The 1153433-nt window shown below is 38.6% G+C and overlaps 15 protein-coding genes and 2 long non-coding RNA genes across 54 annotated transcripts; 9 read left to right on the plus strand and 8 right to left on the minus strand.

The window, feature by feature from the left end:
• Positions 1 to 31386: 31386 nt before the first annotated feature.
• On the minus strand, positions 31387 to 33074 carry LOC146434598 (uncharacterized). Its single transcript, XM_085066337.1, has 2 exons — positions 32341 to 33074; positions 31387 to 31821 (listed from the first exon to the last, which is right to left on the minus strand). The coding sequence occupies exon 1, from the start codon at positions 32887 to 32889 to the stop codon at positions 32482 to 32484; it is 408 nt and encodes a 135-aa protein (XP_084922463.1). The 5' UTR covers positions 32890 to 33074; the 3' UTR covers positions 31387 to 31821; positions 32341 to 32481.
• On the plus strand, positions 32753 to 83025 carry SESTD1 (SEC14 and spectrin domain containing 1). Of its 5 annotated transcripts, none has more exons than XM_085066331.1 (20): positions 32753 to 32892; positions 35990 to 36052; positions 36733 to 36835; positions 45093 to 45172; positions 48445 to 48553; positions 52026 to 52116; positions 54115 to 54228; positions 61358 to 61471; positions 62920 to 63017; positions 63392 to 63447; positions 65786 to 65997; positions 69618 to 69740; positions 72930 to 73124; positions 73733 to 73847; positions 74996 to 75155; positions 77729 to 77810; positions 78359 to 78481; positions 79151 to 79342; positions 80210 to 80331; positions 82275 to 83025. In XM_085066331.1, the coding sequence occupies exons 4-20, from the start codon at positions 45118 to 45120 to the stop codon at positions 82402 to 82404; spliced, it is 2091 nt and encodes a 696-aa protein (XP_084922457.1). In that variant the 5' UTR covers positions 32753 to 32892; positions 35990 to 36052; positions 36733 to 36835; positions 45093 to 45117; the 3' UTR covers positions 82405 to 83025. The 5 variants fall into 5 exon arrangements, with proteins under 5 accessions (XP_084922457.1, XP_084922462.1, XP_084922459.1 ...); XM_085066336.1 differs by having other exon boundaries at positions 65786 to 65988; XM_085066332.1 differs by lacking the exon at positions 32753 to 32892 and adding an exon at positions 33054 to 33170.
• Positions 83026 to 93064: 10039 nt separating this feature from the next.
• On the plus strand, positions 93065 to 152914 carry CCDC141 (coiled-coil domain containing 141). 4 transcript variants are annotated; one of them, XM_085066340.1, is made up of 31 exons: positions 93072 to 93304; positions 98802 to 99034; positions 100461 to 100583; positions 107197 to 107388; positions 108261 to 108369; positions 110057 to 110310; positions 112519 to 112638; positions 117298 to 117492; positions 118142 to 118314; positions 119723 to 119864; positions 122009 to 122128; positions 123297 to 123488; positions 124350 to 124526; positions 125481 to 125660; positions 126443 to 126568; positions 127167 to 127355; positions 127646 to 127825; positions 128629 to 128778; positions 134196 to 134336; positions 135113 to 135307; positions 136220 to 136403; positions 137615 to 137724; positions 138503 to 138601; positions 139225 to 139308; positions 142121 to 142271; positions 142812 to 143007; positions 144886 to 145058; positions 150891 to 151045; positions 151144 to 151273; positions 151367 to 151532; positions 152627 to 152914. In XM_085066340.1, exons 2-31 carry the CDS (start codon positions 98933 to 98935, stop codon positions 152748 to 152750), a joined length of 4632 nt encoding a protein of 1543 aa, XP_084922466.1. In that variant the 5' UTR covers positions 93072 to 93304; positions 98802 to 98932; the 3' UTR covers positions 152751 to 152914. The 4 variants fall into 4 exon arrangements, 3 of the variants coding, with proteins under 3 accessions (XP_084922465.1, XP_084922464.1, XP_084922466.1); XM_085066338.1 differs by having other exon boundaries at positions 93069 to 93304; positions 142121 to 143007; XR_014853450.1 differs by lacking the exons at positions 151144 to 151273; positions 151367 to 151532; positions 152627 to 152914 and adding an exon at positions 147744 to 149161 and having other exon boundaries at positions 93065 to 93304; positions 142121 to 143007; positions 150891 to 150977.
• A 5997-nt stretch (positions 152915 to 158911) lies between these two features.
• TTN (titin) lies at positions 158912 to 400586 on the plus strand. Its single transcript, XM_085065641.1, has 311 exons — positions 158912 to 159121; positions 161090 to 161193; positions 165424 to 165627; positions 166307 to 166594; positions 167349 to 167437; positions 167535 to 167779; positions 169489 to 169771; positions 170015 to 170167; positions 170643 to 170762; positions 171781 to 171918; positions 172654 to 172791; positions 174976 to 175245; positions 175359 to 175478; positions 176559 to 176804; positions 177085 to 177150; positions 177648 to 177906; positions 178488 to 178548; positions 178663 to 178875; positions 179596 to 179738; positions 180394 to 180599; positions 180713 to 180943; positions 181527 to 181771; positions 182468 to 182691; positions 182793 to 182957; positions 183061 to 183229; positions 183723 to 185413; positions 185508 to 185789; positions 186051 to 186317; positions 186461 to 186733; positions 186840 to 187103; positions 187203 to 187463; positions 187655 to 187915; positions 188334 to 188597; positions 188690 to 188950; positions 189110 to 189370; positions 189828 to 190088; positions 190175 to 190316; positions 190406 to 190571; positions 190775 to 191006; positions 191563 to 191847; positions 191935 to 192060; positions 194164 to 194352; positions 198609 to 198665; positions 210273 to 212807; positions 213480 to 213758; positions 214828 to 215391; positions 215852 to 216133; positions 216241 to 216519; positions 216888 to 217166; positions 217260 to 217538; positions 217662 to 217949; positions 218068 to 218346; positions 218447 to 218728; positions 218836 to 219114; positions 219225 to 219503; positions 219598 to 219876; positions 219995 to 220282; positions 220382 to 220660; positions 220819 to 221100; positions 221222 to 221500; positions 221643 to 221921; positions 222016 to 222294; positions 222414 to 222701; positions 222889 to 223167; positions 223378 to 223659; positions 224252 to 224530; positions 224639 to 224920; positions 225407 to 225685; positions 225811 to 226098; positions 226306 to 226584; positions 226678 to 226956; positions 227059 to 227337; positions 227440 to 227727; positions 227860 to 228147; positions 229005 to 229286; positions 229985 to 230263; positions 230379 to 230660; positions 230829 to 231107; positions 231232 to 231519; positions 231739 to 232017; positions 232122 to 232400; positions 232477 to 232755; positions 232899 to 233186; positions 233348 to 233635; positions 236369 to 236650; positions 236914 to 237192; positions 237303 to 237584; positions 237697 to 237975; positions 238459 to 238746; positions 238894 to 239172; positions 239258 to 239536; positions 239635 to 239913; positions 240435 to 240722; positions 240877 to 241164; positions 241678 to 241968; positions 242662 to 242949; positions 243961 to 244053; positions 244173 to 244458; positions 244714 to 244894; positions 245251 to 245340; positions 245423 to 245690; positions 245788 to 246048; positions 246613 to 246822; positions 246928 to 247005; positions 247120 to 247146; positions 247832 to 247879; positions 248729 to 248785; positions 248918 to 248995; positions 249308 to 249559; positions 250187 to 250279; positions 250813 to 250890; positions 251591 to 251659; positions 252283 to 252366; positions 252616 to 252678; positions 252929 to 253000; positions 253356 to 253436; positions 253994 to 254071; positions 254744 to 254821; positions 255034 to 255111; positions 255304 to 255387; positions 255701 to 255799; positions 256951 to 257028; positions 257873 to 257947; positions 258105 to 258179; positions 258436 to 258519; positions 258812 to 258874; positions 259172 to 259249; positions 259480 to 259557; positions 260310 to 260436; positions 260621 to 260853; positions 262865 to 262948; positions 263147 to 263488; positions 265378 to 265455; positions 265662 to 265736; positions 265950 to 266033; positions 266241 to 266327; positions 266845 to 266925; positions 267102 to 267191; positions 267412 to 267495; positions 268455 to 268546; positions 268776 to 268857; positions 269483 to 269566; positions 269798 to 269881; positions 270106 to 270444; positions 271071 to 271139; positions 272082 to 272165; positions 272615 to 272695; positions 274084 to 274167; positions 275346 to 275426; positions 276211 to 276324; positions 277694 to 277774; positions 279209 to 279292; positions 279631 to 279753; positions 280548 to 282434; positions 282789 to 282935; positions 284243 to 284479; positions 285743 to 285826; positions 286070 to 286171; positions 286535 to 286660; positions 286912 to 286995; positions 287936 to 288046; positions 289415 to 289566; positions 289656 to 289947; positions 290157 to 290255; positions 290504 to 290587; positions 291193 to 291276; positions 291775 to 291870; positions 292430 to 292504; positions 293384 to 293464; positions 294615 to 294719; positions 295238 to 295315; positions 295702 to 295755; positions 296083 to 296163; positions 299922 to 299972; positions 300566 to 300961; positions 301152 to 301427; positions 301648 to 301923; positions 302066 to 302205; positions 302674 to 302800; positions 302886 to 303149; positions 303248 to 303514; positions 303652 to 303915; positions 304468 to 304607; positions 304734 to 304860; positions 304973 to 305239; positions 305338 to 305604; positions 306065 to 306331; positions 306418 to 306557; positions 307507 to 307633; positions 308386 to 308528; positions 310462 to 310585; positions 311443 to 311709; positions 311858 to 311955; positions 312088 to 312256; positions 312358 to 312624; positions 312771 to 313037; positions 313129 to 313407; positions 313499 to 313907; positions 314002 to 314126; positions 314222 to 314488; positions 315166 to 315435; positions 315631 to 315933; positions 316057 to 316359; positions 316720 to 316907; positions 317003 to 317117; positions 317660 to 317944; positions 318227 to 318378; positions 318515 to 318662; positions 318770 to 318947; positions 319042 to 319163; positions 319262 to 319549; positions 319643 to 319939; positions 320055 to 320241; positions 320804 to 320919; positions 321012 to 321311; positions 321552 to 321851; positions 321941 to 322046; positions 323014 to 323210; positions 323320 to 323625; positions 323731 to 324009; positions 324444 to 324743; positions 324848 to 325150; positions 325248 to 325619; positions 325717 to 326019; positions 326485 to 326784; positions 326877 to 327173; positions 327273 to 327557; positions 327643 to 327936; positions 328326 to 328625; positions 328724 to 329032; positions 329124 to 329314; positions 329802 to 330231; positions 330757 to 331065; positions 331475 to 331623; positions 331748 to 331780; positions 331880 to 332009; positions 332110 to 332409; positions 332497 to 332814; positions 332900 to 333196; positions 333287 to 333586; positions 334335 to 334649; positions 334741 to 334889; positions 335744 to 335894; positions 335983 to 336264; positions 336356 to 336658; positions 336764 to 337066; positions 337191 to 337472; positions 337932 to 338231; positions 338321 to 338623; positions 338743 to 339051; positions 339137 to 339418; positions 339662 to 339961; positions 340102 to 340395; positions 340492 to 343458; positions 343561 to 343881; positions 343996 to 344280; positions 344482 to 344781; positions 345131 to 345433; positions 346495 to 346770; positions 346886 to 347185; positions 347276 to 347578; positions 347818 to 348117; positions 348254 to 348541; positions 348632 to 348928; positions 349018 to 349320; positions 349414 to 349719; positions 350497 to 350784; positions 350888 to 351178; positions 351274 to 351561; positions 351764 to 352354; positions 352447 to 352551; positions 353052 to 353249; positions 353334 to 353630; positions 353747 to 354334; positions 354428 to 354730; positions 354833 to 371938; positions 372263 to 372559; positions 372662 to 373249; positions 373346 to 373648; positions 373776 to 374072; positions 374533 to 374820; positions 374908 to 375207; positions 375306 to 375608; positions 375769 to 376074; positions 376181 to 377947; positions 378043 to 378339; positions 378898 to 379185; positions 379279 to 379578; positions 379659 to 381725; positions 381820 to 382122; positions 382206 to 382511; positions 382598 to 382888; positions 383007 to 383306; positions 383409 to 383714; positions 383964 to 384269; positions 384368 to 384649; positions 384935 to 385528; positions 385627 to 385914; positions 386031 to 386330; positions 386776 to 387078; positions 387356 to 387658; positions 387776 to 388360; positions 388489 to 388794; positions 388887 to 389186; positions 389426 to 390001; positions 390094 to 390399; positions 391083 to 391676; positions 391785 to 397732; positions 397821 to 397974; positions 398901 to 399191; positions 399316 to 400586. The coding sequence occupies exons 2-311, from the start codon at positions 161103 to 161105 to the stop codon at positions 399612 to 399614; spliced, it is 104307 nt and encodes a 34768-aa protein (XP_084921767.1). The 5' UTR covers positions 158912 to 159121; positions 161090 to 161102; the 3' UTR covers positions 399615 to 400586.
• A 2255-nt stretch (positions 400587 to 402841) lies between these two features.
• PLEKHA3 (pleckstrin homology domain containing A3) lies at positions 402842 to 413670 on the minus strand. Of its 2 annotated transcripts, none has more exons than XM_085066342.1 (8): positions 413380 to 413670; positions 410318 to 410434; positions 409155 to 409310; positions 408393 to 408529; positions 407275 to 407439; positions 406088 to 406131; positions 405453 to 405568; positions 402842 to 404706 (listed from the first exon to the last, which is right to left on the minus strand). In XM_085066342.1, exons 1-8 carry the CDS (start codon positions 413417 to 413419, stop codon positions 404579 to 404581), a joined length of 903 nt encoding a protein of 300 aa, XP_084922468.1. In that variant the 5' UTR covers positions 413420 to 413670; the 3' UTR covers positions 402842 to 404578. The 2 variants fall into 2 exon arrangements, with proteins under 2 accessions (XP_084922468.1, XP_084922469.1); XM_085066343.1 differs by lacking the exon at positions 413380 to 413670 and adding an exon at positions 410760 to 410861.
• A 37-nt stretch (positions 413671 to 413707) lies between these two features.
• On the plus strand, positions 413708 to 418486 carry FKBP7 (FKBP prolyl isomerase 7). Its single transcript, XM_085066344.1, has 4 exons — positions 413708 to 414047; positions 415399 to 415550; positions 417667 to 417800; positions 418116 to 418486. Exons 1-4 carry the CDS (start codon positions 413839 to 413841, stop codon positions 418275 to 418277), a joined length of 657 nt encoding a protein of 218 aa, XP_084922470.1. The 5' UTR covers positions 413708 to 413838; the 3' UTR covers positions 418278 to 418486.
• A 119-nt stretch (positions 418487 to 418605) lies between these two features.
• On the minus strand, positions 418606 to 428336 carry PJVK (pejvakin). The gene is made up of 6 exons (XM_085066341.1): positions 427294 to 428336; positions 425085 to 425280; positions 423656 to 423797; positions 422834 to 422951; positions 421784 to 421888; positions 418606 to 420453 (listed from the first exon to the last, which is right to left on the minus strand). Exons 1-6 carry the CDS (start codon positions 427502 to 427504, stop codon positions 420152 to 420154), a joined length of 1074 nt encoding a protein of 357 aa, XP_084922467.1. The 5' UTR covers positions 427505 to 428336; the 3' UTR covers positions 418606 to 420151.
• A 7574-nt stretch (positions 428337 to 435910) lies between these two features.
• On the minus strand, positions 435911 to 533802 carry OSBPL6 (oxysterol binding protein like 6). Of its 8 annotated transcripts, none has more exons than XM_085066349.1 (25): positions 533673 to 533802; positions 490026 to 490263; positions 478130 to 478225; positions 475796 to 475918; positions 473456 to 473509; positions 472699 to 472812; positions 472418 to 472582; positions 471770 to 471902; positions 471235 to 471338; positions 470300 to 470392; positions 465479 to 465553; positions 461156 to 461321; positions 460067 to 460197; positions 457941 to 458048; positions 455782 to 455919; positions 454827 to 454914; positions 454373 to 454626; positions 453017 to 453154; positions 452612 to 452675; positions 451896 to 451974; positions 450485 to 450629; positions 449206 to 449350; positions 448077 to 448203; positions 447411 to 447533; positions 435911 to 446492 (listed from the first exon to the last, which is right to left on the minus strand). In XM_085066349.1, exons 2-25 carry the CDS (start codon positions 490125 to 490127, stop codon positions 446384 to 446386), a joined length of 2874 nt encoding a protein of 957 aa, XP_084922475.1. In that variant the 5' UTR covers positions 490128 to 490263; positions 533673 to 533802; the 3' UTR covers positions 435911 to 446383. The 8 variants fall into 8 exon arrangements, with proteins under 8 accessions (XP_084922475.1, XP_084922471.1, XP_084922474.1 ...); XM_085066345.1 differs by lacking the exon at positions 533673 to 533802 and adding an exon at positions 533472 to 533575; XM_085066348.1 differs by lacking the exon at positions 533673 to 533802 and adding an exon at positions 517158 to 517262.
• Positions 533803 to 543761: 9959 nt separating this feature from the next.
• On the minus strand, positions 543762 to 555363 carry RBM45 (RNA binding motif protein 45). Its single transcript, XM_085066355.1, has 10 exons — positions 554998 to 555363; positions 553671 to 553793; positions 553439 to 553565; positions 551638 to 551748; positions 551118 to 551297; positions 550102 to 550231; positions 548814 to 548910; positions 548492 to 548658; positions 547722 to 547918; positions 543762 to 544118 (listed from the first exon to the last, which is right to left on the minus strand). Exons 1-9 carry the CDS (start codon positions 555331 to 555333, stop codon positions 547726 to 547728), a joined length of 1464 nt encoding a protein of 487 aa, XP_084922481.1. The 5' UTR covers positions 555334 to 555363; the 3' UTR covers positions 543762 to 544118; positions 547722 to 547725.
• A 5032-nt stretch (positions 555364 to 560395) lies between these two features.
• Positions 560396 to 677227, plus strand: PDE11A (phosphodiesterase 11A). The gene is made up of 20 exons (XM_085066356.1): positions 560396 to 561623; positions 573671 to 573829; positions 603255 to 603344; positions 605103 to 605243; positions 607367 to 607431; positions 611304 to 611439; positions 613818 to 613893; positions 615288 to 615355; positions 615725 to 615817; positions 618486 to 618536; positions 636291 to 636437; positions 636541 to 636648; positions 641327 to 641436; positions 643993 to 644083; positions 647123 to 647223; positions 652015 to 652092; positions 653460 to 653527; positions 656471 to 656541; positions 658311 to 658394; positions 671991 to 677227. The coding sequence occupies exons 1-20, from the start codon at positions 560826 to 560828 to the stop codon at positions 672150 to 672152; spliced, it is 2697 nt and encodes an 898-aa protein (XP_084922482.1). The 5' UTR covers positions 560396 to 560825; the 3' UTR covers positions 672153 to 677227.
• Positions 677228 to 678160: 933 nt separating this feature from the next.
• LOC146434608 (intraflagellar transport protein 70B-like) lies at positions 678161 to 680744 on the plus strand. The gene has a single exon (XM_085066357.1). The coding sequence runs from the start codon at positions 678192 to 678194 to the stop codon at positions 680232 to 680234; it is 2043 nt and encodes a 680-aa protein (XP_084922483.1). The 5' UTR covers positions 678161 to 678191; the 3' UTR covers positions 680235 to 680744.
• Positions 680745 to 720758: 40014 nt separating this feature from the next.
• AGPS (alkylglycerone phosphate synthase) lies at positions 720759 to 770287 on the minus strand. 2 transcript variants are annotated; one of them, XM_085066359.1, is made up of 20 exons: positions 770049 to 770287; positions 758055 to 758144; positions 754280 to 754370; positions 749934 to 750054; positions 749778 to 749852; positions 748003 to 748074; positions 746356 to 746435; positions 744675 to 744755; positions 743501 to 743626; positions 741395 to 741503; positions 740838 to 740965; positions 738203 to 738254; positions 735920 to 735996; positions 734651 to 734763; positions 733047 to 733116; positions 732056 to 732117; positions 730156 to 730245; positions 729670 to 729769; positions 727906 to 727963; positions 720759 to 721050 (listed from the first exon to the last, which is right to left on the minus strand). In XM_085066359.1, exons 1-20 carry the CDS (start codon positions 770240 to 770242, stop codon positions 720932 to 720934), a joined length of 1908 nt encoding a protein of 635 aa, XP_084922485.1. In that variant the 5' UTR covers positions 770243 to 770287; the 3' UTR covers positions 720759 to 720931. The 2 variants fall into 2 exon arrangements, with proteins under 2 accessions (XP_084922485.1, XP_084922484.1); XM_085066358.1 differs by having other exon boundaries at positions 720759 to 721053; positions 770049 to 770286.
• A 12469-nt stretch (positions 770288 to 782756) lies between these two features.
• On the plus strand, positions 782757 to 787179 carry LOC146434610 (uncharacterized). The gene is made up of 3 exons (XR_014853281.1): positions 782757 to 783001; positions 785222 to 785366; positions 786231 to 787179. It is a non-coding gene; the product is annotated as an uncharacterized LOC146434610 (long non-coding RNA).
• Positions 787180 to 793418: 6239 nt separating this feature from the next.
• LOC146434611 (uncharacterized) lies at positions 793419 to 798577 on the minus strand. Its single transcript, XM_085065642.1, has 4 exons — positions 797916 to 798577; positions 796385 to 797861; positions 795373 to 795798; positions 793419 to 793513 (listed from the first exon to the last, which is right to left on the minus strand). The coding sequence occupies exons 1-2, from the start codon at positions 798575 to 798577 to the stop codon at positions 797141 to 797143; spliced, it is 1383 nt and encodes a 460-aa protein (XP_084921768.1). The 3' UTR covers positions 793419 to 793513; positions 795373 to 795798; positions 796385 to 797140.
• NFE2L2 (NFE2 like bZIP transcription factor 2) lies at positions 797978 to 820081 on the plus strand. Its single transcript, XM_085066360.1, has 5 exons — positions 797978 to 798196; positions 814466 to 814735; positions 814891 to 814986; positions 815495 to 815674; positions 817671 to 820081. The coding sequence occupies exons 2-5, from the start codon at positions 814469 to 814471 to the stop codon at positions 818877 to 818879; spliced, it is 1752 nt and encodes a 583-aa protein (XP_084922486.1). The 5' UTR covers positions 797978 to 798196; positions 814466 to 814468; the 3' UTR covers positions 818880 to 820081.
• HNRNPA3 (heterogeneous nuclear ribonucleoprotein A3) lies at positions 808009 to 839795 on the minus strand. 18 transcript variants are annotated; one of them, XR_014853456.1, is made up of 14 exons: positions 839656 to 839795; positions 835764 to 835875; positions 835262 to 835285; positions 831420 to 831542; positions 831183 to 831329; positions 830890 to 831100; positions 830562 to 830651; positions 830394 to 830501; positions 830182 to 830262; positions 829374 to 829520; positions 828543 to 828668; positions 828389 to 828460; positions 825266 to 825340; positions 808009 to 811763 (listed from the first exon to the last, which is right to left on the minus strand). XR_014853456.1 is itself a non-coding variant. In XM_085066365.1 (13 exons), the coding sequence occupies exons 2-12, from the start codon at positions 835827 to 835829 to the stop codon at positions 828408 to 828410; spliced, it is 1173 nt and encodes a 390-aa protein (XP_084922491.1). In that variant the 5' UTR covers positions 835830 to 835875; positions 839656 to 839795; the 3' UTR covers positions 827926 to 828302; positions 828389 to 828407. The 18 variants fall into 18 exon arrangements, 12 of the variants coding, with proteins under 12 accessions (XP_084922491.1, XP_084922493.1, XP_084922488.1 ...); XR_014853455.1 differs by lacking the exon at positions 808009 to 811763 and adding an exon at positions 822424 to 822671; XR_014853454.1 differs by lacking the exon at positions 808009 to 811763 and adding an exon at positions 822424 to 823034.
• Positions 839796 to 843948: 4153 nt separating this feature from the next.
• Positions 843949 to 1109639, plus strand: LOC146434614 (uncharacterized). 5 transcript variants are annotated; one of them, XR_014853459.1, is made up of 5 exons: positions 843949 to 844005; positions 864099 to 864225; positions 935710 to 935756; positions 994519 to 994692; positions 994844 to 995436. It is a non-coding gene; the product is annotated as an uncharacterized LOC146434614 (long non-coding RNA). The 5 variants fall into 5 exon arrangements; XR_014853460.1 differs by lacking the exons at positions 994519 to 994692; positions 994844 to 995436 and adding an exon at positions 1107559 to 1109639; XR_014853461.1 differs by lacking the exons at positions 994519 to 994692; positions 994844 to 995436 and adding an exon at positions 1103697 to 1103826.
• The last annotated feature ends 43794 nt before the right edge of the window (positions 1109640 to 1153433 follow it).

The following is a 1153433-nucleotide window of genomic DNA, read 5'->3' on the forward strand; positions in this document are numbered from 1 at the left end:
TAAATATTTTCCCAAGGCTGAATAACATATCAGTCCTGCTTATGTGGATTTTTTTAAAATAAGTATATGATTTAAATAGGTCAAACAAAAAAAATGGTGAAGAAGAAATAAAAAACTAGTATTCTCACAATACGCAAGTGAAGTCTGTGTCCAAGCTCTGGCTAAAACAAGAATTAGTTATTTCTGCTTACAAATAAGGAGAAGTAAATGAGAGTCCTTGTCTTGGCTTAGATAGCAGAGACTGGATATGCAGAGCTCCATTTGCCCTCGGGGTTGAACTGGATATTTACACCCCTGGAGGTGGTGCAGCCCCCATCCAGCCCTGCTGCTGAAGGGACAGGAGCTGCAAGAGCAGTGATTTGCACAGGATGGGGTCAGGGAAGGCTGCAGCCCTGCTCTATGCCAAGTCTGTGAAAGGCTCCAGCAGAAAATAATCAAACAACCTGTTCTTTATGCTAACTGAGGCCAGCAGAAGATGCAATGAGCTTAAATTCAAGGGAGATTTAAATGAGATATTAGGAAAAAATTCTCATGGTTCGGGTGACTAAGCATTGGCATAGACTGTCAAGGCTTTGTTGTTAAAACCTACAACAGAGGAGATTTCACAATCCCTCAGCAAACTTTTGCCAAAAATGACTCACTGCAGTGGAATGTGTTGACTGATACCTTGAGATCCCTCACCACTCTCAGTTTTAATAATCTTTATAAGCACAGTTCATTGATTTGCTGGTTTGTTCAATCATTTGACACCTAAGCCACAGGAATTATATCAAACATCCTGTATCAGCTGCTTGTATGGTTGCATTGCACAGTACTTGGATGCGTGTTTGCTAATTGGCTGCTTCTGCTTTATTATTTAATGTGTATTAACTTTTAGCCTGACTCATAGAGAACACATCAAGTACAAGAGCCAAACAATAATTAATGCTGTTAAAAATACATTACAGCAAAAAGTAGAAACCAAGAGAGTGATGAGTGGTATACTTGCTGGTTTTTGTCCCAGAAGCCCCCAATGTGAAAGATTATATGGTGTCAACTGCTCAAATAACAATGGGAGCTTGCAGCCTTGTTAGATAAATGTATTTCCATCAAGGACTCACTATTTGTTTTTCTGGAATACCAGTAATTCAAGAGTTAATGGTAACTGTGAAGTGCTTTCCCCAGACTAGCAGTCTGGCAGGAACACCAACTTCTTACAGCCTTTCTGCTCCTTTTCCTGCCAGATACATGGTAGCACAGAAATGCTGCCTACAGACAGTGACCATTGAGGGCAGCTCTTGACTTAGAGGGACAGCTTGTTAACTGAAAAGTAAGTTGCACTGATATGAAAAGTCATCTTTATTTTGTCTACAGGAAAGATGAGAACAGCTGTCTGGCTCATGTTGTGAAATGTGTCAGGAAAGCTGCTGGGGCACAGTTTCAAGAAACTCTTTCTCACTTTCCTGCTACCTCTAAATTAATAAAGACCCCAAGATCTCCCCATTGCTCATTTACAGCTGCTGGAAGGCTTTGTCACAAATACATTTTTCAGCATCAGTCCCAGCTCTGTCTGATAGATGGGGAAACATTATTTGGGAAATAAATATTTATAATGCATAGTCACTTGGATTATTTTATTTATGCATTGCTCAGTACAGATGCCCATCATAACAGTAAAACTAAAACTGTGCTAGGTTTCAGCATTTATGATTCATCCACTGTGGAAGACTTAAATTATCAGCCCATTAAATGGCATGGTTCTGAACTAAAAAATGAAGTCTTTTTAAGTGTCAGCCTTTCAAAGAAAAAAAAATAGTTACACAGTTTTTGCGATGACCAAAAAGGCTGTCTTGAACACAGGACTTAAGAACTCTCCTTCAAATACCAACAGCAAAGCCTAGAATACCCAACACCAGCAGAGTAGCTACTGGAGGTAACATATTTCTAAGTGAACCATGGGTTTCAGCAGTGACCTCCACCCAGCTGTATGCCAAAGGGTTTCCAAAAGTCACAAGCTCTTTGCCAAAAAGCGTGTCTGTCACACATACTGTGAAAATTGTTGTGCTGGCCATGAGGAGTTGATCGAAAACATCTTCTACCTTGCACTTTTCTTTTGCAAAACCCCAGGTGCATATTTTTCATGCAATTGAACTTTTAAGAGAAATAGTTGTATCTGGCCATCAAAAACTAACCTTATGAGTCTCTAGCTCTGCACATCTCCTCTTCATGGGAAATGATTGCAGGTAAAATACCTTCAGGTAAGAAGATGTCTTTGTGTGCCTGCAACAAAGAATTTCAGCCACTCCTCCAAGGTCAAAAGACACTTCTTCAAATCTACTGACATGAACCAACCTTAATAGACAAGAAATCTATCTTACATCAAACACAAAGAACATAAGAAAATGGTTGTAAGTAGTTTAGATGACAACCTATCAAGTTCCTTGCTTTTAATGCACAGTGTTGGGAAAGCAAAACTTCTGTGTGAGGCTGAAGCATCAGCTTTTCTGTGATAGACTGAATTACTCCTCAGTCTCCCCCACAGTATTTCTTACCAGTACTTTTATTTCAAGTGGTCTGAGTCAGCAGTCAGGCCCTCGTCGTGCTCATTATTGCTTGCACACAGAAAAGATGATCTTGTCCCAGAAAACATAAAGCTCAGGCATATGACAAATCAATTGATGTAAGAAACAACTTTGGGGCCTCTGGAGGGCAATGAACTGGACAAAAGAATAGAGGATAATAAGTAATAATAGAAATGGCACTCAGTGTAACTAGTGTATCATGATCTCATGTTTCTTCCAGAAAGACCTGCCTCATTTTGCCCATCCAGTTTTTGGGATTCTTCCTACTGCTTCTGGAGTCATCAAATCTTACCATCCTTTTCCCTTGGTTGAAATTGGTGCCATCTGCTTCTAGTTGTCATTCACCCTTGGTCTGGTCCCCAGTTGTTTGGGTCTTCTACCTGTGTAGATTTTTAGTCTGACCCAGCACTTCACTTTCACTTGCTTACAAAGCCTGCTCACCAAGCTTTCTAGCACTGTGCTTTTATAAAATACAAAATAGGAAAGAACTGTGCCTCCAACATCATGCCCTCCATCTGAATCCTCATTCACTTGTCCAAAGATTTGCCTTCCTCACTCTGAAACTGTGAACCATTTTTATCGACTATTTTCTTTTTTTCTTTTTTTTTTTTTAATTTTATTCAGTTCTGAAGAGGTGTTTTTACCTTTCAAGACTGGGATTAGGCTTCAAAGTCAGACTGATCTCAACAAGTGGTTTTATGAAGACCAGATCTGCTCTTCCCCTGCCATCTCTCCCAAATGCCCTTCACTTATAGGTAGGAGCCTTCATTTACAGGTACTGGAGTGAAATAGTTTTCCATCAAGAAAATTATACCTCTAGAGATGGATTTTTAATAAGCAAGGTAGGGCTTCCCCTTTGTATAATATATATTTGATGAATAGTGGAACGAGTTCTGCTTCTCTGCACTTAGCTGACATGAGCACTCTAACACTGGAGCCAGGCACACAGCCTGCAGCAGAATAATGGTTTGATCACTGTTGTGTCTTTCACAGACTGTAGTGGTATGTTGTCAGTCTGCTTTTTTGTGTTTTACCTTATGGTACTGCTGCAGAAAAGCAGGAAAGTTGCCACTCAGGCCTGAGAAGGAAAAATAATCCTTTTATCTTTGAGAGTATTTACTCTGACCATGATCAGACTGAAAATGCACAGAAGTAGCAATATTATTTACTATATGGATCATTTGAATAGAGGGATAAAGAGCTGGACTTTATCGACTTGTCATTTCTTTATAAGTATTGACCTGTCTGGTTTGGTTTCAACTGGACAGAAAGGGGGAAAGTGATTAATTGCCTGAAGAATTTTTGCAAGAAAAACTGAAATGGTAATTAAAACTTAAAATGGGCATCTCTGTGGGTAGAACCCTTCCTGAGCCTCTGTGTCATAGGAAAAGTCCTTTCCTGTAGGATCTTCTGGCTTGAAGTATAGCCAGGGCTGCCTAGAAATAAAACAAGACATCTGATAATGTTGCTTCTGTGTCCTTATGCAGGTTCTTTGGGAAGCAGTCTCACATCAGTTATTGTCTGGGTTTTGGTCCAAGTCAGGCTGTTTGGACACATCTCTCATTTTGATAATTGGCATACAATTTACCTTTTCTTGGTTTAATGAAGCTGAAATCACACCCTTATTGTTGAATATATATAATTCCTGGGTGGAAAAGGTCTGTGGAATTTTTATACTTTTAGTTAGTAACTAACACTTACCAGCATGTAATATTATTTGCTTTTCATACTTTTTTATTTTAGAAGGAAATAGCACAAATATAGCTGGGCATGACTGAGGGAGACTGTTTTGCTGCAAGTCTAGAAATTACCTTTGTCTGCTATTGCCTACAGATGTTTCTCTGGGTGATAAGCTTGAAGCTCAGCTGGCCAGAGCATGGTGCTGATAACAGCAAGGTTGTGGGTTCAATCCCCATTTGGGCCATTCCTTTAAGAGTTGGGCTGGATGATCCTTGTGGGTCCCTTCAGCTCAGAAGGTCTGTGTTCCTCCTGAGGCCCCACAGGGACCTTTTGGCAGAGGAGCCTGAACAAGTCAGTAGAGGTTTCCCTGTTCAGTCTGCTTTCTTGCCCTCCTGCAATCCTGAGTGCCATCAGAGACTGACAAGTTCACAGGCAACAGATTTCCTACCAAGCAGGAGTTTGTACAGGCAGTTCTTCCCCCTGCTCTGAGCAAAGGAGGACCTTCACTTTGAGATATTGCACTATGAGCAAGCCTCACTCACATGATGAATCTCTGAAGAGGAAAGGCAAGCCTAAAGTAGGAAAGTTTAACAGTCTATTGCATCCTTCTCTTAATTAAAGGTTTGGAGTGAGGCATGGAGGTGTTAGTAAGAGATGATGAACTCTCTTTAAAGAGTGTGAGGAAAATCAGCTGTGGGTAGTCTTGGCTTTAAATATGACTGGCAGAATACCAGCCCAGAATTCAAACCATTCTCTCTGCTTCAGTAGTCCAGGGAGAGCACCTGTTTCCCACTAGAATGCTTGTACTTTATTTACCTGCTTATATGGAGGTCTATTTCTGTTTTCTTGGAATTAAATACAATTGAATTTCAGGCCTTTCAGAGTTAATCCAGCTGCAACTAACAAAAGAGAAAATAGATATTCTGAGAAAAAGCTTCACATGATTATGTAGCAAATGTGTGATTTAAATAAAGATGCAATCATGAGAAAGATCTCTCTCTCAAGTGGCTAGAGATTTATGGGACTGAGATGATCACTGAAAGTCCATCTGTCAGCTGCTTGTGCCTCTTGTGAAGGACTTGACCTGCCCTGTTCAGTCTCACAGTAATACTTTCACGTTTGCCATTGCTGTAGAGGATATGCAAGTCAGCCTTTCACACCTACACTGCCTCAGTGACAATTCTTGCAGTGTTCAAAAGACTGAATGAAGAGATGGTTATGCACTGATGTTCCTCATCTGAACCTCTTAAAATGCTCCTATTTCCAATCAAGCTTTTGCAGTCCTGTTCTGCTCCTCTGCTTACTGTAAACCACAGCTTTCCACTTCATTGAAACTCTGTATGGCATTCCTTGCTCTCCAGGACAAACTGTGGGGGGAAACTGCCATTTTTAAAATCCAAAGGTAATGAGAGTTCCTTCTGGCAGCAACAGTCTGGGCTAAGAGCAGCAAGCAGACACTGATGCTTGGTAATTGTTAGCATCAGCTTCTTAGTGGAGAGGGTTTATTCTGCCAAGTGCAAACAAGAGTACATTCCCTTTAACATGCTTGATGCTTCACTGAAATTTAAGACCAGGAGAAACCCATCTCAGAATCCCTTTTTGACATTACTTTTCTCTCTCTCTTTGATACTTGAGAAAGACCCTTTAATTCCTCTCTTGCATTTGACAAGAAAAAGCTTGTTTTATGGAAATGTAGAATATGATAGTGGCAGACCTGGACCACATCAAACACTGCGGGAGAGCACTCTGGATTTTTGTTCCAAAGTTTTGAAAAAAATAAAAGAGAGTTTTTGAGGAATGTTTTTATTTTGAACTGCTTTTACCTGCAAACAAATTTGAAAGCAAAGGCCACTAAGTATATGGGATTTACTGGCAAAAGAGTATTTCAGTGGAAAACATGAACTGAAATACTATTTTTTAAATTTTTATGCACTTGATTCCACAGAAGATTATGAATGAATTGTAACTCCCAGTACTTTTGCTGAAATGTAACATAAGAAATAATGTAATAATTAAGTACAGAAACCAATTTTGGTCACTGATATTTTATACTTAAGACATTTCTTGCACTGGAAGATAATGTAATATGGCCTCCTGATGAAACACTGCTGACTTATACAGAAAATTGCAGTGCTAAATTTTTCAAATTACCATAAACATAATTACCTCCTGCTGAAAATCTGAGTGATAATTCATGGCATCATTACTTTCAGTAGTTAAGACTGTAATTTCTTTCAAAATATGATTAATTCCTTCCTAAATTATAGAAGTCAAGACAAAAAGTTATGTTAGATTGGCAAACATACAGAAGTTTTATAATGTACACTTCATGCCACAACGTACATGAAATCTTCACCTTTTAAAGTAAATCAAAGAAAGCTTTAAATCCTGCCTGAGCTGGTAGGGAGCTGTGAGGAGGAAGAGGCATCAGTCAAGCTAGAAGGGGTTGATGTGTCTGTCCATGTGAGATTTTAACAGTGTGCATGAAACTCACTGGCCAGCAGAGGTGTCTCTGTACTTCCTTCTGCAGCAGCCAAGTTTCCTATCCTCCAGAAAGCCCATGAATGTCTGTGGTTATTCTTACTCAACAGAGGGAGCATACTTTCACTCCCTGTAAATTATTGCTGTTGAGGTTGCTTTCTCTTCTCAGGGACAGGGATGGTACTTACCTCCAAAAGCTTCTGGTCGACACAGAATTCTTTGTTTTGTTGTGTCTTTCTGCCCCAACATGAAACAGAGAAGACAATATAGTCATAAGATTCGAAATAACACATATTCAAATCTAAGTTAGACTGATCTTTGATTTTAATAGTAGAAGCTGATTTAACACTGTTCAACAGTTGGTGGTGCATGCAGCAAAGACAGCGCTATGTATTTATGCACACTGAATGTTAATACGGTGTTTGCTTTCTTTTTATTCAGCTCAATTTGCTTCTAATTTTTCTCTTCCTTTACATAATTTCTTTTTTTAATTCTCACTGGTTGCTAAGTAACTGTAGCAGTATTGCTGCAGATGTGCAATAGGCATATCTGATTACTGCAGTGGTCTTTCTTTTCAGGGAAAAGAAATCTTTCAGTAAAATAAAAACAGTACTGAAAGTAATGATGGCCTGGTAAAAGATGTTTTATCTTAGCCCAAATTTTTGCAGCTATGCATACATCGTGTCAGCCAATAGTAGAAAGTATTTGGGATGAGTGATTATTCTCAAATGAATCAATCACCACAGGTATACCTCTCCCAGAGATTTAAACCGCATTGAATATGACATACAAGCAGTCTTGTCACACCTGGCTGCACCTGTGGTGGGACTTCATAGCACACTCATGCTAAAACAAGGTAGGCCAGAAGCTGCAAGATCATGGACCCTCATTTTAGCCAGTTTCTGTAAATATTTCTGTGTAGCTCATGAATCTTATCAGTGGCCAAGTTCTAATATTTCTGCCCATGGAGGCTGGCAGTTTCTCTTGCTTTTGTCAGTACAGCAGTCCAGAGCTTTAGCCAAAGTTTTATGGGAATGTAATGCAGGTGGCTCTCATGGCCAAATGAAATCTCTCAGCTCATTTTCATGGCTCTTCACAGCTACTGTGAATGTTATTCAAGTGTCACAGTTGTCCTTTCTGAATTAATTTCATTGAGCACTGCAGCCCTCACCTTGGGCTTCTAGTAGCCAGAAATCTCCACAGCAAGCCCTTGCCTGTTCCCTGTCCCCCCTTAGCAGACAATGTGCCATGCTGTTGTTTACTGACTGCTCCATGCGAGGGTCAACAACCATCTCTGTTATCAGTTGTTTTGTGTAAGGGAACTGTGTAGGAAGTGCAAGAGATAAAACCCTATTGATCATTAGTTTGGGAGGAAAACAGCAGAATGCATATGTGACAGTGAATGATTGCTCTACGGATAGATTTCATTTGAGCATTTACTAATTTGGGTGTGTTTGACATTGTTTCTGCTGCAGGATTTTAATGCAGATTTTTAGCAGCAATTATATCTAGATATATTGTCATCTTAATGTAAGAAGAAGAGAAGAATTGTAATTGTTGAGATTATTCGAAACTAATGAATGGCATTTTAAAGATATGGCTACTGTGTTAATTCTTATTGTAGCTAGGTTAGGATGGTTCTATTTATTTTGTCTTTTTTTTATTCAGTTTAATCAAATGTGTCCATTACGTGTAGGATGTGGCATTTGAATTCTTTCAGGGAATGCTTGCAGGAGATTGATTTTTGCCTGTGTTTGCAGACAGTGAAGGAGTTTGTCCATGTAATCTCCAAAAAGGTCAAATCTTGACTTAATAAATGTATGATTCAGGAATATAAACCTCATTCTTCAGGACATCATATTAATATTTATTGGGGTCTAAATACTACAAAGACCTACTGATTAGCTACAGAATCTTTTGTGTTGGTTAAACTGGCTCAAGAGGGATTAAAATTGCTTCCATTACAATAAATCTGCTAAGCAGTGGACTCATATTCCCATTAATTCCTATGGTTCAGACTAGTGTGTAGGTACATCTTTCTACCATGACTAACAGTGGTTATGACATTTTTAATAAATTCAGTGAAGAATATTTCTAAGAGGAATAGTCTCCTATTGCTGATGGTAAAGCAAGAAGCAGGCAGCAGCCAGGAAGCCCAGGAGGAGCTACACAGCTGCATCTGGAAGAGATGCTGGCTGTCCCAGTCCATGCAGTGCTCACTCTGTGCAGGAAGGGAGCAGAGATCAGGAACCTGGGCTAAGAGCTGCTTAAAGAAAATGACCCAGATATGCCAATGAAATGCTAGCAGTCGGGCCAAGTTTCAAAAGTATGGAAAAATAAAGATGGCCACTGTATTGAGACAGTGGCAGAAAAGCAGCTCTGAACGTGATGCAGGGAGAAGAGGACACTGCCCAAGAGCTGCTATGCACAGCTATAGTTGCAGTACTGCCTAGGTGAGGGAGGATATGCCTATATACCATGGAAGACAATATGGTGCAAACATCACCAGGCTGAACTAAGCCTGTAAATTCACAAGACTCAGTCTGGATCTGGCCCAGAATGAGTACAGCTATATTTGCATAGTGCCAGCCCTAATCAAATATGCCTTCCTTCTGGTCTCTGTTCAGCTGTTTTTCAAATACCTTTGATTACAAAGCTGTGGGTTGGAAAAGATAAGATTAGATAAAGCAACTAGTAATCTCGGTATTTTTATAAAGCAGGAAAGAGAATGTATGCAGTGTAACAGTTGAAAAAAGCCTTGGTGCCCTGCTAAAAAATTCCTGGAATGAGTGGGCTTAAGACACACTTGCAACTGAAAGCTCATGCCTTAAGGGAAGAAGCCACCGAGTCAAAACTGAACTGAAAAAATAAGTGGGCAGGAAAACCTAAAAAAGAATCATATGGCTCAGAGGACACCAAGCAAAATCACCGAAATCACTTTTTTTTCCCCCAAAGAAATGTGGCAACTGCTGTTCACAGGCATGTCACTAAAAGGTGCAGAGCCATGTGGGGATAAGAGTATGTTCTGTCAGCCCAGAATGCTACAGCTGATCCTGCTTCTTGACACTGCAAGTGGTGATACAGACCAAGGTGGGAGGATACTGAGGAGGCAGGCTTATGTCTCCCGAGGATGCTGAAGTGGAGAAAGGGAAGTAAGCACTATATATGTTTGAGGAAATTAAGAGAATGCACTCAAATGTACCTATGGTTGACCAGTTTAAACCACAAGGTAGTTTAAACTAGAGGTTTAGTTAGAGGTACTTTCTGGATGAGTCAGAAAGAGATAAATATTGAGGGAACTTGCCTGACCTTGAATCAACAGAAACTTTGTTTTCATAGAGCCCACGGCATCTGATAACAGTGGGATTCAGCCAAAAACTTTGCACCTCTGTATAGTATTGACAGCATTGTGGTAACTCTGGAGGGATAATGACATTTTAAAAAACACTTGGATGCAGCTGTGGGAATCTTAACTCCTGTAAATTTTTTTTGTTTCTTTTTCTTTCTGACAGGTTTTATTCTAAATGAGAAAAATATAATTTCATAAAACTTCATTTAAGTCCCTTGTGCCGAATCTTCATGACTCTCATCTTTCACTGAAAGGGAGAATAATAGGAAGGGAGCTAACCCATCTGCATAAACTATTTACCCAGAACTCCTGGCGGGGTAAAACCACAGAGAAGTGCTCTCTGCTCTTAGTTATTGGCACACAGAGAAAATCAGCCCTCAAAAAGCTTCATATGCATCAACTTCCAGCTCAACACTTCCCTACTGATGTCTTTGAGCCATTGTAACAGGAAGAACCAGAAGGACTCCAAACAAAGTGAAGGTTCTTCCGGAAGCTGAAGAGCATGAGAGCAATTTTGGATTAGCTCCAAGAGAGGCTCTTTTGTCACAGAACTAAACAGAGCTGAAACAGTCATCGTTGGCTGAACAGAAGGACAGGGTTGGGCAGCGTTCCCAAGAGGCTGAAGCCTCTCTGCAAGCCCTCTTGGATGGTGCTACACAATGGAAACCATGCACCAAACAGAGAAGTGGTAGCCAAGAGCAAACATGCCTCCTGCATGTTCCTTTTGGTGAGTGAGGAATAAAACAATGAACGATTTCTAACACTAGCTTAAGGGAATATGTTATGTATCATCATAAACAAACTGTTGGGGGCAGGGTTGGTTTGAAGCTGTATTTCTCTATTAATGGTAATCTTTCTTCCCAGCCCCAAGAATACACTGCTTGGAAGTGGGGAACAATTTAAGAATTCTCTCCAGGTTCAGTGGTTCCAGGAATCCTGAGTGGGGGCAGGGAACTAATGGTATATGAGAACCCTGAAATACATTGAACTGGGGTTTTTTTTCTGACTATTCCAATCAACTAGGAGGGAGCTTATATGGTTTGAAGCTTTTATTTCTTGCTAACACATGTTCACACATATAATGTCATTTGTTGAATGGTTTCCAGAAAATTAATTATTCTTTAGAAAGATTTTGGCTTTCTCTGAGGACAGTTGCCACTTTTCTGCATTAGAGAAATCCTTTGTCTTTGTTTTACAAATAAGTGCAGTGGGAAAATACTTGCCTGGGAAATTACTGGAGGGAATAAGATGTACAAAGATCTTGATGCTGCAGTCCAAGATAAACAGGACATTGTAATACATTGAGCAAATGAAAATGCAAATCACAGAAAAGTGAAGGAGGAAAAAATATATTCCTTTGCCTGAACATTCAGAGAAAGGGAGCAGGACTGGAAGGTGTTTGACAAGCACATTATTTTCAGTCTCCTACTAATTTAGTGTTATCAGAATTGCTTGCGGCTGTCATTCCATGAGCAAATATATTTGTAGAAATGCCAGTAGTTTCAGAGAGATGATGCACTTATCAGAAAAAAACGTGAGTGCTGTGAGGAGACTTCAAGCAAATGATAACTGAGGAAGAGATGTCCTGGAAGACTTCTTGTGCTTATCAGGAGTCTGTTCTTAAAACCTAATCAGTGTGGTGTTAAATTATTAGTTACAGCTAAAGAATCTAATTGGAGTTTTCTTTGTTTGTATATATGAGTTTGACTCATCAGTGTGCTTGGCTTCTCTACAACCCAACACTGAATTAGCATCTAAGCAATGAGATGTAGGTGAGGCCAATGCAGAGACACAGCTGGCAAAGAAGGAATTTTCTTTAAAGGGGCTCAAGAAGTAGCCATACAACTCACTGAGACTTAAGAAGCCCAAAAAAGGAAAAAAACCAAAAAATCAAGGATAAAAACCACAAGATGTGAGGGAAGAAGAAATGTAGAAACTATAAAGGAAGAAATTTGAGAAAATATGTAGAAGGAAAGAGGAATAGGAGTGAAGAAAAGAAAGATTGTGGGAAACTTTGGAACACAGATGGATAGAAATAGCTTTGCAGAGGACAAACAGAGAATGGTATGAGGAAAGAGACTAAAATAAGAGAAAATGGGAAAATGAGAAAATTTTTAAAAACCCACTAGAATTATGGAATGCATAAACCCCATACCTAACCCTGGGGTCACTGAGTTTCATACTACTTGTCTAATGCTTTCTGCTGAAATGATGCTATCAAAATCCATGAAGCCTTGATGTGGCATTGATGCACAGTGATGGGTGTCTCTGTAGGATGAGGCTGCATGTAACCAAACTGAAAAGTGCCATGCCTACAAACAGGTGTGTTGCCATATTATGATCCCAAATGCAGCTCAAGGGTTCAAAGCCACCTTTAGGTGCCCCCAAAGTAAGTCTCTCTTCCATCTCTCTTTGGCTGTTACTAAATTACAGATTTGTGACAAACAGATGAGTCTGAAGGATTCTTATAAAATAACTACATCTCTGTAATTCATACTTTCATTTAGCAGATACATTTAACAAGTCTTCTGACACATACGATTTTACTCCTGTAGGAGTAAAAGGCTGTGTGAAAATCTTATGCATATTTTTAATCCTTTTAATGGCAAAATTTATATTCACGTTAATTTTCAAGCAAATTTTTTCTTTTGGGAAAACCACAATTTTATGGAGATGGAGCAATCCAAATTAACGCACCCAACAAATTCTCTTTCAAGTGTCTACCGTGTGGATACCAAGTGGGTGCTTGGAAAAACAAAACTCCGAATATTCCAAATTCTCCAAAGCTGGATTTGCATTGAGGGATCCCACTGCTAGCAATACCACTGTCAGCCCCTGTGGCATATTGTATAGCTTGTGATGCTTCTGCCATGGATTATTGATTGGGCACTGCGGTCAGCAGAGCTTTAGTGATTCTGCTCCTGCCTTCGGTTACAGCTGTCTGCAGACATGTGGATATTTGCTCCAGCCATCCCAGGGCAACCGTGCTTTCCAAAGCATTAATCATTGCAGAAGAGCAAGGAGAATAATTGAAGTCCTGTGGGCATTTGAAATAGTTCAGCCCCACTCTATAGTGTGAAGGCAGCCAAGCTTTATGTGTTAGGAGACAAACAGAAAATGTTTGGATGGAGTGTGTGGGGAGAGAAAAATAGATTAAAAGCCACCCACAGCACCTTTTCCAGAGCCCTAACTAGCAGTTTGTGTTTAGACAGTAATTTGGGGCTGAGAGGATACTTTAGATCTGCTCCAACCTAGCTGTGAGGAATGTGGGGAGGATTTCATTACTGACTACATCAATGGCTCTCCTGCTTTCCAGCAGTGCTAATTTGAGAGGCCTGGAGACCTTCAGAGACATATGGATACCAAGCTTAAGGTAATAGAGGTCTGGGCTTATTTTTCCTTGAAATAGAGGTTTGTTCATCTCCATGCTCCTACAAATGGGGGTCATTTAACTATGTTGCCTCACGCTTGAAGCCTGTCAGCAGGTACTGCTAGTTTGTTGTTTGGAAGATGATTTCTAACACAAGTTTACACAGATAAATTCAATAATGTAAAAATCTCACCTGAAACTGCTACTTGCTACTGTGTGCTTTAGATGACCTCAGAACAAGGCTACTTACAAGGGACTGATGTCTAACATCTCAGAGATAATGGTTGACTCTTTTGATTTTAAAGATGTTGTATGTCAAAAAAACCCAAGCAAACCATGCTACAAAAAAAACCCCAAACCCACAAAAACATGAACCTCAAGTGGAAATGGTTTCTAAAGTGAAAATGGGTGAGAGTTTTTGAGCATTAGTAAGAATGAGCAATGTTCTCAGTTTACTAATGTGAGAAGAAGCAGAGAAAAACTTAAAAGAATATCTATCAGAACTTCGAGGAACTTTGGGTTGTCTAATAAATTAGGAAAAAAAATCAAAATCAAACCAAGGCCAAACAGAAAAGGAAGGGATGCAGTTGAGATATATTTACCCTGAAACTGAACGTTAGAAATCACAGAGGAATGCAGACAGACACAGCTCAGCTTAAAAGAAATGACCCCATTCATATAAAAGCAGCAGAAAGTTTTCATTAAAAGAAATGAAATACACCGATAATTCTGTCTACTGTTTTGACCAAAATGACTTCTTAATCTGCACAACAGTTTATGTTCACATAAGGTTTCAGTCAATCCATTTATTTTTATCTGCTCTTGCTGTTTCAAGAAAGAACCAGGAAGATTGGCTACAGTTTTCTCTCATTTTAGACAAATGCAGTCCTGATGGCTGTGTCCTGAAGGGAAGAGCTGGCTTCCTGCCAGAAGTGGAGAAGAACTGTTAATATCTGGCAACAGGAGAGGGACAAAGGGACAGCTCTGAGACACAATTTGCTGCTGGTGTCCAAGGTGAGATATTTCTCTTTGTAATAAGCAGATTCATCATAGCATGAGTGCAATTGTGTAGCTGCAGTCCTGAGTGTACACCAGGGCAAATCAGCTCAGGTAAGTGTGATTTAGGGTGCAAATGCTGGAGACTGACAGGGCAGGATAGGAAGTCTATTTAGTAAGCCTCCTTTGAACAGCAAAGACCCCTGTGCAGCCCTGTGTGTTCCAGGCAAACTGCTGGAGAGCAGAGGGAGTTGAGGAGCAGCTGCCTGTAGCAGAGCAGCAGAGATTGCTCAGGTGAGCTTGGGCCTGCAAAGGCCAATTAGAGGAACAGGGCAGCCAAGCAGGTGGCTAAAGCCACCAGCAGAGATGGCCAATGATGATCAGCTTTGGACCCACAGAGCTTCAGAAGCAGTGAGCTTTGTTCCTCAGCAGTGTAGGGAACACATCCCCCCTGCCCAACAGCCATAACTGCATGACCAAGGTGTTACCATAGGATGAGCAAACTGCCACAGGGCCCAGCACCAGAGATGAAAGCAATGCTTGCACTTCTGGAAAGAAATGGTTCTGTATTAAATACCTCCCTTCTGCCTCACCACGTCTTCCACCCTGCTTCAGTGAAATATTTTTCTAATATTTAAGTTCATCTGCCATTTTCAAATGGAAATAATTAGCTCACTTAGTTTTATGTTTTCAAGTTCCAGGGTATAAATTTAAGCTGGTGTTTATTAGAAACTTGTGAACTTAGAACTCATATATTTTTGCTGTCAGTAAAACCCTGACAGAAAGGTTTTATTTCCCCATCTTCATAAACATGGTATTTCTTAAAATATGTTGCAGTTAACTTTTGATAGGAAGCTCTAAAAATACTCAAAAATGTTTGAGAAATTTCAGATGCTGCCATGTACTTCCATATACTGCAGGGCATCATTGAATCTTCAAATTTGATCTTAAATTATATGTGCTGATACCTCTCCCCTTACTACAGCTTGAACACATGCTCTAGCTATTTCTAACACATACAAGGTCGTCAATTGCCTCACAGTTGTTTACAGCACACAGCTTTATGTTAAATGCCTCTGTCATACTCAAAAGACCATCGATCTCTCTGTGAAGATTTTATAATGTCTGAAATGAGGCACTAGAAGTGATTGGCAACCTGAGATCAATTTCTGTGAGCAGGCTACCTTCCTCCCTGCTACTTCCCTCTGGGGTCAGGGATGCAATTGGTAAAGCTGTTTAAAATACGCCTTCCTCATTCTAAGTGTGGGTGCTTGGCAGGATATTCTTCACAGGGATCCCTGATGGTTTTGAGATGCTTTCTTGCTCTGAAATGTTCTGGAGTTAATAATTTTGAGCCATAAGGCTCGGCTCATTTGTTCTGACTTTCCTTTAAAGAGGGGAAGAAGTAATGAAATATAGGCTTCTCTCTCTATCCTGGATACCAGCTATTGTTTGTGGGAGAAATTAAATAGATTTCATTTTCATTTTTGCAGTCTGAAATGGCTGATAGGATGTCGCAGTTACACTCCTTAAACTAAGCTAAGTTTTAAACAGTAGAAGAAAATCTGCAATTTAACAGAAGTCACTGGTAGTTCAGGTATGATTTTTAAAAGACACTACACCCACTATTGACTGAACTTACTTTTATTTTTAATTTAAATATGCATGACTTACTGCGCTAGTAATGCATGTTCTTTCTTAGAAAGGTAGTTTCTCTTAACACTCCTATCTGTAGTCTCTGCCTACTTAACAATTGAATCCCAACATATAAACCTGTTGTGGTTTTTCAGTGGTTATCAAGATATTTATTTCTAAATTGTATTTCTGTAGACCTCTAGTATGTGCTAATCTCTCTTTGGAAATGCTTGTCTGTTATTTAGCTCACCATCCTTTTCTAGACCACTTTCCAATGTGGAAGTTTCTAACTAATCAACTGTTACTTCCAGTAATACAAAAATAGCATGTCATTACCATTAAGCACCAACTGCAAGGATTTAATTTTAAACCATTTCTCCTTCCCCTGACTGAAGAAATGCCTCTGCAATAATTTTTAACCTTTCATCAGCATAATTGCTAAATAATTAACAATGGTTAAATTATGAGAACCTGAGAGATTTGAAAATTATTACTGAAGTATGTATTTCACCGAAGCAATGACCTATATGCATCTGCTTCAAAATAAAAGCAACTATAATTACTTGCAGCAGCAGCATAAAGTCTTTTTATGTGCCAGATCTTCTGATATATGTACTTAGCTAAGTCACAGCTGCCTTTGGTCCTATGTTAGGGCATAAAGACACTTCTCACTGCAAAGAATTACTTGTGTGCTGAGGCTGAGCTCTCCTTCTCCAAGGTTATCTCATAATGCTTTGCAGTGTCTTCATTTCCATTAATACAAATTAATTATTCCACAGAATAAGCCACGGAAAACAATGTAAAGGCTCTATAATACCTTTCTATTTTTATAGCTGATATTATTTCCTTTCTTCTGTTAGCTGAGCTGATTTGCATTTGCATGCTGAGCTTTTCTTCAATTTCTCAAATCTTCTCAATGAGCTCCATGTGCTGATTTTGGATATGCCTTTTATACACCATTTAGGAGCTGAGAGCAGTCAGTCTCTCCATCCTGTTCCATCTCTGTGAGTCATCGGGATTTACTCTCTCTCCTTTGCCTCCTAACTTGGGTATGTTTAAAAACTGCACACAGTCTGCTGGCATCCTGATGACCCACTAGTCTGGGTTCCAGCAGGATGTGGGCCCTTATGTCCTCTCCTGCCCTTTGTTCAAGGCACTCCCATTCATTCTCCACTCACCACAATTTTAACGTTTCTGCTACAACTCTGCATAACACGGGGAGGAACAAGGAGGTATTTATTGGTGGGGGTAGGAGAAACCATGGGAGCATGACAGGTACAGCAGAGATCTGTCAGAAGCCTGGCTGATCCCTAAATTATATATTTTTTCAGGTCCTTCTCAAGTTCATCCTTTTGGTAAATGTTTGTCTTCCAAGTAGTTTTTGGTGAAATTGTGGAAAGTTCTCAGTGACTGTCACTCCCCATTTTGAGAGTGTGGAGATATATCTAATCACATGCTTGCATCTCCCCAGTCCACAACATTCTTCTTTTCATGTGCCTTTGGTGGTGGATGTGATTCTGCAGCCAGAGGCTGATGCAACTACCCTTTAAATTGCAATTCCCAATAACAGTTTGTCTTGGATTGATGATATGATAATCCTTTATCCCCTATCGTTGGCTTATATGCCCAAGAAAGAAAAAAATGTGTAAAAATGTGTGGTCCTGTCTCTTTAACTGCACCCAGCCGCAGAGAGAAACGCGGGTTGTTTTGAAAACATTTTCCCCAAGCCTCGCTCCGGGGGAGGATTCGTCGCCCGGCAGAGACTGCGTGCTGGACGGGGGTCGGAGTGAGCTCTGTTCCCGTTTTTTCCATTCTTCTTCTTTTTCCTCGTTCGGACCCCTTCTCTTCGATCTGCTTTGCCACCCGGAGACCCAGGAGGGCCAGAGGACAGCAGAGCTCTCCGGGGAGCTCCACCCGGCCCCGGGTGGGGGGCGAGGAGGAGAGGGACTGCGTCTGAGAAAAGGACTTTTTAATCAGGTTGAATAACTGCCTTTCACCTTGTTTTTTCCCCTTCCCCTGTGCCTTGCAGGGCACTCTGCGTGGTTTTGTTAAATAAATAGTTTTTTCTTCACTTCCATCTAAGAGGTTCTGTTGTGGGTGGGGGAGGGGGTGTCGGGGCCCTTCGCTCTCGGAGGAGAGAGAGTTGTATCATTAACCCGGGACATATTTGGCGCCCAACTTACGGGGCCTTGATTACTTGTTCTACACCTTTTGTGGGGTTAGAGAAAGTGAAGAAAAACCCTAATAATTGCATTCTGGTTTTAAACGCTTGGTATTGAATTACAGCCATCAGTAGTCACTATGCTGTTTGATGGGAGGTTGTTTGATGTAATACTGTCTGTTTGGCACATAGGTTTGTTTCCCTACCAACAGGTAGGGGCAATCCTGTCCCTAATGTATAATTTCCACCAATCAGGGACACGACTCCGGCTTGTTATAGTAATATGTGTGATACTGACGATCTGTAAGAAGGTATGGGAAACAGTTAAAGATGTACATGCTCTGTTAGTTTCCTCCTCTAGTTTTAGTAACCTGTTTTGGAGTTTTGTTAGTAATATTACCCAACCTGTTAGAGAAGTAGAGGGTGAAGCTTCCTGGCTCCTCACCCATCTCTTTCCCTTTAAATCTGGTATATCAGCTTTTGAGAATATTCAGTTTCCCCTGGATGTTAAAGAGACCATTTTCCTGGTAGTACTGGTGCTTTACCTAGGAGTTTCCGTGTATATGATGTTCAGTGTTACCAGAATGAGGGCTGAGAAGTCCAGAGGGGCTGAGCAGGAGCAGGCACCTAATCCAGATGTGAGGAAATTTGAATGGTGTGGAGTATGGGAGGACATAGGTAAAACTTTAAAGAAATTCTCTGATCCAATAGACTGGGAATTTCCCCCTGGACAAATCCCGAGACCAGCTGAGGTGGGGAAGTATCTGAAAGAGAAGTGCAGAGACAACTGCAGTGCAATATGTTGGGCCCTGGCATATGCTTATCGTACACTGTCAGATATTATAGAACAGGAAGTAAGGGAGCCTAAGCCAATGGAAGTTGCTCCTATTACAAGGAGCAGGAAAGCCCAATTTAAGACTGATCGCCCAGATGACAGTGGGGAGGGACCCTCAAGGCCAGCAACTGAGTCAGAGGTCATTGTTGAATCCATGAATGTGAGAGACCTTCACAGCCTAAGAAAAGATTATGTCCAACGAGATGATGAATCTGTGATTAGTTGGTTAGTCCGTCTTTGGGATGCTGCAGGCGATGTTACACTTCTAGATGCTACTGAGGCAAGGCATTTAGGGACTGTGTCACGTGACCCAGATATCAACCAAACTATACGAGATGGGCCTGACTGCAGCAGCCTCTGGAGACGAGCCATCAGAGCTGCGAGGGAAAGATACCTACATCCCGACGATCTCTATTCGCAACAAACCCAGTGGAGAACCATAGAACAAGGGATTCAACGCTTGAGAGAAATGGCAGTGGTAGAAATTGTCTTCCCAGAGGACATAGCAAACCCAGATCCGATTATAGACCCAGATAGGATAGAATGTACACCTGTGATGTGGCGGAAACTCCTAAAGCTTGGGCCATCAGGGTATGCTTCTGCTTTAGCCATTATGAAGCAAGATGACGGGCATGAGACTGTGCGTGATATGACAAGGAAACTCCGAGCGTATGCAGATGTCATGCATAGCCCAATGAATGCAAGAATCTCAGCTGTGGAAACAAATCTGCAGAAACTAGAAAATAAGATAGAGAAGAATCATGAGAAACTCAGTAAAGAGATTAAAGACAGCCTTCTCCAAATCTCAGCAGTACAGACCAGAGGTTCTGTTACCCCACGCCGACGCTCCTCAGCTATGAGAACTGGATATATCCCTCGACATGAGTTGTGGTATTTCCTGTGTGACAGTGGAGAAAACATGAACAGGTGGGATGGACAACCCACTGCTGTCCTGGCACGACGAGTGCGTGAATTGAAGGAGGGCAAGACTCAGAGAAGGAACTCCACCAGAAGGGAATTAGCTCTACTCAATATGTCTGATTCCGTTGAAGGAACCTCTAACACAAATACCCACCATGGTTAGAGGGGCCCTGCCTCTAGCCAGGTAGAGGCCAGGGAAAACCGAAATTTTTGGACAGTGTGGATTCGGTGGCCTGGCACATCAGAGCCACAAGAATACGAGGCTTTAGTTGACACTGGTGCACAATGCACGATAATCCCATCGCGACATGTGGGGACAGAACCTATTTCTATTTCCGGCGTTACAGGAGGATCACAAGACTTGACCCTGGTGAAAGCTGAGGTGAGCCTGACTGGAAGAGAGTGGAAAGAACATTCCATTGTGACTGGCCCAGAGGCTCCATGTATTTTTGGTATAGACTTCCTCCGAAATGGATATTTCAAAGACCCAAAGGGACTCAAGTGGGCATTTGGGATAGCTGCTGTGGAGACAGATGGCATAAAACAATTGAACACCTTGCCTGGACTGTCAGAGAACCCATCTGCAGTAGGACTCCTGAAAGGGGAAGAGCAACAAGTACCAATTGCAACCTCGATTGTGCACCGCCGACAGTACCGGACAACTCGTGATGCCGTGATTCCCATCCACAAGATGATCCGTGAGCTGGAGAGCCAAGGGGTGGTCAGCAGGACCCATTCATCCTTTAACAGCCCCATCTGGCCTGTGCGAAAATCTGAAGGAGAATGGAGATTGACTGTGGACTATCGTGCCTTGAATGAGGTGACTCCACCTCTGAGTGCTGCTGTGCCAGACATGCTGGAGCTCCAGTATGAGCTAGAGTCCAAGGCAGCAAAGTGGTATGCTACTATTGACATTGCAAATGCATTTTTCTCCATTCCTCTGGCAGCATAAAGGAGATTTATTCCTAGCTCGATGGGCCCATGATGCCTCAGGCCATCAGGGCAGAGATGCCACCTATAAGTGGGCACGAGACCGAGGGGTGGATCTAACCATGGACTGCATCTCTCAAGTTATCCATGACTGTGAAACATGTGCTGCCATCAAGCAAGCCAAGCGGGTGAAACCCCTGTGGTATGGTGGAAGGTGGTCAAAATATAAGTATGGAGAGGCCTGGCAGATTGATTACATCACACTGCCTCAAACCCGCCATGGCAAGCGCTATGTGCTCACAATGGTAGAAGCCACCACTGGGTGGCTGGAAACCTACCCTGTGCCTCATGCCACTGCTCGTAACACCATCCTGGGCCTTGAGAACCAAGTCCTGTGGAGGCATGGTACCCCTGAGAGAATTGAGTCAGATAACGGAACTCATTTTAAAAATAGCCTCATAAACAACTGGGCTAGAGACCATGGCATTGAGTGGGTGTACCACATTCCCTATCATGCACCAGCCGCTGGCAAAGTGGAACGGTATAATGGATTGTTAAAAACCACCCTAAAGGCATTGGGTGGGGGAACTTACAAGAATTGGGAGCGACATTTAGCAGAGGCCACCTGGTTAGTCAATACCCGAGGCTCCATCAACCGAGCAGGTCCTGCCCAATCTGAGCTTCTACATACAGTGGATGGAGATAAGGTCCCAGCAGTACATGCCAGAGGCTTGTTAGGGAAAACTGTCTGGATTGATTCTGCCTCACATAAAGACAAACCCATCCGTGGGGTTGTCTTTGCCCAGGGACCAGGGTGTACTTGGTGGATAATGCAGGAAGATGGAAAAACACAATGTGTCCCTCAGGGAAATTTAATTTTGGGTGAAGGCCACATGTAAGGTTGGGATGGCAACATACCACCGTTCACCGTTCGTGACATTATTTGTACATAGTTATGTGTATATATGTATATATGTATATATGTATGTGTGTATGTATGTATATAGGTGTGTATATATATGTGTGTGTTTGAAGTTGGAAGATGTTAAGGTGGGCCTTAAGCCAACGCTATGGAATAAGGGGTGGAATGTCTTGGATTGATGATATGATAATCCTTTATCCCCTATCGTTGGCTTATATGCCCAAGAAAGAAAAAATGTGTAAAATGTGTGGTCCTGTCTCTTTAACTGCACCCAGCCGCAGAGAGAAACGCGGGTTGTTTTGAAAACATTTTCTCCAAGCCTCGCTCCGGGGGAGGATTCGTCGCCCGGCAGAGACTGCGTGCTGGACGGGGGTCGGAGTGAGCTCTGTTCCCGTTTTTTCCATTCTTCTTCTTTTTCCTCGTTCGGACCCCTTCTCTTCGATCTGCTTTGCCACCCGGAGACCCAGGAGGGCCAGAGGACAGCAGAGCTCTCCGGGAGCTCCACCCGGCCCCGGGTGGGGGCGAGGAGGAGAGGGACTGCGTCTGAGAAAAGGACTTTTTAATCAGGTTGAATAACTGCCTTTCACCTTGTTTTTCCCCTTCCCCTGTGCCTTGCAGGGCACTCTGCGTGGTTTTGTTAAATAAATAGTTTTTTCTTCACTTCCATCTAAGAGGTTCTGTTGTGGGTGGGGGAGGGGGTGTCGGGGCCCTTCGCTCTCGGAGGAGAGAGAGTTGTATCATTAACCCGGGACACAGTTTCATCCAAGCATCTCTATAGCCACTTCTTTCTTTCTGCATTCTTTCACCTCTTGTGGTGCCATTCATATTCAGTCTTTTTTTTTTTCCTGAGGTTTTAGGGGAAGTAGTGGCAGAGCGCTTGTTTTGTTTTTCTGTTAGAGGTTCCAAAGTACTCAGTCTGCTGAACTATCCGTAGTGTCTATACAAACCTAATGACCCTTCACTCCTGTCATTTTATTTATGCCTTTGAACTGTTTAAATCAGAGGCACCTGGCTGGAAACAAAGTGAAGAGGCTGCCTGAGTGTTTTTACAAATAAAAGTAATGTGTCTGGTGCTTCAGCTAAATCCCCACCACTTCCTCCCAGAGTATTTAGCACAAGGGTGTTCAGCAGGCTTTGGCTTTGTTAAACACCTGCTCAGAAAATCTGCTGACTACCGGAGGCCACAGCAGCACAGCAGCCCCTTCATGCTTGCTTTTGAAAATGTTGGTCTAACACCAGCACAGCACTGTGATCCTCTGCTACAAAGTCCTCTAAATGCAAATTTTAATCAATGCCATTTCCTCATAAATCAGTCCCTCTAGCTTCCTAATTATGAGCACCAGCTCCAAGTTGTCATTACACTTCTCATATTGATGTCCAGATTGAAAGTGGTATCTTCCTGTGCTGCACAGGAAAAGATTATGACTTTGCTGCTCTTATCAGGGATCTGAGCGTAGGACATGAAGCTGATTAACACGCCTTCTTCTCTTCTGTGCACAGCCTTCCACCACTGCAGCTATAAAGCTACTTATTTTTTATTCTTCATTTGCAACAACCCAAATAAACAAAATCTTCATTATGCTTGTGCAGTGCTCTCATTTATAGCTATTTTTAAGAAATGCCAAAATGAAAGTTGAGTGAACATCAGCCTTACTTTATTGTGCAGTTCATAAACAATGTAGCCATAACTGCTGTTTCCCTTTCCTCAAGTCCTAACATTTTTGCAGCGTCTTACCTTCTCTGAGCAACTGAAAACCTTTAGATCAGTAAAAAGAAAGTGAATTTTTGCTGGAATGGCGTACAGATGCCTAAGTTTTCAAAATCACTATGAAATAATTTCCCCTCTCCAATAAAAAATATGTGAAATCTGTTGGCAAGCAAGTGCATTAACTGTTTTATGTATAGTTAGAATTTAAAATGTATGATTTCTCTATTAGAATTATTTGGAAGATAACTGTGTGCATCTTGTTTTCATTACCAATACACAGAGCTGCTTTATTGATTTAATAATGTAAAAATCATCTGATGCTTTTATTAGGTTGCTTAGTTTCCTTATGATTGGATGTAACCTGGTTGTACCAGTTATATATGTCTATATAAATATTATTGCCTGTGTTTATTGTTACTATAATAATAAAAATGAGAATATGATCTTATTAAAAAGTACAATCCTTTTACTCCATCAAATGGTAAACATTTTGCACATTATTAGAAAATTTCTTTTTGGTTCTTTTAATGGAGAGTCTTCAATATATTTTTGTAAAGCAGTGAGAGCAATCTATCCTTTTGCATTTAAACCTGAAATTAAAAATGGAGATTATATTTTTTAAAGATTGTATAGTGACTCAGCACTCAGGATACTGTAGTTTATTAACTACTTTGGGAGTCATGCTCCGCCAGGGAAGCCTAAAAATGTAATTGAAAAAAATGCATGGCAGCCACTGATAAAAATAGAGATATTCATTAATACACAGAATAGAAAAACTTGACATTTTTTTCAAAAGGGAAATTTTGAGGCATAATCCAGATTAGACCTGAATACAATGTTTTGTTTACCAAGTACAACACAAAAATACAGTTTTATTTGTTTTCTATTTTGCTTTACTGCAGATTAACTGCTGCGAATGTTCAAAACTGCATATCTGTGTCCTGCTCCCTGCGAGAAGCAGAGAAATGCCATTTATTTTCAGTTCTGATCTGAGATGGATACCATACTCTGGCTCTGGAAAGGAAACTGCCTTTGGTAAGAGCAGCTTGGGTCTGGACTTAAATGGACACTTTATAGCACAGAGATATCCAAAGATAGGTTTGTTGGTTTGACTGATCTTTCATCCAGCTCATTGTGCTGTTCCAAAAGACTTCTGGTAAATGGAAATCCTCTTTTAAATCTTTTATATCGTTCACATACCTATATGGTTTATTGGTGATCTAAAGTTCAGACCTGCCAGTGGAGCTGCAGAAATATTTGAAAAGAGCAGGGCTCCTTGTCAGTAGAAGCAACCTGTACAGATCTGATTACAAGATTTGCACTCTGGTGCAGAAAGTATGTCTAATTCTGCAGATATTATAGTGAAACAAGCAACTTAAGTACATGAGTAGTCAGCTTGAAACAAGAGCACTAATTGTACTGATGAGGCTTAGCAGGACTGACACAAGAATTATGAAAAGACTTTTCTTCCTGTTTTGTCAAAAATGGTTTAATTTCTTAGAATAGGTTGAAAATTAAAAAGAATGAAGGAAGGAGTTGTACATAACTGCCAGGGAAATGTCTGTGCATCTTAGAAATTCTGGTTGATGTCAAAACATTTCTGTGTCACTAAATATGATAGTATAGGTGTAACCTGCTGCCAGAGGTTGACACACTCAAAGATTGGAATATTGGAGGATCCCTGAACTTTGCTGTTGCATCAAGGGGAAGCCACTTGAAGAATGGCCCAGAAGCAGCTTAGAAAGCCTTGGCTAATCAAATATGTCAGACAGCAGGAAAATGTTTGAAGAGAAGGATTGATACCAGGAATGGCTGGTTGAGTACTGTGAGGGAAGGGCATGTATGACTTAAGATGAAGGATTTACTTTCTAACTTGGACTAGGGTTTGATGAATATTTTCTTTGATGGAAGTGCTGGATAAATCAACTTTGCAGGGAGGGAAAGAAACTGGTTTTGATCTTAGTTATTTCTCCAGCCTGGCTCACTGTGTAAGAGCACAAATCAAAATGCACAACAGAAAGGCAGGAGCAAGAAAGGCAGGTAAAGTGATGTTAGGGCTTATCAAAGCCTGTCTGAGATGCCCTGCCATGGAGGAGAGCCTGTCTGGAGAGACATGCACCAGCAGAGCCATGGGTAGGCAGAATGGGTGCAGTGAGAGCACTTTGAGCTAGACCCAGAGCATGCTTGGTAGGAGGGAAAGGTAGGGAGGAAAGCTAAACAGAGCCATGCATAACAAAGTTTCTGCTGTTAGCAGGAGGCAAAGCTGAGCAGGCTGTTTGCTTCCCTTAGGGCACAACACTGAAGTGGAGTCTCCAGGCAGGAAACAGACCAGCAAGTCTGAGCTCAGAAAAGGGCTTCACCTGAGCTGGAGAGGATGCTGAGGAGTTCAGGGCAGAAGAGCTGGCACCAGCACTGGTGACAACAACCAACAGGCATAAAGACCTCCTTCTGTCAGGGCTTGTAGGTGGCCAACCAGTGAAAACATCTGGGGCCCATTTATCCTAAGGAAGGTTTAAAAATGTGCTGGTTTTGACTGCACATGCTTAGCATGCTCATGAATTTTAAGAAGGAAGGTTCATTAGAAGAATTTGCTGCCATGTCAAGAGAGAAAACGGAAGGTTTAATTCATAGTACATTGCATTTTCAATCTACTCACTGTTACATAGGAAGAATATGAGGGATTTTAACTATCTTTTCTTTAGAAAGGATCATTTGCTGAGAAAAATTCGCTACAAGTCTCTAAGGGAAGGTTTTTTTATCTTTTTATTACATATAGAAATGTAAATTTTCACATTTTGTAAAATTTTATGTAGAGTAACTTAACATATGATACTAGTCTTCAACAATATTTGTTTTTATGAAAGGTTTTCAGTATTACCTTATTAAGTAAAAATTGTTGCATGATTTTGCTAATCTCTGCCCTATTTTTTCTCTCTCTCAGTATGAGCTGTTCTGAAATTATGTTCATGTACTATAAGACAAAGTGCCAAGTACCTAATTTAGTACTCAGCAGTTACATCCAAATTTCAGTTGTTGTATAACACCAAATACTGTAAAGATGACAAGCTCAAGAAATACTTACCCCAGACTGGAAAACTATCAGCACTTTGGATTAGACAGTATTATTTAAATTCCATTTAAATGGTACTTTATTCTCAAGGTGTCCTGAATTACTTTAACAACCTATTTGTAATGTGTATGACCTGCTTAACTAGGATAACTATTGCAGTCTGATTACCCACAATTTCCGATGTATTTGTGCAGAAAAAAAGATGTAGGAAGAGGTTTACAAACTACTTGTGAACTGTGCAAAACAACAATAAAACAAGGACCAATGAGTGGGATTTTAAAACACTTCTGTGGATTAGAAACATGTACTGTGATTAGGATCACAGGGCTTTTGGATGTGTTTGAAAGTTCTTGCCATTCTGACAAAGACTTCAGAAATAATTTACGTTAAGGATGAAGGTGCTTGATTATATTTGAAATGACCCTTTCAAAATGCATTAAAGTAAATATCTTACACAACAGTTTCAGTAAAGCAGTGAGGAATATATTCCAGACATTCCAAGATGTTTTACTTTTAAATTATAGTTACATATGTAATTACTTGCTTTGGAAAAATGGTTGGATTTTTAGCCATGACATTCTCTCTGTCTTGAAGAGAATTTCTGACTCTGGGTGAACACTGGATACTGAGTAATTGAACATCAAATAACACTGAATCTCTATAAAATAAGCTCTTTTTGACACAAAGGGTTACAATTGAAAGCTTCTACATGAACATAATAAACTATGAAGTCAGGGAGCTCTAAGGACATCTATGCACATACAGAGAAGAATTTTAACCAGCTCAGCCACTCACTCCTAAAAATGGCTTTTCTCTGAGAGTGAAGAGCTCTGCCTCTTATTGCCTCTAAAATAACTCATATTTCTTATCCTCTTTCAATTCACTTTTGCTAACAATGATTCTGATTGATGTTAGTGTGTTACCTAACCTTGAAGCATGCTGCTGTTTGTAATGTTAGAAATTTAAGCCATATGAAGAGGAACCTATACAGAGAATCTGTAAAAGACTAGTTCTTGTCAACAGAGAAAGATAACCTATTTAGACTTAGAAAAAAAAATATTATTTGGAAACCCCTTTCAATTTATTCTCTTTTGAAACATCCCCTTTATGACCCTCAGAAGAAACTCAGAGTTTTTTCCTCAAGAAAATGCTTGGTAACACCACCATGTCAGAACTGTGAGAGAATCTAGAATCACACAATGATGGGAAATGCACACAAGAATTGTAAAGCTGTCTTTGTCTTCCCCTTTTTTAAGACTCCACAAAGTAACAGCTACAGTAGAGGACACCCATTTTTCGATCCCTGATGTACTTTGCCATCTAACCTCTTTCACGTTGTGAACATTTTGCTAATAGTTTTGAAGCTGGAAGTGAAATGTAAATCTAATGTAAGCAAAAATAGTGGTGATACTGAGTGTAGCTGCTTCTGCAGGCTAATCCTAAAAAACTCTTACGGCTGAAGAGCAAACAAGTTGTGGGGAGATGGTAATCAAGTCTCATTAGAAAAATCCCTGTTCTTTCCTTTTTTGTGGTGCAAGCAGAAGAAAACATCATGGAGCTGCAAATATGGTTCCAGCAGAACATTAGGTGCTTTGTACAGGAATCGTTCAAAATGTCATTGACTATCAGCTCTCTCTCCATGTTACTTCTATAGTTAGCATTTCAGAGTCATGTCTTTTCAGAGCTGTTACGCCTCATGTGGTAACTAGTATGGTAAGTACAGTTCCTTTTCTCCAGCAAACACCATGGCAGTAATCCCTGATCAGACTGAGCCATCAGGAGACAGTAAGCTGCAGACATCCCACCAAACCTGCTCAGTGGTAAGGCACAAGCACCTAACGTAACAAGAAAGTTGGTTCTCATGTCCTTCCCCTGCAGCCACAGCCATGACCTGAGACATGCCCATCTCCATTCTGCTGTCATGTACCTTCTGACTGAAGCTGTAGGATCCACATCCATGCCTGAGTTATTGCAGGTAAGTCTCAGGCCAGACTCCATGTATCAACCATGTGTCTCAGGTCATTTGTGGCTGCAGGGGGAGGACATGAGAACCAATTTACCTGTCATTTTAGGTGCTGTGCAGAAAGGAAGGCATTCCCCTTTGTATCATAAATGCTCGGGGTCTACTGCCAGCCAGAAACCATTTTCCCTTCAGAAGATGAAACAAATTTGTGAGGAAATCATGTTCATATTTAAGAAATCTGAGCAGCAAAATAGTGACAACAAACATTGATACAAAGATAGCTTTGCTTCCTTTTAAATATTTCTCAGGGTGTGCAGCCTTTAGGCATCTATTTTATTTTATTTTATTTTAGTCAAGAAAGACCAAGCTATGAATACTGTATTTCAGGGAAAATAAAAAGTAATTAAAGTAATAAAAGTCACTGTTGAATTTGCTGCAGGAAACACAATTCAACAGCCTCCAGTACTTGGAAGGATATGATGAGATCAGGGGATGCTTTATTGTTTCTACCTAAGCGCTATGAAGCACATGAAAACACTCACAGAACACACCAGATTCTTCAGAGTCTTGTGAAGTTTGATACTGCTCTGCCTCATTACAGGCATGTCACTCATACCTTTATAAAATGAAGACTTTCTCTTTTTTTATATATTACTTGACGGAAGAACTTCAAAATTATGGCCAAGATATTTACAATATTGTTTTACATACTCTTTGCTAGGAGTACAATAAAAGAGATCTTTCAAAACCTGCTAGGTGCTGCTTACACTGAGTGCCAGGATTTCAGCCTGTGCTAGTCAGTAAACAAAATCTCATGGGTTTGGGCTATTTGGGACTCGAGTTTCAGATTCTATTAAGAGCACAATTTAAGGCTTTGTTGTAATTGTTTCAGAAGAAACAATCACTCCTCAGTTCAGAACTAAAACCTAGTATTTGTGTTTAAAGAGGCATTTCAAATCTCGATGCTAATAGGTGAATGTGGCTTACCTTCAGAAGCCAGTAAATGGTAGCTCATGTACTGAATTTTGTAGCAGATCTTTTGTTAGTCTCTGTGATGTTTTGAATGCGCACTGAATGCTTATATTTTTCTGTCACTTTCACTTCCCAAACCTCCTGATGCTGTTTATCTACATAGAAGGGGCTTTTCCCACTGTTTTTCCAACATCAATCTGGCTGTATGACAAATACATAAGGTTTTAAAGTAGTAGATGCCTCTGCTGCTTACTGGTAAATATGATGATACCATCTTGTTATGATCAGAAAGCTCCATATAGAAAACATTCTACACTTTTTATTTACAATTCATTGCTGCCAGCCTACACTAATCCCTAACTAATCTGCATATAGTTATTTGCTTATTTTCTGAGCATACCTTTTAGGAATTGGACTGTTCTGTAAGTTACATCTCCAGCCAATACACTGGATACTGCTGGCTTACATTAACTTAACTGTTCTCATTCATTTTTGTGCTACAGGTAAAAACAATTGCCTATCTGTTGCAGGGAGATGTGGAAGCAAATAATGAGCAAGATAGCAAAGTAAATCACTCCAGGTGGAGGGTTTCCAGCCCACCAGGTGCAAGGCTGTACCTGGCAACACCTCCCTGTGCCCAGTGGCAAGTGGAGCAAGAGGAAAGGTGTGTTACAGGCCTGTGGGGTGCTGCACAGGATGGCCACTGTCATGTCTGGTGGCACGTGAGATCAGTGTCACCAGTGCCACCACGAGTTGGTGTCCAGTAGAAGTGCATGGGGGTTTTGTTTGTTTTTCTTTGAAGGCTGATTTTTCTGGAAGTGCAGCAGCTGAAGCTGGAAGCAGTAACTCTGTTGTGAGAGCACTGCTCTGCCTTGTAACAAAGGCTCTGTTGTGCTGGCACACAGCACAGTGCCCAAAGCTCAGGATGTTTTCAGCCTATTTACTTTCATTTGTATTTGAGTTAATCTGGCACAGCTGCTGCAGAATAACACCATGTATTAAGGCCCGTTTAATCGAACGAATCCTTGATACTGTGATTTCTTCCTACTGGCAGTTTGCATGGAAAAAGCAATTAACTACAACTCCAAACTGATGGTATGACCTTAAACAAAATTAATTATGTCAGATTCTGTCCTGGCAACTAATTCAGCAGAGTATGCGTGGAAAATAAAAAAGTCAGAAAACCTGCTGCAACATCTTTATACTTAAACTAGCATTTCTCCAGCCAGAGTACAAATGAGAGTGACTTTTGAGTAACTCTCTCTCATGGAAGGCACTGCAAGGATTCTGTTCCTCCTCTGCAGAAAAAGCCTTGTTCTTTCCTTGAGAAGAGATTCCAGATGTCACCAGAAAAATGGAGAAATAGGGTCTATGGTCTTTTGGCCTGAATTTGTTTCCCTCTTCCTCTTCTCTCTCTCCCATTCCTCTCCTCTCCCAAAAGTAACCATAAGAAAATTTATTAGGTACACAGAATGTAATATCTGCACTATGGAGGATCTTATATGTGTGAAATAAGAAAGAGAAACTCATGTATGACAATCAGCTGCAGTTTTCTCTTTGCTGATTTTAGTCGTGCTCCGTTTAAAGGTGTGTCAGCCAGTCCCACTGAGTTTTCACTCGTGTTGGGCATCAGATCACTTATCTAGTGTTCTGAAATACTATTTATCCTACAGAGCTTACAAAGATACAGCCTGAGGGATCAAGTAAACATTGATGAGCAGTGAAAGCCTCTTTCTATTATCTTACCTTTTGCCCACAAATATGCAATATGCGTAAATGTAGAAGAAGAGTGATCTCTGGCACATTCTAAAATCATCAGTGAACACACAATATTGCTAACATTTTCCTCTTTTAATAAAGTAAAAATTAATTTATTTGGTTCTCTAGAGCAATTATTTTGTTGGGAAGATGATGAAAATCGTTTATCTCTGTTTATCTCTACAGGTTGTTAAGGAAGTAATTTTGCTCTTCCTTTGCTGCTGCTGTTTTAAGTATTCTTCCAGGAAAGAAAGGGCCAACAAAGAAGGTATGAGGCTGGCAGGCCTTGGCTGACATGCCTCAACTGAAAATTTGAACGACAGTATCTTTAGTCTCACATGTCCAGTGGGTGGTGTGGCTGAGAAGGACAGCTTTCTGAGTTACCAGAGGCCAAGGATGAGGTCAGTACCACAGGCGTGCCCCGACAGTGACAGTGAGGGCGATGCTGCAGCAGATGTTGACTGGGCAGCAATCCGGAAAGGCGGCGAACAGAGGCGGTTCTGCAGAATCTGTTTTGACAGAAGAAATGAAGCAGTTGCACCCTGTGTGATACAGTTTTCGTATTTAGAATGAGATTCAGTAAATTATATTCAATCACTGTGGTAATAACAAGAGCAAAACTATGGTTAAGGTAGAGTTTGCAAAAGTCAGTTTTTTAAGAGCCATTATGTAGTCTCATGATGTGTTCAGCAAGGAGATTTAAGACGGCAACCCCTCCTGGAGTGGTCAGGGCTGAATGCAAGTGTCCCAGCCAGCTTTCTTCACGGCTTTCTTCCTTTGTTTTTGCTTGTATTATTTCAGTCTTGGCAAGATGGAGTTTTAGGGTGTTTGTCCAGGAGCTAAGACAGACACTGGGTTATTATCTGCCATCGGAGGGGAAACAAAATACGCATCAGTGCAGAACTGGACTTAGCGATCCTCGCGGGTCCCTTCCATCTCAGGATATTCTGCGATACCACGAGTGCTGACACGCTAGTGCGAGCGGCCCCAGGGCATCCCCACCTGCCCAGGGCGCTCTGAGCGCTCACCTGGCAGCGCTGGGCTCGCATTCAGCACGCGCAGCGCGTCCGACCGAAGAGCAAAGCGAGAGCACTGTTATCGCAACGCGGCTGCCAGCGCTAAAACTCCGCAGTGGAACAGAGTCCCGCTCGTCCCACGCTGGGTGTTTATCACGACACTCCGTGGCTGCGGGGGCCGGGGTCGGGCGGGCCGCGGCCCGCGGGCACAGCTCGGCCCCGCCGCATTGTCTCCCGCCGGGCGGGGCGGGGCGGGGCGGGGCGAGCGGCCGCGGCGGCTCCGCGAGGCGCGGGCGGGCGGTACCGCGGCTGCCTCCGCGCCCGCGGGCGGGGGCGGCGCCGAGCGAGGGCAGCGGGGCGGGGGCGGGCCCGCCAGCGCCGGGCGCTCGCCGTCTCCTTGCCGACGGAGGAGGGCTCGGAGCCGCCCCCGTCCCCAGGGGCTGCTGCCGGGCGAACGAGGCGGCGCGAGGCGGCGGAGGTTAGCCGCCGCAGCCCGGCCGGAGCGGGTGGGTCCAGGCTCCGCCCCGCGTCCTCCCAGCCCGGGCACCCGCAGCGCCGCATCGGGTGAGTACCCGCGCTCCGAGCGGCTCTGCCCCGGCCCCAGCCCCGCGGAGGGCAGCGCAGGCCCTGCGGCCTGGCCGCGCTTTGTTCCCGGGCGGCGGCGGCGTTGGCGCCGCGGGGCGCCCCGCTCTGCCGTGCGGCGGCAGCTCCCGGCTCCCCGGCGGCGCGGCCGTGCGGCAGGGAACCCCGGCTGCGAGCTTGCCCCTCGCCCCGCTCGCTGCCCCGCGGTGGGTGCCGGGGGCACGGCGGGTCGGCGCGGCCCAGGGGAACCCGCGCAACAGGTTCGGGTATTGTTCGTGCCGCCGCTACCTACGTGGCTGCGGTGGCGGCGGGGGGGTTTCCCGGGGGTTTTCCCGGGGGTGCTCCCGAGCGGCCGCCGCCGGCCGAGCTTCTGCCTTTGTGCGGGGGGGAGGGCGGCGGCCCTCCCGGCGGGCCCCGCTCGGTGTCACGGCAGGCTCGGGAAGGAAGGAGAAGGCTTCGGGCGAGGGGAGCGAGCCGCAGGGAGGCGGGGGCGGGAGTCGCTCCCGGCCCGCGGATCCGCTCGGCTGCTGGCGGGGCTTTTCGCGGTGCGTGGCCGCCGGTCAGTCCGGCGGCGGGCTGGGGACGAGTCACGGCCGTGTCACTGCCGCGGCGTCGGGCGCTCCGGGCTTTCTGGAAGCGCTGCCTGCTCGGGAAGCTGATTCACTGCTGAAGACGTGCTTGCTCAAAGCTGTGGTTACCCTTCCTTTGATTTTTGACAAGTCTATTGTCCAGCACTTTTGCCTTTCCCCCCATTATTGTAGTCTCCATTGCTACCCCCTAGCAGAGCTTTTTAGCCAGGCAGTTGTATGAAAACGATGCTCTAAAGCACTGTTTCTGTTAAAGGATTTAAACGAGTGTGTGGAAGCGAGAGTGGAGACAATTAGGGGAGAGTGGTTTTTATTTTTTGACTTTTTGTAATTTTTTTAATAAGCAAAATTGGTGAGGCTTATTTGGATATGTATTAGTAGATGCTTTTGTCTGTTGCCCTCTCATCTGTCTACATCCCAAAGGAAATACTGGTCCTCTCCATTTTTAGTATTGCAGTGTCTGCAGTGTCCTAACAATTGGATCTTGACTTTGTTCACACATTAAAATTCACCGTGACGAGGAAGTCCTGTTTTTTTCCCATTTTTCCCCATTCTGTGACATTGCTTGCGAAGATTCAGTGTATAGTAAATAATGAATACTGTTACTACATCATAGGATTGCTAATGAGGGTTCTCCTTTTTCCGAATGTGAGCACTTATAGTCCTAATGCCATTGTCTGTACTAAGCAGAAACTTAAGGGAGAAAAGGGGAAGGGTGGACTACAGAATGGAATTCAAGCTTGCTCAGGTAGGCCTACTGCTTGGTGAGGTGCTGGTCATGCTTCTCTCTGTCAGGAGAAGAGAACAAGGCAGAGCACTGGAACAGGCTGCTCAGGGAGGTTGTGGGGTCTCCCTCTCTGGAGGCATCAAACCCCCTGCCAAGGCTGGGTCACCAGCAGCAGATTACACAGGAATGCATCCAAATGGGGCTCCATTAGAACCATCCAAATGGATGATCTCCAGAGGTCCCTTCCAGTCTTAACAATTCTGTGAAAATCTCCCACCATAATTAGGAACAATTAGGGGTGAATTTTAGGATTTTGCACAATTCTTTACGTTATAGATTGCTGCTTGAAGAATCCTGTAAAATCATCTCAGCCAACTGTTTTTCCTGGAATAGTATGCTAACAGATGATATTTTGTTTGAAGTTTAATTGTTCGGTCACATCAGTTTTCCTAGAAATATAACTTAAGAGAAGGAAATAGATGTATTTTTAAATTTCTTATAAGAATATTTAGTATAAGAAAAACTGGTGTGATATATTGTTGAGTTGTAGTCTATAATTCTAAACTGGCTGTGGATTCCAGTTTCTCAGTAAAGCTTATGTGAGCAGGTGGAATTCACATAGTTTTGTTATTTTCTGCCAACAGAATAAAAGAATCAGGTGAGGTTCGGCTCAGTTTCAGTTGGCTACTACTTGAGAGTGGTAGTAAGAGGGGAAACCAGAGGAATTTCTGTAAGAACTTTAATACAATGCTACCTGTCAAGAGTCTTTAGGAATAGATTATAAAGAGGAACACTGGTATTCTGCAGTGACTATGATTGGGTGGGAAAATACAGAACATCTTCAATAGGCAGCTTCTGATAAAGTAGGCAGAGCCTACCCTGGAAGTGATGTTGCAGGATTTCCAGTGTGTCTCTACTTAAGCTGTCTCGCACACTTGCTGTTTGTATTTTTGTTCCTAGTCTATAGCTGTGTGCTCTTGCCTTTTCTCCCATCTTTTTGAGGCTGACTAGAAAACTTCCATTAATAGGATATTTTTCAATTTAAAACTTACTGTGAGTTAGATTACTGTAATAACTGATCGATCAGAATTACTGTAAAACCAGTGCAGTATGTTATCCTGACTTTGCCTTTTACACAATATACACTAATTTGAACTTTTTAGAGTTTGTTTTTGCATTTCGTTTCATGGGTGGAATTTGATCAAGTTACAAAGTTTCATGCAAGTCCTAATTTGATGAGGTTTAATGTTTGATGCTTATATGTTAATTCTGTATCTTCTAATACAAATAGGAACTATTTATATTTTTTTATTAAAGTTATAACTTTCCTTTTTAAATTTTATAACAGTGAGTAACTTTGTAGGAGTATCTTCTTCCTCTTCACAAAAAAATTACTAACACTGTTGTATTTTCAGTTTAGCCTAAAACTCTGTGTAGGTTACCTCTGATTGAAAACATACTACAGGGATTCTGGTTCTTGTTACTTTCCCGCTGCTTCCGGTGCTGCCTCAGGAGCATTGCCTGCTAACTGTAAACAATGTTGATGTCTACCATATGTTTTGGTAGAAAGTACGGGATTCCTGCTGTCCCACTAAACTGAAATGCTTAGCTTACTAGTATTTGTGAATATACAATGGAAATGTTGACTCCCCTATCATGTAGCTCTGTAAGAACCCCTTGTTTTCAACCTCCAAGGAAATAAAGTTTTAGATTGAGTAGGAGAATCAAAAAATATGGTCAAATACCTTTTCATTTAAATTTGCAGAATCCAGGATCTGGAGCTCAGACTTGCAACTCGTGCAGACAGTGTTGCTTTCCAGTACCAATGGTAAGTAAGATAGGTCTCTTCCAAAAATAAATCTTTATAATTTTCATGCATTATATTTGGTTCTTGTGAAGCCTTGATACTGATGAATGTACTGCATTGAACAATATCTTTGCAGTTGGTTTTGTAAAAACTCACTTAAGCTTTAACTCATGCCTTCTTTGACTCACCTGCTTTACTTTGTTTTCATTTTGTGGCTTTTAGAATAGTCTTTAAAAGGCACTGTAACGTAAACAAAGCTGATATTAAAGTTGTGTTACATAGTTTGGCTGTGCAGCCCACAGTGCAGCTTGTGTTACTGCATCTCATGCAGTGGTAGTATCTCACAAGGAGTGGAGTGTCTGTGAATGTACTGGAGGGTGTTTAAGCACAAGACTGGAGATAAGTGAATACTAATTTTAAGAGGGTTCTGTGGTAGTAGGTAAGAGTAAGGAAAGAAGTTTTAAGAGCATTGAGGTAATTGTCACTGCTGTGATTGTGTTGATAAGCTTGTGCTGGAAGATAAATGCGAGACTTGAGAACCTTGATTGAGCAAGTAGAAAAATGTGTTGGCAAAGCTTTTTGCTCTTCAGACTAAATGAGAGTGAGAGATTTTTTGAAGTGAGGATAACCTCACAGCAGATGCTAAACTCCACAAGGAAGCAAGTGAAAATCAATCTGGAGTGTTGTTTTCCTGTTTCTAGGTGAGAAGATGAACTGCTGCATTTTGGACAAGCTGAAGTTTGGAATGCTGGGACATAAAGAACCCATTATGAAGGAAATTACAATAGTTAAGAGGAGATGAAGGTATGACTTAGGGCTTTGCAGAAATGATGATTCAAGGGAGATAGATGTAGTAGGCACATGAGTATTCAGAACTAAGATAAATTCCTATGCTGTTTGGCTGAGTTATATTTGAGATGTGTTCTTAGTGTGGTATCCTGAAGGATAAGTGTTGACCACACCAAGTAAGGCCAAAAAAAAAAGTATTCGAAGAATAAGATAAATGGATTTGACATTAGCTTGATGTTTTGGTTACTAAATGATATCTGTGGCTGAACTTGAGAAACTAAATGCCTATTCTTGAGGGAAAGGATCAGGGTGGATACATAATGCATAGATGAAAGTTACCAAGGATTATCTACATTTTGGTGTTGGAAAAAGTGATGTTTTTTCTCTAATCAGTATACTCTCAATGCAGGTGGTCTGTTTTCTCTCTTCTGGTGTTCTGTTTGCTAACTCTTTGATTTTGCATTCTCACTTGACCCTAGAAAATAGTATAATTGGGAAATGTATGAGTATTGCGTCTATGCAGGATGCTCCTGGGAGCAGCTTAGAGAGCTTGATTTTATGTTCTCTGAAGCATGTTATTTATTTATTTGTTTGTTGGTAGTGGAAGGCTACGTGTTTTATTTTGAGGGGGTAGGAGAGAGGGAGAGGTGCTCAGATGACTGCAGGTGGTTTCTGTGGCTGATTTAAATTGTGACTTGCAGTTAAAATGTTCAGAATTTTTCATCTGAGTACAAAAACTGAAGACATCCATAAAAGTTAAGGAAATATTTATTTTTCCTGCACCCACTAATTCAAGGACAGCTTAGATAATTAATTTTACTTCGTGGAGCAGTGAATTCATGGATTTCTGAAATAGGTGAACAAGGTATTTATTTACCAGATCTGGTATATTTAAATATCTTGTACTTTCATGTTTGGTTAACATTAGCAAAATTTTCAAGTTATTTATTTCTTAGTGAAGGGATTTTTATTATTACCCTTATCTTGGTTTTCTTGTGTATTGTACAGTGAGGATCAGGGAAACACAACTAATTTTTTCTTTTTTTTGATGCAAAGGAAATTGTTCAGGATGTTTCAAGGTCCACACAAAATCTTACTCTTGAGCTGCTAACTTTTTGGTCAGGTATCAAACCCAGAGTGTTTTAGGGATTTGTAAATAGTCTTTTTATTAGCCCCTTCTTGTTTTGGTCAGTTTTCTGCACTCCAAAAGAATGACTCCTTTTGTGTCTGCTGCACTTTTGCCTACACACCCTACCTGACTTACCCTCTCAAACAGTACCTTTCCCTTTTATATCACTGCTACTCAAGATGGCTTTTAGTCTAGGGGGACGTTTCTTTTTGCTTCCACTCAGTCAAGTGTCACTATACTGAGCTGCAAAGTGATTCCTGAGGCCCTGAGCCGCATGCACTTGTAACCAATGCCAAATATGTGTATTGTTATGAAGTGGTGGATTGTTTTCTTATATAAGTGTTGTAAAGAGAACAAGAAGTTCTAATCTTGCACTCCAGAGAAAAGTGGTTTTCATTTGTTCCAGACTGCCAACAGTTGCAGTCATCAGTACAGCTGTTTGTCTTTTGACTTGGTCTTTTGACTTGGCTGCTAATGGCCTGGATTGTCCAGTCTCATTCCTCCCACTGTCCTAGTTCATTTTATGACATGCTGAAGGCATAGGAGCTTTCAGATCTTTCATCACAAACTGATTTTGCACAACTCCTTGAAGAACTAGTGATAAGGTGTTCATTTTTCCAAGTACTGGGGGCTTGTATATTGGTTTTGGTTTTGTTTTGCTTGATGAGGTTTTTTTGTGGTTTTCGTGTTGGTTTGTGGTGTTCTTTTTTTTTTTTTTTTTTAAGAGGGAGCTAGGAGAGGAGTATGTAATTTTATTTTACTATTTGTTGGTTATTTTCCTTCCCCCTAATCTGTGATTCAAAAAGTATTTCTGCAGGACACTTTAAAATCCGTGTGATTCTCCACTATTTCCATGTGACTTCTGACTAAGGAAAATTTTAAGACCTAAAAAAGAGAATTTTCTTTGAATGAGTTTTAGGGAAGTGTGGTGAGGAAGAGAAAATGCTTTGAACATAGCATTTCCATTGACCATTGCTATGTAGAAGGTGGTGGAAGAAGCAGCCTCTCAACTTGCATCATTTTATGTATTCTGTAGCTACTTGATAGTGTGGAGTGAGCTGAGACTGCACCAGATGACTGCAACTTCTGCTGTGTTGGCTGCCTGTTGCAAGGGAAGGAGGGTGTGAGGTAGATGGGTCTGCTGTTACTAATGGTAACATCCTGCAAGGGGAGACTGTGGGGTTCTGCAGGAAGGTAAATGGTGTCTCTCACTGTAAAAATGTGGCAGAAAAGGGAATGTGGAGATGCGTCCAAAACCTGTGGCTAATTTTCTCTGCTATTCTAGATTAAAGGGGCTTGAAAACTGCTATTACTTAACATAGACCATGTGTTTGGCTTGGACTGAGGCTGGAAAGGGTAGAAAACCCTAGCAAGCTGTCATCTTTGATGTCACGTATTGTAGCATCGTTATGAATGTCTCCATGTGTTGCTTTGGGTTGGGCAAGTTTGCTCTCTGAACACGGCCAGTGAGTCCAAGGAGTGCTGTTCTTTGGGAGTGTGCTCATTGCTGCCCAGCATCCTGTGGCTGACCTTGTTGTGTGGAAAGATTGAGGTGTTGGTATTGTTTCACAGCTGTACCTGCAGGTGTTATTGTGCATCCCTGGTTATATTGTTTCTGTGCTTCCTCCTCTTCCTTCTTTTCTTCCCCTCTGTTGCTTGCTTGAAGTCTGAGGAAGGGCTCTGCCCTCTGTGCAGTGAATAGTTGACTGTGATCAAAGTTAGAACTCAAGCACACAATGTCTTTTTCTTCTCAAATGGCATAACCTCTTACTCGACCTGTTCTCCGTTTGCTGGTTTGCTGTTCATTATGTTGCTCATCGCTTTCTTTTGTTGCTCAGCTTTTGATTTCACTCTTCACAGAATGCTGGGGGATTGAAAAAGGGTGGGAAATGAATATGGAAGATGGGTTAAATGGAGGGCATAGTTAACAGACAGTTCTTCTGAATTCTATTATTAACTTTAGTTAGAAGACAAGATTTGAACCTTCAGGTGAAAATGGAGTGGAATTTGAATTTTTTCAAGCTTAAATTTGTTGTGGCTGTGACAATGTGCTTTTGGATCATGGCCTAGCACACTGTTAACCTCAGCTTTAACCCCAATCAGAGCACATTTTCAGTCTGTCTATAGAACTGCCATGGCAAGTTGCTGAGTTAGGGTATTAACAGTGCATGTGTAATGGAAATGACACTGTATGGTTGCATCTTGCTTTAAAATTAAAGAAGCTTACATACTCATGAAATTACTCAGTCTGTGTTTCATATTTTCTGACTTCTAGAGTGTGAATTAGCAGGTTACAGAAGGTCAGGAATATTTTTGTTGTCTGCAACTTCAGACATAGTATAAAACTTTTGTGGCTTTTTTCTGGATAGCTTTTACAGATAGTAAAAAAAATTAAAAATACAAAAGTGGTTGAAAAAGCAAATAATTTGATTTGATCTTCCTTAAATATCTGGAGTTACCTTTTCTCCTGAGGACTCTAATGTTAAATATTTATTAGTGTTGCTCATAATACCTTAAAGAGTAAAAACCAAACATTGCATTTGCGTAAGTAAGCTGGTGTTCATCTGTAAGATTTTATTGTTACTTTGAAACTGTCCAGCTGAGTAGCAGAGTTCCAGGTGCTTCTTAATTGAAGACAGCATTAACTAATAAATATTTACAGCCTTTCTCTATTTTTGGGGCAGGTTTGTGCTCCTCAAATTGCCCTGGGGCATCAGCCCTGGAGACACCTTCATTTGTGTCATATGCTGTGGTAGAGATGACATCCTTTAATGTAGCTTTAAAGGAAGGTGGAATAATAATCTACATGGATAATTGTGATACTCAGCTTTCTCCTTGTCTTTTACACATGGATTTTATTTCTGTGTGGAACAGATGAACTTGTTTTAAGCTGATTCAGGAAAAAAGAGGGGTAATGCTTTGTGGGTTGAAGTTAGCATCTGAAAAAGCCTGCAAGCTGGCTTCAGAGAATGAAGATGTTAATTTTGAAGGTCTGTAATTCAAAAGTTGATCTAAAAGAAAAAGTGTTTTCATTCTATATGATTTGAGGCTTTTTGCTTTGGTACTTCAGAATGCCTATTGTTATTTGTGCTATTGTTTCTGCCTGGACTTGCAAGCTGCTACAGTTTTGAATGCAGCTGCCCATCTGCTCCTTGGTTATTTATAGGCAGATTTGTGGAGCTCCTTCTAATCTCTCAAGTCTTCAAAAACATTAATGAATTAAACATCACAATACTCTTGTAAAAAGAGAATTAGATGGAGGAATGAATGGAGACTAAAAAGGATAAATGACTTGCTGAAAGCCATATGTATATTTCATAGTAGAACAGGGAATAGAAACCAGATTCTTTTTTTATACTTTTAGTCCTATGCTTAACAGACCAGCTACATGCTCTTGGGTGATACATGCTAAAGGAATGAAGAAAGTACTCATTCTTTGAAAATTGCAACAGATGCTCATGAGCAGGCTAACCCATTTCAAGACCTTGCACCATGGACTGAGACTATTAAAGGTTTCAGGTCTAACGAATGACCATGTTAATATTAATTCTCATTGAGCCTGAATTTGTTTTGATTGTTCACGTGGTTTCCTCTGGGTTGCTTAGAAAGAAAACACCTATTACTTGCAGGACAGCTTCTCTCTGACATCTTACTTCCAGTTGTCTAGTCAATTTGTCCCTCTTTTGCCTGTCTTTAATAGACTTTTACAATGGTTTTAAACAATGTCTGAACATTGGTTCTTATTTAATTTTTTTAACTTTATGACACTGAAAATGGGTAGCAAAAAATGCAGGTGATATTTTCCATTCATCAGAAACTTTGCACTTTGATGAATTACACATAGTATTTATTCTGTGTGAGTTTTTTTTATTTTTGGCTGGGTTGTTTTGTTTGGGATTTTTTGTTTGTTTGTTTTTTGGTTGGGTGTTTTTTTGTGGGTGGTTTTTGGGTTTTTTTTTGTTTGGGGGAGTTGTTTCTTTTTGGTTTTTGTTTTTGGACGAACTTCTGAAATTTTAGATGTGTGGAGTAAAATAATGTAATTTACAGTCGTTCCAGAGTCTAGAAATGATAGAGGATGCAGCTTACCAAGTTGTGATTTGATTTCACATTGGAGTGCAACCTGAAATATTGTCTGGATTTTTACCTGTTCTGTAATTTTTTCAAACTATTTGCTTGCTATTCCCCCAACTTCTCGTCCTCTCCTTAATGTGTACGTATTTCTTCCAAGTTTGTATGTCAGAGAATTTTCTCCACAAATAGTATTAGCTTCTGCTTGTCAAAGGGATTGGAAGTGTTTTCTATTTCGCTGAAGTGCCTTTCAAATATTTAGGTTTTAAATACAAATGTTACGTGAATTTAGAGTTGTCACCTTCCTGTGGAAATTTTCAAAAGATTGAATACGTTGTTGGAGACTGACATTGCTATATTGATTTAATAACCCGAAAGCCTATGTCATTATGAATGAGTTCAGTGAGGTTTTTCAATGTGTATTGAATGTGTCCAGGCAACATGTGAGGTAAAAGAACCACAAGTTTTACAGTTTGGTATATGGTGTTTTATGGTATTATGGCAAAGTAGATTGCAGGTGGGCATGCAGCACTCTAGGTTGTTTCTGAAATTCAACAAACAAATTTAACCTCTTTAATTTGTTTCATATCTGTAGCATTTCAGCATATGAAAGTTATGTCTTTTGATTTGAAAGTGATAAAATGCAGCTTCCTGAAGTATTTGACTTTCCTCATGTGAAATCTGTTCTCTTCAGTGCTCTTGTTTTTCTTTTCTAGCTTGTCTGTATTTAATGAATCCAAACGGGTTTTTTTATTGATGAACAGACACTGCATCTGTTTCGCTCAGCTCAATAGTGGTACAATATTGAGCAACAAATCATTCTTTCCTCATGCTAGATTGAGGGATTGATGGACAATTTGAAGAGCCTGTCATTTTTTTCTTCCTCCAATAAATTGAAGACTTTACATGTATTTTGTAGGTCTAAATACACTTACATCTGCTTTTAAGCAGTGTACCTTTTCAAAACACCTTTAGTAGCTCCCATTGGAAAGTAGCCAGCTGTTTTGAAATTGTTTCATGTTTCAATATTTTAAGAAAGACATTTGATTTAATTCATCCTGAGATTCTCTGGATGTCAAAAATGCAGAAAGATGCTAACCCTGTTTTTTAAACATGAAGATTTTTTTTCTGGTATATTCTAATAACCTCCTCTGGTGAGAGTTTTCTTCCAGATGAAACCTATCAAAGCTCTCACAGAAGAGAGGTAATTGTAAACTTGAGGAGTTGTGGAACAAAGGCTAGGTGTTTGGAATTATCAGCAATTGTTCTAATTGGTCTGACTCACCTCCCTCCACTCTGAACAGAATGCTTTCTTTGGTTCCAGGAAATACTGAATAAAAGAACTATTTTGATCCATGGACAGTGCCACCACTGTGGCAGAAAGCCAAGCGATGCTTTCATATTAAATAAATAGGTCTTTTCAGAACAGCAGAGAAACATGTTCCCTAGAGTCAGTAAGCTGATGCAGACTTTTGTTCCTATGTGAAAGTACGAAGATGATGAAGTGTGTGTAGGTTTGAACTTCGTTCATTGATTATAATAAAGAGGCATTTGTAATCATTTTGAAATATATCTTGGGGAGGAGAGGGAAAAAAAGCGTTCAGGTATGTGTTCCATGTCTTGAAAAACAGAAAAGAAAGAGAACTGCCAAAGTTAAATAGCTTATACAGAGTGGTTTGAGAGACAAAAATGACTGCTTGAGTAATTCTCAAATTTTGTGTTTTATGCCAAAAACAACTACAAATTTTTGTCTAAAACATATAGGAAGCTTTAGTAGGATGCTTTTTTGAGTAATTGTTCAAAATGCAGGCTGTCATGAGACTCAGTTTCCTGAGACAACTGAAAGTTGTTTCTTTCCTTCTGTAATATGTGGAGTGTGATTTTTACATAATTAGCAAAATTTACACTTAAATGTGGAGATTTTGGAATAAGAAATGGAATTAACATTTTGACATGTTACACACTGGAACAGGAAGAGACAGTAAAAAGCCATTGAAATTTTTATTATAATATGATAATTCTTTTTTGTTGTTGTTTATGAAGCTCATTGCTTTAATATGAAAAGGAGTAACTATTTTACCTCAGGCTATTTGGATTTCTCTGGGTTTGTTGTTTTGTTTTTATCCTAGATAATTTATAGTTTTTATTCAGTTAACTTGCCCCATGCCAGGGAAAAAGTTTTCTTTGTGTGCATACTGAAGTATCCAGATGGAGAATTCCAGGTAGACTGAAATCCTGTGCCTGGAATGAAAAAAAAAATTTCGGTCTGTTTTTATTTTGACTGGATACTGGTACATATCTTGAATTGTGTATTTCCGTGCAGAATTAGGTTTTTCAATGGTATGGTTTGATTTGTGGAAGTATGACCTCAGAAAGTTACAAGCAGATGCCACTTGGTACTTTCAGTAGTCTGGAAGAGGAGGTTGCAGTTGAGGCATCCTGTGGATTTGTCAATGAAACTCAAAAGCTTCATCATGGTGAATTGCAGTTCACAGTGCAATAAAAATTGCATGAGGGTAAGGAGGAGGCAAAAGAAGCAGAAGCATTTGCAGTTATGGATTAGATATAGTTACTCAGGCTGTTGGATGTTTTTCTCTGATTGAAGCCCTAATTGCAGGGGAATAGCAGTGTCCTGATATAAATGTAGCATAACGCATTTAGATAATTATTATAGTTTTGATGATACAAGACAAACTGTGCAAAAATGCAGTCTTGTTTGCACTTACTTTAAATCTGAATGAGCGAACAGATGACCTACCTTTAAATTAATTGTAGTTGATTAGGGTTGGGAAATGGGATTTTATATAAATCATCTTACTGTCCTTGGTTGAGATTCTGCTTTGGTTTTTCTGGTTGAACTGTTTGTTCCCTCCCACCCCCCAGTGAGAGGAAAAAAATCTATGATTAAATATTTGCATGGATAAATACCTGAGATGATGATTTTTCTGAGGTTTTTACGTTTCGGATTTTGGTTACAGTGTTCTGTGCTTCCTTCAGAAGAGTACAAAAGTGTAACACTGTAAAACACTGTAATTGATTTCCCATGTTTGACAATTTCAACTTCTTGTGTTTTAGAGCTGAGAAAATTATCTGAAGTAGGATGGAAGCATCAGTAATATTACCCATTCTGAAGAAAAAACTGGCTTTTCTTTCAGGTATGATTTCAGTTTTTCTCAACTGGTTCCTCCCTGCATAATTTGGATGGGCTGTTTAAGTTGGTTTTTTTGTATTTGCGTTGTGTATTTAGCAAAAATATATTGTTTGTTAGTGATTTGTCATATTTCAAAAGAATCTCTGGAACTTTTTATCTAATATCCAAGCTTTTGGTTTTGATGGTTAGGACTTGATTTTGCTGTAGCTTGTAGCTCAACCTGCAAAGTTGTTAAGAAGTTTCAGTCTCTGTGTCAGAGAATGATGATTTAGCAGACATCCAAAAATAATCCTTGCTGGTTTGTTTTTTTCTTTTTGGTTTTAGAAATACACAGTGAGTATTTTCAGGATTTTCTAAGAAAAGGTTTTCATTCCTTTTCACCTGTCTTTTCTCCAGCATAGAAACATGTGGAAACAGAATTAGCCATGCATTGCAACAGTTTGATTATTGCCAAGTAGTTAATTCAGGGAAGGCTGTAATTATCCTTGTATTTATTAAAACTTCTTGAATCTTATGTTGAAGGTAACTTTTTCTCCTCCCTATGCCAGAAAAAAAAAAGGGAATTCTTCAAATGGTGAATGACATTCTCTTGCTGATTTCACTGCTGTCATAGATAGCTGTCTTAGTTCTTGGTGTTTGATTGTCTGATCTAGTGTAGGTAGGTGACTTACAGAACATTTGTCGACTTCAAAAATTGACAAGTGTTGCTATAAGTATTCTTCTGGTGTAGTTTATTTTAGTTTATTTTTTCAGCTAGTGTAGTTTAGCCTGCTCCAGTCACCTGAGAAGTGAAACCTCTTCTTTTGGTTAGTAGAATTTATTTTGCTTTGAGTTTGCCCATTTGCCCAGCAATTCCAAGCCAAACAATTCCTGTTTAAAAACAATCAAACCCCTAAAACTCAACTCACATTAAAACCTGGCACAGTGGGGAGTTTTTCTGTAGTAACAGCAGATGTGCAGTAAGTTGGTTATTCAGCATTATATTGCAAGGGGATATTCTCATTAACTAGAGTGCATTTTCAAATTGCTATTAAAGCTGCCTGATCCATTTCAAAATACAGACGTTCTCAGTGGAAAGTAATTTACTGAGTGGCATTTTAAATGCTAGGAACCTTTTTGGACCTATATATTTCTAAGTAGGTTTGATCTTTTTAGAATTGATTATTATTAATGGATGTTTTAATTTAATGGTAAAGCTTGATGCAGCAGGTTTTTTTTAGTGTTCTTCAGTGTAAGTAAAGGAACTTGACAGACACAAATCAGTTTACCATGTCTCTTTACATCAATTTGACTCCATATAGTTTCATAAATAAAAATATATTAATGATTAAAAAACATATACTCAGAAAAATAATGTTTTGGGAAAGTGTTTTGCAGTGTTTATATGCTGAAGTCTCTTGTCATTTTTGAGTAAAATTGGTATAAATAATGTTGATCCTGTATTTTTCTGGAAGCAAACAATGGTTTCTAATGGAAATCCATGGCTGTGTAGCTTTCATGTTGATAGGTCATTACACATAGCACAGAAGAAAAAGCAAGGTCCTAAGCCAACAAAAAGCCTTGAACATCCACTTTGGTGCAAAATGGACTAAAAAACTGCTTCTTTTTTGGTTTTTTTTTTCTTTTTTTTTCCTTTTGTGATGCTCTCAGTTGCTTTCCTTAGCAATGTTTACAAGATGGGGAAAAACCTGTCAGTTGTTACACAAGATGACTTGTCATGAAATAATAATCTAGATAATTATTGTGGTCTTTTTCTGAAATGTCAAGAGATTATATTTCTGGGATTTGGATTGTGTTTTGTTTAGTCAGTTCAGCAAATACTGTTGAAATCCAAGTATTTTTCTTTTTTCTCTTCTTCCTCACTCCAATTTTCAGGCTTTTTGCTGTTCAGAAACAGAAGGACAGTCTGTAAATAACTGTTGCTTTAGATTGTTTCTGCAGGAAGCATCTGTCCATTTGTCCTTTCTCACACAGCTCCACTCTTCAATTCTTCAGCTAAGAAATACAGTTATTAAAATGCCTATTGCTGTTTTCCAGCAACAATTCTCTCCCAAAAAAGAGGAAGGGAGGGGAGCACAACTACTGCAGTGGACCACTTTATGAAAATGTGGAAAATATCTATGTATCAGTGTATCTTTAAAACTCCAAATTTAGAGAGTTTGCACAGCTTTGGAAACAAGGAAATAAAACCTGTTGCAATTAAGATTCCAGCATGTGCTGTGTAAACAGTGTTTGTTCATTATCTTGCCTGCACCTCATGGATGGGGAGATTTCTTATCAAATTATGTCAACATATCTGTATGAGTCTGCAAGCATTAGTGTGGCTCATGTGCTTTTCTTTTTTCTGCACAGCTGTGATTATTCTGTAAAAAGTTGTTCTTACCGATTAGATGGAATTTCAGTTCTACTGAAGTTTATGAAGCAAAAGCATGATTTAATTTCTTTAGCCATGTGAATAACACATTTTGAGAATAAAGACGCTCTTTCTTAGGTTTCATAAGTTTACTTTGCTTCATTTTCACCTAAATAAACCTGTGATTGTAGCTGTCTTCGTACAATTTTTCTAAAATATGGAGAAGATATTTTAGTAATGGACTCCTACATGTGCTTAGGTGTGTTGCAGTTGTGTTTTTCTCATTAATAAAATAGATAATCTATTAAAATTCTCTGTCTTATATTGTTTGTATAACTTTTACCAGAAAGGTTTGAAAATGCATGTGAAGATGAAGGCAAGTGGTTGGAAATATTTATCTTAATCGTGAGGTGACTGTTACCTGTTTGTAAGTAGGTCTAGAAATTCTGTGTTTGAATGAACTGCCAATTTGGAGTACATTCTGTGGACAGCCTGTGTGGTGCAAGATCCTCCTTTAGTAGTCAGTGGTTCTGGGAGCTCCAGTTGGAGCATCTGGGTTACATGCTCACCTTGGGAGCTGACTGGGTTTCTCATAGGTTGGTAGTGTAGAATGTCTAGGAGATGCTTTTTAATAATATAATCTAGAAATGCAAAAATAATGCTTTTGGAACACTTGATTTGTTTGTAGTGAAATATTAGATGAAAAATTGTGACAGCTGTGGATGTGGGCTATGCTCTGATGCTCTGGTGATGTTTTAAATATCCATGTGGTGAATGAACCTTCACAACCAAGAGGTGAAATGTCAGTTAAGATTTTCACAGCAACTTTTAGGATGAAATTTGAGACCACTTAACTGCAAAGTATGTCTTCTGCTTAAATGTCATTGCATTAACTTTGTAATTACTTTGTCTTTCTGAAACAGGCGGGAAGGACAGAAGAAGTGGCCTCATTCTGACAATTCCATTATGCCTTGAACAGACGAGTATGGATGAGCTGAGTGTCACACTGGACTATCTTCTAAGTATACCCAGGTGATTTGGAAGGCATTCTGTTCAGAGTTGTTTGGTTTTTTTCCCCCAGTTGCAGAAGGGATCTTTCTATTGTTTTTAATTGTATTTGCTCTTCTATACCAAATTAATGTTACATAAATGTTTGTTTAGAATGTGATACTGACTGAATTAGAAGCACACATCCCACTAAGCTAAGGAATATGTACTAAGGCTTGTCTATGTCCTTTTATTTTTTGTATCTGGCTTTTTTTGTTTTTTTAATCTTGTGTATTTCCTCCCTCCTTTCTAGGGATAGCTTTTTTCATCATTTCTTTTTAATGACAATGCACTTAAATTGCTGGAGTAAATTAATGGGCCATTCCAATGAAATTCCTAAGCTTGCAAAGGCAGCATTGCCCATTGCTTCCCCTTTCTGTGCTACTTGCCTAAACTTTGTAGCCTGTAGGGCTCCAGTGTGCACTAATTTTAAAAATACACAGTGTTACTGAAGTTAATGACAAACTCATGTGTTTAAAGTTCAGGTATTACTTATATGTGCTGAATGACAACTTGAGTATTCCGTCATGCATAGCTTGCTGTAAAATCATTGCTGTTGAAATTCTGTGCATGTGCCACTGCAAGCTTGTAGTTACAGTTTTTGGTACTGGCTTAGTTACCTGCATTTCTATTTTCTTAAGATCCAGGGACTCATCTTTATAATATATTTTTTTTTGTCTTCTGCCACTGCTTTATAAAGAAAAGAAGCCTCTCAGATAAATGCTTGCTTTTGTATCTTTTCAAATTTCTCTTCTGGAAACAGAGCAACAAAGGCGTAGCTAAAGATACCCAGTATACATTGCATATTATAATCTATAAATGTTTATAAAACACAATTAAAGGATCCAATGCTGAGTTTTTTTGGTAGATAAGACTTAAAAAAATTTGGATTGGTGAAAGAGAAGCAAAGAATAACTTCAAATTGCTTAAAAGTAAAAACATCAGTAGGTATATGAGTGTACTGCACAACATTTTAATTGTGTAAGGTTTAGGGTTTTTCAAACAGCTTGTTGTCTTTTGTGAAGTGATGAAATACCAAATGGTCATCCACACAAGCCATGTCATTGACTTAAGGACTTGGCAGTATTTATGGAACAGATGCAGGCATTCTTGTTCTAGTAAGCATTAATTATTCCACAGTCTCATCCTGATGTATGTCTTTACATATATTAGTGTAACAATAGCTGTCTAAAAGCTGAACCAAAGTGCTCTTTGTACTCAGTAGAAACTGGGAAATCTGTTTGAAAGTGAAGTCAGTGTTCCCACATTTAATTTTCTGTTTGTCAGTTGTGGAAAAAATGACCTCTCTTCTATGGTGGCAGTATGGAAAAATCATTGTCGTTTTGGTTTGCATGTTGTTTTGCAGTGGGAAATGCAAACTTTGTGGCCTAAGTGCTTCTCTTTTTTGTTCTGGAAAGCCTTGCTGAAGAGTGTTTGGTAAAAAGAGGGCTGAGAGGGGCGATATTGTCACAAACCCAGATAGCTGTCCAAACAACATTAATATTACTTTTTTCTCCAAGCTCTATGTGTAAGGTAGCCTAATCAGTTTAACTTTTAATTCAATTGTGCACAGTATACGATGTAACTACACCTAGGGTTTGAGATTTGCACTCTGGTGTTGATGGCTGGTTGTGTCCAAAATTTGAGAGACAAAATCACTTAGTGTCTTTAGGTAGAATTTCTTTGGATTATGTGTGCAAAGCCATCCTAAAACTTCAGACAACTTATTCCTAGTGTTTAGGTCTACTATTACACCCTTCCTTGATGGAATTTAAAATTCTCAGTTTCTGAAGAGGTTTGTTCAGAACTGAAGAATAAAAGTGGCAATGCTATGCTGTTGTCTGTTCATTCCAAAGTTTGCTTCCTTTGTCATATTCTCTCTATTGTGGTTCAAATCACCAAGCTTTTATTTTTTACTTTCATACAAGCATTTGCATTGGCTGAACTTTTTAGAAGTGCTAGGTCACTTCTGAATTTGATTGGTTGTGTGTTTTGTTGGGTTTTGGGGTTTCTAATAGGTTTAGTGGTGGAGGAGCAGATGCTGATACTAATAGATTCCAGTGAGCCTAAGGATATCTGAAGATGCTGTAGAAACACTCATCTTGTTCTTAAAAGTAGTAGTAGTGTGCCTTTTGACTTTGATTAGACATTGCACTCGTGAAGCCGGAATCTTTCCCCCCCCTTTTTTAACTTTTTTTTGCCTTAATCCACACTGAATTTGTCATCCATGCATACCTGATGAAGCTCAGCTTAAACATGAAATAAATAGCAGTTAATTTCTTGTTGTGAAACATAATGCTTACTGTTACCTTTTTTTTTTTTTTCCTAAGATAAGGAGATCACAGAAATAGCTTTGTTTTGTAATTGCAGATTTAGGAAAGATTGCATAATGCTTTCCTACCTCATGAAAATGTCAAAAATTTTATTTACTTATAACTTTGCCAACACAAAAATTTCAACCTGATACATGATATCTAGTGTGGTACCTAAATATTAAAACATGGGTTCACTTGCAAGTCCTCTTCTGGATGCTCCTATGCTGCTCTTGAGAAGCTAACACTTGCCAGCTGTTGGCGATACCCAGAGGTTGCTGCCAGCACTGCACATTGTCCAGCTGTTCTTGGGAGCACCTTGATGCCAGCTTCACTTTGAAATGAGCTGGAGAGGTTTGTGGACATGCACAGAGAGTGAGGAAAGTTTTTACTATTTTCTCCCATTTTTTGTTTGAGCAGAAGTACATTTGAACTTCTGGCTTTGCAGCTAATTGTTTTCAGAAGGTTTTTGTGGGGATTTTTGGGGTGTATTTTTTGTTTGGGTTTTTTGGGGGTGTGTGGGTTTTTGTTTTGGTTTTTTTTGTTAGTTTTTAGTATACACAGACTCAAACCTTAGAAGAAAAAGAGGTGATGTCAGTCTAAAATATTCTTTCCTGTAGATCTGTACACAAAGCCTGTGTCCTGTAGAGGTGTTTTGTTCACTGCAATTCCTGGGTTTTTTTTCAGGATAGAAATTTAAGCATGTTTAGATGGTTTCCTGTTTGGACATGCATCGAGTGATATGTAGCTGTATCCTCAAATCTGTGCCAGTTTGGAAGTAACTTCGTGAAAAGTGATATCCCTTTGTCTTCCTTATGACACTATAAATTGTTCTCTTTTCTGAGGGTTTTGTGAAGTTGATGGTTATGAGACCTTTCCAGAGTTGCTGCAGTTTAAAGAAATACTTGTGTTATGAAGTATATTCCAGTGCTACTGAGAAATTGTAATTTAGAATATCTAATAATATGCTGGAGCATTAAAATGGGAAGTTTTTTTATAAATGAATAAACGAGGTTTATAAGACCGTGTTTCTATAAGGCAAAAAGTATGTAGGTGTATTTTACAGGAGGCTTGAAATACCAAATTGTGATATGACACTCGTTAGAGTGAATTTTATGTTTTTCTAAGTGTTTTTCTTCTTCTAGTGAAAAGTGTAAAGCTCGAGGATTCACTGTGATAGTGGATGGCAGAAAATCTCAGTGGAACGTGGTAAAGACAGTTGTGTTAATGCTACAGGTAAATAAATATCCATACATTCATAGTTGGCTGATCAGTTTTATGGATGTGAACCCCGTGGCTGTGTTATTGTAGAGACAGTAATTTCCTTTTTGAGATACAGATTACTTATGGTCTTCTAAAATAAAATGTGATTCTGTGACAGAGTTCTGTGCAGGAAGAAATTCTGAAAAACAGGTGATACAGCTCACTCAAGTGAGACAAATTCTTTATATGCTGAGAACACAACAGTTGTAGACCTTTTTCTAAAATGGAGTTTAAGTTAAAAAAAACTACAGAAATATATTCCTGGCATCATCAACTATAAGCAGTAGGAATGTGTGCAGGGCTGCAGTTCACCCAGGTATTGCAGCTGAGCAGGTTTTGATGCAATATATACTGTATCACCTGGTTTCTTTTGAAATAGGATGTAGTTAATTTTGTTATGGATAGTAGTTCCAATCACAAATTATGTTCTGAATACTATAAAAGGTAGGAGAAGAAGAAAAGTGATGATTTCCAGTAAAAATAAATTTAAAAATTAATATTTCAACTCTTCAGAACTGTGGGCTTACAATGAAGCCTTACTTCTGCTGCACAGTATAGATTATTTTCTGGTCTCAGTGGTCAAAGTAAACGCAAGATACAGCATTTCTAATGCATTAGAACACTTGGATGTCTGCCTTTCCTACTGCACAGATGATTTCTCTTTATCAGAGCAGTTTTCCTCTCAGACTTAGGTGAAGTGTCAGAAAGTGTGTCAAATATTTTATTTTTTTTTGTCCTGCTGGGTCGTTGTTCCTTGTGGGTTTTGAAGTCTGTGTCAAGGTGTCTTTCACCTATTCTTGACTAAGATGGTTTTCCTATTAATAGAGTATTTGAATCCCTTGTGTTCAGATTATGATCTTGACAGGGTTTTGCTTCAGCCACTGTGTGGTTGTGAGGTTCAGTGGGAACTGCAGCTAGTGGGGAAGGTCACCTGTTTGCCCACATTCTTTATTTCGCTGGCTTTGTGGCAGCACTCATCCTGCCTGTGCAAAGCTTGCAGAAACATGAGTTGCACATCTGTATCTTGAGTTTGAGAAGAAAGTAATAAAGAAGATTTTCCTATGTGAATTGATCTCTTATGCAGATCACGTGAGATTAATCTACTTCATTGTACGTAGCTCTAAAGAACACCTCTGTTTTCCAAATATTGTATACTTGTGAATAGTTTTTGCATATTCATTAACAATGATGTAAGAATGAATTGGGGTTTTTTTTGCTGATTTCTTTTGAATTAAATTTTTATAAGTAAAATGAGGTATTTAACTATAAATCCTATGGATTGTGTCACCTATATATCACTACCCTGATTATTTAACTTTTACTTGTTGCTATAGCTGTTGAGTTTAGAGTAATGAAGAGTCTTTGTTCCTTCATCTACATTCAATGTGACAACATAAAATCAACTTAGTAGATGAAATTACTGATTTAGGCTGAGAAATGTCTTCCTGGTGGTATTTTAATGAATTAATATGTTGAAATGTCAATATTCAGCTTTTTCATTTAGTCTAAGCAATATGTACTAAAGAAATACAGGATATAATCTTGACATGTGATCTGGTAAGACACAATTTTTTTCTAACTTTACGATTACTGTTTCCTTCTACATAGAAGGTAACACTTGGTTTTTAATATTTCCTTTTCTTTTTAATAAAATACCATAAATAAAATTAAGTCTAGCCACAATTCATTTTTCTATACTAATCCAGCATAGATTAATGGATTTTTAGGACTGGGAGTAAACAGATTATATTTTCTTTTCAGTTCTGACACAATTTTGCAATGAAATCTAGTGCAATCTCTTAGAAATTAGGATGGAGCAAATATATGATGTAGGTGAAGTAGCCTTACTTCAATTTCTGTCTGCAATTTTTAAGTTCTTATGTAGATGATGAAATCTAAGTGGAATTCAGTTCTGTGGTAAATGAAGGTTTAATCTTGAATGTTTTACTTACTTTTGCATTTGTTTTACAGAACGTTGTTCCAGCTGAGGTGTCACTTGTTTGTGTAGTAAAGCCAGATGAATTCTGGGATAAGAAGGTTACACATTTCTGCTTTTGGAAAGAGAAAGATAGACTTGGCTTTGAGGTATGTTGAGCTTTTGTCTACTATAGTCAAAAATAGTGTTTCTGAAATACTGGTATAATTGGATGACAACTAAAGTGTCTTTAAAATAGTTATATTCCAGATGATTTGTGGATAACCTTAACAAATCACTGTGATTTTTAAGCTTTTTCCATTTTTAATGAGACCTCCTTCATTTAATATTCTAAACTTAGAATGTGTGGCGTTTAATTTTTTGCTTAGCAAGAAAATAAAGCTATTTGATATGTATTGTGGGTGTTTTGAAGAAATTGTTGTACAGGGTTTAGTCTGAAATTTTGCATGACTTCCCTAATAGACTGTGTAATACACTTCTCTAATAGGGATACATGGTGTATGATGGCATTCTATCAGCTGTAACCATTCTGACAAACACCTTGTTGCTATTGTGTGCATCTTCTCTCAGTTTTGAGTTCTTTGACATTAGTAACAGGTTATAGATCCCTTGCCAAATACAAGCTGATACTGTTCTTAGCTGTGAGGCAGAGTGTCCCATTGTTATATCTGTCCAGGAGGTTAATGGAAACCTCAATTTTCCCTGTTTTTTTAGAACATTCTGTATCATCAAACTTTCTGCTCATTTTTTAACCTAATCTTGTTTGACCTACAACAGGCATGTAGCATGCAGCCCAGTTATGGTGTCTTTAATCAAAAACATGAGTGTGATGGTGCCCACTTTTATAAACCAGCCTATTGTTTGGAGCCACATCCAAGATGAGAATTTAAAAAGCCTTTAAACTAACCATCTGTACTCAAAAATATGATTTAACAGCTGCTGTTTAGAAAACGACTTAAGTTGGCAATATTCAGTTTCACACGGATCTTTCACAACTTCAGGTAAATGTCAGAGTCCAGAGAGCAGCAGTAATAAAGGCAAGGCCCGTCTTTACAAGTCCCTACTGTGTGATTTTGGCTCTCTTTCCCCCTCTACACACCTGTAAATAAAGTGCTTGAATAAGTTCAGGAAGTCTTTGATGTTGTGATATCAAAGTATGTTATGTAACAGTTGTTAGTGTATGGCTTGGAAGTTAGTCCTTCTAGAAGATTCTTTATGGGTTTTTATTTAACGTGACTCAGCTAGAATGTATTTTTAGACAAATAAGCAGAAAGCATACAGAAAATACATCAACAAAGCAAGGATAATTTTTCGTGGCTACGATAATAAAAGAATTTTTTGTTTAGCCTAAAGTTTGGCTAAGTGTCATTAAATAATAATCCTTTAATTTAGTAATCTTAGTAATTTTATGAAGCATGTTCTGTGCCACAATGTTGGCATTGTTGGCATAGACCACTGGAATTATGTAATAAACCTTTTGGTTTCTGTTACTTGGTTGCAGTCAGGAAAAACTATTTCAGTAAAAATGACCCACCTTCTCTGGGCTCCAAATAATATTTGTGTTAGAGACAGTACTATGTCTTTCCTCTATTCCAGCTACGAGTGCAGAGCACTGATAAGGCTGTGGAAGGCTTCCACTCATGCACAAATATACAGCTGCATCATTTTGCATTACTGGCAGTAAAAACAAACACCCAACTCGTGTTTTGGATCATGGGTTAGATTTGTGTAACTATTAGGAAAATCCAGGATTGGTTTCGCACTGATGAAATAATTACAAACTAAAATTTTAAACGAAAATATGAAATCTTTTTTATTCATTGGGGCATAATCTCATTTTATTTGAAGTAAATGCTGTGTAACTGTGATTCCTAATGGGGCATCACATCTACCTCCTATTTCCTGCTACTCAATCTGTTCTGAATACATTGCTTAATATTACCATATGAAGCAGTTAATCACAATATCTTCCTTTCTGTTCAAAGGCAGAGATCCTCTGCTTCAGAGTGAGATGTGGTGATGAGTTGCAAAGCACTGGAAGTAAATGTGGGAACTGAGATCAAACAGTACTGGGTGGATAAGTACAAAGAGGTGGGCTGATTCAGCTGAGTGAAAGTTCATATCTTTATTTCTGGTTAGTAGTAGTGTTGGTTTTGGACCTGCCTCAGGACAATTCCCATTTATCCTCCAGCAGAACTTTCCTCTGTGACTTTATTCCTCTCTTATTAGCGACCAGTTCATGTGTTAATGAAGCGGTTTTATCTGGTCCTGTGCCATGCTTCATAAGAGGAGAGTTGAGTTAATTGTTACAAAAATGTCTTTCAGCTGAAATGTTGCATATATTACACTAATACTTAATAGTGTTAATATTTTAAAAGATTGAAGAACAGGATTTGGGTATAAAAATGTCTGTGTTTTAGAGAGTTGGGAGGTGTTGCCTTTTGCTTTTTTATTATTATACTCTTCATAGTGATGTGAAATCACTCTTCTAGTAAATGTAGTGTGTTGTATTTGAGCGTGGGCTTTTCATATGAGGATTACTAGTATAAATGGAAGAAAAAATGTACCATAAAAATAGAAGAAATGTACAAGTTTGTACACAATGCAAAGTTGCCTCTTTGACAATAATAACCCCTACATGGTGGGGTAATTTTGCAAATGCTATTCATTTAAGGAACTTGGAGGAAAAAATAATCTCCAAATCTGATTTAGATATTAGTTTAGTACTTTGAAAATCAGTTTGTTGGGAGCAAGAAAGAAGAGGATGTGCTTGCTGTTCTTATCCTTGTGTAAATCAGGGAACAAAACTGTAAAACTTAGGGTTTGGAGATAAGAAATCAAGTGCATTTAAAAAAAAATAAAGGAAAAAGAGGAAAATCCAGATGGTAAACTTCCAGGAATTAGCTGAAAAAATTGGAGTGTGTAGCAAAAGGATGCTTATAATCCTGAAGTCCAAAGTCTGAGTAGTTCTAAATGCTTCACACTTCTGCTGTAGCAGCTGACAGCTCTAACTCTCTAGTAAATAGTGTCAGAAATTTCTTATGGTAATTTATCTGCAGCATCTGCTCTGGAAAATCTCAAGTCTCTAATATACCTTTTAAGAATGATGTTCATAAGCGGAGTATCACTTCACAGAATAAAAAATGAATAACATTTTGTAGGAAGTATGTAATTTTTGTCCATTTTCAGTTCAGTGTTTTAAGATTGAGGCACCAAAATTTGTAGCATTCATGGACTTTCCTAAAAAGGCATATAGGAGTTCCAATTAGAATTTTTTTATTTAACTGCATCTGTCTTTTCACCTGCATGTGTCTCTGTTGCTGTTGTAACATGGGAGGCAATGGTTCTTGGGCAAATCAGGGAATTGTCTATGTGGAGCTGGAGCATGTAAGCCTGCATTTAGGTCATGTTCTGAATTCTGTCCAGACAAAAAAAAGTGTGTTGAAAAATACCAGATTCTTTGCCTATTTTCTCTTCTCTGGGATGTAAAAATTATGGTGTGCTACTTATTTTGAGCCCTGGTGGGTAAGGTGAGTAAGTGAATAAAACCTCAAGTGACTGAGGCAGTTCCTGGGAGTGGAGCCGACAGTTTGTCATGTGTTTATCTAGGTTCTGCTAGCTGCTCTTGGGTTTCTAGTATGACAGATTTCTATGGCAGTGGTCAGATAAATATTTAACTTGTGTTTCGTGGTGTAATGTTAAAGAAAATGATCTTTGTTTGGATTAATGTTCCATATTGACAAATAACACCTTTTGCTACTCAGTGTTTAATCAAATAGTGTTTCAAAAAATTAATTGAAATAGTATTTAGCATAAAAAAATAAGATTATTTTCCTCAGGAAGAAGAAGTCTTTGCTTTACAGTTCTGTGGTGAAGATCACATTTAGATTATGCTCGTTTAAGTTTGGTATTCTTGAGGGACATGTGTGTTGTTCTCTCTTGGAAAATAACTACTCCTTTTCAGATTCAGTAGTGTGGCTGCTCTGATATTATACACTTCAGAAAAAAGCTTCTTGTCACTGAAATTTTACACCATCTGGTTTTCAAGTAGCTCCTGGGTTGACTCTGTGACATTTGTATTAAAGAGCTTTTTCATTTCTTCCCTCAAGAAAGAAAGTAAGTTCAGATGATGTATTTAACATTTTGGGGGCACTTTTACATGTCCTATTGAATATCTAGAATTCCTCTCCTGTCTTGACATCTACCTCTGTCTCCTTGTAGATGATCAATGAAAATTGCAGAAAACAGCAAATGACATAGAGGTCAGCTTACTGCAAACAGTCTTTAAAGCTTTTTTTATTACAAGAGATACATGTTGCATGGCTCAAAATCATGTATTTTCACTCCTGAGAAATGGAATTTTGCAGTTAAGGCACAAAACTTGGCAGTCCATGTTTTTGTCTTTGTCTTTTTTCTTTTGTTTGACAGTTCTTATAAAGGTTGTTTTATTTGATTACAAAATACAGCACTTCTGCTTTTCCCAAAGCACTGTTCTGAAGTATTTCTCTCAAGGCTTTCACAATGTTTTTGTAGGCCAGTATTGTACAGAGCAATTTTACTGACTAGAGTAGAGCAAGGATGAGAGCTACTAGCACTCTTCCAGGTTCTAAAAAGGGCTGAGTGCAAATGATGATTCCATGACTCTGGTCAGTAGCAAACAGGGCATGTTTGAATCGTACTACCACTGCCAGCTTATTAGCTGCCCCTGTAGTCAGAGCTGGGTGGATCAAATAGGAAGGGAAGCAAAGATTAAAGGATTCAATAATTTATACCTTTTTTTTTTCTTGTTTTACCATCTGTCCAGGTCTATTTGTTTCTCCCTTGGGAAATTTAAGCTCTTTATTTTAACATCCAACTGTAATCTGCTGTCCAAAGGCTTTTACTTTTGATTAAGAAAGCCTTTTTTTTTTTTAATTTTCCTTTTTCTGGAGTCTGTGTAGTCAAATGACGGGGAAAAAAAAAAGGAAAACAAAAAATATTTTCAGTTGCAATCACATGGGGTTATTTCCATTTTTACAGCTGTAAATTACCTTATCTGTACCTGTGGTAATACTTTAAAGGGTGAAATTCAAAGGCAAAGGTGGAATGCAAATTCATAAGAGACAACTTTTTTTAGGATGTGGTAGTTCAACATTTCTTTTCACAAAAGGTCAAAGAAAATTACTGTGATTGGATTTTGAAACATTTTGGGAATCTGACAGCAGAAGTTTGAACTTAAATTCATATCTGTAAAAAAGAAGTGTCTTCTCACTGTGCACATTGCATTTTTCAGCATTTTTTTCTTCTTTGGCTCTTGGTCTGTGTACTTATGGACTATTAATCTGTAGTAGCTCATTAAAACATTATTTGTGAAGCTTCAGGGAGGCAAATTGCACTTTTGACACCTAGAAAATATCAAAGCTAATTTACTAATTTAAAGCATATGGAGGATGTTAGGTTAGCACTGCCACTAGTCCAGGTCTCGAGCAAGAGCTAAATTCTGTTTGGGAACCTTCATTTCTGCCACAACCTTGTCAAAAATCCAAATGTTTGTTTATATTTTGAAAAGTTCAGACAGGATTTTAGCAGCTAGCCCAGTGAACAGTCAATAAACAGTTTAAGAGAGAACTGTTTTTAAATCAGAAACCTAGAGAATGGATGGGTTTGGGAGTAATGCCTTAAGTTACAACAAGGCTTATCAATGAGGTGGGAGTCTTTGTCTTTCAAAATATTTCTATTAAGATGTAAAAAATTCAGGGTTTGACCAAATCTCTTTTGTGTGTGTTTATTTTTTGTCAGATTATTCTCTCATATGGCTAAAATATTTTTTTGTGCAGGCTTTGCCCTTTCAGGAGAATTTTTTTTTTTATTTTAAAAAACATCTCCCTAGTACGAGTATAAAAGGGCTATCCCTTGCCCACTCTGCTTCCTGAAGAATCTCAGTGAAGAAAAAATCTAAAATAAGAGGTCTCAATGCAGTCCATCCATTTTGTCAGGCTATTTGGGTCTTTTTAGAACTTCTATTTCAGTAATGAGAACCAGCTGCCCTGTTTCCTTTAGTTCCCATACCAAAATTAATTTTCTCTTTTTCTTTATGAACTCATAGAGATGAATGTTAAAAATTACCTTAATTACCTAAAGTGGGCCAAAAGAAGGAAGAACAAAGGCCTTTTTTTTTTTTTTTTCCCCTTTCTTGGACCTAGAATCCTCTGGGATTTGGGCTGGTTACTGGCATTACTTAAAGAAACTCCTAGCCAATTCCATTTACAGCAGCTATGTGCCATTAGGAGTACAGGACAATAGTGTATATTTGGATGTTGCTGAAAGATTTTCCTCTGCAATAATAGACCGTTTGTTTGGAGCTACTCTGAATTCTTTAGTTTCAGTATCTGCAGGAAAATGGAGCTGGAATAGAATGCTCTTTCCACATATTCTTGTGCCCTGCAAGAGTATGTGAATGATTTGATGGGATATGGAATTTTCATTCCTTTTTTTTTTTTTTTGTTTCTGGCTATATATTGTATGTCTGCTTCCATAGAGAAGTTGGGGTTTTTTCCCACAGGAGTTATTCCAGGCTTAGCATATCATGTATCAAAGCAACCTGTGCTGCCAACTTTTGGTTTAGGCTTGCATGAGTAAGGCTCATTCAGGAGCCTCTAGAATGCAGAAATGAAAGCAAGAATTCAGTTTTCCACCTAGCAGTGGACCTGTGTTTTCCTGTATTCCCTGATGTAGCTAGATTTGTCTCCTGGGTGAATGACTTGGGCTTTTAAGCATACTAAGGTTTGAATTTTTGACTACTCATGGAAGGAATATGGTTGATCCAACTTTTGCTGAGCATATTTACACAGTCAATGCAGGCACTTAAATTTTATGGCACAAACTCACCTCTGGGACTGAAAGTATTGCCAGAGAGTGGTAAAAATACTAAGTGCTTTGCAGTGTGATAGCCTGCTACTATATTCACTAGAAGTAGATTGTGTGGTATGTGACTTAATCACAAAGCATCAGTTCCCAGCAGGAAAACATATCCAGGAAACACATTTCTTTTTCCCGTTGTGAATAGATGAGGTGCCAGAGATGATGCTCTTACAGGATTGTGCGTGAGATACACACTGCATGTCAGAATTGCCTGTCTGGTTTAGGTGCACATTAATTGCAAACAGTCCTATTTCATTTAAACATTTAGTGGTAAAATCTGAATCACAGAAAAATCTGCTCAGTATCTCTGGGCACGCTTCTCAGGTACTTAAGGAAAATATAAGCTTTACCTACAAGTTACTTATGTTATTTTTGCAGGTTATTTTAGTGTCTGCTAACAAGCTGACGCGATATATAGAACCATGCCAACTAACAGAAGATTTTGGAGGAACTCTCACCTATGATCACATGGATTGGTTGAATAAGAGACTGGTTAGTTATCTGTGTTTTGAGGTTTGGGGGTTATTTAATGTCTCATTTGATCCCTGAAATTTTTATTTGTAGGAACTACAAAGCATGTAGGAAATGGTCACATGTGTAGTGGTGCAGTTCATTTACATGAATAGTGATAAGTAACACTGCATTTATTCAAGGGATGATAAAGCTAATGTAATCAATTTGTTGAACCAGCAAGTTCCTTAAGGAAGCTCTTTTAGTAATACTAACTCTAGAAGACCCTGAGTGTATGGTATAGTCACTATAAAGGGAAATTGTTTGACTGCTGTAGGAAAAGACAAAAACAAGGAAGAAGCTCTTGGACTCTGCAGATCCTCCTGGGATATCTCTTAGGTCTTGGTTCCTGTGAACTAGGAGCTAGGTTTTGAACTGTCCTACAGCAAAACCTCTGTCAGTCCTGTTTTCCCCAGCAGACCAAGAAGCAGTAAATGTCTAGGAGTGACTACATCCTTTAATTATTAATCAGCACAAATTGTTTAGGCAACTGTTGGTATGCATAGTTCTCCAAAATGTACTTAATCTTTTCTTCACTGATACTTGTTTTCCAGTTATTTAAATACAATTTTCAAAACAATATTTTATCTTTATTGAAACTGCGTGTTCCCTCCCTGTGTAATCTGTTCTTAAAATATGTTTCCATCTAGGATCTCCAGGTGTGTTGCAACTGCACCTGCTTTCCCTTGAAATTTTAAGTAGTTCTAGATAAGTTCAGGAAGACTCGTTGCCATCTATTGATTAATAATTTATTAACACCAAAAAGACCTGAAAGTTACTGTGCATGTCATGTAAGGTACCCAGTTGTACTCAGTTCTGTTAAAAAGCAAAACCAACCCTCAGAAGTCAGGTACAGAGGAATTGTCTGAACAGTGCAGTGTCTTGACTGTACAGGCCTTGTTATCTGACATCATAGGTCCCTGAGTTCAAAGAAACTGATGAGACTATTTCTTTCTATATAATATAATACATTTTTCTTTTATTTTAGTTATTCATTACAATATAGTCCATTTTAATAGTGATTAGAAGCTGGAATCTTCACAAAATTGATTATTTTAATCCTTCCAAGTAAGCTGTCAAGTAATTTTGTATGCCTTGATTCTCTAGCATTATTAAAGGCTTAAATGAAGATGTGAAATAAATAGGTCCATAAGAACTTAGGGTTTGGAAGAAATCTGAATTTTTTCCAGTATTCATTATATTCAGTACAATATTTACTATCTCCCTAAGGAATCTTAGTGCTCTTAAGTGTTCCCTGAACAAAACTTTGTATTTTCTGTTGTTTCCTCCCTTCCATTTGAATTTTGGGAAATAATCCAATGTAGAGACTGAAGTATACTAAAGGAACTAGTGGATAAATTTGCACTGATGCCTTCAATACAGCTATGTTAAATTTTCCTTTCTTGAATTAAAACCTGCTTCTTATTTAGGTATTTGAAAAGTTCACGAAAGAATCAACATCTTTACTGGATGAGCTTGCTCTAATTAACAATGGAAGTGATAAAGGAACTCAGCAAGAGCGAGAGAGGTGTGTGATTCACTTTTTGAAATCAGTGCTTTTGGATTATAAAATTTCATTTAAATTCCAAGAAAATGTGAAATATTTTTCATAAAAAATATGAAAAATGCTACACCTTAAATACTTAGAAATGTGCAAAAGAATTCTAAACATTTATAATATAGACTACAAAATACATGACCCTGTGTGTAGATAGATTCTCATTTAACTGATCCAATGCAACTCCACTTGTGTTTTGATTCAATGAGTTGAAAAAGTGATGACTTTACTCATTGAGGAAAAAACTTAGTCTCTTAACACTATCAGGTAGTTCTAGCCGTATTAGAAGTTTTTAGTGCTACTGTAATACAAATTTTAATAATGTGTTTGTTACTTTTTTCAAGATCAATAGATTTGAACTTCCTTCCATCAGTTGATCCTGAGACGGTATTGCAGACAGGTATAGTAAGTCAAAAAAATAGAATGTTGGTCTGTAAAGTGACATAATTCCTTCTAGGCACCAAGTGAAAGCACAGAGGACACAATTATTATCTTAGCCATCTTCACTATGTAACAAGCTTATCAACTACTGTAATTTTTGGGTTTAATAAAAGTGATGATAAGATATGGAAGAACTCCAAACATGTTTTTTTAAATATATATTTTCATAATCCTACTAACATCTTTACAATATTGCCATAACTATTAGGTTTAATTTTGAGAATGCTTTGTTTCTAGCTGATGTCAATCTTTTTGCCTTATAGAATGAATTTATTTCAGTAGCCACCAAGTGGTTACAATACCAAAAGCATTTTCCTGCACAATGCTGGCCATCTGCATCAGTCTAGTTCTGAGCTGATCATCTGTCTGAAAATCGAAGCATACTTTGCTTCTTGGAATTTCCATTCAGCATTGAATGATTTGGGATTCTTTAAAATGCTGGATTTAGAGTAAATTTCCTATTGACAAAAAGTATATGAGTGTAGTGATTTGGGCTGGAATTTTTTTTTTTAATTAGTGCCTTTGTGGAATCAGAAGTAATGCATAGCATTAGGTGCTGATCAGGGTCTGAGTGCTCTGAATTTTTACCTTAGAGCCTCCTATAAACTAATGTGTGTATCACATGTAATACTTGTCACAGAGAGCTGGTTTTACATGCCCCCTGTGTAAAACTTTAGCTTATCTAGATGTGGGATTGGTTTGAGTTAAAATGTGAAACAATAGTTTCTTACTCTGGACTTTGAAATTTTTAAAGTATGAAGTGTCTGTAGATAATGTCACTAGAATTTAGCCTATTTGTGTGTCCATGTCTTGCAGTAAGATATTTGGGCAAAACAACACTTCAATTTTGTGTAAGCAGCTGGCTCCTCAGCCCATTAGGTTATATGCATTCTCTGTTTTCTTAATTATGGTGTAATGAGGTTTTTTTGGCTCTATCAAGTTTCATAACTTCTATGGGACTGGATGATCCTTCTGGCTCCTTTCCAACTCAGCATATTCTGTGATTAAATCATTGGAGTTTTAAGAGGCAACCTTTCCCTGTTAATCATTGTATTGAAAGCTTGAGGAAAAAAAGAAATTAAACTTTTCCCAATTAAATTTTCATCTTGTAAGGATAGATATGAACAAACTGAGGGTTTAGATAAAAGGATTTATCTTCCATAACTACAAGTACTGTTCTTTTCACAAGCTCCTAAGAACTTAGTTTGAAACAACACTTTCACCTTGAAAAACGGTAATCATTAGTTGCTGAAACAATACAATAAAATTTAAAAATTATCCCAGTAGAACAAGCTTGTAAAAGTCTTTGTTTCCTCTGCAACCATCTGAGCCTATCTGTATAACACATGAAATCCAAGATGTTTGTGCTATAGTATGGCAAAATGTATTTGAACTCTTAAGACATTTTTATTTCACAGTAGTGTGTGCTGAGTAATTTAAACTTGTTTGCTGCAATCTTCAAAGCCCTTGGCATTTTGAATGTCTCAATAACACCAGTTGAACTTAGTCTTTTGTTTCTGCATTTTCATTGAGATATTACAATTACTCAAGTAGTAGTTTGGTTTTTTTCCTTTTGGTGAACTGTCATGTTCCTATTTTAAGACGTGCAGAACTAATGATTTCCAATGGGCACATTTTCAATTTCGTGCAAACATCTTTTTAGTTACGAAACACTGTTTTATTTTACCTTTTTCAGTGAGCTTTTGAGGAACAAATTGATGATCTGGATTTACTTGTAGTATGGTGTTTACATCCTGAGAATTTTAACACAACAATAACATTCTTCAAACAGTTTAAGCAGAAGATTAAATAGTCAAAACATACTATTTTTGTGTATATGAAAGTCACTGCACTCTAGAGAGACTGTACCCTGATAGGATGCTTAAGAGCACAAAGAAAAAGACAAGGCAAGTGAGAAAAAAATACTGAAAAAAATAGTATTCAGCTTCATACTCTGTGAAAACATTGTACTTGCTATAAAAATCCTGAAAGGCAACAGAGAAATTAGTCAAGTTTTTAGTGCCTTTATTGTCAATTTCAATGTTAGTCACAGTATCTCTTTTATGTATCTGAAATATACCACATTTCTTTTCTTCTGTTGTATGTTCTTCTGATCCAGCCCCACAAACTGTGACCAGAGCTCTGCATGAAATTGTATAATTAAATGTGCCCAGTGCATGAAAGATCATTAGCTGCAAAAATGTACCATTGATGGTTTAAATGGCAACCTTACTGCTAATTCTTGCGGTTTCTTTCTTTGCATCTAAATTAACCACATGATATATGTATTCTTGAAGGCCACGAGTTACTGTCTGAGTTGCAGCAGCGCCGATTCAACGGGTCAGATGGAGGAGTGTCCTGGTCCCCCATGGATGACGAGCTGCTGGCTCAGCCGCAGGTGATGAAGCTGCTGGACTCGCTCCGGGAGCAGTACACTCGCTACCAGGAGGTGTGCAGACAGCGGAGCAAACGCACCCAGCTGGAGGAGATTCAGCAGAAGGTAATGCAGGTAAGCTCGGGGTTGTTCTGGAGTGCTGGGAGGCAGAGCGTTGAGCTTGAGTCCCAGACTATGCTTTCTGCAAACTGAAGATCAGAGGTGAGACCTTCATGCCTCCTGTCACTCCCCAAGTGAGGGCGTGCTGGTTTTACTCGGTGCTTTACATCGTGCCTGCCACTGTGACTTTCCAAAGGCTATTCTGCTATCTGGAGGTTATCATGTGCTCTCTTGCTTTGGGGCTGTGCCTTTGCTGCACACTGTGGCAGTGCATGGCTGTGTTGATGGAGGGCAAATGCCTGCCCTGCTGGCAAAGAGAGGAACATTCGCCTTTGACTGAGAGTCAGCTTTGCTTGAGGGTTGAAAACCTGCCCCTACCCCTGCCCATGCCATTTGAAGTTCCTGTTACTGAAGATAAGCCATTATTTATTCCTTTGTTTGTCTAATGCTTGGTGGTTTAACCGAAGCTAAAGTGCTTAGAATCTCTGTATTTCAAGGATACTCTGACAAGAATGAATATAAACTTCCCATCAATTGCATGTTAAAGGTCATACTGAACTGGTTTTGTCCTTTGGAAACAGGCATGTAATTGGCACTTTCAACATTTTCTCAGCAGAGTCTCAGTAGAGAAAATCAAGGAAATGAAATTAATTTATTCTTCCGGTGTTTATCACTTGAAATTAGATTTATATATTTTTAAGATTCTGTATAGTTTGAATATGCAGAAAATTGAATAGATAATTGCTATTAACCTTTCAACATTGGTATTTCTAATGCATGAGGAGTGCAAGTCGAGTACTTGCACTTTACTGAACTGTAGATATGTGTAAAAATAAAAACTAATCAATTTTGTGATGTCTAGCAGTGAAAATACAAATCTACTGAGGAGATAATTTTAATTTCTGTACTAATTCGTTTACTATAAAAAAAATCTTAAAAGCAAATGTCATCTGTTGGTATATTGAGCTGGAAGTATTAAAAAATGAGCGATTAATATAGTCCTGTATAGAACATATCGGTACAGCTGGGGGTATAATCAGGTGAGATTTCTTTTTCATGTATTAAAGTTTTAGTGGTTGAACAAGATATGATTTATATCATACTTTGGCAAACTGACATTGTTAATGCATTTAAATAGAATTGTTTACCATTACTGAGCCTCATTTTGCACTATTTTTAGAAGAAATAGTTACTTATTTGTGTACATTACAGATGTTACCTGGCAAGTGAACTGAGTCTAAGTACACAGGAAGAAGGTGTTTTGCTCTTTTACCAAACTAATCAGTTTTATAAAGTGCATTTAAAAGATTTGTAAATGGCGTAAAATATTTGGGAAAAACTTACTAAATCTAGAAAATTATTTAGTTTCCTTTGGATTAACAGGAGAAAACTAGGCTAACAGAGTTAAAGGCTAAAAGCAAGAAGTTAATGATGTACAGAAGGAAACCAACAGAGGCAAAGTGCCATGGAATTTATTTTGACAAAACAAACAAAAGTTGCCATATAACATGCTTGCAGTACTTTTAGTTGGAAGGGTTTTTTTCGCTTGTGTTGCTGTTATTTTTTTTCTTCTGTGTTTTGGTCTTCTGCTAGCTCTCTTTACAGTTACATTCCTATTTCCTTCTTTGTGTACCATCTTATATTGCTAACCATTCCTGGCTTGCTTTTGTGTTCCTATTTCAATTTCACTATTTCCTGTTTCTGCTTACTGTGACCTGCTTAGTTCTTACTCCTCTCTCAAAGCCCTCTTGTCCATAACCAACTTTTCCCCTTATGCCTTTGATATCCTACCCTCTCTTTTGAATTACCCCTTTTGGTTCTGCTCCATGGTTTTGTTTCCCTCTCCTTTGTCTTTCATTCTGTAATGTAAAGGCTGCAATGATTTTCAGATGTTTTCTGATAAGCAGTTTTCTAAACACTGTTTATGAGTGGAACTCTGTATGCTAGGATAAACTCTAACTTTGTCCCTCCTTAGGCAGGGGTGTTAATTACTATTTTTCTAATCTTAATTCACAAAAATGAATGTGAGGTCTTGCAGTAGTCTTGTCATCAATGATTTTACAGTTAATTTTATGAAAATTACATCACTTCTTTCTGCATGTCCCCAGTAACTCTTCCCTCCTCAGTTCAAGCGTGTTTAAAAAGAACAGCCACGTGCTGGCCTAAGCAGTTGCAGCGTCAGTGCAGTAGTTGCTGGAAACCTGTAATGGGGTTGGCCTCTGGTCTTGGCCAGAGAGGGCAACTGCGAAGCAGTAGCCTTGTACACTGTTTCAGACTTGCATGAGAACTGTCATTTCCATGTGGAAGTTTTCCAGGCCACTCTGACCTTACAGGGGGACATCTGGGTCCCTTCACTTCTAGGTCAGTTCCATATTTAACCAGTAACAGCTGTGCAGAGGTGCTGAGCACAACAGGAAGTTTCTGTTTAAACACAAAGAACGTAGATTTGTAGTCGTAGTTTGTCCTAGAAGTGATAAAAGCAAGGAAGACTCAGAATGCTTTTGGAGCAACAAATGTGCTCTGAAACAGTGCTTTGGTATGGGGCAAAAAAGGGCAATGGGAAGGCAGATCCATAATGACTGAAAGATGGAGTGAATTGAGTAGCCTTCTGTAACGATGATTATTCTCGATTACTGTTGCAGTGCAGTCTAGCAGCACTAGGAAAATGGTCCAATTAGTCCCTGTTTCATTTGTCTTCATGGTTATGGGGTTACATTGTGTATTGTATTATGTTTCCTGAAAATCTGTGTGAAGCTGTTTTGTGATCAATGTTTAAACAAAAGTCACATTAAAGAGAGGAAGCTGGCTTCCTATGCCTTTTTATTAAGGATCAGAATTTGGAGCTATTCCTGCATTTCCATACTTCAGGACTCCAATAGTGACTTCTGCATGAGATTTCATTGCGGCTCTCTCTGTTTTCCAGATATTTAAAAATTTATCAGGAAATTTTTCCATAGATATCATCTGGTAATTCATGTGTGTGTAAGGAACCCAAAATTTGAGGTACTCTGCTTTGCTTTGAGTAATATTCACATTAAATAAAAAAAACAAAAAAAAAAGCCAATGCTGTAGTCCAAAGTTGTATTGCTGTGACCCTGCAAAGACAAATTCTCTGAGAGGTGGCCACTAAAACTCTAGCAGGTTTCTGTTAATTGAATCGAGCAAGTTGGTGTGTAACTTTAATTTTGAGATAAGTATGTATCCTGTACTTGAGTGTTAGTATATTCAGCAAAAAAAGGAGAAAGCTCTCAGGTGTGAGGTTGAATACAGCTGTGCATTGTAATCACTTAGAAAAAAACCCTCTGGTTTGAACACAAGAGGTCCATTATCACTGTGTTTTGAGCTCTTTCATTGACAAGAGATAGGAAATAAGTGTCTACATAAAAAATCTCTTTGTAGCTGCCACCTGTTTTCATGGAGCTGACATGGTAAGGTTAATGAAAAGTAGTTTCTACTTCAAATGTTGAAGAATGTGAATGGTTTCAACAACAAGATTTCTTCAGAGCTGAAAAATATGTTTTTTTCATAAACATATGCTTATTTTTGTTTCTGCTTATGTTACAAAATTCTGTGTATACCAGTTTTTGTATAATTGATTAGCTACTTTGTTTTTATCATCTTTATCTTACTGACAGGTAGTCAATTGGCTTGAAGGACCTGGATCAGAACAGCTAAGAACCCAGTGGGGAATAGGAGATTCCATTAGAGCTTCACAAGCTTTGCAACAGAAACATGAAGAGATTGAGAGTCAGCACAGTGTGAGATTTCCTATACCCTTTTCAAGTATCGAAATAATTCTAAATACATGTAGTTATGAGCAATGTATTTTGATTATCAGTATCTAGGAATTTTGCATGATGTTACGAGTTACAGAGGAAATACATCTTTTTAATGTAGAAAAATACTGATTTCTATTTTTTAATTTTCTTGAGTTTACGATGTTACAGCAGTTTTTAAATTTTCATGTTGAGTAGAAGGAATAAATTTTTCTTTCTCCCTGCCAAAATGTCTGAGAAGTCCTGCACATCTCAGCTGAATAACTTGATATTTTTGTCTTTATTAGATTACACTTACCAGTAGCTGAAACTGGTTTATGACTTCCATTGATCAAGACTTCGGATATATTTTATCTTCATAATGAAATCACGAGGATGCTGTTTTTTAACTACACTAACTTAATGCCTTTGCTTCTAATTTTGAATACTTCCTAAACTTCATCAGAATTTTGTCTTTCCACCAGACGATTAACTATAATTAGGTTATGAATATTCAGTGCTCCCAGAGGGAGTTTTGTTCACAGTGCTGTGTTCACCTTTTCTGACTTTCCTTGATCTAGACACTGGCAATTCTGTCCACATTTCCTAAGTTCCCTTTACAGCCATGGCAACAAAAATAGTCTGAAAAACTGGGTTATAGTTTTTCAGACATAATTTAGGGGAAAAACAAACCTCAAACCTTTAGCCTGAGAAACACAGCACCCTAGATAACACTGTTTCTCTTGACTCTGCCTTCAGTGAGTATGGTTTCCTTGCTTAGATGCAGCAGTGTAGGTGTCTGTGTTTGGTTAAGTAAATCCCATCTCCTCTGTCTTGTTGCTTCAAGCTCTTCAAGCAGTGTGGAAACCAGTCCCTTCTGAAGTGTGAAAACATCTTCCAGCTGAAATCCTAATTGGAAAGAAAAAAAAACAATGAAACACCCTAGACTACCTACTTCATTGACAAAAATAAACTTGAATGCCTTTTAGTTATATTCAGTTTTGTTTTCTCTTTTCAGTTTGAAATATACTTTGTTTTCACTTGGATATCTGTAACAGAGAATTGTGATTTAGCTGGGGCTAAATGCAGTCCTTGAAATCGTTGAAATCCCACTGTAGTTTGCAGGCTGCCTTACAGTGTGCTGCTCACTGGCAGCATGGAGCACAGCCTGGTTCTCAGGTGCTGGCAGGAGTTTGAGGAAATAACAATCAGAAAAGACATCTTTTATACTGAAAGAAGTAATTGAAAGGCCACTGCCCTACCTTAAATTAGGTGCCTCTTTAGAGATTAAAACCATTTTTTGCCAACAGCACTAGAAAAACGTGCGTTATCTTTTTCTTTGATTTTTAGTGTATGCTTCCTCTTTTATTGTTTTCCTATTTTTTGTCTCCTAATAATTGAATTGACAGTTTGTTTGCTTGCCATCTTTTATCACCGTCTGTTTAATGTTGATTATAGTATTTTAAAGAGACTTGCAAAGAATGTTTGATTTGTTTTGAAGATACTTTTTTACTTCAATTTACTCTGAAGTGAAAAAATTATTTCTATAGGGTGGGGTTTTGTTTGGTTTGTTTTTTTGTGGGGAGAAGGTGGTTAGGTTTTTTGGGGATTTCATTTTCTGATAGTTTTATTCATGAGCAATACAGTGGAACTGTTGTTTTTGTGCAGATCTGTACTTCATGGGTTAGCTGTGCCTAAGTTCTCCCATGGAAAGATCAGAAACACACTTTTTATAACTTGTTTGCTGGTATCTTAATTTTACTGATAGCTTGATCAAAATCAATTATTGCAACTCTTACTTAGTTTAATTATAAAAATAAAAGCTAAAAAATAAGCCCAAACTCCCTAAATATTATTAATCTAAAATCTTCCTGACTTTTTGTATTATAGTTGACTTGTCACTCTCAGCTGGATTTGTATGTTCAGTGTCAAAGTGTTGTGTTCTGTAAGCTGATTGTGCTGAATCTATATCTCTAGTACATGTGTCACAATGGAAAATGTTTTCACATTATGTCATCGTAGTTGCCCCTTTCAGGACAGATGAGAGATTTATTCTGCTCCTAAATATTTGACTGATTGCTAATTTAACTTTTTCATTGCTTTCTCTTTTTTCCCCTCCTTGCTCTTTTCATACTCCCTTTTTTTCTGTGAGCAGATGGTAGAGGCAGCTTTGGGTAAAAAAAAAAAAAAAAATCAGAATATGGATATTTATACTCCGTTTTGCATGATTTGTAAATAAATGATGCAAAAGCTGAAGACATAATTTACAAAATTGTAAACATCCCAACAGGAGCAAGACAAGAATACAAATTAAATCAAATGTTGTAAGCCAATAGATGGTGCTGTTCCATAGAAATGCATAGGACACTTCAAGGTCAAAATTAGAGCTGTGAAGCAAACACATTTTGCTTTACTGGCATCTCAGTCATGCAAGATATGAATGTGATCTGGATGTATCAAGCTGTTTTTAAGTCTCCCCAAATTGTTAAATATTTGAACTATTTTCCTCCACAAATATACCACCAGGACAATATAGCTAACTCCTATGTATGTAGTCAGTAATCAAGACAGAGAAAAACAAATCTGCTCATTTTGAATTGAATAGGATAAAGCTTTCCTTAAATAAGAAACAAGGATCATTTTGAAGTTTCTGTGCATGGTCACTCTTTTATTCAGAAGACAGAGATTATTTCCACTTTGTCAACAGCAGTATTTTTTCTAAATATTTTAAGGAAATTATTGCTAGTTTTAGTAATGTAACTGCAAGTAACACCTGGATAGTCCTGTGAACAGCTTTTTATAATAGCTGATCACTTGGCAAAAGGCCTTTTGTTTCACTAAATCACTACAGACATTTAAGCACTAGAAATTTGTTTAAAAATGGTGGAATTCCTCTTCTGATGGAAATTTGTGCTGGGACTAGGAGCCATGCCTTGTACTCTTCCCATCTTTCTGCACTAATATTTTTATACTACAATGCATATATTAACATGTACTAAGCACTTCAGTGAGAATTTATTTGAAATCAGGAATATTTTTTCTTTCTCTGTGAATTGTCATAATTATAGCACAATCTGTGATAACCTCCTTTTTTAATCTGGTTACTTAATAGCCTGCAGTTGGATGTATGCCGTTTAAGAGAAATAAAATTGTATTTGATATTGTTAATTCTTCGTTCTCTTGTGTTTCTAGGAGTGGTTTGCTGTTTATGTTGAGCTTAATCAGCAGATAGCAGCTCTTCTAAATGCAGGGGATGAGGAGGACCTTGTGGAATTGAAAGCATTGCAGCAACAGCTGAGTGATGTGTGTTACAGGCAGGCCAGTCAGCTGGAATTCAGGCAGAACCTATTACAAGCAGCACTTGAATTCCATAGTGTTGCCCAGGATGTAAGTGTTTCTCTTTAATTTTTCACAGGCTCACCTGTCAATAATTAATGCCTTAGTATAGTAAATGTTGAATATGTTGGAAGACAATTCAGGGAGATACGGGGAAATAAAATGTCACTTGGAAAATGCTGTCAGGCATCATTTGCTGTAATTGAAACACTAAGAAGATTGCTTCCACCATTTTTAGGAGCAAAGTACTTTGTAATATGTCTTACATTTTAGTAATGTTTGAAATAAAAAATATGCTAATTGAAAAGTTACTTTTTCAGCCCTTTTTTTTTTTAATTACAGGCATGTATTAATTGAACTGAAATTTGGTGTACTTTTCATAGGGTTTTTTTTTTTAATGGCATATTCCTTTCCTATGCTTTTCTTAAAAACAAGTAGAATCTTGGCTTCCTACTCTCCCACTATGTAGTGATGCATGCTCTTGGAAATCTGCAACACAGATGGGTTGATTATCTTTCATCTTGACTTTCATTTCCTGTAGCTGCAAGGAGAAATTCAAAAATGACAAATTTCCAAACATTTAGAAGATTGTAGACCCAACCATCTGAAGCTCAAACTACTTTTTAAATATCAGAATTTATGTTGTTCTTACATTTTAGTTGTCTCAGCAATTGGATGGTTTACTAGGAATGTTGTGTGTGGATGTAGCACCAGCAGATGGAGCATCAATTCAACAAACATTAAAATTACTGGAAGAGAAATTGAAAAGTGTTGGTAAGCAAGATATTTCTGCATTTCAGATACACACATTCTAATGAATGCATTACAGGGGGAAGAAACAATAATCCCTTTAAAAAAGTCACCAAAAAAACCAGGGAGAAAAAAAACTTATCACTTCTGATTTCTCATTATATAATGACCTCCACTGAACTGCTTTGGGTGGCTTATGCCATCTACTGTATGGTAGTTCTGTCTGGGGAAATGATCTGGAACTGTTTTCTTTTAAATATTTTACATCTAATATATATACTTGTTATATGCCATTATTATACATTTCATCTGTAAACAAACTTCTTTCCCCCATTAATCTTCCTTGGTGTCTTGGGATTATAGTGCTTAGATGATAATTTTGTTTCCAGAACTGACCCCTTGATGATTAAGGTTTTATCCACTCAGTTTTAGAATGCTTATACTGAGTGTTTTGCAGTAGCTATGGATGCATGCATTAATAAAATGGCACATTGAAGGTTGTCACACTGTCAAGCATATGGAATTTATTATTTTAGTTGGAAGGGATCTACAGAGATCAGCTTGTTCAATAAGTTGTGGAAAAAAGAGCTGCAAAGCAAAATCATTTATGGTAGAAGTAGTTATGATTGGAATATAACAGTTTGATGCATAAATGAGATATTCCTTTAGGAAAACATATAGCAGAGCTGCCAAGTAATAGATGTAACAGCAGATTTCAAGAGTTGGCAAATTTCAGTGTAGAAAATTCTATCAGTCATATCAGATGTATTGTAAAGTAGTAACTTCTGTCAGCAATGGAAGAACACTTAGGCTACAACTGCTTAGCAGTGATAAATATTTTAGTAATTGTGTAACTGTGTGGATGAAAGACATTAATTAGCTATGTATGTGCTGAGAAGCTGACTCATCATCAACTTTTATTCCTTTACTTGTTATCTGCTAGGTCATAAAATAGCCAAGCCTTAGTTCTTTGCTAATGTAGACAAATGCTCACTCAGACTTGAGTTAGAAAGGGCAGTGAAAGACATTGTAGTGTCCTTTTCATCTTCCAGGTTCCAGTCTTCATTCGTGTATTACTCTGTTGCATAATATCTCTCCACTGAGGTAAAAAAACCCACCAAATTTATGAGTGACCACTGACCCTTTTTTTTTCTTTTTGTTTTTTTTTTTAGACTTAGGCTTGCAAGGCTTGCGTGAGAAAGGTCAAAGTCTTCTTGATCAGATCTCTAACCAGGCATCATGGGCCTATGGGAAAGATGTGACCATTGAAAACAAAGAAAATGTGGACCATATCCAAGGAGTAATGGAAGATATGCAGCTTAGAAAACAAAGGTAAGAACAGCAATTCTAGTCATTAAGGTTTTTGTGTTAAAGAGGGACCATTTTGTTTTATCTTCAGTTAAGGGATGTAATACAACTGTAATTTTTGTTTGCAGTATATTTGAATGGGAAAGAAACTTCCCTGAGTAATCTGTTGTGGTGTATTCATGAAAACAAACACCTTTTGTTTTTTTGGTACTGGGTGGAGTGTTTGAATGCTTTCCTGTACTTGTAAATGCTCAAAAATGATACATTCCTTTTATATGGAGTTATGAAAATATGCAAGAGGCATCTTTTATATGTTAGCAGTTTGAGATGGAAATATAATACAACTACAGTAGTGGTGATGGCTGTAAAATTACATATTAAACAGTTATGTTTATCCTCTCTTTTCACAAGCTCTATCCTTTGAGTATGGTATTTTCATTGCTGAAGATAGTAAGACAAATGAGATGGTGTTGGAGGGCACAGGGTACAAAATGGAGGCACAGAGTTCAGTTTTCAAAATGTAGGGGTTTGTGAGTTTTGGAAAATTTTAGAGTGGGGGATGAAGTTGCAGTTGAGAAAAATGTTGGAGAGAGTTGAATTTGTAAGAAGGATGGATTTTGCCATCATCCTCTTCCTCCAAAACTTCTTTGGTTATTTTAAATTAGAGATGTAGTAGAACTGGATTGTCTGCAGTTCTGCCTTTTTTTGTTCTACTCAGCAGTGTGAAAGAATTAGATGCTGTTGCCAGTATTACTGCTGGAACCCCTGAGACAGTGTAATACTGTCCATAGAAAGGGCCTGAAGTTCGAGGGCATTGGCTGAGCAGAAAGTTGCCTCTAGGCAACAGCAAGGTCCAGTGAGCATCAAATTGCCCATTTTACAAATTAATTCTACTATTCATAAATTGTTTTCTTAGGGAGCTTAGTGTAAGAAACCATGTATTTTGCTAATGCTTAGAGAAAATATTGTTTTAAGTATGCCCTCTGAATCCTATTAAGTTAAACAACGCTTGCATTTAGAGGGCCAGCTGCAAAAAGCTACAGAGGATGTCTCGTGCAATAAAATGGCAGTTGGAATTCCATACTGAGAAGAAAGATGTACATGGGAGAAGGAAAGACTTTATATACACAGTAATGGACTCTGAATCAGCTGTGAACTCAAAAACAAACATTGGAAAACTTGCAAAAACTGCTTTAGTGTTCAGTCAGACAGGGAAAAGCAAGTAGTATGCTAAGAATTGTTAGGAAAGGAATAAAAAACTGAAAGAATGTCTTTGTGTCACTGTATAGATTGGTAGTCCATTTCTGGTTTGTGTTACACAATTCTGGTCCCTATTCTCAGAAGGGTTATAGAATTGTGGGAAGTCAATTGGAGGATTAAACCATCAGTAAAATTTCCAGACAAAGGTATGAAGCAGCTTTTAGATGGTGAATGGTTGAAGGAGGTTCTTTATCCTGGATGAGAGACAAAAAAGTATAACGACTAAGTATCTCTCAGCAGTATGTAATAATATTTTTTCCAACATTTAATTTTTTTTCCAAGTTCTGTTGAGCGTTTCTTGTTATTTACATACACGTGTTGTAATGTTTATTTTAGGGACATTTTGCTGCTTTAGTTCTGCTATTGGAACCCATAAACTGCTTTGCTGCATTATTAGAGCAGCCGATTTCCTTTCTGTAAGCATTACAGGACATGGAGCAAAACACAGCACACTAACAAACTGTTCCTTGGAAGTGCTTATGTTTGTAACCAGTTTGGAAAACATCATGCACACAGTCTTTTTCATTTGCTTATAGAGCTGACTGTTGTTGACATTAATAATTCCATTTGCACTCAACAGGAGCTTGAGTCTTGCTGTCTACTTAGTAGGCTCTGAAATGGAAGTGGAAAGCATTCTGCAAAATGTACTAGCTTAGCGCTTACTGTGGAAAGATGAGAACATTCAATACTTTTTTTTGAATTCTGGAGAAAGAATCACAAACTGTGCTCGATTCAGAACAAGATAATTATGTTAGTTTTTATATCAATTAGATTTTTAAATGCTTCCTGACAAGTACAGCAAAGGACATCATTCAGATATTACCATCTTTATTTAACTAAAAAGAAAAATGGGAAAACGTATTATCTTTTAAACAGTCCTCATTATATTCATCAAGAAAACATTGCCCCCAACAAACAGTACAATTCAGAATTATGCTACGTTGAAGCCAACCTTCATCTGAATTTCAGTAGGATAAAGACTGTCTTAGCCACATAAGCCTCTGTGTGGTAGAGCTTTCCAGTGCAGCAAGGTAAGGAACGTGCAATGCTGCTGCAGGATCTTATAGCTGTCTCTGGTGTCACTGCCTCCAGCTTTTCCATATCAGGAATCTTGAGGATCGTGATTTTGGTAACTTGTAGCGCTCAGTTCTATTTATGGCAAGTTTCTTATTGTTCCATGAGGCATTATGTATTTTGGCCAAGCTAAGCAGCTTTAATCACCTTTTCATGAACACGTGCATCTTAATGTTTCTCACTTGAAAATATTGTTGTCAAATTCAAGAGTTTTGTGTCTGCTGTACCTGTGTTGGTGAGTCTTTCTGTGCTGCTCTTTTAAGGTGTGAGGATATGGTGGATGTGCGGCGACTGAAGATGCTTCAGATGGTGCAGTTATTTAAATGTGAGGAGGATGCTGCTCAGGTATGGCAATCTAGAATTTCATCATTCTGGTCTTTGTAGTCCACTCATTAAATTTATATGGGCTGGTAGTTTTACAGTATTTTTATTAAGGGAGTATATACAGTGAAAATAACAGATTTAGCAATGTCTGAAAATAGTATATTTAGTGATTGCATGCGTGATCTACCAGCTTGTGATAGCTCATTTAATTTTTTTTCTGTATCAAAAAAATATGTTAGCACTGAAGTTATGTGGCTAGCACAGGTCTTTCCCATGAGAACTTTCTCCTGTGTTTTATAAACAAAGATAAAGTTTGGATGTTATTGAAACAGTGTCTCGAGATTTGGACAGTTCAGGCCTGGCCAATCAGGCCTAGGGGGAGGTTTCTGGGTGACCTCTGAAAAGTCTATATAGGTTGGAATCAAAATAATAAAGCTCTCTTTTCTTGCCACACTGAGAACCCGGGTCTTTTTCTCTGCTAGCGGCTCAACAGTGACAAAGTTACATCACCCTTCTGGAATAATTTCTTTTTAATGTATTTGTTTTTATTCTTTTGGCTTGTTTTTAAGGCAGTAGAATGGTTAAGTGAACTGTTGGATGCTCTGCTGAAGACACACATCCGATTGGGAGATGATGCTCAAGAAACAAAAGTTTTACTGGAGAAACATCGAAAATTTGTTGATGTTGCACAGGTGAAATGTGTTATTTTCTTTAGCAGTATAGGGTTTGTGCAGCTTCAGATCATCTCCTAAATAGAATCAATATCTGTATGGACAGTCATTGAACAGCTGTCACTGGCCTTACTGGTTTGCCTCAATGCCTGAATGAAGAAATTGATTGCTGAAATTGGTGATGGGCCTAATGAGATATTGCAGTTCCATCAAGAGCAGCAATGCTGCATTTTACTACCTTAGTTAACCTTCACATAGGCAATGCATAGGCAGGATCATCATTATTTGCTGTTAGAGTAGATGTACCTCAGTGCACCTGGATGCTAGGGGACCACAGACATGGTGACAGTGAAGTCAGTGAGACAGTCATCTCAGCAGTGGATATTAAATATCCCTTGTAAGATCCAAACAGCTATCCAGAATTTGCAGGAAGCTCTTTCCTTTTGCCAGTGTGAATGCTAGACAGCAGGGGATATTGGATTTTTTAATAAGAGTGAATGCGCTGTTTGGTCATTACAATTTTATTCATACTTCATCAGCATTTTCTAGTAGACCAGATTAGTTCAATGCACTTTGTGAACCTAAAACTTCCATAAACTTGTCTGCTGTTGCTTTAAGATGCTATTTTTCCCCCAGGTTAAGTGTAAAGTTGTTAAATGCACTTTCTTTTCCATCCCCTCCAATTTTTAGAGTACCTATGATTATGGGAGACAGTTACTGCAGGCGACCGTTGTGCTATGCCAGTCCTTGCGATGCACTTCCAGGTCCTCAGGAGACACACTCCCAAGGCTGAACAGAGTGTGGAAACAGTTTACAGTGACTTCTGAAGAAAGAGTACACCGGCTGGAAACAGCTGTTGCATTTCATTCAACTGCTGAAAAGGTGAGTGTTGTGTTTTTGAAGAATAATTTCTTACCTGAGTTTAAGCAAACAAAAAAAGATACTTTGTATTTGCAAACATTGGGAGTTGATGTATTTCTGCTTTTGTGAACCTCCGTCATCTGTGCTTCCAGAGATTTCCTTGATACCAAATTAAATTTCAGTGGTTTACAAACTTCTAAAAAAGTAGAGTATCTCAATCCGTATTGTGAGCATTCTTTCATTATTGCAGTAGTTAATTGCTGGGTTTAGGCAATCTTAAGTTTAAAGAAAGTTGAATTAATGGCTGAGAAAACAATGCTCTTGTTCAAAAACATCATTCTCCTTTCACTGTCAGACATATATTAATGAGTGTGTGTGGAAAATAGACTGTTAATATCCACACTGCTTTGGAAAACAGTAAGTGGCAGAGGGAGAGGTGGAAGAAAATGCCATACTGGGTAATAGTATTGAGTCACAATCTCATCTGGAAAGACTTGTGTTCACGCTTTTCTAGTCCTACCTGTTCTGTGCCAGATGTGGATTTTAGTTTTGAAACATCTTGTAAGGGGCTCTTCAGTAACCATGTTTTTTTCCAGTTTATGTGACTGTCTTATATGTCTAATGACGTAGGTTACTATTTTTATACATTTTATATTTGTTGCAGGAATATTGTCTAGGAAGACTACAGTGGTGGCCCTGAACTATCTTCTTAATGGACCTTAATCAATATTTTCTTTTCTTGAATTGTATGAATATGTCAGTTGATGTCATGCAAATGTGGCAGTGAAAATGCAAAAAGAACATTCATTCTGCCAGTTAATGGCTCTTAAAAAACTACATGCTATCACTTGTGTACTTAATTCTGTATTTTCTTACTTTTTTAAACAGATTTTGCAGGAATGTCCAGAGCAGCCTGAAGCCTTTAATGAAATGGAGCAATTTGATGAAATTGAAGCAGTTGGGAAATCACTGTTGGACAGACTAACAGTGCCTGTAGTTTATCCTGATGGGTATGTAGAATGTTTTTTTTAATGCCTTTGGAGTAATGCTCTTGGTAAAGTTTTATAATAGTCTCATGTGCAGAAGAATCCTGAAGGCTTACTGCTGAAATTGAAAAAGTGAGCACATTTTTTATATAAAGTTTGAAAGTGGACCTGCCTGCTTTCTGCAAAAAGATGGGAAAGAATTTTTAATGAGTATTAGAGAGTTGCCTTTTTTAAACAGTGTCTTTTTCCCACTGAACGGTTATTAGATTTATTAGTCTTTGCACACCAGCACAATGCGCAGAAGTAACAGAAAAATGACCAGTCGCAATCTCTTCTCTCTGAAAAAAGATACCAGATGAGAATTATGGGATTGTGACTTATTTATTTGTGGTTCTAGCTATCTGAAGTCTTAAGCCAGTATATTGAAGCTAAATTTACCTTTGATTAATTTGGTAAACAAAACAGTACTTCCTTTGAGAACTATTCATACTAATTTTAAATTGGTAGTTTTCTTGAGCTACAAAGGCAAATTGAATTTGGAATCTCAGCCATAATAAAACTCAGTTCTCTGTGTTTATTAAAACAGAGATGTCTATTGTTATGCTGAGCTTGTAGTTAAGTTCTACCTGAGTTACAGCCAAGCCATGGAGCAAGTCTCTGGTGTGTAGGATGCCAGACCATAATGTAAAAAACTTCTGTATAGCAGATTTTAGTGACCTGGTAGAAGTAGCAACTGTTGAATCCTGGACATTATTTCTAACACCTTCGGCATTTCAGTAGATTTGCATATCCCCCTTCACAGAATTGATATTATAATTGTCCTATATCTCAGGACCCCCTGCTCATCATCCTAGGCATTCTGGTTTTGAAGTGTTTAACAAACAATCTGCAAAAGGTTTGCTCGTTGTTAGAAATAGTCTTAGAAATTTAAGAACATGCAAAATGTCATAAATATGTGGGGGTATTTTCATCAGTCTGTTCACCTCCTCAGACTTTTGCCAGTACCTTTTTGGAAGTTTAGGTCACTGTTCCCTGTCCTGCTCATGGCTTCTACTCTGTATCAGGACGTGCTGGGAATCCATCTGCAGTTATTCAGTCTGAGCAGTTAACTCCTCAAATGAGTCTATTCCTGAGTAGAGTAACTTTTCTGTGCACTTACACCTGTCTGAAAGTCCTTTGTCCTATTGCCATTTCCAAAGTTTGCAGCTTCTCTGCTTTGTAACTAGATTTAATAACTGTTCTTCTGAAGCACGTATTCTGTTCAAATCCTTCCTTTGCTGACAACTTGGTTAGTGGTTTCCCTAAAATTTCAGCTGTTCTTTGTTGTATTTGAATTACACAGCCAGGCGTTCCTTTCAGATTAAGAGGCAGATGGCATTTGACAGCATGTGGCTGACTCAACATGTAAAGAGTCCTTTAATAATGCAGCATTTTATAGCCTCAGAGTTCATGTACAGACAGGTATCACAGATTGTCACAGTATGCAAAATTGTCAGACTGACTTGGGGGAAAGCCAGAGAAGGGAGGTAGAAGGTAGTGTTGGGAAGTATCTAGTTGCACTTGTAGAACAGTGCCTTGCTGTTCAAGTCACACAATGGTTTGGGTTGGGTCAGAAGGGACATGGAAGATCATCCAGTACCATCCAACCTGGCCTTGAACACTTCTGGGGATGGGGCAGCCACAGCTTCTCTGGGCAACCTGTGCCAGTGTCTCACCACCCTCAAACTTCTGTTTAGTATCTTTTGGATATGAAAGGCTCACTGGGTATTTGTAATAATTTCATCAAAATTTGCTGTCAAATCTCATGCCTAAGTCTCCAAAGATTTTTGAAGGTGGCTTTTAAATGAAAAGAGGAAAAGGTGGCTGTTTTTCTTATCTCCTTTGTGTTATCTACTGCAATTAACTGGTATATTCATGTGTTGTCTTGCTTTTCACTGATAATTTCTTGTGGTTTGGGTCTTTTTTAGGTCTGAGCAGTACTTTGGAAGCCCAAGTGATATGGCTTCTGCAGCAGAACACATTAGAGAGAAGATGAAGTTAGTTAGCCTGAAAAAGCAGCAGCTGAAACAACCAGAAGCCACTACCCCAGAGAGCTAATACTGACCTTGTCTATGAATTCATAACAGGACTTCCGTTTGTAATCCAGCATGTTGTTTGCATATTACAGAATTTGGCATAATATATTAAAATGTATTTCACAGCCGTTACGAGTCTCATCTCTTTTTCAAAGTAAATGTTCTCAGCATCTTAATACTGTACATCTATCAAGCCATAATTATTTAACATGCTATGAAACCATAGACTCCAAGTATCTTATGAAAAGGAACTGTAAACATTGCACTGAAATTTGCTGTAAAGCTTTACCTGACCTGTCAGCTGCTTCTTAGTTAGACAGCTGATGCAAGCTTTGAGTGGTGCTAATTAAAGTGTTAGAAGTTCCATATTATGAAACTCTAGTTCTTCGCTTCCCCCATGCCGAGGTGATGTAGTGATTTTAGGCTGTATGGAAAGTTCCTGCAGTGTAGACTGTGGTAAACCTTAAATTTTAATTTGAAAGACTTTTAAAAAAAAATCATTTTTATTGTGCCAGTATGCAACCTGCCCATCAAATCTTTGATATATCAAATTCATTAAACAGATGTTTTCCTATTTGTATTGATAATGTATTAAAAGCTGTTTGTGCTTAATAAAAATCATCTTTTTAAAATCTAAGATAAATTTGTTCTGGTCTGTATTTCCAAATATTTTTTATGTTCTGGTTTTGTGATAAATGGTAGAAAAAGTAAATACACCCCCAATACATTTAGAAAGTCTGTATAATTTTTCTTATGAAATGCATTGTAACTATAAGGGAACTGCTCTTGAACTATTATTGATAGGTGCAAAAGTCCATGCTATCTTTTTCTTTCTTTCTGGTAGCAGTACTTGCTCAAAAGTAAGATGGTATTTGCATAAGTCAGTGTTATATCAACAGTAGTTTTGTTGCTGTGTAAGACTGGCATATGTCTCTTGTGCTTTATTTCTAAGTCTTTAGTTGCCCTTTGAATGGAGAATCCTGAATAATGTGAATATCCCTGTTGGTACCTTTGCAGTTCAAGGTTCTCATGTAATGAAAGAAGAATTTACATGAGGTTCATAAACAACTTAAAACCATGAGATTAGTAATAAAATGAAATTTATTCAGAGAAGGGAATTGGATTGAAACAAAATCAGCTGTGTGCATAGCTTGGTTAACGTATTAATCTTCAGGATGAAGTCTGGATAAATATTATATTTTTGCAAGATGGTGTGGTATCTGAGCATTTTACAATATTGTGTGTGAAGCAAACAACTGTAGGTCTAAGAATTTAGATTTTGTTCACACTCTGCTTGTAGTAAAGGATAATATTGTCTGCCTACAGGCATTGTTATTATTCTGCAGATTTTCCTGATGGATCTGTCATTGAAATATTGTATTTACTTGTCTCAGTTTTCTGCATTTTCTCTAGAGGAAAGAGAGGTTTCAAATAAAGCCATTTCTCTATTAAAAAGCAGTAATTCCAAGTTAATGGCTTACCTGTAAATTCAGTGATAATTCATCTTGGGGTATTTTGGCAGAGGAAATACATTTTTTTTTAATGCACTTAATACAGTGGTAGAATATTACATTAGTACTAGTTTTAAACCAACTGAAGTTTTACAGACCTCATTTATAAAGAGACTTTCTATATAATCTCACATGTAATTTAGTTGCTCAGTTGCATTTGAGAAAGCTGATGTTATTATGGCTAATATTTGGAGGATATAAATTCTTTTGGAAAGAACCCAAACATGAAAGTATGCATATATTTAATATAAAGTGCAAACACAAAGTAAATTAATAGAGTCATTAATAAGCACCATGTCTCCAGTGCTGCAGCATTTGTAAATTGAATCTACTTACAGTAAATAATGGTCTACATTATAAAATTTCATTAAAATATTAGAGTAAGCAAGTGTTACAAACACTTAAGATTATTTACAGGTTTTCATTTTATTTCATTTGGGTTTTTTAAAATTTTATTTTGGGTGATTTATTATTTATTTTTTACTTTGTTTAGGGGCTCAATACTGTATGTAAACCCAGGTCAGTATCAGAAGCTCCTTGCTCATTCCTGTGACAGCTGCATGCACAACTTGGACCTGATGACTGCTCACCCCAGTAACCCTGATGTTAATTTTGGCTCTGTGTGTGTAGTCCAATCTTGACGCTGCTCTTATCTGTCGTTTGACATTCCTAGGGGCCACTGGATCCTGACTTTCACCCTTTTGACTCTGAGTCTCCAGTAGGGCGTCTTGGGCTGTGCCAGCTTTGGCTCTGTCTCTGCTCTCTTCCTTCCCCCTCCTCTGGAATTCCTTGCCTTAGGGAAATTGAATGTCTGGCAAAGTGCTGTGTGCCATCACTTTGCCATTTGCCCATCTATGTATCAGGGATGAGGGCAAGTAGTTTTCTAATTTGTGTTAAATGAGAGTCTGCCAGATACTTCAAATCCTATGAACTCTGAGGCTTCCTATCTTCCTGAAACAATGGAATAAACCTTGTCTGTTAATACTGCTATTGAATGTAATTGATTGAGTGAGGGATTTTTGTTCTGGTCTTTACTCTTAATCTCTTCTCTGTGGTTGTACTTTGCTACTGAAGCTTTAGAAATAAACAGTGTTTAATAGCACACACAATGAGATATAGACTTGCTAAAAAGCAAAAAACCCTGTGCTCAAGTAAACCATTGTTACTCATTTGTGCATTTACTGCCATGAACAGTAGCAGTGGCTCTACTTGTGGCTCTTGCTCTGCATTTCTTGGTTGCAAAAACAGTCCAAACAATGGAGTTCCAAAAGATGCAAATATGTTTGGGGTTTTTTAAACAGAAATCAGCTGCTGAGCTGCTAGGTGTGAGATGGGGAGATACCCACAGAAATGGAGGGATAGATTGAAAGGATTTAATTATTACACCCCTTCGTACATTACAACTAATAGCTTGGAAGTGATGGAGTCAATTCTGTTCATGGTAATGAACTGAATGCCAAGATTTTCTGTGTTCCTGCTAGCCACGTTTGGGTGTATTTGAAATATTTCAAAATACGGTAAGTATTTTGTTACTCTTGCTGGTAATGTAATCCTGAGTGTGCTTTTTGTGACAGGAAAGGTGAGCAATTTGGTAAATGCCATCCCTTTTTCCCAGGGCGTCAGTTTCACAGGCTGACAGCCATAGAAAATGCCTATACCTTCAAGCTCTTTTATAGCAAAAGGTGTGTGGACTGTTGTATTAGTTCCCATAAAAATGTTTGGTGGTTTTGACTGCTGAACTTTATATTTTTTTTTTTAGTAAGAATTATGGGGTTACATTTTTCTCAGAACAAAACAGATTTGGACCATGAAGGCTTCTATGGCTTTGTGAGAGTGGCTGATTTAGTGTTTAAATAAAGCTACTCTGGAGGTGCAGCAGTGGGTGGAGAAGGGCTGTCTGTAGAGCAGGATCATATGGCACTTCTTATTCCATCATGCTAGCCAAGGATATCAGTGCCAGCTGACAAAAAGATAAGAGGCAGATTCTTTTCCATCACAGTAAAAAAATAAAAGTGTCAGTAGGTCACAATCACAAAGCAAGGTTTTCATGAGCTTTCCGCAACAGTGATGACGTGTAACGGTGTTGCAATAACCTCTAGTTTCCTTAATGTTTTCTACAGGACAATTCTAATCTGTTTAATGAGATTATTAAGAGGAGAAGTGAAAATCCCCATTATTAATTTAAGTTCACTTGGAAAAGTTCAGCTAATTTTCCAGATACTAGTGATATTTACAGTTTATAGGTCAGAGAGCAAAGAGCAGGACTAACATTTCTGACTTTTGAAGCATGAAGAAAAGCAAAGAAAACTTTATTTGGTATAATTTTGGAATACATTGAGAGAAGGTTGAGTGGAAACAATTGGTTGTGTTAACAGATAATTTACATTCTTTTTATTGCAGATAAACCACAGATTTTTAAATAATAATGCTGTTTCCTTGGCAGTTTAATGACAGCACTGAAACATCAAATGTGTTGTGACTACTGAACGCAAAGGAGAAACTGTCTTTTTGTGCACAGGTAACTAACAGACAACTTGTGCTTAAAAGTAAGTGTGCTTAAAAGCTTAATTTAAAATTGTTATGCTTTTTTTTTATAATTCTGAAATTTTAAATAGATATTTTTTACATATTAGGAAGCCTTTTAGCTTTTCCACCAACAGCTAGCTGATAATTGCTATCAGACACCACTGATGCAATCTCCTGTTGGGAAACCTCTTAATGCACATTGAATTTATATGTAAAGCAGGGGAATACTACAAGCTATGTGAAATAGCCTATTGATTTACTAAGCTCATACATCTGTGCTTAAAATGTTTGAGTGCACCTAATGTAACCATTCCTACCATCTAATACTGAGCATGTAAAACCCTGTCTTTGAGAAGGCTGATCGAGCCACAGATTTTGTGTCAAACTTCTGTAGCAAACCGTACCACTGCCTGTTCATGGCCCAGATGATTCTGAGTGCTTTGCACATCCTGCTAAAACGTGGTGTCCACTTATGATATAGAAATACACTTGGCTCTTCTGAGGATCCCAATGTTACAAATCCCAGTCTTGTTCTGTCTGCTCTGCTACAACCAGAAGGCAACATATGTTAAGTGGATTAGAAAATACTGAAAATGAGGTTTCCTGGAAGCTGAAGGTCCTAGAACACACACAGCAAGTTGCCTGGGCAGCTCTGTGTAGATGTGTATTTGTGCTTGGAATAGGGCTGTGACAGCTCATGGTAGAACAGCCTTGAGAATTTGGTGAAGTCCTGAGAATCGCTGGTTCCATTTGAATGGATATAAATGCTCACAGCTTGGGCCTTAAAAACTTATTGAGCCCTTTCCTAGATCTTACACCAAATATTAATTCTAATAATCGAGAAAATGATGAAAATAAAGTGGAGAGGGAAGCTTGTCTTAGCTGTAAGTATAGGCTTTTGGTGGAACTGATAGAAGACCTCTTACTTGAGGCATTCTATATCAGAATGAAGTATCAACAAATACCAATCAAAACCCTGATTTGTATTTGTTAATTTTCTCCATTTTGGCAGGAGCAGTCAATGTGCTAATTTCAGAGGTGTAATTTTCAGACACGGTTCACTGTTACGCTTGGTTTGCAGTGAACGAGTTGCCTTCTCAGTTTTGGAGTTTCTGCTTCCCATGTTCATTTTCCCAGCCTGAGCTGCAGATGTTGGGTGACAACACATTCCCACTGTCATTGCTAAATTTCCCGGCAAGTCTGGATTGCTTGTGATTCTCACAGGATGAGAGGCTGCAGAGTTCCAGTGGGCTGTTGAGCTCCAGTAGGACATTTCTCTCAAATACTATGCCAAGATTCATGTTTGATAGGTGTTTTTTAACATTCCATTCTTCTCTTAAGGCTTTTAGACTACTAGGAAAGAGAGTAGCTTTCATGGAGTCTCAGCCACATTCCCAGGCAAGCCTTACAGCATAGTTACCTGATATTTTAATATTATTGTGTGATATGAATCTGACTTTTAGAGACTTGGGAACAAGCCATATTCTAAACTGGTACTAAGAGCAGCCTGTTCTTTTTTCAACCCCTGAATACAGCACTGTGTGCCTCTGTTGGATGTAGATAACAGCAAGCTGGGCTCAGCAGGGTGAGGATTGTGCAATGTATTCAGCACATTCGAGTGCCACTCCACATATCTGTAGTGCTGATGTGAACCTGATGCCCACTGTCTGCTTTGTATCACTCAGTGCCTCTCAGAGTATGGCCTTCCTCCTCTCCAAGGCTAATGTATCCAAAGGAACAAAGTAATGCAGTTAGATGTGAGCCAGGGTTTGTGTTAGTGCTTCGCTCAAAACAGCATCAAAAGGCTGCAGTGAGCCACATGTTCAATGAGCCCTGTTGGCTTTTTATTTCCACTCGTTGCATGTGGCCAATTTGTTAGGTAGCTGCTGTTTGCAGGCATCATTTCACAGTGCATTGCCTCTGCAGAACCAGCCATACATGAAGAAGCCAGGGCATTTGCTGCTGCAGGTGGCAGAAATGTGATCTCTTTGAGTGCTTTTTGCTATTCACTGTTAGCTCTTACCTCTTCTCTAGGTACTGCTCTGTCTTCTGGATTTTATCAGAGGTATGTCTATACCACTAAACTCTCTTCTGCAGCAGCAGCTTCATCAAAGACTTCACAAGTGATCCAGCAGACATTTTAAAGAGTTTCTTCATTGTTTCCAAAGAAGGATTTACTTCTGGGATGAAATGGTTGGTGCTGCCAGTGTGTGTTGGGAGGGGGTGACAGCTGCATTCCCTGCTTCACAGGGCTGCTAGAAAGGAAACCTCATCAATATTCAGGAGTGGTGAGATCTTATAGTCATGAAAATCATGCATGCACATGGAGAATATAAAAAGCACAGCTGAAAAAATTTTCATCTTCGAACACTGGGATTATTGGTTTTTTTCTGTATCTATAGTACTGAGACCTAAAGAGTAGTTGTAAGCAAAAAAGAAAGGAGGGAAAACCATTTGGTGGATGGTGTAAGTGTTTCACATACAATGACAATAATTATAAAAATATTGCGGTTTCAATAGGTGGCCTTTAATATTTTGGAAGATCAAGCTCAGATTTTGAAGTCAGCCAATCAAATACCCTGCAAAAAGAAATATTCACACAGTGAGAAAGACTAACTTAGAGAAAGGAATTTAATTACAGGGTATTTACCACATATCAGATCAAGTGGAAAAAAAAGAAGGTAGGCAGCCCATGAAGTACTCTTGCATGGTATTTTTATCCCAGGAAAGCAAGGTTCTGAAACACAGTTACTGCAGATCCTGCTGCATTGACAAGGGATGACTTACGGTATCTCATCTGCCTCAGCTTCTGGAAAGACTTGCCTGCAATGACAGGAAGACAGAGGACTCCTCAAAAGTTTCTGTTAATTTAGGCCCAGTTCTGGGATTCCTCATTAAAATGTGGATTTCAGTCTTTCAGCTCCCTCCTGGAATTCCTTATGTTGGATTCAAGCTCTGTGGGTTAAAAGATTGAGGCAGTGAAATGGTTAAAATATATTTTTTTCTCTTGATTTAGCTAAAGAAATAGCCCACAGTAGTTGTATAAATGTAAACAAAACTAAACCTAATATTCCACCTTGCAACTTGAGAGGATATCTTAAGATTCTTTTTTTAAATCTGCAGAGTACTGTAAAACATATTACATGATTTTAAACAACCAGTGCAAAAATAGACAAATACTAAGCAGCAAAGATTGGCAATTACATTAGCATTGTTATTATTTTAGCTTGGTATACACCTCTTTTACCTCAGGGCCTCAGAGTAACCCTCTGCTTATGATCAGTTGCAGATCAGGAACAGACTGGAGCAAAACCTACAGCACAGCAGTGACTTAATGATTCTCCTGTAAGCCTTCTGTAAAATGTCAGTGCATTTTCAATACAGCCAGTCAAAACCTCAGTCTGGAATTTATTTTGCATTATGAGAGTTTTACCTCAGCACCCCAGCAATATTATTATTGTCAGTGAGTACACAGTACTGCTCTCAGGCAAGTGATGCCTGAGGATGTATCCCACAGGACTCTGCCTCCTGAATTCTAATACTGAAATTCTGCTAAGGTCAAAAACAAAGCAAGAACCTCTGTGCAATTTGAAAAATGTAAGAAGTTTACAGTTGTACTTGATTTGGTATTTCCTCTCTTCCCCAATCCCATTATGAGGGCCCCAAGTGCAGTTTTGTTTCTGACTGCAAATTTCAGCTATAATGCTTATTTGCCTTTTGTCTCCACGATGAGAAATCATCACATCTTGTATCCACCACATCATTAAACTACAATTTTTGTCCTTTTTTCAAACAAAGATGGTGATTATTGTCCCAGGCAAGCCTATGTTCAAGTGTGACATTTAAGGTAATTAAGCAATGGGGATCCTTAATCAAGGAGCTGACTGCAGAGTTCTAGAGGACTGATACTTTGGAAGAAGCCAGTTTCAGAAGTCAGAAAAAGTGGTGAAAACAAAATTATTCTGCAATTCACCGGAAAATCCTTTTGTCCTGACCGAAGGATTCTGGACATGTGGTGAAGAAAGGGAATGCATATTTGCAGCCACATAAACTGTGTAAGGAGGCTGAAGAGACTGCCAGATGGGAATGCACTGCCAAGATGGGCTTTCAGATCCTGGGATCACTGTAAGGGAGATTCCAAAGGAGCGTGCACCTTCCAGAGCTGATCCATGGTCCTTGTCCCTGGAATCTGCAGACAAATCCAACAAGGACATGCTGTTGGACAGACTGCTACTACAGCCAGGTAAAGGTAGTGATATCCCATGCATATCTCTGGGGAAGAGGCTGCTGGGGATACTACAGCACTGGGTGCAGTGGTGTGGAAAAGTGACACCTATCTCTGGCTTGACAGTATGGGCTGCTATGCTTTTGAAATCAATTCCTTCAGGACCTTGATCTGGGACAGAAATCTTCCTGTAGCAACTCCCTCTGAGCCAAATGTGCCCAGGTCCTGCTCTGTGCAGGATACCCAGTCCTGGTGCCCCAGTGAGCCAAACGTGCAGAGCACCAAGTTAACACAGCTCTCTGTTACTTGTGGTCCTAGTCCATAGACTATTCAGCCCTCTCACAGGAAAAGACATGAGAACACCTTGGATTCTCATATATTTATGTATGGGGAAGGAATAATTCATGGAGCTGCAGAGGTCCAGCTGTGAGGATGCTCTCTAGAAGCAAGCATGGGCAAAGATGACTGATGGCCATCATGAGGTTGAAGGACATTGCCACTCCCTGAGTAGCATTTCAAATAAAAGCTGAAGCTTGCATGATAAAAGTGAGAGCTTTTTATCTCTCTTTTTTGCTGTCACTTCTTCCCCAAGACAAGAGCACCAGCTATGACAGAGGAAAGGTGATGCTGATGATATGACATGTCATCAGCCTGCATTCAATTTCCCATGCCCAGAGCTTTCTTGCACAGTAGACCACAAGAAAAGCCACTCCAGGAGTACCAGAAAAACCATTTTGGGGCTATATTTTCTTTGTTTTCCACTAGGAGAAGCATGCATTCATTCCAGCTGATCTCCCCACAGGACTACGTGATGGTGTCCTGTAGTACCCACTGTCCTGCAGGCAGCTCTCTCAGCATGGTGTCACTTGGAAGCCGCAGGGGGAACACTGATGTGTGTAACTTCTTGGTCTCTGTCCATTGAACCTCTCCTATTGCAGGCATCCATCTGCTACTGCAGGCAGCAGCACTCAGATCCAGGGCAGTTTGAACTCCCTGAACAAGGAACAAATCACCTGCTCTGGTGATTGTACAGCAGCAGGAGGTTTTGCTATGGGTGGCAAACGATGGTTCTGAAACATGCAAATCCATCTTCACTGCTCTTCAGTGTCTAAACAGTACTGGAGGGGAGGGAGGTTTTGCTTTGTTTTTAATTGTGGGCAATACTTCCTGGATTTATGTGGGACTTGAATTCTGAAGTGTTGTTTGCTAACCTTTATAGAGTGAAGGGTCACTTAAACTCAGAGCAGGGAGGGAGTATCCTCGTACCCTGTAGTCACACTCCTGGTCCTTTGGTTTAACAGAGCTCCGGGCAAATTAGCTGGGGTGGGTGGGGCTGGAATTCCAAGATTTCCTCTCCTAAATATGTGACAGAATTCAGCGCTTACCTGAAAGGGACAGGTACAGCCTGGGATGTGCTCTGTGTTTGAAGTATCATGATCTGAAAGAGGGAAATGTGTGACCAGAATGTACAGAGGAATCCTCAGCGCTATCAACCTTCAAGCAGCAGTTATACAGGATGCACTTATCTTTTTAAAAGAAAACAAAGCATGCTATTTATAACCCCCACTGATAAATTGCTTTTTAAAAAGTATTCTATAACCTCATCGTTCTCTAAGACCTAAAATTCAATTCCCCTGCTGAATATTTCTTTTCTGGATAAGTATCAAGAGATGTAAAGTAATATTCTATGAGAAGTGTGGCTGTGTAACGTATTTGTGTACTCATTCTAAATTTAGCTTTCTGAAAGTTGTGTTCATGTAATTCGACTTTACCAAACAATAGCAACAATATGGCCTTTGTGTTTTGGTGTGGTTGGTATGATTTTATTTATTTAATTAGTCCCCTGTTGACTGAATGACTCATACTGATCTTGCATCACTGCTGGCTGATTGCGTTTCATGCCTCTGAACAGAGACTTCCCACTCTTAAAAGATGGTCCTAAGAACCCAGTTACACTGTTGGAACTCTCTTTGAACAGTCTGTGTGATTTTAGCTGATGTTTCTATTTCACAAATTTACTATATACATTTCTATTTATGTACAAACATTTGAAAAAATTGAAGTGAAACAGTCTTTCAATACAGCTGAATTGTAAATATAAGTTAAAGACAGAAATTAGAGGCATGGGGCAAAAGTACCACTGTAATAAGTTACCTTATTAATGGTATTTTGTAGCTGCCCTGAGAGTTAGATATAGATTAAAATCTGCATCCTAATCTTCCTTTACAGAGAGAAAGAGTAGCCTGTCTCACATCTATATTTGGTGCAGAGTGCATACTCCACTGTGCTAACACACCACATCAGGAAGGAATTCCAAATGCTCCCAAGGAATTTAGTAACAAAAGTCCTGCTGGCTTTCCTTACATGCATGGGCAAGGGAACATAGTAATCCTGTGTAATAAACTGTTCTCTTTCTGCTGCTGCCGGAGCTGAGCAAGGGACTGATGGACTCTCTAATGTCTCTTCGCCCCCCTGACAGAGTTGAATACCCGGGGCCACCGTCTTTGCGGACAACCTGTCAATTGAGCTGACTCGAGCATGTGGCACCTGTGAGCTGCTAAAACGGCTTCACTTTTGCCTTCACCAGAGCAGAGCTCCACAGGCTGTGCAGCATCTCTTTTGGACAACACCCAGCGAGCTTCGCCAGGGGTGCTGATGGGGTAAGTTTGCTCTCCGGCTGACTCTGTGGAAGCTGGAGAGCCTCCCTGCCATTTCTGCAGTAACCTGAAGAAGATGTGCTGATGTCTTCACCTGGGACTTGAGAGAGAATAAGACATGATCCCTTTGCAATTCACACTTGTGAATTGTTTTCTGTTTTGTTTGTTTTTATTTTTACATTCAACAGTTAAAATTTTCAGTGTTTATATTTTGCCATTATATTTACACACAAATAGTCATCAAGTCACTTATGTCTTTTTTGTAGCTGTCACTAAGGAAAGGTGTAAATCCAACTTGTATTTTTTGTTGTCTGTGACAGCAAAATCAAATTAAACTTGCTAAAACGTATGACAGCAATTAAATAAAGTGTTTGGATTTGGAAGAGTGTTCAGATGACCTGACTTCGAGGTACAGCTGTTAATCACTCAGAGCTGTCAATGGCTTCAGAATTATTGCAGGGGCCTGTGTTCCCCTCTCCTTCTCTTCCTTTCCTCAAAGTGCTTTTTATCGTCTCCCTCCACTTTTTTGTTGTGTGAAACCACCTCCAGCTTATCTGCAAGTAAAGAATCTAAAGAAATGTTTTTGGGGTATTTTTTTGCATAGAGTTATGTTTAAAAAGGAAAGGAACTTCTTTCTGAAAGCAATAATGTATTAACCCATTCTCAGAACAAGAAATATGTTTTGCTACAGGGTTTCTTAAGCAGAGAATCCAATACCTCAGTTTTTTATGCTGCCCATTTTGATTCCTGCTCTAAGATGATAAGATATGAAGAAAGCAGATTAGATGATCACATTACTACCAAGCTTAGTTTATTAGTTCTGTATTTCTGAAAACAGGGCGATTGTACCCTTCTAGAATTCAATCCTAGCGAATAAAAATGTAAGCAGTCCCTATGTACTGCATACCTCTTTATCTTGTATATAAGACTAGTAAAGAACAGGAAGACAATTTTTTAAATAACAGATGCTAGAAAGAATGGTGTTTGTTTATCTAACACTTAGAATCTGGAGTTCTAAATTTAATGGCTATATGAGTTTTCTTAAAATTAATCTGGAGGCTGAAGTGACATAACATTTGGTTGGTAACCCTATTTAAATCTGGTAGATATTTTCTATCATTTAATAAATGGTACAGATTTAGGTACTATTTTTACGGGTTCTAGGTGCAAACAGCATGTATACTTTGTGGAAATCCTCTATGATCCATAAAGAAGAATACAGGGAAGAGAATGCTTCAGGATGAAAGAGTGGGACATGACAAATTGGTGACCAGTGGACTGAAATGTTTCAGCTGTCATTGCTCCCCACGTCTGTTTACTGTATGGGGTTTTTTAAATGTTGTTGTCCTTGGAAGCAAACAAATAGTGATTTTTGCTGTTACCATTGCACTGAATTAGCAGTGTGAAGCTATTTGCTGGTTTCTTGATCCCTGATACTCTGCTGGTTTTACAGTTAGCAGTGTTTTATTTTCTTTCACAGAGATGTGTTCAGTGTGACAGGGATAAACCAGGATAGCTTTGCTTTTGGTATTTTCTCTGCTTTGTGTGATGTTTTTTAGGTAGCTTTTCCTTTTCATGCTGATTTCTTAGAGTGGTATGAAGTGTCTTCAGGGCTGGTGATGAATGAGAAAGTGCAGACAGGATTTTGGTAGGGTGATGCAGGGGAGGAATGGGAATATACAAGCTGTAATTCTTCACTAGACTTTGAGGTTTTAAAATGAAATTAATCTGGAATTATTGTTTCTGGAATTGAAACAATATTCCAGGCAACACGGACTATAGTTTGCTCTTGAAACTTTTTGTTGGAGGGAAGCAGGGTGTCTTTTACCCCTTGGGTACTTTTTCAAAGCCATTTCCTAGCCCTTTATTGGGACTTTTGTGCTCTTTCCAAGGTGGCAATGACAGGACAACCTCCTCTTGGGGCCAGCAGGGTCCTGGGCTATGTTGGAGCCACCTTTTCTTAAGTTCCTGGGCTCTCAAGGGCTCTCATTTCCTGACAGGGAAATGCCTTCTGCCTTTGCTGCAGCTCATACCTCCCTGAAGTTAATGTCATTTACCCTGGCTGGCCCTTCCCCTCCCTCTTGCTCTGGTTTGTGCTCAGCCTCTGTTAGTGCTCTGTGTCCTCTGGCCCTCAGTAAAAGAGGAATGTCTGCAAGGGCCACGGTTCCCTTCTGTTTTCTGTCAGCCTTCCCTCCAGGGCAACTCTCTACAAGAAAACTTCTTTCAATCTCAACACTAAGCAAGAGATGATGTTCCAAGTTACTCTTCCCCACAGGCCATCGGTGCACTGTCTGTCCTCTGGGAGGAGGCACCTCTGTTTCCTGCCTTTCTCCCCTGATTGCTGCCAGAATGGTTTTTATCACTCTTGGTTTGGGGTTTTAGGAATACTTGGTTAGAATTTCAACCCTAGAAACTTAGTTAACCAGTGTAGGGTAAAGAGGAGCCTCTTCCAGGAGAAATACCTACCTCCTGCTCAGCCCTCACCCTTGATGTGATCTCCACGGCTGTTTTATGAACCTTGGGGGACCTGCAAGACTGCTTGCTTTCATGCCCTCATTGCTGATTTTACCTGTAAATGGTCCCAGCTCAAAAGGTAAGCTGCAGGAACCAGTAAAAAGCAACAAGCAGAGCCTTGGAGAGGAGTGGTGTCTTTGTCCCTCTTTCAGGTGGGGCTGTGGAATCAGTGTTTAAACACCTTTTTGCAAGCTCCATGAAGCCCATCAGTTTGAGGGATGCTTTCTTCCCTTCTTTTCTATGTAAACCTGTTCTCCCAGGCATGAGACAAGGAAGAAAGAGGAGACCCACTAGATTTACAAACTGCCCCAAGTGAAGGACCTTGCATCTTTGAGGCTGCAGAGAGTGAACTTTGTCTCTCCCAGAGGCATTTTCATAGTGCTCCAGTAGCTCCAAATCTCTTAATAGAAAAAAAACTTATCTCCAAGAAAGACAGACTCTTTTTCTATGTATCCCTATCAGAACTGTGATTAGCACACTTTGCTTGCTAAACATGAGAAAAACCTGTGGATAAAACACCTTACATGTTGAAAATGAAGTGAATTTTTTCACATTTACCTCTCAAATCCTTTTTACATCCAGTTGTTTCAGATAATACATGACATTATTTACACTAGAGAGACTTGATATATTTTTCTTTTCCTGAGGTTGTTTCCTTTGTTCCTTTGTTCAGTTTCATTGTTTCCTGTGGACAGCTGGTGAATGCTCCTCTCTTCTCATTCTTACTCTCTTCTTTCACACAGCACTAACAAAGGGAAAATATTTCTATCTCCTGGCACAAATAGCCTGCCTTTTTCTGGCTGCTACCGGGATTTTTGTTTGTTTTAGACAGAGGAACAGACAGGAAAGTAAACAAGACCGAGAAAGGCATGCTTGTTAAATTTGACTCCATTGGACACTGCTGAAATGGCTCATCATGCAATGCCAAAATCCTCATTTTTTTCTCCCAGGGTTGTGCTCTAAGCTATGTTTTGATTCCTTGATACCTTTTCTCTGCCTGCTACTCCAATGTTTCCCTGTCTCTATCTTATATGCTTAGCATAAGACAAATAAATACAATATGCATACATTTGTTATCAGATGTTCTGAATCACTTGTCTCAGTTGTTGCCAAATTTGCTTATAGTCAACTTCTTGAGAGTGGCATTTTCCCCTTATTTCCAGCTGTCAGCACTGTGAAAAATGATATCTCATTTAACTTGAGTGAAAAACAGCTCTTATGTCTGGCTACTCTAGGGAAATGATGGATTGGCCCAACTTGTGCCATGAAAAAATACACTTAGAATGTGCTTCTGAGAGAACAAAAACTCAAGGACATAATACCAAAATTGGTTTGTAACTCCTTTGTAAGAGTAAAAAGAGGTCTGGCTGGTTCTTTCTAATTAGTTTTTCCAGCAGCCAAGTGCTGATTGTCCTCAGTCCTGTCTGCAGTGTGAAAAATCCAAAATTGCCTGTCTTCTGGAATGGTTTTTTTGAAACTCGAGTATTTAGCAAGTTTTGTAGAATAGATCTATCTTCCATTCAAACCAAAATAGGACTCTCTTATGTTTCAGTTTTGAAGTTTACTTTAGGACTTCTGTCTCCTAGGTTTTGTGTTGGGATCAAATATCAAATATTTTGTTCTCCCATACCTATTGCAGAGCAAGTCTCAAGAAGATCCATCCAATGTTTCAGTGGCAGGGTCCCTTAGCCTTTTACAGGTGTTACAAAGAGTTTCAGAAAACTATGGGATATTTGTTCTTTTATTGGCAGCTTGAGGGTTTATGGTTTTGTTTTGGCAAAAGGGGTGGATTTTGCTTTGCTAAACCCATTTTGTTCACCACAAACCTCTATAAAGATAATCTTCATATCCCATTCGAAAATCATGGTTTGAAGGAGGTGCTCAGATTAAGATTATAATCTGCCAATAATTGGAGGGGGGGACACATGAACAAACAAAAAAGAAAAATCCCACCTTGACACATCAGTTGAAGTTCCTTGTAATTAACTTAAGTTTCTTCTAGGGCAGACTACTTCAGCGTTTGGTTTCAGATCATGGTTCCATTGCAGGTGTGCATGCTCTTGTTTGTAATTAGCAAATCCAGTTTATATAAAAATGTATTTAAATGGTACACATATTTAAACAAACCAAACAAGCAGATGCTTAGGGGAGACTTATGCATGTAGTTTCTTGGGTGGACTTGTTTTTCCAGAGTGACCTGCAAGCCTAAACAGCAGTGTCACTTTCTCAGCTGTTCTGTGGAAGGAAACCCAGCAGCTGCAGTCCCATAGTGTGGGCTACTTGTGGCATGCTCTGGACTAACGGCAATACAATTAATATGCCAAACCAATACTGTAACCTAAACGTGTCTAATAATTCCCCACACTGAACTTAAACAACTATTAGAGAGGTCTTCCTTATGCTCATTTAGAACAAAATGAAAACTGTAGAAACAATATAAGATTAAATTGAAAAGCAGGCAAATTATCTTCATCTTAGGCAGGAATAAAATATTCCTTAAGAATTCAAAGTACTTGGTTTCCTTCTCCGATTGTTATGGTCACTGTACCTTTACTTATTTTTGGATGAAAAAGCCCCTGTTTTGCTTTAGCATTTGATTTATATATGCATGTTCATCCTGTTTAAATACTTTGTTTCAGCGGAAGAATCACTTTGAATACACATATTCAGTAACTAATAAGCGAGAAAGTATTTTAGTTGTATAATATGAAAATGTAGATTTGGTGGTTGAAACCTCAAACTGGGTTTGTCTGTATAGAATCAATGGTCATTCTTCTTCTAGCTGTTTTAATTTGAGAACCCTTTTTTCATTGGGTTTGCTGGTGTCAGGTGATGTGCATGGGAGAAGCCCTTCACACTTCTGATGGTGACAAAAAAGAACAGGCAGCTTAACGCTACCAAACTAGGGGTGTGTCAAATCTCTCTCAAGAATGATAAACTCAATGGAGTTGTCTATTTTTAACCTCCTGTTCTTTCCTTTTGGCAGACTAATCAGAGCTAGCTGAGCAGTTTCACTGAATGAATCCAAGCGGCTCTGGTGCTCCCTGAAATGAGCAGTGGACCCTGCAGCAGCGTCTCCAGCCTGCTCTGATGTGTGCAGTGCCACTGTGAAACACAATGTCAGATGAAGGCAGCTCGGAGCAGAAGCCTTCTACAACCACAGTCAGCTCGGTTGCTGTGCAGGCTGGGGATGCCAGCATTGTTATAGCTGTGCTGAAGGTAAGGCAGCAACTGCTGCCATGTCTGTTCTTGTCGTTCTGCTACTCCGTGATTAACACTGCTTTTAAATATTCTGGGCAAATGAGCAGTTAGCATAAAATGATGCGGCAAGGTCATTTAATTAGTCAATATCTAATAGAGCTTTCCTGGAAGTTAAAACTTGTTTCTGTTCATGATTACTGTTTGTGGCTTTTGGATTGTTGGGGATTTTTTTTCAAATAGGATAAATAATTTGGTCAAAATATGTAGGCTCTGAGAGGGAAGGAATTCCTCTTACTCCTTAAAAAGAAGTAAATGAAGAGCACTGCAAAAATGTGATAATAAGCATGATGATTTTAGTTGGGAGTCCTTGAGTTATTTTAACCTGTACTTCGGAAATAGCTTTACAAAGTGGTTCTACAAACCCAACAGATGAGGTATTTTCAGAGGGGAAAAAAAAGTCTAAACCTGATAATGAGTAATTATTTTTGAAAGCTGTGAATTTATAACACCACGTGTTTCACTAAAGCCTTTGTGTGGATATAGCTGTGCTTATAAGCACCTAAAGGCCTGTTTTGTGAACTGGAATCCACACTTTCCGTTTGCACAAAATTCGGCATTGGGAGTAAAGCTGGATGCTAGTAATGAATCCCAGCTGGAATTTATTGGCAGTTTGGTTTTTCATTCTCCAGGCAACTTGGAAAACGTGCTATCCTCAGCCACTAGAGTTTGTCTGTATGCAGAATAAGGTGATAATGAGCCGAGTTGTCACCTAATTCAGGTGATTATTCAGGATGTTTCACCTCAGTTGTGGGAAGGCTTTTTTCAGATCAGTTTTCACCCTTCCTGTGAGGTGGTCTGTTGCTACAGGGGAGTAATTTCATTGCAAGGAGACTCAAGTTTAGAGTCAAGTAATTTATTTTTCCTCTCTGTGCTGTGGAACCATGCTGGCTTCCACTGACATAATGGCTTCAGTCCTTATGACTATCCTTGGACTCCTGTTCCAGAGGATTTTAAGTGTCCCTGCTGCTCCTTGGGCAATCTCTTGCTTTGTATATTCAGTACAGAGGTACATTGGACCTATGTGGTAGAAATAAGATTGGGGGTTATGGTTTGTGCATCTGCTGTAATATATTTGTAACTTCTGCCAGCCCCACCCACCCATCAAGTTTACTTAACTATCAGTGTCATCTTCAGCTGAAAGGGGAGAGATATCGGAGAAAAATTTTTGGCTCATTGTGAGAATTTTACTCTTCACAGGCAAACCCAATAGTGTAGCACCTTCTGGATAACACTAGTCTGGGATTTTGTTAGCTGTTTCAAATGAAGTTTCTACTTCATTGTGTGTATGGTCCCTGTTCTCCTATGACCATGGAAAGGATGTGTGAGCAAATAAATTAAGGAAAGTTTGTGTTTTCTGAAGGCTGCAATTGTTGATTTATTGCAGTGTGGAAAATGGGTGAAGCTTCAGCTGGCGGAATCAACACCAAATATATTAGAAATCGGCAGCAACCAAGATGAGACTAAAAAACTACTTCAAGATCATGAATTCCTCCTATCTAAGCTGAAGGTAAGGTGTGATAAGGACAGGAAAAATTCCTCAAGTCATTACAGCTCAGGTACAACAGCTGATGTAGCTGCCCCTGCCTCCTATTGCAGTGTGGTGGTTAAACTCCACACAGACAAAAATACTTTCAGCCTTTGTCAGTGTAGCAGATCTTCAGTGGTCCTTGTGGGTTCCTTCCTATTTAGGATATTCTATAATTCTCTGCAAGGTAGGCACTGGAAAAATATGCTTCTGACAGCAGCAATAAAGACACTTTTTTCCACTTTATACATCACTGTCGTCAGGTGAAAAAATCCTATAGTCTTCAGTTAACTGCTGAATATAATGGAATGGCAATTCATATTTTTAATTCTCCAGTGATGTGAAAAATTTGATTATTTTATAACAGCTGTGAACACAAGCAAGCTCCTGTAAGTCTGAAGTAGACATTCCACGAATGTTTTTATTTTTATTGAATGTTAGTTGAAGTAAGTTGCAGTAGGAGTGATATTGCAAGAGTAAAGCAGCATGTCTTGATCTAGAAAGATTTTAGCTAAGAAACAGTCCTAAAATCAGATTTTGGCATTATTCAGGGCAGATTATAACAATAGTGGCATTTTTGGTCACTGAAAGACAGGCTTGCATGAAAGAACTGAATTATTTTAAATGTGGGTGTTTGACACTGAGAGAAGTCTGAAGGCATTTAAAAAGAAAGTTTGTTTTAATAGGACAGGTTAACTTTAAATATATAGAAAAATAAACTGCTCTAATGTCTTTGAAGCTATGCATGGTAACTTAACTATTTGATTTTTGGGGAGATTACATGAACTTTATTTGGATAGGATCAAGTATTTGATTTAATGTTTGATTTAATGACTAATGACTATGTGCTTCCCCAGCCATTAAAAATCTCCCATATGTGTGAGGTAATTTAATACAGTATATAGAGAATGTAGTTAGTAACATGCATAGTGTGGATTTTGAAGAGTATGAGGAATAGAATTACTGAAAAAACCCACCAAAATACTCACCCAAATATTAGAGAGAGGTGGTTTTGCTCTCTTTATTTATGCATCTCACCTTTATTGCCACCTGGGCACTCTTGGAACAAACCTGCTGTGTCCTGTTTGAGCAATTCAGAATTAGCTGACTTTTTACTCAATGATGACAGGAAGAAGCTGATTTTTTTTCTCCTAATATTCAAAAATAAATGTTAAAGAGTGGAAAAAGGAAACAGTAATTCCCATCTTTTGAAGAAAATGTTTCAAATAACATTTCACTATCGAGTCAAATCAGAGCAGAAAATGTATTATGCATAAGCTGTTAAAGAATGCTTTCCATCCAGAATTATTGGGAACAAATACTCATTATTTCATGTTTTATACCTGTGGTCCTTGCAAAATTTGGCATTGATTAATGAATATTGTATAAAAGGATTAAGTTCAAAATGACTACTTTTTCCTCAGTAATATAAGAGCTTTGGTAATAAGGGACTGCAATGTCCTTATAGTTTTTCCTGGCTGTGCATTTTTCAGCCATGGCCCTTTGTGGTTTACAGTAAGCTATTAACACTTGTCAGTAATCATATAGTCTTAAGTCACTAAATCCACTCCTCGAAAGTTTTTCCAAGATTGATTCTCAGTTTTTGAAATATTGTTTATAGTAATTTTTTTCCACTTAGCCTTTGATAATGAATTATGCATTAGCTGTGTGAAGATGGGAAGAGGCAGCTTTGTTTTCCTGTTTCTTTTTTTGCTGTTGTATTAAAAAAAAAAGAAATATAAATCCTGAGCAATACTAATACTTGATACACATATGCTTAACTTCTTGATTAGTCTAATACAAATCAAAATTCAGCTTTTGTGCAGGTCAGGCAAAAATTCTTGAATAGGTAATGATTTTATCACGAAACTAGTCATGCTCTATGGACAAGTTAGATGATTAATACTAAATACATCTTTGGAATCAGTAGAAATTAACCTATTGACTTTTAGAAGATGATTTATGGAATAGTTGGCCATTCTGGCATTATCCCATGTTATTCTATAAACTTGTTCTAGGTTTTGATCACAATTTTGCTTTTTAGCTTCATTATTTTCATCAGGCCAAATTCTTTTGTGAGCTTAATATGCTGAAGATTCACAAGTGTAAGTGAGGACAAATTTTGGCACAGTGATCAATTTACAGTGGTTTTGATGCTAGAGGAAAAGGAATGTCTCATTCTTCACAATTAAAAAAAAAAAAAGTGAGAATAATTAAAACCATGAAACATGAGACAAAACTTCCCAGAGCTGATATAGATTGCATTTTCATAGACATTTCCCTGCCTTTGTTCTGTTGTTTCCAACAGAAACCCTACCTGCAGATAACATGAAGTCTTGCGTTTGAATCTCCCAGTATTGCAATTCACTGGATCATCTGGTGGGGAGGAGAAAAAAAACCAAAAACCCAAAAACCCACCAAGACTTTGTGGGTGTGGCCATAACAATGTTAAATTTCCCAATAAGGCATTCTTAGTTTGTTTCCAGTGTTCTGTTTTTTATCATGAGAGAGACAGTGGCAGAACTGCTACAAAATAGAAACAAATCTAGCCCATAAAGTTGTTAAATCATTGTTTTTAATTTGGCTCATGAACCTGAAGATTGCTCCTAATTATTTTATTGACTTTATTTCATAGAGCATAAATTGCAAAATAGTAATTTATATGCTAATAGCCAAGAAAACAAATTAGAAAATGACGTTCTTTAAAAAGCTGTAATATAACACACCCATTTTTTGCATTTGATATTTTTAAATAATCCTGTCATTTCAAGTGGAAAAATACTTTCAAAATGCTTATTTTTCAGTAATTTTGTTATGGAAGAAAATATTTTTTTAATATCTTCTGAATTATTGGCAATTAACTGTGGAGGTGCCCAACAGCAAATTAGCAGCAAAGTTCAGCTGCATTTTTATCGAAGCAGAACTGATTTTTCCAAGTGATTTGAACAAACAAAAAAAGGAAAAGGTAAAATGTAATAATACTTTATTCCAATGTTAGTTCAGCTCACTCATCAATTTCAATATTTGAATGAACAAAATTCCCACCAAAACAGTATTTCTCTCGAAGTAGCTTTATGACTATTTTCTGGGCTTCAAGGCAGCAACTGTTGTATAATTTCAGCACTACCTTTTAGCACTAACTAAGGGTTAATTTTAGCAGCATCTCGATGCTAAGAGAATGGGAGGGTAGTCTATACCTCTGAAAATTCCAAGTTACTGAGTCAGTGTGCAACAGTCAGGAAAGGCAAAAGATTATTTCCCTCTCTCGTTCCTTGCTATTTTAGCAGAAGGAAAAGTAGTATCCAAATAATGGACTGTGAACAGCTTAATAGGAAAGCCATGCTATGCAACACAGCTTACATGAAAGACTTTTTTAGACCTTCAGTTATTTGCATTCTGTCTTTGCTGTAATATCAGAGGCAAATGTGCCTGGGAAGGAGTGGGGGGAGAGGTGTGGCTGCACAACAGCTGCATTGCCAGGCAGGGAGCATTCCTGCTCCCTGCCCGGGATTGCATCCACCCAGGATCCTTGCAGTCCATCTGAACCAGAGCACTGCTCCCTTTAATTAATTTAATTATACTTATTATATATATATAAATTACACATATTATATATTATATATTATATATATAATGTGTATCTATATATATAATATATATTTTCTAGATATATAATTATACACCTTATATATCTAGATAATATATATATATAATGTATATATTTCATAGAAATTGAAATTGGCCAGTTGTTTTCAAAACAATATTTTTCTGATGTGGTTTTACTGACAGAAACAGAATTTGCAGGTTTCTACAAGCTCCTTTTTATATTTTTTTAATGTGTTATTTGAGAAATCAATAGAAAAGTGAAACATGAGATTCCAAAAATGTTTGAAATCATTTTAAGTCATTGCTGGAAAGCTCTATTAAGTCAACTCTATTAAGTTCATAAAACACCTCATTAAAATTCAGGTTTTCCATAAGTCATCATTTTTTGATGAAAGTATAAATCTATTTTATATACATATGCATAGATATAAATATCGATATATATACATATATGCCTCTTATTAAGTTTACTTCTAGATCAAGAGATACAAGTTCGAAAAAAGGAAATACCAACTGGATATTAGGAGAAAAAGTGTTTGACCATGGAAATGATTACATTCTGGAACAGGTTGTGCAGAAAAGTTGTGGAATTTCCATTGTTAGGGATATTTACAACTTCATGGGTTAAGTCCTTGAGCACCTAGAGCAAGGGGTTACCTAGCTGACCTGAAGAGTCCTGTCCAGATTATTCCATGACCCTCTGTTGCTAAAAAGTTTGTATTTCAAAGATAAAAAGTAGAAAACCAGTAATATCAGTCTACTTCATTTAAAAATAAACTACTCCCATATGCAGTATATAGAAACTGAAATGGTTGAGGACAATTATTTGAAAAGTTCACAGTAACTAGTGGCTTTGACAGTTGTGGGAGACATAATTTTAAACTCATGGCAATAAAACCTAAATATCACTCTGAAGACCATCTTAGGTATTTGAACTCTTTCTCAATAAAATAGTAGTTTCCTGTAAAATATTTATTTTTTTTTATTTTATTAGTCTGTCTTCTCAAAATGCAACTTTTTCTGTTGCTGGGGAAACAGACAACATGACAACTCTTTTCTTACTCTATTATTTTTTTTTGTAGTATTACAGGAACTATTATTTGAATACAATAAAATACACATCTGTTTTAAATGAGTGAACCATATTCAATACATGCTAAAGAAAAAATCAACTCAGTATTTGAAAATTTCCATTAATCATTTCTGCATACTAAAAAGCTGTTACACATGAGTAGTTTCCTAATTCTTCTTTTTTATAACTTTATGCACACTAGTTTTGCATTTCATTAAATGCAGCCGTTTAGTTTGTTTTAAGTGTCTAATTTTCTTTGGTTGGGTTTGAATTCATCTCAGAGCAACCGAATTTTAAAAAGTGCATGAAGCATGACTGATAGTTTTCAAAAGTGATTCCAGTTTTCTCTGTGTCTTAGGGATTGTGTGCCTCACAGCTAATCAATTACTAGAAAAGAGCCTACTTGTCAGGGACAAATGTTAATTAACAACCTGTTCAGAAAAAAAGCCTTCCAATAGAAGAAGATCTTCTTCTGGGTCCTATACCATTTATGTAGCATTCATCTTGCATAGTTAGGAAAGATTTAGCATTTGAAATATCTTTTAAATATAAAAAATAAAAGCATTCTTAGTTTTATTTCGACATATAAAATAGTCAGCTTGGTAAAAAGCTAGTCTTTGCCAAGAAATTCCAAGTGGAACTACCTCAGATATCACCTGGTTTTCTACGGTGTATTCAGAACAGCTGTGAAAGTGGTCAGATCATTTTGTTAAAATTAACCTTCTAATGACAAGCAGTTTGTGTGTAAAGTTCTGAAAATATTTGATCTCTTTTTTTTTTTTTTAACGTGAGCATTGTCATGACTACTACTGCTTCTCATTAATTAATATTAAGATGTTGAGTTAGAAAAGAGGCTAACAGTATCTCATATACTCATTTAATTTCTGTTAAATTAGTTACAGAGCTACTCTAGAATGTTAATAAAATCTAATGTTGGATAATTAATGAATGCCACTACTTTCACAGAGTTGTTGTGCATGTAACAATTTTATGCCTCATCAAGAAAGAAACGTCATTAAGGCTTCTCTTAGTGCTTTAGTTTATCAACTTTTTACCCAGTAGTATAAAAATAGCTGTTTAATTTGCCTAATAGAAATTTCTTTCCACATTGTATATTCATGTGCTAGCACCTCTAATAACAAAAATAAGTGACACTTTATTAATTCATACTCATGATAAAACCCAAGATGGGGGTTGGGAAGAAAACAGAACAAATGCTAACCAATTCTTCTAACACACTAAAGATCTGTAACATAGGCTGGAAATGGGCCAGCAGTTATATTGCTTGTGATGAGATTAATAAAGGGAATGAAACACAGAAAAATTCTTTTGAAAATAGAGCATTATTATTGGGTGGCCAGCTTGAGCAATGCAGCAAGCTGAACTTGAAACATTGCACAGCTTATGTGGGGCTTTTTTGAGAATACATGCTTATGTTCAAGCCACTCTTGTCTGGATTGCATTGTAGTCATTAGAAACTTATGAGTAAATTACCTTACAAACTTCTAAAACTTCTAATGTCCATTAATGTATTATGATGACTTATGAAAGAGGATTTAAAATATCTGCATTGCTGCCACTTTCAGAAAGACAGAGCTGTGTTAATGGAGACATAAACACATTGGAATCTAAATATTAAAGATAAAATGATAAATTGTATTAACTATTGTTTTTACATGAATTTTATAAAAATATTGCCTCTTAAGTGCAGATGAAATTCAGAAGCTTGCTATGAAGCATGCAGAAATAGCTACACTCCTATCACTAGGAACTGTAAATAAAGCGGCAATAGGATGCTTGTGGCTAGTTTCTGAGACCCACTGTAAAAGTATCCTGGTGCCAGCATCAGCACAGTGTTTTGGACTTTAAGGATTTCTAATATTTGTTTTTGTTTTGTTTGGTATTTTTCCTTCTCAGGCTTTGGAAGACAAGGTATGGGACCTGCTGCACGAAGCAGATAAGGTTGCAGAGGAGAACAATGATAAGAGTCAGGTTTATGATGCCATGGCAGAGACTCTTGGGGATGCATGGGCAGCCCTCATCATCATGTTGGAGAAGCGACAGGCACTTCTGGAACTTACTTCAGTCTTCTTTGAAAATGCTCTGGAGGTCTGTATTTAAATCAAATCACTTAATTTGAAGCTACCCTCATTTTACAAGTACTCTGTCCACTGTAATTTTACTGTGTTTTAGATCATTCACTGTATTCCTAAAGGTGGAGGCAAACAAGAAAATTAAAATCTTGGGATGCATCCTTCCTTTGCCACTTTTCAGATAGTACAGCATGAAGCTGAACAAAAAACCATGTAGACTTTAGGAAGTTTAAGTCATAATATCTCCAAACTTTGTACTTGACAGAAAATGTCAGCAGAAAGTGAAACTGGACCAAACCCTAAAATATGTATTTCAGTGCCTATGGACATTGTGCAGCATATCTTTCATTCCTTAAAATTAAAATAATTTGCCATCTAAAGAACTGAATTCTCATGTACCTTCACTAATGCACACTGATGATTAGCCCCTGAAGGTTTTACTCCAGAATATCCATAAAGCTATTGTAATTGCATAAAGCAAACTTTAGTCTAATTTGACAGTCTTTTGCCTGAAACTTTGATGCACAGATGGACACAAAAGAACATCTGTGTGATCCCTGTTTGCCCATTTCTCTGTCTCTCTTATCCTAATATCACTGATTTACACAGGGAGCTCAAGAAAAGAGGGATTCCGTACCCTGCAGGTGTGTGCCCACTCTGTGTTGCCTCATGATCAACTGTCCCTGCATCCTGGAACTTGAAGAGTTTCATAATTCTCCCTGATAATTTTGTTTCTGTAGTATCCCAGTGCCACCTATAAGTTACACAAGCATCCATGGGACTACTAACTGTGCTAAGAAGTCCAAGATTACTAATTATTGTGTTCTGATATGTGTATTATGCAAAATTATACTGTGCTTCTCCCTATCCTATGTTTTCTTGATGCAGTTTGCTGTTAAAATTGACCAAGTTGAAGATTTCCTGAAAAATGCTCAAGAGTTTGACACTATTGACTCTTTGAGAGAACTTCTTCTGCAACAAGAGCATCATACAAAAGGTACCAACAGTATTCCACTCCTGAGAGCATGTGGTGGTGCACTGACTTCTTGAAAGAGTAATTTTACTGTTTCTGTGCATTCCTGGGAAGATGAATAGAGAATTGAATTCAGGTGACTCTAATATGGGGTTTGGGTCTTCCAAATTGGTCTTCATGGGAGCAAAGTGCTCACTGCACACCAATTTCATCTTGAATTATCTGGCAGCAATTTACTGCTGAAAAGAGGGTCTGTAACTGTAAGGCTCAGATAAAATGGTTTGCCAGAGAAAGACTGCTTAGATGGCAATAAGCCTTTCCTCACATGGAGGAAAGTGGCTGCAACTGATTGACTTTTATTCTACCTTAACCATATCAAATTTAGAAAGCTGATATTGAGTTATTTGATAAAAAACAGTGTTTATATTGCTTTCTGCAAGAAGGATACTATCTACCCACTCCAAAGTAAGGTGGCTGGAAATACAGCTCTCAAAAAGTTTTGACTCTACCAGTGTGTGGTAGAAAAAAAAAGTGTGTGGAAAAAAAAGATTTTGACACTAACAGATTTCAAAATAGAATAAAAAAGGTGAAAACATATGAAATGTTCTTCTTTACCCATTTCTGTGTGTATTCAGTTCTGGATGGAATGAAATTAAACATTTCTGATTTATGCCACCTTTCTGGAAGGCAAGAAGCAAAATGGACAAGCTTGCTGCAGGGAGCTTATGGAAACTAAACTCTCTTGTTAGCCCTTGGTGACTGAAGAATTAGAGGCCTCCCACTCTGCATCTTCCCTAGGTGTTCTATATGAAAGGTGGGGATTTAAGGCGATTTGCCATTAATTGCCAGTACAGGTACTCAGCTAGGAAGATAAAAGTTTCAGTGGGGTTGCTTCTTGTTGTTTTACTTGAAGCTCTTGGCAAACATTCCTTTCTTTATACTTTTCTTCATGTGTATCTTGCCACCTTGCCACTTGTCTCTTCTTCTTCCTCATTCTGTACCTAAAAAAATTCCCTTTCCATTTGGAAGATTTAGAAATACCGATCATCATCTATGCAACAAATTTTGAACTACGTGACTTTAAGGAGCTGGAACAAAGACAGGCATGTGACTAGTAGGTCATTAAAGTGGACTAGTCCACTGAATTTTAACCCTGAATGTGTGTAGGTAAATATTATGGAAAGAAGGTAAGAGTTCCTGATACTCCTGACTCATTCATGACAGCCCCCAGGCAGGAGAACGCTTTTTTTCCCCAACACCTGTGGAGGACAGAAAGACCTAAACTTAGCTTGCATCACTAGTGAAAAACTAGAGGCTACTGACCCACGCAGGAAGTGGGGTAGCAAATTCCACTTCAGCTTGCCCAAGGATTGGGAAACCATCAAAAAGAACTCAATTCTTAAAAAACAGTAATACTTCTGGATTTTGTCTTGCTATCTCTCAGTGCACCATTGTATGTGTGTGTATATGTATGTTTGTATATACACCATTATATCTTTGTAAGTTTATATGAGAGTTGTCCAAATTGAAATATCTTAGTATATATGCACCTTCTAAAGTAAGCATTTATGTTCACGCAATGCATGAATATACATTGTGCTCATGTATGCAAATAGATAATTTGAAAAATACTTGAGTAATATTTGAAATGTGTTACTAGAATCACAAAGCACCCTGGAGTTTTTTTGCTGATGAAATTCTGTTCTTTCAGAACTTCTGGAGAAATCATTCGCCCTTTTAAACAAAAGCCAAGACCTAACTCAATTCATAGAAGAATTCAAATGTGAGGGGCCAAATGCAAATCCGGAGCTGATTCAAGGAGCCCACAGCAGCTGCTTGAAAATTGACAATCTCCTTGAAATGCTCCAGGACAGGAGACGGCAACTGGACAAATTCCTCAGACATCAGCGCCAAGGACTGGAGCAGGTTCTGCAAATTTGTTTGTGGCACCAACAAGAGAACCAGGTAAGACATGTAATATCAAGAAAAACCACAGTAAAAAAAAAAAAACCAAAACACCTCGCAACTGTTTTACAGTACAAACAGAAAAGGAGCTTAAATATATTTATTAGACCAATATTTCTGGGCCATTTCTATTTGAGGAAATCATAACTTTTGAATGTTTGATTGAGGTTAATGGGAGCTCAGGGGATGCAGAGAAAGCAGAGCACTGCAGACAAGCTCTGCCATATAAGGTCTAAGAGTGGGTTTTTGCTTTTTTGTTGTTTCTGTTTTGCTAGGCGCAGTGGTGTAGTCTAGAAGTATGCACAATCTGTGCAATGTTTATCTCTTACTGCCGGTTTATGAAACTCTAAAAATGCAACATCTCCCTTTGATCTCTAACTGGAATGTGATGATCTGATAGTCATGATTGTAACATGTTTCTTTTTCAGAATTTTCAATGTGTGAAAGCGTGTTTGTTTTACATACTTTACTTTATGGAAGTGTCAGCATCATATTTTCTGATATCTCTGTCATTAAAGAAAATCAAAGGCAGAGTGGCCTATTTCACGCATAATTAGTTATCTTTGGAAGAAGAAAGTAATTAATCCAGTCAATAATTATTTTAAATGAAAGGTAAAATCTGATTCTTGAAAAACAGGAGTGATTTTAGAGTTCAGCCAGTCAAGGAAAACCATTGTGTTTTTCAAATGGCTGTACTAACCTTGTCTCCTTTCCCATCCTTTTAGCAAAATCCCTGAAAGTAAGATTCTGTGAGTTTCTTGCTTAAAATGCAGTTAAGTGTTCTCAGCTATTCCTTTAGAGCTAAGGTAGCACAATGAAATCACTCAGAGGTATTAGCTGTAATGAAAGCCAGCAGATTAAACCCATTGTAATGGAAAGGAATATTGCCAAATGGTAAAGCAGTGAACACTTTTCTATAACAGGGTTCAAAAATTACTTTTTCCTCTGCCTAACATTACAGAAATACCGGTTTATTTTGCCAAACAGATACATGATTTAAAAAACCCCAGCCCTAATTTACAGAGAAATTTTTATTTCCCTTTTAGCACAGCTTTTTATTGTCCACTCCATTTATTTGTATTTTGTTGAACCCATAGTAAATGTTCTGTGAAAATGTGCTTCCAGGAAAAATGTTTCAGCCAGTAAGTACACATCTGGAGGATATGCTCAAGAAATGAAACCTCAGAAGTAAAATAATTTCCTTACTTTCCTAGCTCTGTTGGACTCATGAGATAATGTGAACATTTTTTTTATCTGTAACTGAAAATATTTCCAAGGTATTTTAAAAGTTCTTTCATTTTTAAAATTTGTTTACATTTATTAAAAATAGCATGATTCTACATGAGCAGATAAGACAGAAGAAATTGTCTGAGTGGGCTATTAAAATCTGTAGTACCTTGAACACAGAAATTCTTTGTAAGCTGCATATGATCTAAGTATAGTGGTGATTTTCCAGACTGGAAAGATTGGAGGAAATCCTCTTGATACCAATAACTAATTTTGGATACTATTTTAAAATGCAAAGTTTCACTCAGGAATTCATATCATGTGTTGTTTACAAAGAAAGTGAGAGGTACCTGCTATGAATCAAGCTGATATACATGCAAGTAATTCTGTGGAATTTAGAAGATGTACTGGTCCACTGCATATGTTTGCTGCATATACTTGCTGAAGAAGTCTATAAGATATAATAAATATTTTAAGCTACATAAGATGATTCCACACAATAGTATCCCAATAGCTTAACTGGGTTTTTCAAGCCAGGGTTGGAGAGGTTCAATCAGTTCAGATGTATTCCAATTTGTAGTCTTTTACTGTATGAAAAGGGATTTTTTAAAATTAATGTATTTCAAGGGAAAATGTGCAATGTCTTTATTGTGTAAAAAACCATGCATTTATTCTATACATGCCTATAACTTCATTTTTCTTTTACTGTATTAATTTACAAGCTGGTCATACTTGATGAATATATTTTTGTCTATTCTGTCATAGACACTCCACTATGTGTTTGTTTTGGCATTAGTCCTTTCCTTCTGCATTTGTTATAACACAAATGCAAACAATTAAATAAAAGCATGAACATTAGGAATGAAAAATGAAAGGAATGAAAATGAGAGCTTTTTTTAAATGAAACTGCCTTGACCATATTTTAAAAATGGACAATAGCTTCTCAAAATTTTCACCAAGTTCTTTTTATTATTTAATTAGGTAACATCTTGGTATATGAAAAACATCAGAGATTACTTTCAGAAGCAAAACTTAGGCTCATCGCTACTGGAAAATGAAGAGTTACTTCAGGAGCTTGAAGAAATGGAAGTCAAAGTGAGAGTAAGAAATCCAAAATTGGTTGGTGAAACAACTTTAAAAATGAGCAGCAGAACATGAACTTGGGCAGTGAACAAGCATACATAGGAGTAGATATTTTTGATACATACATAAGATATATATCTCTATATGTCTAAATGATACTAGTAATTTTACATCTTTTAATGCAAAGCCTTCATGTTTCTTAGATTTTTTTTTTTCCATTTAAAAATTTTCAAGCAATCCATAAGTTAAAAGAAGAATAATCCTTGATGTTGTTTAGTTCATTTTTCAATTTAGTTATCAAACTCCATACTGGTAATTTACATGTTAAACCCTGCAGTGAAAAATAAAGAAAAGCAATTTTATTCTAATATTACCAAATTTAATGTTCATAAAGGATAAAACTCCAGCCATTTCTACCATAATCAATTGTCAGTCAACTGAGTACATGATTGGAAGTGTTATTTGCTGGTTTATTTCTTGTGACTAAAGGTAATTGAAAATGCTATTTTCATTGTTAATATCAGTTTTCTGGAGAATAAATCGGTTACTGCCACTCATAAAAGCAAGATGAGATTAAAGAAAATGGTTCTATAGGAAGAAAGGAACTTTGTATGAAATAAATTCCCTATATTTAGAACTTTTTTTAGGTATCTCAATTGCCCTATCATCAGGTAAGTGCTGCTGCTGGGTCAGGACCATTCCTAATGATACCATTTTCATGCAATTGAATTTGGATAACCCAGATGACCAAGGAGGCCTTTTTCTTCCAAAAACTATTCCAGTAGAACTAAGTGCCTTTTAAAAGGTTATTCTGTTGATAGTAACAGGCTTGTGATTTTTTCGCAGATCTCTTTCCTTGTAAGCTTTGTTGTTAAATGTCACACGTTTGCCTGTTTGCATAATTAACAGTTAACTGCTTCAAGGCTGTCATGTAAACAGAATACAATAATATTCCTAATACTTCTCCAAGTAGCATGTCAGAAAACACTTTTTTTTTTTTTTTTGTTTAGGAAAGATGAGTATGTAAAGATAAATTCTTCTGAAGAGACCTTTGGCACAAGAAAAACAGATAAACCAGTAAATAAGTAAGCTGTGGGGTGTTTTCAGAGAGAGACACCCACAAAAATAGAGGTGCCCTAAGGCATTGCTGAATTTTAGCCAAATAATCATTAATCTTCCACACATTTCATTTTCACAGGCTATTCTTGTAATTTGCTGTCTGAATTAGAAATTAGAGTCTAAGTGCAGAAATGAGAAAAAAATGAATTTTCATTTTGTATAATAATCCCTTTCATGGTTGAGTATCTAAAAACTAACTTATAATAATAACACTTATTATTACAGTTTCACCTTACAATTCTTCTCCCATACATTATGTAATGGATCATTCATATCTTTTTACTTCATTGCCATTTTTTTAATGAGGTAATTTTAAAATGTTTAGCATTAAACATTTTTTTTATGCATCCACGTGAATTGTGATTTAGACTATCTTATCTTTAGCCTTCTGCTGTTCTTACTAGCAGCATGTTTTAGCAGAGGGAAATGAAATTCTTGAAGGAGACATACTGAGCCTGTTGGTTTTGCTTATGATGTGCAGAGCAGTGGCCTGGTTGAAACTGCACACTGCAAATATAACTGAGAAAGCTGTGAGTTATGGGGCTTTGTGTATTAGTTTTTGCAGCACCGAACTGCGGATGTTGAAAACAGAATGAAGGAGGAACTGCTCTAAAGTAGCGTAAAGAAATCTTTTCAAGTAACATTTCACATGTGTACTGCAGCTCTGAGCAACATGTTTGTGTGCAGTAGCCATGCAGAGCAAGTTTGTGTGTTCTCAGAGGGAGAAAGAGAGTGGAAAGTTCCAGTGCCTGAACTGCTCCACACAATGTGTTAGATTACATGTATTGTTGCATTAAGCTGGCCAGGAGAAAGGGTTTCTGAAATCGTTCAGAGGCCAGCCTAAGAAGGATTTACAGGCTTAGCATCTTATTTTGGGGCTGGGCTGAGAGGAGAAAGGAGAATGATTTAATATTGTTGTGTTCTCAAGCTGAACTTCACCTAGCCAGGTGGTAAAACCCCTGAAAACATTATCACTAGCTTGTAAAATTATCTAGACCAAAAATCAGCCCAAGATATCACAACTGGGGGCAAAAACCCTCAACGCTCACAGATTTTAAAAGGATCCTCCTGCCCCCCACTCCTGCAAGGACTTTCTCAGCTCCCCCTACCTCCCTGCCACCAAGATTTGAGAGAAGAGGCGTATTTAGGAACTCATGTTTCAAAAAGGGTATCTGCTGGCACTGATTACCTGTTTGCTGTTACATTGCTATGTGCATTGGAAGTGCTTGACATGGTAAAAAAGAACTGCTAGCACCACTTTGTGGCCAAATAATTTTTAACAGATCTTGGCAATTTTCTGGGGGGTGACAGACTTTGAATGACTTTTTCCTCTTTCTGAGTGTTGATTTTTTGAGCTCACTGTTGAATACACTGCTACAGCCATTCACTGAACTCCTCAAAAGACACATCACATGGTAATTGCCACAGCAGCTCACAACCCCTTGTGGTTATATTAATGCCCACTATTTCCTTTGTAATTTGAGGGAATAATATTAAATTAGTGGTTATAGTGCAATGTAGTTCCTGAAGGAGAAAGCCTGTCGAGTATTCCCAAGGAGTAAATTGTCAATGTACCAGTGTATGCAATGAATCAATGGCAGGCAGATTTGGGGCTCAGAAAAAGTTCAGTAGTGAATGTTTTTGCATATGAGAGAATGAGCTAATTCATCACACATTCTGAAAAATACATACTTTTTTATTTAATTGACCTATGGTTTAAATGCTGCTTTATCTAATATATGGACCATAATCTGAAGTCAAATATATGTGCTTCAAAGTTTTCTAAGCTTAAACCTAGAATATTCCAGTGAAAGAACTTTTATACAACTTGTCCGGTTTTAAGTCAAAGTTAGAATTTTTATGTAAGTTTTATTGTATAGGCAAAAGAAGTCCATTTATCAAACAATAATTGTTTAATAACAAGATAAATTTTTAGGTATTTCTGCATTTTTTTCCCTCAGACTTGTGCTGAATATTTTAGAAGGCAGAGAATTTTCAAGTCTTTTACTTGAAACTACAATATTTTTAATTCATCAATTTTAACGCTCTTGAAAAATACTGTTTAATCAAGGAACCTAGAAAGAACTTATTTTCTTTGCCAAATGGAATAGTGAAAGCAAGTTTTTAAAAGACTTACTAGTGTGAGGAAAACAATAGTGTCAGGAGTTAAGGAGACACATTCAACCTGTCTTTAATATGTCAGAGCAATTTACAAGCATCTCCTGATAAATTGAAAAGTCGATGTAATAGTAGGTTGTGTGCTCCTTTCAAGGAAAATGAGTAAGAAATATGTTAGTGTTGACAAGCAGACTGTTGTGAATTTAGCATGGTGAAGTCTGAAGAGCAGAAGAAACTGACAAAAAAATTCTACTGAGCTTTTACATCCTGTTGATGGAAAGCCTAGGCTTTTTATGTGTAGAAACATTTCCTTGTAAATAGAGAGCTGAAAATGAAGTTGTCACTAGCTGCTTTATAGAAAATTTAACCAAGTTTGAGGACTGTTTAGACAGGATAGCAAATGAGTCTAATGAAATTTAATACCTTCAGAGAGTTTGTAAGGTTGTAATGTTTGTGGAATGTTTTAAAACATAAATTGCTATAATAAATTGGGGTTTTGACCTCATGTGGAAATTTAGAGAAGAGCCTTGCCACAATATAATCAAGGCAGAGTTTAACATCTGCTTTAAGATCCCCTAAAAGCTGCTGTTGGGCATCTTGTACCAAACAAATTTATGAATTTTGTTACAATTAAATACTCTTACAGGGAATAATTTCGTTGTAAGTTGAGTAATTTTCTTATAATTAGTCTTGCCTGCAGTAATTATGATTTAAACATTGTAACACACTGGAGCAATTCAGAACTTTTGTCTTTCTGTATAAGCTTCTAAGCTAATTATGGTCAGTTTTTCCATTCCTGCGTAAAATATTATTTTTAAATTATGATACAAATAGAACATAATAGCAAAATGAGGATTCACATATTCAACTGCACTTTCTTTGCCTATTTTGTGGTGAATTATTATTAGTTCCAGTTAAAAGCTCCCAAATTCAGGGTTGTTTTCTAATTATCATTAACATCTATATGTTTAAATGTAAGTAAAATTTCTATTAAAATCTGACCATACAATTCATACCAGTAATTCCAACTGCAAGTATTGGAAGATGACAATGTTATGGCGCTGATATAATTGGTAATCAGGTCATATGTAGGGAATACAAGTTTTCTAGATGAAGGTTTAGTCCCTGTTTGCCATGAGAGTGTTGTCTTACCAGGAAGTTTCTTGTCTTTTTGTTATCCAGACCATTTTTCCCAGCAGACACCTCAGTAACTGCTGCTTCTGCCTGTGAAACTGTGTCAGAGAATGTAGAATGCCACTGCTGAAAACTCTTGTCGTTAAACCATGATTTGCTGAGAAGCCCTTCCTGGTAGAAATACTGTTTTAAATCATGATAGCTTTCAGGCTTATTACAATATACATTGTCCAATGCATATATTATTACTATGCAGTATATTACTTTTCTATGTGTAATTGATTAAAGTGGAATTTTTCCCATTAGGAATGGAACTCCACTGTGGAACAACTGGAAGGTGAAGCATTTAGGATCTTGCTTTCAGATGACTATACAGAAAAAGAGCATCTAAAGCTTTCAAATCAGAAAATCTGTCTGTTGCAAGAAGAAGTGTGCTTCCATATGGAAGAAAGGAAAGCCCTGCTGCAAGAGGCCAATGAGTTTTTTCATGCTGCTGGCAAGGTTGGTAAGAAGCCAAATCCGTAATAATAACCTGATAATAAAATTATTAGTGTGCTCTTGAAGGCTGGTGTATGTGGGATTAAGCAAAGAGTTGGCTAAACAATTTGAAGTGGAAAATTAAAAAACCCAGTTACCCTTTTTATATGACCTTTTACCTGAAACTTCTGTCCAAAATGGCAAATCCATTCAAAAACTATTTTTTTTTCCCCTATAAGTATATTGAGTAGAGTGCTTGGTTTCCAAAATAAGGTATTTGGGAAATATTTATTTGCCAAAAATTGGGCTGTAATATAATGGTCTTTGCCATGATGGCTTTAAGCTGTATGATGGTACAGGAACTGCTGTGAAATACTCAAACTGTTAAAAACTATTATAGATAACAGAAACAATGTTGATATTTGCAGTCGTCTCCACAGACGACTAATTACAATCAGTATTATTAGTAATGCAACATTTTTTCCAAAATCTTTCAGGTAGAAGACTATTTAGAAAAGTTTCTATTTTAAGTGTCCAAAGAACACATGGTGTTTTTATATTTTTTCCAAGTGTATTTTTTTAGATTGTTTATAGAGGTTTTAAAATCAGATAATTTCCAATGATAGTTCCAACAACAGAAATGTTGATAACATATGGGGTTTTTTTTTTTCAGGTACTTGATGGTCTTGAAAGTATTGAGAATTACCATAAAATCTCTATTGCAGAAGGCTTACATATGCCTTTATTGACACTGAAGTACAAGGAATTGCAGGAGGCAATTAAACATTGCACAGCAACTACCATGGAAAAGGGACGAACTTTAGTTAATAAAGCAGATTCTCACAGGTATTTCCTCCATTGTTGCATGTCATGGGGATATTAAGATATCTATAGTACACATTAAAAAGAATGAGTTGAATTTTTCAAAACAACCCTATTAGTAATTTCTTATAAAACACGATAAAACCAAGTAATGCTACAGGCATAGTTCCTGTATGCCAAAGTGTTGCTCAGGATTTTCTATAAATAAATAGAGGTTGGATTTCTGCTTAGAAGATATTATAATTAAAAAAAAAAAAAAGCACAGCTTTACATCTGAAGCAGCAGTGATTTAGAGAGGGAAGGTGAAACTTGTAGGCAACCTAACTAGAAGTGTGTTTTGCTGCTTCTAAAGAACAGTGAAAAAATCCAGGCTTTTAAACATCTACTTGCATCATAAAAATAAGTCCCTTTATAAGAAAGCAAACACAGAAAAGGACTTAAAATTTGAGTTCTCTTTGTGTCCAATTCTTGGATCAAATTCAAACAAATGGATATATTAACACCATACTTCATATTAGTAGTGCAGACTAACATTTTTCTTAGAGGTTGCAGAATTTAACTCTCTGCGTCTTATCTGAAGAAAGAGAAAAATTCCTTTAATACTAGAGGACAAAGTGGGAAACCTGGAATAAGCACCTGTATTAACATAAGTTTCTGATGAAACTAAAGTAATGAAAAAACTTATTTTGAACATGTTTGTTCTATAAAAATTCCTATGATGAATAAGTTTAAATAGCAAATAACTAAGTATGTGTGTTGGAGGGGTTAATACCAAAATTTTAGTTCTTAATTTCATGAGGTAACTTCTTTGCAATCTAAAGTGGGCTGCCTCAGGTATTCACATTCAGAATTGCTTCCCTGCTATTATGCTTTAAGTTATAAGGCAAGCCATTGTTTTGTAAATTGGTGGGTTTTTTCTCCCATTAAAACAACACCTTTAAGGAAAGGTTGACTTGGATTGTGTATGACATTCTTTTTTCAGCTACTGTAAAATCACTGAAATATTTGAGAGTCCAAAGAAAGCATTCTTTTTAAAGTAGAACTGGTATGCTCTATATTTTCTCTATTTTTAAGCTCTTCCATTTGTCATTTTAGTTTTTAGATAGTATAGCTAAAGTGAGAAGTGAAATGAGCTATTTCTCAGTGAAGAAGGCTTGCGAGAATTAATGGGTATGTCTTGTGAATCTACCTTAGGCACTGGTGACAAATGATTTATTTGGAGATTTTATTCCTGTGTTTTAGTAATTATCCATTTTATTTAGATTAATTTTAATATTTCTCTGGGTTATTTTTCTTTTAAGGGTGGCAGTTTGAAATTCTAAAGTTACTCATCATACAAATTAACAGAAAAATGTATTTTAAAAAATCATAATCATCCTCTATGTTGAGCAAAAAACGAGAAATAAACAAGAATTCTACTTTTCCATTTTAGCTCTTGGGTGGCAGGAATTCAGAAAATGATGGAATATGTTAAAAAAAAAGTAGATGAATTTAACAGCCAGTGTCCAGATTATAAAGAACTTACTTTGAAGAAACAACAGTGGGCTGCCTCACTTGAAGATCACCTGAATAAGGTACATCATAGAAGGTTTTGGGTTGAAAGGGACCTTAAAGTACATCTCATTCCAAGCCCCTGTGCCATGGGCAGGGACAGCTTCCACTAGACCAGGCTGCTCAAAGCCCCATCCAGCCTGGCCTTGAACACTTTCTGGGATGGGGCATCCACAGCTTCTCTGGGAAGCTGTTCCAGTACCTCACCACCCTCATAGTGAGAAATTTCTTCCTTGTATCTAATCTAGACCTACCTTGTTTCAGTTTGAAGCCATTACCCCTTGTCTGTCACCCAAGTCACTCTCCAGCTTTCTTATATGCCTCTTTACAGAGTGGAAGGGTCTCCTGTATAAAGCCTTCCAAAAGTCTTCTCTTCTCCAGGCTGAGCAACCCCAGCTCTCTCAGCCCATGTCATCACAGCAGAGATGCTCCAGCACTTTGTGATGATTATTATCACCATCACAACACGTCTTCTTAATGCATTCAATTACCTTCTTAATGCACTCATGAACAGTGCATTATGTTTCCATAATTCAGCTATAGTGAATATTAAAGTTGAATCAAATAATAATAAGTTTGTTAGAGAGACCACAGTTGTAGTTAGAGTGCTGAATGCTCTCATCAACACTTGGGAATCTAAAGCTGTTCTGAAAAATTCAGCTGTTTCCATGAGAACATTTTAACAGTGATGTTCAATTAAGCATGGATTTGCTTGGATAATGAACTATTATAATTTGTTCTTTTGGAAAGGAAGTGAGCAATCAGTCCTGTGACCTGTAGGCAGGTTTCCTCTGCTGCTTCTGTCTTCTGTTTCATTTGGCTGGAGATAAAAATAGAAGTGTGGCAGAATTGAGGGTTAATAAGCATGGTAACTGAACCACAGCAAATTTCAGTACATCTGGAGGAGACTAGATTCTGTTCACTACAAAAATTCCTTTTGTTAATTAAGGTATTGATGCATCAAGGACATGACAACCTTCTTTAAATGGTTTAATGTCATCTAGTGCTACAAACCTTTTCAATGGCTTGTCAGAGACGAAATAAACAAATGGTTCCTAAATAAGTTTCCCATGTGTAAATTCAAATAAAAAAAGTATAGTCTTTTAGCAAGGTTCAAATGAAGGAACCAAGAGTGTAGACCAGAAAAATAACTTTAATGAGTGAATAATTAAGTCTGCAATCTGATATTTTGTATTTCCATGATGTTTATAATGAACTATTCTCCATCAAATGTGAATTCAGTTTGCTACAAATTGATCCCTTTCTATACCATTTATGTGTGTAGAAATGATGCCACTATCATGTTGTGAATCTTAAGCTAAAAGTTAAATTATGAAGGTAATTTTCACTAAAATGTAGATCTCAAGTTGAACATAAGCTTTCAATCTGCAGTTTGTTCCAGTCGCTTTGTTCCCAGCCTTGCATTAGAGAATATCTTGGAGATTTGTGTCATATCCTGATTATTCATTGCAGTGAAGAGTGCTTATTGTTTGAACCCCAATTAGCAGCCACTTCCTAAGAAGAATGTTACATGTGAATTCACATGTCTAATAATAACTGTGATGTAGGACATAATCTGCCTATGCTCCTCATAATCTATTTTGTTATCATAGTGCATATATAATGTCTTACTGACAGTGGAAGGGAATTCTGTACATTTATCTGCACAAAAATAGGTCTCTTGCCTTGTCAGAGAAGCTTTAAATGTACTTTCTGCCAGGGCTATAATATCTAGATTATAATGCAGTTGTGCCATATTGAAATCAGAAGCCTCAGATATTTAGAGTAAAGGAAAGCACTGCCAACAAAATGAGAGCAAACAGGAAGGGGGTTTGATCACACCTGTTGAAGAAATAGTAGTTTTCTTCCTTTCTATTTTAATTCCTCACTTTTTCTGACTATATATGATATTAAAGCACAAGTTTTACTTTTTCTTCAATTCTTCTCTCCATTTGGGGTTGAGGGCGGTGTGGGGGGTGTGTGAGTGAGCAGCTGTGTGGTATAGTTGCCAGTTGGGTTTAAATCATGGGTTTATGCACAGAAACATAATTTAAGCACCGACAGACAAGTGTTACCTCATTTTTTTCTATACAAAGGGGTATTTTATACTGGTTTTATAATGTCTACTTATATAAACTAACAGTGTGAATAATACTTTCAAATAAAGGTGTCCCAATCAATTAGAAAACTCACCCCGATGCTTGCAGTTGGGATGGAGATTGGCTCGTACTTGTGTGAGTCAGAAAGAGTTTTGAACAAACACCTGGAACTGGCTAAACAAACAGAGGTAAAAAAAACTTGTAGTAATCTTAAATGCTTTTAGAAACAAATGTATGTAATTCTAAATAATGTGAAAGGCTGGGAGTTTCTTGTAAAGAAAAGGTCAATGGTTGGTTTTAAAACTGTGGTTAATGAACAAAACCCCTGATAACATTATAAGTCAGTCCTTATATCATTGTTTTCCCCCATTGTCTCTATCTCAAGATCCTCTGATAGGAAGACTCTTCAAATGTGGATTGCTGCTCCTACGTGAGGCACCAGGTTTAGTAGCTGTCTAGACAGCCACAGTCAGAGAAAAACCTTCTGTAGTTTATTATGCCAAAGAACAGGGATGAACTGGCCAAAAAGAAAAAAAGTAGTTCCCATTTAGAGAAACTGTGAAAGAGGCTGTAAAGATCTCCATGGGTCATGTTGGGAGTGCAGCTGTTTTATGAGAGCCCCACAGCACTGAGCTCTGTAGCACACAGAGCTGTTTTTATGCACATCCAGAGCCTTTCCAGCTCCCTTAGCAGCACTGCAGGATCTAAAGTGGGTTAAAACCACTTGAATCCCTTCCGTAGCCTTGCCATGGGTGCACATTTCAGCCTCAGCTGAACAACATGGCAGTGTGTATTTTAGGAGTATCCTATGTATTTTCAGTACTTAAAACTCCATTGCTCCTGCAGAGTTCTTTTTTGTTGCAGGCCACAGCTTATGGGGCCTAAGGGATGGATCTGTACTGTGCCTGTGGAAATAAAATTCACTTTAAAACAACTCTGGAGAGCACATAGTAGCAATATAAAAAGCTCAGCAGATGAGCAAGAACACATTTTTGTTCCTTAAGCCTTTACAATAGTTTTAAGTGTCTTTTCTGCCAATTTTTTGCATGCCAGGATGTTACTTTTGTTTTCTGTAGTGTTAGCTTTGCCCTGACAGATTATAGACCTCTTCTAACTGTTCTTTCTGGGGATTGTGATATGCTGCTTTCAAAATAGCTATTTTAATAACTACATCTATGATTTTTTAGGAAAGAAATGGATATTTCTGTGATATAATGTCCATTATAAGCTTCTCTTCAAAAAAGTAATTGAATTATGCATAAGAAAGCAAACCTAATGAAAATTAACAATGTGATATCAATATTCACAAGTCATTTCTGGTCATGATGCTATTTTTCTATGCTTCTACCCTCAAAGGAGATTTCGTGTGAACTGAAAGCAGCTGAGGGAATCATCAAAGATATGGAAGAGTTGGAACCTGAGCAGGCAGCAGCTTTTTCTAGCAGAGCTGACTTTCTGAATAAAGAACTGAAAAAAATGGAAAAAAATATTACTTCAAAGCTAGAAATTCTAGAAACTTATGTGGCCTTTTTAAAGTCAGCCATAGAGGTATGGATTACTTATTTATTCTCTGAACAGACTGTAAAAATATTATAATTGAAAAATGTGCTTCCATTGTAGGAAATATTGTAATTGATTTTAATTTTTCTCCTCTGCAAATGTGCACTCATTATATAGATTATAAAAGTGCTTCTGTATATGTACTCTGAATATTAATTACTGATTTGCTTCATGTAACTTTTAAAATTGTCACATGATATGTTCAGAGAGACCTTTATTGCCATCTTGCATGACTTTCATTGACATGCTAATTCATATGATTGGATTTAAAAATGAAATAAAAACCGGCTCTAGCTCAAATCATGATCAATTCAATACCAACATAATTTTGGTAGCTGTGCTAATGGTGTCCAGGACAATTAATTTTCATTTTGATTTGGATTCCATTTTAAGGTTCTGTAACATGGTAGCTGTTCTTTATTATTTAGAAAGAAATCGAGGATGCAATGGAACCTCTCAGATAAAATTAGCCATAGGATTTATTTATTGCATGAGAAACTACAAAAAAATGTGTTACATCTACTTCTGATTATTAACTTCAGTTACTTCATATTAAGCAGATCAGTGAAAAGCAGTGCATTGGTATACTGGTACATAAAATCCATGAAATGATATGTGACAGAAATTGAGCAAATTGCTGCCACCTGTCTGCTTGCCATCTACAGGTTCACAAGTTATTTAAAACTATTTTATTATTTGGTTTTTGCAAAGATTTTAGGGACTCATAGGTCTTAAAATCAGGAGACTGTTCAGAGGGTGCTATTCAAATTTATCATATCTGTACAACTTCTGATTATAGAAGCTCAAGTTTTGATTTGTTTTTTAATATTTTTTAATGTCTTTCTATAGGTGAATGATGATATTAAAAATCTGAAGGAATTCTATAATTCAAAACAATTATCAACAAACAGGGAGGCTGAAAATAAAATTGCAGTGGAGTCAGCTAATACTCAGTGGCAAATGACTATAAAAAAGACTTTTTCCACCCAAAATATGGGTTGCTATTTTCTTGATTTAGTAAACGTGGTGAGTATAATCTGCTAAACCATATTGAATGTCCATGCATACAAATATTATACATCATCATATCTGTTTTGTTCACGTTGGAAAGCAGCAAATATTCAAATACAATATTAAATTTATTTTCCTTCCATTAGAAGGCAGGCTATCTTTACTGACTGTACAAATTCTTCTAAAGAAGTGGATGTTAGAGCTACTTCCTTGCAGATAATTTTTCCAGGTGTCTCTGCATTCCATCCTGGGTTCAGCTCCACTGCCTAGACATCACTGTCTAGTTTTCCAACAACACTTCATGAGATGATAATTTCAGATGTGCAACCATTCCCTAAGCTGATGCCTTAAGAATTTTTTCCCAGGTCGTAGCTTTGAAGTTTCCAGAAGATATGGATCATACTAATAATTTACAAAAACAACTTCTCTTAGGGAAAAAAAAGGGAAAACCAGAAACAGCATTACCCAGTTTTCAGGTATTTCTCATAGAGGATCAGTTGAAAAGAGGTAAAAATGCCAAATATTCAAATACTAAACACTTTAGCCCTCCCATGGTTTGGTGCTGCTGCTTTTATCAGCACAAAGGGGTGGCCTTTTCTTCCCCTACTTTGTTTTCCAAGTACAGTTGCTATTTATTCTCCAAAAGGTCATTTTGGGTAGTTCTGTTTATTCAGAAAATATTCTATTTTGTCTTGAGTGCAAAACAGCCATCAGATGGCAATAATTCAGTCATTACTGACCTGTTCTATGTTTTAAACTCCAACTTTAGCTATGTCCTCAGTTTACAAGTTCTGTCAATCTGTGCCTATTTCTAGACAATATTAAGAGAAAAGTGTATTTTAAAAATTAGGATTTTTTAAAAATTACACTAGAATAGTTGAAGTTTTATTAGGCTTTGTTTAATATTATGAGGTATTAATTGTATTTTATAAAAACGTGTGAAAAAAGAATTGTCTGTTTATTTGCCAGGTAAATGAGAGTCTAATATTAGAAGTAGAAAAATCTATAAAAGTAACAGAAGATATCATTATTAATCTGAATAAAGAAAGGAAAGAGCTGACCAATCTTTGGGCAATCTGGAATTTTAAAATTACTCAAGTAAAACCCATCATGCAACAGCACCAGATATTTAAAGAACAACTAAAAATCGTAAGTAAAATATCTAGGAACATAACAACTGTGGCAAATATTTCTAGATTGTTTTTAGTTTGTCTGTGACTCTCTCATCAACTATTACAGGTATTATTTAAGAAGGGGTGATGATCACTAAGGTACAATACTTGTCCATAGTCTGTTTTCTATTCTGCCAGTCAGTCATCGGGAATCATGAAATGTTTTTGATCCTTTTTGCCCTTACTCAAATGCATACAAGTCCAAATCGCCACTTCAAATTCCAAGTCTTAATGAAGTTTAATCAATGCTTTAACAGCAGTGATTTGTTTTTTATGTTTTTTTCTATTTAGGAGCCCTGGTTTTTGGTGACTAAATAGTTGCTAAACTAAACTGTGTCCTGATATTTACTAAACTCAAGACCAACCAGGTTCATACAGAAAGAGGATTGAAACCTTCTTACAACAGGGAGAGTGTGCAGTGTTCCTTAAAATAAACACTAGTTAGGCTAGCAGAAGACCCAGAGGTTTGTAGCTGCTGTTTCTGTAGTGCAGCTTATCAGTACAGCACCACATCTGTTATCACATAAACTGTGTGTGTGGATCCCACAGTCTTGGTGTCTGAACCTTTTTTTCATGCTGTCTTATAGATATCTTATCACCCTTGCCACTCAGAAGGTTTGTGATGGAGAGGCTTTACTGTCAGCATTTGGGTGTCTGGTTTGAGGGGAGTTCTTGTTGCCAATTTAGATTTGACTTTAAATTTGGGGTTTTTTTTATTTATTGAAGTTAGAAATGCTGAAGCTTTTGATTATCTTTTAGACTACCCATGGATTAGAGATTCTTCAAGAGGCCCTCCAGCTTGCAGCACCAGTTGACCTTGGAAGTGACCTTTTAATTGTTTTGGAACTGCAGAAAAAGCTTAACCAAATGAAACCACACTATCAGGTGAGAAACCAAGCTGGTGGAATGAAGGCTGAGTCAAAAGCTCTTTTTGGTCTTGTAAAGATTCACATCCACACTGACGCCAGGTACTGTCTGGGTTGAAGTGTTTTATGTTTTACATGAGTTTTCCAGGAGGAAGTGTTTGTGTGTGTTTATAAGGTAGGGGAGAAGACATTTTGCCTTCAGTGTCCCAGGAATGTCTCATGCAGTGTTAGCTGTGTATTGAAGTGAAACACAAGCATTGGGGTGGTGGAAGGACACAGAGACCACCAGCTTCATGCTTTGGAATTTGGAGCTGGTCAGAGCCTGAGGTACATCATACTGGATTTTCTACCTCCTGTGCATATTGTCTCTTGAGTTTTAGCAGTTCATTCTGCCATTTTCCCTTAATTATGTTTGACTCATTTTCATGCAAGGCAGTTGTTGGGTTATGGCTGAGATTTGTGCCTAGCAAAAAGCACAGAATGTAGTGTTTTGAAGTGCATGGCATTCACTTTTTCCCAAGGCAATTTAGCATTATTAGGTGGTTATTTCATCAAATGTAAAGGAAAAATTTCAATTATGTTTGTGAAAATGGAGTAATTTCTTTTATTTTTGTTAGCAACTGAATGCTGAGCTTGAGTACCTGATAAAATTATTGGAATTGCCAAGCCAGAAAGGATTTCCTGTGAAAGAGAATTCTGAGAGAATAAGTGAGCTTATTCATTTCCATCAAACAGTAAAGGAAACAATGATAGAATATGATGAGATTTTCAGCAAGACAGTCAAATTCCATCACATTAAAAAAGAAGTGAGTATAATATTTTAAAATATACATTCTTCCCCTTATAGTTAAACTCTCTTTGGTTTTGGTTCCTGTTGTCTTTCTTTTCTTTCTTTTTCTGCAAAGAAATAGCGTTAATTAGCCTGGTCATCAGAATTAAAATCTTGGATCTAAAAATGCATGAATTCGTAGAACTTAAAACTCAGATCTGACCCAATTTTAATTACTTAAACCCACCTCAAGAAAGTTTGGGTGGGTGAGAAAGAAATTGTAAGTTATTTTAAACACACAGAGATTTTCGTCTTTGTATATTTCAGCTGGAATGTCTATCAAAATCAGGAGAACTGGATTTTCCTGAAATATGTGGGGACCCTGAAAATGTGCACCAGGCTAAAGCCTACCTTGTGAATTCTCAGGAAAAACATGCACATATTAGACAGCTATACAATCTGCTCATCACCCAGGGAGTAGATATCTTGTCTGCAGTGCAGCAACCTGTGAGTATAAGTGGAATGGTTTGTGAAATCAAGAATAAATATTAAAGATTAATGGAATTATCTGGCTGCATTTTAGATGTAGAAAAATGTATTACTACTCTGAGAAAGATAAAGAGAGAGCTTTAAGGAAATTCATCTTAAAATATCAGTACTTAAAAACAAAAAGCCATAACTTTCTTCAGTATTTTTGTGAAGGTCAAGGCCCAGATGGTGATTTCTTGAATCTCTGCATTACAGTCCTGCTACTTTGTAAAGGTTGCTTTGCAGAATTATTCTCCTGTAAAGAAAGGATAACAGAAGAACAAAAAAGGAAATATAATAACAGCATTACCTTATTAGTGGATACAAGACAGACTTGCATGACAAGATGGATATCGTTTTAGAAAGAAATTATTTATTCAGGGAAGAATTTTCATTGCCCTGTATTCATTCACTTCCCAAGAAAGTAAGACTTTCCTTTTGACTTTGGCTAAATTATTCATATTGGCAGTCTGCTCTTCAGACTCTATAAATTAAATGATGGCAGAAAGAAGCTATTCTCCTGGTGGCAGAGGACTAGAGTAGGTCACTTCCTCTTTGTTTGGAGAAAACACCATGTTTAGGTTGTGACTTTGACCCAAAACTGCTCCAAAGGCTACTCATGAGAGAAACTGCTATGCACTTTCTGTCCTTCCAGGGGAGGTTTAATAGCTCACTAGCCCATTGTGGCTGACTGTGCACATTCTGCCTCAGTGATTTTCAATTTGGATTGGTTAAATCAATGCATTTCTCAGGACTGATAAATTTGTCTCTTTCCTCATTAGAATTGCTTGAATGTTTCTGTAAAGACTCTGAAGCAGGAACTTGGTAGATTTGAGTGTGATAGCATAAACTGGAGCTCCAGAGCTGAGAAGTATGAGGAAGAAGTGTCACAATATTTCCAACACTGCACCACTCAAGAGGATATAAATGAGGTAAATGGGGTAAAATCCCAACACACTGAATGAGTGTTAAAAGAGCTGTTGTGTTCTATAATATACATTACTGTTTACCATTCCCCCAAATGCTTCATATGTATACAGAAAACAGACTTTTGTTTTAGCAGCAGCCTTGGATCCATGCAACAGCAACAGTAATCTGTGGTCTGTGGCTCTGCTGTTCAGGACTCTATCAAACTGTTGGGCTGGCAATAAAATGCCTTCACTGTACCAAGAGGACTGGAAATAGAGCAGTTATGTTTTCTTTGGCTTTTAGCTCAGTCAGCTTCATCTGAAACATGAGTCTTCATGTGTTTTTATTATGAAGTTAAAGTTTCAAACAAAAGTAGAATTTATCCATATTGCGGTTGTTGGGCTGTTGGAAAGAACTTTCACTATTTTAATGAAAAGTTCAGAATAATCTGGTACTAACATTTTTTCAGAAACACAAGATATAGTACTTAAAACTGCTAGGAGGAAAGGAAATGTTCATTGGCACAAGAGATTAGAATTTAGCATTATGGAATTTAGGAATAATTACTCAATATGATTATCAACTTAACATCTTGGTAGGTCAAATACAAATTCATTCACAAATTAGAAGGTTGCATTCATTAGATGTCTCTACAAAAAATTAATTTAGAAAAAACTTTTCAAAGTTACCTTTCCCAGAGTGATGCATTGGAGGCCGATGGGCTCTGTACTTGATGTTTTGCAGATTCTACTTCTCTGCATCAGTGAAGTACAGAAACTGGCTTTTGAGCTGGAAGGATTTCACATTAATGTTCCCTGTAGCGTGAAGCATGGGTAGTTAAAATACAGGACATTGAAAGTTTAATTTTCTTATTTTTATCTTTGGCTAAGTAAATCCACATGTAAGTAAAGACAGACTGTATTTTCGGAAAATCTCCAAAGAAGAGGTGACTGAGATTTTTGTCCCAACTATTTTTAATGAGAAAATTTTTGTGTGGGTTTTCTTTCATTTTAAAAATTATTTTGTGTGTTTATGAAAAGTATCTATTTTCACAAAAAGATAATTTAAAATTAAAAAAAAAAGCATTTGCATAAGAGCTACACTTCTGATTATAAGGTGAATGTGTTTCACATTGTTTTTCTGTAACTCCTTGCCTGATGGTAAGAGGTAATAGGAAGAACAGGTGGTTAGGAGAAGCACTCTGGCAGAGGAACCATGCTGTAGAAGAGAAAGTAAGCATGAAGTATCTAAACAAAAGTCCCATTATAATTCACAGTGGCATGGCAGAATCAGAATATTTGACATTTGAAATGTAAAATGTTCTAGGTTTTTGCTGAAAAACCTCTCAATCTGGCTGAATAAAAGAAGCCTGTATGTAAGGCTGGCCATGTTCAAAGACACACTGTTAAATAAATGAATCTCATTTCTATCCTTCAGTTCTAGGATTACATAATGAGAGCAAAAGAATATGACTCCCTTCTAAGAAGAATTATTTTTCTATTTTTATTGCTTGTTAGATTAGGAGGTAAAGCAGGAAGTAGAGGGAAAAGCCAATCTAATGTCTTTCAAATTTAACATAAAAGGTCACATAAGCAGTGGGTTACTCACCACATGCCCTATACAGCCAAATGTATCTTTTGTCATCTGATAGTTATTGGATACTCTCTGTAAAATAATTACATAACAATTACAGTGTTAACTATTCAGGTTTTTTATTTTGTTTTTCAGTTTCAGTTGGAAAGCCATGTTGATTGGTTAAGTTAAAACCTGTCATCCCCAAACCTAATTAAATCTTGAACATAAACTAACAGAAATATACTAATTTGGCATGTGGATACCTTTTTCTTTAGATTCCTTTTCTATTACAGATTCCCGTAGAAGATGAAGATATTACCTAAACAAATATTTGGCCAAAGTACCTATATCAACTTTAATATACTGGCATTTTCTTCTTTCTTTTTTTTTTTTTTTTTCATTAAGTATCTATAACTAATTCTGTTCAGGGATCAAGAAACCAGACACCAGACTACTTCAAGAATATTATTTATGAGTACTTCCTTCAGTATTTTAAATTCTGTCAATTTTATCATGAGGAATTGAATATTGCTTGTATGTAGCAGACTTGTCTGAACCAGCAATTTATTTGCTATCTACTGTGTCCAAGCAAATAAATATTTCATGTGCCAGCAGCAAGCAGCAGCTGTTCGTGGCTGTCACACAGTAAACAGCCAACCAGATAATTTAGTAGTGGTTTACCAGTTTACAGAGCAAACTTTAAGTTGACTGAAAATATTTGGGATTCTGCTGTAAATACTTACATTAATTTCTGTTTGATGTGATTAATTAAAGTGTGTAAATACAGCATGTGAAATAGGGCTTTGGTGTTTAGGACTCAGTGGTGTTTGAAGAGATACCTACAGGACATAGCTAGTTCCCTCTGTTTGTAATACATTGGTGCTTCTTTAAGAAACAAGGAAACAAATCCTGAGATTTATAGCCAAGAATCTATAGCAAGAGTTTTGAAGCAGTCTTGGAGGAGTGAAGAGTAAAATGCATGTGTTTTCCGTGCCTTCTCTAATTTAAAGAGAATTTGAAAAGGCAAAAATAAGTATTGATGTCCTCTACATCTTTGAAAAGTATAAGGAAAGCTCATATCATCTTGAGATCTGTATTTGCCAGTTTGGGGTTCTTGCTCTGTGAGTTAGTTTGGGCAGCAGGCTCTGAAGAGCTGCAGCTGAGTTACACTGCAGTCACTGGTGAGCTCAGCCCCAGGTACACTGACCCACTGCATGGAGCAACCTGGACCTGTTCATGGGGTTAGCAGTGACACAGTTCATTACATGCAATAGCTTTTGCAATGGGGAAGCCTTTTCCTTGGGTGGTGACTTTAAAAATAGCATTTATGCATGTCTGCATAAAACTTGCAACAGAAGAGCAACAGATCCTCAAGCAGGTTCACAGCTCTTCCCAGTCATCTCATCTCATCTCATCTCTTCTTTACCATGTCATTATTTATACACTTATGGAAAGATATGACTGGAAACAGAGATTTTACCCATAAATGATAATAAGCTATCTTTATACAGAAGTCAGTGGGAACCAATATGTAGCCACACTTCTCAACTTTAGTTGACTTTGGTTGTTGTCCCAGGAGCAAAGTAGTCATTAATCACATGAGCAACACCTTTTATTTCTTTCCACATAGTGTTTGACTGTTTCTTAATCCTTGTAACTTTGAAAATCTGTTTTCAGCAACCTGCTTTCATGGGGTATTTCGATTATTGATGCTACTAAAAGTTTTGTCTATGACTCTCGTCCACTATCATTCTCCACCCATGACAGGGCAACTATAGTTAGGAGCAGCTGCCTGATTAAAGACTGTGACAGAATAGACAAGGTACAAAGTTCCATTGAAGCAATGGGCTGATGTCACTGAAGCATATTTGGATGCATTTTTCCTTTATTATTTCTCATTTAATCTTGCTAAACTGAGGTATATTTAGGTTTCTAAAAATTGGAAACTGTGCATTGTCCTTGGTACAATTGCTGATGATAACAGAAGATGTGCACATGCAGTCTGATGGACAAGTCAGAGCTGAATCTGGTTTTTCCACTGAGGCTGAAAGAGAAGAATGACAGCAGCTGCAGACCTTTGACACATGAGCTATCATATCTGAAACAAGGAGATCTGATTTCACATACTGCTGTGAGGAGAGCCTCTGGCCTTATAAATTATCACTACTAGTCCGTGTGTACCCAAGCCAGTGAGATAAACTAAAATAAACTCCTGTTCATCTTTTCTTTCCCACAAAATTGAAGCAAGCAAATAAGGCTCTTGTGTTCTGAATAAAAAAAATATTGTTTTACAGAAGTGATTATATTAACAGAGGGCTTTTAGGTAGACTGTATTATTCTGTGTACTTGGGTGGGATAAAGAGCTTAAACTAATTGGAGATCACAGGGCCAGTGATAGGATTCCCTTCCTTTCCATTACACTGAGTGAGCACCATCTGTTTATTCACTGCTGAAATAATGTGGCAACATCCCACTAGATGAAATGAAAATGAAAAATATATCCCTTGATGGATTAACATTAGTATGTAATAATAATAATAATGATTGATTGTGAGCTGTTCCAATAACAGGAGCTGCAAAATAAACCTTCATTACTCCCTGGATTCCTTGGCAGAAAGGAGGAGGGGGGCAGAGCAAAATCTGTAGGACCTTTTAATATTAAAAAAGCCTCAAATGCATATTTAGATATCAAATTGTGGATGTGACCTGAATTTGTTAACACTAATTAAGCTTTTTTCATTTGTGTGTCTGGAGTAACAGATCCTAAAGCATTAGAACTTCTGCATTTCTTTACATTGGTGTCTTTAAATAAATATAACTTCACATAATTTATTGTACATTATCCTAAAAGCAAAATATTATTAACCTAAAGGGTCTGAAATTCTTAAAATCAATATTTTGGTCATTTTTTTATTTATCCATTTCAAATTTTTTTAATTAATTAAAAATAACTTGAAAATGTGATCATGGAGTTGCAAGGTAGTTAAAATAGTGCTGATTTCAAGTGGGTTTTTTACTTGTCTGATTCTTGCATTTCTTGCTTAAAGAAATTAAAAAGTATTGGTAATACCTGAAAGGATTTTTTAGAGTTGTAAATAAAATTGGAGGTTGCATAGCTTTCAGAGAAAAAATATAAAGAAAACTATGGATGAAAATTTCATAACCCTTTAACAGTAATTTATCTGAGTGGTTTTGATATGCTTATTTATATAAAACTAAATGAAAAAATAACATGGGTTTTTGGTTTTGTTTTTGGGTTTTTTTGGACTAGCACAGTGTATAAAATTAAGCCCATGTGTAACTTCAGAAGCAGGAGTTTTGAAAAAGGAATGGGAAATGGGATGATACACCAACAAAAAACCAACCTGACATAAAGTAAATGAATTGTAGGAGAAAGGTACTATGAATAAAAAGAAATCCACTTGCCCAAGCCCAGTAAAACTAGGTTTTTTGGAAATTAATTATGGGCATACATTTACGTGGCTACCATTTCTACTGAATGGGCTGAAGTATGTGAAGGGCATCTGCCTCTAGTTAAAATCAGTGGAAGCTCCTGGACAGGACTTTTTCATAGATTGAGCAATGATCTCATTCTTTGTCGCAACCCTTTTTTAGCCCTCCAGTCATTCTGGAAACAGTACTCTGCATTGGGAATGCAAAAATGTTGATTTAGCAAGATTACAAGTTTCCATTACTGTAAAGAAATTTTGAGGAACTAAGGATGCTTTATGAGATGGCATAGTATTATTAATTTCAGTATTAAATTTTCAGCATTCAAATTGTCCATTAAACAGCTCTTCAAAAATCCTAAATCGATGTGTGCTGATTTCATTTTTTACTAACAGATATGCTTACTCTGTTGCAGCTCAGAGAATCATTTAAGGATCTCAAAAAGAAGTTCAACAATTTGAAGTTTAACTACATGAAGAAAACAGAAAAAGCTCGAAATATGAAAGTACTTAAAATACAGATTCAGCAAGTTGATACATATGCAGAGAAAATACAGGTAGTAGAAATTCAAGGCTTTGCAGAAACTTCAATAGTTGAATTACTCAGCCAATGCCAAGCACATCACAGGAGATTGACACATCAAAAAAATTATTGTGCACTTCCCTCTCACTCAGCATTATATCTTTCCTGTCTGTCATTGAGACATTTTTCATTGTTCTATTCCTGTTATTCTTCCACTTACTTCAGTAAGATAATCTCAACTCAATTCCTGACTTCACTCATTTTATCCTCCATTATTTTTCTTTTCAATCTTTTATTCTTCTTGCCTCTATTACTTCACAATATGTGTGACCTAGTCCTTCTTAAAAAAAACCCTAAAATAATTATCTCTTGCATCAAGCTACTTCCCTGTCTTTCTCATTTCTTCATGTAAGATGAACCTTTTTCTTCAGAACCTCTGGCTGTGTTCATTGGCTGGAATTGATCATGCTCATTTGCACCTTTGGAACCCTGCTAGCCTCACCCATGTTTTGCATTCACCAGAAACCCTTCCTTTATAGCTGCAAGTCATGCATGACTGTTTTATTACTACAGGTATTTGTTTATTTTTAAGCTGAAAAAAGTAGATCAATTATACCTTCTATAAACATAATTTATATCAATTTTAATCAGCACTGCAGTGGCCCAACAGTTTTGAAAGAGCAAATTGTAATTTTTAAAACATAGGGCAATTAATGTGTTTGTAGGATTTTCCCCTGCTTTTTTATATTTAATTTCTAAAACTAGAAGCGTTTTGTTGCTGTATTTACCATTGCTATGTCTTTTAAACAGATTCTTAAAAAGAAGATGGATAATTTGGAGAAGAAAGTAATTGACCCTTTTGCAAATGAACCTAATGCTAAAGTTAGAGTTCTCTTGGGTTCAATCAGTGACTTACAAAAACAGCTGAATGATTTTAACGTGGTTGTGGAAGATTACAAGCAAAATCTGGATCTCACGGAGCATCTGCAGCAGATGATGAAAGAGGTACTAGTAAACCTGAGATCCCCACTGTGGCTGTAATAAAGATCCAGGACAGGGAGAGATAAAAGTGCTTTAACTGCCTCAAGGTTAATCTGTACCTTCTGAAAGTAGCAAATTGGTAATTTTTTTTTTTTATTATTGTTTCTTTCTAAATTTTGTGGTGGAAGGGGGAAATAAATGTGCAGGTGACCATATTCATGCAGCTGGGGTCTCCACCTCCAGATGACTTTCCTAGTAATTCAGTCATATAATTTTTTTTTTTTTTACTCAGTGTAAAGTATCACCTTGTACTCATAACTTTTCTTTCAGCAAATAGGCACAGTCTTAAATGCTGATTTCAGCAGTGGCTAGAAATGGTGATTATTAGCTACTTTTTGTAATGATGCAATACTGATGATTTTGAGTGAACCCAGATTCTGTCCTGTTCTGAGCATTGTTAACCAAAGATATTTATTATGGGTAAGTTCTAAAGCCCATTCTTGTCAGTAGAAAGATTCCTGGCAACTTTAGTGATTGCTGAGACCAAAAACTGTTTGACAGTATGTTAAATTTATAGAACCCTTCTGCCCTTACACAGCTATTACAGGCCATAATATGAAATTTTTGAAATCAGTCAACTGAACTACAAGGTAGAAAGAACTCAGAAATAAAACATGTCTTTGCAGAACCATTAAATAATAACCTTACCATGCTTGTAAGATGAGCATGGGCCTAGTGTTTAATGAAAATTTAACAGCTATTAATACTTGAGGCACCATTAGTAGTGAACAAATGTTTTTCCAGTTAAATTAGTCAAAATATTTAAGACACTGTATGCCATTGGTTATGGAAAGTCTAAGAATAATCCAGTCTATTCTACAAGAGCTTGAGCTGCTGATAGTAATTCATTATAATGCAGACTTTTTTATCACTCAGTGTCAATTTTGGTTTGAAGATGTGAGTGCAACAGTGATTAGAGTTGGCAACTATTCTGCAGAATGCAAAACAAGAGAAGCAATTGAGACTCTCTACAAGCAATTCAATAAGTTTATTGAACCTACAGTGCCTGAACAAGAAGGAAAACTTCAGCAGATTATGGACCTTGCTACACGGTTATACGGTGAGGAGATACCTGGTAATGTACTGTGGGGACAAAATACAGGAAGTTGGGAAGCAGATTCCTAGATTTGTTCATTTAAGAAGAAAACCCCATGAATTTTAAAAAAGAAATGTTGTTTTAAAATATTGATTGGAAGAGGTGAAGGATTTCAGAACAAATATTTACAAAAAATAAAAATATGAAAGTATTCAGAAGTCTGGTATTTACTCAGTTTTTGTGTATACAGCCTGAGTTGACCTTGAAATCAAAATGTCCTTGTAATATACATGAGCTTGGAGTTAAGACTTCATGGCTTAAGCTCTCTCATAACAGACAACCTTTGAAGTCAGAGTATAGCATAACGATATATCGCAGTGCTGAATTAATTTTTTACATTAATACTGTGAATAACTGGTAGGATTTGATTGCCAATTTTTTTTAGCATATAATGTAGATTGCTATTTAGATACTGTATTTGAAATTATATTGATCTGGAACACTGTTGACCAAAAAAAACAAAAGTCAAAAAACCTCATATTTTACTTTTTTCCCCCTCTTGTAATTTTTTATATACTTATTAAAGTTATCTTGTCCAAACATAAGGTGGCCATCCAAATGTGAAGGGATTTTGTGTAGCCTGTCAATTCAGGTAGTAAAGCTGAAAAAACTTCTAGAGTCAAACTGGGCTTTTAAATTTAGGGCGCACAGATCACTTCTTTTTTCTTCTCTGACTTCTAAAAATTTTTTTTAAGCCTTCTCAGTATTTTAAACATTCCTATCTGCAGGAAAGGAGATGATAGAATGGATTTTTCAGAACTGATTTTTTTCACTCCAGGATTAAGAGCTCCAGGAGAAAGAAGTTGCTTGGTGTTCTTTAAGTCATTACATGGGAGAAAGCTCATCCATCCTGCCTTTGTTTTGTACTTCTTATAACAGGGATCTAAGTGCCTCCTACTTGCATAATATGGCAACTAGTGTAGGAGACACTTTGAGGTCAGCATCTTTTAAAGTAGTATTACTAACCAGAGAGTAGACTTGCAGAAACTGTGAGGATTCATTTCAAGTAAGCCAGTAAGAGGTAGGAAAGCACATTGCTATGAATCACAGAATTCCTCCAGCAAAGAAAAACATGGAAAAATGTAATTGTAGTATGTTGGGGTTACAAAGTGCACTGATTTTTCATGTCTGATTGAAGCATTCTGCTCTACTTTTATGCTGTTTTGCCTTTGTAGGTATTGAAGAAGGAAAGAAGTATGTTGAAAAAATTGTATTTAAGTACAAAGAAATAATGAATTCTGTTGATGAGTTGTGCAGATCTCTGAGAGAATTGAAGGAGATAAAGGTATTTTTCTTGAACTGGAGAATGTATTGCATCTGCATTGATTTGTCAGGCTTAGTGTCTGAATCGGTGCTTTTAACTGAGAATCATCTATGGCAATATGAAATACTTCTTAATTGTTCACTTTTCTATTATCTTAGGTAATGATTGTCATGAATCAATGAAGTGCTACTTGTTTGGGCACTTAATATTTCTTCTACGTTTCTTTTTCTTTCCTTCTTTCAGACCTGTTACTCCTTCAAGAAACCTTTAGGTGAAAATGTCAATTTTTCTTTAAATATCTAGGCAAATAGTTTTGGTTTTTTCTTCATATTTCTTCTTTTTTTGGTATTGCAATATAGGGAACTGCTAGATCTACAAAATGCCAAACAACCTACCTTGGCTCCCTCTTGGAAAGGAGTTGTGTTAAAGCCAAAGTAATTTGAGTTAGAAAAGCCTTGCTTTTATATCAATATAAAAGAGAACAACAACATTTTTGGCTTCATGTTCTGATAAACTGCTTTAGGTGTAGCTAATTATAATATATTAGTTGAGGAGGAATTATGGAAGACAACAGATTGGGGTAGATAATGAAGACTCTGTCTTTTATTGTCCAAGAATGAATTAATGGGCTTTTGCTGCATATTATTTTGGCCATAAGCAATTTATACCTGTGCTGATGACAGATTTTTGATAGGATTTCACTTTGTCTTTACTCTGTTGTACAGAGCATAAGTCAGCATATAGCTAACAATTACTACCTTCTATGGTGTATAAACTTAATTTTCTCTGCACATGGCAGAAAGCTGAGTTTTCTGAAGAGCTGATTACTCTTAAAATAGAAGAAAGTAATGGTCAAGAAGCATGTGAGACTGTTGAAGAAGTGGAGCAAAAGCATCAGGTTAGTTTGATTATTTGGAGTTTTTTCTAACTAGAACTCTGTTTCTTAAAAGGCTTTGTGTATTGCTAGAAAGTTTCTTGCTTTTCAGTTTTGAAGCCTCCATTTGGGTGAGTGTTACCAGTGTAGTCTTGGCCAATTGCTTTTCAATTATTTTCAGTTACCCCTTTCCTTCTATCTAAGAATACACATATTCTTCCCAATGAATTTTTATTTTTTAGTATTTTTTACATGCCTGTATATCTCCTTTTCTTTTCTAAAATAATATTCCTTTCTTAACCTTTTACCAGTTTTCCTTTGGTTATATTGCCACAGTAGATGGTAGATGTCCTCTTTGTGACCATTCTTCCTTGAAAAAAGGGTACATTCTGCTCTCTCCTTTAAAAGTGAAATTTAAGGGAATATAGGACATAACAGTGGAGAGTGCTGTTAGTATTCACAGAGCCCTGGAGCTCCTATGATACCTAGATACAAGTTATGAAAGGATTTGATTTATTAGTAATATTCTATGAGAGAAACCTCGTAGCTTAGAACTTGAACTAAATAGAGGTGGAAATAATGATTATTTGTTGAATCATTAAGGTCTTAATTAGGTAAAGTGGGGTTTTAAAATATTTTTCTTTCAGATGGTATCAGGGGAATTCCTTGCAAATTCAGAAAGCATTTCTGAGAAGAGAAGCAATACTCTGTCTCCTACAAGCACTAAACAGGTATGTGGTGTTCATACTAATTTACTTTTAATCAGATTGATGGGCATCATTGTGTACTCTCAAGGGAATTCCACTCTTTAATATGCTGTGCCTCAAAAGTGAGGACTGTTGTTATAGATTGGTAAACTTCGATTATATTCTCATTTACAGTATTATCAAAAACCTGAAAAAACAAGCATATTGATTCAGTTTAACAACAGTGTGAATAACAGGAAACAAAATAACAATGATGGAATACAACTACGGCTGTGAGCAGTTCAGTAGGACATCATGTCAAAGATAATTTGCTGTCATGTTGGTATGACACTGTAGAAGAAATAGCAGAACTCACCATCGAATAATTGTCTTAAGTTCACCTCAAAATGCTTAAGTTCCATTTCAGTTGCCAAAATCCTCTGCATCAGAGATCATAAATAATACAAAATAGGGATTGCATGCATGCTGATAACAATGCACAAAAGGAGATTAGATAAGGGAAGACTGAATATGCATTTAGAGTGATAAAAATCCAAATAGACAAACATGTTTTATTCATAGATATACAATAGAAGAATATGAAAGTCTCCAAATCATTAATGAATAAATGAAATCTTAAAAATATTGGCAAAGCAAAGCCAGACCTATATTTTATGAGATTAATTACTTTAGTTTAAAGAATATTTTGAAGGCTTGGGATCCTGGGCTTAAATTTAAATAATTTTCTATGTAAAATAGTCTGGTAAATTGAAGTGGCTGGTAATATATTTAAGTCCTCAGAAAGGTAGGATATATTGGTAACTGTTTTAGAGATCTAAAAATTCCATTTTGCAAACTGATGACACAGACAAATACTACAAGATATTAACCTGTGTTGTTTTGTGGAAATTCAACTAATAATACCACTCCCTTCAGTTCAACACAAAACGTCCTGTAATCTGCTGATGAGACAAAATGAAACCTAATTAATTTTCTTACCTCCATTCCAAGTCAGTGGGAGTTTCAGCATTGACTTGGAGCCCAGATTTCGCTCCAAATTGTGTGACTGTTCCAAAGAGAGTCCCTCAGGAGGATCACCTCAGCAGATGTCCATAGCTGTCTTTTGCTAAGCCACAGCTTTGGCAGTCCTCATCAGAGTCTCAGCTGCCAAGGAGAGAAGTCAAGGGTATGCGAAACAGCAAATACCAAATGAGAATGGTGGCAGCTCTGATGCCTCTACCCTTTTCATCACTCCATACTTCATTAAAGAAGTAGCAGGTTCTTCTCACTAGGGCTTTGTATCAGGGGCCAGCAATCTCTAACTTGGTCTGTGCTTCTGCAAGCTACTTTTGCAGTATTAATTTCCTTCAAATGCAACCTCCTTAAAAGTGCTCTAGACCTTCTTATGGCACATTGATCCTCCTGCTTTTTAGATCCCCTGCTGCCAAAGCCTATCTGGCAGCTTGCTCATTCACAGCTCCCCTGTCATTCTGTTCCACAGCATTTTCCCCAGGGTCATTTTCCATCTCTTCAGGGGTCAGAGTTCATCAGAGGATGCTTGTGGGAAACATTTTTACTTGAACTTCATCTCACAACTGAACTGAATTGTTTAGTAAAATAGACACAGTAAAATCCCAACCTTCTTCCAGTCATTTTTTCATTGATCTAGCATGAATCACTTTGCTTTGAAATAACAAATGTAATAACTTGGAAAAGCATCTATAGGAAACTAACATATCTAAAGGACCAGGACGCATATTAGGTTCTATTACTTAGATATATCTATTTATTTTTTTTAATTTTGTGCACTAATTGTTAGGTTGTATTTAGAGCAGTAGAGCAAAATGAAAACCAAAACAAACATACCACCATGCTTTTGTACTGCATACTGCCAAAGAGACCTATTTTGGAAAGCAATGACATTCAGCGTCTCACCCAATTTATTTGAGTGGGCAGTTTACAGGTCATAGAAACATTGCTTAGTAGATTACATGTTTTTGTATAGAATTCAGCAATGAGAGAGTAGCTTCAGAAAACATTATGAGCACCTTTGCTGAGAGCCTTTGCACAAATGAAATCAATCTGAATATGAGATTACATTCATATAAAAATCAAGAGGCAGAGAAGTAATTAACAAATCAGGTAATGTCTTTGGTGTGTTGTGATTAAAATTAATGCACTTATGCCTCACCCAGTTCTCTTTGGAACATGATGAAAGGGATTTTTTTTTTTTCCTGGATCCAAGTTAATATAAAAATAATTTTAACATTGCTTTTTTAAAAGTTTTTCTCAGGATCTTGGGACAGCTGGCAAAATTTTAAAAATTGAGGAAATATTAAATGCTTGGAAAATGTTGTAGAAATGTTGGTTTGATTATTCAGTCCTTGAGCATGACTGACAACTCTTTTTCTCAAAGAAACAAGTCCAGCAACTTGGTTCTTAATATATTTTTATTGCTGTGTAACTGTTTCCCATTTAGATGTAATTAGGCCACCTCCTCCTCCTCCTCCTTCTTCCCGTTGCAAATGCTCGTATAAACAGAACCTACAGGAAATGCACAGATTGCCCTTTGTTTATAGAAATGAAACTTTTGTTTCATTTTTACTGTTATAATAAATGCTTATACATAGGTATAATAATATCTTCTAGAATCTATTGGAAAAGTTTGAAATTCTAGTAAGCTGCTGCAACATTTTCTGACAAATTACCTTTTCCCCCATTTCTTTCTGCTTCTCAGAATGCATCAAGTTTAATTAGAAGAGACATTGTTGCTAGATTCTGCATGACAAGGGATGTATGATAACTCTTTCTTTGTTTTTCTTTTTCTTCTTTCTCTTCTTTCCCCTCCTAATTTGAGGAGAGGAATAGATTGGCTGATATTTCAGTTATCTGTCCAGCTGGTGAGGATCTTGTTTCACAGGATACAGAGCTGTCATCTTCGGCCAAAGAGGATAGTTTACAGACTGAATTCCTGGCAGAAGAAACACCCTCCGGAGATGAATATGAGTGTATATCACCTGATGATATCTCTTTGCCACCGCTTTCTGAGACACCAGAGTCCAACCTCTTACATTCTGAAACTGAGCTAGACGAGCAGTGCTGCTGTAGTTCTCATAGTCTGCATGTCAGTTCCTACAGCTTGCAAATGCAGAAAACCACTAGTACAATAAAACTGATGGAAGCATCTGACCTCTTAACAAATTCTGCTTTTGCTGGTGCTGCGAATAATAGAACGGAAAGCCAGTCGGATCACTTTGAAAAGTTCTGTATCTCTTTAACAGATGCTGGTCCAAAAGTCAGAGAAGCATCTCCTTTGACTTGCAGCTCACAAGGAGTATCCGAAACTAGCACTGCTTCCTGCCCTATAAAAGCCAAACCAGTACATAGCATGATGAGTGAAGTGTGCAAAACACATTTGCAACACCTTGAACTTCATAAAAGCATGGCAGAAACACAAGAACAATTGCATGCCCTGAATAACTGTACTAAACCCCAGGACAGGCTGCATGCTTTGCCTGATGCATTCTCAGGTTTCGTGTTTCAATCAGACACCACCAGAAGCTGTCAGAGGCAGATGGTTACCCGAGAAGAGATTAAAAGTTCTTCAGAAAAGAACAGCATGGCCAGCCTAACTGGACAGGCGCCTAACTTCTCCCAGCTTCTGTCTAACAAAACCGTCATGGAAGGTTCTCCGGTAACTTTGGAAGTAGAAGTAACAGGATTCCCAGAGCCTACACTGACATGGTGGGTAGCTTGTGATGAGAAGTAGTAACTATACCTAGTAGGGAGCCACCATGAGCCTCTTACAACCAAATCAATTAATCTACAGACTAGAATAAAGGGCTTGTCTCCTTTCTATTCCACACCTCTGCATGATTTCCACCTTCAAAATTGTTTTTGACAATTAACCAAATGGAAATAATCTCTCTGTACCAAATTTCATGAATGACAGTATCAAACTACTGCCAACATGCCCAATGTTTTTTAAGCAAAAGCATATAGTTTTCATATTCTGGAATATGGCATTCTACTTGTTCAGTGCCTTCTTAAAATAATTGCACACTTCAGATTTACCATGAATAAATTCACCTGCATTTTCCCAGGCTCTGGGCACTACCTGTGGACAGACACATAGATGTGCATGCACACTGAAATATTTATATAGTCACTACATATATATAGAGACACGTTTACACATATGCGAAAATCAGTTATCAAAACCAAGACAGGATATAGGTTAAAAAACTCTACCTAAATACCTACATTAACAGAATCAGTTTGATATCATATATTGGTGTGCATGGTCTATCTCTGTCTTAATTGCTATGTGTCTGTTTTGATTACTTTATACTGGATTTGTGAGAAATACAGATGATGTAATATGAAGATCTAAACTCTAAAAAGTCCCTGCCAAAAGGAATAGGGACTGAAAGAGAGGCAGGATTTCAAGATTTTCATTGTAGTTCTATATGTTGTGGTGTGTATTCCTCCAATTTTACCTCATTTATCTTTTCTCCACTTATTCCATTAGTCTTTCACAATGGAGGCCTTTCTTTTACTGTATTAAAATTAAATGTGCATCTTACTGGAAAAATTGATGTTAATATTATTATTACACATTTAAAGAATTAAACCATAAGTTTTTGTTAAACTGAATTTTTTTCAGTGGCACTGAGAAAAATACTGGACAATGCAACCTTGGTGCTATCCTTTGTTGGTATCAATAAAGTTACCTTGTTTTAAATACCAGTACTGTACAGATTGAGGAGTATTATTGGTGAAACAAGATGCTCATTTTATTGTAAGAAAGCATTAATTTAGCTTGAAAAGATAACACACTGTTGATATATTGTCTTTCAAAAAGATAACATTCAACTGGAATAATTTTGCAAATTAGAAATTCACAAAACCAAAAAAATGGGAATTTTAATTAAAAATTCATCAATAACATGTGTTTTGAATATACATGTGGAAAAATATATATTTTTGTTAGGTTAAATGTAGCCTGTGCTGAAACATCATGAGGCAAGGAGAGCCATAATTTTCTCTAATTTCCATTTTTAAATCAGGAGTCAATACCAATACACAGTGAGAGATCCTCAAGTGTTAGAATATGTCACCAGCTCCCTGAAGTAACTCCTGGGGCATTGTTCTATCCTCTTTGATGACATGAGCTAAGTAAATGTTAAGTGGGCTGAGATGGAGGAAGGCTTTTGACTGTCTTTTATACTGAAGATAAAAGTTTAGAAAGTTTGTTTGTTGAGTCTTTAGAGCCTGTTTGTGAATTGCATGTGGATTGACTCAAGACCTTATTAGCAAAAGTATTTCAGTGCAAAACCAAGGCCCAGGCTGTCATGTTGCCTCTAATACTGCAGTAAGATAGTTGTGACTTGTCCATTGAAAACCATTTTCAGAACCACATTTTCTACTGTAAAGAATATATTATCCAGTAATTTGCATTTTTTAACTGTTCATACATACCAACAGATTAAATCTGAGGAATGAGAGCACAGCAGTGCTCTCTATCTCTTGCTGTTAGAGTTACCAAGATTGTCTGAATTTGCAAAGTTCTGTGTGGCGTACAGTGATATGACTGACTTGAAAACTGACTCTCTGCTTCAGGTACAAGAAGGGCCAGAAACTGACTGCAGATGAGCACTTAAAGCTCTTACAAAAGGAGACAAAGCATGTTTTGTTCATTCAGAAGGTGTGTGATAAAGATGCTGGCCTCTATGTTGTTCGGGCTAAAAACTTGAACGGCACTATCTCATCAAGTGCCATTCTTCACGTGAAAGGTAACAGGCCACCTATTGCAAGATTAGACTGGATAACGCTGTGTGTCATCTATATTAGCATATCACTAATGTACTGGCTATTCACAAAATAAGTACAATATTGACTGCACTGGACTTAATAATCACATGTTAAATTTATTTTCTTACACTGCATTTTCACATTATGTACCAAACCCCTTTTATGGCAAAATGGATATATTGCTTGTTTCTTCATTGCCAGTATTATGTGCTTATTTTACTTTCTCACTGTGATGTTGAGATAAAAACTTATGAAGATTTTTCTAGAATCTGAGGATGAGTTTGTTTTCTGAAAATGTAGGCATTGCAAAGCGTTGGAAACAGTTTCAATGGTTGTAGGATTTGAATGTCAATATAGACCTAGGTATAGTGCTCAGATCAATGTATATTTCACGATATGTCTTTTCTTGAGATATGTGGTGAGAAGGTTTGGAGGGTGTTGGAATTTTTTTTAAACATAGAATGTATTTTTTCCAGCCACAGGTTTTGTTGTATGCTTACCAAAAAAATTATTTTTAGGACAAAGCTTAGTAAAGGTATCGTGCCACTCATGATGGAATTAAAATAGATCAGATTTAAATCTGTCTCAGCCCAGCAAATAGTCTCCACAAAGTAAAGCTGCAGTAGTTCCAACAGAGTTGTGATTGCATTACAGAATTGACTGAGAGCCATCAGGATTTGTGTGAGTGGCATCGAGCACACAATAGAACAATTGTTTACAAAATTTAACATTCCAACATACCAGTCTGCTTAGCTGCCCATGATACTTTCTCTGCCTTCATATAAAATTGAAGATACAAATATTTCTAATGAGCCTCCAAATTTTTTAGAATAAGACAAGAGAGTTAATAATTTGTGAAGTGAGCATTTCCACATGTTTAAAATTTTTAACACACTGGTTTCAAACAGAATCAACCAAATTGGGGAAATATTCAAAAGTGTATTCAAATTAAAAAAAAAAAAAATCAGCCAAACAGAATTATCCTTTAACTTCAAAACAGTAAATCCAAACCAGTATTTTGTTCCTGTAGAGTTTGCATTTTCTTCTTGACATGGACAGCCACAATTTTTTTTTAATTATAGTTCTAATTTATTTAAATATTTTGTAACAATGATGAAACTGTGCCAGCGGAAGAATCAATTTATAAATCCTCAAATATAATTTCATTCTTTAGCCTCAGTATTTGTTGTATTCTTATAGTAAAAAGTGTTGACAAACAGTTACATGATTTTTCCTGCATATTTTGATTACCAGCTTTCATGTTACAATTGCATTGCTGTGTAAAATTTTTAGAAAGGAAATATTTACCCTCTCTTGCATAATTTGCTGGAATGAAGTAAACCTTTTATTGTGTCGCATGATGTGAAAAGAATATATATTTCCATTACTGAGGGTCAGATATTTTGGGCCAGTGACTGCAACTTTTTAAAAATTCTTGTAACCTTGAAAAAGGAGAAGTTCTCAGGATGAAATAACCTCACAGCAATATGAGAGGGAGCAGGAGGAAGAAGTGGTGAGCAGATGGGGGAACAAAGTAAGTTCTAACCAACTTGGTATTACCCTTAATGAACCACTTTCTAAGCTCAGTCACCTCTCAAAAATGTAGATTCATAAGAATTTTCTCAGGTATCAATTGCGCCTGCTTTCCTACAGTGTATTTTCCATTTCACAATAAAGGTAACGTAGATCTTAATAAACCATTGTAGAAGTATTTATACCTTTGTTCGTTTGTTTGTTAAAACTTACCTCTGAGAATCTGAACATTTCTATGAATTTTACATAAACAAAAGTTGATTTTGTGAATGTGGTATTGCATCTACTTTCAACCAGGAATAGTTTTAAATGCACAGTTTTTAATGGGTGTGTGGATATCAGCCACAATTTTAATTGCTGCAAGAAATAAGATTTCACAAAGAGTGATTAGAGATACTGGATGCACAGCAGGAAACTGAAAGTCTCCTGGTTTTAATGTTTTGCTTTGTAAACAAAGACATAATCAACACTGATTACTGCTGTGCTGGCAGTCTGGGTTTAAATACGCTTTATTTAAGGAGTCAAATGAATATTCAAAAACAATTTGCTGTAAAATTCCTGCTGTTTTCTGTTTAGATAATCTAAAAAAATAAAAGAGAAAAAGGGAGTGACAGTGATCTAAGTCTCATGATGCACTAATAATCCTTGGAAGGAAAAAAACATTCATTCTGTTGCAGCAATATTGTTAATATAATGCTTCCCCGTCTCAGTATTTTTTTAATAGTTTATAATATGCATGCTTTACTTCCTCCTTCTTTTAGCCTTACTGGAGAGCAGGGATTACATATAGGTGTTTTGTATTGTTCTGGTTTTCTTGGTTTACAATGTTAATTTCCCCTCATCACAGTCACAGTTTTGAGCCTATAATTACTCAAGATCCCAAAATGTTTCCATTTTCCCGATGGCTCCCTTAGAGGGAAGATTTGACCCTCAGTCCCACCATCCTTACAAGAAAGACATAAGGCATAATAACCAACCTACACTCCCTTCCTCCTTCCCCATATCCATTCACCCATTAAGAAAATGGTGAAAGATACTGCGTGACTACAAGAGTGGAGTGGTGGGAAGGGGTACCTTAGGGAAGGTACCTAAATTTGGAGGGGGAAAGGGATTAATAATTTTCATTTTTCAAGGGAAGCAGCCTGTCTGAGGTTGCAGGTTTGAGTCAGTAGGCAGAGGGAGGATGAGTCATTGCCCAGATTGGAGCAGAGTGGCTGGAGCTGCAATGGAGATGGTGACTTCCTCTCAAATGACTGGTAAGGTATGCCTACTTCTGCATCTTTCTCTGGAGACTTTTCTAGTGCAAAAGAATAATTTTTGTGGTGTGTTATCTTCTGTGGTCCAGAGGAACTGTGTCTTGAAAAATTGCTGCCAAGACTTTAAAGAGGTTCCAATTGGTATCCGAGGAGACTGGAGCTCTGGATTATGGATATTTCAGATCAATTGGGTAATTAGACCTGCTTAATATTCCTAGTAAAGGAATCCTTCTGTTTGTGTCAGGAGCTTGACTGGGACAAAATCTCTAAAAACTGAAGTACAGTGTTAATGCAGAATAATGCTGAGCAAATCCAAAGTCTCCAAGTGGCACAGGGGGAATCTGCCTGGCCTAAATTTACAGAGAAGACAGGGGAAGTTCATACAATTGCTAATAGCACATTTCAAGACACCAGATATTGGAAATTACATGCCTAGAGTAAATAGATTAAGAATAATTGTGAGGCAATTTAGTTTAAAATACGGCTGTTAAAACCAATTTGGCTTGACCTGTACTAGCTGTGTGTGAGAGATCTGAGGCAGGGGTGAAAGCTGTGAGATGGACAGCTGCAGGTGTTCTTTCCTCCTGCAGTTTTTGCACTGCTCCAGGCTGATGAATTTTCTGTGCTTATTCCCCAGTTTGCAGCATAACTTTACTGGTTCCTACAAATAACTCATGGGATATTTAATACTTGACTAAATTATTGTCTGAAGCCATAAGAGTGGTATTTCAGAACCACTGACTGCCTGATTATTTTTTCCCACAATGGAGGAATGGATCTCTTCTTTCAAACCTTTGTGGTTCATAGGATGTCCAGCCAAGAAATTATTTGCAATTAACAAGTTGTCTTCTGAGTTTTTGTTATGATATCATGGGAAAACCATTGGTGAAGTATTATCATCCATTTTATTTTGAAGGTTGCTGTCAGATGAAATATTTTATGGCAGACTTTGTTGCCTGTTGAGGTCAAGCCTGTGACTGAGGGGGCTGTAGGAACTGTCACTTCATAGTTTTATTTGCACATATTTTTGCCTTTGCTCTCTGGAAACTGGTCATTTTAGTTTTTATGTTTTGCTGCCTTACCGATTCAAAGTCAAGATGAGGTCTGATCATCATCACTATCACCATTCCACTCTGATTTTTCTTTTCCTTTTTTTTTTTTTTAACGGTAAAATCTGTTCTGGTATGAGATGCATGACTTCACAAGGTAATCCAAACTGCACAAGTAATGGAATCCAGCCAAAATCATCACAAGTAGTGGCTGAAGCCCACTTAATGTTTTCCACTGGAATACAGGTTAATCATGTTCTTTTTGTGACCTATTGCTAACTGCCTGCGAAGAGTAGGCAGGGCTGTAAACTTGGTTCTCTTGCTTGAAGTGAACTGGAGAGCTCAAATTTCTGGGCTTCAGGTGCATGCAGTGCAATGGGGCTGGCAGCTTGCACATGCTAACTTTCAACAGCTAAGAACTGGGTTGTTTGAGCTGCTCTGGCTGGCTAATGCAGAGGTCACACAAGGTTAGCACAAGTATGGGAGAGTAAAACTTATATTCTTCTGTTTTCCATTGTGGCCTCAGTCCCACAGCATATGAAGAGTAGAAAAGCAGCTAAGCTTGGAAGCTTATTGCAACGCAGAGCTCACCTAAGAAGTGAATTTATTAATACAGGGGTCAAAATGTCTGCCTCATGATGCCAGCACACCAACATCTGGGAAAAATAGCCTTTGTCTCAATATAATTGTGTTCAGAAGTTGATGGGCACCGGTGTGAGATAAGCTGGGTTTTGTTTCATAATAGCATAAAGAAAAGATTTTCATCCTTAAACAGTGAAGTAATGATGGCATGGCAGTTAAACTCTGTCATTTAACACACATTTTAGTAACTTTCTGTTTCTGAGAAGGCCAGTGATAACTTTTGTTAAATATTATGGAAGCATGGTACAATTTATATTAAAGAGGAAGAAGGACACATTCTTTGTGTAATAAGGATGCAAAAGGCTTATTTCTGTTGTAGTGTATGTCTTTGTGCGTTTTTCTCCGTGTTAACATCTTCTGCTTTGTATTCCCTGTGACAAGAATACTTGAAATTCTGAATTCTGATGTGGTCTTCTCTTTTGTACTGTAGCTCTGTAGGTGGAATGAGTGGAACCTCAGGTAGTAGTGCAGTGATTCAGTAAATCCAGTTTTAAAACTCATTAAGATACAAGTCAGAGAAAGCAATGCTTTTATCCAGTACAAACGGATACTGATGATTAAAATTTCTTCAATTTTGATGAGTTAAATTGTATTGATCAGTCCTTGTAGTGGCTCAGGTGTCATCTGTCCTTCCACAGTTGGTGTGAAGCTAGCACAAAATCAATCTCATGTGCTTTGGGTGTTTACAATAGAAAAGCAATTACTTGCCCGTCCTTCATCTGAACCAAATCTGTACTGGATGATGTGGTAGTACATGGTTTCAGTATTAATGATGGCCAAAATAATGATGTGGTTGAAGTGGCAGAGAGGCCTCATTCCGTCCTTCATTTTTGTTGCAGATATAGATCAATTTTCTTTTATCTTTTCAAAACCTGTCTTTTTCTTACTAAAATAACTGGGGGGGGGGAAAGTGAAGAAAGCATGATGCACAACAATGCACTAAATGACAAAATTTGCTCTCGTGGCTTTGTCACTTTAAATTTGTGTGGAATATTTACTCTTCCGCCTTCACTGAAACAATAATTCACATAGACTTGCCTAATACCTTACCAAACAACATGGTTCTTTAGAATTTCCATGGAACTAAAATCATTATGCTGATGCATGAAATTCTTGGGTGCTTAATATCCATGGTTTTAAACAAACTTTATATTAGATAAATGATATATGCCAACTAACTGTCCTGCAAACAAGTTATCCTGAGGTCCAAGCATCAGTAAAAGCTTTCTTTGTCTTTCAATACGATGAACTTTATGAGAACAGGTCTTTTTCTTCAGTTGCTTTAGTTGTGTCTTTTAAAACACAATGAATATTGATTTTATTTTTTTTTCAGTACAAGGAAAACAACCAAACTTCATACAAAAGTTTGGACATAGAACTCTACAAGAAGGAGAAGATTTAATCCTGCATTGCACTATACATGGAAAGCCCAAGCCACATGTCTGCTGGACAAAAGACAATATTCAAGTGGTATCTGGAGATATCAGTGTATGTTCTAATGTTCTTGAATTTTTTCTTGGGAGAAAGGTAATTTATCTTGCTTTACACTACTAATTATCTCCTATGTGCATTCTCTTGTTTTACAGATTGAGAAATTAGGAGATACCTATTACCTTTTAAAAAGAAATGTAGTCCCTGCTGATACTGGGAAGTACATCTGTGTTGCCAGCAATGAAATGGGACAGGCACACTGTTCTGCTTTTGTAACAGTGATAGGTGATTCCTCCTGCCAGCTGCAAGCTACTTGGCACCTTTTTGCCATATTACACGAGCAACTTGTTTCCACTAATGTACTGTTTTATTTTTCAGGGAAAAATAAACCCCCCAGAACTTTGAGTATAACTCAGGCTAAGCCAGAATGGGAAGAGGGATACTTTTCAGAAGAACTGAGTGTCACCACCAGTGAGCTGGTACAAGCCCAGGACACACCACTTGAGAGAGATGAAAGGAGAGAGGCTGAACATATTCCAGTGAGGTAACTTGCATCTTACTCCATGCTACCACTTGTATTGCTGCAATGACTGTAAGGATCTTAATTTACGAAGCACACATCACTCTTCCTAATCTATGATTTTGGGGTAATGTACATTATGTGCACAATATGTGGTCGCCTTTTTCGCTTAATTCTTCATCAAAAGATGTGTAACTTTGAGACGAAAGACCTTGTAATACATTAGACAAATGAGTCTGTGCAAGATATTTATGTTTAGTGAAATATTTTTTTAAAATCTCAGCATCTTAATGTAGATATTCATATAAGATTGAAGAGCCAAAGATACAAAGTATTCCAGAGGTTCAAATTGATGGAGCAACATAAAGTTTCAATAACAGTATATATAACAAACTTTTCTAGTAGGCAAGTCTTATTCAGAAGAATAAGTAGCAGTCCTAATAAGACAGTAACAGTCATTGTTCATTAATTGACTAAAGATAGCAATACTTCCCACTGTGCAATTTCAGATTAAATAAATGAGATACATGAGGTCACTAGTCCTGTGGTGACTTAGCACAAGAAGAAATCATGCCTCACAAATTTAGGCTCTGATTAAAAAGAAAGAGCAGTTTTGTCTTTCAGTTCCTGAGGTTTATCTATCTAGAGGTAGAGCAACATGTAAACATAAAGGAAAATTGTTGCATATGTTGATTCAAAATCTTTGTTGTTTTCCATGTGAGCTGCTTGCACACTTTCCTTCATGTCCAGCTGACAAAGCACTGATCCTACATATTTTGTTCAGGTTTTTTTTCCATATTGTTGAGATATGGCAGATATTCCTCAGTAAAAAAGTTACATGAAAGATCATAATAATTTTACTTAAGGCACAGAGAGAATTCAGTATGACTAAAACATGTAGGCTGTACAGAAAGGTCAGAATTATCCTAATTTTTTTCTCTTATTTTCTGTTATATATAGCTAAAGTGTATTATGGTAAGTAAGATGAGATTTAGAATATTTTATGTTCTCTCTTTAATCACTGTTTATTTGACCTCTAATCTTTTCTCAAGACTATGAAGAATTGTCTATGCCACCATTAAAAATATGGGTAATATAAACTGACCTTTTTTAAACAGGTTTAAAGAGAAACTCTGGTTTCAAGGAGTGTATCTTGAAGTTGAGAGGCCACAAGAGATTAACTTCAATTTGAGACATGATCCCATTCTTCTGCCTGATGCAGTCAAACAGAAGATGGAATGAACTGCAAGATGCCTAATTCCTGAGCATGTTTGTGTTGTTTGCTGTGTCCATTAGTAGATATTGGCCATGGGTGAGGAGCAGAAGAATTTTGGGTCCTATCTAATACATATCTAGATTAAAATTTGTATTTTGTGTCATTAAAAATAAATCATTATTAAAATTCACCTGTGCACAGCCTTTATTAGATTTATATCTATAAATGATTTATAGACTTAGAAATAATTTGCAGTGATTTATAATTTCTTGTGGGTTTGCTCTGGATTGTTGGACAAATGTAACAGAAGATGATGATGGAGAAAAGAAATATTCGCCTTCAAAATTACAGATCTCCTTGGTGATTCACTAGTATCCACTACTGTATTCTTCTACAAATTCCAGCCCTGGCATTAATTCCATCGATAGGTCTTCCCACTAGCTATTAGGATTTAATAAGGATTTAAACCAAAATAGACTTATAACTAGAGAATTCTTCAGTTTATTAAATAGAGTGTTAATTGTCATATTTCTAACAGCTTTGAGACGTTTTTCAGAAGCCAGGCAGCAAAAGGAGGGGTTACTAGTATTAGCAAACCTTGTCTAATGCTTGCTTAGTAGCAAGAATATCTTCAGGGAAGAGAAGTCTCTCTCTAAGGCAGCATAATGGAGAGCTATTCCATTACAGTGCTTCTGCTTTCAGGGCTGGATTAGTGTGACAATGCAGTCCATTTCCAGCTGGTGAAGTCATTGCAGATCAGAGGAGTGGACTATGAAATGATACTAATGCTAGGTTCAAAGCAAGTTTTTAGCTTAGCCAAGGACTCTTCAGTAAGAGAATTCCTCAAGAACCACAGGATCTGTTCAGGTATTAAAAAACCCTGAACTGAAACTGAATCTTTTGAATTGTAGGGCAGTCATTAGCAGGATGAAATTTTGTCTCCATCTCTTGAATTCAGAGTTTAGATGTCTTTTTCAATTCACTGCAAAGATTCTTCTAGAGAAAGATGAGGACTTTTGCAGTGTCATCCATTTTCAGCATTGGAAAAGATAGTTCAGAAAGAGCTCCAATTTGGGTGACAGCTTGACTGCCACAACAGTGAACAAAACAGTCACACTTTCAAACAACAGTTCTTCAGCTTGGTCTGTCTGATTCAGATTTTCAAAGCCCTACCTTGCAAATGATTCCTGTTACTCAGATTCCTGCTTCAGAGCACTCTCAATGGCTTGGCCAACACCACAGATACACATGGATCCACATGTACTGTGCAATTCCCTGTTGTCCAACATTCTGTCATTCTTTACAGGCACATTGATTAGCCCTACTCTGGTTTTGCATGCCACAGCAGTGCACTCACCCTTCTCACAGGGAGCAGATAGGGATTTAACCAGCACAGCATTTTTAACAGCACAGCTTCATCCAAGTCAATGTCATCTGTGCAAAATTGGCACTGGAATACCATATTTAAGGAGTGCTTAAATTGCAATATCAAAACATTAGACATTTTTCTCCATCAAGATGCAGGTTGGGTAGCAGAAACTTAAATTTATCTCTGAGTTTAAGTACAGGCAGAGAGAGGAAACGAGCTGAAAAAAAATATCATGTACATGTCTTCACCTGATCACATAAATCACTTGCTTGACGTGATGGAAAAGTCAGTGGCATGCTGCCTGCAGAGGAGTCACAAGGCTATGTATATGTGCACATAAATATAGTAGCTGCAGACTGAGGGACTTGCTCTGCATATTTACCCCTGTATCACTCATTAACAGTTTTTCCAAAATGGGATGAGGACAAGTGTCAGACATCTTATGGATTCTATGCAATTACCTTTCCCAATTAAGCCACTCACTTGCATGTATTATTTCAACTGAAAAATGTCACAGAAAATATAGTTTCTAACTGTACTCACATGCAGAGGACTGACAAAGTACATAGCAAATGTCCATCCCCTCCTTCCCCCCAAAATTATGAATCTCCTAAAATTGATGTTCTCAGTTGGAATCTGTTAGTATGGCCTGCATGATGGCCTATTTAGAAATTCATTCTGTAAAAATCAAAATGTAGAATGCAGCACTTGTCGATCTTGGATGCTCAAAAAATTTAAAGTTCTGGGTTCTTTTTTGCTTTTTCTCACTTGTTAGACTGTGAGAAAATCTTTAATATTTGAGGCTTTTTTCCTCTTGATCACAAAAAAAATCAGGAAAAACAAGTGTCAGTGCTTTTCTAAATAATATATGGGGCAAACCAGAAATCTGTATATCTGTTCTTACTCACAGTTTTCTTACCAATAGTAGACAGTGTTTTTTATAAATAAATAAAAAATCCATCAACCTTCTTTTGTCAATGAGGCACACAGCTATTTCTCCAAGTGTTCCCAGAGAATGGATCCCTTGTGAAAAATGGTGTTTGTTTATTTTCATTTTACAAATCATAGATGTCTACAGATTTATCAAAAGGTTTCCAGAATTTACAAAATATATGTATCTATTAAACGCTAAGGACTGTCTCACTGTTAGATAAAAGTTGTCCCCAGTACAGTGATGTTAATTACTATTTGGTGGAAGGAAATGGGACACTTAATGAATATATTCTTTACTCAGGGACTGGGTTTTGTCAGTAGGGCCTGCCTTCTAAGGTGAAATGCTGGGAAGGTAAATGCTTTTCTTTCTTCTTTGTTCCACGTATGTAAATGTGTGAAGATGATACATAAATAATATACAAGGAAAAATTGTCAAAAATGACATCTGTAAATCTCCTTAGGTATTTCTAAGGAGATGATATGAGTGTCTCCTATCAACATGAAGTTAGGAGCAGCAACCCTGATGATGTGCAGTTTCCAGTAGGTTGTTCCCATATGAAACAGATAAGGTCATTTCAAAACTTGCTTAGTGCCTTAGTTATGTTTTCTGCTTTGGAAGCAACTGACAGCTCCTTCTTCAGTAACAATTTTTTGTAAGCAAGTTTTAGTTTGTCTGTAAAAAGGTTAATGTATTTTGCAGATTCAATTACAGTGGCTCAGATGAGAATCATAAGCACCTGAAAATGCAGCAGCCTTTCAGAAGGCAGCTGCAGCAGACAAACATGGATATTCTTGTGAATATAATTCAATTTATAGCCTGTATTTAAGGGTCTAAAGGTTTTGTCACAAAGTACTGTTTGTATTATCAGCAGGGAAAGGGGAGTTGATAAAAATGATGGAAATATGTTTTGATTTCAAGCCAGGATTTAGTGGTTTAACAGTCAAGAATTTTTTAGTTATTTCTAAGTTTAAAGAAAGAGTATAGGAGAAGGGAAAGTATTTTTTTTCCTAAAGTATACTTGGAAAACTAGAAATTCAGCAAGAATATAATATATAAATATATTTTGGGTTCTGTGTTGTCAGTTCTATAGGGATTTACGACAGCATTTTATCGGTGAGAAATTTTATGTAAAGTGACAAAATTATTTATTTCATTACTCCCTTGGTTTGCATAGTTGATTGGAGGACAGAATAAAATGAAAATAGTAAATTAATGGAGATATAATAGATATTGTCTAGGAAAGAATGGGACTAAGAAGTAAGGGAGAGAGCAAAAATGGAAGTAGAGAAGGAAATGGGAAATAATTCTTTTTACACGGTTTGCAAATTAATATGTGATAGACTAAGGGACCAGGAAAGAAAGCAGAATTTATGCTATGTTGGTTTTGCAGCTACAGCAGAGTACAATGGTAGTACAACTCCACTACTGCTTGACAAATAATGAAGAAAAGCAAAGATTGTGAATTTTTTTAGAGAACTATAAAGAAATTCCACTCAAAAAAGCAAAGTAAAGACTTGCTTAGGTGGCACTTTGAAATTTTAAGTGCTCAAGAAACAATGAATTTTATCTTTAAGCTCTGCCTAGTCTTCAGCTTTCAAGGCATCTTCATGTGGGCCTATTAAAGCAGCTCCAACAATCAAGTCAGCTACACAATAAGACTGAAGTAGTTCTGATTTTTCTTGTGGGTACACACTATGTGGCACTGAACATGTAGAAGTCATGTGATAGAAATGTGACAGAAGGCATGCAGGACAATTAATTCATATTTCCTTGAGGACGGAAGATAAAAATTCCACTGTTTAATTTAATTTCTGTATTCAAAGTAAAAAATTGAGACGGTATAAAGTTTTGTTGGAATGGAAACAGATGATTAAAAGCAAATGTAAAAGTTAAAAAGAAAAAAGAACTTGTTTTTAAAAATATAATATATTTGATTTAAGTATTTGAGTGCAGGAGATTTTTTTCTTTTTAACCATTATTGTTATCAGTAATTTTTGACTTGATATAATTAGAAACCTATGAACTTCTGAACATCTCATAACTTCAAAAGTGACAGGTTTTATATTTCTGTCATTTAAAAATTATCACATACTCATAAACTTTTAAATGGTTTCTTTCATTTAGACATCATCATTAAGCTGGCTGCATTTATTAAGTTTGCAAATACGAGCTTGTGTTCATCTTCCAGTTTGATTTTTCTCTGACTATTTAAGTGTTTAACTACAGAGGAAAACAACTGTCTGCTAATTTAGCAGGTCTCTATTTGGAAATAGAGATTTTATACCCTTTACACAAGTTTCTTTGGACATTTTATATCTTTTAGTACAAGCTACCTTGACCTCCCCCTCATTGCATTGAGTTGCATTTGCTGTAAGTCTTGTACAGAGTGATTAGGCTCTCTGAAATCTATTTGCAGCATGAAATTAAAAATGATCCCTAGTGCTCTGACCATCACTGTGTGAGAGTTCAGGTGGTACCAGTGTAGGTAGAGACTGCCCCTCCAGGCTGTGCTGATGGTGCTGCTGCATGCCAAGAGCAGCCATGAAGTTGCCACCTTATGGGATACATAAAGTAAAGGGTAGATCAAATTTCTGAAGTTATTTCATGAGATCACAGCAATGTATCATTTCTTACTTCTTTCAGATCTGCAGGCTATAGCATTAAGACTCCCTTGCAGAAATCATTGCAGTGAAACTCTCCTTGGCATATTCTGCCTCTCTTGCTGGATGTTTCCTGCAGGTTGTTTTCAAACCAAGTGAAGCTGGTAGTACAAAATTCCAATCCGTGTTTACTGATCTAGCTGTTCTCAGGGAGGTCCTTTTCCATGTGGAACTTGGTAACCTGAAGTTCTTCATTTACCAAACCAGCTAAGCGCATGCTCGATTTTAAGGAAGCAATTTTAAGTAAGGACTCTTTGAGCCAGTTATGTGCTTAAAGAATTTGCTAGATAGGCAGGAATAGAAACAGGCAGATGAGGTGGTGTTGTAAAACACCTCCCATTGCAGCCCCAAACAAGAGCAGTCTGCTAACTCTGATGCCTGTTTCAGAAGCAGCCACTCTAATGGCACAATTAGCTGTCTAGTGACAAAGCTGGGCTAATGGAAGTTCACAAACCAATATGCTCTTCCATGGTCTGTGATCTGCACAAAGCCCACACATGTCTAGAAAAAAGCTGCTCGACTTAAAATCTTCTTTTTTATAAAGGATAGGACTGGTCCATATCAATTTACTTTTACAAAATTTGTATTTCTGCACACTGTATGAAACTGTTTGTTGTTAAACTTAACTGCCTGGAAAATCCAACAGAAAAACTGTGAAGGAAACAAAAACAACCCTAGAGCACCAAATCTGTGTATTACCAAACACAATTTTGGAATTCAAAGTTGTGGAAAAAGAATAGTTTAAGCAGTGTATTCTAATAGCGTGCAGCCACTTGCCTGAGCTCAGCTTACTTATTTAGTCTGGTGATTGACATATGCATTTGGTGTGGCTTCTTGGATGTTTTATAATGAAAGTAAGTAAGACTGAATCTCACTGATATGATGACTCCTGACTTGTCCATATGCTCTGCTAAAATGCTTCTTTATTGCTTCCTTTGACTTAGGAAATTTGCAATGGCTTGTAAACTGCACTTTATAAACTAAATCGAATTATAAATCCAAAGCTTTGGAAGGGCTGAGGTTTCCTCAGTGAATGCCTTTTGTGCCTCCAAAATTAGCATTGTCAATCAGAACCAACAGGTGGTGTATGGTTACAGACAGTGAACCCCCTCTCTCAAGATACTTTCTTTCAGGAAACCAATCAGAACTGGCACTGACATGATGAGGCAGAGCTGTCAGCAGAGCTGGGGTATATAAGGCGAAACAACTATGTTAGCACTTCTGAGCAGTCGTGCATTCCCCGCCTCGCCTCGGGTGTAGGGATTGCAAAAAACAAAACTACACTGTCAAGACTGTGTAGTTTTGTTTTTAGGATTAGAGGCTCTACAATTCTCATGCTGGGATTGTCTAAAAAAATCTTACTCTGGATAAGGACGTCGTTCAAGAAGATTTCGTTGGGCTTCGCCCACTCTTGCAGGCACTTTGAGAGATCAGGTTAGTAGCATGTTTCTGCTGGTGTAACAAGTGTTTTATCAGTCATTAATAATCCTGGTATGATCTATTATTTATAAATTTGCTCACTGGGGGGTATAGGTTTCAGAGGATAGACATGAAACACTTAAACTCTCCATCAAGATTATATGCTTAATTTCTGGAGCAAGCTTTAATAACTTTCAGCAAAGAGGTTTTTTCCAGTGTATTTTATTGCTAAAGACTACATAATTTGAGATTTTGAAAGTGCATGGAAACATGTGCTTAACTTAAAAACTCCTTTCTGTTGGGAGTGTTCAAGGTTATGCTACTGAGAGATAAACTGAGAAGCTCCAAGAATAGCTCTGATAAAATGCATATGGTATCAGCTAGGCGCTGATGACTTTTTAAGGGAAACAACTGCTAAGGTATCAGTTACATGGCAGCTCTGGAACACTTGTCTGCTGTCATTCATGGCTGAAAGGGTTATTTCTGGAACATGACATTTTAGATGCATACTTTCAATTCTAATTATACAAGCAGCCTTATAAGATCAGATCTTCATCACCAGAATTTGCTTGGACAATGAAATATATAAAATTTGTGGGGACTCAATGACAATTCTACTTAATTATTTCTGGTTTATTCTGCAGTCAGGAAACTACATATATATATATAGGCTTTCATAATGTTTAATTGTATTGTAAAATTATTTCCATTTATTTTAGCTGACCTTCAAAGCATAGTCATAACTGAAGCTGAAAATCCCAATAAAATATCCAGTTCTGCCCTTATGCACTTATTGCATGCATACATTAGGCCCTGATTTCTGCGAAAGAACTCATGTAATGAAGAATTTTCACCCTGTGAGAGGCAGAATAAATATGACTCATAGTGAAAGAAATTTCACTTTCTCATTTTTAATTTAAGCTTGGGACTGTCCCAAAATCAGGCACAGAAGGCAAAGTAAACTGAAGTAAATATGTGAGTAAGATTACCTTGAAAAATTGTGGGGTTAACCCTTGTTTGTTGAGATCTGATATGCTCTCAGTGGAATTTTTCAATGAGAAAAAATGTAACTTTAATAGATGTATGATAATATTAAGAACATAATATCTACATTTAAAAAAAGCTGCACAATTCAACATAAGTAAATAAATAGGTCATGCAAATACAAAATATAGACACAGAAGCTTTTCTAGTGGCAGTGTGTTATTTCAAAGTAGGATCTTGTGGCATAGCAAGAGAAAGCAAACTTTCTTTCAGATTTCACATGGCTTTGCAGTTGTTCAAGCCATCAGTGTCAGTGGCTACCTTATATCCTAGCTCACATTTCGAAGGTGGCTGTCTTACCATATTCAAAATTCCACTGAGATACTGTCTAAGAAAGAGGAGAATTTTATCTGCATCTTTAATGACAATATACTTCTGTAAAATGAAATTATTCATTACTTACATAGTGCTTTTGAAATAGAACCTCTTGGCATTTTGTTAATTATTAAGCTAAATACATTGTAGACCTTCACTTTTTTTTTCAGTTGCTGCTTAGTGAGCTAGCTGTCTTCTCATTGCAGAATGAAAATATTTTGCACCAAAAAAATATTTTCAAAAATTATACCGGGAAATTATTTTCTTGTCAGATAGAAAAGTTAATAGACAAAGAGAGGCTGAATGACCTGTGGAAGGTCACACAGTGAGTCAAGCTGAATTTTGTCTGCTGCTGCATACCTGCAATGCCAAAGCACAGCTCCACTAAATATAATGGTTTCCCACCCAACTCAGCCAAGCATGCCTCCAGGAGTAATTTTCTATACAATTTTGTCAAAACCCACAGTCTTTACATTTCACCAGGTCATTCTGATTTAAAACTGAGAAGAATAAATTGCTCAGAGAATAATTATAGATATTCTTAAAATCTTGCAAGAAGTGCGTGCATATAACAACATTTTCACCATTGATATCTAATTATGGGTTTTTGTTTTTTGCTTGCAGAGTGCCTGTAAAGATGACGACAAAAGCACCAACATTCACACAGCCGTTACAAAGTGTTGTGGCACTGGAGGGTAGTGCCGCAACCTTTGAGGCTCATATTAGTGGTAAGTTTTGATTCATTATTCCAAGATTCACTGTTTTTTATCATTAACTTCTTTTCTAATGGTTATGCTAAGACAAATGATAAGACTTCTCGTAGATCATAATCTGATGTGAGTGGGTGAAATATGTATCCATATTTCAAATATCTACAAAATACTGCATGAATTTACGTGGCTGCCAAGCAGCAGCCAATTGTCCTGCCATGCCACTGGTGTCTGACTCTCATGTATGTCAGAACCATGAAAACTGGAGGAAAATACCTTTAAATGCATATATCCAAAAATAAAGACTGTGCTAATAAGGGAACTTCATGTGGCTGCAGAAAGGAATAATCTCATTTGGATGATGATTGGACAGAATTAGAAGTCATGATGCAAAAAGCAGGGTTTAAGTTCTTCCAAGACCTTCTACTAAGATTTACTTTAGCTAAGCTGTCTTTCTACTTTCTGTGCCATTATGTTTCCTTAATTCCACAGTTCTAGGACGAGGATCAAAAGCAAAAATTCTAGGCCCACCTGGCCACTGAAGAGGGTATAAAACCCTAGTGTGCTAAATAATAGAGTTGTATGGTGATCATGATGGTAGCACAAGGCTGAATTAATATAATTTGTCTATGGGATTTAAAGATGTCACACAATTTAAAGAATAGTTTATTTCTCCAGTCTACATACTACTAGAACAGCAAAACCCCATGCAAACCCCTGGGGTAACATTACCAGAGAACCAACACCCTGTTCTAAGAGTGTCTCTGACCTGGGCAGTGACTAAGGAGAAATGACATGTGTTCCTGCTGGTGGAATTATATTGTCTTACAGGCATTAGCAGTGTGATGATCCACATACCATAAAGCACTGCTCAGATGCTCTGTGACAGGTGCAAACACATGATCTGTGCTACCATAAAGATCTCTGACGTCTATGGTCCATGTATTTCATCCCTTGGCCCCTTTGCCTAGCCCTAGCTCACACAAGGTGTTTGAACGTGTCCTGCAGTCTGCATCCATATTTTTTCATGTCATATTCTATTATTTGGCTCTTACTCTTCAGTTAATTGCCCTGATTTTCTTTTCTTGATTCTACACTGTAAATTTTCTGTGAAAAGTTTTTTCCACTGATTCTTACAATACTTATTATGAATGTATAAATATATAATAAAAAAAAGTTAGGATGTTAATATTGCGACTCAGTGTGTGATTTTGGCTAATGTCATTTGCGTGATGTTATGGAGTACTTGGGAGGGGAACTTGATTTCTCATTAAGTGAAGATAAAGCAGTTTTTCTAATAGCATGTGCCATATTTGTATGTTAGCCTCAAACATCTTGTGAGTCAACCTCTTGTTAGTTTTTTTCACATTGTGAGATTCTGGTATATCTTTCCTGCCCTTAAAACATCCACCAAGCTTGAATGATTTGACAGGTAGCTTGGCATTTAGTTTTTCTACAGGATAAAAAGTAGGAAAGATTTTTTTACTATAACTAATTGCACAAATAAAGGACTACACAGCTTTATCTTGCTGTAATGTCTGCCCTTTCCACCTGTCATGAATTACTGGGTGTTTGAAATTCAGAATTTTTCACTATCTCTAACAACACTGCTCTTTTATATACAAGTCAAGTATGAATACAGAGCTACAATTCAAATGTGAAGAGCTGAGTTAATCTAGGGGTATCAAGAAGAGCTGAGCAACCACCTGAGATGCAATTTTGCTGTGTGTAAATTAGAACAAATGAATTGTGCTGTTGTATTAGACTGTGAATTAAGTGTCATAATACAAAGGGTTGATATCAGATGAATGTGCTCAGCATGTAAGAAAAAGCACAGAACACACAAACCCTGTTATTAAAAGCAGCAAATGCCAGAGCAGCCAGGACATCATCACAGGGGGAGTCCTTGTGGCTCACCAGGGACTGAGGAGTCATGAGACAAGAAAGTCAGAAGTGCTGCTGTTATTAGAACTGCTCCAATTCTCATGTCTCCACAGTACTGATCAAGTTTGAATTTTTTCATAAAGAACTGACCTGTACCCTGCTTACCTTTTTTTGAACTGATATTTTCAGGTGTTAGCCAGTGCAAGACAGGCTTTACATAGTGCTTTTTGTTGAAAGCAGCACACAGATCACACACAACTTGGCAGCCCCTCTCACATCATTTTCAGGAGAATCTTACTGGATTCAATTACTTAAGCTGTGAATTTGAGGCACTTTGGGTTGATTTTCTTCTTTTGGCACTAAAGTTCAAAAAACCTCAAAGACAGTTTTAAAATAAAGACAAGATTGTCCTAATAATTAATAGTCAAATCACAGTGTCATTTTGAACATGTAGAAGTAAACCCCTACTCCATTTTATATATATATAGAGAGAGAGAGCAGGCACATACATTTATAACCTAAGATGGATCTTGGCTAGATCTATGACATGGGACTAGCAGAGTGCTAGTAAATTCGTGGAGTTGAGTTTTTAATATAAACTTGGGCTGAGATTTCCAAAATGGCTTCTAACTTTGGATCCCTTATATATAGCAGTTTGGGACATCAAGATGGACTCCATTTTAAAAATGCAGACTTTTTTCAACCTGCCACAGAAACTCCCATGTTTGCTAATCATCATACAGTACCACCACAAGAAAATAGAACTTTTGACAATGTTTCAAGAAAGTCCAGATTGAGGACTTGCTTTCGGGGGGTTGTGTAGCTTAAGACGTTTTAAAAATAATTTTCACAAATAATGAAGAAAAATAGTTCTGAATGAAATCACTGGGGTCTTCTGTATACTCTGTTTATGATAATAATGCCCAAGTGGCCCTACAAAAATAGCACAACTTTGAATTATACCATCCCATTGGGACTGTTTGATAACTTTCATCTGTGAAATTAACAATGCTTAAATGTACTTTTACCCTTTTGATTTCTAATCCTCCCTAAAACTGTCCACATTCTCTTTCTGTGTATGAGTTTGTTTTACATTTATCTAAATATCAGTACTTTACTGTAAGATTTTAAACTTTCCTAACCAAGCCTGAAGGGACTGCAGTCAACCACTAAAATCTTCAATCTACATATCTCAGCTTCTCTTTCATTTTATTCTCACAGTCATTTCCCTGGCACATTAAAATCCCTAATAATTTATTCCATTTATAGGCAGGATACTCTAGAAAGGAAGCAGAATTCTGTGCACCTGGGGCTTTCCAAACCACAGAGATTAGAACTGGGAAAATTAATTCATCTGTAAATGCAGTCTCAGATCTCATTCCTGAGCCCCCATGCAGTGCAACTGGTGATTTGTGTTGAGAGAATTTACATGAAGTGAATGTGCAGGGATTTTAATTTTGAAGAAATTATGTTCTAGGACTACAAAAAAGATTTTGAGCTGGAACCGCCTCCTTAAATTACCTGTTCTCCTTATGTGGCTCATATAAAAATGTTACTTGTTCATCAAATGGATTTAAGTTGCTTGATGAATTTGGCTGAGTAGAACACTGGGAAGAGAATTTCCACAGGGAATCTAAAATCACCATTTAAAAGCAAAACTCAGCTGTAGGTATAATTGACATTTTTCTGATCAGAAGACTCTTGCTAACAACTGATGAGCCTGACAAGAAAAGAATAATATATTTGAACAACATCTCATTCCAGATGACTGCTGTTGATCAAACTCAAAAAATTCCAGAAAAAGAAATCAAAACCCCCAAAACTTTGATAGCATTTGATTTTAATGTCTACAGCAGTCACTTTTTCTGTCACTTCATTTTCCAAAGCCATATTAGTGTTAAAACAAATGTTTAACTTAATTGGAAGTACTGATCTTTGCATTGTCTCCAAATTATTGGACTAGATAAATATGTTCACAATAAGCAATCCTACTTATATCCTAGCAAATACATTTTAAAAATATCTCACATTAATTAATTCATCCCCCCTCATGATATTTATGAACTTCTATTCCCTTATAGGATTGCCAGACATGACAGTCCTCTCATCATTCAAGTGATTTCCTCAACACAGGAGCTATTGATATTAATATTGATATTAATAGTGCAGCTGCCCTATTGCTCTGTGTATTTTAGAGACCTTTCCAAAAATAAATTCCTTTGCCACACTGCCACTGGACATATATCCATACCTATGGCATTATGCTTCACTGTAACTGTGTTTACCTGAGTGTGTATCCTGGTTATTTTTTATATCTGGCATTTCGTAATGTCTTAATCTCCATTTGTCTCCCTTTTTCTGCAGGTTTCCCAGTTCCTGAGGTGAACTGGTATCGGGATGGCCAGGTTCTCTCTGCTGCAACTCTGCCCGGCGTGCAGATCTCGTTTAGTGATGGCCGCGCTAAACTGGTGATCCCCGCCGTGACGGAAGCCAACAGCGGAAGATACACTGTCCAAGCCACCAATGGATCTGGGCAAGCGACTAGTACTGCTGAGCTGCTTGTCACAGGTACAAAGCAGCTAAACCAAGGCACCTCTGCCTGCTAGAGTGACAGAGGAGCCACACAGAATGAAAATAGTTCAGGTTTCAAGTACATGATCAGGAAAAAATAGCAGACCACATTGCTTTTCCTAAAGCAGTCTAGAATTCAGCATGGGTTCTCACCGGTAATGTCTAACAGTGCCCTTTGCATTCTGACTGTATAAAGTTCACTCTTGATCTTTCAAACTCTTATTCATAATTACAAGCTTCTGGTTTAGCCCTGTGTATCTCTGCTCCTGTGGTCTGTCATACTGGCTACATTGAAATTGCCCATAAGAAGAAGGATAAAATTCTGCAGGATGGAGCCATTAATGATATCTAATGGTATCAATGATATTTAACAGAATAAGTCACATGGAGGGCCATACCAAGAGACCATCCTTAATGTCTATGGCTATAAATAACTTAGCTGTAATTCTAGACACATTTGCAATTATGAGAATAATCAGAAATTTTAAATGCTTGAATAAAGTTAAGGGTGTTTGCATTTTGGCATACCAACTCCTAATGTGTTGAATGTTTCAGAAGGTACTATCTGAGGAATACATAGACCTCATGCACTTCTAATAATGAAAGTTTCTAGTGCTTACAGGTATTTTTAACAGATACTACTGTTTTTCTCTTTATTTCTTCAATAAAAATGCAGCTGGAACAGCACCACCAAACTTCTCCCAACGACTACAGAGCATGACTGCAAGACAAGGAAGTCAAGTTCGACTTGACGTGAGAGTGACTGGAATCCCTACACCTGTGGTGAAGTTCTATCGGGATGGAGTAGAAATCAAAAGCTCCCCCGATTTTAAAATTTTACAAGAAGGAGACCTTTACAGCTTAATAATTGCAGAAGCATACCCTGAAGACTCCGGCACCTATTCAGTAAATGCCACAAATAATGTGGGACGTGCTACCTCAACAGCTGAATTGCTAATTCAAGGTAACACAGCTGAAGTTGCAGGTCACAAAAATGAGAGCATTAATTCTAGTGGTGCAATAAGCACCACTTCATTGCAGTTGTATCAACAAGTTAATTTATAACTTCTTTATCCAGAGTTATTTACTTGCTGTGAAAAAAGCAGTGTATTTGGTGAAATTTGCCAAAGATTTTTGCCTGAGATTTAAAAGGACATTTTCTCCAGAAGGGGTCTTCTTTAAGTGGAGGATACAGTAAATAGAAAAAAAGTGTGGAGTACCTTGAGTTGTTCTCATTTGGGTCTGTAGATCTCTCAAAGTTTTATTTGAAAGCTGTCTTGGATAGTATAGACATATTAGACTACATAACTGTACCTGGTCTTGTAAATGAGGCTGGTAAGGATGAAGAGAGTTTTAAAGAATTGTAGCAGGGAATCACAGTACCCACAGCAGTCTTGCTTGGATTTCACCTCAGTCAGGCTTAGAGGCTCTGTAATTATTTCAGATCCAGGACTGATATGAAGAATTTACAATTAATATATTTTGTTTTGCTTTGTTCCAGTTTTTTTAATGACTTGGTAATGCAGTAATATTGTTTCAATTGTTTTCACAATTTTCTAGCTATAGATATTGAAGGCAAAACAGATGGTTTCTTAATTATTTTTCTGTTGTATATATAAATTTTTATAAAATTGGAGTTGACCACTCATTTATTTCTCCAACTGTTTACTGATTGTTGCCATATGCAATTCTTCTGACCACGTTTTCTCTTTCAAAAGGCGAGGAAGAAGCCGTTCCTGCTAAAAAGACAAAGACAATTGTTTCGACTGCTCAGATTTCACAAACAAGACAAGCCAGAATTGAAAAGGTATAATTTTCAAAAACAAAGCAGGTATAGCTAAAATGTGGAAGATTATTTCTGCAGTACCTCACCCTAGTGTTCATTTTCTTGTTTTTCATTGCAGAAGACTGAAACCCACTTTGACGCCAGATCACTTACAAGTGTTGAAATGATTATAGAAGGTGCAACTGCCCAGCAACAGCTCCCACACAAGGCACCTCCACGAATGCCTCCTAGACCTACATCAAAATCACCAACCCCAACCACTGCTGCAAAAGCACAAATGGCACGACAGCAATCACCATCACCTGTTAGACAATCACCATCACCTGTAAGACATGTCAGAGCACCAACTCCCTCACCAGTCAGGTAAAATTACCATTCTTTCAAAAAATATTGCTTTTGGAATCACTTTCACATATAGCAGTAATACTACAGAGTGAGAGCATAGTATAAAATGAAAAAATGCACTGACATTACTGACTGAGTTTATTCTGATGGTGAGCTATAATGTGCTATATTTGCCACTGCTATAGAAATGTTTCAGAAGTGCCTTCTATGTAGACTTCTATCCCCTATTGTAGAAAATCCCATTTGATTGCTCTACACAGAGCCAAAGTAGCACTCGCACATCCATTTAATGATGAAAGAGAAAAAAACAGTAGAGCAGTTGGCCCTTGAATATTTTAGATGAACAGAGAAAAAAGCAGTGGCACTGAGAAGTGGCAAAGAGAATGAAAGGATATGTAAAAATTTTGAGTTGCTATTCCATGTGTGTGCTGGTAATGACTACCGAAATAAGGTTTTGAAGGTAGGCAAGCTAAATGTGGTTATGGAAAATGAAGTTTAGCTCTGCTGTGTAGAGGATGTAGAGAGGGAAAGTGAGTGATATGAAGAGCAGGGCTCGTGGCTGGGAAGATCCCACGGGGTCTGTGCTGAGAGGCAGGTAAAGAGAAGAGTGTTTTAAAAGTCCTGCAGTTTCAGTATCCTGAAGCATCATGGACAGAATGTCTCCAAGCTGAGCGTTCAGAAGAGCCCCATTGAAGCTGCCAGAGCTGGGTGTGCTGGTGAACTTTGCCCCACTGAGAATAACTTGAAAGGACAGGAAGAAATGGATCGATAGCAACAAGCAGTAACTAACAAACAGCATACATGAAAAAAGAATTAAATAGTGCCATCTAGAGCACACATGGAAGCAGAGCTTGTCCTCCCTCGCTAGTCAGACCCCTTTTAGACATACAGCACATTAGAAAAACTAAATGTAAAAATTGATATGATGGTGCTGCCCCCTACTGCTGATATTTGTCAACGTTCTCTGGGAAATGCAGCAAAAAAATTCCACTGAAAGAAATTCTGAGTTAGAAAGACTGTTTAAGAATTTTGGAAAACACTTTAAAGCTGTCTGCAAGGATTAGGATAGAATTTTTGAAATATCAAAATTCAGAAACTAGCACTTTCCAAGTGGATACCAATTATTGTGTCTGACATTTTGAAATGAAAGTGTGGGGAAAAATATAGGCACTGATAAGAAACTTGCCTGGTTATGAGTACATACATGGATGACACATAAAAATAAAATGTAGTACAGGAGTACATACAGTTGTTTTAGAAGGTGGTTGCCACATGATACTTTTATAAAGCTTGGTTACATTAATCATTTTGTCTCTCTACAGAGACTGAATCATGAATGAATTATGTAGTATTTACAGGCACTGCACCTTTTTAATTATTCCTTTTATGAGAATCAGGACAGAGCAAATGCAAAGTCATGATGTATTTATATATTTCAAATATATTGGAAATTTCTTTTACCACTTGCTCTTTTTTTTTAAATTAAGCTACTACAAAGACATGTTACAGTTATGAGAATGACAAAAACACACACTAGGCATAATGTGAAAAACAAGTTAGTGTAATTTACAAGTAGAACCTCTCAAAAACTTTTCTTAAAACCAAATTATGTGTTACTGAAGATACCTTAAAAGGAGATTGAGTTCAAGTTCAGGCTTGAGTTGTTTATATACTTATCACTCTGTGGCAGTAGACTAATGATATTAATACTCTATTTTTTTCAATAGGTCAGTTTCCCCTGCTGGGAGAATCTCCACCTCACCTATCAGACCAGTGAAATCTCCATCTCCAATCCGTAAACCACACGTGGTAACAGCTGGGCCTGACGTGCTTCCTCCTTGGAAGCAGGAAGGATATACTGCAACCACAGAAACTCAGATGAGGGAAACAAGAGTATCCACAAGCACTACCCAAGTGACTGAAGAAAGATGGGAGGGCAGATATGGGGTCCAAGAACAAGTCACCGTCACTGGCGCTGCTGCTGGCGAGGTGGCCGCTGGCGCTAGAGAGGTAAAGTCTACTTTTGGAAAAATACTGGGCTTGTTTTATGTGGGGTCTCACCACTGCTGTATAGATCTGCTAAATGGAATCTGAGAGGCTGTGTGTAAAAACTTGTGTGTGTCTGCTGTTGAGAGAGTTCTTCTGCAGATATGGAAATGCTTCTTGGTGACATTCTGTCTCTGTACTTGTTTTGTGCTTTTTCTGAATGGATGCAAAACATGAAAAAAATGTCTTTTGATGTAACTAATATAGGTGAGAAAGGACAGTGACAAAACAGCAGCTATTGCTACGGTTGTTGCTGCTGTGGATCAAGCCATGGTGAGAGAACCAGCTCCAGGTGTTGTAGAGCAAACTGCTCAAAGGACAGCAATGACTGCAGTCCACGTTCAGCCTGTTCATGAGCAGGTAGAAACAGAGCACAGACATTCTATGATTTCCCTTTTATCCCTTCATCCAACATGCAAACAAGGCATGATTCACTGTGAGGAATTAACAAGATATTACCCAGAGCACTGCAAAAGCATGCATACTCATCTAGAACATCAAGACTGTAAAGGAATGTTCAGGTTCACTTACGTCATTGCATTCCATCATAACAGGATTGAACTAATTATTCTTTTTAAGTTTAAGAATGCTTTCTCTAAAAGTGATCCTCTATTCTCTCTTCTCATTTATTCTCTAACATTATTCTTACAATGATGAAATTTTTTCTCTAATACCTCATTCATCATTTCCCCACTAGGATTGAAATAATTCTCCCTTAGTATTTTTCCTTCACTTGCATTCCTCTTTCATTTTTCCTTTTCCTCTTATTTTGATGATGAGTTTTTTAAAGTGAATTTTAAGGCTTTGGTTTTTTGTTTGTTGCTATAAAAATCAGATGAAAAAGGAGGCAATGGTAGTAGTTACCAGTGATAAAGCCACAAAACAAACAGTGATATCGAGAACTAGAGAAGGAATTGTCACTTCACAAGAGCAAAGGCACATCTCTCCTGAAAAGGTGAATACAGATTTTACCTATGATTCTCATGCCCTACCTTGTTGAAAAATCTGATCTCTCATCCAAAAGACGAGCCTATGAACAATAAAAATGAGCTGCTGTTATTTTTCCCTTTTATATATGTTCACTCTTCTGATTTACAGTGCTATCATTTTCCTGTCTCTTCTCTATGATGACTGTCTTTCCTTTTTAATTTCACTTTCATTATTTATACCTAAGAATGTGATAGATAAAGTTGCAAAACATTAACCTAGAGAAACCTCTTTTTTTTCACATATTATATAGTAATTTACTAGAGAGTATCATTTGATCATTTAAAAAATTGACATGTAGAAACTAGCTCTTAAATTTTGTTGGGGTGGGGGGTGATTCTGATTTTGTCTCTAAGCTTGCCATTTGTAGCCTGCTTTGCTTGTTGGCAGCACAGTGGGTCAGAAAAAAGGAGGAAAAACTCATTCTGCATTGAAATAAATTTTGTAAATACCAATGAGTGATTTGAATTCAGATTATTTTAGCATTTGTTTTATCAGACAAATGTGATTTAATGTAAGACCAGATTTAATGGAGAAATTTGCATTTTAGTTGAAATGTGAGAGGAAGAAAGTGTAACCTATATTTAAAGCACTGAGAACAGAAGTCCACCTGGGCATTATATCTGAATTTGGCATTTGAAGTCTTGTCAAACTGAAAGTTTCCTAAAACTTATTTTTAATATCCTACACTTTCCCAAAGTTATTATAATGCAGGACAGTTTTTCTCTGAGCCATATTTTTAGTACTGCTTTCAGTAGCAAAGCGAGCATTTGTGGAATGTTTTATTCTTTTTATGTTAAATGTTTCGTACAAAGTCCATGTTCATGTTGTTATTGTTGTTTCCTGACTAAATTATTTCAAAATACAGAGTTTTACATCTTTGCTCCCTTTAATTTCTATGCTCTTTTCCAATCCTATAGAAAATCACACACCTTATTTTTTTAAAATAATACATGATTTTAAGTTCTTTATTTGTAAATGTCCAGGTGAGAAAAGAACCAGAGAAAACTCCAGCACCCACAGTAATAATTGCCACAGACAAAGCCAAAGAACAAGAAAGAATAACAAGAGCCAGAGAAGAAATGTCTACCAGACACGAGCAAGTGCACGTAGCTCATGAACAGGTAAATAAATGTTACAATGTTTAGTTCATTCTGATACTCTGATTTATAAAAATTCATGCTTCATCAAATGTGTCACATAACTTTACTATCCTTCTTCACAAAGAGAAGATTGCTAAACAAAAACTTTATAAAACAAGGTGTTCCTGAGAAAAGCCCCAAATTGCAAGTGCAGTTCCACTGACCTCAATGCAGCTCAGCCCAGCTGATCCTTTGAGCATTAGGGCTTTTATTGCCATGGTGCACAGAATTTCATCTGATATTTAATGACCATCTTATCTCTGAAGGAAGATTTCTGAATATAAATTTTAAAGGTTATTTTTCATTATATGATATGTAGTGCGGTGTTTGATTGAATGAAGTTCATATTCTTGTGAGGATTGAATATATCTGTTAGACCATATTGTCAAACCACTCGACAGATGGGAATAACTAATAAATTGATAATACAACTTTCTATGCAAAGAGTTTCTACAAAACATAATGATGTATCACAAACTGGGAAGTATAAAAATTTTCTCATTCACATAAAAATTAATGCATTATGTTAATGACTTTACATGAACTTCTCTCAGCTAGTATATAAGATGGGTTTTAACTTGGTTACAAAGGTATTACTCCAATACTGAAGTCACATTTGTCTCTTTTACATTTAGAAATATTATCCTGCTTTCCAAAAAAGTTTTGTAATCTTGACAACAGGCATAATCAATTATTTTTCTTTACCATAAAAACCAGATAAGGAGGGAAGAAATGAAACCTTCTGTACCTAAGGTAGTAATTACTACTGATAAACCTAAAGCACCGGTCATAATATCGAAAAGTAAAGAAAGAGTTGCCACCAGACAAGAACAAGTGAGCATAACACGTGGAAAGGTGAATAGCACTGTTGTGACCATATTTGGGCTTTATCCTTTCTTCTTTACAAGCCTCATGTTTTCCTCAAAAAATACTAACTATACATTTCCAGCTCATTTTTTCTAAGATTATTCCGCTTACAAACTTTTAGACCTACTGCTAATTAGACTAAATAATTTCATCTTGATCTTCCTCTCCTGTTTTCATTAACAGGATGCTCGTAATTATCTTCTGACTGACCTTTGCAATGGACTGACTGACTCCTGCAATGCATTTTAACTTTTTTTTTAAAATAATTTCTTTTTTTTTTAAATAGGTGCAAGGTTATATGTATACTTATCAGCATACATATAACACAGAAACGTGTGCAGTGCACAAGGATCTAACCTTTCAATTCTCCTTCCCTGTTCCCATTTCAAAATGTTTTCTCATTGTTCAAATCTCTTTCAAGACTGAATGTAATGGATTTTTTTTTTTTGCTATAAAAACTAGATTAAAAAGGAAGCTCAGAAAACTACTGTAGTTCCAAAAATAATTGCCATTGCTAAAACAAAAGCACCAGCCACAGTGTCCAGAACTGGAGAAGAAATTACAGCCAATGCACTGTTACAATTTGGTTTATCTGCACACCTCACCTTTAAGAGCTACCTTGGTAGAACAGAATGCTCTCAAATTAATTCCTGAAAACATACCCGTTAAGTGGGATGATTGTCAAGTAACAGAGTCAGTGTGATTAGAGGTTTATATCCCACTCTGCTAGGAAATGTCACACTTTAGGCTATAGTCTGGTTTCTCTGTGACAGTCTTCTCTCTGTCAACAGCTTTTAAGTAATGTTTACTTCAAATTTCTGACTCTGCAATCTTGTTTTCTACCTGATGATACCTAGTAACTTTATGGCTGTCAGATGAAACAACTTCTCTTTATTGAGGTTTGAATTGCTCTTTTACAATACAAACTTTAACATCCATTCAGGTCTGTCCAGTTTGTTACTTATGCAATCAGACACTTGCTGGCACTGCTTTATTCCCATAGGACTCCCACAGTAGGAAAGATCTACAATAAAGCCAGGAACTCTTAGATGTGGAAGAGTAGCAGAGTTGCCAACAGCTGTTGTTTAAAATCCATCTACCTACAGTGTAGTACATTCATAAAAAAATTTATAAAATATAAGTAAATGAGAGAAGCATATGAAACTCACTTAGAGGAGTCAGAGTGCTAAATGATTTCAGTCTCTTGTTAGATGATGCAAATTTAGGGACAAATACAAGTCAGCATAAACCAATTATTTTGAAATTGACAGTGATACTGAATAAGAGGTCCCTGCTACCTAAACACTACTTTAATAGGAAACAAAGTCTCAGTGAAGGATCATATTTTGGCCTCATCTAAGTAATTTTGGTTTAAGCTGATAATGGTTTAAAATCAGTATGAAATTATCTATTAGGGTTCTTTTTCCCATTTACAAGGCATACATATCATATGCTCTGTTGCTACTTCCAGATCAGTTACGACAGTAATAGTAAACACTAGTAGTAGCCACCCTATTATCTACTGTTGGCTGACTGGACCCAAACAGAAGTTTGGGTCCTGAAAAAACACAGAAGCTGACAGTATTTATGAGTTATTAGAAACAAATAGAAGTCCTGATACAAAAAGATTATTTCCATATTATCAGACATCTCAGCCTCCCTTCATTTGTAAAATCCTTTAAAATAGATCAGCACTGAATAAACAGATATACCTGCTGTAAAAATTTTTATAGGTCTGTTTCTTAATAAATACATTCACATCAGATGTTAGATGCATTTTTTACATTTACAAGAGTTATATGGAGCTGATGAGTATATTTTAAATGTACTATGTGTACATTTACATACCTGCATATTCTGAGACAAGTGGCCACAGATGTGGCTGTGAAGTATTAAAATTTGGCTTGCAGACAAATATTTATATGTATAAAACACAGAAGCATAGATACATTCTGGATGTGCAGAGAGAACACTTAGAGAACATACATGCATTTGAATCTACTGGTTCTTAAGTGTATTTACAGGTGCATACTTTGATCTTTTCATCATTACTTTTGCGTAACTATACACCCTCCCTCTGGAATGTACTGAGGGTTACAGCTGTTTGTCATATAGGCAAGTTTTCAACAGAATGATGAATATGTGTATAAATTCTGCTGATGTTACCTGCAGACTGAAGCTGGGAAAAAGGCTGAAGCTGTAGCTACAGTCGTCGCAGCAGTTGATCAGGCACGTGTTCGATCACCCTGGCAACCTGAACAAGCAGATGACACTTATGTGAAGCAGAAAACTTTGGAATATAAAGAGCACACTGTAACGGACCATGTTTCTGCGGCCCCAGCTGAACGTCATGTTGTCACCAAAGAAGTTAAAACAGTCTATGTTCCTCCTGAGAAACATATCTCAGCTCCTGAAAAGCAGGAAGTTCATATATCAAAAGAGGTTAGACTCAGTTTACATTACATTCCTTTCCAGAAACTATGTCCCAGTGAAATCTGTTTCACTGTTTAAAGAACAGCATAACTTTCAAAAACTCTTTGCATTACTTTGTGTAGATAAAAAGAACAACAGAATTTGAGAAGACGTTTCATGTTGAACCCCCACGACCTCGCACACCAAGTCCTCACTTCACAGTCTCCAAAATTGCTGTTCCTAAACCAGATCACACATATGAGGTAAGCTGAAGTTATATCCAAGAGGAACAGCATGCTCATTTTCAATAGCCAGTGGGTCACCCATTCCACTTGGCTTTTCCTCCCACACTCCAGTGTGGTGCTTCCTCAGGAGGAAGAGTTTTATGTTCCTTACAGTTATTTTTGTTGGCTTGTTTGACTAATAAAGAGCACTGATGTAAACAGACAAATGAATTGTTAAAATATAATTTGTTGTTATTATTAGTTAATTAATCTTATAAACTGTTTGAGGATGCGGCTTCAGTATTTAATGACATATAGTGAAACAATAGATATTTTTCATGCAAGTTATGTTTTCTAAAGAGCAGAAGTATCCCGCTATAATCTTATTATGTGCTTCAGTTCACTCGCACATTGCTTTTTTCTTCCTTGCTGATTAATACATACTGACCTTTTTTTTTAAATAGAAAAAATCCAGACTAACTGCATAATGTGTTACCATCCATTTTTAATGTTATTCTTTCCATTCTTCTGTTTGACTCCTTTACATAATATCAAAATTTCCCAGTTAATTAATGTTCTCATTCAAGCATACTTTCTCTCTTCACCTGGAATTTAAAAATTATTTTCCCCTCAAACATAATTAAACATTGTCATAAATATTTTCATTAAATATTTATGTATTTTTTGAAAGTTATTTCACCTATAACAAGATTGTGAAATCTCTTCAACTATTTTAATCACTGAAAGTTATATAATTAATGCTATTCTTTATTGCAGTATTAGAACTGCTTAAATGGAAATCTAAGGCATCAAGTGAAGAAATGGAGAGAACATTCCTTGTGCTGCACTTAAGAGCTTCTTGACCATTTAAATATTAAATTCTAAAGTGAAAAAGAAAGCATTTAAGTGCTTAGATCAAAAATAAAACAAGGATATTATATCTCTGGTATTCCACTACTCCAATCTAAAACTAATACTCTTTTTCTATATACAGCTTTTGCAGTGTGAAAACCAAGTAGTAAGGAAGCAACTTCTGCTTAGGCAATCTGCTCAAGAAATATACTCTCTCCTTTGAAAATAAAATAACAAAGCTGTAACTCTTTCCCTTCTGCTCCCTAGGTTTCGATAGCTGGATCTGCCATGGCTACTCTGGAGAAAGAGCTCTCAGCTACCTCTGCTGCACAAAAGATCACCAAGCCTGTGAAACCACCTCAGCTAAAGCCTCATGAAGTCAGGGTAAAAGCAGAGCCAGTTGCACCTCCACAGTTTCCCTTTGCAGAGGCTGTTGAGACTAAAAAGGAGACAAGCATTAGAAGTGAAGCAGTGAGGACAGAACACTTGCTGCATAAAGAAGCTGAAGCAAAGGTATGTTTTTAAGCAAATTTCTGTCACTTTGACAGACTTCCACTTTAAAAATATAAAATAGCCTCACTTTTTTTCTGTTTTCTTGTCTCAATTTTCCACTTTTAAAGTATTTTGCAGCCTTTAATCTTTTAATTGTTTTACACAAATCCTTGTAAGGACCTAATATTTACCTATGACATGCAAAAAGTTCATATTACCTGATTTATTTTCATATTTAAATTATGATGTTTATGTCCTTGATTTTGTAAGGTGTTCATAAATTGTCCTCTAAACTACCTAGGTGACAGAAACTGCCAGAGTTCCAGTGCCTGCAGAAGTCCCTGCTACTCCACCCACCTTAGTCTCAGTAAGTATTTTTGTGTAGTTCAGGGTAGTGTCACTAGATTTTCACCCATTCTATTTTTTAATTATTGAATAAGAATTTATAACATTCTATTCTTATTTATTGCTGAAAACCTAGCCATGAAAAGTTGGCTTTATTTAATCTTTTGAACTTTGTATTAGATTTAATCAGCCATTTAATTTATCTCTGATACAAATTCTTCTTGATGTCTTTTATGGTACCAATTCTTCAAAATTATGTCACACAGTAGGCTGGCCTATCTGCATAAATGTGAACCTACCTTTTCATTTTATTAATAATGGTAATGTTCAGAGATCCTAAAGTCTAGTTTCAAATACTTCTCTTTGGAAAATGCCCCTTTTTTTGTGCATACATTACTTTATGGAACACTGTTTTTAAGTAGATGTTAAATTTTCCATTCAAATAGGGTTTAGATATTCAAGCATCTGTTTAGCACTGAAAATGTATACTGACCATGATACTTATTTTTTGTCATATAGGGCCTCAAAAATAAGACTGTGACTGAAGGTGAGTCTGTCACTCTGGAGTGCCATATATCCGGTCATCCTCAGCCTACAGTGACATGGTACAGGGAAGACTACAAAATCGAGAGCTCAATGGACTTCCAGATCACTTTCAAGGCAGGACTTGCTCGCCTTGTGATTCGTGAAGCCTTTGCGGAGGACAGTGGAAGATTTACCTGCACTGCTACCAATCAGGCTGGGAGTGTCAGCACTTCTTGCCACTTACATGTGAAAGGTAAGTATATTTATAAAATCATAGAATTGTTTAAGTTGGAAAAGACCTTTAAGAGCATTGATTTCAACTATTAACCCAAAACTGCCAAGTCCACTGCTAAACCATGTTCCTAAGTGCCACATCTACATGTCTTTCAAATACCTCCAGGGTGGAGGTGGTGTTTAAAAGTCAGCCCCAGTGACTCCTGGGGAAACCTGTTCCAATGCTTGATTACCCTTGATAATGCTTTTGCTGACAGCTTTCCTAATATTCAAACTAAACCTCCCTTGGTGCAAATTAAGGACAGGCCCTCTTGTCACTGTAGGAAGTTAATAATTTTATGAAATATATATTGCTCATAATGGACCTTAGACATTTGAAACATATGGCTTGACTTGTATTCCAGGGTTATTAGGTAAACGGGCTGTAAGAATATGGGGAAAAGGCCAATCATGGGCCAGAAATGGGAGACTCTTAATTTGATTCCTCAGTGGAATTACCTAGCCCCTCCGAGCCAACTAATTCTTTTTATGTCAACTGAACTCATTGCTTAAAGCTTAATAAGGTATTTTAAAATCCACTGTATCAATTTTGCCTTGTAGTTACTGAAGAAATTGAGACTCGAGAAACCATTTCTGAGAAGACTGTTACAGAAGAGAAACGGTAAAGTTACTTTTCTAAACAGACTGCTCCTACTGCAGTCATCATGTTCTTGCATTCTGTTTTATGAGAGCTTCAGACATCAGCTCACTTTCCTGCACTGAAATCTTATTTCAGCTATGTGGAGACAAAGGACATAGTAATGGAAGATGTCTCTGCTGCAGCAGAGGAAGTATCAGGAGAACCCATGCCTCCTTTCTTCATAAGAAAACCCATGGTGCATAAATTAATTGAAGGTGGGAGCATTATTTTTGAATGCCAAGTAGGGGGCAATCCAAAGCCACATGTGTTCTGGAAAAAAGGCGGAATTCCTCTAACGACTGGCTACAGGTACTTTGAATACAATGCACAAAACCAAATATTTTATATGAATATTTTATTGACAATATCATATTTTGGTTCCCTTACTTATGCTGAGGCACATAACATACCCTGATTTCTGTGAGATTTTCATTTTTTTAATGTAAAAATTATAGGATCCTGTTTTAATGTGTGACTTTAAAAGGTTGCTAGGTTTTAAAATACAAATATTCAAATGACTGTAAAATAAGATATCCTAATTATCTTTATAAACAAATCAGGAAGAAGTTTTGAATTTTTTTTATTCTGTCTGTGCAGTACTTGCATTCTATGCAAATGTCTATGCAAGTGCTGTGTGCAGAAAGCAACACACTTCCTAGCTGAGAAAAAAAAATTACATTTGTAGCACTCTTGAAATAATCACACTATGATTATCCATACTAGGACAAACTGTGTGCACACAGAATATACCATGATATTGTGTCTGATAATTAGACCTCCAATATTTCAGTACTGGTGTTTGGATCCTATTTATTTAGTGACAACAAAAGGAAAGCAGACCAGTACTCTAGTTTCAGCATGGTTATTTTTCATACTCTGCTATACAGATTCATTCAGTGAGAATTGCCTGCAAAAGTTTCTCTTCTTGTGCCTTGTACAAGTTAGGAGTGTTTCTCATTAACTAAAAGCAAATTCACTGAAAAGTCTACCCAGAATTATAGAGACTTTGCACTTTTATGTTTCCTATAGATACAAAGTAAGTTACAAAAAAGAAACCGGGGAATGCAAACTTGAAATTTCCATGACTTTTGCCGATGATGCCGGAGAATACACCATCGTTGTTCGTAATAAACTTGGAGAAGCTTCTGCAACGGTCTCCTTACTAGAAGAAGGTACATTTTAGATTAAGGAAATGGGAAGACTACTTCTTAAAATTGACTTCAAAATGGGGAAAATATTTTAAATTGCTCTGCAAGTTCTTTGCAGCTTAGTTTATTCAGTTTGAGAGACATAAAAGAAGATCTGGTGGCTCTGTTTCTGCAATACAGAGTATCCAACATCAGGTCCTCAAAGGACTTTATTCTTTGCTAGAATGTGTAGCTATAGGAACCTTCCTCTGTTGACAGGCATGTTCATGACAAGATAAGACATTCAAAGAGTGATGTGGGAAAAGAAGGTTAATCAATTAGTAGGTTGTTATCTTAAAGGGAAAGAAGCTAGTTTAATTTTTATTATTTGTCCTGTAAAAATATGCAAAAATTTTCAGGAGACAGAGTAATGGTAAAGAAATTGTAAAATAATCTCTACAGATGCTTCCACTTTGAAAACTAGGGCACCTAAAATAGTACAGGAAGACTTCTACCCATTTATAAAGTTCATCTTAATACATCAGTCCTTGCATTATATTGCTGTTTGTACTTATTGGCTAAACAGATAGAAAATCTGCTTGAATCAGGAAAACCAGTAAAATAAATTTGTACTTGTTTTCTCCATTCAATCCAGTGAAAACAAAAAATTTATTAAAATTAATATGTTCTCAATTCTTAGCTGATTACGAAGCCTACATAAAATCACAACAAGAAATGATGTACCAAACTCAAATGACTGCATACGTACAGGAACCTAAAGTGGCTGAGGTAGCCCCACCTATTTCCTATGGTGACTTTGAAAAAGAGTATGAAAAAGAACAAGCTCTAATTAGGAAGAAAATGGCAAAAGATACTGTGATGGTCAGAACTTTTGCAGAAGATGAGGTATGTCTACCACTCCATGCTAATTTTGTGTACTGACATTTTACAATAAAAATAATTTATTTGCAAGGTCATTATTTGACACAGAAAACTAATGGTCTTGTTTTTCTCTATAGGAATTACATATTTCATCTTTCGAAGAAAGACTTATCAAGGAAATTGAACTCAGAATTATTAAGACTACCTTACATGAACTTCTCGAAGAAGATGGAGAGGAGATGATGGTTGATATTTCTGAATCTGAAGCTGTAGAAGCAGGATTCGATTTAAGATTAAAGAATTACAGAACCTTTGAAGGGACAGGAGTTACCTTCCATTGCAAGACATCTGGGTATCCACTGCCAAAGGTACTCCAAATCTTTATAACTTTTTTTTGTAACTCATTTGATGCTGTACTTGAAAAAAATCCCTTAACATCTCATTGTCAGACATTCTACATTCTGCATAGAAAACAAAAACTCTCAAAGGAAATCCAGTCTTCCGTTTTGATATCAAGCTGAATTTTCCTTTTGTCCCTTAATAGAATATAGTTAGGTTGGTTAGCCAGTTCAGAGGTAGGTTGGATTTACCAGTAAAGTTGGTCTTGCTTCTGAATATCTCTGAGGTGGCCCATGCCACCATGCCAGTAGCAGTCCAGTCTAAGTTACTTTGCTCTTCATCAAAATGGGCTTTATATCTGTTTCTAGCTCCAAGACATGTTTCAGGTTGCTATGTAAACATGTAACTTTGGTCTTACCCATTTCAAGTGAAAATGTTAATGTTAAACACATATGCACGGGCTGCAATATTTTTCCGATGAAAAATAAGAAGTTGTAAGTTCATACATATGAGTATGTTCATACATACAAGTTGTCTTGTATGTATGAGTCATTACTGGATCTTTGTCTTTAGGAGAGTTCACATAGCAGTCTTCTGTTTCTTTCCATGCAGGTTGCATGGTACAAAGATGGCAAACGTATAAGGCACGGAGAGCGCTACCACATGGAACTTCTGCAAGATGGCAGCGCCACGCTGCGTTTGCCTGTTGTTTTACCTGAAGATGAAGGAATTTATACTGTCTTTGCCAGCAATATGAAAGGAAATGCCATTTGCTCAGCAAAACTTTATGTTGAGCCAGTTGCACCTACAGCAACTCCAGGTTATATGCCAGGACCTGAAGTTATGAGAAGATACAGGTAGGTACACAATGATACAATTTTTCAATCTGCTGTGATAGACAGTCCAAAAACTCATTACACAGCAGTTAAACAGATTAAGCTGTTGGAGTCTGCATACTTCTAGAAAAGTTCTAAATGCTATTTTCATGACTCTTATTGATTTATGTGCTCTTTGTCTGATTTTCCTTTTAAATGAGCAATGCAGTTCCCAGAGTACAATCATTCACTTGCATTTCCAGCCACACTATCAGATTTACAACCTCAATAATCATATTTCTTTGTTAAAGTACTCATGTTTTGGAAAAAATATCTTCTGCACTTGGAGTTTTAGTGTGGTATGCAAATATTGTTTCCTACCCCTGAAATATCTGTATTTCTGTGACAGAAAAAATTAAGCATTGTCATATCCTGAGTTCAGTCTCCACACACATACACACCCATGCACAAATGTACACAAGTTTGTGCACTATCCAAACCCCAAAAATTTCCTCGGCTATAGTGTATCCTAACACTATTCAGGTCTACAAACTCCTGTCCAAAAACTAAAGAAAACTGGCTACAAATAAAAACAAATTTTTTCCTAATTTCTCATATAAATAAATTGGCCAACCTCAAATGAGTTATGAGAAAGGCAAAGGTTGAAATCTGTTTATCATGTCAGTCCACTGCTACAAGACATTGTCATACACATCTGTCTTATCTTTTTCCTTCCAGGTCTATCTCTCCACGGTCTCCAAGCCGCTCTCCTGCCCGCAGTTCTCCTTCTCGTTCTCCTGCCCGGAGATTAGAAGAAACTGATGAAGGGCAGCTAGAGAGACTCTATAAGCCAGTTTTTGTGCTGAAACCTACATCATTTAAATGTTCACAGGGGCAGACAGCAAGATTTGACTTAAAAGTTGTTGGCAGACCTATGCCAGAGACATACTGGTTCCATAATGGTACATCAGCCTCATTTTCATCAACAATCTTTAAAAAAGTTTTTTATATCTCGTTGAGACTGCTTTGATTGCAACTGTTTTCTTTTCATGTGTATCTGCAGGTCAACAAGTGATTAATGACTTCACTCATAAAATCACTATTAAAGAAGATGGCACCCAGTCATTGATCATTGTTCCTGCAATGCCTGATGATTCTGGAGAATGGGCTGTCATTGCTCAGAACAGGGCAGGCAAAGCTTCAGTCTCAATGACACTGACTGTTGAAGGTATCTTCTGTGCATGTTATTTTTAGCAGTCTGATGAGTTTTTCTTGTTAAAAACCACGGCTGTATCATTTCCTCTTGTGATAACTTACCCTTGCTCTTTCAGCTAAGGAAGACCTAGTCAGACCCCACTTTGTGGAAAGGTTGAGAAATGTCAGTGTGAAGGAGGGTTCTAGACTGGAGATGTCAGTGAAAGCTACTGGTAACCCTAATCCTGACATTGTATGGCTCAAGAACAGTGACATCATTGTGCCTCATAAATACCCCAAAATAAAGTAAGAGTTTTATCATATTTAAATTTAAAGTTTATTTTATTTTATTTTAAATATTTTATTTAAGTAGTTAATCACGATCCTGCAAAATGCCACCTACATTTTCACAGAAGGGATTCACCAAGAGCTTTTGCATTGCAGCAAGGATTACAGATATGAAAGATCTTGTAGGATTCATTCAATTTTTTCCCAGCTTGTGTTATGATATAGTTTCTATTCTGCAAAGCCAATGCTTTTACAACAGAGATTTAGTGAACTTTTCTCTGTCTCTGATTTTGAAGACCTCTGCAGGCAAAACTGCCATTGAATTTAAGACCGTTCTCTATTATTCTTATCTATTTGATTCTTAGGCACTGCACTCCCAAACATGAATAAACATAAACAACGTCTATTACCTCTAGAGATTTGTCTTTGGAGGCTTTGACCTAATTTGGAAGAAGGGCAAAAATGAATGACAAAGAACGGAAAAATAGTTAATTTTTTTTCCATATTTCAGGATTGAGGGAACCAAGGGGGCAGCTGCCCTAAAAATTGAATCTACTGCCAGGCAAGATGCTGCCTGGTATACTGCTACTGCTATCAATAAAGCTGGGCGGGACACGACCCGCTGCAAAGTAAACGTAGAAGTTGAACATACAGAACCTGAACCAGAAAGAAAATTAATTATTCCAAAAGGAACTTACAAAGCCAAGGAAATTGCAGCACCAGAGTTAGAACCTCTCCATCTGCGTTATGGTCAAGAGCAATGGGAGGAAGGAGATCTCTATGACAAAGAAAAGCAACAGAAACCATTTTTTAAGAAGAAGCTCACATCTTTAAGGCTCAAACAGTTTGGACCAGCACACTTTGAATGCAGACTAACACCAATTGGTGACCCAACCATGGTGGTGGAGTGGTTGCATGATGGCAAACCCTTGGAAGCAGCTAACAGACTCCGCATGATCAATGAGTTTGGGTACTGTAGCCTGGACTATGGGGTAGCCTATTCCAGAGACAGTGGAGTGATCACTTGCAGAGCAACTAACAAATATGGCACAGACCATACATCTGCTACTCTGATCGTGAAGGATGAGAAAAGCCTTGTGGAAGAATCCCAGTTGCCAGAAGGCAAAAGGGGACTCCAGCGAATTGAAGAGTTAGAAAGGATGGCCCATGAGGGTGCTCTACCTGCAGTTGCACTGGACCAAAAGGAAAAACAAAAACCAGAAATTGTTTTGGTTCCTGAACCTGCAAGAGTCCTTGAAGGAGAAACAGCACGATTCCGCTGCCGTGTGACTGGCTATCCTATGCCCAAGGTCAACTGGTACCTCAATGGACAGCTCATCCGTAAAAGCAAAAGGTTTAGACTCCGTTATGATGGCATCTACTACCTGGACATTGTGGACTGCAAATCATATGACACAGGAGAGGTGAGAGTCACTGCGGAGAATCCAGAAGGTTTTATTGAACATAAGGTGAAACTTGAGATCCAGCAGAGGGAAGACTTCAGATCTGTTCTTCGTCGTGCTCCTGAACCCAAACATGAGCCTGTAGTTACAGAACCTGGAAAACTTCTCTTTGAGGTACAGAAGGTAGACAAACCTGCAGAGGCAACAACCAAGGAAGTGGTGAAGCTAAAAAGGGCTGAAAGAATCACTCACGAAAAGCTTTCAGAGGAATCTGAAGAGCTGCGTAGCAAATTCAAGCGTAGGACAGAAGAGGGCTACTATGAAGCCATTACAGCTGTGGAACTTAAATCTCGTAAAAAAGATGAATCCTATGAAGAACTGTTAAAAAAGACAAAAGAAGAGCTTCTTCACTGGACCAAAGAGATCCCAGAGGAAGAGAAGAAAGCACTTCCTCCTGAAGGCAAAATCACCATTCCAACGTTCAAACCAGAGAAGGTGGAGCTTAGTCCAAGCATGGAGGCTCCCAAGATACTTGAACGAATTCAAAGCCAGACTGTAGCCCAAGGAACAGATGTACACTTCCGTGTTAGAGTGGTGGGAAAACCAGATCCTGAATGCCAGTGGTTCAAAAACGGTGTTCAGATTGAAAGAACTGATCGCGTGTATTGGTACTGGCCTGAAGATAATGTTTGTGAATTAGTTATCAGAGATGTGACTGCTGATGACTCTGCCAGCATCATGGTGAAAGCAGTCAATATAGCTGGTGAAACTTCTAGCCACGCTTTCCTGTTGGTACAAGGTAATTTCAATTCTCTTACTCATCCTACTGCTCATCATAGTGTGTTAAGTCTGTTTGGTCAGTGCACTGTTTATCATTATATATTGTTTTGCAGCCAAGCAGTCAATCACCTTCACCCAGAAATTACAAGATGTTGCTGCTCAAGCAAAAGACTCCATGGCAACCTTTGAATGTGAAACATCGGAACCCTTTGTCAAAGTGAAATGGTTTAAGGATGGAATTGAGATTCATTCTGGAGACAAGTACAGGATGCACTCAGACAGAAAGGCTCACTTTCTTTCTGTATTAACAATTGATATGTCTGATGCTGATGATTACAGCTGTGCACTGGTAGAAGATGAATCCATAAAAACTACTGCAAAGCTCACTGTTGAAGGTAAGAAGCATAGAGCTCAGTACCATGCAGTACTGCTAGCTTCAGAATGAAATAAAACTATTTAAACAGACTTCCAACACCCTAAGAAATGTCAAGCTGCTTTCATATTTTTGGAATCTGGTATGAAAGTCTCGAGAGGTATTTATGTAAAATGATTACACTATATATATATATATTCCCTTAGGCTCATTTAATAACAAATCTTTTCTTCAGTAGTATCTATTCAAGTTTATTCACAAATGTAATTATTTTTGCCTTTAGGTGCTGCAGTTGAGTTTATTAAAGAACTTGAGGATGTTGAAGTGCCAGAGTCCTTCTCAGGTGAACTTGAATGTGAGGTTTTCCCAGAAGACGTGGAGGGGAAATGGTATCATGGCGATGTTGAACTCACTTCTAATCATAAATATGTGATTGCATCCCGCCGTGGTCGTCAAATACTCACTATTAAAGATGTTAATAAAGATGATCAAGGAGAATATAGTTTTGTTGTTGATGGCAAAAGGACCCACTGCAAACTGAAGATGAAGCGTAAGCATTTCTAATACTGTCTTTTTATTATAGATTTTCTATATTATGACATGTATTATATCATTATCATTGTATCCCATAATGCTTTAATGTTCAATATTCCACCCCTTATAAGTATTAATTAGCTTCATTTGATTCCACAGCTCGTCCCATGGCAATTCTTCAAGGACTTGCTGATCAAAGAGTCTGTGAGGGAGATATCGTGCAACTTGAAGTTAAAGTCTCCCTAGAAAATGCAGAAGGTGTCTGGATGAAAGATGGCCAAGAAATTCAATCAAGTGACCGAATTCACATAGTGCTGGATAAACAGTCGCATATGTTGCTCATAGAAGATGCCACAAAGGAAGATAGTGGAACTTACTCTTTCAGTGTTCCTGATCTTGAACTGTCAACCACTGGGCAGATCACGGTGTACAGTAAGTCACTATGATGATTTTAAAGTTGTGTTTGATTTTTGGCTCCTTTAGGATTAATTTTCAAAGGCATGGTTTTTCTCATGATGAATATTTTTTAACTTGGCAGGCGTGGAAATAGTGGTGCCTCTAAAAGATATTCATGTGGTTGAAGGAACAAAAGCCATCCTCGAATGCAAAGTTTCAGCACCTGATGTGTCTTCCTCCAAATGGTACCTGAATGATAATCAAATAAAGCCTGATGAACGTGTGCAAGCTGTATGTAAAGGCAATAAACAGAGGCTAGTGCTCACCAGAACCCATGCATCAGATCAAGGACGCTATAAGCTAATGGTTGGCAAAGTTGAAACAAGCTGCAATGTCACTGTTGAAGGCAGGTGTCTTTTAAGGTGTACAGTTCTTTGTGAAATAATCTATTCAAAAACAAAACTGTGGAAACAACTAATAAATTTATAATTTATTGTTTTTATAGAAATCGAGATTATTAGAGGTCTTCATGACATCACCTGCACTGAAACACAGAATGTGTCCTTTGAGGTCGAGCTCTCCCACTCAGGGATTGATGTAATCTGGCATTTCAAAGGCCAGGACATAAAGGCTGGTCCTAAATATAAAATTGAAGCACATGGCAAAATATATAAATTGACAGTGGTGAAGATGATGAAAGATGATGAAGGAGAATATGTATTTTATGCTGGAGAGAAGAAAACATCTGGGAAGCTTATAGTAGCAGGTGAGTAGGGTTAAAGTCCAAGGCTTTTATTTCACTATGATGTAAAAACTGTCCAATGCACTATATTTCATACTTGTAGCAATTGTGCTGTTTTGGTGGGGGTTTTTTTTGTATTTAATTTATGTTTCTTTTTCATGTTCTCTTTACCCTTCCCCCGCCACACAACAAAACATGCTTTTTCTTCCCAACAGGCGGTGCCATTTCAAAGCCTCTCAGTGACCTGACTGTGGCTGAGTCCCAAAAAGCTATTTTTGAATGTGAGGTGGCAAATCCTGAATCAGAGGGCCGGTGGCTAAAAAGTGGTAGACCATTAGATACGACAGATCAGTGCCGTGCTGAATCTGATGGTGTAAAGAGAAGGCTTATTATCCCTGCAACGAGACTGGAGGATATGGGTGAATATAGCTATGAAATTGCAAGCTCAAAGACTTCTGCCAAGCTGAAGGTCGAAGGTCAGTATTTTTTATAACTGACTGATGTGTTTGAGAATTATTCCAGCATCACTCTCTGTGTCTTGGACCAGGCCTTAGATACAAGCCAAATAAAACAAATTAATCAAATAAAAAACTGAAACAAACCAAATTCCAAGCCTAACCCACAACAACAACAAAAACCCAAGCAAACAAATCCCCAACCAACCCACAAAACAGAGAAACAAAAGAAACCAAACATTTCTCATGTATGTTACAAGTAAAGGTTCCTTGTTGTGTTCCCAGTGCACCACTTTGCTGGAAACTCTATAAATTAATATATGCATAAAGTGAAACACCATTATTCAGTTTAATTAAAATTATTATATTTACTACAGGCTTTAATTTTGATCTGTTTGTCAAGTATTTTTTTTTCTTTTTTTCCCTTTTTTCCCCCTAGCTGTTAAGATAAAGAAAACACTAAAGAACTTGACTGTGACAGAATCACAGGAGGCAGTTTTCAGTGTAGAACTGACCCACCCTGATGTGAAAGGAGCTCTATGGATTAAAAATGGTGTTGAACTTCAATCAAGTGACAAATATGAAATTACAGTGAAAGGAACAGTTCACACACTGAGAATCAAAAACTGTGTGGTCACAGATGAGTCTGTTTACAGCTTTAAACTTGGAAAAATAGGAGCAAATGCCAGACTTCATGTGGAAAGTAAGTCAGTCTGGTTTGAATATTTGCTGTAATGTGTGTTTTGAAATTCAAACCATTCACAGTGCTGAATATTGCTAACTTTTTCCCTCAAGCTGTCAAGATCATCAAAAAGCCAAAGGATGTGACTGCTTTGGAAAATGCTGTTGTTTCATTTGAACTGAGTGTTTCCCATGATACTGTACCAGTCCGGTGGTTCCATAAAAATATTGAGCTTAAGCAAAGTGATAAATACAAGATGATCTCTCAAAGGAAAGTTCACAAGCTTATGCTGCATAATATTTCTCCTGATGATGCTGGGGAATACACAGCTCTTGTTGGGCAAATTGAGTGCAAAGCGAAACTGTTTGTGGAAAGTAAGTATTCTGTTTGTGGGAAAGTAATTATATTAATTGTTACACCAATACTGAGCAACTTGACCTGACACTTTATAGCCTGTTACCCTTGGTTTTTGCAGTCTTCCAAACCTACTAACTTTTACAAAATTCTCTCTTTCCTTTTTCCCCTCCTTTTAGGTATACATATCACAAAGACCATGAAAAATATTGAGATCCCTGAGACCAAAACTGCCTCTTTTGAATGTGAAGTTTCTCATTTCAATGTGCCTGCTGTCTGGTTGAAAAATGGTGTGGAGATTGAAATGAGTGAAAAGTTCAAAATAGTTGTCCAGGGGAAACTCCATCAGCTCAATATCATGAACACAAGCAGTGAAGATTCTGCAGAATACACATTTGTCTGTGGAAATGATAGAGTCAGCGCAACCCTGACTGTAAAACGTATGTAAAAATCATATTTACCAGAATATTTTACAGTTACCAATAATAAGTTTGTGTTAACAAATGGACTTAAATTCTGGCAAAACCAGCACAGTTGTAGAGGTGTTTTTTAATAACATTTAAGAGTCTCAATTGCATTCTTTAAAGAGATTTAGAAGCAGTGAACTTGAACATCAGATCCTGCATTCTTCTCTTTAGGCCAGCATGCCTAAATGCTAAGTCACCATAGGAGACAGAATTTGGATTCCTATGTCATTCAGTAGTTGGAGATTTAATTGTAATACTGATTCTGGACACAAAACCTACCTTTTAATATTTCCAAACTGCCTTAACGAAGTTGAAGAATCTCTAATCTGGTTAACATATAAGAGTTAACATATTAGGTTAACATATTAGAGTTAAAATAAAGTAAAACAGAATGGAAAAAAGCAAACCATGTCCATTTCTTTCCTTTTAGCCATCCTAATTACCTCTATGCTAAAAGACATCAATGCTGAAGAGAAAGATACAATAACATTTGAAGTTACTGTTAATTATGAAGGTATCTCATACAAATGGCTAAAGAATGGCGTGGAAATAAAATCAACTGATAAATGCCAGATACGAACAAAGAAGCTTACCCACTCCCTCTCCATAAGGAATGTGCATTTTGGTGATGCTGCAGAATATACCTTTGTTGCTGGAAAAGCAGCTTCATCAGCCACTTTATATGTGGAAGGTATTTGCTCTCTTGATTTGTATATTTAGTGACTTCTAGTGGATTAAATAACATCATGGCACTCACTCTACTTTTTTCTGCCCTAGCTCGTCACATTGAATTTAGGAAGCATATTAAAGATATCAAAGTTGTGGAGAAGAAGAGGGCTATTTTTGAATGTGAAGTTTCAGAACCTGACATTCAGGTCCAGTGGATGAAGGATGGGCAAGAACTCCAGATTGGTGATAGGTAAATGATTGCTTCTACACCACATTTACTCTTCCTGTGTGTTTTCCCCCAGGAAATAACTAGCTCATTTTCTTTTCTGATATGCTTAGGATGAAAGTTCAGAGAGAGAAATATGTCCATCGCCTCATCATTCCTTCCACAAGGATGTCTGATGCTGGTCAGTACACTGTAGTAGCAGGTGGAAACACATCCAGTGCCAATTTGATAGTGGAAGGTCGTGACATTCGTATCAGAACTGCCCATAAAGATATTCAGGTAAGACCTATACAGATGAATAAATATCTTATACCTTTGACACTCAAAGAATAATGCAAGGGAAGTGCAACAATATCTAACCAGCAAGAGTCATAGCACAAAAATCTGTAATCATAAGGTCAGAACCTTCACCTACGAAACTGGAAAGTGAGAAAATAGGAAAAAACAATATTCTTTCTATTGTTTATTCTACTTGTTCAAAGGTCATTGAGAGACAAAGAGCTGAAATTGAATTTGAAGTCAATGAAGATGACATCGAACCACAGTGGTACAAGGATGGTATTGAGATCAACTTCCAGTATGAGGAAAGATACAATTATGTGGTGGAAAGGAGAGTTCATCGAATGAGCATCTTTGAAACTACATACTCTGACGCTGGAGAATATACTTTTGTTGCAGGACGGAACAGGAGTTCTGTTATGCTTTATGTGAATGGTATGTGGCCCCATAACCAATGTTTTGACTGTGTTTATTACTCAGTGGTTTTCTGATTTGTATATAGCTTCTCTAGGATTCTAACTCTTGAAAGAAAAAAAAATTCAAAGAAATCTGAAATACTACCAAATTCCTCATGTACATGGATGTTTCTTGCTCTGCTGAAGTTGCTGGCTAATGGATGAAAATACTATAGCAGTTCTTTTCCCACTGTATTTACTTAGACCAGAAAATTCTAGAGTCTAAATAAAACTAATTTGTCCATTTGGACAAATATGCCTTTCCAGAGTGATCAACCTAACAATTCTTGGACACATTTTGCTGGAAAACACACCAACACAGCTAATTATGTAAAGGTACTTGCTGCTAGATCATTCCCCCTGTATCAAGGAAAAGGGCAGATTTTCATGGGCACACAAGAATAGGAATAATAAGGGGAATTTTTTTGTCTAATCCTTTGCAAATAGCTTTGAATCACTAATAATATCAATGATGAGATTCTCTCTCCTTCTTTCTCCTCTCTCTCTTTGCCACCTGGCTTCCCTCCAATTTTCAGCTCCAGAGCCACCTCAGATAATTCGGGAGCTAGAGCCAACTACTGTGGAGTCTGGCAAACCTGCCCGCTTCTGTGCTATTGTATCAGGCAAACCCCAGCCCAAAATTTCCTGGTACAAAGATGATCAACAGCTCTCTCCAGGTTTCAAGTGCAAATTTCTTCATGATGCACAAGAATATACTCTCTTGCTGATTGAAACTTTCCCTGAAGATGAAGCAGTGTACACCTGTGAAGCAAAAAATGACTACGGAGTAGCTACAACTTCAGCTTCACTTTCAGTGGAGAGTGAGTTTCCTATGCTCATTACAATGTTCACAAAATGAAATTTCTGTTCTTCATCTTTAATAATTACTTCTTTCTCTTATTCTTTAGTCCCAGAAGTTGTTTCTCCCGAGCTAGAAATGCCAGTGTATCCACCTGCTGTGGTAATACCTCTACGTGACACTGTGACATCTGAGGGACACTCTGCTTGTTTTCAGTGCAGAGTTACTGGGACAGGTGGGTTTAATGGAATCATGTACATCTTTCCATCTCTCAGAACTTTTAGTCTTTAACTTGGAAAAAAATTCAGCAATATAGTGCTCATATCAGTACAGTTATTTGATGTACACACAGAGCCAAGTGTTACTGGCAACTTTCAGTTAAGCAAGTCAGAAGTGTCAACAAGCATGGAAGTTTTAAACTGCCATAAACATACTAAGTATTTCTGAAAATAAGATCTGCTTCACAAAATATGTCTTTGGAAACTTCTCTGCATTTCGAATGCTAACTGATGTTGGAAAACTGTGTCAGTGAATAAAATGTAGAGTTTCATGAGGGAAAAGAATTACCATGTTAAATGAACATGATGAAGTTTCTGAAGACACACTGCCATGTGCATTAATTGCACTGACTGATTGAAACTGAGTCAACCTTTCTCCTAATATTTCTATCACTCTACAAACACTAAACTGTGGTTACTTTCTTTTTCCTAGCATAAAAAGTGTTTGCTCATTATCTTTTTAAGTGTAGATTTTACTTAAATAAGTTTTCTTGGTTTAGTTACATAGAATGTCACCCTACAATTATAATATTTTTTCCTTAACACACAGTTAAAAAACTGCCTTTCTTCACTTAGCAAATGGCCTTGAGTATGACTACTAATAAAATATTCACATAGTAAACTGCAGAGTAAGATCCAGTTCACAACCCAAGGAATTTAGAATTATTTAAAGATAAACAAAACTCTAAATTTAAAAATAATCCTGAGTGACAGCTGTGTAAAAAATCATCTAAAATTGATTATATACACATATATGCCAATATAATTTGCCTTTCCATCACTTGAAATAAAACTCCAGTTGTTTTGGGGTTTTTTTTAAAGCTTTACAAGAAATCTGATTCTGCTTTAGAAGTGCTGCTAAAAGTCAGAAAATATGTCAGAAAGACTAGCCCACTCTGTGTGCAATGCATGCTAGTGTAACTTCTTTTTAATAGAACTGCATTTATGTAAATGTGGAAGCTGCATTTACAGGAGAGAATATAAGGATCCTTTCATCTAGATCACCCTTCATCGAATCATTTAGGCTGGAAAAGACCTCAAAGATCATCAGGTCCGACTGTTAACCCAGAACTGCCAAGTCCAGAGATAAACCATGTCCCTGAGTGCCACATCTACCTGGCTTTTAAATACCTCCAGGGACTGTGACTCTACCTCTTTGCTGGGCAGCCTGTTCCAAGGCTTCACAACCCCTGTAATGAAGAAATTTTCCTATTGAAAATTTCCTTTATGGAATATTCTATCCAAATAGATTTGCATGCCTCTCACTTGTGTTGTAAAAACCTTTTTTATTAGGTTATGTAGCACATGATTGCAAATACAATTGTTTAAAGGTACACATCGTGCAACAGGCTATTGAAAACACTCCTGATAACAGTAATTGCACACTGTTTGAGTAACAACATATGATTCATGATGTAGTGCAGTGGCAGGTGGAGAGAAAAGGCTGAAGTCTGCTTCAGTTCTCTCCTAAGTCTGCAAGAATCTATATAAGTAATACAACATTTTCTATATGTATAAATATAAATATTTTGTGAGAAATATGACATGTAATATTTGCAACAAAAAGAGGCAAGGTGCTGTGCTTAGCAAAAGAACATTCTGTTTTAATTTCTTAACCTGACTAGCTCAAGCTAGAGATTTTAAAGCCTGTTTAATCATACAATTGTAGCAAAATCGTGTTTTAAAAAAGATACTTACTCTGATTTTAGTAGCAGCAAAATTTTTAGACTAAGAGAGGTAAGGAAGAATTATTTTTGCTCAGTAATACAGCAGCACATGAATCAGTTTTCCCATACAAATATTTCCAAGGCACAAATAAAAATCTAAAGCAACAAGTAGGTCACTTTCCACTCATCATACTTTACCAGAATAATACAAGGCACACTTAAAGTTAATAACTGAGTTAAAGATATATGACAGATATAAATACAAAAATAGTGTTTACTTGCTAATATAATAATAATATATAATAAAAATAATAATAAAAATTTATTTTTTAAAAATAAAAATAAAAATAATATAACATTAACTTTTTTTTTCCCTTTCTTTTGCCTGAGCAGATCTGAAAGTCTCTTGGTACAGCAAAGAGAAGGAGATCAAGCCATCACGCTTTTTTAGAATGACTCAGTTTGAAGACACTTACCAGCTGGAGATTGCTGAAGCTTATCCAGAGGATGAAGGAATCTATACCTTTGTGGCGAGTAATTCTGTAGGCCAAGTGACAAGCACTGCTACATTGAAGTTAGAAGGTACACTGAGCAATTAAAGTTGTACTGTTTAGGTCAAGTTCCAATAATCATCTTAATACACACTGATACTTATATGTGAGTTGTTGTCTGTCATGTTGTCTTTTAACTCAATTAATTGCTACCATTTACAATGTCCACAGCATACATTTATGTCTGTAAAATATATGTCATGAACAGAAAAACGTATTTTACAATTTTTTAATGTTCCATGCCCCCTCCCTCTTTTCATTTACTCCAGTCCTAGAATCTGTCATGCACCAAAGATGGTAAAAACCTTCTTTTTAATGGAAGTTTTTTGCTTATGAATTCTTTGATTTGCCTGTGAAGACAACCTAGTAGGAGGTTTTGTATAAAATAAATTACTTTCAAAGTGTTGAAAATCATCTTAAATAGAGGTATGTAGCAGGTACTCAGGCAACTGAAAAGAAATAGTTTACATTCATATGAATTGATGAAACATCTATCAAAGTTTTAAAGCAGAAATATTGTTTGCAGAATTTGCTGTTCTATATTGTCCTTGATATTATTTAACCATAAATATTTTGTTTTCTTTTTGCAATAGATTTTGCAAATGATGAATGAAAGTAATTCATGCTGTTAAGTTGCAAGTTAGAAAAAAAAATCTTGAATGAGAGAGAAAATTTATTGTAGTGTAGGGTAAGAAATTAAAAGTTGGCATGCTTCTTTTCAGGATTTAAAAATGTTGAAGAAGTTACATCAGAGTCCCCTTGGCATGTTTCTTCATCTGTTTCACTTAAGGAGGAGTCTATTGGCCAAAGGCCCACCTTTATCCAGCCTATTTCAAGCTGCAGGGTATGCAGCGGGGAATCAGTCAGATTTCAAGCTAGAGTCTTTGGCAGGCCCAAACCAAAAATCCAGTGGTTTCATAACCAACAACTCATGTTGCCAAAAAAAGACTTAGTGTTCCACTTTGATGAGTCTACAGGCACAGCTATATTGATAATAGTAGATGCTTTCTTAGAGCATGCTGGCCAATACTCTTGCAAGGCAAGAAATAGTGCTGGAGAAACAACTTGTACAGCTACACTTACAGTGACTGCAGAAGGTAAAGCCCCATTTTTACTTCAAAGGGATTAAATTTGTTGTATACCACACTTTTATGCTGTTACTAATTTTTCCCTTGTTTCACACCTTTTCTTTCCCAGCTAACGTTAATAGCACCCTTGGTAACCCAGCCACTCTCATTTCTTGTCCTTAAGCTGTAACATTTGGAAATTTTCAAATTCCTATCTCAATGTAGGTCCAAGAATAGAAATGCTTTAATCAAGGCATTCAGATCTTTTAAACAAGTGATTTAGTGATCATTATAGCAGTGACTGAGGTATTTTGCATTATTCTGTAGAAAAAAAAAAGATAAAAAAGAAAATACCTCATTTAAAAGTGCCATAAGTTTCCAATACTAAAACGGACCACGTTAGTGAAAGAAGAAACAAGCACCGAGTATCAACTGCATGACTAGCTAAGGCATCACTTGTCATTCATACATCTGAATGGATAACCTCTGGCATGCTGTGTTTTCAAATGAAGATCATTCATTTTCATCCTCCATGCTGTTTGATTTTGTTCAGAGCATAGTCCAGTAAAGTTCTTTAGATACTAATGTTGATGTTTTTGTTACTTGATTACACAGTGCAAGCCCTAGATAGGCAAAGTTCTGGGAAAGCTGTAAAAGAGTCTATCCGGTCACAGGCTATATCAGAACTTCATGTTTCTCCTCTCACAAAGAAGAACATTGAAACTTACCAAAACGAATTTAAATCAGTGCAACAACCATCACAGGAATTGCACGTGCAGGTTTTTGAAAGTGTATCAGAAAGTTTGACCATGAAGGCTACATCAATTGAAGAAATGAAAGCCATGCACACAACAGTCCTTTCACAAACATCTCAGAGCACCAAAATCTCTATGACCACCTCTCAGGAAAAGAGACATGTCCCTCCAAAGATTCTCTTACAACTCAGAGACCTAACTGTGAAATGTGGTGACACTGCTCAATTCATGTGTGCCTTAGAAAATGAATTCTATGAGTTTCTTTGGGCCCACGAAGGTGAAAAGATAGAATTGTCTGAAAAACTGAAGATATCACAAAATGGAAATGTTCTTCTGCTCACAATCCTAAATGCTCAGCTGACAGATCAAGGACTGTACAGTTGTACTGTGTATAATGACTATGGAGGGACAACAACTTCTGCAATACTAACAGTCAAAGGTGGTTATCTGACTTTTAACATTATTACTTACCTTTTGCAGCTTCATTATAACTGCCTAGAGCTCCCTTATATTTCCTTTATTATCAGTATTTAATTGAGAAAGCTCTTGTAATAATGCTCTGGGGTTTTTCCTCCACATTTACAGCTCTATTCATAAGGGATGTGCAGTACTGGGAAGTTGGTATTATAACTTTGTGCCTCTTCTCATACAGTCACAGTAGATATCTCAGGCTTTTTATTCCTCATATCCTCCATGATATGCAGTGAGAGGTAAAGTAAGACAGGCTTGTAGGATTTTTAATATTTTGATGATTCCTGAAGCTGGAGTTTAAGGAAGAAAAGAATGTCAGATGCAATGTTGAATTAGATACCAGGTAATTTCAAACTCCAGCATGTTTCCAATAAATCCGAGATTCCATTTCCAAAGTTCACAATATAAGTTAATGTAATTGAAAGGATTAAATGGGTGCCAGTATTGTACTACTGCAATAATGAACTGTCTTCTACCTTTCACTCTTCCTAATACATAAGTACTTGGTTTTTGCTTGAACTCTTCTCATCTCTTCCTGACATCAATGTATTGAAATGTTAGTAGTGTTACCACTAGTGAAGAGCCAAAAATGCACTATCACCAAATGTGGTAGTATTTCTGAAGAGTTCAAAGGAATCAAGACCAGAAAATTAAGATGAATAAATGAGAAAGGCATTGACCCTGTAGATTTGGCACTTAGTTATTGAAATTTCTTTCTTCACTATAGAGCTGTGAAAAGCACTTTATGTAATCTTCTGCTGCTACTTTCCAAATTAAGGCTCTAAATTAGAAGCAAAGATGTGCTTTTTTTCATCATTGTGGATCACGCCTTAGTCCCATGAACATCCCACAAGCTTAATTGGTACCTAGAATTAGCCAAATAGGAATAGAGCTCTTAAATGTGCAATCACTCATGTTTAATAGCATTATTTTAGCACTAATATATGATATAGTCTATCAATACTAATTACTGGGGTTTTCCCCCTAAGTATATTTTTTATTCCTGCAAAATATCTGACCTAACCCTTTTCCTAACTTTATTCTTACCTAGCAAAAGAAGCACAAGCCAAAGCAGTAGCAAAAATTACTCTTGAATCAGATACTAAAAGCTTTAAAGCAGCCAAAGATTATCAGTTTAAAGCACCTGAAGTTAAGCAAGAACCTTCAAAGAAAACCTCGAGCTTGTTTATATCTACATCCCAAAGACCATATGAAACTGAGAAGCAAAGAAGCAGAGTATACTATCCTGATGTTGTGCCATGTGAAGACATCACAGAAACTGACGCCAAAGCACCAGAGTTTCTTGAAACTCTGCCTTCAGAAACCACTGTAAAAGAAGGAGATGATGTGTTTCTCTTTTGCATAATGAAAGGTGTGCCTACACCTTGCGTAGTCTGGCTGTGCAACCAGCTAATAGTTGAGGAGTCTGCACTGTGTTCCATAAAACATGATGGGCCACTGTGCAGTTTAAGATTGTTGAAAGTTGGTCAGAATCACAAGGGTATATACAAGTGCAGAATAGTTAATCCTGCAGGACAAGCCGAGTGCAGCACCCATCTGAAAGTGACAGGTTGGCAACTGCATGTTCCTTCCAAGTATCAATTCCTCATGCATAGCATCATTGCATTCCAGTATATTCATTCTCTAGAAGTTGATAAAGGACGAGAAGTATTTCATTAGTCTGCGGATTGTTGAATGTTTTCTTCAGGGATTTATGGCATGATAAAGGCATGTTGCTTTAGAAACTTTCCCCCACCCTGCGAAAAGAAAGCAAATCATAGAAAAATGTACATTGCAAACAAGTTTGAAAATATTTGATTACTCTGTTCCCAAAATTTATCAAGTGTTTGAATTGTTTGGCATGCATTTATGTGTGTGTATGTACATGTGAATTTACGTGTATTTGCAAAACAGATTGGATGTTTTTACTCTATGAAGTGTGACTGGCACATTTAGCAACCATAGCTCAAGAATCTTTGTCTTTTTTATTCTAGCTCCTGAGAAAATCGTTCATGAGAAGCTAGAGGAAGAGGTTGAAATGGAAGTGAAAGGTACAATCACCAATGAAAATAATTAGTACAAGTAATTAGAAATGTTGTGAAAAGCTTTTATCAGCTTCCATGGAGTGTCTGATGGGGAAAGACACACTTTAAAGCATATTGGAACATGTTGCATGTTTGTTTTGATATGCAAAGGGTTACCTGCATTATAAGGTTATTTAAGTTTTAAAATATGTTTAAAACTTCAAATTTATAATTGTGCAACCATATTTTAAACTTCTACTTCATGCTTTGCAGCTGTTCACAGAGCTCTTATTTGTTCAATTTCCTTTTGAATGCATGGAATAGTTTACTTCAGAAGGAAGTTATACAAATCTTAATTGTATTACTTTTAAATAAGTTAGCAGCCTAACATTAATCAGTTCAATGGACACTGTTGGATGGATAGATGAAGTATACTAGAGAGCATTTGTTGTTTAGGTTATGTGAAAGCTACACATTCCCATTGATTCCTTGCACTTTCTTTTACATACATTAATTCATCATTATACATCTCTTACCCTGGCTTGCAGATAGCATACGTGGTTCATGTTGCTTGCTTTTTTCCCCCGTGCATAACACTGTGAAGTTAGTGGCTGTATTAGTTCGAATAAACGCCTTCTCATTTCATGTTACTTACTTTAAAAAAATATATATTTCAAAATTTTTTCAATTGTTTGAACATATCTACAAACAGAGGGGTCAGAAAGGGCGTTTATTCTACTGTCTGCAAGTCAGGTAAGATTTTCTTCTTTGCCACCCAAAGACACACAGCTTTTCCAGGCAACAAAAACATACACGCAGAAGAACATGTTATTTTGAAATTCTTTTTTTGCTTGTTCAAGAAGAAATTTCCACAGTCTGAAGAAAGAACAGACAACGAACGATTTTCGTGTCAATCTTTAAAACAGAGCAAGGCGTTGCGTTTATTCGAACAAATATGGTGAGTGAATTACTTTTTTTTCCTGGGTGTGTGATGAAATCTGTTGCATGCCCATTTTTTATTTCAATATATTGCTACTTTTTTACAACTAGACGGTAGGCAGAGCGTGACACGTGGTAACCCAGTCTCTTTCTCTCGCAGGGCGGCGCAGCACGGTGGATTTCGAGGGACGCGGCAGGGCGGCGGTGCTGGCCTGTCCCCAGAACCGCAAACCCATCTTCACACAGGGCCTGAAGTGTAGCTCTGTCTTCGAGGGGGACCCCGCGTTCTTCCAGTGCAAGCTGGTGGCACGGCCAGCCCCGCACATGGCCTGGTTCCACAACAACCGGCCCGTCCGGCAGGACTGCCGCAAGGTGATCCGCACCGAGAGCGCGGAGCACACGCACTGCGCCAGCCTGGAGCTGCGGGACGTGCGGGAGCGCGATGCCGGCAGCTACCGGGTGTTTGCCATTAACACGGAGGGCTCGGCCGAGTCCGCTGCCTCCCTGCTGGTGGCTCGCCGTGGGGAGCAGCGCGGCTGGGGCTCGGCCGGGAGCGCGGAGCGGATGCGGCAGAGCTGGCAGTGCCTGCTGCAGCAGCGGCGGGAGGACAGGCTGCGGGTGGTGCTGCGCTGCACTGGCTCGCCCTTCGACAAGGGGCAGGAGGCCGAGCTTGGGGACCTCTCTCTTGCCCGGGGCAGGGTACGAACCATCTGCTTCAAGAGCCTGCCGCTGGCGGCGCCTCGCTACCCGGAGCTGGGGCGCAGTAGGGAGTACAGGGGCACTGTGGTTGATGGTGAGGAGCTGCTGGAGGAGGAGATACGTTGGAAGCTGCAGAAGCTGCGGGAGGCAAAGAGGGCGGCACTGAAAAAGAAGCAGGAATCCCTCGTGTCCGTGCCCCGGGAGGGCCCTCCTGGGAAGCCCAGCCCTCCTGGGAAGCCCAGCCCTCCTGGGAAGCCCAGCCCTCCTAAGGTGGCTGCCACAGTGGTTGCCTCAAAGCCTCTCACAGTGCAGGTAGTGAAGCAATACTCCATCCCCAAGGCCGTGGGGAAGAGATGGCAGATGCCAGGTGGGTTCCTGGAGCCCTGCCCACCTCTCTTTCTCCATGAGGTCAAGTCCCAGGAAACTGTTGAGGGACAAAAGTGTACTTTCTCCTGCCTCTTCCACGGCCGCCCACAGCCCACGGTCACTTGGTACAACAATTCCAAGCCTGTGGGGCGCGTCCAGGGCACTGCTGTTTACACCACGGAGTGCCGCTCCGTGCTGACCTTCCCATCCGTGCTCCCACAACATGGTGGCACCGTCACCTGTGTGATCTTCAACCCACTGGGCACAGTCAGCACCTCAGCTGTACTCCATGTGAGGCGGCAAATGCCAGCCTATAAGTACGCAAGGAAGGAAAAGGAGGAGATGAAAAAGGAGAAGAAGGAAGAGGAGGAGAAAGTGAAAGAGGAAATAAGGGAGAACGAAAAGAAGGAAGAGGAGAAAGTGAAGGAAGAGGAGGAGAAAGAAGTTAGTCTGGCCTTTGTAGCAGAGAAGAGACTGCCAAGTGCAGTTCCAGTCTCAGACATGCTGTCATTGCCTGTAGAAATCAAAGTCACTGCCCCCACTCCAACACCAGAGCAAGACACAGAGATGAGGGAGACCCCACGACTCTCTCCAGAGCAGGCTGCTTCCACCATAAAGCACAAATTTAAGTTTTCATTCGATACAGGAAATGAACCACCCCAAATTGTGAGAGAAGCCCCAGCATTTATTCACTGCCATGAAGGAGAGGAAGTGGTGTTGGAGTGTGCTGTGTCTGGGCAGCCCCCACCAGCTGTGACCTGGTCCTTGAATGGCCAGAGCCTCTCTGCCAGTGAGAGGCTGAGGTTTGAAGAAGGCAAGAATGGCACATACTGCTTACACCTTCAGGGGGTCTCTGTTACAGATGCTGGGCGATACTGTTGTGTGGCCACAAACGTGGCTGGAACAGCACAGACTGCCTCTGAGCTCACAGTGCAGCCCCGTGCACCCATGTTGGATAGCAAGGATGGAGGCACTGAGGAACTGCCTGCCATGGACCATGGTCTGCACCTCCAAGGCCTCAGCACACTTGGGAAGGATGAAGAGGAACAAATTGCATACCCCAAGGAGGAGGAAGTCCACCTGCCCTGGTCCCTGAGGTTGTCTCCACCTCCTGCTGAGCAGTTGGAAGAGTGTGAGGAAACTCCTCCCTTCAGGGAGAGTGAAATGAAGGAAACAATGCTGCTGGATATCACAGAAGTTTATGCAAGGCAAGAAATGGGCAATACAGGAGAAAGTGTGAGTTATTCAGATACTATTTCTGAGATAAGGCAGCACAGGGGAAAAGCTGTCTCTGAGGAACACAGCTTTGGAATTGATACCACTGAATTTCATGCTACCATATCCAGGGAAGGATGTGAACTGGTGGCCAAGGACTCAGGTCACTTTTCTGAGGAGCTGGAGCCTGAAGGAGGCAAGGTGCTACCACATACAGATACACTGTCCTGGGATGTCTTGAAGTCACCATTTATGGAAGTGCAACAGCACATACCTGCCTCTGAGCAGTCTGCTCCAGCAAAGGAGGGTCAGGATTTATCATTTATGGAAATACAAAGGCAGACACATGTCTCTGAGCAGTCTGTTCTGCCAAAGGAGGGTCAGGATTTATCATTTATAGAAGTGCAAGGGCCAGTGCATGCCCCTGAGCAGTCTATTCTGGCAAAGGAGGGTCAGGATTTATCGTTTATGGAAGTGCAAGGACAAACACATGTCTCTGAGCAGTCTGTTCTGGCAAGGGAGGGTCAGGATTTATCATTTATGGAAGTGCAAGGGCAAACACATGCCCCTGAGCAGTCTGTTCTGGCAAGGGAGGGTCAGGATTTATCATTTATGGAAATGCAAGGGCAAACATATGCCCCTGAGCTGTCTGTTCTGGCAAGAGAGGGTAAGGATTCACAGTTTTTCATTCCTGTATCACCTGTGGTTCGAGAGGGAAGTGATGTCTGCATGGAGAGTGATGCCTCTGCCTGGGAGGCAATGACTCCTGATGTGCCTCCTGTGGAAGAGCCAAGCATGCCCCACGTGCAGGACCATATTGCAATCACCCCCACAAAAGAGGAGTTTGGCTTTTCTGAATTCTATGCAGGAGAGCAGCAGGAGGAACAGGATAAGGAGCAAGAGAGTTCAGTTGATATTGAATGGGACATTAAAGCTGATGATCATCTTTGTAAAGAAGAAGTCATTGGTTATGGTGATGCCACACACTGGGAAATGCAAAGGCAAATACTTCAAGAAATGCAGTGTGATGAATGCAAGCCTTCTTTGGATTTAATCCTCACTCCTCCCAGCATAGAAAACTCAGGTCAGGTTTTTACTGAGGCAGCTGAGGTTCATCAGGAAGAAGTGCATTTCAGAGAGCAGCTGTTGCCATCTGAGGCTGAGACCGAGATCACATTTGATCTGAAGAAGCTTGTGGAGGCTTTCCCAGCTGCAGAGACTGTGAACACAGAGCAGGCACAAGCCCCCACAGCTCTGGAAAGTGTGGAGGTAAGAGTCACTGGGTTTATCTCCCCTGTGCACCAACAGCATGTGCTTGAGGAAGAGATGTCTCTGAGTGAGGAGCTGCGTCAGAGCTACAGGATGCAGCAGGAGGAGGTTAATGCCCAGGAAGAGGAACAGCCAAGAGAAATCACAATGGCTGATTTGCAATTTCCTAATGGGGACCTTGGCAGCATCATATCTGCTGAAGAGGAACCTTCTGCTGAAGAAATTCACAAGTCAGAGGTGAGTGTCTGTGGAGAGGATTTGCTTGAGGAAAAAATCCCTCACTTTCTGGTGGAGTCCACTGCAGGTTTCCAAAGAGGAGTTCAGGAAACACATGTGTGGGAGAGTGGGGAACGACTGGAGACCACAGACTCCCAGAGTGACAGCTTCATTTTGGACTTGAAAAAAGCTGCACGTGAAAAGAAAGCCCAGGCTGGGCATCAGGCTGAGGAAGACAGTGGGTCTGGGATGGAAAAAGTCTTTGAGCCAGGAATGAGCAGCTTCACCTGTGAGACAGAAAGCATAGATTCCCCCGAGGAGATGCTCAGAGACAGCCAACAGGAACCAAAAATAACCAAGGGCTTCTCTTTTGGGCAAATCATACTTGGGTTAGTAATGGATGATCCTGTGACACAGAAGGAGCAAAGGAAGGAGTCTTGGGACAAGAAGAGGACTCTCAGTGAGGAAGCCTCTGAGAACAGCCTGGATGGAGAAGAAATGTGGGAGGATACTTCTGCAGGTCTGGAGCCCAGTGCTGTTCAAACCTCAGAGCTGGAGCCTGATTTGTCCCTGGCCAATTATTTAAGATCCACTGGGATATATGAAACTCCAGCTCTCAAAGGGACAGTTCAGAAGGAGCAGCAAGAAACCATCACTTCACTGGAAGTGGAGGAGGTTACCTTCAGCATGGTGTATGATTATTACAACAACCATCAGGAATTTGCCCGGCCCTTCTCTCCTGAGTCAGAAATGTCCATAGAGCTGGAGACTGGGAGCAGAGAGGAGTCACCTGATTCAGACCGCTTCTACACACCTCCCTCCTCAGTGGAAATCTTTGAAACGGCCTCATCATCATCCTACCACACGCCACTCAGCACGCCCGAGCGCTACTCCACACCATCTGAGGGCTCAGGGTACAGCACGCCGCCCGAGCGCTACTCCACACCATCTGAGGGCTCAGGGTACAGCACGCCGCCCGAGCACTACTCCACACCCTCCGAGGGCTCGGTGTACAGCATGGCCCCCGAGCGCTACTCCACACCCTCAGAGGGCTCAAAATGCAACACACCCTCAGAGCTGTATTTCACACCCTTTGAGGGAACCTACTCTCCATCAGGGGACAGCACGCCTCCAGAGCGCTACCGGACACCCACTGGGGAGTATAAGGATGCCCTGACCATGCTCCCCCTCTGTGAGAGGAGGCATCAGCCTCCAGACCAGAGCCAGGCAAATGGGTTTATGACCCCCTGTGAAGCCCTGGAGCCGTCAGGCAGGGACATGCCGCCTGCGTTCCTCAAGGCATTGAGCACGAGGAGGTTGTATGAGGGCAGCACATTGACGTTTGTGGCTGAGGTGGTGGGTGTGCCCCAGCCAGGAGTGAAGTGGTATCATAATAAGTCCCTGTTGGAGCTGGATGAGAGAGTGCGAATAGAGAAGGATGGGGACACATGTGTTCTGGAAATCGCTAATGTCCAGAAATCTGATGAAGGACAGTATCTGTGCCATGCAGTGAACATCGTTGGGGAAGCTAAAAGTATTGCAGAGGTGGAAGTTTTGCCTGAAGATGGAAGGTCACTGGCACTGCCACCCCCTGTCACCCACCAGCATGTTATACACTTCGACCTGGAGCCAAACACATCTTCAAGGTCCCCTTCACCACAGGAAATCCTCCTGGAAGTGGAGCTGGATGAAAATGAAGTGAAAGAGTTTGAAAAGCAGGTCAAAATCATAACCAGCCCTGAGTTTAGCCCAGACAAGAAGAGCATGGTGGTTTCCCTAGACGTCCTTCCACTTGCCTTGTTAGAACAAGCAGCAGGCTTGGCAGCAGGGGGGAATGAGGATGTAAAAATTGATTTCCAAGTAACTGAAATGCCTCCACGCTTTGCCGTGCCCATTACAGATATTAAGGTGACAAAAGGCTTGGATGCAGTTTTTGAGTGTGTTGTAACAGGTACTCCTGTCCCAGTAGTTCAGTGGTTCAGAGGTGACAGCAGTGTGACACCTGGCACAGGGAAGTATGTTGTGAGTCAGAAGGAGGGATTTCACAGTCTGAAGGTCCAAACTGTAGAACCTTCTGATAGTGGCTGGTATCACTGCCGGGCAAGGAATAGGCTGGGAGAAACAACGTGCAAAGGCTCCCTTGTGGTCATGGCTCAGCAGGAAGGAAATGCAGTGAGCAGTGAGACACACACAGACTGTGAACCACACAGGTCCCAGAAGTGTGACTTGCTTTTGAGTAAAACTGTGAGTCCAGGTGATCAGTCAGAAATAGAGCTGGAGTTTGAGTTTGAGCCACAGGGAGATGACTCAGAAAAAGCGATCCGACTGCTTGCAGTGACTCAAAAAGAGCAGGAAGTGGAAGGGGAGAAGTGTGTCAACATTAGTTTTGATGTGTTTGCAGAGCCATCCCAAGAGGAACGGGTTGAGTTTAGGGCAGAGGACTCTGAGAGCTGCAGCTTTGAGTTCCAGGTCACAGAAGCTCCTCCAAGATTTGTGCGGCTCCTTTCTGACTACAGCACATTTGTAGGTGCCTCAGTGTGCTTCCAGTGTCTTGTGACTGGTTCCCCCCGTCCAAGTGTATGCTGGTACAAGGACGGGGTGTTGTTGCAAGGGGATAGGTACTGTGCACAGGAAGAGCAGAACGGCTTGCACAGTCTTACTATTGAAAACCTGGTGCAAAGTGACAGTGGGCAGTACAAATGTGTAGCTACTAACAGGGCAGGAGCTGCTGAGACTTGTGCTATGTTAACGTTGTACTAAATTTCTGTAATTTATTTCAGCGTCTGTCTTGAAATACTAAGTATTTTTATGATGCTGTTCACTGCAGGTAAAAACGCAGCACTGATTTTAGGGGCATTGTTTTTCATCTCTTTAAGGATGAAGACCACTCTGTGGGCATATTTGTGTCTCACTTAGATTTGCCTTCTTTGGGGAATATAAGTGAGATTTAATCCATGCATAGATTTTGTGCACACTTTCTGCACTGAGGGATATTTCAGGCTCCTTCTACGCTCCTTATTCATTCTTGTAAAGATATTTTAATTGACACTCATTTGCGTAGGACTGATTTTTTGTATAATGTACATATACATGTGTGTCTGTAACAGTGCAATCACTCTTGTTTTATGTAGGCTAGAAATCACCTGAAAATGTAAACACCACTTTCTTTCTTGTAACCTAAAGGTATGGAACACTAACTTATGCTTGCTGTTTAGTTTGGGTATAGTTCTGTTACAGAACTCCTTTAATTGGTATTCCCCTTTTCACAATGTTGTGCCAGAACATGATTCAAATCCTGTTTGTGGTTTCTATCACTGCAAAATTCTGACATCCATGGGCCTCATTCTACTGACTCATGGAATTAAATGCCTTTTTTAAGTAAATGAAATTATGCTGTTGCAAAGAAAAGCAGGAAAATGGGAAGAAAAATGAAAATTTTGCATTGGTAGAGACTGGACAGGATTTTTTTCTCTATTACCAAGTAATAAATATGAAAACATATTTTGTACTGTATTTTTAGGAGTTAAAGGGAAAGGAGAGAGGGAGCATAATAATAAAAAATCAATGATGTTACTGTAAATTCATTAAAATAATTTTGGTTGTCCCTGTATTCCGGTGTCATTCGTAAAAAATGCATAGTAGTAAAAAAGTAAGATATTTTTATGCAGTATTCTTGTTTCACATTAGAACTACATCTCTACATATTCCTTTTTTCTTTCTTTTTTTAAAATTTTATTTATTAATAACAGTTAAGTGTGCTATGTGTCAAGATGACCAGAAATAAGTGGAATACATTCAGTTGTTATCTGTGGCATTTTCTCAGCACAGGAGATTTTTTACATTAATGTTCTCAATGTGAATATATATTTTTATATTTAAAGTAATGCTAATATTTGGGAGGAATAAGCAGTAGCTGACATAATTAAATCAGAATTAAATCTGTGTTACATAAACAATGATAAATTGATTAAGAAAATCAGTTCAAAGGAGTAAAGTTATTAATTAATGTTTATCAGAAACTAAATAACTCTCTAATGCATGTACCAGCTTTTCAGTCACCTATATATCAAGGTGAGATCTTGAGTTCAAGATCCCTAAGCAAAAATTAGTTTTACTTTGTTTATCTGTTCATGAGATTCTTTGAGTTATTTACCAATTGCTGTCACTTGCCTTGCAAACAGCTTTAAGCAGAGTGGTGATTTTAAGCATAAAAACTATTCCTATAGTATGTTGAGTTCTGTTCATACAATTTCTTATTTCTGAGTTTGATGTGTCCTCACACTGAGAGCAGCATGCCTCAAAATATCTATAATCTTCTAAGACTATCCCATCACTCACCTGGGATAGTAATTTTTGATTAAAAGATTCATCTTGCCCAATCACATTGCCTGAAATAAACTTAAAGTCAGGAGTGGCAAGTTCTAATGACCCAGCACCCAGGCAAAATGGCTCAAGTGTTTAGGCTAATACAAATGTGTCTGTTCAGTTTCTTCTCAGTCATGACCCCTTGATAAATATTTAACATTTGTATGTTAAAAGGCAGAGCTAATTGTGATTTCTCATAGGCAATGGTGGTATAAAAGAGAAGCATGACTGTCTGATCCAATGTTGTGCTGGGAAAGAATTACTCCATCATGTGTCCTTAATCCATTCCTTGTGTAGATGTGTAGCACTAACTGATTCATTAGACAGCAGATGTCCTTAGGGAAGTTGGCATGACTTGTCTGATGTTCTATGTCGGCTGTGACAGGAGGGGTCTTTTAGTTCCAAAGTCAGAGAGGTCAGAGGCCCATTGATTAGGTCCTGTGCAATTGTGACGTGTGTTAATTTTGCATGCAAATATGAAATTTTTTTGGCAGAAAGAGGCCCATAACTTGGTTTTGAAGCCATAAGCCAAGCAGGTCCAAGTTCATGTTCACATCTGAAAGATAGGGTTAAGCAGCTTTATCTGTACCCATGTAGTGGTGTTTGTGGTTTATGTACATTTATAAGTCTTGATTTAAGTTTCGTACATTAGCCAGAAGTATCTGGTTCACCTAAGCTACAATTATTAAATCTGGAGTAATCCTAGGTTTGAATGAACTTAGTCTCGGACAATTGGTATACCTTGACTATCTCTTTTCAAAATTTTGTGTTTTCATAGGAATCAAAAAGTTCATAATTTTATTTTCAGATTTAATGTTGTCTTCATTTCTATGAAACAAGTACCTTATAAAAAGAATTAATTATGTCTGTCATCAATGTGTATTGAATGTTAACATGTATGGTTAATTTGTGAAATAAATATGAAATTGTTTAAGTCCATCGCTTCATGTACTTTGTTCATTTTACAAGCTTACCTAAAATATGAAGAAGTATCTGTATAGTTCTTTCGTAAATATCCAGGAACACACAAAAGTTCATTAATTTTTGCCACACTCCTGTGTGTAAAGCATTCTCCTGTGTAAGCATGTGTTTCACTCTGCAATTTTTATATTTTTTATTTTTATATTTTATTGACCTAATTCTGCTACCCCTTCTGAAATTTACTTGCACAATTTATTACTGTTTTAACAAGGTTGGTAAGTAATACTGAAGCACTGCTGTAATCCTTTTTTTTTACTTAAGCATCTCGTCTCTGCAGTTAATCATTGCATGCACTGTGCTATGTCATGTATATTATGGTATTTGTGGCAAGACTAATAATTACTAAAACCAATTAGAAAGAATTGGGTGATAGAGTCTGTTCTTTTTTATATTTGTTGTTGGAGTGCAGCAAAAATTAATATCTCTCAATCAGCTTTAAAACTGAAGGCACTGTAACTGAGAAGCTTATCAAGCCTCATCATTAGAGTTCCTGGAGACATTAATCCACTCACACTTTTATTCTTTTAAAAAAATTCTTATATCTTTCCAGGATCAAATACTGTGGGCCTTGACTGAGCAAACTTGACTCAGTGAGGTCGACAGTATCTGATTTCCAAAGGTTTTCCTTGCATCGTGCTGTTTGTGAATGGTTCTATTCCTGGAAGTCCGAGATTTCACTGATGTTTCTATTGTCAAACATATGCAGAGAATGGCATGTTCTTGACCTCTGCTTCCTCTCATTTTTAAACTATTACTGTAACTAGAGTGGTCCAATGGATATAAGTTCACAAAGCAAGAAAAAGAAAAATCTTAAGTGTTCTGCTCTCTTTTTCTTTGATGTTGTGGGAGTTTTAATATGCAGCATCTTGACAGGGAGGAGTTCAAAAGCAGAGATTTAAATCAATTATATTAAATCAAGGGTTTAGACTTGTAATGTTCATAATAATGATGCTGTAAACCTAAGGGTCTAATGACAAAACCAGGGCAAAATTGGTAGAGTAGAGATAATCTTTTGGTGTGTTAGACAAAAGGTAGGGTTAAAGGAGATGGACTATGCATCAGAAGAAAGGTTAGTGTGCTGAAATGATTGTGGGTCTTTTGATGGTTTGGGGTTTTTTTTCAATCCTAATTGTGGCATTCTGCCTTTTTTTGTTTGGGTTTTGAATTAAATCAGGGCCTTAGCACTATTCTGCTGTATTTTTTTGCATAGGTGTACATTCAAATATGTATGTCACATACCACTTTAATGATATCTGTGAAATGCATCGGTGTTGCTTGATTGTTACTTGCACAGCGCACCCTGAAGGGATATGCCTAACCCATGCTGTGATGTCAGGTTTAAAGACACATCCACCCTCATCCAGATAGGAAATTCTTAAGGAACTTGACAACACAGCATGTCGTGCTGGTTTTGGCAGGTGTGACAGCAAGGGGACAACATGGACCTCATGTTCATTGCTAGCTGCTGTATAGTATTGAGAAAGCCTCCAGCTATAGAAAAATAGTTGCCCTAACACTGTGTATTGCTATCTATGAGTGTTCTCATAAAATCCTAGTAAAACTAAACAATTTTTTTCCATACAGACATCGCTAGGTCTCTTATTGCCTCTTCTGAGGAAGGAAGACATGAAGGCTACAGCAGCGGCCTTCAGTTGCCTGATAGAGAGAAAACACTTGAATTTGAGCCTGAAAAACCAGTTTATTTCAGCAAAGCAAAGATGAAAATGGAGGAAGAGGGAAAAGCCCCTGTTTTCCTCAAACAGGTCTCAGATGTTGATGTCTGGCAGGGAGATGTAGCTAAGCTCTCTGTTACTGTTACTGGCAGCCCCACACCCAAAATCCAGTGGTTTATCAACAGTATGAAGCTAACCCCATCCACAGACTGTAAATTAGTATTTGCTGGCAATGACCACAGCCTGATCCTGCCGTATGCAGGTCTGCAGGATGAGGGTGAGTACATGTGTGTGGCCAGCAATGCGCACGGCGAGGCCACCTGCAGCGCCCAGCTCCGTGTGCGCCAGAGGAAGCCAGGATTCCCTTGCTTTGCCAGGGCGCCAGACAGCATGCAGGGCTCACCGGGCTTCACAGCAGTCTTTGAGTACACCGTGGTGGGGAGGCCGTGCCCCAGTGTGCTGTGGTTCAAGGGCAGCGAGCAGCTCTGCTCTGACGCACGTCACTCCATTGCTCACGGCCCTGACGGCTCGGGCTCTCTGACAGTGTGGGACTGCACGGAGGAGGACACTGGGTTCTACACCTGCAGGGCCGTGAACGCCCTGGGTGAGGCCACATGCTCTGCTGAGCTCCTTGTGCTGCCCGAGGAGCATGTTGTGTGCAGGCAGAGCCTGGCCTTGCAACACTCGGCAGTGGCAGAGGACCAAAGCCCCCTTGTCTATGAGGAGGCTGCTGAGCTTCCTGCAATGGAAGAAGCACTCAGTCTTGAGGCTGTGAGGGAGCCTTCAGCCCTCTTTCAGCTCCAGATGAGCCAGGCAGTGTACATGCTGCCCAGGGAGGATGTCTTGCCTGGCCTGCCACCAAAATGTCTGGCAGTGCAGAGTGTTGAAGAGATGCTCACCCAGGTGGCCACGACACAAGAGAGCAGCAGGCTTCTGGCAGAGCCTCTGGAAACCCTCCCAACCCAGGGTGTGGTGCCTGCAGCAGTGATGGAGACACAGCTGCCAGGCTGCCTTGGGACTGTAGCTGCACAGGTATTCGTAGCCAAAGAGAAAATCATCCCCAAGACAGCAGAGCAACTGGCTGCTTTGAAGACAGAGGCTTCACAAACCCTTCTACAGGTGTCAAGCACCACTGAGAGTCATGCCATGGATGGTGACCAAATCCAGATCCTTGAGGGCTTTCAGATAGCACAAGGTGAGCTGAAGGCTGAACCCAGATTTCTCTCTGAATTGGCCTTCACTGAGGGCCAAGCTGTCTCACTGGAGAACATTTCTTTCCTGGAAACAGCACAGGAAGATTTTGCTGTAAGAATACAGGAGGGACAGGCTGTGAGATTTCCCTTGCTGCTGGAAGAAAACCTGTCCATGGAGGAAGAACATGTTGATCTTTCCAAGCCACTTAAGCAGTGGCAAAGCGCAGAGAGACAATCCCATGAAACAATGTACTCTGACCATCTCCAGATGAGCCAAGTCCTCAACAAAGACAGTGAGCTCACTGCTCTGGCTCCCCAGAGCTGCAACTTAGACATAAAATCTCAATTCATAAATGCACTGAAAGCTGCAGTGGTAAGTGAGAAAAACCTCTTGTTTTCAGAATGGTTGGCTGATAAAGAAAATGTTGAAGTACAGGCAGTAAACATTACCAAGGAGAATAAACATACCTTGTGCACCTCTGTTGTGACGGCAGGAGGATGCAGTCCCATAGAAATCCAAGTCTCCTTGGGAGAAGTCAGCATTCAGACAGCTGACCAGGAAACAGTCATTAAGGACGTTTTCTGTTCTCTTCTTTGTGAAGATAAATGTCTCCTGACAGGTGAAAAATCCAAAGCATTGCCATTCTGTGCCAGTCCACTTCTCTCAGGAAAACCCTGTGATGAAACCTTTGAGCTGGAGCCCCAGCAAGCTGAGGGGACTATGGAGTCAGAAATACCACTGGAGCAACTTTTGTCTTCACAAGTAATCAATACTGTGACTGAGCATGGTCAAATCAAGGATGTGGGTGCAGCTAAAGCCACTGCTGATGTGTCCTCTGCAGGTGATCTTAGTGAGACACCTACAGAAATATTGAAAAGAAAAGAGAAAAGGGAAGAAATGGATGAGGAAGAGGGCACACAGGGTCTGGAAATTAGAGCTGGAAAGCTAGAGGATGATCTGGACAAAGAAAGTTATCCCATCATACACAGCAAACTGCTGGACACTGTTGTGGAGGAAGACGAGAGTGTCAGGCTGGTGTCTGTCATAACAAATGTCAGAGAGGTGAATTGGTACTTTGAGGGTAAACTGGTCTCTTCAGGCGACAAATTCAAGTGTTTGCAAGATCAGGACACGTACACACTAGTAATAAGCAAAGTGTGCGGGGAGATTCACCAAGGAGAGTACACCTGTGAGGCGCTGAATCAAGGTGGAAAAAGAGCAACAGCAGCAAAACTCACAGTTGTTAAAAGAGGTTGGATTATGGGGATAAAATAATTATTTTAATGCACTGCTCTACTAATGAACCTCCCCTACTAAGTGTATCTTTGGATAGAGATACAATATTAAAACCATCATGCCACTAATCAGAGGGCCCCCTTTCTCTCTGTATTGATGGTCTCCTTTTACCACATTGCAAGGCCTCTCACTTCCATTATCCCAGTCTTTGGTCAGGAACTTCGTTGTTTCATTGCACTAGCATGGTCAGGACAAAGCTGTACCTCAATCCCGATCACTTCTCCTATTGTTGCCTAGGAAGTGGACCTGCTTTTCCCATTTTCCTCACTGCTGCACCCTCTCTCACTCCTTAGAGTCATTGCACAGATTCACCACAATTTCTCATTCACACCATAATTTCTCACAACTCCAGGATAGTTTACTATATGTTTATGTCCTATTGCTATTGTGCATCGCTATTTCACTTCGTTTTTCCAGAATCACCACTGTTTCCAGATGTCATTATGCACTGTAGGACTGTCTGTCCACTGAGTCTAGTACTGCTTTCAATTCTTACAGATATTTTTTCTTTTACAGTCACTTTATGTGAATTGCAAGTATGTCACCTTTTTATTTGCAGTCAGTCAATCACTTAATTTCAGAATGTCAGCAGGCAGAGTTTTGAATTATTCTCTGCTTCTAATTGCAGTTGCACCGATCCTGAGGAGAAGGCTCGAACCCCTGGAGGTGGCTGTAAATCACGTGGCCAAGTTTACCTGTGAGGTAGAGATGGCTCCCAATGTCAAGTTCCAGTGGTACAAAGCCGGACGAGAGATATATGATGGGGACAAATACTCCATTCGCACCTCCAACTACCTCTCCACACTGGAGATCCCGAGGCCTCAAGTTGTTGACTGTGGAGAATATAGCTGTAAGGCTTCCAACCAGCATGGCAGTGTAAGCTCCACAGCTGTTTTAACAGTAACTGGTAAGTACAGACTTCAGGCACTTCTGCTTTTCCATAAAATATCTTGGTTTACTGTAATGCCTTCACTGCTATACTTACACATGTTTATGGTAGAGCTCTTGGTTGCCATCATAATACATAATTCATACCTAATTTTGGCAGGCACAAGCATAGAAAAGGAGTAACTTTTGTGAATGCTGCTTTTTAGATGCTTTCTGTATGAAGAAAAGGGAATCAGTGTGAAAAGTTTTAGAGGGAAAGAGAGAAGGGGAAAAGAGGGCAGTAAGAAACAGCATGGGATTGCTTTGTGAATGCATTCTTGAAGAAGGTTTATTTAATTTCCAGACAACAAGAAACACTTCTAAATCTGATTTCTTGGTGTAAATCACTGTGTGATTATCCTAGCACCCTAAATTTATCCTGCGACTATACTTGCGACGCAGGTTATGCAGCTCTGCATACCTGAACATCTTTGTGCCGTGGCCAAAGGGGAAATCTGTGACTGGGGAAATAGATCTTCTTAAACAAAAAAAAAAAGAAGGTTTAAAGGGTTTCAATTTGCAAACTTTTTGTCTATTGAGAGCTATACAATGCTTTTTTTTTTCTCTTAAAAGAAAAAAACAAACAAAACCCCTCCATATTTTGGGTGTTTCTTGTGTGATGACTTTTTTACTCTGACTTTTCTCTTTGTGGGAGGAGTCCTAATGTGGTCTTTGGTAATTGCTAGATGGTACAGACTAGAAAAAGACGCATGAACTGTGAAATGCATGCAAAACTTGCCCATCTTGAGAGAACAGTATGCAAACATGTCAGTCTTGGGGGATGAAGTTCTGGCTTTTGATTTATTTTCCTTTAGTTCATACATTGCTCCAGAGGTTCAAAATGCCTTCAAGCTCTAGTGCAATACGTAGACCAAAGTACAAAACCAAAAGCCAAAATTTATCATCTTTAACTCCTCTTATCTCCTTCACTGCTGTTTTCTTTTGCTTAAGAGCGCCCAGTGAAAAGCTGGCCTCTCTTACTCTCTGTCCCTGGCAAATGTGGCTCTGTTCCTCACCTCTTGATAACATTGAACCCCTTTGTTTTGCAGAGGCATTTCCACCAACGTTTCTTACCAGACCTGAATCTATCACTACTTTTGTTGGCAAAAGTGCCAAGTTCCTGTGTACTGTTTCGGGCACTCCAATCATCGACATCACCTGGCAGAAAGATGGAACAACTATTTCACCTTCAGACCACCATAAGATCTCCAAAGTGGAAAATAAACATATTTTAGAAATTTCCCTTCTTACCACTAGTGACAGAGGGGTTTACACTTGCAAAGCTTCCAACAAGTTTGGGGCTGATATTTGCCAGGCTGAAATGGTCATTATAGACAAGCCTCACTTCATTAAAGATTTGCAGTCAGTACAGTCAGCAGTTAATAAAAAAATACGCCTTGAATGTCAGGTAGATGAAGACAGGAAAGTAACTGTAGGGTGGACAAAAGATGGAAATAAAATCCCTCCAGGCCAAGATTATAAGATTTACTTTGAAGACAAAATAGCCTCACTTGAGATTCCTCTGGCTAAGCTGAAGGATTCAGGCCACTATGTGTGCACTGCTTCAAATGAGGCAGGAAGCAGCTCCTCCTCTGCCAGCGTCACAGTCAGAGGTAAGACAGTTCTATGCCCCCTTTATCTTTCATGTTCTTGGGTCCCCCATTTCTTCTTTCACAGGCAAAAGCCTTCTTTGGGCTGAAATTACACTGTGAGTTCTTCTCAGACCTGCCACCTGGTCCATTAGCCTTGAATTCTTTTCCCCTGCTGCCTTAAAGTGCACCATGTATTGCTTCAGTATTTCTTTCACCAGAGCAAATCAAGACTTGCTCCTGCATGCAGGGGAGAGATGGACGAAGAGTGCAAGCAAAACCACAGAAGCTGCAGTTCAGCAAAGATTATGCTGATGTCTTATGAAGTCTTATTTTGTTCTTGCTGTAGGAAGCAATCTTTCAAAACTTTGTATTTCAGCTTTTATTTCCTTTCTCCCTTTCCCCTTTCCTTTCCCTTTCCTCTTCCCCTTTTCCCCCTTTTTTCCATCTCTTCCCCTCTCTTCCCTTTTCTTCCCATTTTCAGAACCACCATCCTTTGTGAAGAAGGTCGATCCATCTTACTTACTGACCCCAGGTGACTCTGCACGCCTTCAATGCAAAATCAAAGGGTCTCCTGAAATCCAGGTTACTTGGTTCAAGAACAACAAGGAAATCCATGAAAGTAACACACACAGGATGTCCTTTGTCAATTCTGTGGCTGTGTTAGATATTTTGGAAATGAAAGTTGATGACACTGGAACCTACTCATGTGAAGCTGTCAACGAGGTTGGAAGTGACAGCTGCACCACCGAAGTGGTTGTCAAAGGTCTGTCCTTCTTGTTGCTGCAAGTCATATTCTTGAGAAGAATCTTCCTTCCTTTTTTTTTTTTTTTTTTGGCATCGTTGACTAATTCTTTCTTACTGCTTTTATAGAGCCTCCATCTTTCATCCGAACACTTGAACCTGCAGAGCTAGTGAAGGGAACAAACCCCATTCTTCAGTGTGAGGTTGCTGGCACTGGACCCTTTGAGATTAGCTGGTACAAAGACAAGAAGCAGATTCGCAGTAGTAAAAAATACAGGCTGACCTCTCAGAAGGCTGTTATTTCTTTGGAGGTGTCTTCATTTAATAGTGCAGATGTCGGTGAATACGAGTGTGTGATAGCTAATGAAGTTGGGAAGTGCATGTGCAGTGCCACATACATCTTGAAAGGTCAGTAGGAGAGATAAAACTACACTTACTGAAGAGATTGGCAAAAACCTCTTATTTCATAAAATGTCTTTTCTTTGGATTTGTGGGAGGCTGGGGAGACTGGGGAGGGGGCATACCTTCTTCTTATAAAATTCTGTGTGTGTCTTGAGTCTTATCTGGCATCAAACCTGTGAATTTGAAGAACGCTGGGCTTAAAGGGCCATTAGATCCCCGCTGGAGAATGCAGTTCTCCGACTTGCCTGCTTTTTTGCTGAATTATGATGTGTACTGTACATACTGTCTTACAAAACTGTCTTTAAGTAGCAGATTTTATGTGATGACGAAGTAGCAGATGAGTATATTTTTCTTGTCTCTCTTCTTTGAACTAGAACCACCATCTTTTGTTAAGAAAATCGAAAATGTGACAGCTCTGGCTGGAGATAGTGTTACGTTACAAGCCGTGGTGAGAGGGTCAGAGCCTATTTCTGTGATGTGGATGAAGGGCAAAGACATTATTAAAGATGATAACAATGTGAGAGTGACATTTGATCATGGTCTTGCAACACTGCAAATTACTGGTGTCCAGCTGAGCTCTGGTGGCAAATACACCTGTGTGGCTGAGAATGATGCAGGAAGTCAGTCCTGCTTTGGTGAACTAGCAGTGAAAGGTCAGTGAAAGGCTGTGGTCCCTGCAGTCTCCCACCTGAGAGGAGAAGCAATTTTCTTTTGTCCTTAACACCCGTTGTTTAATTCTGTTGTAGAACCTGCCAAAATAATTGAAAAAGCAGAAATTATCCAGGTAACAGCAGGGGAACCAGCTATTTTGGAGTACACTGTCACAGGCACTCCAGAGCTGAAAACCAAATGGTTCAAAGATGGAAAGCCACTACCTGCCAGCAAAAAATATAGGATCAGCTTCAAAAATAACGTTGCCCAGCTCAAGTTTTATGCCACTGAAATGCAAGACAGTGGTGAATACACCTTTGAGATATCCAATGATGTGGGCATCAGCTCTTGTACTACCAGCTTCACTGTGCTAGGTTGGTACTGCCTCTTTGCAAAGAGCCCTGTTGCTCTGCTCTGTGCCCAATGGAGCCAGAAGCAGAACAGCACACCTGTTTTGCTCATGTGTTCCTTTCTGTCATTTCTTTGATTCCCAACAGATCGCACTCTCCCTCCATTCTTTACTAAACCACTGAAGAATATTGACAGCATCATTAACACCTCGTGCCGCCTAGACTGCAAAATTTCAGGCTCTCTTCCAATGACTGTCTCATGGTTTAAGCAGGACACTGAGATCACTTCAAGTGCCAAGTACACAGTACACTTTGCAGAAGGCTCAGCATCTTTGGAAATAAAACACCTAGATGCAAGTGACGCTGGGGTCTACATTTGCAGAGCCACAAACTCTGCTGGTAGCAAAGAGAGCAGTAGCACTTTGTTTATAAAAGGTTTGGCAATTTGTTTCACTTTTCTTGGAATTTTGCGTATCTTCTGATCATATTTTTCCTTCCCAAAATGCAGGCCTTCTCTTATGCTTGACAATTTTTTCCTTTCAACACTATCTAGAGCCACCCAGCTTCATTGTAGAACCACAGTCTCAAGATGTACTGCCTGCATCAACTGTACATTTCAAAGGCACCTTTAAAGGCACAACACCACTGACAGTGAAATGGTTTAAAGGTGATACTGAGCTGGTGACAGGAGGAGCCTGCTACATTATGACAGAAGCATTAGCAAGTTACTTGGAGCTTTACGCAGTCAAACCAACAGACTCTGGAAAATACACCTGCAAAGTCTCCAATGTAGCTGGTTCAGTAACATGCAGTGCAAACTTGTTTGTGAAAGGTTTGCGTTCTTACTCTTATTTAAAATTCTAGCTGCTGGATTAATCCAGCGGCACTCTTTCCTGTGTTCTTTGTCCTGAACACTCTTCTTAAATCCACAGAACCTGCTGCCTTCAAGGAGAAGCTAGAGCCGACCCATCTAGTAAAGAAAGGTGGATATGCTGAGCTGACCTGTGAAGTCACTGGTACTCCTGAGATCAAAATCACGTGGTTCAAGGATGATAGAGAGCTAAAAGACAGTGATAAATACAGGATCTCTTTTACAAAATCTTTGGCAGTACTCCATGTATTGGAGGTTGATACTGAAGACAGTGGGGAATACATTTGCGAAGCCAAAAATGATGCTGGAAAAGACATTTGTAGTAGTGTTGTTACAGTCAAAGGTGTGTGTGACATCCAGCCACACAGTTTATATCTTTAAGCTCCGTACAGTTACCGGCTTCAAAAGTATGATTAATGCAAATTGCACTTTCTTTTTTTTGCGCTGTAGAGTCACCATATTTTAGCAAGGAGTTTCAATCCATGGAAGTCTTGAAGGATTCTGATGTGGTTTTGGAGTGTGAGGTGCTTGGCACACCTCCCTTTGAAGTGTTTTGGGTGAAAGACGATAAACCCGTGCGGAGCAGTAAGAAGCACAGAATAAGCATTGAGAAATCTTTGATTAGCCTGCATGTTTTCAGGTTTGATGCTTCTGATGTTGGCGAGTATGAGTGTAGAGTAACAAACGATGTTGGGAGCTGCCTCTGCCGTTCAGAGGTCACGCTGAAAGGTTAGTGCAAGGTGCAGAACACCAATAGCATGCTCTTATCCCAGTGTGGTTTCCATGCCACACTGTTATGCACCAGACCTGAACTTACATAACCGCTTTCTTCCTGCCAGAGCCTCCGCAGTTTTTGAAGAAGATAGAAAACATTAGCTCGCTTCGAGGGGGCACAGTTGTGTTTCAGGCTGCTGTTAAAGGTTCCTTGCCCATCACTGTGTCCTGGTTAAAAGACAATGATGAAGTGATTGAAGACAGCAATATCAAAATGACCTTTGTGAACAATGTTGCCACCCTTATGGTGAGATCTATTGAGCTGAAACATGATGGGAAATATTTCTGTCAGGCTAAAAATGAGGCAGGAATTCAGAGGTGTTCTGCTCTGCTGACTGTCAAAGGTTGGTCTTACCCTGAAGGCTTGTAATGATCTCAGATGGTTCCCTTGTGATTTTTAGAGATGCCCTTAACACCCTGTCTCCTTGTTTACAACAGAACCTGCTACAATTGTGGACAAGGCTGTGTCAATAGATGTGACTGAGGGAGACCCAGCAACCTTGCAGTGTAAATTTTCAGGAACAAAACCTATTACAGCCAAATGGTTCAAGGATGGCAAGGAACTGACATTGGGCCCAAAATATAAGATCAGTGTTACAGATACTGTCTCAGTCTTAAAGGTGCTTCATGCAGAAAAGAAAGATAGTGGAGAATACATTTTTGAGGTTCAAAATGACGTTGGGAGCAGTAGCTGTTCTGCCAGCATTAACGTCCTGGGTGTGTATGAGCTCTCTCTTATTATTGCTTTTAGATACAAAATCTTTGCTCCTGAGCTCACATCTGCCACAATCCCAGCTGAATTTCATATTTTGTTTTTTTACTCTGTCTTGGATAGATCTCATTATACCACCTAAATTCACCAAGAAACTCAAGAAAATGGACAGCATTAAGGGGTCTTTTGTCCACCTGGAGTGCATAGTGTCTGGTTCGCATCCTATCAGTATCCAGTGGTACAAGGATGGCCAAGAAATAACAGCAAGTGAAAAGCACAAATACTCTTTCCATGATAATACCGCATTTCTGGAAATAAATAATCTGGAAGGCACAGACAGTGGCTCTTACACTTGTGAAGCAACAAATAAAGCAGGAAGCAACCAATGCAGCGGGTTCTTAACAGTCAAAGGTTTGAGTTCCTTCTTTGTCTTGTGTTAGGTCTCTCATTCATAATTTTGGATTCTCCCATCTCAGAGTAATCCCCTTTCTTCCTTTTTGCATGTTATAGAACCGCCATATTTTGTGGAAAAACCCCAGTCTCAAGAGGTTGTGCCCAATGCTAGGGTTCAGTTCAAAGCCCTGGTGAAAGGGTCTACTCCTCTGCAGATAAAGTGGTTTAAAGACAGCCAGGAGCTCCTGTCTGGAGCCAGTCGATCTGTCTGGAAGGATGACACTTCTAGTGTTCTGGAGCTCTTCTCAGCTAGGACATCTGATTCTGGGAACTACACTTGCCAGATAAGCAATGATGTGGGGACTGCAACCTGCAAAGCAACTCTGTTTGTAAAAGGTGTGCAACCCAATTTTCTAATTTTTTTGGTTCTGATTTTTCTATGCAATTTTGGTGGGAGGGGGAGCAAACTTTTTGGCCTTTTTTTTTTCTTTAAATTCTGTGGGTTTTTATTCCTTGAATATTATAAAACCTCAACTTCTCTGTCCATCTTCTAGAGCCCCCCAGATTTATTCAGATGCCAACTTCTGTGGTAGCTTTACGTGAAGGACAGTCCACCACTTTTGAGTGCCAGGTAGTGGGCACACCAGAGATCCACATTACATGGTACCTGGATGGGAATGAGGTGACTGACCAAGCTAAATACGGCATCTCCTTCATAGATGGTTTAGCCACCTTGAAGGTCACTCAAGCCAGAGTGGCAGATAGTGGGATTTATGTTTGTGAAGCCCGCAATGATGCGGGTAGTGAGAGCTGCAGCATCGAGCTAAGAGTAAAAGGTTAGTTTTGAACATCTTGTCATCTCTGAGACATATCTGGGGTGAGGAAGTAAGAGATACTTCTTCTCCCCTCAAAACTGTTTAAGGTTACTATCTACTTTCCCCTCATTCTTCTTTATAGAGCCTCCAACCTTTGTTCGGGAGTTGAGGCCCACCGAGGTAGTGAAGGGTTCAGAGGCCACACTAGAGTGTGAGGTGACTGGTACCCCTCCATTTGAGGTGAAGTGGCTGAAGAACAATAAGGAGATGTTCAGCAGCAAGAAATATGCCATCTCCACCAAAGAATCAGTATTTACTCTTAATGTGACTAACTGTGACGTCTCAGATGTTGGTGAATATCAGTGTATTATATCAAATGAAGGTGGGAGCTGTTCTTGCAGCACAAGACTTGGCTTAAAAGGTCAGTCCTCTAGGAAGCATACCTCAAACCTTTTATGCCCCAGATAAAGTGTAGTGACCGGGATTACTTTATATGATCTCTCTTTCTCCTGTTTCCTTTCCACAACTTCTTTTCTGAACAACAAACAAAACTCTCAACACAGCACCACCATCCTTCATCAAGAAGCTGGAGAACGTCACTAGCATCTTGAAAGGTGATGCATTCTTTCAGTGTGTCGTAGCAGGTGCTCAACCCTTATCTGTGTCATGGATAAAAGATGAGAAAATACTAGAAGAGGATGAGCACCACCATATTACCTTTGAGAAGAATGTGGCCACACTGAAGCTTGCTAATGTTGACCTCAGCCACAGAGGGAGATATACCTGTCAGGCAAAGAATGAATCTGGTGTGGAGAAGTGCTTTGCTTTGCTTTTTGTACAAGGTGTGTACAAGGTGTAACCTTCATGAGTACTTGGAAAGTCAGTTCCCTATCTATATAGCTAACTGCTATAATTTTTATACTCTTTATATCTCAGAGCCTGCACAGATCATAGAAAAGGCTAAATCACTTAAAGTCACTGAAAAGGACCCCGTGACTTTGGAGTGTACTGTGGCTGGGACACCAGAGCTCCGAATAAGATGGTACAAAGACGGCAAGCAGCTCCTGCCCAGTAGATACTATACAATGAGCTTTGAAAACAATGTGGCCAGTTTCAGGATCGAACCTGTATCCAAGGAGGATAGTGGTACATACAGTTTTAAGGTTGAAAATGACTTTGGAAGTAGCACCTGTGAAGCTGTTCTGACTGTCCTAGGTTTGTATTGACATATGGCAAATTTGCCAACCCATCAGGGAGGGAATGAAAAAATAATCTCCATGAAAGATAAGCAAGATGTTAACCAGTGTGTTTTTGCTATTTTTTGTGTTGGGCAGATCAATCAATTCCTCCAGTTTTTATCAAAAAGCTAACCAAAAAGGACACCATTCTGGGATCTTCTATCCAAATGGAGTGCAAAGTCTCTGGGTCACTCCCCATTACTGCAAAATGGTTTAAGGATGGAAAAGAGATAACTGACAGTGCAAAATATAGAAGCCTGTGCCATGAGAACACCATGTCACTCGAGATTGCTAATCTAGAGCTGGCAGACAGTGCAAATTACACATGCAGTGTCTCTAATGTTGCTGGAAATGATTCTTGCAGTGCTGTCATGACTGTGAAAGGTTTGAAACTCTTTTACTACTTCTGATCTGTGATAAATGCTGGGAACATATCTTAAATCTTATGCTAACATAACACTCTTATACATCTTAATACCGAAAACTTAGTCTCCATGCTTGCCTCACTGATTTTCTTCATTCTTAGACATTTCTGATGTAACTGAGTATGTCTTTTTCTTAACAACTGCAGAGCCACCAAGCTTCTTAGTAAAACCTGAAAGCCAGCAAGCCATACCAGATTCCACAGTGGAGTTTAAGGCCACACTAAAAGGAACACCACCCTTCACAGTAAAGTGGTTCAAAGAAGACTTAGAACTTGTATCTGGTCCAACTTGTTTCATTGGGATTGAAGGTTCAACTGGGTTCTTAACCCTCTATTCAGTGGATTCTTCTAGGAGTGGGCACTACACTTGCCACGTTTCAAATGACGTTGGCAGTGACTCTTGCACTACAACACTGATGGTAACAGGTGTGCACTTTTTCTTGTTGTGTTGCTGTCTTTTTGTCTCTTTCTTCTCTTTCCTTTTTGCCAAGCCCACCTTGGTGATCTTCGATACACTGCCAAGTGGATTCCCTACCCTGTATTTGCAAGCCACAGTTTTTTGGCTCTTTTCCCTCTTTTTTCCCCTCCAGTATTAATTCAGACCTTCCTGACCCCACTTTTTTTTTTGTTTTTTAGAACCACCCAAGTTTGCTAAGAAGCTAGAGGCAGCAAAAGTAGTCAAGCAGGGTGACTCAGCCCGGCTTGAGTGCAAAGTAAGTGGATCTCCAGAGATGAAAGTAGTGTGGTTCAGAAATGACCACGAAATTGTTGCCAGTGAAAAATTCCGGACATCATTCATTGACTCTGTGGCCGTGCTTGAAATGAATCATCTCAGTACTGATGAGAGTGGTGACTACATCTGTGAAGCTCACAACCCTGCCGGCAAGGCCAGCTGTAGTACCAAAGTCACAGTGAAAGGTTAGCTGTCCTCTTGTTCTCCAACTGCATCTTTTTTCCCTGGTGGTTGTATCCCTTAGAAATACACAGAAGCATGAGGTTAATTTATTATTTCAGGACTGCCCTGTTCTTCATGTTATGTTTGTTTCTTGATGCTCCATCATGCTCTCTGCCACTGTCTAAACAAGAGAGAGATGATGTTCTTAATGCAGATCAGTCCTAAGCTCGTTGCTCCCCAGCTCTATATTTTTTATTATCCGAGACAGTTCACAGTTAGAATTGCTGTATCAAGGATCTGAAATATGAAGAGAAAGAACAGACACAAACTGGCTAGTGTCACCCTGTAAGGGAGATTACTACCAATAAAACAAGACCTGTACCCTCTTTGCCAAAGGTCACCCCTCTGTTTACCTTTTCTACAGGGGACCTAAGGGCTCTGAATGCTCACCATTGTGCAAGCTAATTTCATATTGTGCCCAGAAAATGAGGGAAGTCTTACCTGTTTTGTAGATATTCTCAGCAGTCTCATTTTTCAGAAGCTGGTATCGGTAGACTGTTTGTTGATCAAACGGCTTCAGACTACTTTCTAAATATTCCTTTCTTCCCTTGTTAGAACCTCCTGTCTTTAGCAGGAAGCCTTCTCCAGTAGACATTGTCAAAGGATCTGAGGTTAGCCTGGAATGTGAGATTTCAGGAACACCTCCATTTGACGTTGCCTGGTACAAAGACAGGAGACAAATCCGCAGTAGTAAGAAATACAAAGTTACAGCCAAAAACTACCATACAAGCGTTCGCATTCTTAATGTCGAAGCTGCAGATGTTGGTGAATATCAGTGCAAAGCACAGAACGACGTTGGAAGTGACACTTGTGTTTGCACTGTGAAGCTGAAAGGTAAAGTACTGGTACATGTGTCTTCTGCAGTGCACCAAATGGCACTGCGTTGCTCTTCTTTGCGAAAACACTGTGAGTATTTACTATAACTGCATATTTCTTCTTCAGAACCACCAAAATTCTTGACTAAAATAAACAGCATGACTGTTGTGGTTGGTGAACCAGTAGAGTTACAAGCAAGAGTGGAGGGCTCCCAGCCAATTTCTGTGCAGTGGCTTAAAGACAGAGAGGAAATTATCAGAGAAAGTGAGAACACGAAGATCACATTTATGGAAAATATTGCAACTTTACAATTTGTGCGCACAGAGACAAGCAGTGCTGGAAAATACACCTGCCAGATCAGAAATGATGCTGGAAGTCGCGAGTGTATGGCTACCTTAACTATTCTAGGTTGGTAAAAAGCACAAGTTCATGGAAGTGGGGTTTTTTTTAAAGTTAGTTGGCTATTTAGTGAAGTCTGTATACTTTGCTTGTGCCCCTGACTTCAAAACAGTCAAAACAGAGAATCCTTCTCTCCCCAAGCAGAAGTCAGGTTCCATATTTCCAGTTGTCCAGAGATAGGGGTGAAAGGAACCACTCTATTTCTGTCATATCTTCTGCTCATGCTTGCTTGAAGAGGGAGATTAAAATATTTTGTATTTTAAATTAAAATATATATTAAAATATTTTTTACTTAATTATGGAAAGCATCTGAAATTTACAGCTTAAGGTTACAGAAAGGATGGAAAAAACAGCTGTAAAAATCTCCACACTCCAACAAATCAAAGTTTCCTTAGTATCAAATGTTTAAACCCCATATCATAGTGCTATTATATTTGTAGCTAGTGTTAATCAAATCCTGTTTTAACTGTATATGTTACCCATCTCTCCTTCCAGAGCCTGCAGTCATTGTAGAGAAAGCAGAGCCAATGAAAGTTACTATAGGAGATGCCTGTACTTTGGAATGCAAAGTAGCAGGCACACCACAGCTTTCTACTGGGTGGTTCAAGGATGGCAAAGAATTGACCAGCAGCCAAAAATACAAAATCACTTTCCTCAATAATGTATCTACACTTAAAATTATGGATGCAGAAAAGGAAGATGGTGGATTGTACACTTTTGCAGTGCAAAACGACGTGGGGAAAAGCAGTTGCACAGCATCGGTTGATGTTTTAGGTTGGTTGGGTAGCTTGTCTTTTATCTTTTATAAAAGCTTTTGTTTGGTCATGTTCTCAGTCCTTTCTTCCATTACTTTCCTCATTTTCTCTCTAACCGTGGATTTATTATGTTTTCTTATGCAGATCGAATAATTCCTCCTTCTTTCACAAGAAAACTAAAGGAAACCCCTGGTGTTCTGGGTTCCTCAGCACTGCTGGAATGTAAAGTGTCAGGTTCACCTCCTATTTCTGTTGCCTGGTTCCAAAACGGACTTAAGCTAGTCAGTGGAGAAAAACATCAAATCTCCTTTTCAGATAACCTATGTGTTTTAGAAGTTAATTCACTGAGCCACTCAGATACTGGCACTTACACCTGCAAAGCCACCAACATGGCCGGCTCAGATGAATGCAGTGCTGTGTTGACTGTACAAGGTGGGTATATGGTGGTCAGGAAGCTCTGTGAGCTATTCTTTTCTCTTTCACTCTTGAAATTATCTGCGGTCTTTCATAAATATTCTTGGGGACAATTATTGACAGAAAAGTAAAGATTTTGCTCTTTTTTGTCAGTAGGTTTGTAGAAATACCAGCGCTATGTTGCAGCAACCTGTTTTTATCTATATTTTTCTTTTGTGTATTTAGAGCCGCCTTCTTTTGAGAGGACACCAGAGCCTCTGGATGTATTGCCAGGCACAAGCATCACTTTCACATGTGTTGTCAGAGGAACCCCTCCTTTTAAGGTCAACTGGTTTAGAGGGGCCAATGAACTTGTGCCAGGGGACAAATGCAATATCTACTTGGAGGAGTCTGTTGTGGAGCTTGAGTTATATGATGTAACTCCTCCCCAAAGTGGAGAGTACACTTGTCTAGTGACTAATGATGCTGGCAGGGCAAATTGTACAACACATCTTACAGTAAAAGGTTTGTAAAGATGATGTCTCTCTATTTATCTTATGGTTTCCTTCTCTCCATTTGGCATGTTGTGCTCAACCTTTGTGACTTACCTTTCATTAGAGCCAGCTGTCTTTGTGAAGAAACTGAGTGATCAGTTTGTGGAGCCTGGTAAGCCGATCATCCTAGAGGGCACTTACACAGGCAGCCTGCCCATCTCTGTGACATGGAAGAAGAATGGCCACACCATCACACAGTCTCAGAAGTGCAGCATCACCACCACAGAGAAATCCTGCATCCTGGAAATACTTGACAGCACTAAAGATGATGCAGGAGAATACACTTGCCATGTTGAAAATGAGGCAGGAAGAGATGTTTGTGAGGCTGTAGTCTCCACCCTAGGTGTGTGTTCCCTTTGCTTCTTTTCCTTGCCTTTTTTTCAAGTGTATGCTTTCCAAAACCTGGCACTACAATAAGCCTTTCTAATCGCTTCTCTTTTTTTAGAACCTCCCTACTTTGTTACACACTTGGAACCTCTTGAGGTGTCAGTTGGGTCTTACACAACATTGCAATGCCACGTTGCTGGAACACCAGAAATTACTGTGTCTTGGTACAAAGGTGATACAAAACTCAGGTCTACTCCTGAGTATAAAGTGTTCTTTAAAGACAATGTTGCTACACTTATTTTCAACAGAGTGGCTAGCAACGACACAGGAGAATATATCTGCAAGGCAGAAAACAGTGTAGGAACTGCATCTACAAAAGCTTTCTTAACAGTTCAAGGTGATGATTTTATATTATCTTGCTAAAACTCTTTTTCTCTTACAAAACTATAAAAAAAAATGCTTCCTGGGGTGTATTTATCCTTTACTTGCTTTCTTCCAGAGCGCAAACAACCACCTTCCTTTGCAAGAAAATTAAAGGACCTCGAGCATCCTGCTGGTTTACCCCTTAAGCTTATGTGTCGGCTCAATGGCTCAGAGCCCATTACTGTCACTTGGCACAAAGATGGTGTGCCCCTAAAGGATGACCAAAATGTGCACACATCCTTTGTAGATAACGTTGCAGTGCTGCAACTGGTGCGAACCGAGATGAACCATACTGGGCAGTACTCCTGCACAGCCACCAATTCCGTGGGCACTGCCACCTCAAGTGCCAGGCTCACAGTGGCAGGTGTGTTGGCTTACAAAACTTTTGCTTGAATCACAGGCTCCTCCCTCTTATTTCATGCATGCAATGGTATCTCTATGTTGGGTTAGCTATTTTGTGAGATATGAGTATTACATGATTTTCTTGTGTTTCTAGAACCCAAGCAAGCACCTGTCTTTGACATCAAACCAGAATCCATTGATGTGCCTTTTGGAGAAAGTGCTGACTTTGAATGTCACGTTACGGGAGCCCAGCCAATACACATAACGTGGTCCAAGGATGGTCGGGAGATCCGAACTGGAGGAAATTTCAACATTACATTCACAGCCAACACAGCTCACCTTCGAGTGCTCAGAGTGGGTAAAGGAGACTCTGGCCAGTATACTTGCCAAGCTAGCAATGAAGCTGGGAAAGATTTTTGCTCAGCCCAACTCAGTGTCAAAGGTATTAAGATTAAATCACCTTTGTTTGTGTGTTTTCTTTTTCTTGGGTAAAGAAATCTCTTTGTCTTTGATCTTCTACCATTTCTAGTTTAGAAATATATAGAAAGTAGCTTTCCACACTGCAGACAAAACTCATGTAATGACCTTCCATCATACTGCATAGCAGCAGAAGTCTTGTGTACCTACAAAATCTCCGAGGACAAAGGTCCCTGTGTGAACCTGTTTGTATGGAGAGTTGCACTCACACTGCTTTTTAGTTAGATTACAGTCACTGTGGTTGTCACTCATAGCAATTGCTATATAGCAAATTATGATTAGTAGATACAGCTCTACCTTGCATTTTTTGGCCTGCACTGGTGACTCTCAAATTTGCTAAAGATTTCAATTGGAGTTCTGAATTGTTGATTTAATCTAGACTGTGAATCAATTATTTTCTTCCTACAGAAATGTACTTTAAAGGTGTGTAAGCAAGTGAAACAATCCCTACCGTGTTTCTGTTGCTCCCAGGGTTGAAGGGCTTGTCAAATCTTTCATGGTGGTCTGGGAACCCTGTTACTTGTTACCACTCAAAGGTAACAGCAAAATTTCACTTGGGTGGAGCAATCATCCTTTGTGTGCTTTTTACAGCTTCAACTCTCTGATGCAGCAGGGTCCAAAGTTGGCAGAATCTAGTTTTAGTTGTTGTCTTTGCCTTCTTTTCTTCATCTTGTGTATTTCCTTGATGCAGCCAACTTCTGTAACAACTTTTCTTTTTTGCTGTAGTACTCTTGTGCCTCCCATAATTCTCACTCAGCACTGTAGATTTCACATGGCAAACAGGTATGCTGTCATTCTCTACATACTTATTCTGTTCTGCAGAACCTCCCAAGTTCGTCAAGAAGCCTGAAGCTTTGCGGTTCGTGAAGCAGGGGGACACAGTTCAGCTTGAATGTACAATCAGTGGCACACCAGAGATCAGAATCGTGTGGTACAAAAATGATCAGGCACTCCAGGCAAGCGACAGGCTGCACATGTCCTTTGTAAACTCCGTGGCGATGCTAACCATCGCGGGTGCCACCGCTGAAGATGCAGGGGATTACATCTGTGAAGCCCACAACTCTGCGGGCACAGCCAGCTGCAGCACTTCAGTCGCGGTGAAAGGTTAGCACATGGCTCTGCGCTCCAGAATCCCTGCCTGCCAGGCCTGCTCCCAGCACATCCCACTGCTGCTGCAGCAGCTGGCGACTGCTGGGCCAGGGTCTCTCCAGCTGCTCTTGCATTTAAATGCTGCTGTGCTTAAGCGGCAGAGATCAGGCAGGAAATAGTGGTGGGTGTTGAGCACTGTGCAGTCATTCCCTTGTCTCCCCATTTAAGTCAATCTCAGGCTGAAAAAGGCAAGCTATTCAGATCACAAAGGAAGCATGAACACCAGCCGGGGTGAGGGAGCTGGGAATACTTTTCAGCCATCCCTCTGCCTCCTCTTTATACACAGGGATCCTGACAGGAATGAAATTTAAGACGGAAGAGGAGGCTGTGTAGCTGAGCTTCGCTGATTGTAGCTTTCATGACTAGAAAGAGCAGGGGGGAAGCTGGAATATGACCCTGGAGTGCAGGGAGAGTGGCTTTTGGGGAAGGACACTGAGCACTGACTCCAAACAGGTGCAGAAGTATCACATTTTCTGCCCTTTGGACTCTTAAGTGCTGGGATTTTTTAGAGATGAGGCCACATACTTAAAAGCTAAATATGTGTTTACAATAGAAGCATAGGCTCCCTTCCTGAATATGTTGCCTCCTGCTACTATGCAGAAAGCCACCCAGAGAAGTAGGCTCACACATTATGATGTGATTCTTTTTTATAGAACCACCTGTTTTTAGCAAGGTGCCAAGCCCTGTGGACACTCTTAAAGGCTCAGACGTTATCCTTCAGTGTGAGATAGCAGGGACCCCACCCTTTGAGGTGGCTTGGTTCAAGGACCGGAGGCAGGTCAGGAGCAGCAAGAAATTCAAGGTGACAGCAAAGCACTCCATTGCCAGTCTTCATATTCTCAATCTGGAATCTCAAGATACTGGAGAATATCAATGCAAAGCTATGAATGAGGTGGGAAGTGACACTTGCACCTGCCCAGTGAAATTCAAAGGTTTGTATGCTAGAGGATCAATATCACTGCTCTCTTTTCTTGATCTCCTGGCTGTCGCTCTTCCAAGCAAGCATGTATGATTAACTGTCCTCTGCCTCCTTGTTTTTGCCATCAGAACCTCCACGGTTTGCCAAGAAGCTGAGTGACACTGCAATCTTCATCGGGGAGCCAACAGCCCTGCAGGCAGTAGTGGAAGGATCCCCACCAATTTCTGTTGTCTGGCTTAAGGATAAGGGTGAAGTTATTAGGGAGAGTGAAAATGTTCAAATGTGGTTTATGGACAACATTGCAACTCTTGAGATTGCCAGTGCAGAGGGAACTGACGTTGGAAAGTACATCTGTCAGATCAAAAACGATGCTGGCATGCGGGAGTGTTCTGCCTTTTTACAGGTCCTAGGTGGGTATAGCCTGCTCCACTATAGTTACTGTTACAGCCACAGCCGTGCTGTAACTCACAGCTAGCACAATTGGCTATACCAGCCTTTGTCTTCTGCTTACACCCTGTGTTCACAAGGTTGTGGGTAGATTTCCCTGTGACACACAGACCCCTCCCTTCCTATTTCAGAACCAGCAGTCATCTTAGAGAAGACCGAGCCGATCACAGTAATGGCTGGCAATCCTTTTACCTTGGAGTGCAAAGTAGGAGGAACACCTGAGCTTATCACCAAGTGGTACAAAGACGGCAGAGAACTAAAGAGTGACCGCAAATACCAAATTACCTTTTTCAACAATATATCCACTTTGAAAGTATTTTCTGCAGACAGGGGAGACAGGGGTTTGTATACTTTTGAGGTGCACAATGAAGTGGGGGACAGCAGCTGCACTTCTTCAGTTGATGTCTCAGGTCAGCTCTATGTCTTTGTTGTTCACACTTGTCTTTAAAGAAAGCTTTTATTTTTCCCCCTTTTCTTCCCCTTGAAATAAACCTCAGCACTTCTCTTCTTGTTCTTCTGCCCTGTCCTACTTAGATCGCCTTGTTCCTCCTTCATTCTCAAGAAAACTAAAGGAAACAAATGGGGTGCTGGGATCCTCCGTGCTGCTGGAGTGCAAAGTGTCTGGCACAGCCCCCATATCTGTGTCCTGGTTTCAAGATGGGAATGAGATTGTTAGTGGAGAAAAATATGAAATCTCATTCTTGGATAATGTTTGTGCTTTGAAGTTGAATGCCCTGGATGTCACAGATACAGGGTCATATACATGTGTGGCAGCCAACGTGGCTGGATCTGATGAATGCAGTGCCTTCTTGACTGTACAAGGTCAGTGGAAGGGTACTGCCACACCTTCAACAAAATTCTTCTTCCCTCTTCTCTTTCTTTCCTCTGGTTTCCCATGGTTTCTTTTTCATGTTTTGTTTGATTTGGGGTTTTTTCCCATGGTTTCTTCTTTTTTTGACTCAAATCTGCTCATTTTCCTCCCCATGGAGTCCTTCCTATTAACATCTTTCTCCCTCTTTCATTTCCTTGCATGACCCTTAGAACCACCTTCTTTTGTGAAGACACCTGATCCCCAGGAAGTTTTGCCTGGATCAAATGTGACATTCACCAGCCACATCAAGGGCAGTACTCCCTTCAAAGTGACCTGGTTCCGAGGCATCAGGGAGCTGGTGCCAGACAGCAGCTGCTCCATCTCTCTCAGTGAGTCTGTGGCACAGCTGCAGCTGTACAACGTGGAGCCAGGCCACAGCGGGGACTATGCCTGTGTGGTCACAAATGATGCTGGCAGTGCCTCGTGTACAACACAGCTCTTTGTGAAAGGTGTGTTTGGGTGCGTGCATGAACGCACAGTTATCTTCATTCACTCTCTGCCTGCAGCTCTTCCACCTATGTCCCTCTTACTATTGATTTATACCTCCCCACAGAGCCTGCAGTCTTTGTGAAGAAATTAAGTGATTTCAGTGTGGAGCAGGGGAAGTCCATTGTGCTGGAAAGCAGCTACAGTGGCACCCCTCCCATCTCTGTCACCTGGAAAAGGAATGGCACACCCATTACTCAGTCTCCACGCTGCACTGTTACAGCTACTGAGAAATCTGGCATTCTTGAAATCTTCAACAGCACAAAGGACGATGAAGGCGAATATACCTGTGAGGTGGCAAATGAGGCGGGTGGGGATATTTGCCACAGCCTTGTATCCATCTTAGGTATTCATCACCCCTGATCCCCCTAATGCACCCAGTGATGCTCTGCCTCTTCTCACCTTGCTCTCTCCTTCCCTAGAACCTCCCTATTTTGTCACACACCTGGACCGTGTGGAGGTGAAGGTTGGCGAGCCCTTGGTCTTAAAATGCCAGATTGGCGGTTCACCAGAAATCAAGGTGTCCTGGTACAAAGATGACACCAAGCTCAGATCAACACAGGCTTACAAAATGCACTTCAAGAACAATGTGGCAACACTGGCATTCTCTGCAATAGAGGATAGCAACATTGGAGAATATATCTGCAAAGCAGAAAATAGCATCGGCTTTGCCACTTCCACAGCTTTGCTTGTTGTTAAAGGTGATGGGCCAAGGGCCACTCTTTTCTGGGGTAGATTGTAGGAGCTCTTTGTTGTCTATAGAAACGGGGGTTTTATTAATTTCAAAGGTAATTAATTCTAGGTTGGCTTCCTACTGATAGTGGTGATTATTATTGTTTTGCAGAACGTCAACTTCCCCCTACATTCACCAGAAAACTAAAAGATATTCAGGAGGTGGTTGGTGCCCCAGTGACATTTGACTGCCGCATAACTGGCTCAGAGCCCATCCAGGTGTCTTGGTACAAGGATGGGGTTCTCTTAAGCGACACTGATAACATGCAATCAGCCTTCTTTAATAACGTTGCGACTTTACAGATCTTGGAAACTAGCATGGATTACTGTGGCCAATATACTTGCTCAGCCCAAAATGCTCTGGGGACTGCCTCTTCCAGTGCCAAACTTCTCCTCACAGGTTTGTAGCTCACACTTTACAGGAAATCTTTTGTATGTCTTTGCCCTTTTATTTCTCCACCCTTTTTCCCACTCTCCCCATTGTGTGGTGGCCAGGGACAATGGGCATGGTGTGGTGAGGCAGGCTTGGTGGTGAGCTCTGCCGTGCTTTCCTCTTTGCAGAACACCTCCGACCTCCCTTCTTTGACATCAAGCCAGTATCTATTGATGCGGCACTAGGGGCAAGTGCAACCTTTAAGTGCCACGTGACTGGTTCTGCTCCCATGAGGATTACTTGGACCAGAGACAACAGAGAGATTCGTCCAGGTGGCAACTACAAAATGACACTGGTGGAAAACACAGCCAGCTTGACAGTCCTGAAAGTTGGTAAAGGGGATGCTGGACTCTACACATGTACTGCCAGCAACAGTGTTGGAAAGGATGCATGCGCAGCTCAGCTGGCTGTACAAGGTATTGCTGCAGGCTTTGGTGTTTCTGGGGTTTTCTTTGCAGGGCAGACACCTGGAAATCACAGTCCTGAATGCAGACATGTGTGCAACTAACAATCTTTACAAGAGGTTACACTGAGATATCTTATTTCACTTAAATATTATTGTAATACTTAAATACTGACTTATATTTCTTCTGATCTGGTGGAGTATATGATTTTTCTTATCTAAGGGATTCTTCCATTTATATTAAGACTCTCGCTTATTACTCTGTTGCGCCTTTATGAACGGTCCCCATTGGTCAGCAAAACCTCTTCCTGAAGTCTTTCTCCAGCAGTGACAGTCACTAAGTTGCCCAGTTCAATGAAAGGAAACTCAAAGAAATTCACTTTACTTATGAGTAAACTGCATGTGCAACTCCTGCAAATGGTTTTGCTCTTTCACAGATTGAAAACATTGAAAATTGCTCTTTTAAACAGCAAAATTGAAGAATCTGGGAGCAGACTTGGTGTCAAATATCCATTCCACCCAACACTTCTCCACTTCTTCACACAGTGTGTGGATCTAAAAGTGAAATCTAAATTTATGAATGTCTCTAACTGTCTTGGTACAAGTGACACATGTGTAAAAGTGCAATTTCCTCAATGTAGGTGGGAACATATTTATAGCTGTTCTGGGTATTTCAATCTTACTGATTGTATAAAAGCAGAAATGTAAGATCCACTGCTTAGATTAAGCCTAAGTTAAAAGGTACCTGTTGCTTTAGCACTTTCTTTCCTCATTTTTTAATCTCTTTCCTCTGTACAAATCTGGGGGCAGGGGGTGGGGGAGACATTTCAAGAATAAATCCTTCTGCTCTAAGACAACACAGGAAGCTGAGCTACCAGTAGTGAGATCTTGTATTAAGTACTTGCCAAATGTTTTATATATATCAAGTATATTCCAGCCATAAGCATTTTTCTTGGTGGGGGTGGGTAGAGTGTGAAAGACTGAATTACCTGGATTCAGTAATAAGTAGGGGTGCTGTATTATGTAGCTTGCTGTATTATGTAGCTAACTAATACAGCAACAATTATGTTGCTGTATTAGTTAGCTTGACTAACAAAATGCATTGAAAGATTGTGGCAAGAAATCAAGTCTCTAAAAGATCTGAAGCTTCTTTCCACCACAATCATAGTTCTGTTTATTATTAACTATATCATTGCTAATAGCTTTATTTGAACAGTTACCATTCATAATTGGTCCCAGCTGACCTTATTTATTTTCTTACTCTTTACTCGTAAAATCCTGAGGAGTTTTTTCAGTATTATTATTTTCTTTTTTGATCCTGAATTTACTGACACTCTCTTGAGTTCTTTAGAATTTGTACAGTTTCCCCTGGACTGTAAAATTAGTGGTGTTCATTGTTTTCAGCCAATTCCTATAGAATGTGAAAGGGCAATTGCTTTGGGTGCATTGATTTGCATGTGTTTAATTTGAGCATATACCGTCTCACTTCTACGACATGCACACTTTTGTTTGTAGAATTAAGACCTTTCATTTAATTGACATTGAAAACCTCACAGCTTTTTATTAACTTTCTCATTCTAACATCTAGAATCTTCCCAATCTGTAGTTTTAATAATTGCTCTATGTCCTAGAACTGCTTTACATTCTAAATATATGTTACTAATGTGTATGTCCTCATTTTTTGAAAGGAGTGGAATCAGAGTGTGACTACTCAGCAGCTGTTAGTATGCAGAGATAACCAATTCTTTCTAAAGTGAAATCTAATAGTAAATCCCTAAGGTTCCAGAAGTCCTGATGTTAACAAACCATCATTTCTATTTTCAGAAACCCAGGAAGTTTTGTTTCTAACAACACAGGATGTTCTGCAACTGTCCCACAGGTTGAAATAATTCACGATCAATTAGATACTCTGCCTACGCTTTACAGACAGTCACACAAAGAGGCACTTCATCCTGTTTTGCAGAGAGATTTTTTTGTTGTGCCCACATGACCACCTCTTGGTTTTACTGGTTATATCTTTGATCTATGAGCACTCAGTCTTGTGACTCTAATCATCCAGATGGTACTTTTGATGGAAAGTATTAAACTTCCACTCCTTTCCCCTCCTTATGGAACAAAATGTAACCACCTGTTTTACTTTTCAGTCAGAGGACATTGAACACCAATTTCTGTAATACCAGCCATCTCATAATTCTCAGCATGTTTATTTCTAAGCCCTTTTGTTTGCTACCTAATCTCCTTAACTTTTATTCCTTATGTGTAACTTAATATTTGTTTCTGCATTAAGTGTGTGAGGGGTTATAATGCAGATATTTATTGACTATATTAATTATTAATCATAGGATATAAAGAAGTTGCTATAATACTCAACATAAGTGCTTTTAATAACATTCCTTGGCTTAACAGTTGGATTCTAGAATTTTCATCAGGCATTTTGATTACTCATGTATTACAAGAGGATATTTCATAAAGAAAACCACACGTTAACTAATCTGTAGTGAATACATAAAAGGAGAGGTACAGTAGATCAGTAAAGTAAGGAAAAACTCAGTGAATGCATATGGAAAACATGTTCGCTTCTTAATCTGGATTTTGGACCAACTGAAGATCATCTAAAAAAATTAATGGCAATTGCAAAATCAGCATTTTTGTTTTAATCCCTAAAGTTTACAGTTTCAGTTACGTATCTCCCTGCCTATTCATTTAGTGGAATTTAAAGCATCACCTCCCCTTTTTGGCTTTCCAGAACCACCAAGGTTTATTAAGAAACTAGACTCCTCAAAACTTGTGAAAGAGCACGATTCCACAACGTATGAGTGCAAAATAGGTGGATCTCCAGAAATCAAAGTCACCTGGTACAAAGGTGAAACTGAAATCTATCCCAGCGAAAAATACAGAATGTCCTTTGTGGATTCAGTGGCAGTCATTGAAATGCATAACCTCAGTGTTGAAGACAGCGGTGACTACACTTGTGAAGCTCAGAACACAGCGGGCAGTGCCAGCACCAGCACTACACTGAGAGTGAAAGGTCAGAACCACAGCGTTTACCTTCCCTTTCTAACTGTAAGACTCCTCCTTTGGGAAAAGCTCTTAAACCATACTTTGTTTTGTCAGAGAGGCCAAAACCTGTCTGACTAGCTGGAAACCCTCTTGTCTGTTTCTGGTCTCTGTGGCAGATCTTTCTTATCTTTTGTCTTTACTATTTAACATCAGATTCAAGTGAATCTTCTGTCCTCTTTAATCTCTTTTGCTCAAATAACACAAATGATGACTCTTTTTTCTTTCTTCCAGCACCCCCCAGTTTTACCAAGAAGCCCCACCCAGTGGAGACCTTGAAAGGGTCTGATATTCACCTGGAGTGTGAGCTTCAGGGCACTCCTCCATTCCAGATTTCGTGGTATAAAGACAAACGAGAAATTCGGAGCAGCAAGAAGTATAAGGTCATGTCTGAGAACTACATAACTAGTCTTCACATTCTTAGTGTGGATACTGCAGATGTTGGTGAATATCACTGTAAGGCTGTAAATGATGTGGGAAGTGACTCATGTATTGGCTCTGTAACACTAAGAGGTTTGTACAAAGATTGGCATCTTCCTGGCATTTCTTTGTTCTTGCCATTCTTCTCCTACTTTTCCGCTCCTGGTGGGTTTCTTTACTCTTAAATATCTTCTCTTAAATAGCACCACCAACCTTTGTGAAGAAGCTGAGCGATCTCACTGTCGTCGTTGGGGAGTCGATTGAACTGCAGGCTGCAGTACAAGGATCACAGCCCATTTCTGTTCTGTGGTTAAAAGACAAAGGGGAAATCATCAGAGAAAGTGATAATCTTTGGATTTCCTATTCAGAAAACATTGCAACTATGCAGATTGGAAATGCAGAACCAACCCATGCTGGGAAATACATTTGCCAGATAAAAAATGATGCTGGAGTTCAGGAATGCTTTGCCATGCTGAAAGTGCTAGGTCGGTAGCACAAGATAAAAAACACAACATGCTTTAACATTTAAATTTTAATCATAATAGTAACTATTGCATTGTTGTTTTAAAAAATTTTCTGACTTGCATTTCATTGCAGAACCTGCAGTCATTGTAGAGAAGCCAGGCCCAGTCAAAGTTACAGCTGGAGACTCTTGTACTCTGGAATGCACAGTAGATGGCACACCAGAGCTCACTGCTAGGTGGTTGAAGGATGGTAATGAACTGTCCACTGACCATAAATATAAAATCAGTTTCTTCAACAAAGTATCTGGGCTTAAGATCCTCAATGCAACACTAGAAGACAGTGGAGAATATACTTTTGAGGTGAAAAACAGTGTTGGTAAAAGCAGCTGCACAGCTTCAGTGCACGTTTCAGGTTAGTTGGCTACTCTTTTTGAGTCACATCTGATCCTTTAGTTCCTTTACAAAGCCTTCAGATAGCAAAGTTGTTGTGCCTGGCAAACTAAGAGACCTGTATAATCTTAGGAGTACTTGGCATGCCACTTTGACATGCATCAAGAATAGATGTCTACCTAAATTCCGAGGGGCAGGAATTATTGAAAGGACTTGATTTCTTCATCTTTAATCTATATGTCATCTTGGACAGCTGGTGTAATATTGTTGCTTATGAAAAAGAACAGCAAAAATAAAGGGTGTTCCCCAAAGACTGTGAGTGAAAGTTCCAGGATATCCTTAACTATTAACTATTTTTCAAATACTTACATGTGTTAGAATAGATTGCCAAAGCAGATACAACAAAAGAAAGGTCATTAATTTTATTATGCATGGAGAACTTCCTGCATTTTAAGAAATCTGTATGGTAATTTTCATTTTTATTTTTATTTTGAAACAAATGCAGATCGTATTATACCTCCTTCTTTCACAAGAAAACTGAAAGAAACATATGGTCAACTGGGTTCTTCTGCTGTATTGGAGTGCAAAGTTTATGGGTCACCACCTATTCAGGTTTCCTGGTTTCATGATGGACAAGAGATTACCAGTGGAGAGAAGTATCAGGCTACTCTTACAGACAATACCTGTTCTCTGAAAGTGAATGGACTTGAGGAGTCTGATATGGGAACTTACTCGTGCACAGCTACTAATGTAGCTGGGTCTGATGAATGCAGCACATTTTTGAGTGTTAGAGGTCAGTATCAGTAAGAAGCCAGACTCAGAGGGCCAAAATTTATTTTCAGAAAGATTTAATTCCTCCTTTTTTGCATATTTCTGGTTACTGTGATCTTCAAAAGAAGTTCAAATGTACTTCTTCTCTGTCTTTTATTTGTGTGCTTAGAACCACCATCTTTTGTGAAGAAACCTGAGCCACTGGATGTTTTATCTGGGGCAAACATAACCTTTACTAGTATCGTAAAAGGTTCTCCTCCACTGGAAGTTAAATGGTTCAGAGGCAGTGTTGAGCTAGTACCAGGACCCAGATGCAACATCACCTTGCAAGATTCAGTTGCAGAACTGGAGCTGTTTGATGTACATCCACTTGAGAGTGGAGACTACACCTGCCAGGTCTCTAACGAGGCAGGGAAAATTTCTTGCACCACACATCTTTTTGTCAAAGGTTTGTCCAGACTACTGCTTCTTGTGCTTCTAAAGACGATCTCTTGGCTTTTGTTAATTTGTTTTCTCCCTGTTGTTCATTGTAGAACCAGCCAAATTTGTGAAGAAGGTGAATGATTTAAGTGTAGAGAAAGGGAAAAATTTAATCTTGGAATGCACATATACGGGTACTCCACCAATTTCAGTGACATGGAAGAAAAACGGAGTGAAAATAACACACTCTGAGAAGTGTAGCATCACCACTACAGATACATCTGCCATACTGGAAATACCTAGCAGCAAACTAGAAGATCAGGGGCAATATTCTTGCCATATTGAAAATGATTCTGGGAAAGATAATTGTCATGGTACAATCAAAATACTAGGTGCGTCAAGCCAGCATCACTTCGACAAGTGTTATTTGAACTACTAATGGTCATCACACAATATCTTTTTATGCTAATGGTGTATTTTTGTCCTTCAGAACCACCTTACTTCATTACTCCCTTGGAGCCAGTGCAGGTGACTGTTGGGGATTCTGCATCCTTACAGTGCCAGGTTGCTGGAACACCAGAAATGATTGTATCATGGTACAAAGGCGATACAAAGCTGAGAGGAACTGCTACTGTGAAAATGCACTTTAAGAACCAAATTGCTACTCTGGTTTTCAGCCAGGTAGACAGTGGTGACAGTGGGGAGTATATCTGCAAAGTAGAAAACACTGTTGGGGAGGCCTCTTCATCATCTTTGCTTACAGTTCAAGGTGAATATTTCAATTTTAAATATAGGGAAATGGCTTATTTTTCTTAAATATGCTCTGCTACTTCAGAAAACAACAATTACCTCTTCCTTGTAAAACACTTCACTCTTTCTTTTTGTGTAAGATACCCTCTTCTACCCTCTTCTACTGTGGCACTCTCTTCTACTAACAAAGGCCTGCAAGTAAAGCTAATTGAAATGTGGCACTTATTGACCACAGCTCTTCTGTACTGTTATAAGCTTCTGTATCTTCCTTCCCTGTCCAGGATATTGCATTGATTGTTTCCAGTATTAGCAGTCCTGAAGCTCACTGGGTCTCACCTCTTTTCCTGCAACCACATGCACAGGGCTCTTTACATCAAGTTCAAAAAAAAATATGTGCTAAATAATATTTTTAATTGGAAGTTATGAGCAAAACCACACAATACTCTACAGAATATTAGGCAGTGATTATTGTTGAGTACAGCAATAGGTGCTTGCTTATCTTTTGAAAGACCTCACCGTGCAATACTTGCTTTCTTACAGAGCGTAAACTTCCTCCCTCTTTTACACGGAAATTAAGAGACGTTCATGAAACTGTTGGCTTACCAGTTGTGTTTGATTGCGGCATTGCTGGCTCAGAACCCATTGAAGTATCTTGGTTTAAAGACGGCGTGCGTCTGAAAGAGGACTACAATGTCCACACATCTTTCGTAGATAATGTAGCAACTCTCCAGATTTTGAAGACAGATAGGAGCCTTATTGGGCAATACACCTGCACAGCTGTCAATGCTATTGGGACTGCTTCTTCTAGTGGCAGGCTTGTCCTTACAGGTCGGTGGGCTGTGAAGTATTTAATGGAAATGTCTTAAGACTAAGTTTTGCTTTATGTGTGGATTTAATATTGTACAAGAGATTCTTGTTTCTCAGAGTTTTAAAGTACACTGAGATTTTTAAGTGATGTTTTCTTACTTCTTTCGCTCTTCAGAAGGGAAAACTCCTCCATTCTTTGACATCCCACTTACACCTGTGGATGGCATTATTGGAGAAAGTGCTGATTTTGAGTGTCACGTTTCTGGAACACAGCCTATTAGAGTCACTTGGGCAAAAGATAACCAAGAAATTAAAACAGGAAGAAACTATCAGATCAGTTATGTAGACAACACAGCCCATTTGACCATCTTGAGAGTTGACAGGGGAGATTCTGGAACATATACATGCTATGCTAGCAATGAAGTTGGAAAGGATTCTTGCACAGCTCAACTGGCTGTTAAAGGTATTGAATAGATAATACATTGCGTTTACATTTTCCTTTCTTCAATTATAAAGGAAGTTGCCTCATTACTGCAAGATAACTTTGAAAAAACTTTTGAGATGTGGCTTGAGAGTATCTATCTGGAGATACCTATGAGTCTTTTAAGGGAATTAGGAAGGCTCACTAACAAAAATGGGAGGAGAAATAGAACATTTTCGTTGGCCTACTTTCTTAATAGGCTCTGGCCTATTTCTTTCTTAAGAACTTGACCAAACTCTTGGGATTTTTTAAATGGCGTATGACTTAAATCAATGTAAGAGAATTTATTTTCAAACAGGGAAATCCACTGTGACAGTGACTGTAAGAGCAAGACTCCTGCTGTTTATCTTAGCGTAACTTCACTTTAAAAATATATCCAGTTTAAATGAGAGTAAATATCAATTCCCCAATGTTCAAATTTTTCTTGAAACATTGTCTTTAGAATTTTTCATCTCAAGATAGATTCATGGAATTTATGTTCTTTTTTTTTTACAGAAAGGAAAACTCCACCTACTTTTACTAAGAAACTGTCTGAAGCAGTAGAAGAAACAGAAGGGAATGAACTTAAACTTGAGGGTCGTGTTTCCGGCTCTCAGCCTCTGACTGTTGCTTGGTACAAAAACAATCAGGAAATCCATTCAAGTGCTCACTGCGAAATATCTTTCAAAAACAATGCCTTGCTTTTGCATATAAAGACCGTAGAGCAATCAGACGCTGGTTTATATACCTGTAAAGTGTCCAATGAAGCAGGAAGCGTGTTGAGTACATCTTCCGTTGTTATCAGAGGTTGGTCAAAGTCTTTCTTTTCTTTGCTTCTTGCTTTTCTTTGTTTTATTTAGCTGCAGGTACATAGCTTCTCTCTTAGGAGCTGGTTTTACTTACCGTAAGAGTAGTGATTTGTCCAGAGATGGACAAAAAATCAAGAAATTATTTTATTTTTCTGATTAGAAAAAAAACATTATTTCAAGGAGAAGCTTCTTTTTCGCTATTTGTTATGACTAATTTAAAGTGAACATTGAAATCTTTGGGACATTTCTGTTGAATTTTTAACCATTCTCTTTCCGTGGAGTAAGAGGGGCTTTGTGCAATGAAATCTAAGCTTAGGCACTATTGATACTGTGTTATGGTAGCATGACACTTCATCATAATAGTCTGCAGGAAACTGCAGGTTTATTTCTTTAAAGATTTTTATATAGTTTCGCAACCTAATAGTGCTTTAGTTCTCATACTGGTTTTCTGCATGTAAAGGTCCTTGCTGAGAGGATAAAGATATTTCTTGCATGTTCATATAGGAAATATGCTGTCATGCTGTCTTGGTATTTATTCCACTTTCTAAAATTATAACTGACATTCTCAGACTTCTGTTTATCCTCCTCCATTCCTTGCCATGGCCTTCTTGTGAATCACATGCATCTCCCTTTCTCTTATATTCTTGATCATACTTTCCTGAGTATTCACACAAGCATTTTCATATTCCAGAACCTAAAAAGCCTCCAGTTTTTGACCAGCCTCTTCAGCCAGCAGCAGCCGAGGAAGGTGATACCATACAGCTTAGCTGTCATGTCCAGGGATCGGAGCCAATCTGGATTCAGTGGCTGAAGGCAGGAAGAGAAATAAGAGCTTCAGACAGATGCAACTTCAGCTTTGTTAACGGAGTAGCTCTTCTAGAGCTTGCTGCACTTACCAAATCAGATTCAGGAGAATATGTATGCAAAGCTTCCAATGCAGCCGGCACTGATACTTGCAAATCTAAAGTGACAGTTAAAGGTACAGCAACATGAACAAAATAAGGCATATGGTGAAAATGTCAACCAAAACTCTATCCCACTTTCTTTCCTGGGGAACAAAAAAGTTAACAATCTAATAACAAACAATTATTTACTTTTAGTTCTTTGTAAAACTGTAGAATCTGGTAAAACAGAGTACATAACAATAATTTATATATCAATAGTGAGATATATGGTGAGAGATCAGTGTCAAATCAATAATATATTCTTACCAAAGAGATTAAGAATTTATTTTTTAAATGTAAACACCCCATTTAAGAAAAATGCAAGCTAAATGGGTGAAATTACTTGGACATGTATGTTTTATGGAAAGCATCTGAAAAGTGGTGTTTATTAAAGGAAAATACAGAAGGAATTTGATAGAGAATATGGCCTTAAAGGCTAATTTTTTCAATACTGTTACAGCGCTAAGACATTTTGACCTTTTAGCTGAAAGTAAATAGAATCTAAACATGAGTCCTTTCATGTAGATCTTGCTTTACCATTCCATAAAGAACACACAAGAGTCCCACAGAGTGTAGAAACAATCTTTTTCACTACATGGGTAGCCACTAGGCTAAGGACTCTGTAAAAGAAAAACAAGGGAATTTAACAGATCACTGATTTAAAAAATGCAAGTAATTCTCAGGGCATAATATCCAGAAATAGACTGAAAAGAGAGTATCTCACTGAAAACTGATGCATTTTAAAAATGAGGCTTTTTATTTGCATATCCATAGATGAATTTGCATCCATGGAGAGTATAAATGGCCTGACTGAAGTAAATGAACAGCACAATATGGCCCATTGTGGACTGGTTCGTCTGGAAAGTAAACTACAAGTTGGTTAATACAATATTAAAGTATTTTGCATTTCCTCCTCTTGCATAGTATTTTGTTCCATCTCAGGAATTAATTGCTTTTTTACAATTCCTTCAGAAGCACCATTCATGCACAAACATAAGCTATTACATGAAGCCATCTGTTATAACTGTCTGACTCTATTTTTTTAGAAAAACCAGCAGCTGCTCCAGCAGCTAAGAAAGCAGAAGTGGAAGGCAAACTTTATTTTGTGTCAGAGCCTCAGAGTATCAAAGTCATGGAAAGTAAGAACTCTTTTCAAAACAATACGTTGTCTATTTGCCTTCACCTTTTCTTTGAGGTGATGTCCCACTGTCATAAACAACTGGAAAGACTTAGCTTCCTCATTTGCATCTTTCTGCAGAGACTGTTGCAACATTTATTGCAAAAGTTGGAGGAGATCCAATTCCAAATGTTAAGTGGATGAAAGGAAAATGGAGGCAACTCAACCAGGGAGGCCGCATTATAATCCAGCAGAGAGGAGATGAAGCCAAACTAGAAATAAAGGACACAGTAAAAACTGATTCTGGCATGTACAAATGTGTAGCTTTTAACCAACATGGTGAAATTGAGAGAAGTGTAAACCTGCAAGTTGAAGAAAGACAGAAAGAAGAAGTTGTTGAAGGGGATCTCAGGGCTAAACTAAAAAGGTATATTGGAAGTTTTTGTAGATTAATTTGGTATAAGCATGGAAGGAACTTTTTTTATTATACATCTTAGAACAAGATATAATTTTAAAATATTCATTAAATATGAAACTGTGCTAAAAATAGAAGCACCTGACTAGAAGACTAAGCTAAAGGATTCCACTGCACAGGGCAGGTCTAAGCTGATTTGATATTTCATTAAGCAGCTTTCTGGGAATGAAATGCTGTAGAGTTAACTTCTGTTATTGATTTGAATAGCACTCCAACAAAAAGAAAAGAAGAGGAAGAGCAACCTATTGATATCTTGGAACTTCTCAAAAATGTAGATCCCAAAGAATATGAGAAATATGCTCGCATGTATGGAATTACAGATTTCCGTGGCCTTCTGCAAGCCTTTGAGTTACTAAAGCAAACCCAAGCAGAAGAAAGCCATAGATTGGTAAGATACCGTGTGACTGCAGCATTGGCTCTCTTAGGAGGAATATGTTTTGCTTCAACAGACGTGATGTCCACACTCTGAAATTATGATGTGTGCAGGAATTTTTGGTTCCTCTTTAGATCTTTTACTGACAGTTCTCAATTTCTTGCATGCTCAAATGCAAGAACAATAAACGAGCCTTCTGGCTAAGTGGGTTCTGTCTTCATAACTTGACTGCAATTGTTAGAACGGGAAGATATGCTAGTTACAGTACAGTTACATAAAATTTGATGTCGGAATGAATTCTGTGTTGGATAAACATGGCAGCTTGACATTTAGCATCCTTTAATCTTTGAGTATATTCTGCATTTTTATAGGAAATTGAACTCACAGAAAAAGCTCAAAGGGAAGATCAGGAGTTTGATGAACTTGTAGCTTTCATTCAGCAACGACTCACACAAACAGAGGTAAAATATTTTTGGACTAATTTATGAAATATTCAAATGCATAACAGGGAACTTGAAATTAATTTAAACTAATATTTTCCAGCCTATTACTCTGATCAGAGACATTGAAAATCAGACGGTTTTAGCAGATGAGGACGCTATCTTTGAATGTGAGATTAAAATTAACTATCCAGAAATTAAACTTTCATGGTACAAGGGAACCCAGAAACTGGACTCCAATGACAAATATGACATTAGAATTGAAGGTGATCGCCACATACTGAGAATTAGAAACTGCCAGCCTGAGGATCAGGGAAATTTCAGAATAGTGTGTGGACCACATATTGCCAGTGCCAAGCTAACTGTGATTGGTAAGTGTACTTCTGAAGTATATATTTGAATTAGTTTACACTTTATTTATTCAACTCTCTGATCTCTGCTAAAATGTATGCTTTAACATGCTGATAGAACCTGCAGTTGAGCGGCATCTTCATGACACTACTTTCAAGGAAGGAAAAACATGCACACTGACTTGTCAGTTCTCTATCCCAAATGCCAAGTCACAGTGGTATAGAAATGGGAGACCCATTAAGATAGGAGGGAGATATTCAACACAAGTCTCTGACAAAGTGCACAAGCTCATCATCAAGGATGTTAGAACAGAAGACGAAGGACAGTACACCTGCAAGCTTGACAGTCTAGAAACATCAGCAGATCTGGCCATTGAAGGTTCGTAAAGATACAGAATCTCTTTGTTACTATAGTAATAGAAAATTTCTGGATGGCTCATTACCAGAACAAATGAACATAAAAAGAATTTCTGAAAGACAGATTCCCAAACTTGGACTAAATAAGAAATTTTGCTGTCCTTTCTCTTTGAACAATATGTGACATACTTGTGTAACTAAGTATTCTTGACTAAACCATGATTAATAATGTGCCTTAGCCCACAAACAATCTGAGTCATACTAGCTTCTATTTTCTTTGGGACTCTTATATTTTCCTTGGACTTTTTCTTAATTATTCTTTATCTTTAGTTTCTTTACTGGCTTCTCTTACAAAATGCATCTGCACAACAATCTTGTTATAGCTGTACTCTTACATCTTCTAATCTTCATTCTTATGCATAAAACTTCATAAAAGATGGAATCCCTTTTTCTTACTCTACTTTTTCAAGATCTGTTGCTATTATCTCCTTAAAATTTAGCTGTTATGATGACAACAATGAGAAGGAATTAAAGTAAATGCCATGTTGGTGCATAACCATTGATATATTTTTTGTTTCTAAAACAGCGGAACCAATTCAGTTCACGAAGAGCATACAGAATATTGTTGTGAGTGAGCACCAGTCTGCAACCTTCGAGTGCGAGGTGTCTTTTGATGATGCAGTTGTGACATGGTACAAAGGCCCCACTGAACTGAGAGAGAGTCCCAAGTACAGCTTCAGAAGTGAAGGGCGTTGTCATTACATGACTATTCACAATGTTAATGCAGAAGATGAAGGTAAAAATGCATGGAACATTTGTGCTAGTGACATTTCTTGTCTGATTTTTTGTCTGGTTTTAAGTGATAAAAGCATATAAATATCAACATTCTTGACTTCTGCAGGTGTGTATTCTGTAATTGCTCGTCTTGAACCAAGAGGAGAAGCAAGAAGCACTGCAGAGCTCTATCTGGTAACCAAAGGTTAGCAAATTTTCTAAATGAATTTGTGATCATAGCCATGTGCAAATTTCTTTTTCTGAAACACGATTCTGGAAAAATCAATAGTTCTAAAAGAAATCTAATATTCCTTTGCAGAAATGAAACTGGAGTTGAAACCACCAGGTAAAGTTCTCAAGCAAGATTGGCACAAGATCATGTCTATATTCTGTCATAGAATTAAAGCATTGCTCTGCTTTTTTATTATTTGCCAACATTTGATTCCTGGTTATAGTAAGTAAAACATACATCCTGAAAAAATATTGCTCATCTACAGACATGTGGAACTATTATTCTCAGAAATAGTAGCAATGAATACTGAGATAAATCCATAATCAGTGACATTAATGGGGATCCTATTTTGTACAACATGGAATGCCACATTCTCCAAAACACAGAAGTTTATTTTTGTTTGAATTACTAAGGAATAGAACAATGAAGATGTACCAATTAACAGAGAGGTTCTCCTCTGTGCAACTGAAAAAAATAACTAAGGAGGCACAATAGGTAACGATCACCTCCTTATGATATGTAGTGATCTTGTTTTTTGAGTCTTCTTGAGAGCCTACTCCAAATGTTGCAAGAATTATTTAGAAATAAAACATAACACTGTATGGTCTGGCTGGCCTGAAAGGTTAATACAATTAGTTATCTATTGGTTGGCTAGCTTATACTTGAGGATTAAACTACAGTCCTTGTATATTACAAAAAGGAAGATTAAAGCACCATCAACTACTGTTCTTGAGGAGAGCACATTGAATGTTTTTATTAGCAGGATTTATTAAGTGACTGAAACATTTTGATTTTCTAGACGTTCCTGATGCCAAGGTTGCAGTTCCGCCTCAAAAACCAGCTGAAGGTAGGGTAACAAACCATACTTGTTCCACATCTTTACTGAAACAGAAAGCCAGTGGAAACCTCAGAAAAATCTTAGCCCCAAGATCTAGTTAATTGTCCCGTGAGCAAGCCTTGACTTGGACAGGCTTCTTTGCTGTGTGGAAGGTGAAAACTCTACACAGGTAGTGGTAGGAACTAATTTAATTATCTTTTTAAGAGTCCTTTCCGTCATGTTTTCCTAGCAGTCCATTAATTTGATCTTCCTTTTATTTCCATCTTCTTCTTTGCTATTTCTTTTTTTTAATTTTCACCTTTTCTTTTTGCCATGCAAATATCTTTTAAACATGGTGTCTGAATTACCACCTTTTAAAAAAATATTCTTTTAAGGCCATACATTGGATTTCATGTTTATTGCAAACAGTCTCTCCCCAAGCTCTGGTTTTGGACTACAGACTACAACCATTATTTATACTTCTGTTACACCCAGTAGCTTACTATAAGCCTCAGCAGTTTAAACTTCTTGAGTTTATTTCCAGGATAATTTGGTAAATTCTTGCAGTGGAAGCAGGAGGGGAAAGACTTGATCTTTAGATGAATTACCATCAGCAAAGATAGGAGAGTGATGGCAGCAATGAAAATAAAGCTAAGGATATTCAGGGTTCAAATAAATGTAGACTGGGGATTCCCACTCAAAATATATTTATCCAGCTCTGTACACTGGCAGAATGAGCACCATGTTTACTTTTATTCGGCAGCTGCAGTAAAATTGTATAATCTATTTTCCCAAACCAGGGAAAACCAGGATTTTTCTTCATTTACAAGGGAATATCAAACTTAAATTTTGTTCTAAATATTTCATTTTTCCCACAAGCTGTCCCTATTCCCATTCTTCTGCCTCTTGTTCCACCTCCAGAAGAGAAAAAGCCAGGTAAAAGTCCTTTTAGTATTTGACCAGTGTGTTCATGCTTTGTTATGATGGCTTTTTGATTTTTCTTTTTTTTGGCTTTTTAGAGATTCTTAAGTTTTTTTAATTTAAAATTTTAAATATATTATTTTTAAGCCGAGAGAATGGTTCCATTAAAGAAAGTCCCCAAAAAGGTGGTTAAAAAAGGTCCTGAAGAAGTCCCACCACCTAAAGGTAACTTTTTTGGGTTTTTTTGCTTTCTTTCTTTCTTCTTTTTTTGTAAAACTTTTTTTTTTTTTAAGAATAAAATTACCTTGTGGAAACAAGGAGTTTTGTTTTGAGCTAACTTGAATCGATCACAATTGTTTGATTTCTGTCTTTATCTTAAAAACACACATTTCAAATCCAAGCTGATAGTGACTGCTTAAAAAATAGTTCCTTCTTTAAACCATCAGTAAGGGTGAAATAATTTCATTAATTGTAAACATCTAATATGCCTTGCAAATTCCAGGCTATGAGATGAATAATCAATTTATTTATTTTAAGTTCCTGAGGTGCTCCCAGAGAAGCCCAAAGAGATCAAAATAACATCCATGGCAAGGAGAGAAGAGATACGTGAAGAAAAGAAAATTCATGAAATGCCCAAAGAAATTTATGAGGAATGGGAAGATGATTATGGTGAAGACCATGACTATTATGTCAAGGAAGAAGGCTATGATGAAGGGGAAGAGGAATGGGAAGAAGCTTATGAGAAAAGAGAAGTGACTTATGAAGAAAAAAGAATAATTCATGAAGAAGGTATTTGAATCATCATGTCATTTTATTTCTTCTCTTTTCTCATATTTATTATTAAGGCCCCAACATTTTGAATGAGGCAACTTTTTTTTTTTTTGGCTTTGTTTTTGTTAAAATAACTGGAATGGTACAAATGAAAAATTTTAAGTGACACGATGTTAAGACAAGGTATCACAGGGGGTGAATGCAGATAGGAATGGATACATTTTACCTTCATTGCCAATGGATTTTGCAGGTCTTTAAGACCTACCATGAGTTAGCAGTTAGTAGTAAGGGTATGTGTCATTTTTAGTTGTTTGGATATTACTTCTGTAGTTTTTGTCTGATCTAGATAAACTTGATTTACTTAAATATTTCACACATTTATGGATTGATGTTAATGTCTGTAATTTCTTGTATGCTGTAACTTGGGGATTAGTCACATGTATGCCTCTATGAACAATATTTGGCTCTTATGAAAAACCATCAAACTTGGAAATAAGCAAAACACTTTACTACAACAATTGGATCTCCAAAAATCTGTGTGTTTCTAAAATTCATAAAATTATAATGGCATAACTAATACGTTTCTGTCTACAGAGCTTTTAAACAACTTTTTTTCATCATTAAGTGATGTTATTATTTTTTCAGTGACTGAAGTTCCCAAGAAACCTGTGCCTGAGCGAAAACCACCAGCAATTACAGCTGAAAAGAAGGAAAAGAAGGAAGTAACTGTTCAAAAAGGTATGCCTTTCCCACAAAACTAACAGGAACATGCAGATTAAGATGTCTTCATACATCTCCTTCAAACTGAATGGTGTTGGTTATGCACATTTCCTTGGAAAGAAAAATTTCTTTATGTAGGACAGTGAGATGAGCAAGGGTCAGGGCAGCCCTTTCTCTTCTCCCACCTCATATTTCTGAGCTCTCTGCTCAATGGTGGTTGAATCAAAACCAGAATTGATGGCAAAATCAAACTGAACTTCAGTTATCCTTCCTTCTCCCTGTAGATCAGCCTTGGGTGTGGGTGTAACTTTTAAGCCAGTAAATGCTGCCCTTCTGGGAGGTGTTCTCCATTTAGATCACTGCATATCTCTCAGGGAGGGTGGCCCTCATTGCCACCACCATCCACTACCAGTAAACAATGCACTGGAGAGTGACCAGGATGCACAAGGTTTATAAATCCTAAACAAAAAAAGGGCCAGTTCTATCTGGTTTGTGTCTGAAAATTATTTTCAAGATTACTGAAACAATAAATCTATCTGAATTACTTCCAGTTGTCAAGAAACCTGTTGATGAAAAAGTGGCGATAACCACTCAGAGGGTTGCCGAAGAAAAAGTCAAACGGGCTGAGGGTAACTACTGTTTAGTTATCTTAATGTCATCTTCCCATGAAAGTTGTGGTGTTTGTTACTTAGCTGATCTACATATGTTTTGTCTTTACTTAACATGGTCTGATCAATTTTTCAGTCTTTGAAATATCTAATAAAAGCTTCTGCTGAATTCTTTAAAAAGAAGATGAAAAGCTTTTTAGGGGAAAATACTAAATGCAAATATTAACTACCAATGCTTTAAGAAAGGAAGTGAGTATAAAACTGCACTGGGTGAAATAGTGTGTTTCACTCTAAGCTGAAGATGTGAAATCCCCATCTTGCTTAGATTTACATCTTGACCCATCTACCAAGATGCCTTGGTTAATTCTTTCATTATAAAACAAAGATGCAGCCTTATTCTCTTAGCAGTTACTTCCTTTTGTATAGCATTTCCCATTCTGCAGCAGGATTCTTTCACCTGCAATTCAGTGTCAGGAAATTACCTGTGTGCTAAATACCCTGAGCTACTCAGCACCTTTAGTCATAAAGGTTCTTTAATAGTAATAAAAAGAAACACATTCCTTATGTTGCTTTGTGTGATTTCAAGAATCCTGACGTAGCCGCTGAGTTGGATTATTTGTCTTCTTTGTTGTATTTTCAATATCACTGATAGATAACTGTAGACTTGTTTTGATCTCTTTGCTAAATACTTGACTGACTAACAAAATTCTAATGCCAACAGTTACCAAGAAAGTTCTGCCACCAAAACCTACACCAATGGTCGTTGAGGAAAAGGTTATGAAAAAGGAAGGTACACATCAGCATCTTTGAATTGCAGCTTACATTTTTTTTGGCACCCTACGTGTTTCTCTGCTTCTCTTGAATATGTGGGCCTGTGTGTATGTATCTGGATCTACAGTAGTAGTCATGCTGTGACTATTCTCAGTGTTTAATTAGTATGTCTATGTCGCTTTTGTTTTTATAGTCTGTTTTTAACATATTTGTGGATAGCCTTTTGCTTCTTGTTTAAAGAGCCTAAAAGTTACTGCAGTGTGACTTAGCTTTTTCTTCATCTATTCTGCGTGCTGGCCTACCCTTACATAAAAAGCATAATTGTGTCCCTGTGCCAAAAAATATCTTTGAAGAACAACTTTCCGAATTCTTCTGATGTACTATTTCCAAAAGCCAGTGCATGTGTTTGTTTCAAATGTTTGGATTAAAGGTGTCTGTGTCTTTAGTCTTTAACAAATACTAAATAATATCTTTGTCTGCTTGTTTTGTGTTCAGTATTTTAGAATATGAATACTGACTGTCTAAATATGTCTAAGACTTTATTGTGCAATACAGATAAAGATTTGATAAAAACTCACATGCTGACTACCACTAATGTGGATCTAGAATATTAAATACTAAAACAAAATCCTATCTTTAAAGTACCAACAGTAGAAACATGGACTGTTTCAGAAGAAAAGATGTCAGTTTCTGTCCAAAGAGAAGAAGAGTATTCATATGCTACAGGTATGTACAAAACCAAAAGTCTGTGCACCCAAATCAAAACAATCTATCAATCCTACTAGACTTTCTTTTGATCTATTTTTATGTATGGCAAGTTACATATTTAGACACATTGTATATTTGTCTTCCAGTATGCCTTGCTTTTTTTGTTCATTGTGTTATGTAGCTTTAGTTGTTGTTTTTTTTTAGCTTAATAGGTGAAAACATCTCAACTATTTTATCTTAATATTGTTTAAATACTTTTCTTTGAAGAACCAACAGAGCATGAAAGAACAGTTGAAGAAAGATTCTTTGAAGCTGTTTACCAAATTGAAGGTAGTTTGATTAAGGATGGGAGTCTAATCAATATTTGTTTGTTTGTTTGTTTTAATTTGGATCAAAATTCATTGTGAGATTTCCATATATGGTTCATTTTCTGGATTAAATTTTTTACTTATTAACATATGGGTTTCGGTGATGATTGTGTACTGGACACATATAACATCTTCTCAAAGTTTTTCAGATTTAGTGTGAACCCTGGTATTTCCTATCTCAACATTTAATATCTTTAAAATTCCTATTGTAGCACATGAGGAAGTTGAGGAGGAGGAGGAGGAGGAAGTCGTCTCTACAGAACTGGAGATCTCTCACGTAGAAGGTGAACAAAGTCTTTGCATCAATATGTGCTCTGTTTTTCTGAACTTTTACATTATCTGTCTTTAACACTGTTTGCCAAAGTGCAGCATATCAGAGCTGAGACCTTTCAATTTCTCTATGGCTCTGCTATCAAAGGTCCAAGCCCTACTGCATTTCTAAATCCTTTTGTTCTTCATCACTGCTTTAAAGAATTCTTTTAATAGCTTTTTGTGACATGGGTTTGTTGTATCTGTTTGACAAAACAGAATAGTTTTTGACATATAGTGTTCACTTATCCATCATGTTAAGAGTAGCCTACTGTGGTTTACCAATTATTTTAACTGTCTCCTAAATGATCACCACCTATCTCTTTAAAGTGCCTGAGATACCAAAGAGGCGTGTTCCAGAAGAAAGAAAGCCTGTTCCCATCCCTAAAAAAGAAGCTCCACCAGCTAAAGGTATTTCTACTCTCTAGCAAAAAAAGAAAGAAGCAAAACCCAAACAAATTTTCTTTCTTTGTATTCTTTTTCATGTTTTCTTGAATATATTTAGAAATTTACTCTCTATGTGTCTTTGGTTTTGCACTATCTCCATATGCATTATTTAATTTTGCATTGTCTCCGTTGCAAAATATCACTTTTTCAATTGTGTTATAACTTAGCTAACAGCTTGAATTTGTCTCAGCTTTTACCCTTCTCTTTCTTAACAATCTTGTGCTTATTTGTATTTAAGTTGTGTGGCTTTTGCAGACAAGTGTAAGGTGTTTTTACTTCAAGAGAGTCTCATGAAAGGTGCTCGTGCAGTGATTTAACATAAGAGTTTTATACTGTATCATAGTGTCTTCCCCATATAGTTCACGTTTGTCCAAAAGGCTGTGCATTGTATTGTGTTGGTTGCAGTGCTCAGCTCCCCATCCAGGCCCTGTGTTGGTTGTATAAAACAATCTTGGATTACTCAAATCTGGATAGGTGTTCCAAAAACTAAAGATCTCTTACTTTAACAATGTTTTCCAAAGTGCCCGAAGTCCCTAAGAAACCTGTTCCAGAAAAGAAAGTTGCTGTTGCTAAAAAGGAGGTGGCACCCCCAGCAAAAGGTACAGCATCTTTTGAATGTGGGCTTTAATCAGTTCTGTGTTATTGTCCTCTTTTACTAACTTCTCTTATGTTCTCAACACAAACATATGATAAATGTAATCTTTGTGTGTTACATTGGATGTCTGTTCTCATCTAAGACATTGAAAGCCTTAGAAAGATTACTTACATGAATTTTAATACCCATAAAGTTTTTGAAGGGTAGAGAAAGGCTAGAGAAACTGTGCCTGAAGAAAAAGCACATGTTCCTGTTCCCAAAGGAGAATATCTGCATGCCAAAGATATACTTACTGATGCAGTGTACATTACCTGTTCAGTTTTATTTTCCTGTTAGTCTGTATGTAAGCACGTTTGTGTTAGAATTAATATTTTATGTATAATTCTCTGTGCATCCATGAGAGTTTTTAAGACCAGGTAATATATTTGAGCAGCTCTTTCTTCAGTTAAGAAATAAATCTTAAAGCATTTGATAGTCTTCCAGCAATGGGAAGATTTTATTTTGGTTTGTATCAAACATATTTTGCTCTTGTCATATACCTTGCTATGTTAAGTGTATGAATGTGTTACGTGGCGTGTCTCGATATTCTTATAAATGGATTGATGAAATCTTTAATACTCCAATAAATCTTTGAAATTTAGAATTCAGTTACCTAATATTTCATGTTTTTTTTAAGTGCCAGAGGTTCCTAAGAAAGCTCCTCCAGAGAAAAAAGTTGCTGTTCCAAAAAGAGAGGAAGCTCCAACACCTAAAGGTACACTTAAAAATAAAATGTTCTTATGATCTTAAGCATGTTGTTTATGTCAAATTTTGTGTTTGATTGCTAAGTCAATCCAGTTTTACTTGTACTTCAGCTACATTAGATATGTATCTTTTTTGTCAGTTTTGTGTATAGGTGTGCTATATATTTATTCTTAAAACACTTGTTGATTTTAGCTAATGATATTATAATTAATATCTTTGAAGTGCCAGAAGTACCTAAGAAACCGGCTCCAGAAGAAAAAATGCCATATGTTCCTAAAGTAGAACCTCCCCCTGCAAAAGGTACAATATAACTCATTTTAATATCATTTATTGTAGTCTTTAGAACATTGCATTTATCTCAACTTGGTCAACTGTCATGTTTGATAAGCAAAACATGTCCATGTGTAATCTTCTTTAATAGCACATTTCTCTTACATGATGCTTTTGCCAGTTTTTACTTCAGAGAGTTCTAAAACAAATACTTTTTTTAAGTGCCTGCAGTTCCTAAGAAACCTACCCCTAAAGAAAAAGTAACTCCTGCTGTTCCTAAAAAAATTGAGGCTCCTCCAGCTAAAGGTATGCTTTCCAACAGAATACAAGAAAATGCTATTTCTCAGCTTCTGTTTATATGTTCTGTACTGTTATTAGTCGTTGATTTGTGCTTCCCCTGTGAGTTCTGCTGTTCTGATTTAGACAATGAATCATTGCAGTATGTTGAATCTCTTATGCAATACTTATCTATTATTCTTTCTAAATATTGAGTCTCTGTTATATGTTATGTGCTCAGTACCCTTAAGCAATTCTTTGGAAACTTAGACTTAGCATTTTCAAGCTATGTTTTCACAATGGAATTGGAAAAACATACATTTAATGTCATTATCTTTCGAAGTGCCTGAAGTGCAGAAGAAAGCCACTTTTGAAGAAAGAGTACGTATCACAGAAGAAAGAATATCTGTTGCCATTCCAGAGGAAATCCCATCACCCGAAGGTACATTATAAACAGACAATAGTGAGAAACTTGTGCTATGTCTACAAGTTTGTTGTTCTAATATCAAGACCAAAATACACTAAACAATTTTGACAGTTGTCTTGTATGAGTTTTGTGTTGACTTGCAGGCAGTTAAAAGCCTCCTAAATGCCATTTAAAATTTCAGTCTTGAGTGTCAGGATCCCACCACACTGACAGGAATGGAAACTCTACTACTGAATACAAAGATCTTCAGATCAGGGTCTTATAAAATTGCAGTAGCAAGTATGGATGCATTATTTGGTTTAGACTCCTCAAACTAGGGCTGTAACCATCCATTTGTCATACTCTCTACAAATCTCTCTGTAGCTCTGAAGATAAAATACTTCTTCCCTCTACAGTGTTAGCTTCTCACCAGCTTTCAATTCACATTCTCATGTTCAGGGAAGAAGGAGATAAATTCTTTTAAGTTAGTATAATTCAACATAATATCTGCTTCAAGATAACTGAAATCAGATTTTTGTCTGTTATATCCCATTAATAAATACCCAGTCAAGACAATTTACACTTTCCTTTAAAAAACATAAATGAATTTTTAGAAGCAAATTTGGAACATATCTATCTAAAGTACAAACTTCCAAAAGCATAATAGTATGGATACATGCAGTGTTAATTTCTATTTGTCTCCTGCAAATTAACCTTGTCTCCAGAATAAGCTGATGTATTCCCTGATACAGTCACATTTGTAGATGTGCACATGCCAGGCTTTCCTTTCAGTTCTTGACCTATCCATCTCATCTTGCTCCTTTCCTCTCTTTCATATGGTTGGATCAAGGAGCAACCTCTAATTCTTTGACTCTTGTTTCCTCCACCTGAGTTGTTATGATGAGGGAATTTGGGGAGCTGAGGCATTCCAATGAACTGACAGTTGACCACTGGATGGTATTAGACACAACAGCACACAGTAGGGTACATAGGACATGGACAAATCACATAATTTAGAGCAAATCATATATATGTATGTGCACAGTACTTTCTGTATTGTATACATATCTGTCATTGTCACAGAGAACTTCTAAGAATTGGTCTTCATCTTCTCTGTCCATCAATCCCTCCCTCACTCCCTCTATCCATCCACCAAAAAATACTAAAGCTAAAAATTTTCCTTAAAGAACCAACAGTTGAAGAATGGTCTGAAGAAGAAAGAGAAGAAGTATCTGTTTCCATTCACAGAGAAGAGATCTCTGAAGGTATGACAATTCAGGAATACTAGGCAAAAGCAAAAAGTAATTTTTGATCTATACCAGTTAGACAGTTTGGATCAATATCTGCTTCATTCATAAGGAAAAAATTACTACTATGTTACATTTTTGTAACTTACAAATTTTAATTTTAATGTCTACGACTTCTATTACTTACTTTTGAAAAGTGTAGTGGCTAATCCTGTTTCAATACAGTGAAAATAATAAGTTACCTCTTTGATTGTGAGATCTATCAGGCCTTCTTTTTGTTTACAAAAATCCTCTGTTGAAAGTTCCTCTTCCACCAGGTTGCTTGGATGAAGTAAATGTTCTTCAGAATACCATGGTGCACTTGGGTTTCTCAGACAATTTAATTGTAAAATGATTATATTGTTTCCACCTGTAAATGGTGGTAACATAATACTGGGAAGGACAGTAATATTGAATGGCTCAATTCCTATGAGAAGTGGCACCACAGAAAGATTTTTCCAGGGACATCCTTAGTCAAGGAATTTTCTCGGTATTCGGGAAATAAGATTTCCTAAAATGGGCAAATTTCAACATTAGTGAGAAGTGGACAGAGGAATGGACTGAGCATTTTCAAATTCCACACAAATACAAGATGAGAGCTCAGTCCCTTAGTTCCATTTATGTTGCTTGGAGTGTTTCCATTGGCCTCAGAGGAAGCAGGATGGCTTGGATTTAGATTTTGTCATCCCAGAATTGTCTATTAATAAAGCACACTGTTTATTCTTGTCTTACAAATATTTTGTTGCTTATCGGGGCCATAAAGACAGTAATATATGTCAAATACTTACACTTAGGTATCTTTATATTTTACTCTTTTTAAAAGTGACTGAAGAAGAGTCTTACTACATAGAGGAGACAGTAACTGTTCCAAAAAGAGAGGAAGCACCACCCGCTAAAGGTATACATTCATTTCCCTACAAGAGATGAGTTGTTTCTTTATTCTTAACATTATATTTCCACTATATGTTTATGTCCAATTTTGGCTCTTTTGTATGTGTTTGTGCTATAGTGATACTACTGCTCTGTGTAAAACTATGTATTGTAATCTTTTAAAGTGCCTGAGAAGCACAGGAGAGTTGCCCCTGAGCCAAAAGTACCAGCTGCTCATAAGGAAGCTCCAGGAGTGAAAGGTATAAATCTCTGAGAATTCCCCAACTGGTTGATTTATCTTCAAAGGGTTAACGTTTGTCTTACTGTCTTGTTTGTACATGTTGACATGAATGGTGTCTTCTCACAGTGATGGGTGCTGTCTCAAATTCCATCTTGTACTTTGAAAGTTATTGTTTGTGTTAATTCAGTAAGACACATTGTGTTGTAGGTAATTGCAAGTATTACACTTTCATATTCTTTCTCATCTTCCTTCTCATCTTACTCATTTTTCTAAAGTTCCTGAAGTTCATAAGAAAGCAGTTCCTAAAGAGAAAGTACCTGTTCCTGTGCCTAAAAAAATGGTGGCTCCACCAGCAAAAGGTATATCAATGTTTCTTTCCTGTTGCAAAAAAAAAATGCATTTTGTCTGCGTTTCATCTTTCACATATGTCTCTGTTGGGGATTGTATTGTTGATACAATATATATCTCCCATATCAAGTTTCTTCAACATTAAACATGTATTTATGTCTGTCTACAATGACACCTGTGACCTGTGCTGTCTTGATGAGATTTATATGTTATTATATGTTATTTATATGTTATTTCATCTTTTATCTTATACCTGTTGATGAAGTCAAACAAATTTTCTAAAGTTGCACAATCTTTTTTAAGAACCTGCAGAAGAACTGGTGCCCACTTTTGAGGCAGAATTTGAAGAACCTCCAACAACCAAAGGTAAATAGAATATTATTATCATGGAGGTTTTTTAGTTTGGTCTTGCAGTATTCATGTTTAGGCATTAATAAAGTTTTTTTTGTTAGTATATGTAACCTTTGTAGGGATCTCCTCTTTCTTTTGAATCTTTACTCATTTTTGTACTGTGGCTGTAAAATATGCTCTTCTGCAGAGTCTTATTTTTGTTACTGTTGAAGTTCACTTAGCACTTTATTTTAAACAATCAGAATAAGTAAAAGAAACATACATCTGCATTTCAAATATTGCAATTAAATATTCTTGCACATTATTTTAAAGTGACTGAAGTGCACAGGAAAATTATCACAGAAGAAAAAGTTGCAGTTGCTAAAAAAGAAGTGGCTCCACCAAAGAAAGGTATAAAATTTTTCAGTTACACAAGAGAAGTCTTGTTTCAGAATAGTGGTTTGTATTTATGTCTAGTTATCTAACACAAACTGTAATGTTCAGTGTTTGCTGTATTTTTTTCTTTTTTTTTCTTGAAAAAATGTCAAGTCTCTGATTTGTGTTTTGTCATCTGGTTATGTCCATGTACTGTGATTAATTTAACATCTTTTACAATAAACTTTTTTTTTAAAAAATGCTAGCAGTGCCCAAGAAGCCTGTGCCAGAAGACAAAGTACCTGTTCCAATTCCACAGAAAGTGGCAGCTCCACCAGCTAAAGGTATACAAGTTCTTTTCAAAGCAGAGATGGCTTCTAAGTATCAGACATCCATGTGCATCATACTCACAGTCTGCCTGGTTAATCAAATCTGTTTCTCCTGATTTGATTATAAATGAATTATAAATGTCTTCTTCCCTGCAAAATAATGCAGTGTGGCAGAAAATAGCCATACACCTTCATTCCTTACAATTTTTAGCTACTATTTAACTTCACTGATCACTCTGGATGCTTAAATGCTTTGCAAAGCTGAGTGACGACATTTACTCAGTGAAAAAAAAAATTGAGCACATTTAGAAAAAAATTATCAATGTTTTATAATATTGTCAATATTCAGTGAAGTGTTTCAAACTTACAAATATGTCCTCTGTTTCTGTGCTTTTCTTGTGCTTGAAAAGTGATTTTGCGTACCCTGTATGTGTGGTGTTCTGTGGTTTAATTGTGTTTCTGAAGAGTCTAGAGACAAAGTATTTACCTCTTACTTTCATCTCAATCATTCCATCTTACTTCAAAATATGTGAATATTCTGTTCAGTTTTGATTTGTTTTGGTCTATATATCTATTCCTCTAATGTTGGATATATTATTTTAGTATGTATTATTTGTATGTCTCATGTGATTGTTGTGTTTAGTATATTTCCTTTAAACAGTGTGCTGTTTGCACCTAATTGTTCGTCCAAAATTCTTTCATATGAACTTCGGAATGTGTGTGATTTCTTTTAAAAGCTAGTATTCTTACAATTACTATCTTTAAAGTGCCAGAAGCACAGAGGAAAACTGCCAGAGAAGAAAGAGTATCCATTGCTGTTCAAAAGAGAAAAGTGTCTCCACCACCAGAAGGTAGTCCTGGCCATGGGTTAATCTATGAACAGATTGTTCTCATGTAATACAATCAGAGCTTCAGGCCTATTGGTCTTGCACATCTCCTGAGGTTCAAATTTAGAATTATAGAATCATTTAAGTTGGACAAGATGCTTAAGATCGTTGAGCCTAACCTTTAACCTTACATGACCAAGTTAATCACTGTGATCCACTGTGGTCCCAGGAGAACTTTTACAGAGTCTTTGAGAAACACTAGAGACCTTTTCCCAATTATTCTGGGTATGGGTGGTGTCAGGAAATAATAGCCATTTTTCTAAGAAACTCCAAGTGGGATATTTATTATTGTACATTATATCACAACAGAAAAAAATATTAATGTTAGACTCTGTCTTTGAAGTACCAACAGAAGAAGAACACTGGGCTATGTCAGAGGAAGTATCCATTTCTCTCCACACAGAAAAGGAGATTTCATACACAGGTATGAAGATTGAAAAGATTCTGTGTCCAAATTTACATCTTGTCAGCTAGTAAAAAAAGGAAAAAAAGAGAGAGAACAAAACAAAATTTCATATCCTTTTCTATTGCCAGTTAACCATGAAAGTGAAGCTTGTAGAATAACACAGGACAGTATTTCATTCTCACAAAATGTTTAATTCTTTCTTCCTGGCTTACTGCTATTCTCATAGTGGAAGCCAAATAATTTCATTAGGTCCTCCGTTTCAAACCTTGCCACCTGTCTGACCTTTGAGGGAAACAGGAGACAGTCTTTGCTTTCATTTAAATTAACATGCTGTCCTATTCTGAAAAGAAAGACGGTCCTTTCCTGTTCTGTAAAAGCAACTCCTCACCTAAATCTGAAGGTTAAAGAAAACATCTTTAGCTCTACTGTTGCCTACATGGCTGAGGCACTTAGCACAATCCAATGTATTGGATTTACCTGCTCAACAGTCTACAGCCTTCAAAGAAAATTCATTGCTCTTTCACTTTTGAAGACTATCAATTGATTTGTGAAAAATGACCCATGTGATGCCTCACTACTTTTAGACCTGATACTGTTGATAAACAGCATTATCATATTCATACCATGAAAGATTAACACAATCAAACCAGTGTGAAGTTAAATAATCTATTTAGTCTCTAAAGCTGGGGGGACAAGCGTACCATGAGTACTAAGAGCATGATGAAAGATGATCTTTGTAAGGCAGGTGTAATACACCATGTGGTCTGGAAAGAAAAGGGTCAAAGCAGAAGGACATTCAATGCAACAGTTCTCTGATGAAGCACCAAACAGAGGTGTTTTAGCTGGAAAAAAGAATCCAAAGGATCCTGAGCTTTCTGAAAAGGGCAGTCATGCACAATGCAGTTTTTATTATCCACCAAAGCACCAGTCCCAATCAGTTTTAGTTTAAGATTCCAAACATAGATGTACCTGAAATTTATAATCCAATATCAAAGAAGACTCTGCCAGAAAATATTTGAAGAGCTAAAGAGTCTTCTCATTGCCCCAAAAACAAGACCAAGCATCATGACTTGTGGCAGCAAATCATCTGTGCTCAGTGTTGCTTTTCATGAGTAAAGCTTCTAGAAATTCTCAAATCAGTCACTGACAGAATGGATTCCATCTCTTAAGGTCAGAAAAGATCTCAAATCTGTTAAGAAAATGCCATAGTTATTCCCTAGCTCAGCAAGTCTGCCAGATCTTAAAATGCCAAGGAAATTTTCTATGCAGTTTACAGTTACACTGGTCAAAAATTTTCCAGGATACCTGCCTCAGAAGACAATACCCATGTACTTCTGTAAATGAGAATATGCTAGTTAAACACAGCAAGCATTCTTTCCTAAATAAATCTTAAAACCTGAACATATCCTCATCCTAATATTTTGGAAATGCTCCTGCTTTTACAAGGAATGGCTCCTTGCCATGTCAGAGCAAACAAGTCACTACATAAAACAACTGACAGAGGAGGACAAATACCTTCCTCACTGAGCAAGTCATTCTTTTGCTTTTAATTAGACCAGAGCACTTTTCTCCATGTGTTCTCTCATCTTCACTTAGATTTTCCTATGCAAATCTTTTGTTGTCAGTGAATGAGGACTCTTGATCTCTTCCTGAGGTAGTGCAAAGTGCCACTGCTGTGGAGATGAGCTGTTACAGAGAACAGTGAGATTTATTGATTTTGTAATTGGATGGCTTTGGATTTTGAGTACTGCCCATCAGCAAGCTTAACTTCACTGTTGGCAGCAGTGGATGAAGCAGGAATCATATTAGCTCCTTGTATCGGGATCTTGAAAAGTTTGTTGTTTCTTAATTGAAAAGCAGCCTAATGACTTCCCTAGCTACATGTCCAGTGACAATAAGCATGTGTGTCTTTTACATGTCAGCCATGTGTTTGTAAGATACCTCTTTCTGTTTCTTGACAAGAATATTTTTGCTTTTGAACTATATACATCTAAAAATTCTTAAATGTAATTGTACTGTATCTTTTAAGTGCCTGATGTACCAGAGAGGGCTATCATTGAAGAAAGAGTACCAATTTATCCTCCTAAAAAAATGGCAAGACCACCAGCCAAAGGTATACTGGATAGAGTGTTACAATATGGTATAAATGTTTTTTGTGTCTTATATGTTCCGTGTACAGTGAGTCCTGATTTGTTTTCTCTGGAATGTTCTTCCTTTGGTTAATTCTTAGTTGACAGTGCCTTTTGATCCTTGTTATTAGTAAGATCTATGTGCTAAATTTTAAGATTCTTTTAATTGGTATCTTTTTAAGTGCCTGAAGTACGCAAGACAGTTGTCCGGAAAGAAAAAGCGTACGTTGAAGTTCCTCAGTATGAAGAGGAAGAAGAGATTCCAAAACACGAGGAGGAAGATACCACCAGGTATGAGAAGGAGGTAATCCACTACAAGGAAGAAGTTCGCCATTATGAAGAAGTTAGTCACTATGAGGAAGAAGTTCCTCAGTATGAAGAGGAAGAAGTTCCTCAGTATGAAGAGGAAGAAGTCGTCCATTATGAAGAAGAAGCTGCTTATTATGGAGAGGAAGTTGCTGAATATGAGGAGGAAGAGCCACAGGTTCCTCAGTATGAAGAGAAGCCTCCCCCACCAGCTAGAGGTATACTTTAACTTTAGGGTTTGTTTGAGAAAAAGTAGTATCTTTTCATTCTGGGAAAAAACCAAAGTCTCGTTTTAAAATGTTGCAGTGTGCTTTACAGTGTGCAGTTTTTTTAAGATGCGTATTTATTATATAGTGCAGAAAACATGTGATGGCTGTATGTCTACTCTTTACAACTACCTCCATAAATTCAGATGTTCCATGTCATACATGTTCATTCCTCTTTCATATGAACTCTGTATCTGTATAACCCACTAAGAAAATTTAACTGAGCTTAATTTTATGCTCATCGGGGGAACAATTTTGCTGTCAGACTGTTCTTGAAATATTTAGAAAATGCTTATGTAAATTCTGCAATCATAGCCAAAAATTATATTCATTTAGAAAATAGTTAGGGTACTTGAAAATAAGTGATTTAGGAACACAATTCACACTGAATTCTTCTCAGAGATCTTAGAAAGTCCTATGGTTGATGTTCATTTATGTCTTGAAGGGAAAAATACATTTTCATGAAAAAGAAAGATACAAAAGTTTTATTCACTATCCATATTTAAATATCCTTAGTTTCATGTGTTTTCCTTACGACTAATTTTTATGGTATAGGTATAAATTGTCTTCATTGTTAGTACAGGGTAAACAAAATACTCACTACTAAGGAAAACTAGGTCATCCCTAAGTCTTGGCAATAAAGCCTTTCTACATCATAATATAATGGTATAGATCATGTATATCCAATTTTCCAACAATCATCTAAGAGCATACTTTCCAATCCTGATCCAAATAATTTCATAGCGTCTTTTTCCATCAAAGAAGTTTATAATTTCTTTTGACTACTTAACAAATGCCAAAACTATATCTAATATTGTTTGCAGTAGAAATTTAAATATGCTCATAAACAAAAGCATATTTTTCTTACTTGAGAAAAGATGAGGCTGTACACTGCAAAACCCAGGTTAACACTGAGCAGGAAGATTAGTTTTGGCTGAAACTTCCTTTGACTCTATCATAGTAGCTAAGTTTAATTCACATGTGATCCAAACTTTCTCCAGTATGCTCAGAGCCAGTGGCATTACTCTCCTGTCACTGTAAAATTTATATGGACATTTCTGGGGTTTGGAGTACAAAGAAAGTTTAGATACGTTTTAGCTGAAATCTTTGCCTTACTGCAGTTAAAGGAAAAATGCTGATTTCAGAAGAGTAAAGAGATTTTTTAAAAACATTTAATTTGCCAAAAAAATTGTGGTATTAACTGCTGGGTACTTATAATGTGCCCACAGTTCTGTGCTTGAAGTAAGTCAGTTGATAAACTAGACGTGTTTGGGTTTTTTGCTTGTAGAAAATTTGGACATTTTTGAGAAAGGAAATGCAGTGAGCAATTTATATTTAATACATATAAAACAATATGATCAGCTGCAACTTATTACATGCCTGACAGCATTGGGAACATAGTTCTAGTGGAAAATATGGGAAAGTAGTAATAGCATTGAATATCTAACACAGCAATTCAAAAATTGTTTATTACAATGTTTGTAATAAACATCCAGAAATCGGAGGGAAAAAAATTGTATTTTTGCAAATTTCTCACCATGCATTTTTATGATTGTTTTTAATAGCTGGTTCAAAAAAGTCAAACTGTGTCCTAATCTTCTGATCATCAAAAAATCCCTTGAAGTTAAAAATATTTTTATAGATGGACCTAATGGCTGAGCAGAGAGAATGGACATATTAGCAGCTAATAGGATGTGTTTCCTATTTTACTTTGTCTTAATGATGAAACTCTTGTTAGATCACAGCTCTGTGTTTTCACTATGTATTTGTGATGTTTGCTTGCACTTTATGTTCCTGTTGTTATGGAAGTAAATCCTAAAACATTAATGGTATCTTTCAAGTGCCTGAGGTTCCCAAGAAGCCTGTTCCAGAGGAAAAAACACCTATTCTGAAGAAAAAAGAACCTCCTCCAGCAAAAGGTATACATCATCTCTTTATGTTAGAAGACATCCTCTGAATATCTAATTCATATTATTTTTCAGATGCCTTAATTGCTTATTACTTTTTTCTGTTCTTTTTGGGGAGGGGTCTTCATATAAAACATTTGTGTTTTTGTCTTTTTTGTTTCATTTCTGTTTTGGGTAGCTTGTGGTTTATTTTTTTAACCAAAATGATGTTTTTAAAGTGCCCGAGGTGCCAAAGAAACCTGTACCTGAAAAGAAAGTTCCAGTGCCAAAGAAGGAAGCCCCACCAGCTCAAGGTATATGCACTTGTAATTATCTGTGATCAGAAAGATCTTCTAGCATTCCTTTATCTTCTTGCTTGTGTTAAAAACTAGAATAGAAAAAGAATCATTGCTCTTAAGAACTGTAGTTCTTTTTGTTTGTGTTTAATTGTTTCATGTGATTGGTTTGTATGCCATGTGGTTTTAGATTCCCATTCCAAGCTCAATTTTTAATAATATCTTGCTAAGTTCCAGAAGTGCCAAAGAAACCTGTGCCAGAAGAAAAGGTTCCTGTTCCTGTACCAAAAAAGAAGGAGGTTCCACCAGCCAAAGGTATATGACTTGATATAGCTCTTAACTGAATATTTTATAAAACAAATATTTTAAAAGTCAGTCTTTGTTTGTATGTAATGTAGAGTGAAGAAAGTTTTCTGTTCTTGACAGTTCTTCTTTGTCATCAAAATTGATTGATTCATATCAATGTTCTTTACCTTATGGTTCAAAAATTAAATTCTTAAGCTACAATAATATGTTTTCAAGTGCCTGAAGTACCAAAGAAACCTGTGCCAGAAGAGAAGGTACATGTCCCAGTGCCTAAAAAAGTGGAAGAGCCTCCACCAGCCAAAGGTACACAATTTTCTGGTTCAGCTGTGTGATAACACTTTTGTTTCTTCATCTTTGGAAGAAGATTGTTACTGCCAGTAACAATCCCATTCTTCAGCCTAATGTGTTTGAATCACTCCCTGAGCTGCTGCATCAGGACACTGTTGTGTTTGTGTCTGCCAGTCGTGGCTGCTGTGCTTATTCTACGCTTTAAAAATGCCTTACTGTTTCGTATTGTCTCTGTCTTTTGGATCTTATACATCTAAATAATTTTAAAGGTCTTGCTGTTTCAAAAACAGATGCTCCAAAAGATAAAAAAGTCAGACTTCCCCCTTAGCCTTACTACACCAGTTTGTAGTTCTGTAGTCTCTGTATGTTTGTAAGTTTACATCTGTGCATAAATCTGTGGATAAAAGCAACTTTCACACACAACTAGATTTTACCATATTTGTGTAGTTATCTTATATCAGACATAGATATCCTTTTACCATGTTGTATGTTACATTGAAAATTAATTCCCTGAAAAAAAATTTCTTTAAAGTGCCTGAAGTGCCCAAGAAGGTTCCAGAAAAGGCAGTACCCATCCCTGTACATAAAAAGCCAGAACCTCCACCAGCCAAAGGTATTGCTTCCTATAACTGAATATGTGGGTGATTCTTGTTCTTGTTTCTGTGTGTTAGTTATTGAATTTAACCAAAGTATCATAGCCGTGTGTGACAAATGCACTTGCTAATTCACACTCTTTAGCTTGTGTGAAAGTTGTGTCTAAGTTTTCTACAATTAAAAAATATCTTTAAGTGCCAGAAATACCCAGACGTCCCAGTGAAGAGGTTCCTATCTTTGTTCCTGAAGAAGAAGAGGAAAAGGTTCCAGAAATGCCAGCAAGAGGTACACCATTCCTTCTTGAAGATTATGAGAGCTTTGTTCAATTCATTAATAGATCTTCATCTCCAGTGATTGTTTTAAGATTGATGTAAACCTCAATTAACCTTCTGAGAAGAGTTTTCTTCTTGTTCTCTTTGGTCTTTGTGACTTTGTTCTGTAGCTTTAATAGTTCTGTTGCTCTAAAAGCAATTACAAATTTCTTATCAAAAAAATATCTTTAAAGTGCCAGAGGTGCCCAAGAGAGCTGTCCCAGAAGAAAAAGTACCTGTTGCAGTTCCTAAAGTAAAGAAAACTCCACCAGCTAAAGGTATATCAAATTGTGGTTTATGCAGATAGTTCCCCTCTCTGGTTTTTTCATATTTCAGTGGTACCTAATTTTTTCATTTGATTTATGCTCACATAAAGTCAGATCCTTGGCTCTAGCACCCTGCTGCCTCCCCGTAGTGAGCAGTTCTAGGGCTCAGACAGGGCTCAGACAGGGCTTGGCTACTTTGTTATTGACTGCAGCAGGCTAAGAATCTGACCTTGAATTATCTGCTTTTTTTCAACTTGAAGTGATTACTGTGAATGAAACAGTTCTTTGTGATATTATCAACCAGAAATAAATTTTAAATTAATTTAAATTTTGTTTAAACAAAACAGATGAAATAAAATTTTATGGGCCTTTACCTGGAAATTCTTAAATTCAGAGAGAGATCACTCTTATATGTACCTTAAAAATAAACTAGATTCTCAAGGGTTTTAGCTAAACTTATACAAAAATAATATCAATTTACAACTGATCATACTAATAACCAGAGTCTATACCCTAAATGTGAAATTCAGAGTGTACACAGATAACTGCAAAAGCCACTGTTGGATGCCAAGCAGATTTGACCTGAGGAGCTGAATATTTAACAGAAAAGAAAAAAAAAAAAAAAAAAAGGAAAAGGAAAAGAAAAAGAAAAAAAAAAAAGAGAGAAAAGCAGAAAAAGCAGACACCGAAATGCTAATAATCTTCTTTAACCTCCAGTTTGTAGCATATCTTGCTAATATTTTCTGTTTTCAATGACACTGTGAAATTAAACTGAGGGCAACAGAGGTAGTCCTCATATAATCCTTGTAACCCAATTGCATATTGCTGTTTTCAGGGAATGAAAAGTACCCAATAGTTTCCCCAATTTTTATTTCTATTATCACTTTAAAGTTGGTGTCCTTGTGTTTTATGTTGTGGATTTTCCTTCGTGGTGTTGTGAAAGTAAAGTTCTTAAAATAATATCTTCAAAGTGCCTGAGGTTGCAAAGAAAGTTGTGTCTGAAGAAAAGGTTCCTATTTTTGTTCCTGAAGAAGAAGAAGAGGAATTTATTCCAGAAGAAACTGTACCAGAGAAAGGTACATGATCTTTTCTTGCAAGTCACTCGTGACATCTTTTGTGTTCATTAAAATTCATCTTTGTTTCTTGTTCTGAGTTTTATGTAAATCTTAAATATGTCTGGGGGGAGTTTGTGGTCTTGTTCTATGTTTTTATCTTGTTTCCATGTTTTTTCTTGTTTTTCCTGCTCTGAAAACAATTTTAACATGTGTTTGCAAAATAATATCTTTAAAGAGCCAGAGATTCCCAAGAAACCTGTCCCAAAAGAAAAAATACCTGCACCCGCTCCTGAGAAACTGGAGCTTCCTCCAGCAAAAGGTGCATAAATTAACAATGTGTTGTTATTCTCACTCAGTGTCTCTGTCTAGTTTATTTTGTTTGTTATTTATGTTAGCTTTGTGTCCCTGCTGCATTTCTGTATTGATATCTCAGAGTACCTGTCGAACTCCTAGCACAAAATAAGTTCTAAAATTATTTAACTTGCTTAGGAAGTCTGCTTATGTGTGTAAAGTGTCTTTTGTTTTAATTTCTGTTTCATCTTTAGAAATATATTCTGCAGATCAGTTCTTATTATGTCTCTTTGTATACGTTTTCTGTTCTCTTTCTCATACTACTGGTGGATGACATTCTTAAACTAAAATGTCTTTAAAGTGCCTGAGATGCCTAAGAAACCCATTCCTGAAGTGAAAGAACCCGTTCCTAAAAAGGTGCCAACTCCATCAGCCAAAGGTATTGCAGATTGTAAATGCTGTTGTCCTTAACTGATAATATTCTTGATACAATTTGAGCTTAGCAAGGGACACTTTGGTATTTCTGTCCTGTATTATATTTGTCACTATACTGTTTGTTTGCAAGTCTCTGCTCTGTTGTTCGTAAACTTCTGGCTTTGTGTCCATTTAAAAATTGTGCAAAAGTGCACTGAAGTTAGGTCTTATCTTTAAAGTACCCAAGATGCCTAAGAAGCCTGTTCCTGAAGAGAAGGTGCTGGTTGCTCCCGCTGAAAAAGTGGAGGTTCCAGCTGCAAAAGGTATATGTACTCCTTGTAACTAATATTTATGCTAGAAATTCTCTTGAACAACTTCTTTCTAGCTTTTGTCTCAGTTGTACCAGATTTTTGTTTGAATTTATGTCAAAACTCTTCACTTTAAATGTTTGCATTGTTGAACCATAAAGCTCTGTTTCATGTGCTTTTTCACTTACGCTGCTCTAAGGTGATTTGGTGTTTCTAAATTCCTAAATAAAATCTGTATCTTTAAAGTCCCAGAGGTGCGTAAAAGAGCTGTTGCTGAAGAGAAGGTGCCAGCTGCTGTGCCCAAACCCAAAGAACCAACACCAGCTAAAGGTACAGATATATTTCTTTTTATTTCTTCCAAAGATTTGCTTTTTCTCCTCATTCTAAAATCTTTTACAATATATATATTTTTTCAGAAGCATAGTTCTATAATTTAACTTAACTTATGCTTGTGGTTATCATTCAGATTCTCTGTGCTTTGTCAATTATCTTGACTAACTAAAAAAAAAAAAATAAATAATTGTCAGGTAGTAACAATAATACTGTTTCTAAAGTGCCTGAAGTATCCAAGAAACTTGTGCGGAAAGAAAAAGTCCCTGCTCCTGCTCCTGCACCTGTGGTGGAGAAGTATGAGTATGCATATGAAGAGTATGAGAAGTATGAAGCATATGAAACCATTGAAGAGTTTGAGAAGGTTCAGGAAGCTGAAGAAATTGAGGCATACGAGGAACCTGAAGAACCTGAGGGATATAGGGAAATTCTGAAACAGGAATATGAAGCAGAGGCCGAGGAGGAAGATGTCTATGAAAAATATGAATTTAAGGAGAAGGAAGAGATCTATGAGAAATATGAGGAGGTATATGAGGAGGCTTATGAAACCAAACCAGCTATAGGTAAATCAAGCCATGATTTCTTTGTTCTTCTAGTGTGTTGAGTTTTCAGTTACTGCCTAAACCTCCTATGGGTGTTTATTTATATTTTGCCTTGTTTGTAGTCCTATGTGTGTCTGTTGCTGGTAATGTTAGATCAATTCAAAGATTCGCTCCATCCTAGTCCTTCCCAAGGAATTCCCTTCAGCATGAAATGGGAGGGTTCCCTACCTGACTGCCCAAAAGTGGGCTAATGTAGATACAACACAAGCAGAGAAAATGTTAATCTTCTGGTGTAGTTTCGCTTCAACCTGAATTAATTGTTTTTTGCATTATTACATGATTGTTCTGTCCAGTTTAGCTCCTTTGAGTTACAAAGATGTTAGAACACATGTAGAACCTTCCTTCCCATCATTTAATTTCATGATCATAGGATCCCTCATACCGATCAGAAAGTGCATCTACAATGTACCAAAAAGGTGTACGTTGATATTTCATTACTCAAGAATTCTGAGGTGACTGCTCACTTTCTTCTGCCTAAATGATGAGATAGTTCCTCTACAAATGAGTAATTGCTCTGCTTGCTGTCTTTATATCCGTTGTAATTCATCACAAATAACTTACAATCCTTAATGACATGTTTTTTAAAGTGCCTGAGTTGCCCAAAAGACCTCTGCCAGAAGTACCTGCTCTTAAAAAAGAAGCTCCACCAGCTAAAGGTACATCAACCATCAGATAAATTTAAAAACACAGCCTTCTGCATGAATCTCTGACTCCCCAAATCCAGTAATTTACCTATCCTGATTTGACTGCTAGACTCTTTGCTTTCTTTCACAGTACTGTTAAAAACAAATTACTAAAAAAATAGTATTTCTTTACCAAAACAAAACTCAAATTAATAAAATTGCTCCCTGGAGACAAAGGGAGGGAAGTTAGTATCTTAATTTAATTTTTGCCATCACAACAGAAGTGATATCTTAAAGCTAATCATTGAAACTCTAGTTTTCTGCAGAATCCCAAAAACCTAGAACTTTCTTTAACCTAATGATGTGCTGGAGTGAGTGCAATCTTACTAAGTATTCTCTGTATCAGGCTTTAAAAAATGTAAGTGTCATGAACAGCAATTGTTAGCAGGTGCTAGAGAAGTTATTGTACTAGTCCAGAGTCCTGTAGTTTTCTGCTCATAGCACTCAATTTGCCAGAAATTCATTCTGTGCTAGCTTTTATAGTTGTTCCTCATAGGAATTGTCAGAATGAAGTCAATGGGAAAAGGTGGATTAGTTTGCTTGTTTGTTTTTACACAAAAGCTTGGAGTTAGTTGAGAGGAAATTGGAACCTTACCATATTCCCAGCTGCCATTAATTAAAGCTGATAGTACATGAAACCTAATTGCTAAGGCTTATCCTCATCCCTATCCAAAATTTATCCAACAACAGCAATGTTTTTATTTCACTGAATACTGAAACTTTAGCTATGTTAATCCAAACAAAATAGTCCAGATAGGTGGCCTCTTTTCTATCATATATGTATGTGTGTTAGAGAAATATTTTTGTGTTTTGCTAAGTTTTCTCTTTGCCTTGTTTGCTTTTTGTTTAACTTCTATTCTTACATAACACTTATAATGCAAATGTTCTTAAAAAACACTACCACTGTCTTTAAAGTGCCAGCGGTGCCGAAGAAACCTGTTCCAAAAGAAAAAGCACCACCTGCTATTCCTAAAAAGGAAACGATTCCACCACCTAAAGGTATACTTCATCTTCATTGTCCTTGTGAAACATGAATTCTAATTTCAGTCTTTCATCCTTGTGATTTGTTGAGAAACATGTGCATATGTTTTGTGTGCCCACAGTGGTTTTTTTTCATCTGTTTGTCATTGAGTCCTTTTTGCCTGTTGGTCTCAAGTCATTTGTCGAAAACAAATGTTAGAGTCACTTTAAAAAATGTGTGTTCTGTCATTAACCTGAACATGAAAATAGTTCAGAAAGAATGAATATTTTTATTTCTTCTTCAATCTTTCAAGATTTTTTTGTAATACGTTATTCTTCTGTCTAATCTTCAAAATTAACATAAATGGTCTTTCAGGAAGGATTTAATTATTTGATGTTTCAAGAATCCTCCTTGTTAGATTTGCCCTTCTTCTTTCTAACCATTTCAAGTAGCTCTGAAAGCCCTAAAAATAAATTATATCTTAAAGGGCCAGATGTTCTCAAAAGAACAGTCCCTGAAGAAAAGAAACCTACTCGTACACCTGAAATAGAAGTTCCACCAAAGAAAGGTAAAGGAGACTTTGATATGAGATTTTATGGAAAGGAAATATTTGTGCCATTTTCCCCAGCTAACATCATTAAAAATTGTCATGTTCTTTACACCATTGCAAGAGTACCCAGTCTCTAAGTGGAGATTCAACTCTCAGTGATAAATCCAAAACTCAAGCATTTCAGATATGTGCTAGACAGCAAATCATTGAATTATGAATGAAAACATGCTGAGGAGGTATTGCTCCTCACACCATCAGTATGTAAAACTTCAGTGCTTTCATATTTATAATTTAGTTGTGAATGGTTTTGATACCAATACACAGGTCATGATATTGGTGAAGAAGTAATAGGGCAAGAACCAGTAAATTAAAGCTGTTACACCAAAAAAAAGGAAGAGCATGGCAATGCAGTAAGGAAAGCAAATGGCTTATGTTCTTTGAGAGCAGCAACCATTAATTTCTTCACATAATTCATTGTTCCAGCAAGACAATTCTAGAACTGTATCATATTTCATACTCGAAAAGTTTCCAAAACCTCAAAAGGACTTCGTTTTCTGGGTTTATTTCTCTTTGGGATATTAAAAGTTGAAAATTACTTTGAAGTTACTAAAATAAAGCTAATATCTTTGAAGTTCCTGAGATTCATAAGAGAGCTGTCCTTGAGGAGAAAGTACCCACCATTATCCCTAGAGAAGAGGAGCCTCCTTTTTATGAAGGTACATCAATGACAAATCTACCAAATAGTAAATTGCAGAGAATATATCATCATGCTCCAGATTGTTAAGTAAAAGATGAGATATTCTCAATTCATTTTTAAAATTGTTTAAAAGAAGTTTATACCCATATCTTTTACAGCATCTATGTCCCCAAATTTAGATGTAATTCATCATTTTTCAAAATTTTAATTTAAAATGTTAAACTAAACTTAAAAATTGAGTTTAGCATTTTAAAAATGCCACACTTTTTTCCTTTAAAAATGTGGAAAAGATACATAAATAAGAGAGAAACTAACTTAGTGATTCAGTAAGCACTTTAGTCACACTGAAGCAAAGAAATAAACGTAAGTAGGCAGTGGTTGCCATCCTGAGCAAGACCTAATTTTTGAGCTGCTACAGAGATATCAAATCCAAATGAAGACATGAAATTCAGTTATAAATTCTATCTAATACACAAAACAAAGAAACTAGAAAATAAAATTAAGTATTTCTGGAAACTTGTATTTTACTAATTGGGAATGGTGACTTCTAGCAGTACTAAGTAAATGATCAGGCTGAAATGAGATATTTAAATACTTATGTTCAAACAGCTCTTTTTCCATATGCATGCCTGCATGTTTTTATTTAGTCTTTCTGCTCCTGTCTTGTAATTAATATTAAAACATGTAAAACAAACTAATATCTTTAAAGAACCTGAAGTGTATGAAGAAGTTGCAACAGAAGAAAAGATGCCTTTTATTACTCCTAGTGAACCAGAAGCTCCAGGAGCTAAAGGTAAATCAACTCTTCAAGCAATCTGTAAAGCAACACATTCCTACAAATTATTTGTCTTCATCATTCCATCTGTGTGTTAATGTGTAATTTAATGTTTTCATTCTGATGTTTCCTTGGATGTTATGTGTCTGCCATTGCTTCTTTGTAACCTACACTGTGTGTATTATAAACCCCTTTAAAACATGTAATATCTTTGAAGTACCTGCAGTGACAAAGAAAACTGTCCCACTTAAGAAAATACCTGCTGCTGTACCTGCAGAAGAAGCTCCTCCAGCTAAAGGTACATTACCTCCAAATTAACTTAATCTAACCTCTTTTAAAAGTGAAATACCAAGAGAAACCCAGCTTGTTTGTTTTTCTTAAACAGCACAACCAAATGCTATAGACACTTCATAGTTCTTATTTTTGTTTTCTACAAGCAGCTGCTTAAACAGATTGATACATTCTGCATTAAAAATTAAAAATTTAGAAAGACTAAGTTAGGCACATGAATTTAGTAGACAGGAGATTCAGGGATTATCCAGGGATTAGCTTTTGATTTTTGACTTCATGTCTCGTGTTCTGTTTCTCAAAATACTTTCTCTGACAATATATTAGAAAAACATCTAAAAGGTTGTGACAGAAGCTTATTTGCAACAGGACTCTTTGCAGTCAAGGGCTTAAAGAAAGTCAAGGTTAAGGTATGGCTTTAAATCAGGACAAAATACAAAACCACAAAAATTTTTAATAGAAACATAATTTTGTAATACAATTCCAGTACTGAAGAACTCTACAGATGTTGGCAGCACAATAATTAGTTAATTGAAATGGATTTTTGCCTTGCTTTTACAGGTAATTTTTAAATTTAAAAATATAAAGCCCTTTACAGTGCCAAAAGTCCTTAAACACACACATGCATGCACACAAAAAAACCCCCACAAATAAACAAACAAAAGCAGGAAAAACAAACAAACCCCCCCCAAACATATAAAAATCCTACTATCTTTTCAGAGAAGAGCATATTCAGACCTGTAAGTGCTAGGACTTAGAAAAATAAGACTCCAGAAGGTGAAGTTGTTGAGTTATATTCACATCTTAATATCATATATTTTTCCTATTTTTCTAGTAGAATTTTTTTTAAGAAAACTGTATTACTTATTTCATAGTGCAACTTTCTAAAATAAACCAATATTTTTAAGTTCCTGAAGTACGAAAGAAAGCTGTCCACAAAGAAAAAATACCTCCTGCTGTACCTAAAGAAGAACCTTCACACATTACAGGTATAAGAAATTTTTAGTGTGATTTGAAGGATAAAAAATATGTTTTCATATATAAATTATTTTAAGAGCATTCTATTTATCATGAACTAGAGTTTACTTAACAGCTTTGGTTACTTGCAACAGTAAAAAAATAATTTTAAAAAACCATCACCTGTAGTTGTTCTTAAAATTAAGTGCTGCTTGAGATCAGTCCAAAGGGGAAAAAATAAAGAAAAAGTGAGAGAACTTAGATAGACAGGGCCAATCTCTGCTCTCAAGGTAGTAGCTCACTTTAGGACATATCCCACATTTTTCTTCTGACACTGCAGAGGGCAGGTCAGGGTAGAATATGAGGTTTTTTCATCCCTTATTTGAAAGCACCCTAATTTTGCACATGGATATAAAATAGACCTATATATCTAAAGAGGAGCTTGAATATTTTATTTGTTCTTTTTCTAATATGTTGTCATCTTTTCTGAAGATATCCTAAGTTAATTTAAGTGTTTAAACTAATATCTTTCAAGTACATGAAGTTTATGAGGAGATTCACATAGAAGAAGAAATTTCTACTGTTCACAGAAAAGAGGAGGCTCCAGCACCTAGAGGTATATGATCTCTTCATGACCTCTTCCTGCAATTTGCTAAGTCTTGAACACCAGGAAAATTAAATTATTCATGTTTGTATTTTAGTCCTTGTTCAGCATTATTAATATTTGTATTCATTTGTTCAGCACCTTACTTATAAGAAAAACTTGAGATTTTTCATGACTTGTCTTTCTCTCATTAAAATGAACTAATATCTTTAAAATGCCTGCAGTCATTAAGAAAGCTGTTCCAGAAGAAAAAGTACCTATTGCTAAGCCTAAAAAACCAGAACCTACTCCTGTGCCTAAAAGACCAGAACCTCCACCATCTAAAGGTATTTTGAGAGCCTGGTAGAACTGAGGTCTTTTGCTGATAAACATCTTTACTTTTTACTGTTTCTTACGTAGTTTCTGATTTAATATGTCATGGTCCACGTGTCAGATTTGTGGCATTTGTGTTATGTATGTCCTTTTCTGTTTTCTGTTTTCTGTTTCTCAAGTTGTGTTTAAGTCATAAAACTGAAATCAAAATCAGTAAATATCCTTCAAGTGTCTGAATTGGCTAAGTATACCTGAAGAAAAACTCTGCCTAAAAGGCCAGAAGCTGCCAAAGGTATAGGTCAGCATATCCTTTCATTCTTTTTCTACAAGTTTCTTCTGTCCCTTGTACTGTTGCTGTCAAAGCATTAGAAATTAGTGGAGTTTATCTATTTCTTCTACCCAAGAGTAATCCAGAAATTTTATCATAAGCTAGTAAAAAGGACTAGAAATAAGGAAAGCTCTAGCTGAGTTAACACATAGTGAGATTTATAGAACAAACACTTTCAATTCTTGGGTACAGCCTGAGAAATTCAATCAATACTCTAGCAAGAAGTACATACCCTTGTGTTTCACATTGCTCATGTTAGACTCAGGGGTCAATTGATTTCATTTTGAATGGAAACAGAATTTGCACAGAAGCCAGCTGTTACAATTCATTCAGGCATTTTAAAAGTCTGTCTGAACTAGCAGTTTGTGTGGCATTAAAAACTGTCAAACCAATTGCAGCACAGCTTATCCCACCCTAGTCATCATCACAGGGTACTGCCAAGCACCAGTGAAGAACTGAGTTATGTGTGACATTTAAAATGCATTTCATTGGAGTTCAACTTTTGCCATGACTTCTTTAGCTTGTTTTCAACTTCACGACAAAAGATCCCAAGTAAATTCATTCCAAACTTATTCTTTGCCAGAGGAGTAGAACCATGAAGACTCCTCAAAAATCTAACTGTTGTCAAAGCATCTTAATACATCTACTTGTTTTGTCACATCCTTACACATCTATTGTTTTGTCTTATGTCTCTGGATTGAATGTTTCGTTTTTGTAATTTTTAAAACTACACTAATATCTTTAAAGTTTACAAGGTACCTAAGAAATCAGTAAATGTTGTTGTACCTAAAAAACCAAGAGTAACACCAGCTAGAGCTTACATGTCATTAATTGTGTCTTTCTGAGGAGATTTTCTCTTGAGTATTAGAGTTTATAGGAAAACTCATTTATCAAAATCCTAATAGTATGTAATATTATACATCTTGTGCATGACATCTCTCTCTTTTTATCTTTCATTTCTTTCTGATATGCTTCTTGTGATACTCTTTCACCTTTATAATACATGTATTTTAAATGCTTTTAATATTAAAAAATGAATGCTGTTTTCTTTAAAGTGCCAGAGGTGCCCAAGAAAATTCCAGAAGAGAAAGTGCCCACTGCTGTCCCTAAAAAACCAGAACCACCACCAGCAAAAGGTATGTTGCACTACAGAAAACTAAAATTTGGAAGAGGGAAAAAAAAACCTCTATTGATTTGCAGATTAGTTATTTGATTGTTTGTTTGTGTTTTCCTGTTACTTTTGCTTTCTGTGCCCATAGTGCTATATAGGTTACTGTTTTAAAAATTCTTCTCTTTTGAATCACAGCTGTAATCTTTACCAATGTGTTAGAAATACTGATGTGGCAGAAAAGAGATTGACACTTGAGAACAGCAGCAGAAATCTTAAGAGAAGAGGAGAAAAGAGGGCCTCTGTGATATGAAATAGACCTGACTGACAATGAAAAATTGGGCCCAAAAGAGAGTATAGAATGAGTGATACAAAAAGAGAGCCCAAAAAGAGAGTATAGAATGAGATGTCTAAAACAGGAGAAAATCTTCTGTGCATAGACAAAAAATCGATACCAAGAAGTCATCACCCACAGAAGAATGTGCCAAGGAATACAAAATGGACAATATCAGTCTCAGTCAGAGATTCAGGAGATGGTTGAATAAAATGGAAAAATAATCTAATGTAGAAGAAGGAACTCCAGAAGACTCTGAGGTGTTTTCTCAGACTTTACAGAGACAAAAAAACAAACTTAAGAAAATAAACAAGTCAAATCAAAGGCTTTATTAAGAACCTTTGCAATTTCTGTTGAAAAGTTTTGAATATTACTGTAAAATTCTGTAAAATAACTGAAAATAATGTCTTTCCTAAAGGGCCTGAAGCACCCAAGGAAGTAGATGTAGAACAAAACCTCAAAGTTGCTGTGCCTAAAAACCCAGAAGTTATACCAGCTAAAGATACCTGACATTATGACAAAGGCATAGAATTTAAAAAAAAAAAGAAATTCTCATTTTAACAATACGGAAGACAGTAATCAAGACTTCTGTTAGCATTTTCTTCTGTTTTCAAAGGTTTTTCAAGTGAGAAAATATTTTGAGTGAAAAAAATACATCTTTGTAGTTGGTGTTTTCACTAAGAGTGATCTGCTGTTATGCTTTACTGTTGTTTCTGAAATTCTGGTAAAATTACTGATATTTTTCAAGTGCTGGAGGTACCAAAGGAACTGCTACCAGAAGAACTTTCAGTTAAAGTATCAAAGAAATCAGAACATCCAGGGACTAAAAGTAATTGTATGCAAGGAAAGAAAACCCCTTAATTTTCTAGGGTACCATCTTAACATCATGGCAATTTACTTTTCTAGTAATATCTTATAAAATATTCCTGTTGTTTAAATTGTAGTTTTTGCATCTGTAACTCAGTGAGGCGGAACAGAGAATTTTCTGTATGGAAAGGAGAAATTATATATTCGCATCCAAAACCACTGATTCTTTTGATGTCCCTGAGATTTACTTTCCTTAGTGTCTGAACACTGCAGAAGTATCTTCAAAATGTACATAAATAAAATTAATTGCTTTTTTTAAAGTGCCTGAGGTGCCCAAGAAAGTGGTTACAGAAGAAAAAATACACATTGAAGCTCCTAAAAAACCAGAACCTCCACCACCCAAAGGTACATTTTCAATAGCAATAAGACTGCACACAAATTTTAATCTGTTTATCTAAATATTATCTTTCTTATGTTTGTATTAGCAGCTTTTTTATATACTGTAATATTTGTAAGTGTTACAGATTGTGTTGTCTTCTTCATTTGTGAATAGCTCTCAGTAAGTAATGTGACTACTGATTGTGTGCATAAAGCAGTATGGGGGGGAAAAACCCAAACAAATGGTTTGTAAGGGTGGGCTTTTTTCTGGTGCTGTGAGGTATTTTTTACCTTGGTGCTATTGATGCCTATTTAATTCCTATTCTTCAAATTCCTGATATTAAAACAAACAAATATCTTTAAAGAACCTGAGGTGCCGAAGAAAGTTGTTGCAGAAAAGAAAATACCTGTGCAAAAAATACCAGAACCTGCGGTTGTCCCAGAACCAGAGGCTGCACCTGAGGAACCAGAACTTCCACCAAAAGAAGGTAAATCTCAACACTAATAAAATAACAATAGCAATGTTTTTCCTCTTTTCTTTAACATTGTAATTATCTAAGTCTTCTGTTTTCTGAAATTCCTAGTTATGCTTTTTCTATTTATTTGCATATATGTGTGAAACATATATGGTTGTTTTTGAAAAATAGTGGTAAATCTTGGATGTCTGAATTGCTTGTATGTTATACTTCAGTTCTTCTTACTATTTTCACATATGACTATTCTACTTTCTTGGGTTCATGAAAACAACCTCAGGTAATAACTTAAAAGTTATAATAGGAGAAGAAAAGAAAGTACCTATTCTACTAGGTAAGAGAAGAAAATATCAATGTAACTGAAAAACCAGGAGCTCCACCAAGAAAAATCAGATGCCATCACTGCTATTTCTTGAAAGAATCTTCAGCTTCTTTGCAGTGCAATTAATATCTTTTGCAGTGCAATTGCCTGCAGTGCTATTAATATCTTTTGTCCTGTCCACTCTGTTGACAATTATCATGGTTTTTACTTATATCTTAAGCTATACTATTAGTATGTGTGTGTACTTCCATATGGGAGCATGAGTTTTGTGAGGGGGAGTGTGTGTGTGTACTCTTGAGAAAAAAGAGAGAAAAGCCAAAATATCATATATTCATCATTTAAAAGGCCAGCATAAATTAACAATACCTGATATGTTTTTAATATCTTCATTACAATTGTCTTTTTATGTTTTATGGTTGACTTAATTTTGGTATGATTGCCAGTGCAGTTGTTAAATTTAGAACTAATATCTTTTGTGTACATAAAGTGGCCAAGACAACTTTGCCAGAAAAGAAAGTTCCTGTTCCAGTTTCTCGAGAACCAAAGTCCATTGCAGGACACCCAAAACCAAGGCCTCAAGAGGTGAAAATGCAAGAACCAGAAGTGGCTGGAGTGGCCCGAAAACTAAAGCCTGCAGCAGCAGTTCAAAAACTAGAGCATGTTATGACATCTGAGGAGCCCGAGACTGTTCTGACTCGCCAAAAAGCAAAATCTCTTGTGGCATCCCAAAAAACAGAGGATATTGTGGTGCCTGAGAAACCAGAGTTTACTGTGGTACCTGAGGTACCCAAGCCCAGTGTGCCATCCCAAAAACTAGAATATGGTGTGATGCCCCCAAAACAGAAGCCTGCTGTGGAATTCCAAGAACTCGAACATGTTGTCATGCTTGAGAAACAGGAGGTTTTTGAGGTAGCTGAGGAATCCATGCCTGATGTAGAACCCCAAAAACTAAAATATGGTGTGATGCCCCCAAAACAGAAGCCTATTGTGGAGCCTCAAAAACCAAAGCATGTTGTAGTGCCTGAGAAACAAGAATTTGTTGTGGTACCTGAGGAACCCAAGCCTGATGAGTCATCCCAAAAACTAAAACATGGTGTGAAGCCCCCAAAACAGAAGCCTGTTGTGGAATCCCTAGAACTAGGACACGTGGAGCTTAAGAAACAGGAGGTTTTTGTGATAGCTGAGGAAGCCATGCCTGATGTAGAGCCCCAAAAACTAAAATTTGGTGTGATGCCCCCAAAACAGAAGCCTGCTGTGGAATCCCAAGAACTAGAACACATTGTAGTGCTTGAGAAACGAGAGTTTGTTGTGGTGCCTGAGGAACCCATGCCTGATGTAGAACCCCAAAAACCAAAATATGGTGTGATGCCCCCAAAACAGAAGCCTGCTGTAGAGCCTCAAAAACCAAAGCGTGTTGTAGTGCCTGAGAAACAGGAGTTTGGTGAGGTCCCTGAAGAGCCCAAGCCCGACGAGGCATCCCAAAAACTAAAATTTGGTGTGATGCCCCCAAAACAGAAGCCTGTTGTGGAATCCCTAGAACTAGGACAGGTAGAGCTTAAGAAACAAGAGGTTTTTGTGATAGCTGAGGAACCCATGCCTGAAGCAGAACCCCAAAAACTAAAATTTGGTGTGATGCCCCCAAAACAGAAGCACATTGTGGAATCCCTAGAACTAGGACATGTAGAACTTAAGAAACAAGAGGTTTTTGTGATAGCTGAGGAAGCCACACCTGATGTAGAACCCCAAAAAATAAAATTTGGTGTGATGCCCTCAAAACAGAAGTCCATTGTGGAATCCCGAGAACTAGAACACACTGTAGTGCTTGAGAAACTAGAGTTTGTTGTGGTGCCTGAGGAGCCCATCCCTGATGTGCCACCCCAAAAGTTAAAGCATGGTGTGATGTCCTCAAAACAAAAGCCTATTCTGGAATCCCAGAAACCAGAACCACATATAGCCCCTGAAGAATTTGAGCTTATAGTGCTGTCTGAGGAGTCAGAGACAGTTGAATTAACCCAAAAATCAAAGCGAGTTGTGGTTCCCACCAAAACAAAACCGTCTGCGCTGCCTCAAAAAACAGAGCTTGTATCAGCTGAAGAAACAGACTTTGCTGCAGATTTCCAGAAGTCAGTGTCTATTGCAGTGTCCAGAAAATCAAAGCCTTTTGTGCCAGAACCTGACATGGTGTCTGAGGAATCAGAAACAGTTTTAGCACCCCAGAAACCAGAGCCTTCTACAGCACTTCGAAAACCAAAGCCTGAAGTGGCACCCAAAGAGGCAGAGCTTGTTTTGGCCCCAGAGGAACCACCACCAGCCAAGCTGGCTGAAAAGGAAGAGCACATTGCTGCTAAAAAGCGAGTGGCTGCACAGCCTAAAGGTACCTCTTATGCATAGGATCTCTTTTCCTTCCCTTGAGTATGTTGTTTCACTGCTCAGTAGTTGCTCACATAACTAATAGATACTAATATCTTCAAAGAATATGCAATGCCTGAAAAGCTGTCCCAGACAAGAAAATTTCTCTAGCTGCTCCTGAAAAATCAAAACCTTCATCAGTCAAAGCTACATGTTATCATGAATACATGACAATCACAGTGAATCTTCTCGTATTATTTTAACCTCTTTTGTTCTGTCTTTTTTGATCTGTTTTAAATGATGCTTGCCTAACAAATCACACTGAGTATGAGTGCTAAATTGCTGCTTCAAAATGTGTCTGTTGTCTTCTGTGTTTCAGTCTCTGTATTTAATAATGAGTTTTATTGTAACTGTAAAATGAAATGCACTAATATCTTTGAAGTGCCTGAGATGGCTGAGAGGACTGTTCCAGAGAAGAAAGTGCCCCCTGCTCTATCTAAAAAAACAGAAGCTTCACTTCCTAAAGGTACATGTCACCACTATTATCATCCTAAGGAAGGGTGTTTTTTGCTTTTTAGGGTTTTTTTAAAATGAATCTCAGTTTAAATTGATCTTTCACTGTGTGCTCTAAATATACATATATATTTACAATATATACAACAAATTGCTGTGCAGGGGTGTGAAATATTTCCTCAACTAAAACATCTAAACTTCTGTTGTACTGGGTTTCTCATATTAAGGCGGTATGATAAACTCCTGTTTAGAAAAAAAAATGCTAAAACCTTATAGATGCAAGAAAATGAGTTCATAAGCAGTTGTTCACGTTATTAGCAGGGATGGCTTAATACATGGTTTAGTGGGACTGGGCAGTATTATATCTACAGTTAGATTTGATGATCCTAACGTTTTTTTCCAACCTAGATGATTCTATGAGGAAAGACAAAATAAACAGAAACTAAAGGTTTCAGCAAAGAGTAGCAGTTTTAGTACATAGAGCAAAATAATCAGAAATATCTCTATGTATCTGTATCATGGAGCGGAATTTTTTTTAAAACTGTTATTTATAATTTGTCTATATTTTGGTCATACATCAACATTCTTGACTATGGGATTTGCAAAGTTGTTACTTTGTATAAATAGCATTAAAGAGCTGTGAAGTTACTGTGAGCACATAATACAGTGAGCCTTTAAAAACGCATTTTGTAATTGCAATACAAAAAAAATTACTTAAGACACACTAAAACTGAAGACATTAAACATTGATGCAGTGATGCATAATTTAATTTCCTTCAGAAGTCCCAAGCACTGGCCAGGAAAATATTCCCTTTACCACCAGATTCTCTCCACCCAAAATACAATGACATTTCTCAAGTAAAGTATCATCTCAAAGTGATGATATAATAATTTAAATAATTGAAATTAATATAACAGGAAAAAGTTGTAAGAAATATCTAGTGATTAGAAAGAAAGCCAGGAGATGATAGAGGCACAATATAAGAGGTTAAAGAAGAGAGGGAACATGCAAAGACAGAAAAAGAAAGGTGAAGTCAACCTGAAGAACAAAAAAATAGTGGTAGTATCCAAGTGACAAGTAAAAAGATGACAATGACTGGCTAAACCAGCACAGAGCACAGTCATTTATGAAACATGGCTGGTACAAAAATGCACTAGGATTCCATAAATAAATCTCTGATCATCTGTTATTAAGAAGCCAGATATATTTTCTACATTTCCACCCTGACTGAGAAACAAACACTACACACAGAGTTCCCACCCCCTGTGGGATGCTTTGGACACCCTGGTCACTCCACAGGTTTGAAGCAAAGCAGAGCTGATGGCTGAATGCAACCACAGCACTTCCTCAAAAAACACTGTGTGCATGTACTACTGGTTGTCTTATTGTTACACAGACATCTGCAGTGCCCACAAAACTAAAATACACTAATATCTTTGAAGTTCCCAAGGTGCCCAAGAAAGGTGTTGTGGAAGAGGCTATACCTGTAACTGTGCCCAAAAAGCCAGAACCAGCAGCAGTTCGAGGTACCTGTCACTTTGTGCCTCAGTCTGAATGAGACTGTTCTTCCTGTCTTACATGTTATTTCTGATGTCTGTTGTTGTTCTGTTCATTTGTGATTTCCTGAAATTTCTACATTCCATGCTGTGTAGAAATTCTAGCATTAGAATAGAAAAGAACTTTCTAATTTGTAGTTTTAATGTAAATTTCTCTCATTATCATTTTGCCAAGAATCTCAAGTAATACATTTTTCTTATCAAAAACGTTTTTGTGTAACCACTGTGAACCTGTCTTACTGTGCAGTGGTAAACAACCAGACACAGTTGTGACACAGCAATATTAAAACCAGACACACAGAAAAAAAGAAGAAACCACCAAACAAAACACCAAAAAACCTGATCACTTCAGTTAAAATAAGCAGGAAAGACAGATTCAATGGACTGTGAAGGAAATTAAGTGACTATGGGAAAAGACAGCCCAAATTAAAAAGAGGAACATACCTAGACAGGACAGTAGTATTTTAAGACTTAGGCATACAGACCTAGATCCCAAACAAGAAATACTCCAAACTTTTTACTAAATGCAGTACTTAATCAAATGTGTGGTCGATCAGGATGGTCTGACATAATTCTCTTCTGACCAAAAGCGCATGGGCACCCAAGAAATTTGGTTCCTCAAACCTACAATTGCATTGCACATAATTATTACATGCAAGATGCACATGTATTTGCGCATCAAAATTCTGCATCACACTTGCTCACTATGTAGGTGGCTCCTTTACCCTCGCCAAATGCAATGTCTAAATACAGGATTATAGAAACCCTGAAACCTAACTCAAAAGCCCCCACATACACTGCAGAAGAATTGAAAAAACAGAAGAGAAATAGAGGACAGAGATATGTAATAAGGATGGGATTTTTGTTCCCCACCCTGTCTGTGCCCAAACTGCTGAATGAAAAACAGCAGCAGATTCATGGGGAATGGATGGCAACAGATAAGACATGGGCTGAGGTTGCTCCCAGAGAAAAGCCAGATACCAGCAGGGCTGATAATGAAAGTCTCTTCTCCAGGGGAGGAAAGGCTGCTAAGTATCCTAATTCCCACCTCCCCATCAAGAGTTCTCTCACAGACAATACCTGCATCACTGCTCTGTACCTGTGCTGTGTGTGCTTTGTGTTTGTGAGTGAGTGCGACATGAGTAAAAGCTGTGAGACTACTTTGGTTCCTTTCATGAATGTATGTCCAGTTTATGTTTCACTGTTTCACTGTGCATCCTCCTGCTGGGTGTATAAAACTGACTGCTACTAATATCTTTGAAGTACCCGAGGTGCCCAAGAAGGCCACTCGTGAGGAAAAGATACCTGTGCCCACTGCCAAAGCCCCAGAGCTTCCAGCACCCACAGGTACCTGTCTTCATGGATAACTAAACAATGGGGATACTTAACCTTCTTCTCCTAAGCCTTGTCCTAGCCTCCCCTGTCTGTGTTTCCTGGCTGAGAGTGTGTGTGCTGGGAAGAGGGAGCTGAATGCTCTGTGAGGGTTGGAGCTGCTGTGCTGATGTTCTGTGCCTGTGTCACCCTGGTTGTTGCTCCTGCTTGGCACATGTTCTCAGCCATGTCAAATGAAATGCACTAATATCTTTGAAGTGCCCGAGATGCCGGAGGCTGAGGTTCTGGAGGAGGAAGAAGAGGTGGCAGCCTCAGAAGAGGTGGCAGCAGTTGCTGAGCCAGAAGTGTCTCCAGTTGAAGGTATAGGGTTGTGCTCTGGAAAAGACTGCCATGCCCTCCACATTGGTGCAGTACTGAGTGTTCTTTGCCCCTCTGCACTCTGTGGGGAGGCTGAGAGCAGCATTTCATCATGTTGTGTCTGTGTGCCTGTACACTCCCCGGCAGGAGAGGGTGGGGTTTTCCAGGGACGCCCCTCTCAAAAGCCCAGGCTTGGGCTCTTCCCAGTGAGTCCGTCTCAACAGGAGCGATTAGGTGGAGAGGACTCTCTGGTGGTCTGTTAGTTGTTTACTTTCCTGTTTTCCTGCCTTACTACTTTCCTGCTTGCCGTTTGCCTGTTTGCTGACCTTAAGCTCAGTCAAGTGAAAGGATCTTGTATCTTTAAAGTGCCTGAGGTGACAGAGGAGGAGGAGGCAGAAGAGGAGGTGCCAGCGGTCATTCCCCCGAAGCCTGTGGCTGTGCCCAAGAAACCTGTGGCTGTGCCCAAGAAACCAGAACCTCCACAAGATAAAGGTATATCTTCCGAAAAGAGGTGCTTTTTCTTTTACTGTACTGATGAATATTTTCATTCGTTATCCCTTCTTTTGTGGAAGATTGTTCTTTGTCCTCCACCCTTAGCCTGTGCTGTACCTGTCTTTGAGTGTGACTAACCAACCAGTCACTGGAGGAATGTTGCAGTGCTTGGAAGTATCTAAACTCTTTGACTGTTACAATCTTTCTTATTAATTTAACTGTGAAATTAAGAGGAAATAATATCTTTAAAGTGCTCAAGGTGCCCAAGAAAGCTGTCCCTCAAGAAAAGACGCCTGTTGCAGTACCCAAAAAGCCAGAACCACCACCAGCCAAAGGTACAGGTCACTCTTAGTATCATCATTAGAAAAAAAATCATGCTCTTCTGGACATCAGTTAAACTAATTTTTTATGAATACCTGTCAGAGATAGGTGCCTGAGAAATATGAAATGCAATGTGGAGTGTCCAAAACATGGCAGAAAAACTAGATTTCATTCCCTGAAAGATATCTCTAGCTTACTGAGCTTTTTGTGAAGAATTAACATTTACTGAATGTCTAGTTTAAACAGAATAACATGCCTTTCTGAAGAAGATCCTGAAAGTAAGTCTTAAGCATAAGGAACAAAGCATTGCATTGGTGAAATTTTCAATAGATGACAGCAGCAGAATAACTTCTCTGCCTCTTTAAAAGTAAGGTAGTGCCAATGTACATAAGGAATTTTTGCTAGCAAATGACTGGATATATCTAGTGATTATCTTATTAACATATTAATATAACCAAAGAGAGAAGTATAAGTAGTATGTATATTTTTACAGCAGTATTTAAATTACAGGAGCTGTGGAACACAGATAATTAAGAGGAGGTGCAAAGAATGGAAATAATTGATATAAAGAAAAGATTATAATGATAAATCAGATGCTACTTTGCTAAAAAAATGTTGTAATGACAAAGTAGTCATGAATTATATATGGGTGATACACAGATGGACTAGGATTCCATAAATAAATCTCTGATCATCTGTTATTAAGAAGCCAGATATATTTTCTACATTTCCACCCTGACTGAGAAACAAACACTACACACAGAGTTCCCACCCCCTGTGGGATGCTTTGGACACCCTGGTCACTCCACAGGTTTGAAGCAAAGCAGAGCTGATGGCTGAATGCAACCACAGCACTTTCTCAAAAAACACTGTGTGCATGTACTACTGGTTGTCTTATTGTTACACAGACATCTGCAGTGCCCACAAAACTAAAATACACTAATATCTTTGAAGTTCCCAAGGTACCCAAGAAAGGTGTGGAAGAGGCTATACCTGTAACTGTGCCCAAAAAGCCAGAACCAGCAGCAGTTCGAGGTACCTGTCACTTTGTGCCTCAGTCTGAATGAGACTGTTCTTCCTGTCTTACATATTATTTCTGATGTCTGTTGTTGTTCTGTTCATTTGTGATTTCCTGAAATTTCTACATTCCATGCTCTGTATCACTTAGGAATTTGATAATGTAGTATTTTGTATAAACAACTCAAATTATATTTTGAGTTTACTATATCGATTTCTTATTCTGAATCAGTAGATACTAAAATGTTGTTTTTTAACAATTGATTATAAGTTTTTCATATGGCTGCCCAAATTTGTTATCTTAAATCGATAAGAGTCTACATGACTCTTCTGGCAGACCCAGGTAGTGTATATAATAGACATAAATCTTTTGAAATGAAAACCCAGTTTTTACTTAGCGATGCACAAGTGCAGTAAGAAGTCACAGTATAGAAAGTTTTTAAAGAAATTGCTTACACTTCCAGGGTTTATAATAAAGAATCATTATAAAATCCATTCCACCATACAGGCTCTGGTAGTTGCCACAATGAAATGAAAATTGAAGTAAGAGAGTTACTTAGGATAAGGAAATAAGCAAAAAAAAAAAAAGGGAAAAATAGCGTAAGCAAAGAATGGACATATAGAATGACAAAAATAAGGAAAAATTAGAAAAACTGTGTTCCTCATCCTATCACTACCCAAACTGCTGAATGAAAAACAGCAGCAGATTCATGGGGAATGGATGGCAACAGATAAGATATAGGCTGAGGTTGCTCCCAGAGAAAAGCCAAATCCCAGCAGTGCTGACTATGAAAGTCGCTCCTCCAAGGGAGGAAAGGCTGCTAAGTATCCTAATTCCCACCTCCCCCTCAAGCCTGTGCATAGCCAAGAGTTCTCTCACAGACAATACCTGGCATCACTGCTCTGTGCCTGTGCTGTGTGTGCTTTGTGTTTGTGAGTCAGTGAGTGAGTGAGTGAGTGAGATATGGGTTAATGCTGTGAGACCACTTTGGTTCCTTTCATGAATGTATGTCCAGTTTATGTTTCACTGTTTCACTGTGCATCCTCCTGCTGGGTGTATAAAACTGACTGCTACTAATATCTTTGAAGTACCCGAGGTGCCCAAGAAGGCCACTCGTGAGGAAAAGATACCTGTGCCCACTGCCAAAGCCCCAGAGCTTCCAGCACCCACAGGTACCTGTCTTCATGGATAACTAAACAATGGGGATACTTAACCTTCTTCTCCTAAGCCTTGTCCTAGCCTCCCCTGTCTGTGTTTCCTGGCTGAGAGTGTGTGTGCTGGGAAGAGGGAGCTGAATGCTCTGTGAGGGTTGGAGCTGCTGTGCTGATGTTCTGTGCCTGTGTCACCCTGGTTGTTGCTCCTGCTTGGCACATGTTCTCAGCCATGTCAAATGAAATGCACTAATATCTTTGAAGTGCCCGAGATGCCGGAGGCTGAGGTTCTGGAGGAGGAAGAAGAGGTGGCAGCCCCAGAAGAGGTGGCAGCAGTTGCTGAGCCAGAAGTGTCTCCAGCTGAAGGTATAGGGTTGTGCTCTGGAAAAGCCTGCCATGCCCTCCACATGGGTGCAGTACTGAGTGTTCTTTGCCCCTCTGCACTCTGTGGGGAGGCTGAGAGCAGCATTTCATCATGTTGAGTCTCTGTGTGCATGACCTTTAGCTCTTTCAAGTAAAAACAACTAATATCTTTAAAGTGCCTGAGGTGACAGAGGAGGAAGAGGCAGAAGAGGAGGTGCCAATTGCCGTTCCTCAAAAGCCTGTGGCTGTGCCCAAGAAACCTGTGGCTGTGCCCAAGAAGCCAGAGCCTGTGGCTGTGCCCAAGAAACCTCTGGCTGTACCTAAGAAACCTGTGCCCAAGAAGCCAGAGCCTGTTGCTGTGCCAGAAGTACCAGAGCCTGTGCCTGTCCTTAGAAAACACACCATTCCTTCAGTTAAAGGTACCTATATCAGGGACTGAGCATCTCCTTATCTCTATTCTCTGAATTCTTTTTCCCTTGTTTCACTGGGGTGTGCAGTGCCAAATGAATAATCTGCCACTTCAAATTTATTATTCTTCATGTTTTGTGTGCCCTGCTCTTTTTAGTCATTGCACTTTTCATTATTGTGTGTATATATGTGTCTTAATATTCTCAAAAATGAAAATGTACTAATATCTTTAAAGCACCTGAAGTGCCAGAGAAAACTGTCCCAGAAGAGAAAGTGCCTCTTACAACACCTAAAAAGTCACAGTTAGAAAAACCAGAGCTTCCTCCAACCAAAGGTATATATTGCCAGGAGGCATCTCCTGAGAAGAAATGTTTTCTATATCCTCTCTTTACTTTGTTCATAACTGAGTCTATAAAATTTGTCAGTTGAATGTAGCCTACCTTGAGATAGACTGGAGCACAGTCTTTCATGGTTATGGCCACTATTACTGTGATTTTGTGTGTGCTAAGTGTCTTTGTTCTTCTTTGTTTCATATGTACATTTATATACACATAATTAAAAGAAACTTAATATTTTTTTAAGTGCCTGAGGTACCCAAGAAACCTGTCTCAGAGGAGAAAGCACCTGTTGCTATTCCTAAAATACCTGAATCACTACCAAGTGAAGGTTTGTGCCACCATAGATTTTACTCTAAGAACAATCCTTTGTCCTGTTCTTCAAATTATTAGCTTTAAAGTAGACATTTTCCTTTTTCTCCCATTGTCGTGTTTGTAAGTTGTTCACTTCATATTTTAGATTATACTAGTCAATATTTCATGTATCTGCTATTATATTTTCATATTTGGAAGCAAAATATATGCTCCTGTACAGGATATGTCTCTTTTTAAAATTAATATTAAATTCCCACTGAATTGGAATCTCTCAAAAGCTAGTATTTATATTGCTGTTATAATCTTAAATTAATTGAGAGCACTGGCATTTTTATTCTTTCCTGTTACAATGACTCATCTACAAATTTAATGTTCAGTTTATATTGTATACATAAAAAAATTCTATCCTTCACGCAATCCTGACTCATGCTTAGAAAAAAAGTAGTTTTGCAAAATCTTGCATTAACTGCGAAGGTAACAAATACTGAGTGATTACTTACCCTAGTGTGTATATGTCTGTGTCTATTGGAGTAGATTTCTTTTTTGTTATATCTGTATAATTGTTCACGTGAAATGGTCTTATAATTGAAAACTTACACCAGTTGTCAATATTCTTTAAAGAATATGAAATCATAAAGGAGATTGAGCCTGAAGAAGCAGAAGAAATTCCAGTTGTAGAGGTCGAAGAAGCTTTACCAGTTGAAGGTATACAAAGTACTTCCCTAGAGGCTGCCAGACACATTTCTTCCATTATCATCATGTGCAGTTTTTCCTTGCTCTTTCATTTTCCACACATGTGCCTGTATGTTGTAGGTCACCTCTGTGTTGTAGGTCTTCTTGTGATTCTTCCTTTGTTGTCTTCTGGAAATTATTTCTGATCATTTAATTCTAAGTACAACCTGAAGATTTTTTAAAATGCTTTCATTTTGTTTCTTGTCCGCAAGAGTCTTCCCATCATTTGGCTTTCTACCTTTGTTCTCATGTTATTAACATGCTTTTTAAAGTCATCTTGGATATTTGTACTGTGTGCATGCTGTGAAGCAATAACCTAGGACTCTTTCATGCTCCCACTTAATTCAATGACATTTTTTTCCACTGGCTTCACTGGAAATGAACAATGGTGGTCTTTAGGTTTGTACATTACTCTTCACATAACAACAATCATGGTAAATTTATTCTAAATGTACCTAATGTTATTTAAAGTGCCACCACCTGAAAAGAAGATCCCTGAAAAGCGAAAACCACTACCACCACCTGCTCCAACAGAAGATATTAAACTGGCAAAAGATCTACTTAAAGGTATAATCATCCGAAGCCACAAATAATGGTGGAAACTCAAACATAATCTTTTAAAATTATACTGATGAATCTTGAAAAGCATGCTTTTAAACCATCATTTTTTGTCTTTTTCCTTTTCTAATGTACTATACTTTAATGGTGCGCCTCACTAATGCTCAGTCCCTCATGATTTTTTTCAGCATTTTGCCAAGGCAGTTTACATGGGTTCTTTTCAATAGTTACATGAAAAAAAAAAACAATTTAATAAAATAATCCTAATCAAGTTAACACGTTCTTTTATCCTTAATATAATTCTTCTCTTTAACATGTTCTTACAAATGAAAAGAATCCCCAGCAATAATTTGCTGGTGTTACTATATGAACATGGGTTTCAGATCACTTGTGCTTCCTACAGGCTGTTTGACTTTTTCTAAACAGTTAATCAGCAAGAATCTTAGCTTTGCAGCTTTTGTCCTTCCATTACATCAATACTATTAATGAGGTGTTTGGATTTTTTAGAAAACTCCTTTCCTTTTTGAGTCTAATGTGTGTTGTAAAATGCAAATAATTTTCTTTAAAGCTCCTGAAGCAAGGAAGAAAGTTGTAGCTGCAAAACCTGCTGAGCCTCCGAAATTGGAACCTCCACCTGCCAAAGGTACCTACCTAATATAAGGATCTTAAAATAAACCTCTCATGAGTCCAAAGTTGTAGTTCTCAATATCTTCTTCTTTAATTTGCTCAAATATATTAAAAAAATGTTGATGTTAGATTATGCTCAGCAGTGCACCCCCATCTTGGATCTATATGTTGCGTTACATTTATGTCCAATTTAATTGCCAGTCATGCAATCCATGAGATGCAAGGCATAGAAACACAGAAGAGTGAGAGAGTTATTATGAGGTTTTTATCACTTGTGTAGATGCTCACTTTGGTTTTCTGCTTAGCTAGAAATAAAAAAAAAATACTGTTTAAATGTATACACCATTGTTCCAACATACTTAGTTTATTATTTTTCTGAAACGTAACTTATTTTTGTGAGAGGACACTTTCTAGAGATGGGAATGAATAATGTATTGAGCAAGCCCATCACAATTATGCCTTTATATTATTCATATGTACTGGAATTTAAGATAAACTAAGCACCTAAGCAGTGGACATTCCTTCTTAATGCTGTTCCAAGTTTAGAAATTAAAGTGGATCCTTATTAATATCACAGACAGACAACTTATAGGAACAGACATGTAACATAACCTGAAGTGAAAGAGGACAAGGAAATAAAAATGTTACTACATGACTCTTCTTGAGTACGTAACCTTTATAGTTTTCCCAAACAATACTTCTCTTCTGTTGATTTGTATGAAAACTTTCTTTTACATATAAGCTTAAATGACTTCAATATCAACAGTTTTATCTTTGATTTTAATATTCAGTAGTGGACTAGCATTTGATTTGTGTGTTTGGACAGGCTAGTCGTTGGTTAGCTCTTACTGCTGTCATGAACCTGTAATAAAATCTGGAATTATATTCTTTTAAGTGCCTGGACTTGTAAAGAAACCTCGCAGAGTAATTCCCGAGGCTACTCCTCCACCAAAAGAAGAAGTTGTTTTGAAAAGAGGTACAGTAACTTTGCTCTGTTTTAAAAACAACAGCATATTAACATTGTTCAGCATATACCCCTAAGCAAAATTGTTTTATGTATGTGGTATGGGGAATTGCATGATCAAATGCTATCTGATGTCTGTTTCTTGGACAAAGCAGTTTTAGTTGCAGGGAAGAAGTGGGGGTAGTCTGAAAGTCTCTCAGATCCAAAGGATCTGTAATGAAAATAGAGCAGAACATTGAAAATCTAGTTCCCTGTGTCTCTCCCTCTCTTCCGTTTTCCCAATCTCTTGGTACTGGAGTTAAGAGTTTTCCACTGTCTTCAGCTTCTGGAATGCTGTCTAGTGGCAGTGTAAATGTCATTAAAGTTACATGTGCAGTCTATGTATTCTCTTTTATGGTTTTCTTAGAAGAACCACACAGATCACAGAACCCTGCGGCGCTATTGGACATCAGCCCCCTTTCCTGCAAAGTCTGCGTCATTCTGAATCATTTTGTGCTCAACTTTTGCTTGGAAAAATGAAGCACTCATTACAATTCTCTTTGAAATAACATAGAGGGATGAATCATGCTTGTGCACCTTGCAGCCAACCACAGATTGCAGACACCATAATAAAATATAGATACTCCATTTCTCAGATGACAGTGTCATCACATATTCAAGATGGAGAGCTGAGAGGACAAAAATAAGGGAAATAAATAAAATGGAAAACAGACATTATATAAATTTGAGTGCTGCAAATATAATACTTGAGAATTTAGCCTTATTCTCTCACTGAAGTCAGTAGGAGTTTAATATATAATCTTGCATTTTTTTCCTAAAAATCATCTGTAACTGCAGTTAATAATTCAAAATTACATATAGCAAGTCCTGATTTAAATAAGAGAATAAGTATATTATAAGATATTAGATGAAATTTTATTCTATCATAGTCAGAGGGACTGTTCTTAATAAAAATGTCTTTTTTCCGTAGATGACTTGAATTTTAAGACTTTCAGAGTAGTATCTTGAATAGCTACACAAATCTTCCATTTCTATTGAGCTATATATTTTATTTTCCTGTTTCCTTGTGATTGATGAGGTATTTTTAATCTTTGTGTTATTCACTGTCTTATGCTTTTGTTTGCCTGTGCTTTTAAAAACTGAGATTTCTTTTCTTTTGAAGTTCTTAAAAAGAAACCTGAAGAGGAAGAAGCTAAACCAGAAAAAGAGCCTAAACCAGAAGTTAAACCAGTACCTACACCAATAGAAAAAACTAAGAAACCTGAAGGTACTAGATTACATTCAAATCTATTTGGAAATTATAATATTTTTAAGAATCCCACTATTAAGTAGTATTCTCTTAAATTAAGGAATGAAACGGAGATCTTAAAAGATGGCATTCATTGACCTAATTGTGCAATTTAAATCTTAGCTGAAAGCGCAACCAAGTTTGACATTCACATTTGGGTCTGAATTCTGCATTTTGGGACTATTTCTCAATCTTCATTGTGTATAGAAAAGAACTTCACAAATATTTTATAATACTGATAAAAATATAAATATAGCAAAACAGTTAATTCAAGCATTTTTTAGGTAATATTTTACAAATATTTGTCCTTTTACCCATTTATAGTTTCTAATTTATTCAAGTTTTACTCTGAGAAATACATTTTCCTAAACCTTATGAATATCTGAAACTCTTTATATGTAAAAACAATGAAAACCTTTTAAAAAAGTTTGAGGGTATTCTATTTAGGGATTACGGTGTTTCAATATACCTTACAAAATAAAAATATTATTTTAAAGTCCCAGAAATTCCTACGAAGAAAACTGAGATACCTACCATAAAAAAAGAGGAGAAACCTGTGCTTGAACCACCAAAAGGTACAGATGTGTGGTGCTCTTTTTCCTTATTGCAGCAACTAAAGGATATTCAGTGCTGAATATCATGCTATATTAACATAATGCATTACTGTCCTCCAGCCTGTCATGAATACTGTGTCCTCATTAACCATTTTGCATTCTTCTGGAGTTCTTGTCTTTATTCTTCAATGCTTGAAAAATTCATCTTTTTTCCCATTGTTTCCAATCTTGCTTTACAAGAGTTAATCTCAAGTTAATTTCTTGCTTTTTGGGCAAATAAAATAGAAACCAATGAATTCTGTCTTCATTTAGCTCTCTCTGTGTTGTTACTCCTAACTTCTAATGCTCAATGTGATTGCAAAAAATGTAAACTAACCTACGTGTAATTTCTGTGTTTGCAATGGCAGAAACTAAGCAAGCATCTGTCCCAGTTCCTGGGCCTGAACCTAAACCTGAATTAGGTAAGAATTCTTTCGTTGTGAATACTGCTGAAGCTTTTCTTGTGTGTCTAGTCCTTTCCATTCAGGGATTTCTTGCTAAAAGGGCATTCATAGAATCATGGAACACCCAGTTGGAAGGTGACTTCAAGGGTGACCTGGTCTAACCTTTCTTGGCAAAAGCACAGTCTAACAAGATGACTCAGCACCCTGTGCAGCTGAATCTTGAAAGTGACCACACATTAAACAAAGACCTTTCATATTAATAAGACTAGAACTTTCATACCATCTACAAAACATTTTAAAGAATATCATACTGAAAGTAATTTATTAAAATTTTTTTCTATACAGCTGTAAAATCTCCAAAACCAGCTGCAGAACCAGCACCCACTGCTGCTCCAGTGACAACTCCAGTTGTTGGAAAGAAAGCAGGTATTTACATGTATTCTATGCTATTTATAAGGTTTTTCTCTCTGACATACCTGAATGCCTTCAGTATAAAAACAGTGAAGAGCTGTACAGTAACTCACTCATTACAGGAAGATTTGAGGTCATGTTGAAGGATCTTGTTATTCTAGGTACTGTCACCTAATTTAACACAAAAACATCTCTGATGTACTATGGAGACCAGTCTGTGCTCTTTTGTCTGGATGGTAATGTGTGTGTCTTTATTTGTTGTCCTACTATGAAATTTGTGTGTTCTGTTGTTTTCTTGATGTTCCTTATGTCCTGATACATGTTTCGTGAATTGCATCTTGTATTGTCTGTGTAGAAGAAGAGAAGTTGCACATGTTTCTAAACAATTGTTGCATTGTTGGTTTCTGCTTTTGACTGGTCATTGAATCCCTGAGGAAAAGTGGCAGTGATGTTGAAGAACCAGAGTATTGCTGCTTTCATCTGCTATGCTTAGGACCCTGGAACAAAGCCTGCTGTGAAAAAAAAGAGCTGTGAAGGCTCCAGTTCCTCAGAAACACTCTGAGCCTGTGGTCCACCAGCAGAGCTGATGTACATTCTGCTCACCCATTATTCAAAGGGTCTCATGTTCCAGTAGAGCTCAGATCCTGGGATTTGAGAAGCCAAACCATGAATGTCTCTTGGTCATTATCTGGTGATGTAGCCTGCAGTGGCACAATTAACCTGCTCTGTGTTAGGGACCAGATAGCTGCCATTTTCTGCTACTTTTAACCTGGATTGGATTTAAATTGGTGATTTAATGAGACAATACTAACAGTGATTTACTTAGGTTTTCTGTTCATGTGTGCCATTCTTACCTTCCTTTTGTGATTATGTTGTAAGTTTTCTGTTGTGTAGAGAAAAAGTGTTCTATGTTCATTTTATTTCAGGTGTATCTGCAAAATTTGTCTTTAAATATATTGTTCCTGGTTCTTATTCTTATGGATTTTAACTCTCTAAATTACCTATGAAACCTTTGTAGCTGCAGAAAAGCCTGACACACCATCTGTACTAAAGCATAGAGATAAAATACCCCCAGTGGAAGAAGAAAAGCCTGAGTCAATTGTATTAAAGAAGATTTCGGTTGAGAAAAAGTTGCATGTAAAAGAGAAAGTAAGTCCTAAGGAAACAGTTCTTACCATAGAGCCACTTGAGTATAAAATCTCACTGGAAACAGCTGATGGAACATTGAATTCAGAGCGAGATGAACAGGAGAAGGTATCTCTTAAATATTTCATCCTGGCTTCTGAAGAGGAGGAAGCAGAAATGACACCTGTAGTTTCAGGAAAGACTGCCCTTACAGGTGAGAAATTAGAAGTTGAAATTGATCACATTACTTACACAAAGGATGAACTATCACTATCTGATGAGGAGCTGAAATTGGTTTCTATAACATCTGAACATGTGGAAAGAGATTCTGGAGAAGAAAAGGAGGATGAAGTTAAATTGCCTGTTCATAGGGAAGATGCCATGAAGAAAGTCTCTGAAAAGTTTAGTGTTGTACATGAAGGAAAGATTCCTGACCATGAAAAGGAAGAAAAAACTGAATCAATTTGTGAACCTAAACCCAGAAAGCTATGTCAGCCCAGGGACCAGAAAAGACTTCTAGGAAAAGAGACGAAATCAAAAATAAGTTTGCAACCTGAAAAATCTCACATGAAAGATAAAACTTCATTTGTACAGGATGTTGTAGAGGCAGACATAGCTGAAACTCCTCAGCTTAGAAATGAAAATGAGAGAGTAGGTTTTACTCCAGAGAAATCTGAAGTTCCTCTTGGAGAATCCGTGAAGAAGGATGGCATACAAAGTAAAATTCAGTGGACGAAGCAATCTGGTGGCACAGTAGCTGAAACTCCTATTGATAAGATTCTTAAAAAAGAAGCAAAGAAAATCAAAGATATTCAAGATTATGAGAAAGATAAGAATGTGGATTTTACATCAGCAGATTTCTTAGACCTGTCTGAGGAGGCTGAGCCGGGACTGAGAAAAGATGTTGACCTAGAACAGCCCACTGAAGACAAGGAGAGTCCTGGAGAAAAACTGTCTGTTCTTAAGTCAGAAGCTGTAGGAAAAAAAGCAAGAGAAAAGTACTCTACAGAGAAAGAAGTTCATGATGAAGAGGGTTTAGGACCATTGTTGACTGAAAAAGCACTCCTAAGTGATAAAAAAACAGGCAAGAAGATTATACCAGAGAAGGAAGAAAAAACTATCTTCAGCACCCACTTTAAAAAAGGCAAAATTCGACAGTCAAATGCCTCTGAAATGCTGCCTGTAGAAAAGGAATTTGATACAGTGATTACAGAAGGAATGGAAAGTGAAGTTTCCATAGGAGAATATGAAAAGGGAGCTATAGATGAGTCAGTAAAGAAAGTTGCTATTCAGCCACCACAAAGTCAAGATGAGAAACAATTTCAAGTTCATACCATTCTGGATGAACAGAAAGAAACTCCAGCTCACAAAAGCAGAAAAGATAAAATTGAAGAAAAGCAATCTACAGAAAGTGTATCAGGTGAAAAACCATCACCTGAACATGGCATTGGAAAAAGCACACCTGGTACCATGAAAAAAGAGAAGGCAAAGCTTTCAGACAAATTACCATCAAGCAAAGGTGTCCTTGCAAATGAGGAAGATACTTACTCCTCAAGCATAGGTAAGATAAAAACTTCCAAGAAAGAAGGAGAGAAAGAATACCAGAAATCAGAACCTGCTCACCTGCCTGAGCAGGCCACTAGACTTCCAAGTGAAAGTAAGAATTTGGGTGCACCTGGAGAATCACGTGAAGTTCCAGCAAAGTCTCATGCAAAGCGAGGTGAGGAAGAGTGATGCCAAATTCTTCCACGAAATGCTTGTACCATTTGCTTCAGGAGACTGCCACCTACCATTGTGTTTTGGTAACACCATTCACAATTCCATCAAGTCTGTCAGCTGGCTTTCTTGGCATTCAGCCACTCTTGACATGTTTGTCTTACCTGTCTGTACATACATCTGTGTCATCACTGTTCATTTTCTCAGTCAACTTCATCAATTGTTCTGTGTGCCATTATCTTCTCAGGAATACTCACACATTTTTTCTAGTATTCATTTTTCCACCCACTGCAATAAAATCCATGCTGCATTTCATTCATATCATTCTCCCATTAAAAGTATATTTTATATTTCCTTTCACAAAAAGAAAATGAGAAGCATCATAGTATGGGTAACATTTTCAAAAGTCTGAGATGATTGATCACAAATTAGGTTACTAACAGAACATCCCTCACTTGTAAAAGTACCACATTGTCCTGAAACATATATTTAATTTACACAACTTTTATTTTTTTGGCCTTCATGAGTGAAAGTGTGTGCTTTAAACCTCATATAATGTTAATAGGTACTTAAACTGTTTTGACAGATAGGTGGGTCTTGATCAAGGGTTTAATCTTAAATCAAATGTCAAGGAATGCAAAAAAATTACAAATTAATGGGCAGGACAACACATTAAGGAACTAGGAGCTTCTAAGCTGCCTGTTAGTCCCTACTGCTGAATATGTCTTTCCCATTCTTCAATATATTAAACTTATCATTGAGATATAGACAGTATAAATTCTATAAACATATAGATATATCCTTTCTTCCCATTTTACATGTAGGTAACTAAAGGAAGTAAAAAATCTGATATGTAAAATAAATGGTTGTCTTAGTTTTAGTAAGTATGTTTATTTAACTACATTCCTAATAATATTGCTGTTCTACTTCAGAGGCCAAGCCGCCAAAGGAAGAAACTCCGAAGGGTATCAGTCCAGTCAAAGGTAGGATAATACAAGCAATACCTTGTTGTGGTTTAACTCCACACAGCAACTCACTCCCCTATGGTGGGAGGGGGGAAAGAATAAGAAGGGTAAAAGTGAGAAAACTCATGGGTTGAGCTAAAGCAGAGCACACAAACAAAGCAAAATAAAGAATTCATTCACCACTTCCCATATGCAGGACATCAGGGTTCCATCACTTGAAGGGCAAATGTTGTAACTCTGAATGCCCCAGCTTTCTTCTTCTTTCCCCTGCTTTATATACTGAGCATGACACCATATGGTATGGGATATCACTTTGGTCAGTTGGGATCAGCTTTCATTGCTGTATCTCCTCCCAGTTTCTTGTGGACTCCCAGCCTACTCAGTGGTGGGGCAGCATTAGAAGCAGAAAAGGCCTTTACTCTGCAAGCACTTCTCAGAAATCACAAAAGCATCTCTGTATTATTAAAACTGCCTTAAACACAAATCCAAAACATAGCCCCACACTAGCTACTTAGGAGACTGTTAAATCTACCCCATCCAAAATCAGCACAGCCAATAATCTAAAGCAATTAATCAGGATTAGTTTATTCATTTCTGAATCTGAATTACAGCCAAGAAGACACCTTCACCAGCAGATGCAGAAAGAAGGAAACTCAGACCAGGCAGTGGTGGTGAAAAACCTCCTGAAGAACCTCCATTTACTTACCAGCTCAAGGCTGTACCACTGAAGTTTGTCAAGGAGATGAAAGATATAGTGCTAAAAGAAGCTGAGTCTGTTGGGTCTTCTGCAATCTTTGAAGTCCTTATTTCACCATCCACTGCAATTACCAGCTGGATGAAAGATGGAAGTAACATCCGAGAGAGTCCAAAACACAAGTTTATTGCTGATGGCAAAGATAGGAAGCTGCATATTATTGATGTCCAGCTGTCTGATGCTGGTGAATATACTTGTGTGTTACGACTGGGGAACAAAGAGAAGACCTCTACAGCCAAACTTATTGTTGAAGGTATTCCCTGTTTCAAATTTATCAATAATTTAGGCTAGCTACTCCTCAAACTAGAGCTGGTGCTTCATAATTTTACAGTAGTTGGTAGATACATCCTTTTGTTTCCCTCAATCACTACTCATATTAAATATTTCTGCATCACATATTCTTTGTATAAAGATGACAAATCAAAATAATGTGTTTCCCACAGAACTCCCTGTGAAGTTTGTGAAAACACTTGAAGAAGAAGTCACTGTCGTTAAAACCCAGCCACTGTACTTGACGTGTGAGCTTAACAAAGAAAGAAATGTGGTCTGGAGAAAGGATGGTAAAATCATCACACCCAAGCCTGGGAAATTTGCTCTGGGTGTTATTGGTTTGTCACATTCCCTCACAGTCGCTGATTCAGATGATTCTGATGCTGGCACTTACACTGTTACTGTGGAAGACTCTGATCTATCATGCTCATCTTGTGTTAAGGTAGTAGGTAAGCAACCAAAATCATGTTCTTTTTGCTCTCTAGGATATTTTGGCTGTTTTAAAATTAAGCAATCTTTTTCTTGTAGTCAAAATGTAAGTGGACAGATAAAATTTTCACAGCTATTAAAAGCTTGTCATACAAAATCTGTTAGTACTAGTTCCTCTTTCTTATAACACATCCATTTGTAATAAAAATCTGTGTTCTTGTCTAACTTTTTGTCATGCAGAAGTTATAAGGGACTGGTTAGTAAAGCCCATAAGAGACCAGCATGTTAAACCAAAAGGAACAGCTACTTTCAGCTGTGACATTGTCAAGGATACACCAAACATTAAATGGTTTAAAGGGGATGAGGAAATTCCTGCTGAACCCACTGACAAGACAGAAATCTTGAAAGAAGGAAATAAAATTTTCCTGAAAATCAAGAATGCTGGTCCTGCTGATATTGGAGAGTATGCGGTGGAAGTTGAAGGTCGCAGATACCCAGCTAAACTGACCCTTGGTGGTAAGGAAGCTTTTATTTGGATTATATTTAATCAGCTTATAGGCCAATGTTGAACCTAAATAAACAAAAAATGTAACCTGAATTATTATAAAGCTCAATGAAAACTTGACCTAATCATATATGTGTTCTCTGTGCATTCCAGAGCGTGAAGTTGAACTTCTGAAGCCATTAGAGGATGTTACAGTTTATGAGAAAGAAACAGCAAACTTTGATACAGAAATATCTGAGGAGGATGTTCCTGGTGAATGGAAGCTGAAAGGAGAAATCCTGAGACCTTCACCTGTAAGCATCCTTGAATTTTACAACATGATTTATTTAAATTAAATACTGTGAACAGATTCCTTGAATCTTTATTACAAGGCCTATCATTGCTACTCAGTCCAGAATATAAAATTAAAAAACAGTGGTTCTTTAAGTAAGGATTATATACTATAAATGCAACATTTGGAAGGCCTTCATTTTCTTAAGGTATTACACCACTTAATTCAAGCAATAATAGAAATATCCTACATATATTGTAGGAATGATTTTGATATTCTAAAGAAGTGTGGAACATTGAGGAAATTTATTCTATTTTTAAATCATTGAATAAAAGTATTAACTTTCCTTGAAAAGCAATTTCATTCTTTCTACCTGACTCTTTACTGCATACTCAAGATTTATTAAAATCCCTTTCTTAAAAACACCTAGCTGTTAAGGCATTGGCATTACATTGGTATTTGCATCTGACAAAGTCTATCATCTCTCCAGACATGTGAAATCAAAGCTGAAGGAGGAAAACGCTTCCTAACCTTACACAAAGTCAAGTTAGATCAAGCTGGCGAGGTTCTTTACCAGGCATTCAACGCTGTGACTACAGCTATCCTGACAGTGAAAGGTATGATGCACACCGAGTGTGACCCCAGCTTGGACAGAGCTCACCTGGAGCACATTACAAATGACACGTTGTGTTTTGATTCCAGAAATTGAATTGGACTTCGCTGTGCCCTTAAAAGATGTCACTGTTCCTGAGAAGCGCCAAGCAAGGTTTGAATGTGTCCTGACCAGAGAAGCCAATGTTATATGGTCCAAGGGCACTGATATACTCAAGATTGGAGAAAAATTTGACATCATTGCAGATGGAAAGAAGCACATTCTTGTTATCAATGATTCACAGTTTGATGATGAGGGAGAATACACTGCTGAAGTTGATGGCAAGAAGAGCACAGCAAGACTGTTTGTGGAAGGCAAGTATTGTCCCATAAAAAAAAGAATAAAAAAAGGATAAAGAATATATCTTTTATGAGCCTTTTTTTCTGATTGTATTTATGTGTCTACATTACAGGTGTGAGGCTGAAGTTCATATCACCTCTACAGGATCAAACAGTGAAAGAAGGGGAAACTGCTCACTTTCAATTTGAGCTTTCTCATGAAGACATGCCTGTGAAATGGTTCAAAAATGACAAGAGACTTCACACAAGCAGAACAGTTTTAATTACTTCTGAAGGCAAAGTTCATAAACTAGAAATGAGGGAAGTAACTCTTGATGATATCTCAGAAATAAAGGCCGTAGTCAAGGACTTGAACACACAGGCCAACCTGAAAGTCTTAGGTAATTACATAAATAATTAAAAATGTGCTATATAATAAGTATTAAACATTATTATAAGTAGAGAGTGACAAAATTTTGACATTTTAGTAAATTTATATAACTAATTTAACTTTATATATCCACTGTGCCTTTTTTAGAGGCCGATCCATATTTCACTGTGAAATTACAAGACTACAGTGCTGTAGAGAAAGATGACATTACTCTGGAGTGTGAACTTAGCAAAGATGTGCCGGTTAAATGGTACAAAGATGGTGAAGAACTGATAGCTTCAAACAGAATTTCCATAAAAACGGATGGCTTGCGCCGTATCCTGAAGATCAAGAAGGCTGCCCAGACTGATAAGGGTGTTTATGAGTGTGACTGTGGAACTGACAAGACAAGTGCCAATATCGGCGTTGAGTGTAAGTTATCATGTCTTTGCTAAGGGAAAGTAGCAAAACCTTTGTAAACCAGTGTAGACAGACAGGCACTCTCTAGAGAGTAAGACCAAAAATGTACCTGTAGAAAGCATGCTGTTGTGATGAATGGCTGAAATATCTAGATTTAAAGTTATTAAAGGTGATTACAAGAGACAGTATATTTGATGTATATAAATGGCTGTTGCAAAGACAGTGATGATCAGTTAGTCTCTCTGTCCATTTACAGTTAGGAAAAAAATCATTTTAGTTCACTGTAATAAATACCTGGGTTAATTATTAAGAAAAACAGTCTCACTAAAAATAACTAAATTTTCAGACATGTTGTAGAACGAGGTTGTAGCCTGCCAACTTGCAGCTTTTTAGGAAGAGGTTAGATAAACACTTACTAATCATAGCATTTGAATGCGCAAAAGGAGGAATGGGGAGAGAGTTGGGTACAGCTATTACATTTACAATTCTTCCAGTATTACATTTCTATGGTAAACAATTTGTCAGTAAACAGATGCGAACATTTGATTTTTTTTTTTTTTTTAGCTCGCATAATTAAAGTGGAGCGCCCACTGTATGGAGTGGAAGTATTTGTTGGTGAAACAGCACGCTTTGAAATTGAAATTTCTGAGCCTGATGTCCATCCTGTATGGAAGCTAAAGGGAGAAACCCTAACACCTTCACCTGTAAGGCTTCTTCTTTATTTTTAGGCCATAGTTTACAGTAGAAAAGCATGTTTAATAATAATGTTTTCTTAGTGGTTTCTTAGAATATTCATATTTGGGGTGGGGTGTGTGTTTCTTTATCACCAGGTCTGTGAAATCATTGAAGATGGGAAGAAGCATATTCTTGTCCTTCATAACTGCACACTTGACATGACTGGGGAAGTGTCTTTCCAAGCTGCCAATGCTAAAAGCGCTGCTAATCTGAAAGTGAAAGGTACAGTCTGCACTTGGCCAACATTTCCACGTGTATGTCAGGGCATGAAAACGAATCTAGTGTCAGAAAGTGTTGTATGGACTGATCTGAGCAAGCTCTTCTTTGATTTCAGAACTGCCTCTTATCTTTATCACTCCACTGAGTGATGTGAAGGTCTTTGAGAAGGATGAAGCTAAGTTTGAATGTGAGGTATCCAGAGAACCCAAGACTTTCCGCTGGTTGAAAGGAACAGAAGAAATCACTCCAGATGAAAGATTTGAAATTACTTCAGATGGAACAAAGCATGCTCTGATTATTAAATCTGTGGCCTTTGAGGATGAAGTGAAATACACCTTTGAAGCTGAGGATAAAAGAACAAGTGCCAAGCTAATTATTGAAGGTTTGTTAGACTTTTTCTAGGAAAGTTTTTCATCATAGTACTTGCATAGTTAATACTGATAACATTATTGCTAATGACATGTTATGTTGTTATTTCAGGTATCCGCCTGAAATTCATTACTCCTCTCAAGGATGTAACGAAGAAGGAGCGAGAAACTGCAGAGTTCACTGTGGAGCTCTCCCATGAAAATATCACTGTTGTCTGGTACAAGAATGACCAACGATTACATACCAGCAAAGTGGTTTCAATGACAGATGAGGGCAAATTCCATACACTCACAATCAAAGATCTTACTATTGATGATACTTCTCAGATTAAAGTGGAAGCTATGGGCAAATCCTCAGAAGCTAAACTCACTGTTCTTGGTAAGAATACCCAAAAAAATTTACCTGATGTGTATTATCAGAAGAGTTTTATTAATTAAAAATAGCAATCAGAAAGTCTTGGGGTTGGCCTAAATCTAAATTAAGATTTTGAAAACCTGACGATTTGTTTTTCCTCTTTTGGTCTCCAATTCTGTATTCACAAAGAATAATTACAATAACTTTGAAATTTCATGCAAATTTGCAAAGTTAGTTATTGCGTACTTTAAAAACTGCTCTGAAACTCCTAGAGCATTGAAAGAATGTTGTCAGTAATACTAGTAATGCCCTGAATTGTTTCTTAGGTGTTTATTGTTTCCTTTTTTGGAAGAGAACTGTGAAAAAGGACTATATTTAATCCTTCCAGCACATAAACAGGAAATGTATTTTATGGCAGAAAATAGTTGTTCTTTCTGGAAGACTAAAACTTCAGACCAAAATATGTCTTAACTTTTGCTTGCAGAGGGAGACCCTTACTTCACTGGGAAGCTGCAGGATTACACTGCTGTAGAAAAAGATGAAGTAATCTTACAATGTGAAATCAGCAAAGCAGATGCCCCAGTGAAATGGATGAAGGATGGCAACCCAATTACTGCATCAAAGAATGTTGTTATTAAGGCTGATGGTAAAAAGAGAATCCTTATTCTCAAGAAAGCTTTGAAGAAAGACATTGGACAGTACACTTGTGACTGTGGTACCGATCAAACCTCTGCTAAACTTGATATTGAAGGTATGGTTATTTTAGAGGGCTGCTCTGTAGAGATCTTTTGGGATCTGCTGGACACTGAGGGAATCAATCGTGTTTTTCTTCTCCAGACCGGGATATTGAGATTGTACGACCACTGTACAGTGTGGAGGTGATTGAGACAGAGACTGCCCGTTTTGATATTGAAATCTCTGAGGAAGGTGTCCATGGCAATTGGAAGCTAAAAGGAGAACCCCTGACTGAATCAGCTGTAAGCAAACATTTCAGGATACTTTTTGTGTGTGTCACAACCCTTTGCAGGGAGGTGGGGTATGAGGGGGAGGGTGACTGCAGAAACTAAGTGGGATCTCTTTTTGCTTTCAGTAAGAGTCACTATATTAAAAATAGTGGATTTTTTTAATTAGTAACTTTTTAAGTGTAGTACAAATGCAATCCCACATAGCTAAATAATAAATGATTTTGCATAAAACAATACATTCTGCATTGCTAACAATACCTAAGAATCGTGTATCCAAAGTGCAAAGATCTTGTGGAATTTGCTTAAATATAACAACATTTGAAAATGCAAACTTTGGATTGCATGCATTTGCCTGTTGGTTTTGAGTTATATTTGGTTTGCATAGATGTAGATCATATTTCCAAACTGTTTTTCATTTCTGTGACAACTAAAATTGGTGTAAAATGGTATAGAGCTTAATCATATATTCTTAATTCCTTGCTGGAAGGATCTGGAAAATAAAGAAATGATACAATCACAATTGGCAATAATTTGGCTTCTATGTAATGGTACAAATGTGAATAATACACAAAGATCAGAAGTTCCATGAAAATCAGTGTCTGGATAAAAGAAGGAAAGGTCTTCTCAAGGAAAGGTTACAACACAAGCTTAGCAATTACTAGTTCTCTTAATGTTTCTGACTGGTCTACATATATTGACTAGTCAATATATTGGCTGCTCAATCAGCACACAAATGTGTTGCCTCTTGCCCTTTCTTTCCAAGAGGAAGCCACTAAGAAGGGGGTTTGAAGGGAAAGACCTATTAATAAATGTTTGTAAGGTATATTACATGTGGCATTGGCCTAAGAGTTGTGAGTGGAATAAAAGAAAACAGATGCATGTTACGAGGAGAAGTAGGGGCTCTTTCGGTGAGTAGTACAAAAAAGATACTGAAAAAGTTGTTTCAATTCTGCTTTTGCAGGAATGTGAAATCAAGGAGGAAGGGAAAAAGCACTTCCTTACACTGTACAATGTACGCTTAGATCAGGCTGGTGGAGTAGATTTCCAAGCAGCAAATGCCAAGTCTGGTGCTCACCTTCGAGTGAAACGTGAGTGTCTTTTAAACTGAAATTAATTGATTAATTAAGTGAAAACACGGTACTCATTGCCTCTTTGGAACAGGTGGAAAATCTCTGTACTGTATTGAACCCACAGCAATCCTTTCCAGCACAGCAGCTCAGGGATTAGTTACCCAGTTGTTCTTAATTTTTTTCGTTAAGGAATGTCCTGTGTGTTTTTTAACCTTGTACATCATTTATTCATATAGGAGAAGTAAAATTAAGGAGATGGCCTTGAAGGCTGCTTCACAGTCTGGCATCATATGCTGTTATGAAATCAAATATTGTAAGCCAAGGCCTTGCTGCATCAAAGGATCATGTTAAGCAGAGAGGATAGGATAGCAGTGATATCTGGGGATAGGGTTTAGAGCTTGATGGACAGGGACAGACTATACGGCTGAAGACCACTTGCTTCCCACTCCAATCCTAGCCCTCACTATTTTGGAAACACTTGCCTTATCTAGCAACAGGCATGCAAGGCTTGGCAAGGAGACAGATGCGCAGCAACTTTCCTGCTGACCTTGTTCAATTTAAAGAAACACACTCTGCAAATAGGAAATTGTAGGTGACCAGCCCTCCCCTAAGATGCCAGGGTGGCCTCTTCTATTTCGGGAATTTAAAGAGCAGCATTGCGATGTCTGGCTCTCTTGAAGGAAGCCACCATGGAGATTAGTACGTAAGGGAAGCAGCTCTCTCTTGGGTAGAAGTGACTAATCTAAAAATTATGTCTTCTCCTTACCAAGCACGAGTAATTGGCTTGCTGAGACCACTCAAGGATGTAACAGTGACAGCTGGGGAATCAGCAACCTTCGATTGCGAACTCTCTTATGAGGGAATCCCAGTAGAATGGTTCCTAAAAGGAAAGAAACTGGAGCCCAGCGATAAGGTAAAAAAACTAAACTTTACTTTTTCTCATGTTTCTTCCTTCTTCTCCTTCAGCTCTCTTCCCTCTCTTTATTTCTTATTTATTCTCTGCCAGTTGAAGTACTAAGGCACAGCAATACTGTAGTGCTGCTATGCCAATTGCTAAATCCTCCCTAAATCAGATACAACAATTTTTCCCCAGAAATTCCAGTGCTCTGGGATGCTACAAGTATTTATCATACAAAGGGAAACTAAGGTTACAAAATATCAATCATTACAACACTGATTCTTTTGGAGACTTAGCCACAGGGATGCTGAATAATTTTTGCACAGGTTACTTATGGTTACAGTGAGAGGATTTTGCAAGGTGCTATCAGGAAAAGCATTTTTTTCTCCTGAATGCTGAGTTGCAGTCCAATTCAACATATAAGGGGATTAAGAGGATTCAAATTCCATTTCAGGCATTTGTTCTGGCTCTCCAGATAACTCTCTGGACAGATTTGCTTGTCAAGCACTTCTCACTAGCTATTTTTAACCCTTCATCAAGTGCTGGCTCCTAACTCCGAGATCTGAGCAGCCTGGAATGTAGTCAATTTAACGTTTAAAGTTAATGGTAGGGGAAATGAATAAAGAAACAAAAATGAATATATTAAGAAATGGAAATGGATATTACTGGATGTAAGACTTGTTTTTTGCATATTAGGCCTGAAAAAAATAGTGCAAATTAAAATAAAAGTTGGTAACCTCAGACAAAGTTAACTTTCAAGGCATAGCAGGACCTAGTAAAGTGTCAGAATCTGTAGTAATGCTGTTAATAATACTTCGGTAAGAGTGCTATTTCTTTAAAATACAATTTTAACATAGTTTTACAGGTTTTGCTAGATCTTGCTGAGCTTTAACTAATTTGCATAAATGTAAGCCATTTAATAAAATAAATAGCATTCAGAAATAGGAAAATCAAAACAGATCATGGTGATAAGGGACTCTATTACAGTATTTAAGGACAGATAAACAATGTTGAAACTCAGCAGATGAATCATGAAATGAAGCAAGGTAATTATTTCTGAGTTTCAGAATAAAAATGTGAAAAGCTGTTGATCAGTGCAGTGGATTGATAGTTATTACTGCCTGGCAAGAAAAATATTACAGGTTTGGTATTCTGTATGATGGAACATTATTTTGGTCTTTTCCGTCTGAGCTATCATTTTAATTACATGAAAAAAAAACCCATTCATGCAGTTTACATATACAGTCAAAACTCTTGTTTGAATGGTAGAAATTTTATCAAGGTGAAATTGAGAGTAAACCATATATTTACTTAATGCATCACTTTCTACCCATTCAAAATAGCCTCTTGAAACACTTTTAAAACTCTCTTCAAGAATCAATCTAACTGTACAAGTGTTTCATTTTAGCTGTTGCCAGTTCAAACCATTTTATTACCTCTGTGGCTGACATTCAGCTGTGCATGTATAACTTTTAATCATTGAAGTGATTTTTATTATCTTTATTGTGATTGCAAAGTATTTTCTGCAATAGATCATCACAGGACTTAGTCCATAAGGCAGATTTTTTTTTGCCAAATTTTAATAATAGGAAGTCAAATTGGCATTTCCAGAAAAGTGCATGGGAGGGGGTTGAGTGCCAAACCCCTATATCTGTAAAAGTTTTTACTTTTTATGTAGCCAGCAGTAATACCAACTTTTCCCATAGATTTGCTTTTTTTTTTTTTATTTAATTATACCTGTTCAAAACAGACATGATTTCAACTCAGCCTCAAAATCCTCAGAGCACTGAGGATTGAGCTATATCTAGTATATACAAAAGGAAATTATCAAAAATTTGCCTAAAAGTGGACAACCAAACTCCATGAATAATAAATAGCATGCTATTTCATGAAATATTCCCTAAATACTTGTAGATGCTCACGAAGGGGTTTTTATGTATTTTGTAAGGTTGTGACCCGTGCTGAAGGGAGAGTTCACACACTTATTCTTAGAGACGTCAAGTTAACAGATGCAGGAGAGGTATCACTGACAGCAAAAGACTTCAGAACTCAAGCAAATCTTTTTGTGAAAGGTAAGTCAGTAATTTTAATTAAACCATGATCAGTATTAATGGTCCATTCATCATTCATCCTGGAAGAGGATGCTAATATACACCTTATATCAAACTAGTAGGAATGTATATACAATATTGAACTGGTAGATAACTTTCCTGATTAAAAAAGCCAACTACTTAAAATCTCTGTATTTCACAGAGCAGCTGAATGAGGGAAAATGGGAAATGTGTCAGATGTGGGAGATGAGCCATGTCATTAGGATTTCCAGGGCTTTACTGCAGACTCGAACATTCAGTTGGCTTCTAGGGGACCCATGAATACCATCCTTTATGGCTCCCAATGGCTTTTTCTGTTCTTTTGAATATCCAGAAACCTGTTAGAGTATAACTGCACCATCAGACAAGGGACATAACTGTCTGTATACCCACTTGTATTGCTTGCACGCTGTGCATCATTAAAAAGAGCTGCACACACTAATCCAGTAATTCAAGGAAAAATTGAAAAAAACCCCAAACATTTTATAAGTTCACAGTATAACTGTAGGGTCACCGAGATCATATGGATATGGTTCAGCTAAAGGAATTGAGTTGCAAGGCTTTGTGATGATTTGTAAGTAAAACCCCCATGGGCAAGGATAACATTCAGTCTAATCTTACAGCAGGCTGAAAAGGAGGAAATTACCTGAATTAACAGAAAATGTCTGTGCATTAAAAATAAAAAAAAAATTTAAGGAAACCTTCAGAATGGACATCTAAGAATCTTTTTGATTATTCAGTCAGGGAAAATTAGTAAACAGCATGGAACAGTTCTGTAAAAGCAGCAGACTGGCTATAATTTGGATCTTTTCTATCAAAAATGTATCTATTTCTTTCAGAACCCCCAGTTGAATTTACTAAACCACTTGAGGACCAGACTGTTGAAGAGGAGGCCACTGCAGAACTGGAATGTGAAGTTTCCAGGGAAAATGCAAAAGTTAAATGGTTCAAAAATGGAGAAGAAATTCACAAATCAAAGAAATATGATATCATTTCTGAAGGCAGGGTCAGAAAACTCATCATCCGTGGCTGCACATTGGATGATGCAAAAACATATTCCTGTGATGCTAAGGATTTCAAGACATCATGTTTTCTCAATGTGGAGCGTGAGTAATTCAAAGTTTTCTACAAAATGCTTAGGTGCTGTAAAAGCAATGTTCTAGTGTCTATGACTGGCAGTAATATCAATGTTAGCAATTTTTTAGTTCTCTAGTGTAGATTTTCCTCTACTAAAAATGTTCTATTCTCTTACAGCTATTCGTGTCGACTTCCTGAAACCCCTGACTGACCTTGAGGTTAAAGAAAAGCAAACTGCTCGGTTTGAATGTGAAATTTCTCGTCCAAACGTCAAGGTCAGTAGTAACACTTTTTAGTCCAAGTAACTCTTTCAGGTAGAGGGGAAAATTTTTCTATATTGCTATAAAAGAACACACTGAAATCTATGTTGAGCATGTTAATAACCACGATAATTTGTTCTGAAACAGGTGAAGTGGTTTAAGGATGGCATGGAAATTAGAAAAGGCAAGAAGTATGACATAATTTCTAAAGGTGCAGAACACATTCTTGTTGTCAATAAATGTGTCTTTGATGATGAAGCTGAATATTCCTGTGAAGCAAAAACAGCTCGAACTTCTGGCCTACTTACAGTGATAGGTAAAGACAGTGTTTTAGAATCTAATATGTGAGCAATAAGAAATGTGAGAGTGGGGTTTTTTATGACAGGCTTTAATCATCTTTCAAAATTCTTTTTGCAGAGGAAGAGGCTGTTTTCACAAAAAATCTTCCTGATCTTGAAGTAAATGAAAATGACACTGTAAAATTGATCTGTGAAGTTTCAAAGCCTAATGCTGAAGTTACTTGGCTTAAAGGAGATGAAGAGGTGCCTGATGGTGGTAGATTTGAACACATTGCTGATGGTAGAAAGAGAATTCTTGTTATACATAATGCTCATCCTGAAGATGCTGGCAAATACACTTGCAAGCTCCCAAGCTCTAGTACAACAGGAAAACTTACTGTACATGGTAAGAGCACTACTTTGGTGGCCTCGTATCTTGGAAAAAAAGAATAAAATTAAAAACCTTAAAAAATTAGTAGTAATACACAACCTGATTTATTCCTTTCACAAGTAAAAAATAAAATATATATCTTCAAAAATGTTTTCTTTCAGAACTTGCAGCAGAATTTCTTACCAGACCACAAAATCTTGAGGTGCTTGAAGGAGAAAAAGCTGAATTTGTCTGTACAGTATCCAAAGAAGCCATTACAGTACAGTGGCTGAGGGGTGACACAGTCCTGGAGCCTGGTGATAAGTACGACATCATTTCAGATGGCAAAAAGAGAACACTTGTGGTTAAAGACTCTATTCTAGGAGATACAGGAATGTATACTGTCATGGTTGGTGAAGCTAAAGCTACAGCTCACTTAGGAGTGATTGGTAAGCTTTATTTTATCAATGTGTAGGTGCATGTTTTGTTGCATTCTTTATACTACATGATGTCCTGTTTCTTCTGCTTTCTCAATTTCAGAAAAACTCAAGATTATAACTCCTCTTAAGGACCAAGAGGTTAATGAGAGTCAAGAAATTATCTTCAACTGTGAAGTCAATAAAGAAGGTGCCAAAGAGAAATGGTACAAAGATGATGAGGCGATATTTGATAGTGCAAAGTACATTATTGTGCAGAAGGGTGTAGTCTACACTCTCAGAATCAGAGATGCAGAGTTGAAAGATCAAGCTACCTACACCATCGCACTGACAAACCAGAGAGGTGAACACGTTAAAAGCTCTGCTGCCTTGAAAGTATTAGGTAAATAACTTGAACTACACTAACATTGTTTCATCATTTACATGCAGTTTCATATGAGGATATAAAAATGTTCACTTTTTTGTCATAACAGAGGAGGATCTCAGAATTGTTGAGCCCCTTGAGGACATCGAGACCATGGAAAAGAAAACTGTCACATTCTGGTGCAAAGTCAATCGCCTTAATGCAACTCTCACATGGACAAAGAATGGAGAGGAGATCACGTTTGACAGGCGTATTTTGTACAAAATTGATAAATTCAAGCACTCATTGATCATTAAAGACTGTGGGTTTATAGATGAAGGTGAATACACTGTTACTGCTGGAAAAGACAAATCCGTTGCAGAGCTCCTCATCACAGAAGCACCAGCAGACTTCACTGAACATCTTCAGGACCAGACTGTCACTGAATTTGATGATGCTGTCTTTACATGTCAGCTTTCCAAAGAGAAAGTCAGTGTGAAATGGTACAGAAATGGAAGAGAAATCAAAGAAGGCAAAAAGTATGTACATTTTATTATACTTCTGAATGTGCTTGTTTTACTTTATCACTTTTTCTGGGAACTAAAATACTGCTTATTTTTCTCCCCTATGAAGATACCAGTTTGAAAAGGATGGAAATCTGCACAGATTAATCATAAAAGACTGTAGACTGGATGATGAGTGTGAATATTCCTGTGGAGTGGATGACAGGAGATCTAGGGCAAGACTTTTTGTTGAAGGTATGTGTAAAATTGAATTGGATTTATTTCTACATTATTTAATAATAGTAGAAACAATAAACAAATAACACCAAATAAATTAACATTTATTTCAGAAATCCCTGTTGAGATTATTCGACCACCACAAGATATTTATGAAGCTCCTGGTGCAGATGTCATCTTCATGGCTGAATTGAACAAAGATGGTGTGGAGGTCAAATGGTTGAGAAATAACATGATTATCATCCAAGGTGACAAACATCAGATGATGAGTGAAGGGAAGGTCCACAGGCTGCAGGTGTGTGACATAAAGCCCCGTGACCAAGGGGAATACAGATTTATTGCCAAAGATAAGGAAGCTAGAGCTAAGCTTGAATTAGCTGGTAAGTTGCTTTTTTTGTGCTTCTTTTATGAAATCTTAATTACTTAATTCCTGTTTAAGTAAATTGATTTGTCTTCTTTCAAAGAGTTGGACTAAAATGAATAAACGATCAGCCTGAGAAAAATGTTAAACTATTTGAAGTTTGTTTAACAAGTCTGTTAAACTATATGAATACGAATTTAGACAACAAATATTTTTTCTTATACCATCCTGATCCAGTTGTGGAGGAAAATACGTCATTTTTCAATGCATATACCAAACAGCATGATTAAAGCTTAAATGAGCTTTAAGCTTTTCATTAAGTCACCAAAAAAAGAGAAAATTATTTGGACTACTCATTTCGGTCATATAAGATATTTGATTCCTAGTTTGTCTATTTTACAGAATCAACCAATAAAGTAATTAAATTAGTTCTCAAAAAGCAACACCTTCTTTCCTCATTTTATAGGACACAGTGTGTAGAAACCAGCCTGAATTTCTTTCTCTGGAGCTGTCCAATGAGTATATTAAAGATTTCCTTAGAATTTACACAGCAGCTCCTTTTCTTTGTTAGCTTCTCTTCTGACTGCACAAATATATCAATTTTTTATATATATATATATATATATATATATGTATATGTATGTATATATGTATATATTTATGCAAGTACTGACTTTCCACATTAATCTTTCTTAGCTGCACCTAAAATCAAGACTGGTGATCAAAATCTTGTGGTTGATGTTGGAAAGCCTTTAACTATGACTGTCCCATATGATGCCTACCCAAGAGCAGAAGCTGAATGGTTGAAAGCTGGGGAAAGTCTGCCCACAACAACTGTTGACACAACACCTGACTGCACTACCTTCAAAATTTATGAAGCGAAGAAATCAGATAAGGGAAGGTACAAGGTTGTGCTTCGAAACAAACATGGCCAGGCAGAAGCATTCATCAATGTAGAGGTCATTGGTAAGTACTCGTATTATTAAAACTTTGCTTACAATTATTTTGCAGAATAAAAAGCCTTTATTGAGGGGGAAGCCGTGTGCTTCTCAGCATGGGGAAGCTGTAGGTCATATTGAGGTCTTCCCTCAGTCTCCTCTTCTCTAGCCTGAGGGAAAAAAAAAGATGCAATGCCCTAAAATATTGTCATATCTTTAACAGATGTTCCAGGTCCAGTTAGAAACTTGGAAGTCACTGAAACTTATGATGGTGAAGTTGGTCTCGCGTGGCAAGAACCAGAAACTGATGGTGGAAGTAAAATCATAGGCTATGTCGTTGAAAGACGTGATGTCAAGCGTAAGACCTGGATTGTGGTTACAGATCGTGCTGAAAATTGTGAATACACTGTTACTGGACTTCAGAAAGGAGGAGTTGAGTACCTCTTCCGTGTTAGTGCACGCAACAGAGTGGGCACTGGTGAGCCAGTGGAAACAGACACACCTGTGGAAGCTAAGAGCAAATTTGGTGAGTAGAAGTTACAAAAAACTTGTGTTTGATGGCTGTGTAAAAGAAACACTACAAATTCTAATAGATAAAACCCAATTACCTTTTTTTTTTTTTCCTTTTTCTTCCTAAAATGAAATGCAGATGTTCCTGGTCCTCCTCAAAATGTAGAAGTTTCTGATGTGAACAGGTTTGGAGCCACACTTAGCTGGGAGCCACCTGACTATGATGGAGGATCTCCGATTACTGGCTACGTTATTGAGCTGCGTAACAAAGGTACCATCAGATGGGAGCCAGCTATGACCACGGGTGCTGATGAACTGTCAGCTGTCCTGACTGATGTTGTGGAAAATGAGGAATATTTCTTCAGAGTAAGAGCTCAAAACATGGTTGGAGTTGGCAAACCAAGTCCTGCTACACGTGCAGTAAAAATCATGGACCCAATTGGTAAGTATACAAAGTATGCATAATTATGATTGCATTGGGAAACAGAAGCATTTTGGATGTTATGTTGCAGGAAAGTTCAATTGATGAATGTGTGAGCCACACATACTGTGTACAGTTAGATCAGTTTTTCCTACTTTTGTCATTCAAATATACCAGGAGTACCTTGCTACCATTTGGTTTAATAAGAACTCCAAATGTTTTTTTCTCTGAAGTTAGGATTCAACCTCAATTAAAAAAAATTGGTTTAGAAAAAACTATGCAAAGACTTTAAAAGCATAACTGTAAGATATAAACAGTTAATTTGCTGAACCATGCTCCTTTTTCAGTTACACAAATATATTTATTTCAATTTTTTTTCAGAGAGACCAAGTCCTCCCATTAACCTTGAGCATTCAGATCAAACTAAGTCATCAGTTCAGCTCACATGGGAACCTCCTCTCGAAGATGGAGGAAGTCCAATTTTAGGCTATATTGTTGAAAGGCGAGAAGAAGGAACAGATAAATGGATACGTTGTAATCCAAAACTAGTACCTGCTCTTACTTTTAAGGTATGTTGTTCTCTTCATCAACATGTCAAATGTGTAGATCATCTTTAATATGAGTTAATGATTATTACGAGTAAATTATTATTTGTGCTTCTTAGGTAACTGGATTGAAACAAGGAGCCAGTTATTACTACAGAGTCTCAGCAGAAAATGCAGCTGGTGTGTCTGACCCAGCAGAAGCTATTGGGCCATTAACTGCAGATGATACTTTTGGTGAGCCATATGCTATTTACTAAAAACAATCAGATAAGGCACACAATTAAAGTGCATCTTGTGGGTAATATCTATATTTTTCACCAGGTAACTGGCACATCTTAGACATTTGAGGTTGTGAGCTATTTCTCCTCCATTAAGAATCCTGCAGATAATTATCTGTACTATTAGACAGAGGCCTATTAGGTTGCCTGAGGAGCAAGGCATGACCTTCTGTCTCCTGGCCTAGCTTTGTGGAAGGTGAGAGGTAACATAATGAAAGAAAGGCAGAGAAGAGCCCTAAAAAAAAAATAAAAAATTTAAAGCTTTTACATTAAAGGGCAAATTAGGTATCACATTTGGTCATACTAATCTCCCTTACCATCTCACATATTTCTAAAAAAACCCAAAACATGTAGCCAGGAGAGCTAGGGAGTCATAAGACAAAGCTAGGTCTAGACAGGTCGAGATACAGTCAGAATCAGCCTCTCAACACAATTATCATTAGCCATGTTCGTAATATCTCAAAATAATTCATTGAATAAATTTTCTGTTTTTTCTAGCTGCACCTACAATGGACCTAAGTGCATTTAAGGATGGGCTGGAAGTTATTGTTCCAGAGCCAATCAAGATCCGTGTTCCCATCACTGGGTACCCTGTGCCAACTGCCACATGGTTTTTTGGTGACCAAGTCTTAGAAGAGGGTGATCGTGTAAAAATGAAGACCACTGCCTCCTTTGCAGAACTTGTTATTACTCCGAGTGAGCGTCCGGACAAGGGAAATTATTTCTTAACATTAGAAAACCCTGTGGCATCTGTTACAGGAGAAATTAATGTTAATGTCATTGGTAAGTAAACATGTATATATTTTAGCAATAACATTCCATATTTGCCTTGTTAAAATCTAATTAGCTTAGTACTGTGTTATCTCACAACATCCAACCATGTATATTAAAATATAACTAAAAACTAGAAATCCATCCTCAAAAAACCTCTCTTCTAGTTTTCAATATGCAGCTTTGCTGTTTAAAGAGAAATGACTCAACAAGACTAAGTCTTCTCGTAGATAGATTACATGGAGATGATCTATCAAACACTAGTTACAAAATAATGCAATTTCTGACTTATAGCTTGTCCAAGTGCGCCAAGAGAACTCAATGTATTAGAAGTACTCAAGAGTACAGTACAGCTTGCATGGGAACCTCCAGAAGATGATGGTGGAAGTCCAGTTACTGGCTATATAATTGAAAAACGTGAAGTAAGCCGAAAAACATGGAGCAAAGTAAGTTTATTCTTTCTCATTTAAATTTCTATTGCTATATTTTTTCCCCATGTGCTACTGAGTTTTGTGCCTTATTTTGGTAATCACGCTTTGGAAATAATTTTTAAAAACATATTGGAACCTTTCTTCTCTTTAGGTTATGGATCATATTGTTGACCAAGAGTACACTGTACCTGACCTTGTCCAAGGGAAAGAATATTTATTTAGAGTTTTTGCATGCAACAAATGTGGCCCTGGAGAACCTGCATATATTGATGAACCTGTAAATATGTCAATACCAGCAAGTGAGCATATTTGAAATTTTGCTGATTTTCTTCAAAATAAGATGTAAAACTAATATATCTTCCTTAGACTGGTTTCTAAGATCCCATATGTTTTTAATTTTTAATAGCGGTGCCTGACCCACCAGAAAATGTTAAATGGAGAAATCCAACATCAAAAGGAATCTTCCTAACGTGGGAGCCTCCCAAATATGATGGTGGTGCTCGCATTAAGGGTTATCTGGTAGAAAAATGCCAACGTGGCACAGACAAATGGGAGATATGTGGGGAGCCTGTTATTGAAACAAAGTAAGTAAATTGACACAGTAGATACATCCTCTTAACTAATTGTGCCATTGTCACCACTCTAAATATTTGAATTTTTAAAATTTTCTTTTAACAGAATGGAAGTAACAAAGCTCAAGGAAGGAGAGTGGTATGCTTATCGGGTTAAGGCTTTGAACAGAATGGGAGCGAGTAAGCCAAGTAAGCCCACTGATGATATTCAGGCCATTGATGCAAAAGGTAACTACTTCACTTGCTAAATTATCACAGCTGCTTTATTTTTACCAATCTCTGAAATATTGTTTCTATAACAACGTTTTCATTCTCTCCTAAATCAGAGGCTCCAGAAATTTTCTTAGATGTGAAGCTTCTTGCTGGACTTACTGTGAAAGCCGGAACTAAAATTGAGCTGCCAGCTAAAGTAACTGGAAAGCCTGAGCCCCAGATTACTTGGACCAAGGCTGACAAAATTTTGAGACCTGACAACAGGATCACCATTGAAACCCAGCCTGGTCATTCTACAGTCACTATTACAGACAGCAAGAGGAGTGACAGTGGAACCTATATTATAGAAGCTGTAAATACCAGTGGACGTGCTACTGCTGTTGTTGAAGTTAATGTTCTTGGTATGCATGTATTTTATGTTGTTTTTATAAATCATTAGTAATGTTCTGAGGTGTGCAAGCAGAAGATTAACATTCATATCTTGTCCTCTGCAGATAAACCTGGTCCACCAGCAGCATTTGATGTATCAGAAATCACAAACGAATCCTGCCTTCTAACATGGAACCCTCCACGAGATGATGGAGGTTCTAAAATTACCAACTACGTCCTTGAGAAAAGAGCTACAGACAGTGAAATATGGGACAAGTTGTCATCAACTATTAAAGATACAAAATTCAGAGCTACCAATTTAACTCCTCATAAAGAATATGTGTTTCGAGTCAGTGCTGAGAACATGTATGGTGTTGGAGAGCCAGCACAGTGCAGCCCCATCATTGCCAAATATTCATTTGGTTAGTAAATTAAATTAATGTTAAATTATTACAGTATTTTAAAAGGGAGGAAAAGAAAACAACCTGTCTAATGGTTTTGGGTTTTGTTTGTTTTTTTTTTAATTAACTTATACAGATCCACCAGGCCCTCCAACAGGTCTCAAGCCTACAGAGGTCACTAAAGATTCAGTTACTTTAACATGGAATGAACCAGATGAAGATGGTGGCAGCCCCATAACTGGCTACTGGGTTGAAAGATATGATCCTGAGCAGGATAAATGGATAAAATGCAACAAAATGCCAGTGAAAGATACAACATTCAAGTAAGACTATAGTCAGTTTAGGCTGAAATAGGTCACAGAGACATAAAAATGTAACAGTAGTTTTTTAATAAGTTTTACATTGTTCTTACTCTTTTGCTCCTAGTTTCCATAAGTTTTGATCCAGCTACCAGATGTGGCTTACTTTTTAAATTAGTTTTAAAAAGGAGTGTCTTTACAGAAGAATTAATGAAGTAGGTTTTTTTTTTTAATGTTATGCCTAATAATTCCTGTGCTTATTCATAAAATATTCCAAAGTAGCAGAAATGGCCATCTCAAGTATCAATTTACCAAAATACTTAGTTTTTTTTCTCCTGATACTCTTCTTAAATAAAAACTATGGAAGATGTAAAAATCCAAGATTGTTCTCAAAACATTAATTTTTGTCATGGCACACTGTTTTAATGTTGACAATATGTTGACATCCTTAGCAGTAATTTGGGTATTTTCAGATTTTCCAAGTAATCTGTAGAGTAATCTGTAATCTGAAGAGTGGAGAGTATAATGTTTTATTAATGAATTAATGCTTGGGTTTGGTTTAATCAAACTTAATTTTTATTTCCAGAGTTAAAGGTCTTACAAACAAGAAGAAATACAAGTTCCGTGTCTTGGCAGAGAATCTTGCAGGACCTGGAAAACCAAGCAGGGAAACAGAGCCAATCTTAGTGAAAGATCCAATCGGTATAATAAACAATTTTTTAATAGTTTAATTTAGCAAACACAACAAAAAAAATTGTTTTCAATGACATAATTAATATTGGACTCTTGTCTAGATCCACCATGGCCTCCTGGAAAGCCAACTGTGAAAGACGTTGGTAAGACATCGCTAACCCTGAACTGGACAAAGCCAGAACACGACGGAGGGGCAAAGATTGAATCTTACGTCATTGAGCTGTTAAAGACTGGGACAGATGAATGGGTGAGAGTGGCTGAAGGAGTTCCCACAACTGAGCACTTCCTCAAAGATCTCATGGAAAAACAAGAATATTCATTCCGTGTCAGAGCTGTGAACAAGGCTGGCGAGAGTGAGCCCAGTGAACCCAGTGACCCTGTGCTGTGCAAGGAGAGACTCTGTGAGTATTTTTCAGAATGTGCTGCTACTGCAAATACACTGTCTATGACTTTTAAAAAGCCCCATGTCTGCCTGTCCTTCTAGCCACCAAATGAACTCTTGAAAGGCTTATGAAATTCTAAAATCTGCCATGCTTCAGTTCAGGAAATACAAAGTTGTAATAGTTTTGGTGTATTCGCTGTCTTCCAAGATCATTTATGGAAATTGCAACATCCTGGTTTACCTTTTTTCTATTTTGCAGATCCTCCTTCACCACCCCGGTGGCTTGAAGTCATTAATATTACTAAAAACACAGCAGATCTCAAATGGACACCACCAGAAAAAGATGGGGGTTCTCCAATTACCAACTACATTGTTGAAAAAAGAGATGTAAGGCGGAAAGGTTGGCAGACAGTTGATACAACAGTGAAAGACACCAAGTACACAGTGAGCCCGCTGACTGAAGGCTCATTGTATGTGTTCCGTGTGGCTGCTGAAAATGCCGTTGGACAGAGTGACTACTGTGAAATTGAAGACTCAGTGCTTGCTAAAGATACTTTCAGTAAGTTTCGATTCACTTACGAAGCGATCAGTAGCTCACTTGTCATGAATTCCTAGTCTTCTAATGTGTGCCTTTTTTTTTTTCCTTAGCAACCCCTGGGCCTCCATATGCCCTTACAATAGTTGAAGTGAGGAAAGGCCATGTTGATTTGAAATGGGAACCACCTAAAAATGATGGTGGCAGACCGATTCAAAGGTAAGGTCATTTTAAGTTTATGTAGGTTCCTGTAGATTAACATATTTTAACAAATGAAGATATTTCTCTCAAAATATTTAAATTTTAAATGGACACATTTTATATGAAAAAGAGGTGGATGGGTGTAAGAGAAGCCACGTGATCAAAGCCATGAAGGATTTGATTTGAAAATCTGGAAATTATGCAAATAAGATACCTAATGTCCATGAACAATGAATGCGTGTCCACATCCTCAAAATAGCAGATAATAATAATAATGAACTGTGTGTTAAAAAAAAAAGAATGCAGCCACAGTCTCTAGTTCCTCCAGAATTGTAGCCACTTAGACTCATCTACCAAGTAATGCAGTTGCATTTTCCTTCTGCCTTAGTTTCTCATTTAAACTGTATACAGTCAGCTAAAATCAAGACTTACCTATTTTCTGTTAGTTTTCTTCTTTATAACACTTTTCAAACTTTTCAAACAGTGTTTTACTCCTTATCAATCACAGTAAGCATCTCTTAAACCAACAGACAACTACAGAGATCTGCCTGAAGCAACAGAAGGCACTCAATTTGCATTAGTTTTCCATAGCCTATCCTATGCAGAATTTTGACAGCTGAGTAAAAGCATCTACAAATATTCTCAGTGGACTGGCCACTGAGATCCCATGTAGCAGAGATGCAAGTATAGCTTGGAGGTTCCTTTGCCTCTGCATCTCTCTGCAACCTGAGTACACAGTTCAGTTCAGTTCTAAAACACAGAACACAGTTCAAGACTTGACTTTCAGACCCCTATTAGGGGCTGAGACCTACTAGGAATAAGTGGCTAATGCATGAAGAAAAGTTCATTGAGTCCATTACCCATGGTTCTCTTTACTTTTCCACAGTCTAAACTATTTTAATCTCTTTTCATCTATTATCTTGAACGAGAAGTCTGAAGTGTTCCTATTTCAAGTGCCTGACAGTATTTTCCCCAATCTATTCAGATATGTTATTGAAAAGAAAGAAAAGCTAGCCACTCGCTGGGTAAAAGCTGGGAAGACAGCTGGTCCAGATTGCAATTTCAGAGTGACAGATGTCATTGAAGGTATAGATGTACAGTTCCAGGTTCGTGCAGAAAATGAAGCTGGATGTGGTCATCCCAGTGAACCAACTGACCTTGTTCATGTTGAAGATCCAACAAGTAAGTAGAAGGACATTTGTACTTTCAGTGTATGAATTTCAGAAGCAGTATACTGTGTAGAACAGATGTTCTGAGAGGAAAATCACACCATACTATTCCATTTCTGCAGGCCCTCCTTCACCTCCTCAGGATTTACATGTCACAGATGCAGGCCGAAAACACATTTGTATTGCATGGAAACCTCCTCTGAAGAATGGTGGAAGTCCTATTATTGGATACAACGTTGAGATGTGTGAAGCAGGAACAGAAAAATGGATGCGAATCAATTCTCGTCCAATAAAAGATCTGAAGTGTAAAGTGGACGAGGGTGTTGTTCCAGACAAGGAATATGTGCTGAGAGTCAGAGCTGTCAATGCTGTTGGAGCTAGTGAGCCATCAGACATCTCAGAAAAAGTTGTTGCCAAAGACCCAGACTGTAAGAATAGATTTCTTTTTCTTTTTCTTTTTTTTCCAGATCTGCATAACTAAAAAAAGAAGGGTGTTTGGCAGCTTTCTAATAGCATTGTACTTACTTTTGCAGGTAATCCAACCATTGATCTACAAACTCGTGACATTGTTGTTGTTAAAGGACAGAAACTAAGTATCCCTATACCCTTCAGAGCTGTTCCATCCCCAACTATAACATGGCACAAAGATGGCAAAGAGTTGAAAGCTGGTGACAGAACAACAATGAAGAGTGACTACACCTCTGCATTGCTTGAAGTAATAGACAGTGTTCATGCTGATGCTGGTGTTTATACCATCACACTGGAGAACAAGCTGGCATCCACAACTGGTTCAGTCAATGTCAAAGTCATAGGTAACTACATTCTTCCATTCTGAGAAATATACTTATCTTCACTTGGGCCCTGCAACTGAGAGAAGAAAGGACTAGAAAGATACTTGTTCTGCCAGGCATACAAATCACTTCAACTCAGACACATGTAGATTGTCATACAGGCATTAATGCTATGAAGTCCCATGAAAAAACACTTTACCTCTAGTTGCTCTAACTATTCAGTGGCTGCTCAAAGCCCAATTATTTTGAATAGTTATCATATAAATATAAGAATGTTTTAAGAATCCTGGCAATTTTTCACCTTTGGGAACATAAATTCATGTATTTGTTGTGTAGTGCACATTTGTGGTCTTTGCTTTCTGCAAAGCAAAGAAATGAAATATAATTTCATATTTATAAGGATACACTTTCACATCTATTTAATTAACTGATTTTTTCATTCTTATTTAAAACAGGTCCACCAGGACAGTGTAAAGATATTAAGGCAAGCGAAGTAACTAAGAATACTTGCAAAGTATCCTGGGAACCTCCTGACTTTGATGGTGGTACTCCCATTTTGCATTATGTGCTGGAACGCAGGGAAGCAGGTCGTAAAACATACATCCCAGTCATGTCTGGTGAAAATAAGCTTTCATGGCAAGTCAAAGATCTTATTCCCAACTGTGAATATTACTTCCGTGTTAAAGCTGTCAATAAGATTGGAGGCGGTGAATATATTGAGCTAAGAAACCCAATCATTGCAGAAGACCCAAAACGTAAGTTTGTCTTACTATTAAATAATCTAAAAAATTTAATTTTAAATAAAATCTTCATGCTCTCTTTTCTCATATGATCCCTCTTTTGATCTACTCTTTTACAGAGCCCCCAGATCCACCTGTTGACCTTGAAGTCCATAATCCAACATCAAAATCAGTAACGCTTACATGGAAACCACCCCTGTTTGATGGTGGAAGCAAGATTATGGGCTATATAATAGAAAAGCTCGCTAAGGGCAAGGAGAGGTGGGAGAGATGCAATGACTACCTGGTACCCTTACTAACTTACACAGTGAAAGGCCTTGAGGAAGGAAATGAGTATCAGTTCCGTGTTCGTGCTGAGAATGCTGCTGGCATCAGTGAGCCTTCTCGGATTACTCCTTTTGTGAAAGCTGTGGATCCTATTGGTATGAATTGTTCATTTGATCATTTGCATTAATTGCCATACATCTTCAAACATATTGAAAGATCCTACAATCCATTTATCATTCTTTGTAATTACAGAGGCTCCAAAAGTCTTCCTTGCTGCAAACCTACAGTCTGGCCTTGAGGTGAAGAGAGGTGATGAGATCATACTTGAGGCACATATTTCAGGGTCACCCTATCCATCTATCACTTGGCTGAGGAATGATGAAGTTGTCAGACCAGAGGACATCAAAAAGAGAGTAACAGCACCTAGAAAGAAGAAGGGTGAAGCTGAAGAAGAGAAGCCTTTCCAGCTTTCACTGCCAGAGCGTATGAGTGTAGACAACCACAAGGAAGGAGAGTCTATACTATCAATTCGTGACTCCATCAGAGCTGACCATGGCACATTTACAATTAAAGTGGAAAATGATCATGGGGTTGCTAAAGCCTCATGTGAAGTCAATGTGTTGGGTATGTTATGAATGTCCTCAAAACACCTAGCTGTTCAGAGTATTAGGTCACAGATGTGCAAGATGAGTACTCATAATTTTTCTTGGTTTGCTAACAGATACGCCTGGGCCTCCAGTCAACTTCGTATTTGAAGATTTGAGGAAAAATTCTGTCATTTGCAAGTGGGAGCCTCCCCTTGATGATGGTGGAAGTGAAATCCTAAACTATGTACTGGAAAAGAAAGACAACACAAAAGCTGATATGGGCTGGGTCACTGTCAGTTCAACACTCAGGCATTGCAAATTCCATGTAACAAAACTGATCGAAGGAAAAGAGTATCTATTCCGTGTATTTGCTGAAAACAGAGTCGGAGCAGGTCCACCATGTGTTTCAAAACCAATGACAGCTAAAGATCCTTTCTGTAAGTTTAATTTTGAAAAACAACCTTCTCAGAAAACAAGTGAAACTAAACAGACTCCTAGAATTCTCAGCCTTATCTATGTGAATGTTTCCCAGAAGAGTCTTGAGCCGTGTGATAATTATTGCAAATTTTATACTATTGAAATACAGGGAAATATCAAAAATATTCTAATTCCAATAGTAAGCACATAAGAATGATGATTGCTGTTATAAAACTTTACACTTAAAACACTTAACATCTGTTTAGTGACCTTCTCTGTGCTTAATAGACTAGTATTCTTACCAAAAGAGAGAATCATTGTAAATTTGATTACTGATTGCTCTTAGGAATCAAAGGTTCTAAGAGAGCAAAAAAGCCATGAATTACTTAAAATTAGTGATTTCATATATCTTAGTTTTCTCTTAGCTTTGAGTAAGCTCTGAAGAGACAGCAGTGATGACAAAACCACGTTTTTCTATTTTTCAGCTCCACCAGATGCACCTAATAAACCTGATGTGGAAGATGTAACCAGCAACAGTATGGTGGTTAAGTGGAATGAACCAAAAGATAATGGCAGCCCTATAATAGGATACTGGATTGAAAAACGTGAAATTAATAGTACTCACTGGGCTCGGGTCAACAGGAACCTTGTGAATGCTCTGGAATTAAAAGTTGAAGGACTGTTGGAAGGTTTAACTTACATCTTTAGAGTATGTGCTGAAAATGCAGCTGGCCCTGGTAAATTTAGTCCACCATCAGATCCAAAAACTGCACAGGATCCAATAAGTAAGTGGCTCAGCAGAAGCTAATAGCAAACAGTTGACAAGATAGGATTCACAGCCTTTAACTTTGATTTACACTTATTTATTTATTTATAGTGCCACCTGGTCCACCGATTCCAAGGATTGCTGATACAAGTGCAACTTCTATCGAGCTGGAATGGGCACCTCCTGTGTATAATGGTGGTGGAGATATCACTGGTTACCATGTGTACAAACAACTGGCAGGAGTAAATGAGTGGTCACGCTGTACTGCAAAACCCATTAAGGTCCTGCAGTTTACTGTTGGAGAGGTCAGGGAAGGTGCAGACTATAAACTCCGAGTTACTGCACTTAATGCAGCTGGAGAAGGACCACCTGGGGAAACTGAACCTGCAACAGTTGCAGAACCTAAAGGTATTGCAATTGTATTATTTTTAAGAAATGTCCAACTGCTTAAAAGGTGGGTTTGAATCCCTCCCTTCGACTAATGAACTGTTGCTCTTTCTTTTATAGAGCCTCCTACTGTTGAGCTGGATCTATCTGTGAAAGCTGGCATTCAGGTCATGGCTGGGCAGACTATTAAAATTCCTGCTACTGTGACGGGACGTCCTGCTCCCACCATTACATGGACTCTGGAGGAGGGTGAATTAGACAAAGACAGAGTTGTTATAGAAAATGTTGGCACAAAATCTGAGTTAACCATTAAGAATGCAGTGAGAAAAGACCATGGAAGATATGTAATTACTGCTTCCAATAGCAGTGGTACAAAATCTGCAGGAACCAGAGTAGAAGTATTTGGTAAGAAAAACATTTTTTCAAATTAAATAAGCTTTTCTTTTGGTGAGTATGGGCTTTACCTTATTTGTTTGATTTTGTTTTTCAGATGTTCCCGGACCAGTCCTTGACCTGAAACCAGTGGTCACAAACAGAAAGATGTGTTTGCTTAACTGGTCTGATCCTGAAGATGATGGTGGCAGTGAAATCACAGGCTTCATTGTTGAAAGGAAGGATGCCAAAATGCATACATGGAGACTAGCTGTAGACACAGACAGATCTAAATGTGATATTACAGGTCTAATTGAAGGGCAGGAATATAAATTCCGTGTTAGTGCCAAGAACAAATTCGGTACTGGTCCACCTGTTGAAATAGGACCCATTCTTGCAGTTGATCCATTAGGTAAGATGATTAAGTTTACAGGATTTTTAAAAAGGAAAAAATTAACATCAGATCAATAAGACAATATTGTTGTCTTCCTATACAGAAAGTGTGTTTATTTTTCAACTACGTAGGTAGTCATCTGCCTTAGATTCATTACTTCAGTCAGATTTCTGAATCACTTCTCTGAATCTGATGTGGTTCTTTACATAGCAAAATACTGGTGCCTACTGAGACACTACTTGTTACATTTTTCTCCACATACATGAGAAACTTTATACTAGCTATAATTATACTCAGATTCTTTGCATGCAAAAGCTATGGTTTTAAAAAGCCAGAGCTAATTCATTAATAGGATTTAAAATTCTCTGATTTTTAATTTTTTTATTGTAATTTATCTGTGTTAATAGGTCCTCCAACAGCACCTGAGAGGTTCATGTACACAGAGAGGACAAAGTCATCCATTACACTTGATTGGAAGCCTCCACGCAGTGATGGTGGCAGTCCCATCTTAGGATATATTGTTGAGAAAAGGAGACATGATTCAAAAGATTATGAAAGAGTTAATGCAAGGCTCTGTCCAAAAACATCTCTTCTTGTTGATAAACTCGATGAACTTCATATGTATGAATTCCGTGTCAAAGCTGTCAATGAGATTGGAGAAAGTGAGCCATCACTGCCTCTCAATGTAGTTATACAGGATGATGAAGGTATATCAGCTTTAAATCATATAAATATCTTCAGAGCACTTCAAGGCAATGTCTCTGTTTCACCTCCATCTTCACACTGTCACTTTTCTCCTTTTCAGTTCCTCCAACTGTTACATTGCGTTTGGCTGTGAGAGGAGATACTATCAAAGTCAAGGCAGGAGAACCAGTTAACATTCCTGCTGATGTAACAGGTCTGCCAATGCCAAAGATTGAATGGGACAAGAACGAAGTTCTAATTGACCAAACATCCGATGCACTTAAGATAACCAAGGAAGAAGTATCTAGAACTGAAGCAAAAACTGAACTTAGCCTGCCTGCGGCAGTGAGGGGGGATAAAGGCACTTACACTGTGAGAGCTACCAATCGTCTTGGCACAGCATTCCGCAATGTGCATGTCGAAGTGTATGGTAAGGATGCAGTATTTTAATAAAATGGCAGCTAATAAAATGCCTTTGCCTTTTTTAAAATGTAATTCCATGCTCTGTTGCTTTTTTACAGATCGTCCTTCTCCTCCAAGAAATCTTGCTGTTTCTGATATTAAAGCAGAATCATGCTATTTAACATGGGATGCACCTCTTGATAATGGTGGCAGTGAAATTACCCATTACATTGTTGAAAAACGTGATGCTAGTAAGAAGAAATCTGATTGGGAAGAAGTCTCCAAAGGCGTTGTTGAGAGAAGATATGGGGTGATTAATAAAATATCTTTATTACATATTTTATTATGCATAAAAAATAACAATATTACATATCTAATTAAAACTACTACTTGCATAGGTACCTGTGCTCAAGCTTCATTTAGACCCCAGAATTACTGGATGAATGTTTCCCATCCACGTATCTGTGTTGTCCCTCATCTGACAAAACAAAAGAAATTTTTCAATTTTGCTACTTAACCTCAGCTGAGCTAGAGAAAAGACACTTTCCTTTCCATTTTCCAGAATTATTCACTTTTTTACCAACTGCAAGAGCAAATATAGTGACATTTTTATTTATGTTTGGTCCTATGCACATGAAATAAGAGTATCCTTAGGACATCACATACAGCTGTGTAGTACATAAATAGAGGTATGCCAATGAGATTCCAAGAAAGAATTTAAAGTGAAAACCTCTCCATAACTCCAAATAAGTTGATTCTGAAAGAAGCCAAGTATTGATTTAAATTCTCTTTTTCAGGTATGGAATCTTGCAACAAATGAAAAATACCAATTTAGGGTCCGGGCTGTAAACAAATATGGAATAAGTGATGAATGCCTCTCAGAAAAAGTTGTTATCAAGGATCCCTATGGTCTTCCTGGACCTCCTGGAAAGCCAAAAGTTTTAGATCGCACCAGATCATCTATGCTGGTGACTTGGGAGCCTCCCTTGGACAATGGTGGCAGCCCAATAACAGGCTATTGGTTGGAGAAGAGAGAGGTGGGAGGTGTCTACTGGGCACGTGTCAACAGGGCTCCAGTAACAAAACCATCAGTAAAAGGTCTAGAGCACAATGTGCTTCGTTTGGCTGAAGGTGTTGAATACCAGTTTAGAGTTATGGCTGAAAATCTTGCTGGAATTGGCCCTCCCAGTGAACCATCAGATCCAGCTTTGGCAGCAGATCCCATATGTAAGTATATCATTTTTATGACTATGTTAAAGGCCTGTATCACAGCAGAATAAAAAATGTGCTACTATTATTTTTCATTTATCAATGAAAATTATTAATAATGATGTATTAATTTATTAATATTAATCATAAGGTTTTGTTTGCATTAAACCTAAGAGAATATATTGACACAAAGTTTCCTGATTTTAAAATTTGATGAATAATTAGCTTTAATTAAAAATTTTACCACTTTTATGTATCTAATACTGTGATTACACCATTGTAAACATTGCCAATTAAACTTCAGAATCATGTTTTTATATTATTGTTTTACTTTATTTTTGAGCAGTTCAATCTTTATGCCTTGTACCTTAAGTATCCCTTGATAATATAGGTAATATATGTAATTAGCATGCATGTTCTAGGATTACACAGTCTATATGTGGGTAAAGAAATGAAAATACTTGCATTCTTCTAGAAACTGTCTAGAAAAATATAGGAAGATAGTAACACTCAGATAATTTTTACTTGCTCTTGTTTTGCCAGTTGCGCCTGGTCCACCATCTTGCCCAGAGGTCAAAGACAAAACCAAATCATCTGTAGCACTTGCATGGAAGCCTCCTCAAAAGGATGGTGGTAGTCCTATTAAAGGATATATTGTTGAAATGCAAGATGAAGGTAGTACTGAATGGAAGAAGGTGAATGAAGGAGATAAACTCTTTCCTACTTGTGAATGTGTTATTCCCAACTTGAAAGAGCTCAGAAAATACCGATTTAGGGTGAAAGCTGTAAATGCTGCTGGAGAATCAGAACCAAGTCCTGCAACATCAGAAATACCTATCCAAGATATTTTAGGTAAGAGTTCTGAGAATTGATTTAGGTATTTTTATCTAAATGGAACTTACTGCTGTGAATGTTCAAAAAGGATGCCAAGCAAGCCAAAGTCAAAATAGGATAAGCAATTATACAAGAATGAAGCAAAAGATTGACACACATTTTTGAAAGTGTCAAGATGACCATTACCAAGGAACAATCCATTAGAAAACTGATGAGCACCTGTAGTCATACTAAAGAAATACTATTTATTTTATGAAGAATTTACAACAAATTTTTCTATTTGTATACTTCCCAGTTTCCTTTTTGCACACCTAGCCTTTGTCACATGAACATGCATTCCACATGTTTGTGGGGGATTTTGGCTCAGGGATGATGGAAGTTTACTTTCAGTAGCTTTTAAAATTTATATATTTAAATATTTTTGCAGAGGAACCAGAAATCTTCCTTGATCTTGGAGCACAGGATTTGCTTTCTTGTCGTGCTGGCACAACAATTAAAATCCCAGCCATTATCAAGGGTCGTCCAGTTCCAAAAACATTCTGGGAGTATGAAGGAAAAGCAAAAACAGCAGCAAAGGTTAGTAAAAGTATTACTTTTTAGTATTTATTGCTAGTGAAAGTAATGCCTTTTTTTCTACACCTGTTTCTAGACATTTAAACCTATTCCCTTTTATGTTTATATTATTTCCCTTTGTTTATAGGAGGGAGGTCATACTGTACCTGAAGAAGCTGAGGTAAAGCAAGCAATTTTTTTAACCTCAGTATTATTGCATTTTTTAAACATAAATATTCAAAGTTGATCTATAACTTCTCTTTCTTCCTATAATACACAGGTGAAAGCAACTGATACACGTTCAGAGATTATTATCCCTGATTGCAACAGAAGCCATTCTGGACGATACAGTATTACAGCAAAGAACAAAGCAGGACAAAAAACAGTGCACGTCAGAGTCAATGTGCTTGGTATGGCTTGCATATATTGAAGTATCCAAATATCATGGATTAGTCTTATTTTTCTACAAATTTATGTAAAATTGTTTCTGTTGTGCTTTTATCTTAACAGATGTCCCTGGTCCACCAAAAGACCTAAAAGTAAGTGATATCACAAGAGGTAGCTGTAAGCTTTCATGGAAGATGCCAGATGATGATGGTGGAGATAGAATCAGAGGCTATGTTATAGAGAAAAGAAATATTGATGGGAAGGCCTGGACTAAAGTCAATCCAAACTGTGGCAGTACTTCCTTTGTGGTACCTGATCTCATAACTGGCCAAGAGTATTTCTTCCGGGTACGTGCAGAAAACCGTTTTGGGGTTGGCCCTCCTGCAGAAACCATCCAGCGGACCACAGCCAGGGATCCAATCCGTAAGTAAAATTAAAGTCAAACAAATCCTTTAAAACCAGATGGTACTGTATAGTGGATTTATTCACACTTCTCTTTTGGTTGTGAAGATCCTCCTGATCCGCCTATTAAACTGAGGATTGGCCTTGTGACCAAGAACACAGTGAGCCTGACATGGAAACCACCAAAGAATGATGGTGGAGCTCCTGTTACTCATTATAATGTTGAATGTCTCCGCTGGGATCGTACTGGAGAAGTGAAAGAGTCTTGGAAGCAATGCAACAGACGTGACGTGGAAGAAACAAAGTTTACTGTTGAGGATCTTGTAGAAGGTGGAGAATATGAATTCAGAGTCAAAGCTGTAAATATAGCAGGTCCTAGCAGACCTTCAGCCACTGTTGGCCCACTTGTTGTCAAAGACCAAACATGTAAGTACTGGTACTAGTAAATACAAATTCGATTTTGAAATTGTGAAGTATTTTTGTATGCTATTTTTTCAACATTTTGTTGTAGGTCCACCATCCATTGAGCTCAAAGAATTTATGGAGGTTGAACAAGGAACAGATGTTAAAATTGTGGCCAAGATAAAGGGTGTACCCTTCCCCACATTAACATGGCTAAAAGCTCCTCCAAAGAAGCCAGATGACAAAGCACCAGTGGTGTATGACCAACATGTCAACAAGATCGTTGATGAAGATACTTGCACTTTATTGATCCAACAGTCTCGCAGAAATGATACAGGTTTATATACTATAACAGCTGTAAATGATCTGGGAACTGCTTCAAAGGAGATGCGGCTGAATGTTCTGGGTACATATCAAGAACTCTTACAATTACATTAATTGATAGCATTCATTTGATACTTGATTAATTCTTCTTTATTAAAAATTTGTCTTTTAGGTCGTCCTGGACCTCCAGTGGGACCTATTAAATTTGAATCCATTTTGGCTGATAAAATGACAATATCATGGCTTCCTCCATTAGATGATGGTGGTTCTAAGATTACAAACTATGTTATAGAGAAAAAAGAAGCAAATAGGAAGACATGGGTAACCGTTACTAATGAGCCTAAGGAATGCATATTCACTGTTCCCAAGCTGATGGAAGGCCATCAATATGTGTTCCGCATTATGGCACAAAACAAGTATGGTATTGGAGAACCTTTGGATAGTGAGCCAGAAACAGCACGAAATCTTTTCAGTAAGTAGAAACAAACTTTCAGGTGATGTCAGTTGTTTCCACATGCTGGTATGTGTACAGCATCTGTTAAATACCTCTACTAGTTCCTCTTTTCACTAAGTTTTCTAGAATAGCTTGAAGAGTTTTAGCAGTAGTACGTGGTTCTTAAATACATGTGTAGTGCTTTAACATATTCTTCTCCCTCTTTGTGTTGTATTAAAATACAATCTCAATATTTTTTAGGCTAAAATATACAAATAAGTGTTTATCTAATGAGATTCAGGTTATTCTATTGTATTTGGGCTTAAATATACAAATTAAGTGTTTATCTGATAAGATTCAGGGTATTCTGTTGTACTTGAGACACTATTAAACTCGTAGGTGAGGAAAAGTAAATTTCCTGCCTTCAGTTTTGAAAGAAATTCAACAGAGTAGCTCTGACATAGAAGGAATGTCAGGCGGGCAAGAGAAAAGGGTTCTTAAAAATCAAGTGTTAGGCTGGGCACTAAAATGAGGTAGGGATCCAGAAAGACTAGAAAAAAATAATTTTTGACAATTTTTATTTGAGGGAGAGGTATTTAATTTTTCACAGAATTATATGTACTGGAGTGGGGGTGAGAAACTGAATGAGGGAAGAAATCTTGTGCAGATGGGTAACCACTTAGTGCAGTGGTGACCATGTGAGTGCGTAGCTCTTTTGCACTCTAGCTATTTCCACATATCTTTAACATGTTTTTTTACAAGCTATGTGTGATTTTTTTCCCCTCAGCTGTCCCAGGACCTTGTGACAAGCCAACAGTTAGCAGTATAACACGTGACTCAATGACTGTAAACTGGGAAGAGCCAGAACACGATGGTGGCTCTCCTATTACTGGCTACTGGCTGGAGCGCAAAGAGACCACTGGGAAGAGATGGACCAGGGTTAACAGAGATCCTATCAAGCCCATGACACTGGGGGTTTCATACAAAGTTACAGGCCTTATTGAAGGCTCTGAGTATCAGTTCCGTGTTTCAGCTATCAACGCGGCTGGTGTTGGCCCACCAAGCATGCCATCTGATCCAGCACTTGCTAGAGATCCTATTGGTAAATATTTTACACTTTTTTATTCTAAATTTGAAAATATTCAAGTAAGAACATATAATACATTGTTATGCTGTATGATGATATTTTTCAGCCCCACCTGGCCCTCCTATACCGAAAGTTACTGACTGGACAAAGTCTTCTGTAGACTTAGAGTGGAGTCCACCAGTGAAGGATGGTGGTTCCAGAGTCACTGGCTACATTGTTGAGTTTAAAGAGGAAGGAAAAGAAGAATGGGAACGGGTAGGTGGAAAACCATTACAGAATCTGCACTTCTTTCTGTGTCTATCAAAAGGAATTGCTCCAGAAAAAAATACTTTCTTTACAAATATTTTCTATGCAAGTTATTATCTAAAAGTTTGCTATGTAATTATCTTTATATGTCTAAAATACAAGACCAAGCTTGCCCTTCTTCAATATTAAGTTGACTTTGCAATTACTAGATATAGAGTTTTATCATTTCTATTTAATGATGTGGGAAAATATGTAGGTAATTCGTGATTAAAAACCCCAGAAGACCAAATTAGAACTGTCAGAAAAGTAACTCACTGGTATCAGACTGGTTCCAAAGCATTTAGAACTACTATGTCTCTACATTTTCCTATTCTTTTTCAATAGTGCATCACTGAAAATTTAACTAGTGCACACCTTGGTGATTTTATATATAGCCATAAACATATGGGTGCATTTTAAGTAAGACCAACATTTCCTACACTGTTTCCAGGCAAAGAGACTTTATATTGTGTTTTGAAAGAAAAGAATTCCCTTATTTTGCTGCTCTCACTTATATAAGTTTATGTGTCCAAAAATACATGCAATTCTTCTGAGGCCAGACTATTTTAATTAATTAGTGTAACAACCTTTTGTGTTAGAATATGTTAGAAAAAAGACGAATCTTCAGAATGGATTGTATGTCCATGTACTATATTTCTTTTAAAATTTCTGAAGAATTCTTTGTGGGCTAGATCCATGTATGATTAATACTGTTGTGTGCTTGTAAATCTGAAATAATATCTAATGTAAAATTTGTTTCAAACTCTGCAAAGAAATTGATGATGTCTTGATATTTGCTGACATTACAATGTTTTTTTTTCCAGGTAAAAGATAGAGAAATTAGAGGAACGAAGTTCGTTGTGACAGGATTAAAAGAAGGCTGCTTTTACAAATTTAGAGTTAGAGCAGTAAATGCTGCTGGCATCGGAGAGCCTGGAGAAGTTACAGACATTATTGAAATGAAAGACAGAATTGGTATTTATCATTTTCATTTACATTTTTAGTACCTCTAAGTCAAAGTAAGAAAAAAAATTCATTGTCTTTTTTTGTTCTCTTCCCTCAGTGGCTCCTGATATTAATTTGGATGCAAGTGTCAGGGACAGAATTGTTGTTCATGCTGGAGGAGTAATTCGGATCATAGCATATGTCTCAGGAAAACCACCTCCAACAGTGAGTTGGAGCAGGGATGAGCGAGCTTTGCCAGAAGAAGCCAAAATTGAAGAAACAGCTATTAGTTCTTCTTTAGTCATCAAGAATTGCAAAAGGAGTCACCAGGGTTTATACACTCTTCTTGCTAAAAATGACGGTGGTGAGAGGAAGAAGACAATTATTGTTGATGTGCTAGGTAAATAGCAAGTTTAGTGCTTGTGAACAAGTGCAGTTTCATAAGATTCAGCATCTATGCCTCAATACTCCATTTTTTTCTTTGCTTTCAGATGTGCCAGGCCCAGTTGGAATGCCACTCCTTACTGAAAATCTAACCAACGACTCTTGTAAATTGTCATGGTTTACTCCAGAAGATGATGGTGGTTCTCCTATTACCAACTATATAATTGAAAAACGTGAATCTGACCATAGAGCTTGGACTCCAGTGAGCTACACAGTTACAAGGCAGAATGCCACTATTCAGGGACTCATTCAAGGGAAAGCCTACTTTTTCCGGATTGCAGCTGAGAATTTAATTGGCATGGGTCCATTCACAGAGACAACAAAGGAGATTCTCATTACAGATCCAATAAGTAAGAATATTTTTGAGTTTGGATAACTGTTGTATGAGATTATTACACAGGAAAGTTCTGAATAGGCAGAAGAATGAATCTACCATATTTTTACTTTATTCACAGCTGTTCCTGACCGTCCAGAAGACCTGGAAGTAAAAGCAGTTACCAAAAACTCTGTTACACTAACTTGGAATCCTCCAAAATATAATGGAGGCTCAGATATAACTGGATATGTTCTAGAGAGCCGTCTCATTGGAAAAGACAAATTCCACAAAGTTACAAAGGAGAAAATGCTTGATAGGAAATTCACTGTAGAAGGCTTGAAAGAGGGTGACACCTATGAGTATCGTGTGAGTGCTTGCAATATCGTGGGGCAAGGCAAGCCATCATTTTGCACTAAACCAATCACGTGCAAGGATGAACTCGGTATGTTTCTTTTTCATACTTCTTTTGAAAATATTCATTACATTTACTGATTCCTTTCCTTTTTTCATATTAATACTGCTGTCACTTGTGGGCATTGTATTAATAATTTAATATTGTCTTTCAGCTCCTCCCACACTTGACCTTGACTTTAGAGACAAGCTTATTGTCCGAGTTGGTGAAGCTTTCAGCTTGACTGGACGTTACTCAGGCAAACCTGCACCAAAGGTTACTTGGCTAAGGGATGATACTGTTTTGAAAGAAGATGACCGAATAAAGATCAAGACAACTCCTACTACTCTTTGTTTGGGGGTACTGAAATCTGTCCGTGAAGACACAGGCAAATATTGTGTTACTGTAGAGAACAGCACAGGATCAAGAAAAGGATTTTGTCAAGTTAATGTTGTTGGTAGGTTTTACTGAACAACACCATTGTCTGTGATTTTTAGGAGTGATTATAATTCACTGAATTTTATAATGTTCAAGTATTGAAATGTGTTCTTTATCACAATGATTTGATTTACTGCCTTCTCACTTATACTGAATAGCTATTTATTAATTTTGAGTACATAATTAACTCTGGATTAGTTTATTCAGCATGAACAATTTAATGTCTCTACATGCCTTTAGAGACTGTCAACATGTAGAAAATGTTAATCACCAAATACATTATAAGCATTAAGAAATTAATTCTAGTGTGTCAAACACATATTAAAGAGGAATAGCCCTGAAGTCTTGATTCCTTATTACAACTGTGATGTCAGGTTTCTATTTTTATACTATATTTGCTCTATTTGTGATGTTTAATCTATGTTGTTTCATGAAGTTCATAAAAAAGCATGGGTATGCTTTATTTTTTCTCAAACAGATCGCCCATCACCTCCAGTAGGCCCAGTTATATTTGATGAAGTCTTTAAAGATCATATGGTAGTTTCTTGGAAACCTCCATTAGATGATGGAGGCAGTGAAATTACAAATTACATAATTGAGAAGAAGGATACACACAAAGACTTGTGGATGCCGGTTACATCTGCCACAGTGAAGACAACATGCAAAATTCCTAAGCTGCTTGAAGGAAGAGAATATCAAATTCGAATTTATGCTGAAAATCTTTATGGCATAAGTGATCCTCTCATCTCAGATGAGATGAAAGCCAAGGACCGTTTCCGTATGTTTTTAATTTTTAATTTTATTTTGATACTCCAATCTTTATTCTGTTTATAATGCTCATACACTCTCCTTTTCTCCTCACTCCAGGTGTTCCTGATGCACCTGAGCAACCAATCATTAAGGATGTAACCAAAGACTCTGCAGTAGTGGTTTGGAACAAACCATATGATGGAGGCAAGCCAATAACAAACTATATTGTGGAAAAGAAGGAAACAATGGCTACAAGATGGGTTAAAGCTACCAAAGACCCGATTTTCCCTGGTACAAAGTTCAAAGTACCTGATCTCCTTGAAGGCTGTGAATATGAATTCCGTGTTTCAGCAGAAAATGAAATTGGCGTTGGTGATCCTAGTCCACCATCAAAGCCAATTTTTGCTAGAGATCCAATCGGTAAAGTATCACATTTCATTTCTTAATGAAATTTTAATGCTCTTAGTTTCAGTTAGAAAATTATTCTAATAGTTTCTTTTTTTTCTCCCATTTCTTTATTTTATTTTCTTTTTTAACAGCAAAACCAAGTCCACCTATTAATCCAGAAGCAGTAGATAAAACTAAAAATTCAGTTGATTTAACTTGGCAACCACCACGTCATGATGGAAATGGCAAGATAATTGGCTACCTTATAGAGTATCAGAAAGTTGGAGATGAAGGATGGAAACAGGCTAATCTTACAGCAGATTCTTGTCCTGAAACAAAATACAAAGTCACTGGCCTTACTGAGGGATTAACCTATAAGTTCAGGGTCAAGGCAGTCAATGCAGCAGGTGAATCTGATCCAGCACATGTTCCTGATCCGGTAGAAGTAAAGGACAGGCTTGGTGAGTTTAATAAAATCAGACAAGTTTACCTAAGAATAGATTTTGTCTTTCCTCATTTTGTTAAAACTTATCCTTTTGCTTCCAGAACCTCCTGAGTTAATACTTGATGCGAATATGGCCCGAGAACAGCATGTAAAAGCTGGAGATACCCTGAGACTTAGTGCTGTTATTAAAGGTGTTCCGTTCCCAAAAGTTACTTGGAAGAAAGGAGATCATGAGGTGTCACCCAAAGCTGACATTGAGATTACAGGAGTTGGCAGTAAGCTTGAAATCCGTAATACTGTCCATGAAGATGGTGGAATGTACTCCCTGACAGTTGAAAATCCAGCTGGTTCAAAGACTGTTTCAGTAAAAGTTGTGGTCTTAGGTAATCTTTTTGTGTTCCTTCTATACAACATCTTCTTACTCTATAATTGGAGAAATAAAAGAATTTCTGGAAAATATCAATAAACCAAATTATAAACCAAGTAATATTTTTATTTTATACATATATTAAAAAAATAGAAAAAGGACTAAAAATTACATATAATTTATCTTGAAATTTACAAAATTTTATAAGAAATGCTTTTGTTCCCAAATAAATAACAGATTCCATTTTTATCAACGTTAGATAAGCCTGGTCCTCCCAGAAATCTGAAAATCAGTGATGTTAGAAGTGATTCCTGCTACATCACTTGGATGGAACCAGAAGATGATGGCGGCTCTGTCATTACCAACTATGTGGTGGAGAGGAAAGATGTGGCTTCTGCACAGTGGGTAGCCATCTCATCATCATCCAAGAAACGCAGTCATATGGCCAAATATCTGATGGAAGGCACTCAATATCTCTTCCGAGTTGCAGCTGAGAATCAGTATGGTAGAGGTCCATATGTGGAAACACTTAAGCCTATCAAAGCTATAGATCCACTGCGTAAGTGTTTTTCAGTTACATGATTTGTTTTGTTCGTATGGGATTTGGTAAATTTGAAGTTGTCCTGTTGGTATGAACATGATACACAGGTACCATAGATTTTTCATGCCAGTAACCATTTTGGTTTTGTATTTTAAAAGATCCTCCAGGGCCACCAAAGAATCTGCATCATGTAGATGTTGACAAGACTGAAGTTTCCCTTGCTTGGAATCGACCAGATCGTGATGGTGGTGCTGAGATAACTGGCTATTTGGTGGAATATCAAGAAGACGGTGCAGATGAATGGACGAAGTTCCAGACAGTCCCTATGCTAGACTGTGTTGTTACAGGTCTACAGAAAGGAAAAATATACAAATTCCGTGTGAGAGCTCAAAATATTGTTGGTCTTGGCCTTCCAGATACAACTATACCAATAGAGTGTCAAGAAAAACTAGGTAATTTTTGTTTTTTCATGTTGTCTCACTGATTCCTTCTCTTTTTCTGTAAGCATTTGCCCTGAAAATAAAATTTTGATTTTTCTCTAATTTCAGTACCTCCATCTGTGGATCTGGATGTGAAGTTAATTGAAGGTCTCGTTGTTAAAGCTGGCACTACAGTGCGCCTCCCAGCAATTATGAGAGGTGTGCCAGTTCCTACTGCAAAATGGGTTACTGATGAAACTGAAATTAAACCAGATGGCAAATACAAGATTGAGACTGACAATTACTCAACTGTGCTTACAATCAAAGACTGTGTAAGAAAAGATACGGGAGAATATCTACTCACAGTATCTAATGCAGCTGGCAGCAAAACTGTGGCTCTACACCTTACAGTTTTGGATGTTCCAGGCCCACCAACTGGTCCTATTAATATTCTTGAAGTAACACCAGAATATATGGTTATTTCTTGGCGCCCTCCTAAAGATGATGGTGGAAGTCCTATAATAAATTACATTGTTGAGAAACGTCAATCAAAGAAAGAAACTTGGGGAGTGGTTAGCTCTGGAACAAGTCACACGAAAATTAAGGTTCCACGACTGCAGAAAGGCTGTGAATATATTTTCCGCGTTCGTGCAGAAAATAAGATAGGCATTGGTGCACCCCTGGATTCAGAGCCAACAGTTGCTAAATATATGTTTGATCCACCATCCCCACCTGGAAAACCAATGGTTTTTGATATTACGGAAAATGCTGCAACTGTGTCTTGGACCCTGCCAAAATCTGATGGTGGAACTCCAATAACTGGTTATATACTGGAACGTCGGGAAGCATCTGGGAAATGGGTGCGTGTCAATAAGTCACCTATACTCGATATGAAGTACAGAGTTACCGGTCTTTTTGAAGGCAATACATATGAATTCAGAGTTTTTGCAGAAAACATGGTGGGCTTAAGCAAACCATCTCCAAGCTCTGATCCAATAAAAGCATCACGTCCTATCACTCCTCCTGGACCACCTATAAATCCAAAATTAAAAGACAAAACTAAAGAATCAGCTGACCTTGTGTGGACAAAGCCCCTCAAGGACGGTGGCAGCCCAATTCTGGGATACATTGTGGAATGTCAGAAAACTGGAACTACACAGTGGAATAGGATTAATAAGGATGAACTCATTAGACAGTGTGCTTTCAGAGTACCTGGATTAATAGAAGGAAATGAATACAAGTTCAGAATAAAAGCTGTCAATATCGTGGGAGAGGGAGAACCAAGAGAACTCCCAGAAACTGTACTTGCAAAGGATATTCTTTCTCCTCCAGAAATAAGCCTAGATGTTACCTGTCGAGACTTAATTACTGTCCGAGTAGGTCAAACAATACGTATTACTGGTAAAGTAAAAGGCAGACCAGATCCTGAAATAACTTGGTCTAAAGAAGGCAAAGTACTAGTCCAAGAAAAGCGTGTTGAAATACTTCATGATCTACCTAATGTTGAACTGCAAGTGAAAGAAGCCAAAAGATCTGATCATGGCAAATATATAATAGCAGCTAAGAACAGCTGTGGACAGGCTCAAGCTTTTGCTATTGTTAATGTACTTGACAGACCCGGACCATGTCAGAACCTGAAAATAAGCTATGTCACAAAAGACTCTTGTATGATTGCTTGGGAAAGTCCAGTGGATAATGGCGGGTCTGAAATAACAAATTACATAGTAGAATACCGTCAGCCAAATCAGAGGGGATGGTCAATTGTCTCCTCTGATCTTACTAAACGATTAGTAAAGGCAAATCTTATAGAGAACCGTGAATACTTCTTCCGAGTTTGTGCAGAGAACAAAATAGGTCCAGGTCCTTGCATTGAGACCAAGACTCCTATCCTTGCTATCAATCCTATTGACAAGCCTGGAGAGCCAGAAAATCTTCACATTGCAGAGAAAGGAAAGACATTTGTATATCTAAAATGGAGAAGGCCAGATTATGATGGTGGAAGCCCCAATTTAAGTTATCATGTTGAGAGAAAGCTGAAAGATTCAGATGAATGGGAGAGAGTTCACAAAGGCAGCATTAAGGAAACACACTACATGGTAGATAGATGTATGGAAAATAAAACTTACCAATTCCGAGTTCAAACCAAGAATGAGGCTGGTGAAAGTAACTGGGTAAAAACAGCTGAAGTTGTTGTGAAGGAAGATCTCCAGAAACCAGTGCTAGATTTGAAGTTAAGTGGGGTTCTAACTGTGAAAGCAGGCGACACAATTAGAATTGAGGCTGGAGTCAGAGGAAAACCACAGCCTGAAGTTGTGTGGACAAAAGACAAAGATGCCACAGATCTCACCAGATCTCCAAGAGTCAGTATTGAAACAACTTCTGAGACATCTAAGTTTGTTTGCTCAAAAGCAAGGCGTACTGATGGTGGTAAATACGTGATTACTGCAACTAATGCAGCTGGTAGCTTTGTAGCATATGCCACTGTTATTGTCTTGGATAAACCAGGTCCTGTACGCAACTTGAAAGTCACTGACATTTCAAGTGATAGGTGTACTGTTACTTGGGATCCTCCAGAAGATGATGGTGGTTGTGAAATACAGAACTATATCCTGGAAAAATGTGAAAGCAAGCGTATGGTTTGGTCTACATTCTCTTCCTCTGTCCTAACAAACTCTGCAAAAGTGACACGCCTCATTGAAGGTAATGAATATATATTCAGAGTGCGTGCAGAGAATAAAATGGGCACTGGTCCACCAACAGAAACACATCCAATTATTGCAAAAACAAAATATGATAGACCTGGACGCCCCGACCCTCCAGAAGTCACAAGAGTTAGCAAAGAAGAGATGACTGTAGTTTGGAATCCACCGGAATATGATGGTGGCAAATCAATTACAGGATACATTTTAGAGAAGAAAGAGAAACGGTCACTAAGATGGGTTCCTGTTACTAAAACTGCAATCCCAGAGAGGCGCAAGAAGGTTACTAATCTCTTCCCTGGTCATGAGTACCAGTTCCGCGTCAGTGCTGAAAATGAAGTCGGACTTGGAGAACCAAGCTTGCCATCAAGACCTGTAATAGCCAAAGACCCAATAGGTAAAATACCATTGAATTTTTCTGTATTATTTCAGCGTTAACATAACAGTTTGCTAAATTGTACAGCTGTGTTCTAATCTGTAATTTTTTATTGTCTTGCAGAACCACCTGGTCCTCCCACGAACTTGAGAGTGGTTGATAGCACAAAGACCTCCCTAACCCTTGGCTGGGGAAAACCAGTGTACGATGGTGGTGCTCCAATTATTGGATATGTTGTGGAAATGAGACCAAAAGTTGAGGGTGCTGATCCTGAAGCAGGATGGAAACGATGTAATGTTGCTGCTCAAGTTATTCATACAGAATTCACAGCCACCAGCCTGGATGAGAAACAATTATATGAATTCAGGGTTTCTGCCCAAAACCAGGTTGGTCTTGGCCGACCAGCAGAATTGAAAGAAGCTGTGTCTCCCAAAGAAATTCTTGGTGAGTTTTCCCATCCTTTTTTGGGGTGTATACATACAATTTTTATTTGCTTTGGGCTTATTTTATTTCATCTGCAAAACTTTGCATTTTATTTCTTTTAATTTTGTCTTTCAGAACCTCCTGAGATTGAGTTGGATGCAAGCATGAGAAAGTTAGTCACAGTCAGAGCAGGATGCCCTATTAGACTTTTTGCCATTGTAAGGGGTCGCCCGGCACCAAAAGTCACCTGGAGGAGAATGGGCATTGATAATGTTATCAGAAAAGGCCAAGTTGATCTGGTTGACACTATGGCCTTCTGTGTCATTCCTGATTCAACACGTGATGACTCAGGCAAATATTCATTGACACTTGTTAATGTAGCTGGAGAAAAGGCTGTATTTGTGAACGTCAGAGTTCTGGGTAAGTAATAAGAGAAATACCTCAAGATAATTTTAGAACTGTATTGAATGTTCATTGCAGGAATATTTATGACCCCCAGGTGCAACAGTTTTTGAGCACAACTGTATCAGCTAACACTAACTCCCTCCATATAAAAAGCTTTTAGCCCCCTTTAACTTATTAAAGAAGAAAATACTAATGTAAATTGAAATTTCTTTATAGATACTCCTGGACCTGTGTCAGACTTCAAGGTGTCAGATGTCACGAAGATGTCATGCCATCTTTCATGGGCACCTCCAGAGAATGATGGGGGTAGCCCTGTGACTCATTACATCCTGCAGAAACGGGAGGCTGACAGGAAGACATGGGCAACAGTCACAGCAGAGCTAAAGAAAACTAGTTTCCAAATAGCAAACCTTGTACCTGGAAATGAATATTACTTCAGAGTAACAGCAGTAAATGAATATGGGTCAGGTGTTCCAAGTGACATACCAAAACCAGTTCTAGCATCAGATCCTCTAAGTGAGTATGCCTTCATGTATATTTTATGTTTACCTTCATGTACATTTTCTGGGTTTTTTCCTCTAATTTTAGTAAGGTCTTGCAATTAATAATTGCAAAAATTTGCAATTTTTGTATCAGTGCTTCTAAACTGAGCAATGCTGCTAACTACTCAAGGATAAACATACGTATTTCTGTGTCCATTTCTTTCAAATAATATGATCAATGAATATCGTACCTTTGAAATTATTAAGAGTTTCACTCTCTTCTATATCGTCCTTGTTGAATTAGCATGGATAGCATCCAATATTCAAGAGTCAGAAATTCTTGGAAATTCAATGTTTAATGTGTTTCTTTTTTTCCCCGAAAGGTGAACCTGATCCCCCAAGAAAACTTGAAGTTACTGAAATTACAAAGAATAGTGCTACTTTGGGCTGGCTGCCACCACTGCGTGATGGAGGCTCTAAAATCGATGGATACATTGTTAGCTACAAAGAACATGATCAACCAGCAGATCGCTGGACAGAATATTCAATTGTTAAAGATCTCTCCATTGTTGTAGCTGGTCTGAAAGAAGGAAAGAAGTACAACTTTAGAGTGGCAGCTAGAAATGCTGTAGGAGTAAGTTTGCCAATAGAAGCTACAGGAGAATATGAAATTAAAGAACAACTCAGTAAGTAACAATTTAAATGCTACTTAATATACTGCTTTAATAATTAAATGAGCTAGATATACAGTTCTTTGAGTCACAGAAAGACATTTGCGTTATGGAGTTATCTGGAGGATTATGGTTAAGTGTACTGAATAGTTTGACAGATCAGAAAAGAAAGAGAATTGAACACTAATTCAGAGTTATTAAATAATTTTTCAGGTATGGTTTCAGTTGGAACCAGAAGATAAGAATTATGGAGAAATAATAAATACCTTCAAGTGGAGTTTAAATGAATTAGAAAAAGTGTCAGACTGGTAGTTTGAGAGATAAATGGGAAAGTGGGAGCTGCTTTAATATAAGAGAAAATAAGTGGTTTATATAGTAAAGTTGCTTGAGAATATAAAACAAAAATCAGGGAGGACAAGTTGGCCTATTTAAGGTGTCAGGGTTCCTGAAGCACAGGAAGAGGTAGAGTAAGGGCAAGATGGGTAGAACCTTCTTAATTTGAGACATGGGAGGAAAAAGAGAGAGATTCAGGAACAGGAGAATGAAAACTAGCCAGTGGAAGGAAGTGCACCAAACATGCTGCCAAGTTTCTTTTGGAAAAAAAATATTTTATGTAAAAGAAGAAGAGAAAAATAATTCAAGGATACAAAAAAAATTGACTGCAAGCAGGTTTATCTCAGTGAGAACTTCAGTTTTTTTCTCCTTCAGGTTTGTCTTGTAGAAAGAAAGTCAGCAGTAAATGAGCAACAGGTTTCAGATAAAAAGAGGAATTATATTTCATGCATTAATAGTGCACAAATCTCTCCATAAATATGTGTGAAGGCAATCAAAATTCATAAATATTCTCTTATAAACTGTACAATAATTTAAAAGCAAGACTGGAATAGATATTGCCACCTGCATAAACTGAAGTTGTCCATAAGTGGAACCTAAATTAAACATTTTTTAGTCATTCCTACAGGTGATCCCACTTAAGAGAGAAGTGGAAAAGTTTCACATGAAAAAATAAGAAAAAGTAAATTCATAGGTCACAGAAGTTGAATTTATTTGCCTGTGTGTGATTTTTTTTTCTACAGTCCCACCTAAGATTCTGATGCCTGACCACGTTCACATTAAAGCTGGAAAGAAACTGAGAATTGAAGCTCATGTATATGGGAAGCCTCAGCCAGTCTGTAAATGGTTGAAAGGAGATCAAGATGTAGTTACATCCAGTCGCCTTGCTGTGCATAAAGCAGAAAAGTCTTCTGTTCTTATCATTAAGGATGTGACTAGAAAAGATACTGATTTTTACACTCTTACTGCAGAAAATAGCTCTGGTACTGATAGTCAGAAGATCAAAGTGACAGTCATGGGTATGTTCCAGTTGATTGTTTTTCAATCCAGCTTTATACAAAGTTGGTTTTAGTATATTTAAGTGTTTGCCATTTTCTTTCATCCCTTTTTTCTTAATGTACTTTTGTTGTGCAGATAAACCAGGTCCACCAGAGCCTCCATTTGATATTACTGATATAGATGCCGATGCTTGCACTCTTTCATGGCATATACCTCTTGAAGATGGTGGCAGCAACATTACAAACTATGTAGTTGAGAAATGTGATGTAAGCAGAGGAGACTGGGTAACAGCCTTATCTTCTGTCACAAAGACAAGCTGCAGAATTGGAAAACTGATTCCTGGAGAAGAATATATGTTCCGTGTTCGTGCTGAAAACCGTTTTGGGATTTCTGAGCCACTTGCTTCTGGCAAGATGATCGCAAGGTTCCCATTTGGTATGCCAGTTTTTGATAGCATAATTTCTCTATTTAATCATTTCTGTAAGAAAACATACAATTGATACCCATCTTTGTATTTCTTTCTAGATGTTCCTAGTGAACCAAAGAATGCACGTATTACCAAGGTCAATAAGGACTGCATTTTTGTTGCTTGGGACAGACCAGATAGTGATGGAGGCAGTCCAATTACTGGTTATCTCATTGAGCGCAAAGAAAGGAACAGTTTACTGTGGGTGAAAGCTAACGACACAGCTGTGCGCTCCACAGAATACCCTTGTGTGGGCCTCATCGAAGGACTTGAGTATACTTTCAGAATTTATGCACTGAACAGAGCTGGAGCAAGTAAACCTAGTAAACCAACTGAGTTTGTCACAGCAAGAGCACCAGTTGGTAAGCTAAACATACCAATACTTTGCAACAGACTGTTGTTTTTGTGATCACTTTCAATATATCTGCAACTCATTATGATCTCCAGCTTGCCCTTCTGTTTATATTTTCGTGTTTACTATGACTTCACTCTCAGTGCACTAAGTATGCAGTAAATAGAATCCAGTAACATTAAAGCCATTTTTTAATGTGTTAACTCCTTTTTGGAAAAGTATACTATAAAATGTTTTTATTTGCCACAGATCCCCCTGGAAAACCTGAAGTTATTGATGTCACTAAGAGTACCGCATCACTGGTATGGACAAGACCAAAGCATGATGGTGGTAGCAAACTTATTGGCTACTTTGTGGAAGCTTGCAAATTACCTGGTGATAAGTGGGTTCGATGCAATACAACTCCACATCAAATACCCCTAGAAGAGTACACTGTGACTGGTTTGGAAGAAAATGCTCAGTACCAATTTAGAGCAATTGCCAAGACAGCAGTTAACATTAGCCGACCTTCAGAGCCTTCTGATCCAGTGACCATTCATCCAGAAAATGGTAAGGAATGTAAAAGCATTTATGAACTCTGTTAAGGGTCTATGCATGTTGGGAATTAACACTCTTGAAGAATGAGACATTTATCTCTTACTCTTGAACTAACTGATGGACTGACTCTTGTACTCTTTCCTTTCAGTTCCTCCCCGAATAGAGCTGGATCTGTCTATGCAATCACAGCTTACAGTAAAAGCTGGAACTAATGTACGTCTGGAGGCAAATGTGTATGGCAAGCCAATGCCAACAATAACCTGGAAGAAAGAAGGAGAAGTTTTAAAGCCATCTGAAGGTGTTAAGATCACCACAAAGAGAAATCTTGCTACAGTTGAGTTGTTCAGTGTTAACAGGAAGCAAACGGGAGACTACACTATTACTGCTGAAAATGCAAGTGGATCAAAGTCAGCAACCATTAGGCTTAAAGTACTTGGTAAGATAAACTGTCTGTTAATAAATACATTTATAATTAAATGGTATAGCAAGATATAGAACTCTAACAATGTGATGTTAATTGTTCTAGATAAGCCTGGCCCACCAGCCTCCGTCAAAATCAAACATATGTATGCAGATCGTGCAATGCTTTCTTGGGAGCCTCCTCTGGAAGATGGAGGTTCAGAAATTACCAACTACATTGTAGACAAGCGTGAAACAAGCAGACCTAACTGGGCCCAAGTCAGTGCCAATGTACCAATTACAAGCTGCACAGTGGAGAAACTGATAGAAGGACATGAGTATCAGTTCCGTATTTGTGCTGAAAACAAATATGGTGTTGGAGACCCTATCTTAACTGAACCAGCAGTTGCTAAGAATCCATATGGTAAGTGTTTTGTGGAATAGTTTCATTAGTCACTGCTTTTTTGTCTACTCTTACAGATGTGAACATAATTTTCAAATAAATCTCCACAGATGTACCCGGACCTTGCGATCCACCAGTAATTAGCAATGTAACAAAAGACTTTATGACTGTTAGCTGGAAGCCACCGGCTAGTGATGGTGGATCCCCAATAACTGGTTATATACTTGAGAAGCGTGAAACTAAGGCTCTTAACTGGACAAAAGTAACCAGAAAGCCTGTCATTGAAAGAACTGTTAAAGCTACTGGACTTCAAGAAGGAACAGAATATGAGTTCCGGGTGATAGCACTGAATAAGGCTGGACCTGGCAAGCCTAGTGCACCATCTAAAGCAGTGTATGCTCGTGATCCTCAATGTAAGCTAAAAGTCTCAGATATTTTCCATTATTATTTCCAAACACTATCATGCAGCATTCGGTATGCTAACTTTATGTTGTTTTAATTCCCAGATCCTCCTGGCCCACCTGCTTTCCCGAAGGTGGTTGATACTACTCGTAATTCGATAAGCCTGTCATGGAGCAAACCAGCATATGATGGAGGAAGCCCTATTATTGGTTATCTGGTGGAATCAAAAAGAGCTGACACAGACAACTGGGTCAGATGCAATCTACCAAAGAATTTACAGGCTACGCAATTTGTGGTGACAGGGCTGATGGAAGATACTGAGTACCAGTTCCGTGTTTATGCTGTCAATAAGATTGGATACAGCGATCCAAGTGATGTTCCTGATAAACACACTGCCAAAGACATTTTAAGTATGTTCACTGAAAACAAATTGCCTTGTTGATTTTTGCTTTAATTAATGAGATGAGTTTCAAAGACACACTTTGTCAAAGGTCTCAGGTGCAGATTAATTTGGAATATGTTTTTACTCAAAGATGTGGGCTAAAAGTGGCTAATTTGGAAGAAAACAGGGCAGTAAGGAACAGAGTAGATTTGGCTGGTGTCTGCTTTTTTCATTTGTATGCTTTATAGCCTTCTGCCTCCTACTTCAAGATCTTCAAGATTTTTTTCTTTTTCTAATCCTAAAATTAGAATTTTCAGATCTCTCATCTTTCTTAAAACTTTCCATCATCATAATATCTTCTAAATTATTTGAAACCAAGATAGCTATTCTAAGCAGCTGTGTGACACTCTTTGATTGTATGACACTTACTCCTTAAGAGATATGCTAGCTTTTGTATGCATTTTGCTGTACGTACAAAACCATTGCTTCACAAAACTGTCTTAGTTCAAGAAAAGCAGTAGAGTCCAGGAGGCTCTGAAACTCCTTTGAATTCTACAGAAACTAGGAGCCTTTCTGACATAAATGGTGTAAAGGCAGAAAAAAGCAAGGTGAAATCAGTGAAAAAAAGTGGCATATTTGCAAATTACCTTCAAACAAGAGTCAGGCACTTATTAACATCATCATAGGCATGCAAAGTTGGTTAGTCTAGTGAAATGCCAGTAAAAAGAGAATTTTTGTCACAGTAACTTTTGTGATAGTCTTAACGATGATGCTTTAATTACATGGGTTTTTCTGTTAAACACAGTTCCACCTGAAGGAGAACTTGATGCAGAGCTAAGGAAAGTCCTTGTGTTGCGTGCTGGAGTCACTATGAGACTTTACGTGCCAGTAAGAGGACGTCCACCTCCTAAGATTTCATGGTCTAAAGTGGGTGCCAACCTAAGAGATAGACAAGGATTAGACATCAAGTCAACTGATTTTGATACCTTCCTGCGTTGTGAAAATGTAAATAAATATGATGCTGGAAAATATGTCCTCAGTCTGGAGAACATCTGTGGCAAAAAGGCATACACTATTGTTGTAAAAGTACTTGGTAAGTCTCAGGGCTTTCCCCATTATAATATATTGGTTAACTTTTCAGCTGATTTTTTAAATTTTGTTACTAAATCAAATATGCTGGTATTGTGTTTATCCAGATACTCCAGGCCCACCCATTAACCTGATTGTAAAAGAAGCATCTAAAGATTCTGCCTTCATTACATGGGAACCTCCTGTAGTAGATGGGGGCAGTCCAGTCAAAAATTATGTTGTTGAGAAACGTGATGCAGAAAGAAAATCATGGTCCACAGTAACAACAGAATGTCCAAAGACAAGCTACAGGATAAGTAACTTAGAAGAAGGCAAATCTTACTTCTTCAGAGTTTTTGCTGAAAATGAATATGGTATTGGTGATCCTTGTGAAACTCGTGATGCTGTCAAAGCTTCTGGTACGAAAAATGAATCCTTTTAACCTATTTTTTAAATTCAAATAATTCTTATTTTTAGCTTGAATGGACACTTACTGTGCTTTTCTTCCTTCTAGAAACACCTGGTCCAGTTGTGGATCTAAAAGCTTCAGTTGTAACAAAATCCTCGTGCAACTTGGTATGGAAGAAACCTATCAGTGATGGTGGAAGCCGTATTTCTGCATATATTGTTGAGCTCCTGGTTGGTGAAGATAAATGGCAAGAAATCATGCGGGGGAAGAACCTCCATTATTCAATGAGAGACTTAAAAGAAGGACAAGAATACACTTTTAGAGTGAGGGCCCAAAATGATGCTGGATATGGAACTCCATCAGAGATCACAATTGTAGCAAAAGATGATGTTGGTGAGAAGCAAGATCATTAATTCAATGCTTTACTTATCCATAATTTTTTTTTTTTAAATTTACTTACCCATAGTATAATTGTATTTTATGCATTGTATCACTACTGTGTATATATAGAAACAAGACACCTTTAAAACATCATCTTAATTTTACCACAGAGTTTATGCATGGTGGAATAATTGTTTTCCTTCATTTTTTACAGCGGCCCCTGACCTTGACTTAAGAGATCTACCTGATTTGTGCTATACAGCTAAAGAGGGTAGCAATTTCCGTCTTAAAATCCCTATGAAAGGCAAGCCTGTCCCAACTGTAACCTGGAAGAAGGATGAAGACCAGGCAATTACTGAGAGTGGAAGAGTTGCTTTTGAATCAACAGCAGTTAACACCACCCTTGTAGTACATGACTGCCAGAAAGCTGATGCTGGAAAATACACAATAACTCTGAAGAATGTTGCTGGCAGCAAGGAAGGCACTATTTTTGTGAAAGTTGTTGGCAAACCTGGCATACCTACAGGCCCAGTGAAATTTGATGAAGTTACAGCTGATGCCATGACCTTAAAGTGGGGCCCTCCAAAAGATGATGGTGGTTCAGAAATCACTAACTATGTTCTAGAGAAAAGAGATAATGTAAACAATAAGTGGGTGACTTGTGCCTCTGCAGTCCAGAAAACCACATTTAGAGTTACAAGACTTCATGAAGGAAATGAATATACATTCAGGATCAGGGCTGAAAATAAATATGGAGTAGGGGAAGGTCTTAAATCAGAGCCTGTCATTGCAAAACATCCATTTGGTAAGTATCCATTATCATTTTTGAAATCTAAAAATTTATTTAAGAGGTGATAATAATTTTTAACATAATTGCATTTTTTCAATATTGTTTAGATGTCCCAGATGCTCCTCCACCTCCCAATATTGTTGCTGTTCGGCATGAGTCTGTAGCTTTAACTTGGACTGATCCCAGAAGAACTGGAGGTTCACCAATCACAGGTACATCCCCCAAAACCTCCCTAGTATTTCAGTTCTTAGTAGTCCTTTTTCTCTGTCAAACAGTAAGATAAAAGTAACAAGTGTTTATGTGCCAAATTGAGTGATTGATTGATTGATTGATTGACTGATTAATTGACTGATTTCACTGGTTTACTTCCTATTTAAAAAAATAAATAACTCAAATGTTGGGAAAACACTAATTGAGAAACAATATCTTTGCTCAGAGCCAAAATATCTAAAGAAATAAAACCAAACTGACCTGTATGAGACAATACTTGGGTTTATAAAATTAGCAATTTGCATTTACAAACATCTTACCATTGCAATTACATACATCTGTCATGTATGTCCACATCCATTTCTTAATTTGGTTTTCAGTGCTTCTCTTGCACAACAAATATGCAATGTGCAATACAGGCAGTATGATGTTCCACAATGCTCTGAGAAATTAATGTTTCTGGAAGCCCCCCCATATTTTCATCTCATCGTTTGTCTTCTAGGTTATCACATTGAAGTTAAAGAAAGAAATAGTCTTCTGTGGAAGAGAGCAAATCAAACGCCAATAAGAATGAAAGAGTTCAGAGTGACAGGGCTAACTGAAGGTCTGGAATATGAATTCAGAGTAATGGCAATTAATATAGCTGGAGTAGGTAAACCAAGTCTTCCATCTGAACCAGTTGTGGCACTTGATCCTATTGGTAAGTAATCAGGAGAATAAAAAGGAGCATTCTGAAGTTTGAAATATATTTTGTTTGTCTGCAATTTATTGTTTTTTCTTCTAGATCCTCCTGGGAAACCTGAAGTTATCAATGTAACCAGGAACTCAGTAACACTCATTTGGACAGAACCAAAATATGATGGTGGACATAAATTAACTGGCTATATTGTTGAAAAGCGTGATTTACCCAAAAAGACTTGGATGAAAGCTAATCACGTGAATGTTCCAGACTGTGCATTTACTGTAACTGATCTTATTGAAGGCTCCAAATATGAGTTCAGAATTAGAGCAAAGAACACTGCTGGAGCTATCAGTCCTCCATCTGAGTCCACAGGAACCATAATATGCAAGGATGAGTATGGTACGTAGATGGCATTGAAAAGGTGGAATTTTACTTGAATAATTAATACCATTCTCTTTTGTTTCTTATCCCTGTATTCTTGTAACAATCGGGATTTTTTGTCTTTGTTTTGACAGAGGCACCAAGCATTGTTCTGGATCCTCCTTTGAAGGAAGGTTTAACAGTAAAAGCAGGAGACACCATCACATTGTCTGCTATTAGTATCCGTGGCAAACCACCTCCAACTTCAGCATGGTCAAAAGCCGGAAAAGATTTCAGACCTTCAGAGCTTGTGCATATTGAAACCAAACCAACTTCTTCTACTCTTAGTATCAAATATGCAGCCAGAAAAGATTCTGGAGAATATACAATCACTGCAACCAATCCTTTTGGCACTAAGCAGGAGAGTGTACATGTGAAAGTTTTAGATATTCCAGGACCTCCAGGGCCTATTGAGATCAGCAATGTTTCAGCAGAAAAAGCCACCCTTACATGGACACCTCCTGCAGAAGATGGTGGATCACCAGTCAAATCATATGTTCTTGAAAAGAGAGAAACTAGTCGACTGCTCTGGACATTGGTTGCTGAAAACATTGAGAGCTGCAGGCATGTTGTTACCAAGCTCATTCAGGGAAATGAATATGTTTTCCGTGTCTCAGCAGTAAATCAGTATGGCCAGGGTGAACCAGTACAATCAGAACCTGTTAAAATGGTGGATAGATTTGGTAAGTAGAACAAGCTAAGAGATTTCAGTGTGTTTTTGTTAATTTCTAAAGGCTTGATATTTGGTTTAACTCTGTTTTTTTCTTCTTGAACAGGTCCTCCAGGCCCTCCTGGAAAACCAGAAGTAACAAATGTGACAAAAAATACTGTCACAGTTACCTGGAAAAGGCCAGTCGATGATGGTGGAAGTGAAATCACAGGTTACTATGTGGAGCGAAGAGAAAAGAAAGGTTTAAGATGGGTTAGAGCAACAAAGAAACCAGTTTCAGATCTTAGATGCAAAGTAACTGGTCTTCTGGAAGGAAATGAATATGAATTCCGTGTCAGTGCAGAAAACAGGGCAGGAGTTGGACCACCAAGCGATACTTCAAACTCAGTCCTTTGCAAAGATGTTGCATGTTAGTATCATGCTTTTTCTTTTGTGGGTGGGTGGGATGGGCAGGGAGCATAAGAATGACTTTTGCTGTAATGTAATATTTTATCTTTTACTTGCTTTTCAGACCCACCAGGTCCACCTTCAAATCCAAGAGTGACTGATACCACAAAGACAAGTGCATCTTTGGCCTGGGGCAAGCCTCACTATGATGGTGGCCTTGACATCACTGGTTATATAGTGGAGCATCAAAAAGAAGGAGAAGATGAATGGGTGAAAGACACAATAGGAACTGCTTTAAGAATTACTCAGTTTGTTGTAGCTCATCTGCAGACAGGGGCAAAGTATAATTTCAGAATCTCTGCCATGAATGCTGCAGGTGTCGGTGAACCAGCAATAATTCCAAGTGTGGAAATCAAAGACCGAGAAGAGATTCCTGACTTTGAACTAGATGCTGAGCTAAGAAGAACGCTTGTTGTTAGAGCTGGATTAACTATTCGGATTTTTGTACCAATTAAAGGGCGTCCAACTCCAGAAGTTACATGGACAAAAGATGATGTTTCACTTAAAGGACGTGCCAGTATTGAAAACACCGACTCTTTTACACTCTTGATTGTCACAGAGTGCACCAGATACGATGCAGGAAAATATGTTATGACTCTTGAAAATGCTGCTGGTAAGAAGACTGGCTTTGTGAATGTAAAAGTCTTGGATACACCAGGTCCACCAATAAACCTTAAGCCTAGAGAAATAACCAAAGACAGCATCACCCTCCAATGGGATATGCCTCTGGTAGATGGAGGTTCTCGTATAACAAACTATATTGTTGAGAAACGTGAATCAACTCGGAAGGCATATGCAACAGTCACGACCAACTGCCAGAAGTGTTCCTTCAGGGTTCCTAATTTGGCTGAGGGGTCTGAATACTATTTCAGAGTACTGGCTGAAAATGAGTATGGTATTGGTGAACCAGCTGAAACTACAGAACCAGTAAAAGCTTCTGAGGCCCCATCCCCACCTGAGAGCCTTAATATTATGGATGTAACACGGAACTCAGTTAGCCTAGCTTGGCCAAAACCAGAACACGATGGTGGCAGCAAGATCACTGGGTATGTAATTGAAGCACAGAGAAAAGGAACCAACCAGTGGGCACACATCACCACTGTAAAAACACTGGACTGTGTAGTAAAGAATCTAACTGAAAATGAAGAGTATACTTTCCAGGTTATGGCAGTTAACAGTGCTGGAAGAAGTGCCCCAAGAGAAAGCAGACCAGTCATTATCAAGGAGCAAACAATGCTACCAGAGTTTGACCTCCGTGGTCTTTACCAGAAAACAGTCATTGCCAAAGCTGGTGACAATATCAAGATTGAAATCCCTGTACTTGGTCGTCCAAGGCCTACTGTGACTTGGAAGAAAGAAGACCAGGTACTTAAGCAAACACAAAGGGTAAATTATGAAAATACTGCAACTGCCACTATACTGACCATCAATGAATGTGTTCGAAGTGATAGTGGTCAATATCCACTCTCAGCTAAAAATATTGTTGGAGAAGTTAGTGAAGTAATCACAGTTCAGGTTCATGACATTCCTGGACCACCTACTGGACCAATCAAATTTGAAGAAATTTCATGTGATTTCCTAACATTCTCGTGGGAGCCGCCTTTGAATGATGGTGGTGTACCAATAAGTAACTATGTTGTAGAAATGCGTCAGACTGACAGTACCACGTGGACTGAATTGGCAACTACAGTGATACGTACTATGTTTAAAGCCACTCGTCTTACTACTGGAGTTGAGTATCAGTTCCGCGTTAAAGCTCAAAACAGATATGGAATTGGTCCAGCCATCACTTCAGAGTCTGTAGTTGCCAACTACCCATTCAAGGTACCTGGGCCTCCTGGCACTCCTCAGGTGATTGCAGTCACCAAAGAAACCATGACTATCAGCTGGAATGAGCCAGTTACTGATGGTGGAAGCCCCATACTGGGATATCACATTGAAAGAAAGGAGCGAAATAGCATTGTTTGGCAGACTGTGAGTAAAATGTTGGTGTCAGGCAATATCTTTAAATCAACTGGACTTACAGATGGCATTGCATACGAATTCCGTGTTATAGCACAAAATCTGGCTGGGAAGAGTAAGCCAAGCAAGCCATCTGAGCCTGTGTTTGCCCTGGACCCAATAGATCCACCTGGTAAGCCAATACCTCTGAACATTACAAGACATGCAGTTACACTGAAGTGGACTAAACCAGAATATAATGGAGGTTTTAAGATAACTGGCTACACTGTTGAAAAAAGAGACCTTCCTAATGGCCGTTGGCTGAAGGCTAACTTCAGCAATATACTAGAGACTGAATTCACTGTAAGTGGTTTGACAGAAGATGCTGCCTATGAATTCCGTGTGATTGCTAGGAATGCTGCTGGAGCTGTTAGTCAGCCCTCAGAGCCATCAGATGCAATCACTTGCAGAGATGACATTGAAGCACCAAGGATAAAAGTAGATGCTAAATACAAGGACACCATAGTGCTGAAAGCAGGTGAAGTTTTCAGACTTGAGGCTGATGTTTCAGGTCGCCCTCCACCAACTATGACATGGACAAAGGGAGAAAAAGAACTTGAAGACACAGCAAAATTAGAAATAAAAATAGCAGATTTCTCTACCATTCTCATCAATAAAGATTCCTCAAGAAGAGATGGTGGTGCTTATACACTTACTGCAACAAACCCTGGTGGATTTGCCAAGCATATCTTCAATGTGAAAGTTCTTGATAGACCTGGTCCCCCAGAAGGGCCTTTGGCTGTGTCTGAAGTCACTGCAGAAAAATGTGTGCTGTCATGGCTACCCCCACTGGATGATGGAGGAGCAAAGATTGACCATTATGTGGTTGAAAAACGTGAAACAAGTAGATTGGCATGGACAGCTGTAGCCACAGAAGTTCCAGTGACTAAACTGAAGGTTACTAAACTGTTGAAGGGCAATGAGTACGTATTCCGAGTTATGGCTGTTAACAAATATGGAGTTGGTGAGCCTCTGGAATCAGAGCCCATTCTTGCAGTAAATCCTTATGTTCCACCTGATCCACCTAAAACACCTGAAGTTACAGCAATTACAAAGGATTCTATGGTAGTCTGTTGGGGCCATCCTGATTCTGATGGTGGTAGCCCAATAACTAACTATATTGTGGAACGTCGAGACAAGACGGGTCTACGGTGGGTGAAATGTAACAAAAGGGTTGTTACTGACTTACGCTTTAAAGTGTCTGGACTGACGGAAGGCCATGAATATGAATACAGAGTCATGGCAGAAAATGCTGCTGGTGTCAGTGAGCCAAGCCCAACCAGTCCGTTCTATAAAGCCTGTGATACTGTATTTAAGCCTGGTCCCCCAGGTAATCCTCGTGTTTTGGATAGCAGCAAGTCCTCAATTACAATAGCATGGAACAAACCAATATATGATGGTGGTTCAGAGATCACAGGTTACATGGTTGAGATCGCATTACCTGAAGAAGATGAGTGGAAGATTGTAACTCCACCAATGGGTCTAAAGGCCACTTCATTTACCATCACTGACTTGAAAGAAAATCAAGAGTATAAAATACGGATATATGCTATGAACTCTGAAGGTCTTGGGGAACCTGCTCTTGTTCCTGGCACTCCAAAAGCTGAAGAAAGGATGCTACCTCCAGAGATTGAACTTGATGCAGAACTACGTAAAGTTGTAACTATTAGAGCTTGCTGTACTCTAAGACTCTTTGTCCCAATTAAAGGAAGACCAGCACCTGAAGTAAAATGGGCAAGAGAACATGGGGAATCTTTGGATAGAGCTAGCATTGAATCAACAAGCTCTTACACTTTACTTATTGTTGAAAACGTAAATAGATTTGATAGTGGCAAATACATACTGACAGTTGAAAACAGCTCAGGTAGTAAGTCAGCATTTGTGAATGTCAGAGTTCTTGATACTCCAGGGGCACCTCAAGATTTGAAAATAAAAGAAGTTACAAAATCTTCAGTTACACTGACATGGGAGCCTCCTCTCATAGATGGTGGCTCTAAAATAAAAAATTACATTGTTGAAAAGCGTGAATCAACAAGAAAAGCTTATTCAACTGTTAATGCCAATTGCCACAAGACCAGCTGGAAAGTTGATTCACTGCAAGAAGGCTGCAATTACTACTTCAGAGTCCTAGCTGAAAATGAGTATGGAATAGGCCTTCCAGTTGAAACTTCGGAATCCATAAAAGTATCAGAAAGACCACTTCCACCAGGGAAAATAACTTTGTTGGATGTGACAAGAAATAGCGTATCCTTATCTTGGGAAAAACCCGAACATGATGGTGGTAGCAGAATTCTTGGCTATATTGTAGAAATGCAGAGCAAAGGCAGTGAAAAGTGGTCAACCTGTGCTACAGTAAAAGTTACTGAAGCCACTATCACGGGATTGATCCAAGGTGAAGAATACACCTTCCGTGTTTCAGCCCAGAATGAGAAAGGCATCAGTGATCCTCGCCAGCTGGGTATACCAGTTGTTGCAAAAGATCTTGTGATCCCACCAGCTTTCAAACTACTCTTTACCACTTTCAGTGTTCTAGCAGGAGAGGACTTAAAGGTTGATGTTCCTTTCGTTGGTCGGCCCAAACCGGCAGTACTTTGGCAGAAAGATAATGTGGCATTGAAGCAGACTACAAGAGTAAATGCAGAAAGCTCAGAAAACAACACAGTATTAACAATAAAAGAAGCATGCAGAGAAGATGTGGGAACATATTTAGTTAAGCTTACAAACTCTGCTGGTGAAGCAACTGAGAACCTAAATATTGTTGTCCTTGACAAACCAGGACCTCCAACTGGACCAGTAAAAGTAGATGAAGTAACAGCAGATAGTATTACCATTTCCTGGGAACCACCCAAGTATGATGGTGGTAGCTCTATCAATAATTACATTGTAGAGAGAAGAGACACTTCCACCACTACTTGGCACATTGTGTCAGCTACTGTTGCGAGAACAACTATAAAAGCATGTCGTTTAAAGACTGGCTGTGAATATCAGTTCAGAATCGCAGCTGAGAACAGATACGGGAAGAGTACATATCTCACTTCAGAGTCAATTGTAGCCCAATACCCATTTAAAGTTCCCGGCCCACCTGGAACTCCTTTTGTAACAAATGTCTCAAAGGACAGCATGGTGGTACAATGGAATGAACCAGTCAATGATGGCGGTAGCAGGATCATTGGGTATCACTTGGAGCGCAAAGAAAGAAACAGCATTCTGTGGGCTAAACTGAATAAAACACCTATTCCAGATACCAAATTTAAGACAACTGGCCTTGAGGAAGGTCTTGAATATGAATTCAGAGTCTATGCAGAAAATATAGTGGGAATTGGAAAGGCAAGTAGAGGATCTGAATGCTACACTGCACGTGACCCGTGTGACCCTCCAGGCCGTCCAGAACCTGTAATTGTCACAAGAAGCTCAGTAACACTTCAGTGGAAGAAACCTATATATGATGGTGGAAGTAAGATCACGGGCTATGTTGTTGAAAAGAAGGAATTACCTGATGGCCGTTGGATGAAAGCAAGCTTTACAAATGTCATTGATACTCAATTTGAAGTAACTGGTCTAGTTGAAAACCAGAGATACGAGTTCCGTGTTATAGCACGAAATGCTGCAGGCATTTTCAGTGACCCATCTGAGAGCTCAGGGGCAATTACAGCAAGAGATGAAGTAGAACCACCTCAAATAAGTATGGATCCAAAATTCAGAGACACTATTGTAGTGCATGCTGGTGAGTCATTCAAGCTTGATGCTGATGTTCATGGCAAACCAATACCTTCCATTCAGTGGTTAAAAGGTGATCGTGAGCTGACAAGCACTGCTCATATGGAAATAAAAAGTACTGATTTTGCAACAAGCCTTAGTGTGAAGGAAGCCACAAGAGTTGACAGTGGGCAGTATGTACTACTGGCAAAGAATGTTGCAGGTGAAAAGAAGGTTCCTGTTAACGTCAAAGTTCTTGATAGACCTGGACCACCAGAAGGACCTGTTGAGATTACAGGTGTGACAGCTGAAAAATGTACACTGTCATGGAAACCTCCGCTACAAGATGGTGGTAGTGATATTTCACACTACGTTGTAGAAAAAAGGGAAACCAGTCGCTTGGTGTGGACCATCGTTGACTCAAATGTGCAAACCCTGAGTTGCAAAGTTACAAAACTTCTAGAAGGAAATGAGTATGTTTTCCGCATCGTGGCAGTAAATAAATACGGTGTTGGTGAGCCTCTTGAGTCTGACCCAGTAGTTGCAAAGAACCCGTTTGTAGTGCCACTTCCTCCAAAGGCTCCAGAAGTTACAGCAGTTACCAAGGATTCTATGATCGTTGTATGGGAAAGGCCAGCCTCAGATGGAGGCAGTGAAATCCTAGGCTACGTCCTTGAAAAACGAGATAAGGAAGGTATTCGCTGGACAAGATGTAACAAACGCCTGATAAGTGAACTGCGATACAGAGTGACTGGTCTTATAGAAAATCATGATTATGAGTACAGAGTTTCAGCTGAAAATGCTGCTGGTCTTAGTGAGCCAAGTCCACCCTCTGCTTACTACAAAGCATGTGATCCTATTTTCAAGCCAGGTCCTCCCAATAATCCCAAAGTTACAGATGTTACAAGATCTTCAGTTTTTCTTTCATGGGGTAAACCTATTTATGATGGTGGCTCTGAAATTCAGGGATACATTGTGGAAAAATGTGATGTAAGTGATGGTGAATGGGCCATTTGTACCCCTCCAACTGGAATTAAGAGTACTCATATGGAAGTAGAAAAATTAGTGGAAAAACACGAATACAAATTCCGCATATGCGCAGTTAACAAAGCAGGAGTTGGAGACCATGCAGACGTTCCTGGTTCTGTTATTGTAGAAGAAAAGATGGAGGCACCAGACCTTGACCTGGACATGGAATTAAGGAAGATTGTAAATGTGAGGGCAGGAGGTTCCTTAAGATTGTTTGTTCCCATCAGAGGTCGTCCAACACCTGAAGTAAAATGGGGTAAAGTAGAGGGTGACATCAGAGAGGCAGCTATTATTGATACCACTAGTAGCTTTACTTCCCTTGTGCTAGATAATGTTAACAGATTTGATTCTGGAAAGTATACTCTGACCTTGGAAAACAGCAGTGGAACAAAGTCTGCCTTTGTCAGTGTAAGAGTACTGGATACCCCAAGTGCACCTGTTAATTTAAAAATCAGAGAGGTCACTAAAGACTCTGTTTCGCTTTCATGGGAGCCTCCTCTCTTGGATGGTGGAGCAAAAATAAAGAATTTCATTATTGAAAAGCGTGAAGCAACAAGAAAAGCATATGCAGCTGTTGTAACAAACTGCCACAAGACTTCATGGAAAGTAGATCAACTTCAGGAGGGCTGCTATTACTTCTTCAGAGTCTCTGCTGAGAATGAATATGGAATTGGCCTCCCTGCAGAAACCAGTGACCCAATTAAAGTTGCTGAAGTTCCACAGCCTCCTGGGAAAATAACAGTGGATGATGTCACAAGAAACAGTGTCTCACTGAGCTGGGCAAAACCTGAACATGATGGTGGTAGCAAAATCATACAATATATTGTTGAAATGCAAGCAAAGGGTAGTGAGAAGTGGTCAGAGTGTGCTCGTGTTAAAACACTTGAAGCAGTTGTTACTAATCTAACTCAAGGGGAAGAATATCTTTTTAGAGTAATGGCAGTAAATGAAAAGGGCAAGAGTGATCCTAGAGCACTTGCAGTTCCAATAGTTGCCAAAGACTTGGTGATTGAACCTGATGTAAGACCTGCTTTCCACAGTTACAGTGTTCAGGTGGGACAGGACCTGAAAGTAGAAATACCAATTGCAGGTCGACCTAAACCAACTGTTACCTGGGTAAAAGATGGCCAGCCATTACGGCAGACAACAAGAGTCAATGTTAGCGATTCAGCTGATCTCACTATATTGAACCTTAAGGAAACCAGCAAAGAAGACAGTGGCACTTACGAAATCACTGTGGCTAATGTTGTTGGGCAAAAGTCTGCCACTGTTGAAATCATTACTCTAGACAAACCTGACCCTCCAGTTGGGCCTGTGAAGTTTGATGAAATAAGTGCAGAAAGTATTACCCTATCATGGAATCCCCCAGCATACACAGGCGGCTGCCAAATCACCAACTATGTTGTTCACAAGAGAGATACAACAACCACTGTATGGGAAACTGTTTCAGCTACTGTTGCAAGAACTACACTGAAGGTGACTAAACTGAAAACTGGTTCAGAATACCAGTTCAGAATATTTGCTGAGAACAGGTATGGACAGAGTTTTGGACTGGACTCTGCACCAGTTGTAGCACAGTATCCCTACAAGGAACCAGGACCTCCTGGCACACCATTTGTGACAACAGTTACAAAAGACTCCATGGTCGTACAGTGGCATGAACCAATAAATGATGGTGGCAGTAAAGTGCTGGGCTACCATCTTGAGAGAAAGGAGAAAAACAGCATTCTGTGGACTAAAGTAAACAAGACTATTATTCAGGATACAAGTTTTAAGACAAATAACCTTGAAGAAGGAATTGAATATGAGTTTAGAGTTTCTGCAGAAAATATTGTTGGTGTAGGCAGAACAAGTAAAGTTTCTGAGTGCTATGTAGCTCGTGATCCATGTGATCCTCCAGGTCGCCCAGAAGCTATAATAATAAAAAGAAGCGCTATTACTCTACAGTGGACCAAACCTGAATACGATGGTGGAAGTAAGGTTACTGGTTATATTGTAGAGAAACGTGACTTACCAGATGGTCGCTGGATGAAAGCCAGCTTCACAAATATCATTGAAACTCAGTTCACTGTAACAGGACTTACTGAAGACCAAAGATACGAATTTAGAGTAATTGCAAAGAATGCTGCAGGTGCAATAAGCAAACCTTCTGACAGTACAGGACCAATAACAGCAAGGGATGAAGTTGAACTTCCACGAATTTCAATGGATCCGAAGTACAGAGAAACTATTGTTGTAAATGCTGGTGAAACATTCAGACTAGAGGCCGATGTTCATGGAAAGCCACTACCAACCATTAAGTGGTACAAAGGAGATAAAGAGCTTGAGGACACTGCTAGATATGAAATTAAGAACACAGATTTCAGTGCATTAATAATTGTAAAAGATGCTATTAGAGTTGATGGTGGACAGTTCATTCTAGAAGCCTCTAATGTTGCAGGAACAAAGACAGTAACAGTAAACGTAAAAGTCTTGGACAGGCCAGGACCTCCAGAGGGCCCAGTCCAAGTGACAGGAGTTACAGCTGAAAAATGTTCATTGGCATGGGGTCCTCCTCTTCATGATGGGGGAAGTGATATTTCTCATTACATTGTAGAGAAGAGAGAAACTAGCCGCCTGGCATGGACTGTGGTTGCTCCAGAGGTTTTACCTACAATGCTGAAAGTCACAAAGCTCTTGGAAGGAAATGAATATGTCTTCCGTATCATGGCAGTTAACAAATATGGGGTTGGTGAGCCATTAGAATCTGTGCCAGTAATGATGAGAAATCCATTTGTGGTTCCTGGACCACCAAAGGCCTTGGAAATTACCAACATCACCAAGGATTCTATGACTGTCTGCTGGAGCCGGCCAGATAGTGATGGAGGTAGTGAAATCGTAGGTTACATTGTAGAAAAGAGAGACCGAGCAGGCATCAGATGGATAAAATGCAATAAACGCCGAATCACCGATTTGCGATTAAGAGTTACAGGATTAACAGAGGATCATGAATATGAATTCAGAGTTTCTGCTGAAAATGCTGCTGGAGTCGGTGAACCAAGCCAAGTTTCTCCGTACTTTAAAGCTTGTGACCCGATGTTCAAGCCTGGCCCACCTACAAATGCCCATGTTGTGGATACCACCAAAAGTTCAGTTACACTTGGCTGGAGTAAACCTATTTATGATGGTGGTTGTGAAATCCAGGGATACCTTGTAGAAATCTGTAAAGCAGATGAAGATGAATGGTCCCTTGTTACTCCACAGACAGGTATACGTGCCACTCGATTTGAGATCAAAAAGCTAACTGAACATCAAGAATACAAACTACGAGTGTGTGCTCTCAACAAGATTGGTGTGGGAGAGGCTGCATCAGTTCCTGGTACTATTAAACCAGAAGACAAACTTGAAGCTCCAGAACTTGATATTGATTCAGAGCTAAGGAAAGGCATAGTGGTCAGAGCTGGTGGGTCTGCTAGGATTCACATACCATTCAGGGGACGACCAACACCTGATATCACATGGTCCCGAGAAGAAGGTGAATTCTCAGAAAAAGTTCAGATTGATAAAGGCATAAACTACACACAACTTTCAATTGACAATTGTGATAGAAATGATGCTGGAAAGTATATCCTTAAGTTAGAGAACAGCAGTGGTTCTAAATCTGCATTTGTTACAGTAAAAGTCTTGGACACACCAGGACCCCCACAAAATTTAGTGGTAAAGGACATAAAGAAGGATTCTGCTGTATTATCTTGGGAACCACCTATTATTGATGGTGGTGCAAAGGTAAAGAACTATGTAATAGACAAGCGTGAGTCAACCAGGAAGGCATTTGCAAATGTAAGTGCTAAGTGTGGCAAGACAAGTTTTAAAGTTGAAAATCTTACAGAAGGAGCAATTTATTACTTCAGAGTTATGGCTGAAAATGAATATGGAATTGGTGTTCCAGTTGAAACCAGGGATGCTGTCAAAGCCTCAGAGCCACCTCTGCCTCCCGGGAAAGTAACACTCACTGATGTGACTCAGAGAACTGCATCGTTTACATGGGAAAAACCTGAACATGATGGAGGTAGCAGAATTTTGGGATACCTTGTTGAAATGTTGCCTAAAGGATCAGAAAAATGGAGTGTTGTTAGTGAGACCAAAACATGTAATGCAGAGGTGTCTGGTTTGAGTTCAGGACAGGAATATCAGTTCCGTGTGATTGCCTACAATGAAAAAGGCAAAAGTGATCCCAGAGCACTTGGAATTCCTGTGATAGCTAAAGACTTGACTATTGAGCCAAGTTTCAAACTGATGTTTAATACATACAGTGTACAGGCTGGAGAAGATCTGAAGGTAGAAGTACCATTTATAGGTAGACCCAAACCTACTATTACTTGGACAAAAGATGAGCAGCCACTGAAACAGACAACCAGATTAAATATTGAGAATACAACAACATCAACTATTTTACATATTAAAGAAAGCAACAAGGAAGACTTTGGTAAATATACAGTAACAGCAACAAACACAGCAGGTACAGCAACAGAGAACCTGAGCATAATTGTATTAGAAAAGCCTGGCCCACCACGAGGACCTGTACGCTTTGACGAAGTTAGTGCGGACTTTGTTGTTTTATCATGGGATCCACCTGATTATACTGGTGGCTGTCAGATAAGCAACTATATAGTAGAAAAGCGTGACACAAGCACTACCACATGGAACATTGTGTCAGCAACTGTCGCAAGAACAACTATCAAAGCAACAAAACTTAAAACAGGTACTGAATACCAGTTCAGGATTTCTGCTGAAAATAGATATGGAAAGAGCTCTCCTTTGGCTTCTAAATCAATTGTTGTACAGTACCCCTACAAGGTGCCTGGACCACCTGGAACCCCATTTGTTACAGCAACATCCAAGGATCATATGATTGTACAATGGCATGAACCAGTTAATGATGGAGGAAGCAAAATTCTTGGCTACCACCTTGAGCGTAAAGATAAAAACAGCATTCTTTGGACAAAACTGAACAAGTCACTTATTGTGGACACCAAATATAAAACCGATGGCCTTGAAGAAGGTCTTGAATATGAGTTCAGAGTTTCTGCTGAAAACATTGTTGGCATTGGCAAAGTCAGCAAAGTGTCAGAACTGTATGTTGCCCGAGATCCTTGTGACCCACCTGGCCGCCCAGAGGCCATTGTTGTTACAAGAAATAATATCACACTGAAGTGGAAAAAGCCAGAATATGATGGTGGAAGCAAAATAACTGGTTATATTGTAGAAAAGAAAGAACTGCCAGATGGTCGCTGGATGAAAGCCAGCTTTACAAATGTGTTGGAAACAGAATTTACAGTAAGTGGTCTTGTTGAAAACCAACGATATGAATTCAGAGTAATTGCAAGAAATGCAGCAGGTTGCTTCAGTGAACCATCTGAAAGTACAGGGCCTATTACTGCCAGGGATGAAATTGAAGCACCAGGAGCTTCATTGGATCCTAAATACAGAGATGTCATTGTTGTTCATGCTGGAGAAACCTTTGTTCTTGAAGCTGATATCCACGGCAAACCTATTCCTGATGTTACATGGTCAAAAGATGGTAAAGACCTTGAAGAAACAACTGCAAGAATGGAAATTAAATCTACCATTGAGAAAACAACTCTCACTGTCAAAGACTGTATAAGAGTAGATGGAGGTCACTATACTCTTAACCTCAAAAATGTTGGTGGCACCAAGTCTATACCAATCACTGTAAAAGTGCTTGACAGACCAGGACCTCCAGAAGGACCTTTGAACGTTACAGGTGTCACTGCAGAAAAATGCTACTTAGCATGGTCTCCACCTTCACATGATGGTGGTTCTAATATTTCCCATTATATCATTGAGAAGAGAGAGACAAGCAGGCTTTCATGGACACAAGTAGCAACAGATGTCCAGGCTCTTAACCACAAAGTAACCAAACTCCTTCCTGGCAATGAATACATTTTCCGTGTTATGGCAGTGAATAAATACGGAATTGGAGAGCCCTTGGAATCTGAACCAGTTGTGGCTCGTAATCCATACAAACCCCCTGGTCCTCCTTCAACACCTGAAGTTTCAGCAATCACAAAAGATTCTATGGTGGTAACATGGGGTCGCCCAGAAGACAATGGGGGAGCTGAAATTGAAGGTTACATACTTGAAAAACGAGACAAAGATGGTATCAGGTGGACCAAATGCAATAAGAAAAGGCTGACAGACTTGCGATTGAGAGTAACAGGTCTAACTGATGGGCATTTCTATGAATTTAGAGTGTCTGCTGAAAATGCTGCAGGGGTAGGGGAACCCAGTGCGCCATCCATTTTCTATCGTGCTTGTGATGTATTATATCCACCAGGCCCACCTACCAATCCAAAGGTTACAGACACTTCCAGGTCATCAGTTTCCCTTGCCTGGAGTAAGCCCATTTATGATGGTGGTGCTCCAGTTAAAGGATATGTAGTAGAAGTAAAAGAGGCTGCAGCTGATGAATGGACTACCTGCACCCCACCATCAGGCCTACAAGCAAAACAGTTCACCGTGACAAAACTAAAGGAGAACCAGGAGTATAACTTCCGTATATGTGCCATCAACTCAGAAGGAGTAGGAGAACCTGCAACTATACCTGGTGCTGTCTTAGCAGAGGACAAGCTTGAACCTCCTGAAATTGAACTTGATGCAGATCTCCGAAAAGTAGTCACTGTACGTGCCAGTGGTACTTTACGCCTGTTTGTCACCATCAAAGGAAGACCAGAACCTGAAGTTAAATGGGAGAAAGCAGAAGGAACAATTACTGAGCGAGCTCAGATTGAAGTCACCAGTTCCTACACAATGCTGGTCATTGACAATGTCAATAGATTTGACAGTGGTAGATACAATCTTACTTTAGAGAACAACAGTGGCAAAAAATCAGCTTTTGTTAATGTCAGAGTGCTTGATACACCTAGTGCCCCTCTAAACCTGACAGTCAGAGAAGTGAAAAAAGATTTTGTAACATTAGCCTGGGAACCACCACTTATTGATGGTGGAGCTAAAATTACCCACTATGTAGTTGAAAAGCGAGAATCCACAAGAAAGGCATATGCCACAGTTACTAGCAACTGTACTAAGAATTCCTTCAAGATTACTCAGCTACAAGAAGGATGTAGTTATTATTTCCGTGTTCTCGCTGTAAATGAATATGGGGCTGGTTTACCAGCAGAAACTGCTGATCCAATTAAGGTGTCTGAACCACCTTCTCCACCTTCAAAGGTCATTCTTGTTGATGTGACTCGCAATTCTGCTTCAATTAAATGGGAAAAGCCAGAGAGTGATGGCGGTAGTAAAATTACTGGTTATGTAGTAGAAATGCAAACTAAAGGAAGTACAAAATGGAGTGCATGTACACAGGTGAAAACACTGGAAGCAACAATAACAGGCTTAAGTATGGGAGAAGAGTACAGTTTCAGAGTGATTGCTGTTAACGAAAAAGGAAAAAGTGATCCAAGAGAACTTGGTGTCCCAGTCATTGCCAAAGATATTGAAATCCAGCCATCTGTTGAGTTGCTTTTTAACACATTCACGGTGAAAGCTGGAGATGATCTTAAGATTGACATTCCATTCAGAGGGCGACCTCTTCCCACTGTCACCTGGAAGAAGGATGGGAATCCCTTAAAAGAGACAACCAGGGTAAATGTTCAGACATCAAAGACTTTAACTTCACTGTCCATCAAGGAAGCTTCAAATGAAGATCTGGGACATTATGAATTACAGCTTTCAAATACTGCCGGATCAACAACAGCTTCTTTAACTGTAGTTGTCCTTGACAGACCAGGACCACCAACTGATGTTAAAATTGATGAAGTTAGTGCTGATAGTGTAACTCTATCTTGGAAACCTCCAGCATATGATGGTGGATGTCATATTAGCAATTACATTGTGGAGAAGAGAGATACTACCACAACAACCTGGGACGTAGTATCTGCAGCAGTTGCAAGAACATCAATTAAGGTATCTCGACTCACCACTGGATCTGAATATCAGTTCCGTGTTTGTGCAGAAAACCGCTACGGGAAAAGCACTTACACTAATTCTCCTTCTGTTGTGGCAGAGTATCCATTTAAGCCTCCAGGTCCACCTGGAACTCCTCGTGTGGCACATGCAACTAAATCTTTCATGATTGTAACTTGGCAGGTACCAGTTAATGATGGAGGGAGCGTAGTACTAGGATATCACTTGGAGCATAAAGAAAGAAGCAGCATTCTTTGGACAAAAGTCAACAAGAGCCTCATAACTGACACACAAATGAAAGTTACAGGTCTTGATGAAGGACTGATGTATGAATATCGTGTGTATGCAGAAAACATTGCTGGAATAGGCAAATGCAGTAAAGCATGTGAACCAGTTGCTGCAAGAGATCCATGTGATCCTCCTGGTCAGCCAGAAGTTACTAATATTACAAGAACATCTGTCTCACTGAAGTGGACTAAACCAGAATATGATGGTGGAGCTAAAGTTACAGGATATATTATTGAGCGCAGAGAACTACCAGATGGCCGTTGGCTAAAATGTAATTTTACTAATGTGCAAGAAACATACTTTGATGTTGGTGGACTTACAGAAGACCAGCGTTATGAATTCCGTGTGATTGCAAAGAATGCTGCTGGACTCTTCAGTCAGCCATCTGAATCAACTGGACCTGTGACTGTGAAAGATGATGTAGAGGCTCCAAGAATTATGATGGATGCCAAATTCAGGGATGTTGTAGTTGTGAAAGCTGGAGAAGTGTTTAAAGTCAATGCTGATGTTGCAGGACGGCCAATACCAGTGATTTCATGGACAAAGGATGGCAAGGAGCTTGAAGGAAAAGCTAGAGTTGAAATAGTCTCAACAGATTTCACTACTGCAATAACAATTAAGGACTGTATCCGAGGTGATTCAGGACAGTATGTACTAACATTACAGAATGTTGCCGGAACAAAATCTTTGGCAATTAATTGCAAAGTACTGGATAGACCTGGCCCACCTGCAGGTCCATTAGAAATAAATGGCCTTACTGCTGAAAAGTGCCATTTATCATGGGGACCCCCTCAAGAAAACGGCGGTGCAGATATTGATTATTATATTGTGGAAAAACGTGAGACCAGCAGAATTGCATGGACACTTTGTGAAGGAGAGCTTAAAACAACATCTTGTAAAGTGACAAAGTTACTGAAGGGCAATGAGTATATTTTCAGAGTGATGGGAGTTAACAAATACGGCGTTGGTGAACCCCTAGAAAGTATTGCTGTCAAAGCCCTAGACCCATTTACAGTTCCAAGTCCACCTACATCTTTAGAGATCACCAGTGTGAGCAAAGATTCAATAACTCTGTGCTGGGCAAGACCTGAGTCTGATGGAGGCAGTGAGATCTCTGGCTATGTAATTGAAAGGCGTGAGAAAACCAGCCTAAGATGGATTCGAGTAAACAAAAAGCCAGTTTATGATTTAAGAGTGAAATCATCAGGTCTCCGTGAGGGATGTGAATATGAATTCCGGGTTTATGCAGAAAATGCTGCTGGCCTCAGTCTCCCAAGTGAAACCACACCATTGATTAAGGCAGAAGATCCAATCTTCTTGCCATCGCCCCCATCTAAACCCAAGATTATGGATTCTACAAGGTCAAATATCACAATTAGTTGGACAAAGCCACTGTTTGATGGAGGTGCTCCAGTAACAGGATACACAGTTGAATACAAGAAAACTGATGAAACTGACTGGACAACAGCTATTCAGAATTTAAGAGGCACAGAATATACCATAACCGGATTAACATCAGGCTCTGAATATGTTTTTAGAGTGAAATCCATTAACAAAATGGGTGTCAGTGAACCAAGTGATGTCTCAGAACCTCAGATGGCAAAAGAAAGAGAGGAAGAACCTGCCTTTGATATTGACAGTGAAATGCGGAAGACTTTAATTGTAAAGGCTGGTGGATCGTTCACAATGACTGTTCCTTTCCGAGGCAAACCAGTCCCAAATGTAACATGGAACAAAGCAGACACTGATCTCCGTACACGTGCAAGCATTGACACTTCAAGTAATTGTACATCTCTTACTATTGAAAAAGCAACAAGAAATGACTCTGGAAAATACACATTAACATTGCAAAACATCCTGAACACTACCACCTTGACTTTAATTGTCAAAGTTCTTGACACTCCTGGCCCACCATCTAATATTGCAGCAAAAGATGTCACTAAAGAATCTGCTGTGTTATCTTGGGATGTTCCTGAAAATGATGGTGGAGCACCGGTAAAGAACTATGTAATTGAAAAACGAGAAGCTAGCAAAAAAGCATGGGTCACTGTGACAAACAACTGCCATCGCTTGTCCTACAAAGTGACTGGTTTGCAAGAAGGTGCCATTTACTACTTCCGTGTCTCTGGAGAAAATGAATATGGTGTTGGAGTGCCTTCTGAGACCAAAGAGGGAACAAAAATAACAGGTATGTTTTATTAATGAAAAATTTTTTAATACCTAAATCAATATATGTTTTAAAGTGTTTACTTAAAAACAGTGTGAAACATTTAAAATCTGCATGCAGTAAAGTAGATCCTTTTTTGTAGGTATTTCTGTGGTTTCACAAATGAAAAAGAGCTAAGTGCTAACTTGACTTTTAAATTACTCTTGCATTTTACTTAAAATATTTTTAATATACAAATTTGTTTAAAAACACATTTTCTTGATCCAGATTGTGTTCATTTGTAATTGCTAATATAAAAAGTAAATACCTTCTATATTGTTTAACCTGTTGCACTTTTTTTCTCAGAAAAACCCAGCCCACCAGAAAAGCTAGGAGTAACAAATGTCACAAAGGACAGTGTTTCTCTTTCATGGCTAAAACCAGAACATGATGGTGGAAGCAGAATTGTGAGCTACCTCGTTGAAGCTCTTGAGAAAGGACAGCAAAAATGGGTTAAGTGTGCAGTGGTAAAGACAACCCATCATGTTGTCCATGGTCTTAAGGAGAACGTTGACTATTTCTTCAGGGTGTCTGCAGAAAACCAAGCTGGTTTAAGTGATCCTAAGGAACTACTGCTCCCTGTTACAGTTAAAGAACATTTAGGTATGCTTCTTAACATGAAACAAAAGTTGATACATTCAATTACATTCATATTTTAAAAGATAGAACATTCTTTTAATGGTTTGAAAATGTTTTCTTTTTCAGAATCTCCTGAGATTGACATGAAGGGCTTCCCTCATAACACTGTATATGTTCGAGCAGGATCAAACCTAAAAGTTGAAATTCCAGTTTCTGGAAAACCAATGCCAAAGGTGACATTATCTAGAGACGGTGTTACACTGAAACCTACCATGAGATTTAACACAGAAACCACTGCAGAAAGTTTCATCATTAACCTTAAAGAAAGTGTAGCTGCCGATGCTGGCAGATATGACATTACTGCTGCGAACTCAAGTGGCACCACAAAATCATTTGTTAATGTTGTGGTGCTGGATAGACCCGGTCCTCCTGTTGGCCCTGTTGCCCTTAGCGATATCACTGAAGAGAGTGTAACACTCAGATGGCAACCACCAGCTTATGATGGTGGAAGTCAGGTTACCAACTATATTGTACTGAAAAGAGAAACAAGTACTGCTGCTTGGTCTGAAGTGTCTGCCACTGTTGCTAGAACTGTTATCAAAGTTATGAGGCTCACAACAGGAGAAGAATACCAATTCCGCATCAAAGCTGAGAACCGCTTTGGCATCAGCGATCACATCGACTCGCAATGCGTGGTTGTCAAGCTTCCTTACAGTGAGTAACATGCTTCTCATAGTATACATTGATGTTTTAATGCTCTGATGTTGAAAATATAATTTTGTTAACAATCACTTCTTTTGATGTCCTCAGCTACCCCGGGCCCTCCTTCTACACCGTGGGTCACTAATGTCACTCGAGAGAGTATTACCGTTGGATGGCATGAACCAGTCACCAATGGTGGCAATGCTATCATTGGATATCACCTGGAAATGAAAGACAGAAATAGCATATTATGGCAGAAGGCGAACAAGACCCTTATTCGTACCACTCATTTCAAAGTCACCACAATCAGCGCTGGCCTTATCTATGAATTTAGAGTTTATGCAGAAAATGCAGCTGGCATTGGAAAAGCAAGTCGTCCTTCTGATCCAGTCCTTGCAATTGATGCTTGTGGTATGTACTCCCTAGAAAATAATGAAGCCCAACCGGTTTTTTTGCCCTGTGATAATGTTCTGTACAGTAAGACAATGTTCAAAATAGCTGCTAATCATTGGCAATATTCTTACATTTCCTTCTGCAGAACCACCAAGAAATGTTCGTGCCTCAGATATTTCCAAGACTGCTATCACTCTCTCCTGGCAGAAGCCAGCATTTGATGGTGGTAGCAAAATCACTGGATACATTGTAGAGAAACGTGATCTTCCAGATGGCAGATGGACAAAAGCTAGCTTCACCAATGTTATTGAGACTCAGTTCACAGTGTCTGGCCTGACACAGAATTCCAAGTATGAATTCCGGGTCTTTGCTAAGAATGCTGTTGGTTCCATTAGTAATCCATCAGATGTTGTGGGTCCTATCACATGTGTTGATACATATGGTAAGTGTTTTGTAATTATATAATGGTATCATTTTGGGGTACTAGGAGAATTAAAGGCCATACTGTTTTGTAGATCCATGGTCTTTTAAATATGGAAGGCTAGTTTACAGTGATTGCTTCAAGAAGCATGAATGACTGTGAGCATTTGGGTGTGATTGTAAGGAATATCTTTGGCTGTATCTGCATTTTTAAAGTCTTCTGGTATCTTTATTCTCTGAGCAATAGAAGTCTGCCCATGGACCAAGTGGTTGTATTTATACATGTGATTGTCTTTTTTCACAGGATTAGTTCTAACTTACTCTAGGTTTAGGATGTGAGTTATACATGCTGTCTTTCCTTTGATCTGTATTTATCAAATACCTTTAACTATTATATTAAATCAAGTAGTATTATTTGGGGATTTTATTAAGTACAAGGCTACAAGAAACATGTTATTAACTTATTTTTATTTTTTGTTAAGGTGCACCTGAAATCGATGTGCCACCAGAATATACAGAAGTGGTGAAATACAAAGCAGGAACTGCAGTTAAGCTAAAACTAGGCATCTCAGGCAAGCCTATACCCACAATTGAATGGTTCAAAAATGGCAACGAGGTACTAACCAGTGCACTAGTGTCTTTTGAAAACACAACAGAGTTTGCTTCTATACTCATCAAGGATGCAAATCGACTCGACAGTGGCACCTATGAATTAAAACTGAAGAATGCCATGGGCTCAGCATCAGCCCATGTTAGAGTACAGATACTCGGTATGTCTTGAGATGAGACTGTATTTTACTACTAAACAATAATTCCATTATGAATACTTAACATCGTCTTTTTTCTGCCTTCCACAGACAAGCCAGGACCCCCCGGTGGACCTATACAGTTTAAGACAGTCACTGCTGAAAAGATCACAATAATGTGGGACCCACCAGCAGATGATGGTGGTGCGCCCATAACACACTATGTTGTTGAAAAGCGGGAAACAAGTCGGGTTGTATGGTCTTTAATTTCTGAAAAACTGGAGGGATGTATCATAACTACAACAAAACTCATCAAAGGAAATGAATATCTGTTCCGTGTCCGTGGAGTGAACAAGTTTGGAATTGGTGATCCACTGGAATCTGAACCAGTTATAGCCAAAAATTCATTTGGTAAGAAACAAGTTCTATAAAATAACTTATGCAACTGAACTGTCTTGTGTATTATTTGTAAGTAGTACTGATCTACTGGCACATAATTTTTTACACAGTTGCACCTGGACCACCTAGTGTACCAGAAGTCACAAAGATAACCAAGAATTCTATGACCGTTGTCTGGGATAGGCCCACTGTTGATGGAGGCAGTGAAATATCAGGATATTATCTTGAAAAACGTGACAAGAAGAGTCTGAGTTGGTTCAAGGTCTCTAAAGAAACCATTCGGGACACCAGACAGAAAGTAACGGGTCTGACTGAAAACAGTGAATATCATTTCCGAGTTTGTGCTGTCAATGCAGCTGGACAAGGTCCGTTCTCTGAGGCTTCTGACTTCTACAAAGCTGCAGATCCTGTTGGTAAGATTCAATGTGCAGTATTTCCAGTTGGTTGGAAATCAGTGGAAAATGAGCAGTTTGGGTGGGATTGTACCGATGTAACTGAGGGCGGATTTTCTTCCTCTACAATTAATTGGATTCTGACTAGTGTTTTTTTGTCCCCGTAAACTATTATTTACAGATAAGCCAGGCTCACCAACAAAGCTGAAAGTTGTGGATACAACCAAGACATCTGTTACCCTTGCCTGGATTAAACCTGCCTATGATGGAGGAAGTCCAATTACCCACTATGTGGTGGAGAAGAGGGAAGGTGAAGAGCAAGAATGGACTGTAGTCAGTACTAAGGGAGAAGTGAGAACAACGGAGTATGTTGTATCCCACCTTCAGCCAAGTGTTAATTATTATTTCCGTGTATCTGCTATGAATTGTGCTGGACAAGGAGAGCCTATTGAAATTATGGAACCTGTTCAAGCTAAAGATATTCTTGGTACTTTATTTTTTTGTCATTTATCATTTTTCTGGGTGGTTTTTTTCAAACCATGTTTTATTTTTCATTCCAAGAATGCATTATTAATTTTTATTTATTTCCACAGTGGCACCAGAGATTGATCTGGATGTTGCTCTCCGGACATCTATTGTTGCTAAAGCAGGTGAAGATGTGCAAATAATGATCCCATTCAAGGGAAGACCTCCTCCAACAGTCACATGGAGAAAGGGTGACAAGAATCTTGGGGCTGATGAAAGATACACCATCCAGAACACAGAATCATCTACACTACTTATTATTCCTCAAGTTACACGAAATGATACTGGAAAATATGTTCTTACAATTGAAAATGGAGTTGGAGAAGCAAAATCATCATTTGTGAATGTAAAAGTACTTGACACACCTTCTGCATGCCAGAAACTGCAGCTTAAGCATGTTTCTCGTGGCACAGTTACGCTGGTATGGGAGCCACCTCTCATCAATGGTGGCTCTGAAATAACGAATTATGTTGTTGAAAAAAGAGATGCTACAAAGAGGGCTTGGTCAACTGTTACAACAAAGTGTTCTCATACCACCTTTAAACTGACTAACCTGTCAGAAAAGACTTCATTCTTTTTCCGTGTTCTTGCTGAAAATGAAATTGGACTGGGTGAACCTTGTGAGACATCTGAACCAGTGAAAGCTGCAGATGTACCTGGACCTGTAAAAGACCTAGCCATGAAAGACTCTACAAAGAATTCTGTCAAATTGCAGTGGAGCAAACCTGACTATGATGGTGGTAGCATTATATCAGACTATGTTATTGAAAAGAAACTTCAGGAAGAGAAAGAATGGACATATGCAGGCACAAGCAAGAGCTGTGAATTTGTAGCTGACAAACTTAAAGAGCTTTCTGTCATGGAATTCAGAGTCTTTGCTAAAAATGAAAAAGGCATGAGTGACTCTGTTACTGTTGGACCCATTACAGTGAAAGAACTTATAATAACACCTGAGGCTGACCTTTCTGATATTCCTGGAGCTCAGATTGCAGTAAAAATTGGACATAACTTGCATGCTGAATTGCCCTATAAAGGTAAACCTAATCCATCAATGAGCTGGCTCAAGGACAACCTCCCTCTTAAAGAAACAGAACATCTTCGTTTCAAGAAAACTGAAAACAAAATAAGCTTAAGTATCAAGAATGTGAAAAAGGAGCATGGTGGCAAATACACTTTAATTCTTGATAATGTAGTCTGCAGAAAGTCATTCACAATCACTGTAATCACTCTTGGTCCTCCATCTAGGCCAAAAGCACCTCTAAGAGTAGATGAAATCAAAGCAGACAGTGTAGTTTTGTCATGGGAAGCTCCTGATGATGATGGGGGAGGAGAAATTACTGGCTACAGCATTGAGAAGAGAGAAACCTCACAAATGAACTGGAAGCTGGTGTGTTCAAGTGCTGCAAGAACAACCTTCAAAGTACCAAACCTTGTTAAAGATACTGAATATCAGTTTAGAGTTCGTGCAGAAAACAGATATGGAGTGAGCCCACCTCTTGTCTCAGCTGATGTTGTAGCAAAGCACCAGTTTAGACCACCAGGTCCCCCAGGAAAGCCTGTTGTATACAATGTCACTGCTGATGGAATGAGCATTTCTTGGGATGCTCCTGTTTATGATGGTGGTTCAGAGATTATTGGATACCACGTTGAAAAGAAGGAAAGAAACAGTATTTTGTGGCAGAAGGTTAACGTTGCACTAATATCTAACAGAGAATACAGGATTACTGGACTGCTTGAGGGCCTGGATTACCAGTTCCAAGTATATGCTGAAAATGCTGCAGGTCTAAGCCGAGCTAGTGAGCCAAGCAAATTTACTTTGGCGGTCTCTCCAGTGGGTAAGTGAATGATTAATCACTCTTCCAAGAAAATTCTGTTCTTGTGGATTATGGTGAGCAGTAATAAAAATAAATCTTCATTATTTTCCTTTCAGACCCACCTGGTACTCCTGATTACATTGATGTCACCAGGGAAACCATCACCCTGAAATGGAACCCCCCACTGCGTGATGGAGGCAGTAAGATTGTGGCTTACAGCATTGAGAAACGGCAAGGACCTACAGACCGTTGGCTCAGGTGTAACTTTACTGATGTCAGTGAATGCCAGTATACAGTCACAGGACTCAGCCCAGGTGACCGATACGAATTCAGAGTGCTTGCAAGAAATGCTGTTGGTACAATCAGCCCACCTTCACAGTCTTCAGGCTATATCATGACCAGAGATGAAAATGGTAAGAATTATTTCTTAATATGCTTGCATTTGGGTGTTGAAGCCAGATGGAGTTTCTGACTGTACTGATGGGAAGTGGGAATCCAAGGGGCAAAGAATTCCTGACTGAGGTCCTCCCAGTCAATTCAGAACATTCGTATTTGTACTTCAAGGTGGGAAGATCTAAATTAAAAACCCAAATCTAACAGACATACATAATCAATTGTTGAAAAGCATGGTAATCTACATTTCTCTTGAATAAGCAGCAGCAGCAGCAAAGTTGAAAAGACACATGGACTGTACTATTCTAATGCACTGAATAATTTCAAAATTAAAATGTGCCTCGAGTAGCTAACACCACATTTTAACAGTGCATTTCACTTGTTATTAATATGATGCACTTATGGGTGCTTACAGGAAAAATAAGTTTATCATTCATATAATAACTGCTATTTAGGGAATGCCATTTTGTAAGTGAAAAAATTCTATATATCACAAACTTTTTTGATTATTACATTTAGAAAAGTATGAGAAAAAATACTTAGCTATATGGAAATTGATTTCTGTTTTCCTTTTTTAGTTGCTCCAACAATTGAATTTGGTGCTGAGCACTTTGAAGGCCTTACTGTTAAAGCTGGAGAGAGCATAAGACTTAAAGCTCTAATCAGAGGACGTCCAGTACCTAAAGTGACATGGTTTAAGGATGGTAAAGAGATTGATAAACTAATGAATATAGAAATAACTACAGCTCTTGGATATAGCATGATCTTCATTAGAGACGCTATCCGGGAACATCGTGGAGTGTACACAGTAGAAGCCAAAAATGCATCAGGCACTAAACGAGAAGACATTACCATCAGAGTACAAGGTACTGCACCAGGCACTTTCAGCATGTTTTTTCAAATACAGTATTTTATTCTAAGTGTCAGCAAACTCTAACTATGAACCTTTAAAATTGCAGACGCACCAGGAAAAGTTGGTGGACCAATACGATTCACAAACATAACTGGAGAAAAAGTTACATTATGGTGGGAGCCTCCAGCTAATGATGGTTGTGCTTCTATTTCTCACTACATAATTGAAAAACGTGAAACCAGCAGGATTGCTTGGGCATTAGTTGAAGACAAATGTGAAGCTTGCAGCTATACGGCACTTAAACTAATTAAGGGCAACGAGTATCAGTTCCGTGTCTCTGCAGTGAACAAATTTGGAGTCGGCAGACCATTGGAGTCTGATCCAGTTATCGCACAAATACCTTACAGTAAGTTTCCACCTCATTCTGCACAAATATCTATGGAGTTACCATCTTGTTTTTCTAATGACCCTTTTCTCTTTTTTTAGCTCTCCCTGATGCACCAGGAACTCCAGAGCCAACAAATGTGACAGGAGACAGTATCACACTCACATGGGCAAGACCAGAGTCAGATGGTGGAAGCGAGATAAATGAGTACATTCTTGAAAGGAGAGAAAAGAAGAGCATGCGCTGGGTTAAAGTATCCAGTAAGAGGCCCATTACTGAGAACAGATACCGAGTAACTGGCCTTATTGAAGGCAATGAGTATGAGTTCCATGTCATGGCTGAAAACGCTGCAGGAGTTGGACCTGCAAGTGACGTTTCAAGGCTGATTAAATGCAGAGAGCCAGTCAGCCCACCAAGTGCTCCTAATGTTGTAAAGGTGACAGATACATCAAAGACTAGCGTAAGCTTAGAGTGGACAAAGCCAGTTTTTGATGGAGGCATGGAAATAATCGGGTACATCATTGAGATGTGCAAAGCTGATCTCGAGGCATGGCAGAAAGTCAATGCAGAGACTGTTATTGCTACTAAATATACCGTTGTTGACTTGGAGCCAGGAGAACACTACAAATTTAGAGTTAGTGCTGTCAATGGTGCAGGTAGAGGAGAAAGTTGTGAAGTTGCTGCTTCAGTCCAAACCGTGGACAGGCTTTGTGCACCTGAAATTGATATTGATGCAAACTTCAAGCAGACTCATATTGTCAGAGCAGGTGCAAGCATTCGTCTATTTATTGCCTTCTCTGGAAGGCCTGTTCCTACTGCAGTGTGGTCCAAAGCAGATGCTAATCTTACTTTGCGTGCTGACATCCAAACAACTGATTCATTCAGCACATTGACTGTGGAGGACTGCAATAGAAATGATGCTGGCAAGTATGTCTTTACTGTGGAAAACAACAGTGGAAGCAAGTCTATTACATTTACCGTCAAGGTTTTGGACACACCTGGTCCACCAGGTCCTATTACATTTAAAGATGTGACTCGAACATCTATTACTTTAATGTGGGATGCTCCTGTTCTGGATGGAGGTTCTCGTATCCACCACTATGTGGTAGAAAAACGTGAAGCAAGTCGTCGTAGCTGGCAAGTAGTGAGTTCAAAATGCACTCGACAAATCTTTAAGGTCACGGATCTAGCAGAAGGTATGCCCTATTACTACAGAGTATCAGCAGAAAATGAATATGGTGTAGGTGAACCCTGTGAATTAACAGAACCAGTTGTAGCCACAGAAGAACCTGCTCCACCTAAGAGATTAGATATTGTTGATACAACCAAATCTTCTGTAGTTTTAGCTTGGCTTAAACCTGATCATGATGGTGGTAGCCGTATTACTGGATACCTTCTTGAAATGAAACAAAAAGGATCTGACACCTGGACTGGAGCTGGATATACCAAGCAACTTACTTTCACTGTTGAAGGCCTTGTGGAGAACACAGAATATGAGTTCCGGGTCAAGGCGAAGAATGATGCTGGCTACAGTGAGCCAAGAGAAGCTTTCTCTTCTGTCATTGTTAAGGAGCCACAGATTGAGCCAACAGCAGATCTCAGTGACATAAGCAGACAGCTTATAACATGCAAAGCTGGAAGTACCTTTACTATTGATATACCAATCAGTGGGCGCCCAGCTCCAAAGGTGACATGGAAACTTGAGGAGATGAGGCTGAAGGAAACTGAAAGAGTGACCATCAAGACAACTAAAGACCGAACCACACTGACTGTAAAAGACAGTATGAGAGGTGACTCTGGTAAATACTACCTTACCCTTGAGAACACTGCTGGTGTGAAAACATTTACTGTCACAGTGGTAGTCATAGGAAGGCCAGGTCCTGTCACTGGGCCAATTGAAATATCATCTGTATCTGCTGAGTCCTGTGTGTTGACCTGGAAAGAACCTGAAGATGATGGTGGCAGTGACATTACAAACTACATCGTAGAGAAACGTGAATCTGGCACAACAGCATGGCAGCTGGTAAATTCCAGTGTGAAACGCACACAGATCAAAGTCAGTCATCTCACAAAATATCAAGAATACAGTTTCCGAGTAAGCTCAGAAAATAGATTTGGTGTCAGCAAGCCAGTTGAATCTAAAACAGTAGTTGCTGAGCATCCATTTGGTAAGTGAAACACTTCTCAGAATTTGGGGTTTTTTCCTCTGACTGAGATATTTATAATTATTAACATTTTCCTCCCCATCTTTTTCATGTTTAGTCCCACCAAGTCCACCTTCAAGGCCAGAAGTCTATTCTGTGTCTGCAAGTGCCATGGCCATTCGCTGGGAGGAGCCCTATCATGATGGTGGCAGCAAAGTCATTGGATATTGGGTGGAAAAGAAAGAGCGCAACACCATCCTTTGGGTGAAGGAGAACAAAGTACCATGCTGTGACTGCAACTACAAAGTCACAGGGTTGGTGGAAGGCCTAGAATATCAGTTCAGAACCTATGCTCTAAATGCTGCAGGTGTTAGCAAAGCTAGTGAAGCTTCCAGACCTGTAGTGGCTCAAAATCCAGTTGGTAAGTATTACTTTTAGAGTTATATTGTTAGTTAAGCTAAAACAGAATTGCATTTCTCATTTTTTTCTGCTGTGTTCCTCCAGATCCGCCAGGAAGGCCAGAAGTAACAGATGTCACCAGATCTTCTGTGTCACTGAGCTGGTCACCTCCACTTTATGATGGTGGAAGCAAAATTATCGGATATATTGTTGAGCGCAAACCATATAACGAATCTGGTGATGGACGTTGGCTGAAATGCAATTATACCATTGTCTCAGAAAACTTTTTTACTGTGACAGCTCTTAGTGAAGATGAAGCTTATGAATTCCGTGTACTAGCAAAGAATGCTGCTGGTGTGATTAGCAAAGGATCCGAATCAACTGGTGCTGTCATTTGCAAAGATGAATACAGTAAGGAATATTTCCTTGTAACAATTAAAAACATGTTCTATTTTTAGTACTGCTGTGTAAATTTTTTTTCAAATCTCTTTTTTCAGCACCACCAAAGGCTGAACTGGATGCCAGACTGCAGGGAGAAGTTTTGAGCATTAGGGCTGGATCAGATCTTGTTCTCGATGCAGCCATTGGTGGAAAACCAGAACCAAAAGTCTTCTGGTCCAAAGGTGACAGGGAACTGGACCTATGTGAAAAGATATCTCTGCAATATACCAGCAAACGAGCTATTGCAATTATCAAGTTCTGTGACAGAAGCGATAGTGGAAAATATACCCTAACAGTTAAAAATGCCAGTGGGATGAAACAAATTTCTGTTCTTGTCAAAGTGCTTGGTATGTATGCTGTGATCAGTATTAATACTTAGTATACTAAAAAAACCCCACATTCTTTTAAATAAGGATGAGATAGTTTTCCGTAGCCACTAATAACAATACTTTGATTCCTACACAGATTCACCAGGTCCATGTGCAGGCAAAATCACAGTTAGCAGAGTAACAGAAGAGAAATGTACTCTGGCATGGAACATTCCTGAGGAAGATGGAGGTGCAGAAATCACTCACTATATCGTAGAAAGGCGTGAAACCAGCAGACTTCACTGGGTTATTGTTGAGGCTGAATGCCAGACTTTATCAACTGTGGTAACCAAACTTATTAAAAATAATGAATACATCTTCCGTGTGAGAGCTGTCAACAAATATGGAGCAGGTGTTCCACTTGAAACAGAGCCTGTGATTGCCAGGAATGCTTTCAGTGAGTGTTACTACCTTCCATTCTGCATCAGAATTTGTGGAATAATTCTCATGGATAAATAATATATTACAAAATATTTTTTCCCCCCTTTTAAAATAATAGCTATTCCAACACAGCCTGGTACTCCTGAAGAAGTGGCTGTTGGCAAGGAACATGTCATTATTCAGTGGTCGAAACCCGAGTCGGATGGTGGCAGTGAGATTAAGGACTATCTTGTGGACAAACGTGAAAGGAAAAGTCTGCGCTGGACACGAGTGAATAGAGATTACACCATTTATGATACCAGACTGAAAGTCACTGGTCTCATGGAAGGATGCCAGTACCAATTCCGTGTCACTGCAGTGAATGCTGCTGGAAATAGTGAACCTAGTGAAGCTTCACAATACATGTTATGTAAAGAACCATCATGTAAGTTACGATATTTAAAACATCTTCTAATATTGATTTATAATAATGGAGCATAAATTCACATTGACACTTCAACTAAGGAACACATAGCCACATATAAACTCACTGAACTAGCTAGTATTGGAATAACTAAAAAAACAGTTATAGATCATCTTAAATGCATTTCCCAGGATAAACTTTCTGGAAATTGATTTTGACTGTAAAGTGTTTTCCGCACCTATGTAAAATGCATTTTCTTCTTTTTCAAAGATACTCCTGCACCACCTTCCGTTCCAAGAGTTGTGGATACTACAAAGCACAGCATAAGTTTAGCATGGTCAAAACCCACATATGATGGTGGTGCTGACCTCTTAGGCTATGTGCTTGAAATGAAAGAAGAAGGTAGTGAACAGTGGTATCGACCACATACAACTGCCACTCTGAGGAATGCTGAGTTCACCGTGACTGGTCTTAAAACAAACCAGAAATACCAATTCAGAGTTGCTGCAACAAATGTGAATGGCATGAGTGAATTTAGTGAATCATCAGCAGAAATAGAACCTGTGGAAAGAATAGGTAACTTGAAAATTTTATGTATATTTTAAGGAAGTTATATTTTCCTTTAGAACTTCTATAAGATTAACTAATTCCATGTTTCTTATGCCCTTCATCAGAAATACCTGAACTTGAGCTTGCTGATGATCTGAAGAAGACAGTTACAGTCAGAGCTGGTGGTTCCCTGCGCCTAATGGTCTCTGTGTCTGGCAGACCTACTCCTGTCATAACATGGAGCAAGCAGGGTGTTGACCTTGTAAGTCGAGGTATTATTGATACTACAGACAGCTACACCCTACTCATTGTGGATAAAGTTAATCGATATGATGCTGGAAAATACATCATTGAGGCTGAAAATCAATCAGGAAAAAAATCTGCAACTATTTCTGTGAAAGTGTATGGTAAGTACTGCTACAATTGTATGTGGGAGTTACACCACTCTGCATGCTCATTGCTCAGAAATAAGCGTCATTCATTTCCAAAGAAAGTTTGCATTTTAAATAACATGAGAATGTTTGAGAAGTCAGAGAAACAATCTAATCTAAAGGAAAAGACATAATTTCTAGAGCTGTGCTAGTTTATAAATCAAATCCCAGCATTTTTGTTTTATGCAGAAGTAGTCATTGACTGTAAAATGAAAGGATCCAAAAGGGGAAAATAAATGTTTGCTTGTCTGTTTGTTTTAGATACACCTGGTCCACCACCTGCAGTGAGAGTTAAGGAAGTGTCAAAAGATTCCGTAACACTTACTTGGGAAATTCCAGTCATTGATGGTGGAGCTCCAGTCAACAATTACATAATTGAGAAACGTGAAGCTTCCATGAGAGCTTACAAGACTGTCACTACCAAATGCAGCAAGACATTTTATAGAGTTTCTGGACTTCTAGAAGGAGCTTTGTATTATTTCAGAGTACTACCAGAAAATATTTACGGCATTGGTGAAGGCTGTGAAACATCTGATGCAGTTCTGGTGTCTGATGTTCCCATGGTACCACAAAAACTCGAAGTGATTGACACCACTAAATCCACTGTTACACTTGCTTGGGAGAAACCACTGCATGATGGTGGCAGCAGATTGACTGGCTATGTTATTGAGGCCAGCAAAGCTGGGACAGAAAGATGGTTGAAGGTCGTGACATTGAAGCCTACTGTCTACGAACATACCATTATTTCTCTCAATGAAGGTGAACAGTACTTGTTCAGGGTCAGAGCACAGAATCAGAAGGGCGTGTCAGAGCCACGAGAGGTTGTCACAGCAGTGACAGTTCAGGACCGAAAAGGTAGGTGTCTGCTGTTGAAAACAATAGGGTCGAGTTTACACCAAATGAATGTACTATTTAAACAGGTATTAAAAATATAAATTATTTGCTTTTTTTAGTTCTACCAACAATTGACTTGTCTGGAATACCTCAGAAGACAATCCATGTACCTGCTGGCAAGCCCATTGAATTAACCATTCCAATTGAAGGACGACCACCTCCAACTGCATCTTGGTTTGTTTCTGGTTCTAAACTAAAAGAATCAGATCGCATCAAAATGGAGACTGCTGCCAAAATGGCTAAATTAACTGTGCGTGAGACCACCATACATGACACTGGGGACTATACACTTGAACTGAAGAACACAAGTGGAACAGTTACTGATACAGTAAAGGTTATAATCCTTGGTAAGAATTCATGGAAATAACTGTCCATGATCTTTCTCCATTTCAACTTTTACGTGAGAAATATGATTCCTTTTTACCACCTGTTTTGTAAGTTGTTTGTTTCTTTTTTCCCCTAGACAAGCCTGGACCACCTGTTGGACCTATCAGAATTGATGAAGTTGATGCAAATTATGTAATCATCTCCTGGGAGCCACCTGAGCTGGATGGTGGAGCTGCCCTTAGTGGGTATGTGGTAGAACAGCGTGATGCTCACCGGCCTGGATGGCTGCCTGTTTCAGAATCAGTAACCAGGACAACGTTTAAGTTCACCAGACTTGTTGAAGGTGCAGAATACGTGTTCCGTGTAGCTGCTACAAACCGCTTTGGAATCGGATCTTACCTGCAGTCTGAAATTATAGAATGCAAGAGCAGAATCCGTAAGTCTGAATTTTTGTTCATTCTCTACATTTAAAATTAAAAATATATCTTTAAATGGATTTATATATCCACACATATTCTAGATGTTGTTACTTCCTTTTGCCAGATAAAACTGTACATTATGATGCACAGCAATCTTGTTATTTTCCAAAGAAAAAGGCCATCCATAAATCTGTATTGGTATTATAGATGTACTGCACAGAATGCAGATGGTAAACTTCGATTTTCTCCTCAGGTCTACGATTAGTCTTGAATAGTTGCTTTACCCCATTACAAAACCAGAAGTTTTTCACTGCCCTGATTTGTAAAGTACTTGGATACCTTCTAATAAAAACACTTTGATAGGACACCAGTAATACATTTTTATTCACAATATGTCAGATATTACTAATGTGTAAAGTCATTTGATGCTTTCTTCACTAATTCCATGTCATGTTTTTGCAGGTATTCCTGGTCCTCCTGGTACTCCAGAAGTGTTTGATATCTCTCGGGATGGCATGACATTGACTTGGTATCCTCCGGAAGATGATGGTGACTCACAGATTACTGGTTATATTGTGGAACGCAAAGAAGTTAGAGCAGATAGATGGATCCGTGTAAATAAAGTTCCAGTCACCATGACTCGTTACCGTTCCACTGGGTTGGTCGAAGGATTAGAATATGAACACCGAGTCACAGCAATCAATGCCAGAGGCACTGGGAAACCCAGCCGTCCTTCCAAGTCTGCTGTTGCCAGAGATCCAATTGGTAAGTAATTTCCTACATAGATTAAACACACTATGGTAGAAGGGAATGACACTACTAAAATCTACTCTTTTTTTCTAATTGGAAATTTATCTGGATGTATTAACAAATGAGATTCTGGCTGGAGAAAATGAAGAAAATATTGGTAAAAATCTTTCATTCTAAGTTTTCCTGTATAAATTCACTATAGACTTACTACAGATTGTGAATTGCAAGTTAGCATTTCTTTCATTATTCAAATACTCATAAAACCACCTTCCTATCTGATCTTCTCTTCCAGCTCCTCCAAGTAAACCACAGAATCCAAGAGTCACTGATACTACAAGAACATCAGTCTCCCTGGCTTGGAGTCCACCAGAAGATGAAGGTGGTTCTAAAGTTACTGGCTACTTAATTGAGATGCAGAAGGTTGATCAATTTGAATGGACCAAATGCAATACTACACCAACCAAGATTCGTGAATACACCTTGACACATCTTCCCCAGGGTGCAGAGTACAGATTCCGTGTGCTAGCCTGTAATGCTGGTGGGCCAGGAGAACCTGCCGAAGTGCCAGGAACAGTCAAAATAACAGAAATGCTTGGTAAGACATTTCAAGTCTTAGCTCTTCTTGAAAGCTGTCCTAAAAAAATGTTTGCCTAAAGAAGGTATGATATCATCTGTAGAAGGACATAGCATGACATGTTAATTTTGTTTACAGAATATCCTGACTATGAACTTGAAGAAAAATACCAAGAAGGTCTCATGGTGAGACAAGGAGGAGTAATCAGGCTTACAATACCCATTAAGGGTAAGCCCATCCCAGTATGCAAATGGACAAAAGAAGGACAGGACATCAGCAAGAGGGCCATGATTGCAACTTCTGAGACTCACACAGAACTTGTGATCAAAGATGCAGAAAGAGAAGATTCAGGCACCTATGATTTAGTGCTTGAAAACAAATGCGGCAAGAAAGCTGTGTATATTAAAGTCAGAGTGATTGGCATTCCAAATCCACCAGAAGGACCGCTTGAGTATGACGATATACAAGCTCGTTCTGTCAGAGTAAGCTGGAGACCTCCTACAGATGACGGTGGTGCAGATATCCTGGGTTATATCGTTGAGAGAAGAGAAGTACCGAAGACTGCCTGGTACACTGTTGACTCTAGAGTGAAAGGGACATCACTAGTGGTGAAAGGGCTCAAAGAAAATGTGGAATATCACTTCCGTGTTTCTGCTGAAAACCATTTTGGTATTAGCAAATCTCTCAAATCTGAAGAACCAGCAGTACCAAAGACACCTCTAAGTAAGTTTTTGTTAAGATTTTAAAAAAAAGTTACTACATTATGATATAAAAGTGAAATAATATATGCAGAAATTTTAATGCTATGTCACTGTTATTTCTATTATTTTTATTTTCATAATTATTAACAGATGCACCAGAGCCTCCAAACAACCCACCTGAAGTGCTTGATGTTACAAAGAGTTCTGTCAACTTGTCCTGGTCCAGACCTAAAGATGATGGTGGTTCTCGTGTAACTGGCTACTATATTGAACGTAAAGAGACATCTACAGAAAAATGGGTCCGGCATAATAAGACACAGATTACCACTACAATGTACACAGTCACAGGACTTGTTCCAGATGCTGAATATCAATTCCGTGTCATTGCTCAAAATGACATTGGTGAAAGTGAAGCAAGTCCTGCTTCTGAACCAGTTGTATGCAAGGATCCATTCGGTAAGAAAATATCTGCATTAACAGATCTTCTGAAGAGCAACTTAATGACATTTAGAGGAAAATTGATTTTCTATATCTATTTCAATTTTCAGACAAACCAAGTCAACCTGGAGAAATCGAGATAACTTCTATATTTAAGGACAGCATTACATTAGAATGGGAACGACCTGAAAGTGATGGTGGCAAAGAGATCCTTGGCTATTGGGTTGAATATCGCCAGTCTGGAGAAAGCACATGGAAAAAGTGCAATAAGGAACGCATCAAGGACAGGCAATTCACAGTAGGAGGTTTACTAGAGGCCACAGAATACGAGTTCCGTGTTTTTGCAGAAAATGAGACCGGGCTCAGCAGACCTCGAAGGACTGCTATGGCAGTGAAAACTAAATTAACATGTAAGCAAAAATATATTGTCACATGTGCTGTGATATTGTTGTGATTTGCTGTGTCATGGTGCTGCATTGAACATGCTGCCTATTTATTTTACATGGTATTTGCTAACATGACTGTCCCAAAGGACAGTCTTTTGAGTATAAGAAGAACAATTATAAATGAAAGTTAATTTCCAGTAATACAGTAATAGAGGAAAATTTCATAGTAATCATCATTATTTTCTTATTTTTCTTTGTCGTAGCTGGAGAAGCACCTGCCATTAAAAAAGAAATGCAGGATGTTACAACTAAACTGGGTGAGGCAGCTCAGCTGACATGCCAGATTGTTGGGAGACCTTTGCCTGATATTAAATGGTACCGCTTCGGCAAAGAGCTGGTACAAAGCAGAAAATACAAAATGTCATCTGATGGACGCAATCATACACTGACAGTAATGACAGATGAACAGGAGGATGAAGGTCTCTACACTTGTATGGCTACCAATGATGTCGGGGAAATTGAAACTAGTGGCAAGCTATTATTGCAGGCTCCTCCTCAGTTCCATCCTGGCTTCCCATTGAAAGAGAAATACTACGCAGCTGCAGGTGGCACCCTCCGCCTTCACGTTGTGTATATTGGCCGGCCAGTACCAGCAATAACTTGGTTCCATGGCAACAAACCTCTGAGAGGATCAGAAACAATTACTATTGAGAACACAGAACAGTACACTCATCTCGCTATTAAGAATGTCCAGCACAAGACTCATGCTGGGAAGTACAAAGTACAACTCAGTAACACATTTGGAACAGTTGACACTGTACTTAATGTGGAAATACAAGGTAATTAATTATATCTTCAGTATTTTTGTGAAATATTTTCTCAAATATTGAATGGAAAAAGAAATAAAAATTTTGTGCTTTTTCTTGTACAGATAAACCAGATAAACCAGCAGGACCAATTGTTATAGAGTCTATACTGAAGAATTCTGTGGTGATAAGCTGGAAGCCACCAGAGGATGATGGAGGTGTTATGATAACCAATTACATCATAGAGAAACGTGAAGCCAAGGAAGGAGCAGAATGGCAACTTGTATCTTCAAGTATTTCAGGCACAACCTGTAGAATTGTTAACCTAACTGAAAACGCAGGCTATTATTTCCGTGTTTCTGCTCAGAATATGTACGGCATTAGTGAAGCACTGGAGGTCTCATCAGTAGTTTTTATAAAGCCTCCATTTGGTAAGTGGAGGCCAAAATATCAATGTCTGTATCCCCCATGTTTTCGTTTAACCCCAGCCACCATCCAAGACCCACACAGCCATTTGCTCACTCCCCCTCAGTGGGATCAGGGAGAGAATCAGAAGGGTAAATGCTGGAAAACTCTTGGGTTGAGATAAAGAGAGTTTAATAGGAAAAGCAAAAGCTGTGTGCACCAGCAAAGCAAAACAAGGAATGCATTCACTGCTTCCCATGGGTAGGCAGCTGTTCAGCCATCTCCAGGAGAGCAGGGCCCCATCACATGTAACAGTGGCCTGGGGAGACAAATGCCATCACTCCAAATGACCCCTCCTTGCCCCATTCTATACACTGAGCATGGTGTCAGATGATCTGGAATATTGCTCTGGTCAGTTGGGGTCACCTGTCCTGGCTGTGTCTCCTCCCAGCCTCCCATGCACCCCCAGCCTATTCACCACTCAGTCAGTACAAAAAGGAGAAAAGGCCTTGGCTCTGTGCAAGCTCTGCTCAGCAACAGCAAAAACATCTCTGTATTGTCCAACCTGTGTTCAGCACAAATCCAAAGCACAGCCCCATAGTAGCCATTGCAAAGAAAGTTAACTACACCCCAGCTAAAACCAGCACACCCTGTAATTAATTAGTAAGGCAAGCTAACTTCAGTTTTTGAATTTTGTTATTTTTTTCAGAAAAACCAGGACAACCTGGTCAGCCAGTAGTAAGTGCTATCACAAAGGATTCTTGCGTTGTCTCATGGAAGCCACCTGCAAGTGATGGCGGTGCAAAGATTAGAACTTACTATCTTGAGAAGCGTGAGAAAAAACAAAACAAGTGGATTTCTGTAACAACAGATGAAATTCGTGAAACAGTCTACTCTGTGAAAGACCTTATTGAAGGTCTTGAATATGAGTTCCGTGTAAAATGTGAAAATCTTGGTGGTGAAAGTGAGTGGAGTGAGGTTTCCGAACCAGTCGTTCCAAAATCTGATGTACCAATTAAAGCTCCACATTTCAAGGAAGAGCTGAGGAATCTGAATGTGAAATTCCAAGCTAATGCCACGTTTGTCTGCAAAGTCACTGGACATCCTAAGCCAATTGTCAAGTGGTACAGACAGGGCAAAGAAATCATGCCAGATGGGGAAAAGATCAAGATACAGGAATTCAAGGGTGGATATTACCAGCTGGTCATCACAAATGTAACAGATGATGACGCCACAGTATATCAAGTCAGAGCTACCAACCAAGGAGGATCTGTGTCTGGCACTGCCTCTCTGGATGTTGAAGGTGAATGAAGGGTCTTGATAAATTTGTTTTAATTTTGAATTTTTAGACTGTTGATGCTCCTCTCATGTGCTCTTGATCATGTGTTTTTTCTTCCTCTTTCTATTCCAGTTCCTGCAAAGATTCATTTGCCCAAAAACCTAGAAGGCATGGGAGCTGTTCATGCCCTCCGAGGGGAAGTGGTGAGCATCAAGATTCCATTCAGTGGCAAGCCTCCCCCTGTGATCACATGGCAGAAGGGACAAGATCTCATCGATACTAATGGACACTACCAAGTCATTGTTACACGATCATTCACATCTCTTGTTTTCCCCAATGGTGTTGACAGAAAAGATGCAGGGTTTTACATCGTTTGTGCCAAAAACAGATTTGGAATCGATCAAAAAACAGTTGAATTAGATGTGGCTGATGTGCCTGATCCACCAAGAGGTCTGAAAGTAACAGACGTTTCAAGGGATTCAGTCAACTTAACCTGGAGTGAACCAGCTACCGATGGTGGAAGCAGGATCATAAACTACATTATTGAGAAACGTGCTACAACAGCAGAGCGATGGATTCGTGTTGCACAAGCTCGTGATACACGATACACAGTGGTGAACCTGTTTGGCAAGACCACCTACCAGTTCCGTGTAATTGCAGAGAACAAGTTTGGCCAAAGTCAGCCTTCTGAGCCCACTGATCCAATTGTAACAAAGGAAGATAAGACTAGAGTAATGAACTATGATGAAGAAGTTGATGAAACCAGAGAAGTTACAGCAACTAAAGCAGCTCACTATTCTACAAAGGAACTTTATGACAAATATATGATTGCAGAAGAGCTTGGACGTGGGCAATTTGGTATTGCACACCGCTGTGTTGAGGCAGTTTCAAAAAAGACTTACCTGGCCAAGTTTGTCAAAGTAAAGGGTGCTGACCAAGTTTTGGTAAAGAAAGAAATTTCCATCTTAAACCTTGCTAGGCACCAAAATATCCTGTACCTTCATGAATCATTTGAGAGCCTAGAAGAATTGGTCATGATCTTTGAATTCATTTCTGGGGTTGACATATTTGAAAGAATCAGCACAGCTTCATTTGAACTTAATGAAAGAGAAATAGTAAATTATGTACGCCAGGTCTGTGATGCACTAGAATTTTTACATCGTCACAGCATTGGACATTTTGATATTAGACCAGACAATATTATTTACTTCACAAGAAGAAGCTCTGTAATTAAAATTGTTGAATTTGGTCAAGCCAGACAGTTGAAGCCTGGAGACAGCTTTAGACTCCAGTTCACCTCTCCTGAATATTATGCGCCTGAAGTACATCACCATGATTTAGTCAGCACAGCTACTGACATGTGGTCAGTTGGTGCTCTAACATACATACTTCTCAGTGGCCTTAATCCTTTCATTGCTGAAACAAACCAACAAGTTATTGAACATATTCTAAATGCTGAATACAGCTTTGAGGATGAAGCATTCAAAGACATAAGCATCGAGGCCATGGACTTCATCGATCGCCTACTAGTAAAGGAAAGAAAATCTCGGATGACAGCTGCTGAAGCACTTAATCATGTGTGGCTAAAACAGCAGACAGAAAAGACCAGCACTAAAACCATTAAGACCTTGAGGCACAGGCGTTACTATCAAACTCTAGTAAAGAAGGAGTGGAACACAGTTGTGTCAGTAGCCCGCATTTCCTGTGGAGGGGCAATTAGATCCCAGAAAGGCATAACAGTGGCTAAAGTTAAAGTAGCCCCAATAGACATTGGGCCTATTGCTGGGCAGATAAAACACAATGTTGTAGAGGAAGGTGGGCATGCCAAATATGTATGTACGATTGAAAACTACGATGAGTCCACACAAGTCACATGGTACTTTGGTATGAGGCAATTAGAAAGCAGTGACAAATATGAAATCAAATATGAAGATGGTGTGGCTACCATATATGTCAAAGATGTTTCTAAATCAGATGATGGTACCTACAGATGCAAGGTAGTAAATGACTATGGTGAAGACAGCTCTTATGCAGAACTTTTTGTTAAAGGTGTTAGAGAAATCTCTGAGCACTACAGATGCAGAACTGTTAAAAAAGTGAAACGACGGGTTGATACTATGAGACTATTAGAGCATCCCCCAGAATTTACTCTGCCTTTGTATAACCGCACTGCATACGTCGGAGAAAATGTCAGGTTTGGAGTAACTATAACAGTTCACCCAGAACCTCGCTTAACATGGTACAAATCAGGCCAAAAAATCAAACCTGGGGATGATGATAGGAAGTATACTTTTGAATCAGACAAGGGTCTTTATCAACTTGTCATCAATAATGTCACTGAAGAGGATGATGCTGAATACAGTATTGTGGCACGCAATAAATATGGTGAAGACAGCTGCAAAGCTAAGCTGACTGTGATTCCGCATCCGCCTCCAGCAGATGCCACACTCAGGCCAATGTTTAAAAGACTGCTGGCAAATGCTGAATGTCAAGAAGGCCAAAATGTCAGTTTTGAGATCAGGGTATCTGGTGTGCCAAAACCAACGTTGACATGGGAGAAAGATGGTCAACCTCTATCCTTTGGTCCCAACTTTGATATAATTCATGAAGGTTTAGATTATTATGCTTTGCATATCAGGGATACTTTACCAGAAGACAGTGGCTATTACAGAGTTACTGCTACAAACAGTGCTGGATCTACAAGCTGTCAGGCTTATCTAAAAGTTGAACGCTTGAAATATGTCAAGCGTGAGTACAAGACAGAAGAAGAGCGGGAGAAGCACGTACAAAGGCAAATTGACAAGACCTTACGAATGGCAGAAATCCTTTCTGGGGTTGAAGCTGTTCCACTGACACAAACGGCACAAGAGGCTCTCAGAGAAGCTGCTATCTTATATAAACCAGCTGTTAGCTCAAAGACCGTCAAAGGTGAATATGAAATTCAGAAAGAAGAAAAGAAGGAGAAGGAGGAAAGAAGACTTCGTATGCCATATGAGATCCCAGAGCCTCGCAAACATGTGCATCTTGAGGAAGATCAGACTATTAAACACTATGTGCCTCTGTCAGACATGAAGTGGTACAAGAGGCTGCGAGACCAGTATGAAATGCCAGGAAAACTTGAGAGGACTGTTCAGAAACGCCAGAAACGCATACGTCTTTCCAGGTGGGAGCAATTCTATGTGATGCCACTGCCACGTATTTCTGATCAATACAAGCCTAAATGGCGCATACCCAAGCTGACACAAGATGATCTTGAAATTGTGAGACCAGCACGCCGCCGTATCCCGTCTCCAGAATATGAATATTTCTATAGACCAAGAAGGCGATCACTTGGTGACTTGTCTGATGAGGAATTGCTCATGCCTATAGATGACTACTTAGCCATGAAGAGAACTGAAGAGGAAAGGCTGCGCCTTGAGGAAGAGCTGGAGTTAGGCTTTTCTGCTTCCCCACCAAGTAGAAGCCCCCCACGCTTTGAACTGTCTGCCCTTCGGTATTCTACTGCAGCAGCACAGGTCAGTTCAGAGGAAGAAAGAAAGAAAGAGCTGAGGTATTCAAGCTATCACATCCCAACTAAAGCTGAGACCAGTGCAAGCTATGCAGAACTTCGTCAACGCCATGACAGGGCTGCCTACAGACAACCTAAACAAAAGCAAAGAATAATGGCTGAGAGGGAGGATGAAGAATTGCTCCGACCTGTTGGCGCTGATCAACGACTCTCTGAATACAGAAGTGAGCTCAAATATATGGCAGAGGAAGAAAAGAGTAGACTCAGGAGAAGGAGGGAAAGAGAAATAACTGAGATCACATCAGAAGAAGAAGAAGAAATAGAAATGGTGCAATATGCTCAGAGGGAATTTTCACCTCCCTCTAGATTACTAAGGAGAAGAAGATCCCTTTCTCCAACTTACATTGAGTTGATGCGTCCTGTATCTGAATTAATTCGACCTCGCTCACGGCCTCCTGAAGAAAGTGAGAGAAGATCTCCAACACCAGAGAGAACTCGACCACGCTCACCTAGCCCAGTTTCAAGTGAAAGATCTCTCTCCCGGTTTGAGAGGATGGCAAGATTTGATATATTTTCTAGATATGAGTCTATGAAATCTGCTCTGAAAACTCAAAAAACCATGGAAAGGAAATATGAAGTTCTGACTCAGCAGCCTTTCACCCTTGACCATGCTCCTCGCATTACCCTGAGAATGCGCTCACACAGGGTACCGTGTGGCCACAATACTAGGTTCATTCTAAATGTCCAGTCAAAACCAACTGCTGAAGTAAAGTGGTACCACAATGGCATTGAGCTCCAAGAGAGCAGTAAGATACACTTTACTAATACAAGTGGTGTATTAACTCTGGAGATCCTCGACTGCCACATTGATGACAGCGGAACATACCGAGCTGTATGCACAAACTACAAAGGGGAGTGCTCTGACTATGCAACACTAGATGTTACTGGAGGAGATTACACTACATACTCTTCCCAGAGGAGAGATGAAGAAGTACCGAGGTCAATTTTACCTGACTTGACAAAAACAGAGGCATACGCAATCTCCTCATTTAAGAAAGCATCTGAAACAGAAGCAAGTTCCTCAGTAAGAGAGGTCAAATCAGAAATGTCAGCAACAAGAGAATCACTTTTATCCTATGAACACTATGCTGCTTCTGAAGAAAAAGTCACTGCAGCTGAAAAGAAATCGTTGGAAGAAAGGACTGTACACAAAGCATTTAAAAGCACTCTGCCAGCCACAATCCTTACAAAGCCACGGTCAATCACAGTTTCTGAAGGGGAGACTGCCAGATTTTCCTGTGATGTTGATGGTGAGCCAGCACCAACAATAACATGGCTCCGTGCAGGCCAACCTATTGTTTCTTCAAGGCGCTTCCAAGTAACACGAACACAGTACAAGTCTACCTTTGAAATTTCTTCAGTCCAGACATCAGATGAAGGAAATTACACCGTTGTGGTGGAAAACTCTGAAGGAAGACAGGAAGCACATTTTACTTTAACTATTCAAAGAGCAAGAATTCCTGAAAAAGCAATTACATCACCTCCAAGGATCAAATCTCCTGAGCCTCGTGTGAAGTCACCAGAGCCAGTTAAGTCTCCTAAACGAGTGAAATCTCCTGAACCCATCAGCAGTCCCCCAAAAGCTAAGTCACCACCTGCAGACAAAACGGTACCAACAGAGAAAGTAAAATTACCAACTGCTTCTCCACCAAAGATAAAACAGCATCTGAAAGCAGAAACCCTTGGAGATAAGGTAAAGTTATCCTGTGCAGTTGAAAGCAATGTTTTAAGTGTCAGAGAAGTGGCTTGGTATAAGGATGGTAAAAAACTGAAAGAAGACCATCATTTCAAGTTTCATTACGCAGCAGATGGTACTTATGAGCTCAAAATCCATGAGCTCATGGAATCTGATAAAGGAGAATACACCTGTGAAATTATTGGGGAAGGAGGTGTTTCAAAAACTAATTTCCAGTTTACTGGCCAAGTATTTAAAAATATCCATTCCCAGGTAAGAGGTGTATCTGAATCTCATAAAACAGTTCAGAAAGAAGAGGACTTGCTTACAGTTTCTACCCAGAAGAAATCAGTACTGGCAACTGAAGAGAAATCTGCAGTTCAAGAAGTCATTAAAAAGTCCGTTGTTACAGAAGATGTCAAACAATTGAAAGCAGAAATTACAGCTTCTTCAACTAAAATGACAGTGTCTGAAGGGCAGAAGGTGACATTGAAAGCCAACATTCCTGGTGCCTCTGAAGTAAAATGGGTGCTGAACGGAATGGAGCTGAGAAATTCAGAAGATTACAGATACGGTGTTTCTGGAAGTGATCACACTCTAACTATCAAAAAGGCCACCAATAAGGATGAAGGTATACTCACCTGTGAGGGTAGAACTGGTGAAGGCATTATTAAATGCCAGTATATTGTGAGCCTTTCTAAAGAGCGTGCCAGTGAACCAGCATTCATCATGCAGCCCAAGTCTCAGAATGTCAATGAAGGACAAGACGTGTTGTTCACCTGTGAAGTTTCTGGAGATCCTTCTCCTGAAGTTGAGTGGCTAAAGAATAATCAACCTGTAAGTAATAATTTACTGTATTTACTTGAAAAATTGGAATTATTCATAAAACCAATCTTAATGAAACAATTTTTTTTCCCCTCCTTAGATTGCAGTTTCATCACACCTCAGAGTAAGTCGCTCCAAAAATATATATTCTCTTGAAATTCGAAATGCAACAGTGAGTGACACTGGAAAATACACAGTCAAGGCAAAAAATTACCATGGGCAGTGTTCTGCTACAGCATCTTTGACTGTACTCCGTAAGTTTGCTCTTCGGGTCTTGTATTCAGAATAATCAGAACATTTTGCTGTGGTGTGTCTACTATAATGACTTACAATAAAAGCCACTGGTAACGTTGACTTAGGTATTTTAAGAAATTCGTATTTCTTTTGTATATTACATATACAGCCCTAAAACAGCATTAGAAATCTTTTTAACACCCACAGAGTAGCACAGAGGTGCTCTATTACATCAACAGGTGCATGTTAAGAGAAAGCTATGAGCATTCATTCTAAGATGAGTATGTTAAGACCTTGGTGCTGGTAATTACTCTTCCCTCATTTACTAAAAAAATCTGTTACAATAAAATAAAGCCATTCCACAGTTAAAAATTTTTATGGCAACTTAACTGAACTGGATTTAGTATTTTATTTGATATACCATATCCCAGTTCCTAGCATCAAGGGGTGGCTGTGATTTGCTTGTATGACTGTGTTTGGGTTTAAAGCAAAGCTGCAGTGATTGAGCTTTCCTGTTGCCCTTTATAGCTACAGAACAACGCAGTGAAATACGGATTTTACTATTCTATGTTTTTAAGAACTTTAAAATGTTTCACAGCTTCTACAAATATGAACTGAACACACATAATTTCTCGGTGTCTAATCCTAGTAATGGTTCTAATAAGAAACACTGTGTGATGACCTGTTTTTTCTTAAGTATGTATGCTTTTCCTTGAAGTCATACATACTGGTAAGTTCCATTGCTTATTTTTTAATTTCTAAATTATTGCTTGTGATTTGGACATCTTGAATCAAATGTAAACAATTCTACACTCCACTGCAGTTTTCCATTGCAAGCAAAGCATGCCGTCTTCATTTTTGTAAAATTAACCATACAGAACTGCATGACTTTGTTCGTTAATGTGATGTTGTTGCTTTTTCCTTCTATGTTTGCAATGCTCCTCAGCTCTAGTTGAAGAACCTCCGAAAGAGGTAGTATTGAAGACCAGTGCCGACGCAAGCATGCACGAAAGTTTTTCTTCTCAGTCCTTTCAAATGGCTTCTAAACAAGAGGCTTCATTCAGCAGTTTCAGCAGTAGCAGCATGACTGAAATGAAATTTGAAAGCATGTCTGCCAAAAGCATGTCCTCCATGAAAGAATCCTTTGTAGAGATGAGCTCCAGCAGTATTATGGGGAAATCTAGCATGGCTCAACTGGAGAGTTCAACTAGTAAAATGCTTAAATCAGGTCTGAGAGGTGAGCATTACAATTATTGGTAGAGTTAGTGCTTCAGCTATCCTGAAGTAGTCCTCAGAGTAAAGCTGCTGCATGGCTTAGTGAAAACAGACTAACTTGGTATTTGTTTTCCTGTTTTATGAAGGAGCACCACCCAAAATTGAAGCTCTACCATCTGACATCAGCATTGATGAAGGAAAAGTTCTCACACTATCCTGTGCCTTTTCGGGTGAACCCGCTCCTGAAATAACATGGTACTGTGAAGGAAGAAAAATTACCAGTCAGGACCAGCAAGGCAGATTCCACATCGAAACCAGTGAAGATCTAACCACCCTGATCATCATGGATGTCCAGAAGAATGATGGTGGACTTTATACTCTGAATTTAGGGAATGAATTTGGTACCGATTCTGCCACTGTGAATATAAATATCCGATCACCGTAGAGAGCTTAATCTGTATTATTTACACTTGTCTTTTTACAAGTGATTAATATATGGACTGAAATATCTGATATGTAAATATAAAAAGAAAAATATTTTTTTACCTACCTGAACGAGACAAAGTCCAGAGCTATACATTATGACTTATTGTCATTATTGACCTAAGAATTTAAAACACTTTTTTCACTGACATGTACATACTGTATATAGCCGAAGTTAACGGTTATGAAGTTTTGTACCGTTTATTTTATGACATTTTGAAACGTAACTTTTGGAACAGTTGGCAGGGGAAAGTTTCCTAGCAAACGACTACCCTGCTCAACATTTAACTAATTTTTGCGCCTCAACTCATTGTTGATGTCTAAGAATGCCTCAACAGGTAGAGAGACTCCCTGTTGAAGACTACCTTCACCTAAGACATGATACTGTGCATAGTATTTCATACATGCACAAATATTTATGTTGAATCAGGAATGTAAGGCATTGGTGATGTTTATAATTACCCTCCTGTAAGCATTGCTTTAATGTTTTACATTGGATCTGATTATGCCATAATTTCCATACCTGACTGACAATTTCTGGACAAAGTGCAAGCGGCCAGCACTTTGTTCACCCACTGCCTGTGTACTGTTTCTGACATATTGACTGCCTGAATAGCTTTTAAAAAAGTAACATCACCTGGCCATCCCCTTAATCAACAAAGCTATTTAGGTATTCAAGTGCAGCAGCAGTACCCCATCTCGGAGGTTCTTAGGGTGCAGTGATTGAGTTTGTGTGGTAGTATTAGACACCCAGTAGGTACTTCCCGGCAACTAAGCAAGGAACCACAGTTTGAAAACAAACTGTTGCAACATCAAATACCAGCCTGCACTTCAATTTGCTTTAGTTCTCCTAATGTAGTAATAGAGCTTTGTAGCTGTTGAACCTCCTTGAGATAGAATTGTTCATTTGAAATAAAGCATGCTTTCTGCACCATTAAGTGACTCCTTCTTTATTTATTATGCCATTTTTACAGTTCCTGTACCACACTACAGAAAAAGAGTTGCTGAAACAAAAGATGAGGTAGAAATGCAATTCTCCGACGTAAACCAGGTAGTAAACTGCTGATAACACAGCCATCTATCAGAAACAGCCTGTCCACCAGCCAGCCTTGAAAAAAGTCACTTTAAAAAAAATTTCATCACAGATTCTTCACTGACAAAAGATAAATTCTAGCACATGCCTAAGCACTGTGCTGTTCCTATCCCTGTTACTTCCAAACTTTCCTCTACACCCTGTTTTTTGGCAGCTGCAGCTAGAACAGAATAGTTGACCCTAATTGCCTGGACCTACAAGATGTCACCTCCCCTGAGTGATTAATCAATTCTTCATCCCACAAGTCAACTGACATGTCTGTCAGAGCAAAGCCTGTTTGTACATTTGGGGGTTGTGGTGGGGGGGGTATGTTATCTATGGGGAAAAAGAGTATCAAGGTCAAAGGAGCAAGTCTGCTTCTAGAATTCACTCTGTAGAAAAAGCTTCAGAGCAAACACACAGAAATGTGACACTTCAGGAGCTGTAATATTCTTTTAACTGGAGCAGGAGCATTAGTTAGCAAACGTGATGCATCACTGTGACTCTCAGCATACCACTACCACCAAAAAAAAGGCTCAAGTTAATCAGAATTAGACTGTTTTAAAAACCTGTTCCCGAAAGACTTACTACAGAAGCTTTTTTATAATTACCTATAACCCTATATATTATCAACCACTATCTATCCAAATGATGCAGGAAAGCTAAGAAATAGGGACAAAACAAGGACTAAAGTAAAAAAGGATTTCTGAAGAGCTAAGCTCTGGGTCAGGACAAAATCCAAAGTTTTTCAAGTGATGGAACCAGGAAGATTTAGAAACAATCATAAATATGAAAGAGTTTATGAGTGCGGGTATTTCTCCCTTAGGGAAAGTAAGAAAGAATAAAAATGAAGTAAAAAAGGCTGTTTATATTTTAACCTTTAAACCACTCAATGAGAAAAAAAAACCACAAAATTTTCTTCCTTCTAATTCTCATTTCTTTAGATATTAAAAACACCTCAACCAACAAACTCAGTGCAAGACACAAAAATGCATAGGTAATCTTGTTTAGCTAACAAGTAACTTGTGTACACAGGCACATAATAAAATTAACACTAAAAATGCATTTTCAATTAGTCATCTCAGCAGAAAGAAATAGTGATAGCATCTGTAGATTTAACCATGGCCTCTTCTTCACAAAGACTACTGGAAACTCAATCTTACATGGCCTCTACTGAGTCTCAAAACACTCATTCAACAAAGAGAAAACACACTGGTGCGGCAGTGTAAGTAAGTTCATCCTGCCAGTACCTCTCTGGCCCAACTGCACAGCACTTAAGCAAGTACTTTAGACAGATGAGTCACTCACATGTCTAAAAATAGGATTTAAAATACTTAGGGCTTTGCTGAAACACAGCTTGAATAGATAATGTTATAGGCCAACCAGCTGAGCCAGTGTTTTTCCACAAGACCGCTAAGCAAATGCTAACCTAGAGTGACATTGCTGAAGTCACAACCTAAAGCTTCAACATTCCATTTCACACAATACATCCCTAAGAGTAACATTTTTCAAGACAACAGATTAAGCAGTCTCTTGATGAAAAAAATATAAACATTCTGAATTACTTATTATATCCAGGTCAAATATTGGGATTTCTAACTGTACAAGCTGACCTTTGCTCTCTTCAAAGATCAGATCTATTGTGCTACAGGACCAAGTTTAGAGAAATACCTTACCACTGAGATGGTCTAAGAAGCATATCATCTTCACTGAATTACATTTTAGGATGTTCGGCACAAGTATCTATAAAATGGCTGATTTAACAGAAACATACCACTTACCTATACACTACGCTGAAATGATAGCTTTGGGGACCTAGAAAAACCCAAAACAGTGCTGCAGTAATTACATTTAATTTTTGTGCTTGGATCTGATCACAACTTTTGTCTTGTGGCAGTATTTAAAATTATTACTTACTACTACATGCACTGATCAGTCTCTCATTTTTTTGCATAATGTGGAGTCCAACCTCTTTTCTTCATAGTAGTTGAAAGCAGAAAAAGGTATCTGTCATTGTGACATGTACTTCACACTGCAGAAGCTGGCAGAAACCTCAGTGAAATTTCAAAAAGCAATTCTGACAGCATATGATTCAAGACAACACTCCCACTGCAGTGTGTAGTTTACTTTTCTGAACATCTTTTTTAATACTTATTTTTACAACTGTCATGTCATACAGTATACATTAAAGCAAACATTCAGAAAAAAATGTACAAGCATGTGTGAGGCTGATATGCATATGCTAGTTTGCACAAAAACTGACAGAACTGAGCACAAATGACAGCTCTGAGCTGGTATCCACAAACCCCTTTTACAAACCATTCCATTCCCCTTGAACCTGACATAATGGTTTATAAACTGGCATTTTATATATGGCAAACAGCTCATATGTTTTTCCTCAACATTTGGACCTGTTTTGACTTAGATAAATCAACATTCCAAAAATTTGTAAGGAAAGCTCCCATTCCCATCTGTTCTTTCCAGCCTGCTTCAAATTACTTATATACACAAAAGGAAGACTAGTTAAACCAAATTAAAGATCTGATTATAAAAACAGATTTTGGTATGTGCTTGAGTACAAAAAACCCTGTACATTTATTTAGCAATTGTGTAAATCAAGAACAGTAAATGGCTTGCTTAAAGTGCTCCACACCTAAGACTTTATAGACAAGTTCATCCCTTAACAAACACCCTAAAAATCCCCAAAAGCTTGCAATGCTAACATTAACAACCTTCTGGACCAAGGTGCTAGTAGGCACTATTATACTATATTACTCAATAATTATTAAGAGAGTCAGACTCTGACCTCATTTACAGTTAACGCAAATTTACACTGATGTAACTGAGAGCAGAATCCATCTTCTGGTGTATACCATCTTCAAATGATATAAAGGAGTTGCAGAAACAGAAGCTCCCTTTTGTATAAATATGTCATAAATAAAACACGTCTAGAGACAAATATTCATTACAACAGCAGCTTAGAACAGTCTAACATTTCGGCTCTTGTTTCTATCATACTTTGCCAAAAACACATCTTAAGTAAGCAGAGTAAATCTTAACAGTGCTGCATTAATTATTTGTGATGCTATACACCCCAGAAACAATTTATACACATTTTGAAGCCATTAGTAGATCTTTAGACCTTTAGTAGTGAAAGTAGGTAGAAATTTTTGATGCAAAAAAGAATAAATAAATAAAAACTATTAAATATCCCATGTTTGGTACAAATACCTCATATTAAGTTATTTTTATACATTTGTTTAGAAAAATACACTAAATATTTCTACTTTCATTGCCTAAAAATAAGGACTGGATTATGTATATCCTTGTGTTTTCAAAGGCGGCAATGTCAATTACCGGCAAGCTGCTGGAGCAGAGCCATTAGTGCCCATTCCCACAGCCCTTACCCTGGCAAAAAAAAGCCATTGTGGGGTGAATCACAGCTCCAGGTGGATGACCTGGTACAAATGACCAAGAGGCCCATGGCACAAGTTGCATTTTCTCAAAAAAAATTCAAACTTTTTGCTGAAGTTTATAACGCATGTTTACTAATGTATCAGTCAGACCTCCAGGCTTTTTTTAAAAAGAGCTGCATTTACAAATGTGGATGCTTATCTGTTAAAGCCATCATTTGTTCCAAAAAATGCACATTCAAACTGTGAAATATTAGGAAAATACTCTTGCAAATAAACTATATAAAGATAAAATACACTTCAAAGATAGTATTTATGTTATTCTATAAAGTGCAGAGAAATCCTTCTAAAAAGGGAAATAACTACTTCCTATAACAACAGTATAATTACAGCAGCTTTTGCATAGCATTATTTATAGAAAATGTAATACTTTCAGTTGCTTCAAGAGGAAAAGGATGAAGGAGTCTCTTCCAGTTCAGATCTTTCCTTTGACACTGATTTATTTTCTTCAGGAATGGTTGATGATGACAGATCTCCATTGACAGCACTTCTAGAACAATGAGCAGATCCTATGAAGAGATCAGTAAGTATTGAATTTTCAGCCCCCAAAAGTATCATCCAGTCTGTCAATTTTTGTATTTTCTAAGTATTTCCTACAGATAAGCAATCAGAAGAACTAGCCAAGTTAAAGCCTACTTGAGAAGGGTTATAATGGAGTCAAAATGCCCGCAAGATTCAGAAGGAAAAACCTGGCTACTAACTCAGTCAAGCCCATGTAATCAGGAGGGACTGATTTTGATCATGATCTTTATTACTGGCAAGGCTGTGTGCCTTCAGAACAGTGCTGTTCTCTACAAAAAGGTATACAAAAGCCACTGAGATGAACCATTTTTCCACAATGCACTGGGTGAAAACTACCCCTGCCACTCACAGAGGTCAAAAAAAGATAATTTCTTCTGTGACAATAAGCAAGCGGCAAACAGCAGTATTCCACATCACTCACCAGAACATCATTCATGTAATAGTCTATTAGGACAAATATCCCTTTCCTGGATATGTCTTAATTTTATCTTGCCAGCAGTCTACTGATTTCAATATAACTACTCCAGCTGCAAGATCCTTTGCCAGCATGCGTTAACTTGCATAGTTTATACAAGTGCTCTGTTTTACAAGATATATATAAATCTGATATATAAGAATCTTACAAATAAAACCTTTCTCCTTATGCTGATACCAGTGCTAGAACAGCTGCTGTAAACAGGGAAATAAATTGTACAGAAAGACACAAAGAAAACTCCCTCCCTTTCAAACTTACTCTGAGAATCTTCAGAAAGTGTATCACTGTAAGACTCTGTATCTGAGTATGTTCTTCTGCGCCGCTGAGAAAATCGGTGAAGAGATGAACCTGGTTCTTTTGCAGAGTGATTAACCCTACAAAGGAAATGAGATCTATTAATAAGCAAAATCTGTAACAGCCCATACAAATTTTATTTACTTTAAATTTGAAATAACTTTGTTGCTTAGTTTAAATTGTGAGTATCAATGTTTTTTACTATATTAGACTAAAAACAGCACAGTCAACAATCTTAATTTCACAACTGCAAAGCCTGAAAATGGAAATAAAAATGAAGAAAATAATTTGAGAATCTGAAATACTGACTAAAAAAGAATGTTATCATTTCAAGCTATAAGTCTAAGTTCATGAACTTGTCAAAACAAGCCATTTGCATAAAGCTTCTAGCATGACAAAATTTTGGTGGTGTATTAAAAACAGCAGCTGCCACTGACAGCTGAAAACCTGCATCCTTTGTTTTCAAAATTAGATCAATTTATGATTTTTAATTTTTTTCCCCAAGCAAACAATTCTTCTCAAATTTTGATTTTAATGCTAGGAAGTTCAGGGAGGTCTTATGAGAAACAAGAAAAAAGCTTAGTGAAATAGAAAATTACCTTTCTGAATAGTAAGGACCAGGATGGCTAATGGAACGCTTCATCTAGGGGGGAAAAAAAAGTTTCAAAGAACAAACAACACCAAAAATGTCACAAGCTACTTAGAAGAATGATTTGCATATCTACATTATTTTTTACTTTATTTACAGTCTTTAGAAAGATGGCAATTCTTTTTTATAAAAAGCAACCACTCTTAGTTAAAAATCTGATTTAACTATGTGAAAACAGATGGATTGCCATCAATATTAAATGTTTTAGAACATTCACACAGAAAGTACTTTACTACAAAAAGATGCTACCTCCTTCTACCTTCCTATCTATGGAATTCATTCCCTCCTGCACCAAAGTTCCTCACAGAGCCATTGTTAATTGCTATGATATGTAAGTATCAAGACATTTTTCCTTTACCAAATGGACGTTTAAATTCCTCATTATACAATAAAGCCAAATGCCTCTTGATTCCTTGTGGTTTCTCTGCTATCACTGTCAAATTTCTATGCATATCAAAAAAAGTTATTATTTTATATAATAATGATAACTTTGTAAGTAAAGTGACTGAAGACAAAGAGATGAAAGATCCAAATGGAAATATTCCCACAACAAAATTCCACAATACAGCTCATCTTGGAATACATACACAGAACTGAGAAATCATTTGATTCCTAATACACTGTCCTTCTAAGGGAATTAATCAATAGTGAATAGTTATGTAAGTAATATCTTTATAATTATATAAATTTTTGTTAAATAAAGGGATGATATATTAATACAAACATCTTGAATGATATACACTGAAACATATGCTCTCTTGCTGCAGTACTTCAAGCGACAAAGCACTTAAGCAGGACATGAAGTTATCTAATTTTTATGATCAGTGTACAGTTAGCACTCCAAAAAAAGGAAACAGTTGAACTGAGGAAAAGTTAAAGCTCATTCATTTATGAGATACCTCATTACAGGGCCCTGACGTGTATGATAAATTACTCTGATGATGTAAAGGCTAGCAAAAAAAGACTGGGAATGGAAAACTGATTTATACTTGGGAGCAGTACTGATTTATAACATAGGCAAGATTTCAACTGAGGACATCACAGCACATAGCAATAGCATAGTGTTCTGCCACTCCTCCCCCCAGTCCAACCACCAATATGACACTTAGAAAAGGTAGTATTTCAAAATGTCTAAACCATTTGAATAGGTGATGGTGACACGGGAGAAACCAAGGGATCAGGGTGAGGCAGCTGGAACATTTCTGGCTTAAACTTGGCATTAGCAATCTTCACACATTCTTCAAGTGTTGTGATAAATGTATTACATGTGGCACTAAGTAAGGAAGAGGCTTCATTCATATTCTGAAAACAAATAAAAGCACAAGCATAAGCAAGAAAAATAATTAATATATGCAAATACAACTCTTCCCCCACCACTTCTCCCAGACACACTAATTTCCCTCATTACTGCTAAGAACTTATATTTTTCATTTTATTTAATCAAATGTGCACCTTAACATGAGGCCAATTTAAGAAAACAAATGTGACAGCATTTTAATTTCTTTCTGACATCTGAGTTTCTTTAGGGTACCAACCAACAATGCCTTAATGCAAAGCTTGTCTCAGAGTGATTAACTGGTATCAGAAGATCATTCAGTGAAACGAATTGCAGCAGAAGGTGTGAACGGTTTTATCACTCCAGAGCAAGGAGCTGCAGGTCTGTTTCACCTCCCTAAAGAAAATTTGCTCTATTGTCATTAAGCATCAACCTCTGGCTTTGCACTAAATGACCAATATTGCTCACATGCTGCTCAAGAGTGCAAAGAATGAAGTCATTCATAATTTCCAGTACTTTCATTCAAAAGCAGAAATACATTCTAGTATTGTACTTGTGACATTCTGAGACAGATATCTACACTGCGTGTTTCCAATGCCTGGAACACTAGCTTTCACTGATAAAAAGATGGAATACCCTCCTACATAAGGAAGTAAGAAAGGACAAACAAGACTGTTTCAACTACTTGAACTGAGATGCAAAACAAGACAAAATATTGTATTGCTCATATGACAGCTCTTCTGGCCTTTCAACCAAATGGCTTAGAAACACAATTGCTTCCTAATGCCTGGCACGATTACAGTTCAAGAGTAATTTACTCACACAGAAAATCACTACTAGTATGTGTACACACAAGCATTCAAAAATTGACATTAGGTTATGTCTCCCAATACTTGGGAGATGAAAAAGGCTTAAAACATCAACAGTAACTTGAGGTGTGTTATATAATGAAATGAAAAGAAATTCTAGAATTCTGCACCTCAATGCTGGGAGGAGAGCGAGTCTCATCATGGTGAACAAATTCTTGTATTGTATGAACTTGCTGCATTAAAAGATCACAGTAGAGACGAAGTTCAGACATTTTGGTTTTAAGAGATTCATTGGTCTCACTTATTTCTACAAAAAGACATGGAAATATAAATTTATTGCATACAATGTACATACACATTGTAATTTTAAGCACTTTTCATTTAAACATCAATTTAAAAATCCACTTAATTTTGAGGAAAACTGGATTCTGCACTGAATCAAGAATTATACTTGAAGCAGACAGTACCTTTGGATAACTAATACTAATTTAATTACTATTTTGAAAAAGGCATATTACCAGGAAAAATAAAGTTAAAATATTTCTTAGCTGCAATGTAATGTATAAAAAAATATTGGATAAAATGTATGCCCTCCAGAGTGGCTGAAAATGGTTCAATTGAGCCATCCAAGAAAAATTATGGAAAAAAATAAATGTATAAAGAGTTACTAAAAGGGCAGAAATTAAATGGCTTCACAACAGCTGCAAACAGTATGTTTGTTGTTGTGACAACAACACATTGGTGGTATTTCAGCTTAAGATACAAGAGGTCAAAGGAGAGGAATTCTAACTCTAACATTGAGGGGGAATTTACCACAGAGATGACTAGAAATTATTAAAATTTATATTAAAAGACAATAATACTGACTTTGTACCACAATATTTGCACTATGATTATCTGAAAAAGTGATATACTCTAGCTAACACACATACCTTTTTCTTTTTTTGTTCTGGTATCTGCTAAGCAGGCTTTTGCACTCCCCAGTGCTACCAGCCATCTTTGCCTTTCAGCTGCATTAACTGCTTTCATATAGAAATGCTGCTCCCCTGGGATGATTAGCTCCATTCTCGTGTTGTCTGTTGCATGAACTTGTGTTAGAAGAGGAAAAAAAAAAAGAAACAAGAATAACCTCAACTCAGTAACAATCATTTATTAAGTACTGAACTGATCAAAATGTTTTAAAATGCTTATGATACTCCCACAGTAATAAAGTTAATTCCAATGTACCACTGCTAAGTAAGGAAAAGCCCAAAGCTACTCAACTCTTCTCCCCACTTCCTCCACCAAATGAACAAGATAACAAGCAAAATGAACTGGAATGGAAAAAAGAAATTAAAAAAAAAAGTGATCCTCCCCCTTTACATCACCGATTTCATCTACACTAAAGCAACACTAACAAAATGGAGTTACCACATGAAAAATACTTGGTGGCCCATGTAAAATGAGTTCCACCTTTTAATATGAAAGTACCCACATCACAAGCTCAGTCTTGTGTGGGGATCTGGAAAAAAGTCAGAGTTAACTGCAATGGGGAGCTAGAAAACAACCTTGCTATTAGCCAAGGAGGTTAACTTACAGTCTAGAATACACTAAAGACTAAACTCTTAGTTGGGAATAAAAGTTCACTTACTATCTCAAATACCCCCATCACCTGTATACATGAGCAGCTGTTAGCAGTAACAAAAGTAAAAATTACTCAGGAAACCAAAAGACTAAACACTTCTGGTTCATAAGAATCTCCACTTTTGGATCACTGCTGCTGCTTTTCTGGAAAACTGGCTTTCCTGATTCAGTCTCTATGCCTGGTCATAGGAGGGAAAAGCAGCAGAACTAAACAACCAGCTGACGTAACTTCAAGCACGAACCCAGTGGACATAACCATTAAAAACAAAAAGTAATATATAGCATGTTCTAAATCTCAAAACAGAGCTCTATTCACATTCATTACTAATTGTGAACTATGAAGCAGACACACTGGACTACAAATAAACAAAAACAGAGAAAAAACTTGTGATGCAAAAATCTATGATTGGGTGATCTTTTCTATTTCCATGGCAGCTAAAATTTCCTCAAGCAGAAATCTATTAATTCTTACCTTTTATTTCACACACAGCCATCTTTATACTTCCTTTGCTGCCTTTGCAAACATCATCCTGGGAATCATAGTATGACAATATCCCATTGTCTAAAACAAACCACCGAGGTTGCCAACCTAGAGAGATCAAAAACATGAAAGAGAAAGTTTAGTCTAATTCCTAAATTGTAAATCAAACTCACCTCTTTGGCTGTTAAAACTTTAATAAAGAAGGGAAACATTAAATTATTGTTTTAACACATCAGGAAGTAAACAATCTGTGCAGTCTGAAGACCAGAGTCACTCTATAAGCAGACTAGTGTTATATGGATATTTCACTCCCATTCTTTTTGGGTGCAAAATCAGCATTACTTCTGTATTCATTGTCTTCCATTCTAGAGAAAAATTAAGTTTTAATTTAGCCACTAGAAAATGCTATTTTGAAAGTAGTTAAATTACATACCTCTGAAAAACCATTCTCATTCAAGTACATTTTTCAGGCAGATTTTTCTAAGATTGTAGGGACTTGTTTGGAAGATACAAATAAATGACTGATGCCGCCAACTGCTATGCTATGTTCTCCTTTACCTACTGCATTTAAGTTAAAACTTCATATTTCACACTTAAGTATTGACACTCATTCTGTCACTTGTTATCTGGGAGAAGAGGCCGAGCCTGACCTGGCTCCAATCTCCTGTCAAGGTGTTGCAGAGTGATAAGGTCTTCCCTGAGCCTCCTCTCCTCCAGGCTGAGCCTTGTCAGCTCACACAGCAGGTCCTGGTATGACTCACTCTCTAGACCCTTCACCAGCTCTGCTGCCCTTCTGTGGACATTCTCAGCACTAGTGTCATTACAAGTTGTAACACTAATTCAAGAAGAGTAAGACCAGGCTGCATTAAATCACGTTACCAGTCTGTGATAAAGAAATAATAACATGTATGTTGTTTCTTTTTTGTTATTTATTAGCTGTAACAGTAAGCATACATATCTTTTTAAACGCAGAGTGGCAACTAAAAAGGAGATTCACACTCAAATTTAAAAGCAGAATGATAAAAAGTACTGAAGGATAAGAATTCACACAGGAAATATTCCAACTGGTATCTGTACATCAACAATAATACTCAAAGAATATGCAATTCAGAAGACTCTGTCCTGTAAAATGTAACACAAAAATGCACTGATCTTCTTTTCTGCTATATTCTGTTGCAAGACATGGACTCTGTGCTGTCCTTATCTCCTAAGTCAACGGCTGTCAAAATAACCTTATTCTGATAAAAAGGATGAATGACTATTCCATCCTCTCCTTATGCTAGTATTGGAAAATAAACAGAAGCAAAAATCTTAAAAAGACCAAGTGCCTCACAGAAGCAAGCCAAAGAACAAAAACACCTCCTGTAATTTGAAACTGGATAGTGTCCTATATTTGAGAAAATATTTAACAAATTTGTACTTCACAAATTCTTATTTGAGGAGGAAGAAAAAAAAGCAGCTGTATTTTTGGCTTGCCTAAATGTTTTCCACAATGCTTCATCAACAGTAACAAGCTCCTTTGCTGCTCAGTGTCTACCGTTAATGACAAGTACTACAGCCTATTTTCAGCCACAAAAACAGATAGTATGCAGATAGTAGAGTAACAAGGCAGATGGTAATAAAATTTAAACATTTCACTAATATGATTAAATTACTTTAAAAAATGCTGCCCTCCCACATTCTGAAAATTGTAGGCAATCCCCGACACACTACTTCTGAAATGCAAAGGCAGATGCTCTCTGTTGGCCAGCATGAGCCTAAGGCAATGTTCTGAAGTTTGCTGTTTTAGAGGGCTACTGGCTTTCAGCAGAAGTTAGCTGCATGCTGGTAGAACAGTCTATTGTGTGTACAGCACTCACAGCTAGCGATGAGTACACAGCTATTAAACAACAGACTTAAAACAGGAGCAAACACCACAAGAGTTCATTGCCTGTATCTGTTTACCCTTTGCTACAGCAGCATTTTCAGTCATGTAAGTGACAATGACAGTTTTCATTCTGTTTTGAAAACAACCATGTGCTCATTCTTTCTCTCACGACCATAACTTTTCCACAATGTTTTCTCTAGAGTTACTGCGAAGAAGTGATGAAGGTATCAAGTATCTATTTAACTACAGCACAACTGCTCCTTTTTACCAGAAGGCCCATATCTGTGGACACATAATTGCTCTGAAAAATGCAAGATTATGCTCTGTGCACTTCATTTTACAGTGCATCTGCGTAATCCTTGCAACGTGGCCCACATTTTATAATCCCTCAGAACCGAGTTTGACACCATTCTGCTCTCACAACCCATGTATGCTGAAGCAGAACTGCACACATGAAGTTGAAGAACCAGAGGACAAAGAAGAAACCACCAGAGCAGTGTAACATGAGGCACGATTAAGCACGGCATTTGATCCAACGCTGATCTGCTTCGGAGAGACAATTAGTCCTATCACAGTGTCAGAGGAGAAATGTTTCACGTTGACAGCACCGCCTGCCCACTGCCTGCTCCAGAGGGAGATGGTGGTTCTATCACAGCAGAGAAACTGACGAACAAAACCAGGCAAATGCTGGCATTTTGTGCACTTTTTGCCTGCAGAGCTTCTAAAAATGCATTTAATGAAACTGAAGTCCATCATGTGTTTTCCAGGTTGGTATACAAGTGCTCCCTGTCCTGCCGACAGTCTCCTAACGCGGCAAGGCGCATTCCAGGTGGCGAGAGGGGCTCGGCAGAAGGCCACAGCCGGACAAGGCTCCCACCCGGCCCGGCCGCCCCCGCACCGGGCGAGTGTGGGGAGCGCTGGCTGCCTCCGCCCGGCGCGGCCCTGGCCCGGTCCCGGAGCCTGCTCCAGGCTACCGCCGCGCCAGCCGCCTCAGGGCCGCTCCCCGGGGCCTGGCTCCGAGCACAACCGGCGGGCGATGCCTCAGCCAGCGCGTTACCGACAGCTCCGGCAGCCCACGGGACGCCGGGACTCCCCGAGGCAGCAGCAGCGGCGCATCACGGCCGAGGCCGAACCCTGCCGAGCCCCAGCCCCAACCGCCGCCCCCCGGCCCTGCCGCCCCGCCTACCCGCTAGATAGTTGGTCCACTTGTACAGGACCCCCTCCATCGCTCAGAGCCCGGCGCCGGGCCGCATCCTCCTGCTCGGCCGCGGGGAACGGGCGGCCGCGGCCGCCGCGGGGATGGCGCTCCCCTCCCGGCCGCACCGCCACCTCCCCCGCGCGGAGGCGGAGCCGCTCAGCTCAGGCGCGGCGGCCGCGGCGGCTCCGGCGGCGCCGCCCGCCCCGCGGGGCGCTCTGCATCCCCCATGCGCGCTCGGCCGCGCTCCCGGCCCCGCCACCCCACGGCTGCTTCCGACGTCCCTTCCACTTCCTGAGCGGAGAGGGCGGCCCGAAGAACCGCCCGCCCCGCGGCCGCTGCCTGGGCCGGGCTCGGCCGGCGGACCGAGGCGGAGCGGCAGTGCTGGCTCGGCCCCCGCCCCTCGGCTCGTCCGGGACTGTGCCACGCCGGCGGCCGCCTCGGAGCGACATGGGCCGTGCGCTGACCCTGCTCCTGCTGCCGCTGGCGCTGCTGGCGGCCCCGGCGCGGGCCGAGGGCGGCCCGGCGGCGGCGGAGGAGGTTCAGATAGAGGTGCTGCACCTGCCCGAGGCCTGCAGCCCGAAGAGCAAGAAGGGCGACCTGCTGAACGCGCACTATGACGGATTCTTGGCCAGCGACGGATCCAAGTTTTACTGCAGGTGAGCCCCCGTGGCACAGGTCGGAGCACGGGCGGTGGGCCCTGCCCTGCCCTGCCCTGCCCTGCCCTGCCCTGCCCTGCCCGGCGGGTACGTGGCTCACCCTGAGCCGGATAAGCGGGACTCGGGGCGCTCCCCGTCTCAACCTTGATTTTACTTGCAGCCGAGGGGTGAAGGATGCAGAGTTTCCCTAGGGTCAAGAGGGAGTGCAGAGGCAAAAGGTGGAAATCAAAGACGGCTTTGCTTGAGGCTGGTGGCCGTCGCCAGTGAAGGGGCCCGACAGGGAGGAACTTGGAGAGCCTGTAGCCCACATCTCGCATGGAGAACCCCTTCAGCAGAGTGGAAAAAAAAAAACCGTCATGTCACTTGCCCTGTTCTGTGCTGTAATATGTGCAGAAAAACTCGGGTTGGGAGGAGGAGCTCTTGGTAGGAATGGACACTGACAATTTTAGGCAGAAACTTGAATACAGCATGCACTTCCACATAGTTGGCAGTGTGCAGCGTAGCCACATTATTACACTAGTGGTTTGCAGCCTTTTTGCCTCTTCCCTGTTGCTGTTTCCCTTCTTGATTGGTTGTGCCGTCCATTTTACCGAAAAGTTACCATTTAGGCTTTTCCTTTTTCAGTTTGCCCCATCCGTCAGACAACAGCCTAGCTTATTACAAAATCTTGATTCATTCCCCTCACTTCTATAATTTAAGACAAATCAGGAGAGGATAATTCTCCATTTAACAGTACCATTTGGCTTGCATTTCTTTGCCTGTTGAAGTGACTGACTTTGGTACATAGAGTGTTGCTCTCTGGATCTTTTGCTCCATTGCCATTCGGTGTAGCACCTATACTGGGGTTGCCTCATATGACCAAAAGCTGCCTCAGGCATTGAATGTTGGAACTGGCCAGAGTGGTGGGTGAGCACATGGTACTGTAACCAACATTGCCAGACTCCCTCAACACACACCTGCATTCTCAATCCCATCCCATCCTATAGTGATGTGAACTGCTGAAGACATTTTCACTTTCAGTGTTCCCTACATTCCTCTTCTTGGATACTTCCTGCAGTGGCACTCTTGTTTCTGGCATGCAGTGTACATGATCAGGAAGGTCAGCTGTTTTTGTTAGAAGTTAAAAAACAAGGTTTTTTTTTTTAGTTTAAAAAGGAGATTTCTCCTTACATATATCAAGATTTGACCTTAAATTATAAATGTAGCAGAAAACGTGTTTATACTTTGTATTTTTGCACTCTAAGCTTTGTTGTGTACTAATAATCTATATTCTTACAGACTGCAACTTAAAGTTATATTTATGTAAAAAAATGTTAAATTATTGTTACTCATACACAATTTTTTTTAATAGTCGGACGCAAAATGAAGGTCATCCAAAATGGTTCGTTCTGGGTGTTGGACAAGTCATAAAAGGCTTAGATATTGCTATGATGAATATGTGTCCTGGAGAAAAACGGAAAGTGACAATTCCTCCATCATTAGCATATGGACAGCAAGGATATGGTAAAAAAAGAGTTTTAACACTAAACTTTGTGTTTCCTGTGTTTTACCCTTTTGAACATTCAGCATTGTAAATGTCTGTAAGAACTGGTGCTCTCATTTGGAGGCAGTGCAGCTGTGCAGCCCCAATCCTGCTCATTGCTCTGCTGTTTAAGTAGTGCTGATCACAGATCCACACCCAGGCCTTGCAGTTTGCATAAGAACTCAGTACATGCCACCCAGTGTGTTTTCCCAAGTATTGCCGTAATACAAAAAATTGGCAGCAAAAGTAAGATCTTCATGATCCATATCAGCATTATTGTGTTTATCTATTAAATTCCAGTCACGTTTGCTTTTTCTTTTTTGACTGCTACCTGTTAGCCTTTTAATGACAATCTGCATCTTCTGAATAACACGGAATATGATGCAGTGCAATTAGTCTAAGTAGAAATAATTTGCTTAAAATACAGCTTACATTCTGAATAGTTAATGACTCCCATCATCACATTACACAGTAATTGCAACAGTGCAGTGCATGAAATCTGATTTGAATATAAGCTAATTCAGTGTGCAGATTACTTTAAAAAAAATCCAGTACAAGTTTTATGCAGTGTTTCAGCACTCAAATGTAGATAAATTCAGCTCTGACATGGGTATAGTAGTTTCTGTGAAAAGGTAGCTCCTGCTCTATAATAATACTTTGGTAGTGATATGTCAGAATTCAATGCATCCGTTTTGTCTTTAATACAATTTCATACAAAAAAGGAAAAACAGTGATACAAATAAAAAATGTTCTTTAATACTAGTGTTAACTGTTTATTCCAGGTAGCACTTGAAGAATGTAGTATTTTCCTACAGCACTCCTGTCCTCTGTCTCAGCATATTCCTGCATGCTGAGGAAGATGCCTGCCTAATCTTGAACTAGAAAAGATGCATGTGGCTTTCTAAATCTTTACATATCTTTCCTTTGTTGGTATGTATATTTGTAAACTACTATCACTGAATTCTAGTATTCTTTCTTTTGTGAGAGGTATTTAAATCATGATTTATATTCAGATGTATCTAAAATTTCTACTTTTCTGAAGTGTGGAAGGTTAAAATCTTTTGAACTCTGAAACTTGTCGTTTTTACTATAGCTATTTTAGATGAGCAGTGTAATAGTTTTGTTTATCTTCTGTTTACAAACAGTGTAGATTCTTTAGCTTTTCTTCAGTTTATGAAGGACAGGCACAAGCTCAAAATTCTGAGGTAACAATGTCATGCTCTCTGGCTTTGGCAGCTTGCATGTTTACATTTTAATTTTACACTGCATGATTTCTTGATGCTCTTTTGGCTCTATTTTTAGACCTCATTGGTTTGTTGCTGTCTCTTTTCAGTTCCCTTTTTTTTGCCAGATACATGATACATTCACCTGTGTTTGTAGGCACAGCGTTTTACATCAGGTATCAGAAAACACTTTGATCCAGGAATAATGAATTCCAGCAGTTGTTTTTTTTTTAATTTAGAGACCAGGTAAAATATTCCAGTAGTTTGGGGTTTCTGTGGGTTTTTTTTTTTTTCTTTTTTGTGAATCAGATTACTTACATTCTATTGCTTCTTTCTGAGATGTACATTTTAACCACTGTTTTACATTAAGTTCTTTTATCCTAGGTATAATTCATATGAAGTAGATAAAACATTTTATTTTCTGCTTGTTTCTTCAGACAGAAAATACATATGAGCATTGGTCTATTGCTGCTATATTTTAAATCAGATTGCAGCTCTTTAATAAACACATACATCTCAGAATCAGTCTGTAAATAAGCCCATGACAGCACATGACAGGATGTGAAAGAGTGAGAACTCTGGAAATACTTGTTTTTCATTATAACCATTCACTTAATCTTTAAAAATACCTGAATTGATATATCATACAGTTTTGTTTCAGGCAAGTACATGATTAGAAGTTTCTCTCGAAGTCATTTATCTCATCAAACAATCTTCCTGTCTAGATATACAACATTTAAATTCAGAGTTTAGTCTGAATATTAATACAGCCTTTTTTATTAAAAAATGCTTAATATGTGAATTTATCATACATGTACTCTCTGCCCATGGTGTGTGATTCCTTAAATGCTTTTTTTTTTTCTTTTATTCATAGCACAGGGCAAGATTCCACCCAATGCAACACTGATCTTTGAGATTGAACTTTATGCAGTAAATAAGGGACCTCGTAGTGTTGAAGCATTTAACCAAATAGATAAAGACGGTGACAAGAAACTCTCTGAACTTGAGGTAATATGACGTAAATAATTTGAAAAAAAAAATTTATAAAACTATAGGTATGGCTGCATCAATTTTATCTTCACATCAGCTGCCTCTGCTGCTGTTGATCATGTTAAAGTTTCTGTGTGCTTACACAAACTACACTGTGCAATGCTGAAATTTCCTTTAATATATTAATAAGTCTCAGACTTCCTGCAGGCAAACTGTAGATGTATCTGCACTAGAAACACAATACATTACTTGTACATCCCAAGCGTCCTCGAAGATAGCTGTTGAGTACTGGCATAAAAGTCACAATGGTTAGACTTTTTTCTTTTCTTCTAGATAAGCCAGTATTTGAAAGAAGAATTTGCAAGAGATGGCAAAAAACGTCATCCCTCAGCCCATGATGAAATCTTAGCTGATATATTTAAGAAGAATGACCATGATAGAGATGGCTTCATATCAGCAAAGGAGTACAATGTCTACCAGCATGATGAACTCTAAGTACTTTAAAAAATCTTTGACTCTTTTCTGGGCACTGAATTCGAAATAATAATACTTTGTCACAGATTTTTTGGTTTTGGTTTTTTTTTTATAGTGGCATCTTTTTATATCTCTTAAGGTGACTGTAAAATATTATTTTTTAAATTCAGCTAATAAAATGTATTAGATGTTTGAAAAGAAAGAAATAAAATTGAAATACACCATGATCTGATACTAGTGGTTTCTACAATGTTCCAATTTACAGTATTGCTCAGTAGTCTCTCATTTGGTGAAGTACTGATGAAAATAATTATTTCTGTTCTACTGAGCACACAAAATTTGCAGTAACCTTTGACACAGCTGGAACATAATTGATAAACACTTCTAAATCCCCTGTAAAATAAAAAGGGAAGGCAGAATCCTAGGAATATAATTCTCTTAGACCCCGGCAGGCTCCTAGTCTAGCTTCTTGAGGAAAGGCTATTTACAGCAATTAAAAGGCCTTAAAATAGGTGAACTCTATCTATGGAGTGTTAAGATAAAACCAAAAATGTTTTTAAAGCAACTTAAGATAACGCCTTTGATGTAATATTAACATAAAGAATTTGCTGTTGAAGAAAAGGCAGTATCTTAAGTGAGTTTTTAAACTTTGACCCAGTAAAATTATCAAGTTAGCCAGTTTATTCAGGAGCACCAAGTTAAAAATCTACACTATCATCATTTAATTGAATGAGGTCGAAGATGATGTGAGATAGTATATATAAACATAAGTAATTAATTACTTGGGCATCATTCTGGTTTTCCTTGCTGGAATAATGCAAAGAAGTAGCAATAGTTAGTACTTCAAACTCGTTAACTGTTCTGCTTGTGCAGAACACATCATAACACTCAGGTAATATATTTCACTCTTCTCACTTGAAAAGTAATGGCTGTATTCATTCAACATGTAATAATCAGATGTACACAGTGAAAGTGGCAGCACAAGTGAAAAAAGTTTCCGTGCCTTGGTTATCCTTGAAATCATTTTAAAAAGTATGAAAAGGTTTTTTGCTTTGCCAGTGTAAAACAGCATGGTGAGAGGTTTAACAGCGCCCTGCCCCACAGCATGCCCAGTCCCAGCCCTGTATGCAGCTCTCTGGTGTTCCAGTCCTCAACATACTCAGTTTCCTGAGGCTGGGGTGCACCTGTTAAAGACCTTCACCCCTGAAGTCTTGTTGGAGTGTGCAGTTCCATTATTTTCATAAGCTTCCAAAACATTTTCTACTAAGCAGGTTTTTTTTTGAGCACATGAAAGAAAGTCAAGAGCAGCTGTGACATAAAATCCAACTGCAGCAGGTGGACTGGCTGGTACTTTTTAATAATCTAAACAAACTTGGTATACAACAACAGCACCCTAATATGAAACTCCCATCCATAGTTTCAGTTGTTCCCTTTTGTAACTGAAACATTAGACTGAGCTAAGTTTTAGCATGTTTTTTAATCCGATACATCAATTAAACATTCATGAGAACACTAAATTATTAACAAATATTCTCATTTAACCATCATATCCCAGTGTAGAGAAAGGCAACGTTTTGGGGGTATAACAACAAGTTTGTGTAAACAACTTTAAGTTCTAGCAATATATTTTGACATTATGAAAATACAATTTAAAAGTATGTTTATCATGATAATGAGAAGGTTCTAGAAAAAACAGCAATGTCAGACAATGCATGTGGGTATTTTAGAGTAGAAGGTTATTGACTGTGAAGTGAAGAATTTGAAGATAACAGTGTAATAAAATGTTTTGCACTTTCACTGTTTTGCATTTCACAATGAGTCATATTTACTAACTCTGAAAAGTTTGTGGCACAGTTATGCCCATGTCTGTGACAACAGGCACTTACCCAGATCAGTTACTTCATTCTCTTATGCCAGAGGTCAAAACAGGGCACAGCATGCAGTCGTACATACTTGTGCCCATTAAAAGAACACTCCAGGCATCCATAGACTGTCTCCCTTTTAGAACTTCCCATTCCACAAAGGACACAGGGGCCTTTGGGGATGTTGTTATTAAGTAAATTAATTCGGATATGAGAACCGTCTCTGAGATAGCTTGTGGAGAGATCAGTCATGCTCGCAGCTTTTTCATAATAATCTGCAAAAAGGTCTTCCATGTAAGGATCAGAGTTAGCAATGATTTCCACTACTCCTTTATCTGAAAAAGAATGCACAAGAAAAATAAGCAATGCTTTGTTATTACATTATAAACTGTTGTTTTAAAAATGTGTCTAATTGTAGAAATAACAACTGATTCACAAAATCGTTCTAAGTATACCATATAGATCAAAAACCCTGTGTGATAAAAATTTTTCTTCAACATCACTTAAGACACTGACAAAAATCAGAATTTTTTATATATAACCTATGTTATTATATTTTTAGAAATATACCTAAAAGATAGGCATGAGGCAGGCTTCTGACAATTTGATGCAGTCAAATCATAGCTGTGTACTTTCCTGTTGCTGTTTTTTGCATTTCTAGTTTTATGTTCTAAACAATGTAAATGCACTTTTATTTCCTGTTACTTACAAAAAAATCCCACTAATACTTACTATGTTTAGAAAACTTGGAGGACTCCTTGTTGACCTCCTAGCAGATTTCTAAGCATCCAGATATGCCAGGTAGGAACTACCTACCTTTTCCCTTTTCTCTTCAGTGACTGACTAGATTGAGTGAAGAACTTTTAGGCAGATACAGCTACTGTGATATATCATACCCACTGAAGATTTAGTCCCCTAGTGTGAACCAGAGCAGCACTAAAGGTTTGGTCCATAAACGTCTTTTGATCAAGAATGGGATACAGTGGAGCGAGGACACACCTATACAGAGCAGCCTTTGGGACATGTTTACTGCTCAACGTTTATCTTCACACTCAGATCTGCACATTTCCAAAGTACTTGGACCAAGGAGTGTTAAAACAAGTTTAGGATCTTGTTCTAAAGCTGCATACAGGGATCGTCAGTTTTGTTGGATGTTGTGTTCATATTAGAGTGAAAAAAAGAGGACTATGAGAAAAGAGGACCTTGGCCATGTTCCTGCCATGGGAACATAGTGCCTAAGGAGTACATTCAAATATTGCAGTTAATATTGTTTGGTATTTAAACTTACAGCTTTTGCCCTCAAATACTACTATAATTATAACATGTATTCTATAACACGAGCTGTAAATGGCAAACACATGAAATAGATTCAGTGTTAAGTCATCTGTATAATTACTCAATACCAGTTTATTAACAGCCATGATTTTTAAGATCTGTAGAGTTCAATGAACAGCAATACCAGGGATGTGTTATTTCTGAGAGCCAGGTTTTCAGATGTAAATTTTAATAACTCCATAATCATTTCAGTACACTGGAAATTGAGAGGTACATTTCCCATCAAATTTTCCTTCTTTAAATGTTCATCTTGCACAGAAATTAAAGAAACAAAGATACATTTTTCATGCATTAAATAAGACAGTTGTATATAAATATCAAAAGTCATACTTCGATGAAACAAATTATTCTTTAATCTCCTTAATTTGGTCAGGGAAGATGATCCAGATTTCTCTCTTTCAAACCCTCCTTTTGAAATTGGAGTCACACAGAGTTCTGTAAAAATGGAAAGTTTTTAAAAGAAAATAATATAAAAGCCATAATTGCACAATAGTTTAATATGCTTTATAATCAATAAAGTTAACAGTAATTAAATTTAGCTTTGCTAATGTTTTTAATGGCTAGTACAACTTTTTAATGTAAATCTGCACACAGTAATAGCCCACAGAATCAAGTAACACAGATTTGATGGGAATTTTTAAATGTTGGTGGCTTGCAATTAATATCAGAGCTCTGCTTCTGAAGGAAAAGCATTTCTGTGGTTTTACTTGAAAGTAGAAGTTAATAAGCAAGGCTGTGAGTTTTGTACTCACCTCTTCCAATACTGAATGAACTATTAAAACCTTTCTTTAAATAAAAATAAGTATAATCTATGCTTCTATCCCTAACTTGAAAGAAAACCTTTAAAGTGAAATATAATCTATTCAAATTTTTTTTATTAGTTTCCAATTGCTGTGATTATTTCCTCCTAAATATCTTCAGATATTTATATGTAGTAATGATGTATCAGACTGAAATTAAAGCCCCAACAGAAAAAAAGGTTATCTTAGTTTAGAAGTTCTGTACACTTTTTTCTTTATTCGTGTCTTTGTACTTGCCTATTTTATGCAAAACTGAGCAGGTAGTCTCAGAAACCTGCTCCTTACCAGCTAGAAATATAACTGAGTGGGGCTTTTAGTTCTATGCAACTGCAGAATTAAAAAAAAATACAAAGTCATACTAACTTGTAAAAAACATTGCCACAGATTATCTTCTAGCACCCACCTTGTTTATCTTTTCAAGCACTGTTTCTCTCAGAAAGTCAGAATACTTATGTGCATAAAATGAAAGCATACCATTGTCTAGGATCAGGGCTTATGCATACCAAGAGCAATAAAAGAGTTTTAAAAACTGAAATCATTATAAATAATAGCAGTAATGACAGTAATTCACATCACTTACCAAAATTACCATCCAAATGAATGTAGAGTTCAAATACACTAAAAGCAATAGTTGTATGTGCAGGAAAAACAATGGCTTTGTCCCGCCCTTTACAATTCTGATCTTCAATTATGTGAAACTGTAATTTAGAGAAACATCAAAAGAAAAAAAGTTACAAATTGAAATGAATAAATAAACAAAATACTATCTTAACTGCATATATTGAGATTTATAATGTCAGGAGGAAACTTCAAAATTGATGAAATTTCACAACTAAAGAATTTTCTATTAACAACTTCGCATTTTAATAAAGTTTGATACAGAGAGAGTAATTTGCATCACTTAGTGAAAATTACATAAATGATTTATAAATACTAGTAAAGGGCAAATTCAGAAGACTTGTAGGTTTAATTATTCACACACATTGATGTGGGGAAGGGGGAGGAAGGGCATGAGACAGGAAGTAAGATGCTGACCCTTTAAATAATAACCTGCAGTTCAAATGTGTTACAGAAGATGACCATAATAATGAAAGAAAGGTTATACCTTTATTAGAAAGCCAAACTTAGTAGTAAATTCCACAGTTTTGCTGAGGCTTTACCCCAAGCAATGGCTCATTGTCTAGCCATCCTTTCATGCATTTCCCATCCCTCAGTCACATAAGCACTGCTAATAAAAACCATCTTCTAAATCACCTTACATCAGTACAATAATATTGATTTACTTCAGATTTTTTCTGAGCTTACATTATAAAAATACAACCAAATCAAACCATAAAATTTATAAAAATTAGGTTTTTATGCTTGATCATTTAAGCTACAGAACTTTGTCAAATATATTTACCCTCATTGTCTCTCCACGCATTCCAGTATGGACAGTTAATGAGCACTGCCTTGTAGTTCGAATACTTTCCATGACCACACACAAAATTTCCATCCTACTTTTTCTTGATTGATGGACTAGACAATGATCAAAGTTTATTTTTCTAAAATCAAGAGGGAGGCAGGAAAGAAATTCAGACATAATTAGCAGTTTAAAAAGTAGCTAAATAAATCAGTAAATAAATCACCATAATATCTGTTTCATAGCAGTAAAACAAATGACCAAGGACATCTCTGGAAATTTAATACTGGTTTTCAGTATTTGGGAACAGAACCACTAAAAAATTCAAGGAAAGTCAGTATTGTACAAATGTTAGAGGGGATACCTAGGACACCCTGGAAAATTTAAAGCCTGTCCATCTGACTCTGGTTTTAGTGCCAAAAACTGAAAATAATTTTATATCACTTATGTGCAATACTGAACAACCATGAAACAAGTGTTAGTAGAACTTCTACAAACAGTGGCAGTTAGTTCTATAATGCTGAATCTTTCTTTTTCAGGAGACTAGATCGTCTGTCCTCGCCCCCAGTTATTAATGTTTTGAGGTTAGAAATAAACCAGGAAAAGGTAGTTTCAGAAGGAAAGGTTACAAAATACAAATTGGCATGCACTTCTTGGTAAATGACAAGGTAAAAATATGTATTTGCAAATGCCAAATGTTGCATCATGCACAGTAAATAATTTACGGGGAAGCACTGCTGGGATTCACTGGGATGACATTGTGACCAAGGGACAATCTTTGGAATATAACATAAAGAATTACACCTAAAATTGGTCACATCATGTTTCTACATGTTTGACATTTGTGAAAACACCACAGGAACACCAAGTTCACTTTCACTGTCCACAGCTCAACAAGAAAATTGGTAAAAGAGTCTGGATTTAAAGAAAAGTCACAGAAGGTTACGAAAAATTCAAGTAGATACATCTATTTTGCTTTTTGCAGAAAATGCTGTGTAATATAATAACTCCATAAAACTTCAAAGTACCCACAATGGCAATAAGGTATATGGCTCTCTAGTTCATCAAAGGCAAACAAATGCTATTTCTGAAACCTGAATTTGGGTAATGTCATTCAAAGTAAATTTCAAATTTTCAGTACTATGGTATAACACAGATAGGAGTTTGGATGGACTCTTCCTCTCTGAATTAGTATTTTTTTTTCCTGAGATGTGCACTGCAATTCAAAGAATTCAGAAAAATTGTACAGTCTGTATTATACAGGAGGTTATATGTCTAATCCCAGTGATCCAACCTGATACCTTTGAAAATATCAGATGGTAACTGCTCCTGATTGACTAAAATTAATCAAAACCTAACCACTTCAGACCTCCAGTCTAAGTATATGAAACAGAATTATGGAAACAGAAATCAAAACATATAATATAACCTTGTAGTAAGTTCTTTAAGTAATGTTGGTACTTCAACTTCGTGTTTGGTCACTATGCCAAATGAAGCTTTAAAGGCAATAGAATCTGATCCAGCAACATCAAAACCAACATCATTCATTATCTGATTTCCTCTTCTACCATTGAGCGAAACATCTGATTTGTCTTCATAGTTGAGCAACTGGTAAGACGAGATACCTGAGGAAAAGAAGATAACCTCTGTGTGATGAAAAGTCTGAAGACAGTATTTTCACATAGCAAGAAGAAATTGTACCATTCCTACCATGCTTAGCCATTTTGATGTGAAATTCAGAGCTACACCGAGCACTTGTTTATTTGTGGCTTACTGATGATTGATGGAAAGAGCACATAGGAGTCAGAGGGTTTCTGTGCCTCTCTCTGGCAGAGTTGTGCCCATGCTCCTGGCTGTGATTAGAGCTATTTTTAAATTTCTGTGTTTATCGTTTTTCTCCTCAAGTACTTCTGCCTGTAACTATGATGTTGGTAAGTATAAACTACACATGTATTGTGTTCTGGTTTTAATGAAAGAGGCTCTGAAACCCCAAATAACCCGGTGGAGGCCACACAGAATATTATACCTAGGAATAAAATGAAAATCACTGTATAAAAAATATTAGGGAATTCTGAATTTTATCTAGATGCCATACAATACCCTAATGTTTCTTCATTTTTGCCTATTGATTCCAGGGACTTTGTCAGTTTATTTTGAAGGAAAACAACAGATTAATTCTGACTTGCTTGAAAGTTTGCATTCAGTTATTGCACAATCAAAAGTTAGGTACCAAAGCATTTCTGTAAAAATGTCTTTATAATAATAAATACATTTCCATTCACAAACAGAAAAAATACTAGAATGCATTGGTTACCAAATTAAAATGAACACAGGGATTAGATTTCCAAATACATCTAAGAATTTGGGGGTTACTCCTTTTTTTGTTTTTAATCTTTTGAAGCTTTTAGGATAAACTAGGTGCCATTATGAAGTCACCTAGTATGAATCCTGTTTGTGTTTATTTTTAACCAAAAAAAGTTCATATATTTTTCATAATTCTGAAAGGATTGCAAATGCTTGTCTTTGTCACATAAAAAAGGAAATTCAATTACAAACCTCTTTGCTTACATTAAAGGACAATACTTTCTGCATGTGAGATTTAACTTTTAGAGAAAAGACTAGTAAGGTTTGTGAGACTTTTTAATGAGATTTTTCAATTTTTTTTTTCATTCAGGACAAGCCAGCTGACTGCTTCTGTATATAAGTCATGGGATTGCAATTTTTCTTATCATGCTTGCATCCTGAAATTCCCTCTTGTGGGATCAAGCAGTATTTTTGTCTTCCTGTGCTCATACTAGCTTGTCTAATTTTTGACAAATGCATTTGACTAATGCATTTGTTGTGCAATTAAGATCATAAATACTTCTGTCAATATTGACAATCTCTTAAAAAATAAAGTAATGAAACTGTTTTGAGAAAACAGAGCACGTAGACATGAATTACACAGTTTTCAAAGGAATATACAGGAAGATATAGGCAGTATGGTTCAATTTTGCACCTCCTAATTCTCATAGAATCTCCTCAAAATTTACATTATTGCTTAGCAAAGGCAATTTTAAAAGAGTTAAGCTTTTTAAATACACCAAAGAGATTGCAAACATGGAAAAAGTCTTATGAAAATCCAATTACATTAGTCAGATGTAATAGCTGTTGTCAAATGCTCCTGCCTGTGCAGAGCCCAGTTGAGCACCAGAGACTACCAGCATGAAACAGCTGTAGAACTGAGGCCATTCTTACACACTTCAAAGTGAGTATGCAGAGAAAGGTGTACATTTCTAAACAAATTTTGTGTCGCAATTAATCAGCATACATGGGTACACCCGTCACGACTTAGTGGTTTGTGAAAAAACAAGGCTTAGCTGAATTTGTTTAATACTGGTTCAGAAAATATCAAGGCTTTTTAGTATAAATTACTTTCTTTTTTTACTCTTTGTCCAGAAAGTTCTTTTTTCCTTTTTTCTTATAATTTTGATTTGTACTTTAAAAAAAATGTTTATTACATGATTAAGCAAGAAAAATGTTATTACCCATTTACTAAGGAAACATCATATTACCTGCAGAGTTTAAACTATGTTTACTGTTCTGTATTTACTAGAAAGCATGCATTTTTCCACTTTGAAGAAAGATAAAAATCTTACCTGCAGAAATTTCTTTCTCCCCTTGAAGAATGTCTTTTAATGTGAAAGGTGTTGAAGCAAATTTAGATTTTTTTGAAAGTGAACATTTTCTTTTTTTAATCACAAGGCTCAGAGGTTGGTATCTGTCAGCTTCACTGAGGCTGGGCACTGGAACTAGTCTTCCTCCATCACCAACCTGTTTAACAAAGTTTTTGGTTGCAGCAGCAAACATATTATGACATTAGTAATGATATTAATAAAAAGCTCTGTATCAAGTGTTGCTTCCAGTCATCAAGCCCATGTTCAATTCTTTTTATGTTGTTCTTGCAAACAAATTTACATGCTTAAAAAAAACTTTAAAAAAATCTGTCAGACTGCTTTTTTTTAGATTGAGTTATATTTCACTTGGAAAGAATCAACAGCATCTTAGCTACTGAACTTCTATGGTGTATTGCTTGAGACTTCTCTCAGAGACCTTCAGTTAAGCTCTCCAATTCTGCATGATGAATAATGAATTACCAGTGTAAACTGAGAGGTGCCCTTTTCTTGGCAGTTTAATGCCGCTGTTTGAAATCAAAATTTACTGTCATAGAAAGAGCAAGCTAACTTCCATAACCCTTAGCTTCCCTTTAGGAGTTATTGCTGTTCTGCTGTTCCTTGGGTCCTTACTGCAGCTGAATTCTGGTGTTTTACCAACACCCAGCAAAGCAGCCCAGGCTCTGGGAGGCCGCTGGAATTACACTTGGATGAACACTGGTAGCTCTCTGAGATGGTGTTGCCTTTCACAGCACTGGTGTAACCTGCCTGGGAGAGCTCAGCTGGGGCCTGAGTGCTGTGCTGATCAGTGTGCTGTGAGATCAGAGATGGCTGGGGTAGGGGAGAAACAGCAGTGGGCTTTCATCGTATCTTATTAATCTCCCATGGACTTAGCTGTCTGGGACCCAGGGGCTAGGCTTGAGCTGCATGTACTTAGCTCAGACTGCTGAAAAACTCATTAAACTGTGAGTATTATGCAAAATGATAAAAGTAAAATTGCAGAAAGAAGTGACAGAGGAACGAGAGGCAACTCAAGGATCCAAGATATAAAGCACCAGTGTAAAAAAGAAAGAAAACTGTCAAGAAAAGAGAGACAGTAGAGGCACTGTGGAGGATCCATGAGAGAGGCAGTAGGAGCCAACCCACCCTCATGTAAACAATGACTTGATTTTCTTCTAAGATTGATGAACACAGAACTGGCACTTGTGGCACTTCTTCCAGAGACTCCCTTTCAGTTATAGCAGGTAAAGCATCAGCCACAGGCTTGTAAAGCTACACTTTAGCAACTATATTATCCTGGTTGCCAGGTAACAATTGGTTTGATGGCTTTTATTTCTAAAGTATGGTTTTCATGTAAAAGCATCTTAAGGACTACTTTTATAATATGAACACTTATTTAATAACTTACCACTTGTCAATACTTCCATAAATATTTTTAAAGGTTCAGAGTATCAGGAAGTCCAACAAAATGACAAAAAGAGGAGTGCATTACCTCAGCTATCTAAGATGAAAGGAAAGGCTGCTGGCTCTTTCTGCTTACTCTAGAGGGTGCTGAAAAATCAAGTCAGGTTATATGTAGACTTTGAATTGAAAGCCTGTGAAAGGCTGCAATTAATTCTGGCTGTAATTCATATTACACTATCCGAAAAACCCTGTACATATTTACTCAATCAAAACACATTAACAGAAAGGAAAAGGTTTTAAAGGGAAGGAAAAACTAGCTAAGGGAATTCTAAAATGAAAATTGCCTGTTGATTCTTGACTTAGATTAATCCTGTATATATGTTATATGTTTGACAGGATACTATTTTTCCTACAGATTATTAAGCCCAGCTGGCACTGTTTATTCAACATGTATTTGTATTTTTCTTGCTCAGTATGTGGTCATAGAGCATATTCAGTCTGATCTAGCTCTAATTTTGATAATGAATAGTTTCATTTGATATGTTTGTGTGCTATTCCTGATACTCTAACACCCTATAATCCACCATAAATGCTTCAGCAGATGTTTGTGTTGTCCTCATGCCTCAGATCAGAGAACAGGAGTCCAAGTACAGTAACATTGCCATGTTCTGAAAACATTCACTAATTTTGCACATCCAAGTTAAGAAACTCAAGGTATTTCCCTGCTCCTCCAGCACTAGGCACTTTTGTACTTGGCACACAAGTGTACTTTTAAATTCCAGCATTTCTGCAGCCCTGGCATGCTCTCATTTTGGGAACCAATAAATGAAAAACACTTAATTTCCAAGTGCATAAGCCATGCCTGAGTCATGAACAGAATAAAGAAATCTTGCCTTGTCTCACCAAGTTGTGAAGATGAAAGTCTTTGCTCACATTTGGGCTCAAGGCTATCCCTGGGGAGGATTTGGGCTGAAATCCCCCCTTGGCACAGAGCCGCATAAGGGCCCTGACAAGGCATCCCCTCTGCCTTCACCATGCACGACCCTTCACAGAAGAGCAAGAGGACTTTTCTAGCCTGATTATCTTCCCCTGGAGGGAAGGGCAAGATAGTTTATTTCCTATGCAAGATGACTTCTGTTTTTCCAGAGTGGGTTTTAGCCATGGAGTAGTAACAGAGCAAGTATTAGCAATATATACTTGAGAATTTTTACACTTAAATACTGTATTTTTTTCCTTACATCATATCGACATGAACATGAAGATTTGAGATTTTTAAGAGCAAAATCTAGAGTACAGTCCTCCTCCGTATAACATTGGAGAATGCAGAAGGTTTTTAGTAGTTATTAAGTAATTCCATAATGATTTTTGGTTTAATATTAGATAGTTGCAGGATTGTTGGACACCTGTAATTACAGGATGTCTAAAGAGGCATTTATAAGCTGATCTAAAATGGTTAATCTATACTCGAGATTTGTCCAAGCAACTGAAAATGTAAAACTATTTCATGATTTTTAATCCAGAAATCTTAAACCATCTGTAATCTACGTGAACTGATCTGATTTTAATATATTTCTTGTCACAGTCAACCGTATCATAAGATTAGCATGATTAGGCAGTCAGCTGAAGGGAGAAAAGAAATCTTAAGTGTTAACTGACTGGATAAACTTAGCTGGTGTTTCACTTGAAAGGATTAAACCCACAATCTACAGCAAACTATGCTGGTAATTTGTTTAATACCTTCTTAGTGTACAAAGAGATGCCATCATTTGCCAGATCTCCTGGCAACTGGACAGGAGTGTATCATGTACACTTCAAGTTCCTTTGAACTGTTTTACATTTACCTACAGATGTCTGCAAAAGAACAAGTGTAAGAATTTAACATATAAAAGCCAGCAAAAGAAAATGCTAGTGAAAAAAATTACTCACAAAATTCCATAACTTTCCAGCATATGGCATAGTATTTCCCTGGAAAGACAGGATTTGTGCAATATAGCTACTCTTATATTTCAGGAGGTAACAAAAATAACATTTGATAGGACAAAATATGGTCCTTATTACTACACACTTTTTGGTTTTCTCTAACAACCTGAGTTTAAGAGGTTCTTTCTTTTTTTTTTTTTTTTTAAGGTGGAATTTGTCTAGAGATTCTCATGTACAAGCAAAACCAGCTGGTTTAATACCACGACTTACAGAACTTCTGAGCTCCTAGGTCTGAAGACAGCACCACTGTCAGATTTCTTTATTATATAGTTCAAATGCAGTGAAAACATTAAATCAATTCCCAAATGCTATGCTAACAATTCAATTAGACATGGCATATTTTACTTTTTTGCAGAAGTCTAGTCCTGAAATACTTTAAGTTCCCCACATTTAAAGTATGTTTTACTTCTCATAGAATCAGATCCGTTTGAATATTTCACTACTATTTGTTGAACCATGAGAAAATTTTAATGGGAAGCTTCTAGAGTCATGTATTTCATTGGATCTCTATGTTTTACTTATATGGAACTTTTGTATGTGAACAGTTAGTTTAAAAATCAGAATGAATTTGAAAAAAAAATTGACAGGACAGGAAACACTGTCATCCTTTTCTACATAGATACCTAAAACATACAATTAGGGCTGTTCTAAATTATTTGCAAGGTCACTTTTAATAGTCCATTTGAAAGACAGACATACACACTTGCTATCACTATGACTCCCATATAACATTCTTCAGGTTTACAGCTCAACTTTTGGAATCTCCTTCTATTCTCTACCACAGAGCAGACTAGGTGTCCTAGGTTACAATATAGATGTTTTTAGTATTCTATTACCACAAGCTGTAGGGCATAAGCTGTTATCTCCTGCTATGACTCACCCCTGATAACAGACAATGGGCCATGAAGAACCACTGCATGACTCATGGACTTATCCCATTGTGGGATGCTCTGCCCAGGAGGGAGGAACCAGGTGTTCCCACCTGGATATAACCTGGCCTTGGAACTGCCTGAGCTAGCCCTGTCTACTGGGTTCCCAGAGGACAAGAGCTACCACTGGACCTTCAGCTGGAGACCAGACCTTCACAGAATCACTGCTTGAACTGAACTACTTCATTTAGATTGCTACCACCACCCTAGCAGGGTGTCAGGCTGTATCTGACTTTGTCAGTGCTTTTCCTTGTATTATTTCACTTATTGTTCATTTTTCCTATTAAATTTAATATTGACTTGGGATCTCCCACTGGTTTGTTTTCAAACCAATACACTAGGACAACACCAAAATATGTATCCCTACTCTGTGCCACACAGGCATAAAAGGGAGATCTCCTGCCGGGAGTTGTTACAGTGACACTTGCCCAGCAATCAAAATATTTCAAGCTGCATTGTACTGAAAGTCTTACACCAGGGAAAGGCTACAAGATGTGAAGTCCAACTGGCTTCCCTACATCTCTTGGCTGACATCACCCCTCTTTCACCTTCAGACAAGCAACATCCGTCGACCTGATGTACAGGGTGTGTGTTGCACAGTTGGCTCTTTTGTACAACCTCACTGCCTTCTCATTTGAGCCATGTTGATGATAAAAGGAAACACAAGAGCAATTAAGGAATACAAATCTGGTTATTATTTTATATGTTCTTCCACAGACTTACCTTTCAAGTTCCAGACCTTTGGTCATAGACATGCAGATTACTTGGTCTGTGTTTCATGTGTCCATCCTTAGAGGATATGAAATATCTCAGCTTTTGCTTCTTTGTAATTGTCCCAGTATTAATGGCAATATTTTTAATGGACAGATCGATGTGTTAGCTGTAAAACCCTTACTAAAAAGAAATGCAAAAGTAGTCCTCCAGGGACAAATTTGCTGGGATAGTATGCTTGTATTTACACTTACTACCTGTGAGTAGCAGCCACATCTTTCAGCTCTCAGTCTAGCAACTGACAGCGTCTCTTTGCTCACTAAGAAGACATTAAACAAATTACCAGCATAATACGGTGCAAATTGAGGGTTTAATCTTTTCAAAACCAGCTCAGTTTATCCAGTCAGTTAACACTTAGGATTTCTTTTCTCCCTTCATCTTCCAGCTTTTATTTGTTACATAAACATTAATGCATACAACAAAGCTACTTTCATCATGTAGTATTATTATCTTGTGAAAACAAATCTGGAAGAAAACTACTCATTGTGGCCTAAAGCAGGTTTAATGCTTCTTTCCTTTGAAGGATGCTGCCCAAATGGCTAAATCCTTTTTATCCAGCATCTGTCAGTGGGTGTGTCTGTGTGAGAGGACAGCTTTGTGGGCTTGCCCATCCACCTCTACGAGGATGCAGAACGGTGGATGCTGCTGTGCCACTGTATCTGAAAAAAAGTTACAAAACAAACGATTTGTCTACTATGTTGTAACCCACATTGTCCATGTTAAGCTGTCTGATGGGTGTTGGTACAGTTTTATATAGTACAAAACTTCCTTCAGTCATAGACGTATCTTGTTCCTTGGTTCTTCTCCTTATGTTTTAATCTGAGCAGCAGGACTGATTCTATTTTTGGCATTGACGGTAGCTGTTCTGTGATACTGGGCACTCAACCTCAGTCTATGAAACCTACTCTATGTGGCCATGCTAATGTATCACTTCCCAGGCAAGGATACTGTAAGAAATTATTAAGTACTCTTAGCTCTTTGGATACAGAGTATTTATAAACAGACAAAATTGAGTAAGTGTTTGTAGGGCATGCAAGAATTCAGCATCCTCTTTCATAATCACCCGTGTTTAGTCAGCCTGTTCCTATTCATGATACAAGAATATGTCTTCATCTAGTTTCCTAATTCATTCTTTTCACACATGTAGGCATAAAGTAATAGACTTGAGCAGTTTCCAGATACAAAACATTTTAACACACAGGTGACATAAAAAATTCTTGTCACCAAACATAAAAGGTAGCCTGACTAATATTGTTATTCTAGGTCAGCATAAAAGTGAGGTCAGCTCTTGAGCGAGAACTGAAGAATGGATGTGCTCTTGTGCTACTTCTCTTCAATTTCTTTGACAGTTAAATGTAATGCAAAGCCCTCGAAAATAACTTACTTAAAGAGGAACTTAAAAGCCAATTGACACCTTAAATTTTAACAGTTCAAAGAAATAACCCAACGTCCTTGCCAGAACTTGTAGTCTGCCTGCAGTCCACCAAGTGTAACCTTTCGGGAATGTTTAATTATAATCTTCTCCTCCACCGACTTGTCAAAAAGCCTGCTCAAGAAACCTAGGGTAGTTGTGAAATTTGAGCTAGCAATTAGTTTCTTTTCTTTACTGAAGGAAATGTAGCCAGACACTCATCAGTGAGAAAAGCAACTACATATTTGGTTTTGCTTTGGAAATTATCCTTTTAATTACAAACATAATCTAATTTAGTCTCATCACAGGAAAAAAACATCTTCACAACAGATTCATATCTGTAACATGGATTTATGCACACCTTTATTTTCCTGCATTTTTTAAATATACCATTGTTAATATGCACTTGGGATATAGACATGAGATAAACAACCTAACCTATTATATACTTTAAGTTAAATCTTAGACATAGCTCTCAGAAATAAAAATCACAGTCTAAATATAAGACATTTTATTTGCTGCCCTTGAGTAAAATTAGACTCACCACTCAATCAAAATAGAGTACCTCCTCAGCTAGCCCGTGGTACTTTGGGTTTGAATGATATTTCAGCTTATTTCTTTCAACCTGGTTTAGTAACAACTACTTACCTGAAAAGGTTTTCCATATTGAAGTGCAGTGGTTTTTTAACACCAACTTAAATATTTAGTAAGATCACAAAGACTTGAAGAACCATGTGGCTTGATATGTTGGCTGTGCAGAAATGCTATGTATCATCACATCAGAACAGATTTTTGTACCAGCAGTGAAACTTGGAACAGCTTTCTGTGGGCAACTCCTTTAGCTGAGTCAGGATGAAATCCTGTCGATAGCTTCCCACACTGTCTCACTTCACCACACCACAGCGCCTACATGTTTGTGCTTACCAAGAAGTATCATCTGTCTCTTGCTTACATTAAATTTAAATATGTAATTTACTTTCATACCTGAAGTAATAGTTTTGATGCTAAATTAGTTGTCAGATTGCTCATGCTGCCTCACAGGCTTCTTGCACTCTATTCCCAAAGGTTTGCTGTGTTGATTTTTTAAAAAATCAATTAAGTAATGACATAGAACTTTTCACATTTCACCCATGCACAGTAATTCCGCTGAGTCACTATCATCCAAAGCTTTCAGAAGTAAAAGATGGATCTCAACTGGACAAAGGTGAAAGCAGAGCTGAGTTTCACTCCCAGGATGGTTTAACAGGGAATAAGCTCCTGTGTGCTCCCAGGCTCAGAGCATGGCTTTGGGCAAGATGAGTACTCTGACACAAGAAAGCAAGCACTGCCATTCATGAAAAAAGCCTTTTCCTTTCCTTTGCAATTCCTTCCACCCATGCAGCATTCCAGATTGTTTGAACACTTGTTCTTTTTACAATGCCAAGAAACAACAAAAATCTCAATTTCTCCTCCCAACCAAATTCTTGTTTTTTATTATGCTTTCATTTTAAGGGCTGAACAGCTGACAAGAACACAAAATGGAAAAATCCCAAAATCCCACATACTGTTATTTTTCCAAGAGGCCAGACAGGGTGGGTGTCAAGAAATTTTTTTCTTCTTTCATTTCTACTTTTTTCACAACTATTAGAGAACATCAGGAACAATTTTTTCAACACTCTCTCACAAAACTTGAGAAGCATATTGCAAGACCCTCTAATCATAAAGAACAAGCTGAAGTGGAAAAAAAAAAAAGAAAAAGTCTCTTATCAGCTGTAGTATGAAGATATAACTAGGAAGTGCTAAAAAGAAAATTACCTTCTTTCAGACTGTGGTTGGTAGCTCCTGACAGATTTAAAGGAATTGCACAGGGAATCACATGGGAAAAGTTTTATAAAAATATTCCTGCGCTGGAAAAAGTTTAGAAAGGAATAAAATGGTGCTTTTGAAAAGGCACTGTTTCAGTGCTACTGCTGCCACTATCCCCCACCTCTTCAAAATCAATCTGTACAATATATATTAAGAATTTCACAATTAATAGTCAATTCACCTAATTAGTTACAAATAGTTTATTCAAGAACCATTGCCTCAAGTGTGTCTTATATTAATAAATCAGAACACAGATGACAGCTGTTTAAACAGTGTACATTGAGATTTATTAGAACAAGCACTAATAGCAGCAGTGTACAGAGTGATGGAGACAATGTACTGTATGCACTGAACAATAGTAATTATACAATTGCACTTCTTCAGAGATCTATTAGAAAATGCTTTTCAGTAAACAGTTTCCCAAATCTAGCATTGTTTGGATTTGCCTCTGAGGAAAAAAAAATACAAAAAATATGCTTTATAATTTTTTTTCTTTTTTTTTTTTTTTTGGTAAGGCATTAGCAACATTCATTGGCAGGCTACACAAGTCATTTGTACATGCATTATCCAATTACATTGCAACAGGTAAAAGAGCATCATGTTTCCTCAAAAATTAGAATTGTGTATATGTTTTGGACACAATATCCTGGTAAATCTGACTTAGCCTGAAGGAAACAGATGACACCTTTTGTTACATTTTAGAGCACAACAAAAACTATAGCATAGCCAAATTCACTTTTTGTTCCCTACCAGAAGCTGTAGGACCTCCTTCAGTTGGAGCTGGTATTAAGGGTATTGTGTATACCATGTACATCACCAGAATAAAGTCTTAATTATTATTTCTTGCTTACTGTTCCTCCCACTACCACCTCCCTGAATCATGTGGCCAAAGGATGCTCAACTGTAATCAACATTAACTACTGAATGAGCTTGGGTTTTATTGCATGAGAGGTAGTCAGTGTGAGGCCTCATCTGCTCTCAGTGTTAACTACAACAGTACGTTCAAAACCAACTTACAAGTGTAAAGACACAGAATAAGTGTTGCAGCTGCATTACATGGAAACTTAAAACTGTTTTATTACTGCTCTTTTCTGGCTAGGTTTAGGCTCAGAAGTAGCCAGAGAACTCAATACAACCAAAAAAAGCAATTCTATGTATGTGCTAAAGCTGAGACGGAGAGAGGCACTTTCTCACATTCATCCTTTTCAGGGCTGAGATTAAGAGCATGCTCGTAGTCAGCCACCCCCTTCTCCACAAATCAGAAAGATTAGACTCCTTTTTTTGACTGGCATACAATACTAGCAACCCTCAGCTCTGAGCTGGAACCATCCTGGGGAAAGTATCAGGAAACAGGAACAGGGATTGCAAACATTATTACAATTAAGTTTGCCAGAATGAGATATAATATGATGAATTGTAATTGTTTTACTGTACTTTTCTTTATTCCAAATGTCATACCTAATTGAGTTTTGCAGGGACATGAAGTTAACTTGTTTTTTAAAAACTATAAGCTCCAGAATAAGGTTCCAAAATGCAAGAGAGTCAAAGGAAAGTCAAATATATTGCTCGGAGTGGCAAGCAGTCAAACCAGCTGTATTTCACGTATATTGTCTTCCACAACACGGTGCACACATTCAAAATTAAGCTTAAGGGCAACTAGTTGAACACTTGGGCTTGACTGCACATTAGGCCTACAGCTGGAATAGATTTGGGCAGCTCGATCATCCACCCACCTGGAAGCTCACAGAGTTCAATGGAGAATGGAATACTGACAGCAGCTCAGCCTCTGCCGAGGGGCTCGTTTGTTTAAGCATGTAGGAACTAGAAATCAAGTACTACAAAGCCTGGGGTAACCAAGTAAGCAGGTACATTGTTTCCTTAGGAATGTCACTGTTGAGCATTTTTATTTGAACTTAAGCATCTACATCTTTTAAACTGATTTAAATGAACTGTTTGCAATGTTAACACTAAGTATGCATTGATGCCTGTGCAACGTCAGAGTCCAAGCAGATGGAGCAAAGAAAAGAATCTGATGTGTGCTGCTGATTAACCCTTGAAGTGACACAAAAGTCTATAGATTTGGAATATGCAAATTGTATCCTTTCTGTATCGTTCCTCAGCTGCTGATGTTTACTAACTGTAAGCAATAAAATTGCTTTTACAGGTATAATCAGCCCATATTTGGGATCAGAATTTACAAGATGTAAAGAAGAATCATCACAAAGACATCCCAAACTTGTGACTAGTCAAGCACATATAAATGCATTTGCAGGAAATCAATCAAGAACAATTTACAATGGTTTTTTTAATGTTAAATTACTGAATGTACTATGAAGGACCAAACTTATGCTTTTAAAAATTGTGATACTATAAGTAGTTTATATAATTTTCACTACAAATATCTGCAAATCAATTTTCCATTATTTACAGTTATTTAGAAATTATGGTAAATTATGGTACTATTTTTTTTTCCAGTATCCTATTCTTCCTCATCTCATTATGGAAGTCAACTGCAAACTTTTGAGTATCAAATTGGGAGTGCTTCATGTGAGGATTAATACTAAAGTACTCAAAAACCAATGCATTCTGCAACATTTGTGTAGCTGGATACATAAATGCTTATCACAGTCTTTCTTTCCCTTAAGTAAATTTTTTCTATTGCTTTCAAACAACAACAAAAAAATTTTATGGTGCATCTAAGAACTCAGACCCTTTCTCATTACAGTCTGTTATTTCCCTTTGAAACAGACATTACCTACCCACTACTCAAAAGTAGCACTGGCTCTACATGTTATCCTTTTAAAAAGCAAATTTTTGCCTTTAAATCCATCTTAAAAACCACAAAGCAGGTTTCTGTTTGCCTTTTTAGCTGACATAATAGCATAATCACAGTGAAAAGACTCTGAGGATCTCGTTTTACAAGTAAGCTACCCAAAGAGGTGTACAAGGAATCAACAGAAATGGTTTGGTTTGCTTTGTTTTTTTCAGAATGAGCACAGGGATACAGGGAACCAGCAAAGAATGCTCTTTTAGATCTTTAGGTTCTGACATTTTGGCCCACTAAAGAATTGGCACAGGGCAATCTACCACCTGAAAGGTTGTTAAAAGCAGAGAAGATCAGTAAGGCAGTGTAAAAATGACAACTAATCTAAACCTTACTCTTCTAATGGCATTCTCAGAGTCGGAGCAAGGTAAAAACACTAACATTTACTACATTTCATACATGTGTGCATGGGATCTAATCACATCAAGAGAAGTGTGGCATTATTCCCAATTTGTATTAGCTTTGTGCAAAAGTGAGAGAAAATACAGAATTCCTTGCTGTTGAAATAATGAGAAATCATAAATTATAAGTTAATTATACGAAGAAAAGTAAATAAAGATCCAGAGAAGAGTCATGCTAGTGGTAACAACAAATAAAATATACATAATATCCTAGTACAGAACTATCATAATCATCTTTCTTGATACCGGAGTAGTTTAATTTTATATTGTCTTTTTACGTGCTAAATAAAAGTATCCACTTCAGACAATCTAGCAGTAACAGATAAAGAACAAGTAATTTGCTATGCAGTTCTTGAGAAGAAAAATATTTCAGACATTAGATGCTGGCGGCTTGATTTCTTACGTATTTTATAGTAAATAACACAGACACAAATCCATATACAAAGAAGAATCCCACTGGAAAAGCCCACTGATATTTATTTTTGGCCCAAGGGTGAAATTTTAGTGGCCCACCCTGACAGTGGACATTTGGCATGACATGAACACCACTCTACATGTCTGCAAAATTCCAAACATGATTTACTTTTTACAACTCAAACCTCATGTGATTAATTCTTAGTGTGGAAAAAATGTTTGAAAATAAGTAGTCCAGAAATTATTAAAAAGGAAAAAGAACAGTGTCTTTGCTAATCAGAGAGAAAGCTTACTATGGTAGAAGTTGTCATTTTGCATTTCTGCCTGCATACCAAAATACACTCATCAGCATTTATTTTTCTGCTCAGTCAGGTCTTCTGTGGGACTAAGTGGAAAATAAAATTTATTGTGATCTGAATTTGTCATAACATGTCTCAACTATTAAAGAATACCAGTAGCACTTATTTCAAAAACTAAATAGACTTATTTTCTAACCTTAAATTGGAATGACAATTTGCAATGTCAACTTCAAGACAGGTGATAAAGGAATTTTAATATATTTATTGTGATCCAGTCTCAAAACATTTAAAAAATATGAAGCAAATATAAGGATAATAGAAGATATCATCTGTATTTCTTCCACACAGTTGAAGTAGCTATCCTGAATTTTCCTTTCCCTGGAAAATACTGAGGATTGACCTTGCATTCACTATATTAATGTTACTATAATACTACTTGTTCAGGTAAATTTTACAAAGAGACCATTCAGTACAGGACTACTAGAGAAGAAATCTGAGTTTGCAATCCTGACTCAAGCACTGATTATTCTTGATGGACATGACAAACCAACCCCTGGGACACAAGCACAGTACTAAAAAGAGATGCAGTTTCAGAAAAAGAGGCTGCATGTGTGGCTACATTGACTGGCACCAGCAGCAAGTACCTCAGTGATGAACGGTTCTGGTTGAATATTTGCCACTGTGTGTGCTCAGCACCTCATTTTGATTCTCAGAGAAGTCACTCCTGAGTTTTTGAAGGAATTTCCTGACCTCTTCCCATTTTGCATGCCTAATGTTCTGGGCCAGCAACATTGTATCCTAACATAAGATATCCTCTTTCATTAATGCAGACCACTAAAAGGAGCAGTCAATAGGAAAATACATTTTGGTGTTTCACCAGAGACATCTGCATCATTGCTCCAGGAGTACCAATAAGTAGCTTTACCACACTTCAATGAATTATTCATAGGTCAGGAATAATATATTATGCATTGCTGATTATATATTCAGACTATGTAACTCTCTTTGTTACCAAGACACCTTCAGCTTATGCTGGCTACAGTAATTTTTTTTATTTATAAAAGGAGTAAAAACTTCCCTTTACCTTCAGCATTAATTCTGAGCAAATGTGCCCAATCTTCCCTTTTCTCCTGCTGTCATGGATCAGTGGAAAGAAAAAATGGTATTAAGATAACCAGCCAGAACTGGATTCAGCAACTCTGCTGACATTTTTATTCCTACAAGTTAGAAAACTTTCTGTTTTGTTACATCTTACACTGACAGAGCTTCTGTGACTAGTTTCACCATGCTGCATTGTTATCTCTCCCTCACCTTTCTCTTCTGAGGTTTGGCAAAGATTGCAAGGAAAGTTTAAAAAATTAAAGAGGATAAGCTCATAACACCACAAAATTTGACAAATGAGGAGGTTGGTATATAAAACACAAGTACATCTACACCACTTTTTACACTTGCAAGACACTGTATAAAAACCCTTTTATAAAGATACTTTTCAGTTTAATGAAAGAAATATATAGTTTACACCAAAGCCAATGAATAAAGGTGTTTTACATACCCTAGTTTAAAGGGTAAATAATGTATTTACTTTCATAAGTAGACTCCTTACAATATGTAATACTAAGATAAATTGCTGTAAATAAGCCACTTCTCTGACCTTACTCAGATTTGCAGCATTCTCCTGGGTGCCATTCACTGTTCTAATGGAGCTTATAGAGATACTCTCCCCAGGAATAATTAAACCTTTATTACCACAGTCTAGATTCTTCATTTAAAAATAAAATAAAAAAAAAGAAGGGAAAAAAATAAGAAAAAAACCCTTTCCTCATGAAAATACTGACTGATAACAGAATTATCATAAAAGTAACCAGGAATGGTAAAGTAGAAAATTATACTTTTTATACTAAATATACCTTGAATTTATCAATGTATGCACTGAAGAATAAATCCAAGTTCTACAGTTTTGATGACTGTTAATTAATGACAGACAGAAAGAAAAATCAAGGTAGTATTTTTCAGCCTCAGTAGCTGCCAAGGGAAGTGGTTATGACAAAGCTTATGTGGTTATGACAATTTCTTAGCTTTCTAATGGGTCTGTGTGTAGCACAAGGTTACCAGTGGGGCCATTCCAGTGTTTCTTATACACTTTTGTCAATATTAATCTTATACCCCAAGTAGGCCAAACTCTCTAACTTAACCCCTCCTATCATTTTAGCATATGAATACAAATATACTTTCAGGTGGATTTAATCTGAAGAGCTCTCCTTTATTTCATTAGGCAGCTCCAGTATTACTAATGACATGTAAAAATGTTCATTCCTCAGATTATAACTGCAGCACATGTTAAATAGCTATTGTTTATTGTGGCACCAGACAATGTCTAAAATCCTGTAAAACAAGCAGACTACAAAAACCATCCCTATACAAATAGACCTTTACTAGTGAAAGCAAGTTTTGCAAAACAGAGAATTGGTATATTCAGCCCTCTTGGTTATTGTGCAATTGCAAATTAACTTCTCCTACCCTCTAAAGTATTTCTAAAAATTCAGAATTTTGAGGAGAAGCTCAGTGTAAGACTCCAATCATGGTGGGCTCCACTGCTGAGAAAACCACATCCCCTCCATGGGGAACAGAGGACATGGCCCAGGTGCAAGGTGCTCACCAGGTGCCCATGGGGGCAGGACCAGCACAGGCTCCCAGCGTGCCTTAAGGTTTGTGTAATTTGTTTCCATAAAGCACTGATACTGTTCAGTAGGGAATTAAGGATAATATCTTTCAACACTGCCATGTATACATCCTGCAGCACTTGACATATGCCTGGCATGTGCTACTCACATAAACCTCACAGATGCCACATAGGCTTATTTAGAGTCAGAAGTTCAAAATGAGAAATAAGAAGGGTAACATTATTTGTATGATGAAAAGACTACTCTAGTGGGAATTGCACTTTTAAAGCCAAATACAAAAAAGTTTATTTCATGCAACTTACATCTGTCTTAAATTAGAATGGGTGTCTAGATGACTTTTTAATCACAGTGATACTTCATGAAAATCAATTCATATTCAAAGTGTCTTTTCCTGTGAGATAAAAATTTCTAATATGCCAAAAAAATCTGTCATCTTGATAACACTGATCTAAAATAAGAATGAAGCTATTTAAGTCTTTGTAAGACATTGAATTTGATGAAAATAGCTACTATTACCCTATCATATCCGAAGTACCAGAACAAGGAAGAAATGAAGGTACACTTTTAAAATATTAATAGAAACTACAGCTCATTATTGTGAAACTAAAGCATAAGAGTTTTGTATTTGTATACAGAAATGTTTTGAGAAAACACAGGAAAAAAGCATATGTCTTTGAAGTGAAAGAACTTCTTATATTACTTAAAAAGTTTTAAATGACAAATGATTTACACTAATTTTCACCACCTACCAAGCCTATAGCAATTAAATCTTCTGAGTTGGATAGTATTTTTCATGCATTCCAAAAGGAAATACTGCCTGGATGAATGGAGTGAGTTGGGTTGAAAACTGCTTGAGTCCCCAGGCTTGAAGGGCACCCACTGATCAAAGGTTTCTGCCCTACTCACCAGTGACCTGGCCAAGGACACAAGACTACATGACAACGAGTTCACAGATGACATCAGATTAGGAGGATGAGATGGCACACCAAATGGCAAAGCTTCAACCAGAAGGACACTGCCCAACTTGAGGACTGGGCCAGGAAACACTTCACAAAGTTCAGTAGAAGTGGAAAAGTCTGCTCCTGAAGGAGAAAAATCCCACGTGCTGGGAAGGGATGTCTGAGCAGCAGCCCTGCCAGAAAACAGCAGGCATTTATAAAAGGTGCCAGGCTGCAAAACATCCAATGGTGCATTCTCTTTGCAACATGGGATACTCCATTCTGCACTGCATGGGCAGGGATGTGGAAAACACACTGTCACCTCTGACTCAATGCTGAGAAATGTCATGGGTGGACTACATATTACAATTTGGATAGAAGCCCTCAGATCTATCCTCTTTAGAAACAGCACAAAATACGCCATGTTGTCTCCCAGTGTTAGAGAAAAAAATGCAATAACAGATTTTGCACAGAATACAGAGAATTCCGTACTTCAAGAAGCTGCTTTATGGTACATCTGCTTGAACTTCATTTCTGATATAGACTGCAAATATCTTGTGTTGCATCATTTTGTATCTTCTCTACTTACTAATTAACTAATTTAACAACCACTAGGCTTAGAAAGTGCCATCAATAGAAAGATTCAGCATATCACAGATTTTCTAAATTTCAAAAACGTTAGTGTTATTTTTATTTCAATGAGTATCAAATAAACAGTTGTAAAAAACAATGCAGTGATAGCATTTCCAGTGTCCACCAAGTTTCAGTTTGCATTGCAAATAATGGCATTCACAGAGCACTAGCAGAATGCTGTAAAAGTAAAGTCCTTCTTTCTGCATTTAAATTAAAATTTTGAAGACACGCAGCTCTGTCCCTCTAATGTACTTGCAGTCATACACACATAATACTTCCTAATATCACGGTGAACTGCACACAAAGACTGGAGCAAAAGATGGACAAATGTTTAATAAAGTTGGTTTTAAAGAAAATTACATAGAATAATTAATCACTATTTTACACACAGTGTGCCAATTTGATTCCTAGTGTAAGGTCATTAAAGCAAGCAGGATGATATTAACCAAATATTATTTAAAAAACCAACTTTGATATATTTTCATTTTCTTATAATAACAATTGCAGATCTAAAATAATAATAAATCAGACTAGGTTCAACTAGGAAAGAAAAAGATAACATTCTTTGAATAACTTCAAATTTTCTTTGGAAGAAATCCCATTAATCTACACAGGGATTTTTATACCAAATTTTTATTAAAAATTCATGAGCAATCACAATTCATAAAAAGTCTACTTAATATTTTCTGTAGGTTTTCATAGTTCTTTCTGGCAACAGAACTGTGTGAAGAAGTTGGAACTGATTACTGTCTAGTTCCCTAGTAGTTACTTTGCCATACAATCAATGGGGAGAACGAAATTAATACTAAATAACCAAAGTAATCTCAGTTGTACAGGGACCTGATTCTGAAAAATTAAGAAGAGGATGAGCGCTGGGCATGTGTGGTGATGCACTGAGAACTGGTCAAGCAGCTCTGCTGGCAGATCACATACCTAGCTAGTAATTTTGTTTTAGGTCTCAGAACTGGAATCAATCTTAAATAGAAAAATTGTATGTGGTGTATGGGCAGAAAGGAATACAGAGTCTATGCATGAAATCTAACCTATCATCAGTGGCAGGATATATAACACATGCATAAATGGAAGACTAGATCATACCATATGGAATGTAGTTTTTATCTAACAAATTACTGGTTTTTCTTTTATTAAAATCTGCCCTCCTCCTCTTTAATGTTTCAGAGATTTTTCAAACAGAAAGTGCCAAGTCTTCTCCCACTTATAGTAACTGAGGCTTAGCAACACATAAGAGACTTTGTTTTTAATCAAAAAATAAAGAACCACTTTATGAAAAAATGTAAAGTATAATTTTGCACAAAAGTTATTTTGGCAACACAAGTAGAAGTTGTTAGCTACAACACATGGGAGCCTCTGCCATACTCTCAAACATAAATTTAGATAAGAAAAGTGGATGGTGAAAAAACAGAGCCAGGAAAATAAACAGTGTGTGTGGCAGAACACAGTTGCATTTACAGTGCTATCCAGCTTCTGGAGAGAAGCCAGAGACCTTCCCATGAAATTTTTCTGTGCTTTTAATGCTGTTGCAAAGCTTCAGGGATTTCTAATTGTATAAACAGTTATGGGAAAATGAGATTCACTGCGAGGTCTAAGTCCAGCCCGTACAAAAAGTGATGACTGCATCTCAGCATCAATCATTTAGAATATGAACTTTCTGACTAGCAATTCATATGCATTTGCCAAAATTCAAATTCAACCAGCTAGCAGTTTCTTTTCAGTCTGATTATACAGTCAGCATCCCAAAGCTAAAGCATGTACAGTAGATCTCATAACTCTGAAATACAGGTAGATGTTTGGTTATCTTTTGATTTCAAAGAATGCAGGTCTTCCAGTATTTATATTATGACAAAATTCTAGAGCTTTAAAAATCTGCCCTTCACACAAGCCTAAGCATAGATATTTTAAAATTACTTACTGTACATCTTCATATTTTGTTAAGGCATGAACAATGGCATATGAATGGGAACAGCTTCCGGAAAAGCATATCTTTTTGACAAAGGCCAGTCCAAGCACATCACACCAAAGGACTAACCTGAAGCCAGAAATGACAGTGTTGTGACCCAAGAGTTTTTAACAAAAATAGTTGAAACAAAATGGATTTTTTTCTCTTTTTCTTCCTTTTTTTTTTTTTTAATAATTTAAATTGTATTACTCTTAATGTCTGTTTAAAGCACCGGTTGCAGTTTTGCGCTTACCACCTCTTCCGAGTGACTTTGGATAACTCATCTGCTTCTTTATTTCTGGATTTTCAGCGTATGAAACTTTAAGAGGTTTCTGTTTCCTTTTTTTCTTTTTTTTACTTTTTTTTTTGTTTTTTTGTTTTAATGGCTGCTGCAAAATTAGAAAGATCCAGAAGTGGTCAGGGGCCAGATCTAATGCACTTTCAAAAGTCCATTATAAAGATGAATATAAATGCGTATGATATGGTTTTTCCGTAGACCCACAAACCACACTTAGCTATAAGAAACATATTGTGCATAGTTACTTTTTTTCTTCAGATTGATATGTTTACTAGGTCTACATTCTCAGTTTACCAGAGTACGGGAATGTCTACTTTGCTAAAGCCAGGATCCTTTCGCAGTTCCCAGTAGGTTTCATTGGTAACCCAGGCTTCTCTTTGATTAGCGTCGATAACTTTTCTGTAGAAAGGGTGAGGGGGGAAAGAAAGAGAGAGAGGGATAAAGAGACGAAAAAGTTTTGACCATAGATATTGCTCTTATGCAATATAAATTCAAATTCCACACTTCTGTGATCTAACCCAATATGAAACAAAATTTTGTATTTCTACAGGGCACAAGAGTAGTCAGGATTTAACAGCAAAAGTCAACTTCTACCTATATCAAAGTGGAAGATAGAGAAAACAGCCAAGACTGAAAATCTGTTGTCTGATCTGTGTGAGCAGGTCTTAGAGCCACATAAATCCCCTTTGGCCACTACAGATTCTGATTACGTGAAGGGGATTATCCTATAGATGTTGCTTGCAGAATGTAAACCTTTAACCTTTTTTTTTGTTTTGTTTCATCTTTATTTTGCTTACATTATGCTACAACTGCATCAAGTACAGTCTTCACTTTTGATTCCCCATGCTAAATATCAGGCTACTTGGCATGACTATCCCTTGCTTCAGAAAAATGCTTAATTTAAAAACTTCCAACAAAGAAACACCTCCACTCAAAATAAATACATTTTTAGTGTATACATATACATTTACATGTACATGCTATAGAGATATAGATGTGTGATGTTGTTTTCAGGCCACACTTATCTATGCAATGATTTTAAAAAATCTCCTAGTTAAATCTTAGGTCCTATTATTATACTTCTATTCCATTTCAGTAGGAGAGGCCCATTATGAGAAATTAATCATTCAATGATGAAGCTTAACTGTGTAACAATTGCTTCAGAGAAGCAGGTAGCAGGTATCTAATTATCTTTCTTAAAACTGTATCTTTCCACACTTTCATGATTAACACACTATGTTGGTGGTAATTCTTTTAGGACTTCATCCAGTTACACTACAGAAAACAGAGACTTACTACTCAAATGACCAGACTCACTTAAAAAATTTGGGTACATATTCAATGCCGTTTTCTTCCATGTACCGCCTCCGCGCTCTCTGGAGTTCCTCTATCCTTTGTTTCTCAGATGCTGCTGCTTCTACATTTCCTTCCTCCAGAAGCCTGTAGGAATAACAGCAGGCCCTATAGCAATCATGCAGTGTCTAGTCCAAGGGATTTTCCAGCACCAACCATGGCAAAAGACAGGCAGAAGGCAAGTGTGCTGCCTGTGTTGTGCTTTCAGACGCAGCCCGAGACGTGACTCCCCAGCTACGTGTAGCTGACCTACAGCCCAAGGCACACACTTTGTTCAGGAGCTTCAGCTCATCACAAACACTGAAAGACTATGAACTGAGAATCTGGAGGGAATTTGTGTTGCTTCCATTCACAGCAGAAGTGCATGACATCTCAGAGCCTGTTTTCCAGTTTGTTATGAGGAATCTGCCCCAAGGTTGCATTATAGCTCTACTGCATCAACAAGAAGCTTTCTGATTTCCCTCTGCTGGGCTCAGCAGAAGTCTGAGTGCAATACAGATTATTCTCTCTCTACTAGCAGAATCTACCACAGCTCAGTTCAGACTATAGTGAAGACAGACGAAATTCAAGACTCAGCCAAACTCAGCCTTGAACCCACAAAATATTAAGTGTATAAATAAGCATTCTTGCCTTTGATCTGGCCTGAATCGTGCATCTGTTGCAGGAAGAAGATCTTTCAGTAAAGGATCTAGTTCATTGAGCTCAATAGCAAACCTTGTGAAGCCATAATAACGTTCATAATTGGTTGGCATGGAGCCTGAAAACATATGAAACAGAAAGAAAAGCTATTTTTAAGCTAGTACTCTAAATATGCAAAAGATTATTTATAAACCTTCAACAGAAAAAAAAGTAATATATTTTATTCTTAAAATTAAAAAGCATCAAAAGCTATTCTCTAGGCGAAACAGAATTCATTAAATATTAATTTCAATTGCTTATCCTGCAGAGATTGTAATTGCATGTTAATAGATTCAAAACTTTCATAATCTTCCTCCCATTTTAAATAAAAACTAATGTTTTCAAGATTTTCAAGTTAAAAACTGTTTCCTGTTCCCCAGAAAATGCGTTTATCAAACGTCTGTCTAAAACCTAACCTTAACTGATATTTAGAGTTCATTTTGGAACTCAACACACACTCACAGACTGACTCAGCACTATGAGGAATCAGAACAGACATCACGGAGACCAGAGTGCAAAGTAGGGTTCAAAATACCATAAATACAAAGTAGGACTCAAAATACTAAGAATAATAATTCCTGGATAATGCATGTATGAAAGATACAGGTGCAAAAGATGACAAATTCAACATCAGTGCCTCTAAGCAAGCAGGAAGTTGAAATTAGATCCTAAAAGCCCCAGGTGTTCACCATCTCTGAAGACCAATCCTTTAGGCTAGTAAAGTATTAAGGCAACTCAATAACTCCCAATTTGTTGAATCCAAACAAGTTACCCTGCTCTCTGTTAGAAGGCAGACAGGCCAGCCCAGATGCCCAATTTTTTCTTAATTTTATTCTTCTGTTGACCCCAAGACCTCAGCACATCTGATCAGGAGTCAGACTGAGATGTAAATGATTATGTCCTGTAAGAACATTTCCACTGACCATTGTTATAAATTCATGTAAATTCTTGTTTATTTGTCTAGCCAGGAATCTTAATTTCTCCAGTAGCATTTTGTGCATTTAAAATGAAGGCTAAAACAACTTCACATAGTTTTGGTTTACCTTACAACCCCTTGCAGAGTTTATTACAAGCTTCTTACCTGGCCTCCATATGCATTTGGCTGAAGGCGCAACCCCGCAGTAGAGACCTTCATGCCATTTTCCAAAAAGGCGATGAACCACCTTCCCTTCTTGATCTATCACAACACCCTGAACCTCATTTACATTTGAATTCCAGTAGTTCACCTGCAAGTGTAACCAAGAATTACCAGCTCACACTGCTTTTCCAACAACATGCTGTACCAATACACACAATGAATGAATCTTGGCAAGTGGCGCCTAATGTCCAAATTCTATGTTGGAACAGCTCACCTAGAACTAAGAATACCAAAATTTGGAAATAATATGGTCCTAATGCTAACTGATTTAGAAGAAACTCTCAATAATCTGCTATGTGGTTTTGGCAGAAAAGTATTTAAATTAGCTGAACATCTAGGAAACATATTGTCATTCATTAACCCAAATCCCACACAATTCTGCAAAAATGATACTTTCCCAATCAGAGCCAGCTAACACTCCTCTTCCTACATGAGGAAATACTGAATATGCCTGTACTTGTATGGGAATCCTTTGATGAGTGCTGAATACTGCTGTTTACAGCAGGGTAAACATTCAGCCAATATTACTTGTTATTTGTTTCTTTCTGTTTTTCTTCTCTGTTTGCCTTTTCTTAGACACATTTATTTCCTACACCTTCATCCAAGAGCCAGTTGGCTAATCTGAGATTATCCATCAAAACACAATTTTCAGATTTATGTTAACACCCCATTGCTAACACTGCAATAGTATTGATGTCTTTTGTTGCAATATGAAGACAAACTTATTTTTAGGGAAAATACTTGATAGTAACATAGCCATATAGAGTTCTGTTTTTATATATGGTCCTTGCCTGGATATTAAAATGCTATGAACCAAAGCAGTATTATAAACTCTAAAGAGATAAAATCCTGACCAAAAAATTCTAGTAAAAGGAGAAGTAAAATGGCATGGTAGCATAGAGTGACTTTGTGTTTTCCTTGTGGTAATGTACCAAAAAAAAAAAAAAATTGACATTTCATTTTTAATCGAAAACCAGCAACAGTACAGCACCCAGCTATACAGCAATGGCTGTACACTGATATAAATGTTCAGTGGAACAGAATCATACTACTTGAAATAGCCTTCTCATTTGACAATTTAAATTTTATTAATACTGATAAAAGAAAACAAAAAGATAAAATGTGGAATGTGGACTTCAGGAATACTGAAGAAACAGCTCAATGTATCCTCAAATTACACAGTTATATGAATACAAGATAAACATTGGCATCCATATGTTACCTTGACAAAAGTGAGTTTACAAATACAAACACTGCTTTTTGTGTTTCTGATTGTTATCTCTCCATAGTGTTCTATCCATCTCCTTCCACTAAGAATATTATGTATGCAAGTAGTGACTTTGTTCCAGACATAGTAATCTCCATACCTAAGAACAGATTAAAAAGTAGTTTGTAACATCCATTAATCATGACCATTACTGACGAAAAAGTAAAACATTGCTCCTTTATTGTAAATACAAACCATATTGCCCAAACACATCAACAGATGACAGAGTTGAAGTCCTGTATCTGGGTGCATTACTAATTCTCCTTAGAGAAGCTCACCTAAGCTCCAGTGAACTACAGGATGGTGCTACAAACCACAAATAAACACATTATGAACCACTGAAGCCCTGCATGGCATTTTCACTGTCCTCAGAGCATAAAGTGCTTTGGCCACAATTCCTACAGGGGCAGTGACCCACAGATCAACACAAGGCTGAATTGGGACTATAGGCAGAAAATGTAATTAAATCGCAAACAGAACAAAATAAATACAAAAAGGGGATCAAGGAAAGAAAGCAGGAAGCCAGGAGCACACTGGAACATCATCCCTTTCTCTCTGTAACCACCATCCAGCCAGAACATCTCTAATGTCAAACAAGAGAATAAAACCAGTACAAAGAACATTCCCCTTCAGAGCTTAGGAGAATGCATGAAGACAGAAGACAAAGCTGCTCCTGAGTGCATTTACTTCAATTTCAAGAGATGGATAAAGGGATGGAGTGATGCTATACTGCTAGAGGCAGAAAGAAAGGCCTGCTGCAATGTACAGGAGCAAGGACAACACTGCAGAACACATAACATGTTTAAAGTATCCACTCCTTGCATATTCTTAGGATTTACAAGCTGCAGCTAGTCTTACTGGTGGTGAAGCTACTGCTTCTCACTACTCTGCCAACATCTGAAGAAGATACTTGGGTTTATCTAGATTTTGAAAAAGGCCTTTCCTGGTCAGAAGCAGATGTTCTGAGGGAACACTCAGCAGCATTGAGAGCTTTAGGACAGCAGCAGCTGCTGACAGTCCTGTATTGCAGCCTTGTTCTGAAAAGTACCTCACTACTGTCCATTTAAAATATGGGCTTTCTCTCTTGAAACATTTCTATTGCACTCTCTCCATCACTTTCTAGAGTTTATATATTTTTCCACCAAAAACAAAAACGGATCTTCAGGCTCAAAAATGCTCTGGTAACCCAACCTTAACACTATGGAGAGATCAGAGCTAGGCACCAACTCTCACCAGTACAATCCCTGTGATGTCTGCACACACTTCCCCCAACCCATTCACTAGGCAGCACAGACCAGAGTGCACCAAAGACTGAAAACAAGAGGAGAACAGACTGGAAACAAAAGGAGAGAGGACAGTAGCTTACTTTGGAAGAGTCACATTCAAGGTTCCAACTGGCAGAATTTCCATTGATTTCCCCCAGAATTTGTTTTTCCACCTGATATCTGAATATAATAGTGAAATATTTAAAAACTGAAATGACCAATGTCTCCCCCTTGCACTGATCTGTGTGGCACTTGAGACCATCTGTGCTAGTCCACCCAGTTCAAAACAGGACGGTGGATAGTCTGAATTTGCCATGAAAATACTGAAGAAAAAAATACTAGAAAATTACATTAGGTCAGAAAAACTAAAGGTAAGTTTAATTACAAATCATGTCTGTTGCATTATTGTCAAACCTCTTGTGCAAACATTCAATACAAATTAATGGCATATGCTAGTAGATACAAGCAAAGAAAGAAATTTGTTCAACTGTGTAAAAAGAACTGCTTGCACTTGTAAGGAATAGTAATTAGTAGAAATAATATCAGTAAAATTAGAATTAGAAATAGTAACAAGTAAAAATCTTTTTAACAGGAGAGTTTAAACAGGCTGCAAATGACAGGGGAAGTTGTAACATGTCTGCTCACTATCAAGAATGAGAATTTGGAGTAAAATTAATTAGATCATCAGTTCATAATATGTCACTTCAAAATAGTAAGTATAGAAATTCTAAGTAACTTCCAAACGCAAAGCCCAGCTTCTACAAAGTTTTTACTTGACAGTAAAAAATGAGTTATGCTTTTGAATTAAAAAGTATACCTTGCCAAAACACAAAGTTTTTCGATTCACAGTGACAGGCCGAAATGGGAGGATGGTGGCTAACCTGGAAAACAGTTTAGTTGAGTTAAGAACATTTGATTGTCATTCCTAAGACAGTACAATTGTTCTTGCAATATGAAAATACTAAATGGCCCATGTTGCTATGAACACAGATACAACTTAAGTGGTCAAACTTAAAACACTATGCTTAAAACAGTTCCTTGTGATTACTACAAAAAGGTATTCCTTCTAGCATTTAATGAAGTCCACTCATATTAGCAATATTTACTTACTCCTAAGAAAGCAAACCATTCTAAGTGGAAAGAAAAAATAGAATTATTCTATAAAATGATGACCCAAAAATATAAATCTAAACAGGAGTGTCTATCTAGAAATAAACTTTACCTGCTCTGAGAAAAATCGAAATCCTTTGTCTTCTCTAATACATTCATAAGTTTCACCAAGTACTGGGTTAAATGGCTTGCTTCCTGCTCTAAAGTATGTAGAGGCATAGCCTGATGCTGCAAAGGCAGCTATGAGGACCTGTGAAAATATAGAGCACAATGTGAGAATAGGCAGAAATCTTGTGTATGTGCCATCACCATGTGGTACCACAGAACTCACTCAGCTCAGGGTGAAAACTGGATTAATGAACCACGCCTGAGAGTGAAACCATGCATCCCAACCAGAATCAGTACAAACTATATTTCTTCTTTTTGATATAATTTCATTTTCATCATGACCTCATTCAGTCTTTCCACAGTCCCTTAAAATGACAACCTGCACATGACACAGGACTTCAATACTGTCCTTCCAGACTTTTCAACAAAGGTGGCAATCAGTCTGCTTTACTCATTACAGTCCTGCCCACTCCTTACAGAATCTCCCTCCTTTTGTGAGGGACAGAATCACAGAATATTCTGAGTTGGAAGGGACCCATCAGGATCATCTGAGTCTTGTAGGAAAGCAGAATGGGATGATATATAATTCATTACAGATAGGTTTAACTTCTTCAGTGTTTAGGACTCCTCTCTCTCCTGCAGGCCTTGTGAACATGGCAATTCAGGGACTTGAGCGTGTGATTGTATGACAGCCACAGGCAACTTCTCTTCTCCCAGTAATCTACAGTGCTGCCAGCCCACACCAGGGAACAGCAGATATGTTCAGCAGCAACACTGCCAACTTTGCCTTACAGCCTTTCCCTGCATCTCCTGAGGTAAAGGAGACACGGCAGATCAAAGCACCCTGAGAGCTGAGCACAGGCTGCTGGCTGCCAGTTAAAGAAAAACAAGACATACTTACAGGGCAGCTGAAGACAGGCTGCCCAGGAAAGCTTGGTTTTGGAGTTTTGAAACTTCCTATTAGAAACTGCCTGGGAGGATATCTTATCCACACCTATATTGATCATAAGCCAGCCACAACTTAATTAACTCCTGAAAGCTGCTGGACTTGATTGCCAAAAGCCAAGAAAGGATGCTGCAGAGTTAGAAACTGCTAATGTCCACATGTAAAGTCATAGAGCATGAGATCAATCTTAAATAAATGAGTTATAACTGCAGGACTTGGTTTGAGGTCAAGAAAAGTCCCTCAGCCTTGTTCAGATCAAACCAACCACCTGTAACTGTTCACAACACCTTTCTGACCCAGCAGGGAGGTTTGTTGTCTGTGAATAGCAGGAGAAGGAGAGGACCCTGCACAGACCTCCACTCAACAGCTCCCTTTTTAAGAGAGACACAGGAAGTGCTACACTAAATTCATTACCATGCGTTCATAAGGATCATCTGTTTCAGCAGCCTTGTCCAAGAGTTCGCTGTATTCCAGCTCTTCACAAAGATGTTGCAAGGTATTCAGGGGTTCATTTAGCTCAACTGGCATGGATACTTTGGAAAGATCTTTGCCAATGTTATTTCTCAAAATATTCCACAGGTTGATGTTACTGGTGTCAGGGCTGGGTGCTGGGAGACAAGTTCTCCGTCCATTTCTGAATGCACCTCCTGTCAGCTCACCATTAAGAACTGGGAAGGGAAAAGAAATATTATTATAAGAAAGCACCAGCCTAAGAAAAACAGAGAGTTCTCCATTCAATCAAATCATTGCCAGAACAAGCAAGCCCAACTTCACTGTTTTCAGCTGAGTTGGTCTTGTATTGACATGCAGTAATTCTGGTACATGAACATAACCAATGTAATTTCCCAAAGTTTGAAACACAGTATACTTTGCCGAGAAATGTTGTCTGCAACACTGGTGTTGTCCTCAGATATATTGTCACTCACATCACTGATATAAGACTCATCATCAGAAGCCTAAAACGTAAATAAAATACCAATTAACTCAAATACATCTAAAATATACTGCCAAAATAGACAAAACTAGTTAACTGAAACACAAATATTCAAAGAAAATATCTCTATCCAATCAGAACTTTTAACTAAATCATTTGGATGTTTCAATCAGTCCACAGTGCTAATGCACTGAAAGTGTCAAAACAAATGCTGTTGTCCTCATGTTTCTGAATTCCTTATTATCCAAATACAGACATGAGATCTGCAAAAGGCAGTTTCAAGTAAGATCAGAGATGAACAAAAAATTTGCAACATAACGCGCTAGGGATGGGAGGTGAGAAGCCATAGTCAGATTTGTGCTTTTTATGAAGAAGCAAACAATAAAATGCAACTTGTGTTTCAGCAAACAAATTATATAAATATTGACCTATGATTTTGCAAAACAAGAATCTCATCAAGTGAAAAAACAAGAATAGTTTTTAACAAATGTTTCTTCCAGAAATATTACTTTTTTGTCTATTTCTCTCATTACAGAGAATAACTTTATATTCATATATAGTAAAAGACTTCTTCTAAGAGTATTTTAAAATATAAATTTAATTGACTGCAGAGTCAGATGTAACTATGCCATCTTTAGGTGGAACTTCCATAGCCTAGAAAGGACATGTAACGAACATAAGCTACTGATACAACTGACTTCCAACTCAGTTTCACACTTCAGGGAATTCCTGCACCTCTTTATGTGGTAATCTCAGGTTTGTTTATCTAAATTTTATACATTCTGATACCTTTTTATTCTAAGTAGCATTATAAAAAAACCAAAACACTAGTGGTAGCAATACCTAACTCTGTCCAACAGCACAGCTGCCACATGCTGTCAGAGCCTACCTCGTTTTCTGACGAGCTGGCAGATAGAAGCACTTCCTGTGCATCAAAGAACTCAGAAACAGATTCAGACATAGAGAGCCTGCTTTCATTAGAAACTTGCTGAGACAGTGGCAAACTGACATGAATCTGTTCACCTGTCTGTAAATAAAGCACAGAAAAGTAAAAGTATTATTTCTAATATTAAAGAAATACATGTAGAAGGGGTAAATCACCCAAATAATTTTTCTGTGCCAAATATAAGGACAGACTAAAGACAGCATTTTAACAGGACTTTATATGTACCTAAAGGACTTTATATGTACACATGAGACTGAGGATTACAAAATAAAGTACATTTTGAACAGTGAGATATATCTCTTCATTTGAGGACTGCCCAGCATCTACTGCCAAGTTTTAGCAGCGTGAAATTGCAGATCTAGTTCCCTATGCAGAGAAATGATTTTGTGGACAAAAGCTGGATTGTGTCAGACAAGTTGAACCATGAATTTCAGATGAAATGACATTTGGTAATACCAAATTACATTATTGGGAGCTAGCTTTGATACAACAAAAACTTAAATATAAAGCTTTATAATATATGGGAGTTATAAGTTATTTTCCAAATAAATGACCTCCCTGGTTCTCTCCCTGTACCATTTACCACAGGATCTGTTGCTGTGGAGAGAAACAGGTTTCTGACTTAATCCCTTAATTTATACAGCATGTTGCTTCTGGGAGATAATACAGATGAAACTACTGAAGCCCTTCTAAACACTGTTAACTCTTCAGATTGCAACTCAATCCCCATTAATCTCATTCCAGAACTTCTGCATATGGTTTTGTTGACATTTTAATCCTGTAGAATTATTCTACAGAGTTACCTCAAAATGCTCTACCAAAACATCACAAAAAAAGCATAACAAGCCCAGAGGTCAAAAACATTCCTTTTTCATTGGGACTTATAAACTTGTAGATGGATTATGATGCTTGATGAATTATCATGAAAACAGAAGCTCATTTTACTGTGATCTTTACAGGAAGTGATTAAAATTTTGATGTTTTGTGTGAACTAGAGTGACTTGGAAAAATACACATGCTCCTACCTGAAAAAGACCCTCACATGGGCACTATCTACACTCTGCAAGATTACAGATGTATATAAAACAAACAAGATAAATGAATGAGAGATGGGGAAAGTTCTTTGAAAAGCTTCTACAGTCAGGCACACTTCTACCAAGGCAATGATGAACAAATGAAAAAGAAAGAGCTAACAACAACAACAAAAAAAAAATACAGAACAGAAGAGATGGCCATTGCCCAGAACTTCACTGCAGATTGCTGTGCTGTGGCACCACTCCACTTCTATCTTCTGCTGCTAGCCTCCAACATGCTGGATTCTTGGAAAAATTGTTTGGACATTTTCAAAAAGCAAATAAAAACAATTTTACCTTTCTTACTTGTTGGAAGAAATAATTACAGGACAGTACTAAGTTAATTGAAATGGCATATGCATAGGAAAAAAGCAGTGGAAATGACAAATCAAAAACATTTTGGTAAAATGCAAGCAGAATGGTTGCCAAAGTGACCATACTAATTATAATGTATTACAGTCCATAAATTCAGACTGTAATGAGGGAAGCTCACTGTTATTAATACAAATGTTCATTAATCTGTTGACTAAGGAAAGCAAAACAAGAGTAGATGTTGCAACAATATTAGTGCAGTGCTTGGTTCACAGACTGAACTTTTTGATTTTAGCAGTACCACTCAAGATACTAAACGTGAGGCTCTTTAGGCACTTGCAAAATCAGGCCATTAAATACTAAATTGGTCTGTTGATTTGGCAAGAAACTAAGATAAAGGTTTGGTTAGCTACTGTGTGATACATTCAAATACAGTAAAACCTCACTAATTCCCACAGCCAACAATTAATATTCCAAAACTGGATTCCTCCTCTGTTCCTCTAAAGAGACCAAGCTGAGTTCTTTCATGATGTCTGACATATGAAAAACAAAAGACTGAAGTTTTTTTGTATGTAATGAAATATAACCTGACTTTTTCTATGAATGAACATATGCCAATCTGAACAATTCAGTAATTTGTCAGGTGTGTTTCAGCTATTTAGTGAGAATTAGCAAGGTTTGTTTGCACTCTAAATCCATTAAAGGCCAAAGTCTTACCTCATCAGGACTAGGGATAATATTTACACTGACAACCTGATCACAAATAACAGATTCTGAATGTATTCTGTTCAAGCGACTCCTTAGTTCAGCATTCTGGTTGAGAGCCTTAAAATAAAAATTGCACATTTCATTTAAAATTAAAATGTAAACATTAAATAAAAAAAAGAACAAAGAAAAAAAAGAAAAAAAGCTTCTTCCCAGCAGTTTCCTAAAAAGTCACTGAGCCTCTGTTCTTCCATTTATAGGTACCTATTTTGAGATGCTCTCTAACATTATTTAATCTTTGATTACTTTGCCTTCACTGATTTTCAGGAGACAGTAGGACAGATGTTTCCCACAATGTAACACTGGTATTCTACCTTAGTTCTTCAGAGAGCTCTTTGGCAGGTGTACTGGTGGGTTATGTACATTATGGAAATGGGGAGTGAATGCAGCAAGAAAGAGTGAAACTGCAGAACAACAAATGGGAACTACCCACAAAATGCCCAAAGAGGCAATTCTTGGTTCACAACTATATAGCCCCTGCTGAGTCAAGGTTTTCAGCACTCAGAGGCTGCAAACAGAAATTGCTTCATTTCCAGTAAAATCAATATAATTGCTGTATCATTGTCTGCCCACCCAGATCAAATTTATAGATTTGCCTTTGTACCTATTTTAAACTACTGATCCACTACAGTATCACAAATACCAACAGAATTCAGTTGGTGTCTGGCATCTGCTGGTTTTTTTTCCTATTTTAACGTCCAACCCAGAATATACATTTGGGTGGGGGCACATATACATACATATTATCTGTTATTTGGAAAGACTTGTGTGCAAGATGCTGAAATCCAGAAGTATAATATGCTACATACACAGAACATGGCTGTCTTAACCTTAATATACCCTCAGAACTGAGGATTATAGAAAAGAACAACAGAGACATATATTGTTTTAGTAGAAAAGGGTTGTTACAATAGAGTAAGAACCTTCTTCTGTCTCCCTCTAGTGCAGATTCAGGAAGAGATTGCACTTTGTTTCAGAATGTACTGAAACAAAGTAGAACCAAAGGAAAATAGGTAAACCTAAACTGTCACTAGACAGTTTAAATTACCTGATTTTGCTTTGTTCTGACATGGTCTGGGCATGTTCATAGTTGACATGTCCCAGATAAAGAAGGTAATGACCTACAGCAGCCTGACGGGAGCTTCTTCAATGGCTCACACCTGGTCATGAGACTGGACAAACCAAGCCACAGTCAATTTTTCACTTTCTCTCCACTGAGACTATGAACTAACACGTGACAGTGACTTTTAAACTGACATTGGAGGCCAGGACCAAGAAGAAAACATGATTCCCTATTTCATATGCTAATAAATATCCACAGGTCTTAGACAAATTTGTGACAATAACCAGAAGTGGTTGCCCTTATCTCTTGTCCCTAACCTTTTTTATCACAACACACAGAAATCTAAATAACATGACATGCAACTGTATCTATGGAAAGGTTTGTCTTTAAACCTCTGCACATACTTCTTGCAGATGCAGTCCTCCACACCAATCCAGCAAACACTTTTATGCTTCCTTGACAATGAATTTTAAAAATTGACTTATTTTCCAACCTGAAGATTGATCGTTACTTATTTCTTCTTCACCACTAAAGCAAATTATAATTTTTTTCCTTTATCTTAAGCGGGAGAGATGCTGGACAGTAATAGGTGTGTATCTGGAAATTCAATTTACCCATGACTATACTGCAACCCAGGATTCCTTTTGCATTTAGAGACATGGACATATAAAACAAATCTGACAATATCCAGTCAAAATATAAAACTTAATTACAAAAAAAATATTCCCTTGGCTCTGCTGGAAACAGCTCCAAGAAAGACATTTGGCATTTGTATAAAAACATTTGATCCTTCTTGTTTACTTTGGAAAACTGTAATAGACACACGCTTAGACAAATTATATCCTTAACCTCCACATGCACCAAGGTTAGATCTACATCCTAACAAAATATGCCATAGTTCTGGTTGAGAACTTGGCTTTTTCTTGGCTCCTTTTACTTCAGAAAATAGATAAAATACAAAATAAATAGTGCACCAGGCAAGCTAGATGTGCTTGAAATCAAATCAAGAACATACCTGAGAGAGGGACTGTCTGAGGTGTGCTATTTGAGCATTGTGGCCTGTAAGATCCTGCTCTGAAACAATCTGCTTAAGCTTCTCCTTCTCTATAGCTATGCTGTTAAAGGCAGACTTCAAAAGAGAATGCACTGAGCAAAAAGAAAATAATAAAACAAGAATTTTTTTTGGCTACAGAAATCACATTGACATCTATTACAATATTTCAGCAATAAAGACAGAGAGTGAGACTTCCATCCCACAATTATGGACATTTGAAAAAGGGTCTGAACTGCAAGTAATCCATGCCAAATTAAGCACAAACACAGCTTGCAATTGTAATTTGGGTACTGCATGTTCACACATATCTCATCTCAGCATATTCTTGGTGCTGAACATATGGAAAGGTGCATATTTGGAAAAACTGTGTCCAATGTGTGTTCTTTTCTTTCTGTTTTTTATTTTTACTTTTCCGAGTAGAAGAAACATCAGTTCTGCTAGGACTTAATGTTGCAATAATAAAGAGGATTACTTGGTCTTTAAACAGGGTTTTGAAATTTTTAAGATGTCAGTCTCACATTTTTTCTATGCTTGTTATATAATGGCAAACTGACAACAAAACCTTTTTAAAACGGTATTTTTCAGTTTCTAGGACCATTCACTTACTGGCAATAAAATTGTATTTCTCAAGTACGTTCCTGTAATAAGCTCTTTTTCCATTGATTCCACTGATATAAAAAATATTGCACAAAAATTAATTCATAACATTATGCATAGCAGTTCCATTCTGAATCATCCTTGGGGAGAAATAAATCATCTTTTTGAGAAAAAAATGCCTGCAAATTCAGTCACTTATTTACAGAATGCAGAAAGTAGTTCAGAAGACTTGGAAAGCAATCTCAGAGTTTACCTATCTTTATATTTTTGACAGGCATGGAAAACATAAGAAGGATAATACATGTTTGCCTTTATGTAAGACACCTTAATAGCTAAAAACTTTTACACAGAATCATCTAACACAGATGAAAGCCCTGGCCATAAATAAGTGAAGGCAATAAAGAAACACAACAGAGAAGCACATTACAGGAAAGGCTTGGCATCTCCAGCTACCTTTTTGTGCCATCAAACAGAACTCTTCTTGAAGCTTCATGTACTCAGCAGAGCACTCCAGAGGGTCTGTGACATGGCTTGGGGGAGCCTGAAACTCAATGTCTGCACAAAGGTTGGGGTTGGACGAATGCAATCGAACTGGTGACATCGTAGCACTGAAAGGGACCTACAGTGAGAAACAGTGAAGAAATGTTGTATGAGGTGAAACCAAAATTTTGACTCCACTGAAGCAAAATATTCTTCTGAAATGACTTAGTTCACAATGTGAAGAACATGGTAAGAGTGAACATGTAACTTCTTACTCTCCTAAATCTCAACACAGTTGATGCAGACTTCCCTTGAATTTTTTCACTGAAACAGAAAAGAGAAGGCCTAAATACACAGCTAGCAGCTAATGATGGAGAATTTAAACTCTAACATTTACAAAGAATGAATGACTTCCTAATGCTTAGAAGATTACTGGAAAACTGAACCATGAGACATGCTCCTGTATATTTGGACATTTGACAGTAATTGTAGATGAGTCTGTTGCAATACCAACACTTGAAGTATGAAAATTCCTCCACAGATCTAGAAATAGGATATAATATTATCAAATATAACACTGAAGTTTTTCAAAATTACTGGTAAATCTTTAGTTGAAACTCACTGGAGACTATGAAGAGGGGAAAAGCATACAGTCTTTCTATTTCCTTTTTAACTAAACAAATAAACAAAAACAAGAACAACAAAATAAAATCAAAACTCCACCTGATTTTCATTTAAAGTACATGAACCATAAATAAACTCAGAGAGATACAGTTTAGTAAGGTGGAGCAAAGAATTTAGTTTATTATCTTTCCACTTCTTTCTCCTCTACTTTTCAGGTACAGTTATAAAAAAAAAGTACAAGCAAGTCTTTCTAAGTTATATATACATGTATCATTTACTGAGCAGTTATCTATATGCTACCTATGCACTATATGGCTACTACTGCTATATATGTGATGTGTGTGAGCATATGTAGTATTTCACTTTAATGTTACCACTTACACACATTTATATGAAAATCAGGTCAAGAACACAATTTTCAAATGTAAATGCAAAGGAAAGGCATGCAGAACTACATTTTGTTACTGAAATATTAAGCGCTGTTTAAGGTATTAAGCACTGTTTATCACATTAAATCTAATTTCATTAGATTGATCAAATGTGTAAATCAAGAATTTTCACACTGCAGCCCAGTGTAATTATTCAAATATGAAAAATGGGGCCAAAATATAAAATGTCTCTTTCAAGGCATGATAAAGAGCAGCAGATAACATAAAAAGTCATATTACTATGAATTTTTATCAACAGATTAGATCAGTGGTTGAACTTGGTACCTAGTTATTTAATTAGATCAGGGAATGGTATTATCAACTCCTTCCTGTAAAAGTTGACATCAATACACATTCAAGGTTTCTCCAATGAAGCACTCAAAATCCCGTTGGATCTATTATTCATTCCACTCATAAGCATACTCTGTGAAATATGTTTTCTACTCTGTTCTTTCTTGATTTCCAGATACATATAGCACATTAAATAGTAACTCTATGGCACCTATCTAATATAAGCTTTATTCCTTCTCTCATGTATTTTGAGTTCCAGCTGTATCAACAAAGCAGGCATTTTTTACTGGACCTCATTTTAGCCTCATATCAAGAAGAATTCATTAACACAAGATGTAGAATAAATGCCTTCTATTTGTACTGAATATTTAACCCTTTATCTTCTTCACACACACACCAGACTGCCTCTCTCAAGAGCCCAGCAAAACTAGGTTACTGTGGCTAAATGTAGGTTAATTTCCAATTTCCTTTCCAAAACCTTTCCCCTTCTTAAATAGGAGAGCATATTTCCAGAACATTCTGACTGGAAGCACCAGTAGCCACTGCTCCAGGTGGCTCCAGGAGGGCAGAGTAGGTGTGTACACTGCACCTGTGTGTGGAGCACATACCCAACCCTCCAGACCATCCAGAAGGCAGGAAAGAAGCTGATACCAGCAGGAGCCTGAGGAAGAGTCCCCCCAGCCCCACATGCCTGTGGTGATGGGGGAGGTTCCCCAGACCCACACAGACTGGCCAAGCTGCAGGCAGGCTGCCCACACATGCAGGGGGGCTCTTTAGTCACTCTGTAATAAATCAAGCTGAAGAGCTATGCTTTAGATCCATCATTTCTGCTTCAAACCTCAGCTGGCCAGGCTGAAAAGAGATGTTTCTGTAACGAGGTTTATTGAAAAAATAGTATTTTCGATTATGCCCTAGAAACAGAATTTACATGTCCTACAAATATGTCACACTTCTTGCAATAAATATACATTCACATGACAGAGACAAGTAGCCTTGCTGACTGCTTTAAATACAAGAACCAAAAATACTGAGCTGTTGATTGACATGAACTCTCCTCATACGCAATTTTAGAAAAGTTCCCAAGCTACTTTCCATAACAGCTGAAAAAACCCACATTAAACAGCCATTTTCATTCTCTTGAATAGGCAACAGTCCAAGAAACACTGCCAATACAGTTCTCTCCCCCTTTTCTCTTTTCACTGATGTGCTTTCTCTCTATATTAATGGTGGCTTGATTCTGACTACCTACTATCCATTCTCTTTTTGGTTGTTTTTTTTGTTGTTGTTTTGAAGGATTTTGAAAAAATATTTAGCTTCTTGATGCATCACTCTGGTTTTCTCCATACAGACACTTCTAGACCTAACCTCAGATGAACCTTGTCCCAACTTCCTGCTTTACACCAGAGGCGTTATACCCACTCATCCATCACCTCCTTTGGGATTACGTGTTCATGAAGGAACAGACTGTCCCTGGTGGAGTGGGTTGTAAGGAAAACCTCTTTCTGCTGTGCATTTAGCTGATATAATTCTGTAACCCTGAGTCTATGCACACAGCTTCACTGTCTGTAAGAAACAACCACTTTCTGCATCAACCAGGAAGAACAGGCCATGGCCACAAACACTGAAACAGCCCCAGAGGCATTCTGGTGCCTCTAGCTTTCCTTCCTCCTGCATTTCTTCCAGCTCCTCCAAGACCTCCCTCAACAGGTCCTCACTTCAACTGCAGGTAACAACTCAGCAATTCCCTGTGCTCTTACTGCCTTTTAACCCAAGTCCAGCTGCATTTGTCCACTGAAGCCCTCCTTAGGTAAGGAGTACAACCCTTGCCAATGCTGTTTGCTGCTGAGCCTTCTGGTTAGACCATCCCACCGACACTGCTCAGCCCTGTAAACTGGGAATCAGGCAGATTTCTGTGCCAGGCAGGCAGACTGACAGAGTCAAAATAGCAATCGATTATGGTGCACAGCATTCAGCATCAACTGACTATGGAGGAATAAATTTAGATGAGTTAATTTGGAAGCTGGAGAAACACTGATATGTCTCATGATTTTTAGAAGGGCATAGCAATAACTGAGTTTGTGGTTCAGGTAGCAGGACCTTGAGATAGTTAGGCTTAAGCAGAAACTATATCTGATTTTAGCTCTGATCTGGAACAGCAGACCCTGGAATACCTCAGCCTGGTGAAGACATTCACTGCTTGGGCTAGATAAGGAGTATGCATTTAAAGCTCACGTCAATCTGTGGCTGCACAACCTTCCCTATTTCGCTGCTGTACTAATCAGTTGTACTAATGTCTATACTGGGCCTTCCTAATGAGTACTTTCTTGATAAATCAGCAGCTGAAGATATCCTTTTGATGGTAATTTCACAAACAGGGCTTCCCACACTTAATTCCCAGCTCATGTTGATTTCATAGCTCGATAGCTTCTGCGAAGATTTAGAGAATTAGCAAAACTACATACAGACACTGAGGTAGTAATATGACTTTTTGGGATTATGGAATGTAAATAGAAAGTGCCTCAAATGAAAAGGCTAACTTTATACTACTTATAAAAAAATGTGAAAGTTTTATAATTCCATGGTTATTTGTAACAAATCTCCTTGGTTCTGTTGTCTTGCTGGAACTGTCACAACATCTTTTAACAGAATTTGATCTTTTTATTTTCTGTTTTGCATAGTATGTTGAAGACATCCTCAGTGCAGGGCCTGAGTCTGTCACTTGCACTTGCATAAAGGAGGAGGGACATGGACTATGTAAACCAGCTCAGACCCGCATTTATGGAATGTTCATTTGTGTTGGGCCTGGCTACTTCTAAGAAATTCAGCTGCAAGTGGGTACCTCCACATGGAAACCTCCAAAAAGTGCAAGAAACATTTTCATAAGCTCATTACACAATCAAGTTACACAGCTTCCCATCTTTAGAGCTATCCCTTGATTTTTAAATCCACTCACTGTTGTAGCCACTGCAGCTGCCAGTCTCTGCCGGCGTCGTGTTGAGCTGAACTGGCCCTTCGGTGCCGGCCCTTCCTGACAGTGAATGCAAGAAAAGAAGGAAGTAGAAAAAGAGAAGGGAAGGGGTCATGGGACACAGGAAGATGAAAGGTGATCAGAAAAGGGAGAGGGAGAGTCTTTAAATGGGTTTCAATTTTGTTAACTCTTATGGCCTACACATGTTGAGGACATATCATGTGTTTTCAGCTGTGCATGCCAGAGACATAAAAAGCTGGATATTTCACTAAAATTATCTCCAGATGAGTTGGACTGCAGTGCACTCACTAGGACTACCAAAAAAAAAAAAAAAAAGAAAATCTATTAGCATTGCCATTCAAAGTCATAAGGCAATAATGGAATAAGAGAACAAAAAAGGATGTTACAGCATGCCAGAAAATAAAACAAAAGTCAAACTCCTTCTTGGGTCACTTGACCATCTAGAAGATGAATGCTGAAAGAGATTACTTTGCAATAGTGGAAGTGCATGACCTGTGGTCACTGAAGATGCATGTGTCTCAATGGTAAAACTTTTCAGTGTGTTTGTTGTCTACTGAGTTTTCTTATGTAAACATTGCTGTACATAGCTCTGGCATTTCGACATCCATCCTCGAGCCCATTGAATAATTTTCTCCACACATCACTTTTTTGAGTTCCACTTACTTTTCCCATATGTTATTGAAGGCTAGGCTTCCAAACCAAGGCAAAAACTCAGATAAAGCAGCACAAATAAAAACTAAGTATTTGAACAACTACTTCCTTTTCCACATGCCTAACTTGTGGCCTCATCCTGCTTAATTTCACATTTATTTTACTTGTAAGAAAATTTGTCATGTTACATTAAAGCCAAGCAAGTAACTGTCTAATGCAGAGGAGCTCCACACATGTAATAAAGTCATTCTACTTAATCTTTTATCAAAATGTCATTATTTTGAAGCCATTTTAAGATTTAGGAAGACTAGAAAATACATCACTCTGCTTTTAGAAAACGATTCTCAATTGCTTTACGTTTTTCTTCCCCTATATCCACTTCAGTATTTTTAGATCTATACACATTTTCACTTTTTCTGCAAGCAACCTGACTGACACACAAATAACGAAGTATGGGTTGGATCCATGGACACCATGCTGAAGAACAAGATATTGTATTTTAATCATTAGGTGAACTGTCTTGCTTCTGTAACATTCCCAGTAGGGTTGCCCCAGCTGAGAATGGCCTAACACTTCACCCTCTAGCTGACACTAGTGGCAGTGCCACTGACAATTGGAAGGGTTGTCTATTGATCACAGTAAAAGACTTTTGGTGCTTTATACAATTCTCCATTAAAAAGACATGTACATAACCTCTAAAATACTGAGAACAAGCTCTGTTAAAGCAGAGAACACATCCTACGCATAGTGTAAAGCTCTTTGTGCTCTACAGAAATATGTCTATCCCATGAATAAGAGTTTGGAATTTAAGTAATAGGGACAAACATACATACAGAGAGAGATATGCACAAGTGTATATATATATAAGGTTATGAATGCAGGTATGCATTATTAAAATGGGAATAGTGAGCTTTGCAGAACCACACACTCTCCTCAACACAACAGAAAGTGAGGTCATAATCTGAGTTACTATAAAAAGAAATACTCACTTAAGGGAAAAAATAATAAGCTAGTCTGAGTCTGGTTTCAGTTCTGAGCTGAAAGCTTCAGTAGAACAAGATGATTTTTCAGGTTACTCCATACTGTACAGCTCTCTATTAAACTATTCCCCCAGGAAGGCTTGGAACCCTACAACTTTGAGCTTTTGAGGGAAACCAAAACATCACTGGTTCATTTTCTTGCTTTGTAGTAATACCTTTTTTTTCCTTTGAAGATATTTAGGCTGTCATAATAACTTAGCCTTTTACACAAAGGGAAATAAATAAATTTAAAAAAATAAAAGCAAAACCAAAAACAAAACCCACAACTCAGACTCTGTAAAAAAGTATAATGTGTACAATGAATTAATACAGGTCAATTAACCTGTTGTTGCAGGCCATTTTCATAAGATTTTAAACAGGCTTTTCAAAAACAAAGTGAACCTCCTTCATAAAGGTAATCTTTCTTTAGAGAAGTAATTCATGTATTACTCTTGAGTAAAGGCCTGTAAATTGAGCTGTTAATTCTAAACAACTTAGCAATAGTAAATACCCAAACCTGCAAATGTATAGACACATGCTGTGCTCAATTTTACTTCAGGGAGTAACCCCACTCTAGTTACTGGATTAGCTGTGTGAGCCCAGTCAACTGCACACAAAACTGCTACATTTAGGTGGTAAATATAAATTTCTAAGGAACAAATCAAGCAGCTTTACTTAAAAGAAAAAGAATGTTTTGAATACATTACACACCTAGCATTCATACTGCAGAATGTGTTAGCAGGAATACAAAAAAAGCTATTTCATTAACAAAAAAATGGTAACAAGTAGAATACAAAATCTGGAGGGGAGAATTCCCTCCTTGCCTCATACACAGTGGGCACTGAGCTTGCAGAAATCACACCCTTGCTCCCCATCACTCACAAAGCACAGACCTGAATAAAAGCTCTCTAATGTTATGCTCTCCAGAAGGATGCTCTCAACATTGTGCTATCAGAAGGTCTTTGACAGTAGTTAACAACTGCTCATTCTGAAATAAATAGGTGCAAGTACTCCAAATGGAATTAGCAGTGAAACTAGCTGAAAGTTAGTTTGTTAATATTAGCATTATCCCCTAAAACCAACGAGATGTATGGAGGTATGGGGAAAGTAATAGTACAACAGAAAATTTATTAGTACCAAATGTCAACCATTCAATAGCAAATTATGTGTAAGCACCATGAAAACAATGATCACAAAATAGACAAAATGATGCTGAGCAGGGGATATCCTGATAAACAGTTCAGAAAGACTTGAAATAGTCTTGAAAAAATGAGCAATAGGGAAGGTCAATGAAGTAGAAGGAATGTCTAACAGAAGAACAAAATGGGAATTAGCTTAAAGGGCATGTAAGGCATCAAAGGAAATCCACATTTTACTAGCAACCTAAGCAAATTAGGCATAACACAATGAGTCAGGGAGGCCATCTTCCTATAGATTCACAGCTCTAGTATTCATAAGACAGGACAGCCGTTGAAAGAATAAACTCAGTCTATCAAACTAGGCAAGATAATGGAGTAGCCATCAAGTATTCTTTGTCTTCCATACAATTTAGAACAATTTTATTGTTCCTGTTCCAATGCAAATTAATAAGTCAGTCAACAATAACTTATACTTTGCTATAACAAAACAAGTTCTATATTTGCAGCATGAAGCTTGCCAGGAATTAATGCTGACCCAAGTTAGGTAGAGTTCATCATCAACCCAGAAGTGACAGACCCATATAAAGCAGTGCCATGCACAAAACCTCTCTCAGGGGAACCCGCAAACCAACACTATTTGAAAATTCCAGGAGCTGAGGCACACTCCTGCCAAACCAGAAGCAGCAGTTTGAGAGTCAGGTGCCTGTGATGGAAGCCCAGGCAGTGTTACTTTGGCAAAGTGCAGGTAACACATAAACAGCTCATTATTCACCCTGACCAACCATAAATCATCATACATTGACTGCTTTCATCATTTTTGTGGATAGGACTTCTCTGAGATTCTGTGGCATGAAAGAACATCCAATGGTGATTGACTCTATAGGCACCAAGTACTTGCATGCATTTTCCTGATATTTTAATTTGCCTGTATTATTCAGCACCAGGGAAAAAATGTGATCCTTCAACTGCAGATAATAGGACATGACATCAATCACAAAAACTCCTTTGTTTATAAACCTTTTTAATCCCAACAGATGCTTCATTGTTCTACCTATTGTGATTTATCAAAGTATAGCAGGTAGAAAGAAAAATCAGCTACAGGAGCTGCAATGAGAAAGCTGATGCAATTATAACTTCTTCCTTCTTTAAGATTACTAATCTTAAATGAAAACTCCTTAATGCACCTATCGGGGGACATATTAAAAGCTTTCAAATTTTGTACGAATTTCAAGGTATTTGAATGGATTAAAAGTTGCTGACATTTATTTACTCAGTAGCAGACATCACAGTGGTGATTGTTAGCTCCCAAAGCTGGTTGAATAGTCTTCATTATCAGTTGCTTACTTATAAAAAAGATCAGCTTTTGTATCAGACCTCAGAACACACAACTGCTTCCAACAAAACACAAGGCAGCAATACATGCACATTATGCTTATTTTTGTGCTTTTACCTTTCAGTTCTAGGGAAGGAAGGAGTAAATTCTTGCTTCACATAATTTATATTTTGATTACTCTGTTTGTTACACATTAGCCTTTTCTATAAGAGAAGGCTTGTGAAAATACTTTTAACTGGAAATATTCCAAGTATAGGCCTTGACAAAGACAACTGGTGTGTTTAATATTTGATTCTGCTTTTAACTTGATGTCACTTGTTCAACTGCCCTTCTTTCCAAATTTGCTACGGAGTAGCAGTATCCCCATATGGTGCATGTATATTGAGTTTTATACACCTTAACTGACTAATATTCAGATCCCCCTCCTTTCCCTAGATGGCAATGTTTTCATATGAATGAAAGTAAAATCAGTACTTTCCTCACTATCTTCTCTAGATTTTGAGCAACAAACTGAGATTTAATTTGCTTCATCAGAAACACAGAAGACAGCACATTGACTTCCTACTTTCAGCTAATACATCATTTCATGCTTAGAAGTTAATCTAAAAGTACAGTGAAAAGTAAAATATAGTGCATTCAGTACCTGAAGTTGAATTTTTGCATCTTTGCTGACACTTTTTGTTCTCCATCGTCTCGTGACCCGCTTGTCTTTCTTTGAAATATCTACACAGTTAGCCTACATTACACAAATAGTTAAAAGCGACAAAGTGCTATTAAGTTGACACAAGCAACACAGACAATACAGCAAGTTAGTAAAGAGTTATAGCATTAGAGGTACAAATTAGAAAATAAGAAGAATGCTGCTGCTGGGGTCCAAAATTGGAGCAGATCAGCTGTAGCTATCCATATACTCTTATAAACACATGTTACAGTTAGCTCCTTTAGCAAAACTGATGGTACCCCTTTTTTTTTCATGGGTGCATAATATTTAGGACCAGATCTTGAAATCCTCATGGATTTCTATTGTGGTTCTACTCTGATATTTGTACAGACAAGAGAATTCAGTGAAAAAGGAAGAAAGTATTTATGATTCAGGATCTGCTGTTGCTTTTTGTTATGAGGAAAACTCACCCTGAACTGGGAAACAGTCCAAAACTTGGGACCTTTGTACTATGCCCACTTTTCTAGAGCATGCAACTTCATCTTTGAGGGTCTTTGCGTCTCCAATCCTTAAAAAACTTAAAATGTTATCTTACTCAACACAACAAAAACTCCTTAAATACATCTTCAATTTATACATCTGTTCTATTGTAACAGTTCTGATTTGTTTTGCAAATTACTTAATCATTTGATTTGTCCTATTTAACTCAAATACTAAATACACCTTAATTATTGGTTTACACATGAAACAGAAACAGTATTACAAATTATTAAAATAAACATATAAGATAAATATTTCATCCAAGATTTACTATTATTTCAGAAAAACACTCTGAGTTAACAGAAAACACACCTATGTTTCCCTTAACAGAAAGAACAAATATTTCAGTGTAATGACTTATGTTCAAGCATATTTACCTGCATATCTGTGAAATTTGGTGCTGACTGAGTTCTCTGTAGTATTTCTAAATTTTGAAGAAGTTTACTGAGTTCCACAAGGTTAGACTGACAATGAGCAAGATCTAACAGATATAAAATAAAAATACATCAGGTTTTTCAATTCAGATTTTTTTTGCCATGCTGTCCGCTGTTAGCACTTAATTGTATTATAAAAGTTAAATGTCCAAACTGCTTGTAGTAAGTCATCCAAGTAAAAGTTTTACTTTTAGAGATTCTGAACACTTGTTACTTCTACAGGAGTCAGCAACAAGTCTGGACCTTAAAAAGTGATCATATTTGAACAATGACATCCACTAAAATAACACCGATTATTAGGTTAAATTTTAAAAGAAACACCCTAAAATACATAGAGAGCAAAGTTCCCACAACAATTATCTAATTACCTGAAAAGTTCTTCGTGTGCATGAAAAGATGTAACTTAAGCACTTTACTGACTTTTATATCAATGAGAAGTTTTCCTGAAAGAACAAGGCCTGAAAAGATAAAGTCTAACCTTCTGCACATCTGTCCATCTCTTCAGAGTCCTGCAACCAGGCTGCTACTTTACTCTGACCAGTAGTGCAGGTGACAGGAAGGCTGTTACTGCAAGGTATAGGAGGCTGCCAGGGGAAGTTGTTTTGTTGCACCTAAAACATAATAAAATGCTTAAATTTACTGTTGCTGTGCCGCCTTGTCAGCGTAATGACCATACTGACCATGCAACTTCAGAATAGAAACCAAAATAGGCATTGTGTTTTCAGGGGCATCTGTGATTTGTCTGCATAGTTCCCAAAGACAGAGATTTTTCTAAATAGCACATTGGAGAATCAAACCAAGAACCTCATGAGTGCACTGTTTGCTAGCTAGGAGTGACGAAAGCTGTTGTTTAAGAAGAAGAACATAATCAGCAAGGAGACAGATTTATGTCTGATGACAAAGGCTACTGCAAATTGTACAGGTGGTGAATACTTTGCAAGGTCTCTACAGCAGCCCATTAATGAAGTAAGGTTAATTAGACAGTATTTAGCTGCACACACTCCCAGCTTTTTTCTGGCCATTGCTTCCCACAGTGGAAGCTCCTGCCCTATTGGCATTACAAGAAGAGCCCACTGAAACCACCCATGAGCAAGGCATGAGTTTTCAGCCAAAGACCACTCCACACCTTTCCGTCCGACACGTTGGCAGCTGGTGAAGACTCTGTGGTGGATGCTGAGGGGAATATATGGAAGCTGGCATCCCTTGGAGATCTCACAATCTCATTCTGACGGTATAACCGGTGATGCCGTAACTTTGAAACCCATGCATCAAATGAATCCTGTGATTTCACCTGGAAAAAATTTGCTATCAAGAAAGCATTCAAGATACTACTTTTCTGAACAATCTTTCACAATTTTATTTATTTCTACTGAGGATGAAAAAATTATATGTATTTGTACTTTTTACCTTGAGGTGATAGATGTGTTCTTCTGTGTCAAGATCTATTCTACGAGCCTTTTTTTTTATTGACATGACTGATAAACCAACATCAATGCTTCCGTGGACCTTTCCTTTCTGTATCTAAAATCAAAAAATCAGTGTAAAAATTTAGAAGTATCATGCACTTTTTTGGATATATCTAACAGAAAAATATCTTGTGCTGAAATGGTTTTCCATTTTATAAGCATTTTAACATAAAGCCATATTAAAAAAAAAGCTGCACTCATACTAACCACTTATTATATTTATAGTCAGAGAAAAGTATCTCACAAGAAGTGCTTGGTACAAAGCCAACTCCAAATTTTAAGTGTGTTGGTTCACACCAGTGCACAGGTACAGGCTGCTACAGCCTGTTAATTACTGGTATCAGATCTAATTAATTTATTTTTACCCTTTACCTCTCTAAAGTACATTGTTATCAATTCTTTGTCCTATCCACATATCTCAGAATAATCAGTTCTGACATAAAAACTGGGAAAGAAAAATACATGGTCAGGTTTATCTCTCAAGCAGCTTCATTTAAGAAACTACTTTAAGTAATTTAACTTGTATTTCCATAGAAGTAAAAAAGGTAAAATTCTTGAGGACATAACCAAAACCTTGCATGGTTTATCTTTAAATCCATCAACAACTTTCACATGTGTACTGTCATAAATATGCTTAGAGTGAGTATGAGTGGCTGAACTTCATTAAAGGTTTTAAAATAGTCTTCAACTCTACTTACATCAATTGGTGCCTTTGAATATTTCAACATTCCATTATCCAGGACAAAAAACCTCTGAAATTATAAGAAAAAAACCAACAACATTCTTTCTTAATAAGCAGATGCAATTTAGACTGTCTACAACAATTCATCTGGAAAAGGATTACCCTGTAGCAACTAAGGAATGTTTGGGGGCTGGAAGGAGAGGGTAAAATATAGTATTAAATAATTTGCATGCTTCTTTTTTGATAAAAATTACCTCCTAAGCAAAAAGACATAGATTCTCTTTTTTCAACATTATGTTCTAGGTTTATCTTAACAAACTTTGATAATGAAGAGTGGTTTGGTTTTTTTTCAGTTTTCCAGGCAATACAGGTGTTAGTACCAGATGAAATACCGCAGAGTTCCCAGCACCATCCCCAGGTCACGGGAGAGCTGATTTTTTAGGTGTCAGTGATCCAGGGTGAGCTGTGGCATTCTCACTGACATGGCCTAACCTGATGGTGCCTGTGCTGTTGCTAACCTTTATTTTGCTGAGCACTTCTGGCTTAGAGCAGAGAGCAGAATCCCCTATTCACACGGTATTTCTCCCTCAGTTAAAGCTGCCCTAGCTTGTCTGATGACTCAAGCTGCTTTACATTTCAGTTAATGCAGACTTTGGCACACAGTATAAAGATAAAGCCTAGCCGGAAACTGGACTTGAAATGAGATTTGCTACCTTGTGTTTATACTCACTAATTCTCAGTACATGCAAAGTTAGAGCAACTAATTCCTATTTTTGGAGTGTAACCTACAGCACTAATCTATGTCAAAGACCCTGAACACAGCAAAATACTCTGCTCGATTCTCAAAGCTGTCTTGACACGGAAGGGAAGGACAATGGTTTCCTGATGCAAACCTGTTAAATTAACACTATGGGTAGGGTCAGAAGTTAAACAGCAGAAAATCTTCCCCAAAGATGGTTCTGGAAATTATGTCAGTCCCACAACAGATGGTACCAATATCTCACACAGTTTTCTCTACCCCAGCTGAAACCAGCACACCTGGAGATATAACTCCTTGAATAAGATGTCAAAACAACAGGAACATTTTGGGATTTTTTTTACCTAGGTACAGTCACTAATGGATTTCACAGGAACATGATATTCATGTCATATTGCTCTGTCTCTCTAAGCTGCATACACAAAAGAAAATTATGTTTCATCATCATTTCATTCCAAAGCACACTGCACTTCAGAGAATGACAAGTTCACCCAGTTGTACATATAATACCTGGAATGCTACTAAAGCACATTCAGGACTGTCAGAATCTGACATGCAATGTTCAACAGACAAAAGATACTATATATAGCTTTGCTGGCAGAACACTGACACTTGTAACTTAGGACAACCTCCAGAAAGAACAGAGAAATTAGGAAAAAACTGTCATTTATGCCAGTCTGGACTGCATTTAGACTCAGGCCTAAGTAAGTCCCACAGTGTTTAGCAAGAAAAAACCCAAAGTTAGTGCTTTCCCAGAAAAAGCACCATGTATAGTAAATGATTTTGCTATCTTTTGTAGTAAGATGCATTTGTCCCAGACAGTTACTCTGCTCCAAGCACCCTCAGGTACAAAAATATGAGTGAGCATCAATACCACACTTCTTGTTGCTAAAAAAGGGACGGGGGGGAAATGCAATTATTGTGGTATGAAACACAGAAAAAAGAGTTTATGAACACCAGGTGTAGGGCTAACAAAGGGCAGAAACATGCATGGAGATATGTGTCCAAATTAACTAAACAGAATTTCGAGATTTGGGTTTGAGTTTTGGGGTGCTTTGGGGTTTTTTAAATAGAGATATTTTAGTGCAAAACCGCACAGTCCCACTGCATGCCCACAATGAAGATGCCAGTCAAAAATACAAACAAAATTTGGGGACAAAGCTGAACAAATCTGCTCAGTCGGGCCCTGAAGGGGAATACTCTCCTGTATGAGCACCTTGGATACATGGAAAAGTCCCTCAGCTCTCCTCTGCTGTGCACTTCAATATAAACTCAGTGCAGTCTGAGAGTACACAGCTACACTTTGTTATAACAGATTGGAAAGGAGAAAAGGGGTCCTGACTAAACCTCTTAAAACACATGGCATCTGCAGTGTTATTTACAAATTCTGTCCAGATTTTAAATACACCCTTAGGTAGCAGGCACTGTGACTCGAGAGCCATGAATTGTGTCTGCAAACTAATTCTATACATAGGTGGAAGAAACAGTCATACACCAAAACTATGGGTATTTATTTAACACCCTAATTCCATCTAGACAAAAAAATCCCAACTACTAAAACAAGGTAATAACCTTCTGACTGGTTTGTGAGACATTTACCTTGTGCCAACCTTTTAATGGCCATTTTCTCTTTTTCAGCATGAAACCTTCATGTTTGTCAGGCTTCTGGACATTGGTCTGGCCTATTTTCAGACCCTCTATGATTTCCCAGCTGTCAGGTTCCTGGTGAGAAAGTATGAAGACACATGGATTAATTAACTGTGCACACACATGGTGAAAAATTGTACCTAGAAGTTGCTAAATTCTTCAATGCAAGAAAAAAAGTAGGAGCCAGGCTTTTAAATCAACCTATTTAGGTACCAAACTACATGGTCACTATATTATATCTAGCTGTATCTCATTTTAAACTACTAAATACAAACATTTTTGGAAGTCTAACCATTACCAGGTGAAGTGTATAGTAAGAGTGCCCTTTGTGGTATTTCTTAATCATAAATACATTTAAATTTTCTGATCTTGAACGTAGAAGCTGCATTGGTTGTGGATGCCCCAGTTTTTCCTTCACATCAGAAAAACTAGCAGAAGAGGTTGCTTTATTGTTGATTTTGAGTGTAGCTAGCGATAATCTTCAAAGGCATTTTATGACAGAGTTTCATTGGCTAATTGAGCCTTCAGAAATCTGCAAAAGGATTTTTTTTTATTTTCCTGCATTCATTTTCACTGTATTATGAGAAATTCATAGGAAAGCCAACTAATTTTCTCTCTAGGGAAAAACACAGGAACAGTTTATCATTTGAGATACAACCAGTTGTATGCCTTTCATGGAGCTAATTAAAGCATATTTCTGGTACATACCACTCCTTATGCATGGTGACTGGTGCAGCTCAAGCCAGACTTGCAATGTAACACAGTGAACAACAGGTAAAGAACAAGATTTTTAAAGAGAAAGAAATAGAGTCACGCCGGTATTTCTATCCTCTTGTTACTACTCTAATCAACAGAATTCTGCACCAGTTAAAAAAAAATCTCTTATTGCCAGCTTCCTCAGACTATGTTTTACTAATTATACCTTACAAAGCTGTAAACCTGCATTTTCTCAGATTATCTGTCATAACTCCCAGCAATGTTATGAAAAGTTATCAAGAGAGGGAGGAGGTTATATAGCATCAAACATTTAAAGGGAAAAAAAAAACTGTTAGTCTCTGCATTTCCCACAAACCTGTTCAAAGCCAAGCACTGTCAATCTTTCAAAACACCTCCAAATTAATTATGCAGCCCTGATAACATCAACATTACCATTATGAAGATATAGTTGCACAGGTAACAGCAATTTCAAAACTACAATTTTCAATAAGGTTTTAGTGTTCTGAGAAGGGTAAAAAGCTCTATCCCAAATAATGCATACTGCAGTAAATTTTAATAGAAATCTTTATTCAGCTTAGTTTCCCCTGAATAACCATATGCTGTAACTATCCTATTGTCTGTAAATGCCATACTCAAAATCCACCTTTTTTGACTTCCCCATATTTTGCGTCAATATTCCATTTCCATTCTATAGAGGGAAGCACATATGTATTATTTGTTCCCTACAAGGAAGTACTTGGCACTTGAGGGGGACAAATTAAATTCTAAGTCCCCTGGGGCGAGCAGAGAGTCTCTGCACCTCTGCCAACTGATTCTTCACCATATTGATTTCTCCTTTAAAAAATCAGCTGCAGGCATAAGTCTTTTATCTACTAGATAACATCATTATTGATTACTTCTCAACTAGAAATCACACAACCTCATACAGGTATTCATTTAAACAAAAGGCCAGATACAGAGGGATAAAATGAGTAATTATTCAGTGCAGTGTGGATACTTGTGTTCTGCTGCACCAGTGTTACAAGCTGTTCTTAAACCCTCCTAACAATCCTAACTGTGCCTCATCCCACAGTTTTGGTGTGTGGAGATATGCCCAATGCAAGGGCCATTAGGAAAGAGAGCCAAAAATGGGGGAAAACAGAGTGAAAGTGATATGCTTGAAGGGTCCTCATCCAAGACCAGTTTTCAAATACAGCACCAGTACTTTGGGACTAAAGTCCCTTCTAGTGCCATACTCTGAGACAGTAAAACTTGTCCCTGTGCCATCCATGTGGAAAACAAACAAAAAAACAAAACCACCAAAAAAACCACCAAAATACCAAATCAAACAAAACAAAACAAAAAAAAAACAAACAAAAACAACAACAACAAAATCCAAACCAAACCAAAAAAAAACCCCACCAAAATAACATCTATACCTCAGTTATGGAATAAGAAGCTCCAGGGCAGACTCACAATACACTCCATGGCAGAATCATACAAAACACTGTCCCAGAAGTGCTGGTCAAACTACTTTATAACTCTAGAGGAAAACTCACCACCCAGATTCCATCCCAGGCTTTTGCTTACCTTGGATAGAGAGAGATGATCACTTTCAAGGAACTGCTTGCTTAAAGAAGGGTCTGTGCTTCCTGAAGAAGCCTTTCGCTCCAAAATATGAACACTCTAAAAAAATAATTAAAGATAACATCATGGCTCAAAACAGATAAAATACTACCCATCCACGACTTAAATCCACAAATAGTTTGCCTTCAGAGGCAATATACTTATTTTTCTTTATTCTTGGGTTTTTAATTAATTACTCTGTTTAACCTAAACAGGTGACCTAAAAAAGCCAGGGAAGACCAGCAATGCAGTTCAACCTACAGAGATTCGAAGTGCTCCTAACCAGACATACCATGTTTTCTGTTAATACACAAGACATGAGTGCATATATTGTGCAGTCAGCACTACCCTACATTCACTTCTTCACATAAGATATTACTGCCTCTAAAATATTCATTATCACACCTTAGCATTTTGTTATTGGCTTCTCAGTTGAGATAAAGTGACTCACTACATGAATGCTTTTAAACAGATTACAGGTATTAACAAGATCAGTTACTGTGTCTGAGCTGATGGGCTTGAGGTGAACATTCACGGAACACCATGATGCTAAACCATTGCAGCTGGTTATACATACAACAATACTGTAATTTTTTTATCTTCAAAGCATTGTAATAAAAATGAAATACATAATGTCACAACTAGTCCTGAAAAACTCCTGTTCTTAAAAGACATCTAAAAATGTCTTTCCATTTTCCAGAAATGTTTCGCTCCTATTTTATACAAGAAAAAGCATTTTTGATACAAGAGAAAATGACCCCATTCCTTATGCTTGGATCTGCATTTCATTCTGTGGTGAAATTTTGCTACATCTCAAACTTTTATTTGGTAAGAATTGTACCACAACATGTCATTAGTACCTCTTTGGCATAAAACAAAACTCCTTCATTTCCAGGACATGCAGCACAATGACAAACTTGCAATTGCAATTACCCTCTAAGAAGCCTATGTTTTTCTAAACTGAAAATGCCAATTAAGTTTTTTTTCAATATTAAGTTTATTTAACTGACTGAAGAAGAGGTTACCCAGGTACCAGTGACAGCAGAGACAATCAGGCACAAACAGCAGTGTAAATATTATTGTTTATACAAATGATTAAGTACAGAAGGACCACAATCAAACTAAATGAAAATAAACACAGCTCTTCATTTAAATGCATACATATAACAAAGACCACATCTTGCTGCAGAGCAACACACAGACCTTCATTGTTCTCTTTCAAGTTGCAACTGTGAATGAGAATAGGAAAATATGGGGAGTGTCTCTGTTGTCAGTGGAGATTAATAAGCATCCCTGCCATCATGCAACAAGAATCAGCCTTTATTTTCAGTTACTTTAAATTAAATTTTACAGTGAAGAATGTGGAAAAGCGGCAGTATTATGTTATTCCAGGGCCAACCAGCAAAAAGCTTTGTCATTTATGCTTTAAAAACTTCTGCTTTATCAAAAGAAGTCCAATCTTCTTACTTAGCCCAGTGTATTTTAGTAGTCAGATGATGAAAAAAAATGTATGTATGTAGCACAAATGTCTATGTTACACATCAAATAATTTAATAAACTAATATGAGCTGAGAATCACAAAGTTCCTAATGAAAATTATAAGCTTTCTCATCCAATAAAGGAAATGCTACTTATGTACACAGTATCACATTTTAAAAATATACAAAAGAACCTAAACTGTTCATCCAAGGAAGATTAAAAAGTCTCTTGATTAGCATAATCAGGATGATTCCCAAGTTTCTTGCCAGTCTTGTCTGGCAGGCAGGAATCCATCCATCCATCCTGAGATGGAGCAATGCCCAACACAGATGTTCTGAAGGTCTCAAATGCAGCAGCTGGTGCATTTTGTTGTTACATAACTGCAATTTCATTTTGTACAATATTTAGAGAGGAGTAGCCCAACAGCCCTTAGCTTGCCAGATTTCCAGTGACATTTGGAATTACATGATTTTTAGTCAGTAAGGTTTTGTGCCTTTTTTTTTAATTAGCCTTCAGTCATTACAGTTCCACTTCAGTTGAGAAATACATTATTAGCTAGCAGCACTTTAATGAATGCTGACTTATTCAACTATTTGTTTGAAAATTAGAAAATTAATACCTTTTAAATAAAATTGCCTTCTTTACTTTCCTGACTGCCAGAAGTGTTGGCCTGTTGTCTGTGTATTTTTGCCTTTCAATTCTCTTTTCTCATGACCACCATTACACTGACACAAGATCATTTCTTTAGATTTGTGATATGTCTCTAACATAATATTAAGAGACATTACTTAGTGCAAAATGTTTGCTGTTAAGGCATGTTATTTTTCTGCAAGATTGCAGCTAGAAATCACACAATTGTTTGACATTTTGAAAAGCAGCTAATTTTACAGTGCAAGAGTTTAGTTATTTAACATCACAAAAATAAAATTATTTAGATCTTGAAGTTATTATCAAGGGTTTTTTTTTTTGTATTTTAACATGAAAAACAGAGTTGGTAAAGGAAGTATTAAAAAAAAACTGATAGGAAAAGGAAGAAAGAGGCAAATCAATATAGCTTCTGGGGTTTATTTATAAGCAAACCAAGAAATTAATAATAATCCATTAAACTAGGTATATCAATCAACTTGGTACTCTTATTCCTCTCATCCCTAAAATACAGGCAGACAAAATCAACATCTGCTTTGCTGCATTCCAGATTCCCTTCGTGTTTCAGGATTACCTAATTACTCAAAACTCAAATTACTATGTAATTCCATTGCAAAATCTTCATCCAATCTACAATCCTTCCTTCATCTTTATGATTATCCACAACATACATTACATATGTGACCCACATTTGCCTCAAAATACCCCTAGCAAGCCAACATGTGGGGAATACAAATGCTCGTTCCACCCTGCATTTTTTTCTTTTCCCAATGACATGAGGGAGAAGGAAAATGATGGAGAAAATAAATAGCACTATGATGTTGTATCATATTCTCATCTTCTCTGGAAGGCAAGAATGGAAAACATGCTTTACAATATCCTTCCACATATCTTGCCAACTTCTTTTCTCACTTCGGAGCTCAATGACTCATACACCTCCTTGTCCTGGTTTTGGCTGGGACAGAGTTCATTTTCTTCCAAAAGCTGGTATAGAGCTGTGTTTTGGATTTAGTATGAGAACAATGTTGAAGGCACAGTGACATTTTGGCTGTTGCTGAGTAGTTCTTACCCTAAATGAAGGACGTTTCAACTTCCCATACTCTGCCAGTGAGGAGCTGCACAAGGAGCTGGGGGAGTCATGGCCAGGGCAGGTGACCTCAACTGGGCAAAGGGATATTCCATAGCACAGAATGACAAGGACAGTATATAAACTGGGGGAGCTGGATGTGAGGGGCTGGACACTGCTGGGGAATAGGCTGGGCCTCCCTCAGCAGGTGCTGAGCCATTGTACTGAGTACCACATGTCTTTCTCATGTTTTACTTATTTCTCTCTTTCTTCTTTCTTTCCATTACAATCATTATTATATTTTATTTCAATTATTAAACTGTTCTTATCTCAGCTCTCAGGTTTTATCTTTTTTTTTCTCTGATTATCCTCCCCATTCCACTGGCAGGGTTGGTCTCCATCACACCAGAGGCTGAAAACCCTACCTTTTCTTAACTGAATCCAACTTCCCATTAAAACAATAGACATTCAACTGTTTTCACAGGAAAGGCAATGAAAGAAAAGAGATTTTGAGTAAGTAGAGACAGAAAATCCAGTGAATGACAAGTCTGACACTCATGCCTCTCCCTTTGCTTCGCTGCTTATTTACTTTATGGAATGAATTATATTTAAGGCAAAGACTTCTCTACAATTTATAATTTATTAATTTCCAAGAAGAAAGACAAGCTGGTGAGGATTTCATCACTTACATTGGACACAGACTCTCTGTAGCTCAGAAATGTGTACAACGTGGTTAACAGTTAATGAAAAGATCTGGTGGATCACTTCTTTTGTTCATAGCACTCAAGCAGTCTTCAACACTCAAAAACATGGGGCTTAGGCATACACTGTTCTACAACAGTAATTCAAAATAGAGCTTTTCTGTCTGGGTTTTTTGTGTTGTTTTTTTTCAATCCAAGCAACTAACTAGTGCATCATTTATTAATTGCTATTTACTGGAATTCCTTTTGAAACCTAGCAAAACTGTGTCCTTATTTGAATTCTATTTAGTATGAAGTGCAATGTTTAATCACTTTCTCTCAACTAAAACCACAGTATTTTCCAATTACCTGAAATGCAACAGAAGTAGTAAAGTAGACACAGATTTGACTGCATACATGCCAGTTTTTACTACCTTCTAAACAAGCTGTGATACATGCTGAGTTAATATGAAATATTATTTGCAAAGGGAACAACCTTGAAACTTGCTTTTATCTTAGGCTGCTACTCAGCCAGCTCTGGCTTTCCTCCTGTTAATGTTGAAAGATTGTTGAATAGAATTGTGAGAGAAGAGTGAGTACAAAGCAAAACAACCATATCTCATCCATGTATTTCTCCTATCTTCTAACATTTTTTTTTAATTTTTATAAAGCAGTCACGGTCCTATCCTTATCCTCAGCCTCTTCTATTGACCCTGCTCCATAGCTGTTTTCAGCAATCTCAGCTACCAAGCAACTGACAAAGGAACTTAACAATACTTGGTGAATAGAACACACAGTAAGTATTTTTCCTCTTCTTGTAGCACATGTTCACCTTGTACAGCAATGTACTTAAGAGCAACACTTCCTCTTTGTAACCTTTTTACTGAAAGACAAGTATGTACAAGATGCAGTTCTGTGGCATATGAATAATATCCAGGTATGTATGCCTACGTCTTTCTGGGGATATACAAAGTAAACATTTCTTGTGTAACAGAAATGTCAAGGATTTGTTAGCTCAGAGCTCTCTGTCAGCCTTTTCTAGAACTCCAGCTTTGTATTGTGCTTCATGTCAATGCTTTTAGGCTCTGGAAGGAAAGAAGCCTTTGCTTTTCAAGGTGCTTTTTGACAAATTCTGACGACAAATAAGCTTTTGCTCCGATGAAGAGCTTCTTGGAGGGAATGATTAGCACAACTGGATAAAGCAGAAAAGAGCTATCTGTCATTGTAACAGCAACCTTCATTTTGCCAGAACAATGGTTTGGAACAGCTACCAAGTCACAGCCTGAGTGTTACTAACAATCTTCTCCCTTTGCACTTGTCTCAACAGAGAGCAAAAAGATAAACTTAAAATATTTGACTGACAGAATTCAAATTTAGCTAATGGTAAAAAGTTTCTTTATGACTATTGAATAACCAGAAATAAAAGGCTTGATATTTTGTTACATATTCTCAGGTTAGCAATTCAATTTATTGATGCTGATACAGTTAAAAAAAAAGGATGGAAAATAAAATAACATACATAAAATAAAATCATTCCTTGATATGTTAATTTTTTTAGGAATGAAAGCATTCTAGACATGAAAGGGAGTCAATATTTACACAAATAATAAATGAAAAAGCTGGACTCCACTTTAAAAAGTGCATAGGTTCAGAAGAAGAAAAACCTTTCTTCTTGTGACTCTCTTTCACCTCTTCCTGTAATCTACCTACTTAACCTTTCTCAATATCCTTTAAACTTTAATATACACAGTACAAAAATACAGGAGATAGGAAAAAGAGGGGTTGAAAAAATTTTAATCCGATTTTCTTTTTTTTTGCCTTGAAATATTATTCTAGTGGGGGAAAAATTTTTATGTAACTGCTTCATTTTTAATTCCAGGGTAAAGTATTTAATAAAAACAGGAAAAGAGAGATGTCAGAACAGCAAATAGCATTACTAAGGCATACAGTTCTTCTGCCTAATACATTTGTATATTTTGAATGTGGATAATCTAAATCATGCAGGAGTGTCTGGAAAAAAGAAGCTTCTATATCATACCTGCCATCACCCTCCCTCTTCACTTTTGGACCTTTCCTCTCCACTGAGGAAATGAAAATACAATCATGCTTCTCTTTCTTCTCCCCCATTTGTTTCCTAGAAATCCTCAATGGCAATTCAGAAGAGTTGCACTTCTTCCTTCTAAATTCGTGTGTGTGTGTGTGTTGCACCTCAAGTTTGTATTCTTAAGGAAAGTGAGACATGGTTATGTAGGTACAGAAGTGTATGCATGAGGGGAAAAAATCAGACAAAAGCAATGCACAAGTGACCATGTTCTGAAAACGCCACTTTAAATTATCTGTCATAATTTGCATGGGTAATTAAGCTTTTATGAGAGCAATTTCCCTGGTTTTGTAATAGAAGATAGCTGCAGGCACCATTTCTAATGAAAATGACATTTTAAAAAAAATAAATCTTTCTTCATAGCCCAAGTCTGAACTTCAGCATTCTCCATGCAACCTGTAAAGCACTGCTAGAGGTAGGATAACTCAGAGAGCAATATTTATGAAGCTCAGAGAACATGTACACAAAGCCCCCTGGGACAGTCTGGTGTGAATGCTATCACTGTCTGTCCTTGACTGCTCCAGAACATTTTATTTCCTAGAAGCTTTAAGGCCAAGTCTTTCTTAGGAAGAGACAGCATCTCCATCTATTAATCTCCAGGACTGTGCTCTGGATCTTGTCTCCAAACCCCTCTAGATATCACCAAGGCCAGGAGCAGCCATGATCCAAGTGTCTCCAGACATGAACCTGAGAGGCCCATCCTGTGCACATGGACAGATGTACTTCTTCTGTTTGCTGTCTGCCTCTCAGGTAAATTCTGGTCAGAAATACAAGCACAACATGAAGGACATCTGCTGTGTGCCTGCAGGCAGCATCCTCACAGCCAGCCTGCTGCATCCAGGTGCTCTGGGCTCCTCGGCACGTGCTGCTGCCAGGGTGTGCCAGCAGCCCTGCCCACAAGGATTCCCTGAGCTGGAGGATGTCTCATGCTTCCAGTGTACCCATCAACATCAGTATTTGGGGGCCTGACTCACCTCTGGGATCAATCTGTACCCATTCTCTCCCAGTCTCACTTGCAGGGGTTCCTATCCCATCCCTGGACAAACCTGAGAGCTTCAATTTGTACATTTAACCACCTTCTGACTGTGCCAGGTGTGGACGTTCACTCATCAAGTTGTCCATCTGAGAGATAAAAATCTTACAGCTCTGAGATTTATGGTTTCATTTAAAACAAGCACTATGGCATTGAACCTGACGTAACATTCCCATGAGTATTCTACACCTTTAAAAGTTACACTGCTTCAGACATTTTGTCAGACACCAAAGACCTTCCATAACACCCACTACCTTCCAAACCTAAGTAACATTTTTGCACTCCATCAAAGGCACAAGAAAAAAGACGTTGTAGAGTAGCAGCAGCTAATCAATTTAAAGAATAATTGCATGTTTTTGTTAACAATTTTGCCCATTCTTTGGCTCCCTCGGAACATTTGCTTGCTCCAGTGAGTTGTGTCTTTGAAAGCACTCAACACTTCCTGCTCTAATCCTGCTTCAATAGTTTTATGTGAAGGAAGCTAATTAGGAGAGCGAGCAAAAGAGAATTACATCACTGTAACAACAGTACTTGGCATTTAGTAGCCTCTTTAGTTTGAAACTCTGAGAGAGAATAATAATTATTATTAAAATAATTCTCACAAACTAAGGCAAAGTAAAAAGGCTTCTAAAAGTCTACAGTTTGCTGAAGAGCAAAGCTAGGAGTAAGGCTGCATGTTCTCAGGTCTGTACCATATCTACAACACAATTGTCCATCCTTGCCTGTCTTTCTTTTGAAGTCCCAGAGAGACAGGAACAAGTGAAATTTACAAGTAACCACCAAGAATCTTTTTCCCAGATGTCACATGAGGCTGACAGCAGGCGTGACGTAGGCTGCCACCCAATTTCAGAATAAAGAAGATCTTTATCTTTCAGATATTATCTTTCAGAATAAAGATCACCATTCCTATGGTGATCCCCACCTCAGGAAACACCACTTTCGGAAGATGGCTTTGACAACTAAAATACAGCGGTTGTAAAAAGTTAAATTGGCATTTTCCAGTACAGACCTTGACTGAAACATGGAATTGCATTGTGCCTCTAAATTTCATGGCCAGCTAAACACCTTCAGCCCAAACTCAGACCTTTGTGACTCCATTGTGTACATCCCTATTAGTCAATACTGCTTGTACAGAAGGGAAAAGAAACAACCCAAAACAAACAAAAAGCCATATTAAAACCTGAAAAGCAGATTGCTGCTTTGAAAAGTCTTTTTTCCTCTTCCTTCAAAGCCCCTACCTTTCACTCTTTACCTATGGCTAAAAGACAACAGTTGTTTGAAATACAAAAGCTCTTCTAAGTAGAAAGGTGACCACACAAGGCTAAACGCAATAGCACTAAAAGCTTTCCTTCTTTTGAGATTGCTATGTGGGAAAAGATCCCAGGATCTGTTGAAAAAGCACACTGATAAAGAAAAACAAGAACTAAAGAACAGCAGATCATCTCTTCCCCGTAAAAGACCAAAAAGAAAATCAAGACTTTAGAAGATAAATCCTCATACTTAAAATAGAAGATATTGCTACGTTCATTTTTACATCATGTATTAGCTAGACTTTAGGTGGTAGTCAGAAAAGTCAAAATCTCTCCTTTGTCCACAGTTTCAATATTCTTATTCCCCTTCTATATCACTCCCTCTATTTAGTAGCCTAAGGTCAGGCTCCAGTTTGCCAAACTGCACGTTATTAACCCCATTATGTATTTACTTCTTTATTCTCAGCACAATATTACTACCCACACATGGCAAAGAATATATCATGTAGTACAGTCTGCCTTACAAGTTGCATACTTAATCATTAAATAAAATACAGAATATTCACAAAGAACTTCCACCCATAAAACCGAATATTCAACATATGATATTATATGCTTTTATCACATTCAGCTGTACTGGTAAGAGTTGCTAGTTTTCCTCCATTTTGCCGTGCAGCAGTAGGTAACTAGCCTTTTCAGAGTTTCATAAAGGATGAAAATCTCCCCTTTCTGCATGGCCCACAAAAAAGGCTGTCAGAATTGCACTTTTCATACTGCCTTTTGTATGAAGACTCTTATCGACAGGTTTCATGCTCTGCAACAGTTCCACAGTAGGAAAAACTGCTACTGCTCCCTTCTGAAGTATTTCTTATTGACAGTACCACAACTGCCTTGCCAACCTGTTCAACTCAGGGGTTAAACAAAAATAGGTTGTTTCTGGGCCTTCTTCTATCTAACAGTCCAAATTAAACATGGTTTTAAGGAAAATTAATGACAAAAATCTGAAATAAGTTTTTAAGTCATTGCTGGCTTCATTAATCTATTCATTTATCTATTACTTAGTCATGGAGCCTGCAAATTGGCAATGTCAAAGCTTTTGCTGACTGCTAATTCTCTTAGGTGATGTATATTGTACAAATAAAAAAGCTACATTAAAATGCCAGCATTATATACAGCACGACATTTTCCACTCTCCCTGAAATGATTTATCATAGTCATGTTCACACTCATTCAGCCTCCTGCACCATAATTTATTGGGAAACTGTTCCATAATTGCTGGTATGACTTTGACAAGAATTATATGATGAGAAGGTTTCAATCATTAACCATCTAGAAATATCCAGTGTTATCCTCACATATGACAATAAAAGCTACATTGGCACTTTATCCAGTCACATCACTTTCCATATTCATTTATATTACCAATTCAGGAACAGTTCTTTTCTCCTACCTCCTCTGAAGAGTCCAAGGAGGCAGCAAGACAGAATTTTAAAGCCTTTTCTAAGTAAAATCCAACAGCCCCTGAACCAAAATCCCCTACCCCACTAACTATTGTTGTGTTTGGGCAAAAGCCTATGAAAACCAAAACATATACAGATACTACCACAAGCAAGGGAAGAAATGAAAAATACAACTGTTAGAGTGGATGGTTGGATGAAATGATTGTTTTACTGTGTCTGCATGCAGAGGAAATGTGCTTGCTTCTTTCCCTGGATATAATACCACTGCACTTCACGCCGCGTTGCAGCTCAGTTTCTCTCTGCAGAAGAAATTGCTCACCCATTCATTCCTCTGCCCTTAACACTGAAAGCAATAAGGCAAAAAAAAAAAAAAAAAAAAAAAGAGCCTAGGAATAGCCCTTCCAGTCCACATTTACATGCCTAAGTATATTGTTGAGCATCATCACACTTTATGGGGTCCTCTGGATGCATCACACCATCAACCTTTATAGCATTATTTTAAAATCATGCTTCACGTTTCCGTGATCAAATATGGACTTAAAGTTAAGCATCCATTTCATTACAATGACAGGTATACCTTGCTCTGTACTGTTGCTATGGTAACGGATATGGTAGCCATTAGATTTATGGTAAAATTAATTCCCAAGAGGTAATTTTAGGGTTTTTTTAGTCCTAGTTGCATGGTTGTGTCAAACTACCTAATTACAAAGAAAACTCAGAGAATATGCTCTTAGCTGAGACCTGCAGCTCCAGCGAATCTTGCATTTACCTTCTTTGGGTTTAAATGTGGGAGATAAAATATACTGATACTTTAAACACAAGATGCCAAAATTCTTGCTCCAGATGGAACTAATGAAAAATTAAGAGGTTATAGCCTAACTAAGACTTAATTAATGGAATACAGCTACCCAAAAATACTGTAAACTATGAAATGAGAAAATATTTATCACCTGTGAGAAATTCTTGGATTGGATCTTCTTGGATTTTCTCAAGCAATGGAAATTATTAAAAAAATTCCACATATATTTCCTGCCTGTTATTGAGCATACATCAGAATTCTTCTCCTGATTCAACATTTTAAACTTATCTGGTGGTGAGACTATTTACATTCAAACTGTAAATTTTACAGTTTCATGAAAAATTCTCAGGTTTCAAAATTTTTGTAAGACAGATAAGGGAGAAAACTTCCTCAGCAGCACTTGAGAAAATAGCCTGAGAGTTGCCCTACAAGCAGGTGAGAAAATACTGCTAAGCCATTCAAGTAAATGCATACCACAGCAAATGATTTTTATTTTGACTTTTAATTATTTGACTCTTCTCCATGGATCAAAGTTTCAAATAGTTTTCCATTCTAACCAATTTTTCAGTATCAACTTCTTCATTTGTAAAATTCACATGTAAAAACTTATCTGAAATCTCGTGAAGAGCTCTGATACCTTCTCAAGTGCTCCCACTGATATTGTGGCCAGACTGTACACCCAACCCTCAAAAAACCCCACAGGACTGCTTGTTTTGAGGGGAAATAATACAGTCTTCATCTCAAAGAGATTCTGGAGAAAAGGTGTATTACATCCACAGAAACAAGAGTCTCTTAAAAGTGCAAGCCTACCATAACTCAACTAGTACTCTGTGAGGTAGTACAATCAGTGTTAATTTGCAGTAAAATAAATAATATAAATAATTTTAATATAAAAAATATTTAAAGTGTTAGGTTTTTACAAAAAGGATGAACAATAGGATATTTAAACTGAATTACCACCTTCTACAATGGTAATGCATCTTTGTTGTTTGATTTACAAAAAGAGATATTCACAGATGATATAAAATGGTTTTAAGCAGCTGTAGGTTCATGCTGCCAAAGAAACCACTTCCCAAAGCACTTCAGAGCATGTTTCCTACTTGTCCATGAGATTATATACTTCCTGTTTCAGTGCTGTATGACGTGCCTGTGTTGCTTCTAAGTCTTTTTCAAGCCACTTTAGAAAATGGAAGAAGTTTATTCAAAAACTCAATGGTTTTTGGCTACAGATATATCATCCAATGTTATAAGCAAGCAAATCTAGAGCTAGCAAGATTTAACAGCCACATTACAGTAATAAATGTATCATCCCACTAGATGGTACAAACACCTAGAGCATTTCCTTACCTGCCTCCTGTCTCTCTGAGATGATGATGAGGAGGAGGCACTTCTATGTGATGGAGTGGATGTTTTGTGAGCTGGAGATATACTCTTCTCCTCTGCACTCATCTTTGCAGCAAACTTGTATTAATGATCTTGTGCTCTTATCACTCATGTACAAAAAGGCGAGGGATAGTCTTCTGCATCCTTCTGTTTCACAGTTTATGGACAGCCAAAAAGGAAGTCAATCTCAGCTGAACTGCACCTTAATAAAGAAAAATGAGAGAGAAAGAGTGAATGAACATACCCTCACTCCAAAGTAGCTCTGCAGCAAAGAAATCTGTTGACTATTTAATCCAGCACATCTCTCAGTCTTTTATTCCCCTTCCCAACAACTACCCAGTACAACACAAATGCATTGTTCTGCCTTCTCACAGAAGATGAAAGTGGTATTATAGTATTTAAAAAAACACTAAGGAAAGGCTTAAGTAATTTACAACAATTTTCAGGCAAAGTTTACAAATCTTCAGCATGGGGGCATCATCCTGCATAATAGCATGACATTATCAAGTAACTCCTCAAAATTTCCCTTAGAGCACACACACCACTGAACACTTTGATTGTAATCAGTACCTCTTAAAAATCCTGCAGTTAGATTAACAACTCTGCAAGTTTTTTGAAAAGCAGGTCGCTCTCAAAGCTGGTGGTTCCACCTGCAGTGTCAAAGGTGTTCCTAAGGCAGGGGGTAGTGAATGGCTGGGTGGGCATTTGGGTATTTGGGCATTCCCTTTACTGTTTACTCAGCCACTGCTAGGTACATCACCCCTTTACAATACCACAAGTTTTCTCTCACTTGTCTCTGCCCAAACCTTTAATTTCCACCCACAAACAAAAAAAATAAATACTTAGGGCAGCACAGAGGATATTTGTGTCGGTAAATAGTCAATTACTACCTGTCAAACCCTGTCAAAATGCTGCAAGCACACCATGACAGTCCAGGAATGGAGTTACACTTCTCCATGTTTAACAGATCACCATGCTCTTGCTTCAGCTGACTGATATAGTGTCTGATCTTCCATTAACCTTGGATAAAATTGTTCCCTGAATGAGATGTTAGCTTCAGGCAGATGACATATCTTCTCCACTGCCCTCTCTAATTTTGATATAGTGCCCTTCCACATTCACTGTGATGACAGCACAGCAAGGGTCAGCACAGCACAGCTAGCTGCAGATGGCTGTGGAGAAAGGTGCTGTCCTGCACCATGTTAAATCAGATCAGGACAAAAATACATTAACACTCAGACATGACTGCACACCCAAGAAATGATGCCATATTGAAGACAGAGCTCTAGCTTCTCCAGTAATAACAGATACCCATGCAAGAATATCATCCTGAGCCCAAATACCCATACAGAGGCAGCTAAATAATTATTTGCATTATGCCACCAGCTTCTGAATACCGCACCCTCAGAAACACACTCCTGCTGGAGACAAGATCTGTGATGATTTGTAACAGACACCTTTTCTGCTTGCTGTACTAGGGGAAAGTGGAATGACTTCACTTCATTAATGTTATCAGTACTTTTGCAAGTATGACTATCATCCATATCTTATGAATGAGCTTCAATCTCCACCAAGGAGTCTCCCACAGAATTACAAATCCCACATAATGTCCAGAGTCCACACAGCATCCCAGTGACATGAGTGAGAGGACATGGTTGTTCCAACAGCAAAAGCTGCCCACATTCCCTGAACATCTCAGCAAATTCTGTATTCTTTTCATGGTGACAAGTTCCTGTTAGAAGGAACCTAAGAAGATGGGTTATGCTGGAGCTGCCAAAGCCAAGTACAACAAGACAAAAGGTTGCAGGAAGAAAGAAACAAGCTGCAAAGCACTTTTGTTTCAGAACTTCAGAGAGAAAACATAATGAAGATGAACCCAAAGAAGGGCTTTTCCTTCTATTCTAGTATACCAGGGACTGCAGGTCTAGTTTTCATATCCTACAAATGCATCAGGGAATTTTAGTCAAAGAGGCGTACCAACAGGGATAACTCAAGGTCTATGCAATTCCCATTTAAACAAAAAATAAAATTACAAAAATCAGAACAAAAATATTATAATCCTAGTTTACAAAGCTGTGCAGAACACTTGAGTTCTTTAATAGTAAATCGGCAGTCACTTTCAGCTACGAGGTCACTGATTTTTTTTTTTTTTTAGCAGAGTAGCCTTTGGGCAAACGAAAATCAAACCCTTTTTAAAACAGCTGATATTCACTCAGTTGACTCATGTGGAAAAATTTATATTTAGTAATAGCACAGAAGGACAGTGGTCTGGCACTTCAAGTGTGTTCTGAAGGCTCTCAGGAAGCAGTAGATGCTGTCGTAAGAAGCAACCACAATGCTAACAAGCAGCACACAAGAAAAATCATTCTGTAAATAGCTGCCAAGTTTGGGAATCTGTCAAGTATGGACCTCTACTTTTGAAAGATATTTTAGGAAAAAGTAATGGCTCACAGCTGAGCCAAACTCCACACTGGTTCTGCTGCGTTCCCCAAGCACTGAGAGCTGAACCTAACCAACCACTTGGTCAAACCACACTGGCTGGTGACCAAACCAAAACAAAGAATGCCAAAAATACTTAACCACCCCCCTTCACAGTAAAAGAAGCAAACATTTCTTCTTGCCCTATTTCACAGCAAAAATAGCTTCAATAGTAAACTACTATTACTTATATACAGAAATTTCTGATTAAGAAACAGTCCAGTGCAGGGTTAAAAGTAAAAAAAAAGACAACTGGAATATTTGAGAAAATATGCCATGTAAGCACAATAAAAAAATTTAAAAAAGAAAATTAGCAAGAGCTATCACGGAGCTCTTTCTTATTGTTCTTGAACATTGAATTTGGATTCTTTCTATATTGCCAAGAGTCTATCTTCCAATTTTGGCTTAAAATTTGGGCAATAGATCTTTTTTAGGGCATGTTAGAAGGAATAAATCTAGTGGAACCGACATAAAGAGACGCCAGCCTCTCCGTAACTATGATTGAAGCAAACAATTAGAAATCTAATTTTTGTACAACAAATTGAATTTACCAAAATGAAAATGATGCTTTTGAAACATTTTTCACAGCTTTTTTCCATCAGTCACTGGCAATTTTTCTGTTGATTTTAATGGGAACAGATGCAAGGCGTATACCATGGCAGTATGTTTTTATAGGATAACAGAAAATCCAAAAACACATTCAAAAACAATGATGTTGGCTTTGGGGTGAGTAGGGATGACCCCCTGGTAATTACACATTTGTTCTGATAATGTTTCCTGACAAGGATCAAAACATCTGTCTCATTTTTTGAGGCAAATTTTATTATCCCTTTACATCTCAGCAAATATATCTTCAACAACTATTTTAATCAATTTTATCAGAAATCAATCAGAAAAAAAATAATGACATAGACAAGGGTAACAGCATTGGCTGTTGGCTATGAATTGCTGCATATCCAAGTAATATCAACCTGTAGGCTGCATTTTGCATGCACCAGCTAAACCCCTGATGAACTGCTCAAAACCACCTGTCAGCTCAGGACCTTTAGTTAATTCAGCCCATCAAATGTGACAGGGCATTGGCCTGCTTGAATGTTGCTTTGCCACGAGTTCCCAAGGCAGGGAATTCATTCATGGCTTCTAGCACACAACACAGACTGCCTATAATGTGAAAAACCAGACACTGCAGAGAGATTTTGGCTATCCCCAACTATCAGTGGCCTGGCTGGGAGTTCTGTCCTCGACTTTTTTTTGTTGGCATCTCAACTATTTTGGATTTAAAACACAATCATTATCTACTGGTTCTACAGTACATTGTCTTTTAAGTTACCTAGATATTTTTTATATAAGATGATGTATATAGAAAAGTAATATGCCCAAAGTCATGGAGAAAGCAAGTCTTGTAAGCAAAACATGCAGGGAAGCCTTTTAACTCCGATGCATAAGGGAAAATACCATGTGCCATGATCTGAACATCCTCCAGATGAGACAAACACCTGTACCTAATTTGATTCAAAAAGGAATGCAAAATTACCATAGAGAAAGAATAAAAAGAAATTATTTAAGAAATATCCTAAAGATTCTTTATTGTACAGTTATGAAATATTTTATACTTTCTTAAATATCTGATATTTAGTATTTCTTCTGTAACTGAGAGCTATTCCACCACTTTCTTGCAGTTCACCCCTAATGTATGTATTTTTTCAGCTAGAATTGAATTAAAGATATGGTTTTCTCAATGATGTTTTTTTGCTGGATCTCAATTGTTACAACTTGTCTGGGCCTGGGGAGAGAAAGCTACAGATTCCTCATCCTCTCTCTACTTCAACTCAGATTTGAACATTTTTTACTACACAGTTATTATTATCTCATTTATTCCCAGTTCATTAGTGGTGTGGTTTGGGACTTTACCACCCCACCCCACCCTCTATTGTCTTAAATCAAGCATTAAACAGATCTAAAAAAATTTCTTTCTTCGTATCTCTTCTGTCCTCAAAGAGTCACTGTCTCTCTCTGTCTAAATAAACAAAGGAAAACGACACACTTTATTTTTCATATCAGAAAACCACTAATTTTTACTCTAGAGATATTTTGCTTACCCAGAAGTCCCACTGTCTATCATATGAAACAAAATTATTTCAAATGCATTAAAATAAATGACCAATCCACTACCACGTGATAGAGCCTGATAATTTTTATATTAAAGTTGCACTAAAAAGCTTGAAGGACAAGGAAGTGCTGAGAGCTACTTACTGATTTCTCATCACCTTTTGTCTCAGGTTACAATATGTTTGATTCAACATCTTTTAAAAATATTTCCAAGAATTTTGTATATCGAACTACTCACTAATATCAAAATACTGAAGGAGACACTGAATCTCCATATAAAAATTCATTATTGTTCATTTTCTTCAATGAACAAACCACGCTGTATCTGAGGTTGCACAGATTGTCATTGTTTGAAATTTCACTTAAAAATTGAGTATTTTTATGCAACTTGCTAAAATCTAAAAAAAGAAAAGGGAGAGGGGGAGGAACAAAATGTAGAAAGGCTATTTTTATTGGGGAGAAAATAAAAAAAATTTGAATTACATAAGACAATGCACCAGGGAAAAAACTGGGCAAATAACGTGGAAACACAAGCTGTATAAAATGCACAAAATAACTGGGTGACACAGAGGAGGGAAGCAGCATGTGGAATTGAATATAAGCAAATTAAAGGTAGGAATATTTGGCTATCATGCTTTACAAGCCTCCGCTGTATGGCAAGTCCACTGACATCGAATAGGAAACCTCTGTCCTGTCCCAAAATCTAAAAATATTCCACCAAGCCTGGGCAACTGCATCAACTGCAGCGTGGCTTGTGAAAAAGCTATCAGCAGAAATGACGAAAACGCACAGATGTGCAAATTGCACAAATCCAGAGTTATGAATAAATGCATGTCATATAAAAGATAAAGTTCTCAACGGGTAACTCAAAATGAAGTCTGGACTCAAATAACAGACTTCTGTGATAAATGTTATGTTGCTTCTCACTCTGATTGAGTCTTTTCTGCAAGAGCGCCCAGAATACTTTAGAGAGTGTTTAATATCTTGTGTGGTATTGGAGTAATTTGAGAAGACAATTTAGAGCACAGAGATGAATCTTTAGACATAAATGAAACAAAAGGATGCAAGTGTCACTGGCATTCATTCAAGGAAAACATTCACACTGATCAGACAATGTAGGGCTGCTTTTCACAGGGGAAGGAAGAGGTTTTCTGTGGTGCTCTGTGGCTCGTGACACAGTCATTCGACATCCGAGCACTCACTGAAGGCCAACCTTTGTTCTCACACAATCAGCAATATGTAACTGCCTCCTTCCCTCTTCACTGCTGACCTTCCATGCAGGAAAATCACAGCCATGCTTTTCTTACAGCACATGAATGCTGCAAACACAAAAATATAATTGGAAAAACTTCTCAATGCAGTAGCAACATTGTGGTGCTTTAATAGACCACTAGTGGGAAATAAGCAATTCAACCTTTTTCTTTTTTAACAAAGAAGTGAACCAATCCCTTTACAGACACTATCTGAGAATCAGCCACATCACTTTAGCAAAGTGTCAACTTTTTAAGGAAAGAGTTTAATCAATTCATTTTAAGTTTTGTTTTATTTGCAGACTTCTGAGCAGTGAATTTTAAATCACTGATTAAAAGATAGCAAAAAAACACCTGATCTAAGGGAGTCACTGATGGTTTATTTTGAGGTCCAATATTTATAAATAGGAATAAATGAGGTGATACAGGGAAAATGTGAAATCTAGATAGGTCTAAACTATTTTTAAGGTAAAAGACATTAGAATTCATATGATTGTGTTACCATTGCTCTTTTCAGGTATTCTTAAGAACTGCATACTGAAGGTTTGGATAACAAATGTACATATCTATTCACAGGCATTCACAACAACAGTGGCATATGCAAAGTCTCAGTCTGATATTATATACAGCAATGCATACAGTGCTGAAATACGGTCATAAATCATTCTCTCTCCCATAATCAAGAGGATCTAGATCCTGCCTGTAGCTAGGAAATTAGTCCCATGCAGCAATACCCCTGGTAGTGAGCTCTGATCCAGACCAATCTGCTGCTCTTAGTGCAATTTGCAATTTCCATGATCATAGAATCATTTAGGTTGGAAAATATCATTAAGATCATGTCTAAAGACCTTTAAGCCCATCCAATGCTACAGGCTTGGAAAAAGTGTCTGTAAAGCCCAGTGGAAAAGGTCATGGGTGTGCTGGTCAGCAGCCAGCTGAACATGAGCCAGGGTGTGCCTAGGTGGCCAAGAAGGCCAGTGGCATCCTGGCCTGGATCAGGAATGGTGTGGCCAGCAGGATCACCAGGGCTGTGATTATCCCTGTGCCCAGCACTGGTGAGGACACACCTCGAATCCTGGGTCCAGTTCTGGGTCCCTCACTAAAAGAAGGACATTGAGGCTGTCCAGGGAAGCAGTGGAGTCACCATCCCTGAAGGTATTTAGAAGACATGTAGCTGCAATACTTGGTGACACAGTTTAATGGTGAACTTCGCAGTGTTGTGTTTGCACTCTGTGACCTTACAGGTCTTTTCCAAATGTAATCGTTCTGTGGTCACCCATTTTACACACAGTTTCCTGCAAACTCTTTCAAGATTAAACAGTTAATTTGCTAAGACACAATGTTTATGTCAATAAGAGAAAAGTCTAAAGTATCACTGTTCTTCATTAGAACACCACTTCTCCTTGACTGATTGATAGTCAGTAATGCAGTGAAAGTGATGCAATAAAAAAAAAGCATTTTTCATTGATGTCATGTTTTACAGCCCTACATTTCACAGTCTCCCATGACAAGCATTTGTTGGAAGAATTACCAAGGAAATTAAAATGAATTACCATGGTGTTTCCCAAAACAGTGACTCAGTTTATTAAACACAATGTTTTTTTTAAAATCCTTAGGCTTTGTTTTGGTGCTCAGGTTAAGGGGTGGTTTTGGTTTTGTGGTTTTGGAGCTTTTTGGTTTGTTTTTTGAGGGGGGCAGTGTGCAGGTGAGAAAATCTTTTGGTTTTTAGCTTTTAGGGTCTACTTCTGTATATAATCTCTACATCTTACAGAGCATATTCCACAGGAAACTGCAGTACCAGCAAACATGGAGACACTCTTATTTCATGTGATCCTTAACAGAATGGTTGTTGCATACAACACTTGGTAAGATTTCTTTAATGCTGAGTTATGATTTTTTTCCTGAGCAGCTAGTCCAACTATGTCTCAATAACATAACGAGTAAAAATAATATTAAGAAAATTACTTGCATGGGCATGCATCTCTGTAAAATACACAATTATGACAGACTTCATCAAATAGGTGGATGAGGTCAAAAACAGATAATCAGATTCAGACAAGAAGAGGACAGAACAACATCTGTCATTCCTATTTTCTGCTTGCCTACACGATTAAGCAGGGTTTCCTGCCCCTCTAGAGGCCCTGAAGCATTCATAGCAATTAGTGGAGTCCCAGTATGTCCAAACCTCCAGTTTAGATGACAATTTCAAAATAAACCCTCATCTCATTTGCAGCCTCTGAGGATTGCCTCAATAGCTGATGTGATCCCAGGATTTTCATTAGGAAATCTTTGTTGTTCCACGTTCCTCAGGCTATCACAGTAATAGAATCCTATTGATTTGTATGGCATGGAAATGTTTTGCATATTACAGAGTCAGCATTATCAGCCTCTGTCAAATGCATTTGTAACAGGCTGCTGTGAGCAGAGGGTTCAGTGTGTACACAGGTTCACAAATACATAAACACAAATGTGCAAGACATACCAGTTAAACATTTAACAGGAAAAACGAACTGATTGACATTATCATCCTTTCTCGACTAACCTAAACCTAGGATATATTTAAAAAAAAAAAATGCAATGCATGCTATAATACCCCTTTTAAAGCTGAAAATATTGATGGGGAATTTTTCATTGGCATCCAAACTTTTCCAGAGAACCACATTTTTCAATTATAAAAAAACAAAAGCCAAAAATTTTAATCAAAGCTCAGGAAGTGCTTTAAATAAAAAGTTTTCATGCATCCTGCTTTTTTTCATGGGAAAATCCTCACAATTTTCAACAGCTCTTAGAAAAAATAAAAAACAAAAACAATCTTTTTCCTTATTTTAGTAAGTAATTTTTTCTTTATCACTTAGCAACTTGGACAAAAGAAAAGCAGAATAGAGCCCTCAAGCCACTTAAGCTTATTTTTAATAAAGTTTTAACTGAAGAGCGATCTAAAGCAAAGAAACTAATTTCCCTTATGAAAGACCTATATAATGTTTTCACAAAAATTGTATTGATCCTCCAGAGCACAAGAGCCTAAAAGTTTCTTTTGACCCTTGAAACCCATATTGTCTGACTGCATTTTACTGCCCTTCATTTATTAAGCTATCTCTTGTTTCTCTGCATGTTTCATTTCCACTACCACACAAATGTTACACTTTTTCTATATGTTTCAAACCTACCAAGTAAAATTTTGATCCACAGCAAATTAAGATCTGCCTATTTTATTTGAACATTAGTAGGAAGGTTGTTTAAAAAAAAAAAAAAATCAGTGCTGTCTCAAAACAAATGCATGTGTTTATGCGAACAAATAACAGACTAGAATATATGGAATTTGATCAGGTCATGGAGAACAGAGAGAGGAGACACAAAATTGGCACACTAGTCAGAGCTGCCACCAACCAAGGTTTTTGGGGTGCTACATGGAAGGTCACATCCAGGTACAAAAATCAGAATGCAATTTTATTCTTAGAAGTAATTATCTTGAGAAACAATAAGGAGATCCCAGCTGCACAGGATAATATAGTTAATGGCATACACATAATCTGGGAAATATAGAGAAGGAATAGGGAGGCTGTATTGCCTCTCTGACTGCTACTAAATCACTGTGTCCAGTTCTGCTGTCAGCATTTCAAAGACATTCACAAATGGGTTCAAGAGAAAACCATAAGCATGACTACAAGATTGAAAAACATCACTACTAATAAAAGATTTATAGAGGTCAATCTATTTAGTTTGTCAAAAGGAAGATTGAAGTGTCACTGGATGACAATCTATAGCCCACTATGTGAGGGGAAGGAATTTATTGTTAGAATTCTTCTCAAAGGTATAACAAAATCGAATGGGAAAAAAAAATAAAAGGAAGAGATAAATATATGCAGGTTAGAAATAAAGCACAGATTTATAATGGTGAAGATAATTAATACTGATAAAATACACTGAAGATTACAATAGGTATTTGTGTTGAGGTATGAGAAGACATTTTCAGATTCAGACAGGAATTTTCAAAGTTTAGAGGTTTTTTTTAATATATTCCAAAGCTCAGTCATCACTGCTGATTTGGAAGAAGAAATTCATTCTGGGCAGCCTAATGACCCATTCCATGGCAAGAGTTCAGGTTAGACCATAATGCAGCCTCTCCCTTTCCACAGCTGATTCCAAGCAACCAAAAGAAAAAAAAAAAAAACCAAAACCAAATCAACACAGAAAAAGAGAGATAAAATAAAAGGAATAATTTTTTTTCTTCATTCTACTCCTAGTGCACACTAATAATCTTTCCACTTAAGGTTTTCCAATTTTATCCTCATCTGTGTCTAGACATTTATTAAGCCTGATCTTTTGTATGGAACAATGTTAAATGTTCTTTGAGTGTAGAGAAAGATAGATTCTGATCACTGTTAATATTTGTTTTTCTTACTGCTTTAAAGAAATCTGACATATATGTTGAAAATCTAAGTTTCCATGGAAAAGCAGGAGCACATAATGAAGTAATTTTTTAGCTCATTACTACACAGATTTCTCTGCACCTCACACAGTGACCTTTTCGTTAGAAAGACAAAATCCAAAAAATACACAATTATTGTTCATGGCAAAAAAAAAAAATACCAAAAATGTCTTGAGCACTTTACAAATACATTAGGAATTACAGACATGGCTGAAAAGACCATGAGATGGAATAATCACTTTTGAAGTTCCTGCAAAGTCTAAGACACACTGACTAAAATTAAACTGAACATAAAAACAAGCAGTTGCTCAAAAGTAGTTTCCTGACAGAGCAAATCAGTAATGAAAAAAAACCACAACAACAAAAAACAAATCCCTTTTCTGCTAATGCCCAGCTGGTTATCTCTTAACCCTCTTCCATGACGGGTACACATAATATTTCCTATTATCATACTAAGTACTGCACACATCTGTAGCTCGATATGCTTAGTTCTTCCTACCTTTGGAGTACTAATAAATCAACATGCAGCTTCACTGACAAAAACCACAGTGTACTCAAAAGTAACATTTATTTGTCATAGAAGGAACTCTCTACTTCTAACACTACTAGTAATTTCAGCTGAAATTACACCCCAGTAAATTGCCTTCGCCTGTGCACAAAGCATGATCTAATACGAGGACAGCAATGCCCTGAGGCACCTTGCACAGAAGGAAACATCTGAGTAGTTCTAGAATATTCTCATCACTGAAAAGCTGCATATTTTCCATCAGTCATTGATTTCCCAAACATATTAAAGACAGAAAAATACTGCTAATATGTATTGATTTCTACACATACACAGATTATAAAACCAGAGGAGAATGTGACTGGAGTCATGTAACACTGAAAGGACCTAAGGAATTTTCCAGCTTAGTTCCTGTTTGAAATAAACCATATAACATAGCAAATCACCCAATCCCAATGCAAAAGCTTTCAGTGCTGGGAACCCACCACAAATCCAAAAACGTTCTTAATAATGCAGGAAAATTAATTTTTGCAAGAATGTGCATGCTATTTCTCCTTAAAATATTTCTAACCTCAAGTCTTAGCAAGAGCCCTTGTCAAACAGAAGAGCTCTCTACAGATACAAAATTTGTTAGTACACAAATACGCCATTTTTGCAAGACTTTGGGCACCTAACTTCAGTTTTCTCAGGTTTCTCAAAAAATTTTAATAAGTTTGATGAAGTTTAGAGAAGAATTGGCAAACATTTTACAGTCAGATGTGCAGAAAGGCTTGTATTTATTAAATGAAGAGGAGGGCTGAAAGGTTGCTTGAGCCCAGTGGTCAGGTAACTTCCCTAGTTCCCACAGCAGTGTACTTGTTTATACAATATAGACATCAACATAATGATTGATCCTATTGGACAAGGTAGCAAACATGGTGTACTTCAACAGGATATTGGACAAAAAGAAAAGTACAAAAATCTTTGGCCACAACTAACAGTTATGTATCCATAAATCAGCAAATATGCCAGCTGGCAAACAACCATCCTTCCCTCCTAACATCAAACACTGCTATCCTCCTGGAGCATTACTCTACTTACACTTCCCCATAATTTGGGGCAGGACACACACATTTTGGTGTCTTATAGAAAGCATCAAGATTAGTAATGCCCAACTGAAAACCCTCTTTCACCTGTCTAGAAACAACCTGCCTTTTAACACTTCATTAAGTGATGACCATTATTGCACGACCTGCTGGATTAGCACTACTTGCAAGACACGAAGTTAGTTTTCCTCTACCTGACAGACAATAAACAACAATCTGTACAAGAGCAGCCAAGAATAAGACTGAGACACTCAGAGGGAACTAGGCAGTCTGGAAATAGGTATATAAAGCTAAGTCAATCAACTGAGAAACAGGCTAATTTTACAGAGGCTAGAGAAGAGGACTATTCTGTGCTAATTATCAGCATTCACACCTGCCAGCCTCGATAGGTGCTTGTGAGATATTTGGTGCTTAAGAACATTTCCATATCCCAAGTGCCATACAAATAACCTGTGGTAACCAGCATAAAAGATTTGTAGGGATAACAGAGCTGTAGAAACACAAATCCCTAACATGCCACTATATATTATAAACACCTTAACTTTTTACAACGAATTGCTTTTTTCCCCCCACTGTTCTTATTTTGCATCACCCCAGATTATCACAATTACTCTGTGTTCTGCAGACCCACCCCCATCAAAGCTCAACCTCTCTGCCCCACTCCAGTATTTTTCATTCTTCTTCTCCCTCATTCTGCAATCATGAAGCACAAACTACCTCCCTACCGACCCAGTTATTCCTTTATATTTCACGACTGTGTCAGGTCCCTTTTCCTCTTTCTTTGTTCATGTCCTCTCATAAATTGCACACAATCATGATCCTTTGAATTTATTTTCCTTTTCTAACCCAAGTTCTATAGATGCCCCACTTTTTTATGTCACAGAGCACAGCCTAGAAGCTCAGCTCACAGCAAAAAATTCTTTAGAAAAAATTTAAAACATATTCTGTATTTGCAAAAACCTGCTCTTCATGGGAGAGGCCATGACTGCAGATTCTAGTCATAAGAAAAAAGAATGAACAAAGAGAACTTAAAATTAAAGACCAAATGGCTGCACCCTGCCACTTTGCAATAAACTGGTCTTTTTCTTTCTAGGGCTGAGATATGAGGAAGTTTTTCTTCAGCTTGATCTAAACAAAAAATGAATGGTGTAATAGCAAGCGAAACATTTCTTATTTCAACACTCTTAAACCTGTGGTGCACTACCGATTTATCACAACAATTTAGTAGTTTTCTTTGCAAAACAGTTTTTATTGAGAGTCTTAAAGTTATGCCAGCAACATCAGCACTTATTCAGGGTCTTTCAGCTGTACTTCACAAAAGCATTTTAAGGAGTGTAATTTTAGCATGGAGTCAGGTCAGCTACAGAAGAGGCAGAGTTTGCAGGTTGCAATGAATTCTCACGAAGTCCTCATTAAAGATCCAACATAACAATTCCATTCAAGCTCTACATGACAAGTGCCTGCTAATTCTTTACAACACTTTGTCATTGTGCTTCACCAGAATATTTACTAGGAACTATTACATTTTCTTTTCATTTTCCAAATGCAAAATTCCCAAACTGATCTCAGGAAAGTTCCAAACTGCCTAATTTCACTATGACTTTAAAGAGATTCAGAATAATTCTTCAGTTTCACTAGTAAAAAACAATTTCAGTTTTTGAAAAATCATGTTTCAGGGTTGCATTTAATTTGCTAAAGTTGTCAGCAAATAACTATTACCTACTGTTACCAACATACCATAAATAAACCATAATTATCAAAATTTTGCACACGTTCTTAATTAAAAGCACCACTCACATACAATATCTCATATTCATGTCCAGATTTTTGAAACTTTGATTAAGCAGGCCATTAACCCAATACAAGAAGTAATATCCTTTTTTTCTTAAGGAAATTTTATCATTTTAAAATCTCCATTGATTTTGCAGGAAATCAAATGTCTTCATTTTAATTAATTTTTTTTAACTTTCCAAATCATGCCATATATACCAGGTATTTACATAATTTTTGTTCTAACTACATTGATATGAATGGAATACAGTTTTTTAAAGCCCTTTGATTCTATAAGGTGAATGTAAAGCTTTTTTGAAATGTTACCACACAGAAAAGAATTAATTACTCATCTGTGAATGCCACAATTTAATATTTTACATTTATAGATGTAAACATCATTAGAGAGGTGCCTTTTGGAGAGCTGCTCAGAGTATAAGGAGGTAGACTAAATGCAAAACCTGCAGCAAGCTCTGACACACATCACAGAACTTGGAGGGTGAAAAACCTAAGCTTAAAGGTGAGAGAGAAAGCAAATGAATAGTATTGGGGAAGATAAAAAGAACTGCTTCCTTCTTTCCCTGAGCAAGCACAAGTGCCCAGAGTTGTTCAGCTGCTAAGCAAACCTGAGCAGCCAAAGTTCAGTGGTGAAAGCTTTGCTGGCTGATGTACATTAACGTCAAAGCGAGCAGCAAACACCGCAACCGAAAAGAACAGCCAAGAGCAAACCCAGCATCTGGCCAAAGGCAGTGACTCAGCTACAGCCACAGGGCAGAGCCAGAGAGGGATGCAAAATCTAGTAATCGACAGAATTGCTAGTCTAGTGCAGAAAACTGATGACGTTAACCAGGACAGCTGGAAGAGCTCTTCTGCAGCCTTGGCCATTTCCACGCTGGTCGGCTGGACAGGATGAATCATAAGTACCAAGCAAAGGCTTTTCAGGAAGAGTGACCTTGCTTAATTCATAAAGGAATGTAAGATTTCTTTCTCTAATATGTTCAGTTAAAAGTAAACGCAATCAATGATGAATTTAGATTTAAGGTCTGTCTGAATTCAAGTAACTGAAAACCTCAGGTCATCTAAAAGAACATCTTGCCCTCTGATGCTTATGAGCATCAATGACATGACAGAAAGCCTTGACTGTTCAACTGTTCTGTGCTTCCTGTTTTAGAAAGCAGCTGATGTTCATATGAATGGTGAGGTCTAAAAAGTCACAAAATAAGTCAATGAACCCAGTGGGGTTTTTACTGGCTCTGAAAATGTAATCTTTTGTGCAGATGAGCTAACATGAGATTGACCAAGAGTAACTAAGTCACAGTGCAGGTGACCTATATCTGTTGCCATTTCAGCTCATGGAAAGATGAACAGTGCAGGGACAACTTTGAAAAAATCGAAGGAAAAAAAAGCTGGAACTGTTTCTGCCTTTTGCTACTGCAATTATTCAAAAGCATGCCTTTTTTGGACTGTTGCAATAGAAGTACTACCATCTCTTAACAAAATCATAATAGTACTGGTTAGTTATAATTACATTTTATAAATTATAGAAATTGTGACTTTTAGAATATGGATTATGACTAATTTCTCATAATGCATTTTTATGTACACACTTCTTACTGAAAAGAAAAAATCAGAAAAGTTCTAAAGTACTTCAGAAATCTTGGAATATTTCAATAAAGCCAAAAGTTGAAAGAAAGTATTCGTTTATTTACTTGTCTTCAGCTGTTTGTCTGTATGGTAATTATCTGTAGGTAAGTTGTACCTCTGTACAGTAACTATCCAGAAGACCACACAAGAAAGTAAGCATTTCAGTGAAAGTGACTTCCTCAAACAACCACACTGTCCTGAACAGAGGAGACTCTCCCACCCTCCTCATGTTCTGGCTGACACCATCAGTCCCAGATATGGTGAAAGTGTTGGTATTGTTTTGCTTCTGTGTATAAATTCCTGTATGTTCTTCTGCTATATTTAGCCCATAAAACAATTTTCTATCAATCTTCTAATTACTGTATCATTTTATCCCACCTGAAATACAAATCAGAATAGCAAAATGATTCCTGTTTACTTTTAACTCAATTAAATCTAAACAAAGCACAACTATTTTCCTCCTAGGAAAGCAGAGACTCAGAGTTCATGCCACTCAAAGAGTCTCAAGATCCCAGAGGGGCTGCAGGATTAAATACCAGGATCAGGTGTTAGCAGAGACTGTCACATTCTCACTTGCTTATGGTATCCCTGCATCAGATGGCAATGCTGCACCTGTGTTTTCTGCATGGTATCATGTAAGTTATAATGAAGGTATGAAATACTCACCTCTCTAAACAGATCAGTAATTCTAAATTCTAATTCTGTCAAATCTAAATTTAGTAAGCAAATAACTGTAAATTAGACCTCTGTACTTAGAACAGTGAGCAATTGCAAACCAATTGTAACTGCAGATGCAATGAAGTCAGTATGACTTTGCAGTATTTTAACCTTCTTTAGTAATTCCTGAGATTTGGGGCAGTCTGCTCAAGAGATTGCTTCTTTCGTGATGGGTTTGCAATGAAAAGATACACTGAAAAGTATTTCAGAGGTATAAAAATTTTAAGTAGTGGATAAAGCACCAAAGAACATCATTGAATTAGATGCACCAACTGTCTCAAACCATCGAGATTAAATGCTTGCTGTGCTGTACACAGGATAGCTTGTACAACAACATCCAAAGACATGGCTGTGTCACTGCCAAGCACTCTCAGCACAGAGCCAGGCAGGTGCAGCATTTTGTCTTTTTAAAAAAAACCCAAACCAATAGGATATAGTTGTAACAGCTCTCAAGCTTGCAGCAATCCATCAGAAGTTTTTACAATACAAAAGTATTAACGGGACCATGTAAGGCAGTGGCTTCCCAGAAACGTGACACATTTTCAGCTTGTGTTAATAGAAAAGTGGAAAAAAAACCAAAAACAAGCAAACCAAACCAAGCCAAACAGAAACACATAATTTTCTATTAGCATACAGCAACTGATGAAAATATGTCATTAGAAGAATGTGTGTATATCCAGTACTGACACAAATCTGGTTTCAAAATGACATAAGTCACTGGTATTTTGGCTTCCACTGCTGTAATAAAATCTAACTAGCAAGTGCACACAGAGGCCCTGCATCACACACATCTTGCTTTTCCCCTGGTACCTCTGCCTCAACCCTCCCCTGAAGTTTCCCAGCTGATAATGCAGGAGCATTGCACTCCACATTCATCTCCTGCTTTCTGGAATACTGCCTGGTACAACTGTTCCATTAACTCTCCACTACCTATCTAGTTTGCACTGGAAAGCTACACACACAACAACTAAACCAACATACAGCTGTTATTGTAATTCAATAGCTACATTAATATATATCACAGGCCTCAATGGAGCAAATGTCTCTTAAGTATTAAAGATTAAAAATCTGTGCAGCTGGTATATTCCAAGAATAAAACTGATCAATAACTCCAAATATCTCTGAGATTATTTATGGGTGACTGGAAAGGCCTTTGTAGGAACCTTCTACCTCAAAACTGGCATCTACAAATTTACAGTTTCACTTTGAAGGAATAGGGAGAAACTTGTGGAATATTAACTGTATATAGATCCCTTGCATCTGCATGTTTTCTGTAATAAGTGTATCAAATTTCAGATGGGTATTTCCCTGACATAATATATTCCATAGATTAGAGATGATAGTGCTAATTGACTGTTTATAAATACAGTCTGCTTGCTGCAGCACAGAGATGTAAAAACAGAGTTCTCCACAAGACACTGCTGAAGTGAAAAAGATTTTGTCAGTGTTTGGTAAGTTATAGCTAGATATGGCTTTGCTGTGGCCTATTTAGGTCTTTTTAGAACTATTTTTGCCTGCTTTTTAAGTGTTCTTCTTTACACAAGCAAACCATTAACAGATTGTGTTTGTCAATGTGATCTGCAAAAAACTTGTTTCTTCTCACACTCCACAATAAAATGCTGCCTTGTTTAAAATGCTGCTTGTGGCACAAGGTGTTAAGTCAAGTTCTGCCTCCAGAGAACAGCACAGCAGGAGCTAACTCCCAAACCCATATTTATAAGGAGGATAAGCCTGTTTTTCCAGACCATATTTTCACACAGAGGTTTAAATAAAAATCCTGTTTCATTATTTATAATGACAATTTTCTAACTCGTCAAAATGAATCCAAAACGGAAGTCATAGAAAACTAAAGAGCTTTTATATTCATTAACAAAGTAATCATATGTTGCTGGATTTTGCTTAAACAAGCTATTTCAGTCTGCAGTGGTTACCCTTAGGAAGCCATGGTAGCTGAGTGCCAATACCATAATGTTTGCCATACACTATATTAATCCACATGCCAAAAAAATCAAAGGCTGAGGATGGCACAGAGACCACAGCAATATTCATTTTAATATTAATGTCAATATTAAACATGTTAATGGTGTCATCTTCTTTAATCACATCCCTTATACTGAAAGAGAACTTAAAAGTACAAAGAAAGGGCAGAGCAAGAAGGTAGAGAGCTACAGCAACTCTACAAGAGCATGTGAATGGTATTGAACTGCTGTATGAAGAGGAATCTGAGCTAAGTTTTCAGTGGTCATAAACATTTTGGGAGAGAAAGCTTTCCAATGTATACAGAAATTTGAATCCAGCACTATCAAGGACAGTAAACACTTGTGGAAAGGCAACTTATGATCAAAGCCAGAAATATCCATAGGATCAACACTGTGCTGAGCCCTCCTTTAGTTTAAGTATTGCAAAACTGAATGACGAAGTGCTGACAGGACTTGAGATGCTGCTTCTAACACAGTCATCTTCTCCCTACACTGAGGAGGAAGCAACTAAAACATAAAGCAGCAGCAAATAGAAATAAAAGCTCCTAGATAGAATGCTTGTTGGTTTGGGTTTTGTATTTTTTTTTTTTGGTCCCTCTAAGATGAGGTAATGATGCCTTCAGCTGGAAGGGAAACAAAAATCCAGTAAAAGGATTATCCAGCAACTTCACAGTAAGATTATGACTACAATATTCACAAGTGCAGCACAATATAGCACAGAAGACAGCAAGAGAAGGATGCATTATAAATGAGTTACACATTTGCTCTGGAATTTGATTCAGACAAATACAATTATTAACCCAGCCTACCCTCTAAATGGGGAAGTTGCATAAGAAAGCAAAATATTCCCAGTTTTCATTTTTCTGTGTCTATACAGCGAATATTCAGCTATCTCCCTTGACTTTAAAACTTTAAGCAAAAGCAAGTACCTAGTATATATGTAGAAGTCTAACATTGTTTCATTTTATTTAAATGTTTCCATGTTTTCTCAAGTCCTTTATGAAACTACATTAAGTTGTCTATCACAAATATCTTGCTTTCTCCTCTTCCATCTCCTGTTGCTCCAAGGGCTTCACCAAACTAGAGCTAGTACTTCAGTAAATACTTTTTCAAGGAAAAAAATCACTGATTTTTGAATGGCTTGTGACTGCTGGCAAGACCAATGACAGGGAATGTAGACTGTAACTCTACCTTGCACAAAAAGGACAATGGCACTGATGTTGATGAGCTTTTCTGTAAATCCACACAACAGGATATAGGACAAGTAATAAGGCCTTTTTCTGTTACTTCTACATGAAAGAAACCACAAGTACTTCTCTTTTGTGTTGTCTATGCATCTGAGCAAAAGGGCTGTCACTTGATTTCTGCTGACTTCTTCTTCTTCCCCTACCACCACTTTATATATTTGTGTGGCAAACATCACCTCACTATCCCAAGGGATGTGAACTGAAAGTTAACAGTTCAAAGAACTTAGCACAAAGAAGAAGCCTATCATATATTGTACTTCATTAAGTGAATTACTGTTGGTTACACAAGAAGAACTATTTCAAGAACAGTTAATCAAATCATTCATTCTATTACCATATTGACAGTAGCTTTCATTAATTTGAGATAGAATTTCAAGGGTTTTCTTTATGACTCCATTCACTAGACAAATAAAAGCATACAAAATGGAAATGCTACAGAATTTCATATCCAGGTTTCCAACATTTCCTTTTTTCACTCTGTCATGACTGTCATTCTCATTTCAAATCTTGGGTTTCTTTATAGATTGTTTTCTCTTTGTCGAATCAGAAATGATTCATCACCTATATTATGATGAAAAATTTCAGTAATGTTACATTTGATCAGATGGAATAGAGCCAAAGACTTGAGGTACCACTTTCTTACAGAACCTTGCAAATATATTTATATTATCTGTTCCAGAGAGGCATAAGTTACTACTGTTGCCTTTAAAATCACTAATCGTAATTTAACTGCATAAAATAAAGGAGTGAAAACCAACCTGCTGACATTGAATGTTCTAGGTTCACACCATCAGCTAAAATACTCCTACCTTTTGTTACACAACATTGGGATAAGATTTTTATTTAGAAATCAAAAGGAAAATGTCACCTCATCTAATGTCATGTGAAAGTCTGCCACAAAAAGAAGCTCCAATATAGGATCAGTTACCTGGATGTCTCTCTCTACAATTTTGAAGCTGAAAATAATGCAAGACAAAAAGAACTGTAATAAAAACTCCAAATCCTTATGCTGTCCAGAATGCAATACACTCTGATAAACAGTATTCACAGATTTGAAAACAAATCTGTTATTGTTTACTACGAAGAAGCTATAAATAGAATTTTCTAGGTAGTCCACAGCTGTCAGTTCAACTCCTCTTGATCTAACTGCTGTGTACATTGTACAGCACCATCTCTATTAAGCCATCATATGGACCTGCTTGAACACCCTGAAAGAGAAGTGGTAATTAAAATGGCTGCCACTGCCCATCAGGGAGACTAGTCTCCTTTTTTCCAAGTGCTTGGAAACGATAAAGTGCAACGGCCACTTCCAGTAGAATAGGTTTAGTGAAACTGGGGAGCTCAAAGCAACTCAAGTGAAGAACAGAGGAATTTGTCATCAGGTCAGTACTTGTCATCTTCATACAGCTCCCTGCAATTCGGTCATTAACTCACAGTTGCCCTAAAATAAAAAGCCACCACCAAAACCAAACCACACCCCAAGATACTAACTTCTACTCCAAGAGAAACAAAAATTGCATGCAATTACATTTCTCTCCGTAGATTACTAAGCATGGGAACATATTAAGATGTAAAACCGAAGTGACATTCTACAACTAAAAACCAGGCAGGACAGAAATAACACCTACATTTTGCAGTATTGTCCCTACAGGCCCGTATCTATTTAATGGTATGTTAATTGTACAAGAAAGTTGAACTAGCTCTCTTTGAACTGTTTCTTCAACATAATAATGGTAGTGGTTTGTGGATGTGCAAATATCTAAACAGTCCTTATCCAGCTTTTGGGAAAAATGATACAATACCATGCCAGGAAAAAAAAAAAAAGGTCTTTATAATATTTTTTTACTATGCTTGGAAATGAAAGATAAATAAGAGGCAGAAATCAGGACGAATGTGGGATGTTTTATAAAAGTTCCTGTATTTGCTTGGTTTAGTGTGCTTCCATATCAGCATAAAACCAGGATTCATCATTTATAAAAGGAATCTTAGTAATTTCCTATCTGGCAAAGCTGGCACACCCATGTCAATAATTCAAAACTTGGGAACAGTCAGAGCCCACTGAGTCACACACTAAAAGCAAACCGACAGCAACCAAATCTCACTTTTCACTAACACCAGTTAGTGGTCTACCATATGGGAAAAGGTGCTGGTGTTACCTGTGCAATCAGTAAAAGCTTTCCCATCACAAAATCCACTGTGACTGCTGGCACTCTGCTTTGCCTGAAAGCCCTGGAGAGAAGCCAGAACTCAGGAACACCATGCTTCCATTCTCCTCCCTCCTGAAGACAGTTAAGATAGAAGAGCATTTATGACTCACTGCTGGTTCCACACTGCAGATACTGGGGATACTCTGCAGTGTCCTAAACTCTACAGAAAAATTAAGAGTTTTAGTCACAGTGACACTAACTATTCTAATTTGAAATATTTATCCTGAAATGCTTTAGACTTTTACTATTTGCCCATCTGGTGGGCTGAAAGGCCAGAAAAGCCGATTACTACAGAAATATTTTAGCTCTAATATACAGATTTTAATTCTGTAATATGAAAAGCTGCATCCTAATTGAGATGATTTCAAAAATGCTTTCAAGCTGAAGTGTTGACAAAACTTCAGAAAAAGGGGAAAACACCACCACACACATATTGGGACACACTGTCTTTCTGAACCACAAATGAAGGTTGCAATATGCAGGGAGCTAGAGGAACGAGGCTGCTCTCCAAGAATAAACTAGCACCATCAGAAATGCCAGCACTTCCTGACCACCTACAGGCATCACCAGACAATTACTATATAAATACTATTTCTACACATAACAACTGTCATCACAGAAGTTCAGATTAATTATCTGAGTAGCGTATTTCACACATCAGACAAAGAAGCAGAGAGGAATCCTAGAGGCCTTCTTAAGAGAAAGGCAGTCCTAATATAGCTTGGTGTACAAGCTCATCTTGGAAAATTGCAACTAAAAAAAAAAAGCCTTTGTATTAGTAGACCCAGTTCAGTTCAAAGATATTACACATGTAGGTATTTGTCACCAGAGGGGCTCATTGAAACCAACACTGTCATTTAATGGGTCTCATTTCTTACTTCAAGAGATGCATGGAAAAGACACAAATCCTCAGCATGATCTATCACACAAAAGAAACACACTGGTTCCCAAGGAACATATCACACATAAAGCAAACCCACCAAGGAGAAAATAGTGCTGTGAAGTACTTATTCATTGGAAGAACCTGACACACTTATGAAGATTGAAGCTGCTGCCAAACTGCTACAAAGCCGCAGATGCTGCTTGCATTGCCTTTCTTGAACCAGAAAAACCACTATTAGAGCCAGGACAAATAGAGCATATAATGACCAAATACATTAGCTTTACATCTGCAATGCTACAAACCAAGTCTTTGAAGCCATATGGGAGATAAGGGTGCAGCAGCTCCTGGCTAAGGCGAAATACAAATCATTTAAAGAGCACATTCACATTTTCCACACAAAAATCTTTAAAGAAAAAACCTCAAAATTATGAGCCAATTGCTGTATTGTTCCTTCGGGAAAGCATTTTGGTCATAGTTATTCAAGCACCAGAACAAAAACCTGAGTATTCTAAATATCATAAAAACCATTTTTCTCTTAGCACAGATAATCAAATTACTGTTTCTCAAAAGCTCTTCACATGCTCATATTCACTGATCAACTATATAGCATTATTCAGTCATTCATCAGTCAGAATTCACAAAGAAAGGAGAATAGCAAGTGATACATGAGTATTAACTCCTTGCTGGGGCATATTCCTCCAAGTCACTGGGGTACCTCAAGACAATGGTGATAGGCTTGCTTTCTTGGTAGCATAATTCATGCTTTTGTCTCTGGGATTTTGATACAATAGGGTTTATGGTGTTGGGCATATTTCTGACTTCTGCCCAGAGCAGGTATTTTTACACAAGTTCAGGAATTATTGCTCACTGCAGAATTGCACAAGATGTGATTCAATAACTTGGGTAGTTTTGTTGTCCACAAAATTCAGTCTCATTATCCAGTGTGCAACTAGCCAATAATGACACACTTGAGAGACAGAGTTAGCAAGCCTGGGTGCTCAGTGGTATTCCACAAATCAAGCACACCAACTATCAAAACCTTTTGCAATTTATACATTTTAGCAGAGGAATTAGTATTTATTGACTACATGTTACATAGCTCTCTTGTTAATCAGTATTTTATCTTCTAATCTCTAAGGATTCTCTCACTTCTTATGCTAAACAGACCACATGCTCACTCTTTTACTTCTTTTAGTTGGTGGTTTCTTGGGTCAGTGATCTGTGAGTCAGTGGTCCTGATTTCCCCCTACCAGAAACACCTCTTACCCAGCTGGAGCTGATTCAGCACAGTTACTGAGTTGGTTTTATTAGTTTCTTCCTTATCTTGAGAGTTCTGCCAAATGTCCTCGAGGTTTGTAAATTCTGCATTCTTTGTGTCCACTATCCTTTTTCCCAAGCTTTGGTAACCCCACCTAGGTGTGAGATCACTGAAACATGTCAAGCCCTAAACCTTAACAAGGCAATTCTACCAACAATTTGTCTTTCTAACACCTAGACATCACTTAGAGCTTGTTGGCTGCTCTCCGTTTCACGCATCAAATATCCCTTCTTGATGTTCAGGCTTGAAAGTATACAAAGATAAAACATCAAAGAGCATTCTTTCTTAAGAAATTTTTACATATTTCACATTTGCAACAGCTTCTTCTGCTTCTGTCTTGTTATGTTTCTAAATGGAATTAGTATAAGCAAAGAGTAGAATTACTGCAAATGATTCAGTGCAGATCAATTACACTGTTGCAGGAATTATAAGTGGAGGTTTTTCTGTTGTCTTATGTAGCAGACCAAGCAAGACATCCATCATCTCTTCCTAGCCTTAAAAAATCCCTAATGCATCTAAAAGTGCAGTTCTGTTCTGAGAGTTGCCTGGAAAAAATGGTACGTTACTTGACTAATTTCAAATATAAAAATTCATAATGTAGTGACTAAAAAGAAATTTAAGTGTCAGTCCTAGAAGTGTACCTTGAACTGCACTGCACACAGAAGTTCTGCAGCCAGAGCTGAGCTAGCACCTTTCAATTATGGCAGGCATCCTAGTAAATATTCTATCCTAATTTGTTCTGTATCTGAACTGTATCTGCCACAGTAACAAACTTCTCAGAAATAACAGGAATTTATCAGTGAAGCCAAGAGAGATGACTCATTACCAGTGACCAAACACCACCAAAGAGCTCAGTAAGATGGGGGAGGCTGACTGTATTCTGACTTCAACATCACAGTGACTCACCCATCCACTTGACTTGCATATGACAAGGCATTCCAGCATAGGAACACACAAATAAATAAGTAAAGCAGCCCAGAGCATCCCTTCCCAATCACATTAATAGCAGACATGTAGAAAATGTATCCAGAATTCTATTTTAATCTAATAAAAATAATAATACATAGAGATCTCCTGGGAAATATGGGATCAGAAGACTCAAAAGTGAGATTACACAGGCTGCATTGAGGAAATAAATGGAAGAGGTAAAAAAGGGAGTTCTAAAATTACAGAATCATAATTTTATTTTTCAAAAGGAGATTATCATGAATGTATTGTTTAAACACCAGAAATTCTAGGTACAGGACTTAGAATTTACTGAACAACCCATAAAGTACATAGCTTTGCAAAGAGCAAAGTAACCAATTTTTGTATTAAAGAGTAAGTAAACCCTTTCCTTATATGTATATATTTATATTTTTAGTCAAGAGACAAAAATTATGAATCTTTATGTGCACATACCATAAAAGAGATTTTGATTCCAAGGTAGAAAGAAAAAAACCAAAGCAGTTCAGTAAAATTTATTCTATTCCCTAAATATTAGGGAAATTACCCTAGGTCTCTCTGCTTATTATTTATAGCATTTACACAAAGATATGAAGAATTTTATCTGCAACTACACTTTAAAAATGTACTTTTCTTCATCCAAATAAATAAATATCTCTATTTATATAAACAGAGATGCTTTATCCTGAGGACAGTGTACCCAAACACAATATTTTCATTTTATTTAGTTTTATCTTAGACATAAGACTAGTTTTTTTTTAGCTGGATGAATCCTAAAATTAACCTCCAAAATCTGCATTTACCCTTGATTTAGACTTGAAATTTAAATAAACAATTCTCAATGGCAGACTCAAAGCTCTTACAGGAAACCTGCTCCAGTTCCTACAGCAGGGTGGCTATTTTCTATGCCTAGTCACTGCAATTGCTTCAAGCTTTATAAACAAGCTTTACAAGGCAAAAAAGGAACTCAAACCAAGTGCAGATTCTCTAAGAGAAAAAGACAGTTCCTGTTAAGAGGGATGCTCTGAAAACTTAATTTTGAGACACAGAAACCTGTATTGGTACTTCCATGGAGTGGGTTTGTCATTTTCTGTTACTTGGGTAACTGATGTTTGTATAAGAAGCTGATGGGGCAATCAGAACTTCACCTTTCCTTCACAACATCATGTGATAACATGAAAAGATGTTGGTCAGATTAATACAAAAAGGACATGAACAGAAGTGGACACCATGAAAGTAGAAAATAAACTAATGTAAACTATCGAGCTATAAAGAGAAGGGAGATGAGTTTTGCTGTAGCTGGCATTAGAGCTCTGTAATGTATAAGCCAATGCACTCTGATTTCTAAACCCAATTCCACATGCACAAGTCCTTTGTCATGGTGACTGCTCACAGCAGCAGCTAAATTAAACTAGCTGACAGAGCAGAGTACTACAGTGACCAGCAAAAATGAGATTTTAATATATTAGAACACACCTCAATGTGACAGATTTCGTTGATCCCATCAAACCACACTACTGGAGAGTAAAAAATAAAAGCCTTAAAGATTATATCATCCATAATGAAATTACACAGTGGAAAAGCTGTTAAAAGAGAACACAAACACTTCTGGACAAGGAATATATTTCTGTAAAAATTGAAGAAGCTAGCACCTAAGCACCAGAATAAACTGACTCTTAAAGAAACCTCAAGTAGTTAAAATTCAAACACATACACCCCAGTCAGGAAAAACACTGAAAGAAAATATTTCATAGAATTATAGTTTGGGTTGGAAATGACCTTAAAAATAATCTAGTTTCAATATTCCTTATTTCCTATTTAGTTTGTTGTATTATTATCTTCTCATAGCTTAGCTTTTATTTTGAAAGACTTCCATGTAATTCTTTACTGGCTGGAAAAAAAAAAATCAAGTTCTCAACCTCTGAATTGCTCTGAATTATATAAAGCTCAAATGCTCTGAACAGATGGAACAAATACTTTATACAGTACACAAGCTATCCAAAAATTCACAGGCTATATGTGTATAAAACCAGGAAAATTAGGTGGGTTAACAGCAGGAAAGTAGCTACAGCATCTCTGTAGGATGTAGAGACGTGACTGTGAGCCCTTTGTCTGGACGGGTGCCAAGGCCTCCCCACAGTTATGCTAGCTGTAAATAGGTAGCTCCTCATTCAAGCTGAGAAGAAAAAAGGCAGACAGATGTGATACCAGCCATATTGCTCCCTTGTGTGCTGTTGGCTGCAAAATACAAGTGGGTCTTAACCACACAGGATCGATAAGCAACCTACATCCAGGAGAGATCTTTGGTAGGTTTTGTTTGAGGGAAACATACCCAAGTATCAAAGCATCAATAAGTCTGTTGATTTCTTTATAATTAACAAGAATCAAACAAACAAATAAAAAAAAATACAAACAGAGATCTGACAAAACATGAAATACAGATTTTCAGCAAAGTCAAATCTCATTAGTTAATACAGTCGTAATGTAAGAGCCATTACATACTTCAAAAAAATATATTTCCTATTTTTACCCATTTATACTGCTCCTCCAGCACTGGCCATGTTTTCTCCCTCATTCCTTTCCTAAATTGTTTTATTCTGTTTAAGTGCTTCTTCCACGTTGACAATCTTTTCTGCCAGATTTTTTCCATTGCTTTGTTCCTATATCCAAAACGCAGAACATCCCCACCTCTCCTTCCCACAGGATTCCTTTCTTTGTTCAGGTTGCCTTTTGTTTTTCCTCTACTCCTCTGTTTACTCCATGCCTTTGCTTATTTTCTACCACTTCAGCAGAAAAGACTCCAAGCAAAGATAAAAAACAAATGGGAAGCAAAAACATTCCTTCGCTAGTCCACAGTTTTGTGCATGGAAGCATGCCATTTCTGGGGGATCAGTCCAACTGGCACCACAGCAATCCCTGTGGCATTTGACAAGGATGTTATGTTGCTCGGGCAACCATTCCTAATTGTCTTTTGGGATGCTGAGCAAACAAGATGGATTTTTTTTGCTGGTCTGTCTGAAGGTCACAGTAGCATGGTGGCAGTGGACATGGGTTACTGCCACAGCAAGGGAGGCACCAGAGAAAACACATCAGGCAGCCCTACGTGCAGTAATATATAAAACACATAAATCCCAATCTATTCTGCAGCCACAGTCAAGTAAGATAATGTGTACAACAGTTGTCATACAAGACTACAACAACTGCTATGCCAGAGACAATGTTATCCTAGACTCGTGCTGAAAGCAAATCTGAATGTTTCTCCTGGCTTGAAAAAAATCAAACATAAAAAAAAGCCATTTATATATAACAGTATCCTACAAGAAACAGATTGTCAACAACAGTTTGGCAGGGCAGCATTACCATCTTTTAGAAATTGGGAGGAAAAATCTTCAGAAAGTAAATGTCTGCCGAAACCAATGAAGACAGAAGCTTCAAGAGCAAGAGCTACTGCCTCAAAGTTCCCCTCCAGAGGGTTCATCTCAGTATATGAATATTTTGCATCTTAAAAGAAACACACCATATGCTGGGATGACTTTTCTTAACCAGAAAAGTCTGCCTTATATTTTTGGAACAAGCAAGCTTTTCCTTGGGCATGTTTATTGACATGTTTCATAAACCTCAAATCCTTGACTGAAGAAAAAGAACCTATTTTGGCTGCATGAAACACAGCTTCTTTTTTAGTTCAGAGACCAAAAGGAGGAAGAAAGGAGAAATTTCAAGTAAAAAAAAATTTAAACATCAAGACACACCAAAATGAACATTTCACTGAAAATGTATTCAGATAAAAGTTCAGTTTGCCAAAATTTTCTCCATTTTTCCCTTGATGAAAAATATTTGTTAGACTTAATCCAAATTCACTAAAAAAGGCACAAAACAGAAACATTTTTCAGAGTATAACAAATTAATAAATTGCACTTCCTAATCCAACAGAGTCAAAAATCCTCTTCTGTGGATCTCTGTACTGTCTGTTTTCTCTGGGGCACAGAGGAGGTACAGATCCACCTGAACCTCTCTGGTTTTCCACACAGAAACTTACAGCCCATCCTTTAGGACTGTAGCAGAAGGATGGAAAATTACCCAAATTTTTCTTTTAATTTTGTTTACTCTGTTTTCACTTTAGTGTCTGGTCAGAAACCTCTGATATAGCGTTTGTTTAGCTAGATTTGCATGTACTTGCAACTATTTTTGGCGAAATAACTTTCTTAGCCTCCATTATTTCCACAGTGGGTGGCTCCTTCCATGTGTTTCACATTTCCAGGCACATTTTCCTATTCAAGGAAAACACTCCAGCTCTCTAACGTAAGAAAGCAGATTTTAGCACTGAGAACACTTGAACAGGAAGACCATCTGAGAGGCCCACATCACAGATAACTGACTATCAAGATGTTCTGCATCCCAAAACGCTGCCACTGGCACTTAACACCCCGACAAGGTCAACAATGTCCTGCCATTATCACTCAGGGGCTTTCAACTTTCACAAAACCTGCTCAGAGGCATTTGCAGTTTCATAAGGACACTTTAACATACACAATATAAATAGATATGACAAAACATTATTCTTTAAGCCTGGAGGAAGAGACAATGGGAGTCATAGTTCTCTATTATAAATTATCATGCACTCTAAAATATTAATGAAAAAGTGACATTGGTGGTCTGTATTAAAAGATAAATAACAGGAAAATTAAAGACTTGGTCTTATGATGACTACAATTGGAAGTGTGTTCTGACTTCCATTTTCTGGAAGTGACATTTCCTGAAGCGCTGTGTGAGCAAATGACAAGTTACAACTTTACTTGCACTAATTTGGTCTTACAAAGAAAAATGGTTAACTCCTGTGGGTTTTTTCTATTTGCATCCTGTTTTCAATTATAAGCTAACTTTTGGAAAACACTTTTCCTTTCATGGTATTTATGTTCAGGCCTTGAAGTTTACTGCACACACAGCTCCTCGTCTGTCTCAGGAGGGCTCAAGGAGGACATTGCTTGAGCCCTTCAGGTTGCAGGGCAGAGATATTAGACTCACAGGCTCTTGCTGCACTTGTGCATCCATGAGGATTGCCAAAAAATAAGTATTTTTTAAGGACTTGGTACTATACTTAAAGCAGGAATATGAGATAATAAATAATACCCAAAATAAATACATACTATAAATTATCAAATTATTTTAAAAGCCCCTTTGTTTTCATATCATACTGTTTTCATATCAAACTTTCATAAAATACACCAGCACAAAAACGAGCAGCATTCTCTAGACACTCTGTAGAGACAGAGAGTCAAGAGAAAAAGCATTTGTGATCTCTTTTACTTAGACTAAAGGGTGACCTAAATTAACACTGAGTTAAAGATAACAAAAAGACCTCCAGCAGTAAGCAGCTGAACATAAATCTGAGTGTTTCAGTTCCTGTCATCTTGATTTCTCGGAAGGAAGCAGCTCAACCTTCACTTGCAATTCTATTAAGACTGATTCTCAGTCTCAAGAGGGGGCATTTATTACTGCTGGGTGTATATTCATGCTCAAAACAGGACACTAAAAATTTTCTTTCATGACAACATCTGACTTCATTCGTGTAACGTAAATCCCTCAGTTGCCAGGATTCTATCTACACCTCCAACTCTGCTGTTAACAACCACCACAGGATTTCATCTGTGGTCTTGGCCAAGACGGGAAGATGTGCTGGCTGTCACAAACTCCAATCAAGCAGAGTTCATTACGTATTCCTCCTCCCTCTGCTCACTGATTTTGGCAAATCAGGGAGCACTGTTCCCACTCAGAGTTTCTTATTCCCATGTAAGATGCTGACAAATTTGGATTTTCCAGAACAAGCTTGCCCAAAATATGGGCAGGATTCTAGTGACAAACTTGCATGAATAAAGCTGGTGACCAAACTACAAGCATCCTCTTCTCTCTTTTCAGGAATCACACATTTATGAAACAGGAGATTTAGGTATCCACCACCAAAGCAGAAAAAGAAATAAAAGGGTTCACTTCATATTTTGCTGGCAATGAAGACCTAAATAGAGAATCACAGAAGGTTTGGGTAGAAAGGGACATTAAAGATCATCCAGTTCCAACCCTCTGCCATGGGCAGGGACACCTCCCACTGGACCTGATGGGGCTGCTCAGAGCCACATCCAGCCTGGCCTTCAACACTGCCAGGCATGGGGCAGCCACAGCTGCTCTGGGCAACCTGTGCCAGTGCCTCACCACCCTCAGAGGGAAGAATTTTTTCCCTGTATCTGATCTTAACCCACCCTCTATCAGTTTAAAGCCATTACCCCTTGTCCTGTCAACACACCCTTGTAAAAAGACTCCCTTTAGATAATGAAAGGTGCTCTAAGGTCTCCCTGGAGGCTCCTCTTCTCCAGGCTGAACAACCCAAACTCTCTCAGCCTTTCTTTATAGGAGATGTGTTCCAGCTCTCATAATTTGTGTCTGAAGTTGCAACTTGAGCCCTCAGGTTCTTCTGAATTTCTAATGCCATACAACTCATGAAGTTCAGAATCTCCTTTTTAAGCTTCCTGCTGCCTACTGATTTCTTAGTTACTGAAAAATCTCCTAACATTATCTGGCAGCAATGTCTAGGTGTAAGAATAGTCCTGAAAATTATATTCCATGCAAGATGAATGCCAAAAGTATAAACAATAAAATGCTACTATATTAAAAACCATGAAAGAGACCATAAAGATAGAAATAGAGAGGAAATTTCTCCCTCTGCTCCTTGTTACCATTCACAAATCATAAACTCAGGTAAGGGCAACTCAGTATTGGTAAATTCATTAGAATAAAAAACATTGATTTTGAGTCATCTATAATTTAGGCAGTGAAAATATATTGTGATATATTTATACATAAATGTTATCCCAAAAAATTTATAAACAGCCATAATATTGTAATTAAATAAATGTATGTTGGGAAAGTTATACCACAAAAATGAATTAGAGAAGCATCCAAGTTCCACTCAGAAGTGAGACTTAGTGTTCTTCTGTTGAAACTTTTTATTAATGTGTATTTGCCACAGAATGAACGCAGATACTGAACTTAGGCAGTTTTCTTTTTAAAGCACTTTAGAACAATTTCATACCCCAACATTGTAAACTATTTTTTTACCCTTGACAGTTGTTTTATTTCAATACTGACTTTCAACTTCTGTTGCAATTTCTTTTTCTTCCTTGAGAGGAGGAATCACTCCAGCTGTAAGGACAACAGTAATTTTCTTAAGTAACTCAGTTAATTTTTTCAACGTTCTTCAGTCCTTCACAATAGCTGGTAAGTCAGCATTTAGCCAAATATGTGTCAGTAACCTCAGCCAAGATGCCAACAGCCATTGACACAGAAGAGAAACTCCCCTGCTGTATGCAATACCTGTTCCAAAATTAATCAGCACCAGAAAATAGCAGTAAAATAATTATTGAAATACTACCAAGCAAATACGCTAAGGAAGTAAAAAGGACTTACAAAGTTAGTTGTATTACTGCTACATAGTGACACCTGACAAACATGTTTTGGGACAGCTTCCCGACTATAAAAATTCTAAAAGGCAGGTTAAAAAGGAGGGGGGAAAAGCATTGTAGATATTCAGCTGGAAATTGCAGTGTTCTGAAAATTTCAAATTCATCCTTATTTTCTCTGATTATTAACAAGCATCCTGAAACAGGAAAATTGCATCTATTTTATAAAGCAAGACTTTGCCCATGCATTTGGAAGTGTTAGGAAAGTTACTTTCCTTTTGTTTTCACTCTCTACAGCTGTCCAGGGCAATGGTCTCCACTTCCCCACCACTCCAGTCAGACCCTCAGAAGACAAAAGGCTATGTAGAGTAGGAGTCTGTGGTAGAAGCTTGAAATCTACAGTCCATTCCTTTCAAATATTTATGTTTTAGCCTTTGAAATAATTTGTAAAATGTCTATTCTGTCTTACAATATTTTAGTTTATAAAATTAAATGGGAGACCAAACCCTCCAAAGTACCAGTACTTAAACACTGACAAATTTCAGTGACTACAAAGATAACGTGAGCTAGCACATTTCCAAGTAAGCAAAAATCTAACCCATGATAGGGAACATTATTAGTTTCCTACAAAGTTTAATTTCCTCAAATAAAATATTCACGCTCTTAACTTGAACAAAGGTTTTCAAAACACACTACAGTTGCATCATTGTTTGATTATTTAACTCACAAATACAAGCAATGGTTGGCAATGAGAATGACAAGCACTAAGTACACACTATAAAAAATACAAAGATAAATTAAAAGCAGCTGTCTGGGTAGTGCACAGAAATCTGAGAAGACTACAAGCTTCACACTTCCTCATTTATCTTTTCATGGGAAAAATTGACATTAGCTGAAAAACTATTGATTTTCTGTGCTGCAACCTGTGGGTAACTAAAGATTTGAAATTCATTTATGCAGCATACCGCGACTGCTTAAAAAAAAAAATTTCAGAGAGGTCTGCTTGAATTACTTTCTGGGTCCCACAATGTATACAGACATTTATTTCTGTTCAGACTTGTCCTTCTAAACGAGAAACTTGCATTTTGAAGTTGCACCATTACGTTTAAATCTGCTTCAGCATGGCTGAGATGTATAACCCACCTTGACAGGAACACCAACCTAAAGTGCAAAAATATTTCACTTGCTGCCATTAAGAAATGCTGCCTTACACTGCTTCCAGCATAAGAACTGGTAGGAAGATAACTGATTTTCCTTGGTATGCTTACACTGGGACTATCCAGGCCTTCTGTTCTCCAAGGTTTTCCCTTTCATACCCCCCAGCCCTTGGCAGTACTCCCCCCAAGGACCTCCTGAGATGGCTAAGGACCTCAGGAGAAGCACACAGGAGTGACAGCTGGAGGGAACAGGCATGGAGCATCACCAGATTGGCCAAGGGAACATGCTTGTGTCCCCAGGAGGATCAGTGAGCCTGGGCACAGGACTGGAATTCCTAGAGCAGGGAATTAACATGTAGGGAGTGACCTGTGGGAGAGACAGGATGATAAAGAAGGCAAGAGCTGCAGAAGATGTCTCAGTGCTGGAAAGCCAGAAGCAATGAACACACCCCCAGTGCATTTGGCTTTAAAAAAAATTAGTTTCAAAATAAGTTTGTACACATTACATTTCTTTATAAGAAACTAAATTTCACCTGCAAGCAGATTTAGCCAATGTTGGTGGTTTTCTCAGTTATATCACACAGCTATGACACATTTTTCATGGCAAACTACCCAAGAATCAGCCAAGAAAGCAGAACTATGTGTTCCTCAAGATATCTGCAGCCTAAAGAGCAGTTTGTTTCCAAAATTTTCAACATGGGAATGCTGCCATAAATGTTGAAGTACAAAATCTCTGACGCTGCCGTACCCTCCACAAGCATGTTCTGTGTTTCTCAGCACTGAACAGTATCCACAACCAGACAAAGCAGGAGAACAGAAAACAAAAACATACAGAGCTTACCTTTGAACCTATGCAGTGGCATCAAAAAAAAAATTTCTTTGTTATGAGATACTGCCCTTTTTCTAGAGAGAGCTATGAGCCTAATATACATCAATCACAGCCTAAACAGTTCTGGTTTACTGCATTTTAAACCTTTTCAACTGATGTAAGCTAGCATACTTCTGTTCTCCTTAAGGGAAATTCATCATGTTTATCAAGTTGTTGTTAGTATCTACCTATTTCTCACACAGCATTATTCCTTACTTCATCTTTGAAATTATTTTTACTGACTTACAACAAAAACACGTGAAAAAGAATGAAGAAAGTGTAGACAATTCTAAACTCAGTGTATTTATACTTCACAAAAGAATTCTGTGTAACTTTAAAATAATTCAAATAGTCAATAGTATATAGAATAGTAAAGAGATACAGCACAGGTTAATGACTGACATGTGAAAGCTTCATGCAAAATGATTGAGCTGATGTGCTCACAAAGTTAAGATCAAAGCATAAAAATCCGCAAACACTGAATAGATCTCTAAAAATGCTGAAGAATATTGAGGGTGAAATCTAATAATGAATATATCAGAAGATAATCACACCAGAAATACCATAAGGTGGCAGGGTACTAATAATACTTCCGTGCCTTTGCACCACGAGCTGGCAGCCGAGGGCCAGTACAGCTCTGGGCTGGGCAGGCAGCAGGAATCAGAGCCGGAGGCAACAATCCTTCCTTCCTGCCCTGCCCCGTGCACTGCCCTCGTACAGTGTGTTAGCAGTTTGAGTAACATTTCAGCTACTAGAACGTGCACCTGTCAGAGAGGACAAGTGTATATTTGGATTTGTAAAGGTCACACAGTTGGGAGAAAAATGAGGCACTCAGGAAGGCGCAAAGCATCAGGAGAACTCTGAGCAGTGATCTGTTATGCAGCCTCTGCAGAACTGGTCTGGGCATCTCAACTGGAAACCTAAAACCCAAGGGCATCAAGAAAAATATCACAGCTCCAGGAAAGGCCACGTGATCATAGCATGGGTGTTTTACCCAAACAGTTAACCATTTTGGCAGATTCACTGTTTTGGCCAAAACACTATGAAAAACCAAAGAAGTTGATGAATAGGAATTCATAAATTTTAAAGGCAAAAAATTTGACACTCTCTCCTTTTTCTAATGTAGCTCACAAAATTAAAATTTGTAGCAGGCAGGCAGACAGACACACAGAACCACTGTTATGGAAAGGGTAGGAGCTATGATCCCAAGCTGCCATGTCATTGTTACATTTCAAAGCATCTGCACATCCAACCACAACCTCTCCATCCAGAAATGGAAATCAAAAAGCACATCACAGATTACTTCTGAAGCTGTTTCTATTCCTTAAACTGACAGATACTGCACAGCCATGTGGAGGTACTGAAGAGTCCTGTAAAGGTCTCAGGCTTGGTCAGCTGGGCTAATTCCAAGCCTCATTTCTGACTTGGCCTCCCCCCATTAAGCCTCAATCCACATCAAAAGAAAGTACAACCATTATTGTATTAATTAGAGACAGAAGCCACTCTTGTTATTAATTGCAAGCTCTGTCACAAAACAGTATTTATGGTGATTGGGCAAGAGACAGTTTGCTGCTACTAAAGAAAATACCTTGTTTGGCTTTTTAAAGATTATTTTGCCTTGCAAATAATAATTGCATTGAATTGCATACTGCAATCTGACCATGGGTTTTCTACAGAGGCTACGCTACCAGTCATTAGGAGAACAGAGAAAAGCCTGCTCAGTGGAACAGCATATAATTTACATTTAGCTTCCCACAGCATCTTTGCACACCCACACAATATAGGTCACAGTTAAGGAGAGTTAGAGAAGTCTTTTTTTTCCTTCAATCAGAGAATGCATTATTTTTGCCCATGATTATGTCACCCAAGAATATTAAACCAGGTAGCAAGTATGCCCTGCCCATCCTTCCTAGAACTTACACATGGAGCAGCTGTCAGGCACAAGTGAACATGGAAAGACAACTTGTATTTAGCTGACAGGAAGAGGGGGAAAGGGGATGGATTTTACGAATTCTTCGACCATTACACAGAATGATACAGAATTTGGCTACAGAGCAGACCTTCAGTACCAGGGGCACACCAATATTTTCCACCCAGACTCACCCTCTGACTACTCTACAGCTCTATTTCATATCACTCCTATCCTTCTGGTTTTGGCATGCATCTTATGAAGCTTGTTCTTCAGAAACAGGATAAACCCAAGAAACACAGACTTTAAACAGAAAAGCAACATCATTAGTTACCAGAGGGATGCTTATGTCATGCTCACATTGGGGTCAGAGGGACCTCAAGGTGACCCAACACCAACTGCTAGCTTCAGATCTCAGCAAGCTGTTTTATGTTGAAGGTTCTTCCTTTCAACTAAGTATCATTTCCACCCTAGCCATCACCTTCTTACCCAGCTGACCCCCTCTACTCTGAAAGAAACGTCTGTCACTGAACTAACCACTCCAGCTTCCCATTTTCAAGATGAAAGTCCTTTTATCTGCTCCATTTCTTACCATTTCTGTAGCTCTCCATCAGTGATTCTGTCTTTCCATTTTTCCTAGATCTGTCCTTACCAGGTGACAACACAGCTAACTAGCTCCCTAAATTTAAACATATAAAAGAAAATAAGTTGCTCTCCACCATTTTGCATTAAAATAAATTGATTAAAGAAACCTTTATCATGTGGCCAAAATCTCAAAACTCATAATCTAAGAAGATGTGCTACAGTCTCTCTGGGTTAATTTCTCTCCCACTTCTCCTATAACACTGCCATTTCTTTTCAAACAAGGTTGATTTTGATTTTCAAAGGCAGAAGAGAAGAAACAGTTAAACACTGTTTTCCTGAACAAAATCAAAAGGGTGCAAGGCTTCCCTGAGTAGGTCAGCTATAAAAATCCTCATAAAGTAGAAGTGGGGGCAAGAGTGCACTTGCAGTCCCACTGCAGATGCAGGCTGACTACACACAGGACAGAGACAGAAAAGGCAGAGGTGAAATGGGAAGAATCACCAGTCTTGAACCATTCCTGTAGGATGTTAACAGAAACTCCTCTTGACCCAAATTCCATTTAACATCACCTTATCCACACTGCATTTGTCACAGGGGAAGAGGCTGGGGTGGCAACAAGAATTGAGAGACACCACAGCACCACACAATCTTACTGTGTTTTATTTAGCAGGATGAGTGTGGCGTTTCTATTCCAGCTTGTCTATTCCATGATACACACAGATCAAGGTCCAGCTGACTCTGCCACAAGAGACACTGAGGAACAGAATACTCACTCCAGCTGCTCAGCGTCCTGACCAGTGGCACGGACCTCCCACCAAGCTGTTCCCCTCCAGCTCAGCCTTCCAAGTGGCAGAGAGGTATGTCTTGCTCCCCCAAACCTAGGGCTACACTTCTAATTCCTCTCTCATTTATTTATTCCTTTATTTATGGTTTGTTCCTTTCTCATTTAAACTGTCAATGTGAGCTATGAAAGCCTCACCAGTTCCACAGTCCTTACCTGAGGTCAAGTAGCAGTCACCACCAAGGTTTCTGGAACTCTTTCTGTAACTCCCACCAAAAACACGTTACAGGAAGCAGGAAGTTAGGAACTGCTACAGAAAGTCCTTCTGTTGTTTTTTCATTCTCCAGGACTGATCAGGTCAGCTGCTGCTGGGCAGATGTAGCCCAGGTCTCCTCTGTCTGAGCAGGGAGGCTTCACTCCATGGCACAGGTTTCATACAGACTCTTCTTTGGGCAACCTGAGCTTATTACACTTCTCAACAGAAAGCTTTTCAGTTCATCATCTGAAAAAGCATATCACATTCCAAGATAAGGTTTCTTGAAATCGATCTGTAGATCATTCTTGACAAATGTTACCTACTTTGGGGTTACTTGTTTTCATAACAAAGCAATCCCAGATTGATGCCCTACTGATCAAATAGATCCTTTACATAATTTTAAAACCTCTGAATCCTTCACAATCATAATTCACTAATTTAATTGGGAATAATATATGCTCTAGAAAAGCCTCATACCCACGGAACATTTGCACTAGAGAGTGGGACTACATTTAATACCACATAGAGATCTGCTAATCCAGCCTTTTAAGTAGAGAATCCACCAGTGCCCTTGCATCTCTGCTAGATATGTGTAAATCAATAGGGACTAAGCATGATTTTTGTGATTCTCACAATTTTCATGAGAACTGAAAAGTACTGGGGGGGGTTATGTAGATATAGGCTAGAAGTATTTCCATCTCTCAATTTCCACTGTAAAAAAAAGGAAAATAAAACTATTTTAGCAGAGTTATGAATGGCAGCAGTCAGATCACACTGTGAGAGATTATAACCAAGACTGCTATCTGCTAAATTCTGGGTAGATTTATCTTATCCACCTGATTCTCAGCACCCAAAAAAAAGGAGGAAAAGATTCATTGGAATGGGAGGAGGGTCTAAATATACAAAAAAAAAAAAAAAGTGAAATATCTGATTGAGGAACACAGAACTTTTAAGATATGCCCAAGGACTGCACTCTGAGAGAAGCACAGATGTCATCCTCCTGCTAGAAGACAGCAAGAAAACCAAGTTTCACAGGAGGAGATGGGGGTTTTGGTAGAAAATTTAACCTTCTAATCTAGCACAACACCTGCTAGTTAAAATTCTTGCAAATCTATATTAAACTCACTATCAACTAGAGACTTCTCTTTACACCACAAACTAATGTATCTATTATCTCCTTTAAGAGAAGTGCTCTCAACTTAAATATTTTAAAGTATTAAAATATATTCACCTTTAAGGAACTGAAAAAAAAACCAACTTGGTTTCAAAATGTGGCTGCTCTCTCTGCTACACTGAGGCATTTCTAAGAATCATTATAAAGCTCTCCTAATTTAATATTACAACTGCCATACATTCCAGACCCATCCTCTTACTCTTCTTTAATCTCCAACTTACTTTTCCCTCAAAGCTGCTCTTTTTAAAGCTATAGGTAACAAGTAATGACATACAAGCTTTTTTGGTTTCTGAGTTGGTGATGGAAGGGCTCACATTGAAATCATTAAAAGAACCAGTCTGTAGCTTTCTCAGAAAGACAAGCTTGGAAATTCACCATTTCCCTACCTATTGCTACCACCCATAGCCCTCAGCACAGACTGACACATTTCACTTGGAGTCAGCGCAAAAACTATCTGGAAATTCCGTAGGATTAATATACATATACCAGGAAAAACAAAAATCTGAGTTTCTGAGCACTATTTTTCACTCTTCATAGAAAATTAACAATTTTCTGGGTTTCAACTATAATGACAAAACAAAATTCCAGAATAATTTAGGTTGAAAGGACCCTTTAGATATCACTTGGGCCAAACCCCATTAAAAAAAGGAAAAACAGCAACAAAACCAATTCTTTTTTTCCTCATTTAACAATTGTCTCTAGTATTTTGGCATTGCTCACTTTTTTCCTCACTTAATCTTAACAAGTGTATGGAATGCAGAAGTTTCCCTAAAAAACACAATTTTGACTGTCTACACAGAGTAATTCTTGTGGTGTTCTCCCATTTTCCACATTTCACATTTAGCTGTTCTCCCTTGCACTGGTTTCTCAGCTGTCAGCACCAAAAGGTTCTTCCATCCTTTTTCAACTCTTTTGAAAGGAACAACTCCAAAAGAGGCACACACTAGAAACACCATTAACTAGGACATACATAGCACTGGCATTTAAAAAAAACCCCAAACTTTTCACTGCCTCCATGTCTGTATTCTGACTTACAAAAAATAGCTGAAAGCTGTAGGTTTGTATTTACAGCTCAGAAAACCTTGGTATGGAGATGGTGAAATTAATTACAAACCTAATAACACCATTCATTGCATGAACTCTACTGGTAGCACATAAGACAACCACAACAGGAAAAGGGATAATGGTTTTAAGCTAAAAGAGAGTACTAAATAGACGAGACATGAGGAATAAGGTTTTTTTATGATGATGGTGACAACACACTGGAACTGCTCAGAGAGATAATAGATACTCCATCCCTGGAAGCATCCAGTCGAGGTTGGATGGGGCTCTAGCAATCTGCTCTAGCTGAAGATGTCCTGCTCACTGCAGGATGTTGGACTAGCAGACCTGTCAAGGTTCCTTCCAATCCAAACCATTTTATGACTCTATTAACTCAATCTTTCTTAACATTTAATGATGTCTCAACCAAATTCAGTTCATGCTACCTTGCCCCTCATTATACAGCTTTCTTGTCACTAGATTTTTGGCAGCTGGAGTTTCCTTTATATGACCAAAGCCATGTTTTAAATTTGCCAAAAATCCAACATCCCTCAAATGCCCTCAGCATGTTTACTTTCACTTGTGTACTGTACCTGTTACTGCTTCCTTCAATACCTAGAACACTGACATGGCAAATTCAACACACACACACACACACAAAAAAAAAAAAAGCATTTACTCAAGTATTCCACTGTGAAGGATTTTTTAAAGTCTCATTAAACTTAGCTTAAGAAAGAAACACAAGCCTGAAGGAAATTCTTGGGAGAAATTCCGTTTTGAACTATAATTGCCCAGAGTAATATTTCCCATGGAAATTATCTTCAGCAACGGTTGCCTTTTCCCATACCAGGATAGTCAAAAGCATCAAAACCAGAAAGCATTCAGTTACAAGATAAAAAACCCCAAAAACTCCCAGAAATCTCTGGCAATTGTTTGAATTGTTCAGTGTTTTTTAAAACATAGTGGAAAATACAGGAGTGACATATAAGCATTTGCTACCCTATACATGAGGCATAGGGGCTAATTAAACCATTAGGACAGGCTCACCGTAAACATACACACACATTAAAAATATCAACACACACATCTTTAGAGTGAAGCACTAGCAGTTCCTTCCCCTCTCCCACTGCAGTGACAGCAGTTCTCCAGTGTGGCACAGGCACAGAAGGCTGACTAAAGTCCCATAAGAAATACAGCCCTCCTGAGACAAAGCCACATGGTAAAGAAGCATAAATTCTCAGGATTCTAAATTATTTTTACAAAACCCAAAAAACAAAAAAGAAACCCGTGCTGATATCACATGTATTGGGCAAAACAAGAACAAAACCATTCACTTCTGTCACACTAAGAAATCCATCAGACCATGGCTCAGCTGAAATGTACATCTCCTAGGGGTACACACATGTACACATCACACACATGTGCCAGAGGACCAAAGGAATATGAAGCAGTACTATGAACACCCTCTGCTTTCACCTCCAGAGCGGACTGGAGGAAGAAGCAGCAAAGGAGAGCAGTCTCATGTCCACCACCATTTGCAATGGAACAGGAGGCAAGGACTTCCCTATTACAGAAGTCATGGAGCTTTACCTTTCCACAGCCATGGTGACTTTGTAATAATGCCTCAATGAGTGCTCAGATGCACAGTAACTCTCACACATGTGAGCAAAGTTATGTTTTTGATGATTGTATAAAAAACACATCCAAGCATATAAATATACAGAGCACAGCCCTTCAACACCAGCACTTGGAAAAACCCCCACACGTGTTCCTGCAAGTGTATGTGAACCAATGTTTACACAGCAGACATTTATGAATAAGCTAAGAAATGCCCATTTATGATGGGCTAAGAAAAAAACTGCCAGCAATAAGCAAGGATGCAAACAAGGCCCCCAGCAGCACAGCTCTAAGCACTATGGAGGACCTGGGAATGCAATACCAAATTAATGAGAAGCAGAAGAAGCAAGCCTGATGAACTCTAGTACAACAAAAGGAACCTCTTTCAGCCCTCAGCAGCAAGGGGAAATGTTTAGGGACTCTCCAGTAACAAACCCTCCAATATCATTTTCCAGATATACACCCCGCCATGCACTTGTAAAGAAAAGGTAGTTTAAGTATGAACCCGTTAGGGTTTTTTAATAATCAGTGTTGTAGACATCTCTGCTAATTTATCTGAGGTGGAAAGAAAAGATAAAGTAGTTTCATTGTGTCGTTTTTAAACAAAAATAAAATTCTATCTGTTATATATACCTAAAGATGCTTCACTAAATATGTAAGATCCATAACAATGATATCTGCTTAACCGCTAAAGGTCAAGGTCATGTCATCTACACCAAGATAAAAAAGTCTAATTATAGTATCTACAGCTGTATGGGCAAAGGCTGGTTATTAGAAAAGAACTATTATAAACCAAACACAATTACACTGTACAGAAACCATTAGATATTTGATGAGATTTTAATCTTTGAGCTGGTATCATTCAGCAAGTTAATCATCTAGAGAACAGAAAATCTGTTAGGAATGCAATTAAATGTACTAGTTCCATTAAAATTGAGCTGATATAGTTAATTGTAGTCCTAAAATAGCTATTTCCTCACACCTTCACTAAGCATTTTTTTCATCTACTGAGTAATAGTCTATTTAAGGAACACTTTTCACTTAAAAACTCAAATAAGATTTGTGAATACTTTTGTTCTGTCACGCTACCCCATACAAGTTGCACTAACGTTTGCTATTCGACCTTGGCTTCCTAATTTGCTCTGAGAAGTCCAGCAAGGTCTTTTGTTTCAGTCACTGTTAGTCCACAGTACCCGCATTGCTGAAGCTTTCGGGAAGAAAATCACCAATGAATCCTCCCAGCACACGGCAGCAGTTAGAAACTGACATGAAATGACGAGCCAATGGCAAAACTCAGGTCACACAGTCATTTTAAGCATCAGCACTTCTGGCAAACACATGATTCCCAAACATTAGTTTTAATGAATCCACAAATCTTCAAAGTACTTGGAAGGGATTCACAGCCTTGCTAGCAAATTGGCAATACAGGCCGTTCCTGCCTTTTTTTGAGAGACACAGAATGAAAACAAAAAGGTATCCTAAGAGTGCATCAACTCGGCAATAGCTAATCTGCAATTGAATCTCACGGACCACACAGTTTATTGGAGCATCTTAAATTGCTCCGCAGGGAAGGGAGAAAAACCCACGACTTCGGGGAGCGCCAGCGGAGCCGGGCTGACACCGGCGCGCCTCGCTGCGCGGATGCAGTTACGTAACCCGGCCCGGCCCCGGTCCGGATGCTCCGGCTGCGCCCCGGGGCCGCAGAGACACGGCCGGGCCCCGGCCCCAGCCCAGCCCCGGCCCCGGCCCTAGCCCCGGCCCCGGCCCTAGCCCTAGCCCCAGCCCCAGCCCAAACCCGGCCCCAGCCCCAGCCCCAGCCCCAGCCCCGGCCCCGCCGCCACCGCGCCCCGGCCGCTCCCGCCTCCCCCGCCGCGGCACCGGCACCGCGCAGCCCCCGCGCCCCGCCGAGCCCCGGCTCCGCCGCCGCCCGACCCGGGGCTCCCCGCACGGCCCGTCCCGCCGCTCCGGCCCCGCACCCGCGCCCCCAGCGCCGCCGCCCGGCGCCCACCTCCTGGCCGGCATCCGCGGCGCATCCCCGCTGCGGCCCGGGAGGCTGCGCCCCGCCGCTCCCGCTCCCTCCCGCCGCAGCTCCCCGCCCGCCTGACGGAGAGAGAGGGAGGGAGGGGGCGGGCAGCCGCCGCCGCAGCCCCGCCGCGCCGCCCCCCGCCCCCGCCCGCCGGCCAAGGTGCCCTCCGCCGGCCGTACGCACCTGCGGCGGGCGAGCGCCTGTCCCCGCCAGCGGCACGGCCCGGCACAGGTACCGGCACAGGTACCGGGGACAGGTGCAGGGAGCGCGCTGAGCAGGGCTGGCGGCGCAGGGATGCTCAGCCCAGCGCGGCCCTGTGCGCTCAGCGGCGGGGCGGCGCCGGGGCTCGCACGGCTTCTCGCCCTCCGCTCCCGCAGCTGGCCCGGTGCGCCGAGCCGAGCCCCGAGTCAGGCTGCTGCCGGCGTGCCGGGGAGAGCGGGCGGCGGCGGGCACGGCGGGACGGGCTGCGGTCGGGACATCGGCTCTGCAGTTCAGCGGGGAAGCACGTGGCCACCGGCGGGGCTGTGCTGGAGCGAGAGGCACCTCCGTGCCAGGGCGGCAGGATGGTGTCACACAAAGGGGTGCCGCCGAGGGACAGCGCTGTCAGCACAGCGTAAGGGCCTTTCCCACGCAGGCTTGGTGACACAAGCGCGACAGCCAGCCTTGCACCGTCACCCTCCCGCAGTGGTCACTGCGTTAGCTGATCAATCTCTGTCATCCCATAATGGGAGGTTGTAAAAAACACGTTACACGCCCCAGAAAGCTGCCGTAGAAATGACTCCTTTGATTTAATTTGTATTCGGTTTTTGGGGCGTTTCGTTTTGGTTGGTTGGTTTTTGGGGGACTGTTTTGGGGTTGGATTTTTTTTTTTATTGGGAGTGGAGGGGGTGGTGTACAACATCCTTGACAGCCTAGACACACCTTTGGAAAGGGGAAGCTGGACTATCTTGTGTAGAGAACCTACGGAGTGGAACAGGTCACCCTGCTGTGGAGCAGACAGGCTGTCACTCATCCGTCTGGTTAGTGACTTGCCTCTGGCACCCTGGTCCTTCTGCCAGGCCCTAGGCACTCCCTGTCCCCAGGGCTGGCACACTTCCTGCCCTCCGGAGATGGCTCGGAGTCCTCTCTTAGCCAACTATACTATTTACATCCCCCACCTTAGCCCCGCTCTCTGGTTCATGGTAACAAGACTGGAAATAGATTTTGTCGTCCAAGAAAATCAGTTGAAATCCCTGGAGAACTAGATGCCACTGCCAGCATATTCCAGTAAGAGAATGGGGGAAAAGGGCAAATACCTCTGAGAAAAAGTAGATTTACAGCATTCTATACATTATTGAACCTCTACTGTTCACTAGGCAAACAGGTTGTATGGTGCTGGTTTATGTTTTCCCCATTTCTCAAACTAGCAGATCCAGATTTGGTAGTATCATTGTGCAATAAAGCATCATTATGGGGACCCTGGTATACAAAAGCCATAGTAATTTTCCTATTAAAGCAGACCTCCGTAGAAGGATCCCTTGAGACAATACTTTTCATGTAACTTCTAGGGGGGAAAAAAAAAAAGCTTTATTTTCTCGGCTGAACCTGTAAGTCTTATTTTGAATGCGGTTGAATAAAGTTAAAAAATTCATTAAGTACCACATATTTTTCTTTTTGGTGTGCAGTTTCCAAGAGCTGGAGCAGGAAAAACATTGATGGCTTATGATCCCTTCTGTTTTATCTCACGTTCCCATCAGGTGTCTTACCTTACAGTTCCATTTCTCAGATTTGGGTGGGGTGGGCTTCACACAGCTCCTTCAGACCAGAGTGGGCAGTCCTTTGATATCTTTACAGTGTGCAACACAGTTATGATTTTTAAGTCTCTTACAAACATTTAACAGTATCAGGAACGTAGTCTCTTATTTTTCTTCCAAAAGAAGTAAGCAACAGGGCAAGGAGACAGAGGTGTCTTAAGGTCACCATTCAACACCATTTCAGTCAAGAGGTCACTCAACAACTGTGACCAGAAAGAAATTCCAGAAAACTCTGTTGTTAATTAGCTCACTTGTTTCTGAACAACTGATTCTTTAATATTCTCTGATGATCTTGATACCAAGTTCTTAAGTGGCTATTCTAAAGAGATTTTTTTTCCCTCTAATTTGCCTATACTTAAACCAAAGAAAAACTAACATGTAGAAGGGCAACTTAAACTTTTTTATATAATACAGTTATGTTACATAGATGGTGGAAGACAAAATGCTGTGTATGCACAGAGGTATCCTCATCTTCTAAGGTCTTAATTATATAGAACTGTTTCTTAGATAACTGTAGACATTCCCATTCTTTAATTCAGACCGCAGGCAAGTTTATTAAATATAAAATGAAATGTTTGGTTACTACCCATATGTTAAGGATGACCAGATCAAAGGATATTGAAAGTATTTACTAACAGAACCTTAATACTTTTATTTTCTCCTGTAATAGGCAATACTGTTGTGTCATTGCTGTCATTTATTGTTGGGGGGGCTCTGTGTTTGGCAAAACACTACCCTTAGGCAAGGCATAGGTAGAAAACATGTTTTAATAGATTTTTGTAAATTACACCTTCATTACAAATTCAATGAGTTTGCCTTTTTTGCAAACTCATTGAATTATTAAAAACTGTAAGAGTACAGTAGTAATAAACAGTGAAGTGAATTAAAGAAAAAGCATGAAGTAGAGCATCAAAGAGCATTAAAGAGTGTATAACAAACAAATTAGGTGGAGGGAGAGCCTGGGAGACAGTGGTAAGCTCATAGCAGGCACAGGCTGCCAAAGGAGAAAGGCAGGCACCAGCAGATGGAAACTGGATGTGCCCTGGGGTCGGGAAGTGCCAGAGGACTGAAGAGCCATCTCCAGGAATCAGAGAGCACAGCTGCTGTTAGGACCGACATCAGGTAACCAGATCAACATCCCCTTTCTTTGACAGATACTGACCACCCAAAACATTATTTACTTTCTTCTTTGAGTCCTCCTTAGGGCTGAATTGCTTGGAATACTTCTGGATGAGCACTGTTGCACCTAAATAGCCTAAAATTACTTGTGTGAAGAGAACACAGTTTCCTGATGATGCAAAATTACTCATGGTAGGCAAAATGAAAACTGACTCTGAGCAGATGTAGAGGGATCTGACAATAATAAGCAACAGGGCAATGAGATGGTGGCTGAAAGTCTATGGCAATAACTGGAAATTAACGTAAACAGTAATGAAAATAACCCCAACTAAACATACATACTAATGGGCTATAAATTAGCCTTTATTACTTGGACTCACTGAGAGTAGTTTTCTGCAAACATTGGTTTGCTACCCAACAGTAGTTCAAAAGACAAACAGTGTTAAAAATTGCTTCAAAAGCAGCAGAAAAGCTCATTACAACCCTACGTAAATCTCTTTGCACTTGAGTGCTATATAGAGTTCCAATTCTTTCATTATGAAAATGTGAAACTGGAAAATGCACGGATGCAGCTGAAAAAATATATGGAGAGGTAAGGAAGTGCATCTGTGTGAGGAGATAATTTCTAGCTGAAGAGCAGACTGAGAAAGGATTGTCTTTTGATCTATAAAATCCCCAGTGATACACAGGAGGCTGACAGGAAGTGATCACGTGCTGGTTTTTATCACACAAGACTTTGGGAAGACTCAGTAAATGACCAAGCAGCAGGTTGAAAACAACTGGGAAAAACTTTTTCATAGCAGAGTGTTAATAAATCAGATGGCTTGCTCCTGTACTACACTATGAAGCTGAAGAGACAGATGTTTTTAAACTGAGATTATACAAATGAATGAAGGACAGCTGTAGGCACAGCAATTTCCTTTGCAGTTCCTGCTGAAGAGGTACCTGCCCCCCCTGCCTATTGAGTTGCCCAAGAAAGAACACTCTATCCGCCCTGTTTGCCCTGACATCAATTTCCAAGCACTGTAGAGAGCAGGATATCAGATTAAATGGCCCTTTACACAGTCATGTACAGCCATTCAAATGGTTTATTCTTTTCTTTCTGCACAGGTAGGTGTGAGAAACCAGAGACAAGCACCATCCCTGCATACGAAAGCATACTCCTGCTTTTCCCCATCTTCCCTGGGAGTGACATCAGTCTTAGTTCTTGATCTTTCCATTTGGGCGTTCTTCCACTCCCCCAAAGAGAATTTGGAAAAACTGTCTATATCGTCTCAACATTTTGCTCTTCAGTTTCTGTAGTGATAGTCCATATGCACTGGTCTATTCATTTCAGCCCCATTTTTTACTATCCTTTGTACAAGACTGGGGCAGTACACAGCAAGAGAAATCCTCAAGCATAATAACATTGCATAGAATATACCAAAAATACTTTCCATATTCATAGATCATCACAAAAAATAAAATCTATACTACTCGTGGACACCCCTGAAGTAAAAAGGAAAATTATGCCTTCTCATTGAAGAAACTGGAAAGGGAAGTAGAGACACCCAGAGATGATTTAAAACTGAAGTTACAGATAAACATCCTACATAGATAATCACAACAGGCAAGAGTTTTATTAAGAATATCCCTATTAAATCAAAGAAACCAGAAATCTGATAAGCAAATCCGAAATGCAGTTTGTCAGAAGTCCAAGAATCTCTGAAGACTAACGTGATAAATCAGCTGGAGTGGTTCAAACTCACATAAACAAAATCTATATGGTTGATAGTGTAGTTAACTACATCCACTCAAAGAGAAGGCAAAGTTTGTTTCATACTCGATTTTAGCAATGGGTAGCAGTCCCATGGCCTCATTTTCAGCACAATGCATGATTTCTTTACTGTGTAGACTGCAAAACTAAAGCAGTATAAACACTTTGAGCTATATAGTTTAAACAGCAACAAAGAGAAAGAAACATCTGGCTGGAAGTGTTGAAACTACAATCCTTATAACCCTTATAATGCTATTATGAGCCCTCTACTTTCTATTCTAGACTCAGTTCTTTCAAGCTTCAGTATTTAAAGGACTTTTCTCTCAGTAACTCTAGAATAGCTTTAAAGGGTCACAGTGGTACAGCTTCCTCTGCACTAAGAACTACCTAATTAATTTATTTTTCCAAAGCAACAGAGATTACCCTGCTTCAAATAGTTTCAGATGGCATCCACGATAAAATTCCAAGAGTGCTGTTATATATGGGTATTGAGGCCATCTTTGTATCCTTGGCGTTTAAACAGGCAAAGGGTAAAACTTACTGTGATACCTGTTTATGGACAACCCATGTCTAAAATTCTGGCCATAATTTTAGGTAATGTGGTTAGTATGTATCTCTGCCACAAAGAGGAAAGGCATTTTAACATTCTCCAGCATTATTATATAGAAGTGAATTCTGAATATAAGTGAATTTTGTGGACTTGATTAAAATTTAAAAACATCAGTGGGTCAAGACATGTAAAGCATGCTTTCATATGCCATTGCCTTTCATTTTGTTTTGCTGATTAAACATAACTTCACTCCTGCTGTCCTTAGATATAACAGGCACATTAGAAAGGGGATTTAGTGTGCCCAGCATGAGGATAATCAGCATTCCGATACTTAAAATAACTTCCAGCCATCTTGCAATTTTATTTGTGAAGCCGCTTATATTTTCAATTTTAGAAAATATTGCCAGCATATATCTGCATTTCTGATAGTTTTGATGTCCACATACCTGAACATGCTCTGTTAACATTGCTCTGTATCTTTTAAAATGGTATCTGCAAATTTTACCCATTAGAACTTCCCAAAGACAGAACTCGGTCAGAAGAGTTGGACGAATTCCCAGTGAAACTTCTGTACTCCCTTGCTCACCATTTGTAAACACTTTCTCTAAATATAGCATAGTGTCTGATCAGAAGTTAACTCTAATAGAGTCCTGCAGATACTGTGTGTTAGATATTGCATGCTAACATTGGATTTGGATACCCCAAACTTTGTGTTGGACAAAGCTCCACGTTCCCAAGCCTGAGTCTGAAGAAATTCAAGAAAAATTCCTAATAAAAGAATTAAGGTATGGGAGTGGGCAGATGTATACTGTTAAAGTAGATGAAATAAGTCTTACATCAATATTTAATTAATCTGACAATGCTATGTATAGCTCAAAACAAGAGCCCCACCATCTATGGACTGTACAGCACTGAAGTGTTATTTTCAAGCTGTGATTTATGATGTTTACAAAGCACCAAGGCCATAAATCCTTCACCCCTCAAAGCAGCTCCCCTTTCAAGCCTCCTTTAAAGCATTTTCAACCAAGCAGAGCAAGCAGCTGGACTGTGTTCTGTGTTCTGTTCAGCTGCACAGTTGAGTGTGACACAGCACCAGGCTGGCTGCAGGAGGCTTGATCCTGCCTGCAGCTCAAGCTTCTGGTGCAGTGCTTGTCCTGCTAAAAGCAGAGGCTGTGGATGAGTGACCTGACGTGAATTTGTGCTGTTAGCTGTTCAGGGAACTCCAGGCAGCTGCAGCGAGCTGTGTCAGAGCAAGGAGGAGTTACAGAACCACCACACAGCAGAGGGATGAAGGAGAAATTACCCAAGATGAGGGAGTTCAACACAGACTGCTTTAAAAGTTATTAATTAAAAGTTATCCTGGTAATATATATTCACTGTGTGCATAAGAAATGTGCACGGTGCATGACAATCACTGTACTTCAAAATTAAAGAGAGAAGAAAAAAAGAGTGATATTATCAGATTGATGTAAGGGCTTCTGTGGCTCATTTGTGATAAACATCACCCAAGACTCCAAATCCCTACACACAGCCTGATCTTAAAGCATTTAGCTTCCAGAGTATCACAATGCCCCCCATCTTTTCTGTCTTAAGAGCTGATTCATTCCAACTATCCTGCTTTTCCCCAATATCTAAATTGGACTTCCCCCAGGAACTCCCCACACATCTTACCTCCTATTAGACTGCTTCCTAATCTGTTTCTTGAAATCTGAACTCCTCTTTTTTATAATCTTCCTTATTTTCTCTTTGTTTTGTTGCTCTTTCCCCTGATTTTCTCTCTAGTTCCCACTCATTATTTTACTCCTAATCTTTTACAGAGAAATTACAACGCCAAGAAATTGTAGAGAGAGGTGTTCTGTATGCAGTGTTTTCAGGTATCTCACAGGATGTTTCCCTACCGAGCATGACAATTTTAGAACTATTTGGCTAATCCTGCATTTGCAAAACTACGAAAAGCCTCTAGAACAGCAAGAAAAAGATCAGAAATAGACACATAAGACTTGTGCAAGCAAAACCAGAATATCTGTATTTAAAAACTAAAAGGCTACAAAGAAATAAATAGTTTAAAAATAATTCAGAGAAAACAGGCAAGGTAAAATATGGTTCTGTCATCTCTCAATTACTTTTAGATCAACTACTTGAAATTATTTTAAACACTAAAGTACATTAAATCATATGTTTGAAATTGATATGCCTATTGATAATTCTTTATCTGTGGGGAAAAACCAAACAAATCACAACCTTTTGGTTAAGAAATTCTCTATATAGATTGATTATTTTAAGAACAGGTTAAGATTTTCAGTAGTGTCAGCTTGGAGCTGTAGCCTCCATCTGCCAGAGCCCAGTGACCTCTGCTGGAACTGGGGGATTCCTGGCAGTGCTGTGGCGTCACCCCTTGTCCCTTTGCTATCACTGTAAGTGAACTTGGCATTACTAACCTCCCTCTTCCTTTGATATTTTATTCTTAATTTTATTTTGGAGAAACTTTACCATTGTACCAGCAGTTCTAGTCTGACATTCTGTGAAAAACTTGATCAGAATCTTTGATGAAGTTTTAAATGAATGCTTAACAAATACAATTAAAGTTCAGGAAAGCGGCATGGTAAGGATATGAGTAGCTTTCCTGAATTGAAGCTGTGCATATAATCACATGCTGTTTTCACTTTTAACAGCTTCCCCTTCACATAAGATTATTCCTTCTGGCTCTCATTTACTGCTACAGTAGTTGAGAGAGAGGAGGTGTCTGGCATCACAGATGTTGGATGATCTCTGTAGACAGAGCAGAACATGACAGAGTGCCCTGGGTCAGAAAAAGGACTACAAATGCAAAGAATGAGGAAGGATGCAAAGGCAACCCAAATGCACTGTGCATTGCAGACCTGGGCTCTGCCCCATGTCAGCTTCTCTACTGGTGGTTTGTGCCACCAAAGGAAAAGGTCTCAGGAGCCCCAGCATGAGGGGAACTGCAATCACTGACTCACAGATCATATTCAGGATGCACAGCCCTCTTGTGAATGGCCTTTTTCACTTCATGATCAGAAACATCTTCATGTAGACATTCAGGCAACTTAGACAAATTAGTATCTTCCTCCAGTTACACAAATAAGGTCCCTCTGCTGACCAAGTGGTTAGGACTCAATTAATGGATAAAATGATTTCTACTGAACATAATTTAGTGTGATTTGTGCCATCTCTGTTATCTCATTTTCAAAAGGTACAAGTCTTTCAACACCAACAGAAACTATGGCTGATGAACACAGCTGAAATCCAAGTCACTTACAGGTAAGCATGCTAAATTCTACTTATCAACATTAAAGCACTGTGATACTGCAAAACAACACACCAAAAACCTCATACAATTTTGGTCAATTCACTCACCAGCATCAAAAGGAACATGAGTGACACAGGGTTTTTTTTTCCAGTACAGGAACCTAATGCTCATTCTCACAGCAGACCAAGTTTTTACTTACCAGTGAAAGGAAGAAAGCAGCATGTCATTACCAGTAGTGCTATGTCACAATTAAACAGGGAATGATGAGTATCATATCTAATCAAAAATGTACCTTCACAAACTGGTAATTAGCCAAAAAATAGTACATGTATGTTTTCAGGAAATACACTAAACTCTAAGGAGAGCAATAACTATTTTACTCTAAGTGTCTTCTAAAAAACTTTACTAAAAATTTCTCCATATGAGTCACTTAATAGCCTGATTCAGCAGAGACTAAAAGGGAGATACCTGAAGAAGCAACTCTGCAAACAGTGTCTTGAACCCTTAGAAATGAAAATGCTACTTGAAATTCACCATGAAGGACGGGATGGAAGAAAAAGGCCCAAAACAGCCAAAACCAACCAAATAAACAAACAGAAAACCTAACACACCAACCCAAACTGGGACTTTATTTCAGGGGAATGTGAGAGAAATGGCAACTCTTCTTATAAACAACCTCCAGGCTAGAGTCAGAGACAGGATCCAATTCTCCAGGCTCAACCATAAACCTGTTTTTTCACTAATTCCTAACAGCTACACCAAATTAAGCAGGAATTTTACAGGCTGGTTAACCATGCAGCCCTCATTCTATTCTGTTCCTTATGCTGAATGAAACAACTGCACTTGGGGAAAAGAGCTGCTGGTGAGTCATCAAGGACTGCATTTTAACAGGTACTAGTGGAAGGGAGAGAAGGAAAAAGTTTCTTAGGCAACCTTTATTCTGCAACTTGCTCCCATTTGAGCATTTGAATTCTAATATTATCTTAAAAAAAAAAAAAAAAAAAGAAAAATTGGGCTTTTTAAAATACATTGCTTGTTACTTTGAAGTTAACCTTCTGAACCAATTCATCAAGGGACCATACAGGAGATGCTGGGAAGCAGGATGCATCCAAGGACATACTTCTCCTCTAGTGCATACAACTAGCATGCCTCAATTTTATCTGTATATGTTATTTTAATAACCAGGGTATTTCCAATTCAACAAGTAGGATACAGGAATACACAGAAAAGTAATGCCATTTGAAAATTATCTGTGCACATACTTATTTGAACTATCTTCATTTATCTCCATCAGTGCCAAAATCATCTTCATCCTGCTGAAAAGCTGACTTGGCCAATTCTTATTTGAACATATGCATTGAAAGCTTCTGGAGAAAAAAAAAAACAAACCAAAAGAAACACCCCAACCCCTCAAAACTAACAAAACCATATCCACAGCCCCAGACTCTAGTTTCCCCACAGTTATAGCCAAAAGACCCCAGGATAAGAAAGATAAATATAAGAAGTTTTGGTAGTCTGACAGAGTCAAATGTCCCTTTCAACTAAACAGCATAATTAATACTTTTGGCTCAAATCAACAAAATATGTAAGAATGTACTTTGAATTATTTTCTTGATTACAGTTATTTTCTTAAATCTAGGTTAATACTGTCATGTCTGCTAGCAGTTGTTAAAGTTATTTCATTTTCTTTATGTTTAATGCTGTACTTCACTTTTCAATGCAATTTGGATCATGAGAGATGTCTTCTATTTTAACAGAATCTGAATAATTATCAATTCACAAGTCAAGTCAGAAAATGCTGACTCCTTTATTTCCTCCATCATTGTAATTTCCATCTTATATGAAGGATTCAGGTAAAAACAAGAGCTATTTCTGTAATACAAGTTTATATACTACTACAAGAACAACCATCAGTTTACAGTTTTTAATGCCTACATTACTTTCAATTATCTATTGAAATATGTCTGCATATTCAGAATGAAAAAGTTCCATAGAGAGAAGATCAACTAAGTAACAATTAACAAAAAAAAAAAAAAAAAAGTTGTCACTGAAAAAAGCTGTCACTGTCCACAGGAACCATGTCTAGTCACGTTTTCAGTCAGTCAGTCAGCTAGCTGAGGGTCATGTCATTACTTAGTTTCTGTAGAAAAAACACAAGTACAAAAATAGTATCAAAAAGCAACGTACCCATTTTTATTTTAAAGTACATATTATAAAATATAGTCAATACAACAGCATATAAATAAGGCTTTCAATATCTTTAGGAGAATAATATTAGATTTTAGGCATGCTTCTCTAACGTTTAAGGAAGTGCCTCTTTCTCTGAGCAGTGTGTAAAAGCCAGCATTTTTTCTGCAGTATACTGTTGATACAAAATACAGCTATTTCCTCAATGTGTATCACAACTATGATCCAATTACTTTTTAAAAACATTTTTGCAGAGCAATAAACCATTATAAATATATACATATTAACATCAGGATTTTAATAACGGTTTAAGTAAGAAAACAAGAACGCAAATCAAATCAGTAATGCAGGACTCCTTCCAGACAAGAATTACCAAAGATACTAATAACCAAGTATTTTATGACAGAATAAATTATTTTTTCAACTTAGTATGTAACTAAATAACTATTTAAAACACCCAACGTTTTTCAGGAGGGGAAAAATGCAATGAATCCATTTGCTGTGGGTTAAAATCAATCAGCAATGACTACTAAAGCCACAGAACCTAGCTCCACATAGCTGTGTCTTGCACTTCTAACCCAATGCTAGTTAGAAGCTCAGCTTTCTAAGGACTATTCAAAAGCTTTTTGAAAGACGTTTTGGTTTTTTTGTTTTGCTTGTGGGTCTCCTGTGTAGTGGTTTGGGGTTTTTTTCCAGGGCTGGAAAAACAGAACTACTAGGTAGCAATGAAGATACTAATTCTTTCCTTCCTCTTCTACTTTTGAATGACACAATTTATGTAACTGGCATCAGACACTGCAGTGAGGTTTTCACAAAATACTCTAACGCAAAGCCCTGAGAGGAGAGCACAAGCTGGTCAACAGCAAGATTATTAAGATAGATCTGCTTTTAGCAACTGCCTAGAAGTAGACACTGTAGCTGTCTTCTCAAGCCTACGCTGATTTAAAGCAAGATAGTTTGAAGTGATTATTTCAGTCATTAATACTTAGAATAAGGGGGGATAACCTCACCCCCTAAAACACATCAGAACCTTAAGTGGTTTAAGAGAACCTTACTGGTCTGAATTTCCATGTTTTCTCTGGTACATTTAACTACTCACATAAACAATTGAATTTTCACTGACTTGTAGGAGAACCAGAGCCTGTAATACTCATTAAGTGGATTAGTTTAGAATATTAATAGATATGTATTCACATTTGCCTGATGAACAGTTTGTTGCAAGGTGACAGAAAGCTCTTACAGTCAGAAGTTTACATTGCAAAAGCATTCTGAGTAGCATACTGTTACCACAAAACCTATTTTAAGAAACAATTTTGTATATTGTCTTTTAAAACGAATATTTGCATAAGAAGGTATTGGGGCAAAACTTCAAATGTATTGAAAAAAGAAACATTTTATTTTAAATTATTCACTTGAATGACATTTATTTTCATATAGATTCTAGAATTCACTGGTCTTATAATGGATTTCAATCAGAGAACCTTGGACAGAAAGGACTATTTCAGAAATCCAGTTACCTTGTTAGAGATGAAAGGCAAGCAATACAACAGGACTTTAGAAAGGATTTTTTTAATTAAGAGGCAATGATTTCCTTAAGTGAAAACTCGAAAGTTTTAGCTAGAAAGATTATTTCCCACAACTAAAATTCAACATGAAAAAAGTTAATATTCTCACATCTTTAAAAAAACCTACAACTATTTCAGAGGTAGAGAGAATTGCATCTCCTTTGACATGCACAATTTAACACTCTAATTGAAAACAAAATATAAGCCTCCAAAACTACTGCAAAGCTTGTCAGTCAGCCCGTCCAGTGCAAAGGCAGGCAGTGATGAACATCACTTACTTGGGCAAGCCCTTTGGAAAGGGAATCTTTACTTTTAGGTACCACTTCAATTGAACTTGAGAAACCAACTAAAGGACAAATGAACAAGTAATTCTGTCTGTCTATCCTGAAGAAAGATAGATGCCAAGACAACCTGCCTTAGCAGGACTCAGAATCAGAATCCTGGTGTACAGAAAAGTAGGGATAAATCATTGTTCTAATTTTGGATACACGTTGTGTTTACACCTCTCTAGTAAGAAGTATACAAGGCAGACCTGGTATTATATGACACTTCACATCACAGACATTCCTGTAGGGACCCAGAGGCTGGGCTTTTATTGCTGAAAGCTAAAGTCACAGTAAAAACAAAAAAAATCTTGTACAAAGATGAGAGCATGGGTACAAGTTACTTAAAACTTAAACTTACTAGAGCTAAACTTACTTAAACTTACTAGAGCTGCTGCTTAAAAAAAAAGTTTCAAAATAGTTTTAGCTATAATTCCATACAGAAAAAGAATGCCCATAAATCCAACTTTTAAAAATGGACGTTGTATATAAAGACTAAGGCCATGTTTAGTATCTGCTGCTTATCAAAAGAGCAACACAGAAGTCCTTAGGAGAAAAGGAGAAAAAGAACACTTTGGGCAAAAGCTTTTTTTGGTCTTTGCAACTCTGGGGTCACAAAGAACATCTATACAAAGAAAGGTACAAGCAGTGAAGCTTAGAGGTAAAATACTGATGCAAAGACAGTCATGATTTCATGTGATACTTTCTGAATTAGTTAAATCAAAACTTCACATCCCCTAGGAAGATGGTATGGTACTGGAAATATCTGGAAGCTACAGAAATATTTGAGAATTATTTTGTAGGAAACAGGACTTCACCTTTTCTCCCCCAACTATATTCTCCTTTGTCAACAGTCCTAATGCTGAAAAAAATAATCTAAAAATGTGATAAAACTCAATATAATTTGAAGCAAAGCAATGTTTTAAAGGAACAATTGAATTTTGGTCCATGAAATGAGTAAAATATAAAACATCTCTAGGAGTTTAACCAGCTTTCTCAGGCCATAAGCATCAAACAGTAAGTTCTCAAACATGTATCACAATTCCTCCACCACAGACTCTGCTATATTTTCTTCACTATCGCACATTCCAGCTACACCTGATTTTTGAGAATACCAATGACCCACATATCCCAAACCTTTGGTTTCATCTGACAACCTTACCTGTCCCTCCCAAGTCCTTATTGTATTTACCCCTTCACTCCTCTATCCTTCAAGGGCTCAACTCTGCATCTTTATGCAATGCCACCGAGGGCATGTGATTGCAATGAAAAAAAGACACACACAAGCTTATGTCTGTTTCATTGTTTATTTTTGCATACTCTCTTCAATGTCAATTGATTCTCTCGTGTACAAAAGTGATTATTTCTATGAACATCCAGATTGATTTTTATCAACTGGTTCATGTTTTTTTCAAGAATTATAAAAATTGATTTTCCTTAAAATAAAGTGCATGTGTGCATGTATAAGCATACACACACCCATAAACATGTATGTATGTGTATCCACACACCAATATATCAAAAATCCTATTTCAAGTTGTTAGCTAAGAATAGCTTTAAAGTTCATCATTATATGTTTGTATCTAACTTCCAAATGTTTGCCTATCACAATTTCAGGTAGCTGACCTTCAGGGTAAGCAAGAGCTCAGGCTGGGAAGGGGTACTCACCTGCTCAGTAAGTTCTCTGGCGTTTGTTGGGCTCCTCCGAGGGCGAGTCTGCCAACCTCACTTTCAGCCTCACACCGTTCACAATCTTGCCATGTAATGCAGTTATGGCCTCGCTGGCACTTGCTCTGTCTGCAAATTTTGCATAGCCCACATTTTTGCCAGCCACAAGATAAACATTTATCAATTGTCCAAATCGACTGGGGGAAGAAAGAAAAAGAAATGGAATTTACAGATTTTCCTGCAACATTTCCAATCTGAAGTATGTATGATTTGTTAACTGCAAAAACAGTATTCTTATGTTTTCTTGTGCTGGTGTATCAATTAACTTAATCTGAAGTAAAATGTCTAGTCTTGTAATGTTTATTTTTAACCAAAAAATGTAGTTTTTCCAGTTACTATCTCCTAATTAATTTTGTGTTTTCTTTTACATATTTCTGCAAGACATTTAACTATTTGATAGATTTCCTCAGGAACTTAGCCGGAGCAAGTATAAGGACGTTGTTTTTTTCTGATATATTATAATGGTTTGCATCTTAGTAACACTATTTCAATTGTTCTTTACATCTCCCTCCGTGGAGCAAAGACTTGAGACAATTTTTGCCATCTTTAAAAAAATCCATAGTTAGCCATTTTCCAGGGTTTTTTTTTTTTTGGTAGTATACTCTTAAAGAAATAGACATTTCTCTTTTCTAATAGCTTGAATTTGCAATAACATTTCATAGTTGGTTTCCTTTTCGTTATGGAACACTTATTTGTAAATGGAGTCTTACCAGAAAACATCCTCCAGCACATTTACAGGTAAAGGATGGGGATGAAAAAGTATGAAAAGCCTTTCCTTCACGCAAGTGTCAGGTGGAGCTTTTTTTTTGGGTGGTGGAAGTATAGCATCTGTTTGGGGCTGCAGCAACTGTGGGCCAGTAGTTCCTCCAAATGCTTGCTGAAACAGGGAACACCAACCAACCAGAGGTACATTTTTAAAAAATGCAGCATGTAAAACAGTTAACAGAAGTGAGCAGCGCTCTTTATTGACATATCTGAAGTTTCTTACAACAATCCAGAAGAATACCAACACTACCCATGAAATGAACTCACAGGAGGTGTCCTGTAGGGCTGAACAATCGCACTGTTACTGCGCAATGCCGACGACACCTGCGCTGTTACCAGCTGTGTTGCCATTTTTCTGATGAGGCTGCAAGCAGAAGTGATAATAGAAAAAGTTTTAATATACATCAGAGTAGCTCTAGAAACCTGTTATGTCGTGTACATAATGAAAATCAAGACAGGCTTTCATGACACTCTGCAGATGTGATCTGAAAGCCCGCATGCTAGCTGCAACTCACTGAAAACATTCAGTCATTACCTCTTATAGATACACAAAACTATTCCTTGTTTTTTTAATATTCTGGGGGGAAAAAAAAGATTAAATTATCTCTACAAAAGCCCACTGCATTTTGTGAGAGATGCCTAAAAAGCAAAAGGGACGGAAAAATCTCATGTTTCAGTAAAGAGCACAGAGATTCAGTTCAGGAATCAAAATATTATCATAGAAAGTTTACTTCCTGCTCTCATTTTCTGGTGATTTTTCTTTGTTCTGTTGCAGAGTAAGAAAAAGCAATTGCTCTTTTGCATAGATACACAGCCTGTGTTGTAAGACTGTGTTGTAGGAAGTATTGAAGAATGAAGGTTGCAATGAACATTGGTTTTACCTCAGATCAGGTATGCACTTCTAAAGCGACTCTCTCCACCATCCCTCCTTACTACCCTCATTCATCTTCCAGAATAGGTTTGACATGAACTACACAACTAGACACCTTTAGGATAAAACTAAGGTAAAACATTCACTGCACGAGAGTACCTAAGCTGCTCCAACTTGTACTGGGCATTTAAATCACAGGGAGAAGTTAGAGACACCTGTCAATTCCCCATCCTGTGGCAATATCAGATCCTCAGCACCCAAAAGTTTTACTCTACATATGTGCTTCACAAAGCTACTACTTGCACTACTGCAAACACAACCAAGAGATTAAGTAGGTAAATCTAGTCATAATTTAAAAACCTCATCAAAAATACATTCCAGCCTTGTTACATATTACACATATATTGACAGATTCCTGCCAAATCCATGTTTTAACCATAATATCTTAAAAATATATATTTTAATCTTTTCTTTATCAAAGACTAGTAAGTTTCAAAAGGCTTATTCTAAGCCATTCGAAAACAAAACCCCAAACCAAATAGTTTCAGAAAATACTATCTGCAACTATTTTCACAAGCTCACAGTGATACTGATGTTACATCTCATGCTAAAAATGTATTTGTTTTAGATGTGACTCTCCAGAAAGCAACTTAAAATTTTTTACCTCAGTGTCCTTGTACTTACTCTGAGCTATCATTCCCATCTTCTAGGAAAACGACAGCTAGTCGATTTCCAGGAGGATATTCAAATCCATTGAGTTTGTACTTGGCATATATAGCTGAGGCAGCACTGCTGTACTGGATCACGGCATACCCTGCAATCACAGCATCAGTAAGATGCAGGTAAATCCTCAGAACAAACTACACTCATATAAGCAATATATTTAAACTGCACATCAGTCGTGGCTGACACAAGATTATAAAGTCTTCTTACCACACATCACTATTACTAATCGGTTTTACTTGTGAAGGAAAGTTCATAGAAATTAACTAGTGACAGATGAGCTGCATTTATGCTAACTTGAAAAACTGGCAATAAAACCACACAAGTGAAAACATGTCTTCCTCACTAATCTAGCATTAGTAACAAAAGGATACATAATTTTATTTTAAAATGCAATTATCCCATAAACACTGAATTTCAACAACTGTAAAGTTAAAATGTAACCCTGAATCATCTACATTTCAAGTGTCTTGGAGAAGAGACCACTTCCATATTTGCCTCAGCAGCAGTAAAATAAGACTGAATTCAAAACAGTCTTTCAACAGAAAACATGATCCATTTTGCAATTATTTAATCCCATTTACACATCAACTTCTGCACACACACACATATTTCAGAATGCAAATTTGAAGGATCTATTTAGAGAACATTTCACTTTTATGTCTAGTGATTTCTGCAACTTTTTCTTCATTTATTTTACCTTAAACTATTAATTTGACCAAAACCCACTTATCATAACTTTGATCCTATGCTTTTTGAGTTTTTATTATCTGTAAGTAAAGGTACAAGCCCTTAAGGGATACCTGCAAACAAGGGTTCAAACAAAACTGATTTTTTGGCTTTATGCAGTGATAGCAGCAACCACTGATTATTTCCAACAAGTGTACTGCATTTTGCAATACAAAGTAATTCAAATACAATTACAATGGCTTCCCTTCAAGAGAAAAAAGACAAAAACATTTTGTGCTTTTACTTACCACTATTGGTATGAGGGTCTCGTTGAACATCACAATATTCCAGTCCTGGAACTAAATCAAAGAGGGCAAACAGCTGCTCTTGAATAAAGGGGAGCCGTGACACCACCGACAGGCGTTTGGAGACTGGTTCTTGAATTCGGGTCTCAGGTTTTTCAAAACTACAAAATTCTGGCTGCATACCTCAAGAATCAACAAAATAATTTGAGTCATCACACTTGCATGCCTTCATTTCACACATGTGTTGCATTCAACTTTTAAAAGTAATCCAAGTCAGTTATATACTAAAGGTCACATGTTTATTTCACCACTGCAAGTCACACAGTAATTGGCCCATCCAAGCAAAGCAAGCCATAAAAACAGAGAGATTAAGTGCCTGGCTAGTTTCTAACGTCAATATCCAATCTACCGTTTAGGCATTGACCAAAGCCTCTGCTAGCTTACCTCCCTCCAAACCATATTCTTATTTAGTAACCATACTGGAGACTCTGAATCATTTTTAGTACAAAAAGCTGTGACTTACAAAACGGAAGTGTATTTCCTCTTAGTTCTTGCCTCATGTTATTGCTGTAATAATCGTGTTCAAAAGACTCAGATGACTTATTCTTAGGTTCAGCCAAAATGGCCCTGAAGCCTGGAAGAAACCACACACATAACAGCACCTCAGCACATCTCAGTTATCTGACCAGAACCACATTCTCCAAGTATCATATTTAGAAACACATTATTTAGAGAACCCAGTAAGCGCTGCCTTTAGAGGAATAACTAAACTTGAAGTCTGCCATAATAATTGTGTGAAAGTTAACAGCTTCCAAATGGAATCACTCCTACTCACAAGCTAAGCATTACAGAGGCTACTTGCCATGAGAGTGACTGAGCACTGGCACAGGTTGCCCAGAAAGGCTTTGGAGTCTCCATGCATGGGGATATCCAAATGTCACCTGGACATGGTCCTAAGCCACCAGTGCCCAGGTGACCCTGCTTGAGCCAAGTGGTTGAGCAAGATGACTTCCAGAGGTCTCTTCCAACTCCAAGCATTCTGTGATATTAGCAGCATTCTGAGATGCTCCAGGAGCCATCACCTGAACTTCTGTGCTAGAGCAGCAGCTTATGGATGTTTTACACTGATCTAGATTTTGCTCTTATGAGAGAAAGAGGTATTACACTAAAGCTATCCAACTAATTTCCTTTTAACCTCACAGCAGAAAAGAAATAACATTTGACTGCCAAGTAATCTCACTCATATTCCTATACACAAATATAATTTTTGTAGAACCATTCATAATAGATATGATGCAGAACCACCAGATATACTACTGAAGAAAAAAGAACTAAACAAAGCCATAAAAAAATAGGAACAACAAACAACCACACCCACACACCAAGTTGTTTCATATTTGTGATTAAGCAACATCAAACAGGAGGCTGGAATGGAAGACTGCTCTTAGGCTTTTGGGGAAACGTTTTTTCTCCTGGATGAGCAAATCCAATTCCCTCTGCCTCTCCTTCAAAGTTTTGTGCTTTCAGCCCCTGACATCCTTGGTGGGCTTCTAGCAGACTCACTCAAATTCATTAACACCTTTTGCTATTAGACCATAAGCCACAAATTACAGAATCACAGAATGGTTTGGGCTGGAAGGAAACTTATAGATCATTGAGTTCCAACCCCCTGCCATGGGCAGGGACACCTTCCACTAGACCAGGTTGCTCAGAGCCCCATCCAACCTGGTCTTCCTTGAACACATCCCAGGATGGGACAACTTCTCTGGGCAGCCTGTGCCAGTGCCTCACTAAATGGCTGGTAATAAATAAAGCATACAAAGTCTTTCACTCTGCAATAGATAAATCACAACACTAAACATAAACAAGCACCCTTCCCCAATTTCAGTTAGCATGAATTTGTCCTTAAATCAATGTAATCACAACAGAATCCCTATGTATCATGAAACATATTTTACATATAAATCAATTGTATACCAAATACATTTGATTAAAAATGCCTATTTTAAAGAATACATTAAAATATTTTCCTGTGCATGAAGCCTACACTACAGGCATAATAATGCATAAAAGAAAACTCTGTATCCATTTCCAAGCTCGTCTCACTGATCTTACTTGCAGTTTGGTCCTGAAAAAATGTAATCAGGTGACTGTTCTCCCTGAATGTTAACAATGCTATTATTTATTTGCAATAGAACTTTGTCTCAAATTGTTTTTACATCATAAATAATTTACATGCAAACAAAACTAAAAATTAAAGGTATGTTAGTGATGATACACACTTATAGCAAAAAAGTCCCCAAAGAATTCACTCATGTTCTTACTTCGATCACACTCCTCAATTGCTCGGGCAGCTTGCGATGGCTTTAGGTACCTGACATAGCCCAAACCTTTACTTTCTCCAGTAGTCTTGTTTTTAATAATGCTGCAATATTCAATGTCTCCATACATCTAGAACAATTAAAAAACATATTAATTTCCAGTATTTGAAAACCACTAAAAGTCCCACTTGCTAAGCCCTTCTAATAAATCAAGAAAAAGGCATTTTAAAACAACCTTAAACTTCTCTCGCAGATCCTCCTCCGTGTAGGTTTTTGGTATCATAACAAAGATTCGTGTAAGCTCCTCATCTTCGACATCTCGGTGGCTTCCAGAAGCTCTTGACTGTGCTATAAACACCTAATGAAATAATTACATGGACACTAATTACTAGCAATAGGGTCTAAGACACATATCAACAAGCAAGCAAAATAATTTAACTATCTTTGTATTTATTGTTCACATAAGCTAGCCCTCTTAGCATGGAAAGAAGAAAGCATCTGTGGTCACCTGTGACAAAAGACCTACAAATATAATAAACTGAATAGTTTCCTGAATGGTACAGTGGCCAGAAGTTCTTCCTGGGGATAATGAAGAATGGTGAGAAATACCATTCATTGCTGATTCAGCAGCACTGTCAACATCACCAGTGACATGTGAGGTAGCAAGGAATGTATAACTGAAACAGGCCTAGTAGAGCAGTAGTAAAAACAAATAAGCAAACAAACTAACAAGAAAGCCTAGCAGCTTAATAAAGCCTTGCTACTGCAGTTCACTGCTCAGCTGGGCCAAATTTTACAGATCTACTGCTCTGTAAAGGATCGTAACTTCTTGTATCTGTTACTACTAAAATCTTTTCTAGTTATTGAAATAAATTTCATGTCAGGAGGGCACACCCGACGACAATCAAGAAAAAATGCCCAAATAAATCACAAACAAAAATAAAGAAACAAAATCAAAACAACCAAGTAAGAAAGACAACTTTGAAAGTAAGCCTCTTATGCAAAAGTAGCAACTGATTTCACAGAGCTCTTAATTTGTTATTCTAATAGCCATGCAAGGGAGTGAGGAATACGACTGTGATCTTTTGGCTTCTGGTGGCAAGTTCTTCAGAATTTTTTACTGACTCAATTGCATTTTTAAATGAAACACACGGTATCTTCTTTCACTCTTCAAACTCATTCACACTTTCTTATTACCTGGTGAATGGGAAAACAAATCAGGACGCTGAAAGCTGACGGAACACTTCCACAGATTAAAAAAAAATAGTAACTTAAAAGCGTTCACAAGCTACAAAACCAATATAAAACACACTAGCCAACACAGCTCTATTTATGCCCATCTATCTCGCTTACAACACTCAAAACACACAAAAGAATCTCTGTCCCCAGGCCCCCCTGGCTCGCAGGCGCAGCATTCTCGGCCGGCCTGCTGCGGCTCAGGCCGCAGGCGGAGCTCGGGCAGAGAGCGGCCAGGCCCGGCCCGGCCGGGAAGGGGCCTGTAGGCCCTGCAGGCTCCCGCCGGGCCTGTGCCCGCCCCAGGCTGCCGGCGCCCCCCGCCGCACCTTGATGGGCTTGGAGTCGGGCAGCAGGCTGCGGCCGTGCATCTCCTCCATGGCCCGGCAGGCCTGCGAGCTGCGCGCGAACTTGATGAAGGCGATGCCGCGGGACTCGTTGGTGCGCCGGTCCCGCAGCAGCCAGATGTTCTGGATGTCCCCGAAGGGGGAGAAGCGCTCCCGGATCAGCGCTTCGCCGGTGTCCTTGCCCAGCACCACGAAGACGCGGCTGTTGGGCGGCTCGTCCAGGCACTCGGCCGACAGGCGGACGCCGCTGCTCTCCTCCATGGCGGGGCCGCCGAGCGCCGCAGCCTTCTCCGGAGAGCCAGCAGGGAAGTGCGGCATCGCCGCTTCCGCCGCGGAGACAACGCGCCCGCCCCTTCCGCCAACGCCTCCCCCGCGCCCCGCCCCGGGTCAGCGCCCCGCCCGCCCCGGATCAGCGCCCCGCCCCGGATCAGCGCCCCGCCCCGGATCAGCGCCCCGCCCCGGATCAGCGCCCTGCCCGCCCCGGATCAGCGCCCCGCCCCGGGTCAGCGCCCCGCCCCGCCCCGGATCAGCGCCCCGCCCCGGGTCAGCGCCCCGCCCGCCCCGGATCAGCGCCCCGCCCCGGATCAGCGCCCCGCCCCGCCCCGGATCAGCGCCCCGCCCCGCCCCGCCCGCACCTCCTCCGCGCGAACCGCAGCCTCCGGCACCGCGCGGCTCCGCGATGTCCGCAAGGATGAAGGTCGGGCGGCGCGCATTCTTCCTATTATTTTTCACTAGCAAATTAAATACGCAGAAATACCCCCTCTCGTTCACAGAAGTAGATAGAGTTGTCACGTAGAAGGACGTGATAGCACTTGATGTTTTTTCCATAGATCTAAACGGGTTATGCTGGGAATAGTAACATGATTTCTATTCAGAAATATGCTCAGTGCCACACTGTCTGAAAAGATGGAAAGCACAAGACAGGACTAAATCTTTGGGGTTTATTTGGCTGTACAACAGGACAAGCTGCAGGATTTTCTTACTCGGATGCAAACAAAAATAAATAAAAAACTAAGAGGTGGCATAAATAAGTGCAGTGTTGGAGGGGATATATATTTTTTAAAGTTTTTTCTTTTGAGGTATGATAGAAAGCCTTACAAGGATTTGCTGTCACAACTGTCTACTTTGCATTACTGCAGATGAATCTGAACTACCGTTCCACAGAAACAAAAATCCTCATTCCCTGTATTAAAATATTGGTACAATTTCCAATAGTCAGTACACCAGTTCAGAAGGTTTCCCAGAACACCGTAGTGCCAATCGGCAGGTTTTAATTTCTGTTTCTGGAGAGCTTTTAGATTTTGTTTGCTGGTCACTACCCTCTACTGGTGTGGTGGTGTGCTGCAGGTGTTTTGTTTGGCTAAATACCGTCCCTCACTAGTACGCTATGATTTTTGGGTTTTCCTGCGCTTTTCACAGAGGCAGTCTTGAAAAACAGTGGAACATCTAAAAGGGAAAGCATTCTGTGTGGGTTTCATTTCGTTTATTTATATTATTGGAATCAAGCTATTAATTACAGTCATGTGTCCTGTGGTTTGGTTTTTTGTGGTTACTAAAGAGCTTTAGAATTGGATTACTTTTTTTTTCTCCTGTGATTTCTACGAAACATTTTGGGACATGAACTTTATACTGGAATTTCTTTCAATATATCATCAACATATAGTAATTATTTTTTTCCCATTAAAATTGTAGTGGAAAAAAATCACACAGATGTTAGTAGAAATCTTTGAAAGAAAGTAAACAAAGTGATACATAAATTCACTTTAGACAATGAGAAGAGTCAACTCTGGAGGAGATGCAAGAAACATGAACACATCATTACAGGTATTGCAGTAATCTTCAGCATAAGAGCAGGCTTCTGTTGAAGTGGACAGGTTTTAGCAGGTTTGGAAGGAAACAATAATGGGTTTTCAACTTCTGTCAAGAGACTCCAGGAACTGGCTGTTGAAAACCCTTTTTCTAATGCCCTTCAAGGGAGCACAGCCTAGAGGAATTTCATGTCAATCTCATGCTCATTTTAAAAAAATGTATGAAATTAAATTCGGATCTTCTGGAGATTGGAATTACAAAGATATTCACATAGTTTAGAAATAGTAAGTAGTTCTGTATTAAATGATGCAAAGAACTGCAACTCTCCATGATGCAAAAAGGATTTCTATTTTACTTATTAAAGTGACACAAAGTATACCTTGTGCATTTTGTATTACACATCATTTATGCTCCCACTCTCCTGGATTCTACCTGGACTGCTTCCCCCTTTCAGACTGTTTAGGGAAATAAAGCATCTCCCCAAAAAACAAAATTTTCTCAAGTGGTTTTCCCAATTGCATTTTGAGGAGTGCTATACCACTGCCTTTCTGAACAGGGAAACACACTACACCTGAGAAATGCACTGACATTTCTCCTTGTGATTCTTTTGGGGCATCTTAGGGCATTCCTGTATGTTGTACCCAAGGAAACCAGGTGCCACTGGCTAAAGCCTGCACTGCTGTCTGAGTTGACACTGTGCATCCCTGCTGACAAAAGGTGCATCATACCTCAGATGCATCAGATGTAAGCTGCCTGTACCTCACTGCAGTGTACCTATAAAATTTGAAAACCAGCACAATCCCATGGCATTGACAAAATCCATTTTCCTATTTTTGCCCTCCGACAAAAGACTGAAACTAATCTATCTCAGGCCAACACATGAGGCTGCAGCCCAGTGTACACCGTGCTGTTTTAACTCACCCTGCAAACAGAACACAGACCCCAGTCTCCTAACACCTATCAGTGCACACCAGGCCAGGCTTCTGAACCAAGTTTTATCCTGACAGCATATCCAAAGCCTGTGCAAGTTATGGAACAGTCAAACCAGGGTGATCATCTTTGTCACATTTCATCTTTACATGGATTTCGGGTTCCACAGTTCTTTACAATTAAACTGTTACAGTAAATTGTTCATTATTGTATTTCATGCAATGGAGACAAATACAGTTTTACTTTCTTCAGTCTTGACTGCTGTTTGAGAGATTGTCATTATGCAGATTTCTGATGTAATCAAATCCCATACATAAAATCCCAGCAAATAAGCTAAAGATGCCGCAAGACTTTGAAGGACCTAATTTGTACCTAGGCTTACAGAAACACTGAGCTGCTTTAAGTGTTTACATACAGAACTGCTACACAGTAGCCATTTTGTAGTAAACACTGGTGTGCGTGCTCAAACCAAACCCTGCCACAGTGAGATGGTAAAAATTATTTGCATACAATTACTTCGCACCCAAGGTCCTGGTTTGAGAGCTGGAGGTACACGCCGGACTGGCCTCCAGCAGCTCATGCGATCTCTCTGTGTGAGTGGAGAGCTTGTGCCAGCGCTGCAAAGCCGCACATGCAGCTCGGGCTCGGGGCAGCGCTGCCGGGGGTGGCTCAGCGGCAGCCCCGCGGGGCGAGGGGACTCTGGCAGCGCGGTCGCCACCGGCGCTGTGACAGTGGCTGCTCAGCCCGAAGGGCTGCGCCCGCCGCCGCCTGTGAAACCCCTTTGCGTCACAGCTCCGGCACGGCGCTCGGAAACGCTCAGAGAGCTTTGCCCTCGCCGAGACACGCTGCCATGTCATACCAGAGCTACCTGCACGGAAAGAGCTCGGCTTCTTCAGAGCTGCGAGCAGTTCGGGGACGATCCCCCTAGAGCGTGTTCTCCGACCTCCCTGCTTTCCGCCCGCTCCCCCCGCAGCCCGCTCGCCGCGGGTTCTGCAGCCGGGCGCCCTCCGCAAGTCAGGCGGGGCACGGTGCGGGGGCCGGCAGCGACCCTTCCCCGCCGCCGCGCACCGCCTGGGGCCGGGCTGGCTCCCCGCTCCCTCCTCCGCCCCCCGAGCGCCTGGGGCTGCTGCCGGGGGCTGCTGCCGGGGGCTGCTGCCCAGCGCTGCGCCCCCCGCCCCGGCTGCCCGCGCGCCTGCGCGCCGCCCCCGCTGCCCTATTGCCGCTGTGCGCCGGTGGCGGCGGGGTTTCTCAATGGAGAGCCCGTCCTCCTGCGGCAGCATCCCTGCGCGGCGGGGAGAGACGGAGAGCTGGGTGAAACCTCGCCGAGAGCAGGGGGCAAGCACGGGGCCCTGCGGACACAGCGGCCCGGGACCGGCGGCGGCGAGGGAGCTGCTGCTCAGCCTGCAACTGCGCGGGCACCGAGACTGGGAGCCGCAAGCCTTTGTCTATGGCTTGCTTAGCAGCCTCTGAGCTGCGCAAGCCGCAGCGTCTGCACGGAGCCCCTGAGGGTCACCCCTACTGCCGCGGGAGACGCGGCGGTCCTCCAGGACACGCACGTAGCCTTTCCTCCCCGCCTGACACCCGCGCACCCGCCTGCGCTATCGACACGTGTCCCAAAAGTGCTCCCTCTCCTTGCAAGCGCTGCCCGCACCCCGCACCGTAAGGTGCTGCTGCAGGGACAGGGTCCCCAGCAGGTCGGAATCTCGTCTGATTGAAGATTTGCCCGTGTGTTTTCCCAGCAACCCGAACCCATTCATGAATTTCTGAAGCCGCCTTCATTCAGTCTTTGGTGAGCTCATGAAAACATTTTCACGTGTTAAGATCCATGACTGTTTTTTCAACCGCTTATGCGTAGGCATTGATTTAGCAATGAAAAGTGCTCCACGTGCGCATAAAAATAACCCCTGTCCGTCTGCCGGCGGGGGATGGGGTCTGTTTCCGTCTGGCAGCCGGTGATGCCCGAGCGGACACCCAAGAGCGCCTGGGTGCGCCCGCTCCCGCCGAGCTGCCCGGGGGAAAGTGGCTTTCGGCAGAAAGCCCTGGGCGGCTCCGTGCTGGCAGAGCGCGCTGCGCCCCTCACACCCCGCGGGAGCGGTGCGCGCCGGGCAGAGTCGGGTCTCCGCACGGGTGAGGCTATACGCAAATCAACTCAGTGATTCAAGAAACAGAATTCATTCAGGATTCTTGGAAGGGATTCCGTTTTTCTGCCTGTCTCCTGAACTAATCAAGCAGCTCGGATCATGCTATTAATGAGAGCTCTTTAACGGCAGCTCTCCGACTACCTCCCGCCGCCTCTCCCGCGGACCGCGAGCGGGAGCCGCGGCGGGGTTCGCTGCTTCCCCGAACACGCATCACAGACAAAAGGCCCCTCCCTTTCCCCCCGCACACTCCCCGCGATGCTGATGAATGAAGCTCCCTAGCACAGCTCCCCACTGCCGGAGGTCCTCCCGCCGAGGGACACTGCGCGCCCCGCCCGCCCTGCCGAGGCGGCTGCTGCCAGGCGGTGCCCCCCCACCCGCCGCGGGGTTTGCCAGCGCTCCCGCCAGCCCTCCCTCCTCCCCGCCTGCCCCCCCGCTCGGCTCACGCGTCCTCCCCTCCCTCCTTCTCAGTGGTCTGCCGGCTGGCTTACGCAGGAGCTGCCGCCAGCACTGACAGCACTTGGCAGAAGGGGTTTGCCCGAGCGCTCCCGGAGCATCTCCAGAGGCGCGGCGGCACCGCCTGCCCGACTCACCAGGGGAGCGGCCCAGAAGCGGGAACCAAGGCTAGAGCCGGAGAAAGGCTGAAAGCCGGGAAGCACAAAAGAATACCTGGGAAAAATCGAATAATAATACTACTACTAATAAAGAGTGGTGGGCAGGAAAAGGAGGTCGCGGGGGAAAAAAGAAGGCGAGAAGAAGGCGCGCCGCTGAGGAGGGGCCCGGGCAAAGAGCAGAAGCGGCCCCTCGCCGGGGCTGCCGGCATCCCCCGTGCCCCGGGGCGGCCGTCGGGGCGGCGGCAGCAGCACGTGGCGCCGGCGGGGCATGGCCAGCGCGGGAGCTCCCGCGGCCTGAGCCGCACCCGCCGCCGGCACCATGGCAGCTGCCGGCGATGCCGGCCTCGACGTGGCGGCGGTGGAAAGTTTCCTAGAGAGGCACCCGGAGCTGGTGGAGAAGTGGCTGCAGAGGAAGAACTCGCTCCCTAAAACTCCTGCCGTCCCCGCTGCCAGCCCGTCGGAGGAGCAGCGGAGTAGCGACGGCCCCGGCGGCGGCTGGGGGAGCACGGGCGGCCCCGGTGGTCCCGGCCCCGGGGGACTGCAGCGCCGAGCGTCCCAGAAGGAGCTGCGGAAGAGCTTCGCCCGCTCCAAGGCTATCCACGTCAACCTCACTTACGACGAGCATGTGCACGGCCGGGCGCAGGAGCCGCTGAGCAGCGTGCGGCGGCGGGCGCTGCTGCGGAAGGCCAGCTCCTTGCCCCCCACCACCGCCCACATCCTCAGCGCCCTGCTGGAGTCCCGCGTCAGCCTGCCCCAGTATCCCCCCACCGCCCTGGACTACAAGCGCTACCTCAAGGAGCACAACGAACGCCAGTTCTTCCTGGAACTGGTCAAGGACATCTCCAATGACCTGGACCTCACCAGCCTCAGCTACAAGATCCTCATCTTCGTCTGCCTCATGGTGGACGCGGACCGGGGATCCCTCTTCCTCGTGGAGGGAGCCTCCGCCGGCAAGAAGACCCTGGTCTCCAAGTTCTTCGACGTGCACGCCGGCACCCCGCTGCTCCCCTGCGGCTCCACCGAGGACAGCAACGAGGTGCAGGTGCCCTGGGGCAAGGGCATCATCGGCTACGTGGCGGAGCACGGAGAGACGGTCAACATTCCCGACGCCTACCAGGTAGGAGCCGGGCAGGCTCCCCCAGCCCGCGGCGGCGGAGGCGCGGACCGAGAAGCGCCGCCGTCGCCTGGCCCTGCCTCCCCCCGGCCGTCCCTCCCCGCCGCCAGCCCCCCCCGGGGCGTCCCGGCCGGGAGTGCCGCGGGTGTGTGCGGGGCGAGTGCCGCGGGGACTCCGGGGAAAGCGGCAGGGGGAGCCCCGCCGGGGTGGCCGCTGGGGCTAAAGGGACCCTCAAATCAGCAGTGCTCTGGATTTCGCAGGAGCGATAGGCGGCTTCGTGTGTTTCTAAAGTATGTTTTGGAGCCAGCTGAAGAAAAGTTTAAAAATTGCTCGTGACAGCCCCAATGATAATGTTCTTAAATCTCTGTCTCAATGTTCCCTGGCTGTCCGCTGCTGAAAAAAATTCTCATTGCTTTCAAAAGAGCATATACTTTCACCTTTGCATATACCCACTTAGTCCACATGGTGTTTTCAAACCTGTTCCTAGGAGTGATATAGCCAGTCCTGTTATTCTCCAACGAAGACTTTCCCCACCTTTTACTTCTTTAGAGGCTTCAGTGTGAATTGTGAAAATGTAGTTCTTGCTTCCAGGCAGGCATTGACCGCTGGCTTCAGCAGGGACAGACGAGCCTGTCCCCGAGGGTGTCAATGCAGAACAGAGCTTTCCGTTTCCTGGCTTGAAATTTACCTCTCTCTCGGGGGTCTGTTTCTAGTGTTCATCTGTGTAAGATGCTATCAGCAGTTGGAGGTTCTTGAGAAAACTAAGAACCACAAAGTGATATGTTTTCTCAGTTCGGACCTTGGGAAGCTTAAGAAAGGTGGGAAATATATGTCTTTAAGAATTTTAGCAGTCATCATTACCCAGTGTCTAATTTTACTACACAGTAATAACAAAAATAAACATTGAAAAACTGATGACGCTTTCCAGCAAGCTACATGGAAGAAACTCAAATTATAAGATGTGGTTATTTTTGTTTTTTAAATACAGAAGAAGAACTAGGGTATATGTATTTGGGACTGAATATTTATTTATTTATTTGTCAAGCAGTATTTGAAAAATAGTAGGCACCTCACAGATCCAGACTGACAGAGGTTCCCAACCTACAGATTTCAAAGGGAATGGTAAAAATGCTCAGACTAAAATCAGTATTGGATCACCTTTGAAAAAAAATTCAACTGGCTTTTTTCCTTTTTTCCCCCCCTTTTGTGCATTATACACTTTTCCTGGTAATCTGATTTTGTTACTTTCACTTGTAAAATTGTGCAATTCCCAGAATATCTTCTATTGTAGGTGAAGCAGTATGTTCTGAATAGTCTCAACTTGCTAAACAGATAAAGGATATCTGAGTTTGGCTAGGAAAGAACATGATCCCTCCTAACTCTGTATAGCCCCAGCCACCTTTTCTTTTGGAGGTGAGAATGCCACTGAAAGGGAAGTGTTTTCTAGTCCTAGGGACGTATATTGTATTATTTTTCCTCAGGGTTAACTTTGTGTTAACTTCCCTGTGGAAAAAGTCCAGCTTCTTTGAACAGTTTATTTTCTGTTTCATCCACAGAGAAAAGTGAAAAACAATCTGTCCAGCTGTCATTCCCAGTGCTATTTATGTTATACTTTCGTCTGGCTCTTACACAAAATCAATTTAAATATTATAAATAATACAATTCATTATATATTTAAGCCATAAGTACATTAGTTGCAGTAGATGGGCAAGTTGTAATCCAAGTCCTTCCTGTAATTACATCAGTTGCAACTTTCCTACTTTCAGTGGAGCTACTTCAATTGACTTTAGTGCAAATGAAACTTGAGACCTTCCAACTGTAATGAAAGCTTTGCTTGATGATAAACCAGGTCTCTGCTTTCAGGTACATTTCTGAGTTAGTACAGTTTACCTTCTCTTACTTGGCAAGGATATATATCCACTGTGCATCATTAAAAGGAGACATTTCTAATTTAATGGTATAATGGGCTCTATGGAAGTAAAGAGCTCCAGGTACATGCGTGTGAAGAAGTGACAGCTGTTCCATTTCAGATCATTGTAGCATTCACAATGGAGCACTTTAAAAATTAATAAATAGGATAATATTATTTTTTTGCCACTGATGATGAAAGTGTTTAATCAATTGTCAGGTATAAAACCAGGAAATGCTGTCAGGTGAAGCTGAAGAAAAAGGGCTGACAGCAGAGCACCATTTTTTTTGTCCATTGAACAGGGTTTCTACATTGATGCTATCCATTTGACAAGAAAAAGCATTACACAAGGTCAGAAGAACTTCTAGATTAATTTAAACTTATTCTGCTTGGTTTTGAAATTAACAAGCTTGTTTAAAAAGAGATAAACATACTTCCATATCATCAATTAGCGAGTTTACAGTATTGAGAAATTTAGGCTCTGTTAGAATTCTAACACTGAGCACAAATTGGGTTGCCTGCTTGTACTGCCAGCTACGACTGACATTAATGGTACTTCAGTGCAATCAGCATTACATTTAAATGCTGTCATGTCTTGTAATGCATTCCATGCAGGCAATCCCCTCTGCCCATGCACTGAGTGATTGTTTTAGCAAGTATTTGTAAATGACTGGTTGTGTCATTATCAGAGATGGTGTAGTATTTCAATTACACATTTCTTTTACTAAAAGGAAAGCATACTAAACAATTAAATCAATAATAGGATGGGGATTTTCCACAGTCCAGGTGATCGTTACTGTTGTTGAGTGTGACTTTCAAAATCTGCTAATGTGAACAATCTTTCTTAATTCAATAAACACACATAGATAAAAGGTTTGGAATTAATATTACTTATTGAAGACTGTATAATAATCACTCTTCTAATGCTAAACAATGACTATATGACATCTCACAGTAATTTAATTTATGAAGGTCAGCTTTGACTGAACATATTTCTTGGAGGCTCATAGCAACAGAGAATTTGACAAATAGTTTATAGAAAGGTTCAGATTAATATTATATGACTGGTTCAAAAGTTGTACAATTTATTTTGTGGTACTAAAAGCTTTGTTAATTACATTGCAAAGTTATTTGATGAGAGTGAGTTTATAGTTTTAACAGTTTGTAACACACATGATGATGAGATACTGCAAGAGTTAGAGGTAGAGAGAATTTGAGAAAAGGAAAACAATTGGATACTTTCTTTGCATTTTCATTTTGGAGCCAGTCTAAAACTCTTTCTCCAGAAATTAATCCAGTGGAATTGTAAATCAAACTTTGAGTTAATTTAAATTCTAAAATAAGGCCTTGGATGCTCCCATATGTTAATTTTGGAAGCATTTCTGACACCTTTTTCATACGGGAATAATGTACTATATCTTGAGCGCAGATATTGGAAGAATCAAGTCATACTGGCAAGGAAATTTGGGGCCTAAATGTCCATTGAGGCTCCTTTTGACAGAGAATAGAGGTAGCTTCTGTCCTCATATATTAAGACTATTAAGCCTATTGTAAGTACATAGTTCTTAGAAGTTGTTTACAAATTTAAGGTTTTTTCCTATTTAAAGCTGTGGCTTTTTCATGTCATCCGTTCTTTTCACAGGACATCCATGATGTTTACCTGAAATTACTGATAATTTCAATTTTGTTTCATCTTTCAGAGCAGTAAATTAAATAATAAACATTTTAAATCACAAGTAATGTTTGGTTAATGTATGCTGTGCAATGTAGCTAACAAAATTAGCTAATTTAGCTGTGCAAAAATTAGGAAACAATTTAATAATATCCTAAATCCTTCTAACTAGTGGAAAAAACATGTTACCCTCTAGAATTATAAGCGTATATCAGAAAATGGTGAAAAATGTATACTGCCATTTTCCAGTATCAGCTGAATAAAGTTTCTGCACATCTTATGTTAAATTTGAGTTTTAAAAGTAGCTTTAAAAGACAGAAGACAAAAATGGCTTACCAGATGGATGTTCTAATAAAGCATGTAGCAAAGAGAGCAGAAATATTAAATGGAGTCACCCTAAGACAAGGGTGTTGCAAGTTAGACAAAGGGCCATAAAATATGACCATAGTTATTTTTCATTACAGCTCAAGTCTTCAAAAAGAAAATGTAACCACATTACTGCAACTGAAATCGAGGAAAGTAAGAAACAAATCGAGCTCTCTTCATAGGGACTCTCCTGTTGTGTCTTTCATGCTTAGGCCAAGTGTAACATAGTTAATGCACACAGAGCCCTTTACAGCACGTTTTAAACATCTTTGAATACCTAGGCATAGGCATGGATGTTGTCTTTTTCATGCCCTGCTGGTGAGCTCTGAGCATTCAGTGCCATTCTCCTGCTGTGCCAGGACAGCATACCAGAGTTACTGCTCAGGGGTGCAAACCTTTCAGCCTGGGGGGGCAGCTGTGGGACTGGCTGTGGGTGCAGTTCAAGAAGAGGCATGAGCCATGCTTCCTTGCACAGGGTAGCTGTTTGTCATCAGCAGTATTATCAGCGGGTCCCTCTCACTCTTAAACAGCAGTTAAAGCATTAAAAACCCTGGGGCCTGGGAGGTTCAGCTCTGCAAATGGGAAGCACTTATCACTGTTCTACTCAGCCATTGGACAGTGGCGCCAGAACAGCTCTAATTCATTTCAGTGTTGACTCTTAACAAGGACAGAGGTTGCTCTTTAGAGATCAAAGATCATAAGACCTGGCAAACAGAATACACAGTGGTCTTTAAAATTTCCACGTAATACAGTAAGAAATTAAAAACCAATTTTTTTTTTCTGTACATGAGACATGGCTAGGAAGCACCATGGGGAATGTAGAAGGTAATTGCAACAGTAATAGCTAAGATGCTCTGATGTGCTTCAGAGAAAAGGCAGTGGCTTGTCCTCCAAGGTTGCTCAGTCACTACTCCATGGATGCTCACCACCTGCCTGCTGCCCGAGGTATGCCCACCGTGGCTGTGATGCTGCAGTAGTTTGGGATGAGCAGCAGGTGGGCCAGCAGTGGCTGTGCTCAGGGTGCCCCGGTGGGGCTTGTTTGTCACAAGTCTCTGCACTGGGAGCAGCAGTGTGGCAAAGGGCTGGGATGGAAGGAGCCTGCCCAGACTTGGGTGGAATGAGTTTTCTCTACTTCCCTCTGGGGCTGTTGTGTAATTATCAGCCATTTTGTGGTGCTCACACACTTAAAATCAGCGTTGAAGTAGATGGCATGTTTTGTTTTGGTGCCGGTGTGATGGGTCACTCCCAGGCAACCACAAACATGAAGGAGTTCAGGGCATTAACAGGTTCGTAATTTTGTGATGTTTTTCTACTTTAAAAAAAACCTACCTGTCTCCTTTTCTTAGCTGCCCTATAGAGCAGGTTCTCAGTCCTGGGTGCCTCTGGCCTCTCCAAGGGAGAGGTATGGCCTGGCTCCCCAGCTCTCCCTCCTCCAGCAGTCCCTGGGCTGTTGCAGAGCTTTGGCATGAAAAGCTTTTTGGAGAGCTTCGGTGGTTTTCCTTTTGGTAAGCTGATAGACATTAACTGGTTTATTGCTCAGCCAGTCCATCTGTCTGAAGAGTACAGATGTGGTCAGGGTTTTTTTACCTCAGACATTCTAGAACATCTTTGTAGAACAGATGTGAAACTGGTGACATTCTGTGGCCTATAGTTCCTCATGAGAAGGTAGTACGTGTGTATATATATATATACATATATATATATATATATATTTGATGAGAGCAAGTCAGTGACCAGGAGAAAAAACTGCAGGATGTGGCCCTTCAGATTTTAGCTGAAATCCTGCTACAAGCACAAGCTGTCGATTTGTGTGGTAAATGATTTTGGTGTTCTGCTTGGTTGGCTTTCAATTTTTCAAAAGAAATGGATATTTCATTTTGGTTATTTACAGTTGTATGCTATTGCATAGCTTTTCTATAGAACAACAAATTTAAGAAGGATACATGCATCATTATGCAAGTTAATTTGTTTTACTTTTCTAAAATAACCCTATTGACAAACTGAAAAATAAATGACTCAAACTAATGGCTCGGAGTTATGTGTTAACAAGGCAATGGCAACTCTGTGCAGTCTGAGCTTCATGTGTCTACCGTGCACAGTTAAAAATGAGTGCTTCTTTGTTAATAACAAACACTACTGCTTTGTCACAATAACATGCTTTTAATTTCTTATTCAAGAATCCTATTATACTGCTGCTGCAGCACTTGAAACTGTTGTCCACCTGTTTAATCTCCAGCAGGTGCTAGGTTTAAATCCATACACAGATTTATCTTGAAACACCCAGGAGTCTTGTTGGTTACCTTGCTCAGAGGAGTATTAGCTTTTTAAAGCCACTTGTGTGTATATATCTTGTGTAGAGAATAGTGAATATTTAGGAGCTCAGCACTAAGCTCTGTCCCAAAGAAATGCTGGAACAAAATGGGAACATGGGCATGGTTGTGGTTGGTGCCCCGTGGGGCATCAGTCAGGTCTGGTACAGGAAGGGAGAGAGAGCCACTGTGATGGAGTAACCAGGTATCATTTCTAAATATTGAAAATTAGTGGAAAAATATTTTCCTTTGTAAACAATTTCTTTAATAGTGATACAATCAGACTAGAAGTGCACAGAATCTGCTGTACATGGCCACAACTCGGCTCACTGTTGTGCTGTTGGTGATCTAACTGGAGTTTGTTTTGAAGGGAGAAAACAAAAACCTTGTGTGATGGATCTGGGTAATGTCCTACAGAGGAAGATTTTCTGACCCCTGCTGCTGATCAGTTCAGACTATGAAGCATGAACTGTAGTTATGCTTATTAGCTAGGCACTAATGTTTGCAGACTTGCTAGTGCTTATAAAGTAATTTACTCCTGTTTAAGACTATTATACAATTTTTTTTCACATTAATTTTGTGCAAGTCATAATTAGACAAACATGCTTTGTTATTAATGTCCATTGTCAAACTAATAAATGAAACAGTGGTCAGGAAAAGGGCATAAATCATATGAGACACTCCTACCAATCAAACTAAAAAAATCCAAACTCCTGACATATGCAGGGGGGGAAAACCACCAAAAATCTTTAGTATTGCATTGTTGCAAATCAACACCTTTTTTGTTTTTTCAAAGTAAGCTACATTACAAATTCAAACTATATATAGTCTTAGTTTTAAATCTGGAACTTAAAAATTTTTGAGGATCAATGTTCTCTCCCTTTATAAGAATTGTTTTGGGAGTAAAGAAATAGAGTTGGCTGAGCTGTTTCATGCATCTTGTCTGTTTTAGTAATTTTATCTTATAAGAAATATTGCTGTCACTATATAAATAGTCACAATATTACTGGACTGTGCTTATTTACTTGGGAGAATTAGGTTTGTGACGCTGCTGCCTGATACTAGTTTGTTCTCCTGCTGCCTTTCTCTCTGGGGATTTAGGGATTTTGGGGGAGATGACAGGAATAGCGGCAGTCCTTACATAGAAGTCTCTTCAGAGATTGCTTTATTACTTGTGTTTTCTGTGTGAGTTTCTTCTCTACAAGGTTTCCCCATATCTCCCTTAGTGGTTTATTGCTTGGTTTTTGGTTCCTGTTTATGCACAATGTAATTTGCACCATATGTGATTTTTAGAAAAGTGTATCTAGAACAGACTGCATGCCTTAATTTTTTTATTTGTATTTAGCTTTTTAATGTTATGCTTTGAATCTAGAGAACTTGCTGTCTTTTAGATTGCTCTTTTTGCTTTCTTGCTCTTTTTGCTCTCTATAAAAGCTTATGTATTATACTTACAGGAAGCATGATTAAGAAAGTGAATTGAGTTATGAAGTCTTCCAACTTGAATTTCTTTATTTTTGTAAAGGCTCTTGGAGGATGGCTTTCTGTAAATTCATTCAAACTTGTCTATCCCATGCAGTTTGGTACTACAGTAATATTCAGGTATTAATAATGCTGTCATACTACCTGCATTAGTTATTTTTAATACAATTTTTGATACAATATTTTTGATACAATTTGATTAGATATTTTGATAGCAACTTAATCAGTAATTTAAATACAGTATATTCCAGGAAATTTTGATGCAAGTTTGTGTGGTTTTTTTGGTTTTTTTTTAACAGAGCCCTTCCTAAAGAAAAAAAAGCAACAACAAAAAAAAGGGGAAATAAATGGTAAAATACAATAGGCCAGGCCTGTTACTTGAACATTTTTTGTAGTGTTCTCTTCTGTGTGATGAAAAGATTTGAAAAGTGTTTTCAAATCATAAAATCAGAAATGGCTTTCTTTTTTAGCTGTCAGCTTTGGATGAGGCATTTGGTGCATTTCACTAGATTAAACACTTTTCCTTAGGTATTACAGAGGAACTGTCTTTGTCATGAAGACTTAATTCCTGGAAATGTTATGAAGCAGGTTTCATCCTCCATTCTAATATTTGATTCTTCGCTAACTTGGGTTAGGATTATAATTTTTTTTTTGTCCTAAATCAAGCTAATAATGCTCACATGAAATGTACTAGTTTTGTTAGGGTTATAAAAAGATGTTTTCAAGTTCAAACAGTTATCCTATATTTGAAAAAAACAGACAAAAAACCCAGTGAAACTTTTATGTTTGCTAACAATGCATGAACTACCTACTTTAACTGAAAATCAACACCAAATGGCAGTTGGTGAAACTGCTCAGAAGCCAAAACTTTAGTTGAAAGTTGAGATTCTGATAACATATGATTCTAGAACCATAATGGAAAAAAACTTTCTGTACCTTTATCTGGTTTTCTACGGAATAAAACCATGAGGGTATTTGTGTTCACATTTACTGACAATCTTCAAATATGTCCAAAAAACTGGGACTACATTGTCCTTGTGCAGGGAACTGAAATACCAGCACTTGGACTGATGGATCAGACTTGCTCTTCTCTATGTTTTCCCTTGACTATCACTTTTTACAGGGTATCATTTCCCCACTAAGAATTATTAGATTATTTATCAATAAATATCCTTAAGACTAGGATGGGGTTTGTCCTACAGAATAACTTTTCCTTTATAGCAGTTGTGAAATTCCAGTTAAAAGTGCCTCAGCCTTCACATTTTTAATATCTCTGTGTAGAAAATTCATTATACAGAACCAAAGCAATAAAATCAGCTACATTTGGTTTTACTAATATTTTAAACAGTTAGTGGAAGACTTTAATTCATGACTGTTCTTGCATGAACATACTGTAAGTACAATTACAATTATGGTGAAATCTCTCTCTCAAAAGCTTATCTTTATCTCTTCTGTCCCCAGTTTCTGAATAAATGTCTTAATCATGAAAAACTTAAAATCAAGTGCTGCACTGCTGTCATAAACACTGATACTCCTTTTTACCCAGGAGCCTGGTGCAAATGAGGACCCTGTCATGTTGCAGGCTGTTCCAACATGTGGGATGATAGAGTTTATATCTCAAAATGTTTGCAACCTGACAGAGACCTTCTCTCTGATTTACTAGTGCTGTTATCAGCTGCCAAACAGGCTTCCTTGCTCAAGGTTACTGCCCTGTGAGGAAAAGGAGGTATAAATTTGGTCCATTCTTGGCCATCACAGCTCCCACCTGAGCGTTGAGGTTTTTATCAGTACTGTTAAACCCAGTCAAACCTCTCTGTTAGATCCCGCCATGTATGTGCTATTATGACAGTAATTGATGAAAGAAGAGAGTGTATGGATATGAGGTTTGGAACATAATGCAGGTCATCCAGTCATTCTGGTTTTTGTGCATATTGCATAGTTCCAATATTGATGTTGCCAGGAACAGTATTTTATTTTGTTCCCTTATATTTCCTCATCACTTTCTCAAATGTCACCCAAATGAAATTCTGGAATGCTTTTCCACAAAAGAGTAGGGATAGGTTCCCTTCACATCTTGATGATTCTCAGTTTTTACCAAGTTTTTGAGTTTTTTCTCAAAAATCTCCCATTTTTCCAATAAAATGCATTAACTTTCTTAGACTACAGTACCTTTAGTTTTGGCTCCAAGATGTAATACCCTTCTGCAAAAGGTAATCCAGTTCTCTAGCATCAGTGGATAATCCTTGCTTTCTCCTGGTGTAGAAGTTCCAGGGGGAGATACAAACAGGAAACTTCCACAACGTGCCTGAGAAGAGAAGCAATACAGCAGGAATGAGCTGTACACGAATGGAAACACCAACACTTTTCAAACTGCTAACCCCTCCTGTGTCTCTACTACTCCACAGTATCCATTAGGGAGCACTGGCTCTACAGCTCATCATGCCATCTGTTGCTAACACTGGCAGCTGTACTGTGTGTATCCAATTCAGACAGGTTCCCCAGCCCCTGTCCTGTGTGCCACCACACCCTGCAGAGCAAACAGCACTTTCTGTCTTAATCTTGTGGCCTGTTGAAAAGGCAGTGACTACATATACCACATGTCTAGAGTGTATTCAGATAAGAAAATCTCAACTCACTTTTGATGTGACCAACAGCTGGTTTTTTCAAACTGCCCCTTGAAGGTTTACTTTTTTATAAGGCCCACTAGGTGTCAATCAACAACAGTATTACTGCTCAAGGCACACTTGTTGTTTCAGTGTACTCCCCATGTACTCTGTTTTGCTTGGTACAAAATTAGTAGAGCAGAGATTGTCTCTTCAGTAGCACAAAATATATTATCAATATTTCAGCAACAACAACAAATTCCAAACAGTAGTTCAGACATTACCAGGAAGTACTGGAAGAAATATTTAATTTATTCATTAGTGAAGCCTACTGTGTGGTAATTGAACTACGTTTTCCTTTCTTCTGTTGTAGAAGAACTGTGTATTTCTAGGCAGCATTCTCTACAGTGCAGAAGAGTTCAGCTTCTATTGAAGTTGATATAGAAGTGTTTATAAGTAAGTGGAAACATCACAAGATAAGGCAGAGCTGCATCCTTGATGCTGTTATTAAAAACCATCCATCGTGGGAGTTCTGGTTCTCCCAAAGAAGTTGTTGGGTACATTTGGTATTAATTCCTTGAGGTTGAAATGCTAGAAAATATGCCTTAAGTAATAAAGTAGCCAAATGTATCTGTTAATTTTTATAGTGGGTAAGAATAGAGAATTTCTAAATCATGTCTCAAAATGACTAGAAGAGACTATTTCTATAGCATCAGGAATTTGCAACAGGGAAATAGATATAGAATTGTAAAGAAAAAATTGACAGTTTTTAATATCAGTAAAAATTTAATGAATTTCTCATCACAAATTAAGGACTGTGTGGACTGGTTTCATTACTTGAGACAAATATGGACATTATTTCACAGCCAATATTGTTTAAACTTTTGAAAACAAAAAGTTGTGCCTAATTTTGTACAACAACTTAGTTCCCTCATATTAGGAGAGTCTGAACTGGCTATAACTATTGTCTGCAGCACAAATGCTAACTTCACCCTGGAGGAACAGAGCTACTGCCAGTGAAAAGCAGTAATTTCCTATCTGGCTGATAGAAGAGCTGTTGAAGACCATGCTCTACCAAGATGAACAAAAGTAATGTCAGCACTACCTCTCAACTTTTCAGCCTCCCATGAGTTGCTTTATGATCTGCAGTATGGGTTTTACTGTTCCAGAGAATGGATTGCTGCACAGTGCTTTTTTTGAACTGGGACATTCCTGTACTTAGTTTTCCAGAAAGAGCTGAGGTTTTGGTTTTTTTTTAATTATTTCTTTGAAAATGTGTTTGTACTGCTTCGGAATACTAGTCCGCATGACCAGTCCTGAACAGACAGAAATAGGGCCAAAAAGAGTATCCATTTACTTGACAAAGCAATCGTGAGCATCTACAGAATATGGGTGTGAAATGGCAGCAGGGGCTAGCAGTGTGTATGTATGATCACATTACTAATGCCAGATATCAGTCTTTGCTGACATTCTTCTAACTGAGGTATAAATGTTGGACTTCAGTGAATGCAGTTATGTAATGGCAAATCTTGTACTGATCCCCTGAGAAAAGTGAGGAAAAACAGCTAATAAAGAATGGGGTAATAACAGAGAAGAAACAGCCTAATGCTACTGAAAAATATAATACCAGACATTGAGAAAAGTGCTTTGCTGTCTGAAGAAAGCTTAGATATATGAAATGTATGTTAATGTTTCCTTATTTTCTTTTGAAGGATCGACGCTTTAATGATGAGATTGACAAACTGACTGGATACAAGACAAAGTCACTCTTGTGCATGCCCATCAGAAACAGTGATGGAGAGATTATTGGTGTTGCACAAGCAATAAATAAGACTCCAGGAGGTGCCCCTTTTTCTGATGATGATGAAAAAGTAAGATTCCCTTTACTTTTGCATGCTTTCTTAATTTTTTTCTCTAATTCAGTAGACTTAATCAGTAAATAGCACATCATTTGCATTAATGGGTTTTTTTAGAAGTGCATAATAAACTGTACATTTTTTTGTTTGCAGTAGAAAATGTATATTTGTTCTGTAAATGTATGAGTTCCTCTGGCTTCAGCTTAATCTCATACAGACCTTTTTCATGTAGTAGACCTTGGTAGAAAGACTTTTTTTATTTTTGAAAACCTGACCTGTAAGGATTAGTTTGGGGGGAAACTATCACAGAGATACTCCTAAGCTTGCAGACTCTAAAAATCAAGATCTTCTCTTAGTACTTTCTGTGGGATAAATGCCTCTAATATATGCAAAAAGAAATTTTATTTTAGAGGAAATCATGCATATGCAACTCTGTTATTCTAAAATATTAGAGACTTTCAAATAGCCATGGAAGGACAAAGAGGGTGGGAAGGAACACTGGTTATGTGTATATTAGGTGGAATTTGGAGAGTAAAGTGAGCTCAAGAGGCATGAAAGTAGAAGTATCTGCAAAGAAGGAACTTGAATCAAAGACAGTGGGGAAAATAGGAAATGCTGCTGTTGAAGGCAGATGTATTCAGCTGACCTTGGAGGGAAAATGTGCACAAAGTCAAAACGTGACTGGGGAAGAAAATGGTTGAGGACAAAAAACTGGGGAACAACAGAACTGCAACTCTGTCTGCCCAGAAGAGAGAAATGGAATCTCCTTTAAGCACATAATAGGGAACTACCCTTCTTTGTATTAAAATAGCATTGAATCTTATTTCTGTGGGAGTGTTGTTAGAGGCAGACTTTTCCTCCAAAAAGCTCTGTATATTGATTCAAATGCAGTTAATGTTATACACACTTTCCCCCCCCATAAAAATAATTAACTTTTAATTTTTATTTTTGCAAGGTGTTTGTGTAACTGATTTGGCATAGTGGTTTAGTTTGAATTCACTAACTTTAAAAATAACTCTCAGTTTTCAGATGGCACTTTATCTGACATTATCCAGTACTTCTTAAATTCCTTCTCTAGAAAAAAAAATCTAAACTTATGTAACCATAGGTTGCTTCTGAATTACTTTTGACTCTTGGGAACCCTGTATGCTGAATGTTGATTTTTTTAGCAATGTACATGCCTCAATGGGTAACTAAATGCAAATTAAATCTTCCCTGAATAGGGGTTTTCAGCACTTCTTTTTATTAGTACTGTCCTTGTAAAAAGGGAATTTTGTTTAAAATGCAGCCTTTATCATGGATCCTACATTTGATTATCATACATTCAACTAGCAAAACAACCATTCACATGTGAATTGTGTATTACATAAATATTCTAATAAATGAATATTTGATGCTAGTACTGATGCTGTAGCATTTGCTTCCATACAATGACTACCAAATATTATCTAAAAATCAGCAAACTGTCCATACTTTGTCATCTTTATTTTTTCCTAGTATTTATATCACTGTTATAGTTACAAGCCTGTGTGTTAGAACTCTTCAAGAATATATTGAATGGGTTCTGACATGTAGATTTTATGGAAAAGTAAATGAGAACATAACCATCATTTTGCCCTGTAATAGATCTTGGATTTAATGAGGCCTGGCAGTCCATGTGCTGTTATTTCAAAACCCATGCTTTTAAGTTTTTTTTCACTCACTTGCTAACCTAGAAAGTATGATATCCCTCTACGAAGCAAGAGAGCACATACTTTCAGGAGAACTGTCTTGCAGGATTAGCAAACAGTTTTGTTGTTGGTTTTTTTTAATCATAATATCAACATGGTTGGTTGTGAGGAAAGGTGAAAACTGAGAAACCCCCTTCAGAGTAAGAAAAAAAAGCTTGGGCAGCCTGGGTATTGAGGTGGCTTGTGCAGAAAAGTCTGATAAGTGGCTAGTAAAAGACCTGTCTGCAGCATTATGTTGATGTTACAGTTTCTGACAATCAGTGACTTCAGAATGGTTAGAAAATGAAAATGTAAATTACCAATCCTCTTCCTACCCCTGAAACCCTCTCAGAGAAATGTCGGAATCATTTGAGTCTGGCTCTTGTTTGCAAGTGTCTTTCTTCTCTTAGTATTGTGCGAAGCAATTAAAATAATCTGCTGGAGGTTTTTTTGCAGAACGACAAGACTATATTGTATAATGAAATGTCTCTTGGCGGCACTGCTGTCTTGAGTCAATAGGAAACAAAGACTTATGTTTTCAATTAGAATTAAGTAGATGCTAGCTTCATTTTTATGTACTCTTAGTTATTTTCAGGAAGTTAATAGCAAATAAAATATTTAAGATTTAGGAGTTTTTAATGCTCTCAAGCTGTAACCAAGTTTATATTTTGCAGTATCTAAAATGGAGTATTATATTGCAAAGTTTTTCTGGTTTTGATTTTCATGGCAAATTCTCAGGGTTTTCTCTTACATGTCTGACCACAGTGTTAAAAGCACAGCACTAATAACAAATAGAAGTGAATTTTCCACATTTAATTATTGTTTCCCACTGTTGAAATTCTTTTCTCATTTTGGTGTTAGGAATGTTTCAACCAATTCATTGTTTAAGTGCAGAATTAGATGACAGCCACAGGCATGAGAGAAAGATGTTCAGTATCACAACATGTTTTGTTACCCCAACATTAGTCCCTCAGCTGAACAGACTGGTTTTGGATATTTTTTGTTTTATGCAAACAATAGTAGAATACCTTATTTACAGCCGTCACTATTACACTATGATGTGTAATTGGTACCTTTTTGGAAAAATAACAGGTGATATGCTTTTACATATGTTTTGCAAATGAAGAGACCAGTTCATTTGCACAGACATAGAGCAGAAAGACAAAACCCCCAAACCCTTGGAAAGAACTGTGCACCCTACATGCATTCTCTGTACTGTGCTGAAGATTCACTTAAGTGTATGTGCTGTTTGCTGGTGAGTCATACTTGTTCCAGGACTGGTGAGAAAAGCCTAACAAGAGTTTCACAGTCTGTGGTTTAGATTATTGTCTGCCCTTTAGAGTCTTCTGAGATGCAGTGCCAAAACAAATCTAATCCTCCATCAGAGAGGCTTAACGAACAGCAGCAGCAGCTCCATGGTCACTTAAATTGGTATCCTGGTTCTCTCTGCCTCTGACGTCCTCCTTGTCTGAAAGAAGTGAATTGACTGCAGGGAAAGTATTCAGGGCTGCCATCTCGAATTAAACCCCACTGGTTTTGCTGAAAACCAGTAGTTTGAATGCAGTGAGACCTGGGAGGGGCAAGTAAGAACTGGATTTGGTTGTCTGTGCTCTGTGGATAGTTTTATTAAGAAGTATGTATGTCTATAAATTCCAGGATTTATCCGATGTGTATTTGGTTTGTGGGGGCTTGAAGATAAGTGTTCTCATGCTCCAACATCTGTATTTCTCACATTCCTAATAGCAGCCTTGTGATTCTAAATTTTCCAGTTTACTGTGCTCTTCTCAGTCCATATTAGTTTAAGCTTAAATATATCCTATACCAGGTCTACCATAGTGATGAATGATTTCCAGGGATTTTGCTGTACCTGCTAATTTATTTTCTGAGTTTTTGCATGATGAGCTTAGAGTCATGCTGGCAGAGAGCAATTTCAAAGTCAGTAAGGACCATTTCTTTATCTTAGGGAAGTAATCAACTGTAAATAAAATTACTAGGAGAGGAAGTGATCCAGAACAGGAAAGCATCTCCGGCTGTTGTGAAAATGATAACTCCAGCTCTGTGAATGTGAGGAATTGCCAAAAAAGGTCACCTGAAAATAACTCATGGATCCACTACAAAGGAACAAGAGAAACAAATTAGATAAAGAAATTTTTTGTGTGTTTCATATATTGCAGTATGTGATAACCTCCTGCTCATACCTACCTTGGTTCTCAATGAGACTCCAAAAGCTATTATTTAAAAATTCCATAATCCTCAAAGGTATCATGTGGCCCATATGTCACTTACCTCCCACTGCAAGAGACAAATTTGCTGAAAGAAGACCAATAATAACAAAGACATTTGAAGGATGAAGGTGCTGAAGCACTACAACTATCTGGGAAAACTCTAATGGTCTATTAGGCACACTTCTCGAAAAGCACTTGCTACACAAATCTAAAATAAAATAAATCACAGTAACTGAACTGTCTTGCTGGGGGAGTTTAAAGCAATTTGCCACCAGGATATTGGCTTTATCAAGGCAGCTTAACACCACTGGTTTGCAACCAATAGCACACAATGACTGCCATGACAGATACTTGCATGGCCTTCTTTCAGTCTTTTATCTATTTTGTCATGCTTTCAAGTTAAGCTGAAAAAATCTAGATTTCTTTTTAATTACAGAACTCAAAATGTCCTTGAAACTTAACAAAACCTTACCTGTATCAATACCTCTGTTTTGAGACTGGCAGTTAGTATTTGAATTGGACATCTTTATCTCTGAGATATGGAAACATGCCTAAGATGTCATAGTGATATTTCAGTGAACTATATATTTCTTCAAATATAATTGTGTATTTTCCTAGACTTGGGGGCTACTTCGTTGCTGCGTGTTTATGGTAAATACTGCCCTTAATTCTTGATACTTGTTTGATACCTCTAGGGTCTATCATAATACAAATAAACAAATTGTCAGATTTGGTATCAGGAAGGGTTTCCTCTGTCAAACAGTTCAAGGCAAATTGTCATGGGGTTTATTTGTGGGGACTAGAGTTTTGTTATCTTCCTTACTCTCATTATGATAAGATACCTGGATTCTTCCTGAAATTGCCAGCAGGAATCTGAACCTGTTGTTTCTTCCCATATTGCCTGTGGTTGTATCTTCTTAATTAATATGGAGAGACTTGAATAAATAAGAGATCTTGTATCTAAACCTAGACTGTAATTTGGCTAATTTTCATAGTATTTGATTCAGAGCTCACTAAACTAAATGAAAGAATCTCTGCTGACTTGATGGCCTTTTAAAAATCAAACTTCTGTTCATTTCTAACATAGGAATTTTTAATTAAGTGCAGACCCCCAAATCTATTTATGAAGCTTAAATTCATCCATGTCAGATCACTGTAAAGAGATTGGTTAATGACCAGTTTTGGCTCTTGTTGTTTACACTGGAGGAGGAGACAGGTTCACAGTAGACTATGCTGCTTTCCTTCATGCTTTGTTCAGTTATATTATCAAAAATTACTTTTATTAATTGTATCCTTGTTTGAAAAAATTCCAGAGGAGTTGTTATGAGGATAAATGGTCTATCAGATATGTCAATTATAAAGCATTCATGAGTACCTTGAGTATGACTCTTACTAATAGAAACACTGGGTCTTCCTGCAAATTCTGAAGCCCTGGAACTTGTGTTCTGTTTTCCCCTCTCATTCATATTCACCAGACATTGTAGCAGGAGAAGGGAGCCCAGATCTTTACTGGTCAAACACAAGAACAACTTCTCAGGAAGACTGGTAATGCATGATCATGGAAGCCATGATCATGGAAGCCTTTGTGCAGCCATACTGCATTATTCAGTAAGGAGCAGAATAAATTTTTCATCAGGAAGCCTAAAGGCCAAGAACTCTGCAGTTCTGATGGTAATTCTAAGACATCTTAGTAACTAGAATGGGTGATGTTAATATTTTTTTTTATTAATACTGTGTTAATAGATTTTTCACTTAAATGCTTTGAATGTCAAAACAACAATAATACAAAGGTTCGGGAGGATTAGAATTTTGTGTGATATATCTGTCATCAGAAAGAAAGCCTGCCAGTCCTTGAAAGCTATGATGTGTATTTGTGTTACAGTATAAATCTTAGGTACTGTCTGTACAAGGAATTGACTAGAAAAGCTAGTTTTTGTTGTTTGTTAGTTGTTTTTGGTTTGTTTTTTTTCTGGAGAAAACCCTGTTCTTACATTACCTAAGGAATAAACCTTTTACTTTCAGCTGTCTTTCTTTCCTTGGCAAAACTCCCTTAAACTAAGTAAATTATTTTGATCAGATGGCTTATTAGAAAAATCTTGTTTGCTTGAAGTGAAATCTGCACTGGGGCCCTGTTACAGAAGCATGTAAGAGGAAACCTTTGTGGTCAACAGCTGGTGAAGCCTTTATTTCTGACAGTTACTGGAGATGTGCCCTGTGGGCTGGATGGGAGGACTTGGTCCCTAGTGAAGCGTTCTCTGAATTTCTGTCAGTCTATTCAGTCCTCCCTAGCTGTTCTTCATAATAACTTCAAGGCTTGATATACTTTTAGAAAATAGCATTTTGCATCTCCTGTGAATTGCTTATCTTTCCTGAAGCAGAATGAAATCTTCATATAGCAGTTCCTGCCATCAAAAGTATTTCCCCCTGGAATAGTGATGCAGAACCTATCTGGAGCTATAGGTTACATGATGAGATATTGAAAACTTCTGAGCAAATAATTTTGCTAAAAATTAAGTCAACCTCTGACCTTCAGCATGCTAATACAGACTTAATAAGAAACTGTAATTAAGACAGTATTGTTGTTCTAGCACTGATTCACAGTATCCCCTTGAGCAAATCACTTTATAGTGATCTTCTGAAACATAATTCTAAAAATGGCATTAGGTGGTTCCATATGTGCTATCAGATTTTCAATTTTAAGTATTCTTTCCTTATAATAAGGAAATAATTTTCTTTCTTTTTGGCTCAGCCTGAGCTTTTGAAGCCTTGTTGACTGCTTTCTTTGCATGTAGCACCCTTATTTGAACAGATCTGGTTAGAAAACACCACAACAATTTCACAAAAATCAGTTTCAGCAGTTTGTTTAATAGTCCCAGCTTTGCATATAGTATTTCTCATCTCTCTCCCAGCTTTACCCATAGTGTTTCTCATCCCTATGAAAATTGTGCCAGCCCGCTGTCTTTGACTGGTTTGCAGAAGTGCAGCTGGTCTTTAATTGGCAAACTCCTGGTTGTACGTTAGAAGGAATTCAGCCCTCCTCCATGCTATCTTTGCAATTTTCCACCTGAGAAATTCCTGTGTACATCCCAGCAGCTGGAGTATGCAAGCAGCAATATAGCTGTAGTGCCTGTTAGGAGTATACAGGAGTGTGTTTCCCCTATATCTGGGAAATGGCTGTTTAAATCTGTGGCCACAAAGGAATAAAACTCTTGTCCTTGTCTTTCATAGGACCCTTCTCTGTCAGCAGCTGAAAGCAAATGCCTGGAGTGAGGCAAGCATGGGATGGTATTTCTCTCATACAGCCCACCAGTGTACAGTTATTTGCAGCTCAGGCCAGACATGGTATTTGTGTATTTAATACCACCCCAGGGATTTTCTGCTAAGGAATTTATTCAAGCATTTCTTGAAGCAACACAAGCTTATAACTTTCACAACATCCTGCACATTGTGTGAAGAACTGCCATGTGACTTTAATTAATTTCATGTTATTCCTTCTCGTTTTGCTTTTAGTGAACACAGTGAAAAGTCATTCCCTATTCATTTTTATCCCAGTTGTTTTGCCCTAAAAATCTTCAGCAGTTCCCCCCTTGTGCAGCAGTTTTTTCTGCAGTCATCTGTCTGCTTTGGCAGGAGGGGTGCCTGCTCCCCAGAGCCCTTGGTCAGTGCCTCTATGCTGCTCTGACAGTTGGTACTTGGTCTGGAGAAGTAGAAGATATTTGAACCAATGTTTTGTACCCTCAAGCCTGAAAAACCAACAACTGCACTTTTTGTGGTGTTTCAAAACTACCCCTTAGTTATGCCCAGAACTGTTTTTGAAACCCTGGGCACTGCTTCTGTTGTCATCTTGGTGTCACTGCATTACCATGAAAAAAAGTTTTGCTCATCACGTCACCGACTAGTTCATTTTGCTCATTGTTAATTCTAGCAAAAAATGTTTCTGTTCTTATGAAAGATTCCAGATTTCTCTGAATCGCTGTGGGTTTTAATTAAAAAAAAACAACAACCTACAACAAAGCATCAAAAACATGTTGGGTTACCATTGAAAATTAGTCAACAAGATTAACAGTTACTGTGCAGCCAAATTACATGTTCTAGACTTGAGCTGACTGAAATTATGAGAGCTAAAGTAGTTTAACCAAGTAATGATAATGATTTTGCATCTCTTGCATAACTGGAAAGCACTAAACTAAGGTTAAAACAATATTATGATGATTTTTATAGCTGGAATGTTGTTGGAGCTGTAAGAGAATTGAGCCACATTGTTCATAATAGTGAATGGTGGTCAGAAATTTCAGGCAGGAAATTATGCAGTGCACTTTAGGTAACCCTCAACAGGTTTATCCAACTGTATTTAAAAGAACATTTCCTGCGAACAGCATAGTGGCAGAGGCAGAGGCATCAGGAAGAATACTTCATTTAACAATGCTTCATGAAAGCTGTGAGTAGGACTCTTAATTATTAATTTGGTCTGTGGGAAATCTTATTACTTAGAATAATTATCCACATACATTTTTAGTTAAACAATATTTATACTGGCAGCTGTTAAGGCTACAGTCTTTGGACTAAACTTGACACAAATTTAGCCTTGGTATTAATTTGCTGACAACTTGCTGTCTGTGTGGTAGAATGGGTAAAAAAAAAACATTGTTTTTTTCTCCTTTCTGCTTTTTTTGGTTTTGGTGGTTTAGTTTTGGGTGGGTTTTTTTAAGAAACAGCTTTTGGTGTATAAAAACAGACTAACATTCTGCAATGCTGGTGTCGTTGTGGTTACTAAGAAAGTTCATTGGTAATAGCTCTACAGTGTCATGGCATGGTTTTAAACTGGGAAGTGAATGGAAATGCCCTCAGCTGTACTGGAGGAGGCCCAGTGTGTAGGGCTGTGCTGTTGGGTGCCAAGCAGTGATGGACTTGTGGAGATTCAAGAGCTGAGGATGTCCTAGCTGCCATGTGGTGAGGTGTCAGTGGGATATCTTGTAGGACACTGGGGCCACATGTTGTGGTCTGAGCTGGAGCAGCCCTGCAGACTTGCCCTGCTAAGCAGAATGGCAGTGAATATGGTACTACTCCCCACTAAGCAGAGAAGGCTTTGAAAGGAGGAAGCTCGCCAAGACATGTTACCATAAACACAATCTGACTTTTCTTCTTCTGTCACACAAAATAGAAAATATGGTTAGCGCGGCCGAGGTGCTTCCTTCCGTGCTTGAATCACAAAGGTTGGTAATCTGCTCTAGCCTAGGGTTTCAGGATAGTTTCTTCAACTCAATGTGTAAATGAATCCTGAAGTCATTTAGTCCTGAATGTCCAGAAATTTTGATTCCCAGTGGTGGCAAAGTTTTTTACTACCCTACTACACATGCACAGCAGCTGAAATGTCACCTCTATAACACAGCTGTTTCAAGGGTAAGCTCTGATCTCTAGTCTCCTAAACAATATCAAATAATTCTGCACTTCAGGAAGTTGGTAAAATTAGAGCAGGGAAGATGTGGATGACTTACAAAAGCTGAAGTCTGCCTGCAGAAGTGTTAAACCAGCAGATCAACAAGAAGCTTCTCACTAACAAATTAAAACAAGAAGATATTGCAGTTAACCAAAGTTTTGGAAAAACATGTAATGTAGAGACTGCAGTTTGCCTTAGAAGTGGAGAGATAAGTGGTTTTGTATGATTTCATGAATATCTGACAAAACCTGACCACTGGGTGATGAACTCAGTCGCTGCTGGCAGACTAAGCAGTTCATATAGAAATGGAAAGCATTTTATTTTTCTGAAGTGGGTTGTGGGAAATCACCATACATAGGAAGCAGGGGCCATTCCACTGAGATATGAAAAGCCACAATAAAAGCCTATATGAATGAGTTTGAGCATTTCATGTGTTCAGCTATCAGGTTGAAGTTGTTGCATTAATGCTTACTTTTGGAAGAATAAAGAGGTAGGGGATGTTGCTTGGTAGGGGCTTTTTTCCCCTCAACCTATTACAGCTTTTAACATATTCTTTAAAAATTAAAATTGATATTTAAAAGATAAGTTCCATTTGCAGAGAAGGAATGGTGAGAAACTTATTTGATAAGCCTCTGTGTCCCTTGTATAAGGAGAATTCAAGAAAATTAATATGAAAATAAGTTCCACTGAGTAACTACTCAGTGATTGTGTTCCTCACTGATGTCATACCTAAGTAGTATGTCCTGAATATTAAAACAAAATAGTTCAATTATTGTTTCGTCAGGTACTTAGACTTCTCCTTTTAATGAAAACTGAACAAGAGATGAATAATCAGAATTGATCCTAATTTAATTTTATTATAATATGCATGGCCTTCTGTTTTGCATCTGCTGTCAGTTTTGTGGATTTTATTAGAATAGATATGTCAAGTCAGATACTAAGATCTATTTTTGCTTATATAAAAAGATTAAATGTTAGATGCTTGTAGTAGAATGTGATGTTGAAGCAGGAAATATCTAACCGTTAAAACAGTATCTCATGAATATTTTTAAACAGAACCTGCTTTTTTGGCATATTTGCTGTACTTCTGATGTGAAGTTAATCAGACAGTGAGACTTCATATGAATATGATTGTGAAAGCTATGAAAGTGACTATCAGGAACAATAACCAGAACATTGTGTATCTGGATGCATCTTTTTCAATGGCAGAGTTACAGCAGCAGAACTGTGTTGTTTTTTTTCTTTAATGGAATTATTTTGCATTTCCTTTTCTCTCAGTATTTTAATCTTGTGAATTGATTCTGCTGTTCTTGGAGGACAGAGGTCTCTGCAGCAGCTACTGCTGCTACGAGTATCTGCTGCCATGCCTAATGGCATGGTTATAATTTTCCTGTTAGTCGGGCAGTAGGACCACAATTGATACTCATATCTGTGGTCTTGTGATTCGTACTGTTGCAGTAACCAGAGCTGCATGCTGATACCTTATCACTTTCATTTGTAACAGAAAAGAACCCCAAAAAAAGGCAATGGGCTGACTGTTAAATAGCACATGTAGATTCTGTTAAAGCACATTCTTCTGTTAAAGAAGCACATGTAGGGATAGAGAAACTATTATCTCTTTAAGGCAGGTTTTTGCAACCTGGGGAGAGGAGAAGTGGAGGCAGGAAAGGACAGGGCTGAGGGAGTGAAAAGCTGTGGCAGACCCAGGCTGAGGACAGAGAGACAAGTGACGGAGAGCATCCTGCAGCCCTGAGCTTGAGGCTCGCACTCGTGTGCTACCAGAAAAGGGTCTCACCCCCTCTAGTGGCCTGCATTCTTCCTTGGTGGTGAGGTACTGCAAACTTAAGTGAGCACGCATAGCTGGAATAGGGGCTCCCAAAGACAAGTGGTGACTCTCCCATAGCTTCATGTTTCTGCTATAGTTTGTACATATTCAGCGCGGCAGCATGCTTTTTAAGTGTTAAATATAAATCAAGTTATCCATCCTTCTGGTACTTCTGCGCTTCGGGATGGACATTTACTCCCGACGAGTGCAGGGCACCTTTAGGCTGGGCAGGCTACACGGCTGGCAGCTCTCCGCGCCAAAGCCGCGTTTCCCTTGGGGGCGATGGGAGCGCCCGGCGCTGTCCCTGCTGCGAGCCGCGCCGCCTGCTCACAGTGCCATCAAGTGGATGCCAGGCACCACGGCGCCAGCCGCCGCCTCGAGTTTCCCAATCCCTTTGTACTGCCTTTAAACCCTGCTGAACCTAACTTCACTTACTTGCACGTCTGCTTCTAACACCCGCCTAGGAGAGGCTTCTCATATCTGCCTTAAATACTGAGTAGTGTTTGCTATTGCTCCGCCCCTGGCTTTGTTGTGTAGCTTCAGACCTTATTTGCCTTGCACTGTTTAGTGTTCTTCTGAAGTTGACAAGATGAAGAGACTTTAAGTGTACTTCAGGTATCTTCACTTAAAAAAAGTCTTATGGCTACCTGATCCAAGAAATGGCTTGTGCTCAATAGCTGCTTCCCTATTTGTCCATAAAGTTACCCAGTGTCTCTGCATGTGTTGGTGCTTCAGTCTAACAGTATCACCAATTGTTAAAAATTGAACAACCTTTTCTTTGGTTAGATGCTGAAAATTACTGAACGTTTTCCAACAATATTTTTTCGATTAGATAGCTTTATCACATCTTAGATGTTTAAGTTGTATGGTTTTTTCCCTCAAGAAAAAAGCTCCTTTGATTTTTGCTGTTTTTCTTTTAGTGCATTCAAAATATTCCTTTTCTCAAACTGTTTTTGAAAATATTTTCTTTGTCAAGCTATTGCACACTAAAGTTCTGGAAAGGAATGCTTGACACTTGGCTGTGAGCTGGGATAAACACAGCTTGAGTACTATGAGAAGCCCAACATGGTTCATGTGGTTAAAAAATATATTCTTTTCTTTTAATTGCATCTTCAGATCTTTGTCATTCTTGATAGTTTATGGCTCATTCTACAGCTCTTTTATTTTTCTTCTCCTGCTTCAACAGCTGCATCATCATTTTTCTAATAAGCAGTGTACCCCAGTGTTGTCTTCCTTCAGCATATTCCTTTTTATTCTGTTGCTATCCTTTTGCTTGCATCTCTTTTCTTACACCTTGTGCAGACGGAAGCACCTGTGACAGAGGTAAGAGTCTCAACAGATTTGCACTTTGGTGGAACTCATTATATGTCACTTCTCGTTCAAACACTGAACAAGTGTTTGGTGGTGTCAGAAAAGGTCATTCCATAAAGTCTTTTGGTTTTATAACAACTTCTGCATGTTCAAAAGGCTACATAGTAAAGGAATTCTTCCTCATATTCACGTGGAGCTTCTATGCATCAGTTTTCTGCCCACTGCATTTTGTCCTGTTACTGGCACCACTGAGAAGAGCATGGCTCTTGATAACCTACCTTCAGATAATCATAGACACTGCTGAGGTCCCCTCTCAGCTGTCTCTACTTGAGGCTGAACAGGCACAGCTCCTTCAGCCTTTTCTTGTAAGAGAGATGCTCTAGTCTCCTAATCATCTTTGTAGCCCTCCACTGGACCTGCTCCAGGATTTCCATGCCTCTCTTGTACTGAGGCACCCAGAACTGGACATGGTAAGAAAGTGTTCTTCATTTCACATTGCTCCATGGAATAGAAAGTGCATTATTAATATGCATGTTATCATTTCAAGTGTTGGGCTAAATCTTAAAGTCAGTAGCTTTAATCACTGGGCTCTTCATTTGTTGATAGCTATGTGAAGCAATTAAGCTCCTTTATGGAGTATAAGGCTCAAGCCAATGGATGTCCCCAAACTGACATGTGCTCGTCACAGCACAAAACAGAGAATCTTCTGTGGTATGTGCCTGTATATGCAGAAATAAGAGAGGTTTGTGGGCTTATAAAAGGGAGAGCCCTGAGTAAGATGAGAAGAAGGTTTGTCTGAAGGCTAAGTCAAAGAGTGTTAGCACTTGGAGCAGAAAACATGCTCCTGATTATTTTCTTCTTGGTTCAACATGGCATGAGACTTAATACATTCCTTATATAAAATAACATTGTTTCAAGGCAATATCTATTTCTTTAGTCTAGCTCTCCTTTTAATGACACCAACTTGCAGTCACAATTGTAGTAAATGGGCCTAAAAAAGTGTGTAAATGAGCCTAAATCAGTGTGTAAAATTCAGTATTTCTATCAAGATATATTAAATCTGTACCTGTTTAATTTCCTCCAGATCAGAAATATCTCCTCAATGAAACAAGTTCAATCCCAACTCATGTGTTTGAAGTTTCCCCACGCACTTCTAGAATTTGCAGAAGTTTTTGTGGTAGCCATTAGTGACTTGACTTTTGTCTTCAGAAATCCATAAAGTATAAAATGACTGGTTGCTACCTTTGACGTTTCTTCTGCACTTATGGGAACATGAAAAGTACCAGTTTGCTACTGATTTTGTTAATGCATTGCCATTGTCTGCCTTTACATAGTGTGGGAGGGAAATTTTTTTTTCATAAATACAAATTACTTATAAATTCAAGTGCACCTTAGGTGTTTTTTTTTTTAAGAATGTAAAAGGGTGCTGAACCTATCATCGGGAAATTGATTTTTATATTCAAAATGAAGCTTCATGGGTATTTGTGTATTTATTACAGTCAGTCTGGTAGCTCTAATACAGCTATGGGTAATGAGCCTGTTTAGTTATGGTAGAAAGTGTAACATTTGTGACCATGTAAATCACATGTCTGCAGGATGACTGGGAAAGTCTTGGTTTTCAGTACGCTTGTCCACATATTGGACTGGACACTGCCACATTCTGGTACAGAAATTCATCATTTTAGTTTCCTGTGACTTTATGGCACTTAATTTCTCAGCTGCTGGCATCTGAACATAGTATAACTTTACAGAGACATCTCTTCCCAAGGAGACCTAGGAGCAGTGTCACTGCTACTCAGAGCACCAGAGAAGGGAAGTATTGATGTGCTTTCTCAGCTGCAGGACAAGGAGAAGGTCTGGCACCTCTGCAGTCAGAGTCTGTGACCCACACTGGTAACTAACACAGAAAACAAGTAATGTTTGTGCAGTGCCTTGGCTGTTCCTCAGTACAGAGAAACTGGGAGAAAGGAAAGAGCTGCATGAGGAACAGGAAAAACGCACTGTTCTTACAGACAGATTTGTTTGTGAAGAACTTAAATGTTCATAGTGATATGGGAGCAGAGGAAAATATCTGGTTTTCAATGAAGATTGCTTAGGAAATGAAAACAGTTTGTTCTTTGTACTTTTTTGGTAATTTCATGGTACTTTGAAATGTTCTCCTGATGTTCATTTAGAAGCAATGGCTTGTAGTAACCCTCCAGGTCTCTGGCACAGCTGAGAAAGAAACCACAATACTCTGACAGTTCACTTCTGTGTCCTGGCTCCTGGACCTAATCTTCTCTTCCATTTACAAGAGAGAAAAAAATTGTATGCTGATTATATTCCAAGTGAGATGGTGACATTGAAGGCAGCATAAGTGCAGCTATCATGAGAAAAAGTGAATTGTTGAATTTGGTTTAAGGAAATAAGACCTCTGTGTAATTGTTGAGTAGATCATTTCACTGGGTTTTTTTCTAGGGCTCTTTGTTATGTTGGTTTTGTTCTTGGTTTCCTTTCCAGCATATGAAATCAGATTTACAGTTACAGATTAAAAACATTCTGTTTTCAGAATCGATAAAGTCTTTGCAGCAAGCTCTTTATTTATAAAATGCCTCAGGCAATTTGTATAACGATATAGAGCTCTTTGATTCTTTGGATTTGATAGTACTGCACCATCTATTGGTCTTTTTCAGTGAAATCAGTTTATACTCTGAATTCAGTTTCTAAAAAAAATCATAAAATTTACTGTGACATAGGTACTGGTAAAAAAAGTGTCATGGAAAAGTAGCAAGAACAAATCCCATTTATGTGACTATATAGTATTTCAGGACACTTGACAGGCAGGCCTGCAGAATTCACCCATTTATTCTTGGTACATGTACTAGTTCCTTCATTCATGTTCTAGTTCCCTGAGTAAAGAAAATACCTTCCTCATGAAAGTAGTGAATTTGTTACTATTAAAAAACCCCCAACATATCTAATGAATTAAAGGCATTTTTTTATTTTGAGAATTATTCCATAAATTAGTTGCTTCATATGCAGAGACAAAGTTGGAAATACTAATTTTGAGAAGAGAATAAACTAAAAATGACAGAAAAGATGGGAAAATGAGTGGGTGTTAGAACTGCAACAAGATTGAACGCATATTAAAAGATAATCTAAACTAAAAATGATAGTTTCTTAAGCAGATAAGAAACACTGGGCATTGGAAAAATATTTAAACTCATGGAAAAGGAGTAAAAGCAGAAGGAGAGCAAATGTGGACAGATGTTCAGTGAGCTGAATTTGAATTTTTTTGTTGTACTTCTACTCAGCTGTAAGAAGCAGGGGTGTATGACCCAGGGCACTTCCCTGATCAGTCAGCCTTGCCTTGGTGAGTATTCATTGCTTGCTTAATGTCAGCCTGTGCAGTCCAAAATTATGGAGACAAAAAAAGAGCAAGCCTACTCAAACTCTAATCAAATCAAAGAACACTATTCTATTCTTGCACTTTTTGGTAAAATATCTTTGAGGGGAGGATAGCCTGTATCATGGAAGGAAACCTTGTTTTCCTATTTCTTTCCTTGTTTTCCTATTCCTTTCCTTGTTTTCCTATTATTTCTATAGCTTAAAGACAAAATATCCGTACTCAGTTTGTGACGTATTTTAACCCCTGGTACTATAGAATCAATCTAAATTAACTATTATACTACTTAAAGGCTAATTAACTATGATATTACTCAACTGGAGGCGAAGCCTTTTTTTGCTAAGTGATCTGTAGAAGTTTAAAATAATTTGACTCTGTATTGAACTGCTAATAACGTAGGCAGAAGCAAACCCTTAACATCAGTAAATTTTCACCAAGGAAGACAGCAGCATATTGATTTCTGAACACAACTCAGCTACCTGAAATCAAATGCTCTCCAGTGTGCAGTTCAACAGCCATATTAATATTAATACCTTACAGTTTTTCTTCTGAGGCACACAGTGAGAACTGTACCTAAGTATATGTGTGGAAGAACCTTGTGTGGCTGGAAGCAAAATGCATGTCTGTAAGTAACTGGAACAGGCTTGCTTATATACCTGATTCTCTGCATAAAGGCTTAGTTTGTTGTTTTGGTTTGGGTTTTCTTTCATTTAAACAGAGCTTTGTTTAGATACACAGTCACTTCAATCTGAGATTCAAAACACTGTATGATTTTCAGTATTAAGGGGCAGAATGCTATGCGCTTACTACATGTAAGATTAACATATTTGAAAATTTACACAGCAGCAGATGACTGTTTTAGCCCTCTGAGGATGTAATCTATTGTATGTTTCGTAATGCACTTTTCACTGAGAGGTCATTTAGGCAGTTGTTCTGAACTGTTCTTTTTCTGTGCTCTTCACCAAGTTACCCCAAAGAAAGAAAGGAGGACAAATGGCCCCATCTGAAGCTGTAGTAAAAACACTTCACGGCCACTTGCAGAAGAAGGAAAAAGAGATACGCAATTGCCACCAAATGCTGATGCTTGTACAATCATAGCTAGCAAAAGCCTGAGCACTGGAGAAACATGTTTCAAGGTAGAGACTGTAATGTGAAGGTTTAAATATTTTTCTGGACCAGTGAGTGAGACACTGCAGGCAAGACTAATCATAAGCTTGGGGCAACAGTATTTTTGCTTGAATAAAATACCTTTTTTTCTTTTTTTTTTCCAATGTCTGCAACATGCAGGTCTCCAAGTATAAAAAACCCCTATAGGAAGTAATTCCAGTAGCTGCTGTAAGAGAAGATAGGATGGTTTTTTTCCTGTGTGTGTCTGACCTTGGAAGCCTGGGCTTATGTTTATCTTGCAGCCATGTAAAAAGCAGCGTGTTAAATCCATAGAAGTCTGCAAAATAAAACTGCAGTGTGGGTTTTATCAGGAAGAAGTTGCATCCAGTTTTCATGGCTCCTCAAAGGCGAGCGAACTCAGTGTCCCCAGATTGTCTGTGCTTCACAGACAAGTGCTTTAGGTAAATAATGACTGCTATAGTCACACCACCAGAATTCGGCACTGCTGTTCCAGTTTATAAATAACTTTGTCTAGAAATCATATAGCAGCATGTGCAGGTGTGAGTCATTAGTGCAGGAGACACAATGATGTGTGGAAAAAGCATGGCTCATGTCCAAAGCAGCCCACACACTTTCATCAGCCCCTTGAAGGCTGCAGCACAGAAAATAAATTTTTCAAGTCAGGATGCTGAAGCCCACCCAGACTTAAAACTCAAAGGTGCAGTAATACGGAATCCAGTGCTTTTGCAGTACCTTGTTGATCAGTCATGCTCAGAAGGCAGTTTTGTAAGTCACTAATTTACTGTCTGAGTTAATTATCATTATTTCAATTAACATACACAAATGTTTGTCAAAGCTGCTTTCTGAAAGTCATTTCAGAATGCATACTTGTAAGTTCTAAGGAATTAAGGAACTGTCCAAATTATTATTTGATTTTCTTTTTAAAATTTCATGAGCTGAAACTGGAAACAGTTAATGATATTGACCTCCCTGGTTGCAGAGTTAACGGAGGGTGTAATGAAGAAATCAACAAGTACCAAAATAGCACTTAGGACAAGGTGCTGGTTTTTTAGAGAATTCCAAGGAAAGAAAAAAAAGGAGTTTTTAGTTCAAGAATATGTCTGATTTAGTTTTAACTGGTCTGGCAAAATTTATAGTTTCAAATAGGATAAATTTCCTTAACTTAAGGAAAGGGGATACCTGAGTCCTGATGCCAGGTGAGGGTTCTCAGCAAAACAACTGAATTTTCAAACAGGATCCAAGTTATTTTTATAACTAAATATTAAAGACAGAAGTAAGTGAATTCTTTTTTTATATGGAAGCACATTTGCATCCTAGAACTGGTATGTTTTCAATACTGCAGATTGAGTCATCGTTTATCTTCGTAAGTTGCACATTTTACTATTTGTTGGACAATCTTTTTTGCCATATGTCTTCTTTTTCCAATTTTTGCAGTTAAGTAAAGAGAGAAAATTGAAGCTCAAGTTTGGATTACTTTCTCTAAAATTTTGGGGTTAGGTTTTACCAAAAGGTACCATATGTTTTTCTTGCTTATTGTCATTGAAATTATGGTTAGGATTCAAAATTCTCTGCAGAGATGATCACCTCCTTTCCTTTTTCTATTGGCACATTCTTGTGCATGGACTGAACACTAAAATATTATACTTGGACATTCTGGTAGACGTAGAATAGCATTATAGAAAAAGCAGTGAATGTCAAACCATTCAGGCTGTATTGCAAATTATCTGGTTCCACAGAAATTCTGTAAATATTTATGCTCGGCTTTTTCTGACTGACATCTGCCAGGAAAGGGTGAAAAAAATTTAACATTGGTCTGCCTTCTGTGAAATTGATATAGTCAGAGCTGATTAAAAATGGCCTGAGGCATCAACTGCCTTTCCACATTTTTAAAGACAACAAAATTCTGCAAATTACAGCTATGTAAATTCAAATTAAGATGTCAGAGGTATAACTACAAGTGATGTAGATCAGAGCCCTATTTGGCTCAGCTACTTTTCTGCTGCTGTTTCTTTAAACTGTGCTCATAATGAAGGAGAGCTAGTATCTAATTGTTCAACACACTCTTCTGTAAATAGTTTTATTAAGAAAGCAGTTAAGGAAATTTTTTTGTACTTTGTGATGGTCTTTCAAAGTCTCATTTCATTCGAAACTAATAAAAATTGGCCTTTTTCTTCTTTCTTGTAGTTTTAGAGGTTTAGAGGATTCCTGTTGTCTTGGAATCAGGTTACTTTTCATTTGTCACCAATTTAGTAGTTGCCAACCTCAAAACCACTTAGAATGACTGTCTAGATTTATAGATACATTTCATTCCAGCAAATTCTCTGTCACTTTACATAGTAACTGTTCTGAAAATATTATTACTATACACTGCTTTTTTTTTTTCCTCAGATATGAACTCAACATGAGGATTTGAGATGTTTTCTTAAAGACAAATTATTGTAGGGTTTATTCCCCTACTTCCTCATGTGAAACATTATCACAATGTAATGGGTACAAATTACAATATATGTTAGAAGTGTCTTTAATCAGGTCTGGAAATGCTACAATAGACACTAATTCAGATTACCTAATTGGTATAATCAGATGCAAATAACAATGTCGAGTACGTCCTGTTGTATAATCAATTCTGCTACAATAAGATTCTGTGCTTTTGCAGAAACATTGCATTTCTAAGAAAAAATGTATAAGTAAAAATGATACGTTGAAAATACACTGAATTTGTTTCCATTATTTTTCATCTTAAAAAGTGGGAAAGAGTAAGAGTGACTTTCTGTAGAAATATATGAAGACAAGTGTCACCAGTGTGAAATGCCATGACATTCAGTACAATACTAGTCACTAAATATACACAAATTCAAAATAGGCAAATGTAGAACACCTCTGGCAAAATTCCCAATGCTGAGGAGAAACTGAACAAAATAATGTAAGGATATATGTAAAAACTATGATGTGATTTTGTTGTGTTGTGATGCTTCTATGTATTATGGAAGGAAGGGTCAAAGTACAGATGCATCCTGGCAGAGATATAAAATGATGTGATGAAAGGAAGGGTTACTTATGCTATTTGTTGTCCTTTGTTCGATATTTCCACTTAGTTGAAGATTTTTTCTGTTTGAGGCTAAAGTTTTTGTAGCCTAAGAAACACTAGAGGTGCTTTGTTTGACAAGCCGTAAAGTAAGGGAATACATTTGGTGTCTTGAGTACCTGGCTTTCTTTTAAGCTGTCACCAGATTATGCATTTTACTTAGGAAAACTTGCTTTACTTTTTCTTTTTTTCAGTTGAACAGAACCAACCCTTTCCCTCCCCCTGGAACTGATGCTGTAAACAGTGAGAAGTTGGGTGAGCCGAAGTTATTCACACCAGGCACAATGTAACCTGGTTGGTTAATGTGTTAGATTCAGGCTTTTGTGTTCCAGTTGGAGTTTCAGCAGGAAAGCAGGAAGGATTTTGCTGACATTGGCTTTAGTCAGGCAAAAATGCCCACCTTGCTGAAAGAGGAGCTCAGCATGGCAAAGGATCAGGCTTTTGCAGTAAGTTCTGCCAGAAACATTCTCTCTTAAAAAAGTCCAATATGAAAAAAAGGCTACCATTCAAGTAATTTCTTCTTCAAAAATCACAAAACACTTCTTGAAGTATGTGAGAGAAGAACTGCAATAAAACCTTATTAGTATCACTGGGATCTCAGTGCAGACTGTAATATATAAATGAGCTAAATTTTTTCTTTGTTAAACTGCACACAGTATTCATGCAACAGCAGGATTAGGTTTCACGTATGACTCTCAACAACGTGTCTAGTTTTGGGCTTCCCAGTACAAGTATGTCCATGGATGTACTGGACAGAGTCCAGTAAAGGTACAGAAAGAGGATTAAGGAACTGAAGCATCTCCCCTATGAGGAAAGGTTTAGGCAGCTGGGACTGTTTAGCAAAGAAGAGAATGCTCATGGGGGGACCTCAGCACTGTGTATAAATAGGGGATGGTAGGATACAAAGATAGCTCTTTTCAGTGGGGCCCAGTGACAGAACAAGAGGCAGTGGACACTCACTTAAACACAAGAAACTCTGTCTGAACATCAGGAAATACTTTTTTACTGTGAGAGAGACCAACAAGTTGCTCAGAGAGGTTGTGAAGTTATCATCTGTGGAGACATTCAAAAGCTGTCTAGACACAGTTCTAAGCAAACAGATTTAGGTGGTCCTGCTGGAGCACAGAAGGTTGGACCAGGTGACTTCCAAAGCCAGTCTCAGCCAGTTTGTGATTCTGGTCTGGTGCCTGCACTGTGGCTCTAAAGAGAAGATTTTAATTCATACAAAAAGTGAAGGAAGCCATCTTCATTCATTTATGGCTAAGTCAAGAATTAGTAGAAGTAGGTTTTGGTTTGTGTACTCTAATACTTACCGTCTGCAGCAGGAAATAAATGAATAAATCTGTTTCTCATAGTGAACAAGAATTGGAAGTTGGTAACTGAGTTGTAAGTAGAATTGTGACTTGAAGATGACATTTGCATTGTATGGATGCATATGGAATTCATCTCTTGGTTTCAATGCCATTCAATTAGCATGGTCAATTATTATATATTTTGTCTGCCAGAGGTCAGATGAGTGCAATTTGAAATGGTAAGACCAAAGTCTGCAATTGTGTTGTAAGAAAGCTCAACTTTGAGGTGATAGTTATTAATTCTCCCATGCCAATTTAAAGTTCTGATCTGCAATTCCTATTTTTAGCATTGATAGTAAGTCTTCACAGCTCTCACTTTGGCAAGACCAAGATCTTCCCATCTCATGCAGTGACATTTATAAAGCTTTTACAACAATGTCTTTGAACTGGCTGGTTCCACTGATTCAATCATAACGGGAGCCAGGAACCTTTCCAAAATTTTGACAAAATCTTTCTTTGTGACCTTTTTCCTCCCCTCAGGTAAATCCATTAATTTTTCTTTGGCTTAGTTTTGCTGTCTCTAGATAAAAATTACGACATGGCATTGCTGCTGTAAAACTTTGTTCATGGTCTGCCAAAGTGCTTTGAGACACTGAGATCTGGGCACTGCAGAACTGCCTGCCTTACATAAGTGCTGCAGGCTCCTGTGCCTGGGGCTGGCCTCTAGTGACTCCTCTTCAAACACGGCAGGGCAGAGCAGCCAGGCAGTTAGAGTCCCTCTTGCTCTCTCTGGAAAGCATTACACAGGTAAAACATCCTCTGTGAATCATTACAGCTTGACATTTTCTTTTTTATTTTCTTTTTTTTTTAAGTGATAATTTGGATGTTTCAAATACAACTGATGTTCATCCTTTGGAGGAGAGGAGGTTTATTCATAGGTAGGAGCTATGGTGTTGAGGATTCATGACCTTTTGTGGTATTTTTTACCCGTGTTATTTCAGATGAACTAATAAATGCTTCTTAGCATTTCTCAGTAAGATTGTGCTACAAAGCCCTGCCAATGTCCAATGGATGGAAACACTAGAGTTGATAAAGAAACATAATTTATAACACGGGTTGATTTAATGGCCTTCCAGCTGCAGGTGGTCCCACAGACAGCCCATACCTCCACCATCCAGATCTGAGAGACCTCAGTAACCCTTGCAGTGAGGAGTCTCTGTGGCTGTCAGTGTGTTTATAATACAGAAACGTGTTGGTTCACTGGTTTAATCACACTACTGTGACTGCAGCTCTCCGTTGGGCTCCCTGCAAGCTGAGTTTGCCTTGCTTTTAAGCTTGATGTGCATTTACTGAAGCCCTGGGGCTAAGTGCTGCTACCAGGCACTGGCCTTACAGGTGCTTACACTAGCATGGGAATGCTCCTTGTCTGCTGTCTCTGCTGCTTTTCAGTCCATGCACATCTGATTTTAATAGAACCACTGATGTTCCTTGTGTAACTTTTTTCCTCCTCTTGTCCTCATTTTCCCTGCTGGAAATCCTGGCTTAATATCACATGTTGAGTAACTGAGTGGCAGTTTGAAGTGTTTGCTGGGATGGGGCTTATTAGTGGGCATCACTGATTCAGGTTTGTGTAAAATATGGAGACATTTCCAGTGAAAATAGCTGGGTTTTGCATGTAGAAGATCAGATGACTGGATCCTAGAATAGCAGCCATATATTTAAATTATTTTTGGCTTTCTAGTCTTTAGCTGAAATGCTTTCATATTTCAGATTCATTTGGAGCAACAGCATTTAAAATGAGGTGCTGTAAGGAAATTTACAGTACAATTATTCTCCTTTTCACTTTATACTGAATGCTAAATTTAATGCAATGTTAAAAAGTTTATGTCTTACCAAATATTGTTAAAAATAGGTTTAATAGCCACTTCCAATGTTTTTGTTTGACAGCATAATTCAGCATGGCTTGTTTACATTTTTGAGCTTCACCCCCTGCTAGTGAGGGGAGGTATTGATAATATTTAGCTGTAAAGAGACTGGGCAAGAAATGCTCAGATACCTGCCAGAAAAAAATAAGATTAATAGATGTGTTCTGACTGTATAAACAGTTTTACAAGTGTATTATTGTAAATCAAGTTCAATGTGTTCATTTGTTTTCTCAGTGTAAACATCTTGGGTACGTAGTAGAAGAGAGAGAAGATGAGGTTGTGTTGAGCCATTAGAGGGCAATGATGGGGCCTGCAGAAAGGTCAGAGGTGGAGCACATTTATACTGCACTCCCATCCTTTCCTGCCCCTTGGTCCTGCATGCCAGTCTCCCAGTGCCACGGCTTGTGAGGACAGTGACCTACATAGGAGTCAGGTTTTAAAACTGTAATAAGCCTGCTTCTGCCCGAGACATGTTTTGTAATCTGTCTGGTGACGCAGTTATCTAGTTTGAATGTGTGCCAGTAATTCTATGAGGCAGGCGAGTACAGAGTCAGTGCTGAAGGATTGCTCCCGTGCTCCTTTTCAGGCTGTTTACAGACACCAAAAGCTTCCGGAGTTAGATAGTGAGCTTTATAGGGCAGAGATGCTGCTGTATGTTTGCAAGCATTAGCGCATTTTTATGGTACTGCATAAATAACCACATGCAAATAGAAACTAAAAAAAATAGAAGAGTGGCCCAGGCGCTTCTGCAGGATCACTGATACAAGCAGAAGCTATGTGCCCTATTTGGGTGCCCACAGTTCATGGACTGTCTCTACCAACCAATTTGTCTTTCCATGCCTGAGGCAGAAAAATAATTTAGGGAAATATCTCAGAGAACTGCAAACTTTCATGACAATTAGATTTTATCAGATGCGTAGATAGCCACACCCTGCACAGTTGGCAGGAGGTAATGGAACTTAAATGAACACTTATGCTTAACCATTTTGCAATTGAGTTTGGTTTATTGCTTTCAGAATTCAGTAGAATATTTCATTCTCTGAACCTATTTTGAGCACATTAGGGAAGCTTTCAAAGGGCAGCTGGTTTCCCCAATTTGGTTTCAAGTATGTCCACAAAACATTTATCACTTTAAACTAGAGCAAAAACATTTCCCTTGAAAGGACTTTTTTTCTCTTTCTAGGAAGGCTGTACTAGCTCCTTTCCCCACAGGCTCACCAAGCAAGCTGTGTAAAGAGAAGTGGCTCCTGTGGCCGCTAAAGAAAACAACTGAACCAGACAGGCATTTGCTGAGAGCTTAACCTGGAGTTTGTGCCAGAGTGAGTACACAAGCATTACTGAGAGCCTTCCTTCTGTCGGACATCAGAATTGTTTTTTTTTCTGACCACAGGCAGGGGGTGCTTGGAGTATGCCAGAAGCCAGGAGTTAGATTATACTGGATAGTTATGGCAGCGTGTGCTCTCGGAGAAAGCTCAGTGAGGGCAAAGCCGCATGCGGGGGAGGCAGGGTAAATGTCACTGCATTTGCTGAAGCTGAAGTCAGGGCTGCTTTCCAGCCAGCAAGCGTGAAGCTCACATTTTACCTCTGCAGTGTGCTGCCATTGCAGCACTGGCTGTTTTTCACCATTAGCTAATAACTTTCTGCATTGCAGGTCTGCACACATGCAACTTTGTTGCTTTAATACCTTCCTCTCATAAAGGGAAAATTTCAAAACTTGCTTCCTGTGAGGTACACAATTCTAGAAAATAGCCTTCTTTGGCAGCTGGAACCAGCAGGGGTTTTTCTTTTGCAGGGTCCATAAAGACACTCATCCCCAGGCTGTGCAATGAAGGGAAAGGTGGTATCTCTTGACAACAAGCATTGTCAGAAAGAGCTCGGCCAGAGGTCTCTTTCCTGTTTCTGAAGATAAAAAGATTTGTATCACATGTGAAGCGATTGTGAAATCCAAACCTAGATCATGAGAAGAAACCCTCATTTTTAGCAGTTCAGAGGAGCACTAAAAAGCATTTTATTAATTTACATATTCTATGTCTCATCATCTGTGATGAGCCAGAGGAAAGGAAAATGAGTGTCACATCTCAAGACATTGTGCTGCTGTAGTGTAGGTGTCCGGATGCTGATGTGCCCAGTCAACTGTACAACCAGGTGTGGAACTTTTGGCCTGTAAAACTGTGATTATGAAGAGGAGACATATGGAAGATTGCCCTTTAAAATTCTGAGGGAGCACTGGTGTTTCTGAACTGATGCCATAAAAAGAAGTATCCACTAACAAGCACAGTTTGTAGCTTACTTGTTCTAGTAGTTAATATTGCAGAATCTGGAAATGCTTTATACTTCCAAATAACAAGCTTCTGCTTCAGTTCTTTTTGTGGATTTGAAGGTCTAACTTTGGGGATTCAAGTTTGGAGATGTGTGGAGATACCAAAGCAGTGGGAATATATCCTGTGGGAAGGCAAAAGTAACTATGGTAAGGGTAGTCATTTAATCTTACTGGTGTAGTTTTGAAGTAAAGATATGTCATCTTCAAGACCTAGCGGCAAATGTAAGTAGTTACATAACTAAACACTAGAACTTCTTGTAATTATACTGTTTGTTTCCTTGGTAGTTGTGTTTTAATACTCCTAACATACAATAATGAAATAATAGAATTTAAAGAAGAAAAGAGTGAGATATTGAAAGTGCCCATTGCTACTTATTTCATAGGCTTCCTGCCCTGACAAAATATTGAACAGTTTGTGAGCACAGCTTTTTAGCTTTTGTATGCTGCTGTGAATTTGTGAGGTGAGTGTAGTTGCTATCCAACGACACTTATTGGAGGGTTGAGTATGAGAAACTGGGCCAGTTCCCTGGACCCTGAATGTTCATGTAATTCACAATATATATCTTGTTAACCTGAAGTTGCTGTATCCAAGTGCCTTATAATTGTCATTAAAAAAACAACAAAAACTAGTCTCTTTCAACATCTCAGCACATTCATTAAGTTGTTACTCAGCCTAAACACCACTTTTATAAAATGTACTATTACATACTTACTGATGTGTTTGTCAAGATGTCACACAGTACTGTGATGAATCACTGCAACTAATCCTATTAGACAAAATAATTTAATGAGGCACATCTGTTAAAGCTGTTTATGTTTTTTTTTTTAGTTCTGCCCATTTGCTTTCTTAGAAAATCAATTTGTTTAATAAATCTACAGAACCTTTTACTTTAATTAGTTCAAAATAGATGTGGAAGGAAATTTTCTTTCAGATATATTCCATTTTGCTTCAAAACTATTTTTTTAAATAGCCTTCAGTTTAACAAAGGGAAATTACTTTCTGTACTTCAGAAGGTTATATTGCGTGTTTTTCCATGAGTTTCACACGAATACTTTGTGTGTTGGTGTAATGGAAGCATGTTGCATACTCCACATTTGGGCCAGGTTTTATGTCAGAGCACCAGGAAATTAGTAATTCGTTATCTGCCACTTAAAAGGAGGTGGAAAAGGATGTGTCCCTCTCAATGTATTATGTGCCATTTCCTCACCATTATACATTCTCTGTGGAGGGAAAATCCCTGAAGTGTGAATCTGGCATAAAAATACCAGCTTCTTATAGTATGTAGCTTAGACAGATAGGAGTTGAATATTACGTTATTCCATATTTGTATGGAGTGTCCACAGTCATAGCATAAACATGTTAGAGGTGCTTGTAAAATAGTCTTAATACTGCAGATTTAAATCTGTAATCTGAAATCAAAATGTAATAACTTCTTTCTATTCAATTCAGCACTTTTGGTTTAAAAAGTCTTATTTAAAATTTAGCTGCCATTAGAAATATCTTCATTCTTTGTGTACTTGATGCTGGATCAGAATTTGCCAAAAGTGGTTTAGGTAGAAGTCACTTTTACCATCGGGAGAGTACAAAAGAGGAGAAACAGTAGACTTTTGTTCTGTCAGTTTTTCCCAGGTTAACAGGAATAATTAAACCACAGGGTGATTCTTCTCTACATGATGGGTTTTTTCTTGTTTTTTTTTTCATGACTGTTGGCATTTATTAATTTCTTCTCCTGATTTTCTTAAACAACTTGGTGTCTTTCTTAATTGCGCTGCACCTTACACAATTAGTTGGAGTGGTGAAAAGAATGATGTGTGTTAGTGGCTTTCCAGACTTTTAACATTCCACAAAAGAGTGCTTTATGGATGTTAATTTCTTTATTGTGCCAACGCCTTGAAATTCTGTATTGTGCCAACGCCTTTTCTTTAGAAAGCAGTGGTTTTCAATATTGCAAAGTTGTATTTTCTTCTTGCTAAAAAGACATTTTTGCTAGCTGTTTTTGTGATGGCTGAAGATTCACAAGCTTATCATGTGCTTTCCATTGTGACAGGGCTGCATTAATTTTGGGAATAGAGATTCCATTGTGGGGACAATAAATACTAGTATTTACTTACTGAGTAAAAATGTATCCAGTCTCATTATGATATTCAGAATTTCACTAAAGGTCAGATTTTTGTCAACTTTTTCTGCTCTGATCTCTTACTTGGCTGTGGTTTTTAGAACTATTACAAGAAAATATAGACAGGGTTTTTAAATTCATTTGGAAATAAAAACTGAACTGAAATATGCAAAATTCTCTCAGAGAAACTCTGACCATTAAAAAATTAACATCTCATCAATTTTTACAATCTTACTTTATTTTTTGTTTTGTGTACTCTGTGCTGTAGATCTGGTGTGATAGTTGCCTACTTTAATTACTGCCTCTTCGAAAAGATGAGTGTTTGTAGAGTCCAAAATATGTCATTTTCCTTTAGAGGCAACCGTGATGGGAAGAGGATGAAAGTAGGGTGTTTGCAAATTAGCAGTATAGGTGTGCACCCTTAAAGTCTGCAGTTACTGTGACAAAGTGCCAGCTGCAAAGGTACAAAATACAGAGGATTTGAAGGTCCTTTCCAAAAGTTCATCATTATTCAAACACAGACTAAGTAGGTATGTAACCAGTGGAGTGTTCAAGGCAGATAAAGTATAACAGCAGTTGCTGCTGTTTCTGTTCTTCTGGGTTCTTCCTTCAAATAGTCTCAATAGCCCACTTCTCTGGGTTGGCAGTATTTTTCTAATTAAGTAGAATTTCAAAGACAAATGCCACTCTCTTAATGCCAAAATTTGTCACAGACAGGATTTCTTACAGTAGACAGACAGACCAAAGAGAAGAAAGGTTAGCTGCTGCAGCGTTCTTTTGGCTCTGCAAACAGCAAAGTGCCTCAACTCCCCCTGACTTTGCAAATGTTAAGGCTATTCAGCAGCTGTAAAATTTACTAAAAGTCTCAGACCTAAGCCTGGGAACCACTCAGCAGTGGCACTATGTTACAGACTTGTTACCAGTATGTGGCTTAAAAAATGCTGGGTTTGAACTTTGATGCATTGTCATCCTTATGAAAGTGACACTCCTACAGGTATTCAGCTCTTTGACGGGTCTAGTTTACTAACTTCACACAGCTGGCCTAAAGTCATCCTGGGCACCACAAACTCTGTTCCCAGTCCCTCCTTTTCAGTCTATTTTAATGTATGATGATGCATTAAGACCCAGTTTTTCAAGCATGTTCTTTATACTATTTTTTTCAGTTCTTTGAGAAGACAATCAGTTTTCTGACTAATAGTGTAGGATCAATGTCCTGTGTTCCACTGTGCTGGTATTCTCCAAAATCTGTATCCTCTACATGTAGAATTCCTCAACAGAAATGTGACTCAATTGCTTCTTGAGCTCAGAACAAAGAAAGCAGTCCAGAGAAATAAAGAATGCTTTTCTAGGGAAGCTGTAATGTCTACAGTAATTTAAAGTAGTCTTTAGAAGGCATTTCATGGAGTTGAGAATCCACAGTTTCCCAGAGAAATTATGGAGGACCCTCACTTCTGGGACCTGTGAACTTAACTGTATTTGTTTTTTCCTAGACATTTGATCTCTTTCCACCTATCTGATGTGCCTTGCCCATGATAATTTTGTTTTATGTTTAGTGCTCTGCAGAAGAGTGAGCTGAGACCTTCCTGCAATGTGTCCCCTAAGTTTAGAACTCTTTCCTAGTAAGAAATTGCAAAAAACAATTGCAGTTGTTTTAATGACTGTGAGTTTCTTTCCATACTAGGTGATGCAGATGTACCTCCCATTCTGTGGGATTGCCATATCCAATGCCCAGCTATTTGCAGCTTCAAGGAAGGAATATGACAGAAGCAGGGTAAGTGCAAAATGTATCATGGACCAGTATCAAACTTTTGTCTTTTGTTCCTGCAGGTTCCAGCTATGTATACCTGTTTAATAAGCAGACAGTTTTAACTATGTTTTATTTCAAAAATTGTATTTTCAAAAGATCACTACAAGCAGAGAGTGTGGGAGGGAAATACGCCTGTAGTGGTGGCTGTTGTTTCCTGATGTCAGTTCCATGTTTTGTTGTGCTGAAACAACTGTGTTTGTGGCACAGACGGTGCAGGAGAGAGTGTTACTTTTGCAGAGATTCAAGCTCTCATAAAATTCTACTAATCTCAAGTCTTTGCCATCCTGGCTTTTTAATACTCAGTTTATGTGCAAATAATGTAGCTATATCTTTATAAATTCAGCACGAAAAAAAACCCTGTACGTGAAGGGTTTTGACAGCATGTGTCTGCATAGAATCCATACTCATGATTACAGGTGCAATGCATGCACTGGGACAGGAGGCTCTGAACTGAAAATAATGCCGAGCTCCCGCATCAGTCCCTTGTCAGAGAGGTCTTTATTTTTTTTAAGAAACAAAATGGTAGTTTTGAAGGGGTTTTAATAATGGTTGGCTTTTTTTTTAATCACCTTTCTGCAATGACAGGAAATTATATTTTTGGTTTTTTGATGTTCAAATAAAATTATTGTTTGATTACACAAAGACTTAAATTTTGCTGCAGATTTCCAGACTGCAGGGAACAATACAGACTTTTGAGGAGTCAGCATTTAATCTTCTGAGGGAGATATTCAGCAGGAAAGTGTTAGGGACATTCTCATTCTTCATTAGAAAAATAGTAAATTCTTGTAAATTGGGTTAGAGATACAAATTCTTTGTTTCTTGTTGCTGCTTCAGCCATGCAAAACGTAACCAATACCATGGCTGCAGGACAACTATGTGGTGGCTTGCACATAATTGTATTTCTGACCTACTGGTGGTGTTTAACTTTGCCTAGTCCATGGCTGAAGTCAGTTAGCAAGTACCAAGTGCTGGAGAAACCCATACTGTGCCTTTCTGATCAAGCCAGACCTTAATGGTGGCAATTTCCAGCAACCGTGACCAACATTTTGCTGATGATCACTGTGTTAGAAGAGCTAAGACCACTACAGTTTATATGCTTACCTATATTGATATTCTTTAGTGTCAGTGCCCCAAATGAGAATAAAGGAAAGAGCAAGCTTCTTTGGATCCATGGGAAGAAAGAACATGGCCTATTTTTTTTAAAGTTGATGAAATGAGAGTAGAAAACCTTCATTTTAAAGCACTGTATTTTACAGACGTGTTGTTAGTGGTGAGGGCTGGATCAGACTGCGATTGGAATATAGAACTATTGATGTGGTTTCTTTTCTTTCCAGCTTTGAACATGCAAAATGGGTAATAAGAGAACAAAATGGAGTTTAAATGTCCTAGCAAATTCAATATAGAAAATCAAGCAATACAATCCATACTGCATTGCATTAAAGTCATTGTTACATTTTTGAACAAAGTGAAATAGTTTGAAAGGTTCCCATTGTTTGTAAAGAGTTGGATTGTGCCCAGTTGTGAGCTAAGAAATACTTCTTTCTTTCTTCAGATAACTCCACTCCAATTTTGTTGCCATAATCATTAAGAAGTTTATTTGAAGGAAGATTTCAATGGATCACTCATATTAAAATCAATCCCAGAGATGATGCCTCCTTTGCAATGCTGCATGGACTTATTTATTCTACAACCAATACAACAGTTTTCTGTGCTTCTATACAGGCTTTACTGGAAGTAGTGAATGACCTCTTTGAGGAGCAGACTAACATAGAGAAAATTGTGAAGAAAATTATGCATCGGGCCCAGACTCTTCTGAAGTGTGAACGGTGCTCAGTATTACTTCTGGAAGATATTGAATCACCAGTAAGTATAGTTTCACATTCTGTAGAAAGATAATTATTTGAGAGGTGGAAAAACTGCTCTTATTGTGGTGAGGCTGTTGCATACTGTAAGTACTGCACAGCCGGTATTTTTTCAGTGTGTTATTCCTAAATGTAGGTTAGGTACAGGTTGAAACTTTCTCAACCCCCTGTTGTGTCTGAATCCCAGTAGGCAGCCAAGCCTCACACAGCCCAGTAGCATGGGGAAGGCAGTTGGAAGGCTAGAAGTTTGAAAGCTTATGGGTTGAGACACCGTTCAATAGGTAAAGCAAAACTGTATGAACAAGCAAATTAAAGATTTCATATGATCCTTCCAACTGGCAGGCAGGTGATCCATTATTTCAGTAAAGCAGGACTTCATCGCATCAAATGGTAACTTGCCCCAGCTTTTACTTTTGAGCATGTTGTCATGTGGTATCTTAATATGGGATATCCCTTTAATTAGCTGCTATCAGCTGTCCTGGATGTGTCCCCTCCCAATCTATTGTGCAAGCTATTCACACTGGGGTGGCGCAATGAGAAAGAGAGAAGGCCTTGGCACTATGTAAGTACTTTTCAGCAGTAAAACAGCCATGTGTTATAAATGTTATTTTCATCACAAAACTAAAACATATCACCATTACAGGCTACTGAAGGAAATTAATGTCATCCCAGCCATAACCAGTATACTCAGTTTTCAAAAGGAAACTGAAAGATACTATTTATGAATCCTTATGGTATTTTGAAGGGCTTTAATGGTTGTCTGTAAGTTGCTGATGGATCAAACTACCAGTGATGTGATCCAGCTGATATGCTCTGATTCTCAGTTGTCTGTGTGATGGAATTAGTGCTTACTACAGAGCAGCTACAACTGCCTAGCTGAGAAGAAAGGTTCTCTTGTGGTATGCTTAAAAAAGAAAAATTACCTAATTTGTTATTAAATATTTATTTGCTCCGTTCCTTTCATTTATGATATAGCCACAAGAAGGAAAGAAAAATCCTGTCTGTAGCTTCATTTTCACTTACCTGGAATTTATAACATTGCTGACATTTTCAGGGTATTGATTTATCAAATAGGTGGTGCTCCTAAACGCTTTGAGAACCAGAAACACTTGCATCATCAACCAAATCTTCAAAGCTCATCTTTACAATTAAGCTTTCCTGCATGCATTGAAAAAAACAATTATCAGATATCTTTGTTGATATTGCTATAGTGTTCATACTTTTGAATCTGATTTTGAATCTGAATTTTTCACAGAAGAATTCTTCTGAAATTCTTCTTTTCACAGAAAAAAACTTCTGTTAGGAAGTTGTGGGTGGCTTTGTTCCGTTCATTTTCTCTTCTTGGTAGTATTTCTGCCTTTGAGCTTGGAGGGTTTTTTCCCAAACCACATGCAAGGAGACCAAATTGTGAAATGTGGACAAAAAGCCTAAACTTTTTCTAAGTGGTCATAAATCTTAGGTTAATTTGGAGTAGGAGAATAGCATCTTGCCACCCACTTGGTATTTTTTACAAGTGGCAAAACAGTTATTTTCCTGACTATTCCCATATTGGAGGGTTAACACATGTATCAAAATAAATCTCCTTAGAGTAACTCAATGTTAAACCATGTCTAAAATATTTCATTTGTACATTGTGCAGAAAGCTTTTCCAATTCAGAACTGCAGTGAAGATGAGGACATATCCAAAACCATGGCCTCTGTTCTGTGTCATGTTTAGCCTCTCTTAAGGTGTTTCCCTTTCATGCTCCTGACACACATGTTCAAGTGGGATTGGTTGCAGTTAGTAATGCAAAACAGCCTGTTTATTTTCCTATACTAAAAAAGTGAAGTTTGGGTAAAGCTCCATAATTCACGTTCTGAAAGCCTTTAAAGGGAAGTATATACTCTTGTAGAAAATAGTTTTCTGAAGGAATCTAAAGATATAATTTGACTTTATACTGTTTTTAAGGGAACTGAGCACAGTGCATGTTTTGAACATAATTCTCCATTGAGAGAATACGGATTTGTGTTTTTATCCTAAGACCATTGGATAAAAATACAGTTTAAATATAGGAACCTTATATTACTGTTTTCTTAGAAGTTCATTCACCTTAATAACAATCTTAAGTTACTTTTTTGTGACAGGTGGTGAAATTTACAAAATCCTTTGAGTTGTTATCTCCAAAATGCAGTGCTGATACTGACAACAGGTTAGTGCTCACGTCTTCTGTGGTTATAGATAACTTCATTTTTCACGTAGTTTTAAAGTTTACTTGGTCAAGGTTCTATTTTCTTATGGAACTTTATGTAGATTTGATTGAAGTGTGTGAACCTATGGTTTTTACTCAGACAAGACTCCTGCTTGCTTCAAATGGAGACTTGCTTGAATAAATATATGTGCCTATTTTTTAAATATATGTATGTTTGTCTGTGTATATATATGTACTAATACTGTACCAGTGTCTCAGGTAAGAAACCAGAAAAAACCTGACTTTTTATACTTGAACTCCTTGATAACACGCAGATGTTGTTTTGCATGATTAACATTGAAGTAAAAAATTACAAAATTATTTTAGATTGTTTGTTGATCTCTTACAAAATGCCTCTGTGCAGTTGTGTTGAGAGGTTTCCAGTAAAATTTTAGTTCTGCTCTTGTCAAATTGGAAAGCCTAGAAACCTCAGAGCATATGTATTTCCTAGAAACTGTGTTCCTGTGACTAAATCTTGTTTGGGACCCCAGCCAAAATGGAAGTATATGTTTTGCTTAGTAGGATCTGTATTTAAACATTTATAAAGGACCAATTTAAAGTAGTAAAAGAAAGCTTTTTGTTCATGTGGGGTTATTATATTAATCCCTACAAGGTTAACTGTAGGTACACTGGTAGCAGTTTACATAAAATGTCCTATATACCAAGGGAGGGGGTGAGGATTCAGGGCTATTGTGAGAACATTTCTTTCATCTTTTAGGGCTTGGTGCTTATCATGTATCTTTTATACAAATTAATTCATACTGATTCTGAAGGAGAATTTTCCATATCAAATGGCTGTCATAATGATAAACCTTTTCATGGATTGATCTTGCAGCATTAGAAAAATGAGTAGTGTTAGAAAATTTCTAAAGTGTACAAGCTGACAGCAGAGTCCAAGGCCACATAGAAACACAGGTAGAAGCTATCTCTCTTCCATGTCCTGGTGTGGGAATGGTGAGGCAAATGGAAAACAAGCAATAAAAAACAGGAAAATTTAAATATGAATAAATAAACTGTTGATTCATCTAGGAATCACAAGTTACTGTTTTTGACAAAGAGTTTAGAGTAGCAGTTGGTCTTTCCTAGGGTGTGAAAATACATTTCTTTTATTCAGGGACAGGAGTATGAATCAAGGGATTGTTATTCCTGTTTTTCTCAAACTTGATCTGTAGCCAGATTAGTCAAAACAACCTAGAGTGGTGTCAAGATAACCAAGCTGGCTCATTTCTTGTTACCATAGTTATATTAGCATGTTGCCACAAAGCAGTTTGTAGTAGCCTGTTCTGCATGTAGTCAAGTCAAGATTATTTTAACTTTAGTCCAAGACATGAATAAACACATGCAGCCTGGTAGCTAGTCTTTATAGGATTTGTAAAGGTAGGGTTCTGTGCATTTTAATATAAAGCTGTATTGCTTTTTCTTTGATTTTTTTTTCCCTGTGGAGAGTGAAGTTGGTTTTACAAAGACTAAGGTTAGACTGGCAGATATGATGTCACATTTGGATCTAGCACAGGCACAGCTTGAGTTATTGGCACTATAGTGGAAAAACAAAGGTTATTTAGGATACGGAACAATGCCGCGAGCTCTTGACATTTGAGCATTTTTCTAGTGAGTTTTGCCCTTTTCATTCTGCATTCTGCAGCTGTAACTGATGTAAAGTCATGAGACTTTCATGTGGGGGAAAGCAAATGGCAAGATGAGTTTCTTCATCACTACAGAAGTTATGAAAAAATATTATTTCTTGAAATTTTAGTTGAAATCCAAAGATATTTGAGGCTGAGAACAGTTCTCATTATAAGTTTTAGATAAATGAGAAAGAAGCTCCTAAGACAATATGACTTTCACGCCCTAATATACTTTCTCACACAGTTTTAGAAGAAGTTGGCTTTTCTTTTGCTCTCCTTATATCTGCCTGAAAGCAGCTCACCTATTTAATCCCTAAATATCATAATAAATACTCATATCTGTTTTCTTTGTTGTTGGTTGTAAAGAAATACCTTGCAAGGCCACACTTGCACTTATGTGTTCATTTTGCAATTTTTCATCACACACTATGATCAAGTTTGTTTATTATCCATACTGGCACATGGATGCTCTTGTTTTTGCCAGCAATTTTGTTCTTGAAAGCACCATTTTGCCAAGTCCCCTAAATTTTCTCTCCCTTTGAAAAAAATATTACATAAATCTTAGAATCCTTGAGGGTTCAGTTCTGATATAATCCAGATGAAGATGAGCCTGATGGAATGTGCTGCAGACTGTGTCCTTCCTGCACAGAAGCAGCCGTCTTGGCGGGTGAGGTTACCTTTTAGAAGATAGCTGAGGTGTCAGTTCTCTAACCTGAGCACCAGTGGTAGTGGACAGGTCACCTGCCTGGGCCAGACTATGAGTTGTGTGGCTAAAAATATCTGTGCTCCATCCCATGTGGGCTGGTGTAGGGGAAATGCTGAAATCCCTTAGCTGTTTTACCACCACTGTCCCTGGGATGATGCACCTGTCTTCCAGATTATGGATTTAGAGCACTTGTTAGGAATGGAAACAACATAATAGAATCTACTTTTAAAACTCCTTCATGAATTTTATCTTGTTGCTTTGACTTGAGTTTATTTGCTGCTTAAAATGCTTGACACCCGTTATGCAGTCCTGATTTACATGTTATATGTGATAATGATAATACCATTCATGTAAGTTATGAACTGGGAACTATGCATTTGAAATTTGAATTTTTATTTATAGTCTTTTGAGAATATTAAGTTTTCTTTCAGATGAGTGACATAGTTGAATCACTCTTCAGAAAATCAATGCAGTCGACAAAAATCAATCCTTTCACTTTGATTGAGTCTTTCAAGGATTTCACTATGCATTTCAATGTGCTTTCATTCATGAGCATTACTTCAAAGCTTCAAGCTACTGTAGTCTTCTCCATAGCTTCTTCATAACTTTTTTCTCAGGTGTTGAAAATTTTTCAGTTTTCTTCTCAAAACAAAGACAACATGCATTTTTTTATTCACAAATGAGTAGCCAGACTTTGCCAATGTCAAGAACCTGCCTGAAACAAGTCAGTGAGAACTTTCCTGTTGATTAGGTGAGGGATTAGGTGAGGACTTTAAGGTCTGTGTAGATACTGAGTTTTCTGGAGAAGCTGCAGTGGAGAGTGGTGAGTTCAGCCCATAATTCTAGTGTCATGCTCATTTAGTGATAGCTCTCTAGCCCCTCATTAATTGTGGCAGAAATTCAACCAGGTAAAAAAAAAAGGAAGCCTTCATGTCTTGTGTGACTATTGGATCCACTTGCTGCTGTAATGTACTTGCAGTGTTGATTTAAGACTTATTTCATGATTCCTTCTTCAGCCATTCAGGTCTGGCATTTCAGACCAAAATTTAAAAAATTAAAGTCATTTTGACAAGAAAATTATTGAAAATAAGAATTAAAAATATCCTGAATTATTAGCCTAATTTAAAAAAATCTTAAAAATATATGCTTTCAGGTGACTCTACAGAAAATAGTATTTAGAACTACTTTCTTTTGATGAGTAGGCCTGTATCCCATGGAAACGTGGAACATAATCCATTGTTGATTCATAGGAAAATGCATTTATTTATCAAACATTTACTTGAGACACCAATGCTATTTACAATAGAAAGAAATATGTAAAGGAGAGGATTTTTGAGGCGCCATTTCAATAAATATCAAGTTATTGTTCCATAGTTAATTCTTGGTAACCATTCATAATTGTGGATGGTTTTGCTGTTGCTGTTAATGTGTATGTAAGACATGCTGGACTTGGAATTAACGTTGACTGCATTCTTTTCTTCCCTTGCCCTGGATTTTGATAGTTTCAAAGACAGCATGGAAAAATCATCATCGTATTCTGACTGGCTAATAAATAATAGCATTGCTGAACTCGTCGCTTCCACAGGTCTCCCAGTGAACATCAGTGATGCCTATCAGGATCCTCGCTTTGATGCTGAGGTAAGAGACTTTCACAAATGGAATTATATACTAATTTTTGGGCACTGCAACTAATATAAAAATTTTATCATTATATCCAAGTGGCTGTGAAACATATGAATATTTATTTTGAATTCTTTTTTCTATCCAGTAAGTTGTTCTTCTGGTCTTCTGTTGTTGACATGGCTTAATATAGTAAACAAAGATCACTGAACTAGTGTATGACTTTAAGAAGTTACTTTTGTCCATGATTTTTTTTCCCTATTTATAAGTGATAACTTCCTCTACCAATTGCCTTGATATTTCTGCAGCCTGGTTTCTATTGCTGAAAATGTGTTGGTGTTCAGTGTTAGCAGCATCAGCGTTGTTAGCTGTTGGGGTGACTGGGGCTATACACACACAGAGTGTAAACAGAGCTGGTATCCAGACAGACAAATGTTGTTTGTGATCTAACCTAGCCAACCAACCATTTAATTTGCTCAAATACACACTGGATTGGGTACTTCTTCAAGATACATATTGCTCCCAATAAAAGTTGTTTGTGTATCACAAGGTACTAATTCCAGCCTCAGTTAGAAAAGTGTAGATACAGATAAAATGTAAGTATACTTAACATCTAAACAAATGTTCGAGGCATATAGAAGAACAAAATCTTCACTGAATTCTAATCCAACATTACTGTGGAGGACTTGGCCAGCAGTTGGGCAGCACATTAATCAGAGGACAGCCCTGGTCAGAAAGCTTCCTAAAATATATTACTACAGTAAGTGTGCTTGGAAGTGTTTCATGTTCAGTTTGCTTGGTTCCAATTTTATTCCATGTGTCATTAAAGGGATTATCTCTCAAACCAGCAGAATTTTTAGAAACAAGAAATATAAAAGGGGCCTGCTGTAAATGTATATAAGAAAGAAAAGTGCATTGATGCTAATCTGTTCAGAATGGGAAGAAGTACAATTAATGCCTGGGGTCTTTAGATAATGCTAACATAAAGCTTTCCAGTCCTTGACGTTTGCAATTGTATTATATCATGTCCTGAATAATTCAGCTATCTCATATTTGTTTCACAGTTAGTCCTTTCCAAGTTGGATGCACTGCCCAATTTATATAGAAAAAAGAAAATTATACATAGGGCAATAATTATTTTCTTTTGATGTGTTCCTATGAAAATTTAATTCTAAATTCACTTTTTCTACTCAATTATTTCTACAGTCAAGTGTAGTAAGAGGAACATAGTGTCCCTTATTACTTAGATAGAATCAAAAGCACATTTGTAGTTATGAACAGATATTCTGTTCTCTGCTTCTGTTGAAAATTGTCTCTATTTTTTTTCTCGGAATACTAATTCTCATTTTCAAATGTTGATGCTCAATTTTCAACTCATTCAGCAAGAATGTAATGCAAAAGTATTTTGGAGTTCATTTTAAGACATACACCTGAATCAATTATTCCCCCACTCCCACAGATTTTAGGTGACACTCCACACTGATTTCACTGATGAGTTCTGGGTATGTATAAATAGTAATCTAATTAAAACCTGAGTTATATCTTTGGCTAGCTAGGAGATCACAGTGATCCAATTCTGTTTCCAAGATATGAATTATTGCTGGTCTTTTCTTGTATTACAGATTGCCTCTAGCACTGGCACTTTTAGTAAGAGAACATCTCCTGGTCTGCTGTGAGTGGACTCATACCACTCTCTTACTGTAATCTCTTTTGAAAAAAATATTTTCAAAGTTGCAGCAGTGACACTAAAAAATAAATCTTATTAACTGAACAAAAGAAAGAATCAGTGACACAATAAATTGTGAAATTGTATACTGTATTACATAGAAGACAATAAATGAGGCAGTAAATAGTCATCAGAACAAAAGGATCAATTATCTCAAATCTAGGGTTTGGCTCCACAGTTACATTTCTTACTAACTTGCACTTCTGCAGAATTCCCTACTTATTCTCACCTTTCTTTGGCAAATATGTTATTTCCTGTAAGCCTCCATTTATAGCTGCCTATCTAAGTCCAATTTCAGTTTGACAATTGGGAAGAGTATTTCTAAGGCACATTTGTTCAGTGAAAGTTATCTCTACTAATCCACCAGTGCAAGTAATCCAGAATTTATCTGGACATTGCCTCAACTGGAGTTTGACTTTAGTGCCAAATCAGAATATAGTGTGAGCTTTGTGGCAAAGATGCCAATGTTTGTATTTTCTTTGGCAATTTTTAGAATAATCCTTATGACTTGTGGTTACTGTGAATGAAGTTTCAGCTGAATTTTTTCTGAGAGCTGATCCATATGGAATGACATTTCTAAATGTAAACTTACTCCTTGACATTTCTATTACTGTGCTTTAAAAGGCTGCAAATAGTACTACTAATGGAAGCTCTCATTTCTACATTTTAGGCTGACCAAATTTCTGGCTTTCACATAAGATCTGTTCTGTGTGTTCCTATATGGAACAGCACCCACCAAATAATTGGTAAGACTTTCCTCATGGCTGCATAATTTTTGTGCTAATGTAAATTTAGTTCTGTCTTTTTAATTCCATGTTCCTTTTTCTTCTTTTTCCCAGCTGAATATTGTTAAGAAGTTACGGTACCTAGGATGCATGCTATGTATCCAAGAAGGGATGTTTTGACTTGGATACTGTATGGACTTTTTCAGCTTTCCAGTTGTGTCATTGTTAAGTTATATATTGTATTGAACTTTAATGAGATGAAAACAGAAATTCTAACCATATTAGTAAAAAATGTTTTACATGCATTGATGTTTTTCTTGGGTCTCCCTCTTTAGTACACGGGCAACTGTTTCTGCGGTCAAGCAAAGCAGTCATTCCCCTGTAAAGATAAACTACAGATGCAGTCAGGAAAGACTTGCTGCAGGGGCTGTGGCAGCAGTTGGAGTTGCCTGTTGCAGTGATGTTAGCTGGATCAGGATCTGACAGGGTTTTATTGGATCTGTGATAGGATGCTTCCCAGCTATGCTACGCCAGGAGTCGGCCCTGTGTTATTACCTGCTTTTGGCACAAAAAGGAGTGCTTGCAAATAACAGCACCAGATTGCTCTCCTAACTTTCCACAGAAGAACTGACGTCAAAGCAATAATTTAAACTGTCAGGGCAAGAGTTAGATCCCTGCGCATTCTGGCTGTCAGGGAGAGCTGACATCAGTAGTGCATTGCTGAAGGGACTTGGTGTCATGCAGGATCTTTGAGCTCCTTTAGCAGAGAATATGTGGGAATTGAGTCTTAAAAATACAGCTTTTTGTTTGTTGTGAAGTGTGCATTATCTTAAAGATGGAAAAATAATCTGAACTCTTGACAGCTTATTGCTCTTAAAGTATTTTTCTAAGGGCTTATTGTAGCTAAATGAAATAGAAATGTTTGTTGCAGTAGAAATCAGTATCCATCTGGAAAATGCATTTTTTCATTGGTTCAGTAAATCAATGAAACAGTCATGAGTAAAAAAGGGTTTATACCCAGGTGATGCTAAACCAACTAAGATTTTAGGAATGAAGGTACTGATTCAGCACATTATATTGGTAACTCCAAATTGCTAGGACAACTTATGTGATTGCTGTTAGCAAAGTGATCAAGTTCTTTCTCAAATAGATCTTTAACCTTTTGTGAAAAGCCTTGTGAGTGACTTCTAGATTTGCAGTATTACACTTAGAGAGTAAAGAATAACAGCTGCAAGTACTGGTATTAAAGCAATCGAACTATTGCATGTCTGTGTCTGTTTAATGATTTTCAGAATAAATATTTGCATTTTGCTTTTCAGTTTGAAATACGTGTTTTACATTTTACCAATGAATAAAACATTCTGCATTGTGAATTAATGAATGAAGATTATAATTCATATTAACTCTTTCTAAAGGGGTAGCTCAAGTGTTGAACAGGCTTGATGGGAAATCCTTTGACGATGCTGACCAGCGACTGTTTGAAGTAAGAGGCATTCAGTTGTTCAGCATTAACATACTTTTTCAGTAGAATTTGGTAATTTTGAGTAATTTGTTTCAATTTACACCAAGGACGGGGGCAGAATATGTTGTCTATATTTGTGATTTGACATTAATTCTCATAAATTCTCACTTAGAAGGTGGCATCCTAATTAATACAAATTTCTGGTATCTAATCTCTCATCTAGAGGCCAGTGACTTACCTGCTTTCCTAAGATAAGGTGTCTAAACATGATTATTCCTAATATTTCCATGCAATTTCTTTTAATGATTAACCCAGTATTCATATTTCTGTTAGTATTATAATTGACTCATAATTGACTTTCTTTTCTTTTTTTCTCTTTTTAAATTTTAGGCTTTTGTTATTTTTTGTGGCCTGGGTATCAACAACACAATTATGTATGACCAAGTGAAGAAATCCTGGGCAAAACAGTCTGTGGCTCTTGACGTAGGTGTACATCTTCATGAAACCTTTACTTGCTCATGTAGTGTCTCATGTAAAGGAGCACACTTCATTTAAAAAAACTATGATTATTTAATCTTCTCTAACTAGATGCAACAATACAGCACTGCTATCTATCATATATCTGGAGATTTTTGACATTATCATATTAAAAATAATCTTGGTGAGAAAAAAGCCTGGAGTTTTGAGATAGCTTTACAAATTTACATTATTCCTACTACAACAATAATTAAGAGCAGTTTGAATGAAATTTCAGATCTTTCAAAAAGCATGATGCAAGACTGATTAATCTTAAAACATTCCTCTGAGAAAAAGGTAAATCACTAAGATTTTGCCATTGTTTTAAATTTCACATGTGATAAGAGAAGAAAATGATCTAGTTATCCCTGATGTGTGCACCTTTTACCTGTGTAACTCCTTTGAGGTTTATCCAATACTCACTATTACAATAAGAACCACAAAAATAACATCGGCCTGAATGAGATATTAAATTCTTTCCATTAAATCAAAAATCAAACCCAACTAAACTGTTATAAAGAGGCTTTTTTTCCTTTGCTTTAGGGATGGAGATATTAATCTGCATAGTGGGGTTGTATCATGTGATGCACACAGGCATATTGAGGCTTTTCAAAGTCAGTAAGACTGTTGGTGTTAGAAATTCTAAGCATAAGCAGCTTTCTTTATTATTTGTATATATCCCTTTAGGAGGAAAAGTTTAAAGCTTACCTTTTCAGGCCTCCTGCAAGATCCCTTATACATTACATGTCATAGTCATGAATTAGTGTAAGTCCTCATATGTCCCAGATATTTGTGCAATATGATGCCTTAGAACGAATGCTCCTTCTGGCAAGAAAAATGAGCAATGCTTGATATCACACACATATACATAGGGATGAAAGTTAACACAGAAGTTTGTTATTTGCTTCTGAAATAAAAGAAAATTTAAAATTTTTGGTTTAAAATACAGCTTCTTTCTTTGATCTTAAAAAAAGACTAGTAACCATACAGCTTACATGTAGAGTATAGGTTTGATAAATAGCCACAATTCTTCAATGAAGAGTAATTCTTTCTATAAATGGGCAACAGCTCTTGATGATATTTGCATAAAGTGATGGAAGATGCAGGAGGAAAGTACTGAAAAGTAAAATGCTATAAGCTGAAGGACTGTGAATTCACTTTTCAGTAATAGAATACTTTGTTAGTATTTATGTATTTAGCTATAGTGGCAAGGAATGGCACTTGAAAATTATATTGATACAGATGTAAAATAAATCAACTTTTTATATATCATAATAAGATTCTTATCCAGATATACTGATACAGGTTTTCATATGGTATTCTGATAAGATTGACTAATAAGTAGAACAACAAAACATAAATAAATGATCGGGAAAGGTTTCCATGATTCAAAGCCAGGCTAAATACTCTTTTTATATTGAGAACACGAAATTTTTAAATTATTAAAAGATTAGAATAATAAATACAAGGAAGACTAAAAATCTAGAGGGATATAATGAACCAGAGACCTTCTCCAGATCAAGGAGAAGCTTCATGAGAATTTTGGTAATAAGTGTAACCTGTTATAGCAGAAGACTAATTTGACTAATGTTATAAATTTGTGAGAGAAGTAGCAATATGGTTGGACAGAAAAATAGATATTGTTGGAGAAAGGACATGATGTATAATTATACAAAGTAAAATGAGGTATGGAACAAATGAGTTTGTTATTTATTCTTTTATAGTGCAGGAATGAATTCCTGTTACTGTAAATGTGGCATCTCTAAAACTGATAAGAGTAAATACGTCTTGGGACTTACAGCCACAAGGTATTGCAAGTCAAAGGCCTATGCAATGCAGTTTAGGTATTTGTATGAATAACAGAGACATGCACAGATGAAAATTATTTCAAAATGAGAAGTATATATCAAAGCTCTAGCACATCAGCAAGTTGGGTGTTGCAGTGTGGGGAGGAGGACCTGTCCTTGCTGGGAGTGCTCTGGCTCTGGGAGCTCCCTCATGGACCAGCACCTTGTCCCATGCACAGCCAGACCATGGTGGGTCCTGAACACAGGATGGCTCTTGCCTTCTGCAGTGCTTTTTCAATGTTAGCATCATCCCATAAGGACAGAATCTACTACATAGAAATGGCTGCATACTAATTGGTAATAAGAGGAGGTGTGCAATACTTTGTGCATTTTATTTGATGCTGCCATCTTAAGAATGGTATTGAAGAGAATGTCAGACATAGCATGGAGGTGCTGATATTTGGATGCAGTTATGTGCCACTAGTACAGCCATTAAAGCTTTTCTGTATAGCAAAAGGCATTATTAAAAGTCTGTAAATCTACTGTTATTTTTACATTCATTTCTTTCCCTTTTGATTGTAGAATTCCAAGAGAACAATGTAGGAATCCTTATAATATTAAATTACTTACTGTCCATTATTCCCTATAAAATTCCCTGCAATATAAATGCCAAATGTATGCCTGATAACCTGCAATTAGCTATTATGTGCTGTCAATCAAAACTGAATTATCACATAAATGCTAATTAAATTTGCTTTAAACATAATTGATTAGACTGTAGTACAGAGCCCTGATATTTCTACTTGTCAACTGTATGAAAATGTTTTTTATCTTTTGTTCTGGGGCAGGTATTGTCTTATCATGCAACATGTTCAAAGGCAGAAGTTGATAAATTCAAGGTAAGATTTAAGTTTCTACTTATTTCTGAAAATACAATAGTAAATTAATATTAGTGTAGATTATCTGAGAGAAATTTTATATCATAAGCAGAAAATCTTAATTAGCAATGATTTACCAAGGATATATTACATGTTAAGCTGTTAAGCAGGGAAGGTGGAAAATTTCTTTCAAAGCATAAAGAGGTGCAGTGATGGGTGCACAACAGCAAAGTCCCATTGTCCCAGCACCAGCTACTGGAGCTGCGTGTCCATGTGGGTTTGGTTCCTCAGCAGAAACCACGGCAGAGAAGTCATACCATGTAAGAGATGAGGGAGAGACTAGAGAAAATGAGAGGAACTCAAGACTTTACATGCTTATAGCAGGGAAGCTGCCCTGAGTTTACTAAAAAAGCAGAGCACTCAGTATCCAGATTGTGCATGGGTTTAGAAGGCTGGGTGGGAAGGTGAGGAATCTTCTAACTCTTGTAAGCGCCCTGGACAGAATGTGAAAGTGATGTGTTCTGAGTGTAGCATTGCTAGGGACCAATAATTACATGTTCTCACTGAATCCTGACTTGCCATGGGCTAGAAACTGGGGGAACAGTGACCTGGATCTTGCAGCACTACTAGCACTCCAGAACTGCTTTTGTGATAGACTGTTTGTCTTTTCCTGCTTGAGGAGGGACTCGGGAAAGGGTGATACTCCCCTTGGTGATGAGGCAATGCTGGTAGAGGGCACCTCAGAGCCGTTTGGGAGGCTCTCATGGTGGCTATCACTGTTGGTCCCTTGGACACAAAGTGCATCAGAGACTGTAGTGAGGTCTAGGAAGGAGATCTGGACTGTTGTGACCCCACACTGCAGGCATTCCCTGCTCTGGAACCCTGGCATCTGTCTGGGTGGTTATTGTGACACTTGGCTGTCAGGCTGCAACCTGCTTTCTGCTCCACAGGGATGGTTGTGGTGAAAGGGGGAAAGCATGGGTGGCATAGAGCTGATACTCATGAGTTATCTGGACTGAGGAAGGGCAGTTCTTGCTAGTTAATTAGTTTGTAGATTATTGCCCAAATGATGGCTGTGACCTAGGACTCTGTATCAATACCTGGTGATAAGGGTGTAATACTCACCTTCCATTGTAGTTACTGATATGATTACCCACACTTCTCCACACTGAAGATGAGATTAATTAATTACTGCTGGAATCAGCATGCTTGAAGATCATTCCAACACTACAGAAAATACTTTTGTGTGCACAGTAAGTTGTATTCAGCATTTGGCAAAAAGAACTGAACACTGTGTTGAGAGAGAGGAAAGAAAGGGATAAAAGACCATCAATTTTCTATTTCATTTTTGTATTTTCATTTACTTTAGAATAAACACCTGTAATATATATAATATATCCTGACAGTTTCTATGACTGTGGGGATTCCACAAGTATGTACAAGAAGGCCATACTTGATTGCTGTCAGCCACTGAAAGACAACTCTCCTTCATAGTCTGTGTAGCTGAAATAACAGCCTGCTATGTTATTCTTTGGACTCAGATGCTCATGCGATGAGAAGCTATTCTGCTTGTTTTCCCAGGTGACTTCATTAATGGATATACCAGTCTCCAAGTAAGAAATGTCTTTTCATTATCCATTTACCTTGAAGGCATGCAACTCTCCATTGGCTAATAATAAGGTAAAGGGAAATGAAAAGGATTTATTTGTTAGTAACTCCAAAAGTTACATTTCTTACAAAGATCATAGATGAGAAAATAAGGGATATAACCAAGCTATGCTTAAACTAAGTTAATCTATCTTTTCAGAAAAATTTTCCCTTTCCTATATCCAGTTGTCTCACTTTCAGTTCCTGACAAAATGAGTCTTAAGCAGTCTTTGTTAATGCTTTTACATCATTGGATGGAAACCAAATAAAAGAGCAAAAACCCAGGGAAAGCCAGCGTGTCTTGTGGGCCTGTGACACAGAGCTCATCCCCAGAGATGGCCATCCATCTGTGGGATGAAATTATTCCCATCTCCCTGCTTGCAGCCGGTCTCCCTGCTGAGGTCTCCCGAGGCATCCTTCCCTGAAATCACTGCTCTTTTCTCTGTTTGTTATATTGTTATATTTTGTATAAGCCCTTTGTTATATTAGGGTCATCTTCTAGACTTGACTGGCTAATAAACCATCCCTCCCTCTGGGGGTGTTTGGGGCTAAAACTGTCCCCTCTCTCAGTGGTGATTTATTGGCAGCTGTCAAAGCAAACGTCTGTTACGATTTAGCCAATGTTCTGGTTCAGTCAGAGCAGGGAGACACACACATGATAGAAACATCGAAATGAGAGTGATGCCAGGAGATCACTATTGGCTCCTGACTGACACGACACTCAGCACTAATTAATGACTTTGGAGTGACAATACATTTGAGTTGACAACTTCTCAACACATTACCCCAAACACACTGTAACTGGACCGCACCAGCTTGGAAATAATTACATACGCTTGTAGTACAAGTTTTTTCTTTCCCTCTTTGTAATCTTATTTTTTATAGCCTTCATAAAATTTTTTTCCATTAATTTTTATTTGTTTAGGATCTCAAGAATATTCTGATAAAAAGTGAAAAATTGGAAGTGTACTTGAGGTTTATTTTTCCTCTGGTGTTTACCAGTGAATTATTTTATTGCACTATAGAAAGCCTAGCAAGACTAGTTAAAGTTCTTTTTTTTTTTACTTGAAATGTCATCAATAATTTCTTACTGTTACTGGATAAATTCACAAATATACAAATTCACAAATATACCTGGTATCTTTTTAAGAATAAAGCATAATCACTGTGACCATGTTCTGTAAAATAAGTAACATTTATTTCTGCTTCTTCTAACCCCATCTAAGAATTAATGAAGAAAACCTCACCTTAATAAGAAATTTTAAGAAATTAAATACCTTTCCCCAGATGTTTATCTTGGGAAAAGTGCGAAGTACTACTGGTGGTGGAGCTGGAAAAATACAGAGGGAAGTTCACACAATAATAAAACATGAGTGTATGAAAATGGAATATGTCATACAATTGGCTACTAAATATTTTTAGATTTTTTAAATTATTAGGTTTAGATTATGATGGCTTCCAAAAAAGCAATTTAAATTTAATATAGTGTTAAATTCATACAAACTGCATAATATTTTTTAGGTTTTCTGATATGTGCTGCATTACTGTAATAGGTAAATTTCTGATACCATTCCTCCACATACAGGAAAAAAAAATAAACTTGACTTTTCATGGGCATTTTCAAGTAAAACAAAAACAAAAACAAACAAAAAAAATACCCTTATGTGCAAATTTTTCTTAGACTGTCTGAAGTCTTCAGTCTGATTTATCACAATGCTTCTCCTCATTTGCATCTACATAACTATGCTAAATTCCAAATGAATTTTGGCAGAATAAGCTAAAGTAATGCAACACTGAATCATACCCATATCAATATCAATTTCATTTTCCAGAAGTTAGAAATAGCTATGATTTTTAAAACTGTAGCAACTCAGTTCTCCCTTGTATTTTAGACTTGAAAGACTATTCTGTCATTTCTGTTGTGTACTCGTTCTAGTGCTTAGGTGTAAGCATTTGTGTCATTGGAGTAGATAAGGCACTTGAAGTCTGATTTATCTAAGATGGAAGCTATCTTATAGCATTGTCCTGTAGTGCTAGGTTCCTTCTTACTGAAATTCAGGCTCTCCAAACCTAAATATAGTTATGTTAGACAAATATAGATACATGAGTAAAGAGCGCAGAATTATGTCCAGGACAGGATATTTATAGCAAGAGTTACTGATTTATGAGACAGTAAAGACAAGTCTGTGACTTAGCAAGCAGCCCCACAAACACATATCACCTTTAAATTTAACCAATGTAGTTTCCAAAGAGAATATGTAAACGCTGTCCTATTATGGGCAATGTACAAGAAGCTATTTTTAAGAAGCAAACCTAATTGCGCAGCTGTCGATGGTATAGGCCAGATCAATATTTAATGACTGTGATGCATTATTTATAGCCCTCTGAGAGATTCCCTTTTTTAGGTCAAACAGCACACAGGAGAGATACACAATGGAAAATAATGTATCACCTGCTTTGCAGAATCTTCAATTCAAAATACAGCATGAATAACAATTTCTGCATTTCTCAGTTTTATAGCCTGAGGTGTGGCTATTTAAGATCTACTGTTGCATAGGGAGGTTTTTGTGTCTTTCTTAATAACACTCATTTAACTACAGAATTATGAAAAGAGTTGAACCAAAAAGAGAAACAACTTTTAATACTGCTACTGTATATGACAATGTAAACTGCTGAATCCTTGAAAGATGATGGATCTATGTGAATTTGATATTTGGAGTGAGTTATGTATTACTTAAAATTTGTTATTCATGCCTTAAGCACCCTTAAATACATAACAGTGGGCAGCACATTGGAAAAAATGAAACTTTTTGCTAATTTGATCTTCAAGCTTTGAAACAATTGGAAAAGCATTCCTAGGCTATGTTACGGCCTAGGAGGCTGCTGTGATGTCATCTTTCAATTTAGAACTACTTCAATTACTTTTATAAGCTTGAAATGAAATAATTTTTAGTAGTTTATAGTAATTACTTCATAGTATTCCTCCGTAATTAAATTTTGGAAATGTAATCTGGCTTTTGTGTTTTGGACCATCTATGAAATATTGCCATAGAATATGGGGGTTTATGCATTGCTGCTTTTTTGTTGTGCTGCTGTTTCAATCTGTTTGGTAATCTGTGCTTACCAAAACCCACAAGCACAGTCACACTGCAATGTCAGCTTCGCAAGCTGTGGTCCCAGCCATGTGTGTTGGGTAACACAAAGCTCCTCACATGCCTCAGGATTCTCCAGATTGGCTTCCAAGGCTGGTCACACACACTTCTCTTTGGCTGTCACAGCAGGGTGCAGGCTGGCACTGAGCTTTTCCCTAGTGCTATTCCAGCTGCTCAAGTTCCACTGAGAATAGCAACAAAAGGGAAAAAACTAAAGAAAAACTGTGAAGGTAACCAGGGCTTAAGTGCTAATATTGAATTGTGTTCCCTTTTTCCCTTTTGAGAAAGGTACATGATCACAACATGTAAAACACAGTTTATTTCTCTGCTTTTCCAAATCCACTGCCCACATAAGACAAGACCTAAAGCACCATGTTAAGAGTTTCATAATTCATGAAACCAAGGCTTCTATCGTATTACATTATGTTGTACACTTTGACATGTGCCCCTGTCTTCAATTGTCATGGAATTAAGAAGTCAGGAGCACATTGCGTACACTGAAACTAATAAACAGTGGTAAATTGTTTAATTTACCGAGTGTTTATACCAGTTTCTGAAATGTGAGGCTTTCATATGTTGACTTCAGAGAAGTGCTCCATAATTCAATTTTTTTTCAATTTCAGTGAACAGGGAATGGCATGGAGAAGTGGAGTAGGGAAAGATAGTTCATGGTATTTTCTTATAAAATATCTGGATTTACAGACATCAGATGAAATTAGGGTAGACATTTAAATCTGATTAAAAATCTCTCTTCAGCAAACTTGTAGTTTAACTACATGACCTATCACTGTAGATGTTAATGAGTTAAAATGATGAATTAGCAGAAGGAAAAGGCAAATAGAGACTGATGCTCTCTGAGTCAGGGAATCTCCAAAGTGCAGCTCGCCAAAGTAGAGAGAAGTGCACCAGGGGTGTACGTTTCTTCAATTCAAATAATATTCCCTGAGGTTTTTTGCTTATTTTCTTTCATGAGGTGTTTTATCAGAAATAAATAAAGTTGGATGAATTCAGCACGTCAGAGACAGGAGAGGCATCTTTTAGGAGTTACTTCTGGAGCTGTCCTGGTAGACTGGTGTCACACTAGAGTGCCTACTCTAATTCAAGGAATAGTTAATAGAAAAAGCCAGTGGGAATTATGAATTTAGTTTCAAAAATATAAACATTCAGTTTTATTGAAATATTAGCATTATTTGCTTCATAGGTAGGCAAGATGAGATTAAACTGCTGCAAAAGGTCACTGAAAGGATTCCTCTTGTATTTCTAAAATGGCCACATTTATTATTTCAGGTGAAAACATAGAGCTCCCAGAGTAAACTGTTCCCTTCCCTCCAGGGCAAATGAAATATGAATTTTCCAGGATGTTGTGGAGGGAAGGCTTACAAGGAGTACTTTAGCCTGGTGAGGCTCAAGAACTGAGCAGGACAGGGCACTGCTTCATATTTTGGTTTCCCATTTGCAAAGAGGGGGCAGAAATATTAAAACAGCTGTGAAAGGTTTCAACAATTCTACTTTTCGACTGCAACAAATCTGTGTGATGCAACTGAATTGCATTTGTATGATTAGCCTGCAGAAAACCAGTTTATTTTCTAGAGTAGGAGATAAGTAAATCTTGTTTTAAAATAAATCTTTCTCTTGAGGAAAAACTGTATGTGATTTGAGAGAGTTAAGGCAAAAGAAAGAAGCCTATGGCCGGGAAGCTAGATAAAGCCCACAATTTAATCATATAACCATGCCCAGACTACATTTTCTATTAATTTATTAGTTTAGCACAAGTCATTAAATGAATTTTTTAAAGGGATAGGCTTCTTTCAGCAAGGATTACATTCTGGTCTGGATTATGTCAGGGCAAGGGCATAATGCAGAAGGCAATAAGGAACTTCTGTGGAATATATTTAATATGCAAAGGCAAAATATATTTATTCTTATGTGTTTAGCTATGCAGAATAATCTTTGGATACATTTACACTGTAGGTTAAAAAGAAGGGATCTTAAGGGTTATGATTAAAAAAAAAAGTGAAAAATCAACATTTATATTCTAACTGCAGAGTAAAGACACACAGTAACTAGAAATATTAAATAATAAATGACTACTTCGGCTCCTTCATGGTTAGACCAGAGCTTAAATCTCCTCATTAAATACCTTAAAAAGTGATAAACTTTAATCAATGAAAAGAACAGAAAATTAAAATATGTGCATGATCAAAACAGTCTTTGTACTAGTTGCATTAAAAGACCTTCTTCTCTAAAGCTGAAACATTTTAATTGATCTAGATAATTCTAATTATTTCTGCTATACTCCAATATTTACAGTAGTAAAACAACCCATTCCAACTAGCTGAAAATATTGCTGTCTTTAATAGTGGCTGTTTTTCAGTTTCTTTGTAATTATGCACAGTAATACAGTGATACTTAAACAACAGACATTTTCAGCAGAGGAGTAATAAAACACTTAGGATTATTAAGTTGTCTATACTTAAAAAAGCACACTGCTACTTTGCTGCTCTCAAATACTGGAGTTTTGTTATTCACATGGGAAATTTTGCGTTTCTTGCATCTGTTTCCATAAGCAAAGCCACAATTGGTCCAGGTCTTGAGAATGATTAGAAAAACAAGTTAGAAAAAGCGATTGTTGGGGACACAGTATTGCTCCCAAGTGAAGGTGAAATTATGTACTCTCCACCAGACCTGTTATCTGTCCTTCAATCTGATTGGTCATCACACTCCATAAGAATCCCTTGTCAGATGGAAAACATCAAGGAATAAACACAATTCAACATTGCTGCACTATTTAGCCAGCAATCATGCAAAAAGTGATAAGGCGTGGAATATATTTAAATTGCCATGCAAGACAGAGGTATATCTGATGAATGATTTTAGAAAGAAAAAAAATCAACACTTGTCAGATAATAAAGTAGTGTACTTCAGTCAGTGACAGACTTAGGAATTTCTGTTTGGAAAGATTTTCAAATAGGAAGAAAAATTTATCTAGCAAAGACTTATGAACTGAAACTAGGCCAGTATAATTTACAAATTTGAGGTACTTCAGTGAAAGATGGTAATTTAGGAGTTCTTCAGTGTAACTTTATCATGGTTCTTTTACCACCAACGAGGAGCAAATTATTCCCCACACAGTTGACAAGACATCCCTGGGGCTGGCCCCGTATGTGACAGCTAACTCTTCTGAGACCTGCATTCCCAACTGGTCTAGAAAGACCATTGCAGTGTTTATTTTATCTCATGGAAGAAAGAAATCTATAAAAATGGCATACTATTTCACATTTTAAATTATTCCTTATGTATCTGTGCTTGGATTTCTTCTGTAGCCCTAGCAGAATGATAAGTGGAAATTTTCTGGTTAAAAAATCAAGTTCCTTTCCACCAAATTTTATTTAGATAGAAACTTTCTAGTTGGCATTGATATTATCAATGTTAATTATAAAATTAAATACTTGATATTATCAATGTTAATTTTAAAATTAAAATCTTAGTTGTACTGACTTTAAAAACAGGAAATTTTTTCCTAGCATATAGCCTAAAAAATTAAAAAATATTTTTGTTTGTTTATTTCTGTCTCTATGCAGTGTTCCAGCTGCAAGCAGTTGTCATAAATGTTTATTTGTGTTGATTTTAAATTATTAATGGCAATATTTCTACAGGCTTTTAAAAAAAATGTTTTACAGACGGAAACATGAATGTCCCCCAAAGGAAGAAGGCGGTGTTCTTTAAAGGCTTTTGACATTTCCAACGAGTTGATATTAGAGCTAGAACCTTTTTATAAGTAAAACTCTCAAAAGTGAAAAGTGGTAGACGTTTTTCTGAGATGAATCTGTTTGGCCACTGGGTGCCATCCTTGCTCCACTTTAAGGCTGGTCGCCAAGCAGCATTTCTGTTAAGCTGTAAAATCCTAAAAAAACGTAATGCCTGTGCAATTTCACACCATCATCATGTTTGTGTGTGTGGATATGTTCCCAGCACAAGGCAGTGTGCCCTTCTTGCACAAGTCACTGGGAGACTGAGGAGAAATAGCCTTACAGATTCAGCCATGTTACATTGTGTTACATTGAGTCTCGAGTCTCGTATCTAGCAATTCTTTTTTTTTTTTTTCCCTTCATTCCCCCATCAGCTGGTGAGAATGAGGCTGTGCTGAAAGGGCTGTTCCCACAAATGAGTATGAGTGAATGTGCTTCTATGCAGTATTAACTTAGGCTCTGGAATTATTTGAAAGAAGAAAGTCCCTGGAGGCACATTTGTTTTCTGGATCAACTTGGGATGTATGGGCCAGAGCCATCCAAGTAAAACATTATCTAGCCTATATTATGTAAAAAAATATTTGTGATTGCAATCTTCTACAGGTTATTTATTACACTGTTTCATTGTCTGCTCAGGGTGGGGTCTGCTACTGGCTCAGTCTGGGCAAAGCCCCTGGCAGAGTAAATATACTTTCTCAGAGAAATTGTGTCAGTAGTTCAGTGGGTTTAGTCTTTCAAATTTAAACTGCAAACACTTTACATGTACAAGAAATAGATATAGCACACATGCCCCCATCATAATCTGCCTGTGCATACAACAGCCTGTTTGGTTGCTTCAATATAACTCACCTACCCCTGCTTTCTCAGCTGCCACACAGCTGTGTGTGTGTTCTGTGCCTGCAACAAGCTCAGGGGCACACAAAAACTCTACCCTAAAAATAACTGAAAAATCCATTTCTATGGGTGGCCTTCATAAACTCTACTGTTAAACTGATTTCAGCATCTACTAATGATACCTCTACTTTCCCTGAAGGAAACCTGTTACTGTGAGGAGTGGTAAGGAAAAGTTAGAAGCAGCGTAATATATACATGCATTCAAAACATGAATGTCAAGAAACAAGTGTTTATGTCTGTATTGCAGCCTTTTGCCTCAAAATAGTGAGAGAAAATTTATAAAGCTAGTGATATGTAGGTAGTAAGTAACGCGCTAAATAAATAGAAGATTTAAGTGCCTGTTATTTGTTTTTTGTTGAAAGAATGGGATCTGCACATTTGGGGTTTTGTCAGACAGCTTGTGTTGATGAGGCTGTGAACCAGAGCTTGTGCTGCAGTGCAGGGTGCTTAGGCTTTCTCTGCTGGAGGCTCTGTGGATGAAGGGGCTGTGGAGGATGGACATTCTGCTCTGGGGAGAGGAGCTGGGCTCAGTGCTCAGCCTGCCCTGCAGAAACCTCACATGGGATAAGCCTGGGCTTGGGAAACTGTAGTAAGATGAACCCCCTTGGTTTGGGGAGAAAGCTCTTTTGGGCAGTCCTGAGTACTCCTAGGGAGTGATTTACAGGTTCAGAATAGGATGGCTGGATTTCTTTTAAACCTGCAATCAGAACTTGATAAAAAGTAAGGAGAAAAAATCAAAAACATACTTTAAGGAGAATCACTGAAATGTTCTCTGTAGGATTCCTGTAAATGCACGCTGTAAGGTTGAAGGTGTTGTCAATATTATTTATTGTCAGCCTGACAGTATTCTGCTATAGCTGTCACTCTAGCAGGTCTGAAATAGGACTTTCTCCCCAGTGGAGCAGTAACCCACTCATACATTTGCATAACTTTCCTCACCAGTCACTGTACTGCCAGCCTGATTTGTCACAGGTGCTCAGAAAGAAAATTCTGGTGGCTCCCAGGAATCCCATACAGTGCCACTGTGGTGTGCTCCTGCTGCATCACCACGGCCCCAGGGTAACCCAGGACTGGTGGTCCTTCAGGTTGGCTTTGGTGCACTGAGAGCTGCTGAAGTGTGCTAGCATCACAAAATAGTGTGATACCAGTGCATGTGCCATTGTGGCTCTGCTGGGATTTTTGAGGTTCTGGTTTGGGCTTTTTTTAGTGTCTGATTTCGGCAACCTTTTCACTTTTTTCATGTGCCCTCTCCCACCACCTGCTCAACTGAGAATTGCAGGGCACCAGTTGGACTATTTGTCACCAAACATGTGAGTTCCCCCCTATGCCTTCACATCATGTCCTCTGTGAGAAGAACCTGTCCCTGTTTCTTCCACTTTTAATCATGTTTTTCCTCTTCTGAGTCTTCAAGGAAGGAGCTAGAACTTTTCCACCATTTTCTGGGTAGGAAAAAGCTATATGGTATCCCAGTTTTCTCACCCTCCAAAATTTACAGGCATGAAGGGGGGTCAGTCCACATTACCCATTCTGCTCTTCATGGGAGCAACAAAGCTGACTTTTTGCCACCAAAACCAAGTAAAGCTTTGTGGGAAATGGCAGCTTGACACTTTTGTAGTATAGAGAAATAGTTGCCCTAGGTTTGCTGCCTGTGTTTGTTTGAAATTCTGAAACAGAGACTGAATAGACTCTTTTGTACAAACTTCTCATCTCACTGATGGTCATAAAAACTCGACAGTTGCTAGCCTGCAGTATGTGACACACTGGTTCTTTCCTAATCACCATCAGCCAAAAGGACGTGAACACTCCCCAGCGCGCCTTGGGAGATCATTGTGTCCAATGTGCATGCCCTGTAAAACTCCAGTCCTAGGCTGCTGTGGTTATGGACTTTGGCCTTAAGAATAATTGATGCTCAGACCATTAATTGTTTTTATTTTATGCCTCTGTTCTTTTAAAATCAAAATTTCTTGTTTCTTTTATAGGCTGCCATATATTTTGTTTCTGTGTACTAGGAAACAACTTTAGCATCAAGAATTGATTTTTAGTAACATAAAATAACATATTTTGTGTCTTTTCTATTATAGTTTGCAACAAAATTTTATATGCCATATTTTTACCTCTGAAATGTATCATCTCTTTTTGATGGGTCCCAATTTCAGAAAGTGATATGTTCAGATAGGATTAATTGACTGATTAGAAATACTCAAAATGCTTTCTGCTTTTTAGCTATAATTCTGGGCCTAGCTTTGGAAATAGCATGTGTAATACTGTAATGACATACCTTCCCTTGCCCTTTTAAAATGCAAATTATAAGAAGACAAATCCTTTCCTCAGGCACATATAGTTTTATCCCAAAAGCAGAAAATAAATACCATATTTTTGTCCTAAACCCACACGGCATGATAATTTAAAAAAATCCTAAATGCTATCTTTGATAGTGATATATTGCTTAATGGGTACTTCTCTTGTTCTGATAGAAGAAGCAGAATAAATAGCTTTCTTAACACTGTGAAGTTTCTCTTTTAATTAAAACAAATACCAGTATCATACTAAGCAGTAGTTATGTTTGGTAAATGGTCAAAACAAATACAACTTTCTGAAACAAGTCTAAATGCAGCTTTCTTTGTTCTACATTTCATGTCTAAAGTATGTTATACTGTTAATTTGCCATTTGAAGGTGGAGCAGTTGCACCACATACATATACATGCTTCAGCTGCAGATTTTGAAGCTGGATGCATGTGCTGCATTATTCTTGGTTTACAGATGTAAAACTTTGACTAAATCAAGGAATGATCTTTTCCAGCAAAGGGCTCAGACACCTAATGTGGGAATTCGGGCAGAGTTTGGGCATTTGATTTCTCAACTGCAACCCTCTTTATCTGTTGGGTCAATCTGAGGAGGTATAAAAGACACAAATACTGTTCAACCATGTCTTTTATCCAACAACTGTTCAGATAGAAAACAGTGACAGAGACTGGAACATTGAAACAGTCTGGTTGATTTGAGAGCTGCAAAATGTGTTTGTATGGCAACATGAGGTCTCCTAGGGGCAGGGGCATAGGGCTGCTTAGTCACAAAAGCTCTTTCCAAACTAAAGGAGTCTGTGTTTCTGGGTGATTTCACTATTGAAGGCAGAGCAATTCTATTGTGATAGTCACGGTAAAAAAATTACTAAAATCAAAATCAAGAGGAAAATACACATGTACACTTCAAGTCTGTTCCACACCCACTCCCCTTTACTGTAAATACTGTCAAATTCCCTCAAATGCCACTGTCCTGCCTCTGCTTAAGTTGGTCATTGGAAAAGAGGTGCTAGCTCAGCATTGTGAAGGGCAAAGAGTTGCCATCCGCAGTCTGCAGTAACAGATGGAGGCCTTTAAAAGCGAGTTTGCTCTGGGCATTAAACATGCCTGAGCTGCAACATTTGATTCTTTCTTTTTTGGAGAGAGTAAATGTGTCAGACTGGAATATAACAGGCTTTGGTCTTCCATGGCTATGAAGAAGTACAAAATTTGTCCACAGCTGCTAATAACTGACTATAAAGATCTATTTTAAAAGATGCCTGCCTGCAGCTATAAATATAAGCAAGTATTTTAGAGGCCTTTTTATATGAAAAGAACCTTTCACAAATAAAAATCTTTGCTATCAGAAAATGCTGTCTCCGAAATGGCTTCATAGAATCATAGAAGATTATGTGAGAGAAAATGAAGACATCACATTTAAATATTCTTCACTTTGATGCCTTCTCTGCAGCTTTTGATGATCACCCTTTAAGGTTTTTCAGTTCCTCATCTTCTGAGAGAGATTATAGATGAAGAGATATTTGAAAAGGCAATTTTATTTCTTCTCTGTGTGTCATGTTGTCTGGAGCTCCAGTTTCACTCCAGAGTGTAAATGAGGTCAGATCCTGACCTGCTATTTAAATAGTTTGTGGACTCTGGACTCTAACAGTACCCCTGCGATTCAAGAGGTACACCATATTATTTTGCCATTCTTTTGCTACATTGGGACATATATTTCACAAGGTATCTTTATATACATTAAATATAATCAAGTTTCTTGTTACTTTTTTCCATCAGTCTGGTAGTATTTTCTGATGAGGAAACCTTGCTGATCACTCCACATGCCATTGTAAATAAGGCTATGCAAAAAGTGGACTACAGTCAGTGAGCAGAAGTTGCTGTTACAGAATAGTTCTGATATTGCATAGGAAGGAAGCTGAGTATATCAAACAGCAGAATGTGCCTTTTTCTCAAAGCCATACCAATATACTTATCAGTATGTTTCAAAATACTTTCCTTGCATAATAAGCACTGATGACTTATCCACACAAGTACTAAAACTGAAGTAGAGAGATTTTAAGATGACATGGCCAAGTAGGATTTTGGTGTTTTCTGTGTTTAGCTGGACTGCTTCCATGGTAATGCATGTTTTACAAAGAGGAAGAATGCCTTTGGAAGAACTCACCAGTTTCTTTATATCTGATTTTATCACATTATCACATATGGATATAGAAGATTGTGAAGAATATTCTATCAGATGAGTTACTGCAAAATCATTTACTAAGCATTTTCCTTCTTAGGTTTTATTCATCCACAGCAACCCAAGGGCTTATTAATACTGAACTAAAAATGTTATTTTTCTGTTCCCATGGACTGATTTTTTATAGTGGCCAGAATTGTGACTTTATGGTGAAAGCCACTTAGTTGTTCCATGTGTTTTGCAGTAAGATGGTCATTAACGGAATATAGCTTTTGTGATGGCTGATGGAAGGCAAGGCTCAGCCAAGTCATTTGTCTCTTACCTGTTCACATGTACTGAGCAATCTGTGATAGAATTTACATGATAGCAAAGAGCAATGAGGAAAGGAAAACCTGTCTCCAATCTGAATTGAGTACAAAGGTGCTTTCCCTCCTTCCACGCTATCCCATTCATGCCTGAGTATGGAGTAATCACAGATCTTATCATTATGCTCTTGTTTGAAAGCATGAAATCTTCTTTTTCAAGCTACCTACCACTGATGATATTTTCCTAGTCTGGCACCTACCGAGTTTGTATTTTATTGGGCAAGACTAGTTGCCTTCCATGTGTTCAGCCAAACTTGTGTTCTTGATTTCTTTCAAGACAAATTTTTGGGTTAGTACTGGGGGTATGGAAATGTGACCAGAGGAGGCACATCTGGTTTTAATTTACCATAAGCTCAGGGAAGAGTCATGTGAATTTTTCTCAAGGATGAAGAGCACTGAAATTGCTTGATTCGCAGGTGAGAAAGATTCCAGAGTAGAATGTTCTCAACTGTTTTTAGAAAGGGGAAATTGAACTTCAAATTGTTCAAAAAAACCCAAGCCTTTTAAATCATTCTAAATCACTGGGGTGCTTTAAAAAATAATTTCGCTGTAACTTGAATTTTAATTGTCTGCCCCTTCCTTTGTCTGTCATGGTACTTCCATCCTCTCTGTTTTCCTGAAAGAGAGTGTTGTTATTGCTGTTTATTTTAAGAAATCCACTGGAATTTTTCCTGCAGTGCTGCAAAATTAGAGGGAGGGATATGTTTTCCTATTCTGCATTATTAATTTTCTTTTATATGTCTGTAGTTTAAAAAAAAATGAAGTTTTAATGACTGTTCTCCTCTAAACCTTGGACTTCTGCATTTCTAGCCTAAGAAGCTGAGGATAGTCAATGCCAGGTGCAGCCAGAATATTGCTGCAGCCCCACAACATATCATTTTTTTAACATTATTCAAATTAGGCTCTGCACTCATAATTCTGTTGTTTCCTTTATTGCTGTTGTAAAGCAAATGGTTCTTTTATACAAATGTTATCTCCTGGCTATTAATTCAGCAGTTATTTTGGATTATGGCACTCCTGTTAAATTTAAGAATGTAAAACCTCATAAATATTTAAAAGTTTCAGACTGACGTGGGAAGAAATTGTTTTTGACTTGCTTTGTTAATATCCTGTTGCTCAATTTGTAATAGATTTGGAATATATTTTTATTTCTCTGCTGTTTGGAAAATTTTTAGTTGAGCAACTGCTTCAAGTGTTCTGCCTTGAATTGCAACAGGCTGGTAAAAGTGTTGGTTTCCAGTAAAAAATATCAAGGAAAAGATCTGTTTCTCTTAAGAGGCCAAAAGTTGTGAAAATTTTAATCAGATCCCACTTCAAAGTTAATGAAAACGCAGCAGTAGATTTGTAAAGATTGTTTTGCTAAAAAATTTCAAGAAGGTCTAGTCACAGTCAAATGCTCCTGTTTTAGCTTGTTATTTAAACTTTTCACTAAAGAACTAAAGAGTATGATGTACAAATGTGTTTCTTTCCAGAAAGGGATTATTTTGAGAGTCTTATTTCTATCCAGTGAGTGTGTTCATAGACTAAATATTAGTGTACATCTCCAGTATCCCCCAACTCTCTGAAGAATAACTAAATGATAAAAAAGTCACAATTTTTGTAAGATTGCTGAAGGTCTGGACAGTGCCATCTCTGGGCCAGCATTCCTGCTTCCCACCTAACCACACTTTCTTTATCTCAGAAGTATAGACATAGTTTTGCAGACCTTAAAGGGTGTTGAGGTGTAACTCCAGTTGGGATCATCTAGAAGCATTCCGAATATTGCAATGATTAATCAAAAAGAGATGCTGAATTGATTCAACCTGAATAAATATGTTAGCAGACAACTGAGCGTGCAGTTAACAGAACTTGTATCTCTGCCTGCATGTTCCAGAGGTTTTTCAGCAGTGTCTTGGGATGACACTTGAATTAACAGGTTTGTTGTATTTCCTGTATCAGTTAAACTCCCTGGCATAGCACCATGGCTTTCTGAGGTACTAGTGTGCTTTACTGGGTAGTGAACTGAAAAGACTTTTCTTCTAGCTAGCAAGGAAGTTAAAACCACAATATTAATACTGTTTTATGACAGGTTTACTCTATCTTCTCTTACATGGTAAAGCTAAAGCAGCTTAATCTCTGCATAAAGTAATTGAGGTGGTGTGGTGGGTTTTTTGGTTTTTTGTGTTTTTTGTGTTTGGTGTTGTTGGGTGTGTTGGGGTGGGTGGTTGGTGGGGGGGTTTGGTTGTGTGTTTTGGTTTTTGTGTGTTGGTTTTTTTGTGGTGGTGTTTTTTGTGTGTGAGGTGGCACTTTCTCTTCAGCCAGAAGAAGCTTTTTACATGTCAGTAATTTGTAGTTAGAGTGCACTGTTTCAAAACACAAGTTTTCAAAAATGGAAACCATAAGGTGGGTCACATAGAAGCTATAACAGTGAAGGTGAACTAACATTACAGTTGCATTAATTAATTGGTATTTTATGCAAGTGCATAGCTGGCTGTTCCACACCAGCTGAGTCCATGTGATTTTAACTAATTCAGCATTGTCCAGCTCATAGCCTGTGGGCTGGATCCAGCCCCTTTGTGAGGCTTCTACCTGACCCATCACCTTCTCACTGAGGGAGATGGGACAGATGCTCCTTCAGCGAATGCATCCCTCTGCACCTGCCCTCTCTAGAGAGATGAGCAGCAAGTCTGAAGGGGCATAAGGAAGGGTAAAGAAGCCTGGGAGGTTTGTCAGCACCTCTGCGTGGCTCACACAGGTGCTGCCACTGAGCAAGCCACAGCACATCTGTGTGCTCAACTAAATACATTAGCCAGTCTGGCACACATTCCTATGTTTGTGTGTGCACGAGAAGCACAATCCTCTCTTACAAACAGAAGTCCCTGTTATATAGACAAAGCAAAATGTAAGGCTTTTGCTGTTGTTTTATTGACTTACTATATAATCATGTTGAAAATTCTTTTATTTTACTTTGGAGAGTACTTCTGTGAGACATTTCTTGTATTCATCTTCTTTTGGCTCTATGTATGTGTAGTGAATACTGTAAAGCAAAGGCCACTTATATGCTTATGATTGTGAAGACATTTGGATGAAGAAATTCTGCAGAGCAGTATATTTACTTTGCATTTCTAAATGGTAGCAATTAAAACTTCCAGCTTCTGGCTATCCAGATGTTTCTTGCATTACAGCATTGTAATTTGCATTGGAATATATTGTGTTACTGCAGTAGTTGTAAAGTGGTCAGATTTCAGTCTAAATGCTGTATCTAGGCTCCAGTTGGGATGGTGAACATATTTCCTGCTCATACCAGGTTCATCTCCTTCCCACTGTTTGCACACTCTGTTAGCTTGATGTGTTTGCATTTGTCAGATGAACACTTTTACTGCTCGGCATTTGAATCAAGCAGGAGCTGTATTGGCAGGTCAGAACTGATGTACGGGTTGTTTCTTCTAAGAGTGACACAGAAAAAAGACTGAAGGTTTGAATCAGAAATTTCCCTTTGGCATTTTCAGGCAGCAAACATCCCTCTGGTGTCAGAGCTTGGCATTGACGATATCCATTTTGATGACTTCTCACTCGATGTGGATGCCATGATTACAGCAGCCCTGCGGATGTTCATGGAACTTGGAATGGTTCAGAAATTTAAAATTGACTATGAGGTAACCATCTGCGCTGCAAATATCGGCTGCTTTTGTCTTGGCACTGTCCTGTCCATTTGTACCCATTCAGTAGCCCTGCTACAAATTGTACTCTTAATTTCAGACGCTGTGTAGGTGGCTTTTGACGGTGCGGAAGAACTACCGAATGGTTTTGTATCACAACTGGAGGCACGCTTTCAACGTCTGCCAGCTGATGTTTGCCATGTTAACTGTGAGTATGCAGCTACACAATCCTGTAAGAGCTTTTACTGTCACATTGCCTTACCCGTCTAAACATTCTCCAGCATTCAATTTCGTTTCTAGTTATTATGCTACTCATTTCCAAGAGCAAAGCAGACAGCACTTATTCAACTTAAGGCAGCACATATTTGGCAAAACCTTATAGTGTTTTAGTGACGGTGATATCACAGGCACATTAAAGTGACTGAAAACAGATGGCAGTCTGGGAGGGCGCTTGTTATTATAGATCTTGATCTCACAAAATGTTTTTATTTTGGAACTCTTTGATTTGGTATTTATTTCAAACTCCTAATTGGGAAGTACAAAACCAAGAAAGATTAGAATCCCAAAGCATTTATTATGTTGATACTTATTATCTCCTTATCCGGCTTCATCTAAATAGTTTAGAAGGTATTGCCTGAAAACATTTGAAAATTATCTTCCAACACAGTGATCTAAGTGAATCTTGAGTCTCCACTGGACACAGTTAACACTTAGGGGTTTTATTAACATGTATCTCCAGCAGTGCCTGTAGCTCCTTTCAGCATAAAAGTAAATTCTGCTCAAAGTATCAGTGGAAGCCTACTAGAACGACTATACTGCTCTCTCTGCCTACCCCGCAGCAACCTCATTGCTTGAAATAACCCATGTTTGGCTAGTTAATTCTTGTAAATGTACCAATAAAAAACTCAGTGGGGTGCTGGATGCCAGAACTTTGTGTGTTGGGCAGAAAAAAGAGTCTGACTTCCCCAGCAGGTAGATGTTGTTCTAGTTCTTGGTCCACCCCAGCAGGGTGGGTGTGTTTCTGTGAGTGTTGATGGAGGCGTAGTGAAGCTGTACCATGCACCATGAGACAAAGGAAAGGGAGATGGTCTACGAGAGAATGGTCACCTCTTCCTCTGGGCATGCATGCGGCTGCACAGCTGAGCAGAATTAACATTGTTTCAGCAGGCATTTCCTGATGCTTTCCAATGAAACTTGGTGGTAGTGCCTGGGTTTTTACGGTTTTATAAAACTTGACATGCTTTTTTTTCTTAATTTTTAGAAGAAGAAAGGTGTTTTACTCTGGTGAGCATGGGCAAAGGCAGGCAGCGCCGCTGGGTGTGAATTACAGTAATTTCTGCCGGAGGCTGCCGGGGCGGGGAGTCCCCAGCCCCAGCGGTGACACCCCTAGGTGGAGCTCCGAGGCCAGGTTTGCGGCACGCTGCTCAGTAGCAGGGACCAGGCATCCCCATCCCGGCTAGCCGTGCCCGCACTGGGGCCAGCAGAGAGAAGCAGGGCGCTGCAGCTCCAGCAGCCGCCAGCAGCCTGCCGAGCCTCCGCCGACAGCTGCTCTGACCCTGAGTCTCACAGCGTAATTTCAGAATCCCTTTAGCAGTCAGCACAGGGATGCAACTGTCTGTGCGATGTGATTCGGCATTTTTAAGCCAAGTTCATTTCCTTGCCCACACTCCTGGTAATAAACAGAATGAGCAATTCCATGTGCAGGGCTGGATGCGAGAGGCCACAGCTTTGGACTGGCCACACATCCCACCCGCTTTGCTCTGCCTCTGGCTGAGAACAGAATAGGTTCGGTTGCATGATCTGTCTGGTCTGCTTTCCCTTCCAGAGAGACAGGAAGATTCATTTTGTGCAAAAAAAGACACAAGAGAGACTCAAGACTAGTAATAATACAAGGCTTGCCCCTACTGTGTTTATCTTGGGGATACCATCCAAGTTAGTGTGTGCCATCTTTTTTCACTGGTACAAAGGGGAAAATTCTTTGCCAAGCCCTTTGAAGGGCTCATCAGAGCCCTTCTCTGCTGGTCAAGAACGCACTACTTTGTGCCATTATTGCACCTTATTTCTGATTTCTCCAGCATAGTCGCAATATAGACTGCCCCACATATATAAACCAATAATTCTATTTTAGGACATTTTCAGGTGGGATTTACCATAGCATAGTAATGTCTAACCTGTAATGCAGTAGCCTCTAGGGCCCCACCATACTCCCACTGAATTCACAAGGAACATTCAGCTGCATTGAACAAGCCAAACAACAGAAATACAACAAAGACTAAACCAGTTGTTTCCTCTTTTGTATATCTGAAGCACATTCCTGTATATGAAAGTATGTATTTTCCCTTTCCTGAACAATTATAAGCCCAGTTCTGCAAGCCATAGTTCTGTATTTCAGATGCCCAAATATTCTGAAGACAAGCACTGCAGCAAGGCTGCTCCTGCAAGTTAAGGGAGAACATGAGAGTAAAGTGCAGGATCAAGCCCAGACTTCATTATCAATGCCTTTGCCAACACAGTTCACACTGATACCTATTTCAAAGGGCAAAAATGAACAAGTAAGCAATACCAAATTAAAATCCCATCTGGTGTGTTAATAACAAAACATATAGATGTGGGGCAAGGTATAATGAATGCAATTCATTTCCTCACATGAAAGAATGACCTCCATAACTCACTGGAGACTCTGCCACTCATGAGTTATGGGTCATTCCTTTTCTGGTGAAAATAAATTTTGCTGCACCACCGTCTATAGCCATGTATTTTTTTTCTCTTGTAAATTCAGAAAACAGGGAAATGTAATCCTCTGTTTACTTGCATTATGTTCAAAGAAGATATCCCCTTACTGTAGCATTGTTTTAAATGAAATGTTTTTTACTACATGACGTGTGCTATATTTCTTTCATATATTCAGTGACAAGACTTTTCATTAAATAAAATGTGGCATTTATTTTTGAGATATTGCTACTGTCAATAAATTACTTAATCGGCTTTCCTGCATTTGCAATACAGGTTGAATCCCTGAATTTAATCAAAGCTTGGGTTACACTAAAGAGTATTTATTACAATATCAATTTTATTTTATAAAACTTCTTTTTTAAGTTGTTTTAACTTAAACATGAATATTTTCTCTAGATTAAAACTTGACACATGGTATGTTGTCAGTTACAAACTATTTTTTAATCCCTTTTTATAAATAGACCTTTATTATTATTTGTTATACGAGAGCTATGTTTAAAAAATAAAGAGAGTAAATGCTATTTTTAGATTATTTTTTCTGCTTGGGTAGATATTACTAAAACTAGAAAAAAAGCAATGCCACTAGAAATCAGGTGAATCTCTTTCCTAATATTCAAGTTATTCTGTACACCAATGGATTCTACAAAAAATTTCATCTTTTTTTCCTCATACTTGATCGTCTTTTCTGATGTGTAAACTTTAAGCAATTATAAAGCTTTTGTAGAAAATCTTGCACTTCCCCACTTCCCACTGAAGTGCATTCCTGAGTGCCTGGGGGAGCTTGGCCTAAGTGTTAACAGTGGCCACATTTCAGACTGTCTAAACAGAGCCTACTTAGATTTGAATGTGCATTTCTTTAGACGGACTTTGTGGTCTTCGGGGTGAATAGCAGAGTTTTCACAGAGCATTGCAGCAATTGACTGGCATTTCTGAGGGGCGTGTAAGTTCTACCATGGAAAGGCAACAAGTCACCTTGTATCACTTAAGCCCTCTTCTTGCCAGTGGGTGAAATGATGCCTCATTGAAAATCAGTGAAATTTGGGATTCTTACATGGTGTGAGTGTTCAGCCTTGGTTTGGTCCTCCAATACAAATGGATTTTGTATTTCTTGTATATAATTTCCTTTCATGCTAACTAGATCATGTGGCTAATTGAGGAGTGTCACTGGAGACTGGCACTGTAAAAAGACAAGTGTAATGATTTTCCAGCTCAGCCAGTCATTTTTGCAGGCATTATGCCCTTCTGGTTCTAAAGAACCAGGTTGTTTCTGCCATGGGTAAGAGGCACAGCACTGATGAGGTGGTGTCCCACAGAGGCTCTAGCACCTTCTCCAGACAGGATCTGTTCAGGATGCTTGAGATTAGCAATAACAGGAGGTATTTCTTTTCTGACATGAGCCAGTTCAGGCAGGAAGACTGCTATGACAAGCATCCATGAGGAGAAGCATAGTGATAAAAAATGTTTCTAGAATTAACTCCCCCATTAACACAGTTATGTCTGAGCTGCTTGTAGGGAATTTCATTGCATCTGTTTTCAAACGTTTCTCCCACATTCCAGTGGGTATCTGCAGCAGAAATATGCCATTTGAGACATTTTCTCCTTAAATTATGCCACTTCATTTCACTGTCCCAGATTAAAAAAATCTAATCGTTCGTAACAGTTCCACAGAGTATATTTTATCTGGGTTCTTTTAAAGTTCTTCTGATTTAACATGTCAGCTATCTCTGACAGTAGGAATTGACCTAGATGGTCACCTCAGGATTGAAGAAATCATTCTGAACAGTAGGTTCAAAATGGAATCAATTTGGTTTTAGGTTTTTTATTTCTCTGATAGGAAAATCCAGTTACTTTCTTAGTTTGCAGTTACTGGTGTTTGTTTACAGTTCTTTTTGCCTTTAGTGCCTCTTGGGTAGCAGGGAAATGGCATGCTGGAAATGCAACAAAGATAATAACAGATCACTCCAAGGACATTATCTATTCTGCTAACCATCTGACATACAGCAGGGAATAGAATATGACAATAAAGCATTTATCTTCTCCTTACTGAAACATTCATGGTATCAAAACAAAGTTGACTGTTGCTCGATGGACTAACATTACTTATCCCATCTGCTACTGATAGTTACAGCTGCTATTTTTTTTTCTGCTCTCAGACCGCAGGATTTCAGGAGATTCTAACTGAAATTGAAATTTTAGCTTTGATTGTGGGATGTTTATGTCACGACCTTGACCACAGGGGAACCAACAATGCCTTCCAAGCCAAGTAAGCTTTCTAATTCTTACTATTTTAATTTGGTTTTCTTCCACAGGAGAGCAAAAGGTGACCAGGATAAAGAATGAAGCATTAATTTCAAGCCTTCTAGGCCAAGGCCAAGTACTCTTATTCCTGTGTGCAGTGAAGGACTATCCATCTTTATCATTCTCTGTTCCTTTAAGTAATTGCTGGCTTGTCCTTTGTAGCTGGCTGTTGAACTGACACCACATATTGAAATGTGATGCCAAAGCTTGATGTTCTTTTCAGGCTCAGCTATTATTGATTCTGGTTTTCAACCCAGGAAGGACCTAAACTGTCTGTCTGGATTGTTCTTGCTGGCTGGAGTACATGATATTAAGCAAAATCTTGTTCTACTCTTGAGAAGAAAAGAAAATAAGTAAAACTGAAATAATGCATTCACAAAAAACATGCTGCTGCCCTCAGGCACAGTGAGTTAGAAGCAGGTTTGTAAAAGGTTTAGGGGTGATACTTCTTACTGTGTAGGTAAGGGACCTCCTTTGACTAAGGTCAAATGCGTTTCAAAATCTGTGTTCCCTGAGAACAGGGGGAACAACAGAAAATGTCCCCTGCAAGATCCTGGCCAAGCTGTGAAATAAAGCTGCCAGACACAGACGCTCCTTCAAATCCCTGTTGTTTTGGTGACTCCTCTACAGTCAGAATATGAGGCACCAAGGCACTCCTGTCCTGCAGATCCCAAGTGTGCATTTGCAGCTTTTTCTGTCCTGCCTTACTGCTAATCCTCCAGTGTGATGGGGGGGGTGTCAAATGGGTGTCTAAAGATACTTGAAAGGCAGTGCTGCTGTATTAGCCTATTTGTCCCACCTTTTGCAGAAATACTCTGCTGCAATGTGTGTATGCACAGGCTGCTGCATTTCTGGGAAAAAATTGCTTCAGTGACCATCACTCAAACTGATGTTTCTGATGTTCACTAAGCTGCCATTTCCTGAGGTATGGGTGTTGCCATACAATCTCAATGAAACAATGACACTGTCTGGATCTTCAGGCACCATAGCAGGGAAAATCAATTGCAGTGCTCAAAAGACAGAGCTTGTGGTGCAAAGGTTACCGAGCACTGCTAGATGCCTTTTTGCAGCTGAGTCTTGAAGAGAATCAAAACAGACGAGACAAATGGGAAGGAAGCTCAGCTGATTGATGTTTATGTTCCTAATTTACAAAACAAGACCTAAGATTTACATCCTGGCCATTTTAGGCTCTGATTAAGGTAACCACTTCTCTGCTGTACCATTACACAAGAGTATCTCTTGTGCAGAGGGATGGCTGAGTTAAAGGCAGAAGGTTCAGCATTAGATTGCTATCACTTATACTTGCTGTTTGACAACGGAGTACGGAGGGGAGGCTACCATTTTATGACTCCATAAAGAAACTGCTGAAGACATTTAATGAAAGACAAACATTACCACATATGTATAAAACATCCCTGAAAACAGAAGCTGTAGTTTCCATAACACTGACTATGATTTATTCCTCTAACCTGACATAAATTTAAGCATCACATTTTCCTATTTTATCTTCAGTGTTCAATACTGCTGTTCTGTATGATGAAAGTTCAAGAGGTATATGATGGAGGCAATATCACAGTTGTCTCAAATGGCTCTGTTATATATGTCAACATCACATTCTCTAGGGACAGTGTTTGCTGGACATCCTTTTCTCTCATATAGCTGCTTCTGATAATTAAGTATCAGTGTGGTGCAGTTTTATGGTATATGCTCCTAGGAGACTCCTTCTGTCTCTAGCATAATCTCCTATTCTCATTTCTTTGGAAAGAAAACCCATCTTGTCACTTTAGGCTGGGTCCCAGAAGTGAAGTCCTTTGCCTGAAGTACTTTGGTACTTGGTGAAGAGTGGTATTCTGACAGTCCAGTCCCATTCTCTGCACTTTCCAGCAATTTGCGATTTTATAATTGTATTCTGTATATTTTTGTCCTTTGAACAGAAAACCTACCTGCTCTGTTCATTTTGAATCTGATTTTGGTTTAGCCAATATATGTGATGAGAAAATACATTCTAGAGATATGCTAAGCTTTATTTTTATATTTGCTGCTCTCACTTGTTTTTTGTTTATCTTAGTATTTGCACTTGGGTTTTTTGTTGTTGTGTTTTGGATTTTTATTTTAAGAGTTTGTAGCTGCCCATTGTAAGCCCTCATATTTATGTCTATTAAGAATTAAAAATAAAAGGTAGCAGGGGAACAGCCAATCCCAGCTCAAGGACATTACTGTTTGTCTTTACTGTGTAGTGCAGTGCCTGTGCTGTTTCTGAGGTCCTTTGAAAGCTGCATTACAAAATTTCTTGTCATTCCAGAAAAATCTTTAGTCAGCTGACAATATTTAGCAAAGTCTGGAACATAAATGCTTTGTATCTGGATTTAAATTAGTATTTTAATCTCCTATACTGTCTTAAATGTGTTTGTTGAAATGGAGGTGGAGAGTGTGGCTATGCGCTTTTGTTACTGAATTGTCTCTGAAAGCTGCTTCGTACGCAGATGAGCAGGATTTGTTGACTTCTGATGTTCTGTTTCAGGAGTGGATCAGCCTTAGCTCAGCTCTACGGCACCTCTGCTACCTTGGAGCACCACCATTTCAATCATGCTGTCATGATTCTCCAAAGTGAGGTACAAAAGCATTACTATTAATCTCACTGTAAGCTGTTGGGCAGTTTCAGCTGGAGAAAGGAAATAACACATACGGCACCTTTTTAATGCCCTCTCCTTGAGGAATTATTTATTGGTTACCACAAAGGTCACGACTAGCACAAAATTAAACAACTACAAATGCTGATCATAGGGCCCAGAGATTATATTTGTCTCAATCTGGGAGGGGCAAGGAGAACACATCCTAATCATATTGTTGGATTTTCTCGGTCTTCTTACATATATCCTGCTCAGTGGTTTATAGGTAGCTGGAACAGGTGCTTACCTGTCCCCATGGGTGTCATATTCAGAGTATCAGAGTCTTCCTTTACTGCCTCTATTTAATTTCTTTGGCAGCTTTTCTGTAATCTTATTTTTATTATTTTTTGATAATTTTAATAAACTATTTTTTAATTAAATTCAGTAAGATCATGCTGCCCAAAGCACATTAATTGCTTTGCAGATACCTATGAAGACAGAGCCCTTGTCTATACTATCTTGCACGTAACAGGATAGAGCATATACTACACCATGTATTTAAAAACTGAGAAAAGTGAAAGGATGGACATGGAGTCCTTTCAAAACAATGGATGCATTTTCTTAATTTATACAGATTGGTTGCTACAAAATACATTCAGAAAATATGAAACCAAAATTGCTGTTCATGCAGCACAATTGGAGACCACAGGCTGATCTCCAGTAACTTCTGAAGAGATCTGGGAATGTCTTATGATCACAAACAAATGGGAACAGGATGATAGCTTTACCTCTGTGTACACTGTCAGGGAGATTTGTCACAGGACTGCACCTTATTGTTCAGGTTCCTGATGTTATGTTTAAAAAGTAAACACAGGAAAGGAGAGCACCAGCATGAGATTTAAACAGTTCAATCCATTTAGCCTAGGCTAGGTTACCTAAAAGTGATACTAAGAATTAAATGGCCCCTTATACTGCCAGGGAAAGGCTTACGAAAAAGCAGCATTTGAATGCTGTACAGACTGGTTCAGAATAAGAAAAAAGGAAAGGGGTTTTGGTGGGGGGATTTGTTGTTTGGGTTTTTTTTTTTCCCCTCTAAATTAGTAACACTATTCAGCCTCTGGAAGAAGCTTTTCTGGAAAACGAGTTCTCTGGTTCCTGAAATCATCATAATGGAATGTCTCAGGCTCAAGATATGGACGACTCTGCAAAAGTTAATAGACCATGTCAGTCTAGATGTTTTTATTTATCTTTTCCAGCTTAAAAATGAAGAAATTTTTGAAAAAAAAATATTTGGACTCTACTCCAGCTTCTTTCAGAGATGTAAAATATTATTTAAAATTCAAGTCCTCACCGTTGATCATTCAGACAGCTTCTTCTCCCGGTCCTCATGTCTAGACCAGAAAATTAATGCTATGGAATTTTTATCCAACACATACAGTTTGCTAATGGAACACAACACTGCTTAGTTTGGAATAAATGCAGATTTGGATCCTCCAATCTGCTTAAAGATACACCGTCTGTTACCAGCTGAGCAGTTGGTCTCTCTCAAATAAACTGAAATATTATAGTCTGTCTTTGCTGTCTAATTGGAAACATAGTATGTTGTATCACTTATTCAGATTTTTATCACATTGGACTAAGGAGCTGTTTATCCTTTACTCTTGACATTCAAATCTCAATATAAGTGGTCTTGGGCTTTGCAGTGACATGGTTTTATACACCATGAAACAGGTCAGAAAGGCATTAGATATTATAGAATAATAAACACCTTGGTAAATTAGCCCTGTTGTAAGAACTCCTATTTTCTTCAGAGTACCTTGGTTTTTTTGTTGTTGGTTTTTTTTTTTTCTCTTAAATAAGCCTTAGATTCACAAACCCTTCTCCAAATCTAGCTGAAAAGAAATAATTTTATGCATGGCAAATATTTTTTTTAGTCCAACAATTAGCTTATTTCTTAAAAAATGCCATCTCTACCTCCTCAGTCCTTATCTCATGTATGTCCTCATACCATCATGGTTAAAACAACACTGTTGCTGGAAAATTCTTGGGTTAAGGGCATTTTAATCTTCCTAAGCAGTAGATGGCAGTGCATACTGAATGTGGGCACTACAGGACTAAATATCACCAAAATAAGATTCTGTTTAGAAAGAACTTCAATATTTATGTAAGTGATTAGGGGAAAAAAAGAGCTGTAATACTTTTATGTATGTTAATGGATGTGACTATTGTCACAAAGATCACTTCTTAAGCTTACATTTAGAGTTTTTCCTAAATTTTGTTTCTTTCATCATATTTTCTCAAGAATTTCACAGAGGTCTTACAGGATCTCTCTCCCTCCTCTTGTTTTCACAAATTCAGATATAAAAGGACCTTCCCCTTCTCAAATAGCAATATCAAATAATGAATTTCCTTTCATTCTGGCCGTAAAGCATCTTTCAAATTCTTGATCCATGATCCCTTAAAAAGCAGCCAATTAGGCCCACAAAGGGTGTTTAATCTGCGTATAAAGTTGTGCTGCTTTAGCTTACGTAGGCAATGGTTGTATACACTGCAAGTCAAGACAGTAATGGGCAGAGTGAGCAAATGGGCTGTTTTGAATGAAAAAATGATTTAGTGTCCTTGACTGCTCTAACAGCAGTTTGTGTGCCTGCAAGCAGCAGCACAGATAAATCTATTAGGATCACAACTCAAAATCTCCAATACACAGCTCCCCAAAACATTTAATAAGAGGAGAGATTGAGATGTATCCATAGTTTTTCCCCATAAATTGAGTCTGTGCAGGGTCAGAGCAGAGAGTAAATCTTTACTCAAGAGGCTATAATTTCAGCAGAGTTTAGAAAAACATACCAGGTGCTTGATAACAATCAACTCTTCTACCTCAATGTAATCTCAGCAGTATTAGCATTATTATTTTGTCATAGTTTTGCCATGTATCAGAAAAGGCTTGTGTTACAGGGAAACAGTAGACTAACTAGTTAGAAAACCTTTTAAAAACCTATATTGATTGTTAGCCCTTTACCTCTTTTATCTCTTTCATTATAGGGTCACAACATCTTTGCTAACTTGTCCTCTAAGGACTACAGTGACCTTATGCAGCTTCTAAAGCAATCGATATTGGCAACAGACCTCACTCTGTATTTTGAGTAAGTATTGGCATTTCCTGTATTTGATGAATGAAAATTCAGACAACTTACTCTAATGACCTATTAAATACCAATAAGTATATATAATATGAGAAATTAGTGTTTAGCTATGGTTGAAGAGGTTCAGTCTCATACTTGGTATCTTTTAGACTAATAGAACTATCTCAAGTGTCCAAGTAGCTTTTGCTTTAACGTGTAACACGTCTGTATCAACCAAAAGCAAGTGAAATCCTGGGTTTATACTTCAAAGCAATCTCAGGAACCCGTTATAGCCCAGCCCTGTAATTTTTCTATCCCTTCTGTAATCATTTCTTCAGGCATGTAGAAAATCAATGACATTTGAGAATTCTTTTCCACCATTTCAGCATTTCTAAACATGTATGCTAAGAAATATTGTATGTAGTTACAGATCTAGTTGCAGAGGTAACAAAGCAGACACTTTCCTGCTTTGAAGACAAAGCATGCCAATTCACATCACGTGATGAAAATAGATCTTAAAAAGCTTAATTGGGGAGAAATACAATAGGATCTCTCTCATCCAGTTTTCTTCCTTTTCATTGATGGCAAATCAAATTTCAAAGTAGATTTCAAGTTCGTGCTACTTGCTGTTTTTAAAATATTATTGATTATGACCAAGCTCTTCTCAGTGAGGATGTGTGGGGGGATGGATGTAGTCTAAGGAGTCATGGTGTCACTGTCACACTGCACTTCTGACATCTGGCACATGCCTGCGGCTGACTTAGTGGGAGAAGTGCTGGCAGATGTGCAGTTTCAGTGCACTGCCTTCCCAGTCTCGACAATAAGTCATCCTTAGGAATTTTGGTTGGTGTCCATTAGGATCCTGTTCCATACAGTGCTGGGTGTTATTTAGTAATGTTTTTTCTTAGGATGGTATACCTGGATTCTGCCCCTCTTACGTGCTGGTAGCTGATACCAAACCAAGTTTCAAGAAAACTTCAGGCAAAGTCTTTATCCTGAAATTGTTCAACTATCTATATCAACATTGTATCTCTAACTGTTAATTGTGAAATACTAATTGGGATGCTGCAATGTTTGCTTAGTCTGTTTCTCAGTATTTGGTTCCCATGCCAAGGGCTGTTTCTAAACAGTACTGGCAGTAGACACACTGACACTCTTTGTTTCCTGCAAGTCTATACACAGAGAAATATCCTTAGTAAAGGATTTTAGCAATAATTTTAATTATAAATAATATCTAAACATTAGTCTATGAAGAAATTTCTACTTGCTGACACGAATATCTTGAGCAGGACAAATAAACCGTTTCAAACATACTCGTTTCAAGCTGTCTGTGAGGATTGCTTGTTATCTGGGCAGCTGGTATGACATGACCGTTTGCTGACAGCTGTAAGTGAAATGGGCCTAAGTGATGGGCTGAGGACAACTGCATGAGAGGTTCAGTGAGGCGAAGGGCTGAGTCCTGCACTTGGGTCACAACAGTCCCAGGCAGTGCCACAGGCTGGGGCAGAGTGGCTGGAAAGCTGCCCTGCCCAGCAGAAAGGGACCTGGGAGTCTGATCAACTGCAGCTGAATGTGAACCAGCAAGAAAGCCAATGGCCAGGGAAGCCAGTGGCATCCTGACCTGCATCAGCAATAGTGCAGTCAGAGGGATCAGGGGAGGGATTGTCCCCCTGTACTCGGCACTGGTGAGGCTTCACCTTGGATAATGTGTTCAGTTCTGGGTCTTTCACTACAAGAAAGACATTGAAGTGCTGGAGCATGTCCAGAAAAGGGCAACAGAGCTGGAGAAGGGTATAGAAAACATGTCCTATGAAGAACAAGCTGAAGGTGTTTAGTCTGGAGAATAGGAGGCTCGCGGGAACCTTATAATTCTTTAGAACTCCCTGAAAAGAGATTGTAGTGAGATGAGGGTCTGCCTTTCTGCCATGTCTCAAGTGAAAGGATGAGAGTTGCACCAGCAGAAGTTCAGCTTAGATATCAGAGAAAAAAAAAATCACTGGAAGAGGGGTTAGACATTGGAATAATGTTGTACAGGGAGATGGTGGAGTCACCATCTCTGGAAATATTAAAGACGTGTCTTGATATGGCACTTATGTGGGATATGGATTAGGGATGATTATGGTGGCACTGGATTGATGGTTGGACTTGATGATCTTGAAGGTCTCTTCTCTTGATTCTGTGAGATCCAAGGACCATAGTTCCTCCTGCCTCATCACAAATAAATGCTGTAGGAATGTTCTGTGCTGTCAAGGAAGAGATGAGTGACAGGGGCTGAGAGGACAGCCGCCCTGGCACAGCTCCATGTGCTCCCCCTGGCTGAGATCCTGGAGCTCCTGGAGGAACCAGAGAGGGTTCACGGCAGTGCCTTGGGATGGAGCTCTCTTCCCTGCCTTAAGTTGAAAAACTATGGGGTCAAGTTGTTTTTCTAGCTTTAATACAGAGAAATAATGTCCAAAAGGGACATAACTGAATGTCAAGATTATCGTTTTCTTAATTGCATAATTGATTTTTATGAGCTTCACGAATCAGAAGACTTCTAGCAAATGAGGCCTCTTTACTTAAAAGTCTGAAGAGAAGTTATTTCTTCCTCTTGTATTACTAGGATTCATTTAAAAGGTGCTACTTTATTTCCGAAAGTGCCTGAAAATCACTCTCTGGGAACATTAGTGGTTTACACTTCCTAAAGCCACCCTACGTGAACAGGTGTTTCTACACAAGTACCTAATTTGTTTGTTCAGTTTGCTACATCTTCAGTATTTTTGTAGAGAGGGAATTCTCATATCAGTATTCTTAGAATGACTAAGCCTAATGATCACAAGCTCCAGGTAGCAAAACAGCAACCAAACTCCAGGCAGAGCAAGACTTCATGACCTTCTCAAGGCATTACTTTTATACAAACAAACAAACAAACAAAAATGTTACTTTCAGTGAAAGATGAGATGGAAAATATATTTGATTTTAGTACGTAATGCTAGAGAATTATACTTGTAGATAATACAAAAAGTAAAAGCATGGAACCACAATGAAGTTTGTGAAAATTCACTCAAATGATATCTTGAGCCACTGGGCTGTAGAGCAAATGGATTTGTTATACATAGGAAAACAACCTACCCTTCGAGGTAAAATACAGCCAGAGTCAGTAATACTCAAAGACCCTGAAAAGTCATTACAATTCAGTTTGTTTATGAAATTCTGCCATATTATATTTGCTTATTAATAGAAAACCTCATAATTTTGGATACCAGGCATAAGAAACCAGTAGGAAACACTAAATTGTTTCATTACACGTGGCTGCTTTCTTCAGGTTGAGTCCTTCCTACACTGGAACTTCTCTGTGGAGCTAGACTACTACTTCTGTATCCATTTAAATGGATTTCAAAGAAAATCCTTAAAGGTTTTAGCCTAACATAAGGCCTTGAGACTCACATTTCCAGTTACTGTTTATGGACCTCTACATTTTAAATTTGAATATTTTAGGCTTCTGAGATGTCATATTCCTGAACTTTCAGCTTTAAATATTCTTGCCTGGTTTTTGTCCAGGAATTGTTCAGAATATCCAATACTTCAAAATGAAATCTTTTATTTCCCAAAGCATAAGGGATTAGATGTCATCATGCAGTCCTTTTATCTCCCTGTTCTAGCTGCTGTATGAAATCCATTACAGAAAGGCCCTGTAGTAAGAGTGACTGGTCATAGAAGCATGAGAGTCAGGGACCAGAATAATGCAACATGCCTCACATAATATTCTGTCCACTGATCAAAGGAGTGTTTCTGGAGGTGTGCATGTCCTTGTGTGCAAACAAGTACTAGCTGCCATCAGACTGCACTTTCAATAATCACTGTTCAAAATTTCAGTCTAGTTGAAGTAAATGTAGAAAATACAAGACTTTGCAAACTCCCTCCTGTTGAAGAATCTAACTACATTTCCACTTGACAAAGAGACAGCACAGTCTCATATCAGATGGGGAACTGGACTGTCACTCGGGACATAGGTATTTATTTGCTTTCCAGCTTTCATGCTCATATGTTGTGTCACGGGGGGAAAGTTGCTCCAAGGTTTTGTACCTCAACTTCTGCTATCTCTTGGGCGGGATCTATTACATATTGTAGTCACATTGCAAGCAGTAAGTGCTGCTTGGAGTCTCAGTGCCATAAAGATTACAGAATATGATGAGTCAGAATTTTGATTCTTAAAGGCAACAATCAAACATTAACATGTTTTGTCCATCTCACGTTTTGTCCCTATTTGAGGACACAGGGAAGATATTCTAGAAGACAAGCCATGGGACCAAGCAGGGAGATCTAGTTTCCAGCCTATAAGAACTATGAACTCAAGACAGCAGCAGCTCCTGTGTGTCTCTGTTTCTTTCTGTGTGCTGGAAATAACAGGGATTGCAACATCTCTGAAAAACCCTTCAGGATATAGAAGTAAAAACCATTTTGCAAGGAGAAGAAAACAGAAGCGTGTGTGTATTTCTGGGGTGTTTCTATTGTCTGTCTGTCCACTGCTGTAGGGGTGAACATTTCATGCTTCCGTGGAAGGCGGAACATTTCAGAGCCATTAATTTCCTTATCTGTCGAGACCATAAATCCAATATTGCTTTTACTAGGCAACTCTGACATTGATAACAGACATTTATAGAACATGTTCGGAAATTAGTATGTTTCGCTTAAATGGACTGTCAGTGTAACGACTTTAACAATAATACATGAGGTGCAGTGATTCTGTATCACACAGAGAATTGTGTTTCTACTGCAGTGCTGCCCTGGAAATGTCTTGTTTCCTTCTCTGACAATCTTGCTTTTTTGCAGGAGAAGGACTGAGTTTTTTGAACTTGTCAGTAAAGGTGGTTATGATTGGAATATAAAAAACCACCGAGAAATATTTCGGTAAGCACTGCTATTTCTTGCCTTCTCATTATTTCAAAGTGTAGTTGAAGGATTTTCATGTATTGTGGACTGAAGGCTTAGAATAACAAGAGAAAGTATCTTGTTTTAAAAATATGATCCGTGATATGAACTATATGGTATGATTTTTAAACATTAGCAAGCAGCTGGGATTAATCAACATGACTTCATCTTCTCCATTCCTATTTCTCCTACACACTGTCGTGTTTTATTCCATCTCCCAGCCTCACCAGTTCCTGTTCAGCCCTTCTGCTCTTTTTCCAGAAAGTATCAATATTCTGCCTCTGTACACAAACATGTTTCATGTCTGTTTCCCCGTTCCCTATTCCTCTGAGCTGTCGTTTTGCACTGGCAATGCACTTCTCTGCTCTTCCAGTCTATACCTGGGAATTTTCATATATAGAGTAATCTTCGAGCCCTCAAGAATGCCCTGAACATGCACCCTATTGAAAACCTCAGACTTTGTGGGTGGTTTGAGTCGATCACACTTTTTAGACAATAAAATGTGTGTATTTGCGTATGCATGCCTGATTATGTCTCGTTTTAGCTGAAATTTCATTAAAATTCTGTTATCTTTCGGTCTTTTGACAAAATATTGGCCATTTTCTATTTTCCATACCATTTCACCCATTCCTAATTTTAGATTCAGGCAATATATTTGATGCTTCATTTTCAGTGCCCTTGTTCTTCATTTAAACTTTCTTAGACTTTTATCTGCATCATGTACTGTACATAAACGCTTTCTACAGCTGAATGGTTTCTTTCTCCTAATGCATATAAAACATGGTTGTAGCTAGGTATTAAACTACAGTGGAACCGTATAGCTCATAGTAAATCTTCAATTTTTATTGTAGATGAGCAGTAGAAACTGCTTAAACAGTGTCTGGGATGCCTCCTGTGATTATAGGCTCTCTTGCTACAGCAGTCACTTACAAATAGGCATATAAATTAATCCAGTTGCAGGTGTTATTATGTAATAATACCCTTACTTATATCATGTGAAGCACATGCTTACTAATATATTATAGGTATTAATGTAAGTAGTGTTAGAAGTATTGCAAAATTAGCAATTACTCCCTTGCAATATCATTTCTTTTCTAGTGTGCAATGCACAATACCAAAATTCATCATCTTATGACCTGCAACACATTAGGTTTCCAAGGCACAATTGTAACGTAAAAGCCATGCTGATGGCTGAGATTTCAAACATGTCATTCTTTTCTAGAGGAAAAGAAGGTGCCAGGGCTGACATTTTATATATGTATTATTTATTTATGCATCCAGAGCAGAGTTGTTTAGAAATTCAACAAAGGTTGATTCAGCTTGTATTGTTCATTTCTGTTTTTCAGATCAATGCTAATGACAGCCTGTGACCTTGGAGCTGTGACCAAACCGTGGGAGATTTCAAGACAGGCAAGTCATGATTAATGGCAGGGCTGGGAGGAGGCGGGACTGGCAGGACAATATTCCCAGGGCCCTGGCTTACAGGGGACCAAAACTGGAATCAATTTACAGCAGTATTAATGCTATAAAAAAATAGCAGGGGGTTTCTGCAAAAAATGGTTTATTGCATAATCTTTCCCTGTACACATGCTGGTGTGTACATCTGGCTTTACAGCCTCTCCTCTTACTAACCTTTAAAATCTATATCCAAAAATGGATGGATTAAAACAGAAAAGGCATCTAGTCACATGTAGCTGCATTTACTTGTTTGCCCCAAAGTTTTCCTTGGCAGAGGCAGAATCTTCCCTAAATCAAAAATACCAACAGATTATCTGCAAATTTTCATTCGCATAAAAGGTTCAGTATATGTGATAAAAGAAATGTGTTCATTTTCTATACAATGTTGCAAAACTGCAAGTGTAGTATAGGGCTTTCTTTAACATCCTGTACTGAGAAACCGACAAATAAAAATTCAGGGCTCTGCTGCTGAGTAGGCTCTTTAGAAATATATGTAAAAATATATGTTTGCCAGCTTTGGCAAACAGGTACAATACAAGAAAGCGACCTGTCTCAAAACTCTTGTCCTTTGCCCCATGATTTTCCGTCTTCTAGACATTCTTCTCTACCCAGAAACCATCCTTAATATTTCCAATATCGACACTAATCATTCTCTGTCGTTCACTGAGGCCCAGAACAAGCCAGTAGAAAACAGACTGTGTCAGGTTTCAAAGGAACAGACAGCATCAAGAAGCAAATTGAAAATAAACCAGCTCAGCTGGATTTGGATACACAGCTGGAGGAAGTTTGGTGTAAGAGAAAGTAATGGTTATAAAGATGGGCTGACAAAAAGAAAGCTAGGCCAGGTAACTAGTGATGCAGGAGCAGCCAGATTCCTTGGAGGAGGACAAGCAAGTAACAGAAGCTGAAAGGGATCTACAAAAGTTACATGCACATCAACTGAATAAAAAAGCATTTATGGGGGGAGGGCTTCACCTCAGCTTTCAGTTTTGCCAGTTTTTTTTCTTTACAAGCAGACTGGACTGCGACAACAGTTCTAAGGCTGTTGCATATTCTTGGCCAGAATATGGTCTCCTTGCATGGAAATCAGGGAAACTGCTTATATCTTGCAGTGGGAAATTGAGTGACAAAATTTTTCAGTGCCACCTGGCCACTGCTGCAGTATGGGCAGTCCCTCCTCATTTTTCCTCCCTAACCCAGTCTGCATTTCATTGACAGCCAAAATTTCAGGTAGGGTCTGCTTTCCTTGTGAATCTTTGTGCTATGCTGCTGAATTAGTGCTGGAGTCTCTGGCAAACTAGGGATTTTTATGCGTATTACTTTTGAGGTCTACAGGTGAAAATTCCCTTGCAACTTAGTATACAGGTTTACTTCATTGAAAAAGCCAGTCTGGAATTGCTCGAAACATTACCTGCTTGAGCAGAAGTGCTATAAGTCCACAGAAGCAAAACAGTAAATAGTTGAACCTCAACTGTGCCACAAGGAAAAAAAGAAACATATTTGAAACAAAGGGAATAAAGGCCACATGTAAGAAGGAAAAATTCAGGAAGAGAAGACTGAAACAGGAAAGAGAGAAAGGGACATATGGAGAACAGGATCAGAATAGCACTGAGAGACAGGAATGATACTATGTCTTGATTATTTTTATACAATACACTTGGCAAACCCTTAATTGCTGCTAAGTTGTTAAATTATTCCTCTATCTGGAATATTGATCCATAATTTTATTAATGCACTGGATTACATACATTATAAAGTTCCAAACGGTGATAGCCTGGTTTAAGATTTAAGAGTACTTTATAACATCACTTTACCTACTTCCAAATTATTTTGGTACTCCTTATTTCACCTATAACAAGCTTAGCATTTGTGAACTTTACCAAGCTGTTGCCAGAACAAGAAATCTTGAGATTTTATGAAGTGCACATTCTCTGCTTTGTTTACCCTCTTGTGCCTTGGCATTATGAAATAATTTCCTAGTTTAAAAACAATACACTGGCAGGACAGGAACCTTAAGATGTGAATGCCTCTTCAGTAGATTGGCTTCCAGTATTTCTGCATCTCAAAATGTTGCATGTGCTTACCTTCAAAGCCTCACCCATGACAAGAGTACAGTAGTACATCAGAACTGCTTACTGTTTGACTTCCTAAAATTCCTCTGGTTTCCGTAACTAAACTTATTTTTAAGTCTTGTCTTCTTCTAAGAAGCACAAATTTCTGCAGTGAATAGAACATCTTCTTTCACAAAAGTCAGAAAGATACATTCTAACTTCCAACCCATCACTTCTTGATTTTAAATCAAGATGATCATCACAATCTGAGTTCCTGCTTAGGTATCCAGATCCTATAGTGATGACAGTCAGGGGGGAAAAATGTAAAGCCTTGTGGAGGAGAAAACCCTTTATGAGTTCACATAAGATTAAAACAACAAAGGGTATTGGCTAATTAAGTTTCTTTGATAAGCAAAGTTGTTATTATAGGGCAACAGTCTGTAAATAACCAGAGAGCTCTTGCATGTTTTACAAAGCAGTTTTACAGACATAGTGGTGGATGCCAACAAGAAGCTATAATTTTCTATTTTGATCTCAGTTCTTGAATAAGTTGCTTATAACCACATTGAGTGCTACCTTGACATTGCAATGTAATTCCCCAAGTCAAATCCTATAAAAAAGGGATAAGTAAGTCACTGTGCCTGTCAGTGACTATGGCTGTTCATACCCCCTGTATGCCCAGTCCCAAAAACTATATGAACACATACCTGTCATCAGTCATGTAAGTGAGGTATTTCACTTCTTTACAGTTAAGCACAGGCTGAAGTTATGGTCTTAGCAAAAACTTATTATCCTAAAAATTATGTAACAAGAACTCTAATATTTGTAATGGTTTTTATTTTAGGCAGCTGAGCTGGTAACCAGTGAGTTCTTTGAACAAGGAGACAGAGAAAGATCTGAACTCAAACTCACCCCTTCAGTAAGTTTTCATCACTTCTGATACAGTTACTTACTTGAATAGAGTAAGAAAATATCATTGGGTTCATTCACAAAAAATGAACTGTCTTTCGTACTCACAGAAAAATCTTTGAATAAATAAAAGCTCTGTCCAATAAGGATATGCATTTATAACCACATATAAAAGCTCTCCAATCAACACAGTCACTTTTGCATTGAGCCCTTTTACCTGTTTTCTGTATCTATTCCTAAGGTTACCCTATCAGTGAATTTTCTAAGCAGTAGGTATTGGTTTTAATACACAGAATTGAGCTAAACAATCACAGCTACCTGTGGAAATCAATTGTCAGATTTAACTTAAGTTTCAGCTTTATATCTGTGTTATTTGATGTATCAAATGCTGAAATGCATTTCTATAAGTATACAACTAAATACAGCACTGTGATGGAAGGAATAAATAGGAATTGAGTGGAATATAGGCAGATGGGTATAACGTGTCAAACAAGAACTAGGAAAGTTTCATAAAGATTTTCACTGAATAGTTAGAGGAGAAAGCCTTATCCAGGTTAAATAACTCAAAATGTTGAGAAGCCATTATCTGGAGGCAACAGAAGGGTAACAGAAAGTATTCTAAAAACTCTAACTTACAGATCATTCACAAATATGCTTCCAAAATGTTATGCATCCAAATATGAAAAGCCCAGTCCAGTGGCTCAGACTTGTTCTCACTACATTAATACTCATACATAATCCTGTGGGGATGTAGTGAAGTCAATAATATTTAAAAGTTTGTAGTAGTTAATGCTCAGCTACAATGAATGGCTTTTCACTTTGTATACTGTCAGAGACTGGGACACCAATGGATTTCTTCCCTGTAGTAGTCCTGTATGTACATCTCAGAAACAGGGGTAACTGTAGTCCAGGAGAAGAGTAATCAGACAGTCATGATATTCACAATTCCAAGAGCAAATCTAGGCCTGAAGAACTGCAAGTACCATTCCATACAGTCTGTCTTCATGTAGCAGTGAATTCCAGTGTAAATGGCCCAGGCTGAGCAACCACAAGACTTATTTTGAGATGGTATTACATCTACATTTTGGACATACTGTACACTTGGTAGAATCACTGAGAAAGACAAAAGCCAGAGCTTTTTTTTTTTTTTTTGGACTCTTGTTCTGAAAATCTGCATCCAACAGCCTAGACAGGTAGGAAAGAAGTGTATTGCTATAAATAGCTTTAGTATTTTTTCCATAACAGGGAGCCCTCTCACTCACAGCGAGCAGTGAATTAGGCTGATTCCACAGAAACAAAGTGATAACTTCTCCCAAAACAGATCTATTGATTTCCAGCCCTTTGGATTCACAGTTGTGGTTGGTTCTGCAAAATGGGTCTGTAACTGGGAGGGAGAGAACCAGCCCAGATCCATCACTGTTTTGCTGAGCTGGAAAACCCTATGTCAAAAAAGAGAAAATTCTGCTCAAAGGTATCTGCTTTACATTCCTACAAGAGGTTACTTACCAGCTCAACTACAACTGTGGAGTATTTATTTTACACCACAAAATTATAAAACACAAACACATTCAGCCTAAAAGTTTCAAAACAGAATTGAAAATAAACAGTTTATTTTTCATGCCAGGCAAAGCAGTAGGAAGACAGATGCAGAGATCGGTTATGGTTTACAAAGTGTTCTGGTTGTGAGAATTTGATCATAGCTGCAAAGTGCTGGATGATGTGTCTGTAAAATACTCCAGTGTAATAAAGCATGACGTTTTTGTTCCCTTCTCAATTCAGGCCATTTTTGATCGGAACAGGAAACATGAACTACCCAGATTGCAGCTCGAGTGGATTGATAGCATCTGCATGCCATTGTATGAGGTAATTTTTACTTACTGCTCCTTAGAGTCCTGAGAAGATTATTCTTGTCTCTCTAGGGAAAAAGAGCTGGCTTCCAGAGCAGCCTTGAAGGCTATGTGAGCTCTTATCTTTGGCTTTACCAAAAGTCTGAATTCCAGGCAGGAATCTTCAGATTCCCTGAAGGTGGTAATGTCTGTAAAAATAATTCCCCTCTAAGTTATAACAATGGCTAGGGCAATTGCTTACTTTATTATGTTTAAGACAAACTGATTCTCATGATGGTGAGGTATGGAGTGCTTTACAGAGATGTGCCAGAGAGACAGTCTCAGTAGGTGCTGTCAAACTTGTCCAAAGCTTTTCCCCCAAAGGGAAGCTCAAGCCTGAGCCTTTGCACTTCCTTCTGGCACTTTTCCAAACTGCTAAGGGGCACTCTAGGCCAAGCCTTTAAGGTCAGTGACAAACAATTTGTGGTTTAACCTGTGCTGTTTAACTCAGAGTTTACTTTTGTAATGGTGCTTCTACACAGACTGCCTGGGTGCTTGGCATACCATGTGTAAGCGCCCAAGTACTCCTTTATTAAGGCTAGAGATAACCACAGAATCATTAAGGTTGGAAAAGACCTCTAAGATCATTGAGTCCAACCATTAAACTAATACTGCCAGGTCCACACTAAACCATATCCCTAAGCACCACATCTACAGGTTTTTTGAATGCTTCCAGGGATGGTGATTCCACCACTTCCCTGGGCAGCCTGTTCCAGTGCTTGACCACCATTTCACAAAGAATTATTTCCTACCAGAACAATGCTTCTGCCTGTTTGGATTAAATAGCTTCAGGATTTGACTGAAAGCACGCAGACTGCCTTATGCCAACAAAGACTGACTGGTCACTGATATCTGAGAAAACAGGAAGATGTTCTTACTCAGCATCTTTGAGGAACTGCAACAAGTTCTCCCTGTTCCCACTGCCTAAACTGCCTAAGACCTCGAAGCAGGGAATGGGTCAGTGATGATACACAGCAATACAAGCTCCCATGTTAACATTAAAATGATTAACTTAGGACTGAACTTCCCTACACACAAATGACGATGGATTGGCAGTTCCTTTCATTTTATAGACCAAGTATATTACCCATATCATACAATAAGGATGTAAGAACACCCGTAAGAAGGCCTATAAGAAGGACAATGTGCTCTCTCCCCTCAATACCTTGTGGCATCTGAGGCTGCAACCATGGCAATAATGAAATTACTAGCCAGCAGCAATGGCAATTCCGGTTCTGTGACACATAGAGCAGACACTTGTGCAAGCAGCAAGCCAGGCTGCTGCTTTGCCAAGAGATTCTGTCCCTTTCGAAGGTTGGTTTTTGTCCTGATGAAATAAACTGCAGTTACTGTTTTCAAACAATTAAGGCAAAGCAAGCATGGAAGAAGAATATGAATCTATATTGTTTAAAATACCAAGATCATTTTGGACAATATGGGGGAGGGATGACAGACACTGATCTTGGACAGACAGTCTTTGAAAATAGTGTTCCTCTCAATAATATAGCTCATATTACACTAGAATGCGTATTATACCGAATTCATTATTTCTAATAGCATCTGTAATCCAAAAATGTACAGTAAAGCAGGAAGAGCTGATAATCAGGCCATCCTCTGCATGAGAAAACTACATCTGAGCACTAAAGCTCTGGTTAGTTAGCTCCATCTTAGCAGGAGATCTCTGGGGAATATATTCACATCTGATTTCCCTGCTTTCTACTGTGTTTGCATCATGCTGTGCAGCCATTAGCCTGCTGCTCAACAACTTAAAAAAGAGACACCATCAAACCTGGAAGTCATAGCAGCACCAGCCTTAGGGGTAAACAGAAAACTCAGTGCCATAGTATCACACTGCAGGAGATTCTCTCTTCAATGTGGAGCCAAGTTTTAATTTTCATATCCAGCTTAATCAAACTTCAATACACATATCACATCAGCAGAGTATTCAAGCATTATAAATCTTCTGTTTAGGCCTGGCTGAACACTACAATTCTGACCATATCCTAGATTTTGGGTTGGGGGTTGTTTGTTTTTTTTACGTTCTTTGAAATTCTTGCCATTGTAATACATTGTAGGAACTGCATGTGGGGAGAGAACAGGTTACATCATTACAAATGCAATATAAAGAGATGGAGTGGCAGCTGATAAATCAGTAGAATATTAGCAGTGCTCCTGTAGCTCACTACCATGGTACTTAGAAAAACTGTATGCCTGAAAAAACCCACAAATATTTGACACTTACTTTCATACTAAAATTACAACATTACACCACAGAGAACAAAATCAAGGCTTTTGTATTTATTTTTTTCCATGCTAGTGATTAGAAACCCTGAATCCTTGTGGGATTCTATCACATCCAGAGCCCTGAAGGGAATGCTGGGGGGAATGCACCAGTCCCTAGCAATGTAGTTGCTAGAGCATGACCTAATGCTGTGCTCTGTGTTATTTCTCACACACACAGCAGAGATGATCCCAGCAACCAGTGAATGCTGGCAACTCCCATTAAAGTCACACGTGAGATCAGCAAAGCTACTTGAAATTGCCTTTGCTCAAAGTAACTCCCAAGAGTAGGCTATTCCTGGCAGCTGCAGACATTAGAAGTATGCACTACTGAAGGAACTTCCCAAACTTCCAGGAGTGGTCTGACACCATCCCAGTGCCTCTCAGTACTAGAACAAACTGCATCCACTCTGCAGTTCAAGCTTATGAACTAGGCTACACCACAGTGCCCACGAGGAATGGTTCATGCTTAAAACAGTATATAAACTTTGCAGCATATTTGAGAGTTATAGCTTTTCTAGACTTTTTTTTTCCTCAGTTCTGAAACATCCTTTGTGGAGATTTGGCCCTATCTGCTCTGTTTTCTGCACTTCCTTAACATAGCTCAAGACAACTTGTTTGGAGGTGCAGTAGCTGTCCCAAGTAAAGGATAACGAAGTCTCCTTAATTGGGGAGCATGTATCACATCCCTCTGCTTACCTGGCTAGAACTGTTCCTGAGTTTGGCATCTTTTTGTGAGAAGGTTTACAAATCACTGGAAAATCAACAAGGTCTATGCAACTTCCAATAGCAGTCCTGTTTGACTGCCCCTTGGAATGGCCATCCCACCCAGAAGAAAAGGTCAGTGATAGACAAAATGTACTACACCATGAGCTACTGTAAAGACTGAAAATGGATGCAGATACATTAAAAAAAATAATATCTGGAACTATGCACAGAGCATTTTCCCATATCTGAGTGTCTAAATCCAAAACCTTTGTGCTTGCTCTGTAAACCTGACTCTGCTCCTGGCACAAGGTAAGCCATGGCTCTGCTTCCTTGCTCTCTCCCCATCTGCTGCTCAGTGTAGGAATCAAGTCACCTCCCATTTCATAATATCTTAGCAATCAAATCCATTTCCTTCACACTGTGGATCAAAGGTCTGTGAAGATAAAAGCATCCCAATTTTTTTTCATTGCATTTTATTACACTTAGGACATTATAATTTTATTAATTTACTTCTTTTGTTACTGTAGTAATCACAGATCAGAGTATTTTTATGTAGTGGAGCTTTTGCATGACTAGCAGAACAGCCATCCATTTACATTGAATCTCAAATTTTAGGGGCTTTCGTTACACTTTACTGCATCACATTTGCTCTTCATTCAAAAATGACAATAACAAAAGCATTTATCAGTAGAGATGAGAAACAAGCTTATTAGAATAATAATTTATTAAAAAATACACTTTTTTGAAACTGTAGAGCATTTCAAACCTACTAATGTAGCTTCAGTATAAAATAAGCAATCCCTTGTTTTGTTAGAATATCCTATAAAGAGGAAATACATGTAGCTAAAGCAAAAAATCTGAAGCATCCCACTGAAAATAAAACACTATGGCTACGCTGACAGCTGTGTTCACCACACACAGAAAGTATTCTGTACGTATTTGAACATAAATGCTTGTGTAACAGGAAATGGAATTTTGACCATTAAGACAAATTAGCTCTCTGGCCCTCCAGTAAAGAGATGCTAAGAGTTTCAACACTAACAGATTTCTCTTCTGGACTCTGTCATTTGTGTCTACCTAAGACAGGATCAGTCACAGATTTTTCCCAACCCAGATTAGATTTCTCTGTGGGGAGCACACAGAGTGGCAGAGTGAAGATCTTATTCTTTTAAATCATTATATTTCTCACAAACAACATCAAAGCTTCAGTGATTCACATCGAACAAAAGATGCTAACAGAAACCCAGCTCTGTTCAGGGCATTGTTAGGCAGAGACAGTAACGCTATGAATAGCAGGGCCAAAGGCCATGCACTCTGCTTCTGGGCAGATAAATACATAGTCAGGTAGTCAGTGACAATGACAGCAGCTATTTAAATTTAAGGGAGATGTCTTTGTGGAAGATAAAGAAGCTCATGGCTTTTACAGCTTATGCATGCCTGAGATTGCCCTGCTCACCTCTACCTTGGTGCTCCCTTGAACTGCTCCATTTTAGTGCTATTTTTAGAGCTATTCAAGATTTTCTTGGGTATTGAGAACTTCAAACATATAATAGTATCTACAGAATTGAATTTGCATTACTCTGTCCAGGATTCTAGGGGGAACCTGGGAGAGTAGAAACATTCAGCCTAGCAAGTACTTTTAAGTGTTCTGAATGGAATGTGAAGGGAGAGAATCCTTCTTTATCACATTGTTTGAAGTACTTAGAAAGAAATGTAATCACACTGTCCGCAGCTCCAAGAGCTCTGATATGCCTGCCTTCCTACAGAAGATAATGTCTGGCCTTGTAATTAAATCTATTTGTTGTCTACGATGATGTAGCTGCAAAAGCATCTACTCTGCTTGTAAACTTAGATTAAATGCGCAGGGTGTCAAATGCTAGAGCCTCTACAAAGCACAGAAAAAATACACAGAAATCTTCAAGAGTCATTGCTATCTCTGTGCTTTAACTTCTCTGGTTCAAGAGTTGACTTTGACACTTGAATTGGAAGCACATACACACACAGTGATTTTTTTTTCCCAAAGGTATATACTTTACTTAAAATTACAAGACAGGAAATTAACCTCTCCTTTGCAGAGAACATTAAAAAGGCGGACTTCAACAATCATGTTTACACTGCTATAACCTGGTGCAGCCCTTCCTCAGTTACCACTTCTATCCCTTTCCGTCTGTCCTTCAATTACAATTTTGCATGACAAAATATTGTTTAAGAAATTCAGGGTTTGGACCACTCCTCTAAGAAGCCCTGCTTGTCCAGAATAGGCTGTATGGCATGGCTCAGTCCTTACCCAGGCAAGAGTCATCAGATGCAGCCAAAACAATGACTTCTTCCTTTAGAAGTTTCTGTTCTGTCTATACAATTAGAACTGAAAAACTTTTAAAATTATTTAACCAAGAAGACTTTATTTGTATGAACATTTTAGAAATGGTTTTCCACCATTCACCCATATGTGGGATTGTTGATACAAAAGTCAGGCCACTGCTGTTATATTTTAACTTAGCAACGAGTCAGGGAGGCAGGGAACTCACTCATTGTCACCATAAGCAATATATAGACAGTCCATGAAAAAATGCTCATACATTGTTAAGTGTTTTAATCAAAAAAACAAAACAAAAAAAACCCACAAAACCAAAACCAAACCAAAAAAGGAAAAAAAAAAAAAAACCTCAACAAAAACAACCAACCAAAAAAAAAAAAAACCAGGATTAGGCTATTTTGAAAAACCTGTTCAATGAAAGCAGTTTGATCAGCTCTGTGTGATTATCATTGAAGCCAGCTTTTCCTTCGTAGCATGTTGAAGGAAGAGGAGGATAACTTTCAATAGATACTAAAGAGTACCATAAAGATGCACAATTCTGGCAGGGTTTATTTCTGACATTTGATTTGGACACAGAGAGTGAGAGATGATGTGTTTATGTTTCATGAGAGCACCTGGATGACAAGGATTAGTAAGGCACATCAGCCAGGGATGCAGTATGTGATACCAGGGACTGAGGCAGATCAAACAGATGTTGGCAGATCAAATTAGTCTCCCTTTCTGTTGAAATCCAGTGGGTAATATTATCCAAGGAAGAGCAGGTGCAACATATTCTGCTGTGTTCGTAAGAAATTTGCTTCAGAGGACACTTAATCAGGCCAAATGCCAGTACTGGGGGGAAGTTGGTAGATAAGGATTATGTTAGGAATAAGGGTTTGGCCCAGAGAAAAGAGATTTTTGGCACAGTGGAAGGATCTCTCTGTAGCCTTGAAATTGGAACTTAAGTAGGTTCAGCACTTTTCTTGCTTTGTTTCTTGTCTAGTAATGATGAATCTAAACAAGGCCACCCAGAATGAATTCTCTGGAACTTACAGAGAACTCAGATACTATCCCTGAAGTAAAACTTCCACTAATGGAATAAGCATTAGAGAACTGTTTTTCTTACCTATTGCCCTTACTCTTGAGAGGCCTTTTTCTGCTATTTTCTTACTAATAGAAAAGGTTAAGAAGAGCTATACAAAAAGAAAAACCAGCAAAAGAAGAAAGAATAATTTTATTTGCTATTTCCATCTATGTCCATCACTTTTTTACAGTATAATATGGAAAAGCATAGTTTTGGTGGTTTCAGAGCAAATATTTTTTGTCTGTGACTGTCATGAATATATTTTCACAAGAAGCTCAAGGATCATGATCCTCTTTTTCTGCTTCCTGAGAACAGGAAGGGTTTCATTTTGCCTTTGAAAATTAGAAGAATATTATTTTTGCTATGATTTTCATAACTTGTTGAGATTATTGATGCAATACTGTATTACTACCAACAATTTTAGGAACCAACAAGTTCCTCCAAAATGTTTAGAAAAGGCAGCGGAAAGCAGTACTTTTTCTCTTCAGACGAGAGTACTTCAGATTACTTCTTGGAGTCATCTTATGCCAGAACAGTCTCAAATGAAAGGGCAGTTCATAAACAAAGGTGTTTGGGAGAAGATAGAAAAAACAAGCATTTCCCTTTGACTTCAGTGAAGCTAAGCTTCACTAAAGGCTTTCACCCTAATCTGTGAGAAAAATTGAATAATTCATAGTATTACAATTTCTGTTGCTGTTTTACTTAGAATTATCTGCCCAATGTGTTGTGAAGGACATGGCAGTCACGTATGAAAACACATATAAAGATCTGAGGAAGTGGATTGAAAAGTTGGAAGGTAAGGTAGAAGAAACAGCCAATAGAGGGAAGTCAAATTGTACAGCAAATCTGAAAGAAGATGAATGGATAATTTAACAGCCATTCAGTTTTCAAGAAAGACAAAGCACAAACTACATTACATCAGAAAAGGACTAGAAATGATGATGGATGAAACACTTCAAGTAAGGGTTTAACACAACAGAATCACAGTTGCCTGCAGAATTCCCAGCTGAGGGTAAATTCAAAGAACTAAACTGGCATATGAGACTGATATGGTTTGAAGAATGTTTCAAAATCCATTTAATAGCAAGGCAGAAGACATTGATCAGCTGCTTGGTTAAAATGCTGTAAGGAAAAGAGTGAGAAACATTCCGTCTCTTGCATGCTCTAGATGTAGAATCAAAACCATAAACAGCAGAGTTAAATAAGAAGTTGTTTATGAAATAATAACTCTTCTGAGCAAACCCTTGGTTTCATGAAATTGTTATGAACAACAGATGAATCCTTTACAACTGTAGCAATACATCAGTTGAACTACTTCAGTTGGTCCCAGTCCTTCAGAATCACTCTCCCTTTGGCAGCATGATCTGCTTGATACTGGTCTGTGCACATTTTGCTACCAGGAGCTCTGTACATACTTTCCTCCCTGAAGTACCCAGCACATTTCACCAATGGTGAATCTTCCTTTATAATCACCCCTCTGTAGTATGCATGTTTACTTCCAAAGGAGTACAGTATACCATCACCAGAAAGAAGCTTAACACTAATTCATAGTGGAAGAGCTGAACAATTATGCATGTATTAGATCCCTTTCCAGTCACAACTGGCTTCCATCCACTAACAATTTTTAGAGAGACGCTAAAAGAAACTTCTGTTTTCTATCAGGGAAACTAGTAGTAAATTCATTTCATCTAATTACATTTTTAGGCATCAGGAAAAAAATCCCTGCAAGAAATGAAGAAGTAAAGCACTAATGCATTATGTACTTGATGACCAGGACCCTTCCTCAGTAAGCCTTAGAAGGAATAAACAAAGTCCCCTTCAACCACAAGGAGACTGCAATAAGTTTTATTTTCATGAACTCTGAACCCCTCACAAATACTGTATTTTTTTGCAGAACATAATGATAAATACAGTCCTGAATCAGGAGGGCAAACAATTAATTCATATACACACACAGTCAAGGGTTCATAGAAGTTAACCCCTGCATCTTCTCTGTATCACTTTATCTTCTGTATTCTACTATGGAAGGTAGAATTCTAGCAATCTTTTTGGATTTAGTATATGGGCATAAATACAGAAATACTTTTGCATTTTCAAAACAATTTCCATTAAGTATTTGTATTATGAAGATAAAATCTGTGCATGACTGCAGCACAGGTTCTCTTTTATCTGAACTAATCTGAAGTTCAAGGACTTTCAGATAGATGGCTCACCTTTGGCCTATGTATTCTCATGTGAAAGCCACTTCAGCAAAACTCAGGAGTCCAATTCAGCTTTGCTGTAACTGGTCATGACTCTCTTGACTTCAACAATGCTTCATATGCTTACACCGAGTCTGAATTTATCCCTATGGCTTCTCGGTCACTGGTCCTCCCTTCCAACTAAGAAACTGCCTACATAATAAAAGTGATTCATTAGAAACCACTGGGTTCCAAAGTAGAGTGAACACTGAGACCTATAACTTTTTTATATGTGCTCAGTCATAAAAATGAATTTATATGGTCTTATTCCATAAACTCACTTTACAAATATTAGCCCCGCAACCATACTTTCATGAGCTGTAATCTTGTCAAAGCTCATAAGTTAAGCAAGGTCAGAATTGGTCAATATTTGGATGAGAATCTCTGGCAGGGAGGGGGGGAAAAAAAGAAAAGTATATACTCTGGAAGTCCTGCTGTGTTTCTAAGTTAGGACATACTGTGCTCCTCTTTAAAGAGATTTGCTACTAGTCTTAGAATACAACAAAATGTATTTGTTTCAGCAATAGTTTAGCATCTGACCACATCTGTGCTGCATTTTGGCAGTTTCAGCTAATGTCCTTCCCCAGAGATAAAGGTGATGTAGCAAATGAAGCCTTCTCCCCCACATGCCACAGGAGGCTGGAACCCAGAGGTACCAAAAAATGCCTCCACTGCTACCCATCACCCTCTCCCTGAAGGGGTTTGTTTCTAGTGTTACTTTTTCTGCATTCTCTATGCTTTATCTACCAAAATATACATTTCTACACACCAAGAGAGAAAAATCAAACAAACAAAACAAAAAAAAACCCAGTAAACAAACCACTCTGCCCTCCTTACCTTCTCTCATAAATAGCTTCCTCTGAGTATCTTATGCCCTCCTGCATTTTGAGCTCTTACTTCAGGCAGCCCTGCCCCTCTCCCAGGTGCACACAGTGAAGTGCTGAAGTGCCTTTAACCTTTCCTTGTGCTGGAGGAGCTTATTTGTAAGCAGAGCTATACCTTGGGCAAGAATGCTGTAGGCAGAGTAGTACACACTCCCAAAAACATCTAAATAATTGAAGGTGCTAAGAAAAAGTCACTGCTATACAGTAACTTTCTGACAAATAGCTTAGTCACACATCTGAGGCAATACGTGGATGTAGAAGGGAACTGCAAACCTCTCTGGCTTTTCCTAACGCTGGAACGGGCAGTGCCTCCCCACACTTTATCACTGTGTGACTAAAAACAGCTTTTACTGTAATGGGAATAAAATGGGAAAGGTCACCAATCCTGTACCTATTGCTGTGCAGCAAGGCAGGTGCACTGCAGTGGAAGGACTGCAAGTGGGCAGGGAGGTCCCAGGCCTCAGGAGACAGGAATTCCCCCAAGCAGAGGCTCCCTCTGTCCCGACTGAGCCCAGCTGCCTGTCTGCTGCACCAAGGAGGGACAAGGAAAAGGGTGTTTCTGGAGCTGCTGAGTTTATGTGGTGGTATCCCATGTCAGACAGCTGGTGAAGACCAAGCCTTTTCCTAGGAAGGCAAGCAAAATAAGGCATTAAGAACCTAGATACCAAATTAGACAGATCACTAGCAAAGCTGTTTGTAAGAGGCATGCATCAAAAATAATAGCATGGAGGGGCAGTACATCATGGGGTTCTCATGCAATAAAATGGAAAGCAAAAACTGCAGCCAGGAGGTGGAAAACCCTGACAAGGCTACAGCCAAATAAACTTAAATAGCTTTGGGAATAAATTGGTGGTTTAATCCAGATCAGGAACAGGTGCTCTGAATGTAATTCAGTAAATGGTCCAGACCCTGCCAGAAGGGAGAGGAATGTGTTGCTTTTGAGATAATTTCCCAGAAGCTTCATAAAAGCAAATTGATTACTGGAGTTTAATAATTAAAACAGGGCCAGATATATAGTAATCAAATGAGTTTTTAATTACATCTCAAGAAGAAATAAAATCCAATTTGTGCACTTTGTATCAGAGAAGCCCTACTGAAATGCTTTGGTAGCTGGAAAAAATAAAATAAAAGCTAATTTCCATAGGAACTACAGTAGTCAGTTTAATTAAAAGACTAGATCAGAATGAAAAAGTCCCAAAGTGAAAGGATACTAAATACAGAAGCAGTGGTTCAAACATCAAATCAATGTCTGAATAAAGACATTTTATAGACCAAGTGCAAAATCTGCACTGTCAAGTATCACTAATCTAAATTAATGTATAACAAAATAAAGTTTCTTAAAATTGCACTATATATTTTGTATGTATTCCACTGACTTAATTGCTGGTGCTATGGTAAAAATTAACATCAAAGACATGGTTTATTCTTTCTTAAATACTCCTTATAATTTATGCCATCAAAGTTAATGTTAGTAGTTAACCATTCTTGTTATTTACCTGGTAGCCTCTGTTACACCTGGGTTATTAGACTCCCATGTCCGCTTAGATCTATGTTTTGAAGAAAGATATGTGTATTTACTTAGAGATTTAAAATACGTTTACAGCTCACACGATAACAGTGATTACCATGGAACTGTGGGGGTGATTCCTGAGTCTATTCCCAGCCCACTTGGGCTCCTGGTCTCTGCTGCAGTCGATGCAAAGCTAATTGATGCAAGCACCTCGAGCACTCGCAGTCCTCCTGGCACAGTACGTGACAGGGCTGTCTCCAACCATAAGCCATGGCATATGCTGAGGCCTGGAGGGACAGGCACAGCAGGAGGTCATGCCCAGACCTCTGCAGTTGCTCCCTGGCACTAGGCTGGAAAGCATCACGGTCTTGTGGTCAGCCTTGGCAAAAAAACAAGGTTACAGAAAGGACACAGACATAGCCGAGAGCTGCACAGCCACACTGACAGAGGCCACAGTCCCACTGAGCTCTGTTGCCTGTAGCTGGAACAGGTTCCTGGTATAGCATTTATGACAGGAACAGCCTGTACTGCATTTTGTGCTTACAGATCCTGGGGCTAACAGGATGTGAGTGCAGAACAACTTTGTGCTTAGAGAGATTTGAAACACATTGATTTTTAAACAGTGATTTAACCACCAGGGTGTTTGCTTATATAGATATAGATAGATACAGATGACAGATAGATATAGATAGATATAGATATAGATATAGATATAGATATAGATAGATAGATGATAGATAGATGTAGATACACATATAGATGTAGATTTTTTTTAATATAAAGTGTACATTGGACAAATACTTCACAAAAACTTTTTGAAGATACTGGCTGGGCACAGAAAGGATCTGATACATTGCTATCAAAGGCTGAGTATCTCATGTGCTACCTCTAGACACTGAGCTGGCAGTGGTAATACTAATGGTAATGGCAGTGAGCTTTTTCAGATATTTTCAGCTGTTTATAATGTATTACTGCCCCTCTGTTTTAGACTCTGCCAAATCAGGTTTAAAGAATGCACAGTGGTCTGAGCTAGAGACATAAAAATGGAGAGTTCTGAGGCATGGTGATGGGAATGTTAAAAATCCTTATCCATTCCATAAAATGAACAATCAGCAGCAGCAAGCAGTGCTCTATGGGGCAGAGACTGCCTCTTACCAAAGGTCCAAAACTGAAAAATTATATGCCCAGTCTGTGCCATATTCTAAGGAAATAATTTCAAGTGGATTTGCTTCAAGTTCCAGCTTCTTCCTCATGGTGTGATTTTTCATAAGTGCTGAGCATTCATATTTCCTACTGAAGTCAACTGAAATTGCAAGTTTTCAGCACATCTTAAAATCAGGTCATTAACCCTTAATTACCATATAATAGCTCAATTAAAAATCTACCAGGACTTCAAGCCAAGCTCCCATGACTTGCAAACTAGCTATAAAAAAAATCCAGCTCTTTAGTGATGTCTTGGCTCTGGGGACGACTTAAAGCAGTTGCTGTTAACCCTGCTATTTAAAGCAAAAACTGATCAACTGCAAAACTACCTGCTTCCCCTTTCCTTCCGTTTTCTTATAATTTTCTGCACTTTCAGAAGAACAACTTTTGCTATCTTTTTTGTTTTTTTTTTAATCTGCCACTAACCCTTTCTTTTCAATGACAAATAAATAGTTTCCATGCTATCGGAGAAAGCATGCTGCCCAGCTCTGAGCAAAAGCCACTGCTTGCTAATCAGAAAAGCTACAAAAGAATACTCCTCTGTCCTGAAAAGACACATTACATGACCACGTGGGAGGTAACTGGTTAACCCTTTCCTGACATCCAGTGCTGCTGTTAATGAGGTCCTGTCTCTCTTTAACGTAAATACAAAACCAAGTGAAGCATTCAGGGTCTTTTCACATAAGCAGTTGATACTAAAGGGGAAGGGAAAATAAATTTGTAGCAAACGTATGCAGGAATTACATCATTTGGGGATTGATTCAAAGCCAGATGAAACCAGATAAAAGATTCTTACTGGCCTCTGTGAGCTTCAGACTGGGTATGCAGAGAAGAGGTGATTTCAGTGCAATCTCAAAGAAAATTCATTATATTTATTTATTTTGAGCACACACAAATTTTTTTTCTGCCAGCTTGGGAAAGCACAGTACCGTTGTGCTTAAGTCATCTATAGGAATAAAGAGTCTAGCACTAGAGAGACTATTTCAACTTTGTCCAACTTGCCATCCAACCAGTGGAACTCCTGCTCATAATTGCCATAGCTGGTAGCCTCTGGCACTTGGGAATCCCTCAAAAGGACTATCTTTAAGGGTTACAAGAAAGCTAAAGTAGTTGAGCAGCAACTCTGCCATCGTACGTGCTTTCTTTTACATATTGTCTTAAAGCCTCACATAAAATGAGTGAGATAAGTAAAGAGATCTCAATGAGAAAAATAAGTTTTACCTCCACAGGTATTTACAGCTTGGAGTGAGGAGGGTAGGGGCACTGTGCAGATTAAACCTTTCTTCATCTATTATGCCATGAACTGTCTATCAGAGTGGATATACTGTCAGTATTTTTTCTCTCATCCTCTTTTTAATCTTCTTCCAGTGTCTAGTGAAGCTGAATGTGAAACTGAAGCCTATGCTGGACTCCGTGGCAGTAAATAGAGGTAAATGGGAGGAGCTGCACCAAAAAAGACTTCCTTCTCAGGCGGCATCCTTGTCCTCCTTTTCCTCTAGCTTCACCATGTCTCTCAAAGACATAAATTAAGCCTGCAAATAACAGTGTCGCTTTATAATAAGAGCTGTCTGAAGGGTTTTCATAAGCTTAGACCCACTGTTTTTTAAGAAATGCTTTCACAGATATGCTTAATTGATTGGATATTATCTTGATGGCAGCGTAGTTTGCTTTTCCTGCAAGGCTTAGTGGTACTGAATGGAAGGCCTGCAGTGGGATTGCACGGGTATCTGGAGTGACACGGAAGACTGAACAGAAGAAGCGTTCACTCAGCTCCACTACATTTCAACTGCTTCTGTAAAAATCTGTAAAGCTGACAACAGACTGAAATATAAGAACTCACAGCTTAATAAAATTAATAATACAGAGCAGGACTGGGATGCAAGCTGGCCAATTCATATGCAAGGATCTGCAGAAAACAGAATAGTGTGTAATTACATTGTTGTTTTGCATCTCTTCAGTACATGTTATGAATCAATTATGCCTGCTTTTGTGATGTTCCTCTCTTACTCTCCCTCCTCTCTTTTATGCCTGAATGTTCTGAAAAGCCTGCTTTGTATTCTGAAGAAGTATTTTTTTACAACAAAGCTTCTTAGTGATTGATCAGGGCCTTTAGAATTGCCTACCTTTGCTACATTTACAAACAAACTTTATTATCTTTAAAAACACCAAGCTGTCCCTTCTTCCCTGAGAAATTCATATTAACAGTGCAGCAAATTTCTCAGCAAGAGGAAGTTTGCATAAAGGCAAAATACTGCATGGTAATTTTAGAGTGGGTTTTTTTTTTCCGTTTAAAAAATGCTCTTGTAACACATTTTTTTTTTTAAATTACAGCGTCGCCTAAGGAAAAGATTAATGGGTTTTTATGAAAATAGAATACAAATAAAAAAGGAAATCTGTTGCTTTGTGCTTCAGGTTTATATTACATTGAAAAGCAGACCATGGGTAAGCCTTTCTAGTAGAATTTCCAGTTGAAATTAGTATTTTGACATGGTGGAGAGGAAGAATATCATCACAATGGACTGACTACCTCTTACGCTCTTGCAGTTCTTGCAGTTCTTGCAGTACAATTTCAGATGCTATTATTAGAGGTAGCACAGTACTAGTCAAGGCTCACATGTCAACATCTGTGGTAAAGGTGTCCCTAAAATCTAATCAAACATGATAGGTCACAAAACCAAACATGTCTCAGTGTGATGACCTGAATGTTGGTCTCCTTCCATTAGTGCCAAGATCACTAATGTAGCAAACCTGTGATCTGTGATTTGAGGGTGCTTTCTCTGCTGCATGACTGGACACAAGAGGAGTCATGTTGCAGTGCTTACAAGTGCCCATTCATAGGAGGGGGGAAAAAAGCCTTTGTACTCCATGAAAAATGGGATTCCAAATATAGGGTTGTCTGGCAGCAGAAATTAAAGCTAAATTCAGCTTAGTTTTACACCTGTGCCAAACTCCATTTACTTCAGTGGAATTACCTTGAACTAGCACCAACTTAATAGAAATCAGAACCTGGCCTAGCTGACCAGATGCTAAAAGAGCCTTTCTCCTTTCTAAGGAAATGGAGTCATTAAAAGCTTAGAAAAGCTGACTACATCTGTCTGACAATCAAACAGAAACAACAAATCTGCTGATCACTTCTTTAAAAGAAACACAACGAAACAAAAATGCTCTGTGCTTCTAATGGTGTGTAGGACAATAGCTGGAAATTCAGTAGTATTGTGAGCCAGTCTGTTAGTACACAAGTGAACCACATCACTCTCTAGCAGAAGGAAGCAGGGAAGGAGCAGAAATGCAAACTGCACTGCAGTGAGTACATGCGCCAAATGGAAATGTTTCTGCTGTTCTTTTACTGCTTCTTTCTTCTCTGAATAAAGCCAGATGCAGTTTAGTAAGCAGCAAGCCATACAAACCTACAACACATACTTTATGGGAAAAACAGATACTAGGAACCAACAGTACTGCTGGCAGGTACACACAGCTTTCCTGAATTTTGATATTGCATACTACTCAGTATAACATAATTTATACTGCATACCCTACAGCCTCCCTGAAGGTTGAGTCTCTCCTCATTTCCTCTCCTTTTTATTGGCTTCACTGCACTGTTGCCCATGGCAACACCCACTGGCAGGGATGGGGATTCGGCACCACCGCAGCCTGACACACAGCTGAAGCCCTTACAATGTCAACCATCAATCAAGTGACTGTTTGTAATTGCCTCCATCTATTTCTCCTGTCTTTTGGTATCTTTGCCATTGTGGGTCAAAATTCAGAAACTGCTGACTAATGTTATGGTTCTGTTCCTCCATCACAAGGAAGAAAATGAGAGCACACAGCTTGATCTTATCAAATTGTTCTCAGGCAAAACCAAGCAACCCTACTGAAACTGGGGGGCCCAGTAGTGCATCTCAGAACAGAATTTGGTCTCTAAAAATCATATAGCTCAATCTTTAAAAAAAATAACCTACTACACAAACAAAAACCTTATATTCCTTTTTTAAGACTTAGCTTAGGAAACAGCAAAAAAAATTTTGTGAGAAAAAGATGTTTTTTTGTGGAAGCATGCAGTACAATATAGAAACATATTTCAAGTCTATTATATTTTAAGATTGTGGAAAACACTTTTTAGCTACTGCTTATAAACTTGATTATTAGAAATTTTATCTGCTTTTCATTATTTCTGATAGGGAAACAATTTCCCAGTATTTCAATCAGTTTTGCCAAACTCTCTGAGATATTCACAGGAGACATGATTATGTAGGTTATTTAATCTCATTCTCTGTCTTTTACTTGCTTCCCTGCCTGCTGAACAAGGAGAGATAAAAAAATCCCAAACATTGACATCAGCCTAATTCTGTGAATGCATATAAAACATGGGTCCGCAAGAGGCAAGGACAAATCAAGAGAGCATGTGGAGAAGACAACTGTTACCCAGGACAGCGCTGCTTGGCCCTTCCCTGGAAATGCCCAACACTTCAGCAACAGACAAGTCACCATTTATTTGCCCCAGCTGTAAGTGGAAATCTGGCCTTGAATGAGGCCCCTAACATTAACAATTCCAATGCTAAAATCTGATGGGCATAATGGATTGTCCATAGGACACCAGAGGTGCTTCAAGCTGATTCAATGGCAATGCCTTTTTTCTAGGTGTCCTACTGACTTGTGCCAACTGCAGCCTGAACTCAGTCATGTTTCTAGGCCCATGAATTACAGGCCTTGAGGTCTCACAAGAACCAGGCAGCAGCCCTCATTTTGTCACCAGAAAATGCTCAGGAGAAGATCTGGGTCTTCATCCCCATACTCAAAGGTAGTTCAGGCCAAATAGTAATTTCACTCAGGATTCCCACCTGTGAAACCACTTACCAAAATCAACCTTTCCTCATGAAGAAATAAAATCCAAATAAAACAATACTTTAAAAAGTAACCACCATAAATGTTCTGCAATTGCAAATGGTAATCAGGAAGGAGCTTGATATTCCAATTCTGCTTGATTTCCAGCAGGCTTTCAAACTGCAGGTGCATATTCCCCACCAGCTGGTGAGGAGTGACAAGGGTAGGCTTGTTTCCTGCCCTTCTGCCAAAGCCCCTTTCATGTTCTCAGCAAGGAGACAAGGATGCCCACTGGGTACAGTCCCAATTTCAGGTTCACTCTTGGAAAAGGCATGGAGCAGACAGGCTTTGGTGGAAAAGCTCAGGTTTCATGTGTGCAGTCCCCTGGACTACTGTGCTCCCCTGCAACATGACACTCCGACCCCACCAGAAAACTGAACACTGGTCAAGGCAAGAAGCACCTGGGTTAGAGACTCCCGTGTGGTTCAGACAGAAGAACCTCCCAAGAACAAGATGTCCAAAAGGTGTCTTTGGCCATAGTTCAAGTAATAAAATTAGACAATTCTCTCCCAGCCCAGGATCTACAGACAAACAAGAACAGCTTCCTAATGTGATGGAGATGCAGACATCTGCTGCTTGTCAGGATGTGGTTTTGCTCCTGCTCCAAAGCAGAGCTGCACAAGGTCAGGCAGCAGTAGCTCACTGAGGTTTACACCGGATGCCTCACGTGGCACTCTCCACGCAGCTCTGTCACAGCCAACCCCTACTATTTACAGGGCATGGGGTCTTGACAAGAAGGTCAACTATATGTTTTGTAACCACAGAATAAAGGAGTATGTTTCATTTTAGCTCAGGTATTTCTTCAGATGGTGTCCTTGGTAGAGCAGCTGCATTTTTCTGGTCTGGTGACCTTGCTAATTGCTACTTCTTAGAGTGCACTGCAATCTCATAATGTGCCTGTAGATACCAACAAATCCAATACTAGTAGCCACAAATTACTTTTAAAAACTGCAACCAGCAGTGCCTAATGTAATGTTTAGATAAATTAATTCTAGTGGAAAAACAGGAGTGTTTCGGTCTACACGCCAAATACTTATTTTCCCTTCATAAAATTAAAACAATTTTTGTTCCTGATAAGTCATTTATGCATTGAGTGAAATTTTAAAACAAGTTTATTTCAAAGTTATGTCAAACATTAACAGGCACTTCAATGCTTACGTTATTATGGGCAAGAAAATATAGAGCATGAAGGTTTTCTACTGGCTTTGTCAGAGGAAGATTTTTCAAAGAGTAATCATGTGAATGGTTTCTAACATAGCAATGAAGTGGGATGTCTAATCCGCTGAACTGAGATACCCCAGTGATTCCCATCACTGGACTGTGCGAGTACTGGAATACATCCTGTGTATTGCTTGTTACCTTTCCTTTCTTGGATTACTTTGTATTTAATTAAAAATTAATAAGCATGTTAGCCACTGCATCTTACAGTTTTGCAGGGAATACCATTATAAGCCCTAAACGTTTGCCTATGGGAAACTGACATGCACAGAAACACCACGTGTCTGTTCTAATGCAAGTGAATCCCAGATGCTTGCAAAATGTGTAACTTAAAATACTTCTGCTTACTTTCCTTTTTTTTTTTTTTTCATTTTTAAAACCATTACTCTTACTGTTTTGCTTAGTAGATCAAACTATGCTGGTTCAGCTTTCAAAGCATGCTTTTGAAATTAGCAACTTGGTTTTACTGGTCTTTAAAAAAAATAAATAATTTTAATGGTTTACTATTATTTTCTTTTTTTTTATTATTATTACTTTTCTTTAAAACTACCTTGTTGGGATCAATCAGAGCTGTGTCTATTGATTACTGAATCACACAAATAGAAGATCCTGAAAACACATGTGACTGAGTGTCCCAGATACGATTTTTCACACACAACCTTGCAGCACTCATTCTTGGGGGCAAACCAGACTTCTTCACTGGATACACCTGGCATTAGTCTGGAAAGACCAGAAACCAAATTTGACTGGTGACTCTAAGAGCTATTCACATGTACAAAAATTACACAAATTATACAGTCTGTGCTCTGGAGTATCACTGTTCAGTAGAGATGCTGGGGAGGGGGGAGAAGTCCCTTGAAAGCACATTTTTGAACTAAGCTGGAAGGCATTTCTTCTTCTTTTGAACGCTGCAGGAAAGCTGGCAGGTTGTGCCAAGGTACAAACATACTTCCTGCCTTCCACCAGCCTTAACCAACTTTGAATCTTGATGGGCTGTAAAGGTGATGTTTCATGTTGACAAAGCCCAAGACAGCAGTTAAATGTTTCCCGCCCTGGCTTACGTGTTTAGCTTAGAGCCTTTTACAACTCTTACTGCTTAAGGGAACTATTACACGACATTTAGAAATACAGGAGCTGATTTGTACTCTTTATTCCTTCCAGCTGCACGAGATCCCGAAACGAGGGAAACATTCCGGCCCAGGCAGCTATTTCAAGAGGCTCCGTTTGCGCCAGTTGGGACTCGGCACTGAACACGCCGTGTCAGTGCTCGGGAGATGGGCGCAGGGAGAGGAACAGAGGAGGGCGGGCAAAGGCAGAGAACGCGGCTCCGCTCCCGGAGCCAGCTCTCACTTGCCGGAGGAGCATCCCCGGCGCCCCTCGCCGCGCTCACCCGGCACTGCGAGCACCGCCGCTTCCGGGGCAGCGCCCGCCCGCCATGGAGCACTTCCGCCCGGCGGCGCCGTTGCCATGGCAGCGAGGGCGCGCTTCCTGCCCGTGCCGCGGGAGGCCATGGAGGCCGCGGAGGTGCCCGACGGGCAGCACACGGCCGTGGTGTACGGGCTCATCGCCGGCGGGCGCTACGCGGAGGCGGCGTCGCTGCTGAGCCGCGGGCTGCAGAAGAACTGCCGCTCCCGGGGCTGCCTCTCGCTGCTGGGCTACTGCCACTACCAGCTGCAGGAGTTCGCGGCGGCGGCCGAGTGCTACGAGCAGCTGGTGGCGCTGCACCCGCAGCTGCTCCCGTACCGGCTGTGCCACGCGCAGGCCCTCTACAAGGCCGGGCTGTTCGCCGAGGCCCTGCGCGCCGCCAGCCCGCTGCTTGACGCCCCCGCCTTCCACCGCCGGGCCCTGCGCCTGCAGGCCGCCGTCCACTATGCCCAGGGCGACCTCCCGGCAGCCCAGAGCCTGGTGGAGGAGGAGCTCGCCGCCGCTGCCGATGGCGGAGCCGGAGAAGCAGAGGACCCTTCGGCGCGGGCCGATGCCGAGGTCAACCTGGGCTGCCTGCTGTACCGGCAGGGCCGGCACGAAGAGGCCAGCAGCAAGTTTGCCAGCGCCATGCAAGTGTTGGGGTACTGCCCGGAGCTGTCCTACAACATGGCGCTGTGCGCCTACGCGGCCAAGCAGTACCCTGCTGCCCTCAAGTACATCTCCGACATCATCAAGCGCGGCATCCACCAGCACCCAGAGCTCAGCGTGGGCATGACCACCGAGGGCATCGACGTCCGCAGTGTGGGCAACACGCTGCTCCTGCACCGCACGGCGCTGGTGGAGGCCTTCAACCTCAAGGCGGCCATCGAGTACCAGCTGCACAACGTGCGAGCGGCGCAGGAAGCACTCACAGATATGCCGCCCAGGGCCGAGGAAGAGCTGGATCCAGTCACGCTGCACAACCAAGCGCTAATGAACATGGACAACCAGCCCACTGACGGGTTTGGGAAACTGCAGTTTCTTCTCCTGCAGAACCCCTATCCACCGGAAACTTTTGGTAACTTGCTACTCCTCTATTGCAAGCATCAGTACTATGACCTGGCAGCTGATGTGCTGGCAGAGAATGCCCATCTGACTTACAAACTGCTCACACCTTACCTGTACAACTTCTTGGACGCCATTATTACTTGCCAAACTGCCCCTGAGGAGGCTTTTCATAAGCTGGATGATTCAGCAGGGACAATGACTGAGCAGCTGAGAAAACTCACAAAGCAGGTACAGGAAGCTAGGCAAAATTGGGATGATGAAGCTCTAAAACAGGCAATTAATGACTATGATGAGACTCTGGATAAATATGTACCTGTCTTGATGGCCCAGGCAAAGATTTATTGGGATATGAAGAACTACACAATGGTAGAAAAGATCTTCCACAAATCAGTGGAGTTCTGCAAGGAACATGAGGTGTGGAAGCTCAATGTGGCTCACGTGCTCTTCATGCAAGAGAACAAGTATAAAGAGGCTATTAGCTTCTATGAGCCAATAGTTAAAAAGCACTACGACAACATTCTTGATGTCAGTGCCATTGTGTTAGCAAACCTCTGTGTTTCCTACATCCTGACAAGCCAGAATGAAGATGCAGAGGAACTAATGAGGAAGATTGAGAAGGCAGAAGAGCAGCTGTCCTATCATAATCCTGATAAAAATACCTACCATCTTTGCATTGTCAATCTAGTCATTGGTACTCTGTACTGTGTGAAGGGAAACTATGACTTTGGTATTTCAAGGATCATTAAAAGCCTGGAGCCGTGTAACAGAAAACTGAGCACTGACACGTGGTATTATGCCAAACGGTGTTTCCTGTCTTTGCTGGAGAACATGTCCAAGCACATCATCATGCTGCGGGACAGTGTGATTGAGGAGTGTATGCAGTTTCTGAAGCAGTGTGAACAGTACGGAAGAAACATCCCAGCTGTCATTGAGCACCCCCTTGAAGAGAGTGGGATTCACAGTGGGAAAAACACAGTCACCTATGAGGCCAGGCTTCTGAGGGCACTGATGTATAAGATCACTGGGTGGGCTGAGTAAATGTTGTTACCATACAGCAGAAATGAGAACATTTTTCTTTTCTTGTGCTTGTGAGGTGATGCTAATCCTCACAAAAATCTCTATAAAGATTTTGTCTTGTATTTTAACAACGTTCAGTAGAAAATTGCGTATTTTTATGAAATTAAGCTGCACCAAAGAACTAGGGGCATTCTCAGTAACCAGTCATGTTAAATAAAGCTTAAGAGGTGTTGACCAAGAACGTCATAATAGAACTATGACAGAGTTTTCACCCATAAGGCAATATTTATCCTTCTCAAATTTTGATCAAGTTTCTTTATATTGGTTGACATTTGAAAAAAAATTATCTGTCTCTTCTAGGATGGAATTTGAAGAAACAGTTGTTTTAATTCGCTGATTTGTGCCTATGTGTGAAACATTCCTTTCTTCTGCTTTTTCCAAGGTATTTTTGATATGTTTCAGATCACACTGGTAGTATATTTAAACTCAATAAATGGCTTTATATTAAAAAATCAGTTCTACAAACATAAATGTTTCCTTTTGCTAGCTCATTAGTAATGCACGAGTGTTCTAGCAAATTCTGTAACTAATACAGGGACCAGGAATATATTCCAAGAAGGCTCTAATAGGGTGGTAATTTGGTTTAGATCTACCCTTGAACTAAAATTTGTTTTGACTGGACATAACTGGCTTCAGAGAGACTGCTCAGTGCTGCCCCTCGGAGTGCCAGTGCCCACATCCATCTGGGTGGCAGCTGTTGCCCTGCAAACCTGGTTGGTACCAAGGGCTTACATAATAATTCAGTCCTCCAAGTGCAGGCCCTCTAATCCAAATACTATTCCTTAAATAGTCTCCGGTAAGAGACCCTGTGAATGTGGAATTATATTATTGTCCATTAAAAAAAAATAAAACACATGTAACTTCCATTTCATGCAAGGCTTACAGCTTCTGCCTTTCAGTGGAAGAAATCTGTTTAGTTTCCTCCTTGTGTTACTCTTCCTGCATCTCTCAACACTTCTCCAAAACCCTGTTTATTTGCTAAATCCCTTTACTTGGCATTTCCATCACCCTGGCATCAGCCAGTGTATTTTCTCAACAGTCTCCCCATCCATTTTCAAACATACTATGCGTTTCACTGTGAAGTGAGACCAAGATGCCTTCCAGTGTTTTTATGCAGTCTTGTGCTCCATGGCTGCACTCCTTTTTGTGTATTCTGCCTTTTAAAGCAATGTGTGAGCTGAAGTTTTTAAAATAAGGATCAAAAATCCATGGCTTTAACTCATTTGCTTACCTTTGATACTGGCTCTCTGAAGAGCTGTCCTGGGGGAATTTTGCAATCAGGCTGCATGTCCCTCAGAATCCAGTTTCTTTGCTGAGGTTTACCTGGAAAGAGAGAGAACAGCATTTTTGAAGTTTTGAAGTTATCATAAAGGAATAGAATAATTAATCCTTCCTGAGAGTTAATGTATATAGGTAACTGCACAGGCCTGCAACCATTTCAACATGGAGAAAGTCAACTCTTGTCTGCTTCAGGAGAAGCCTGTCAAGGTAGAACATATCATATGCAGCCAAAGAAAATGGCTGTGGATTAGGTAATGCTCTACTTTACTCTAAACTTCATGTAACAGTAAATTAAAATCAAATTTAACAGTGTCAAGAATGGAAAAATGGTCTAGAGAGACTATATAGGAGACAGGAGATGCAGCAAGGTGTCCTAGAGAGGCCTCCATAGCTCATCACTAGGCCATTAAGCCCCTGATTATTGTGATATTAAATATTTCCCACAACTGTTTCCCCACTGGGACAAGACCTGGGATTTCAAATTTTGTTCGCCTCCATGAGGCACAGCAGCAGGCTGTAAAGCATGTCTCTAATTTACAGTGCAATTGTATTATATATTATGCAGCATAAACAGTATGACCTTTAAAAAAAGTTTTTTAAAAGACACACCACATAACAGCATCTGAAGTGCAGTAATAGGCAATGCCCTTTATTTAATATTCATTGTGCATTTTCTGTAAAAGTCACTGGACATTTTAAAAAAAATTCACTTTGCAGGTTCGTGCCCATGCAAATGTTGAATGCCCTCTAATGGAGAGCAGTTTAGATACTCATGTGCTCTTGGTTTTCCCTACAGCTGTAATGTGGCTTTCATGAGAGCACTGCTGCCAGGATTTGCAGCCGCAAGTGCTTTATCACTTCCTTGCCTCCCGTGCCCACACAGGGGTGCACCATGAATGGGCAGAGGTGGCAGAGCCCGCCGGCTCTGGCACACACTGCGCGAAGGCAGTGCTCCTTGGCCGCAGGCTGGGAGGGGAGGACAGCCGTGCTCCCGATGGAAAAAAATGTCCCCGTAAAAGGCTGAGGAGTTGTGCAAGCTGTGGCTGTTTTAGAAGATACAGCTAGAGGGCAGTCGATATGCCTGTAATTTGCTTCATCCTGTTACAACACAACAAATGTACCAAAAAAAAAAAAAGCCAGGAGAAAATGTCAATAGCAGCATTTTCCCTGTTCTTCCCTTTTCCTGCCGTTTTTGTGTGCTTTTCCTCACGGAGTACGCTGTGCACCGAGGCAACCCAGGGTTTCTGAGCAGGTTGGGTGATGGTGAACACAAGCACCTCAAAGTGGAGAGGCCTCTGCTTGAAATGAGAAGTGGCAGAGCCAAGGCACAACAGGAGGAGGCCAGGGACAGGCACTTCCTCCTCTGCTGCATCAAGAGATGCTTCTGCATGGAGTCTCCTCTCCATCCCAGCAGTATTTTCCATGCTGTCCACAGGCTCTTCCTCAGCAATAGCCACCCAACCTTCCCATGGCAGGGGCATGCTGGGGCAGATGCTCTTGCCCTCGCATTGTCCTGGAGAGCTGCCTACCCACCCATTCTGTGCCCAGAAGAACTGGGGCCTGTTGTGTGGCTGACATCTTTTGCAGTGTAGGACTGTTGCTTCCTTCAGTGGCAAGCACACATTTATAGCATCTCCCACTGCAGAGCACTTTGGTCATGAAAAATATATAAATGTTACAACCACTTTTATTACCATCTTTATACCACATTTAATGTTATCACTATGTGACTTACACACAAAATACATTTTTAAAGGAAAGCACATACATTTTTATTTAGAGAGAAGGAAGATAGCAAGTAACAGTTTATGCTCCCTATACATATAGTAAAATCCACCTAAATTAGCGTTCTAAGCCAGCACAGTCCTTTTGTTCCTAACAAAAATCACTGTTTTCATTTAAAAGAATGAAAAAAACCCCACTACCCAGAAATGTCTGACTATATTCCCAGGGCCTGCAAAGGGCAAACAGCTGCAGATAAGCTCAGATTCCTAAGCAAGAGCCTCTGCTTATTTTTGCTTTTCCTTTTTTTTTAATTGGGAACAAGGAAAAAGAAGTCCTCTGTTGCAGCATCAGTGTCTGAAAGGTGAGCAGCACAAGATGCCTCCCATGCAGATCACCACCCTACCTCCAGGATTTTATTTGCACTAATAACCTCTTTTGCATGTTGTCCTTACAGGATGTCTTGTGAAATGTTCTTGTCCTCAAAACTTGCAAGAACTTGACACCCATGTTGCAGGTGACAACCTGTATTGTACTGCAGTGGACACATCTTTTTTTTTTTTCCAATTACCCTTACAGTAATCATAGCACACATTGCACAAGCAAAGGCCTCAGACCACCATTCTGCCAGCAGCCCACCTGCACTGGAGGGTGGAGCAGGAGAGGCACAGAGGGCCTGAGATACAATTTACTTTGTGCCCCACCTTGGATGCCCTTGGTGCTCAAATCTCTGTCAAATGTCTGCTGACACCATCAGCAGAACACAGGTAGTGAATGCCAGGGACACTTCTGATCAGCTCCATAGTCAGAGCTGATCAAAAAATTTATGTAATCAAGGGGTGGCTGACTTTATGGTAAGACAGACATAAAAGGTGAGGCAGAAGAGTCTTCCTATACAGTTCTGGAAGGAACATGATTACTGTCTTCCTTGGGAAAGTTGTGGATACTTGTACTGGCTAAGCAAGCCTCTTTTAGCAAATGAACATGGAGAGGAATGTTATTTCTTTAAAAATGGTGATATTACATACAAGAATCAAAGCTGATTTTGATAGCCCATTCCACAATATCCTAGTGGCAACATCCTATTTTAGAAGCCTGAGTTCAAAACTTCCACAAATCCATATTGTCTTGAGCCTCCAGCAGAGGCAGAAGAGTCCAACCCCAAAAAATTCAGATTTGGAACACTGATTGTGATAATATGGCTGTGTGGGCTGAAAGATAAGCACTGAAAGATCCATCCTCTCCTCTCCCTCAGGCTTCTCTTCCTTTATTTCTCTTTAACCTTTCAGCAAATAAAATACTTCTATATTTGGGGACTCAGCTAAACCCTGGTGTCTTCTTCAGGAGTGGGTATGGCCAGCACAATGTGCATCTCCTTCATGTTTTTGCAGGAAGTATATTTTGTGGACTAGTTCCTGGTAAACCAGATTGTATTCACACGTTTATCTCTTTTTTCAGTATGAGCTACATGTTGTCATGTGACAAAGATGTGCATTGTCCTTGGCAGTGGACATTGCCTGCAGAAGCTCTGATGCCCCAGGCCAGGGCCAGCAGCACTGATGCCGTGTGGTGCGCCTTTGCTGGTCCTGCACAAGGTGTTGCATCAGCTTTCACAAGCCACAGGCTGGCCTTTCTGACAAGGCACACTCGGCTTTGTCACCCTGCACTAGTGTGGGAACATGGACAAGGAATGCCAACAATGGCTGAAAGGAACCTGGCTGGTGTCCTAAAGGGAAGCAGGAAGGATTTGCACAAGTGTAGAAGCAGTAAAAATTGAGCTAGTGTTGAAATCCTCCCAGCTTCAATCAGCGTGCTGCTACACAGTAATACAAAGAGTGTATAAACAGCAATGTAAGTGTGCTCACAGGCTGGGAAATACTGCAGAGAAAGGCTGAGACCTAACTGGTACAACAAACAGCTGTTTTGCAGTCTTCTGCACCTCATTTGGACAACTTGACTTACATAAAAAAACAATCTCTAAATGAAGTAAAAGAGACTTTAACTACTGACAGACTTTTAGGCTTTACTTGCAGCAAAGTATCTCTTTTTTTTTTTCTTTTTTTTTTTCTTTTTTTTTTTCCTAATGCTTTTCCATTAAGTAGAAAAACTGGGACAGTTGGACTCATTTTCTGGAGAACCTTTTGATTAGCATAATTTTCCTAGACCTTGCCTGAATTTAAACTAATAAAGCCCAGCCATAAAGCAGGCCTTGCCAAACCAAACAATTCAGTCCAGAACATTTCTATTTTTGAGGATCTTCCCTTAAATTCACTGTAGTTTATAGCCCAAACTGCAGCCCAGGAAAACCAATAAAAATGTTCACATTGACTTCAATGAGTCTTAAATTGGCACCTTAGAAAACACCCATTTTCACAGACTACTATTTCAAGCTATCCAAGAGCAGCTTCTGGAAAGTACTGGAATGCTACAACCCCAGTCATATTCAATGACAAAACCCCTTGTTTCTACCCACTTAAAATGCTGCTTAGAAATCAGCTAACCCCATGTTTCCCATGGCACAGCTCCTTCACATTAAGAAAACGTTACTATTGCACAACGAGAAGTAAAAGTTGGCAGGGGATTCTGATCCTTCACCTGGACCTGGCCAGGCACAGCCTCCGCCAGCAGCCACGGAGCCGCCGTGGCTCTGAGCACAGAGCTGAACAGCCTCAGCCCCGGGAGATACCCGTGTCTCGACAGACACCCTACCAGGAACGGCTTGGAACGGGAAATCGAAAACACAAGTGCCAGATTGTCTCTGGAACATGGGAATCATCACTCAGCATCACAAACTTTTAAACTTCAGGGAGTGAATGTATGCACTGACTCTGAACGGTCTGAGCTTCTCATGGTCTTTTTTGTCCTCTGCTGTGCATAGTCATCCACTCAATTTCAGCCTTTCTTGCTGCTTACCGTCTCCTTCCCCCCAGCTCTGCCCCTAGGACCCTTTCCATCCTGTGTCACGAGCAGGGAGCAGGTTGACTAACAGCTTTTTATGAGTCGGTTTTATTTTATAGCTCTCTTTTCCCGTGGGAGAGGGCAGAGGGAGTTGGCTAACACTCAGATCCTGTCGGGTTGAACTGTTTACTAACAACCGTTTTCCAAATTAAAATTAACACAGCTCGGATTTTTCTGAGCTGCACTTCTCTGGTGCCTCACAGAGCTCTTTGTGTGCCCCTCCGCTGATTCACGGCCGCTCACACGGCCGGCAAACAGGAACGCGAGAGCTCGGCACGGCGTGTCGGATTTTCTTGCTCTGTCAATAGGATTTATCACTGCGGCTCCCACGCGGAGCAGGAGGAGATGGAGAAGCACCATCAGCGCTGAGGGACGGGGGATTCAGAGCGCACATAAATCCTCCGTTCTTCCCCTGCTGAGCAGCTCAAGGCACATCGCGTTTTTACGGCGTCGAGCGCCACACGCCCTGATGGCCGGCCAGGCAGCGAAGGCACAGCCAGCACACCGACACCGCCGCGCAGCTGCCGCAGGTGCGGAGGCACGGTATTTCCCCGAGGAAGCACGGTCTTCCCGTCAGGAGCCGGGTCCCGGTGCAGCGGGAGCCGCGCCCCTGTCACCCTTGCGGCGAGCCCGGGCCGCGCTGCAGAGGGCGCTGCTGCGCCGGGCTGGGCCGGCAGCGGGAACGGGGAGTGGGAGCGGGAGCGGGAGCGGGGACGGGCTGGGACGGGGAACGGCACCGGGAACGGGCCGGGAGCAAGGACGGGCAGTGCTGCCGGCTCAGGGCCGCTCCCGACACAAAGGGGAGCGGAACCCCGCACTTAGCAGCCCACGGTAGAGCTCCCTGCGTCGCATGGCTGGAGAGAAGGAACGCAGAAGGGAAGCCCGAAGCGAGCTGTTAAAGGGAGCATCCCTGCGCCCTCGGGCCCGGCCCTGGCCTGCCCTCGGCTCTCCAAGAAATCCCTACTGCCCTTTCCGCGCGTTCAGGAGGAGTAAGCGCTTGTGCTACCTCTCAGCATCAGCAGGGGACAGTAATTTTGGGTACCATTGCCTTCAGCCCAGGGATGCAGGCAATGCCGTGCACCACCGCAGCCTCTTGCACCCCTGTAGCACCCTTGCAGGGACTGCACCTTGGAGAGGACCCTGCCTTAAGTAGCGGTCTGACCTCTAGGCAGGTATTTGTTCAGTCCCGTACACACCTGACCTAACCACAGCGTCCCAGACTTGTGCCGGTGGCACCGCGGGGAGCGTTCGTTCACACAGGACAGCACCGCCCCATGCGTCTCTAGCGTGCGCTCGCAATTGTGTGCAAGGCAGGAATCACCCTCCCTTTAGAGATGGGGAGCAGCCACAGCTTTACCCGGCATAACCGGGGCCACCTTCTTTTCTGCCGCATGGCAATGCCTCAGCCTGCGCTAGCATCGTATCAGAGCTTCGGAAGGCATGAAATGCTGGTAACAAGACTCGATAGCAATCAAACAGTCAACAAAATATAAAGCGGTTAGAGCGGGATGGCGCCTCTGGGAAGGGAGATGCGGGAGCCCTGCCCTCTGCCTTTGTGCTCAATTCAGGGCAGAAAGCGTAGAGACGCCTCCCTGATCTTGTGAAATGCCTGCCAGCGAGCATGTGTAATGTACTGTGAAATTTTTGTGACTTGCTAGGTTATAAAGCTGGTTATAGGAGAATTTAATAAAAAAAGGAAACCAGTTTATCTCTTTCTGATAATTTCTCTATGGCTTTAGGGTCTCATTCTAGCTTCTTCTCCATGCCTGGAGAGGTGATCCTAATATTCAGCATAAAATGTACAGATTCCCTGAAGGGAACTTGAAAGAAATTCTCTGCTTCAAATTCAAACCTGACAGTATATATCACATCAGGGGATCCCTTTTATCAGCAGGATATTCAGAAGGGATGAATGATTTACTCACATAATCTCTTAAACCTTTCACTTGCAGAGACTAAGATAGAATTTATAGCATTTTTATCACTTGTACCTAAAAAAACCCCCAGTAAAATTCCTCTATGAAATCCGAAACCCTACTCACTGATTTTCAAGCTGATGAAATTTCAAAGAAACATGTTTTTCTGTGACAGAGTAACAGCAGGCCTTTGCCTTGGCTTTAGTGTTTTCTCATGTTAGAGATCAGATAATTCCTCCTGAGGGAGACACATTAAATAGAAATCTCCTATCTTTTGCATTTGAAAACACTGAGGATGTATATTAATCTCCCGCAATTTAACATTGTACCATGTTTGGTAGAATTCATTTCTCTAATTTCCATTTTTCAATTAGATGCATATTTACACAAGAAACCTAAACAAGCATTGGTTTCATTCTGAGTTTTAACCTAAGTAATTAGCCTTGCTTCAGGATGATGAGGAAAGCAACCTATGTGACAACACTTGCTTAATATTTCTGCCATGAAATTACTGTAGAAAAGTAAATCAAAAATGGGCTGTGACATATTTCTCTTCCTCAAATATTTTTCCTGTCTGATATGTTCTCCTTTTTCTGATGAAAATATAAACTGGTTTGAGTCCAGGTTGTTTTTTCTGTTGTACCAATAGAGTGCTATCACATTTTTTATTCTTCTAAATTATTTCTTGAATTAAACTGCTGGAAATGAGCTCAGAATGAGAATGAAAACAGATTATCATCTGATTTGCTAACACTGTCATTTTGTTTATTATTTGAACCTAGAACCATCAAGTGTTAATCTGGGCTGATACAAATAAATATGTAATAATGACAATTACTGTTTCTTTATTTGATTTAAGAGGTTCCAGGAGCAGAAGGTAAATGAGCACGACTGGATTGGTACTCAAAACATTGGAAACAACCAGAAGTACAAACCAGAGCTACAAAACCTGAGATTTCATTTATCTGTTGGTGAATGTGTGCTCACGCCTTAGAAGGGGGTTGGTGGCTCTGAATTAATCTCCAGTAGGTTGTCTGCAAACAAGGATGCAATTCCGGTTAGGACTTCTGACCTCAGACCATATTTCTATCAAGCCCCCAGGGGGCCCCTCACCCCTACTTTTCTGCATTACGGAGCTCCTGCATGAGCTGGGGATTTGCTCAGTCAGGATCCCACTGACCTCCATGAGGCAGGGTCCTCACAGAGTGCTAAATTATGCTCACACTCACCTAGTGCAAGCCCTAGTACTTCCATGAAGTTCAGCAAAATACAGTCCGATTTACATCAGTGTAAGTGACAGCAGGATTTGGCCCTTTGGAGCAGGGTCTGTAAGGCCAAATCCTCCGTGGGTGTAAGTTTTAATTTGGCTCAGTTTGTATTCGTAGTGCCAAATGTACCTCCTTCTATTTAATATGTGGCCAAAGGTCAAGTTAAGAATATATTTCACTGTCATAATTATTCCCATGAAATCCAGAGCAGTTTGTATTTGGCAGCCAATGTCATTTCCCATGCCTTAAGAAGCTGGCATTAATTTCCTGACGCTGAACAAAGACAGATTCATTTACAAATTTTCCTGACTGCCATTTTCTTCACCTTGCGTGTCTGAATCCCTTCAATCTGATGGAGTGCTGGAGGAGCCTTCCTGGGCACTAGTACAGCACAAACAATAACCACATCTCCCTTTAGTGAGGATTTGTGCTGGATTTCATTCAGTGAGAGTTCTACCTTAAACCTGGGGAGTAAGCCTGGCAAGACCACCTCCCAAGGGCTCTTGGCTGCTGCATTTTCTCCCTGAGAGCCTGCCCATCCTCATTAGAGCAGAGGCAGGGATCTCACAGGAGGGTGATTTCAAGCCTGTTGCTGTGTCAGTAGCCCTGCAGCTGGATAATGCTGTGTGGTTGTGCAGCCCTTGGGACCAGCTTAGTGCTTCTGATACAGACTCCCCCAGCACTTTCCCTCTCCCAGCATCCTGCGGATACAGTGAAGCTCCCCGGGGAGAAACACTCTGCCATTTTTCCCATCTGAAATGAATCCCACACTGGGAGCAGCCAAGCAGGAGCACTGATGGCAGCAAGGGCACTGGTGTGGGATAAAGTCTTTAAGGGCTGCAGGGGTGCCAGGATGCACTTCTGTGCCTCCAAGGGACTGAGTTCTGGCTCTGCCTGCAGATGCAGTTGCAAACAGCCACCCCCTTTCTTCTTCACAGAAATATTTCAGTCCATGACATGTAGCTAATATCCTCAGCTGATGTTGGCTTGCCTGGCTCCCCTGAAGCAATGAATATTTATACCAGCTAAGTACCAGCATACATTTCATATCCTTCTGATTATTGCTTACAGCTATTCCTGTTTGTTTTCCCATAGTACTCAGAAGGCTGAATATCTTTTTCATGCAGCATGTTTTCACCATCGTTTTTTCCCCTGTAGGTTTCTTCATATTTACGCATTTTGAGCTCCCATCACAACTTCGCACTAATTTAAAATGGGCAGTGGCAAAATTACCTAAAGTAATTTAAAGTAATTTGCCCCACCCTGATACACAAAACCACATCACCCCTCTCTGCTCCCTGCGCAAAAAAAACCCTCAAGCCAGATAATTCTGTGCATCCATGGCAACAACACAGGCATGGAAACAGCAGGGTGGACCCTCCCACACCCTGGCCAGTGCTGCAGGATTTCAGTAAAATTTCCCATTTCTCAGGATATTAAGTTTGACTGCAAGGAAATCTAGACATCATGTAATCTCACTCCAGCTTTGGAGCTAATAAAGACACATAAAACATGCCACAGCCTGGAAGCTTTCTCAGAGGCACATGTTTAGGTTTTGGAATGAGACAAGTACAGCATGGGCACAACAGGACACAAAGAGCAAAAGAGGAATACTCTAATATAGATAAGGAGGCACAGCCTATTGGAAAAATAGAAATTTTCATAAGCAGGGAAGGCCAAATGCAACTCAGGTTTGGATCATACAGTTGCCACACCATGGCAGCTCAGCCACTGCTGCATGTGTGCTCCTCTCCACTCCTTTGTCCCCCAGAAGGGATCGCTCATGGCCAGGGACGCACTCAGGGGTGCCCTGAATAAGGGAATGGCCCCCAGCACAGCAGGCAGCAGCTCTTCTCCCACCCCCAGGGACAGGGAAGTGAGACCTGAACCATGCAGGCACTGAGGCTGAGTTCTGACCACAGAAGTGGCTTTTAAGGATCTTTACACCGCCTCTGAAATTTCCCTCTCTAGCCCAAGGTCAGGGGTGAAGCAACTGTGGATGAAGCAACAGAGCCCTTAGGTCAAGATTTACATGGCATGAAGGCACCTGAGCTTCACCGTTTCAGCAAGAGGTTCCCAAATGCCTTTGGGAATCCGTGCCTTAGGATATGGCATGCTGAGACACCACCTGAAAGCGCACTCCTGTGCGGGGGCTACATAGCTGCTATTGCAAGGTTGCTCACCCCTGTGCAGAGCAAGGAGCTTGCCAGGCTGTGACTCCTGGGGCCAGATGGCAGCAGCATGATGCCTGCAGAGCAGACCTTCACCTCCTGCTTTGGGCCTTGGAAATGGAATGCTGAGCTGACTGGGCTGTTGACAGTACATTTTAAATAGCTCAATTTATTGTCCATCTTAATCCCTCTCTTCTTCAATCCTTCAGGTGTGGGTTTGAAAACAGGTGCTGTCATGAAACACAAATTGGCATTTCTTTATTCCCACAGCTGTTCTGCTGTTGTATGCAACACTAGAGCCAACCTCACCAAATCCATGACCACGACTTTGTGGCAGCAAAGCATTGAGGCAAAATGCACAGGGATGAGGAGGGGAAGCATGTTTCATCACACAGCCTAAGCTCATAACCTACGAGAGCACTTCATTACATGCTCAGGAAGCATAAAATGGTCTTATCACACAGCCTTGGTGGACATCTGAATCTGAGATGGGACTGTATGTGTGATACAACACTCCCTGGGCACGGGCTGGTGGAAAGACAGAGGAGTGAGAGGAGAGCAAGCCTTGCAAGCCAGCAGGACAAAGTCCAGAGAATGGTACAGCCCCTCTGGGTGGCTGGGATTTCCCTTGACTTTAGCAATGCTTGTACAACTTGTCATGTCAGGACAGCCTCCCATAGATATCTTGTCTCAGCAACCTTTTAATTGCTTTTGAGGATTTATCTTTTTAATTGGGATAGCTTTTGTTATGCAGCAATGGACACCCACCTCCGCTTTTATAGGACCATTACAGCAGAAGTTGACAGAGGTGTTGAGAAACCTCATGATTTTAAAAGAGTTTTGCAAGCTTTATACCTCAGGGTAAAATTTACATTTTCTGTGCTTATTTACAGTAAATAAATATGTTATCCCTTGCCTCACCCTGTATTTGGTCACTGATAGGAGCTTCTTGTGTCCCTCCTCTCCAGAAGGAAATTCCTAGCTGGACATAGGCAATGATATGCTGGTTTAGATAAGAAAAATGGGCGCAGAGTGCATAATTCAGCTCTGAATCATGATGTCTTAAGGGTTTAGTGAGGAAATCTAATTGACGCATATGAGTGTACAGGACTTAAAACCATGTGGTGGGGGCTGTCTGGTGATTTTGCAGAGCTGCTGGCAGGAGCTGGGCTGAGGGAAATTCCCCTGATGATTTGTAGTTTTGGAGAAGGAGGACCAGAGCTGCTGAACTGCCAGGAATTTGATTTCTGGCCACAGCTGTTTATTCCATCTAGTACTGTTCCCTCTCACAAGGCAAACCCACACCTTCTGAAGAGGCTATAACATGCACTGCTTATTTTTACCACATCACAGAAACATCTGACTTGGCTCTCCCCCTGTATTTTTAATGCTTGCCAGTTCTAACACTTCAGATATAAAACTTGCAGATCATCCTCTGCCTAGCTTTTGGTTTTCAGTTTGATTTTTCCCTAGCAATGGGACATGCCCCAAAGTATTTCTGAGGAGAGCAACTCTCATCTTAACAAATGAGAAGTCCTTGGCTCTGTATGATATATGCCCTAGTTAAAGTAAACAATAACATTCATATTTTCTCGTAGGCTGCATCAGAGCATTGGTCAACCATTCAGTAAGTAGCCCATATTTCTTATTACAATTTATGGCCTTGAGATGGACAGGAGCTAATGCAAATGTCCTGAGCTTTTGTGAGGGATGGTGCAGGGCACATAATGGCTTTGTAGTTACAAATGCTGAGCAGATACACAGTTCACTGATCTGTTAAGCACTTTTGAGATCATGCAGTGTGTAAAAAAATACTACGTACTTGTAAATGTCAAGAGGAGTTACTGATATTTATAGAAAAGAAACTGTTTTACTATTTCCAGTTCTGTGGAGCAAATATGCTGTATACTTCAGGGTTCAGCTCCATCAGCTCAGTAGTTTCCGTGTGGATCGGATTTTTAAGGTCATAAATTGATTGAGGTGACCCCAGCAATTCAGCCCCATGCCTGGGTCATTTAAAGCCCAGGGAAAGGCAAGTGACATTTAACGGTGGGAAAACAAAGCAAAGGGAATACGGAGGTTTGTAATACGACAATAAAAAGCAAGGCATGTGCATTTCATCAGTTGGATTTCATAAAGAGCTTGGTCTTGCAAGCTCTCTTTTGCAAAATATGCCTGGGTGTATGAGTTGATATGTTAGCACAGAACGCCAAGGAATTCACTAACAGGACTTGCCAAACACAGAATCAAGGCAAGGAAAAAAAAGAAAGGATCAAGTCTGACAATAAACACACATTCTGAAACTTGCAACTCTCTAATTTAATGCACCACATGGAAGGCTTTGCAATTTAATTTATCAGTTTCTTTTTAATTGACCAGATTAATTATTTCCACCTTGCCATTTGGCAGGTAGGTCACTGTTCTTTTTCACAGCATTAATGCACTAATTCCATTTTTCCCCCTGTAATTAAAAGTGCTAATTACAGAGATCACATTTATAAATTGGCTGGGCACACAATAAAATTTATTCTTTATAAAAGAAAATATAACATTATTTTCATTGTCAAAAGGGATTTCTTTTCTTTCTATTTCTCCACCACCAAAACCATGACTAGAAAAAAATCCTCTCAACCCCATACTTTTCAATCAGTAATAAAAATGGGTAAAATAAGATTACCAGTGAACTCCTAAACATCCACAAGTCTCCCTTGGGCACACCATGCTCAAGTAGAAATGTGAAAGCAATTGAAGGCTCACATTATCCATGTTTTATGCTCTAATCAAGGGGTCCCCGGATCAGGTTCAAAAGCAGGACTCAGCAGGATCCTGCTGCATTAGCTGAGGCTCTCAGCTGCCTGTTAGCCCAGTTGCTCACTTTAAGAGAGGCTGGAGGAACATCAACGCTTGTTCATTGCAAGTCAAACTCACTGGGGTGGGCTGACCTGGGGTCTGCCACACCTTCAAAAGCTCATTTTAATTCTTAACTTTCTCTCTCAAATTACTTTTTGTTCTTTTCCTGTCTTTAAATGTCACAACCCAGTGAGCTTACCTAATGGAACCCAGTTCAGGTAGAGGCTGGACCTCACTGGTTGTACTGGCTAAAAATACACAGGATAAGATAGGAAAACTGGAGGAAGAAGAAGAAGCAGAGGGCTTTGTATAGGAATAGGGCTGGACAGATGCTACAAACAATTGCCCGAAAACATTATTTTGTCGTTCTAATTAATTCACTACACTCAGGATGAAGGCTCTTTTCTGTTCTGATATTATGCCCTTCTGAGTAGCAAATTTAGCTGTCTAAAAGACACTAGAAATTGCATTTGAGAGTCAAGTCCATAGGTAAACATCATATCAATACCTTCTGCCACCATTTTGACATTTTCTAATGTCTTCTTTGACATAATCTAATTTCAACATCTTCTGACACTGAACATACCTGAATGTGTCCAGTCAGAGATCGGACAAAAACCTGTCTTTTTAAAAGATGCATATGTTCTAGCTGCAAGGTAAAAAAAAAAAAAGAAAAAAACAGTTAAATATATTTCAGGAATGCGTCTACCTGTGAATTCATGTGCATGTGAGAAAACATGAACGTTTTCTTATCTACTAATCCTTTCTCTAGTGCTCAGGATAGCTATCACAGGGCTTGAAGAGGGGGTGCAAAGTGAAGGAGATTTGTAAGGGTGGCAGAGAAAAGAGAAAGGAAACCAAAGGGATAGGATAAAGTCAGTGGGTGCCAGTGAGAGTTAAAAACCAAGGTACTAGTGCTGGCCTGGGAAAATAACTATCCTAGTCCCCAAAGTTAGAGCTGCCCAAGGACGAATGTGGAGTACAGCCCTCATCCCTTTCTGCTCTGGTGTGTGCATCTGAAGCCCAGCTGTTACAAAACATGTTTTTTCTCTACAGATTGCATTTCCCCCCCCGCAAAGAAACAGGCAAATATTTAAACCTGCGAAACAGCCTTAGGACTCGTTCCCTGTGCGTCTGGGAGACTGAGATTAATTCAACAGGATTGTGAATAAAAATGCAGCAACTGGTATTTCTAATTCCATTTCTCAGTGGAAAGCTTCTAGTAACAGCTAATAACTAAGTCATACTAATCAACTCAGTGACAAAACCTCTAAAGTATGTAATATAACACAGATTTTTTTTTTTAATCGAACCTACATGTTGCAATCTCCTACTCTGCAGTCATAAAACTTTATAGTCTTCTCTTTTGTCTACTGAGATTTCAGGTGTTTAACCACTGACTTCCACCCAAACAAAGTCTGTAGCAACCATAATGCTGTCCATGTGCTGCAGTAAATGAGCATTTCAGCATGGCTAGCAGTGGCATCCTTTACATATGCAGGCAAGCAGAGTAGTCTGAATTCTGTCCTCTGCCCACGGAACTTCACTGCAACGTTCATGGCCATCAGTGGAATTACTTCTGATTTACCTCAGTGCAACTGAGGAAAGAGTTTGACCCAGTTTGTCTATATTTATGGAAGGAAGCCTAGAGAACAGCATCTGTTCTTGTTTAAAGTACAGGAGGAGTTCCAGCGTTGCTGAAGGAAAGCATGCAAGCTGAGATTGCAGCCAGCAGCACCGTTGCTATGGCACACCATCCTCAGGATGTTCTAAAAATGCCTGGAAGTTTGGTACCTTGCCCACTGTACCTGAGGGACAAAGGCATGCTAAAGCATTTACGTTAAATGACTTTTCAATTCAACTTCGACCCAGAGGCACCTCTGGAGAGGCAGGGTGGAGGAGGAGGAGGGACAAGGTATGGGAATCTGAAACAATTAAAGCTGTTCCATGCTCCCCTAGCCCATGAACTGCCTCGTATCATGTTGAAGCCTGGAAAGTTTGGTAATAAAAACACAGCGGTTCAATTAAATAAACTCTTCAGGCATAGGAATGTAACAAAACTAGGGAGTCATCTAAACTCATTACTGGTCCAGACTGGCCATAGCGTTGCTGCCATGATAAAGAGTCATTACAAAAACCTGTAATTTGTTTTCCATGTCTTACCTTGCAAGAATGGTCAAGGGATCCTTTTAGCAAGCACACTGTCCCTGGGGAAATTGTTGCTTGCTGAAGTTCTACACTCTGGATTCCCTTTGAGGAATAGTAACAGAGACCAGTCCCAGCCCTCAGTGCTATTACACATTGCTGCAGCCCCTGCTAGCACAGATCTAATCAAAGGCCTAGCAGTACTTTCAATCAAATTACTTGTTTAGGGGGTTGGAACCTGATTATAAAAATTTGTTAAAGGTTAAAACTTTGTGCTCTGGCACTAGAAAATGGCAAAAAAATAAACAAAGAACTAAAAATAGAGCTAGATATTTTCAAGGTAACAATGTAGAGAGAAGGGAAACAGAGCCAGTCTGAAACTGCACAATTTGGATTCAGGTCTGGAAAGCTCAGAGATCTGTTTTCTGCATTCAGTCCTTGAGAGAAAAGACTTGAACTCTAGAAAAGAGCTGCCTTAAAACCTGAGAAATATGTACCTTGAAATCTTTGTTTAGATTTTACCACCACAATCCCACATTTACAAATTTCCTGAATTTTCTAAAGTTATGCTTGTCCTTTTCCACCAAGAGTCTCTTGGCATTTTGAGGAGGGGAAGGCAGTGTCCTCCTTCTGCCATGTTACATTTGCATGCTCTACCTCCTAGTATCAGTTCTTACTATTCACTAAACACCAGAAACATGCAAAGCGAGGGCTTGAAAGGATCAAAATAAAACTCTTCAGCGTGGATAGACATACTCCATAAGTGGCTTTTCCCACTCTGTTAGTCCCTGCTGATTTCTCTGACAGCAGTGAAGCTCAGCCAAAGCCAGCAGCACACCACCACCACTGACTCAGGCAACCCCCCCCCGAATTCTTACACCGCTTCATGACTGAGCCAGTCTTGAAAAACTACAGAATCCACCCACAGCTTTTCCCTCCAAAATAGTTTCTCCTGACACTAGTTATCCACTCCTTGGGTGTCCCCACTCTCATTGCATTCCTGAGTTGTGGCCTGAGGTGGAGTCACCAAGCCTGGTTACAAAACAGAAATGCCTACTCCAAGCAGTAAGGCAGGTTTCCCTGTGTGTCCCAAATATCAGAGTCTTCATGCTGCTAGTTATGTGATTAGAAACAGCCTCCGCTGCATTGAGCTCACCAAGGGATGCACATATAGGGAGAAGGGACAGTGCACAAGGCACCTGCTGAGAAAATACCTCTCTTGATCCCAGTAGCCTTCATGGGCAGTCAGGACCTGGAGAGGCAGCTGTCAGTGGGTATCTGGGGTCAGCACAGACTCATAGGGTGTTAGTGTAGAATCTTTGCCTGGTAATACCAAGCTCTGTAAAATCATTTCAGGAAGTTACTGGTGCAAATTTCCAGGTGCCCAGTTATTTTGATTTAGAGGTAGTTTATTTCAGTGCAATCCCAATGCAGAAAAAAAATTAATTGAGGTGTAAGAGTAATGCAAAAGGAGATTTAAAATACTGACTTGGCTTTTCCCTGGAGCATTATCGCTTACAGTCTAGTAGTAAGAAAAGTTTAAAAGCTCCAATGGAAAATAAAGACAGCGCACATCACATTTCTGTTGTTTCTAGATCTTCTGATCCCAATTAGTCTGCCTGCAAAACTATGGAGACCTCTTATGATTTCATTTAATCAGAGCCATTCTCACACCTGACTTGCTGTGCTCCCATAAAAGCACACTATGATTTGGGTGTGCTGCAGGTAAATAGTGTCAGGATCCCTGCAGACAGACTTGAAGTTGCTCCTGCCAGCTCAAGGTTTTTCATAGAATTTCCCATTCCAAGACCTTCCAGTTCTCCTCAGACCAACAGTCAGACTGCAGCTCTTACAAAGGAATAAGGATTTTGGCTAAACAGGTTTTGTTCTGCTCCCAAATACATCAGGGGATCCTGCACCTTTTCATCCATCTTGTAGTAGCATCCAGGTACAGGGGGGGCCTGAAACCAAACCCTGCTCTGTCTGAGGAGTCAGGCAAGAAGCACTGAACTACTTCAAGTCCCACACCAGGTACTGGGAACCAGGATCTGTTTCTGCTTTCCACCAAGGCTATCAGAAAACTCCTTTTTTTTTTTTTTTTCCTCCTTCCACCCCTGCCAACCCCGGGCAGTTTTTCATCAGATTTATTAATCCAAGCACTGGGCCAAGCACTGGGACCTGAGGGAAGAGGTGATCAGGAGGGAGTCAGGGAGGACCTGGCCCTTGTGTCTAAGGCCATGCTGTAACTCAGCATCCCAGGGAGGATCATCACATCAACAAGCGCCACAGAAGAGAAACTTTGTGCTTAAGTGTAGTAGATACTAGAAAGACTTTAAAACAAGGAAATTAAAAGCTTTAGACTCAGCATGAAAGCTATTTAGGAAACTTGTATGTAATCATGGAAAGCACAAAAAAAAGAGGTGTTCTTTAGGGAGAGGAGGCAGGAAAGTATGGGGGAAAGCAATAAACTGGTTAAATTGCAATATATTTTTCAAGCCAAACAGGTGCCTTTAAAAAAAAAAAAAAAAAAGAAAGAAAGAAAACCCAAAGACTCAACTTCATCCCAACCAAAGCAAATAGAAAGGGAATATGAACTAGAACAAATGAAATGTTGGGGCATGAAAGTTTGGAGGGCTGAGAGTGATTATGAACAACCAATAATGAAAGACATAAAAATAAATAACTAGAAATTCTTTTAGCAAATCAACTGGTTTACCAGGGATTAGCCAGGGATTAGAAGCAGCGTTTTGTAGTAAGAAGGCAGCAGCTTTGCTACACAGTTTCTTTGCATCAGGGCAAATTTCAGAAACACCTACTGCAGCTGCAGCCTTACCCATTGCTAAGCTGAGAAACTGTCAAAAGAGTGGTTAATGAAACAGTCTGAAACACTAAACCATATGGGTGCAGGCAGAGAGGCAGGGATTTATAAAACTGCTCTGGCACAAAAGGCTGGGGTCTTTCCCCTGTGCTTGTTAGTGCTGCCATAGTAAGCATGAGCATGTTTACTGGTGTGAACTGGAAAGGTTTGAGTGAGGATGACAGGGCAAGATGATTCACATTAGCACTCTCTCAACAGCACTTCTATCCAGGAGAGAATAATTGCCATCCAACACCACTTTGGTGGTCCAGAAGCACTCAAGTCTCCTTTCAAGGATAAAGAACAGGGCCCATCAATGGGCAAGCCACTGACCACTAAATATCAACTCCTCACCTACTTTAGATAACAAATCAATACCAGATCTCAACATCCAGTTTGGAAAAGAAACTTGGTTACAAGACATCTTACATTTTTGCTTTTTCTAATTCTCTGTATAGATCTGGTAACAGTAGTTTACTGGCAAATTCATGCCAGTGGGAGCTTGGGCACTGCATTGATCAGACTGTGTAATGCATCTTCTGTATGTCCATGATAGTCTAAGAATAAAACAGATCACTTATCAGCAGTATTAAAAAAGCCATATGAATTCATAGATGACCAAAATCCTGCCAGACACAGGCAGCCAGGCATGCTCTATATTCATTGTTGCTCTAATTTCAAATAAGGTGAAATGAAGAAAAGGTGAAACAGACACAGAACATTTGGTCTGCATATCTGAAGAAAATAAGGGTTTCTGCATAATAACTTATGGTCTTCATACTGGCAGCATTTGGATTGAGGTGGCCATGAGGTGTGATTCAATTTGGTTTTTAATTCTGTTTGCTATGCTGTAAATGCAGGCACTGCTACAGGTCTCTGTAAAAATCAAAGGCTGGCGTGGGTAGGCAGACATGTGGGTAAAACATTCCCCTGGGATCTATAAATGTGGGAACTGGATTCAAAAAGTACTAAACAAGAAAGCCATCAAAAAGAAGTGAAGGGGTGGGAAGAGAGAAAAAACTATCCCTTAAAATAACATAAATATTTAACAGTAGGCAGCTTGTAACTTCTCTTCAGTTTCACTGAGATTGAAGGTCCAAAAATGTTGGTGGTGGAGAGCACAACTGGACCCACACACATTCAGCTCTGAAAAGGAGCTGAAGAGGGTTCAGCTATGGGCCAACATCTTCCTTCCTTGCTACCTGACCCAATGATAAGAGCAAACGAGACCAAACAGAGGGTGATTTTTAAATTTTTTTTTAATAACTTCAGCTATTCAAGTACTTCAAGCTTTTAAACATATGCCAGGCAGAAGAGGGGGCTTGAGAAGGGTCGAGGACTCTGTAGGATTTTCCCATTTGGATCATTTGTCTGAGAAGAGCCAAAAGAAAAATAAATTCTTCTGGGCTTGGAATTAATCCAAATGTTAAAGGATTTTCCCTTACGTTTAAGATCAATGAGAACATTATCTTTAGCAGTAGGATGCTTGATGTGTAGACAACACTGCATAGGGTGTAAATCCAGCACTCAGGCTGTAAATTGCCTCGAATTGATCACTCTGGGAAATCAAACTACAGAGCCAGGTATAGGACCAAAGGTGAGAAGAGTCCTCACCCTTACTGTCACTCTGTGTAGAGAGTACAGCTCAACAGCAAATCCCACACAGTTTGTACTCTGAAATAATTCATGAGCAATATAAGAAAAGAGGTTTAGCTTGTGCTGAGTGCTGATAGTCCATTCTGAAGTTATTCTAGCTCTTCTATTTCATATAAAAATTCAGAATTAAATTAAAAAAACTAACCAGAGGTAAGTTACACCCTTGCAGCCTTTGAGCTCAGAATATGTCACCTCCAGATGGGTTTTGATTATCTCCAGAGAATGAGATCTACCAAAGGGCACTGTCATAACAAAACTGGCTTGAAGATCAACTGTTGCAACTGTATTTTCATTTAAAGAGTTGCATTAAGGAGATGTCAACAACATCACTTAATTCCTGCCTGCCTGCCCTTATAGATGGTAACTGGAGTCAACCACAGTTTAAAACCTGATGCCAGGATGCAGCAAGCTGAAGGAAGCTGCTCATTAGTCAGTCTCTGCTCACTGGTTGTTTAAACTGAGACAGAGCAGTTGTGCAATACATAGATGCAAACTAGAAAATTCCTGAGGCAGCATGTGAAATCGTAGCTTGCTGATACTTCTGAAACACCTAAGCATCAAAGACTGAATTCAACTGGCATAGCCTTTTGAAGAAGCAGTTATAAATAGCACAAGAAAATGTTTGTGGAAGACCAGTCCTTCTGATCTGCAAGCTAGTTGGCCAAAAATACCATTGTGGAAGGGAAGGCCAAAAGGGGTAATGGAGAATTCATTAATTAATGATGGGTCACTCCAAATCAGAGTGCTCTGTCATTCCAATTCTCCCTTGAAATCATACAAACCTGCCATTTCTGGTACATCCAACTCCACACTGCTGTTCTGAAGCCTGATATTCTCAGCAGAAATTGCTGCTACTCAATATAGACATATTACTGAGAGGAAAACTACCTACCTTACAGTGAGACTTCATGAAAAATGTTAACTATGAATCCTGCTGATTTGTTGAGCAACGCTGTGTTTTCATCAGCTAATCAAATTGAGCAAAGTCCTTCTGTATTAGAATAAGCCAAATCATTGCAATCGTATTTCAAACACACACAGTGTATTTACACCTCTCGTGAGACATGCTGTCCACTCCATTAAAAATAACAACCTTTGTAGTTATGCATGCTAAAGTATCAGTAATCAAATCTCATGCTTCGTGGTGTAAGTTGATCATTAGAAGTGTCAGGAAGAAGTTATTTCCTAAGAAATGGCACAGCAAGATGTGTTTGTTGCCTTTGAATCATCACATGTCAGTAACAGCATACTCGTGTTAGATCATCGATCCAACTATTTGTTATAGCAAATTCTATCTATATCTTGTGATGTTCAGCAAATCAGTCACTCCAAGATCAGCAAAATATAAATCTCCTTTCACTACAAAGTATCCAGCACTAAATTTTGAGATGGTGAGGAATTCAAGACTATCTTCTCTGCAAGTTTTAATGTACTTCTAGAACTGACTAAATCAAATCTCCAGATCTAAGAACCTCCTCAAGTTTTTCGGCATCGAGATTTGGCTCTTAAATTTGCTACTTGGCGCCAGTCTCTCTCAGTATACTATTAACTTTTTGTGACCCTTTCAAGTTGCACAGGTTAAGCAGAAATCAAGCAAGGGCAATTGTGCCCAAATCTCTATGGCTGAATTAATTTCCTTTTGTCCTCTACTTTTCTGATGATTTCTAGGGAAATTAAATGTAGCCGAACTGTCACTCCCATACCAGACTAGCACCATATAGCAGCTGGAATTAGGCAGGGGAAGGATTGCTGACCCAGTGGTGTTCTTCTGCACACTTCACATTAGCCTCGTTTGCCACTGATGGGCTTTTGATAACTACAGGAGTCAAGAGATAATCTGTAGCTGATGGGATCCTTCCCAATAAATGAAGACATCAGTAACAAAGATGCATGATTTTGTTGCTGTAATACAGATGTTATTAATCCTATTGTAAGTCTGGTATTTTAAATTCATCAATGAGTGTTTCTAGAAGAGAACCAGAGTATTTGCTCTTTGGTAGATCTACCCCAGAAGTCTAGAAATTACCCTTACAAAACTGTCAGATTTCTTAAATTTAGAATAGATTGTTAATTCCTGGAAGTGCCTTCAGAAGCAGTGTTTTATTATCATCCTGGCACATCTTGCTCACACTGGCTGCTGCTCAAAACCACCTTGGCACCAGAGTTTTGGCCTAGCTGTAGCTTCACATCACCTGGCATCAGTAGCCTGGAAACAGTCCTTTGAAATAAATTACTACGGCACCAAACAGTGGCATAAAACTGGACAATAAAATGTTTCCCTCCCAAGAAACAACTCTGATCCAGTGAAGCTTTGCTGTCCTCTCCTGCCAACTCCCCAGAAGCTGTCCATGCATAGTAGGCACCCTTGCAGAGCCTGAAAACTCACTGCCCTCCAAAACAAGGTGCTCAAGCATTACTGCAGCAGCATGGCCCCATGTGGCTCTTCCTCTCTCAGACTTACATGAGGTAGAAAGTACCTGTGGCTTGGTTTTTGGAAGATCCATGAAAAGGCTTCCAACCTAGCACTTCCCTTCCAGCTCACTGCCAGTAGGCACTTCACCACCACATTGCACCCACCTCCACACCCAGCACTTGGCTCATGTCACCCCACAGCCCCTGCACCAAGGGAAAGTCCTCTTAACGTTTCCAGTCTCCTACCCTATCTTGGGTTGTGGGTAAGAAGCTGCCTGTTCATGTGTGCTGAGCTGTCTTGTCTGCAGTTTTACATTCTTTGGCACAACTAAGAAAACAAAAATCACATGTTTGGTATCGTAACAAAATGAGCAGACATAACCCAGGCTAAAGTCCATGAAGACAAAGAGCCCAGACATACACAGGTGGGTTTGTCTCTGCTGAAACACCACTATTCTCAGTCCTTAGCAGCGTTCCTCTGGGCTAGCCGGAAAGGCAGCTCTGCCTGCCCTGCCAGCAGCAAGGCTGGAGCCCGGTGTGCAGCCCTGCACACCCACCCACACTGGCGTATGGTCCTTACAGCTGCTGCTGGCTACCAGGGCCAGTGTCTGGCGAAGATTATCTGTAACTGCAGAGCCTTTCTGTCAGCCCACCCACGCTAGCCAGAGCTGGCAATTACGTTGTTTATACAAAATACCTTTTGATTAATGGTTAGAGAAATAAAAGCTGTAGCATATGTTGCTCTCCATATAAAATCATAAGTCTGTCAGGCTTATGGTGCATCTGGCCAGGAAGGGGGGGACAAAGATTTATTCTTCCTGTTATACCCTGTGCCCCCCGTGTTTGAGTCTGAGCTCCCTCCATCATTTCACCTATTACATTCTCGACCAGTTTGGTAAAGAAATGTAAGCATGGCCTCTGCAGCAAACCCCACCAGGGTGTCCAAAAACACGAAGAAGGTGGGATGTTTTCATGCTGACAGACCAAGTGGTAAATCTTCAGTAGAGAAGCACAGCTGGGACACCTGCCAGCAGTGGCTAATGAGGATCCCAGGAAAGGCATTGATTTCACTCGCTCTTAGGAAAACTGAGGAAATGGTTTCCTTGCTCAAAGAGGTTTATGAAATTCCTGCTTTATGTATGGGACTCCAAACACCTGGGACACACAAGCATTGAAAGGCAGTGTTGCCATCTCTGCCTCATGGGGCTCTGTCATGCCAGTTTCACCGGCAGCCAAAATCACACACTGACACCTGGTGTTCACACGCACTGACCTGGCAGCTCTGTCTGCCTGGAGAAATCAGACAGCAGTCCTCACCTCACTGTGTCCTGCTGTCTGCCTGGAGAAATCAGACAGCAGTCCTCACCTCACTGTGTCCTGAGGTGGGGTTCCCCTCTGAGGGGAACCTGGCATTGCCCACTCATTCAAACAATCTTGGTTTGAAGAAGTCATGGATTAATTAGTTCCAAGAGTACATCCAAATTCATGTTTTCTAACTGCATCTGACTATTTGTGAGGTACAAACAACAGTGCTGGACATGTGACAGCACAACAAACCAGGACTTGTCCTAGGACCTGGTGGAGAAGATGAAGTCACAGGTCCCAGACTACCTATGTAAACCCAGAGATGGTTTTGTGTGCTCCCTTCTTTCAAGGGAAGTGACAAGCAGCACTCCCAGGGAGGCACAGCCAGTTACTACACCAACCCAAACAAACAGACCAGGCTGTAGGAAGAAATAGGGTCAGCTGAATGGGAGAGTGTCACATCTGGGAGAGATGACCACAAGTCTTCTGCCCAGCTAAGACAGCTGAGACGAAAGGGGAGGGCTCAGTGCAGGGAAGAGTGCAGGACCCAGGAGAGAAAGCTCAGTGCTTCATCAACATTCATACTTTATTCATGCACCTCTTTGCTGTGAATAACTGTAATAACAATTTCTGTGGCATTCTCAGAAGATGAGGATACTAGAGATACTTGTCCCTAAAAAGAGTCTTGCATGCCCAAAAAATTCTGTTTCCCCCAAGTAAATTACGGGGAACTAATAAAAGATATTCTCTCTCTCTGCAAATTTAATCTCAGTTGTAAATAAGACATGGGGCCAGATTCTCAGCTGGCATATATTTTGGGTCACTGAATCGAAGCTCAGGGGAATTGCACTGATCTGCCTTTTGTCTGGTAATGCAGATTAATAGAGGGATGAGGCTCTAAAACAGTATCTGCAGCCAGACCACAATTTCAGGCACTTCCTTGCCAGTTCCTTGTGCTGGGGGCCATAGATCACAGAAAGTTACAATGCAGATCAGAACAAAGTGCAAATGCATGGACACCCCAAGCCAGTTAATTTTTGAGCAAATCCTTACAATGAATAGAAGAAGCCCAAGGAGGAAAAAAGAAAGAGTACAATCTACTGGCATTAGCAATTCAAACACTCAACAAAGTTAGGATCAGAAAAATTCTACCCATTCCCTAATGGAACACAACCTTTATCAGCAGACCACTGGCAATGCTGCTTCAAGACTCCACAAGGCTGCATTTCTGCACAGAAGTCCCACTAAACTCCTCAGCCTAGCAGAGCAGAAAAGGTAGCATAAACAATGGGGCAGGGGTAAAACCAAACAATAAATGAACACATATTCAAGCTGTAGTGTATAGAGAATTAAGCAAACCCCCAAAGCAAACCCTAATGTGCTCCAGGGTGCAGGATTGCTCTGCCAGGGCCCATAAATGCCATGTTATTGTAACCCAGCACTCACGAAAAGAATTATGGTTTTATATAAAACAACACAAAAAACCTATCTAAACTCAGCAAAGCACCAAAAGATAAATCAGAGCAGCTAATAGAACTCAATTATTTTTTAAAAAGGGATGTAATATGAAGCAAGGAAAGCATCCCAAAATTTTGGAATGGTCAATCTGGAAAAACTCATGAATAGTCCTTGATTCAGAGCCAATTATTATTATTATAGCTGCACAACTTGGACCTGTGCTTTTGTTTGGGAATGGAAATTTCCCATGACAGGAAATCTCCTCCTGGGGGCCATGTGCCTTGTTGGCAGTGGGACCACTGTATGGGAGAGACCAGGAGAACAAACCTAGAAATTACCATAGTGAAACTGAAGATCTCCTCGCCAGAGGTGCCATCCTCTGTCACTAGGGATGGGGGGAGCCCAACAGACTAGTTCTTTCCAACTGAAGACTTTCCCCAGTTGTTTTTTATCATCATCCCTTTCGATGCGGCAACCTTGCATCTTGTGGTTGCACCTCTAATTCTTCCCTCAGCCAGTCATTAAAAGGTGGCCCTGAACTGCAATGTTTGTATGAAGACTTTGAATGTCTTGGAGTTTGAGATCTTTGGAGCAGATTCTTTGGCTAAGACTATGAGCGAGATAAAGATACCTGTCAAAAGGGGAGCCAGTGAATTTCTGTTTGTAGCAAACTGCCCTGTGTGGGCTCAATTCACATCAGAGTTTGTCAGGGACAGTTCATTACTCACAACTTGGCTAGGGGCCCACCAAACATCTGAGGAGGTGCTGGCCTTTAGTAAGGCCATTAAGAACAAAAAAGCAGTAATAAATACTGTTGTAATTCCTCCAGAAAGCCCAAAGGTTAAATGAACTGGGAATCTTCCTCTCTGACTAGAGTTCCTCCTGATCACAACAGGCTCTGTAACAGAACTGACTGAAGAAGCTTGCCAGCCACGAGTGGTACTTTTCTAGGGCACACTGACATAAGCAATGATCAGGTTGCTCAGTTTTTCCTATGAGATGTTATGACTGCTATACAGTGGCAAGTAGTGGGAAAAGAAAGACAAGGACTTTGAAAAGCATTTATTAAAAAAAAACTCAAACAAACCAGCTTGCTAATTGTCTTTAAAACGTTTGTGTTAATCTTAAGCACCCTAAACCCATTTCAAAAAACTGAAGTAACATGGGTTTAATCTTTGGCTGCTGCACGGTAGCAATGGCAAATGCTTTTAAAGGCCAGAGAAGTCCATCAACTTTAAGTAAAGTACTCCATTATCCATTTGTTGTTCAACATCTTTCCTCTTAGCAATCAAACCTGCACCACCTGGCTTTCAGTGGGACTAAACTTTCTCTGAAGTCATAATATGATCTTTAATCTAGAGTTAAATAGGGATTTACTGTATTTTGAGACTGCTTTTTGCCAGTGCTGGACAAGACAGAGAAGAGAGACTCGCTTGTCCATCATGTCATTCCAGCATGGCTGGTAGAAGACAGCTGCAGCTTTATCAGTCAGAGAGTGCTTTGCTTAGCTCCAGTGCTAGGGAATGGGGTTGATTGTTCTGCCAGTGAGCCTTGAGACAGCTTTTCCTGCAGCTCCAATTGATAAAAATGTTGGGAGTTTTTCTAAAAGCAGCTCAGGAAGCAAACAGGCCAAACCATTGAGTCATGTAGCACTTGCAGAAAAGGGCATAGCTGAAAAAAGGGACCAGAAATAACCACTTTAGTCCAGGGTGGTGAATTAGAACATAGATGCATGCGTGTGAAGGAGGAGGAGGACTGGGAGGCTCATATGCCACCCTGAACCCTCCTTGTATGGACCCATAGTAGTGACCTTGAGCCCATCAGGCAAGACTCTATTCCAGCCACCACTCAATGCATTGGTTTGAAGTATGATGGTGTATGTTGTTGTGTCTGGTGTATATCATTTGTTTGGCTTTTTTTAAGGAAAGAAAAGAGGTTAAAAAAATAAATAGCAGTAAGACGTAAGCAGTGCCAGTCTTTTCACAATAGATTTATATCACCTAACAGAGCTCACACCTTTTACTCCTGCTGAGTTTTGGTCAGCACTCTTCTCTGAAAGCAGCCATTTTGCATAGCAGTTAATCTCAATCATACTCATGGCTGCTTTGGTGTTTTCAAATCTGATTTTAAAAGGAATAAATTCCAGCTACAGGTCTCCCATGGGTAGAAATATGTTAGGCAATTTTTTACACATTGTTTTACAAGCTAGTTTGCAGGTCTGAATTAAAATGGGGGGGGGGGGAAGTTAAGAAAAAAGTTATCCACCTCAGAAATGTGTTTTCATTGTGGAGCTATCCATGAGGTACATTTTGATCCCAAAGTTTCCTAGTCTCAGAGCTACCAATCTGTTTTTTAGCAGGGGATGAAAATCACAGAAGAAGTGCAGCTCTGTGCCAAAAGTACTTCCCATCTAAGAAACACATATACAAACCAAACTAGTTGTTTCTGATAGCATGGACTTCATGATTTTGTCCAGAGAAAGGCAACAAAGCTGGTGAAGGATGTGGAACACAAGTCCTCTGAGGGGCAGCTGAGGGAGTTGGGGTTCCTTAGCCTGGAGGAGGCTCAGGGGTGACCTTACCGCTCTCTACAAATCTGTGGAAGGAGCTTGTAGCCAAGCAGGGGTCAGGCTCTTCTCCCAGGTAAAGAGGGACAGAACAAGAGGACAAAGGCTTCAGCTGTGGGAGGTTTAGGCTGGACATTAGGAAGAAATTCTTCAGAGAAAGGGTGGTTAGGTACTGGAATGAATTTCCCAGGGAGGTGGTGGAGTCACTGTCACTGGAGGGGGTTAAGAAAGACTGTATGTGGCAGTCAGTGCCATGGTGTGCATGGTTGACATGATGGTGTTTGGTCACAGGCTGGACTTGATTTCAGAGGTCTTTTCCAACGTCATTGATTCTGTAATTCTGTAATACTGTGCTAGGCAGAGGATTGCTGATGTACCCCAGTTTTCCTAGACATTTATCCTTCCTGGGCAAACACTTAGAATACTTGAACACTTAAATGTTCCCATGCTCACACAGCATTCAGCTGCATTCAGCTGGGTTCATGTGCTGACTCTGGGAGTGCCCCATCTCCCTGCAGACCTCGCCCTAACAGCCACTGTCGTCTCAGATGTATCTTTAAAAACATAACTGCGCAGTCCAAAATAGCCTAATTTCAAGCTTAGTTAGATTCCCAAACTGCATATTCCAAGTCAAAATCTTATCCAGTGTACATTTGTACCATTTTTCTCCAGCTGTCTCAAGGGATTTGCCAAAAGTATACCAAAATTTCTTGGTGTTATAAGAGAATCAAGTATATGTTGCACTTAAATATCAATATATTCAAATCAGATTTGGTGAGCTTAAATTTGACATAATTGCCTTTACTTCTCTTTTTTGTATTTTATATAATCATTGGCATCTGTCTTAGCTTTTAATCTGTTTAAAACTTTATTGGCATAGTCATATGAGGTAAGTAAATATCTTTTTCATGAGCCTATAAAACATTATTAGTTTATTTTTTCATCATGTCAGGTTGGATAAGTATCTCACAGCGCCTGTACATCTTCATGAGGATTTTATTATTTATTTTGATTTAGACTAAACTAAAATGAAGACCTGTGCCAAAGCCCTGAGCTTTTCTGACAGTCTTTAAAATATACAGTAATAAAATTGAATTAACAGGCTCCCTCAGTGATTTCCAGATGGCAATACACTGGTAACAGCAGACAGCTTTAGCCCCCTCCATTCTGCCCCAGCATTGCAGCAGCAGACAAATCCTTAGCATCTCTCTCATTCCAAAGTACAAGGGGCTGAGGGCAGTGGCAATGGGGCAAGTAAGAATGGGATCCAGTCATCAAAATAATAACTTTGCCCATTCCCAAATGTCAGAGGGGAACATGAGTTTTGCAGACTGATGCTGGAATTGGCAGTTTTTGAGAAACAACAGCTCCAGAATAGAACATTTAGCATTTTATCCACACAGAGAATTAATACGGATTATCTTCAGTAATGCAACGATCGTGTTGTAATTAATTCTCTAGTTTACTTACACTGAGTTAATATCTGTAAACTACCTTGATGTGAATTAAAAACACCACAAAGACAGAGTTTACCCCAGATCTGAAGGGAAACAGGTCTACATTGGTTCATTTTCCAGCTGATGAATCCTGAGTGCTCCAGACTAGACAGTTCTGATTCAGGGCATTTTATTACAAATCTCATTTTCTGTCCATTTGACATAACCTAAACCATTTCTCTCCAGCTTTATAAACTGGTCAAAACAGATAAATTGCTTTCTTTGAATTTACTAAATGCCAAAAGAACCAACAACAGAGGAAAATAATTGCCCTGCATAGGAACATCTGCATGACTTTACCTTTGTACATGCAGTCAATGTCCCTATCATCCAAAGAAGAATGATGTAACCTGCATAAGAAATTCAGAAGAGTGTAGTGTTATATTCACATTGAGCAAACTTCATCTGAGACCTTAAAATGCATTGCTCCTGCAGTCTTTGCTAGCCAGCTCTTTATAGGAATAAGGCAATATTCAGGTGCAAATAAGTGAAAAACTGATTTTTTTGTTTAAAAGCAACTACTGTACCTTTGGAAGAGGTGACTAACCTTGGCAGCCACCTGTGGATGGCACCACTATAGATGCAGAGTAGCCTTTTGGACTGATTGTGATGTGTGGCGTTGATCCGTTACAATTAGTACCAAAACCAGTGTAATTGTAAGGGCTTGGTAATGGCATGACTGAGTTCATGTTCCTACAAATAAATGGGGTGGAGACAGAGAATAAGGAAATTAAGCAAAGACAGTTAAACACCTTTTCTGAAGTAATTTTTCTGTTCCACCCAGGTGATTCCTCCTTTTGTATCCACGGCAAACACAACATCCTTTTTTTGGTATGAGATACATCTTGCCCACTTACACACCTGCTCCTCTCTGTCCTCCAGCCTTCCTCACAGAACACACTGGGAAATGCTCTTTTACAGGAATTGCAGTTTCTTCAATGCAAAGATAACACATTCAGAAGAATCCAGAAAGGAAATGAGGGCTCTCCCTCCTTATCCCAGCAGATCCTAAAGCAAGAGGGAAGACCTCACCTTCAGTGAAGTTAAGCAGTACACATCATTGATATCAACAGCTAAAGCAATTCAATATAATCCAAATCACTCCTGCTACAACTGCTGTTGGAGTATAGAGAAACTATGCTATGGACACTACTATTACTTAACTGAGGAGGTTTGATTAACTAATAGTTAAACAGCCCCAGTGCCAGCAGACAGTATCCTGTCAGTTGTCCCTTTTTCCTCTCGCCCCTGTGGCATGTGCAGAACACCTGGACGGGGCTGGGCCCACACTGATCTGCAGGACAGAGGTGGAGAGCCCCCAGCGGAGGCAGCTGCCTCCTCCTGAGGGCTGGGGAGGCCTGGGATGTGTGGGACACTGGGCTCAAGGCCTCCTTCCCTGTGGTAAAATAAGGAGACCGCTGGGCTACCCTACATTGTGCTGGTGCCAGGTGCTTGCAGACCAAGAAGCTGTAACGAGCTCTCTGTGGTTTCCCTTTTCCACTATATTTTCCCCCACTCTCTCCATGGCATCCCTAAAGAAAAAATCAAAAAATGCACAAGCCACCATCACAGTTGGAAAAACATCGGTATGCAACTTCAGTAAATATACCTCAGTTGTACCAATAAAATTGAAAACAGAGAAATTACATAAAAAGAATGTGCATTATTTTAAATTGCAATTTTTATATGTTCACTTTTATTGCCTCACTCTTTAAAATAAATCCAGGCCCTGATTTATTTTAATAAAAGTTTAATTTCACATCTTGGTTTCAGTTCTGTACTCTTAATTTATTCTATGGCCAGCCTTCTGACAGGAAAAGAGCTAGAGCAGCTGGGGAGTTTTACAGGCAGGTTATACACAAGTCACTGTAATACAGTGGTTAAAAGCAAATTCAATTGTAGCTTCCACTGTAGAGGAATGTTTTTGTATTCATTTGTTCATATGTATTGTTTTGAAGAAGTAGCAAATGGAAATGGAGCCATTTTTCACACCTGAAACTGCTAAACACGTGCATCAACATCTTCCAGTCACATTTCAAAGTCAACAGCTGTGGCAGACCAGAGACCAAACCCAGAGTACATAACACATAAGTGACCCACAGCAGCACCAGAGAACCCTCCTGCTTTCAGAGGCCTTAGCATACCAGGCAAAAATTGAATTATGCTTCTTTTAACTGAAAATTGCCAAGTGATTTCAGAGCACAAAGGCAAATACCAATTACTCGCCTTGCTCCACAGCTGAGCAGTTGCTGACCTCAAGCTCATTCAACACACATTAGCAAAGCCAGCGTGGATACATGTGGGCTGCTCACAAACAAGGGCAGAACATGACTTGCAGAATGATTATCAGAGGTAACTAATACAACTGCACAGAAGTGAAATTGCCTCTTGAAGCCATTGGAGACTCGCAGGTGTCACATTCAAACGCTGCCTCAACATGTCTGAAACAGAAGCAAAAGCCAAGAGATGCCCATGGATGCACCTTGAGGGGGACTGCACTCCACACAGCCCCACTCAGGGCTTCCCGCTTCCCCAGGGAGCGCCTGGCTCTCCCCGCAAGGAGAACCCATCTCTGAGAGAGAACCTCGTACAGCTTCATTTTGGCCCAGGGAAGGGAGACCTTGCTGCTCTGCCATCACTTCCACACCTCTCGGACCACAGGGCTCCTCAGGGCAGCCTGTCCAGCCAAGGGCAGCCCCACTACAGACCTCCATCCCCGACCCGCGCTAGCCATCGGCTCCAAGCCCCCGTCTTAGTACCGATTAGCAGCCAAGGAGGCACCAAACTCCCCAGCATCCTCATGAGCATGTTATTTTACCCGGAGGAGGAGCGCCCGGCCGGCAGGTCGCAGCGCTGCTCTGTGTGGAGCAGTGGCTCTGTGTGGGACAGTGGCTCCGGGCCACCCTCACACAGCCCCGCAGGCTCAGGTGGGAACGGCGCGCCCGCCCGGGCCTGGCACAGCGACACGGCCGGGCCCTGGTACTGCCATCGGGATGGCGACAAACAGGGGGTGACAGGCAGCAGGGAAAGGGCCCAATAGCCTTTCAAAGGGCAGCCCTCAGGCGGCGATTTGTGCCCTCTTTCTCCTTTGTTTAACCAGCTCCTCCGCAGAGGCAAGAGCTGTCCGCAGGGGCTGCCAGGGCGGTGTGTGTGCCACACCTGCGGGAGCAACGCAGGTCAGGTGTGCTCGGCGGGGCTGGAAATCGTGTGAAGGACAAAGCTGCTCCTCTCAGCACCAGAACACACACAGCCACAAGTATAGAAGTATATTTTGCTTTCTTTCTCCAGCAAGAGAAGTATATTTGGAATAAAATGAGAGGAGTTTACAGATGCAGAAAATAAAAACAGCCCCTCGTGAGGCAGCTAAGCTCTCCGTGTGTCAAACACCACACAGCCTAGCCTGGCAGGAGATCAGCAAACCTCTGCTCTCTCGGCGTGTGGCTCCCCAGCCACCTTCCTGGGAAGCCGGCACACACAAACATCCTATTTCTGAAGAGTTTATGTGCAAGCAATGAGCAAATCCCATCCTTCTGACTCACAGTAGAAGCATAACATCACACTTACGATGTGAGATGACAAGTGTCAGCATGGGAGATGCGGCTCTGCATGCAGGGGGGAAGAGATGCAAACACAACTGCTCGTGGACACTAATCCTTAAAAAACCTTTCAAAAAGTCCTTAAACCTGCTCAGCTCCCTCTTCAGGGAATCCGCATTTAACTCCAGCGGTGGGTACTTGGGATCTGGCTGCTGAAGGTCTCGTTCATTGCTACATTGTGCAGCAATTGCGTAACTCATCGCTAATGTGGCATTCACAAGGTTCCCTACCCAGCCACTCTCAGCTGGTGTAACTTGGCACTGTGCACACTAGTCTGCAGCTGTAGCATAGCAGCACGTGGTTTTAAACAAAAGAAAACTAAAGCGACCCTACTGCTCTTCTCTCTTTTTTCTTCTTGGGTTTTTTTTTTTTTTTTTTTTGGTTGGTTGGGTTTTTTTTAAATAAGGGTAGATGAGAATTAGGCTATGCTTTCTGCAACAGCAACAAGGATAATTTTGGTTTTAGTAATGTATATCACTCAGTGAGAGAGGTGAGGCAGAAGGACCCAAAGCACTGTAGCATGGCTGAGCAGGCAGGTTCAGCTGTAAACACCTACTCGAGCCCAGATATGCACGGGAGTCTTACATGAGCTACTGAAAAGAACAGGAAATAACATTATGTTTCATTTCTGTCTGCAGAGGGGCACACAGCTCTACAAATGAAGAGATAGTGATTTCCTCTCATCAGCCTTAAAAAAGTACTAAATTGTAGACACGGCAGCAGATTTGTTACCATCTGAAATTTATCATTTCTCCGTAGCAACCAGGTCCCTTCTGCCTGGCTGTTGCTGCCAGATGTTCATTTCACTGTAATTTAGCCATACACACAAGACACTAGCTTGCACTGCCCTTGCTCTGTTTTCCTCATTAGCAATTCTCTTTGCTTCCTGGTCATGATTTCGTTAGCAGTAAGTCATGCAGCAGCCAGGTGAAGTTGTACAAAGCAGTTTTTATTAAGCTGGTGGGCTGCGCTGCCTGCCGAAGCTTTGCAGAGGGACAGCCTCTGTGTTCCAGGGTGTGATGCTAAACCTCTTGCACTGCACAGGGTAAAGCCCTTCTTGAGAGCCTTTCTCCACTGTCCCTTGGGCAGCTGTCATTCATCTTCTCCATCTAAAACAGTAAAACCTGCACGAGAATGTGCTAACCTGTAAAACTGAACACAACTGAGAATTTAGGCATAACACAGTTACAAGCATGAATAGAGAAAGACAAAAATTTCATTTTTTATGGAAGCCTTAATTAAAAACAATTGCTTAATACAACAGTGTTGCCCTGTACTTCTGGAAGCAACAGTACTAAGAAGGTAAGTTTGCCTTGTGGCTTACCCACTTATCAAAGTATTGCATTCAGCTCACCCACATCTTGCTTTCTAACATTAGCCAGATTTACTTTCCTTAATAACCAGCTTTTATGGCCTCATCTCTTCATGTATTTACCCAGCTGCTATGTATTTGCTAGGCGAGCATGTGTGTCACTTCATGTTTCAGAAGGGCTTTTAACCCTCGCCTCTGGGCAGTCAGGATTTCCTGCTCTGCAGCAGCAGGAACAGAGCGAGACAGGAAACACTGCCGGCTGCTGCCACGGGCTGGGAGGGAGTAAGGTCAGCGGCTGGGTTTGTACCTTCTCATTACTACCACAGCCTCAGGATTCAGTCTAGTCAAGAACCAAGCTTATCAAAGTGCCCTTTTATGTTTTCATTATTTGCCAAACTTAATTTGAGTCCATAACATCAGTGATATTCCTTGTCTTTAAAAAACGCTTTGAAAACTGTGTTGCTGAGCCAGCAATGACTCATGCAATGGCAGTGCTGGATATCCACAGTCTCAGTGTCCGTGTCATTCATGGGAATAGAGCCAAGCCTTTCCAGCAGCCTGAAATGGGAGCAGTTTATCATGACCCTGTCTTGAGACCATCCATTTTATATTTTGCTATGTAGAAGCATTGTGGGAAGCCAGCCACACTCAAGACAAGCCACATGATATTGAACAGCAGAGTTGGGACAATCATTTGACGTGTGTCATAATTTAGAGTTTTAAAGTATTATTTTTAAACAGAAACATTTTTCATGTATTTCCTAATTTGATCTGAAGTTTTAGAAGCATCAGCTTAAACTTTACATGATTAGAGTCACATCACTGAATTTTGTCCATCATCTTTCAGCACACACACAAATCCACTGCCGTGGTCTACACTTCTGTTTTATCCTTTAGAAGGCTGCTATGATACTTTACAGTACTACAACAAATACAGTAATGTAAAAGCTGCTATGGTCCCCATTTGGGGTGGAGGCAATACTATATACTACCATGAAGGTGGGAACAGGCTGAGTGCTACTCAAATAGGAATGTTATACTGGAAATTATGAACAGTCAATTGAAATTTAGATTTATTCCAAAATGAAGTGAAAGATTCATAAAGTTTCCCATAAAAAGATCAGTGGTTTTTTTTTCTGAAGTGAAAAATTCATAAATGAAACATTTCACAGCATTTCAGTGAAGGTACATATTACTGCAATTTGTATTGGTAAATAGCACAAATAACAGTATGATTGAAAATATCATAGCCCCCTTATTTTTGAAATGGAATTTTTAATTTCAGACTGACAGCACTAGTAGTTTTCAGAGACAGCACAGCAAACATCTTTGAACAGTATTTTTGACCACATCTGCCCTTTGAGCAAAGCAGACCTTAAAGATGACAATGAAAAAAGCAGCCACCTGCCAATTCTGGTCTCCATAGAGAGCCTGAGGAAAGACATCAATTTATGTTAAAGGTAATGTGGAATTCAAAGTCAGTGTTGGGACTATAAAACCATAAACAGTGAGCCTATAGTATTTACACAGCTGCGAGTTCAGATCCAGCTTTTTATAAAATTTATGTATTTCAAACAAAGAGAACACTGATGGGGTCTGGCTGTCATCCTGAGACAAGTATATCATTATCTAAAATCTCCTTCAGATTGAGACTCACTGGATCTAAGTCAAAATACTGTATTTTAATGCTGTTAATGAAGGAAAACACAAATAAAATGCTTGACGACAGGTATTTTCCTTCCTGTGAGCAAGCCCACAAAAAATTCAGATCATATTGGGAGATCGTCATAGTTCTACAAGGTGAACCATGTCATTAGTTCTTCTGTCCCTTGCATACTATGACTTTAGCAGGTTTTGTGCAATGTGTTAAGACAGTAACAGTGCTAACACAAGACAATGCAACATTTCTTTAAAGCAACATGTAATTTCAGCCAGTTTTAGCCAGACTTTATAGCAATGATGCGATAACTGAGGAATATTGTTTCTGCTCACACGTGATGCATTGTTGCATGCAGAACTCTTAACAGATTCTAGGACCTGCAACAAGGTTTAACAAGAGATGAGCACAGCAGCAGGAAACAATATACCTGTTATCACAGCTTAATACAACAGGGCTTTGAAATATGGGAAGCTAAGGTCTGCTTCTGTATTATAATGAAAGAACTTACAAAGAACAACCTGGTCCCTATCCTGCCCAATCAGGGAATACCAAGGAGCTGAAATTCTGAACTAAGTAGCCTGGTGGTCAGGTGTTTTGCCCTTCTTTCCCTGAAATCCTCTCTTTCTTGTTTTGCTTTACATGGGACACAAAAGCAGAGCTCCTAATAGCATACATTTATAAATTCAATCTCTTCCCTCCCGGCAAGTGCCAAAGCTTTCCTAATAGTTTTCCTTAGATAAGAGTTCATCACCAAATTAAAATGAAGCAATATAATAAGTTAGTAGAATACATTTGCTTAGTTTCATCACAAAAAACACATACTTGCTTAGGCTGATTTTCTTTTTATTAATAATATAAGGTTCTGTAATCTCTTAACATTACAACTGAAGTTTTACAGTTAATCTCACACTAAAATGACAAACACTGTTTGGCTTTATTTGCAGAAAATTAAATTACAACCTTGATAAACATACATTTCCAAGATTGAGAAGCAGTTTGTGTTTTCTGGATTTCAGTGCTAATGTATCCCTGCCTTTGAAATTGGTTTCAGTTAATTAACATTGCTACGGAAGAACTGTTTGGCCTGGCCTCTGTTCACAGCTGTAAGGCAAAGATGACATGTCTAACTTAACCAATATACTCTAAGTCAAATCAAGACATGTTTTTCTTTGACTGTAAGATTTAGGTCCTGGATCAACTTCTAACAGATTTGCTTCTTTTCCCTCCAAACTTTTATAAAGGTCTCTCTAATGTAAACTTATTTTACAGTTAAGTCACAGTCAGTCTGCACCTTTCCTCCTTCAAAGGGAGCAGGAGCTATGTAATTGGAAGTCATTACAAGCTTAATTAAAACTGCTTGTAAGTTACACATGGCCAAAATAAACAAGCAAATGCAGAAGTTGTGTTATGCATCAGCACTTCTAATCTGCATGGATCAAACTCCATCTCTGAACAGGCTACAGGAAGTTAAGTCTGCAGAAAGAAAGTAAAGCATACAGAAGGAAGAGTGGTGGAAGACTATAGTAGCAGAGAAAGTAAGATTTCATTCAAACGGTGAATAATCTGTGTGTATCTAGGTCTTCTGAACTTGCATTACATTTTTTTCTATTTTCACTAGCAATTTAAATGTGAAATTAAAGACAGAAATACATAAGTTTCAACTGCAGTTTCAACTAAGCTCTGACCAGTTCATAAGATAGTATTTAGGAAGACGGCAATATCCATTACATTTGTAGTTAATCTTTTCCTCAGAGCTATCCTGTGACAGTGCTTTGGGACCCTTGTAGCCTGTTATTTCATCTTCCCATAGGACAACCGACATACAGTAAAAATCTTTACTACATTTTAAATCACTTCAGAAGTCAGTGGCTATTTAAAGGTTAGAGAGTATAAGTTTTTACCTGTGTACTTTCCATACAAAAAATAATGAAGAAACCATAGTCAGAAAATTAAAAAATGGGAAGGATGCTGTAGAGCTGTATTGTACTTTAGTCAAAATCTTAAGAGATCAGTTATTACTAAGCTATGACTACTTGTTCTACTTCTCTTTGTGCTGTAATATTGCAAAAAAGCTTCACATGCTTTCCTTCAAAAGTAATTCTTCATAGTTAGACAAACTTTCATTGAGGCACATAAACACCCTTCATATTTACCAACTCCTAGAAAGGTCTCCACTGGGGAGTGACACAAGTCATCAGCAAGACACCAGCCATGGCCACGGAGTCATCACCATGCAGCTGAGGTGAGGAAGTCCCTGCACGACCATGTGCAGATTCACTTCACTGAGACACCTTTGTGTACTTAAGGAACACTTAACCACAGTGAGAAGGCTCAGTTTCCTAAAACAGACTACACCTACTGTTTTGGTTACTGCTGAAATATGAACTCTGGGGACAGGAAAAAAGAATAGATTTTTATACTGAAATGTGAAATAAAGACCGTTCAAAATAAATCCAGCTGCATTAAAAATATGACATGAACATTCTGTCTTATGACCTGCAGACCATAAAAAGTTTTCTTTAATTACCTTGACAGCATGCATTTTAAAGTCATGTTTCAAGTGTCAATGTTTTTTTAATCATCTGAATTGTAGCATTGAAATTAATCTTTGAACAAGTTCAGAGTTGTCTGATATGCAGTATTTTTTCAAGCGTTTTATACTCTTTTTGGTATATTACCAAAACTGAGAGCTAATTAGAGAGTATTCTAAAATAGTTTAAAAACAAAAATGCAATTTATCTTTTTCTCCTCATTAGGGCACTACCAATACAAAAGGTGTCCAAACTGACACTACAGAGCTGTGAAGCAGTTGCCTAGAGACAGTGTCCTCAAAGGATAATCTGTATTTTTTTCTATCTTATGCATATACATTAATTATCAAAAAGTTGGATAATTTGCATTAAGAAAGAACCCACCTTAAAAATGGATCATGAGTATCGACAAATACTTTGTTTATTTTACTGATTAAGATTCAAGTTTCAATGTAAAAATGCTTACTCTCACATGATACTGATCAAGAAAATATTTCATTTTCATAAAGTTCAATGGACAATTAAAATTGTGGCTACTTGTGAAGTAAATAAATGATTCATAAAGGCCATAGGAAACTGTACAAACCTTAAATGGGAAATCTCACTTCCAGGATGACAGTAGGTTGTCCATTTAAGTATTTTATTAAACTGTTGTGACTGTTTCAAAAGACAGTGCTGGGCAGTTTCATTTGAATAACTGAAAAAGATATTTTGCATCTGTGCAAAACAAACTCAACGGGAACAAAACCCATACACACTAGGACTGAAGTACAGATGAACACAAAATTTTGTTACAAACCTGTTTTCAACATACAGTGAGAAACGTCCATGGTACAAAACTTAGTGACTGACCTACAGTTAATTTAAGATTATCCCAGCAATGCAAATACAACTCAGAACAGCTCAATTGTGTAAGATTTTCCAGTAGTACTACAGTGAGATACTGAATTTTTAGTAGTTTGACTTACACTGTCTCTTTAGATTAAAGCCTAAGTTTGTACTCTTAGTATTTGCTGGTTACAAGTCTGTTACACAATCCAATACAGGGAGGTACTCCTTGGTGTTCTCTCATCTGTCTTTTAGCAGCTTTCCTCTAGCAAAAGGCTGGGCTCAGCAGCTGCTTCTGTAGAAAACACTGTAGTCAGTCTTTGTCCTCCTTGTGGGGGATGCTTTAAGTAAGAAACATCTGGCAGTATCCAGCACTGAAAATACTGTCAGCTGTGCTGCCTAACCGAACTTGGAAACCCAAATTTGCATTTCCTGGTAGGAACTTTGTGCCCAGTAGGTTGGAACATCGTTAAGTAAAAGTCCATAAACATTAACAGTGATGTTTACACTTTATTGGGGGAAGGGGGAAGGGAGTAGCAAAAATCAATGTAAGTTACTAGTTTTTGAAGTTTAGTCTATGTTATATTTGATTACTGGGATATCAATACAATGAAAGTGGAGGAATTTAAACAGTAATTTTTAATTTTTAGTACATCATTTGTGCAGGGCTTTACAAAAGATTTTTGTTTCCAAAGATGTTATTGGGGTCCACATATTCTTTAACAGATCTCAGCATTCCCAAGCCAACATCAGAGATGCTCTCCTTCATCCAGCGCTTCCGCAATTTGCCTACTGGAAAAACAAAAACAAAGTGTTTCAATATATGGCAGGATTCTGGGAGCCAATCAATCTTGTGACCATGAATGAATAAACACTGTGTGATAAATGCTTTTATTCAAAAATGAGAAATGTTTTGCTTTATTTGATTTATTGAGCCCACCAGACTATCAAGCTCATTAAGCTCAGCATACTCCCAGAGGAAGACTGTTCCACACTGTCTACTTTCTTTAGAAACTATGAAATTTAGATGAAGCTTAGGCTGAAATCACATGTTCTATTAAGACAAGGAATCAGTAATAAGTTTCTTAAAAAGCCACAAACTAATTTTAAGTAGGAAACTGTACAGGAGATTACTAAAAAGCAGATTTCTTGATGTCTCTAAAGTGAAAATGTAACTCAGTAATCAAGCTTAAACCAGCATTGGTTTCATTAGCAAAAAAAAAAAAATTTATATGAAGAAGGCTTAATATTTCATTCAAAAAGTTCTATGCTGGCTGGTAGTTGCTCAATACCATTACACAAGAGCTTTGTTTCCCATGTAAAAATGGCTATTCACAAATAAAAACAAAGCTGAAACAATCTTTTAAGAACTCATTTTATTAAATTCTCACAATAGTCCTGTTAAATGGCCAAGTGTTCACATGCTAATTAACCAAATCATCAACTCTGATTCACAGATCATTCAAAACTGAGGACATTTTTTCATTAAACACACTCTAGCATTTAACTTGTCAGCCTGAAACACAATCCATTTGTCAGTATGATAAGACATAGTAAAGGTTTGAGACAGAAGCTTTAAGAGTATCTGAAGCTAAATTCAAGCCATCTTTTGTGCCCTATTTCAGGGTAACCATCAAACTGTCATCAGAGTAATAAATTACAGGGACACCCCTGGAGAACAGAGTATATTTGTTTATACCTTAAGGAATATGAGCCAGTCACAATGCCAACAGAAAAAGCAAATAATGTGAGACAGAATGAAATTTGCAGTTTGCTAGAAAACAACTATTAGCAGCATGTGTGTCAAGATCAAAGATCACAACTGAAGGACAAAAGAATTTGTCAAGGGCTAGGAACTGTGGCTGTATTTTGCAGCCCCAGCTCAAGAAAGAATCACCATCTGTGAATATACTCTCACTATAATGTGACTGTCTGAGCAAGCTGATGTGGTTGAATTTTTTCCGTTAAAACTTTAATACTACTACAAAATACCTGAATTGGGGATGTGGCTTGACCATCCCCTCAAGTCACTCACGCTGGCTCTTACACAAGCAGCCGAAGAACAGTCATTACTATTCTCAACTGTTATCTGTAATATAGTTTCAGTGAATGTGCTCTGTGGTTATGGATGTAATTGTCCTGAAAAGACTGCAAACAACTGCTCCAACAAGATGGAGCACATTAGAATCACAGCAGGATGCCCAACAGCAAGCATGCCTGCCTCTTTTACACCGCCAGTAATAATGCAATTCCACAAGGAACTGAACTACTGTCTGAGCAGCACCAAACAGTCGTTGCATATTTAATGAAGTCGCTCACCAAGTGCTGGAAAACAGAAGGTGCTTGGAGTGCATCATTAGTTCTGTCAAAGTGATAATTTACACATCTATCTTGTCAAATTTTCTATGGTTTATACTTTTGCAATAATAAATCTAACATACATCTGATTAGTGAACTGGAAAGAAAAAAAGCTATACAATAGTTACCAACAGTCCTTCACAAATATGCTCAATAAAAAGATTTTAACCCTTTGATAAGAGCAAAGTTGATCCCCTGCTCCTACTGTTCATGTCAATAAGATATACATGGAGTTTTCAACTACACAAGTTTTCACATTAGAGTTAAAAAGCTCTGAAGCAATCTCTCCGAATTCTACGCTGGTCCATCAGATAAAATGGAAAATAGACCAAGTGAGGGAAAGGCTCTGTGAAAATGAAAGCAGCACTGAGAAAAGTCATTTATATATTGTTTCACTTCAGGTTAGTGCTATGTTGTATATTTTCTTGTCCTTCTCTACAGGACAACCAAATTGTCTTCAATGATGAGAAGGGAAAAGGAGGAAGAAATAATTCCAAGTGACAAAGTTCCTTATCTCCCCTTGTAGACTAGCCAAAGAACAGCTCTTCGCTCAAGGAAACCTTAACTTCCCTAACAATGAGGTCTCAGTTAAGCCTGATCTTATCACAGACTACAGAAAACCAACTTCCCATTTCTAGTCCAAAGAAAATAGATTTTCCCTTTTAGCCCTACATGATTTACCAGAATTTACCAGATTTACAGAGCCAGAACTGATACAAGCACCTACCACTTACAGGCTTTTGGCACAGTATACTTTCTCAATTAAGAAATGAGATCAAAATCACCTGATTCTATATGCTACATCATAACATTATTAACAATCAATTTGTAATAGCTTAGCATAGCAAGTTACTACTTGTCCACTCAGGTATAAACACCATCACATGCACAATCCTTGTTGCCCCAGCTGGAAGTAAACGCAGCTTTGGTGGTGCCAAGCAAAAGGACAAGAGGCAACAGGCACAGGAAGTTCCAGCTAAGCAGGGGGAAGAATTTCTTCACTATGCAGATGCCCAAGCACAGGAACAGATTGCTCAGAGTCTCTCTCACTGGAGATATTCAAGAACCTTCTGGATGCAACCCTGTGCAATGTGCTCTAGGATGGCCCTGCCTGAGATTGGACAAGATGGTGCCCTGTTCCTGAGTAGATGGAGATTGGACAAGATGGTGCCCTGTTCCTGAGGTGTGCTAAGCAGTCTAATAATGCCTTAAAACATTCACTGCTAGGAAGCCAGAAGCCTCCAATCTGAGCCCCAGCCTATTACACTGAGTACAAACCCCACAGCATGGCAGGGAGCCTACTTCACACAAGGTACTTCAGATCAGAAAGCCAAGGAGCTTGTTCAGTAGCAACTCCAAAGACAGTCCAACACCAACTTTATTTTTAAGTTTTTAATCAATCATTTTAGTCCATATGAATGAGAAATACATGAACTGGCTAAGTAACTTTCCCCCACCTCTGATACTTACTGCTCCATGCTGGTTTCATTGGAAAAATTGTTCGTCTTTCCACTGCCCTTTTACACTTGCTCATCTTTGAAAATGTATCTGGATGGCTACAGAAAGTCTGGCTGCTAAAAATGGAGTGAGCAAACAGCAGGCAGCAATTGGTTTTCTCACTTTTGGAATATGAAGTACTAGGGCACACATGAACAGTCTTGTAAGGAGAATTTTCTTGTAGCTGATTGATATTTATAGCACTGTTTGGTCCCAGTGGAAATAGGTTCTGGTGGCATTGCACATGGCTCTGGACTTCCTCTGCCCCAGCCCTTTCAACTTGAAGAGTTGGTTACTGCATAGCAACAGCTTTGCAAAAGGAGCAGCAGTGACAGGTCCTAAGAAGGATGAGGCTCAAACAGCTGTTGCATGCTCTTCCTGAACCTAGCTGTCCCTACAGAAAGCAGCTCTCTGCCCTTAGAAATTGCTTTACATGCTATTACTCTTTCAGGGAAAACTCTGCAATACTTAGAAAGGTCAGAGCAGAAATGTAAAACATGGCAACACTGGAGTATATTGGACCAGTGTACGCCAAGTCTACTACATAATGAACACTTAACATCACTATAAAACTTTGCACATTTTCACTTGGTATCTTAACAGCTTAAACACTTTCAATTTCTGTGTTGATGAATCAGGAGGTCCTTTCTACTTTTTTTTTTTTTTGAAAAGGCACTGAAGATGACTATTCTATTAAGACTTTCAACAGACTGAGGAGGAAAATAGAACTGTGTTACTGTCTTATTTCATGTCAGTTTACTCCATTCTAACAAATGCCACAGTTTCAACTCATTCTAATGAGTAGAGCAAGCTCTAGTATGCTTAACCTAAGGGTAGAAGACATTTTTCTTGTGTAGAAGAGAAAAGAATGTGTTCAACTCCCCCTCATAAAAGAACTTTATAATTTCAATTTTGTAGTTTGTCTGGGTTAATTACTACAGTGTATAGCTGAAGCCACAGCCTCTTAATGCCAAAGAATTGCAATGTCAAACATGTAATTGAATGCAAAGAAGGTGTAAGGTTTGGTTTTTTCTTTGTTTTGTTTTGAGGGTTTTTGGGATTTTGCTTGGGTATTTATTATTTTTTATTTTACTATATAATCTGCCATTGATACTATAGCTAAACCTGTGCAGCCTGGGCTACCTGGTTAACCTTTACTCCAGTCAGTTGTCTAGAAAGTAGAAGAAAATTAGTACTATTATGTTAAGTGGCTAAATGGGGCTATTTTCCTCAACCCCACAATCTGGTAATTGTTTCCTGAAGCAACCAGCTGTAGTTAAAACAGTCCCTCAAAGGGAAGCAATGTATCATTACTTTTTACACTGTTCTTTAATTTTACATGGGTCCTTAACTTGATAATACGAAAGAGATCAGGTACAAATCCAACCTTCTCCTTTTCTCATGCTGTACCCCAAGGAGGTTATTGTTGTATTTATACATCAGTCTTACCTACTGATACTTCCTCAGCACATTATTTCATGCATACAAAAAAAGGCATGTTCTATGAAAACGGAATTCAAGAATGAAAGGTGTGACACATCATACAGATGTTTTTAGGGCTTGCCATCAATTATTAGAGAAATTATTTATCTAAACTTTAACTTGTATCTACAAGGAATTGTCATTCCTAATGCTGCTTTTTAAATGTTAAGTTTATGAACAGTATCTATGGCTCTCTAGCAACCTTATTTACATGACTCTCAAATCTAAAGATACCCAGCAGCCAGAAAAGAAGGCTCAAAGCTGTGCTTGAAGATGTGCAATATCCCTTTCTGAATACAGGACACAGTCACGGCAAGGTGACAACTATAATGGGGTGTGGGGGGAAGGAAGATGTATCCACAGTAAAGTCCTTCTGAAAGTACTCTTCAAAAAATTAAATGTACCATGATTTCAGTTCTCACAGTGGACTGCAGCTGTGCACCTATCTGCAGTTGGTACTTCCGCAGATGTAAAGTAATTTAGAGATTTACACAACTCAAACTGTCATATATGCCCATTTCTTCACTCAAAGAGTATATGAAGATTGACTTAAGCAGGCTTTGTATTTCCTATAGCCTCCAGTCCCAGACTACATCTGTTTTCTTTGATACACAAACTCAGAGTTAAAATAGCTCCATTTATCACAGTGTGATTGTAGGCAGACAAATCAGCCTGTTTCCAGATAGTGAAAACAACTGTTATTAATCACAATTACAAGACAAACACCAAAGGAAATTGCACCAGTATTTTCTTTTACCCCACACAATAGACCAGTCAGTGCTAAGAGTGACAAGGCCTGAAGGTCAGTAAATGAAACTGACAATATTAGGTTAATTTTCAGCAGCACATCTACTAAGCACTGAAAAAAATTAATCTTGAATATTGCACACAATGAACTGCCAGACAAAACCACTCAAAGTAGAAAATATGTATCAGTATCAGAGGCAGTCACGCATACAACATGGAGCATAAGAAGTTGAACAGAAAACCAGTTTCCATAGCTGTGGAGTCACAATGTTCAAGCATGCAAGGGTTTGAAAATGCTATAGATAATTTCTTTTCTTGTTCAACACAGGCTCTAAGCAAGGTTTTATACGGTGAGGGCAAATACATCCACATGTGTGACAAGCTCCAGCTGCATGCAAGCTAATGGATGAAATGCTGGTCACAGTAAAACAGAGCTGCCACAGCAGGGAAAGCACAAGAGTACATCAAGGGGGTAATTCCACATCCAGTGTGTGAGAATTGACAGGTTCACTACACCACCATAATTAAGATTTAATCAGAGGACCATAAGAACATATCAAACAAAAAATACCGAAACCTTTTCACTCATGTTATTACCTACACATCCTTCAATATACTGATATTGCTAAAGCAGAGTCCATTTCAGTTTCCATCACAAAGTAAGATGCCTGAAAACAGCCCTAGCTAAAATTTTCAAGTCTAGGAAGTTACTGACATGTTTTAAAGCACAGCTTCTGCCCTTTAGTCTTTCCCCGACAAAGACCTTTTCGTATTACAAAGTTTTTCTCTAGTTTTAAACTATTACACTTCTTCTTTGCTCCTACATCTGTGACCAGGCAATATCCCAAGACATCAGAGAGAAGAAATGCATTAAGATAACCAGTTTCAAGAAGGTAGCTGCACAAATCACGCTGACTTCACAAGTCTTTCTGACTCCAAGGTTACAGCATTATATAGGATGCATGCAATCAAATTAGACTACCCATGCATGCGGGAAAAGCCTGCGTAAAGCATCAGGTGTAGGAAGTATCCCTCATACATTACATTGGTTCTTAATATTAAAGCACATAATATCTTGCAAAGATGCTAGTAACACAGGACACGTAATCCCAAAGAGAAGACTAGGTAACTAGAACTTATCAGACAGCAAACCAGTAATGTCAACACTTACATACCATTAATTATGCAACAAATGGTAGACGGCACCATAGTACAAAGTCACTGGCTCTTTTATTCAGACACTTTGCCCACGTGCTCTGGAATTTGGGCTAACAGCATTCACAAAGCCACAAGGGACACAAAACTGTCTTAAAACTGTGAAACTCCCATGTGAAGTCTTTGCACAAGGATCAGGAAAAATTGTTTAAGACAAACTGATCAAACTGGAAAAAGAGTGAGAAGTTACTAGATAAAATGCCAGATTTCCTTCTCCCCTGACTCTACCCCACTAATTTCAGTTAATGTTGTGAAATATTTTTCAGAGTTCTACTACAAACTATTTTATGTGCTCATTAATATTTAGCAGTATCAAAGAGACTAATATTAGACTGAGAACATTACCTCCATGATGATGTGAAAGACTTCCTCCATTGGCAAGTATTTCTTCTCTAGCAGCCCTCTAAATTTGAAAGATATGGTATTTATTCAACAGCAAATGCACAAGATTTTTGGATTTCATGACATGCACTCATACACACAGGTGTATGAAAAGTTTCTGAAATAATTAGGGTACACTATATAGGTAAACATTATAGTTCAAGTCTTCAGATAAAGGTAAGTAAGAGTCTTCTAAATAAACATTATCAAAGCCAAGACAAATGGCATCTCTTGTAACAGATGTATTACTCAAGACCAGAATGTTCTGGATCACTTTTCCCTTGCCGACACTTAAATAGTCCAGTGGCCAGGATGCTCATTTGGAAGACAATTAGGTCTCATAAAGAAGAGAGACTTCAGACTTCATAAAGAAGTCTGAAAACAGGCTTGTCAGAGTCATTCAAGATCCTTATTCAGAGCAGAGTTTAACCCAGATCTCCAAGATCCTGGCTGAGACAGTGAGGTACTTTACAACTCCCAACTTTCATGAGTGCAGTTTGTGGCAGAAAACAAAATTTAGCTCTTTATGTTAAGAATATTCAAGTTGTAGAATCTTCTTTGCCATTCACCTCTGAATCATTAGAGAGCTTAGAAGGTGTAACAATGAAAACTTTTCTAAGCTCAAGCACTACGTTTGGTTTTTTTTTCAAAATAGTGTACATTTTTAGAAATAACATATATAACTGTACCTAAGCAGTTAGATTTTTTCAGTCTGCCATAGAGTATATATACTTGGTCAGCAAACTCACTTCATTAGGTTAAATTTAGTCACTACAATGGAAGATGTGTATTCAAGTGATCACACTGCCAACTAATTCCAATAAAAGTAGTATCTAGGTATTAGTAAAGTTTCATTAAATAAACCCTCAAGTATTAAATTCTTCAGTTCCCTATATGCAACAGCATGGAAGCCTCTGAACTTGTAGATAAAAGTTTGCATGTGCTTGCCAAATTCAAGAGAAAAATCTAAAGAATAAGCACAAGAAGAATGATATCCTAGCTATAAATGCTGTTTCTCCACAGTCTTATTAGCAATCTTTTGGTGCTGAAGTTTGAGCATAGGAACCAGAAGGCAGGACAAAAAGCATTTTGGATATAGTCCTTCTAAGAACTACATCTTCAAGGTAACAAGGATATTAGATATTAGTCTCCTGTAACTAGGTAAGTATAGTGCTTCATCAGCTGAAGTGTTAAAGCAGAATTACTGCAGAGCTTCTTGGCCAATGCTGAAGCAGTTCACAACTGTTCTGACTGGACTTAGACCAGCACTTATCTGGGCCTAACAGAAATAGCATTTATTCTATATATGCAGCACTACTAATGAGGTATAATCTCAATAGTTTTACCATGCATTTTACAGACTGAGCATTAATCAGAAGAAGTAGATTTGTAAATAATGGGACTAAGGAAGACTAGTTTCCCATGGATTTAGAGTTTAAAGTTTAACGTTTCTGCCATCCAAGAAACTGCAGGTCAAGCTCTTCTTGATTGGGATTCCATTTCAGTCAGAACTACTGATTTACTGATATCTAAAATAGTCACAAGGTAGTCTTTTCTCTACTTGATGAACTATTAGCATGTACCTCTTATTATTGATAATGATGAAAGCTTTACAAACAGATTTTTAAGATCTTTCCTGCAAAATCCATTAAATTTGGCCAATAGGCTCAGAATATAATACAGGTCATCAGCTTTTTCCTCTTTAACAATTGTTCTTTGATACATTACCTCAATTTGTTCATAGACATGAATAGGATCGCTAATTCCTCTGTAGTTAAAGGCAAAGTAGAAGTAGACACATGCACCTGCATCATAAGTCTGTGTCACCCTGTTGAAGAGAACTGCATTACAAACAAAGCTTTATGATATTAAGCCACCCATTCTGTGACATTATAAAATTCATAAGATTACTTATCTTATTCAAAAGGATAGCATTTAAAAAATATTTTTATCCTTTTTGCTCATAATCCATGAGTGCCTCAATGCTATGACTTTGAAAGTTGAAGCTCCTAAGTCATTACACTTGACTCTTGTACATAGAAGCAAGAGTTTAAAGCCTAAGCAGGTGCTACTAATTCCTTGAATTACCCACTCTTACATGCTCTTGTAAGGCTCAAGAAGAAGGTCAAGGCTACTAATATTTGTAATATCATCACTAGATCTCTTACTAAACAAGGATTCAAGAAAAATTATTTAGATTATTGCATGACTTACCTACAGGTGGAAAGAGGAGCAAACTGAACACCCTTTTCTTTGCATTCTCTTACTATCCTTTCCTTTACATTTCTACAAAGGTCCAAAACCCTGTAACAAGAAACACATTAAAATATAAAATTTTATTATGTGATTTTATACAACTTCTGAAAAAAAGAACTTCAGCAACCTTTTTAAAAAGCGTAATCTAATACAACATAAGAGTATCTTCTAAAATCACTATTAACTAGCTTAGACTTTGCTCTAAGAATAGTCCTCATCAAGACTCCACTGCTTTTTCTCCACTTCTGAACAGCAAGTTTACTCTGAAACAAAGAAGCTAAAAGCTCTTTTTCACAAGGAAGAGGTGTCAAAAGTGTTCAATAAAAGTAAGGAGGTTACCTACTTCTGTGTGTCTACTTACTTTTTTAGCAAAAGAGGCTTAAAGTTTTGGCAAAGTTACCAAATACAGCAGAAAGCTTGAGAACACCAAGGTCTGGCAAACTCTACTACCACCATACCTTTGTTTTGCTGCAAGGCCAAAACTGGAGATTCTTCAGCTGTGCACTACTCTGCCAGCTTGAAACACTGTAATTCTAATATGGCAATGAGCTATTAGACCTTGTCATAAGCCACTGTAGTTCAGCATTTTTAAAAAAAATCTTCTAGGACAGACCCAGGTGCAAACAAAGAGCTAGAGCAACCAAAAGAAATCACTGTTTTTCAAATGACCATTTCTTCAGATAGACATTTGCCCACAAAGGTCTGCAGTGCTATAATTCAGATTAAGATGTTTTACACAGATTTAAAACTACTTTACAATTCAAAGAACACAAGAGAAATTTAACCATTTAGTGAATAAGAGAGTCAGCTAAGTATTTTATTCCAATATCTGCTTCCTGTCAAGAACAAGTTAATCAGTTTATGGAAAACTACATGGTTCTTATGAGTCAAAGTAGAAAAGGCTTTCCAACGCATTTGCTTTGGTGAGGACAATTTTAAGTATTTTCTTAACTTCTTAGGTAAAATTCATTCTCTTCTGAAATGAGGGAGAGGCAAAACAAACTGGTGACTAAGCAGTTAGCATGCTCCAAAATCTATAAAGTTAAAGTAAAATGAAGAGCACTTTTGCTCTAAAATTGTCTTCAAATTTCTTCTACCCACTTAGGATAGTTTGCCAATTTTCAAACAGGGGCTGGAATTTACTGTTGCCCATAAATTCAATAGCAAGGGTATGGGCTTGCCAGCTTAAGTCATCAGACTTTGCAGTGAATGCTGCAAAGCTTTGATTCAAATTACCTTAGATCCTGCTTGAGAGATTTCTGGCTTACCAAATGGACAAGAGCATCCACAATGATTTTTATATTAAACTCTGTTGTGGTCAAATGTTTCTCAACCACAGCTAACAAATAAAATAACCTCAGGAAAAAGATCTTAATCTTGCGCAAAAGTTAACCGTTCAGTTTTCATTTCCCTACATTACTGGAACAAGAAAAAAACTTATTAAAAATTTTTAAAATTAAATTAAAAATTTTAAAAAAAAAATTTTTTAATCTTCACTAGACTCATCCATTTGAAATACACTGCTGATGCCACACACGTGGCTGCTCATCACCCACTGCAGTTATTGTCACCAATGTCCTGCTTCCTAAATGGGGCAATTTCAAGTCCTAAGTTTGTTACAGTAAGCTAACCTAAGCAGAAATATTACTGAATGCTTGATACATTGCATTTACAAAATCCTGGTATGTAATTTACCAGCAACTTTAGCAAGAACACACAGATGCAAGGCTTGAGGCGTGTCAGGGTGCATCCAATACATAAAAGGCCTAAATTAAGCATCCCCATAAGCAAACACGAGTTAGGAATATTTTTAATGAAATCAAGTTTTAAGAAATTCTAAAGAGTAATTACAGTTTACCTATCCCAAGGAACAGATGTCTCAAATGATTCTCCTATTACATAGTAATCCAGGCCCAGGTCCTAATAAAAAGAGGAAGGAAATTATCAGTAACATTCAGCATCTGGAATTCCATTGTATGCTACACAGCTAACAGCTGAACAACTTTTTCGTTTGTAGGAGAAAACCAGAAATTCTAATTTAGTAAAAACACCCATCTGTCCCAGTGACAAAAGTTTATTATTATGGAAATAGGGAAGCTCTTACAAGACAAAGATGACAAACATTTTGATGTCATGGCTACAGTGAGACAACTTGTCAGACCATCAGTATGTCTACACTAATGAAATATTTGTATCACTATACTATCAAGCCAAGAGCTTCACTGTTCTAATCAGTGTTACACCTAGTAGAAATATTTTTTTTTGAATGCAGTAGTAATCTAGATAGAAAGAAGACAAACATCTTCTCATCTTACTCATAGCCTGCTGAAATAAAGGGAGATTCAGTGATTTGTCCCCAACAAATCAAGCACTCAGGATATGCATATTGCTCAGAAAAATGAGAAAATCTCAAACAGTAAGACTAAAATTCCTAAAAATAGCTGCAGCAGTTTAGACTAAGTCCATGATGTTGGAACTCTGATTTAAACCACAGTCATAAGCAGATCTCCAAAGAAGAGTAAAAAGACAAGTGAGGACATGAGTATTTCAAGTACTCTCCAAGCCTCTGATTTCATTCAACCTGTCCATTATTCAATCTAATTTTACCTTTAGGAAAAGCTATTTTCTTAACAAGAATACAAATTAATATCTATATGATGTTTTGCAGATGAAATGCCATGAAGAATCACTACACAGAATTGAAGAGATGCAACCTCTGAGAGAAATCTGAGATATCATCTAAGGCAGCCAACACTCAGATTTCAGAGAAAGCATATTCAAAGAAACATCTCCATGTTTTGTTACATTAATTAACAGAAGTTTCAGCAGACAGACAAAAGCTGACCTACCCGAAGGTAAGCGATGACAAATGTCAGCATGTATCCTCTCTGCCCATTATCTTCTCCTGCTGCCAAGCCACTGCAATTTACAAGAATTTAATTAGTTTTCCACCAAATTAGTCACCAGTTTACAAAAATATTTATAAAATAACTTTGATCGTTAAACATATGTGCAAGTTTAGCTGCCTAAGCTGTGTTAAAATAGTTGTCAATAGTAGGGTCTCTTCACTAGAAATCAGGAATTACTTCAGACCAGCCCTTTATTCACTTCCCTTGTCATTCCATAACCTGAAGAGAGATGAATATAACAAAACATTTGATGCGACCTCAAAACAACAGTCTTTAAAACTCAAAAAAGTGTGGAGAAGCACAAGTAGCCACAATATATCCTGGATATTCACTTACAGGAACATGGGTAACAACATTTCTAAGCATGTTGAATTTGGGTACTTGTATGCTCACAGGTAATGAGACCCGAAGACTTAAGATTGCCAAAGCATAAGAGAATCTGAATGAATTTTAAAAAGACACAAAAGCCATAGCCCTAAAGAAAAAGAAAGCCTTGCTTTCACCAGTGTCAAGGATCATTATCAAAGCATTTGTTTTTAACTATTGGTTTCTAAGAACAAGAAAATGCTATGCATCTGGAATCAGTCTTCCTAGAAGCTCCCATAAATCTGAGAGGGGTGTGTGTGTGCATGAAATCAGACACCCTGAAGAAGCATAGAATCATTTTATACTATAAAACCATTAAATGCTTTGGCATTTTAAACCAGGTTAAACCATTAAACACTTCACTAAAAGTCTTAATAAAGCAGCATAGACTGCAGCATCTTCTAATGGATCTAACACAGGCAAGTTTCCCCCCTTATCAATACACCATCATCTTGAAATACCAAAATACAGAAGGATTCACGGTTGACTTAATAGAATGAAAGCAAAATAAAAGCACAAATTTCAGAAATTATAGCCTTGAAATGGATAAAACAACACTTACATGTATATTTGAATAAGTGAGACTAATAGTAACAATAACAGTACACTCTTGACAAATCACAGTTTTAATGATGGTTTTCAGCAAAAACACTTAAGGCAGGAGGAAAGAAACTACCTGATCATTACTCAGCCTGCCATTTCAGTGAGTGTTTTCTGTCCCTTTGTGGGACAGAAAGTCACAGCATTCTTTTAACTAAACAAGTTTCTTGTATTCATATACTCACACATGAATCCTGCAAAAATTCAACATTTTCCATATCATTTTATCTCCCTTTCTGTAGTCAAAATATCGAGTCTAGTTCTGCAAAACAAGCAGCTTCCATGCCTGTAAGCAATTAAAAGGGCTAGTTTCTACTTTAATAACATCTGTTCTATATTTAGTAAAACATTTTTCTGCAATACACAGATAGCTAAAGCTTTTCATTAAAGTTACCTAAAAGTTAGTATGAGCCGTATGTATCAAAGGCAACATTCAGTAGCTAATTGATTGTTGCCACTTCAACTAGTAAACTGAGAACATATCCATACAGTAACCACTACAAAAATATGGTAGGTCCATTTTTTCCTGGACAGTTCATTCCCAGCTTCACATTGGAAATGTTCTTTGAAAAGCATACCCAAACTTGGTGGCAATATCATAGACTTGCTTCTCATGCTGAAGAACCTTCTCTCTGTCACCCTCGAAGAGCAAGGTAGCTACACACAGTATGTTGGGATCAAATCCTTTAAACTGCAGAGAGAGACAAATTTTCCATTAGTCATTGTCTATATGGTAGAATACAAGGAACAAGTTGTTACTTTTCAAATACACGGCATGTGCCCTGGTCAATAAGTGTTGCTGCAATGAAGAACAATGATTGGGGAAAAAACATCTTTCAAAAATGTACTCTCAAAACACTTAAGTTTTTCCTTGATAGGACAGGTCAACTGAAATAACAGAAATTATCTGTCACCTCTTTCCTCCTATTAAAAAGCAGAATAGACATAACAGCTGTCTACCTATGCTACAGAAAAAAAAATAGGTATTAAATGCTTTGAGCAATAGAGACATTTATATTCTGTCAACTATTCCTATCAACCGTAAAAGCAGGAAGAAGGCTATGACCACCATGAATGTGGAGAGAAGGAAAACCTTCTGGGCTACCTCTAAGCAGAATATGTATTCCCTAACGTATGTGTTTTGGGACTTCTTTTGTTATTTCCCACTTCAATAGTTCAAGAAAAAGCAGCAGAATCAATGGTAGTCACTCTTCCAGAACTAAGCACACTCTTTGAAGATAATGAAATTTTCTGCATTTGAATATCTGTATTTGCAGGAACTCTCTAGTTAGCTAATTTGGAGGAAAAATCAACAAGAAGACAAAATACTGAATACAAAAGCCAAGGTGATACCATTTTAGCACCAAATAATTCTAGGTTAAAAAGGAATGGATTCCAGAAAGACAAAAAACAATTTATATGGGCAAGTCAACCGAAATATCTTGAGGGTCTCACAAAATTCTAGCTCACTGTAATAACAAGGTAGATCATGCCTTGATGAAATCAGGGAAGATAAAAATATAGTACAGTGTTGGCCTTGCTCCACCAATATTAACTGATGATCACTGGTCTGCAAGCTGGATAAACTGCTTCCAGTCTTCCCCTGTCATCGAGTTACTGTTAGACAAGGCACATTAATCTCTTGTATAGGTATGACCAGTGACAACAGCTCTCTTGAATAACTCCTCAAACACAATCTCATTTGAATTAGACCATCTTTAAAGCCTCAATTTCTTACACTGTAGTATCAGTTAAACTCAGCTGCATTAGAAGCAGTTTACCAAAAAACCTTGCATTTTATGGATAGCATGCAAAATTCAAACCAATATTAAACCCCACAAAATTACCTTTGTGATGTAGAATTTTTTCAGTCCATCCAAAAATGATGTAAAAATGGAAGCAACTTGTGGTTTAAGAGCATGACCTTTGGCAAAAAGCAGAAAAAGTCATATTTAGGCAAACAGTGCTTTTAAGAGTCTTACTTCAAGGGGTAAATAAAAAATGGCTTGGTAGTCAAAATTACTAGAATTGCTTGGATCACTTTGATTATCAAAATTAAAGAGAATTCTCTCTACTCATTTATGACATGATTTAGGAAAAGGTTTCATTAATTTTTTTAAGACATATGTACAACTGTGCACAAATATTTGACACTGTAATTAAGGCTGCCTTAGTTTAGATTTCACAAGCCTATGGCAAGTGGAAAATTTTAAAAAGAGCACTTCATTAGTTTTTACACCACAAAACAAAGCAAAAATCAGTGACTCTTTTTTAAAGCTATACCAAAACCACTGAAACAAACAGCCAAAAATGGTGCAAGTTAGGAGTTAAGCAATTTTTTCCTTAACAGTTATATCACTTGTGTGAAGTTTTCTACATAAAGCTAGTAATTGCTTCCTTAATGACAAACGGGGGACTAAAATTACCAGGATATATAAAAGGTGTCTTGGAGCCTGTTAAATTAACATCTCTGCCTCAGGACTGGGTTTAATTGAGATGAAAGTCTTTTACTGTTTGTTCCATTGTTTTCAGTCACAAACAACTTCTGAACTCTCATTACTGCTTCACTTTAGCATCCTGGCATCTGGCCTGCATGCTGTGAGCCCAATTCATAAAAAGTTATGCACCATTTACACGATACTTCCTTCTAAAATACTTCACAAAGTATTTCCTCCTGAATAACACACAAACTTCAACAACTGATTACCCTTCTTTCCTCTTCAGCACAGGGGGACTCTCTGCAGATTCAAACCCCAAGGAGTACATCTCCAAGCACACTTAATTAGGCACACAGAAAAGCATCAGATCATGAAAGAGCATGAGTTTTTGAAACCACAATCTAAAAAAATTACCTAAAAATGGCTACAAGAAAAATCGAAATTGACACACCTGAAACTACGTTTACAGCTTGTAATTGGCCAAATTGTGCTTCCCAAATGAAAAAGGAAGAAAAAGAAATGCATCTGCCTTCTGTTGTACATGTCTGAAAAGAATAGTGTAACACAAGAGTGAACAATGCAAACCCCAAGGCTTGCTGGGCCTCTCAGGTCTTACAAATCACAATTTCCTTGGTTTGAAAAATGAAGTTCAGCTTTCTCAACATCATATTAATGCCATTTGAAGCTGAGATTCATTACTGAGGCTCTTCTGCAAAAGAAGTTTCAGAACTTCTGACTTGCTGAAATGGTATTGAAATAGATGATTTCAAGGTCAGCCACGCTTCACATTTTCATCTTCTGGGTACAATCAAAATAGCAAGTTCTGCAAGCTATGAGCTTTTGGGTCATGGAACTTTAGGGTTGCCATGTCAGTGTCTTGAGCCAGAACATATCTTCTGCCAAATTTCCTAGAGTTTAAAATGACAGCTTTCCCTAAGAATTGCTGAGAAATTATTGTAGTGCATGTTTGACATTGTCCTATTTAGGTGTTTGAACTAGTCGAAATTTTACAAGATCTTTTGTTTTCAGGAATCTTCTGGTAGCTTCGGTGACTTTCAATACTTAAAGGCTAACAGCTTAGATGTATTTGCACACAGTTACAGCATTTACAACGTCTGAGCTTCTTTTGAAAACAGACAGATGACTTTGGACAAGTGCAGCACTGCCTCTCACCCAGCCAATCAAATATTATCATACCAGAATATTTTTTAAAAACCTACTACTTCTAAGGAATCTGTTGAGATGCTTTCATGAAATTTAAAGGAATCAACCCATTTACCTTGAAAATAAGGTGCTGGCATTCTGATTTTTTTCATATCCAACTTCTCATTAATACTCTTAGGATAAAACTAGAATCTCTGCTCCTTTACAGCAAAATAGAGGAAGTGACTCCAGAATTTCAATCTCACCAATAGACTAAATGTCAAGGAAGGAAACAGCAGAAAACCTATCTCATGTATTTATATGCAGAGCACAGCTCTTTACTGACTCAAGTAGTTGATACTGTTTCCTCAGAGACAAAGAGAGGCTTCTGTTTCTGAAACTACACATTATGGTACTAGCTGGAGTTTGAACTATAAGTTCACTGCCCTCTGTCTAGATTCAAGGAAAATAATTACTTCCCAAAACAGACTTAAGCTACTAAAACCCCCATGGAAATAGATGATACTCCACAATGATCTACATACTTACCAAACTGAAACTGTGCATTGTCAACAAGGCGAATGGATGCAGGAGCACACCTCTTGGAGGCAAAGTCAGGGGAATAAGAGGGAGGAAGAATAAAAACATTATGTATATAGTTGTTTTTAAAACTCATTACAATCAAAATTTCACTTTAAAATATGATACAGGAAAGCACACTTTGATACCAGCGACCCCTGGCCATCATCACCATCGAAAGGGGATGACTATAAGCTTGTTTTCACTTGAATAGCTACATCTACTAGGCATGTCTAGATCTAATGCATTGAGAATTTTCAGTTTAACTTCAAGCCAACATCATAATAGTCCAAAACCTTTGATCTTCAAATTTTGAGTGTTGTTCTAAATTGGCATATGCACTAAAAATACTACACTTGTTTAGTATATCAAGCTTGTATTTCTGTGTAATCAGAGATACATATATAATAAAAACTCATTGAAAAAGTTTTAATTGTTGAAGGCCACCCGGCATGCAGCTGAGCACTGAACAGCTGCTCACTCAGCCCCCTCCCCAGTGGGAAGGCAAGAAAATCAGAAGGGCAAAAGTGGTAAAACACATGGGCTGAGATGAAGACAGCTTGGTAAGCAAAATGGGGGAAAAAACCCAGAAACACATGATGCAAAAAGCAATCAATTACTATCTGACTTATATCCAGCCAGTCTTCAAGCAACGGCAACGCCTAGGAAACTTCCCCCTCTAGTGTTATTTATCATCATGTTATATGGTATCTCTTTGGTCAATTTGGGTCTGTTGTCCCAACTGTGTACCCTCCCTGCCTCTTTATCTGCTCCCCACATACTTGCTGGTGGCAAGAGAGGGAGAAACAGAAAAAGCCTTGATACTGTGCACACATTGTTCAACAATAACTGAAACACTGGTGAGTTAACACTGTTTTGGTTACAAGTACAAAAACGAACACCACACATACTGCTATGAAGAAAGCTAACTCAATCCTGGCTAGACCTAGTACACTCATCCTCTGCAATCAGACTGCAATTAAAATCTGTACTTGGGTCTAATCTAGATTCTGCACTGTACAGAAACCTGTACGAACAGCTGCCTTCAGCTAGGTAAGCTTCTGGTCATGCATATGCTTACATCATATAAACTCTGATGACCATGCCCAGTCATATTGAAATGTATGGTCAGACGAATACAACAAAGTCTGAATTTTAGGCTAGTCATCATATAATTAAATGGATATGGAAGTAGTCCTCTTTCACTTCATTTGACATGTTCACCCTTCACAGTATCATTAATATGTATTTGGTCACACAGGAGGAAGAAAGAACATGAAGAGCTAAGGGACAAGTTGACAGAAGGCTGTACCAGTGGTTTTAAACGAGACAAACCCACCCACAACCTGCAGGTTGATTATTCTTACGTTAAAGTGGACTAATACATAAAAAAGGAGCTTTTCAGACAGCAGTCATTGTAATTACTACTGAGATTGATGCAAGGGGCAACAGAACAGAAAGAATAAGTAGTTCAGGCTCAGGTAAGCAGTGAAACAGCAGCAACAGAAGCACAGAAGTGGAACAACATTAAGTGGCAAATAGTGCCTCTTTTTTCCCCTCTAACTAAGCCCACAGACAGAGGAAAGACATGAGCTCCTTAGTTGATTTTAAATGTTGATCAGCCATATGATTAAGCACTCCCAAAAGGTTTGCTTAGATACCTTTAAAAGGCAGGACAAGCACTAGCAGTAGAAGCACGACAAAAACTGGCAAGTGCTGCTGACTAGCATATACATGTCATTCACATACCAGTTTGAACATCTGGCTTGGAACATTAAGCCATTAATTTAGACCAATCACTGGAAAAAATGTAAAACTGTGTTTAGTTTGGCATTAATTAAAACATTTCTGAAATTATTTCCCCAATTCAGGGTACATCCTACCATTCATACATACAATTCGGTATGTTTTGGACAGAGCAAAGCAAAATTAGTCAGTGGAGAAAGAGGCTAGCCAGAATAAGACTTGTTTGGAAGCATAGCCTTAAGGAAAAGTATTATGGAACTTGGATAGCTATGTACTTCACCACCTGAAACCATCTAACTCTACTCTTCTCTATTTAAATACTACAGTGTAAGCACAATTCCACCTGGAAATACCCATCTCACTTGTCCATGTCACTGTGCTCCAAGAAGTGATTTCCAAATACAGACCACATCCTTCCATTGCATTCCTTTTGTTCCATTACCATTCCAAAGCCATAAATTCAGCTGCCTTTTATATGTATGCTGCAACTCAATTCCTTTAAATACTGGTCCCTTTTACACAATCCTAATTAATCTGACGGTAAAGTTCTCAGCTAAAGGAGATAGAAAGCTGAATTTTTCAGGTTGCAATATGAAAATAAGTCCCACCAAAACAAGCCATTAAAATGCTTGTCCACATTTTGGCTCAGAATACCAAGCAAAGTCATACTGAGCTCAGTCCTCAATTGTGTAATTTCCAAAATCCTCACAGACCATATCCTGCATTTCACGGACCATACATGCTTAGGGGATTTCTACCTCAAATTCCTGGTTATCAACCAGGAATATTGAAGCATCAATGCACCCCTACTGCTAGAATCTGTGTCCTTCAGTGAAGCCAACATGCAGCTTTTCTTTACCTGCTTTGCCACTTCCCTCAAGCAGGCCACCCCTCGCTCAAAGTTGGGGAAGACCACAGAGCCGTACTTCTGGTATTCAGGGACTGGGCGAATCTTGATCGTGACTTCAGTAACCACTCCAAGAGTTCCTTCAGGAGAAAACAAAAACTGAGCAAAATGGTGCAAGATGAACTTCTTTCAAGCTACCCAACTTAACAAATGTTTATGAGAATGTTGTAAATTAATGTAAATCAGAAATATCTAAAATTCTGCTTGCAGTAGCAGGTGATTTATTCTTGACCTTTTATATGGTGAATTCTTACAAAATATCCTCTAAATCATGATCTTTGTTACTAGACATGTAGGCTGATTCCACAGGTCCATTTAAAGCACTGTTAAAAGCTCCACCTTCACTGTCCTAATTAAGATCTCAATGTATTATCCCAACACAAAAATTTCATTCTTGCACAATGCCACCCATCAACACACTGGAAGCCACAGCATTAAAGATGCTCAAATAATCAAGCCATTACGGAAGCTGAAATAAGATGCAGTATGTGAAATTACTCTGTTTATACCTTCAGATCCCATAATGAAGTGATGGATATCAGGTCCTGTTGACATGCGAGGTACTTGACAGTTTTTTTCTACTATTCCTCTAGGAGTTACCATTTTTATATGAATCACCTGTTTAGACAAAGTGCAATGACTATAAATACTAGCATTAAACACAGATTTTTATCATAATTATCTTCTACAAAACATATTAAGTTTGATTCAGTTTGGCTTTATAGATTTCAGACATTCTGTAGGCAACCCCAAGAACCTGAGGACTGTTACCAACAATTACTTTAACACAGCATGGTTTCCCCACACAACAGATTGTTTCCATTCTATGCCAAATCATATCAGCTGTTGGCTACATGCAGGCAATACCAGTTAAAGCTGTTTTGCTTCTCAGTGTAGAACTTCACAGATAGAACTTTATAAATACCAGGATTTTAATCCAGAATATACACAGAGGAAAAAGGTTTCCTTTAGTTTTGCATTTGAACTGCTGCTTGATAAAGCTGCTATAATTCAGTCATTGATTGCTACAGAAATATTTCAATTAGGAGGAAAGAGAGGAGTAAGCTTTGGGAAATAGATTATCCATACAAAATCTGCGATAAGACTGACACGTATGTAGGGCTACAGGGTGGTTTTTTAAAAAATATTTGTCAATGTTATTGCTTCAAGCTTTATCCAGGAACATGCAATAGACCCCACATGGGGGGGGTTTTAATCCTCTATTAAATTATTTTATACCAAGGAAGGGAGGAGTTTCGGCTTTTCTTTAGTGACACCTTTAAATGAAGCAAAATTACTGAATTTCAACTAATGGCTTTAAAACTTTCAAGCAAAGGTAGCTAAGTAATTTTCATTATATGCAATTTATGAACCATTGATTCTGCAGTAAGTGGATTTTAGGCAGCTTATATAACACATTGTTTCAAGATATGAAGTTCCTCAGAAGGTAAACACTTCCCTGAAACATTCTCACTGTGCTATTTTGAAACTCATGAACTGTTCTGAATCAATTTTCAATCCTATTTCCTCCTAATGAAAATTTCAGAAGCTGTTCTAGCCTGAAGTTATGCTTCCATAATAGAAAAGCCTTCTGCTTCACAACTCCCAGTACAAGCAAAACTGTACCATTCAGTAACACTTCAGGCAGCAGGGGAACGATGACACTTTTTAAGTGCTACTAGTTTTAGTTCAGCCAGGTCTACTGAATAAAAACTGTGTAGCTGCTGCCAAGCTCAGTCACTGACTGTGAAGTGTCACATCTGTGCACAGAACAAGTATGTCTGAACTATGAGCTGATGAAAGAGTCTGAGGTAATATGGATACATTACCTAGAGTGTGCTGCAGGGAACACAGAAAAATTCACACATGGAAGGGTTATTATACAAACTAGGAGAGCAAGCTGGAAGTTTGAAGTAAAAAGGTAGGCAAAGTCTGAGCAGTGATGATTTATCTTCAATATATTCAATGTATTTGTTATAACAGAAAAGGAAGACTTTAAAATCAAAACGTATGTTTAAGAATCAAAAAATTACCTGAGTTAATTTAAAGATGAACCATTTTAATGACTAAAACAGATTCAAGAGTGGGATCCTGCCATTCCCAGTCCACTGCTTCCTTCCTCAGGGGTCCTACAGGCTGTGTTGTGGCATTAGATCTCACCACTGTGCACCCACATGGTCAATTAGATCAGCCTACTGATTTAAAAATCCTACTAGCCTAGGGGATGTAGGAAAGTGGGGAGTTTGCTTGCTGTCAGAGTTAGACAGTCCAACTAGACATCTTCAGGTGACTTCTGGAATCACCCTAAAATTCTGATAGGATTATTACACTGGATTAAAAGAGAGTCCAGAATAGCAGAAGACAGCACCAGAGTCAGGACAGGGTAACAATTCCTTAAGCTGGCCAGTGAGGACTCAAATGAAAATTGCTTTTACATCAGTGATAAGGATTTTGAGTACTAATACCAAAAGCAAGGAAACAAGTATTTCAGTCAAGATTTGATGCCAAAACTGTATCACACAAAGAACCACAATTTACTCTTTCTCCCATTGTGAGTCATCTTAAAAGTTAAATATCTGAACACAGAAATTAGAACAAATATTAGAACTACTTACCAGATCTTCAATGTTTCCATAGATGTTTTTCTTCATGCCTGATGCTCGTGTTGCTACCCATCCTCCTAGTGAACTGAACTCCATGGAGTCTGGTTCATGGCCTGTACAGAAGCCACTTTCAGCAAGCTAAAGAAAGGAAAAAAATACATTCTCCAGGGCCTGCATTGACTTAGTACTCCAAATTCAACCTTTTTTTATTTGTTTGGTTTGTTCGGGGTTTTTTTTAAATGAGTATCCTGATCACACACCCATGTATTCAAGTTTTATCTTAGATATGTACATAAAATACAAATCGATTCTCCTTCTACTGGGCATACCTGTGCTACATATCTCCCTGTAATACTCCTCCCCACTATTTTAAAACTAAGAACTCTACTGTTCAAAAGAAGGTGCAAATTCAAACACGTATGCAAAAAGTTAAAACTAACAGCCAACTTTGCACAAATGCTGCCAATAAATAAGGCACTTAATCTCTAGTTCTTTGTATCCTAATGTGATATGCAGCAGGTCTGCAGAAAATTTGAGCAAATTGCCTGTACTTAATTCTCTCAAGGAGAGATGTGTTTTAATATACAGCCATCTGGTTGGGCTTCCTGTATGCAACACTGTCAACTATTTGTGATGCAGATCACGCATTCCTGTACATTAATTAGTCACTGGTTTCTCATTTTTCTGTGTTAACTTGGCTTTGCCATCTGCACAGCACCTGAGGTTGACAGGATGCCCTCAGAATTACAACACCAAAGCTGTCAGACAGCAAGAATTAAAGGCCAAGCAGTCTCACATTAAGTGATAACTGCATTAGTGCATTTGAGATAATCAATTTGCACTGACCAACTGATAACAATCATGTTGGACAGCTGTATTTAAGTATATCATATAACATGGATCATTAACTATATTCTGTTGTACAAAGTGGTTTTAACTTAAAGACTGAAAGTGACTTCTAGATCCTGTCTGTAGCAACTCATTTAGCTCATGGTTCTCTCTACACCATAGGAACTTGTGGCTTTGTATGTTTACTGGTCATATACTAGGAAGGGTGGCTTCATAACCATTGCATATAATTCTTACCAGCTGCATGAAAACACTTAATTCAATGATTTGGATAAGATATGCGGAATATTTAAGAGAAACATAAAAAAATACCAGAAACATAACCATATAAAATTACCTGTTTTTCCAGATCTTGTCCAACAATGCCAGCTTCTACACAAGCTGTTAAGTTTTTTTCATCTATCCAAAGAATCCGATTCTGTTGAAAAGGCAATCAAAACTAAGAATCAGTGTTTAAGATTTTTGATTTTCTTCCCTAATGCTGTAGGATCAACATGCTTGGTCATACAATTTACTGTTAATATCACTCCAGTTATTACAGCAGTGGAAGACCAGGCTCCTCACTCCCTCAAACTGCTACACAACAGGTTTTAATTTAAGAAGTCACCACTAAAAGTGATAGCACACTTATTCATCAATTTATACCAGGAATGTTTACATAATAAAAAGCTAAAAAGCCAGAAAGAATTAAGTCAAAACTCTTACACAGGTCTTCCCCTCACAAAATACAGGCTAACTAATTATTTAATGTCAACAACTTCAGCTCCTTCAGTTTCAACATAAACTGCTTAACTGTTCTCAGATGCCTATACAGATCAGTTTTTACAGAGTATAGACCCTACATATGAGATTAAGATAACCATTAAGTGTCTATTAAAATAGTAAAGCTTTGGTAATCATCTTAGCTGCTCCAAGACACACACGTTTCAACTTTGACAATCCTTCTTTTCACCTTAATTTTCTTATTTTCCCTCTTCACTAATGATTACAAGAATTGGCTGGCAGTCATTCAAGACACATGGAAGTGGTTTATTTTCTGATTCAATACTTATTTACACATCTAGCTGACAAAAAAAGCAAGATTGTAAGAATCAACCACGTTTCCTTTCCACGCCCAAACCTGACACAAGTCAAAGCTGTGGGCTATAAATCAAGGGGTTCAAATCAAAACCTGAGTCACTACTATGCTATTTGTATTTCACTTTGCATAAACACCTGAAGAGCTTCCTTCAATATGCAACTGCCACTTCTGTAGAAGAAATCACTTTCTTTAACTGAAGAACTACTGTCTGAGTGGAGAAAACTGAGCCAAAACCCAGGTCTTACCTTCAAGGCTAAAGGAGTTAATAAGCTCAGGTACTTGGAGGCAGTAGAGCCTTACATCAACGATACAGAGCTGTTTCTAAAGCATCTCATTACCATGTTGCCATAAATCTATCATTTTAAAAGTACAAAGCTCCTTCATAATGGAAAGATGAAAACTAGCAATAAATTTTACAGAACTTCATTTCTAGACTGCCATAAAGCTATGAACTTCACATTCTCAAGATGTTATCTACACAAAAACCCAGTTATTTCTTGAAAGTTTATCCTTCAAGTTGATTTACAGATATTAGGTCACCTTATCAACCTTTGCTTTAGGTAATTTAAACTCTAGTGCAAAAACTAGTGAAATTTGCAGTAGGAACTTCCTCTTAGTCTTTCATTTATCCTCAGATACAAATTCCAGTAGAGAAGAAGAGTAGCTTTCTCTGAGTGTGATCACTAAAAGCTGCTAAAAGGCTTAACATTAACAGTGGGTTTTTTTCTTATTAAATATATACAGGTCATATGAAGTAGTACAGGACTAATATCAGAAAAACAAACTGAAGGAGTACCAATTTAATCATCATGGTACAGATTAATATCTCCAACCCTACTTTATTTTGGAAAAGAAAGAAATGTCATTCTCTAGTGATCACCCAAGAAACTGTAGGATAATTTAAAAAAATTAAAATAAAACATTAAGAGAGAAATACCATTTGTGATGTATCCAGCGAGACAATTGTTCTTTTTTCCTCTTCAGGACATTCAAGGGCACTAGAGACACTTGTCCCTCCTGCAAATATGGGAATGACATTGTCATCATAAAATTTCCAGGTAGCTTTTCTTCCAATACCATGCCTCTTTCCCTCCTTTCTGACATGGAACTGAAAAAAGTAAGATCACTAAAGTTAAGTATTTGAGGCTAGTGATTAGCCTCTTAAGGCTGCCCTTTCTCCCAAACTGGGTTTCACAAAATCAAAGCAGCAGTGGAGCTGGACAATGCTTTAGCAGCACTCCAAAACAAACATGACATTCTGTGACCATCTCAGCTGCTTCTGTTAAGCCCAGCACAGAGCTTTAAAATAAGGAAGGATACAAAATTACAAATCCATTCAAGAAACAGAGAGCTATGGCTTCTAAAAGTTCTTTAGTTATCACTATGGAAACCACTGCACTTCAACCAAGAAACTTGGCTTAAGAAGTCTGCCTAGCACAGGAATATAAGACTTATCTGAAAGCAAAAAATAAACTGAAAGTGTTTAAGCATTAAAAAAATGGATGAAACCACACCTCAGACTTCTAAGAGGTTTCTAACGTATCTTTACAGGATGTCACAGAACAGCCTCCAAGAAGCCTTTTGTTTCTCAAAAACTGCCATAGCCATGGGAAAAGAGAGGGTAGGATGCTCGAGATCCACAGCAGGCTATGAGAAGAACAGCCAGTGGCAAGTAGAGAGACAGTGCCAGCTAATAAAACAAGAGCAGTGAAGCCCACTACCTTTGTTTCCAGTGACAGAAAAGGTGGCATTCTCCTTAAATACCAACCCCTATTGTAATAACTTCACAAGCTGACTGCAGTTTACTAGAAACAAACTTGGAAAACAACCTGAAGATCTTTCTGTATCCTGGTCAGTGAACAAGAAATAGTCAACATTGCTGCTTTCAGCTGCACTAGTTTACTAGTACTAGTTAAAACGTGACTTTCAGCTGTCTTACAGCCCTCCAGATGCAGCTGGTGAGGGTGAGAGTGCTTAGGGAGGGACCAGCCCCACAAGTTTGGCATCATTTTCAAGTGACATGCTCATCTTCCCAAACAGTTAATGCCTTTCTGCAAGAGCTGTACTACAGCATAAGCAAGCACCAAGTAAAACACCCAGATTTATACCACAGAATGAAGAGTTCTTGACAAAAACCTTCTCATAGAACGAGCTCGTGGAAGCCAACACCCTATGTTTCCTGAGCTCTATGTCAAAACAAGGTAGCTCACGACTCCAGCTCAGCAGGCTTAGAGGAAAAGCCATCCACAATGAAAAACCTGAAGTCCTTTAGGAATTCTTTAGGCTGAGAACGAGACAGATTGTACAGGCCTTTACCTGTACCTGGAACACTTCCTGAAAACCCCTTGCCACAGGAGTCTCTACTGAACAATGTCTACAAGGAGATTAGAATAATTTTGCAGTACTGTTTGACCACAATCCTCTCTGAAACCATGAGCTTCAACATGAGCTACAACGAAAAAACCTAATTTATACATGTTGTGGGAACAGCACACAAGTAATGAAGAACACATATATAAATTGAAGTAGAATACATTTTCACTAATATCCTTAAACAGATACGAGATTTCGTAATTTCACTTACCACCAAATGGTATTATGCAGAGATTGTGTTTGCAGGCTAATTCCACAATTTTAACTACATCTTCATGGCAAACTAAAAAAAGTACAAACAGTTAAAAAACAGGATTTGTGCTTAGTACTGTTACTTGTGCTTATTTGCTTATTACTAAACACTGCAGTCTGAATAAGCAGCAGCTCCTTTTCTGACACCAGCAAGGAAGACATTTCAAAGTTAGGCACTAAATAAGAGCTGAGCTCAGAAGTATCAGTTACAGAGTAAAGTTTAGACCTCCAACAAATCTACATTTGAAGAACTAACCACAGTCTTAGTCTCTTGCTCTACTCATGGATTGAGATCTGCAAATTCTCAGGGCAAGATGGGCTACCAAAGCTAACAGTTCATCTAAGTATCTTGGTGAACAGATCAATCTACAGCTCTTATTGAAAACAGGCTGTCCAATTTATTTCATGTGAGAAATAGACTCTTCTGAAAGATGAGCAGCACATCTTTTTCTTCCTGGCTGACATTCAGTTTCAGAAGCAGAGATGCTGATGAAATCTAGTTTTTCAGAATATACTCTCTACCTGTTTAAAGAAGGAGGCAGAAGTAGAAGGACAGCCAAGTAGAAGGATCAAACCAGAGATCAAATACATTGCATACATGAGTTTGTACAAACAGCAAACAAGAAGCAGGACTAAATAAATGGTTTTCAAACTCTGGCTACTTTGCTCTTGTCATACAGAGCTCTTTTAAATGAAGGTAGCCAATCATTTTGTTTCAGCTGCTTTTGGAGCTACACAAAATAGAAGTTGTGGCAAGCACTGTTCACAGTCACCTGTGCTATCAAGTACCTGTCCTCAAGTACTGAATTTCATCTTACAGTGCCTCTTTTCATGCTTCCCATATGTGATTATTTCCCACTAAATAAAGGAGGCAAAATTGAGTAGGACTAAGTTCCTATAAGGAATTTCAGGGTTTTTAACGCAGTGTAGCTATCAAACCTATAAAACGTAACGAAAGAGTTGGAATCACACAGCTGAACAGAAATTGACATTTATTTAGATCTAATGACCTTTTGGTTCACTACTGAAGAATGGCACATGAATTAGCTCCTAGTGACCAGAGACACATGACTCAAGTGAAAAAAAAAGTATTTGTATTCTTTCACTAGACAGAAGCAAGCATGTTTTCTGCAATGGCATTAGTTATTACTCTAAAGCAGGCCTAGCCTATGCTCAGACTGCACTGGTCTTTCATCAAGTCATTGATCCTTCGTAAAGTGTTCTGATAGGAGTTACAGGTGCTATACTTTTTTTACTTAAGTACAGCATGTCAAAAAAGAAAGTTCTTCAATACAAACATTTCACTACCCTTCCACCATCATGTACACCTTTAGAACCCAAAATGGAGACTGCCATTTTTGACAACGGCTCTTGCTGAGCTTACATGTTCACATTACACTGAAGTTACTTAAGTGATGAATCCATCTGTCAACAGAAACTTCAGCTATATTTAATAAATTTGGCTTCTCCACAAAATGACGCGATTTCACAGGCACAACCTGCAGTCCAGATACTAAACAATCATGATTACCATTCATGAGAAAACTCCTTCAGTTTTTGTAAATATAAGTGACGTCAGTGAACATATTTACCATTCATGAGAAAACTCCTTCAGTTTTTGTAAATATAAGTGACGTCAGTGAACCAAGAAACAGCTTTCCGCTGACTAGAAAGCACAGGAGTTTAGTAACCAATGGGCTCCCAGCTCAGAAGGGAGAAGAAGACAAAGCTTACCAGGCCATACAACTATATCAGGAATTCGCTTAAACATTCCTTCCCTGAGTACAAATATCTCATGTAGGCAGTGACCTGAAACACAAACAATAAGTTAACAAGTTCAAACAAAGAAGCATCGAAAGCAGCACAGTTACACAAATGAAGATCTCTTACCATGAGCTCTGAATACCCTATCTTCTGCATCCTGGGAATATGAGATTTTAGTGGCTCTAAGATCCTGAAGAAATTCTTCATTTACAATGGATGGAGGTACATCGTTAACATTTAAGGATGCCTACAATGCAAGAAAATAAATTCATTAAAGATAGGTTCACTCTTACAGCATTTCTGTACAACAGAAAAGCTAACACTGACTGATATCCAAACACAACTATTCCAGATCAGAAAGACATCAGTTCTCCTTCCCATCTTCAACCACCAATCCAGCTTGTCCTACCCTGCACATAAGTTTTATTTCAGTAGCACATTCTTACCTTTCTTTCTCCTGATAACTCTGGAGAAATACACTAGCTTATGAATGCACACTGAGCAAAATATCTGTTTTTGAAGACTTCACAGGGTACTGAAACACATACTAAAACCACCACACACTGCAAATTCTTCTACTTACAGCTCTGTTTTCACTAACCCACTTCCCATCCTCCTATAATGTACTCAGACTTAAATCCAAATTGGACCAAATCCTAATCAGAAGTCCAATGCTAGGCAAAACTAAGTTTGACTGATATAACATAACTGGCACGCTTTAAGTGGTCCTCACCTATAAGACAGACTCCATAAAATCCATGCTGAGTCACAAACATGCAGATGTTTCCAGAAAGCCTCCATCGGAAGTCCTGATCAACACCTTGGTAGGGTGTTTTTCTTTCAAAGAAGATAAACAGGACATTTGGACTTACCAACAGACCTTGAATCAAGATTCTGTAAGTCCAGAGAAAAAAGCCCTGCTTAAGATTTTCTAACAGCCCATTCTTCCATGTCCTTCTAAAAGATGTCTTGTCTAGTGCTCTTACAGCTTCTCAAAGTGCAGACCTAACCACTTAAATCTTTTCTGAGCTCCAGATTATTGCGCACATAAAAATGTAGTTCTTGTACACACTCAGAGAATTCTTTACAAGATTCAGTTTTAAAAAAATATTTTGAAGTAAGACTTTTATGTGCTTTGAAGATTTCAAAAAGACCACACCTTTTTTTCCTCCTTACAAATTGAGCAAATCTCCCTAAAGGAATATTTTCTTTCACAAATGGCTTCTAATTAAAGAGTCTTTGAATTAGATAAAAAGCTTGTCTGATGACAAAAATCTAACTTCTTGACTTCAAGTCCTATTTCAAATGAAAATGTTGGTCAAGAATCTTATTTCCTGTTAAATAAGTCCCTCAAATCTGAGAACAGAACTGAAAGTTTTTTTTTACCACCATATCTTTTATTTTAAATACACTTTAAAAAAACAGGGATTGCACAAAAATCAGTTAAAAGAGTGCAATGCACTCACACTTCTGCCATGAAAGCCTTGCTGGGAAATTAACTGATACCAACCCAAAGAGAATAATGCGCTTGCACTTTTGCTATAAAGCACTCAGGAAAGACTACAGGCTGCCTAGTGATGCCAGAAAGAGCTCATTTACAGCCCTACCATCAAGAAGTATTTTGCAGTAATCTTCCACCTAGTCAAAGAAACTTCAGACATCTCTTTGACAAGCCTTATCTATATTTCTTGACAAATACGAAAATAGAATAATAAAATGGAATTCACGTCTTTCATCTTCTGAAGTTTGTCTTCTACAAAAAGTATATTCACACATTTAAGTTTTCTTTCCAAGAAGAGAGTTTTGCCTATCTTTGCTCTACATACCCTCCAAAATAGCTGATACTTTTGCCAATACATGTCTTAAGACAAAATCTTAGTAGATAGTAATAGTTAACAAGCTAACAGTAAGGAAATTGGAGATTAATAGTCTCCCATCTGCCACAACAGCAGCATTCTATTCTGAAGAGTCTCAAAGTTGTGAGAGCTGATTTAAACTTATCAGGAAAGTTGTATCACTGTGATGGAGTGTCCACCCTACAAAAAAACTATGTAAGATTATGGAGAAATTAAAGAGTACTGACAGGAATAATTCAGAAAGAAATAGGTGCATGAGATGTTCATTACTGATAGCTGACATAATTCAAAGGTTGAAATTGAGTTTGGGTTGGAGTTTTCATATGAAACATTTGACATAATGAAACTGTAGTTTTAACAGTGATTTGACTTCTGGAAGAGGCTATGTGCCATCCTAATTTGCTTTAAGGATAATGCTAAAAAAAAGCCTTTTCCTTCCAATATATGCACCTTGTCACCTACAGACACAGAAGCTGAAATTAAGTGTTGTTAGGTGAGAGACACTCCACTACTGAGACACCATGATTTCAGGAGGCAGTCACAGTAAGCACAAAGTCTGGTCTTGGACTGCTACTCTTACCATTCTGCTATTAACACACATTCCCACAGTGCTGTTTGGTAGCCCAAAGAACTCAAAAGCAACTTGGGAAACATGAGAAACAAACAAATAGTTACCAAATAAGGATCTTTAAACCACTTGCTTTAAGAAAAGCCCTTGCTAGCTGTGTTTACATTTTATATTTTAAGCTTTTATTTCTTCATGGATTTCCATAGAGAGAACTAATTCATATCAAGTCGAACACTAAGTGCTTGAAGATCTTAGTTCTCTATAACATGAACTACTTAAAGCTATAACAATTCTTTGCAGATGGTTTTAAGTATCCTGACTTTTATAACTCTTCCACAAGTTTTTTAATCCTTTAGTTTTAATCTTCAAGATTTAACAGTTAATATTTATCTGTAAAAATCTTATGCACAGTGACAAACAAAAATATACCTTGATTTATTCTCATGGGACTGAAATAATTTAAGATTTGCACCATGAAAATTTAGACAGGAAGCCTATGTGAACTAAGTGTAAACTGCTGTCTATGTTGTCTGGTCTGAAAAAAGAAACAGCATCAACAGGTCTTGAACATGACAGAAGCAGGTACATTTACTGTTGTTAATTAAAACACAGAAGTCACATGCAACAGGGAACTCTCCAATCTTATGTGACGGAGTCAGGAAGAGATGGGATAGAAAGAGAAATGAACCAAGAGATCCCTTCCCTACTGCTGTTCCTATATCTGAGTTTGTTCATGCTTAGGCAATAGCAGAAGTTGAAAACGCAGCATAGCATGACAACGTGAAATATACCTTAGGAGTTATGACACCCATGAAAATGAGGGACCTGCAGCAGTACTAGAGACTAGCTACGAGAGGTTCAGGTACATATTGCAGACTCCAAAGAGTCTTATCCCATACCAAGGTGGTCAGCCTGCTTCAGCTCACAAGACCATCAAAACCAGAGGGGCACAACATAACAGAAAAACAGCCAACCTTGCTGGCAGATACCCTGAGGAACTGGTCTGCAAGATGTACTGGGGAATTGGGGTATAATTTAAAAAAACTCTACTTGTCCTCCAATTCTACTTTTCTCTATTCTTTCTCTACACGTAAAAAGGGAACAACAGTTCTCAAGACCTCTGTTTACAGTAAGTTAAAGCAGCTGCCAGTTCAGACCAGCCCTGGTCAACAAAAACACATCCAGATGAATTTTTCAAAATATTTTGGCAGATGGAGATCCTCTAAGTCACAGCAGATGAAAGTATCTTGATGAATAGAAGACTGAAGAAACATTCAAGTTTTCAGGCCCTATGAGATTACCTGCTTCAAAGAAAATGCAGTCTTGAACTCACTTAAGAGATAGGTACAACCATTACCCAAAGCAGGGTTGCCACAGTCACAATACAAGCACAGCCTGCTTCCAACACTGCTTTAACAGCTATCTAGTCAGGAACCTGAAGTTTCAAAGAAATTGTAGTAAGAGAGGCAGGTCTCCTGACTCCAACATAAGTTACTCTTTCTAAAAAGCAAAGTATGTATGACTTAGAAAACCCAGAACATTCCAAATGCATTATTTTTCTGAAAACATTCAGTTCAATCTTGAGAATTCTGTTAGTCAGTTTTCAGCACCCAGACATGTAAATAAAAATTACTGTCAAATAAGAACTTTGACATCTTCCAATACACTGAAAACACATCACAGTTTAACTTCCCTGTATTTTCTGTCTTTGTTATCACGAATAACATCGGTGTTGTGTAAACAATTCCCACTAGGCTAAGTTTCTACCATCTTGCAATGCAAGCTACAGACAGGACAAAAAACTTCCTGTGTTGGAAACTTTCATTCCAATAAATGTACTACCAGTTATCCAGAAACCACAAGTCATGCTAAGACATGTAAGGTTTCGCATAGTAGTTTAACATAAAATAATCTTCTTTCAAAAACTTGGAGGTATTAATACACTATATTTAATCAATTATGTACAACAGCTGAATCATCTTTAACAGTGTGGTCTTGATTATCACCAAGACTAATCTTCAAAGGAACTGGTTCAGCTATTTACTTACTCTAGAGGTAGTTTTGTGCTCCAGACTTGCTCCAAAGGTTTTTTCTATCCATTCCTTAAAAGTTGGTAATACCATACCACCTAATCTGTACCTGAAAAGTCAATATTACATAGGGTCATTTTAAATTAAAAGAATGTATGTCAGATACTTCTTTCAATTGTATGTATTGAAACACAAACAGAAGTTTTAAAATCAAACGCTTTACCTACAAGCCTGCAAAGCTTCTGCACATTTACTTTTCATTCAACTGTATATTTAATTGTATTTAATTCTTCTGTACTTCACACAGAATCAAATAATTTGTCAGCATGGTATCACTTTTCTTTGGGTGAAAGGCTTTTCAGTTATCCCACCCCACCACTCTTAAGGAAGGTCTCTCCCTTGCAGTAGTGTAAAAGGAAGCACCTCAGTTTACACACCAGTTACAGACAGAGGACACACTGCAATGTAAACAGCAGTCTCAGACACACAAACCCATTTCAGTACACCTTATGCTTTCAAGAGAACAAAAACAGTTATAGAGATTCTCCCTTCATCGTCAAAATGCATCAGAATCCACCAAGCACTGTAAAATTATTTCCAGCACAAACTCTTTGGCAAGAGCTTAGCCATGTGACAAAAGCAGACTTACAGACAAGGGACAGAGGAGATGGTTTTGACCATGTGCATCACATGTGAAAACACATAAGGCTGGGAACACACGGAAAGCAGCTAGAAAGTACTGCTATTAACTGTATACATATACACACCTTCAGCATGTTTATTTGTGCAAAAGTATTCCCAGAAGAGAGGAGAAATAAGATTTTCCTTTGGTATTAAGAGCTTTCAGCAGCTGAGAATCCTTACCATAGTTTTCAACTGGGTCATTGCATTAGGCCTACTTGGGTCTTCCCTCCAAGATCATTCAGTCCCTGTAAATCCAATTATGACCCTGTCCTTCACAGCTGGTGCAACCACTTCTACAACTGAGTCACCTGGTACACAGAAAGATCAACTCCTGTTTCCTCATCTCAACTACCCCCAGCTCTTCTACTGACAAATCCCCTACTCTACTCCTAGAGGTAAAAGGCTACAACTTTATCTCAACTCAAGCTAGACTCTTCAGCATGGAAGACGGTGCTCAGTCATTCCTCCTGTGACAGCTGTTATAGTTTCATCATACCCACACAAGAATTATGTGAATTCTATTAAGAGGAAAGCACAATAAGCAATGGAAGTTTAATGCATTTGCATCAAGAGTTTGCAAATAAAGGCAAGGACCCAGATCAGCTTGGTGTGTTTTCTTCTCCAGACCTAGTTCTTAGTACTGCCAAACTATCACCATAGCTGGTGTGTGAGGGTAGCCCTAATCACTTACTCCAAGGACAAACTAAAGCTATCAGAAACCCCAAATCTTTTAAATCAAGACAGACAGAAGTCACAGCATAGAAGAAGACAGCAAGTTTATGGCACGGAGTGCAATGCATGATTGCTCAGGAAGCAAGCTTTGTACATACACAGTGATGGTGCAAGAAGCCCCCCAAAAACTGCCTGCCACAGACACACTCCAGAAAACAGCTTTAATTGCTCAGACAAGCAAATATCATCTATCCCTGGGGAGATGCCAGAGTCTATAATAAAAGGTCCATTTGCCACATGGTCTGTAGGGAAAGTCAACATGACTTTCATAAAGGGGAATCCTGTTTCACTAATCCTTGGAGTTCTATCAGGGTGTAAAAACAGTAAGTGAATAAAGGGGATACAAAGAACATGAAATCCCACCACTCCTTTTTATTTCCACAGGTGTTCACACCAAAAATTATTTAAGAAAACACACTGCTACAGCACTGAAGTAAAGGTTCTTCTACAGGCTGAAGGATAAGTTAAGAAGCAAAGGGCAGGGTTTACTGAGCACACTTATAGCAACTCAGGACCTTAAAAAAAACCTAAGCAGACAAAAAACAAGATGGCAGTTAAGATAACTGCAAAAGCTTAAAAAAAAAAAAAAAGCATTACTTGCATATTTTGCAGAATCACAGTGGAAGTCAGTATCATGGCATCGTCACTGACCCCATACAACAGCAGCCCCCAGTGCTATGCATCAACTGGGCAGGTGTAAGAAAGAACACAGTTCATCTCTTTCTGCTGTTCTGTAGAACACTGCTGTATGCACACCCTGAGTGCTGCACACAGGTTTTGTCCCTGTCTTCAGACAGATCTAGTGGAGTTAGAGAGGGTGCAGAGAATAACTGTAAAGACCAAAGGGCCTTATAAGCAGAGACTGAGGGACCCAGGATTCCGGAAGCATGGAGAGAAAATGCAAGAGAGGAAATGACTGAGTCTTATAAATCACAGTAGATAGCCTGAAGAACTATCATTCACCTAGTCCTGCAGAAGAGTAAGGGATACTTGTTTCAAAACACAAGTACTTTACACAACCACAACTTCAAACTTGCTGCCACTGGATGCTGCATAGGAAGACAGTATGAGCAGACTTCCAGTTATTAGACAAATTTATGGACAACAGACCTGTAAATGGATAGTGAAAGGTGAGGCATCTACACCACCTTTGATGCTTATTCTCCTGTTTTCACTTCAAACACTCTCCCTTTTGCCACTGTGGCAAACTATTCCACAGAAACTATACTGATCAGGCCCAACAAGGCATTTCTTATGTTATCTCTCAGAGACAGAGAGAATGTGGATGGGGGGGAAAAAACCACCATTCTCTTGTTCTAGAACAGCAACTAGTACATATCAGTCACCCAGCAATCAAACAGCCTTGATGCTTCCTCCTGAAAAAAAAAATTCTGCCCTTTTATCTTTTATCTTCTATAGTGCTTTGATTTTCTGTTCATCATCTCTCTAAATATTATACAGTGAACTGGCTTATCCAAGGCTTTGCATTTTAATTTGGGCCTGAAAATCAAGAAATTAACAACTGAAATGCTCAACATCCTTGTTACATTTTTGCAGCTTTGACTCAAGCTAATTCCTACTAGTTTACAGACTCAAAGACCAGGAAGGAAATTTTATGAAGGACAGAATTTTATTTCTCTTCTCAATTTTTTTGTTTTTAACTCTCATAGAAAGTGTATTTTTTAAACCAGAGAACAGACTGCATGATTATTTTCCATTCAGGAAGAAAAAAAAACCCAAACCAGTAAGATGGCAAGTGACAGGTTTGAATTCCACTGGAACAAAATTAGGAGATACTCCAAGTAAACTTCCTTTTAATGTAATTTCTCAGAAAATATATTTCTCAGAAAAACAAGCTTGCTGTATAAAGGGTTAGAGTGCAATAAATCAGAAGTGGTGTCACTACAGAACATACAATTGAAGAGCAGTTTTTAAGTTCAGAGGATGAAGTAGCTCAATGCACAGCGGTTAAGAAACCCAAAACAAAATGGAAGCTTAATAAAGCAACTAGTTGATGCTCAAGAGATTCTCAAAACTGCCCTGATGTGCTGCATGTTATCTAAAGCTTTAGAACATGGTGCAGATTCTCAGCAGGATTTCACTAATGCACAGAGCATATCAAGTTACAGAGAAGACGCACATTAATTTGTCTTTATAACATTTTTAATAAACATTTCCATAAGCCACAGAGTCTATTTATTTTACTATGTCCAACTCCCGTGTATAGACTTCAATAAACCTGTTAAATGCAGAATAACCTATTCCATTAAATGAAGCAACTTCTTTGCCTTCTTTGAATTAACAGTACTGTGCAGCCTCTAAACTCTTTTCAAAGAAACTAAGTAAGATACTTCAGTTACACAGATTTTCAACTTACCTTTTTCCGGTGAATTCTGCTTGACCCTTCTTATTGAAGATGAATTTGGAGTCATTATATCCCCATCCATTCCACTTCAAAAGTTCTTGCCTTAAAGGGAGAAAACTATGTAAGTGACAATATTGACATATTGCAGATCCAAAATAATTTTCCATTATATGGTTTTCGAAAAAAGTCTTACCAGACAGCAATTCAAGGAATCAAGTACATACCAAAAGTGCATAGCTTGGAGCCAAAAGAAATTCTGAAACCACAACCATTACTCCTTCAGATTGCATCTATGACTTGAAAGACCAGATGCTCTACAAAAACAACCACCAGCTTAACTCATTGCACACAGTATCGAACCATAGAATCATTAAGGTTGCAAAAGAGCTCCAAGACTATTATGGCCAACCTTTCACCAAACACCACCATGCAACTAAACCACAGATTGTGCTGAGGTGCCACATCCAGTCTTTTCCTGGACACTTTCAGGGATGGTGACTCTACCACCTCCCTGGGCAGCCCATTCCAATGTCTGACAGCCCTTTCAGTGAAGAAATTCTCCCTGGCGTCCAACCTGAACCTCTCCAGGTGCAGCAGGACATGCTCCAGCACCTCCACATCTTTCTTGTTGTGAGGGGCCCAGAAGTGAACACAGGATTCAAGGTGTGTCCTCACCAGCACCGAGTACACGGGGACAATCACAGCCTCAGTTCGACTGGCCACACCATTCCTGACCCAGGCCAGGATGCCACTGGCCTTCTTGGCCACCTGGGCATGCACTGGCTCACTCCAGCCAGTCCTTTTCTGCTGGGCCACTTTCCAGGCACTCTGCCCCCAGCCTGTAGCAATACATGGGGTTGTTGGGACTGAAGGGATTTGTTTGTTTGTTTATTTTTACTACATGGAGAGAGAGAGGAGTAGATCACTGGTGATATTTTCCAATTGGCAAGAGTAATATGTGAAAGATGCTGGGTTTTCAGCCTATACATAAACACCAACATACAAATAGGTAACACGTAAATATTTTCAGAATAAGACAGACATTTAGTGTTTAGATTTATTTTCTTGACAGAGAATAATGATTTCAGTTGCTTGTCATCACTACTGCAATCCCACGGCATTCTTAACATTCAGTTGATGAGGCACTTTGAGATGCATTCGGACTGAAAGTCATAAACAACAAAACCCCAAAAAGTGCAGGAGTAGCATATCAAATACAACCAGAATGTAATAGCATAAAACTATACATATATAAAAACTAAATTCACAACTGCCAAAATACAGAAGAAAATTGAAAAAATCTTAAGCCTAACTGTATCAGAGGATCTCTTAACTATGAGAAAGTCGTCAGAACTGTATCAGTGAAGCATATTCAAGACTTAAGAAATACACAAATTGTAATTACACATTAATCTAGCTTTGCTTTAAAAGACTGCCATTTATTTACATTACAAATGAAATTACTAACCTAGAAACTGAACTTTAGTTAAAAGAAATGCATTTCAAAGAAGTTTGTCAAAAGATCATTTACCTCCCTGCCCTATAGACAATGAATGTAGCTCCTACTCTTTGATTGCCTCAAAGTAAGATGATCGGGGTGACCATTTCAGAAAGACCTTGTGATTCAGAGAAAGCACTACCTCAGTCACTTTCAGCTTCAGCATTACATACAAGATAACTATGTGATGACTGATTACCAAAGATTTTCATTATAAAGATAATATTAACACAGGCTGCTGACATACTATCAGTATTGTAATTCAACAGACTTGGCGTAAACAAAATCCATTTTCTCCAAATTGCCTGTATGCAAGGTTTTAATTAATCAAATGGAAAAAAGCCATGGTCATGTATTTCACTACAACTGCTTGATTCAGACATTTCAACTAGCCTTTCACAGATCTGGCACTTAAAGCAAACTTTATCAGTTACTGAGTACTGAAATGGCTCTATACAGTTTTGTGAAATAGCCAATCTATGCTGTTCTTCCATACTGAGGAATCAATTCTAAAATTTCAGCCAAAATTAAACTGAGCAGAGAGCTGTCCAGACAGAGAAACTCCTTTGGCTGCCTCCTCTCTATGATCTTTACACATGTAGAGTTCACACAGGAAAGGATAAGGATCCATTTGTGTTCCACAGCATAGGAATGCCTTGTGCTGTTGTGACAGATTATCAAAAAGGGTTCCTAAAGCATGTTATGCAGACTTGCTCACTTTTACCCTTACTTCTATACATGCATAGTTATAAATGCTGCACACATTTATAGGAAGTTCCACAAAGAAAGTATATCATACACAGTGGAGCTGCTCCCAGCTGAGAACAAGGTAACACAGAATTGATCGACTCAAGTGATTTTTTTAAACTAAATACTCCATGCAAATCCCCATCGCTGCACTCCTCCTCAAGGCAGGATTTCTCCCTCTGCTGACTAAATGCAGTATTTCTATATAACTGACCTCTGTAGTTTGTTGAATCCTGTTAAGTCAGAACAGGATATTACTAAGCAAAATTGAGAAAGGCTCAAACAGCTTCCCCTCTTAAGTTAGAGAGGGAAGTCCTCTCGCAAGCCAGTGCCAAAATAAATATGCCAAGTATGATGCATGAAACAGGCTAGAGAAAATAGTTGTAAAGCTGGAGACAATCAGAGCAAGACACAAAAGGCCAGGCCCTAAAGAAACTGGTGACATGAGATAAACTGATAATGGCCAGGTTTGAAACTACCATTAGCCCTGTTATCAGTACTGACAGATATTTCCCACAAAATCATGGGGAGCTACTGTTAATTAAGGGACCAAAGACAGACCCAGATACAAGGTTTTTCTGCTACACTGATCGCATTCCCATTCGCTTGCCTGTTCTAAAGGCCTAATTGCCAAGGTTGGTGTTAAACTGCCTGGCACTTTCATCAGGCTCTAAAATACAGAACAGAGTGTAAGGGTTTTAACTCTTAAGAGTTTATTTTCTGGTTGAACTATTCCTGAATAAAATTAAGTATATGAAGTTTTACTCTTTAAAATAACAGTTTGCATGCTTGTAGAAGAATAGCTGACTCAAACATCTTGGCTACTTCATAACACAAAGTCAGGAGATTTCACACCACCACACACAATGGGCAGTATTGTATCTTGTGGCAGGTAAACACCAGAACAAGAAACTTAAGAACTTAACTTTTACATTCCAAACTATACTGAGCAAGTCTGAGGTTTTTATTTGGAGACAGGAAGGGCTGTTTTTGGAATGAGTCATCTTACATTTATTCTTTCTTTTGTTCCACCATACCAGAGTACTGCCAGTTTAAGAACTGTGGTTTGATTTATGTACCGCAGTTTCTAGCACTTCATGTCTACATGTTAAGAACGAGTCAGAGGAAATACTGCATATGGCTCCCTAAAAACGTGAAGCCTAAAAAGGCCAGATTTTAAAAGAAAGGTTGATCAGTCTGCTCAGATTTGTTAATGACACAGCCTGCAGGAAGATCGAGCTGTTCAGATTTTCTTGCGTACTGTTTGAAAGTACGTTCTTCATAAGCAAGAGCAGGTGATCCTCAGGACTCATGAGAATTACCCTCAGCAGAGAGGAAAGCAGGAGACATCCCCAGATCTCCAAGCCTCCACGACTACAGAGGCAATATCAATGTCCTATTCATATAATTCAAGACTGAACTTTTTGGAGAAGTGTTACATATTAGTTGACATATCATTCAGCAGAGGTGCAAGCAGTTCTGCCTGATGCAGCCAAGGCAGTGTGCCATGCTCTTCCCTAGGTCTGTCTCACTACCTCAGCCCCTTCAAGTAAGGGAAATACACTGTAACACACACTGGCTCTGCATTTCCTTGTCTTTCCAGCTCACAAGTGGAAATTAAAACTGTTATTTGACAGCATAAGAAACAGAAGGCAAGCAAGGAACTAAGTCTTTTAAGCACTGTCACAGCATTCCTCCCTTGGTATTTTCATACTGCCCTTGTACAGCATTACTTACACAGTCACCATTCCACAGAAAGCACTTTTCACACCTCAGGCCACCACAGCACTCCCACTGCCCTCTAATGCCCTGGTGCAGCAATTGGAGCTGCCTGCCAGATTAGCATCATGTACCATGTATACTTTGGCTCTCAAGAATGATCTGAGCTGTGACTGAGCAATCAATGTAGCCTTCTACATTTCCCAAGTCTTTCATTCCCAGTATCTCAGAGTTAAACTCATATGCCAGATGAATATAAAGGGCAGAAAGAACTGCTGACCATCTACAGACTTAAGCACCCATTAAAAGCTTTCTCCATATACAAGCACCCAATATATCCAATGCTGTCTCTGAGACCAAAGGACTTCAGCTACCTGTTGATCTGAAACAAATATGTCCCACCATCATACCTAAACTTCTACAAATTATGTATCTACTAACACATCAATATTTTGTACCATCTGAAACAAAACCACCCTTGCAGTAACAGCTTCTATTCTCATTCTTCAAAAATTCAAGACTTTGGTTGCTAAATGTTAAAAGTAACTAAAAAAACCCCCTCAATACCCAGTATAATATCTGAATACATCAAAATATGTTAGGAAGTTCCACGTCACAGCCTGAAAAAAGAAAGCTGCTCAATTTGACTTTAGTAGAGTGACATGTTCATGCTATGCATGTTGTATGTGTAGCAAGATATAATTTACATACTCTTCTGTTTTGCTTCCTAGACTCCTTTCCAAGAACATATATGTGGCTAGCACAGTTTTTCCCATGAGAGGTTTTCTTGTGTTTTGTAAATAAAGATAAAGTTTGGATGTTTTGGAACAGTGTCCCAGAACTTGGGCAGTGCAGGCCTGGCCAATCAGGCCTGGGGAAAGGCTTCTGACTGACCAATCTGGGTGACTTTTGAGAACTCTATAAATGTGATGAAATCAAAACAATAAAGGTCATTCCTTCTTGCCACTGAGAACCGATGCATTCATTACTCTGCTAGCTGCTCAACAGCAACACATATATAGCCAAGATTCTCACCAACATTTGATATTATTCTCACTTTAAACTAAATGTTTTTCAGTATTCTACCCAAAGTGTCTTATTTAAAGACAACCTTTTCTATTCAGTATATTGGCTTCAACAAAATATCAAGCTCATTAGCTATCTCGTTTTTGACAGAAACATGGAATATTTTAGCCAGAAATAGTAGAAAACGACCAGTTCTTTCTCGCCTTCTGACTTAAAAGATAGAAATGCACTACTGAAATGTATGAACTAGTATAAGTCAAATCTTGCTTAAGGTTTTCAATGTGTATAATGTTTATACATTACACACATGAAATTATATTGCCTGAAGAAGAAAACCTGAAAGAAAACAAGTTACCATGGAAGCAGTGACAATTAAGACAGTGTGACTAGTTTAAGTGAATTTAAATATCCCACTTTCATGACAATGCCCAACACTGAAATACCAGTTTGACTCAATGAGTAAGAATTTTACAGTCAGGGGGGCAGGAGGGTGGCCCCTGGCCCACCAGCTGAACTAGAGCTCCTGAAGCATCCAGTCACTCAGCTGGGCAGGCAGAGGCCTTTGGACTACACTATTTCAACAAAACTGTACCTGCCAGCACTATTCAAATCTCAGGCTTTAATGACCAGCACAGTGACCGGATGAAAAAGTTTTCTTCTCTCTCCTAGGAAGCTGAAGGATAAGCACAGGGTCTCCCACATATACCCAAGGTTTCTCTGGAGAAGCAAGATGAATATGCAGTTCAACCCAGCTGGATAAACATGACTCAAGTGGAGCAAAGCCAAGATGCTGCCATCAGTTTCCTCACAATAACCACTGACATTTTCAGTTCAATCACCAATGGATGCTCAGCATTAAATACTCGCAGGCACTTCTGCTGCACAATGGAAGAACCAGCAGATTCTTGGAAATTAGTTTTAAGAGGCAGTTTTAAGGGCTACCACACATGCTTAAGCACCAGTATTTGCCTAATGCAAGAGTCTTGCAAGTTGTAGAGTTCCTGCAAAACTCAGTGCATGGGTGCAGTAATACTGAGGCAGTATTGTGGTGGTAAGGTGTTACAAGAAGACATTACCCAAAGAACAACTCCTCAGAGCCTACCTCAGCTGGACTTTGGGTTACCAATCCAGCTCACCAGCTGGAAATTCAGAACCCTTTTCACAGGTGGTACCAGAAGATCACTCTCCCTCTACCCTGGAGCAGTCTCTCCGTACAGATTATACAGTCACACTTCTCAACCGAGTAAGCAACACTACAGAGTGCTTCTGAAGCCAGCAGTAAATTAGTATCAGGTGCCGGAAATAAAGAAAGAACATGTAGCCCAAGGAACTGCTTCAGGAACCCCTTTGTGAAAGCATCACTTATCTGTAGTGGAATGCCATGCTGCAGGCAGAGAGTTATCTGCAGTGATTGTCATTCTTACACTTTTTCCCTCTTGGAAGATCTTCCCTGAAGCAAACCTAATATAATTGTTCTCAAGTCTGAAGTCAAATAACATGTTTTATAACCTTAGCCACATTCAGGTTGTGTCATTTGTGAAGTCAAATAACATGTTCTATAACCTAAACTTACACTTTCAGCTAAGCCCCTGAAGCTACACATCCACCGATTCTGTTGCTATTCTGTTTGCTGAATATCTGCTATGACAACACAAACCTGGGCTTGTATTTACAGTTTAAATCTACAATAAGCAGCAAATGCAGACAACCAGATTTTAGGCATAAGATGTCAAGGGTTTAGATACCCAAAAGCTAAGTGCTTTTCTTTAAACTATTCTGATGAAACAAGTGTTCACTTTCCTTACAGACATCCTTAGCCTTGACTATTTCATTACTCTTAATTTCATCACATTGTAATAAACAAAGCCCGAAGGAATGAGGAAATTACTGTTTCTCTAGTGCTCTTCCATGGTAAATAAGTCAATTAAGGTGAATTAAAGATCGAGGAAAGCCAAGATATTATAATCATTCTTCTCAGTGTACACTTGGCCAAATGATGATTCTTATGCAACAGAATACTTTACTAGAAGCTCTCTATTCCACCTACTACTTCAGCTGACACCAGTTTCACTTTTATCTTTGAAGAGACTGCTCTACTACAAAATGCACACACAGCTATTTCCAGGCAGTAAATGAAACAGCACAAAGAGATCAGTATTTTTGGGAAGTATTTTCTGAAAGCTTGCAAAATCAGGAAACCTGCTTCGCTATCTTAAAAGAAATAACTTAATGAAGGAATCAATGGTCTGCTGTTTATCTGCGCAAGCAAAGTAGGTTCAGCTCCTGGACAAACCATTTTACCCATTCCATACAGAATCTTTTAGCATACTCTCTAGCAAATACATGAGATAATTGCTCAAGGAAACTTTCTGGCCTACACCATTAACCCTGAAGACATGCAAAAAACAGCCCAGGTTTGGCTATAACCACACCACAGTGTTATTATGCTTGTCCATCACATTCAACCTGCAATTGATTTTTAATACTCTACATGGTTTATTTTCTACAAAGAGGTACAGTAACACTTCAGGAAAGTCTAGTTGACTTGCAATCTGTTACACTACTGATCTCCTTACCTTACTTCAGCTCAAAGAAGCTTCTAGTCCAAGTAATTACTTTAGTCTATTGCATTATCAGATTATTCTAATTGTATTCAGTTTAAATAAACACATCAAGTTTAAATAAACACATTCATTTTCTTGTACATAACAGTTCAGATCCCAGTAGATATCAAGCAGCTGATCTACAATATCTTTCAGTTTTTGCCATAAACTGCTACTTGCTTTCATATAATAATCCATATTGAGCTTCACATATTAAACACTTCACACTTTTATCTAGGGTTTTTTTCTAATAAAATTTAGCTAAGGAATATATCCAGTTTGGCTTACTTTGTATCAAATGATCTATGCAATATTGCATTACTTATTGTATTACTTAAATTCTTTTAAGTATAGGTTTCCTATGTTCATAGGTTTCCTTTATACGTTTCCTATATTTCATCTTCCTGACATGCAACTACTTGGAGCTACACGTTAGGAATTGCTGTTGCAGATGAAGTCACTTGAACCATCAGATTATGGCACTTTTTTATCATGTTAATGTTTCCATGAGAGAATCTTCTCAATGTGTTCCTCTATTTCAAGTATTAACTTTGACCAACAATTAATTGCTTTGATGCAATCACAGAACCTCCTGTGAACTGCCACACCTTCTCCAATGCAACAGGCTCTTACTCTTCTGATTTCTTAACACTGGTGTAGTGGCACCAGCCCTTTCCTTCTTCACCCTAAGTTTTCACCACCTTAAGCTCAGAAGTCAGCTACACCAGGATACAGCTAAGCACCACATGTTGCTTAAACACTCTTCTCTAAAGGATTAAGTCTTTATTATAAAGATTGCTCTGAGTATTGGGGGTAAGATACAAGGCCTCTCTGAAGACACATTATATTCAAGTAGCAACAATTCTTTAGGAGTTAATTCATGTTGCTGCATAAAAAAGTCATAATCATTAGCAGCAACCACAGCAAGAGTTGCAAGCATCTATATGAAGGTATGGAAACATTACCACATTACCCTGAACAAGCTGCCTGTGAACTCCACACAGGCAGTCAGCTGGCTACACACTCAGTTTACCCTGTATAACAATATGCCCATAATAATTAAAAGACATTCACAAGCCTCTCTTCATCCCCTAGCAAAGCAGCTTCTCCACAGATAGGATAATCAGGAGATCCTGTCCTGCTTTCTTTTGCTCTGGGACAGAATAAATTTTAAGTTTACAAGCTACTGAGTCAACATTTAGTTAAACTAAATTAATTATCCCTTTTAGCAAAGACCACATTTTTAAAAAGTTTTATTTGAATAAGTTATAATACAAACCACTTTGATGAGATCAACATCAGTGCATGCTCCATCTCTGAGACACTCTTCCTTTCTAGCACACCTAGCAGTTACTCTGGTAAAACTCTCCTCTAGAAAGTTGTAGCACCTGACTGCTTCCAAAGCAGTACAAGCTGAACACTTCACGTACATACAGCTATTCTGAAGATAAAGTAAGTTTTTAACTCAAGCCTCACCAGCAAAGTGAGCTTACTAATAACCAGTCCACAAAAGTTAGTAGCAAAACATAAAAGAACAGGAAAAGCAATTTCAAGGAAGAGTTATTTTCCAGCTCAATTTTTTTACCAAGTTTTTCAGCATGCCTATCATCCTGTTAAGGCTCCAACACACATTGTGTAACTATGATTCCCATCTTTCACTGCAACACGCAATTAAAATATTACATTCAAGCTAGGAATGCCACTAAGAAATAACATCTCTCTACTCTTACAGTACCTAAGATTTCCCTCAAGAGGATACTCAGACAAGTAGATAGTTGCTTGTCTTTTGAGGAATTTTCTTCAATATCTCAATAACCATAATTTGAAAAAGCAGAAAGTGCACTACAATCCTTAAGCACATCAATATGCAAATGCATTGTTCTGTCTTCAGAGACATTTTTATTTAGAAACAAGGGCAGTTGGATGAGACCCACAGACTTTCAGTCAATACCACACACTGTCCATCCTCCCCTCACTGGTGAGAAATAATGTCTGGATAAGATCTTTAACAGTTTCGTCTTTGAACTATTAACAAGAAAGCCATGTTTCTAGAGGCCGCTGACTTTTAGAAAAGCAGCCAGAAAAAAATTTCTGTGATCTCAGACCTGAAGTACTACGAAGGGTTTTTTTCATCAAAGAAAGCCATCTACTTTGCAGAAGAAATGCAACATGAGGAGAGTGCACCTAAATCTGCTAAAGTAATGTCTACAGTTTTGCCACTATTTCAAACACTACAGGAAAGATGCAACAGGTGTAAAGAACAAAAATTTGCTTAAGGTACTTTTGGCTACAGCTTTGTCAGGAAAAATTAAAGTAACAGCTCAACAGAGGCAGAAGAGCTGAATCAGTATTCAACAGACTACAAGAAAACAACATCCAGGTTTGGATTGTCCTAATACTGCTGATAAAAGGCATTCACTATCTCTAGGCCAGTTATTTTTACTAGATTTTCCCATCAACCTTCTTGGTCTCATAAATAAAAATCAGCTCCAGATTAGCTGGGAGTGACCAGAACAAGACTCAGGCATTCATCACTTGCCCCCTCCAAATCAGTGTAGGCAACAGAACTGTCTTTCTCCTCCATCACTCCAAAACCTGGGTATTGTCCTCAAACACAAGCTCAACCAATATCCTAATTTCCTAATTATATCCTAACTATACTGAAGTATCATAATTTTCACATGCAACATCTTAAGCATGTTTCAACCATATCTCAGATGTTCAGACAGAACCTGAAGAGAGAGAGAAAGCTCCCTTTTTGCTTCTACACATACAAAAAAGATGGGCTCTAAGTTCAGCAACAAAGCTGTACCGATGGTGCAGAACAAGCTTTCCAGCAGCTCCCTTACATCCCCACTGCAAATTTTTATTCTGAGTCCAGATCAAGTTATTTAGAGTAAAAATAGTAATCCATTATGATCCCATAGAAAATCGTACTGGGGAAAGCAACACCAATAACTTGGAGAAGGACAGGTGTTAAGTTCCCTAAGCCTGTGTTTCCATGGAGGAAGAAGCTACCTTTCAGGTCACGTGCATCTTCACAAAAGTTTGTTTCTCCTGCTCTTCATGGATGCAGGAACTGGCTGTAGAAATTACACAACAATCCATTTAAAATAAATCCCTGCAAACTAGCTGAACTAGTATCTTTTCAGAAACAGTGATTTCTTCCTAAATTCAAATCAAAGAAAAACTCAATACAGAAGGCAACAACTTCAGAACGACCCATTTGCCCCAGTGAGCAGCACTGCTTGACACATCTACACGAGCATCAAATTCCCCTCAGTGAGAACTAGAAGTTTTCAAAGTTGTTCACATTTGTCTGCACGAGCATGACATGCCAATCCTCCCAAAGCAGGCAAGTTCAGCTTGTGACCACGGGCCACATATTGCTGATAGAAGAATCTGGGCTGTTCCTTGCTCTCTTTTTGAAAAGGTTGAGAGCAAAGCACGGGCTGAATGGATTTTCCTCAAAGGAGGAACAGCTCTTCTATTCACTGCTTACCCACTCTGCCTCTGGACTGCCCCCACGCACTAACATCCTAGTCCCTGTCCACAGCTCCAGAGACAGCAGGAGGTTGTCTACAACCTAAGCCTTAAAACGCTCTTGTAAGAAAGCAAGCCAATATACATATAGAAAATCTGAAAAAGGGGGAACAATAAAAGAAAGTCACAAAACTAATACAAGTCCACGCCAGCAGAAAGGGGGTCTTGTGATAATAAGTTACATGAAACTACATAAAGGTATTATAATAATGGGATTTAAAAAAAATCTAGTAGAAAAAAAATTCCAGGAGCCAGTGAAACAACATTAAACTAGAGAATTTGACTGTTTGGTTCATATCTCTAAAATTATTCATTTCTAAGAAAGTTTTGTTAGATCCTAACGAATGAACACACTTTGCCAGCATTCACATCAGCTGAAGGTTTCTGTGCACAGGGGAGGGAGGACTCAGCCCAAACACTCTCCCCCAGACACCTGGCTCTTCACACGTGCTGCACTCCTCATCAGAGCAGCCTCTAAGTATTTTACACAAACAAAACTTCTCCGTCACATTGATGATGTGTTAAGGTGACCATGAACGACTTTCCATTTTAACACCATCCCACTGGCTACAGAAACAGGTAAGAGGCTGAACACCACCCTCCCTCGGTTTCCTGCAGTCCCTACAGCGGTGAGTCGCTCCAGCACTGGGATGTGCCTCACGCCCGTCCCGCCGCTCCTTCCCGCCCCGCCGAGCCCCGCTCCCCGCGCACAGCCCTCACGGGCCTCCCCGGGCCCCGCCGGCCCGCGCCCGGCCCCGGCCGGAGCAGAGCGCCGTGGGCAGCGCGGGCAGCCCCGGCCCCGGCCCGCACCCACGGCCCCACGCTGCGGGCACCGCCCGGCCCGGCTCCGGGACCCCCGCCCGCACCCACCGCTTCTTCGGGATGGAGCCGGAGGCCGGCCCGGCGGAGCCGCCCTGCGCCTTGCAGGGGCTCGGAGAGAGCGCTCCCCGCCCCGGGGCCCGCGGCGAGCCCCGCAGGTGCCCGGAGATGATGCGCAGCCGCCGCCGGGCGGAGGACGGGGAGCCGCCGCCGCCTCCCGCTGCCTCGCCGGCCGCGGCCGCCATCGCTTCCGTGTTGTGCCGCGACCGCCGCCGGGTGAGAGGGCGCGCGGGCGGAAGGCACCGCCCGGCGCTCTGCCCGCCCCCCGCAGCCCGCGGCCGCTCTCTGCCGCTCCCCTGCTCGCCGCCGCTCCACTGCTCGCCGCCGTTCCCCTGCTCTCTGCCGCTCCCCTGCTCGCCGCCGTTCCCCTGCTCGCCGCTGGTCCCCTGCTCGCCGCCGTTCCCCTGCTCGCCGGTGTTCCCCTGCTCGCCGCCGTTCCCCGCTCGCCGCCGTTCCCTGCTGTTCCGCCGCTCGCCCGGCCCCACCGGGTGTGCGCGGGGTGCCGGAGCCTCCCGCCTCGGCAGGGCAGGGCTCGGTGGGCAAACCGGAGAGACGGAGAGAGAGAAAAGGCGTTTGTTAAAGGTCTCTCGCATCTGGGGCTGTAATTACGGCCCCTCTGGATCGCTGAACAAACTTGTGAGAGGACAAAGGTGTCCTTCAGAGATGAGGATTGCCTAAGTTAGTGATGAAATGCTAATTAATGGCAATAGCATAGGCGGGTTAGTTAAGAAATAGGTCGGTGAGGTGGCAGATAATCCGGCAGGAGTTACAGATTGTATCATCGCTGTTGATGGGGACACAAGGCCTGGTGATGCTGAGCTGTACCCCTTCTGTATCTGGGATAGCCATCACTGGGACAATCCTTGCAAAAACTGTCCATCCTGACCGTATTTGAGCCCTGTGGTAACATCTGGGATTGATCTCCTGGCATCACTTTGAAGAGGGAGAGGAACTGGGATTTTAGATTTGATTTTTTTAGATTTGATGCCAACCCCAGGTGCTTTCTGCTACTACGAATTTGCTTTGATGCACCGGAATGCTTTAGATTTCCACTCAGGAAAAGATATGGAAACTGGAAAAAATTTAAAGTAGAACAGATGATGGGGGGTAGGGGGGGTGTTTCCATCGGGGAATGAAAAAAGGCTGAACAAACCAAGTCCTTTACAAAAGACTAAGGGAGCTAGGTTATCAGTCTTCAAGTATGTAAAAGACTGCTATGAAGTGAAAAGAAGCAATCTGTCCTTCGTGTCCCAGCTAGGTTGGTGAGAAGTAATGAGCTCAGACTGCAAGATATAACTTCAGTACTAGCATTAGACTACTTTCTAATGGCAGTGAAAATGAAAAACTGTTGTAGTCTGTCTAAGTAGAGAACAAAGTCACCTTCATTAGACAGCATTAAGAACAGACAACATACATCTATCAGACATATCATTATAAGCAGTTCTGCTCAGGGCAAGGTGATGGGCTAGATGACCTGCTCAGATTAATTCCAGCGTTTCTTCTGTGACATGAAGTATCTCATACCGCTGAAGCCTGCTCACTTGTCACACAGGACCTACTTTCATGATCAGCTTTTGCCACTGGCTCCTACCAACCAGCTTTTTGGAAGTCCTAAAGTGGATTGCTGGTATCTATGTGATGACTGATGCTTTCATAATATCATTTTGTTTCACGTTGATTTATTTTTTCATTCCTTCCTCAGATGTTTGGTATACATATGAAATAAAATCCCATGAAAATTCATAAAACTCTTAACCCTCTTTCGAACCCTTTCAGGGACCTATTTCTCCCATGATACTTCAACATGATACTTTTCCATTAACTAAGCAATTTGCAGGAAGTTCTCGAGGGAGCAGTAGGTACTACACAAGCAGTAAGACTTGGGTTCAGTTCCTTACCTCACATGAAATATTGGTGCTTCTTTGAGTCATAGCTCCCCATATATAAACTAAGGATAACAGTATTTCCCTAGAGAGAGTGGTCTGAAGATAAACACACTGGTCTATGTGACAGTATAGGACCAACCCCAGTAAGGCCTGATGATGAGAAGCAGTACATAAAAGCCACTCAGGTGTTAATACTATTTGTTTTCCTTTTATTCTCGCCATTGTTAATTGATTTTATGCCCTTTGTGTACTTTGACTAGAAAATAGTCTGCAGTTTTCCTGGGGCAGTGATTGCACTAGTTGCAATGGGATCTCAGCCTTAAGTTAGGTTTCTGGTATTACTACAACATAAACAGCTGTTCTGGCAGTTTGATAGTTTGGTTATGGAGTTAAATTTCTCCCCAGTGAATAATTTGTATACCAGTTTCTGGATTAACTCATGCATATCCACATTTAGCTGTCTACTGCTGCAGAGGCAGTCGGTAGGGAACAAACACGGGTCCCGACTGAATTTCCATTCACACTGTTAACTGAGGTTATGGATGTAGCTGGAGGGACTTTCAGCCACAGTTATCTAAAACTTTCCACATTGCTGAACGCTGGCAAAGAGATGCTAAATCCACTGTAGAAGGCTTCAGATTTTCCTGGAATGTTTCTTTGTATCACAGTCACTTGTAAGGACTGGTCATTTATTTGATCCAAATCATAGAGGCTCCCAGTGAAAAATTGACCTCAGCTAGTATCTGATAACCAATACTTGTTACCACCTCACAACCTACTACTCACAAAAGTTCCAAATTAATTTTTAAGTATGTGTGTTGACAGAGATTTAACTGGGGATAGTAGAGACATGGTAGTATAGTTTGGAAACTATTGAGAGCCTGGTCTTATGCAAAGCAGAGGAATAGCTAAGCCACACCTTGGTTTTGTGCAAGAGGGGTCTTTTCTTACAGTCAGAATGCTAAGGTCCTACCAGTGCTCTGCATGCAATCCCTGCCTCCCTTGGAAGCATGGCAGTCTTCATAAAAAGCAGCAATAACATAATGTGCTGTCAGATTGTGAGGTCACTGTTTCTCATTTGCCTGAAGAGAACCACTGGCATATTTTCCAAAAAATATATCTAGTTTAATGATATAATTCATTCTCATAAGTAGGAGTGCTGAGAAGAAAACTTAGGAAACATGATTTTGAAAGTAATATGTTGTGACACCAAAGAGAACTTATACCAGTAAAAATACCAGCAGATCTACAATGCAGCAGTTGGAAGTACTCTAATCATTGCTGAGGTAAAGCAGCAGCCTTTGCCATTCCATGAGCTGTCCTTCCCACAAAACCAAGTGCATCTGCAAGCATAAGTGAGATGCCAGCTCAATGTGACACCTCATGACATCAAAGACATGCATTTCCAGAATTCTGCACATTGACATTTTCAAAAAGCATAGTTTTAAATTACACCAGTTTATGGTGTAATACAAAATAAAGTTGCCAAAGTACTTTAAACTTTCATAGAGGTCCTCATAATGAGGTGTCTCAGAGTTCTGTTACACAGTGGAGACCATGGAGGGAACATGCTACTCAGGACAAACACTACACTCTTAGACAATCTGTACACAGGCTGTAGAAAGAAAAGACTCTGCTGATAAATGTTCTTGCCTTGAATGGGGCTCTGCAACAGGTTGTAGAGAATCACCTAAGATAGCATGAGAGCTCCTGAGATGTAGGTATCAGATGCAGAAAATTAATCGATGGGAAATAGCAACTGTACAAACATCTGTGGGAGAAGGTAAAGTATACTGTTCAACCTAAACTGTAGCCAGAATTTTGAAACATTTCAAAGAATTTTAATAAAAACACAAGAAAGTTCCCAATACTGGCAGGAATTGCAATGCTGTAGTACATGTCTGTGCTATTCCTTTACTGACAAAATAGCAGAAAAATGTTGTGGGATTTTTTTGGTTTATTTTTCATTTTAAAGTAACATAGTTTTAAGCTACAATTCTTAATTCACCTCACTGCTTCTGAAGGCAACAGAAGAACATTATATAATACTAGGTATTGAGAAAATAGACATTAGGAAGCCTTTGCTTTCTAGAAAAAGGAAAAAGTATAAGCTGATTTTTTCAAGACTCTTCATTTCATGGGGCTACTTGCAAGTTTTAAACAGAAGGAAACACCTATTGAATAAGGTGTGATTCAGATGTTCTTGCGTTCTCCAGTCCTACTGCTATTAAGATGTGATTGACACTAATGTATTAGAACACGTTTTTGTTCTGTACCCCTGAACAAAAAGACACCACCTACAGAAGAGGTGGGGTTTTGGCTGCCCTCGGTATAGGATGGGTGTGGGACATCCACAGCTGAATCATGGACTCAGAAGAAGCTGGTGAGGCAATAAAAGGGGGGGAAAGGCATAAGCCCTTGAGATAACCTCTGGATTAGTCATTTTTTCACCAGTGGAAAAAAAAATAAAAAGCAAGCCTACACACATTCATGAACATGTCATTCAACACCAACTAATTCATGCTCTGGGAGGAGTTTTGTTGATATTGAATGGGCCAGGAAGTTTTCCTGAAGTAGCCACTTTCTCTAAGACCTGCTTAGGCGTTGTGCCACTTTTCTAACTTCAGCAAAGCCCCTGGGAAAAGGCACTGCATCCATCCATGGATCCATCCATCCATCCATTCACTACCAGCTTATGGCACTGTGAGCTCACCTTGTGGGCCTCAGTGCCACAGAAGAGGAAAGGCCGAGGTCTCAGAGCTTAGGGCTAGGGAACAGCCTGCAGGACCTCCAGCCACTGGCAATGAGCAGCCTGGATTTGAAAGGTTACACAAGGATAGGAGTGATGGTAGGGGGAAAAGGATAAGAGACAGCATGGGCCATGAATGAAACCTCCAATCTAGGGATCTCCAACCAGAAGCTGACCTTTTTCATATGGAAAACGTTAGTGGCAGTATGTCCTCTCTTTAAATGTACAAAAAATGCAGATGATTTTGTACATGGTGGTCAACTCGCCTGTTAAAGACAGAAAGTATAGGGGAAGCTCAACTATTTCAGCTTTCAATCAACAAGATGACCTGAAAGCTTGGAAATGCTAGGACTTAATTTTAAGTCTGTATCTGAACAAGGGATGATCACTGGGAATCAAGTACTAAGTCCTTGTCCATAGTATATTTAAAAATGCATATAGACCCCTCTGTGAAACTGCTGTGACTTCACTAAGCCTTCCACTGGTGCTCCAAGGCAGAGTTATTAGCGATATGTTGTTACTATCTATGTACTTAATAACTCCAGACCTGAATTTTCTGCACACCACATTTTGCATGAAAGAGCAATACTTGCTAAATTTCTAGCTGTATGCACAGACAAGTTTGTGCATCCCTCAATTCGAGGCTGGCCTCTGCAAACTGAATGAGATGCATTTCTTTTTCTTCTGATTACTTCTGGTAGTCAAACCAGTTGTGTTCTGTCACTGGTGGCAGTAGTGACAGGTGTGTTTATCAGTGTACATATTTTGCAGGTGCCCAGTGAACTCATTTCACCTTCTTCATTCTGCTGTAATGTTCTAAGTCCTGCTGCATCCAGATAGCTAAGGGAAGAGAGACAAGCTTCATAGAAAACTCTGCATAGAGATGTATAGCCCTGCTCAGTTTCAACTCTTCCACAGTGTATGTTGAAAGCTTGTCAAGAGAAAAAGCTTTCATATTTACTTTTCAAGGCAATTCTGTAAAACCAAACACAGTTACCACATATGGCTTGGTCGGTGAAATGAGGCATTATTGACATTTACAGACAGCTTTCAAGGTGCATATCACAGAGGAGCTCAAGTGCACACTCTTTTTTACTGCCCTAAGACTTTCTCTGCTTACCCTTTTTTCAGGGAGCTGTCAGTTAAGGTGAAATGTAGCTGCCCAGAATGACAAGGGAGCTTCTGTGGAAACTATTTGCCTCTACACTTTCCTGGCTGTTGCAACTCCTGTATACCTGCATTTTGTCTTGGTGACTTCATCTCATGACTATTCTCAGTTCTCCATACTGGAAGATAGATTATATTACAGAATTTTGCTAAATAATCCAGTCTAATCCTGCAGTTTGATGTACTAAATTTTTTACTTTAAAATTCTCCCAGTCTGCTGCAATTTCTCAGAATTTAGAGGAGAAAGAAGGAATTACCTAATAATGACATTTGCTTAATTCTGTATTTGCCTTGTTTATGTCCCTAGACATATTGGCTCTAATATTTTTTGTTACTCCTAAGGGTACATAACACATGAACTGTATTGCGGAAGAGAATGTTGTGTTTTTCTTAGAAACTCAATCCTTGTATATCCTTTTGAGAAGATTATAAGTATGACAAGAGCTCTACAATTTCTGGGTGAGATTAGCATCTCAGGAGGAGGCTAAATACAAGGGTATGAAGAGGGCTGATTGTGCTTGAATGCAGTTCAAGTCAGTTGGATTTTTACTTGCTTAATTAAAATATGAAAAAGGTGCTGATGAAAAGCCTAGTGTATTTGTACAGTTTTTGACTGAATCTCATACAGAGTCCTTTATTGCTGCAATAGGGACATGTATCAGATAACCTGGCAGAAATGTTTGACATATTTCAATTAAAACTGTAACACTTAACTTTTGTAGCTGACTCACAAAAACCCTTTCCTAGATCAAGGTAAGGCAACTTAAGAAACAAATCAGCTATTGCAAGTCCTTCCTCAGGGTTTAAAGAGCAGGAACTATTTCTTCTAGTGTTTATTACATTTTAAGACAATTCCTAAGTATGCTCTGTGGAATACCAAGGTATGCAACAACTGACACACAATTAAGCGATGTAATTATGTAAACATCATGTTTGGGACAGGCAGAGAATACTACATGAATAGACCATGCAAAAACTGTTCCCAAATGGAAGCTGACGAATAGTTATGTGACTCTTTAAAACAGTCAAAACACACCTGTGTGTGTTGTATTTGACTGAGGTGTTTGATTCTACTTCTGAGGTTCCCTTCACATTGTGCCATTGGTTTGATCAATTTTCCTGGGAAACAATTTTCCCTTGCTTAGAACAATAGGTTTTTGTGATCTTCAGGGAACTAGATGTCAAAACAGCTTAGATTAATCTTACATTAAGCCTGTCTCAATAATTCTTATATCATATCATATTACTTGATAATTATCTCCCACACAATAGTACAATTGTCCCGTTCAGGTAGCTACTAACAGAAAGTTAAGATTTTATAAATAACAAGAGGGAATGTTATCAAACACTTGAATTTCGAGGTGCTTTGTTAAAATGGAAGGCAAAATACAACCAATCTGAGGCATCTGCATTTGTTCTGACACAGGCGGGCACTCATATCCTTTTATAAATCAGATCCATATCTTTTAACACACAGCTAAGAGTGAAGACTGTCACTGTCATTTAAGATCTGATGGGGAAATGGGTTAGGCTGAGTCCTGATGTCCCACAGCTGATTCGCAGTTTATGCACTGAGATACTTTTAGATATGCTTACCCAAACAGCCACTTTCTCCCATCCCCTGTATTATCTTCTTTCAGCCCTGAGTGATATTCAGTTCCTTCTTAGTATTTTCACCCAAAGCTTCCTGCAATGCCTTCTAGTTTGGCCCAAATTCCCTCTGGACTGCCAAAGCAGGGGTGCTTTGCCTTTATGTACTGAAGAAATATAGGGGACTAATACAATTCATTTTGAGAGACATGCTTCAGAATGAAGACATTCAGGAATACAGGCAAAGATGATGAGAACAGATTAGATGAGAGTCAGGCAGGCTGTAGACAAACACACATGGTGGTATTAGGCATTCAGTGGTCTCCTCATGTGCTGTGCTAAGAGGAGATTGAACACCCTAAGCAATTACATGGCAGGATAATGGAGGCAAACGGACCTTTAAGAAATGGCTTTTTTTGAGCTTGCCACAGAAAGCTTTGGCAGGAGACCACCAATGCCATGAACATAGCATATTCTGTTTCCTTGTACCATGTTTCTTTTGTACCTCTCCTGTCCCTCAAGGAATGAAGAAATGGGAAGGAGTAATTGCAGTCAGTGAAAGAGGAACCAGAGTCACAGAGCTGTGAAGAGGGAACTTAAACACGAGCGGTGATCACCTTCCACCATGTGGTGTTGTACTGGTGGCCAACCACAGCAGAAAGGGAGTGATTTAATGGTCTACAGGCAGCTGAATTATCATTATGCCAGTATTATATCATTTACATTTTGTTTCAGGCAGAAGCATGCAACTTCCATAACTCATTCTCCTTTTCCTTGGAACTGGATGTAAATTGTTCAGTTTTGCCCCTTCTGAGAAAGAAAAAACAAAAGGAGGAGACAGACTGAAGTCTGACTAATGAAATCAGGTAATAAAACAAAGAAGTTTGAACAAATGTAGCTAATTCTGTCATTATGTGAAACAAAACAAATGTTGATTCAACTATAGTTTAGGCTGGGGCAGTCAAAGGCAGCTGAACAGAATATTTGAACAAGTAAAAGCAGCATTTCTGCTCAGATGCAAATCTGTTCCATTTTTAAAACACAGTTTTAACATCAGAATGCTGGTGAAAAGGGCTGGTTTTCAGGATTTTTCAAATTACAGCACAATATATTAAGAGAAATGAGAGGCAATTTGTCTGAATATGCAAGGCCGTAAACTGGAGCAGTTCAGCAGCTGCTCCACAGGCAGCTAAACTGTCTTTGTGATGAGAGAGAGAGACCCTGCTGGAGAAAAGTGGACACTCTTGGGTAGGAACCACTAAAAAGCATCATTACCTATAAGTAAGCAAGCACTGCTAAAGCAGACAGAACAGCGAGAGTCACTAGCAGCCAGCCTGGCAGTGTGTCTCCCTTTCCTTTTTGGAAATATCAGTTATTTGTTGATTTTAACTTTTTAAAATGCTGTTTCCTTCCTGATGATGATGTGATTTGAATTCATCTGCATATTTGATTTTCATCTTGTAGAAGTTTAATTAAGTATATACAATTAAGTCTATACAGTTAATGCCAGGGTCAGCTTATCCTGTGGAATTTGCACCAGCAGGACACCTTAAACGGTCCTAGTGCTGCTGCCTTGCCAGACCTGAGGGCTCCAGTCTCAGGCACTGTCAAGCCAATGCTGTTCTCCAGTGCTTTGTTTCAATGGAGAAATGTGGTGCATACAAGGGACAACAAAGGCAGCTCCTTTTTTGAAGAACACAAAATAGATTAAGCTGGTCTCAGCTGAAAAGGATGCCATCAATTTAGACAGCAGCCTGCTCTTTCAGCTGAAAACACGGGAAATGGAGCAGCACAAATGGGTGAACTGCTTGATTCTCCAAAATATTTGTGAGATAATTAATCTCTGCTGCTTGCTTTGTTTGATAGGGGACCAGCTTACTGCTCCATTACATGCAATGATGTCGCTGAAGAAGGTAGGCATTTTCAAATGAGAGAAAAACAGAATTTATTTTCTCTTTAACACAACGTTCTTTGTGTGTTGAGAAGTGAAAAAACAAGCTGTCCTTGTGTTCATGGCTCCTCAGCACTGCTGTACTGGAAGTTTAGGGGCAAAGGAACAGTTGTAAAACAGAAAATGGGGGCAAAGAAAGCAGTGCCAGGCTTTGAGGGAGAAAGTACTACTGTAAATATACCTAATGACTAGGCATAAAAAGAGGTACTGAGTGATTCCTCATGCTCTTGTGAGCTGAAAGCAACTCGGTGAGAAACCTCAGGACAATCATTCCCAAGCTTGCTGGAACATCAAGACTGGGATAATAGTGTTGGCTCCCCTGCAGGAGCACTCCCTCCTGGCCTGTGTATGCACTAGTTTTAAGAGGGCAGCTCAGGAAAATAGTACAACCTTGTGACTGAAGGAAGAATAAGATCATGATAATAAATTCAGCAGAGGGAGAGTTAGAAAATTGAGACATTTATCAGGACAATTGTCTTGCTGTGACAATGCTGTGACCAAGATGTCCGCTTGCTTGGACATCTTGGTACAAAGCAACTTGGGCCAAGAGCATTAGAACTGCCTTACTCCAATTAAAATAGCAAGTTTCAGCTGGAATGGAGAGGGTGACTCCTGGTACACAGGAAAGCAACACAGAGCTAAAATGACTGTTCTCAAGCCCCTAATTTGAGTTTTTCTTCTGTGTTTGAATTTTTCCTTAAATGGCTAGGGATCTTTTCTCTTTTATTCCTCCATTAAGATGTTTAAATTCCTCATTTAGTGCTCAGTACATCATTCAAACTCTCCAGCTCTCAGAGCAGAAAGCACTGCTTTTGGATCTTCAGAGAGCTTTTTAGCAATTATTTTGTAATCAACTGAAGTGTGTATTTATATATCAGCAAAGTATTTTCTAAACACTTTTGTTATAGTATCTAAATACATTTTATTGCAGCTTCTAACCAGTTTCTAAAAGCCATTAAAATTAAAAAGGAAAAATTATTTGCCTCAGATTTGTTTTCCTGGTGATGCCGTGTATCCCAGAATTGCCAAGTGTTCCTGCCTCTTACTTGACTTGTGTGGCATTTTTGGCCATATTAAACCAGGCAAACTTGATCCTTATGCCTTGTCAATCTTACTTGAAATTTCAGTCAGTTATGTTTTGACTGGATTTAAAAGAAAATACTTCCAATTTTTTTCCGTGTCAATCCTTCATTTCTCACTCCATCTTACCTTGTACTCTGCTTGCAGGACTCTTCAAAATCACCAAGTGTTGGAACAAGACTCCAGAGCCAGCAGCCCAGCTGCACAAGCATCCCTCAGACTTCTGGGGTGCTGACCTGTAATGAGCTCGTTTGAGTTAGTGCCTTTGTGGCAAGTTTTGTTGCAGTGTCCTCAGCCCTGCAAATCTGTAGGAGGTCCCAGCACACCCCAGCCAGGGCTGGCAGTGGGTCCTGGAGTCCCCAGCTGCTGCAGACATCCCCACCTCCTATCCTGAAACATGGAGGCTGTAGCTGTACCCTGAGACCTGGTGACGTCTTTTCATTTGACCTACCACATCTGGGCACAGCAAACATCTGATATAGACAGTATCTCTATGTGAAGGCCATTTGAAATTCCACAATACTGAGTTCTGATCTAAGGAGATCTGGAAAGCTGAGCAGGATGGATTAATGAGACATTTTCTGATCTGACACAGCCTAAATGTGTCATTGGCAAAGGACTGGGATGTGCTGTTTGTGACCTTTGCTTCCAAATGCACCAAAGCACAGCCTTCCTTTTACCCAGCAGATGGCCAACTGCTCTTGCTGACAGAAAATAAACCTAAGCAGAGGCTTCCTCACTAACATTTATAGCTCTGCAGATGGACACTTTAAAGGAAAGACAGCTTTGTTAAAACATAAAACAAAAACCTATGAAACTTTAAATTGAAAGGCTGTTATTTTGTGCTCTGTGGTAGACCTCCTTTTTCTTCAGACAAGTATCCTCAAGTAATAAAGTACATGCAAGGCCTCTGGGAAATGTAGCATGTGGTCTAGGGATGTGGGGTAGTTTACCAGGAGTGCCAAAGAGTGCAGTAACAGAAAGGGTATGCTTTGTACCCCTGGAAAAGCTTAGAAATATCAAGCTTAATTACAGGATAAAAAATAAATAAATGCTTTGAAGTTTTGTTCAATGTAGCTCTATCTGCCCTTCCCCAATGCTGTTCTTTCTCTGAGTGTTCTTTGATGCTCCCAAGGGCTGGTTTAGCTGGACCCAGCTGCACACAGTGGTTGTAATTTTGCCTAATGTCTGTGACTTTAGGTGGTCAGAGGGCACTTGTAGAAGGGAATGTGAAAGTCCAAACTTGAACTAGTATTTTCTCCAAAGTTCACATTAAGGATTCAGACATGGTACTGCAGCAGGTAGCAACTCATCTAGAGCAGATAGGTTTAACTCACATGCTTAGAATTATCCCTAATATTTTGTCTCCCACCATTAACTTCTGCTGGTAGGTAGTTACCAGCATGGGCCAACTGATGGACAGGCATCTTCTGGCGTCAGTGAAGGTCTCACAATGACAAAATGAACTAGCTCATGGAAACCAAACTGGGAATGGAAACAACAAACTTCTATCCATTGCTAGGACATTATGCAGTCTAACACAGTATGGCAACTGTTGGCAGACGATCAAAAGCTGGAACATGGAGTGCTTGAGAGGCTTAGACTGAGCAGTCACAGGCTTTGTCAGCCAACATCTCCAGGAACTAAGGACACAAAAGACATCAGTTCTCCTCCCAGACCTGCTCTGTTTGCAGTAGTTTTCCCTCTTCTGCTTTTGCCATAATTATTACAGCCAGTGCTATTCAATCACCAGGGAGGTAAAAGTACACCCCGTCAGAGGTTACAGTAGAACAGAGATTACAGAAAACAGTTTCCTGCTTAAATTTATATAACTTCTAGCACTATTGGAGTTACTGTTTTATTATTCCTCATATGTGGCCAATTAGATTTTTCCATCTGAAAATCTCTTGGAAAATAACACAGCAAAGGATATAAAGTAAAGAAGTATGACTCTCCACTAGAAAACTAAGAAAACTGGCAGTAATCTTATGGGCAGATAAAGTAAATAAAATAGCATTAACAATCTTAACAAAGCAGTCCAGATTTTGAAATGACAAAGCCCTTTTCAATAAGCCTTTTGCGTTACTTAAACACTGACTGCAATGTGTTGTGCAAACAGTTTTAATGTTCTCCTCTTACTGAGCAGGAGGTTACGCAACCAGACCACAAGACACACGTTGCTTTTTGAAGACAGTAAAGGAGGAAAGTATTATAAAAGTATTGTTACAGAAGCAAAAGCTCTTTCAAGTCATTATAACTGCTCGTGTCACAAGAAAGGGAGGTTCTTTAAACTCTGTGTCATGGTATATTATGCATGTAAGGCATAAAAAAATAACCTTGGGCAACAGAAGCCCTGCCTGCCTCAGACAATAATGGGTGCCACAAGTGTTTGCCTTTCAGAGGTGGCAAATAATACTGTAAGTTCACGTACACAAGTATGTGCAAATGGGCTGAGAAATTCCAAACAGGTGGAAAGAAAAATCTCTGGCATGGAAAGCCACTAACTGAGGCAAATGTCTGAGTGAGTAAGGCCAATAATGCTTCTCTCTCCTGCTAATGTTCTCTGCCATTCTACCTATTTCCTTGATATACTTTTACTATTTCCTACCCTGCCCCAGGTGTTTCTAAGGTTGGTATTTGACTTTTGCGCCCTTTTCCCTATCTTGCTTATGTTTGTTTCAAGCAACAACTGCATGGAATCAATCTTTGGGGTTTAACAGAGCCATTGTTAAAAACTGTGTTTGAGAGTGCTCCTACACATTTGCAATAATAAACGACTAAAGAAAGAAGCTAAAATTAATAAAAACATAATAAAAAGGCAGAGCTGAATGCTGTTATATACAGTCAAAGCAATAGGAAGTATAAGAAAAGGCTTTGATTAGCACATTATGAAGGAATGATCATTTTCTGAGAAAGAGCATGCAGTACTTATTTCATCCACCAAAATGTCATTGGTTTTGTGTTTCCAGTCCAGTTTTGAATAAGCACTGTGAGGCAGAGATGTTAGATTCACTTTCCTCATTTCCTAGGTACATGTCACTTTAGGTCCTCTTGCAACCAAGTGCCAAGTCCTCTGGTGAGCACTGGAGCAGACTCAGTGATGATCTAGTTATGTTCGGACCATGGTTGCTCCAAAGGGAGAGATTACTGCTAAAAATATAAGTCTTCACTCTTTTCTATCATACCCCCTTTTGGCAAAAGAGAAGCATTTGTCACACAACTGCACTGGGAACTCTACACCAGCTCAGCCTTGCAACAGAGCTACACCTTGAGTCCGTACTGGAACTTTTTGCTGGAAAGAAGGAGAGTGGCTGTAGCCGAATTTTCTCTGTAGCCTTTTTTTTTTTTTACTGAGTTATCCACAAATTACTAATTAAAAGGAATAGATCCTTAGAACAGATGGATTCAGAGTTACCAGTCAGATTTGCAATTTTAATGACTATTTTACATTTTACAAGAAAGAGAAGGAAATTACAGTAAACATCTTTTGATAACCTTGCAGCTTCCACTCATACAGCTAACTCCTATTTTGCGAAAAGCTCTGTGTATATTGTGCATTTTTATATAATCTAGAACTTCAGAACACAAGATGGCAGTGTACATACTAGTGATTCAGGCTTGGAGATGTTCCTACTACTCAAACTAAGCATATAACATTTTATTCAGGCCTATATTAATCTGGTCATGTAATTGCAGTATTAGAAATAAACCTGCAAGTATTTGTCAACAGCAGAAACAAATGCAATTTGCCAATAAATGAGTATTGCATGAGCAAGTGTTAGGTAAAGCTTAATTCAAGATTTTATTGTACACAACAACACTCTGGAGACATTAAAAGCCTCTTATGGAACTCCTCAATTGCAATAACAAGAGGGTATCCCTTTATGAAGGAATGGAAGCTGGCTCAGTTGTAAGAGCTTCAGAGCAAAATTGGCTGCTGGGGAAAAGCACATAAGAGAGCTGGCAGCCTGAAATATGTGGAGAGCTCAGGGCTCTCGGAGGAGTAGTGCAGACCACTGAAGTGGAACTGGTTGAACAGTATCTAAAATTGAACAGGTGCCTTTCTGTGAAAAAACTAACAAAGCAGTCAATTGTTTGGCATGACAATTCAGAGAAAAAAATTTCCACTGAGAGGCATCAAATTAGAGGATAGGTCTCTGGCTGAGGAGAAAATTGCTTAAAGAGCTACAAAGAGTTGGACCTTTCTGTGTGTAACTTCAGAGAAAGTTCCTTCAGGGCCTCTCAGGGCACCAGTGGGTAAAGAGAACTGCAGTATCAAGCTTTCAAGGTCACTACCCAGAAACCTCTTTGGTTGGGTTGAGTTGAATACTGGAATTAGTAGGTGTAGCTAAAAAGTTGTTTTGGCTGCCTTTCCTAGCATTTGGTTATGCAAATATGGCCTTGCTACATAGGAAAAGGAGCCCTTAGAAAAACAGTAATATTTCAGAGTATAAAATACTCTTCAAAGTAATTATCCCTGTGGGATGTCTAATGCTGACAAAATTCTAGGCAGTCCTGCTTTCTCCCTGGGGAATATTCTGGTGACTTTGCCTCCCTGTACCTAAACTCCTGGCCCTAATGGGCAAGTCAGGTTGACCCAGGAGATCAAAACTCAACAAGAAGGTTTATTATTTCTGGATACAGGTCTTAATTTGACATAGTTCTTAGGAATTTGATCATGAAAATACATATATTTCTCTCAGACAGGTGTGATACACCTATTTTCTGTTTTTCTCTCCAGAATGGGAGTACTTGTTATCCTCTGTTGTACTGCACCATGGAGATCATACCAGTGTGTGTGGAGATGGGTGTACTAAGCTTGACCAGTGTTTTTGACAGAAGGTGGAATTTGGGGAATCCTGGACCCTGAGTCTACTTTTCTTGTGGTTATTATCTATGTGTGAAAGTATCACCATGTTCCCAATCCCTCAGTCACAGTGGCTCCAATGAAAAGTTGTCAGATTTTTCATGGTGGTCCACTCCTGTTAGAATTGGACCAATTGCTGCTTGTTACAGCCTTATGTTCCCACGCATAAATCACTGGGCTAATACCAGGACTTCTTTTCCTCTCTCTTTCTGAGTTTGCATAAGATTAAATTTGGCATTGATTCAAATCAAATAATTCAAATGCCTGGTATTTAAACTACAGCTGGGTGTGGGTTCATGACTAAAATAAAGTGTCTTACCTAGCAGTTTCAGTCATTTGGTCTATTTGTCACAGTAGATTACAGAAAGTGTGGCATGCACAGAATTATGCATACACTTTTCAACCATCTAAAATGGAGGATAAATTGAACATGTCATGGTTCTAGGAGAGTAATTTATATTGAGTACAAGCTGGGAAGGGACCAGAGCCAAAACCTCAGATCTAAATTATTTGAGTTCCAGGGAAACTTTAATCCAAATAAAAACTTCAGAGCTGTTCATTATATAATTAAGTGAACCAACAAGAGACCATATCTCAACACTCTCTCTCAAACTAAAGAATTTATACCAAAATTGAAGCTCTGTGGCTAAGTCCACAGATGCTTAATACTGACTGTGATCACAGTATGGAGTTACTGCCAACTGTATTTTGTAACCACCCCACATGTCTCTTTTGGCTTTGCATAGATCCCTGTTCTTCATACATTAATTTCTCCAGCCCAATAATAGTTCCTCACTGAGAGTGTGTTATGAGGATTCAGAAACTCCTGTTTTTTCATGCATGGACTATTGAAGTTGGTCTCATTGCCTTCTCTTCATTGCAGATGCTTATTTAAGGTTTGACCTGCAAGGTCCCTTCCCTCTGGCAACCCTGGAAATTATCTGCATTTCAAATTTCTGTGAATGCAGGTGGCACCAGTGATGTCTCAGGATGGAGAGGAGAAAGGAAAACACTGTTTTTTCTTGCTGCTTCTGCATGATCTTCCCTACAGCCTGTCTCATCTGCTTTTGCCTGTGGTCAAAACCCAACAATTCCTTTTATGGCAGTAGTCAACCCAGTAGAATTCAGTGACTTTCCACCTTTAAGTAAAATAGTTCTTAATTTTCTATTCAGAATAATTTCTGATCCAACCTTCTTTTACCATGTATAACTAATTTCCACCAAATCAAACACAATCTACCCTTTTCCCACTATAAAATACAGCTGTAAAAGCCCACCCCAAGATTAACTCCTCCGTCTCCCATATTTGACAAAAGCGTCTCTTTGACCTGATCCAACACAAATCAAAACTAATATCTTTCCCATAGTCCAAGACAACTTCTTCTCCACCAAATAAACTTTGCTCTTGACATTAAAATGTAATGACTCCTGCAAATTCAGGAAGTTGTGGTGCAACAGAATGATTGTAGTCCTAGAGACACTTTAACCTTTTCATTTACTGCAAGCATCATTCTTCTGCCTGTTGTCAAGCCATAATGTAAAAAGTGAGGTCTGGACTCAGAGGGATGGAGCAGGAATTGTTGGCAGGCTGGAGATTGTTACCTTCTGGATCCAGCTGAGGCTTGAGAGCAGTTCAGAGCAGGGAATTACTAGGGACAAGGGTATTGGGGGTTATCACTACCACTGATACATCCCCCAAGCAAACATTGATGGTCATAATGAAAGCAAAAGGCATTATATTTCAGGTCAAAATAATATGCCTGTGAAGCGTGATGGCAAATGGTATCATGAAGGCCAAGTGCTTAACAGGATTCAGTAAAAGGTTATACGTACATATTCATGCGTTTGTGCGGGGAATTAGATTGGACCTGATAAAAATTCATAATGGATATAAATGTTCACAGTTCAGAGCATAAATCAGCCACCAGCCTGAGGTTAGAAAATAAGTTCCCCTACAGTCAGGCTGTTACATAATTATCAATTATACTTGCAGAGGGAGGAAAGGAGGTTGAAGAATAGGGCAATTTCCTCAGAGACATCTGGGAATTACTATTGGCAGACAACTAATTTCGATTTTATCTGGTATGGAAGTTCTTATTACATCAAATAATTTAATTTAGAATTAAAGCATGTGATTTATTTTGTATTTTTTGTTCTTCATGTAGCCTGAGGGTAACTACAGGCCTTTCCGTTGCAAGCTAGCTGAAGTTAGTGAAATTAACTGTGCTGTGTTTTCTCACCAAATCTCCTAAAAAACAGCTTCAGATTTTGCAAGGAAGCCAGGCAGAGTCCCAGGAATTTAGTTTATCAAAGCTAGCCAACTAATACAGCCAACTTACTGTCTGTATGAGCAGCGAAAAACAATTGCATGTGTGAACTGCAGCAAAATCTTGTTCCAAAAAGTTCTCATTTTTGTTGTTTGCATAGTAACCCAGTAAGATTTGCAAGGGTCCTGAACATCTCGAATTACAGCATGGGGGTTGCTCCAGGCCTACTTTTTTTCTTGGTATTATCAGCTCACCTAAGCAAAACATACACGCTTAGTGGACTTGTTTCCATCAAGCAACACACCTCCAGCTCTTGTTGCACTTGAAAACAGTCTATGAGCTAATGTAACACACAAGGCACACTAAGAAAAGCAGCCTTTGTGACCTTGCAAACTGAGAGCTTGATGGAAAATCAGATTCTTAATCAATTGATTAAGAACTGCAAATGAATACAGGCAATCATTTATGTTTGCTGCATTGGGATAGTGTAGCTGCATTCTGCTATAGTTTCTGGAGCATGTGATACACTTATTGCAATTACGGCATAAATTATCTTCACAATAGATGTGGAAAACTGAGAAACATCTACTAACAAAACATCTCACCAATTTTCACGAGGAAAAGGAGTGGTACTTTGCATCAGTCTCTTCTAAGCATAATTTCCGTTCCTAGTGAGTAGTACTAGAAACATTGCACAGTGATTGCTCAACATCTGGAAAGTTCTAGGGCCACAATCAACAAACAGTATGGTCTTATGAAAAAATCTTACCATGTAAATTTGAGTGATCTGTTCAGACAGATTTATAAAAGGAATGGCTGAAGAGAATGCAGCAGATGTAACACAGTAGATTCTTTTAAAGGTTTCAAATAATATTTTGCAAAGATTTAACATGGAAAATTAATTCCAGCTGGCTTTGGTGGGCAAGCTGTGAGTTGCTGAGGACACCCTTGCCCTGACCGCAGGCGGTGAGTGTCCAGCTCAGTGCTGGTGCTGCAGTGCTGATGCTTTGCAGGCTCCTTACCAGGCTGCCCTCATGTAACACAGGGGCTGTAGAAGCAGCTGTTCTATGGCTTCCCAGGAACAAGCAGGGCAACTCCTTTAAGCACAATTAGCTCTTAACACTGGCAGTGTTATCAGCCCTGCAGCTGAATCTCAAATGCAGATTGTAATCGTTTGGGGTGGGTCGTGCTGGGACCGTTTGACGCCAGTCTTCTGCCAGTCACATATGCAGTCCTGTCTCCTGCCTCCTGCCCTGCGGCTGCTGCTGACACCCTGCCAGCAGCAAGCCCTTTCCCTGGGAAGATCTCAGGCTGCTTACAGCCCAGCTGCCTCGTTCTGCCAGCTACCCAACTGCTGCTCCATCTCCCACATAGGCTTCTCCCTCTTAAATGTTGTTTATGGTATTCTGGAAACCCAGTATATACTGGGAACCTCAATACAGAGCTGCAAGGACAGAAGATACATTGAACTGTGAGCAGATGTTTGGGGTGTGAGAGAGATGGGGGTGAGGACTGATTTTTTTTTTTTTTTTTTGATCAGGATAATGAAGTAAACTTCAGAACACTACTGACATTTACAATTGTACACCTCAAAAATCTGCAAATACCGATGAAGAATTATAGATGGGGTGCTAAGAAATGAGGCACTCAAAAGTGGTAGTTTTGATCTAAAATAAGGCAAATTGATAAATAGTGTACAAATAATCCAAATAATCTTTCAGTGGAATAAATAGCCTGAAAAGTATGAACTGGAAAAGAAAATGATGGGAAACTGTCCTTCTTCCTGGCAACTAGATGTGAGTTTGCCCAGGATATGCCAAGGCAAAAGAGGAATATCATTTTGGACTCCACATGAAGAGCTGTAACATCATCAGGTTAAGTAATTTTCTTTTTCATTTAGGCCTAAAATATTCTGTTGTATCCCTAACACTGTCAAAAAGACAAAAGAAAAATGAGAAGTCTGCAAAAAAAGACAGAAAAACAATCATTGGCTGGAGGCCAGATTTATTTGGAAATAAGTGCATATGTTTAACTTGTCCAAACCTTTAAGGATGATTAAAGGGAACCTATAGTGGATGACTTCTTCTAGAACAAGCTACTTAGAAATAGGAAGTAGATAAAAGGGGTTAGTAGGTCATGGGCTGCCAGAGATACTGACACTGCTTTGTTAGCTGCTGCTGCTGAGCAGCTACAAAATTACTCTGGTAGCAGATCCCCAGAGTGCATAAGAATGATGGTTGCATTTATATATTCAGATAATCAAGCTTGGGTTTTGTCTTCTCAGAAACTCACTCCCAGAGAGTTAGAAACTCCCATGTTTCTAACAGGTGTTTAGATAAAAACTAGGCACTGGTCCAGGCCAGTGCTAAGGATCACACTGACTGATATTGCTTCCTAGTCAAATACAGTCTTCATTACCCTGGGCCAGCATCCCACCTGTGTGGCTGCTCCAAGAGCAGAACACAGTGTGAACAGAGACAGCAGGTTGCCTTGATTTTAAACTTGGTAAGGACGAACTGCCTGCTGCATTAGCAGAATATGTGGGGTGTGATGAGAGGCTGAGGGAATAAACAACATTTTATAGTCCCATGTCATGGGACAATCAGGAGGAAAATCTCAAAAAAAAAAGGGGGGGGGAGGGGCAAGAAAAAATAAGCAGCCAGGTTGACCAATTCTCTCTGAACATCAGAACAGTAAATAACTTAGGGTCTCCTTTGTTTAGCAAACACTTTTGCTATAGAAGATGCAGAGAATGAGGAGTTAAGAAGATAAGGAAGGTATTCCCTAGAAGAGATTATGAAATGACTGTAGATTAAGGACAGTTTCTGTTAAGAGTTCTATTTGTATAGATTTACTATATTAAAATACTTTGAAAGGGCAGATATCCTACCAAGGCTTGTGTTATCTCTTGCATCAGAAAATAAAACTCAAGGAGACCTCTGTACTATTCTCACTTTCACACTTTCTGAAATTTTTTTTTTTTTGGATGTGGAAGGTGCAACAAAAAATCCATGAACAATTATAGTGTGCAGCTGAGAAAAATCTAGGCTCCTGGGGGTGCTTGAGAATTTAAAGGCAAAGAAAGGCAGGCAGGAGCTGGACCAGATCACCATGGCTTAACTGTATTCCAACACTTGGAGGATGGCAGGGAGTTCAACAGCATATCAAACATAGGGTTCTGACTCTAAAGCCCATGATGCACTTTAGAGTCTTTGTAATATGTTTAGAGTTAGTCTGGCTTCAGCAGCTGAAGCCACAAAACTAACTCTTAAAACTCCTCCCACTATATTCAATGCAATGCAAGCTGCAAACGTTTTTATTCACACGACTGAGGTTGTATTTTAAATAGTAATGTATACAGGGCCATTAATTCTGGAATAAGTTCCTTTGTCTATTTTAGCATATTTCAATCTTCGATTTCTGTAACAGTTATTCTATTCTAGATTTATTCCAGAACTGTCTTGCCTCCAGAAAGTCATAGAAGTATCTTCCATCTCAGATGTACTGATATTGTGGTATTCCCTGGGTAAAATAAGCATTAGGATTCTAGCTGTATTGGGTGCACAGATCATATCATTTATTATTTGCAGATGCCAGGACATTAAAACTTTCAATTGTTTTCCCACCAAACTGAATAAGGCAGTTTGTTAATACAATTACCTCTGTATAATTGGAAACTAAATCAATGATGACTGCGTGATTTGATTTGAATGCTACTTTAAATAATTTCATTTTTATGATGCTATTTTGTTGCACATGGTACCACCAAATAGCTTATTCATTTTCCTGCTGACTGTGACTTGAGTTTGCATATTTCTCTGTGATGGAAGAAGCACGTTTTCAACCTTTCTAGTTTTCTGGGATGCAGTGTGCATTGCTTTTCATTATTTAGGCTGACACACATTAACACTAAAAGTCCATAGTCCATGGTAAGTGAAACAAGAGGGAAGGACTGGGTGGACTATAACTTCCCTGGAAAAAAGAGTAGCCACCAGAGGTATTTGGCAAAGCCCTTAAAGTAAAACAAGAATGTGGGGTAGACAAGGTACACAGAATACAATTGTTATGAAGGGTTTCCCCTGCTCCTTTTAGAGGAGCATCCCTAGTCGCTGCCTGTTTGCCTCTGTTTTAAAATATTTGGACAGGTAATAGGGAGAAGGACCACAGACTTCTTAGTCTGTCATGGTCTTTTTGGATTTAAGTTCACCGGCCAATGTACATTGCAAATTAAACTTTATAGTATAAGCTCATTAGGAAAAAAACAAACATGACAAAGAAGGGCTCAGTCCCCTTTGTACAAACTAGTCTAGCTCATGAATTCACTAATTCCTCACTTTAGTCATAAGGTTTCTAACTCAGAGGTTCTCTAATTCATAACTTGCAATTCATTAACTTGTAACTCGTGCACTTTGCATATGAGCAAGATACCTATCCAAGGGTGAGAGCACTCATCCTTCCTCCTTGGTCACAGTGCAGGTGTTCCCTGTATCACATGAGCAGTGCAAACATTAGTGTTTTATCAACACTGTTTTCATCACAAATCCAAAACATAGCACCATACAGTCTACCATGAAGAAAATTAACTCTATCCCAGCCATAGCCAGTACAATCTCCACACCTTATTCTCTACATCTACATCACGCTCAGGTCCCATACTATCCAATAGGTCCTCATTAGCCACCTTCCTCTTTCCCACCCGTTGATATCTTCACAGACACCATTCCCTGTAAAATGTCCAGAAAATGTCCATTGAATTAATTTAGTCTATGACATTAGGTTCCATCTGTTCTGGTGGTCACTCAGGACCGGAGAGCTGCTGTGTTGTGTGGAGTTACTGGGTACCAAAGCCAGCTCAGGTCGGGTCACTGCTGCACATGCACCACTCCTTGCAAGGCTTGCTCTCCACTGGCAGTGGTTCCTGCTATAGTAATTCTATACCATGCAACTCAGATGATAGTTTACAAAAATTTAAAGGTGTACCCATTACAGTCTCCATCTCTGGTCCCTTTGGACTCCTCTCCTTGCCTGTGCTCCAGTGTGGACTTATCCACAGACTCCCGTCCCTTAGGGGTGTACCTGCTCCAGTGTACACCTGACGTGGCCTGGACTTAGGCACAGCCAAAGGCACTTTGAGGTACTGCTCCTCCAGCACAGCCTTATCCAGGGCCCACAGTCTGTCAGGGGTGCACCTGCTGTGCTATAGACATATCCATGGCCACAGATGCTCCTGCTCCAACGTGCTCTTATCCACAACCACACACACTTCAGGTTGTCCTGCTCCTGCACGGACTTATCCACAGGTCAAGTCCCTTCAATTCGAGCTGCCACTGGAGCTGCAGCCTGTCTGGCTTAGCTGTGATGACCAGGCCATGGGCCAGCCCCAGCACATGGCCACGGCTGTTATCAAAATGCTCCCAGGCACAGCTGGGTGAGATGATAAGCCCTACAGCAAACAGCCAGAGCGAAAAGAAGCCACTAACAAGCTCTAGAGTAATGGACAGCAGGGCAAGCAAGACCTATGGCAAGCACAGCACCCTGGCAATTAATGGCTTAATAGCACTAAGATATAAATTCAGTCTAACAATCTCCATTCAAACCAGTCGTTATCTCAACCCTTTGAGCTCCAAGTTGGTCACCAATAAAGGACTGTCGTGGTCTAACCCCAGTGGGCAGCTCAGCCCCACACAGCCACCTGCTCGCTTATGTCCAGTGGGATGGGGGAGATTATAAGAAGGCAAAAGGTGGGAAAATTTGTGGGCCAAGATAAAGACAGTTTAATAGGCAAAACAAAAGCCACACACCCAGACAAAGCAAAACAAGGAATTTATTCACTTCTTATAGGTAGGCAGGCATTCAGCCATCTCCAGGAAAGCAGAGCTTCATTATAGGTATTGGTGACCTGGGAAGAGAAACACCACCAGTCCAAATATCGCCCTTTCATTCCTTCTTCTCTCAGCTTTATATACTGAGCACAACATCATATGGTCTGGAATATCCCTGTGGTCAGCTGGGGTCAGCTGTCTCAGCTGTGTCCCCTCCCAGCTCCCTGTTGGGGCAGCCTGAGAAACAGAGAAGGCCCTGACACTGTGCAAGCACTGCTCAGCAATAGCTAAAACATCCCTGTGTTATGTTTTATCTGTTTTAATGCATTGTTCTCAAGAACTTTTCAACTTGAAAGGAGTTAATTTCCAAGGTTAAGTCATCAAGCCGTAACAAGACAGAAACTCCGACAATCACGCATTCAAATCATATCAATGTCAGCTTATTCTACAGGATGAGACAAGTACCAGCCGAAGACCAACTGCTCCTGACTCCTCTGAGTCAAATTTACAGTTGAATTTTCCTCAGGAAGATTAAGGGTCTATATTCTACTTACTCATACTCTTGTACAAAATCTTACCACTTCCTGTATTTCCATGGTTCCTGGGAATGAGATCATAACCCATAATTAATGTCTGGGATGTGGGCAAAGGTTGTAGGCCTGTGGTAACTATTTCACTAGTCCTAGAGACAGGGTCTTCTCCCTGAAGAGATGAAAGGACCAGTTTCTGTACTTCAGATTGTATGTTAACCTCATCTAACTTTTAGATGTTAGGGGTTAGGGAAGATGCATTCCAACCATGGTGGCTGAAAACATGCTGTCTTATGCCAATTAGCAAGCAGGGATCTCTGGCCCATCTTATGACTCTGTGATGTAAGAAGGGAACAGAGCTTTTGTCACATGTGATGCTAATTCCAGGGTGTTTGGTTTACATTTCCTGCAGAACTCTGTAAAACACAGCATGTCTCCTTACCACTGAGTGAAAAATAAATTTTGCTTCACTGATTCCTTTCATCAGTGTTTTTCTAAGGACATGACAGGGACTAATTTTAAAATAAAATTATTTATTAAAAAATGTAACATCAAAAAAAACCTTCTAGTCAAAATCCCAGATCCTCAGAGTCACTTCTCATTAGAGTTTCAGTCAAAATAGTCACTGGTTGAAAGGTCAGAAATTCAGTGACTGAAGCTGACTTGGCAAGTCAGGACATGTCTCCAACATTTTTTAGAGGTTTGAAAGTTGTTATTTCAACAGATATTTTCTTCCATTGCCCTTTAATCTGAGGGTACCCAACCAAGCAAGTTTTTAAAAGGTTTGTTTTTCAGCAGCAGGTGGCACTATGAGGTTTCATAAATATTGTAATATAAATTAATATAAAATGCTATGTGCATAAGTTATTTTAAAAATATTAAAATATATCTGAATTCTGATAATAAAATAAGTATTTTTCTAAATATTATGATTGATAAAAAGTCTAATGCAAGAATAGGAATGAGGAAACATTTAAAATCATATGTGTCATAAAAAGTTCTTTATCCTCTTTGTAAAATACCACCTTGAGTTGTTCTTGAATATACTGCTTCAGCTGCTTTGAATTTCTGAGAAATTTTGTATATCTCATTTGCATAGATGTAATATTGCAATAATGAGTGTCAATACATCTAGAATAGGTTATGTACCTTTTATAATGTGAATGAATGTATACAGACAGGAATACGGCAAATGGAAAAGCATTTGGATTTTTCTTTTGTGGTGAAAAGTTCATACTTAACAAGCAGAGACTAGAGCACTACATGTGGGGCCATATTCCTCCATGGATACTATATGGGGATGCTAGTACATCCCAAATAAACTCCCAGATTAAAAAGATGCAATGTTAATTGAAAACATTTTCCTCAAAACATTACAATACAAAAATCTGTAAAGGGCAACTCACAAACAAATCTGTGTTTCCAGGTATTTCAGATTTTCTGATGACATGAAATAACAATATCACAGAAGTCCTGCAGGTACTTTGTTTCAGAAGCTCCCTCATTCCTCAGCAGTGTACAGCAGGAATAATGCAGTGAGATGCAGCATTTTCATTAAGCTGATTTTTGGATGACTGCCTTCTCATTAGAAATGAAGTGCTGCTGTGCTTGAGCACAAGGGATGAAGATAAGGAAAGGAGAAAAGAAATTAAGTAAGGAACACAAATGAAATATATAGTCAATGCTCTTTTATCTGGCCTGACCAGAAAGTGTCCTTGCCTTTTTTTTTCACCCCAGGCTCCAAGCAAGCTGCTTGCCTCTGCATACTATTTCTGCACTATGATACGACCTATGCCAATGCCTAAGATTCACACATCCTTTTATTTTGTTTTCTGTTAAACAAAGCACACAGAAAAGACACTTTTATAGCTTCACAGCACTTTTTCATTCACTGACATTATGTATTGCTCCTTTTGTGCTAACGTCATCTGCTTACTGTTTCTTTTATAATACTGAAAAAGTCAAAAGCTGGTACTTAATAAAAATATAATTTGCAAGGAGCTGGCAGCACCTGCATTCAAAAGGTTCTTTAACTTCCAACAGTCTGCTTCAGTGTCTCCAGAATCTTCAACAAGAGTCCTTTCAGTTGGATTCACTTGGGTTTACTTTCAGACCCCAGAACAAAGTGGTACTATAAAAATAATATGCAGGAATATACTTTAAATTTTGCTGTTTGTTTTCCATTACAAATGATTCATTGTCACCATGCATTCTACCTCCATGGAATCAAAGCCATAGCATCGTAAGAGCTGCTTCAATATACTTAAGTCTGATTCAGCACATCTTCTGCTTAGACCTCCACAATGTGGTTAGTGGCTCCATGGATGTGCTTTAACTAAACTTTCATTGTAAGGGAAGTGCTTCTCCTACATCTAGTAGAGTTATCAAATATGCCTATCAGAAATCTACGTAAATTACAGGTTCTTCTTCCTTCCAAGGGAGATATCAATTTCATTTAATTACAGCAAGCAACATCTTTGGGTAGACATGCACCTGCAATGTGAAGGTGCAAAGAACTTTTATAGAGATATATCAAATTTATACACTTGTGCTATTTTTTATGTTGTAAAGTCACACTCTTGTACCTTGAAGGGCAAACCTGAAAATGAGATCTTTGCCCTAGCTCTATTTAAATGGTACCAACAGCTCAGCAGCTGTGGATACCCAAAGCAGGGTCTGAGCGAGACCCAGCTCAGCACCCTGGCTACAAAGCACAGAAAGAAAGCACCTGCAAAGGAACAGGGACGTTTATCAGGTCTAGTAAGAGTGTCCTAATTCCATAACATTTAGTTGTGTTAGATCATTGAAAGTAGCCTCAGAAGTGGGCTCAAGGAGGGACCAAGGGACCTGAAATGTATATATTGTCATGTACTGTCAGTCCAGCTACACACAGTGTCAGACCCTTTTCAAAGTGGTATTCAGCACACTGAACAGATTAACTATTTGGCTGCTGCTTGTATTTTCAAGGGGAATTCAGCTTGCTCTCTGAGTGATGCCATTTACCATATGACGACAGGGGCTTTAAGATAAGACACTGCAATATTTGGTAAGTGATACTGGAGTAAGGATCCCGGCCTGTGGCCTGTCTGCTCTAAAGCATTCCCCTTACTTTTAGGGCTCTGGCATGTGCTTTGTTACTCCTGAGGAGTACGTGTTGAGGGCTGTGACGTGTTATTAATACGTGTTGCATAATAAATAGCTGGAAAAGGCAAAGAGTTGACAAGATGGTGTCAGGACTAGTGACATTGCCGCTCTGAGGGGAACCTCGCCCCAATTCCAAACTGGAGCTACCAATTCCAAGCACTTTGTGCGTGCCGGCCCCGAATCTCCCGATGTGCGGTGCGGTGTGGTGGCTCGTTCGGGTTCCCCGGCGCGGCAGCGACAGCGGCAGCCGGCCCTCACGGGGCTGCTCCCGGGCCTCTGCCGTCCCTCCGCGCTGCCCGCCGGCTTCCCGGCCGTGCTCCCTGCTCCAGCGCCGAGCTCACCGGGCCGCGCCCGGAGCCGGGCCGCTCCTCCACTCACCGACCACACCCGGGGCTGGGGCTGCCGGCGGGCCGCAGGGCTCGAGCGCCGGGCCGCGGGAGCGAGGAGCGTGGACGAGGTACCAGGCACGGCCGCCGCCGCTGCCGGGAAGGCCGCCGCCTCCGCGGGTCCCGAGGGCGCTGAGTGGCTGCGCGGCCGGGCCGGGGCGGAGCGCGGGGGCGGCCGCCGTCCCGGCTCGGTCCCGTCCCCAAACAGCGCCGAGAGAAGCGGCGGGCGGTGCCGGGCCAGGAGCCGCTGCGCCGTGCCGACCGCGCCGTGCGCCCCGGCCCCGCGGCATGGAGATCGAGCGGGCCGCCGCCGCGCAGGTGAGAGCGCTGCCCGCGCTGCCCGCCGCCCCGCACCCCCGGGTGCCCTGCCGGCCGGCGGGCGCGAGGGGCGGGGCGCCCGTCACGAGCCCTCGGAGCACGTGTGGCGGCCCCGCCCCCCGGAACGTGCTGAGTCACGGTAGGGGCGGGCGCTGCGCTCCGCGGGGCCGGGCCGGGCCGGGGTCAGCCAGGGCCGCCCCAGCCGCCGCCCGCAGCCTCGCAGCGCGGGGAGGGCCGGCCGGGGCAGGGCGAGGGGCCGAGCCGCCGAGCCGCCCCTGAGGGAGCGGCTGCGGGGGTGCCGGCGCCGCAGGGGCTGCCCGTGCCGGCCGCAGCCTCGAGTAGCTGCCCCCGTTGGGCCGGAGCGCTCCCGCCCCGCACTCGGGTGAGTTACCGCCGCTTGCCGCTGCCGCAGCCCGGGCCCGCTGCTGGGCTGTCGCACCAGCCCGCGCTGTCCCGGGCTGGCCCCGGGCTCGAGTTCGGGCGCGGATGAGCCTCGCAGGCGCAGCCCGAGCAGCCCCGCCGCGCTGCCCATACCGGGGTTCCCCCGGCTCCTCTGCCGCTGGAATCGCCCCGCTCCGACACCGAGCGGCCGGAGCCGGGCTGGCTCTGCCAGGCCAGTGTCCTGGGGCGCAGGGTGCTTGCGGTTTGTACTCATGTGCTGCGGAACCTCTTCTCTCGAAGCCTGGGGAACTTCGGTACTGTTGCGTTGCAAACTAGTTGCACAAGAGCTGAGTGAATAACTGAAAACATAATTGAACTCCATTATAAGTTTATATAATTGTGCTGTTCTTAGGCTTTTAAGCGGAAACGTATCCTTATCAACAAAATGCTAGGTTTAAAGAAGTAATACTTAAAACTTGTTCTAGAGTTGCTTTAATTCTTTTCATGATGCAAAATCAAGACTCAGGTGTTCTGATGCTCTTCCAGTGTGTGGTGGTACAATATATGCTATACAGTTCTATTCTTTTAACATTGTCCATTCTTTAGGATATATGAGTGGGTGCTTCCTACAGGTACTATCACTTTAGCAGTATTGGTGTACCTTTTGCTGTTCATTGGATTCAGTTCCTTTTGAGTCTTGGACCGCTCACAGCTCTGCTTGGCCCATCTGTTTTTCTAGCCCTGGGTAGCACAGCCATGACCTCCACCTTGCCTCCTTGGTTTCTTGGAAAATACTGCAACAAAAATCACTGTCTTGGCCTGTGCTGTGTAAGCGCCCTGTGAATTTGGTTTTGTTTATATTATCTAGGCATTTTTGGTCTCATTCGTGAGGGACTCTTGACAGACCAACTCCTGTGAACCTGCTTTTGTACCTTCTTCCCCAATCCACTGTGACATTGCTTCCAGAAACCTTGCTTTTGTTACTCGTTTGCCTGCTTTGTCAAACCTTTTCTACTAAGCCACCTGTTGCACTTTTCCTATCTGAACTCAGCAGCTGCTGGTTTCTTCTCTTGCAGACCTAGCTTGAAAAGGCACTGTGTTTTTTAGATAGCAACCTATAGTCATCTTTGACATATAGTTCTAAATGTATTCATTAAATGGAAAAGTCACATACTCTAAAAAAGGGTACATACCGTAAAATGTTCACTCAAAATGAACAAGGGGGAACACAAAATGCATTTAGCCCCTCCCATTTTGCAAGCCAACAGATGGGAAGGATGTGCATTAGTGCAAGTACAGTACAAGTTCTTAGTGTCTGTGTGCCTTGTAGCAATTGTCATAGCAGTAAAGGTGAGTGTGCAGGGACTGATCAGACTCCTTAACCAGAATGTAAAATCTCCACTTTCAGCTCTGTACTTCTGTGGCAGTTAGCAGAGCTATTGTCTGCAATATTCTTGTAAAAAGTATTCCCTTGTTGTACCTCTCTGCCTGGAAATAGGATGCACCTCTGTATACAGAGGTGAAATGGAATGTTGCCTATTACACACAGACCTCAGACCATCCAAGAGAAAAGATTGCAATGGAACAAGTGTCTCGTGTCAAATCACATTTGTGAAGGCAGAACATAGTAGCTGTTCTCTTCAGTGAGTTTGAAGTTATTGAAACAGTTGCTTGTAACCTTGTAGAAAAGCTCAACAAGATCCTCAGTAATAAAAAGTTGAGCCTCACAACGTGACGGGGGGAAAAAGAATTCCCTTTCCAACACAAAAAATGAAGCTGTGGGTTGCACTAGAGTGGAAGTAAGACTAAGTGCAACAACTGGCAAAACCAAGTAGACAAAGAGAGTGGCCATGTAAGTGTATCTGTTGGGGTTTTTCTACCTAGGGAGCTGTCCTGAAGAGCCTCCAGCTCAATTAGTGTGATCTCTTCAGTCTAAAGGGCTTTAATGAAGACTTACACATACTTTTTTTTTCTTGACATGCTGCATTAAATTGTCAAGTGAGTGGGTTTATTTTTTATTTTCTAATAGCCTGTCATTTTCACATGATGGTAGATTCTGCAGGCAAGTCAAACAAGTACACTACTCAGGGCTAGCAACACGTCTTTGATTTTTGGATTGTTGGTTTGGGTTTTTTTTTTTTTTCTTTTTGTTGGTTTTTTTTTTGGTTTCTTGATAAGGAGATTTAATAACCTTATTAAATAGGAATATCTGAGCAACATATCTGTAGATATATCTATTCAAGTACCTGTGTGGATAAAATTCAGAAATGCCCATATTTCTGAAAATATTGTTATCTACAGAAATGGAGCACAGGTTTGCAGGAAGTAGATGAGAGAGTATCACAAGCACTTCCTTAAGTAAAAATGCATTTCTCTTGACGCTCCCAATAGTTCTGGGGTCACCTTGATATCAAGCTGTATTGGTAGAGCTTTCTTTCCTTCAAAACTGACAAAATATCTTTCTGTTAAGCCAGTGTTAGATATAATGCAATGCAGTATGTTGGCTGAAATGGATGTAGCCTAGAAGGAGCTGATTATGTCAATCCATTCAGGAGAACACTTAACTGTGTATTGTTAGTGTGTAAATATCCATTATATGAATCCTGTTCTGTAGCTTGTCTTTAAAATGTGACAAGAATTTACAATTGCACTGGAAATTGGTGGAAGTGCAAGTTCATTGTCTCAGAAAACCTGACTATCTGACTTGAAGAAATTAATTTTTAGTACTCAGAGTTGGAGAAGAGATTGTCTTTGAAAATTTGTTGGGAAATGTTTGAAAGAGACCACACTGTAACAAAAAAGAACATTCATTGTAAGCCGAGGGCAGCTGGATGTTCTTGTGTGCTTTAAAGAACTCAAGATGTTTTTATAGGACTGTGTGGGTGGTTGGGAAGGTTTGTGTACACTTCTCACTAATGTTCATGGGCAAAAATAAATTTTGCCTTTCTGTCTCTTTTTTCTTTTTCATTTTTAATTGAAAAAATAGAGATGGTATAACACTCACGCTGAATATGAATGCAGTAGCTTATGTATAACCCTGAAAGACAAGGAAATGGTTGAAAATTATTATTGTATCTGTTGTTGCACCTGAATACCCTTTTGATTTCTTTTGCTTTCTTTACCCCTAAAATTTGCAAAGCAGAAAAATACCTGTTTGATAGGTACTGCTACTTCCGTGATCCTGACTGAAATGAACGTAGCAATAGCACCTTGGCACACTCACTTTGTTAAAAGAATCTCAGATGCCTTTGTAGAATATGTTGGTCTTTGTGAGGTGATGTTGAGGAACACTAGAAGTGGGAGGACCTGAGTGAAGTATTTGTTTTAAGTAAAGTCAATTCATACTATTCCTTACTAGAGTTTTTCATGCATAGTTGTAAAATTTTGTTGTGTTTGTTCCTTCAGTAGAACTAAGAAAACCCAGAACAGCAAAAGCTGTTGGAGTTTGTCATTGACAGTTTTTGGAATGCAGAGGACTTTATAAGGAGAATGAAAATTGTCAATTGCAGGCTCAGAGATGGGTAAACTTTGGGGAGGAAGAGAAAATATATAAAGTCCAGATGAAGATGCTAGTAACTGATGTCAACTGTACTCGTACCTGTAACACTGGGTATCTGATTCATTGTGAAGAAGAAATTAGTTTGAGTTTTATATCTAGAACACTGCTTATTTAGGTTTTTTTTCTCTTTGCAATTATAAAGATTAGCTTTAAAATGACCAAACCATTCTCTAAAATTAGGCTAATTCATGAAAGTGTGATGTATTTCCAGTGATTGTCTGGGCTGAGGCCAGTGCAGTACAAGTCCAGACAGTAACTTGTTGGCATGAATTAAATATTAATCCCCTGCTGCTTGAGTTGCAGCCAGCAAGAAGTCCTGCGAAGTCTCCAGGTTAATCACCTGGTTAAAGTTTGCTTTGGCCTCTATCTCATTCCATCCCTAAGTAACCTATTATTTTAATATAGCACATTCCTAGAGAACTTGAAAGGGTTTGAAGTCTGTTCAGCTTTCTGCTCCAGTGTATAATACCAAAGCTGGACTTTGTGCCACAGACTACAGCTTTAGGTGAAGGGGAAAGAATATGGCACATTGGTCGGCTTAGTTCTTTTTCAGCAATAAACTGATTTAATTGGTTTAGAAAACACTTTCATCTGCTACCTCTGCAATCTTTCAGTATAGACCAGTGAAGAGTCATGGAGGAGGAGTTGGAAGTCATGACTTTGAATTTGTGTTATCCGAGCATAGCTGATACACAGTGAACTACAATGCTGCTCAGGGTTGCTCAACTGTAATACTTTTATGGCATATTTATTTTATTAAGGTAAACAATTAAACCAGCGGTGAGAACTGAGGCAGCAGTGCTATCTGTGGTGGATAAAACTGCTGAAAACCACAGAAAGCTTATCTGAAACAGATACTGCCAAATGCATTTCAGGTAAAGATAGGCAGTGTGTACTTTTAGCTTTCCTACAAAGTAGCTGCTTTCTGTGCGGGAAAAGCAAAGCTATTGGCAGTAGCAAGAATTTAATTATCTTAGAGCACTTATGCTCTTCTAAAGTAAAAAGGGCAGTATTACTGCTCTGTGCAGAACAGTAGTGAAGCAAGCACAGGGACAGCTATTTTCTGTTTCTGTGATTTTTAGATACATATTTCTTAATTTTTCTTTGCCTTTCTTTAAAATAAGGAAATAAAAAAATACATTCCCCAGCAGATTATCTTGTTTTAATATTACTTTAGTTTTACTTTGACATGCATATGCCAGCTGCCCATTTCAAATGGAAGCAAAGTCTCTCAGAAGCATACATTTAAATTAGGTATTAATTTGGCACCATACATTTAAATTAAATATTAATTTGGGTAACCAAGCAGACTGTGACAACATCTAGTAAGGATAAAAGTATTTCATTATTTGACTGCTTTAGAGAAGAATATTTTTCTTTATCTTATGAAGGGTCTTCTGTTTTCTGTCTTTTGCCATTTTGAATTCTTGGTGAAATATTTTCTCTGTTTTCTTTAACTGACACATTGATATTTCAGTGTTATGTGTCATTGCATTGGCTTTGTATTTGCCTCTTAATTTATATATTAATATTCACTTTAAAATTCACTTTAAAATAATTAGATATTTTGATGCGCTGTTTTGGAGATCTTGGAAAGCTATTAGGAGATAATAAGAACGTAAATAACTCAAAGTTAAGTTAGCATTGTTTTACCAGCAGAGTGTAACTGCTGCTCAGTAGTATATTACTAAACCCTAGCACAAGTACTAATTGGCAAAGCTTTAGTAGTATGGGTATAGCTTAGAAAATATACTTTTGTGCATGCAATTTATGTAATACGGACACAGTTCAAGTTTATCATGTCAGTTCAGATTTCTGATTTTGGCCTGATTAGCTGCAGTCTTTATACTGGGAGGAAGGAATACAAAACAGTGTTTGTTTAGCAAAGTAATTTGGAAGGTACTGTAAATGACTATTAATGTTCTCTATCTTAACAGATAAACGAAACTATTTCAAGAGGTATGTCTTTGTTGTTGATGCTATTGCAGTGCTGAGGGACTTGACACCACCCAACCTTGTACATGTCTTGCAGTTGGACTTCTAGCCTAACTTCTACAGTATTATTATGAGCAATCTAGTTAAAAAAGAGAAGAGAAAGGGAAAGAAAGTTCCTTTAAGATTGAAGTTGCAGCAACACGTTATGTAAGATCAGTTTGAAACCATCACTTTAAAACTTTTTAAGGAAGTATCTTCTGTACTGCTATGAAATGTAAAGATATCAGCTTTTTCCTCCATGCCCCCACTTCTGTCTCACAGTTTCAAAGTTTTATTGCTGTTTGCTGTATTGATTTTTACATGCTGTCTCTTGTAAGTATAACAAAAATTCCACTCCTGGAGACAGCTTGCGAAACAAAGTTTGCATACGTGAGAAATTGACTCAGAAGGAGCTTGGTTGATAGCGTGCCTATAAGAGGAGGTTTGTTTTATGATTAAGGGTGTGTCTATTTGCTGTGTTTGAAAATTAATACCTATAAAATGTTAAAGCAGTGACTTTTCAACAGCTGAGTTACATGAAAAGTTGCTGTGACTTTGATTTGCTTCCTGCTCGGGTCATCACCACCGTTTTGCTGTAAAGAGCTATGATAAAAAAAACCTGGGGGTTCTTGTTTGTTTGAACCCTTGCGGTAAAATTAGTGTCTTCCTGCTTTTTCCTGTCATTAGAGTGGAACAATTCCTGTGCTGCTGGGGCTCCCTATTGGGAGATTCCCCATCAGAATTCCCAGGCAGCACATGGTTGATGCAGGTCTGGCACTTGGAATGCTGCCTGCTCCCGTGTAACATGGCCAGTTTTAATGTCTGCTCTGCAGCTGGCTGCCTGGGCGTGGGCACCTCATTTCTTCTTTCTGCCTTTGGGAACTGTTTGCTTGAGTTATGTGCGTTGGGTAAGAAGGCTGAATTTTGTTCTAAATCAGGGTATTTCCAGTTGGATTGCGTGCAGTTATGTGAGCAGATGACGTGTTCCACAATCAGATGGGTGGCAGAACAATGGACAAGAGAGGATGGCAGGGAGGAGTGGGTGGCTCTGAAGGTTGGTGCAGCTCAGCTCAGATGGGTAGGACTTTCAGACGCTTCATGGCTGGATGGAGAACATGGAGACTGTAGCAACAGAGGTCATCCAGGATGTGTCAGGGGGAGTATTTCACCCCAGCTTGTTATAGTAATGCTTATCTTCACCACTATCACAGGAGTCACTGATATGTCTGCACCTGTGCAGATAATGGAGTCATGAAGTGTCCTTGGTACAAGCGTACTGTAGACCCTGGTGCAATCTGCTGTGAATTGCTTGACATGAGATGTATGGACATGTTTTGTGTTTTATAATGCAGAATTGTATTCACGCTTGGCTTTGTTTCTACTGTAGATGGGTCTTGAGCAGATCTGTGTCAGCTGAGGAATTTCTGGAAGATTGTCCCACTGATATTTATAAAATAAATCAAACAAACCTGAGTAAACTTTTGAAACAAGTAGGATTTAAGATAGCTAAAGATGAAAATGGAAGTAAGTCAGTAACAAAAATGGTGCTAGTAAACAGCATAATATGAAAACCAGAACTTATATTTGAATCTAAATAGTGATTTCTGACAGCTGGTCTTCCAAATTATTTAAATTTAATTATTTGGCTATGGAAATGCACATCATATTTATGTGCCTTATAGCTGTGTAGGTTGTAACAGAATTACAACACAATGACTTCTCTTACTGTGCTTTGAATGTTGGTTTTAGTATTTGAACCAGAATGTTATGAGGTTAATTCTTCAACTAGTATGAATTGTTGTGACTCAGTGAAATGTTGTAGTGCCCTGGAGTGTTTTCTGCTTTGATTTGTAATCCTTTATCATCTACCCCTTCAGGAATCTGGTCTTCATTGACCACTCTTGGCATTCTTGCTCAGCTGACAACTCGTGTGTACATCTCTAGACATCTTTTGTCTCTCAGAGTTTCTTTTTGTTGGCAAAGTGAAGAATGGAAGCCACCACCTCAAATTATATTGAAACACTGTCACTAAGGTCAGATCCATAGAATTATTTTAAATTCAAAATGAAACTTGGGATGAGAATTTTTGATAAAATGGGCTATGAGTCTACTGTATACTCCTGTGGGACAGACATGGAAGAAGCCCCAAGGAAAGTGGTGGACAGTGGAGGCTTTTGATTTGGATGTAAGGACAAATGGTTTGATGGTTGAGTTCTGCAGTTATGTTGCTCTTTTGAAGATATTGAGCATTACTTTGGCAACAGGTATAAAGCCATTTGCCTGGTCTGGTTTATGCCTTGGAAGATGAGTTAGATCCTTTTGCTTTCAGAATTTATAAATTGAAAAGTGAGGGCTGGAATGGACCACACAGACAAAGCTTCAGTTTCCTACCCAATTATTGTTCACTTCCTCAGTGGGTTTACCTTTTTCAAGCAAAAGCTGTCATTGTGGACAGAAATAATAAATTGGCAGATGGATGCCTGACTTGTTGGCCCTTACTGAGCTTTCTGATGTAGTTGTTTAGCTTTGCAAGACCTTCATGTGGAAGAGCTTCCTGAAGCCTTTGTGGGGGCTGATGACTTTTAGAGGCTTGCTTTTTGCAGATAAATGTGTGGATTACAAGTGCTTAAGGAAATGAGTAAAATCTACACTTGCTTCATTCTATGGAAGGATAACTCATGTATTTTGGTGTGGCTAGAGAAAGTGGAAAAGCTATACAAACTCCTTTCCTGTAAATTAAGTAATGATTTCTATGATGCTTTGTAAATTTAGGGAGAGCATTTTTGGTCATCAGTGCACAGTTGAATGGTATTATTATTATTATTATTGACTGAAGTGTGTCACTAATGAAGGCTGTTCATAGCATCAAATTAAGTTCACAGTGTCATTTAACCACAAATTACTCTTTTGGAAAGATATTGCCACCACAGCTAAAATGTGCCCCACTGGGTATCCCTTTCTCAAATCTCTTATGATTCTGTACTGCCCAGTGGTGAGCAGTTGAATAGCAATGTATTTTTGGCCTTTTTTCTGGGTTTCGTTTTTTCCCCCCTTGCAGAAACTAAATATGTGCATTCGAGGTTGAACACTCAGAAAACCCCCTGACCCTGCTTATTTAGTCAGAGCTGTGCACTGACACTGAATTCCCAGCACTGTCAGTATGGATTATGTATGTGCAAAGGGCACGTTAATTGCAGGACTGGCTCACAAGGGTATTTAACACCTGTGCCCCACAGACTGCAGTGGGAACTGCATACCTACATACTCTGCCAGATGTGGGCACATCTGGAGCAAACACTGTTGCCTGCAAGCCTAGTCTTAAGCTTTTAGTCTCAAGATAGTGCTCCTGGCTGATGAGGTGTTTGTATGGAATTTCCCTGATGCAGCCTTACAGAGTAGATGTCTGTGTTTCTGAGCAAGGGCTGCGGGGAATGTGCTGGCAGGACATTTGGTGAACCTCATTGCTTTCTACCTCACCCAGACACTCTCGTTGCTTGCCATTGTAGTTTGGTCCACAAAAAACAACAACAAAGTAAGTTGCCTGTGAGATCAGTGAGGTGAAAGTTGCCAAGATGTGCCTCCCCGTAGTACTAGAGCACGCAGTGTCCACATCCAGGCTGTAGTGCAGCTGTAATGACCCAGCTGGTGCTGTACCTGGAACTTGCCAAGCCATCAGCACAATGACAGCTAGAAATGGCAGTTTTACACTAAGATGCCACTGCAGTGAAAATGTGTAGTACAAGAAAGATTCTGAATAATCCTGGAGAATGCATGGACCCTCTAACAAACGCACAGTTTTCATGTTTGGTTTGAAACCTGCTTTTCCAAAAGGTGTGAAATCAAAATAGTGACTAATAGGTTATAACCCAAAATTTATACAACATAATAAATGTTATTTGCAGATTTTTAGATTCTTTTCTCTGTTCCTATGTTCATTTTGCTCCCTGATTTGTTTCATTGGACAAAAGAATGTGCTGTAATTTGACTGGATCATGTTTCCCAGATGACTGAGCCATTATTATAAACAAATCCTCTTGTGTATAAACTAGTGAGTATCCTGTGGCAATGTCTACAGAGTACATGTTTGGCTGGGAACAGCAGAATAGCTTGAAGATAATAATTTAACAGGTAACTGTTTTCAATTACTGTAAGTTCAATATAAAAAGTAAAGTGGGACACAAAGGCTTTTGTATTCCTGTGGTTAAAATATCAGCAATATTTTTTCTTATATTATTTGTTTAGATGTAGGTTTTGTTGTTGTTGTTGTATAAATGACAAAATTCAATAAAAGCCTATTTTATTATGATGCAGTTTTAACTTGGCAGGAAAAAAAGCCCCCAAACACAAATAAAGCCATTAAAGCTGTATTTCATTTCAGGAAAAGCTGGTCTATCTGAGATGGCTGCTGTTTGAATACCTTTCAAAATGGAGTTATGTGGTATAGTACATGGTGATTAGACAACAGTTAGAAAGTCAGCCACAACAGAATTGCTCACTTCACTTGTTGGGGCAGCACAGCAGAATTTTGTTGATGTATCAATCATGCAAAAGCAAATAGACAGACTAACCCACTCTTAGAAAACAATCCCGTATTTTTGCCAGCCTCCCAATTTCATTATGCAACTTGTGTAATAGATAGTAACTTGAATACATATTAACTTTTTGTGCCTATTGACGTAATAGTTTTGTAATGCTGCTGATGCAAGATAGAGTAAAGAAATAGCAAGTCAATAGCTCTGTTAAGCTGAAAGAGGGATTCAGAATTTGAGTGGAAGGGACCACAGCACTACCAGCCAAATATACTGTGGAAAAGTGAAAATTGTATTAACACGATATAATTAAGACTGAAAAGGAAAAAAACAAAACCTATGACTAAAACAGCAAAGCTCTGAAAACATTTACAGCTCATTGCTTTAGATATGGGTGTTCCAGAAAGCACTCTGGGCTGTCAAGAGTTTTAGGACTGAGTTTGAAGAAGTGAGGTGACAACCATGGCCATTTTTGGCTTGTTCTGAGCAGCCAGTGTAACATTTTCAAATATGCACATAATTCAGTTTATTCAAGAAAAACTCATTGTCATCAGTTCACTATGTTAGATCTAACTCTGTCTTTTCCTTTTGGCTAAGACAGAAATAAGGGAATTTGGAGCAGATACAATGCATGATAGATCTGATCCTCAGTACTAGGGGATAACTTTGGAAAAATCAGGTATTGGACAAGGAAAATAAGTACCAATGTCAGACTTAAGATTTCGCTTTCTGTAAGCCAAGCAAATGAAACAGTGGGTTGGGGATTTCTATTTTTTTTATTTTTTTTTTAAGTATATTGAAGCAGGACCAGTCCAGACTCCATTCAGCCCCTGGAAACCAAGACTCTTTAGATGGTAGGTACCCTTTTATGAAGAGAGCATGCTGGAATACAGTGGGAGGTGCAGTCCCATATGAGATGTGTGTTAGGAGAAAATAGAAATTTGCATACATACACTTAACATTTCAGGAACTGATCTTATCTCATCTGGCTCTGTTGGGCAGAAGAATGTCCCAAGACGCATGGTCAGCATGGACCGCATTTAACAGGCTTATTTATATGGACAGGGACTGAAAATTCTCTTGCAATATCACTAGGGCTTTTCAACCCCTTTTGAGTCTTTTCCTAGGTAAGTTAGCCTGCCAGGGCTTTAAGAGTGTTTTGTGGCTCAGGCATCCAAAGACTTTAGGACCAGGAAGAGCAAATGGGCATTGAGAAAGAGAAGCAGGCTGGTGTTGTCTCAAAACGTGCTGGTGTAGTGTCAATACAGTCACACCAGTGTTAAGCGGCACATGTACAAAAGACAGGAAAAAGACACCCCCTTACATCCATCCAAGCACCTTGCTTCCTCCCACGTTTCTTAGAAGGTCTTGGTGGAGAATATGGGACAGCAGACAGCTCTGCAGGGCGGTTGGGGATATGACCTTGTACGTTCATAAATCACAGGTTGCTGTCATGAGGCTTTGTTTGACAGCTGTCTGTTCTGTCACACTTCCAAACCCTGAATTCAGACATCTGAAATTGCTGTTGTACCCTTCTGCCCTCCAGTGTAAGTAACTTCTGTTATTCCCTTTTCCCCGTTCTTCTCAATTGTTTTTAATAAGTTATGGTGTTGGGCTAACTTTAGCTGCTTTCTGTGCCTTCTCTTAAGCATGAGACTTATGTGTCCAGAGCTTTTTTTCTGTAACTGTAAGCTGTAATTAAGTAAATTACCTTGAAAAAGATTTAGAAAACCAAACAGTAGTTATGGAGATGCAGAGATCATCTGAAAGCATTAAATTATGTATAAATAATTCTTAAAAACGACTTGAACAAAATCAGTTCCTCAGAGGATAATGAGGGGAAGGTATTCAGCTGTTGATTCCACTGTGCTTTTCTGAAGTGCTGAGATGCTTCCAGCTCCTCTTGTACTTGCCTTGTTACTTGATGGCCTCCTTTTCATTATCTTAGGTCTTTGAGCCCCATTTCTGATACATTTTTTTTAATAAACCAAAAATGTAAGGTGCTTTTTTGTTCATTCCCTTCACTTTCTGGAAAGCAGATAAGGATTGAGGGATACTTTGCCATGTCTCTTTCTGTGAGGAAGCTGTAGGAAAGTTTTCCTGCTCCTTGTGGAATGCTGGTGTGAGCTCCCTGCTGATGCCACAGCCACTGATTCTGTTGCTTTTCTATTGACTCATGCTGGCAAGTGAAATCATCTGTCTTCTTGGGGTTAGGTGCTAACAGATCATGGGAAAGGAAAACAAATCCTTGTCTGGTGAAATATTCTGCTTGTGTTATCTCTATGGTGCAAAAGGCATGACTTCAGTAAATGCACAAACCCCACAATTGTGCTCTGTATCCAGGGGATAGTTTACAATGGGTTGAAGGTGCTCAGGTACCAGCTTGTTTCTCTTCTGACACTTGTGCTGCTGATGTTTCCACTCTAGCAATGCTACCTGTAAATTAGTTTCCAAACACCACCAAAGCCGGTCAGATAAACCAGACAGGGATGAAACAAAAGATTAGCATTTTCTTTAAAGCACGGAAGTCAGTCTGTGGAAGTTATATGAAAACAGGGTCTCTTTCCTTTGTTTACCCTTCTGCAAATGTTTGCTTAGGAGCAATAAGAGTTAATTGTCAAACTTTACAATGTAGTCAGAGATTTTCTCATAAAATGTATAACAGACTCTGCCCAGATGGCAAATGCTGATATGTAAATCTAAAACATGAAAATTTCCATTGGGGTCCAGATGGTGGCTTAATGTGAATTGTTTAACATTTATGTTTATCTTATTAAAAGTGCCTTTATATGTCCAAACTAAGCTATCAATGTGGTTGGGAAGAGCATACCACTAAATGAACAGAAAAGTCAAACCATCAGTACAAGGCACCTCCTGCTTACATGGATCATGGGAAAGCAAAGCTTGTTGTCTGTTGAGAGAAGTTGTTTCTCTGTCTACAAAATTATGAAGAAAATATTATAACCAAAACCGAGTCACTTTTTGTCTGCTTGGGACAAATATTAAACCCATACCATTTTCCCTGAAGTTAAAAATGTTGGGCAGCAGTAATACCCAAGCTGAACCTCATAATGTATTTCCCCCTAGGGAAATATGCGTTGGTGTTCAGCAGAAAGAGCTGAGCTCCAGGCCAGGGGGAAGCACCACTCTGCAATCCCTCCTGGGCACAGGCCTGGCTCTTCTGCAGCCTCTTGGCTCTGCCAAGCCCATCGCTTCCTCTGATGCAATCCAAGAAGTTGCACAACGGAGGAAAGAACAAGTGGCTGCTTGTGGAGGCTGTCACATGAGGCTGGTGCCTTTGCAGTAACTATGTCTGATATTCAGGGAAGTGGTCAGTGTGGCTCTGAAGGGCAGCAGCCAGCTCTGGGTCAGATGAATCTTTCACAGGACTCTCGGGGCACGTGTTCCAGTTTAGATGCCAATCTGTGCTCACTTGTCCCTCTGAAAGAGTCTTTCTGAGACTAGCACATCATGTTGAGGCATCTAAAAACCAGCGGGTCGCTTTCCTGCAGGAACAGCTTTTAATGGCTTTAGTTTGAACACTCCAGGTATCAAGCACACAGTTGCTTTTGGTATACCTTCCCAGTAAAATGGGAAAATTGCTTCAGTGATGAAGCTAAAGTAGAGTGCCTGCCTGTGTGGGTACTCCTGTGTAAGTGTGTGCTGGGGTTCAACAAGGCAGGGAAATAATTTAAAGAGGAAGACTGTGGGGAGGCTGAAGGAACAAAATTGCAAAATGTTTGTTCTAGACCGTAAGGTTTTTTTTAGGAGTTCTTTGCCATTACCTCGTGCTTGTGGTTGTGATTCATTCCTCGGTGAATCACTGGTCAACGTTGACTCCATTAACTTTGACCTGAGGCTTTGGACTAATGACCAGATTTTTTTTTTTTTTTCTTTTTCTTGAAAAAGGCAGTGTTACTAAAAGCATTGGCTAAAAGTATAGATAAGTGTTAAGTGGCAGGTTAATATTTAAATCAGTGTGCTGTTAGATAATACATATCAGCATATTGACCAGGAGAACACTTCCTCCATGTAGCCCATTTATGTTAAGTGTAATTAGTTGAATTGTTATTCCAAGTTAAGACTATTATTTCTGTATTTATGTACAACTTTTCAAACTGAAAATAGGAGGGCTCTTTTCCAGTTATATGGTGAATAACAAAAACAAAACAACCCATCTTTTTGGTTTTAAATGTCACTAATATAACAACTAGGTAAAATAAAAAATATGCTCCTAACAAGCATTGCCTTCCAGGGTAGAGCATGACACTGTTTGGCAAAGCTCAACTCTGCCAGATATGAGACACTGACCTAAATATGGTCCCTTGAAAAATGGTGACAGGAGCCAATCAGTGCTGTCATATTTGCTAGACAACAGCTCAAGATCCTGACAATCCTGATAAGCACGCAAGCATATTCATTCAGAAAAGAATCCTGGTTGCTGAACTGACTGCTGCACACACAGAGGCAGCAGTGTACAGCCACAGCATTTTCTTTGGTCAGCTAATGTGTTTGGAGACATCCCACAAATGAGGCAGCACCCAAAGCTACCTACTTCAATAATGAACATTGCCAGTAGAAGGGCTGAAAGATATGTTAGCTGTGTCTTATCTTTTTGTGCTAAGGCTACATGGATTTTCTTTTTAAGGAAAATGTGGTCTGCCTTCTGTAGCTCTTTTTTTTTGTTCAATTTTGTTTTTCATGATTTAACCTGAAACTGAGCAGCAGTTCTCATATTCTTGTGCTGCAGTCTGTTGCAACTCAGGGAGGAAAACAGCTCTGCAAATTCACAGCTTTGTGCATTATACACACACACGCACAAAAAAATCTTTTGAGTCACATTTTTAATGGTGCTTTGTAAATGCATAATTCAGAAGCATGCCCTAAAATCCAGATCCTGCAGTTTTATCCAGAACATATTGCAAATGCTCAGAGACTAGGAAACACTTTTGGATCTGCTGCAGAAGGAGACACTGAGCAGCTGGTAAACTACTGGCCCTTAATGAAGCTATACCATATTGCAGTATCTCCAATTACTGCAGAACTTAATTAGTTCGTTTTACCCTGCCAATCTGGAAAGACCAAACATTGTCTTGGGCAGCCACTGTAATAATATCAGCTTCTTCATTGCTGGCCATTAAAGCCAGGTTTGGTCTCTTCCAGCAAAGTATATTTAATATGTTTTAGATTTGGAAGTGCCTGCTCTGTGTTATACAAAGACATTTTACGTAACTACCCAATTTTAGTAAAAATACATATTTTTATTTATTAGTAGAAGTCATTCATACCACGTGAAATGAGACACTGAATCGATTTGTTCAAATGTGGACTTGGCCTAAAGCTTTTTGCCATAATTGTTGTACAGACGTGATCATTTAGAATGGCAGCATGAGTTGGCATTCAGGTTACTTTGCTTCTCTGTTTGAAAATAACCTTTAGAGAGAAAGGAATGTTTTAATTTGATATAATGACAAAAAAATTATACCTTGGGTGTAGAGCTGCTGAGTGAATCAGGAAGGTTCTGTTTAAATGAAATGCATTGTTTAGTGTATTACTTGCAGTGTGTTAATCTGATGAGGATGCCCAAAACTGAACATTATTTTCATGGGCTACCCCAAAGGGTATTTTTAAGCATAATGAAACATGATGTTAAATCAAAAACTTCCAGGCACCAGCTAAATGGTTGGCATGTACCTATCTGAGAAATGTGGCTACCAGGTATTAAAATTCTCTATCAGATGGCATACAAATTGATAAGTTTTGGGTGTTAGGTTTCCTTCATAGAAGAAAATACTCTAGACTTCAGCCCTAAAAACACTGACTATTTGAACAGTAAAAAAAACCGCAAAACAAAAGAATCCACTAACCTCTTTGCCCTCCCCCCCAATAGAAAAACCCCAATGCAATAAATTAAAAGTAATTATAGCCAAAGCAAATAGTATTAAGCAATTGCTTCTCCCTAAATAGCAGAATTTCATTTGTCTTCTGAAACACTACAGGTGCAAGGGGTAGCTTGTTTCCAAGAAACTTAGGTCATTGTTAGCTGTCTGATAACAATGGACTCTGTGATGAAAATTTTGTTGGATTAAAAGAATAAGCCTCAGTTACATGAGTCTACCCATCTGACACAGAGATTAAAAGCTTTGCTGTTGTTCTAAACCAGTTCTGCTGGGGAGGAACTTGCTTTAAAAAAGTATTTCTTTTACAGGACATGAACTTGATCGACATCCTTTGGAGGCAAGATATAGACCTTGGAGCAAGACGTGAAGTTTTTGATTCTATTCAGCGACAGAAGGAGTATGAACTCGAGAAACAGAAGAAACTTGAAAAGGAAAAACAAGAGCAGCTCCAAAAAGAGCAGGAGAAAGCCTTGCTGGCTCAGCTGGAGTTAGACGAAGAGACAGGTGAATTTGTTCCTGTGCAGCCAGCTCAGTGCATTCAGTCAGAAAATACTGAGCCACCCGTTGTTTTCTCACAGGTAAACTCCAGTGTTTGGGAGTGTGTTTAACCCTTTTTCCATTCACAGGAAGGCATAATGCCAGTGGCTGCCTAAAATGAATTTGCATGTGTTGCTGTAATGGAAGATCTTCAGTTACTCAAATATTAACGTTTTTTCACAACTTTCCTATTTAGACCACAGAGCCTTCAAAACCAGAAGCAGAGGCCTTGTCCTTTGATGACTGCATGCAGCTCTTGGCAGAAGCATTCCCATTTGTAGATGAGCATGAGGTAAAAATGGACGATACAGTGGTTTCATTGGTGCTCTTCCATGGGGTCAGCCTCATGTCTTCTCTAAGATTTGTCTTCAGCATAAGACTAATTTGTGATCTGAGTTTTCTCCTCAATCTGGCTGCAGCTAGAGTAAAGCAGTGAGTAGGGCAGTGTGTGGAGGGAGTGGCATGCTTGGTTGGTGCTCCTGTGTCCCTTCTTGGGTGGCACAGCCAGGACTCTGTATCAAGGCCAGCTGAGGGCACCAGGCCTGGCACTGTGAGCTCCATGCCCTTCATCAGCCACTTTCTACATTTTTCCCTATTTCTTTCTTTAATATGAAAACACTTCTCATGGGAATATTTTTTTATTATTCCATTGTTTACAGAAAAAAAGCTTTTCTTAGGAAATACCTATCTCTTTCTTCCTGCAGAAATGCTAGAGCTTTGGACAATGCAAATCCATTTTTTTGAGTGGGTTTTTTAGTTATCACTGTTCAGCTTTTTAATTCTTTGTTTAAACCTTTCAGGATTCTTCAGCTGCATTTCAGTCACTGGTTCCAGCTCAGGTCGATAGCAGCCCAGCTCTCGTTTCCTCTGACCAAACTCAGCCACCTGAATCCCCTGATCTAGTACCACCCACTGATGCAGAGAATATGCAGAACATAGAGCAAGTTTGGGAAGAATTATTGTCCCTTCCAGAGTTACAGGTTAGTATGATAAGCACCTGAAAAACAAAGCATGATATTTTTGGAGGACTATGGTATTTTGGAGAAGGCAGTACAATAGCATCTGAACAGATGGTGATTATGACTTGGATTCTACACCTGTAGGGTGCTTATAACTCAATATAAGCTTTAATTTTTTTCAAAATGAGTACCTTGAAAAACATGTGGAAAGAAGGAAATGAGTTGTTTACGGATAAGCCTTAATGAAACACTTCTCAGACAGAACTTCCTCATGTTTAGCAAGTCACTGTTTGCCTCTGTGTGCAGCTTGTTACAGTGTGATCATTGTTAAAATTCAGCTGCTTAAAAATGGACACTTCTGAATCGTGGATCTACTACAAGAATTGTTTTCACAAGTATTATTGGAAATGTTGGGGTTTTTTTTGGCAGTGTCTGTGTGAATATGATTGCTTTTGCATTCAACATTTATCTAAGGAAAAGGTTTTTTAAAGCTGATATAGAATATATATTTAGATACACAAAAGAGGTATATTGATATAAATGCTGTTTATATATATTCAGTAAGAACAGCTTATGTAATGTACATGAACTGGATATTCAAAGGAACAAAAAATTCACTTTGCCAATACTGAGGTTATGTAGGGATTTTTATCCTATTCTTATATTTCTATTGATATTTTCATTATATTTGACTATAAAATTGAATAAATTTATTTTTAAATATATTACTGTGGAATGTCATCATGCTCTCCAGCATGATGCTGCTCTACTTTATGCTATTAATACAAGAGATGATTGCTTGGCAGAGTCCCCATAAATCTGAATCACATTTCAGAAAAATAAACTGAAAATTTGCAGGAATTGGGTTTTTCCTGCCACTCCACCTTTTCTCTTCCTCTTTTTTTATTTTTCAATTTTTTTCTAGTTTTCTTAACCTTATTACTCTGTTAGACGTAAAGGACACCACATAAGTAACAAGGGCAATTGGCTGTGAAGAGGCAGCAGTGATGGTGAAAATATGTGAGAAACCAAAACAAAATAATCTGTTGCAACAATTCTGAATAGTAATTGAATAATTTTCTGGAAAAGATAATTAAATTGAGAGCATTGCCTTTTACAAATTGTGTTTGGAGAAATGGAAAAGTAGAGCTCTGACATTCAAAATCTTAGCTTAAGCCTTGAACAACCTCTAGTTAAATAATCAGTGTATGGACCCTTCTTAAGAGAAACAGAATCACTTTTTACCTAATTACCTGGGGGACAGCAGACCTGCTTATTTCAGCTTCAGTTAAGCAACTGCCACCCCACTGGAAAGTATGTTGTTCTTGTAGGCAGGAAAGTCCAGCAGTGGAGCAGTGGGATGCTCATGCTGGTGTTAGCCAGCTGATCTAAATGTTAGCTGATCTAACACAGCTGAGCCTGTGTTTGCCAGGCTCCATGTTAGTACTCTTCTTACTTCACCAAGAATTACATTGCTCTGCGCTGAACAACTGCTTCATTCAGTAAATCTTAGAAGAATCTTGGTTTTGAGGAACCATGCCATGAAATTAGTAGTGCTAGAAGTAATTGTTTGGTAGTAATGCTCATTAGGTCTCATTCAGGAATTTTACATTTCTGTACTCATGCCATTCCTAGCAGTGGTGCTTGTGAGAAGTTCAGACCTGGCAGCTCCAGGATCCCCACCACCAACTACCAGAACAGGAGAGCTCCATGCAGTTTCCATAACATGCTGGAATGGGTGTCTTCAGCATCTTGCTCTGAGTGGGAGAGGCTCTGCTCTCTTGCTCTAAATAGCTTTATCCAGAACAATTTGCATTGTGCTGTTGCTTCAGTATCTCTCATCTTCCTCGACTGCCTCTCCACAGTACAAGTGTGCTGTAGTCATCTAGATTACAGTGGTGTTCTGATACCCCTTTTATGTCCATGTTGATAGCTATTTAATGCTTGTGGGTTATAGGAAAGGGTTTTATCAATTGGAGATGTGTTGCTCAACTTGTCCCTTGCATTTCCCATCTAGTGCCTGAACATCGAAAGTGATAACCTGGCTGAGGTGAGCACAATCACAAGTCCTGAAACCAAGCCAGCAGAGATGCACAACAGCTACACTTACTGCAGCTCATTACCCACGATGAAAAAAGAAGTTAACTGCAGTCCAGATTTCCTGGATAGTATGGAGTGCCCCTTTTCAGGCATTTTGCCACTAGAAGACACCAGTCAGCTGAGTGTGAACTCTTTAAATGACACATCCCCTTCAAACCCTGATTTCTGTGAGGATTTCTACAGCACCTTTATTGATACAAAGGCAAACAGTGATGCAGCAGCAACGAACACTATCAGTCAATCCCTGGCCGAGATTCTAAGTGAACCTATTGATCTTTCTGACTTCTCACTGTGTAAAGCTTTTAATGGCAACCACTCAGGGACCAGAGCAGAATGTAACGATTCTGACTCTGGTATTTCACTGAATGCAAGTTCTAGCGTGGCATCGCCAGAACACTCTGTGGAATCATCTGCCTATGCAGATAAGACTTTGGGTTGCAGTGATTCTGAAATGGAAGACACAGATAGTGCTTCTGGAATCATGCTGCACAGCAATGCTGGTGTATACTCTTTGCACCTGCAGGATCAAGTGTTTTCTTCCATAGGGCCAAACACTCAAACACCAAGTTTGCCATGTATAGCCACACCAAAGAAAGAACCCCCTCCTGCTCCCGGCCACCCCAAAGCTCCGTTCACAAAAGATAAACCTCCAAGCCGCCTTGAAGCTCATCTCACAAGAGATGAGCAAAGAGCAAAAGCTCTGCAGATCCCTTTTCCTGTTGAAAAAATCATCAATCTCCCTGTTGATGACTTCAATGAAATGATGTCTAAAGAGCAGTTCAGTGAAGCCCAGCTTACGCTTATTCGAGATATACGCAGGAGAGGTAAGAACAAAGTGGCTGCTCAAAATTGCCGTAAAAGAAAACTGGAAAATATAGTAGAACTGGAGCAAGATTTGAGTAACCTAAAAGATGAGAAAGAGAAATTGCTTAAGGAAAAAGGAGAGCATGACAGGAGCCTTCATCAAATGAAAAAGCAACTCACCACCTTGTACCTTGAGGTCTTCAGCATGCTACGTGATGAAGATGGAAAGCCTTACTCTCCTAGTGAATATTCACTGCAGCAAACTAGAGATGGCAATGTCTTTCTTGTTCCTAAGAGCAGGAACTCGGGGACTAAACTCTGAAGGGCAGTACAGCTGGCTACTGTTCTCTGAGTTACTGGTTTTGTATCATTATCACGATAGTTTGTACTGTGAGGTGGAAGGCAGAATTAAGCAATATTTGTCAAGTAAGTCTATGCAATGACAATTTTAAAGTTGTTAATTAGTTTATGGAAGATGAAATTTGAAAATTAATCATGCAATACAGATGGGTGTATACAAAATTTTTAATCTGACTTTTATAACAGACATTTCCTTCTTATAGCACCACTTTGACTAGTTTCCATATATATGTAAATATTTAAATATGCCATATTTATGTACTGTTCCTATCTATTGTTATATTCATAGATTTATTTGATATATATATATATAAAATGATTTTAGCCTTCTAAATATAATTTCTTGCAAGACAACCAGGATGGCTTCTGATATTTTTTATAAATATGCTGTAGTTTCCCATTTTTCTTACGCATTTATACTTGCTTTGTATTTAATATATTAATTTAGTATAAAAGCTGGCAGTGTTTGATTTTGCTTTATCAGCTCATTGAACTTTTTTAACTCCATACACATTTCTCTCCCTAAAGAAGAGAAATCCTCGCTAGTTTTCTAAGGCTAACTCTTCATGTAACAGATGTGCATAATAACCAATCACACAGCAGTGTGTCAGCATTACTAAGGCTTCATCCAGTGTCATTTTAATATCCTTTGGAAGATCATGTAACACAAAGTTTCAAGTCTATGCTAAGCTTACATTTTTGTTTTCCTCCTTGAACACTCTGTAAATTCATGAGCTCTTCTCTCCAAAGGCATTTAAAATCTCTTAAGGCATTGTCAGCATTATGCCTTTTTCCAGCTAGAATTTCTGTACACTTTTGAGCAATTCTCCTAGCAATGCAGTCCTGTGCCTCTGACTTCAGTCAGTGAGCGTCACTAGCCCTGCTGTTACTTTGGTGCTGATGAAAAACAGCATACTAGCAGCCAGCCACCTGCACTGTTTGGAATCTCTGCTCAGTGAATTGAAAAGCTTTGTGGAGTTTAAATTATTATTTATAAAAGAATGAAAAATGGGCAAATAAATAGCATTGTTTTGTTCACTACTCAGAGGAGCTCATTGCACTTGATCATTTTGGATTTTTTTCAATACAGAAAATGCATAATTTGTAAGACATGTTGATCTGAACATTAAAAACTGTATCTTCTTCCCTATGAAACTTCTAAAAGGCATGCTTGATCTGAAGTGATTTTTTTTCCTTGCCACTGATGATCTATATATTTTTAGGAATTTGTTTATTGCATTATTATGCATAATGTCATTTAAGTATGAAAAAAAGTTGTTTTGCAACACCTTTTGGTACATATTTTTAAAAGAAGGAAACAGACATGCTAAGAAGAATAGAACCCACAAAGATGGTTTAATAATACAGTAGGAGACAGGGTTTAAAGAGTGATATCAGATTAGGAATCCAGCCTTCCATTAGCTCATTATTCACAAAGTTGGAGTAATGTTAAGTAAAATGCTGAATTCACAGTTGCTGGTGAATTCAGTCTTGATATTTTTATTCCCAAACTTTTAAACTGGAGTTGCATATCCATCAGGAACCATCTCAGCTGGCTGTGAAAGCCACAAGAACAATTTTATATTATCCCAATTCCACCTCATACCACTTTTTATGAACCTTTTGAGTGTCCTTAAAAAAAAAAGCCCTGTGCACTTAGGAAGAAGGGAAAGCCAGTTTTGGTCAGTATTGCTGTGTCACAGGATGCTGTGGCAGGGTTCCCAATTCCAACTGTTCTGTGGTGTTTGCTGCTTTCATACAATGCTCCAGTGACTGCAAGCCTTCTCACCTGAACAGCAATAACTAGTTTGGAGCCTGCAATGCTGTAGGTACCAGTTTTGGTTTTCCCCAGATGCACTGAATGCACAGATGCAGATTATCTTTTACTGTTTGGCTGGCCACAGTAGCACCAGTCAGTGTAACTTCACAATCAGCTTTTGTTTTTATTACCCCACAACCTTTGTCACCTTGTCTCCATCTTCCTGTGACTCGTTTATCGATTCTGTATAGCAGAGGTGTCCCTGGCACCTGGTGCAGACACTCATCCCCACACTGTCCCTGCCCCTCTGCAAAGGAGCCTTGGCAGAGCAGGGAGAGGAAAAGCAGAACAGTAACAGCTTCACCCCCCAGGTAGGTTTGTTCTGGGGAAACACCAGGAACCATGATCCTATTGACTACATCCTCGCTAAAAGGCAGGTGTACTGCCAAGTGCCAGGACCAGAAGGAAAGTCTTTGAGACTTAAACCTGGGACTAGCAGATGTTCCAGTCCTACCTACCCCAAGAGAAAAAGATTTCACAAGGCTTCTCATAGTTACTTGCTGCAAATTTTCAAGTGAGGTTCTGCCCCGCAAAATGTCTGTTTGACACTGCAAATACAGTGGAGTCATGAGAAGATTTGGCTCAGAGTTCCACCATCCTGGGACTGCTAGGAACAGTAACTGTTCCACCAAGTACTAACATCTGTACTTTTGCAAAGGCACTGGGAAATGCAGATCTGGGTGACCCAGCTAGCACCTTGAGGCTGCTTACCTTAGTGATACTGACCTTCCTTGGTAACTGCATGTCAGGCCTTGCCCCTGCCATGCCCTTGACACACTCTGAATGCAGAAACACTCCTCTGCTTGGAGCAACGGGTCAGCAATGATGGTTGAAAACCTGCAGGCTCAACTTAATGGACTTTATTTGCTCTACTTTAGCTGTTGCCTGGCTGTCCTACAACAAAGTTACTGCTGCAGCATGGGATATTTTTCATTCTGATGCTGTTAAAATGTGCCCCTGGCTTTGCTACCAGCACTGCTCAGGAAGGAAAACCCCAACAATAGCCAAGCCAGGGTGGGCACTAGGGGAATGCAAGACACTGCTGCCATTTAAAGCAAGAGGCCTAATCCATATTTGAGGATGGCAATTTTAGAGCATAGTCACCAAGGAGAAAGCACACTGAGCCATGGCCCTGGACATTCTTTCAACACTGATTAAACATAGGCCGGGCTGATGGCAAAGCACAGAGCACCTAAAAAGCTCCTGGGTTCCCCTTCCTATTAACTCCTCTATCAAATGTCTATCATAGAAAATTTTCTCTACAGCTGCAATACTGTAATTACAAATTGGCTATAAAACAGATACCTCAGTAAACCCCTGCCCTGCACTTCCATTTGTTCCTTAATTTGTTCACTAATGTGAAAGCCAAAGGCAAACAGCATCCTTGCAGCCTTTGCAGGGGCTGTGTAGTATTTGTACCACCCATTTGTCTAAAACATAATACAAAGACACTTCTTCCATTACCAAAACAAAAAGTGCAACACAAAACCTGCAGTTAAGGCAGCAGCCTTGTTTGAATTTCACCAGGTGAAGGATCAGTCTAAAGTAAGTCAGACTGTGACAACTTGCATTCAGTTTAAACCAGCATTCTTCACATCAATGCAGTCAGTGCTGCACTTGCATCTAAACACCCATCATCATTAAGGAAAAAAAATTCCACATTACTCATATATACAAAAACATCAGATTGCAAACTTTAAGCATTTTATTATTATTACTGAGGTACAGAGTATGTTCCCAAACCAGAGAGTAACTAGCGACATTGCCAAGTCTAAAGCATCACAATTGCTGACCTCATACACTGACAAGCTGCCATGTGGATACCATTTGTTTCTTGCTCAAAACATTCAGTTTTAAAACTATTAAGAGTAAAGCTGAAAAGCTAGGCTGAACCAAGGTTTTTTTGGCTTGCAGTCCCAAGCTGGAAAAATGATCCTGTAAGAAAACATGTTGCAATAATTCAAGACCATTTTGTGTTCTTCACAGCACTAAAAAAAGGTAATACCAACACATTTTAGATTGTAAGTCATTTGACAACATACACTTTATTCTGATACAAAATTGAAATATTTAAACAAATTTCAATCCATTATGGACTATACTGAAATTTTCAGTTTCCATGCCATTTTAACTTGTTTAACCACAAGTTCTAAGATGTCAGCACACTAGCACCATTGCTTTGAAGTCTCTGCCAGTTATACCATTTTATTCTGTTTCCAATCTTGTGATATTATCTTCTACATGAAGGCCATTTTTTCTTCTATGGAGATACTTGGATTACTTTAGTTCAGGAAAAAGCTAAGAGAGATGTCAACCTGTAGCACCCACAGCAGAAAAAGAATCATCCATCAGATATCTGAATTTCAGTGACACTCAAGATCTTACATGCTCCACACAATTTAAGATACACACACTTGTCAGAGACAACACAGATTTGTGAATATTCCACCTCAGTGTAGACAGTACATGAAAACATGTTATGTCTTAAACACAGGAACCAAAGACAGCACATCAGTACATCACACAATCAATGCTTGAAAAGACTAGGAACCTTAAGTATTGAAAGGATATCAAAGTTAAGATGCTGTGTTTAATTTTGGTTTTCTGTACTAATGCAGTTACTACATCTCCATCAATCTGGGCTTTTGGGGAAACCCGCTTCACTACCCAGAAGGACCCTTTTTGTTACCAAATAAATTTCTGTACAGCTGCAGCTTAGGGACCAATGCTTCGTTAGCTTGGCATCTTTACATCTACACTTAGAGCTGCTATTTTTTAATAGAAGCCAGTAACAAAAACATGGCCATGAAACAATGTTAACTCTTAAAAGTGCCTCTTGGACAGATACACTTGACCAAGTACTCCGTTAAGAATGTGTTTATTTTGGTCAAAGTTATTTCTGAACTAATTTGGCTATAAATACCTGAGTTTAAGCAAAATAGCTAACAAGAGTGTTATAAATCAAAGTGTGAAAATAATTCTAACAGTGAATATATTTTTCTGTATGTGGTGCAAAAAGTCCTGTCGAGAGCACAGAACAAGTCTGCTGCAATGTGGAATCCTCTCACGTTAAGCAAAGGTAGAGAGCTTTGCTCTATACACAGGCCCAGTACCAGAATGCAAACGACAAAGCTTTCGTTAAAAATTAATTTTGTTGAAACGTTTCCAAAATTTCACTGTTAAAAAAATCCAAAGACCACCACAAGTTCAAGAGCATTTGCCCTCACCTGAGGGGCAGTGCTGTTGCCCATTACCTGCTGCTGCACAGATGCCTGGGGGAGCTCCACTAAGCAGAGCAAAAGCACAGGTCTAAGACCCACTTTTAGGTCTAAGAAAGCAAGCTTGCCACCTCAGTCACAACATGTCTGGCACATTACACTAAGGCAACTGTGACTGTCCTGCTGCAGTTTCAGATCTTGGCTCAGCCTTGACCAAGCACAAACTTTTGTCAATATTTGTTTTTAAAATATATGCAGTCATAGTGAGATTTTCTATTAAGTAGCTTCTGATTTTATGAAAATCTGTGTATGACTACTAAATTACATTCAATTGTGTATTACAAAGCCAGGAATTACTTTCTGGAAGGCTACAGGCAGCAGGTAAAAAGTTTCAATACCTCAATCAGTCTGTGAACATGCCTCTGCCTCTGATGAGGCAGCTTCCATTTGACTACTTTCAGAGCAACTGAATTATAACCAACACTAAAATAGAAATTGACTTCAAAAGAATGCAGAGGCTCAGAAGTGTACTGGGGAGTTTAAATAGATGCTGAACTACTTTATAAAAGGACCTCAACAATCAAAGTTTAAATAGATGCTGAACTACTTTATAAAAGGACCTCTAACAATCAAAGATGCAGAAAAGGAAATAATACATGTTCCAATCTGCATAAATATGAAGATTCTGTGAGTAATTTTTATTGCCATTCACCTGTACAAATGCCATTGTGGTTTTAGCTGGGTATCATGACAGTATTTGCCTTAACTACCCTACCTGAAAGCACCCAAAATCTGAAAGCGAGCTCTTTGATTTGCACAGGTAAATACATCACCTAGTCAGCCAAGGCCCACTCCCTAGGAGGGAAGTCCCAGCTTTTACCAATGCTAAGCTCCCTTCCGCAGTGGGTGCAGCAGCAGCAGGTCACGCACTGCTGAGAACTGAAGCAGCACTTGTCACTGCCTTTCCGGGCTTCTCTGGGGCACCTCTGTCCATGACAAGGCACAGAACAATTTCCCCCCACCCCCTACCCCAGCACACTCCCCAGTAACCAAAACACGTATTTCCAAACATCAATTTGTCTTGCTGATCTCAGACATGAAGCAATTTCTTATCTGCCAGGAACAGAAGATTCTTGGATAGGATTTATGCCAGCAGGCAGCCCTCATCCAGAACAGGAAACACTGGATGACATATGCTGGAATACTTGCTTAGTACTTCTGGCTTCCCTTGATATTAAAACGCTGTCAAAGGAAAGCCTAGAAGAAAATAAGGGTTAAAACAGATGTTTTACTATACACTACAAATCTTACCCAGTCAGAAACCTTCATTTGAAGAGGATGTGCAAGACATTCCCCATTTTGTCAAGCAGCATCTTCTCATTCAACCTGAAAATTAAAGAAATTACTCTTACCTTGTTTAAAAACCTCCCACCACTCTTTATAATTCATGAAAAATTTTAAAGGCAAACCTTACCTATGCTCATTGCCCTTCCTTTCAGGTCTAAATGCTAGACCTATTGATTTTGAGTCAACTCAAGTAGCTATCACTCAAGGAGGTTCCAAAAGGTGAAGAACTCTTGCTAGACTTTCTTCGATATTTCAGCTGTGATAAGCAGATTTAACTAGCCTTGGGAAAGCTGCTCACTATCAGCACAGTATCTTATTCCTTCACTTTTCTGGAAGTTGAAGCTGTTGCTCCTGCTGCCTTGTCATTCTTTAATTAGGCTGACTTCTCCATACTCAATAGGCTGCTGAAGTCCTGTCTTACGAGTCTCCTTAGCAATGTATGGATCAAAGAAGTACATCCTAGGTTCTGTAAAGCTGGCGGATCACTGTCCTCATGGCTTACACTTTTCCACGTCACAAACAACAGCTAAGCTACCCCACCCACCTACAAAGCGGTCACTTACATCCATCTCTTAAAAGTTGCATACAGATCTTGTTCATAAAGTTTATTATGACACTATTTTTCAAAGTTAACATTGTAGTCACAGTACAGCTACAAGAGGCCCTGTTAAAAAGAACACTGTCAATACATTCTAAAAAAATTTAGAAATACCAGATCAATTGTTAGAAGGGACATCAACCCCATCCTCCAGTTGTCCCTGCAATCAGATGCAGGCCCCAGGTGCAAGTCTACACATCTTCTAAGCGCAGTAATGTACAAAGCAAGTCGGTAGTTAGGTGTTTCACTCCCTAGTGAGTTGTGGTTTAGGTTCCCATGTTTCCAAACTCTGAATGGATTGTTTAAAAAATGCCTTTATTGAAGTACAGCCTCCCCCCCACCCCAAGCCCAAATGAACACGTACAACAACAGAAGCGTTCACTAAACCACCAATTCTTGCTTTAACTTTTGAGATCTTTCAGAACTCCACAGAAAAGAATAAGCAGACTTTAAAATCCATTCTGGAGGCTACCATCTTGACACTGGTTCCTTGTTTTAGTGTACTGCAGTCTAAATACACTCCAATAACAGCATTTAAATAACATGTTTAATTTTTTTCAAACAACACACTTATTTTTCTACCACTTCTTAAAAATTATAATTCATTTAATATGACTGGTTATGCCTTGAGCCATTTCATACATCTTTGCAGATTCATTCCTACACTGGAATTGCATTTACCTTATACTGCACATTGACCCAGAAGTGAAACAGGCGTAATTCCAATACATATTGCCAAGTGTCTGAGTATTTCTTTTATTGACTGGGTCCCTACTCTTGAGTCTGAATTGACAGCAAGCACTGGCCTGGCAATAGCCAAGAGAATTCACATCAGATGAGGACAGGACAGACTGCAATGCCTTAATTTGGAGGTCAGAAGTGAGACTGAAGTACAATTTCTAGCCACATGTATTGGTCAGATTTTCTACACCACTGCACCAAATCCAGTTGTAGCACACCATCATTCTATCTGTGGGAACTCAGGACTGTACCACTCTACACGGTGGAAGTGTTTTTAGTCGGTAAAATACAACTAGATCGTGTTTCATCTTTGAGCTCTTAGCCAAGCACAGATGTCTGCCAGGGAAACCGGGGAAGAACTCTACTATTTAAGAGCTCATGGGGAACGGGCTTTTGGAACGCATTACCTGGGACTGTCAGTGATTACACCTGCGCTACCCTTGGCTCCCAGTCAGAAGAATGTGTCCAGAAAATTGCCTAGGGTGCATGCAAGAAAGTATATAGCCATTAAATCATTGAGGAACATACCTATTACTCTCACTATGATGCCTCATTTAATTGAAACAGTGCAGTCTGGTGTGAGGGAGAAGGAAATGGGGACAAAGGGGATGAAAATTCCAAGCCACCCTCCCCAAAGTATAGTTTTATTGAAACAGAATCATTGTATATCCCAAGGAAACAGGCACTTGATTCCCCCCACCTTAACTTCTCGGGAATTACAATAAATATAAAGGTAAAAAGCAAATTTCTTTTTCTCTTCACCCAAGACTTAAACAACTTCAGTTATCCCTTATGCATCTCAAATGAGACGGGAGACAGCTTTCATGTGTCTAAAGTTGGTCTTGTTAAAATATTTATCATGCCTTATTTTCTTGAAGCGCTAGTACTAATACAGAACTACAAATTAAAAAAATATGCACAAACCAAAAGGTAATTTGAAATTTTCATTAAGGTAAAGCTTAGTTCTATGATTCACAAACACTAATTTGAGTAACTCAATCCTAGTTATACATCTAAACAAACTATAATGCAACATACAGATGTTTTCCCTCTGTATGCCTATGTAACTCATGTCAATGACAGTTACGTATATACACTGAGACTAGACCCCTTAAGACTGCAAATCAATAGGTGTTTCTATTGTTAACTTTAAATTAATACAAAATAGTAATTGAGAAATGCATTTATCTTCTCTATTAACTAACAAGGAAACACCCTAAACTACATTTCATTTCTGTTATAGAGTTCTCTGTACTAAATGTGGAAAAACTGAACTACACAAATATTGAAAAGTTAAAAATTCATTGATTTGTTTATTCCTGGTACCACTACCACAATTTACAGGGCAATATACCTGATGTAATGGGAAAATAAAAAGAAAAAGAAAGACAAAGCTACAACAGAGAAAAGACCTCAGGAATGTACATCTAATCGACACTACATTGCATTAATCGATAGCTGCACTTTTTGCAAACTGTGGCTATGACAGTCCTGATCAAGAAGGGTTTCCTGTTTAAGCTGCAGTAACTTTTCTGACTATGGATCATCGTTCCTTCTGTGGCAGATTTTACAGTTCCTCTAATTCATTTGGGACGACTGTCTCAAAGTAACCTGCAGCTTTCCTGACAACTCCTCGCTCTCTCTCCTGCTAAGAACTGTAGCCTGTTGAATACAGGATAAGAAAATTATTACTCTCAGTGAACAGTTGTACATTATTAATCATCATTACAAATATGCATTACACCTACCCTTTTCCTGGTAGCATTTTTAGAATCTTCTACCACCATAGCCCCCACTTCCACTTCCAGATCCATAACCACCTAAAAAACCAGAGTGTATATTGAAAAACATGAACAAGGCACTTTAGCTCAAAAAATATTTTCTGTACAGAATCATACTTACCACCATAGGGACTGCCTGAACTTCTGCCACCAAAGCTGCCACCACCTTTCATGGGACCATAGTTAGACTGCTGTTGTCCACTGTAATTGCCAAAATCATTGTAGTTTCCACTTCCACCATAATTACCTGAAACAAGTAATTTATAAAGCCATGTTTGCTCAACACTTAGGACATGAAGCTTGCCAAATTCTGATACCCAGTGTAAAAATAAACAGTAATACTTTAGAACAATTTAAAATGAAGTTCAAGCATTTTGATGCTACCTCTATGCAAAATGCACAAGTAATGGACAGCCCCTGGTATTCTTACGATTAGAAATTAGTATTTTACTGAAGATGAAATACATCACATTATAAGCACATTTGAGCAAGCAATTTGAAACTAACTCAATAGGCCAAATTAAAGACCACAATGTCAGAAAAGCCTGAATCTCACCGTCATTCTTCTACTCCACAACTTTGCATGTATGACAGTAATGTAAATTAAAATTTATTTGCTCAAAAAACTGATAGAACTGAAATGGACATGCTGCATACATACAGCAGGAAGTATAGTAAGATATACAGCAGTTTTTGCAGCTAAACTCCCCAAACTTTGGTCAAACAATAAAAAAAGCTCATAAAAATCTAGATTTATAGTCCTCACAAAGGAGGATGTGCTCTACATGTTATGAACTGGTATCAGAGCACAGCAACATACTTGAAACGGCCAAAATCTTGGTCTTCTACATTAAAACCTACTCATACAACTAATTTAATGCATTACTGTATTCCAGGCACTGTGAAATGAAACCTAAAAAAGAGAGATGTCGAATTAAAGCTGGAATCTTACCACCACCAAAATTTCCTCCTTCATTGTAGCCATCATATCCTCCTCCTCCACCTCCGTATCCACCACCTGGGTTTCCGTATCCTGGTCCTCCACCACCACCATAACCTCCTCTGCTGCCATAGCCAGGACCACCACCATAGTTGCCACCTTTGAATAAAAGAAGAGTCAAACTTAATACACCAAAGCTAAACACTGATAAGGAAAGATCAATTCAACAAAAAACCCCAAACCAATACACTTGCACATTAAAAATGTCCCACAGCGCTTTCCCTGTATTATATTCATTGTGGTTGCATATCTTAACTATTTAATTGAAAAAAAACCCCATGCTTATAAAATCAGGACCCAAGTAATTAATTACACGCTACTTCCCGCATCCCTTTTTGCCTTTTGCTAATTCTGCCTCTATTCATCCTAACTTCATCACGAAAAAGATACTATTGAACCATAAGAAATGGTCTTTAAGAGTTAACTGAAAACATTTCTGTATGATAGCTGATTACTGCTTTATTCAGTTGTAGTCATCACAACTGACATCAGAATCTTCACTTAGTTCTCAATAATGAACAGCTCCCTCATGACACGACATTATTTAAAGGGTAAATACAGATGACTATTTTTGCCACCCATCACTTTGTGGGGAGAACAAAAAAAGTTAACTCTTCACAGCTCTACAATTAGTGGACATCTTATTTTCATTATCGCTATTAGCACATTATCACCAAAGTAGACTTTGCTTCCAAGGTGAAGGCGAGACTTACAGCTTGTTCTAACATTGTGAAGAAAAGGAAGTGAACAATACACTTACCATCACCAAATCCATTGTATCCGTCACCACCCCCAAAGCTTCCTCTGCTCCCACCACCGCCACCACCACCCCCATAGCCTCCTAGAACACAAAACAGATGAGAATGTTTTCCTGAACACACATGTTAAGTGTTTAGGCCAATTGACACAGGAAATTAAAAAACCAAAACCAAAATATAAAGTACATTCTCTATTAATATTCCAGCCATTTACCTCTCCCACCAAAGTTTCCTCCTCGGCCAAAACTCCCTCCACCGCCTCCGAAGTTTCCACGGCCCATGAAGTTGCCTGAGCCACCCCCACGACCTACAAAATATTTCACTTGAATTACATTAATTGAAAACCTGTTACACAAAATGGCTATGCACAACTACAACTCACCTCTCTGAGAGCTAGCAGTCTGCATCTCTTGTTTTGAGAGTGCTTTTTTCACTTCACAGTTATGTCCATTTATAGTATGGTATTTCTGAACTACAGAAAATTGTGAAATAGGAAAGTTAGAAAATCACATCACAGCTATATGCTGTAAAACATAAAAAGTTACTGTAAGGCATGAGCATGCTTTGAAAAAGAACATTAAATCAACCCCATTTCTTAGAGTAGTAAAGCAGTTAATTATGCAAACATCTCATTCCACACACTGCTGTTCTGAAATCTTATGTTAACATTTTTATCCCGTAAGTCATTTCTCACTAAAGAGGTTACATACCAACAATTTTATCAACTGTATCATGATCATCAAAAGTTACAAAGGCGAAGCCTCTTTTCTTTCCACTCTGCCTGTCTTCCATGACTTCTATGGTTTCAATCTTGCCATATTTTTCGAAGTACTCCCTTAAATTATATTCCTCTGTATCTTCTTTAATTCCACCAACAAATATTTTCTTTACTGTGAGGTGTGCCCCAGGCTTTACAGAATCCTGCAATGCCAAAAATGACATTCAGTGCTTTAAAGTATTAAGTACGTATGAGGAAATACAGTTAACTGGAACACTAACTCACCTCCCTTGAAACAGCTCTCTTTGGTTCAACCACGCGTCCATCAACCTTATGTGGTCGAGCGCTCATGGCAGCATCCACCTCCTCCACACAGGAGTAAGTCACAAAGCCAAAGCCTCTGGAACGTTTTGTTTGTGGGTCTCTCATCACCTGCAAACACACAAGGAGACATTCTGTATTTCTGTGCTACTTGAAGTACCTAACCCTTCCAAAAGCACAAAGTGAGATTAGACACTTTACCACACAGTCCGTGAGTGTGCCCCATTTCTCAAAGTGCTCTCTCAAGCTATCATCTGTTGTTTCAAAGCTCAGACCTCCAATGAACAGCTTTCTCAACTGCTCTGGCTCCTTTGGCTCATGGCCCTACAAAATCAAAAAATCAAAAACATATTTTGAATACAAATCACAGAATTAAAATTGCATTGAATTATTAGAAATAATCCGTGCATACTGTAACTACAAATAGGTGAAATACATTTACATAAAAACAATGACTTCTAATGGGTTTAGACAGCAGCATAGTAAACATAGTAAACACTTAATGAGGTATGATTTCAATTAAAACACTAACTAACAACTTAAAGAGTGCTAAAATACAAACAGTAAAGCCATTTCAATATACTAGGTAACTTGGTTGCTCCCCACCCCCTAGAAGTGCATTCACTCTGCGCCTATCTTTGAGTTACACGTTGCGCTGCAGGGACTGGGGACGAAGCACTGCTAGATAAAGGCAAGTTCTAATACTTTATGAAGCGTAATTATGCAGAACTATAAAAAAATTTAAGGACGCAGTATACAAGAAAAAAAGGTTCCTGCTCAGATTGAGTGTCTGCTCTTCGTGGATATCCATTTTGAAAGGTTACTTTTCCACATTTTTAAGAAACAAATCAGTTCTAAATTCTTAAAATTATCTATTTTGCACTTGCATAATTTTATTCTTGAAGTACATGTAAGCAAGAAAGTACAAGTATGTATGTGGTTTTTAGTGTTATGGGAAATACCTCTGAAATGTGAAGCAACATGGACTTATGTCTTACAAAAAAATGCCACGAGTAACAACCCATCAGTGACCCAGCAGCAGTACAACTACCGGAGTAAGATTGGTAACTTAGCAAGCACCACAGAACAAACAAGTTTAATAGCTCTTGGTAACACTGCCTATATGTGACCAGTCATATTTTAAAAGATCAAATTTGCAGTTTTCTATCACATGACTGAAATGGGCTTAAGACTACAATTGTGTTTCTGCTATTTCAGTGCTGCACTTTTTTAGCAAGCAGGGAATTCCCCCGTATAGTCTACAGCAGTTAACAAAAAATTGTTTTACAACTCCTATTGTCAGAGAAGTCTTACAAAAAGCAACCAGATTAAAATCTTGTTTAGCAAGTGGGCACTTCTGTGTATGTAAAACACTCCACAAGGTGCTGGCCAGCTATACTATGTATGACCTCAGTTCTGTCACATGAATGTGCAACAGGCTTCACTGTTTCTGCTACAGTGCGTATCAAATCAGACTAGATGCAGCATTATCGTGAGAGGTGAACTATGTAAAACCAGTCACAGACATCTATCTGTAGACATTTTTCTTCAAATCTGAAGTGTGTTAACCTCTGCCTTGCTGCTGGGATTGGCCAAGAAAGCTCAAGCCCTTTGACTGAGATTTTCTGAATTATACAGTGCTTTAGGCAAATTGTTGTTTTAAAATGTTCAGGTTGTACTACAGGAAACAATAACTAAGATTATGAAAAGCTGTCTGGGAAGTAAAGCCCTGCCCTTACACCTGCTAAATTTTGTGAGAAAGAACCCCAGCATCCTCTGTAATAGCCTTCTATTTAAGGTTTTGTTACCACAGGATCATTAGATAAATCTTTAACAGTCAATGGTCCCATGACTACAAAGTAAAGCTTCTACTGTCTTCCAAGTGTTCCAGACTGCACAGATATGAAAAAAAACCGACTTTCTTCTCACTAAATGTAAGCTTCTACTTTTTTAGGATTACACAGCTACTTCATATAGAAACTGCTTTAGGTCTTCTGTTGCTAATTGCATTAAAGAAACAAAAAAACCCCTACTGACAATTTTTAGTTGGGTTATGTTAAAGCTACAACATTAAGTGTTTCAAATTATTTTACACATATTGAAAGAAATTTTGTGAAACTGAAGAGTTTAGACTCCTCTGAAGTCAGAAACCTATGAAAGGAAAAACGGAACAGACTTTTCACAGTTCTCTGATATCCCTCAAGGCTACGAGAGTTTTCAGCTAACAACTCAAGAGTGCTTTTACCTTAGAAGAATGACCACAGAACTTTTCAGGTCACTCCTGAAAGGAAAAGTGAAGTTCTTTTCTGTTTGTCACTATTATGTGCACATGAACTGCTGTTCTCATACAGGAGAAAATACACCTACTGTCACAGCTTCTCTGTTCTACTGGAGAGAAATTATCCTCAGGACACATATATATTATAGAACTCTATGCAAAACCAGACAATAACATTTTCTTAGAGAATTACGGAATTGCTTTTTTTAGGCAGTTTGTTCTCACTGGGGTTTTCAGAGTGCTGTCCCTCAATCAGACAAGATGCTGTTTTTGAGCTGTTCTGCTGTAAGTTATTTGTAACAGCAATTTCTCCTGGACAGAAAATCCTGCACAACACATCTCACCCTTAGTGTAACTAGCACCCAGCTCCACAAGGATCAGCGGGTTGCTTCCCACTCAGCTGACCCGGCAGGCCAGCAGCCATTTCGCAGCGCTCCTCTGGGCGGGGGCAGAGAGAGCAGCTGCAACAACGCCCAGCCTGCCTCTAGGCAGCACGACACTGTTTCTCCCCCTAAGCTGCTAGAGAGGCTCCCAGACACACTAAAAGGCTCTGCGGAGGCGGAGAACGTTCCTTCTGGCCCGACTACAGCCTTCCCCGCTACAGCCCCAGCGGTGCGCGGCCCCGGCCGCCTCCATTTTGTGCTGAGCCGCGCCGCCATTCCGGAGCCGAGGCGGGGCGCCGCAGTGGCGCCACGGGCGGAGCCGCGGCCCGCAGCAGCACAGGAGAGGCCGCGCTGCAGGGCCGCTGCTCGCCTCCTCCTGCCAGCAAAACCCAACCACTGCCTCCCAGGCCCTACCCAAACCCCCCCACACTCGGCACAGGCTAACTGCACCTTACTGCGTAAACGGGCAAGAGAAGATGGCAGCTAGAGCCCCTTGGGATTCCTGAAAAAATCCTCATCTTTGCAGAAATCCCGACACCTGACAGCGCCGCTGCAGATACGTACTGCCTCTATCCTGAGGTCGCCATCAACTGGAACTTGCTATAGCAGCGCTTTTGAATAATCGGCCTTTTGGAGTTGTAGTATTTCTCTCTTAAGGCACAGTTTTGGAGTGGAGCCCTCCCATGCATTCTACTGCTGAGCAGCAGCAAGCGTCCACAAAATGCGTGGCACCACACCTACACTCAACTGTGGCTAACTGAGAACTACCCTGTCCCCAGGCACTACAATCCTACACTGTCTTCTATTCTGACGTGGGAAAGCTTACAGGCAATAGGGCCTCAGCAACTTTCCCTGAGAAACACGCTCTCTAGACACTCATCCGAGATCACTGCAGAGCAGTCTCCTTTTGCAAACTACAAGAGCTTATTAGGTCTGCAGCGACCACAGTTACACTCAATCCAGAGTCTGAATAATTGAGTTTTCAACATTCTTTCCAGAGGACTTTACACACCGTACTTCAATACAAAATAACCATACACTACCAGACACGTGCAACTGGGACAAGGTTTGTTCGCAATTCAAGTGCATAGGCCCTCCCACATTGCAGTAGTGTATCACTCCAGAAAAAAGTTGAACTAGCTAAAATATTCAGGCAACCTGAAAAAGTAATGTTAGAAAGCAAACAAATCCAAATAAACAGAGAAAATGCCTCAGTCATAAGCTATTATAAGCGTATTTAATACCCTTTTTGCTGATCTTAAAGTTATTTTCTGAAGGGTATGAAGAACTTTCCCCCCCTCCCACTTCCGCACCCTGCCCCAAAGTAACTCTAGCTCCCATCCTCCCAGAAACAGCCCCAACATCTTCTCTATACTACGCACCTTATTCAGTCTACGGTATTTCTGCTAGAAGCAAAAGAAAACAGTTATTTTTACTTAGTACAGCTCGCTTTCATTTGCAGTGACTATCAGGCAACCATTTTTTAATTAAAAAATAAAAAAAAAAGAAAAAAAAAGAAAATAGGAACCTGTCTTCATTCCCACTAAAAACAGGACTTTGAAGGTAGGAAGTAATCAAGTTCCTGCTGATACTCTGAGGATGCATGAATTTCTTAATAATTACAACTTGCTTTAATCAGAAACATATTTAACCAGTTTTGTTAGAACAGAAAACTAGAAAAGCAAAATTTCCCCATTATGCTTAACATCCCACCCCTTATAACTGTAAGTAATAAACTGCAATTTAAAGTTACTCTGCCAATACGGGGATGAAGAAGGTAGAAAAAAAAATACATTAATATATAAGATACAAATGGTTAACTTGGGTTTTCTCCATCTTTCCCCCTTAAAACTACTTTATTTTTAATAAAAACCATCCTCTCACCTGTGAGGATCGTCTTCCTTTCCTCTTGTAGTCTTCCACTTCTCTCTCTTCTTTAATAGCAGCCATTTTGGAAGGGTACTCTAACTCGGCCTCTCTTTTAGATCTAGGAAACCTAGAAAACAGGTTGGATAAGTCAGTACTTACCCCAATTCCTGTGACACAAGGCCTTCTCTGGCCTCAATGCACAGGCGTGGCTTTACAGGAAGAAAGGGGTGAAAGTAGAAAAGAAGTCCCCGAAGTATTTAAAAGGGTAGAGTAAAAATCCTCAGCCCATTTTGCTGATGATTAAAAAGAACTGTAAAAATAATGTCAGCTACCCTAGTAAAAAGCTCACTTAACAACTGCTGGAATAACTAGGTACAAGCTAATGCTAAAATCTGTAGCAAACCTTTATCTATTACTGTCTTACAGAAGTATTCTGAGTACAACTGATAAACAGCAAGCAAATTCCACCTTCCATATCCAAACCCACTACATAAATTTTCTTCTGGATTTTAAACCCCCTAATACGTAACATTTTGAAAGCACTGCTATAGTACAACTATTTGACGTGTAACCTCTTGAAATCAGCAACCCAGCAGTGTGGAACACTAGAAGATGTCTTGCACAGTTCCTGTATTAAAACACATTTTCCACTAGGAGTAGTGCAAGAACCCTTTACTGATGCTGCCTTTCAACATCAAGAACTTTAACAGCTGATCCTGAGCAATCTATAGCACCAGACACCTTCATTACTTTTTCTTCCCTATTACATATTTGATTATTACGCTATACTATGTAATGTGCATATCATTACAAAGAAGAAGTCTTTTACAAGGTAAGCTCAGTACATGAACCCATACCTACACATTCAAAAAAAAAAAAAAATCATGCTCCCTTTGGCCTTTTTTCCCATAAAATTTTCTAGAATCATTCAGTTACTTGTCTTGGTATTAATGTATTGATATCTTTGGCCAATATTCACGACTACTTTGGACGTTTCTTGAAACTTTATTACAGTAGCCAAAATGCAATACTATTAACTACATAACATACTTCAGTAGAACTATACTTGTGCTGCACTTAAAAGCTACATATTTACAAGATTACGTGTACTCCTGTGGGGATTTTATTTGTTTGGGTTGTTGGGGGGTTTTTTGAAGTTTTCTTCTTGCAAATTTTGTTCCTGCATAGGGAAAGGCAGGCAGGTCTCTACTCATAAGCAATATGTGCTGTTATTTGAAGTGGAAATTCTTAAAAGTAACTTTGTGTTAAAGTCCAACTTCAAATTAAACTCAACTGTGCAACATGAGTATTGTAATTTAATGTATTACCAATTTTAAAGGTTTTAAAAAGTAATATCGAAGTGTTTGTATGTATTATCTTCAGTTCCTCTCTACACAATGTTAAACCTGCCCTTGAAATCCTTTAATTCAAACAGCAGTTTGACTTAAGAGGTGTTAGGATATTATGTATTTCAACTGAGATTTTCAGGTTTTTGTCATGTAAGGGAGATATGAAACAGAACATTAACACTTCAAGAGCTTTCTGTAAACTAGCTGCATGGCAAAATAAAACTTTAGGAATTGTTAGGGAGGAAAGAGATAACCTTATTTAAATACTTTTTCAAAGTAATGGGAAGTATGCAATCCCTTTCTGATGTTGTCACCTGCTGCTTTCCCCAGTGATGCTCCACGCTGACCAACATGTAGCTCCCAGGCATGATCTCTGCCCCAATGGCCTCTGAAGGCCTTGAGGGTTAAAAAGGGAGTTGTCTTCTTGCTAATGCACACCATCAGCTGAGGTGGAACATAGCCATGCTCAGAGCTATTCCTACTCTGCCTTAACTTCAGAAAGTTGTTAAGGCTGACAGCACTAGATTTTTTAAATTCTTATCGCCAACAAAATACTCTGTTAAACGCTAAATAATAATATTCAGACCACTTTTACTATTAAATACTAGGTAAACTAGCATTGAGCAATTATATGCTGCAACTTAACTACAAAACTTAAAGCAGCCTCCAAGCAAATCTGCTACTTATAGTGAGAAAAATGTCACCAGAACATGTCTCATCACTCAAAGGAACTTACAATGCTGCGATATGCCTTACAGGAAACAAGAAACTAACATTAACAAGACATTACCAAGATGGAAGTTTACCTATCCAATCAGAGAACACTATGGAAAATGCACTGGTCTTTGCTGTAAGCAGCTGATGTTAGACCTAAAGTGCACAGAGTAGGGTGTTTTACCAAACCTAAAAGTTAAAGCAGGGAAACAACAGATGCGCAGTTCTAAGTGCATCGGTAGTGTATTCTCAACACCAATAGGAAGGTGTGCCTGGAAAAACCCAAGATATTAGCTTAGTATCTGCTATGATAGGTTTCCAAGCTTTACTGAAGCATGTTCAAATGCTTTGAACACATCATCCCTCCCAGTTAGTAAACCCTGAAGCAGCTAAAACAACTGACTGCCTCTATGAAAAGGTTGTTTTTAGCTGCTTTGCTAAGGGACCCAGTTTCTTCTGTTTTTAATGTATGAACAGAAACTGGTGTGACCTGTTGGTTTCTCTCATCTTAAGGTTTCAGCTTTCAACGAAGCGAGTACAGGCAAAAAACCTGCACTATTTTTCCTTGCCATACTCTGAAACACGTGAGCAAAAAACCCTCAGGTTTAGCGGAAAGAAAAGCAAGGGGAAAGTAGATCGACTATTTCCTTCCAAATAGGGCGGGGATGATTGCTCTAGATTTGTGGAGGACTGCTTCCTCGTGCTGCCCACCAGGGTCACAGCCACCGAATGTCCTGGGTTTCTGCGTGTGTGGCTGGGGCAGCGGAAAAAGCAAAAAAACTCTTTACGTTTCCTTCCCCCACCTCCCCGGGCAGCAAAGGCTCCCGACACGCTTCAACTCCCTCTGGGCAGGGGTGAGAGACATTAGCGAGGTGCTGCAACGTGTACCAGCGCTCCTCTGAGAGAAGCACCGTTCCGCACTAAACGATTGTAATGCTTTTAAAGTCGGTTTCGAGAAAAGTGAGGGTGCAGAAAGTGTGTAAAGAATATCCCTGCCGCACTACTCCGGATACCTTACACTGGAGGGGGGGAGGAGGGGAAGGGAGGGTAAAGGAACACGGGGAGGGCAGAACAATGACATAGGCACGTGCAGGGCTCGCTGTGCCCTGCTCCTACCCGAATACGCGCCCAGGTGTTTCGGTGTTCCCAGGATCGCTGCCAAGGGCTCTGCTGCCCAAGCGCTGCCCCGGGCCGGGCCCCTCTCACCACGCGTCGGGGCGCTGCGAAATGGCGGCCGCAGCCCGCGCGGCGGAAGCGCCGCCTCTCCCGCTCCCTCCCTCTTCCTGCCCGCGCCGCCATTGCGGAATAACGCGGCGTGTCGCAGGCGAAAGCGGCTCTGGAGCGCAGCAGGAACGCTGCAGGGAGACGGCGGCCGCTGGCACCGCGTGGAGCTCCATGACGTGCTGCCGCCAATTTCCCTCCACCCCGCACTTTCCCGCCCGCAGGCTGGAGCAGAATTCGAGCCGCTCCAGCCCGCGCGGCGCGGGAAGAGCCGCCTCGCCTTCCATCCCCGCCCTGGCCGATGGCGGGGAGCCCGGCGCCCCGCGCAGTTACCTCCATTTTGTGCCCGGGCTCGGCCAGCGCAGCGCCAATATGGAGCCGGGCGGCAGAGGAGGGGGCGGCGCGGGGTCACGTGGCGGCAAGGCGGGCTCGGGGCGGCGCGCGCGCTGCGGCCGTTACCGCTTTTCTTCTCAGGGCCCGCAGCCCATCCCCCCCTCCCCCCGGCCGCGAGCCCCGCGCGGCGCCTTCCCCGCCGTGAGGGCAAAAGGGTCGGGAGCGAGGGAAGCTGGGGAGAGGGAAGGTGCGGAGAGGGGTAGGCGAGGCGAGGAAAGAGAAGATATCACCGTGCCGGCGTTCAGCGACAGCGCCTTCCCGCCCTGCTCGGTCCCACGCCGGCCGCCGGCCCCGCGCACGAACCGCCGCCCGCTGTGGGGGTGGCGGCGCCGGCGCAGCCGCGACCAGCACGCGGGGCGGCACCGCCTCCCGCTCTGGGGCCGCCCCCGCCCGCCCCGCCCCCGCCGCCCCGGAGCCGCGGGGCCCCGTGAGGGAGCGCTGGGCGCCGAGGCGGCAGCAGGTACTCGATGGGAAGGAGAAAAGGAGGAAATGCCGCGTTACGGGGCGCTTCTGCGGGAGTGTCGCGGTGTGCCTGAGGCGCCTGGGACCTTCTCAGAGAAGTTGTTAGTCTCCACGTACTGTTTTTACGCTGGAGATGCTGTAAAGAGGCAGCTGAACAGAGCTCGTTCAGCGCTTACCCTCTGAAATGAGCACAGCTTAGTCTGTTTCCGGATAAATACCAAAACAAGTCCAAGAAGTCAGTTTCACAAACTTCCCCATGCAAAAGCATTGCCCGTAGCTTTTAATGGCGCTTGCCATCAGAAACTAGCAGAGTTCAGGAGAAAGGGTATTTTGCGAGAATTTCATACAGAATAAAGCATAGTTAAGCACGTATATTACAATTTTTTCGTTACCTGAGAAATGGCATAAGGACAAGGAGTGTTATAAAAATTTACTGTTAAAGGCAAGGTTTCTTCAGTTTCGGTTATCCTCGCATTACTACCAGTGTCTATTTTAGTATGATGACCTAACCTTAACGGGAGGAATTGGCACTTACCCCTTTAAAAATATCTTTATGCTATGTAAAGGAGTAAAAGAGTTGATGAGGTTTTACTGAATCACTGAAAATTTAGTATTAGCTATTAATTTAATTTCTTTATTGTGTCCTGATGTTTCTTAAAAAAATCATTTATGCAAAAGTTTCCAAACCTGTTTGATTAAGTAGACATAATTTTCCTAATGCGGTAGGTCTAGAAATGTTCTCACTGGTAATTGTCTACAGGGATTGAAACACGTTTTAAAATCATTCCAGTATCTTTGAAAAGGTAGATGTCTACGTAGAAAGTAAAACACACCGAAAATCTCATAAATCTCCAGATACTCCTTGCACTGAGGCCAAAACGAACATTTGCTCATCTTCCTTTTCTCAACAAAGTAAACAACACAACTTTTTGTTTAAAATAAAATTCTTCATGTATGTTGTTTGTTCTCTTGCCTCTGCTAGTCCCAGAGTGACAGTACCAAGAGACAGATAATGGTACTGGCTAAATACCTCTCTTAGTTTCAAAGGTTTTTGTAGTTTACCACAAGAGCTGTTTTGCCAAATTTGAAGAATTCTTTATTAGTTTGATTGTCATTCATTTCACATCTAACTGTTTCTCATGGAGGCTGATTGTCTTGCAGTTTCATTTGGTTGCACAGCCATAGGCAGATCACATTTGAATTCTACAGTTTCAGTTCATGATTGCCCTCCCCTATGTGTAATCAACTATACCGAATGTAATAATAATATAATACTGTGCTTGCTGCACTGAAATAAAAGACAAACCAGTAAATGAGGGAGATGCACATTTTACAAAGATTCACAGCTGCATATGGAAAGCATACACAAGTTTGAGGGCTTGGACAAAATTATAATTTTGATTTCAGGCAAACAGTTTTCTGCTAGTGAAGTGTTTTCTAGTAAAATATTGCTCCCCATTTTGGGTCACCAATTCCCTTAAGTGAAAATGTAGCATTTAAAACATTCGTATCTGTCCTGGCTCATGCAGTTCCATAGTGAGATGGACCTTCACATTATGTAGCAGATGCAGTATTGGTCATCTATGCAGATGGCTAACATGCTTTTCTTTTCACTAGCAATGTTTGCAAACATGTACTCTCCTCTTTGTAAGCCAAGGAAACATTAGTGTGTGTCTAGTTTAAAAAAAAAAAACACAACAAAAAACAGTGGGAAAGGCTTTTAGCTTGTATATATTTATGTGGCTGGAATGTCAGTTTCACTTCATTGTCCTTTCTTTGTTGTGGGTTTGTTGGAGGTTCGTCTTGTTTGCTTCTTATACAGCATTTGTTTTTAAAGTGAATCTTAGGATAGGTAAATATTGTTCGTGAAACTGTCCAAAGTATTTTTTAGTATTACACAGAGCTTAAGATGTGAATATGAAATTGATCTTGAACTCTGGTCTCCAGAATAGCAATGTTAATGGAGCCAATTCACTGAACTAAATATATTTGCTATAAAACTCTGAGACTGCAAATGGACTACAATCAAATGGACTCATTATTAATTAAATGTTAGTACTGTCATGGTTTTGCACATAGAGATTATTTGAACATATTTAAGTTTCATATTGTAAAAAGGATGCAGGCTGCAATTTTGATGAGAAGGCCAGAGTACTATATAGCAAAACATTCATGTAAGCTTCAGGCCAAAAGACTGTTGAACATTCAATTCTTTTTTCTGTGTTGTAGAAATATGGTATATTTAAACATTGGCAAGTGTTACTGGAGACACTTGACTATTGTGCAAGCAACTGCAGCTTCTGCTGTCTTCTTCATTTGGAAACAATTGTTTTCATCTCTGAATTTGATTTAAAATGCTGAGCTTTGCTAAACAAAGAATAATGTGCTCAAGTCTGGTAACGTTTTGGCAATTATTGTATGCAGTACAGGGTGCATGAAAACCTTTTACTTAATTAATTTAATTGAAAAATACATAGAGCCAATACACTGATTATTTTAAGTATGATTATTCCACGGCATTTGCTTTATTTCAGTAATTGTTAAAACTCTTCATAGATATACACAGACACATACATATGTATATTTGTATACACACACACTCCAGAAACAACAAAACCTAAAGACCTTTTCCACTACGGATTGTGCCAATCAAGTGTCTTGTGCCCCAGAACTCTGGCAGTCTCTGCAGGACTTAGTTGCAGTGGTTTGAGAAAGCTTTCTGTCTGCTTTTTCCTATGGAAGTTACAGAATGCATGCAGACACAGCAGCTGCTTCCATTTGCACTCTCCTGTATTAATTTTAATAATTGATGGAGGTGTGTTTGAAGTACTACACCAGCCCATGAGCTAATTTGAAATGAAAAGATATATACTTACCTACCAGCCTGGTGCAGGTTTAATAATCTCCAGCAAATATTTTGGAAATAGCACCAAAATCTTGTGACTGTGTCCATTTCACTCCATCTGTCAGAAACCTTAAATCAATTTTCCATGACTTCTATTCCTCAGGAGCTATATCTGAGATCTATGATGCAGGAAATGAGAGAGATCAAATGATTTTTAGCAGCTAGCTCAATTAAAAATACTTTTAAACTGCTTTCCCTTTGTATATTTTGGTTTCATTCAGGGTCACAGGATTATTTCTTTCTACAAATTGTATTTCTATTTAGAATGTTTATTCTTTATAATATTTTATATTCATACCAGATATGTAATATGGAAAATAATCCTGCATTTCTGATTAGTATAAATATGAATAGTTTCCTAAACATATTTCCTTTTTTGTTCTGCTCTTCTTTGTCTGTTAAATCTCAAGCTATTAGATTCTGTTTTATTCCATAACCTGCTATGTCTATGTTGTATCTGAATTTTCTTTTTAAAATTTTATTTTCTTGAACCCATCTGACATAAATTAAGGAAAGAAGTGTGCATTAGCAATGACATTAGGACTAACCAAACAATAAAACCTCTAGCAGTGAGAAGAAAATAGCTTGCTGAGATGCCATTATAACATAGCTGGCTCTGTAACTTGTGCCCAAGATTTTCACATTTATTGTCTAGGTCTTAGGATAGGAGGAATTCTGTTACTAGCAAAATTATGCCCTGGACAAAGTGTAAAGTTGTCATGTTGAAATGCTAACAATCATATTTAAGGAGCTTACTTGAAATAAAGAATCATATGCCTAACATTCTGGGCTGTTTGGCAGCCAGAATGGCTGGGCTGTTTGATTTACCAAAGGCTCTAGGGTAAGACTGGGGCTTTCTTAAAAGCAACATTCTTTGTTTATGCTAGCATTTTTTATGTTAGCAAACATACGTTTTCTTTAAATGTAGATTAAATAGAAAGGAGTTTATGTATTGCTAGAGGAAAAAAAGAACGTGATATACAGTTGAAAACTCCAGGTGAAATGGAGTTTAATATGTTATATTTGAGATGTCAGTGCACAAGGAGTCAGCTGTTCTAAAATTTGTGTAATAAAATCATCACAGCTGGCGAAAAGATGGGAAAGAAAGACAAGATTTCTAGAATAATTTTTAATTGTGATTCACTTGTCTACACAGGAAGAAAAAAAAAACCCTGAGATGCAGAAGAAAGAAGAAAAATGGAGGATGTAGCAGGTAATATCTTCTGTTCTTGAAATCAAAATTGTGAAAAATAATATATAATGATGCTTGATCTTAAGTGTTCATTCTTTGTTACTAAGATTTGCAAAATACTAATTAGAGGTAATTGTACAACTAACTAAGCATTAAGTATTGTTTGGTACATTTTATTAAGGGGAGAAAACTGCAGGTGGATTTCCTGCTCGTGTACGTATTTGAGCAAGAGAGCAGAGCATAGGAAATAAATCTTGTTCTTCCCTTGACTGCAATGCAGATCTGGCTCTGGGAGGAGTTTCCATATCCGCACGGCTCAAACACATGGTCAGTGCTCAGCCAATCGGGAGCATCACATCTGGCACTGGATTTGTGTGGCTCAGAATGCCTCTTTGACTGCTAAGCAGGAAAACCTCTTCCTTTTTTTTTTTTTTCCTCCTAAATTGAATTTGCACACATTCTTCACACTGTGATTTATGTCAAACATAGTTATAACTGTTTATCTGGTACATACTGTAGCTACTCTAACAACCGCTTTGCTAACATCTGTCACAAACAAGATTAAAAAAAAAATACAGCTACATAGATGATCCTTTTCCTGTACTGATTCTCCATACTATGCTCTAAGCTGCTAGGATCATGCTTTTTGATGACATACTATGGTTTCGTCTGTTTGTAAATTGTACTTTACTTTTAAGTATCACAGCCCCCTGCAAGTCAGCTATTTAAAAATGCATTGAATTGATTTTTTACATAATTATTTTCTGGTCTGTTGCTGCTGAAAAACAGATTATTTTTATAAAAAGTAGATGAGATTTTTAGGTTACTGTGATATAAGGACAGATGAACAGTTCTTTATATAGAATGAAACGTGAATAAGGTTATGTCTTTCAAAAGCTGTCAAAATAAATTCAGAATTCCAGAGGGTAATACCATATGTGCTGATGTTTGCATTTGGAACAGGAATTAGGGATTTGGAATTAGGACATACTTGTTTTTAAAAAATCAAGTCTTCATAATGAATTCCTCAAAAGCTTTCTTCTTTTCCCTAACATAGAAATTTTGTATTTAGTTAGAAATATATATTGCTAGATACAAAATATTAAGCCTTAAACTGTGAGAGGTTGAAGTTTGAACCCATATCATAAGGATTATAATGTTTCTGTCAAGTATCTTGCAATTCTTTCTCCTTACTTTTAATGGTTGTACTGACCAATACCAGTGGAGATGCAGGGCAAGTAGAAAAAAACTGCAGAAAATGTCAAGAACCAACCTGCTCATTAAGGCTGATTAAATCTCTTAATTAACAGAAATATATTGAAACTGCTGAGAGAATATAGCCAAGGGTGAGGAAACTGCAGCTGGTAGTAAGTCATTTGTACATTCAGAGACCTCAAGTGTTCGAGCTGATGTATTCCATGGAAAATTGTGTTGTTAGTGTAAAGAAATGCCCTGTAATGCATGGAATGCTGGCATATTTACCAGGGAAATGACTACACATGCTCATTTACCAAATATTGTAGGTCATGTACAATAAACATAATCTGAAAATGCTACCTAGTGGAAAAATTTATGGCAATATATAACTTGACTACATTTCTGCCTTCAGGACAAACACGGTTGGAATTCATTGGCCTTATTATTAATCATTTTCTGTGTGTTAATAAGACAGTGATAATGGAAGCAGATAGATTATACATGAGAGATCCGACATAAGGATAACTGTCTAATTCAAAAGAATGTATTAACGTTTAACTTTCAAACAAGTTACTTCATATAGATGGGAACGATTCAGATTTTAGGTGTTGATAATTTGCTTTTGGAAAAATGACAAAAATATTTTTTGTGCAGTGTCCCCAAAAACCTGTCACTCAGTGAAACGTAATATAAAACTAGTACCTTTTAAATGTTTGCAACCATAGCATTGTTGTAGTTGTATCATGTGGATTTAACATGTATTTAATCAATCTACATTATCTGGGTGTCAGAGGACTTGGTTATATTATGTTGTACCAGATATAGTTAAAATGTAGTTTGGTTTTGTGGTTCTTAAGGGATTTAATAAACAAGCTGTCTAGCAATGTCCCCAACATATACAAAATACTCTGGAAAAGGCTCTAGAATTGTGAAATCAGATTCTTGTCTGATGTCTCATTCTGCTTGCGCTTTATGTTGCTGAGGATAAGGCCTGCAATCTAAGGAGACACGAGCAGTTGGCAGAAGTGTCCATTTTCATTTTCTTTCTGGGAGCCATTTCTGAGGCTTGCTAGTAAAAACATGCAGATAAATGGGTTTGTTTGCTTCACTTCAGAGGGGCCACCTCGAAGAAGTGTCACCTGGGACTCTGTGACTTCAGAGTTTCTTTTTAAGTCTAGTCAACCAAAAGAGCTGTATGATTTGGAACACTTGCTGTAGTTGTACCGCAGAACTTCTTCAATTTTTACATCTATCAGCATACAGGACTTTATTTAAAAATAAAGGTGCTTATAACATGTGAATATAGAAAACACACAGCTTGCTATTTCTGTAAGTTAAAATTGCCATTATATCCAAACAAGAATTAATTGCTTTTATATTCCTTCATATGGACATGTGCTTACCCTTCAGTACACCTGTTGCTTTTACCTCCATCTTGTGAAGCTAGCTATGGGATTAAACTAATTAGTTATTTTTATTTCTGTTCTGCAGTCTGGTGCCCAAACAAAGGTTCTGTCTTCTCTATTTTTTTAGCTTAACACCCTTGCAAGGGTTTCAGAAAGCAGACTGATGCAATTATATAGCACATCCCAGTGGAAAATTAGGACTATGTCAGGCCTGGAGCAGAAAGGCAATATTCCAAGCTGACTGCTGGAAACCACAAATTTTGACCATTATTGCAAAACTTGTGATAGGAACACAAAGAAGAGTATTATTAGCCAGTCATGGCGTATTAAATTATACATGACTGCAGCACTACTGAAACATCAGATACCAGCCTAAAGCTCTTCCTTTTTCTGTTTTGTTCACTTTAACGACAAGAGGCAAACTTTCCTGGTTTGACCTTTGGAATAAATCTGTCAATATTGATTTTAAAATCTGCATACAGTCCAGTTTTTGAACCCAACTCCTTTTTTTTAAATTTGTTTGGTTTTTTCCCCTGTGAAATCAGTACCTGAGGTCCCAAGTATGTATGTTTCCAAGTGGTTTACATGTACTTTGATCTTAGGATGCTGAGGGAATTGGCAGTATGTAAGCTGAAAAATGTCTGTGCAAGTGTCATCCCATTATTAGGGTTTTAATTTAGTAGTATTCCAGTAAAAATAAAACATAAAGTTTAGTCTGTTCTAGAAAGACTCCTATACATATATGCACTAGCAATCTTCTTTACTCTAATGAAAGATAATTACTGGACCAAAACAGTTGTTGTTGAATTACTTCTCTGTGGAGGGTAATGAGGAGAAAGGAATATTTTGGTATAAAATAGAGTCTCTTTTGGAACACACTTGTCTTCACTATTTGCTGCTAAATATTATCTCAGCTTGATAACCTCCCACAAACCTTCGGTTCCTCATAGCAGGGGCTGTGCTGCTTTGTTGCCTGCCTTACAAAAATGATACTAGTGTGCCAGAACCCAGTTATTTACTACTGAATGACACCCACCTGTGCAGAAGGTCTCCTCAGACCTTGCCAAAACTTCCTGAAACCTTCCTGTCTCCTGGTCAGAGCTTCTCTTCCTACAGCTCTGTGAGTGTTCCTGCTTCCACTGAGGACTGCACAGGAAATTTGCTATGTAATACTGTAGGACTGCAGTTCTTAGTCTAGGTAGGATGACTTAGGAATAGAAGCACCTGTGTTTTAACCATTCTGAGAGGAACTGGGTTATAAATACACACAGAATACACACAGAATTATGACTATTTTGAAAAGTTCAACTAATATAAAATGGCTTATTGCTACTTCTGGGGGCTGGAATCGATGTGTTTGTAATAAAATCTGGCAAAATGCTGCTTTCATAGTGCTGAATTTGAATACTTTTTGGGTGGGTTGTTTTTTTTTTTTTGTTTGATTTGGGTTTTTGTGGGTCTGTTTGGTTTTTTGTTTTACTACTGGCAGATCGGTTATTACTTCTATTGTAATTGAATCCTACAGCCCATGATTTAACATGCTCGATTGTGAATTGAAGCAGCTGAAGTGTAGGCCCACACTCCCCTCTCCTCACTGTTTTCTGAAGATGGTAACTTCCAGCAGGGGAGGTACCAGACTACAGGCATTGTGCAAATGACTTAAATCTCTGCAGCTGTTGGCTCATTTCTATTCTGGTGCCACATGTTGTTATGAGTAATTTGTGACATTCATCAAAAGTAGAAAGTGTGTATGTTTTTCCTTTTTTGTAATGTATTTGCTACAATTGTAGTTAAGTTGAATATTAAAGTATTCATGCAGTTTCTTTTATTAGTTTGGCAATACTGCCCTAGCAACTACTGCTCAACAGACAGATTTTGTTCAGGGAAAAAAAGTCAAGGTGAGGCACGGCAAGGAAGAAAGTAATTGGCTCATAGTTAATCACAGAGAATATGTTATGTTGTCTCTTTATTTTCCTCTTGTTCTTAAAAATAATAGATAGCAGAGGAAAATTGTATCAGAAAGAAGGGGCATGACGAACTTAATTGGAGCAAATTATGGAAACAAATAAACCTCTTTGCCTTTCAGTATAAGTGCTTGGTGAATTTCAGACTATGGACTTCTCTGTGATTGTACTTACTGATAAGGTAATTGGTATTAATTAAGTTAGAATTAATATAAAATTAGATCAAGGAATAACAGATTAAACAGCAGAGTCCATCTGGAGTTTGCTCAAATATATTTATATTAATAGGCTAAAGGATTTCCACCAAAGGTTTCATTTATTCTTCTGGTCATATGTCTGGGTTCACAAAATTTGAATTCCAAGTTGCATTTTTTCACAATCTGGAGGTGTTTGTTTCCAGGTTTGCTTTCTGATCTCTTGATAGACATTGTCTTTTACTTTGCTTTTACTCATGAATGAACTGCAACCTTGCTCTCTTTGCATATTCCTCTTGATTTTCTAGTTTTGATTCTCTTCCATTTTTATTGCTATCATCTGTTTTGAAAAATATGTTGTAAAAAATTAAATCAATGATAATTTTATTTTTATATTTATAATCGGCATTTTTCATCCGTCTCTACTTTTTGTTTTAAAATAAGATGGCAACTATAACACAAGGTAAATTTAATTAACCTTAATAAGTAATGATTATAATTGCATAGCATTCCCCTGTAGTTGGTCTTTAGTAAAGAAGGAGTAATTTAAAAAAAAATTACTGGATGACCAGGATCCAGATTATTCCTGAATTATGGATCCAAATTTTTCAATTTCATATTAATAATAATACTGATTCAATATATATTTCTATTGCAAATTAAAACATTTTGAAGAATAAATTCAATCCTATTTGTTGAAGTAATATTTTTATTCAAGATATGAACAAAAATTAAAGTTTACCTTGTGTGGTTAATTCAATATTACATTGGTAAGTCATATGACATTTCTCTTAACTTTGACAGTGTCCAAGAGGAGTGGCAAACTTAATGTTATTTGTAAGAGTACAATTTGCCTTTTACTAATAAAGGTGGTGCTTTTTGTATGGCATGATATTTGAAACCATCTCCTAATACATAGATTAACTAATTGAATAGATTAAGCAGTGTCAGATTTAAAGTCTTGTTTTGGCAAACACCCCAAAGAAGGTAGATATATGCTGTACTGCACCATTTCTTTATTTCTTTGGGAAGAGTCAGGATTGGGGATGTTAAACCTGAACCCCTTTTGCAAAGGAAGACATTAAATACATCTGACATGACTCAAATAATACTATCTGAAGAAACACTGAATTCTTGAGTATGAACTCTTTGGTTTGTAGTACTAAGGCTGTCATGCAATGAACTTTGGGGTGGGTTAGATACAAAGTTGCAATACAGGTATCTTACCAGAATAATATATACTAGCATTGAAGAAAGGTTGTGAAATTCCTAAAAAGAGGATGAACCTGTCTTGAAGGTATTCAGTTGAAAACAATGCATTTGTCAAATCAACCTCGGGTGATGAGATACACATTTTTTTTTCTTCCCCAAACAGCTTTGTGTACAACTTAAAGCAGTGAAAATTACTGGCATTATGAAGCCTGGTCTAGCTCTGTGAGTGAGTCATTCCCCCCACCCCCCACCATTCCACATATAAATACTGAAAAGCTTGGCATAAAGAATGCAGCCCGGGGCATACCCCATAAAACTTACAATGCAATTAAATGAACAATTTCTACTGGAAATAAAATGGGCATGTTGAGTAGAATATGAATTAAACTGAGCAAGAACAGAGTCAGACAACCTTTCGTAGTACTCCAGGCTCTGGGAGAGAACCCCCAGGGTCAGCAGTACCAAATGCAGCTGACAGGTCAAGGCCAATCAGTAAAGAAAGATAACTGCAGTTTGCAATGAAAAGCAGGTCATTCCAAATTTTGATTAATGTAGTCTCAATGCTGTGGTGTCCACTCGACTGGGTTAGCAAAATAAAGACAGATAGCAGTGGATTAACTCTAACGCTTCTTTATTATACTGCAGCCCTTACAGGCTTCTCTGCTGCATTCACTAAGATGAGGTTTTCTCCAATTTATGATCCTTCATCCCCATTGCTGCCTGGCCTGAATTCTGTGCAATTGACTCAGTTACAAGGGGCTGCCCTGTGCACTGTGTGCAGGACTACCAAAATGACCTCAAAATAACTTTGGAACAAGGCAAACCCATCACATTCTTAACATTATGATTAGTTGATGTTGGCAGTGTTCATCCTGTGGACCATATATAGTGAAAAGGTGTCAACTTCAATGACTGTAAAAAAAACAGGGGGAACTAATTTTTTGTTTATTGACAGTTTTTGTTACACAAAATGAAGACTCAGAACCTTTGGCTACAGAAGGAACTTTGCAAGTGTTACTTGCCAAGGCAGGAATATGAGAATATGTTCTTTTCTCTTTCAAGATAAAATTAATTTTGAAATAAGTCTCTACAAAACACAAAATATCTGTATCAGTGAAGAATGAAATTCACTAGCGAATATGAAGCTACTTAAATAGATTTAAAGCACCATTTAAAAAGAATTTGTTCTTGGTGGATTCCTTCCATTATGTTCCAGTCTTTTGTTTGATTGTTTTTCATTTTCTTTTGGTAGGTAAGTATTTGTGCCATACCACCTTAAGTATATGTTATAATTGGGTTTATTAACCAAAATCCATCTTCAAATCAATCTGTTAGAACTGATTGTGTCATTTTAGACAGGAGCACTGCCATGACGTCAGTGATTACCCTGGAAACACAAGTGCAATCTGTATCCATGTTGCTGTTGAGCAGCTAGCAGAGTAATGAATGCATCGTGTCTCAGTGGCAAGAAGGAATGACCTTTATTGTTTTGATTTTATCACATTTATAGAGTTCTCAAAAGTCACCCAGATTGGTCAGTCAGAAGCTTTCCCCCAGGCCTGATTGGCTAGGCCTGCACTGCCCAAGTTCTGGGACACTGTTCCAAAACATCCAAACTTTATCTTTATTTACAAAAACACAAGAAAACTTCCCATGGGAAAAACTGTGCTAGCCACATATCCATACTCTGCTGGGCACTGAGGGTGGGAAATGCCTTTTGCCTGCTTTTCTGCAGCATGGAAGTGCAGTGCTTAAAGCAGGCTGCAGACTGGCCTGGCAGTGCTACTGGTATGTGCTCAAGGCAGAATCAGACCAGTGTAGGTAATAATGAAGGTGTAGACAAGGTTCTGCATTGCCCTGTTCGGTAGTACAAAAAATGTCATTATAAAATTATGCAGGGGATGACTTTTTCAGAGTAAGAGCTGGAATTCTTTGTTTCCTACATAGCCAACAGTATAAATTAGTCTTTGATACTTTTTTTGTTCGGTTGGGATGGAGCTATCAGCTTGCTGTTTTACTGAACCAACTGCCGAATTTGTAACATGTATAGCACTGTTCTTCAAAATGTACATTCTCTTCTCTCTGGTCCTATGGAAGATTGTAAAAAATAATATGTGTAACTTTATGACCTGCGCTGTCTAATAGTGCCAAGCCTAGAATAGCAGGGTTCTCTTCAGGTGCCTGCCATTACTGATACTAAAATCTAGTCAGTATATCCTAACTTTCACAGTGACTTTTGATTTGATTAACAGCTGCACAGAACCTGTTCCATAGTAAAGAAAGTTTATTTTCTTTTTAGGGAAGATTTTCTTACATTATGGAAGTACTTCTTCTATTCAGACCATAGCTGATAGATTTTCTGCAAAAATGATGTATTTATAATTTATCAGTGCTCTGTTATTGGTATTAGGTGACCATTTATCAGTTTCTTTGCCCAACCTGTAAATAAATATAAATTTCTTAGACAGTTTAGAACAGTTGCCTGAAATTTTTTTTGTCTTTTCTGAGGCTGAGTGGTAAATGACTGGCTTGTGATCCCTGCTTTGACCTTTGTGTGGGCCTGGATGTGTGAGTTCATGTCGCAGTGCATGTGTCAGGTTAGCCCATAGCAGCTGGTCTGAAAGAATTGGAGCAGAACATGGCAGTGAAGTCGATTGCAATGTCAGAACCACTGCAGTCAGAGAATGGAAACCAGGGCCCTGCCTCTTAGGGCATCTGTATCCAGCCAGCAGACAATGAAAGCAGCAGGCTCTAATGAGAAAAGGGAAGCCAGTGAAGGAGACAGACTCCGTGAAATTTATTAGCTGGTGCAATAAAGCTGCTTCTTTGGGAGTGAACCTGAAGTGGCCTCCGAGTTAATTTGGGATGAAAAGCCCAGTAAGGGAGGCAGTTTATTGGGGTTCATCCTCTTCATAACCCAAGATATTGACCCCTACGGTCTCCCAGCCAGCAGCAAAAATATCAGACTCTCCCATTTGTGCACAGTACCGTTTATTTTCATGTAATAAAAACACCCCCTGAGTCTGTTAACTATTATCCATTTCCCTTTGCAGGATGTATCGTACCAGTCATCATTGAGAATATTGCTTTCAGACTCATTTTAGTTTATAGCCCCAAATATTTCTTGTTTGCTTTGAGTAATTGTTTTCTGTTAAAAATTGGGTAGCTGGCTTGTTAATTAGTAAGATATAAACCAGATACATCAGTACATTTTTAAAGCTATGGTGCCAGCTAGTGGTGAGAGATGATAGACAATGTCTCAAGTGTGACATTTATCTATGTGTCCTGTATATTTTTATTTGCATCATGATAAGGTGGCATTAAGTTTTATTTGTCAGTTATCAGTACCTTGTGACCAAAAAAATGTAAATTAAACTAGCCACTGCTGTAATTGTACAATCAGATTTTAGTTAGGTATTGTTTATTTGAAACCTTCCTGCCATTATTGATGGAATAATTGTATCATTCATCAGACCATTTGCCAGTGAAGCCTTTTGATCCTTGTTTTTTCACTTGTGAACATCAGTGCTTATGTGTTATGAACCTGTAGGTGCTCTTTAACTTTGCTGGAAATCTTAAATTTCTTAAAAAATGCAGTAGACTTTAGTTGTGAGCAGCAGAAAGATGCTTAGAAGGTTTCTGCAATTGATTCACTTGTGAAAATTAAGAGGGTTAGTGTGGCCAATGCAGGGCAAAACTCTTAATTGATTCTATTTATTGAGCTGATGCACCCTACAGGATGAAAATCCTGTGTTTTATTAACATGTGAGGAAATTTCAAATAATTCATTATTCACGTGCCCTATCTTATATGATATATATCTTATATCTTACATGTATTTGTAGAAGCTCACAACAGAAAAGAAAAATAAGCAACCCTTAAGAACATTTGTAAAGAAATGCGAAAAATTACTTATTTTTCTTTTTAGCAAGGAGTCATTGACAGGTCATCTTTTCCAGTTTAATTAAGCAATAACCGATCTCAGTGAGGTTGTGGAAGGCTCTTGAATACTAATAAATAAAACCAGAAGATGAAGCATTTCTTTCATTAAATAGCAGGAGCTGTTTATAACTCTATTACTTACTGTTAAAATCAATTATTATTACTAATACTCTTCAAGTAATTTATAACTGAAGGCACACTGAAGGTTGTAAAGCAGAACTTTTCTTTTTAAATGTCAGACATAGCCATGAAGGTCAGCTCTTGTGAATAAGGACACCTCAGATGAACACACTTGTAATAATATTTGTGAAGATAGATCTGATGTTAAGTGACAGCTGCTGGCAGCAAGCAGAGCTGCCACAGTCTTACTTCCATGTGGTTACACTGGTGTAAAAACACAGGGATGTTTCTAATCCAAGGATATGAAGGAAATGGAATGATTTGTGTATGAGATTGAATCAACCGAGTTAGACACAGAAACAATTTATTTAAAACTGAGGCTTAAAATATTAACCTATGCCAGTAATAGTTTTCTGTTGTGAAAATAAATGGTATTCTAATAGGTGTGAAAAAATTTCAGGGGCCCGTGGTGCATGTTTGTTCCTTTCCCTGTAACCAGTTGAAACATACTGTCGTGGTTTCATCATACACTTCTTTCTGGTCCCCTTTCCATTCCACAAATACCAGTGTGTTTGCAACAGGTGTTCACTTTCTCTTTTTTCTCCTGTGCTTTTACAACACGGTTGCTTTAATTTAATGCTACAGGAAATATTTCAATGGAAAAAACCCTATATCTCTTAAAATATTAAAATGCAAGTATGAACCTTCACTGATTTCTTAACTGTGGGTTTTATAATGTGTTTAATGCTGTTGCATAATTTATTACTTAAATTGTTTGATTTATTCTGCAAATTGATAGTCTCTTAACATTTACATAATGTCAAATTCAATAAATAAGGTTGTAGGTTTTCAAATAACATATCATGTGTTGCCCAGTTGCAACGGTCATAGAAGATTAGGTACACACTTTGAGATCAACAAATGCCATTCTACAGCTTTTTTTTTTTGTGCTTTAAATTAAAAAAATGTCTGCAAACATAGTATCAGTGTGTAATTAAACCACCTTTTTTGTTTTACTTTATTGTAACTCTGCTGCCTTAAAAAAAAAGAAGTTGCTTATTTGGACTAATGTCTATAATGTATTCAGCATTGAGATTAAATTGCTGGGGCATTTGACTTCAAAACAAAATAATGTGGAGTTCAGTGACATAAACATAAGGATCAATATTTATTATGTAGATACATTGATTTGGATTGGCAGTTTAGCTATCATGGTATTAGACATCAAAAGTATTTTTTGTCCTAAATTAATAATTTATATGGAAGACAAAAATGATGCAAAAATATTTTTTAAAAACCATTTAAAGGGCATTTTAAATTTTATTTTTCACACATTTACTGGATAAGATATAAATTTAGCAGTTTGCATTCTTTATTAGTCTAGACCATGTCTTGTTAATTTAGCACTGAAATAATACATGCTTAGTGGATTCTAAACTGGATACCCTTGTGCATCTCATAAAACTCTGAAATTTAGGTATTTAAAAATCTGTATGATACATTAAGTTCAGTGGACTTAGAAAAATCCAGAGTTTAAGTGCAAAGCTTAATTAAAACCCCCCAAAAAATCCTAAAAGAAACACCTGCCTAAATTGAGCTGTCATATAATCCTTTTAAATCCAGTGATGTTGTGTAGGAGTTGTTGGAGTTGGATGTGATGCCATGGCTGATGAAGTGGGAAAAAAGCTTCACAATAATTTTGAAATCAAAAGGAATGTGTTTGGAAAGCCCTTTGGCAATAAAACCCACAAACAGATAAAACCACACAAACCCCAAAGAAACAAACAAAAGCCCCACAAAAACAACCAACCAAACAGCTGCTTTATTATTTACAAAGAGCTCCCACATCTGAGTACCTGGGGGCACTGTTTCTGCCTTCCCCTCGGAATGCTGTCACTGGAGCCCTCCACAGAGCTCTGTGTCAGAAGATGGAGTGCCCGGTATGGGAGTTGGCCACATCTGTCAGGAAACTGCTACAGATGGTTCAACTCATTAGCTGCCAGAACTCCTAGCAAACATCATCCGAGAGTATGGGGACCTCACTTGGACTAAATGTTAAGCTTGCCTCCTGTTCAGTGTCATTACATTTTCTGCAAAATAAGATCTTTAACCATTTCTGTTAGAGACTGGATACTCTCGGATTTAACCAGTCTGCAACAGTCTTTTGTTCAATTTGCAAATGTAAAATAATTAATTTAACACTGGTTCCACCACCCAAACAGTGTTTCAAGTATATCTCACTGTATCTGTTAAGTTTTGGCTATATCTCATATTAGTGCATCTCCATAATAATATCACAACTGTGATGCAATGAACTTCAATGTAGAATACACTTATATTTGCAGCACCTTTCTTTAGCATCATGCATATATTGGGATGTGTGCTGTCTCTTATGCAGGATTTCTCAGCTTACCTGTCTTCTTGTTGCTCGGTGTTTCTAGCAAAGTTGTTCTGCGTTTGTGTGAGTGTCGTAGCAGAGCAATCACAGCAGGTGTTCCACAGCTAGCTTTGCAGCAGAGCCAGCAGAGGGAGCAGACACATTGGTGTTTTATGGTACTGACAGATTTTGGCCATTTTTCCCTATTGTTTTTGCAAATGCATGTATTTTCATATATGTGGTCATTATATAAGAGAATGTGGGCAAATGTCTGTGCTCTGGAGGTTAGGTAACTGTGGAGAAAAGCTAAGCTGTCAACTGTTTTATGATTACAAAATTACCTTTGATTTTGCAAAGATTTGCATATGTCATTTTGTGTACTGAGAGTAATTGTTTGTGCTGAGTTTTCTTGTTCCCTGGAAAGAAGAGACTTTCCCCAGAAAAAACCCCTTCAGTTATACTTCAGACCATGCTGCCTTTAGATAAACCACAGCATAAATTTAAGTGCAGGTTAAAATGACTTCACACACTTGCAAGGTCAAGCCCTTAATAAATCATGATACATATTGTGTGCTGTTCACCTGTGTGAAATAGGCTTGAAAAGTCTGTTCTGGTCATAATTGATATTTGGAGATACATTTTGGATGTATGCAAACAGACTTCTTTTTCAGTTACATCTAAATGTGAAAATTGCACTGAAATAATTCTCACATTTGTGGGCATTGTACCTTAGGCCTGCTCCCAAAGTTGGCAGGAATTTTACATGAAGAGATGTCAGGGTAAAAAGGTGGGGGTCTTTATACAGTCTTATGTGTGTTTAAACAATACAGTGAAGTATTTGTAAATGATGTTGTTTGCATCATGATTTAAACTTTGTTTAAATACTTTTTTTTGTGATAGCATTATTGCACTCTGTGCTTGGTTAAGCCAGGCGGGGTTGATTATCATTAAGTGTTATTTATTTCTATTTTATTAAGCCTCCTTTTACATTCATGTTACAGGTTAATTTATACTTTTATTTCATGCACTACTTGGCTTTACTGATTAATATGCCCCATGGCATTCAATAAAGCCAGGCAGTGGAGGAAATAAGAGTGGTATTAATTTCTAACATTGCTATAAATTTGCCTTAATAAAACTAGCTCAATAACACTGCGGTAGTAGTACAATGGATGCTTCCAAATTGTTAGCAAAGACACAACTGAAAGAACAACACATTTTTTTTTTCAGAATTTAAGAATGCTGTGTTGTCTTTTTACTAGTGTTCAAATTAGGCTACCTGTTATAATACTGAGTGGTCTTACATTGTGTTATAAAAAGCAGTATATATTTTTCAAAAAGAATTATTATTTTACTTAGTCAATCAGTTCAATCACATGCAAATAAATCCTCTGGATCCTTTCAAATGCCATGAAAGGATTTTCATGACCACTGTTACTTAGCAGACAGGTTTCAAAATACCAAGGAAAAAGGAGAAACTTCTGGACTATAAGGGCAAACAGAAAACAAGAAAAATTAGAACAATGGATTTTCTTCTTAGCAGTAAAATAACTAATATCGATTTACATTTTCCAGTATTTTTCCATTGATTTATTTACATGTTGCTTTGTAGTAGAGGAAAATTCTTGAGAAAGAAATGCAGATAGGATTGGTGAATATTAGTTTTAGGTGCACAAACTACTCATTAGAGTGGAAATATTTTGGCTATATTTTATTAATTGACTGTTAACTATTATAGGTGTATTTTTTCAGGTCTAGATTGTAAAATCTGTGTAGTATAAAATTTTTAAGTAAACTTTGCCATGTAACAGCAAGTTGTGACAAATTTTTTACTTATGCCTGCATTCCTTTTTTTACTTAAACTCATATTGACTTAACTGAAAATTTTGCTCAGAAATAGGGATTTGGATACAACTGTTATTTGACCTCAGCATAAAATGAAAGCATAATAAAGCAAGTTAGCACAGAAAAATCTGACCAAAACCACAGCCCAAAAGAATTGCCAAATCCTCAGAGCTTGATCCTAGACGGTTCATGGAGAAGCTCTTAATTGTTCCTGAAGTCAGTGGGATGTGAGCCTTCTCTGCACTTTGCTGGGTCAGACCTTAATAAATCACTCAACACATTTTGCAGAGATCACCTATGGGGTGAAAGGCAGCAAACATTTAAAAGGATTAATATAAACGTTATATATCAAATAAAACTTTCATTCAGGCAGCTATGAAAATAATACTGTCATTTTGATAAGTGTATTGGTAAGTTAAAATCAGATGGAGCAGCAGACCAACTGCTATCATTTTATTTTACTAAATAAGTGCACTTCCATGAATTTACATAATGTGTAGTCTAAGAATCTACTAATGTAGATTCAAACTCAGATTTTAGGCTTTATGTAATGATCTTTGCTTAATATGTTTTTGTAAATATTAACAAAACCTTGCCCTACTTACTATGAAACTTGTATGTCCAGACATAGCATTTAATTAGCTCTTATGGTGCTGCTGTGGTTTAACTATGTCAAATAATTTTGTTTAAGTGTTCTGTAACCTTGTAATCATAGATATACTGGAATTAGAAATGGAAATGTTGTCTTCACATGTGCAGGCCACAGCCAGGTCTGTTCTGTGCCCTGCATACACAATGTGTGATATTTTGTCTGGGCTATCTTCTTGTGGAATTCCATTTTATCAACTGTTTCCTCAGAAGAATATTTCATTTTTAATGGAAAACTAAATGTCTTCTTTTATCTAACTTTTAAACAAGGTATTATCCAACAACAGGAGTAATGACATTCACAGTCACATTTGATTCAGTGTTTTAAGGGGGGTGTAATCTGTAATACTTTGGGGGAAATTTGCCAACTGCTGTGGAGTAAGCTGAATAGTTTAATCTAGAACTGTACTTCATGGAAGCTCCTATTTATGCCCCTGGAGTGATGGAAAATTAGATTAGATAAATAGACCATTGATTAGATTGTTTGGCAGTTTAGTTTGCCAAAAATTTTGAAACTCTGTACCATGTATTAATATGGGTGATCTGTGCAGTCCATGAATGCTTTCCATCTTGCATTGACAAGAGCAGAAGTCTGGGCTACTCATTCGCTCTCTGGGTAAGGCCTTCAGAGTGGATGTGAAAGGTACTGAGAACATTTTCTTTCTGCTGCATATATAAGCAGCAGATAAGATTATAAAGGAAAATTCACAAGAGTAATTTTTCATGTCTAACCCCCTAATGCAAAACTATAGATCTGTTTTTTTTCTTGGATCACCACAGTCAAGCAGAACAAGCTGCAGTGTTTACAAAACAGAACAATGTGTGTTTGGGCTGTGAGCATAACAAGTGCAGTTAAATATGGGCAGGTCTCTTCAGCGTTACCAGTGTGGGGTCTGCAGAGTGGGAGGAGTGAGAATGTCAACCTGGGTGCTGCAGGTAGGGGAGGAATGGTTAAAGCAATGTTGTTTTCTTTCAGAGTTTTGTAAAAAGCAGTCCATTATAAAGGAATGTGTAAAAAGAAGGATGAATCCTCTTCCTCATCTCTTGCACTGTGCATACCTTCGTGCAGATGTTGAAGCAAGAATATTCTCTTCTGTTTCAATGTTTCTCCAAGTGCCTGTTAGCAGTAGGGATAAACTGATATTTTGATTTCTTTTACTGTTTTTGTTTTATCTTCTTGTGTGTTGTATTTTTTCCCTGTACCCATATACCACACCTGTACTTCTATAGAACACAGAAAATTCTGTACTTTTGTGGAAGGAGGTACATACTGACTTTCTATTCTATTCCTCCATAAAATTTTTTTCCTCTTTCAATATATTTTAATGGAATTAAAAGGTGTTGCCTTTATAGATTGGCTGGTGATAAATATAATTTATTTTTAAACCTTCTTTACAGCACAGTCTTGGAAGAGAAACTGTGCTCTAAAAATTGTTGTTAAGTTTTACATTTCTAACCATGTGTTTAAGTGACACTTGTTTCAGAAGGAATAGATCACTTCTTAGATGACGTTTTCTGGGAACTAGAACCAAAAATCCAAAACCAATGTGGCCAAATCCCTGCCTGTATCTATGAGAACACCATGAAATGATCTGAAGAAACAGCCAAACACGATCGTAATTAGAATCATTAAAATATTTTCTGGACGTCTGAGGCAAAAACGGATGTAGTAACACATAATAATAAATACAGTCCGTTCAGCATGAAGAGTTAGAGAGTGTTGAGCTGATCTAGCGCTGATGCTGATGAGGAATTCGAGCGCTGCCTTTATTTAGGCCTTCTCGCAAGCAGCAAATGGTTCACGGAGCGCGAGCTGGCTGTGTTTGAGCGCCCTGGCTCGGTGCCTGGCTCCGCTCCCGCCGCGCTCCGGCCGCACCGGCCGCCCTGCCCTGCACGCCGCGGCCGCCAGGGGGAGCCGCCCCGCCCCGCCCCGCCCCAGCCTGGCCCTGCAGGGACTGAGGTGCGGCGCTCGGCCGGGATAAAGCATGCCATAAACTTAACGTCACTCCCCACAATTCCTATTATATGGTCATTTACTGGCGATCATTGTGGGAGCGCTGTACGGAGAGCCGTGCTGCTGCCTCTGCAATACCACACGTAGCTCCACGGCAGCGAGTAAGCCTTGCAGCCTTTGCAACTACCATTTCCTGCAAATAGTCGCAATCTTAATAAAGAGATGGGGAAATGAAGGTGTGATGGGGGGAGGAAGGATGTCAGTTTGCATATAGCCATATTTTCCTTCCATATTTGCTTTCACATTTGTTTAAAATCCTGCCTGAAATGCAGATGTGGAGAAGTGTCCTTCCCTATAAACTATGGGAAGTTGACTTCAGCTGGTGGGTTTCGTATGGATTGTAGTCTGAGAGCAATCCCAAACACAGTCGATATAGAGATAATTTTAGGAATGTTTGCCTCTGCCTGCAGTTTGTGGAAATGCCTTCCTTATATATGGGCTGGATGTGGAGATACAGAAGGGCGAATTTCAAATTTTGCCCACCGCATCACTGCTGCTCCTTCCATGATAACAAATAATGATGGTTATAATGATGCTGATAATAATAACAATGCTATTAACAACTGGCATGAGGAGTGGAGCAGACAAAAGGTCTTGCTACTAGGGAAAATCATCAGAAACATTCTGTGCACTTTCTGTCTTCTCATTTGAGCAGATGCTTGCCTATTACAGTCTGTTAAGTGGAAGGTTGTTTTGAGGATCCTTAGAGAGTGTGGATGTGGTTTGCTGAGTTCAGCCCAGGTACAGTCCCACTAACTGAAAGGTGCAGGCAAGCATTGCAAATTGCTGAAGTATGGCCTTTCTAATTAAAAATCAATGGGCCTCATTTTATTGGCTGATGGGCAGCTTTGTATTTATTTAAAGTTTTTGTGAAATAAATAACGGGCATGCACATAATGAATATAGGAATTTATCTAAAACTACATGTTGGCAAAGGAGCGCAGGGAGGTTTTCTCAGAGGGGTAGTGCTCTCAGCCTGGTGTTTTTACGAAAACAATACAATAGGTCTTAGTAAACATCTGAAATCAAGGCATCTTAGATAGCTTGGACAGTTTGCATCAGCTACTATTGTATTTGTACTATGATCCCATGAATTTTTCCTAAAATTCAGCAACCTTTATGCTTGGGCTTCTGTTATAATCTTGTACAGTAATTTCAGCTAGTGAATTTAGGGAGAGTGCAAGACTTTATGGTTTCATAATTCCATCTAAGGAGATGCATCTGCGAATATATTTTTTTCCATGGTTATTTTTATCCCATTCTTTGTTAGAGAAAATATGTAGGAAAAATGCATAAATGCATTTCTAAAATGTGTTCCCAACTATAATAATTGTTACAAAGCAGGGGCTTTTTCTTTTTTTTTAAACTCTAGAGGATGTTCATCCAAATTGAAGCTTTTTTTTTTTTTTGGCATTTGTTACTTGGAAAAGAAAAGATGGGAATGACAAAAGGAAAAGATGAGAAACAGGTTACAACAAATGGAATCTCTTCAGGAGCAGTACACTTTTCACCTCTGGGTGCCACTGTTCAACTGTTTCTCGTGCAGTGACCATCTGCTTAAAAGTCCAGCTCTTATTGGCAAAATATTCCCTGAAAGAAACTGTTAAAGAGATACTGCCTATATCGCTGGATAATCGAGAACCAAGTTTCTGATATTTGGATATTAGTTATGCACTGTTCTCATATGCTTTTAACAAGCTGAACAAGGAAACAGTAAGCAGTCCACATTTGTTCTGTTTATTGAGAGTAGTCTGATGGTTTATTTAAAACTTTTCTTGCCTCTTTAGTTAGAAGTTGAAACGTGAATCTTTTTTTTCATATAAATGAATACTAGTACAGATTTATTAAGTATGCGGATTTACTGTAATAATTCAGTTGATTTAAACAAGTTTTACAATAGCAACAATAATTTGCTTTATTGCCCACAACCTACATAATTCAAAAATCTATTGACTGATCCAATTTCTTTTCAACTACTGTAGAACTCTTTATATTCAGAGCAAAATTAATTGCAGTCTGTGTATCCAGCTGTTCCACCAGATTAATTATATTGTGACTATTTCTCCTAGAAACTCAGCCAGGGCAAATTATTGCTAGATGACACTGGACCTCTTCTCTGAACTGTACTATGATTTTAATTCTAGTCAAATAAAACTCTTCTATGACCGAAATGAAGTGTGTCATTTAACTCCTTCATTACTACAAGGTGTGTTTTGAGGAACATTTTCCAAATAATAATTTCATTTTATCTCATGGAATGTCCCTTTTTTCAGCCAGGGGGAACAGTGCTGCTGTCTTGCCCATACCTTCAATCTAGTTCTTCCTGCGCCCTGCTGAGCACTGCAGTCTATCAGTGAAAGCCAGCAAACCTTTTCATATCTGCACACAGACAATGGAAAGTTCCATGATTGCCTCAAAAACAGGCATGGGGTGCATTTATTTCTGTTCAGTAGTTCTGTATGTCTTCTATATACGCATTTGTTCAAACTGGTAGAGGAAAACTTCAGACAAAAACATCTGTTAAAATTAATTTCGACACTGTCCTGGATTTGTACATTTTCTTTCTACCCAGTTTCATTGGAAAATCCCAAATAAATAGAACATTTCAAAATAAAAGAATTTAACTTTATCCTGGGAACATGCAGTTTAGGTTTTGGAGAGGGAAATGTGTAATAAAATGCTGCTCAAATGAAATTGGTGAAGCTGTAAAATACGTAAGTGGAAACTTTGAGGAAACTGGCAATGACAAACTGGAAATCAAGCAGTAATTTAAGTTTCACACAGCCACCCTTTGCATGTGTGAGTACAAAGGAGAGACTAGGAACAAGTGTGAGTCAGACCTCTCCTCTCAGGAACTGAAGGGACAGAGATTCCCAGCATCTGTTTCCTTAACTATCACCCAGAGGATACTGGTGGTAAATCACAGTGAGTAAAAATAGAATCAGAAAAATAGTTCAAAACAAATGAGGTACTGTATTTTGCAGTACTTTTGCAGTAGATCTGTATCCAGCTCAGCTTTCATGTCTGTTCAAATTAGATGTGTCAGCTTACATTCACTTCTAGACAAATTGTTAATAAAATCACAAGCATGGCTAATTAGGATGCTCCACAAAACAGCCGGCCAAATTTGATGCCTGAATGGGAGATTTATCCTGTTCACATATTTTAATGAATGTCCTAATGTCATTGTTCTAGGATAAGATGGCCAAACACTTTGGTGGAGTTAATCACTGCTCTTCTTTTGGAGTGAATGGACCAGTTGAATCAACTCTGCATCCAGTTGAATCAACTCTGGTCCAGCCAAGAGACTCCAGCTGGAAGAGTGAGTTTGTATGTGTGAATTATTTGAGGTGCTCTGTTGATTGGTTTGTATTTTCTATGTCATCAGTGAAGGCTGAAGTAATAATACTTTGCCTTGAAGGGCTCTAGTGAAATTTAATTAAAATAGTGTGAGTTCTTAATCTGGAAGACACATATAGTAGCAAGAAATTCTTATCCACCATAAGAGTTCTGAGTTTATGCTCAAACATCAAATATATAAAATAATGTTTTATCTGTTTCTCAAGGTTGCAATATTAAAAAAAAAAAAAATCAGAGATCAGTGTGGAATCAGCATGTCTTCAGTATTTCCTATTTGCTGTAATAGCCTTGTTTTTAGAGGGAGTATAATGTGACTCTTAACTTCTGAAGAGAATCCCAACCTTTTATTTTAGAAATACATTAGTTTATGTGTAATTATTATGAGATAGTAATGGAATCTATAATACTTTAGTAAATAATAGTTACAGATTTTAAGAAATATAGCAGTTTTAATGAAACAGATTTCCAGGTAAAAGAAGTTAACAATATTTAGCAGAGTTGATCCAGCAAGTTATCATTGACAACTCTTAGTGACTATCATTTCATTGTATACTATTGTTAAGGGGGAATAAAAATTTTATGTCTTCTTTTAGTATTTTTCCTCCTCATATTTTGAGGATATACCTTTTTAGTCTTGTTTTATTCATCAGAAAAGATAATTTAATTTTATTTCCAACACAAAATGTTTGAAGAAAAGCCTTTTCCTCTGGAGAAGTTAATATTTTTGGTAGAAGTAGCCCTAATTTTTCTTTTTTTTTTTTAGTGGTTGGGGAATAAAACATAAAACAAATAAAACAATAAAAATCTGGCAAAAAAAAGGAGAAAGCAATCATATATGCAGTAAGTACAAAATATAAAACACTGTTGGTTAAAAGCTGCCAAGCAGAAAAGAAAAGGCTCTACAATGAGGAGCACCTAATCTACTACCTCCTGTTGGTGTTATATAGACATAATTTGATTTAAAAAATTTTCACAAACAATGCAATAGCAAATTAGCAACAGTAGTTTTCAAGATTACTTAGATTATTTTAATCTTTAATTACACAGAATTTAGAATTCTGGGAAAAAAATCTTATTGTGTGGTTCTGAAACTACCAGGCTTAATGATGTGACTCTCATCTAACCATAAGTATTTGTTGTTTATAATTATTTTCATCTTTGCTCTATTGTGCATTTAGTCTGGTGTCCATGTTCCCCAGTTTATCACAGTTACCTTCCTAATGAAGTATTCTTTCCTCAGAATTCGTGTAGTTTAGAATCTGAGCTTTGAGGTGAAGAGTACATTTTAGAAGAAAGTATTTCTTGCATTTTTAGGCAGGTTAGAAAATGCCAGTTATTATCTATTTGTATTTTGCATAATTAGAGTCAGGGCTCCACGGCACGATATTCTTATGCTATGTGCTGTTATGCAGACACTAACACCGACGCAGAGACCTCCCTCTTAAAGAATTTGGGAATAGAATTTCACAGTGACTGGTTGTTGTTGTACCCACCACACCCTGTGGCTTTTTGATGTATCACATTAAATAACCAGGAAACGATTGCTGAATAATAGTCAGAAGTCCCCTTGATACATTGATGATCCAGCCCCATTCAGTCCCTTGTGCTTACATCTGTTTGTGACATGATCATTTCTAGTGGCTTTTTTCCAGTAGTGTTTGAGTGATGTAGTGTGGTGAGTGCACCAGCTGCTTCAGGTGCAGATGGCGTTTTCCTTGTGTGCCTTTTAATGCCATTTGGCATTTGTTTTCTATTCTGTGTGTTGACTCATTCATTCAGGAGCTTTAGGGACTGAGGCACATCTGATTTGGTCACTGAACATCATACATGTTTTGTCTCATATCTGCTGCTGAGGAAAAATGTGAAAGACCCTGAGAAACACATAAGGCACAGAAGGCACAGGGCAAATTAGCTGATCTTAAATTTTTTTCCTGTCTGTACCTATTTTTCTTGATTGAAAAAAAAATGAAGCACTTAGCCTACATTATATATATCTTTTTGTTACAGTTAAGATGTATTAATTACCCCAAGCATCCCTCACTAAAATAATAGCAGCATTTTTTATTAGCAATGTGGGGAAAACCCTAAGAATTTAAGGCCAGTACTAATTGCAATGTGCAATTTGCTATGGCTTTCAAAAGAATTATATTAAGCTAAATTATTTTTCTATGCTTTCTCCCACTGATCATGTAAACAGCAACACATTTATTTATTTATGCTGCCTATTTTACCATTCTGTCTCTGCTGCTCTAATAGTAGAATTTGCTGATTCATTCAGTAATGTTTTGCGACATCCATTTTCACACTGCATTTGGTTAAAAAACCCATCTGGCTCTGCATGACTGGGAAGCTCTGCTCATAGCTCCAAAATCAAGAGCTATGAAATGACTAAACTTGTCTGCAGATTGTTTAGTCACTGGAGGCAAGATTTAATGAAACTGTTGTCTGTTGTGCCATAGGAGCCTTTGTAAGCTATGCAGCTCATTATTTCTTGTCCTAAGTGAATGTCTACATTTTAGAAATAGTCTTAAGTATTTTTAAAATTAAATTTCTGTATGTATACATATAAAAAGTAAAATATATATATAAAAGATAATTGATTTTTTATATCTAAAATGTATATGCAAATATAAAAATAGGATACTTTCTGGAAGATGTGTAGGCTAATCGAAGTTGTATTCAATCTTAATACAAAGCAGAATGACTTCTAGAAAATCAGATAGAAACAAAGCAAAATACCCACTTCTATGATGTTTAGAGCACTTTTGAATTATATGAGCAACAGGGTTAATATGGATTTTAAAGCACTTGCTGCCCCCCTGCCTTCCTACTGGGTCCTCTGCTGCAGGTAAGCAGGAAATGGATTATCCTGGTGTGGGAGGGTTTTGAGCTGCATTTCAGTAAAGACTGTGGCACAGTTGCTTGTACAAACAAAGCCATAATCCTTTCCAAGAAACAGGAGTTTTGACATGAACTTACTTGGAATAAAAATATGACACAGTAAACAGAAGGCACACTCTGTTCATAATGTTTTATTTCTCTTGGATCTTAGTTTTAGGCTTCCTTTCTTTTGATGTGAATTATTAATACATTTAATAATAATTACATTTGTATAAGCATATATTCAGTTTCACCTGTGCAGACAAAGTGGTAAGGGTTGACCACATATCTAACAACAAGACATACTGATATAGTCAGCCTGCTGTGCTTTTTAATAGCAGTAGGAACAGGAGTAATAATACCAGAAGCAGGACCTGACATACTAGTTCACCACTCTGAATGGAGACGTATTCTCCTCCTGTGCCCCATGGCAGCTTCTCTCCCTACTTCAATGTGATTTTCTGCTACTTGCTTTGTATCAGTTGAAGTGCTGACTGCATGTCCCTGTAACTCAGGTTAGTTTTTGGTGAGGGATTGTGTGTTGCTGATAGTTGGATGGCCTTGCTGGGGCATCAAATAGGTAAGCAGCAGAGCTGATAGGAAGGAGGAGTCAGGATCATGCAGCCAGATGCAAAAGCTGAGGGAAAGAAGCAGGGAGATGCACAAAGTCTGTGGGGCAGAGGGGAGACAAGATTTCTGGGTTTTGTACTAGATACAGTACAGGATTCTAGATTCTCATATCTTGACTTCACTGTCACATAAGAGGTTGCATAGCAGTTATTTTTTTTAGCAAGTTGATGCAAAAGGTACTTAAAGCTATTGAAGTAATGCGTGAGAAAATCTTTAGTTGCCTAAGACCAAACCCTACAGGCCATATTCTCTTTTGAAGTAAATTTTCCCCTGGCATCAGTTTTCTTGGCAAGTTTTCAAGAATAAGTAGAAATTGCATCCAAGTGTTGGATTTGGTCAGTAGCCAATACTTTATAGAAATGCACATGCAGAAAACATGGAAAAGGAACTAGCTTGAAAAAGGCTGGAAGTTCCATCTCTAAAGAAGCAAAGTGGTCTTGTATGTGGTACTTTCTTGTTAGGAAAAAGAAAACTTTGTAGGTGTGTACTTCTTTCAGTTTTCACGTGATTTTTAAATGTCTACCTTTGAAAGGAAAAGCAGAAAGCCTGCAGTCAGTGATCCTTGCATTCTAAATATGTGTCCTTTTATCCTCATAAGGTGGTTTTGCACTATCATTCCAGCTCCCAGGACTTTGTCTTTTTAACAGCTGACTCTAAATTACAGTTAATTTATACTCAGCTAATAAGAACTTTTAATTTCTCCTTGTTCAATAGGTATGCTTATTTGCCACACATTATTAAACCTTTTCATCTGAACTTTGATTCCTTCCTGAGCTTTACACAGCACTCTTTGCTATCACACTGGTGTTCTTCATAATAATTTGTTTTAACCAAACTTTTGGGAGATAAAATGCCATTATGTCAATTTCACAGATGCAAAATGGAGACATATAGAAACAAGAATCAAAAGAATCTTCTAATTCTAGGAGCATGGCTTGACAGTACTGTCTTGTTTTTTCTGAGTATCTGTGTTAGAAAATAGCACTAGTAATATAGTAGTACATTAAGAGCACTGTCCCCATTGATTCCAATTATTCCTGTCATGCATGAAGAACACACATTTGGTGATCACTTAAAAGAATTGCTTTGAGTTACTTGCCCAATGTGTAAGGAGAATATAAGTCAATAATAGCTTCTAATTCTGTAGGACAGATTTCAGGAAATCATCTATTCTGTTTCCACTAACTTTTAATCCTTTTAATTACATAGTTTTACCCACAGAATTTAACAAATACTTCTGGTTGTGGCAAAGATTGTAAAAAGATCTGAAGAAAGAGATGCTGAATAGTATAGGAAAGCTTTATGAAACATCAACCCAGGCATCATTAAAGTGGTTATTTGTTTCATGGCTAACTTAAATCGTATTAAGTAGAGAACCTGATTTGAGACAACTTATGAGGTCCTGAAGGTATTTCTGGAAATATCAGACTGAGTTCTGTCACATTCGATCTGGCTCACTAAAATGAAGGATAGTGACAATCATAGTGGCTGGACTCCAGTGTGCTGAAGTTGCACTGCACATGAATTTTCACTGTAGCTTCACATTGAAAATACACCTGCACCCTTCCAGCAAATGAAGCAGTCTAAAAAGTCTTCTATAAAAAATCTAGCACAGAGCAGCTCCAAACTGTGCAGTCAGATAGGGACCCTGCAGAACACATGATCTGAAACTCTTTTCTTTCAGTCCTCATCATCCTCTCTTGCTCCCACTTAAAATTTTCATTCTCTTTGCCTTTCAGGATGTTTCTAGGTGTTACAATGACTTTTGCTTTAGTTAGGTTTATGGAGGACTTACAAGTTCAAAGTCTTGCTTGGCTGCTGAGGGATGATACTTTTCACTGAATAACAGCTGTATCTGTGCCTTGTGTATCAAGGTTTATCAGCTTGGCTGCTACCTGTAGACTGTCTCATGACGACTGTTCATTGTTGGTGAAATCAATATTGGTGGTTTGAACAGCCTGTAGATTTTATTTCTATTTGGCTTCTGTTTAATTGATTTTCTGCATGCATACACAAACTGTAAAAATCTATTTATTTCAAGCAGTCACAGACAGAATGGGAGGAAATGCTTCTATCCAAAACTTCACCCACAAAGGACATTTGGGTCAAACAGTTACTTTTATCTGTCTATTCGTAGTGACTAAATGTTACACGAATATGTATTGCAGGAGCTGTTTATATTCAGTTCTGGATAAAACAAATGGAAATGTATGGAGCTCTGCTGGCCATGTTCAGCTACAACAAGTCTGGAACTGGTCTATTCAATTCAGCAGATTAGTGCAGGATGTAAATTGATGCTGAATGTGATGCACTGTGGTTATTAGGTGTGTGAATATCAAGAAAATAGAGTCTTGTGGAGAAGAAAGTTGACAACTAAACATCAAAAGCAATATTTCCTTTGGGCATTTCTCCAGTAGGTGTTCTGTGAAGCGTTAATAATATGCAATTAATTCTATGAATGAGCACATTTGCTCTTTTTTATCAGGGTTTTGAATGCTTGTGAAAACAAGATCCTATCAGCTCTTTGCAGTACACTAAAAAGTCTGTCTGCTTTTAAGGCTTGTGCTCTCCTCCTGTGAGTCCAAGTGAGAGTAAACTTAAATTTGCTGAGTGCACAGGTGACTTAGACCAAACCTGTCTCTGGATCCACACACTGTGGATCCAGATTCTACTATTTCAACACATTATAATATATAACACCACGTTTTCATCAGGCACAAGCTGTATGTGCAGGAAATGTATTTATGTTTTTCTTAAGATCTGAAGCCCCAAGTCTTCATTCTGTCCAAGCTGCAGAACATTTATTCCATCTACAAGTTAATGCACCTGTAGTTAATTGGATTAGTAATTGCCTAGGATGGAATATTTTTGGAGAAATGATAGAAATGTTGAGAGCAAATGACTGGGCAACTTTTATTGTTGCTTTTCTTTGAGCAATAACAGGATATGATTAATTCATTATATTTAACTGTACTCCTATACACTCAGCACTCCCTAACTAGGCTCATAATCTGTCCAATACTATCCAAGAATATATTTTTCAATGCCTGCTTCACTATTTTTAATTAGAGGACATAGAACATCATTACAGATATGTAATAATGAAATGGGTTTTTCTGTAATTTTAAAGGAAATTTTCAACAGCTGTGATGTAAAATTGGTTATTTCCTGGCAGTTAACACTCAAGTTTCGCATAATAAGATTTGTTTTCCTAGCAAACTGATGCCTTGGTACTGTAGGATTAAAATTCTAAATCATATCAATGAAATGCCTGTTTCCATTTTTAATTGTTGAAGTCAGAAAGGGAATAAAACTACATAATTGCAAATGCATCTGGATTTCAATTTTAAGAGAAAGCTGCCATTTTAAATAAGTTCAGTAACTCTTGGGAGCCAAGATAATTTTCCAAAGATAATAAATTTGAAAAGAACCCCAAACCAACAACCCAGCCTCAAGTGATGTATATTTATAAACAGGAAAATAATTTTCAATTGAAGAGTGGTCTCTAGGGATCACTACACTTTCACAGTAAAACAATTCTCAGCTTGAATCCAATCCAATTTTATAGCTTTCTACTGTCCTATCATTGTACCCTGATCAGTTAAGATGCTAATTATTTCCTCTTTGACGATAACATCCGATTCTGATGATATCAAAGCAAACCTAAGTGAATAAACATACCATTATTGGCCATTTGATGTCATCAAGTGGAAAGGTTCACTTTCGCCTCCTGTTCACATACAGTGCAAGTGTCAAAGTACAGTAAAAGTCTTTTTGTATTGTGGCCCAAATGATACCATTTCTATAAATGCTGAACACTTTTATTTCTTTCAGGAAGCAAAGAAGAAAAATAAACTCTTCGTTTTATTAAATTAGCTTTTTACAGTATGATTTAATCTTTACAAAATGAAAAATACAAAATCAAAAGGTAGTTATGTTAGAAAATATTCACCTGGATTGCAGTATTGATTCCTTTTTTTCAAGGGTGAAGCCAATAGCATATTGTTACAAAATGCAGTCATTAGCCCATGGCATGTTTCTGACTCCAGTGTTTTAACAGTCTTCCTCTTCCCCCAGTTCATTTTTTTAAATGGTTTCAGTACAATATTTACTAAAACGTGAAGGACTCCATCTTGTCTGTAACATAAATAATACATTTGGTCTTACAGGGGAGGTAATATTTATATTAAATTTTGGTTGCTTCTCTGATAAAAATAATAACAGGGAGTCAGAACCCTGATGTAACTGTTCTTGGAATGCCAAGAATGTGTGCTTGAGTAAAAAAAAAGCACCTTTGGGCACCAGAAGGGTAGGTCAGATTCTCATTTTGTTTTCATACCTCTTTAAATAGTGCTGGACAATATATAAAGAACTTAAGCAGAGAACAGTTTACATTTGTATTCACCTTTGAAGTCTTTGGGTTGACAGGGTAACACAGCAAAAGCCAGTAGTAAATGCCTGGGGATGCATTTTTGAGAAGAGGTAAAACCAGGAGTATACAGGACAAGTTATTTGTGTTGTAGAATGGGCACTAAAGTGGTATTAAAGAAGGAATTATTTTGGAGCCTGATACAAAGCCTTTGAAAACAAACGTCTATTTTCTTTTTGAAGTGCTTCGGATCAGCAGCAACTTCAGTTTTAATGTCTCATTTAAATCAGGGTATCATCAGCTTAATGCTTTCCTAGCATTGCTGAAACATTGTTTCAACACTGATTTGTAGGAGAAAGAATCAGCTTGCTGAACCAGTGAGACCGCTTCCTCAACATTTTAATTTCACGGGAAAAAGAAAACAGCCATAGGATATTGAAAACAATAGGCCCAGCAGCTTTTTGCAGAGGGAAGTCTGACAATAATGGGTTTTGATTTATGTAAAAGCAATTTATCTTTCCTTAGGAAATCTAAGAAAACAAGGGGAATGCTACTGAAGTTTCATCTGATATTTTTTTTCACTGTGTTTATGAGGTCCGGTTTATGATGTCAGTCTTTATATCAGATATATAACTATGAATATGAATGTTCTCTCCCCAAATATTGCCTTAAACTATAGATTTTTATTATTCTAAAATCCATATATTAAAATATATTTGTCTGATCTCAGATGAGACATGGACCATGTAACAGATCCTCAGGGAAAAATTAAACATTCTCATAACTTGTTAGAAATTTTGCTAAAAATACTTAAATTTGTGAATTGTTTTAACTGAATGCTGTGTATTAATGAATATTATGTTCTGAGGAAAACAGAATTTGGGAACCCTGATTGTATCAAGATTTGTTTTTGCTAATATAAATATAGGTTCTACAAAGGCTTTTCTTACATTATGCTGATCTTCTAAAGCAGGTAGTGGCTGAAGCAGTGTCCTTGGCTGTCAGAAATCAATAAACAATGAAGAACTTGGTCTTGAGAAAGATAGTCAGGGTTTTTTTTTGAGAATCGGCTGACATTTCAGAATTAGCTTACTCAAATCCTGATATCTGTATCTAGTTTAGCCTTGAATATTCATTTTCATGTGCTGGAACTCACTAAGAACATGACTATTCTTCATGTATTGCCCCTGCTTATCTGCCTGTGGTGTTATGTATGACTAAAAGCTTGCTATTCATGGTACTGAAAATGAAGTACCTTAGTTAAAGATTACATCATCTTGAAATACTGGGCTATGGAATGGCTGATGAAATTAAATGCCTAATTTCTTAAAATGCTTTCTAAAAGAAAAACAACCAACATGGAAGAAAAGCAATTCTCACTTTATATATGCAGGGATGATAATTGAAGTGACTGTTACCATTCCAGAGAGAGATAATAAGACTATCATACTAGACTTATTATAGCTAGCTTTGTGAAGACATCTGTTGAATGCTGGGTAATGGTAAATTAGGAATTATTAGGAAAGGAATCAAACATTGTTAAAGTCATCATGCAGTTATACCTTTTATACTTGTTTGCAGCTCTGACCCCTTAAGCTAAAATTCACATACTAGAACCAGAAAAGGTCTGAAATAAGACAACAATGGCAGTAAAAGAAATAACTAAATAGATTAAAGTTCTTTAGCTAAGATAACAAGAAACAAAGGGAAATATAATAGATGCCTGCAAAATCCTGAGAGACACAGAAAAGAGGAATAGGGGTTGATGGTTTCTTGCAATGAAAAAATGAGGGGCCATGCAATTAAGGTTCAAAGTGACAGACTTCTAACAAAGGCAATACATTTTCAAAAACTTTAATCTGGGTGTGAAAATTTCGGATGTTGTAAAAGATAAATTATACCTTGGGTTAGACGGCAATTAGAAAAATATGTGAAAGAAAAGTCTATCAAGGGCTATTAAACACAGATATTGCCTCTAGTTCAGGAGGTCTTTCTCACAAAGTGCTCAGAGCTAGGAGGATGTCCTGGGAAAGTATTTCTAAATATTTGCATTTTTACTGTTCTTCCCTAAGCACTTCCTCTTGGCTTTTGCTGGAAACGGAATACTAGCCTACCTTTGTTTTGACCGGCTATTGCTATCCTTATGATCTGCTGTGAAAAAAAGCAAGCATTCATACTGAGTATTTTCCAGGGAAACTCAAAAGTCAACATTTTCACAATGGGAATAACACTTTTTCCATAGAGATATCATGTCCCTCAGTATTATCCACCAAGTGCTTTTATGTTCTATGATTGGAAGTTCGTGTGTGCTTAAATATATATAAATATATGGGTGTATTTGCATGCATGTATTTACATGTGTATACACGCAAATGCACACACATAAAACATTCTTTTAATTGATTTAATAAATGCTGGTATGACCTTAAACATTTATGCTTCTTTAAAACCCTTCATAAAGGTGTGCTTAAAATTGCAATGTGAGTAGTTCCCTTGACTTCAAACAAGCTTTCATATTTTGCTGAAGCAGGGTATGACCGTGTGTATTTTGTACTGTTATTATTTAAAGTGACCAACTATAAGTCATCATTTCCACGTCTTCTTATATACTTAATCCTATTTCTTGGAAGTAAAAGCATCAAAGAATTTTTTTGGTTGAAAATTTTCAAGCGTTTCTGAAAAACTTTAGGATGCAGCTTCGGTTAAATTCATCTGAATTCTTTAATTTACCAGCAGTTTATTCTCCTAGAAATATTTGGTTAAGTAATAGATTTGCATCTCTTTAGTTAATGGCCAGATGGCCAAATCTTAGCCTTTTTATTATTTTTGGACAGAATTCACTTCAGGCACTTTTGTAAAATTATGGTACTTTGATTATCTCTTCAGACATAATGGAAATAGATAAGCACTTCTCTGGGTTGATTGCTGAATGAAAGTAAGCTTTAGATCTAGTTACCTGAATAGAGCAAGTCAGTTTAAGAATGTTGCTCTTAGGTTTTGTTGCATATTTGTTACAATATCAGAGAAACAGATAATAATGTGATGCATGAATGTGTGTGTGCAGCTCTATGTTTGCTGATAACTTTGTCACTGCTAAGCATCTGCTGATCCTATGGGGGATCAGAGTTGCTGGATACAGTAGAAAGACTTTCAAACAAGACCAGTACTGAAATCACTTATTCCCAATCCTTGTCTATACTTGTGCAAGTCAAGGAGATACCATCATACCCATTTAACCAAACTGCCTATATATGTCACGCCACTGTTGTTTCACTTGTCACTGAAACTCATAATTTCAGTTTCAAGCCCGTAACATCATTCAGAAGATGTAGCCACATAGTTGCACAAAATAGTTGCACCTTTCTACAGAAAGGAACAAAAGAAAACACTAAACCTTTTTTGGAGTGCTGGAGCAGATGTTGTCTGCATCTAACAGTAGAATCCTCAGGGAAAAAAGTAATCTCTGAAGTAAGTGTGCATCTGCCTACTGCTTCTCCTGCTATGATGGATAGTTACAGGAAATAAACTGACTCAGCAATGATACAATGATTCTCACTCCCTTCTCTACTCCTGTTACTTCCTCCTATTTAGAATTAGTAGATGGATACTCCGATTAAACCCGCTGTTTAGATACAAACTATAACACTGATTAAATGGATCGTTTTGCCAAGGGAGATGTAGCAGAATTGCCCATTTTTCATTCAAATGTTCAAGCTTAGAGAAGTAGCTTCCAGCTCTAAATATATTGAATCACCATTAACCCAATGAAGGGGGTAGGAATACGGATATACCCTTCTTATTAGATGAGCCAAGTTGCTTGCCTGATAATATGAACAATTAAATGGCAGTGTTTATTTAGATCCTCTTAAAATTTGATTCCACATGACAAGGTGTTGATTAAAATCCCAACAATGAGAATTCAAACTACCCACGTTAAAGTGTTTGTACAGGTCTGGAAAAGTCCCATTACACGGATGCTATGCATAAGTAACTGGTTGAAAAAGAAAGGGCAGAGCGACTCTCCAGAAACCAGGCTCACCAGAGTTATTAGTTGTTCACAGCTGGAAAGAAGCCATTTCCCATAGGAATCAGTAATTCAACCCTGTTCATTCCACTCTGTACAATGATCACAACTTACAAGTAAGGCAAAAAGCCTTGAGAACAGAAGAAAATGCACATACAATCTAAGAGTGCTGAGTTTTGGTATGTGGAATGCATATAGGAAGAAATTGCTTTGAGAACATGATAAAATATCTAAATGTTGTATTTGTAGCTCTGTTTATTTCAGCTTTCAATTTGGGTTTCTTTAGTACATAACAACTTACAATGTATTACAAGAGAATTAAACTGATGTATTTGTGTTTATTAGTCATGAGGTTTTAATGTAATCCTCCAGATTTATAACAGCTTTTAAATGGACTCATAGAGTTTTAAGGCTAAAAGAAATGGTTATGATTATCTAGTTTGACCATAGACCATTTCCCCTGGTGATTCCTCATTGATTCTGATGACCTGTGGCTGAACTACCATAAATTTTATAGGAAGATAGTAGTAACGGAATATGGATAATTTTCACATTTTATGTTTCATATGATAATCTCTAACCACATTGTACTGTTTTTGCATGCCTGAATATTTCCATTGTCTACTCCTGAATACTTATATACACATAAGGGTTCAAGGCTTACTTCATAATTTGTTGTTTTATCTCTTCATAGATGTTGCAGTTCTTAGTAGACAGTAGTAAATTACTTGGTCAAACAGAAACAAATGTAGGACAAAAGTGATAATGAGCCCCTTTATGTGTATTGATGCTGGTCCCACCCACTCACTTCCCTCAAAATAATGCCTCCTTAATGTTTTTAAGTGACTGGTGTGTTTTCTGACACTTTTTATGATATTTGAATCAGAAAACTACCTGAAAGGAAATCTCTCTTAAAATGGCATCATAGAAAAAAAAATAAGCATACCTTCCTTGCATTAAAAGTATCTGGTATAGATGCCTGTGAGCTCTTTGGAGAAGGAAGGAAAGCAATGAATGTAATAGCCAAATATAAGCTGAATTTACTTGTGTTGATAATTATGTAGCAGTAATTTATCCAGCAGTGCTTGAAACTGAGTGTCTCAGACTTTGAGTGGTTTTGTGCTAAGGATATCAAATAAGAAGCCTTAGACATGAGTACAGTTGACTTTATCAAAGATACAGGAGATGGGGAAAACAGAATTCCAATTGGCAAGATTCTGGCGGGAAAGCATTTTATTAAAATGATACTGCTCAAATTAAAGAAATACTACTTAAAATGAAGAGAACATGACAACTGTGGAAAATGGTATTCCCTTTAAGGATGGAGTTTTAAAAAAGACTCACAGTCATGAGAACATGTCATTGCCCTTTATGTTACTGATTTCATAAGATTTCATGTGACATAAAAACTAATAATTGGCAGTACCCCATTAAGTGTGAATTTAATTTTACACTCTTGAGCCACCCCTAATTGGTGGGTTTTTAAAATTTTTCATATGTATCAACCCCCCAAGAAACTATTACTAGTAATGCAGAATATAATCAGTTTCCTATGTAGCTGTTTACATGGAACATGAATGAATGTGCTTATATTATGAATGAAGTTCCTTGTAGTTTGGAGATTCTCGAAAGCAGCAGTGCTGACAAACAATTTGGTGTTTGACATTGCTTTTGGACTCTTAGGAAGGCCAGAAGTTAAGGATAAGTTCTGTTCAAGTCAGGAAGAGAATATTAACATGTATGTTGGTGTCATACTGTCTTCTTATGTCTGGCTTAAAGGTAAGGAACCTGCCTCTACAAGGCACAGGACAAGTCTTCTTTCCTAAGCTCAGGCCTGTATTTCTTGTATTTCAGTCTCAAATCTTCAGATGTGTGTCTGTGTGTCTGTGTGTAAAAGATTTACAGAAAATACAACTGCAAAAATAGTTCCATTAATTAAGTAGGGAAAGCCCTAGACAAAATGACCAGTACTAGTTGGACATTAATCCTCAACACTTAGAAAGGAGAATGTTACTTACATCTTCAAAAATGAGTTTGCCATTCTGGTTCACTAAGAGGTCATTGTGTGTTGCAGCAGAAGTAATTCCTTTTCTCTCCACCACAAGTGGTAAAAAGAGAAATTTCCCTAAGTAATGCTTCTGTACACTCTCATGATCTTGGTGCTGTAGATGTATGCTAAGAAGTGAAATGTTTCTTTCATTTATTGCTTGAAGCAGAGCCTGTTACAAATTGTATTTTCTTCTGAAGTAATATTAAGTGAATGAATGCAGAGATCCTGGCACATTTTCCACTGGTATGAAAGGGAAGGAAATTCATGGTTTAATTGTTTATTACCCTATTGCTTTCTGGTGTTTTGGCTGCTCATAATGATTGTCATTTGCTTTCTTTTGACCAGGCAGCTAATTAACTAAACTGTCCATAAATATTTATTGCTCCTGAGTTATACCTGAAATCCAACTCAATCCAAAGGTAATTTTTAAAACTTCAAATGCTTCAGGTCTTAACTGTAAACTTAGCAATGGAGCTTAGCACACAGTGTGTGCTAATCCTACTCTGATTGGAAGCTGTAAATTTTCATTTCAGCACCACTGGGTCAGTTTGAGTTCAGTTATGCTGCAGAATGAAGCAGTTTACACATTGCATTACCACTACATGCTAACTCATTCTTTCAGTACTGAAGAACTGATTACCAAATGTCATTTGTTGAGGTAGAATTTCAATGAATATGAAAGTCCTGTTCTATTATCAAGATAGAAATACAATTTTGGGGAAGTATTTAAGCAACTAAATTAAGATAATGAGAATTTTATCATATGTTTTACATTCAATAACATTATTATTTTAATATTAAGTAATAAGAATTTATAAGATACTTAAAGAATTTGTGACTCCTAGTAACATGCTTTTTAAGCATTAGTTTGAGATTCAAAAACCCCCTGGTTACTTGCATATAACTGAAAATAGATTTTAACCAGTATTTATGATTTTTAAAAAGTGTCTATTAGATTTATTTTCATTTTAGTGACATGATCTGTGGCAAACTTAAAAATTCATGCAAGAAAGACAAATCACTTTCTCAGACTAAAAATGCATCAGTGGTGATGCATCATTGTCTTTTATACCTTCGTCATCATATCTCAAAACACTAATACACAAATGTGTGCGCTATTCAGAGGGTTTAGTAAACTTTATTTTTCAGTGATTTATGACTGCTGCCCTTTTTTGCATGATTCTGCAGAAGAAAGAGTCTGCCTACCTTCCGCCAGTGAAATTTAGATCATGTTTTTGGTACCAGGAACTAGTTCATTTGTAAATAGGAATTTATGGCTGAGCTCAGAGGGTGCTGAGCAGCAGTACCAAATCTAGCTGGAGGCCAGGAACTAACAGTGCATCTCAGAGGTCTATAGTAGGCCCAGTACTGTTGAATGTCCTCATTAATGGTTTGAATTACGAAGCAAAGTGTACTCTCAGCAAGTTTGCTGCTGACACCAAACTAGGAGGAGTGGCTCTTACAGCAGAGGGTTGTGCTGCCATCCAGAGGGACCTCAACAGGCCAGAGAAATGGGCCTACAGGACCCTCATGGAGTTAGAGAAATACAGTCTTGCTCTTGGCTGGGAATAAGCCCATGCACCAGTATGTGCTGAGGACCAACCAGCTGGAAAATGGCTGTGTAGAAAAGGACCTGGGGATCCTGGAGGACACCAAGTTGAACATAAGCCAGCCATGTGCCCTTGCAGCAAAGATGGCCAATGGTATCTTGGGCTGCATAAGAAGGTGTGTCCCCAGCATATCAGGGAAGGGGTCCTTCCCGTCTACTCAGCATGGGTGAGGCCATACCTGGAATGCTCTGTTTAGTTCTGGGCTCCCCAGTAAAAGAGAGACATGGACATACTGGAGAGAGTCTAGCAAAGGGCCACTAAGATGATTATGGGACTGGAGGAAAGGCTGAGAGAACAGAGATTGTTTAGCTTACAGAAAAGAAGGGTTGGGCAGATTTCAGCAGTTTATTTATATATCCGAAGGGAAGGTTTAAAGATGGAGCCAGGCTTATTTCAGTGGTATCCAGTGACAGCACAAGAAGCAATGTCCACAACAGGAGCTGAGGAGACGAGATTTTTTTTTTGATGTGTCAGTGATGGAGCATAGGCACAGGTTGTCCAGGGATGTTGTGGAGTTTTCCACTTGGAGATACTCAAAAGCTGTCCTTGGCAACCTACTGTAGATGACTTTGCTTGAGGAGGGGGGTTGGACAAGATGATCTCCAGAGATTCCTTCCAACTTCAGTTGTTCTGTGTGAACTCTTAAAGTTAAAATTACTCAATAAAAATGATGAAATAAAATAAAAGCCCTTACTGCCAAAAATGGGAGCAACTTTGATGAATAACTATTATGTTGCTTTACCAAGTGTTCTGGCAGAGTAGTATGCATGGCATCATGGAATAGGATGTGTTCTGAATATTCATATTCATTGACTTAATTTCTCATTTTGTGCCTGCTTTTTTTTTTTTTTTTTTTGGCATGACACTGTCTTGTAGCAATAGGAAAGTCAGCAGAGGAATAACAGCAGAGCTAGAAATTTTACTTCAGTAGAATTTCATCATTGTGATAGCAGTGTCCCTCAGCTGAGGATTTAGTGCTAAGCATCAGGAAGCATTTTTAGCAAGATAAATATTTACAGAACAATCTCCATTACTGTAAACGATGAACAATATCAGCCCAAAACATGTGTGCTCTTGGTCTGACTCATGACTATGGTTAAAATTCTGTCTGCTGCTGTTTGAACTGCTTGAAGACAACTAACCACACCCATTCTGGTAAAAAAATACAGTGAAGAAAAATATTTCCAACTTTCCTATGTTCTCTTTTCTGTCCTATTTGGGAGCTGGCAGAGATGTTAGACTTACATGCAGAGAACTTCATAAAAATCAGCCTTATTTTAGTTCTGCCTGGCTGGTTCTTGGTTTAGAGGACCTGGAGACCAGATGCTGCAGGGAGGGTAGACTTCCTGGTAATAATCCAACTTTATAAATAAATAAAGAAAAGTGTTCTGCAGAGAATGAAGAGGTGGCTTTCCAAAGTTTTGAATAATTTCATCAATTTGCAACCAAAGGATGACCAGTGATAGTTACCATGTAATTCTGTTATAGCAGATGAAATAGATAATAGCAGTCAGCTGAAATATTCTTATTCTAAACCATGAGTAAAAGGAAGAATAAAAAGTGTGCATTTGGAGGAGGAGCATGTAAGGATTTAGGTGCCACTAGATATTAGCTGACTCATTGATATGAAGGCCAGTCATACGTTCCCTTTAATAACCTGTCTTCCCTTATAGTTATTAAGATCTATCATTTCATTAGAGTGAGTCATACTTCTGAGGACAAGAGGTCACTGTAGACTTGGTACCACACTGTTGAGAGGTGGTAGAGGCAGTTGTGATGGTTAGATGTGACTAATTGTCTTGGTTTGTGAGAGTATTACTTTGGGCTTTCAGGAAAAAAATCCAGTTTAGCTATGGCACATGAACTAATCTGAAGACCTCTTAAATGAAAATAAAATGTAGAAAGCATCAATTTTTACAAGCCCCAAAATAGACAGAATGGTTTCATTATTTTGAGGTATCTGCCAGGAAAAATTAATGATTTTACAACTATGGAAGTCCTTCTCAATAAATTTTCTTTCACATTTATGGTTTGGGATGGAAATTTCTAAGAAAAATCTAGTTTAACACACTTTAATGGATGTTATTAAAATAATAATAGGCAAACAAACATAAGGAGTAGTTCAATGATCAAACTGAACTCAATTAGCTGTGACTGAATCTGTTAACCTTCACATTGGAACAAAAGCTGTCAAAACAAATGAAACTGATGCAAGAAAAAGTTGTTTTCTTTTTTTAGCCTCATTGCAGAGCTTTGAACTTAACCTCCTTTAATCTAAGAAGCTACTTAGTGTTATAACAGAAGTCTTTATGTAACTGGTGAAGGACACAACTATCAGTTCTGCTCTGAAATAGTTTACAGAGATAGATTACTTAGCATACGTGATGAAATTGATCCAGTAATGTCACTGAGAAATGCAGAGACTATTTAGTTTTCTTTCTGACCCACAACTTAAGTTTCTTCAGCTCTCACTGCTGATACATTAGAACTCATTATTTTCCTTGCTTTCTTTCTTAACGTAGTTTCACACAGAACTGAGAAGAGCTGAGGTAGAACAGACTGCTTAGGAGCTTTGATTTCTGAGACTTAAAATAGAATCTTTGCACTTGCCAGAAGGTGCAGATTTGAGAGCTGTGATATCGTTCCACTGGGTGTATTGTGTGCATACACTGTGGAAACATTCACATGGTGATAGGGGAAGCATGCTTCCATCTCACTAAATAAGCCATCATTCTTATCTTCTCTAAGTATATTGCCATTTCTTCGTCATTGTTTTGCATCTCTTATGAGGAAAGGCTGAGACAGATGAGTCTGTTTAGCCTGGAGAAGAGACAGCTGGAAGGGGATCTTACCAATTTATACAAATATCTCAAGGGTGAGTATCAAGAGGAGGAGGCCAGGCTCTTTTCAGTGGTGCCCAGCAGCAGGACAAAGGGCAATAGGCACCAACTGAAACACAGAAAGTTCCATCTATATGTGAGGAGAACCTTCTTTACTTTGACAGGGTGCTGGATTAGGCTATCTGGAGAGGCTGTGGAGTCTCCTTTTCTGGATACATTCAAAACCTGCCTGGATGTGATCCTGTGCAACCTGCTCTAGGTGAACCTGTTTTGGCAGGAGGGTGGACCAGATGATCTCCAGAGGTCCCTTCCAATGGCAACCAGTCTTTGACTCTGTTTTCTTTAGGAACTTACCCCTCTCATGTTAGTTGTTCCTAAAATGCAGTCAAAGAACAGTTCCATTAGACCCTGCTGGCAGTAGGAGTGGCACAGGCAGAGGTTGTTGGCTGGCATAGCCATGACTGAGATTTTTCACTTTTTGCTCCTACAGAAAGCCATCAGTCGAAGGGGGAGTAACTTATCTGTAGCATTGTGGGTAAGCTGAGAGACCACAAACTGGTTTTGTGTGCTCATGACTTCCTGGGTTGAGGGGAGCATTCTACTTCATTTTCTGTGAAGACAGACTGTCAACAAGCATAAGAAAAGTTCATGTGGCCCAATCGTTCCACAGTGCATAGGCTTCGGAGCTCTTGTTTTACTTGGAAAGTCCTATTTGTAACTTCCTACAAATCTTGCAAATTCTACTGATGTGCCTGTCGGTTTGGTACTTGCAAAAGTACATCAACCATATCAGCTTTGACCTCACCAGGAAAAAACACTCCCCATTTGCAGCTTTTATCAAAGGGACAAATGCTAAAAAAAATATTCAGTGACAACACAAGCATCTACATTTCATTTGCAGTCTTTTAAACCTATGACATTTACTTCCTAGCAAGAAATTATGGAAGTAGCATGTGACCAAGTTGGAACAGACTTTACTAGCTACTCCAGTGACTAGTAACCTAGAGATGCAGGACTGCATTATCTTTTTATCAGAATAAATTGAATTAAAAGAATTTAGCTTTTTTCCTTTTTTGTCCTTATTTGATTAATAGTGTTTGGTTACAGTCCTATTTTTTCAAATGATAATTAGAAATCTTGCATGTCTTCATTTGTGACTGTATGTTGACAGATTTCACACCGCATTGCAAGCACAGTAATCACAACATAAGAACAAATTCAAAGGGGAATTTGCCTTCCTCTCAGCTGGTTTTATATTAAAATCTAGCTTACATTTTGACTGCTCAAGTTCTTTATGTCCCTTAGGCATTTTTATAAGAAATAAACTTTCAGCATTTGTAAAATTTCTATCTTTCCCATATATTGCTTTAGAGCATTAGACCAAGCTGAATTTCTGTAACTGCTTCATGAAAGTAACAGGCTAAGTGTCTTATCAAGCTTGGAAGAAATCCAACAACTCTAAATATGAAAGTACTTTTTAATAGTCCTCTTGGGACTTTTTTATCATGTGTTATACTCTGTGATCTGGGTTGTTATCTTTCTTCCTACCTTTATGCTCAAAATGGAATATAATCAATAACAAAACTTAATTCCAAGCTCATTTCTTTCCAGTGTCAATAGACAGCTCAGCTGTAATTCATTGTCATATCCATCTTACATGCTATATCTGTGCAAGTTTAGCAAATGCTCTTCTCTTAGAAAGCTTTTGTGAAAAGTAAAGCTTAGAGACTCTACTGGAAATTAATATGTGCTAATGAATTTTCAAGTTCTCAAATATTCCGCATTTATGACTCCTTAAGGTAAAGCCCCCGGTTTTCACACTTCACACTCAAAGAAGGATTTCTTTCTTATTACGTAAAAGGGCTGCATAGAAACACCTACTGAATTCAGTGACCATTGAGTCTCCCTGAAGAAAAGCTTTACCTGGAACTCTACAGACACAGATATTAAGATAATAATAAACAACAGACTGTTGCAATAAATAGTTTTCATTAGCACATCAAATAACTACTACTAGTTTTTCCTTGCTTTGAGTTTGACAAACAAGCAAAATGTTAGGCGATCTGCCTTCTGCTTGGCTTGTGTGGGTGGTTTAGTATCATTTTCCTTAGTTCCTGACTATAAGAATTGCCCCATAGGGGTTAATTAATTTTTATAAAAGGAAGTGAGATTTTTGGGTGGAATTCATAGTAGAACAAAAAATTATCAGTACTGCTTTTTGGAATCTTGAGAATAAAGTCTTTATATATATAGATTTTATTCTTATTCTTTGTGGACAAAAATATTTTCCTCTTGGGTACTTTTATGAGCTTCAATATATTTGAAAGAGAGCATGCACAATTATGTGCAATAGACTAAAGTCTGCATTTCAGAGTTAAGAATCTTAGTTGTGTCGCTGATAATGTTGATCATTGCCTCATTAAATGAAAAGGATTATTTTTGTCTTTTGTTACTAGGTGATAACGTAGGAGAGGATATTTGTAGGAAACTTGAGTAAGACTCAGTACAGGAGAGACATATAAAATGGCTACAGTGTAATAAAGTAGTGTTTGGGTTAATCCGTTGCCATCCATTTTCTCTATTCCACTCCATTGCAACCACAAATATGAACTTGACAGATGTTAGTAAAAGGCTGGATGTAGTCCAGGCTACAATAGTTGCTGTGGATAGAAAGTTTAAAAGTTTTGGCTCAAGGCTGCAAGAAGCTGAGGAAAAAAAATAAGAGGAAAAAGAAGAGAATTTGGGCTCAGTGACTGATGGACAAAACATGAATTAAATTGATGAACTGTAAAATAAATTCATATTGAGAATACAAGGCTGACACAGCTTCATGAAAGTAAGAAAGTGGAGAGCTTGAGATCTGTTTTTTGTTCATATGGCTTATAAGGTTGTTGAGAGATAAGTAATTTATCACTCATTTTACATTGTGTGGTGGGGTTTTCTGTGCTGGGATTGGTCACATGAAAAACACAAGTATAGGATTAGTGAAATGGGCAAGCATTAGCATTAAGGGATAGAATGTCATAATTCTCATGTAAATGTGAGACAAGGGTTCAAGTTGCAAAAATCGTATTTAAGACCCTGCACTATGGTCCAATATTTCAGCTTAAGTAAGTGTTTGTGATTGTCAGAATGAGAATAAAAATTATGAGCTTGGAACACAGCTCACTCTCTCTTGCCAAGGTAAGGATAAGCATATTTCTTTATTTCACTTCCTCAACGCCACTGGTTTTTTTGGCCAAGGGCATGGAAATATATATCTACTTTAAGAATACAGGACTATCTTTGTGACAGTTGGTCTTTTCAGCTATCTTTAATAATGCTGTCTTTATTCACCAGACTCCTTTCTCACCTATTACGTGTTCTGATGCTGAGTTCAAACGACTACATAACTGAGCTATTCTTTGCAACTTAAAAAGCTGTTTCTAGCAAAATGATATTTTCTACTTATCCTTGCTAATATTGTATACTTTTTTGGCTCAGGAAAGCAGGAAAACCCTGGACCTTGGCCAGAAAATGTTCCTATTGTTTTTTGTGAAGAGTTGGCAGAAAAGAGTTTTTTATTGTAACTCAATCTTTACTTCTCTGCAAGAAAATGCAATCTAGACCTAGATAATATTCGAGAAATGAGAAAATACAAACAATAAAGACTTACATGTTTGTAGTGAAGTTCTATATCTTGGCCATTCCCATTTGACCTTGGCTGTTTTTCTAGTAGCAGTGCATAATTTTGTTATCTGCTCTTATATCTGTTATTTAAAAATCTCTCTGTTTTCAGGGTTAATAAAGCTGAAATCCAGAACTGTATCCTTCATGTCAATGCCTCAAATTTGGCTGAGGTGTTTCTTCCATTATTGGGAAGAAAGCAGTTGAAATACCCCTGCAGACTGGCTATTTATCCAGGAGGGTAACATCTTTTATGACCAATAGGTATTTTTAGAAGAAAGACAGAATGTTCCTTCAATAAAGCTTGCAGAATTTTTTCCAATAGAACTATGCCTCTTAGATGGAAAAAAATGTTCCAGAAGAATGATCATTCTGTCATAGATATCAACAGAAAATCAGCAGGGAGGGGAGCTTTTATTTTCTTGCCAGGTTTTGTACCAATCAAGCGACTTGTCAACAGCTGCATGACCTCTTTTCTAAGCTCTCTAGGCTCTTGACCTGGCAAGCTCTGGAGCTCCTTAGTATCCCAGTTCATCACTTGATGGGCAGCCAGCTCTTTTTCTGGCTGCTTGTGTGGATCACAGAGTGGCTTGCTGCTGGCTCACCTAAACCTCCAAGTCCCTTGCTAACTGGCTTTCTTCCCTTCTTCTATTTAGCTACTCAAACACCTTTTCCACGGATTACTTCGTTCCTCACCTCCTTGGCTTTTGAGGTGTGATTACTGTGACTGGCCTATTGTCCATCTAGGTGGTTCCCTGGTGGCTGGCTTACTGCCCAGAAGTTGCTTCCTAGCTGATTGTCTGTTTAGCTGCTCTATGGATTCTCTGGAAGGCTTGCCATTGCAGGGAGCTGGTTTCTGCTGGTGCTTGGCTCAGTAGTGTTCACTGGGCTTTTAAAAATTTTTCCTACCACAAAACCACGTGTGGGGTTTTTTAAAAAAACTTTTATATAACAATTATATATGATAATTCTTTAAATAATTACTTGTACGGTTTTCACAGAAAAATCTTAAGCCTGTGTTCCTCAGTGAGCAGAAAGGTTTTTTAAGGACTACCAATAAACTTAAAAAATGAAAAGAAAAAGATATTTTTGCTAACTGACAGTATTTGTCTTCTAATTAAAATGTCTTTCTTCTATGTGTTCCTAGGAAGACTCACATGAATCAGTGAAGGTGACTAACTTTTTGAGGATTACATACTATATACCAATTAAACAAATGTTTACCTCAAAAAATACCCCTCTGACAATTGTAAATTTCATCAATACGTGTGCTAAAAGTAAAAGCAATGTGAAATACTGCAAAATGGTATTTCAGATACTGGAATTTCCCTTAATATATCTTACACCTAAGAATATCATCTGGCGGCAGTATAACAACATTTATCTTACTATGTCTGGCCTGTGGAGGAAGGTGCAAAACTGTTAACTAGGAATATCATAAAGTTTATTTAGGGCATCACTATTTGGAAAGTTTTTATTTTTAATTTACTTATTTTCTATTCCTTGAACTCCTTTCCGGTACAGGTGCTTTTTCTAAATTTTATTCCTTTCTTTTCTATATATTTTACTTACTCTTACTTTGCTTATGCCATTTGCCAAACTAGCATACCTAAACATCATATGGCAAACTTGAACATCCTGTTCACTAGTCAGACACCAAATTCAAGACTGTAATTAAGTTTCTGATAGGATTATTTAAAAGGATAGGCTATTCTTTAAAAAAAAGGGGGAGGGGGAATAACCTGCAATTATTTTCCAGATACTTTGTGTGAACACCCTGCTCTCTGAAATTAATACCACCAATAATCTCTTAACAGCTCCTCCATCCTTGCTGCACGGAATAGTATTTGGTACTTTGTTCTGGCCATAACCAGGCATTCCGATCACCTCTGCTGCTGACAAATGGTGCTTGATTCTTTGCGAGCAGTGAAATGTTTCAGTAAACTAATGAAATTGGAAACATGTGAAAAAATTTTTGGAAAAAGGTTACCTCACCTGATTATTAAGAATCTTAAAGAGCAGCTCTTGAGCTTTTCTGAAATGCCCTCAGCAGTTTGAGAAACAAGGTAACAATCTTTTGTAGTGTAGGTCAGCGGAGATAAAAGATGTGCTGGCGATACTTAGTACTACCTTGGTATTCATGGTAATTATGTGGTCAGACTTTATCTGCAGACTTATGTCTGCAACAAATCTTCTGTCAATACTTCAGCATTATGGAGTATTAGCCCTCCTGTAGTAAGTAGTGAAATAGTACAAGATCATTGGGAACGGACTTGTAGTGACCTCCTGAGCCAACTCCCTTTCTATGTGTTTTCCAAGAACTAGAAAGCTGTTTTGTTCACACTGCTGCTATAGATACATGAAGTCTTTCCAAAAAAGCAGAGGAAATTCACACAGAAAGATACACTTCTGTGTAGCTACAGGGATGCAGTTTAAGGCGATGAGAAAGAAGTCCTTTGCTCAGTTGTTTTGAATGTTTATTTAAACAAGACATAAATCTTCAGTAAGTGACCATTCTTCAGAGCCAGTAATCACCCATAGCTTCAGGACCTAACATAGGCACTGATTCACATTCTGTCTCCTTTTCCAGTGCTCCAAGCTATTAGATGTTTTCCTCTTTGACACATGTTAGAAGATGATAAAAGCTGTTACAAATCTCATATCCACATTGAAGCTTGAAACTGTAGCACACTCTTGGTATTTAAAAGCTATTTCCTGCAGGCAGTCAGGCCAAAGGAATGTATCCAGAGTATATTGCAGAGATTTAAATATGTCTCTTTGGCTAAGAAAAAACCGTAAATCGTGCCAAAACAACATTTGCATACCTTGTAATTAATGTGAAAGCTTTGCACTGTGTCACCAAAAACTTTTAACCTGTTCTTTGGAAACATTTAGACTGGAAAAAGGTGAAAACAAAGCTGTGCAAATGGCTAGAAGTAATTTATAAAACCAAAATAATTAGATTGGCTTGGCTGGAAGTTCTGGATCTGACTGTGAATAAAGACTAGTTCTGAAAGTAGTTTTTCAGAGTATCTTTGTGAACCGTGATGCTTATAGCAAGCTTTATATTCTAGGGAATAGTAAAAAATTATATGCTTTTATATGTACAAAACAGGAAGAGAGAAGAAGGTGTTGCATGCAAATAGTAGAGGGGGGAATGATTCCTTCGTTTATCAAACAGAAATTCTCCTGAGCCTGATGGTCCTTGCTAATTCAGCTAGTAGTATTTATCATTATGCAAATATCCACTATTCATGAAGATTTTATTCATTAGTAAATCACCAGATTTCTATAGTATCAGGCAATTATTATTACATTCTATACCTAGCAGTGAAAAGTCCTGCAAAAAATTTTATCCAATGAAACTGCAACACTTGGTCTGGATAGGAATGTTGTCAGTACTTTACCAGTTGTTCTGTGTTTTGGCTCCCTATGGATTGGAGCTCAGTTCCAAAACACAAGCTGTCTCTAGGCCTGACCATAGCAGTCTGAAAAAGTTAACATCCTCACCAGCACAATATTGTCCATGACCATTTATAAAGCCAAAGAAAGTGTCAGGCAATGTGAGAGGACTTAGAAATACATTAACACATGAAAAAGAATTTTAAGAATAATAAATTCAGATCTATTGGAGAAGGAATTATCTCAGACTTTACTGTTTCAGAGTTCAGTACAAAAATCAAACTTGTTATTCAGTTCTTCTACTTCAAAATTTCTTCCTCTGAACCCTTTGGGAGGTATTATATGAAATACTGTATAATATTCGCTAGCAGGCTTTTAGAACTGGTCAAAGTAGGTTTTCATAGCAATTTGAATGACTATGCCATTGTTAGTGTTTTTGCAAAAGTGTTTCTTCCTTTCCACACCCTTTAAACATCCGTAAAGTAGTTCCGAGAAAAGAAACAAGTGTAAGGATAATACAGTATGTTTGGCATTTCTGATAAAGAAGGGCCTGATTTATGTGCCTTCTGCACACAACTCGTTCTCAATTCATAGTCTTAAACCCCTTTTCTCCTTGCAAATGCAATTTCTTTCTCCCTCATAAACAAAGAAGGGTATGGAAAGGCAGGTGAAGTTTGCTTACACGACTTAAATGGTGTTCTGTCATGACAAAAAGGGAGCACATTTATTTCCCTTGAAGGTTCCTGGTATGATAACTGCTGAAATAACTGGCTTTTGTTAATCAAGATACTTGAGCACAGAGGAGACACGCTAACGGTCTGTAGGGAAAGCCACTGCTCTCCATTTTTGCAGAGGATACTGGGGTTTGCATCCTCTTACTAGATCCTGGCAGTAGTAAGAGGCTGAAGCTGAGGTTCTCCTGTCCTACAGTTAGTGGAATTAATCGAACGAGCAGTGGGCGATTGTGACATCCTAGACAGGTTTTCTAAGTAAAACTCCTTAGAACAGGAGTTCTAAGTAAAAGTTTGTTTCTGCAGTTCATCAGAGAGTACTTCTGCACAACTCTTCTAAGGACCATGAGTAAATTTCAGAGCCTAACTTGAAGATTTTGTAATGTATAAATTATAAAATTTATTTTTCTCAGTATTCATTTAAATGTATAATTGATGCAGCCAATACATAGGAAGCTTTTACCCTCCCAAAAGAAAGATAAACTCTTACCAGCTTGTTGGCATTTGTATTTATTTAAATTTAGACTGAACCCTTGAAAAGGGGAGGATTTACCTTTTTTATTTAAATTACCTACATGGATTCACTCAGGACCTGGGGCTGTTCCTGAAAGGGGACATTCTCTTTGCTGTTATGGAACAGTATAGTGAAATGAAGCCATATGTATGATGGATGTGCTGCATGTTGTAAATTGTCACAAACCTTAACCATAGCACCATTAAACTGGTCAAAAACCAAGACTATGCAACACTTGGGCATACAATTAATATATTTACGAATCTATTTAACTAGGAACAACCTCTTTCTCAGCTGCATTCTTTTAGTGAAGATGTTTGTGGCCAAGGGAGCACTTATACCATCTTGTAATTTCTGTTTCTCTTATGTAGTGCCTAAAAGAACATATACTTGCCTAAATGAAATATACTTGTAGGGGATCTATTTATAATGTGTAGTTGTTAAAGAATAGAGATTGTCACAATTCAGAAGTGTTGAGAGCACCTAAATAGATGCAAAATATGTGCAGACTACAGGAAGATGGTAACTTTGCAGGACAGTGGCTCACCTTTAACAGTCTCTATTGAGAGACTGCAACAACTCTGCAAGGGTTCATACAAGCTTTTGTGCAGAGGATCTGTGCACTAAAGAGAGAGTAAGTAGACCTTGACACCACTGACCATTGTGGTCTACTCTGTCAATAATGTCCATACTGAAGAGAAGTCATTAGTCTGCAGATTGGAGTCTCCTGCAGCACTCCCTGACACATCCAGCTCTACATTCTCTGTTGCGACCGCATATTGATACCATGCATATAAAATTCTTTAGTATGTACTTTGCAGTGGAAAACTAATATGGATCCACTGAATCTCAGAAGCATTCTGTTAAAACTTTCATTTGACAATAAAACTCCACATTGCAGGAAAACCTTCCTACTCGTGATTTTAGATTAATTCAAGATAACATACAGAGCATTTTTAATACAGTTCTACTGTGAGATTATTTAATAACTGAATTCAAACAATAAAAATAGAAATAAGATTTTCTAGGAAAGGTAGTTTGTAATAATGGATTAGTATATATCTGCAACCTCAAAGATAGAATTGAAGTAAAAAATTTACCATGAACAGGAATAATAAGTATTACTAGATTGTGAGGGATATATACCATGCAGTACGTTGCAGTCACTCCTTAATACTTTGAAAAAATGCCTTTTATTATTAGCTTCAAGTTCTCTAGTTCAGTAAGCTTGCCAGAAGATTAAATTTGTAGATAATATATCTTCCTAATTAAGGTATTATGTAAATTTTGTATAATTTTATCTGGAAATTACTCCTTATCCTTTAAAGATAACAGTAAGTGAAAAATACCTGTTAGTAATGTGTGAACTCCAGAAGACAGGGAGTTCAAGGGCCTACATATGCTGATTCAAATAATATTGAGGAAACAAAACTGCAATTTGTTTTGGTTTAATATCTGCACTAGAAATATAATAAATTTCCTATTCAGAAAAAAAACCCAAACAGAATTGAGCTGAAAAAAGGCCTGCAAACAGTTTAATTTGTAATGCTTTCACTGTTTGCTTTTAAGCTGTGATGAAAACATTGTTTATTATCCATAGTCCTCACTCTTTCTGTGTCTTACTCTCATTTTAAATTTTGACTTTATCTGTGTGTGAACGAAAATATATTTATGGCAACAGGTGGAAAATCAACAACAAAGTTATTTTGAACAACTTCCTATGCACTCCTACCCATTGAAAATGTCTGAACATTGGTTGCAATTGGTTTTTATTTTCTTGTATTTCCTGAGCAGAGGCAAGATAATAAGGTTGGTATTGTTTGGTATTTGAACCACAGAAAACTTGGAATGTTCTAGGAATGAAGAATGTACTGTGGGTAGTGTCATGTGCCAAACAGTGGCACATGCCATGTTGCACACCAGTGAAGGACCAGGCTGGGGGACTGCATTCTCCTGTGACCTGCTCTGTGCCAGTGAATTCTTTCACCCAGGTGTGGTACCAGCACTGTACTCATGTGCACAGATACCAAATAAACTCCATCTGCTGGGATTTAAGAGATTTGTCATCCTATTTTGATTATCAAATTGTAGCCTTTACATTCAAATGTCATGATGGTAATGTAATATATAATAGATATTTTGTGTTGGTAGTGAAAATAAACTAAAGTTGAAAACACTTCTATTGTTTTATTTGAAACAGCTCCTTTAATATGTTGCTTTGATAGATTCTTCTGAACATTTTTGTTTTTTCATACAAAAGCACATGGCATTTCTACTCAGCTGAATCTAACTTACATTCAGAAATAACTCGGTTTTGTTTGTGTTTTCTGAACCGTCTGCAAAATAAACACAGGAATCAGCATACTTACTTACCCAGCCATTTGTTTGTCCTAACTCTGATCAAAACACTGAAATTTTGTCCTGTGAACATTCTCTGAAATCCAAATGACTTATTATCAGTCTTCCTTTGCTTTTGATCCTGTTGTAGGATGATGTGTTTTCCTAATGATGCAGAATCTCTCATTAAGTTCAGGAAACAGGATATAAGGATAAGTCAATTGACTCAATTTATGGGCATAATAAAGCAGGCCCTATTACCTTCAGCAATCAAGGCAAGATGAAACACAAGGTTGTAAAGTTATTATGACAAATAACATAGTATTTACCTGCAAATATAGAGTTAATACATTGTGGTTTTGAGGCAGAATTCAAGGCATTAAAACCTGAAAATAATAATCATAATCTATTGTTTAATGTGTCATCTCAGAATATTTCAGAATTTATTCAAAGCCTGAAATATCTGTTACTAAAGGATGCTGAACTAAAAGAATTTTTTAAAGTATTTCCTAATGTCTGCTCTACATCTCCTTTCAGCCTTTCTGAGTCAGTGTTAACAGCTGGGGAATTTTTTTTCTTACTTGCAATATAATTAAAAACAAATCTAGCAGGAGCATAGAAGTTTTGTTGGTTGGAGGCCTGTTAGTTTTTAGGAAGGTGACTAGCAATAGACATAGCTGTTCCTGACAATTACAAAGTTTAAACAGCAAAACAGGGGAAAGAGGCTCAATTTGCCAAATATGTTTTCCTTTCTATGTCAGTGAAAACAAATCACCGGACAGGCTGGAGTTCTTCCTGCAGCATGCTGAAATCAAACTTCTTTACACATACTTCATTACAGAAATTACAGATGGAACTCAATAGCTTTCCAGAAAAAGCAGTGCAATAGGTGCTTCCAAACTGCATGGAATACACTATCAGGTAAAGAAAACATTAGCAATTGGGACATGTTGGAATAAGAGGAGGGCCATGAAGATGATCAAAGGGCTGGAGCACCTCTCCTATGAACACAGGCTGAGAGTTGGGGTTTTTCAGCCTGGAGAAGGCTCCAGGGAGACCTTAGAGCACCTTCCAGTACCTAAACAGGGCCTGCAAGAAAGCTGGAGAGGGAAGCTTTACAAGAGTATGAAGGGACAGGACAAGGGGTAATGGCTGTAAAATGCAAGAGTGCAGTTTTAAATTAAATATTAGGAAGAAGTTTTTTTATTGCAAAGGTGGTGAGGCGCTGGAACAAAGGTTTCCCAGAGAAGCTGTGGCTGCCCTATCCCTGCAAGTGTTCAAGGCTAGGCTGGATGGAGCTCAGGGCAAGCTGGTTTAGTGGAAGGTGCCCCTGACCATGGCAGGGGCATTAGAACTTGATGATCTTTAAAGTCTCTTCCAACCCAAATCCTTCTGTGATTCTATTTAAGCTATGGTGTCTTGCCTTAAAGGAAAAGAAATACATTTAATTTCAGCTGCAGTGTAGTCCAAAACTGGCAGAGAGATGTTGATTATTCATTCAGTGCCTTGAATTCCATTTACCTATATCCAACTCAGTTCAAAATGATGAAAAGAGGTCTTGTGCTTGTGCATTTATTGAGCCTGTCATGGTACAAATATTGCTAAAGGAGGAATTTGGGACAATACGGAAGGAAATGTGTAAAATAAGTTGTCAATCATTGGTACTATTACCAAGTGTGGAACTTGGGTGCACTGTATGGGTTGTTATTCTCAGAATACATAACTCATGGTTTTGACCACCTACAATATTTCCTTTAAAGCCAAATGCATTCATCTGGGTGTCTCATGTCCAAATGCAGGTCAAACAAAAATACTTCACTCATTATTTTTGAATTGTTCAAAATTTCTTCTGTGGTGTGACACAGGAAGTAAATATTCTAAGGAGAATTATGTGAGTGACTCTTACATATAACTTTTATGGTTTTTTGTAAAGTGTTTTTGAAACTTAAGGAATTGTAAGTGCTAAGTGCAAGGCATCATGAATATAATATAATTGTATGTTCATTGGCATTAAAATTCAAAACCAAATTATTTCCAGTGCAAGAACTTATTCCTATGTTCAGTCACTTAACAGGCAAAATTAAAATGAAGTACAAGCAATACCTTTCCTGTGCCAAGAACAGCTCTGCATTTCAAGACAAGGTGCAAAGAAAGTAGAGTCAACACTGAAAACATTTTCACTATCCACTTTGTACAACTGCTGGGAAAAATTATCTTGAAAGCCATGTCTCACCGTGCTTTTTCTCCCTTGATGTTTGTGCCTACACTTCTGAATAACTACTGCGTACCACAGTTGTCAAAATAAAATATAACAGCAGGTACAGTGCAGATGCTATGTAAAGTAAATGTAATAATGGTAGTCATGATTTTCCTAACTCAGTGAATGAGAATTTAGCTTGGGAAGAGGGATGAGTTTGCTGTCCATCGTCATTAGTTCATTCATCAGCTAGCTGTTGCTCTGGGCAGCTGGTATGCTATTTGCCTCTCCTGGAATTAGCTTGGTTTTTAGCCAGAAAGTGTTGCATTGCTTTTGTTTGCTTCTTGTACTTGCTGTGAGCAGTAAGGAAAAGGAGACTGCTGCTCTGGGAGGAATTTGAACCCAAACACAACACCTGAAGAGCCAGAAATCATCATGTCTCTGTGCTCTAGGATTTGTAGTCATTTCAGAGGAGCCCAGCCTTTCAATTAGCTGAATGTTAATTTTTAACTTACCAGGGGACAATTTGCAGTGGCTGTAATAGCTGAATCTGATTTTGCAAGAGCATTTATGGTGCCCCTTTAAAAATCAGTTTGCTGTTGCAAGGCAACTTGAATAATTTTTGAATACTGCTTGTGATCAAATAGTATCCAGAGAGGGAAGAGAAATTAATATTCTTGTCTTTGTTCATAACTAAGCTGCTTCTGGGATAGATTTACATATGTAACTCCCATTCTTCTGCTTCCTTGACCTTCCCTCTTCAAACATCATTTGAAACATATTTTCTTTCTCCTGTGGTTTGTTACTTAACTCTATTTCTTAGTTACTAAAACTATTTACTGGCAAACATAGAGTGACAGAGACTGGCTTATGAACAAGTGTGTTTTACTGCTTGTCCTCATAGCTAAAGCTGAAAAAAAAAAAGTAAAAACATACATGTTTAGATCTAATACTATGATGTGCCTGTAAATTAAACATGGAAAGCATCATAAATCTTATAAAAATTTATTAAACTTTTTAAAATTTATATATTTTGCCTACATATTCCCTTCCATCTAGGTTTTAAAAGCAGCATAGAAAAAAAGCACAAACTGACTGACTTTCCCCAAGTGTAGGAAGGTTAGAACCAAAGCTAGAGGCATAACAAAAAAAAAAAAAGAAAGAAAAAAAAAAAAAGACAAAAACAGAACAACCCTAAACTGTCTGGAAGAATTTAAATTAGTTTTAGTGAGCTTTGGATCCACTTCTCAGTGGTATCAACAATACAGGCAAAATTCAATTTTACTGTGGTACAGACTTCTGTGTATGAAGGCTGGGATTTGAGGAGGATAAGGGGGAAGGGAAGCTTCAGCTGCTGTGGATCTGAAAGCAAGTGTTGGTCAGTATGGCTTCAGACAGAGAAATTTAGGAGGTTGTAGGTGGGGTTGAAGACTTGTGGAGTCAGCAGAGCTCTGGAGAATTTGGTGTCTGAGAAATGGTAGCAAGCGGTTTGGGAAATCATGGGAGATCCCCTCCATACACAGGATCCATAAGAGTTCATGAAGGTGGAGCTTTGTGGGAGACATCAGTCATGTAAGAGCAAGGAGCAAGGGAAAGGGACTGGAAACCCTCAGTAGGTTTTGGGCTGGGCAGCTTTGTAGAGTCTGTGGTTGGTGGCTGGGCAAGCACATGGTTCTGCTGTCCTTTTCAGCCCTTCTGGGGACCATTCCTTTCCTTCCTTGCAGAAGCTGCTATTCAACCTTTTGAGTCTCTTGGAGGGGGAAAGAAGGGAAAGAGAAAGACAAGGTCCTGATCCAAAGAGGTGCCTGTGTGGGGGAGGTTAAGACCAGAACCAGGTCTGGGAAAGAATGGTGTAGGATTTGAGAAATGAACTGTACTCATTTAGAGCAGGGCTTTGTTCCCCTTTGTTGAGTATCTGCTGGTACTGAGAGGAGCAGCCAGTGATGAACACTGGCCTGACAGTGTCCTGGGCAGTAAATGGCAGGAGCAGTTGGCTGTGAAAGCAGAAGAGCTTATGAGGAGGTCTTCTCTCATGGTATGTCACTGCAGGCTGTTCCTGTTTTCTTGAGGGAGTGTTCTGGTTACGTGTGAGCAACATAGGAAAGTTGGTAAGCCCTTCCTAGGGAGTGTGTAGTGCTCATTTAAGCTAACAGTTGGTTGTTGTATATGCTGATGATGAAACAGTCAGGATAAAACTGAAAATATATGTAGCAAATGTTGACTTCCAGGCATATGTATTCCTTTTTAAAGTTGTGTTTAAAAAAACCCCTCTGTAGACACTTTGTAAATTAGCAAACACAGATCCAAGCAGGGGCTGCAGCAGCTGTAGGTGACTGCTGAGTAACCAACATTTATATTTCAAAAAGTCAGTGCATATTTGAAAAAGTTCACTGCACATTCATGTGTCACTGCATGTTTTTATGGCCCTGCTGTGCATGCAGAATTGTTTGTTTTCTTCAAATAGAAAATAGTGTGAACCTGACCAGCACTACATAATAGCATAGACTCCTTTTTTAACATCTGGATCCTTTCATACTGTAATAGACAAACAGCTAAACATTCAGTGGCTTAATTTCTTTTTCTTTTTGTAATTCTGAGGCATTCAGATGCTTATCAGATCCTGATGGGCTTGCTGTTTTTACTTAGGCAAAATCACTACTGACTTTGAAGCCCATATCAGCTTTGTTTAGCTAATGAGCATTGACTTGAGAATTTGGCCCTGAATTCCTTTAATAGATAAATCATCTGGAGCTCTCACATAAGCAAACTGACTACTTATGTTTCTAGTATTTTTTGGGTTTCCTAGCATCAGGAGCATCACAGAATTGAATGACCTTTCTCACAATCTTTTAGTTTCAAAGTGGGATTTGGAATTTAAAATAGAGATTTATATAAAACACAGTTTTCCTGGCAGGAAAGTGAAGTAAGTTCAACAACTTTATACACAGTAACACTCCCACAGAAACAGATAGTAGTATCAGACTTCAGGAGGAGCAAGAATGACAAAGAATACTAAGAAATAGGACTGTGATCAACCTTTTGAGGACTTACAGCTGCAAAACATTATATAACATGTGGGCAGCTACACAGGTGTTACAAAACTGCTGGTGTTGAGGGACTATTTGATTAGCTAATTACCCTTATAAAGGGACAACCTAATCTGTGTGAAACTCCCCCATCTAAAAACTCATTTTGTCATGCTATTTTCAAATTTTCTCTCCACAAATTGCAGTTGAAAATAATTGGAAATTTAGAAGAAAAGAAAGGAAGAAAAAGAGAATCCAATTTGTCACTAAAAAAATCAACTTTTAAAATTCCTCCCTGGTGGTCTGGTATTATTAAATATTCTCCTTGATTTTTTTTTAATCTTGGCTTATTGGAGGGAGAAAAACAATTATCTGTAAACGTAATTTTTAATGCATGGTAATAAAAATAAATGGTACAGCTCTGCTGCTGCTCACCTAAATCTTCTTCCCTGGTGGTCTGGTGGTATTAAATAATCTGTTCCACATGTATTCATCATTTGCTGACAGGAAAAGGAAAACTTTTTACATTTTATTGTCCACAAAACAAACACAGTGTTACTTAATCAGGTGGGTAAGACTTTTCTGAGGGTCACTCAATAAACAAAAGAAACATTTGACTTTCCCAGGTGGTGTAATTTTAGCTCTCCTGATTTACATGACAATTATCATGAAACTAGAAGAGCAGAAATTATTTCCAGAGTGCTCTTTGTGTTCAGTTCTACTTTGTCCAGGTTATGTTTGTTATGGTTTGATTCTTTTCTGCAACAAATTAGCTAAGTAACGAGTGTTTACCACAAATTATTTTATTGCTCATGAGGCATTCCTTTACTTTAGGATATTTACTGTCTGTTTTACACTCACACATAACATCTTTTTTATGTAAATCTCATGGTGCTTTACTGAATTAGATCAGCAAACATTTATTTCTCCTGTTTCAAAGACTGATAAACTGTTGGGTGGTGGTGTGCAGTGTGGACTTGCCAGCAGCTGTGTGGCAATTCCATGCCAGGAGAGAAAAACAGAATCCCCAGTCTCTGGGGGTTTTCCCCATCTTACAGACCTCTAGTATCTTCTACTTCTAAAACTCTTTATGTTTGTGCTCATTAAATCTTCACTTTAACTTTCTAAATGCCCTTAAAGAAAATAAACTTTCGGCAATGGAAGTGGATCACTCATTAACTCTTTTTCATCATCTTTTTTGGCATTTTTGAATGTGAATTTTTGAAATGATGCTGGAGAAATTTTTCCTTCTGTAGTTTAAAACAGTATAAAGTCATGGTGTGTGTACTCTAATCTCAGAGGAGACCAAAAAATACTGATTTGTTGGACAGGGTATTATTGTATTAGCACAGAATTTTGAAAATACAACATTTCCACACTGTTATATTTTTGGTTTTGGCATAAAGTTAAGTAAGGTATTTTAGAGATTTATCTGTCCTTACTGATGATACTTTTCATTTTGTAAAACAATATCTATGATTTACTTATTAAATTCAAGCTGATATTATTAACAAATAAATCTCAAGTTTTATACTGGGTGTATACTTCATATGGCACATTGGGGATGTTGACAGAAACTGCTTCATTTCCTTTGGGTTGTTTTGCTTTGATACAGTTTGGACATTGGAAACAGCAGTGGGTAGAAAAGGCATGCTGGATCACTTTTACAAAAGCTAGTGCAGGGGCTGCTTTTTGCTAAAAAGCCTGTAAATAACAGGATCATAAGAGACTGCCATGAGATGTAATTTTGTTCTCATTATGCTGTGAAGGCTTGATAACTTGAGAGAGGTAAACCACCAGAGAAGAATAGATTTCCTATGACAATGATCTTAAAAATAAAAAATTGTTCTAAATGGTTCACAGCCCTTTCTTAGAAGCACAAATATTTTTGCTTTAAAATGGGAAGATATGTACTTTTGTTTTTAAACATGAATTGCTTTTATCTCAGAGGTATAAAATAATTAACTTAAACTCTGATAAAATCTTTAGTTTGTAATTGAAAACATGTGCATTGTGGGACAAGTGGAATGTTTCCAGCCAAGCTGTGTGTGGCAGAAAAGAATCTCTACAAAGCTCAAAGCATTCCTGGTTTTATGGTAAATGTCTCTCTCTCCTCACTGAATTCTTATTAATCAGTTTTATTTACATGGCGTTGTAGTGATCTACTGAAGAGTAAAATGCTTTAAAAACATTTTGAAAGACACATAAGAGTCCTTGAGGGACTAGACTTTAATTTAGCAGCAAGTTCCATTATAAACCACATTCAGTGATAAGGCTTGAAAACAACCCAAACTTGTTATGTATGTGTGTATGTGCGTATTTATTTTTTACTGATGTTGTTGGAATGTCTTCTTGGGAAACTCCCTTACAGTGGAGTGATGAATTGTATGTGTGGCCATAATAAGCATATATTTTATTAGGATATAATACTTATTCACATTAACTACCATGCATATGTTATAAAAACCTTTTCATTAAACAATTGCTCTCTGGGGCATGTATTTCCCAGGGATATTCCCAGGGATAGTAACGCAAACCAGAGTGCTGTCTTTGGGGCAAATGTCACTCTGTTAAAAGTGAAGATTGAAAAGGAAAACCTAATCTAAACCCCATTCCTTCTCCCTAGCAAAGAGCTTCTTTTCCCCCAAAGTATTACTTATTAAAAAATACGTAATTTAAAAAGAAATTCATATCTTATAGAGATTGCTAAATTCTCAGCAATGGGCTCTATTGTCACATTCCCAAAATGAATACATTTAATTTATTTCCTAATAATTTTAAATGTAGTACCATAGGATTGACTGGGTTTCAATCCCTGTAGCATTCTTCAGAAGATGATCTTTGTGTAGGTACATAGGAAGAAAAGTTCAATCTGTGTTACAAAAGCTTCCTAGGCCTTAAGTAAGTATGTGGTATCTTGCTTGTAGTAGCTCCCTTGTTGCTGTGGCTGCTGCTGCTGTAAGACTCTGGGTAGTCTTATTAGACAGCTCAAAGAAAGCTCAAATATATCTATGTGAATTGCAGATCTATTTGCAGAATCTATGAAAAATTCTCTATCTGATTGTGTAAATGAATACTGGAACAATATTTGATTATAGAATGACACACAGGGTTTGCAGGTACCTAATTATCTGGAATGCTTTTTAAAAGGCCAGTGATAAAAATGGAAATTCCATTGCATAAACTGTCTACAGAGATCTTTCTGGTAGGATGGTGACTCTGCAGCACAGATCTCTGTAGCTTAAGTTGATTGAAAAACTAGAAGCAACCATTGGAGGTTATTGTTTTCTCAGAGACCCCACCATAACCTGAGGAGAGAAAAGCATTTTGGTAATGAAGTGTGTTACAGCAAAGGAATGCAATGTTTTATTCTCTATTCTGAAGAGGTAGGATCCTTCTGGTCTCACTTCTATAAATTCTTTCTAATTTCAAATGACTCAGTTCTCAAATCTGGAATCATTACTCCAGTATAGCTGCTTTCAATATTGGTAGAAGAATGTAAACAACATCATGTTTTAAAAGAACTTTGAATCATTTTTATGGTGGCTTTCTTTTTCCTTCATGAACCAGTTTGATGTAGAAAGTTCTAACAGGACATTGACTCTGAAGCCACTGAAGATTTTTAAGTGTTCAGTGTTAAGCTTTAAGTTTGGAAAAAAACCTCTCAGCTCTGGTAAAGGCACAGATACAGAGATATCCTAGAACAGAAACAGTTTCATTTTCAGGATAAGAAATCATGACTAAAACTATGAAGAAACAGTGTCCTGAGCTCATTCAGCTATACCCACCAAATCTATCTGAAGCATTAAATTTTTGTAAAAGGCAAACCGGATTTGTCAGTACAAACAAACATACCACCTACCCTTGTGCTAATATGTTCTAAAGTACTGGGAACTTATATATTATTTAGAATAAAAATAGTATTTAGTCTAATATGAACATGAATCTACAGAAAGCTAGTGTGTGTTCAAACAGAAGTGATCATTGTTTCACATGAAGGAAAGTAAGCAGTGGAATTCCTGATCTCAGTGTTTACGTTTAGTGTTGAACATGCAAAAAATCCAGTATGATTCAAAAAACAATTAGACAAATTTTTGAGAGAACAATATTAAATGGAAATTTATTGCTTTGACTTAGAAAGTCTCTAAAGTACACATTGCTAGGAGGTGAAAGACTATTCTGGACAAATACCGTATATGATATATAATCCTTCTGAAGCATCCTTATTAGCTATAACAGGAGGCAGCGTGGGGGATTAGATAGATTTTGATATGGCTGTTCTTCTCTTGATACACTGCTGTAATATCATTACTTTGACAGCACTAGTCCTTTGTCACAGAGTAATTCCTCTTACAAGCTGTTAGAGCTGTTAGTCTCTTTGATGCTTGCACTAATATCAAGGACATCAGTCTTCATAGTCAAAGTTAAGAATTAAAATAGTCAGTATTTATGAGCATTGTTCTTATTTCTCTTATTGCCTTCTTTTGTGACTTGGAATTATTCAGCTTGTGTGCCTCTGCTTATCTAACTTAAGAAACTATTTTTGAGTTTTCATTAGCTAAGGTTCAGGGTGATGTTAAAATAAGAATCAATTGATAGGCTCTACCATGATTTTTATTTACCATTGTTCTCTTTTATTTTCATGTTTTCATTTATTTCACAAATTGTAAGTGTTGTGCAAAAACAGTGATGTAGAACAGGGAAACACGCTGGTGAAACATCTGTTTGGAGGGGTAAAAAAACATGTTTGGAAGGGAAACTTCAGTTTTGAGCTGTAAATATGAAGAAAGCATAATTAGCATCTGAAAATCCTCAAAAACAGTTGTATAGCCTTAGCCTAGTTATTTTTATGGATTATAACAATACATTGATATGCCCATAATCAAACTGAATTAACACACTGATTCAGGAATTATTTATCAAAACTTCATGACTTTTAGTCATCTCTGCATATTACACTGTCTTTAGGGCAATCGTGAATCAGAATATGAAGTTTCTTGTATTTTGGATTCTTCCTGAGAGACTATACCTGTGGATATCTGACAGGAGAGGGGGTGTCGCTGCATCAGAAGCTCTGAAAAGTGGTGGCAACCCTCACAGCCCCTTTATTTCAGGCAGTCTTTGTTTTGAAGTCATTGCTGAAGCAGTTTGAGCAGCCTAATTGTGCATGCATGGTATCATACACATGGTTGTATATAGTTGAATGGGAGCCTTTTGTTCTTTAAATAGTTATCATGCATAAGACTTGTCCTGAAGAGTGATAATTTTACTAAAACAGGGAAGTCTGCTTTCTTTGTGTATATATTGTAGCACATAGTCATCCTTGGAATGTGACAAAAATAAAAACATTTATAGACCCACAGAAGCAAGAAAGAAATCTAAAAGTGCCACTGTTTGAAAGAGAAGTCTAAGCTGTGACACTGAAATGATCACAGCTTGCAGACCTGTGGGCAGGAAAGTTTGCGGTGCCAGTGTGGAACTCCAGCCCATTCCAGATCTAGAGGCCAGAGACACAGCTGTTTGACAGCACTGTGAGACCTTAGTCCTACCCTACAGGCTTTCAGTTCTTGTGCCAGTGGAGTTGTTGACATGAGAGCTCTGGGACTTCAGAGGATGCAGAGCAGCCCTTCTGCCCAGTGTAAATGGGTAAGAGCTTAGTCCCAATACCGGGAGAACATGGTGACAATATAGTCATTAAAAAGTCACTCAAGTTATAACATTGACTAGTGACATGCAAGGCTTGCATTATGTCTGCCGGGTTGCTGTCTGGGCTCGGAAGAAGGAACTGTGTCTGGGAAGTTCTTTCTTGTGAAGGAATGGAAGCTCTTCTGAGTGTAAGGATTACATTCAGGATTGCCTTCAATGGAAGGAATACATTCATAACAACATTTGCTAGTTGGGAATAATAAAACAAATTAGGTGACATCATCATCAGAACTCAACAAGATTTTCTTAACCCATAACGTAGGTTCAAAATTGAACCTATCAAATATAGTTCTGCATTATCCAGATGCAAAACAATGAAAATAGGTTTGCTGTAGAAGGGCTTTCAAAACATAGAAACAAATATCTTCCTGTTTTTTTAAATATTTCTAGTGTAGCACCCAGTTCTTCTAGGTGTTTCCTAAAATGCCAAAATATTCAAGCATGCCCTAAAAATTGTTTTGTGCTTAGAAATAGAGTGAATTTCACCTTGAGAGTAGTCCTCTGTGACACCTTTGATGCCGTTTCCAGAGCAACTGCTGAGATTTCTATTTCTTGCCCTGTCTGTGAAACGCTACTGCAACAGCCTCAGAGAAGTGCTCAGCCTGTGTGGTTATAATGATGAGACAGGCTCTTCTGCTCTGCAAAGCACAAGAACATCCTTTTCGCCTAGAATACATTATGAAATAGAACTGATTTTCTTTTCTTACTAAATATTAGTAAAATAATATTATAGGACAATGTAGTTCAACATTTTTTGTTGTGTGAGAGTCAAGCGAATGCGAGTCAATTCAAATTGAGGTATTGGCAATTAAAGGTGAGGATTGGCTGGGTAGGGTAGTATCGAATGTGCAGAATAGTTTTGATCAAATGGAAAATCATTTTGTATGATTGTAAGATCATAAAATACCCAAAAATGCATACCAAAAAAAAAAAGGTTTTAACTGATGGGTTAGAAACCGAGTACAGTAATAAACTGAGCACAGAGAAATCTTCCCCAAGAGGGTAGACTTGCTCTTCCTTTGTAATCTGATGGCCATCAGTTTGTTCCAGGGCAGAGAGTAGGGACTCTGATGACAGAACCATCTCATTCCATGTTTCAAGGTGAGTGTGTGCCTCCATAGCTGCAGGTTGTGCTTAGCTCCTGCAGCGACCCAGGAGAGCTGCTTTTCCAGTGGCTTTTCCAGCTTTCCTTATCCTCACACTAAGCACTAGAGTCACACTGTGACGGTGAGCATATGGACATGTTCTACAAGAAGCTGCATTTCCCCACAGGTAAATAAGCTCTTTTATGTGAGAGGAAGAGGTGGTTATGGATACATTTTATTTGCAGTATGTATTCGTCCTTGAAATGGATCAGCTGAGCTGAGCAATGTCAAACACAGGGTTGATAGGGCATATGGCAACAGCAGAATTAGTAGTTTTCTGAGCAGTTTAACTCTCCACATTTTTTCTGCTTCCCTCCTCTGCACCATTATCACATTAAAGTGTATCAAAATGCTTAGCTGCTCATCAGAGAATGAATGTACCTCTGGCATTTCATAAACTAAGGCCAGAGCTCCAGAAGTGCTGAGAGCCTGGCAGCTCCAGCTGATAGCAACAGGAGTTGCAGGTGCTCTGCACATCTGAAAATTCAGGGCTGTTTTTTACCAGAGATCTGTCTTAAGCAGGGCTCTATGTGTACTTGGGGAGAGGTGTTAAAATGCCAAATCACACACTCATGTGCAAATGAAGAACAATAATGTTTTCATTATGTTTTCATATGTACACTTGAGATAAATCTTTTAGAATTGAAAATAAAAGTGAAAATAAAATCCTTCATACCATTTGCAGTTACTTGCAATATATTGAACATCAGAATAGATCTGCAGTTTTACTGAGGGCTAGCCCATGTAAACCTCCAGCCCGTCTCCTGGGGCAGATCCTGGGGCAGAGCCTCATTACGTGCTCAGGCACTGGTTGACAGAATCCTCTTTGAAGGAGTGAAGTTTATAGAGACAAGAGAGACATAAAGAGCTGAGGTTTCAGCACTTGCAAGGGACGTCAAAGGAAAATGTGTTTTGAATGTAGAAAGTTATAAAGTGCTGTGGATGGTGATCTGAGCATCAGGTGTTAGCAAAATTACTGGTGATGTTTTTTGGCAATGGGTAGATATTTCCCACTTCTTTATTCTCCCTTCGGAAAATGAGAAAGTAGTACCACACAAAATAGTAATACGGTCTCATTTCATAGATTTTGGTTTTGGTTTTGCTTTTTAAGAAAAATGCATTTATATTCTATTGAGGAACACTAGAGAGATGCCCACTTAGCACTGAACAATCCTGTATTTGGGGCCACATGCTCTGCGGAGCAAATAGAGAAAAACTGTAAGTATTCATTTGCTGAATGAGGCAGGGATCTGCAGAAAAATACTGCATGCAGTCATCTCATTAAAAGCTTCATCACAGACTGTGTAGAGCTGTCTTCTGAACTTTGTCTAGTTTGCTAATTTATCATCAGTTTTATGTAGCTGTGTAAATGTGTAACTATATAACCAATAGAGGATTATCACAGAACTTAGTGGAATTGTACTCTGAAGGAAGACTGTTAACTGCATGGATATCACAGGCTGTGGTATTATAGACATTGTTGATTAGTATAACAACAGCCTATTTTTTGCCTGCTGAATTATATATTCAGTATTTTCATAAGTGCTAAGCTCAGTCCAAATTTAAAAACAACCCCTCCCACAAAAAACCTAAACAGACTTATCACTGACTAAATGCATTAGTCAATGCATTTATTTATGAAAGAAGAAAGTATGTTACTTAAGAAAGATCCTGGCTGTGATTACAAATACTAACCAACAGAATTAATAATTTTTTGTATATTACGCTGCTAGTCATTGGCTGCATGAAGATTATGCACTGCATTTTTTATGCTGTAAGAGAAAGACTAATATTAAAGTCAAAATCTCTAACAAACAAACCCCAATTCCATCTGCTGGAGGGGGAAAAGAGGCACAAAGACAGCATAAAAAAGAAAAGCTAGTTTTCATAAAATTTTTTTTCATTTGACACACAGCATAACTCTTACCGATTATGACCTTCTTGGAAAAAGTCCTTGGACAGAGCCTATTGTGTTTTGGGGTTTTGTTTGTTTGTTTGTTTTTGTTTGTTTGGGGTTTTTTTGTTGTTGTTTTTAGTGGGAATTTTTAGTTCTTCTCTGAGTGGTACAGTTTTAGAGACAGAGAGACCATGAGTTGTTGCCCAACTGTCAAGTGTTCTGTCTCTTTAAGAGCCCAAGCTTGATTGTGATGAGGAGTCTGCATTCTCCAGAGTGACAGTAGTTTAAGTCTGATATTTAAAAACGTAATTGAAAAAAAACTAGGACTTCCTTCTACAACAGCTTTCTAGATACAGAGATGGAATCTATTCCCCATCTTATCTGCAGCAGTGTCCAAATAAATGCTCAATTTCCCAAATATGTTTTTTAGATGCTAGGACTAGATGCCAGTAGGAAGCAATTTTTATTAAAAATAAATTAGAAAGGAACAGTAGGTTAAAAGTTCTAAAAAAAGAAAAATAAACAGATGCAAGAATGGTGAAAGAAGAAGAAATAACAAATGAATAATAAAATATTTAGTACTTTTCAATTAACTGTGCAGACAATTAGTACACTGGTGAATTATATAATGAAAATCATGTGTATTAACTTTTTGCAGCCATTATCTTGTATATGATTTACTCCCCTCTAATCATTAGCACTGCTGTTAAAAGGTGGATATAGATGAAAATTCTGGGTACTGTGCAGGAAAATAACATGGCTGAGGATCAAGAATGAAGCTGAAAACCAGCAGGTTTGAGAGTACAGAGGAGGGAGACTGGAAGGGAGCAGAAACCTGAAAGGAAATGAATTGAGGAGGAAAGAATAGAGCAAAAGCTGTGATCTGACTCTTCCTAGTTCCTTACGGAAGCTGAAGTGCTTTTCTGATAAGAAGCTTCCTCTCTTCCCCAAAATGCTGCAGTTTAATCTTAATCCTGAACAAACCTTCATTTCATGAAAGGCACAGCCTTTTGGAAACACACAGCTTTTCTTCACAATGGAAATCTGTGTGTACATCATGAAGAAGATAAATACGTGTATGAAGAAGTGTCCCCGGGGTCTTTTCTGAAGCAATGAAGCATCCTTGTTTCAGGTTACAATGGCAGCTTGAGGGCAGCATTTCCATCCAGAAGAAAATGGCTGTGACTCTTCATAAATAGAGCCTTTCTTAGAAAATTAGATAAAATGCATAACGAGGAATGTGTTAACCAAAGAGAGAAGAGAAACATCAGCAAAATGAAAATGAACGGCTGACACATAGTTGGGGAAAGGTTACCAGTGGGAATTTCTTTGTCTGAATGGATGTTTTGTTGTATAAATAGATGTGTTTTTGTCATTATATGAGTTGCTAGTATTAATTAAAACTGTAATCAAATTTCCCTGGTGCTTTTCACACCTGAAAATGACAGTCCTTCACACAGCTGTAAGGATTCACTGAGTCAGAGTTTTCTGTTAATGTTCATATCTTATGTTCAGCTACCAGCTAATTAGACTGTGCATTTAAAGTGAGATCGTTCTTTCTGTATTTTTTTCTCTGTGGTTTTGAGTAGAAACGTTAGGCTGCCACAACAGAGCAGTATCAGTGCTTTGTGACTGACAAAGCATATCATAATGCAAGGTCCACAATAAGTTTCGCATGCCCAGCACCTTTTTATAAGCACAGACTCCGGGCAAATGTCAGCTGGTGGGAGAAAAAGCTGCTGGCCAGCCTAGCAGAGGGATGCTATGGCATTGTCTCTGAAGCAAGGTGACAGAAGGTTGTGGCCTGCAGCATGGCTGTGTAATGAACTCTCCAGTGTTTGCTTCTTGCCTCCCCCCCAACTCCTTGATTGATACTGAAAGCAGCAGAAGAAATGCGTACACTTACATCCATTTTATAAAATGCATTGGCCCAGACCTAAGCACTGGGCACGCCATGGGCTGTGTTGTCTGCCACTCTGTCTCTCAGATACCCAGGGAAATTCATGGACTTTCAAGTCTGGCAATTGCTTTATGCCTCTACAAGGAGGGAAGGAAATAGGATGATACTTTTAATAGTAATTAAAAGCCAAGGATAAATTGTGAACCAGCAGCTGCTGGTTGCAAGAACTCCTCATATTGACTCAGCTTCCGGTTCTGGATCTTCTATTGTTTCACATCCTGAATTCTGAGTAAAAGTCCAGAAGGACTTTACCCCAAGCCAACAAATATTCCCTAGAGGAGGAATACGCTTTTATGTCTACTGTACGGGAGAGACAAAATTGGAGAGTGAAGAATGATAACTGTAGATGCACAAGGACACATTTTCTCACTGCGTGGTTGGGGTTTTGTTTGGTTGAGTTTGAAATGTGCAGGTTTCATCTCATTACTTGTTCCTCATATCAGGGTCATACCTCCCTTCACACATACCTAAAGGAATCAAGGCCTTCAATAGTCCATTTCCTCACATTTACATTGGCTTGGTATGTGTTTTCAGTAATTTCTTTGAAAGTGTTAATTGACTTATTCTTCTGCTTTCTGATTTACAGTGTGCTTATCTCTTCAGAAGAAACAAAAACCCTGCCTATTTATTAATCATTCTAACAACAAACAAAATTATGATTAAATTATGATACATTACTTTTGCGCTATTTCACAGGAATTAATCTATTTAGGTAGCATAACCTGACATACTGAGGGGGAACCTTTATGAAATCTTTCACCTCCACAGAGGCAAATCATAATTTGAACATCGGCACCGTGATATACGTCATCCACCAGTTGCTTTCAGGAATGCTGCAAAAGGGGCAGTCACTTCCTTAAGGTCTTTGTGCAGGGGCAGTATAGAGAGCTGCAGATTTAACTGGGTTGTTTGGCCCTGAGCATGCTCATGTGAGTCACACCACCAAATGAAGTAAAAACTGATGGGATTAAAAGATCTCCAGAGAAGGACTTTTTGATTGAAAGGACAAGAGAGATTTGAATAAATATGGGCCTTGTAATTTAGAGTTTTCTATATTTTGACTGTATTTCTTTATATGTTAAAGGTACATTAATCCACACATGCTTAACTGCTTTCATAATGAAACAGGGTAAAGGGTGAGAAAAAAATTAGCAGATGCCATACAAAAGTAAATCTACCTGGCATTGATGATTCAATATCTGCTCTCTTAATTTCTGACTTCTTATTGTTCCATGCTTCAATCACAATCTTTATGTAAAAAATTTAGTGAAGGGGCAGCTTTTAATAAATCTTGCATTCTCATGAATGCAAGTCATTGTTTTAATGCCTCCTGGCACAAGGCTTCTGCTGATTCCTTATTGCGAACCCAGTTGAGCTCTCTTTCTCTGCCATAGCATCTCCCTTATCTCTCACCTGGCCCTCTGCAGAATCCTTGCTTTTGCTGTCCATCTTCTCCTCAGTGTGCTGATGTGAAGTCCAAACTGATAAACCTGAGCCTCTTTTGTACTGTTGAACAGCACTGTTTTTATCATTAGATGATGCAACTGTCTGACATTAATTTATCGAAATAATGTTGGATTCATAGATATTTGTGAGTTCTAGAGTTTAATTATGCACTCCATTAAAAAAAAAACCTATTTTAATTTCTTCATTTAAGGGCTGCTTGGTGATTATTCCTTAAGAATGTTGGGAATTTTCTGTAATCTGTTCTTTATTGAATGCACATTCTGTGTAGGATCAAAACCAGTCTGAACCAATACAATTATGAGTTTATCCATTAATAGGCTTGTTCCTCTGTCGAAGTTGTGAAAATCGTAGCCTTTCTTTTATTAGCTGAGATGGTGGCAACAGCATTCTTGCAAGCCAAAAGGCCTCTTTTGGGAGTGAACAACCTTCAGAAATAGTCTGTTTCTCATGTATCAGTCTCATTTCTGCTGCCATTGAAGTCAAAAGCAATTTTCCGTATGTGATATTTTAGTTTTATTCCACTAAAAGCAATACAGTATTTGAAAAAGCTCTATTAAAGAACAAGTACCGTACTATTTACTACATGTGTAATGTCCCAGCTTGTCTTTCCCCTTCATTCTGTTTTTCATATGCTGCCATACCCAAACAGTCTGCTCTTCTATGCACTATGAGCATGAGTACTTCTGCTAAAATCTATTAGAATCTTTCCTTAGATGAGTCTTCTTAAATAGCAGATGTACAGATACATGTGTGTATATTTGCACACTTTATTATTTGCATAAGAGATACGGGATAAAGGCAATTTTTTGAATGTCAAAAGTTACTTTAACCGTTTATCTGGAACACTCATATTAGTTCTTTTTTTCCGTGATGATAGATACATAGATGCTGAGTTAATAGTGGCAGCTTTATGTCAACTTTCATAATCTGAATTATGTCTCATAAGAGACATAAAATCTCACTAAAGTATTCTGAACAGGCTATAGATTAAAATATTTCCTCTTCATTTAAAAATCCAGAAACTGCTTCAAAGAGATTGAAATTAAGACCCGATTATAGTGAAATAGCAACTTGACAAAAATTTGAAGTGTATCTAAACAACCAAATTAAAGAAGTCTAAAAGCCTTATTGTAATGATCAGAAGGTGTGAATAGTTAGAAATATGTTTGGGGCTTTTCAGTGGTATGATCAATATTAAAGAATGAAGTTTGCTTGAAAATAATCTTTTAACGGCATGTGACAGTGCTGGACTTAGGAGGAGCTCTGAGATGATCTGAGAGCTCCAGTGTTACTGAGGCTGCCAGATTGTCATTATGTAATTGCATCCAGCTGATTTCCTTGCAGTTATCCCTGCATTTCTTGAATAACTCGAACCAGAAAAACTCAAACCAACCTTCCTTCCTTCCTTCCTTCCTCCCTTCCTTCCTTCCTTCCTTCCTCCCTTCCTCCCTTCCTCCCTTCCTTCCTTCCTTCCTTCCTTCCTTCCTTCCTTCCTTCCTTCCTTCCTTCCTTCCTTCCTTCCTTCCTTCCTTCCTTCCTTCCTTCCTTCCATCCCCCCCCATACCATATATTAAATTTGCATTTTGCAAATTTTTGTGTTTATTTTTCCCAAATGCTTGCAATTCTTTCTTAGCCTAAAAATTCTACCTAATAAAGTTACTTTCAGCTTTGCTTTCCTTCTCCTGAAAAGCTGAGGCATACAGTTAAAGCACCATTTTTAATTTGTAAACTGGATGAGTACCTTAACCATAAGAATGTCCTCAGTATTTTTCGCAGTATTATTGTTGGCATTTGTTGGTCTATTGCTTGTTTTAATTTGTATTTAAATATGTTGTATAGCAGCACGCCACACGTTTCTTGTTCTCCAATCTATCTGGAGTCATGTTCAGTTAAAGTTCACTGGTGTTTGTCCTTAGGATTTTGGCTTGGCCAGAGAGGAGAGTTATCCACAGAATTCAAATGTGAACTTCATTGGTGTTTAAAGCTCAGTGGCATTTGGAAGTAGAAGTTTGATTCTGGTCCACTGCTATTATTAATTTTACTTTGTTCATTACTGCTACTGTAACAAATGTATTTCTGATGCCATGATTTGTGTTGTCCCTGGTACCATCAACCTTACTCTTAACTTCTTCATATGGCAAGAATGGCCTGAAGGAAGTATCACCTATCATTTCAGTCATCATATTAGTTTTATAGGCAATAGAGTGAAACTTTACCCATATCCATGAACTGAGTTTGTTTAGAGTTGCTTAAAGAATTATGCCCTGTGCTTAGATGCCATACTTTTTGAGGTGATTGACCTTTTAAGGTGATGTTTCTCTTTTATACAGTTGTGTTTTTAAAAAAGAATAATCCCTGAATAGTTAAAAGACATTTTACCATCTCTCCCCCATGCAATGAAGGTTTTTGCAAGCATATCTCTCATCATGTACACATACCACAAAGCATGGAGTGCCTTCATAGGGAGACCGTGCCAAAAGATAAGGTGATTAAATGGAGAACACTGGGAAAAAAGGTGTAAGGAAATGGAAATAAAGGGGAAAAGTGTTCTCTATAGGCCAGTAGCACTGCCACTATTAAAAAACATACTGTAATATTTCAGCATATTTTATTTTAAAGATGAGATTTAATTTTATTTCGATATAACATAAATCCAGGCACAAAAATGGTTATATTCAAGAAACCACAATATGTCAGTCTTTCATAACAAAAAAAGAGTGTATGGGTAGTTACTAATTTAAGAAAGAATTTCTATTTTTTGTCCGCTTTCTAGGTTTTGTCAGTTTGAAGGCGGTTTCTGAATAGACTAAAGTACTTTTTCTTATTTGTGGAGCAGCCTGTTCTCTTCTGGCATTATATTCCAGGAAAGATTCACTGGGTGCATTCCTTAAACATGACTGTGCATAAAGCGTGTGGAGATCAAGAAAAAATAAATTGCTTTAGACTAATAAGTTAGATCTACATCTTTACTATTGTTGGGCGTAAATCTTCCTGCATATAGGTCTAAACAACTTCTTGTGATAGAACAACTGTTTCCGGAGAGACAGTTATGAACGTGAAGCCAGGAAATATGGATTTACATTCTGTTAATTTCAGTAGGAAATGCAGATGACTGTTTTCCTTGTATAAAAATATCTGAAATACATTCTGTTTGATGAATTACAGTTACATACAGCAGAAACCACACAGGTAAGTGTTTTCTGCCTCTACACATTTCATATTGAGATCCTTTCTGGTTCTTTGGGTTTCTCAGGAATTACAGGTTAAGTTCCATGATTCTATTATATTTAGGCTCTTAAATGGTGTTATCATTGTAGTTCTGGGCTCAGCAGCTCATGAAGGAATGTGACTAATATCTGTCGCATGTATGTTATTCTCTCCCCAGAGAAGGAACAATGGAATGTCTTGGTTTGCTAGAGATTTAATTATTTATTTTAAAATTCACAAGCTGGTATGGGCTTATTTTAGGGACAGCAATGTCTTGCACTGGGAATGGAGTGGCCTTGAGCTTTGTTGCAGTCTTTTTTCTTTGTGGGAGTTTGCTTTGTGCATTTGGATGAGCTGAGAAAGATCTGGGTTCTATTGACAAATAATCTTTTTTCTTGAGGCTTCCACTGTTTGTGGTAATAGTTAACAGCCTTTTACCTCAGGCTTGAGTTTTTCTTATGTTCTCTGGGTCCAGACTGTTGAGGAAAGGAGTACCTGGTAAAATATGTGTGGTCATGCTGGAGGTGGTCTTGGGCTTGCAAATAGCCATATACATGTAAAGACACCAAAAGGATCATGCTTAGATTGTGGTGCTTCATTCTTGGCCAGCTCCATACCTAACATTCACACAGAAGGGGCAATTTTAATGGCCAGAAGAGGAAAGAATTTTATGTATAAATACACAAAATATTTTGGGTTTTCGTCATAAGTACAGGTTCTGTTTGGTGTAGTGTGAAGTTTTGCAGCATGAGGGGAAATAACATTGAAGAGTACATTATTGTACTCATTGTGGTAATTATGTCTATAAAATTGCAATCCAGCCCTGTAAATTACTGTAGGATTACTCATAAGTAGTGATAAGTTGTCACAAGTCTTTGGTGAGTTGGTATTTGCAGATCAGGTCCATAATTAGAGGAAGATCCAGAAAGTCTGCTCACATCACATAGAGGCAGTTTTGGAAAGATTTGAAGTCAGAAGGAAAGAATTTCTGGCACTTGCATGATTTTGAGATCAGTTCTGTAATGACTACAGTAAGAGAGGAGTGCTTTTTCTTTTTTTAAACTATGTAAAGTATTTTTAGAAAACTTAAATTTTACAAAATATTTCCTTGTGGGTATCATAAACAAATGAGTGTAATGTGCTGTCCTTGTGCTAATTAAAGATTCTCCAATCTATAGTGTCTCCATCAGTTACATAAGAACATTTATGTACTGCTTGTTTGAGGATGACAGAATCTACAACACATAAAATAGCACATTTGGAAACCTTGAACTCTTTCCATCCAAAATGATTCTTGCTATGTTAGATAACCATGTGATAGCTATCCAGAACAGAGAAAGAAAAACAGAAATATGTCAAGAAAAGACTGTATATCTACCAGTGTGTATATTTCATCAATGTTACAACATAATGCAAATGGGATTTTAAAAAAGGGACATTTACTGTGGAGTGGAAATGTAATAGTAGTAGTAGTAGTAGAAGTAAAGTTTATTCACTATATCAATTAAAACCTGCTAATATTAAATTAAAACCTTTACAAAATGGCTGTTTTCTAAGGAATTTCAAAATGCAAAGAGTACATGGACTGCAAATGAAACAGAAATTGTCTTCTACTATTATGAATAAAGGCCCCTGATTCTGAAAGCAATTGCAGGAGTAAGGGACTGTGAACATACTAGCAGCTTACTGGGACTTTATACGTTTGATTTGGTTCAGAAGTTTTCATGGATGCCCAAAGCTTTGATCCCAGGAACACCTATTAACTGTATTTTGCTAATAGGACTAGCTTTAATGGGGCTACTTACATGAATAAGACAAGTGTTTGAATAACTTTTAAGGAATCCTTCCCTAGGTATTAATGGATAATATGAGCTATTAACTAATTAATATGCAGTTGTGAATGTTGACATGTTCCCACAATTGCTTAAGACAGTCTCGTGAATTTGCTAACACTAATTATGCAGTAATGCTGCTAGTGTACTTAGTCATCTTCAGGTTTGGGCTATGGTCTTCAATATACTGATAATTTAATAAAATTTCTTATGAGGCTTGTGACAGTTCAATGTTTAAACCAATCATTGTTTTTAAAGTAGTCTTATAAGTGTCCATTTCGTTGTGCTCTCTGTGAGAAAGAAAGCACAGTGGAAGGAAAACACATCTACAGAAGCAGCTGAGTAGGATCTTTCATATTCAAGTGTGCAGTTTTCAGCTCCTGGTTTGATTGCTAAAGGGCTAAGGTGAAATCTGTGTAGTGTTCATTGGAAAAGATTAGAGACCCAGAGTTGTCTTACAGACCATTTGTACCGTACTACAGACTCACCCAGGAGACAACATATGCTAACATGACACTTCATGGGAAATCAGTGCTCAGCATGACTGTGTGCCTTATGCTGTTTTGCTGGTCCAATTTTTATTTCTCTGAAATAAATAGAAAGATTGGGACAAATCCAGAAATGTTCCTTAACTGGGCCTGAATAGGGAGAGCCTGAGAACAAGAGGTACATGGAGACAGAATTAAAGATCACCCACTTTGAGGCAGGTTGACTCACTAAGGAGATTTACACCCCCCTTGGTTTGCTGGACACAATACTTACATGATGTTATACATACTTACTGTTTTCTTGACCAAGCCTCTTCTGCTTTGTATTCATGCTGGAAGGTTTATGAGCTTCTTGCAAATATCCAAGGAGGTCTCATGCATCTATTTGTTCTTTCTGGTCCCAAATTCCTATTTGATTTATTTTCTGACAGTCTTTTAATTAACCCCTGGGATCTATGGAATTTTTGACAGGATTGTAGCTCTCTATACTCCCCCTCTTACTGTCTGGTAGAGTGGCATTGATGAGCTGCATTAGTTTTCTGCAGTGACATTTCCAACTTCCCCCATAATATTAGGAACATGAAAGAGGATCTTAAAAATCAAGCCTAAAGCTGTTTTGATCTTCAGAAAATGAGTGTACAAGGAGGCTACTGTTTCTTCCCATTAGCCTTTTCTATTATTTATTTCCCCATAAGAATTCCTTGGCCCACTGGAGCCATGGGGAAAAGTATTTTAGAGTTCCCAGAGATACTCTTTTCTTCTGTGTGTGGAGGATATGATGTACATGTAGAAGGTGACTGCATGCAGTCTTGAAGGGGAATCACTTTTATGCAGAAAGACTCTCCCATGACTAGGATTAACATGGGATTACATAAACGCGTAATTACTTGAATTTAAATGTTACTGTGGTGGGTTGACCGTGGCTAGACACCAGATGCCCACCAGAGCTGCTCTATCAGTCCCCTCCTCAGCTGGATGGAGAGAGAAATGATATTGAAAGGCTCATGGTTTGAGATAAGAGCAGGAAGAGATCACTCAGCAATTACCAACATGGGCAAAACAGACTGGACTTGGGGAAACTAGTTTAATTACTCAATCAAATCAGAGTAGGATAATGGGAAATAACCCTAGAACTTTAAAACATTTCCCCCCGACCTTTCCCTTCTACCAGGGCTTGACTTTACCTGTTTTTCTCTACTTCCTCCCCTGCAGTAGCGCAGGGGGATGGCAAACAGAGGTTGCAGTCAGTTTATCATGTCTCTGCCACTTCTTCCTCCACAGGGGAGGACTCCCCTCACCTTCCCCTGCTCCAGCATGGGGTCCTTCCTGCAGGAGAAAGTGCTTCCCACAGGCTGCAGTTGTTGAACTGCTCCAGCACAGGTTCCTTCTGAGGCTGGTCTCTGCCTCACAGCTGCCTTGGGACATCCTCCTGCTCTGTCATGGGGCCCTCCATGAGCTGCAGGTGGATCTCTGCTCCCCCATGGATCTCCATGGGCTGCAGGGGCACAGCTGCTTCATCATGGTCTGCTCCACAGGCAGCAGGGGAATCTCTGCTCTGGCACTTGGAGCACATCCTCCCCCTCCTTCTCCACTGACCTTGGTGTCTGCAGAGCTGTTCCTCTCTCTGCTTCTGTTGTTCTGTGCAGGGTTTTTTTTACTGCCCTTTTAAGTACATGGTCCTAGAGGCACTACCACCGTTGCTGATGGGCTTGGCCTTGCCATGGGTCTGCCTTGGAGCTGGCTGGTGTTGGCTCTGTCAGAGCTGGGGTAAGCTTCTATCATCCTCTCACAGAAGCTGTAGCCCACACATTACTCTGTCATGCAAACTCAGTACAATTGTGTTTTGAATGTGCTGCAGTGTAACAGTGCTGCAGTGCACCAATTCTGTAATAAATTCATATATGAAACTGTAAGACAACAGTTTAACAGAAGATTTGAACCTTGAATGGCTCATAGTCACCAAAATGTTTGCCTAGACGCCTGCAGGAAGATCCAGGTCACTATCCTGCTCCTGTAGACAAGCCCTTTTTGGAGAGATTTTGGAGCATTTTGTCCAATGGCATAGAATTATCCCCAGCTGGCCTCTCTACAGGGTAAAGAAGGAATTTCTTTAGGAATTATTTATATAAAAATAGTAAGTTCAGTATTATGTAATAGACCACATTACATTGAGCCGTATATTTCTAAATGTCTTAACATGTTATAGGGTTTGCCATTGTTATGGATTTCTTTCACAGCTAAAAACAAGATTGAAGTTAATGATGATTTTTGATGTTAAGAGTGCAGACAGGAATGGCAAAGTATGATTTACACAATCATAAATGCAAAATGACCCCCTATCATTAAAGGAGTTGTGTTAGATTTACCGTAGTATACACAAGATAAGAAATTGGCCCAGGGTAGGCACTTCAGCAATAAAATGCATCCATTTATAGGGTGAAAATGTACAGCAGTAAGACATATGAGGACGCTGTGGGGATTCTGTCTGTCAGGACCACCAATTACCTGGGTCAGCCTGCTGTCTAGGCTGGCTTTCACAGCACCTGCTTCTTCTTTCACACAGCACCTGTGAAGAATTTTCAGATCGCGAGTGCAAGTGATACATATCAAAAGTTTGTGAAGGACAGGAAGAAATAAAAAATATGGTGCCCCAAGCTGTTTCCTGTGTTGATTAAACCACTGGCTTCCATGGGGTATATAATCTGTATTTTCTATAGAACAAATCCTCACCTTTTTGGTATACTGGTGAACAAAGACTTCTTTTTGCTTAGAATCTGTTTAAAATAAAGCTGATATCAGCCTTCCTTGGTATACTTTTTTGATGGAAACTTTGTGCTCTTTCATCATGTATAAACTTTTTCAGAGACAATTTAAAACTTTAGAAAAAGTGCTAGCACAGTGATGGTGCAAAGAGTTGTTGTACTCTTGCTAGCCTGTGCCTGTAATCTTGAAGTCTCATGCACATTGAAAATTTTAAGCTTCTGAAAAAATGACAATATTTCATGGAGATCAGAGACAGATTCTTATTCTAATATCTTGAAAAATATCCACTTGATCCTTACTACTATGGATTTAATTTTAAATTATTGTCTTTCTACAGAGATAAATGAATGTACTGGTAAGAACAGCAATACAGTAGTCTGGCTGGCACTCCACTATTGTTCCGGTAGGTACAACCATCCGGAGAAGACACTTCCAGGATTGATAGCGAACTTCAGTCGTTCAATACGGCTGGAAATACCAGTCCATCTTTAGTGAAGGGCACTATTAATAGCCAGGTAAAAGCATTTGTGTATTAGAAGATTCCAGTTATGGTCATATTGTGTCAGGAAGATGTCAGTGTTCTATCTCGTCTTGCTACTAATGATTGCTAATACAGTACTTACAGGATAATAGATGAAGAGGGATGGATTACAAAGTTATAAATCAATCAAAGTTTTTGTGATACATTTATATGGTTTTGCAGCTTGTTAAATCATCAAAACCGTCAGATTGATTTTTACTTTAACAATCAATCCTCTCTATGTTTTTTAACATGCAGTCAAGAGTTAAATTTTTCTAACTATAAATATTGAGAAAAGTATTATGACAGTAGCAGGAAGATTTATTACATTCTGATGGCAGAGCTGAGAGGATGTATATACTATACCACAGAGGTGTCAAGATGCAAAGGTTGATTAGTCAGAAAGATTTTGTTTTACACAGAGGAAACTCATCTATATGTTCATCAGCTGATATGCGGCAGGAATTCATCTGCACAATTCCTTACACTTGCAGATGGTCTGATATCAGCCTGCACATAGGATAACATTCACGTTTGTATTGAGAACACTTAAAACATTATCTGTGATGAAGCTATGGCAGTACACAGGTAACTGTCACATCTAAGGCTGTACAGCTACCCAATATTCATCATGGCTTCTGATAAGCAGTAAATGGCCCTAAAAGATCCAGGCTTTCAGTTCACACATTTACCCAAAAGGTGAGAGAGTTCTTTACAGGAAAGGCAGCAATTAAGTTTCTGGGTATAATCTTCTACTAGCTTTTAGGTTTACAGGCAATTTTCTACTGGAATACCATCCAATAGGTATAAAACGTCTGAGAGTTGAACTTTTGACAAAGTTTTGCAATTGAGTCATCTGTAGACCAGGAACAAGGCTAAAACTGCCAGTCATATTTTGTGCAATTAATATATCTTCCAAAAAGAGCATGGTTTTATTAGGTATTTATCAGTTTACTGTGAAAACTGGTCTGTGCAATATTTAGAATTCATAGCACTGTACATAAGAAGTTATGCCAGTCCACGGAACTTTGGTTGAGGAGGGAAATTCTGAAAAGGTGGAGGCTGCAGATCAGTAGAGGGGAAGGTTCTTTGATAGCTCGTGCAAGCATCCCATGTAGCTCTAGAAGGTGTTTCCATCACTGGCACCAACTAAGCCACACAGACCTGGGGACACTCCATTAGGAGGAATGCCCTGAGTGCAGCAGTGTGCAGGTGGTGAGTGCAGCAGCCATCTGCGCTGAGATCCACGTCAGGTGTGCTGTGTTCTGTGGCTCTGCACAAGTATGGCCCTTGCAAATGTGCCCTCAATATCCCAGCTAAACCACCTTGGCTTTAGCTAACCTGGGTTACTGCTCAAGTAGAGCACACAAGTAGCATATATATGTCCAGTTTGTAATGCTAAGCTGACTATTATTTGCAGTTGTCTGCATATATATTTCATCTTAAACCATTTTTAGTAGAAAAAAAGAAGCTTGTATTATGTGACCAAAACACTTATTAGAAGGATTAAAAATAGGCTAATGACAGATATCTAGCTATATTTGTGTAAAGGGAGAGATTAATTTGGTAGATTTATTTCCAGTGGAGCTCTCCAGGGCTGTAGACTTGTTTTGATACCAATATTTTTGTCAAAAAACCCCTAGACAATGATGAAAAGCATTAGTTCCAAAAGTCTGTAGGCGAGACAAAAAAAAGTTAAGAATTTAAGCAGTAATTCTGTCTTAGAAAAATATAGTACCTTATGAATATTATTTCAATATGAGCTGTCAGTGATGTAGCTAAACAGGCAAAGGCTTACTTGGCTATATCAGAAGAAAAGTACTTGAAGTAATGAAGTTGAAACAATATTGGCAAGATCAACTTATAAGGTTGCTTTCCTTTCTGGGGAACACGCTTAAAGAATTAGATGTGGAATTAAGAGAGTTTAAATGCAAACCATGAAAATTATACAGGTGCAGGAAAACAAACCTTATTCTTCTACGAAAAAAGGCAAGGAGTTATACTTACACAGCTTCTTAGAGATAAGGTCAAGAATCACATGGATACCCTTCCATGGAAAAAATTGTGATAATTGGGCTTTTCTCTCCTGCTGACAAAGCATAACAAGATCAAATGGCTGGAAGCTGTGAGAGTAATTAGATGCAGGAACTGCTTGCCAGGTGAGCTGGAGGACTCCTCATTGCTTAAATTTTTAAGGAAGGGAGATTAGAGGTTCTTAAAAAAAACCGTAATCCAGCTTCACTAAGAAATTTTAAAACCTCTGTGTTTAAAGGGACAGGAATGTGGGGCTGGCAGTGAAAGTGGGTTGATGAAGATTTCCAGTTATCTTTTCTTTCCTTGGAGTTCCTTCTTTCTTTTAGAGTTGTAGCAAGAACTGAAATGCTTGCATTGCTCTCTCTGAAATGTTTGTGCCTTTCTTTGTGACACAGCCAGCTCTGCATTAAGACAGTGGTTATAAAGAGTTCCCAAGCTTCAGAGCTGTAGCCAATCAAGAATAAATTTCCCCAGACATCCAATTAAGTATATAGATCCATGGATTTTGTTTGTATTCAGCTTCCTCTGAAGGAGTAGAGGCTGACCATAACGAGACACGGGACGCCAGCTAATGTGAGCTGGTGTTCTTTTATGCAGAGAATCCTCTAGGATGTGGCTGACTTGCCTTGTGTGTGACTCCTTGTGTTAGACTGACTGCTGCCTGCCAGGGAATGCACCTGGAGCCCACATGGGGAAGGCCCTCAATAGTGGAGGCTAGAGTTCATTTGCTGAGACCACTTGAGCATATCTCGCCTCAGCAGTTTCCCTTCTCTGCTGAAGATTTGCCTCTTGGCTTCTTGCTTGTGCTTGTCCACCTTCTGCCTCAGCAAGTACTTTACTACCACCATGGGGTCAAATATTTTGTTTGGGTGAGAAATTTTGGGAATATTTTTGGACTGGCTGAATGAAACTTAATGGCTTCAGATTAACAAATAACCAGCTGTAAGCATCTGATAATTCTCTCTATCTTTGAACTATAAAATTTTGAAATACAAAATTTAATTACTTTTATTTAGGGCTCTTTGCTTAACAGAATTAGAGTTGTGGTTCCATTTACTCCTTAGGTCTTCTTTGAAGACATTCCTACAATTCTAGGTATTATTATTGTCCTGCAAAATAGCTCTGAAAAATCCTGCATCCTTCTCCTGGAAACTGTCAGCACTGTTTTTACTTGATGGAAAGTGTCAATAAGGACAGATGTCAAAGCTTGTGCTAGTCAGGATTAACTGCAGATTGTGCTTGAGCAAACTGGGAGGAAGGGGCGTTGGTACACACACACTGTGGCAACATAACACCCTGTGCCAAGGAAAAATTCAGTTGGTCATTGTATGGCTGCAGTGTGAGAAATACAAAGGGGTCCAGAGTAGCTTCATCCCTTTCTCTAGTTTTACTGGGGTATGGGTTTGCAGCATCAAGAGTGAATGAAGATTGTACTGCTAATCAGAGCTTCCTGGCAGCATTGGTTCCTAACATGTATGTGGTATATGCTAGTATGCTCCATTTGTTTTATGACTTTGTAGAGAGGCTTACAGTTTAACCAGTATTAATGATGAACCTGGAGCTATGGTGCATCAAGTTCCTTTAACAAATGCAACAAATGACATAGCCACATTCAGCTTAGCCCAGAAAACCAAAGGTGCTTTAGAGCAGGCAAAGTGTAATTCTGGTGACTGCTGAACCATTCAGTCTGCCAGGGCATAGGTTCAGTAACATTCAAACACAGGTGATGTTTGAAGTTCCTGTGCCCTTTGTTTGCTTTTAACTTTGCACTGTGAGCAGGGCTGCACGATGATTCACAATAACCCTCAGTGACAGATTCTTTAAACTGGTGCTTTTTTTTTTTAATCGCAAAGATGAAGGAAAAGAGTGAGTGTTGTGCGCAGTAAAGTTTCCATGTTTATTAGAAAGGTAAAGACAGTGACAGAAACACTGAGAAATTTGGTCATTTTTGCTAAGCTATTACCCTCAGGTATGAATTTGGCAGCTGTTATAAACATCTCCCCTGTTTTGCCATAACACAGTGATCGGGTTTAATACTAAACCCAAAGTTTGGGGACAAACAGTTCATTCTGCCCCACCTTCTGAAACTCATCTTCAGATGCTGTTGGTGAATATTTACTGTAATATATTCTGTTTGCATTGTGGTTTGTAGGTTGAATATAGTCTTATCTTTCTCTCTCTATGTGTGTGAACAACATATATGTGCAGAACAATACTAGCAGTTATTCTTTCAGTTTTGTTATTTTCAATCTTACACTTTCTCTCAACTAAAGTGTTGAGAAACCATTTATTTTAAACATATACATATGATTGCATTTAATGGACACATGACAAGAATAAAAAATAGGGCAATTAAAAAAATTATACACAAAGTCAGATATAGTTAAAATCTTCTTTGAATACATTATGAGTATTTAATAAATTAGTGAAAGTGCAAATCAGCTTTGCAAAGGATTTGCAAGAAAGAAAAGAGCTACATTTGTCACATTTCTTTTTTAGTAATGTGACCAATGGTAGTGCTAAAATACTTGGCAAGAAAAATCTCCTGTTTAGTTGTAGCCCCAAAATCTCAGGCCCAGATTTAGCTATACTGAGGAAACTCCTAGAAATTAATGTGAAATGAAACTACTCATTGGATGGTCTTTCTTGCTTGTTGAGCCATTAAATGAACTCTTTAAATGCATTTCTGGTTTTGATTTTTGTTTTGGTACGAGTGTTAAAAACCAAAGACATAAAAAGAAAAATGGGCTGCTTAGGATAAAGCATTTTATCACTGACATTTTTGTGAGATTAGAGCAGGCTTTTCAAACAAAAAAATAAAGTCTAGAAACAGAGAAAATAAATACTGTTTGAATTATTTTCATTGTTCTCTGTATCACTGCAATAAACTTCAGCTATAATGCAGATGTTTCATTCTGTACACATAGTGTAAAATAAAACAGTAGGACTTCTGGTCAGCAAACAAAGCAAACAAGACAGGCTGTTCTGAAATGCTTCTTCTTTACCACTGCTTGCTTGTATTTTATTGATAAAATATTTTGCTACTTCCTGACTGTGTAATGAAGTTGATTAAAAAAAAAAATTGATATACAGAGGAAAAGAAAGAATTACATAAAAAGGCATCAACTGAAAATAAAGCAAACCACTCATTCAGCTGAATGACATTTTGGGTTAACTCAAAATTCTATTTTTCATTCGTTTTTGGCCAATACCCATAAAGGTTTTCTTTTGCTTTTACTTGGACTTTCTTTTCTCATCTTATGTTTTTAGCTCCAGACTCCCAATAAGGACTGTACTGTTTTCCAGCTCTTGTACTTTTGTTGAGCCCATAATTTCAGCCAGATCTTTCTGTATTTTGCCCCAGACATTTGTTCCACTTTACTTTGACAGAATAGAAGACCACATTTGTGGTATCCCTAAATTAATTATAGTTTTCCAGGCTTAAAATACTGTGACAGATCAACAAAACAGTAGCACAAAGTTAATTCCTTCAAAAAATATGAAAAAAGGAAGTTGTGTAAGATGGTGTAATTAATCTTGCAATAAAAATAATTGTTTACAGTTAAAATTAATGTAACATGCATTCCTCAGCAGATAATAAATTATGGGTTTTCTCATTAGCATTTGAATTGATTTCCTCTAATTTCTGAGGAACACATGAGCATGTGACTAGATTAAGTTTAATTGGACTACAGCTGGCACTGATTGTGTGTGGATAGGGTGGGGGTTTTGACTGATTTGGCATCTTTCTGCATTGTGTTTCATTGTCTGTTTCTTCCTGTTCAGCCTTTTCTGCACAGTTTATAACGTACTGTAAGAATTATTAGAAAATTAAAATGTAATAAAACCTTCTGTGAACACAGGAAAAACGTAGGTGGAGTATTTATAGAAGGTCTGTGGTGTCAGCCAGGGAGGCTGAGAGCGAGGCAAACGTTGTGCCTTAGAGCTGGAGAGCTGCACAGTGCTGCACATGACGCAGACGTTGTCAGAGGAGCGTTGGTGTGAGGAACTGCTGAGCAGCCCTCTGCGGCTTCCTCACCAGCTGAATGTCACTGCTGTCACAGCAGAAGGTTGATCCAGGTCTGTATTTTGCTCTAGAGTTCAGTTTAGCATTTTAGCAGGGAGGAGCTGGGGCAGCAGTGCACATTCTCTCTTCCTAACTCTCGTTGCACAGGCAGTAAGCTGTGCCAGACAATGAGGTTTTAAAATCTTGCTGCTAGCATTGCTGCAGTTCCTCTGTCAACCTAGCGAGCCCAGATTTCTTCATCCAACAGTGGCCACTAATACATGCCTATGAAAGAGCATGAGATTAGGTCAAGCATATAGTGATAATTCCCTCTCTGATCTTCTAATTTTCATGAATGTACAGCTCTTGGATTTTGTGAAGCAAAGGTGATATCTTTATGTTTAATAGCCCTGGATAGATTTTTCTCACATGGAAATGTCCAACAGACTTTAAAATTCATGTTGAATCTTCAGCTTTCCCTGTGTCTTATTTTGCTAGTAAAACTGTGCATTCTTAGAACTGTTTTAATTTCATACTGTCTAATTCTTGTGTTTCAAAAGACCCTTCACCTACTTTGTGCAAGTTCTGATTTTTATACCTAGGTTCATGTCTTCTCAGAGACAGTGATTTAAGCCAAAGAGTCCTGCTCTGTTTGATAATTTCTGTGAAGTTGCTCCATGTCCCAGTTGTCTTCGCTGGCCTTTTCCTTCTGTTTTTAAATTCTACTACAAATTTTTGAGCTAGAGAAGCCAAAATTGTTACTGGGTACTCAAGAGTAGTTCATTCTGGATTTATACAGTGACAATGATTTCTGCTTTTTTCTCTGTCCCTTTCTGAAGACTGTAGATTCATGGGGAGTACTCTGCTATTCAGTGTGAATGAGGATGGCAGAAGCAACTAAATATAGGAAGATACCTGTTGGAAAGAGCATAACGAAAGTAGTGGATAATTTACAAACTACTCTTGTCTTCTACAAAGATATTTCATATACTGAAAAAAAGTTGAAAGAATCTGTAAATGACAAAATAAATTCAATGGAGGAAGTACTGAACTTGGGGCATATGGTGAGGTTATTAATGAGTAAGAAAAGGCCACAAGGTATAATGGAAAGGCAGATGCTAATAGTGAGCAATTTAATAAGAAATGCAGATAGAGCACCAGACTCACTCACACTGTAATTCAATTTAGGTCAGCATTTGAGGAACCATATGAAGAACGAATTTGGATCATGCTGTATAATCTTGGTTTTGATTCTCTCAGTCATCTTTTGTCTTCCAGGTGCTTTCCATCACAGCTAGAGATGAAAAACAATGTTTACTGTTGGTTCATGCTGTACTTGAAACAAGTAACACATGTGAGGGGAAGTACAGAGAATTTTTTACAAGTCGAATTTAAATAAAAATAGTTAAACTAATAGATTCGTCATAGAGTTTTCCAGAATTGATTTTTTAAGTATGCACTGAGAAGGCAGACAAAGATATTTCTAGTATGAGTGATGGACTAAGAGACTTCATATTCATGGCATTATCTTGAGATGTTTCTTCCTAAGTAAGAAAATCCATAGGTAGATCAAACCTGATTGGAATGGGGAGAAAACAGAAAAAGGCAAGGTGGGGGTAACCTTATCCAAAAATACCAAGAAAATAACAGAGACAGAGGGAAGGATATTTAGGGTTTGCTTGCATTTGGATTGAGGAGTTGCCTGCTGCATAAGATGCCCCATTTACTCAGCTCTTTCTGTTACATGTGCATTGTAGAGCATAATTGGAAATGTAGAGCTTGCAACTTATGAAATATTTGGTCCTGTCTAGTAGATATTTTTGGCAGAAATGAGAACATATACAGAATTGTCTGTTCTGCATACTTCATCCTTTTTTTCTGGAAGGTTGATATCAGCTTTTGAAATATGATTTTAAAAATGCCCAAGACATTTGCCTGATACATGTATAAAAGAAAAAAAAAAAAAATTTTCCTTTATTACGATGAATATACTTTGCAGTATTTATTCCCCCATGTGAGAGTTTGGCCAGTAATTATACATTTGGTTTTGCATCATGGCTTCTTAAACCTCTTTGTACACCGAGGAATGTAGTTTTACGTTTTGTCTGAAAAATTACAACTCTAGCAGTGCATTGTATGTTAGCACTATGCTGAGATATTGGCTTACCACTAATTTGAAAAAAAGAACATCCCCCCTTTTCAGGGGCTGACACTGTGTCTTCCAGATGGCTTTTCATGGGTTATTTACTGCCAAATACTGTTTAGATATTTTCTAGGTATTAGAAGTCTGTGATGTTCAGGAAGGGTAGAACCCTAGATATCCTGGCTACAGACCAATTTCAGACTATCTGTTTCTTGGGACCAGAGCTGTTGAAGTAACATCTTGTAATCAGGAAAGAAGAATCTCAATATCAAACTAAATTTCTTACTTAGATCTAGATGTATTTGTCTATTTAATTATATGTAGCAGTGTATTTATGTTTGTTTTTGTTATTTCATAGACCTGGTAATTACAGTGTTCAGATTTTCCAGACAGAAAAGCTCCAGCTTTCATGTAGTGTTTTGAAAGTATTTTTTTAATATTATAGATGTGGGGTTTATTGTGTGTGCCAAGGGAGATGGGATTACCAGGCTAGTGATCCACTGGCAGAGGACAGCCCTTTGCAGAAGAGAGTTAAGATTCAAACCAGGGAGGTTAGCAGCAGTGATGCTTCTGCAGTGATTTCCAGAAGAGCCAATGCTGTGCTTGAGGTAAAAATAATATGGTCATAGTTGAGAAAAAAAGGAGTAAGAGCAATTAATTGCAAATCTGATCAGACCTGTTCTGCATTGTGCTTTTCTTTTTTTGTACTTCTTTCGTCCCACCTCCAGCTGCAATCAAAGAACAAAACCAGTCCAATCCTTACTGTAAAGTACAAAAGTCCATCTTACATTTCAGCATTAACTTGGAGAAATGTAATGAATTGCCCAGCTTCTCAATGCTGGTTTAAAAAGCATTGCAGGTTTCTAGGGAACCTTCAGCAATCAAGGGCTCTTGTAGCCTCCCAGCCTCACCAGATTTTTTCCTCTGTTCTCAGTTTATATGCCCATGTCCTCTCAAACTGGAATATGTTAGGTTGTCTTGACTAGACTCTTGCTTCAGTGACATGCTCTGATCAAAGTGTACATTACAATTTGATTGCAGCAAAACGTGCTGTGTACCACCTCTAATAGGCTGGGCTGTCAGTACAGGATTTCAGCCTGCTGAGAACTTTCAATCTTCTGTGCTTAGTGTGCATTAAATCTCTCATCATCTACAAAATGCCTTCCCTCCCCTACTTACTTTGGGCTGTAGGAGAGCTATAGTCCATAACCTTTGTTTTCAGTTTTATCATAAATTGAAATACACGCACACTTAAATTTTCCTAATAAATAAAGTGCTATGTTGTTCTAAAGCTGCCTCTTCACCTCATTACAGCTCAGCGGAGTGGAGAGTGATGTCATGGTTGACCCAGCACCAGCATGCCCATAAATGATACAGTATGTTCCCCCCTTTACTTCCTGGCTAAAGCACTGGGAAGGAGCTTAATATGAAATTCATGCTGTGATGACAGATTTAAAAGTTGCTACAGACTGTAACAGACAGCAACTGCATTTTGCAGACATACATGACACATACCACTCTCTTGTATTCCTAAGTGATGACATTTTCAGTTTAAAGACTTATGCTTCTATGGTGCATTATGGCTGTCTGTCTACAAAATTAGGCAGGAGGAGGGAAGGAAAGGACAGGACAGAGAAAACACTGAACTGGATATAAAGCTCTGCTTGGAGAATATGTCAAATATTAATCAGTGGCTGGAGGGGCAGCACACACCAGTTTTCAAGCAGGCTGCACTGCTGCTCTGTGCCTTTTGGGGGATTTCAGCTGTTTGGAGGCAGACAAAGCAGTTGTGCTCATTTGGGGAAACGGGCCCCTCACACTTTTAACAAGGAGACTCTGAAAACCCAAACGGTGCTAAATTGTAAATTTGCAAGCAGGAAACTAACTCGCCAAACCTGAGACACCCTTCTTTGGCTGGGCTTCCCAGGCAATTAAATAAATAGCCATCATGTTGTGTCTCCAGGGCAATAAAACATGCCACTGCTGAGAATTTACAGGAATGAGCCAAGGAGGGTGTTGCCTGATAGAGAGCTGTGACGTTCTGTGTTTGCACCTATGTCTGCAAGAGAAGCTTCCCATGAAAGTAAAGCTTGATTGTAAATATAAGCACTGGTTTATAACCTTGGCATCTCCCTTCACCCTCCACTGGCTGTCCTTTTCTGCAGCTACTCAGCACCACAGCATACATGACAGGTAAATAGTCACTCAAATTGATATAAAGCAAAGTTATGCAAATATGTAAGAATGGATTACTAGCATTGCACTAGATCAGAAAACAAAATGACATTGGCCTCTTATCAGAAGACATTTCATACTCTTACTGCAGTTTATGCCAAACAGGCAGCCTCCTCCACTGGAAAACATATCCATTAATTTCCTTCAGGATTCTTAGATGTCTGACCAGGATTTCAGAAGAGCTGAAGAAATAGAATACCCTTGAGAATTCTTCCACATTCTCTTTGGAGACACGCGTGTGCAGAAACAGGATTTTTTGATATTTTTAGATGCTGATCACCCTTAAGTGAAAGTTGAAGGAAATCAGTCCCGTGCAGAATTATGTCTCTAGCATGGCAGGAGTGCCCAGTCACAAGAGATATGATCAATAAAGCTTATAGTTTATGCACCTCAATATTGAGTTTCTACATTTTGATTTAAGGAGTTTCCTGTAACATAACCCATGGGGGCTAAATTTTCTTGTGCTGCATGAATGAAATGTTGCCATTTGTTCAATATTCAGGTTATTTATCATTTGGAGTCCTACCCATATTACTGAAGCCAAATCTCCTCACAGAAAGAGGCAATTCTTAAAAGGAGTATGAAGCTTTGCTTCAATAAGATATCAACTAATGAAGAACAAAGTTGGTTTAATTAAATTAAAGAGGAATCAAAACTTGAACACAGCTGAATCCCCGAGGTTTTGTCTCTCAAGCAAACTTTTTTGAATTTAAAAGGAGTTTGGGAATTTTTGACCATATTTAAATCATGAAGTCCTGCAAATTTCATCAAAAGATTGGGTCTATGAGATTTCCAACTTTGGTTCGCAGCTGAGTTTGCTTACAGAAAGATTGCAAAAGCATATCTGCATATAAAGATTCAGTTCTTCAACAGAGAACCTGATGGATTTCAAGTATATCACCTATTTTGCAATATATCCTACAATCTGGAATTTATGTGTCTGAGTAAAACCTGTTAAAACACCTAAATGCCCAGCCCTCTGATTTTCAAGAGATGTCACACTATTTTTCCCAGTCAGTCTTTGCAGAAATGTTGTGAACAGTTTTGACACAGATAGTAAGGTACGTGGTTTTCTTTCTTCTGTTACAGGTGCCAGAGCAGTGGGAGCATCTTTTTTATTTTTCATTCATTCTCGTTTCCCACATGCATATCAATTTATCTTTGTCACTTGCAGAGTCTCACTTAGCTGAGTAGCTCTCATTTGTCCCCTGACCTTTGACTGCTACTGGTTGAGTGTAAGGATAAGGAGGGGAAACTGCCATGAGAAAGGTGTCTTTTTTTCTCCATCAATCCCTCAAGGAATTGAACTTAGTCACTGCAGAAAATGTGAGGGTGTTTTCTAAGTTTCTAGATTTATTTGCATTCCAAAAGATATTTTTAACAAACATTGAAAATAATATGAAAAGGTATCACTTAGGAAAAAGTAACTGTATTTTATGGAGGGTCAGATAAGGGTAAATTAGCACAGAAGTCATGCAGATTTCCTCACGGCAGAAAAACGTATTGACAGTGAATGTCAGATTTTTGTAAATTATAGGCTTAAACCAGAAATTATTGGATTGCCATCAGTTTGCTAATTTTGTTCTTTTACAGCCATATGGAGGATGGTTACTATTTTTCAATATTAAGGTATTTTATAATGAAACATAGCTGATGCTGTAAAATGGAAGGAATTAGAGACTGTTTAAAACTAGTGGTCTGTTCTCCAAACCTGAAGAATGGATTAGTAACATGTGAAAAGGGGAATCTCCAGGGATGAAATATTGACCAAGCTAGCAGGTCCTCAGCAAATGAAAGCATAACAAACTGGAATGTTATTAATCACTATATGTGGTGTTGGGGTCTTTTGTTTGTTTGTTTTTTTTCCCAAGCAACATCATTATTTGCAAAGTCTAATATTTTAAGTACAGTTCTGTAAAAAATATCATGGGGGTTTTGCCCATTTAGTTTTCCTTACTCTGATTATGACTAAAAAGTTAGTTCATGGTATTTTGCTATTTCCAAACTCTTCCCTGGAAATTTGAAACTGAAAGTGTCATGGGTATATTTTGCCAAATCTTCATTTGTGTGAATCTTCCCCCCAGATCTTGCTGACAAAATGGGCTGACCTAAGTAAATGCCACTTTACTTTTTACATTTTGAAAGAGATCCCTGTGCAGGTGGTGACAGTTAATAGTAAAAATTACAACTGGAAGGAAAACCCCTATTCTTAAACATAATTTATAGCTGTTAAACTTGGAGCACCAGAACCCTGCCTCTGACCAGTTGCATATGATTTACTGAACCCATATTTAATTGTGTAAGATGTGATTGTATATGTATCAGGAATATAGGATTAACTCTGTGTGCTTAAACCTTTTTTTTTCTGGGATGGGAACATAGCCCTGCCTTGCAGAAATGGCCATCTGCATCCTAAAGAAGTAAGAGTCTCCTTGGACTGTAGCAACCATGGAAGTGGTATTAGCTAGTTCTAGTTGCTGTCTGAGTCTGTTGGGAGTTCTCCTGGACATACCAGGTGAAAGATGGTAGAACCAGACAATGACCTCACCGCAGGACGGCTTAAACTTCTTTAGGACAGAGAAATCCTTGAGAAAGGATCAAATACAATTAGGCTATAAATACGGATTTGAGTGGTGAAAGAAAATAAATGTTCCAAATTTAGATCCTTTTCCCTGAATGGAAGAGGACTGTAGTATGAAAGCCTACTAGCATCTGACAGTTTAACAGCTGGGATGTGTAGGATGGCAGCCACAGAGCTAGAACATCCTTGCAGTGACCAGCCCATGGTACTCAGATGGTAACAGGCTTCTGCACCATAAACTGCCAGCTTCCACAAGACTGGTGTGGAAGAAATGTCATCTCATGACTTACATTAGTCAGGCAAGCTTGCTGGTCTGCTGCAACATTATTGGGAAAGGACCCGACACATAGCAGCCTCAGGCAGTTTGTAATTAGAAGTGCCCCATAAATATGTGGCAAAACTTTGTTAATATATGTTTGAATGTATATGTGCTTCTGGATTTACATATAGAAAAATATATGCTAAATGCGTTGTGTTATATTTTAGGCACAAGAGGCACATCGGATTTGTATGTGGGAATAGAGAGACATCAACTGCCTTGAGATATATGACTGATGGAGACATGTCTATCTTCCAGTCTGCTTCCAATCTGTTTGACAAGTGACACTGTGGGGAAAAATTAATGATCATGAGGTGTGCTTTCCTCTGGAACTCTGGCTACTGGTAGGCACAGTACCAGTAGCAGTGAAGGATGGCAACCTATGTTGGTCTTCAGGAATTCATGCTCCAGGCAGCAACTCAAAATTAACTGTTTGCTCTGCTGTGTGTGTTCTTACACGTTCATGTGTTGTTAGCACTGGTTTTGAAGTCTAGGAGGTGACATGAGTCTCACATTGAGAGCATGGGAAAAATAAATACAGATTTGGGAGTTGAAAAATACATAAATAATATAAAAGGGAGGAACACATCAAAGAATAAATATCAATGCCAGAAGCACCTCTTGCTGTATCAATATGTGTGTATCAATGACAGATGTGATTCTCATTCTGTTTAAAAATATGTTTTTATGTTATTCTCCTCACACCCTTTTTCCTTTTTTTTTTGTAATGGCTACCAAAACCAATGAAAACATGAGGACAAATCCAGTCTCACTACTTACTTGTGCTTCTCTGTTGATCTGTCATTTTCCATTTTCGGTCATCTTGTCTTGGAACATGAACTCTTTAAGTAAAGACCCCCGTGTTTTATAACACCTGTCACAGTGTGCAGGTTCATGGTCACATTATTGGTAATATATAATAAATAAGTCTAAAATCTGCTAATAGACAATATTCAAGTGGATGCTCAAACCAACAAATAGTAGTCACGCCGAAAAGATGACAAAAAGGAGGTGCAAAAGAGATTAGTCTAATGGTCTCATTGTCCTTTAGGCAGATCTTGTACACATGATAGCTGTTGGGATTATTTTCGTCCCAGAGATGAGCACATTGTATAACTAATACAAGTTGGTAATGTGATATTGTAGAAAACCACACTGACAGAATTTTGTATGGCAGATGCAAAGGCTTTGAGGCAGCTGTGGTGATGGGAATTACCAGAAAAGGTTAAAAAACAAATACTACTGACGTCTGGTAATAAGTCATTTCACCAATCATGCAATTGGAATGAATAGGCAAAGTAAGTCTGAATAAAGGATGGCAGATGAACAGAAATGGCAATGCAAAATTATTTTTTTGTGGTAGATGGTGTTTGCCTAGGAGGGGTGGGGGGAAAAAAGACTAAGCAGTTAAAAACAGTAATTGTATCTCTGAAAATAGCAGATACCTCTTTATCTAATGCATGTCATGTAGAGCCACTGACCTTTGATGACTAAATCTCAATTAAAATTTCTCTAAAGTTATTGCAAAATGTAGTATGGCTTCTTTCTATTATTTAGAGCTGATCACTCTAATCCTAAAGTATTTACAAGGCTTTTGCCAGCCAGGTTGTGAATCTCACTTGACAAGAAGCAGTGTCACTTCTTGTAGCTGCTCTCCAGTAGGCTGAAAGATTTAACATCTGGACAATACTCTGGTAGTTTTCTCTGATTTCAGATGATAACATAAATGTATCTGTACTTACGTAAAATACTTTCTGCAAGCAGATTTTTCCCTTCCCTTCCCTTCCCTTCCCTTCCCTTCCCTTCCCTTCCCTTCCCTTCCCTTCCCTTCCCTTCCCTTCCCTTCCCTTCCCTTCCCTTCCCTTCCCTTCCCTTCCCTTCCCTTCCCTTCCCTTTCCTTCCCTTCCCTTCCCTTCCCTTCCCTTTCCTTTCCTTTCCTTTCCTTTCCTTCCCTTCCCTTCCCTTCCCTTCCCTTCCCTTCCCTTCCCTTCCTTCTTCCCTTCCCTTCCCTTCCCTTCCCTTCCCTTCCCTTCCCTTCCCTTCCCTTCCCTTCCCTCAGCATGTTTCTTCTCCCTGTGGCAATGCGTTAAGTTCTGAGTAGAAGTTTGCATTAGTCAAAATTTAGAGATTCAGAACTGAAATATCTTACAGCCAAAATAGGTTTTTAAAGACCTATTGAAGTTCTTTAATTGAAGTTTTCTGCCTGTTCACTACAATAATTAGTCAAATACTATATTCAAGTTCCCATAAATGAAGAAGTCTGGATTTGAACTGGGTGTTAAGCCTCTGACTTGAGAGGATGATTCTGGTGCTGTTGTACTCTTGTACTCTTAAACATCTGTTGTATTTCAGCTGACTGGTGTATAAAGTACTCTGGGTACATATGTAGGACCAAGAGTCATCTGCAAACTAGTAAGGACAAAAGCTGTTGGTTTTTTAGGGGAAGTGGAACATATTAATCCCTATCTTCCATGGCCTAAACCTTAATCCCAGAATAACCTTTCAAGCTGTTTTCAAGATGAATTATGCTTTGGCATTCTCAAGACTAGTGGCAGTGAAAATAATCTTCTCCCAAAGCTCATACTGTGATGATTGTGATTCTCATAGAGCGTTTATGTATTTACATAATAAATCTATTTGAAGTAATTTTTAAATTTGTTAAAAATCAGTACAATTAATTTTCATCTTCTGTTTGAAGCCTTAAAATTAAATTTCTTATTAACCTTTTATCACCTAAACACATTGACTGATAGTCATGCTTGCTAAAAATGTAATTTATGATTTTGTGTGCTGGTCTAATTTGACAATGTTATGCCAGTGTTTTAACTCCATTTCTTAGTGTTGCTTGTCATGTCTTCCCCTTTTAGGATTCCATTTGCTCTGTCTTCACAGATGTTAGAAATGGACAAGACCAGTAAGTATCTTCAGACTTCTCTCACCTTATTTCATAGTCTTTTGACAATGTGTTTGACTGTTTTCTTGGATCTCTGGGGAGACATCTGTGATTTGCCAAAAGTCTTGGTACATTTGAGTTATCTGTGTCCTGGGGCAGAAAGAAAAAGGTTTTGGATTTAACCGTAAGTCTTGTAAGGAGATACTTTCAATGCTTTTAGTTAAGACATGTTTTAAAATGTTTAAATGGATGACTTCATGCTTCATTTTATAGCATTCCTGGAATACTGTTACAAATACAATAAATGTTCATTTAATCACGAATACTATGCTAGTTGTCATTCGTGAGAGAGTGCAATAAAGTCCTCACAAGTTCTAAATGGCCTATTTTATATAGAATACAATATCCTTGAGCTATAGCAGTGATGTTCACGTTAAACTCAAGGATTTAAGTTTTAAATTGAAGGGTCTTTCTCTTATTTCACCATTCATGTGACTTCCCGTAGAAGTTAATCTCTAAATGCACTGAGTATTCTTATTTTATAACATATTTTATAGGGAAGATAATTGCTCTTGTGCTGCTCTTTGGTCCAATTCTGTTAAGTTTATTCTAGAAATCTGTCATCTATAAAAGCTAACAAGAATATCCACATCTAAATAGTTTTGCTGTGGTTGTACTGCCTAAAGATAAGAAAGAGAGCAAATATGATCCATAGTTTTTGCCTAATCTTTGTGATATTTATCATTTGACATATTTACATGTGTTCATCAAAATATGACTCCTCATTAAAGTCTTCTAAGCTAAGCCTGTAATATACATGATTAAGGTAATTTAAAAACAAAACATAGTGTGGAAAAAGAACATGATAAATGCATATCATCTTACTCTTTATGGCACTAGTAAATGTCATACCTTAGGCTAGACTGAAAACGTTTTGAGTTTCACATGCAAAAATCTGTTTTGAAATGAGTCAGTCAACAGGCTTTTTCTTACTCATTACCATTTAGCCTAAAGATCTTAGGAATCTGGTTTTGTTTCATTATCAATTTATTTCTGAGAAAATTATTGTCCTTATGCAGTACTAAAATCATAATTTCCCTTCAGTTTGTAACTGGGACAAAAGTAAATTATCTACCAATTCTATGAAATTAGTTCTGTGCCTGGATCTTCCATTCTCTGTGTGATGCTTTAACCTGGAAATTATTTTAACAGATACTCCTCAAGGGGTCTCAGAAAGGAGCAAAAGAAGATTGTTTATACTGAAATCAAGCAATCAGCTAGATAGTTTAGTTGTCTTTATTTTAGAGCAGTAAATCTATTTAGGAAGTGGAATAAACCAGTAAGAATAACTAGGAAGGCATTTAGGGAATTACACAAAGGGTGTGTGGTTTAGATCTTTTCTGGAACGCAGGCTGCAGTTTAGCTGTCGAGTCACTATCATTCTCCTCAAAGGTGAAATGATTTAGAGGCCTAGAGAAACTTAATTTTTCTTGATCACCATGTGCAACCTGGAATTTTAATGGCAGGCATAATTAATTCTTCTGATGTTAATCATCAGGGCTGGGCTCCACAATTATCAGCCTAGTGCAGCTGGGGCATGGTGCAGACATGAAAAATTAGGAAAATGAATCAGTAATAGGGTGGCAGATTTAATCTGCATCATGAAAACAAAGTTAAAAAGAGGGAGATCGAGAGAATTTCAGCTGAAGCTTTTGTGCCAATGAGCACTGACAGAACTGAAAAATGTTGCCGATGTCCAAAGTGATTGGTAATTACCAAGCCATTGAATTTTTTATTGTCAATTTATCATTGCGCCAGAGGTTAAATTTAACATCTTCTTCTAAAGCCATCACTCTAGGAGGAAGGCAAGCTTTGCATCACGTGGACCAGGAGTCAGTGAAAGGTTAATCAGGTATTCCTTTAGTTTGTGTGTGCTTCCAGATCAGTCTTTCTTTTTGTGTCCTTTATGCTGCATACATACTGTGTGGTATTTTCTAATTTATATCACCTGCACATTTCAGAAAAAATATTAGATTGCATTCCTCAGCACAGCATCATCTGCCTCGCTGAGTATTTATAATGTATTTTCATACTTCCCCAGGCATATTTTACACACATTTCAATATGTATATGGAAATTTTATTTATACAAAGAACTGTATGATACAAGGCAGACATTTCCTAAACAAGGAAAATTATAATCTTAGTGTCTGAAAGTACTGCAGGAAAAAAAATCTAATATAATTAATTTTTGCTGTTTATTTATTTATCAATTGTGTTATTTGGTTTGCGCTTGATTTTTGCTTTGTTCTGAAGCCATGTTGTTTGAGAATGATCCAGTTTAAGATGAGGGAATGTTTGGAATGCTAGAAACTGCTTTTGGGTTAAAGGACTGTGAGAGGAAGGCTGTTTGCATATTGCTTCTTGTATGATTCTGAGTACAGTTTTGGGATTTTGCAAGTAAGAAATATTCACAGTTCATAAAGGAAGCTCATGTGTTTACGTTGAATCTTCCCCCCTCAAGAATATTTAGTAAATGGTAGGGTCTTTTTTGATGCAAAAGCCGTAACAGACTGAGAGAAAGACAGCATTGAAACATCCTTTTAGTAGAAATATGTGACAGAAATATACATTAATGTGTTAGGGACTAAATTGAGCCATGAAGTAAGTGAAAATCTGTTCAATGAAATAGTAGGATTTCTGCTTCTCTGTTTATAGGTTCAGATCTGCCCTGAAAATTCCAGATACATATTCTTATACTCCTTGATACATATCTGTCTTTTAATACAATGCTAAATACAACTTCTGTCTACCTAAATGCCTACCTAAATTCTGCTCAATAATCTCACTTCTATTTTCTCTATTTTTTTGCACTGAGTGTTTATTATAGATTCCAGAGTGGGCTCTGATTAAAGGAATTGTATGCATTTTCTATAAATTAAAAATGGAAATGGCCTTTAGGGGAGACTCAGTAGAGGAATCAATGCATGCATTAATTACTGCAATTCATTACACAAATAAACACAAGACTCAGCCTTTTGCTGGATACAAATTTAGGGACATACGATGTTTACAAGAGACAAAGGCTTGTGATCCTGCTCATGTTAATCTACAGATCAAAGTATGTGAGCCCATTCCTAGTGGAGGCTCCTTTGGGGATACCATAGCTGGGATCAATCCCCCCATGCAGGCAGTGAATTATTGCTGCTGAATACAAAAGCTGCTCACGTGACATCACTATTCCCTAACAACAGGGATACTTGCTCCAGATAGTGCTTTAAAAGAGCATATTTTCTTGATACCTCAATTTTCTATAATTAAACTCAAATAATAAAGCAATAACTGTACAGTTTCAACTGATTCACTTCATTAACAAAAATATTCTGCAGTGCATAGCAATATTCAGTCATTTGAAAAAGAAAAACATGAAAATATACTCTTCAGCTTCCCAGAGGCTTTCTAGAATATAAACAGAGGGTTAGAAAATATATAACAATTAAAATGATACAGAAAAAAATTAGTTATTTACTGAAAAGCATTCATATTCTTCTGAATTAGTATCCTTTCTTTTCCTTTAGAAGAGACTAGAATAATATTGGAATAATGCAATTTTTTAACAGCATCTGGATGCATTTCTTCATCATATTTTATAGATGGAGAATAAATTACAGTGTGAAGGCTTGTGTTCAAACCAGGACACAGAGCGTGATTTGAATCTCAGTGCATTTTGCCTGTCATTGTGGGTGTAAGTTCAGCAGCTAACAGCAGAACAGCAGCCTTTTCCTTCTTTCCTGTTGGAGCACTCGGCTATTTTAATGGGATTCTGACCAAAACTGCAACTAATTAAGAATCAATTCAGGACCATTAGTAAGTGGGACTAAGGTAGCCAGCGTTGCATATTTCAAAAGAGTTCACTTTAATGAGAGGAGTTCTTGGACAGGGGAAGAAAAACCCCACAAGCAGATTAAAGATAGTGTAGGGACCTTCTCCAGTTAAACTAAACAACCAATGCTACACAGAAAGATGCTGAACTTGTAGTCCTCTCTAATTGATCTACTTACTGTTCCTTAAGAAACTCAAAACAATAATGAATGCAGGTATTAAGTGCGCATTAGTCATTCAATAGCTGTTTATAAACATTAGGAATTGTTACATTTCACAGGCTTTCTTCATCGGAGAAACATATGTTACCTTTCTTTCAGACATATAAACCTTAGAACTGTCAAATCATTTTTTCTTCTCTGGGCTTTGTACTTCTGCGACATCTGTTTATCTGTACTGCATTGCCTGCAGATGGGATTTTAAAAATTTGTTAGAGGGGTTAGGATGCCATATTTTTGACAGCTGTAGTTTTGCTTCACCACATAGCAAAACTTTACCAAAAATGCAGTGCTTTGAGGGAATGATTTCATTGTCATTATTTCATTAGTTGTCTCAATTTTTCCCCTTTATCTCTTGCTATTGTGAGTTATGTTAATGAACTGGTAGCATGTAAATGTAATCATTTTAGGAGAAATAGAAAAAGCAATATATGGCTGATTGATTTGAATTATTAGAGGGAATGCATGCAACTATATTGATATAATCTGATATTAAAAAATTAAAATCACTATACAGTAAATTGAAAGCACAAACCCGAATATATTATGTGGTAAGTCCTAAACCTCACACTGACCTCTGCTCATGAGAAACTGTTTGGGCAAGGTTTCTGGTTTGAGACAAAATGAACAGAGAGACAAATCTACTGTGAGATTAAATCTATATGTTTAAGAAAATGTATGAAGAGCTGTTTATATTCCCAGCACGGGAACATGAATGGAGACCTAGTGCAACACCTTTGTAGTTGATACATATTTTAGATACTTAGTAAAGTTAATAATTTACACAGGAATTGCTAGGAACCTTCATTACTTTAAAATTAATTTGGCCACAGAGACAGGAATGTGATAGAACATCTTTCCAGTATGCTTGTTTGAAAGATGAGCATCTTGGCTATTTAATTTTTTGTTTTCTATTTTATTTTTTAATTTGTGTTACTAAACAAACAGTGTGCACTAAGTGCAACATTCTCTTACATTAAATACCAATCAGAACAATCAAAAAGAAGTAAATCAATTTTGGAGTATTTATCTTTGTAGGAAGAGTGGGCCCTAGTCAGGAGCAGAAGGGTCTCCCTGTCACTGACATTTACCTCAGTCCTTATTCTGGGTACATGTACTCTTAATACAGAGACTGTACACCTTGGAAGTCCTGGTTTTATAAACTATATCTTTATAACCAAGCTTCTTTAGTTTCTGTCATAAAGGAAACAGGATTTGTGTTTGTAATGACAGGTAACAGTGTGAACAACAGAGGAAAATAATTTGAGGAGAGAGGAAAAAGGCTACTTTGAGGAGCCTAGAAATAGATCAGGACTGTCTGTCAAACATGCTTTTTTTAAAAAAAAATTATTATTTTGAATCTTACCTGGATATTGCATTATTAGTAATCTCAGATATATGTTGACATTTAACAGGGAAAATGACTGACAGATCAACAGCTGTGAACTCTTTTGTTTCTAATAAAAGAAGCAAACAAGTAATTTCAGCTCTTTCTGTTCTGTGGGTTGTGTGCTAAGATCTGAGAAAGATATAAATACAAGTCCTCTTACATTCTGGTCAAAGCTTTTGGCTTTTACAAAATGAATGGAATGGAACAAAGTGTCACTTGAATGTATAGAATGATGGTTGGAATGGGGACAGGCCAGGAGAGACATGACCAGTATTTCCACACCAATGGAGGTCCACAGACCCAGGCATCAACCCTCAGTCCAGTAAGCCTCAGAACAACTCCCAGATACTATAAAAACTATTTCAGAGTACATGTGCAGCCACTCCACATCTCATGGGAAGAAAATCCTAGTGACCTGACCTGTGCCAAAACACATGAGCAATATCCTCCTTTTTTTCCTTTAGTCTTAGGAGTTGATCTGAATATTTTTCAGTTTCTATTTTACCATCAGTTAGAAAAATAAAACCTATTTGCTTGTGCTGAAAAAGGTGGAGTGCTTTCATCAGCTCTGTCTTCTGCTCTTTATTTTTGCACATCTGTAAGCTGTGAGATCTTCTTATGCTCACTTGTGGTCCCCCTGTTTAGCATAACAATATAACTGCAGAACTATCAGTACTGTCAAGTTCAAGCCTCCTTCCCAGTTTGTATGTATTGTACTTTAAATTTTAGTTAAATAACTGTTCTTTATACAACTTCACTTTCTGACATTTTACAGACTATTCAATTCCCTCTATGAAAGCAATGAACCTCAGATCATGGTATGTGAGGTGTGTGTTATGTTTGGGGCTTTTTTGTTTTGTTTTGTGTGGTTGTCTAGATGTAGGAAATTATTGTATAGTAATACCTCACAGAGGCTTGGGAAAAAGGCTGATATGCTACTGAAGATTCTACATCAGGTAAGTAATATGTCTTGTTGAACAGTATTTTTGATACTATGGAAACTGAGTAAGTTTGAACTGCCATTATTTTTTATTTTTACTTCTTGGCATGCCTTTGCTGTATGCTTTCCCATGCATTTTGCCAGTAACTTTTTGCATGACTGCCAGCAATATGGAGGCTCCAAGAGTGTACTGTTACCTTTGCCTTCCTTTCAGAAATTCATGAAACGCATTTCACATTCTTCTGGGAAGATCTTTCTATCTCTAATCAGGGATCTTTCTATCTCTAATCAGGAGGAGGGGAACTAGAGTGGGAAGCGCAGTTCTTTTCCTTCCTCTTCTCAGATATGTAGCATTCCTTTATTGATTCTCCTCCAGGATGAATTCCCAGAGGAGAACTCCTCTCTCTTGCAGGAAGGGTGAATTGTTCCCTCAGGGGTGAGGAAGCCAAGGGTGGCCAGAATAGAGTCCAGGCAATGACTTCACTGACAGGACCAAGTCCTACAGTGCCTGAGGCAGGAAAGCACAGCAGGGAGTGACAGTAACAAGCCCTATTGATAGAACAGTGATGACTGAAGTAAAAGCAAAGTAACAAGTCAAGCTGAACGTCAGTGCGAAATTGAAACAACAATTTAGGTGTAGCTCTAGGAAAAAGTGCAGACAGTGTACCTCAGGCAAGGAGTGGGTGCCTGAACCTGGACTTAAAGGAGGTTCCTGAACCTGTGGAAAGGGAACTTGTGAAGGCCCTAGATGAGGCAAGGTCTGTTAATGCACTGAAAGCTGAGACAAAACTTTATAGCTTACAGTTCAGTCTGCATTTGCTCTGCTTGATCCAACAATTTAAATCTTTCTCTGTCACCAAAATGTAACTTACACTCTGTCTCTGGACTTCCCTATTTGTCCTCTACTCCTCAGCTCTGCCTTTCCTCACTGGTCTAACACTTTTAATGCAAAGTGACAGCAAGAACAGTAAAACCTTGTTATAATGTCACTTGAGGTTTGGATAGAAAACAACATTTATTTTAAAAATTCCATGACCTTGTAGCAATTTTGCTGTTGGCACTGTGCTGCATACCATGGCTATTTGGAACTTCATGGCCCCAGCAAAGACATTTCTAGTTCTCAAACCAAGGATTGGCTTCTCAAGAAAGACCAGAGCATTTCTTGTGTTTGCTGAAGGAATGATCTTTACAACACACTGCTGAACCCACCTGATACTCTGCAATAGAAGGCCTTGAGTCCATGTGCACTCAATCAAAGTTATTTTAATAAATCACAGCCATAGAGGGGGACAAAGAAGGAAGGACAGACAAGAAATAGGTATGTTAATATTAATTTGAAATTATTGTTGCTGATAAAGCATCCTACTGGCTCTCCTATTTTGTTGGATAGCAAAGCAAGGCCACAGAGCACTGAGGAGAAGGAGAAAAGCAGTGATATGAGAATCATGGACGTTACAGGCACGGAACAATATTATTGGGAATTGAACTGAGCAATGGCAAGGACTGCATATTAGCCCATGTCTTGCTAGTGCTGACCCTGAGGGTTCAAAACAAGGCTTCTCAGTCTTTTACACAGACACCTCTAATAAAGTGTTTTTTTCAATACAATATATAACTAGGTAGGTTAACTTATGAAATAAACATACAACTTGATTTTAAAATACCTACGGTTTTAACTCTATACTGCTATAGAAAAGAAAAATCTTTGAATTGAAAAAACCCAAACAAAACACAGCCTAAAATTCTGTCATCTCCACCCCTGGCTCCAACTCAACACTAGCTTCCTGAGGAAATACAGTCAAGGACAGGCCAACTTAATTCCATAACTTCTGTTCCAGTGGCACAGCAAACCTGGCTTTTTGAAGTCACTGTCTTCTTAGAAAACTGCATTCGTTAGATTTTTTTAATTAGTTAATTAATGCTATTTAATTAACAATTGTTGTACCATCTCGCTAACTCTTTTCCTCTACTTAGGGAAAGTCTTCCTTCTTTACAGCTGTTGAACCAGCTTAGATCCCACCTCAACTAAAACTGAGCAAGAAGTACATGAGGTACAATGGGCTAGGAGATACAATAATGTACAACTTAAATGAGTTGTACATTATGAGCTTAAACTAGCTCTCTTGGGAAAAAACTTCCAGGGTTAGATGTACTTGAGTAAACTTCAGAGATGAGGATTAGTTGTGAAATCGCAAAGCCTCTGGACTTCTCCCTTCACTTGAGGGATTTGGAAGTGTGGACAATATGTACAAGACTAAACTATGAAGTTTTCCATCGGGAATTACCTGCCAATAATCATTGCAAGCCATTTATTTCAGATATAATGGAATAGGACATATATAGGTGAAATAGTAATGGCAGGTGCCGACCTGACCTTATAAGAGGTAGAGGGTAGTTAAGAGAAACCATGCCATGCAATGGTGTGTCCAACTGACCACTGCTAGTAGGAAGAGCACGAGGGAAACTGACACTTGAGTTAAGCAAAGACATTATAACTAGTCACTCATTAGAAACTGTGAATATCTGCAATCCTACCTGTTTTGTGTTCATAACCCGTTCCTGCCGCCAAACCACACAGAAATGATTAATTCACCTGTAGAAGCTTGTCTTATCAATCTAATTTGAAAGGTTGGAATATGGCAAATACAAAATATTTAAATGACAGTAATTTTGATCCATCTACATAAAAACTGAGTAAATGAAAGTTCTTTTGATTAGACTGTGTGGTCACTGCACCTGTTCTGAAAAAAATGAAGCTCTATGGAACATGTGCAGAAATCTGTTTGTAAAAATCAGAATGCACAACTAGGGACTGAAAACTGAATGCAGTGGCCATCTAAACTACACATGCCTTTTAGTGAGAATGAAGTCTGTTTGTATGATTGATGGTTTATGTTTGTTAACCTTCTTCAGGTAAAACATTTGCTGCAGGCAGAATTTCTGCAAAAACTTTAGGATTGACCTTAGAAAGGAATTAGCTTTTCGAATAATTCCTTCCTTCCTTCCTTCCTTCCTTCCTTCCTTCCTTCCTTCCTTCCTTCCTTCCTTCCTTCCTTCCTTCCTTCCTTCCTTCCTTCCTTCCTTCCTTCCTTCCTTCCTTCCCTCCCTCCCTCCTTCCTTCCTTCCTTCCTTCCTTCCTTCCTTCCTTCCTTCCTTCCTTCCTTCCTTCCATCCTTCCATCCTTCCATCCTTCCATCCTCCCTCCTTCCCTCCCTCCCTCCCTCCCTCCCTCCCTCCCTTTTAAAAATTGTCCAAAGAGCAGTAGTGTATAAAGACAAAGCCAGGCTGAATATTATATCCTACCAGTGATACACAAGTGTTAGTCAAATGGAGAGATGACAGTGAAATAAGGAAACAATTAAACTTCAATAAAACAAAATAAGGAATAACATTCCAGTCAGATCTAATCACATTATGTATAGCATAACTTTCAATTGAAAGTCCATAAAACCCAACCACACCTCAGCCAGTTTGTCTGGCATTCATCCTGTATAATAAGCCAGAGGTTCCTCATGGCACAACTCCAAGTTAGTTTGAAACCATGTCTGCAGTGGGGATGGCACTGAGCCATGTTTCCAAAGAAGTAAAATAATTTTTCTGGTGGGAAAGGTCAGGCAGTACAGAGCCATGAGGGATGAGATTCCCTTTTTCGGTTTTTTATCCATTCTTAATCCTTCAAATGTATTTCTTTTAATAGTAAAATTCATTCAGAAACAGAAAACCTTACATTAAAGCAATGTTAAAGATCTGTTTAAAATGACAGGCAGAGGGCTATCCAGCACCCAGGCAACCTGGGTTGTATCATTATAAAACTTCCAAAGAATTTGGAATAGGTCGCTGGTAACCTTTCCTCTGTCCTGTAAGTCTCCTCCCAAACAAGTTTTTTAAACTCTTACCAAACACTGCGAAAAAGAAGAGAATGTAATGGATTCTCATTCCCATGCTCTGTATTCGATACGTGCAAATATATGCATGAATACAGTAGTTAATTTGCATTTATCTTCCATTTTAAATAATAATCTTATTCATAATGCATAAATGGATTCCATATGCTATCAGACAAATAATTTCTAATTTTCTTTATGGAAGCACATATGGGAACTGTGTTTACCCAGGGTCAAATCCTGGCTCCATCGAAGTCAATGGCAAATTTCCCACTAATTTTGCAAGGGCCAAGATTTCACCCTTGATGTTCAGCCACCCTAATAATACAAAGAGCCAATGTTGTTCTCTCTTCTCATATGTCAGATAAGTTTGAACAAGAACTGAGTTATGGCTGAATTAATGTAATCCATCCCTCTGCATTTTCTAGCTTGCATCAAATTCTTTGCTTGGGGTGAGTGGGATACAGATTTACAGTTATAGTAGCCACACAGTTGTCTGTAATTGTTATCAGTGCCAGCTATTTCAGAGACTTTGCAGAGACAAACAGAGCAGGTCACTGGGAAATGGCAGAGGAACAAGCATTAACTGGAGAGGAAGGGCAAAAGGCAGCTTTCCTGTGGGTGGAAGCATTTCTTAGGGAACTGGGTCTGTGGCATCTTTTGACAGTTTATGGGTCATGATTGCATCTGGTCAAACAGGAAATGATTTTTTGCCCCATTGCTCGTTCTCTGTGGCCCTGCCTGGAATTTATCAGATGTGTAGAAAGTGGATTACAAGCAGTTGAATTCTTCTTGCAATCTGAATTTTTTCCCCAGGGGCCCTACATGCTTCTCTATAATTTGACAGGAAATGGCCCCCTCATGGCTAAAATGGTGTCCACTGTGGGATGGAGGCATGTCCAGTCATTTGTCATCAGTGCAAATGCTTGGATACATGGCTAACATTGTGAAAACAGTCCTTGCTGTTTGAGAGAAGATGTCTCTTGTGGCCCGTGTGGAGCAGAGATAGAATTTTTGTGCTTTGGTTGCACTCAGTGAGAACCAGAAGAAAGTTCAAATTCCTCTTAATTTTTGTGTTGGATTTACAGTGTTACAATATTCCATCTGGCACCTAGATAAGGGATGCACATTGAGAGAAACTTTGTGAAACTGACTGGATGACTCTGTTTTATCTTGAGTTAGATGAAACTTTATATCATCTATTCCAGAAGTGGATGGCTGGTTTCCAGGGCTGACCTAGATTCAAATTCAAGCATCTCTGAAATTCACACAAGTTAATATTTTGAAATATTTTTGCTTACTAAGTCTATTAGATATGTATAAGCAAATCCTCCATTTTCGTGCCAGAACCAGGTTGGATATCAGTTGACATTTTTTCACTGAAAAAGCTGTCAGACACTGGAATGGGCTGCCCAGGGAGGTGGTGGAGTCGCCATCCGTGGAAGTGTTCAAGAAATGACTGGACATGGCACTTAGTGCTGGAGTTGACGAGGTGGTTTTTGGTCAAAGGCTGGACTCAATAACCTTAGTGGCATTTTCCAACCTTACTTTTTATGATTCTATGAAGTAACTGATATTCTGGCTGACAGAACAAATGAAAATATTTTACATAGCATATGCACATTTAAAAATGTTCACCAATTAAAAATAAACATCAGTTTGCAATGAAAAAACCCAAAAATTTCCAGTTAGAAAAAAGACAATTTGAGTTTCTGGTCTTTTTGCTCCCTTTTTTGACCATAAATATTAGTTCAGCTCAACTAAGATTCTTGAAGCATTGTGGTTAAATTGTAGTTTTGACAAATCAATTTATTATTTGAATTTATGAAAACATGTTACTCAGCCTGATTAGTTGTTAAGATCCATTGTTTTGGAGTAATTTCACTAGAAAAAATTGCTCTTTAAGCTAACATGCCAAGTTCTTGCCTGGTGCAAGTATCAGCATCATCTACCAGTGTTCCTGGCAAGATCTCTGGGGTCACCACCACATCACTGTCTGCTGAAGTAGAGGTGTTCCATGTATAAGGACTTTGAGAGTAGGCATCATGTAATATGTGAGAAGCTGGAATAAAGAGCTGGAACAATAAATTGTATTAATAACTTGAATTTTAGCTAATTTATCTCTGCAAGGTATTATTCTATTTTATTTTGCCTGCATTTTTATTTTCAGCTCTAGGACATGACAAGTTGTGAATTATGATCTATTCATTCATACCCCGTTTCAACACAACTGGGTGTGAATTAATACTCCATAATTCATATAGTGGAGTGTCTTATTACAATTATAAAATTTTATTAGAAAATGTTTTTTAATATTTATATTGTTAATTAAATGATGATGAGTCTCATAAATTCTGAACAATGAATTAGGTTGTATTAGGCACTATTCAGATTTCATCTGTTAGCCAATCAAGGTACACAGACTTCTCTATTATTTAATATGCTGTGTAATAATGTTGGGCTATGAGATTTTTCTTTAGAATGTGAAATTTCCTATTCAAATGGATTTATCAGAAAATGTTCATTACTAATTTCTAAATATAAGGGTCAGTATGGAAATAGTGTTTCCTTTCACAGAGGTTAATTCACTGAATGTAGCAAAGAGCATTTAATTGTTCATTTGAAATGCAAGAAAACCTCAGGTCACATAAACCTTGGGCAATTAAGCAGTGTTGGTTTTGCGGGCAACAGCAGTCTCTCCTGTCTGCTAACTCTCCTAAAGCACTTTAATCTTTTGTATTTTGATCTAGCTCTGCATTTCACCTCCTCATTGTGAAAGTCTCATTCCAGGTCTGTTTGTGAAAGCACTTAAACATGTGCTTAAAGTCGAATATTTGTTTCAGTGTGTCCTAAATTAAACTGAGATCTGCAGTACTCTCAGGTAAATAGAAATTGAAGATGAGGTGCATAGTGGAAAATGCAATTTAAGGTAGATGTGGATTACATGACACTACTAGGATAAAGATATCCCAGTTCTGATCATTACCCCTGAAATCAGAACCGTGCCATCTACACAAATGATATGGAAGAATGCAGCAGCAAGATTTAGATTAAAAAGATGACTTGTTCAGTAAAAAAAGTGATCGTTTCTATATAAAATATTATTTAATATAAACAATAAGAAATAATTTAATTATATTATTTATATTGTTAAACATTTTTTTAGATTCTCACATATTTTTCTTACTGCTTTCTTTGAGAATTTCCATTTGAATTTGATTGTACAATGTTGCAGATGAATTAAATGGACATAGAAGCTAAATTACTTTGAGTTAGGTAAAGTGAAGACCTGCAGGGATTCACCAGTAATTCACCTCCTCCCCAGCCTTTGACATCCTTTTGATTACAGATGGCATAAGGGTTTAATCCCAGGCAGAGATTCGCAGTGCAAGGAATTCAGGGCTGAGCTGTTCAAAGCAAGGATAATGTGTGGCAGCATTCTTCCCCCTCAGGTGTTGCTGTTGTGAGAGTGCAGCCACAGTTGCCTACTGCTGCTTTATTAATAATGGAACGCTCACAGAAATTCCATGCAAAATTGATTTTTGAACAGTATGTAAGAATCTAATATGAAGTCTTAAAATGTCATTGAAAAATTTGTTTGTAATTTACTTTGTCGCTAAGAACTTACTGCCCCACTATAAACAGTTTTACTGTATTTCTCCCCATTAAACAACAATTTTTTGCATATTTGTTCAGCCTTCTTGCTGTGACATGCCACTGTGAGCTGATAGATAGATATTTAAAACCATACGTGGGCTATGTTTCTTTTGTTGCTTATTCAAATTACAAGTGGATACATCATTTTCATCAGTGCAGGTGAATGGTGTTAATGGTTCATTATCTAACACAGAATGCTCACTGATGAATTGCAAATGTACTGTTTGGAGAAGAGTGAACATGCTTGTGTGGCTGCAAAAATGATTCTTTTTTTAAGCTTTGAAAAAAAAGACCATCAAATACGGAGCAAAGATTCCTGGGGTTGAGGCCCAGAACAGGGGAGTGGGAGAGCTTAATTTTCATTGTTTTGGTTCCAGAGCTTTCTTTGGACTATTTTACTTGATTTAACCTCCATTCACTGACTAAAACTTTGTCGATATAATTGCAAGTGTAACTTCACATGCAACTCTAATATTGCCACTGATTAATAATAAGCATGTGCAAATAAACTCTAGGAATTTCTGGTAGTTTTAAAAGGCTGAAGATATTTTTCTGACTGATTTCCTTATCTGAAAGAATACCTGAAAATATGTTCACAGTTTGCACAGATTCCACAAGTATTCTGCAAGTATGTGGCATTGTTATTTTCAGTGTGGACAATCAAAGCTTTTTAGATGACAGAATCCCAAGGGAATGGCCTTATTGCTTAGTACAGTGTTTCTGGTACTAAAGTACTGAGGAACAGCATTGCTTGAGCTTGTTTGTAGAGCTGTTCACTCCTCTGCAGCTAGGCTGTGGCTTTTGATTTCATTGTATCTGACAAATCTGTCAGGATTATGAAATTCCAGAACTACTCCACATTAAAAGATCGAAGACTTGGTTCTGTCAGTTAAATCTACAGGTTTTGTAGGCTTATCAAATACATTTTGACAACCCTGTCTAACATTTGCTAGTATTTGTGTGACTTGGGAGATGAAGATTCAGCTGAAGGGTTGTATGAGTGGAGTTATTTGTTATTTTCTGAAGTGTTTCCAACAGATGGGTTGAAATTTAATAACTTGGGAAAATATAAGAATTGCAGGAAAAGCTGGTTTGCTTTATATGCTACTTAGCCATAGGTTCTTGATCAATTGGAAGAAGTTTTTTATACCATGGGAAGTTGTTTATACTTTTGGAATGATGGCAGAACTTGAACTTAGCGTGGATTTCTATTTGTTTGTCATTCAGGAGTAGGCTTTGATATTCGACCTGAAAAGAATAATTCAGAATTACATAATTCTGAAGCTCCACTTCATAATATCCTTACTTTGGGTGTAAGCACTAAAACCAGCAAGCCCATCCACAAACAATTAAAATAGACCTCTGAAACTAGTGGCTTCTAACTGGCAAAGCAAGGCTTATCTTCCAGGAAATATTTACTGCAGGAAACTCCTTAGCAGGGTTTGGAGCTTTTACTATAATCATTTTGCAGGGTACATAAAAGGTCTTGGAAAATGGCTGAGCAACTATTCAGCCTCTTTGCTTGTTCCCTCACCTGACCAGACTTACCAATCACGGAAGTACATTCAAATAAGGAGGACTCTGGATTTTCCCCATTGGTGTTTACTGCTGGGGCACATAGTTGGTGATGAGGAGTGGCAGTTGGTTTTAACAGGAGGTTGGTTTGCTGGTTACCCACTGACTAGTGACGACTTTAGGAAAGCTGTGAGATAATACATGTATGGCAGAGTAGTCTCTGAGGAGTGTTTCTCCAGGGAGAGTCAGGTAGTCAAGTAGGTGTGAGACCTAAAAGGTGACAGGGCTTGGAGAGGGAAATATTTTGTGAGAGCTGGCAGTTGGAAGTCAAAACTACCAGGAGCTGTGTTGAAATCCACAGCTAGTATACGTTCCACAAAGTAATATCTATCACATGAAGATCACCAAAATTTTGAGACACTGCCTATAAAACAAAGGCTGCACTGGAGCTGAATGTGAAAATGCAGTAGTGCATGAGGAGCTCTATCTGAAATGGTCTCTATGAACCTGCAGTCTGTGCAGCTATATAATCCTGTCTCTGATGTCTGGGTTGGGACACTGAGATTGGCTTCTGCTTCTTCATCAGCATTTAGTGCTAGTTATGACATAATAGGAGCAGGAATGCTACAGCTTGGGGTAAATGTCATTTCACACTGCTAACAAAACTTGAGGGCAGCTTGATAATCAGAGGTTATGGCTCTGTATTTTCTACCAACGGCTATGCCATGCAGATCTGTTTCTTGAGTTTCTGTAATACAACAGGATTTGCTTGTAAAACACAAAAACTAGCCTTCAGAGTATGTTGTTTTCCCTGCATTTTTATTTAGTCCATTACTCTCTGAGAAAGCTCTTAATATTTCACACATTTCCCAATTCCTTTCCTAGTATGTAATCCAGGTTAAAAGGTATAATGCACTGGACTGGATCTCAGGGGACATGAATTCCTTTTGAATGTCTCCCACAGTCTTTTTTGATCTGGGAAAGTCACCCTCCTATGCCCACTTCTTACCTGTATCTTTGGGATAATAATTATTTGCCTTAATTGCCTAACTAGATCATGAGCCTTAGGAATCCGAGCTGTATGTAGAAAGTAGCCAGTGGAATCCTTATTTTAGTAGGCGCTTTTAATATCTTTGGTACGTAAAAATATATAACAAAAGTGCAAAGCTCTTGTGGAAATGATGGATCCTTTTCAGGATGAAACAGTCTTGTGAGAAACATGCAACACATATGAGGGGAAAATACGGCGATACGATGGAGTTCCACTACAAAACCTTGACAACACAGCATCGAGTTGAGACTTACTAGAGTTTTTTTACCTTTCTACCCTGTCCATGAAAGCAGGAGCTGTTTTTGAGAAAAGGAGTACTAAAAGGTGCTTAGAAGGGAGGACTACATGAATATGCCTTGTGTGCATATTGCATGTTTCAAGAGTAGGAACAAAAGCCTGAACCTTGGCAGGAAAAATACAGGCTATGGCTTGCATTACGCATGTCTTGGCTTTCTGCACTAAAGGAAATCATTTGCTAAAACTGAGCAGACCTATTTTGTTTCCTACAATATTTGACAAGCAAGAAAACTCTTATGCTTGGCTAATCTTTCAAAAAAACTCTATTGTGCTTTCACTGTGTAGGGAAATTTTTAAGTTAGCTTTAGCATGAAAATCTACAGATGTTATCTCTTTATCCTTTGTCTAAGATCAGATTTATCTGAGTAACCAACATTAAAAATGTGTAAATTTGCTGCAAATGCAATGAATCTTGAATATATTAGAGAAACAAACAGATGAACCATCTGGAAAAAAGACGTAGATCTGAAATAACTATGCCAGTGGCACAATACAAGCATAATCCCTGGAATAATTTACACAGAGCAACTGTATCAAGAGCCAGAACCTATTCTTTTTGAAGGCTGAGTTTAATAATGACTGCACATTATCATTCCACTTGCTGGGTAAATATTGACAAAGGAGTGACACATGCTGTAGAAATGTATCTATATCCTGCATTCCCTCTGGGGAAACTTCTGCATTCTGAATTTTCCCCACTGTTTTTTTCCCCATTTGTACTTTCTACACCTCTCATCTAAACTGATTGCAATAGGTACAGCTCTGCTACTGCAGGAATAAGCTTATTAGCTTTGAAATTATTTTTGATAACTCATACATACACATTATAGTACATAAGTGATTATGCCTATAAATGCCTATTTACATAATAATGTAAAATAGGACAATTTGATAAGTGGAGAAAATTTGGACATCACCATTAAGTATTGCCATATACCATTAAGGATTCACACCTAATTCAGCTTTTCTCTTTCTGCTATCACCTGAAAAGATATCACAATCACACATAATTCCAGTGCAAACTACTCATGATGGAAATAATTAGATTTTTCTATTATATGGTTAACTAATGTGATTCAAGCAAGGTTTGTTTTCATGTAGCACTGGCAGCCTGCAATTTCATTGGTAGTGATCATGGAGCAGCACAAATTAGAGCTTGTATTCTTTACACCTTTACATTGCTGGCAAAGGTGAGACACCTCAACGAACAATGCATCTTGAGGAATGTTTGCAGGGTACTTTAATGGTGAATATATTGCAAACCTGGATAGAAACTAGGTTGCAGTATATCTCAAGTGACTGATTTAAACCCATACCTAATGTATCTTGTAGGTTAGCATTAATTTGACTTGCTGAGTGGATGGAATTTATGGGTATAATGCATTGCACTAGGCAAATAAAAACATCCTCCTTCAGTAATAAAGGTGAAGGCAGGCTCCATACTGGCAAGCCAAGCACTGTTTTCAAAGCTTTAGCTGTGTAATATTCATCTTAGTTCTGTAGCACAGAGATGCAACATATTGCAAGTGACCCATCAGGAAATACCATTATACAATTTGACTTCAAGCTTGGATTTTTTAATTTTTTTTTAAATATCCACTTGGAATTTATCTCCTCAATTCCCATATACCCCATCTTCTTCTCCTTTCCACTTTTTTATTGTTCTTAGCATCTTGGCTTTTTACTTCCTCGGGTATTTCAAATTACCTCATTTCAGAAGGCTTGATCACCTTCCTCCTCACTGTTGTTCTAGTCTGATTAGTTCTATGACACATACCCACAAGCAACATTAAAATATTTGTGCTAGTACTTACTAGTACATCATGCAAACACAATCACAGTACGTATAGACTTTATTCTGGAAAACTTACAGCTTTAATTAAACTTGCAATTTTAATTAGATGTCCAGAACAAACCTTGGAAATTAACGTGGAGAAAAGGAAGAGATTTTCCACATTAGCAGGTAGCAGGGCTAGAAATAGAACCTATCTATATCTTTGACTTATTACAGTACTTTGTCATTCTACTGGTACTTCTTTTGCTTCTACTCTTTCCGTAAAGGAATCAGCCTCACTTTTCCTTTCAGGAAAAGATGATGTTTTTATTGTGAAATCTCTTCTACAAAGGCAAGGGCTTGACTTACTGAAATGAGGCTCTGTTCCACTTGAAGCTGAGCCTCTAATAAAGACCTAGTTGGGACTGTACACAAATTATGATGTGTTTGTCTGAAATACAACCTATTTTATAGCTTGATCCTTTGCCTTCAATAGGAGTTTGAAAACAAATAATCAGAATGAAATAGTTTAAGTCTGTGGAAATGGATTGGATGATGGTTTAAACAGGTAGATGTGATTTTCCTCCATTTGTGGCGAAGCTGTATGTGTGTATTTAAAGATTAAAGATGTGTTGAGTATTTGCATTCCACTCACCTCCCCCTTTTTTTTCACTTTCAGGATTGCTTTTTAGAGGCTGGCAAGTGTTCGCTCTTTCTAAAATCTGTGGAAATTATGATATCTGTGTGTGCATTTGCCTGTGGGGTCAGCCAAAGGATTTTGCCATTGCTGAGATATTTTTTTAAGCTCTAAATAGCTGACATCCTAACAAATTCAGAAAACACTTCTTGCACGAATGACCCAGAGCTTTGTGAATCAAAACAGGGTCTTCCCTCAGTAATAATGGGAAACCTTTGGGGTTTTGACAGCTGAGTTTTGTTCGCTTGGTATTTTGACCCTGAGCACTTTTAAGCCTAAACAGTTACATCTACTCAAGTGGACTAAACTAAATACTCAAGCAAATGAAGTTCCACAAATGCTTAAGAGCTTGCTGGCTGACTTTTTGAAAGATGCACTCTAGTTCAGCCGCAAATTACTTGGCTAGACACTGGAATTGTTGGGTGAAATTCTATGGTCTGTTTTGCTGCTTTGCAGCGTTTCAGACTAGATGATCATGGTGATCCCTTCTGACCTTGAAATACGTGACTGAGTGTTAACCTATGTTAGCAAAGCCAGGGTGAGGAACATAGGAATTGAAGCTTTAGTGTATGAAAGCTTGTTCAGGTTTGAATTTTACTTTCCTAACTGCTAACTGAGTTTTCTAGTTTCTAACTGCTTTTCTGAGTTTTGCTCCAACTCTTCATTATGTCCTTTAGGGATTCCTGATGTTTCTGAACCTGCACGGTCTTAGCTGGACATATACTTCTGAGAGGTTTATTGAACCCAACACAGTGTGTTTGAAATCAAACATGAGGAATACCCCTGGGATTTTCCATCTTTTACTTCCCGATGTTTCTAGTTATAGATGGAGAAATTGAGCTTTTTTTGTTCCATTAAAATAATTCTATAATAATGTTACTTCAAGTGAGAGAGAATTTTTTTTTGTCATGAAAAGGCTTATTCTGGGGTGCTTACTGGCCATACTTCAACAAGATTCCTTCCTTTTTCCTGAGATGCAATGGCTAAATATGTTTTTTAGTTTTGATTTTTGATAAATGAGCATTTTAAAGCACGATGCATAAAAATAAATGTCGGGTACAACAGTTTCTTTTGCACACTTTTATTGTGGTAAGCATTTAATTGCAATTGAAATCTGTTAAGTTTTCAGCAGAAATTGGGGATATAACGATATATCAAGTCTGATATTGACAACTATGCATGTGAGATTCTATTTCATATTCCTCAATAGTTGTATGTGTAAGCTGCCTTGTTGTGCTGCTTGTTTGTTTTCTGTAAGCTGAAGTTTAGAGATATGTTTCAAATGCAACTTCTGATTCTGTTGGCTGTTCTGATTTATTCGCTTTGAAGATGTTGACTTTCTCATACCTCATCAAGCAAAGGTATAGAGTTGTTTGCATCCTTGTATTTTTTTCTCAGGCTTTTAACTGTGTTCCTCTAAACTACTCAGAAGTTAGAAGAGCAGCACTTGTATTGCACAGACTGAAGAGGTAAAAGTCCATCTCTCTTAGCAGTGGTTTGCAGTGCAGAGTAAAAAGTAATCTTTCTTGTAAAACAGGAGAGAACTGACTGCTCTTCTTTCATGGTTGTTCAGGTGGAAAATGTATCCTTCCTCAACTGTAACTACTGGGAATTGTTAGGGTTTCTTGCTAATACAAATTTGGAATGAATTTTCAGTTTCAATGTATAACTGTTTCTTTTTAGTTAGTGAACAGGGCTGAATACTGAAAATTGAAAAATGCTACAATGTGTTTAATAGTTTAATTCACCCAGAAGTGGTAGCTCTTGGAGCATCTCTGGTGCTAGTTGCTGTTGCTGATACTGGTGGCTATTGTGTGATGTCAGTTCAAAATTAAATTCAAAAACAGTCTAAAAAGCAGTCTGTATAAAACATTTGTGACAGCTTATATCTTCCAGTTGGGTGATTGGCTCACTGAAAGGCTGGGCTTGATGCAGCTTGTATTTCTGCAACATGAAAGACAGTGCTTTTTCAAATTTTACAATTTTTGTCAGGTAGGTTTTGGTGAAAAGGAAGTACTGCTGATTGTACAGTGATATACAGAAAGATAAAGTGATGAGGTGTTATATTTTTACCTGCAGACTATGGTGAGAAATAATAGATAGGTGAGTTCATGGTCTTCATGTTGTTTCACTGTAGCTCATCCCAGTACAGGAATACTATGTCTTAGGCTACAAGGGAGCTCTCTAAATCAAGATGATGTAGTCAAGAACATAAACCATGTACTTATTGATCAGAACCACATAGAACTGCTTTAAAAGTCTGTCCCTGTATGCACTGAAGTCAATTTATTCCTTGATAATTTCAAGGTCTGATTCAACATACCGAAAAAGACTGTGTGTAAATGGAACTATAATCTAACAGCTCAGCCTAGATATAGTTGTTAGTTCCAGTAGGGAACAGCTGGCATTAACCCTAAAATAGTGGTAGAATATGTGACATTTGTTTTCTTGATTTTTTACCCTATCTCATTTTTCTATTTAAAGTATGAGGCTGTATTTTACCCACTTCAATGCCGTGAAGTGAATGGTACAACTTATACACTGCAAGTTTGCTGTACAAAATGGTGTATAAAATGTAATCCTACAAAAGTCTGCCAAACTGGCAAGAGAAACTGCAGGGATGATGCTTCTGCATAGTGCACTTTGGTCACTGTACTTGAATGCTGTGTCAGTGTTTAGTTGCCATAGCCCATTCATAAAAAAAAAAAAAAATTCCAAACCATAGGACAGCTACCTGTTTTAAAAATAAGTACACAGTTTTCATTTACACCAGATTTTTTAGAAAACAGCAGGGCAGTCTTTGCACTCTGCTTTCTGCAATATGTTCAGTAGCAAGCATTCTGGCATTTTATTAACCACATTTTTCCAAGACACTGCCATACAAGCAGTAACCTGAATGACTTCTGCAGCTGCAATAGAAAGTTCCCATTACCCTTGATCAATACTAGACTTGGAAGGCACTTATGATTTCTTTTTCTTTTCTTTGATAAGCAAAAAGAGAAGATTCCTTAAAAGCTTTTAGGTTGTTATTGTTACAATTGTTCCTCCAATGACAAGGTAGCTACATGTGTTCCCTGCCTTTCAGCTTGCTGGTTCCAGTACAACATCTCCCTGCTCCAGATTGTGTATCAGCCAGCCACTGTCATGCAGGTCTCAATCTTGGCTAGACATTGACATAGACAGGAAACAACACAGCCTGAACCTAATGCATAAAAGATGGGGGAGCTGCCAGAATATCCTGGTGACATCACAGATTGATCTTTTTGACCCTCTTTGGGGAGACAGTGACAAAGAAGTTAAATGAGAATAGTGACAAACTGAGAATCTTACTATCCTCAGAAATGATTGTTCATTTTCTCTTCATTCCCTCTAGCTTTTTCATTTAGGTCTTTCTGAGCTTGGACATTTGTCCCTCTCTGTTTTGGAGGCGAGTACAGGAATTTTCTTGATTCCTGGTGAATTTGTCTGCCTAACATTCCTGATAGTTAAATCCTATTTTCCCACTGATGCCCTCAAAGAAGAAGATAATTAACTACATTATCTCTGTGTAGGAGTTACATAAATCTACTTTGGAGAAGAAGACTCAATGAGGGGATAATTTCCTCCTTTGATATGTCTGACTCCTATTGATTTGAATGAAAATGTGTTCACAACTGAAGCACAATTTACATAGAAGAGGGCCTGAACTAAAATTTCTGAGTTGACCCACTAATTTAGGTGGAAGACCAGGAGACAAACTTTGCTTCCCATAAATACCTCGTTTTGCAAATAGCTGGGAAGTACAGGAGAGTATTTTTTGAAGTGCATCATGTTAAGAGATAGGCTAATTCTGTGAATACCCATGCATTGATATAGTTAGACAAATCAAATACAGTAAATTGTTTATTGTTGTAAACAACACAAAGAGTTTTCCTTCATTTCCCTATTTCAAGCACAAAGAAAAATTACTGTAGGAGTGAAAGGACTGACAAATTATAGGCTGGTGTGTATGATGTTTTTAAAATTAAGAAGCAAGCAATCTCTTCAGTCTGCAACCTTTCACAATCAATGAAGAAGAAACATTCCTAGAGTAACATCATTCTCTTGACAGTCTCAGCATTATTACTCATCACAAATTCCTAATTACTCCTGAGATTGGCCATTTTTGCCATTTAATACACAAAAGACCCCCCTGCTGTATCTGTTTTCATGAAAGAAAGCAGGTGACATAAAAACTATCCATATAATCTCTGGGATGTGAGAGTGCCCTGATGCAGGGATTGTGTGTGAGAGATGTAAATGCCTCTAAGTTCCATTTCTGGAATACACCCATTTTACAGAGGCTTTTCCATTTTGCTGCTGACAGAACTGGGAGAGGAGCCCATCATCCCCCTGCACAGAACAGTGTGTGCCTTCCTGCTCTCTGCTGGGAATGGCCCTGTGCTGTTTGTCTGCTCTCCTGCAAGAATCACCTTATCTGCTGGGCCAATGAGACCATTAATGGAAACCCTGTACTGTGCCATCAGAGCTCTGCTTCTTGATCAATAGTTATTTACTTCTGAGAGGTCAGAGCTTGGCTAATATAGCTGAATAATTTTATTGATAGATAACATAACAATGAAAAATAAAGTTTAAAATAGAAGATTAATGAATTCAGCACTTTCTTTGGGGATGAATATTATTATTTGAAGATTTTAATAGCTGGTGGAGTGATGAAAGGACAGACAACAAAAGCTTTGAATAATTGTTCCAGGACTATAATCAGACTTCCATTATTGACCTCTGCTAATATTCTACTGTAACTGTCTGCTAAATTGGTTCCTTGGGGCTTGAAATATACAGTGATGTTATGAGTTCCTATTGTAAATTGCCACACAGAAAAGTAGCAAGTCTCTGATATAGTGCTGGCCCTAGTTTGATCAATACTCAATTCTAAGCAGTGCAAGAGGCAACTGTTGCCATAGAAACATTGATGTCACCGAGGTTGAACAGAGGCTCTTACAACAAATCATTTCCTTTGAGCAGTTGTAATTGACTATATGTACAGTTTGCTGTCACCTGAGACTATTTACATCAAGCCAGTAGCAGAGCTGCATTAGTTATTCTGGGAGTAAGAGGGTTAGCGCTTCCTTTTGTGACCTTACAAATACCTAGGAGGATATTGCCATGGCAACCAGAGATATAACAGGATGAACATTAAGGTAGCTACATAATGCAGTGGCATTCTTTTGGAATATGAGGGGTAGTTTTAATAAATTTAGTCTAGCCATTGCATAATATAAACCTTACATTAGATATATCTCTGTGACAACTTTTGACTTCTAGAAATGTTGCCTTTGGCATAGATAAAATCAAGAATCTTTGAAACTGACTACTGAACTTTAATGCTGCCCGTTTTGTACTGAGATGTTACAGAAACACAGTTTAGAGGACTAGGCCATGCGTTTAGGATGGAGTGCATTTTTCTGCTTTCAGATGTAATGGTGCACAATGCAGGTAGTGCTTTGCTTCAGAATTCATCTGAATTAGTAAGGTCAATTTTCTCAGTTAGCTAGGTACTGCTTTTACATGTATTTTTTAAACACAAAGTGAGCCAGGTGCTGCAATACCTTTGAGTTTAAATGTCACAGTCTTTTACTTCAATGGAGGTTTTAAAGTTGGCACTGTATAATCTCCTTTAGTATTTCCCCCATTGTGTTTGCCTTTGTTCTCTGAATGATTCCTCTGGAGCCAGTGGAACATCCTCATGCCCTGCATTAATGCGTCATTCCATGGAAGGGTGAGATTGGGTTTAAAGCACCTTCAGTGTCCAACAGCATTCCTTTAAAGAAAAACTCATACCTAATTTAGAATGACTAATTTAAAAGCTTTAAATACAAATCAATTACTTTGCCATGAAAGCAGCCATTATAGTACTTTGAAAAGGATTGGTATCTGATGTGAGAACATAATTACACAAACCTGCTACATTCTGTAATGTAAATATAAATGTAGTCACCTGTCAATCACATAGACCAACATTCTCTGATATACTGGCAATAAAAATGCTGTGCATCTACAGGCTACCAAATTTCAGACATAATGGCTAGCCTCCATGTGCCTAAAATTGCATGTATATACACTTTCTTCATTATTTACATTGCAAAATTAATATAATTGTTTATTTTCATGGTATGATACATAGCTCTAATGGCCTATGTTGTAACTATTGAGGAAATAGATTGTTAAATGGGGTTTTAAAATACAATGCAAATGAAATCTCATACCTATCACTTCTTTCACAAAATGCCATATGCATATGTGAGCTCCTGCTTATGGCAGTGCATAGTTGACTCGTGGAAATTCATAGGCACAAGAGATTGAGTCCTCCAAGACTTTTCTAAAAAAACAGCAGCAACAATGCAGCACTCAAGAGCTGTTTTTAAAGTTACATTTGTACAAATAGAATATATAAAAAAGAAGGTTATTTTCATATTCTAGGACACAACTATCTGATGAGAGGGAAGAAGCTCTCCTTCACCAACCCAGAAAGCATTTCAGGCTTTCTTGGATCTCTTGCTGAAATTTCTATTAGTACTGGATGTTATGGACAAAATCCAGGGAAATTTCACCATTTGTACAGCAATTTGTATACTGGAATGGTTCAAAAAGATATTAGGCCATAAGTATTGTCTGTGTCTTCAGGTAAAAGTATTGTGACATTTTCTGCTATTTAGAAATACACCTTGTGGGAATGTATTTTTGAAATGGAACATGAAATCACAGCTGTGTAATATACAGTATATAAAAGTAGCTGAAAATAAAGTATGTGCTGACATTTTGATTTAGATACAATAAAATTAATTTACAGGGAAGAACTGACAATGCTGCATTCCTTTCTTCCTTCCATTTCAAGCACAGGCTTCTTTCCCTACCTACCCATCTTTTTTTCTATGGAAGGCTGTGTAACTTCCTTGGGAATAAAGAGAAAAATCTCTAATGCTATATCATTTTTGTGATCCTGTCACATGGGTGACTGAAAAAGAGCATTACCCTGTTGATACATTTAAATAATCCTCCACTAGCACCCAAATACAAACATGTTTTTAGTATCCAGAGACTGTACAGATGAAGGTCTGGTGATGACTGTTCTCATTTTGGTTTTGGGTGGCTATGTTAGCTGTTATTTGTTTCTGGTCTAGTTCACATTTTGGGTTTTTCACACCATTTTGTGATTTTGGTTTGCATCCACTGTGGAAGTTGCTTTCAGTGTGCAAGTGACCTGCTGCTTGCTCAGATATGACTGCCTGTCCTGAAAGGCTCATGACTGGTTTTGAATAATTCTAAGAAAAACCTTAAAATGATAAAAATGATTGATGAGATTGAGATGACATTTGAGATGTCAGTATTAGACATTCTAATACTATGGAAATCTTTGAATTCTGAAAAACATGGTCAAAATGTGAACAGTAAACACTGTGACAGAAGCATCAAACACAAAGAAGTTCAGAAAACTATTTATGGAACAGCCACTATTTTGGTAACTGAAAAGCTGTCAGTCCTTTGTGTAGTCAGAGTGACATTATCAGTGCAGACAAGTTTAAAATATGTGGTGCTGAGAGGCAGGGAGAGCAGTGGACATAGAAAAGCAGCAGTAACACGAGTACAAAAGGATTGAGATTCTGCTGAAGTTACAGATATCCCTATACCATTCATGATTCACTGACAGAGAAATGCAGAGAGCCAAGACAGCCTCTCCAACCAAGTGCAGGGCTTGGGACAGGAAGAGGTATTTTGTGCTTTAGATGTGCTAATGCAGAGCAGGACTGTGAGCTGTGAGTGCAGTATAGCCAAGGGATGGCTCTTGGAGCTTGACGAGCTCTACAAATGTGTGTGTGAAATCCTCACAGAAAGTCTCAGGTTGCCAGTAGTCTTTGGCAAACATTGTATATAAACTTTCCATGACCCACAGAGACAGCTATGCTTCGAGAGAACGCCGAAGGGGTTGAAACTGAGGGTAGGATTCTCAGGAGATGGAGGCCTAGAAAAGGAGAGCTAAATTCTCAAAGCTGGATCTTACAGTCTGTGTAGTGAATTCCCACAGGCTGATTAAAATGAACCCAAACCAAAATTTGATCAGCACTGTGCCCTCTGTTTTGGAACAGGAATGTGGCAGATCAGTTTTTTTCCTCTCCTTATCGTGTCCCTATTTGCAATGGATATGGTTCATTGCAACAGCTATTTCTAACTGGCTGTCCTGCTAACTATTGCAAATGTAACACACTCGACCAAATATTTTGTCTTTAAGAAGCTTTGGAAATGCAAAGGTCTTGTGGAAAGAAATGAAATTGTTTTCCAAATGTGAATGCAATAGAAAATCAGTAAGGAATTCTTTCTTGGCTCTGGGTATCTTTTATGGCCTGTAATTCTGAAAACTGCTATTCTCTCTCGTTTTCCATCCCTTTCCCTCCCCTTGAGTAACTTCTCTGAATTCAGCATCAATTACTCCTGATCAAAATTGGTATTAAGTCAAGCAAGAATCAGCCCCATTGTCTTAAGTGGCATTTTCCTTTCCTGTTCTGGCACCTTGTCCTTCCTGGTACTGTTGCTATATTTTAATTTTGATTTGTTTGACAGAAAGACAGCCAGTCAGAGCTCAGGCATTACTATATTTAAGCTCTTAGCTACAACAAAAACTATTACATACTTTGTCTTAGTGAGAAAAAAAAAAAAGACTGGTTAGAGAGACCAATTTCTTCTGTTCAGGATCTCATAAAAATGTCCATATCTTGGAGTGAAAATCAGCCTTAAACTTCTGGAGCAAAATTGACCAGCTGGCATCTACATACACATTGGCTAATACAGAGGTCTAATACAGAGGTAATGTCTTTGGTCTTTTGTGAGGCAGGTCCTACACCAAACTTAGAAATCCAATGCAAAATATCCCAGTGCAGTTGGTATTTTTCTTTATTTATTTTTAAAGTACCTTATCACAGAATTTGCTTTATCTCTTTATCCATTTTCCCACCCCTGGCAATGCTATTTTTCTTTCACAATGTTTTTTGTTCTCAAAGGATTTCCTTGACATTCTACTTTTGGGTGACTTTGAGTCAATCTTCTCTGGTGATGACAAATATAAGTAGTTTTTATATAAAGAGTACTAAGCATTTTTATTGGCAGGTTCCTTTTAATGAGTTAACTTTCTTCTCCAACACTCCAATATCAACTGTTGCCTGGAAATAGGTGATAAATTAATCTTCATTTTCAAATTACTTCTATACAATTAATATTAACATTGGTAATTTTTTTTTAATTTAAGTGTGCAAATCTGTGACTATGCTGTCCTTTTACCATGGCTATATAGCAATCTTACGTCTATACTTGTGAACCTGTCCATTCCCAAAATAGGAAATGCTGACCTCAAAACAGTATGAGTTATGGATTTCTTTTCATGGCAATACATGATTGACTTTACCCAGGGTGTAGGAAGAAAATACAACAGAAACCATAATGAAAAAAATTCACCTCATTTGTCCTTCATGCAGACAAGCGTGGAAATCATATAGTAATATATATTGCATCTACCTTGATATCAATTTAAGATTATTAGTGGGTAATAATATTAAAGTTCATCATGATTAACATAATTAACAAGCATGCAGAAAGCAATAAAGATTTCTCTGTGTTACTGGAAATGCTTTTAGATGCTATTATGGTCCCCACCATTGTGTATCTCATTTTTAAGACTCTTCTTTCCTTTAGCTGGAAGCTTCCTTCCCTTGAAAAAGTGGAGATGGACTGGACAGTTCATCTGACATAATATACCTCTGTGCCGGAATACTTATGCAGAGGAAGGAACTTATTCACTTAAGACAGTGGTGGGATGTGCTGCCTCTTTCCTGGACATGCTTATGCTGTTATTAAATAACATAAATAATAATAATAAATTATTAATAGCAAATTATACTTAGCACTTACATATGCAGTTTATTACTAAAAGGTGGAGTTAGGCCTTATTTGGTAAGTGCAGTAAACCATTTTCTCGGCATTTAAATTTTATTTTTGTTAAGAATCAGACTGGTCTACTCCTGTAATTTAAAAATGACCTCCAAAGCCCAAAATGAAGGCGTTAGAAGAGCTTCCATCTTGTCTTTTTGTCTGATGATGTCTAGAGTGGCACCATGGATGCTATAGGGAAAAAATGCCCCAGGCTACCACTGTGAGAAAAGAACTTCTGAAAGTAGACATGTGAAAGCCTGTGTTAGAAGGCAGAGTTGGTCTAGGTTAAATTCAGTTTTCCATGTCTTTGATTTATTATAGAGATATTTTGAATATAGGCGATTGAATATTAATTATCTCAAAAGGAATTGATTTTAGTTAGTAGAATGATGGTCTTGCATTAGTCGTGGAAAGAGCAAAGGAAGCCTGTTGTAAGGACAGTAGTGAAGAGTAGTAGAAGAAACATTTCAGCAAGATTGAGGAAGCTCTGTGGATGTGTTGAAGCACTGTTCCTGTTTGTTGGTGTCTACAGAGAGCATGATGGCCTTTTTTCTTGAGTGCATTTGCTTACTTCCATCTTCATCCCTGCCACCAATTCAAGGTGCAACTCTGACAAATATTCCGTTTAATATGTCCTGGGAAAACTGGACAGCCATGCATTCCAAGCATGAAAATATCACACTGTCGATCTGTTTTGGTGTTGTGGGTAGCTTAATTTTGGACACTTTGTGAAGAGTTATGTGTTAGGAAGTATGGTTGGACCTGCATCACAGGCTTAGTAATAAATGATGTTCATTAGATGCAGGTGTATTTGTACAAAGTGAACTCTGTCCTTTCCGAGACTAGAATGGGATATGCTACTTTGCAGTGGAGTCTGACTGATGTGGAGTAAAGCTTAACACATACCTAATTACAGAGCAGACTTCCCCTTTCTGAGATTCAGAGGCATTAATTAAAGAAAGAAATTTATTACAACCTGCTCCATTATCTCCAGTCACCTTTACACAGATGAAGACTAAATTATCTCTCTTTCTAACAGAGTTTGCACACAGAGCTTTAGTGCCTTGACAGAGGCTTTCTACATTATGTAGGCAAGCAAAATAGGATTTAAGATGGTTCACTTGCTAGATCTACTTTGTAAATCATGTTTCTGCTCTGTCTACTCTCTGTTTCTGAGAAGTGAGTGTGAACCCATGAGTTAATACCTTTTTTGGAAAACAGTATTGGCTCCTGGTCAAGCTTCCTGGCAGGGACATTCAGAGCAGATGCCATACTTGTGCAACTGGCACTGGCACCAAGCTCAGGTTGAATGCTGTCCAGCACATCGTGTGTGTGGCACAGGTGTTGGAGGATGATGCCTTTGAACTCTGCTGTGTCATTCCAATCTGCATTGCATCACTGTAGTCTGTTAGAGGGATTACTTCGTTCTGCAGATGAGAAGGGGGCTACTAATTGCAGACATGGGGGATAGTTTCATGGTTTTGTATGATGAGTTGACAGTAGCTCCACACCAGAAACAAGTGTCTTTCCTGGGAAAGAAAGTAACTGTACTGAACATCTCCCAGATTGCCACACAGCAATTCACTGTGGGAAAAGACCAATAGGAAACTGCAAAGTCTTACAATAAGTATCATATCTAGAAGAAAGACGCTACTGATACAATTCTAAAAAAATATTTCAAGTGTAAAAGCTTGTCAAACATCAGAAAATTTCTTGCTCTCCTCACAGAGAGAGACTATTGGCAAAGGGAACACCCTGGGTCCCTTTCAACTCAGAATATTCTGTGATTCTGTGTATGTGACATGGTACAGTCTCTAGGGATAAGTCTACATCCCTTCTTTTTGCTTAGGCAGAGATGCCCTCCCTGGTCTGTAGCTCATATACATTCCTATTTGTGCTGCAGTCAAAAGGAACAAGCTGCTCTCACATGAGCTTCATATTCTTGAATTCATTCCTCTAGAGGGTCATATGCCATATTCCTTCCCAGCAGCAGCTCACAGCTATCATTCTCCCTACTCACACTCTTTGGCTTCACTGTTTTAGGCTTCCTTTTGCTATTTAACTATCATCTGGTGCCAATCCTAGTTACACCTGTCTCTGGTAGGACACCTGGGTATAGCAGATCTTAGCCATCATGGCTGTGGAGCGGATTATTGAAAGCATGAACCCATGTGTTGGTGGTTAAATAAAAAAAAGGTCATTGCCTCATCCCTGGCCCACATGGCAAGTCTGAAGATAACTCCTGCTGGTGCAATGCAAGCAACTTTTAGTAGCCTCTCTCTTAATATGGCTGTCCGTGTTTTCTCAGCTGTAATGCCTTTGAAACATCACTGGAGACTGGAGGCAGTGTTCCAGAGAGCATGAGGACACTAAAACCATTAGGCCACAAAGGTTTTGGAGGTAGGTTCTGTGGTTGAAATTGGCAGGAGTGGGCGTCTTGCAGCACGGATACAGAGTTTGCAAACTCTTCACACAGTTGCCCCTTATTCCTGCAAGAGATAAGCAGTATTTATCCCCTAATGAGAAGGGACTTCTGATTGATTCTTTCTGTACCAATATTTGCTGTGATGAATAGCAGATTGAACATAGTCATATGAAGGTGTTTTCTCTACAGGAGGGCAGTCAGCTTATCAGTGTTACGGGGAGCTTGCTTTATTAGCTTGTTCCTAGCTCATCTAATGAATTTTCAACTTTCACGGCCCCTCCATACATATATTTCCCATTAAAGGGCAAGGACAATAGTTTTTAAAATCACAAGAGAAGTAAATAATTCTGGACAGTGTTGAACCCTGCTGCCTAGCCTTATGCTTTATAGATAATTGTTCATTGATCTGTCTGGTGGGAAGGAACTTCTGGATCTCATATCAGCCTCCTGTTGATTCTGGGAGATGGGATTATTTCCCTGTCTCTCTTTTGCTCCTAAACTGTGTATTTTTTAGATTTCTGTTTTTGAACAATTGCCAAATAACAGGCTAAATAGGTCAAAGTCTGTAGGAGAGGAGGAACGTGTATGGAAACTTAAAACAGACACAGGGCCAAGGTAAAGAGCCTTGAGAAAAAGAAAATGCATCTTGCAGTTTCTTTTCAGCTGCAGCATGTTTAGGATGGGTGACTGATGGCATAATTAATGAGTAGGCAGGATTACTGTGCTAATGTGTTGGCGTTTTGTGCAAGTTTGCAGTGATGTATTGGAGAGGAAGTGTAAAGTACCTGAAACCAGACAATTGTATTAACCTTAGGCAAGTTTCTTTTCCAGTCAGAGCTTTTCTCCTGTTCCAAAAGACACAATGTTGTCTTCTTGCTTTGTACTCAGTAGGGCACTGTTTTTACCATTCTTTATAACTGAGAGGATAAGTAGGATGCCCAAGAGCTTTGTCTCATCATTTAGCTAATGATCCTGCTCTGTAATATCTGTTCAGGTGTTTGATTCAGTTTAGATTACTACTCTGATAGTCCTTTCTGGCTGTTGGTTTTGATAGGACTCATTTCTACATGCTGCATCCCCTGAAAGAGGAAGGTCATAGTTCAGCTGCGAATTTACTGACAGTGTCTGATTTTAGATTGTGCCTCAGTGTTAGATATTCAAACCAATTATTAATCTTTAGTTTATAATAATGTGCCTTTAACTGTGACCCAGGTTTCACATGTCCATTCTGTGGGTCAAAATATTTAAACCCCCAGAGTTCATAGCATGACAGAGTAACGAGTATCTTACTGGTAGGGTTGGAGGAAGTGCTAGTGCTCCATGCAGTCTGTGTAACCAGGCAGGAAAAAAGCCCACAAACCATCCCACCCTGAAGTGTTTAAAAACATGGCTCTATAATGTGCTGGAGAGTTTGCAGGGCACAGCTGTCTGAAGAGCCAGATTACCTGTGGGCAGATGCAGGGACTACACTTTATTGTTATTGTTCCAAATCCAAGCAAGAGAACGTCATGCTCTTGATGCTTTGATGCTGTCTTCTTGTGTATTTGAACATGTGGGGCCAAAATCTTAGCTAGAAATTTAGAGTACTTTGTCTGATGTGCAGCACTTTATATGTCTTGGTGCTTCAGACTGCAATGTTTAAAATATCTTCTGCCACATCACCATCTATATTTTTCTCTAGTATCTAAACACATTAGTTTGGTGCTTATTAACTGCCAGTTTTTAAAACAGAGTAGGATATTCTGAGGAAGGGTATTGTGATGTGCTCATTTATTGTATTATTTTGAAAATTTTTTGTGAAAACAAAAACAAACCAAAACAGCTAGACAAGCATGAATGGAAAACTCCCCAGGCCCCCATTTCACTTTTCACTGAAAAGTCATTAATGTCGTGACTAGTCAGCAAATCCAAAATCTAGCACCTGTTTGCCAGATAAAAGCCAGCTGCACTGTATGTGTATTATTTAAGCCACCTGCAATTTGCATACCATGTGTAGTACCATTGTTCAAATTGCTTTGCTTAAGGTGTTTTGAGATATTATGTTTTTATCAAAGATGCAAGATTGATGTAATAGAGTAAAACCTGTAGTAAGACTTCATGATATCAGTATCTTGAAGTAATGAGATTATATGAGGGTTGATTTTTTTACTTTTTATTTCTTTGTTTTTTCATTTCAGTGACCCAACGTAATTTTTTTTTGATCTAAAAATGTAGTTCTCCTCAGCTTATTTCTTCATTGGTTTGGTTAGGACATGACTTACTGAAGTGAAATTATTCTTCTTGTTTTTCTTTCAAAATATTTAGAAAAAGACAAGTTCCCTGGGCAAGCTAGTCTTTTTAATGCACACACGACATTCCTGTGATTTGGAGTTAATTTTGAAATTGTTTCTCTTCCTTTAAAACAGAATTGGAATGTAAAACTACTTTCCCTTTTTCTGAAAATTATTGTCCTCTGAAGTGTCTGAAATTCTGAAACTGAAGTCCCAGAAAATTTTTCTTTTCTGCTTTCAGTCTACTCACATTTTCTGCCATCATGCCTTTTGTTCGTAAACATTGGTTAAAGTTCGTAAACATTGGCTGTGAAAGTTTTTCACAGCCTGTGAGGTAAGATCAGGCTTACCTTAGTGACAATCAGAAATAGCGTGAGAAGATGAATAGAGAACTTGCATCCTAGGCCATTAACAGGCAACAGGCAAGGAGTGGAGTTCAATCTCAATTTCATACTGGATGGCACAATACTCAACATTTCTCATTACAGCTAATATTCTGAATAATTTTTCCTTTAACTGCAAAAACTACTGATTATAAAGGGTGTGTTGTGACATTAGTAGGCTTTTAGAGCTTGATAGACTTAAATTCAGGGTTTGGAACTGCTATAGATTTACTGTATTCTCTTGGGCAAATTGCTTGTTTTCAGTGTGACTAATTTTCATACTGTAAAAAAATAGAAAAGTCAATACTTTTTTACTCCTACCCACTGTGATTAAAATGGTGATACTCTATTTCCTACCTGACACATATGATGCAGCCATAATCTGTTGTCTAGGGTTTGAGGTTAACTGTGAAACTGCAGAAAATTAGCAGAAACTAATATTGGATATTTTGAGTTTCCTAGCTCCTTCAATTTCATACAAGTTCTGTTTAAATTTGTATTATGTCAAGAGATGAGGACATAGCTGATGAAATTTTCAGTGATTCAGAGAAATTACATCACAGATGCAGTAACTGTGATTTTTAGAAACTTCATATTGTCCTGACTTTTTCTTTCCTGGTTCTAAATCATGTTGTACAGTCATAAATCCTTTCCTGCTATGTACTTTGCATATAAGGAATTTCTAAGTAATTATTGCAGAGCTATTTGTCAATAAGGCAAGAAGGTGATCTGCATACCGGTACATTGGTTCATGTCACAACTTGGCCATTAAATATGGGTGTTTCAGCACCATGAAATGAATTCCATTTCTTAACAAGTAATGGGCAATTACTAGAGGTATGTCTCGGTCACTTTTGGTACTACCATAAATTTATGTAAGTTTGACTCTGTCAGCTTAGACAAAAATAAACTTTGTTTAAACATTTTGTTTCCTAAAACTCGTCGTATTTTAATTGACAGCAAATCCTTCTAAAACTTTTGTTTGATGTAGCAATCTTAGTCAATGTCTATTGTCATTTAATTTTCACAAAAAAATCTCTGAAAAATCTTTTCTTATTGAAAAGTCAGTTTCTGCTGCTTACAGTTTACTCTTGATCTCGTTGTACAAGCACAGAATAGTAACTTCTGTGATGGCACTGGTGCTTTCTTAGAAAAGGTATTTGAGCTAAACAGAAGGGCAAAACAAGGTCACTGGCATTATATATCTACAGTGAGCTTTAAGAAATGAGTCAGACTTACAGATGGAATGATAGTTTGCCTTGTCATGAGAACACACATCTTCAAAAGGTTCCTGCTTTGGAAAAATAAAGTAAAAACCATAAGGAACCACTTAAGGAGGCTGCATAAATAATTTGCCATTTGTGAGCAATATATGCAAAACGATAGGACTGCAAGGACTGCATTTGATGGAAAAGCTTCTAACCATTTAAACTGCCATCCTGGTGTTTATTACCTGAATCACCTCCGGGAGTCTGATAAACACCTGTGATCTGCTGGTAATTCAGGAAAGGAAGCAGCACTCTGCATGACCTGCTTTTTTTCTCCCAGGCAGTCACGGTGTAATAAACAGTGTACAGTGATTTTGAACATGCAAAGAATATATTTAGACAAGTTAAGGCTACTACTCTTGGTTTAATGCTTAACAAAGCTAGCAGCAGAAAGTAAGTGGTTTAGTACCTCTATATGGTGTATATGTAAGTGGAAGGAGAGTGCAAAAGACAATAGGAGGTAGTGGTACTTGGAAGGCAGTTCAGTCATTTTGTTTGAAAATGAGAGCAAATGGTAAACACCTTAAAGAGAAATGGAGAAAAAAGCAGGCGTTTCTTTTAACCTAAACATTTTTAAAGTTACTACATGACCAGTAAAGTAATAATTTCCCGGAAAGCAATATTTAAATATATCCATCATCATTTAGATCTTGGACACATACTTAAATATTATTGATTATTTGCAATTGTGTGCATCCATGTGTAGGTATATTAAACAAAAAAGTAATAGTATCATGTCACTGATTGGGATAAAGTACAAAAATGGAACTGGAGTCCCTAATTACTAGTTGTTTGGGTTGTTGGTTTTTTTTTTTTTAATTAAGAAAACCACAAGCAAATTATAGACATCCAGTTTATAGCATTGCAATCTTACAGGCTTGCTCTCATGAATATGGTAATTTTTTATTTTATGCCCTCTTGAGATGTCTTGTTAAAAACATTTTATTGGTGATCCTAAAATTCAGTAAATTTGAAGCCCTTGGCACCCTGAAGATAGTTAAAGTTCTTCAAAAAATGTCGGCAATAAATATTTGGCAAATATAAAGAATATGCACATTTTTCCCAAGTGGGTGATATATTTTTTTCCCAGTTCTTACAGTCAAGTGATGACACTGCAGTTCAGAATATAAGTGTATATTGATATTTTTCTTCCAGAAACTGCGTGTGTTGCTTAGAGTGCTTCTCCCACAGAGTTATTTTTGTGCAGACACCTGGAAGTGGTTACATACTTGCTCCAGCTTGCAGACTAGTTTTGGACAGTCAGGTGTATGTATGAGCAAGTGGTCTTTATTTGGAGCAATTAAAATTCTAACATTCTCTTCTCTTGACATGCAATTACTAGGGCTCTGCTGTTCCCACTAATTGCTCTTGCTGGGGACATTGGTGAGGAGCCAATGATTTTGATGGGTAGTGGATTATCATTTTTACTCTGCTACCTGAGAAAAAAATCATTTGCAAAATCCCATGTGTAATTAGCAAGACTCATGATTAATTGTCCTGCAAAATTAGCTTCACTGTTGCTTTTATTTTACTGCTTCAAATATTAATTAATGTTAACTCCTTTCCTTCAGTCCTAGCTTTTGAATATTCAACGTGGCTTTGAAAAATTAGTCAGGGCTTCTACTTGCATTAACATGCTGGAGCTTTGATTTCTGAATAAGTATTCTGATTTAAAAGATCACACGTGGGTCATAAATAATTTTTATAGGAGGACAAACAAAGCATCAAAGCATCATGGGAAGGCATTCATGCACTAACTGAAAGTAAATTGTTTCAGTAATGATTCATTCCCCCAGTGCTTTTAGGGAAACATCAGCAAATATGCAAAACACTGCATTGTGTGGGGCAAAACAATTATTTAATGCAGCAATCAATGTAAATATTTTCAAACAAGTAGCAGAGTGAAAGGGGTAAAAATATTGGTGGAGTTTGAGCAGTTGCAGTATCTCTTCTATCTCTAGGAATTACGGATTCTTGTGTTTTGATGGTCTAAGGTAAAAAAATCACAATTGTCTGTATGTCAGTGCCATCTGCCATAGTGCTCTCAAAACTCGTATGTATTCCCTGTTATTACTATGACAGAGTCAGAAAGCACGGAAAGGACCTAGTGACGACTGTTCTTGGGTCACTGGGATGCTGATGAATTGAATTCACAGGGCATCTCATTAAAACCAGCAGCAAGATGTCCTGACACCCCAATGAGCCTTGGCTTCTGGTTTAGCTGTGTTTTCATTGTGCCAGAATAACTGACAGAACTCAGAAGAGAGCTTTTTTCCAAGAACTGCTGGTTCCTCCCAGTATAGGTGTAGCACCACATGTAAAGCAAACCTACACACGAGTACAGGCTGATTTTTCCCCCTGAATCAGTCCTTGCTTTATTTCTTCTCTGTGTTTTGAGCATGTAGGTAGATGAGTTTCTCTGCACTTTCATCAGAAAAGCTCTTGCCCTCCTAGATACTCTTTTCATTATACAATACTCTCACTGTAATCTTGTCATAAAACTCACAGTTGACCACAGGAGAGAGCAGCAGGGGTAGAGGAGACAGCATGGTGTATTAGGCAACATACCTGGCTTTGTTATCAAACATAACAGGCGAAACAAATTTGGGAAATTCTGTCTCACTCACTCTTTTCATTAAAATGGACTGTTCTTCTGACAGTGCATGGTTGATTTTACTTGCTTTTTTCAATTGAGTGAGTTCCTTTGACTGTTTTTCTGATATTGACTTTGGAGATCAATGACAAAAAGATAGTGTTACCTTTACAAATGAAATTAATTGAAAAAGCAGACTTGAATCTGACTTTTCTTTGGTCTGTCCACAAACAGGGATTCCAGAATTCTTTGCAAGCTCATTAAAGAGCTTTTGTCAGTCTTCACATCTTTTTCTATAACCTTCCTAAATCTCAGCTTTAGTGACTGGCTTCAGTGTCTTTTGGCCCTGTTAATAGGCTCAGACACATCCTTCTATTCATTAAAAAGGCCACTGTAAATGCATATTAATTCAGAATTTTTGTAGAGCCTCAGAATGTCTTCATACATGATAGAAAACTAAGATATTCCAATCTGGATTCAAACATCAAGAAAGGTTTAACATTTTCCTTGGAACTTTGGGGATCTTTGAGTAAATAAAAGGATCTGTGAGCCTTCTGCAGTTCATCTGTAATTGCTTAGTCAGACTAAGGTGCAACCATGAAGCCAAAATTGATTCACATGCTTTTCTAATTTCAGGAGAAACATTCATGTATAGTAGTGGTTGCAGAGAAGGAAGCAGGAACACTTTGCAGATGTGCATGTATGGGATGCTTGCTAGAAAAATTCTAATTTTGTCTCTGTCATCTGCTCTTAGAAGCCTTTTCTACACGGAAAAGAACTGTCATCTATTCTGATAAGAGCACACCATTTTTCTTGTGCAATCATAGCTACAGAAACAATTTTTTCTGAAGTAATAAATAGCTTTTTTGCTCTAAAAAAATGACATTTTAAAAAGTGACTTGCTGTGTTAAACACCCTCATACAGTGGTATCATCCTGCAGAATTCTACCAGACAGTAACAGACGGATTTGGATCACAGGTAGGGTCTGGGGTAAGGAGTCTCATTATGGAATTTAAATAGGAAGTATTTCAGATTTGGTCCTTTCCAAAAATGAAGGCTTTGGTCAACTAAATTGATAGAAATTAATGAAGCAAGAAAGAGAAGCTGAGATACAGAAGTTACAAAGTTACAAAGATTGAGACCTTTCCATTTCCACAACTGTTTTATTTACTGGTCAGGTGTCCCAGGGGCAAGTCTCCAGGAGCAGCAGGTTTTCCTTCAAAATGGAAACAAAAGAAAGAAAAGAGGTAATTTTATCTTCAAAGTTATAATGCAGCAAGTAGCAGTATGCTAGCACAGTCTTCCATCTATGAAAGGATTCATAAATCTCCTGCATCAACAGGCTGCCATGTTGAAGTTTCTACACTATACATGATGCTGCACCCTTCATTTTCCAGTGATGTCTGAAGAATTTGCACATGTAATTCTATAGGAGCAAGTGGCTTCAAGTTTAGAGTCACAGGCACTCTGGTCATTATCCAACTTTCTCTTACTTAGTAGACAGATATTTGGAGAGACTGAATAACTGATTTTTCGAGGATCTGTTTAAGTACATCTCCTTAGGGAAATCTAAGGACTTGCAGTATCTGGGTATAAAACAGAGGGAAAGTTACAAAGTTCAAGCCCTCAGTATTATTTTATGTTTTTTTGACTTTTTAAAATCCATATTTGCATATAAAATAATACAAAAATTAAAAAACATGAACAAATCTATCAGCACAGAACCATGGCCTTGTCTTCCTCTTCTAAAAAACTATCCCTTTAGCTTTTTCCACTGATTAGCACTCTTTCAGATGCTAGCAAGAAAAACAAATGTTTTAAGATTTCCAACAAAAAAATAAATTACCATTTGATGTGTGGGGAAGGACAGACAGGAATGAAAGATTTTTCTTTACCTCTTATGAATTAAATACAGCTTCTTCCTTAAAATTGGCCACTACCAGGAGGCTAAAATACTCTGAAGGTTAGCTACAGCTTTATCTGCTGTTGTGATGGTATTTACTGGATGATGAATATATTAGTTAAAATTTAAATTGATTATATGGAGGGGTAATGTTGATACCATATTTACTGCTTTAGTGTAGTCCAATCATTAGTGTGGAAAGAGTGGTAAGAAAATAACTTAAAGGTGACACTGTCTGAAGTGCAGGAAATGAACAGCGCTTTATAAATAATATATTTCTCCTATTATGTTAATTTTTCAAAATAAGCTTAGAGTTAAGTGTAATGTTCAATCAGTAGGTGCATCTATACTAGCATATTATTAGTCTGTTTAGTCACATCTAAAAATATGTTCTTCATATTTGTGGTTGCCAAAGTAAATAGAAATCAATGAAAGTAGCAAAAGTGCTGAAGTCATTTCAATAAGTGAAGCACTCATTAATTTAAATTTCACACTTGACATTGTTACAGACTAATCATAGAAAATAAGGCATTGACTTCTAAATATGTTCCAAGCCACGGAGGAGTCCTGCAACTTTGTTTTCAAAGTGGCATTGACATTAGAGGGAAAGACCTCTGACTGCAGCAGTTTAGGCAGATGGTAGTGATATAGTAAACTTTCTCAAAAGCCTGAAGTCCATTCATATGGATGACATAAGCTTGAGGAGTTAGCAAGCAAACAATATTGAGGCACTGGGACTGAACATGTTCTAAAACATCAAAAAGCTCTTCCTGCCGTTTTCAAACATCTAAAAATATGTGTGAAGGCTGTTCACAATTTAATGGGAGATATACAGAGAGCTGGGGGTGGTTATACAGGAAATTAGAAAAGCCTCATCTCATCAGAGTGAAATAAATATGCCATCGTATAAGAAAAGTAATTGGAGGGGTGTGTCAGTTCTGTTGATGTCAAGCAGGTGTTCATAAATTAGAATAAACATTTATTTAATTCATATTAGTGATAAGGAAGTATTTTAAATTACACCAAAGAGAGATACCTAACTTGCCTATCTCTCTCCTTTTTTCCTTTAAAAAGGAGGTTCAGGAAATGCCATTTTCCCCAGCTATCTTATCCAACGTAGGCTGATCCTCTTGTCACCTGCTTTTCTGTGAACTATCCAAATCACATTGCACAATGCAGCATGCAGTGCAAGTAACTTAGAAGGAAGACTACACTTCAGTTGCAGTAAATAGCTTTGCTCTTAGGTAGTGGGAGGCAGACAGGTGACATTGAATTGGTGTTTTCTCTTTGATAGGTGCAAGGATGCTCTCTCATTTCTCTTTGTTGTCTAATCAGTTCCTCAGTCATGGAGAGCTCCCATTCATGGAGAATGAATGTACTTCATCCTTCCCGCCTTGAGAACATCCTCTGTTGCTTAGAATATTCAAGAGAATTCAGAATTCCTTAGCACCCTGACATAGATGGCACACAGATGCCTTACTTTGAACCCTTTTTGAAGAGTTAACTTTGCTTAGGCTTGCTCCTAATGCAAGACCCTGCCAGTGCTTAGTTCACTGTAAATAAGTTGGTATTGATTGTTGTGAAAATCTTTTCTGATCTGGTATATGAATCATGACTGAGAGTTTAAATATTAATCTTGTGGTGTGTGCACAATATATTTAAGAGCAATGGTATTTTTTTGCAGTTACAATCTCTTGCTTAATACAGGAAGAAATCAGTAGTAGTGGTAAGAACAGCCTTAGTATGAGATTATGGTGTGCATCTGAATGCACTGCTAGCATTTCTGAAGTCTAGTATTTACTCAGATCTTTACTAATGGATACAGTATTTCCTGATCAAAAAGCAGACGGCTTATTATAAAAATTTACATGGTGTTTAAGTGCCCTACCATATTACAGCTCTGTGTGGCCTAGTTTTTCCCCAGATTCCAGTGTCAATTTGCTGAACTATAATGATATCAATATGGAGACCAAACTTAGTTGAAAATTTGGCCTTTAATCTAGTTTTGTGTATCTGCTTAACATTACTATTGGTTTTTTGATTAATTATTTAGGCAGGGTTTTTCCAGTAGCAAAATAATTCAATAGAAATTTTTACTTTGGATTCATATCCTTCGTGAACTTAAATTTGTGTATAAAACCATCAGACCCACTGAGCTAGTGATTGTTTTATCTTTGCTTAGTACAGCTTGAAGTTACTATGTAGTAACTTTACATTTTGCAAACCTGTCCAGTCCCAGTCTGATATGAAATGGCAGTAAAACCGATTCCTCTTGGAAGCATTCAGACAATATTTATATACCAGGATTACATTCCTAAAGCAAGTTATTGCTGCAAACTCTCCTAACAAATGAAACAGTTGGAATGGTGATATACTAAAGGGCTTAAATCAGTGCAAGGTAGTGGTTTGCCTTCCTTTTTGACCAATGTGCCTTTGGGGAATAAACATTTGTACTGTAATTTGCAAGCTACTATAAGTTTTTCTCATAAATTTTAAAAACGCCACCCTTGTCCTTCCATGAAGTTCTTGTTAGTCCTTTTTTTTCCTTTAGAATCTTCCAAGTAATAGTAAAAAGAAAAACATTTTTGGTAGGAAACACAGAGATATATCATTGCTGGTTAAAATATTATGCCAAATATGATATTTAATTTGCTGTAAACCTTTCCAATAATATCTCTATGGAAAAAAGCAGAAGAATTCTGTTTTATCCTTCTGATGGAACTTGTGAACTTTTTCTGACATTCATGTGGAGTTACACTTAAGGCATTGACTGACTCTGCCCATGTTTACATATGTGTGTGTATCTGGGGCTCCTGTCCTGTGCATCATTGAATAAATATCCTAACCTATGAGCACTGGGATTGAGGAAGAGAAGGAAGGTTTCAATAATGGTGCTTTGATCCTCAAATCCTGACCTTACACTGTCCTACTTGTCAAGTAAGTGTAAGATTTCAGTTTGAGGTAGTACTTCTGTCCCAAATTTTGGCTCTTGCAAGCTCATTCTTGCACCCCGTATAAGCTTTGAGAACACATTCTGGTTGTGCAGAGTGTGCAATAGTTTCAGTATCCTTAAAATAAAAGTCTGGAATGAAAAGGGGTGATATGGGGTGAGCAAGAATAGAAGAAGCCTTGGAGGAGACAAAATTATTTGAACCATCTGCAAGAGAAGGTAGGCAAACAGCTGCGATGGGGAGGGCACACACAAACAAGGAATGTGTGCAATTAGATTCTGCTTCACATTGGGGAAGTATAATTTCATTTTATGACTTTGTTGACAATCCTCTCATTTCTTTTTTATTGTGAATGACATCATCAATACTATCAGATGGTTTACTAACAGATGGCTTTGTACCATTTCCAGTATGATACCCAGAATATTATCTTATATTTACCTGCTTTCTGCAGAGTGTTTTACCTGGGAGGACTGCACTGCTGTGTAAGAATACATTTAACTGAGGGATCTTATGTAGGTCTCAGTGGGTGATAAGGCAATAAACAAAACTTAGATAACATTTTCCTAACTAGTTAATGAAGGAAGTGAATTAACATGTTTTGAACTTACTTGTCCATTTACTTTTCATTTACTTGTTCAATTCTCTAGAAAGGAAAGGATGTCTCTTGATTGGGACACAGTTCCAGTTGAAGTGGAAAAGGAAGACTGTGCCACTGCATGGTTTGCTGAAGAGTGAGCAAAAGCGCTTTAAAATATTTTCTTTCCCCCTTGTAAATTTGCTTTCTATTCTTGTGCCAGTTTAACATTCAAATAGTTTTTAACTTATCTTGTAATTTATAGGTAATTTTGACACTTAGAGAACACCCTGCTACCAGTATGATTGCATTATGCAAGTAGGGCTGTAACCCTTACTGTGAATAATCTATACCTGAGCTCTGTGCATCATTCATGTTTTAAGGCAATATGATATGGTGAAGTGTAATTTTCTCTAGGAGTTCTGGAAGAGGTTGTTTGGATAGTTGCTCTGGAAATAGATGGTTTGGGTTCTCTAAAATGAAGGAAAGGAGGAAGGGTTTCTATAAAGTCAAGGTCTATATTCATATTATTTGCATTTACTTCCAGAGTCACATATTTGTATGTTTAATTTAATGTCCTCTCCTTATATGTAATCTTTTCTGCTATATATCAAGATCTATCATGTGGGTCTTTGTTCTCTATTTAAAACCTAGCAATGCACTTAGCTTTGCATAAAAGCTCATCAGTTGAGGATAAAGCTAATCCTATAGTGCCAGTTGCTCCTGATCGTGCAGGTTAATAGTTGAACTTGGTGATTTTAGAGGTCTTTTTCAACCAAAATCATTCTATGATTCCATTCAGCCCAATAATGTAGTTTACAACTTTATATACTTGGTCTTCTGCAGCAAAGAGCTATCAGAGAAGTATGCTGGTTAGGTGACATATGCAGGGGAAACTACTCAGCTCCCAAAACTGCAGTGTTGGGAGTCAGCTGCATGAAGGAAGACTGCACACTCAGGCTTTGTGTGATACAGCTAAGAAAACTCTGATAGGAGTAGCAGGACAATAGTATGCTATAGCAGAAACCAAAGTATGGGGTATTCTTTATGCTGTGGATAGCAGATCTTTGTAAATTGTTGGCAAAGCATCTTGTAGATACTAACAGTGTACAGTGGCTAAAAATGGGGGTGGAGAGTTTCACTGATGGTTTGTAAATGTGTAAGAATGACCACTGCTTCAGAATGTCCCCAAGGTGAAAATAGAAAGAGGCTGGAATATAAGACAGGGAAGGATGTCTCCCCTCTTATTCTTCCACAGGCATCTGCTTATGACCTTGGAGGCAGAGTAAAGTAGTAGCTGGACCTGCAGAGCTGAGGCAGTTTGGCTCTTCTGAAACACAGAGGAGCTCTAATAATGAAACCTTTAAATAACAACATGCTAATAGGTTTTCTGGTGTACCAAGTGAGAATAAAATCTATCAGTCCTGTTGTAAGTTGGTTTTGGTATATCTGAGTAATTTTCTCACTGATTTTTACAAGGTAATAAACTTACAGATGGAAATTCTTTCAAGCCATAAATACCATGCATGCTGTCATGCCTAGAAGAACAGATAAAGCCAATGGGATGCTAAAAACAGTTGAAGTGCATTCCTTCTCTACCTGGTTTGCTCAGCTGAAAATGTCTGCTATCAGTTTGGGCATACGGTGTTTGACCCTTGCCTGTAGATATAAATGAAATAGAGCTCCCATCACTTAGTCACAATGCACTGAATGACAAATTTGTACACAGCAGTTGACCTGAAAAGTGGAGGCTTAACCTCACACAGAAGCATCCGAAGTTTCTTGTATCTGCTTTATCTCTGTAAACATTCTTCAGTCTTTCCCCATCTTACGCTTTACAGATAGTAAGTACAAATGTAAGTAAGTAAGTAAGTATGACTCCTACAGTTACATACCTGGTCTCTGAATTTTATATTCTGTTATGCTCTTCTAATTTTGTGTTTTTCATGTTAAGTAGCTCTGGAGAAAAAAGATGGAATAACATCCACCATACTTTGTCTGAGTTTGTGCTACAAACAAACTAATGTTTTAAATTAGCATTTCATGTATTGCAGAATATGCATTCTATGCATACTTTTTATCCTGCCAAAGTATTTGCAATGTTACTTTAAGGTTTTCCCATCACAAATCTAAGTAATATAGGTAATAAATTGTAGAACCTTGTAGTGCCTGATTGAAATATAAGGTTGTGAGTATAATACTAAGAAATGATGTGTACATTCATTCTTTTACTGATCATCAGATCCGCAGTACAAGAAATCTCCTCCACAGTGTGAAACCAAAGGCAAAAAAACAGTTGATGTACATTCTATTACATTTCCTGACTATGGAATTTGCATTTGAAAATTGAATTATGAACTCTAGTCTTTGCATCACACTAAACAGAAAGAGAACAGAAAAAAATACTTGTGGAGCCAGTGTCTTAAACCTCCAACATTAAACATGTGCAAATAGAGATATTGTTTCTTCTTATCCTATGTAAAATTCCCCATTGAGTATACAAGTGCCAGTAGTAACACCATATTCCAAAAATGTGGAAATTTGGGGATGATACACAAATAACTTGTAAATTGGGATAATTGATTGAACTCATGCTAGGAGAAAATTGATATTTTACATTGAGAGTATTATTTGTTAAAGGGTTTTCTTTTCACCTGGGTAAAGGTGAGAGGCAGAGTGAGATGTACCATTATCATTCAGTTCTACTGTATAATTTCATTCTTAGAAATGAGACACTCCCAATTTCCTATTTAAATCAAGAGATTGAAATGTTATTTCATTTCACTCATTCAGATGAAAGGATTTTTCCTCTGTTTTCTTGCTGTATGATGTGGATTTTTTGTGGGCACTGGGCAATATTTTAAATAACATCCCAGAGGCTAAAGTGAAGGATTCCAAACTAGAAGGCTGAAGAAACTTTGTGTGTTTTGGAGAGGTTCCTGAACAATTTCTAAACTTCTTTTGCTCTCCAATAAGGGAAAAGGTCAGCCCTAGTTGTTTCCACAGCTGGTTGTTCAAATTTAGAGGGAGAGTAAACAGACACAGTTACGTTCTTCAGTTCAATTATAGCAGATTTTCCAGCAAAATCATGGTGAGGAATTACAGTGGGGACTTGCCTGCTTATCTTGAAATTTTTATTTTCCTGTTTGCTGTATTGAGTGGAGCATGAGCAGCTGGAGAAAAACATAACTGAATTTCTTCATCTTTTAATATCTGTGGAAGATGGTAAATATATCACTTAGAGGGGAATAGGGTTGTTCTTCTTCCTATGTGTGCTTATGACTATCTTGCACATTTTTATGACTATTTAGCCTGTTTATTAAAGTGATTTATTTGCATATACCATAAGAGGAAATGGACTGACTGTACTACATTAGATCAAGTATCATGTCTATGCCTGGGCAAGACCAAAAGGACAAAAGAAGGCTGCAGTGAATATTCCCAGAATATTCTTCCTGTATTGCCTGAGCAGTGGCACAACATCTTCCATAAGCATATCTATCCTCTCAAAAGACATGCAGACCTTCTGCAACCATGATGTCACCATGAATACTTGCATATAAAATACCAGAATTTTGTATTTACTACAGAAATTATGTAGTTACTGGTAAATTTTTTTTAATGGGTTTATGATCCCACTTAGAAAGTTCTGATTTGTCTTTTTGAAGGCTGTGAACTTCAAGTTCCATGTCCCTGTGGCAGCTGGAATTGCTACACCTGTACCACAGAGACACAGGACTTCCTGTTCTCTTTTCAACTTGACAAGTCCCTGTAATGACTTTCAACGAGCTAATGTAGACGAAGGAGGATCGCATTAGAAATCCCCCTCCAGCTCTCCCTCCTTGCAGGCACAAGCCTGAGAAACAAATTCTCTCAATTCCATCTAAAGAGGATCAAACACCTTCTGCTGTTGTTCCCAGGCATTGTTAATTGTTGTTAATTTCCAACACCTCATTAATTATTTGCTATTAGAGATGTGAGTGAGGCAAATGCCCTTCACCCATGGATAGTCACAAGAAATGGATCATTAATAACTACAAAAATTTTTTTACTTTTGAAGTTGAGAGGGAGCTTGTATGAAAGTCACTTTGTTTGCAGGAAAAGCCTGGTGCAGCAGCAGGGTGTCATTTCATAAAAGGTTGGGTGTGAGCAATGCCTTGACATGCCAATAAAACAAAACAGGGAACAGTGATAAAACTGAAGCTGATGTAATCAACACTGGTTAGAAGTAGTCCCTTCCTCTCTGCCCTACTTTTCATTTAACCTGTTTTAAGAAGGACAATTTTGATTCTATACATGCTGGTGAAACCATATATAAAAGTTTGAAATCCTATAAAAATGCACAGTAAGGTTTATTCTTTAGTATGCAAAGCAGTCCATTAACCTAGTATTATTATAAGTCTGAGAAGCCTCAAATGGGACTGAGACTATTAAAAAAAGTAACAGTAGGACAGTCTCCAGTCAAGCAATTCACAGCATAGATAGCCTGAACAATCCTCAGAAGTATGAATGTGTCTCCTAAGGTGATGCTCAGGGATCGTCCTTTATCCTAGGAGCTGGGAAAGGATGCTTATTATTTTGTGATAGTAGCAGAAAAGGAATTTCTTCTGCCCCTTTCCAGCTTGTGTTTAAAGCTGAGCTGTCAGAATGGCTTCCACAACAGCAGGGTTTGACCTTCTTAAACAAAATTATGAATAAATCTACAGGTAGTGTCCAATAACCTATTCACTCTTGGCTTTGGCTTGTGGGTCTGCTGTACCTTAGCCATGCAGCTGTTGTCAGAAATACATTAGATATCATTCCTGTGACTTGCATGTCTTTGGCTGTTGGTGGCTGATCCTCAGGTGAGGTGACAAGCTTTAGGCTGTTATTTCCCTCCATTCTCTGTTCTTGAAAAGGTGCCATCAAGCTAACCTTAAAATATATCCATTATGTATATTCTCTTTCATTTTGCCTGTCAGCTTTCACTTTTATCTAGAATATTCAGTCACTCACTGCACAGACATTTGGTAATGACAGTTCCACGGCTGTCTGAAAATCAGCATTAGATTATAACCTGAAAACCACACGCTGGTCATCTTTCACCATTTTAGCTGCAGTGACTGAGTAACTGCCAAAGAGGGGCAGTAACTTCTGCTTCTGCAGCCAAGTCCAAGTAGGATTGTGAATCAAAGCCATCATTTGCCATTGTTCACAGCCTGCTTTATTCACTTTAATTAACTTTTATAAAAAAATATATTAATATATATGACAATGAATTTCAGCAGCTGGGAAATTTACACACCACCTCTCTGTGCCTCTTGAGCAGACTCCACACATTCTTCAGAGAGTGGGTGGGTTGTAGTTTCAATAATTTCTAGAACCGTGATTTCTTTAGCTGCTGCAGCTTTTTCCAAAAGGGACTGTGAAGCAGAGCCAACTGGTCATCTGGATAAAGACTGAAGAATCCTGTTCTCTTAAGCCAAGTTACTTATAAAAATAATTCCATATACTAATCATTGCACAAGAAATCTGAAGCAGAGCCAAGAAATGTATCCATGTCTTCTGAGCTATGTTACACCTTTAATACCAGATGTATCTTCCAAAGCTAGATTTTAATTCAATGAGTTGAGCCTCAGCCTTACAAACTAGTTAGGGTAGGGAAGTTCAGACTGCCCCATAACTGCAGCCCCCTGATACTGCAGAAGCTCCTGTTTTCTCCTCTGAGAGAAGAATGGGGATTCATAGTGTTGGATCTCAGCTAATTAAGATAGTACCTGAGTAGTGTTATTTTTGTCTTTTTTTTATTTGCTCTGTGATGTGAAACAATGAAGTGAATAACACAGACTTAAATATTTTCTTCTCTAAAACCTGTGCATATTATAAATCTAAATGGCGCTAGCCTTGAAAGCTGAAAAAGGCCATTAGGTCATCTGTTTATTTCTACAGACAGTGAAATTTCACCTCTCTTGAAATTGTCTCACATCTTTTACTGGGCCATGGGATCTTCTCTGTAGGCCTCCAGCTTTGGTTTGGAGAGATCAATAGGCAAGACATCCACTACTGTCCTGATTATTTTACCCCCAGAGCTGATAAGCCTCAGTGATTAATGATTTGGTAATCACAAGTAAATATTTTCTGTAAAAAATACAGGGACTTTGCAAATGCTTAAATGTTATCCTCCAAAAATATGCAATGCATATTGCAAACTGAGAATTCGATTAAAACAGTAAATTATATCCTATAGTCTTGTCTCGAGTTTCTCTTTAAAAGAGATAAAACCTTCCCAGGAAGTGTTTTCACCAGATGCCAGATCTGTGTTTGTTTTAGAAGAGCTGTAGTATAATGAAGTACCTGACTTAAGACTTTACAAGATAAGAAGTGCCTGGTTGGTGCTAAAGCTTCATTTTTAATTCATTCTTTATTATGGGAGCTGTTCTCTCTGGGAGGGTGAGCTGTGATCAGGAGCATAGCCAGGACAGATAAGGCACATGAACCCTGGCCTGAAAGCTGACAAACTACCACAGCTGAGCAGTCAGTTATACCAGAGACAGATCTCTTTCGGGGACTAGTTCAAGCTGAATTTATTCTCAGTCACCTCCAAGAAAGACTCACTAAAAACGGAATGCACCACAATGATATATGACTTTTAAAAGTTTATAATCTATGTGCCTACAGGTTTCTGTCAGGAGGTAATAAGAAAAGAGAAGACAAGAAAGCCTTCCTCTATGCATGTGCATACCAACATACAGACATATGTGTATATATGAAAATTACATATTACAATGTTTATTGCAGTGGACTTTAGACTTCCACAAAATTGCAACCAACTGGGTTTAAGGAATTAGAAAATTCCTTAGGAATTAGAAAAAACTAAACCCAGAAAAGCATGAAACCATGTGGATATTCTGTTTAACATGTTTTGTTGGGAAAACTTCATATTTTGTTTGAAAATTAATTTTGTAATTCCTGTTTGGGTTTTTATGAGCTCTGCTGTAAAAATTCTCTTCTTGGTTTTCAAAATGACTGGCATGTATTCATTAGTGTTTTGTGTTTACCTTGCTTGTATTACAGTGCAATTTCTTTGTGGAGAAAGCAATGCACCATCGCTTTGTTATGTCATCCAGTGCCTAACATGGTGCCTAAATGCTCCTATGTGCTACTTCAGTATAATTAGTGTATGGTTATGATGCTTCCATTTCTCAGTTTCCATTTGTGCTAGAGTCTGATTTGATTCATGACTCCTGTAAAAAGTTCAATATTAGGCAGTCCTGGGCGTGGAAAATCTTGCGTTTCCATATTGAAGAAAGACCAAGAATAACAAACAAACAAACAAACAAAATTTTAAAAGTAAGCAAAATTCCTGGAGATAAGGTGAAACCATCAGATGTTTAAGGGGAGATATTTGCATATGCAAATACAATAGCTGTCTCCAAACAGTACACACACAAATACACATCTATAAATGAAAATCTTGATTGTGATGGACCAAAATTTGGTTCTTCATATCCTGTGAATATATTCTTTGTTATGTTGAGGGTGTGTTTACGTTTAATCTGACCAGAGAAGGTGAAGTCTGTTTTTTAATTATCAGCATAACATTTTATAGTTCTTTAGTTTTAGGCAAAACTCTTTTTCATTGCAAAACAAAAGCAGAAATCTTGCAACCAGTGTATTTATCTCTCTTCAGGGGCTGGGGGTTAATATCCAATAGCTCATAACATCTTTATTATAATGCATTTATAATGATTTACTGGAATGACTCTGTATCTAAGTATCTAATGTCAAAGACTAGATTTGGTGTGGTGGAAAATGTCGTATCCTTGGGTAGCTCTAGGGAAAATGAGGCCTCAGTCAGTGCTTTCTGTATAATTCTACTAACTGTAATAAGAATAGCGGTAATTGCATTAATGTCAATTAAGCTATTAATAATTCCCATCTTGTCATTCCTAAATATAGCAGTCACTCATACATGCTACTGTCGCCTGTAAAGACTGTAGGCAAATGAGATCATGGCTTATTTATGCTTTAAAACCTGGCTGACAGTCAGTCTTGTATCTCTTGCATACCATCAAAATAACTACTGTTTTGGAGAGAAACCACCTAAGGCACTGGAAGGGGCCATGTCCTGTAGCTGTGATGTTGATCACCTCATACTACACACACAGCTCCTTTGTAACTTGCAGACCCCCCAAGATGCCAGTAGGGCCCTCTGTGCCTTTTCCATTCATGCCACAGGAAGTTTTGTCATGACTGACAGTGAAGTTCTTTAGAGGAATGCTTGCAGCATCCCTGTGCACTTGAAGAAATGTCATCTCTGTTGATGACTTCAGGTTTCCTGTATGATAGGCCATAACTAGGGGTGCAACTGCCCTTGCTAACCACCTGTTGTGGGCTCTACTATTTTGGCTGCATTTGTGAAACAATATTCTGTTTCTAATGCCAATTAGAGAGTATTACCTTGTCTTAGGTAGGATTATCACTAGAAAATTTAAAGACAAAGTTCTGGAGTAATGCAAATGGGCACACAATCTCCATGAAACATGCACAGATCTGTATTTATTTTAAAAGTTGCTGGAAATTGATGCAATAACTTCATGGAATCAAAGCCTACTTGGTGTGTTGTGCAGTGCTTCAATGAAGGTGGTCAAATGTTCCTCACCAGCTGCAGTGTGCAGAAAACCATCATTAGCAAATTCCAAGGGGTATCAAAAGGGTCACTCTCAGAATTGCACTGTCCTTCACACAAGAGTAGAGAAAAACATGAGAGGAACCTTTCAGCCAGAGCTCATGACAGATGAGAGGCCATGGCCAATTCCCACAGGAAGACAGTGAGAAGTACCATGATCTGCCTACATCAAGGAGCAGGAAAGGAGGCAACAGATGATACGTATGCATTAAGGGCAAGAGAGGAAAGGGAAGTGAGAATGAGACTGAAATTGTTTGTGAACACCTCTTGATATTCTAATGTTGCTCAACCTCCTCCCATCTCCAGAGAGCCCAGGGTAAGGTTATAATAGGAGAACTCATTTTTGTAATAAAGTTGGCTGTAGCTCTAGGCCATAAATCACAAGTTCAAGTGCTCAAACTTATACATTTCTCTCTTGCCTCACTCTCTCTTTCTATTTATATTTTGATATGGATGAATCACTGAATCGAAGGCAGGAAGAGAGAGTAATTCTTTCATCCCTATAGAGAATAATACATTTACATATGAATTATTAGGCATATTTTCCAAATAGTTGCATTCTATTTTCTTCTACCAAAGGAAAATATCATTTCAATGAACCTGCTACTCTTTTCATCTTATTTTAACTGACTTCCTACCACAAGGTTTTAATGAGTCTACAACTGCTGTGAGTGCTAGCCATTAGATGGACTGCAAGTTTTTTATCCTATGCAGCTGAATCTTACTCCTGACTCAGCTTTCATTTATTCCTTCCTTACTCATTCATTTCTTGTTCCGGTGAAGTTAAAATATCCCCAGTGATGCACTGGGTCTCAAAATAATGTAATCTCTGCAATTATTAGCATTTTAAGAACAGTGTAAAGGAGGCATTTTTTCCCCTTCTGAGTCAAAACTTTGTCACCTCTGTTAACTAGCCATATTTGAAGCAGCTGTTTAAACCCTCTTCCCTCATTTTAATTTCTTTCATAACTTCTCCCTTTAAGTACAGGTCCAGTAAAAATGGCTTCTCTGTTTAAATAAGGGTCCAATGCAGAATGAGAATGAATGTTGTCATATGAAGTGCATTTCAAATGTAATAAAGCAGAAAGGAGTTCCTGGCCCCTATGTCAGTTGTAAGAGGGTGCATACTGTGATCACTATAGCTCAGTGGCTGCAAAGCAGAAAATGAAGATTGTAAAAACGTCACATAAAGAAAAAATGCACAGTGGATTCGTTTTGCGATGCTCATAATTCAGTAATGCCTTTAAGTAGCTAGAAGAAATATAATAAATGTTTTTCCACAACATTGATCATACTGTATCAGAGGAAATATTAGTGTGCAGGGAGCCATGATTATGCTGGTAGTAATTCTCAGAGCAGAAAACTCCTAGAAGATGGGACCCTTTATACGCTGAACTTTTATTGGCTGCAGTTATTTACCTTTAAGAATACGCCTAATACACTGTCCTATAGCTAAATATTTTTGTGAAAACTCAAACCAGCAACTGTCAGTAAATCAAAAAACATGCTACCACTTCATAGAATTTATGTTTTATTATGGACAGTCTGATAAGTTCTGAGATACAAAAAATGACCAATTGACCATGTAAAACAAATTTTCCTGCTGCGTTCCAAAATCTAGATTTGGTCAGACAGGTTTACTGTGTATGATCCCATCAAACCATTGCCTGTAAGTATAAAGTATCCTAAAGCAATGTAATGCAATGTTAGATTAGGTAATAGATTAAAGTACATGGTTATCTGAAGGTTGTAAGCAAACATACACGGACAACCACGGACAATCTCCTTACTGTACTGCAAAACCCACCGAAAGTTGCCAAAACATGTCTGGACTTGGGGCTGTGGTGACGAGTCCAGTGTGGCTTCCCAGTGGTGGTCTCCTGCTCCTCAGGCTGGTAGGATGCCATAGTGCTGGGGCGAGGTGTGGGTCAGCCCTGTGGAAGGGAACCACTGGGCACTGGAGGGAGGCCAGCCAGGGGTGGCACATGGGCACTGGGGATCAAGAAAGGAGAGCAGAGGTTGAGGAGAGGAAAGTGGAAGGTACCAAAATATTCTTCTGTGGATGCTGAAATGGCCTTTCCCCTGCACTGGAGGGGATAGAGAGGCTGAATGTGATGTGAGGAGAGCTTGTCTGCCAAAGTGCATGCTGGTGGCTTCTAAAGTCTGAAATAGCCCACTGTCTTTAGAGTAGGCACTAAAATATTCATGGTCATTTATCATTAAGCTCCTTTTGGGGATGATGGTTGAACATGGTTACAACTTTAAGCAAGGAACCATGCCTATGTATCTCCAAAGTGTTGCTCACAAGCCTGCCTCCTGCAACAGGATCTGCTGGGCCAGGGTCTGAACGAGTGAGTCCATTCTGCTTATCATTGGTGCAAGCCCTGCAGAGCATCTGGGCTCATAAGATAGAGATTGGGTTTATTTCCATGATAGACATTGTAGGCAAAAGTTTGATGTGATTGTTTTGCTGAGCAGATGATGCCTCAGTCCTGAAACTTTAACCATTTGCAGCTTTGTTTCCTGAAAGACACTCTGTGGCTTTTCTTATATTTAAAATAGCAGGGTTGTACTTTCTTGCTTAGAATAAAAAAGACAGTCACGCTCCCAGCTGTGGGCTAGTGGCCTGGATTGGAAGCTAAAGATCAATTCTGCATGAGCTGTTACTTGACTGTGTATATGCTTTGTGACATGATCTCAGGCAAGTCATTTAGACTTTCTGAGTAATTTAGACTTTACGAGTTACTTAATGCATCCTTAAAGTAATTAAAATAATAAGCACATCTCTCAGCAGCTATTGCATGGGAATTAAATAGTTAAAGGCCTTTGGTAGGTTGTGTCAAAACAAGGAAACAGCAAGGCTGGGAATTATCAAATGAACAAATTCTGTTGTGCATCTTCATGTAACTTTTTTAAGAAATGGGGTTATTTTATGCTCTTGTGAATGAATTGCTGTGGCGATCCTTTATTCTGTGTAGTTTTATATCAAATGCATACATATATATTGGTCTGGGAGGTATTTATTTGCATATGAATATTAGAGTTTTAGATGCAGCAATCAAGAGTGTTACCTTAGTACAAAGTACATTTGTTGCTATAGCTTGAAAGAAAGTGCCATAAAGGAGGAAGGGTGGGATTAAACCAGAAGCCCTAAATGGCAATTGATGCCAAGATTAGTCAGAGTTTTGCTTCAGAGGGGAATACACACTTCGGGTAAGGCATGATGTAGTGCCAGCCCTGTGCTGTTCTGCATACTCGAGAAGGCTGTCAGCCTGGAGCTCGGCGCTGTCCCCTCCACGGGCACTGCCCCAGCCCGTGCACAGCCCCCAAACGCAAAAACGATGCTGGTTTGGATGGCTAAAATCTGCCCATGGATACAATGAGCAAATTTTACAGCAACTCAAGATGTGTTGCTCTGCTTCTCTGTAGTTACCATTTAACTCGAAGGCAGCCTGGTACGTTTCAGGGGGAAGAAAAGTGGTAATTTATTTTATTTTGTTTTACACAGTGCTGTGCGCTGTCCAGCTGTGAATGGGGAGCGGTGCCACTGGATGGCAGTGTTGCACACGGCTGGCAGGACAGCTGCCCGGCGGGCGGAGGCGGGCAGGGACAGCCGCGCGCACCTGTGGGTCTGGGGTCACTGCCGTGCCACTCTGCAGCCCCTGGGGCAAAACCCCTGTGCCCGTTCGTTACTGAAACACCCGGGAGCTGTCCCAGCACTGCCAGGTGCCCTTGCCGCAAACAAACACATTGCACATTTTAGAATAGATTTTATTTTAATCGAAATTAATCTGGGTTTATGTAAAATAAAACACTGGTAAAGCCAAATGTTTCAGTTGCTCTGCACACCTTTATCTGCCCACATGAACGGTGAGAAAGCTGAATTTAGATTGACTCTTTGTCAGTGCCACTTAATTTAAAATCAACTAGACCAAAGCATTTTCATTTTCACTACAAATATGGATGGGACTGCTGGTTTTGAAAATAATTTGCTCTTTTAAATATTTTTGCTTTTTTATTTTAAATCAGAGGTTAAATTTTGCATTTAACTTAATTGGCTACTGTATTTATGCTTGCTACTGTTTTTTAGGAGTCAGTAAAAAAATGGGAAGGTTGTTCTTTTCCTCAATTCTAGAACAAATGTGAGGCAGACATTGTCATTCCTTGTTCAATTCTGTTCTTTACATGTGAATTCTTATGCTTCTATGAGAATTGTCATTTGATACTAAAAAGAAAAAGGTTTTCTTTAAATTATATTAAGAAATTGCCCATTGGTATGAATTCGACTTAACCTCTATGTTCTTTATTCCCCTTCTTCTTCCTTTTCTTGAATGTTAGAGTACATAAATTGTAGAACAGTTACAGGCTTGGATTCTAGCTATGGGATTTCTTTCTGTTCGTGTACATTATCACAAAACTATGTTGCTTGCCATCTATGGGATGCTTTGATCCAAAATTTCAGTCATTGTTTCCACATTTAGGGGCTGGAATGAACATCAAAGAAGTGGGTGTACTGAATTTGCTGAATGCCAAAGCAGTACAATAACATGCAAAGGATATAAGCAAATCCCAAAGGTAAAATGTGCTGCCAAATCTTGCACATAATAGAAGCTCTAAAGTGACAGTCTGTCTTTGACAAATGCATAATGATATCAATGCCAAGGGAAGGAACTAGCATGCTGAAAGGTGAATAAAAGAGTTGGGAACAATTCACTACATTTACACATTTCCTTAGTGTGTTTTCACACAACAAGGAAAGCAGATGAGACAAATGTATTAGGTAATCGTTGGAGAAGACCATAAAACTGCTGAGGTTTTTTAGTAACCTGGACATTTCCTTGCCTTGTAATGAGTTTTTAAAAACAAAACATGGTTAGAAACAATTCATATTCTGAAAGAAAATTTTGCTGTCCACAAGGAATGTAAAAAATGGTTAATTCTCTTTTCCTTTGATAAGGTCACATTTAATGCCCATATGGCAGTTGCAATATGCTGTTCTCTTTCCTGGTTGATGGATTCCTAAATGCTTGAAATAGTTGCAGAGGCAAGTTAAGGATTCCATATGCATTCACCAGATTTTCCAACACTGTGAACTAACAGGGTAATTTAAATGGGGGCTATAATGTGAAAACATGAGAATCACTGCACAAAACCTGTCAATTTATCTTGTAAAAGATCTGAAACCTACTTGTTAAATTCATTTTATTTTCCTTTCTTTGAAAACAAAAGAAAACCCAAAGCAAATAATAGCTGTAAAACCTGTAACAAAAGGCTTCCTTCCCCAGTATGTACAACACTTAGCAGAGGCGAGTCTCGGGTAGTTTAGTGGATCCTAGTGTGTTCTGGAGACGAGAGGCTTTTCCTAAGCCTGCATGTTAATGTTCATCAGAGGGAGTCTGACAGAGGCCCACTGAAGTGCAGTACTCCTGCTGCAGCCACTCAAACATTCAGAAGGAAGTTCTGCTGTAATAAAACTTCAAAGAGATAACGATTGAGGACCTGCTCTTCCCCCATTAGTTTTTCTGCCCTATCTCTGGTAACTGCACAGTCACCTCCAGTTTTCATATGACTGGTGACTGAAAGCATGGCTGCCACATGTCAAGAGTGCTGCTCAGGTGGCAGGTACAAGGCCAGTCAGCATTTTGGCCAGGTGATAGCCATATTCTGGTCATATGATTTTAAAAAATACTATTTTATCTTGGACAAAGAGAGGGTTATTCTTCTGCTGGAAAAAGTGACATATTCTTGCTTGGACTGTGGTTCCTGTACTCCAGTTACAGAGGTGTAAGGAGCAGTTTAAAAAATCTAGGTAGGGTAACATTCCTCCTGCTCAGTAACTGAGGAAAAAGCTTCTGGCTGGCATGGGGCTGTGTTGAGACTGGAGGGAGTGTTTCCATTGCCTGGAAACAGAGATTTTCAGTTGCCATTGACTTTAGGGCAGCCGATTAACTCCTCAGGGTGCACCATAACTTAGTTACTCAGGCTCTTGAAGCATCCCACAGAGGCACATGCATGGTTTAAAGCTGCCTCTGTCTAGCTCTTCTTCTCCCTTTTCTCTCCCACCCTGAAACTACAGGTTTTCTACTATGCTTTGGTGAAGTGCAGCAAATAATGTAATTCTTTATACGTATAACATCCTGGTTTGTGCAGGCAATTAGGAAACTGAATGCTGTGCCCAGATGGGGACCTGATCCTGTATGCCTTGGCTCAGGTCCTGCATTAGATTTGTAGGGAGTGTGACCTACATTCTCTTCCAAAGAAGGCTGGGTAGGAAGAGACATCTGGTTTGGATTGTGGTTGCTACTAAAATCTCTTATGAAGCAGGGAAAAGAGCTGCAAGTGGTCAGGCAGAGATGAATCTGTTATCATAAAACAGGATATACACAATCACCACTGAAGAAACTAGACAAATAGATAGTGTAAACTAGATTAGATGATGTCCAGTACTGAAGGAGAGAATGTCTAGTCATTTACATTTTGCAGGCAAAGTGTCAGACCCCACGGCAGCCACCTGCTAACATTGAGAACAAGCCTGCTCTGACCACAACAAGACTGTCTCAGTGATAATGAGGAAAAGGCTGAAACCATCAATCTCACATTCATGAGATTCATGGACAGGCAGAGACTTTGCCAAAAAGGGAAAATTGTTAGTGGCAAGTAAGTCCCATCATATTCAGGGTAGTGGTAACATCTCCTGAATGTCCCTAAAGATATACTGCTTCCCAGAAATCTAGGTCAAAATATCACTATTTCTGCAATTCATCTACCTCATTGGTCTCTTCTGTTGTATGATTCTCTCTTGTCACAGAGATACTGCTGGAAACAATGCTGGGCAGATAAAAAGATCTGCAGAACAGGCATAGAGATATGGGAATGAGACACTCAGGTGGAACTCCTGTAAATCCTCGTATTTGACACTCAAGCCACAGCCTGAAAATGAACATGCAGCTATGCCTGTGACACTGGGAGGATGTTAGTTTACCTTGACTATCAGTGATATTCTCTAAGTTGCTGGGAAAATATTGAGCCCACAGTAAAAGAAGAAGAAAATCTTTGAACAGCCTGGAAAGAATGGTTCTAATTTAAGAGTTAAGGAGAGATCTGGCAAAACTTCATACACTAAAATAATCACCACCAACTTGCATGAGGGTAAAAAACTACATGGTAATAGATGTTTGTTCCTAATAAAGTCACAAGAACAAGAAACTAAACAGGTCATGAGTATTATTAATAATCATACTGAAAAAGATAAAGAAAAAACAAGGAAAACAAAAAATCTTAATAATGTATTATAAGTACAGCTGAATTGGAATGACAGAGACTTGGTGGGAGAATTCACATGGCTGGAATATTAACATAAAGGATATAGATTCTTCAGGAAGGAGAAGCAGCTTGAAAGCAAGGAAGGATATCATGTGCTCAGATGTCCTAAATGGAGCTCAAAGCATGTGCATGGTGATAAATAAGACAGCTGGAGTCTCCTACAGAGCATTAAATCTGGAAGTTCAAGCAACGGATAATTTTGGTGATTAAGTAGCAGAATCTTCTAAGGCCCTGAAATCTATGTGCTTTAACTATCACACTGTTGGTAAAGGCATTGGTCAGCAAATTTTTGGTTGATGCTAGTGAATAGGGAAGAGCTGAAAGTGAATCAGTCTTCCAAAAGAGTTGAGGTTTATGAGTTTGAGGTTTTTTTCCCTAGAGACTGTGTTCCAATTTTTTTAGTTTCTCAGATGCTCATTTGCTTTCTACCTCGGCAAAAGGATCTTTTGGACTTGCTGAACAGGTCCCAGGCATCCTCTCAGGTCGGATGGTATCTGTCCTTTGTTTGAAGCAAGGACAGCAATACAACAGGGAATTCACCTTCCTTGGCACTGTTGTATTGAATAATGAAAATGCAGGGACTCTGTTTAAAGTTCAGCGAAGATCAGGCTTGTTTTAATTTGAATTCAGCTTAGCTGCAGAACCCTTGTGTTTGGACTTTGAATTCAGCGCCAGATTTATTTTAGATTTTGCCTTCATCAGATGCGTTATTTTTGTCAGACATCTTTTAAGTCCTATGACTTAACTAGACCTCTCAGTCAGGACTAGGTAAGTCACAACTTACCTTTCTCAGTTTGTGGGTTGGGGGCCTATTCCACATTACTTCCTTTGTTTTGCTCACATTTGCAGGCTGCCTCCATACATGTTGTACACAGTAATCGGGGGTGCACACCATGACTTAACTTGTTAAAACCCTGAAAGGTGTAGTGTCTCTGGGAGACATTGTCAGGTAGTTAATTCTGGGTTCCTGTAAGTTCCTGTTTCAATCAGTCAAGTGGTGTTTGTTTCTGATTTTCTCAGACTTTGAAAGGGCCTGAGCAAATGTTCAATACATTCCTCTGTGTGAGTAGTAAGAAACCAAGGTCTGAGGAATGTGCATAAGATATGGCACTATTCCACTGCAGAATACTGAGGGCAGTAGTGCTTGGGTGGTGCGATTGTGACAGAGAGAACTCACAATTCATATGATGAGAAAAACGTGAAGCAGCAAAAGTAAAATGATAGTCTTCAGGAAGATAAAGTCTTCTGAAGTTAGACAATTGGGAAGCAAGCTAAAGAAAAGGATATATGATGCTATGACAGCTGAAATGTTTTGTACCTTTTATTGGATCAAACTCTACTAGATGCATCCACTGTAGCAGCTGGCTAGCATAATTAACACCAGCTAAAAAGGGTAATGTCTTTGCCTAGGATAACACAAGGGCAGGACAAATGTTTTTCATTTTCTTGACACATTTCTTAATTATCCCAGAGTCAATTTCATCATGGCCACCTTAAATTTGCTAGCAATTGTTTGGAGAACACAGGAAAGACCAATGTGAAAAATTTTAAAAGTTGAATGTGACGCCAGTTCTTTCAGACAGGGAGAGTAAGAAAAAGGTATTCTGGGTGCCTATTTATCCAAAGTTTTTTCCATAATTCATAATGAATTATTAAGCCCCAAAGATGAGAAGGAAATAAGTGGCAGCCAATATGAATTTGTGAAATTCATCCACGTGATGAATATGAATTCATCAATAAGTAGTCATGTCAAATTGATAGCACTTCCTCTTAGACTAACAGGTCACAAGTAAAGTGGGAAAATGATAGCTCACAGATATTCTTGACTGTTTGACACCATGTTGCATGGCCTTGTCTTGAACAACCACCTCAGTACTGTTTAAGGCCTGAGCTTGTGTATTGTGTCAGGTTTTGGGGCACCAAAGTCCTCGAAAGACACAAAGGTAGTTAGAGTCCAGGGGAGAATAGCCAGGTCACAGCAACATGACATGTATGAAAAATTGGAAAAGTGGATTGTATTTCTTTCGCTAGCATAAAGAAGACTGATGGGCCATGAGAACAGCCTTTGATTTTATTTACAGCAGCCTTTTACAGGAATTATTTGTTCTGTGTGGTAGATAAAACAGATTTGCTCTGGCAAATTCATACTAGACCTTAGGAAACAGCTTTCTGACTTTGAAGATGGCAAAACTGATTTTTTGAGAGGGCTGTGCAGTCTTCTTCACTGGAAATGTTTAAGAATGGGTTTAAGGGGAACACCTCTTAAATTAAATCTGCCTAGAGAGAAAGCAGAGACCTCCCAGGGGAATCTTATTTTCCACTGATTCCCGGACACAAAGTCAAATGTCTGCAAGCTGCGGTTTCTGTGCCATCCAGGGCAGGAAATCTCTTTGCAGTGCAAGAGAATATCCCTGCCTTACCTCCTATAGGTAGCAGCAGCAACTAAGGTGATACACCACTGTGCTGGAAGCTGAAGTGTCAAGAAATGTTCCCTCACGTGTTCTGGTTTTACTCTCACTGCCTAATACTATTCTTTGTCACCTGTGCTGTAGTTAGTCTTCTCCAGTGCAGTCAATCTTTTCCTGTGGAAATGCAGAGAGATGTTAAGCATTTGCTAACCAAGTGCTTTACTATCCTTGTGTTTTCTCCATTCCTATGCATCTTTCTACAGCTGATAGTGAGTAATGATGAAATTTAGCTTAGCAGAAAGTTTTGCCTGAATATGTAATTTTTTGGAATTGTGATTAGAGTTTCTAGAGTCCCCAGTAAATTAGAGCATTTCACTTTCCCATTGTTTCAGAACTAATTATTGAAGTAGCTAAATGTTCAAGAACATAAAAATGTACAAATGGGTGTTAGTTGAATGGATGTAGTAAGATTTCTTTCTGGCATGAAAAGCACAGTATTTATGAGTTAATTTAATCAGAGAAGAAAAATATTGAGTAGGTGATGAAGTAAAAATGATGACTGTGTATTATGTTTTGCCATGCAGCTGAACAAACACATTCAGTGACAGACTTTGGCAGGAGCTGCAAAGATGTTCTTGACAATGGCATGAATAAATATTAGGTGCCGTACACAATTCACTGCATTCCAGGCCTTGAGCAAAACCAGGTGAGCTTTGCCTGGAAAATTTGGAAGAAACAATGTAAGCATGTTGGGAAAATGTAAACATCTACAGAATTCTCCCCAGCTGCTTTGTTGTAACATTTTCATTTGCATCAGCAACAACTGTCATTTTTTATCTGCTCTACTTTCATTGCCCTTCTAGGAATCAATTAAACTCCCAGCTACTTTAGAGTTCGTGGTAGGCACTTTAGTAATATTGCCCAAATGAAAGACTTTTTACTTGCTAAACAAAGTACATTGATCAGGCTTCGTTTCCATTGCTGAAAATAATTTACAAAAATAAAAAGGAAAATAAATACTTTGATATTCTTAGTGGTCAATACAGAAGCAGAAAGATATCCCCTAATAAATTTAAATGGAAATTTGAGGAAATTAGATAGAGGCTATACAACATGGATGTGGGCTATTAAAAGAATGATTATGGCAATATGGAGGAGAATTTCCTTTTAAAGATTATTTTTTTCTCCAGAGTTGGTTTGTAGTCGTAGTCTCTTGCTAAAACCTTCAGCAGTATCGGTAGCTCAAGCACACTTGACTGCAGAGAAGAAAAGAGAGATGGGAACATCCTGTAGTGCTGTACACTTCATTCTGGCTCCAGTGAGTGAAATTTAATTCAAGGTTGGTCCTCACATCTTCAGTGTTCAGAGGGATAGTGCTGACAGTACTGTTTTTCATCTTAATTTTTTGTAATCCTGAGAATATTCTTAATTTGTGTTGGAACAATAATTTCCACTGGCAAATAAAAATTAAATTTAATGTGGAAGCTTCCCTCATTAGTTCTAGTCTCTGCTGATCTCATTTGAAGTGCACAATGTTCATTTTAGAAGTAGTGTTCTTAAGAGTAAGCCTCCTTCTGTGTCACTCCAGGAAGCAATGGGGACAGTCTACCTGGAATCTTTAAGTTGTTGTTGCCTGATGATTCTCCAAGGGATAACAATGTCTCTCCTCCTTAACAATATGATGTGTTTGTGTGCCTGGGGTTCTTCAGTGAATTCCAGGAAGAATAAGCCTGCAACAGAGAAATCATGGACACAGCTGGGAAGGAGAGACAGTTCATGTCACTTCTGCAGTTTCTTTTCTGGAATGAGTCCCAGACAGGGCAGCTTCAGACTCCTTGCCCATCTATAGCCTCATAGGTATGTTTTGGAAGCTAAGGATAGATGTGGTGCTAAGCTACCCAGCCCACAGCTCCCCTTTTTAACTAGATCTCCCTATTCTGTGGGGAATGTGAGAGTTTGTGAGGATGTATATCACCTTCCTGCAAGAACTTCAAAGGGACTGAGCCTGACACATTTTATTTATGCTATATTTTTTTACTGGAAATAATATTTACTGGAAATGAAAAGAACAAAGTGAAAATCCATCTTCTGTGTTTGGCTTTCTCTCGTCTGATCCTTTCAGAAGTGAAACCACTGGACTCAAACTCAGTGAAACCCTTAAAGCACAGTGAGTGGAGCAGCAAACAGACTACAGAGACAGTTGCCAGACATACTGGTAAAAAAGTCTAAAGACTATTTTTTTATGTATTCTTTACATGTCAAGGTGATAGATATTAAAGAAGCAGTAAAAGTAGGTCTCTTCAGTCTAGAGCAGTTTTGTTAGCTGAGGATTTATGCTGTATTGGTGTCTGGGATTATAATTTTGCATTTGAGTATGTGCCTTATGGATTTCTGTGCTAAATTTGTAGAGAAGGTTGATTTGCTGGAAATGACCAATATATCTTTTCTATCATATCTGTTCCACAGCTGTTGTCTGTTATTATTAAACAATTTGGGTGGTAATTTGATGGCTCAAAAGGATCCCAGAAAGGGAGATCAGGAGACATTCTGATTTGTTTGCAACTGTATGTTTTATAAGGAATGTCAAGAGTTTATTCTGAATCTCATTTGAGAGATTACTTCATAACACCATTATTGTACCTATTATAAGTATATCCAAATGCTTATTATTAATGGAAGTTCTTCTGGACTAATTATGTCCCACCTATGGATGTACATAGATGTTGTTTTCAGGTACATCAGGCAAGATGAGAACTTAGGTTTTTTATTAAAAAATGGCAGATACTTCGGGAATTCTAGACCTAAATATAATTTTTGTGAAAAGCCTGAAAATTCAGGGGCCAAAGTCTGAATCAGATTATATTTTTGCTTAATTTGTTACAATATCTGTCTAGACATCCATCACTTGTGTCATACTCATAGGATCTTGGCAACTGGGAGAGCAGTCGGGAAGCATCAGCAACATGTGTATGGCATCTGTGATTCTCAGATGTGTGTGTTGGACACACAGAAAAAGCATTGTTGTGAGCTACTTTTTCTGAGATTTTTTCAAACTTCACTTATCTGTTGTTATGCAGGAGGTCAAAGCATATCCCATCTGAAAGAATTCCTCACTAAGAGAGGACTTCTGTGCTTCAGTGAGTGGTTGTGAATCAGCTACAGGAAAAACAATAAAATATTTCCATATATGAATCTTGGGGCAGAGGTTGCTATCTTATTTCACAAATTGTAAGTGAAACATTAGTTTTAAAAAAAAAGGTATCTCTCGCTGATTAACCAGTTCCAAATCTTGAATATAGACTTGCAGATCTTTGCTTTTATCCTGTAATTCTTAACTGCAGAATTTACAAGCATCTAGAGGCAAAATTTTGAGCAAATAAAGCTACAGTTCATAATAAATGTGTTTTCGGGGGAGCAAACAGTTATTAATGTCAAACCAATACAATTTTCTATAAATGCTAATGAAAGCTGTGTTGGTAAGTTAAAAGGTAAGCAGACTGAGTCTGACTTAAGAGCCAGAATAAGTGAGCACTTGAGTCAGGGGAGATATGAATACCCTCACAACATGAAAGAGACAAGGGACAATTGCTCAATCATTTTGGTAAACTTGCATCTCCTCATGCAATCTACTTGCTCCTGGAGACATTGCTTAGATATTATTTATCTTGTTTTTTTTCCTGTATATCATCTCTGACAACACTTGAATAAATTTGATAGGAGAATAGATTTTTTTTTTTTTTTAATCTTATGATTATTCTAGGCTCAACTGACTATGGAGAAAATAATTTTTAGTTATTTTTTTCATCAAATTCTATAGAACAGTTTCAGAAAGCCCTTAAATACAGTTATTTAAATAGCTTTAGGTTTAGCTATTGCATCTGCAGGTACATCGCTTTTTCCAGTGTCATAGCCATATTTTGAAAGATTGTGAAAGTTAACTGCTGATTTTATTGCAGGGTGCTTAAAATTACAGTTAACATTTGTAATGAAGCCTGTTCTTTTGATTAACTTGGTACTTACTGGGATTTAAATGTGATTACCCTGCCAGAAAGAAAAGTTCTTGTCTCTTTATGGTTCCTCTCTATTTCTGCAGAGTTAGAGAAATGGTTCAGTTACTGAAAATACCAGAACAACTGCTGACCTACATTCAGATCTTTTAACCTGCAGGTTTTTGTGGTGAATGATTTGTTGAGTCACTGATTGCATTGTGTTAATAAACTGATAATAGTTTATATTACTTTGGGCTCATATTTGCAAAACTCCTATAGAAATAATTGTTTTGTAGATATTTCCCAGGAATATGATATACATAACCATCAGTAATGATTTCTGGTGGTTAGTTAATGATACTTGGCTGATCATGGTACAGAAAAGGCTCTCTCTTGGTCTATCTCTTGTAGTCTTTAAGAGATACAATGAGGACCTTGTGGCTGATCGATTGTGAGCTGTATGAATGGAGAAGGAATGTGACAGATATGAAAACAATTTCTGGTTGCATTATTATATGAATGCCTCTTCAAGGATTTTAGTCTGAAAAATCATTCTGTATTACATTTAGCATTAAATAAATTGAAGCCAAAGTTTTATTTCCAAGAGAGAAATTTTGCAAAACATGGATTCCCAGTTTCATAAGATGCTCTGTTGGTCCGGACTCCTAAGCCATAGAAAAAAACCCACTCCATTTCTCTAAGCTACTGTACAGTTTCTTGGCAACTGATGATAAACAGATATGGCTTGTTAGGAAATCTGTCTGCCTTTCTCTCTTTCTTATTTTAGATGTAATCTGGAATGAAAACCAATGCTGTCATACAGGCTCCAAAAATAACAAATCAAATAATATTTACAATATAACTTGGGACGTAATATTAGATTAAGTCTTTAGGCTTAGCCATATTGCAGAAGAAAGTTGTGACATAAGTTTTCCAGTTCCAAGTAACAATGGCAGAAAATCAGACTCCATGTAATGCCTCCTTCCTGCACGTTTGCTCCTAGATGAGAGCAGAAACTGCTTTCTAAACCCAGGTACTTTGAAGCTGCTGTGATACATGACAATATGAAACTCTAAGACAGCTTTGGATCCCTATCTCAGATCCTTGTAGATTTAATAAAGAGAGAAGGGAAGTGTGATTTGTTACTTGTCTGAAGAGACAGGGCACTACCCTTTATGAGAGCTGGAACTAGCTGAATGGAAACTTAGAGTCAAAATGAAAATTTTGTGAACCTTCACCATCCTCTTGTTAAGGTGGAAGTCATTAGCACCATCAAAACCAACCTATGGATATTGACAGACAGTTAAAAAGAGAGAGAAGCTGAGGTTTGGGCCAAATGGCAATGCCCAGTGACAACTAATCCATATAGATGCCAGTCATAAACCCAGATTCCAGGGAATTATTTCACAGTTAGATATATTAGCAAAGGATAACCAGCAAATACAAAAAGATGAAGACAGACACTAATGAAGAGCTCAGAAGCAGAACCCCCTAGGACAGGGAACTGAGTGGAAGGCCAGATTAGGAAAAATTGCATAAAGAGAGTATTTATTCTTATTCTGCTGATTTTGCATTAATTCTTCATGAGCCTGGCTGTTTGGACCAATATATTAAAAAAGTATAAATTCCTCCTTTTGACAGAAATTACCCTAGAAGTCCCTAAATGTCAGATAATTTTAGCTACTGTTTTAGACATTGAGAGAATTTCAACCAGATTAAGTGTCTGAATATCATTAATTTAAAAAAATTCACTAGATTTTTATATTAGTGATTTTATGTTCCAATGAAATTAATTTGATACAGGAACCTGTAAAATTATGTTTTCCATGTTTTCTGGAAATGATTTTTTCTGTATTTTGAAGTAATTAAAATATTTACGAAACCCATAAGACACCTCTTTCTTTCAGCCTTGGATTCTAACTCTACTATGAGGTGTCTTAGGTATTAGGTATTTCAAAATGTAGCCAAATATAAATTTACATTTTGAAAAATAAGACCTAAACAGCTAAGTAATTATGGATGAATTGTACTGTGAAAAATCCTGAATATGCTGTTCTAATGGAGCTAAGCTCTGAGAATTTTGAGTAAATTGGGAATTAATGTGAAAAAGGGTGTCTAAGTATTTGATCTGTATTTTTTACTGACAATTAATCTTGAAGAACTGTGGAAAAACCAAGAAAACAGCAAAGGATCTTCTTAGCAGACCAGGGTTTTCTAGGAAAACCTTTATTCTCTGCCAGAAGTTTCCCATATAACTATTTTCATCCTTCTTTAAAGGATAGATTGTGTTTTCATCTTGAAGTACAATTTAATGCAAATTTTCTCCCACAAAAGTGTGTTAGTTTCAGATGGGTAATTCTATCATGCAATAAGAATTTTTTTTTAGGGGGAAGAAAAGCCTGCAAAAAATCATGTTATTGCACTGTAGCAAGAACATATAATTAATAAAACTGTGAAGTAAAAGAGTCTGCTGCAGCCCTTTAAATAAATTCATCATAAGCATGAAAAATTCTGCAAGAAAATAGCATTAAAATTAGTAATTATTTGAAATATACTTACAGTTCCTGCAGTTCCTTTGTGTAATGAATATATTTCAAACACCACTGGCACACCCGAAGTTTGACTTGAACTCTCTCTTTGCATTGCTTTGTAGTTAATAGTAAACAGGACTTCAACCTTACCTCCCAAACTCTGTATTATTTCTTTAACTGGCTGAATAAATGCCTGGTACAGTTTAACAGAGCAGTTTCACATTCTTCCATTTCAGCAATGATGTTTAGAGGGTTTCTGTCCTCAGCTGATTTTTCCTGACTCACATCTGCCTCTGCAGTTGTTTTGAAACAAATCTTTTTAAAGATAGGAAAATAGGTAGGGAGCACGTTCAGATTAAAATATTCCTCTGCTTTTATCTATTTTGTCAGTGCTATTTTAAATTAAAATCCAATTTCTTGAGCCAGTTCCTGAGTGTCCCTAGAAACAATTATGTCAGCATGAGGATGGGGCAGGAATGAGGGTTGTGAGCAGAGAGAGAGAATTCCTTATTCTAGAATTGTCATTGAAAATTATTAGAAACTATAGATGTATAGCAAGCTAAAGCAGAAAAAAAAGACTTGGCACCAGAAACTTAGTCTAAAAATATAAGATAAAGGAGAGAGCAATGATTAATTCACTAGACGTACAGTAAGATACAGTCAGCTCACATCAGTGCACCTGTTCCCAATTTTTGGCACAGCATAAAATAAGAGATTAAATATTTCTGTCTATATTATCTGGTCGTGTACGTGTGTGAGAACACACACAGGCAAGCAAGCACACGTGCAAGTATCTTCTTTTCCCTCCTGGTTCTGGTGCTTGGCACGGGAACTGAGCGGAGAGACCTGGAAGCAGGCAGGGGAGGTGGCTGCTGACATGTGGGATGCTGCTGGATCCAGTCCTGCCAGCACCAGCCAGAAAAGGAGACTGCTAGAAGCGAGGGCTTGGGTGTGGTTCTGATTTGAGATATGTATCTGGGTAATTACACTGAGGATAATAGATTCATTTTGGGGAATGGAACTGTGACAAGTTCTGTCAAATTTGATTCTATCTGCATAATTTTTTGAGACAGTGTTTCTAAATGGGGATGTAAACTTGTAAAGTGGCCTAAGCCCCTTCCCACATGTATTCTGCATAAGCAAGCACCCACTCAGAAACACAGAGATCTCACTCTTGATCTCCCTAATTGGAATCGAGAATGTTTAGATTGTAATTATTTTCTGTGGGTTCATATGACTACCTGATACGATTTTTACATTAATGGCCTTCTAAAGTTATAATTATATGTCACTTATTAAGGTTATATCAGTTTCTTTCTAAGTCTTGGAAATAAGAGATTGGTTTAATTGGTTTTCAAGGAGCTGTTCAGGTAATTTCCTATTGTTATGAGGCATGTATCATCTCCCATTTAATTATTTAGGTTTGAGCACAAAGGTTACTGTCTGCTTTCTGCGTTAGCTCCTGTCTTCTTATATCTGCATGTGTGGCTGCTGTAACACTGTAACCTCGTCTGGGGGGAACCTTTTTAAAGTCCCTAGGTTTGTCTTTAAACTTCTGTGTGAGTTTGTGTGAACAGGAGCAGGGAACAGAAATCCAACTTGTACTTTTTTTAAGTGCTATTATTTGTTTTAAAAAGAATTTATTTGACAAACCATGGGCATGGTTAGATCCTGCAAAAATGTTTATGTGGAAAACACCTCTTTTCAGTTTGGCTTTCAACATCCCTGGATGCACCAAGCATCCTCTGGAGGATATGTCCCATGCTGGGGCAGCTGCCCTGCCTGCTGGGGACATGCAAGCTGCAGATCTTCCACAGCTGCTCTTTCCAAAAGAGTTGGGTGCTCTCCATGAGCCCAAAGCTTGCTCAAGTTTTTTCTACCTTCTACTTACCCCCCTGCATCTCCCAGCTCTACCCTCCCTGTCCTGTACTTCTCCAGTGTGCCAGGAGTGAGGGAGTAATCTGCAAGAACCCAGTTCTTTTTTACACTGACTGAGCAAGAGATGCTCCCGGGAGCTGCTGAGCTGGTGGTGACTGAAAGGAAGGGTGGTTGCCCAGCAGAGCTGGGGCACAGGAAGCAGCTTTGATGGAGTAAGTGCCAGTGAGATAACAGTAGCTCCAGGATACGTGAACCAGCCCTGGGTGTGACATGTAGGGGACAAAGCTGCAGGTTCTTTGTCCTCAGATGTTCCTTTCCCTGTGGGCTGAGCAGGCAGGCAGCCTGGTACAGGTGATAGGAAAGCTATTGGAGTATTCATGGAACGTTTCTGGCAGGTGCTTTCCACAGTGCAACTGTATTATTTCTGCTGCCTACTGGCCTTAGGGAGCAAGTTTCTAATTGTTCTACATCCTAACCAGCCATACTGCTCCAGAAATTTCCTCAGCAGTTTTGCTGGACACTGTATTCATGTTTACACTATGTATGCAGCCCCATCAAAACTGTGTTATCTTGTGTGAAGGTTATTAGCCCTGTTTAAATTATGTTTGTTTATTGATATGATTTTTTTTTTCCCAGAACTATAATGTTTTCATTAATACACTAGATTTTTCATCTGTCAGCTCTTGGAACAAAAAAAATCCCATTTGAATAGCTCTTAGTCTTTTCCTTATTTATCAGCAATTTATTTTCTTTTCCCCGATTTCCAAATTGGCAAAAAATACAAGAGCTCAGAAATATTACATTGAAGTCCAGTGTAGGATTGAGTTTTGAACAACTGAAGACAAACTTTATAATTCCTAGATAAAGTGACAAGGTAGAAAGTAGCTGATAAATGGCTGTTATTCTGTTCTTTTTAGACATAGACACAGAAGACAGAAATAATTTTCTCTAAATGTACTGCTATTATTATTAAGCTATTCAAAAAACAGAATCTGTTCTCCCAAGTTGGAGATGGTGCTTCTGCTGGGTTATCATTTTATGCGCTTATGTATGTATGAACTGCAGGTGACTATTCAATAAATCCATTTTTCTTGTCATTAATATTAAAAGATTTCCAACTTCCACTTGCATGCTTTATTTATGATCAAGTTCTTGCAATCAGAAATGTGATCTTTAATAAAATGAAATGTATGTGTCTGATGGAAAGAAGCATTAATCATGCAGAAAGCAACCAATACACATTTATTCCCTTTTGCCATATTGTCACATTGCATTTCTATAGGTTAATCATGATTTGTAAGAAATATGTAAACATATTTTCAAAGAAGTGCTCCCCTTTAATGCACTGTGAGTCCAAATAAAGAAGAGTGTGTTCAGTTCTCTCTTCTATTCAGAGAGCAGGGCAATCCAATGCCCATTTACTTATCCTTTCCTTCTAGGTATTTCTGTTATCTTGCATATTGTGGATTCAAAACTTATAGATGTGAAGTTCCTTAAAGGATACATTTTAAATATCAGTACCACAGTGAAATTATTCTAATTTTCCATAACCTTACTGAAAGTTAGCCCATTCTTTGTAATACTCATTAGTTCTTCCTGTATGCATGGAAATTATTTTTATTGATATTTCATTTATTTATATTATTCCATCATGATTAATACCCACCTCCTGCAAAACAACTAATTTGCAAGTTTTTTTATATTCTGCCTAAGACAACTTGGGATGTTTATTTAGCAGTAAACTCATTTTAGAGCTTATTCTTTTGGCAAAGAACATTTTCAGAACAATGTTTTCACTGAGTGAACTACACCGTATTTAAATCATACAAAAATTAATCACATAAATTTAAAAATTACATTCATAGCAGAGCTGTACCAGGCAAGAAGGTGTGAATGAAAAATGACTGAAAAAATTCTTTGAATAGTTGCATTAATTTCCACAGGAATTAATTGCAGTTATCATTATTTCCTTTTGTGTTCACTGTCATCAACTGCCACTAATCAGTTGAATCTCACAGACCAACACTAAATGTAAAGTGACCCACAGAGTCTTCATTCCAGGCTCAATTTGGCACTGCCATGCACAGCTGATTGGTGTTCACTGTTCAAGAAGCAGAAACAGTCTAACAGGCTCAGACTATCTTGGCAGTGCAGCTCAGCCCTCAAATGCTGAGCAGTTTGTGTTACGTAAGGAGATGAAAAAGAAAATCAACAACACAAAGGCATTTAGTGCTGGATGTGTGTGCCAGCCTCAGGGTGGGTATAACAGAGCTGTTCCCATCACCTGTTCCTCCTGCTTGCACAGCCTTGGCTGCATGCATCATAATGTTCCCTGGGTGCTTGATGAAGCTGCAGAAGCCTGGGGTGGTCCTGGTGCTGAAGATGCTGTGGGGCTTTGGCACAGGAATGGTTTTGATGTGCAGAGCATGATCAATATGAACAGGTAGTGCCTGGCTTTAGGCACAGCTAAGCCTGAAAGCTTAGGTGCCCTGAGATTTTGATGGCTGGGATGCTGTGGGTGGGTGTGGGCAGCTGAGGATCTAAGATTTGAACTTGGATGCCTGCAATGGCAGCAGGATCCTATATCCACCTGAATCCCATTCTCAGCCTTCAGTGAGTTGGGAGACTGCTGCTATGGGAAAAGCCCTGAGGACGAGATCCTTAATAGTTGTAAATTGGCAGATTACCACAGTATATTGAAGCTCACATAAATTACACCACAAGAGCATTTGGCCCTCTGTCTTTAGCTGGAGTCTTTAATCAAATCAGCACATAGCCAGTATTAGAGGCAGCTCATTATGGAGGAGCCATATTCACTCATGTTCTCTTTCAGGGAAGTCTTACTCTTGTTCTTTCATGATTTCTGTAGCTGCACCAATGCAGAGTAGAGGTCACTGCCACTTAGGAAAGAAGTTAGTTTTGTAGACTGAAGCTACACAACAGAAACTCTGGCAGGGCTCCTCTCTGGGCTGGGGCCTGCGTGTGTTTGGGAGGAGGGATTTGCAAAGCTGTGCAGCTGACCAGGATGAGTAGCTGTGCAATCTAAGGATCTTTCTCTTCCTTTAATTTTATTTTTCCCTTCCCCACATTTATTTTCTTCATCTCTTCCTTTCTTGCTTAATTAAAGACCAGTTCCTATTCAGCCACCTATTCCAGATAATTTAGGACTGTTGCTTGGTAAAATACAGAGGTGCAGGCATAGCAAGACAAGCAGAGCTCTTGAACAACTGATGGTTCAAAGGCACTGTTTGGCAGTGCTAATTGTACTGAGTATTGCCCAACTGCACTGCTCTATTTAGTGACTGTCATTGTATATATTTTATAACCCTTTGTTAGGCTTGAAAATTTGCTTAGGCTGATACCCAAAACTCAGAGTTGGCCCCATAATTCTAATTGAACTGTGAAAATATTCCAAGACCCTGCTTCATCTCAATAGTTGCTGTGGTAAATTCCCTAGAACTAAGAAAACTCCCAAGTGGTCTTCTCAAAATGCTGCTGTATATTGCTTCAAATTATGGACCAGAAGTTTTGCATGATTTTATGCAGTAGATGTACTCTCAAAGGAAGGATTCTGGTGAAGTAACTAGTTTACTTCAGAGAAAATCACATAAACCTTTCCCATCTTTTTCCTGTCTCTTCATACTACTTTAAAATAATAACAGCAAAATAATTCAAAGGTGTTGAAGAGCAGGTTAGAAGCAGCCCTGTTTTGAGACCATGTAGGCATAAGCAAAAAACAGAATAAGTCTGTTTTTCTTGCCTTGAACACAAGATAGTTTTGCTTGCATTTTGCAAGTGAGGCTGCTGTTGTGAATTTTAAGGGACACTTTCCTTTTGCCATCAATATCTATCTTCTGTGGCACATATTGCTGACGATAAACTTCAGTGTGAGTTTGGTACATCATGACTTTATTTGTGCATTTCTTCTTCAACTAGAAATTAATAATTAAAAGATTCCCACCTTCCCAGCAGCTGGGAAGGTGAGCTTAGTGTAGAAAATTTACTCATGTTATTGTACTTCTGTGGCTTTTAGAATTGGTGTACAATAACTCAAATAAGGCACTTATTAGAGAGGTAGCACTGAGATATACTGATCGTACTGAGAGAACTCCAGTGATATAATTATAGCAGTATAGTAATATGAGTACATTTTATTGTATAAGCAAGCCTCGAGTCAAACTCTTAACATTATTAAATTGTAGTTTTGCATTATGAACAGTAATAGAATACAGAGTTTTAGACATTAGAAATATTTAGTCTGTTCACAGGAGGGGTAGAACAGGATTATATTCTTAGAGTGTAATAGTGCTTTGTTTCTTCTAATTTTAAATGTCTCAAGGGAATGCAGCTTTCACCATTTCCATAGAGACACTATTTCACACCCCATAGATCTTTCTGTCAGGAATATTCACCTTACAGTCTCACAAATTTTTTCTTCTATGCAAGTTGGCACCATTTTTAGCTCCCCTGTATAGCTTTCTTTGAGAAAGGTGAAAGGAGAGGAATTAGAGAGAGAGATCAAAACCAGTGAAGTCTGAGGAAAACTCTGAATTACTTCTCCATTAAAAAAATCACAGCACCACAGACTGAATGTTTCTCTTATCAGCACCTTGAACAGTTTGAATCCTGTTATGATAAATGTAAACTTAAAAAGATCTTAATGTCAAATGGAGCTGGAATTTTACAAAACCAAGAGAAATTTCATCCAGAGATAAGAGTAAAATATTGCTTTGATTTGATTCACTCTAGTAGATTTCCTCCCATAATCTGATATATCTGCTTTAAACCTCAAGAAATTTATGCTGGCTTATAGACAGTGAGGCCTTGCAATGAAACAGAGAAGTGGGATTTAACTTTAAAAACATACTGGCTTTCTCCCAAGCAGTGAGTGCTGACAAGTATAACCATATTACTAAAATCACATCAGGAACGTGATATATTAAATAAAAACATGATCATCTACAGCCAAAGTAGTTTGTATTTTATCCATGAAAAAGCATCATATTACATCAATCTGTCCAAAAAAATGGGGCACATCAGAAAACAATGTTAAGAAGGCTTTTAAAACACATCATTGAGATTACAGCACCTTTAAAAATAAACAGCACTGAGTACCAACACAGGTAAAATGTCATTGTGAAGCCCAGATCTGAAATTCAACAGCATGCTTTATAGCTTTCCAGTGTGTGATAAAATCTGTTCACCAGATGTACTATCTGTCTCCTGTGTAGCATACTTGAGCATCATCTAGGTCTGAGGCCCATTTATTTCATGTAAATGCCTTTCCTGTGCACACCTTAGGGCACCCTAATTCTCCATTTTATTTCAGGCACTGTACAGGGTACCATCTGGTAGTGTTAAGCTCATCTCATTTTATTGCACTATTGCAGGGGCTATATCCACCCTATAGCATTCTTTCAATGAAGAGAGAGTTCAGTTACTGCCAGCTATTTATTTTTGCCAGCAACACTATACACACTCAGAGTTCACATGTATATCAGTCTCACCTGAAATGCAGGTCACTGCTTTTCACCCCACGTGTTTAAAAATAACTAAATAAATGGTGACTTGCTGATATCAGGTACAGGAGCAGTTCTAGCATGGTTCTCTTCAGTTAAGAGTAGGAGATCATACTCCTCCAAGTAATGATGCCTCTCTAGTATCTCACTTTTATTAGTTCTATTAAAATGAGGAAAAAAAAATTATGTCACACCCTAAAAAAGCACCTTACAGGAATAGCTTAATATTTAAAGGTAGCAGTATACCTCTCAACTATACTTCGTTACAAAGTTCATTTGCTATTTTAGGCACAAATTCACTTTTCTACATCATATTTCCATTTGTTTATTCTTGTAAATTATTGCCATTAAAAAAAATTCAAGTTGAAATTGAGGTTATAGAAAACTTCATCCATTTCTATGTTCTTTTTCATTTTCTGCCATTTTTAATCATCTCCCTCCATTTGACTCTTTGTCACGTCTCTTAATGGCCTTAATTATTTTTTTTAAAATCCCTTTTGTGCCAGCAATTTTGTGCTCTTGGTTATTGCTACTTAGACATCTAACTACCTGCTTGGGCCTACAAACGAGGGAGTGGGAAGTCTAAATGCCAATAATAACTCCCATGGTTTTCATGTGCAAAAAGGGAGCCTGATTTTTCAAACTTAAAATTTTGCTGGCAATAGGTTTGAAGTATATCAAGTTTGAAAGTGCAATGCTGTTGTCTGCTGTAGAGCCTAATTCTACTTTTCTGTAAAATCTGCTGATTTCAGAAGGGCTGCATGCCATTAAGGCAGACCAGAATTCCCCTCACTGCTGCAACTCTATCAATATTGGAGAGGAAAAAAACCCACCTTAACTAAATCACGGTGGAAACATGATGTGAAACACATTTAGCACCTAGTTGGATGCCCTACAACGAAATACACAAGTTTCAGTGTTTCTTAGATGTGTGAAAGATTGACATTGACATCCATTCTTGATGTCAATGTCAGCATCAAGGCAAAAAATGAATTGCTTTTCTCCTCTAGGCTCTTTAAAAACTATTTAAATCACATTTTCATTGCATCCTCTTCCCCTAGTGTTTTCTCCCTATGCAACATCAGGTCCAGAGGGAAGTTATTTGGATGCAGCATAACACCTTCCTTCCTCCCTCGATCTTTAAAGCTCTGTCTCCTCTTTGGAGCAGTAGTTGGATAGGATATTATCCTTTCAAGAAATATGTGTTGTCACTTGGGAGCAATAGTTATGTTAGGCAATCCTTCTGGATGGGGCTCAGGCAGTGTACATTCTCCAGTAATCACAGCAAGGGATGGCATCTGTCCTGTCTCACCCTGGGCAATAGCAAAGTTAGCAAAGTTTCCCATCTGGTGAAAAACAGAAATGTTCAAGTGTGGTTCCAGGCTTTCTGCAAACCCTGGCTGATGCCATTTCACTGTTCCTGCTCAGTTCATGTGTCACTCAGCTCAGCTGTGAAAACCTGGATGAAACATTCATGTGACTGAATGCTCCCAGGAGCTGGGCAGTGTCAGTTTTGATTCATCCTCAAACAAGGCAACAGATAAAAGAAACTGAGGGGAGAGGAGCTTTGAAAGTATTTGTTTCAGGTAAATATTTGAGTTACTCAGCTGCCATTTCCAGTGCTGGAAATTGCTCTCTTTCTATAGTCTGCTGCATATGACAAGGAGATGACAGTGGATTGCTTCAGAAAATGGCTTGGCTCATCTCTGGTGAGCAGCACAGACACACCATCATAAAAAAATAATCACTGCTAAATGTGTTCTCCCCTTTCTCTTGACTTTCTCAAATCATTGATTACTAGTACCTACAGCATGGCACTAAGAGTCATGTCTGAAAATGTCACTTTCCAGATAAATAAATTATAACATAATAAACTTTAAAAAGGTGGAATTACGTTACTTGGTGTGAATTCTGTACCCTTTTAGTTCACTGGCAATGAAAAATGTAGGTAGATTCACCTGGATTAGCTGTCTGTGTTGATATAAAGGACAGGTGAATGGAAATAATAACTCTCTTTATCATACATTGTTGTAGGAAGCATTTATGTTTCTGTTTTCAGTCTCGGCTGAAATTGGGAGTACTGGATTGTGACTAGACAAGCTGTGATTCTTCACAGCTAAGGTACCTTTTTTCTGGTGGTTTGTAAATCAGTAAAAGTCTCAAAAAAAAAGGCTGAAAAAACCTTCATATTTATTTTCCTGGAGACCTCCTTCTCCTTTGGCTTTCAAGCCACTTGTTCTATAAAAATATTAATGATAATCTTAGTATGAAAACTCATTTCTGCCCTTCACCCCATCAAACAGTTCATCTCAATCGTTTCAAATACATTCATCTGCAAAGAGCTAAGTGTCTGAACAAGTCACCATAGACCTTAGAGAATCAGAGCTCAGAAATTCTGGTACATAACTGAGTACTGAGATTTTCCATATACCAAGAAATGATGCTTTAAGGAAGTGAAGAGAACTTGGCAAGGTGGGATAGACAGGTGTGGGTGCAGCAGGGTACCAGACAATATCTGTTGAAGGACTGGAGCCTTAAATATAATTAAGACTGTTCATTTGGCTTAGCAAAAAGAAAACTCATAGATTTTTATTGATTAAAATGCAAATTTGATAATTTGAACTAAAAGGGGAAATGTAATGGCACACACTCATATCTACATTTATTTTCTGTTAGCAAAATGCTAATTAACCATTAATCATTTAATAATTTATATGTAGAAAAAAGCAGCTCAAAGTCAAATTGTCTGAATAAATAGCACAGTAGCCAGTAAAGGTGAAAAATACCATGATTCTTTCTTAAGAAGAAACATATAAATCATTGTTTCCCCTCACAGAAACTGTAGCTGTGGCATACATAGAGCTGTAGTTATGACACTGGGAAGTATGTCCAGGTAGTCAGTTTTTCCTACAAGTGGCTGCAGCTGAGTGGAAGCAACATTGAAACAGACTTGCCCATCTCTGCAGTCAAACTAGGAGAAAAGTGTCCTGGGATTCATTGGACAGTGGAATTTGAAAGCATCACATTTTTGCAAAGATTCCTTCTGAGTCAGTTTCCTGGTGCCAGTGACTTCTGCTCTGAGCTAATTTCTGCTCTGCTCCCACTGCACATTTTTGCATTCATAGGCCCCTGGAGTGCTGTGCAGCCAGACCTGCCAGCATTGCCTGTTTATTTCAGTCTCTGGTATGATATTGAAAGTAACATCTCAGCCTGGAAGTATATTAAATGAAGTGTGAATGCAAATTACTACCAAACCATCTTTTCCATTTTACAGAAGGTTCTTGTTTGATTGGTTCATTTTACAAGACTTAATTCTGTAGGATGGTCTAGGCGTTTTTCCCATTATAAAAAATCTCTAATAACTAGTTCCACATCTGAGACAGTGAAGATTAAAATCAACCGTTGTATAGTATATGAGAAGTAACTATTTTTCATAGGGTTTTTACTGTACATTTGGGATTATGGTTTCATATTATGCAAATGCATTTTATGAAACCATAACACATAAATGTGTACTATTGTTAATACACATTTGCAGCCTAGCATGTGAGGCCTCCAAAAGAGCCATTCTGGTGTCTTCTCTTATTGTGTATTATGAATAATAAACAAAATGTAGTTAGACATATTCTACATTACAGAACAATAATAGTAAAAATTACATCCTGTCATTAATATGCATCAACAGCGTGTATCCTGGTAGCTCAAAAAGACATCTCAACGTGAATGTGTGCTAAACAAAAAGAAAAAGTTGTCTAATTCACAGCAGGAACAGGGACAGCTCTGATTGTTGTACTTGGAAGAAGGGATGGTAAACAAAATTCTTCTTATTCCTAATTTCTTTCAGCCACACAGTGGCATTATCTTTGCCACTGCAGTCACTGCCTGTGTGCTAGTTCCTGTGTCAGATTGTGCAAAGTAGTGTAACAGGCCCCAAAATAAGTGTTCTTATATGTGTTTCCTAAAAAATATCAAAGAAGCAACTGGTGTGTGAGCAGCCTTGCTGCTACTGCCATGCCTGCGTGGGTGCTAAGCTTTTTTAAAGCACCACATGCAGTGCTTATGTTGATGAGCCCATTCAGACATAGAATCACAACTATATATTATTTCTTCTTAAATTAGTAATGGGAAAGGAAGTAATTTAGCAGTTTTTCCACTTCAGTCTTGTTTTTGCACTGTAGGTGCAAAAACAAAATCCCTATCAATATTTCTGAAAAAAAAGTTTCAAAACGCTTGCGATGTACAGGTGTGATCCCATTTCCACTTATTTCTGGATCTCAAAACTGTACAGAGTATCATTTTTTTTTTATGCAGTGGGCAAAATCACACTGGCTAGTTTTATTGTGCTGTAATGTGTAGAAATGCATCACCCTACCTCTTACCTGTTACCATTGCTTCCATGGAGTCACAGCTTGTCAGCCACAAATCTCTCCCAACATAATAAACCCAGTACTCATCTTGTGCCATTATTCTTCTTTCTGATATCCTGAAATTATATCTGGGGCCCTTTATAGGCTTGACAAATCTGAAAAAAACCAAAACAAAATAAACCAGCCAAAAAAAAAAAAAAAAAAGAAAAAAAGAGTGGTTGTGTTCTGCTGTACCCCAGATGAAGTCTTTAACAGGGCACCTCCCAGGTGTTCTGGTACTGAATGAGGCTCATTCTGTCTGGTAGAGCTCCTTCCAGTGTATTCTTGTCCATATCAGCTGAAATGTCACAAAGACTGAATGTCTTTTGTAAGCTGAGCTAACCACAGGTTCTAGGTATTATTACTTGACTATAGTAGAGATTTAATTAGAGCTGCCCTTATAACCCTCTATCATAACAAGGGGAAACAATTAACCTAATATCACAGTTCAGCAGAAAAAGGGAAGAGGAATGAGCTCTAGAAAAATATTACTTTAATTCAAACATCTGTATTTTGAAGATTCCTGCAGGTATCAATTGAAGAAGATTCCATGTCTAGATGGCATTAAAAGCATGATATCTAAACTTGAGCAGATAAACACTTGAAATTGCATCTTCTGTATAATCACATTTTCCTATCTCTAAAGCTCTTTTTCTCATTTTGGGTTTTTTTACCTGACTGCAAAAAATATTTGTAAAGGTAATTTCACCACACATTTGGAGTCTTTAAAATGCTTTTCTATCCATATGGTTCTTTATGAATAGGTAATTTTTATCTGTGCTCTATTCAACTGAATGTTTATAAGACTGTCTGGTCTCAAAGTTGCCTGCTTAAAACTATAATTGCCTTCAAATGACTAACATAAGATTTATTCATTTATCCTTTAAGTACTTTGCAACTTATTTCCATTTTTTTTCTCCCCCAGTTTTGCCTCCAGTAAAATCCCAATTTTTTTTCTAGTTTGCTCTGCTATTTTAATTAGACATTTTCACTCATTTGTATAAGTAAGCAGTCTTGTAAGTTTGAGACTGTAAATCATTCATCCATTAAAAGCTCTATTTCCTCATACAGCAAGTTTGATTTGTTGAGGAAAGAAATAAACCTTGCTGTGGAATAGAATTATGCAATGTCATGGACACATTAACATTTGGATCAAAATTTTACATTGTGTCAGCCAGTAAACAGTATAAATGGTTCAGATTTGCAATAAATAATTGTCTATTAATACCTTGGCGTGGTGTAGCAAATTAAAGTCTCACTTCAGTAAGCACAGATGTAGGTAAGAGCTGGGGCCTAAAGAAAGCAACTGCTATGCAGCATTAGAGTAGAAAGAGCATCATGAAGCATTACTGCATCTTTCCAGCAATGAGAATAATGTATACAGATTTAAACAGTAATAGACGAACATAGGGGGAGGTAGGTTGTAAGTGCAGTTGAGTCTAATCGGGCAAGATTTAGAACCATTTGTTTTAGATGCTCTGGCAGACGCTTCCCTTGCAGAAGATTAAGAGAAGCATTTTAAAATACAGCTTTGTGTGCTGTTGCATACGGAACAGAGCCCATAATTCAGGACGATCAGGACATTTGATACTCAGGGTCCCCCTGGGTCGTTATGTTGGGTCCATTCCTGTTGGAGTTAAGCAGCTCCAAAAATATTATCTATGTATTTCTTTTGTTAAACGAATGTATTTTGCAGCTTGCAGGTTGTTGCCAATTGTCTTGAGATTTTCACAAATTTAATTGCGAACTGAAATTTTGTCAAATTACTTCAGTAACTTCCTGCCCCACAGACTGTGAGCAGATGGTCCTGAATGATCAGTATCTGAAACTCAAAGTTCAGTTTCTCAGTGTGGGTTATTTCTGTGAATGTTTTAGCAAGCAGACATGCCACTACTTCAGAGATTAAATTCAACACAAATAGGAGCATGATAATAGATTGATCAAAAAATTTAAATATATATGAACAATTTGGTGTTAGTAATTATTTAGAGAACTCCAGTGCATAATATTGTCTCTCAGCTGTCTCTAGCAATGTCCCCCATGTGAACCACATTTGTTGTTACTAGAGATTTGAGCATTTTTTTTCTTTTGTGTTACCAACTCAGCCCATAATCCTGTAGCACAACCTAGTTTGTCCATACACTAATGGGAAGGCATTAATCAAAACGTTGTTCTCTGTTACATTAACTATAGAGCAATATCTTTTAGAGCAATATATTTTTAGAAGGCATCTTTGAGACCAGACAGTCTTATAAACATTTGATTGAGTAAAGCACAGATAAAAATTACCTATTCATAAGGAACTATATGGATAGAAACACAGTATCTCCTTATTTCTTATATCTCCTATTTCTTTCTCCTTATTCTCCTGTAGTTTTAATAGTTTCTCTGTCCAAGATTGTTTGGAAATGCACTGTCAGTGTGCAGGACTGCAAGTCGTCCGTAGTCTGTGCTTGAACGGCTGAGTAATCTCTCTCATTTTCTTTGGCACTTTGTGTTCATGTCCTTGGTGTCTGGAGCACGAGTCAGTGCATTTATAAGCAGAGCACAAGGTCTGTTATTTTGCAGATCTGAAGCTGGTCGTGCTAGCTGCACAAGACAAGGGCTTAAAAATCTTCCTCCAGTCCAAACAAAATTTGAATACCTGCTCTGAGGGAACACAGGAATGATCTGCTTTCTATATTGCCTTTTGCGGTGGTACTGGTAAAAGGCTTAAATATGTACCCATGAGAGCCAATGCCTCTGTGCTTCAGAGCTCCTTGAATAGACTTGAGAGCTTCTTCCTTAGCTCCTCTAGCAGGGTTGTAGCTCTTCTCCAAACCTCTGAGGCTGTTAATAAAAACCTAAAAATCATTCATCTAATAAAACTCATGTCACTCCTTGGAACACTTAGACCTCTTTAACTTCCAATGATTTGCTCTGTTTGTGCAGCTTACTCTGTTGACTTGAGTCCTTGCATAGTTACTGTGAAATAATGCATGCTATTACATAGTGATCCACAGAGTAACTTCACTGGGAGCAATGGTGATTACAGAGTAAATTGTGTTAATCTGCCTGTGCTATTGTTTGGTAGCTGTGTAATTATTCCAGGTCACCTGTGCAAATCAAAGTTGCTTAATAATTTTTCTCTTACTCCCTTCTTGCAACAGTTGCAAGTTAGACCACTGATGGTGTCTCAGCAGGGTATGTGGATCCAAGCCTGCCAGAGCAATACATTGCTTTCTGTATGAAACTCCTATTTTTTATGTAATCAGTAGAAAACTGATTAGAGGGACAGGGTTAAATTTGTCTGCATGAACAGCTGTACCTTCATTTTTTCCTCATTGAAACTGAGCTTAATATTATACTGAATAGACTTCACTCACACCCTGTTGCTGTGTAGGGATTTCTGAAAAGAATTAGGCATCCTGAATTCACTACCGCTCTTACAAGTTTTGAATTTTGAACAAGACAGACACAAGTTTGGTGAAACAGTGAAAGATCTCAAGCAGGATTTGAAGAAGGCTGTGGCTAAGGCATCTCGTAGCAATCAAAATTCAGCCAGAAGCCATGATCAGTGAAGTATTTGTTACTATTGTATTTGTTATGGTTTGTGGCCAGAGAATGCAAGTCACCAGAGATGACAAGATGTGACTTTTTTGCATAAGAAATAAAGTCTACACATCCACATTGTAGCAAAAAACTGCTAGGAACGTGACATGACATGACCTTAGCATGATTTTCCTTAGTACCAGCCTGAGTTGCATGCTAGAATACAAAGAATAAATTACATGATGCACAACCAGCTCCCATCAGTGCTCCAGCAACCTGTGAAGCAATATTTAGGCATGCCTTTCCAGTGACACTTCTTCTGTCTCCCATATATCACATAGCAAACACAACATAAAGAAACACATATCAATGTGCACAGTATCATCCTCATGCAGAAATTTTCACAGTTAATTTAAAAAATCAAATATAAGCAGTTCATCTCCTTACTAAACTAATTAAAAATATAAATACAATAAGCCCTGACTGAGTTTTGGACAGGTCATTAAAAGACACAAAATTGAGTCAAGTACAAGGACTGGTTTCAATACATAACAGACTGAAATTATGAAATAAAATGGTGAGGCTGAAGTTAAATTAACACCCATTTTGTTTCCATTGTTTCTCACCCTGGTGTCAGTGTCTGGATTTACAGGGTGCAGTTCTCCAAAGGTAAAGGCTCAGGTAGTTTATTCTGTGAAATCAAATATGCCACTTACTGTTTTCTTCTGGCTTTTAAATCTGCAGCCTTAGCAGCAATGCCAGCTGTGTACCGGTGCCTTTTTGACCACAAATTTTGACATAATTTTCAATCCTCTGAATTTTTTTTAGCAATAAATATATGCTCTCACCACTCCAAGCATAGCCTTCAGAAATAACTTTCTTCAGAAGTGGATCAGTGCTTTTGGTGGATCCCCGTAGGGTTTCCAAGCGGAACTAAGATCTATCAAGCATTTTTCTCGTAGGAGCTTTAATACTGTGTGATGGGGCTGCACTAGGCTGTCATACTGGTATTCCCTTTCTTTCACATGGCAATCCCAGTCCTGAAGATACCAGTGGTGTATACAGATTTGTTCATACCAGGCTCTTTCCAAGGGCAAATAAACATTTCACTTGGTGAATTAGAATAGATCTGACTTGAGAAGGTTAGTTTGCTGCTTGGCTGTAAAATACTCTTCTCCCATTGCATTGGCAATGTGAGGAGTTCTCCAATATAACTAAAAAAAACCCCAAACAACCCCAAAATGCATGGGCGTAGCCACTGTTAATATTTTCCTGTTGACCTTGATTTATGATCAGCATAAAATATGTCCTGAATACCTTTGAATTTCCTTTGAGCTACCCTTTTAGGGACTTCAGGAATATTCCCTGTGTTGTTTGGAGAAAAGTGGGGGAAGCCACTGTGAATGAAAATGCTGCTTCCTAGAATGCTCCAGCTTCCACTTGCTGACATCCTACATATATTAACTTGTATACAACATCCTAGAACAGTGTGTAATATAGTTTTCAGCTGAATTGATTTCCAAGGCAATTTGGCCTGCCTATAAATTGGCACAAGCTCAGTTTTTATGGATCCAGACTTGAGGGACCTTATTTTCTGGTGCTGGGAAAGGAGACAGGGGATCAAAGCTGTGGTCCTTGCATGGGTGTAACGAAAGCCCCTATGCTGAGCCACAAGGATGAAGGAGTATCCCAAAAAGAGGTTTACCAAAGGATATAGGAGTTTCTGCCCCAGGACTTGTCCACTGCAGGAGTTCCCCTGCAGCAAGCAGAACTGTGAGCTTAGCACAGAGTTTTGTAACAGCCCTGGAACAAGCTGCCCAAGGAACTGCTGTGGAGCAGATGAAATGCTATGGAGTCACATTCTTGCTTATTGCTGATTCCCACTCTGCAGAAGTGCCCCTGAATGTTTCCCCAGCACCAAGGCTCCCAGCCCAGAGAACTCAGGACTATTGGCAGTTGTCCTTGCTGCTGTGGCCTTTAGGAATGGCCTGTGGTTGTGTATGTGTATGCTTCAAGAAGCCAGAATCCTGCACCAACCTGTGCCTTGAAAGAAGGGACTAATGCCTAGAAAATGTCTTAGTCAAAAAGTTTAGGCATGGTTTTTATAAGTTAGTTAATGGTCTAGTATAGGAGAGGCCTGAGAAAACAGGGCAAATATTTATTAATGCCAGATCTGCCTTGTTCTCTATTCTTTTCTACTGCCTCTGCATCAGATGAGACTCCTTTTTATCCCTAGCATTAAGTTTTTATCACTTTACTAAAATACTATAAATCAATAAAATAGGGCAGAAAATTGCTTTCTTACATCATTGCACCAACATGCCGCTTGTATGGTCTGGAATGACAATGAGACATCCATCTTTCTGTGCAAAAAAAAAAAAAAAGCCAGTTCCCAGTACAAAATGCCAAGTGGTAAATGGCAAAAAAAAAATACAGACCAAACATTAGCTTCTGCTGAGATGAGAAATGCATACTTCACCTGTCTAGTTTTTTGAAGATCAAGAGAAAATTCTAATTCTCTAAATACAAAATATTATTAATAAATTGTTATTTATATTCTGTCCTAAAACTCTATTCCTAGCCACTCTTCTTCCTGATAATATTTGCTTGATTCTCATGCCAAGATCTATGAAAACCTCTTTTTCTTTTTTTCTTTTTTTTTTTTTTTAATTTTTAAATATACTCACTAGGGGGGATGCTCATAAAATTCAGCCTCAGCCACAATCTGGACTCTGGTCTGCCAAGCTCCTCATAAATAAATCATCAAGTCATTTTGGCATCTTCTGGGCCAGGAGGAATATCTTCGGGGTAGATTTAAAGGGACATTCTCCTGTGAAGTATATCTTTTGTGAAGAAAACTGAGCAGGAGATTAAAGGTGACTTTGAATTTCAGATATAGAAATTTTTACAGGTAATGGCAACAAAATACAGTGAAAGACTTTTTAATTCCAAAATTACAACTGTGTTATTTAATCTTCCTGCTGCTATCCCAGCGGAAATTAAATCAAGTACCCAAGACCTCAGGGTACTGTGAGCAGGTGATACTAGAGATGCTGATTTTGTGCTAAAATGTCTGCAGAACACACAGCAAGTGGCCGTTTGAGATTCTCTCTTAGCAATCTGAATGCTGAAACAGGGATAAAGCAGCCAAACATTTCTTGGCTTTGCGCTTTCTGAAGCCAATCTAAACACTGAGGCACAAGTGCGCTCCAGCTCCGGAAGAGCAAGCTGGGCTTGGCGTGACAGTGTGTTGGCCTGTCAGCTGGAGGCTCCTCGTCCCTCTCTCCCTCCCTTACACCCTGGGGAAACAAAACCTCAGTTCAGTTAAAGAGAGCCACAGTGTCCTGCAAGGGCCCCAGGCAGGGCTGGCCAGTCAGGCAGGAGCAGCATGGAGGACTTGTGCCCTGCGGCTTAGGCTCCGAGCCGAGTCCTGGTCGTGGGACGTCCGTGCTGGCTGGGAATGATCTCTGGAGCTGGCTCTGAAACAGAGCTTTGTTCACCTACCCCGTGGGGCAGGCAGCTAAAACAAGGACATGTAACTCAGATAATAGTCAAGAGAAAGCAAGCTCTAGCTGGTTTGTCAAGGGGAGGCCTTGGGCCATAGTCCTATCTGCCATTCACAGGTCACTGAAATCAATGGAGTTGTGACTGCAATTACACCACAGGGAATCTGGATCATTTTATTTGGACTGTGGGAAGTTATGGAACAGTAACAACATGGAGGAAAATTGCCTCATTTTGGGTTTTGTTAAAATCCCAAACTGGGACCAGGTTCGTTGACAGGTTCTAAGCTGTTGTTGGTTCCTGAGAACATTGGAGAGGTTTGGGTGGGCAGCAGAGATAAGTCAGGGAAAAATTAGTATCTTCAGCTGGGTTTTTTTGTAATATCCCTTTATTCATAACAGCTGCAGACAGACAGGAGGAGTTTGAGTTTCCTGAGATCATTTGGAGAGTGAAAGAAACATTTTTGGGTGCACAGAGACTGTGCTTATGGTGCCCCATCTAGAATGGCATCCATGTGCAGAGCCATTGACTTCCTGAAGGAAATTCCCCATCTGTCTTTTAACTTCTGAAATGCAGAGGAGAGACTTAGCTGCAAAAAAATTGAAATTTAGGAATGATCTAAGGAATTGTGATTGAGCCCATTGTAAGTAACAATGACCTCCAGAGAAAAATTGAAAGCTGAAAATCAAATAAAAAATTCAAGGAGTTTCAGGTCATATCTTTTTACAAAAATATTGTACTAAAACTATACTTACCACCAATGATAATGACTAGAGGTGCTCTTTTAATGATCATTTACCTACTTTGAATGGTCTAATGATATTGAAATTGCAAAATGGAAAGAAGTATCAGATACTCTTTCTGGGTTACTCTGAAATTAAATCTTTGGGGTTTGGAACAGTGACACAAAATAATTAACATGCTGTTAGTACCATATTCTTCATATGTATTTCTGAATTGAAAAGAGGCACTCAGAAATACATGCCAGGCAGTTACAGGTTAAGGATCATTTACATAAATTAGCAAATTTGCAAATGAATTCATCTAGTGAAAAGTAAGACACGGGACACTGCATTTTAATAATTGACATTCCACATGAAATGCAATGTTCTTGAGGAGGAAATTGAGCTCCAGGTTGCTATTAGAACCAGCGGAGCAGCAAGAGCTGGAAAGAAATGCCATCTCATATTATGTGAGTTACTGCTCCTGCATAACAACTATCTTCTATTCTGATAGACTTTATTTTAATGAAACTAGTACTAGGATTTTTACAGAGGTAAAATTCCATCATCTACAACACTGGTCAGGAAACAAAAATGCAAGAAATCTTTGTGATCTGGTTCTAACAGCCAGCTATTAATTCATTGTACTCTAAAGTAACCTTTCTTGTTCTGTTTTATTTGGCAGCCAAATCTCCTTACTCTTTGGTTATACCAAGTAGTTACAATCTCACTCAAAAATATGCAACACTGACAGAAAATTATAAATTATCTAATTTTTTTGTTCCCTGTCACAACATAGGTTAAATTGGAAAATAAAGATAAGTGATCCACTTAGCTGCTTCCTGCTGTCCTGATCAGTTTAAGAACACATTATGTTACAAATGTTGTTCCTGATACAAAAGTAATGACTTTCATAAGGTGTTAGTCAGTCATTCAAAGTCACAATACTTCCATTGTATGCCATAAATACAAATTATACGCTCACAGAGACCTGAAAGCAAATCTGTCCCTAGTAATGTTTCTTAGTATACTTTAAAGATTAAACTAAAGTGAACCAAATAATTCTCTCAGTGATGCACTTTTTCCAAAATCACATAGAGTAAATGTGATTTCAGTGAATGCCAGTACAATTTCTTCTCCTGTAATATTCCTAAATACTGATTAAAGTTTTTGTTCTTAATCTGGCTACAACTCTGACATCATTCATAGGGAGTACTGTGCTAAACTTCCTGAGGTGGAAAGATAAAGCAACAAATTATTGCTACTTGCAAACAGTGTTTGACATTTGGTTGTCCTTACATCCTTTTTACTTCTGTTTTGATACAATTTATTGCAGCAACATGGGCAAGTTTACTAGGTTCTCTCCCCCTTTATTTCTGTCCCTTTTTTTTGGAACCTGAGACATTTTAGTTCCTGAATAAGTTGAGAAGTCCCTCCTAATGCATCAGCTGCATTCATAACATATCTTTATCAAATGATTCAGCTGTTTGAAATACAAACAGGATTCTTACCTATAATGAGCTTGGACTCAATAAATGGGTAGACTGACATCCTTTCTTTTCAGTATTTTGACACACCTTGGTGCATACATAGGTACAGGTAGAACAGAGACACAGGTTCCAATGTTGCCCTGATAGGGGAAATTTGCTCCCCTCACTGGCACAGGAGCAAATTTATGTAACTCTCATGCCCTTTGGTATGAAGTCTTACTGAGAAGTATTCTCCTGTACTGATTAACAGACTGAATGAAGAAAGCTTCCATTTTTAACTTCATTCTTCATGACATAAAAATAACTGTCACATATTAATGAGAACACTCATGTGGTGGAATTATTTTACAAGAAAGAAGAAAGAAGGCAGCTCTTAGACATTTTTCCCAACTCAGAATATTCTTTCCTCACCAAAGCAGCACTGTAACCTAGGTCAGCCTCTGTTGTATCCTATGCAGAGCAGTCAATAGGCTTTGCAGAAGTCCATAGTTTCACCAAAGACTTTACCTTTAAGACTGCAGTAACGGGGTAAATGCTTTTCACCAGGATGTCACTGATGGATCTGAGCAGCTTTTCATGTATGCATGCTGCAAACTCTTTATATTTTTACATTCTAATAACAGTGAACAGCATAAATTATCTCTAATTCTTGATTCTGCAAGGAAGCAGCCATCTGGTCTAATACCACTGTGACAGTGATATAGGACTGAACACTCTGTGCTTGGTCTGCTGCACAGGAAAGGACAATAGGACATATTTTAAAATGTCAGGATACATCAGAACCATATTCAGGAAAGTTTGCATTTATGAAAATTGATAGTATTGGAGATATATCATGATGCAGACCTAATCATGGCTGCTGGTATGGTGAATTAAATTAAGAGCTGATTTGAATTTTTCTAATTAAAGATGTGTTATTCCTTCTCTCCTCATGTTTTCTATGTTGGTAAAAGGAGCTTATTAAACAATTTTCAGGAAAGTGTTGTGTTTCAAAGGGTTAAGGCTTTAGTGATAAAAATTTAAAAAACCCTGATGTCAGTGGTGGTTTGACTATCTTACTGCAGTATTCAATGGGCATTTATTTGTATTCCAAAATCCCTGATGGTGTTTGCATAACACCATCAGGGATTTTGTAGGTAGAGTTGGTAATAAGCATGCCCAGGTACTACAGGGTAGGGTGGTGTGTAGGCACAGCAGCTTAGCAGAGCTGGAAGAGAGAGCATGCTGTCAATGCCTAAAGCACAAGCACTAGAAATAAAGGAAGGGCAAAAAGAGAAAGAAATTTGTCTCATGTGGGAGTAAGCACATTTTAAAGGTAAGTAACAGGAATTAGATCAAAACCTATCAAGTCATGGTTAGCCCCAATGAACTCACTTCAGCTTTGCTGTAGTTCTTAGCTAACTAAGTAGCTTGTTTATGTTACTTTTTTGGATAATGCCAGATATTTTTCAAGACTTCAAGACTTCTGGAATTTAGGAGTATAATTTATAGGCTTCACATAGTATGTGTTTACATCATTAGCCATAATGATTTTAAGAACTTACTGTATTATTTAAAAAATAAGCATGTAATCATTTTTTTTCACAGTGTGAATATTTGTTAACCTACAGAGGTCAAAGAGTTAAATATTTTAATGCAATTTTTAAAGGGACATCATAATTTTATGACTAATAATGTAATTTTTAATTTTACGTACTAGGAGGGGCCATCAAATTCATACTCCAGAGTGTTAGCTGATGACAGGGATAAGAAAGAGTCATCTCAGCCCTTTTTGCCATGTAGGACATTGCATAATTAGCCAGCTGTTTTCTCTGAAGCACCTAACTCAGGCCCCTGGCAAAAGCAGAATTCTGAGCCTGAGGAATAATTGATCCAATCTGGCCTGGTTTTTATGCTCACTTGTTTACTCTTAAAATATATATTCTTCAGATCAAAGGTGGGGCATTTTTGAGTCTTTCATTTTGCTTTCCGCTTACAAGCATGCCAAAGGTATACATTACATGAGTCCTTTCAGAAGGTGGTTCTTCTGGAGCTTGTGCCAGCATATTTACTAGCTAGAATTGTCCAGTGCTGTGACTGCCTTTAAGGCTGTATATAGAGAAGTACTGCTTGGAGGATGTTGTTCTTAAAGATGCCAGTCTTGCTAACTCAGGTTTTCAAATGCTAAGGCATACTTGTTCAAACCTTCTTGCCAGCTCACCTTCCTACTACCATAACATCTCATAGGTGCTAGAATGCTGCTTTCAGGAACACTTTTTAGAGGCAAATGGAAACATAGTATTATTCATGAAAGGGAAAGTAAACATAAACAAAAGCAATTTAGCCCAGCTCCTGGTTTTGCAGGGACCATCTCCTGTAATGCTTCTGCTCCACAGCATCAGAAATAGTCATTGCCTGTACTGTAGGCAAAGAGAGCACACTTTCAGAGGTAAGCATGGAAAAGTGTGCAAAGGTAGGTCTGTCATCATTTTGCACTCTACTTTTTTGAGAAAAAAATGCAAGCTCTGGCTAGAATCTTGCATTTTGTGTGAAGGAAGGGGGAAGCTTATTTGTGCCACAATGGAAATTGTCAGCACCTGCATGAGTAACTACAGGTTTTCCAAAGATGAATGGGAAACAGATTGAGCTATCTTTGTTTAAAGCTTCCTATCAGAGTTTGAGGGAAGGAAAAAAAAAAGCAGTGTTACCTTACAGTCATGATAAAGTTTCTGCAGATATGCCATTTTCCCTGTTAACTTTCATATAAGATCACGTAAAGCAAAGTTTCTAAAGATGATTTCCTTGGGAGGTTCCTTCTGTTACAATCCCAACTGGTTATAATCTTCTAAATTCTCTCAAACAATATGAAAGGTTATGAATTCAGTTATTTTATGCATTACTGTTACTGTATGCCTTAAACATATGCCAAGAAACCAACTACCCATTGGTCTTCACTCTTTTGTTGCTTTACTGTTTCAGAACCAAAGTAAAATCTAATCAAATCTGTCAGGATCCATGAAATCCTAAACTCAAGCTACTTCCCGTTTCTGGCAGAAAAATCAGAAGCAATACTAGTTCTCCAAAGCCCTATCAAATGGTTTCAATACAAAAAGTTAAAATATACTATCTCTGAATCTAGGAGACAGAAACTGTATAAGAACTCTTGCTTATCTCCCTCTGTATATTCTTTGATACCACTGTCAGTGTCCTATGTGTATGTAAATGCTGAAATCAAGTTTCAAAAAGACTATGAGTTTTCTCCTCTTATATTTTACACAAGAATCCTATGTGATTAGTGCACCAAAAGTCATGCCTGAACTTTTCTACATTATTGTTGCCACAGAGAGCCATAGGGAAAGCCATGGTCCCCTTCTGGTGCTGCCTTTGCTGGTTTCTGACCACTCTGTGAGCCCATTCAAAGTACTGAACTGGCAGAAAACTAGCTGGAGAAGAAAAACTGGTTTTTTTTTTTGTTTGTTTGTTTGGTTGGTTTTTTTTGGGGTTTTTTTTTTTTTTTTGTGAACTGAATGAGGTTACAGAGCGAAAACAGGTGGGGGGTGGAACTGGGAGAAGTTATTGAGTTGTACAACAGTGTCTGTTGACAGTAAATTTCATCATTTCAGCCATGGTGTTTAGCATGACCCAAGGTGTCTGGAAATGGACAAAAGTGGTTACTGTTAAATGGCGTTACTTTTAAGATTTTGTGCTTTGATCTTATCAGGTTTCTTAAGACAAAGAAGGTCATGGCTGGTCAGATGAGATCCCTCACTTCCCTTTTCCCTTGACAAGCCAAAGCTTGTTTTACTAATTTCTACCTGCACCCTGTGCTGCGCTCCCATTCAGGCAGAGAGGCAGTGAATGTGCAACAGTGAGCAGTACTTTCAGATGAGATATCAAGCCAGGGTTTTGACTGTAGATAGAATCAAACCATGACTGGACCAAGAAAATATCTGTTAATCAGTCTCAGGAACTATTAATGAGAGTTTACAACAGAGATCCTGCTAACAGGTTGCTGTGTAACCAAGAGAAATCTATGTTATTTCTCATCAGAACTATTGTAGATCTGGATAGAAGTTGCAGGTGTTCATTAGCACAAGTTATGGATAGTAATGAACTAAAAACTGGTAGTCTTTTCCTAGTCTGGACAGTGCAAAATAGATTTTATGTGGAATTAATTAAAATTTCTATAGGTTTTGTTGCAGAAACTCAAAGCATGGCCCACATAAAAAAGTTGTTGAGTAATTTTTGTAATCTGTATATTATAGAGGGAATTTGAAAATTTCTTTGAAAAGTCATTACTGTAGTAGTTGGACTATTCATTCTCATTTCTGTCATAGAAACATGACAAGAAAGACAAGGAAAGAAGGAAGGAAAAGAGAGAGGGAAGCAATGAAAGAAAGAGAGGCAAAGGCAAAGAGAAACTGAGAAAGAGGGGGGAAAGACAATTTCCATATACTTTCTAGTAGAGTTTTCACTAAAGGACTCATTAGAGTATCAGAGGATGGATGTAGAGAATAACTACCAAAGAACAAGCCAAATTCTGCAACATTGCTGTAAGCCCAAGGAAGAAGGTTTTGAGATTCTGTGGGCACCTACACACATCAGGACAACTAAACAGGGTTTTGAATCAGAAATACAAATGACGTGGGTTTTATGGTACCCTGTTGTCCTGGTAGCAAGTGCTTTACGGTCCATCAATCAGTCACTCAAGTAGTCAAAATCTTTAAGCACATAAAAATCTATTGAGAACAAGTTTTATTTACAATGGTGACCTGGCCGAGAAAACTCACAAACAGCAATATGTAACATCACTACAGACATACAATCACTGTTGTATATTACTAGAAAGCTCCCAAACATATCATGAGGCATAAATCAATTATATAAAATACCACAAACATCAAATAAACCAATAAAAAAGGGAAGGTCATAACACAACCAGACATGTCATGAATAACCGCCACAAATATCAGCCAGTGTTTCATCCATGGTATGAATAAAACCCCAGAAGATATACAAGCAATTTTTTTTAGATCCTTTTGTGTTCTGTTAAAAATGTGTTACTGTCTTTTGATGTTGTCTATTTTACAACATTACTTCTTTTTATATTTCACTGAGGACATAAGTTACTTTTAAAGTCTATGTTAATTAAAATTGGGAGGGTTTGTTTGTTTGCAATATAAATGTGCATTTTAGCATGTATGTTTTTATTAACAATTCACTGCATATAGTTCTGCACTTGCTTATAATCGGTAATACTTTGCATTTAGTAATAACATTCACATTATTATAGTTCAGTATACTTAAAGAAATCAGATGTAGAACACAGTGGGAGGCACAGTTTGGTATCATTGTCATGTATGTGTCCCCTTCAACCCTGCCCTGGATTACAAACATAATTCATAAGCCACTACAATTTGAAGAACACTGCCTCCAGGTAGTCAGCATCTCTTAGGATGTGCAACACTATTTTTATATTAGCAACAAAGAATATACATAAAACCATCATTAAACTTGGTCCTTAGAGAGTTAAGAGCTTATACATGGAACAATATATCTGTAATGATTAGGTGTGATGATTGCAACCAATCCATTTTGAACTGCCAGATCATGGATTTCTTAGTGTTTATATGTCTTAATCCCAGAAGTCCATGTTAAAAGATGTCCTATTGCTCTGTATTTACAACTGCAATATATATTTGTATTTTTGCAAGAGTCACAAGAGTTTAACCTCAACAAATTCTGGTTTATTTGATGGTGTTTGACACATGGATTTTCAGATTGCCTTCAAAGTAGCTCTCTCATCTGTTTGAATGAAATTTTATTACATAAATAATATAGAATGTGCTAAGTTCTAGCCTCTCCTTAGTACTCAGAAATGTTCAGCATTAGTATAATGTAAATAAGCTTTACCTTCAGTCAAACTTGGCATAAAATTAGATAGCATGTCACATCAGATCCTGTTCTCAAAAGGGACATCTGTAAGAAATTCATACCTTAAAAAGTGCTGATGATATTGTCTACCATTTACACTGCAGCAGTGCTCAGCTGATGAGACATCAGCAAAACAAACCTGCCTGCTACCTTGGAAACAAAAGCATTTTATTGCTTAAAACAAGATTTGCATTTAAAACTTCTTTATAGCTAAACTGAATGTAATTGAATGAAGAAAGTGGGTGAAAATATTTGGTTTATTTATATTTATCCTTTTCCAGACATGAAGCTTTTTCTGAAATTCAGAAGGAATAGATCATCCAGACTGTAATCTAGATCCCTTGCTTTTAAACTGATGATATTGGCTGAAAATCCTACCACCATCATTTCAGATCAGTAATTTTTCCTTCATTGATAACATATGCACTTAGAAGCAAGTTCTGCACATTAAAAAAAAAGAAAATCCTTCCCTTCTATGCATGCATTTTTCAGATATAGACCCAGCTAGTATATGCTAACACCAAGCAATTTGTTTTGCAGCATGTCACATAATTCTCTTTTTTTTACACCCAATATCTATGATTAAGAAATGTAATACATACTAAGAAAGTCTTAGATAATTTACACTATGCATTAAAGTGTTTTGCATGAGAATATAGTATGATGCAGACAGCAGAAGAATTATGTCTTTCATTAAAAGGTTCGCAACTCAGTGTGCTATGATATAACTATAGCAGTTTTTCTGTCTCAGTGAAGGTTTTTTATTTTAAACACTGCCTTGAAGACCAAGGGATGCATATGCAATAGTGCTATTTTGGCTATATGTTTTAAGTTAATATCACCTCTTAGTAATTACACACTGTCAGTTTACCTGCTGTCCCAGGGTTATGGGTGAACAGCTATGCTGTCACTGTTCTTCATCTCTCTGAATCGTGAAGTAAGCAGTAAAATAAGATGGCATTTTTTTCATTATTTAACATTTAAAAAAAAATCCGTGTTCAAAGCCTATTTGAAGCAGTTCAGCAAGAATGATATACATTAAGGCCAGGATTAAAAGAAAACCAATTATATGGAAGACATATGATATTTGACACAGATCCTTTGTGTGGAAATTAGGATTTGTATTTGCTACTGAATTTAGAAAGCACTAAAGGACAACTTGCAGGGATGCAAAGTAGGCTTTGGATGTGTTCAGCATTTGTGTTCCTTGGGGAATTTAATCAGGGGAGAGGAATGCATTTCACCAGAAGGTTTGTGTTCAGGGTAAAGCCTGGCCATTGGTCAGCATACTTTGTACTATCTGAAAAACCCCACTTTTACTGTAGACCAGCAGCTTGGAAGCTTCTCCAGTTTGGAGTAATATGGCAGTGTGCATGTGCACTATTCTTCATCCTGTTCTTTCTTTGACTGTGTTGCTGACAGAATAAATGACAGCTCTAAGCTGATGCAGCATTTTGATGCTTCTGACTATAAGAAGGGTTAACAGGGCACAAAAGGTTTCAGCTCTGCTTTTCAGGGTCTCTTTCAGAGGCACCACAAGCTGTGCTTAGAGCCTTACAGGTGTCTTCCATGTCAGCAATCCACTGAAGTTAAGAATAATCTGCTGTGATAGTTTCTACCTGTTTCCCTTTGTTACACTGTCTTCTCATCACTTGTCTACTTAATTTTGGGTTCACTGGTTCTTCATATCTTTACACTAAATATTTGCTTGGAATATGTAGCTATGAAGCTGTTCTGTCTTTCCATGTCGAAACTCAATTGCTTTATTTGCAGGGGGAAAAAATGGATTGTACTTCCTTGAAACATCCAGACATCATAACCTTATCTCAGTAGATAGTGTAGATAGCGTAGATCAGTATGATGGGTAGTTGTTTCAGACCCTCCCCAGCTTCACCTAGCTCGAAGTATCTACATCAGGGGGTAAGTGGGAATATTTTGTTCCTTGCTCAGAACGCTATGACTATTGTTTCACTTGTGGCGCTTTAAACATAAAATATATTTGAGTTTCTGATCCAGAAAAAAATGGCAATACTTATCTAAGAATGGTGACTATACACTAAAATATTAGTGTATAGGAGATTGAGTTTCACTTTATAGTTCTAAATATTAGCTGGTATAATAACTAATACCATTTTAGCTAAGTGGTAAAAAATACTATAATATGTAGCACTCAAACATAGCTTCTCCATTATGCTGTTTCTGACTAATATAACACATATACTTAATAGATCCAAGGCATTAAAAGGATTTTTTCTATAAGATATTCTGTTAGTATGTGGGCTTTAGTTAAATTTTTCAAGCTGTAGTTAAAAACAAATTGAAGAAGCGGTAAATCTTTTGTTGTTTGGCCAGAGCTTACTTTGGTGCGGAAGAACAATAGGGTTCTCCTTGGAGTGCAAAGCAGCCAACACTGAGGGTCTGTATATCCTCTCAAGACCTTGTTTATAAAGACAAGAAAACTCAGCATGGCTTGTCCTGACACTTCACCTTAAAGAAGTTATATTTCTTCTCCATCCTCCTGTCCATGGCTGTGGCAGATTGGAGTCACAGCCCTAAGGACTTTGGCAGCAGTGAGTTCCCAGAGCAGAAGAGAAAACTTCAAGAGACGTAGAGCTATAACTAACCCCATGCAACACAGTGTGCTCACATTGATGGTAGCAATATGCAGATTTTTGACTACTGTAATGGCTTTTAGGTGTTTTTAAAAGGCATCTGGATGTCTTTTAATCTAACAGAGCGCTCAACTCAATGGTACCATGCCTCAAGACATGAATGGTTTAGTGCTATTTTGGTCTCTTTCTTCCTACTATCTGAGCTGAAATTCCAGACCCCTGTAGTGCGATCCATGACCCTCACTTGCTGCCTAGTTAATAATTTGCTGCATGAATTACAAACCATCTCCCAAATGCTCTTGGGATCTGAAAAAGTGAGAGTGACACTGACTGACCTTTGGAAAATGTGGTGCATTGAGCTATGAATGGAAGTTGTTACTGGGGCAGTTGGTGTGTCCTGGGGGCAGGTGACCTGACAATGGGCTGTTGCTACTATTCAAGAAATGGTCATGTGGAATTTTTTTTCCTTCATATACAGTTGGCTCAGATGAATACTAAATCTTCAATCTAGTTGATCATCCTTCAGCTCAGATGTTTGGAGCATGTGAGCCACAGCTGATACTTCACCTGTTCTAATTTTCCCAAGACCAGAGCTCCAGACCTGGGCTATACCTGAAATCATCGATCAAAAATTAGGAATTTAAATAAAGGTCAACCAAAGGAAAACTTCCCCTGGATCTTTCTGGGTTCATCTCTACCACACAAGGTCTTAGTGATGCCATGTATCTTGCTCTGCAGCAAATTTTCACATGGTCAATAACTCTTATGTGCTGTGACTTTCAGCACTGAAGATTGCTCACGGCAAAAGTCACTGGCAAATGAATTTTGAATGTATGAAGTACTACATGCTATTAATCGCTCCTCCCCTCTCTTGCCAAATTAACCATCTAAAATGGGCAGCCAAATTTATTGGAAACTTCAAATTTTAATATCCCTGGGACATGGCAACCCTGGATGTAAGTACAGACTGGGAAGTGAGACGCTGGAGAGCAGCACCATGGAAAGGGACCTGGGGGTCCTGATTGATGGTAAATATAAGTCAGCAGTGCCCTGGCAGCCAGGAGGGCCAACCCCCCTTCCCTGATATGCATCAGGCCCAGCATCACCAGCTGGGCAAGAGAGGGGATTGTCCTGCTCTGCTCTACCCTGTGCTGGAGCAGCCTCACCGTGAGTGCTGGGGACAGTTTTGGACACCATAATATAAAAAAGATATTAAGCTGTTAGAGAGCATCCAAAGGAGGGCCATGAGGATGGTGAAGGGCCTTGAGGTGAAGCCGTATGAGGAGTGGCTGAGGTCACTTGTTCTGTTCAGCATGGAGGAGACTGAGGGGAGACATTGCAGTTACAGCTTCCTCATGAGGGAAAGAGGAGGGGTAGCACTGATCTCTTGTCTTTGATGACCAGTGAAAGGATCTGAGGGAATGAACTGAAGCTGTGTCAGGAGAAGTTGAGATTGGATATCAGCAATAGGTTCTTCAAACTTCCAGTGTTGTTGGTCACTGGAACAGGTTCCCCAGGGAAGTGGTCACAGCACCAGGTCTGACAGAACTCATGAAGTATTTACTCTCAGAATTATTAAAAATATTGTGATTCTTGGGGCTCTCCTGTGCAGGGCCCAGAGCTGGACTTTGATGACCCTGGTGGGTTCCTTTCAGTTGAGGATATTCTGTGTTCTCTGATTCTATATCAATCTACCTTAAGTCAACAGCTGTGAATTAGAGGTAGTACCTGTTTAACTCAGAGAGGTAGTGTCAGCATTTGATTTGGGGTCTCAGCCTGGTTCATGCAAAGTCCCCTTTATTGAACAGAAAACATCATGGTTTTATACTATTACAAACTTAACTTAACCGTTCCAAGAACTTGGTTTCTAGGCTTACATGTTTTACTTTCTTGATGGGTCACTGATCACCGTCATCATTCCCAATCCCTCCTGCTAATCATGTAAACATAGTCTTGCCTCAATAAGTCTCAGCCCCTGCCAGGGGCAATTCAGTTTATCTCTCACACTAACTGATGACAAAAGACTTCTGCAGCTGCTAGACTTTGCAGCTAACACCTTGCACTCCGACAAGGTAGTAGGAAGATAGGTGCTTCACAGAAAGTAAGTGCTGTATTGATGAGGATCACAGGCATTCACCTGGTAAAATGAGGACATCTGCCTTCAGAAGATGCTTTGAACAGTGCATAGGAAGAAATTCATGGGACCATACACTGGCAATACCAGAAAAACTGATGATTCAAGAGCTTCTTATTTAGTGGTCACTGCTCATCTTGTCTATTATTACCTCATCCTGGAACTTGAGAAAAATGTTGCAGAACTTGTGAAAAATGTCTTGCAATTTCTATCAATAGTAGCATGCAGCCACATAACTATAGGCTCTTGTAAGAGGCATACACAGAAGAGGTTTGAATTAGTTTTATACACACTTCCATTATTCCAGTATGTCTTGCCATGCTTGGCTTTGTAACCCTACTAAAGTTATATCAGAATAGTTGGGGTGCAAAACTATAGGAATCAATTACACTGAGAGGAAAAGATGCTTTAAGATATATAATCCACTGAATTTTTCAAACCAGATTTTGTTGGTATTTGCTGTTTGAGACAATGACTCAAATAAAAACAGTTGTCAACGCAGATAACTGAGTATGAAAAAAATCTCTGCACATTTTCTCAATATCAAAAAGTCTTGCATATGTGATTGGGATTTTTTTTAATGTAGTTTATGTTTGTTTTTACTGACACATGCAACTTCTGGTGGTCTGTCTTCTGTACTCTGACATGACAAAAATTCAGAAGAGAGATGAGGATGGGAGAACCCCAAAGGATGTTTTCAGGGTTATTAGCTTGCATCCCAAGGGCCCAAAACATTACCTTTTGCTCTCTTCAGAACATCTGTCCTTTCCTTGCATAAAGATACATCTTTAAGAGATGCTGTTTATCCTTAAGAAGCTGAATGTGATCTTATAATGCGAAATAGATACACCCTGAAACATCTGCCCTGTGGAAAGATTGTAATGAAATGGCACTTCATTTGAAAAAATGTAATGAAGTGCCACTCAGATTACACCAGGAATAGGTTAATATCTTGTGCACATACCATCAATGACACACTGTTTACATCCTCAGGAAAACATTTCACACAATTACAATACAAAATGTTCAAGATTTAGATTTTCTTTCTCAACCCAATTAATAACAAGTCTGTAATACAATGTACACAGATATCACTAGATGTAGAGGCTTATTACCTCTGCCAGCAACACCCACAGGGTTCAATTGATAGCACAAGTGGTTTTCTCCTTAAAGCTGCAGACCATTATGAAATGTCAGGCTCCCTGCTGGTGCCTTAAGATGGGAGCCAGTCACAGAGACTGGAACAAGTAATGGAGCTAGTCTAGTTTACAGCGTCACTTGCAGAAGTGTTTGCTTTTATTTTCCAAGAATTAGTCACTAAGTTCACCTAAAGCCAGTTTCAGTCATCAGTCAAATGCTGAATCAAGAGTTGAAGATCAAGTGAAAAGAGGCAGTTAAGTGGAATGTGTCCAATGATATTCTAATTTAAAATGCTCTAACTAAAAGTGATTCAAGTTTCTAGTGTTGCATATTCTCATTCACCTGGCACAGGGATTTTGTCACTATGTGGCAAGTAAGTGCTCAGTAGTACCACAGAATCACAGCATATTCTGAGTTGGAAGGAACTCACTAGGAAAATCAAAGTCCAACTCCTGGTCCTGCACAGGACAGCTCCAAAAATCACACCATGTGCCTGAGAGTATTGTCCAAAAGCTTCTTGAGCTCACAGAATAAAAAACCCCAGTACTGGACTTCTCATCGCTATCAAGCTTCTGCATGCAACAAACTGCAGAATAGGCCCTTAGCAATGTCTCTTGGATCCCAAGTTCTGTACTCTGAGGTATGGAAGGTCCTTAAGGCCTTTTAATGTATTTGTCCAGTTGGAAACTAGAACAGAAAATATTGATAATAAAATAGTTCTATCTCTCAGCTTTGCAGCTTGTACATGAATTTGTATGCCCAGGAACTCTTCTAAGAGCTGCCTTACACCTCCAAGGACGTCAAAATATAGTCTTATAATTTGGTGCCCTACTTAAAATTTCATAATCTCAGGAATGGATAAGCTGCTCTCTACAAATATAGGTAATTTTTTTATATAACACTTATTGTTAAGATTGAAATTCATAAACATAAACAAGGTTATATTGCAGAATACTGAATCCAGCTATGTGTTATGTGCATAATCATGACCTTTAAAGCCAGTGGGAGTCTTTGACAGCAGTAACCTCATGATGTTAATTGCTTTAGCAGAAATTAAATGTTTTATTAAAGACTTCTTTTAAAAAGTTAATCCTTACTTTTGGAACATTTTGTTGATTTTTTTTCATAATTATCCATCTTAATGTGATCTGAGAAGATTTTCTAGCAACACGAAGTATTTGAGTCCAGCAGGGTCTTAATTTTAGTCCTGCAAGCCCAAGTCAACAGCTTCTGGAAACTAAAAAAGTTCCATTCGTGTAATTACCCTGGCAGTTCCACAGTAAATACATGTCTCTTTTGGGAGAGGAACATGCCCCTCGACTACTGAGGTTGAAAGTACATTTTCTATCGCTGCTGAGAAAAAATTCCAGAATTAAAGTCTTGCATCCACTAAGGTGCATAGCAAAATTCCCATAAAGTTTAACAGTCAAAGATGTATCCAGATACCTTATCTAAACTGTAGTCTCTGACACCATCAACAGAGATGGAAAGTACCCTGGAGTGAGATCTCTACTTCTTTTGCCATATACTTAAAATTTATATGCAAAACACAGCGATCGTAAGTGAAATATGTTCTTTCATAAATTGATTTTACTCCACTACCATTGATGAATCTGTTTCAGCAGCAGTGTACAGACCCATTAGTAAATAAGCAATCTCTAGGCACTCTGTAATAAATTTAGCACATTCCTAATATTTTAACATTTCTGGCCCTGCTCTCCTTGTTTGAGAAAAAACCTGTGCTTGTATTTTAAAATAATGTGACTAATTTTCTAAATGTGAAGAGCGAAAAATGCTTATTGTTAAGATTTAATTGACTTAAAGAAGAGCAGAGAAAGACAGTTTTATGTTAGCATCTTTTTTTTTCAATGATACTACAAGGTAGTGTACGTAGCCATGTGATCAGCATAAACATAACCGTTCCAAAAGAGGCTGCTGGCCTTAGAAGCACCTCTTACCAGCAAAATTATAGAAGCTTGGATGGACAACAGTATCAAGAAATAATTGCAACTTTATCAGGCTGATTTCAAGTAAGTGCTGTCACTGCCTGAATCTCGTGATAAATTGCATTGATCATGTAGGTTACAGAACCCCTATCAGTATCAAGGGAAAGACATTATGGTTTGACAGTGGTGTCTCCATTGTCAGCTTCTGGAAGTATTGTACTGCACTACATTGAACGGCTCATTTAATAACTGTTTATAAATTAAACCAGCAGAAAAATTATTCCTACCAACTTAAAATGCTTGAGGGAATTTTTAGTTTTAAGAGACACTTCAAATTAGGTAAAAGTTTGAACTATGGATGGTGCAGTAATGTTGGCCAATGTTGCTGTAAATAATGAATAGTGGATGTGCACTCTAGATGGTAATATCAGGCTCACTTATTTTAGGAGCACCCATTTTTATGGGAGGGTAGCATATATCATGGTCAGTTAATAGGAGTTACAGAGGAGTTTCCACAAGCCATGTGGAAACCCTGACTTCAAAACCATCAGGAGTTTTCCATATTATAACAAGACTCTGATCCTATATTCACTTCTTAACTGTGAGTGTTTTAGGATTGCTGTAAAGCTTTGAGATTGAACCCACAGTTCCAATATTTAATTTGAATGGTATATCAGCAGGCTGTCACACTGCATGCTGCTATATATGGGTAAAATGTTATGTGACAGTACTTCATTCATTTCAAACAAAAGGTGGAACTCACAGTCGTCACAGGCCAGACAGGTATGTCCTTAGGCCTTGAGGAAATATTTTGTTACCTCTTCTGGTTTGAACAGCTAGCCAAAATCTTAATTTTTGGTTACTCTTAGGAGGAAAATTAATGATCAAGTCACAAAATTTAATTTAGAAACTTCTACTTTCTTTATATGAGAAGGTAATTTATAGGAACATGATGGAAAAATAATTTTAGTTTAAAAGTAGCGTGAAACGAGGGTAAGTTTTGCAATTTGTCTAGCAATAGTTTTTTCTTCTATACTTAGTATTGACACATACAGAATAGACTGTTATGCACCCAAATCTATAACTAGAAATTGACTCTTTATAGGGAAAAATCCATTATCTATGTTCCTTGGGCTTACTGGGGCTAAGAAACTGGAAAAGTTTTGGGGATTTTGAGACACTTTCCCCCCATGCCTTTTTTTAATTGATTCTGCTCTGAGTCTTAAGAAATCTGCATTTTAGTGCTCAGTCCCATCTCAGCCAGCTTCCATGAGGAGAGCTGGGAATTCAAAATAAAGTGTCTCATAGGTTATGTCTGCTAACAAATTTCCACTAATTGACATCAAACTGGTTAATTTCCATATAATAAGTGTTGATTGATTCAAGGGCTTGACTCAGCTGGCCAAGACTGTCCTTACAATGATCACTTATGGGCTACCTTTTTGGAACACAGTGGAATATTTAATGTCTTGCCAGATTTGAAGGATGCTGGGAGTTGGAACAATGTTTTTAATCTTGGCTACTAATTACGTGGCAAAGGTATAAACTAGGCTTTGCAAATCATTATTTCCATTAGAAAGGTGTTGGAAGCAATTCCACTGAGGGGTTCCCTCCTATTTATGCAGCTGTTATTCCCATGAGAGGAGGCCATTGCAGTCATGGCTGAAACATGGGCTTCTGTTCTGTTTCCACAGCACTTGGAAGAAAAACAAAACAGGACTAATGAAAAACACACACGGGAAATGCTTTATTATTTCATCATCCTCACCTACTGAGATCTGGCACCACTCTGTGTTTAGGAAGAACTTCTCCCGCCCTCTCTCTCTCGCGCGCAGTGTGGTTGTATAAGGCTGACACTCTGTCATTTCCTGTCAGATCATTTCAGAGGAATTTGCTCTTATTTCCTCCCAGCCTCATCCCCTCCTCCCGGCCTCAGCCTTGGCTGCGTGCCCCAGCAGCCATGCCGTGTTTACTTAACTGCATGGAGCGCCAGGCTGGCCGGGCTGCAAACGCTGGGCCAACACGCACACACGCACGTCGGGAGCTCGCTCACGGGAGTCACAGCCACATTCAGGAAACACACAATTCTTTTGTGAAGAAAACATGCAGGGCCAAAGCCAAACCTTATGCAGGGTCTTTGTAGACTCTAGGTGAGTGAGCTCTGGATGTGGAAAAAAAAGAATAGATTGTTTTTGGCCCACAAGTCTCCATGCAAATTCTCATGGAAGAGGCATTGTTTATAATTTCAAATGTTCAAATTAAGGCATTTTCTGAACTTATCCATGTGTCATGGAATTCATAGTACATGACCATGACTTAATTTGTCATTTGAGTAATCTGTTAGCATTAGCCAAACATACCTGGCTCCGATAGATGTTCCTGCGACGTTACCTAAATATGTGATTACTGCTACTAGTTTTTCTGCTCTGGCATACTGGATAGGTTTGCTAAAATGTCTGTGTTTTATAAATGGTATAAAACTATTTTAGCACCCAACAATGGTGTGAAAATAAACCATGCAGAAACAGGACATTTATACTTGAATGATGTGTGAGCTTTTCAGTGGGTAAAGTGGTCACAGTTCATTGTTTAAAAAAAAGTAGTCAAGTCACTAATAGTCTCCACAGCAAGATTTATAGCAATGGAGAAAAAGAACTAAGTAAACTATCTGACTGAGAAGTCATTTCTTCCTTCCTTGGCAGGATAGGATTTGTTTAAATGCTGTTAGGAAAAGGCTAATTAAAACAATTTTGCCAGAAGTCTGGGTGATTGCTAAATCCAACACCAGCTCAGTGCTCTTGATCTGGAATGACAACTTGTTCCCTAATATTAACTAGAAGTTTATTTCTGATACAGAAAATTGGAAGTCAGAGAGAGAAATGCCTCCCTCTGACATAGTTAAGACAATAACCATTATTTTGAGTAGTAGTCATAAAATAAATGATATTTGACATTTTATGACAACATTTAAATTTTATTTAATATTACTGGTGATATTTATTTAATTTAAAGCTAATGGGCTATCTGCCAGGCCAGACCAAGAATGAATACTTTCCATTCCACTTATGACAGAATTTTCGTGTCCAGAATACTGCCAGAGTTCAGAGCAAAATCATACAATCATAATCTGTATAAGTGGGGGTTTTAATCCATTATCTGGAATTAATGTTTAGTCCATGTTCTTTCATATCAGGCAAATTGCAGTTCTTTTTTTTATGATTCAAATCATCTTTGTTTTCTCAGTTCCATTGTACATTCAGTAGAGGGTAATGATGCAAACACGAAAATAGCAAGATATATTTCCATTTGCTGAATATCCACAGTATTGAGCTCTACAACCTCACAATTTTACAATCTAACATTAACACACCTTTTAGAATTTTCCAATTTCTAAATTGATGAAATGGAAGTAGGAAAAATCTTCAATTTCTTGGTAAAATTAACTCATGGTATTAGAAATATGTCCATATGTCTGAAAGTCTATTATTAACTTTGTAAAGCAGCTATGTCAGGTAGGCGAAAGTCTTCTTTCAAGTAAACCAATCTGCTGAATAAGATACTTTAATTTTCCCAGAATTATATGCACAGTTTCTTTATTTTTTTCTGACTTGGATCATATTTTTGTTAAGTCAGAGGTACTCTTGTACAGTTGTTAGTTTGTTTTAAGGATTGTCACTGCCCACTTCTTGCTTTCTAAAGTTTCTTTATATTCCTATATTTCTAAGCCCTTCATAGTGATGACTGACCAAAACAATGAGTAATCTCAGTAGAGACATTTCAAACCAAAAGAAAAGTTAGTGTTGTTTAGATCTAAATATTTTTCTAGGAAAAGAAAATCCAAAGCATGCAAAAGTAGCTTGCTATGTGTAGTAAAAAAGAAGGGAAAATTTATCACAAATGCTGACATCTCATTTGAATATGATCCTGCTTACAACCACCAATAATATAGATCTTAATTACTTGTTACTTACATGTATTCAGTTCTTTTTAACTCTGGTGAGTTTACTATGTACATTTTCCTATGAGTATTCATTATATGTTACTCCAAGTCTGAGCTATGTTTCCTGGGGGTAATTGGGTAGGGTGTATGGTCTCACTGTCTGCTCTTGAAATTCAATGTTTCTTTCTCGCTGGAGCGATCTGTGAGAAGGAAGGAAACTGGTTATTGGTGCTGGGAGCTACTCAAAACAATGACAACCCAGAATATAAGTCCACTTAAGATGAGTCCTACTGCAAAGCAGGAACATCCATGGAGTTTTTAACAGATTCTTATCCGATCTGTTCTTAAAGGCTTGCACGGATGGAAACACCTTATCTGCAGATTACACAGAACCCTAAAAGCCTATTTAATAACTGTAAGATACAGTAGTCTATGAAATACCAATATTTGGAAGAAGAGAAGAAGAAGAATGGGTTTCCAGATAGAGACAGATCTATAGATAATTTGCCTAAGTTTCCAGAAAAAAAAAGTTTCCTGCTCATCACTAGATCCTCTGGTGAAACTGTGAGAAAGTGGACCAAAAGGAAGGTGGGATGGAAGCCTAGTACTGAAAATCAATAACAAGGTAGTTTCAAGTAAGTGTACTCAGAAAGGAAAAAAAATCATCCTGAAGCAATGAGCCTAGAAAAAACATCTAGCCTACGACTGTGGTGCCCCTTATTCCTTTGAAGCCTCTGAAGAGCACAGTTGAGTTGAAAGAGGATCTATTGTAACTTTCTGTTGTAATGTCTCACGCGGTGGTTTTTTCCTATTCTGGGAACTATAACTAAACTATTTTAGCAGAAAAGACATATACACTTATCATGACAGGCTTTATGACAGGTTTTATGACTTATTAACCAGCAGCAACAGAATGACTGAGACAGCATCTACAGCAGCAGAAAAATTGGAAGATTGCTCTACTGGGAATACTTTTTTGTGATCTAGTATTTTCCAAGGGAACGTTATGAGACACAGGGAGGAATTTCATGTCTATTTTGATGCACAGCCTGTAAATAAAATCTGGGATTGTACTGCTATATTACAAGTATTTTATTATGATTCTAAAAACCTCAGTCAGTATATATCTGCATGGATAGGGCACAAAATAACTCTAACAGCAATTGTTCATCTAAGATTCAAAAAAATAGTCAGAAAAAGTTTCTCTTCTGAACCCATATTCAGAAATAAGAGGTCCTATTAGACCTGATGGTAAACAGAATTCAGAAGTAGAAATATTGTTAAAATTCATGCCTTGACAAAGTTTGAAAGGAAATGAAAATGCATATTCAGACAGCAATGCTGAAGTCATATCATATGCAGCTAGGAAGAAGTTATGAAAACTGTTCTCACCTGCATAAATACTAAGGCTCCTGGACAAGCAATATAATTATTTTAATAGTAGATTCTGGGTCCAGTCATCAAGCTGAGCTCTGCCTGTAGATGTGCTGAGATCATCTTTGAAGCTTTACAGTGGCCAGGTGGAGGAGGCATGAAGTGCTCTCTGGGTGAATGGTGCTGGTGTGAGCAAGGTAGGACTGCAGATGGTTAGGAGCAGCATATCTATGTGGATGAGGTCCAGCATGCTCTCAGAACAGTTTTGTCTAAATAAACTGAGCTTATACACTTCAGCACTCCTGAGATACTTAAAAACACATTTCTATAAGCCCCAAGGAGATACAGGTAAGAAATTACATACTATGAAGCATGAAGACAAGAATTATGAGATCAATCAGTCCACAGAAGGAAACGTCACCTATGCTGCTACCAAGCATTTACAATGTTTTATCTAGAGAACCCAAACACACCTAAACCTTTCTCTCTGATCCTTGTGGAGAATTGTAGGAAATATGATAATTTAATGGTGAGTTTAATAAAGCTATTGCATTTTTGCAAGAAAAGTTCTGGATGAGCAAAAGGCAGCATTTGTTTTTGAGGATTCTGCAAATGCCACTTCATGCTTTGGAGGGAACATCTGTGGAGCAAGAAGACCCACTGAAGATGATATGTTATCAAAAGCTGTGACCCAGGCATGGACAAAGGAGTGATCTGGGCTTTAAGTCAGGAGAGATGCAGATGTATAATCAATCCTCTTCAGAGAAATATTCAGGAAGTTTTGCCAAAATTGAATATCAGAATTTGAATTATATCTTTCTAAGTGCCGACAGTGTGCTAAGTACCACAAAAGAGAAAGCCTCTGTTTTGAGAGGCTTCCAAAATAAATATTACTTTTTTTCCTGGATTTTGGCCCAATGCCCATTAGTGGCCAAACTGTGATACAGTCCTAGACATAATGACATACTGTGCTCATTTTCCTCTGAGAAAGATGACTGATGATAATGCTTATGAAGAATTTCAGTTCTCTTACATGGGGACACATACATGCACAGACTGCAGGTCCACATGTCGTTTGGGAAACAAGCATGCATTCAGTATCTTTCAATGCTGAGTTGCTTGCATTAATGACCTAGCTTTTGGTGGTAATATTCACATGCATAAAACTCACCAGGAAATAATTAGGAGTACAAGATAAAACCTTGATCCCATTGGAGTTAAGAGGAATTTTCCTTTTGAATTAGAGGCTGACAGTACCTCCATTTGGCTAAGTAAAGAGTAGTCAGTTTTTTGCTCTAATTCTGTGCTGCCTATGTCCAAACTTAAAGCTGTAGTGTGGAACTCTCTTCTGTCAACTCATATGTTCCAAAAGAAACCTTATCAAAGTGATTATATAAACTAAAACTCCACATTCTTTCTTGATCATATTCCCTGAGTTTTAACTTATCCTTTTAATTTAAAAATTAAACCAGAAATTTACTAAGGAAAAAAATATGAAAAGGTCCTTCTTGTTCTGTCTCATAAAATGATGGTTTAAACCTAATTCCACAGAATTAACAGAATTGCATCACTGTAGGTGATAGAGAATGAGAATCCTGATTTGAGTGTTTACAGGAAGTTCAGTTCCATACTTTGTGCAATATAGTAATCTGCTATTGCCTTACCTAGTAAGATTTTTAGTGCACACGTAAGCAGGTATATTTCATCCATACATTTAAACAGGGGAAAGTGGTGGATATTTTTAATGTGTTTTGCTTCATTAGGTTTGAATAGGGTCTTGTTTATGTGAAATCTGGCTTAAATTCAAGTTAAAACATTGTTTGCTTTCTTTTTTTATCTTCCTGCTCTTAACTATTTCTTTGCAGTGTGAAAATACCACAGTCTATGGTTGATGTCTTCATCACAGTGGAATGCTTTTAAACTTAATGAAGAGTCGCAATAAATCAGTACACTTCATTCTGCTTTCCGTCATCAACACATACATGCCTTCTTAGCTATTAATCCCCTCAGAGAATATTAGAAGTCAATAAGATACATTAAAAATAATTGCTATTAACTTTGAAAAGGATTGTACCTGATATCATATCTATTAGCTATCTTGTCTCCAGTGAAATGACATTTGTGCATTGTCCATTTCTGAATTCCTCAGAAGAAAAATATAAAATGACATAACTTACAGCATTTAGTCACAGCCTTGCTTCAGGATACTGAAGTTAAGGATGTGTTTTTTGTGCAGAACGGGGGCCTTAACTGGATCCCAGCACAGCCTCTGCCTGTCCCTCACCCCAAGGAGTGCCCAATGCCCAGCCTGGGCTGCCCCGATGTGCCACAGTTGCCCTGCTCGTGGCCAGGACAGGAGTCCCCTCGGGGCTCTGATGCTGCCACCCCACGTGTACCACCCGCACAGCTGCACACAGCTGCACACAGCTGCACACAGCTGCACGCAGCTGCTCTGCCCTGGGGGGCTGCGTAGCACTGCTGGGGCTGCGTGGGGCAGTCTGAGAACACTCTGCTTCTCATCTCATCAGCGACAAAAACCAGGCGGAAATAGCTCAAACCCAGACCCTGGTGTTTTACTTCACTGAACTTGGAAAATCTTTTATTCAAATCATAATTTTTCAGTCTTTTCTCTATGGTTGTGCAAAACCAGATCAAGTGGTTCTGTCTTTTCTTAGCTGCAGCCTTTACAAAAACTGAGAGGTGGATCTGCCAGGAGCCGGGAGGTGGGCAAGGGATTCTGCAGCTAGTGTTAATTCCCAGAATGCAGTTTTAATATTTGTGAAAAGGTTTTGGTCATTTTCTGGGCCAAGTCAATTCTTTTACTATTTGAGTTTGGTTTTCCTTATTTTCCCTCCCAACATTGTTGAATCATAAGTAGATGTACTGTACCTGAAATTTGCCTTTTTAAATGCTGAGAGCACTGGATAGGGCAGGTTGCTACATTTTGTTCCAGATTTTGCCTCTTAAAGATAACAAGGAAACTAATAAAAGGGCAAGATATTTGTGAAAGCAACACAGAAAGCCAAACTATGAGAGTGAATTCATTATCACCAAGAAATTTTTACAATACATTTGCTTATAGGGTTGTCCCTAACCAAGGCTACTATCTTCGTAAGGAGGTTACTATGGAAACAGTGAAACAGGGTTTCACGGATTTCTTGATTGCGTGTCTCAGGCTTTATTATATTCCTTGTTGAAAAATAAATTTTGAAATCTCTAAAAATAAACAAGTCTCTCTTGTGTGCAATGGGTATTTAGGTTTGTAAATAACTTATTGACATCTTACAACATGTTAGAAGTCCATTTAATGGTTTCTGTTCCATGAGGAAATAACATATTTGATGAGATTTTTGGTCTAGAGTGAGTTTAATGCCACTTAGTATTTAATGCCATTTAGTATTCAATTTTTCTGTCTTTGGGCCCTGAGTAATAAACCTGTAGTAGAAAGATATCTGACTGATAGGCAGCATAGGATAGAAAATAAATTAATAAAGCTTGAATTAAAAGCATTTTTTATAAATAGTAAGTCTCAAAAACAGTTGTTTGTAGGAAACATGGTGAGCATGAAGCCATGTGGCTTAGGATATCCCCTGGATCATTTGTGGTCATCTGTCCTGGCTGTGTCCTCAACTTCTTGTGCACCTCCATTCTGCTCACTGGTGGGGTGGGGTGAGAAGCAGAAAAGGCGTTGACTCTGTGTATGCCCTGCTCAGCTATAACTAAAACATCCCTGCGTTATCAAGACAATTTTCAGCACAATCCAAACCACAGCCCCTAGCAGCTACTATGACATAAGTTTATCCCATCCAAAACCAAAACACATTTATATTGTAAATGTTTCCCTGAGAATGACACAGGAGCAATGCCCACAGGGCATGTTCTACCCGTGAAATGGTGTGCCCCTCAGCAGATTGTGCAGGAGTTCAGCTTATGTCCAGAAAACTGCTCTACTTTCTTCACTGGAAGCAGCTACTTTTTAGATCAGATTAAATTAAGGCCTAAGTCAGTACCTTTGTGCTTCAGCTCTCAAGTGGTGACCAGAGGATTTAAAGTTGATTTGAAACAACTCTTTCTGGCTCTCCTGGTTAAGAAGAAATGCTCAATATTAATTTGCAGTAAGAAATACCGTTTGTTTAAGTGTTGAGACAGCCTCTACCGAAAGCTGTAGTTCATTGTTGTATTCCCAATCTGAGCAGATGTTCCCCCTCTTCCATGGAAATAAAATACAGGCTGTGGAGCAGGCAGGGCTGGCCTTTCCTAAGTGTGGTTTGAAAGTGGTTGGGGATACTGGATTTTTTGCCTGGCACTGTTCTCTGCTGTGCAGTAGAGAACTCTCTGCAGTTCTCAGTGGCTCTGGAATCACATGGCATCAGGACAGTCAAGCAGTGGAGGGGCTGACCAGAGCTGGTGTAGGCTACGTCCACAGAGGTTTCAAAACCAGCCCTGAGTAATTTGGTCTGCCCTCAGAGCTTATCCTGCTTTGAGAAGTTTGCACTAGAGACCTCCTGAGGTCCCCTTCATTATCTTGTGATGCTATGTTTGTGGAGGAAACCCTCCCAAACTGGACATTTGTAGGATTTTAAGCCACAGCTTTGCTGAGGATTATTAAGATATCTGATCCACTCCCTTTTCCCTAGCGTTCCCTAGAAAATCTTCTAAAAGATGGTTAAGCCTTTCAGTATAACAGGAGCAGGTCACTCCTCTCCGTACTTTAGAGTGCTGCTCCAGAAAAGAAATACTGCTTGAAGAGTTTTGAAGTGTGAAAAGCAGCAGAATGTTGGATTAAATACACAAAGTTTTAGGCTTTTTCTTCAGCCATGTGTGCTCCTTGTAGTTGCAAATAGGAACTGAGAAAGGTTGTTGAATTTCCCAACAGATTGGGACTGCACTACAGCAGTTTGGGAGCTTCTCTAGCAGGTTAGTGTTACTTTAGTGATGATTGTGAGGAATGTCAACTGTCCTGTACAGCAGATGAATTGAGAGCACTTTTTCATATAAGAAAATACTCAGCAAAGCCTTCCCCTAAAAGGCTCAGCTTTGAAATGCCTACCTGCTAATCTTGTTTTTGCAGATGTACAGTTTAATGCATAGGCTAAAAGATTTTCAATTGTCTCTGCTATTAATATATGACACCTATTTGTTAAATTTTCCATTGGGCTTAACCAGTTTTCTCTAAAATACATCCAAAGCAGATAGTCTAAATTAATTTTGGAGTTGGAGGCTTACACTTTATATATCCTAACTTAGAGATACACCAGTTACTTAAAAGTCAAGCTTGACTCTTTCTGCAGGCACTGAACCAGCTGTGTATCTAACTGCTGACTGTACTGAACAATCGCATTATTGTAGTGCCCAAATTGCTCCTAGAGGCCTATTTTAGCCTGATAAAAATTATAAATTAATAAATTAAACTGTGTTTCAATATTCAGCATTTTACTACTGCTAATAATTTAGGAGTTGATTTCCTTTGCCTATTTTATTAAAGTATTTATAGCACACAAGGTATATGCAGAGGTTTAATTACTTTTTATTTTCAGTGCTTACAGAAATTAAAATCCTTCAGTAGGCCAAATTCAGTTCTCAGAACAGGATTTAACTTAAAATTTACCCTTGGTGGTGTCTGCAGGAAAAGTGTTTAAGCCTACTATGATGGTCTTGTTTTCTTATTTGGTTTAAGTATTTTAAGATGCTGAACTGAAAAATTTTAAGTATTAGGTAATCCTTCAGGATGTCTAACAGAATCTGAGCAATTTTTTGAGGAATACAGATAAACAAGAATGTCTCGAAAATTTATTAGGTGTAGATGCTCTTTTAGACAGGTGCAAAAAAGACAGAACTAAAAAAGAAACAGTCAATTTGTCAAAACCAGCCTTGTTTGAAATATATGCAACACAAACTGCAGAAACTTCTTGTGTTGCAGAGAAGAAGTACTGAAGAGAAAAGGTTAGCTCTTCTCACAGACATCATTTAAACCCATCTTTTATAGTGCCATAGGTACACCCATTACACACTTTACAGGGTTATAAAAAGTTAAGGTACTTACCCTAGTGGGTTTACAACCCACAACCATGAGCTTAAGTGCTTTGATGGATCAGGCCCTTAACAAGAACAAACTCGCAGTGAGACGAAGTAAGAAGATGTGAGGTCATTAAATGGGAAACGACGACATTGTATTTATACCCTGAACGAGAGGGGGTCTCTGCCCCAGAAGGCCATGGCTGGCAGACAGGCCTGTGGTACTCCACGTGCTCCTTTTTCTTTCAAGTATCTTTCTGCTGTTGAAGAGTGAGAGGCTTCTTTGAAGAGCATGCAACAAAACGTAAAGGAAAAAGTTTGTTCTGTAAACAGGGAAGCACCCAGATCAAGCAGCAGGTTAAGCACTGAAGAAATAGAGAAACTAGACTTAGCTGAATAGGGAAAAAGCTAGTAAAATAGCATATTTGGTGCTTTTTCAGATATTAGTGGACAGAACTAAGGCAGACCCCGTATAGTTTTTCATGGAGCTGACTGCAAAATTGAAAAGAGCGGGTTTGCAGAGTTTGCAAAGGAAAAAAAACTGCATATCTTTTCCCTGTGCTTCTACACACAATGAAATGCTTTTCAGTCATGGTCTCTGTCCTCTGATCAGTTTTTCAGGTGAGTAAAATAAAAACACAAATACAAGAGTGAAGGGGATAGTTAATAATCACTGAGAAAAACATGTTCCCTGTGTGCCATGACAGCCATAGCATGAATTGTGTGCTTCCCAGGCTTCTCCAAACTGGGACAAATAATGTTCAAACAGCAAATGAGCTTTTCAAGAATATGCTCTCAAAGCAGACCTGTGTCTCTTCAACTTCATCTTTCTGAAACCAAAATACCGGTATCAGATATCTGTTTGTCGGTAAAATTCATGCCTTAGCAACAAACAGCAAAGACACTAACATTTGGGTGAAGTTATTTTACAACTGTTTTCTCCAGCTGGCAATTAATTTCCTGAGATTTTTCAGGTAACACCCTGAAAACAATAGGAATGTCATTTTTTATTATATAGGCGTGTAATACAGTGGGGCTGACTGTGATGGAGTTTGCCACATGTATCTAATAAAATCAAAATGAAGAAAAAAAGTGACTGCAAGCTGCATTATACAGCCCTTCAGGCATCCAAAACTTACAAGTGGCCAGTCCCTTATGCTGTCACCCTCACAAGAGCTGAGAAGACAAGACTGTTAGAACAGCCTTTTCAAGTAAAATATAGAAAATAATGAAAGTAGGCAAGCTAGCATAATCCAATCACGGGTACTGTGTTTCATACTACCAGAACAAAAAGTGTTTTCAATCACAGCGCGTGAATGATGGATATGTGTATTGGACCTTTTCAGAGTCCTGGGTCTGCCTGCAGAGCCATTAACCAATTTGCTAGTTGAAACCATAGCTGCTGAAGTAAAAACTTAATTCAAAGCAAACGAATTCCCAAATTCTCTGGCTATAAGTCCCAGAGGGGTAACTGTATTTTAGTAATAGAAGAGATCTAGTGACTAGATTTTTAAGTAAACACATTGAGGAAAAACATGAGAATGAAGTGGCTAGCTGTCCAGCTAACTCTTCTTCCTGAACATTCCTGCTTTTGCAAGTAGCCAATCTTCTTGAGAATAGGGAACTTATATGCATCTCAGCTAGTCACTGTTTTGAAAACATATTACTTAACAGAAATGCAATTCAGAGATTGAAATGGCCCTAGCATAAGTTGTAAAGACCATTCATGCATGACTGGAGCATTTTTGGATCCCCAAGCCATGCAGCTTACCAAAACAAGAAGCTGGCTAGTTACATGGAAACCAAAGGCAGAAGAAAATTGTAATGTGCTGTCTGACTGGCAGCCCAGCATATGACTGAACCGCCTGGGGTATGTCAAATTGCGCCCGGGGAGCAGGGGGCATGAAATCTGCCCTATTCCTAACCATATCCTTGCAACATGCATAGACTGTTTAGTCCTCCAGGCAAGCCTAAAAGATAGGTCTGCAAAGCTCAAACCACTGCTCTTCAGAAGTTATGCCGACAATATCAGTAAGTGTTTCAGCAAGATTCTTCCCATTAAATTAATGTATATCTCATAAAGGTGATGATGAACTGTTCTTTGATAGCCACAGCCAGGGAAACACAGTGTAAATCCAGCTTTTCTGCACCGTTGTGGAGGTTGGCACAGGCATGCACCACAGAGGCTCTCAGGCCAGGTTAAGGGTCATTGTGGACACAGTGCAGTGCACAAGATGAACACAACTGTCACTCTGTGGCAAACTTGCAGGGGTTAGTAACATGAGAGTCAGCTACACAAGGAAAAAAAAAGAGATAGTAACTGCTGGGAAAATAGGACTGTAAGAGCACACAATAAAGCAAAGCATCTCCAAATGTTCTAGCATCATCTGTAGGACTAAATTCAGCACTGACAGCTAGTGGAGCTCTATCTATAGCTCTAGATAGAGCTAGTGGAGCTCTATCTGTATTCATTATAGATGTTGATTATCACAGACTTGTTACTCTCAGTTTCCAGAGCAGTTGAATGACATATTGATGTTAATTTATGGTTTGCTGAAGTGTCCAAGAGGCCTAACACTTCCAGCATAGTCATCAAATGATGCAGAAAAGTTTTCAGGTGGTTTTTATTCCAAAGAAAGGTGCAGAATTTCACAGAAGCAGTGGGGAAATTAGACAGATTGAAATAAAAGATGCTTTATGAATGATGTCCAATAGAGGAAGCTCATATTGTGAATGAAAAGCAGAAAGAAAACAGATTTAATATCTCTTTGCCAGCAGAGCACTGTAACTTCAAACCTTAATTAAACTAAATGCATGACTGAATTAAATATATTGTTCCGAATGATCCTCCAGGTCAATGAAATTATTAACTGATTGATCTGCAAAGTAGGACAGGTGATGAATCAACCCAAATTTACTCAGTTTTCACACACATACACATTCCCTCATGCAATTTGTTCTCAACAAACTGGGTAAGTAGATAAAAATGGATAAGTCATTCTGCTGATAGCCTGTTAAAGTGCTCCTTCTCTTTGTACTAATAGTGCTTATGTGTTTCTCAGATTAATGCCAGCATCTCTTTTTTTCATGAGTATGTTTTGGCTTTGGATAGCAGGGCCAGGTGGGGGGCAGGAGGGTGTGTAAATGACTGTAAGAAAATAAGTGGATCCCAGATGTTTTATTCAGGTAACCTAACCTGTGAACTGCAAATAAGGGGATGTTTGCAGGGCAAACATCCTGGATTGCAGCATTCCAGAGATTAATAGCCCATTCAGTTAGTTAGTTACCATTCAGAGATTCAGAAGCTCTTTCAGAGAATCAGATATTGTATGATTTTACATTTAATAGTGAATCAAGTCAAAAAGAAACCCAAGCAAGCCCCAAAACCAAATATTCCTATGCACCATGAAAAAAAGATAAAGGACACAAAGGAGGACTAAATCTATATTTGCAATATTTCCATTGCTTTTCTGCTAGCCACAATTACGTTTCGGTAATCAAATAGAAGGTGAAAGAAAACATATCGCAATGCCTGATGCCATAAATAATGCATGAGTGGCTGTCTGAAACAGTGAAAACTGGTTAACAAACAGACCAGTTTTGTGAAATGTAGTCCTGTAATGCTGCCAAAGACAACGTCTGCCTAGATTATCTGTGCTGTAAGGGTTGGCTGTGTAAACTAAAGTCACCTGGGGACACGTTAAATTGTACTCTTGAAGGTCTTAAAAATGTTCAAATGCTTTAGATCATAAATCAGCATCTTTTGATCACTTATTCCCCTACTTTCTTGGTCTCTGAGCCTGTTAAATTTCAACAGGGAAGTAAGGATTGGAAAATGAAAGAACTTTTAAATCAGGCATAGGCCAGAAATGATGACTTTTGTGAGTTTTGTTCTTCTTTATGAATTGACACAAAAAGACAATTAATTAGGGAGAATTGTAAAATGCAACTCATGGTGTAATTATCTGGACTGAGGTTTAAGGCCACTGGGGTCACTTACAATCTCGTATTTATTTTCAAAATGACAGTGATTTAAGGTTCTTGTGCTTTATTTTCAAAAACAACTCTCTCCCATAATGAGATTTAGGTTCCAAGATCTCTTTTAAAAACATACTTATGCACTTTACATCATTTTAGGGTATATAAATTTAGGTTTTATATCTTTAAAGCAAACTGAATTTAGGTGCCAAAATGCCTTCAAATATTTCATTCTATCTAGCTCTTGAAACCAGAAATTTAAGCTCACGAGGCACTTCTTTTTGAAGGATTTTCCTTCACATCTTTCTGATAGGAATAATTTCCAATTAAAACTCTATTACTATTAAAACCATCATGAATCAGTGGAATTCTTTGGGTGCACTAACACAGCTAAATAAGTTCCAATTTTAATATCCTTCAAATTCTACTTTGCAGAAAAATACAACAAAGAAACACTCCTTTTGTTGTTCTTTGCAAGATGACCAGTCACGTTTATCTGCTTTGCAAAACCCAGCTAATAATACTGCTTGTCTCCTGAGGCAGGTGATGGTACATCTGTATAGCACACTGAACAGGAGTTCATGCTAGATGAAAGCCAGTGCTCAGCCATTGGCATCTTATAATAAATCTGGCACAACAAAAGAAAGCATTGCAAGTCCCATCACTTCCTGGTAGTATCAAAAGCTTATTTGTCCCTGCAAATGGCACAAAACAGCTTTGGCCACAAACCTGCCGGCCTGGACAGAGCCCTCCACACAATACCCTGCCATGTGTCATTTGACAAAGGTTTAGCAATGAAACCAGAACTGAAGCAGAGGATGTGAGGAGCAAGAGCATGGGCATTGCTGGCAGCTGAGCAGGGCAAGGGCCAGGGAAGGGGGCTGCTTTCCAGACCCTGTACTTCTCTACAGACTGGAGATACTGCAGACACTGCTGATGTGAGACCTGATTAGGGAAACCATCTGGATTTGTCCTGCCAGTACTAAATGCTTGGCCGTATTCATAACATCCCATGGAGTGTTGCAAGATGGATGAAATATATGAGGGAAAATGTAGCTATATACCAAAACTAAAAGCTGCTTAGCCCCTGGAAAATGACAATTTACTCATGGTGGGGGGAGGGAAATCCTTCGAAGTATATTCAGTCCTACCTTTTGCTTTGCTTGAAACTCAGGTTGAGTATAGTGAGTACCAGGTTTTGTGGGTTCTTTTATGTTGAGTTGGAAGGGATCCATCAGGACCATCGAGTCCAACTCTTAACCCTGCACAGCACCATCCCCAACAGAGTCACACCATGTGCCTGAGAACATTGTCCAAATGCTTCTTGAGCTTGGTCAGGCTTGGTGCTGTGACCCCTTCCTTGGGGAGGCTGTTCCAGTGCCTCACCACCCTCTGGGTGAAGAACCTTTTTCTAATATCCAACCTAAACCTCCCCTGCCACAACTTCAGGCCATTCCCTCGGGTCCTGTCACTGGTCACCTCAAAGATGACATCAGTGTCTGCCTCTCTTTTTCACCTCATGAGAAAGCTGTCGGCTGTGATGAGGTCTACACTCAGTCTCCTCTTCTCTTGGTTGAACAGACCATAATTCCCTGGAGTTGTGCTGTTAGACCATAACCTTTTGAATGCTTCTTGAAAGCAGTGTTTTTAGTAGTTAAGTTAGAAACAAAATAGATGTGCATGCTTTTTCTGGGCAACTCATAAAAACTGATCTCACATTAGGGAAGGTTTCAGAAATTAGTCCTGCTCCTTCGTGTGTGTACATAAACTGCCTCTTGGTGAAAAGGGCTGTGTGACATTTAGTTAAATGAGATTGATTGCATTAGATTATACAGATTCAATTAAATCATCTGTTATTCTGAAAGCAACGAATTCACACTGTTCATTAGGAATGTGAAAAACGGGTGTTGTATCTGCCTTCCTTTATAACTTGCTCTGTTTTATTCTACCATGACATGCTGAGCTGTAGATTACGTTGGTTTGGATTACATCAAATACTAAAATTCATCTTTATCTATTCTGCTCTGCTATGGAGATTGAAGCCCTTCCATGGCATTGTTGTAAAGACAGAATACTAAGGAGGCAGATCTGTTTTGTTAGTTTTCCTTATCTACCATCCTTTGCACCTGCAAGCAACAATTTCAAAGAAAGCTCTTGTTCCAATAACCACTAGAAACAGCATTTCAGAAATCAGAAAAGATCCATGTAATTGCTCTCTCCAGTCCAAACTGCTTTGGTCAATTCCCTCAATTGCCAGCATGGGGACCAAAAGGAGCAAACAGTTGTCATTTTGTCAGCAGTCTGTCATCTTTGGTAATATACTGATCTTATTGAGGCAAACCAAAACCTACAAAGGCATAGAAGGGCAGAAGGGGAGTGAGACCTTGACTTTACTCCTACAGCAAGCTGACCAGTACCAGAAATTACTCCTCATGCTGGATTTTGGAGTCTTTTGCAACCATACAATCATTTGAGAGATACCCATTATTACAAAGAAAATATTATTATTTTGTCTGATACAAAACCATTTTCCGTATCCAGTAGACAATTCTTTCCTGTATGGATGCAACAGACTAAAATCATCTGTTGTGGAATTTTATGTATCATTTGAAGGAAAAATATATCTTCTGTTTGCCTTTCAGGGTCATGTAAGTGATCCTTTGGGGAAAATTGTAGCTAATGTGCTTCTGTCTGCTGCAGAATGCATAGAGTCCAATCAGTGTCTGCTCAGAGGCATAACCTGAATCTTGGAAATAAGTGTCTTTATACTGTAGATCAAGTAATTGTTAGTGCTTTGATAAGGAAGGCGACTGTAGCTGTGACTTAGCACACTGCTGGTAGCTCCTTATTAAACAATAAGACAGCACACTGATACCCATTTAATCTTGGGTAAAGTCTACACTTACTTTCCTAAGGATGGTAACAATCATTTTGAGCTCCTGTGGCATTTCAGTGTCATACTCCAAATAAGAAAACAATTAACTCTTTGCTTTGATGGTATTATTTAATTCTATATTATTAATTTAAACCTTACTGACTGTGGATTGCCACACATTTAGCTTTAGGATGCATGCTGAATCAGGCTCCAACAAGTACACAGGTGGAGTTCCCCTCATATTTGTAGCTTTAATGTAGTCAATTAAAATTTGATGAAACAATAAATCACACGCATGCGTTCTGTTTACTTTTATATGAAAAAAAGCAACAGCTTGAATTTATGAATCAGATGATCCTTCTAGGGATTAGGTAACTCAGAGTCTTGAAATCAAATCCTGATCATATTTTTAGGGCAATGAATATAAATTATTAATCTACCCTTTCTTTCCTTTTTTTTGGTCTTTTTTTAAACCCAGTTCCTTAGAATAAATGCTAGGTGTAGTAAAATGGAGCTCTGATGTTTAGAACCCTGGCGTATATCAACTCTTACTACCTTTTCATATAATGTGAAATGCAGCAATCATTCTGTGGTGTCAAAAACTGTTTGGGCTGCAAGACAGATGGGACTTTCAAAATGAAATGTACCTATGACTGTTTGCTACTATATATATAAAACATCTCATTTAGTCTCATCTGTGATTTTCCAAGAGGAAAATGTTTCCACAAGTAATTTATCTCAGTCTTACAGGTTTGGATCATTGAATGACCATTTCCAAACAGGTCTAGCAATTGTGTTTCCAGTTTTTTTAATTAAACTTCAGCTTTTTGTGTAATTTATCATGAACACTTTAATGCTCTTTTAAAAACAAGCACACACAATTAGTACAGTTATCTCGTAACACAGGAACAAACAAATAGTTTTTTTATTCCAGATTTTGTTGGTTCGTAGGTGTTTTTTTCAGGCCTGAGTTTAGCAAGGTATTATGTGTAACTTTAAACCCTTGAGTCAAGTTCATTAACGTAATACATAGGGCATACATAAAAGTGCAACAGTATATATTTCAATATGTAAAAACTCAAGAAAGTCTTTGATCAGCAGGACAGATGTTTGACCCTAGACAGGTGCCTGGTTGAAGCTCAGAGAAGAAAGGAAGGGAAGACAAGGGTTATTGCCTCAAAGATCAATCTGAGAGCAGATTTTTTCAGAGCTAATCATCTGAGGAGTGAATCTTCTGTGTCCCTTCATACAGCAACTTCTGCAAGCAACTTTGCTTTTAACTGTCTTTGTAATTGAGATAAGCAAGGGAGTTTTATGTCTACTACATGGAAAAGAATCATTTACTCCTAGAAGAAAATGGATACTTTTTCTGTGTTTTGGGTAACAAAGTCAAATACAGTTGCAATAATGAGGACTAGAAGACACGGAATAAATTTTGAAGCTTTAATTTTGTTTTCATTTAAGTTATTTCTGATAAATTATTTTTCTTTGTACTAATTTTAAAAACTATTCACTTCCTGACATTTTGCAGAGTATAAGGATGGTTTGCTAGAGGACATGGCTGCAATGTCTGATTCTTAAGCATGTGAAACACAGTAATCTTAAAAATCAAGCAGAGCACTGGAAGCATATAAATAATAGAAGAGTTTGCAATGCATTCCCTATACTGTAGTTGGTATGAAAATTCCTGCAGTGCTTTTTTTATGCATAATAGATTTTGTTATGTTTATAAATATTTTAATGAATTACTACTGTCCTCCTATAAAACAGCAATTTTACTCTTTTGAAATTATCTTCTACCTTCTGTGTTCTCTTCTCTCCATGTCCTTCTCTCTTCTCCATGTCTTTCTCTCTGGAGCTACCATTTTGTTTCACATTTCAGGCTGCAATTTATTCTGTATTTTTTATATTTAAACAGAAGTTTAAATACATTTTCTACGTACTTGTTTAATTATTGTGTGAATCTTTCTTCCTGTGTTGATACCTCCTCTAGAATTTTAAATGCAATAATCCAACAAACAGTGGACAATCCTGACTAAACTGCCTTTTTATCACTGTGAGGCAGAGAAGGGTCTTACTATAAAAATATCTTTGCTGTTACTGGGGAGAAAAAAAATGTTACAGGAAGACACCTAAATGAAAAAGAACCGCAGTTCCCAAGAGCTAATTAAGAAACACATTGCAGTCTCTCTCTCCAGGTGTCAGCCCCAGCCACTTCTGCACTCCAATTACAGCAGGAGCACCAGCATGCCAGCATTGCCAGTGCTGCAGGAACGGGGTGAGGCATCGCTCTGAGAGCAGTGGGTGAAGAGTGGGGCATTAAGAGCTCTGGTCCCAGGTCTGTCAGTGATTTACTGGTACAAGACTACCACTGGGGCCAGTTGCAGAGGGCTGGAGCTGAAACGACATGCCAAGCATGAGCAGGGAAAACATCCATTTACAAATGATGGCTGCCAGTGGTAGGGAAATAGAAGGTTCTCAAATGGTGGTTAAAAGATGGAAATAATGTTTCACAGCCAAGGGAACAAGAACAACAGTGCTTTTTTTACATTTTCATGGTACAAACTGCTCTAAGTACAACTTTGGGAAAGGATATTTTTGAACAGTTAAGCTGCAACCAAACTTCACAAAAATCAGATTTATTTCAGGCCCAGTCAGTGACTTTCTGGCTCGAGGAAGCATGGCCTTATGGTGACATGGAACACTTCATGTCATACCCCTTCCTCTGTGCTGGTTTTCTCAGGTTCCTGAGCTGCACTTCTTTCTCTTCACCTTTGAGCCCATGCCCCCTGCAATGTGCATGCGCCCCACCACAGAGTGGTTCATAACGGGACAAGGTCATGTTTCTGCAGAGGTTGCAGGGTCACCAGAATTCACATTTCTTTCTAGCCACATGTCATTTCTCTCCTGGCATGGAAAAAGTAATTAGCTTTCCCCATACACCCCCATACTGAGAACAGAGTTCATTTCCTTTGAGAGGAAGGGTGCCGCTTCCTTTCTTTACTGGGTGAACATCAGCAAATGAAAATCATTACTGGGTTCACTCAATATATTTGTCAGGAGACATTTTAGCTGATTTTTTTAAGTGAAGGGAAATTCCTTTCACAGGACATTGCCTCACAAACACTCAATCTGATGTTCAGAGAGAAAATGAAGCTGAAAATGATGGCTTTTACCCAGTTGAGGTAGAAACATTTTTAACATGATTCCATAAATGAGGGGAAATTTCTCTTAGAGTTCCATTTATTTTTGCACAAATGTCTGTATGTGGGCATATACACACCGTTGCTAAAGCATTTTTCACTGATCTCAACCAAAACCATTATGCAGACTTCTTTCCCTTTCTCTGGGACCTTCTTTTCCTACTGAACCAGTCATGTTCCATTGCCATATCAACCTCCTACAGATTGAGTGAATGTGGAAGCAAAAATCCTGATTCTTCCTAATTCTGTCCATTATCCCATATCTTACCTGAAGTGTTCAGCTCTAACCAAATGGCAGTGGGATGTTCCTACAGCCAAGCCTCAAATACAGGCTGGCCATTTTTCACTTCAGTCTAACTTAGGTTTTCTTATGGTGTGACAGTTTGACTACATCCACTCCATAGTATTACAGATTTTCAGCAGGCACAGTTTCTCTGACTCTGACGTTTCCTTCTTCTTTAGTGGAACAATGTAAGAATCTAAATCCACACATGTGCAGATGAGTATCAGTAGTCATTAGTGGTATGTCCTTAGTATAAATTTCAGAAAGATCAGAAATTCAAGTATTTCTTATTTTCTTTAACTGGTTGCCTTCTTTATTTCCTGTGAGGTCATCTTTACATCACAGAGGAGAATTGATCATGTTTACTGTTCATGCTATTAACTAGGGCTTTTAAATGCTCTAGCCAGAGCCTTTTCTGCTTGCTCCTTCTTATACTGATGGCATAACATGATTCTCCCTGATTCACAGCGGCTGAGTAGCAGAGTCTTTGATGAAGAACATGTATACCTGCACTAATTTTATCACTTCTCTGTGTGAAATCATTTTAACTACAACCACAGGTAAAGCTGAGAAAGCACTCACTTGCCTGAAGCTGGTCATGGGTTAGTGCCTCTACAGACAAGAAGAGGGTGATCACTTCATCAGTGGTGAAATGATGCCACGTATTTGTCTGAACTATTGAAGCACTACATGGCAAATAAAAATCTCATACAATACTGAGAATTATTAACTTCAATAATCTCAGATCTATTATTTCAGATCCAGATATGACCAGCTTTCCAAGAGCAAAAAGTAATTAAGTTCCTGCGTCTTACCATGAATTAGAATTGTGTACAAAAATACTCCCTTCTGCAATGCTTAAATTTGATACTTTGCTTAGAAACATATTGAAAAAATACATTCAGTCATTAGCTTTGCCGAGGAATTAGGGATGAGAAAGGAAAACAGGTTTCCTTATTTTTTGTCTCTGCCAAAAAGTCTCACAGTGTAATTCAAAAAAAGCAAAGTGACTGCTCAAAATGAACGCAGAGAACCTGCTGCTCAGCTCTGTGCAGGATTACTTGGTTCTTCTCTCCTATTTGGAGCAAGGGGAACAGAGCAAGAGGCCTTTGCTGCATCCTAGATTGTGAGGACAGCTTCACTGCCAAACCCAGCAGAGTTAAAGCCAAATTTAGGCATGTTTCCTGATACTATTGTCACTGATTTCTTCTTCTTTCTTCAAGAAAGGAAGACTTGTAGAATGAAATGCTGCTAGGCATTAGCAAGTAGAGTAGAACCTACTTTCTAGATCCTCTACTTTTAATAGAGATACTTAATTTTACCTTACACAACTACTCTTTTAAAAATTGTGACAGCTGTGATTTGCCTTATAAGTCTTTCAAAAGACAGAGTGCTAAGCTAGCTGAAGAAAATGCTTCACAAATCTGACATGTTCAAACTATCCATATCAAAAGATTACTTTTTTTATCTTCAATTTATTCTGCAAGAAGACTCTGGGGGGTTTATTTCAAAAAATGAAAAATGGGCCAGGAGAAACAGTGGTGTACAGCTCCTATTTATCTGGTTTACAGCTATCAGTTTGATTGCTAGAGTAGCACTAGAGAAATTAGATGCTTTCTTAAATGTGCTATAACAAACATTATATTAATACAAAGGGAAAAAAAGTTAAAAGCAGAAAGATACGCTTGAGATGCCAGATATTTTATTTTATGGACAGTATGAGATTTGACTCCTTGGATGTCTTGAGTTTAGCTGCAGAGGATACTGCTCCTGTACCAAGGAAAGCAGAGTGGGGTTTAGGTCCCTGCAGCTCCCAGCTAGATGTATTTCAGAGTGCAGCCATGCAGGCTGTGTGTGTGGAGCCAGAGGAGTGGGCGCTGCTGGCTCTGCCGCCCAGAGCTGCTGCCCTGGCAGGGGCAGGGAGCAGCCACTGCTCAGACAGGAGGGACTCTCTCTTCTCCCAAACTTCCTCAGGCTAAATCAAATACACTTTCTAATGGACTGTTACCTGAATTATCTCATAAAAAGTTCAACCAGAAGCACAATTAAAAAGTCTTCCCTAATAGGAAATCAGGTATTTTTAACAGCCCATTTCTTTGATCACAACATTTAATTTAACCACTGCTGTCTGCTTCACATGGACTGTGATCATTGAAGCTGTTCTATTTTCTGAACAAATTGGGAAGTGCACGTAGGTACCTCTGCTTCTGTTACAGACACGTTGGAACAGCTTGGGGAGAATTCAAATCTGTCTGATGATCAAATTACAAACCAGCAATAACAGGATAAAGAAACACGTTTGATGCGTTATTGCAGTTAAGTGAGAGCAAGGGCAGTCATTAGAAGTCATGTGTATCCTGTCCTGCTACAGCTTTTAGAAAAATCAGAGATCACTAAAAGTTTGTAAGACAACTAATTTATTTTTTATGGGGTTTTTTCCCAACACTGGTTGTGTTTAAGGGATTGCCATCAGAAACAATCAGTGGAGATTTTAAAAAACCCCAAAAGCAGCAAGTAAAACAGGTCTTATATGATATTTGAAAATTTCTCCTTTGTGATAGAAACTCTAGACTGCACACATGGTGCTTTCAGGACACCAACTGAGAATAAAGCTGCTTTCAGAGGCAGTAAGTGATTTCATTCTATTAATGTCCAGGTGATTTGTGGTGCCCATTACAGCATCACTAATGTGATGGCAAACATTTCCTGGGCATGCCATGTTTTCAATGTTCTGCAAAACATAGTCAGCTCAAGTGCTTGTACAGTGCCTGATTGGAAAAGACAGCCCCTGGGGTTCATTCTTTTCATCAGTCAAATACTAATTCTGAAACAAAAGGCGATCTTTTCATTTTCAAAGATGCTGAAATAAACCCAGTGTAAGGGAGCAGGACACAGTAGAAGCCCCTTCAAAGCAGGTGTATAAGTCAATAGAAACAGTCACAGAAATTTTCTGTATGCTATTCCTTTCATATAATGCTTGTCATGTTTGTTCCATGTTCTTCCTAGTTGAAAATACAAGTCAATATTTAAACTATGTCCATGTATGTGTGTCACCATTTAATTATGTGAGAAAAGGCAAGGACAAAATGAGGCTTATACTTTGAGTGGGAACTGGAGATACTTCTGGTAAAATATAAACAAATGTGCCCATGGTAGACGGAGCCTTCAAGGTTGTCACTTAACTACCGCCCTTCTCCAGGGAAAAAAGTCAAAGTTTATCTGTCTAAAGCAGAATAAAACATGGGGCTAACCAATCAAAGTGCATCCATTCCTCATTGTTTTGCTCAATGGAGAGAACAAGGAAGTTATGCCCCATGGGACTGAAAAGAGGCAGCTGCCTGAATCACAGCCTTCCCCACTGCTTCCAGCACCAGTGAGTGCTGGGACACCTTGTGGGACAGCACCTCATTGTTGTCTGTCGCCAGGAGAAGCCTGGGTAGGGGCAGCACTCAGACTTCACACATTGTAGTGCTAACACCAAGGGAAGTGGCATGGCCTGCAGGAGATGATAAGGGGGTGTGTTGTGACTTGAGAAGTCACAATTCAGAGGCATTGGTGTCACAGCCCGAGGGAGCTGTTCAGCTGGGAAAGCCTGGTTGAGCAGAGAAGCAGATGGGACAGACAGGTGCCTTGTTCTGCCTGTAGTGCCCAGAGCTGATTCAAAAGGCTCTGTTTCCGAGGAGGAGTGTATAGTGAAAGCTCCATGTAGGTCAGTGTGTGATGTTTCCTGGGGTTTCTCTCCGGGGCATTGCAACAGAAGCGTAGGTGGCAAGTGCAGGTGAGAAACAGGCTGTGCTACGGGGAAAATGCACCTGGGATGAGTGCAACTGCAGGGCACAGAGCAGTCCTGATAATCAGCTGTCTCTCTCCTACTGCCTTACACTACACTTGCTTCCTACTAACAAACAAACTAAGATTTGGTATTTTTAGTGGTATAGCAGAAGAAACTATTGGGGGTTGGAATAATTACATAAAAGAGTATGATTTTAGAATGAAAATACCACTTTATCAACTCCATCAAGATTTGGATTCTTTGTAAACCAACAGAAACTTTAAAAGAATGATAGGGTAAAATCAATATTGATTATTAGGAGTAAAAGTGCTATAATTGAGGCCATAAAACCTTTTAAGATCCAACTAAAATTTTCCAGTAAAGCTACCATAAATTATTCCTAAAGAAGTAGAATATTTGCGTGGAATTCAATGTCATTATATCAGAGCCTATTTAATGAAAAAAAAAAGACTATTACTGATTCTGCCATGAAGGCTATTATGAAAGGAGGATTAGTGTAGTTATTTTGGCAAGTTAGCTTTTCCTACTAATATTTCATTGCATTCTACAAAAGTCCGCTTTTAAAATCTCTACATGCTTTTAAGATCTCACTTTTCATTATTGCTTGTTTTTCTGCTTCTCAGACCTTTCAAATCTGACATATTAGCTCCCTTATTATAGCTCAGCAAGAGCAAGCCCTTTTAATTTATGGAGGGCCTTAATTTTTATAATCTGATATCAGTACAGACTGTAAATCTTTTTAATGATAAAATAAATGGAAGTCTAACATGGCATTTTTGTCATCCCTTTTTTAATAGTTTCTATCTAATTTTTCAGATTTGTGATAAGTAGAATTATGCAAAGGAATAAAATCAAATAGTGTTGTGAATGTACATTTACAGTGTTTGGGAGACGAGTCACTCATGCATTATTCCAGTTTTACCCCAAAATAACTTGAAGATCATGATAGCATTGCTGATTTTTTGTTGTTCAGTGGAAATACATCCCAAAACTTTTAACTGCTGTCAAGTGAGGAAGCAGCCATAACTACATCAGCTTGTATCTATCACTTGCATATAGCTAGAAGTTTTTGATTGCTTACACAAACACAGACATTTTGATTATGCTTTAAAATCAGATACTGCAAAATCAGATCTTCCAGACATGGAGAGAAAGTTATCCATAAATTGAAGCTGAGGAGAGTACAATGTTCTGATAGTTCAGGTATGCTTCTTCCTGCAAATTGACCACTCACCTGTAAGGGGTACCTGTAGGTTTACCTATGAAAATGAAGGTTTTACTTTTAACCTAGAAAGACCTGTGCTGCCTGAAATCCAAATGTCTGAAAAACTGCTTCTCCTCCCCTTGTGCTGTAAGATCAGAGAAAGCTCCTCTATACTAAGAGGCACCAGGCTGAGCCAGCCATGACTTCTGAACCTGCACTTCTGTGAAATAGCTTGGTTCTGATGGGCTGCATAGGACAGGGAAAAGCTGTATTCCTCAGGGGGAGCTGTTGATGCTGTTAGAGGAACTCTTAGTTTAGTGGTCAGGATTTATCCTTGTTTGGTGAGATGTGCTTAGAAAACTGTTTGATGCAGGCTTTCCCTTGTTACATCATGTGATTAATATTTACATTCACTTGGGTGAATTCCACTGTGCAAGGGCAATTATCACAGTGGTGGTTTTATGTTGCATTAAACTTCAGATGTATAGGAGTTCTCTGAAGAAGCATATTAGTATGAGGTGTGTGTACCCAGCCTGAATGTGAGGAATTTCCTTTAGGCTCCAACAGAGTGCTGAGCTACTTTATGTTGGTATTAGCACTCCACATCTCATGGGTGCCTCTGCTTGTGTAGAAGGCTGAACTAGCCGTGCCATAAGGTGCCATATGGTGGTTTGGGCTCACCACAGTGATATTGTACATGAGCTACCTCCCAGCACACCCACAACAGCCTCCCTGTGTATGTGCTGTCTGCCTAGAGAGCAGCACCCCTCTTGTTGTAGGAGGCTGCACCCTCAGGGATGAGCAGCAGCTCCCAAGATGTGTGAAGCGGTCTGGGGATGGAGGTGTTCACCACTGGACAGGGACAGGCTCCTGTAAAGTCATCTGTTGGACTTAATTGTGACACTTGGGAGAGAAAAGTTTTGTCTGAATGCAGGGCCTTGCTGCAGATGGATCTGTACATGGGAGTTTCTCACCACAGCATGCCAAGAGCATGGAATTTTTCACATTGAGTTCTTGTGGTTTCACACCACAAGGTTTGAGCCTAACATGGTTTGGGAAAAGAGTCAGGATGGGAAACTGGTGGGTGGGTTTCATTCAATTAATTGGTGGTAAGACAGCCTTCTGCTCTGCAGCTCCCGCCATCTGGAACAGCCTTTCTTTATCTCTCTACCTCATTGACTCTCAATCTGATTTCAAATCTCAGCTGAAAACATCTCTCTTCTGTGCATTATACCCTGTAATTTCTCTTTCCTGTTATTATTTCTTTTTTATCTCTAACGTGTTTTCAGATGGAACATAAGAGTTACCACACAACATTAAGTGAAGCAGCAACATTACTTTAATCTGCATTGGGCCAGGCAGCAGCAGTGAGCATTTTTCCCACTAGAATATAAATAGATATTAAATACCCAGATGTGTGTCAATTGTGTCACTTAATATGTACATTTCAATTGTTGTTTTAATGAATGATTTTGTGGGTGGTTTTATTACTTTTACTTGCAGTGTCGTCTCTTTCTTCAAAAAAATTGCCTTAAAAATTAGAAATCATTCTGACTGTTAAACTCTCCAAACACTGCTGGATTTTTGTGCCCCTTGTTTATACCAGCATATCTCTACTACAATGAAAAATATTACTCTAAGTCATGCACATATGCCAAAATAGCATTGACCTGATAAATTTTGGTTGCTGGGACTGTAAAAGTTGTAGGCTTCAGCACTCTGTGTAAAGGTATCCTTACAAAGAGGGTTGAGTGACGTAGGTGTTGATGATGGCACTTACATGCTGCAGAACTTTTCAACCAGAGCACATGGAAATGGGGTGTGGGTCAGGAAAGGAGGTGAAAACAAGTATTCACATTGTGTCTCATAATAAATCAACTGCCTCACATTAAATCAGGGTATCTGTGGAAAGGGAATGGGCAATAAAACTGCAATCAACTTTATCATTCCAGTATTAAAAAAGCAAGGACCCACATTAAAGAACAGTCTGTTACTGTCCAGATAGGCCAAATTTTGAATGGTAGTTATCTGGGTGCCTAACAGGCATCTTTCTGATGAGGATTTGATGTTATGAGTCTGTGAAGGAGTCACAGCAGCAAGGTAATAGGGATAAGTGACATTTTATAAGAGTGATTGTCATCACTTAGAAAAAAAAGACACTTGAACTTTTGAGTGCCTGAGCCTTCCTTCTGGTCTGAAATAGAAACTGTAAATGTCAAAGGTCAATAGCTCATACCATCCCCAGATGGCTTCTTTCTTGGGAGACTAATGGTCTCTCAAAAGACTACCAGTACAGAGACTACAGTATGGAGGTGGCTCCATGGGTTTCCTTTTCCCTTGGTCATGTCTCTCTCTTCCCTGTGTGACAAGATACAATGGTTTTCTGTGACTCATAAGTTGGCAGGGAGTGTTCACCATTGCCCTTCAGATCTGCCACACAACTGAGCCATTCACTTTGAGCTAAGGTGTTCCACCTTAGAAGCAAGGACAGGATTTAATGGCCTCTGTAACAACATCAGTCATAATAAGATTTAGTTTTAAAGAAAGTGCATGTGCAAACCCCACCTGGCTGCTTTGTCTTCCAGAGATAATGGTAATTTCTAGGAAGACCTTCTTTGAAAGTGTCAAGGTATATGAGCTTATTACTAAATGGGTTGTGAACAGATGTTAGGACATTTTGTTATTTCTGTATAAAGTAGTCTTTGTGTGAGACCTATGAATGTGCTTCCTAATCTGGGATTGTCCCAAGCAGTTCAGGACATGTGGTAGAGTAATGTGGAGTGAACTGAAATCACTGATCATAAACCATCTTGAAAAGAAAAATATGTGTGTTTACTGCCAGAGATCACTGAGAGTAAAAACCTGTTTTAAATCAAGAACTGGAGCCATTTCAATTCCTTAAACTAGCTTTGGTTTAGCCTGGAAGTTAGTCCTGCTGCTAAATCTAAAGCATCAGATTTAGCCCTCTGTAAAAGCAAAGAAGCATAATAATTGAAGTATAATCTTCTTTAAGTACTTTTTAAACATGGACTTTGACACTGTAGGATTATACGTTTTATGTCATATACTTATTTGCTGAATAAGTTCTTGTAACAAGCTAATAGCAGCTGAGGGCCCCATCCTACCAGATTTTACACATTTGCCACTCTATTTGAGTTGAATCAAATTGGAATTGAGGGCTCTACCTTGCTAAAGTTCATAGTCCATTTGCTGCAATTTTCTCCTCTACTGTTCTCTTGAACCTTTTATCTGCAGAAAGTAAGAAAAGGACCTCAACAGAGAGATGGTCGCCTTTAAAGTACAGTCATCTTGGATGATAGTTCTTTTAAAGATTTTCTCCCTGAACTCTTTAATAATTTCTAAGCATATAATTTAGATCTCCATATAGAAGCCAGTGGATTTCTGAGAATATTACACACAAATCTGTTAATTACCTTCCTGATCATGCCTAAGCAAGGAAACACTGCAAGTTGTATTTTAGGGAGCATTATTTTAGTAGTGTTTTGTCATGGTTGGTCATTTCTTATACTTAGAAGTGCTTCAGTCAATAACTGTGGGGATATGTCTGCTGTGAAGAGACATCTGTTTGCTCAATAGATCTTTTTATTTAATTTTTAATAGAGCTTTTCTAATTTGGCTTGACCACTTGTTGTTAATGTATTTATAATGATTACAGTAGCTATAATTCATATCTAATGATTTTTTCTAAATCTATAAATATTATTTATTAAAAGATAAAAATTCAATACTTCTTGTAGTAGCCATTACACAAAACTCAGCTACTGCAAAATGAAATAAATATATTTCACACCTGTACTGCAACAGATGAAGAAGATAAACCTAAAGAAGCAGTTCTGATACCAACTAATTGATATTATCTAACTACTCAAATAATGGAGGGTAGAATTTGGCCCTTACTATATTCTATTGTAACATGGTTAAATTTCTGCACTGCATATTAAAAAGAAAAAAAAAGTTAGGTTCTAGCAGTTTGTTAAAAAAAACCTATAAAAGTGAAGCTGATTTTATTGGTTTTAGAAAGCAATTTAAAATACAAAGAGCCAGATTCTGATGTCTGCTTGCCTGCTGTAGTTCAGAGGCTAGACAAATGGTCTATAAGAACGTATGGGATGAATTCTGCTGCCAATTACACATTTGTGCACTTGGAGTAATTCTAAGGAAGTTAGTGCAATTTAAAACTGCAAATAAATATAGGCTCAAAATCAATTTCTTCACTTACCGGCCAAAATTGAGTTCAGGGTTCAACATACGCAGCACTTTTTCCATCTAAAGAATTCATAGCACTTTACAAAGGTGAATTAATATTACTCCCACTTAAAAAGCTGAAAGAATAAGACAGACAAAGGTGTTGGATGGAATCCATGGCTGATTGGGCTAGAGATTGAAGATGGTGTATTTTCAGCTTTTCCTCACTCACGTACTTGAGTTCTAAAGAAACACTGGAAAGATTAGGAAGAAATACCTATAATATGGGGATATGATCCTTTCTTTTTTCGTATGATATTTTAAAATCAATTTTATGTGAAAGGAGGATAAGTGTGTGCCTATTCACCCAAGTAATGTTGTGTTTTTATAGATAATGCACCCCAGTAGTTATCCCCAGGTGCTGAGCTTACAGATTCCAGCCGGTCAGTGATGCCATCCCAGTTTGGTAGTATTTACTAGGCAGTATGCAGGTAAATTGAATTTTGCCCTGAGTGAACGTGTACTCCTGGGCCCTATTCTATCAGCAGAACCAGCTAGGAAGCAGGTACCTTCATGGAAGCTGTTTGCTGGGGACTGGTGGAGTCCAGCGGGGTATGTTGTGTCTTTCTGCGTGAGTCCCACAATTTCTCCCCAGGATGTGGTCAGTCTCCTATAAAACCTGTCAGAAAAGGACAACCTCACAGTGATTTCACCCTGTAGAGTACATTTTCTTACATCAGACCATTCTTAGGTGAAGATTTCTCCACCCTCTGTGACATTTTAGTTTGTGGACCTGACTGAGACATTCCTCTCATTATTTTTGAATTCCCAAACTGCTGTCAGTGACTGAGGCAAACACTGGTCCCTCTAAAGCACCAGCCTACACAGTTGTGCTGGTACTCCATCACGAGGTCAAACACTACTTAGGTATGAGCAGTTCTTGTAGCTTAATAGTACAGTTTCATATATAGTTGGTTTTCAATACCAACCCATGTCAACATGTAGTGTGTTTTATTTTCAACAACTTCACTTATTTTTATTCTGTATTAGTTAAGCTTTTCCAGCAGGGTGCTAATTTGATTATTCCTATATTAAAGTGGACATACACAGAGATTATTTTAATTTATATTAAATGAATCTGTAATGCTAACTGCACAGTTTCTGGCTATTGGTAGTTATGCTGTGGAGCAACAACATAGCAAACTCCCTAATAACTCACACAATGTAGATGTAATAGAAAATATCTTTTTTTTCAATCAGGCTTGTATCCCTGTCTCAGAAAACCCCAGCTGCCCTGACTTGAAGTCACCTATTATCCACACAGATATGCAGATATCTTTTGTCTGCATTAGATAGTTGACTGTCCAAGGGAAATAGAATTTCCCTTCTATTTTATTTTAATGCACACCAACATCTGCATTAGCCTAAGAGCTACATGACTTACATGTGGAAAAATAAAAACACATTCTTGGTATTTCTGAAATTGTACCAAAATTAATAATTAATAATATTAACAACAACAACAACCTTAAAATAGTGAGCCATCATTGCACTTGACCAGTTGGTTCAGCCATTCTTGCTTAATGTGTGCTGTCAAGGTAGGAGTAACAGCAGAGTCTGTGACAGTGCAAATTCACAGCTCTGCAAAAAGAGCTGAAAGAAAAACATTCCTTGGATGTTGTCACTTTTTCAGCCATGCTCACATCCTTTTGCATTTTCTCCCTGGGATCATTTTTGCATTTGATTTGCCCTGACCTGAGGACAGCCGTGTCTGCCAACTCTCAGAGTAACTTTGTGATTAGCTGACACTGGAAGTCAGGGAAAAGATTGGCATTATACAACAAAGTGTTACTAAAGCCAAATACAGCTATTAGATTCCTGCCAATATTAATCCACTAATTGAAACATTCCTGAAAAATTTCTAAGTCATTACAAGAGATAGATCTGACTGTCTGAAATCTAAACAGCCTATGGAACAGTAACAGAGGGAAAGATTTTGGTTTGTTTCCTCAGCTGAAATGGGGAAGCAGAATGTGGAAATAATTGGTCAAAAAGTGGTGAGAAAGAGAAATAATTTCAGAGCTAAAACCACACAACAGATTTAATTTTGACATCTAATAAGGGTGGTAATTTGAAGTATGCAACTTGAAAAAAGAAAATTAAATAGCCTGGTTGCAAAACCACAGAAGTGAGGGGCAAGATAAAATTCTGTGATGCTTTTCGTTATCTTGATTTTTGCCTTTAAATTTGACGTAGACCAACACAACAATGGAAAATGGAGTTTTTGTTGTTTTGCTGAGGAAGTTATCTGATGTTATCTTTAAGAATCCTAAGAAAATCAAAGTTGATTTCATTTAGCTATTGTTTGTTTCAAGGTTTATGAAATAATATAATGAATCTCTAGACAATAACTAATTATTACTGATTACTAAGAAATAAGTCAACAAAGATATTTTCCTGTTTACATTCTTATCAGACTGTATCAAGACCATCTGCATTTTCAAGTCCTTTATCCCAAGGGATAAATAATTTGTGTTATTCATTGAGTATACACATGCAAACATGTCATTTGGATTTGATGCACATTTACAAAACAAGAGCTAGAGAACTTAAACCGGAAAACGAGCATAAATATACAGAAAGGAAAGCTTAAACATGCAATCCCAGCAGAGAGAAAAGTAAATATTTCAGTGAAATGATTCTGCAAGACTTTTGTTCTGATTGTGCAGCATCAGTGTTTGTACTCGGGAGCTGCTCGAGGTGTATCACTTCCATTTGCTGCCGATCTCTGTGCAGGTGTCCACCCCAAGGGTGTGTGTGCTTGTGCACCCACGTGTCTGTGTGCATTCATGTGAGACAAGTGCTTTGCTCAGTTCTGGCCCATGCTGAAGAATTCAGGTCTGGATTTGGGAAGGGAATTAACGACTACATAAATTGGACTTTGACAATTTTAAAATGTGCTTATGTCTGAAGACTCAAAGCTGTCAAATGTCAATGTGCCTGTTTTATGTGCCCCCCATTGCCATTGGCAAGCAGACTGCTCTCACTTCCACTGCTTTCTGTCTCCACTCCTTCAGAATCTGCTCTTTGCCAGATCTTTTGGCACAACTGGAAGGATTTTGTCCTTCTCAGCAGGCTAGGATTCTCAAACTCCAATCTCAATTCTTCTCTGCTGCAAATGTTTTCACATCCCACCCCTTTGCCTTCTCTCTCACATATTGCTGGAGTGATGGTGGTAGTGATGAGAGTATTTTCTAGTGTAGCTCTGAGGTTTGGGATTTTTTTCTTCCTTCCTTTTTCCTGATTTTCCTGGCTTCAGAAATGGATGGCTCAGGAAAAGGCGAGGCATGTTGGAGGACAGATGTGTGGAAAGACAGGTTTCCTAACAAAGCCAGTCAGAGCTACCGGAGGACAAGCCTTGCCCCACCTTGCACCAAGCAGGAGCTGCACCTTCCCTGAACACACAGGAATCTCCCTGCTTCCCCTTAACCTTTGGAAATGACATCCTCATCCTGCAAGTCAGCAGAGTGCCCAGTCTTTGCTCTCCAAAAGGCACTGCAAAATAGTTTTCAAATACTACGCTGCTCCCCTTGCAAAAGTCAGAAGTGTAAGAGGCCACTGAAAGTTACTAAGTTTTCATGTAATTTATTGTTGCTCTGTGTATGGCTTTACCGTGATCTTTTGTTTTATGGCTACATTTTAAATTTTTCAAAGTCTCCTAGCATAATAGGATCTGCAATCTTTTGGCACTACCCAGTACAAAATAGTAGTTAATAAACCGCTCTGACTGGACTGGAGACTGTCTGTACACATGGCTTTATATGACAGTCCCCCGTGCCTGTGGGGATGCAATCATGGCTCTCTAGGAGCCAGCAGAAACGACTTGTTTGTATCTGCTGATCTTTGATTTGATGGCAGTGTTTGTTTAATGAAATCACAGTGTCTGTGAAGCTTAGCTATGAAATGGCTGTGTCTTTTCACCTTCATAGTGCCCTCAATACAAGAATTATTCTTCAGTTGTGCCTTTTGTGAGCTACATTATGTTAAAAACACAGCTAATTCAAAGTGGAGTGAAATACCCTTTTTAGCTGGTGGATCAATATGGCTCAGTTGAGTAAAAATCCTTGGAGGGCTAGTGGGAGATTATGTGTCCTGAAGAAGTAACAGGCTTCCTTGTGGCAGTGAGAGCTAGTGTGCTGATCACTGCAAAGGCTTGATTAATGGAGTGATTAAAGTAGCAGAGAGTTAGTGCTCTGGCAGCTGGGGCATAGGAAATGGGCATGGAAACTACTGGGAGAGGGGAAATACACAGCTCCAGAATCACAGGGCTGACTTGCCCTAGCAAACACTTTGATGTTGGAGGTGGGGAAGGATGAAACACATCAGGCAAAAAGAAAAAAATACCTCCCACCCCCTTCCCCCTTTCCCCTTCCCCCCATTCCCAGCCTTATGCTTACAAGGGAAAGCCCCTGACTTTGGCTCACTTAGCAAAAGGCAATAAAGCTTCCTATTATGAGGCTTTCTCTGATGTATCATAACTGGTCTCAGGCTCCAGAAACCTGATCCCTCAGAACAAAACTTACAGTAGATGTTAATAGAGTCTCTAGCCCAGCAATGCTATGAACGAGGCCCTGCATGGGCCCAGGAAAACTTAAAATTCAGTCAAATCCTTTATTCTGCATCTTTCCTGGCCTGTTTCTTTTTCCTAGGCTACTCCCCTTTTAAACAGAGGTGAGCCAAACTCAGACTACTTGTGCTCAACGAATTGATTCCCCCGAAACTACAGGCAGAGAGCCAACTTCTGGTTTTGGGTCCTTTGCAATGGCAACAAATCTATGTGTGGTTGTTAGAGTTTGTCCTGTTAAAGATAAGGATCATCTGCAGAGCTGGAACCTGCATCCGGCGTCAAAATTCCCAAGACTCAAAGGGTTTAGATCAGATGTCTGGGAATTCAGCCCTCCTTGTTCACTTTAGACATCTGATCTAAAAAAACTTCAAGCTTGTAACTCTTTTCAGATTATCCTCAGCTGTGAGAGGCCTGGGGATCCACATTCTTGGCTTACTCCTATGACTGCTCCGTGCCTCACATCACCACAGTTGATTAGAAATACTTTCTTTATTAACTTTCAGCTCCTGTCTCATGCGTGAAGGTTAATAGCCGAGAATATCCTTAGAGAAGGTACCTTTTATTTAATAAATGAAGACCAGGATGGGGCACGAAAAGGGGAATCAAATTCCCCCTCGGTCCGCTAGAGGGAATCTCCCCTCCGAGTACAGCTGAAAGGCTCAGCCCAGCCCCAGGAACAGCGTCCAGGAATCCCCTGCGCCACGCTTGGCGTGACAAAGCAGCACCAACAGCCTCTCCCGCCTCCTGTTACCCTCAGTGAGCTCCCAGTTCTAATTTAGTAACCACAACAAAAACATCCAAATTCTGTAATGGCTTTCCTAGAGAAAGATAGGAAAATTAGCACCCAAGAACAGTATGCATCTGAAATAGTTAGACCTTTAAACAATACATAAATGGCCACTAAACAATGGCATTTAAACATATAAACTGGATTAACAAGTTTAAGTCCCCTAATTTTATATCCCTGGTATATTACTTATGGTATTTGTGGGTTACAAACATTGATATGGAGCAGATAGTTCATGTGCATTATGTGGGAAGCATTTACATTATATATAATGCATAAAGAAATCTACACAGCCTTCAGCATGCCAGCTGTTTCTGTTTATGACACTGAGTTATTCATGAAATCCAGGAAGACATTTTGTAGTAAAATATGCTACCTGCTTGCTTTTAAATGTCTGGAGCTGTCTGTCCGTTTTGCTAAATAATTAAGGGAGCGATGTGAAATTAAGTATCATGTTTCAATCCACCTTTTCCCTTCATCCATTCTTTCTTGTAAGAGAAGCCAGGAACTAGAGAAAAATATGACTCACAGGGGCTGTTTAGGTGTTGCTGTCATATGTACAAAAGGTAAAGAGAATGATAATATGCCTTCGCTGTCTGTAATAGTGTTCACTGCAGCAAACCTTTCTGCTTGTTACAGTAGAGTAAATGGGGTGTTTAATTTGGGACTGAGTGTAGTCTGGAGTCAAGGTGCAGCAGTTTTATTACAGAATACAATTTTATTGGAGACTGAAGATTTAAATTCCACCATACATACCATATATATACATGGAAGTTCTGGTTTGCAGATACAGCCTGGTACACACACACAGACTTCTTGTATGTAAAACACACTCTCTGATTTTTGATTTGAAGGAACCAAGGGATTATGCCATATTTCTGCATTTTCTAGTGCACTGTGAAACCTCGTTAGAATGCAGGCTCCTCCAGCCATCAAGAAAAGAAAACACACACGTGCATTCAAAAGGAGCAAGTGCTATTTTTCATTTCCTCTTTAGATTTTTGACAGTACCCGCAATGTCTCCAGTTCATGACCCTCAGAAAGAAGCTTTTGGGTTTGGAAAATATTTTCTTTGTTTAGTTTTATTTTCCCCAGCAAACACATCGCAGCCCACTCCCTTCCCCTAGAAAGGTGCTTGGATCATGTAATCGTTTCTCCTTTATTTAGTTTAAATCTTAAGACAGAAGTCTTTCAATAGAACGATTTTCTGGCAAGGCCACCATATGATGTGTATATTTGGAAATCAAATTATTTAGAATTATGACCATGTCATCAAAATAAGCCATTTTGAAATGCACTGCTAGCTCTCCAAACAGATTGTATGGGGAAAATTGGATAACACTTGGCTTGAGCGCTTACAAGTCAGTAAAATCAAAACACTGGGGACCGTTTCATTTCATTTTCCTCCGAAGAGGAGCCCCCCTCCGGCCGTGCGGGGGCTGCGGAGCCGCGCCCGGCCAGCCCCGCTCCCTGCCCGCCGCGCCGCCGCCAGGTGGTGCCCGCAGTTTAGGGACATCTGCCCGCTCCTTTTTCCCAAAGATCCGCAGATAAATAACAGCCGAGCCGGGATCCTGGCGCAGACAGGATATTTAACACCCGCAGATCAAAAAACGTAAAGCTTTTACCTACCCCGCTACAATAAACCTGGCTTTAAGAGCCTTGTTATTCCTAGATTTAATAGCTTAGTCATTTCTTTTTTCTATTTACAACCCTTGCAAACCAAAGAGAGAAAAATAATATTGTTGTGCGGACTATAAATACCGTTGCCATGAATCTATTTTATCTGGGGAGAAAGTACACATAGATTGTCTATGGCAAGCGTATTTGTGTATCATCCGTGGTTAGCAGCATGCTGTGAAGCTGCTTCTCTTACGTGCTACAGCGGCTGCATACCTTGGTAAAAGGAAATTATTTCTTTCCAGGCAAAAGAGGATGCTCATCCTGCTATGGGTAATCACACACAATTTCCATTTCGTTAGCATTTTCACAACCCTCTTCTTTGAGGCTCTCTGATAGCTAGCTAGTGGTAGCCAAGGTCACTGTCTGCTTTGGCTGCTATTTTGCCAGCAACATATTTACACTGAAATGTGGAATAGACTGTTTGTATCCAACTTTTTTTTAAGAAAAAAAAATTAGGCTGAACACAACTCTTATGAAAGACCAATACTGACAGTCAAGTATTAATTCTTTTATTCGCATGTGCACATAGCTTTAGAATGAGCTTATGCCTAGATCTTGCCAATGACCTCAACCTTGATCTGGAGGGACCATTTATTCACGAGAAAAACATTCATTCTCCTTACAAACTGGTCCTGCGACTGCTGCCTGTGTGACATTTGGTCCTCTATTAATAAACACACAAGACACAAAATTACTGTGATTTTGTCCTCTTACCATTTGGGGTTGTATGTCATGCACACAAGCACTGTGGCTACTCCTGAGAAACTTTAAATTAGAAATTAGCATTTAGTGGCTTTGTAGATCTCGCAGAGGAATTACGAGCAGTCCTGAGGCGACCGAGGGCTGTGAAAGCACAGGGAATCAGGCACAAAGGCAAGCACTGGAGAGAGAAGATGGCCTTTTTTTAGCCAGGGTGAGGGCATTTTTCATGACCGCACGGCGAGCGTGCACGATGAGTGTAATGCAGGTCCCTGTTCATCAAAATCATAGAACCACCATTTTGCAGCCCACATGCAACAGCGAGAAAATGGTGGTTCAGAACAGCTAACACACCCGCCTCAGCACTGGAGTTCCTCTGCTCACTCAACAGCCCTGCTCTTTTTTTAATTATTATGAAATGGCAATAGATTTTAGATTAGGAACGAGACAGGAAATGAGAGGAAAATCCTATGTGCATCTGGAAAACACACAGGGTAAAAATTAACCTTGAAGCTCAAAGAAAATAATGTATGTATACATGTGAAAGCAGTCTCCATATGAATTTTCTAATAACTGTAAGGTGTATCTCCATTTTAAAAAATGCAACTTTAAGAAGATTTAACACAGTAGGTACTGTTGTATTGCTGCAGAAGCCAATGAAGTATTTTCAAAAATAAAATCATATAGCAGAAGTAATTACATTCAACTCTGAGCAGGAATTAGCTTGGCACTGCAAATGATGAACCTTGCTTTATAAGAAGGGGACTTTTTAATATGATGATTTGGCAATTTGGAGGGATGGTTATTTTCATTTTAACAGGCCTCTGCTTAGTGTATGTCTCCCTAGGGATGTAATGAAGGTTAACAACTTACACGTGGGGAGAAGGGATTTTAGTGATTAGGGAAATTGCAGGCTCCAGTTTATGTGAGCATGTATGTGACAGAGAGAGAGCAATTCCTCCTCATTTCAGACACTGCTGCACAAAAGGCACGTAAATGTGAAACTTTTCCAGGGAAAACCCATATGTAATATAGATAGTAGTTCACCAGGGGCTGAACTGAATGGCAAATGCTGGCCCCTGGGCTCTTCACTGGCATCAGATGAGGTCAAAACAGAGAGGGATAGTCCCCTTCCAGCAGTGCATCAGCATGGTCTATCTTACTAAAAGTCTTGCCTTGACAAATCAATGTAGATCATGTATTGGGCTCAAGCAGTCATGACTGGTGACTCAGGCAGAACTTAACCTCTTTCTTTTCTGTACCCCAGTAACGTTTTTTCGCTGAACTTCCTATGTACTTCATGCAAACTGAATTCAGATCTTGGAAGAAATTCCAGCTGATTTTTTCACTGCAATGTTTTATTTTATAAGATTTGTTATTAAATTACTTTATAATTGATTTGGTATTAAACAGCAAATCAGAACTCTGCTTTCAACCAAAACCAGCTGTCCACTTACATTTCTGTGCATTCTTGACCCAGTGTGACAATTACCAGGGGAAAAACATCCCTTTACAATATTGAATGCAGTCCTGCGCCTGGACATTCAACAATATTCATTGGCCTGTATAATTTAAACAAGAGCAGTTTGTTAGCCTAATAAATCCAAGATTTGGGCTGAGAAATAAAGGTGCTGTCAATAATCCTTTAGCCAGATAATAGAAAGGGGATTACGTGATTATTCTGTCAAAAAATTAGGTTTCATGCTTTTAATTGGCATCATATCCTGTCATGAGTCTGTAGGGTTTAAATCACAGTCCACCAAGTCAGAGTGAGAAGGAAACCTGATAGTAAATCCTTTCATCCCAGAGCCTGTAGAGTTTTTATGTGAAGTCCTAATTTCTGTTAAAATACTTCCAAAGATAGACAACAGGAAACAGTAAACATGGCAACACCACAAATATATTTCTGACTATTTCTGTCAGCGTTCAAAGAATAAGTTGTATGGGCTGGAAAGGAAACTGCTGTATCATTAAAACCCAAGCAGGCTCAAACAGCCACCCTTTTGTAAAATGGCCCCCCTCCTCACCGTCTCTCATAAATCTTGTTTCAAACTCGGCTAAAGTCATGGATTGACTTTGCCTCTTGCAGTAATGACTTGAAACTGTTGTGCATCACAGCTCTGCGTTCAAAGGGAATCAGGAGTATTTAAAAACAACTTCTGGTGCAGGATGCAATTATAACTGACAGCCAGATGTCTGCCCTGTCTGGTACAGCAAGCCTAGAAGAGATTGCAAATGGTCTCAAGACCTTTGGATCTAAACAGTGCATCCGAGTGAGTGATACACAGATAAACAACAATACCACAAATCACTGACACCAGCCGAGGGGTTGCTGGTACTGATAAAGATTTTAGATGTTGGGAAGTGGCTGACCCTTCCGCCCTCCCCTCTCTTATTTTTAACTGCTCCAAAACTAAAGTATGTTTGTGGAAAAAGACTCAGCCCACGAAGTGTGTTTATATGTCCACTGCCAGAAGTCCACCTTGTGAGGAAAGTCCCCTAAGCAATTGTTTAGTTTACAAAGGTTAACTGGACTGTAGTAAAAGCTATTTGATATTGTGATTAAATTATATGTCTGGAGCGTTTGCAGCAAGTTCTGTAATACAGGGTGATCTTCCCAGGTGTGTTGCCAACTAAAAACATTTTAAAATGGACTAACACTAAAAATGTACTCTCTTCTCTCTTCACAGTCTGAATTGATTATTATGCACAAGAGGCACTGCTTTGATGTCAATGTATGTTTCTTATAGTACTTGTAGGAATTTTTAGAGCTCTCTATCTCCACACAGCATCCTACTTTGTGTGTCTTTTGTGAGACGTGTACGCAGACCTACTGACTTAGCAAGCAGTTTTACATGGGGAGTACACAGGGAATGGTACAAAGCTTTCAAGAAAGCATCACTTATCTTCCTATCTTTTACTAATATTTACTAGGAGACCAACCAACTCAGAAGATTTAGAAGTGAAAGGCTTTAATTGATTTTCCATGGGCAGTGGATCAGGTCCTACCTGGTTCTGGTGATATTTTTAAAAGAATGTGCTGTTAAACTGACATACATTCCCCATACCATAATGTTAGCCTCCAGAGAAATGGCTGAAGAGTGTTTGGATGGTAACAATTTGAAGCAGTGAAGACATAAATAACGTGAAAAAAAATTTAGACACTTCAAAAATAAGTATTATATTTGATATGCCTTTATGATCACCTTCTACCTGTGATATTGTTACTGTCTTTAAAATATCTGATATCTGATAACAAGTTTATCTGGTTTGAATTGTCTCCCTGTTTTGTAGCAGGATTTCATAGAATTTATGGGAAAAAAAGAAGGAAAAAAAAAATAAAGAACAGAACCTGTCTAGGAGACATCTCTTTCTTATATCCCAGGGAGAAAATTCACTGCGTCACTTTATCACAGGTCTTCAGTGTGTCACAAAGACAGGTCTGTGCAATATTATTAGAATGAAAGATAAGGGACTCCATAATACAAAGATGTCATCAGTGATGGGAAAATTCCAATTTTGAAAGAGGACACCATTCCAAATATCAAGCTTGAAGGATTTAGTATCTTGAAACATTTTTCAGGTTGGTTCAATGTCATTGTGATAAAAAGGATGTCACTTAAATCACAGCAACCTGATGTGCAAAGTTGTCCTGCTGGATGAACTGCTAAAACTTTTACTCACAGCAGACTCACTTCAACTAGTCTAAAAACTGACCAGACCCCTGCACATTCCTCGAGCCAGACTGAGTTCATGGGCTTTATGGTGAAGGATGACCAAAACCCTTCTTTGTAGCTTCCATTCCTGCACTGGCTGTCCCTCCTGTTCGACGTCCATTCCCACAGCAGGCACTGCTCACTTGGACATCACCAATTCCCCCAGCAGGGGTGGCACGGTGCTGTGATGGGGCTGGGCAGTGGGGCACCTGCTCAGGCACTGCTCATCTTCAAGCCAAAAGGCCCTCAGTTTATGCTACATACCAAGAAACTGCTGCATTAGTAGAAGTGTTAAAGCATTTCAACCCACATATCTTTTTAAGTGTGAGTGAAGATAAAGGCCCTTGAATTCCCCATGGAAAATAAGGAGTTGCCAAGAGTATGGATGTGAGAGGAAGGATTGTCAGGTTTGAATCTTCTGTGAAAAGCCAGATGACACAGAGGGAGGGACCTGGGGCCTAGTGGTGGCCATATTTTGGCCGGCATTGAAGTCTGGGGAATAATTCATGAGAATATAATATGTAATAATATATAATTCAAGAAAGCCTCTGGAGTCTTCTTTAAATCAAACTAGCACATGAACAAGTGCTTACTTTTAAGCATTCCAGCTTCTTCAAGTTTGTCATTTTAATAAGCTTTGAGTGGTCACATAGCCCAAATCCATTTTGACATGTTGTATTTTATTTTGTTTGTAATAACTTTTAAACTTATGATTACTGTGTAATATTATGTATGGAAATCTTCGTGGAGACAGTCTTTATTTACATGAAAAACCTTTAAAGAGTTACTGCCAGTGTAACATTCATTGTTACAGCACTTCTACATGGTATTTTAAGATCCTGATAATTCTCATTGATAAGGGAGATATAAATATCTCCTCATCTTTGCCTCAGAGTGCATCAGTTAAGAAATTCACACAGATCAAGATTAAAAAAAAGTCTGCAAGTTGTATCAGCCCTTCCTCTCCCCTGGCAAACTTTCCAGCAGTATGGCTGGGTCTATGCAAGGAGAGAGGGAAAAGCAACATGGCCTGAGAGACATGGGTGGGCTGCAGACAGTCTCCATAATGCTCTCTAAAAGGCAGAATTTGGGTCAAAAAGATGATGCTTGAAATTGCCCCTGTCCCCAGCCACCCAGAGGAAAACAGATCTTCCTCTCCATCACAGAATAAAAGGGAGAAGAAAGCCACTGGATTGGGCTGCCCTGTGCACCAGCCACTGTGCTGGTGCTGCTCCTGAACACCCTAACTCCAACCCATGCTGGGCCACACGTGCCACCCCAGATTAATCCCCCTGCCATAGCTGCCCCAGGCACCCACTTGCCTGTGAGACCCCTGTGTATCCTTCCCCGCCACACCACCTTTTACTCAGGAAGGCAAGGGCAGATTGCTGTTGGAGATTTCATGCTGCCTTACCTGCTATGCTTAAGGGCTAATCTGGTAACCTGAGGGGCAAGAATTTGTCTTCCTCATTTGCCTGTCAATTTGTGAAACCTTGAAGATATCATTTAAATTCACTGGGTTATTTTAGGCAGGTAAAGATGAAAACCAGAAGTCATGCAGATTCTGTGAGAATAGAGCAGCTAGAGGGACTTCCCTAGGGACCTAAATACCTTCAAGCCAAGTGCCTCAGTTTCTCCTCTGGAAAATGGTTATAAAGATAATCCTGTACTCAGCACGTTGCAAGGTGTTGTCATGTGAGAGTAACTAGAGAAGCCCTTGTGCAGCCAGACACTTCCCAGTGGCTCTGGGAGCACCCTTGCCGTGTTTGTTCCTTGTGCCAACGCTTCACATGCAGAAGGCACAGGGCAGATACAGGAGTGTGAAATACTATAAGAGCCCCTAATCCCTACCAGGTCAGCAGGATGAGTACACAAGTTTGGTAGGACTTTCCAGTATAAGATAGGAAGTTCTCCAGTTGGGAGTGACGTTTATAATTGCTCCAGCTATGAATTGCATCTTGGAATCATCATAGTTGTTCTGAGTTGGGTGTTTCAAGGTGACCATATTAGACTCTGTTTCTCTATTGCTATGGTTGCTGTTAGTAAAGTTGTCTCCATAAGTTACCAGGAAACAGAGAGTCAAAGAAATGTTAACATTTTCTTAAGAACTAGTAATGAGATAGATGGATAGATAGATAGATAGATAGATAGATAGATAGAGATAGATAGATATATAATTATATGGAGTGAAAATAAAGAAGAAAAATGGGACTAAGCCAAAATAATAGAGAACATTAAATGATTGCCTAACTACCACTCAGCTTAAGAACTTAAATGACATTGCATTACAAATGATAACTATGTTCAAGCAAATCCCAAGCTCTGTTTTGAGAACTGTAAATGCTGTTCTTTTCTGATCTTAGCCACAAAAGCCATAGTCTGGAGCTACTGCTTACTCCTCAGGAAGGGTTTCTGTGCTTTCAAAATTACCACACTCATAAGAGGAAACTGGGGCAGTCAGTTTTTACTTCAGATGAGAGTTCAGAAAGTAAATCCAAGGATGTGGGTAGTATTGAGTTAGATAGGAGTTTCATTGATTGAATAATCTATAGCTGCAGAAAGTACAGCTATTTTTCTACTGAGTTTCACTTATCTGACTTTCTTCTGAGGAAAGCTTTTATGGGGCACATCTATCAGGTTGGACACAGAGGCACAATGCTCATCGGCGTATGTCCATTAAACTATAATAAAACTACAATGTAGGTAGCCTTTCACCTGTCTTATTTTTATATACTTTAAGTTTATGTCATTATCTTCATGTACTTTCATTCTTTAAGACATCTGAAGCATACTAATCTTTGTAGCAGATAACTACATGGGAAAAAAAAGTATAGAATTTTGATAGGAATGTGTGTTTTTCTCAATTGATGACCTAGACAGGAGTTCCAGCCTCAGTCACAAGCCACAAACTCCCCAAACTTCAGGAATTTTATTAAAAATTCATGAGACAGGTTAATTAAACTTTGCTGTTATTTTCTCTCTTCCCTTGAGATGCCTGGAGTGGCCTCACTGGAAGACCTATCTTGAAAGATGCCATCACTTAGGCATTAGGCATTCATTTGGGATGTGGCAGATGTGGACTCCAGTCTGTGCTCTAATTTACAGAGAAGGGATTGTCTTATGGTCTCCTGAATACCAGGGGAGTATGTTAATATCTAATCTATAATCTTCCTTCTCAAGTAATAGTAACCAAGGCCCAGGGAATGTTTTCATCACTTTGAGGGACGCATAATTTTTGTTACACTTCCTCCTGTTTTGGGAAATGGCAGCTTTCAGCAAGCAAATGATTTGCCAACCTAAAAATAAAAATAACAAACAGCCCTGAAAAAGTACCTACTGCTTGTTTTGTCAGGAGTTTTGGAAAAGGAAAATGAAAGACCTGACTCAAGTCCCTTAATAGATTTCAGAAGGGGGTGTACTTGATTTTCTGGCTTCATCATCAACCTAAAATTTGTGTTCAGAAAATTGAATGGGCTTTAGCTACACAGATCCCACTCTTGTGCATAGGAGTTCTATGGCTAAAACAAAGATGGCTTTTACAGAACACCTTCTCTTCTTTAGTTAAGGACTTCTGGGTTGAGTGACATGCTTTTGGCATGTTTTGTGTAAATAAGTTGTTAAACTTCTATTGCTCATCCATCAGTCTATAGCAAACTGTACTCCAGCTTTGTGCTTTTGGTAGTACAGTCATTGCAAAGCTCACAGGTAACTGCCTATTAATAACTAATTAATCATGACTGCACTTTTAGTCTCATTGTGAACAATGTCACAAGTTCCATTGACTTGAATAGGTGTAGAGTTTGGCCCGTTAAAATGATTAATATGTCTCTTCTCACATTCAGCAGGGCATCAGTAGATTTGGCAACGCCCCATGTGCTGAGAGTGTGTCATGTCATGTCGCTGTCATGTCACATGTCACTGGTGCACCTGCTCAATGGGCTGTTACAGACAATGACTGAGTGAGAAACAGGCTTTATCTGTAAATACAGTCACAGAGTATCCACAGGTTTCTCCCTGCACCCACATTCCCTACCTACCATCTGCTGGCCATCCGTGGTGGTCTGAGGGACCTCTCCAGGGGGTGGCATTGGTACGTGCTGGGGACGGGGCTGTCCTTAGTCATGCTGCTCCCTTAAACTGTTCCACAAAGGTTGTTCTCTTTCAGCCAGGACTATCTTGCCAGCCTTGCACACCTCCTGTAGGCACCAGCTCAGGTACAGTTACTGAATCCTGCCTCTCTTTTTCTGTTACCATGATGGTGGGAACTGCTTCCTCAGGCCTTTTCTGATGTTCCAGGAAAAACCTGAAGTCCCCAGGAAAGGGTTAAATTAGTTAGATGCTTCATTGATTAACTATGTGTGGCATGTTTACATCTTTATATTCAAAGCATTTCAAAGTTTGCTCTTTCTCTCAAAAGAACAACAGCAACCACTCCTCTTCCAAATTTAACGGTTTCCAGTCCATCACTTCTTTTACCACATTATTTCATCCTGCAGGTTTCCAGTTTGATTGCTGTTAAAGGTTTAAGAAGTTTAAATTGACCTTGACCTGCAAACATGTGATTTACAGTAGATTATATTGTTCTGGAAAAACAAAACTTCTGTCCTGAAGCTAAACTGCATTTAATGATTTATATTACTTCTCCTTGGCCAAGTTCTGGCATATTTACTAACACTCTACATTATTTTAACTCCTCCAGAAGCCCCATTGATTTTGGAGGCACTCTTCCAAAGTGAGGCAGATTCACAATATGAATAAATATACAAACATGTGGTCCTCTAATATATTGTCATGATTTTGAAGATAAATTCTTTGATCACTTCTAACCTTGCCTTCAGATCTGTTTGTAAAGTCCTTGCAAATTATTCAAGCATATTTTAAAAATACACAGATCGCGCCTGTTTTCTTAAAAAGAAATCCCTATTGGCAGTATCATGAGATACCTTGGAATACAACACATATGTTTGTGCTGGAAGAAAAAGTCCTCTTTCTGCTTTGGAAATTATGAAATATGCTCTTATTGCAGCCTTTAATGGGGCAGGGTTAAAATCACAGAGAATTACACAATTATTTGTAAAGTGGTGAAAGAATATCCTTCTAGTGTCCCTGTGAAGCTTGAAAGTTTGGAACAATGTGTGTAAAAGAGACAAAACTGGCATTGAAGTGTTCCTGGTACTATTGCTACCTTTTATCTTTTTTGGCATGTCTTTAGGAAGTAACAGGGAAAGAAAAATATGAAATTGAACACAGCAAATTTAATTATAAAACAAAGCCACCCACCTTGCTGTCAGGGTCAGGAAGTATAATCGCCTGCTTTTGACGCAAGAATGAGTTTAACAACATACGTTAAATGAACAATTATTTAAAATAAAAGGAAATTGCCTTAAAAACAGCTGCAGTATCTCAGACTATAGCACCGCAGCAGTGCAGAAAAACAGACCATTGTGGAAGGAAGGCACGCGAACAAATGAGAGCACTCCCACAACCCTGTGCTTGCTAAGACAAAAGCAAAAAACAATAATTTCACAGAATGCTCTTAAATATCTCACTTGCATTTGATCTCACCAGCTTGTTCTGCTTTTGATTTTTTTTATGTCTGTTTATTTTGGTCTTTCTTTTTTCTGTGTATTTATTTGTTGGCTGCACGACTAAATCCTAACGCCCAAAGCCACTGTTTGCTGCACAATGGCACGATGACATTGGGTGTTTTCCAGTAAATTGTGTTTCGCTGAGTGTCGCAAGCAGTGCAAACACCAGAGCAAGTGCGTCAGCGCTAGATGCACACCTAAGAAGAATAAAAAGAAAAGAGCTTTTTTCACCAGAATAAAATCCTTTTTTCTTGAAAGCTCCGGGAGTCACCTGACCGAGCCCGGAGCCTCCAGGATAACACAGCACCAGCCTGCAATGGGAAAGAAATTAAGCAGGGCTGCCTCCGCCTCGCACACGCCTTTTAGCCTGTCGACGCGTTGCCTGTCCGTATCCCTCACAGCGCATCTGTAGAGCCATTAAATTGGATAATCCCTCTGGCCTTTGATACATTTCTGGACATGATTATTTCATTACTCGCAGTATATCAGTAGGATCATAATAAAAAGGACTTCTGACAACCTGCCAAGAGTTTTGTGGCCTTGTAAACACAAAAGTGCTCTAATAAAATTTTATTAAGTGTTAAAAAGTCATAAAAAGTGAAATAACATAAACTACAAAATTTACTGTCCTCAGCAAATGCTGAAAATATCGTCCATAGTAAAATTAAATTAGCATGTAATAGCGCGGCAGCGTGGAGTGGGCTTGAAAGAGGATCCGAGAGGGGAAAAAAAAAACCAGAGGGGGCGGAAAAAAAAAAAAAAGGAAAAAAAAGGAAGAAGGATTGCACTTGCAGTGAATATGGGTCACGGGGGGTTCGTTGCTGGCGATCCCCGCGTGTTCCCGACGGGCCGAGGGGATGGCGGCGCGGGGCGGGGGCGCGGGCGGGCCGCCAGGCGGCGCTGTGGGAGCGGGAATGCGGCGGCCCCGCGCCGCGACCCCCGCGGGCCGCCGGGAGCGCCCCCCACCCCAGAAATGAGCCATTTACGGGGATTTTGGCGTCTTCTTGCAAATCAAAAAAAAAAAAAAAAAAATGGTGCGAGAAAAACAATGCGGGTATAGCTGGGCTGGAAGGCTCCTGGCGGGGCAGGCAGCGGCGGAGCGGGCTCCCGACGGCTTCGGCCGCGCTGCCGCTCCGGCTGCTCCGCGCCCGGGGCAGGGCGTCCCGTGCCAGGGCCGGGCGAGGCGGCACAGAGGGCTCGCCTTCCGCGCCTCCGAGCCGCCGCAGGAGCCACGTAAGTTCTGCCTTCCCCTCGCCGTCGGTGCTGCTCGGGGAGAAGGCACGGCCGGAACGGGGACCGGGCGAGCACCGCCGCACACGGCCGGGACGGGACGGGACGGGACGGGACGGGCCAAGCTGCCGCCGCTCGCCGCGCTCCCGCTGTGCCGTGCCGTGCCGTGCCGTGCCGTGCCGTGCCGTGCCGTGCCGTGCCGTGCCGTGCTCTGCCGGCCGTCCTTGCCCGCGGGAAGGGGCTACGCTTGTGTCGGGGCTGGTTTGGGCGCCGGCAGCGCCGGGTTGCTGGGGTGCGGGCATTGAGGAAGGCGGCGGTGCCAAGTTCTCGGGGCATCGCTTCCCTCTCGGGATGCCCGTCCCTTGAGGCTGCACCGGGGTTTGCCTGTGGCTGGCCGGGAAGGAAGCGAGCACGCTGCCGTCACACGGAGCAGCTTGCCAGAGCCGCCCGAAACTTAGCGCGGGAGGGGGAGAGAGGGAGGGACGGAGGGAAGGGGGGAGGGAGGAGAGTTAATAGTAATAAAACTAGGAAATTGTGGGTAGAAAATATTTAAAGTTTCGTTTTATTCAGCTGAAGGGGGTAGCTGGTTCTCATGTGGCAAGGCTGATGTTCAAGGCCACTGTACGAAAAATAGCGGCTCGCTGCCTGAGCGCGACTTGTCTTTGAGCCTGAGCTGGTGCCGCTGAAGGGCAGCCGGAGCAGCCCGGCGGGGAGCGGGCGCTGAGGGATCCACAGGGGAAAGCTGGCTGGAAAACAGACGGTATATGAGCAGGAACAACGAGCCTGGTTCTCACTCAGAGTAAAAAAACCCCATGAAGTTAGTTTTAGAAGAAATCCTAACAACTCTGCAAGTAAACTGCGTTTCAGTCTCTTTGAATCTCTGCATTGTGTTGCAAGTATCCTATGCAGGGTTACAAGGAAAAACAGAAACAGTGCTTCATTTTCAGTCGTCTGAATGAATGGGAAAGTTGGAGGTATAGTGTAGAGCAGTGCTAGCTTTAGTTCGGCTGTCTTGAATTAAGGCTGGTTTCTAAAAATAGGTATTTCTGTTTGTACATAATTGGTTAGTCCTCTGTGCATGTGCGGACCATGCAGCCTTCAAATGTATTTTTACCTCACTGATTCCAAACTTGTAATGTTTTATATACCCTTATGTTCATCACCTCTGCTTAAGACAATGAGGATATTACTCTGCTTAAGACAATGAGGATATTACTGGGTATTTCATATATATATATGCTAACAAATTACAGAAATAAAATACAATTGAAAAAGGAGCAAAAACCTTGCTTTTCTTCCTTCTCAGATTTTTATAAAAATCTTCCATAATTTTACAGTAATGACTGCAGTTACTAATGCTCACAGAAAGTTGTACTTTTTAAGCAGAAGTAAATGACTGCATCACACTGTCTACTGCATTTTTTAAAAGTCTGAGCTCTACACCATCTATGGAAACACACAAGTTTTCAATAAAAGCTAAATAATGATTTTCTTTTCTCTCTAATTAAATTTTAAGTCTTCTCTCACCAAATATAATGTAAAGGCTGAAAAAATGCAAACAAAGTGTTGCAGCACTGTGATCAAAGCTTTGAACTTAGATGAATTAAAAAGTCAGCAAAGCATTACAGGATTCCACATACATGTGGATAAGGTGTGTGTGTGTTCTTACAAAACTTCGATGAGTTTTTAAGTGAAATGAAGGGGTTTTGAGTTGGTTTGCTTTACTGAAAGACTTTTCAGGATCAAAACTAATCTTTGTTGGGTTTTGGAAACATTCCTAGGAATTCCCTCTTTAGGCTATGGTGTGCAGAACCACACCACTTTTATTTTTAAATATGGTCTCAAAAACATAACTCTGTCATCTGGTTGATCAGCTGTTTGCTATTTTGTGCTGCTCGCTGCCTGAGCAAGTCCTTGTACAGTATCTACATGTGAAGAATCCCACTTGTTCCCCGGGATTTATGAACAGCAGTCGGGGTACATGCTGATGTGTGCGGCATCCAGGTTTCAGTGGCAAGGAAACTTTGTTTCCTAAATTTAGCATTCTAATTTGTGGTGGAAAGTTTTGAGTAAGCGGCATTACTTCTACAATGGAATCTTTATATCAGCTTAATATGGTGTATAATGCAGAAGAGAAAAATACAACGGGCAACTATGGGTTATGCTTAAATGGACATAATAAAGGGTCGATGGGCAAATGTCTGACCCTGCGTTAGACAAGGCTGAAGCTCCTGTTGTTTACACCCAGCTTACTCCCTGCTCCTTTCAGTATCCAACGTTGCCTTGCAATTCCAGCTGCGACAAGCAAATGCTGGAGTTCTGCCTAGAGAAGTTTGCAGCCTGGCTGTCCAGAAGGGCTCAGAGGGTGAGGAAGGAAAGCCCAGTTACAGCAGAGCATGATACTTGCAGTAGGCAGGATGGATATTATCTGGGCTCTGGGACTGGGGCTGCAGATGTATCACTTTTTGGCAGGGTTTCTTTAAGTGCTTACAGAATTTAAAGGCACGCACCATCCAACAGAGGCCTACCTTGCAATATATTAACCAGATCTTTCTACGTTGATTAATAGCTTCAGCCTTTTGTTGATGGATTTCTTTTTATTTTTTTTTTTTTTACTGTAATACAGCTGGACCCTATGCTACAGAAAGAGATAATGGATGAAATCTTGGCTCTCCTGAAGTCAGTCGCAAAACTCGCTGACTTCATTGCAGCTACATTTTCATCAACTGCCTCATAATGCTTTGTACCAGCCATATGGAGGAGATTTAAAATTGGCTTTAGAAGAAATAGAAATTAGCTCCTCTACAAATGATTTGCATGGGTTATCTGGGGTTTTTTCTCCAGGTAATATAAATGGCAACACTAAGTATAAACTGCCAAAAAGACAAATAGGCATATAACATTTTGATTTCCTGTAACTACAGCATAACTCAACTAAAATATTATCTTAAAATCAACAAGGTTGGATTACTCTATGTAAGACCACCAGGTCTGATCTAGGTGATGCAAGGGCATGGGAAGACATTCAAAGGTGCAAGTGGCTATTTAGAGTTCATGACACATTTTAGAAGATGTGAAATTGTATGTCAATGATGCTGTAACACGAGAGGCAGTAAGTTAAGCAGGAGAGACAGTATTAATTCACAGCCCTCGCTTTTGTACATTTAGTGTTACTGAATTGTTCTTCCCCTTGATATTTTAAACAGATGCATCATAATGGACTTCTCAAAATCCGATTTAAACCAAAACACCAGGAAGTACAATTTTGCTAAAAGTGGAGGGAGGGAAAAAGAAACTGCTGGACTCCCAGCCACTGCCACAGTCATCTTTTCACAGACAGTTTTTTCTGATCCATTAGCCTGCCAGACAAGGATGGCACCTATCCAGTGTAAACATTACATTTTCAACATTTGGATGGCATTTTGAGCAATATTTCTTATCCCCTGAGAGTGTACACTTTATAAATACAATATTATCTGCAATTCAGAGCTAGGTTGTGGTAGGATGTGACTTTATAATGCAAAAGATATTTAAAGAACACTGTGTATGGACCCACTTACTGTAGAATAAAATTTCTTCCTTTCAGTTATTTTAATTTACAGTGAAAATTACTTAAGCAGAGCATCAAACACACTTTTTTTTTCTGAAATAGGGAGGATCCAGACATGATTTTGGAGGAATAACTCCATGTGTAGACAAGATCTGTTGCTACTGTTCAGCATAAGCTGCACTGTGCATATCTTATAGTGGAAAGCCACACTAGCATCTTTGGGACCTAATATTCTCATCCGGCTAAACTCTTCACTGTGTATATTCCAGTAATATCCCACTAACAGTGCCAGATGCTGACAGAACTCCATGTTGGAGTTATTATGAAAGTGAGTTGATCCTCATCCGTTGCAAGTAGTGGATCTTCTTAGAGAAAGAACTTGTTCTGATGTCCACATTCTGTTTTAAATCCTCTTTCTCATCAAAGGGAAAATGGGCAATATTTGGATGGAGTCCCAAAACAATTTCTTTGAGTTAGTTGTTCTAGGTAAAAACAGTATATCTGTTTGTATAGTCTTGTGTAGGGGAGGAGGAACCACACCCAAACACAGCAGTTCTACCACATGCTTAGGCAGAACTATATGCCCTGAAATTTGTGTTTGCAATGAAAAAACCTGACCTATCTATAACTACAGAAGTATTGCTTGGGACTGTTTTAATATATACCAGATACAGTCCATTAAACTGGAACAAATATAATCCTGAAAATACTAGCTTCACATTTTCCTGGTTGTAGGTATTTTTCCATACTCATTATCTGCTGTTTTGAAAGAGTGTCCTTATTTCCTGGCTTGGAAGTACGGTGCAATGCATTTGTCTCCCGTTTAGTTTCCCCACCTTCCCTGCAGTTTGTGGCTCATGTGTCTTGGGCCTTATGTTTACCCACCTTCAGTGAAATGTTATCAGCTGCTGGGTGATTCTCATTTGCACATTGCTGCCTGTGGATTTCAAATGTGGAGGTCTGGTAGTACAGTGGAGGCCAGGTCATGGAGCCTGAGTAACAAGGAAGCCCCACAGCCACCTGGCTACAACGGCAAAGTGAAAAAGAAATTGCAGATTTTCACAATGAAAAGCTGGGTAAGGAAATTCATGGCTTTCTGGCTGGTAGAAGTGCTTTACCTCAGTCCTGAGGGAGCGACACATCAGTGTGACTGGCTGACTCCAGGCTTGTAAGCAGAGCTGAGGAGTCCCTGCTGGGGTGGCCGTGGTTTTGCAAGAGCCCATGGAATGCCCTGTGGTGCCCCAGGGCAGGCAGCCAGGGCACAGCTCTCTCTGGCAGAGAATCAGGTCTTACGTTTCCAGCCTTTGTCGCTGCAAAAATAACCTTGGAAATAAGAAGCCTGAGTAAACTAAGGAGCTGGCAGGAAGCTTGGAATAATAGTTCCGAGAAGTGTGAATTGTGCCCATCAAATGTGATACCTTAGAGGCCTGATAACAATGCATTCAGTGCCAGACAATATTAACTATTAACGGCAAGGCCCAGGGGCAACAAAAATAACTGGCTAAATTGCTTATCTCCATGGGGGAATCTGTCCATATGCAGAGGAAATGCAAGATTATCAGGCTTTGAGCATTCCCAGGGAACGTCCCAATTTAGTACCAGGACATCTCATTGTTGTCACACTGCTCCCTTGGTAGTGTTGTGTATTTTGCTGAATCAGCACACACATGGTGTGCCCTGTAAGGGAGGTGAGATGGGGAGTAAGCAGAAGAATCTGGCTTATTGGCCCATATCAGGAATCAGACATGAGGATCTTGCAAGGTCTCTTCAATTCCAGAAACTTTATGATTCTATGAAAGCAATACAGGATGATGTGGAATGCTGTAGGAAGGACTGATACATTTAGGATATTTAAATTTTGATGATCAGCAAGAACAACAAAACAACAAAATAAATTACTGAATGAGAGATGCCTGCTTTGGCCTTATACTAGTATGAGTGATGGTAAGATCAGTAGTCCCATTTTTCTCTGGGAATGGAGTTTTTTAATACAAACCATACAGCCAGTTACATCAGGATACCTGAGAGTCTAACACAGAAATGAAGCTAAAGTTGTGATGTCCTGAGTGTTCTGGACAGTAAAGTCTTTTCTTCTTCTGGCACTCTTCCTGTAGCAGACAAGCTAAATAACTCCTCCTGAAATGCTGTTGGTCCCTGGGAGCAAAGGCTTAGAATGGATCCAGTCACACTGCCTGGAGCCCCTCTAACCACCCTTCGGTTCTACCTTGTTCAGGGCTCTTCACAGCACCCACCAAAGCACACACCCAGCCCTTCCTCATGGTTTATATATTCAGTCTATTAACTAGCAAAGCTTTTTTGTCAGCTCAAAGCTCCCATGGTTTAGCTGTGAGCAAGGTCAGGAGAACTTAGAAATCAAATTGGAAGGCACATACCTTCTGGTATAGATTGGTATATATATACTTTCTGGTAAATACTTACACAAAACTCAAAGTGAGTAAACTACCATCCATTCCCTGCTTACTGTTGTTTAGAACATGCTGCATCTGAGAGCCAGAGCCATCAGAGTAAAAAAGAACAGCTGTAGTATCTCTAATGACATCCAGTGCTAGAAAGTTCTTTGAAGTTGCATAGCTGCTATTTCTTCTCTATCATTTCCAAATGCGTGGAGGGGGGAGAGTATCAATGTTAAAAGCATAGTCAGTCTACTTATTTGGACAATAGCTGTCTGTGTCAGTTGTTCTTACGGTGATCTGAAGTGAAGAGGGAAAGCAGAGAATTTTTTTGATGGTTGTAAAACGAGCAGCATTTAAATGAAACCCCCCAAAAAATAGTGTTTGTCGAAGTATGTATAGTATAGTATATATAGTATAGTATTTGTCAAAGACCTGTATAGTATTTGTCAAAGACCAACATACTTAGGCATTTCCAAAAGGGCATTTTTACCTCATTATGTATGCTTGCTGATGGTGTGCCTCACCCCTGGGTGGATCATTGGGCATCTCTAAAGCGCCACCACCATTTTCCAGGTTCTTCAGTTGACTGCAGTAGGAAAGTTACTTCTCAGCACGAGCAGAGCCAGCAGAAACCCTGGTCCTGCACTTAGTTGTGCAAGCCCAGTGAACACAGTGTGGCTGCACATTGCCACTGGCTCCCATCAGAGGGCTGGGGTAGATACCAGCACGTGCCTTGGTGTGTATTGTACCTGAAATAGTAAGATTGACATACTAGTTCTCTGTTTTTATTTTTTTACTGTTTCAAAGCACTGAAAGGACTTTAAGGATTTTTTTTTCTTGTACTGTCCTGCATTTCCCATTTCTTGTATGTACAAGTACCAGTTTATAAGACTCGGTATCAGGTAATAAATTGGAAATCAAGGGTATATCTGCAAGAGCATATAACAGCATGGCAGGTGAAAAAGAAATACAAATCTTCCCTGTTTGCCAGTGACCCAGAAAAAAGAAAGAATATAGAAAGGAAACTGCTGACATTTACATGCCCACATAAAAATAGTAAAATACAAAGCTGGTTATGAGTATTTTGTAATAAAATCCTATCCTTACCACAGATTTTGGTTTAATTTTATGCTTATGTGTGATTTTAATATATCCAAACCATTTTCATACATTGTTAAAGATATTTCCTCTTGTGATTAGGTACAATAAAATTAAAGATTTCATAAATATAATTGCCTGGAAAAGGGAGTTGTTGGTACACTTTTAAGTAAGTCCCATGACTGACATCTCTAGCATGTTGAAATAAATACACAAGTAAAGTTAATCACTACATGGTTTAAGAAAAGGAATTGCCATAACTTTCATGTATGACTACATTACAATGTTTAGATAAATTGCCTGATTTAGGTCATTAAAGGGGGACCAATTCATTTTTGTCTGCCTTAAAAAGAGCTCGGAAAAACATGATCCCTCATCAAACATCCACTGAAAAGACAACTCACTGTAATACCCTGAGATAAAAAATGGGTTCAGGAGGGGAACATGCTTCTTTATCTGGTGGGTCCATTATCCCAGTTGTCCTTGACAGCCAGTGAAGTGTCTTGTAAAGTTCACGTTAATTGATTTTATTGTTGATATGCTTAAAATTTTGTAAGTCAAAAGGGAAAAAAAACCCTGAAAAACATGCAATCAGCCACTTTATGTCATGTTTAGCTGTACAAAAATGCTGTTCTTCCAGATATCTGATCACCAGCAAGCTGCAGGATGCTGTACAATTTTTACACACACTTTTCTTTTGTCTAAAGCCACAGGATGTCTGTATTTTACCTTGCCATCTCTAACATTTATATTTCACCGTGGTGGGCTGCAATATTACATTTCAATGGTGCTGAGCCCACCTACCTCTAACATCTCTTTTCACGAGGCATTTTCTCCCTACAGTGCTGGAGATGGCCTGTAACAAAAAAAAAAGAAGACCTTACTATTGGCACATGTTTCTGTACATTTCTTTAGCAAAGATGAAAAACGACAGTGTAAAGGAAATCTCTAGTCTGAGGAGATTTTATTAACATCCCTAACTTCTTTTCTGATGACTGGTGTTAGAAGTGCTGCAATAATTGACTTAAGTTCTACCTGCTTACGACTTTAATTTTACTCCTCTCCACATATTGCTGTCAATAATTAATCCAAATAGTCAGCAGAGTAGGATGTTAGTTGTGTTCTGGAGCTAAATATTACCCATTCAGAAAAGGTTTCAGATGTGGCATTGCTAACCAGAGGAAGGCAAAACACTTCACTCAAGTAATTTATTTATCAGAATGTTTAATAAACAATTAATTTTTTAATTCCCCAAATGTAATAAAACTTTTTTTGTCTTTAGATTCAACCCTAAAAAATCAATCAAGACACTTCTAATTGTGCAGCATTTCTGAATACCTATTACTGAGTTTGCAGTGTATAGCTAGAGTCATATTTGCTTGTGCCAATTGTTGACAATTGAGGTGATGATTATTTCATCAAGAGCAAGCTTGGTTTGTGAGGGTTTGATTTTGGAGGGAGCCCAAGTCACTCCTGTCTGCTGATGAAGCTGTTTCACTGTGTTACCCTCCTGTCAAAATGGGTTAACGCAGTGCAGCCCACGGCCACCGTGCTGCAAGAGTAGCATTTCTAAACGAAAGGTCCTGACAAAAGAGGGGGATGAAATCCTGTCATAGAAAGGAGCTTTTCTTTGCTCACTCTCAGTGAGTTACCCAGCTCACCGAGGACAGCCGTTCACTGCATGCACACATCTGGCCCAGCCTCTCTTCATGTAACATCATTCATCAAGTCCTGTCATGTTAGCCTTGCTGCCCACATTCCCCCAGCACGCCACGGAAAACTTTCCTCTCAGCACCTTACATTTCACTCCCTCCTAGGCATCCTTTGTTCACTTTAACAACAAAATGGTGCCATTCAGGAGCTGTAGCAACATAATTGGTAGTTAGACAGCACAGTCCTCCAGTCACCGAGAGGTCTGTGAGTGCATGATCAGACTAGGATTGCTGCAGTGTCATTCACTGCTTCAAAAGGTGCAAAATAATATTTTCGTGATGCATTTTGTCCCTTTGATTTCAAGAATCCTTTGTAAATATTCATTCTCTCCATGTACATAGTAGGTGAAGCTGGGAAGTATTAAGTCTCTGTGGAATATGAGAGAATAAAAACATAATTATACTTGTCTCATTGCTGCTATATAGATGCTCTGAACCCTGGTGCTCAAAAGCACTATTTCTGCTCTTCGAACATAGTTTCAGATTTTTGTACTTCATAGTTCAGTTCTGACAGCAAAGTAGACCATTGTATTGGAGGTTTATGACTTTTGAGACCAGGCTCATGCAGATGGAGTTGTCCTGCTACCCATGAAATGGAAGGGGTTTTTTTCTTGTATTTCCATACACATTTATCAGTTTCATCTTCTCCAACTACCCCTCAATGCCTGGGTTTTGTCCTTTTGCTTTATCCAGAACCCTTGTCCCTGCACTTTTCTCTGCTGTCTCTTCTAGATGACTACATTAGACTATCATTCTCCAAAAGAAAAGTATGGGGTTTTTTTCTTAATTTTTTTCATCACATCCCATTTGTCTCCTCAGTCATCACAACTCTTATCTTGTCAGGCTCAAAACCTTGGCACCATCATTAGGCATTTGCTTTCTCTTGCCAGTATCTATTCCACTACTCAGTATTAAAGATAACCTTCCCCTAGTATATCTGTTTTCATCTCTTTCTGTACATCTTCTTCTCGCTGTTCAAACTGTGGAGTGACTCAGCTCTATGCAGCCTTTTCTTGACATGGCTCTGTTTGTTTAATGAGATTCACCTCAGTCATTTAAAATTTAGGTATGTAGATAGATAGAGCAGTAGGTCTGTCAACCTGTGAATCACCTGGATCGGTGTTTGAGTTGAACAAATAGCAATTAACTCAAATATAATAAGCTGTTGAGGTTTACTAATGGAGAACCAGCCAGTTCTGCCAGCATTACACTGTAGATGAACAGGGCATGGGTTTATTCACAAACACCAGATTAACATACATATTTCAGAAAAAAAGTGAATTGTTAAGGATCTATGTTCTTTCCTCAGTATGTGACATGTGACAATACTGTGTCACTGTGCCCTGAATATCTTGCTGTTTGCCTGTGACACAGTCCATGAGGCACAACGGCTGTGAAATGTGGATCCTTCTGAGACATTTCGTGCTTGTCAGGTTGGCAACCGATTTGTGCTGGTGATGAGACTTGTCTGAGTTGCTGGGCATTGCAGGCCTGTTTCTGTTTACCTTGCCAGCCCATTTGCAGCCAGCTGTTCTCCAGCAGGAGACTATGTTAAAGCAAACACACACATGGAAATTGTCTGTAATAATTAAGATCCCAAGGCAGCAAGTCCCTTAAACACGTGCTTAACTTTGTTTAATCAGGTGACCACTCTAAAGCTACTTCTGAAATGTCACCTACAGTTGTCCAACCTATTGAAATTTCCTCAAAGTGATAAAAAATTAATTATTTTGGTCTTCCATGCATATGTCATCCAAAAATGCCCGCATGGCTTCAGAGTGGGAATTTTCCTGCAGCTGTTTCAAAATTTCTTTCATATTTTTGATTCCTCCCCCTGGAGATTCTTTGACAGCATTTATGCCTGCCAAATTCTCAATTTGTTGATAATTACTCTTCTCACTCTTTATATCTTTTGTTATTTAAAAATAGAAAAAGGCTTCATTCGGGACAATAAAACTGTTCATATATCTTATCTCTGCACTCAAGATACCAAGGCTTATGTGCTTTCTGGGAGTAAAGGCACTTAATAAATGTCTTTGAACATTATCATCTTGGTAATTATCATCAGTATTTAGGAGAAGTGCTTCCCCATATTTTGTTGGTATGGATTACGAGACTAAAAGTTGTTGATATGCAGAAATGGAAGTAGTTATCTGTAGCAACTAATAGTCTTAGAGGAAATTTACCTATTAGACAGATAAAGCCTGACCTGATGTAATAAAAGGTCTTAAGAGATATGACTTATAAAGTAGACATAACCAGTCATGGACTTAAACATTTTCCTGAGAGACAACCCTTGTCAGACCATCTTTTGCTCCTTGCTTTTGCAAATTCCCAATTTGGGTCTGCCAGGTGAAGTAGTTTGGTGAAACAGAGTTGCCCGTGTGGAAGACAGGCTTAGGTGGGTTATAAGGCTGCAAGGACACAGAACAAAACTGGCAGCTCTCCCCGGAAGGGTGCCACTTGTCAGGGACACCAAAACAGAGGTTTGGTGCACCTGGGCAGATCTGACCTGCCTGCTGTAAAAGCAGGCTCACTGGAGCATAACTAGAGCTTTCAGCAAGAACAATCCTGAGCTCTGGATAATGTGCTTCTCTCTTAAGCATCAGCAAGAAATATTATCAGTAGTTTCAGAGGTGAAATTTTCTAAGAGGAAGAAATTTAAGAGTCTGAACAGCCTTTACTGCAAAGCTTTTCTGGCTATTACTGCTCTGACTAGAAGTCTATCACAAACTTGAAGTCAAAAGCAAATGCAAACCTTATGACAGTTTTATACAAGTTTCTCCACCGTGTTTAATTCTTAGCCTGCTACATGATATATACACGGAAAATAGTGCTTCTCAGGATCTGAGTATCAAAAACTTCCTCCTCTCAAAGCTTTCCTCAGACAGCAGTCTGCAAGCCAAAACTTCCTGCTTGGTCACTGGCTCCCATGCAGATATAGAGGAGCTAAGCTGCTCCTCTCCCCTCCTCACATGGTGGTCTGAGGAAATACCAGAGCGGACATCTCAGCACCACACCCTGTGCCTCTGAAAAAATAACCCATGACACCAAAAAATGGGAAAAAGGTTCCACAATGGTTACTGCCAAATGCCATTAAACTGCTATCAGTGAAAATCTACACCATTGCATGACACTAGATCGGTGTTTCTGTGTATGACAAAGCATCATGCAGCCATCTGCTCGCGGTGTGTGGCCTGAGTCTTGGGCTGCAAGGGTGTCTGGAAAATTTGTAGCACATTTCTGAAAGTCCCTTCTCTACTGCAGATGTTTCCATCTGTACAGTAATGTGGGGCAGTGCATCTCACGTACCATAGCATTGACATTTTCTTCATCTCTTTATTGGGTGGTTCTAATCATGCTGGTTATCATTTGCAATTGTTCCCCTCCTGACTGGATGGCATGAGATACATCAACGGTGGTAGTTCATCTCTGCAGCAACTGTCAGAGGCCCTCAGGCTTCTGAAACATTGCTATCAGAGAGAAAAGACTTGAGTGTCCCATTGCATCCTTTGAGGGGCTGTAGCAGTGGTGCCACCATGGCAAGGGGCCAAGAGAGGGTTGCTGGTTTCTGTGAGTGAGATCCATTCATGCCCTTTTGCCCCCAGAAGAGCCACACTGGGGATGGTGCATGCTGATCATCAGCTCAGGGCACTGATCCCTCCTCCTGCTTAAAGGGAATCTCAAAGAGGAATGTGGGGCAAATCCCCAGAACAGAGAGCTGAAAAACAGCTAAGAAACTGAATTTCAATGTTGTGGAGGATTTTCTTCCACAAAGCCACATAAAAATCATAAAAATTGAATTCTAGACATTAGGAACTCTTAGCCAGCACTTTTAGACACCATGGATACTTATTATCACATCCACATTGTAGGGGTTTTGATAATCTATGATGTAGCATAGATATAGTCACAGAGACTTTACCTACTTGCATTTATCATTCTGGAAAGATCATGTCTATTAATCACAGATAAGAGCACAGCCTATTGTGTCCCTGACAATTAGAGCTCTCTGCCAGCAGAGCAGACACAAATGCTAGGATGAACAAAATGTAGTCTCTTTACAGGGTTTGGGTTGTTTGGGTTTGTTTTTTTTTCATAAAATCTTGTTCATGCTATATGTAGGGTCTTGAATTTTTGTGGTGTTCTGTAAGTGAAACTTCAGCGGGGAAGGGAGGGCAAATACCTGTTTCTAGCTGCTACAAAGATATGCTGCAAATTGCAGTAGGGTTGGAGTGTTGCCTTGTCTTTGTGAGTTGTGATAGAGCTCACAAAACAGGTTTGAATGTACAGGAGCTGGTGTGACACCCCAGCACTGACCACATGCAATTCCCCACTTTTGGAGGTGAGGGGAATGACCTGAAGGAGAGCAAGAACCTTTGTGGAAAAAAAGAAAAATCCCTTTGAAAAATGTTAGAAAGGAGAAAGAGAAACCATAGCAAAAAAAGCAAAAGGAACAAATAAATGGATAGACAGATGGTAGATGTGATTCATGGTTCTGCATGTCATGATATGACCTCTTTGAGTGGATTGGCCACTTCCTAGGCAAGTCTCACCTGTTTTGAGTCTGCGACTGTTCTGCTAGGCTGGACCAAGTTTGCCTATTCTCTTTTATCCATGTTTTCAACTGCAGGGCAAAGCTAAGAAACTTTTTGTGACAAAGGAGCCATTGAAACTTTCCCTTGAAAATGTCTCATTTTGACAATAAGCATGAACAAATTAACTAATCAGAAAGTCCCCCGCTACGGGAAACAATCTACCCATTTATTCCTGAGCAAGATCAAACCTTTCAGCATTTGGTTGTGCATTTCAGAATTTCAGTTTCACTTTGTCTAGATAAATAATAGTACAAAATAATATTTTTACTGGGGTTTTTTGTCAGAACTTCTTCACATGGCTTTGCTACCTTCCCAAGTATTAAGCTAGTTTTTTAAAAAGAACAGATTTTTTTCTGAAGTTCAATTTATTTATTCTTTCTGTTCAACTCTTGTACACTCTTGAGGGCAGATCTCTGATCTTCATCTGTGAAGCATCTAGTACGTAAGACTGTAAGGCATTGGTGCAGAAGCTTGGAAAACTGCTTTTGGTTTTTGTGGTTCCCAGTACAAGGGGTCCAGGTCACAAATATGTTTCTCAGGGTTGGGGCAGCTGATGGTACAGGCTGAGAGCCAGCACCTAGGAATCCTGAGGTAGCTTTGGAGTACTCAGGGCTCCCATCAGAGCCATACCCTTCAATGTCCCTTCCATGGAAAGATGAGGGAGAAGCTGGGGTAAGAAAATCCAAGCACATCTGGGTCTCACCTGCAGGAGGCTCCGAGATGGCTGGAGCAGCCACTCCCACTGCTGGGTGCACATTCCAGACATACCCTGGGTCTCCTCTCCCAGATATGGCCTAAGGGGCTGTGTCAAAGCAAATAATAATTTGTGATAGTAGCACATACATCTGTAAGAATAACATGTTCATAATAATTAATATATGCTTTCAGGGTGATTCAGCAGCCATAAACAGCATTTTAATTTGCTTCTTAATTTCCCCCAAGAAGTTACCTGCTATATGAGAAATCCAAAGCAGTGTTCTTCAAGCCCTAGCAAGATATACAATCCTGCAAACACGACAAAAATTGCTCCCTTTTTTTTTTTAATAAACTGATTTGTAATTTATTTCTGTCAATATTCTGAACTCTGAGGAAGCTTGCTGCTGGAAGACCAGAGACAGAGAGCACATTTTGAGACTATTTGGTTTTCTGAATTTTACAAGTTTGAAGAGAAATAACATTTACTCTTGGTTGCTATATAATTCCCTTGTATTTATTTTCGAATCAGCTGGGTTTTCTGCAGAAAACAGAACTCTCCTTTTTTTCCCTTTTATGGAAGGATTTGTTTCTATTTTAATTCAGGAAGGCTGCCACTTGGAGAGAGTGGAAGGTCCAGGAGGAAGGCTGCAGCATGTGTCATTGGGGCAGTTGTGTATATTGTAACACTTGTTGAGGAACCAAAAGAATGAGCCTTGGCTTGCTCAGCAAGAGAAAAGCCATCGGCATTCTGGGTCCTGATACAAGTTCTTCTGCAAAGCATTATCCTTGCACACACAGCTTTCCCAGGCAAAAATTAATCCTCTGCTCCTGCACCTCCTCTCACTGCAACACGCCTTTGGAATGAATCCATTAACAAGTGCAGTAGCATAGGGGTGCTGTGGCAGGAGGGACAGAGGTGTTCCTATTTTGCTAAAATGGTAGAAGTCACATTATTACAGCAATGTAGACATTGGGTTTTTTCTGTAAAGGTGAATATTTTGCTCTGCATTTTTAATTTACCCTTGTGTATCAAATTTTATCTGACCAACCAAATCCTGTCATCCCATCAACCAGATCCTGGCCAGTCTTGATATCCCATCTATCTCTTAAGAGCTATCCCATTGATATCTCTTAAGAAGCTTCTGATATTCATGAACATAATGTGTGTTGTAAGATAATAGTAATTTTTTTTCACCGTTAGGCAGAATAAGATGGGTAACTGTTGGGTTTGGTATCAAGTTTCTCCCTTCTGACCATCCAGAAAATATAAAAGGCGAACTGACAAGATGATGTTAGCTGCAGCTTAGAGATCATTTACAAGTGCTATTCTTTTTTTTTTTTTAATTTAGATAAATTTACCTTTAAATTGTTATATCCAACTGAACCCTAAATAATCCTGAGCCTTGGAAATGTCCTTGGGAAGAAAAGGATTTCTCTACATCTGAGAAATGTTTTCAGAAATGTAAAGAGTGAAATCTCTGAAAACGCAAGTAAATTAAAATTTGTTGGAAGACATAAATGTAGGTTCACAGGTGCTTTCTGGGACTGGGAATGTTTTGAGTGTCAGAAACTAAGCACAGGTCCCTGTCACTGAGATGAATTGATGTCACTTGGGCAGAGCTGATACCCATTTACCTCTCATGTCTGTTAGGAGGGCTGGGCAAAGTGAGTTGTCAGTGTGGATGGAGCCTTTAGTCAATCAGGGATTCTCATATGCATGACATCCTTCATTGTTTTACTCAGGGATTTAGGAACCGATGTGGCTTAAGCTGAGTCACATTGTGGGGGCAGAAGAAGGGAAGTCAGATGTGGTTTCCAGCTAATCAAAGGGCTTTGAAACTCCTCTAGAGATAAAGCAGATCTGTGTCTGAAACAGTGTATTAACATTTGTATTAAAATATTCTTTCACTGTCATTGTGTTCAGGGACATGTTCACTAGCACAGGCAGATGTGCAACTCAGAAACATCTGAAAATACAGCAACAAAATATCGAGGAACTGCATCAACAGGCAGCTCACTTCACACAGGCCACCTAGGAGACATCACTGCTAATGAACTTTGCTGAGGTGATGTAGTAGAGTAGGCCATTGAGTTGAATGAGTAGAATTTACCCAAAAGCATTGACAATATGTGTTTAGAGGACATAAGCATTGCTAAAAATATAAATTGAAGTCACACATGGAAACTAACAAATAATTTGCATCCTGAAATATGAAACTCTTATCACTCCACACAGATGCTTTTAATCACAGTGCTGGATAGAGATGCTCCAGTATTGACCTCATACAGTCAGCCCCCAAAACTAAAAGCATCACACTAACCTGGTGCCTTTGCTTGCACTTAGCCCAGAGTGACATCATTGTGCTAAATCACTCATACAGGCAGAACTGAGATGCTGGGTGTAACGGAGGCATCTTCAAAAGAGGAATTGAGGAAGTCTGTTCTGCAGCCGTGATGCTGACAGTGTTCAGAGGTAATGAGTGATGTAAAGACCATGTAATGCAGGCCATGGAAATCAAGGAAAGACAATCAGCCAGAAGTAGCTGATTTGTGTCCAAGTTGTAATATCTCCTGCTGCATAACGCAGGCACAGCAGTAAGTTCCTGGGTAGGCAGTGATATCAGCTACATTTTTGTTGAATAACTATGCTTTTAGAAACCCTCTGGAGCTCCACTACACTCTGCCCTGTCAGTTTGTTCTCCTACTGAACCCTTCTTATCTTCAGCCTTTTGTTGATGCTCTTCCTCGTCCCACACTTCTCCCAAATTTTACTGGGAAAAAAAGTGGCATCTCTGTTCATACAGCTTGAGTTTCTTCACCCTTCTGAAAAGCAGAAGAAGGAGCAGAGTTTTAGAAAAGCCTCAGTCTTGTTTTGATGTAAGAGTTTCACATAAGTTAAAACAGCAGTCCCAAGCATAGAGAGGGCTATCTATGAAACCGTTTTTATAAACAACACTTTGTAAATGTTATGTGAGCTGAACTGATCTGCAATACCTAAACTTTTCATTGCTTTTCATGGCAGAGGAAAGAAGATATATAAATATGTAAAATAAGGCACTAGTACATGAACATAAATAACTAATAAATTGTAAAGCTTTGTGGAAAACAGAAAACTGCTAATGGAATAGTGCACATTTGTTGATTCTTGAAGCAGACACTGTCCATACATCATGCACCAGCACAACTGCTAAGAGCATCAGCACATAACAGCATTATTTAAACTTCTTTTATAGGAGAGATTAAATAGTCATTAAAGCAGCCCATACTGAGTCACTGGTTCAGTTTTCTACTTTCTATTTTCTGTTTTTTGTTTGCATACAGGAGACTATCACAGGATTTGGGATTTTCATTAGTACTTACATCCTTAAAGCAATTACCTTCATGGCAGTTGACCACCAGATTATCAATAATGAAAACTGCCCACATCAGCCTTCCTCCATTCAGTATTAGGGACACCAGGAACAAAAGGTAACCCACTCTTCTGAGGAAGAAATTACTACATCCCAGACATCCAGCCAGGGCATGGGGAAAGCCAAGCACCATAGCTGTGATCTGCTATATGCTGCAGCTTTGTAAATTTGGTCTTTCTTTTCATGTTAAGGAATGAAAATACTTTGGAGCCAAGTTAAAGGGATGAATTGCAGATTGAAAGTCCTTGGGCTGTTGGTACTCTTTATGCCAGATAAAACAAATAACAGAGCTCGATGGAATGGAAATCTCCATAGTCTGCCATATACTGAATTTGTTTAGTAAAATTTGCACAATTTTTTTCCCTTTGGACAATAAATGGACTTTTAAGCTGAAAGCTAATTTTGATATAAAAAAAGCTCTAGCTGAAAAAATTGACAAATTAACAGCAATGAGCACTTTTACACAGGAGAAAATGATTCATTAACTGTTCTTTCGCCATTGTAGAAGAGCCCATTTTTGGCTGGTCCTCAGAGAGTCCAAGGATGCTTATAATACAAGCAACGTTTAGGAAAACTTCATTGCACAGAGAAAATTCCAGAGTTCAGTAGTTGCTTTATTGTGTGTGTGTGTGTGTGTGTTTATACACAAAATTAGGTTCCAGCAAAGGGAAAGTGCATTTATGCAAAAAGCAATTCATCAACCACTTCTGTGCTCAGAATTCACTGAGGTAATTTAGATACTTTAATGGCAAGGTAGTTTAGGTAAGGTATGCAATAAATGTTTCCCTCAACCCCTTCAAACAGTTAGAGTAATGGAAAATGTGCACGCTAAATGAATCTTTTCAGTAAAGTAATTCTTGTTTTAATTATTTATCAGTTAGAAAATATGAAATATAATGACATAGCAAACTTCTCTGGAACCTTTTTTCATGTTGAGGGAGCACTCTTACATTAGCTGGAGTTTTACGCAGGCTGTAACTAAAAGGCTAACATAATGCAGTGTGTGGCACTAATCTGTTTCTCGTAATATTAAATGTGCAGCCAGCACCTACCACAACAAGGAGACCCTTTGGATCTATTTGCAATATTTTCACCGTGGCCTTGACCTTAGTGATGTCAGGCATATATTACATCTCCACTATAATTTACTATTGACATCATGGATTAAATTTGTTGTTTCAGCTAATGCAACAGAGCAAGCAAGGTAGATTGTGAAACAAAGCCAGCTGCTGAAATACGAGGCTTGTCAAGTATAAATTTACAAAAGATATTCAGACTGAGCACAGAAGACAAAAATAAATGGACAGAGAAGCTGTTTTTGACAGACTGCAAAGGGCTAGAGACTTAAACTTGAGCATTGTAAATCCAAATGTCACAAAACACTGCTAGAGAATGTGAGACATGTCTATTTCTCAGGAATATAAATGGTGATATGAAACCAAACTTTCAAGATGCTGTGCATTTTTGAAAAGTCTATCACTATCTCCTGATAAGAAACTTAGTGATCTTTTCCTCTTAGCCTTAAAAGAAGGAAATTCATCATTTAAATTCAGTGACCAACATAACAACTGTATTTGGGGCAGGTAGTTTATAAAAATAGCAAATGAAGAAAAAGCTTTGTATAGTTTTCTGGATTTCTAGAGAAATATATTAAACTGAATGATATGTTCTTTTGGTGAAATTTAGCCAATCATATATAATTAATTCTTATTTTGGCATTCATGTGGATGAATGGTAGTTTTCAGCTGTTACATGTCTGTGGAAGAGCAGCACTATGTAAAATACTTTTTTTATTTTCTAGGTGTTATCTCAGTCACATAACTCAGGGTGGGTTCTCTTGCCAAGGCTTTACTGTGGTTCCCAGAATGATGTACTGCCTGACCCCCTGAGAAAGGACTCAGTAAACAGAGACGCCCACGGAGCAAGGTGGGCAGCACTGCTTGTGCATGCCTGCAGCTGAGGCTGGGGAGCATCCTGCAATGGCCTTGGCTTCCAAATTCTCAAATCATGAAGCCAGTAACTGAGGCTGAAGAAAGAGGCACAGCACACTGGCCAAAGTCTCCACCTTGGAGACTTTCAGCTGCGTGTTTGACTTAGCAACAAGCGTGCTCTTTCTTATTTCTTTGCAGTTGAGGGAATAAATCTAACCCGAGGAAATTAAACTCTGACTCCATGACCTAAATAAGTTGTCAGCACAGATTTAAGAGGAACATATCATAGTCACAGGACCATCAATGCAGCAACTGTGGGTTCTACCAAAATATAAACAGAGGGCACTGTTTTGGGATAAACGTAGAGATGGGAATGATACCATTCTGTGTGACATTTGGAATGCCTCCAAAACAGCTGCATTTTGTGAAACTCTTTCCTCCAGTGCAAATCCAGTCATGGCCTTAGTCATGGGATGGCTACCTCTAGCAACTGGACAGCAGAGGAGGTAAAATAGTGACTAACAACAGCCGGGTTTGTTTTGAAGGGGCTTATGTTTTCGTGTTTTCACTACTCGGAAAGCCTAATCTTAAATAAAAATTGGGATGGGTTAAAGCAAGGTTTTGACACATGACTAAAAGCAGTGTTAAGACAAATGGTCTATAGCTTTCTCCTATTGTGTCAAAGATGCTGTGGAAGATGATCAATGTAGGCCAGACCGAGAGAGATTCCACGCTCCACTCACTGCAAACACCTCTCTGGAGCAGCTCGGATACGCTGTGCTGCAATAGGTAAGAGCAACGGCATGCCACATGAGCTTAGCATTAATTTTGATTCATTTTGCAGGTCAAGCATGAAATGCCTTTTGTAGTGCTCTCTGGTGCTAAATGATTTACACCAGTTTAGAATTTTCCAATCTTAGCATCAATTATTTGTGACAATTTCAGATAGCTATCTAATTTTGGCAATGCAGTATTCATACTTAGGACTTCATTCCCTATATATTGATTTCCTCTAGGCTTTGCTTTTTTGGGAAAATCTTTTACACTGATACACCTGGTTAGCAGATGTGGCTTGGCTATTATATGTGATGCAATTAATCTGGGAGGCTGGCGTCACAGGACTTTCCGTGATGCTGTGGTAGCATTATTGTGATTCATTAGTGTCACTTCCTCAGCAAGTTGTAATTGGCAGTGCATATTGTTTCTGTAAAAAATCAGTCGCTGTGGTGGTAGGAAAAAGAATGGCATATTTTCTTTTCTCAGGAAAACAAAGGTTATCCTTGTTTACACATCTAGTGTAAATGTAAAATGAACAAGCTCCATCCTTAATTTGCCTCTTCTACCTCGCTGGAAAGCCTAGGTGTTAGAGGATGGCGCTGAGATGCATTCACCAGACAAAAAGTGTTTCCTATTATTAATGGCTGGAGGAGCCCTCTGTGTAATCAAAGGGCACAGCTGCAGTGATATACGGCCAGTGACAAACGGAGAGATCCTTCCTTCTCACTGCTACAAGCTTGCCAGCTTGCAGCCAGCAACTTCCAGCGCTGTATATCTGCAAGATAAATAGCATGAGATATGAATATACGCAGTGCTTACAGTCTTGAAAAGTATTGTTATATCCCCCACATACAATCATTCTAAATATGACTTGAATGCATTTTTCACAATTTCAGAGCTATTCTTGCTGTTTGGAAATAGATACAATTTCTGAGCAGAGATTTAAAACCCTCTAACAGTGCTGCTTTCGGAGGTCTGGTTTGGAAGCGGATGTTGTACAGCTGATGGTGTCAGCAAAGCAGCTTTCATGAGATTCATAGCTCTCTTTTGCAGTGACAAGCAGCACTGAACTTTTCAGTGAAAGGAATCAGCTAAAGGATATACAAGAAATCATTTTTATTTTTCTGATGTATCTATGACAAAGCAATTTAAGGAAAGAACTCGTTCTCTTCAATATGAGTGTATTTAAGAAAAAGACATGTTAGCAATTTCTTTTGTAGTTGTTTCTAGTCACATTTTAGTCCTTTTGTTTTACAAAAAAAGATATTCTGTGTAGCACCATTTCCTTAAGCTAAGTATGTATCTGAACTGAAACAAAGCTTTAAAGCTAAATACGGAGCAATTGCAAATGAAAAGTGAAGCAAACAAAGGTTCTTGGTAAGTAAAGAAAGATGTGTCCTTTTGCCTGGTTTGCTGTTGGTATAAGTGGGTCCAGATTTCCACAAACATGAAACCAAAGCCACCAGCAGGCAAGGCCAGCCCTTCCATGGAGCCAGAGTTGAGAGGGTGTCCCCACGTACACACATGCACATGCAGGCACACAGCACACACACGGAGGAAGTTGGTGCCGCTCTGTGACCTCCCCGTGAACTTTCTAGGAGATTCAAAGATCAGTCAAGAAGCCAAAGGTCAGCATTCATGCTGGTCACAAGCAAAAATCAGTTTTAACCAGTCACTGGAAGAGTGTTTCTGACCCTTGAGTTAGCAAAATACTAATAACTGTATTTTGTGTAGTGGAAAATTGACTCAGTCAGTGTTTAGTGTCTCAGCATGGCTCAGTGTTGCTGCACTCATTTGACAACTTGTTGGAAGCTATGTTCACTTTTCCCCTGTAATATATCTGTGCAGGGAAAAGATGGAGTTAAATAATATGAAGGAAGTGGCACAATGTGAGAAAAATCTGGGAATTCAGAGTGAACAGAGCCACTGCTGGTGTTCGTGAGACACAAAAGTATGAGCTGAAGAAAGGAAATTACATGTTGATTGCCTATGAAGAAAAACATTGAGTTAAAAGCAAGGCAACAGTAAAGGAAGTCTGCAATTTCAGTTGTAATTGACTTGTCCAGCCTCTCACACAGTACTTGGTATCAGATTATACCACAGTGGTATCTTTGTTTAAATCAGAGTTTAAAAAAAGAGAGAGAATCAGAATGAAATATACAAGTAATATAATCCTACTTTCAGCAGGTCAGAAGTGAAAACAAATGTGGTGATTTTGCTTCTGCTGTAGCCTGAGGTGGACATTTGCCCAAGTGACAGCATACAAGATACATTTTAGCACAAAACTCCCATTGACTGCAACAGGACCCTGATCGAACCCAGACACAGCAAGTGCTGTATCCTAGAAGAAGTACAAACCTCTACCATATGAGTGTCTTTACTACAGCAGGCTGGGAGGAACATTATTTTTTTTCCCCTTTGCCTTTGCTTTTCTCACTGGCACAGTCTAATAAATTAATAGTTAAGTTCCACTTAGTAAAAATGATGAGTGAAGCTCAAGAGATAAAGCTACAGGGATGTGAAATTTTGGTTCCATATTCGAAAAGGATACCTTGTTTTTAATGGTGCACTTTAATTACAGCAAGTGGTTCATGAATCCACCTTTATCTAAGCATATTATGAAATTTCTCAATATATTCTTCAACACAGAAAGTTTTCCAAGTAAAACAAAGTAAAAAGAAAAAAACATAAAATACTTTTCCAATATTGGCTTATTGGTGACTTTGATTATTTTGCATGCTTATTCTTTTTAGAGTCATCTAGATTATTTTGACCACTTCCCCACATCTTTTAACTCCTAAAACAAAATTATTTCACCAAATAATTGCCCACTCTGGCACTAGTTTTACTGTGCTTTCTTTTGTAAAAAACAAAAATGAACCCAAACAAAACAGTTGGGTTCATTGTCCGGTTTTTGCACTAGAATATGAGTGAGAATGTCTCTGCACAACCCAAACACTGCAGCACTTCCTGTCCTGTCCTGAGAACTGAAGTGCTTTTCAGAACAGGGTCAGGAGCTGTCAGGAGCACTGAGGGTGCTTTGTGCCTGCCGGAGCAGTGGGAAGGCAGCTCCTCACAGCTGGGAGTTCCCACCTGGACCAGAGCTGGGCTGAAGCTTCCAGCTTCTCTGTGAAGGGGTCTGGGGACTGTGGACTCAATGGTAATTCTAGATGAGGCTGGGGATAGTAAAGCAAGGCATAAATTAAACAAGTTCAGAGCAGGCAGTATTTAATATAATAATACAGGGAGGACTTATAGCCAGGGCTACTCTTCTGTCTCCATTGCAGAGGAGAATAATGGAAAATCTGATCTTTTAATCTTTCTGCAAATATTTTAACTCCTTTTAAAGTCCTTCTGATGATTGCATTTACTTCATACTTGTGCCAGCACTTCTGTGTGTGGGAGTGCTCGTAGATCCTGAAGTGACTGCAGAGCCTCTTCTTGTTCCATCAGCCGGTAGAGAAATATTACCCAGCAGCAAATAAATGGTACGGGCCAACTTTGACTCGGGTATGAAAGCATCTTGCCAGGGAACACTCTGATCCTCATACACTGACTTCTTTTAAAAGCTGGAAGAGTCTGAGAGGACTATAAAATAAGCTAAAGTCATGCTAATGTTTTAAAATGGTAAACGTGATGACTAATAGACATTCAACCCATTAAGATGAAAAGAGGCATCATCCCAGTCTTGGAAGCTTAACACTGGAGACAATCAGTACATAATTAAATGACGGCAGCAGAACATTCATCTTGGCACATTTTCAGGGAAGTTAAGTCTTGTCAGACAAGTGTGGTCTTAGTTTTTTTGATGAAATAGCAAGTTCTGGTGATAAAGTTGAAAATCCCAACAAAGCTAGATATTCACATTGAATGGACTAAACCAAACAAAGAGATGATATAGAGTAACTGGGAACTGAAAGTCACCGTGCTCCATTGAGGCCTCGCAGACACTGCTCCTTGTTCCACTCAGATTCTACAGCTGATGGTAACAGCAAGGGACACACCACCCATACAGGAACAGAGTCAGTCCAGTGACAGGAACCACAGTCAGCCAAAATCCACACATCCCAGACAAGTCCATAGAGCCAAGGCTGCTCTGGGGTCAAGCAAGGAAGTCAGGTCAGCAAGGGCAGGTGGGGCTTGGCACAGTAAAAGGCAGGCACAGACATACTACCTAAAATGTAATTTCAGCAAGGACCAAGGGCAAAAGCTTGATCTTAAATGCAGCTTGCAAGCCCCTGGACAAAAGCCTCACAAAATGGCTTTCTCCAGATCTTTCTCATGCAGCTCCTTCTCCCAGCTTGGCTGCTTTCATAGCAGCTCAATCCAGGGTCCCACAGCTGTGTGGCATTAGAGCAGCCCTAGAGTGCAGCAGCCAAAGCCATGGCAGGGCTGAGGAGAAGAGCCTGCAGAGCAGCTCAGGGCCACAGCTGGGATTTAGGAATAATGGTAGCTAAACAAAGGAACACAGACTTTTAATACAATATCCAGAGGAGGATGTGAAGGCACAAAGATACACAGCCCTAACTGGATTTCAGAAGGGGCTACCATACCTGCAAATAGTATTAGTGAAAATGCTTGTAGGAATATTGGGTTGGTTCTTGAAGTACATTACAGAACTAAAAAAAAGGTTTAAAAACTCCCAACATTCAAAGAAAAAAAAACCACTCAGGAAAACGTGCCTTAATCTGTTGAGGTTTTCCAAAAAGGAGTTAAAAAGTGACTTAGTCAAAGTCTGCAGGTATCTACATAAGGAAGAGATTTCTGATAACAAATAGCTATTTAGTCTAACAGAAAAAGGCACAATAAGATCCAATGGTTGGAAGCTGTCGTACTTTCTCTAGCATGGGCCATTAATCATTGGAACAACCTACCACAGGATGTGGTAGATCATTTGAAGTCTTTAAATCAGGACTGCATCTTTACCAAAAAAAATTCCTTTTCCCAAACAGAAAATCTACATCTGATGCAGAAACTGATTTGAGCAAGGATTGAGGTGAAAGTCTTTAAAATGTACTAAATGAAAGAAAAACAGCTCAGTGGAAAAATAGTGAAGACAAATAAGTGGCATGTTATAGGGCAGCATAGCAGATTCCAGTGCCTTTGTCACTAAAACTCACACAGCTCTTTACAAGAATGCATTTATGGAAAAGAAGCAGAGGGGAAAGGAAAAAGGTATTCTTTCTAAAATATATGTCTTCTGTCCTTTAAACACAGTGTGAAAAAGACACATTTTTTCCTTGAAGTTCATCTGGTGGCATTCTGACTGCACATGGTGATGGGCTCACCAGTTGTTATTTATGAAGCATGGATTCTTGGGCATGGTTAAAAAATACCAGTTGGCCTTCTTTCAGTTGAATCCCATTCCTTTGAGGTGAATTTAATCATGCCTGAAAGATATCAGAAGCACTTTGAGTTTCCTGCAGAGAAAAAAGGAAGATACCAGCCTGCGGGAGAGGATACAACTCTAATGTCAAAAAGGGCAAACAGATAGGGTGAAATTCCAGGCTACACTTTTGAGTTCAGACCACCTAAGTTTATGGTCAGAGCTCCCACGAGGAGGGACAGGAGTATGTGAGGATATTTGCTACTTGTTATAGTTAACAGCACTAAACATTTGTATGATTCTAGTGCTCTGCTTTGATAGGAACTTTGTGCTGGGAGCTGCACAAACAGAAAAGGGCAGGGAACAGCAATCCATGCATAGAAAGAATGCTGCAGCCCAAAGCCTCCAGCAGCTTGCACAGAAACCTTGAGCTGGACTTTCAGAGTTGCTGCCATAACAGAGAAAGGACTCTGGTTTCCTGCCTGCTTTGACCATGCATGAAAAGTCTTTCTCTGAGATTTTATTTATGATTTTAGCCTCTGATATGCAAACAGCTGCTGGATTAAAGCGTATGCTGCAAATTCACTGGGCTTTTCATGATCAGAGAATAATAGTAAAGGGCTGGATGCAGAGATTATGCTGGCTTTGCTCCACCTGTCCTTTGGGATGCAGTAGTTATGTCCTTAACTCTTCTGTGACCTAAGCATATGTAATACATGTAGCATGGCTCGAGATGACGCATAAGGAAATGCAAATGCATCAGGATATACCTGCTAATTTATTATCTGCATGCCAAGGCACAGAGCGGCACAGCTGCGTGTGCTCTGTGAGTGTGCATGCCGCATGTGCACCCCATCCCCCCTGCAATGTTTCTTTAAAACTGGGACCTCTGTGGAGTAAGTGGTTCATGCCTGTGCTATTCCAGGAAAACCTGCTGCAGCACAAATAAGAATCAGTTGCAACAATTCACTACAGTTCCTACTGTTGAGTCTTTAAATTCATTAGCCATTTCACATACTTTGCCATTTACATTGTTGGATCACTTCTCTTTCCATAAACTTATAAAAACAAACAATTAGTTAAGAAAATTTTTATGGTTTTTCTCCCCACACAAGTAATTTTTAGTCTTCTTTTTTCTGAAGCCTGCTGTTGGGCTGAGCAGCATTTTTACCCCCTGGGGCTGGTGTTTCACCAGTGATGGTCGCCAGATGAGGCTGTTTCAGGCTGACACAAAGTACCATCTCCACAGAGGCTGAACATCTTTGAATTACCCCACAAGTGCTGCTGGCTAGAGGAGCCCGGGGGAAGGCAAGAGGCTCAGCTGCTGTTCGGCATGTCACAGCACCAATCTGTCAGTCAGCACAGCCCAGATCCCACACAGAAACCCTCCATGGGCTTAGAATCAAGCCTTAAGCATTATAGTACTTTGGGACTGTGTGTGCATGTGTGTGGTTTCTGGGTGTATGTTTTAATTTTGTTTTGTTCTGGAAATACCAAGTATGTCCTTTGAGACCATTAGAAATGAAGTTTATACAGACATGGCAAAAGACCACTGTAGGCAAGGATAATAAAATATGAAGTTATTATGAGAGACATAACAACTGGTTTAAAATAGGAAGTGCTGAGTTTTTCAAGTTCGGCAAGTATGATTATTTTTCTCTTTCCTTTTCTGAGTGCCTGTGAGTATATAGAGTTCTAATTTGAGAACTGGAACAAACTGGGTTTGTTTGTGAGCAAGCAATATAAACTCATCTATCAGACTCATCAGTACATGGGCCAAGTAATAAATTACCATCTCACTGTTGGCTTTTAGAGAACAGTGACACTTACTCCATGTGAAGATGTACCCCTTATTTTTGAATCAGGAAAGCTAAAAGCTTTGCTTCTGGCAAGGACAACACTAAAAGGAATCATTCCTAATGCAATCTGCCCTTGAAATAAAGCTTCCTCTCATCTGCATTCCCCATGACATCTGATATGGGCTTCAAATATAATATTTTCATTGTTTTTCTATGATATTGTCAGGATGGGAAGAAATATTAGCAACATGATTCGTAACAGAATCTGCATGAAGTTGCCACACATTTGACTTCCTGCTAGACATAAATCCATTATCCTACAAATTGTGTCGCTCACAGGACATTCCTACTAAGCAGCTGCAGTTGATAAGAGCTACTCTGCATAATTTCTTTGAAGTATCTCTAAGATAGGATTAACCAGATGATGTATTCTCTTTTTTCTTTCCCTCTTTCCCTCTGTCTCTATGGTGGTGGTGGTGGTAGTGTTGTCATTGTCATCATAACCCTGTTCCTACAGAAAGGACTGTGGACTGCAGATACCCATGTGATATCTGCATACCTTGTGAGCAGATTATCTGTATCTTACACTAAATGTGTTTAAACCTAAATGTTTGGACTGCTAAAATAATACAGAGAAATCTGGAGCTGCTGAAATCAGAAAATAAAAAGCCATTGTAGATAGCCAGTATGACAGTGCTCTGATTTATACATCTGATTTACCAACAAATGAATGTTCTATCTTTCCATCAGTTTGCTTCAAGTCCAAGTATGCATTGTTTTTCAAACATGATTTCATTAGCAAGAACGCTTTGGCATTGTCGGAAAAAAACAGAATAGTTTGTATTGAGTGACAACATCCCAGTCTCTAAGACACTGAATTGTTTTGTAGCTTCTTCCAAGGGATAGTTTTGTTGTGTGGAGAATCACATCTTTACCCACTTGTTTTCTGTGTCATTTGCTGTACACAATGCAAAGGAAGTAGCTATGAAAATGCAAATGAATATTTTTATCTAAGTGGTGCTAATATGATTGCATGCTGTACATCTGAGTGGTTCAGAAAATTATTGGGCATCATTCTGAACTGTGGAAACATAAGCCCTGGTGAAAAAGCTGTAATTCAGATTTACTGCTTCTTCCTTCTCATCTTCAGTGCTTGAATAAAAGAAAGAAACATTTAAAGGATGCAAGTTTAAGTATCTTAATCTCATCAGCTTGAGCTTGGCTTTTACTTGTCTATGTTCAAATGAAGCACCTCATCAAAATTAGACTACAATTATAAATAAAATCAAGGTCAACTTTTTATTAACTTTTGCTTTTTATCCTCCGTCTGTTTAAATGCATTGGCTCTGAAGTCTCCCGGCTGCAGCCACTGGGTGTTTAGAGGCAATACTGCAGACTTTTAGGTTTTATGGATTCTACAAGAACAATATAACATGATACTGACAATCATAAACAGATACTAAGTTGTTTCAGTTTGGAAACAATTGCAGCCATATAACCCTTGGTGGGCTCTTTTATATGAACTTTTATTTTTCTCCATACAATGGCTAACATGGGAACTATCCCCCATCCAATAGAGCAGCTTGTATTTGCTCAGGAAATGGTTAAGTTACAGCTGGTCGCCCCTGTTACTTCATGGAAATGCTTTGATTTGTCTTCCATACTAAAACAGTTAGAGTCATTTGTTTTACTAACAACTCCCCTCAGAGCAGAACCTCAATACCATCTTAAAGCAAAATTAACTTCACACATGACTTTGTCAAGAAGCTTATTTCCATCTCGGGAGAGTTCAAATTTCATGAAATCTGGACACAGTGTAGTTAGGAGGACAGACTTTGGAAATGTCATTTCCTTCTTTGTGCTCTCCATACTTCCTATTCATCCAAGGATTTTTTAGGTGACGTAAATGCAACACTTTCTTAAGTGCATAAAAATGCCTGTACTTGACCAGGCTACTCAGCTTGGCCATTGCCAAGAGGGCAGTGGGCAAAATATTAGTTGTATCTCTGACCTGCACTCTGACTTGTCCAAAGCCTAACCTTAAGGATGTGTTCACAGCAGCTACACTAAAGTGACATTTATTTTTATATCTTCTAATAATTTGTAAAATATTTCGCATATCTAAGAGTAGGGAATAATTCTGGACTGGTTCAACGCTTTCAAACTGGCAAAAATCTAGCTGCAGCCTCCCAGATCGACTGACAAAGCAGCTTAAAGACACCAACAGGAGTAGATGGACAGAAAACATGGGGTTTGTATGTATCTTACTCCACCCTTCTCTGAGGAGTCGTGTGAACATGAAGCTTTTTACAATTAAATTTGAGTAATCCCTCTAAGGATGGAAAAATACCCAACAAAACAAAACAAAAACAAAATTTATTGTCGTTTAATGGTGATAAGTCTACTTTGTCTAGCACATCCAGATCAGTTGAGAACACTTTCTGGACTTGACACAGAGAAAAATGAAAGATTTCTCTTTGTTAGAATTTCAAAGCACTTCGCCTTCACCACAAACCGCCTGCAAACAGTAAAGCTCAGAATACCAGCCTGCATCAAGTCATTAACCTTTTAGGACTCAATCAAAGCAGTGTTGTGTGACATTAATGAATGCTTTAATGTGGTATATAAAAGCTAACAAACATGGAAACTGGCAATGATTCATCAAATTTAATATTCCATCAAACATTTAATTTTGAAGACTGACACTTTTTAAAAATAATGCAATAGACTACAAGTTCAGAAGAGTGCCTTTAATGAAAGTCATTCGCCTCTTTTAAGAACTTTTCCAAATTGTATTTAGATGCCCAACAAAAGCAAGAAAAGTGCATAAAAAATTGAAACAGTTATGTGACCTTCTAAATAACATTTGAACATATTTTATGGAATCTGTTGTGAAGAGTAAAGGAAGTTGTCCTTATAAATACACTTGCAGTTTAGGTCACACATTGTCTGCAGTCATTGCTAGGAAGCAAAAGCCCTGTTGTAAAACAGCTGGGCTTCTTGGCTTGGGGCAAAGGCAAATTCCACAGCCAGAAACCTAATTAGACACTTTTGGAATTCACAGCACCCTTTCACGCTATGACCTTTTCCTTTCTGCCTTCCCCTCACTTCTCTACAGCTCACCCCCATATGTCCTCCTCCCCCCTGTCCCCCGTGAACATTTGATCCTCTCCTTACTAAATATGTTGCTCTTTATTGCATAAATACTGTCTACTGGCCAAATGCAATCCTGATGGTAATAAGACCAACTGGGAAGTCAACAAGTTTATGTCAGGGATAAATTTGCCCCTGTGATGCATTTAACTTGTAAGAGACTCTATGCTTGTCCAGTCTCTTAAAAATTTCCAAAAACATGGACTGCAGAGAGGTGGTGTCAAAGAAACAGCTTTATTTGTCCTGGAAAATTTCAAAGTCCCCAAAGAATCTTCATGTTGCCCTGGAAAGAAAAGCAAAAGGGTCTGACTTTTTTAAAACCCCATTCACATGTGGTCTAACCCTGCCCCATTGCCAGGGCACCCACCTGAATGCAGAAAGCCCAGGTTCAAATTCCTGGAGGGACTTGAACCTGGGTCTTGCACATGTGACAGGTAGACATGCCAGATCTCACACTGGCTTCTTTTTGGACTGATGTAGCAATTCTGTTCTGAACCTGGCTTTTTTCACTGGAAGATTTTGCATATCCACAAAGCATTTTTCATATTGAAAGATAGGAATTTTTCTATGAACAGTGCTTCACCACAAATTTGCCAACCTCCTATATCCTCAGACAAACACACTCAAAACTTTTCTAAAAGACTGGTACACTTTAATTTAAATGTTATTTGTGTCAAGGGGAAGTAATATCCAAAACCACATAGATACAAGAATCTAGGTGTCTTGTAAAATAAATGTGCAACTGATAGAAATGAAAGGCTATGAAATGCCACTGAAGATGTATAATTTACGGTGAGCCTATTGTATATCATTTTCTTAAATTGTTTTTGTAACATAAGCTGCAATTCTTATCCAAACTCATTTCCAGCCAAAGCGCATGTTCCCTCACACAGATTTTTTACTTAACTAAAAACTGCAGGATTCATCCATTAAAAAAAAAAAAAAGTATGATAAATAGGATATTTTAACTGAATTGGGTAATGGAGAACTGCTGTGCCACTCCTGAGAAATGTCTATAATTCACTTATGCCTTCTGGTATTTGTATAGCATGTTGACTCATGAATCACAGGGCAGCTATCATAAAAAAAACAATGTCTCCTTGACAAAAAATACATTTAACTCAGCTGAGATTTGCAGTTAAGATTCATGCCTACATTTTTAAAATCACAAATGCTATTATGTTACACTTGGGGAACTGTTTTTGTAAACCAGGGCACTTTGGTGGTACATTTCCAGTTCCGAGTCCCAGAAAGCACTAACAAATTGCTTCTCGCTGTGTTTCTGGAAGGATTTGCAGATGGATCCTGGAAGGATCTCACTTTGCAGATGGAAAAACTGAGGCAGAGGAACTCACTAAGGTGATCAGGTGAGAAGTGGAGCTCAAAGCTCAAAGCTGAGGGCATGGAATTTTTAGACTGTTTTTTTTTTTATGAAAATGCATCTTTTTCACTAGCCAAAGGCGTTCTGATACAGTGTTGGTCCATGAGGAAAGAAACAGAAGGGTTTAGGCAGATTTTCATGAAATATGTAAAACAGTTGGGATAGAGCAGGTGAGAGGTGCCTACCATGGGATGTCAGTGTGCTTTTTTCACATCTGGAAATGGTGAGAAACTGTATTTGTCACAATCACTAGCGATGGGAAAGGGAAGAAAATACCTACAGGGTGTGCAGGGGAAATGGTCAGAGTTGGGTTTTCCTCCCAAGGAAAAAGAATTCATCTCTCAAGGCCTGTGGGGTAGAGAGTAAATATCAGTTGATATTTGGAGGGTGTCAGAGGTGCCAGGTGAGAGGAGATCCAGCAGAGTAAAGTCCCAATATGAACAGAGGAAGGAACAAAAATCAGAAGGCTCTTTGTGACTTCAAACCCACAGAATATTGCCTCTACCATTGCAACTGGGGAGGCACAGTCCTGGGCTTCACATCACAACCAGAGCCAGGCACCTAGGGCTGACTTCCAGTTCAGCCCAGCCCCATGTCTTCAGCCAGGACTGAAGGGGTGCAGCATCGCCCTCAGCCTGGAACCTAAAAATATATCTCATTTCATCTTCCACAACAAGCATGTATCTACTACATGCTATTGCTTTTTGCTAGAGAATAAATATTTCAATCACTGAAAAATACCATTCATTATAATTTGCAACTGTCATTATAATCATAAACTAAACCTCAAAGCAACACTAAGTGTGCATGATTGCTAAGTGGTCAGCATCATCAAAGTCCCCTGGAAAAACTAATTAGTATGGTACTATATATCTGCATACCTGGGAGATAAATGTTGTTTGCATCCCCTTCCCTAACGACAGAAGGGAGATGGTTCAGTAAAACACCCTACCTCTTAATATGCAGGGTTTGTTGTAGGAGCAGCTCAATTCATATTTCCCCCGGTTTGATGGTAAGTGAGCAGCAGTAGCAATATTAATCTGCAGTAACCTGTCAGTGAACTCTACAGCTAATATGATGTAGTTATGATTTTACCATCAATCAGAACTGAACAGGCCCTGGACAATCCTTACAGCACTGCCTCAAAAAATCTAATTGTGCAAAAGCTTCATCGGTTTCCAACATTTCTTTTTTATCTGTCACAGACTTTTGGCCTACTACACAACCTTTTATTATTGGTCTTATTGCATTAGCTTGTTGGACAAAAAAGAAAAGGCTAAATCTAAGAGTTCCCCTGCATTCCATCATTTGTTACCATGTAGGATCCTATTTGACAGTTCCATATTATTTAAGATTTAGATAAATATTCTTAGGACATATGGTATTGCATGAACTTTTGAACCACTGATTGCCAATGTATTAAAAAAGGCTAACAATAATTTTAGCTCTGCATTTGCATGTTCAAATGTATAAGAAATAGATAACAAAAATGGGAGAATTAAGCTGTAAGCAGGACTGGATTAAACAAAATGTAAACCCAGACTTTTTTTTTCTTTTAATTAATTGTATTCACAGAGCAGTAGAATAGTTGAAAAATGAATTATTAACAGAAAATATGAACTTCTACAGGAGTTAGAGTTCTCCTAGTAATTAAGATAACTGTTCATTATTCTTTTCAGGCATTTTTAGTACAACCATCCATTATGTAGTTTTGTAGCTTAAATTAGATGTGTATGCGTGCATGTGAGAGTGTGTGTGTGTGTAAATACCATAAAAGAAGCACAGACAGGCATTCTCAGCCAGAAGCGTTCCTTCAAACACTGGCCATAAGAGATTACAACTTGTAGTGAGAGACATTACAACCACACTATTTCTGGTGAGTTTACTATGCAAGAAGTTCTGGTGTAACTTTTGTGATTTTAGACATATAAACCCATCAAGGAAGATGAACTATTAACATTATCTGTTCAGTCATTTTAATCTTTTGCATCTTAAATGTAATCAGGCTTTTCAGAACTGAAATTGCTAATCAGCATGTTGGATAAATGTTTCCATTTTTAAATGTGCACATTTAGACATAACAGCTGGCTGTAAAGAATATATTTATATTTGTGATTTAATGTATCACAAACTTTATATTTGACTTCATTTAGCTTTAACAAGAAACAGAAAATTTTTGCCAGCATGATCTGTTTTGACAATGCTTTTACAGCAGCAGAAAAGCATGGAGTAATAAATGAGGTGTGCATACAATGCATTATGTAGTCTTTAAAGCAACCATGTCTTTTTAACAAAGCAAATTTTTCTACACAGTTTCAAGTGATTTCATCCCTTTCTAACATGAGCTCAGTTCATGCAAAGCAGTACAGATTGTGCATAAACAGAACACAGCACTCTTCTCTACTACAACGGCTGTTCGTTAATTTAGCAAACTGTGTACAAAATTAAGGGGAAATATTATTTTTTTAAGAATTCTAACTTCAAAGAAATATTTTTGATGATATGAACATCAAATGAATAGCTGAGTTTTAGCCTTCGATCATTCCTAATGTAAAGTAATTGTAATCCAATAAAAATAGCCATACAAAATAAGGAAATGGCAGTTGCATCCTGTTAAAAACATGCAGGAATGCAGCTTTGGAACTACTGAGAAAACCGAGGTTGTAGAAACACAAAAACAGGATGTTGAATTCTTACGACAATTGGAAGCAACTGATTTTTTAAGCCCCACCACCACCCGTGATAATTTGTTCGGCAACCTCTAGGGGGTTCTGTGCGACTGCAGAACCCTGCAATTTTATGGGCACCTAAAACCAGGTTGTCAGAGATAAAGGCATTTACACTGATGTTGAAAATATCCAGCTGCATTGACACTGCTGCAAATTTGACTGCTACACTAGTGCCAGTGAAAAATCACAAAAGAAAGTTCTTGAGAACTTCAGCCCACTTCAAAATGCGTACTGTCATTATGGCAATAATAAAAACATTAGTTATAATTAATATAATTACATTAAACTGCATACAGTCATTTGTTAGGCAATTGTATTTAAATGCCAACCACAAATTTATTCACCTTCCTTTATGTTTTTAACAATTATTTAACTTCTTGTTTTAGAAGGCTGTCAGTAAGGAATGATAGTTTTCCTTCCTTGTTTCATATTCCTGTTTTTGCAAGAGGCTCGATCTTTACCACCTCATACAAATTCTCCTCTGTACTTTAAGAGTCAACTACAAGATGTTATAGGATTCCTGCTATTAAAAAAAAAAAAAAATCACTAGACCGTTAAAAACAGAATGAAAAAAAATTTAAGTTAGTGTGGTACAATGTGTCATGCCTGGCCAACCACAAATACAGCAATAGAATTATAAGCTCAGTTGGTTAGAGAACAATAAAGCCACATAAAAGTTCAAAGATTAATAACAGTGAAATTATCAAAAAACCTCAAGCTATTCTTTAATGAATACTATAGCAAAAGTAACAACATTTGGGGATTTTAAAATCTATTAGTCTGGATTTTTCAGACACATGAACGTGTAGCCAGAAACCCTGATTTTCTCTAGAGAAGGTCAGTGAAGAAAAGGCTGAATATTACCAGAGCCTGCTAGATTATTTTGGTTCGCTGTGATACCTGCAAAGCAGCTCAGGCATTGCAACAAATCAGTCCTCTTAGTCATAGCTGTCACAAGAGGGTGACTCTTACCTTACACTTGTAGGGACAATGATAAAACAAACTATACAAATAATTCCAATTATGAGGGTTTTCTTAACCTTTATTATTCACATGGCCTCACTGTTATGTAAAAGGTAAATAAATGAAAGTTCTAGCTGGAAAAACTTAACTACAAATTATGAAACACCTCTTGCTATTCAGTAAGTTAATTTCAAAGTCAAACCTAGATATTCTATAGAACAAGGATGGATGAGTCCAGGAATCAATGCCTGGTTTTGCTGGCCTCATAGTTCATAGCTAGAGGAATGCTTGAGAACATTTACTTTTGGGCATGGTCCTTCTTGTGATGGACTATCAGGCAGGGATATCTTGCTCTCTTGCACCTGACACACTTCCCTTCACCCCACCTTTGCTTGTCCTACATCTTTGGAAATCATAATTTAAATGAGGCTCGTCCAAAATAGAATTAAACATCCTGCAATTTTAGCTGTCAGTGGGACTTAGGGCAAGTTCTGTCCTGGTGGCAAACCGCAGTCACAGACAGCTCCCAGTGCAAGTATGCTGGGACTGGGTCAGGGGTTTGGTGGTTCCTGGTGCATGGGAAATCTCCCAGACAACCTCATGAGAACAAAGCCCCACCTTCCTGTGGATTTATGGCATGGAAATTGAAATAAGATTAGTAAGACCAAAGTGATGGGCTGTAAGAAAGATTGCAAAAAATACAGTGAAATTTGATATTGCCCAGCTCACAGGAATGTGTTACACTTCAGCCAGAACACCTTTTACCAGCCAGGTCACTGTACCTGCACACAGCCTATTTTGCATTATATTGGCACTGCAATACAGCTTTGAGTTACCAGTTACCAGCAAGCAGGGAAGTAGGATTTTAAAAGTTGCCAGGTTAGACTGTGAGAACACTGGCACATAACAAGTGCAATCTTTTTCTCATTTTAAACATATTTTTTAAGATTTACGTATATTTCAAGACAGTTAAAATCAACCTTTTCTTAGACTACCAAATACCCAATATACATTACACCAGCTACTGCCTGTTTCATCTCCCAAAACAGATGCTTATCTAGTGAAAGCAAGTGAGCTGGACAGCATCTTCTCAGGTTCTGCTAACCAAGAGATGATGGAACAAGTCCAGGATGTTCAGAACTTTCCAAAAGGATACATTGAGAATTCCTTTTTTTCCAAAATGTCTTTCATGGATGGGTAACATGCATGCATGAGACACGGGCTATCTCAGAGCCAACCTAGGAAAGAGGCAGACAACATGAGTAACAAGTGTCTTTTACTTTGTGGTCAGTAATAGGAGACCTCACTCAAAGTACAGCCAGATGAATAACAGTTTGTAAGTTTACTCCAAATTAATTTATCTCAGAGTCTGTATAACCATGAAAGGCTTCCTTGTCTTAGAAAGGCTTCCTTGGCTTAGAAAAATATAAAAATATCAAAAATTCACAAAAAAAAAGAAAATTCACAAAACTGAAAATAAAATGTCACAGGGAATCAAAAGTGTCCTCATTAATTTCAAAATATTAATATTTCCTTTCTGAACATTTGAGCTTGTATTGAGACACCCTGAGTTTCAAAGGAAAATGTTACTTCAAACAATCTTTTTTTCCATTAAGAAAATGTTGACACAAGTCCTTCAAAAATTAAAAAATTTTCTCACTACTTTCTAAATCAAACAATTTTGAAACTATGACCCTTCCTTGAAATCATGTGGTTGCAATGACTCACTGGTTTTATGAGAAAACATAGCATTGTGACTACATGTGATTCCCTATCCCCTTGTGAAATCTCAGAGAGAGCAGATTCCCATCCTGTCTCACATTTGGGTCCATTACTTAATATTTCTGATCAGTGGGTAGACAGTTCAGGAGTATTTTAATTCTTCCTTTATATAGAAAAAAAAAAAAAAAAAGAAAAAATTAAGCATTGTGTTGTGCATAATGCAATAAGGAGATTAATGTCAATCTTAAAAAGAAAATTGATAAAATAAAATTCATAATCAGAGCGTGAAAGCTCTTGAAACTAGCAGCTCGACTGGCTATTTTCTGATACATTGACCTTCTGTACACAGTGAGGGCAGTGAACACAAGCCTGTTCTCTATTCCCATCAGAGCGCAGGGGAAGGGTTACAACAGCCCACCATGCAGCTTCTCTTCTTTTATTCTAAGCCAAAAGGCCAATAGTTTCCTCTGTAACTGAGCTGAAGGATATTTAAAAATAATTAATAGGATTTGGTACAATTAGTATTATTTGTTGTGTTGTGTGCCTTCTAGTATTTTATTGCCTGCTTCCAGAGCTTAAAGACTTTTCTTCTGAAAGGTTGAATACCAACTGTTCTGAAAGTAGTCCCAAGGCAAGACAGAATATAAATAGCTCTGCAAGCACAACAAGCTGAAGGCTCCACAGAGGCGAAAGTACATCAAGTAATTTTAAAAGACTGAATCATATAAGTAGGGAATATCCCTTTACAGTTGCAGGACATCTGTATTTAAAACACTACCAGGATCTGAGTTGTTTTTACCTGTTGTGCCAATGGGAGTAAAGCATAAACAGGAAGGGTAAATGCATCAGGGGAACAGTCTGGTCTACATGTAGAACTCTCCCTGAGGCAGGTCCACCTTCCCCACTTCCCCTCAAGGAAGGAACAGACTTTTGTCACCCTTCTAAGAGCATGTAAGCCAAATGTCCTCTTCCTAGAGCTGCAGGTCCACCAGCACCGTGTGCCTAAGCCATCCAGTCCCCAGCGGCTCTTGCCTTCTGCAGTCCCTCTCCAGAGGATCAAGAGCTGCCAGAGTGATGGGCATGGGGTGGACACGTGGATGGAGTCCCCACCACAACCCCCTTATATATTTATTTATTTACTTACTAGACCATTACCTATACCATGGCCACTTTATTTTCAGAGGATCTGGTTTCTTCACATTCCCATGGTTTCCACAGATGGAGCAAACCCAGCCATAGGTACTAGCCCTCTGCAACAGCAGCCAGCTCTGATGTGAAGCAGCTATCTGACCATGCAGGGGAAAGCTGGGATTCAACTGGCTCTTTCTTGGGCCTTTCATACTGGGATTGACTTGACTTTGTAGGAAGTCCTGACATGCAGCCAATGCACGAGGCCTTCCAAAGTCTCATGAGCCACTGAAGGGGGGCTAAGCAGGGCCCTACCTGACATTGCAGCACCATCCATCATGTCAGCAACCTCCACAGCCCTGGGAGCATGATTTGTTAGTTAACAGAGCCTTTGTTAGCTCACTCTCCAGTAGCACACACCCATGGAGATCTACAGCTTTCAGAAAATTGCCAACAATAGACAAGAAGGGACTTAGCAAAAACTAGGCCAGGTCCAAAGTATGCACTGATTTAAATCAATCAAAAATGTGGCCAAAAATATTTATTTATTTATTATCCAGATTATCTTCTTTGCCATAGAATCTGAGGCAGATTATCTTCACAATTAAAATGAGATTGATGCCCCTTAAATCTAGTTTTTATCTCATTTTAAATATATGCAAGGCGTAGGAAACAGAAACCTTATGTATGTGGACTTCTGCCTGTTGTTGTTTACCTCTTTATTTATAAGAGGTGGCATATATGCAGCACCAATATTCTAACAACTACTGGTTGTGCACTGCATGCTGTATCAGAGGAATAAAGAACAGAGGTGATGGAAAGGGGAGAGTAATTTATTGTGCGCTGGTTTCAGCTGCCAGTGATTGCAATGGGAACTCAGCAGATGTTTTCTTGATAAAGGTTGTTTCTTGTTGCAGAGGCAGCAGCAAAATCCATAGCATTTTTCTTCAGGATTCTGTACATCATGATTCTGCCATTTCAGTTAGTCTTAACAGCTGGAGGATAAAAAAAATGTTCCACTGCATTATTTGAAATTTGTCACGTTGATTTAGTTTCATTACTGTTATTAAATTTTATTCTGGAATGGTTTACATATCAAGAATACATAATGGGTTTCTGTGTGGCCTGGGATTTATTCCTTGAATGAGGAAAGGACTCTACTGTGACAAAGTCATAAAGCCTTATTGACTTGATCCTTTGCCATAAACATAGGATTCAGGGAGTTAGAGTGAATATTAAATTGATACAATGGTTGTATTTTCATCAGGAGAATAACTCCTTCCAAAACAGAACCTAACAGTAAGTCTAGATCTATGGAATTGTTTTAGAAATCTTCTATTACCAGGAACAAATAGGAAAATATTCTCCTAATTAGGCAATAAGCGTGGAGGGAAACAGCACAAATATGCACATTTAACATACTCTTCAGATCCTGAAGGAAAATAAAATAAGACAAAAATTGTAGCAAAAATTAAATGTGCACAGACATATGGAAGGATTTAAATATGCAAAAGGGTGTTTCTAAACAAAGAAATACCAAACACAAAAAAGCCTTTCAAAATGCAAGTTGTATTGAAAGACAAGATGAGCAAACAAATTGAAATTACAGACGATACTCCAGTTTGACTCAAACTCAATTTTTGGATCTCTTCTTTTCTAATGGGACCACTCACAAGTCAAAAAAACTTTCAAGTTGGCTCTCAATTTTGTGTTATAATCCAACACTTAAATGTGAGTGGCTGCCATTTTGTCACGTTCCTGGAGGGCAATTTGCACACAGGAGAAAGTTGCTGTGTCATATAATGTAAATTACTCAAGATCACATGTCACCTCAGAGAGATATACTCTTGCTGATTTGTAAATTAAAGACAAGCCACAAAAGTTCCTAATTCCTTCACAACATAACTACTCATGAGTTTCTGCTGAAAGACTGCCATCAAAAGGCAATAAATCTTCAGGAAATAATATCACAATGCTAGCTCTAAAGCACTCATGACTTTTTCCCAACTTTCTCTGGAATATTTTTCCAAAAGAAAGCAGATGGCAAAATACTTAGTGGGTCAACTTTTGTGTTCAAACGCTCCCAGGGGTTTCCATTAATTTGAGTTGTCTCTGCACAGACATAGACAACAGCAGAACTCACTACCCACCCTTCCTTAAGAACACCACAGTTTTCCTTGCTTCACTATCAGAAGCATTATTTGAAACCAGCATTGCTGTTCAGTGCATTCTGGGTGCATAAGCATAAGGGGAAAAGCAAAATAATGCTTCTCGCTGAATTGGATTCTCAGATCCAGGACATGCCTGAATCCAACCCAAATCCACCCTTTGCCTGGTGAAGCCCTTGGACAAATGACCTGACCTTGCTGCTCCTCTGCCAACTCAGCCACCCAACCAGGCAAAACTGAGTCTTCTCTGAAAGTCACAAACCACAGCTGAGCTGAAGTGTCTCAAGAAGCTAAATCACTATAGAGCACCAGATTTATTTACTTACTGATTTACTGGGCAAAAACAAATTCCTTAGAGGACAGATTTGCAAAAGAATTCAGTGCTGACCTCATTGCGTCGTTATTGATGTCAGCGAAACCTGCTGAAACAAAATAAGCCCAATGATGGACGAGACTGAAAACCTCACATGCTGTATAAACCCCGAAGAGGTTCACAGCACCTTCATTTGCTGCATTGCTGCTAATGAACAAAGGCCAGCTAGGGACAAAGACTTCTGGCAGCTCATGAGGGAGCGTGTTGGGCCACACAGCCCCCGAGTGGTGTCCCCAGCCGGGTGGGCGCCGGAGACGTGCGCTCGAGCATGGGGAGCCCCATCCGTGGTGTTTGTGCCAAGGTGCCGGGTGTTGCCAGGGGTTACTGTGCTCACAGCGAGGGACAGGGGCCGCACAACGAGGGGAAGAGCGCTGCAGCCCAAAAAAGGAAAACATCAGCTACAGAAATGCAACGGCAGAGGCAAACCACCAGAGATAATCAAATGTTAATATAACTACATTCCTTTCCAGTATAATGAAAAAACATCAGAAAGCATGAAGAACATGTTTGAAGTAACAGAGGGGTTTTTCTAACAATAAATTCAGATAACTCATGTGCAACTGTACGAAGACTAGAAGAGAAGAGGCACAGCAGGCCTACAAAATCAGCTTGGCACACCTCCATGAGAGCTGTGCTGATGGGCTGGGGCCAGGCAGGAACCCCTCACTCTGTCCCCAGCTGCTCCCAATGCCCACAGCCACCACCAACCCTGACTGAGGAGAGAACGAGGCTGAAATATTGCTGCTGGCACCAACCAACCATGAGGTTCAAGCAGTCCACAACTGGGAGGCATTAAACCTTTACAGCTCTGTACACACCAACAGCATCTCCTGAGCAGCTGTGCAGGGGAAAGGTGGAGGAGCCCCACACGACACCTAGTCTGAGTGAAGGCAGCCAGCAGAACAGCCAACACCTAAATGTTGCCTGCTCCATCTTCAGACCACACACATTTGCTGTTAGTCACCTAAATGCAGGCTATTCTTCAGGTGCTTTCATTTCTCAAGCTTGCACACTGTGAGGAAATAATATTCTGCTAGTTCTAGGTTAAAAAAAAAAAAAAACCTTTACATTTTTATAAGAGCACAAAGCTGTTAGCTTGAGAGTCCTGTTTTCCATAAAACTCACATTCATAACAAGCAATAAAAATGGACGTTTGCTGCACTATAACTCATGAGTCTGCCTAAAACATAGATCTGAAGAGATCTCCATTAAAGGTAAAATGTAGCATCGGCTTCATGCCAGACCATTCTTTTGTTTCTTTTCAATAAGAGAAAGAGTGCCAACTGTGATAAAGTTTCATAAGGAAGTCACCTATTTTCTAAAAACATGACTGAAATTAGCCATTCATTACATGTAGGCTCTCAGCTACTATTAATTGACATCTCTTTCCTTCTCATCTCTGAGTAAGCCAAGAATACTTTTTTAATTCTAACTCAACATTGATATTTATTGCATTCCGCATAAAATTAGACATTCTTCTGTTTAAAAGGAATCAAATGAAAGCCAGAGACCTGACCTGCTAAGTGCAGTGCTTTTCACAATTTTTATCAATTTCTTTGATAAGATTCACATTTAAGGCACAAGGTTGTAGCAGAACATCAGATGACGTATGCAGAAAAACATGCTGCTCTGAGTCCATTCTGCATAAGCACAATGGATTCATAGCACACTGAAGTCAATAGCAGACTTTGCATAGACAGTACTGAACTTTAGCTGCATCCAGCAGTATGCGAAAAGGACAATATGCAGTGGGTGAAACAATGGTTCTGTCAACTAACCTGGCTGCCGTGCATGCTACCATATCCAGGAGGACTACAGGCAATCATTGTCCAAGGAACTTCTGAAAGAGTGAGCCCTACCTGTAATCAAATTAGTTACTATAAGAATATCCCTAATAACTTAAACTTAGATGTTGATAGAACCAGCCACCATCTCAAAAAATTGCTCTGTCTAGGAATGTTAAATATTAGAAATGTGAGTTATTACATCAGTCTCATGCCTTTCTCCTGACAACAGAAGAACTCGCCTGCAACATTTTTTCCTAGTGCTTTTGTGTGCTTGTTATTTTTTTAAATATACCACATTGAATGGCTAAGAACATTGGGTAAACAGAATAAGAAAGAGATTTTTTTTTACCTCACTGTAGGTCTTGTTCATGCCACATGGTTGATTTGTCTCACTGCCATCTCTTTGCTTTCCCATCTTTAATAGGAGTGATAGTAATACCTGTCTGTTCCTTAAGACATTTATGCTGATTACTTATCACTTACCAAAATCTTTCAAACTGAAAGAAGTGTCACAGAGGCAATATGAGACATAAATTTGTCTTTCACTGTGTTTCTTGCTTCCTTTTTGTGTTGAGAGCCAAGACTCATTTCTGATAGCTATCATGTTCTACTCCTTCTCTCATCAATTATTTGAAGAAGTTACTGTCATCCAAGGCTATGTTTCTAATGATTTTTTTAGTTGTGTAATTTAAAGAGTGCAAAATCATTCAATTTCATCTTATTCTGGAGATCACTAACTGTAATTATACATGGAAATGATGAAATGAAGAAAAACTAGATATACTCTAATCCACTTTCAGGGTCTAGCATAAGAAATCCAGGTCAGTTATGCTAATTTTAAACAATGTGAGTTCACCAGTGCCTCAGAATAATGAGACTGGTATCAAGTTATGGAACAAAAGTTTGTTCACAACAAAGATTTCATTTTCCTCACAGAAACAGTGGAGTTTTAAAAAAAGACAAATTATTATTTTCTGACTATTTGGTCAATCAAAAATTGCAAGTCCAATTCCAATAAACAGTGCAAGTCCAAGTCCAATAAACAAATCTTAAACCCAGTCCCAAACCCAAAAGACACCCCTTCCCAAAATTTTCAACCCTCCCAAACCAATTGAAAAAAACATATTGCAAAATTTCATGTTAAGCAAAGAGTTCAAGGAGATTGACCTTGGGTCTTTCAAAGGCTTTAATAAGTATTCTTTGAAGAAAAGAAATGCTGGTGAGAACAGATCCTTTCACACATGAGAAGAATAAATGAAAGATTCAGAAAAGGCTTTGACATTAAGTTCCTTTTCAAGTATTTCCTCAGTGGGGAAAAAAAAGGAAGAAATGCTGGGAGCGCTGAGGGAGGGTGGGATGGGGATCCTGTGAAAGAAACTGCAACAACTGATAACAGGCATATAGAGAAACACATTAGGAAATGTGAACAAATATAAAAACCTAGGCAACACACATTCTACAGCACTTGAAAGAATTAGCTAAACTCCTTTATGTTCACTGTGCACAAGCCAAATAACTGAAAAATTAGAGCAGAGGAAAATATTAACATTACCACCTTACACAACAGCAAGGGTACTGCAGACAGACTCTCCTGCAAATCCAGTTTCTGTTCCTAATGGTCACTGTGTCTTCAGTGAGCCCTGGGTGCAGGGCCTTCAGCAAGGACAGAGGCTATCCAAGTGCAGATGAGCTTTAATAGGAGCATGATGTTGTATCTCACAGGATCTTAGCTAAAAAAGTAATTCACATTGGCTCAGCCATTTCCATGTGGCTTTCAAGTTGCTGAGGTAATGAAATTACAGGAAATAAGCTGCAATGTAGCAAGGTGGTGGGAACTGTCTCCTGGATACCATGTGGATGACTGCTAGGAACAATCTGTTGGACTTCTTTATTAATGATCTGGAAAAGGGAGTGCACAGCACTTTGATCAAACTCACAGATAGGAATATGAAAGGCAGAAAGACAGTGTACAAAGAAAATAATAGAGAATTTCTTAGAGAAGAGAGAACCATGGGAACAAAATAACTAAAGGAGACTCAACTTGGAAAAAAATGCAGTCTGGGAGAGCATATGAGAAGGAATAACAGGAAAGAGTAACCTCAGATGAAATAATGATGAAAGAGAAGCAGGGAAATAGTTCATGCTAAATGACGTGAACTGGTAACATGCTATGGCATGAAAAGGCCAGTACAGTATATTGGACAGGGTAAATAGTGTCACATCACTGAGAAGGGAACAAATACCACTTTCTGCATGCTATTGATACAGTTCCATCTGGAATATTATACACATCTCTGGATATTGAAAAATTTGAGAGTTCAGAGATGAGCACCAAACATGATCCAAAGACTAAGAGGATTGATTTGATTGATTTACAAGGAGAAGTTAGAAGAGTTAAAAATATAAATTGCTTGGATAAGAAATTATTAATGGTGGACATGAAAACAGCCTACTACTATTTGAAGGAGACCCCTGGTGAAGGAAAAGCATTTTTCAGCAGGATTCTCAAGGAACAGCAGAGTCCAGGGAGTAACTGAGAAGCAAAAACATATACTGAGTATCAAGAAATGCTTTCCAGTAATGAATTATGATAATCTGAGGAATAATTTCCTCAGTGGAGGAGGAACGGAGCTTTTGCTTGTGGCTTTTCAACACACACTTGAAGAATTCCTTAAGAAACCTATGTGCCCACAACTGCAAAAGTCTGGGCTCTGACCTCTCTGATCCATTCCAGCTTAGCCAAGCTGGGTGCAGTCTACAATTCCCTCTTCCCCAAGATGATTTGGGCATATTTGTAAAGATGTTACATTCTTATTTTTGTTTCTCCCCATGCTGTTTGCTACCCTGGCATTCATCAAGCTAAAATAATAGCTGCTGTTAGAGAAGTGCTTTTGTTATTGAGGGCCAGTGAAAGTTTCAGCACCCGTGTTACCATTGCATGCAAATAACAAACCAGCAGTTGATACCTACAGAGCCTTTCAGTGACTGGGTTTTTAAGCTACATTCAAGGTAAATATTAGATGCAAGTTCTTCTTCCTTTTTTTTTAGGTGAAAAAATAATGGTATAGCAAAGCCTGACTACTCTGGTTTGTCAGAAAGCTCGTGGTTGGCCAGGAACACTGGAAAAACAGTATGAACCTGGCAAGGCACAGAGCTGGAAGGTAATTGGAATCCTTCTTCATCCAGCCACAGGGTGTTACCCAGGGAGACACAACGCCATAACACGTGTCATGCAGCAGCAACAGAAGTTTTAAATCTTGCAGTTCCCTTAGCTAGATATATCTCCCAAAGTTAGATTAATTGTGTATCTTTCATCTTCAGCCATCTCTGAAAAGCCTTATCTTTATCTCTGCTTTCAGAGGTCCATAAATTTCTCTGTGTTCAAAGGCTTCATCCCTTCCCCCAGTCCCTCTCTAGTTCAGATATCCTCAAACTCCAGCACAACTGGCAAATCTCTGTATTTAATCCCCTTAAATGATCTCCCCCTTCGTGCTTCCTTCCATGTGTTTCACCAATTTTCTTCCAATGCTTCACCTGCTCAGTTCATCCTTGCTGAATCCTTCTGTTGGCAACCTCCTTTCTACCAAAAGCTTCCCCATTATGGAAATCAGCATTGCTACTTTCTTTTTTTCCTGCCACATATTTTCCTGGTACTGGAAACCTAAATTATTTTAAGGCAGAGTCAATTTTAAAACCATGAAGTTTGCTTGAATGTTTTCACTTTTTCCGTGGATATCTTTTCCCCCTCTCCAGAGGCAAAATTATCCATAAACTGTTGCCAATGGTTATGCTTAAAGCGTTCACCAAAGAACTTAGTGTGAAATATATTCAACTTTGATACTTGCTTTCTGCTAAGTAAAGGAATTTAAATACCTAAAAAAAAAATTGATTTAGTTTATAAGGAGACAGCTAAGTTTTCAATGTAATTTTTATTCATGTTTTTCTTCATCAGATATGACTGATTCAGGTAGATCAGTCCCTGTACACTAGGTTACCATAATTATGCACTATACCCATTTCAAAATTAGTTCCAGCTAGTTAACTTCACTGCAAGACAATTCACACTGTCAATTGAGAATTTAACCTAGTTTGATGATGGATACATATAAACAGCAAAATCCATTATTTATACACTGTAGGAAATAAACTCTCTGGCTGGCCAGGGACATGAAGCATGTGAAGGGTTTTCATTTTAGATGGTTGGAAATTTTAAACTCAAGCAGCTTTTAATCAACATACCATTGAAAACAAATTTCAGCAGTTGCATTTCTTATTCAGCAGCAGTACAATGTAACTGAAAATAGAAGCTCCAAAAGCTTGATGGTCTATTACTCAACATGTGCTTATAATAAATTAGATGTAAATAGCGGTTATGGTGTACTAAGAAAAGCCAGAAAAGACAACCAGTTTCAGTAAGCTGGAGGGGCTGAGAAAAGGGCCATTTCTGTCCTACTGTTCTGAAATAATTACTATAATTCAAGTACTCACATGTATCATTGGTTTCTATTATTATCAAGTTGCAGTAGCATCTAGATGCTCAAATCCCACAGTACTAAAGTAGTTTTTAGAAAGCTATCACTAGTTACCAGAACTAGACACTGTTATCCCTCAGCATCAGCAGCAAGGCTGGAGCAGGCTCTGGGCTGAGGAGGAGCTGCAGGAGGTGTGCAGAGGGGTGATGAGCACTGAGGGGTGCAGGGTGAGGACACCTGCCCAGTGAGCTCCCCAAGCCTGCAATCCCAGGAATTCCCCACCACTGCAGTGGGCACCCAGCACTGAATGGGCGAGGCTGCAGCAAACCACCTGCAGGGTCACACCTCAGAGCTTCCAACACAGGCAGGTGCCTTAATCCCCATGAAACCATTGGGTGTAAAAACCACTGTTAATTGGGCTTAAATAGCCATGGTTACACAAGTAAAAGAGAATCAAGGAAAAGTGTTCGGCCTGAAGCACTGGGACAATGAGCATCTGCCCATGCATAAAATTTACTGAAGTAAGAGTGAATTCTCTTCTCCCTGCAAGCAAAAGGAAGACAAGCTGGGTTTATTTCTCACTCTGGTTTTCCATACTCTTAAAAGCTTTCCTTTAACTCTAGGTGAAGATGGCTAATTGTGAACCACACAGACAGACAGTAAAGACTGCACAGCCCACCAAGTGACCAAGATACAGGCTACAGTTTTTCACAATGATATTATAAGAAGGAAGTATTATAAAAATCAGTCATGGACTCACCATGTGAAGCAATGGCCTCCATCACTCCCCTCCATTAATCCCTATCCTGCATCCCTCTGCTGTAGCTGTGGAACCTCATTCATTGGCACCATGCCATGGGTCCTCTTAAGTTCCTCCAGCCAGGGTGCTGGTTGGAGGGAGCTGGGTACTGGGGAAAGCAAACATATGCTGGACACCTGCCTGTGTAACACAGGACCAAGCATGGGCTGGGAGGGCAAACTTTTTCCCTTTGGACTATGCATACTTCTGAGCTGAATGACAAATTTTGTTGCAAAAGTTCATGACAATTTTCTACAGAGAACCGTTTGGGGTGAGCCACTGGTAAGACTTCAAGATTGTGAGTTGGAACAAAGATCTCAGTAAAACAGTACAATAATTATTTAAATTTTTATTATAATTAATTAAATTATGTTATGTCATGTCATGTCATGAAGAAAAAGAGAACACTTCATCCAAAGGCAGTTTTACAGGAGTGATCGCTCTGACAAAAGCAGAAGCAGTAAGGGATGTGCCAGCCCAGGGAAAATGTGTGTGGAGCCATTGGCTGGACACACACGGGAAGATAAAAACTAAAAAGCCAAGTGAACTCTCTAGCATAACAGTAAACAGTATTGCAGCTGATGACAATAAAGTTCCCACACTAATACTTTGGTATGAAAAGATGCAAATAAAGAGTTTATTGAAAAGCACACTGAATCAGAGCTTGATCTGTATTTAGAACAACTGCCTTTCAGAGCATGCATGGAGCTGTCACCTGAGGACACATTCCAACAGAAAACAGAAACCAAGACTAGCTGTGTTATTAGACACTGGGGACTTGTAAAAATGGAGGCTGAGACAGCAAAGCAAACTCCTCAGTCCAACTCAGTGCTGTCAAATCCATTTCATCCTGGAATAATGGTGAGAGCTGGTGCTGAACTTCAGGGGGATTCTGAGCTTCCTGGAAACTGCAGATGTGTATTTTTTACAGTAATTGCTTTATAAGTGATCCTTTAACTTTTTTCCATACATCCTCTTTGTACCCTCTGCAGACTCTTCAGCATTCAGTGGTTATTGTCCCTGACCTTATCCATTAGGTCGACTTGTATTACATTATTGGTCTTTATTTTATATTACACAAATAGGGTCAGGCACACATTTAATGCAAACCTGAAATGTGCAGTGCTGCAGGGTCCTATCAGGTATTGCATTTATGCAAAACCACCTTTTTGGACTATGAAACATATACATATTTGGGTATGTATTCAGCATTCTATTTAAATACAGCAGCTCTTATTATGTTTTTAGGTACAATTTCAGAGTTTTTGTTACATAAATAAATAGCTAATCAGATGGTTGAGCAAACACTGAATTTGTGCAGTCATATTTTCGTTGTTAGAAATGTGCAACTGTAAACATATTTTTGTTAGGCAAAATACACAGAATGCCTATACGTGACGTCACGGCGGGTGTGACGCACGGGAGCGGGCGGGCGGTGCTGTGACGTCACACCAGCCCGGGGGGAGCGGGCGGCGGGGGCCGAGGCGCCGCTGGGTGTCGCTGTTGCCGGGCCGCAGCGCCCATACAAAGCCGGGCGGCGCGGGGAGCCCGCCGCCATCTTGCGCGGCCCCGCCCGGCCCCGCGGCTCCCTCCGGCGCGGCGCTGCCCGGCGGAGCGCTCACCCTCCGGGGCCGGAGAGGCTCCGGCGCTGCCTCCTGGCAGTCGCTGGGCAGTTGCTGCCGGGCCCGGCGTGGCAGCTCCCTCGCAGAGAGGGCGGCCCGGCCGCCGTGTGTCCGTGGCTGCTCGCTGAGGGGGAGGCGGGCGGCGGTCGCAATGGGCGGTGTGTGCCACAAAGGAGCGCAGCCCGCTGCCAGCGCTCGGGGAGGCTTGCGAGCAGCTGGGATGATTTGCTGGAAAATTGAATTTGGGGGCAAAGGGAAAATCAAATCAGGGATAGAAAAGTGGTAAGAATGCTGAACAAGGGCTTGTCCTAGAAATAGCAGGTGAAGACGGATTCGCGGCTGTAGGAAGGCCAGCACACCGAGCTGCCAGACATTCAGGGAGGACGTTGGGTGGTGCAGTGAGGCATAAATGCCCAGCACAGGTGCATTTGGGTTTTATCTGCCCCTTAAACCTGGAATCAGATTTATAGGGAAGTCAGAGCTGGGGAGATGCACACTCGTTCCTAGCCCCTTCTTAAAGGTCGCATTGAGGGACATTTTTCATCATGCAACTTATGCCTTCCTCCACTTTATCCCTGAAATTGGTCCCTGGAGATTAGTTTTGGCTGTGGTGTCCATGTACACGTTTGATGGCATTGCCTGGCCCCAAATGGGAGATGTTTGCCATCACCAGGAAGGTGCCAAGTGAGCGGGTAACAGTCCCCTGCCAGGGACACTGCACTGAAAGGGAACGAGGAGGGACAAGGAGGCCAGGCTGTGTCTGTCACAGCAGCACGTGTCACACTTGGTGATCCCGCTTCAGGAATGTGCCAGGATCAGTGCGGGGAGCCTTTCTGGCTGCAGCCACTGTTCAGCAACATGTCCTGTTCGGATGGATCCCTCCGGCACTGCCACTTCAAACCAGTCCTGTGTGCACCAGTAGTCTGAACACTTAATAAAAGAAGGTGGAGAAGAATGCAAATTAGGGTATGAGAAGCTTGTAATAGGAATGATTTGTCATGACAACTGTGTGCAGAGGTGAAAGATGCTCAATGCCTTAGGCAAGTAAAGGGCCCAGTACTACTCTGACACAAGCTCTTGATTTTGAAAGGCAGACTCAGTGCAAAGCAACACAGAATCAAGCTTTTTGCCTGTTGCAGGAAAATTACCCATTTTGAATGAGGGTATGTGGAAGAAAAAGATACTGTCTTTTTCTGATGTTTTGTGATTTTGTGAAAATTACTGAAACCCCACAGCAAATCCACATATTTCAGCTCAAGCAGCATTTTGAGGCAGGTTCCTACCTTTGCCAGGTAGGATTTTTTTTCTGTGGGGGTGCTGCCGCCATTGAAGGGCACAGATGGGAGAGATCCTTGGATTTAACACCTTTCCTTCTTCCAAAACTGAGGTGGAAAGGAGCAAAATGCAGCCCCTCATTCGTGCCCTAGAAGGTCATTACACAGCCCCAGCTGCCACCAGCCATACACTGTAGGGCTGCTGGTCGGTGATGCCTTAGCAATAAGTAATAAGTGCCTTGTAAAAGGAACTAGTGGCAGTTTGTTACTACAACATAAACAAGAATATGTTCCTTTTGTGCCCATCTCCTTTCTTTCATAGTCCGTGAACTTTCCTAAAGAGCTGATTATGGCACTTCACCTAAATTTACAGGGAGAAGTATCTTGTATCTCTCTAATAAAACAAGGTATTTCAAGAACACTGCAAATCGCCTTCAGACTGAGGGTACGTTTGGAACTCTCCACATCAAAGTGCTGTGTGAATTCAGCTGTAAAAATATTGCAGTCCAAATGACAAATCTGGATACCTGAATACTGGCAGCGCTGATGCAAGAAGTTTTGGCAGTCCATGAGAGTAGCAGCAGGGACACATTGGGAGTCAGTTGTGTTTTGTGTGGGTTTTCCACCTCCTACACACACCAAGGCACACACACTCAGTACAGTCTGTCCTGGCAGCAGGTCACTGACAAGTGTGTAACAACAATCATTTCTAAACAGACTTAAATCATTCTCATGGCTTTACCCTTGCACATTTCACCCAAAGTAGTGAATTTGCCAGTTCCTGCTAGAATTTAGCTGGAATATCTGCAGGTCAAAAATGTCTTTATAACAAAGAAAACAACCTGTTAAGCTGGAGTTGGTGGCCACCAGCCTGCTAACCTTTGGCATCTCAGCTATCTTTGCTCCTTAACATGAATCAGAAAGTGCAGATAGCCCCAACAGGTCTTGCGAAAGACATCAAACGAGTACCAGAAAAAAGTAATGAATACAAGGTTTTTTCTTCATTTCTATGTTTTGGCTAATCTTCCACATTTAACAGCTCTACTAATTTCCTTGATTTTAGGAATGAGCAATCCCATGTTTTATGGACATTCTAAATCCTGCTATAGGAAAGGTATTGGGTTCCAAAACCTGCTGTGTGCAGTTTTTGTCATACCCTGATACCAATAAAGACATGAAGAACAGAAGAGATCTTGCTGCTATTGCAAAAGGGGACATATTGAAGCCAATCCCCATCCCCAAGAACAAGTGTTACTCTACTAGACAGATGAGATTGGAGTTCATCAGGGAGTTGTTTTCTTTCTTACAAGTATTAATTCCAACCTTGTTTGTGAATTTATCCATAGAATAAACAAAACATGAACAGCAGCATTGTGAATGTTCACCCAAGGTGTGTCCATCCCAAAGGAAAAAACCCCACCAGCTGTGGCAGGGATGCTCTCTGCTACTCACACAGCCAGGAGGATGTGCTGGTGACAGCAGTCAGCATGGTGGAGAGTCTCTGTTAGAGATGCTCACCTCCTTTATGTGGGTGACCATCAGATGATTACACCGGTCCTTTTTGGACTGCCAAACTGAATTTGAACAGGCAAATGAGATTTTCTGTGCCTCTCAACCAGCAGTTGTAGTAATTGTCCTAGGCACAGTTGTTCTAAATAAAATCTAAATCTCACTCTGTTTTGCTGCTGGTAGCAGAACACAGCTCACTGCAGCTGATTTTCTGGTGCTTTCAAGCTGGTTTTGAGGGCCATATAAAAATAAGTTGTTTGCTTAACCCCAAGTAAGCACACAAGAAGGAAGTCTTTTGCACAAATGGTGAAGATCCTCAATACATTCCCTTTTATGTAGTGGAATGGAGTCATAAAAGTCCCAGTTCTGCAGCAAAAGGATTCCTTTGATGTAGAGAATGTGGAATAAGCTTTGTAGAGACCTTGCAAACTCCAGTGGCTGGTATGTGTGCTGAGAAGCAGGGGTTCTAGATGGAGATGCTGTGGAGTGAGTCCAAGCAGTGTCCTGGCCCCCACAGTGACTCAGGGGACTGGGGGCTTGAGTGATTTAAGCAGTCCTCCACATGGCTTCAGTGGCTCAGCAGACTCACTGGAGGCTTCAAAATAACTCAGACTATGGGCACCAGGGAAATGTTTCAAGCTACTTTACACCCAGCTTTCCAATCCCTTTCCATTAATTTCATACGTATTAATAAAGGATGGCAAAGTTCTTGGTGTCATCCATATTCTTGAAGCAATTGCATTTCATTCATACAGAAATCCTTACAGGATCAAGGAGACTTAAAATGACTGTGTTGCTTGCATGTTTTTCCCATTTTATTACATTTGTGTTCAGTGCAGCTATTCTGGAGTATTTACAATTGTGTTCATTCCTGGTTCTCATCTACTATCTCTGTGTTTCAAGTGAGTGGGAAGGAATTCTATGTGTTGTTTTGAATAAAAGATTTTTTCCAAATTTAGAGCGTGACGTACCCTTTTCTAAATCCACAGGTAAAATCCAGAGTATAGGAATGCAGCAGTCCAACCTCCCTTATCCTTGGAACCATCTACACAACTCCTCACTGAGACAAGACCACAGAGGGGAGATGAGGAATTCAGGAAGAAGCTCACAAGTGGCACATGACAAGAGGTCCTGGATGTCCTGCCAGCCCACTCAGTAGGTCTCGGATAGGCTGAGTCATTCCCTCTCTCCCTCCCATTACAAAGGGTTCAGATTCATCAGTAACTGATGAGTCCTGATAATGTGGGGTAACCCCAACATGGGAACAGCACTCTGACTGAAGGAGACAGGAGACAGGAAGGAGAAGGAGACAGGAGTTCTCCTCCTTGGAGAACTGAGGCCATGTGTGAGACAGCAGAGGAGTGCTAGGATTTAAATATGAATCCTTACCATGCCTAAAGTCTGATGAGATGCATGCTTGTGGCTGAGTTCTGACCCTACCCCCACTCACATTAATTTTTTGAGAGCTTTTCCTTACATTAGGAAACGCATCCAAATTCCAAGTTGCCTGCCAGCCAGAGCTGGCCTGCTTCAGCTTCTACAAAGAGGCAGCTGCTAAAGCATGTGTTTTCCACTCACACAAGGACTCCAGCTTCAAACATGACAGGCTTCTTTTTTTTCCTCTGTCTTCTGCTTCTCCAGCAGTGGAATGTTTCACAGAAATAACTTGGTCTGTGTGAATTTGCATGACACCATATTCCCTGAAGTGTTTGGCCCTGGACCATATAAAGGGTATAGAGAGGGTCCCTGAACTAGGGAGGCTTCATTTTATGAGAAATAATGAGAAACAACCATTTAATGCTGTAGAAAAAGGTACATAAAAATTAATTTCCGTTCCTGTTGCACCATAATGGCCTTATTTCCAGAATCTGTAAGACATCAGAATAAGTAGCACAAAACATCAAACCCCTTTTTATGAAATACGCTGCTTTGTGTCAGTGATAGAAAGGACAAGAGGAGAAAATGCCTCCCATCAAGCTGTGCTTCCTGGTATATTTAGTGTATATTCAAGTGCTTCCTGGTATATTTAGAAACAACCAAATGACAGAAAATATGGTTTGTAGTTAAGGTCTCTTATTAACACTTTGACTGAGTGCAGAGTAAGGAAATACACAATATTCTGCAATGAATAAATGAATATTTAACAAATCTGAATGAAGATAAATTGAGAAAATCCTGTTGTAAAGACAAACAAATACATCTTTATTGCATAGGCAATAGTTCCACATTGCACATGACAAGGTTTGCTTTATATAATAGGGTGAGGAGGTTTTGCTAACTGTGTGGAATATAGTTGAATTGAGAAAATATATTTTTAAATTTCCATAATGGAGGAAGGCAGCATGTCTGAGGTTACTCACATTTTAGATTATTATTACTGAAGACATTTTTTACATCATTAGTTTTTAATATAGATTCTGTTTGCTTCCACTTTACAACTTGCTCTGGTTTGTAGACTGAAGATACAACATATGGTTGCCTGGAACATAGGTTCTGTTAGAGCTAACCATTATTTTTTACTGAATTTTACCCACATATATCTAGTAGAATAACAATTTCCTACATTTTTCATTAAATAGCCCATCTGTTCCAGTCTTTCTCCATGTTTAAAAAAAAAAGGCAGCATAGCAAAGTCAATATACTTTTTGTAATGTATCTATTTGGGCAAAGAAATTTTCTTTCTAGTGACATTTGCCAAGAGAAGATAAGTATTATTAGAAGTTTGCAACGAAGGTGTAATGGAATGCATTTCTTCCCTTCCCCTTCACACGCCCATGTGGATTCACACCCATTCCCAGAGGAAAGTGTGTAAAGCTGCAGAGGTGCTGTTGCAGAAAGCTGCTGGTGCTCTGGCTGGTCCATAAAGTCACATTTGAGAACATTGGTTCAGGTTTTAAGTCTTTGGTTTTTTGCATGCAAAAAATGTGACAATATTTTGATATCATAATAGGCATTGATGGCTAAAGTGATTGTAATGATTTCTCTTCCACCTCCCATATTTAATATGTATTCATCAGAGACTGATGATCTGAAGAATATTTAATGTAAGATTCTACTATGTATGTAAGCCTCCACAATTCTTAGGAACCAAGGCTTAGGAACCAAGTGGTTTTAGCCAGGTTACTCCGAGAAGTTAATCCTTGATTTGTGAAGAAAACTCATTTGCAGCTCACTTACTCCATTATATTCCAGGGACGCCAAACACTTGGAAGTAATGCATGTCATTGGCATTGTAGTGATGTTGTAGTATAGAAAAGCACTGGCATAGATGTAAACAACATCTAACACCAGCAGGAAAATATAAGAATTCCCAGCAATGGGCACATTTTGCTTTGAGACAAGTTGAGACTAAATCTGGGACTCTACCATATGCCTAAATCTTTCTATAGAAGATGAACACCATCAAAACTCAGCTGAGAGGTATTTGCAGCAAGTGACTTCTCTAGATAACTAGAGCCACTCTGCTTGGTATTCCCAAACTTGAAAGAAACATCATCATTACAGATGGCATGTGCAGGAGAAGAAAACCCCATTCCACAAATGTTGAACTGAAAAGATTCTAGCAATATCCACTATCAATAGCAATACTTTTTCCCCCTCACACTCTGATCTTTAAGGATGACAAAATTAAAAGAGAAAAACACGGTAATTTATACCCACTGAACCGTCAAGGATTATGACAAGTAGGTAAAAACGGTGATGCTTGTTGCTTACATGAGCCAAATGGTCTTGGTATTAAAACTTTGTCATTATGCAATAAACATATTATTCAAGACTTTAGTAACTAAACCCAAGAAATTAAAAATTCATTTTTAAAAGTTACAGTCTGTGATGAAAAAGGAAACTATGAGTCCATGAAATACATCTGCAGTCATTATGGGTCTGTTTTATTATGTTGCTATAGTTTTTACTGCAGTAATGGTAAATTTCTAAATACATTGTACTAATTTCTGTATTTATTTTTGACGTAGTTTTCATTTCAGGTGTGTGAAGTATCATCTCATTTGTCTTCACTGATTCACAGGAAGTGTGACATGGACTGTGTCTTTTTATTAATTAAAGGAAAAATAAGAATGAATATATAGATTGTGATGAGGTTTAGAAATGTGTTCGCTTCATCTTGTATTAGTTCTGATGCAAATTATTACAGGATTGGCAATTCTGAGTGTGTTGTGTATTGCTTGTAATACAAACCATAACTAATGAAAAAAATATATAATCAAAATCTGTAAAAAGACAGGAGATTCAGTATTCCTCTCTGTCATTATGAGCAAGGCTTCTTGTCATAAACTAATGAATTAATTTAGATAGTAAAAGAAAGAAGTTACCACTGTAATAGAGAAATGGATATATTATTCAGAGAGTAAGAGTAGGGGAAGGACAGGTATTTCCTTCTTTTTGCTTCTTCTGATATGAGTGAAAAATTAAATTGGGTTACTGTGTTTTCCAAAAGTATTTCACAAAGTGAAGGAAAGAAATCCCTGCTTGCTCCAGTGACCTTTAATAGCCCAAACCAGCTGTTTGATAGGCCGTAGGAATTTAATAAGAGTATTTTGGACACCAAACATGCATCCTGGGGGTAAAGTTTATAGTGGGAGAACTGTTTAAATTGGCACGAAGTCAAGGCTAAAACCTTCATAGGAATTATAAAGTATATTAATTTTCATCGTTTGCAGTTTATGACAAATGACTGCTTAAAGGAAAACACATATGAACTTGGCAAAAAACTGGAAAGGTAAATCCAACAAAACCAGTTTCAACTTTCAGTATCCTGGTAAAACATATTCAAAGCAAAACTGTCATATTAAGGAAAAAAAAAGCACAAGCCATAGGAAAAATAAATAAAAATGTTATCCTCTTTTTTTTCCATGCAACAGTGACAATACTTCCTATTTGTTCAAATCTTTACGTAGTACAGACAAATACAGCCTTTCATACAACAGTCTTTTTACATTAAGCTTCTGAACAGGGAATTATCCTCCTACTCTAGCTTCTAATTTCCTCTTCCTGTCCCATATATAAAACAGCTGGGTGCGGTTGTCTGATGGGACCAGCTGCCTTGGTCTCCAAAGCTATTTTACCCCTTCCTGTCTGGTGCATAAGCTCTGCTCAGTTTAGGGGAAGAGGAGAGTGGTGAGTAATTTTGGTCTGATTTTTCATGTTTGTTTCAATCTCTATGTTTCTAAGCCACAAGAAATTGCAGGAGTGCCATATTTGTTCCTTTAGAAAATCTGAAAAGAAATGCAGTACAGGAGTAGGGACTTAAAAGATGCTTAAAGAGAAGGCCCAGAGCTAAATCTAGAAGAAGGATTTTTGTGCTTTGTTTTTGAGTCAGGCAAAGCTACTTTAATTAAATGAAGAAGCAAGGATTTTCATCCAAGCTGCAAAGGGAGGAGGGCTGTGGGGAGTTTCAGCTGTGAAAATTAGACCTGGTCTGAAGGCGAAGACTAGAGAGCTCAAGGCAAAGAGAATCTTCTCAAATTTATTGCATCAGTAGGCTAGCGATCATGTGTTGAAGTTCATGGTGATTGAGATCAAGAGATGGGTGGGAGGTGCTTAAAATAGAGGAAGGAGGAAGAATATCCTGAAGTTGTGGACTTCAGCTGATGGCTGTGTATCCATTAGGTTTCAGGGATGCTGATAGAGATTGCTGCTGTGAACCTGGGAAGTTAACAAACTGGTCTTGAAATTAGGCCAAAAATAATCTAAAGGTTAACATTTTGTGTGATACAAAGCAGAAGTTGGACAGGAACTGGAGGAAAGAAGGGGAGAGTCCTTCTGAAGGATTAGTAGAAGAAATAAGACAATTGGGATATGATGTTGTCATTGAAATTAAGAGGGTGTGAGGATGTAAATATTTGAATATATGCACTGAAGAGTGTTAAAAATAATGATAATGGACATAATGAAAATTGATTAAGTGATTGTGAGATTTGTCTAGGAAAAACAATCTCTCGAAACTCTAATACACTATCTGTATTGAAATGTGAAGGTTACACTAAAAAATAATCTTGGCTGGAAAGAGTGTGGAAAAAAAACATGTAATGATATTGACATCACAGAATGAGCCTAGAGATGAAAGAAGTTGGTAGCTGTGGTTTTGTATGGTTGGATTTTGTGTATGTGTTTCAGAGGAAGAATTTGTTCTGTATTTCCATTTTAAAGGAGTGAAAAAGAATGCAGCCAGAGCCTGAGGGGGAGGTTCAGGAGGTGATCATGAACTGGCAGGAGGAAAAAAGATGAGAAATTTACACACCTGCAGTAGAGACCATATGGAAAATACTTGGGGCTAATTGCTGAAGGCAAAGGTAAACTGATGAGAAGACCAAGTCCTGCTCTGTTAAGCTGCTTTTGAGAGATTGCCACAGCTCTGTGCCATGAAAAGGAAAGTAGAGGAAGGCAAAGAAGATTGGCATCACTAAAAATTGCAATGCAGAGACTTATCTGTGCTGGGAGAGGTGTTCTGCTGGGGTGAGACCAAAAGAGGGAAGAATAGGTTTCTGATGGGGAAAGTCATTCCAGTCACAGGTTTTTGCCAGATGCATTCTTGAGCAGAAGAGCAGGGGTGGAGGAAGCAGATGTTTGAGGGACTTGGCAAAGTGGACAAAAATGTTGAGGCACAGAAGATCTAGGAGAGGGGGAAGGAGGGAGCAGCATGCAGCCATGGAGGGAGGTGCTTGAGAACAGATGTAGGGTTGTCTGCCCTTTGCTGATACTAGGCAGGTCCTGCCCTTGAGAAATGTGATTTTGTAAATAATAAGAATGCATCCAAATAGAATGTAACCTAGCGTCATCTGCTTGGAAAAATAATTGGAAGCAGAAGGGTAATTTTATAACTGTCAGTGCAACTCGTTACATCGGCAGGAAGAACCACGTTAGGGTGTGTGGGGAGAGGAGAAATCCCGAGAACATTGATTCATTCCTGTGCTTCCCAGCAGACTCCCACTGTCTGAGGTTGAAAACAGGGCAGAGACCAGAGTAGGAAGCCCTGGCAGCTGCAGACAGGGCAGAAGGTGGAACAGAATGGTCACTTAAAATTGTTTTGGTTTTTTTAAAAGCCCATAGAAGAGTATCTGGTTTTCCTAGGGGAAAATAGTCTGTTGTTCTTGCGCCTAGTGAAACATCCAACAGACAGGGTACCCTAGACGTGAAAAGTGGGAAAAGTTAAATAAACGGAGTTGTAGCTGATTTTTTTTTTTCCTTGTAGTTTTGTAGAGGTAAATAGTAGGCTCCAGTGACATCACATAAGTTTTCTTCACTTTTTTTTTTCTGTTTTACAACATGATGATATTTCTTAGCATTGTGTTACCCATCAAACATGGATTCCCATTTTATGACCTCTCCCTCATTTTACTAAGAGAAACATGATTTTGAAAGAGTTTTAAGCAGAAAAGCTAGTTCTGTTAAACATATCTGTAAACATTCAGCTCCTCTTCACACAAGAGAATTTCTGTGAATGCTGCATCTAGGGGTCAAATGCAGTCATAAGGTGGGATATTCTCAGTACCTACCTTTGTAGGGATAAAAAACTATAAGCTATGCCACATGTGACAAAAGCCACATGACCCAAATACTAAACTATTCACATAAACCCATGCAAACAGCAGAAGCAAAACAAACTGCTTAAAACCCAACATAAGTGAACATGAAAACACCATCAGGAAACATGACAATGAGTCCTGTGTCATTTCATGCAACACAAAAGTGGCACCTTATCCCTTAGGTTGCTAGATATTAATCAAACGTACAGCCACTCTTGAAAGGATAGTGCTGTCGAAGGAGAGAAGCCCTTTGTATATTCACTTTGTATTCTTTAAGAACTGCAGACCAAAGTAATGAATGGCATCTTAGACCATTTTTCACATGAGGAGCCAGTGTGTCACACAAGATTTCTTATTCCATACCATACTGTCCTTTCATGTTACGCTGCTTGTTTTTCAGTATCAGGATATCCCTTATTACATGGCTTTTGGGTTGGTTTTTTTCTAAAGGTTACTTCTGGGCAAATGAATGTCTTTGCTGAGTTCCACTGCTGTTAGAACTTTGTATTACAGGAGCAGCTCTTGCAGCTATGTACACATTTGAAATTCCCTGTCCTCTCCTTCTGACTTTGCCCTGTGGTATCCCTAGAAATGTGACAATTCCTGACAGGTCATAGTGGACCATAGGCAAAAAATCTTGGTTTTGCCTGGTTTGAAAACACTTGAAAGGCATTCAAGCAAGTATCAAGGTCAGATAGAGCAGTCTCTGTTCAACTGGCCTGTTCTGGTGGCTGTGATCTGTAAAAAGCAAAGATAGGGCAGCTCCAAAATCTCTTGTTATTTCTCTAGTTATCAAATGCTTAAGCTGTTATGAAGCATGTTTTTGCAAACTCCTTTTCCTTCCTTACCACCATGCTCTCCAGTGCCTGTGCCCTCCTTCTTCTGCCCCCACCCCTCCTATTTTAAGACAACCAGTTTGAAGGCTGGAAACTTACATGATGGTGTCTTGGCTATGACCGTGTTGGGTAAAGCACGGCGCAGTCCATGGTCTAAGTTTCACGTGTTCCTGCAGAGATCAGTCGTACAGTGCCATCGCCGAGCATTTAGGGAAGAGTTGCTGGAGGCTGTAGGCCACAGCCCTCCCTAACCTTGGGATTGCAGGCACGGGGAATTGTTGAAGCCTGTGTCTTGCTTCAGCCTGGTGAATTAGAGCACAGGCTTCTCCAGTCGGTTTGTATGCTAGGCAAGGATGACAGCATGGGTTCAGACTTTCAATATAACCGAGGCTGGGGTGCCTCCGAGTCCTCCCTACTTACATATTTTTCCCAGGGTTTGGCTTCTTCAGTGGGGAACTCCCCCCGAAGAGATGTATGGCCTGACATTTAGCAGAGTGGTAAGCAAGCCTGTGGAGTCTGCTGAAACATTTGTGGGAGTCTGGAAGCACTTTAGAGGCTGATAGATAAGAAGTTAGAAACATCTGAAGTTTTGAGGAGGAAAAGAAGATTTATGGTGACTATGAAGAGCAGGAAATCAAAACTGTTAAGAAATCAGCTTCAGGTCATCATAAAGTTTTGATCTGTAGTTTCACATTAAGGAACAGAATCCAACTAGAAAATCCTGCCTGTGGTAATAAATAAAATTAAAAATTAACTACTATATACTGCTTTTCATCTATAGATTGTGGTGATAAGAAGAACACAGTGAAAGTCTAATTTATTGCAGCTAAATAGCTGACTGTTAAACATTTCTTTTTGTGGGACTGTAAATTCTACCTGTTGACATGAGCTCAATCTTAGCTGCTTTCTGGACTGGATTGCTATGTTGTTTAGAATTAACTCCATGCAGACGTTTTGAAGAGTTATTGTTTCTTGCAAGTGTATTATGAAAAGGAGAAATCCCAAAGGAGGGAAAGAAACAAATTGGCAAAAGACTTTGTCACTAATTGTAGCCATGGCTATGTTTATTGTTATACAAATCAATTAGGACCATATTTTGTGAATCTTAATTGAGGAAAACTGCCTTTTTTTCCCTGCAAAACTTGATCCTCAAATGTGTAATTTTTTAATCACATCATTTGTCTACAATGGGAAACACTTTTTTTACTATACTCTCTTGCAAGTTGTACCTACTGTACGTCTTTTTAATGTAAGTAATAAAATTCTGAAGTGCTTGTTGAAACAAAATGCTAGTGAGTTTTGCATTATTTAAAGGCTTTGGAATTTGTCCTACATGCACCCATAGATTTTGACCTTAACTCTGCAGAATTAGTGATCCTTTGTTTTTCTTGTCCAAGTTGACCATACAACTGTGCTTGGGGTAGGTTCACGCAATGAAGAACAAATTTGAAAATTAAGTTATTTACAGTTCTCCAAAACTGGTTACCCAAATCATTGGTTCGAGTTGCAACATATGTTTACAAATATATTTTAAAACCTAATACATGTGTCTAAGATACTACAAAGAATTACTGCAAGCATGAAGAAGACTCTTAAGACTAAGACAAGGTCTTTATGAAATCCAGAATATCCTTTGGTGTAGGTTGGTTTGTTTGAACAATTAATGGGGATGTATGTCCCTAAATGTGGCTGGAAGCTAAACTTGGAAGCAGGCCCAAACACACATGCTTAGACATGTGTCCTGGTTTCATCTAGGGAAGAGTTAATTTCTTCTTCTCTGATGGTTCAATGGATCATAAAAAATATACTGATGACCCTTAGCCATTGAATCTTTTTAGAGAATTGTGAGGGAAAAGGAGGCAGATGGAAGTATGGTTCAAATCTTTGATTTCTTTAAGTGATTGAGGGTTTTCTTCCAGATTTCTTTTTCATATCTGATAAGAATCATATGAAGTCTGTGTCCTTTTTAATTTGCATATTATATGGATACTGACTGGGGAAAAGGCTTATTTGTTGTGGCTGTGAACCAAAGCCAACCGGATGGTTTTGGAAAGTTTTGATACAAATGTAAACCTTGTAGCCCTGAGTTATCATTAGGTGGGATAAAGGTGTGTTAATCTTCTTTGAACAAGGAGGACTTCTTAAAAAATTGGATTAAGGAATTTCCCCTGGAACTTAGTGAGGTACCCCTGGCAACCAAAATGATTGGGCTGCTAAAAAAGGAAAAAGCAAATATTTATCACTGTCCTTAAGTAAGAATAAGCTGAAAGGGGTGAGGGCGACAGGGATCTCATGGGCAAAATGGTTTATTGCTAGCACAAAAGGAGGAGGGCTTCAGGAGGAGATGCTGCTTTGGCAATCTCTTTAGGGGAGGGGAAAAGGGAAACTTCTAAAAATAGTAAAATATGATCGTCCAGTACTGGCTTTTGTTACCGTCACCCACTTGAGTTCTGCTTTCAAGATTTATTATATCACCCTTAAATCTCTTGGAGTCATTACAATCTTGCCTTTCATCTAGTCTGTACATAAATAATTGATCATCATAAGGATTGAAAACTGTGGAAATGAAGACAGCTTAACGCAGATATTCTTTATGACATCAATTACAGGGGGAATCATTTGATGAGAACAGAGAATATTTCAAATGGTACAATAATGCTAGCTCCTAAAATTACTTTGTATTTGAAATGAAATGTGTACACTGATTGTTTCTGTTGCCAGTTTATGGAGGAAGTATATTATGCTTCAATGAAAAAGATGGTTAATTATCTGCACACAGGGCTTGCTTCACCCCTCCCCTACTTCTTTTACACTCATGTAATTCTGTTGAAGTCAGCTGTGTACAAATGGTGTAATGCAGTGGTGAATCAGGCCTATATTTTTTAAGTAATTTATTGCAAGCATTTGTAGTAGTGAGAGAGGAAACATTCAGGCGTTGTTCATTGCTGATATTTAAACTCCCTGAGTGTGTGTGCTGTTGGCAGCAGTCACATGTGCTGGGCCAGGGGTGATGTAGGGTTAAACACTGAGCATTGTGACAGTAGCTGAGCACACTTAGTGTATTAAAACCTGGTAAGATGCGAAAATACTGTAAACAGCATCATGAAGTGTGATGAAAGGAAGTCAAAGTTTAAGTGGTTTTTTTTTTCTCTTTTTTTAAGGTATTTAATATAGTGTTGACCGGTGAATTTATATATTTGGTTTGACTGGGGAGGACACTTCCTCTCTGTCTTGTTAGTTGTCATTTTGTGTTGTTCCACTGTTCATCTGTGTGCAGGCCATAGGTGGTTTGGACCAATATCCAAAATGAAAGGAAGTGTAGGAGTATTCATACTGTTCCAGGATGTGCGTAATGGTGTCTGGAGGACTCGTTCCCTCCTGTGCCTCTGGCTGCTAAGAACATGCCAAACGTGTGCAGAGCAGTAAAGCCATCTTATTCAATCTGTCTGTGGAAAGAATGTGATGCTGGAAAGCATCCACTGGACTTCAATCTGTGTGAGCAAGCAATAGAAACATCATTGGTATAAATTCTGAAAAATTAATCTTAAATGTTTCATTTTATATGAGTCGCTTCTAGAACTAGACAACATCAGACAGAAATATTTCATGTAATTATTTTATGGTGGACAGTCCCAGGAAATTATAGGAATTGAGTTGTGAAAGCAGAGCTAAATTGTGAGCTTGAGTTCCTGTGCATTTGTAGACACCGAAGATCCCAATTACCATGAGTGAGAGAGGCAGTATTAGCTGTGGATGTGTCTCATGTTTTTCAGGAGCAATAGCTCTAATTTGAATTAAGACATGTCTGTTCCATTACTCTCTAATGTAAACTCTTTTACAACAGAGTTGATATGTTTGTAACTGCAAAGTTTTGGGAACTGGAGTGTGAGAGATTCCAAAAAAACTTTTGTTCTTGGTGATAGGTAAACATCAGCATTCATCTTGTCCAGAATTCAATTCAATAAAATATTGAAGTGTGTGCTTTGAAACCAGGTCTTCACACTGAAACACTTCAATATCAGTTTTCCACAGGTACTGTGTGAATAATTCACATATGGATTGTGATGGCTGTTTTTTCTGTCCTTTGACTCTTGACAAATTAACACAATATGTCCTAATAGTTCCATTTCTTCCTATTACTTGTTAATTTTAGGGCAGACCCCAGTATCTCACAGTATTTATGCCACTTATGTACTACTATCAGTAGCTACACAACATTTGCTTTGCAAGCAGAACTGTACAGGCCTATGTGAACAGCACTTGGATGCCTTAGGATGTTTAAGGAGTGCCTGATTTTTGTGTGAAATATTTTGGATCGATATAGTATTTTGTGATATTGTCTTAGGCAAAGTACTTACCATCTCTCTCTTTAACAAGCAAGCTGGC

The sequence above is a fragment of the Lichenostomus cassidix genome, chromosome 7, assembly GCF_008360975.1.
Source record: "Lichenostomus cassidix isolate B80296 chromosome 7, HeHo_3.0, whole genome shotgun sequence".
Classification (NCBI taxonomy): Eukaryota; Metazoa; Chordata; class Aves; order Passeriformes; family Meliphagidae; genus Lichenostomus; species Lichenostomus cassidix.

Coding starts and splice junctions, on each gene's coding strand:
- LOC146434598 (XM_085066337.1), bottom strand. CDS start 32,889: ATGCGGCGCTGCGGGTGCCCGGGCTGGGAGGACGCGGGGCGGAGCCTG.
- SESTD1 (XM_085066331.1), top strand. CDS start 45,118: ATGGAAGCATCAGTAATATTACCCATTCTGAAGAAAAAACTGGCTTTT. Junction 52,117..54,114: donor CAGTTGTGTTAATGCTACAG/GTAAATAAATAT, acceptor TTTGTTTTACAG/AACGTTGTTCCAGCTGAGGT. Junction 61,472..62,919: donor ATTGGTTGAATAAGAGACTG/GTTAGTTATCTG, acceptor CTTCTTATTTAG/GTATTTGAAAAGTTCACGAA.
- CCDC141 (XM_085066338.1), top strand. CDS start 98,933: ATGTCAGATGAAGGCAGCTCGGAGCAGAAGCCTTCTACAACCACAGTC. Junction 128,779..134,195: donor CTCAAGAGGATATAAATGAG/GTAAATGGGGTA, acceptor ACTCTGTTGCAG/CTCAGAGAATCATTTAAGGA. Junction 151,274..151,366: donor TGCTTTTGTAACAGTGATAG/GTGATTCCTCCT, acceptor TTTATTTTTCAG/GGAAAAATAAACCCCCCAGA.
- TTN (XM_085065641.1), top strand. CDS start 161,103: ATGACGACAAAAGCACCAACATTCACACAGCCGTTACAAAGTGTTGTG. Junction 255,800..256,950: donor GGAAATCCCATCACCCGAAG/GTACATTATAAA, acceptor TTTTCCTTAAAG/AACCAACAGTTGAAGAATGG. Junction 391,677..391,784: donor TGCCTCTCTGGATGTTGAAG/GTGAATGAAGGG, acceptor TTTCTATTCCAG/TTCCTGCAAAGATTCATTTG.
- PLEKHA3 (XM_085066342.1), bottom strand. CDS start 413,419: ATGGAGGGGGTCCTGTACAAGTGGACCAACTATCTAGCGG. Junction 407,440..408,392: donor GCTCTCCTCCCAGCATTGAG/GTGCAGAATTCT, acceptor ATTTGTTTTCAG/AATATGAATGAAGCCTCTTC. Junction 404,707..405,452: donor ACTTTCTGAAGATTCTCAGA/GTAAGTTTGAAA, acceptor ATCTCTTCATAG/GATCTGCTCATTGTTCTAGA.
- FKBP7 (XM_085066344.1), top strand. CDS start 413,839: ATGGGCCGTGCGCTGACCCTGCTCCTGCTGCCGCTGGCGCTGCTGGCG. Junction 414,048..415,398: donor GGATCCAAGTTTTACTGCAG/GTGAGCCCCCGT, acceptor TTTTTTTAATAG/TCGGACGCAAAATGAAGGTC. Junction 417,801..418,115: donor AGAAACTCTCTGAACTTGAG/GTAATATGACGT, acceptor CTTTTCTTCTAG/ATAAGCCAGTATTTGAAAGA.
- PJVK (XM_085066341.1), bottom strand. CDS start 427,504: ATGTTTGCTGCTGCAACCAAAAACTTTGTTAAACAGGTTGGTGATGGA. Junction 425,281..427,293: donor GGAGAAAGAAATTTCTGCAG/GTAAGATTTTTA, acceptor TCTTTTCCTCAG/GTATCTCGTCTTACCAGTTG. Junction 423,798..425,084: donor CTTAAAGAACTTACTACAAG/GTTATATTATAT, acceptor TCTTGATTTTAG/AAAAATAAACTTTGATCATT.
- OSBPL6 (XM_085066349.1), bottom strand. CDS start 490,127: ATGAGTGCAGAGGAGAAGAGTATATCTCCAGCTCACAAAACATCCACT. Junction 454,627..454,826: donor AGACAACATTTCTCGGCAAA/GTATACTGTGTT, acceptor TTCCCTTCCCAG/TTCTTAATGGTGAGCTGACA. Junction 449,351..450,484: donor GTAAACTCACTTTTGTCAAG/GTAACATATGGA, acceptor TTACACTTGCAG/GTGAACTACTGGAATTCAAA.
- RBM45 (XM_085066355.1), bottom strand. CDS start 555,333: ATGCCGCACTTCCCTGCTGGCTCTCCGGAGAAGGCTGCGGCGCTCGGC. Junction 551,749..553,438: donor AATTGAGGAGTGTGATCGAA/GTAAGAACATGA, acceptor GGTTTCTTCCAG/GCTTCAGGGCCATTTTGGCT. Junction 548,659..548,813: donor AGCCCTACAGGACACCTCCT/GTGAGTTCATTT, acceptor TCCCTGTTTCAG/CAAGCATTTGGAGGAACTAC.
- PDE11A (XM_085066356.1), top strand. CDS start 560,826: ATGGCAGCTGCCGGCGATGCCGGCCTCGACGTGGCGGCGGTGGAAAGT. Junction 561,624..573,670: donor ACATTCCCGACGCCTACCAG/GTAGGAGCCGGG, acceptor TTTCTTTTGAAG/GATCGACGCTTTAATGATGA. Junction 653,528..656,470: donor GGAGATTTCAAGACAGGCAA/GTCATGATTAAT, acceptor TATTTTAGGCAG/CTGAGCTGGTAACCAGTGAG.
- LOC146434608 (XM_085066357.1), top strand. CDS start 678,192: ATGGCAGCGAGGGCGCGCTTCCTGCCCGTGCCGCGGGAGGCCATGGAG.
- AGPS (XM_085066358.1), bottom strand. CDS start 770,242: ATGGCGGCCGCGGCCGGCGAGGCAGCGGGAGGCGGCGGCGGCTCCCCG. Junction 746,436..748,002: donor CTGCATAATACCATTTGGTG/GTAAGTGAAATT, acceptor CCATATTTGCAG/GAGGGACAAGTGTCTCTAGT. Junction 741,504..743,500: donor ATGGAAACATTGAAGATCTG/GTAAGTAGTTCT, acceptor TTGTCTAAACAG/GTGATTCATATAAAAATGGT.
- LOC146434611 (XM_085065642.1), bottom strand. CDS start 798,577: ATGGAGTTCAATTATGTTTTCAGTTATTCACTCAGCTCTTGTGCAACT. Junction 797,862..797,915: donor GGGGGGCGGGGCCGCCACAC/GTGCTCCGAGGG, acceptor GCCGGCCGGCAG/GGCACCCGGGGGTGCGGGGC.
- NFE2L2 (XM_085066360.1), top strand. CDS start 814,469: ATGAACTTGATCGACATCCTTTGGAGGCAAGATATAGACCTTGGAGCA. Junction 814,736..814,890: donor CACCCGTTGTTTTCTCACAG/GTAAACTCCAGT, acceptor TTTCCTATTTAG/ACCACAGAGCCTTCAAAACC. Junction 815,675..817,670: donor TGTCCCTTCCAGAGTTACAG/GTTAGTATGATA, acceptor TTTCCCATCTAG/TGCCTGAACATCGAAAGTGA.
- HNRNPA3 (XM_085066362.1), bottom strand. CDS start 835,829: ATGGCTGCTATTAAAGAAGAGAGAGAAGTGGAAGACTACAAGAGGAAA. Junction 831,543..835,261: donor AATACCGTAGACTGAATAAG/GTGCGTAGTATA, acceptor TTGATTTTGTAG/GGCCATGAGCCAAAGGAGCC. Junction 828,669..829,373: donor AGGAGGAAATTTTGGTGGTG/GTAAGATTCCAG, acceptor TACTTGTTTCAG/GTAATTATGGTGGAAGTGGA.